The sequence below is a fragment of the Alligator mississippiensis genome, chromosome 8, assembly GCF_030867095.1.
Source record: "Alligator mississippiensis isolate rAllMis1 chromosome 8, rAllMis1, whole genome shotgun sequence".
Classification (NCBI taxonomy): domain Eukaryota; kingdom Metazoa; phylum Chordata; order Crocodylia; family Alligatoridae; genus Alligator; species Alligator mississippiensis.
In genome coordinates this window covers 1,692,142-2,814,700 of record NC_081831.1, presented here as the reverse complement: position 1 = coordinate 2,814,700, position 1,122,559 = coordinate 1,692,142, and the positions used below count along the sequence as shown (strand labels likewise).

Here is a 1,122,559-nt window from a genome sequence, read left to right as displayed (position 1 = left end):
AAGATGTCCGTATTCTTATCGAGGTTTGCCAATAATTTTCTGCTCAGACTATCAGTGGTAAAATAATTGTCCTTGATATAACCAAGCTTCAGTATTGACATTTTTAGTTAAGATAAGTAGACAGCACACGCTTGTCATGGGCATTGCCCATCTCCATACTTGCAGATTTATTTCATCAAGGGACAGTCCACCAATCAAGGAATTAAACCTTGCAATGCTTTCAATGACTATTCTCTAAATGCTCAATGCAAACCCTGTTTCACAAAAATGCATGGCTGGAGAGGGACTCTATAGTCATGTATTTTCCACAAAAAAACAACAACCCCAAAATACTACAAGCAAACAATGGTTTTATGCCTTTTTTGTGGTTGGGGTGATTTTTTTTTCTTGCTCATCAGGAAGTTGTGTACCTGATCGCAAACCAGCAGGTAGCTGGTTTTACTATTCACCCTCTATTCAGCTTTGTACTGTTTCAATGAGTCTAACCCTAATTCCAGTCCTCAGGACGTGTAGCATTCAGGAATACCAATACGTTTGTGCTGGCTGTTCATTTTTTAGACTCGTTCAAAAATACCTGCACAAGCTGCAACATACCCCTGGCTCAGAGACCCGATGTTATATGGAGTACTAGGCGATGCATCGCAATGGAGACATCTCTGCCCACTGGGGTCCTGTCTTGGCCGAATCCAGCATTGTAGAGGAGGAAAGGAGAGTCATCCCTACCCAGTTTAAAAGCAAAAAGTGTTAGGCTGGTATTTTTATTGACTCCCATATCCCATCAGCAACCTCAAAGCCTTTATTCTCTCACAACCATCCCTGAGATACTTGGGTGTCTCCACATTTTGCCCAAGAAATCAAGTTAAAAATGAGGTTGGGGGGAAAGAAGTGATTTCTGTGTCATTAAGGCACTAAATGTCCATGCCATGCTCTTAGCATCCCCAAGCTCAGAGTCGGTGCTGATGCAGTAACATCTGCATCCATTCTCCATGCCAAGCTGGTGTTTTTTTCCAATACTTGGTATCCCCCGACATGCAAGTAAATCTCCAAAGGGAAACACTACATCATAATTTTTGACCCAAAAGGTAATCCTGAGCAGTACGTTATAGCAACACCTGCAGCGCACCAAAGCCGTTCCAGCCAAGACTACTGTTAACACAGCAAAGGGCTCCCATTACCCCCTTGGGAAGCCTGCAGACCAACGTGAGCTAATAAGCTACAAGGCAGGCGGTTTATATCACTTCACAAGTTCGTGTCACAAGGCAGTGAAAAGGCAGGGCACGGGAGCAGTGGATGTGCCCGTAGCAGGGAAGTCGAATGGCAAAAGCTGGCATTGTAAAGCGCCACGACAAGAGATAGGAAACAGCAACAGGGTGGAAGCAAGGGCTCGTGCTCAGGCTTTGGACCAAAGGGAACAAGCCACTTCAAATGAGGCCGTATGTGGGGGTACGGAGGGTGAGCTTCATCTCACTCACTAAACACTGCTAGAGACAAAACCATCAGGTTTTATTACTGTTCTCAAAAAAAATTTTAAAACTTTTTTCATGTCCAGTTTTCTTCTGCTTCTTTATTGTAAAGGTGAATGGTAGGCACCACATCGGTAAATCCGAGGGTCCCCAAAGCCTTAGCAAAGGACTTCTTGCCTCTCTTCTTTATTTGTTGGATTTATGGCCTGCAAGCATGAATAACCTTGCTCGAGCCATGCATTGTGAAAGCTTCTCTTCCCCCCCATTTTAACAGCCTTGTGGACATACCTCATTTCTGCAACATGCTATGCCTGAGCCCGTGCGCCCGGATAACACGCATGACCCTTGGCAGCCCTTTCTGTGCTGGTTCAGAGCTCATACACAAGTATCCTAATGCTCTTGTTATTAGAAGTATCGCCCACTATTTCCAGTCCCTTTGCCCATGCATACAACTGGAAAAGGTCAGGGAGCTATGCCAGAATAGCCATTCCTGACCAATTCCCTGTGTGGATACTCTCATTGCAGCAAAAAGTGCTTGGAAGTGAGGGGGTTAATCAGGAAGAGGGACCCTGTGATAAATGCATACTCTTTTTTCACCCATTTTAATTTCCCCATATAGAAATGCTCTAAGATATTGCCTATTCCTGGCCTTCCCTGGTTACACCATCTAATGCCATGACAGACGCTGCACTCAGGGGTACAACCACCATGCACATCCTAAAATAACCTTGACCCTAGCTAGAGCTCTAGTGAGTTTAGCTCACCTGATCCAGCTTTTTCTTGGTATGATGAAATAGCAGTGACATATGTCAGAGCATCCTCTGTGTGTGTTTGTCAAGGTCAGAGACGTCCCTACAGGGCTTCAGAAGCAGACTGAGGATTGCTGATGCAGGATCTCCGAGCTATGGAAATAAGGCTGGGACAATATAAATAAAGCTGCATTTGAGAGAGAGAAAGAGAGAGCATGAGCAGGTATTAGACATCTGTCTGCCATGGAATATTCCTGCAGTATTTGGGTCTGTGGTTTATTTTACTAGTGGTGACTAGTTCAAGCCACATTTAGTCAATAAATATGAGATATGAGGTCACTCCACCATTGAGCTGTTACCATGTCTACATATTTCACAGCTGGGTAGTAACCTTTTAACTAGCGTCTACCTCAGTGGGGAGTCTCCATTAAAAAAGAGCCAGGATCCATTGGTCATGGTGGGGGATCACGAGACAGAAACACCAACGAGATTTTGGAAGAGAGCAAGTGGGACAAAAATAATGCCTTTGGCTTCGCTCTTCTGTCTGCTCCCACCCAGGTAACTCTCCAGCGGGGCTACAGGTGCCCTGAAGTGCACTTAAAAGAGGTGCCCACCTTGCTTCCTGGATCCAGCCTGGACACAAAAAGAGATGGATGCCATACGAGCTCTGCTTTACACGTGTTGTATTCTCCCGTTTGGTTTCCAGGAGATAAATTCCCTTAATTTTGCATCCTTGCGGTTCTCTAATTGTATATAAAGTGGTGGCCTTTACTAAGAGGCCTATTGTACAGCACACTCAAAAGAATTTAACACAAATTATATACTATCACCCTCTACTCTAGCAAACTCTGTATGTGCAACTTCTGTCCTCCAGGTTGGCAGGGCAGGTTTTGGTTTCGACAGTGTACGAGAGAGATTCACACGTCCGCTTGAACCATCGGATCCCATGAAAATGGAGGATGCGTCTCCCTTTCAGTATGTCTTCCCTTAATGCATCCTGGCTTTCCCAGCTACACTTATCCCTCCATCCAAGGAGGGTGCATGAGGCCTCATTTTCAGACTCTGCTCAATGTCCCAGGGAAGTTGCTGTTGAGGGATGCGAGCCTGTCTCCATTGCACTTCCTTGGCTATGCATCCAGCGTGCTTTCCTGGTTGCTCTCCAAAGGCCTGCAGTCCTGGCAACTAAAAGACCAATACTTAGGGCTGAGATCCCTGGAGTGAGCCCTGCCATCACCGTTATATCAGCCCTAGACACAGCACGTGCTGGGATTTCTTCTTCAAAGGCAATGCAACTTGGCTCTAAACAACCCGATCTATTAACGCACCTCATGGAGGGTCAGCAACAGAGAAGAGAGAGCATGTGCACAGAAAATTCACAAGTGGGAGGATCTGGGGAATAGCTGCCATGCTCACATCCTAGAGGGATGCCGAATGACACCACTGAAGGATTCAAACCTTGCAAGCAGAGCTGAAGATGTGTGCATTAAAGGTCTGGATATGCCTAGAAATGGCCCAACACCCAGGGCTCAACAGTCGTCAGAGCCCCTCCTCGGCATCCTTCATGTGCCCGTTATTGCAGCTGAAATGAAACTAAAAGCAAACCCAGGCCAAAGGATCCTTGCCGAGAAGGAGGGGCGTGCTCCGGCCCGCAAGGCGATAAAGAGGCCCTTCCAGCATTGCACAGATTCTCCGACGAGGCCAGCCAGGAAAGCCGTGAACAGCTGGCAAGGGTAGAGGCGATGGCTGGCGAAGGCAAGTTGCTCCCGCCCTCTGGCACACCGGGAATCCCAACCTGTTTCTCGTCCTCCCTCTCTGACGTCGTGGCTGCAAATCAGCCCCGGAGACGCGGCACCGGCTTCAAAAGGACCCGTTGCCGACTCCACCCAGCTCAGCTGGAGTCTCCTAAAACGGCACCACTTTAGCAAGCTGCCTTTTATAGCACTATAAAACCAAGAGTTCATGGACAAGCAGTTGGTCAAGGTCTTCAGACAGTTCACCAGCCTTGGCCTCTGCTGCCACCACTGCCGTCACCGCCGCTACCCGATGCGGGGGGGTGCATGTGCACGCACGTGCTCCCTCCCTAACGAAACGGGACCTCTAAATGGAGCAAATTAGCTTCCAGAAAGTCAAGCTCCAGATGTTGAAGCAATGCTGCCGTTCATCGGGGCCAGGTTTGGACAAGCAGACGACGGAGGAGACAGTTGGGTTTATACAGATCTGCAGACTGATACGGGGCCTGAGATCAAATTGCTCCCCTGTCCCTGTTTAATGAGTCTCAGCTTGGGGGCAAATTGAAAGTCATGCTGCGTGTAGGTATATGCCCCTTATTCTCTGAAGGCATCAAACCCACATTCCCCGCAACCCCTTCAGCCTGCAAAATGCCCCCACCTCCCTTGCCCACATTAGAGACAACCCGTCCTGCTGCCTGGTATTATCAGATCCAGTTAATAAAGTGCACGCTTGTAATGCTGGGCCCAGCGACAAGAAAAACATGAAATAACACTGCACCCACCCACTGAGAACACCGAGTGTGTCACACTCCTCTGTGTCATGCTTTTAAAAATATCTCCTCTGACCGCCTTCTGCACAACAACAAAAAAGAGAAAGAAAAGAGAGAGGGAGAACATTATTTATTTATATTTTTGAATGCCTAACCCTGCCAGGTGGAAAATGTTTGCATCACAGACTGGTGATGGATGTCTGCTTGTTTTACGTTAAATGGGAGGAAAGGGAAAGAAAAAAAAGCAAGTTTGCAATTACATGTTCTTTGCAAAGAGGTGTGGCCACGGGCAGAGACAGGGCTCAGCCAAAACCGCAGTGGCAGATGCTAAGGGAGGTGGCTTTTGCGGGCAGTGGAAATATACAAACAGGGGCAGCCCAGAGCTGAGATTTTATAGGAGTGAAGGGATTAAAAAAGCTAATTGAAAGGCTGGGGAAAAGATCTGGTTCTCCTGAGGGCTTCCGCTTTGTGTCGGCGTTCGTTTTGCCCGGAGCTGTGCAAGAAGCTGGCAGCGGAGGCCAAAACGAGAGACAAGTCCATCTGACGAGGTTGAGATGTTGCCAGGTCCCCGTTCTGGCTATGCCTGTAGTGTTGAACTTCCCCACGCGTCCCCATCCGAGGTCAGCTCGTCCGGACACGGCTTCAGCCACGGACTCGCCTAGTACACAACCAGCATCTGCTCACAAATTCATCACGAACTCATGAGACTCCTCATCCCCTCCGCTTTGGGCCCTGGGTGTTTTGTTAACGATCCCACCCTGGCTCTTCCTCCTGCAATTTGAAAACCTAATCATCACCATCAAATACATAGATACGTGTTGAACCTGTGCTTCACTGCAGAAGATTAATTGATTTTTTTTTTTTGTTATAACCTTTTGCCGTCATCATCATCATCATCATGATCATCATCATCTTCACTTTCTGGTTTATGCATCGTTGCCTGTTCCAGCTTCAAATGTGTTCAGACCATCGTTTCCATCTGCTTTCTTCTCTTGTCGGCTGTAATTGAAATTTTGGACGTGGGTGAGCTACCAACCCCCCCCCCGCACGACCCCCCACCGGGAGGACCACACCGGAGCCCCGTTAGCCGGCATTTTCACCGTTCCCTGGAGACCTTCATGGCACTTTAACAACACAATGAACATTATTAGATGCACCGCAATTGATATCAAGGCGATGCTGAATCTCAAGTGAAGTGTCTACTGAATGGCCCTTCATCGTTGTATCGCTATGAACTGTGTATAGGCCACAAATCCGGCCTCCAGAATAAGAGACTTAATTGACATAGATTTTTTTTTTCCTGAATGAAACAAATAGTAAAGTATAATGCTATATTTAAACCAGGAAGGCATGCAAATAATATCCAGTCAAAGGCATCCATGAGTGGCATGGAAAAAGCTGTATTTGGGAAGCGGCATAATGGCCTGGAATTGAGGAATGAGAAAAGAAAGGGGAAAAGAGGAGTGCTGATATCTTAATGCCCATGGAGGGCTCATCAAGCATTTCATTGTGTTGGATTTCACCTGCCAGATGCTTCTGCCTTTGCTGCTACCTTCAAACACAGCCACAATGCCCAGTGAAGCTTTTCTTGACTTCAGGTTTTGGGGCAAAAGAATTTAGCTGAAATTTTCTGGGGAAATTTTGAATTTCGGGGGAAGATCCATTTCCTTTCCCATTTTCATTTGCTTTTCTGTCAAAATCGCTCCCCTCCCTTTTCTCCACACCAGAGTTGATCAGTTGGGTATATATAAAAGCACATCCCTTAAATTAAAGATGGGAATGTGATAGGCAGTCCATAATCTGCATGCCTCACGGCATGGCTTTCCAAAATACGTACGGTGCATAGTTCAGTTATTCCTAGAAATCTGGCAACCACGCAGGGTTTAACTGCATGATTCCATTTTATTGCATATTCGTTACGAACCTGTCGTTATATTTCCACGTGAATTGGGCTTTGATGCAAAGTGCTGAGGGCACCACTCCGGAGAATGAAGGCTGGCTTACGTTGCTACAGATAGGATGCAATACAAGCAACGAGGGAACGAGCTCTCTCGCACGCGCACACCCGACATCTCTAATAGTGAGGATGATGTTTCATCGTCTGGATGTTCAATCTTTGGCTTCTGGTGATGACCTGAAGTCATAGTGGTGGTAGGTCTTTGTCCACTATAATGACCACATACATGTGAGCTTCCAAATGCATGTGGATGATGACTTTTGGGCACTCCCGGGAGACGACGGGAGATTTTAAAGTCTATAAATGTCTCCGCTACAGAGCATGCATCGAATCCCCGAGACATTCAGAGAATCACTACCAGATCTTTGCTGCTGTAATGAAATTTAACGGGTTGGCACGTTATGAAACTCAAATGTAGGCTGAAATGCATAACAGTGTCCACCACTGCAATGCGGAGCACACATTTTGAACTACGTTCCTCTTTGGATTCAACCAAGATTTATATTGTATTTTATTTTTTTAATTAAATTTGACTTCTTTGCTCCTTAAATTCCTGTAGGCATCTCTGGGTTTTGGCCTGGGGCAGTTCTGGATTCAGTTGGAAGTTTCTGGGAAAATCCTTTATGGGCACCGCAAATGCAATTAGTGTCCTTTCTTTTAATTATTCCTTTTCTTAAATGGCATCTAGTGTCTTGTTACTAGATGTTACTCATATTTAAAAAAAAAAAAAGCCCACAATTTTCTCAAGATGAGTTGCTCCAAAAGATCATCCAGCTTCCTCTGGCTTGCCAAGCACATACCCATGGGCTCCACCCCCATTTTAGGGGCTACGAACCGCAGTCAAATCTCTATTCAAGCCTTGATCTCTCTGCTGAGAAGTGGTCAATTAGTGCTTTTGATATTCTAGGCGCCTGTCTGCAAAGAAACCATGTTCAGCCCACTCAGGGACAGAAAATTAATTTCCTTAATTTTTTTTTTTTCCTAAGTAAAAAGAGAGCGTACAGTTTAGCGCCTCCTTTCCTGCATCGAGCACCAAAGAGCAGGCCCTGTAGTTATGCATTGGTACATGCTGTATAGAGAGTTATTAACAGAAACTCGTGCAACCCTTGTGCCAGGCACTGTTAAAAAGCAACAAAGGCCAAGTTCAATTTGCAGGGGCTCCTACTAACACTCAGATAATCCCAGCTTAAACTGTCAGACAGGACCCTGGGAAAATAAATTACACCATCCAGCGCTCGCCATGAGTAAAACTTCCCCACTGGCAAGCAGCGAGTCCCGGGGATTAACCGAACAGGGCTTTATTAACGGGAAAACACAGTAAACAACAACTGAGGAAAACCTGAGTCATAAATTACAGTTAAAAGTAGGCAATGCCACCACCAAGGTCTTTTGGCAATAATCCTGACCCCGTCTCCCTCTCACCGGTGTGCCTGGCTGATGAGGCAGCTACACACTTTCTTCTTCACCCGTGTCTAGGTCGCTCACCTTGTTGTCTTAGCTCAGAGGAGCATACATTTCAGGCTGGCTACTAGCTTTGGACCCTGCAAGATGCACAGCTTTCAGGAGTCGGCTGCTCTGGGGTTGGGTGGCGAGGCCCTCACTGGAGTCCAGGCTGTTGCTCCAGTTGAACCAGTTGTCATGAGCAATCTGTCCCATTGCTCTGCCATTCCCAGTTTGTCATCACTGGTCCACCTCATCTCCGTTTTTCCAGGCCACCTCATCAGCATCTGCAGTGACTTGTTTCAAAGTATTCGTAGCAGGCATGAACTCAGCGGAGGCCCTACCACAAAAATAGACACCCCACAGCTAGAGTACGTGCCTCAACGTTTTTCTTCTCTCTTCCCTTTTGTCTTGCTCCATTACCTCAACCCTGCAAGTCGCAGTATGGTTCGGGTGACCCCTTATCCCCAGCATAGGGTATGGATACGATGCAGTTATCCTGGGGGAAAGCTTTGCTGGTGTCTGGAGTGGACACATGACCAGCTCTCCTGAAATGGGAGCCAACCTCTTTGTGTTGAGCAGATGGCTATCCCAGGATGAAGTTGAGTACAGCTGCAGATGCATAACTAGTAGCCCATCGCTTACACCAGTGCATAGTTACACCTTACTTTCTGATGGGCCACTTTACCCCAGGGTGGAGCAACTTCCACAGGTGAGAATACCATCCAGTTATTCCTGTCCATGTGTCGAGTGTCCACACCCATAGTTGACTCATCCAATCCTTATTCAAACACGACTAATAGTATCCGACCCACCCTCACCTCAAAGATTAATAGCATCGTGATAAAGTTGCTCCCCGGTCTTACATAATAGATATGCAACTAATAGCATGCAAATGAGATCCTCTTGATTCAGTTCCCCTGGTGCTCATCCAGTAGGGTCCTTCTGTATGCATCCTCTGTCTAGCAAGAGCTCTCAAGCCGTTCTGGGTTTCCTTGATGGCTTCAGGTCTTGGGTTTACCCTTGTCGTTGTCCTGGAAGCCCTGAAACATTGGATGGATCCCAGCAGTCTCTGCAAGAATCATGAGACTTATATGGCCAAGGCACCAGAGCTTATAACAAGACACCTCAGCCTTTTCCTATGAAATGCAAAAGCATCATGTCTTGGACAGTGTCATTCCTGTCATCTCTTCAGCCTTAATTTAATTGCATAGATTTGTTTTTTGTTCCAGGAGGAGAAGAGACTAAAAATAATTCAACGGGAGGCTCCGAGCATTGAGCCCCCACCACTTAATTATTTTTCCCTCTCCTTCTTCCACAACAGGAAGCTGAGCCATTGAATCAGATTTCTGGACTCACTCGTGGCTGCTGCAGGATAGGAAAAACATTAACGGAGCGGGGCCTCGAATTGCCATGTTGTGGCTTTCAGGAAGCTCTGCTGCAAACTAATTTGGTGCAGCTTTCCCATTTTCTGTATCCACACTAGGTGCAGCAGCTCCTTGAGGCACGGCCAGGCTGCTTCCGTGCTCTTTGGGATGACAAACCCGGTCCCATGGAAGTCCAGCGCCAGCATCACACCAAGGCCATGCTTCATGTCCAACCCTAAGGACAGGGTGTACTGGGAGGCAACAATTACCCACCAGTTACCATTTGGCATTCCCATTTGAAATTCCAGCCCTGGTTTATTCTGTTATGTTTTTTGGCAAGGGCACTTTGGTCTTGCAGGCACGGGGCTGGGGCAATCAGCCAGCAAGGAGCTGGTAAACCCCCTAAGGAATGTAACTGAACCTTAATTCTTCTCGTCAGGTTTAGGGAAACCAGAATCTACCAAGTCTGATATTTGAGAACAGATTGCATCACTGTCCATTAAGTGCAACGATGACATTTCTTAATTAACTCCTCCAGGCCTCTGCCAATTTCGGCTAAAATAAGCAAAGACGGGTCGGGTTTTTCTTTTTTTTTTTTCCAATGTATAGAGCACTCCTGTGCTAGCGTTTATGAAGAAGCTGTTTGACGAGTAATGATGCAATTGGGAGGCTAGGGATCTTTTTAGTCTAATTTGTAACTTGCCCCCCAAACACCAGCAAGTCAAATGATAGGATCAGTTGACCTAAATGGGGAAATGAGCCTAAATGAGGAGAAGCGCTGGGGATGCTGTGCATTAATACCACTACCTAGTGTGTGCAGTTTGACCAATTGCACTGTATTGCTGGAAAGGTAGAGTAGTATTGTAAATACCAAATTGCACACACATCTCTCAGCCGTAGGGAGGACAGAGCTGTTGGGAAAGGATGACATAGGATGGGTGGTTTTATCTGGAAGACTGGGTTTCCTATAGGAGCTGTAGCACATATCATGTGAAGGCACTTGTTAATGGGTCTGATGAAGGTGCGCTCAGCAAAGGGCCAGGGCCGGGAGCTGATAAAGGTAATGTCAAAGCCCCAATTCTGGGGCTGGCCATTGGGACCAGTTTGATCCGAAGCAAAAGCTAGACTAGCCTCAGGGCTACCTAAATCCTTGCATCCGGCAATGGCTGGGAGAAAGACTTTGGTCATGGTGGATAGTCACCTGAATGGGAGCTCCCACTGCTAAACCAGAGCCCAGACCAATGTTTCTCAGCTGGTGGACCACTGAGAAGCTGTGGATGGACTTTAAGGCCAGATATTGCAAGAGGAGGGTCTGCTGGCATGCCATCCCCAACATCCCCGGTACCAGTGTGCCCACGGGCACTAGCTCCAGCACGGGAGGTGGTCTGGTACTAGGCATGCTAATTATCTTTCATGAGAGATGGGGCTAATTGGCGCAGTTGCACAAACACAGCTATGCTGCTTCGGCTCCAGAGTTACTGGGCGCTGAGCTAGCTGGATGTCTTTGAAGCACGCCTGGCAGGCCGACCGCAAGGTCTGCATGGGGTTGGTGTACGAATCGTGGGTGAAATTCAACGGCTCATGATCGACCAGAGATCAGCCCAGATGATCACAGTGGTCCTCTGTGGGCTTAATAATTGACAGTTCTGCTAAAACACCCTTTTTTTTGAGAAGCCTCTATGGCATTGTCCAAATTATCTGCACCAGATATGTTCTTCCAATACATTTTTGGATGGTTCAAGGAGGGGCTATGTTCTCTGCACCAAGCTTGGGGGTGGGAACAACAATAAGGCCATTTGTATTTCGGAGACCCCTGTCAGAGCATCTGCTCTCCACCCCCAGCACAGCCAAGCACAGCTTCGGACGACTCTGAGCATACTTTGTAGTGGAAGGATCTTAAAAAAACATGCTTGTTGCTAACCCGGAGCGGCAAAGAAATTTAGGGCTGACAGTTGCTTCCATCACTAGCACAACATCGAGAGTTTAATATTATACGACGCTGCGGCTAGGAACTTCAAAAAGGATAGGATTATTGTCTAATTGGATTTCTGTTCTCAATTAGGACACGGGGAAAGCCAAATCCAAGGCCGACATGGCAGGCTTTAAACATCTGTAACAACAAGTGGGTAATTTATGACGTATCCATTTAGTCTTCGGTAATCTGAATTCAGACCTTTATCTCAAGCGGCCAACTGCCCACCTGTTTCTGAATGCACCGGCATTGATCTTGAGCTTATAGGAATGTAGCTGTTAAGAAAATCAAAACTCACTCCTCCTGCGTTGTTGCAATTAGGAAGATGGTAGCTAAGAAGATCTGGCCGTCTCTGATCTGTTCCTGTTTGCAGATGCAAATTGGACGTGGAAGGGAGGGTTTGATGAAGGAGGAGGAACCCTGCCGCTCAGTTGCAAAGCCCCAGGAAACTCAAATCAGCTTCTCCTGGAAATCCAACCGGGATTTGAAGCTAACAAGCAGCTCGAGCAAAGGAACGGTGTCGGCCACATGTTGTGAATCAGATGCCATGTGCGGCTAATTATTCTGGCGAAAGGGTTCGAGTGGCTGTTCAAGCGCTTCCACATGGCATCCGAGGAGGCAGTCAACTCTAGAAGCAGCAAAAAAACAAAATTAGGAGCCAGCTGATATTGGTAATGAATTGATCGTTTTCTCCTTAGTGTCATTATGTCATACAAAGCAGCAGAAAACAGTGTCCGACAGGGGAGGAGACAAAGGACCTCTCTGTAAATTGGGCAGGAGCCATTGCACTCGCAAAGCAGTAACATTTTACCCTTCCCAAACACCTTTCTTCAGAGGATTTCAAAGCGCTGGATCAACATTAAAGGCTGCATTTTGGCCGCGAGCCACCTCCCTGTATTGGAGACAGCATGGCACTTCCCGCTAGCACATCTGTTGTGTTACAATGACACAGGCTGTGGTATGCTCTCCCCTCTTCTTTCATCTGTCACCACTGGTTGGTATGGAAGGGGATGTGGCAACGGTCCTTCCTTCCCTTTGGGATGGCTCGCACTTTTAGCAGCGCTGGCTGGGGTCCATAAGGACAATAATCGCAGCCATCCTTTGCATTCAAGAGAAGCATCTTGTCCCTTCACCCACGTTGCACGTGCTGGTCACAATCTGACCTCATTCCCACAAACCATGCACAGCCGTTATCGGCCTCATGACAGCTGTTCTGTGCAGAAACAGTGAGGTGCATTGATTTGCCAAAATCTATCCAGCAAATCAGCTGTAGTGGCAGGAAATGACCCACAAATTATACATATTCTCCTTTTCTATAGTCAGTGAGCTCAGAAAGGACCCAAGTATGGCCTTGCCAGATCCAGTGCTGGCTGATCTCACTCACAATCCATTGGTTAAAATAGCATACTAATGCAATATGTGCATGCACTTGCTATGTCTTTTAAGAGCCACAATCTCATTCATTTAGGATCCAGATGTTTCTTTAGAAGTGCTGTAATCTAAGGAGGATCAGCGGTTTGTAAATTGTAACTTCACCGTAGTTTCAGCGGCCCATGTGAAAGCATCACGGTTTCATGCTCCAGCTCTCCCTCTGCTGGCATCCCAGCTGTAGATGGCAAGCAAAAGAAACTGGGTCTCTCTCCTGGCACCTCATGACACTTTTGAGTAGGGTGGTCCATGAAGGTGGGGAACAGACGGACTCTCTGCACACAAATGGGCAGGTTTGACAAACCGCTCCAGATCGACGACTGAGCGCAGATAGACAAAACCCATTCACCTGGACCCAAAAGAGGCCACTTGGAAACTGTCTCCCTTAATATTTTCCAGTCTGTGACTCTGCAACACATGTACTGCACAATTTAGAGCCCTGGGCAATGCAACACCAACCTCTGCTGCTTTTGCCAAGGGAGGAACTTCTGGCGCCGGTAGCAATAGTAGGTCTGTTATCCACAACTGGAGCAGCCACGACCGGGCAACTCGACACACATTCTGCCAGGACACCATGTTCAACAAGCAAAGCTGTGTGAGCATTAAGCTTACACAGCATTCGTTCTGACCTGAAGGGTACAGATTATATTGTTTAAACACATTATGTCAACGGCTTTATAATTTTGGTTTACACACATTTGCATAGCACACTCATATCCCCATAGGGCTAAACGCTGCTCTGCAAATTGTAACCCCGGCAGCTTTCTGTAACCACCGCCGTTACCGCAGATTTATACAGCTAATAGAGCGATTCCAGGCTTAGTCGGGTAAAACTTCAGAGCAGAAACGGTCACTTTCTCCTTTAAAAATCAGCCATCTAGGGTGCTCAGTGGACCCAGGGGATTTAGGTGCAAATCTATGCTACTTTGCTTGGGCAGGGTGCATTAGGATCTCATTGAGGTGCCTCACCGGTGACTTAGGAGCTGGCCTAGACTCCATTGGGGTAGGGCATGGGGAAGACCTAGTTGCACAGGTGTGTTCATGGTACCAGACTAACCCATCCTTCAGCTGGATGGAGAGGTAGTAAGAAGCACTGCCCTGTCTTGCTTGCAGTCAATGGAGCCAGCAGCCCTAAGGGGTGTGGGGTCGAGCTCTAGATAACCTCACTCCCCAGTAGACGTTGGCATTCAGGATTCAGCTGTCCCAGTGGGAAGCACATTCCTCATGTTTTCAAAGGGGCTTTTCTTGGCCATCGGGTCTCCAGCATCCTGAGACACATTTGTCTTTCAATGCACTTGGGCAACACCCCATCTCCTGCCGCCTGTGGCTGACAACCCACCGGTGAGCTCAGATGCTGCACGCTTCATTTTCCAGGCAGCACAGAGCAAAGGCTATGCTGCTGGCCTGTGGCACAAGGGAGCAGGCATGCTGCAGCATACTGTAAGGCAACCGCATATTATTTATGACGTGGGTTATAATGATTAGCTCCAGCAGCTGAGCTCCTAGCAGTCATTTCCACCCTCGGCAGACACCGGTTTTCAGCGGTGGCTATTTTTGCTGCCCACAAGCATTTTCGTGCAGCTGAATCAAAATCGGGTCTGTGTGCATGACTGGCCAGATTCTCAGTGGGCGTTAATCACCCTCCGTCCATTTAAGTCAATGGCAGATGCTTTGATTGAGCCCGACATCATTTTTAGAGCATTTCCAGGGGGCGATTTGGGAACTGCCTTGAGGGGGGGGGGTTTCCTACGTTGTGTAGCTTCAGCAGAGACAAGGGAGGGAGACGGAGGGTGTCAAAAATGTTATATGGTTACATGGAAAAGCCGCTATAAAAAAACATGTGAACTCCAGCCCCACCGTTCGCATGTATGCATGTCTTAGCAGTCGGACAGCGAATGGGATCCATAGAGCTGCCTGCTTGGGTCTAGCTAGGTCTTTCTCCTTTAAAAAAGCAAAGATTTGGGGGTCTCAGCAAGGAGCCGGGGCCGAAGACCCAATGTTTGGTGCGGGGGAAGCAACGTGGTTCTAGAAAACTGATGCAGTTCAAGCGCGTGATTCATTAAGTCTTCAGATGTCCAACAGTCAATGCTATTGCCTCCAATTTAAATCATTTCTAAAGAAGTGCAGAGAAAGGTGATGAAAGGGTCCTAGCGCTGTTCCCTGGGCTGAAAAACACAGCCCACTTGTACACTGTGGTAAATTTTTGCATTTTGGCTAGACATCCCATGCAGGCTTGTGCTGAAACCTTTGCTTATTTTTAAAAGCGTAAAGTCACCAGTGATCCAGAGAGAGCGAGAGAGAGAGTATACGTTTCCTCTGGAGGGAGATGCCACGGGGGTAGCATCTTTGGAAGGAATGGGCGGCACCCGCCTTCTCGTCTGGGTAGGCATTTGCGTCCGAGGGTGCCTACGTGTCCATCTGTTCCACCCCAGAGTGGGCACAAACCCAGGCCTTGCATGGGGATGCTCATACATTTTGTGGTTTAGACCCATTATAACTTAAGCCATGTCTACACTTCCACTTTGGAAGAGTGGTTGGGGGACTAAAGGCTTTTTGAAAGGGAATATCACGGCTTGGGATGCCACTAATTTAAGCTTGGTGTCATATGCTCTTGGAGTGGATTTAACATGCATAGCTTATCCGTGTTCCTACCTAAATCCATGTGCTGGTGTATTGACAGGAGATGGGAGGTTGCAAGCATCCAGGGCCCACCTGCTTGCTCAGCAGTTTTGGGGTAGCAGAAGCATAACTTTTTGAATGAATGGGATAATTTGCTCCATTTCTAGCATTCGTAAGACCTTCATAGTTGACTTTATTCATAGGCAGCAGTACAAGTTGCCCACTCACCTGCTCGGGGCATCAAATCACTGTGACCAGGACCTGGCACCTGGGACATGATAGCTTCTCTCCAGCAGTGCATTGCACTTTGTCCTCTCATGGGAAGATGATAGCAAGCGAGTAATGCTGTTCTGGCTTTCTTTTCTACAGCCGTGAGGTCTGATTCAGTTGTGTGGCACAGGTATAGCCTGCAATAATTGTCGTTGCAATAATTGTCGTAGCCTGCAATAATTGTCGTCTGCAATAATTGTCGTACCCTCATGTTGGCTTTGTCACCTTCCAGCACTGGTGAAGGCCTGCATATATACCCTGGAGAGGTTGCACAGGTCAATATTAGGTATTCCACAATGACTATTTTCCCTTGATCACCAGACATACAGTCACTAATGCAGACCTGACTTTGACCCATAGTCAGATTATAATGCTAAAACTTTCCTCCCGATATTCTGGAGGAGCAAACCGTGTTCCTTTCAGTAGGGCTTTTGATCTTAGAGCCGATTTCCAATATATGTGGTACTGTCATGAGATCCCAGTGCACAAGGAGAAATTGCCATTAGGTTTTTACTTTTTATATCCTACATTGTCTTCATTTCCATCCATACCTGATTCCATTTGTCAATATTACCATCATCGTTGCATTAGTAATTTAGGATCGGAACCCCATAATTAGAAGCCGGTCCTCTGCAAGTCCATTTCTTTACCCACAATCCTTTGGACAACTTTGCTAATCAATACCCATTTTGCTAATCAAGCACCAAATCAATATGTATTTTTTTCTCACTCACAAAGCACTGCAAAAAACAAAAAAAAGCAAACTTCAGGAGTACCTGCCAGCACAGGATAACCATGGATCAATGCAGAGTTTAACCCTTCCAATGAAGTGTCCGTTCGAACCCCAGGACCAGGGGGAAACACGGACCCGTCTTGTCAGGTACAAATCATTTCTAAAAGTAGCTGGCAGGGGTGGGCTGGCATTAAAAAGGCTGCCCTCTTCATTGTGCTGTAAAGCGTTGTGCCCGGTCCAGCAGTACCCGCTGGCTGGATTGGCTATTTCAACGCCTGCTGCGTTCGGTGGAAATATTCCCACTGAATAAAGAAGCAGCTGGAACGAGGCCTGAAGCAGTGTTTTTTCAAGGACCAATGAAATCCCTTTTATTTCTGACTCCCCATAATGCCCACCCTTCAGAACAGCATTTTGCATCCCAAAAGAGATGGCAAAGAAGCCCCAAGCATCAGGCTTTGACATACCTACCCTGGCTTCTAGCCTAGCTTGAGATTCCTGGTAGGGTGGACTGAGCCCTTTGCTCTTTCCAAGATAAATATACAGAGCTCCATTCAGTTTACTCTATGGAGGCCTTTTGAGGAGGCCTGTCTGCTCTGCCTAGACACTGAAAGAGCCATGGCACATTGTGCCAGTCCACAATGCATAATCAGCACCTGAGCGTCTCCAAAAGTGCTGCAGTCTCTGGGGGTTTTCATCCAGGGCTGTCTCCAGCTGCCCCGCACGATTCGGCATTGCATCCTCTGTTTGCTGCTTCCATTCACATCAATGGCAATACTTGCAGAAATGATGGGCTTCTCCCCCATTGCACAGCTCTTCAGTACCCAGCGAGGCAGGGGTCAGGGGCTGAGGACACAAGCATGTCTCTGAACCAAACGCCCTGAGTGCAGGTGTGAGATTTTGCATTGCATCCGGCACTGGCATCTCTCTGTTCCCAGAACAAGGAGCAATGGGCTCAAGTGCAGCAAGGGAAGTTGAGGTTTGATATTAGGGAAAACTGTCTCATGAGGAGGGTAGTAAAGCACTGGAACAGGCTCCCCAGAGAGGTGGTGGCATCTCCATCATTGGAGATTTTTAAGACCCGGGTAGACAAAGCCTTGGCTGGGATGAGATAGTTGGGGCTGGTCCTGGTTTGAGCAAGGGGGTGATCTCCTGAGGTCCCTTCCAACCCTCATTTTCTATGTTTCTAAGTCAATGGGAGCTCCTTCATAGCCCTCAGAGGAAGTAAAACCAATGCAACAATGAGCACATCCCAAGGACAGTATTGCACCCCCCCAACACAAGGTGCCAGCAAAATCAGATCAGAATGATGCACTCCCCTTCCATCAGTATAAATGACCATCTGAGGTGCAGGGCCCTTGAAGAAGCAGGCTGCCAGTATAAAGATCAGATATTTGCTTAACAAATAAGCAAATATTGGGGTGCTGCACAATTATGACAGTGTAAAATATACGGACCGTCATAAATAACGGCATGCCTTAACAGAGGCGTGTGCCCGGCAGCACAGTGTTAGCATTGCACAGAGGCTTCCTTGAAAACAGACCCCCCAATTTGTATGGAGGGCCTGTTGAAAATATTTGCATTTTATGCCAAAAATTCCTTGTTTCCCTGCCCTCTGTCTTCTGCTGTTATTGTGTTGGTCATAATAACTGAAGATAAGGCTGTCTCTTTTCTTTTCATTCATTATTTCCCTAAATTAATTCATGGAACTGAATGTTTTAAGACCAGAACAGGCCATGACAATGTGAGCTGCACAACACAGACCAGAGACTTGCACCCTGCAACTCCTGCTCAACCCAATAACTTCTGATAGAGCCAAAGTCACCCAGAGGGATGGCACAAAACCAAATGATCGATACACCAAAAGCATCCGTTTGTGACGTCGAACCTTTAGAGTCATGTTCTGGCTCGTGCGCACGTATGAGCGTGCACGCGCGTGGGCCGAAAGATAGCCGTAACGCTTGTGCAATTTCAATTTTTTTTTCTTTCTGTTTATGCAGTGAGTTACTAATATCCTGATTGGAACCAGATTTGCGTGAATTAGAAGTCGAAATTGGAGCGGTGACTGCTGTGCAGAGGATGTAAAGGGAATAAAATGAATGGGGTATTAACCTTCAACCACTGAATATTAATCAGTGTTTCACAAAAAAGAAAATAAAGAGGCTGCCACACTAAATATTTTTAGCGCTTATTGACGGGCTTGATTTCCTCTCTCCCTCAGTCTTTTTGCTTCCAATCATGGACCAAAAAAAAAAAAAAAAGTAGCATAGAAGGGGTGTTTCGGGGGGAGAAGGCACAAAAAGATTATATATTTTTTTAAAATGCTGGATGGTGTTTGTGAGTTATGCAGTACAAAACCCCCGAAACACAGCGCCTTACCCCAGAACACATCTGTTCAGAGGATCGTTTTTATGTCCCGAGCCAAACAGAAATCTACCCTGAAATACAGCGAAGCCCTCGGAAATGAATCCACGATAAAGAAATAAACTTCTTAAAAAATAAACTTCCCGTGTGCTGAAAGGTAAAATACAATTGAAGATCAGGCTAATAAAAGAGCCAGCATGGTCAATGAACTCATTTTCTGCTCATGGAGCAAAAGTATGTTGCAGAAAATATCCGCGTCTTCTGACAGCCGTCCTATTAAAGGATTTGTTGAAATAATGAAGCGGTGGTGATATTTGAATGGCGCTGGCTTTCTATAGTGCCTTTCAGCTGAGATTTTCAAAGAACATTTCAGATGCCGATCTCTTACACGGAGCTAGCACCTTGTCGGATGAGTGACTTTGGTTCACCGTGCCTCAGTTTCCCCAGCCGTGAGAAAAAGACTTCTTAAAGCGGCTTCGAGATGCTACTAGGGGAATGTCCCAAAGCTGTGATGTGCCTCACTGGCAGTGACTTTCCTGAGAGTTAGGCGCTTTAACATTTCTTTCCAAATCTGATTTTCAGACAAGCCAAGGTAACTTAAAGCCTAGGTCTTCATGACTTGATTAAAGCCACATAATGAACCACAGCAGAGCCATAAGCAGTATCCAGCAATCCCAGTTTTAGTTTTATAAATGCTCCCCAGTACTCTGCTACCACTTACAGATAATAGCTACGTTGGGGTTTTTTACTGGCTTGAGTCTGTAACGCCAGTGTTAACTCCCAATGTGCTTCGCAAACATTAAGGCCGGGGCTCCAAAAAGTTCTGCCAGCCTATCGATGCTTTGATGCGTTTTCTTTGATGTCATTAGCAATATTGCATCCTCAAGCTAGCTGAAAACCCTGCAGCTCTGCATGGCCAGAAGTGTATTTAGCGCCTGCGATGACATTCTTACGTCGCCTGGCATTTTGCAAACCAAAGGCAAAACCAATGGCATCTTTGGCTGTGTCTTAACCGATAGTATGTGTATAAAGTTGTTTTTAGTTTAGATGCCTGGCTTGTTAAGGCTTTGCAATATTTGCTGACTAAAATACAATATAAGGAACAGCACCCACCAACTGCAGAGGCTTCCTCAGCCTGACAAAGGGTTTTTAACCCGAAAAGCTTGCTAAGAAAATTTTTTCCAACTATTTAAGTTGGTCTAATACAAGACCAATGTCTACCTATGTCCTTAGACCAACACAGCTGCAACCTACACCCCATATGAGAACCCCATCACTTTGTGCACGGCTCTGCATTTCAGGTCCTATCCAAGGCGGTCAGGATTGGGGGTGCTGTGATCCCACTAAAATATATTATATTTCTACCACCTTCCAAGGCTATGCCCCCACAAGCTGGTGAGCTCTGGAAGCAGGATTTGGGACCAAAGTGCTTCGCATATATTCAGCTGCTCTTCAAAACCTGCTGTGAGTGAGGCCGGTGCTATTTGCCCCATTTTACCAATGGTGAAACTGAGGCACGGACTATATGAACCTTATTTAAGTTTACCCAGAAACAAAGTGGAGCAAGGAACAGCTATACATGTCCTGACTTTCAGCCCTGTGGTCTAGCTATTCGATTATCTCTCTTCGCACATACTACTGTTTCTTGCCCTTGCTTAATTAGGTGGGAATAGACTTTTTTGTGATATTTAACGGGGGGGGGATATATTTTTTTCCACTAATCAAAAAATCATTCAGAAACCAGGGTTGCCCCTTTATTTCCCTCCCCCCTAAATAAATGTCATAATAATTGCATTTGACTGGAGACTAAAACTGAACCGTAAAATGACTATGTAAATCCCTTTTTTTTTTTTAAATGATAAACACCTTCTATAGAGAAGGAGCTCGTTCCAGCAATGTCATCCCACCCTGTTCTGACAAACAATGTTTAAAACAACAACGCGCGCACAAGTGGAAAACTACAGCGCTCTCTCCCCTGCCTTTTCTCCCCTCCAGATCTGGCACTGCAAGAGTCTGATGCTCCAAACTACAAAGCCGTACGTCCTTTGAAACCCCTTTTCAGTGGAGACAGCGATCCTCCTCTTTTGCAAACACTGCTGTCCTTTTCTTCACTGCACCTTTGCAAAGTTGTTTTCATTAACTCCTTATCAAGTTACCTGGGTTTGATTCAACGCTCAAAATGTATTTAAAAAAAAAAAAAAGCGGTGGTAGGTTTTCAGGAAATAGCAAGTTCTTTTTCACCGAGATAGAAATCATTTGGCAAGCAACAGTGAAATACTTCTAGTTTCCAGTAGGAGGGGAGGGGGGAAAGAAAGCAAAGGGAAGATGCTAATGAACCACAAAAAAAAAAAAAAGTGGGGGGAGGAAGTTTTAAAATAAAAATCAACCCTTGCTTTTGGAAATTCCTCTGTCTTGCAGCACAGGACAGCAAGCAATGCTATGTTTTTTTTAAAGCAATGCTATGGTTTGTCCCTAAGAAGTTCAGTAAGATCTTGGCTATGCTTTTATGAAATTAAGTGATTAAAATAGGTGACTTGAAAGTGCCAAACATAAAAGGGGACATTTAGACAGACCCTTTTAGCCAAAAGTCCCAGGCACCAGTTTAGCAAAATATTTAAGCACTTGCTTAAGTTTGACTGCAGCAGGACTTAAGCATTAAGCAGGTCTGTATGTCCTGGCTGAACAGGGGGTGGATTTAAGCACCTGCGTAGCTTTATGTGTTTGGTCCTTAACGACTACGGGCAAACCGAAGCATTGGCTTAAAGCTGTCCAAGAGCCGTTGCCCTTTTCTGGATCAGAGCTAGAAAGCCTTCAATCTTGATCATGTGCAAAGAGCTGCGTGTTGGGTTTATCGCTGCATCCGTCCAGCTTACAACTGGAGCACGGCAAGCTCAGCATACATGTGGCTCATCGCCCCTTGTTCCTGCATGGACCGAAGAAGGCTGCCTTTACGGTACAGAGAAGGGACTCCTTTAGGGTTTATTGCTATTGGCCCAACTCCCAGAGATGGGCCATCGCTCCCAGGGATCAGGGACCGTGTCCGGCCAAACGGGAATTGACCCCCACATGGGACATCTCTGTATTGAACGCCCCTTTGCAAAGTGAAACGGCAAAGTCCCGTTCTTTTATCCCGTGTTTTCAGGACACTGGTATTTAGTTGTTTTTTTCTTTTTTCTTTTTTTTTCCCTTTTTTGCCCAGAAGCAGGACTGCATTCTAATTAGTCTGCATTTAGAGGCTGCATAATGGTAATGTGATCCCTACTCCAGCCTTTATCATCTGTTTCCCATCTTCAAAGCAGCACAATCCTCTTAACTCTTAGTGCACAGGAGTGGTTCAGGGGCCCTGCTGCTTCACGGACGGCAGAATCAATCAGGCTCGCACCGTACAGCGTCCAGGGCAGCGCCAGTGGTAGCTCGGAGCTAGGTTGTCATGTATCCCAGTGACTGAGCTCACACACTGACACTAACAGGCCCTGTAGGTATGTCTACACGTGCCTTTACTGCGCAGTAACTTACTGTACGGTATGCAGTTGTTAGACCAGCATCGACACGTGTAGGCGTTACAGTGCAGTAACACTGTGTGCGCACCAACTTGGGAGCAAAGTTACTCCACACAAACTGAGTCACTGTGCAGTAAGGCATCTACATGTGCCTTACTGCGCAGTAACTACTCAGGAGTAAATTTGCTACCTGCATCATGCATCCTCAGGTAGCTACCTGCATTCTGCATCAAATTTACTCCTGAGCCACATGAGTACTGTGCAGTAATTTTCGGTTCCTACACAGTAGCGGTGCACATGTAGACGTGCCCGTTGTGCATCTGCGCTCACACCTCTCCTAGCTCTGCAACCAGAGGGTACCGACTGACCTACAGTGTCCATTTGGTTGAACATTTGCTCAACAACAGACCAACAGTAGTTTGTTTTTGGCTGGCAATGGTATAGGGAGGAACAGTGTTGAGACAATCTTCTGTCAGTGGTTTGATTTAATATGTGGTGGCACGCAGCACAGACCATTGCACCCGCTGCTCGAATGAGGGGCGTCTCGGGGCAGAAATGAATGCCTTGTCTAGATGGGCAGGGCTTGCAAGAGTGCTAGGTGTTGCCGGCTCACCGAGCACAGGTAGCTCTACTATGTAGCAGAGCTATGGTACCTTAATAAACCCTGGGCCTATCTACCACCTCCTGCAACGACTGCCTTTGGTTATGCGCTCTCCTTTTTATCGATCCAGTCCCTTTGAGCCGAGCACACATTGTAAGTTCCTAGATAACTTTTTTTCTCCCCTCTGGCCTATTGGAAATCTGTTGTTTTTTTGATTTCCATCGTGCAGGAACATCCCGCGGACTGTTTCTCCGAGTGCGGCAGGAGGACTCATCCTGAGCTGTTCCTCTTGCTTTGGCCTCCGAAGGGGAAGAGGAGGAGGGACCTCCTTTGAAGTTGTCCCTGTGATTCATTTCCAAGCCCTTCCTGTCCCCTCCCAAGGAGAGGTTTCCACAAGCTGACCTGACCTCCCCTCCTTCCTACCCCAGTGTCAGATGCGGAGAAGATCAAGTGACCTTCCAAGACGGCCAAGTCAGGGGGTAAATCTCTCCCAGTTGTATCTGGAGGGCTGCAATGCAGTTCTTAGACCAGAGCCGCTTCATTTATGTTAGTATAACTGCTCTTCATTTCCACCAGCATAACTAATAAGAGTATCAAACACCTAGCAAATGTCTTTTTCCCTGCCGAATCTTTCTACCCAGACCCCGACAGCTGATATACTCCATCCATGACCATTTGAAATAAATGCCCTGCCCGAGATCCTTCTTAGACGCTGAACGTGTGAGTGAAGCCGAACAAAAATCTCCCTGACACATGCAGTAAATGCCGTCTGATGGAAAAGCTCTTCTGGATCTGAAGGGACAGGGCCGAGGAGACGCCGCATTTCATCCCTACAAATTACCTTTCTTTCCAACGGGCTTATTAGGATCTCTTTCAGCACGAACTGCAAGGCATTTCATCGGGAGCGGATGCTTATGGTAGCAAGATGAACTCCAAACAAAACTAACGGCTTATTTGTTGGAGCGCTCGAGTCTCGATGCTGGGTCTGTTGCCTTGCTTTGATAATGGAAGGATGCCAGCTGGAAGGGGGTTTATTATTATTTCCCCCCACCACTTTCTTTCTGTTTCTTTTTTTACCAGACTGCGCCGCTTTGTAGCCGTCCTTCTGTGGAAGTGGTTTGGCCTTTTACAACAACAAAACACAACAAAAAAAAATCTCTAGGTGTGAGAAGATTAAAGATTTTTTTTAGATCTGGACATTTTCAAATCAGAACCACATGTCTCCAATAAACGGTGCTGGCTGAGAGCCACCCCTGCTCCAGTCCTAAGGGCTGCTACGTTCAAAGGATGCACGGCGAGCATGATGAGAGCGAGGGCTTCCGCAGTTTCTCCTGTCGCTTGGACGTTATATTGCCAATATAATTCTGCAGGGCGCTTCGATGGCCAGCACTGCCGTATCCTCCGTGCTGGAGCCCGTCCAGTCTGCTCATGTCTTCACTAGCCCTGGGATTTTCCTTGCCTTCTCTGTTCTTCATCCCCCAAACTCAAATGCACGCCCCCTCCCACTACAGTGAAGACAGCCGGTCCGTGTTTCTCTCTATCACCTACTGCCCAAACCAGCTCCAACTGGAGCCTGTAGAAAAACACAAAGCATTTTCCACCAACTGAGGCTGTGAACAAGTCAACCGACTGCCCTAAGTGTTGCATTAGTCCGAGCACAATGCTGTTCATCCTCCAATGTCTCCGTGCCCTCGTGAAAAAAGTCTGCTGGTGCATGCTTGCATTGCATAGCGGTTTCCAAATTGCAGGGTGTGAATATGCATAGGACTGGGCACCAGGGGGGATAGCATCCCTCCCAAACGCATGGCCTGCATAGTCTCAGGGTCCAAGCAGGAACAACGACTGCATGCCCACTTTCCCCCACCCCTTGAGCAACCAAATACCCTAGCTCCTACCATCCAGATCCATCACAGCCCCTTTACAGATGCTCCCAGTGCATAACCCACCTAACACATCCATGGGAGTTTTGTCCCTGGCTCTGAAGCATCCGCAGTAGACCATGAGCTAGGAGACTGGATGTGGACATAGAGATGGGCTGTGATTTCTGCTCCATCCTGACGATCCAGACACGGCTATGCAGCATGGGATGACAAAGACGAAAAAGCAGAGGCAGCATTTGCTGCGGAGAGGAGTTGATTGCAATGCATTGCTTTCACCAACTTGAAAACTGATTGCTTTCAGGAAATGGAAGACTTTCTTCTTCCTTTGTACACACAGGTATAAATCCAGTCTCCCCCCTTTTTTTTGGCAGCTGAGTGGTACCTACACATCTAACTGCAGATGCAGAAGTGGCATGTAGGGTTAACTGATGTGGATTAGGTCTTACTCCCCTCTGTGTGATGAGATCAGCACGCTCAGAAGGGATCTGCTGTGATCCCGTTGCGTGCAATCTGCTGGGATCGGAGCCCACCTGGGAAGTGTCCTCACCACCAGGCAATGGATCGGGCAGGGCAGAGAGTACCCTCCACCCCTCCTGCCAATGCCAGCCAAGAAGGGATGATAAAGCAGGCCTGGCTCTGCCCTGAAAAGAAGGTATCCATCCATCCTGACTCCTCCTGTTCCTTCAGTGACTATTTAATGCAAAAACGACATCAGGATTGATTAAAAGCCATTTCTTGCGCACCCCACCCCATGCACACAACTAACATATGGAAATCATGGCTACAATCAATGAGATCCTAGCACAATCCGGGATCTAGGCAGCCTAAATATGGATAACTGGGATTAAGGGAGTAAATGTCTCAGTAGCCCTAAAAAGAATATAAAAGTCATCGTGCTTCATAGATTTTACTTCTTACATGCTTCTTATTAATGTGGGTTAGGGAAAAACTTTTTCTGCAGGGAAAAAAATCGCTATAAGCATCTGACATCAGTCATTGTCAGAGCCAAACGAGCGGATTAGATAGGCTGCCGTTGTGATTGAATCGGGTGATCTCTGTGGGTATATCCACACTGAAGTCATTACTGCTGTTGGTCCATTAAGGCACATGTGAGCTCGTGTTAAATTAGGGTCAGCTAGCTGTCTAAGCATGGAGTCCAATGCAAATTTATTTAAAGCTAGCTTGGGAGCATATACAATACACTGCTGTTCTTGAGTCACAGTAATGTGTCCCAAAGAAGATACCAAGTGATTTATTGACTTTTCCTCTCCTTGATTTTTCATGCTTTTTTTCACTGGGTCTGAGCTATCAGCAAAAGACTCGCCCAAAAAAATGGGGTTTGGGGGCCCACTTGGTAGGGAGAAAAATACCCCCAAAAAACCCCTTGCACTGCAACAATGTTTAGAATCTGTTTTATGTCCAATAACGTTCTCCATCCTGCATGAATTTATAGGGTTTTTAACTCTTCCCTTTTTATAGGGGGGGTTTCTGAAATCTATTTTATTAGGGGAAAAAAGATTTGAGCGTATTAGGCAGAATGCCAGTCGCCATGGTAACCTTGGATTTTTCCATCTTCATTACAAGTTCAAGTAAAAAAAAAAACCTTCATATAAAATCTAAATGAAAGAGTACATTATAAGTCCATTTTGAAATGTTTGCCTGGAAGTGAAACTTTGGACTGCATCCTTTTTCCGCGCTCCCCCTGCAGAACTTTCTGGTTCGATGCAGAACACATTTTTAAAGTGCTTTCATATTGCATTTGGCTTCACTAAGCAGGGTAAATGGTTTGGTGGCTGAAACAAGGCATCAGGCTATATAGTCTTGTGGCACTTCTGCCACTGAACTACTCTCACCTTGGGTGCATCACTTATGCTCTGCAGATCTTATTGGTTTTAACTTGCCGGTACAAAGGTAATAACAACCATTACGTATCACGCCGCAGCATTGCAAGGATGACCTACAAGGTGCTCTGAGCCCCTTTGATTTACAAAGGGAAGCTAATCCTTCCTCCTCCAGCTAAATCTCTTGTTGAAAGGCTGACCATCTCTCTGGTCCAGAGACTGGCAGGACTCATCTGTTTTCTCTCTGCATAATTGATTATCTGGAAGACCACAAACTAAACAGGATGCCTGCTTGATTTAGCAATGGATGCAATGCCGTCGTCGCAGGGATGCATCGTACCTAGTAGATCAAGTCTACTTCGTGTCACCTTACAGGTCTCTCCTTTCTCCCGGGCGAGAAGGAGACAGTCCCGTAGCTGCCTTTCCTTTCGACACACCGCATCACAATTGGCTGGGCAGCCAGGATCATTTCAAGGATTTCCTGCTCGGTCGCTCACCCCTGCGCTATGCGGCTAAGCCGGCTCGCTGGGTTCGAGCCATCTCAGACCTCCAGCCTGCCTGCCTGTGCAATGCGTGCCGTGACACAGGATTAGGATCATGTTCGGTCCTGTAAGGCAGCTTCCTCCTGGGAAGGCACAGAGGCTGCCTATGACCTCTCAGCTCCAAAGCACAATTGCACCCGAGCTCAGAGCTGCAGATTCAGACCCACAGAGACACACATTCGGGGCAGAAACACCGTACCCAGCTCCGGGCCATGAGACACGATGAGCACAAACACTTACAGCTAAAGGTGCCAATGGGCCCTTCTGCTTTGGGCATGCACAAATCCTGCCTGCATCTCCAAAATGGCAGGGGCAGACGCCAACCTGCAGCTTTGCCCGGGAGACCATTGAAGGGCCTGTGCATCGCGGGTCAATACTGCCCCATGTTTTTGGGACCTTACGGGGCAGTGAGAGGATGCAGCAGCTCTGTGCTATAAGGAGGGCTGATTCCTGCTAGGCTCCCCAGGACTTACGACCCTGAAGAAATGGGGCACGTTCTGGCCCTTTTTTGCTTTTCATGGCACTACATTTCCTCCTTGCTAATGTACGTGGAAAGTATTTCCCAGCTCTGGCACGAGGATGAAAGGGGAACGCTGCGCCTGTTGCATCTGATTTCCCTTCGACCCTGTTCTGGTTAAAGGCACAACCTGCTGCCTCTTTCATAGCGTACATTGCAAGGCTGAACCTGGCATGGGGGCTCTTTAATTTTTTGCATTTTTTTTTTCTTTTTGATACATCCTTCCTTCCGCCCCTCGCAATCAATTAGTGGGCAAAGACTTCCGAAAAGCTCTTTCCTCCCTAACCTTTCACAGGCTGTTGCGATAATGACTCTGGAGAGCTTGACCTGGGCCTTCGCGTTGGGTTCGTTACCCTCCCAGGGCAGCGTAAGGCGACCTTCCTCACTTCCTCCTCTTCCTTTCCTACCCCTGCAGCTCCGATAGTCTCAGGAAAGAGGCGGGGGGAAGGGATAATGTTCCGAAATTGGCTCGACCCCACCAGATAATGTTTCCCCTTTGCTGTCATTTCTGCAGTCAGAGCTAAGAGGAGGGCTGCAGAGATAACACACGTCCGTTCTTTTTGCCCTTTAAAAAATACAAATTATGCAGACCTGGAGTCAAGAGCAGAAGGGGGTGGGGGGAATTGGAGCATTTTCTGTTTTTAATTTACATTTTCCTTCTCTCTCTCTATCAAGGCAAACTCTCTTCGAAACCCAGCCTCCATTCTGCTGAAGCCCTAATCATAACTTCGAATTGTGGAGATTGCTTATTTGATGTGTCCTAAATTAATCTCCTTTCCACTCCTCAACCTTTTTCACACACACACCCACACACACCCACGTGCATGCACAATTTGGGGAGATGCCCTTGGAGCTTTTGCTTGGCACCTGCTCCTACTTGCCCAGCCAGTTTGTGTAGGTCTGGGACAAACATTGCCTAAACCAGTTTGACCCGAATCAATGAAGTCTGATACGGCATTCAGCCAGGTTTATCTCACACCAGTTTCAGCCATTTTCAAACTGGTTTATGTGCACTGAACATCTGTTCTGTGACAGGTTTAAACCCGTTTCTGATCACTTAAACCGGTTTGTGTGTAATGTCTGTCCCTAGCCTTAGGGACGGTTGTGGCATGTCTAAGGGACGTTGTACTCTGCAATGTTCCTGGTTCGTGGGGCAGCTTGCACTCACCTTTGTGGCCGTGTATGAGTGTGAGGGAGGGTAAGGGCTTGCTAATGCATTTCCTAGAGGCAGGGATAGCATGGGTAGAGTTATGCAAAACTTTCCACTCTGTACAGCTGCTATGCCCTGATCCTAACCAATGCCCTGGCTATTCCTGTCCTGCTAATGTACCTCCGTCGTGGCCTGCAGTGCCCTCAGCTATTCTCGTCTTAAGACTGGCTTTCAATTCTGCCAAAACCTCTAAGCATTGCCACGTGATGCCCCGTCCTGCTCCGGCTCTGCGGTCTCCTGCACAGAGCTGGTCATTGCCACGGCTCTGGTTGTTCAGTGACATGGAGCAGGGTCCCTTAGGAAGAGCCCTCGACACTCACTTTTTGCTTGTGGTCTCCTCTGGATAGACCGGCGGCCTTCCCTTTTCCCTCACCACAGCACCAAAGCCTTACTATTTAACTGCACACACATGCGGCTCTAGGGCCAGATCTGCATTTTATGTATGGATCTGGTGGTGAGAAAGGCAAACAAGCCTATAAATAGTGGGGACAACCCTGGTGTGACACTCTGCAAAACTCAGTAGTCCCTGCAATTGAATTCAATCTTCTTTGTTTTGTTTTTAATTATAGGACTGGCGTTCAACCCCTTCTTTTCTCCTGACAAGGTGTTTCAGGACTAAACTCATCAACTTCATTGCAGAAGTCCCCAATGTTGCCCTCCTGATAAGTGGTGAGTTTGGTCAGGATTCAGTACCCACCTCAAAACCAGATCATAGGCTCGCGTGAAGCCAGTTGAAAGATTCCTGACGATCACGCATTTATTTGGTAAGCGTTTTGGGGCAAGTGAGCATCTTTCTCACTTCCCTCTGTTTGTACAGGGCCTAGCATAGTGCAGGCTTGGGTCTCCCGGATGTTGCTGGGGATTGTAAAACAAGGGATTTCTCATCTTTCACTGTCGTTATGTTCTTGCACTTTTGAACCTGTCTGAAGCATGGACTGTACCGTAGGAGAGCTAGGCAGGGCAAGCAGGACCCCTGTCTCCTTGCTCAATGCACTCGCACACACCTACAAACACACACACCTCCGCCCAGGGCACCAAAACTGCTACAAATACCCCTGGGTCGATCTATCATTATTTAAGCAGATTCTCTCCCACACTGTCCTCAAGAGGCTTTCATGTTTCACAGCTGAAGAAAAGCAACTACAACCCGTTCAGTGAAGCAGACACGGTCCTTCAAGCGGGCAGCATAAATGCACACGTTAAACTGCATATGAGAGCGAGAGAAAAGCTGGTATCATCATACATATATGTTTCTTTCCTGTATGGTTTTTATCTATAAATTGGCTTCATTTAAAAAGGTCTGGATCCCATTTCATTTGGCCTGACCATAAATGTGGAGCCTGGATCCCTTCCAAATGAGGTACCTCCTTGCTGATTAGTTTTTAAGATCAACGGGATAACAGTGCGCGATTCCACAGTTGGGGTAGGCAAGGCCAGAGCGTTGGGTAGCGTAAATTGGGTTAGCCTCATTGCTAGCAAGGGATCTCTACACCCTCCAAGGATCCAGCCCATGTTGTGTATCTTTGAGTTCAGTGAGCATTATGTGCATGTATGCATAGCTGTATACACATATGCACATATACACATGTACATCCACATACACATCTATACATATGCACAGCTATATACACATATGCGCCTATACACAAGTACATCTACATGTACAGCTACATACAAATAAGCACGTGTACTCATGTACATCTACATGCGTATCTACATAGCTATATACACATAGCTATATATACATATGCACATGTACATCTACACACACACATATACACATATGCATAGCTATATACACATACATGCATATACACAAGTACATCTACATGTACAGCTACATACAAATATGCATAGCTACATACACATGCACATATACTCATGTACATCTACATACACATCTACATAACTATATACACATATGCCCATATACACATGTACATCTACATACACACACATATGCACATATATAATATGCACAGCTATATATGCGCATATACACAAGTACATCTACATATACATCTACATACACATATGCATAGCTATATACACATAGCTATATATATATATATATATATATATATATATACACACACACACATATGCATAGCTCTTGACATGCATAGCTACATATAGTTTATGGTCCCAAGCCTACAGTGATCCTTATGCAGCCAGACTTTTGCATTTATATGGCATCCTACTGAGGTCCAATAGACCACCATGCACCTCATTGAATCTGGTGTAAATCTTTGTCTCCACTTCCACGTGTTTAGGGAGTGTGTGTGTGTGTGTGTGCGCATAGGTGTGTACACAGTCATGTGTATTTGTGACTCTGGTCAGAAGAGGCCCAGATATGATTCAGGCACTTGCTTTCTTATTTTGCAACCCAGTATTTCTCGCTTCCTTTCTGTTTTGAGACACCTCCATGACTTGCATCCTTATCAACCATTCCCCTGTAGACACTGTTTTGCTTTTGTCTTTTGTAGCAGTGAATTAAACAGATGTAAGGGCCTTAAAAACAGCAGCAGTCCAAAGCTCACCTGACACAAGCCAAGATGGCCAACTCCATAGAGATTCTGCTTTGCTTTAATTTTGGGGGGAGCTCCTAAAATTTACAAAAGGGCAAGTGTTTTTGGTTTGAGGGTTTTGGTTTTGTTGGTTTTTGGGGGAGGTGGCGGGGGGGACGGGGTGCTCAGAAAAGGCTCCTCACTCTATGTGGCTTTTGTCAGCTGGCTTCACCGTCATTTCTCAACATCCGTCATCGTGACTGCAGAGGCCATTGCACGGCATCTAGAGAACATTTTCAGAGACAGCCATTCATAAATCCGCTCGAGGGTATCATTCTGCCCAGACAGAGATAAAAGTTATCTGTGTGATTAAATTGCAGCGTGCAACAGAAAGTCCTTCGCTAACTAGTCCTTTATAGCCTTTTGCTTTCCATTCCCTTCTTTCCTTCGCCAGGGGACCATGAAATCTCATCTCTGACCACTAGAAGAAGAAGAATAGCAAGTAGAGAGACAAACAGAGGACACAATTCCCAATGCCTCCTCCCCCCCATCCCCCTCCCTTCCCCAAAATCTAATAAAGATGATTAAATTACATGTCTTTTCCTCCCATTGAAATCACTGCACACTGCTCAAGTATTGGAGCTCAGGAAATAAGGCACGACAACTTCCCTCGTGAAACTTTAGAAGGCAGAGCAGGGGTCTGGGGCTACAGGCCTGCAAGACTGGCCTGCTCTAATTAAGAAATCACCCTGCTGAGCAGAACCTAATCTAAATAAAATAGAAAAAGGAACTTAGCTGAAAACTCGGCTTCCCCGCCACCCCCTCCCTCCTGCAGCCCACCTCGCCCCCAGACGGATCCCATCCAAGTTGCAAAGAGTTTTTCTCCTCTGGTGTTTTTTGGAGGGTGAGGTAGGCTTACAGAGAGCTCTGTGTGTGCTTGGGGTGGCCAACGTCCAAAGGAAAAATATACCAGCCATGTACAGCAGAAGCATGCTACTTTTTTTCCTGGTCCTTTTTTTAAATGATACTTACTCTGATGTCTGCGACCCAAACCCTTGGCGATCGTCTTGTTAGTAGGGCTGGTCAATGCTGGCTTTGGATGGAAAATCAGTGTTTTCCAGTAACTCCATTTTGGGGGGGATACAGTTGCAAAAATTCTGATTTTTTTTTTTTAAGTCACCAAGAAATGTTTGCAAGCCAGGAAGACTGTGATTTTTAGACTGCAAACCAAAGCATGTCGGCTGAAATCTGAAATACTATGATTCAACTCTGTTGCTATGGTTGTCTCCTGTTTCCATTCACCTCTACAGGTCTTATCTCCAAGCTGGATTAACTCTTCTGTGATGCATCGTGTCCAAAAGCTCTATCCCCATGAGAGAAAATGGTGGTACATCATCAGAGAGGCACCCATATGAGCAAACCCAGTCTACAAAGGCAAATGGATGCATAAGGCACCTGTTTGAGACCGGTTACACCTTTTGTGCAGTAATGAAGCAATATTCCAGCTGGAAATATTTCAGACATCAGATGAACGATGTAGGTTTCTGATTTTTTTTTTCAGCAAAGAATCTTATTTTCCATGGGGGGAAAAAAAAAGGCTGACTATATGAGCCTAATTATTGCAAATTGTCTGTGTTAAGATGAATGATCCAATGCTTTCAAACCTGACTTGGGTTTGATGCTGCCCAACATGAGACACTGGAAAGAGGCCTCCACCATCCAGGTGCTGGGACCACCTCTGAAATCAGAGTCCTTTAGAGGGTCTCACAATAGAGACCCCCAAATCACCAGTCACTTTTGAGCCTCTTGACCCAAAAAAAGGGGGATGGGGAAAAGTGGTGGGTGATGCACATGCACCCTCTTTGTACTTACTTGAAGAGAAAGGGGTCAAGATGGATTGGGTGTTATTGTGTTGAACCCATTGAAGGACTCAAATGAGGACCCAAAAATGGTGACTGCATACAATCTTTAGCAGGCAGATACTCTGTTAACAGTCATTATTAACATCAGCTGTGCTCACTGGCCTGTTTGCAAGTATAAAGTTCATCAAAGACCCCGTTCCCACAATGTGTTTCATGCAGGCAGCCACCATGAAGTCCAGTTGCTCCAGTGGGCCCTATATAGGTATCTGTTTGCAAGACTGTGTCCTAAAGCAGGTTAATAATATCCTATTAACTTAACCACAACAAAAGCCCTATCAGCTTCAATGCTTCCATTTATATTATATTATGACGCAGTTCCATTTATTTCATTAGACTTGAACGTGCATAAATACAGCCGGGGAATGACGGGCCGGGTTGCAGTACTGCAGAAAAAAACCCGGGGGCTGTCGTGGATTGTAAGATGACTATGAGTCGACAGCGTGCTCTTGTCACAAGACCAGCCATTAGCATGGGCCTGGGAAGCATGACTTATGAGGAAAGGCTGAAAAACTAGGGTTATTTAGTCTGCAGAAGAGAAGACTGAGAGGGGGTTTGAGAAATACTTGAGAGGATGGAGCCGGGCTTTTCTCCCTGGCTGTAGGGACAGGACTAGGAGCAATGGCCTCAAAGTGCAGCAAAGGAAACTGAGGCTGGAGATTAGGAGGAACTTTCTGACTATAAGGATGGTCCAGCATTGAACACAATTTCTGGACTCTCCAGCCCTGGACATTTTCAAGAGCAGGTTGGACAGACACCTGGCTGGGATGGTTTAGTCAGGGATGACCCTGCCTTCCCCTAACCCCTAACTTTCGCACCAGTCTAGATACGGGCCTCACTCTCTTTCCACGTGTGTGTGCATGCAAGGTCTATGAAGGGCCTTGGGTTGGTCTCGCATTGTTAAATGCCCGACTGTTTTTTAGGCCTAGAAAACTCTTTCCTTTCCATTTCTCATCACAGGAACAGGACATAAGTTCAATGCATAGGTATCATTTTCAATGCAGTGTACCCCTCACCGGGTCTATCTTAGGTTGTTGGCACCACTTTTAGACCAAGATACATGCACCAAATTTCTTAACACGTATGGGTTTAGACTGATCTACGTTCACTTCGACCGGTCTAAGTGCAATGTCTGTACGTGACCACAGCAAGCATCTGGAGTTTCAAAGGAACCTCCATAATTTCAGAAACTGGCATTCAAAGCCTTGCTTTCTCCCTTGATTAATATATAATCTGGTTCATAGTAAGCACAGCAACAGTTTTGAAATATTAAAAAAAAAGTGGGGGGGGAATTGATGCTGCACAATTGCAGAGGAGAGAGGGCCTGGATGGTATCTCTAGCAGCCTTGTTTCTGGCTCAGTATCCATCAGGCTTATAAGAGACTCCTATAACTCTGCCTTTGTCTCCATTTAATAGGATCAGTGGCGGGGGGAAATCTAGTATTATTCTTTGCATCACCTGAGACGATGAACAAGTCAGTAAGGCAGTACTCAGCCCACTCTCGTACACACACACACCCCCACTTTGCTCAGCCAAATACCCTTGCTGCCTTGCGCTTACCTCCAAGATCCCCAAACACCAATGCAACCCACCCCCAGACTTATTGCCATTTCAATTTCCCCTTGAACAGTAAAACCATTTCATTGTAACTTGGCCAAGGCATTAACACTCTGGTTTCAGTTTCTTTTACGATAGCCTAGGGCTACTGCCAATTATGTCCCACTAGCCACCCAGCCCACTCAGTAGCAACTCCCTGACCTGTCTTTCAGTGCAGCCCAAACACATCACCCCCCTGTTCTCCGATAAAAATAAAAATAAACACACTATAGGAAAAGATTATTGGAATTATTTGCCAACAGAAAATGGCTACGAGCCAGGCTCTGTTCTCCAACCCACCCCTATACACCGCCGCTCAAATAGCCTCGCAGTTTCTTAAAGAGAAATACCCAGGACTTTTGTGTGTTAAAAGAACAGCAAGAAAGCAGCTGTTTAAGCCCATCATGGCCTTTTTTAAGATGAAGAGGAATGGTGGTGGGCTGATGAGGGCACTGGGTCTGGATGGATCCAGTTGGTGTGATTGCAGTCTGCAAAAGTGGATAGATAGATAGATAGATAGATAGATAGATAGATAGATAGATAGATAGATAGATAGATAGATAGATAGATAGATAGATAGATAGATAGATAGATATCTTCCAGTATACTCTATAGATAGATAGATAGATAGATAGATAGATAGATATCTTCCAGTATGATAGATAGATAGATAGATAGATAGATATCTTCCAGTATACTAGATAGATAGATAGATAGATAGATAGATAGATAGATAGATAGATAGATAGATAGATAGATATCTTCCAGTATACTCAATAGATAGATAGATAGATAGATAGATAGATAGATAGATAGATAGATATCTTCCAGTATACTCAATAGATAGATAGATAGATAGATAGATAGATAGATAGATAGATAGATAGATAGATATCTTCCAGTATACTAGATAGATAGATAGATAGATAGATAGATAGATAGATATCTTCCAGTATACTAGATAGATAGATAGATAGATAGATAGATAGATAGATAGATAGATAGATATCTTCCAGTATACTCAATAGATAGATAGATAGATAGATAGATAGATAGATAGATAGATAGATAGATATCTTCCAGTATACTCAATAGATAGATAGATAGATAGATAGATAGATAGATAGATAGATAGATATCTTCCAGTATACTAGATAGATAGATAGATAGATAGATAGATAGATATCTTCCAGTATACTAGATAGATAGATAGATAGATAGATAGATAGATAGATAGATATCTTCCAGTATACTCAATAGATAGATAGATAGATAGATAGATAGATAGATAGATAGATATCTTCCAGTATACTAGATAGATAGATAGATAGATAGATATCTTCCAGTATACTCAATAGATAGATAGATAGATAGATAGATAGATAGATAGATAGATAGATAGATAGATAGATAGATAGATAGATAGATAGATATCTTCCAGTATACTCAATAGATAGATAGATAGATAGATAGATAGATAGATAGATAGATAGATAGATAGATAGATAGATAGATAGATAGATAGATAGATAGATAGATAGATAGATACCCTGTGAACTTCTATCTGAGAGGATAAAATGCACCCAGGATGGTGAGGTTGTCAGAGACCCGACAGCGACAGATAGACAAACAACTGCTAAATCTGTATTCATGTGGCTTTTTCTGCCTGTGGATCTTGTATCCACCCGCCATCGGTTAAAAAGCAGGCATAATGCATTAGGCACAGCTAGCTTCAGCATTATCTGCTGGCATCTGCATGGCATTTTATTATTGTTCATCGTGCATGTCATGCCAAGAGCAATGGCAGCGGGTTACAGTTCACTGACGGTGCCACGCAGATAACATGTACCTACCTTGAACAGCTCGTGGTCAAAGTGTATTTTAAGTGCAAGACCACGATGACAGATTATTCCTTGGCTTGGCTGTGCATGCAGTATTCGATCAGATATGGTCTACAAGACAGGGAAAGGCATCGTGTATATGCCTTTTTTTTAATATAGCTGCTTGGAAAAGTTCCACCCAAACATGTTTTTCAGCAGCAAATTGAGGGAAACTTCTGGCTGTCCTTTGTTCGGGTCTGTCATTTTATAGTATCTGATGCTCTTTTTTTTCCCTTGTTGGGTGTCCAATGTGTTTCTACAAGGGCTCGTTTAAGTACAACTTGTATCATGCATCCTTTTATGTACCCTTTCTCTTTGCAAGGGCTCCAAAATCTGCAAGCAAATGATAATGCATGAAGCAACATCACAGAATCGGCATTATCTTTGTTTGGCAGGTGGGGAAACTGAGTCAGGGAGATGAGAAAGAAGACCTGGCTATCCCCAATACACTCTGGTTTCTTAGGGGACACGGTAATTCCTTCATTTGGCACATGCCAGCAACATTGTTTATTGTAGTAACGGCTGCACTTCAAAGACTAAAGAAAAGGGACAAAGAAAAGCTTAGGAGTCATAAAATTAATGTAGTGAAAGAAAAGCAAAAATTCCTCGCGGGATGGACTGCTGTGGAGCGTTGTTGCAACTTGAAAAATGCACATAGCTCGAAACAAATACACACACACAATGTGCACACCTCTAGCTCTAAAAAGATAGACATTGGGATGAACAGCCTAAATAGTAGCAGAGATAAATAGTTAAATACACAGTGCATGGAGACTGTTGTGCATATTGTGTGTACACACACCCCTATATACACAGTGGTGTGTTATTCACCCACACAGCAGTATGCTCCTTTTTTTTTTCCTTTCGTGATGGTTATTCAAGCTGCTGGGAAACAAGTCAAAACTTTCTGAGAAAACAGAGAGAAAAGAGGGAGCACCGAAGAAACAGAAACCTCAGGTAACAGCCCAAAGTAGCACGCCGTGCTTGTGCATCTGCTCATCCTCTTTCAGCCATGGCCTATTTTGACTCGGTTCACAGGAGCCGAGCTCACGGGCAGTTTGCAGCCAAGCGTGCCGGCCACGGGTGTGCCCAACGGAGGTGGATCCTGGGTAAATCACTGCTAAGAGCTGCTGTTACGAATGACTACCCTTACCTTCCAGCTCCTTAGTCCAGAAGCGATGCCCATTTCACTCATCCCAAGGCAGGTTGGGGAAAGGGTGCAGGCGATAAGAAGAGCCCCTTGCATCAGAGGAGCCGTCTAGAAGACCAGAACCACGAGACGGTTAGGTATCATGATGATGATGATGATGTTAATATGGATCCACTCCAAATTCTCATGGTGCATTTTCATCCTTTTCAGTCCATTGTAGCTTCGTACCTGGAAGTCATACACAGGCGGCAGCAACTTCATCTCTCTGAGACAACAGGATGGACCATTTTCTCACCCTGCCAGCAACCAATTCATTGGAAGTCATCTCCATGCAGCGAACAAACCCAGCACCTGCATCACATTCGCTCCAGAGAGGAGCCATGGGCAGCAGTTACACCTGTCCCCATGGGCAGCTTAGCTCAGAGAGACCACATGGCTTGTGTCATTTTGCTCGAGGATCGGTTCTCAAGATCCAAGCCCCCAGTAAAGAGCCAGCTTTATTTCCTTTATTGCTGAACTTGCCCATGGTTTGTTCTCTGCTCTGGAAAAGTGCAAGGCAGAAAGCACCCACAGAGACAAGGTGGGGGGGAGAGCAGACCCCAGGCCTCCTCGCCGCTGCAAGCAGGAGTGATGAACGGCGAGCGGGTTGCTGGCGGCAGCAAGGAAATGAGGCTGGAGCGTGCAACAATCTGATCTTTTATAGTGCTTTGTTTATTAGCGGTGTGCCCCTATTTCATAAGGCTGTGTTAGCTAGAGAGCGCACACAGGCACGATGAAGATGATGACTATTAGCATGAGGCCAAGGACACCTTTTCTTAAGCCTCATTCATAGCAGCAGGCATGGTAAAACAGCCCAGCAATTGTTCTCTCAAATGTCACCTTTCTGTGTAGGCCACTGTGCCGACAAACCCTGCTCTTGGGAGGGGGGACGAGGTGCGGGCAGGGGCAGGCGGGGATGGGGGAGCTTTTGATTTGCACCATTAAAAAAAAAAAATTTTTTTTTAAATGAACTGCGCTATCCACCAAATATCTCCTCGGAAAGTCAGCCATCTGGAGACGGTTCTCGTCGTTCCCCGTCTCCCCCCCTTTTCTTGTCTTCTCTCCCTTCCCTTCTTCACGCAGCTTGAACAATTTGGCTCTGTTCTGACTACATTCCTGCGGCCCATTCTTCAGGTTGCCTGTGCAGGGTTCACCCGTAGTGGACGGGGTGGGGGCGAGGGGCACCACAAGGTCTTCATTCAGGCAGGGGAGGGCAGGAAAGTGAATCCAATGTACTTGGGGATTGTTGTGCCATCAACTTAATACCTGAGCAGGAGAAACAAAGAACCTTTTAGAGAACCTGCTCCTGGGCTGCGCCGCTTCCCCCACCCCGAAGGCGCTCGAGAGATAACAGGGCTGCAAGCAAAGGAGCAAACATCATTAAAGCTATCCCAGCAATTTCTGCAGGTATTATATATGATGATAGAGAACCAGGAGATGAAGAGTAGTCCTGGTATTATTAACATCCAGTGGCATGATGGGATGAGTGGGGGGGGGGGGGTCCCTTTTCAAAACTTTTCTACCAAATTACTTCTGCTGAGTGAGGGGGGGAAGCTCATCTCTGGGCTGGGATCACACGGCTCAAGGCTGGGACAGTTCAGCCAGAGCAAGAATATAGTCATTCCTTGGATGAATATAGTTACTCCTTGGATGAATACAGTTATTCCTTGGATGAATATCATTCCTTGGATGAATACAATCACTCCTTGGATGAATATAGTTAATCCTTGGATGAATATAGTCATTCCTTGGATGAATACAGTTATTCCTTGGATGAATACCATTCCTTGGATGAATATAATCACTCCTTGAATGAATATAGTCACTCCTTGGATGGATATAGTTATTCCTTGGATGAATAGAGTCATTCCTTGGATGGATATAGTTACTCCTTGGATGAATATAGTTATTCCTTGGATAAATATCATTCCTTGGATGAATATAATCACTCCTTGAATGAATGCAGTTACTCCTTGGATGAATATAGTCACTCCTTGGATGATTATAGTCATTTCTTGGATGGATATAGTTACTCCTTGGATGAATATAGGCACTACTTGGATGAATATAGGCACTCCTCGGATTAATATAGCCACTCCTCGGATGGATATAGTTATTCCTTGGAAGAATATAGTCATTCCTTGGGAAAGCATGGATGGGGGGGTCATCAGCATCTTTAGGGGCTAGGGTAATGCAAAACAAAGATAATGCCGATTCTGTGATGTTGTTTCATGAATTATCAGTTGCTTGCACAAGATTTTGGAGTCCTTGCATCATGTATCATTTTTATGGACCCTTTCTCTCTGCATGTCATAATTAAAGAGGGCATTGTACTTTGACAAGGTAGCAGGGGAGGGGGACCAGTGATAGGAATGCTTTGGGCAATGAGTTGGACCGCAGAGGTTGAACATCATTGTTCTTTGACAGTTGTTTGGTGTATTATAGGACATGATTTGACAGGGAAGCATTCAGGCCGGTTCTTAGCATGCAAACATCTTTCCTTCCCATGCACGTAGTGAACACTCACCATTTAAACCCCCTCATTTGTTAATGCACTCATCAGGGGAGGACTGAATGGGCTGTGGAGATTGTGCCCATCGACCGAGGCGAAGGTGACCCCTTTGCAATAATCGTTTAGCACGCTGGTAGGGAGGCAGGGTCTGAGGTCTCAAGGGCCTGCTCATTTGGTGTTACATCCTGCTGGTTGCAGACCACATTCATGGGCACAGCTTCCAGATGCTTTGTCAGCACATCCTTGGTCACGGGAGGTGCCCTTGGCATGGGAATGGATGAAGGGTGGAGATGAGACTACAAGCACAAATGAGAATACATGCAAGAATTGGGTTTAAAAAACAGATTGCTTATGGTAACAGCAATTAACACTGGGCGCAATACTGGGTAGGCCAGGTATGATCAAGCCCAGTGCTCCCGCTTCCCAGGGTCAGCAAGGACCGTCACCCACGGGCAGCACTGAGCAGGCAGCACCGAGGCAGGATCCCTTCTGAAATCCCAGGTGCCGGCAATTCCCAGCGATACAGCACAGGATGGGATAGGTCACTAGTCTGATCCAGCAAAGCAAGTGCACCGCAGAGGCCGATCCAAAACCACTGAAGTCACTGGGAACCTTTCCATTGATTCCAGTGGGTTTGGGGGTCACGTCCCAAGGAGGCTCCATATAGCTTTGCTTGCAGCATACGACCACGTCTCAAGTCTCTGGCATGTTCAGAGTTTGGAAGACCAAGCCGGCGACGTGCCATGCCAGCTATCTGGCTCTTAAGCACGATGAGTGAAAAGCACAGTTAACTCCTCTGTTGGATTGAGGTGTTTTTTTTTGCCTCCGGTGTCATGTCAGTCTGCAGCAATCCAAGCCAGGGCAGGATGCTTTTTGGAACAAAGCTGAACAGGTGTGAGAGATTAACTTCAGGGACTAGCCTTTTGTTCAAGGGAAACAACGTCAGGCTCCCAGCTAATGAAGTCCAGAATTGAGCCGTTCATCTCCTGGTATTACAGGAGAGCAAACAGAATTCCTTTCCCTTAATCAGCCCAATTGACTCGCAGACAAATGCAATTGAAGCCAGCGGCATAGCTACGTTCCTCTTCTATCCTTAGCTGCCAGCCCCTTCCTTCATCAGCTCTTTCAAATGAAGAGCTCCCATCAAATCCCATGCCATCTCGGGAGGGAGATGCACCCGGGCTTTCTATTCTCTTCAATATCCGAGTGCTCCTTGTGCCCCGCTTCACATCATCCTTCCCATGCCTTGCCAAAAGTGTTTCCCACAGGACAGAGCCGTATTTGCCGGGTCTGTATTGAATAGGAATCCACCAGCTCGTCAGGAAATGTCCTTGTCACTTGGACCCAGCATTTCTGGCCCAGCTATGCCGAGCATCTCCATTGCTTGCAAGATTTCGATTTTTTTTTGCAATTCAATGAGATTCGGCTCCAAGGTCTCCAATGTGCTCCCTGCATCGCCGGCTTTTACAGAGTGCCTGAGCCTCATAGCTTTTGAGCGTGTCTCATAATGCCCTGGCTGCTGGGAAGCAGGATGGAGCATGGGCTTTTCAGCTGTCACTTAAAGGGAAAGTTTCTAGCAAAGTTTCTAGCACTAAGGGCTGGAGAGAAAATGTTAAACATGTGAAGTAAGGATAGCTGGGTGGCTGGGGTGGGGGCAGAATAAAGAAAGAAAGCAGATGACTCAGAAAGAGGACTTCGTGGTTTGTTTGTTTTTTAAGATAATCGCATTAGTTTTTGAAGCCAACCGTATGATTTTGAAGTACTTGACGCTGGCTTTCTGAACTATGTAAAGCTGGTGGCACTGCTCCTTGCCTGCTTTGTAACAGGACATTTTTTTTTACTCTTTTGGTCTCACTAAGTTGATCTTTTCTCCTGCAGCAAGGTGCAAAATGGGTGAAATCTGTAGGTAACAACTGACATCTGCTTATAAATGACCGGACACCCTCTTGTACGCTACAGCGTAAAAAAATCTTTTAAAAGATCTTCAAAAAATATCCTGATGCCCACCTTGGTTATCTGATCCCAGCGGTCTTTCCTGCCCAAGTGCAGCGGGGCCGGACCCGATGATCTGTAAGGTCCCTTCTAGCCCCTAACGTCTATGAAACTATAAATCTAAATAATGAATTGTTTCTTCGGACAAACATCACCCTGCAGTCGGGATCTCTCTGTATTAACAACCTTTTCTGGGAGCAGGATGTTGGCTGCCGTGGATCCTCTGCTTTACCCGTGGCAGGTTCGGGTGTCGTGCTGTGTCAGGGTTGGAAGCAGTTTTTGCAAAGAGTTTCTATTCTGGCGTTGTAGAGGATGGTTTGGATCCTGCATCAGGCAGGGGTTGGGTTAGATGGGACCTCTGGTCCCCTCCAGCCCAACTTCCCGATGAGCTACGAAGTGAGCAGAAAGGAGGCACAAAGTGAAAGATTTGCAAACAGTTTTTCTCACTATTCACCCAGCTCCATTTCTACTTAAAACCAAATTCCACTTGATCCCGGTTGCATAACGTAATGAATAGTAACATAAGCTCGGCTGTTATGCAAGAAAACTTGCGGCACTTTCTGTTCCAATTTCATCTCTTCATAATCGATGCGTTTCTGGATCAGAAGTCATACTGTTTGCTTTGCTCTGGGCTCAGTATAACTTCATTAAGCAAAAGCATAAAGTCCGTGTTATTTATTTATTCCACCTGATAAAACCAGGATATTACCCCCGCTGTGACAACACGGGTTAATTTTCAGTGAAGTTCTTTTGGCAAACTGTTAATACAACGAATCGCTCCTATCAGATCTAAGATAAAAGGCTGTCGCATCATAAGCTCATTTCAGTCCTTCGGCCTAGTAACATTAGACTTGAAGGTGCTGTAATTATGTCCCATTGATTTTTTTTTTTTTTTTATTGTTACTCATAAAAGCCCGAGCATAAAATTAAATTAGTTCAACGTTACTTGGTGCGAGCTTGGGAGCATGCAGCTCACGAAATGGTTTGAGAGGTGCAGCTCTGCCAATTGACGACCAGACCCAAATCACCAACCTCCTTCTGCCGGGGGAAAGGTCTGAGCAGGACCCGCCGCTGCAGCGATCCCAAATGAGACGTCCCCACCGGCCTCAACACCTAACGCGGCCTGGAGCAGCTGTCCCGAGCCCCGTTTCCACCGTGCCCCTCACTGAAAACAGTAGTAAGGACTCCCTCCGTGATGGAAATTAGGTGGGACACCCAAACATCTCCACTCCATTTTTCCTTATTTCTATTTTGCCACAGCTTGGTGGAAGGGAAAGAGAGAAAAAAAATAAAACAACAACACATCTTTTGATTTGGGGGAAGGTTTTAAAATATTTGGAAAAAATAGATATAACATTTTTCCACATAAGCACATATACCATGTTTTGGCCAACCTTCCTCGGCAGCCTTCTCACGAGCTTTCTGGTGACGTCTGCTTCAGACACAGCCGTCAATAGCAAAATAGCGGCCTTTCTTTCAGGCTGGGGCATTTCCCATTCCAGCAGAAACACAAGCGCGGCTTCAAAATCGGTGAAAATAATAGAAAGTAGAGAAATGGTTTTGAAAAGTCACCAAGTCTTGACGCGCAGAGAAAGCAGGCTGCCTTCTTTACGGGAGTGCTGGATAAGACCACTGACTCCCATAAGATGCCATTTGATGTATACACTATTGGGGTCTGCCCAGAGTCAGCATGATCTTTGTTTTGCAGGTGGGGAAACTGAGGCACGGAGCCCAGAAAGAGGACCTGGCTATCCTGACTCTGATTCTGAGCGAACCGATACTTTTGATTACTTTTGGTTTATACACAATCAGTGTGTGTGTTTGACCAGATGCTTGACCAAAGGGCTTAGGGACAAAGAGGGTATTTTTAAATAGAAGTGGGTTTGAATAAATTATTCCGCGAATATACTTTGCTTCTCCAAAATCCCTTGTACGCTAGAAACTGTAATATGGAAAAAATTAAGCAAGAGGTGGCACTGAAACATACTATTAAACCAGCGGAGCCTTACAAAGGTGTCAGAGTTGTGATAAGTCCTGTTTAAACTTTACCCAGGGCTAAATACCAAGTGTCAACAGGAGCTCATGCCCAAACTCTCTGATCGGACCAGGCAAACATCCAATCAGAACTATAAATCAAAGCCAAGACGCCGGCCAAAGGAGGTGGGAATGTTTCGCTCCCCAATTCCCATCTGCACAGGACTTTCTCAGCAGGTTTCCCAGAGCCAGCTCTTTCCCCATACATTTGTTTGCACTAGAAAGCCTGCTGCATGCATCATTATTTTTTTTTCAGGTAGGCAGAGACACTGAGCAACTACTCCCAAAAGTACATCGTGTACTAGCTCCACATCCATTCAAAAGGGCATTTCTAAGCACGCTGCTGATACAGCATACTTCTGTTTGCCTTTCCTGCAATCTCATCCAGCTAGCGAGCCGTAGTCCTGACTCTTGAATAATGGGAGAAAAACTTACTCTCCCTAAATCCTTCATGAGGAAGAGGATAACAGATGTGGAGGAGGGGAAATCTTGGAAACAGGTGCAGTTACCTTAGTGCACCTTCAATCTCTGCCTCGGGTCTGCCCACCTGAGGCTTGTATGATTAAAGGACAAGTCTGCTGTCCTGCCAAGATTGAGACAGCGTGTCTAGTGACACCAGCAAGAGCATTTCTCATCTATTCACAATCTGCTTTACAATCCTTAGCCTGATAGGTGTAAATAGGTTTGGACAGCCACCTCCTACCACATACATAGCGTTGTATCTGACAGTCTTTCTGTTGATCTCCATAAGCCTTGTCCTTACGTCCTCAAACAACGTAACACATTAAAATACCATGTTAATACTCCAAGAAAAACATTTTGGATTGGAATAAAAAAAAAAAAGGTTAAAAAAACACCATCTGTCATAGTCATTTTTCCCCATCTTTCTTTTTCCCTCCGTCATTAAAAAAAAGCACGCTCCTTGGAAGCATGCAACATGGTCTATTAATTGAGGGCAAATAATCCTGAGATAAAGTGCACCATAAAGTTTTTAATGAGAACATATGGCAGGGAAAATTGATAGGGCTGTGCCTTCGGAGTAATGTATAGAGGGAGAGGGAGGAACCGGCAAAGGTGAAGGCAGGGGTTGGCTTTGCCGATGGGCTGAAGGTAGGGTAGGGATCTCCTGGCTCTGTCTAGCAGCATAGCAGATAAACTAGAGAGGGACCGAAACTCTGATATGGATCTGCTACTGCAACACCCCCAAAGCCTGCTCTTATACAGCATTATACTGGTCAAAATTCAAAGCAACCTCATTTTCCCTCCAATTACTGCAGTTTACATCAGTCTTGGCTGAAGCTGATGAGGAAGTAAGTATCCCGGAGTTATTTGTCAGCAGCTGTTTAACAAAACTGGGGTGAAAAATACATTTTAAAATGGAAGAGATGGTAGATTTGCAATGGTAGATGCAATGGTAGATTTGGAATGGTAGATTCGACGGTTATTTGATTAAACCTGTGCAGATGTGTGCTTTTTCATTCGACGTGTTGTACAGGTGCAGGACCCATCTCTGAAGCTGGTTAGCATGATACAAGGCCACTCTGCAGCCCTATTCCTGAGTTACTCCAGTCTGAAGTTGCTGCCTTGCTTCCCTCGAGTCATATGGGGTGACATCCTGCCCTCAAGTCAAGGTGCATCGTGTGGACAACACAACTCAGCCCTTACCAGGCAGTTAGCCACATTAGTCTGAAGTCAGGCAGAAGGCAGGGCAAAGTTGCACCTTATAGACTAACTGAATCAGAGACGTAAAAGACAGGGAAGGGAGGGGGGAACTTGATCCCTGCTACCTCCCTCCCTTCCTGGTCTTTTGTATTCAAATCACTTTTTCTATTTGCTCCATGCATGTCATTTCATGGCATCTGCTGAAGTGCACTCTTGCTCACAAAGGCGTATGCCTCTCCGATTCAGTTAGTCTATAAGGTGCATCCAGGAGACCTGTGTCCTTTTGTGGGCCACTGCTAAGCCACTATGTAATCCTCGACTGGAGTTTAGACTGTTTCACTCGGCGTTGGTTTTCACTGGTTTGTACTCGGGCATCCCTGCTGCGTGCCTCACTTTCCCCTCTGGAAAACCATGAAAGAAGAGGCACTCTCCTAATAAAAAGCAACCGCATTAGTTTGAATCCTGCGAAGGAGAGCAGAACCGGAGCTAAAGAAAGACAAAGCAAGGTGCTCGGCAGTGTACCGTCTTTAAAGAAAGCAATTTGCTCATTTAGATGCATTGCAAGTCCCCCGCAGTATTGTAGAGACATGTTGAAAAATAGGCTCCCGCATTTATTTTAAGTGACAAACATATTTAACATGAAAGCCTTTACCTGTAAATAACCCCTCTACCGATCATACAGGTGGGAGTTTTCTAGGGCCTGAGTGACTTAGGAGCACGAGTCCTATTGACTTGCATCACTTTGGCATTTCCCAATATCCTACTCCCAGAAGCTTCCATAAATAGTAGCCCAGCCAAAGCCAAACACGTTCAATCCCTTACTCTACCCCTCCCAGGGGGGCCTGGGAAAACAGATGAGGCTTGCAGAGTATACGGAGAATAAACTAACATAACCAACCGTTCCCCACCACCCACCAATCGCTTCTGGCCCTTGTGAATTGGCTCTGTGCACAGGGAACTTACCCCTGTGCCAATTCAATGTCCATGTAGCCCTTGAGCCATAGCCAAGTCCTCAGAGTATGTGGAACTGATATGGCAGCTGTTTCTACCCCTGCTCTTGGGAAGAACTTTGTATCCTGATACAGGGGGGCAAAGTCTTCCCTCAGCAAAACAACTGGCAGCTCAGACACCCACAATTGAGGCCCAAAATGCCACCTGAGCCTGAGATCCCATTGGACTTGTATGGTTAAAATATACCTTCTTCTACAGCAATGACACACAAAGGTTAACTGCAGGAAACTTTGGCATGAGTGCAGAGGGAAGCCCAAATTCACATCTCTGGTGCAAGAGCAAGATGCTCTTATGCCCTCCGGCATGGGCTACAGCAAGACAAATAGCATCTGTGCTTCGCTGCAGCCTTCCTGGAGCCCTGCATGCCATAAGCAGCATTGTCAGGTCCAAGCTTTCAAATATCATGAACAAGGCCCCCCCCATAACGACACTGTCAGCTTAAAGAAATCATGAGACTGTTGCATAATAATGCAATTCTGTTGCATAATAATGTGCAATTCTGGTGGTCTTCCTAGTTCCCTTCTAGTTTCCAAGCTATTAAGGGGTCTTCAATCCAAGGTTTCTCTCCACCACCATGAGGCCTAGGCATTTACCTATTTTATGTTGCAGTCGGTATGCATGAAAGTCGAGAGTCCCAGGGCTCCAGGAGCTGGGTCTTTGAGAAAGTTGCAGTAGATATTAATGAAAGTCGAGAGTCCCAGGGCTCCAGGAGCTGGGTCTTTGAGAAAGTTGCAGTAGATATTAATGAAAATCTAGTGTCCCAGGGCTCCAGGAGCTGGGTCTTTGAGAAAGTTGCAGTAGATATTAATGAAAGTCGAGAGTCCCAGGGCTCCAGGAGCTGGGTCTTTGAGAAAGTTGCAGTAGATATTAATGAAAGTCGAGAGTCCCAGGGCTCCAGGAGCTGGGTCTTTGAGAAAGTTGCAGTAGATATTAATGAAAATCTAGTGTCCCAGGGCTCCAGGAGCTGGGTCTTTGAGAAAGTTGCAGTAGATATTAATGAAAGTCGAGAGTCCCAGGGCTCCAGGAGCTGGGTCTTTGAGAAAGTTGCAGTAGATATTAATGAAAATCTAGTGTCCCAGGGCTCCAGGAGCTGGGTCTTTGAGAAAGTTGCAGTAGGTATTAATGAAAATCAAGTGTCCCAGGGCTCCAGGAGCTGGGTCTTTGAGAAAGTTGCAGTAGATATTAATGAAAATCTAGTGTCCCAGGGCTCCAGGAGCTGAGTCTTAACCTGTCAGATCATATGAAACTTGGGAGACAACCATAAGAATATATAAGACTGCATTGGTCCAGCCAGTCATTGCTTGTTGGCCTTGAGCCACCAGTCATGAGACCCTGCCTGGGGCTTCTCAGGTCGGGGGGGTCAGAGGTGCGTGTTTGCCCTAGTCATCTATTAACCGCAGGTAGCTACAAATATTGGAAATACTTTGGTTTAAAAATATATGCAGAAAAAGGAGGGCACCTTAAACTAAACCTTGCCTTTGCAAGTGCATTACTCTGCCCTTCTGCTGAGAGCCCTTCCTAGTGCCTTGAATTCACTGAAGAAGCTACAACCTAGAGGCTGAAAGCGGGGGGGGGGAGTCCCTAAAATGGTTGCAAATTCATAGATGCAAATGGTTGCAAAAATCAAATGATGTGACCTATGCCTTTTGGGAAACCTGGACTGTGCACTCCTTCCTGACTAATGCTATAGTGGCCACGGGAAATTTGCTGGGGAAGGCTCAACCGTCTCCCTCGCTACTAGCCCCCTTGTTCAGACAGCGCTGCAGAGGAGTCAGAAGTGTCGGACAGCAGCACGGCCCCCCCTGCCAAGTGGCTGCAACCCCCCGTGCAAACACACACAATCCCAGCCTCATTTATCACCTCTGCGAGGGGCTGTGGAATTCCTCTCATTCTTCACAAGGACTTTAACCGCTCAAATCAAACAAGGGAGCAACATTCCCGGGCCAGCATGTGTAGGCAGGGATAAGGAGCAAGGCTTAATCAATCCCGCCGGCTTTCCCACACTTTCTGTGATTGTTTTTATCAGTGTTTTGACACCAGGTGTCAAGGACTTTCTAATGGTGCCAAAGGTGTGTTTTTCTGGCCTCCCGTGGAATGGCATTGACAGTGGAGATGCTGAGCCGTCCTACAGGTGGTCCCTGCATGGGACGGCGTGCAGCTATTGTCACATCATTATGAATAAGGGGGACAATATTCCAACAGACTTTGTATTTTCTTTTTAAACAGCTTTTAGAATAAGCCAGCCCTATGGTGTCAGGTCGGACTTTTCTCCAGGAGAGACGCTGGGCTGCCTTCTTCATGACTTCTCCCTTCACTCAGCCATTCCAGCCTTGGAGGCAGGTTAAAACTTCAGCCGTGCCAGCCACTCCTCCCCTAAAATTTACACCTGTAAGGGGAGACACCCGACTCCAGGACCCCCAGTGCAATGTCCTCAGGCTAACGGGAGGAGGGCAGAGATGGAAACCTGGGAAAGAAATCACCCTGCAAAGGCAGGGGGAGGTGAGATGTGCTCAGGACACACTGGATGTGCTCCATACAATGACGGACAATACTGAAGGGCTGAAATACTAGCACCAATGCACCATAGAGCTTGCTTGCTTGCTTTCTCTCTATCTTTCTACATGCATCACATGCTTCAACCTCTAAGTGTGAGCACCATTCCCATTGTGCAGCCCCGTCTTCCTCTCCCATCAGTTTTCTACCTTTTCGACTCCTCAGTGTTAAATCCTGCATTGGAGTTCAGAAGCAACTGAAGTCTCTCAGCCTAAGGGGCTAAACGGTAGAAACCTGACCTCGCTACTGTTATCTCACCTTGATTTGATGTCGTGTCATGACCAGAATTTATTAACCTGTAATCTGCTCTGCCATGTCCATGTATAGGCACACGTGCACCTGGCTACACACGCAGAGGCCTGGAGCTTTCTACCTGAAGCATGAGGAGCTCATGTAAAAGTGATGCCGGGTTTCTGAAAGAGAAGTGATTCACTGCAGCTTTTTTAGGATAGATAGATAGAGATAAATTTACATATATGGATATATATGTAGATATCTATATATATAATCTATATCTCTCTATATATCTATATCGATATAGATATATATGGATATATGTCTAGATATCTATATATATAATCTATATCTCTCTATATATCTATATAGATATATATGGATATATATGTAGATATCTATATATATATAATCTATATCTCTCTGCATAGATAGATAGATAGATAGATAGATAGATAGATAGATTTGTATATATGGATATATATGTAGATATCTATATATATAATCTATATCTCTCTATATATCTATGTATAGATGTATATCTATATAGATATAGATATATATGGATATATGTGTAGATATCTATATATATAATCTATATCTTTCTATATATCTATATAGATATATATGGAAATATATGTAGATATCTATATATATATATATATATATAATCTATATCTCTCTGCATATCTAGATAGATAGATAGATAGATAGATAGATAGATCCCCTAAAAAGCTGCAGTGAATCACCTCTCTTTCAGAAAACTTTAGCTATAGTTAGTTCTGATCCCAGTGGAGTCCATTGTGATGTTTCCCTGTAAAATAAGTGTCAGGCAGGGGAAAGCAAGAGACAGAGAAAAATTGGTATTACCTGTTCCAAATTGTCTTTAGGCCATATGAGCAGCATATGCAAGAAGAATTTAAGAAAGAGAGAGTGAATTTCTGTAGGAAAAATCTCTCTCTCTTTCAGTGGAAAATTGGGCCAGAAATCTGATGAGAAGAACAGGTTTCTCAGGAGATTCCCAGTGTTTCATTGAAGTACATTTCCTGTTCAGGATTAGGATGAAGGTGCAGAGTTGAGGTCAAAAGGGCCTGCCAAATTAGCTACAACCTAGTTGCAAAAGTGATATAAGCACTTAATAGCCATGGGCACTCAGTGAGAATTGGGGTAGTAAATTCCCAGGTTACTTTTTGGAAATGGGAATGGGTGTCAAAGTTTCATAAGTGCGTACATGACCTGGAGTCCCAAGGGCCCTTTTGAAAATGGGGCCAAGGCCACTGTGAGCATTTGGCCTTTCATATTGTTTCCTCTTAAATTGTCCATCCATTCATAATCATTGTACAATAGGGACTCACATATTTCCTACATATCTTCCACTTGTGCACCTCTGCTCCATGAAGCACTGACTGATGTGGCAAAGCACATTAACGTTAAACGCAGATGTCGCAGATCAAACACATTAACAGCAAACTTCACAGAGGAATCTGTCCCTGGCAGAGAAACCAACTATCATTTCCTCCTTATCAAGGCAGAGGGGGTTTCTTTTCTCAGGTAACGAAGTAATATTCCCTCTGACTTAGATTGGGGAACCTATGCTGGTTGCCCAAACTAGTTTGGTTGTATCACATGGATGGACACGGGAAAATAAAGTATAATAAAGTAGAGTACAATTACTTACCAAGTTAAGTCTTTGTTTTCCAGTGCAAATGTCACGGTGCTTGTCTTTAATGGTTTTTAATGGTTTGTGCATGGGTCTAACAAAAAGGCCGTTGCTTTTCAGCTCTCAAGACATGCCTGGAAGAAACCACGAACATTGATTTGCAACTTCTGCAGGTGCATTGGGTGATATTTCTGGCTCTGTTGTGGAAGCAGCACTGAAGATGCCCATTCAAACACCTCTGTAGACTTCCGCTAAACTTGGAGAGTGGCATAGACAAAGAAATGAACTCCTTTCCCCATTGCCATGCCTCGGCGAGACTCCTGTTACCTCATTAGAAAGACAAGCATCATGTTCTGACGCAAGATCGCATATCTACATATCTCCAATCAAGACATAATGAGTCCCCTCACTTGGGCTCCAAGTTAAGGAGATCCTTACATTTTCCAGTGGGATGTACAATCAGAAAAAATAGGGTGGAAGGACCCTCGGGATGTCCAGTCCAACCCCTACTCAAGGTAGGATTAGCCCTGACTACATCACCCAAGGCAAATATTTGTCTGACTTGCACATACAAACTTCCAATGCTAGACCGTCCACAACATCTCCGGGCATCAGGTTAAGCATATTGATGACAAGCTAAAATGGGGTTTCAAAGAGAGGCAGAAGGGATTTTGCTCTGCAATAGCAAGCAAGGCATTACAGAATATGATACGCCAAGGCTTATGTAAATGGCTATGGACTACAAGCCAGGATAAAGAGATATTGGGACACACCCACAGTCTGATGAGTACCGATGGCTGCATGAATCCAGGGAACAAGATTTCCTTCCTTCTTTCTTGGAATAGTTGATTTGAAGCAACCCAAAAAGTGGCTTCTATTATGAGTATTTGGCACGTGCCAGAAAGCAGCTCAGATGCACGGCTTGAAATTGGAAAATAACTCGTAGCAGAAAAAAGATCTTTCCATCTCAAAGGTTTGGTAGCCGTTCTTATGACACGCCAACCTTTTTACTCATCGCTACTTAAAATGAAATGAGTCTCTGTGCCCCTGTTGTCTTGTAGGAGGTCCAGCTGTATGAATGCTTGTCATATAGTAAATTGAGGATGAGGGACGGCAACCAGAAGGAGATATTGTGTTCGACCACCTGTTTGCAGCCCAGATACAGCGAGGGCTCATTGCTTTATTGCACAGGGCTTGATGATCATGAATGGTGCTGAGCATTGTCTGCTTCCCTTTACGGACAGGGGAGCCAAAGGGACTGAACAGCTCTCCAGAAGTGCTCATCTCCTCGCTGGATTGGGCCTTGAGGACTTGTTGGGGTAGAAACACTGTACAGCGTGTTCTGTGTCTTTTGGCAGGTCTTCACTGTTTCTTTAGTCAAGGTTAAAGATACTTCTTCTTCTCGTTGGCTGAAAAGTCAAAGAAAATTCATAAACCTTACGCAATTTGCAGGAAGTGTGCCTGGGAGAAGACTGGAAAGGCAACTTGCAGGCATGTCTTATTTTGTTACCCGTCTTAAAGCAGCTCGGTTAGGCCAAAAGCCTGAGCTGTCCCAAAATCAGACTAAGTTTGTGCCTCTAGAAGTTCCACGACGATGAGTTTAATTTTTTTGCCAGGCCTGTAATAACAAATGACTTTCTCACCACGGCAGACACGATGGCAGGATAAGCTTTGCCCGTCGGCTCCTGCTGCAACGTGCCGCAGGGAAATGTATGCGCCTCTGGTTTTGTGGGGGGGTTTTGATCATTTCATGTCATGGCCTGCTTGCAAACACACAGCACGCACCGTAGTGGAAAAGGCCACTGTTTCCAAGCGGCAAAACACGAGAAGGGAAGGCATGACTCCTGAGCTGAAATCTTCCACAAACACCGCGCGCAAGTCGAAGTGATTTACTAAATTTCTCTGCCGCTCCGTAAAAGAGAAAAGCAATAAATCCCTCAAATGGGGACTTGCAGAACATGTATCTTGTCCAATATGTGCCTGCAGACTAAGATAAAGAGTCTTCAATGTAAGACGCGCTTGCATTGCAAATGGAGGTGTGAGTGCCTTGTCTAAAGGTGTATGCACACTTGAGTAATAACGGCAAAGAAGAAATGACAGCATGGGCTAGCAAGGCCATGTGCAACCCAGTGTGCCCTGCAGGCTTGTACTGCCTACAGTTAGGTCAGTGCCATCAAGTCTTTGTGGTCACTGGGCACGTCTACACGAGATGCTTAACTGCGCGCTAGCTTAGTTTACTTACAAACTATGCAAAGTGCACGTGCTTACTACACGGTAAACCTCCCTAGTCCTGAGTAACTTTGCTACCTGCAAATGCAAGTAGCAAATTTACTCCAGATTAGTAACAGTGCAGTAGCACTTGTATAGATGCCTGACCAGGAGCAAAATCTGCTTCCAGCCCCCAGGACCTGCCTGATGCTCCACAAGAGCCCAGGTGAGGACTTTGCCCCCCTGCCCCAGCAGCAGGAAGCCCCAAGCCCCTTGCTCCCGGATCATGATCAGGCCAGCCCCCACTCCACCATTGCAATCAGGGAGCAGGGTCCTGGGAGACCCTTATCTCCTGACGCTGGCTCCACGACCACAGGGCCAGTGCTGGGAGACCCTTATATGTGCCGGCGGATCACGGCAGGGGTCTGGGACCTGTCCTCCCATGCAGCTCTTTCCAAGTCCCTTGCCCCGATTGAGGAGGCAGGGCCAGGAGCTCCCTGCTGCCAGGGCAGGGGGACATTATCCCCACCCCAGCAGCAGGCAGCCCCTTGGGGCCAGGAAACAACTTGGCCCAGTGCTTCGTGCCAGCCCCGGGGCTAGCACCCGGGGGGGCCTAGAGCTCCCCACAATGGTGACAGGGGCCCATTGTAGGGCTATAAGAAATTTGGTGCAAAGAGCAGCAAATCTTCTCCCTAATCCCCACATGTGTAGACACCTGCCTGAAAGCACTTACTCCAGAGCAGTTTACACCAAAGTAAACTTAGGCCAGATCAAATGCATGTGTAGACGTGCCCAACTGTTACCAGAGACAGCTATATTCAAGCTACCACAGGGCTGCCTGCAATCACACCCGCACTCTGCAGTGTAGACGCGTCCTTCCTCCCTAAGGCTGGCTGTCTGCATTGCCCTTCACAACCCGTGTATTGGACTGACCAGGTTTCATATGCTCCGACCCTTCCCCAGGCCATTGCCTTGAATAACCCTTCTAAAAAAAATGACTGCTGTTTTTCTCAATAATCATCCCAAACACTGCAATGCCATGATTGTAAGAAGGAGCATTTAATTTCTGGTCCTAAGTGTTCTGAACCAATACACCCAGTCCTAGTAATTAATTTAGCCTGTCTCCACTGAGCGTCTACAATGCCCCATGTAAGTACCTGTCAGATTTTAGAATAGAAGTGTTTCTCCTCCCCCCACCAGATTCAAAGTTTCCCAAAGTGACTTACAAAGCAATGGGTTTTGTCCTTGTAGTACAAAGCCTATGTCAGCTCAGGAATAGCTCGAGCAAGAAACATTACTGAGCAAAGAGTGCTTGTCCAAATTACAGCGTTCCCCTGGGGGAAGGATCTCTAACCAAACATACCATCATCGATGACCTACCTTGAAGAGCATCACCCTGCGACGGTACAGCAACATCAGCCTAGCAGGCTGGGAGAGAGATGGGACAACCTTCTCAGGCCTTGGCAAGTCTGGTTTAAATACATGCACATAAAAGCGCTGGGGCTTTCCTGAGCCATGTGAGTAGGAGCTGGTCCCAATCTTGTGCAAGGAGGTCATTTCTTGCATGATTTCCAGCAGGCTCTTCTGGGAGAGCACATCAGCCCCCCAGTTCTCTGGACAAACCTTGGGCCCCGATTCAGCCCGATGATTAAGCATGCACTGCTTTCAAGCCCACTGATGTCAGTAGGTCTATGCTTCAAGCTGGGCACATCTTTAAGTACCTCCTAAATCAGGGTCAGAAACAAGGTGTTGTTCCCTGTATCACAACACACATTGCACCACCAAAACTGACTGTATTGTCTTGCTTCCAGGCTTTAAGTTTGGTTTTCAGCCATAAAAAGCTCTGGCAGCTGCTAATACACACCATTCGACTAGTTTAACCGCTAAAATTACACAACAGATTTTAATGGCCTTAAAGGAGACCTTTAGGGCATATTATGTCAGCTCCTCGCCTCTTTTCTAAAATAGGATTGTTTTGTATGGTCTCTTGTAGTTAACAAGAATAATAGTTAATACAGCAACATATCCTTTAATGAAAGGTACCCAAGCCCTTTAATGAAAGCTCGGTCGTTGAAATGGAGCTGGCGATTTGGGATGAGAAGTGAAAAAACAGGGACCCGTCCTTTTGCTGGTGGATTTTTCCACCCTCTCTGAAAATCCACCTTTCATTTGGGACTCCAAGGCTGCGTTTGACACTCTTGGCTAGTTGAAGTGAACAGAAAACTCTTTTATCAACACATGAAATACAGCTGTCTCTCTCTCAACTGGATTAGGACCACTAGAAAATGCATAACAATGTAGCACACGGCTTAGGAGAGGAAGTGAAAAAGTATACCGTCTGCAATTGAATGCAGATCCAGGTAAAATGCAATTTCCCACGCTGGAATCGGGCCAGGACACCAGGATTAAAAGCACTCCTGTTCTTTCAAAAGCTGCCATAGGATAGATAAGAGGAAGGAAGGAGGCTCTAGAGGTTAGCAGGCCAAGCTGGAAATTGGGGATACCTCAGTTCAAGCCCCCCGATTGGTGGTGTGAGCTTGGCCAAGTCACTTAGGCTCCCAGTAGTCATATTTAGGATCCTAACTCCGATGGGAAGGCCTCCGGGTCCTAAATCAGTATTTAACAAAGGTGCTCGGCTGTACGTCTAGGCCTCAAAGAGGTGATCTGAGTGCAAATGCATGAATAATTGCGGCACTGATAATAGCCCATTCAAGTACTCCAGGGATGGGTGGTCTTTTATGTCTTCCAAACACCCCAAAATGCAGTGTGAATTGTAAGTTCCCAGTGTTTGAGAGAACTGTCCCTGCTGGCTTCCATCAGCTCCCATCAACCCATTAACCAGACGGGAAAACCATGGCTGCCACAAACTCATCCCATTAACCAGACGGGAAAACCATGGCTGCTACAGACTCAACCCATTAACCAGACAGGAAAACCATGACTGCTACAGACTCAACCCATTAACCAGACGGGAAAACCATGGCTGCCACAGACTCAGCCCATTAACCAGACAGGAAAACCATGACTGCTACAGACTCAACCCATTAACCAGACGGGAAAACCATGGCTGCCACAGACTCAGCCCATTAACCAGACAGGAAAACCATGACTGCTACAGGCTCAACCCATTAACCAGACAGGAAAACATGGCTGCTACAGACTGCCGGGATCTGGCTCTTGCTGCCCCCAGAAATTAGAAGGACAACAGGCCTTGCTCCACTCAGGATTAACTGCCTGGGACATTTCTCTGAGGCTTTCTGCAAGTTGGCCCTTCACTCTCCCACACACGGGTACATATCCTATCCACACTAGTTCATGCACAAACACTCACACGCGTGCAAAACCCAATACAGTCATTCTCAAGCTAATTCCCCCGTACTCTGGGAAGCCAGCAAAATGGGATTTCTCTGTTTGTCAAAGCAGGTGTCAGCAGGCACCCTCTTTCAATGTCTCTTTGTTAGAACGGGAAGCAAGCTTTGTCTTGCCAGTATTATTTTGATATGACTTCAAGGTTTTGCATAGCAGTGGCATGGGCCAGGGAAGCTGCTCTGTGCCTGGAGTCAAACCTTGGGGTGGCATGACCCCAACTTTGGCGCGATGTTGAGCTTCCTACAAGAAAAACATGCCCTGAACATTAAGGGCCCATCGTTCCCATCCCCGTACACAAGTACACGAGTCAAAACAAGTTTACCCACCTGCATACCACGTGGTATACCCTTTCTCCTCCTCCCAGGGGCCAAGCTGCAAATCCCTGAACACATGCTGCCACCCCGCAAGGCTGGCATCAAAAGAAGGAGCAACGATATGATTTGAAGCAATCTTTTGATGTTGTAACCAAGAAACAGCCCGGCCCCAGAGAGGACCGAGGTAACTCCCAGCTAATAAAACGTATAAGGTCAGGCATGATTTGAGAAGTGATGGTTTCCCATTCATCTGAGCTGCATTTTTATTAGCATGTGCAAAGGCAGCTCCATATTTCCTCTAGTCACATCCTCTTAGGATCCTGAGATGGATGGCTCTCCTTTGGGTGATAAAGGGACTGTTCAGGTGCAAATCTCAGCACACAAACCCATCCCTCCTATTTACCACATTCATGAATGTTATTTCCCATGCACCACTTTCAAGGAGATCCAGCAGTGGCTGAAAGGAGGTGGAAAGGGGGAGGGGGGTGCGTGTATGTGTGTGTGCTGGAGGTAGCAGGAATTTAAGTTTTTCGCTCCCCCTCATCCAGATGTTCTGGGTAAGCAGCTGGGGGTGGACTCTGCCGCCGGAGGAAGGGGGTTTCAGACATGATTTAGCAGTTTACCTCCAACGTTTGTCCCGAATTTTTACAAAGCAGTTCGAAGTCAAGCTGAGAAGTTTCTCAAGCCCCTGTCCAAGCAAAGAGGTCTGTCATGTAAGCGCCAACCCTGCTCTTTACCTCCCTGGAGATGCGAGGAACTTTACTAGGGTGGGAGAGGAATGTCTCAGCATCCCCTACCTTTCGGCTGTGCTTTTGGGCCACCGCTGCAAATAGCAGCTGGCTTCTTAAGCATCGCTGGAGGACATCGGCATTCATGCCTGATTTCTTCTGGGGAAATGCCACTTCTCCCTAAAAAGCAAGCAGGACTCGTGGCAGAGGTGATGTCTTGTATTAGACCAACAAGATTTTTGCAACAACAACAAAAAAATGTTCTTGCAAAAATTTTTCTTGCAAAAATCTTCTTGGTCTAATAAAAGATATCATCTCTACCACGAGCCCTGGTTGCTTTTTCTTCTAGACCAGTACAGCTACGACCTGGATACCCCAAAGATGCTCTTAGACCATTAGGTGCTGTAATTGGAGGCCAGGTCCTTTGACCACATGAACTCAGTGGAGTTGAGTTACACTGCCTGAAGAACTAGCCCTCTCTTGTCTTTGATGGGCTTTATGAATAGGCGCAGGAAAGACCTGCTCACTAGCAATGCTCAAAACCATGCCAGGGTGAGAGCTTCACCTCTCAAATGAGAGTTTCTTATGAGATTCCCCCCATAAATGCTAGCACGTATTGTGCGTGCTGTTGATCTCATGAGGTTTCTGCTGCCCAAGCTCCTACAGGTCCTGAACAACTTCTGCAGTCTTGAAGTTCAGCTCTTCTTGCAACCTTTCCACTCCTGGATGAAATCTGGCTCCTCTGCAGTGCTGGACCCACCCTCTACCAGACCCATAACAGAAAGGTTCAGAGCCAGGCGCAAACTTGCGACCGATACAAATGGGCTGTTGCTTCTTAGCAAGTCAGGTCCCATCCTGGCTGTTTGCACGACTCTCGACCGGCTGGTGCGTGAGCTCGCTGTGCCGGGTCAGCAGAAGACTATCCTTTCTCATCACTAGGAATCAGCGCAATACCAAGCACCATGCATCCTTCCTTACAACTGGGGCTGTGGACAAATTGGTCAAATCTGTAGCACTGCATTTGGGCAGCGTGCTTAGAGGCCCTGACACCAGAGTTTGCTGCAATGCTTCCAGCTTCTGGTCCATGCTAGGAAGAAACTTCCTTCCCATGCCGGGACAGAAACACCTTAAAGCACTGAGTCTCAATCAAGGTGCCCTGAGACCCTTTCAAGGGTGCAGAAGGATGCCACGCCATTCAGGGTGCAGCTATTTATTACACAAGATAAATCCAGAGATTTCAAATAGGAATCCACAGTCAAAAAAGTGCATCATCCATCGCCAAAAAAGACTCAAAGCTGTGGTGGTCTTTCTGAGTTCTTTGCAAAAAAAGAATTGCTGTATTATTTTTCCTTAGTCAAAAAAAAATGAGGGAAAAATAAGAGCTGGCATTTTCCAAGGGCTGCCTTAGCTTTAACAAGGGCTGCAAAGGTTGAGAATCACTGCACTGATTCAGCTGGACTGGAAATAAAAGGCCTCCCCCCCCGTACTGCAATCAGATGGCAGCACTGCTGCTCGGGCAGTGCCTATGCAGCTCTTATCGGTACTCCCCTATCATTTATACCAGTCATATGCAGCTATCACTGCATCCGCTGACTTCAGCGGGCTGTTCTGTGATGCACACCGGTGAACCAGGACCACAGTTTTGTGCAAACCCTGGACGCTCAAAGCAACCCAAGCAATGATGGGAGCAGCGCCCTTGGTTCCACGCAGTGCTTTGCTCTTGGTGATGACCTGCATTGCATAGCCGAAGGTCATTTCCAGGCACCAGGCTGGGCTCGAGCGTGAAAATCCCCCCTCTTGTATGGAAGTCAAATTTGCTATGGAAGGTCGTGGACAGGGAGTGCATATAAAACCCTAGGATGTCCTTTTTACAGTCTCCTTTCTGACCACAACCACATGTTAAATGCTAGCTTATGCTGCACACAGCCTGCTCCCTCCTGCTGGGAGCAGTGGAACAAACTGCCCACTTAGGAAAGGTAGCGGCCGGCCAGGTAGATGGGGGAAAGCCAGCACGCCTGAAGGTTGAGCCAAGACAAGAGGACGAGCTTGGCTCTGGGAGGCAAACCACAGGCCGAGCCACTGATGCCGGCTCTCCACATATGAAAAAGCAAACATATGAACAAGAAATGGCAGAAAGCAATGCTGGGGAAGGTTCCTGCTGGCTTGGCTTCTCCTCAGCTCGCCTTTGGGGCTGGAAGCAGAGCAAAACTGCAGATAGAGCTCAGCTGGAGCCAGCCCGGAGTTGCTCACCCACCTCTGTACTGGGATGAATGTTTGCTAGACTACAGCCTGCTTTCCCTTCCCGCCGCTCCTTGCCCCCTCGGGAGCTGGAACAAGGCAGAGACTGTCCATATCTACCCTTAGAAAGCAAATACTACAAAAAGAAGAGATGATTAAAAACAAAAAGAGACAAATATACCCCCTACTTCAAAGGCCTGTGTTATTTAGGTCACTTTTCTGCCCCATGAAACAAATCCATGGCAGAATGGGGACTACTGTGCCCGACTTCGGTCGAATCATGTCCGTGCCACAAAGGGCTTGTTTCCCCTCCCATCCTCAGCGCGTCCTGTTGAGACTCAAGACACCCCTCCAAAAATGCCAGCTCTTCGCTTTCACTCGTTCCTTGACCACAGAGAGAAACTAAAGCAATTCTTCTGTTGCAAAGGCCACAACGGATCGGCATGCTTTTGACTCTACAGATTCCTGTTGCAAATTCCTGGGTTTCTCTTGGGTACGTGTTTGCACACCTAATACTGTGCAGCACCCTTAAAAGGATCTTGATGCACCATTCACTGGTTGAGAATCACTGATTTCGACCGTGAGGTCTTCAGCTGCCTCCGCTGCAGGGGTGTCTTATATATTATATCCAGGGATGTCTTATATATTATATCTATATATTATGTCTTATATATGAGGTCTCTGTGCTCCGCTCCAGGGGTGTCTTTAGGTGCAGTGGTCGTGCAAACACTAACACTGAGGCTGGACAAACTGGTCACAGGAAAATGCCTACATGAGATTTTTCTTTGCTGCTCAAGGGCACAGCAAACTGCCGCCTAGCATCTACTCAATATATAACACTGCACCTGGATCTGCTGAGTAGCAATGACACACGCAATGTCCTGAAAGCAGATGTGAGAGTGGCCACCAAAATGCAACTCCATCTGTTCACTTTTATTCATGTTGGGGCAGGACCAGGTTTGCTCGGTCCTACCCACATGTTAAAGCAAACATTGCGGCAGACCCGGATGCTTTATGTGATACCGCCGGGCTTTGCAAACCTACTTTCAGAGTTTGAAAAAACCCCAGCGTGCCACTGAGCCAGAAGGATAGTCAACACCCTACACCAATTACTACAGATAGATTTTGCAACAGAAGACATCCCCCATTGCAACGAGCTCCTTAGAAAACCTAGCTCAGCTTCCCAGGGATGAAGCGCTTCTGAAAAGCCTGGCTACAACCATTCGTAGTTATTCCCTGCATTTCTTAGACCTGTGCCGGAGCTGTGCATCCATCCTGAAAATCCCCCATGTATGGTGCAGACATGCTTAAATATTTATAAAAGGCCTACAAGGTCACCTCACTGCATTCACTTGCAATAATGAATTTAAGGGGAGTAACTGCCAGGCCAAAGAAACATGGACTTCTTTCACCTTCCCCAGAAACTCGCCATCATGTTTAACTCCTATTGAGAACCGAGTAAGGAAATGGTACCCTGATTTCTAACGGCTGAGATGGGCTTCCAGATTCCCAAGGATTTATCCAACCCAAACCTGAGGGGCTTTCTGAGGTTCACCGTTGCTAACAAAACAAGAAGCAAATACGCAGCTGAAGCAAAGTGGCTTCGCATGACCGATTGCAATGCAGCTACATCAGTGGAAGAGGAGGCCCAGCGGCCTTAGTGGACTCACTTTGCTTTTCACGGCCAAAAAAACAAAATTAAAAAAAGCAATCCCCCCCTATTATCTCATGACACCTGACAATCTTGAGAGAAAAGGAGTGGTCGCCTGCAGGCTAAACCCACTGGAAGAACCGATCAGGTTCCTCAATCATATTTGCAAATGAACACTCATTTCCTGCTTACCATGCTTGAGCAAGGGAATTTGTCCCTTTAAATCACTGTCCCGGGCCAATGATGCAAAACACTGAGCAGCCCTGGCTGGGGATGCTCGATGTCATCAAATTCATCGGGGGGATAATTAATATTGAAAGGTGTGATTGCAGCCAAGTGGGCTGGCTAATCAGCTACTGATTTCTCCCTAATGTCTGTGATCATTTGGAAATCTAATCTGGAGGGGGGGAGGGAGGGGCTGGCTGGAATTAGTGTGGAAATGCGGTATCCCTTTACAAATATAAACACTGCACAACGAGGCCAGCAAGTGAGTCCCCCCGAGTCATCAGGCCAGGGTCACAAGCTGAAGGCATGCTGCCCCAAACCGAGTCAGAGGGGACCTTGGAAATGCAAGCTTCCTCCAAGGGGCTTGCATTTCGGATGTGAAGAAGCATCTCTTCCACACTGACAAGACTGCTTTGTGAGCACTACGACAGTCTGGGCATTGGTTCACATGAACACCTAGCAGCTATACCTTCCCCACTTGAGAAAAGAGAGGCATCCACAACCCTCTATATGCCCACAGCGGGACTATCCTGCCGCTGCAGACCAAGTATCATAGGACGGTCGGGCTGGAAGGGACCTCACAAAGTCATCTGATCCGGCTCCCTGCTCTAAATCACCCAAGTTAACAGCAGCAATTAACCGTGCTCGGGGCCTCCTCTAGATAATGACCTCTCGGAGGAATGATACGATAAGATGCAAAAATACATAATGTTCCTGTGCCTTGCGGGCAACCTGAGCATCGAAAACTCTCAGCCTATTTGCTCTTACAGTTTCTCAGTGAATAGCCACTAGTGAATGAAGCCCCGAACAAAGCTGGATCAAAGCACTGGGTAGGTGAGGCTGTATCACAACCGTACCCTAACCACTCTGCTACCCTCGTGCTATGTGATGACCCCCAGAGATGGGGATTCAAGGCTTGCTTTGGGCTTGTGCTGAAGGCTGACCTAGCAGTACAGCGTTGCTTCGGCTAGATGTGAAGGCTTGCCCTTTTCTTTCTTTGTGTGTGCCACTACAGAGGAGTTGGCATGCCTTGCACGGGCTCACCTGACAGGCCTTCCTGCTTGAGCAGTGATTAACTCACTCCTTGCCTCCGAGAACATGCTCACTCCCCATCTTCTGCTATGGCTAACTTCATGGGGACAAAACAAGCAGAAGTGCACTAGGCTGGTATCGAAATTTCCCTTCAAAAAATCCTGCAAAAAATGAATAGCGCATTAAAAACTTTCTACGTTAGTTTAAAAATTCTCCAGCAATGTCCTAGAGATTTATTAAATTGTGCAGGGCCTGGCCACAAAGGACTTCTGTGTCTGAATCACTGCAGACACTCTCACGGTCCTGGCACTTTATATTACTCCCACTTCATATAACTATATGTTAGCCCAGTTATCTTCACCACTGCCACATGGGCCCTGTTGCTATCTGCATGATCCAGGCGGGGAACTGAGACACAAAGAGAGACTTAAGAAGAGCACTTTTCCAAATGCACTTAAATGCCTAAAATTCCAGCTCAGGATTTTGTTTGCAATGAGGCAGCTCAGTTGGACCTACGCCATCCTGAATAACAGTGGCTGCAAAACTCACTGGACACTTGCAAAGGTCCCGGGGATCCCATGATTGGGCTTTTAGGCACGCGCAGAAGCAAGCCACAACGAGCAGTTAGGTGCCTGGGTTTTCATGCAACCTGAGCACGATGGAGATTCAACACCCCAGAAGCACTCAGTCTGCTAAGCATCCTCCGAGCTTGGGCATAGCTGCAGCACTGACATCAGGATGAACTTAGCTGCCTTGGACCCTTGCAATTAAAGGCACTGAGCCCAGAGAAAAAGAGAGGGGTTAAATTGACTGAAATGATGGGACTCCTAACCCGGATGCCTCTTCTACACTAGTACAGCTCCAAGCACACTACCTTTTGAAGCAGAAGGCATGTAGTCATCCGAGGGCAGCAGCATGCTATGCCCTCTCCGGTGCTTGAATCCCTCCTGGAATGAAATTTGAGATGAAACAGGCTGGGTTTTTCACAGAAGCAGACGGGACCCAGCAGCATTTTCCTACTGTCTCTAAGCACCCAAATGCTATTGCTTCAGGCATGTGGGTGCTTTTGGAAAACCTTGACTAAAATGATGGGACTTGTCTTGGACCTCAGCAGGATTTACTGCATTTTTTTCCAAACGAGGATGCTTTTGAAAAGCCCACCTACCACCCTAATTCCTGCCCCTAAGTGACCAGCCAAACTCGTGGTATGGGACCAGGGGCTCTGCTATACCAGTGGCCTTCACATACATCAGCATCCTATGCCCTAAGACCCTCTTTCCATTCAGCAAGACACAGAGAGGCGGCTTCCAGCTCAGCACACACCCACCTCCTTTGTCACCCTCTGCCTCCCAGCCAAAAAGGCAGAAACGTCTTCACTCATAAATACACCGGGAATCTCTCCCCTTCAGGAGACCTGTCCTCCTGCCTCCCACCTCGGCTTTGTTCGGAGAGCCAACATTCCTGCCGTCCCACAAGGACGGGGTGTTGTCCCGCGTTGCGCAAAAGGGATTAAAAGGCAGGATCTTCCACCCTAAACAATGATGCTTTATTTGTTTTGGACCTCGGCGGGATTTATTGCATTTTTCCTTTTAATTAACAAAAACAATCCTTCCACAATAGTGGGTTTGATTTCCCGTTCGGTGCCATCCGCCCCTGCTCCCACCTGCTTCCCTGGGAGCCCATGCTCGACGCAGGGCCCGATGATATCGGAGGACTTGAGAAAGCCTTCCGCGCTGCCTTGCACGTGGGAATTGTCTTCAGGGAGGTTGCATCCCTTGCCACATCTGTTTGTTTTGGATGCGAGGCCTGGCGCGTTGGGTTAGATGTTAGTCAAACTGACCTTTCCTGTTTTCTGAGTCAATGGGCTTAGATCACTAAGTCAAGCCCAAGATGTTGAAAATTAATCAGCATCTGGAGTTGACAGTGAACTATTTGTTTGGGACAGATGGGGGAAGGGAGGCATAGGGGGAGGCCCAGACAGACCATTTCTTTCCTAGACAAAACACTGTGCTTTTAAAACCTGCCCTCGGGACTCTCATCGGGAAACCGGCCAATGTAGCCATCCTGGCACAGGGCAAGAAGATGTCTCCTGTAAAACAGCAACACCCAGGGGGGTCAATGGTGCTCCTTGCAAGCAACAACACCCATGGGGGGTCAATGGAGCTCCTTGCAAGCAACAACACCCATGGGGGTTAATGGAGCTCCTTGCAAGCAACAACACCCATGGGGGGGTCAATGGAGCTCCTTGCAAGCAATAATACCCATGGGGGTTAATGGAGCTCCTTGCAAGCAACAACACCCATGGGGGGTCAATGGAGCTCCTTGCAAGCAACAACACCCATGGGGGTTAATGGAGCTTCTTGCAAGCAACAACACCCATGGGGGTTAATGGAGCTTCTTGCAAGCAACAACACCCATGGGGGTCAATGAAGCTCCTTGCAAGCAACAACACCCATGGGGGGGTCAATGGAGCTCCTTGCAAGCAACAACACCCATGGGGGGTAAATGGAGCTCCTTGCAAGCAACAACACCCATGGGGGTTAATGGAGCTTCTTGCAAGCAACAACACCCATGGGGGTTAATGGAGCTTCTTGCAAGCAACAACACCCATGGGGGGGTCAATGGAGCTCCTTGCAAGCAACAACACCCATGGGGGTCAACGGAGCTCCTTGCAAGCAACAACACCCATGGGGGTTAATGGAGCTTCTTGCAAGCAACAACACCCATGGGGGTTAATGGAGCTTCTTGCAAGCAACAACACCCATGGGGGTTAATGGAGCTCCTTGCAAGCAACAACACCCATGGGGGGGTCAATGGAGCTCCTTGCAAGCAATAATACCCATGGGGGTTAATGGAGCTCCTTGCAAGCAACAACACCCATGGGGGGTCAATGGAGCTCCTTGCAAGCAACAACACCCATGGGGGTTAATGGAGCTTCTTGCAAGCAACAACACCCATGGGGGTTAATGGAGCTTCTTGCAAGCAACAACACCCATGGGGGTCAATGAAGCTCCTTGCAAGCAACAACACCCATGGGGGGTCAATGGAGCTCCTTGCAAGGTGAAGAAACCAGTCACCTTCCAAGGATAAGCCCAATGGCTTCAAAGCGTTGGCCACCAGTGGAAGCAAAGAAGCGAGTGCCTGGAAGGAATCAAACAGAGGGTGAAAAGTCACAGTAGGAAGTTAATACAGTATTTCAGATGCCAATTAAGCTCTATTGTAATGTCTTAAAAGTTTCACTGAGTTTTGGTGTACGATTGAAAAGCATCATCCAACTGGAGACGGTGTTCACGTATGACTTGTCGATATTTCACTACACGGCCGGGCTTTCTCTCCCGCAGTGCCCAAAACTGAAATGGAAAGGACCCCGTCCTTTTTCTATCCTCACAGCGGTGCCCATAAGAACCTGGCCCTAAGTTTTCCAAAGAGCCTGGTGAGTTTTGAGTGTGCACACTGACCTATCTTCAAGGATCCAGGCTGGACACCCAGAAAGGGAAAGACACCTTGAGATTTGACCATCCAGGTCAAATCTCAAAGGGTCTTTCCCTTTCTGGGTGCCCAGAGTCTGAGTCTATTCAAGCGAAAAGTGGTAAGGCTGCACACATGTAAATATGGAGAAAAACAACGAGCATCGGACTGGCCAGGCTTAGTCATGTCATCACATATTTCTTATCTCTGTCTCAAGTCTCAAAAGATCACTTTTATACATGGCTAAGATGTATATAAGTAGTAAAAGGATGGAATAATATGTCGTTCTTAAGGAATGCCAGTGCAATGCTGTCCTAGATAGAAAATATCCAAATTCCTTCCTTTGTTTCTAAACTCTTCTATGTGATTTTTTTTTTAACAAAAAAAAAAAAAAAAAAGAAGTGGTAACAATACATCCTTTCAGGCCCTGCCAAGCTCCTACTCAAGCCCACTCAGATAAGAGTTGGCAGGAAAGGTGACTGCCATCAATATTTTGGTGAATGTTAACTACCTGGGGACAGGCTGTGTGGGGAATAATCACAGCCAGTTTGGAGCAGCAGGGCTATGTTTTAAAACACCATATTAAAAGTCATTTCTCCCTGGAAACCCCTGAATTCCTAGCAAGCTCCCGTCAGCGTAAGCGCTGGTAAAGACAAGAGGGTTAGCAATAAGGAATTAAGCCGGCAGGCACCCGCAGGAAGGTACGTTTTCATCTCTTGATATTTCTTCTGCCACCATTTCCTTTACTCCATGAAAGTATTATTCTGCATCCATTTTTGAGGGGGGAGAGCGGGCATGGGGAGGAGAGGAAATCATCGCATTTTTCTCCCCAAATTGCTCATTGAAAGGATCCTAACTGGAACACAAGCACTCTTTTTTTCCCCTCCTTCTTCATATATAACCATATTGTCTCTCTCCCAGGCACGGTGACACTTGTATTTGCTATTAGTCTTTGTATTCAGGGAGCACCTGTTTCCCTCTTCCGAGTCAGAAGTCGTTTGTGCGCATTGCAAATCAGGACCTGGGATCCCTTTTGAAGGATGGTTTTTGGGCTGAGATTAAATTAAGTTGTGAGCCAAGGTATGCGTACTGGTCAGAAACAGATTACCCCTCAAACCTAAAGACAGAGCGGTATTTTCTGATGGCATCTGGGGCTTGTATTAATATGCCACAAACATTTCAAGGGAAAGAATCGGGACCTGGAAGGTATCATTCCCCGAATGATCCTTCCTCGCCTGGCAGACAGGACGATGATTTTTTTTTAAACAGTGTCATCAAAAATTGCAAGCCTTTTGTTGAGCTAAATGACCAGTTATTTGAGTCTGAAAATGAACATCGTCCAGGCCTTTCAGTTCTTTCTCTTTGCTAATCTGTCTCCTTTCCTCTTTTATCAATCTCTTCATTAGCCGTGCCTTTTACTATATTCATTTTTACTTGAAGGTTTTTAAGCTGTTTCTCACCCCCTTACCCCCTTTAAATCCAGCATGCTCATGTCTGCAGCAAAGATTAGCTATTTTTGGCCAACCTAGCAAATGAAAATAGGTCCATTTCTATTACAAATAACATCCCTAGCAAGTTGCAGTTGTTTAATTAACAGATCATCATTTAACGTCCAGACCCCGTAGCATGTTGGGCATGTGATGGCAGCTTGCAGTTTTGCTGTATGACGTTTCTCATGCAGGTTTCCGTCCCCGTGGTGCCCTTTCCACACTATTTACATTCAGAAAATCAGTCAAGGGACAAGCAGAAATGTTGCACTTTGAGACGCAGGTGAAGTCCTGATGGGAACAGATCGGTAGTTAGGGCTCGGAAATGGGACTAAGGTACTGGGTGGTGTTGAGGGGAGGTAAGGGTCTGCTCCTGACTCTGCTACAAGCCTCCAGTGTGATCTTGTGCAAGGCATTTAAATGCCATATCTAAAGCTGTGTTTTTACTTCTTTTCCCCACACGCTTCTCCTGTCTTGCATGTTTGCAAGCACTGCAGGGTAGGGACTGTCTGCTGCTCTCTGCATGTACAGCCACTGTAAGGGCAACCCAAATGCAAACAATGCAGTGATTTGGGAGCCTAAGGCTCCCATTGCCTTCAGTGGGTTTTAGATGAAGCCCAGAAAAGGGAAGATTTGCGAAGTGCTGCCTCAGAGGGAGCCACTTTCTAAAGCCCAGGATCAATCTCCTGGCCAACAATTCATGAGCAGATGGCTTTACTGGACAGTCCAGCCAGCTCCACAAGACCGAAATGCAGACGGCCTCCTTCCTCCCACCATACTAAAAGGCGGGACGAGGCTGAACGAGGCATTACAATGGCTCTGCCGTTTGAAGCCAGGGAGTTATTTGCGCCCTCCTCACCAAAGGAAAAGCCAGACACCATTCTCCTCTCGTCCTCAAAGGTGACAGCAGAGGAACATGCACGAGGGCTCCCAAATCAGCCTCATGCCTCGCCACCTTTCTAACTGTAAGCACTCATGTGTTTTGCTCAGTAAAGACAGACTTTCTCCCCCACTTACACTTAGAGGATGGCTGATGGACGTCGCTTTCCCAGGGTCGCGGAGCTGCCACGGCAGATGTGAGTTTGGAGAATCAATGCCCAGCATGCCAGGCCACATCGGCGGTCGCACTTGGGGATCAGCCATTTCCATCACTGCAGGCTCAGCAGAGGCTCAGCATTTTCACCAAAGTTTCTAAAGCTCCTTTTAAATGATATAATGTCGGAAACATTGCAGCTGCCTTCTCACCTGGTCCTCGTACATGCACTGAAATATATCACATGTACACGCACAGCGATTTACATATACGTGTATCTGTAGAGACACACATGCACAAATACATACACACACATATGTATGTGTGCACATCTGTGTATATGTGTATATGTATAAATATGTGTGTATGCATGTGTGTATACACACATACACAAACAGCAATTTACATACACGCGTATCTATAGCCTCACACACAAATATATATACACATATTTATAGATAGATATAGATGTATATGTATAATATGTGTGTATGTGTGTGCGTACACACATATACACACAGCACTCTACATGTATATGTCTCTATAGACACAAGCACAAATATGTATACACATATGTATAGATATAGATGCATATGTATAATATGTGTGGATGTATGTGTACACCATTATACACACACATATTATACACACATGCACCAATCTATACATATGTACATACATACACACACATATACACACACATGCGCACACATGTACACGTTATTTATATATATATATACATACACTATGCACACACATATCATACACACATGCACACACACGTACATACATTATATATATATATATACACACACACACATATATATACATATATCTATGTACATATATATATATACACATATATCTATGTACATGCATACACACACATACTATTTACACATGCACGCACACGTGCACGCATATGTAATGTGTATATAGGCAGATGCAAACACATATGCACACATCTATAATGAATCCCTATTTATTATGCAGTTGAGAAAAACTGAAGTTTTTAAATAAATAATCCCAGTGTAAATAAACTCCCCACCCTGGGCAAACTAAAACTGATCCCATCGCAGCTTTTGCTCGTTTTCAAATAAATCGTAGCTCCGAACGGCATGGGCCGGGCAGTTTGAATTTCCAAGCGATTCGGGATTTGGGGCGGGGGGGAGGGCAGGAAACAACCCAAACAAACAATTTTACAAGTTCCAGAAGTGAATCCGCCCCCGCTTTTGCTTTTTCTTTCTTTTTTCTTTTTTTAATTTGAAGAGCTGAGAGGAGCAGGAGGCTGCCGTGGTCTTTGGCCCATAGGAAATCAGTGACCCAGGGACATCTGCAAGCTATTAGGATGCAGGCTTCAGGTAGCTCCCAGAAACACGTGCTGTCCACATTACACCCTCCAAGTATATTTCCACAACTTTACTTCTCCAAATAAACAGTCGAGCTCTCCCGGCATTAGCCAGGAGCTGCACAAACAGGTAGAGAGAAAGGCAGTTTTATTCCCCCTTCCAATTCTGATGGATTTCTTGTAAGCCATCGCCGGGCCATGTAATTTGAACTATTGCTTGGAAAACATAATAGGGCCCGTTTTAAATTACCCCCATTTATTTATCTGTATGAGGCTATGAAACATCATGTACAGCTTCCACGGCGCGTTCGCTTCGAAGCCCCGGCCATAACCGAACGGCCGCTTGTAAAACCATGTTAACGCTGGGTAAATGGTTAAGTAAAAATATGAATCTGCCAGGATTTATTATTGTGCCGATGGATATTTTTCATTGAAGTACGGTTTTATGTCTTTCGAAACAATCCTACTTATTTTTAAAAGCTCGTAAGCATTTTTATAGGGGGACCTTAGCAGCGGTGCACATGGTGTTTTGCTAGGGATTGGGGACAAGGCAACAGGCTGCGGGTGAACCGACCGTGCCGTGTCCTTGCAAACATGCAGCAGACGCTGATAGCACAGAAAGGAGGGATCCAAATGCTGGGAACATGTTAAATCCCAATGAAACCCAGCAGAAATCAGAAACGGGATAGCGCTTACATTGCGCTAAGATTTAAAGCTGATTTTAATGAACTACCGGCTGCTTGATAAGCATCTATTCTCTCTCCCAGAGATCTCGATATTTTTATGAGTTTCAGCCTAGGTCTTTGGCCCTCATTCCCAGAGCCTTGCCTTTTTCTGTGCTTGGTTTCTAAGAAAGGGATTCAAAATGCGCTTGGTTACATTAGCAGCTCTCTATTCATCTCTCACCAACATCTCCGCCAAGGTAGGAGCTGAAGTGTGATCAGTATATGTTAAAAAAAGGAGCTCCCAGATGCTTTTGCAAAGCTCATTGCTCTGAACTAACAGAAGGCTGTGTATGGCTATTTTGGGATTGTTTCTTATGCCCGGTAGCATATTTGGATCACATTTTGAGACCTTCTTCAGAACAAAGTATCTATTGTCCACATCAAGAGAGGAACAAAGGCGTGTGCCCAGACCACCGAAAAACGAAAGAAGAAAAGAAAAGATATTTTCTAACAGGTTAAGGTGCATCTTGCAAAATCTTTTCACTTTTCCTATGCAGGGAATAAAAACCTCCTTTTACAAGGGTGTTCCCTTTCCACTCTGATAAGGGAGCCCGATGGACTTTCTCGACTCGCTAAGTTTTCAAATCTTGTTGCAGGCTATATTTGGGGAAGGGAAAAACTCACTAATCTTCAGAGAAAAACATTTGCAAGTTATGAATTTGAGCACGGTGGTTTTGAACTGTAGGAACGGGAGCAGAAAAATAACAGCGAGGTTATATGTATTTGCTACGGTAAAGCCTGCCCGGGAACTTTTTGGTGTTCAAAATCCTAGAGGACTAATCGGATGTCCTCACCTCGACTCAGACATGCAAGACAGAATAAATCAAAGTGTTTGGCCCTTCCTGGGGGTTAACAGCTCAGCAAACTCTCGGATCAGCCACTGTCTGGTTTAAAAGTCCTATCTATTTTCCTCCATTACTGTTCCTGGTTATTGAAACTTTTCTAACCAGTGGCCTGGAGCAAAAAAAAAAAATCCTTGTGACCAGATACCACTATTGTGCTTGCAACTGGGAGATTCAAGCATGAAAGCTGATCCCACTCATTGCAAGCAGAACCTGGCCCTAAGTAAATTCATATTCAGAGTTGGGGTTTTTTCAGTAGCAACTATCCATTTTAGTTAGACAGATGCTAGTTCCCAAAGAGGATTCACGCTTAGATATTGAATATATAAAGCAAAGAGGCACAGCCCGGTTCACTGGCCCACCAAATTCAGACCTTAAAAGAAGTTTAAATATTTTTATTGCAGCACCATCCCTCATTGTTCAGTGCCTTCCTCGCCAGATCTTTGTGTTTTATTCTCTCTGGCAAGTATAACGAGGCAAGCTTGCTTGCGCAGTGATTAGTTTTAGTCTACCTGGCAAGTATAACGAGGCAAGCTTGCACAGTGATTAATTAAAACATCACACGCCTAAATGTCTTTCAGGGAATCTCCCTGGGATCCTCAGTCTCTCCTTTTTCTTTGCAATGCGAAGGAAAAAAACCTGGCTTTCATGTGTCATGATTTGCAAACTTCAAGCAATATACAGTGTTTCCTCCCCAGCTTATCAGCGGCAGCTTTTTAGGGCCGTGTATTACTGTGTGAGATGACTAGATAGCTAGCCAGACAGACACGCAGACAGCAAGCAAGCAAGCAATTTTTTTAAAGAATAGTTCAGGTTAAATCAAAAATGAAAGATTCAAAAATTCTTGTTAAAATGTCCAAAATGCACCATAATCCTGCTGCAAAGCCATTATCAACTCACTGGCTCTTGCATTTTTAAGCAAGACACAGACCTCTGGGAAAAGGCAAATTAGAAAGTGGCATAAGGCATTTAAGAAACCCAGATGGGAGAAATGGAAACTTTGCTGAGCTGGACTGGATCTGGACTGCACTAGGCTTTGCTAAGACAGGATGTGATGCACGTGCCGCTCCTCTGCCAAATCACTCCCAGCCGCCCATCTCTTTGGCCCTCCAATACCGTCGTGCCGCGCTGGCCCAGCAGCGTCACAAGGGCCTTGCACAACTCTGACGCCCTGGGCACCCCAGCTGTGCCCAGTACTCACCTGAGTGTGCACGCCCCAAATTTGCCTTTCGAGGTGCATGCGCAGAATCACGGGAGCTGTTCACTTTGAGCCCCTTTAGGCCAAAGTGGTATTGTTTCTGCTGTGTTGTTTCCAAAAAAGAAAGCGCATTATGAGAAATGATTTACTGCTTGCAAAATGGCAAAGGTTGTGGGGGAGTTGTAAGATCTTTTTCCCTAAGTACAACCCCAGTAAGATAGGCTGATTAACCTGTTACCATCTCGCATCAACGTACGAAGACTTTCTGCGCCGACCGCCGCTCACAGCAGTCTTCCGGACACTTCCCATAGTCTTTTTTTTGTTATTATTTGGGCAATTGGGCATCTAACTCATATAACATGTCGAGGTTGCTGACATTGCCTTGCATGCATTCAGCCCAACAGAGATCTCTTATTTTAAAGCATTTCCTGACCTAGAAGCAGGGGAAGTGAGTAGATAACTTTCAAATAATAAACTTCACCCCCCGAACTCCCCCATTGAGTTATTGTGCAGGCCTACCGTTTACTGGGGAATCGAGGAGGTATGATGTTAGGGGCATGGGCTTTTGTGCCCTGTATCAATATAATAACTGCTCTTCCTAGCATGATGAGAGAGGGTTGGTTTTTTTCACATTACTTTCTTGGGGTTTATGTTTAAAAGGGTTGCAATACAGGCCTATTCGCTCTGTTTTGGCCCCTGCCCCAACAGATGAATATTAGCCATTGCAAACTTGAAAAGGAGGAAACTTCTCCCAGCACCAACACAACCAGGCAGCATTTCCCTGGCTTTCCTGTCCTATGAGGCAAGGACTTTTTGTTCGACTGAAGAGCTTCTTTGGATCCAGCGATGAGGTCAGAAGGCGGCGCGGATGACATCACAACCTGAAATGATGCAAACGAGCGGTTTGCAGCGTGACGAGGAGGGGATCAGGCAGCGCGAGGGAGAACGAGGACTTTAGAAATGACAAGTGGACATTGTTCAAATTTCAAGGAAAACACCCGGGGTGGGTTTGTCCTCTCCCCTCCACACACACACACACACACACACACACGTGCACAGCTTCATAAAAACACGACTGACTTCAATGCAGAAACAGCAGCCAGCTCTCAGCAAACACGCCTGATGCGTGTCAATATGGCCACAGCAAATATTGGTAGGGTTTGAAAGACAAATCCTCTGAACGTCCCGTATGGATAGGATCCCCCTCGCTAGGAAACCGCCTGCCTCTCTTTCTCGCTGCTCAGTGCCTGCGAGCCGTCGTTTTGGGCAGCAGCGACACGATCTGAATGAGCACAAAGAAGAGGGGGGACGAAATGAGAAATGTAATTCACACTCTTCTGGTTAAAGAGCCTGCCTGCACCACGGACCGGAGACCGATAGTAAAATCATGCGACTTCTGAGAACAAAACTAGCATCCTGCTGCCAGTTAAGATGACAAGAAAAGAAATTGTCAACTTAAAAAGTGAACTTGGCTGCCCACTTTTCCACCTATTCTGTAGAAGAGGATTTATTTAATAGAAAAAATGAGGCACAAACTAAAAACTTGCAGGAGGGCATAACAAGGAAAGCTACTTTGCATCTGCCTCCTGTTTGCTGTTCAAACTTGTTAAGCCACCGTCTTTTGTTGCGAGAGAGTTTCTCGTCGTGAAAAGGCAGAATCCTTTCACCAGATGGACTTTCAGACTGAAAACTCTTCTCATTATAACATTTTTCATTAACTCAATTATCCTCCCAAGTTATTTGTGTTTATCTCTGCCAATCAGCAGTATCGCCAGGGAACAATCTCTTGTCACCTTCTTTTCTCTCTCCCCCCAGGTATCTTTGTCCAGCATTTGGCTAGGGCAGTTCAGCTAACATGAGAACAACCTATTGGCTGATTTTGCTTTGATGTCCCCATGGCAAATTATATATCTGTAAAAAAAAAAAAAAATAGTGCAAAAACCGTCGTAAATGGGTAAGGGAAAAAATGTCCCCCTAAATGTTAGCTACTGCAGAACTTTTTGTTGATGCAAATCTCACTGTCTCCCTTTTTTTTTTTTTTTCTTGCTCTCTGCTAAATATTTTGCAGAGCCAATATTTGCAAGAAAATGTGCTTTCTTGTTGCAGACACACGTAAGACAAGCAAAATCCTTTACAACAAAATCTTGGCTCTGGACCCCCTCCCCCCCCCCCGCTATCGTTATGTGACAAAGACTCTGCTAATAAGACATACACTTACCTTTTCACTCACCCAAAGATAACTACTTTCCAAAGATTTGCAAGGAAAAACTCTGAGAGAAAGATAGCAGAGACAGAAAGGGTCTAGCAGGGAGATTTCCTTCTAGAAATGGGTTGATTCAGAACTCCTTCCCCTTATGCCCTTTTTTTTTTTTGCAAGTGAGATTTCCAATTCAATAAAACAAAATTAAATGCAGATTTGAAAAGTATAATGTGTTCCCGCACACGTACTATCGTCAAGCATGACAATGCAGTTGAACAGGACAAAGGCTGTGAACTGAAGCAGTCTCAATAAAGTACTTGGGGGGGGGGAAATAGCAGCAATGCTTGAATTGAATTCAGAATTAGGCACTGTGTATTTTATAAGGAAAATTGCACACACAAAAAAAATCTGTCTTTCTTCTTTGGCAGCAGCAGAGGTGAATAGATGAGAAACTGTGCGGGTGAGGTGGGGGGAGGACTGAGAGCAAAGCTGAAGCACAGGCATTTGCTCCAATTCATTTCTCATCTTTAGCCCTTAATTTTTCTTTCTAATCCTTCCTTACCACAAGATAGGGTCTATTCTGAACGGAGATAACTTTGTTTTCATCGGTGACACTTGATCCACAGGCTGTATGAAAAAGCAGATTGCAATTAGGAAGGCAGATGCTAAAATATTTCACTACCAAGTGAAAGGGGAAATTTGGGGGAGGGGGTTCCTAAGGCCATCTCAAAGCATGCCCACCTGCCCCCCCCCCCTCCCCAAAATTGAAGCCCTTGAAATATTTTTTTTTTGTCTTTCTTGTGTTTGAGTTTTTGGACGAGACGCTTAGGCAGTTTGGCAACTATTTCAGAAATCTTCCTTGTACAACTTCAGTCTGTACAGCAGCAAACTATAAAATAAAGTCCCTGCCATTGCCCTGGAAAGTGATCTCAACCTTTCTAAGCATCGCATAAAACTCCCTAACGCAGAGGCACAGCCACATGCAGAAAAATTCCCGTGCACTGGATATATAGACGGGCACTGGACATATAGACCGAATTAAGCCTAGCTCTCAGGGATGACACGTGCCATTGTTCAATTCTCAAAGCAAAGGACAATGTGATCAATCAGAGACACAAGAAACTTGCAGTACGGCAAAATACGGTAGTCTTGAACTAATTATGCTGTTTAAAAGTGCTCAGTTATGGCACATTTCATTCCTGAGCTTTCCCCAAAGGCTTTTAGAAAGAAGACAACTCTTGAAACAACATATAACGTCAAGGCAGGGACACAAAAGGGTGCAAGGCAAGGGGAGAAGGGGAGATGCACTCCACTAACTCGATGGGCAGATTTCCCCCCACCCCAAGGTAAAGAAGTGACTATGCAGAGGTGTTTGCCCAGTGTTATGTTGGTCTGATACCTTGCTGGTCAGGTTCACTGATCACTGGAGTGGAAAGCTCTTTGGATCAGCTGCCCCGCAGGGTTTGCTAAGCAACCTTTACTGCTGAATCCTGTAAAAAAAAAATAATAAAAAAGGCAGATCACAATTCCAAGTCTGATCAATCAGAAATGAGCCCAGTTCAGCAAGAAGATTCATCCTCCCCCCCTCCCATCCCCATCCATCCAACCCTTCAGGAGCTGCCAGAGCAAAAAGTTTGGGGTCAGTTTCTGGGCTTTTGGCGCCCTCTCGGTACGAAAAGGAGAATTTCGCTCGGGCGCTGGGAAAAAAAGAAAGGTGTTTACAAAGGTAAAAAGTTCCCAAGAAGCAGCAGGAGGACGAAATGAGGTGCAGAAAAGGCGCCGAGAGCAAAGCAAGACCCGTTGGGTGATGCCCGCCTGGGCCCGAGCACCGTGCCAGCTGCTGATGCCAGGGGTTCCCGGGCAGAAGTGGCATGCCAGCACCTCGAGGGTTGCATTTGCTATTGCCCAGGTAAATGGCAGAGGGTCTGGGGTTGAGACAAGGTAGGGATGTGCATGTGGGGATACAAGGATGAGGCATCAGCATGGGCTTAGCGTGAGAAGAAATGACGCCAGTCTCTCGCTGTCATTGTCCCCTTCTCTCTCGTGGGTGGGCTCTGATTCTCTCCAGCTCACGAGCAGCAACCTCGCTATGTCCGTGTCAGGAGTGCCAGCTGTAGGCAAAAACCCCCGCCGGGTGCCCTGCAAACAGGCTCACCCCTTAAGACACAAGTATGTTCAAGAGCAACCTGCCCCTGAAACCCTCCAGCCATCAGAGCTGCATTGGAAACTTTTTTTTTTGGAGAAAACCTCAGCATTTGCTGTAGGGGAAATCAAATTGCAACGGGCTTCCATGTTCAAAAAGAAGCAAAGATTTGTAGTTGGCAGAAAGCAAGTTATTCCTGGGGGGGCGAAAAAGAGAGAAAATCTAGGTTGAAATACCGGGACATGGTAATAAATGTCATGTTTTATGACATGATTTTGCAGAGGTGGTCTAGGCAGAGTCAGGACCGGGTATTCCCTTCTCTGTTCACGTTAGCAAGGGAATCCACAGCGTCCCCATCCTTGCTACCTGAAAGCCCATCTGTGTGTCCCTAAATAGCATTTTCCCCCTAGTACTCCTTAGTGCAAAACAGACTGTTTAAATCATCAAGCCGGAGAACAAGTTGCACGCCCGCTCCTTACAGGGAGGAAAGAGAAAGTTGTATGAAGTCAGAGTAACATAAGAGGGAAACCCCTTTTGCTCGGTAGGGTTTATATCCCTGAATTTAAAGCCACCAACTCCACACAGGAGTTTAAAACGACAGCCCCAGAGCAGACGACCTGCCCCTGAACGACCTTGCCCAGCACTGAGTTGCTGCAAAACTTTGCCAACCTCCACTCGCAGCTGGGCGAACCCCACCTGGCACAAGGGACCATGCACCCGGCGGGCATCGCACCTTGGAGCCAGGTTGGTTTCAAGTGAAGGGGTGAGAGCGTAACACCCCTCCCAGCTGACATGGAGAATAAGGCCGGAGGCACAACCGAGCAACCATTTACGTCTAAGGAGAACGGCTCTGCTCCTTGCCATGCCAAGGGAACGGGGCAGATCAGCAGCGCGCAGCCTGGGCAATGCCGTGTTTTTGTACCCCTGAAGTCGCTTTTCTAGCGCTGCAGCCATCGCGTCCAACCAACCCCAACCTACCTAGCCCCACAGAGAGCAAAAAGAAAGGCGCTTTGGAAAGGTATCACAAAAGTCTGCGGCACAAAGAGTCAACTTTGCAGTGTTTTTTTTCCTCCCCTGCTCTCAGCTCTGGGCTCAGCTCTCCCCACCCTACAAAAACTTGCAGCCAATCCTCTCTTTGCCAGCCCCCAAGGGCAGGGCTGTCATTGGTGGAAAGTTTCTAAGGTGAACTAGCAGAGGAGGCTATTTATTAAAGAGACACAGAGAGAGTTGGAGATTTGGGTTGGAAACCGACTGGGTACAACCGGGAGCCTCAAACTTGCCAAAACTAAGGATTCTTTTTCTCTTTTTTTATTTTTTTTTTTATTCGTTTTCTTTTTGTAATTCTTCTTCTCAGAGGCAGAGAGAGAAAGGGGGGGAAAAAACCACCCCATTTTTTTTCCTCCCCCCCACCCCACTTTGACTACCCACAGCAGCACCAGAGCTGGGCTGGAGCACGTTCCTGAGAGCAGATTGCAACTTTGCAGGCGCCTGTGACCCATCTCGGTGGTCTCTTCTCCTCCTCCTGTGAGCTGCTGTTAACAAATCCAACTCTCGCAAACTTTTTCCCCTTCCCGCCCCCCTTCCTCTCCAGCTGTGCCTCGCTTTCTCCCTCCTTTCTCCCCCATCCCAGCCCCAGCAGGCTTCCCGCTGGTTTGCAAAGACTTTGCCTCTTATTATTACTACTATTTTGTCGTCCCGCCTCCCCCCTCCCCTCTCCCCACCCTTTGATTTTCATCCTGCCCCCACTCTGCCACCTTCTCGCATGAATCTCCTAGACCCCTTCATGAAAATGACAGAAGAGCAGGAGAAATGCATCTCTGGCGCCCCCAGCCCCACTATGTCGGATGACTCTGCAGGCTCTCCCTGCCCCTCTGGCTCCGGATCGGACACGGAGAACACCCGGCCCCAAGAAAACACCTTCCCCAAGGGGGACCCGGACCTCAAGAAAGACAGCGACGAGGACAAGTTCCCCGTTTGCATCCGGGAGGCTGTCAGCCAGGTCCTCAAGGGCTACGACTGGACCCTGGTCCCCATGCCGGTCCGGGTGAATGGATCCAGTAAGAACAAGCCGCACGTGAAGAGACCCATGAATGCCTTCATGGTGTGGGCTCAGGCGGCCCGGAGAAAGCTGGCTGACCAGTACCCCCATCTGCACAACGCCGAGCTGAGCAAAACCCTGGGCAAGCTCTGGAGGTGAGTTGGGGGGCAATGGTGGGGGCATGATGGTGTCAGACCCTAAACTTCTGCTTTAGGATATGTGTGGGTGCTGTGTCCGTGTTGGCAAACTTATTTATCAAGGGGAAAGCACGCAGGGAAGAGCGCGAAGGCAAAGCAGGGACCTGTTGCCTCTCCCAGCTTTCGGCTTCTTGCATGCATTCATTTTCCCAGTGCAATGGATGGCTGGCTTCAGAGTTACCCCCTCTCCCCCTGCAAGGTGAATTAGGGGCCTTGGGAGATGTTCAGGGGGTAGAGATGCAATGGGAGATTGCAAGGGGGGAGACTGCAATCCCCCTAGATGCAATGGGAGACGTTCAGGGGGTAGAGACCCACACCGCAGCTTGCAGGGGACGAGAGGCCCAGCCACACAAGGGAGTTTGGGGCTCCAGGAGGACCCGGGGGGGTCTTCTAGATTGCATCAGATTTGCCTGGGTTGCTTGTGGCAGGAGGGGTGGGAGCAGGGAGGGGTGCGGAGGGAGAGCTGGCAATGCCCCGCCAAACCCCTGGGTGGGTGTGTGGCTCTGGAGAGCGGCCGTGCATGGCTTAATTCCTCCAGCCTTTCAAACCAAGCAGGGAGGGAAAGCAGAGCTCCAGTGAGTCACCTGGCTGAGCCCCGCGGTGTGTGACTGCGGGGAAAAAAACTAAGGAGTTTGAAGCAAAAGGGGAAAGTTTCGGAGCAAATGTGGACTGCATGAGGCGGTGCCCAGAGGCATCCAGGGGGTTAGTCATCTAATCTCCTATTGACTCCATGTGTGTGTGTGTGTGTGTGTGTCTGTGTGCACTTCTCGTCCAAGGGGAAGCACCTCAGACCAAACCCAGGGGGGAAAAAAAAACAGGGCAGGAGTTTTGTTATGTCTTGTTTGGCCACCAAAATGTGGGGAAGCAGGTGTTGGAGAGGGGGGAAGTGGAGGGGTACCCCCGAAAGAGTGAGATTAGAGGTAAGAGGAGAGGTGCTGAGCTGGGAGGGGAAGGGAGAAGCTCCCAAGATGACACTCGTGCAGCGGTGAGGGTTGGGTTGCAAACCACCCAGCTGGGGAGAGGAGCCGCAGCCAGCTGGGCCCCAGCGAGCTGACACAGGTCCGTGGGCGTGCGCGGGGGGCGCGAAGGCTGGAGGGCCCCTGTGCCGTAAGCACCGTGCCACTCTGGAGAGGTAGCTAACCCGCGACTGCCCTGCTCTCGCCCAGGCTGCTGAACGAAAGCGAGAAGCGCCCGTTCGTGGAGGAAGCCGAGCGGCTGCGGGTGCAGCACAAGAAGGACCACCCTGACTACAAGTACCAGCCCCGGAGGAGAAAGTCGGTGAAGAACGGGCAGTCGGAGCAGGAGGAGGGCTCGGAGCAAACCCACATCTCCCCCAATGCCATCTTCAAGGCCCTGCAGGCGGACTCCCCGCAGTCCTCTTCCAGCATGAGCGAGGTGCACTCCCCCGGGGAGCACTCTGGTAAATACGGGGCCTCTTCTGCAGCCTTCCCCAGGTGGGATGGGGAGGGGAAGGAGGATGCATGCTCACAGCCAGGAAGCCGGAGGGAGATGCACGTGTCCCTGCAGACTGCGCTGGCACGGTGCGTGTCTCTAGATGAAGTCTGCATTGGTAACCAGGCTTAAAATACAACCTGTCTGTAGAGAAACACTCACCAGATGCAGCAAGAGACAGGTGAATGCACTTTTACACACACGCCCCATAGAGAAAACTGCATCCACTGCCTTTTCCACGTAACACATGCACGCTGTCCTACTCAAGGCCTTAAAAAGAGAATTGAAACAGGCTTCCAGGCATTTCAATCCACACTTTTCTTTTTAAAAAACCCACATTTCTCCACTTTGCAAGCGGTCAGAAAAGCTCTGTATCTCCTTCCCCCCCCACCCTGAGATCTATTGACACAGCTATCGATCGCATTTATATACCCAACACCTGGAAATGTTTGTGTTACCCTATGCAACTGCCTTCACAAGCAACGTGTTATTATCTGTCGGGCCCCAAAGATCAGGAGTTAAGCATTAACTGAGTTATCGGTGTTATACAACACCTCCTGGTTATAAAACTAGCTGGTGTTAGCTCGCTTGCAAGACGTATCAGCATCCCAGATACGGGGCGACTAGGGGCCAATACAGAAGGGCAGCCATCTCACCACGGCTTGTGCTCTCTTTCCTTTTCCAGGGCAGTCCCAAGGCCCCCCGACACCACCCACGACCCCCAAAACAGACGTCCAGCCTGGCAAGCAAGACCTGAAGCGAGAAGGACGCCCCCTGCAAGAGGGAGGGCGGCAGCCGCCCCACATTGACTTTCGAGACGTGGACATCGGGGAGCTCAGCAGCGACGTCATCTCCAACATCGAGACCTTCGACGTCAACGAGTTCGACCAGTACCTCCCACCGAATGGGCACCCTGGAGTCCCAGCCACTCACGGGCAGCCTGGCCAGGTGACCTACACCGGCAGCTACGGGATCAGCAGCACTGCCGCCACCCCGACCGGGGCCGGGCACGTGTGGATGTCCAAGCAGCCGCAGCCGCCGCAGCAGCCGCAGCCGCCGCAGCCGCCGCCGCAGGCTCAGCCCCAAGCGGCGCACACGATGACCCCCCTGAGTGGCGAGCAGGGGCAGTCCCAGCAGCGGCCGCACATCAAGACGGAGCAGCTGAGCCCCAGCCATTACAGTGAGCAGCAGCAGCATTCGCCGCAGCAGATCAACTACAGCTCCTTCAACCTCCAGCACTACAGTTCATCCTACCCAACCATCACCCGCTCGCAGTACGACTACACAGACCACCAGAGCTCCAACTCCTACTACAGCCACGCTGCCGGCCAGAGCACCAGCCTCTACTCCACCTTCACCTACATGAACCCCACCCAGAGGCCGATGTACACCCCCATTGCAGACACTTCTGGGGTCCCCTCCATCCCCCAGACCCACAGCCCACAGCACTGGGAACAGCCAGTCTACACACAGCTCACTAGGCCATAGAGGCAAAGAACAACCTACAGACAAAAAAAGCAAAAAACTTCCACAGACTTTCCCTCTTTAAACCAAGAAAAAAAAGAAAGAGACATTCGAGCTTAAAGATGATGGGAGAGAGAAAAAAAAGAAAGAAAAGAAAACACAAGGGTCCTTCTGCACTACAGCATCCTTCAGGAGGTGGCCAGACCACTCTGCTGAGAACCAGCAAAACTCGGTACAGACCTTCCAAGGACTGGACTTTTCACCTTGCATCCAGGGTGAGAGCAAACAGATGAGATTTCCACCCCGCCGACTCATCTGCCTGTGTTTGGACTTTTGTAATGATTTTTAGCAGTAATTAAAAGAAAAGAAAAATGAAAAAAAAAAAAAAAAGCAAACAAACAACCCAGAGTCCTCTGTGAGGAATATTCTCTATTTTAAATATTTTTTAGTATGTACTGTGTATGATTCGTTACCGATTTGAGGGGATTTATACATATTTTTTAGAGATTTTTTTTTTAAATGCTCTTATTTTTCCAACAGCTAAAATGACACTTAGTGGAACAGTCCTAGCTTTTCTGGCAGTCAGAGGTATTTTTGTATAGATAAGCATCTTTTTTCTTTAAAAAACAAGCAAAAAAAAAAAAAGAATAAAAAGAAAATAAAATGGTGTGCGTTAACTCAGAACAAAAAAAGCTCTGTTAAGTGATCACCATCGGGCTTAGCTATAGTCAGCCGTGCCAGCTGGGAGATGCCAGGTGAGGTTGCACCGGGGTTAAAAAATAAATAACGCAGGCTTTATTTTTCTAACTAAGAAGGAAAGATTGCATCCAGGAGGAGAAGGTGTTCACTTTGGATTTTAAAGACCTTTAGCCTTAAAGCAATGCTGTTGAAAAGCCTTAAAAGCCGCCCTGGGATAGTTGCCCCCCACCCCAAGTCCCTGCACGATCGTTATAAGTCTCCCACTTTCGGGACAAAGACCAGGCTGAGAAGGGAGGCAGCTCTGATTTCTGGGGAGACGCTAAGGTCTGACACTTTGACCAACGATCTGCAGCAGATGATGATGCCAGTCCCCTGCCCCCCTAAAGCTCCTCTGCTTCCCGCGTAGGGACACCATGTGCGAGGCAGATGCTGGGAGCCGAGGATCGCCTTCCCGGTCCTTCCAAGTTCCTGGAGTGCAAACAGTCAGGGCCTGATCCAGCGCTTGTACACGCCGCCTCTTGGTCTCACGCGGTCTTTGCTCAGGCTCTTCGAGCCCCTTGGAGACATCTGACACCTTTTAGATTATTTATTTTGCAAGAAAAGCCTTTTCTTTTCATCGAGATTGTCCTCCCTTCCAGTTCAAACTCCTTTAAAAACCGATTCAGATTTGTTGGAACCTTATGCGGAGGGTACGGCTCCTATTAAATTATGGTCTAAACCGTAACCCGTTCTTTATTTATCTGTTTAATTCTTTTTATTATTATTATTATTATTATTGTTATTATCCTTTGGAATCTGTGTCCTAGGTTTGTACAACGTGTCCTCTTCCTTTTGGTTTTTTTTCTTTTGTTTAAGGATAAACTGGAATTTTTTTGTTCTTTTTTTTTTTTTTTTTTTGTACAAACTAAAGATTGCAAATGTAGTGTATCACTGAATCATTTGCCTTGTTTTCTGCCTCAGCTCTTCGGGACACACAAGCTTGTGTATATATGAGACACAAGACACCAATGGCAAAACATGTGCATGTGTGTATCATCTTACTCTCTAGCCTCCCACCCCTCGATGATGCTGTTTTGAGGTGGAGAGAAGATTTGACATTGGTGACGCTGTGGCTGAACAGTTAAAGGATTGCTTTTTAAAAAAGACAGCAAACTTTTTTTTATTTAAAAAAATGATATATTTGTTAACAGGTTGGTTTTTGTTTTGTTTTTTTTAGGGATTCAGTAGAAGAAAAAAAAATCTTAAAGCACTCTTATGATATGGCATCTCTCTATTTCTGTATAAAAGCAGATCTTTTTAAAGTATTTCTGTAACTTAAAAGACCTGTCATTTTAAATCATATTTTGTCTTTAGGTAAGTTTTGTTTGCCAGACCCTTTGTTCTCTTTTTGTGAAACTTACCTTTTTTTTTTTTTTGGATATTATTGTTTGCAATAAATATACATTGTATTAAAAGTTTAAAGAAAATAGTGCCGAGCGTTTTATTAATTGCAACAGTGGGACCAAGTGCAGGAGGCTGGCCCCGATGATGTGAAAGGCCCCTTCCAGCTTCCAGCCCCTAATAACTATGAAACTAGGGAAGGGTCTTTGCAGTGACTGATATAATTTTGTCTCCTTTCTTGATTACCTGTGGTCTTGGAGCTTTGTCCTGCTTAACTGGGTTGAACTGGGCCCCAGCTGCATATGTAAAGCTAGCAAAGTCAAGCAGGTGCGTTAAATTCAACCTGCTTTGCATAGGCAGAATCAAGTCCCTAGCTGGGTGAGCAGAAGTCTAATTTGCTTCCTGATGCCAGCCTCACGAAAGTTAGAGGAAAAAGGGATGTATTTGGTAGTCATGTTGGTGTGAGACACAAAGAAATGCAAAAATCGAGACCTCTTGGTTCAGAGATGATACCTTCTATTAGACCACCTAAAAATTTGCACAAAAAAAAAAGATCTTTTTCTGCAAGCTTTCAGGCTCACACATCCTTCATCAGGCTCAGAGAAAATTAAAGATGGAGGAAAAGTCCCCATAGGTAGAAAATAAACTTTGCTCAGAGGAAGCTGCAGGCTGGAAGTCTGTTCCTCTGGGTCCGTGCAAATGGCTTGGTGAGTTGAGCCTTCAACAGCCCCCCATCCACACCAGTATGCTACAGTCACACTGGGCTGGACCAGACCACCCGGGCCATGGCTATCGCAGCCCCCCGTGAAGTCCAAAACAGTATTGCACCCGATGAGCGGCACACACAGGCTTGTGCTCTGTTCTTGGATCCAAGTTTGCAGCCTTAGGCTTGGTGGACCAGCACAGAGGCAGCTGCACCAGAGACCAGCTGTTGCAAAAGTGGCTGAGGATAGAAGTGGGGAGGAGGGGGAAGGAGAGAGACTTCCCATCCCATCCTATCCCCTAGGACGGGATCATCTCAGCTCAAGGCTGAGGCTGATTTGACTCAGGTGAGGGGGAGAAAGCAGAGGCTGTAACTGCATTGGGCTGGGTCTGTTGTGAGGATAAACACAGGGCTCTCCGCTTGCAGAGCTGCCAGGTGCTCGAGATACTCAGGCCTCTAAAAAGAGCTTGTTTTTTTCTTCTGCCTCTTCCAAAGAGCGAAAAAGAAGGAGAAAAGTGAAACAAGAAATGACGACTGAAGCAATGCAAAGCGACCAAATTGAGTCCTTGGCGTCATCCCAGGGAAGTGCAGGTGATTAAAAAGCAGGGGATGTCCCCTCTAGCCAGTAAGCAGAGTACCCCGAAAGGTGACAACATGCTTCCTACCTCCCAGGATGGAGCTGGGCCTGACTGCAGCTCATGCCAAGCCGTGACCGCTTGCCAGCGTTAACTGATTCATATTGCACTGATGCAAAGTTATCACACTGGGCCGGGGGTGGGAGAGGGCAGCGATCTGACTCTGTTTGGCTTGGCACGAATAACCCGGGAGTTTCCAAGACCAGATGGACGCTCAGGTCATTTGCACTGAACCGATGAAATCATTCCCTGCCTCGCACTGCAGAGCAGAGCATGCATCATCCCCTTTATCACGATGTCTCGTGCCTCTACGGCACTAGGAATAGTGCTTATTAAAGGGCATGTATCCACTGCTCTTTGCTTCGTCTTTCTGGAGTCTCCGGGCTTCTGGCTGAACTGATAGGAGGCATTTTAACTCTTATGAGCTATGCCTCCATTGCATTCATTTGCTGTCTCTTGCCATTCAGTGGGAGCGCAGAGGAGCGGTCGCTCTCCAGGTAGCACCAAGCAAGCTATAACTCTTTCCCTTGCAGCACACAGGTTGCTTAGCTTCCTGCTCTTGCAAAACCCTTGCCCACCAAAGCAGCTCCATGGACATCACATGAGCACGAGGGAAGTCTTGGAGGGCCAGGCCTCCCTGGCCCCAATCATTCAGGGTTTTACAAACCCATAAGAGCAGCGAAACTTGAGAGCTTCCCACTGACTTTAGCTAAAAAGGCCTCCCCTTTTTATAGGGGAGGCCTTTTTGGATATGCTTTGGCACGGTGCATATCCTTCAGCAAGTCCACACCTCTGTTGTTATATCTGTGAAGGATCCTGCTTCAGAGTCCAGTCGTTCAAAATACTGCTCCTGCCCATGAAAAAGAGATGCTAATGTCGGCTGATGGAGCCCCATTCATGTGGCTAGCTGCTCTTCCAGCCTCATCTTAGATATTAGGAAGAATTTTCTCACAAGGAGGGTCATAAAACACTGGAACAGGTTACTTAGAGAGGTGGTGGACTCTCCATCCTTGGGGGGTTTCAAAATGCAGCTAGTCAAAGCTTTGGCTGGGATGATGTAGTTGGGGCTGGTCCTGCTTGGAGCAGAGGGGTGGACTAGATGTGACCTCCTGAGGTCCTTTCCAACCTGCATTTTCTATGATTGCATGATAATCCACAGCTGGAACGTGCTGCCCAACTTCTCTGCGAGGGGACCTCCACGCCTCCTGCTATTCCAGATGTGCACGTTCACTGCACCTTCACCTGATTAGCAGCTCCTCCTGCTGCTCCAGGAATGGGAACTCAGCCTGGTTGGGCCAAAACACCTCAATCCTGACCTACGGCCCCGGTTCCTACTTCAGGCCCGGGCCTGTCTGCTTGGCTTTATGACACTGAGACACGCGCACTTGTGTCTGGAGCTAGGATCCCTCATGCAATGAGCCCCGGGGGGTTGAGGTCTTTGCATGAGGTTCAGGTCATTGCATGAGCTCCCTGTGTCACGACGTCTCTCTTAAATGGCTGTTAGTCATCTCCAAAGCCTGGCTCCTGCCCGGGCATAGGAACTGGATCCAGCATTTCTGCAAAGACACAGCAATCACCCTGGGAACGCTGGGACTACCCCGTGCTGCGGACCGGCATGCATTTCAGTGCGTCTCGAGGGCTGCACAGATTCTGCCGTGACACCGCGACCTCAGGACACCTGCTCAGCAATGTCCTGCAGCTACATGCATACTTGCTTGACAGGCGGCAGCAACATCTGCGCCTGCCCGAGGGACGCTGTACAGAGGCCGCACCTCACCGGGCACAGCATGCAGAGAGGTCGAGGTGGGTCCAGCCTTCACTTGATGGGACCTGCTTAAAAAAATGACATTTTTGCCTGAAACGGGGTCTACCCATGGGATGGGGGATCTCGAAGATGTTGCTGCAGGGCATGAGAGATGTGGGTGTAAATCCCAGGTTTGCCACAGACTTGGCGAGTCACGTTGTCTCTGTATGCTGCATATAGGGACAATAATAGTATTTCATTTCTCCAGCTCTCTGAATTTTCCATGTGGGGGGAGACTGTCTCCTCCCACGTGTACATGCCACGTGCAGCACAAGAAGCTCACTTTGGCCTTCTCACCACGCTACAATGCAAAGAGTTAGGACCGCTATACAACAATTATTAGAAATAGCACCAGAGATCACTGTAACGGGAAGGGGAAGGGATTGCTGGACTTGGCGCATGAGCTAGCGCTTTGGATGGAGTCAGTGCCACGGTTTGCTTGTCATTTGCTTGAATTGATGGAAATGTTGGGGTTTTAAGGGGGGTACGGGGTGTTTTGTTGGGTCAAAATTTTTCTTTGCATGAAAATGTCCAATTTGTTCTTCCCTAAGCAAGTATTTTTGCCATATTTATAAGGAATGAGAAATAAATAAGGCAAACAAGGCAAGGGGGTTTCATCCACTTCCATCAGTTAGTTCTTCTCATTCATGAGCAACATCCAGGAGCCCAGGTCACAACCAAAACCCCATCGTGCCAGGTGCTGTACACACATAGAGCTAAAAAAGACAGCCTCTGCTCCCAAAAAGACTGCCAAGTAAACTCATCAGACAGTTTCCTTTCACTGCTCAGGTGTGGAGGTCTTGTCCGGCAACAAGAGAGACCAAATGTCAACTCTCCAAATCAGGAAAGTGTTTTGCAACTCATTGATTTGCTTGCTGAGCCAACTCACCCGTTCCTGGTACATGCAGTCACATCCGCGGGGATCTCATGGCACGTCTCATCAGGTTTGCTCGCACATGTTCCCAAATCCTAAGCCATCCGCGGTGAGACAGCGGTGTGGAATCTGCTTGGCCCTTTCTGCGCCTGGTCTGATTGGGGCCAGCCCAAATCATGTTCCTGAACAACCCTTCAGGAATGGGGCTGCCAAGCTTTGCATTGCAAATCCAGGGGTGGGTCGGGCCCGTCTGGTTCTCACAACATTGCTTTGGTGGCTGCTGGGTTCCCTCTTTCTGCAAATGTCTTAGGAGGAAAGAGAGGGTCTCACTGAAGGAAGAGAGGGGACTTGACCACGTAGCCCAGAAATGAGGTTTTGCCTCCAGGAACTAGAGACGTCTAATCACACCGCACCGCTGGCATTTGGGGAGACGGTAAGGGCTGTGCCCCAGAAAAGCAACGCTCAGCTTTGGGTTGCAATTGCACCTGACAACAGAAGGTTTTGGGGCCACCTCCCTGCCCCTCTAGCCATAAAGCAAACTCAGGACCCGCTTGGGATTTAGGACTGATGGAGGGTTTGCTCCTGTTTGCTGCCTTGGGGAAAAAAGGGTGGGCTGAGTCGGGGGGTGTCCGCGATGCCAACAACTTTGCTGCTTGCATCGCAGAGCGGCCGACAGCCATCGCATCCTCCCGCGCTAGGTCGGCGGGGGGCTCAGAGCATCACGGGTGGGCCAAGGGAGAAGTGGGGAAAGCAAAGCAGAGAAGATCTGTCCTCCAGAGGAGCAGGGCTGAGCCAGAAAGCAAGGCACCCAGAGAGGCAGGGTGGGGAACCAAACAGCCAGGAGTCTCAGGGAAGTCTTGCAATGCTGCAGGGCAGGTTTGAGCCACGGAGCAGACAGCAGGGCCGGGCGCAGCGACAGCTGGGGAACGGGGAGCCCGGGTAATGCTGCAGGGCAGGTTTGAGAACAGGCAGAGTATGCTGGGGAGGGATGGCAGGGGCCAGCGGGAAAGCAGGTGAGACCCTGGGGCAGGCCTGAGCTGCAGGTGTATTAGCAGGGAGAGGCGAAATAGGAAAGCCCTGTTGGTTTTTGCTTCCTTTGCTGAACGCTGCAACTTTCCTTATTCTAGAAAAACCAAGGGGCAGCTCCCCCCGATCTCTCAAAATGCAGCTCCTGGGCCTGATAATGCCTCATTGTAAACCTGGACAGTTAGCCACACACAAGCCAGATCCCTGGGGTCAGCTGCTAGTACATGTAGCTCCAATTTGCATTGCTCCAGACAGCTGGCTATAGCAGCAGCCTATTAGAAACAGGGCTTCTTCTCAATGAGACGGCAAGCCCGTCAGCAGCTGTTTGTCGGGATCCTGACATCAGCTCTGCTTCCTGCCAGCTGTAACGATTTTCGAAATCCTATCACGGCGCGCCAGGCCTTGGGATTTTTAGGTGGGGCAATATTTAAAGGATTTTTTTTTTAAATCCCCAACTTCTGGAGTCATGCAATTAGAGGAGGACCTCTGCTTGCATTTAAAAAAACAACAAAAAACCCAACGAAGTAATTTCTAGCTCTAACAGCTGGAAGGGAAAAGCTTAAACACTCAGCGTACAAAGAGGGCTCAGGACAAATAAACATTCCCAAATGTGCTGCTTGTCAAATCCAGTGGTTTGATGGCTGTGCGACAGCAAAACCAGATGAGCTGGACATGCACGGCAAAAGGGAGAAGCATTGACAGGGCCAAGGACTGAAAGTGTGGGGTTGGTGGAAGAGGAGGATTTCAACACCCTCCCCGAGTCTTACCTCTAGGCACAATGGTAATATATAATTGATGTTCAAGTGCAAAAGGAGTCGTGGATGGACACTATTTGGGGTAGAGTGGCCTCTGTTATAGGTTTGACCAAACACCAGTCCTGATGGGATGCTTGTAATTCAGCTGCTTTTATATTGCAAGAAGAGCTATCACACTATGGACTTTATGCAAGTGGACCTTGCTCAGGGACATACCCCGCAGGCTGGTTTAATAGACAACACCTGAAATCCTGGGGAGATTGGCCAGTGCCTACAATGCTGGATCTCGACCCTTCTTGGGTACCATGCAACTCCATTTTTTGTACAGAGCAATGAAAACCTGGGACATTTTTCGGGTGGTGGAATAGGCACATCCCAGACATAGAAAGCAGCTTATAGAGGGAGCAAAGCTGCATGGACACAAAAATCCAGCCTTTCTGGAAAAGAGAGTTAAAAGAGTTCCTAAAAAGAGGCTTGGACCTAAAATAGGATGACTGGATTTGCAGCTAATCCAAAGGGCCAGGAAACCACCTCCATAGTCAGAGTTTCAATGACCATAAGCTGCTCCCCCATTTCCAGTAACTAAACAGTCATCAAGCATATGGGTGCCTCCAGGTAAAAACAAAACCCAGTTTTTCATGGACAGCCTGGTGGAGGTTTCTCTCTCTCTCATGCATTTTCCATTAGAAAGAGAAAGGAAAAGCCACTGTTTTTAACGCCTCGACAGGCTGCGTGAGCATCTGTCTCCCTTTCCCCTCCTTGTCTCGCATTGGACCTACAGGCCGCCAGCTAGACTAGCACGGGCCAAAAATAAAATAATAACATCCTGGGACAGAGGTCCAGAAGTTGGGAGGTCCAAGGAGTTGGGAGGTCTGGAAAAGATGGACATGAGGGCAATGAGGTGAGGTGGACTTATGGTGCTTGCAAAGTTTAGGTTTAGTTCCTGTCTCTGCCCTGTATGGGACTAGGATCTAAGCAGATCCTGCCTGTTTAGCCTGTAAAGCTATTATAGCAGGGAATGGCTCTTCTTCGATGTTTGTCCAGCACCTACTGCAGGGGAGCCCTGATCTCAGCTGGGCTTTTAAGTGTGTTGGCAGAGGAAGGGGCAATAAGCGGTGTCCTGCCCTCACCTCTATCAAGCATCAGAAAACAGCCTGGACCTTGCAGGACAGATTTAAGGCAGGTGCAAAGTCAGCAAGGCAGACGATGCTCGGTATAACTTGCTGTACTCACAGGTGCATATTGCACACATATATATATAGGGGTCCTGGAACAGAGGTGGTTGCAAACACTATGCCAAGGAAATCCCCCTTTTTTTCCAATACCAATATCAAGTCCCCTAAGGAGCAACTTGTTTCCCATTGATATCAATCAGAGATGAATCATTCGCTTGTGGTCTTATTATTCAGCAATGGGCAAATGATGCTCCCATAGCATACCTGGATCGCAGACCAACTAGACAACCGGGTAGGGGGAGAAGGGGTAAAAGGGTCTTAAATTGGATTTCCTTCTCCTGGTGCAGGGATTCATTACACTAAGTTCTCTGGGCACAAACTAAAGGAAAGTCTCACTCCATAAATTTTAAGCTACAAATAATATAAGTGGACAGGAGTTTTAAGGCCTCAGTAGACAGTTTACAATTAACCTACTCCTGTCAGCTGGAAAATCAACTTCTATGTGAGTCCAGCTCATGTGTGAGTTGCTCGGTTGTTGCACGGGAAGTGTCTAACTCCAAGTGAACTCACGCTGCAGTTCAACCTGGAGACGGGTGCGAGATGCAGAAGTCAGAATAGACCCTGCTCTGACATTTAGCCTATTTGGAGACAAGATTTTAATTTGGGTTTTGCTAAGGCCAGGGGGAGAGTTGGGAGATAAAGTATCCCACGCAAGGGCTTGATTCAGACATAGCTCGACTGAGTTCATCCCCCTGTCCTTGGCTGCCTGTGTTAGGGTTAGCAGAGACCTCGATGCAGCTCACACTGTAGGAGGACCAGCGGCTCCTGGAGATGCTCAGCCGCTCCTAACTCCTGCCTTTCATCAGCACCAAATTTACTCCCGACTTTTAGCAGCAAAATGCATCATCATTGCAATACATTTGTGTTGGGCAACACAAGCATGCAGTGAAGTTTTGTTACCCCCACCCGTCTCCTCCCAGCTAGCTCCCGTATCAGTGGCAGGAGTGTGGACAGCGCAGGTCCACCCGTCTCACGCTATCACCCCAACCCGCAGCTTAAAAGGGTGTGATATGAAAAGAGACTGAACCAGTTGGGTAATGAGAGAAGGGTGAAAAAATAAAAATAAAACCCAGGGAAGGGGGGAAAACAGACGCCGAGCCATTTTCTGCAATTAGAAGGGAAGTTTCATTCCTCTGGAAACTTGGAGCCAAATGTGGTGTTGCCATGGTTTCACCCCCACTGGCTGGAAATGACAATATTAGCAGGGTGACCTGGTAATTAGAAGCTCTGCCCCCAGGTCAGACTGTGGGGAAAATAAAGAGAGATTACTGAGTCCTAAAGACACAGCATAATGCCGCAGGCTCCTGGGTTCCCTACCTTTTATAACGGGCCCATTTAAATGCAGATTATGACTTTCCACCTGGGGCTGCTAATCTGTCTCACAGCCAGATCAAACAATAAAGGATCTCTCCGCACAATGAGGCCAAGGGTGCTTTCGAACTTGGTCGGTCATCAGGTTTCCCTCTCCTCCATGCCCGCCCCACTTTCTCAGGGTAAAACCCAGAGTCCCCCCCATTCAAATATGAGCATTTCTCCCATCCTGCCCACTTTTGCAGCAGTCATGTTGTAATGTTGGCCCCACTGCGTCCCAGAAGGATTCACAGAGGTGCCCAGGGAAAGGCATGGACCACATTTTGACCTCAGTTACTTGGATGGGAATAATTAGGAGAAACTCACCTAAGTACTTTGCAGATGGGCCCTGATCCTTTGTGCGCAGGGTGAGCCGAAGGGGTTGCTTGCAACCCCTCAATGCACCCAAAGGTCTCTGCCAGCCTCATATTCCTATAACAGCAGGGGACCGGACTACGCGACCTCTTCCCATCCCATCCATATTGGTATTGGAAAAAAAGGGGGATTGCACTGGCATAGTGTTTGCAACCACCTCTGATCCAGGACCCCTATATATGTATGTCTGTATGCAATGCGAGCTGCAAGCAGCTGGGATGAAAGGGCCGCTGTTATACACAGGTGCAATGGAGATGGGAGACCAATCCTCATCTGGGCAACCCTGCCCGAACCATGTCCCTTCCCTCCAGTGCTGCTCTCCATGGGATGAAGTGAATGAAAGGGTAGGGCTTGCAAGGCAGTGGCGAGAGCCCCTTCCTGCACCCTCTGTCCCAAACGAGCGGACTAATCACCATGTCTCCCTGCTTCCCATCTGCAAAGCGAGGTGAATAGCAAGGTGCTGCTCACACAGAGGGCTTGGAGATTCATAGATTCATAGATGTTAGGGTCGGAAGGGACCTCAATAGATCATCGAGTCCGACCCCTGCATAAGCAGGAAAAAGTGCTGGGTCTAGATGACCCCAACTAGATACTCGTCTAACCTCTTCTTGAAGACCCCCAGGGTAGGGGAGAGCACCACCTCCCTTGGGAGCCCGTTCCAGACCTTGGCCACTCAAACTGTGAAGAAGTTCTTCCTAATGTCCAATCTAAATCTGCTCTCTGCTAGCTTGTGGCCATTATTTCTTGTAACCCCTGGGGGCGCCTTGGTGAATAAATCCTCACCAATTCCCTTCTGCGCCCCCGTGATGAACTTATAGGCAGCCACAAGGTCGCCTCTCAACCTTCTCTTGCGGAGGCTGAAAAGGTCCAGTTTCTCTAGTCTCTCCTCATAGGGCTTGGTCTGCAGGCCCTTGACCATACGAGCTGCCCTTCTCTGGACCCTCTCCAGGTTATCCGCATCCTTCTTGAAGTGCGGCGCCCAGAATTGCACGCAGTACTCCAACTGCGGTCTGACCAGCGCCCGATAGAGGGGAAGTATCACCTCCTTGGACCTATTCGTCATGCATCTGCTGATGCACGATAAAGTGCCATTGGCTTTTCTGATGGCTTCGTCACACTGCCGGCTCATGTTCATCTTGGAGTCCACTAGGACTCCAAGAACCCTTTCCACCTCTGTGCCACCCAGCAGGTCATTCCCTAGGCTGTAGGTGTGCTGGACATTTTTCCTCCCTAGGTGCAGCACTTTCCTCCCTAGGTGCAGCACTTTGCATCTCTCTGTGTATCTGTGAGATACCGGGGTTAAGGTAGACATGCATCACCTTAGGTAGGTTTGCCTTTTTGTTGCAGAAGATAAAGGGGAGACAGTCAGGCCTAGCTCTTATTTTGCTTGCTTCCTTATCAGTTACCAACAGCAATTGCTGCCCGCCTGTTCGCCAGCCAAAAAGGATGTATTTCAGGGAGGGACAGGGTAATTTGTTGGTACCCAATACAGTTATACCAGTAAGTCTCAGTGCACACAGAGATGCATCAGTAAGGTACAGTATATCCTTCCCATAAAGCAAGAGCAGCCTAAGGAGAGCATGCCCACCTTGGTACGATGTCCCACTCTAATTGCACCAGGGTCATTAAAGCAATACCGCTTTTGCATGCAAGCAGGGAGGCATGGTCTGCCCCGACACTTCTTTCCTGCAAGGGTCAGTGGGAGTGGACAGCCGGTGCTTAGCACCTGGCCTGAGCAGGAAAACAAGGAACCTGCTCTTTTCAGCTGTGTTTTCTTTGGCCACAGCTGCCTGTACCGGCTGGGCGGGGAGCGCCCTCAGCAGAGACATGCGCAGCCTGTTCAGGTTTGAAAATAACCATCCGACTCATAAACAAGGCAGGTAAATGCGAGTGTCAGGCAAAGCAGTCGTTCTCTCGATGCCACCAACACCGGGAAGGTGGAGGCTTCCTACACCCCTTGCACCTGGCTTTCAAATGCTCCTCTTCTCCCGGCTGTTTAAAACCAAGCGCGGTCAGAAACAGGCACCCAAATGTTTGTCGCCTGTTGGCTGCCATCATATCCACTTGTCGGGTGAAGTTCAGGCAATGCTCTCCAAGCTTGCAAAGTGGAGGAAGTAGGTTGACCACCTGCTGTCCAAAATAAAGAGGAGGATGCTTGTGCATCATCCCCCGGGGGCTAATGCTAGAGCCATGGCTGCCCTAGGCAACACGGGATGTAGAGCATGTAGTCCTGGCAAAGAAAAGACACCCTGCCTCCATAACATGGGAGATGCACACACACATTTGAACTCTAATAGAAGGGAAAGGACGTGGGAGACCAGAGACAACCGTGTGAGTTGTATAGTAGCTTGGGATTGAGACGATCCAGGTTTGACTTTTAACTCCACCGCAAAGACCTCGGGCACGTGCCTTGGTCTTTGGAGCATCTGGAAGACAGCATTTAGCATTGTGAAGGTGAATCCAGGAGAGATTTTGAGGTTTGCAGATGCTTGAGCATGCCATGGGGATCTGTGTTGCAATTCCCAGCTCCGGCATGAACTCTGTTTATGACTCCAGGCAAATGCATTTGCTTTGGTGTCTCCATTTCCTCACATGCGAGGAAGGGACTTGTTCCACCGTGGGGTTGACTCCGTTAAGGCTTTGAACTACTTCGACCATCCTCAGAGCACAAACCATCTCAATTCCTTGGGCAGCAGGTGACAGCTACAAGGCCAGCAACAGGAACTGGCTCTTCTTCCCATGGAAAAAGGCCCACATAAAGAGCTGACGTTGGGTTTGATTGCATTCATAACATGCCTCCCTCACTCCCCTTCCAAACTGTCGCCGTTTATTTTGTTTGAGTTGATTTTTTTTTTCCAAAGATAGTTTTCCCATGGAGATACAACGCACCCTGTGCCTATTAGCATCCTTGTGCATAATTAGAGCTGAATGTATTGTCATGCAAAACAGCCTCGGATGACAACACTGCATCCTGGACAACACAGAAATACCGCAAGGAAGTTTCTCACACTGTTCCAGCCAATGCAAACTGGACATTTGCAAGGTTTTAAAATTAATTAATTGAAGGCTCTCTGCTTCCCCTCCCCACCACCCAGCCATCCTGGTCTGAGCAAGGCGGCCAGCTGCCCACACGCTGCTCAAAGCTGATCTCTATATATTTTTTAGTAGTTGCGGTTCATAAATAGTAATAATAAAAAAGCAGCATATCATTTAGTATTCCCCCCGGCCTGCAAACCAAGGAGGATTTGCAGCTGCAGCAATGAAGCCCTGACAAGGGCCTGTCTGCACTGCTCCGTGCTTGCACAAAGAAGAGGACTCTTTCATGGATTTGCTAGTCTCATACAACTCAATCCAGCCCCTGCTAAAGCCAATAGGAGTTTTTCTGCTGACAAAGATGAGCTGATGGGTGACACCAGTGATACCTAGCTGGAATAAATGATATGACAATCCTGATTTCATGGCCCAATCCATGAGAAAGACTGGTGCATATATGATCAGAGAAGACCATGCAATCTCCTAATGCTTTTGATCGTCTCCCAAAGACCTGCTTCTCTCAGTCCTCCCCAAGCCCCAGACTGTCTCCATCTTCCATTGCAACCTTCCTTGGCCGCCCTGATCAACTATAAGCTCATAAGTATGTACAAAACCAATGACAAATGAATAGGCACCCATTCATTTCCATCTCCCAGTCCATGCCTTCATCGCCGGGTCCAACCGCACAGGTCTGCAGACTCAGAGCCACTCCGCTTTAGGGGAGTAAGGATCCAGCCCCGTCTCTAGTCGGCCCCTGAGAGGGGAAGCAGTAAAGACATTTGCAGCAATGCCCATCAGTTCTTGTTCAGAAAATGATGGGGTTTAGTTGGGGAAAAAGAATCTGCCGCATAGGATCACTGGGCTTTATTCTTCAAGTGCAGAGCCATGCACGAGATCGGGCCCTGAGCTTGAGCTGAACAATATCGCGGCTCCGAGAGTCTATTTACTGACCTTAGCAGTAGAAAAAAAGCTGGCTGGCATGAGCTGGAACCGTAATCTCCCATTTCAATGTTGTGCTCGGAGGAAGACAAATAGGAGAACGCATTTGCATGGAGCAGGGGCAGCAGCTCCTTCACTCTGATAATGCATTTACATTCCCAAGCACTTAAATCAGAAGCAAACACACAGCGGCCCTTGGAAAGCCACAGGGTTTTCAGCGGGGAACAAGGCAGGGGCCCAGATCTTCCAGAGAGAGCAAAGCAAAGTTTGAACTTCAGGATGGAAAGGTTTTTGTGGGATCTTTGAACAGACACGGTCACCTTCTCAGCTAGGAACGTACGCGCTAGTCGGGTCTGCTGGCTCGCTAAGTCATTGTCTTCCCACGGCTGTTTAGAAACCCACCCTTTCCAAAAGTACTTGACACCCACTGACGGGGCCACATTTCCCAAAGGACTCCTCTCCCGGGCAATGGAGCAACCTCTTCCCTTGCTTGGTGTGCAATCGAACACGCAAAAATCCCCTGTCCGCTCGACCTGTTGGGAACAGGAGCAGCTGCTTGAAAAACTGGCTTGCAAAGGTGATGGGGAAGAGGTGATGTTTCCAAAAGCGCTTAAATGGCTCCCATGTCGTGCCTGGGGTGCCTGGATGTCTAAGCCCAGCTGCTTTCCAATAAGCTCCAGGCTCTGCCGAGCCTAAATCACTTCTGAAGCATGGGATTTAGGAGCCTAACTCGGTATACCAATTTCCCACCGGTTCTTTGTTCAATTTGCACAGAATGTGTCTTTTGCTTTTCTTGCAAAAACGCTCCAACTTTGGCAAACCCAAATCCCACAAGCTGTTTTTCTTTATTTTTCCTCAGCTGTCTTTGGCCACAAATTGTGGGTTCCTCCTTGCTGTTGGGTGTTTTGTGTTTTTCACTGAAAAGTTACCTTTCCGGCAGAACAAAGCTTCATTTGCTTCCCCCACCCGGCTCTGTTAAAGACCAATGGTCACAGCCGGGAGCAGCACAAGGGAGGGGAAGTTCTCCACCTTGGACAGCGATTCTTGTCCCTGTGGGGGAAGGATTTATCCCAGAGAATATCCCTAAGGATCAGGTCCTTGGAGACAGCGGCTCTGGCTATGAAGAAGCAAGTGGTCCCGGGAAGAAGAAGCAACCCAGGACTGAGACCCCCGTGCGGCTCCACAAGCAGGTGCGTGCATGCATGGGATCTCCCTCCATCCAGGGCAGGGGTAGGAGAGCAGCGAGAAGCCAGAAAGCTTGGATGGTGACCTCGGCATGTGCTGGTGTCTTTGAATCCTCCCAGGGTACCTTATATCCTGCCAATCACCCCAGCGTGGGGTGGTTCAGGCCGTGGTCCCCGGTGCATCTTTCCTGCCAGCTCCCGAGCGCTGTTCTCACCGCCCGCCTGGCCGCATGTCGCCGTGCTAAGTGAAGGAGCAGGCACGCTTAATCCTCCTGCGACGAGTAACACACGTATCATCCTGTTCCCCCCACTTTGCAGGCTTGGCAGGTACTTTGCACACATCTGCTGCTGCAAACCGTAGCGGCCCCTCGTCGGATGACAGCACTGGTAGGCAACCGCTCTCCCCCCCTTTCCTTCTGCTTCGGGGCTGCAACCACAAGCCCCTGGGAGATGCAGAGACAAGGCAAAGGGCAGAGGTTTCTGCTCAGCCTATCCAATGGGAAGAAGCAAGCCCTAAATCATGCCTACACGACCTCCAGAAACATCAGTCATTTGGCCTGGAGGGCTGCCATACCTCCAGCAAACACAGCCTCTGCCAGCATGCAACGTATGCTCGGCCCGGCAGAAATCATGCCGCGGGGTTGCTCACGTCTGCAGGCAGTGGGTTCGATGAGGATAGAAAGGTGAAGACGGATGGGGGAAAAGCCATAAGACAAGCCCTAGAGGAACCAAAGCCATGCAGGACATGAGAGCAGAGCCCTAAAACTCGGACGGGAAGGAGATCTGCAGACCTAATCTCTGCGTCTCTGTTGCAGAGGAACAGAGAGGCCTAGGAGAGCTGGTTCCTGCACCATTACAGCTCTGTGACTTATATAGGATATCAGATGGACTTCACGTGGGGGAGAGAAAGAGAGGCCTGAATAGCCACGGGTGCGCTGAGCACCTCATCTTCTTTCCAGCCGCTCCCAAAAGTGGTCCTGGAGGGGTGCTGAGGATGCCCCAGGATAAATGGGCAGGGGAGTGCTTCACCTTCACTCCTAGTGAGCACTTTCTCTCTGTGGACCAAAACCCCCCCCCCCCAAAAATGCTATACAGATGGAGACTGCCTCCATTTTAAAGATGGGCAAACTGAGGCACAGAGCATGGGCAGTTTGCCAGCAGAGCAGTGGCAGGGCTGGGAACTGAGCTCAGTGAGAGCATTCTCGATTCAAAAATAACTCAGTTAAAAAGTGAAAAGTCTGGGCCTGTTTTGACCCATGATTATTGGAGGGGTGGAGAAGGAAAAAATTGCATTTTCTGGGTTTTTCCCCACCACTCATGTCCTCTCCTAGCGCAGGGTTTTTCGCAGACATGCAGTCCCCCCTGGCAAGCTTTCAGATGCCTCATAAACAGGGCCTCTCTCGACTTCACCCTATTAGAAAGCTGGCTTGAATTTCTCGTAGGAGGCGAGCGACTTTCGGGAGACCCTGACCTCCCTTCTGGAGGCATCGGAGTCATGCCGCTCGGCCCTCGCGGAGCTGAGTCACCGGCGTGCTGTGCCCTGGAAGGGGTCCGGAGGGCCGGGAAACATCCCGCCAGCTCAAGATGGGAAACTTTGCATGGAGCTCTGGCTTAATCATTAACCTTGCCACTTCTCTCTCCAGTTTCGCCCTGTGAATTCATCCTCCCGCTATCAAATCCGGGCGCTGCCACCTTTGAAGAGCTCCGGGGAGCAGCACGCAACCATCAGCAAGGGACAGAGGTTACCACATAGGGGAAAGACAGCTCCCATCATCGGGGCCGAGCCAGCAGGCTTCATAACAGGCCACGGACAGGAATGGATTGGACATTCCCTGGAGAGCAATGCCTTGTGCAAGCCTGGACTAGCAATTAACAGTTGCATCATGAGCTCAGTCCATACTAACCCTGCAAAAAGCATCAGAGGATCGTTAAGAGCTAGCCAGCCATTACGTTAGTTGGTTTAATACAACACTTGCCTATTTGCTATGTCTTGTGTCCATTTTAGAGAGGGGTAAAGCGAGGCGCCGAGCGGTGAAGTGACTCATCCCCACTCACTCTGTGGGGTTTCATTCCCAGCTCTGAGTCTGAGCTGCCCCCCGCACACCTAACCCTAAATTGAACCCCCGGACATTACAAGACCCCTTCCCCCAGCCTTAGTGGAGCCGCAGCTGTAAAGAGGGCTTATTCCCGACAGCCCTCGGTGCTTTAATGCTGATTGATTGGTCAATTGATTGGCTGACAGAAGGAACAGGCTGATCGGCTTGTGCGTTAGACACGCTCCCGGGGGCAGCGACGTGTCGCTCGTTAGCGGCCCCACCGCACAGAAAGGGGACGGGGCCCTTTGAACACGGCCGGGTTGCACTCAACCACCGTCGGAGGCTTTGTGTGGGCTGCGGGGAGCTCAAGCAGCCCCCAAAACACACCCCCCCATGGGTGTGCACATGCACACCCACACGGGCACATGCTTCCCTCGCTCCGCCACCCTGGGCGACCTGCAGGAAGTTGTGCTGGCCGTGGACACTCGGGGCCAGAGGAGGTCACAAACGGCTTCTGATTGCAGTCTTGCCCCGTGTTTGCTTTGCGTGCCCCCCGGGCCCTCTGCCAGAAAAGCCAGGACACAAGGAGAAGTCAGGGGCTGACCCTGCCGGTGACCCGTAACCGGGCCATGCGAGGGCCTGATTGCAACCTTCTGTATGGGGTAACTGCTTCTCAGATCATCCTCCGGGATGTCATGCGCTCCGAAAAGAGACCCCAGGCAGCATCTCCCCACCGCAGCTCGGACACCCAAAAAGCAGCCAGGCAGAAAAAGATGCAAAACGTGTCACCTAACGAGGAACCCAGGCGTCCGGCCAGCGTCCCATCCAAGGATCTCCAAGTGCTTTATCAATATTCCCAAATTAAACACCCCTGAGGCATAGAAAAAAGTGGGTCGTGCCTTCCTTTCCTTTCTGACAAATGAGAGAAATTAGGTGATCTGTGCAGGACCCTGTGCAATGGCCTTGAGGGCGGGGGGGCAAGGCAATGATGAAGACACAAACAGACTCCCGGTGTCCTGTCCACGCTGCCCCCTTCACCGGATCAATCTGTATTTTATATAGAAAGGTTGGTTTGGTATCTGGATATTGTCTGCAGTGTATTCTCCAATTCCCTTTTTAGTTGAGCAAATCATTTAGCCTTTGGACAGGGGATACATGGGGTGGGGTTTTTTTCAGCTCTTCACTCTTTACAGCTCTGCTCTATTTCTCTGGGGTTTGCTGACTGCGCAAAGTCTATTCTTTAAGTAGGAATTTGGCTTAACAGACCACAGGGTGTTCTGCATTCAAGGAGAGAGCTCTCTCTACAAAGGGAGGGAAATAGGGGTTGCAAGCTTAAGAAGAGCACCGCGCATACCTCATCCCCTCCTCGTGTATTTTGGCAGAAACAACCATTTTAGATACTAGAAGGGTTTCCTTAAAGCGAGCATAAAGAGAAGCCCTCCAGCATGCTTTAGCTTTCCGCAGTTTAGGAAGAAGACCGCATTTTAATTTAACTTTATTGTGATCTACATTTTTTATGGTCCCCTGACAATCTAAATTCAATAGATCCGAGCCAGCTAGCTACTTCTCTCTCTTTCTTTTCCTGTTTAATCCTTCTAAGTTCAAGGATTTGCAAAGCAAATACTATAAAAGATGAAAGGTGCATTGGAGGAAATCAGCTTCGATAAGAGGCTTTTATGGCTTGTAAACTCTATTCCGGCCCTTGTGGCTTGAAAGGCAACACTAATTTTAAAAGCTTTATGCAAGCGTCACGTTGAACTAAAATGATACCTGAGTGTAAATGATGGGCGACCTGCTAAGTGAATTTACATTGCTGCACACTTAAGGGGCGCTGATAAGAAGAGACTACTCACTGCTGCACATCCTCCAACCCATATATATGTGTGTGTGTGTGTATGTGTGTGTGTGTGTGTGTATATATATATATATATATATATATATATATATATAGTGTGTGTATATGTGTGTGTATTTATATATATATATAATATATATATAGTGTGTGTATATATATAGAGTTTGAACATATGCCCCAAACTAGAAGTTACATGCAAAGAATGCCAAACATATTATCTGAGTGTGTGTGTGAGTGTGCATGCGTGATATTATATCTCCAGCCTATCTATATAGGCTGGATATTATGTGTGTGTGTGTGTGTGTAGGCTGGAGGGTGTCCAGCAGTGAATAATATTTTCCTATCAGTGCCATATATATGGACACTGATCTACATATATGTATGTGTGTGTGTGAACTAAGAGGAGAAACAGCTTCTCAGATATATGTATCTAATATTTGTATATATTAGTTTGCATATATTGCAATATGTATATATTAGCTTGCAAAATCCATGCAATTTCCTGCCAAAGCAAATTCGGAGAACCTGCTTTTTTCACCCAGTTGCAAACACCCACAGCAGTAGCACAACTCTGCAATAACCAAACTGTTCTCATCAGCACACCTAAGGCAATACAGCCGTGATCTCAATTCAATGCTCACAAGCAAACCTGGAAGGATCCAGCCTGCTTTTTGCTCTGCAACCTTCACGAAAAACTCCACGTCAGTGTGTGTGCAGTACGGCCCCTGAGAGTGGTCCTGCAAGTTGGTACAGGATGAAGAAACCATAATCTTAATCAAACCAATTACTGTTCCTAACAAGCATGAGAAAGTTGGGTGAGCAAACAGTAGTGGAAAAAATAGATCTCCCTTTCCTGCTGTTGAGCAGCAGGCAATCACTCTTGCACTCTTCAGCTGAACATCAGCTTAAGGGGATGTCCAGCCAGGTTATCTTGAATGATCCTGTGTGTGCACCCCTGCCCTGTTAGCACAGCCTTTGCTTTGCTGCACTTGTATCACAGTTTTGCAATTCCAGCTCCCGTTCCTTATACTTTGGCACACACTTGCCTTGCTCAACGCAGGGGTGAGTCATTTGCTCCCTACCTGTTGAAGCACCCTGGCTTGTGACGGCAGCGAGAATGGCACGGCCAAACCCAAGGGTTCAAACACCGTGAGTCAACACCCACGTTCCCTAAAATAAATAAAATCTGAGTCGCGAAAAACCAAGCAGTTGATACAAATAATCAAATAATACATCCTTTGCACGTGCCTTCTAGTTTGGGGCACGTGTTCAAGCTCTCTTCTGCAACAACAGTGTAGAAGCCTACATAAACAGACATGCACATGCACGCGCACCCACCCACACACCTACACACACGTGTGCTCTTCATGTATGCACATACTGTATGCATGTAATAGGAGAAAGAGAATGGTTTGGTGGTTATGTTATTAGCTTAGGGCTTTAGCTAGCACAAAATTCCTGTCTGATCGTGACCAAGTCACCTTTTCGAGCTCCAGCTGTAAAACAGAGATATCTTGGGGAGCAAATGCATTGCAAATTATAAAGCCCTTGGACATTGCTTGAATACGGGCAATGAGGTATCTACATTGCTTTCATCTCCTGGCATTTTTGCACGGCTGCCATTATCTATTGGGAGGCCAACGCAGCAGACGGTAACAACTTGGGGCACCAAGAGCCACATCGGTCTCAGGGCACCTAGGACCAATCTGGTGATTAATTAGTACGTGCAAGAAGGGATCATAAGACATCCCTGAAGGAACTCATTGAGGACCCTTCAATTAATGTTCAAAGGAATGAGTATGAGGTCCTGACCCGTGCTACATATTTCTATCTTCACCCACCCCTGAGAGCTGGGTGCAGTTAGATCACGATTTGGCACCGCTCTTCCCCTGCTAGCTGGAAACGAAGGGAGTGTGTGCATTGCCTAAGAGGAGTGTTTGGAAAAGGAGATGTGTTGCTTGACAAGGTAATAGGAGGCGGCATCGCGGTTGTTTGAGCAGGGCCGTGTGACCTGAAGGCAAGCGTCTCAGCACGCCACGGGCCAAGATCTCGCCGGGATCCTTGCAGGCCAGGACTCCTGACTTCCAGGCCAGCACCAGCTCCCTAGAGCCGCACGGCTCATCCAAAGCCAGGTGCTTGGAGAACGAAGGCGCACGCGAGCAGATCTCGCTTCCACAAACCTCAGAGCCCCTGGCTCCAGATGCCTTGCTAGCAAGCAGCTATCGACATCAAAGCAATTTGTTATAATTTAACAATTATGCAAGGAGTGTGAACAGCTGCAAATGCCATTCCCTCCAAATTATAGATGCAATGAACATGCAGTTCGTCGGGGCGGTAATTAGGACGGTGTGGGAAGCTCTTGCAAGGGATTACTACTAGGGGGTCGGCTCACAGGGAATTCGCACGGGTCGCCTGTCTCTAGAAGCAGCATCTCTTCCCAGATGCTGTTGTTACTCCTCTGGGCTGCTTCCCTTGCAGATCCTGAACCACTGGTGAGTCCAAGACACCCATTAGTTGAAGACCTCTGAGTCCCCTGAGATGGATCTCAGCCCATGAGCCGATAACTTCTGCTCTCGACTGGGCACGAACCTCCCATCCTTTCTCTGGCTCGTCCGTGCAAACGGCAAACTCTTGAGAGGAGAGGCTGCTTCTCGCTAGGCATTTGTGCAGCACCTTGCGCAGCAGAGAGGGGCTGATTTCAGCTACTTGCATAATGCAAGTCCTAAATAATTAAATCCTTGCTCTCTGACCTCTTTTGCCACTTCCTCCCCAGAGCACGAGAAGAATGTGTTGATCCGCTCCTGACATCTCGCAGCCTTGCTCCATCCTCTTTTTCCAAGAACTTGTGTAGGAAGCAGCGCTGAAGCCAAAACACCATATATTAGAGGCCTGAACCGAAGCCCACTGAAGTCTCTGAGTCCTTGAATCAAGCCCTACGTGACTTTGGACTCTGGGGGGAAAGGAAAAACAAGGTCTTTAAATGCCCTCTGCAGATAAGCTGTCGATCATATTCCTAGGACATTCGTCCTGGGGCTCCAGAAAAGCCCATTCAGTCTCCAAGGGTCCCACCAGAAATCCCAGGTGACGATGGGGCGCCTCTGCTTTCCCGTGAACTATGCGGTAGGAGGGACCCATCATCCTATTTCTGCTTTCTGTCTGTCTCATGAAGTCGCTTGTTTGGTTAAAAACAACGACGCAGTAACGCGCCGGAGCCAAAAAAAAAAAGAGAGAGAAAAGAAGCCGTGTTTATTTTCCAAGCGAGCCCCTTGCGTAACTGCACCGTGAAGCCGCGTCGCTGGGAAGCGGGCCAGCTCGACGGGATGACGATGGAGCAAGCCCCGAGATGCACTGGCGAGAGCGGGCTCCGTGGGTCGCATCCTGCGGGAGGCTGTGTTCGCTTGCATTGCCGTAGGACTTCATCTTATTGCAAAGAGGGAGTCGGCCGCCAAGGGCCCCTGCTTCAAGGAGTTGGCTATTTAAATAGGGAGAGAGAGGGGGAGTGATAAGCACTGTGTTGCCCGTGGTACAGGGCATGGAGGGATGCGGTGATTTTCCCGTAGCCTTTGACGAGGCCACAAATCCAGCCCACAATTCCTGAGTCCCATTTCTTAGCCACAAGACCCTGCTCCCCAAGCGCTGCCTCGCCAGGCCCAGCCTGGGGTCAAACGCTACGTTAACTGAGCCGATTCCCGGTGAACTCAAGCTAACAAATCCCTTGCTACGTGCGGTCGTGGGAACTGAGCTCTGGCTGTGTCTTTCCCCTCCCAGCCCACCTTGAACCTCTTCCCCTGCCCTTCTCTCATTCCTCCCACCCCAAACTTCAAAACTTTTCCTCTTCCTCAGCCCTTTGCGCCACTTCTCCCATTGCTGACTTTGCATCGTCTGTCACGTCCTGCCTCTCTCGAAGTTTCCTCTTGGTTTCATCCTTGAAAGCATCACCCACTCCAAGCCACTTCTTACAGGCATGCATCTGCTCCCTTATCTGCAGGGATATCTTATTTGCAAATGAAGCCCATTGTGAACCAGGTGCTTTCCCTTCCTCCTAGGGGCTGAGCCATGGGCTACCTGCCTAGGACTGCTGCTTCTGCATGGGTTTTGTTAACTCAAGACACAACAGCTGTGTGGAAGCTCCTAAATCCTAGCCCTGCCTTCAGGTGAGGTTGCCACATCTTATCTTGGGCTCACTTGTTTGAGCTGCCCGAGACAGAAAGAAAACCCATCTTGCTGCTGGAATAAGTGTGTCCGACACAGGCTAGCACGTGCCCCTCGGCCTTTATGAGCTATCTTCAGCAGAAAGGAGAATGAAAAATGACGACCGCTCCGACTAAGAGGCTTGCTCACATTTGGCAGGGGATGGATATGAATCTATATGCCCTTTCTGTTGCTCTGTTGGAAAAAGCCCATCCTACAAACAACACCTTGTTTTAGGATCTTCTAGAGCTGTCTACTTAATCTCTGTTTGTACGGCTATTGTGAGTCTTTCTCCCAGCAGAAAATGGGATGTCGCCGTAGGGGAAAGCTTGTCAGGTCTGCAGCACCTTGAATCCCTAGAAACCAGGACGAGCTGCAGAAATCCAAGCTGCAAGAATTCGGGTCCTTCCTGGAGCGCGGGACTGAATTTCCTGCTAGCTGCTCCTCTTCCACTTGTAGCAAGACGCCGGACGTGGAGGCTCTCCGGAAAGCACATGGACACGGCACGTTCCCAAAGAGGAAGGAAAGTTTCCTCCTAACCCCTCAGCCCCTTGCACGACCCACACTCCCTTGCAGCCCAGAAGGGACTGCATTTCAGGAGCACCCCGTGCCAGCCTCACATCACACACGTTTGCCCGCAGTGCACCTACATTAGCACACATGAGATCAGAGCCTGGCACAGACACCGCACGAATGAACTGCACCAGGTCTCCTGACTGCAACGAAACTCCCCTGCGCAGGGCACGTGTTGGGAGAGCTGCACAGCGTGACTCAGGCTACGGCAGGGAAATGAGAGCTCGAGACTCCACCTGGCAGGGACGCCAGCTTCCAGACGGAGCAAGCTGAGCAGGCTCAGATGCAAAAGGAGACCCTTCTTGCACCCCCACACCAGTCTGGCACCCCAACACACGGGGGATGCACTGGCCTAAATGGACAAAAGTGCAGGTCGGGTGGGAGGGAGAAGCCAAAATGCTCCTGGCTTCTGATCAAAACAGGCAGCTCTGAATAAGACCACCCCAGCCTCTCCGTAACATTCGGGCACTCCCTGAATATTAAAAAAAAAGAGAGAGACAAGGCTGAGAAAGCTCAGCCTGAAACCCAGGAGCTCTAATACTATTAAATATGCACCCGCTTCCATAACTCGCCTCCCCTCCCCTGTCTTTCTTCCAAGGCCTTTCCAGCTCGCAAAGCCATTGCTCATGTTTTTGGCAAGGGGCCCTGCAGCACATGGGCAATGAATCAGCTACCTGCAGCTGTTCCCCTCGCTGCCACCCAAGTGTAGGAATAATAAAGTTGCAACCCACCTTTCCTAAGACCTCAATGCAACTCACTTAAAAAAACAACAGCGGGAAGATGCCAAGTTCCTCCCCGCATCCAACGTCTACCCCCTACTCAGGGCCCTAAAGGGGAGAAATTGCAACCATCTGCCAGGCTGGGCAGAGCTGGGAACCCGGGGTGAACTCTCTAGGTGGAGCCTGTGAACAGCCTTCCTCTGGATGCCTCCAAGACAACGCATCGGGCTTTGACGTGGAAAGGAAGCTCGGCTGGCTCCCATCCATTGCATACCTTGCCCTGTCTCCCTGGGGCGTTTAACAAGTGATAGGTTTGGGTTGGTTCTTCAAGTTCCTCCCCCATCCTTGCTTTTCTTTTCTTTTCTTTTTTTTCTTTCTTTTTATGCATGTTGCAAACTTTGCAGCAAATTGTGTCAGGAAGGGTGGCCTAAAGGCAGAGCCCCGTGGAATCGCCAACCCCTTGAGAAATGGCACAGGGTGTTATAGCTTGGGTCAGGCCTTTGCAACTCCGAGAGATGTGTGTTTCTTTGTCCTGAAGGAGGAAGAAGCAGACCTGACATGGAAGAGCCACACCGTGTTAAACCGTAGGCACCCATCTCTTACTGTGCCTGTTGCTACCGGGGATCACATGCATGCAGACCTGGCAAGGCAGGTAACAAAGCTGGAGGCAGCTCAGGAGTTGAGGCAATCCTCAACTGGAGATGCCACAGGCAGTGCATGTGGCTGAGGATGGAAAGTTGGTCCTTGGCTTGGTCCCGAGGCCACCTGAGGGAGTCTAGCTGTGAATCCACAAGAAAGAGAAAGAGAGAGAAGCAAAGAAAGCTGCAGCTTGCTGACGTGGTGTTGGAAAAATATCATATCAGAACTAAACTTTCCGCAGCAGGGAACATAGAGATGAGGTGAACATCTTCACGCCCTTTCCACCGTAGGATGCAAGAGAACACCAAGAAGCGGAGAGCAAACCTCCTCAGCTGCATCCACACGAGCAGGGGCGAGCGTTTGCAGCAGCACAGATAGCCGAGGCGCAAATTTGTGCCACAGTGCACGCCCCTGCCCGAGCGCTTTGCAGCGAGACAGTATGCCACTTTGGCATGCTTTGCGCCACTTTTGTCTTCTGGGTTTGTTTCATTTTATTGTATGGCTACCAGGAAATCCCAGTAGCAAATTTTGCCCTGGCGCTGCAAATTAGCAGTGCCGCACATGGTTTAACATGCATGGGATGAGGTTTGCAGCACCACAAGCAGGTTTGCAGTGCCACAAACTGCACATGCCTGCATGGCTAGATCTGGTGCTTGAGGGTAAGGATATTCAAATGGTCTCAAATATGTTGAGGCAAGAGACAAATGTATAGTGGGTAATTTCCCTGTTTTCCTCTCATGCCCTGCACTTAATACACTTAACATACTAATGCACTTAACAGCAGCACTTAGTACACTTCCCCTTCACTTTACAAACACTAATGAGAGAGCCCTCCCTACCCCCATTGCGGTTGTATTAGAAGGGAGAAAAACAAGAAAAGTGAAACCAATGATGCTTTCAAGGACATCCTGCAACTGAGGGCACATCCCAAAAATCAGACCTAAGTGGATGCCCAGGACTAGAGACGAGAGACCCTTCTTGAAAAAACCGGCCTGGTACTTTGGTCCCAGCCCCGGAAAATCTGAGTCAAAACTAAGCTTAAAGTTCAGGTTTGCCTTGTTCCCGGTCCTCTGCTCAAGTCCTTAGTCACCTCTCTCTCTCTTGCTCAGAAAGAAAGAAGAAAAAAGTTGCATGGAGCAAAATCCTCCTAGAAGACGATGGGATAAAAGTCCCGTGCAGCATCTTCCTCTATGTTAATGCATAACCATTGGTCAGTATGGACCGGTTCCTCTGCATCTCACAGTCGGACAGATACTTCATCAAAGGAGAACGGGTTAATTCAGCAGTTCAGTCTTGCAAATGCTCGAGCCCCCCTCTCCCCCTCCTGGCTTGCACACACGGGGAGGAAACGCATTGCAAGCGGAGCCGGTCCCATGTAAAGATGTCAGGGCAGCAGGCCAGGCAGCCTTGAAGACAATCCCGCCCACCCCTCCAGGGCATCCCCTCTCCCCAATTACCACCCCTCGCGCCTCCCCCTCCATCGAGTGGTACCATATGCTAATGGCTACTGCACACAGCCTCCAGCAGCTGCGTTGGTCCCGTTCCAGCTCAGTACAATTCTGGGACGGGCGCACGATTATCTCATCGCAGGCGGCACAAAGAGCAACGGAGAAGCACAGAAAGGGAGAGAGACCGAGTACCAAACCCTACTCCAGAATAACGAAAACACAGATAACCGCAGCCATTTGCTCTGGGGGTGAATAATGTTTCAATCTCCCAGTTGGTTCAGTGACCGGGTGCCCATTCGTCTTCTTGCTCAACCAAGACAACTTCAGCTAAGCGAGGATTTGCACTTACGAAATCCTGCACTAATAAGGTTATTTCTTCACTCGCTGAATACTTCCTCTATTGGGACGGTGTGGTGCTGTCCCCGCTTACACGCCGATGCCAGCAACCTCACACGTGCACGCACGTGCTGTTGTTAGGGCTGGAAAAACTCAGGAGAAGGGAAAGGCTTCCTTTGACCCTTCGCCTAAATCCCACAGCAAAGCCAAGCTCCTATCATGTCTCGTCGGTCTAGAAAGTGAGATGGTCGGGGGCGAAGCTCTAATTTCACCCCAAAATACAGGCTTGGTAAAAAACAAACCGACACACAAAACTTTTTTTTAAGTAAAAACCTTAACAGAACTGCGGAAGATAAGTACAGCTGGCCAAAAAAAAGTTTGAGGTTTCTTTTCTCCTGCATTTTTCACCCATACAACCAAAGTTTATGAAAAATGCTGTCGGATTTTTTTTTTAGTTAATGTCATTTCAATGGTTTCCATGTGGTTTTAGCAACGCAGAGTGTTTCTATCCACTTCCAAAGTCCTGAAACATTTTTCTCCCAGATGAAATATTTATTTTAAAATTCAGCACAACCCCCAATGCAACAGTTGCACGCTCCAAAATGCTGCTTCCCACTAGCAAATGGGGACGGGATGTAGAACGGCATAGAAACGCGCGTGCTTGCTCAGTTTTGTTTGAATTATTCCAGCAGAACCCCTCCCCTGCCCTGCAAAATAAGGAAAAAGAAATCACAACTAACTGTGAAAAATAGCTACTTCTTTTTCTGCATTAATAATCATTTTGGGGAAAGTTTTTTGGAGGAAGGAGTTTTATGATCAGCTTGTAGGTGTTTTTTTGGTGGCAAATCAGGTTTTCCCCGATATTCCTTATTTCTGTGAGCGTGAGGTCAGCTTTCAAATGTGCCCCCGCTCCGTTTTGGGTGAGCCTTCAATCCAGTCATCGTTTCATACGGGAGCCATGCAAAACCGCGGGGGCTGGACCCAATGATCTGTAAGGTCCCTTCCAGCCCCGAACAACTATGAAACCATATGAAATTAAACCCCAGTGTTTTGGCCCAGACTTTGGGTGGGCTGAAAACTGAAGTTCAATGCAAAACTCAGGTGGGCACACACGCTCTGCAGAGGGACAAGGGGAAAGTCAACTGAATTTTCTGCAAACCAAAACCAATGATTTTTTGCACCGTGCTGCGTGCGTACAGGGACCTGCTGCATCACTCGGGAACAGGCCTATATTTCATCAGGAAAACCAGCGTTGTCGGAGGTTTACATTTTTAGTAATGTAGAAGAGAGTTTTTGCCTTCTCTGGGGAAAGAAAACCTTAATCTTGCTGATGAGGACAAGGGTCGGCGGCAGATCTGTACAAAAACCAATGCCTCGAAATGAACCTTGCCGGATCCGTATCACAAACCCTTTCAATCCACCCGGCACCACGCGCACACTTTCCCCCCTGGGCAATAACCTTTCCTGGGATCAATTAGAAACGGGAGAAACAAAGGCAAATCTTGCAGCTGCCTCTCGAGCAGCCCTGGGCTGGAAATGCATCATGCTAACAATCGTTAAATATTCCTGCAACATTTGGCCACCAGACTTGCTCCTTATTTATTTTTAAGGGAGAAATGATTACCCGACAGCTGTTGGGTAGGTCTGGTTATCTTAAAAAACCCTGAGTAGGCTGTGGGGGGATCAAGTGGCTTCTCTTATTTCTAGGATGAGTCAAACCTCGAGATCGGGACCCTACCACATTGGACACGGCACACGCATGTAGGGCAAGAGTGTCCACATCCCCAAATTTTGCAGTCCAGTAGACAGCTAAAGCAGGGAGGGAAAGAGCCACTATTATCACAAGGGATGCACAGAGGGAGATTTAAATAATCTGCCCAATGTCGTACAGAAGCAAGCATACAACCCCAAATCTCATCCTGGACAATATGACCTTATTTCCTCAGGCACCGTTATTGCTCTCGATGCAACGATGGTGCCCAAACCAAACCACTGGTGAAAGGACAAAATGCATCTGGGAATAAACCAGATACTCCCAGAGGGAAAAATATGCACGTCTCATTTGGGGCTGTAGCAGACTCCCACGCCTGCAGAAGCACACAGGTGCATTTGTCACGCACCTGTACCAACAGGATACACTAATACGGGCTCCAATAGCTCGGTGCTCCTCAAGGGATAACAACGCACATCGTGGGAGCGGCCTGAGTGTCCTGAAAGGAGGAATAGACATGCCTACAGATGTTGCCTTGCTCTGAGTGTTGCCATTCCCCGTTAGCCCTTTCCTTCCTTACCCGCAATATTCACCGTGTTCGGGGACCGGGTGTCTGCATTTCCCTCCTCCGCTGTCTCAAGGCTCCAGCAGCCGGAGGTCAAATCTTTGCTTATCTACAAACACATGCCTGACCTTGCTGGTCCCCGACAAACCATTCCCTGCTCTGAACGGTGTTTAGTTTCACCGACCCCCTCCAGATGTGACAGAGACGGCCACTGCTCTTTATACCCAACGGGGCCATAAGGCTTCTCGCTTGTCATCTCCACCAACCTATGCCTCTGCCGCTTCCCACACACAACCCTTGAAACGACTCCAGCATTATTTGGATGTGGAAGTTTGCACCCAGCTAAGATTAGACAACGGACCAGACTGACAAAGGGATTTGGGTGCCTGAATGGTGCTAAAGCAAGTTGGATGCGTCACCGCCCAGCTGTGTGTGTAGATGCCGAAGCACCCTTATAGATCTAACCCTTATCTTTCAGGGAAGTCAATGAGGCCATGCCAATTTACACCGTTAAAGACTCCACCTCTACTTCCTCTGGTGTCTTTTTAACTATCACGCCTGCCAAAATCCAACGCGTCAAGGCTAGCAACCCGCCGATGCAAATGAGATGCACGTTACAGGACTTGAAAATTAAAAATGACGTTGTTTTTTCTGCGATTTCGTGCAAGAGAAAGAAAACGAGGCATTTCTTTTAAGATAGTCTTCTTCCCCGATCTGATATGGGGGCAGTCACGGAGCACTCCAGCGGGCCGTGCTACCGATAACCACAGCCCTTCAATGTCCAAGTGGTCGTGTATTGACAAAAACAGCTCAAACAAATTAAATTAGTAAGTGGGCGAGGGGAGGAAGGGGAGTCCTTTTCTAATTAGCGGAAGTCATCATTTGGGGGTGCAGGTTTTGTTCACGTGGTGTGTTTTAAGGCCACTATTTCCATCCCGCTTGCACGGAGGAGCTATGGGCACTTGGTATTTTGCACAAATCACAGCTCGCCCAAAGTTTAGGGATACCAAGGGGTGAAGGGGAAGCCCCATCTTGCAGCAATCTTCTCTGCACGGTCATGAATCGTACCCTGCCGGCACAGCCCTCTTGCAGTCTGGACCTAATGTCTGTCAAGCACATTTCTGCCCTCCACGCACTTGCTAAAAGAAGCATTAACCTCTCCGGGCCCGAGGCCTCGGCAGGCAGCTGAGCTGGGGGAAAGCAGCCAAGGGGAAGGCCCCGGGGAAGTGGCACGCGGAGTCACTGCATGGAGCAAACTTCCAGCTCCTTCCTTCCTTCCTTCCTTCGCAAGGGACGGGGCCTGTGCTGAGACAGACGCGGCTGGGAGCCCACTCCTGCTTCTCAGCGTTGGGAGGATATGGACCCAGCGGGAGCTCGCGCGAGATGAAAGAGCATCTGACATTTCCAGACCAAAGGCTCCTATTTTTATTTCGGTTTGGAAGACTCCATGCCGTCAAGCCCCTTTAATAGTGCAAGAAACAGATGGGCCACCGTTTGCTTACCTCATCCAGGGTGCCGTACATGAAAAACACCCCTGAAAATTAGGAACAAACACCCCCCAGAAGCCGCCGCTGCGCCTCTGTCCGTCGCTGAGATTTGGCACGAAACACAGCGAACGGGTTTCGAGAGGTCAGCGGCAACCCACGGGCGAAAGAGAGGATGAAGGACCTGGGTGGAGGCACGAGGCTGGGGTTCAACGGGGTGCATCCGTCGGGCTGTTTTTGCAACCGTGGGCTTTTATATTCTCAGTCTTGGTCCTCCGGCGAGGTCCAAACGTAGCGTTTCTTTCTTGCCTGTTATATCCGTATTGTCTATTTAGACCCCAGTCCAATCATTCGGGATATGTTGTATAGTAAAACATGTGAACGAAGACCATTTCCCTACGCAATTGGAGGCAGGGGCTCATGCGCCTTGCACGGTGGGGACCTTTCCGTGGGTCCCGCGGTACCAGCGATAAACACAGCGACACGAAGGGCTTCTCTCCTCGAAGGCATCTGGCTCCTTTGGGATAAGTCGGGCAAATGAAGCAAATAGCATTTCTCAAAGCACACCTGCAGCCAACTTTGCTGCCAGTTTGCATGACATAAAAACTCTGCCTACTTCTGGGTGACTTTGGCAGGATGTCAGAGGAGACAAATAAATACATGATAAAAAAAGATGTATTTAAAGAAACAAAATAAATAACTACATTTCTCTCCCAGAGAGAAATCAGACAACAGAGGTGTTAACATTTTTTAAAAAGGAGGTGGGTTTCCCCAAAATGCTTTATTTTTTTAAATGTCATAGGGAGGGATGATATTTTCCCCCCCCAGTTTGACCCCAAAAATAGAATCCCCCCCCCCCAAGTTTTTTCTTTGATATTCAAGCTTTCCACCCTCTTCATTACCTTCCCCCTCTCTTGAGCTGGGAAGCAAAGAAGAAAGGCTCAACGATGATTAAAAGGGAGAGAGGAAGGAAGAGGAGAAATAAGTCATTAGATGGGGGAAAAAATTGGAAACCCATGTAGAAAAGCAAACATTTTCTTCAAGAATTATTTTGTTTTACAAAAAACCCCAGGAATTGTATTTCCCTTGGGGGGAAAAAACCCCACAATGTTGGAGAGGAAGGATTTCGAGCCACTCTGCAGCCGTGTCTTTCTTGCTGACGGCCGGTGCCCACCACCGACGACTGAAACGTCTGAGTTGCAGCACCATCGCCATACAGAAGAGCCCCGATGCCACGTGTAGGCAGACCTTTATCACTGTTGGAAAGGCACAGGCTCTCTCTTCCCCCTCCTCCCCAGTCACGGTGATATGACTGTTTCGATGTCAAGCAAGCAGCCAAAGCAAACACAGATTCCTGGAGCTGACTCTCGGGAGAGCAGCTGCACAACAAGGCTGCCAACCGTGTCCTGGTATGCCACGTGTGCGCGCGCCCACGGCTCTCCCCGGCACCGTCACATGGCCATCAAAGGAAGGCCCTGCCTCGGACACGAACTGAACAGCCAGGCAGCTGTGCGATCCGACAAGGCCTGGGCACCCACAGCTGGGAATGCAAATCAATCTGATTCACCACCTTAACGCCAATGGGCTCCTCTTCCCTCGCTGCAACCTGTCACCGGACTGAAAAGGGGTTATTTGTTCTGGTAGCCTAGCTCCAAGCCAGCCAGGACAATATCCCCTCTGCTATGCCCAAGCACTTGCAATTCAGCACGGAGACTGCTCCGTCCCTCGTGCCCAGTTTCAACAGCACCACCCCAGAGGCAGCTGCATTTCCAGGGGAAACTCGCTTGTGAACTGACTTGCAGAGTGCTTGGAGATCTTGCAGGAGGAAATGTTCATTTAAACATAAGTAGTAAAGAGACAGGCAGGTCAGGGAAAGAGCTGCGTGGGTGGGAACGTGACTTGTCAATGCTCAGCTTCTGCAGCTTTCACCTCTCAATAAGGGGCTGCTGGAGGCATCTGGCAGCTTTCGGGGGGCATCTGACAGCTTTCACCTCTCAATACGGAGGTCTGCATTTCAGCTTTGCCAAGGCTGCGTCGGGTATGGACACAGGGAACGGAAACAGCGAACCCCATATACTTGCTCTAGCACAGCAAACTTATTAGCAGGGTATTTAACTCTTTCGTGCGTGTTGGAGGATAGATTTGGCATGCTAGGCTGGAAATCTAATGCACACAATGCAATCGCTGTGGTTCAAACATGTGCTGCCTCAATTTTAAAGCTGTTCTCATCCAAAGGCTCGCATGCCTCTAGGTACCAAAGGGACGGCCGTGGTATTTCTGAATGACAGCCCAACCGAAACAACTAGAACGTAATAAAATGCAGGCGTGGGGTGCGGATGGAAAGATGGAAGAAAAGCAACCACCTACCGAGGAGCTGAGGATATCAATGACAGTGGCAAGACCGGTCAAGTTGCTGCTATGTCCAGCTGATGGCAATCCAGCCACTCGTGTGGAGGGTTCAGCCAAATTCATGCGATGTGATTTGGATTTGGGGGGAAGCAAAGACCTTAAAACGACTGTCATTTATGTAAAGCAGGTTCCAACAGCAAGGACTGAGAATCGCAGAGGCCTGGTAATGACACCCAATGTCTTTTGCCATTGCCAGCTGCCTTTCTTCCAGCTCTGTGTATGCCAACCCTTTGCTCTGCTCTTGCCCGCAGACATTGGAGGTGAGAGGATGCCCGCTGAGATATCCTGCCGGGCTGACAAGCTGCAGGGCTGCCTCTTCTGCTTTGATTCATTCCATACTGAGAACTTTATGGTCCTGTTATGTGAAATTAAAGCAGCAAAAGAAAAACCCATGTGCCCCCAGTTCAGAAACCCAGAGATGGCAGAGAGCCCTTTGAAGCTACTGGACTAGCCACTAGCCTCCTTATAAGTCAACGTGCCCAGATACATCACCAGGAAGCCCCTTCGAGCAGCCGTGATAGACACACACGATACAGGGATGCTAGGGAGCCTCTAGGAACCACCACCGAAAACAGCCCAGGGGTCAAATGATGTCCAACATTACTAGAGGCAGCACTGGGGGGACCTGATCCAAAGTCAGTAGAAATGCTTCTCTCTTTGGCTTCAGCAGGCTTATATTATATTATATTATATTATATTATATTATATTGCATTGCATTGCATTGCATTATGCCCTTATTATATTGGCCTTTCACCTCTGGAGACCAACTCTCACATCCCGACTCAGACCTTACCAGAGAGAGGACTAGAGGATGCCTGATGCCTTATCACCGCCCCATATAACATCATGTCCTACGTCCCATCGAGGAGCTTTGCTGGGAAATTAAACATAAAATGAAATGTTCCCATTTTTTGAAAACTAAACCTTTTAAAAATAGTGAAAAATCCAAACAGGAATTGATTTTCAAGCAGCTACTTCTGGATACTGTAAATGATTACCAGATCCGACCAGCATATTTCCAGTTGCCAGCTTTTTAATTGAAGTACCCCATACTATTTCAATCCAAAGGATTTTTTTCACCACAAAAAAGATTTTGTGGAAAAGCTAGTTCTCATCCCCCCAAAATATTTTATTTTTAAAAAACTGAACAGTTCTAGGATGTCTGCTACCAGATGGAGATATTATTAGGAAGACGACCTCCTTTTTCTTTGTGGGAGTTTGGCATTTTCGTGATGAGCTGCAGGGTAAAGTGCTAAGATAAAAATTGCAAGGTGCATCATATATTATGGGGACAGGGCCATAAAAGAGGGTAGTGCCTGAGGATATTCCAAGATCAAGAGCGGCGGCGGCAATTTCTGAACGGCTCTTCCACCAGGCAAAGGAGCAATAGCAGGAGTGTAGCCTGGCTTGAACTGAAAGCAAAGTCCCCAGAAGTGCACCTGGGGAAAATACAGGGCTGGGAAAACAGAGCAGATGAAAATAAACCTCACCCAGGGCTGAGAAGCTGGCACCTTTCATGACTGCTACGTTCTGTTTAAAAGACCTATATAAATTATGTTTCCTCCCTTTTGAATTTAATCATAGCCATAACCCCACAGTCCTCAACCCCAGCATTGCACACACAAATGCACACATCCTCCCTTGCTCTGCACCGTTCCCTGCCTGCCTCGCTGGACCGCTCCTAGCAAGGGAGATGCCCCACGAGGATGGGTGCACAACAGCCGATTTCCCCGGTGACTCGGTACGGCAGGCTACAATGGGAGGATACTTCAGGATCCCAGAAAAGAGCTTCAAGCCCTTCCCCTTGCTCTTGGCAGCACTCTCTGGATTCGTCTGGATAATGAGCGTCGCTCTGCCCATTTCACCCACTCCCACCCCCTGCAGGGACGAGCCACCCGCAGCCCTTCCTTCCTCAGCTGAAAGGCATCCCCAAACCATTTCAGGGACAGACACACCCTGGGCATGACTCCTTCCAGCTGGTAAAACCCTCCTGCACCTTGCATGCCATGTGCCCTCCCCGCCCCGTGCTGATTCCAGCGGCTGAAGCGGGGTCATGGGATTTGGTGTTCTCAGACCTGACAGATGAGTCAGGTGGAAGAGCTGTGAGATGTGGAGCAGATGAGTCAATAGCCTGCACACCTGGGAGTGTTTGGGCCTGGCTTTCTCTTGCCTTGAGCCTCCTTTAGTCATTCGCATCCATGCCAAGAGAAGCTAACGTGTCCCCCCGGTCTGCCGCCCCTTCACAAACCCAAGGAACCGTCACCCCTCAGTCTTCCTATCCCCCATTGCCAAGCACCCCCCAGGTTTTTAACAGGCTCTGCTACCATCTCTCCATCTCTCCCATCACTTTGGGGAGGGAAAGGGGGTGTTGGCTCCAGTTATGGGAGGAGAACAGCAGCCCAGGCACGTGGGGACCCTTGGTCGCTCCATCCTCAGAGCTTGCACATGCAGGCGAACCCTTCCCCCTCTCTCCCTGCGGATCCCCGTCGCTTCCCACGCAGACAGGAGAAAAGAAATGCCTGCTCTGTACCAGAGCTGTGACCCTGAAACCCTTTTTCTCTAACACAGAAGACCCCACCGCACCTGGCAGCTCTGGGGTTAAGCCACTGCCCGATCGGCGCGGGAGAGAGAAAGGCACCAGGCATTCCTCTGTGCAGCCTCAATGCAGCTACCTTTGCAGCTCCCAATAAAGAGCTGATGAGTGATGGCATCAGAAAGCAGCTCAGAGAAGCAAAGGAGCCTTCCCACTCCTCCTCCCCCCAACCCCATCCTGACTTCATCTACCAGCTGTTAACGGGTTGAGTCAAGCTAACCCTGAACCCCCCTAAGCAAATGCCAGACAAGCAGCTGGCTTGCTATCCCACCAGGCTCAGCTCCCCTAACCTCTCTTGCACAGGGATGTTGTGCTCTGTTTCCCACATTTTTGCTGGCAATGATTGTGTGAGCAGTGGAAACTGCTGGGCAGATTCAGTGGGCAAGACATGGTGGCAAAGGATGACTGAGAGTGACCCACCAGCACAGCCAGACAGGAGGACAGAGGTCTGCAACCCTGTCCGAGAGCCACGCTCCAAGCACATGCTCCACCACGTGCAATACTCCAAGCATTGGTTTTAAGAGAAGACAGGGAGAGAAAACCCGCTCGTGCAAACAGTCACGCCGTGGCAGTGCAAGAAAGGGCAAAAACCGTGGTGTGTACAAATGTCCCTGGTTATTAAATATCTATGGTATCACCCAGACTTATAGCTACCCACCATGGTTTTAAGAGGTGGACAAAAGACCAGCAGGGTAAAGACTGAGAGACCTGCCTAACTCCTGACACGGTGAAAAAGCTGGGGAGTTTCCATTAATTTACAACTTGCAAAGCACCCCTCTCCCCCCCCAGTCCATTGCTCTTCTCCCTCAGTACTTCAATTTGAGCTTCAGAGATGCCCCTACCTGGTCTTGGTTTGACCAGCCTCAACCTCCTCCTCTATGTTTCTCTCTAATTATGTTCCTATTCTTCAACAAATGCTTTGGAAAAGTCGGTCTGAGCAATACAATGTGGATCAACATGAATCCTGCCGGTGACTTGGCACCTTGAGTGGGAGACCTTGAAGTTGGAAACCATTTAACTGCGGGAGGAGGAGATGGATCCTCAGGGTTTCACAGTTATCTTTTGACCCAGAAGAAAGCAATGAAAAAGTGCAAAGTAGATGCCATACCAGGTGGTCCTAGTCATGCCGCAAGCCCAGTATCCCACAGCTTGTCCTATTCCTAATGCTTCAGAGGAAGACCAAAAATACAGATTGAGCAGGAGTGCCGAAGGCAGCGAAGAAAATCTTCCTTCCTGATCATGGTAAAACTCTGAGGGGGCCAAAAGCAGAGTTGCTTACCCCTATCTTATCTCCCAGCCCCAAGTCTGCTCCAGCCTTACTTAGGGACCTCTGGGCACAATGGCCCGCTGGCTGAACGACCGTCTTCAAGTCATCAAGGGAACGAGGCTTGTAGGGTACAGCCCTCTCCCCACTCCGTGCATGCATCTGCCAATGTAAAACGCAGCTCGGGGAAAGCCAGAGTGGATATAAGGGGAGGGCAAGGAGAAGAGACAAACCAAGAGACCCCAGAGTGCAGATCAGCAGGGGCACGACTGACCGGGCTACCCCAAGCCATTTCACGGCACATCAACAACACACAGAGGCCTGGAGGGATTTACAAATGCCCGTTCGCTCACTGGCTTCATCCACCCAGCACCACTGCATCTGGACCCCAGCCTGCAGCAGCGAGTACATCTGGCAGAGGGGACGCTGCAGGGGGTTAACAGCCCTATTTATAAAGCCACCCCCGCCTATATCTTTCTGCAATTACACAGGGCTGGGAAAAAGGAGACTAGCAGCATCACAGCTTGGCTTGGACCAACCTAAAGAGGAGGCACTGAAGTGGGAACTAGCTAGAGATGGGGTACTAGATGGGAACACTGAGCACCCACAAAGTAGTAAGGTATGCTGCTCTCCCTGCACTGTGCACAGTCCCATATAGGAGCAGAGGCAGGGCAGCAAAGCACCTCTTCCAACATCCAAAGTCATATATATCAAAGTCATGCCTGCAAACCACTCCTTCCAACATCCAAAGCCACTTGCATCAAATTTATCCCTGGTCCAGTGCTATCCATGGGGTTATTTTTGGCTGCAAGAGCAAACACACAGACATGGGCCCGTGGGGGGGCTGGTGTCAAGGTACCCAGGACCATGCCTTGCTGAGCAACCAGACCGAGAGGGTCGCCGGTGCTCGTTTCCCTCCGCAGCCAGCTCCCCAGCTTTTCCCCGCAGCAGGCAGCCTCTGCCTATTAGACAAGGCCGCGCTGCTCCTCCTCCCCTCCCTCGTGACAATCCAGCGCGCCTACAAGGCAGAACAAAACAGTGACAATTGGTGACAAATGGACTGCACAGCATCCCATGTCCCTGTTGCCACAGAATCGCCAGCCAAGCATAGCCGGGCGATCAGGGAGCATCAGTAAGGGATGGCACAGGGGACACAGGTGCTAGGATATCCATACCGATCAATCTGGTAATTGGACCTGCCAAGGCCAGCAAGAAGGGTGGCAAGAGCTCATTTATGTGGATGATAAAGCAAAGGAGAGGGAGAAAGTGAACTGCCAGAGCCATTCTCCACACACACACACACACACTGTCCCTTGCAGCCTCCAACACATCTCAACTAATGGCCAGGGCACGCTGGAGGCAAGGGGTTCCCAGAGAGCAATTAAAAGGGAGAACCTGCCTCAATCATCCCTTTGCCCCATTCACTGAGTCCACCCCAGCCTCCTAAATGGACCCTGACTTTCCTTGTGGTTCATCACCAAAGAGGGGATATGAACCCTAAGCCGAGCACTAACCAAGCAAGGCAGCTCTCATGCATGGCTAAAGTTTCCTCTGAATCGGTGCCACCCGCTACCCCAGGACCCAACCCCCTCGGTCTTGTATGCATTTACTCCTATGGCACTCCTAAGAGCCATTCTCCTCAATAAAGGTGAGGAACTGAGACACAAAGACAGACTAAATGACATGCCCAAGGTCATGCTGGACATCGGTAGCAGAGGAGAGGGCTGGCTGTGTATTTGCAAAGCTCCCAGGCAGTGGCCTCGCGACAGGATCATTCCTCTCAAACAACAGCCAGGACAGTACGGTGCAGTCCCAGACAGCAGGAGCTGTTCATCCGTGGCAGCATAAACTAAACACCGGGAGGAGGTCAGGCTGGGGGACGAAACCTCCTCTCCCGAACAATGCTTTGCACCTCCCTAGAGACTCCCAGCTGAGAAACCGCCCGAGGTCCCTTCCAACCCTAATTTTCCATGACTCTATGAACTTTTATTGTCTCTTGCTCAATTAAGCCCCATGCTCTAGGCAGGTTGGTTTCATTTTTCCCTTCCTACCAAGAGGAGAAACTGAGGAAGTGATTCACTTGACCACTTGGACGGCAGAGCCAGAAATATGTGCCTGGGAGAGCCTGGGACAGCCCGGCTGCTTGGCTTTCAGACACACCTGGGCAAAGCCCAGAAACAAATGACGTTTCAATTCGGGGGAGATTTTTTTCTTGGTTCAAACTTTTCACCGGAAGTGTGAATTGCAAAATGCTCAAAAAATGTTAAAAAGCAGAGGTGAATGTTGTCCTGTTTTCCAGCCAGGCCTCCTTCCCGTGACCCCCTTGCAGGTCCACGCAGCTGTGTTTATCGCCTCCTGGCAGGAGACTTTCACCAATTCCCATTCGACTTCAGAGGCACTTTGTGCTTTTCCTCCTGATTTTTGTTCTTTTCTTTTCTAGATGGCAAAGTTGGCTGCGGCCTGCAGTGGTTTCCAGGACTTGCTTTCATGTCCGGCCACCTCGGCTGAAGTCCGAGCAGCTCCTGTTTTCTGTTTGCTTCCTCCGCACCCTTCCCCAGAGCGGTGTGGGTTGGCGAGAAAGAGTTAAGTCTGCAGCTGCCAGCCCATGCAGTGTGGAGTTATGTTCAAACTGTTCCCACTGCTGCATGAAGTCAGCTGTCATTAGAGAACAAAGGAGCCCTGGAGCAGCTCAAGTTGTGTCACACTCGGAAGGCGCTGAGACTGTTCCCTGATTAGGATTTCTAAATCAGCTCCATCAAGGCCCGGAGAATAAAGCTGCAGAACAATAAGCCGGCCACATTCACACAATTGGCAGCCCCTTGCAACCCCATCCCCTGCCTCCCTCCCTCCCTCTTCCCCCCAACATAGCCCTTAGCAGCACTTCACCTCCAAGCTGCACGACAGGCTAGGCATGGCCCTGTTGCTTGAGCGGCATCGCTCTCCCCTGGACAGCGGCACCGAAGCTCAGCATTGCTCGCAGGCTGAGGACTCTGCATCCTTTGGGCTCTGGGATGGAGGGTGAGGGGAAAGGGAGGGCAGGGCAGCACCTCACACACCTCCCAATGGTGACCTGAAATGCAACTGTCCCGATCAGGGGGATTGCACGATGCCGACAAGGTTTCATAGATGCACACTGCCTATTGCTCTTGCCCCACAGCAGCCTTTTGGCCCCTTTGGCTGCTCTTTCCCTAAGGCAATCGGTTCATGTGATGGAAAAGGAAAAGCAACCCCCAAGGTGAACGGCGGTGGCAGGTCCTGCAAGGGGGAAGCCGAGCTCACGTGGCGGGAGTGCGTTTTGCATCCAGTGAACGTGCCGGGTATGGGTGCAGATGTGCTGGGCAGACTCCACGGGTCGCAGATGATCACGAGGGGGTGTTCATTCACCGCCTCTCCTTAGCAAAGGAGGAGCGACCACTGTCCACGGTAGCACCCCGGAAAAGCAGGGGCTAACCCACCCGTGCAGCACCCCACCGAGCGATGCACGCCCCGGCTCCATGTGGCACAGCCAGCCCCGGCCTTTTGCATTGCGTGGCCTGCCCGCCTTTCCAACCAGGGAACGGGCCGTCTCCCTGGCATTCGGTGGCATTTGCAGATAATGAGACAGGAGGCTTTGACAAGGCCGGCGGGCGGCATTCACACAACGCCGCGCTCTTTTACGAGGTGCTCGCGTGCATTCGGTTTTCTGCAGCACAGAAGTGAGGCATCCCCGGCGAGCTCAGCGTGGGTGTGGTGGTGTCACCAGGGACCGACGTCTGCCTGCAGCCCTGAAGTCAGACCCGGGTCTCCATCCTAACCACGGCTCTGCTGACAACCATTAGTCTTCACCTGAGCCTGGCACATCCAACCCAAGCTGGGTCCAGGCCTGAATGCTGCTGCCTTTCCCAACAGCATTTCTTATGCCGAACAGTGCCGTGGCACGTGCAAACACATGCACGATGCAGTCTTGGTGGAAACTCACCCACAACGCCAAAGATAAAAAGGCGAAGAGATCAGACTACGCAGATGTGTCCACGACCGCTCCCTTCTTCCTGCACAGACCCAGGGAGGTTTATATATTTGTTCCTTCCGTATCACAGATCTCTTTCCGAATTTTCTTGGGAAAAGGGCGAATTGAGCCAAAGGGGGTTATCCTGGGATTCAAAGAAGTGAAAGAAAAACCAAAACACTTGGAGCTGCTGTGGTTAAAAAAAAAAAAGGGAGAACGGAAGATGAAAGGACATGGGTTTTTATTCCTGGCTCTGATACGGACTCCCTCGGTGGCACCGGCTTCATCATTTTGTCCCCCGTGCCTCAGTTTCCCCACCTGGAAAGGGAAGACGATGCTCGCCTGAGCTGTAATGATGCCGTCAACTGGCTTTTCACTGGGATGGTTTGGGGCAACTGGGGGCTTCTGCTTGGGGAGAGGTAAAGCATGTGTTGGAGCATCGCAGGTCCGCATTAAGAGCAGCGATGCACGTGGGAAGCTGGCTAACCAAATCCCCCCACCCCTGCTATTTACCCATCGCAGCCAGGAGCAGAGCGACCCAAAAATGCAGGGCTCACCTTCCTCCAGCCCTCTCTGCCCAGAGCAAAGCGATGCCCACTCTGCAGACCCCGCTCCGCCCCCGGGTGCAGACCCCTCGCCCTTTGCCCCTCGCAGCCGGGATGGCACAAAGGCCCGCAGATGCAATGAATAAACATCGTGGCAGAAATCCATACGGAGACAAAATATAGATATCCCCCCGCCCCACCACCACCACCACCACGACCGCCGCCGCTACACCCATGCAGACGCATGGCTAATCCCGGTGGATTTGGCCATCATATGACATGACCAGTCAGTCCGAGGGAGGGGAGTGAAGGCACGCCTCTTCTTTCACGCCAGGAAAGGATTTTCATCTCTTGAGAGCACAATGAGGAGGGGGAAAAAAGCCAATCAAGCCGGGATCAGCTGTGGGCTGGGCTGCGGCAGATCTGCTTGCCCCAGAGGGGGGTGCGGGGAGACATCTTGGGCCGTGTGGGAAACCCACAGCCTCAGCTTCTCACACATTGTTCTTCTCTTCAGCTACCTCCCACCCCCCAACCAAAGCCGTTAATGCCACAAAAGATACTTTGCCCATTGTGTGGTAGACAGCTGAGAGGATAGAGTTAGCCTTACACAGCTTTCCTGACTCTCCCCCTCTCCCTCTCCGGACGGGAAGAGAAGCCGGAGCAATCAAAATGGAGAGTTTGATGCTTATCATACAAAAGAATTAAATCCACTTAGGCCCCTTTCGCGCTAATCTAGGACGGTGGGGGGTTAAATATGGTTACATTTTCATTAGGCACTAATAGCAAAAGGGCAGCTCATGGCAGCACGGACCGCGGCATTGTCATGCAGATGGCTCAGAAAAGGGTTACTCGGTGTTACGGCACCGGTCCTGGAGCTAGGGCATTCTCCGAGCGGGAAATGGTGTCACGCGGCATTGTTGGCCAGTGAATTCCATCAATGGGAAAGTCATGTTTCCTCCGAGGAAAGGAAACAAGTTAAAATTGTCGGGGAGGGAAGAAGGTGGTTGGAAGGGAGGGAGGAGGGGAGGGCTGAGAGGGAGCAGCCGGGCCCGCGTCCGGGATGCATGCCCGATTTCACCTGAACCTGCATCGAGCACGCTAAGGGCTATTTGAAGGTGCAAAATGAGCTGCTGGGTGGTGCAAAAGTGCGCGTGCATGCACATGGGGTTGGAGAAGGCCGGTTGTGGATATCCTGAACAGCGTGCATGCATCTTCGCAGTTCATGCGAAGGATGCCTGCATATCGCTGTTGGCATGAACGCTGAAATCTTCGTTTTCGGTGTGGCCTCTCTCCCTGCTCTTGCAGCATCAGCCGCCGAGGGGAATCCTCCGTGCTTCGAGCGCCTTTTAAACCCCAGGTGCAGCCCTGTGTGAGGCACCCAGAGGTGAAAGCAACCACAGCTTGCAGGGTTGCCACCCACCTGCTCGGATCTTGCTCGAGGCAGACAGCCATCGAAAAAGCCCCTGCTTTTCATTCTGAAACAAACATTTTGATGAACCCCTCCGCCTCCCTGCCTTTGAGTTTCGCTAGGCCACTGAGCTCGAAACTCCAGATTCATAAGAGAAGTGAGGGGAAGAATTAGCCCCTCTCTGTTAATTAACTCCTCGCAGTTTTGCTGGGTCCCTGCTTTCACCCTCTCCTGTCCCACCCACGGATAGGACCGCTCTTCCTTCCTCTCGCAGATCGCAGGGCAACATCCTGCATCGAAGCGATCGAGCTTGGGTTTTTGGATGCAAGACATGAGGGACACCGCAGTTTCAGGGTTCAAGTCGTGCTCCCGGGGGTGCCTCGAGTGAACATCTTGGCCAGCAAAAGAAGAGGAACCTGTGATCAACGTCTTGGGTGTTTTCACTTTGTCAGATCAACGCACAGCTTTCTCTGCATCAAGTGTTCAGTAAAGTATCCGTGGGGTTTAATACTTCTACAGCCCCACTTAGCCAGCAGGTCTCTACCGGGGCACACGGAGATGGATGGCTGCGTCTCCTCTGATCTCAACCCTTATTCTACTCAGTGCAGATCAGGGGCTAAAGGGACAACAGCCCTGAACGCGCACATGGGAGCACTAAATGCATGCGCGCTGTTCAGGATAGCCACAACTGGCCTTCTCCAACCCCATGCACATTCATGCACACTTTTGCACCACCCAGTAGCTCATTTTGCACCTTCTCCGGCTTGCATAACACACAACTCCGGTTTGCATAACACAAATTCGGTCCTCTGATATGGCTAGAGCCTTCTCACTTATGCTTATGCATGCAAAAAAAACCCCAAACCCCAACATTTTTTTAAGGCTTTAGATAACACAGGCCAAATCCAAAACCCCCTGCATAGAAAAGGCTGGAGCTACAAATGAGCAGGCATTGTTTCTTGGTGTTGAGGGGATGCTGCATAAAATTCAGTGGCATAACTATGCATGGGAAAGCTGGTGCAACATGGAACAAGCACCTGTGATAGAGAGTCGGTTTCAACTCAAAAGGGAAACCCAAGAGAGGTAAAACTGGAAGAAAGGTGCAACCCCTGGCGTGTGCATAGAGAAAGCTGGAGTATAGAGAAAAGAGGTCTAAGGAGCATAAAAACCCATGGGGGAATGTAAGCCCCGATCCAAACATCCAGGTCTGGATCCCAGTTCCCAGCTTGAAGCATCTTCATCCCCGCAGCCAAAACAGGGGGTTGAGTCCACAGGCATCACACTTCTGTAAGCACAAGGCTAGAGCGTTATATGAAAGCCAGAAGTCCCTCTGGAGCATGACTCCAGGTGCTGAAGCTTTGCAAAAATCCACCATCCAATGCAAGACCCACGCTACAATTGCAAAGATTGGCGATGCCTGTATTGTCTGTTGGGGAGGAGGTGTCTCAAACCCAGAGATTGGATGTGGAGTTTTTAGGAAGACTCATTTCCACTGAAAAGTTTAACTAATATATATTGCCAATACGGACTCGGGGTACCTGCAAGAGAGGATGGGCCAGATCTTCACTTAGCTGACATGAATGGCACTCCTCAAATCACACAAGCCAAGGATCTGGACTACCTGTCCGTTCTTGACCAACGGTTTATAGAAGAGACTCAGATCTGTTGCAAAGACTCTTGCTATTTTTTACTGCTGCGTCTTATGGTCCTCGAACACCCCGTGTGGGTTTGTTCGTGAATTGATAACTGGTGTGTTTTACTTGATCTGATCGCTGAAAAGGTAGGGAAGAAAGATCAGAGCACAAGACAACAGCAATGGCAGCCACCTTTGGGGAGGGGGGAAGGGACTGCTTTCTGAATCCCAGCCGTGTCCAAAAATTACAACCGGTCTCTGCAATTACGAGGAGTAAAACATTAAAAACCATGAGACAAAGTGCATTTGCATGCTAATAGCTCTCCTCAGTAGTGCAAGGCTGTCTCCAATAACAAAGGAGATAACTTCCCCACTGGGGAAATATTAACCCTTGGGTTCATTTCCCTCTTCCTCCTCCCCAGGTATACAACCGAGGGATATATCCAGATCTAGGATAAGCAGGTGAGTAAGCAACATCAAAGTCAAGAGAGTTGCACCCTCCTAAGCCAGGGCATGGATTTTTTTTCCCCCAAGGGTTAGAGTCCTAAAGTTGTAGCTGGCTTGGGAGTTCAAGAGTTAAATGGCTTGGAAGTTCAAGAGTTAAATGCTACTTGCTCACCCCCTGCTATGTAGCCTGTCATGGTTTGGTGGGTGGGAAGGGGGGAGGTTGTATTCTTCAAATAGGGCGGGTTTTGCTGGAAAGCCGCCTTTCAGAAAATGCATTCTCATTCCTGATTACTTGTTGCAATCACAGGTTTCCGTTGGAGTCCAATATTGCAGGTGGGCAAGTTACCTGAAGGCCTTGAAGAGGAAACTCCTATATCCGCTCGGAAAGCACAAACCGAGAATTAAGCTGATCAGGCGGGGAGGAGGGAAGGAGGAGGGGAACCTGATAGGCATGCACCTTCCAGAGTAGGGTTTCGCCTGGAAAACACAATTTCAGGCTCTGAACATGAGCTGACAAGAGGCTCTTTGCACCCAGGCCTTGGGCATGGGCTGTGCTGAGACAGACGGTTGCAGAGGAAAGCTTTTCAGCCTTCGAAAGCAAGGTCAGCTCGAGGCAGAGGGCCTGCATCCCTTTCAGCATGACACATCAGTGGGGCTGGAGGTGAAAGCAGGCCATTTATCTGCAAAGGCCATGCTTGAACATGTTTTACCCCATTGCTAAAGCCCGCTACCCTCCGTTTCTTCCCGTGCAATGGCATTGCTACCACTTGCCTTTCCAGCAGCCCTGCTTCATCCCAAACGCACTTCCCCCGGGCTGTCTTCCACCACCCCCTCCCAGGTTTTCCTCTTGCTTCCCATTAAGCCAGGAAATACCCACTCCAAGCACACCAGCTTTTGTACTTGCCTGCTAGAACCTCATTTAGCTACTCTCTGCGCATGTCTACACATGCTTTTACATGCACCTAAACTTAATGCGCATTAGCTTAATGCGCATTAAGGTGATTTAGGTGCACGTTTACACGTGGACGAGCTAATGCATATTAACACGGATGTGCAGACTGACTTGGAACTAAAGTTAGTCCCAAGTCAATAGTTACACACCACATTAATGCTCATTAACATATCCACGTGTTCACGAACACGATTTAGCTATTAATTTGATACCTGCTTTATGCAAGTATCAAATTTAGGCTTGAATAATAGCTTTAAATCGCCATTTTTAAGGCACATGAAGGGTGTGTGCGTGTAGACACGTGCCTGTAATGAGCCTTGAATTGGGCTAATGTGCATTAAATGAGCACATGTAGACACGTCCTCCGTGTACACCTCCAAGTTCAGCCGATCGCTCACCTCCGCTTCTCCTAATGGAGCATCATTAGACCCCTGGTCAGACAGTCTAAATAAAGCCAGTCTTGACAATGGTATCAGTGGCGTCTTCCCCACATGTAAGGCTGTCCACAGGGGCTCATGATCCTGTCCAGCATTTCTTTCTCTCTGGTAGCTCCTTCCTATAACCCACTCAGGCCTCGCTGGGGAACACCTGGCCACTTCCCAGCTGGTTGTAATAAATCCTATGGGGCCAGATGATTACAGACATCCACCCAGCCCTTTCAGGGGGAAGCTGCCCTTTTTATAAAGGACCGTGTTCCCACTAGAAAAAGTGGCAGGGGGATACATAATAGGTTGTAAATCATGTCAAGCTCCTGCCCAGTCTTGGACCTTTCATGTGGGTTGCAATGGTCAAGGTTAGACCAGTTGGTCTTGGGAATCCACTTCACCTGATCCCATGTCCAGGCTAGGAAAACAGTCCAGACATAGCTCGTTTGCTAGCTAACATTGACTGTCCATCCTAAAGTAAGCAACTGCCTCTGCAGCTCCATATGTAGTCACTTATCTCAGTTATGTGTGCTCCTTTAGCCCATTTTCAGTCCCAGATCAAACCCACTTGAATGAATTTTTCATGCCGTACAACACTAACAATTCAAATGCATTCGATGATCTGCCTTTGCCTTCACCCACAGCTCTTGTCATTGCAACCAAAAACCCAGCAATCAAATTGCTTTCTATTCCTCCACGTTGCTTTACTCTATCTTCCAAAATCACATCTTTGATGACCAACACCCAGTTGTAGATAAAAGGCCACAAAATGAAAGTGCTCAGGAAGCAACAGATAGATAAAAATGGGGGGGGGGGGGGGGGGGGGGGGGGGGGGAAATCCCACACTTCCTCTACACAAAGAGATCTTGGAGAACGAGGCAGGATGGGAATAGAAATCCAGAGAAAAGATGCAATTGCTTACAAAGTATTTGGCAAAATGTTTATGCCCAGCGGACTGGAAGCTCTCACTTTCAGCTCGTGGAGGGTCGGGGGGGGGGTTTTTTTGCTGTCGAGGTTGGTTCCTATGGGCTTTGGTGTCGAAAATGGAGAAATCCCCCAAACCTCAAAGTGAAACTCTGACAAGGCTCCTCCGCTTGTTGCTTGCTTTCTGCCCAAAACTAAAAACCCAACTCGGATTCACCTCAAACTCGACCCAGGTTACTCATGACTCCTGGCATGGGCCTTAAAAAAGCTTTGCACATCTCAGTGTTTGACTCAAGTTGCTGTAAATGAAGGTTTCATTCTGAAATTGCGACTTAGCACCGCCATGGGCCCCGGGGCAGAGCCAGCCGGAGCCGAGCAGCTTCAGGAGCCACACGCTGCTGTGCAAAGAGAGCCATAGAGTTACTGTGGATTTGCACTGGTGAGTCTGACTATGCAAACAGGCCCACTGCCTAGTTTGGGTTTGCTTCACTCTCCAGACCATTTGTGCCTTGGGTTTATTCCATACTCCCGGCATAGACCAAGCTTTGTTTTCCCCTCCAGATGCAAACGCTGCCCGATGGGACATAAGGGGAGAGTGGGTAAAGCCCTAAAGGCATCCAGCAGAAGACAAGAGCACCTCCCTTAGCAAGGGGGATGCAGGAAGGTGGGTGGCAAACAGCCCCCAGCAAGCCTTTGAGTAGGTTTGCAAATGAAAGGTCTCCAGAGGGTTGCTTTATCTCGACACAACATGAGCTTTGCGAGGAAATACGGCGGCGACACATTTGGGGAACACGTTATAGCAAAGGATCAGAGCAGCCTGAATAAAGAGCATGTCCAGGGAGTGCTGTAGATAAATTGTCCCAAATGGGTATTTAAATCAACAGGGTGATTGCTAAGTCATATAGGCTGCAAAAGAAATGGAGAGTTTCACGTGTTTCTATTTAAGAAAAGGCCCTCGTGTCCTTTGCAAGGTGTTTAGCACGGGATGTAACCCTGGATGCTTCACAACATTATACAGGAGCAGCAGCTCAGCTGAAAGACCCTTCATAGATCATCTGCTTTTTAAGAGCTACCCGTGCTCATGCTTCACGGCATAAAACCAAAGGGCAAAATACCCCAGACGATTTGGTGCATCTCAGAGCTTGACGCCTACCTCTGAAACAGCCGGCACGGGCCGCTTCCACAGAGAAGATGATGCCAGTGGGACAGGTCAAAACCCACGTGGCAGATATGGAAGTTTGTCCAGCAGTTTCTTGCAATGACTCAGTGAAACATTTTGCACTTCCCACGTGGTTTCAATCACAAGTCACCTGTTAAATCAATAGGCAGATGAAAGTCAGACTGGTATACTGCCCTGAAGACAGACCTCTGGCTTCAGTGCATAGCCACCAAGGCCCAAACTCCGGATGTCAATGTGTGACGAAGGCCCAGGAATGAGCAACAGGCTAAAAGCATGCAGGCTGGAAACTTATAAAGCTGCCTTGGTGCCAATGACCCTGCCTAGACTCTCTAGTTTGTAATTTCTTCACTTTTGATTTGTCCTCAGCAAAGAGCACCGAAATGTGCAGGGAATGGAGGCAGCTTTGGGACCTGAAGGAGGGATGCCTTCGACGTGATGCTTGGACACACACATGCGTCGTCCCTGCAAGCTCTTTCAGGACGGGTCTGAGCCAGGACTACAGAAAGCTTTGCATTGGCGTTCCTAGGCTTTGAAATGCAGGCGCTTGCTTCCAGTGGGACGTTAGTTAGAAGTCCCCAGCAGGACTGTACCTTTCCCCCCATTAAAAAAAAAAGGATGTTCTTTTGAAGGCTGCTTTCTTCCATGCCTCTCTCGCCTCCATCCTCTCCCCCCTTTCTCCATCTCTTTATAGCCATTTGAGACTGGCTCATTACCTCCAGCTGGGAGAGCAGGATGCTAGCCAGGAATGAGCTCCAGCAAGGCTCCTGCCAAGGCCCCTCTATGAATCAGATGGCAAAGGCTCCTGCAACAGCTAGGATGGCAGTGTGCCCCTCCTCCCCATCCGCCCCGTCCAGCCCCACCCCAGAGCTGGTCCATCACCCCTGTGACTTAAGCAGCTCTTGCCAAACCAGAGGGCCTGGGAACTCAAATCCATCCCAATTAGGGCTTAGGTTTACTGCATGGCAACACAACGCCGCTGGGACAGTTTCCATTGGGGAAGGCTGAAATAAAGATGCGAGGCGACGGGGGGCGGGGAGAGAAAGGGGGGGGACAGAGCTTGTTATGCAGGGAGACATTTTTAGAGCTTTTTTTATTGGTCCTATACAGTACTTACAGACGAACCTTATGGTCCCTATCACGGGATAAACTCCCACGGACGTCAAAATGAAATTTTGCTGCACTGAAACTGCAGGACTGAGTCCTTAAAAGAGGTTAGCATTAAATCTGGCTATGCAACAGTGCAAAGAGCTACGTGCAAGCCTTCACAGGCCCCTCTCAAAGCATCAGGCAAGAAAACCATTGCTTGGGACCTTGTGCCCTCTGCCCTTCCCCCCCCCCCCCCCCCCGGCAGATTCAGCCGGCCTTGCACACTCAAACCACAGCTTCACCCCTTGCACCTCAGCCCCCTTGACCTGACCACCATCAGCCCCAAGAGCGGGGATCTGCTTGTGGTTTACTTTGGGGAAGTATGTTTTAGACAGGGATTGCAATGAATCTACCCCATGAGGAATCACCCAACTTCTCCTTTGGGGGTATGGGAGCACAGCCCCGAAGCATGGCACTGTCGTTTTTATGCAAGAAGGAAATTTAGGCCGAAGATAAGGAGATAACGTCAGGAAAGCGATGGTGATTTGGGGGCTTTATTGGCATTCGTTAGTTGGATGCTATCAGCCCTATGAAGTGTGGTGGCACAAGGAGAAGGAAGACCATCCTGGCTGAGGGCATAACCCTAAGGCGATCTGTAGCCACAATCTCAGGAATACAGAACAATCCCATTCAACCAACCTACTTATTACCCCGGTATTACGGTAGCATGCAGACCTGGGCTCCTTTGCTTTCAGCCTACCACAGATTATAGCCCAGGTGCCCCCAGGAGCTTGCAATCTCAGGGCACGTGCAGACGAAACAAAACGTCCCGTGCTTGTGTTTGCACGACCCCAGGAGACGAAGGCAGTAGCATCTTTTTCACTATAGAGATGGAGGTGAAACCCAAATCTCCTGAGTGCTGGTCCAGTACCTTAACCACAAAACCACTCCTTCCTCCTCCGTCTAGGCAGCAACGCTGCTGGCGATGAACAAACAGTTCTCCATGACCTGGTGAGGTTGATGCAACATGTTGAGCTTGATTATTATTATTATTATTATTATTATATCACCTGAACTAAAATGAAGTCAGCTCCATCTCCTTGCAATGAAAACCCTGTCATTCTTTCCTCCGAACTCCACTTCCTCGGTCCCTGTCTCGGTCTTTGTCTCACCTTCCCGGCCACGCTCGCAAATCTGCCAGGGGCTTTTTTTTTTTTTTGGAGGCTGGGGGTAGATGGTTTCAAATAAACAAGCTAAATTTATTGCTGGACAGATCTCTCAACCTGCAGCCCCGGCCAGCCAACTGCAGCTGCGATGTAATAAGCACATAAATAAAGTTTATGGCTGGAGTGGCCTGACCCAGCTTTGCCCCAAGGTACAGAAGCAGTATCTTGTCATTAGTATGCAGGACACATCGCCTTAATGTCTGCTCATTTGTTCTCAGCCCACTCAGCTCTATAAATCTCCACAAAAGGGCAAGGCAGGGCGGAGAGGAGGATGGGAAAGGGTGGTGGGGCGGCGCGGGGGGGAGATCGAAGCTGGAGTTGAACTACTGTAATCAGCCAATTCTGCCTCCACTTCAGGGGGTTAGGAGAGAAGGGGAGTGAGAAGTTTAGGACAAACTTGATCCTTTCCATCCTTCATAAGCTGGAGCCTGAAAAATAAACTGCTCGTGGTGTGTGCTCGAGGGATGGGAGCCGTCAGCTGAGAGCTGAACATTTTAGTGCGACCCATGCCTTTTGATGGGGCAGAGAAAGAATAAGAAGCTAGTATGGATGTTATTAGTAGTAGTATTAATATTAGTAGTAGTATTATTACTACTACGATAATGCCTTGAGTGACATCATCACTTCATTGCAGAAGGTGCTCTACCTCCAGTAAGCACCAGTCCCTGCCATGAAGAGCTCAAAACTTGGATTGGGCCAGACTGGTTATACGTGGAGCTGCCCGTCTGCGTGCAGCGGATGGAGACCCGTATGCACAGGGCAGGGATTCCCATGCAGGGTTGTTCTCCGTGCTGTTGTGCCCGTTCAGCACATCTGGAAGCCAGGGGGAGAAGTCTCCCTTTTTTTTCTGCTATGATTATTATGAGGAGGAGCAAACGCAATGCCATGCCATCACGGGGCATAGCATTATACCAAGGGCCCAAGCTTGTGCACGGCAGAGTGACCCCAGGGGAAATGGGGTCCGCTCCCAGCAACTCCAGTGGCTCCGCCGCCAACTGGAAGTAGCAGCCGTTCTCCCCATAGAAGAAGGGGAAGTGGAGGCTACAATTCATCAGGGTTTAGGTGTACACAGATTTCAGTTTTTAAAAAACTCCCCCTCGAGTATCAACATTATCAAGTTTCAAGCAGCTCCTCCACTTGGTCCAATATCTGGACCCAAATTCAGATGTGATCTCATTCAACGGGCTTCAGCCTCCTGTTTCTCTGTCACGCTGAGATGCAATAGCCTCCAATGCAGCACTTGACTGTCAAACACCATCTTGCGAGCGAGCCGCTTCCTTGCTGCAGAACTGTACGCAGCGCAGCGCGTTTTCATTCTGGCGGGGAACGCGAACCATCCTTTTGTGCTCATCCATCGTGTATTTTTCCCCCTTTGACAAAGGCAGCGTCTTATGTATTGTCTGACCAAGGAAACATGAAAGACAAAACGCCCGACAGACCCCACGGCACGTGAACAGAAAGGGGACAACCAGCGGGACAACCGAGGGGTGAGAAACAAAAGGGCAGAGGCCGAGGAAACGCTACGCCCCGTCAGACTAGATCGTTATTACCGCGGCCCGTTCTGGCCTCCGTAGTCTACCAAGGGTTACGCGGAAGAACAAGTAAAGTGTTTAAATCTAGACAGGTTCCCATCTCACTTACTTCAATGTCAGCCTCCAGTGACATCACTGCAGTGACATCACTGGTCTCAGTGACATCAGAACCTGTCCTTTCGGTTATCGTTTCCAAACTGCATGGGCGGCGAAGGGTTGTAGCAATAGGTGAATGGCAGACACATGCTTCACTCATTTATTTATAGACTCATAGAAAATTCAGGTAGGAAGGGAGCTCAGGAGGTCTCATCGAGTCCAACCCTCTGCTCCAAGCAGGATCAGCCCCAACTCCATCATCCCAGCCACAGCTTGGTCTACCCAGGTCATAAAAACCCCCACGGATGGAGAGTCCACCACCTCTCTAGGTAACCCAGTGCTTCACCACCCTCCTAGTGAGAAAGTTTTTCCTAATATCCAACTTAAATCTCCCTTATTGCAACTTGGCTGCTTATGCTATTGGCATAATATCCCTCTTATCCATTCGAGGATAAAAGCCTACTAATGCTCTCTTTCAGCTCAGCTGCTCATGTTGTGCACGGCGGTGCAGAGCTTGCTACCAGTCCCCGGGGCAGGGAACGGGGTTAAGCACCGAGCTGGGGATCCTCTGGGTGCAAGCTTTCATGCAATATTTTCCAAACATTTCAAGCTGCTTTTCGGGAGGGGAACGCAACAAAAGCAGCCTCTCTCGCCGTATCCCTTTGCTTCTGGTTCTGGCAGCGGACGGGAAATGCAAGCAGAAGCAAAATGCAAAAAGGCCGAAGGAACGCAACCTTTGCTGACTTCTAGCAAATTTTTGGCCTGCCAAACACTTGCAGAAGCTGGAGGTGTGGGAAGAAATGGGGCGGGAATTCAAGGGATTCATCAGCCCCCCCAGGAAATCGGGGCAGGCTTCAGGCTCAGACAAAAGAAGGATCTGCGGCTCTGCCGGGATGCCCTCTGCATTGCTTCAGGGTTCATGCCGAAACCCTGCCCCATCCAGCTCTCCATGTTCTGATAAACTTGAACTGACAGGCATGTCCTCCCCTTGGGAGGACGACCTTAATGAAGTCATTAGGTAGGTAAAGCCCTTATTAAAATAGAGGAGCTACCTACTGGGACAGGCCTGCTGCTGGAAAATGAATAAATCAGCTGAGGGAATGCTGTTCTCACATGGAAAAAATCACCCTCTTTTCAGCTTTCATTTCACGTGAGGGGACGCAGTGTTTTCCCCATTGCAAAAGGCGATGCCGTTCAGCGTGGTACGGCAAAGGCAGATGATAGCTGCTCCAGGCACGGTTTGAGGTTCAGACCGACTGCATCCTGCTGACTGATGGCCACTAAAATGCTGGCTTTCCCTGTCATTATAAAGGAAGGCAGTAGCCCACAAACCTCTAGGCAAATAAAGTGTTAAGATACTTATCCCTTCCCCTAAAGGGCATTATAGTCCATTTGTTTGGCATTTGCCCCGCATCTAAGTGCACAAGGGTGCTGGTACTAGCCTAGGTGCTATGATAAGATATAGCAATCATAGTAGTAAGAATAATACGATGCAAAAGGCCATGCATAAGGATATAGGACTTAAGAGGTGAGGATGCGCTGGTGACTTTATGGACCGATGAGGACTGAGAAGAGGGCAATACTTGCTCGGACGGGTTAATGATTGTTGCTGGTGAACATGCAGCAAGGCCTGCCCTATTTTCCAGACAGCTGGTGCTGCGGACGCAGCCTTTTTAGTACTTTGTACTAATCTGCGTTGCAGCAGAAAGTGCAAAGTTCTCCGCAAACATTAACCGAGTGAGATAGACGACTTCAATCGCTATCGGGGGGCTTGGAGGCTCTTTGAAGAAGCGGATCTCTCCATTAGTGGAAAATACTAAGTACTGGGCGAATGAATTAAAAACCAGTTTGGCTTCTCTCTTGACGCCTGTCCTCTACTCTGGAGGTGTATTTACACTACTTGCACAAAGAAAAAGGGCAGAAGTGAAATAGAAATCCTGATTTTTAATGACCACCTTATACGGTTTCGTTTGATCTTGTCCTATATTATGTCTGATTTGACTTGTATTTAAAGTACCAGACCATGTCGTTTCATTGCATGCTTTTACCATCCACCACAAATGACTTGCTGTTACCATTACAGAACACATTTTCTTGTTAATTCTGCATTGTTTTAGCAAAAGCTGCAAATAAAACTATTACACAAACATTAACCGAACCTCACTGCTCAGAGAGGTAAGCATGGTGGCTCCCATTTCATAGCTGGAGAAACTGAGGCACGAGGAAGTGGAACAAGTCAGGAGGAAAGCTCCAGAAAGCATCCAAAGAGCCTGGTTTCCAAACTACCAGGTGAATACATCCTCCCCTGACCTCCTTTCAAAGATAGCTGCATGCTACACCCATGAATCACTGCTCTATTTTGTGGATAAGCCACTGGCTCCATTTTCAGATGCTACCAGTGTTGGGATTCAGCCAGCAGAGAAAGCAAGGGCTCCCAGCTTGCACGCAGAGTCTGCCTCCGCTGCAGTCGGGACGTGTGTCACCCACCTTTGTGCAGACACCCCTGCAGCGACTCGGCTGCCCAGGCTGAAGGGATCAACACCAGTGAAGGTGCAGCAAGTAATACTCCACCGAACCCAGGGCCCAGGTGGGGACCCTGCGCTGCTGCAGCTGCACTGCTCTTGGTACCTCAGCTGCTTGGGTTAAAGCTATCTGTTATACATCTAGCAGGATGCTTCACTCAGTCCAGTGTCCTGTCATAAGGGATGGCAGAGCAATCTGAATTTGGTGTACATTCACACTGGGTGCATCTATATATGCACATTTACTGCACAGTAACCAAAATTACTGCACAGAAAGGGCACACGTCTACACAGCACAGCAAATATAGCGACTTCCGCCGACTCGTGCATGCCTGCACTGTGCAGTAAATATGGCGACTTATGCTGACTTGAGCGTAAATCTGATATCTGGATTGTGCAGGTATCACATTTATGCCCAATTAGTTACTGCGCAGTAGCGCGCGGGTAGACGCCTTACTGCACAGTAACACTGTGTGTGTGGATTGGGACTAAAGTTAGTCCCAAGTCAATTCACACACAGCATTCACGCGCTTTAACGCCTGCACGAGTAGACACCGGCCTATTCCGATTTACTGCGCAGTAAATTTAAGCCGGTGCAAATGCACGTGTAGACGTGCTCACTGAGAACTAGTGCGAGGCTCCACTCTGGTATCTGTGGAAGGAATGAACCTTTAACAAAGACAGCACCAAGCCTCCCCTTAACTATCTCAGGTAGGTGAGCCCTGGGCCGTGCTGTGAGCCCTCAACCCTCGGCCATGCTAACAGGCAGGAAACAAGGGTGTGAAATGCTCTCAAACTGCAAACCAACTGGGAATGATCAGCCACTGAATTAATTAAAAACACTCCCCAATTTGAAGGCCAATTATCTACTTAGAGGGAAAGGAAGGAGCTTCCCCCACCACCTTCCCTGTGCTGCCGTCATGCGAGTGCAGCCCCTGACGTTGTGCAAAAGAAAGGTAGACCGTGCAGCCGTGGTTGGACTGGCTCGGTATTCACCTTTATGAGCTCTTCTGTCACTGGGCCTATTTGCAAAGTCTGTGCTGCCTGGCAATGTGGACCTTGGGGGCTTTTATGCAAAGTGTTTGGATGCTTTTCCACCCTTCTTCTCTTCCTAGGGGAAAAAGACATTAAGTCCTTTAGCAGTTAATGCTACCGTGCAATAAGAAGAGTGAACATTCACATGAGCAAATTTGTGAGAGAGGTATCAATAAGAAGCATTCAGGCTGGCATTACAGTGGTCTGTTAGATTATTTAGTCCACCCTTTACCTGCCATTAAGGAATTGTTCCCCACACTGGGTATTTTTCTAGCATTTTGTTCTGTGTGCAGAAACTACTACCACTTCCCCCGAGCAGAAACTCTGCAGAGAGATGAGGATGGTGCTAGTTAAAAGCCCTGTTTTTTTGCCAATATAACTCATGCCATTCCTTGCTAGAATGGAAGGAAAAAAAACCCATGCATTTCAAATGTTGCTGAATTTCCAAAACTTTCACATCCTTTTGTTCCTAGCATTATTGTGGGGCCACGGCAATGTAAAACACCTGTGGAAATAACAAGGTGGGGGGACCAGAAACCATTGCTTGCACTCAGGCTCATCACTATTCCAGGACTCAACGCACCTGAAACCCTGCAGCCCCAAGCTCCCAGGGGCGGGGGGGTCACCATCAAAATCTGAGCTTTGCAGGATAGGCCCAGGTCTAATAACACTTCAGAGGGGAGCATAGCTAAAGATAAATGATTGTGGCACTCAAGAGGTTAAAAGCATTTTAAGTACCCTGCTGATGATCCCTTCTATGTTCAGTGCACGCTCATTTTCAGTGCCTTACAATTGTAACCCCAGTGTCACATGTGAACCAAAGCCACTTCTAAGTAAGATGCCTCCTGAGATTAGCACGTCAGCAGTGAATGCTCAGCTCAGCTGACTGCCATTTATCCAAACGGAGGGTGTCAAAGTGTCACTTGCTGGCTGGCAAAGACGTGTTTCAAAAGGACTCTGTTCCTTCCTTGCCTCCAGCATCTGGAAGGAGAGAGCCCACTCTCCATTTCTGCTTGGAAAAGAAGAGATGAAATGTCATTCTTGCGCTCTCTCGATGGGACCTGCCAAGTTGCATGAAAACCTCCCACGAAGAAGAAAGCCGGCTTTTGAAAAACTCCTTAAATAAGAAGGGAAAACGCAACCTGAAAAGAGAGATGGGCTTTTAAAGTAGGCAAATTCTGGTTCTTCCATTTTTTTCTCAAACAGCTGCAACCCTGCAGTCCCGAGACTTGAGAACATCTGGCTGAAGTTTCTGGGGAAAGCTAAGACCGCATTTTCATAACTGATCCCATGAAGTCTGGCTCTGAGACTTCCCCTGGTACAGGGGTGGTTTCACCCAAGAGGTTTTAGAGCAAGGGTTATGTGACCATCCTGCACATACATCAAATACCCATTACAAAATGTCAGACACTGATGTGGCGCTGTCAAACACCACCCAGCAGGCAACTTCTATATACTCTTTTGCACATGGCCAACTAGAAAGGCTGAACCTGAGAAGTCAAAAGCATCTAGCTGTGCAATCCCTACTCAAGTCCATAAGCAAAGCTCTACACTGAAAAATGTGTTGAGGGTTTTGGATCTCAACACTAACCATCAACCCCATTTAAAATGATGACATTTGCAGAAATAAGACGTGAGGAGCACTGTAGTTGAGTGATTCTGCAGATGCCCTTGGTGCAAATATAGTTTTACAGCTCAATGGTGTGAATCCCCAGTGAGGAGAAACTCTTAGGGGATGGCATTATCAAAAGTGCCTCACGTGCAGGTGCCTAAACAGAGACTTTGGAAAGGAGCCTGATTCGAAGAAGGATGGTTACTCAAACTTGTGGCTGTCAAGGTGATTGCTCACGAGTGCAAGGATCCCAAATCACTTGTTGCTTTTGAGTCAGGGTCCTTTGCAACAACTTTCTCTTGGCCATACTGAGCACAGAGAAAAACTTTCCTTATCCTGTTTAACAACCTGGTTCAGAAAAGCACCCAAGTGCATGCTGATGCCCAACCTACTTTATCAAAGCATCAAAGTGTGTGCCTAACTTCAGCCGTTTGCTAACGTCTCCCTGGACATGACTGCAGTTCAACCCCCGTTGGACTGGATTAGAGTAATTTGTCTCCGTCGAGCAATATCTTCCAAGATATCTTGATGGAGACAAGAGTTGCGTGTCTCCTTCAAGGCCTCAAAGACTGTGGTCTAATCCCCTTTGTGCTGTTACTTGTAGATGATATGTAAAATGCAAGATGGCCAGGGTAGGGTATAATAAAACCCTTAATGTTTGGTATTTCCTGATCCCAGACTGTCCCACCTTGTAACCTCAGCTCCGTGCTGCAGTTTAGCAGGTTGCTGTAGGTGACACAACGCATGCCAAGAAAGATTAGATCAACGCGACATCAGATCCATAAAAGCTCCCACGATGTCCAAGCACAGTCACCTTTCTCACCAACAGTGGGAAACCAGCACGTCCTGTCTCTGATGCATCTCTCAGATATGCCAATTAATTAAGCTATAGTCAAAGGATAGCAAACTTAGTGTTTAACTGCTAATTACCAGTGCGGTGTCCATGAGTAATACGGTAACAGAGGAGGTGTGGCAGGTTTTCTATGACAAGCTCCTATTTGCATGATCTCCCTGAGAAATGTTCTCTCCCCGATATAGGGCATGAGACACCGTATTTCTGGATAGGCTTTCTCTATCCAAATCATCCCCAGGAGTTGTTGCAATCTGCCTCTCTCTCCAAAGTAACTGGCTTTCACAGAAAGGTACTTCTGGATTATCTGGTTCCCGCTCTGGCCACTCAGCATTGCTATTACCATATAGCTGAAGTGCTCTTTACTCTAGCAATACATGTATTAGCAGCATGACAAGGATAGAAGGGTATTGCGCCTTTAAGGGAATAATGCTATCCATCCAAAAGAAAGAATTAGTGAAAGTGCCCGGAAGGAAACCGCATGAGTTTTCAAGACAGTCATGAGTCATCCCAGAGTTTCCTAGCATCCTATTCCTATTTAAAAGAAAGATCTAGGTTTGTAAGGAAGATATCAACACATACCACTGTTGCCCCTTGGGCACTTTGAAGGCAGAAGGTGACCCAATTTTCCAATGATGGAAAAAAATCTCTTTTCAACAGAGTTAAATTTTACAAAACAGGGCTCACTTTCCTTGAAACTTTGCCATTTTTGACAGTTTAGAAAAACAATTGTAAAGTTTTTCAAACAACATTTTTTAGTTGATGGGGGGGGCAGAAATCAAGGTCTCTCTTCTGTCCCTTTTTCCGCTAGAATGACAGCAAGTAAAAATGTAAGAGAAAATGTAGTTTTCCCAATGAAAGTAAACATTTTGTTGTAAATTTTAAAAAATATATATTTGTTTGATTTGCCGACAGGAAAAACGGCATGGGCATTTTCAAACCGAATGAAAAATTCTAATTTTCTCTTTTTTCATGAATGCCACGTCCTTCACTTGTCTTTTAAGGTGACGCTAAACTTTAAGGGCAAAATGATGTGCAACGCCTTCAAAGAGAACATAAAAAGAGACGTTTTCGGGGGTCGGTTACAGGACTGAGACCATCGCTTCTCATCCAGCACGGTTCGTTCTTAAAAAGCTGATCATTCTGATAAATAAACTCACTTTTTATATTTTGGCAACAGGAAAAGAGTGAATCTGGAATAGGGAAAACCCCTGAGAAAGTGTTTCAAGGGAATGCTTCTCAGAGAGAAGAGAAAGCATAACGGGGGACACGTCATCTGTGCAGTTAAATGCTTGTGCAATTCAGTTGGCTTAATAAAAGGTATCACATTTACCCAGATAACACTGCCTGCTCTTGGCAATAAACTACATTTCTAGCAGAGCAAAAGTGTCCAACAAAATTGCTTTTGGGTGGGGAACACCAACTCATCAGAACTGATACTTCTTTATGAGAATAGACTGCGTTTGCTTCGACTTACATCAAGAATGGTTTTTGGGTCCAGGATGCATAGAAAAGAAAGATCATCATGAGCAGGGGGTCAGACTCGATGATCTAATAGATCCCTTCCGACCCTAGAAATCTATGAAATCTATGAAAAACCAGATGGCCCACGGCCTGGTGAAGACAGAAGTCGCCATCTGGAAAATGGGAGAGTAGCACGGCGGGGACGTGGAGCTTGGGTTTCCCATTTCTCAGGGGCGCATCTTTACCAGTAAAGATCATCGCACCTGGCTATTTTGGCATTTCCCGTTGGAATGACCCTGCCAGGTATAAATAATTAACTATTCGTTAGGCCAGAGTGGTACCATCACTCAAGATTGGCTGTGCAAGATTTGGGTCCAAATCTCTAACAGAGGGAATGCATTTAAATATATATATAAGCTGTAATAGCTCCAAGGGCACAGACTGAGAGAGACCTCTGCCCAAAAGAAGTAAAAGGCAAGACCGGAGCACCGACGGCCAACATGGGGAAAGTAGCTCCAAAATCCCAGTCTGAGTCCAGCTTGCAACTTGGTCTCCCTCGTCACAAATGGGTGATGTGATTGGCAGCCTTCTCTCTCTCTCTCTCTCCCTCTCTCTTGCAAAAGGTCTTGATTTTCTCCTGATGCAAGGGCAAAGATGGATGTATTTTTGCAATCTCACCCAGTTCCACAGGACGGGGAAATCCTTTCGTGTCCAGCACCAGCCACCGGTTCTGCCAGACAAAGGCAAGTCACTTGGTGCTTTTAATCTTGGGCTGTGCACATGCAAGAGGAGTCAACACATTTATTGCATTAGCTGGTGGTTAATAGCCATCCACGAGGCCTCTTTTACCTTCAAGCCTTTGTCGGAAAAAGCCAAAAATGACAAAGAAAAGGGGGAGGGGGAAGATTTCAACTCTCCTCAAGTCATTGTTTTGCAGTACAGGTATTTCAGCTCTTACTGTACCAGGGAACAGGATGAAACAGGTCACCGCAGCATCAGATTACAGACTTTTACCTTTTTAACTTTTCTTCTCAGCACGTAGGCTCCAGAACTGACACCAAGGCAAGGGGGCAGGGAAGGGACAAGGATGAGCGGAGGTGGTGGCGAAACCTCAGCGTTTCAGAAAAACCCATCAAGTCCCAGGAAGATTTTGCAACTCGAGCGCGTCCTATGAAGGGCTCACCTGGAAGTGTTGGAAGCAGCAATGTAGAAGTGGAAGCACTTCATCCAGGCCTTGGAGGCAGTAAGAAAGCAAAATGCAAGAAAAGAGATCGTGATAGATCCTTCCGCGAGATCCCACAAGCGCTCGTTTCCCTTCCAATTTATAATGAGAAGTCCTCATTCAGTCCTCTGACTCCTCATTGAGCATGAAGATATAAGGAGCCATTTAACTGGAATATTGGAGTGAATATTGGGCAGCCCGTATAGCTCCAGTAATTACACACACATCACCTCTCTGCTGTCACCTGTCTTCTCACAAACACCGACAGCACCAGTGCTGTGTGCCAATACTCCCAACTTCACAGGAGGGTCATACGGATGAGCTAATTTACATCTCAGCAGTTGTAGGTATTAATACTCAGAACATCTCTTTCACCTGAGCCTTCTGGATAAGGCTGATACCGAGACCTGCCATGCGCGTGTCTCTTATCAAACCAGCAGCTCTCTCAAATTGCCCTCATCCCCCTATCAGTGTGCCTCGCCATCTTTTAATTCGCTTATTTTAAGACACTACTGAGACAGAAAAGTCCTATGTCAGCATTTTACGGTAGGGAAAATGAGGCACAAAAAAGCCAGGTGGCTTACCTGAGGTCACACACAAAGTCCATTGCAGAGGAAGGGCCGAGACTTTGTTTCCTGAGCTCTAGGTTGGACTCCAAATCACTGAACTATCTACTAACTTTCTCAAAGTTAGGCATAATGCCACACACGGATTTTAAATGAGTTGAAAAATGGTGAAGACAAGAGAAAGCCAGTGGTGAAGACTAGAGAAATGGTGAAGACAAGAGAAAGCCAGTGGTGAAGACTAGAGAAATGGTGAAGACTAAAGAAATGGTGAAGACTAGAGAAAGCCAGTGGTGAAGACTAGAGAAATGGTGAAGACTAAAGAAATGGTGAAGGCTAGAGAAATGGTGAAGACTAGAGAATGGTGAAGGCTAGAGAAATGGTGAAGACTAGAGAAATGGTGAAGACTAGAGAAAGCCAATGGTGAAGACCAGAGAAATGGTGAAGACTAAAGAAATGGTGAAGGCTAGAGAAATGGTGAAGACTAGAGAATGGTGAAGGCTAGAGAAAGCCAATGGTAAAGACTAGAGAAAGCCAATGGTGAAGACTAGAGAAATGGTGAAGACTAGAGAAAGCCAATGGTGAAGACTACAAAAATGGTGAAGACTAGAGAAAGCCAACTAGACTTAGCAAAGACTTTATCCATGTCATTTAACTTGAGTTTTCTTTCGTGTATTCATAAGTTTTCTCCAAATTTATTGAGGTTTTTGGGCTGTTTTTTTTATCCAAGCCACAGGAACATATCCGAGCCTGTGAGCTGTTTACAAGAGCTGTTTGACAGCCCACAATGCATTATTTATTATGACTTCTCCTATAGGTCACACAGGATGTTTTCTGATCCCTGAATGAGTGAAACTTTTACAAAGGAGAGGAGGAGCAAGAAATCTCAGCTAATTTCAAGAAAGCAACACGAAAGCCACCCACGTGAAACCATTTTGCACACGGGTGGTTGCAACTCTTTTATGTTCCACCAAGCGTCTTGGAAACAACGTGACCAGCTTGTACAATGTTCTCAGGAAGCCAATGCAAAGTTTCACTAACCTACCCCAAAATGATCTGTACTCTTTATAAGAATGCATGTCTGCAAAAGGGCCTGGGCCACCTCCACCCAGCTGTCTTACCAATAAGCGTCTGTTCAGCAAAAACTAATCAAGTCTTTTCTACAGAGATGCCAGATGGTCATCCCAGTCGTCGGTCTGAACATGGAGAGGATGGGTCGAGTCCTTTCGCCTCTCATCAGCGCTTTTTAAAGCTTTACCAGTCAAGTTAATAAAGCAAACACCCAAAGCATGCTCTGGAGCAGAGCCCATTGCATTTAAGAAGCTAAACTTCCAGTAAGACTTCAGGTAAAAGGTTTCAGGTCCATCGTCCTGGGTCAGAGGAGTACTGCTTACACTTTTTAGGGAGGGGGTTTTGTAAAACAAAGACAAGGATAATAATGAGACACCCTCCCCAGTTCTTGGCAAGGGATCCCAGAGCTAACGGCAACCTCCCCTTAACGCCACCCAAAGATGTGGTAGGGCCGAATGGTCAAAGTCCTGAGACCCACCCCCCTCTCAATCTCATTAGCTAAATCCAGAGCTACAGGTGATTTGCTTTTACATTCAGAGGGTTTTGTAGGAAAACTTGTCTACTGGCGGAGACAAGGGCAAGCCCAAGGGGGAACTCGAGATGCAAAGAGCAGGAAAGCAGTTTGCTGGCGGAGAGCAGCCCCAGAAAACCAGGAAGCCCTTATCATCGCTGCCTGGTTTCGAATTCAACTCCCCACCCCATCAAAGAGTCCTGTAGTCAAATGCATTTCAGCTCCACTTGCAAAATAAGTCATTTAAAGGGCTCCAGAGGCCCGCGGCGTTTGCTCAGCGCTGCTTGAACAACGGTGACCTGCAGCACCTTGCATCGGGATGTATTTTGGCCGTTGGCTCGGTAACCTCCCACGAAAAAACAAAACACTGCCATCAACATGAAGGTAGCGCTTAGAAGATGTTCTGGTTGATGCCTCTGAAGAAAGACATCCCCAGCCTCTGGAACAGGTACAACCTGTATCTTTGCATTGCTGCTCTCTCGTCGCAGCCTGCAGGGCACTTGGGCAGCCGGAAACCCCAGGCACCCAAATGCGAAGGACTTGTGCAGAGAAAGGGTGGATGGGGTCTCCTAACCCTGGGCTTACCTATCGAGGCTGCCCATGTGTTGGGGATGAGAAATAATGCAGCATGAGCATTACATAGGAGGTAAGACAGCCCAGAAGTTGCATGTTCAAGACCACAGCGGATGCACTTACGGTGTGGCTCAGCGCCCTTTTGAAACCGTGGCTACTATTTGGGTGACTATCAAGGATCTTGGCTCTTATACCAGCTCTCAACCTGCTTGTTCTCTCATTCCCAGTCTCGAGAGAGTCGGGCCCTTACCACGTTCATTCCTGTGATAAAACGAGACGGTGATTTCGGCCTTGTGCAGACCAAAGACATTTAGCATCCACCCTTTCCCAAATGCACGAAAGCCCCCATGTACTCTGTTCACAAGTAACATATTCAAATGACTACTGAGCAGGAAGGAGCTCTTTGCAAATAATCAGACCCTTTCCTTCTCCTAATTCTTTTTAGGTATTCACTGGAACTGACTGCAGTCTTTTGCTGGGAAATGCCCTTCCCCTCCCCAACTTGATTTTTTTTTTTTGGCCTTAAATGCTCACGCCGTGTCGAATGCTCTGGGCTTGTTTCCAACACCCCCAAAACCAAATATTATTTTCTATTGAAGCCTATCTACAAAATAAAAAAAACCACCTAAAAGTGTTCCCAAACAATGACCATACAACACAAAAGAATCAAAGTTTTCTGCCATTTTGACAGCTCTATTTAGGTTACAAAGGCATCCCAAAAATATCCAACACATGCAGCTTTTACAAATCCTAACAGGATGAAGGGAGAGCGTTGTCTTGACCCTTTGGCTTGTTGTATAATGGAAATACTACCTACTGCTTTCTAGCACACTTGCAAAAAAAACATTGCAGGGCTGACCTATGGAGGGGTTTTGACATCCCGTTCATCAAGTATGAATCACAGATGCCTTTTATCACCTTCAGTGATGCAAAGCAGCAAAACCTGATCCCCATAATCAGAGCAAATGTGCAAGTTCATCTCTGATATACTGAAAGAAAATGGGGATTTGGGCAAGACCATATTGGATAAGATACTATGTGATGGTTAGGGATGATTTTGAACCAATGCAAAAGATAGGAGCATCCCTAGGCTTTGCAAGCATCAGTCTTGAGCCAAGCTTCATAGCTGGTCCACAGCTCCAGATCTGCACCCCTCTGCATCTGTGGGGAGACTACTGAGCTTTCCAGCTCGGGGCCCTTTATAGCATCAAGGATGGTGGGGATGCTATCCTGTGAATACCTCTGGGCACAAGGATTAGCCCAATGCAGTCCTCCTTCCAGATCCACGTACCTCGGGGCTACTGAAATATGAATAAAAGACGGTGCATACAAGGAATAATACATGTGACTCTGGAATCAGAAACCTCCCAAGCCATTTCTACACGTGCTAGGAGGTGGCCACAAAAGAGACCAGGGATGCTCCATGAATACTATCTTAATGAGGTTACTAAATCAACAAGTCAAATCCTGCACATCATCACAGCAGGGCTCTGGACCAGGACCATTATGGTCCAGAGGGGAGATTTGGTAAGTTGAACCGTACAAAAAAAGGAACTTTTCCTAGCCCAGAAAGCAGGAGTTGCACTTAGCTCTGAATCATGTCATCCAAAACTATGAGGAGGACACGAGGACATGCCCTGATCCTGCAAGGACCTCCAGCACCAGACATCCTGCTGAGGCCAAAGACATGCCTCGCTTGCTCGAGATGCTTCAGAAACGAGGCCTGGAAGTGGAAGTGACTGTGTGCCATTACAGAGGTGCAGAGAGGCCAACTAAACAATCTGAACCAAAGAAGTTAAAGGAATTAACTTTCTGAAACAAAGAAATTAAAGGAAGAAAAGAAAAAAAAAGCACCCCTCGCAGAGGGCCTCGGCTATCAGGCCCACCCGATGAAAGCTGAACCGTTTTGTCCAAAACACGAGAGAAGCGGTGACGCGGAAACCTGCTGCCCAGCTTCCCAGACTCTTTTGCAAACTGGCCTCCGTCCTTGGCACCAGTTGCTCCAGCAGCCAGATTCAATTAAGGCACGACTTGCTTAACTCAGCATCTGCCTTGCCCGAGCAGCATGGCAAGCGAAGCCAAGTAGGTAGATGGATTACTGCAAATGAAGTGAAGATAATCCCGGGCGAGGACCTTTTTATCCAGGGAAAGTTTCCATCGATTCCACATCACAACCCCTTACAATCTCTTCTTAATAATGTGCCTGCCAGCATGTTGAAAAGATTAAAGCCGCTGAGTGATGTGATGCTCTGTGGCCCTGACAGAGAGTGATCAAAGGAGGGGGGGAAAAGAGGGGAACAGATCCCTTGTATTATTTTGTCATCTGGACATGGCATAGCGGTGCACTATATTTGCACTCGGGTTCAATGCAGAGGGTGAAAGCAAGTGGGTGAGGAGCAAGGGAACTCGGAGCACAGTGAAGGTTTGCTTTTGCAAACACCGATTACCCTCGAGCATCCTAAACCCAAGTGCTAGCCAAGGAGACATTATGCAATAGTAGGGAAACCAAATATGTGCACTGCTATTGCATACTAATCCCATCGTGCTGAAAGCAAGGAGCTGAATTAATTCCTATGTAGGGTAACTCCACAGAAGGGAAAAAATCTCGTATGGGATGCTGCGAGGCTTTCCTATTATGTGGCTTGTCTTCGTTAAGCCGGTTACAGTATAAAAACCTCCCTAGTAGGGCATCAACCTGGAAAGGTCGCACCTGGTTTTGCTAAAGACTTTGCCCATCACTGAAATGTGGGGTTACTGTGTGCCAGCGAGAGTCAGCCAGATACAGGAATTAATCATATCGTCCTTGGCTGACTTGATGCTCAGTTTTACTCCCTTGGTTTTAGTGGGGGCTTTGGCCAAATAAAGACGCAGGGAAGAGACTTGCTGCTCCTTCTGGCACGGATGACACTGCCAGTCACACCGTAGGAAGCAGAGACACGAGTAGCGAGCGTATGCTCGAGTTCTGCCACAATTTCCTAGGTTTTGTCATTTGGGAGTACATTTCCAGACAAGCTGTGGCCCTTTCTCCGTTTTTCCTACCCATCCATGCATTCCTATTTGTCCCTGCAGTGCATTTTGGGCTTCAAAGCATGGAAAAAAGTTGTGCATTGCCATTTCTCTAAACTCGAATCACACCCTGCAAGAGAGCAAGATGACGCCTTAGCCTCTCTGGGGCTGTCTGTATAGCACATGAATCCATGGGCACTTGCTTTCCAGGGCTGCTATAAAAGAAATAGATTCAATTCTTTTCTCAGGGGGAAGGGACTTGCAAAATGCCTCTTCGAAGCAGGCTGAAAATACGGTTGCTCTCCCCCTAAAGCTGACGTTCAATGCAAACAATGCAAGCACTTTGTGGCACCGAACATCTTCGCTTGGCCGCAGCGGCAGAGGTTATCTGGAGTCATTGAAAGCTGGCTGCAGACAGCCAGGTGACTGCTCTCTGCCGGAGTACATACCTCGGCGAATAAAGTTTATGAGATAAAGACTAATGCAATCCTTTTCACAGGGCTTACACGGAGTAATTATAGACCTATCACTTAGAGTTAATTACATACAGTTAAAGACATCATTATCTATATTGGAAAACCATCTCCCGTGAACTCAGCTCCTTTTGCCCTTCAGCTGGTGACAGCTCAATGTTTCCAAAGAGGAGCGCAGGGTGGGAATTCGCAGCTATAATGGGAAGGCATGCTGCCATTGCACAAAGCCTCCAGCTTCTGGGAAAGGCGGCCTTAGCTTGGGATCTCCAAAACATCTTCCCAGACAACTGGCATTTCTTTGATTTCAAAGGCTTTGGAGGGAGGCTCCGCCGCTTCATTTCCTATTTCATCAACTGCAGATATTAGACATTATGTTAATAATGAATGGCATATTTTTATCGTCTCCACCCAGCCAGATCTGCAACTAGTGAAAATAGGCGCCGTGCTATCAGCTATGCTGGTTTACCCAAGTGCGTGGGCCATTACATAAGCTAGAAAAGGAAAGTAAGAGACTGGTGCACACAGTAGGTAGCGGTGGAATAACTTCCTGATGCTATCTCCCCAATATCCTTAAACCGTATGAAAAGGGGCTTTAATGGAGGTGAGCCAGAGGTCATCATCCTCTGTAGCACCATCCTGCTCTAGGTCTCTCTGTTGAGACCGCTAACAAAGATGCATGTTCTCATACCTTTTTTTATTTCCCCCTAACTTTTTTGGTTATGTAAAAACATTTCTGCCTAGACCTGGAGTTAACCCAACAATATCTTTTTTTTTCCCCATGTGCCATTAAGAAGTTCATACCTGTTTGCAATCTCCGCACGGGGGCATCTGAGAACACTGTTTTCCCAGGAGTCACAAGAATAAATAACGGTGCCATAGCAAATAATCACAGGGAGAAAATCGCTGGCGAATGCTAAACTCTGATGAAAAGAGCAATAGGACACTGGATCATCCTCGAACGGCAACCACCTTTGGCTCCTAATAACCATAGTGTGGGAGTGAGCTAGATAAACAGAGACATTGTGCTGGATTATGAATCCTGTATTACGCCCCTCCATTCATAAGTATTTTTCCCCTTACTTCTTTGTGTGTCATTATGGGTCTCCAAAGAGGAAAAAGAGACCAAAGGAGTGGTTTGTGCTTGGGCACGGAAACGATGGAGGATGCACAAAAATGTCACAAGAGGGGATGTCGTGTTAGGGGCTCTGCTGTTTGGACAAGTAATGCGAGCAAAGAAAAACAACAGGGGTGGAAAAGCAAAAGCCAAGCTGCAACAGTGCCAAGCAGCTGAGCACCATCTTCTGCGGGATGGCGCGTGCGTGTGACAGGCCAGGGCAAACCCTCACAAATGCATTGCAGAGCTCCCTGCCTCAGGGCTCCAACAGGTAGCAACAGAAAGAAAAAACATTTCACAATTAGAAAGAGGAACTGTCAGGGGGAACAAAAAAAAAAAATCCCTAAAAACAAGGAGGCAGGAAAAGCGACGGTGTCACTAGACAATAACGGGGGTGAAAACAGTGACAGGAGATGATTGGAGATGTCATTAGGCTGTAAATGGCTTTACTCGATATAACGAGCTCTCTTCCTAGGACAATGGGACCTGATGATAAAGCAGCAAAGCTCCCCTAATAGCAATGAAGCCTTGTGGAGTAATGCCAAATGAGGATTTGGCCCGCTGGATCAACCTATAGTCTTCCGGAGAGATGGTTTTCCAAAGCTGTTAGAGCCAGACTAAGATCCTCCAGCCAGACCTGCTTAACAAAGGCCATTTCACCTGGGGTGCAATGGCAGCATGCCTCTAAAAAGCTCCCCAGCATTACTTCAAGGTCCAAACGATGGATCCTCTGCCTCATCTCTTGGTAAACCAATCCAGTGAGCTCCTGTTGTGTTTTTTTAAAGTGCTTTATTTCCAATCTGAAGTTTACTGACTTTGGTCAGCACATCTCATTACGCCTAAGTCTTCCAGGAGCCTTGTAATATCTTTTCTACGTATGGGCCTGTTAAAAGCCATCTCTAACCATTAGGCCTATTAGGCACGGCTGGTTTCATACTGAGCTTCCTTATAATGTTGCATTAGCATGGCATTTGGAGGGCAAATGCAAATTTCAAGGGGACTTTATGTCTATTAAAGTCCAAATAATTCTGCGTGGCTCATTCAGGACAAAGTCCCTACTGGAAGCGGTAATAGCAGCCTACCTGCAATCCGCTCCAGACCCATCCTGCAATCATCACCGCATTTTCCCAGTCCCTATGCATCACCAACACTCAATAGCAAAACTGGGCTTTATTGGATTGCATTTCATTTTCCTTGGAAGGGGTCCTCCAGGTGCGAAACCGGAGATACCATAGTTACGTCCTATGCCATGTAGAAGCAGGTCTCTCCTGATATCTTTCCCCTTTGCATTATCCAAAGGTGGATCCAGCCTTGAATGAGGCATAGGATAAATCACGATAGGATCACTGGAATTATAGCAGTTGCCATGCCTGTGGATTTGGCCCTTTCCCTCGACTGACATGATTGCTGTCCCAAGCAGAGCGTTGTCTAATGGCCAGTCCCCTTGTAATCTCACCAGCGTGTTTGTTGGCCCATATTGATTCTTGCATAACAGCCCAATAAAGAATTTGCTTTTGAATGCAAAATGGCTGGAGGAATTTACAACGGTCAGCCCTGTTTGCTCACCAAACCGCAGCGTTTTGCTACTGAGCACAGAACTAATACTGTTTTCAGGGAATTGGCCGATGCTCCGCACCCACTGTACCGGCAAGGCCAACATTTATTTACCAAGCACAACATAAAATAGAAAAGAAAAAAAAAAAAGACAGTGTTTGGGGATGGATACAGCTGCTTATCATTTCCTTGAATCTAGGGTTGGGTTTTCAGAGCTCCCTCGCTTACAAATTATTGACATCAGGGATTTGAGATGAAATACTGCTAGCAAAACAGCCTGCCTCGAAACAATCCCGTTGGCGCTTATAAAATCCATCAAATGCCACCCATAAAACAGTCTGCTCATGGATTCAGATGAAAGAGGTCCGTCCCGATATCCGGAGCAGCCAAGGAACCAGCCAACATGTTTCATTGGCATTTTCCCAGTCCCTATGCATCACCAACACTTAATAGCAAAACTGGGCTTTATTGGATTGCATTGCATTTTCCTTGGAAGGGGTCCTCCAGGTGCGTTATAGGAGGACACCACTTAATTAACACTCTTTTTCCATTCTCAGGCAACTTCTGTATTCCCAGCCCCACCAAGGATCTATAAAATGCCGTGCCCCTCGCTGGAGCGAGGAAAATGTTTTGCACCTAGGCAAGACGGAGCATGTCATTTCCTCTTCGGAAACGTGCTCGTACTTTTAAAAGAATCTCTTTGGGTGGCACTTTTATCTGATCCACAAAGGAGAGTAACAACACCTCCATGAAGCCAATGCGGTGTTTGATTTGTACGGAGTTGGGGGCAAATATTAATAAAGTGTTCTTCACTCGTCGTTTAGACGTGGGAGACATTACCTCTGTTTTCGTGAAAGGGAAATTGAGATACAAAGAGTTCAAGTGACTTGCTCACACTAGCAAAGCAGGGATAAAAAGCATGAATTCCAGTGCTTTTTTTTTTTTTTTTTTTTTTGCAGTTCATTAGCTCTTTACTAGTCTTCATTTCCCATTGCTAAGATTAGGTATACAATCATACGTATTTTAAGACGAGGGGATTTGAAATGTTACTAAGAAAAATAAAATCAGTTTAAGATCCATAAATGGATAGTTTTTAACTGAATGCTTTTAATTGAATACTTGGATGCTTATCTTGCTGGGGTGATCTGACCCCAGCTGACTTCCTGCCCCTGGGGCGGGGGGCTGGATCCGCGGTCCCTGCCAGCCCTAACGTCTCTGAAACCTATGGATGTTCTCATATGTGCACTTCATTTCATTAAGACTCGTTAATGAGTTTATTTGTGTATTCTGCAATACCCATGAACCATGCAAATGCCTTCACCAGCAGAACGGAGGTTGCTACAAGCCTGGTCTGAATGCCTGCATTTGTGAGATCTGATGCAGTACTCTGCGATGATCTTTAAATATTCAAAATCACCTTGCAAAGGATGAATGCCACGCTCATTATAGCCATTGTGTGACACATGCAGCAATTAAGTCTCTGTAAACAGGGTTTTCCTAGCCCACTGGACTGAGTTGTCAGTCGGAGAGTATTGTCTGCTTCGAATATGAAGTCTTGGGGGACTGGGATGGTCCCTTCTTATGAGCGTGAATGCTGCTTTGCATGTATCAGACATCTCTATGCATCATACAGCTCAGTCAGCCTTGGCCTCACCAACACTTCTCCTAAAGACATGCATTGACTCAAACCAGCCCTGAAGTCCTCGCTCATTCGAGTCACCCCATGGGTATCGGGAAGAGGTGAAGCACCTTGCAGAAAGCACTAACTGGAAATCTCGGTTCTGATCAGTCATTTCCCCCCTGTTTTCCAACCAGCTCTGCCAGCACTGCCTTAGGAGAGGATACAGGGGTGGCTAAATCAATGGAAAAACTCCTAGGGGCTGCCCTGGATTGGGCCAAAGGTGCTTTTAAAGGACCCTTATGTCAACTGGAGTTGAGATCCCCCCCCGCTGCAGCCACCTTTGCATATCTGGAACCAAACTAAACCCCCCAAAAAGAGAGAGAAGAAATACAAGGTAGAGATTTTAAAAACACATATGCACAAAAGCCAATTAAACCAGCTCAGGTGTTCCCAGCACCTCGGGCTAGTGCTGGAAAAAAAACAAAAAGGCAGCAGCCCATAATAGGAAGCTCAGCGCTTTGCAGAGGCTTTTACCTAAACGTTGCCATGACAATGTGTACATAAGTCTGTCCTTGCTCTGAACCGCAATCTCCGACTTGACAGACAACACCCATTCGAGATCCAAGGACACCTAATCGTCAGGGGAGCACAACGAGGCGTTTTGTTCAGGCAGAAACCCGAGAGGGCTCCCGCGCTGCACCCGTCTGGGGCGCTTCGGAGGCTTTTCCTCCCCCCCGAGAAGCAAAAAAAAAATCATGAAAAACCACAGCTAGGAAAGAGCCCGAGGGACAGCCTTGCTGGCACCGCCAGGTCTGTGCACAGATCCTCCCTGCCCACAGAGCTGCCGGGCCGGGAAGGACGAGGAGGAGACAGGCTCCAAAACCAAAAGGGTGTGGGGAGAGGGAATGGAGGGGTGCCTTCCAATTAAATGCAAATAAAGATTTCTTTCTTCAGTCTGTGGCTGGTGATGTCAGCGCCTGATGAGACCTTGTAAAAGCAGATGATCTTCAGGGGGCTGCACCCAGGCTTGGCTCGAAAGGAATCTCACCATCGCACGCCCGGCTGGAGAGCGGCGCTGGGGGTGCAACACCGACGGGGGAGCCTGCAAGGAGAAACGATGTGCGTGTGCACACCAGCTGCAGGCCCCTTCCCACCCTGATCTCGTGGGATCCCTGCTGCTTTTGAGCCACCCTTTCGCACCCTGGACTTGCAAGCCCTTTCTCATATATGCCTGGCACCTCACTGGGGCATCGACTCTGAACCTGCCGGTTCTGGCCTGACACAGCAACAGAGCAAAACTTGGTGTAGCTCATACCAGCAAATCACCGGTGGATAATGGGAGAGAGGCTGAAACGGAAGTGTGTCCTTGCACCCACTTCCCCTTGCATTTGGTCCTAGGTCATCTGCGTGAGGATGGGACACGGGCTCCCTTGCACTCCAGAACGTGCAAGTCGGGCTCTAGGAGGAGTTGATCTGATACGACCTTGCGCATCACCTCCGAATTTGACTGCAGGCTTCAAGCACAGGCCAGCGACGCTGGAAGCCGATCAGAGACGACATGCCGAGCCTACTGGGGAAAGGTGCCAGCTGGCCAAGCTATACCGTTTGGACTGTAGCAGCCCTGGACATTTTCTGGTGAGGCAGACAGGAGACTCGCACCTGTCTGCAGGTGCCGGGACAGCTTCTGCTCCCGGGTGTTGGAGGAACGGCAGCAGATAGTTGGCGGGATTGAACAAAAATGAGCAATAACAGTTGAATGCCAAGCCTTGCATTAGGCCAAACTCAGATGCTCGATATACAATAGGTCACTAGCACAGGGCTAAGAGGCAGCAGACGTACTACGGAGAGGCTGGAGCACCCTTGCACACACTCATCCTAATATAAACAGGGCAAAGCTACGGTCCTGGAGAAGGAGCACAGCAAGGAGGATGCCACCAGCCCTGCCTTCGACACACATCAGAGCTCCGGTATGAGCGTGTGTTCCCACCCAGGGGTAACCCAGCGTGCTGACTTCACACCCCTAGGACCTGTTTTTGGGTCTTGCAGTGGCTCGCCATGTCAAGCTCGGATAAGCCTCTTAGCTTGAGATTGCCAGAAGCCGCTTTTATTTCAATGCAAGTTGGGCTCCAAAGTCCAGCAAGTGCTTCTGCAACCCCAAGCCTTCGCCCCTGCCGTGAAAGTATTTCCACGCTCCTCCAGAAAGCACGAGTGTGAGACGTGTGGCATCCATAAGGGGAAATCACTTGGAGAGCCTCCACGAGGATAGAAATGATCATATGTCTAGCTGCAACCTACTGCCTCCATCCCTGTGCATCCAGCAGCTGCCGCCGCCGAATCTGATCAGGCCCCGGTTTCTGGGACCTTTTCTCTTCTCTCCTGCAAAAAAGAGAAATAGTTGTGGCTACACCAGGCACCGCCGCAGAACGAGGCTCCGCTCGCAGAACCGTCCGAGGCAGTTTTGTTGAAACTGGCAGCTTAATTAGCAAAACAACCCAAAGCTGTAATTTAAGAAGAAACATCATTTCCAAGTTAATGAGAGAAATATTTTAAGTGCCGTATTTAACAAGTTGCGGCCACGCCACGGCGTTCTCTCGGGAAGGTTTTGCATATTTTCCCAGAGCGCGAAGCCAGCCTGAGATGGGCAGGGAAGGAGGGAAATGAGAAGAAAAAAGTGGAAAAGAGACAAAGGCGATGAGCTCTGAATCAGCTAGTTTTGCAGAACCGAGGCCAAGATTTCTACATCCTTGGGTCAGACCCAAAACTAATAAAAATCAAGTTCAGCCCGATGATTTCCATGGGTCTTCTACTAGGCACCTGCTTAAGGTAGCTTATACTTAGGTACCCTGGTTTTCAGGGAGGCTGAGCATCTTCTCAAGGGCGATTCAGGTGGTCGGCATCTCTCCAAATACAGACACCTATTTAGATGCCTGTCTTTAGGCATGCAAGAGTCGGTTCATTCGGACCCACGTTTTTAAGTGGCGACACCGCCACTTAAAAATGTCCCTGGACGTCCTGAAAGGCTCCACGGGTGGAAGAAGCATGCAGCGCGACCCACGTGCCTTGATTCGATGGCTTTACTGTTTAGTAACAACTCTTCCCCAGACACAACCCATGCCCTTGATGTGCGCTCCCCTGCTCAGCATCCTAATCCAGCCGTGGATTTCCGACAGCTCAGGTATACACAGGTCCCGGAAGAGGATTGCCCCTGGTGAGATGGAGACGATAATCACAGAAGATAAGTTTCTAGCAGGAGTGTATAAAAGGCAGATTGGGGATGGAGAAGAGCGTGTCTTGTGGAGTGGGCGAGGGGTATGATGCAGGCTTAGGAGAGGTGCGGTGGAGGAGGTGACTCAAGCAGGATGCAGATGAAACACAACAGCAAATGCTTGAGCCCTGAAGTGGAGAAAGGCAACCCGGACAATTGCCGCTCGGAGGGTGGCTATTACCACGCAATGATATTTGCTGGATGCAACAGCGTTATTACGAGGACTCGGACGTCCCAGACCGGCTGCAAAAGCAAGCCTCCCCCGCCGTGCCTCACTTGGCAAAAATGATAGGAAAGGATTGCACAGATCAAAAAGAGCAGAGGTGCCTTTGGAAAGAGCTATGTATCATCCATGAGATTAACCCTCACTTTCCCAGTCTCCAAAAACATTTCCAGGAAAGTCATTAAACTTGTGCAAAAGGCAGGCAGGAAAGGATCTTTTCAATCTCCAACATACCATATAGAGCAGCGGTTCCTATCTGTCTCCTTCTATAACCCTCCCTTCGCTTCACTCGTCTCCCTATTTCAGTGGCAATGGGTTATCACCAGTCCAGAGGAAATACATAGGGGACGACAGCAACACATGAACACCAACAGCCCCAGCCCTGGCATTTTCGCTCTGTGACTGTAGAAGCAAAATAACCGTATCTGACACATGATTTATTGGTTAAACAATGTCATATGATAGGCCCTCGGTTCATTATTAGGGAATCACAAGTTATGCTCCTAAATTCCTGAAGGGCTCTTCACACTTAATGTTATTAGAGCAAAGAGGCAAAGGAAGACTCATTTTAGTTGCATTCAGGAGATATTTCCCTGTGCTTTCGGCCACGCTGCCGCTACCCAAACAGCAGGGGAGGGGAGGAGGGGGATGAGACTCCCTTCATATTCAGACCGCCACATTTCTGAATCTGTTTTTTTTTTAAGACAATGCCAGAAGTAACTGGAGGGAAAAGAAGAAAAAGGGACCAAAAAAAATGAAGTTGGGAGCATGGCATATTTCTCTGTGCTGATTGTTGTTGTTGGCTTAGGTCAAGGTAGGACTTGACATAAGACTTGACAAGCCAGGCAGCAAAAATAAGTTGCTAAACTCTCCCGGTAAAAACCTGACTTCTGTGCAGCTTGGCTCCTTTGAAGAAAATAGCCCAACATTTTCTCCTAGGTCCCCATGATGGGTCTCAACTGGGAGTGCAACACAGTGAGCTATGCTAGAAGTCAAAAAATGTCCCCGGTCATGTTGATCCCACATGGCAAGTCCCCCCGCCCCGGCACAGAGCAAGGCTGGCTGCAAGCCGGGTTCATACAAGCCTCCTTGGAGATCTGAACCCGTGACCTCCTAAATAGGAGACCCACCTTCAGCAATTTGCCATGCAGCGACCTGTCAAGAAGATTAATAACATCAAAAAGCCGGTGTAGCATTGGCGGCTCACAGAGCCACCTGTGTCATCTGTCAGTCCTCAAGAAGACACCGTTAACCCCCGCTTTAAATTTCCTGAAACTGGAGATGGTTGTTGGTTTTGGCCAGGCTCTGAAGCTTGCCCGGCTTACGACGGCACGGGTCCTGGGGAGGCAGAACCGACTCCATCGAAACCGAAAAGCAACCTGCAGGCTGGAAGGCAATTTCTTTTTAGTTCGATGAGCGGCGTGGCTGCTTTTTAATGGTCCTTCATCACCCCTCCTGCTCCCCTGCGACGACTGCCCATGCATCTAAAGCTTGCTAAAAACAAGAGGTGTGATGAAACGGGAAGTCACGTAGGCTGCTGACCAAGTTACAGGCAGGAGCTACACCATCTCCAATCAACACCCCCTCTTCCCTGCGAACAGGATCAGGCCTGGTCGGCACCCAGGTGTGAGAGCTCTTGTGAAACACCAGTCACGATTCAACGGGTGGATGGATCAGCACCGAGCGATCCCTAAAGATGCCACCCTACAGACAAGGCGAGCCTGAAGTCCACGCGTGCTATGCTATTAGAATAGCCTGCGTATCAAATTCTGCCCCGTATTTTCCAGATCCTAATGTTTAATAAATGAGAGGAAAAAACATGCTTTTGGCTTTTCTGCACTACGGGAGATTTTTCCTCCATTTGATGCATCCACTCGACTAGTTATTCCATGTTAGCATGAGCCGGACATTGTGGGTGGTAAGCAAGCACCATCTCAAAACGTGAGCTTAGCCCAACGGGGCCCTGATTTCAGCTGGGTACTAAAATGCAAATAAAGGACTCTGAAAGCCTGTAGTTAATGCAGGGTTGCAAGGGCAGCCGAAGAGGTTATTAGTGTCCAGATGGACCACAGAGGAGAGGAATCGGGAAGAACGAGACCCAAGTGCTTCGGTGCCAACTAGGTGCTCTGATCGGCTGACCGCCTCCGAGCTGGTAGCAAAAACCAATGCAATTTTACAATCAGCGCAAGTTCAGGCTCCCTTGAGATCAGTTCATAAAGAGGATCCAAGGGTTGACTGTGCAATCTAAATGTAAGGTGGGTTGGGGTCCCTAAAAGACCCCCAAGTTCAACCCCAAAGATAGCTGGGTCAAGAGGGTTTGACTTCATCCTTCTGGCCCCCCCAAACCAGCAGCCAGCAACACATGGGTTCGTGTGTCCAAGAGCATTTCATTGTGGCCCGCGCAAGGCTCGATGAGCAAGGGGAGGTGATGGATGCTTTTGTGAGCTGCCGCGGGAGGTCTGAGTCCGGTGGAGGGACCTAGGATGAGGGAGAAAGAGGCTAATATGGGGGTGGATCTCATGCACCTTTGACATCAACCCATAAAGGCACTTTACAGCTCCATTGACAAGGTTCCTTGGGTGAATTTGATATCTTTTATTAGACCAACCCAAATAGTTGGAGAAAAGTTATTAAGCAAGCTTTCGGGTTCAAAAACCCTTCGTCAGGCTCAGGAAGTTTCAGCAGTGAGGACACGAGTGAATTTGACTCGGAGACTCCGGCTGGGGACGGACCCACTCGACCTCAGGCTGGATGCGGCTAAAATAAGGGATTTCCAGAGGAAAATGGAACCGCCTGGCCCGTTACACAAGACAATGCATTGCTGCCCCTCCACCAGACCTACAGATCAGCCAAAACCATGTTCCTTACCAAATTCAAACCCTCTTTGCCTACTCCTACCTGTATTGCAAACCACTTAGCCACTGTCCATGAGCAATTTCTGTCCCACGCCAACCACTGGGTCTTTTGCAGCTATCCCAGATCAATGCTTTTCAGCTCTATCTTGGAAAATGTTTATGTCCCATGGGTTATATCTGCAGGGCAGGTTTCCTGCCACCCCGTATGGGTCGGTGCGGCGCCACAACCCGGCCTGCACTTGACAAGCACAGCTTAAAATCCTCCACCTGGTTTCCCTTGCAAACCTCATCATGAAATGGAGGAAGCCCATCATGCTTTCTTGCTATGCCCTCTCTGGCTGGGGATAGCTAAAAGGACCTTTCACAGCTCCCTTCAAAAACCCAAGAGCGCTAAGGAGTTAAAGCAACCTCATTGCTGAGGGATTTCTCCATAATCTGTACACATGTCATGGGGATCAGGACTGTGGGTGGTAGTGCTAGTCTGCGACAGTTGTTCAGGCCCATGGCCCATCGCCTGACTCACTCGGAAAGCCCTCTTATCCAAGCAGTTTTCAAATTTAATTAAGAGGGACCTATCACAGGCTTAGCTCCACGGCTGTGCCAGCCTGAAAGCCCTTGCAGGAGCCTGCACAAAGGAAGCAGAGAGCGGCGGCGTGTCAATACGATCGCTCGCTGGAGAAGGCGACGAAAAGGTCTGCACGCCCTGTGGTTTCGTCCAAGCCACGAGTAAGAAACTCCGCAATTCGAGGTGATGCCGAAAGCCCTGCAAACACAGCAGCTGGCCCCCGAGCAACTGGAAGTCTCTGCTGGTTCCAGTTAGCCAGGCCGAGCGTGCAGAATCAGGGCTGCTCTTTGCTACACAGCCAAAGCCCCCATGCCTAATCCGATCTCGCTCTCAAGTGGGGAGCTCCCCAAGCAAAAGAAAGGAAAGCAAAGCAAACCACAAAGGTAGCTGTCTGCAAAATCCAGGGTGTTAAATCTGGTCGCAGAGCCGGGAGATCGCAGTCCTCTGATGAGACAATTGCCATCTTTTGCGCTTCGGATGTCTTCGCCGTCGAGGTCCGTGAACATTCCCGCTAGGAGGTTTTGGCACCGGTCCACACCTCGCTAAGACGTCGGCAGACAGAGGGCTTAGCAGAGATTTTACTGTGGATAGCAGAGGCGTACAGGGCACCATGTCATTCTCTCCAAGAAAAGGAGTGAACAGGACCGGCTCCCATCAACTCCCTAGCACGCACCAATCCTTCTGAAAGAAACCACTACCTGCATGCCAGAGCTTGAGGCCGTAACTGCAAGGCTTTCCTAGTTTGTAGCCAAAAATGGGAACACTTTGCATGAAAAAGCAAGGCTTGGTGCACAAAAACGTCCCCCAGAAGGTGGTCTTAAACCTCATACAGATGCGGGCCTCGTGGCCTTGTAGACAGAGGATGCATACATTGCAGGCCAAAGTGAAGGAGAAGATGGTATTCCCAAAGTACAATGTAGAGAGCAGGCAACCGTTCTTTTTGTCCACTGTTGGATTTTCCTAAAAAAGCAAAGATGCAGCCAAACCATGGGAGGTTATCATAAGGTCCCTTATCCCAAACACTGCTGCCAGACGGTGAGGCAGGAGATTAGTATTGCCCTGTAATTAATGCGTAGGTGCAGGTGCCTTATTCCTAAGCATGGCTTTCCAACCCAGCCTTTCTAGACTCAACCAGAAAATGCCATTTTTCATTCATTTCTTGACTACAGAAAAATACGAGAGCAATTCTGCTGCTGCAAAGTACTCAGAAAGTTTGATACTTCCAGGTTTAACTTGCAGATTTGATACCTCCAAGTTTAACTTGCAGATTGAGTTTGCACACTTCACAGGGCAGGCATGGTGTAGCACCCCGCAGCACCCTTCAAAGGATCTCAAGGCACCCCGGGGTGCTGTGGCATCCTGGTTGAGAATCGCTGCTGTAGAAACTCATGGTTCGCTGTGGAAGTGCTTTTGTTGGTCAAAAGCACTCACTAGTCAGTCATATTCACCCTTACATGCCTGTGTAGACTTCAAAGGTCCCAAAAAGAGTTGGATTGCATTCCCCATCAGGAGCAGCTGATCCAGATGAGATGCCAGCGCATGGCTATTTATCTCCTGCATTGAACGAAGCACACCCTGAATTGCAAGCCGGCATCATCATCTCCTACCGTGTCTTTAATGCAGTTCTCCCAGTCCCAGTAGCTCATGCCAACTGGCATGGGGAGATTATGAGCAGAGCTGCAGACACTACAACAGCCTGGCGTGCCCCATTGACAAGCCTTTGGGACCTCAGTTTACCTTCATGCCATAAATATGTTCCAAAGTGAATACTTTGCCACCAAAAGGGACCGTGTCTCCTCTATCAAGTATCTATTCGGACTTGAACTTCTGGGTTTTTTTCTTGCTTTGACTGGTAGGCAAAGCAGGAAACAGCATAGAAAAGTGGCTTTGATGTCAATGCTTTGTTGAGTTTATTTGCCAGGAGCTATTTGCACTAGATAAAAACTCAAAAGTCCCTCACCTCCTGCTCACTACAGCAGCTAAGCAATGGCATGGAAGAGGCATCAAGAACCAGAGCGAGACCCGAACCGAGAGCGCCAGCATGCAACAGGGAAGCCCGTAGGAAAGCACAGGGGCACTTCGAATCAAACCGAACCCGTCACCCATATCTGAAGCTCTCAATCCTATGGTGTGAGGTGCAGAGCTATAGACACAGCCCTGTTAAATTGCTGAACGTTACCATGCAATTAGACTGGGAAAAGGAACATTAAAATGGTATCTGGGGGGCTCTCTTTCGAGGTCAGGCCTGCGAAATGATGACAAGTGTACTTTGCAAAACGGTCACCTTAATTAAGACTCCAGCTTGGAAGCACCTTGCTTTAGGAAAGGCTCCCTTTTCATTATAATTACAACTGCTCATGCTGGAAAAGTCCAGGTGAGGTCCTTCAGGCATCTGCCTTCACCACAAGAAATACAATAATTCAGCAATAGGCTGGTGTTAATGTGCATAACTCTGTTGGAGTAACCTCTGGTCCACACGAGAATTGCTTCTCGGTCGCTGCCGCTAAGAAGACAAATCCTAGTTGCCTCGCAAATGGGGCACCCGAATTTAGCAAAGTCCCGGGCTAGCTCCACAAAGCACGTCGGTCCTCTCTGACCTGCTAACCTGGCATGGAGAACAGCCGTTATAGAGAGTTATTAGAGAGTTATCCCAAGAAGTAAGATGCCATCTAGAAACCCATTCATTCTGGTGGGCAGAGCTCCTATTTTAAGTTGATTGCTATTTATGCTTCTAGCAATGCAGCACCTAGGAGCCCTGACCGTGACCCAAAATCCCAGCGCACCAGGCACTTCGCCAATGCACAACAAAGCCATCGATCCATCGATGTTGCCCCCAACAGGTGTGTAGACCCATCACTCGCCCAGCATCCCTCTCAACGCCGATCAGCTCTGTGTTATGGGCTTTCCAGCCAGTTTATTTTTACCAGCAAACCAATAAAATAACCACACACAAAAAAAACCCAAGCAATCAGATAGAAAACCCCAAATCTGCAGTCTTCAGACCCTGAAAGGGCAACCCTTCAGTCCCGAAGGCTGTACCGCCTTGCAAAGTTGCAGTCTAGCTGGCCTTTTCACTGCAAAATAAGGAGCATGTGATAGGTTTTCTTCCTGCCGAACCGTAGTGGAGACGCAGCTCTGTTGTTTTTTTACAGCAAGGAAAGGTCTCTAGAATAACTCATGAGGTTTTGATCTCACCAAGCCTCACGGCAGCATGTGCCAGGGACCCAGTGGGATCCTACTGTGCTTAGAAATACCTTTTGGGCTGGGAAGATGCAGCCTCCATACAGCCAGTAACCTAAGCATTCAGTAGTTCGTAGCACCAAGGCAGCCCTGCACTAATTCTCTCTTAGGTAGTTAATATTTGCTCAAGCATGATGTAATGCTAGCCTGGCTTTTCATTATTAAAACATGCTGATGATCCCCGGGGAAGTAGCGCTGCGGGTCTGGAGCGCAAATCAGTGACGACGCGCAGCAGGAGGCAGAGCAAGAGTCCAGCTTCCTCTCCCATCGCTGCCTCAAGTCCCCGGGGCTCTCCAGAGCCGAAGTGTACTGCTGTCAAAAGCACAAGCAGCTCCAAAAAAACACACGGGGAGCAAATCCTCGATACAAAAGAGGCGTTTGTGCCATCGGTTTACGGCCATCACTAGGTTGTCCTACTGGAAAAACATGCTAAGGCTTCGTTATGCCGGCACGAATGCTACAGCAGACAAGCAATTAATTTGTGGGCTTTCTCCTGGCGTTCGGCAGGGGCCTGCGTGCACCTTTCAACCTGTTTGCAAGCAAAGAAACTCCAAATCGACTCTCTCCGGACACGACGTGGCACCCATCCTGCAGTGCAGGGGTATCCGTGCCAGCTTTACATGCAAAAGAACTCATTTTGACCGGTGCATTTGCTCTACTAACAAGGGGCCAAAATGATCACGGAGTTTAAACAGGGGCTGTATCAGCTCCTTCCACCACTCCCCAATAGTTTGGTCTCTGGCAAGTGCCAGCAAGCTACGTAATGCCGTCAGCGGGGCCCTTCCATGACTCCAGAGCTCAAACAAAGGCTTTACTATCCTCAGGCAGGGCCGCTGAGATAGCCAGAGGATCCATCAGTGTCCAGCAACCTCAATAAAAGAAAATCATCTTTGTTTGCATGATAGCATGTCTTTCTGCACCCTGTTAGAAAGCGCGGTGCATTTCTGCTGCACATTCATTCAATAGGAGGGCAGATTAAAAACCAGAAGCAAACAGAAATGTCTCGTGCAATAGCAGAACTGGTTTGGCTATGGTGGCAGCACGCTCCCTGGGAGACCCCGCGTAGACAAGGCAAGACCTGGTTGAAGATGGACAACCCCAATTCCACCCTTCTCTATGAAAATCCCTAGGGATGACCACTCGTTTCTCAGACCACTCAGCTGGCAGGGTTACAGGACCCTGAAATGCAAATCTCGGAGAATTGCAATGCTTGAATCGGTGGTGGCCTTAGGGTTGTTGGGGCCCCGGGCAAGAGAGTCATTTGGGGGCCTCTTAGAGGCTTAATTTTGATGACCTATAAGCAAGTCAGACACTTGTTGCAAAATTTTGGGGCTCCCTAAAGTGTGGGCCGCCCCTAAGGCCGCCACTGCTTGGATGACCCCTCCAATCGGAGAAACTACAGCCCTCGGAGCGGGGTGCATGCAATAGCCGGGTCCCGGGAGCGTCTTTCTGAGTCGGCGGTGTGAGCACGAGAACCAGGATTTGCTCCATTTTTGCAGCTGCCACGTTGGCCACGTATTGCATCAGCGCTGCCAATCACCCTGCCATAAAATGGGCCCAACCCTTAGCCACCTCTCCGGGGCCCTGCACTGTGCAAGACGATTGACATGTGCAAAGTGCTTTGCAAGGTTCCCATGGGAGGTGCCGTGGAAGTGCAAAACACGATTCTCGTTGCTGGGAGCAACCGAGGGGGCGGGTTAAAGGTATACACAGCTCCGAGAGCAACATGTGTCTGCTGGGCTGGTTTCCGCCGCGTCGGTCCCACACCCACACGGGTCACCCAGATGGCACTTCCTCCTCCTCCCGCTCTGCTCTTTGCATTCTTGCTCCCTGGGAGCTGCTTCGGTGCAGCCGGACAAGGCCGTCCGGAGCCGCCCTCCTCGCAGAAACAGCCCCCGCGTGCACTGCACATTTTGTTAATCGGGGCAAGCAGCAGGGATTCGGGATGGAGCGTAACAGGCTTTTCGGGAACGGCGAGCGCTGCCCACCCACATAATGCAGAGATCCCCGACGGTCCTGCAGTGTCTAGATACCACCCACCATCTCCTTCCACTCCAGGTCTCGGACCTGCCCGAGGCACCTGGGTTTGCATTTGAACCCCCCTTCACGCTCAGTTCGGGGTAGGGTGCCTGACCACTGCCTCGCCTTGAAAAACGAGCAGCCAGAGAGAGCCAACACGCACAGCACATGTCCGAACACGCTTGCTCTGCAAGTCGGGAGAGTTTGCTGAGCCAAATTTCTTGGAAGAAGCTGCTTAGCTTTTAAAAACCGGAGGGGGTGACGGTGGCTGGGAGCGGGTCTTTGAACTCCTTTTGCCTCTAGAAATTGTCCCAAGAGGAGGATTTTCTTTGATTTCCTTTTTACACTTAGCTTTCGAGCAGGTTTGCAGCCGGGGTGGATGCTCAGAGGGACGACGCATTTGTCGACCCTTCCCCTGCCTTTATGGGCCTGATCCAAAGGTCAGGAAAAGATTTGCAATGACCTCAATGGGCGCTGGAAATCAGGCCCTGAGTGAACAGTCTTTGGCAAGTCTCAAAAAGAAACATGGAAAGGTTTCAGCTGGTGATCTAAAAAAAAAAAACAACCCCAATAATAATAAAAGCAGAGCGAGGAGTGGGGAAGAAAAAAGAGTATCGAATGATTAAGCATCCAAAGTAGCTGAGAGAAAAAGGAGGATGAGAACAGAGGCAACACGGGGTGGGGGAAAAAAAAAAGACTTCTTCTTTTTTATTATTAAACTATTATCTCAAATTTCTAATAAGCAGGTTGAAGTTTAAATTACAAGATCTCTAACAAAGTCAGGATCCAAACAGTTCAGGAGCCTTCAGATAACAATCGCCTTTGCCCGGATAGGTTTCAAGTCATTTCTTTGCAAAGACAAAGCACCTATTCAGAGCGGGAAGAGGGACCTCAGAGTTTTTCATTACCCTAATCATTGTAGCTCTGAAAACGAAGGGAGGGGGGGGAGGAGGAAAAAAAATCTGCTTTCCCAGTGCATTGCTTGATATGACAGCTTTGCACGCAGCGTACACCTGATGCTTGCGGCTCAGCTGGGGCAGGAAGGGAGCCGAGCTTTGAAAGCCCGGATTGCGCCTTGTTCTGTTTTGCAACAAAAATAAAGCAAAAAAGCAAGGGGGAGAAGGGAGAACCCATGCGCGGGAGGTGGTCCGAACCAGGGGAGTTGATTTGATACCTTCCTGGCCTGTTCCTTAAACTCCTGGAAAACATTTGATATTGCTGCTCCCGAGTTTTAAACCAGAAGACAAAATGAGGCTCGCTCCGGCATTTCCTCTCCCAACGGGGTTGCAAACGGCGCATCGTTCAATGGCACCTCCTGCTGGAAGGTCATTTTTTCCGGCCACGTGGACGAAGGCACGTTTGCACCATTTGGCTGGAGACTAGCAATATGATTTCGGCTGCAATGAGAAATATGCTCGGCCCTCGCCAAAAACACAGAAGGAGAGACAATCCGGCATGGTAGTCATGGTGTCCGAACCCAGGAGGTTGACTCGTTCTCGCGAGGGGCCGAGGCAGGCTTCGGGATCCGGGCTGCTGGATCAAACGCACGGGTCCTGCAGAGCCAGGACCCCATCTCCGAAGCTTGCTGTGGGCACACGCAAGACAGCCGGTCTCCCGTGGAGGCCTCGTCCTCATTCCTAATAGCTGGAGATTGGTTTAAGCCTTCCAAAATTTTGATCACCATCAGATCTGGCAAGAAGGACGCGTGGCACGGCTTTTGCCCAAGTTGAGTTTCATTTAAAGGGAGAGATGGGTGTCATTTGGGAAGGTGCATGTGGGCAACGCACAAGGCTCAACGTACCGTGCGATGGGCTACCAGGAGACCTACCATGAGATAGCCTACCAAGGCTAGGCGTAGAGTACCATGCGATGGGCTGAGTGACAGCTGAGAGCGTTTGGACCAGCAAACCCACCAGGCTTTGCCTTGCTAGGGTCTCACTGACCTGCCGATCTCCCAGAAATAGCAACTGGACCTAAAAATATTCCTGGAGGCAAGCGATTATTTTATCTCCTCTCTGCCTGTCCTGGGGAAGGGAAAGCCTGCACCAAACCAGTAGTGAACCACTGGCCGCTTCACAGTTTCCAGGTTTGCAAATCCTTCTCTTCAACCTCCTTCATGCACCTCACAGTGTCCCAACAGGGCCTCTCTGCCCAAGAGCCTACAAGACTTTCACATCACCTTGCACAAAGGGGATTTTGCAGGGCAGGAAGGGCATTTAAACACTGACTTAAGAAGATGGATGAACGAATGCAGAACACACCGGTGAAGTCACCGGATCTACCTGATGGACACAGGAGGGCAAAGGCAGTGATATGAGCTGCAAAAGCTGCCATGCACACGCATGGATGGGCACAATATGATCATAAAAGGGCCGGCCGATGATTTGATATGCGTGTGATGGCTTTGCACCCAGGAACATCCCCTGGTGCCAGCTCAACGACAGGCTTTTCTAGCCATTGTTTTGCAAACTCCGTATCAAGTCAACCCATCGCCCCTGCACCTTGATTAACCACAACACAGAGCTCCTTGGCACATCTCGACTAGTCGTGCCTACGCTGTAATCAGATTGCATGGAAGGGACGTGCTTAAGAAATAATGACTCAAGCCTCTCCAAGGCAAATGCACTTTTCAAAGCTGCCCGCTAGAACCGGTACATAATGTCCTGAAAACCTCACGTGGGAAAGGAGATAAACCAACTCAACCAGAATACATGGACATGGTCATCGAGCCACTGTCAACGCAATCCTTCTCGCCTATTCATGAGTACGCCACGTGACCTAAAGCATAACCGCGATGATCTACGATGCAAGCTGACACGCTAGCATTGCAAACTTTCTGTGTGTTCGGTCTCGTGTGGGCACGGGTTGAATTACCTCTCACATGTATAGGTATGCAAACATCTCTGACAAAATGGAAACTTATCTGCCGTTCAGGATTGGGGGGGCTGGGGGCTGTTACAATTTCCAGCACCTGCTTTTTTTGCAAAGCATTTAAGCAAGCCGTGCACTCTGCTTCTTTTCCATCAGGGAGGAGTTTTGCATTTTCCGAGTCAACACAACATATTAGAAAAATCACCGTTTTCAGGAGGTTTTCCAGGCGAGAGGTGTCGGCCGTGCAGAGAAGAGAAATGAAACATCAGACGTGCTGCCGGTGCTGCGGCATTTCGGAGACACGTTTGTTTTAGCCCGTCTGAACGTTAACATTTGAAACCGAGAGGTCTTGAAATACTTGGATTTCAACGCGATTTGAAGACATGATCGTTTGACCATTCATCTGAGGTTATCAAAGGAAACTCTGGGAGTTGGATGCCTAGGTTTCACTAAAATACTATTTAAGTCCCTTAGGCTTAGTAAAATCCCCCAAAAAGTTGTGCATATGTGTGTGTGTGTGCGCGCGTGCAATTTTTAAAGACAATGCACAACTCCTCCAGCTTGCCCCCTATTGCTATAAAAATAAGACTGGACTGCTGCCAAAGCACAGCTAAAGTCTGATTTTTTTTTCCCCTGTACTTGAACCAAATGCTAATAAAACATCCGTGTTTTGAACCTTGCAAGTTCTCCTACCGCTACGCAGGCTACATAGCTTTAAAGTTTCGGTAACTCTCCCTCACTCAACAAGGCTGCATCTTGTTCCTGGCATGAAAACCCTTCAGCGAATGCCAGATTGCTGCAGGAAAGTGGAGCGCCCTGACGATCGGGTGCTCCGGCAGGGTGCAACGGGGCGCTGGGCGGTGGAGATGGTCAAGACCCTGAATGCTTGAGGTCATTAAAACCCGTACAGCACGTTTTGCTCCCTGGAGTACCCTGACTTGGCTGAGTAAACTCAGCCCTCCTTAACTTTCTTGTGCACTTTTGAGTAGTGATATCACTCCCCCGTACACACGTGTCTGAAGGCAGATAGATTTTTCCACCAGAGACGGAGCCCTGGATCTGGCCCCCGTTCAATCACTGACCTGCTGTGAGCAGTTGGGAAGTGACTCCAATTTGTTGCCATCCCTGATGTACACACATCCTTTTTTCCCCTCCAAGACAGGGCTCTTTTCTTGCTTTGTGAATGTGCAGCACTGAGCACAACGGGATCCCCATCTCAGCTGGAGCCCGTAGACGCTATTGTGCCAGAAATCCCATTCCCTAATTATTGCTATGCACTGCCAAACTGCTCGAGAGGCTGCTGCATTTCAGTGCTGGGGGGTTTGTTGTAGCCTCTGCCTCAGGGTACCATGGTCGCAGGGTCCTGTGACCTGCCTCCTGGTACCATGACCTGCTGTAGGGTACCATGACCTGCCTCGTGGTACCACGACCTGCCTTGGGGTATACCACAACCTGCCTTGAGGTACCACAACCTGCCTTGGGGTACCACAACCTGCCTTGGGGTACCATGATCTGAAGGATACTAAAACCTGCCCATGGGTAGCATGAGCTGAAGAGACCACAACCTGCCTTGGGGTACCATGACCTGAGGATATCACAACCTACCCATGGGTACCATGAGCTGAAGAGACCACAACCTGCCTTGGGATACCATGATCTGAGGATATCACAACCTGCCTCGGGGTACCATGACCTGAGGCTGGAATATCCCCGATGGAGCCAATCCTTGCCGTTTGGCCCAATGTCTAATTGCACATGTTCTCACTCAAATGCACCATTTGGCTCAGCCTGCCGGAGGAGAGGCCATCGAGGAAGGCATGATGGGCCATCCTAATTGAGCTGGCTTAATTAGCTGCTGCCACAGGAGGAAGGTCTTGCCCCCGCCCACAGGAGCCCGGGACCAGGAGGACAAGGACTGTGGGTTTCCTACTCCCAGCCAACATGGAAGGAGACAGAAAGTTTTCCTCGCCTGGCACTGCTTCCTCTGCCATCCCCCTCCCCGTACCTGCGCTCAGCCGAACCAGGACATAGGCACCGAAGCCGAGCCAAATCCAAGGCTTCAACTCTCGTTTTTGGTCGCTGTGTGCCCATCTCGCCCAGATGGCACACTCACCCTTCGTCTCCCCCCATGCCGAACTATTTCTCAGCCTCGCCGGGGGGCTCTCTCCTGCAGGCCTGGCCCAGCCGCCTTTCTGCACGGACCTTCCCCGCTCTCACCCCCCTCCTTCCCCATCTTCGCTCCATATTGAGGCTGATAATTACTGCTGAATAGCCGTCCAGATTCCCAGGCTTGTCAGCCTGCCCTCGCTGCCACCCTGCCTCGGCCCACTTTGTTCAGCAGCGAGGAGGAGCGGGGAGGAAGGATTAGCCGCTCGCTGCAAGCCCGGGGCTGCAGGGGCTGGGGTGTGGCTGTGCGGGGACGGGAGCTGCACTCGTACGGGGTGAAGCAGGTAACGTCCAGGTGGGTATCCTCCACCTCCACCAGCACACCTGCCAATGAAGCTGCCCACCTGGTTGGGGGATTATATGAGAGGGTTTTGAAGCACAGCCTCCTATAAAATGAGTAAATGCTAGCGCCCATTTTATGGATGGGGAAACTGAGGCAGGGAGCTACTTGCATGACCTCGTGCAACAAACTTGGCAACACCACACACTTCCCTGAAGCCCGGTCTTTGCTTTGCACGTAGCAAGAACAGGGGACGCGGGACTCGAAACCTCCTCTGCCTAATTGGTTCTCCTGTCAGTTTACTGCTGAGCCGGGTACGGCGTGCGTCCATGATCCCCCCAACAAGAGACAAGCCCAGCTGGGAGCCACGAGCACTCATTACCGGGCCGCATCGGCCTTGTCATTGCAATTACCGCCTTGCCCTCTTCGTCCCCGTTTCGCTCGCTCCCCACGCACGGGCAGGACGGACCCTCGCCCGGGGCCGTGGGCTGTCATTGCCACCCCCCTCTTTGAGGGATGGAGCAAATCCAGGCAGCCCCTGGACGAGCCGTCTCAGCTCCCCAGCAGGAGCATCTCCCTCCAGCCCCCCTTGGGGGGTTTAATGCCCGCCAAGCCCCGAAGAAAGCTTCCCAAATTCCTTCTCCGCGCTCCCCCGAGGCCACCTGATCCCCCTCCACCCCCCTCTGAGAGTCCTCTAATTAATTCAGGAGAAAATTAATTACAGCAGGATTTTCAGGAGCGCGGCATCTAATGACCGACTCCCTCTGCCTTAAACCAGATAATCTCGGTCTCCTATTTGCACTGCTAAACCTCGCTCCCCAACCCCACGCCCCCAGCGCCACCCCTCCGAAACGGGCAGGGAACGAGCGGCTTGGCAGGAGTGAATCGAGCGCCAGGGTCAGGGCCTGAAAAACAACAAACCTGCCTAAAGAAACCCCGGCGCTAATCCCAGTCATGCTTCCGCCCAAGATTTCGCTCTTTTTTCAAGTGTTTTCTTCCTGGTAAACAACATCCTTTGCGTTGGGCTGTGAATTTTCAGGGCACGGTTGCTTAGTAATGCTGGGATGAAAACCATGAGGCTTGTCCCTCCCCTGCCCCTGCCCCTGGGCTCTCGGCGGATAACATGGGCTCTATACAAAATGTTTAAAAAACAGCTGAAATCTTCTGAATCTGCTCTGGTTTGCAGCAGGGCCGCTACTCCTGGCTGGCGGTGCTGCAAGCAGGCCCTCCCGTCTCGGCGGGGTCTGGCTCTCCGTGGCCCCTGCAAGCTTTTCCTTCCTTGCCCGTGTTTTCCCCGCTGCCCTGTGGCCCAGCAAGAGTCTGGGATATGACCGAAGCCCTCAAAACATCAAGCAAAATCGAGCCGAGCCCTGAGCATCTCCCTGGGTTTGCACAAGTCCCTGCAGGTTTCATCACTGGCTCAGGCTCTGCAAAGCTGCTGGGCGGAGGGAGAAAACAGCGCTTTCGAAGTCCCCGGGCCGAGTTTGTCATGCAGATGATTATGATTTCTATGACTCTAGCGCCCCAGAGCCTTGGTCGCGGACCAGGATCTGATGGGGCTGTTCAGTGACGTCTGACAGCATCCACCCCGCGCCCCCGGGACGCCCAGCAAGCACCGCTTCCTAATAAGATCAGTGGGATTTCACCCTGATTCTTGGTTTTGAGGTGATCCCGTTGCAAAGGGGATCTTGTTGGCTTCAAAGCTTCTCAGATGTATTTTTTCCTCCAGAGCCCTTGTTGGAAGAGGCCTGCCAGCTCCTCGCCTTGCGCTCCGGGTTTGTCACCGTCTGCAGGTGGCAAAGGGAGGACGCGGGGTGCAAGAGGGCTGGATGTCACCAATGTGGGATTGCTGCAGGTGGGATTGCTTTCTGCAGCACATAGAGGGGCAAAAGTAGAGACAAGTGGGCACAAGGGGAGACAACCGGGCACAGGGTCTCTTCCCATACCAGGAGAAATCCAGCGGAGATGGGGCTGGGTGCTGCGAGCATCCTCGCTGCATCATCAAGGGTCCTGCTGGCATCCTCTTCTCTCAACACGTTTCCTTATATTTGACTTTGTCTGCCAATATGCCTTCAACTCCCCTGGAAGGAGCTGGGCAACACCGAGGGCACTCAGCACCGTCTCCCAATGAATCCCGAGGGATCAACTGGCTTCTGCGAGCTCAGGCCAGCGAGCAAACACAACACTAGATGTTTCTTGGCTGGGTGACACCAGGCAGTGTTTGGCAAGGGGAGAGATAGGAAGTCATTGAGATAGATCATCCTCCCCTTCAGGAAGCTCCGAGGAGCTTTTTATTAAGGTTCACACAACCTCCCGACTAATGGTTCGTTAGTCATGCTCACCCATTATATAACGAGTGAAAAATGCGTGTTCCCGTCGTCAGAGCGAGCCATGCCAGAAAAAGCAAGGCTCGAGGGGAGAAAACAAGCCCCGCTTGAGCTCCTCACGAAAAGCTGGGGGAGAAGGTGTGTTTTTCACCCGGTGATAGCTCACCGTGGTGGTATCATCCTCGTGCGGATGAGGTGAGCACAATGATGCTAACATGACATTTTGCAGGTTTTTAAGGTTGTTGGTGGCAGCCGTGTTGGTCTAAGGACACCAGCAGACACGGTTCTTTGGGTAAATGTGATCTCTTTTATTAGACCGAGTAAATCATTGGAAAAATGGTTCTTTGCAAGCTTTTGGGTGCAAACACCCTTCTTCAAGCACAGGTCTGTTCTTGCACCCAGGAAAGCACATACAGCAACCACAGACTCGCCCTCTGCCTGAAGAAGGGTGTTGGCACCCGAGAGCTTGCAAAGAACAATTTTTCCAACGATTTACTTGGTTTAATAAAAGATATTGCAGTTTTTAAGGTGTTTTTTTTTTTTTCCTTTTGGACACTAAATAGGATGAAATGTTGGCAAGAACGGTCTGTGAATGTACTTGACCCATTTTAGCTACTGCAAGGCACGGGGCCTCAATGAAAAAAAAAAACACTGTCGTTTTGGATTTTGATGAGAAAGGAAGAAAAGTTTTTTGGAGAGAATTGCAGAAGATGTATGCCTGGTATTAGAGAGAGGCAGATCCCTCTTTAGGACTTGGGCTCTGCTGTCCTGGATTCAGAAAACACTCCTGTCTTGCCAGACCATTAGGTAAGCACGGGTTGGAGAAAGGAAGAATCATGCTCAACCTTTTTAAAGGGCTGGCCGAGTACAGCACAAATCATAGAAAATGAGGGTAGAAGGGACCTCAGGAGGTCGCATCTAGTCCAACCCCTGCTCCAAGCAGGACAAAGAGGTGAAGGAAATCACCCAAGGTTAAATAGGAAGTCTGTGGCAGAGCTGAACTCAGCCCCTCCCTTCCTAACACTTGCAGAAGAGCATGACATGCCCCCTGTCCTGCTCTAAACCTCTGCTAAACCCTGGATACGCTCCAGTTTTGCAAGATCTGTGGTGGGACATGAACTCCTACCACCTGGAGACGGGGCAGTGCATATCCTGGTGTCTCACCAATGCACCTAACAGCTTCGGTCGTAAGCAGCTCATCCTCTTTTCTAGGCTCAGCTTCTCAGGGGAAGCTGAAAAGCAAGATGCCAGAATGAGTAAAGACAAAACTGTGAAGAAAGCGGGGAGGAGATAAAGCCCCAATTGTCTGCCCTGTCCTGCATTTCCAACAACACTGATGCATTCATCTGCGTCATCTTCCCCGCAGCGGTGCCCACAAAAATTAGGTCCATTTTGTTTGTTTGTTTCTCTCCCTTTCCCGGCGGCGATGCTGGCCGAGCGGAAACGGAAAGGAATCAACCCAGAAATAATTAACCGTTTGGAATCAGGGCGTCCCGCTTTGGGGGGGCGTTCGTCCTGCTAATGCAACGTCCGAGTTGCACGCTCGGATAAAAGTCTTGCACGGGTCCTCTGAACTAGTTTGCAAAATGCCAGGACTGGACGGGCTCAGAGATGACCCCACATCCTCCCCCTTGCAGGAGGAGCACGGAGGCCGACGGAGCTACTTCGAATCCCCTTTCCAAACCGGACCACACTCGAGCTAACGTGCCCCCTGATTTTTAGCTTTAGCAATAGCACATGGCTTCCCGGCTGGGAAGAGGAACCGGTCCTGTGCTTGTGAGGGCGATTTGGCTGCACGCATGAGTCCAGCTTCCCTTTCCAAAAGCGGACGGCACGTTGGAAACGCTGCTTCCACTTATCAGATCAAAGCCTGCTTGTAACGTCAGCTGGGAGTTTTGTTTCTCGCACAGAAGTGCTCCAGCTCTGCAGAGATCTCCGCACCGAGCTGAAAATTAATTCATGCACGTAACTAAATACCCTGCTAAATGCTGTGGTTTATCACCCTCCTTGGCATATTTGGCTTGGTCCAGTTTCTTAAAACATAATAATCCATGTATTTATTGGACGGTTGAGTCTGACCCCCCCGCCCGTCCCACCCCACCACCCCCCTTGTCCTGCTCCCCCTCCGGGTCAGGCCTATAATGAACTGCCATTCCTTTGGACAGCAAACTTCAAAACTTGCTGTCTCCTTGGCAACTTTGCATCCCAGGGGGAGGGAGGGGAAGATGGGCAGAAAATAAAGAAGGGGGCAGAGATGATGTCACCTCTGTGGGAGGCAAGCAGCCAATCGGCAGCAGGGAAGGTGAGGTCATCTCCTTCCCTCCCCCCATCTTTCCCGGAGTCGGCCCCATTCAAAACTATAGAAGTGTGGTGAATTGAAGCAGCACCAAGGTCATATTGCCCCAACCTATGAAGGAAGAGAAAGGCTGAGGGGTGGAGGGGTGTGGAAGAGAGAGGAAAAAATTCCCCTCCAGCAGGCTGAATAGATGCTAATAGTCTTGACCGGAGGCATCCTCATAAAGATGTCATCAACTTTGGCTCTCCCTGGTTCCCAACACAATGAGCAAGGGGCTGGTGGGGTGGGGGGGAGGAGATTTAGCCTTAATCCTCCCCTCCCCTGCCAAAAAAAATAAAAAAATCTTGTGAATGAAATGTCAGAAAGTTACCTCCCAAAGAATCACGCGGCTAAGCGAGCGAGGGGGGGACCGCTGCACGCTGCAGCCCCTGTCACCCGCTCCTTGTTTGCTTTCTGCTGGACCAGAGCAAAGTGCAAGCACGCACAAAGCCTCCCCTTGCGGGGATCATATTTTGTGCAAAGCTGGACAATATTGCCTGAGCTTTTTGGAGAGGAGAAGAAGGAGGGGTGGGGATGGGGGGGGTCTTGTTGTCCAGGCAATGAACACTTCCCGCTTGCTTTCTGCCGGGGACTGCCTGAGAAAGGGGCGGGCGGCTGCGCGGAGAGGGGTCTCTAGCTCCGAGGTGGGTACGGAGCTGGCCAGCGGGGTCCAGCTTTCCCCACCGTTTGGTGGAGTGCTTAAAACAACGGAAAGTTCAGGGTCATCGTCCATCCAGCAACCCCAAACACTCAGAAATCCCAAATCAGGCTGCATGATTTCATGGGACAGAGATAAAAAAAAAAAATAAAACCTCATGCCTTTTAAGAATAAGGTTCTTTTTTTTCCTTTCCCTCCTGAGACACGACAAGCACACTTAATCCCACTTTCCAGCTTTGCTCTGCCATTGTGACACCTGGAAACAGCTTTAATGAAGGCAGATAGTCTAGCATTTATCCGCTGACTCCAGGAGCTGGGACTTTACACCAGCATGTTTCATCATGACCCTTGCTATCAATGCCAAGGGCTAGAGAGATGCAGTCTGTAGGCTCATCTCAACGCTGCACAAAGCAGCAGTGGGGAGAAAAGGCCCCCACTTTGGGTCAGTTTTGTTCAATGTCAGTCTCAGATCATGGTGCCCAAGAGCTCCTGGCCTGAGCCAGGTCCATTTGTGACTCTCATGGGTCACAAATAGCTCAAACAATCAGCAAAGCGCACCGCTAGCCACGGTCCTTAGCCGGCACGTGGTCCAACGACCGCAGCAGAAGACAGGCCTCATGAATTATCTCCATTCTACAGGTGGTAAAACTGAGACACAGCAAACTTTACACTGGTTTTCAACCTTTTTTCAGTTGCAAACCCCCAAAACTGTTCAAAGGGAGGTGCTGATGGCGTGTGGGTATTCACCTACTTCTGATGGATCACAGTCATCATTCATAGACCCTCAGACAGAGGGCACGGACCCCCTTCCCAGGGGTCTGAGGACCAGAGATAACCATTGCAAGAGAGAAAGGGTCAGCATCGGGGTGCGGTGATCACCCGACAAGGCTTATCAAGAGCTGTGCTCAAGTGTAACTTTGAAGAGCAGGGCAACATTTCATCCCCATCAATCAACTCCCGCCAGGTTTCTCCTCATTAGCCCGGCTGTTGATTAAACACTCGGGTGAGCCGGCTGTACCTACCCGGCAAAGCGTGCATGAGCCTGCTTTGCTCCATTTCCCGGGGGCTTTCAGGAGAGGTGGAAGATTGTGTCGCTGGGCTGCAGGGTGCCAGCCGGGCCTGACGAAACCCAGCTGTCTCTTTGGCAAGGCACGCCGGCCGGGCCGCCTCTCTCGGCCAGCGCTATTCACACGGGCGAGCTGTTGAAAGGAAAGCCCCACCAAACCGCGCTGAGCTCAGCACTTCTGCAGCCAACTGGCTGGCAAGCGCTGTGCCCAGCAGTCAAAATGCATACGGGGTCGGCATACAAACACGGGGGGCAGCCACGGAGGGGAAAACCCAACCAGAGGCAGACCTGTGCTCCAGATGCCTAGTGCTGTATTGCAAACCCGGTCATAACTGGGTCCCCAGTAATAATTGGGTCTGCATAGCAAACCCAATAATAACTCCCCGTCCTTCTCCTTCCCCTCTTCCATCTGAAAGCCCATCCACAAGACACCCAGGAGCCAGCTCTGCTGCAAGATTTGGCATCCCAGCGAGGCGGAGATTGGAGCCAAGTGGGTTGCTAGCAGATGCTCATGTCCCAGAATTTGTGCCCTTGGTCTGCAGGATTGAGCGACTTCTCAAGGGGGGGTCAGCCACAGCTTTTATCCCTCCGGGAGGAAGAGGAGAGCATGCTGGACATGCTGGAGAGCTTGGTAGCGGGGCCACACTTTTAGTTGGGCTGCTGACTGTAATATGCACAAGTCCCTAAATGCTAGTGGTACGTTTGCAGTCCTGCATTGACAAGGAGGAGACGTCTCCTTACCCTAATGCTCGCGGCAGCACCCCGGTCCCGGTCCAGCATCAGACTCCCGGCAGCGCTGTCTCTCTCTCTTAACCCAGGCTCTCACCACAACATTGCAAGAAAGATATTCATACAAACCAAAAGGACCTGCTTGCTTCTCTCTGCCTAATTCCTCTCCATGGATGACAGGGCCAGTAACGGCTTGATTGATGCAGCCCCAGCTCCGTGCAGGTGAACTGCACGTGGATTTGGTTCGCCTGTCCCTAAGTCGCACCACTTCCAAACAGCTCCCGAGGGCCCAGGGCACAGAGCAAAGGTCATCAGACACCGAGCCCTTTACGGAGAAGATTACAGCTTTGAATCCAGCTCAGATGCACAATCAGCAAAGCTGTTAGCAGCCAGATCCTCAGCTGGGATAAGTTGAAAGGAGCTTCATTCCCAGACACACTAGTTTGCAAGACCTAAAAATCTGGTCCTCTGTCACCGATCAGTTTGGGGGAAAATAGATTAACTCAGGGGTGTACTCTCATGGACCCAGAGGCACAGCCTCCCATCTGCAGCTGCCTCTGTGCAAAAATGAGGTTTATTTCCTACCTATGGGGACTTTTTACCAGCTTGTACCATCTCCACTTGTCCCAGAGCCTGATGAAGGGACTTTGATGCTGAAAGCTTGCAGAAAAGGACAATTTTCTTGTGATTTCCCAGTTGGTCTAATAAAAGGGATCATTTTGGAAGCAAGACTACTAGCTTTTTGTATGTCTGATTAACTCAGGGGTATTCAACCCTGGCCCACAGAGCGTTTCATGGGGCCAGAAATTGGGCAGTGAGAGAGCAGTGGCAGCATTAATTGACGCTCCCGATGCCAACTTTCTAGACCCGCGGGTAGACAGCAAGGCCCTGGGTGCTAGATTGGGTGTGCAAGGCTGTGGTGGTGCAAGGCAGAATTTGGGCAGACTACCACCCAATGGGGGTGGTGTGAAGTGGGACCTGCGCGATAACCTCATGGGTTTCACTCGGGGATCGGTCCCGTGCTACCCATCCCGCCCGTGGGGCCAAGAGCTGGAGCCCCTCCGGATTAGCCAAACAGCTGCTGGGGACAGATGTTCCAGCTGCTGAAATTGCCGCCGCCGTCAGAAAACGTAAGAGGGGAAAGGATTGTCCAGGCCCCGGAGCTTCGCCAGGTCTCTGAAATGCAGCTTGGGAGGAGCAGGGAGAACGACTTGTTTTTTCTTTCTTTTCAAGCAAAACTTTTCCCCCCATCCCTGCTCCGCTGACAAAGCGAGCCGGCACCTGAGTGCATCCCAGCTCCTGGGTGCTATCCCGGGAAGCCCTGCCCTTGGGTGTCTTCCCTAGCTGCCGTTCAGCAACGCCGAGGGAGGAAGAGGACTTGCCGGCACGGTCCCGTTCCTGTCAAGCAGGTTTGTGCTCCTGTCCCACATGGTTACTGTTCCCATGCAACCCCCCCGTAGGCATCTCGGGGCATGTCCGGAAACGATTACAATCAGCTACAATAACGTTAGAGCTGCTCCAGAGCCCGGGCAATGCCGAGAAACACACTGTTCCTACATTTTATGAATGAGTAAACCCTTATGCTTTCTATAAATGTCAAGATAAATTACCTGTGGGCATTCCCCTCTGCACAAACAACCAATTTACTGCTGCAGGTTTTTTAATGGAGATATCAGCCAACATTACTTTCCCCTCCCTGGGGGGAAATAGAGGGGGCTTTTCTCTTTCTAGAGCTCCAAGGATCCTCCAGTCTTCCCCGTCCACACCTGCAAATTTGCCTGGATGCAAAGATCCTCGCCGCACATTCCCATGGGGTGAGCGTCCACGGTGCGTGCCCTTTGCAAGGAGTGAATAAAAGAGATTGGCTGGAGTGACCCATTTTAGGATTAATGAAAACCACAGAGGAAAGAACAAAAAGGACTTCTCTGTGGGAGAGCGCAGGGTGTGTGCATCACCTACGGCAGCTCCCAGCATAAAATGGCTGGTGCACGGTGCTCTGAAACGTGGAATAACGCTGTACGGAAAGCAAAAGGCATTGCTGTCCCGAGCTCTGTGCACCAGGACGTCAGGGAGATTTCCTGCAGAATCCACCTCAGAAACCAGCTTCCAGTCTCCAGGATGGGAAACCCCAACCAACACGAAAACGGAGCTAGGATTCAGATCCAGGGCAGTGTCAAGCTCTGACCTCGACCCCTAGCATTACTTCTTTATGTGCATATGCATTACTTTTTTATATGCATAATATACCCGGACCCCTCTACCCCTAGCATTACGTCTCCCATAGCATGTGACCTCGACCCTTAGCATTACTTCTTTATATGCATATGCACTACTTTTTTACATGCATAATATACCCGGACTCCTCTACCCCTAGCATTATGTCTCCCATAGCATGTGACCTTGACCCCTAGCATTACTTCTTTATATGCATAATATGCCCAAATCGTGAGATGTATCATCAGGGCTTACCCCACTTTTTGGGCCTCAGTTTACCCCTACTCACATCTTCTTCCATTGTGCCTGCACTTGAACCCATTTGTATGCTCCAAAACTGCAACAAGAGCCAGAGGCTGTAACTTCACTGCATAAACTTCTGATGCATAAAGGAAAAATCAATCACCTGTTTCAGACTTTAACCAGCTTGAGACCTGGGCTCAGCTACCACTGATATGCTGGTGGCTGTGTGCAAGGCCCCATCGGTGGGAAGGTAATAATAATGCTGATGAGAACGGCTGTATAGGAGCTGAATGCTACCATACTTCCCTAGCGCCAGCTTGTGAGATTGGGAGAAGCACCAAATTCAGTAAAAGGGGATCAGATAGACTCGGGTGGCCCCAGAAAAAAGCCACGTTCCCTCAACACTGAGAAATACAGGGGTGTTTCAAGATTGCATGTGGCCAAGTGGGGTATGGGAAGGCAAGCAAAGGCAGAAGCCAATTTGCAGAGCACGTCATTTCAGCATGAACAGCCCGAGGTTTGCATCGTTGAGGCTATGCCTGAGAAGCATCATGCCTAATGGCTTCTGGTGGGGCTTTCCCCCTTGCCCTTCGCTCCTGCACACACACACATGCACACGCACGTACCACTCCTTTGCCCGGAAGGAGGTTTATAGGTGGGAGGAGATCCCAGGATACCAGACCTTCTTCCAGACACCCCAGTGAAGGTCAAGGACTTTTGGTCAAAAACGAGAATCTTCTTCTCCTTTTCCAGAGCCAGGGCTGGAAAGTTCAACCAACACATTCAGACAAAGAGAGGGTGCTTGTATGACCTTTTACACCCCTGGATCCTCGGCTCTGACCAAGGCACAAAACCCAGTGTCTTATTTTGAGGATGTTTCCACCTCACCCGTCCCAATTCCATCCCTCCTCTGTAATTTGAGACTTATTTTCAGAAACATAGTTGGAACAGGGGCCGCTGCATTTAGTAAACATGATCCACGTTCCTTGGGCATTGATAAGACATGTCTAAAAATACATCCCAAGATAATGATCTCACAGATACACAGGTGTCGGCCTCCCTGTCACGGCTGAATGAGCCCTCAAGAACAAGGAAATGAGCAAAGCTCTGGTCTGCACCTATATTAATATGTTGTACTTTCATGAGTTGTAGCTGCAGGGGGTGGGGGGGAAAGAAGGGAGGGGGTCCCAGCATGCCGGAAGAAAGGGAGGTGGTCCCATAGCATGCCAGAAGGAAGGCACGGTGTCCCATAGCATGCCAGAAGGAAGGGACAGCATCCCACAGCATGCCAGAAGGAAGGGAGGGGGTCCATAGCATGCCAGAAGGAAGGGAGCTGGTCCCATAGCATGCAAGAAGGAAGGAAGGTGGTCCCATAGCATGCAAGAAGGAAGGGAGGTGGTCCCATAGCATGCAAGAAGGAAGGGATGGCATCCCATAGCATGCCAGAAGGAAGGGAGCTGGTCCCACAGCATGCAAGAAGGAAGGAAGGTGGTCCCATAGCATGCAAGAAGGAAGGGAGGGGGTCCCATAGCATGCAAGAAGGAAGGGATGGTGTCCCATAGCATGCAAGAAGGAAGGGAGGGGTTCCCATAGCATGCAAGAAGGAAGGGATGGCATCCCATAGCATACCAGAAGGAAGGGAGGTGGTCCCATAGCATGCAAGAAGGAAGGAAGGTGGTCCCATAGCATGCAAGAAGGAAGGAAAGTGGTCCCATAGCATGCCAGAAGGAAGGCACAGTGTCCTACAGCATGCCAGAAGGAAGGGATAGGGTCCCACAGCATGCTGGAAGAAAGGGAGGTGGTCCCATAGCATGCAAGAAGGAAGGGACAGTGTCCCATAGCATGCAAGAAGGAAGGGAGGTGGTCCCATAGCATGCAAGAAGAAAGGGATGGTGTCCCATAGCATGCAAGAAGGAAGGGAGGTGGTCCCATAGCATGCAAGAAGGAAGGGACAGTGTCCCATAGCATGCAAGAAGGAAGGGAGGTGGTCCCATAGCATGCAAGAAGGAAGGGAGGTGGTCCCACAGCATGCAAGAAGGAAGGGAGGTGGTCCCACAGCATGCAAGAAGGTAGGGGGGTGGTCACATTTTCATGTGAGAAGGAAGGGAGCTGGTCCCATAGCAATGGAGTAGGTTGTCATCACCTTTATACCAGTGTCCCTGTGTCTCTCAGCATGAGCTGGGCTGAGCAAGACAAGATATGGCAGAGAAGTCTGGACCTCCGACAAGAAGCACCCTAGGTATGCCTCTCTCCGATCAACATCGAAGCAGAGTTCAAATGCATTCCCTGTGTCAGTTCTTGGGTCGCACGTGACCTCCCGGACATCATCTACAATGCACTATGTAGGATCCAGCCAGCTCAACCCTACTGCTCAAGCTCAAAGAGCATCTCCATGAGCAGCAGTAATTGGGTCAGTATTATACCCCATCACACCAGGGGCCACACTGGAAGCAGATGCAACTTTTCTCCCGGGAGAGCACACGGACATGGTCCCAATGCCCAAGCAATGGCACAAGTCATCAGCGGCAGGGTGAGAAGCTCTGAACTCCGCCTAGCCTTGGTGGGGACGCCTTGCCGCGGAGATGACGACAGGCACTGCTTACTGTACACACACCCGAGGAATGCAATAAGAAGGGCAGTGAAGCAAGCACCAGGCTTTTCGAGCTGCCAGGTGGCCCAGCTGTGCCCCACACAACTATGCGAGAGGAGAGCCAAGCCAATTTTCAGAGCACATCATTTCAACATGACCTGCCTATGGTGTGCAATCCTGAGGCTACACCTGCAAAGTGTCACGTTCAACAGCTCCTGGTGGGGCTTTTTTTTTCCCATGCCCCTTCCCCCAGCTAAGATCTTTTCAGACTCCACTGGCTTCCTTCAGGCTCTAACTTGTCGGGCAGGCTTGCTTTGGTACTGTAGCTTATCCAAACATCTTCATCTCTTTCATAAATTCAATCCCTTCTTATCAGCCATCAGGAGGAAATGCAGAAGCTTTAGTGACTGAAGTGCAGAGAAGAGGAGAGCTTTGATTAACCCACTTACTCCTCGGAGGTCATTTGCAGTTCAGTCCTTGTGGATTCACATGTTCTCAATCACGTAGTTGGAAACCGGTCCGGAGGCGAGAGTTTTCTTAATATTATTAACAAGGGGCCGGAGTGGAGAGGTGGGAAGTTTTTCTGGGAATATTCATCAGGAGACTCAGTTCAGCGCTGCTGCGCGCAGGAGTGTCGCCTCCCACGGCTGTATTGCAACTTCTGCTTAAAGCCCCAGTTCCTGGACTCATGGGACCACAGGAGACTCTCGACTTTCATTTTTACTCAAAACTGAAAGTTTCTGGGTCTCGCAGCTGGAGTTTTGTCCTGTGACCTGAATGCAATCTGTAGGAACAAAAGTGAAAAAAAAAAAAAACAACCCCAAAAAACCTTAAACATATAATTTTTACCATTTGTACAATTTTCATGCAGGTTTCATTGTGTGAGTGGTTGCATTTGTGCCCCCACAACGTATTCAGGGACTCATCAACCCATGATAGCATCAATCCTTGCAAGCAGCACCGTTAAGCTTAGAGCCAGCATGGAATTGGTTCCCCATGCCAGAAACAAAATTGAAGGGGTGCTCATTAATTAGACGGCTCGTCCAACTAAGAGAACTGAAGCTGTGTCACATGGTCTATGGCGCTAGCCAACAGGGGGAGATCCTGAAGTGCGAATATCAAGTAGAAATAATTGTATGATGGATGGCTCCAGACAAATACTTACTGGAAAGACAGGATAGTGGATGAACCAAAAAAAACCCCAGCAATTTTTTTTTATTATTATTATCTTTTTTAAACTGAGAATGTTTAAAAAAATAATCCAAGTCTTGGTTTGGAAGGATTTTGCAAATTGAATCAAAGGGACGGCATGATTCATATAATACCAAGGACTTTGGGCGGGTTTGGAAACGAGAATGATCAAACGATAATCCCGCTGTCCTCAAGACACCCTGGCAACATTATCAGCCATGCATCCCTTCGCGGAGCAACTCCTGCAGCTGAGAACTGTGCCACCTCGCACGTCCGTCGGCGCCATCGCTGGAGACAGATAATCAAATAAAACCAAGTTTTTTGCATCCCTGGAGCAGGCAGGAAATCAATCGTCCGATTCAATTCCAACTGCTCAGTTCATTGAATGAGCTAAGATGCAGAGCTGGAGATTTGGGAATGAAAATAAGCATTGCGGTATTCTTTGGGCATGCCCCAGGACTAGATATGCATTGCACGGGGCTTTAATCCTAATGCACTGGCTTTAATCCTCTGGGGAAAAGGTATGAGGAACCAACTGGGCAGCATCTAGCTGACGTTCAAGGATGCGCCCAACATCGATCGCGTTGTAAATTCTCGGTGCTGCAAAGCTTCCAGGTATGCGGATACAACCCAGAGCTTTTCCAGTGGGAGGGAGCTCAACTGAAGGGATCCGGGCTCAGTGCTTGCTTCTAAAGACTTAAAAAGAAGAAGTCACTGATGACATGAAGCTTCACTTAGCAGTGCAGATGCTAGTGCAGGCGGCATCTTGCCACATAAGGAAGCTTTTTCCTTCCTCTCTATTTTGGAAGGAGAGAAGGTAGAAGGGATCATCTCACCTCTTTTTGTAACCATGTCATTGCTCAGCCATGCCGGCATTGTGGGCTTGCAAACACTGCACATGCACTGTGGGAGCATCTCGCCTGCCATCTGGTCCTCACGCCTCCTTTGCATTAAACCAGGAACATCTTTGCCTGTTGAAACCTCCACTTTTTGGAAGCCAGTTGGTTGGGACTGGTTTCCCATCAACCTGCTCCCCGTTCTGGTTCTAGGCAAAGTTTCAAGTTCCTCACCAAGCAAAGCTAAATGTGCTTTGCTAGACTCATCTCCTCCGTCAGCACAGCAGGGTTTGCCGCTCGAGATCCCTGCTTTCTATCTGTGGCACTTAGATGGCACCTCTTGCAGTAGTCTCCAAGAGCCTTGCAGTCTACAATGCAACACCCCTGAGATCCAGGGAAATGCAGTTCTCCCCATTTTATGGATGGGGAGCAAGGCACAGAGAGAGGAAGAAAGTTTGCAGCAGAGTTGGGGTTCTCTGAAACCCAGCACCCTTCTGCCTGCATCACCCTTGCCCAACCCGAACCTCCGCAGTCCACTCTCATTCCCACGCACAATGAATTTTAATTAAGCCAGCCACAGTGTCAAGTTCAAGGAGATACATGAATAAAAACTAGGCTTGCATTTACCTGAAGAACTGGTGTCTGGTTACCAGCCGCTAAATGAATAAATCATATACTGGGTTTTTGAGTCTTGTAGAGCCAGCATCAACCTCCCACCAATTTTTTTAGGTGGGCAGGGGGTACCAGAAGGACCACGCCGTGCAAGGATGGAGCAGTTTAGGATAGGAAGTGAGGGATGTCGGGTATCTTGTTTAAACAGTCAGGGCAATGCTAAGTGAATAAAATGCAATTAAGTGAGCTGGCATTCAAGTTAGCACCCACACGCTCAGACACAGTGCAACACAAATAGCAAGCACAAATGATCGGGTCCCCCAGATCTAAAATTTCTCACTAGGCAGCCAGATCTGTTATGCACATTTATCCTTTGCATTTGTACTTTAGGGACACTGGGTTTACATCACTGACTGCTCAAAGGAGGGACAGTTTTCCGTATCAACAGAAGCCTGTGCAAGGTGAAACATCTCCCCGTGGTACCGACAGCCAGCGCCAGGCCTACAACACTAACAGGGATTATAAACACCCCTGATTTGCCAATTTTATAGACAACAATTTCTGTCTTCATAACCTTTTATTCTCTCATCTACATTCCCAAAATTTTCCCTCAAGGAAGGATTAAAGTAACAAATACTCGGCCCATTCATCATAGCCGCAAGTGACTCCGTGTCTACCGGTCCCATCTCAAGCCCAGTTGAAAGACCGCTATTGACTTCAGCAGAGGTGGACAAAGCCAGCAATGAAGACCTGCTGAGTCTCTTGCCTTGATTTTGAATTTAAGGTCTTTTTTTTTTTTAAGGTCTGCAAGACACCTGGGGTAACCTGATGGGTTTCCTGAAGCTCTGAGCTGGGAGAATGAGAACATGAAAGCAGGGGTTTTGGTTGAAGAAGGGCGATTGCACCCAAAAGCTTGCTAGGAACTTTTTTTCCAACTACTCAGTTGGTCTAATAAAAAATATCACATTTACAACATGAAAGCAGAGCCTTGGAAATTATCTGTGCCTGTGCTCAGCAGGAGTCTTAATGTTATCAGGTTTTAAAGTCAACTTCTGCTTCTCTAACTTCCCCCATTAGTCTTGTGAGCCAGCTCCAATACCAGCAGCTCTCCTAAAAAGCTCTCCTTTTTCTACTGGATCCTGGGTTATTCTGGGAAATAAGAAAAGGGGAGCATGAGCTGGAGAGACAAGAGTCAGAGGTGTGGCAGTAACAGGTGAAGAAGAGTCCTTCTGCACCATCGCCTCCCTGTGCACACCCCGGTAGGACAGGTGAGACGATATCAGGGAAATGGCACCACAAGCCAACTTGTCCCCCAAGGAGCTAATCAGACAGAGTCACTAAAGGAGATTTTTTCAGGAAAAACCAGGTGGATGGCTCCTAGGGTTGCCTGATGTCAATGGGAGCGCCTGCGTAGCTTGGGGAACAGCCAAGCTCACCGTGGTTCTCGCCCGAGAGTCGCTGCCGCTGTTGAACACAGAAATAAACAGGACGAGTTACCAGGAGACGAGGCTTTCACCTCCGAGGCTCCACCTTGGTTCACGGACTGGTGGCGACGAAGGAGGAAGGAACGGGAGAAATGAAAATACCAAAACAGACCTGAAAGCACTTTCGCTGCCACCCACTTTCCTGCCAGAGACAGAACGGCACCGCATTTGTTTCTCCATAGCGGCCAACAACTTGGGTCAACACATGGGGCTTGGACGTTGCCTTCCCTTTTAACCACAGTCCATTCAGAAATAACTGCGCCTTTGCACCATACGCAGCTCCAGGTACTCCTTCAAGTACCGTGGCAATCGGTGCATAGAAACACCCCGGTCCCATCTAACTTCCAGCATCACCCAGGCCAGAAATCCCACTCAGAGAGTTTCCCAACAGCATTTCTGGGTGAGCCGCCGCGTCTCTTGGAGGAATAAATCAACCAGTGGCTTCAGGGAGAGCCCACCTTGTCCCTGGCTGAGGGAGGAAGGGTGTTTTGAGGAAAGGGGGTGAAAAGGACTCTCTCTTAGCTGGAAGGAGGGATTAAACCCAGCTCTGCTTGCTTCCAGAGCTGCTGCCTGCATTTTGCAATTAAAACACACTCTCACCCAGATGCATTTTAATCATTTCCTTTGGATATCCCACAGTTAACAAAAAAAATGTGCATCACCCCGAGCATAAGGAGGGGACAGCCCACGTGCCCTGGCAAGAGAGCCCTGCCACTGCTGTGCGGTCTCAAATGCCTCGCTCCAGCCTCCTCCTCTCCCGTCACGCCTTACGCTTGCTCTCCCATAGGTGCTCTAGCCTGGCCTCCCCGTCTTCGAGGCCCTTTCAGTTAGGCAACACATCACCTCGTAGTCCAGGAAAAGTGGGGAAAGGCCCCAGGTCCTGGAAATGCTCTGTTTTTCTTAAAAAGGAGGAGGGAAAAAAGCCTCTCATTCTTGAGGAATGATTAATTATCTGCCTTAGCAGTGTGTAAAATACCTCGCTAGGGCTGGAGGCCGGGCTGAGTTATTGAGTGAGAGCTCTCTGAAAGCTCCCCCCGCCTTGAGATTACATAGCGAGCTCTGCACACCGAAAATTAAAGGGCATGTGAAAAAGGTAAGAGACACAACACGCCTTTTGTAAGAAAGAGGGTCTGGGACTTGCACAGGAATGAGGGGCTGGTTTCTTCAAATAAAAGTGTTTGCAACAATGCACAATTAAAGCAGATGGTGACCGTGTCCGTGCAGGAAGTCTCTGCTTTGCGGGGCTCTCAACGGAGACTAAGGAAAGCTTGTTTCCTGGTAGGGATCCGTCCAATGCAGAGACATGTTAAAGACATTTCCATCTGATGAGTAAATATATACCCACAAAGTGCCAGCACTAAGCGCTCTTCATCCTAAACCACTTTGCAGTGGTGATGGCGTGGGAGGGAGAGGTGAAATTATCCATTGTTTCCCAGGTGAGAAAACAGAGACGTCTGCCCAAAAGCTTGCAAAGAAGAATTTTTCCAACTATTTGAGTTGGTCTAATAAAAGATATCGGATTTACCCAAAGACTCTTGTCTGCCTATGTCTTTAGGCAGCACCGCTACAACCAACACCCCAGATTTGATCGCTGCATCTTGATGACTCAAAACCTGATGCTTCTGAAGGAGCCAAAGCTCCCAGCCCCCTTCCCTTTACAAACACTGCACCAGGCTACATTAGTAATTCCTTACTTAGGAAACTACGACACCTAAGATGACTCCAGTTTATAACCCAGCGCTGGTGATCGTTGCACATGTTACTGTGTGGGTCATGCACTGCCCTGCTTACTGCACTATATCCAGGGTACTCCACGGCTGAATTCAGGCCTCTGGCTGTACCTAAATGCTTCCCTCTCTAAGGGAAGGTGTCGGGCTCGTGATTCCCAAGCTAGTTTCTATTATGCACAAAGCTGAAGCTAAAAAAATGAGGAAGTCTCAGTGCAAAGAAGCAGATCTCTGTTGAGCATCACCTTGGTTGCAATGTAGCAGTGCAAAAATATCCCACGCCACAGCCTCCCAGCATCTTCTCCTTTCGGGTGATAGATGTGGCTGTGGTACCCAGCAAAGAGAAGAGAGTCCCCTGTGCAAGAGGATGGTGTGAGACTTGGCTCCTGAAACAACGAGCTGCCAGCTTTAGGGGGTTGTGTGTTTAAGAGAGCCCCAGTTTCTGGAGTCACGTGAAGACGTGAACATGTCAGCTTTCTTTTCAGGCACAAAAGCTTCTGCCCCCTCCCAGTAGCAGGGGAAAGCCTGCAAACATGAAACAAGCCTAGCCTCCTGGCTTAAAGGCCAATAATTCAATAACAAGCACCGTCAATATGGGTTTTGTTGTTGCTGCTGTTGTTTTTCATTTCACATCTCTGAGCGAAGTTCACTACCTGAGTGTCCTGGGACCTGACTCAGGATTGTTGCCCCCTTGGAAATGGCATGCCAGTGTTAGCCAGGAGCAACCTGGATTTGAGCGAGTGATCAAGGAAACACCGCACAAGAACCACATCTGAGCAGTAATGCTAGCTTGTCTCTGCACAGATATTGTTACGGCGGAAAGGCACAACTTGCTAATAGAGAGCTGGGAAAGGAGAAGAGGGAAGGGCACCGCAGAGAAACCTCAATGACGGAGGATGAAAAGACTCCAGAGGGTTGTTTCATTTTTTTCTTCTTTTTTTTTGTTTCATGAACAGCTGGGGAGATGCCAACAGGTGTGGAGAGGCACTCGGTTTGGGCAACGATGTCAACACCACAAGGTGGGTAAAGCTAATAGCAACTGTCAGGCAATTAACAGACCCGTTCTGCCCTGAGGTCCACTGGCGAGGCTCCCTCCAAAATTACTGCCTCCCAAATGGCAGATACTTTTGACTGCAGCCAAAAGACAAGGCTTCCTGCCTCCGGTGCTTGCATGTGTGCCCTACACACTGCCAGAGGTGAGACTCTCGCACAGCTGCTACGTGACCTCAGAAGAAAGTCCAGCTTTGCTTTGCACTTGCAATGAAGATGCAAACCACTCTAGGAGATTTGCACAGGGCTGGACTCAAATACCATGCCCCTTCTTACTGCGGCTTTCTCAGTGGACCCCCCGGGGCTGCGAGATGTGTCGAGAAGATGAGGAAGCACGTGCTCCTTGAAGGATGCGATTAGGCAGCATATAGTTGTTCCCCCCTCCAAGACCCAACTTGCTGGGACAAGCTTCTTTGGGGTGTTACTAAGGACAAGCCCACCTTTATTCCTGAAAACCCGGTCTTAGATGATCAGCTCGGCCCCCCAGCATGGAGACGGGGTGCTGTCACTAGACCCAGCACGCCACTGACCCACGCACAGCTCAGAGGCAGAGCGGGCCACGATGAAACACGGCCAAGCAGAGAGGCGCTCGAGCCCGGCAAGCACGATGCAGATGGCTGCTGTGATGGGAGTTTCTGTGGAAGGGGAAAACACCCTCAAATGAGGGATCCAACGTCAAACAGGCGTTGGTAGCAGAATATGCCAGTGGCCAAGCAAATACTGCACATCAAAGGCTGGGGGGACCCGTGGGGGAAGGCCACTGGGCTCCCCAAAGCTGTCAGTGCATCATCTTGCACCAGATCCCTCACCAGGATTTATAGCCTCCTCCTACACACCTGCCCTTATCCCACTGCCTCTTGCCAGCCTCTTACTTTGCAGAATCTGGGCTTGGCCCTGGCCTCCCCTCCACCCCCAGGAGGGAGTGTTTGCTCCCACGGCATTGCCAAAGCCTCAGACGGGGTCTCAGCCCGTGGGCAGGGGCTCTATCAGACATCTCCAGTGGAGCTCCACGTGGGAAACAACGCTCACAGGCTGCAGCTTCTCCACATCCCTCCCTCTGCCCAAAATATCTGCAATGCTGGCCTTGAAATAAATGCAACCCACAAAGTAAAGATAACCGTCCATGCAGGGAAGGAAAAGGGAAGCTTCTCATCAGCCTCGACCTGATTTAGCTCTCCAGGCTACAGAGCTGAGTGGCTGTGTATTGCCTGGGAAGTCAGACCAATTATTATAGCCACTGCAGTAGCACCTGGAAGATCCTGTCTGTCCCAAATGTCTCGAGACAAGTCTGAAATCAGGGGTGTGCTGGAGAACATGGAAACACATGAATTTGCAAAATTTGCAAAAATGGTCCCAGACTGGCCAAACCCCAGGGTGCAAAACGGCATCCTGCACTGTCTGCTGAGAGGACACACCTTACTTTAATGCACAAGAAAGACTTTAAAAGCATCCGGAAACAGACACGCGGTTGCAGCGCATGAAAGGGCAAAAACCGTGGTGTGTACATATGCCCACCACGCCACTGTCCGGTGCTGCGCGAGCGTGGCTTCCATTTCGGGCAGTAACCACAGCTACCTCCTGGACCACAAGCACCTGGACCAGGTTCATGTGCTCCTGGTCGTTAGCAGAGTTAATTAGCCCACTGTTTCCAGGCTCCAACGCCTTTCCTCAAAGGTTGCTTTGTGCATTTAGTGACATGGGGGCATAGGGTGGGAGGCTGAGCTTTATTGCAGAGATGAGTCCCCCGCGACGATGACGCACGCCTCTGCATGACTGTGCTCGTGTCATCCAAGCGGTTGGTTAGGAGTTCCCTGAACTAAGGTCCTGTTTGACTTTCTAGTCCCCCTTGCCTAGCAAGACCAAATCAAAGCCACAGGCAGTCTGCTACGTTCGGGGACAAAGAGCCCCGCTGAGCATATTTGCAGAGAACAATTTGTATGTAAAGATGGACCTGAGCGGAGGTATTTGGATGCAGAAGCCCGGGGCTCGGTTCAGCCCCCCTCCAGAAACAGGGCCCAAAGCACATATTTCAGAAGTCGGTGCCAACTCCTTTCCTCAGGTTTCACCGGGGCTGGGGCCCTGGGTTTTGCCGCAGGACCTGTGTCTGGTGACAGCCTTTCTGACTACAGGCTTTTCCCTCCAGGTCGCTCATCCAGCTTGCTGTACAACATGCCTGTCTGACAAGCCATTTGTTCACCCATGGGTTTTCCCATCTCCCTGCGGGAGCTCAGTTCGCAAGACATAGGGACCCAAAGCACAGTCCATTGCACTGAGCGTCTGCACCCCGGATGCTCACGCACAGCTAGAGGCCGAGGAGTGCCAAGCTCAGCAGAAAGCTGAGGAATTAGTTCCCTTTGTTTCACCTCCCTGCAAGCTGCCACCCGTGCCTGGCCAGGCTGCGACACGGCTCTCCAGATCCTTCCCAGCTGGAGGACGCTGTGATAGCCCGCGCCTGGCTCTCCCCTAAGCCTATCATGTGCAACAGGCATTAAAGCCAGCAGCATCCGCCGCTGCACCCCTCCACCCCTGCTTTGCAAATCAGATTAAAACCCCAGGGCCATGCAGGTTGTGGCATTGCAATTAAATCAGATTTACACTTTTTCTCCCTTGCCTCGCCGTTCCCCAAAGAAATTCTGATGTCTGTGGAGGTTGGCAGGAAGGGTGGGGGTCCCTTAGCCTTCTGCCCGTCTAGTCAAGGGGCACAAACCAGGGAAGTCATCATTTTATTCACAGTTTACAAAAAACAAGCCCCGCACGGACAGTGAAATCTCAGACCCCTCATTTGGATATCACCTCTAACGACACACATGCACGTAATTATACTTGTAGGGCTACAAGCAGACATTCACGTTGGGTTAGAAACCACCAGAACTGCAAGCTGATTGCACGTATGCTTTCATCATCAGGTATTTTGGGGTAGAGGTGCAGAAAAACACCCAAAGGAATAAGAATTATTTTGCAAATAGATAACGGAGAAAAAGAGCAGCGGGGTTGCGGGGTCACTTTTTTGGATCTACTAATATCCTCTTGGATCTCCCAACTGATAATAGCATCCCCCTGAAACTTTGGCTGACTTGTGGCTTTGGTGGTTGATGAGACACGAAGCCTTTCAAACACCATGCCTTACTTGCATCCAGCTGAAATGATCTGAGGCCCAGATTCATTACAGTTTCTTGACAGCGAGCTGGATGGGTTGTAACCTGCAGGACAGGAATCACAACCCCAGCTAGAGTTAATCTACTTTTCAGGTGTGCTGGTATAACTATATCATAGGTTAGAGAGATCCTGGGAATCTCTCAGAGCAGGAGTACTGCGTATAGTGGTAAATGAAGGTTTTTGCTTTGCTTTTTCTGGGTCTTTTTGTTGTTTTTCTTAACTGTACAGCTTGAAACAGCTCCCTGTATAAGGCACAAGGTTTTTGCTGGTATACATGTATCTCTATGAAGGTATCTGCTAGCATAAAGCGACAATAATTGTGGAGAAGTGAATTTTTTGTCACTCCCTAACCAATGCTAGTATTCTGGCAAAGCTCAAATACGTCCTGTCCTCTAGGTATTCAATGCAAGACTATTAAATAATCTTAGGACATAGCCCCTCGCTGTCTTCTGCTCAAGAGCAGCTCAAACCTTCACTCTCCAGCGTGCTCTGAAACTTTTTATTGTTTTATTAAGGTCGGGGTGAGGAGACCTGTTGTGTGACCTTTGGTGCTGCCAGGGGCACTGAGAGGGGATTGCACTGAAGAACTCGTTTTAGTTGGATATTCATTTTAAGGCCAGTTGTACTCATTTCATTGTGCTTTTAAGTATCCTGGTCACCTACAGCACATGGATCGGACGCTCTTTGGTGGCATTTGGACAAGTCCAAATATTCCATATAAGCAGGGCATCGTCACTGTAATTGCAAAAATCCCAACACATGGAGAGCGGCGGCAGCTGTCAACTGGAAAATGATACCGGCTGCATTTCCCCACTGGCGATGTGCACACACCCTGCTAGGCACGGGAAGTCAACCTCCAAGGTACAGTAAGTAACAGCATGCACCACAAGCAGCTTGCTTTTCTCAGCAGGATAGCCTGCAAGCGCTCGTTGCACAATGATGTTGCCAGAATAGAGAGAGCGCCCTGACCTTTTCCTTCCAAGGCAGGTAATCATCCACCAGCACTTCAAACCCCAAACGGGGGGACCTCGCAACGCCCTGAGAGTCCGGCCCAGCTTGCTGTGGTATGCAGGCTGCTTCATGGAGGAGACAGCTTGCATTGCTTTGATGAGCACATAGGCAGACAAGGGTCTTTGCATAAATGCAATCTTTTTTATAAGACCAACTAAAATAGTTGGAAAAATTCTTCTTTGCAAGCTTTCAGGTGCAAACACCCTTCTTCAGGTAGAGAGGAAGCATCTGCAGTTGCCGTGCGCTCTTTGAGGAGGGCAGGAAGGGAAAGCAGTGCCCAAAAGGACCACGGGAAACTCATCACCTCCTACAAAGCCTGGCAATAAATAAATAAGACAGGCATAAGCTGAGGAGAGATGAAACTGCAAATTTAACAGGCAAATACTTGCAAGGACTTTTTTTTTTAAGGCCCTGGCTTGTTCGGTGAGCACCCCGTGCTCTCAGCATTTGGCACTCCCTGCCTTTCAGACAGGGCTGCTTCTCAGCCGCGGCCGCAGCACCTCCTCCAGGGAAGGCTGTTTGCATGGAGAGCCTGCTCCAGGCTGCGATTAAGGAGCAAGGAGGAAGGAGGGGAGAAGGGTTATCTCTTTAATAAACTAAAACACTAATCAGCAGGCCACACACGCCTCAGCTCCTCCTCCTCCCACAGCTAGATCCACCTCCATCCACCACTGCGCATCTCCTTCCCATCCCAGAAACCTTTCTTTCCCCCCCCCCCCCAAGGCACAGGGTAATGGAGGAAAGGGCTCCACTCAAAATACCTCCTTTCTTCATGCCCCATTTACATATGCATATGGCCCATTTTTCCTTTCAAGACACAATTTTCCAGCACCCCATGAAAGGCGCAGAGAGAAAACCAGAAGGAACGAGACTGCAAAGCTAAGAAGAGGAAGCAAGAAAATCATTGTAGTGCAAACACAATGTGAGCCAAGTTTGTGGACAACACCAAGTTATGGGGGAGTGTGGCCATGCCAGAAGATAGGGTGCAGATACAGGTAGGCCTGGACAGGCTGGAGAGCTGGGCAGACCCAGAGGTGTAAGGTGCTCCATCTGGGGGCAAACAATCCCCAGCATACCTATAGGTGCGGTGGTGACAATTTGACTTGCACCCCGGCCGAGAGGGACCTAGGGGTAATGATCAACCATTGCATGAACACGAGCCGGCAAGGCGATGCGGTGGTCAGCGGGGCAAAGAGCACGCTGGCGTGCATCAACCGATGCATCTCATGCAAAACTAAGGCAGTGATACTCCCGCTGTCCTCCGCGCTGGTGAGACCGCAGCAGGAGTACGGCGTCCAGTTCTGGGCGCCGCATTTCGGCAAAGACTTCAGCCTACAGAAGACAAGGCTGAGAGGGGACTTGGTAGCGGCTTACCGCTACATCAGAGGAGTGCATCAAGGGCTTGGTGAACAGCTGTTCACTAGGGCACCCCTGGGGAAGATCAGAAGCAATGGGTACAAACTCCTGGATGGCTGCTTCAGGCTTAATACCAGGAAAAACTCCTTCAGTCAGGGTGTGCAGACTGTGGAATAAACCCCCTCCAGGGCTGGTGCAGTCACCTACCCTGGAAATCTGCAGAAGGAGACTGGACAGTCACTCGCTGGGGTCACTTGACCCCAGGTGTCTTTCCTGCCCGGTGCAGGGGGCTGCACCCGATGATCTACAGGGTCCCTTCCAGCCCCTGCCAATCTCTGAGTCTCTGAATCAATGTCCACCCCTGGGTTGTAGAAATGATGAGCTGATTAAATCCCAAGGAGCACAAGTGAGGTGCTATTCCTTTGGTAGCCAGGACACAACAGGTTTAGCCACATCTGCCATTGGAAATCATTATGTGGGAGAAAGAAGAGCTGGATAGGCCACAGCTCTTCCCCTCCGCTCTGTTCCATGAAGGCCAATATGGAAAAGTCTTCTATGAGCTGATATGTCGAACAGCTGAGGTCCTGTAGAAAGGATCCCAAGCATTAAGAGTATTCAAGAGAGAATTGAGGCTGGGGTTTTTCACAAGAGCCTAAAAAATTTAATTTAAAATTTAATTGCAAGTGAATTTAATGAGATAGAGATGCTGCCTCCTTCAAACAGCCTAGCCTAGAGTCTTTCTAGACCCTGTTTTGAGGCATCCCCATAGGAATAGACTTCTTGCTCAATTCCTGGATGCTGGCTTGATACTTCTGCATTGCATCTCTCTGTATTCAGGATTTGATATTTCTGCATTGCATCTCTCTATAGTCAAGGCTTGATGCTTCTGCATTGCATCTCTCTGTATTCTGCATTGCATCTCTCTATATTCAAGGCTTGATACCTCTTCATTGCATCTCTCTATAGTCAAGTCTTGATACTTCTGCACTGTGTCTCTCTATATCCCGCAGGGCTAGTTCATAAAGAAAACCTGGGTATCTAAGGTGATGTCCAGAAATAATATGAATCATGTTTCACTAATAGCTGCTTGTATTGAGGATGCACCTTGGAGCCCCGCACGGCCTAAGACTCCGCGGTGTGAGGTACCTGACAAACACGACAGTGAGATGATGCATTGCCCAGAAAGGCAGATCCCTTCATCAAATGCTGCAGCATCAGCGAGGGTCCAGACCCACAGCGCTGGAGCCCCCTCAGACAACTGGTACCCACCAGCGCCCCACTCGTGCTATACGGAGAAGGACACGGCCGTGGGTCTCACTGCCGCAGCTCAGCACTCGCTGTTTCATCCACCTTGGCTTCCCAGGATCTCCCCCTCCACGCAGTTTCCATCTCTTATTGCTCCCCACAGTGCAGACAATAATACCGCGTTTTATATGGAAAACACTAAAATGGGGTAACACCTTTTAAAAAGATATTTCCACTTCGCTGCCTGCAACCAGGCTTCGGCCCTTCCCCCGCTCCCTCCCGCTTGCTACCAGACTTCTCCATTGAGCCTCTAAGCCTGTTTAATTGAAAAAACGTGATTTAGGCTAATTGACAGCAGATGAGTTACGCTGCAAGAAAGCAAGGGAACATTTGCTCAACATGATTTACGGGCGCAAAGCATGACCTTCACTGCTCTGACATCTCGCTCGTAGCCCCGCTGCCAAAAGAGCTCGGCCAGGGTTAAAAAAAAAAAAAAGAAAAAGTAATTAGCGTTTAATTTTTCAACAATTTTTTTTTACCTCCTTTTTAATTTGCTCAACATAAAACTGTCCTTGAATTTTTACAGCCTCCAAAGCTGGATCCCGGTCTGGTCCTCCTTGCTGGTTTTAATTAGGGCGAGACATGTCTGGCACATTAAATTAGACGAGGGAAAACGAAGCCTAAATTTCAGAAATGTTTTGCTGTTAGAAGCACACGTCTAATGTTGGGCGGCCGGCGCAGCGCGAAGAAACCCCCCGTGCTCCAGTGCAAAGGGCCACGGCATCGGCTCTCAAACCTGCCCTCGCTGGAGCCAGGGGGGTTGGCTTCGGCTAACCGAAGACAGGCCCCAAACACAGCAGGGGGATGGAGCGGAGATTTTTCCAGGGGAAGGAAATTTGCTTCTTTCAGGGCACTGGGGAAGAAGGCCTTCAAACCCTTCCCTGCCAACCTGCTTGTCAGCACATCGGCATTTCAGAGGGGTCGTGTGTCCCGTCACCCCGACAGCTTGCCGTTGCATCTTGTGGGGCCCTGGCCTCCATCCCCAGCTGGGAGGCACAGACAGCATGCACACAACCGCCAAAATGCGCTCCCGAAGCCAACCAAAACCCTGCGGGGACTTGCGGCAACAAGCCGGGTGCTGTCCTGAAGCCGCGTGGGTCGGCAGAGGTATTTCACAAATTGCAAGGTCAGTGCTGAAACCTGTAGGCACCAAGGAGCGAAGGAAAGGGAAAGGGAGACATCCGCCTTAATGCACAACATTGCAGGCAACATCTGGCTTCCAAGTACTGCGGGATGCAGAAGGGACCGACGGCGGGTGCAATAGGAGCAAAATCACTATTTCCCACAATTGCAACCAGCAGCCAAACTCCAGGCCGAGCCTGGGGCAGGTCAGCTGTGGAGATGCCAGCTCGTGTGTGCACCGTTAATGGTGCCAGAGAGGAGCACCACTGGCTGCATCTGTATCGTGAACCACCAGGATCTGCTTTTCTTCTCTGGCTGGGACCAGGGAAATCGGTCAGAAAACACCCCTAGACATCAAGAAGCTTTGGACTGGCTTGCACCCCTTTATCAGGCATATGGGCAGAAGGCCTGCAAAGAGGCATAACTGAACCTGTCTGCTAGAAACCTGGTCCTATCGTGGTTTATGACTATTCAGCTGGGACTTGGTCTAGTAGGGTCCCAAGGGGAGCAAAGGCGGCGGGGGCTTAGCAGCTCTGTCCTCTTCCATTGCAGGAAAACCCCAGCCGGGCACAAACATCGCAGCTGCTAGCATTTGGGCTATACAGAGGCCCAGGACTGCTGGGCATCGCCTCCCAGCAATCAGCGCCCGACCCCACGGCATCGCCGCAGCGCTCCTCGAGGCGCCTGGCGCCGCGGCACAGGGTAGCTCAGGGAATGGAGGGCGTCCAATTCGGCTCCGCGCACATGGTAGTTAGTGCTCTAAAACCCAGTAGTTATTACAATTAAAAACATTACGGGGGAGCGTCTCCCTAGGAAGGCACATTAGGATTAAAATAAATTAGAGCCGTCGCCATGGCAATGGAGCAGCCGGCTTATGCTCTGTGATTATTTCCAAGGGTGATGGGGAGAGCGCGTTTTTTTTGCAAGCGCCGGTGAAGGGGACTGCAAAAAGAAGGGGGGATTCAGCATCTTTCCCCTCCTGCCTGTTAACCCTTCAGGGAGAGCTTGTTTGGGTGGTTCCTGGATCCCTGAGCCCTGGCACTTGTGGGATATACACAGAAATCAAGGGGTTGGTGTGGGAGTGGGAAGATGAACCCCATACCCCAAGGAGCTGGCCATCTCTTGCTGCAAATAGTTGGAGATTACTATGGTGCTCGGACAGTCTGTGCTTGCATTGCGCCCACCTGGACATCCGCACGAGACCCCACCGGGACAAAACACAGCAGATTGGTACTTTAATAAATGCCCAACCTAGGCAGGCTGTCCCAAACTGGCTCCAGGCTGGGCAACACGGACCCGCACAGCTGAGCTGGGCAATTTTGCATGGCAGGGAGATGTAACACGCCAAATCCGATCGATTAAGGCAGCAAAGGATTAATCTGTGGGTCAGGTTAGCTCCAGAAGGACCCCTGAATGTTTCTGGGTAGGGGAGGTCCAGTCCTACCCTGCGAGGGGTCTGTTTTTTGCACCCCGGTCCTTACGTGGGGTTACTGGCACCCCTATTTCATTGAATAAAGACGTCATGTGGCTGCAAAACCATGATGTGGGACAGAAAAGCCCCAGCTCTCAAAGACAACTTACCCAAATACCAGCAACAGGGTGCCCAGATAACGTTTGCCATTTCCACTACCCTCGGGCATTTTGTTTTTATTTTATTATTTTTTTTGCAATCTTAATGCATTTAAATCAGTTGCCGTTTCGAGGAAGGGAAGAAACGGTGCAGGAAAAGGGGGGTGGAAGATGGGGAAAGGGACAGCGGAGGGATCAAGGTGATAGGCACGTTAGGAAAATCCCTGGAGAGAGGAAGGAGATATGTTGCTCCTTCCTCTAGATTTGACTCTACATGGATTAAAGACCCTTGGGATGCTTGGAAAGGTTTTCTCCATGGGAAAACAAATTTAGACCCTTAATGAAACAGGCACCTGCCTTGGCTTGGCTTTGCCATTTTGCCTGAAGGGCAAAAAAACAGTAATTAGCCATTTTGTTCCTAGGTTCACCCTCCTGCCCGTTTGACAGCTCAGGCCGATGCAGCTTTCCCTTTTCGGCATAGTCCTCGAACTACTCAACCCCCCAACAAGTTTAGACACCTCAGCGTGCCAAGGCCCAGCGTTACAGTGCCATGCGTGGGCAAGACCCCAAAGAAATATATATATTTCTATAGAGCAAAGCTAGCTCAGAGACTCAGCCAGGCCAGTTCAGAGGAGTTCTGCAGAATGGCTGCAACTTGCTGAACTTCCAGGGGTTCGAGGAGCTGCACCGAAGGCTGCCAGGCAATTGCTCAGAGACATTTATTAGCTGTTTCCCCAAGCATGGAGAAGCGCCCAAACAGTGCTTTTGCATCCACAATTGCATCCCCCCCCCAGGAGGGCTTGTTACCACGAATACAGATTATGAAACTCCTTTGCAAATCACAACTATTATCATATGCCTGCAATGAGGAAAAAGCACATTCAAACCATTGGTGCCTAGAAGCCTCTTGGCATCTCCCTTTAGCAATACACATCTGTTTTTAACCCAAAAGGGACTTGCTTCCTTGTGAGGCTGAGGAAGCAGGGGGAAAGGATTGTCCAGCACAGCGGTGCTTTGATCTTTTTAGACGCGAAGTGCCCTGCAAGCAACTCGAGGCACCCCTCGGAAAATGCCAGCTCTTAATTTTCACTCTTCTTTTAACTACAGAAAAATAACAGAGCAACTCCTCTGTTGCAAATAACTCGGGTCAGGGTGTTTTCACCAGCATGAATCCCTATTTGAAATCTCTGGGTGAGTCATGTTTGCATGCCTAACAGTGCTAAGCTTGTTTGGCACCCTGGAAAGGATCTCAAAAAGCACCCCGGGGTGCCACAACCCCCTGGTTGAGAATCACTCATCTAGCTTAAGGGTTTCTCAGCTAGAGACTAATAACCCTTGCCTTCCCAAACTGCTGAATGGGAAAGGGGTCTCAGGAGCAGCCTAGGCACACAGGTGAGAAACCTGGGAGCAGGAGGCTTGCCTGGAAACGATGAAGGAACACTGCTGGAGGCAGAGTTTGGTGGCATTCCCATTGCACTGCATTGAAAAAGGAAGGGGTTTTAAGCTTGAATCCACACCAGTTCTGCTTGTTTAGCACCAGCTTCCCTTGCCTTTTCAGTGGCGAAACCCTGCCAAGCAATTGCACTCTCTGTTTGCAGTCAGCCTGATGGAAATGCTCCAGCAATAAAGAGCAAGAGAAAGCATAATGTTAAATACTCACCAGCTAGAGATAAAACCCTCTGGTGCAAAATGGCTTCCATAGAGCTGCACCTGCTGCTCTCTGCCAAATTTAAAGGGGAAGACCCTAGAAAGGCACACTGGGGGGGGAGAGGGGGAAAGAAGAAAAAAAGTCCCTATAAAGTAGATCTGAGCTTGCAAACAACTTTAAAGGGACCCATCAGTTTTGAAGGCAGTGGCTGTTGTGTGCGGCAGGCAACCCCTACAATAATATTGCACGAATGATTAGTGACTAATCCCTTATTGACTAATCCATCGTTGTTGGGCTGATGTTTCCAAGTGTCTGGAAGCACATGATTAGGTGCAGACCTGGTGCGAGTCCCTGTTCTCCTGTTCACACCCAGAGTAACCATGGGAAGCCTCTCCGTGCCTCAGTTTCCCATCTGTGCAACAGGGATCAGAGCAGATCTCTCCCTCAAAGGGTGTTGGGAGGATAAATGCCTGGCAATGGTGAGGTGCCTGGGTAGGAAAGCGATGAGGGACGTGGTGGCAATCGTCGATCCTCCTGGATCATGGTGTATGCATGAGGGCCACCCCGACTTTGATGCATATGCCTGGGTAGGAGTTTTGGGGGTTTTTTTTGGAGGAGCTGACATGGTATGTGAGAGGGGAAAACAGGTCACAGTAAAAACCCAAACCTGCAGCCTTCAGGGCTGCCGCCTGCCCTCCATGTGGCTGTGGGGAAGCAGATAGAGCCAGCATTGCTGAGCTGGGGGTGAGGGTATAAAATGGGTACAGCTATAGCCACCCCTCCCTCAGCACCTCCGAGGCTCGGCCCTGAGCTGAGTATCTTGCTCCAGTCCATCCGTGTCCTCAGTCTCCCTCCGCAGCGTCCCAAGACACGTGCTGCCATCAACCCTCATCTTCCATTTCCTTCCCATTTAGGTGACACCCTCCCGCCACTGCAAATAAATTCACTTTCCTCTCCCTTCATCAAAAACTAAATGTTGGCACTAACGTGATGCCTCTTGCCTTGACACTGGTCCAGGGACTGGGGCAGTTTAGTCGCTAGTGTTTGTGCAGCACTCACCGCCCAAAAGGGCCTGCCATCCCTCCATACATTCATTGAAAATTTGGGTTGGAAGGGACATAGGAGGTCACATCTAGTCCAACTCCCTGCTCAAGGCAGGACCAACCCCAACTACATCATCCCAGCCAAGGCTTTGTCTACGTAGGTCTTAAAACCCCCCAAGGATGGAGACTCTACCACCTCTCTGGGTAACTTGGCCCAGGGCTTCACCACCCTCCTAGTGAGAAAGTTTTTCCCAATATCCAACTTAACCCTCCCTTGCTGCAGCCCGAGCGCATTGCTCCGTGTCCTGTCATCTGCCCCCACCGAACCAGGGACATTAAAGGTGATGCATTGCAATAAAATAAGTAACTCAGCAGCATCCCCTTAACGGCTTATTGGCAGCAGTTTGTGGAGCCGTGGTCACGCCGGTGTGTGTGGAAACTACGTGGACACGAGTCCTCGGGAGCACAGAGCAGAGGGCAGCCAGCAGTGTCCACGTGTCTGTCCCTGTCCAGCGTGCAAACAGCCCAGGCGTGCCAAGAGCAGACCCTGCCCTGCCCTTTGGTGTGCAACGCGAGAGCGGTCTCTTCAGCGCTACCAGGCTTAGTGACAGCCGTCCGGGAACCAGTGCAAGCTGCAGGAAATGAGCGGCTGCAATCCAATCTTGCCTCCTTAAAGGCTAGAAGCTGGCAGTGAGGGGGAGAGAATATGAACAGGTGATGAAAAGAGATGGATTTACTTTTCATACTGTCCCAACATCCTGCTTAAGGAACTATCAAAGTGCTTTTGTAGAGCTGCGAGGGCATCGCGCCGACCGGGAGCTGTCAAGAGACCGGATTTCACATCATCCGTGCTAATGCCCTGGTTTCGGTTTGCCCGGGGGCCCCGTTGCTGTGCTCAGAGGTTCAAACCAAGCCCCTTGAAAGGCAGCGAGATCTAGGGAAACCAAGAGACATTGATGGGGCCCGTCTCTGATATCAGACATCGCAGCCATCCTCATATGTAACACGGGGCTTTGGCTGGTGCATCCTTTTGGGAAATGTCCCAGTTTGCCCCGTGGAAGACCCCCTACCACAGGGAGAGGCACAGGCTGCATTATAGAAACACATGGGCCAAGTTTGGCCTGTGGTTTAGCCAAGCAGGTCAGAGAGGAGAAGCTTTCCTGGTAGGCTTCCTCTTTAAAATTCCCCGTTTTCTCTTTCGTGACCATTTTCAAGGCACCCTCTGCCTGCGTAACCTTAACTCAGGCCCCTTTGCTTGGGTTGTAAAGACCCTTGACTGAATGCGTTCCTAAAACATATGTCAATTTGAGTTATTCTCAGGAAACAAGCAACCTATTTATCTTCTTCCACCTCCTGCCAATAATTTTATTACTTATTTTCCTTTCATGCTGGCATTGACGATCGAGCCTACAGTTGCTTCAATGCACCCTTCATTGAGCTCACAACCTGCTCCTCCAAGGAAAACTGGACACGCGTCCAACGCAGGGTTGACGTGCAAATTATTTCCTTGCATTTGCCCAGTGAAACCGGTCTGAACTCAGGCTGCTTTAGGCCTCTTGCTACCAGCTCCAAGCTGATGCCATTTTCCACTTACTTCTGGGCCCCTTCACATAGAAGTGATAGCTTGGACCAGTGCAGACTGGTGTGGGGAAGGTGCATCTTTAACCAGCTCTCTCTAAAGCCAGCTGAACCGGCGGTGGTCTTGGGAGGAGGCTTGTGTTGCAGAACAGCACTGGGAAGCTGAACGAAGCAGACCCCTATGAGCTCTGCAAAATTTCCTAGTACCACAAGCAGGAGGGTGGCATTTCCAAAAGCACAAGTCTAAACTGAAGTCAACCAGCCGTGCTGTACAGCCAGTGGTGGATGGGAGCAAGGGGGAATCATCGCGGAGCAGCTCTGATGCCCCTTAGCCGACGCGAGTCTCTGCGAGTGCAAGGTGCCTGCGGAGGGACCCGAAGCCGGTGCCAGCTCCGCTCTGCGCTTGGCTCGGTGACTGTGGAAAGGGCAGGAGCAGCAACGAGGATGCAATAAGGCTCAGGGCTTGTTACCAACTGATAAAGGGAAGCGCGTGATGACTGTGTTCCTTGGAAACTGGCTGGGAGGAAGGTGCAAGGCAAGAAAGGGTGACAGGAGAGAAGAGGGGGAAGATCAAAGAGAAGGAGTTTCCAAAAGTAACCAGTGTGGCGGGAAATTACTACGCCTGGTCCAAGCCCAGGTTTTCAGACTCAATGAAAACGGTCTCCTTCATTAGCACAGGCTTCATATCAGGCCCTTAGAAGCATATTTTCATGTTAGATTTGAAATATGGATATAAGCTATACTTCCTTTTCAAAAGTGAATAAAAGGATCTGAGTAGATGCATCACCATCTACTCAGATCCTTTTATTATCACCAATACTATACTATACTTTTTTCCAAAAGTGAATAAAAGGATCTGAGTAAATGCATCACCATCTACTTGGATCCTTTTATTCACTTTTGAAAAAGAAGTATAGTAGAGTAATGGTGATAAAAAAGGATCTGAGTAGATGTATCACCATCTACTTGAATCCTTTTATTCACTTTTGGAAAAAAGTATAGTATAGTAATAGTGATAATAAAAGGATCTGAGTAGATGTATCACCATCTGTTGAGAGGCTTTTATTCACTTTTGAAAAAGAAGTATAGTATTGGTGATAATAAAAGGATCTGAGCAGACATATCACCATGTACTAAGATCCTTTTATTCACTTTTGAAAAGGAAGTACAGTTTATTTCCATATTTCAGATCTAACATGAAAATTTGCTTCCAAATGTCTGATAGATGAAGCAGGCTAGGACCAACCCCGAAGGTAAAGTGGGAATGGGCTGGTTGCAGCTCTCTCTGCACGCTGTCCTGCCCTTAGCTAAAGTGGCAATGCTAGAAGATATAGTAGGCTTCTTCCATCTCTAAGTGTCATGAAGTTAAAGACTTAAAAATCTTAAAAGCAGGATCACAAGGATACAAGCAAAGACCACCTAAGGCTTGGATGGAGCTCAGCTCCTCTGCCAGGGCCTTCAGTATTATACTGTTTGGAGCTATGTGCAGGAAAAATGAAACCAAGATCCTGATAGTCTGGATAGTTGTAGCTGCTCAGCACTGCTAAAACACAAACCTTCATAACAGAGAGAATAGCATGAGAATTAAAGCGCGGTCCAACTCGACAGAAAGCTAAGGTAACATTCAGTGTAAGGGACACAGTAATATTGCATTTATTTGTATCATCATTCGCAGCTATTTAAAGCAATGGGACATGACGCACAACATATAAAACAAGTCAAGTGCCTACAGAGCAGACGGATGGCCCAGTGCTTACAGCACTTGCTCGGGACTCAGGAGGGCCGGGCTCTCCTCCAGCTCCACTGCAGACATCTCACAGGACCTTGGATCCATCACTTAGGGTAAAGCTTGCAGAAATGCCCGAGTCCTGTTTTGCAATGCGGCCTGGATACGCTGGATTTTTGGATCCTGAAACGTTAACTAGGTGCCGATGTGCTCTTGAACATCCCACTGGGGGTTAACCTGCACCGTTGTGCACTTTGAGCTTTGGAAACCAACCCCTTTGTGGACACAGAAGGAGTGCAACCCTGACAGCTGGGCTGCCTGTAGTAGCGATCACCCACCACATCTGGACTGGGTTTCTCCAATGGGTGGCCGGGGAAGTAAAAAGGTCCCGTGTCTCACTGCCCACCACTTTGCTCCATTGCTTTTATATGTTCAGTACCAAGTGTTACAAATATTTCAATGCCCCAGACAGGGAGCTGGCTATGCAGGATCAAACCCTTCTCTGTATTAAATGTGCTCACTTGAATCTTTCATGCATCTCCAGCAAATAAGTGAGACAAAATGCTATCACAACAGCACAAAGGGAGGGTAAGCAATGACTGTTACCAGAGCAGAGTGACTTTTTGAATAATTAATTTGCATTTAGTCAAGAAACTAGAACAAATTCATGCGAACCCCAGGGCTGGGCTATAGCCAGGGACCTCGGCAAGACGCTGCTGGTCAGTGACTGCTGAATGTCCACCTGAATGTGCCACCGGAGGTGGTTCAAGCACCTTCATTGAACACCTTCAAGATGAAACTGGATGCTTATCTTGCTGGGATCCTGTGCCCCCAGCTGACGTCCTGCCCTTTGGGCAGGGGGCTGGACTCGATGATCTTCCGAGGTCCCTTCCAGCCCTAATGTCTATGAAAGTCTATGAAAATCTATGAAAAAGGTCCTGAATGCTGGCATGAAGCTCAATTAACTATCTGTAAAGGAGATGCAAAACCCTTGGGTGACAGGGGCAGGATTTTGTTCTCCTTATAGTCAGAAAATAGTTGAGATTTTCCATAACAAAATGTTTGAAAAAAAAAAAAAAGATAAAGCAACAAAACCTTTTAGGTTGACTCACATTTACACAGTGTGCTGCTATTTATTAAATGTTTTTGGTCAGAAAATGTTTGTGTGTCTGTGTGTATATGTATGCATGCATGCATGCACACACGCATGCATGTATATGTGTATGTGTGTGTATACACGCACACCATTGTCAGAAAAGACCATTTCTCCATCCACATCATTTCCACCGGTTCTCGAAACCCCAAGGAGGGACTCTGCATCTCTGTCAACAGGTCCCTCCCTATCCTTGCCTGGAAGCATCCTGTGTGCACCTGCAGCCCCCACGGCCCACACTGCGAAGCTGTCAAAACCACCCACGGCACGACATACACGCAACCTCCAAATCCACAGGCCCTTGGTCCGAGACCACACCGGGGCCTGGAAGTTCCCCCGAGCTGGCCAGCAGCTCGAGCAGATGGGTTTTACAGCCCCAAGGGGGAGGAAAACATCTAGAAAAGCATCGACGACGGCCTGTAAATACGCAGCAGATGATGCAGGAACAGATGACACGGGGAAGAGCTTGGGTGGTTTTCATTCCCAGCCCTTTGGGGAGATGGCTGCAGATAGCTGAATGGGAACAGCTGCCAGAGCCGCCGCCTTCTCCCCTTCCCCGACCTCACTCTGCAGCTCATTCATAAATCGGGCTGCGTCCTACCTGCTGAGATTTGTTTCTCGCTCTGCTGCTCTTCTTCAAGCAGAAACACATGATGATTTTACTGTAAGACGGACCTGCTACAACCTGTCCTCCTTGCTGCCCCTTCTTTAAGAGACTTCCTCGCTGGCCCCAGCCAATGCATTAGTGACCTCCCTGGGAGCAATCTTCCCCTCTATTCACCGCTGTGCTGATGGCTTTGTCCTGGGTGGTGTTACTGCCCCTCCCGACACTTGGGAGCGACCCCAGCCCTGATCCCCCTGCACTGCCATCCATTAGTGACCCTGTCTGAAGGGGCAGCACTTGCACTTGCTTTTAAAAGCAGCTTGACAATTAGGTCCGCATGACCTTGGTTGGAGATGCCTCTCCCTCCTGGAATTGAATCCGATTCAAGCTCAGGGCAGATAAATTGTGTTGCCGATGCTTCTGAGACTGATATAGGGACTTCTTTGCAGGGTAAATACATAAATGGGGCACAGACAGGGCCAACCAGCTTTGGTGGGACAGGGAAGGGAAACTAAGTATACATACATATTACAGACATACATACATATAAATACATGCGTACATATACACACACACATATATATATACACATATATACACATACATACATAGGAGGAATATATATACAGAAGCTACCAAAAAATAATATATATAAAAAGATATATAAATATAAAATATAAATATATATAAGATAGATAAAAGAATATAAAATAATATAATATATATAGAATATAGTCTATATATGGAGAGAAATATAAAATATAAAATATATAGATACTATATAAAAGTATAATATACACACACACCTATATACACATACATACATATACACACATACACACACATCTATATATACACATATACATACACACACATACATACATACATAGATATATGTGTGTGTGTGTGTGTGTATACACACATATATATTCATACACACACATATATACATACATACATATGTACATATGCAGAACCTACCAAAAAAACCCCAAAAGCTACAGACCAGCTCTTCAGGTCCAAGGAAAGTATATTTGGTAAAGGCTTGGGAAAAAGGTTACTTGAAAGCCCTTTCTCTTTTTCTGAATTCATTTACAGCAATCTACGTGTTACTCTATGTCAGTGGTGACTGCCCCAGAGGCTGTGTCCTGACCACAGCCCTTAAAACTTAGAATCAAACTTTTAGAACAAGACTAGATGACTAGGCCAAGATGACTTCCAACATGTCCCTTTACAATGAATACAGGAGACACAAATAGGTAGGATACAGTTGGACGAATCCATCCATGGCCAACAAGCAGCTGGAGGAAGTGGAAAACACCATGCCAGTATGCCCGAAGAGATCCAAACCTTTCATATTCTCCATTTTTATCTGTATGCAAAATGGCAAATATCCATTGCCTCTCATATTGCAGGACACGTATTCTGGATTTACAGAGACAGGGAAAGGGACAGGAACTTTTCAGGCCTTGGGTTCACAATCCAAGAAAGACCTGTTTAGCTGTGTAAGTCATGGTCAGATTGGGTGCTGGGTTCTAATGGTTGGGCCATGTCAGGATAACAACCTACTACTGCTCCCTATTAATAGAGCCTGCCATGCTAGCTCAAGAGGTAAAAGGCAGTGCTGCAATTTTCTATGAATCAAAGACAATGAAGGTTGAAGGGAGCTCAGGAGGTCGCATCTAGTCCAACCCCCTGCTCCAAGCAGGACCGGCCCCAACTCCATCATCCCAGCCAAGGCTTTGTCTACCCGGGTCTTTAAAACCTCCAAGGATCGAGGCTTCACCACCTCTCTGGGTAACCCATTCCACTGCTTTACTACCCTCCTGGTGAGAAAGTCTTTCCTAATATCCAACTTAACCTTCCCTTGCTGCAACTTGAGCCCATTGCTCCTTCTGTCATCTGCCACCACTGAGCTCCATCCTCTTTGCAGCCCCCCTGCAGGGAGGCGAAGGCTGCTATTCAATCCCCCTCGGTCTTCTCTTCTGCAGACTAAAAAAGCCCAATTCCCCCAGCCTCTCCTCCAGCTCCCAACCATGTTCATTGCCCTCCACTGGACTTTCTCCAACTTGCCCACATCCTTTCTGCAGCAGGGGGGCCAAAACTGGACACAGGACTCCAGATGTGGCCTCCCCAGTGCTGAATAGAGGGGAATAAATCCCTTCCCTCGATCTGCCAGCAACGCTCCTACACTGAGCCATTGGTTCGTACCAGTTGAGCCTGACAATCCAGCCAGCTTTCTATCCACCTTATAGTCCATTCGTCCAACCCGTACCCCCTCCGCTTGCACGCTGCTGGTTGATGAGAACCAGAACAAGCAGCAGACTGGTCCCTGGCTCGGGCGAGCAAATTGCAAAAGGTAAACCAGGTGCATAAAGAATCCAAAAAAGCCTAAAAATGGACAGAAAAGGTGATTTTGGGTATCCTGACAGCAAATGAATTTTCACAGCTGTGGGTCTGAGCCAAGCAGAATCAGCAGCTTTTCCTTTCTGCTGCATCCAACCCAAAGCAAAATAAAAAATGCTGAAACAAGTAGCTGCCTCCCCCCCCGCCTCCGGCCTCCTAACGCCCCCTTTTCCTGGTGAGCTGTTTTACAATAAGCAACCCGCTGGGGTCACAGAAACATGAGAGAGGCGCCTTTCACCTCGCACAAAAGCGGGTGCAGGAGGAAACCTCCAAAGAGCTTTGGAAAGGGAGGGAAAAAGGAAAAAAAAATAAAATAAAATAAGAGACTTAACACTACCCCCTTGTCATCTTTGTCCAGGCTTCATCAGAGACCGCTGCTCTCCCTTTTCAGCTCCCCGTTTCTCAGCCAAGCTCCTCAGGTGTTCGGCTGTCATCCAGGCCCAGAAAAAGCCATTTGCCAAACTGCTGTGAAATTCAAAGGTTGTTCAGAGAGGTGGGGGGGAAGGGACAGACGTTTTTTCTTTCCTAACTTAAAAAGGCAAGAGGAAGCAGAACCAGGGAACAAAATGGGGCCGAACGGATGAAGCCGAAATGGGGAAGCGCAAGAGCAGCTATGCCCCCCTTAAACCGGGGCTCAAGGGAATCAAGCAAAACGATGGGCTGCTTGTGACGGGAGATGGTACCAATGTCTGGCCTCTGAGCAAAGCAATGGCTTCTGGGGCTGGGAATTGCTTCAATGCAAAAGTAGATGAGGCAGAAGGGTTGCATGGCAGGTTTTCTGCGTGACAAATGCTAGGGAGCTGCCTGAAGCATCAATTAGCAACCCGGCTGCCCTTATTTCAGACAGGATGTAGCTGCTGGAGGCAGGTATTGCATGCCTAGTTGCTGGGGCATCTCAGCAGCACGCTGTCCTCTTGGCCTGTCTCAGCCCTGACACAAAGCCCCAGTCCTGTTCACACCTTCCCCTTCTTGCATAGAAACTCTGCCCTGTCGCCCACCCTCACCCTTCCCCACTCCCACCAGCCCATTCCTGGTGAGCAACACGCAGGAATAGAAATGCCCGTGCATTTAAAGAACAGCACGTGCAAATCTCTAAATGGCTATAATCGCGCTTGGAGAGTTGCCCGCCAGGGCCGGGGGTCTCGCACAGGGATGCTTCTGAAACACGCCAGCCATAGGCATGAGGCACGACGTCCCTCGCACGACGGCTCAGCGGTCAGTGCTGCCAGCTTTGCAGCCGGGGCTGAACAGCTCAGCTCCAGCCATGGCATGGAGCTCAGGGCCCGCGTCCATCAGCCGCGGCAGCCCAGCCCGTCACAATGCTGCAAAGGAAAGGTCTCATCCTGCACGAGCCAAGTGCCAAAAGGCCCCTTGCACCCTTGGAAGGAGCTCAGCCCCCCTCACAGGCCTGGGCCAAAGCAAGGGCGAGAGAAGCCTTTCAAAAGAAACTCCTTCAGCAGACCGGGATAACCGCAGAGTACACTCTTATCGGAGCCCCTCGGCGCCAGACGTTGCAACGCACACAAAAGCCCAAAGGCAGCTCTCGGGCCGAGTCAGCTCAGGCTTAATATTTGCATTTCGTAAAGCAAACTCATAAATCCCCACAGGTTTATCTGCACTTCCAGTTTGTATTTATTAGCGAGAGTGACAGGCCGGTTTTCCTCCTAGTTACACAGGTAAATAGCAAATCGAGCTCCCACACCCGTCTCTTTTTAACGGCCTGGCCTTCTATTTACCCTCCATCTCTAAACACGCCGGGATTACACGACCGACCGACAAGCAGAGCAAACAGCCTTTGAAGTAAATATTAGTTATGAACTGGGAGAAGTCCACCACGGAGCATCAGGCAAGCAGTGGCCAGGGAGCAACATCCCCGCACCGCGGGGGGAAATCGTCCCCGAGCCGTGGAGACGGGGATCACGGCACCGCAGAGAGGACCACCAGCAGCACCCACGCTGGCGTGTCCATGCAGGCAAGGATTAGTGCAGGAGTGGCTCCTGGCCAAGGAAGAGCTTTGAACAAGGATCCCAAAAGCAGACAAAAAAAATTAGGCTAATGATTTACATCCTAGACCACGTGTGCAGAGGTGGGGGGCATAGGCAAGAGCCCGCTCGGGTTAAGGCTCCTACCCTGGCGTTCTCAGGGAGCCGAGTTCAAATGTAACCCAAGGTAAAAGCCATGCAATGAATTGCCCGAGTCTGATTTTAACTCTCATTTAGAAAGCTTGGTGCATGCACAGGATTCGTTTTAACCTGTCAATTCTTTTAAAACCCAACTGATTAGCAACCCTTAGTGTGGATGCAGCTATTTGAGGATAAGGGCACATCCTATTAGTCTACCCAGTTTGTTCCCTTTGCAGCACGGGAGTGAGCTATGCTGGTTTGGTATGTTTAACAACATACGTGTTAGAGGGGTTGCATGTAGGCAGCCCCAGGTTTAGAGATACCCAGTGCTGGACTCAATGCACGCTGCGTTTCCGGGGAGCTTTGGAGTGGAAAGCGGATTGCCCTGCAGGTGTACACGAGCTCCATCCACACCCAGTGTGCATGAATGAAATGCAGCGCAGTGACTCCAGTGCTTGGTATCTCTGCCGACTCAGGGCCTGTCTGCAAGACAGAGGGACTGAGCAATAAAGCAGGAGCCCTGGAGAGATGCTGTGCACGCTTCCCCCCACCTTTGCTCCCTGTTTTGACACTAAAAGTGAGAAGCATGCAGAGTCCTCCTTCCCTTGCCCTTGCCCTTCCAGCCCCAGGATGGATCCGTGCCAGCCGCGATGGCAGGGCAGGTCTTTGGGACCTGCAGAGACCTGTCCTCAGGAAGCAGAGTTGCAACGGCACAACAGAGAAGCAACCGCACCTCCGCCCTCCGGGCTCTCACCCCGTCCCCATCGCACCTTACTCCTACTAACAGAGGTGGGGCGAGCAGATAGACCTGGTGCTCCTGGATGAGAAAAGACCCCCGTGGCCACCCACAAAACACTGGAGCTGAACTACTCCAGTATCATAGCCTCCCTAGCAGAAACCCAACATGCATTTGTCCATCCCAGCCCTGAGGTACACCAAGGGTTTTACGTGCAGTCACACAGAGGACCATCAAGCGGGTGCACGTGGGTGATGGGGGAAGCTCAACTTCAAGCCAGTAGACCCACGTGTCAGGTGGTTTTCAATGGAAACAGCTGGGTGTGGGGCCTATCGGTCAGATTCAGCCTGCCGTTACACCTCTGCTGCTCCATTTGGGGCATCCTAGGAGCGTGCAAGCGAAGGGCGGCTTTGGCTCGGCAAAGATGAACGTGGGAGGGAGGCGCAGCACGTGCACAACGTGTCTGCATCGTGCAGAAACTGGTGCAATTTGCTACGCAGGCAGGAGGAAGGGGTTGCCGCTTGCATAGATGTCACAGACTTTAGGGCTGGAAGGGATCGCGCGAGATCATTGGGTCCAGAACCAGCCAGCAGGACGGTGCCAAAAACTTGGCACCTGCCTCTTAGTCTCTCCTCCCACCGATCCCTCTATTCATTTTCCCCATTAAATGACTTATGCCGGTATCTCCCCCATGCAGAATTGCCGTGCATCCTCATTTCCACTAGCACGAAGGTTGGCCTAGGACATAACAGTGCAATTCCCTGCCGCCCGGGAGCCGTTTCTACACAGCCTGCATCATTAGCTCCACCGCCGTCAGAACAGACGGGATTAGGACCCGGGGCTGAGTTGTCTCCCTATAAACACTTTAGGTGTATTTTTAGCAAGAGAAAAGTGCGATGAATCCCCAGCGAGCAGCCGCAACAGGACTCGGAGCAATCATGGAAATCCAAGTTTGACTTGGAGGGGAAACCTGTAATTTGCCTGAAGGCTGTTCCTACTCATTGTGGCTGCCGGGGGCAATCGGCCGAGCGCTGCTTTGCTCTTCATGGCTGGAAGGTGCAGAAATAACCGGGAGAACAATTCAGAGGAGCTCGATGCCTGCAGGATTGCTCCTGCCATTTTATTAGAGGTCTCTCTCCATGCATCTCGAGGCCCTTGTTGCATGTTTTCTGTAGAAATGTTTCCCGAGTACCGTGCTACACCATGGAGTTATTTCAGGAGATGGGACATTTTCACACCAAGGGTCTAATTCGCCTTTTGCTTAGAGACAATTTCCACCAAATTATTGTTGCTTCTCTCTCTGGAAGTAAGGGGAGAGAGCCAAGCCCTGCATTAGACTTGCCTTTAAACACCAGTGGCCGTAAGGAAGATGATATATCCCTTCGGGGCTGGACTCGAGGTCCCTTCCAGCCTAATGTCTATGAAAACCTAACATCTATGAAATGTATTAATTCTGCCACGCTGCCAAGAGGAGACCAGGGCATCACTTGGCACGTTCAGGTCTGTAAGGCCAATGCAGAACTGGGTTGCTGAATTTTAGGGACCACGCACGAAGCCGGCTCCCTTTCACCTGTTAGCAACTCTCAAACACCGTTGTTACAAAACCAAATCTGCTCGCACCGCCGTCCAATTTAGGGTTTCATCCCACTCTTGAATTTTAGTTCAGGGGCAAAAACAGGTCTTAAAAAAAAACCAAAAAAAAAAATCCTTTTGAGTCATGCCTGATCAATGGTTTCAAATAAAAGAAAAAAGATGGGTGAATTTGGGACCGGGTATCTGAAAGTTTTAATTGCATATTCAAGAGGACAAAGAAACTAAATCAAAGGCATGCAGGGAGCCGAACAAAGTTAAACCATTAAAATGGGTGCCCAAGCCCCAATATCAACCTTTGAGAAGAAACATCGTGGTTGTACACTGCAAATACCCTTATACGAGGCTTTGCTTCTCTTTATTCTACTTTGTCTTTGGTCACAATATAGTCTACGTTTAAAAAGAACTGAAGAAGGCACAAGATCTCAAACCATTTTTAAAAAAGAATATGTAAAACCTTCATCATTTAGGATCTCCCTTTTATTGTATACGTACATGGTAACTCCTTGCCATTTGCATGGACACTATAGGGTAGGAAACACATGTAGAGCTGGAGGAAAAAAACAGGCACTTGAAGGGGGGGAGTTAAAATTGTAATGGCCATTAGGGGTGCTTAAAGTCACAGGTAAGAGATGGGACAGGGAAACCTGTTTTGGCCCAGCCAGGCTGGTACATATGCAGTTGTGCTTGGTACATATGCAGTTTTGCTTGGTTTGGGCCAAGGTTGTCCAAGCACAGCCTTTATAGTCAGCCTCACGCACTGCAGGGCCTCAGCGTGGAGGTCTCTGAGTTAAGGCAGATGGAAAAGACCAGGCACGAATAAGGCAGAAAATGTATTTATTAAGAAGTGTTTCTGTGGGTGAAGCCATCACTGTCACCTTGATGTCCCTGCAGCTGTGGTTGTGGGTCCAAGGTGTTGCTTCACCGGGCCACACGCCGAGCTTCATATATTCTCCAAATGGAGCAGCACCTATAGAAACACGGTGGATCCTCCTGGGATCGATGGCCTCTCCTGGGCTTGAAGCACCGGAGCATCTGGGACCTCCCACAGCTGCTCACCTCGCAGCATCAGACTCGCGAGACCACATCACCAAACTGTTCGAACCCCGGTGTGATCCTCGTGGCGCTCTGCTCCGAAAAAAAGAGAAGAACGAAAAACCGCGTGGCTTTGCTTTTATTATTCCCACTGCAAAAGGCTGCAGCGTGTGAGCAACATGCTTTCCTTGCCTGGTCAAACCATCCACGCTTCCAGGACTGAGACCCGAAGACGTAAGAAAAAATTCCAGCGCTGCCTCCGTGGAAACAGGAAAACACTTGGCCCTTTAGAGAGCAGGATAATAATAATAATAATTAAAAAAAAAATTAAAAAAAAAAAAATCAAGCTACTGCATGACCCCAAACCACTAAGCTATTTGCCCTGAAGCATCCGGCCTGAAAGTCACCCGGCCAAGAGGAGAATTTCCAAGTCTAAAGGCCCATCAGCGAGTGCCTCCGGGGCGGCTAATTCAGTCCCATTAAGGCCCACGTGGGAATCCACAGAGTGAAGAAGTCAGAGCCAGGACACAACAGAGGAAAGGAAAAATCCCTGGCAAAGCAGGGACGTGAATCACAGTCACGACCCCGTGGAACAAGACTTCCCATGGCAGGAGCAGGCAGCAAGATCGCCTCGCGGCCTCAAATCCACTTCGATTTCTGGAGGAGCTCCTTTCCCTGCAGCTCCCGTGTCCTCATCGGTCTTGCTCAGCCCTCCGAAGGCCTGCCCAGCATGCCAGGCACGGCCCGTGCCCCCGCGGCCGCTCTGGGTCTCCCGTTTCCATCCCAGGTCCATATCCTCGGAGCAGGCTGTTCCCGCATCATGGCACCTGCAGAGAAAAACAAGGTGTTAACACCGGTCATTGAACCATTAATTGCACCAAAGGAAAAGCCGCTTCTTTTGAGTACTAAGCTGAACCTCAGCTGCAGCTCAGAGACCAGCACAAAGCGTGGCATTGGAGAGAGCAGCAGAAGTCCCTGCAAAGTTTGGGACCCAATGCTGCAAGGGTTGTGTGCAAGTTGGGCTGAATTCAGAGGCGGTCAAGTGCTCTCAGCACCTCTAATGGGAGGCTCAGCACCTTGCAAATGGAGCCCTGGGTAAGTCCCAAGCAAAGTCCAGGAGTCACCCCCCTCGCCAAACCCTCCTCTCCCTGGAAGGAGGTAGCGGGTACCTTTGGACACCAAGTCGTGCTAATCCGAGCTGGTCAGAGTGACCAGTCGCGGAGGAGCGAGTGGCGGAGCTGGCACAGGGCATGAGGAGGTTTGGAGAGCTGCCAGGTGACAGCTTAGGGAGAAAAACCTGGTGCTTTTGAGGCTGGAAGCTCTTTGCACCAGGGACCGTCACTATTCAAAGGCACAGAGCCAAGCGCGCAACGGGCCCAAAAGAACGGTTACAACGAACAGCAAGAATCAATCTGAACATCCCCAAACTGCACTGGTTGGGCTCCATGTGCTTCCTTTCCCTCCACGCCGCCCTTTGGCCTTGCTCATGAAGACCACCAGCTTTTCTGGGACGCAACTGCGTCTTCCAATACATGTGCACAGCCGGCCACGATCCTCCCCAGAAACCGTAGGCCTTGTTGCAATGCAAGCAAACACCAATGCAGCACCAGACGGCCGGTTCTGGGGACTCAGCCCATCAGGAGCAGCCGTGCAAGGTTTCCCACACCCCATGCAGGCAACGCGCCCCATCCTGGCCACACGTGGGTCAGCCCTTTGCATCCCTCCAGCGGAGGTGACATCATTAAGGGACCCACCAGCAAAGACGGACTTCTCCGCGCTAGGAACCGACTAGCTCATTTCAAGCAGGCTGCCAAACAGCTGGAGGTCGGTGATGACTTACGGTCCCATGCTGAGCCAGCCAACACAAGGGGCTATAAGTCAAAAGACCAGAGAGGAGAGCGAGCTGAAATCGTCCATGAAGAAAGCAATGGTACTTGGCTCGAGAGAGCGAGCAGAGAAATGACAGCTGTTCCTAGCCGCGGCCTCCATCCTTGTCTTCACGTGAGATTAAGGCACCAATTCTGTCATCTGAACCTCTGCTGAACAGAGCGGATCTGGACTGAGCGTGCTGGAGGGTTAGCGAATGCCTCGCGCAGCTGGGAGCCGGCGACAGGAAGAAATCAAAATGCCATTTCTACATGACAAACGGCCGTGACGGGACACACAGGAGGATGGAGCATTTCATGCTAGTTTTCAGTATTTATGTTGATTATATATATATGTCATACACATAGATGTGAACATGCACACACACACAAGCAGACATAGACATATATAAACAGAGAGATCTTTTCCTACAAGAAACTCCAAGCAATGCACAGGTTCCTGATTAAGCATCCCTAAAAAAGCCCCTGGGAAAGCTGGTGATCTCCATATTCTGCAAAGGGAGGAACTGAGGCACAGTCAGGATAAAGGCAAAAACAAGTCTCAGCAGACTCAGCTCCACGTTAGGGAATAACACCTCTGTGGCCAGGGCCCAGGTGTCCCGACTGATCGCCCTATACCCTCAAGAGTGGAGAAACCTGCCTGTCTTGCACCAAAGCTAATTTTCACTGATGCAAAATTGCATTTCCATTGTCTGTATCCTCAGCTAAGACTGGGAGGATCCTACAGCTGCCGGGGGGGTTGGCTTTGGTTTCTCAAAGCTGCCGTGGGTGTTGAGCGAGGAGAAGGAGAACAGCGAGGTGGCAAGCGCTGGGCAGCACAGAAAGGAGCCCTCCCCATTGCAAAAAGGCTCTCCTCCGCGGATGGGAGCAAAAGCAGCATTTTGGAGACTAACTTGCTGAAGGCATCCGACCTTCATGCAGGACACACCCAACCTCCATTTGGCTTTTGGAGGCTTTTTCCTTGCTTCGGGGGAATCCGATTGTTCTCCTGTTCTGGTTTTGTGACAATAAAATTAAATCAATCAGAGCGTTTGATCACGAGCAGATACCCTAATGAGTACACCCTGCGCGGCTTCCCTGTTCTGCTCCGATGCCAGCCGGCAGCGTAGGGAAGGAGAGGAAGAGGTCTACTGTCACGACTCATCCGTTCAGATCTCTGCTCACTTTCTGCCTGCATCCTGGTCCCCCGATACATCAGCAATGTCGAACTGTAAGTAGACAGGAGGTGGTTTGCCCACAAAAGTTGCCTGCACATAGGGCACGGGAGTCTGGGGGTGAGGACAAAAAGAGCACAGCTCCCAGGCGTCTGCAAAACCCCCCGTGCAGGAGTCTCCCCAGCTCTTGCAAATGTGCTAAAAAATAAAACCCTTTAAGAGCTTCCAGATGTTCTGCTGATGTTGTGGCGTTACCCAGCTCGACCCCCCCAGGGCCCATACGCAGCCTCCCGACTGCCTGGATGAAATAGCAGCAGCCAAGGAGAGCGGCAGGGGGGAGTGGAAGAGGTCAAAATCCCTTCTCCTCCTTTTCCCCGGACCTCAGCCTGTTAACCCCCGCGCTGCTGGGCAACATGTGCAGCGCGGTCAGAAAGCCGTGCCCCCTCTCCTGCCCACCTGCAGCTCCGAGCACATCCTCATCGTGCATGTGTGCAGCGAGGCCTGTGCGGCAGAGCTCCCGAACGATGCAAGTCGAGGAAGAAGAGCTGCTGCCTTGAATACTGGGCCCTGCCGGCGTATCGGGCTGCATCTGCCTGGGCTCTCTCTGAAACCAGGTCCACAAGGGAACAGAACAAGTGACAGGGCCTATTAGCCCAGCTAAGGAGCACAAATGCAATTAAAGAGGCAGCTCAGCCGCAGCAGTGCAGTGTGCTGGTGAGCGCTGCAGCAGCAAGCGTGCCATCCATGTGCAAGCAGCATGGAGGGTGGAGTGGATGCCGGAGTCGTGTGCACGGCAGGCCTGGGCTCTGCCCTCGATGTTATCCGAGCCTCTCAGACCCATCCTACGCCCTTGCATTAAACACGACTGGCAGCGGAGCGCGACCGAGACAGGAATAACAGATCGGACCGGACTAGCACAGGATACAACAGATATCAGGATCGAGATGCCTCGGCAGAGAGGGATGGATTGCGGATAACGCCAACCCCTGCAATGACAAACCCGAAACGCATGGCAGGTGTCACCGCAAGGACCAAATCTGGAAGATGCTGTGTGCTGTTTGCATTTAACACACACCTTCTTCCACTGCCAGATCAAATCGCCCTCAAGCAGCTCAGAAGGCAGTTTTGGTCGTAATACCCTGCCCTCTCCTATCGGAAAAGAGAGCAGAGCAAACTGCATCCACATTAGGATCGGGGCACCAGAAATGGACCTTTCTGAGCGCTGGTTTTGCAGACAGACACACACACACGCTCGGGCACACCGGGCTGGGGCTTCTTTACTCAAGGTGGGACAAGGTAAAACGCACTTCTTTTGAAGTCTACCCCCCTGAAGCTGGGTGCACAGTTGGCAGCAATCAGACCTCCATAAAACACTGATATCGCAGCTATGTGCGCAGGCTCTGATGTGTTATCTCCCCCTCGCGGGGCGTGGCGGGGGTCACCGCGTGCGGTGCACTTGAAAAACACATTGCCGCAGGGGATCAAAGGGACTTCCTGCTGTGCCTGGCATGAGTTCCCGAACGGGGCGCTCCCACAGAGGAACACCTGGGCTTTTATCATCGTGCCCGGTGGGGCTGCAGATCCACGCAAGTCGTGCAGGGCTGCAAAGCGTTGCATGCGAGTCCCAGCTGCAGAGGCACAAGTTCCTGGAAAAGCCATGACAGATCGAGAGGGTAACTGCAGGATATCGCTTATCTTAGGTGCCTCATCATGGCTAGTGTATTTATCTCCCTCCATGACACTCAGATGAGAGAGAGAAGTGCTACAATCCCCATGGTACAGATAGCCCTTTTGGGCCTCTCTTTCCTGGCCAAGGGATGGCACAAAGTCAGCAGCATGGCACGGAAAATGAGCCCAAACTTCTCATGCCCTAGGCAGCATTGTAGCTGCTGGAGCATCCTACCTCCTCAATCGCCGAGATGATCCCTCGGAGCGTCGGGGACCACCACCCTGGATGCGATGGGAGAGGTGTCCATCATGCTTCACTTATGGGACTTAGGGCTGTCTGCAGGAGGCATCTCGCTAAGCAGGAGATGCCACTATCCAGCATCTCAACCATGTCACATCAACCTCTGCCGGGCTCCAGCAGGCAAAGAAGGGTTGAGAGCATGAATGCTAATGGTGAACGCTGCAGGGGCTGGAGCTGCCTAGCGCTAAGCCTGATCCAGAGACTGAGCCCCATCCTTGAGAGGGGCCAGCAACCCACAGGGCTTGATGGGTTGCCATTCCTCTCCTTGCATGGTCAGAGCAGGAGACCTGGCCAAGTACCAGTCAGGACAGCTCCCGTCTATTAGCTAGAAAATCCTCCTAGGGTTGCAAGCTACAAAATCCTCCTAAGGTTGCAAGCTAGAAAATCCTCCTAAGCTTGCAAGCAAGAAAATCCTCCTAAGGTTGCAAGGGGAGATGTTTCATAGTAATTTCCCTTTTTCATAGATGCTAGGGTCAGAAGGGACCTCAATAGATCATCGAGTCCGACCCCCGATGATGTTATTCTTCACCAGTGCCCCCAAAAGCTGCAGGATATCCTGGGGCTACTGCAGCCCTGCCCTTTGCTCCTCCTAAGGAGAGGGATCCTTAGCCACACAAGTGTCCAGAAGCCGTGGGGAGGGTAAAGACCCAGGAGCAAAGCCAGGCATTGCCTACTCCTCCGCATGGAGGAACCGAAGACCTGCATCCTTCCCGTAGCAGAAGGCCGAGCAATTTGCCTGCGAGGGCCACCCAGGCAGTGAGTCAACGGGGCCTCGAGGCTCCTCTTGGCTGAAAGCCCTTTCTGCTGCAACGACTACACCACACAGCCTCCCTGGGGACGTGGGGGAGTGAGAAGAAAGAGTCCTGGGTCTCTAGAGCTCCGGGTAGCTGGACGGCGCACAAGGGCACCGGCTGCAGATGAGCGTTTCCAGGACAGGACAAAGCCTGGGTCCAGAACAAACAGAAGGGAGGCAATAATCATCTAACAACAATAATGATAATAGGATGTGCATTTAGATTTGTTTGCTCAAGATCTTGTTTCCTGCCATCCCCGCCCCCCCGTCCTCGCTGCTTCCCCCAATGCATCTTTCCAAGCACCGGCCAGACTTTTGGCGACTTCCAGCGTTTTTCATTCAGAACAATTTCCGAGGACAGGAATACGTCGTGGCCAGGGGCATGCATGGGCAGCAACAAACAAAACAAAACAGGAAAGCAAACCAACAGGCAAGGGAGCCTCAGGGCTTCAGCAGGTCCTCGCCGGCTCCGAAATGCCTCCTAACCACCCCTTACCTAGCAGGTCTTGCATCCACACACCTGACCTGACCCCTGCATCGCACTGGGAAACTCCTTGCCTCTGAAATGCTGAACTACAACAATGCAACTAAAGGGTCAGCTCCTAATGCGACTTGTAAAACAAAAGGTCCTAGAGCCACCATTGACAAACGGGACCCTTTTGTGCCAGGGGCTGTACCTATATGCAACAAGACACAAGCCAAATGAGACAGAAGAACAGAAGTCCTGAGAGATTAAGTGACTGGACCAGGGATGCACAGGCGGCGGAGCCTGTGCATTTGCCCCGAAAACCACGAGTCCCCATCCAAAGCATTTACCCCAAAAACCATTCTCCTGCTCCTGAGTCAACAGCAAGGAATAACATCTCCGGTGCTGGAAGGGGGGTGAGAAAGCACCACCCTCAGTCTTTGCTCTAGCTGAAGACCTGCCTCGCAGGCCCATTTAGGGGAAGAATTGAACCCATGACACCACCTCATCACCTACCCCTCAGCTTGAGAAACTGCCTGGTTTTCTGCCGTGGTGCAGACTTTCTGGGGGTTGAGGGACACGGGCACTATCCCGGGGAGGAAAGAGGGGACAGGGCTATTTTTGATTCATTGCTGATTCAGGCTGAGGGAGGTACAAGAGGAGATGGCTGCTTCTTCCTATGACAGACACTGGTGCACTGCGAGTCCTAAAATGATTCATAGCCTTGGGAAGGACATGCTCCATCCTGAACACGCATAACGACCGGAGCGCTCTTCAGCAAGACAAGGATCAGGTTGTAAAATAAAATCAGCAAGGCCAGGGAATTTCAAACCATAAATCCTCGCCTGTCAGTGCACTATATCCTCCTCTGCTCGGGCCAGTCTAGCTAGCTGCAGCCTCTGGAGAGATGGTTTCACAGTCTAGCAGACCACCCTGTTGGACACGAGTACGTCCTCCTCGCCGGCCTGGGAACGGCCATACCAGATCGGAGTACAGATGCCTGATTGCAGCTGGGTGGAGGATGGGGCGGCCGAAGAGAGGATGCATCCCTTCAGCTTCATGCTCCTTCAGCGCTCATGCAGCACTCCTCTTCTCTGTTGCTCCTGGTCTCCTCAATCCTGTACGCAGCAGTGCTACGATCGGCGACCCATCAAGGGTTCATCCTGCCCTCGACAGCGGACGGCATCACATGCCCCAGAGGAAAGTATAAACCCAAGAGGAAAGGATGAACTTTTTGATCGTAAGGATGCTCAAGCATTGGAACAAGCTACCTAGGGAGGTGGTGGGATCCCCACTCGCTCCTGGACATATTCAAAAGCAGATTATTGGCTGGGGTGGTTTAGTCAGAGCCTTGAGCAGGGGCCAGACTACATCACTCATGAGGTCCCTTCCAGCCCTACTTTCCTATGAACCCCCATCATGGCATGTGCCAGGGTTTGTCCTTGGTGAAAAGTTACCTAGAGTTATAACTTGAGTGTTGCCCCCAACTTGAGTCCCAGCCACAAATGAAAGCCCTTCGCGGTGTGTCGATGCCCCTTGCTAAAATTGCTCAGCCTCTCAGGGGCAATACGCTAAGATTTGCACAACCCATCGGGCTGCCCGCCTACCCACTGCAATAGGGGAAAAGGCTAGCAACACCCATGGGCCTCCAATGCTCTGCACACCCTGAAAGGACAAGCCAGTTCGCCCATCGCTCCGTGGGGAAGATGTCACAGGACTTCAGCCATGCCAAGGTTATTTCACAGGCTGGCCATGCTTGCTTGAGCTAGGCTAACTAATGAACAAGTGCAAATTTTAGGTCAAAAATCAAATATGCACACCCTCGTTAACTCAGCCTCTCTTTTTAATAACATGCCGCACCTCAAGCAGTGCAATGACCGTGCAAGAACAGAGAGGTGATCGTGCAAAGCCGTCCACGCGGGATATCTGGGTGGGAGCGCGCTATGGCTATCTCCTCTCCATCTCTCCCCAGGACCCACTCCCTCTCCACGGCTGGGTGGGTGGGCAGTTGCGTGGTCTGGGTTCACTTCCTACACAAAGCGACTACCTGAGTGTGACACGCACGCCCCTTCCCAGATCTTTGCACTATTAAGTCAAAGGGGGATCTGTGGGTGCAGGGTTGTGCAGAAAACCTCATTTTGATCGTCAGGCTGGACTAAGGCCTGGTGAATAGCAACTCCACGTTGTAGTAACACGACTTTCGCATCCACACCGGGTGGCATAGCCTAGTGCCATCTTGTGGCCACTCGACATCTCCGGTGGGGAGTCGAAGGTTGGAGACGCACAAACACGTGCAGCCTTTAAAGCTTCTCCAAGCACAACCAAGAAACTACTGCGCTGCTGCTATAAGGAGCCTATAAAAGCACCTGCCAGACTTTGCTTCTCTATGAACGTTTCTATGTGAAAGGATCCTCCTTGCAAAACCCGTCCTGCCCATGAGCAACATGCTACCCATGAGCCAAGGTGCGCTGAGATAATCTAGCCACATACTCAAGAAAACAGGGGTACCAAAAATAACCAGGCTCCCTGTGTTGCAATAGTCTACCTTTTGCACGGCGTTGCCGTCCAAACAAATAGTCACCGCTTACCAACTTGAGCGTTGGCTAGATGAAAGCCCTGCCAGCAGCAGAGCGCCGCAGAATAGATGTCATTAAAGCTCTTTAAGCTATGCAAGTGTTTTGTTCCCATGCCGCCCTTGCTGGTAATGCGTTAATAAGTAACCGTGTCCCAGACAGGTGCTGTCAGCTTCCCTTTAGGAACGCTTGTTCTGTGGAAAGGTGAGTCACTTCCCTTGGATGGTGCAAACTCCCATGAGTCATGGCAAAAAGGTCCCTTTCGCCAAACATACTTGTATTTTCAAGTCATCACCTAATATTACACCCATGCATCCCAACGGGGTCATGCACTGGATTGATGCCACACCTGGTAGTTCAAAGAAGGGGTGCCTATAACTTATCTGGATAGGAAGCTGGACCGTCTGACGACGTCCTGAAGAATGAGCAGAGCACAGCAATACAGACCTCCTTTCCTTCATCCTGGCAATGCAATTAAAAAATAGCTAAAGCCAATAGTTCAGAAATGGGCCCGGCCAGTTGCACAACCCAGTTGGACCCCCAAATTGCCCACTAAGAGACACTTTGCTTTAATGTTAAAAGCCTCTAAAAAGGGACTGCAAATCTCCCCATCCCTGAATCATTTCCTGGTCTCGTGTCAAGGGACGGGGCAGGGACCAACCACTCAAGCTGAGGACCGACTGGGTTGGCATGCAAAGCCTGCCATCCTACAGCATTTCTCCGGGGGGCCCGTGGTTCGATTCTGACCACGGTTTGGGGGAAAAAGGGAAAAAATAAATCACTGCCATTCAATGGGGTTCCTCTTGCCTGCCCAAGGTAAGTAGAGAGTTTGGGATTAGTTTCTAGGGGGAGACGGGCACTCACAGCACAGAAGACATCAAGCCGACAGACCTCCCTTCCTGGCAGGATCAACGGAGAGGTGGTGGACTGGGGCTTGGGACAGGTTTGCAGGGCTGCTGAATAAAAACACCCTATCTTTCTCTCTCTCCATCTATGGTCCCTGCAGGGTCACCCAGGACTGTGGTGGTGGAGTCTGCACACGGGGAAATCCCCGTGGGTTTGATTGTGCCATCGGGATGCTCTCGCAAACCTGCCCGACTCGGCTAGGGGCTCTGGTTGTAGCTGTGGGGGTATTTCCAAGGGTGCAAATCCTTCTAGGGTATGGGGGGGGATCTCAGATATCCACCTCCCAAAAAGCAGCCTCACAGCTGGTCACCCGGATGTGAGTCAAGCTGCTTCAGGCAGGACCTGAAGCCATCCCCGGGATGCCCCGTGGGACAGCGAAACCGAGGGCGTGCACGTCAGGCTTGTGGAATGCCTCCCGGCTTGATTATTAAACCAAGCCCGAAGTTCCCGGTGCTGCTGCCCAGAGCAAAGACCCGCATGCTGCGTCCCAGGGAGATCCTGCCCCAGGGCAGCTCTGCACAGCTTGCTCTCAGCTCATGTCTGCACAGCAAAAGGAGGAAGGTCTGATCGGCACCTGTGCATCGGAGACACGACGACACGAGTTTTAGCAACGCTGTCTGTGCGTGCTCGAGTTGCCAGCGCCACTTTGCTGTCATTGCCATCCATAGTATGGCAGCTAGATGAAAGCTAAGGCAGGGATCGCTGCAATCCCGTCCTGCTTTTCATGCTGAAGCCATACATCGTGTTCCTAAGGCACCTGAATATAACCAGCAATGCCACTGTGCACTGCAATGCACCCTGTTTTGCTGGCACGGTTAGCCAGATGAAAGCCCAAAGAAATAACCCCGAAAGACTTGGAAGGAGGGGTTTTTCACTAGGAGAAAAGGAGGTGGCACTGTCAGGAAGATGGGAGTGCAAAGGTAAACCCTGTTCTCCCAGGGATTCACACTCATGTGTCTTGGCCATCGCTGCTGCGGTCACTTGACCACAACAGAATGGACCAAAGCGTGTGCCGTTCCTCACGTACGGCCCTTGGACTATGTGCATGCCACCGACTCAGCCTGAAAGTCAGTGCGCTCTCTGTCAAAGTGGTGGGTGTGTGCACATGTTCCTGGAATAAGAGCACAGAGAAAAAATAATGCTGGAGACGTGACTATTGAAATCCCCTCTGCTTCCAAGGAAAGGATCATCACTGCCCTGCGCACTCTGCGGACAGGCACTTCCCAACCTGGCTACGGCTGTCGATAGCTTGGCTCTTCCCTATGCCTCGGTCACCATCCAGGTGGACAATAAAAACTCAGAAAGAGTGCACAAAGCTCCAACCTAGAGTTAAAGTCATGGAGCAAAGCTCAGATAACGAGGAATGCATCAGCGTCAAGTGAATGCCCCCATCTGGGACGAACCCTTTCGCCACCAGCAGCCCCTGGGAAGTCCCCAGTGTTGGAGCTCGGTGCTTTTCTTGGCATCCTTCCTCCCACCTATTTCACAATCAAAAAAATCAGCCGCTCGGCTCCTGAAAGCAGAGCAGAAAAATGTTTCCCTTGCTCCCATGACTTCCTCTTCCTGCTTTCTGTGTTGTATGTTAACAGAGGGCTTCAGCTGACGAACCCAACCAGGGTCTGGGTGATTCAGACCCCGTCTGTCTCACGTTCTCCACTTCCAGCTAAACAGGGAGTGAAGCAATGCATCAGACCCAGTGGCTCGCTGCAGCTGGTGTCTATTGGAGAACCGCAGGAAGCACTTGAGCACTTCTAAATCTAGGCAGTGAGATCCCAGTGTCCCACCCCAACCCACCACAACCTAAATCCTGCTTTATTAGGGCCAGACTCATTCACCCCGAACCCCAGGATGGTCAGGAATCCCATATAAAACTGTAGCAAAACTCTTCCCTCCGATGGTCAACAATGACAAGCCACCTCCTAGGAGATCTCTGCATATTCTGGAAGGATTTACACCCTTGGAGACACACCAGCCGAGACTGCAAAGCAAAACAGTGGATGGATATATCCAAAGCCTCGGATAGAGGAATAGGAGCGACAATGATGCATGCCCAGCAGCCAGCTGTGCAAGCAGCTGCACGTCATTGCATTTCAGCTTCCTCACCTGGGTCCAAGCAGGATCGAATTATCCCACCCTGAGAATCAGAGAGAAAGTGATGGGATGGATCTCAAATTCCCCAGCAAGCGACTGAACGTTGTGGAGGAAACATCTAAAATGCAACCGCGTTATCTGCAATGTCCTCCATGGGCACAGGGGGCACGGGATGCTCACAGTGCCCGCCAGGATGGCCCGGGGACCCTCGAATTTAGTTCTGCTCAGCCACGTGAGGGCTTTCCTTTGGCCTAGATCATGTTAAGCACATGTGGGGTTTTTCAGGTCAAAGTCTGCACCTGCTGAGGCTGGGCAGCTCAGTAAGGTGCAGTGCTGATCGCGTACGGCATGCAAAATACCAAAGGACTGGAGTACAGCAATAATAACCCGCAATGTCCAGGTCACAGTCTGAGCTCTGGCCTGTTGTCGGTGCCTTGGGAGTAGGTATTCTTCACGTCCTGTCCTAAACGGCCATCAAAGCACTGTGCTAACATAGCAGCTCCGTGCCATCCAATAAACGGCAAAATTTCAGGACTGGACGAGGTGCTCCTGTCCCTCTTTCATGGGCTCAACTCCTGGGTGTAAGCAGCTCTGAGGAGTCCACAAAGCAACTATGCTTGAAGAAAGCTCAGTCCTGCTTGACCTGAATTATTAATAGGTTCAGAGATATTAAAGGCCAGCAGGATCATCAAATCATAGCAAATTCAGGTTGAAGGGACCTCAGGAGGTCACATCTAGTCCAACCCCCTGCTCCAAGCAGGACCAGCCCCAACTCCATCATCCCAGCCATGTTTTTGTCTACCCGGGTCTTCAACACCTCCAAGGATGGAGAGTCCACCACCTCTCTGGGGAGCCCGGTCCAGTGCTTTACTATAGTGAGAACATTTTCCCAATATCCAACTATTAGGAGTATCTAGTCTGGTCTCCTTAATAACCCAAGCCAGAGATTTCATGCATCCTTTTAGAAAACCGTTCCCATGCCTGAATTCAGCGCTCAGGAGAGAAGAGCCGACTATCCCCGGCTGATGCAGACAGGTGTCGTCCCGACTCTCCCTCGCCCCACCATGCCACCAATGCTCCTCAGTTGTGAGTAGACACAGCCCCGGTAGCCAAATCATGGGCCTAATCCCAGGTGATGCTGACCCCCATCTAATCAGTGCAAAAACAGCCTCCCCGCTCCCAGGCGCGAAGGGACGTCGAAGGTGCTCGGAGCACCGCGACGCTTTGCGGCCATGCTGAGATGGAACAAATTCGCCCGCTGGTAAGAAGAAAGCTGTTTCCAACGCCTGTGTTCGATTGCTGGCTTGGGAAGGAGATAAAACATAGCAAAACCCCTTCCACGCACCATGCTTTTCTGGCAGATGGGTGGGGAGCGGGGCAAGAAACAGAGAAACCTCAGCCTGCAAAACCACTGCGCAGCTCCGAGTTGATTTCTGTCCCGAGGGGATTACCAAACCTAAGCGGTGTTTTTTCCTGTTCTGACCCTAAGCTGATTAATTTCTCCCCAGTCGTCTTTTTTTTCTTTTTTGGACAAAATGCGGTTATCAAATGCAGGCAAGACGTAGCATGTGGGACAAGGGAGGGGCAGGGAGCGGGAACGACCAGCCCCCGAGTAAAAGGTGCACCTTTTACTGAGCAACAGAGCAACGTCGGCCTGCACCCCGATTCCTCCACGTGTCTTTCCATGCACCATTTTGGCTCCCAGACCAGTAACACTTTGCATGTGGCATGTGGTTAAGTGTGTAACCTTCAGCCTAGGCTCCAGGGCTCGTACTGGAGCGAGTGGGATTCCTAGGATGAAGCCTGTTGTCTCAAACGCTGCTCCCTTAGTGCTATAAAAGAAACTTGCTTGTACCAGGAACAAAACACGTCCATGGGACCGCATCCAAGGTCAGCCAACAACACTCATCCAGGCAGCATCTAACCACCAGGACCACAAGCCTTCCTGGTTCAAGTGAGGGACACTCATCGTCCAGCTGCTTTCACTAACAGAGGCACGTGGTATGGCATTAAAAGCACATGCAAGTTTTCACCTCTCATGGGACAGAGATGGAGAAAGGCAGAGGAGAGATTGTAGTCACGTCGCTCACGCCTCGCTGGGCGATGCTTGCGTGCGCAGTATAACAAGCGCTGGCGACTGGGCAAGCCTTCGGGGTCAGACGGGAAGACGTGCCTCATCTCCTCCCTCTGCCTGAGCTGCATCTTATAATCACAGAAACAGCCCCGAGTGCAGCCAAGGAGAGCCGCTGCAAGAGGGGGATGCAGAAGGAGGTTGTTATCCTCAGTGCAAAGAAGTCATTAGAGTATCACAGACAATGAGGGTGGAAGGGAGCTCAGGAGGTCACGTCTAGTCCGACCTCCTGCTCCAATGAGCATCATCCCCAACTCCATCGTCCCAGCCAAGGCTTTGTTTGTCTAGTCGGGTCTTCAAAACCTCCAAGGATGGAGAGTCCACCACCTCTCTGGGTCACCTGCTCCAGTGCTTCACCACCCTCCTGGTGAGAAAGATTTTCCTAATGTCCAACTTAACCCTCCCTTGCTGCAACTGGAGCCCATTGCTCCTTCTGTCGTCTGCCACCGCTGAGACCAGCCCAGCTCCATCCTCTTTGCAATCCCCTTAAGGGCTGCTTTCAAATCCTCCCTGCAGACTAAATAAGCCCAGTTCCCTCCACCTCTCCTGTAAGTCCTGTCCCCCAGCCACCAGACCAATATCACTGCCTTCCTCTGGACTCTCTCCAACTTGTCCACCTCCTTTCTATAGTGGGGGCCCGCAGCTGGACACAGGACTCCAGATGTGGCCTCCCCAGTGCCGAATAGAGCAGAATAATTACTTCCCAGTCAAGGGCATCTCGACAGACCTGGTACAGCAGTGCCATTTAGAGACCCCCGGACCTAGGGACCATTGCACTAAGCATCACAGACACCTACAGTGCAAGTGAAGTCAAAGGACCGCGGCACAGTCTGCCATAGGGTACAAGCAGCAGGCATACAGACTATTCCAGCATGGGCAGGAGGTCCCCTTCCCATCACACCATCCACAAGGATGGGACGGGGGAAATGATCTACACCCAGATCTACTCCATGGGTACCTCAAATGGGATGATTTTTCCCAAAAAAATGCTTTGTGTTTGCTGGACCGAATCAAAAGCTGCTTTCTTGCCAGTTCCAATGTCATGCGGGGAAGTGCTCTTATCCCTCCTCCTACAAATCAGGGTCAGTAGCACAGAAAGACTAATGGATTTGGTCAAGGTAATACAGAAAACCCAGGACAGAACTGAACCCCGGTCTTTGAAGTGTGCATGAGCGTGCACACGTGCACCCACCCCTCTCCTTCTCTGGATGCAGACAGAAGACAGAGTGCACAGCGCCCTATAAAGAGACTGGTGTGGGGAATTAGCAGAGCAAAACAGTTTAATTTTCACAAGGGACTCCAGCATTGGATTAAGAGGTAAAATGACCTCCCATCTTTCGAGAGACAGGCCCCCAGGTTGGGATTAGGGATTCATTGATGGGACCGGGTAGAGAAGCTTCTCTCCGTGCCCCCACCCTATATGGCCTTTGGAGAAAGAGGCAAACATAGGCTGTTCTTTGACCCAACTAAAATCAAGCCAACAATCGAGCATAAAAATATGCACAAAAAAAAGCCTGGAACATGGACATAATTGGGCTTTTTTTTTTTTTGCTTTCAAAATAGAACCAAAAAGCCCCCATTTTGCTTTACTAAGATTAAATAAAATTATTCTACATGGCAACAGAAAGGCCTATGCAATGCCACCTTGCCACCCCCAGCCCAACTGGGGGATGTCTGTATAAGAAGAACAAATAAACTCCCGTAAAAAAAAAAATCTTGGAGGTTTTGTTTTCTATTTTTTCCTCCTTCATGAATTATTTCAGGAGAAAAATATTTAACTTCTTCTATCATTCAACTGCTGGGACATTGCGCATGGAAATGTTGCAATGATGGATAAAGAGCTGGGTGTACTTGTACTGGGCATTAGTAAAACAAAAATAAAATCCCTGATAGTGTTGTACAATTAGTTTGGTTACATATTGGCCCAAATTGCTCTTTGCATTTCTCAGAGTGCTTTTTATCCCCAGTGCTTTGGAAGTATTAACCAATTCATTCCTGCTCCTGGGAGGCAGAGTCCACTGTTCCCATTTTACTGACGGAGAAATGGAGGCCGTCAGGTTAAGTGACTCAAAGCCACAAAGGGAATCCCATAGCAGATTTAGGACCAGGACTCGAGCATTACAAATCTGATCGGCGTGCCCAGAGCCCACTGCTTCCCTCTGCAGGGAAGCAGGGAAATGGTTTACGTGATGTGAGCTGGAAGGAAAACTTTTCAAGAGCTACGACCCAGCGAGCTTGTGGCTAGAGCCGACTCCAAAACAGCAACAGCCAGCACCGCATTTTCCCTGTGATGTTTTTCACGGAAATATTCAGTAAGATAAGTGTTCCCCCTTGAAGAAAAGTAGAGCTAGTCAAAAGCAAGGTAGAAAAACTATTTTCCCCTACAAAAATAATTAAAGTTTTGGAGAAAAAAAAAAAAAGTTAAAAAAGGCTTTAATTTTTTCAATGAAAACCATAAAAAGCTTGACAAAATCTGAAATGTAGATATGCATGGTGGAAAAGCCTCTCTTGTTTGTTTAAAAAAGCTGGGCAATGATATTTCCCTGATTTCTATGCACCGTTGCACTCAGGTGCACAAGCGAAACGGGACCACGTGCGACTGCACTTGAGATCCTTCGACCCAACAAGACTGTACATGACATTACACGGTACTGGGATTCTGGCCCCTGCTATTTTCCCCGTCAGAGATGGTAACCTCAGCCTGCTGGGTTTAAAAAGAAGGGGGAAAAAAGAATGGTCCAATTGTCCAAAAACATGACACTTTGCAATGATGCTATTCCGGGAATATGGAGCAATTCTTCCTACAATTTGTGCAGTGAAAGTTGTGGCAAATTCCTACAAGAGCTGCTGTTGCTTTCTGTAACGGCTCCGATAATCAGCCCTGGGACATAAGAGTTTGGGCTGTGAGGGCACTGGTTTCAGTCCAGCCTCAGCCCAGTCCAGTCTTACTGGTCATTAGCAACCGCCACTGGAAATTAGGTGAGTGGGTGCATCAAGACATTTCCTAGTGAAAGACGGACCAGATCCTAAAACTACCGACCTACAGTGCAACCACTTGCTTGCATCCTCAGGAAAGGGCTTGCAAAATGGACTTGAAGGGAGATGCTTCCTAGCGCTGGTCAGGGATTTTTCAAAGCTGCCGTTCACTGGAAAATGCCAAATGGTCGAAGCAAATGCTTTGCACAAATGGACCAGATTCAGTCTGCAAAAAAAGAAAATCTCCCGATGGGAAAAACTCCTCCGAGCAGAATTTCTGACCACAACCATGGAGACATCCCTCCCCCCAAATAGCTGGCAGAGACCCCAAGGAAAGGAAAGCCCCAAGGAGCAATCCCCAGCCTCAGGGCTAGGAAAGTCCAAGTTCCCGGGTTCCCTGAATAGCTTCAGGTGAGCCCAGGAGGCCACCTCTGCCTGGGTACCCAACCTGGCATGGGCCCGGGGTGGACTCCCCGGCCCACCCCATCACTGCGGGGAGACGAGCTTCTTCAAAAATGCCCTTGCCCCTATGCCCCCCAGCCCAGAGGCGTGGAAATCTCCCCCCTCCATGCAACGGCCGATGCCTTTTCACCACTTCCAGCATCGTAACTTTAATTTACAAGGTTAATTTTAACGCCCGCAGCCACACAAGTGTTCGGCTTTCTCTCGCGCGCATGCACACCCCATCGAGGTAATAATCTTTCCACTCCGCAGGCCCTCACGAAAGCAGAGTGACAGGCCGACGGTCTGCTATTTTATTTTTGTTTGCTTTAATCGAAAAAGAAAAGACCCGAAAAGAGAAAGCCCAGCACAGCTCCCCTCCTTCCCTGCCTCTCTCCCCACCCCTGGTTTCGTTTTCCAGGTGCCTTGATTTATTGATTGGCCAATTCCCATTTAATAGCTTGTCTCACGGCCTCAAATCAATGGTGTTCCTGGGGGAACGCTGCCCTCCCCGCCGCGGGCTCCGGGGCTGGGGCGACGGGAGATGGGAGGCCGTCTGTTCCCAGCAGCACCAAGCCCTGCTTTCCCTGCAAAACCCAGGTTTTGTTTTACTAGGAGCAGCAGCGCTGGCATGCACGGCCCCAGGACAGGCCTCCTCCTGCTCCCGCTATTCATTTGGAGCAAAACGGGTGAAAACTTCCCAGCCTGGACAAAACAACAATTATTAGGATTCAAAGGAGGTGTTTTTTTCCCCCTGTGTAGCAAGGGAAGAGATGTATGCCGCTGGTGAGCGCCAAAAAGAAATGCAAAACTCTGGAAATCCTGGTTCAGAGATGATACCTTTTATTAGATTAGACCAACTGAGAAATTGCAAAAAAATTATTTTTTTTCTGAAAGCTTTTGGGCGCACACGCCCCGTTCTCAGGCTCAGGGAAAACTAAAGATTGCAAAAAGTCCCCATAGGTAGAAAATAATAATCGTGGTTAGAGCCAAAGTCACCACAGCTCCATCCTTCTCCAGCGTGCCACAGCGCCAGCTTCCTCTTCCTCCACATCGGTAATGTCCCCTCCTGTTCGACCCCTTGGGACACGGCTGCTGCAACTCAATCCTGACCTATAGTCAAGCCTTCGGGCTGCACCGTGCACCTGTATCATCTTCCTGCCTTTTGCTCCATTCAGGTCTCATTAATTTCCACTCCCAGTTCACGGGAATGAGAACATTTCTTCCTGCCCTATGCTGGGCCAACACGATGCTGAGACACGGACATCCTGTGGGTCCAGAGCAGGAGGTCTCCTTCATGTCCCATGTGTCCCACTTCAAGATGACACGAGAGGCCAGTCAGGTGCAATAACCAGCCACCTCTGCAAGAGGAGACCGATGGAGGGATGTGCAGCTTGCTCCAAGAGGTCACGTCCCACCTGTAGCCTGCAGGAGTTATGAACAATGCAGACGGCGGCAATGCTCAAAGACGCTCCTCCAGACGCACAGAAACTATGCAGAATGCAGACTGACATCTCCATAGTTTCCCCTCTCTGGCTGGGTGGTTTCGACCACAAAACCACGCTCCACAGCTAAAAGCAGGAGGGACTGGGAAGCCGAAAGGAGCCGGCGGCCACAGCTAGCCACAGGCTGGCTTCACCCAAGTCAGCAGGGATTAGGTGCTTCCTTCCCAGAGACTGCTTTAGACTGAGTGGGGGGAAAATAATGATCGGGGTGAAAGGCCGGGGTGGGGGGACCCTAGCTTTCAATGGCCATGTCTCAGCTCTGCGTCTTGGAGAATGAAGCACCCTGCACCACCCAGAGCCATAGGACAAAATAGGGGACAAGCATCCACGCCTGATGAAGGGTGCCTGTGCCTGAAAACTTGCAAATAAAGACATTTTCTTTGCAAATATCGAGCTGGTCTAATAAAAGATATCACCTCTGCCACGGGTTTTGGGTCCATCCACGGTGAGACTCCAGAAGCAGGGCAAGAGACGGGTTGGACTCAGAGCTGATCTAAGCAAGAGACCTCCAAGCTAGACGGTCTGGAGACTGAGCACCATCCTCCCGGGATGTGCCTAGCCATCGACTCCGCTCTTTCCCCAGGTCTGGAAGGCCGACGATCACAGGGTCATCTAATCCAGCCCCTGAACGAATGCAATATTTGCTGTTCCTAAACTATCCCAGACGCATGCACATCCCACCTCTGCTTGAAAGCCTCCAGTGAAGGTGTCTCTACAACTTGCATCTTGTTTCACTGTCCGGTTGCTCTTAGTCAGATGGCTTTTTTTTTTGCAATTCAATCCAAGTCTGCGGTTTAAACCCATTGCCTCTTGTATTCTCCCTGCCACCGAGGGGAGGATATTTTTCTCCTTTTAGCCTAATTCACTTTGCCTCGGTTCCTCAAGACGCTCCCTCTCTTTAAAAAGCTCAGAGCACACCTGGGGCAGGTTTCAGGGCATGGCTCCCACTCGGAGGATTCCCAGCAGATGACATCTACATCTCATTAGCACTTAAAGGAAGAGATTTAATTAAACAAGATGACTAAATTAATTAAACAAGAAGACTACACTGAGCCAAGGACTGGAGGAGCCAACACCTTGAGTCAAAGGGACTGGTTTCCAAGTACAGCCAGGTTTTTTGCTTGGAGACAGGAAGAAAACAAGTGTAAATCTCTCCGCGAACAACTTTCACAGCTTCCAAAAGGAGGGCTATCAAACCAGACTGAATTATTTAGGTATCTGGCATGAAGCACATGGAGTTTGCTACGTTATTTGACTAGCAATGCAACCGAAATCCTCAGGCAAGCTTCTGCTCCCTTTCCCATGTATTAGATCTCCCGTGCTAGGGAGGAAACACCAACCAGATGAACTTACTCGGATGCAGAGTTTATTGATGCTGCTAGACACAGGCAGACCCTCCGGCAGGGTCTCCGGCTTCCAGAGCCGTCGTCATTTTATACACTGCTCTGTGCATGTCCTCTCACAGCATCTGATGAAGTGAGCTTGGGCTTATGGAAGTTTATGCTACATATCTCTGGGTCAGTTAGTCTGTAAGGTGCAAATCTACCCTGCCTTCTTCCAGAGAGCCTAACGTAGCTTGGGCTGCTGACTGTCCTCCGCTCCAGCCCTGGCGCAGGCAGAAGACAGAGTAGAGATGCACCTTATAGACTAACCAAATCAGGGATGCAGAAGCTCGTGTCATCAGGTGCTGTGAAAGGACATGCACAGAGCAGGCTATCCCCATGGACGAGGAAAGGGCCAGGGTCTATCCAATTAGCTCACGCGGGTGTTGTTCCCTACACACACGCGTGCATGCACACCTACCCCTCACCTCCTTCCCTCTCCGGAAAGTTCAATTTGCAATGATGGCAATTTGCTCAGCGCGGAGGTGTTGGGAGAAACCAGCAGTTACCAATATTCGCCAAGCCTTGTAACCTCCAAGGCATTCCCAGAAGCTGCGTTAAAAGCCTGGAGCGGAGAGCTAGTCCGTGATACGTAGTATATGCCTTAGTTTCTCAACCTGTGGTACGCATACCGCTGGGGGTACACGAGACACAGGCAGGGGGCACGCGGGTACCCCAACGCTCTCTCTCGCCCTCTTTTCCTCTCAAAACTATGACAAAAAATTTGGTGCACCGTGCATTCATATTCCCCAGTAATAATTTGGCGTGCCAAGCTTTGCACGGCACTGGGTTCAGCTCTCCTAGCTTTGGGCAACATCACTTCTAGCCCAGGTACATACTTGAGTTGTGCACCCCGGTGTAAAACGTGGCAACCCTACCCACACCAGGTCAGACATTTGTCATATCACGGCCTTATATATGCAGCCCGTCTTCCAACATATAGCACACATCAGTCTGTAAATATAAAATCCCCTGGAAAATTGAGTGTTGGGGTACTTATTAACATTTTCAGAAGTTAGGGGGTCCTTGCTACTTAAAAAGGTTGAGAAACACTGGTATATGCCATTTGATGCATGTCCCTTTGCTCTCTGGCCTCTGCCCAGTGATGTAAGAGACATGCAAGACACTGAAATCACTGGGCAAAGCTCCCCCTACCCCTCCTATTAAGAGCTCCCATCAGCGAAATGCATGCAGAAAAGCAAGTGGCATTAAAGGAACTTGTTAAGATGCATGGCCCACCCCACCTTCGCCCCCAAAGGATCGTGGACAAACAGTCCTGTGGTCAGGTCAGAACAATTCATCCCTATTGAAGAGGTTCCCCAGCCCCAAAGGGCCCAGGGACATGCAGCCAACAGATCGTCGGTACTAAAGCCATTCAGTTGGGGCCTCGGTTTGATTACAGCACATTTCAAACCAGAACCAGGTAACTCATCTGATCCTCTCCCAACACCAACGTTCAAGCCCCCTTCCCGACACGGCCCCCAGCCCATTCAAGAACAGGGTCTGATCAGATGCTCAGGAACCGGAGAGGTCCCTTTTCTAAGGACCAAATGACCACTATAAAGGGCTGGGAGTGACGCTCTGTAGCTTCTGCCCTTGCCAGAGGTCAAAACAAGAAAGCACGACTTTCCTTTCCACCCTTAAAAACCTGTGTGTGGTACCTCGCCCCCTTTGAAACCTAAGGCAGACCTTGAATGGGGTAAGGATGTCTCCCTGTGCATCCCATCCTCCCGCTGCCAGCACGCCCAGTGGTACCAGTAGGACCCAAAGGACATTTTCCCAGTGGGCCACACCAAGCCCCCTCCCTGCTCCCCCTGGAAGGTGCTGCAGCTTCCCCGGGGTTCCCCTGCAAGGCTGCAGACTTCCAGGGCTGCGGTTCCCTCCTCCCTTGCTTTGCTTGCCAGGTTTCCTCCCAGACAGAAGCTTTCCAGAGGCTTAACTTGCTGCGGCGTTGTGAAACGCTCCGTTTCCCAGTGACACCGTGTGACTCAGAGCAACGAGGCTCCCGAATGCTTTCCACCACAACACACCCAGCCTGGTCGGCAGCCTCGGACGGGGGCGGGAGTGCCGTGCCAGACAGCCTGCCAGCGCGAACGAGGCCGGGGTGGGATCAAGCACCAGGACATGCGAGGGCGCAAGCAATCCTGAGGACCGAGCGGGATTTGGAAATCACTGTCCTAAAAGGGATCTGGTTTGTATTTGCATGCATGCACGCACACACGCATGCACAGCTATTTCCATTAAAAACCTATTTTATGCAACAAATCTCAAGATGAATAAAGATAGAAAAAGACCTGAGGGCACCACGAAACGATGCCATTTGAAAAGGGAATGTATTTATGCCTGCAAAGCCACAGGGCGGTATTTAAAGATGAAGGCGGCACGAGGCATACACGTTGCTTTGTCCCATCTCCAAACACCCTATAGAGCGCCGGTGGTCTCCAAAACCAAACCAGGGGCTCCCAGGCCCTGGGTTGCACAACCCGCCAGCATCTTTTCATGTGCCACACAGTTTACACATTGTTAAGTATTTCATCCTGGCTGCAGCCTGGGAGCTGTGACGACCGTTGCCAAAGAGCCCGGCTTCCCTCCAGCCCCCAATTAAAGAGGGTTTCTCAATATTTGCCTTTGCAATATCAAAAGGTGGCTGGAGGTGGATTCCTGAGGCACTCAGGAGCTCACTGGTGGTCTCCAAATAAGCAGCCAGATCATCTCACCCCAAACATCCTCAGGCCCTTGCGGCCAGCCCTCGCGTAGACCACAGAAACCTTCAAACAAGTCCCATGAACAGGAGAGTCACAGTTTCACCCTGGCCGCTATCTTTCTTGGTCCCACCAAGGAGCGGGGGGATATTTCTTAAAGGAAACTCAGTGTTCTTGGGGTTTACCCAAAATATAAGCCAGGCTGGACAAGCCGACGCTGAACGGGCATGCTGCAGGGAAAGAAAGAAAACCCACACTCCCCCTGCTACTTAATCCAAGTCACGGGTCTAGCGCGTACCCTGTGGTTTTAGGAAGGGGAAGAGATTTTTTCCTGGGCCCTACAATAGTCACTTCACATCTCATCCAGGGGCCGGGAAAGGTGGAGAGGACAAGAGCGACAGTGTCCTTCGCCGCCTCTCTCCGAAGAACGAGCAACACAAGGATGGCCAGTCTATCGAGGGAAATAACCCCCAACGTGGTTGTTGAAATTGGGGTGGTGTTTGGAGTGGTTGACCGATTTGGCCTCCTAGGAGATGCATCGAGGGGAGGTATCTATCGTGCACCCCAAATATTGGGAACCGACTGCACAGAGAGGTTGGATTGGAGACGTGGCAAAGACGAGCCCGACCATAAGCAAGCTCCAGCAACAGGATCCACATTTGCCATCTGATAAAAGGCCTCACCTCGTCGCGTGGTTTTACGGGCGGATAACGGTGTCCGAGCATCCTTTAAGCAGCGCCCCGGGCTGCAGCAACTCGGTTCAAGACGTTTGCATTCCCTGCTCTTCTCGGGCACCAGCCTGTGCGTGGTCCAGGGGAAGGGATCCACAAAGCCAAAATTTGCACCGTGCGGCGGTAGTCGTGGCCAACGCAACAGGAAATACGTAGCGGCTGTAGCTGCCCTTGAGTTGCTTTGGCTAATGGTATAGGAAAGCATGGAAACCCCAGGAGAGATGGGCAGAAGCCCTTCAAGAGGCCGTCCCTTAGGAAACCTCTGCCTCCGAAAAGTCCCATGCCACTATCTGTCCCTAGACACCCTCCCGGCCCCGTTACACCGCTGAGATTTTTAATCCCATTTTAAACAACATGATCCAACTCTTCGTGCTTGTGACTAGCTGATCTCAAAGCCCATTGCTGTGTGGTTTCCATTGCCCCCATTTTGCAGATAGGGAAACCGAGGCACAGAGGGGGAACATGGCTCCCCCAGGTACAGAGCTAGGAATAGTGGGACTTCTAACATACGCCACTTTGTGCTCTCTCCACCGGCCCCGGGCAGGCATTTAATCCTTGAGAGATCCTCCTCCCTGCCCAGGGGGTGCATCGGGGCCCTCTTCACCTCTCCAGCACGAAGGATTTATTGTACCGCGAGCTCTCCTCTCCAAGCAAAACACTCCAGCCCGCTCCCACCCGGCCAGGAACGGCGTACTGCTAATTAAATGCTGCTTTCCAAATGCTTCGTTAGAAACAGCTCCAGAGCCAAGACAGGTTTCCCACAAGCCCTCGGTGCCCTCTTTACAGCCCTCCGGAGCTCGTCTCTGCCTCTCAGCTCCCTCCCAGCCGGCACTTTCTGTCCAACCGGTTCTGCTCTTTATTTTTGTTTCAGGGAGGATTATCACCATGGCAATGTCCAGGTGACAGTAAAGCGAGAAAACCCACCTGCGTTCAAGGCCTAATCCCTTACAGCACGTCAGAAAGCAGCACGCTGCTCCAGAAAAGAAGCGCAATTGCTGTCCTGCATCCTGCACGCCATCAAACGCGCCAGCATCGGATGCTGCGGATGGAGTAACCCCGGACTGCGCTTGAATGATGCCAGCTCGTCTTAAAGAGAACCGTAGTAAAAACAGGGGGTACCGACGGCCCGTTCCTCCTTCATTTGAAGTTTTAGGGACGGATGAGCCAGGAAACGCGAGCCTGCCCCAAATGGAGGACGGCTTTGAGGTCTGCAAACATCTGGTTTGCAACCCCCAGGGGCCTATTTTGGCCCATCTCCCTCTATAGGACACGTAGGGGGTCTTAAAGGCACTACAGCTAGCTAGGAGAAAATTTCTCTACTCCTCCCGCCCCGGGCTGAGCTCAATGGTAGTGTGTGGCTCTATAGTGCTCCCTCGCAACCCTTGCTCCATCAAGGGCAGGGGATGGCAAGGGAAGCCTTTGCAGTGCGGGGCGTGAAGGATGCTCTAGGTGAGGACTGTGGGTTGCTGTATGGCATGAGAGAGGCTGCATGAAAAGTAACAGCCTCTCCACTTCCTCTTGCCTGCATTGTGGCTACGTCATGGCCGAGCGCCATCCTTCCCTAGCCATGCCTCCCGGGGCAGTGGAGAAGGTTTGCACAGAAATAACTCCCACTACTTCCCCCTGGGCGCCTCTGCCGTGCCCATCACCGTGGCATCAAAGCACTTCCTCTGCACTGGCTGGGCTGCAGAAGCCCCCTCTGCTTCCCGGGGACCCCAGCATGAATTATGGGGATGCCAAGTCCTTTGAAGCCTTTCCCCACCGCCCATTAAAACCCAGCTTTAAAAACCTGGGCAAGAATGGTTCGGTTTAGAATGAATTAGCCAAGCTAAATCACTGTCCTCTTGCTCCGGGTTCAACCTGGTCAGCGCAGAGAGGAGCATCGGTGACTCCTGCACCTTGAGATAAAAACCACCAGCACGTACCATACAGGACAGGATAAGCAAGCACCACAACTGCCTGTCACACGGCATCTCTTCTATGGGTGTCAACACCGGGCATGTCTACACGTGCAAATCATGCTGCTTGGCTTTACTGCACAGTAAATTTATCGTGCAGTAAATTGCTATATACGAAATATTTAGTAAATTTACCATGCAGTAAATTGATTTTATATATATATATATACACACACACACACACACACACACACACACACACATATATACACATGCACACAAAACATATCTAGTATATAGTCAATTTACCGCACGGTAAATTTACTGTGCAGTAAAGACAAACAGCATTATTTGCACATGTAGATGCACCCAGTATCTATGAGTGTCAATACTGGGCCCGTCTACACATGCAAATAATGCTGTCTGGCTTTACCACACAGTAAATTGACTGTGCAGTAAATTGACTATATACTAAATATACTACATAACATTGCAAAACCAGACAGCCATGTTGCAATAAATGTACTGTGCAGTAAATTTACTACCTGTGTATGGTAGTAAATTTACTGTGCACTAGACTACTTTACTGTGCAGTAAGTGCCTGCACGTATAGACAGTGACACTTTACTGCACAGTAGATTAGTCTACTGCGCAGTAAAGCATCTCATGTAGACACAGCCACTACCGAAGTGTGCCCTAATACAGCATCAGAAGGAAAACCACCCTCCAGGCTGGGGGCATCTTTCTTCCCCATGCATTTCTGGCCTGGTCACGGAGCAGGGACACACCTGCAGATGCAGATACTTTCCTGCCTTGGAAAACAAAGACAAATGTTCAACGTTTCCTGCCAAGTATCAACTCCGCAGAGGCTGGATTCTTGGCAGGATGCGCCTCCACGCTAGCCGGCACATCCCTCCTGAGCACACGTGCTGGGTGACTGCATGGCCCGCGGGTCACTGGTGCCCATTCCTACCCACCTGGCTTCCAGTGAACCAGCACTTCCGCGAACAGCGGCTCAGAGGCAGCGTCACGCACCGCTTCTGAAGCCTCCGCAGAGCATGGAAGCAACATTGAGATGGAAACCAGACCAAGCCTCTCTGCTGGGTTTCCTGCTCATCTCACAATAAAGCACAGTCCCATCCTGGCTAGAGCCTGTCCATGCTCCTCCAGATTGACCATCCTCGTTCAAATGGTCAGAGAGCGGCAACACAGCCTCAGGGATGCGCTTGACACCTCTCCGGAGCAGGGCCGAGGAAAACCCAACCTCAGCTTCTGCTCTATGCATCTCCTCTCCATTTTCTTATATTCCTTCTTACTAAAACCAGAAAGCCACAGTGCAATAAATTACCCCACTTTGCAAATATTGGCCTATGTGAGAATGAACTTCTCATTCCCCTGTTGCATTTTTTTAACGGCATGAAAGAGGGGAAAAGCCCCTGCACGAATAGGAGGCGAGAGACACGGAGCAGAAACCAGGTTGGCAATAGGAAGGAAGACGACCCCTAAAGATGCTTGCAACTGGTACGTGGTTGTCCTTGCCACACATCTGTCCTGGGGACGAACCGCAGGCCGGGCACTGGTCAGCCTGGAGCTGAAACCGAGGACTCTGCAGCTTGGGGAGCAATCGGCACCTTGGGGTTCACCAAGTCATGGGACTCTGCAAAATAAACCTCAAGTGCCGCGCCCAAAAGCTTGCAAAGAACAATTTTTCCAACTATGTAGTTGCTTTAATAAAAGAGATCACCTCTACCCAAAGAGCCTCGTCTGGGAAGTGCTGGAGAGGAGCAGCGCAGGGCTGGGGCCTTTGAGAGGCAGACCACGAGCCTCTCATTACGACAGCTCTTGGCAAACCTCCCTCTCCTGCACATCCTGCTAGCGATTTCGTATCCGGTTTGGGAATACCAAGAACATCTGCAATTGTCTTTTGCCTAACCACAGGGCCGCGCATCGTGTCCCTACCTGCCGTGCGCCGTCATTAGACACGAAGCCTGCATTCCCTTCTCCCCAGAGAGATGCATAATTTCCAGCGCGTGGCCACACCTGGTGCAGACAACCTCTTAACCCTCGCCGCCTCTCCCACCTTCATCTGCCCCAACCGCCCCCGACTTTTAGGCAAACAATAAACCCACGGCATTCTTGCCCCGGTGGGGGGGAAGATAGGAGGAAGTGGGTGGGAGTTAAAAATAGCAAGCTATTCAAACAGTGCACCCCCTCTCCTCTCCCCACCGGGAAGTTATCAACTTTCCACCTGCCTGCATTCAGATCCTCTCTCAGCAAGGAGGGCTTGTGTCGCTGCAGTCGGAAAGCAGGGAAAGCATCCAGTGCCAGGTGGGGAAAGGACACCTCCAACGCACTTAACAGCTTGGAGACCACTAACCACATCGCCGAGTGCATGTCTTGCCTCCAGGCTTTGCTAATCTCTCCCCCTGCAGATAGACACGTTGCAGAAAATGTTTAACCAACAAATTGCTATCGGTCGGGAGAGGAGGAAGGGAGGCGCGATCTAGACTCATCTTCTCTGCTGAGAGCCCATCAAATTAAGAGCAGGAATTGGGGGGGGGGCCGTGAGACCGCTGAAATGAATGTGGGCTCAAAAGGGAGACGGGAAAGCGTCGCATGCATCACCCCTCGGTGCGGTTCGGGATGCAGGGTGCTCTACTTGAACCAGGTTGCAAAGAAATCATGTGCTGCCTTGGGGAAGAAGATTAGGCCTCTTGCAAAAAGCTCAGCCATCAGCGGTCCCTTCGGAAAGCCTTGGCTTGAGTTTCTAACGAGGAGTGTGAATTGGCATGTGCGTGTGTGTACACAAATACCGGGCTCCAACGCTGTCTGATTTTTAAACATGAACACAACACCGGCCAGGTACCACTGAGCCCCTGCAGGTCACTGCATCGCTCACCGGGCATCAATTTGGTGCTTTCTGCATGTGCCCCTCCGTGAAGGTTTTTGGGGGTTTCTAAAGTACTTCCTTGCAGGGCACGCTGCAAACCCCAGTACTGCGCTGGTGCAAAGACGGAGGAAGGAAACAGGCACCCCCACCCAGCAAACCCAGAGCCGCGGCAGCCCTATAAAAAGGAGCAGGCGGAGGGTATAAAACAGGGGCCAGTTTTAAAGACCGGCCAGAGCAATGCTGGAGTCCTCCCTCTCAAGCACGAGTGCCATGAGATGCAGCAGGGACCTGGACGGCCCTGCCGGGGAAGTATCCTGTTCCCTTTAATGGCATCCAGTGGCTTCCACATCCTCCGCTCCTCCCCCCTTTCCAAGGGCTCCAGGAGTCTTGTACGAAGGTACAATCCAGCAATGCAGGACACTGACCAAACCAAAGAGCTGGCAAATGGCTGAGGTGGGGGAAATGGAGCGACCTGGAAGGAAATCTCCCTTCCTCCCCACTCCCCAGCATATACCCCCACTCCCCGGCATGCCGCGGAGAGGCCGAACTGGCAGGTACGTGTTTTCCTAGCGCCTGCCTGAGTTTTATGGAGGAATGGAGCTTACCTGGCATCTGCAGGCTGGAATAATAAAGCCTTTTTACTGGTGCAATGAATGTGTTTCTGGGGAGGGGGGAGGCAGATTGAAAACCCACACGCCAGACTCAAGTGATTTATGTGCGGCACAGGAATGCCGCGCCTGCTGCCTCCATGCTCTGGCGGCACCCGTCCAGACACCGCGAGGACCGCAGCGCCGCGACCGTGCCCCTGGCCCTCCCGACTCGGCTTATATCTCCTGGCCTCCTCCACCTCCAGTTCCTCCCAGATCCCATCGCCCCACTCCATCGGCATTCAGTGGCTGGCCCGGTGCAGCGAAGCAAAGGAGCTTTCACTGCTCCTTCTGGGAGGCCGCCTCGCAGGCACCACCAGGATATCCAAAACCCATTTCTCTTTGCTCAATCCTCCTCCTCCCGCCCATTCGCACAGAGGTGTGAAGCTGTCAGAGGTGCATTCTCCCAAACCCCCTCCGCCATTTCGTCGTCCCCTTGGCCACGCATTCAGCCCGTTGCCTCGTTCCTCATGCGTTATCTCAGCCCTTCCTGCCCCTTGGTCCTGCTTTTTTCTCAAACCTCCTTGGCTCACAAACTACCACCATCCCAGGCACATTCCCCACTTGAATCTCGTGCAGAAGAGGCAGCCCCAACATGCATCCTTTTCCTTTCTCCCTGCCATTTCATCTTCCAAAACCCATCCAGCTCACTGCAGTGGACCAACCAGTTCTCCAGTCCCTTCCTCCCACAATAATTGCAATGCCCCTTTGGGTTGCATGAAGTAGAAACATGGCTATCCAAGATGCAGTAGATAACCCAGGCAAGGCCAAGCCTTCTGCAAGGAGAACACCCCAGCACAAACGCAGTGTCCCCTCAAGCGGGAAGCAGCCATCAAACTTGACCTGTCCACTGTAACTCATCCTATTGGCAGGCAATGCTCACGGGCTATCCAAGTTTGCACGTAGGCAATAAGAGTCCTCCAGCTGCCGAGGTGCCCCTTCTCCCAGCTCAGATCAGGGGCGAGGGGGCTGGACAGCAGACAAGTCACCTGCCTGCTATCCCGGAGAAAGGCAGGAGAAAGGATCTTTGTGAGCAAAGAACTGGAAGGACTCAGTTAGGAGCCAGCTTTTCAAAGCTGTGGGGGACGCAAACAACTGCACACATGCACCGGCGTATGGATCAGGTAGATGCATGCCCAGATAGATGGACAAGACACTCACCAGCCACAGGTGTGCACACGCAGCCAATATGCACACGCATGTCAGGATTTGGGGCCTGCAAAGAGGATGCCACATCCATCCGCTCTCCCTTCACCAGGCAGCTCAGTGCCGTTTCATGAAGACAACAGCACAGGGTGTTTACTTTGGAGCAGCAGCCAGGTTCATAGTGTGTGCGTGTGTGTGTGTGTGTGTGTGTGTGCGCAAGAGAGAGAGAGAGAGAGAGAGAGAGAGAGAGAGAGAGAGATTTGTTTTTTATGGCTCCAACTTTCAAACTTTGCAAAAAGGAAAGAGAAGACAGTTTTGATGAAATTTAAGAAATCCAGTAAACCTAGCTGAGTTCTGGAGACATTTCCTATAGCGCTGGGGTCCCACTGGAGCAATTCAAATTTTGGAGGAAACCAAGAAGCTACATTTCTAGTGGAGTTTTTTGTGACCCGTTTTTGCAGGATCTGACACTCGGCCAAATTCCCAGCTGCTATTTTGGTCCATCTATTCCCACCCCATGCTGTTTGCTGCTCATACACACTGGCACAGTGTGCGTGGGGAAGGGCTCCCTTGAACTTATCTTTCCATGCGTGTCTTGCCCCCTCTAGTGACTAAATCCCAGAGAGTAACAACCTACTACTGCTGTCCATAACTGGAGTTATTTCTTCACAGCCAGAACCGTTATATCCAGTGCTTATGCATGTGTAGAGAGCAGCAAATATATGGCTTCAAGTTTCCAGGCAACTGTAGACACCAAAACTTTGGTGCCCAAATCCCCGATGCGTGCATGTGAATAGGGCAGCAACACGTGCACGTGGCTAGCCAGTGCTTTGGTGCAGAAGGGGTTGGATGTTTTGAGCTCACACGAGGCAGGTTATTCACATAAATAAGGTCTTATCCACGTAGGAAAGTTACTGTGTTAACGTGGGATGTCAATTTATGCGGCACGAGACACTCCACATAGTGTCTGCAAGGACAGGACGGCATGCAGAGCATTCACGCGTGAGGTGAGAGCAGAGTGGTGGGCCTAAGGGTATCCATTGACTCAATACCAACTGCTAATTATCCTCTAGTCTAAAGTGTCCATCATCCAAACAGAGAGAAACAACAACGTGCGACTTAGAGGGCCAATCACATGACAAATAGCTAGCAAAAATCATTCCAAACTAAGACCATTGGCCAAATTTAGGTGACCAAATTGCCAATATTTGCTGGGATCAGCAACATCTGCAGAAAGTCAGGTTGGTATACACACATTAAATATATTTACCAAAAATTTACCCAAAAGAAAGGGAGTTGATGCAAGCCACGAGGAAGAGGTCTGTCGAGCATCCATTACGTTGAGTATTAAAGGAGCAGCCCATGGGAGCCCACGTGGTCGGCCCTTACAAAGACAAGGACAGTCTGGAAAGGTCACTGTGGTGGAGATGCGAAGGGACCACTGGCAGCCGGCTTGGGCAGCCCCACAACCGGACTGAATAGACAGCCAGGGAGCAAAGGGAAAGCAGCCTTGTATTAGAAAAGCCAGCCTCACTCAGCGCGCGCACGTTTCTCATCAAAAGGTGCAGCTGCAGCAGCGCACGATGGAAGTGATGGAGCTGGGGGTCCCAGGCCAGGAAGGACCTGTGCTTTCGGATGCTTTACCTTGTCCGGTGGAGGTCTGGGTAAAGCACCTGAATAGACTCCAGCTTTCAAATCACTACTTCACAACCCACGTGCACAGCTCAGGGGCACACACGGGCTAGGACAAGAGGAGATGGGTGTGAAGAGACACCAATATCCTATTGCATCCTCATTAAGCTGTGAATCTGAAGCACAAAAATTTGCCGTGCTGGAATATTGCAAATGCCTCTTCTAGCTAATTAGCTGTAGCACACCAGATGTTAAATGACCCATAGAGCGTGTTGCAGCAAGGCGCTGAGGGACGGGGCTTAATTCCAGGTAGCACTGGGTTGTTTTAGGACATAACAGTTGCCTTCCACCTAATTAAAGTTACCCCTGCGGTCTGCCTGGAATACAGGATCTCCTTCCCCCGCTGCCTTGACCTTGTGCGCTGCAGCTGCGTGCTTTTGCCTAGCTGATCCGCTTGCTTTTCAGTAGCAAGTAAAAGCAATTCTCCTACGGAAGAGATACGGAAGCACGCTTCGGGCCAGATGAACAGCAGTAAGTTATAATTCAGAAGACATTTTATGACATATCTTCCTGAAAGGAAGAGAGGGTGAAAGACAGAGAAGATACACTCCAAAAAGAAGCCGGATCAATTCGCCCCAAAATAAAATTGCAATTGAAATCCTTCACTGAAAAAGTTGGGGGGGGCTCCATGTGACTGGTGCTTGCTTCCCTTTCCGTTCAATCCCCAGTCTGTTTTGCAGCATCCTCTTCCCTCGTCTATTTGGAGAAAGCAATCAATTATTTATCGTGACGTAATCGAAGCTGAAGCCGCACACCAGACTGGAGTCGCCTGGTATTTACCTGAACGGGCGTGCTCCAAATCGGGCAGACCTCAGAGAAGCTGGACTGCAGTCAGGACCTCCAATTAAGATGCCGGGGGGGGAGGCACGAAAGGAGAGAGACACGCTGATGAACTGAGAAACGGCAGCCAGGCCACGTTGGACTAAGACTGTGCAGAGAAGAACATGGGACTCCTTTCTTGTGTTTGAAACAGCATTAAAAAAGAGAGGGTGCTGGGGGGAAAACTAAGGGAAAAGCACAGATTCCTGCAAAAGTAGCTCCGTGTTTGGGAGGAGCGGAGGAAGAGACCGAGAGATTCAGCTCTGAAGTTATTGGGGGCAACTCTACAGCTCTGCTCTGTCAAGTCTTGTATCCCGGGGCAAAATCCCGCGCTTTGCCCATTTCCCCAAGACTGAGATTAAAACTTCACAACCCCACTGAAAAGGCCCTTCTAACAGCAACCCCATGAGAGGGAGCGTAGCAAGAACCAACGTGCACAGCCAATTAGCAGCTCTAATTATTGGGGGCGATGAACCAGACAAATATTGTCAACCGATTGGTCAACTGATTGCATATTTTTCAACCGGTCAAGGATTGTAGCAATTTTACAAAAAAACCCTATATTTTTGGGTAGTTTCCTTGACAGAAATGTGCTTTTTTTTTTTTAAATGCATTTCTTCATGGAAAATTTGTGCTTTTTCTGTGTATTATTTGGACCTGTTGGCTTTTTTAATTAATATTTGACTGATCAATCGATCCAACTTTATTTGACCGGTCAAATACCCAACCCTACTAGTTATGCACCAGTTGGGCAGCATCTGAAAGAACAGACGGTGCCAGGCGGTGAGCAGACGTCTCATCGAAATGGCAAGGGTTGCAGCATTTACCTACAGACACCGAAATGCTCCTGGTTCTGGCACCGTTCGGGCACAGTTTAATACAGGAGAAACTTGGTGCCAACAGCCCCAGCCCGGACTCTGCTGCCTCGGTCGGTTCAGCAATGACCAAGTGCACGTGCTAATGTCTGAACTTTTTCCAACATCCCCCCCATAAAGCCACACTTGGGGCAGGGAACGCCTGCCCCTCTCCTCCTCCAGGTCCATCTCCAACCAAGAACCGGAGATGAGACAAATCCAGCCCAGGCCCAGTCAGTAACATTTACTGCAGACATACTTAGCAGATCATCCAAAACAAGACACTGGCCTGCAAACACATGACAGCTGCGTTTCTACTTTGAAAAACTGTCTTGTCCCGCAATAGCCTGGCCCACGGTATCGGGCCAAGCAGCAAAAGGTAGAGAAACCTAGAATAATAGGGTTGGAAGGGGCTTCAGGTCATCTAAGTCCAACCCTCTGCTCAAGGCAGGATCATCTCTGACTAAAACCATCCTAGTTAAGTGTCCATCTAACCTGCTCTTAGAAAAAGCCCAAGGGTGGCGATACCACAACCCCTCGAGGTTGCCTGTTCAGATGCAGGACCACCATCAGGGTCTTCCCAACCTATGAGCATCGCAGGTGCCAGAGACAGATATGGGGACTCCTAAACCAGGTGGCAGGATCAAAGCAAGCTTCCCAGCTCTGCATGGGTCAAGTGTGTCCAGCACTGGCCCCGAAGGGCCATCAACAGGGCAGAAAGCCAAGCCTTCTGGTGCCACATGCTAGCAACCCTGAAGAGATGCACCAGTTGCATTTCCCAGAGACAGCCATTAAGAAGGAAAGTGCACCATTAAACATCACAGCCCAGACCCTCGTCCGGTGGTCCACGAGAGTCCACCTTCACTTCAGCTTTGTACCCACTGGGCATCTCATCCTTGGCATGCATGAGACCCGACATGTGCATCTCTACTGGGACCTGCAGGCCCTCAGACACTGCTGAGCGACTGGAGGGGTGGCTTGTCTTTTCGAGGAGCCAAATCTATGGATCTGGATCATTGTCTGAGGGCGAGGTACTTAAATTGGCTGTTGTCTAAGTGGAGATACCAAAGAGGTCAATTAGAATTTGGCCTTAAACTACTATTATTCTCCCTTACCTTGGGGGTCTTCAAGAGGAGGTTGGATAGATATCTGGCTGGGGCATTATGATCCCAGCACTCGTTCCTGCCCAGGGCAGGGGGTTGGACTTGATCTGTTCAGGTCTTTTCCAACCCTAGAAACTATGAAACTATTCTAACTTGTATCCCAAAAGCCTAAGAAGACCCTTCCACAAGGTCCCACCAGCCATCAATTCGCCTTCAACCACAAGTCTCCCCAAAATATCTCACCGGGGGGCAGAGAGGTAACAGCACGGCGACTGTATTTTAGCATGGTTTCGACGTGTAGATGTTACAAGCAATCGTTATTCCTCACCTCCTTTTTTAAAGCCGAAAGGAGCACGACCATCAAAGCCGTGCTGCTGAGAAACACGATCAAAGACCATCATCATCATCATCATCATCAGTGTGAGGGCTGATGAAAGCAGACCACCAGGACGAGAAGCATGCCGACATATAGCATTGCTATCTACTTTGACAAAAGTCACTGTGTTTGGCATTGCCAGACCAGCAAAAGCTTCTTGCTGATGACCCAGAGGCATATTGGAAGACCCTGACTACCAAAGAGGGTAAACTAAGCCTTGGCATTTCTTGCTGTATATGCCCACATGCCCCCTTTCAAACCCTGGCTGTTGGTGAAAGTTGGCCCCTTTCCTCGTGTGCCACAAAAAGAGTCATCTTCACAAACAGATCGTATCCCAACTGTGTCCTTAGAGACTTTCTGAGTATATGAAAAAAGGAGGCACTAAATTTTTTTCAGATGAGTGTATGGATAGAAGCTATTTGTCCCCCTCTATCCCTTTTTTTGATCTTGCATTTGATCTCTTTTTTTTTTTGCTCTATGGTCAGGACAGAATTACTGCAGAATGCCCTTTGCAGGGGGAAGACGGTGCATTTCTGCATGTGCTACAACCAACCACTGAAGTCACAGGATAAGTCATACAAGCTGATCACAAGTTAACCAACCTACCCCTGACCTGGACTGGGTTAAAACTTGCCAGCCTTCACACTGTGTCATGGATCTGCTACAAGTGTGTGCCACAAAGCAAAAAGCCAGAGGACCCAACACTGCCCTCTCCATCACGTGCAGCGGAGTGGCCTAGAGACGTCGGCAGAATCGGCTCCTGTTCGACACCTGCCAAGAGCTAGCTGAGCTCCTCCTGGGTGCCTAAATGCAGTGTTGCATGCTTATTCTTAGGCACCCCATTTTCCAGAGAGGGAGAAACAACCTAGGGAGAGTTTGTGAGGTTGTTAGGTAAAAGGTTTGCAAGGCTTTCTGCAAGCGCTGAGTGCTATTGTTAAACTGGATCTTCCTCCAGCTGTTCAGACTGCCCGCTGGTAAGCAAACTGTTTGGGTCTGTTACAGCTTGGCAAATCTCTAGCCTTATGCTTGTGAGGTATTAAAAGGTCCCATTGTAAGCATGATATTCCTCCCTGCTGTTTGGGAGAGCACAGGGGAGAGGAGGAACGACTCCAATTCTGGAACTGTTATCTGCGGATTTGGGCTGGCTATTTGACAGTAATACTGGATATTTGACAGTATAGAGGCTTGTGAAGTGCACCGGATAGTAGAAAAGAAAGGTGGGAAAAGACCTCAGGAGGCCACATCTAGTCCAACCCCCTGCTCAAAGCAGGACCGACCCCAACCACATCGTCCCCGCCACGGTGCAACCACATCATCCCCGGCCACGGTGCAAATCACCCCAGAGTCACCCACACAGTTATGGGGTCCATAAAGATCCTATAGGGTGAGGTTCTTCTCTGTTCATCACCCAGGTTTGGGAATACCCCCCGAGCCACACCCAGTTCTGCTTCTAGTGTCTCCTCTTCCCACAAGGGAGAGGTCCTCCAGCTATCCCATTCCCCACAGGTCTGAAGCTCACGAGCATCACTTCTGAATAATGATTTCACACCTGCACATATCTAATCCCACCGCCCCGGTCCTCGGGGGCACTGACTGGATTCCCTACCACAGCCTCTTTCCTTTCAAGGATGCTCTTGCAAAGGAAAAGCCCTGCCGCGTGCCGTCTCTATTCCCTACATGACCCCAGCAGTGTTTGGGCTGCGACTGCAAAATTAGAGCATTCATTTCATTTCTGTTAAAGGAAGATGAGTTTTACTTCAAGAGTATCTGTAACGCTGGCTGTTAAAAGACATCTTGTACCCCACCTAACTCTCTCTAGACCAGAAAAAAAAAATGCAGAATCATCCTTTAAAATTACTACCTTGTAATGCAGCAGCGTCGTATCTTTAACAGGAATCCTATACGCCAGAGGAGCGGCCGACACCAACCCAGGAATCCCATCCTGCCCATGGATGTAATTTCATTTAAGCACATCTCGCATTAGCGCAGTCTGCACGGAGATAAAGAGGGCTTTGTGCATCGGGGATCTCTCAACGCGCCGATGTATGGAATTTGATCAAATGGGACTTATAATCTTCACGTTGCTTTGAAATCCACCTCTTGCGCCCCAACCATCCCCACCACCAGCGTGAGCACAGCTGTCAGCCATGGCATGAAAAGGGAGGGCAGCGAGACGGGGGAAGCGGAGCCTGCACGCAGCCCAGCCGCGGAGCTGGCGCACGCCTGACTCGATGACAGACGGTGGGGCCCAGAAAGAGAAAGCGCTCGCCGATTCTTTATTCTCCCCGACTTCAGCCCTCCTATCCGAAGACCTGAACGAAGCAGGGGTCTGATCGAGTTATCGGTGAGGGCGAGGGAGCACGTGTGCATTTCCCCCTTACACAAGTGTATAACGATCTACATTTACGCATGGTTTAACTTTCAGTTTTGTCCACACACACACACACACACACACACACACACACACGTGTTTTCCTCTCCATAATATCAGCCAAATGGGTCACGATTTACATTTATACAAAATATACTTGTTTTCAAGATGCATGCACATGTGCACGCACATGTATCACTGTTGGGTAAACTTCAGTGCTTGTGCTAGCGCAGGACTGCTGATGCTCAGGTCTCCCAACAGGCGTCCATCTAAACCTTCAGCCCCCTTCCTTATTCCTGTCCTGTCCGCAACAATCAATGCAGCTGAGCCAATGCACCTTCATCCAGATTTGCAAGAAGCCCTGAGTTGTATTTGGCTTGTTGACTTCACCCGAAGGACACACACACACAGCGGTTGCACGGACCAGCAAATAGGCTCCATGGGTCGTGCTTGTAAACATGTGTTCATTTGGAAGAAGAAGAATATTGTACGAGCCTGTGTGAGCTCATACAGGTAGAAGCAATTGGGACTCGTGCTAGAGGCGATTTCTTTTATTAGAACTAGATTTTTGCAAAAAAAAAAATTCTTTATGAAACACCATAAAGCAATTAAAGACTTTTTTTGCAAAAATCTAGCTGGTCTAATAAAACAGATCACTTCTAGCATGAGTCCCAATTGCTTTTGCCTCTAGACCAATATAGCTACAGCCTGGACACCTCATACAGCGAGCACCTTTGTCTCAAGAGCAGCAAACGGACACGAATTGGCAGGGCTGCAGGAGAAGTCCATCTGGCAAGCAGCACTTTCCTATAGACAGGGCCCTGATCTAAAATTAAGGAGTCTACAAACACACTGAGAAGCCGACTATTCTCCCTGGACTTCTGTTTGCAGGGTCAGCGTTTGGAGATCGATGGGTGACAATGAGCTCTTGGGGACGATCTACGGGTAAAAGCCGATCCTGGAGTCAGTAGCACAGCCCAGACTGGTACTACCCCCCTGCCGCGTGCCCTGCATGCAGCACGGTTGCCATTTTCCACGTGAAAGCCAACTTGAATGAAGTCTTAGACCAACACGGCTACAACCCAAACCCCTGCAACATGAATGAAGAGAGCTCATCTCCCACCACGATGTCTCAACAAGGCCAAGACCGCTGGGAAAGCACCCCGATGCTGCATTGCACCGTGTCGCAGGACCGCAGAAAGAGCCATCAACGGAGGCATGTTCAAGTGGCTCTTTACAGGAGGCAGCCTGCAACGTTTCGCCTCCCAGCTGGGGGCAATGACTGCTGGGGACTCGTCTCCGCTCCTTGAGCGGGCAGCCACGTCCTGGGCCTTTCTGCACCACCACTTCCGACGACTCTGGAGCACCAACTTTGCTCCCCTGGGCTGTGTCATTCGCTGAGGCTATGGGGTTTCACAACATGGCCATTTAGGTTTCCCATACACACCTCTCCCTCCCTAGCAATGCAACTGTGAGTTATCACACACACACACATGCATGCACATACACATGCATGCACACAGGCTCACTCCAAGCCAAGACCACCAACTTCATAAGGAGGATCAAATACCTGGTAGCCTTGCTTCTCTTCCAGAAAGCCTCTCCTGTCACCACCACTCCTGACTGAACTCAACTCTCTGCTTGCTTTACAGGCTCTCGGAAGCTCTTACAATCAAAGCAGTAGCGAAGAGATGCGGAAGGATCCGGTGGGGGAAAAAAGAAAGAAAAGAAAAAAAGAAAGAAGAAAAAAAGAAAAAAGAAAGAAGAAAAAAGAAAAGAAAGAAAAAGATAAAAAGAAAGAAAAAAAAGAAAGAAAAGCAATTACAAAACCAGCCAAGAGCAACAACATTTGGCAACTGTGTGTTTGGAAAAATTAATAATTCTGCAACATTTCAAGAGAACGGAAGTGGTTCCTTAGCATGGAGGAGAGAAAAGCCAGAAACTCCCTTTGACTCTTTCCCCCCCTAACGAACGTGGGGCTGGGAAATAGAGAGAAACACAACATGTTGCTGATGAGGTTTCCATTAAACCCGAGCATTTTAAACCCCCTCTTTGTACTCCAGACTTTGCTTTTGGGCTCAGCATGCCACAGTTTCTTTCCTCCCTTCTTTTTAATAATAATAAAAAAAAAAAAAAGTTATATGACTTTAATTAAATGCACTTATTAAAAGGGTGAAATATTTGGAGAGGCTGTTTTTATGCTGGAGGCACATTTTCCAGCATGCTGCAGAGTGTCTGCATCCGTCCGCCCCAGGCAGTTTTTAATGCACAAATAAATCCCCACCTGACGTGCTGACAGATTATTATGCAGTGTGGCAGCCAACTAAAGTAAACACAGGGGCAGAGTTTTAACCTCTTGCAGGCACGGCGCGTTCCCCGCTGAGCCGGCTCAGGTGTAAATGACCGGCAGCAAAACCGTTTTCTACCAGCTCCACCTAGTCCACGCCGCTCTCGCAGGCGAGGCCGGTTTCCTTCGCCGCCCCCCACTCATCTCGTCGGGTTCATCCTGCCTAAGATTTCCTAGACATTAGGGCTGGAAGGGACCTCGGAAGATCATCGAGCCCACCCCCAAAGATAAAACAGGGGAATGGCCGGGATGCAAGGCACGTTCCCCAGCTCCATCACGGACCAGGCAAACTGGAGCTTTACATCACCTCTGCCAGCGCGCGCTACTCCCTTAAAGAGTCCTATTGATACTGGCCTTAAACTGAAGTCCTATTGATAATGGCCAGAGGTGGGACTCAAGCAGATAGGTCACTCAGGACTATCTCAGAGGAAGTGGCCATGTCATTCAATAGCTTGCCAATACCTTATCAAGAGGAAGGTGATGCCACAGGACTGGGGAAAAGCAAATATTGCACCTCCGTTCAAGGAGGAGAGATGTCATCCAGGCAACGACAGGCCTAGTAACTGGACTTCAAGGGCAAGTGAGGTTTTAGAGCAAAGTATGGCGGCCCGTTGAAAAGCAGGAGAGAATACACTGGGGGTTTGCATGGCAGGTCATGCCAGACTAGTCCAGTGTCTGTCTTGGATAATATAATTGCGGTAGAGCTAATCCCATCAGGCCAGGCTTCTCTTGGTCTGCTATCCGGTACCATGTAAACCAGTATGACCTGTTCTTTGGTTGGGTTGTCGGCGACTAAACTGGTGCCCACCTGGGCTAGCCAGGGTGGGAGGGTGTGTGGACACCCAACGGGACTAAAAACGAGACCTGTCCAAGGGCAGATGAGCCCCCTGTGAGCTAATGACCATGCCTGTCTGGAGAGGAGATGGGCGCCACCAGGTCGCTTTGCCCGAAGAATCGCCAATGATGCACAGCATCCAAAGTCTCCTAATGGTCGCGGCAGCTTCGGGACTGACTTGAGAGCTAATCCAGACCCCCAGGAAGGCTTTGCCACAGGGTGAAGTGGGAGAAGATGAGGTTAGTACCAAGAATTGGTGGGTTCAATGGTGAGGTGCTTCCCTGGGGGAGGATGAGGTCCTGGAGCACTACATATCATTCACACACATGCAAGACAAATGAATTGCAGCTGGAGCAGGTGCAGAGATGGGCGCGTACGATCATCAGGGGCGCAGAGGGAACTGGAAGAGCTTGGCTGGGTCAGCCTAGCAAAACAAAGGCTGAAAGGCATTCCCGTTGCACTAGGATAGCCCAAGGTTATCTTCCAATGTGACCTTGGACAAGACATTTAGCCACTCTGGGCCCCTGTATAGGAGGAGCACAATATGCACTGGTGCCGGAGGAGGGGTGCAAAGATTTGCGACTTCGGGGATTACGGTACTGGATATCATACAGGTACCACGGCCAATAAAGGGTGTGGACATCCAAACTGATGGGGTGGAAAGGGTTGGGGTTTCACAGTATGACAGCTCCTCCATGAGCAGAAGCTAAATCGTGGTAGCTTGGCCCCCAGAGAAAGAGGGATAGCATGACCACAGTTATCTGCATTTACTGCAGAGTGAGCACATGCAAGTGCACATTACTATGGAGCAGCTGATGTGCGAGAAGTCCCCCCTTCCTCTCCCTTTGACTCCACGGTCAGTTGTTTGCACGTCCACCCCACAGCGTGACTCACTGGACACATGTGCAATGGTAGGAAACGGTCCCTGCCCTACAAAGCTTGCAGCCCAAAGGCAAAGCAAAAGAGGGGAGGAAGGAAGGGCTACTATCCTTGCAGCACAGCCAGGGACCAGAAAGGAGAGAGACTGACTGCTGGACGGGCACTGAGGACCCAGAGCCCCTGCGTCCCGGCCCTGGGCGGAGGGGAAGAACAGCCCCAGGGACAAAGGCAGACTTTCAAGTGAACTGCGCTGCATCTACGCCCACGCCTGGCATTTGCACGCGGGTTTATCTGCCCTGCGGATCAAGCCTCGGCGTTCCTAAAAGCGGAGTAGATAACGGATGAGTTACGGCCAAATAAACCTGCTGCAAGGAGAGAAAAAAAGCAAGGCAAGCCAACAAGAGGAGGGCTGAGGACAAGCTGAGCTGTCCAGTAAAGGAAACGAAGGGACCGGGGTTAAGTGACCCGCATGTCATCCAATGGACATAGCTCTCCAAAGTCTCTCCCACAAGTATGGAAGTCATTAAGCAACCCTGCCAGGGTCCTGTTACAAAGAGAGGAAGCAACTGATGGTCATCTGATCCCAAATGGGTGCCCATTGCAGCCTCTAACCTGCGGGCATCGCTACCAGGGGCTCCTGCAAAGGCCTGCCAAGACAAGACACCTCTGCACTCTGATTGCATTTGAAATAACAGAGGAACAGTCCCTATGAGCAGCAAAACAGAGAAGCCAAGGTGCCTTGCATCCGCCAGATGCTTCCAGGTGACCTCCAGAGCTCAGCCAGCAAGCAGCATTTGCGGACAACGTCTTCAGCCCACGGCCGCTCGTTTTGGATGTCCAGTTGCATGTACTGAGCACCCAAACGCTTCCCGTGAAGTCCCCGAGAGCCAACAGCAAGGCCGGCTCCATGCCTCTGAAAAAGGCTGCAAGGGCTGCCAACGACACGAAACAGCCGACGTGACTGCCCGTGATTTAAGTGCTAGCCAAATGCACCAAGCCCTTCCCTCCCAACACAACGAGGATGCTCCTCTCTCCATGCGGGTACAAATAACAGTGGCCGCGTGCTGGAGACTCTCTGCCAAACCAGGTTATTCACACGCGGCAGGCTGACCTGGACAGAGGCCAACAAGCAATTCAGCCACCTGCAAGGCTGAGTTTCACCCTGTTCACGTGCAGCGCGGGGGATGCAGCGCCTTCTCCTCCAACAAAGCGGGCGATTCCTCCCTTCCCGGTTGGCACGGCCGGAGGACTGCGTGGGGCACATGGCCAGCGCGTGACCGAGAGCGGCTTGAACCGAACCGACTCTCTTGTCTGGAAAAATTAAGGCCCGATCTGCGCGCCTACATCTGACAAGACGCCGCATGCTTTGCTAATCCCGGGAGGAGATTAACTTTTTATTTCGAATTCCTTCCTTGAAAATGTGGCAATTACGACGATTTTATTTTATTTTTTTGCAAGCTCTTGGCAAAAGGGAACGAGACTCTCTCTCGGTTGGTTAAACTCTAATTTCTCTTTTTTCTGAATCAAACCAGGACAAATCTTCGCTCGAGCATAAAGGGGCGAAACCTGCAGCGGAGAGGACACGACATGTGCAAAATGCCAGAGATCACACTGCACGTGCGGCCTGGCTGGATTTGCAAGCGTGCATGAAGGGTGGCAGTGAGAGGTTGCATTCACAAAAAGGTGCCTGGCCACACAATGCTGCTTACTTATTGAAGGAAACCTATTTAAAAGCCTCGATCCAAGATATCAACTCATTCATCGTGGCTGCATTTCCCCAATGGATGAGGCGATTCCTGTATAAGTATGTACCTGTAAGGTAAGCAACACTGTGGGTCCCAGCTGAAGCCTGCTCTGTATTACAAAAGCTGCAGCCGTGCAACTGGTGTAGACACACTCAGACCGGTTTAAGCTTTGCCAAATAAATCCAGCTGAGTTTACTCGTGTTAAGTGAGGCCTGAGCAGATTTAAGGGCACCTACCAGTACCAATGCATGGCTGGTCCTTAGAAGAGGATGCTGTTCGAAGTAACGAGTCCCAGCGACTGGGTTCATTGGGCTCCGTGAGAATCACAGCTTTCATTTAAAAGCCACCCTCGTGGCTGCGGAGATAGGCTTGCAAATAGGATCCCCTACAAGCTTAAAACACAGCAAAGAGGGGGGGTGGAAAAAAGGACTGCTGCATTTTCATGTTTAAAAAACTCCTCTGCAAGTCGAGCAGATGACTTGGAGGGGTCTGAGTCACGAGAAGGGAGTGCTTCAGGATGGCAGCGCTGGCAGCAGACCAGCTCAGTCCTCCTGGCACGTGCATCCCAGCACGGTCAAGACCCGAGGACGTGGTGGATGTCTGGCCACACCACGGACAGGCTACGTGACTCGGGCACGGTCTGATCGGCAGGAGCGGCTGGGAGATCTCGGAGCCAAAGGCTGAATGGACTCGTGGCTCTGCCAGGCTTTCGCCAGCTCCTCCCTTGCACGAGCACCGAAAGACTCAGCCGAAAAGGGCTGAAATTAAATTAAAACACATAAACTCTCCCTCGCGTGCGCAGAGAGCTGAGCCCAGCCGCCCTGGGGAAGCGTGCAGAGAGCGGCGAACGTTGGGAGCAAATCAGGCAGCTGTTTCCACTCAGCAGACAAAGACCGAGTAACTCCAGCAGCGGTAGATCAGTTTATATGAAACATGAGGAAGGATGCCGCGCAACGGAGCAGGGGCAAGCCCGTACTGTATATTAAAAAAGAAGGGTAGCGAGCGCCCGTAGCTGTCAAGAGGCATTTCTGCAGCAATAGCTTTGGCAAGACAGACACAACTAATTTAGCGCTGCCTCGCCGAGGTATATTAAGCTGTCAGTCTGGATGATATGAATTTAATCACTCCGAGGAGATCAAAGCCCCACTCATGCTCTTGGTGGCAGGCTGGACACACACGAGGCTCGAGGGGGGGGGAACGAACGTGCGGGGAGAGAGCCGGAGAGGCTGCGTGCGGCGGGGTGACCTTGGCATCGAGACCGCAGCGGCTTCCTGATGCCTACCGGGATCTTCTCGCTCCGTCTCTGACTCGGAGGGGTGCCCCATGCTGCATTGACTGGACAGGGCAGGGCTGATATCCTGGTACAGCCTGTTTGCAGAGAGGGGGGGCTCCAGCCATGATCCTGGGGGCAAGGCAGCCCAGACCCTCGAGATCTTCCTCTGCAGAAAGGGCCACGGCTCTCCAGCCAGAACAAGGGGCATCAGGAGGAGGCTCTGCTGCTGGGAGAAGATGATCAGGTGAAACAGTACTATCATCTCGAGCATCAGGGCCTTCGAAGACAGGCGGCGGAGGAAAGAAGCAGACATTCGTGGCAGACACACGTGTCATTTAATGGGGCATTTTCAAAGCAGATCAGGCTTCGTAAGTGCCACAGAGAGCAAAGACCAGGGGTTACTAGAGCTCTATTAGCTCTCTGCCACCAGCCGTCTGCTCCCCCAGCCGGACTAAGCCACTAGATAGAGGCCCCCACGGCTGCTGTCCCACAAGCCTCCCCTTCGCTCCCTGTACAGCTGTCCACCTTGCATTGCTCCAGCACAGCATTGCTTTTCCTTGCACTGCAAGGGGCTATGGTAGCAGCGCTGCTCACGGCTGCTTCACGGCTCTGCTGCATCTCCCTCCAGCCCACGGCACCGCACAAGGTTTGAGACACTGGGTCAGCAGTCAACCAGGACAGATCCCCTTCCTCCCCTCCACCCCACCCTTCTTGAAGCTCCTGCAGCCTCTCGGGAAAGCCCCCCACCTCCGTCCCCACCCCTAGCCCTCCCTTTACTAACCATTTGCCCGGTCTCCTATCAGTTTGGCTGTCCGACACGGGCAGAGCCTGCTCCGGGGGTCTCTGGAAAATGGGATAGCTGGGCCCAGGTCATGACCAGACAAAGCAGAGCTCTGGCCCACGGTTAAATCTGCCACGCTCTGGTGAGGTCTCTTTCTTAGGAGATCAGAAGGTGGAGAGACAGCTGAAAAGAGGGGAGAACCGTCCCCAAAGTCCATTCTCCGCTGCCTGGGAGACCAGCGCAGACCGTGTAGACAAGGATATGTCCACAGACCCTCGACTTTCCACCCCACCAAGGTGTCAGTGGGGTCTGCCTGTCCGAGCTTGCCGTAGTAATGGGAGCGCTTGCCTTGGCTTACCTGTCCTGCAAAGGGACAAAAGCCAGGGCAGCTATGCCATACCTTCACGGGGCTCTGGCAGGCTCCGGCTACCGTGTTCAGAGCCGCCAGCATTAGAAAGAGGGAGAAAACTGTTCTTGGAGCAAGAGAAGGTGAGAAGGGACTCAAAGAAATGCTTGCTTTATTAACCTCAAATGAGCCACAGGGATGGGGAACACCCAAAACACGCTGGGTGCCATCAATTTGTGGTGTTCCCCACTGCATTCGTGGTGTTCCCCGCTGCCCGGGCTCGGGGCCAGCTGTCTGACTGCGTGGTGAGGCAGCCTCCCCGTCAGAGCTGCTGTTTCTGGACTGGCTTGGGTTTTAATCCCTGGAGGTTTCATTACACCCGCGGTCCAAAGGGCTTGAACTGTCCCTTGTGGCTGGGGTATCCCCGGGGTGCAACAAGAGGATGCATGCAGCTCGCGCTATTCCCTCCAAAGTCACCTGCCAAATTGCACAAGTCGTACTGGGCGTTCGCGTCCCTGGCAGGGGTGCCGACCCTAAGGAAGGGGGCAGCCCTACGGCAGCTGGGCATCGATCTCTCTGTTGGCATACCGGGCTTTATCAAGCATTAGCTCCAAGCCTTGGGGCTCCTCTCCTTTCCCTTGGGGACCTGCTCATTAACTCAGCAGTAGAGCAAGGAGTGACTTTAGGACAGGAGCCCCGTGACACTTTCTAACACCGGTTCCTTTGGTGCACGAAGATGCTGCAGCAGAAAGTGCTGCAAGAAATGGAGAAAGCCCAGCTGAACAAAACCCCACGGCCTTCCCCACCAGCAAAACCCATCTCCCAGGCACGGCCGTCTCTGCCCCCGGCAGAAAGCCGCGTGGTTTCAACGCACAGCGTCCACGTCTTGCTCGCGTCGGGATGCTCTGCGATGCTACAGAAATTTAAAAAGCCCTGCAAAGCCCAACCTTCAGCAGCCCGCATGGCTGGGAGAATAAAACTGTCCTCTCCCAATTAGCTAATGCAGCTGTGCCCTGGCCTACCCCTCCCCTGGCCAATTACATAAAGCCCGGAGAACGAGTTACGTAAATCTAATTAGCCGGGCTCCACTTTCCGCATGGCAAATGGCTGCACTAATCCTGGATTTGTTCTCCTAGAAACTAATTTAATCATACAGTGCCAACCGGGCTGTTCACGTGTCTGGGGTCGAGCGCGGGACTGAAATCCCTCCGTCCCCAAAAGCAGGAGAAACAACCCGCGGTGCCGGCCGGCACGGGTGGGGTCGGGTGGGCATGAGGGGGCATCACACAGCATCTCATTAGCATCTCATTAGCTTGTGCATACAACATTGAGTGGGCACGACTTGTCAGGGGGGCAGTGGTGGGTCTCAGCACAGCTTGGTGCTATTTGGTCCCCCCATCTCTCACTAACGTGCCTCTGGGCAAAAGCTGCCACCAGCAAAAGCTCAAAAATGAGTCACTTGGCTTTCCCCTGCCTCAGCTCCCCAGCCATCAGATGGAGGAAAGCAGCATTTCCCTCCCTCCCTGGGTGAGGAGAGGATAAATATGTGGAGGTCACTGGAGGACAGCGGCCGTCCAAGTACTTTGGGTAGCTTCCCGTCTCATCAGCACCAGAAACGCACAGCTTCTCATAACCATTTGAACACCAAGGACCACCGCGGAGGGTCCGATTTCAGTGGGAAAAGTTCATATCTATCCCAAGACCAGCACAAGGGCAACCAACACCATCCGCAGGAGGTTTCCGTAGCCACTGTCGCCCGATTAGAGGTTGCCAAACGCTCCCCCTTCCAAGCAACGAAAGGAAAGAGCCGTGGGAGCCAGGCGTCTCCCAAATCACGAGAGCAGCCCACAACTCCAATCTCTTTCTGCCTCCTGAAAACAATTTCTTTTTGCAAAAATCTAGTTGGGCTAATAACAGATATCACCTCTACCACGAGTCCCGACGGCCGTTTCTGCCTCCTGGCTTTTGAAGGGTCGCGCCTGCAAAACCAAGCGCACAAAACACCCGGGCTAGAAATGTACTTAAAAAAAAATAAATAATAATAATAATAATAATAATAATAATGGAAGGGAGGGATTATCGTGCCTGCAGCTCACTCTGGGGCCTGAAGTTTTAAGAAAATACAAATCTCGCCAGACTCGTAATGAAACAAAGTCCCAGGAATTGGCAGCGCTGCACAGCCCTCTTCTGACTCCGCGCCAGAAGAGCACAACTTACATGCACGATAATGACTTTTTGCAGGAAAATCGTCTGAGCTCGTCGGAGAAGGGCCTAAACATTTGGGCGCTTGTGCGTCTGTGCAGGGGGCAAGGTGTAATCTGGAAATTACAGATACGTCACACAAGATAGTGCCCGGTAGTGGCATTTCTGCCCATGTATTACTATGCCTGGAGAAGGGTGATTGTGCCCGAAAGCTTGCAAAAAACGTTTTTTCCCCCAACGACTCAGTCGATCTAATAAAAGACATCACATCGACCCAAAGAACTTTGCCTGCCTGTGTATTTTGAGACTTTCCAAAGTTGCCCTTCCTGCAAGGCCTCATCAATCCAGATGAGGGGTAGCATCAAGGAGGTACCGTATCTCCCCAAAACTGTCGGCAAGGAACCCGGGTTTCCTCTCCCTCGGCCCCATGCACGCGGATGGGGGTAGAGCGAGGGGGTCTTGCAGCATTGCACTTGTCCTTACTTTCTCAGCTCCAGCAAGCCTGCAGGCTTGCAAAGCTTTCTGCGGAGGTTAAAAAAATCAACCCCTCCGACGGCACACAGCTCCATCCTCCCCATTCCTCCCCCTTCCCCGTGCTTTGGTGGCTGGTTCCTGCGCCCGGGGTCTTTGGCAGCCTGGTCACGGAGTTGCTTTCAGGGTGCTGGCCTAACACCCACCGTGTTTAATTTCCTTCTCTCGTTTCTCCGCCGCGTCTATTGAGACTCCCTGAAGGAGAGCCTTTGAGCAGGCTCGAGAGGTAACACAAGCCTCAGGAAGGAAGGACAAAAGGGATCCGATAGTCAGCAACTTCATTTCAAACACACAAGGGAGTTTTTTGCCTAAGCCCTTTACAGGTACAGAAGGCTCAGAGGGGATCGAGGAAACAAAGGAGCTGTTGGTCCGAGTTCATCTACGCGGCTCAAGCCAGAGGGAGATGCACAGCACCCCGCCTCCCCGAGCCGACCGCGGAGCCGAGATCTTTCCAGCCGATAGCGTGGCTTCGACTCCTGGCCTTGGCAGCCAGCGAGGACCTGCTGAAAACCAAGCTGCAGGAAGTTTGGATGTTTGCTGAAGGGATGTACTGTACGAGGCAGTGTTTTCTTCCACCCCAGCGTTCGCAGGCCTGTCATTCCCACTTATTCAGGGCATTAATCTCGCTCCGAGCAGAGCTGGGCGGACAAAGTCCTGCTTCCCCAGCTTCCAAAATACAATGCCCCATGACCACGGGCTGGTCGTCTTCCAGGCGGCAGGAGCATTTAACCTCTGAATCCCTCGGTGAAGGGAGCCAAACAGATCTGCGATTTATTTGCGCTGCTACATGACTCCTTTCCAAACCGAAGGGCCGGGGAGGGACAGGAAGGCAAAGCAAATCCTGGGGATGCAGCTGCACGATGAGGGGGGCGAGGGACAAGATGGCAGCCACCTCTTCAGATTTAAATCCAAGTTTCAGTGCAGAGAGAGGGGCTCGCATGGTGGAAGAGAGCGGTGGGTGGGGGTCTATTAACTGGGGGGGAGTGAAAAAAACTGTTCATAGCACCCAAACACTACTCTAACCCCATGCTGCTGCACCCCCAGCTCCTCCCTGGAGCCAGACTCAAGCAACTGTGCCCAATTCTGCACGGTGCACGGATAAGGAAGAGATTATCAGGGACACAGACCACACGGCGTGCAGAGGCGACGGGGAAAATAAAACCTTAAGTGCATTAAAGCCATTGCACCCTCTCCCCAGATTGCACCGTTCTTCCTCTCCAGAGGCCGCGGTGATGGGATTAGCGGTCGTGGGGCAAAGGTGCGACCCAGGCGAGATGGAGGGAATGGAGGTTCGGACCGAGACTGCGAAGAGGACGACGAATCCAGCAGCGACGTGATGGGTTGCACAGGATGCCGCTTTGGGATCCGAGTGTTTACACCTGCAATTTTTTCCCCCCTTGCCCGTACAAAGGCGAAGCCAGGACATGGGCAGAGCAGCAGCATCCAAACTGCTGCTCCAGCAAGGTCGTCTCTCCGTTATTTTTTTGCAGGCTTCCTGCCCACAGACACCTGGATCTGGAAGTCCAGCCAGGTGCCCTCTTGTGCCCAGTAACCTTTCCCACCCAGGCTGGACTGGATGCAACTAGGCTGCACCTGATCTGCAGCCTGGGCATCTTTCCAAACGATGCCAAGGGACCCACCCTGCTGTCCCAGCGCCAACGTGCAGCAAGGCAGAGGTCCGTACGAGTTGCATAAGAGTTTCACGCAGGTGTTGGAAGCACCGACCCCATTTGTTGCTCCTTCGCTGCACATCAGAGAGATAAAGACTAATGTGAAGGTCACGCCGAGCAACCAGCCAAGCCTTCTACATTAAATGTGGCAATGCTCACCTGGGAATCAGAAACCGCTCCAGTGTCAGGCCCTGTAGGGGCTCAGGGACATGTTAAGCAGCTGGTGCTGGCCCTTGTCTTAAAGTGTTCAGGGCCCATATAATCTAATGGTGCAAGTGAAGACATGCATTCAAACCTACATCACTCCACACAGTTCGGTGAGGCGTTATGCCAGGAAAAGCCACGAGAAAGAGAGAGAGCCCTGAGCTCGCTACCAGGGGTGTCCACAGTCCACCCAGCCAGGGCTACAACGCTCTGCCTGCATTTCCAGCCTCTGCATTTGCTTGCCATTAACAGCCCCTTGCCTCACAGCAAGAGTCCTAGCGTGCATAGCATCCTGCCACCTCTCCCCTTTCTGTCCGCATGGCTTTTCCCATCATGGCTAAAACAAACTCAAGTTTTCTTTGTGCCTCAGCTGAGCCAACTAGGGGGTATCTAGATATACATCTATAGATGGATTGATAGAGATCTCTATCTATATAGTCTCACTTATCTATATATCTACATAGATATATCTGTATAGATATACACAGCTATAATCTGTATATCTGTGCATCTATAGAGATATATCTGCATCTATATATAGATATGTGTGTGCATCTATACAGATATATCTGCATCCATAAATGCAGATATATCTGTGCATCTATACAGATATAGCTGCATCTATCTATCTATCTATCTATGTGTGTGCATCTATAAATGCAGATATATCTGCATCTATCTATGTATGTGTGTGCATCTATACAGATATATCTGGATCTATAAATGCAGATATATCTGCATATCTATACAGATATATCTGTATCTATCTATATATGTGTGCATCTGTGCATCTATACAGATATATCTGGATCTATAAATGCAGATATATCTGCGCATCTATACAGATATATCTGTATCTATCTATATATATGTGTGCATCTATACAGATATATCTGGATCTATAAATGCAGATATATCAGTGCATCTATACAGATATCTGCATCTATATATACAGATACAGCTGCATCCCTGTATCTATACAGCTGTATCTATGTATATCTGTATAGATATACACAGACGTATTTATAGATAAGTGAAAATATAGCTATAGACAGAGATCTCTATCTATACATGTAGAGATCTCTACATGTATACATGTATCATGTATAGATAGAGATGTGGTGTGTGTGAACTGCATCCCACCACTGCTGGCTTCACTAAGACCACTGGCAATACGGGCCCATTTACTGCCATCCTAGAGGGACTGTATTTATGTTTTAAGTGACAAACCCCAGCAAAAGCTTGGAGTACCATCCACTCAGCAGAATAGGCGTGCAGGGAATGAGGAAGATCTATAGATAGAAATCTCTATTTCTAGATCTATAGCTATGTAAGGAAGAGACAGAAACACCCACTGAGCATCACACCTTGCCTTTGGGATGAGTTTTTTTTAGAAGAAACCGATACCTAGATAAAGCATACCAGGCTGACTGGACCGTCACTGGCAGGATTTATTGTACAGTCAGGAACCCACCATATCCCCCCTTCCTATTCAGATGTCCTCGACCAGGCAGCCTGAGCTTTCTCCGCTCCAGCGGCCGTCCGAGGGAGGCTGGGGGCCGTGAGCCCACCAGGTCTGCGCCTGTCCGAATCCACTGCCCCAGTCCCACGCTCCTTCCCGAGGCAGGAGCTGCCAACGTCCTTGGTCTGAAGAGAGCAAACAGAGGTTTATCTCTCCTCGACAAACAAGCCTGCCATTAAGGGACAGAACTTGGACAATATTTAATGACTCCGATGCAATATTGAATTACTCCGAACGTGGGAAGGGGATGGCCGGGAGCAAGAGGAGGAGCGGGAAGGTGGGAACTGCAGGGGAAATTCCAGACCCGGAGATGAAACGGAGCTGCAAAGCAGCTCTGACAGGTTAACAGGCAGGTAATATCCCGGCCGTGTTTGCTTAACCAGGCTAGCTCCCCGGGCAGCCCCGCGAAGGCCGAGCGGCACATCCTAAACCGCCGAGGGGAGGGTTCAGCACAATAACCGGTCAAGCGGGAAGCCGGGGACGTGGCTCGCTGGGCCGGGAGCCTCTGCTGTGTCTTGGGCCGCGATTCGTCCCCGTGCGGGGAGATGCACAAGCACTCGTGGATGACTGGATTTGACTTATCTGCCCACGCAGGCTTGTCATAAACCCACCTTCCTTGGGGCTCGCGCCCTCTGATCAGGGTGGCTTTTCTTGCCACCTCTGGGAAGGCAAAGCAGAAAAGTAACATCAAACCTCAAAAGGTGTCCCTGGCGTTCATACCCCCAAGGGCCTCTACCAAGCCACCGATGCAAAGAGGTCGCCCTCTTCCAAGCATGGCCCAGGGGTTCGAGCACAAATGGAGATCCCTGCAGTCCAGTCCCGTCCCGACACCCCTTCCCTGCAAGCCTCCGAATGATACATCCCGCCAGTCCCTTGGGCACAGACCTTTGCCCTCCCGCGCTTGCAAAGCACCAAGCCGTGCCTAGCACTCGACCAGGGCTACGGGGAGGCTGCTCATGACAACGTTTGGTAATCCTCATGCCACCGGCATAGGGTACGATGGGGACAAAGTATTACCCTAGCCACGATTCCCATTCGGGGTTAAACAAACCACGGAGAGAGGGAGTCTCACCCAGCACAAGGGTGTTAGGGAGTGTTAAGCAGCCTGCCAGGCTTTATAACCTTCAGCAAACAACAGATTAACCATTAGACAGGTGTTAACTCTTCAAGAAAGTGCACTCCTCCCTACCGATCAGGACCGGCAGCCCCAGACCCTCTAAAAGCTAATGGTGGTTTGCTTCCTTGAGACAATTCACGGACCAGCAATTGGCACTGCCACCCCGCACCCTCCGGGATCCCCAGGCCCGATTTCCAAGCCTTGTGCTGAGGTCACGCTGTGTAATATTTTTAATGATTTAAAAAAGTAGTTTATTAGAAAAAGAGAGTGACACCAGTTAGGGGAGCTCATCAGAAAGCAGCTGTCTGGGGCGTGACGACACGCACGGCTAGGCCATGCGGTCACCGCCAGCCCACGGCTCCTAACAAAGGGGCATGCGGACTATTAAATGAACCTCTCTCGTCACCAGCTTTGATACAGCTCCTGACCTGCAACCGCTTCCCCACGGGTGTTTTTTCCCCCCGTGGATTAGGACTTCACATTATTCAGAGCTCTACAGTAGAGGGAACAGCCCGCAGTCGTTGCTATTCTGGATTAAAAAAGGTGTTTCTGCATGTCGCATGAGCAGCGAAAAGGCTGAATAAGTCAGGCTTTACCCTGCAGCCTTTGCACGCTCGGACCCTGCAGCCTCCTGGAACTGGCACAGACCTCCAGGGACACGCTGCAGGTGACAGAGAGGCCAGACCAGTTCTGCAGGCACCTGGAGCAGGAGATGTCTGCATCAAGGTGTGCTCTGCCTCTGTTGACATCACAACCGCTTGAATCGGAGCCGCGCTCCCACCGCCGGGCACGGGGAAAATACCGCAAACAGCAAACACCAGGCAGCTCTCACCTGGGGAGCGAGACTTGACCCTTGGACCGGGACTGTCTTAGCAGGAGCTGGCTGCCCTACCGGCCTGGGCTAAAGCGGAGCGACGTGGTTCTCCGAAGGGTGGGAAGTTTGCTTGCCAAGGGCTGCGTGCATAATGCTTTCCTTTTATTTATTTTTTAATGCCCTGATTACGGGTTTCCTCTGGTTTGGGGTTCCTCTCCTTTAAAAGAAGGGATGGGAGGGAAGCAGGGAAGGAAAAATGGGGAGGGAAAAAAAAAAGATTTCATTTGAAGATTTCCCTTGGTTTTAAATAAAATGTTTCCTGATATTTACTTAGGTTATGGAAATGAATGCTTTCCCCTTGCACACGCGTGTGTGCGCACACTTCATTTTCCAGCCAGCCAAGCTGAGATGATCCCCCCTTGCTGCTCTCCAACAGGGAATGATCCACTGAACAGCGGGTTGATCAAAAAGGTTTGAGAGACTCACTTCCCAATGTCTTTGGGTTCGTGCCAGGGATCCCCCCTTTCCAAATGGGCGACTGGGGTGCGCTTCAGGGCCCGAGATGTGGCCCTGCCACCGTCCAGCACCATGAGACAGCATCTCCATAGTCTCTTGATACTCTCAATACCCCAGCTGCAAAACTTACTTGCATTAAAAAAACAAAAGGTAAAGTTGACTTTGGCAAATTGTGTGCAACAAGGCTCGAGGTGACCCTATGGTATGACGCAGGGTATGGAAATCAGACTCTGCAGCTGCAAAAAATAATTAACCTACACACACACACACACTTACTTTAGGGTGTACATCAGCACTGAAAAAATAATTAACCTGTACACACACACAAACATACACGCGCGCTTACTTTAGGGTGTACATCAGCACTGAAAAGGAAACATCACAAGAAAAATAAATCCATCTTTCTATGAGAAAAAGAGCAACACTTTCATGAAAACCAGGAACATAAGAGCTACAGATGCTAAGTACATGAGACAGTGATTCTCAACCAGGGTGCCACAAGATCCTTTGAAGGATGCTGCAGGAAGGGCGAGGACATAAGACGAGCAAGGCAGGCTCAGGCTCCCCATCCCCATTCCCTGAGCCCTCTAACAAATAATTTAGTTTTCGAAATGCAGAGCCCCTCAATGCACAAAGTGATGGAGGGATGCTGTGTCTAAAAAGGTCGAGACGCACTGAGAAAGCCTTTACCGAGAAGGACGGGCATCGCTCACCGAGGCTATAAGCAATGCAAAGGTGGCCGCGCTTGCTCCTTTTTGCAGCGCAACTCCTGCATAGCTGGCTTTGAAAAGACATGTTTTACTAGGGACGGAAGGGAACCGACTCTTAACTCAGCCATAAATTTGCCATCAAAGGCTTGTTGGATTCCCTGCCCCTGCCCTCGCTCAGGGAGCAAAGGATTTATGGCTTGTCAGGTAAGCAGCTTTGCAAGCAGGAGGGGGTGGGAAAAAACCCTCAGGATGGAAAGACTTGCCAGGTAAAAGTCTAGGAGAAAGTAAGACGTGCTCTGGAAAAGGCACCTTAATATTTCAATGCCAATGTGCAGGGATGCCCGAGAAAGCAGCCCAGCCGTGCCAGAAAAGTCTCCGTGCATTGCTGCTCGCAGGCAGCATCTCTTCTCTTGTGGGTCCCAGTGAAGCACCCTTCCCTCCCCATCCCCTGCTGAGACCAGCCACTTTCTCTGGCTTTTCTGGTGCCTCGATCTAGATAAAAACCTACCTCACTAGTGAGTTTGGGCTAAGGAGGGATGGGCTGCAGCTCCAAGACCTGAACACACCCACGGCCAGAGACTGGGGGGGTCATCTTGGGGCAAAACCTTGGGAATCCAGCGCTCCAGTTGGGACAAGTCTTCATTGCTTTGTGTCTTATCGGTATCCCTCATCTGTTAAAAAGCAGGAGACTACTTCTTCCCTGCGAGGAATACAGTTAAAGGGATGTGTTCATTTGCAGAGCACCTCCTCCTCCCAGCTGAATCCCTAGGACATGAGCAACTGTATTTCCTTCCTGCATTACAGACACCAAAATGGGTCAGCGAGGGCACAAGTCATCCCTGCATTTAGAAGAGCCGGGGCATACTAATGCACTTGAAGCACACACCCCGTCGGCCCAGGGGCGATCTGGATCCGCAGAGATGTGCAGCCCTGTTCAAGGCAAAGGGAGAAATGCAGCTTCCTGACTTAGACTAGCTCCTGGAGAGGGTAAGGTTGAAGGCAGCTGGCACAGACTGAACCAACCCAACAATGGAGAGAGCGCGACAGGGCCGATGGCCGGGATGGGGGACTAGCCGGCGCCTGCCGGTCCTGGAAAGGTCTGGGAGTTTGAGCAGCTTTCTAGGCTTCATTTGCAATGGGAAATAGGAGAAGCAAACTCCAGATGCCACTTCGAGGTGCTCACAGGTGGCGTCTTGCTTCTGTTCCAGCTGCCCGTGGAAATACACGTGGCCCCGGCTGAAATGGATCTCGCCGCGCTGCAGAAAGGGCAGGATCCCTGCTCACATGCAAAGCAGATAACTGGGACAACGCCACATCATTTCCCAGTCAAATGCACCTACCCGGCATAGTCCCTTCCCCTAGCACTCTGCTCACCATACCAAAGGGGAACGGTGTTATATGGCCCCCTGGTCTCTGCCACTGACTGCCTGCATAGCCTTGGTCATGTCACCTCACCCATCTCTGCCTCGATTTCTTCATAATGATGAATAATATGTGCAGTTCATTCTTAAGACATTGGAGCTGAGTCAGAGGGTAGGAGCTCCTTGTTTCCAGAACCAGGGAGTACATTGCAAACACTGCCCAAACTGGTTCCTGGGAAGGGATTTCAAAGCTGGCCTGTGGAGGGACAGGGATGACTCAGGGAGTCAGCAACGGGGCACAGAAGGTCCCACCCCAAGCTTATCAGTTAGTCTAGGCCCCAAGCCCAGTGACAACTGCTCACCCAGCCGCCTGCTGCCTTTGGGAGGTGGATCCACACGTGGAAGTTTGCACTTCCATGCACACGCAATACAAAGTGTGCAAAGGCGGCGGGGCACAGGACAGCAACCCCTGCTCACAGCCCTCATGCTGGGCACAGACTACAAACTGGTTCACCATATCTGAAGTACTGGAGCATCGCAAGTGCATGGAGTTGTCCTCGCCCTTTAAATCCCTCTCCTCTTGCACCCTTCCCCTCCCCGCCTGCCTACGCCTGCTCGCTCGCTGATATTTATTATCGCCGGCCATTTCATAATCTCGGGCACGGGATGCAAGAACACAACTCACAACAAAGTTTCACATAGAAATCCCGGTCGCAAAGGGGATGTGGGAAAGGCTGGCGCTCCTTCCCCGTCCGCACGGCGAGCTGCCCACGCAGACCCAGACTCGGGTCAGTAATGCTGAGGCTGCATTTCTCCCCCTGCCATCCTCCCTCAGCTTGGACACTGCTCCCTGACGGGGCTGGGGGAGGGAAATGCTCTGCAGAGAGGAAACTCTTGGAAGGGAAGTCACAATCCTCCAACCCGTTCAAAAAGACGACTCATTTCTCCTCAAGGCAACACTACTGAAAGCTAGAGAGAGACTGCAAAGATACACAGCAGTGTGGATGGGGCTGGACTGGCGCTAAGGGCTTTGGGGTCAAATCCTGGCTGAGCCACAAATGCTCTGTTTGGCTCTGGCAATCAGGACTCGTGGTAGAGGTGATATCTTGTATTAAACCAACCCATTTTTTGCAACAACAACAATAAATTCTTTAATTGCAAGCTCTTTTTTTTGCAAAAAACTTGCTGGTCTAATAAAAGATATCACCTCTACCACGAGTCCTGATTGCTTTTGCCACTAAACCAATACCTGTTTGGCTCTAGGCAGTCCTGTCCCCTGGCCCTCCCCCGTGCCTCAGTTGTCCAGCTGTAAAATGGCAATAATGCCCCTTCCTCGGCCAACTCAGGCACGGTCTGTTCTTGTGCAAAGTCCTGCCATTGGGGCCTCTGGGAGTGACGATGCGACAGAAGCAGCAACTTGTGCAGCGCATGCAAGTGCTTCAGGTCGACCGCGGTTGGAAGCGAAGCATGGAGCACGCGGTGTGAATCTCCCTCCCAGCAACAGCCCCCAGGGAGCAATGCCAGAAGCTGCGCCCGTGCTCACCCCGCCACATAGGCGAGAACGTGCCAGTTCGACATGGGCCGAGCTAGCCTGGATCAGGCAGGGAAGTGCCATGGAGGACCACCTTGCACCGCCGAGCTGGGAGCAGGCATTGCAGTGCAGGGAGACCTGCTTCCAACTGAGGTGGGGGCAGATTTTCATGTGCAGAGAAAAGGGGAAACAAAATCCTCCAAAAGTACAGTCTGGAAGTGCACAGTGGTGTTTGCTCCATCCATTTGCTGTGGCAAGGCTCAGCCCCGGTCTAGGATACGGGTTTGCAGTGCGCTGATAGCTGAACAATGCCTATGGCAGGTGTGAGATAAGAGTAAAAAAAGTGTCAATATAGATCGATAGAGATATCTGCTGCTTCTATTTCCAGCTGCCCGTGGAAATACACGTGGCCCCGGCTGAAATGGATCTCGTCGCACTGCAGAAAGGGCAGGATCCCTGCTCACATGCAAAGCAGATAACTGGGACAACGCCACATCATTTCCCAGTCAAATGCACCTACCCGGCATAGTCCCTTCCCCTAGCACTCCATTCACCATAGCAAAGTGGATCAGTGCTATATGGTCCTTCGGTCTCTGCCACCGACTGCTTGCACAGCCTTGGTCATGTCACCTCACCCACCTCTGCCTCGATTAGTCATCATTAAGACATTCAAGGTGAGTCAGAGAGTAGGAGCTCCTTGTTCCCAGCACCAGGGAGTCTAGAGATAGATAGACATCGGTAGATATCTATACATCTCATTTGCAGGAGGTGGAAAAGGTCAACTCCTTTCCTCAGTGCTTTGTCTGCACGTCCACAGAGCTCAGAAAACCAAAAGCAAACTGGGGAGAGCTGTGGGGCCAAAACGCGTGCATATAAAGGAGAGATAGGAGAGGCTGATGGACAAGACAAACGGAGAAGGGGAAGAAAGAGAGAGAAGAAACCATAAGCCGAGGGTAAGATCAGCACGAAGCCTGTGTTCGAATCCCGCCGGCCTGTGTCCCAGCCGCTCGCGAATACAAATCAGGACCCAAAAAGAGGGAAAGAAAGAAAGAAAGAAAATCAGACAATTAGGAAGGAAAGGCTCCTGGCAGGGCTCGTCCTGGAGACGCGGGGCTGGTTTTGTTTACGAGCAAGAGGAAGTGGGAACCGCTCCTGTTTGCTCTTCTACAGAAAGAGAAAGCGCCAGTGTTTTAATTTCTCCCTTGGAAGCCCCAGAGGGTTTTGCCTTCAGTGAATCAGGAGGGCTCAGATCTGGAGAGCTACCCTCTGCCTTTTGTCGGAGGAGATTTTGGTTGGTTTTCTCCCTCCCTCCTCCTCCCCCCCAGTCCCTCCATGCGAAAGAGGAAACGGAGCACAAAGCGGGTATTTTTGTACTTGGAAAATAGCAAGAGAGCGAGCGCCACGAACCGAAGGACATGGGCCCTCGCCCGCTGCTTGCAGGGCATCCCTGCCGGGGAAGAAGAAATGCCTCTGGTGAAACCACCTTTGCAGAAAGCCACGCGAGACAGCCTATGCTAAGACCAGATAAAAAGGCACGGGCATGCTGGCGTTGAGCTCGGGCTGCCTGCAGCCCAGAGGCACCACGACTAGCCAGCGTGAAGGCCCCATTCGGTCACACGCAGAGGAACCGAGTCAGTTAAACCAGTGCAAAATCCCCGTCCGGTTGCAGCTATTCTGACGTCACGGTGGCTTCGCTGCGCTCGGTAGAAACCAGCTTCTGATTCAAACCAAAACACGGCTGGTTTCAACCCAGAGCAGCCTGTCCAAGTGGGTTAAAAACCCAACCACCCCTAACGCAGTCCGGATAAGCACAGTGCAACGGCAGACAGGCCGAGAGCATGGGGAGGTTTTAACCGAATAGGAAACGGGAGAAAAAAAAAGGAATAGAGGGAAAAAAAAAAAAATATATATATATATATCTATATCTCGAGGTGTCTTGTCCAAGGGGTCAGTGCTAGAGCCAGGAATACAACCTGAGCTCGGTTTGCTGTGCAGGACGGGATGCTTTGATAGGTGTGCAACACACACGGGCGAACGGGCTTTGTGGACCTGTCACAAGAGGTCGGCTGCCCAAACGCTTCAAGTATCTCTTGCATCTCTGCCTGGGAGAAGACCCAGAGAACCGCTCCTCGGCGGCAGAAGGAGCCTGTGCCCTGCTGCAAAAAGAAGAAACCCGTCTGAAGCCAACATCCACCCATTTCGTTCCCGCTCCCCGGGGCGGACGGGTATGGGAAGGGAATGCAAATGCCATGGAAACCTGGAATTTGCAGACGTCATGTCCAAATGCAACCGGCGGCAAAGAGCACCCGGGCAGGCTGAACAGTGCAGCCTTTCACCAGGCGAGCACTTCCCCGAGCTCGCCCTCCGCCGTGCAAACCCGGATTAAATTAATGGCATGACTCCAAATTCCTGGAGGAGTCTGGCCCTTTTCGTGTGTGCCCAACAGGCAGGGTTTGAAGGGACTGACCCGAGCATCCTGGAGCGTGAGGGTCCGGACACACCAACACGTGTTCTTGGAAGAAGCCAAAAACTCGTTAAAAAACGCTGCATCTTAAAACAATTAAGCAGGCAGGCTGTCGGGAGAGTGGCTTTCCTAAATGCAGCAAAGGGACATTCCTGGATGAGGGGGATTGCAGTAGAAACGGAGCCTTTTTGGCTGCTCACGAGTTCTCTAGGGAGCATGGCCTCTGTTGCAAGCTGCTTTTCTGCAGCGAGGCAGAGCAGTGCTTGAGCTCCCGGGATATTATTTTTCAGAGGGATGGATGGAAGCAGGCAAAGCCAGAGAGGCACTGAATATCTGGGGGACTGTCTCAAAAGGGCCTGGGAAAGGGAGCTGCAGGTGGCTACTTGCTCGCCTCTGCACAGAAAGGTGCGGGCCTGCCAGGTGAGGGTGGGGAGATGGTGAGGCTTGGATTTGGCAGGCGAGGTGGTGGGGAAAGCCAGGGAGATTTGCAAGCAGATGCTTTTGGGGTGTTTAACATGCCCCACGTCACAACGTGCCGCCGACAAGAGATCTGGACACTGCACATGCATCTACTTTACACGCGCAATGCAGCAAGATATGGGAGATTTTGCTAAATGCAAGGTGTCGTTTGGCAATCCTAGCAAGCCCTCCCTGCTCCCAAGACCACAGCATGGGGAAGACCAATTCCTCCATGCATGGCACGACACAGCAGAGTAGCACTGCCCTTCCTGGCAATGCCAGGATACCAGCCAAGTCCTGCCCATCCCAAAAAGCCCATTGCTCCTACAGGAACATTACTTTGCATGGATCGAAGTCGCTTTGAACAGGGAGGTCAGAGAAAAGAGAAAACCAAAGCCTTCCCCTTGTCACAGCTCCCAAACCGTCCCCTGTTTTGCATTTAAAAACCAGTGCCACTTTGCCTGCTTTTAAAACAGGCCAAATTTCCCCGTGCGTTCAAGGAAATCCTATCTGATCAGCGATGCATTCAGGGCACGGGGAGGGGGTGGAAGCGATAATCATCCAGACCATACGCACATCCACACACATGAGCAAGGGAGAAGCAAAATCCAAAGCCATTCAAGAGGAGAGGAACCAGGAGGAACTCGAGGCTACATTTTGGAAGATGCTGCTGGTCCGCGCTCACGGGGACCGAGTCGACTGGCAACACAGGACGGTGCCCCAGATGACGCCGCGTCACACAGACTGGCAGGCACCAAGCAGCCCTCAATGCTCCGGACACCTGATTTGGGGTTTTTCAGGGCAGCCTGAACACGGGACAGCGAGCAGGCATGGAGCAACATTGCCATCAAGCGGCTGTCCTGTGGAAATCCTGCGTGCTGAGCTGGTTTGGAAGGGGCAGGAATTAGGGTCACGAAGGGGACCCCCGGGGACATCACGAGCACAGGCATTGCCTCTCACCATCCCCTTCACCAATGTACCAGAGCTCCGATTTCATTTCTTAATGGTGAACATCAGGGCGAAACTTTCTGTCCCCCACCCACCGGTCACGCTCGCCAGGCTCAAAATATACACAGAGAACGATCTTAAAATAATCCATCTAGAGAGCATGCTTGTGCATGCGTATACACGCGTGCAGCCCACACGGACCTCAGAGCATCATGCTGCCGGCTGGTACTTTGAGGTGAGTTCATGAATATTAAGACGTGCCAGATCTAATTTTACCTTTTTAAATCCATTAGTGAACATAACTAACTTTGGGCATTAAAATGCTGTTTGCTTCCCACGAATCGGAGGGGAAAAAACGCCAATAAGCATTTAAAATAAGACTGCTCAGGGGGTAACACATTTAAATTCATAGGATAGAGTGAAGGAGAAAGAGGGTTACTTTGAAAGCTGATAACCCATCTAACCTGCGGAGGCTCTTCCACCGAGATGCACTTTGAGCAAAGCACTTGACCTTCGCGCTGTGGCCCGGAGAAGGCCCCGAGGGCCCTAATGAAGGGATCATGAGCCTGCGGCTGTTCTGGGTGGGACGTGGGAGCAGGGCTATGGCAATAAAATGGACGGTTCTGCAAACCCGATGCGGAGAAACAGCACCAAGCCAGGGAGGGTGCCTTGGAAGGACACTGGTGTCGGCGTCGGAGGGATGGTCTTGGATTTGCAGAAGGCAGGTCTCCGGAGGGCGCGCTCGGCACGGACCCCGCAACAAGCCTGGACTCCTGGGCTGTCTTTGTGCGGTCCTCCACCCCTGCCCAGAGGCAAATGCTGATTATCTGTCTCTGCATAATCCAACCTCCTTCTCCACTTGCTGAGAGCTGTCCACAACCATGCGATTGCTGCTCCATCCCTGCTCCCTCCTGGACGTCATGAGAGCAACCTCCTATTCCTCGCTCCCCTTGCCTCCAGCCAGGGAGCTGCACCCGCAGCCGTCTCTTCTGCCAGCGGCATGGGCTGCCCACATCAGGTCCTGGCGGCAGGGACGGAGGGCGGCACGCACAGGTTTGGGCTTCAAGGGCACAACAGACAGCACCTGCCAGCACCATCTGAAAGCATTTAAGGATTGTGGAATCAAAACCATGTGGCGGAGGTGATATCTTTTATGAGATATTTGCAAAAAATAGATATTAGATATTTGATTAATATTAGAGTAGATATTAGATTAATTGATATATTAGATATTTTTTGCATTTTTGCTGCAAAAAATGTTCTTTATTTGCAAGCGTTTGGGCACAGGCACCCTTCCTCAGGCACGTGAGTATTAAGGACTGTGCACACCTGTCGCATCCCACCCAGGTCCAGGCCTCAAATCTCTGCCCGTTTCCTTCTTGCCTCTCCCAGAGTTTAGTTTCTCCTCCTCCAAGGTCCCTCATCCTTTACCTGCCTGCTCCTCTCCCCGCTCTGCTCTACATATCCCCATCTCTGTGTCTGTCAGTAGCTGCGGGCAATGCACCCCAGCTTTAGGAAGGCAAGTCATTGCCGAAGAGGCTCGGTGCCCAGCACCCCCGTGTTGGTCTCCCTGAAGCCAGTACCAAAATGTAGGGACTGAGTTTCCACGTCTAGCCACCTTCTGCAGCCCCACTCCCCAGAACAAGCCATCGACTCCCAGCCTGCTTGCAATGAAGTGGGGACAGACCCTAAAACCAGCACACATTCGCTTTCTGGTCTGCTTTGGAGACAGGATTCCCAGCGGCACTTGCAGAAAAAGGCCCTGCTGCGCCGATCATCCCAGGGACGCTAGAGGGCAAAATTTTTTCTCCTCGAACCCTTGCAAGAAAACAGCCTCGAGATGGCAGCACACACCAACAAGAGCAACCCCCAACTCCAAGTTCAAGCTGTGCCGGGTGTGGCGGGGGGGGGTTACGGCGGTCACAAATTTAAGGTCGTTCTCTTCTGCCACGGTGCAGGCAGTACAGTCCATCAAAGAGGAGGTTGCAACGCTCCTGTTCTCTCCCCTTAGATCGAGGCAGTCGCTGTCGGATAGGTTTAATGTCAAAGCATTTAACCAGATCCTAAAAACGCCAAGCTAGTCCAACTAGGAGCAGAAAAGTGGACAAAACAGGGGGGCAGCTGCAAATGCGCCAGCTCTAAGTTGTTAAAGAGCTGTTTGCAAAAGGCAAAGCGTATCATCAACCCTGGGGTTATGAGATACGGTCTCCAATCTAGCCCTAACCCTATCTAGCAAGGCTGTTCCCTTCAAAGGTTCATTAAGAGGTCTCTGGTCCCTTCACGTGAGAAATTATGCTGAGGTTTAACTGGGTTATGAACAGTCAGGTTGAGCATCAAGACAGGGGTGCTTTTAAATCCAAGCTGCTCCTCCCGAATATGCAGCTTTGCCAAGCCTCAAAGCAACGTCCCTACGTCCCCGCTGGCCACGGCGTTTGCCACAAATTGGTCCGTCCTCTCTGCAGGCTTGCACAGGTACAAGGAGCTCCAGGTGTTCAATGCAGGTGCTCACCGAAGCCTCTGCACACAACAGGGCTTGGGGGGAGCTCTCCATCTCTCTCCCAGCTCGGCCTGAAAACCCTTCGCCTTGCTGATATTTAAGATTTGCCAGAAGACTTCAAGCCAACCGCTCGAGCCAAGAAGTGCCCAGAGCCACCCAGCGTAGCTAAATCTAAACTCTGACGCTGCAATATCTCCTTGCACACCCTCCACCCATGCTCTTTTCTGCTTTAACAAAGCCAAGTCAATTGTGGAAGGGACAGGCACCCCGTCCCCAGACCCGCCACTTAGGGAGTTACCCTAAACCCTCAATCCCGTGCTCAAAAAGAGAAAGGCATGTTTCAATGGTGTTTGACTTGCAGGAGTCGTCACTGAGGACGGAGCAAAAGAGTCCGTGTTGGTGATGGGTGTTTTGTCCCTGCCGCTAAGTACACAGAGTCAAAAAGCCCAGGGCTGAATCGATTCGGTCTTCTCAGGTTAGTCTAAACTGCGTAGATTGAACCGATACGCGAGTGACCAGACGTTCACTTTTGATTCTGGAAATGCAGCCACCTGCCTGCAGTGGCCCAGGCCAGAAGCCGGGGGGCGCTAGAGCACGCCTCTGCTTGGCTGGAGCAGACAGCTTGGGCCAAGCCTAGCCTGCCCACTGAGGGGGAGGTGCAAAGCATCCTGGGATGCAGGGGGACTGTGAGTTAACTTGAATCTGGTGGAGGACCAGGGACAGAAGTTCAATAAACCGATTTAACCTAAATCAGTTAAGTCTGACACTACATCCACCCCGGTTTATCTTAACCTGGTTTCAGCCGGTCTGGAAGAGGTTTATGTACACTGAACTTCTGCCGCATTACAGCGTTGAACCAGTTTCCAATCATTTATATTGGTTTATGTGCAACTTCTGCCCTTAGCCCGGGTGTTAGGTTGAGGTAGTTACCTTTGGACAGAGAAATGCAAAGTCCCGAGAGAGCAAAGCAAAGGCACCATGCTTCAAGACGAATGCACGCCTCCAGCTCTGCGAGCACAGATGTGAAGCCCTCCCCAATACACCCGCTCCCAGAAGGGAGCTGCCAGACACTGTTCGCTGCGGCTTTTGCTGCATCCTGCTGCCGTCCTTGCAGAGCTGCCGGGGAGACGCTAGGGGTCACTGGTGACTGCAGAGCCGTGAGATGCACGTGCAGGATCAGCAGCAAGGCATGCGGGGAGGGAAGTCTGCACGCTGGATACCCAGGCTGCCCCTGGCAAGACAGGAGCCCAGTTGAGCCACAAACAGATGGCAAGATATCCGAAAGCCAGGGAAGGAGAGAGATTCTCCATTACCCTTCTCGGGGCAGATGGATGCAAAGTAAGAGCTCCTGAACAGCTGTCAAGGAGTCCTGGACCCGTGCATAGAGCCTGCACTTTTCTCACCACAAGAGAAGCCAATGCCCACAAAGCACTTTGGGTTTCTTTGCTTTGGGGGGGTCTGGGAAAGTGTCTCTAGTGCCCCTGCTATCGGACCCAGCAGCAAAGGCCGGGCATCGGGATGGGTCATGGGGACTGCGGGATGGGAAGCCTTTATTTGTGCACTACCAGTTCTGGGGGAGAAGCAAAGGACTCCAGTCCCATAGGGGTTAGCCTGGCACCCTTCCTCTGCACATCAGGTGGGAGACTTTGCCCCCACCACCATGAAGGCAGTCCCAGGAATCGCATCACCCACGCCGCAGAGAGACAGGCCGGGGGGAAGAAAGGGGTCATCGCAGCTGCCGGAGTAGCCAAGCCGATATCATCTCCGGCTTAGAGCACATGCACCAAGGAGAGGGGCTTCTCCAGCATCCACCCTGCAGACCCTACAGCAATATCCTAGCCCTGGTGGGACGGCTACTTTTAATCCAGATTCAAAACTGCATTCCTTGGGTGTTTCAGTCACCAGGCACACCGATATCCCAGGGAACGTGGTAGCTCTCAGAGCCGCAAGGTCTCCAGCTCGAGGCTTTCAGAGGTTTTCTATACACCCAGAGGGGATGGCTCCATCAGCTGTGATGAAGTGCAGCCCACCTGAGCTCTGTGGGATGCCAGGATTGATGCCTGATAGGGCCAGCTGCTTCCTGGCACCCAGACTGCTGCACCATGGCACACAGATGGTGAGAGCACAAAGTGGCCCCTGGCACCCACGCAGGCACAGATGGCGAGGGCAACAAGTAGCCGCTGGAGAAGCAGGAGTTAAAATTTCTGCTTGCTAAGGGGAAGGATGAAAATGCTGCTGGAAAAGCTCTGGCTGGAACCCACCAGCTTTTGCATAAGTCACCACCACTTTCTGCAGATGCTCCAGTTTTGCAGTTGCAATACTTTATAGTAAAATAATCTATAAACACAATCCCTTCTACCGTACTCAGACCTCACCTGAGATGGGGACCTGTTGGGCTATGCATTACACACAAGGAACAAAACCATCTGAGCAGACAAAGGAAGTCCCGACTCACGGGGCACAGCAACAGATGGAATAAGCAGTCACCAGATTAGGAACCAAAGATGAAACCCACCCAAATCCCAGGATGCCCAAAAGTCTGCCCTTGCCACCAACACCGTGAAGGTCACGGACTGGACTCGTTGGGGGCAGAGGACCCCTGCTCCCCTGCTTAGCAGCGGGGCCCTCCAACGCCACGTCGTGTTGGCTGGAGGAAAGCGGGCTTGGACCAGATACAAGGGGAAACTGAGAGAATCAAGTTGCAGAAGTGTCTGAAGTCAAGTGCTCGGTATTTCCACACATTTCCCCCGAGGGCAACCCCACGGGGCGGGGAACGGGCTGAGCTATTGCATAGAAAAGTGGCACGAGGATACGGACTGGTTGTGGGGAAGGAACTGAATAGGACTGGACTGTTTCAAAGCCCAAAAGCCGGAGGGCTGCAGGGGGAGAACGGGTCTGCCGGCCACCTGGGCTGCTCCAGACAGGGAGCCAGAGGGGCTGAAGCCTTAACAATGAGGACTCTGTCCTCTCCAAGAGCAGCCGGAGCCGCACAGCGAGCATCCCAGGAGGGGGGGAAGGAGTCCAGGAAGTCAGCAAACAAGCCTTGCTTATCAATGTGAGCGAGCGCTCAGCGGTGCACGGGGCTGCTCCCGGGAAATCCTGCTTTTACACTGGCGTTGGCCGGCAATGGGGTTTTCCTGGTTGCAAGCCCAGCGGGAAGGAGGCTGCAGTCTGCAAGGGCTCTGCTGCCTCTCGACCCCTCTCAGCAGCATCCAGCTGTTTGTAACCCTACAGCAAACCTCCACGCTCCCGGGAGGATGCGGCATATAGTGAGCCTGGAGAAGGGCCCCATCCGCAAGCCCGTCCCAAGCCCACCTGCAGGGCCAGGAAGATGCGCTCGCAGCCTTTCCTCGCCCCTTGGGCCTGAACTCCGTATCCTGGGACCACGTCCCGGCGGCTCTCACGTGGGGCAGGCGGGTCACGGCTGAGACAATGCAATTTTTCTGTTGCTTAGTGCTGGACCTGAGGGTTATGCAAACCCAAGGAGCTCCCCATGGCCAGTGCCCGCGCTCTCCCCATCTGCAAGGGAGGAGGAAAGGTGGAAATCCAGACTTTGCAATTGTTTTCACAACCTACGGTAAAATATGTCCAGCGCCCAGACCTCTACTGGGCATGGGGAGCCAGCTCCTGAAGTCTCACACAAGGGGATAAAGAAAGAGAGTCCCCGTTGCAGAGTACCAACCTCTCTTTGCAAGGGGGGTTCACCGCATGGCCACCCTCGGCTCTCGCGGGAGGCTCTGGGAATGCTCTCAAGGCCCACGGAGAGCAGGAGGTAACCCAGCACCAAGCAGAGTAAGCACTCACCAATATGCAGTAGTGCTGGGGAGGGAGAGGCAATCATCCGGTGTCATCCTGGATGGTGGGACATGCGAGAGCCCAGAGGCAGAAAAGCTGCAGGCCAGGTGAGATCCATAATCCGCCCTGTCCCAACCAAGCACGGGCATCTTGCATGGTTGGAGTACACAGCAAGACACCTGGTGGCATGGGTTTCATGCACAATGATTGTGATCTGGCTCCACCGAATCTCCCTGCCTCTCATGCCAGCCAGGACCCCTGTCCTTGGAGACCCAGGCTATGCTCAGCTACATCCTCTCCATCGCAGAGGCTCTGGGCACCAGACTGCACACCAGGCACAAATCAGAGGGCTATAAGCAGCAGGCATCAGCTCAGAAAGCACAGTGTCCCCATGGGGTGGAGACAGCATGGGTTTGCAAGACAAACAAGGGGTCCAAGCTGCATTGCAAGACCATTACAACACAGAGGCATGCTAGGGAAAGCAGAGGGCATGCAAAATTCCTGGTCCCTAATCTCTGGGAAAGCAACCCCCCCCAAAGACCTGAAGCCTTCTCCCCAAAATGCTGCGACAACCACACTTCAGTTGGCCAAGGAGCACCCACGAAGACCGCTCTTCTCCTCCCCTCCGCATGCTCTGCAGGCTTGCAGCTCCAGGATCACAGCTCTTTGATGCGGAGCAAGGCAAGCAACCAGGCTCTCCCAAGGTGCCAGAGGAGCTTGGAGCAGAAGGGCAGAGTTTCCCTGTTACAGTCAGGACGTAGCATGCCGACAGCAAACCACTTGCCGAGCCACACTCCCTGCCACAGGGTGCACAGGGGTCCTGATTCCCAACCTAGAAGAAAACCACCTGGAGACACAGCGGATGCAAGGACCGCTACGACCGGCTATAAAGGGAAAGCAAATCCAACTGGCTGCTTCTGTAGTACTCCCAGTTGCATGGGAAAGCTTTACCGTCACTGCCTTCTCCAGAAGCAGCTGGGAAGGGATAAAGCCAACTCTATTCTGTATCCCCACATCAGTCTGGGTCAGACATGCCACGTAGCAACAGCTTTGAACACAGAGCCTACGTGGTTAATAGACCCTGAAAGATCATTTCTTCTGAGCAAATCAAAGGGGTCCCCAAGAAGCTGAGCAGGTGGCTCTCCCAGGTTCAAAAAGCAGCAATAAAAGCAGAGCGAGGACAATTACATTTGCCCGCAGGCAAGAGACAGCGTGAAAGGCTGGCTCCAGTCCAAAGGAAATGCCGCACCGCTGAGGATGGAGCAGAGCCGGTGCTTCACGGCCGCGGCGCAGGTAGCAGAGGGACCCACGTGGCGGAGCTGGAGAACCGGAGAGATTCCCCTGACCCAAAACCGGCACGGGATGGAGACGCGTCTGGCACGGCGCGGGATCGGCTGCCTCGCACTTCCATCGCTGGTTCAGCCAGGGACCACGTGCATCCCTCCCCTCCCTGCCCGGGAGGCCTCCATCGGTGGGATGGCAATGCTGGCTGCTCTCCGGGGAAGCCTCCTCACGGCGAGAGCAGTGGGAGGATGGAGCCAGCTGCCTGGGGAAGTGGAATGACCCCCTTCGTTGGGCTCCGATTCATCTAAGACTGCAAACTACCTGGCGCCTGCACGGCGCAGAGACTCTGGCAGGAGTCTTATCCAAGCCAGGGCCTGTGGAAATCCCCAAGCATCCCGTGGCTTCTGTTCCCATTCCCAGCACGGATCAGATGCACCCATTGCCAGCGCTGGGTGCAATGCAAAGAGCATCAAACACCACCTGGCCCCCCAGAGACAGAAGTCACCTACCCAGCCCTGCAAAGCCTCTGTCCAGGACGCCCAGCAAAACAGAAGCACTGCTCGACCTCAACCCAACACACGGGCTAGGGACAGAAATTGCACGTACCGGTTCAAATCTGCAACACGACAGAAGTTTAGTGCACGTTAACCACTTTCAAAATGACTGAAACCAGTTTAAGATAAACCGGGATGGATGCATCGAAGTCAGAGCTGGGTTCACAAAGACCCCCCGGTCCTCGGAGAAGCTTCCCAGCCCTCGGCTCTCCTGCTTTTCTTCCGCATTAAGGGAGGATGAAATGCCTCCCTTGCCCAAGTCCTATAAGGCTCGATAGGTCAAAGCAGGAACGACGTCAATTCAGGAGCCAAAAAAGCATCCGTTCCCAATCACCGGTCGGCGGCACACTGCAGCCCCCCCGACTAGCGGGGAGGGAGGTCTCGGAGAGCGGCATGGCCTCGTGATGCCGCAGGACACTGGTCCCGACGGCTCTGCAGCCAAGCCTCCTGGATCACCTGGGTGGGGAAACTCGGCCCCTGGCCCTAGCATCCTCTGGCCTTGCAAGGTAAAGGCAGTCCAGTGCTCAGACATGCCCAAAAGATACAAAGAGCCAGAGTCCTGCTCCGGCGGCACCCCCGCCCCCCTCACCTTCCCCAAACAAAGAAGCTTTTCTCCTTCGAGGAGGGTCACAACACATTTTCATCAGATGGGAGCTTGTTTCCATTCAGCTTGGCCCCTGTCTTATCCCAGCCACCGAGAACCCTCAGTACCCTCGAGACAAGCTCCGCATTGTTTGCAACAGGCCTAAATAAATGGCAGCTCCCCCTCCCAGTCACCACCACCACTTGCTTTGACACGCTTTATAGTATAGAAAACAGCAGGGATCTCTTTTTTTTTTCCATCCCCCCCCCAGAAAAAAAAATAAAAGAGAGGAGAGAGGATGGGAGGGGTGGAAAAAAAACCTGCTTGTATTCTGCTCTATTTGAACCTGTTTGTCCATTATTGAGCAGCAGCTTCAGGAAGGGAGTTCTTGTTAAGGATGATATTTCAGGCTCACAGGAAGCAAAATTAGGGCCCGAGTTGAAGTGACGAGGGGACAGCGGCGTTCGTGTTCACACGGGGAATGAAAAACTACCGTCGGCGACAGCAGGAAGGGTGACAAGGAGTGTCTGTTCAACCCAACAGAGAAATGATACATCTGCGATCATGAGCCTCGTTGGCACCACTTCATCTATCTGATCCTACAGCGCCAGCGCTGGGGAAGTGGATTTCACACGGAAGGAGCTGTGCTCGGTGGGAGCTTGGAGAGATTGCCAAGCTTGGTGTAAAAGAAGAAAATATTACGTGTCGAGTGAGAAAGTTTGCTCTTATCTGCATTTTGGACGGGAGACAAATAGCAATGAGTCACCAAGGCTTTGACGGGGAAATGAAAAGGTATTGCCAGTGCTTCTGCAGTCCTTTGGTGGAAGAGGATAGATAGATAGATAGATAGATAGATAGATAGATAGATAGATAGATAGATAGATAGATAGATAGATAGATAGATAGATAGATAGATAGATAGATAGATAGATAGATAGATAGATAGATAGATATCTTCCAGTATACTCTATAGATAGATAGATAGATAGATAGATAGATATCTTCCAGTATACTCTATAGATAGATAGATAGATAGATAGATAGATAGATAGATAGATATCTTCCAGTATGATAGATAGATAGATAGATAGATAGATAGATAGATAGATAGATAGATATCTTCCAGTATACTCGATAGATAGATAGATAGATAGATAGATAGATAGATAGATATCTTCCAGTATACTCAATAGATAGATAGATAGATAGATAGATAGATATCTTCCAGTATACTCGATAGATAGATAGATAGATAATCTTCCAGTATACTCGATAGATAGATAGATAGATAGATAGATAGATAGATAGATATCTTCCAGTATACTCGATAGATAGATAGATAGATAGATAGATAGATAGATAGATAGATATCTTCCAGTATACTCGATAGATAGATAGATAGATAGATAGATAGATAGATATCTTCCAGTATACTCGATAGATAGATAGATAGATAGATAGATAGATAGATATCTTCCAGTATACTCGATAGATAGATAGATAGATAGATAGATAGATAGATATCTTCCAGTATACTCGATAGATAGATAGATAGATAGATAGATAGATAGATAGATAGATAGATAGATATCTTCCAGTATACTCGATAGATAGATAGATAGATAGATAGATAGATAGATAGATAGATAGATATCTTCCAGTATACTCGATAGATAGATAGATAGATAGATAGATAATCTTCCAGTATACTCGATAGATAGATAGATAGATAGATAGATAGATAGATAGATAGATATCTTCCAGTATACTCGATAGATAGATAGATAGATATCTTCCAGTATACTCGATAGATAGATAGATAGATAGATAGATAGATATCTTCCAGTATACTCGATAGATAGATAGATAGATAGATAGATATCTTCCAGTATACTCGATAGATAGATAGATAGATAGATAGATATCTTCCAGTATACTCGATAGATAGATAGATAGATAGATAGATAGATAGATAGATAGATAGATATCTTCCAGTATACTCGATAGATAGATAGATAGATAGATAGATAGATAGATATCTTCCAGTATACTCGATAGATAGATAGATAGATAGATAGATAGATAGATAGATATCTTCCAGTATACTAGATAGATAGATAGATAGATAGATAGATAGATAGATAGATAGATAGATAGATATCTTCCAGTATACTCGATAGATAGATAGATAGATAGATAGATAGATAGATAGATAGATAGATAGATAGATAATCTTCCAGTATACTCGATAGATAGATAGATAGATAGATAGATATCTTCCAGTATACTCGATAGATAGATAGATAGATAGATAGATAGATAGATAGATATCTTCCAGTATACTCGATAGATAGATAGATAGATAGATAGATAGATAGATATCTTCCAGTATACTCGATAGATAGATAGATAGATAGATAGATAGATAATCTTCCAGTATACTCGATAGATAGATAGATAGATAGATAGATAGATAGATAGATAGATAGATAGATAGATAGATATCTTCCAGTATACTCGATAGATAGATAGATAGATATCTTCCAGTATACTCGATAGATAGATAGATAGATAGATAGATATCTTCCAGTATACTAGATAGATAGATAGATAGATAGATAGATAGATAGATAGATAGATAGATAGATATCTTCCAGTATACTCGATAGATAGATAGATAGATAGATAGATAGATAGATAGATAGATAGATAGATAATCTTCCAGTATACTCGATAGATAGATAGATAGATAGATATCTTCCAGTATACTCGATAGATAGATAGATAGATAGATAGATAGATAGATAGATAGATATCTTCCAGTATACTCGATAGATAGATAGATAGATATCTTCCAGTATACTCGATAGATAGATAGATAGATAGATAGATAGATATCTTCCAGTATACTCGATAGATAGATAGATAGATAGATATCTTCCAGTATACTCGATAGATAGATAGATAGATAGATAGATATCTTCCAGTATACTTAATAGATAGATAGATAGATAGATAGATAGATAGATATCTTCCAGTATACTCGATAGATAGATAGATAGATAGATAGATATCTTCCAGTATACTTAATAGATAGATAGATAGATAGATAGATAGATAGATATCTTCCAGTATACTCGATAGATAGATAGATAGATAGATAGATAGATAGATAGATATCTTCCAGTATACTCGATAGATAGATAGATAGATAGATAGATAGATAGATAGATAGATAGATAGATATCTTCCAGTATACTCAATAGATAGATAGATAGATAGATAGATAGATAGATAGATAGATAGATAGATAGATAGATAGATAGATAAAGAGCAGAGTCCTGGCTAGATGGATCCATCCATCCGGGACTCTGGCTCTTTGTATATTTTCTATCCATCTAGTTTTTTATTCCAGTAAAAGGCAGGTGGCTGGCTGCCAGGGACCCTGACCACTATATTTGTTATCCTGGAACAGGTTTCACCCCAGCATGGCATGCGAAGCCTTATTTCCACAGACATACCAGACACCTGCCCAACGTGGTCTCCAACAGCCCTGCTCCTAGCTGGGACGCAAAGGAGGACTCTAGGCGCTGGCTAGGCTGCAAGCAATGCAACGGCATGCCCCGGGCTAATCAAAGGATGCCCCAGAATAGCTAGGCTGCAAGCAATGCAATGGCATGCTCCTCGCCAGACCACGTGAGACGACTTGCCTCGTTAAGGCCACCAGCTCGTCAGCAGCGGTGGCATGAACACAATTCCCCTTTGGTTTTCAAAGGGCACTCAGCACTTCGGGGTCCGATTCAGCATCACGAGGGATGCTGGCTTTTTTAAACATCTAGCCCTTCAAGCAGGCACCCCCGACCTGGTACCTTTGTTGAGCTGGTGGGACGAGGGCCGAACGGGCTACAGAGAAGGCACCTGCCCCATCTCCCCCTTCCAAAGCAGAGCTACACCCGGCCGAGAGGCCACCAGCATCAGCAACGACCGGGTGCAGCCCCTGCACAAAGACATGCACCGTCCCCCAAGCCATTTGACTGATAACCCATCCGCCGGCTCCACATGATGCACATAAAATAATATAGCGCGTGTGCATACTCCCACGTGCACAATTTTATTATAGATATATTAGTGCACGCACTCCCCCAGCTCGCCCAATTGCCGCTCTCCGGCACAAAGTCCGTATTTGTTTCCCTGCAGGGGTGGAAATAAAGGGGGTTTTGTATTTTCTTCCTCTCCTCTTTGCGGGCTGGAGTGAGTTTATTTGACACTCCAGCGCTCTTTGTGAGCCGAATGCCCGAGGATAAATGCTACCCTTAAGAGTTACTTGGCGTTAGACAGAGGGACCCTCTTCAGAGGAGAATGGGGGGCTTGTTGAGATGAGGTGGGAGGGAGGGTGGGGGGGTCCGGCGAGGAGAGCCCATGCAGCCTTCATAGAAGGGTCTCTGTCCTCGACGCACAATAGAGCGAATTCTTAAAGACACCAGGCGCTGAAAGGAAGGAAGGAACATTTTCCTCCCTTTAAAAAGAGTTTTAAGGAACAATTGAAGAAGCTATAAAAAGGAGGTCCTTATTTCCCATACGTTTCTGCTAACACTGAGAAAATGCTCCATCCTCTTCTCCCCCTCCCCGACCCCTTCCATCACCACCAACCTCTGCTCAAATCTCTGTGCTGGGAAGATCTCTTTTAATATATCCAGAAATATAATCAATGATATTATAAAAAAATTAAGCCCCTCTGAGCTCTTCAGAGCAGAGCTGAGGAGGGAGAGAAATAGGAAGGGAAGATAGAAGAGGCACAGAGTCAGTGCTCATGGAGAAATAATCCCATCTCCAGCCGAGATCCAGCCAAATATTGCTCTAAGATTACAGATGGCTCCTATAAAAAGCCCAGTGCACGGAGAGGGATAAACAGACCTTGTGAGTCTTTTTCCATGAGAGGGAGAGGGGGGAAAACCCACAGGCACTTTCCACAAACAGGTACCAGGCAGCAAAGCCTGTTCCTCTCCGGGCTCCGGCACAGCTGCTCGGCTTCCTTTGCACCTGCTGCTGGCGACGGCAAGGTGCGGAAAAGGTGGGAGCTGGGTCTAACCATGCGGGAGCACTAAATGCACCCACAGACACAGCAAATTTGCCTGTAGCACTGAGCCCCCATAACGAGGAAGGGGCTCCAGCTCCCGCCAGCCCCCTTTTACAAGTCATTGTGCAAGGTGTAAAAGTCACCGTCGACGTCTGTTAATGCACTTTAGGCATTTGCATGTTGTTCCAGTTCCTGCTCCCCAGCTGCGCAGGCCAGGCCTGCATCGAGCCCGGGACTGCAGACTGCTGCATGTTTTGCGGCAGAAGCAAGGTGGACTGGAACGAAACCACGGGGTTTCTTTACACACGTGCCCTCGGCCAGCATTTTACAGCCAGGGCTCAAGTCAAGATGCTACAAATGCAAGGGACTTGTAGAAACTCAAAGCCATCCTATGTCCCAGGCGTAGAAAACCCCTTTTATAGAGTCCCTCTGCCCCCACCATAGCCACACTGCTCCCAACCCCGTTGCAAAAGCCAGTGCATGGTCCTGCCCAGTGTCTCACCACTTCTCTCGTGCACCCGGACACCATGCTTGCATCTGGGTCTGAACGGTGTGGGCTCCTTTCCACTTTTCTAGCTTGCTCCACTTTCGTTTTTGGTGGCAACCGTCGATCCTCCTGGATCATGGTGTATGCACGAGGGCCACCCTGACCTTCGATGCATATGCCTGGGCAGGAGTTCTTGGAGGATTGGGGCTAGTTTCATTTTTAAGCCCTTCACATTTAAGAATGAACAAGGCACTTCCCCGGAGCGGTGTTCGCAGGGGACCGCAGCCACGGGGTCCCGGAGGACGCTTTCCCCTCCCTGCCGATTTTGCTCGCCGTGCTGCCGTGTTCGTGGCACTGCACATAATGGAAACCACACGCTGGAGAGCTACTCCACTCCTCCACCCCGCAACCCAAAGCAAAAGTGGCTCATTGCACTGACATGCGATCGCGGAGAATAGAGGTCTGCAGGATTGCAGCCAGCGGGGCCGTTTTATTTCTCCCTTTCCCTTGCATTTGCTGGCAGGGACTCCACGTGCAGGAGAAAACAACCAGGAGAACCCAACGGGTGGGCAAGGGAGGTCAAAACACAGCTGGATGAGCACTTGAGTCACGCCGCTCTTGCTCTCGGGGATGCAGCTCCCCAGACATTTGAGGCTGGGACGGGTCCCCGTGGGAGTCCATCAGTCTTACCCCTCCCCAGCCAGCACGAGCAGAGAAGAAAAGCAAGGGGCTCAGATATGAAAAAGCAGCGAGTTCAAGTCCAGGGAGATCTAGGAGGATCTTTTGCAGGGTTTTATTAAGTGTTTAATCAAAGGTGGGTGTTTGGCTGTAGGGTCACCGACCCACCCCGAGTCAACCGGCTCATTAAAACCCCTGGTACTGCAAAAGACACAATCCACTGGGCATGCATTAGGCCTGGCAACCCATGAAGGACATGAGACAAATAAAACAGGGTCCTAGGGCTCTCTCGTGGGCTTACATAGACTTCAGGAGCCCAGGTTCACCAGACTTTCAGCAGGGGGAATCTCACAGCCTCACTACATCTTCTCTCATTTCAGTCAGGATCATACTCCTCAATCCTTGAAGGTTGCTGGAACAATTCTGCCCATTACCAAGATGGTCCAACTGAGGCAATGGAAGTGCCTGATTTGGTCTGCCGTAATACTGTGTGCTGACAGCTTCCCTCGAGGTCAATGGCAGGGACAACCAACTTGGGACATCTAAAAAGCTCCAGGTTCTGAGTAACTTGCCGAAAGTCCTCTGCTAGAGCCAGCAAGACCACAGACCTTCCCTAGTCTTCAGCAAAGCAGTCCGGTGTCAAGAGACAGGCCACCAGCCGCAGCTGGAGTACGAGCACTTGGCATTTCTGTATGGGGGACCTGAAAGAGATTCCTGGTTCTAGTATTTCTGTCAACGCTTTGGTTGAGGACACTGCCAAGGGCCACCGAGGCTTTTCCAAATGTTTCATCACGACCAGCGTGGCCCGATCCAGAACAAAGTCTCATTATAAACGGGGAAGATTTTGACCGTGCCCTGAGAGACAAGAGAGGAATGAGGAAGAGAGATAATTAAACCCAGCATGGTTCACTGATGCAATGAAGAGACTGAAATGAAGAAAGAATGGGTGACATTTTTGTCCGTGAGACGCCCGATTTCCTAGAGGTTGCAAAACCGGAGAAAGTTTCCGGTTCCTCTGCTTCTGAGAACAGGGATGTTCAGGAACAATGTGTCCCGCTTCACAGGTCAAAACCATAATCTTTATAATCCCCATGTCCTTGACTTCAGAGCCTAATGTTGAACCCACAGGGCTGGAAGCCAAGTGCTCTAGGTTTTGCTTCTGGCTCCAGCAATAACTCGCTGCATCGCTCTCGGGAAGTCAAGCCTGTCCCCCACATTTCTTGTGCTCCCGGTGCAGAGAACCGGCTATGAAATGACTCCTCTCTCTGGAGCAGCGTGAAACTTAATTTGGCCATGATATTGCATAGTGGCATTTAAGCAACATAATTGGCAATGATCACCCTCAGCTTTTCTGATTTTTGGTGTGGACGGTTGAGTCACCAATGGAAACTACAGATTATTTCACTGGCGTCAGAGGTCCCACCGAGAACACATCACCGAAGTCTGCAGCGTTCAACAAGGGACATAGTCCACCAATTGTATTCCCTTTTCGAACACGCTCCTATCACCAAGCACCTGAGCTCGTACGCATAGATACAGTGCGAACAAAGGATAACATGAAGCATCAAATAGACTCATTGCATTACAATAATAATAATTTTTAAAAACCCATCCCTGCCAGCAAAAGCTCTCATCACCTCCAGCCAAAATATGAGCCTAGTGAGAGCCTGTGCATGGGAAATATCCTTCACCTGACCCCACGAAAAGGCATGCAGGACTGAGGAACCACCACGAAAACTGAAAATCGAGCTGTTTCTAAATGGTAAGGACCAACAGCAAGTGCTCGAGCTGACCAGAGCTGCCAGGGGGCGGCATCTATCCACGCTGCAGTCTCAAGGTAGGATATCCAAAGTGGCGTCCCCACCATCCAGGAAGAGCTACGAGCAATCCTCAGCAGCAACAGCAGATCTGGGCTTCACTTAAAGCCCTGGTCTTCAATTCAGCACAAAGGACAGAACGATCTGGTCCCAGCAGCTACCTGCAAAGTCAGCAGGACCAGCGCTGGAGGAAACGCCTGGGCTTAGCCCAGATCTAGATGCATCTCCCCTAAATGGTGCATCTCCGGATCGTTAATCAGGCCATTTGCTTTCTCTCTTAGCGGCCTAGCAGATGGCTGCAATGCAGATGCCACGTGCACAGAACAAAGCTCGGCTTCTTTCCCCTTCCGAGCCACATGAAAAAGAGCCGAAGGGCAGCAAAGGCAGAAGACTTTCAAGGCTTGATTGGACAATGGCTTTGCTCCCAATCTCAGGAAGACGAGATTCCTTTTGGCCGGAAACCTCCAAAGCCACGCAGGGATTGTGCACATTTATTTAAAAGCTTAGGGTTTAGCCTGGAAAAACAGCTGCGGCTTGGCACGTAGAGTGGGCCGAATACGAAGAAAGTGTTGCCTTCTGCACTTCTTTCATCAGCTCGACATTTGGGGGGAAGACGCACGTGCATTAAAAGGCTGAACTGGAAGTAAGCACCGATTTTCCCAGCAGGCATCCACTCCACCTGGTTTCAACTCCAGGATGCTCTGGACCGAGCCAGGGGACAAGGCCAAGAGGGCGACTTCATGGGGCTGGAGCCAGGCTGATAGAGCAGGAAATGGAGCCATACCCAACACCAAATCAGTCTCCTGGGACTAATAAAGCAACTTGCTGTAAACCCTAATCCTGTGTTAAGAGCTTTCATCAAAAAGGAATGGTATTTATTAAGGAGTTATGGGAGGTCATAAAACCAAGTGTTTTCATGCAGGGTTTATACTAACATGGGGGCCTTTATGCAAGCGCTTGGCCCTTCATCTTTTAAATACATCTTTCTGATGAAATAAGCCATTCTGAACAAGGCTCCCCTTTGTCAGGCAGTTATAACTTTCTGGCTGGCCTTGGTAACTGGCTAAACAGTGCACTTCTCTCTCTTGCTCCCTCTTTTCTTTTCTGTTCAAAGTTCAAACAAACAAAAGGGAAAGCAAGCTGCATTATGTTTCTGGCACTGTCCCTCGCATTGTCTGGTGGAGAATGGGGGGAGGCAGGGAGCGGCGGTGAGTCCGGAGTCAAGGAGGCCAAAATTCAAGAGTGTTCAGACCCTTCTAAAACGATCCCACGACCAACCTCTCCCCCCTTCCGAGAAAGTCTCCCTGCAGACCCACTTCAACACATGCACACGAGTCACAAGAAGATGCGGCTATAGATTCAAAGCAGCGAGGATGAAAATCCCCGTTGGGGAAACCGAGCTGAGCCTAGTTTGGTTCATTTTGCAGGTGCCGCCACTCCTGGCTGCAGCCGAGGCAGGGATGGGCTCAAGGGATGGGGTCGTGTCGCCGCCGCGGCCTCCGGACCTGCCGAGCCAGTAAGCGGCCGGAGCCGTGACTGCGGAGTTTGCTCCTAGAGATGCAGCTCTGGAGGATGTACCGAATTGAAGGCTTGCACATGATGCCAGCTGCCGCAGCCCTTAAAATGGGTATCGAGGCCCTCCTCCAGCTCCCAAGGGCGGACTAGGGAAAACTCACCACTGGTCTCCACCTCGGATAAACCAGAGGGCCTTCTCTTGAGCAAAATGCACTCGACGCATCGCAGGAATGGGACCCTCATGCAGAGTGTGGTGTCAAGGCTACTGGTGGCCTTACAGTCTTCTCCATCCTTCATTACAGACAACGATGGTCAGGGCAGGATGTGATCAGAGGATCCATGCCTGGCCTGGAGCCTTGGCCTAACCGCTCCCCAGCTTTCAACGCAGACAGGGCACAAATCAGTGGGTGCATATAGTCTTTGCATGTCCCGAACCCCCGTGCAGGCCGTGATGAGGCCGATGCATCAAACCACCAAACGACGACGGCCACCCCATCCCTCCAGAGCTCCCCCCGACCCAGAAACAGTCACCTGCGGGCTGCACCGCTCAGCAGGGGTTATGGATGCAACGCTGAGACAGCTACATGACTGCCAGGTTGGGAGCGCTGGAGCATGGAGCCTCTCCATAAGTCCTGGCATAAGCTGTGCTCTGTGCTGGGGTGCTGTAGCTTGCACTGTTTCCCAGCATGAAGCCACATAGACCCACTATCTTTGTTATGGGGAGAGCACGTTGATGGCCTGTCACCAGAAAGAAACCCAGGAGAATTGCACCGAGTCTTAGCTGATGGGAGATGTCAGGAAGGAAGTCATTGGGAGCCACACATACCAACTGAGAGATGCGTCCTCATTTACAGCAGTCATCAAAGCATCTTCCTACCCTCCCACCTCTGCCCTTCCATGCCCCTTCTCATGCCCCTCCCTGCCCTGCAATGCCCCCTCTCATGCCCAGAGCACTTTGCAACCCACCCACTTCACCCACTACCGGGCAGCACGCAGCGAGTTCGAGTCATGCCAGCCAGCCCCGTGGGTGCAAGAGGTGGGCTGAATGTTAGGGTGCACTTACTGCAAAGGGCTGAGACCAGGAACCCATTTGCAGTGACCCGTTGCTATTCACGGAGCGATAAAGGAAACAAAATCATGCAACGCACTTAAGTCCTAGTCCTATAGCACCTTCCTTCCCCGAACGCATCTCAACCCTGCTCTGCCAGCCCCCAGGCCCTGCTGAGCAAAGCTGGCACACTTTGGAAAGGGGAGAAACACAATCCGTGAGGCACGTGAGGACGGGTCTGCCCTAGGAGGGGTGAAAGCACCGATGCACCGAGCGCACAGAATGAGTCAGCCCCAAACCAAAGGAGTCCTGGCTCAGCTGCTCAGCCAGAGCCTCTACATTAAAAACACACCTCCACATGTCTAATCCCATCTCCTGCCAAAGGCCATGAGCCTGCACACCCACCTCTCTGCTCCTGCAGCTCTTCCCCCACCGGCTGCAAACATCTGGCTCAAGCAGAGGCCTCAATTCGCAAGAGAGAGGAATCGATTTGGATGGGGGTGCTTTCTCAAGCCACAAAGCCCAGCAGGAAGGACCGATTTCCAAACAGCAGAGAGCAACACTAACAATGTCTGGGCAATAAAAGTGACGCTGGTTCATATCAAAGCGACCTCAAGCATCCCGATTCCAAACAAGCAGCACTTAACCCTCCAGACAGAGCAGCGGCTTGTGCTTCGGAAAAGCCGGACGTGTCCTCAACGTGCTACATCCCCGGGATCAGACAGCACTAATTTGCTTGCATGTTATTGGCCGCGGGTCCAGACTGGTGTGGTCTTTTTGTTGTAGGAGGCAAAAGAAGGGAGTCATTCATATTTTTCCAAAAGTCACACAAAAGTGCTCTTGTGCATCAAAGATACTTGCATAATCAACTGCAATCCAGTGTTCCTCTGGATCCGCGCAGCTCGGTGTCAAACGCCAGCAAGACGGCTGCCGTCTGCTGCGAGGCGCTGCTCCCGGGAGAGATCGGAGGGGCAGGCAGAGAGACATGGATGGATGTCACGGCACATCCCCGAATCCATCCAAGCGTGCGCCGCTGGGCGAGAAAGCCAGGCGGTGCTTCTGCTCCGCGGGTCGGATGTATTTCTCCACCTGCCACCGGTCTTGGCCGGGGGAAAGAGTCACCTGTTGGTGGCATTTCAGGGACTGGCCCTTCTAGGCTGCAGCAATTGCCCTGGCGCAAGTAGGCTTTTTAAATCGATGCAACAACCGGACCACATATAAAAGCAAATTTTTCCTTCTACAGCCAGAAATCCAGCTCTTCCCCGCACCCACATCCCATCCGAACAGCAGAGCAGAGCTACATATCCGCTCCCCCTGCCCACCCCCTCCTCTGAAACCTCCGAGATCGCCATCAGACTCGGCGTACTTTCAAATGGGCCACAAGCGACAAGATCAAAGGGCTACAAAGGGCCGTGTTGTGTGATCGAATTAAAAAGAAAGAAGAAAATAAAGAAATAAAAGGCCACCGATACAAATACAGGGAGGGGGGGGATCACATTGCAAAGCTGCGAGGGTCGGGTCACTTCACATACACCGGAGGCAAAAGCAGTTTATCAAAGCAAGTCCACAGGCAGTTTTGATGGAAGATATCGCATCGCCCCAAAAAACCGTGCCGGGTGTTTTAGTGGCTCCAGCTGCCGGGTGCCTAAAACAGACCCCGGGGGGAGGACAGCTGAGCTGGGAGCGGGGGGAAATGCCGAGCAGCAGCAAGCGCCCAGGGGGATGCACGGGCCAGGTGCAGACAGCGCTGTATTATACCGGGGGAGCAGCCAGGAGCGCGGGTTGCAGACCGGGGTGCCGCACCTGCCCCCGGGGACCGCGGGGAAGGCAGGTGTGCCAGGCGGCAGAGCCGGGCCGGGCTCGGGGGAAACCCGCCCAGTGCCTGCCCGGACCCCGCGGCTTCCCGAGCATCCCCGGCCGCTGCCCAGCCCGGGGCAGGGTCCGTCCTGCCTACCTGCCCGCCGCCTCCGGGGATGCTCCGGCCCCGCCGCAGCGCCGCGCACTGCAGCCCCGCGCCCGCAGCCCCTTATAGCGGCGCGGCGGCGGGCGGAGCACGGACCACGGGGCCGCAGTCCCCGCCCGGCTCCCCGCCCCGCAGCAGCGCCGCCGCCTCCGGCTCCAGCCGCTCGCGTGACTCCGGCACCGCGGGCTCGTCTCCCGCCTGCTCGCGGGGGCCGGCAGCCGGGGTGCCCCAGGCACAGCCCTTCACCTGCTGCGGCTCCCCAGCTCGCCCCGTGACTCCCAGGACCAGCTGTTCACAGGACTCCAGGACCTGGGGCTCCCCTCCCAGGCCCAGCTATTCACATGACTCCAGGAGCTGGAGCTCTCCTCCCAGGACCAGCTGTTCACAGGACTCCAGGACCTGGGGCTCCCCTCCCAGGCCCAGCTATTCACATGACTCCAGGAGCTGGAGCTCTCCTCCCAGGACCAGCTGTTCACAGGACTTCAGGACCTGGGGCTCCCCTCCCAGGCCCAGCTATTCACATGACTCCAGGAGCTGGAGCTCTCCTCCCAGGACCAGCTGTTCACAGGACTCCAGGTGCTGGGGCTCCCCTCCCAGGCCCAGCTATTCACATGACTCCAGGAGCTGGAGCTCTCCTCCCAGGACCAGCTGTTCACAGGACTTCAGGACCTGGGGCTCCCCTCCCAGGCCCAGCTATTCACATGACTCCAGGAGCTGGAGCTCTCCTCCCAGGACCAGCTGTTCACAGGACTCCAGGTGCTGGGGCTCCCCTCCCAGGCCCAGCTATTCACAGGACTCCAGGAGCTGGAGCTCTCCTCCCAGGACCAGCTGTTCACAGGACTTCAGGACCTGGGGCTCCCCTCCCAGGCCCAGCTATTCACATGACTCCAGGAGCTGGAGCTCTCCTCCCAGGACCAGCTGTTCACAGGACTTCAGGACCTGGGGCTCCCCTCCCAGGCCCAGCTATTCACATGACTCCAGGAGCTGGGGCTCCCCTCCCAGGCTGTCCAGCTATTCACAGGACTCCAGGAGCTGGGGCTCTCCTCCAGGACCAGTGGCCCAGCTATTCGCATGACTTCAGGAGCCAGTGCCCTAGCAAGGAAGTTTGGCACCCGGGGCAAAGCCCACAGCGGTAGCCCGCCCTTGCCCCATGCACAGATCCAAGGGGCACAACCCCCCCAAGGTTGCCTGGGAGTGCCACCCTCTCCCCGTCCCAGCACCCCCCAAAACGAGCAGCTCATGGCTCCACCCCGCACCTCACCCAGCTGGGCAGCGGCTGTTGGCACCCCTTCACTTTGGCTGTCACCCCACTTATCCCCCCCCACCCCCCAGTGCTACAGCATTGCCAGAAGCTGGGGCTTTCCAGCCAGGACCAGGTTGCCCAGCTGTTCACGTGGCTCCGGGAGCTGGGGCTCTCCTCTCAGGAGCAGCCAGGTCAGGGGCACGGGCAGTCATTCAGATCCACAGCTGGGATCGTTCACCCCCACGCAGGGGATTTTTAGACTTGAAACAGATTAATTTAATGTAATTAATCATTTAGATCAGAATTGTCATACAATCCTAGAAAACCAGGGCTGGGAGGGACCTCGGGAGTCACATCTAGTCTAATTCTCCAAGCAAGATCACCCCAACCACATCGTCCCAGCCAAGGCTTCGTCTACCCGGGTCTTGCACACCTCCAAGGATGGAGATGCCACCACCCCGCTGAGTAACCTGTTCCAGCGCTTCACCCCCCTCCACAAGAGCAAGTTTCTCCTAATATTTAACATTAATCATCAAATCAAAGAAATAATTAAATCAACAATTAAAATAAATTAATAATTAAAGAATGGAAGAAACGGTATTTCTTTAACTATTGCTTTCTTACTCTAATGTAATCATTACTTTTAATTATTGCTTTCATCATCTGGCCTCTCTGTGTTTGGGGAATTAAACTCTTGTCCCTGATATCGATGTCATTATTCACCCGCGTAGGAAGCAAAGTAGCAACCCCGCGGGGCACTACCGTTCTGCACATGGATGTGCACGGACCGGCGGTGCAAGGAAGGTCGCTGTGACTGCCCCCCCAGGTACCGCTCAGCGTCCATGCAAAGCCCGGGGCTTTGCTGATCTATGCATCTATTTTATCCTGACTCCATGGATTTCTCTTGCTTCCTTTTGATGCGGTTCCCAAATTCTGCCAAGGCGCAAGGCAACCCATGGGTCACGATAACCCACGATGCTGATGAACAAACGGGCTGCGTATCTGTTGACTGCAGTGGGCTCCTGCCCCGTAACGGGATCCTTGGCAATGCACAGCACTGATTTATGGGGCCAGGGCCACTCCTATCATCCTCAGGAGGACAAACCCCATTTACCCCGCTGAGACTTTTTGGGGGAGAAAGCTGCATTTAGATCTGGAGGCATTTCCTCGCCTGTCTGACTGTCTTCCGCACCCCCCATGCAAGGGCAGCGCATGGCCTTGAGGTCCCCAAGCCTCTCGGCATCTGGAAAGCAATGCTTTTGGTTGCCTGATTTGCACTCACAATCTCTCTGCTCGTGATAGCAACAGCAAGCAGGAGGTTTTTTATTTCTTCCCCCTTCTTCAACACCCACTTCTGCCCTCACCCATCCAAAAAATCAACTCTCTCTTCTGAAGCAGCACCTCTCTCCCCCAAACCTCTGCCCTCCACCATTGCCACCGACCTCAAAGACCTTCCACGCTCCACCAAGGCTGTATTACCTTTTCCAGGGCCCAGGATCTTGGGGAGGGTCGTCATCGACCAGGTGGAAGAGCTGGTACCCTGGCTCCATCCCTCACAAGTCTGGAGTGGGTAGAAACAAGCTGCCTTCGAGTCAAGCATTTCCATGTATATATATCCATGGCCACTGGAGCTTGCTAGAAGAGCTGTGATTCCTCCTCCTCCTCCTTTCAAATGGCTGATGTAGATACAGAACAGCAGCTAGGATTTTACATGTAGGTGGTTGAGCCAGACAATCGCACCAGGAGCAGCAACACATCCGTCGTGTTTGTGGATCGGACATTGAGTCGTTATATGTTCCCTGCTCTGTTCCAGGTGACCACCGTCGCACACCGGAGAGTTTTTAATTTCCCATTTGTGCATCCAGTATCCGCATCTCCCATGGTTAGTGCAGATGCAGTTTCGAGTTGCTCACGAGTGTTGCAGGAGATCAAAGCCAGGGACCTTCTGCGCTGGATCTATCACAAGATGTTTACTGAGGATTTCTTGCAAGCTCCACTCGGTTTGCCAACTTCCTCCGGACTGAAGTCACCGGTCGAAGGTTACGCGCATGAATCCAAAAGGCCTTGCATAACTTTAGGAGATGGTGACGTGGGGATGATGCAGTTGGGGCTGGTCCTGCTTGGAGCAGGGGGTTGGACTGGATGATCTCCTGAGGTTCCTTCCAGCCCTTGTTTTCTGATTACTGAGGTCCTAGTGGATGGGGAGACATTTGTTTTCCTTAATTTGCTGGACTTCCCATAGAGCTGCTGCTCGCCACAAGCGGGTGGATCCCTCGATTGGCAGGGACAAACACCACCCATCCTTGACCTGGCGATCGCCGCATCCATCGCCCCTTTTGTTGCAAGCAATGTTTGCCAAGAGAGGTTTTCTGAACAAATTCGGAACAGTTCCCTTCCACCCTCTGCCTGTTACTTCTTAGCTTCTGGTCTTTACAAACTCAGCATCGTATAAGGAGACACTTCCAAGGTGGGTCTCTCTCTTGCGGCCAGAAAGATTAAAGGGGTAGCATTTTGCAGAAAATGGGCATTCGGTGATTCAGATATTTTCATTCAAATGTATTCACATTTGCTCCATACAAGTCGCCTTGTCCTGACCTGCCGTGATGTCACCGATACGCCACGCTGACCTCGTGGGACATCGCTGATGTCAGGCAGGTTGACTTTCTCAGGTCCCAGCTCTAGCTCCGGTGGCTTAGGTCAAAGATTTTGCAGCAGCCAAGGGACTTTATACTGGGCGGCTGGTGCAAGTTGAATATGCAGGTGGGTGGAAGACGTCCGAGGAGCTGGGCTGCGGATCTCGGGCGGGGAGGAGCAAGGTGAGGAGTATTGCACCCCACGTTGGTCGCCACGTGCCTTGGGTGTCCCCTCTGTAATGAAAAGGGGAGAGAAGGGGTGGGAAGGCTGGTATAGCATCAGTGAGCTCAGCTGCCGCCTGCTGAGGTCCTAACACCCCCGCACAGACAACACAGCATCTACTCCCCACCTCCACCCGAGGCGGCCGGGCTCCCCCATGCAAAGAGGATTTTCTGTGCAGGTCTCGTCTCTGAGCGAACTGCCGAAACAAAAAGGCAAGAGCACTTCACGACCAGGCAGCAAGGGCTAGGGTGTGGGGGGGAGAAACCTGGCGGGTTTTCAGGACACAGAGCTGCTGTGGAAATGCTTCCTGTCTCTTAATTGCTTGGAGGCCAGATGAATTTCTTTAAGCAACCGCAACTGAAATGCGGCACTAGTTGCATTGCTGGGCTTGTGTTGGCTGCGTTTTTAAGGAGGCAAAAGGTCATTTTTTATGGTGCATTAAAAAAAAAAAAAAAAAAGGAAGAAAAAAAAATATAACCCTTAGTATTTGCAAAGTCGTTTTTTCCTACCCCGAGGACAAGTTATCATCTATTTGGCCGAGCAGAGAGCAAGGCTAGCGGCTAAAGAACATACATGCAGTCAGGATGCCAGCTCCCAGCTGTACCACACTCTTCCTATGGGACTTTGTCAACGGGCTTTTCCTTCCCAGGCCTCTGTTTCCATGCAATGGGAATAGCAATGCTCACCTTCTCCTTGGAGAAAGGCCCTGTAGGCCTTTCAGCACACCAGGTGTACAGATGGAGCAGCTGGAGATGCACCAAGGAAGGCATTTTAAAGCCCTGAAAAGCTTCCTGTGCATACTTAGCTTCGTCCGTGTGCACAGTCCAGTCAAGGCAGCTCAGGGTGGAGAGCGAAGCACGTGCCTCTGGCTCTGCAGAATCAGGGCCCTTGGAGCGGGAAGTGCCGCATCCGTATTTCACTGACGAACTAAGGTTGTCGTGCAAGGCAGAAAGCTAAGGGACATCTGCTGCTTGGCTCAAGCATGAGAAAGTTGGGTTTTCCCTCCTTCCTTGCTTTCCTGTCCTTGTAGGTCGGTGAAGCTACAGATTTTATTCTCGCCCCTTACAGGTGGTGCGAACTCACAGCCTGAATTGCTGGCTGTGAATAAGCTGCTTGTTCCTTCTTCCCTCGCGGTCCGAGCCTGGTTCAAGACTGGGCTACAGCAGAGACCTGAGCAGGGTTTCAATGGGCAAACACGAAACGCATGCACACGCGGCCCCTTTAGGCTCCGAAGAGCCAATTAGCAGGGAAAATAGCAACCCGAGTGACAGATGATAATTTGGTATTTACAACCCCCGTGGAGGGGGCTGCACAGGCTTGGGCCGTGGCTTGCCATGCCTCACCTGCCGGAGCGATTAACTCTGCTCCAGACTCAAACCTCTGGGGTAGTCGAAGCTATAAACATCTCCCAGAGTCTCATGGCAAAGCAAAGCAATCTTTATATTGCCGGCATCCTGACCGATTGACAGCATGAGCACCAAATTCCCCAGAGAGAGCATCCTCGCCCTCCTTACACGGTACAGCAGTAAAACCAAACCATCAGCTATTAATCAGTCCCCCTGTCTCACCCCAGAGGTAGCTGCTTTTCCATAGTGGGGAGGAAGTAGATAATACTAATATACTGCTTATACAGTGCTTGTCATCCCCCATTATCCCCATTTTACAGAAGGGAAACTGAGTCACAGAGATGAAAAATGACAAGCACGAGGTCACTCCATGGCCATGCAGAGTCTTCTGGGGCCCTGATCTGTGTTTTTTCCAGCTCTGTTGATGAAGTGATTACCGCTTCTGATCTGAGAAAGTACGTTTTTGAACCGTGACGGGAGCCTTTTGGACAAAAGGTGGTGGCGCTGGACAAGAGGATCCTTTTGTGCCATCTTAAACGAGCACATGCAAACGGGCACCCACTTTTCCTCTTCTCTCCTGGCCACCATTAAGAGGCAAATCCTTCAGTGCCACAAATTTCTAACCTTTCTAAATTTCTATTGTGCATAAGGTAGGCCGAGTTCACTCCCGCAACCCTCCCAAACCAGAAAAAGCCAAGGGAATAGAGGATAGTAGTGATTCACTGGGAGGTGACTATGGACACGTGATTTTCCAAATCTCTTTCTTCCCCTTTTTTGTTAACAAAGCTAAGGAGGCAGGTACAGGACTGAAGCAGAGTTGCGAGGTCTCGACTTGTACAAGCGCCTGGAACTGAACCGGGGAAAACCCAGCCCCGGTTTTGCAAGACTTTGATGCGACTCAAGGGGTTTTCTCAGCAGCAGAACTGGGCTGTGTACCTGGGCTCCGGCCAGTCGGGTCCGGTCCAGGTAACCCATCCCTGCAACACGCAGCCGGAGCTGAAGCCTGTACTTGCACTCCGGCAGCAGCTTTGCGTGACTGCAGCTCTGGCTGGAAACACAAAGACATTGTTTTAAAGCAATCGTTTCCTCCCCTTCCCCAACTTCCTTGTAACAGGACAGCATTCCTGTCTCACATTCCTTAACTACTGCTGAGATGGGGAGGGGAAAACGGAGACAGAGAGAGAGTGAGAGGAAGAAAGCAAAATGTTTTAATTAGCAAAAGAGCCCAGGATGGTGGTGGGTGGCAAGGAAAGGACAGACCAAAACTGCCAATAAAGCAAGATAAAGTGCATACGAATCAGGTAATAAGGGCAATTAAACAAAAGCCCATAGGCCTAGGAATGTCAACCAGATGTTTCCAAGACATGGAAAAGTCGGTGGTTTCCTGACAAGCCCATTACAGCAGTTTAAAAGCATCCTTTCTTCTACAGAAGCTGGAACCCACCGGTCCCCCTGCAAAACCAATCCAGCCCAAGGTCTCCTCCATGTCAGCCACGGGGCATCTCTGGTCTCTGGTGGATCAGAAGTCAATCTGTGAAGGCTCTTAATAATCAGGTAAAAGCATTCGTGGGAAAAACAACAAACAGATTTTGCTACAAGATTGAAAGAGAGAAGGATGCACAGGTGGATCCAGTCCCTGCCTCCCATCTAGCCACCGGGCTGGTGATTTTAGGGCAGTGGTGCCCAGCCTTGCTAGACTCAAGGCACCCGTTGGAAAACGCCAGCTCTGAGTTTTCACTCATTTTTGACTCCAGAAAAATACTACAGCGATTCTGCTGCTGCAAAGACCTCAAGAAGCCCACCATTGTAAGAATGTTTTTAACGCTTTTAAAACATCAGGAAATCCCGCTCGTGCAAACAGACACGCAGTATCCATTCACTTCATTAGGGTCCTTGCTATGACAGTGGATTGTGCGTGGAAGATGCTCAGATGGAAAGACAGAGCATGTGAAACACAGGCCGCTTCATCCTGGTTGCATGCGAGCCATATTCTCAGAGCCAGACCACCATCATAACCTCCAAAAGTCCTCTGACCTCCAGGTACCCTCCCCCCGACCTGTAAAGAAAATAAGAAACCTAAATATGGAAACAAAAAGCTTTTTGTAGCCTGTCCCAAGCATGCCAAGTTTCTGGAAGAAGCCAATGAAGAACTGTGATTTCAAGAACAGGCGAGCTGTGTTTCAGGTTAAAAAAAGTTAAAAAAATAAAATAAAATAAAAAAGACCTGAAGTTTTGCCCACAATTTGAACCAACCCCAAAGTTCAACAACTCTGGAGATCTTCAATGAGGAAAAGGCAGCTACATATCTTCACGTTTTTACTCCTTTCTCGTTTCCAGCCTGGACCACAGGCAACAGTGCTGAAATACTATGCGACGGTGCTGTCCTCGAATCCCGTAGCAATGGGATTGTTGGAACAGCACATCCAAGGCTCTTCTTCTGGTTTTCTGGTTGGTCCAGAAGCAATCAAGCTGTGGAAGCTCATTAGCAAGAATTAGTCTAAGGTGAACACTGCTAGCCTAATCCCCAGACATAATCGAGTAGCCATGAGGACTAGTGAAAAGCATCGGTGGAGATTCGTTTTTCCTTAGCTCCTCTCCGCAGTGGCTGCACTCGTGTACTCCACATGCTACACGCAGGGCACGTCTACACAAGACGCTTACTGCGCATTAGCTTAATAATGCTGCACGGTAGCGTGGTGGTCAAAAACCATGCTAAGAGCCTACTGCACAGTGTTATTAGGTTAATGCACTGTAAGTGTCACAAAATTACTATGCACTGGCACTACTTCAGTTAGTGCTTTATTAAAAAAGTACTAAACTAAATGCACAGCATCTAAGGTGCATTAACCAATGTGCAGACACACGCACAGAGACAGGGGGAGGTTTAACACCACAAGGAGCATGTAGCTAATCCAACGCCCTCAACGTCCAACGAGCTCTGAATAGCCTTTGCAAATCTCTGCCTGGCAGGCAGATCTCTTCTGAGCCGAAATATCACCAGGCCATCATGGTTCTTGGCTTCCCTGCCAATCTCGTAGGGATATCATCCGGCAAAGGCACGCGTCGGCACAGCAGCAAAAATGGGATACAGAGCCAGTCTGTTTGTATAGGCAAAGGGCCTGGCAGCAATAAACTTCCAACCTTAAGGCCTTCCTTCCTAAGCAGGCAGGTCGAACCGGTAAAATCTCAGCTTGCTCACTGCAGGTGGTCGTGGCCATGCTGGATATAAAGAGAGAGGTCAAGTGAGGGCTGGTGGCCACATGCATATTCATCATGGCCATACAGAAGTGGGGTCCCGTGCCATCTGCTCCTCACAGCTGCAGAGACAACGCATTTAATTCCCCTGGATGCTTTAGAGGCCGCAGCTCTTGCAGTCCCATCACGGGGAGCCACCCAAACCTGGAGGGTTGTACATAGGGACTGCTTATCCTGCGAGGTGCTGGGAGCATCAACACCAGTCCAGAGACCTGAGACCCAACCCTGCCTCTGCAACTCCTGGCCCTGCAGGGACATTATCGTTGTCCTTTTGGATTTCCATCCCGCCACTTGGAGATCTGGTCCATGCTATCTTTAACCGAAAGTTAAAGTCGCTGCCCGGAACAGCTTCCCATCTACGGAGATGAGCTGTATTACCAAGGCAGGAAGGACAGGAGGAAGGATGTGTTGTCCTCCTCATCTGCAGAGCTGATTTAAGTGACTTTCCCCAAGGTCACCCAGAGCCAGGAGAGGAACTTTCTCCCAGTTTCAGTCCAGTACACAAGATCATCCTTCCTCTTATACACTGGGACCCTCGCTAGACAGTATGAGCTTAAATCAGAGTCCATCTAAATAAGACCGAACAGCGGGCCCTCATCTCAAATGCCAATGACTGGATGCAAAAGCACGTCCGCGCTACGTGCACGGTGTACGGGCAGAGCAAAAAACAGGAACCACGACAATAAAACCTGCCTGGTGTCAGGACAGCCCGGAAAAGCTATGCACACGTGGATCGAGCCCCTTGCAAAACCCCATGGGCTGCATATGCTATATTGTCCACAGATACTTAGCAAGACCTTTACAGCAAAAATGCTTTTACAGAACTATACCGTGCGCTCCGGTTCGGAGGTATGTGAATAATTTTGGCTTAAAAAGGCAAGTCACCTCAAGCCTATTATGAACAGGGAGAGAAAAACCACACACGGGGTGATTTTCAAGGAGTCCAGTGATTTAGTGTCTCTTTCTTTCTCTCCCAACACTTTCTGCCTCTTGCACAAGGATCTATTGAGAAGCTGCAGAACAAACGTTCCCTTATGCAGCTCCAAAAAAAGTCTCCGTCGGTTTGTCTGAGACAGCTGCCTCTAAGCACGCTATGGTTACTCATTAACCGGGTCTCCCAGGGCAGGGGAAAAAGAGTCAACTTAATAGACCCTAAACAAGGAGCAAAAATAAATCAGGTGTCCTGGGAAATGAAGGGCAGAAAGCAGGTGGCCTGTGGGACACCTTTACTGTCAAATACGGAGGGGCATCGCGTCTTCCCCTCCGGTGCCGGGCAGATAATAACGCCGAAGGAGTGCGAACGCTGAGAGTCGATGTATAGGGACAAAAGAATAAGATTATTAAAGGGGGAGGGAAGAAAGACGCCGGACAGAGAGGCACTTGTGCTCCGCGGTGCTTTCTATGCTTCGGGTGTCCTGGGAGAGGATTACTTCACGGCAAAGCTGCCTGACTGCATCATCCCCTCTCCTCCAATTTTCTGGACTTGAACAACAGGCTGGGGGTGGGGATCTGTTTCTAGGGGCGCATCGAATTCCCGAGACTCCTCAGCTGCTGGTCCCAGAAAGTCAGCAGTCTATTCCTCCTCTCCAATTATTGTGCCATCCCCACAAACATCCATGCTTGTCTGGAAGATGTTGGAAAAGTGGGCACGACGTGGAAGCACGCCCCAAGGGAAGACGTTTGCAATGGGCTGGCTGCTTTTTGTCTGGCCCATCACCCTGCGGAGAACGGATGTAAGGGGCTTGCAGCTGAATCTGAAGCTTTGCAAATGCATAATGCTCAGCTACCCCTATACCAGCTCCTTCAAGCTGGGAGTTTGGAGACGAGAAGACTGGGAACAGTCTTCAAATACCTGCAGGGTGATTATGGAGAGGATGGAGATGGGCTTTTCTCGGTGCTAGGACAGGGCTAGGAGCCGTGGACTCAAGCTGCAGCACAGGACATTTAGTTTGGAGATCAGAAGAAACTCTCTCACTAGGAGGGTGGCCAAGCATTGGGACAGGCACGTAAAGAAGTGGTGCAATCTCCACCCCGGGCAGTTTTCAAGAACAGGGTGGGATCTTAAGAATCAGTCCAGTCCAGCCCCTGCTCAAGCAGGATCGTCCTGGTTTAAACCACCCCAGACAAAGGCTTGGCTGGGCAGCCTGCAGCGTTGGAGATCCACCGCCCTGCATTTCTCTGTACACACTGCTTTTGCAAAGGCATCAGCTTGATTTGAGCCAAAAGCGATGGCGCTGCACAGATCAAGCAGCCTTCCCTGCCCATCACAAAGCCTTGGCTTTCCCCAAAAATTAACCCTTCCTTCTAGGCTGGTTTATTATCACCGGGCAAAGCATGCAGTCCCCAGGGCAATTAGAGCCAATGGATTATCTTGCCAGGCTGGGCTTTCTCATGAAAGGTGTTCACAGGACCTCTGTGAGGACTGGAGAGCAGGACGCCAGCGGTGCCAAGCAAAGGGTCAGCAGCAGGGGAGAAGCCAGACACCACGGCGGCATGGAGACTGGCAGCCCTGGGTGACTATAGGTACCCTCTTTAGGTGTCTGCTCACCGGAGGTGCTCGGGCACATGCTGCAGGAGTTAGGGTGATGTTGTCTTTCTTTTGCTGCCGTTATCACCATAGTCTCCGAGCGACATAATGCATGTCCTCTCACAACACCCGTTAGCCCCCTGCACAGAGGGGAAACTGAGGCATGGAGAAGTGGCTTGTCCAAGGTCATCCTGGGTGAAGCAGGGATGCCTTTGGCTACCACCCTAGCCCAGGGGCTGTCCTAATTCTTCCTTGGGGTTTCCAAACAGACAGGGTATTGCCCCTCCATCATGCAGCAGCACCCTGGAGGCGTCTGTTGTCAGAGGAGGCTGTGGCCAGTGCTGCAGAGGCACTTGGGAAAACATCTGCTGCCTTCTGAAGAGGGAGATAAATGCCCAATGGGATCACTATGATCGTGAACAAAAGCACATGGATCCTGCAAAACCCCTTAGGATTTCAAAGCCAACTTCTTCCTGTCCGACGTGCACCAAAAGTGTTCATTTCCTTCTAGGCAGCCACCAAACCTCCCATAGACAGCAGTGCCTGCAGTGCACAGGAGGCTGGCAGCCAAAGGCAAGCATGGGCAGCACGGGCGGTGAGAAAGAGCAAGACGGAGCTGCAAGCAGCCCGTTCCCCCTCTGGGTCAGCTGGAGCTGCAGAGAGGCAGGTACCTTGCAATGGGATTTGTGTGAAGTGCGAAACATCTGGAGCTGCGCCTTACAAGGCAGCCTTTGTGCAGCTGGGAAATTGTCTGCCATAAAACAGCACTTGTTCCAGAGAGCTTCACATACAGGGAGAGAGAGAGAAGTGACTCCCTCCCTTCTTGCCCCTTAGCAGATTTCAGACCTTTGCTGAATTCTCACTGATATTTTCAGTGGCTCTGGGGGTGGGGGAGGCAGATGACTCCAAGGGACGCAATGCAGACAGAGGAGGGAGGAACAGCAAGACACCTTGTTCTTCTGGTGAACATCTGCAGCACCGCTCAGTTCCTTCTCTCTCCTACCCTTACAAAACAATGGCACAGCTGCTCTACCAGGACTTTTCTTGCAAGAAGGTCAGAGTCCATACGCCATCCTGCAGTCACAAGCCAGCGTGCAGAGCCAGCCTTCCAGAAACCATCTTAGGACAGGATAGCGCGTACAACCCCGTGTTCACAAACCTCTCCTTCGAAATGGAAGGGAATTCTGTGCACCCAATACCCAGCACACACCCTCATGTGCACGTAATACCCAGCACACACCCTCATGTGCACCCAATACTCACCATACACCCTCATGTGCACCCAATACCCACCATAAACCCTCATGTGCACCTAATACCCAGCATACACCCTCATGTGCACGTAATACCCAGCACACACCCTCATGTACACCCAATACCCAGCATACACCCTCATGTGCACCCAATACCCAGCATACACCCTCATGTGCACGTAATACCCAGCACACATCCTCATGTGCACCTAATACCCAGCACACACCCTCATGTGCACCCAATACCCACCATACACCCTCATGTGCACCCAATACCCAGCACACACCCTCATGTGCACATAATACCCACCATACACCCTCATGTGCACCTAATACCCACCATACACGCTCATGTGCACCCAATACCCACTATACACCCTCATGTGCACCTAATACCCACCATACACCCTCATGTGCACATAATACCCAGCACACACCCTCATGTGCACCTAATCCCCACCATACACCCTCATGTGCACCTAATCCCCACCATACACCCTCATGTGCACCTAATCCCCACCATACACACTCATGTGCACCTAATACCCGGCACACACCCTCATGTGCACCTAATACCCGGCACACACCCTCATGTGCACCTAATACCCACCATACACACTCATGTGCACCTAATACCCGGCACACACCCTCATGTGCACCTAATACCCACCATACACACTCATGTGCACCTAATACCCACCATACACACTCATGTGCACCTAATACCCGGCACACACCCTCATGTGCACCTAATACACACCATACACACTCATGTGCACCTAATCCCCACCATACACCCTCATGTGCACCTAATACCCACCATACACACTCATGTGCACCTAATACCCAGCACACACCCTCATGTGCACCTAATACCCACCATACACCCTCATGTGCACCTAATACCCACCATACACACTCATGTGCACCTAATACCCGGCACACACCCTCATGTGCACCTAATACACACCATACACACTCATGTGCACCTAATACCTGGCATACACCCTCATGTGCACCCAATATCCAGCATACACCCTCATGTGCACCTAAGACCAGGCATACGCCCTAACACCCTCACATGTCTTAGGTTTGAGTATAACTTTACACCCGAGACTAATCCCAAAGAGTTCAATATAACTGCTGTGAGTTATATTGAAATACTACATTCAAATTAAGCCTGTGCTTTAAGTGTTGAGAAGCCCAGCTGGTGGAAACCCATCTCCGCTCCCCTGCTTGCGCTGCAGTCCCGGGAGGCGTTATCGCTGGCCGAGGAATGCAGGGCTCTGGAGGTGGAAAGCACTTTGGGCTGAAAGGTAAACACTGCGATTAAAATAACGATGCCAACTGAAAGAGGGCCTGGAAAGCCAGTGGTAGGACCCGTCTCAGAGAAATAAACAGCATTTATTATAAAACGCAGACCGGGTGCCATCACAGCCAAGTTGTCTTTTCCAAATGCTCAGAGTGCATCTACACGTGCGCCCTAATGCGCATTAGCCTATTTTAATAAGCATTAAAGTGTCACAAAAACCGTGGGCATTTGTACGCATACTTTTTTTTCCAGTGACGTGCCAGAGATCTGCCGCTCGATGAATCAAGTTTGCTCCTCACGCAAGCAGAGGCAAACTGCACTGCGCCACATATAGCTGTACAAGTGGTGAAATGCACGTCAGCGCGCAGAAAATGGCGCTGCAATTTTAAACCAAAGCATCTCTGAGGTGTTTTAATTCAAAAACACACTGCCACCATTTTCTCAGTGCTGATGTGCATTTTGCTGCTTATACAACTGCATGCGTCGCAGTTTTCAAAGTGCCTGGTGCGGTGATGTGTGCATGTCTAAAAAAGACCTGTGCTCTTCCGCTAATGCACATTAAAATCGGTTAATGTGCATTTTGCTAATACCTCCCAATGGAGGTACTAGATTTAATGCACATTACCTAAAGTGCATTAACTGAATGTGTAGATGTGTCCCCGGGTGCTTCCAAGATGGACCCTGTTCAAACCACTATGGCAGAATAAGGCAATTCTGTTTGTGCAAGACGCCCCGGATCCCCATTGCCCACTGGTCCCTTCAGAGTTGAAATAGCCTGCGGACACGACGATCCTGGCTGCACACAACAGAATTAAATCCGAGGCAGGGAGAACTGGGGCTGCCGTTCCTAGAAAAGGCCTGGGAAGAAGGTGGAAAGTCAGGTTTCAGAAGGAGCGATGACAACGACGGTCTGCTGGAGGCATTCAACCTCACGCGGGCCTTGATCTGGCACAAGCTTCCCAAAGGAGAGATGTCTGAGTCCATTGCAAGACGGGGCCATGGCGCATGTGTTTTTCTTGTAAGCGCAGCAAAAATGTTCGGCTGCGGAGCCCGCGCTGCTGTAACCAGAGCTTTCAATCTAACTCTGCTGCCCCTTAATTTGCACAGACAGGTTAGGAAATACCATGCTTTCCAGTAAAGGAAAGGGCACAAGCAGTGCAAACAGGGCCAGCTGCTTCCTCTGATGATACTTAACATTGCACCGCCGGCCGGTCTGCTCTCCAGACCTAGGAGACTTTCTGACCTCGAGCGGAGTTTTGTGGAGGCTCGTCGAGAGGAAGGACGGGGTGCTTTCCAACCTGCAGTTTCCTCCCTTGGTACTTAGGTTCCTCTTGGGATGGAAACTGGAGGGAGATGAAGATGGGGTTGTCTTCTGGTTGGGTCACTAGGAAACAAGGGCAAGGACACAGGAGGCGTGGGTCACAGGGAAATAGGTAGGAAGGGAGAAGACGTCTCAAATGGGAGCTCCCAAACACTTCTGACGATGGCTGCCTAGGAGGGAGACGAACTGGAGAAGATCCCAACTGGGACCCCTGTAGCACAGGCAGCAATGAAACCAAGTCTTTCCAATCCCTTCACTGCAAACCAGCCCTCACATCTGCACCCCTTGGGAGCTCTTCCTAATGGAAAAAAGAAATGCCGTAGGTCAGGAACCAGCCAGTCCCTTGCACCAGCACGGGCCAGGGGTTTTCTCTCCCTCGCACGGAGCTCACCCTGCACGCTGGGACCACACGCAGCTTTTTGGCTTCATCTGCATCCTTCTACGGTTCAAAAATAAGACGACAAGAGCAGCCCGTTCCCCAACCACCAAGCACTCGTGCGAACAGCCTCAGAGGTTCGCCGTGCCGCCGGCTGCATGCAGGTCCCAATGCAGACCCACGAAGGAAGGACCTTCCCCGCGTTTTAGCCGGTGCTTTGCTGCCTGGCGTGATGGGAGCGTGATACACCTGTCTCCGTCGGGAGGCAGCAGGCAGAGGCCTGCCCTCCCAAACAATGGCCCCCATTGTACCGACAGCTCTCGCCGCAGCTCCTATCGACGAGGAAGCCCAGTCTATCAGCGCCTGTCCGTGCCTTGCATGTACTCGACATCACATCTTGCATGCATGCACAATGTGTGCAGCAGCACCCCCAGCCTTCTCCTCCCCGGCGCTCTTGTGACACGCAACGTGTCCGTCGGAGCAGGAAACGCCGAGGGAAGCGGTGGTTGGTTTTGCAGCCAACCAAGGGAGAGGGAGAGACATGCAGAAAAGGGACCTTGTGAAAACACCACTTGAGCGCTTTGCTTGGAAATACAAAAAAAAAAAAATCATTACAGATGGCTTGTCGGCTGTTTGCTCTAGCTCCCTCCCTCAGCAAGGCAAACAACTGGCAGCGTGAAATCCGTGCGCCCAACAAAGCAAAGGTTACCGGAGCAAATCCCTAGGGTGTTTCCAGCGCTCGTCACATGTTTCCTATTATGTTTTATGACATGCTATGCAAGGCAGGCAATGCTGCGCTCGCGGCGGCAGGGAGGCGGAGGCTCTCGAGCAGCACCGCAGCCGGCTCTGCGGAGGCCGCTCAGCGACGGGGAGAGTCCTGCTTCGGTCCCTGCTTTTTTCTGCAGGGGTGGCTTGCCAGGGGCCTGGAGAGGGCTACCTGCGCTGCTAGGTGCATGCCTGCCTTTAAGGCCAGGAGTGAGACCCAGCAACACGACTGCAACGGTTATCGAGTGGTAGCCCTTTGCAACCCTGGTTTTCTTTTCCAGCTGCTCAAAATGCATTATTGGTGACGGGAACAAAATGCATCTCTGGGTCTTAACGGCTCACCTCCAACCCCACTCGACACACAGCTCACCTCTCCCCACACCCTTCTGCATTGCACCCGTCCACCCCCACATGGGAGGGGAATGGCTCTGTCTCTCCTAGGCAGAGTGTGTAGGATGGGATGCATTTTCAACGCAGCTCGCAGCGTGCCAGCCCAGGAGCCGGAGCATGCAGGCAGGCAAGCTACCGAACAGAGCGAACCAGTCTTCCTGAAAAGGAAGCACGAGGAGCTGTCGGCGTGGGTTGCTTTCCAAGAGATTCCAAACCACAAAGTCATGCTCGGGGTTTACACCCAGCCAAGAGGGATTTCAATGTTCCACCTTATCAGCTTGTCATCTTGTCTGCAGACACGGTGTGCCTAACACCGTACAGTAAAAGGCAGCGATGTTCAGCAGTGTTTCACCTCTCCTTGGAAGGGCTTCTTAGGGCTTCTTCCAGAGATGCATTCACGAGCATACAGCTGATGAGAGCTTCCTCCAGACCCCAGCCTTCAAGAGGGTGCAGCGTGTCGGTATTTCTCTGCCCACAATCCACGATCGTCCAGCTGAAACCAAAAATCTTCAGCCTGCTGGCTTAAAGATAATTAGATACCAACCCCCCATTGACATTTTTGGCCTTATGGTATTGACTGCAATGCAAGAAATAAAAACTGAGTTAAAAACACACCTTGTCTCCTTCAAATTAGGTGCCTAAAATGACGGCTGAGCTCCTAATTCACTAGGGTGCTCCTGAAGGCTCTGCTTTGGGAGCATACGACTCAGGCAGAAGAAGCCAAAGTGTCCGTACCTGCTAAACCCCATCCTCTTTCCCTCCCAGATGTGGCACCTTTGGCGCGTGGTTTATAACCCTAAGCTCTCATGGACGTGCGGATGCAAATTAACAAACACTCACCTCTCTGCTCTCTTTTAAAACAGAAGCAAAGCCTGGTCCTGCTTCCACTGCGAAATGTCCCTTAGCTTCAGCTCCTGAAGGCTCATGCTCAGCTGCTCGCATCCTTAAATGCAGGTAAGCTCTGCAGTGTATGGGAGTGAGATGTGCAGGCTCCCCAGACCCCCACCTCGGTCTTCCCAGCCCTGCATGGCCATGACTCGCTGTGATCCCAGGTGACAGCCCACATCTAGCGCAGGCTTTGCAGAGGGATCTAGCTGAACCTTTGCAGAGCCCTAACACCGTGACTTCACCTGGGGAAAGCAGCAAACCAGGTGCGGAGGCTGACGGGCTGCAGTCTTCTTTTCCTGGCACAACTGAACTTAAATGGGAAACAAATAATAATTAAAAAGTGGCTTTTCTTTGCTTTCTACCCACCAGTGCTGCCTTTTCAGAACAATTATAGAGGCCGCCTGGGCATCCTTGCTCTTAACATGTTTCCTGACCTGGGGGGTGCTGGGGTCCCCAGTGTCTGCATACATTTCTCTGGTTTCTCAAGGGTTTTTTTAGCAGCAGAGCCACAAGCCAGGGTGATGAAGACGGTCCAAACACATGCACAGAGGGTGTTTAAAAAAACCCCCTCTTCTGCAAGGCGGTGAGGGCTGCTAAATTCTGCTATTCACCCCCATCAGAAAAGCCCGCAGAAAGATTTGTGCACGACACAAGGAGAAGGACCGGTCATCTGCCACTGGCGTGCAGCCACCTCGGGTGGCACAGAGCAGCTCTTTTACAGATCCAGCTGTAAAAGCCCCAAGCATCCAAAGCACTTTGCTTGGCTGACTTTGGGCTGCAACCTGCCTGTAGCTGGGGCATTGCAGGGTTTCCTGGAAGCTCCCGGCGGGGCAGTCTCACCTCTGGGCCAGCCTTTCCCAACCCACTCCCATGCCTCGCTGCAGCTTCTGCCTCTCGGTGCCCCACGGGGAGAGTAGAAAGACTAAGTGAGTTGCCCAAGGTGACAACATGCAAGTGGCCAAGCTGAGAGCTGCTCCTAGCCTCAAGTCCTGCAACGTAAAACATTATTATAGCCCATCTTTATGATGCACCGTTTATTTTTTGATGACTTAACCCTACTGGGGCTCAGGGAAAAGAAAGCCGACCTTTCCCCAGGCCTTTCTCCTCGCTCAGGTTTCCACAAGGGGTTTCTGGAAGTGAGAGCTTCGAACAACCTGCATGGGCTGCCCAACGCCGGTCTCAGACTAGAGATTTCTAGTTACCACTGGGGCTTGTACCATTACACACAAATACACCTTTTGGCTCCATTCCTCTCTCACAAGCAGCCCGTTGAAGAATTAACCAAAATCCCAACAACGAATATCTCAAGTGCCTAAAGATGCTTCCCTTGCCGCTCTTCCAACGGAGTTGGCACTTTGTACCGTACAGCCTTCACATCCAAAATAAGAGATCCCGACGCCATGGTTAGGGAGCTGCGCGAAGCACAAAACTTTCATTGTGCATCCAACTTCCCAATTTCAAAGTCTGCCATTTGGACCAATTGTCGTAAAAATGCCAAGAAAATTCAGAAAACTAGATCGTTGCGGTCTAATATAATGCAAACATTTTGCTCTGGTGTTGACTGGATATATAGTAAGGCTCACAGAAATCAAGAAGATTTTGCAAACCATTTTACATTTCGGAGGAACTGCCCTTTCCAATGGAAACAGCTCTGTTTAAGTTTCTCCAACCAGCTCTGCTTCGGATCAGTAGATCTCTTTTGCAAATATTCAAAGAGGGAAAGTAGCTAAAAGCCAAATCCTTTCGGAAGATACGGCCAAGTAACGCATGCGGCGGTTTGGAGAGCAATGGAGCTGCTGTGGGCACATTGAACCACTTGTACTTCCAACTGGACGATTTCACCGCGTTAATCCTCAACTACAGACAAGGCCCCGGCGGGTCGGCTCAGTTCTTCACAGTCCTGCAGAAGCCAAGAACGAGTCCTACCCCGCTCGCCGTCCGAGCGTGGGTCAGAAGAGGCAGACGGGAGGAAGGAGAAGGCAGCCTACATTTTCAGCCAGCCATTCCCCTTTGCACGTACGGAGCATCTAACCATGCACGTGCTTCTATTGCAACTGTAAGGATTCAAAACTCATCTGGACCAGCAATTAAAAAGATCCCTTAACACCAGCCATCAGGATAAGGACCCCTGATCCACAAGCCCCCCTCCTTTCCATCACTGCCCTGCCGCAGAAGCGGACACGTCTCTGCAGCGCAGTACCGGGGAGAGTTGGGGATGCCTTCCAGGTTGAAAAGCAGGACCCGGATGCCGCTTGCATACCGCCGCTTGCATACCCCCCCAAAAAACCCGCTGGGGAACCTGGGCTCAAGCAGATGAACTGTACAGTCTCCCTCGAGTTAGAAGTGTGCGTGCGCATGTGAGCCTGGATTTTAATCGCCACCCAAAGTTGCCAAGTACAACAAAGCACACATGAAGAGAACAGCAGTTCTCCCTTTCCCCCGGGGGGATGGGGTTAGGAGAAGGGAAAGGAGGTTAAAAACCAGTGTTTCTTTAGAAGCAATGACTCGGGTGCTGCCGTCTTTCCTGGGAGCACATCCTGCGCGCACCAGTCATTTCTGGGCTGCATCGCACTTTATGGCACGGGCTACAATAATGGGACGATTGTTTGATTGCGTGCAAAGCCTTCGCTCGGGGTTTTCTGGTCCCCGCCTACTCCCTAGAAACCACAACCGTGTACGGTTGCACCTTCCTCCACCCCACAACCCCCCCACGTCCCCAGGTAAACACAGCACGTCCGCACGCAAGCCCTGTGCAAGGAGGGCCCGCCCTGGTTCTCACACCCCGGAGGCCCCGGGCAATGGGATTGCCCCAGCGTTCCTGCTCCCTGACTCAGCAGTCGGCGACGTGAGCTGTGTCACGCTGCCCAGGAGAAAGGGCTCTACCTGTCTGCACTCGCATGGCTCCAGCTGCTTTCCCCTCCTCCTGCACCCACGCTGCTCAAGACACAGGCCGCGGGGATGGAGGACAGGCCCCGAGCGAGCGGCATCGCAGGGAGGTGTCACCGGGCCGTCGGTCCCTTGCTATAGCTCCGATGCAAGCATGCAACTTTTAGCTTAACCTGCAATCCCCGCTGCCATGCAGGGTATATTCGGTGGGCTGCACTGGGGGAAACTCTTCCCCTGCGATGGGATGCAAAATTCCTACATCTGGGGCAGATATAGTCTAATGGGATGGGGCTGGCTAGGTGCAATATCCAGAGCCAGATCTGGAGGCATTTTGGGTGAGGGTGGGGAACTGGAAGGTGGAGAAATACAAGCCACAGAGCCAAGCTGCCCTCATTTAGGAGCACAATTGGCACTCCACTTCAAGCACGTGCGCGCTCCATGCACACGAACCAGATCAGACTCTCAGGGACAGTGAAGAGTTGGCTGAGGCCAGGGCTGTCACACCTGCCCTCTCGTCCCACGGGCCGGCCCACCGTGGCGCATCTTTGTGAGTGCAAAACAGCTGCTTTGCACGACACAGCCCCAGCCTGACATAATCCCCTCTCCAGCGACCTCATCCAGAGATAAACACGCTGACAATGCAAGCACCGTTATCTCCGCGCGGCGCGGCACGGTGTCATCAAGGCATTGCTGTTGTGTTGGGGCAGCCGCGGCCTTAGGGGAACAGCTTTGCACTGTGCTCTCCCCAGCGACGGACACGTGCAGCTCCGTGAAGCATCAGCCCCCATCCTCCAGAGAAACACCTCCTAAAATAAGCCCAGGAAAGCAAAAAGCAGTAAAGGTCAAAGCCCAGGACTCAATAGCAGCTTTGCTGCTCTGCCTTCTCAAAGCATTACGGCAGATCTGCAAACACGGCATGCACGCATGGGTTTTGTGCAAGAGAGATGAATGAGTCACTTCACCCGCTGCTGTAGCGTGATCGCCACCGGGGTTGGGGGAGAGCTTTTTAAGCCAGGTACACTGAGAAGTGAATGATATAAAACCCAGCTGAAGCTGCAGCAGGGAATTTAAGAAGGAAAAATGGTCTGGGAGATAAGCCACCTTCAGAGAACAGGGCCATTAGAGGGCAAATTTTGATCTCTGTCCCCCTAAGCAACCCCAATTAGCAACTTGTCTTCGGGGGAGTGACAAAGGGTCCGTCTCAATCCCTCTGGATGTCTGCGCTTGGGATAAGTGGATGATCACTACCCCGAGTGCGGACACTATTTGGATGGAGCAGAGGGTGTCCCACATGCAAGGAAAGATGGACAGCTGCAATGCTTCTCAATGCACTTTCCCATCCTAGAAGCCACTACAAGAGACTGGGGATATTTTAAGAAAAAATGGTTCCTTTTTCTAAAAATAATTATTTGCATTCAAGCAGCTTTAATGTCCATGAGGTTACCCACAATCTGTACACATCAAGCGTGATTGCCTATATAACCAAGGGCTGAGTAATGAGAAGTGAAAACCAGTGGAGACATCTGTAAATCAGCTTGGGCAAATAAAGCTAAAAAAAAAATCCACACTGGATCCATGGGCAGATACTTCGTTGTACGAATGAAAAGCTTTGGAGCCTGTTCCTGTCTAGTGACTGGGAGTTATTGGAGAACTGGGTAAGAGCCAGTCCCTTCTTAGGGTCTGTGTTCAGCATCCCAGCACGGAAACACCACCATTGTTGTGTTGCAAGTGCCAAAGATGCCGCCTCCTCGATATCTCTGCATAGCCAGGGGACCCTCCGTGATAACGGGTGGTACCGTACTGGTTGTTTAATGGTGACTACTGGAAAGGAAAGGAGAACTGGAGGGGGGGCATCTCTGATGGTCATAGAAATCACAGAAAATTTGGATTAGAAGGGACTTAGGAGCTCACATCTAGCCCAACCCTCTGCTCAAAGCAGGACCAGCCCCAAGTACATCATCCCAGCCAGGGCTTTGTCTAGTTGGGTCTGAAACACCTCCAAGGATGGAGAGTGCACCACCTCTCTGGGTCGCCTGTTCCAGTGCTTCACCACCCTCCTAGGGAAAGGGTTTTCCTAATATCCAACCTAAACCTTCCTTGCTGCAGCTTGAGCCCATTGCTCCTTCTGTCATCTGCCCCCACTGAGAACAGTTCAGCTCTTTGCAGCCCCCTTGCAGGGAGGTGAAGGCTGCTATTCAATCCCCTCTCGCTCTTCCCTTCTGCAGACTAAATCAGCCCGGTTCCCTCCTCCTCTCCTCACCAATCCTGTCCTCAAGCCCCCAAACCATTTTCAGTGCCCTCCACTGGACTCTCTCTAAGGTGATGCAGCAGCCTCAGCCTAAAAGTCCTTCAAGGACTTAATAAAATAAGCCCTCCCAGTGCCTCTGGGAGACAGGGATTGCAATAACTACCTGCTTTCCAGCTGGAGAAACTAAGATGAAAGGGTAGGAAGGCCCAGCATTGCCCAAATCCTCTCTGGATTGCTTAGGTTCAGTCCAGCCTGGACAAGGCTGACAAACGGAGCCGGCGCGGAGCCCCGCAGAAGAGCGCAGGAAACACCAGAAGCGTGCGACTTACTCATTTAACGCTGCCCAGGGCTTGATTAAAAAGCCTCTTCCATCCAGACAACACAGGCGCATTTCTTTTTAAAAGGACCGGGCGGTTTGTTCCAGTTTCCCGAGGCCTTGCCCGTCATGGTCACTGTGTCTGGTAATGAAGTGAAGCATCCAGCACAGACCGTGCTCTTTAGTCTCTGTTTGCAGAGACCCAGCGTGTGCCAGGTGCTTTCCAGACACGCAGGCAGGCCCCGTCCCTGCACCCAGGAGCTCAGGCAGCAACACACAAAGAGATCAAGGAGACAAAAAAATCCACTCTATTGCAGTGCCCCGTGTCTTTGGAGTCACCTCAACCTCCTCCTGGGGAAAGATGTAAGGTGCTCCTATGCCCCATCCTTACTGCAATTTCTGACCCTGAACGTGCATAATGCATGCTTCCTTACAGAACCACTTCTATAGGAGGGAAGAGTTGTTATCCCCATTGTACAGATGGGGAAAAGAGAGGCCATGCAGACGTGTACACTGCTATACAGAGATGTGATTGCGGCTGGTTGCCTAAACTAGGTTTTAAATAGCTAGATCAGGTACCAAACTCACTCAGGATCCAGGACTTTGCGGCTGCAGCCATCCAGCCATCGACACCCAAGATTGCCTTAAATTGCCTTTGGACTGCGGTGCTAAAAAAGGTCACACAGGGACTCGTGTGTCATGGATGCAACCTGCAGCACTTCCATGGGTCAGGCTGGTCTCCCAAGCAGTGTTCAACCCTTCCTATTACACCTCTGTCCAATGTAGTTTCTTCCTACGATAGCAGCCGGATCCCAGGATGACGAGCTGAATCAGTCTCCTCCTTCTCGTATGGTCTGACCATATGTTTGTATTGTATTTGCTTAGGACTTCGCCTTTTACCTGACAGCTATTGTTTCCAGGCATCATTTCATGCCTGGACCGCAGCCAGACTTCCAATCACGGCAAGAAACAGATATCTGATTGCGTTCCCCTCCGGGGCACGGGCAGACAAGGAGGATTTTTCACAAGTTGTTTTCCAACATCACTCTCCCACCTCCCCATTTCTACGGGTCGAACATCCGTAATTATCTTAGCGAGCTACATCTAAGCAGGATTAAGTGCATTAAGTGATATTATCTCCCAGCGAGCTGATTACAAGGTTTTCTTTTAAATTAATAATGTGGGTTTTTTCCACTAGTTCACACCACACGCCAGAAATCAAAGAAGAAAACATCACTTACAGATGCTCCACTTGAAAATCCTGACTGGGAGATAATCTAACACCCCCGATGCTTCTGCCTCTTCCACCACGACTCTGGGAAAAACACCCTCACAAACCCTTCCTGTCCTCATGGATGCAAATGGACAAGTTGGGAGTTGTACCAGCTTCACTGGATGAAAATAAGGGTTTACCCCCTTCCAAGAACATTTTGCCCATGGATGGATTGCAAGACCAAGAGCAAGAAGGCTTTGCTTCGACCCCCAATTCGCTGCATCATGCTGGCAAGTCATTTCTCAGACCTGTGCCTCAGTTTTCCCACCTGTGACATGGAGACAATGCTACTTACCCACTGCTATAAAGCACTTTGAGATCCCTATGTGGAAAAAGCAATTCTCCAGGAAAAGGTTTGTGACTCAACGTCACCTCCGTGCCGGGTGTAGCCTCCAAAGCGGTTTGCAGGCTATGATGATAGGAGTTGGAAAGGGCAGTGTGCTTAGTTCTCTCAACTGTCCAGATGGCCAAATGAAGGGAAGTGATGTGGTTAGTGCCCTCAGGGCCTTGCAGCTTTGAGGTCCACACATAAATAACAGCGCCAAATTCCCCAATACGTGGCCTCCGTCTTCATCTGGGCAGATTGCCTTCCATTACCAAGCTATCCTTGACCTCTGCTAGGTCTACAAATCTCAGCCTGTGCAGCATGCAGGCCACCCAGATTAATACAACCGCCTTACCCGTGAGCCACGTCCTCCTGCGATCGCAATAAGAGTCGATGAAAAAGCACCTGAAATCTAGGCCGTGGGGGTGCATTCAGTAGCCCATTTCAGTTCCTTGAAGCCCTCAGCCCCATAACTAGCTTTGCCTGGGCTACGAGAAAGTTCATGAAGGATGGCTTTCTTTAGCGGGGCCGGGGTTTCCATACCTGTTCCCCAGAGCTTTGTTTTCACCGTTTCTCCAGTGCATCCAGCATAGACCCACATCAGGATGGATGGATCGTCTGCACGATGAATCCAGCAAACTTTACGCGAAGGGTGTCTAGCTACCGAGACGAGGTGACAGTGTCATGCTTGGGAGGGGTTACCTTTTGGACTGGAGATGCCTAATTTGGAGGCCGTCTCATAAAAACCTTGGACAAACCAGGAAGATAAAAATGAAGAGGGAACGCAACTTTTCTTCTCTGGGGATTCTGTTAAGGGTTAAATAGAGCAGATTTAAGTCAGTACAAACTTTCAACTTCCCATTTATTGGAACCAATCACAGTTAAAAGGTCAGACCAACTGGCAAACAGCGTTTTTGTAGTATCCCGGACGACATACAGATAAGTACAAATGAAATCCAGCCAACATAATGAGCCAGGGAAAAATTCCACGGCTTTCACTTAGTTCATTTATATCTATTCCCTTTGGCTGTGATCCTACAACTTCTCAAAGAGGACTGAGAGCGAGCTTATTGAAGACGGTGCTTCCACAATACATGGTCTAGGATGCTTAAAAATTAATTGGTTACAAATTTAAGCCCAGAGGACACGAACAGTCTGAATATCAGCCAGGCAATCGGTGACTCACGGTGCCAGCCAACGTGTCTAATCAAACCCCTTTCCGGGGGGACGTCTTCCTCGAAAGTGAGGAGGGATGTGCATTTTGCCTCAATTACACAGTCGACTTCGGTGCTGCATTCTCCAGCTTTACGTGAAGCCATCAGATTCCCTCGTGCTGACTGTACAAGTGTGCGTCCACCTGCGAGAAGCACGGCTTGTTCCCGATCTGTTAAAACAAGTCGCTCCGCAGTTGGGGAATGATGATGAGCCAAAACAAAAAAAAAAATGCTTGAAAAAAGAAAGAAAAAAGCTGAGCTGGTGCATTTCTGACTGCTCACGTCGGGCAATTAACTGATCAGTCCTATTAAACCTGGAAAATGAGAGGTGTTAACAAGGCCGGGCTCTTCTAACCTAATGCAGGCACCTTCAGGGGGAAGCCGGAGATGGAAAGCTAAGACAGCATCCTCCGGGAAGAGCACGTGTTAGCGTTTCAAGGGAGTTTTCACCGAACCGGTGATCTATCAATGATATAAAACACGAGCAAATACCAGAGCACCGGACAAATATCACTAGTGTACAATAAGGCCCCATGTAGAAGACATGCACCAAGGGGAAACCAGTTGCCTTCCCCGCTTTTCCAGCTGGACGAGGTGCCCATAAAGTTTCATTTCTATTGGTCCAAACTACTTGTACCCATCCAAATGACTAATGCCATTAAAACAAAACAAAACAACCCCAAGGACCAGGAAGATAGATGAGATGTGCTGCTACCAACATACCTGTGTAGATTATAGATGTGCTGGTACTTCCAGACACCCAAGATGAGTTCAGAAGTGCAGACACTTTTGATCATTTATCCCAGTCAAGAATCCCAGTGCTTAACCACAAACCAGTTCGGACATTTGACCACAAGTTTCTAATCACCTACAGATGAATCAAAAATAACAGAGAGACCTGACCATTACAGACACAGACACATGTCCCAAAACTGAAGGAAAAGTCAACAGCAAATAGCAGCCCGGCTGATACATGTCTTATCCACAACCCTGTTGAGAAAAAAAACATCTGGTGGCAGAGGAAACCCAGGACCTGCAAGGAGCCACCTGTCTTTGTGCTTTGAAAACTGTCAACATGAGGTCACAGGTCCACAAAAAAAAACAAAAAAAAAAGATATATATAAAATCATAGGTAATCAACACCAAACTGGATCAAAAATATATACACAAAAAATAACTCTAGGAGGGCAAAAAAATGTTTCCAGTTCCAACAGTTGCTGCACAAATTGCTCCGATGTCATCTTCCGTTGGCCAACAGTGACCCGCCACTACCCGAGTCCAACATCCAAGGACATCATCACCACAAACCCTAAGATGGAGGTCCAGGAAGCCAGCTTCCCATTGCCACTGTTAGGAGAAAAGGAGAGAGAGTGAACTCCTGTGTTCATTTAAGGATGTTAATTTAAGGCTCAAGAGAAGGTCGGCTTGTCATCTGGCCTACACAAAGCAAGGACTCTTCCACCGTCTTCTTTGTTCCCCCAGCCCTTTATAAACTTCACATCACTTGAACCCCTTTTCCAAATGAAACAAGACGCATCCATGTTGCCTGGAGTATCACCCTGCGCCATCATTCAGAATGGACTCCTTTACTGCCCAGGGGCTGGCAGCATTCAATTTACAGCTTTCTTTTTTGCACCTTAAATATTAAGCTTGATCTCCCTCCACCACTGAACCATCTCAAAGATCGAAGGGCTGAGGCTTTTCAAAGCCTGCTTTTAGAGGATTCAGACATGCAACTGCACCAAACTTAATGGACGACACGCGGGCAGACTTAAAATGTCAAGACTTAGCAGCTGGGAGAGTCATTTACGGTGCATTTTGTACAGGGTCTAGCACAATGGAGTCCAACCAGGTTCAGGCATTTAGGTGCTAGTGCATGAACACACATCCATTCGGAGCCATTTTGGTGCTAGTGCATGGACACGCAACCATTTAGGTGCTCGTGCACAGACACACATCCATTTGGAGCCATTTAGGTGCTAGTGCATGGACACGCAGCCATTTAGGTGCTAGTGCATGGACACGCAGCCATTTGGAGCCATTTCAGTGCTAGTGCATGGACACGCAACCATTTAGGTGCTCGTGCACAGACACACATCCATTTGGAGCCATTTAGGTGCTAGTGCACGGACACACATCCATTTAGGTGCTAGTGCATGGACACGCAGCCATTTGGAGCCATTTAGGTGCTAGTGCACGGACACACATCCATTTAGGTGCTAGTGCACGGACACACATCCATTTGGAGCCATTTAGGTGCTAGTGCACGGACACACATCCATTTAGGTGCTCGTGCACAGACACATCCATTTGGAGCCATTTAGGTGCTAGTGCATGGACACGCATCCATTTAGGTGCTAGTGCACAGACACACATCCATTTGGAGCCATTTTGGTGCTAGTGCATGGACACGCATCCATTTAGGTGCTAGTGCACAGACACACATCCATTTGGAGCCATTTTGGTGCTAGTGCATGGCCAGACATTTAGAGTCATTTCAAAAGGGGAAATTGTCAAAAGGGCAGCAGCTATTACGCTCTAATTGTCAAATATGGACCAACCAGGGATGATATGAATGTAGCAAAACTGCCCCAACTTTAGACTAGGTGGAGCAGTGTTGAAGTAATAAGTGCATCCATATATCCTGTTAGAAATGTTTCAGGCAGATGCAATAAGGGAGGTCTCCAAAGGCAGAAACATCTGTAACCCTCGAAGACCTACAGCCTTGCCACAGCCTAGAAACAAAGGTGATGAGTTCAACCTGAACACTCCTGAAATTAAACAAATACCTTAAAAAAAAAAAAGAAAAAGAAAAAACCCAGCATGTGCCTTAAAAAGAGGGCTTTTCACACCTCTGCAGCAAGAATTGAGCCATTAACCCAGGCCAGACAGAGCATGTGGCGGTATTGCCCAGCAGTCCTTCACCTGGTTTGTGCTTCGGGGATGATGTCATCCATGACCACATAGACCATCGCGCCGGCCGCAAAGCCCAAGGCGTAGGGGAGGAGGGGCTCCGCCACTACCACGGCAAAGGCACCGAAGATGCCAGCGATCGGCTCCACCATGCCGCTGAGCTGTCCGTACCTGGAAAAGAAACACGGCTGAGCCCTGCTGGGCAAGGTCTCAAGAGACGCAGGACATTGTAGGCAATGCTGGGGACCTGAGGCTCCACGTACAGTCAAGCAACCTACCAGGGACCCTATTCTTCCCCACATTATGAGGCTTGAGGCCCTGTGATCCAGGCATGTGGCTCTAAAGCTGTTCAATGGGTCTGGGGAGAACCAGGGTTGCCTCTCAGGTCTCTATCTGTGCGACCGCATTTGGCCAACTCTGTCCCCGGCTGGTGGTCTGAAGGCCAGTGTCTATCCTACTAAGGGCTGCCTTTGCTCTAACTGGTCCTACACCCCTTTCTCTAACTGGTCCTACACCCTCATTTCATAACCCCCCACTCCCATCTAACTGATTTCACCAACACGCCTTCCTCCCAGCTCCCTGCATGGCAAGACACCCAGCATATGTTACCCAATGCCACATTAGGTTGCCATCCTTTGGGTGCAATATCTCATGGCACAACACTGGGAAACCGCTGCCAGAGTGCACTGGGAGCAACGTGGATGCACAAACACGGGCAACAAGAGCAGTAGCGCGAACAGGCATGTTCAGTGTCAGATAAAACATGCAAACTGGTCACACAAGGTGCAGTTGGTGTCTCTAGGACCTGAGACGGGGCAGACCGGACCCCCCGCAGAGCAATGGAAAGATTGGAAATTCAAGTGTGAAAATGCACAGGAACAGCAAACAGAGTCGGAGCTGAGGCAGGGGCTCTGGCCTGGATTCCTCCCTATGTGCTGAGCGCACACCAGGCATCTCCAAAGAGATCTGGAAGTCTCTCTCTCTCCCATGCCTCCTCCAGGGGGGGACCTGTGGGATGCTGTGAAGCCCAGCCTCCGAGGTGGGGAGCGGGAAAGCTTCCCCGGGTCTAGCTGGCATTGCATCTTCCGGGCAACACCGCCTTGCCATGGTGCAGCGTGACACAAGACACAAGCCTCCAAGGATAGGGACCCAAGTGTGCAAGCACCCATCCTCTGTACCAGACAGCACCAGGCAGCGCCTGACACATCAGAGCCGGCTGCAGGCGGGCCTGAACGAAACCCCTCTCCCTCCTCCTCTGGCTTGCAGACCCTTTCAAACGTCGGGGTCGTGCATGCTGTTATAACCCTCCAGCTTACCACCCCTCTCCTTAGCGTCTGTCTCAGGTGAGCGGTGCAGCAAGATGCATTCATTTAATTATGGGAGGGGGAGAAATTCCCCACCCAACTTCCCCGTAACCTCCTCTCCATCATGGCACTTAGCACACAGGTGCCAGCAGCGCCATGGCCTCATGCTCCCGGAGTTCACACCCTTGGCTCTTTTGCCTCAGGAAGAGACGTGGGTTTGAAATCCAGCCCAGAGCCAAGTGAGAAAAAAGCTGTTTTTAAGCCTTGTGAGTTAACCGCAAGTGCTAAATAGCCAACAAAATGAGCTGGTGTGAACCGCAGGGATGTTCTCCATCGGAGAGAGCTCCCTGCCCCCAGCTTCTCCTGCTGCTCTTAGGACAGCCCTCGAAATGGGATGCAGGACAGCAGAGACCAGGGGCTCTGATCTGTGCAGGGGAGAACCGAGAGGCAGGGGATGCTCTAGAGAGGCACCTTCCATGTTTCAGGGATGTATTTGGGAGCCGTGTTGGTCTGCGACGAAAAGAAATGCAAACCTCTAGAACTCTTGGTTCAGAGATGATGCCTTTTATTAGTTTATTAGTTGGTCTAATAAATGTATTAATTAGTCTACTAAATTTTAATCATGCATTCATTAGTTGGTCTCATAAAAGGTAACATCTGTGAACCCAGAGCTCTAGAGTTTTGCATTTCTAAATAAAGCACCGCACTCGTGTGCTCGCTCTCAGTCTTGCTCATCCCTCTTTGGTTCATACAGATCAAGGATCCCTTCCCATGCCCAAGACCACTGTTCTCCAAGACCACAGTTCAAGCCAGCCAGGATGGGGCTGCTTTGGAAGGGCAGAAGAGCATGTTTCCTTTTCTCAAAGGTGGAAATCAGGCAAATTGCCCAGTCCTAGGATGTCCAGTCCTGTGAACATAGTGACTGATAATAAGCACTTGCAGCACTCTCCTAGCGACTGCCCGGACTAGCTGCAGGATGCAGTAAAATGAAAAGCCCCTGAGGAGTCCTGAGTATGCACCAGCCATAGGGGATCATTGCAAATGGATACGTGCGATCCAGGACCATCAGCTGGGGGTGTTATTACCGGCACTGGTGGCAGACGACAGAACAAGGAGCAATGTCTCAAGTTGCAGCAAGGGAGTTTTAGGTTGGCTATTAGGAAAAACTTTCTATTTGGAGGGTGAGAAAGCACTGGAACAGGCTCCCCAGAGAGGTGGTGGCATCTCCATCCTTGGAGGTTTTTAAGATCTGGCTAGACAAAGCCTTGGCTGGGATGAGATAGTTGGGCACAGTCCTGCTTGGAGCAGGGGGCTGGACTAGACGTGACCTCCTGAGGTCCCTTCCCACCCGGATTGTCTAGGGTCAACCCGAGACTGCCTCTCAGGTGTGTGTTGCAGAGTGCAAGCAACCGTGCAGAGGAGCCCTACTCACCAAAACGCTTTCCAGGTGGAAAAGCCAGCGCCGCGCAACGGGAGACTGACAGCAAGGCCTTCTGGGAAATTCTGGATGCCGATCCCAATGGCTAAGTTTCTGCAAAAAAACCACACGACACCAAATGTGCACGTCGTATCGCATTCCTTCGGGAGGGGGAGGCAGGCTGCCACAGCCGCCTTAAAAACAAATGCAGTTATTAAATACGTCTCTCAAATGGAAGTGTGTTCAGCCCTTGGGGACTCGTCTAATCATGCTAATACTTTGCACTTACACAGCGAGTTTCATCTTCAAAGTGCTTTACATCAGTTAATCAACCTTAACACCCTCCCTGGAAGCCAAGGAAACGCGGAGGAGAAGAAGAGCGGCTTGCTGGAGGGCCTTTCCAACTCACTCCCAAAACTGTGACCGTGGGGACAGGGCTTCTTCAAGGGGCCTGGGAGGCTGGCAAAGCCGGGGCACCACACAGCACACCCTCCCCTTGGGTGGGATATGCAGCCACAAGGATTCGTGTGTGTTGTGCGGACAAGCTGGCAGGTCCCACCAAGACAAAATGACCCTCTGCTCCTGTACGCGAAGGTCCACGCCAGAGCCAGGCTGCGCTGGAGGCTTCAGACGGCCACAGTGCTGCAGACAAAGCATCCCGGGGGCTGGAAACACCAAGTGAAGGAGACCTTCGGGCTCCATGGTCCAGGTTTTGGGCCACTCAAGTTGCCGCCACGATTCTTGCGTGCTCCAGCAGCTGCTCGGCTCCTGGGCTCTGCACCAAAGGGGCTCCCCACCATTTATCGGAGGCAGCCCTGCATTGCTGGCTCTCCAAAAGGAGCTGGTTTCCTCCTCTCTCAGGTGCCTCTGCCTTCACAGACAGGCCCATTAGATGATCTCCGGTTTCAGCCTGCTGTGATAGCCGCCATCAGATAACGCCGGGGTTAATCCCTCTCATTTGCTATTAATCTCCCCTTTGTCTGCGGCGCTGTACAGTCACTCTATTGTTAGCTTTTATCACCTCCTGCCTGGGGCGCAGAGCTGGAGGGTGCATTCGGAGGAAGGAAGCGTGCACTTCACCTACGGGCGTTGGGGGGGGGGGGGGGAAATGGCTCCTGAGGGTGCTCAGGGCCACGTCCACGCACAGCAGTGAGCAGATCTCGGTGCCAGAGAAGGGGCAGTGCCCCCGGGACTACCTCTGCATCAAACGTGGCTGCAGCCCAGCCTGCTCCATGAGCAAAACCGGACACGGATAGATTAGGGACAGCTCCACCTCACCCCAACCATGCAACCACGGGGGTGAGGGGCCGCGTGTGTGCACCGAGCTGCCCAAAGAGCAGCACAGGGGGTGGAGAGCAATCAGCAGAGGCTCACGGGCTGCACTTCATTTCATGCTCTAACCACCGCTTTTCCTCTCAGCAGCAGGGTTGCAAAGAGGCCTCACGTCGAAAGCAAGCTGGTTACGGGAGCGGGTCCCCTACACCTGCTATAAGCATCCCCTTCCACGCTCTCATGGCACAGTGATGAGCAGGCTTGCCACCAAGGATGCTAGCCATGCCCTGGCATGGTCGGCAGGGAGGGGTGGGAGGGTTGTTGGGGAGGGGGAAGAGAGCACCTGGCATTCAAGTCACCTTTCCCAAGCAAGAAAAGACAACTGAATAATGAAGGTGACGGGCAAACTCCAAAACCAGAAGAAGCACCCAGATGGCCTCAGTTGTAGGCATGATACAGGCCTGTGAAGTTGGTTTCTCAGGACCTAAAAGTCACCTCAATTGATGCCGCAGGAGCCTCGAGAGCTCTCAAACCAGGGACATGAGGACTTACTGGGAACGGCGGAGCAGCTGCTAAGACTTAACCCCCCAGGCAAGGAGCCAAGCAAGCAGCAACCCCCTCCCCAGCCCCAGCACATCTCTTCGGACTCCGTCTCCTTGAGAAATGCCTTGCTCCCCTCAGCAATGCTGCAGGGTCGGGAGCTCACGTGGAGGGAAGGAGAGCCAGCTGCGGGGAAGGTGGCCTTTGCACTGAGCATCTGCATACCACTATTGCTGCAAATGCACACATTCACTATATAAGACCCCTGGCACGGCAGCACCAGCGTGGCTGCTATAAAATGAGGGGCTGGCAGGTACCAGTGTGTTCTTCATTGCTTCCAGGTTGGAAAGGAGATTTTCATGCCCTTCCTGAGCTCTTTCACACAAGGTTTTCCTTGATGACCCTTAAAAGCATTACTTATTTCACTCTGAGTTCGACAAACGGGCTCGGCCCTCATGGACATGAAGGGTTCAGTGCCCTGGAGGGCACCGTCCAGGCAAAGCTCACACCTCTGGGCTGGGCTGGGCTGCAGGGCACCTCTTTCCCTGCCCATACTCCGACACCGAACATAAATCCTCATCTGTGATGCCATGTCCTAGCAAGCATCCTGCAAGGATGATACTATTAGGATAAAAACCAGTGCTTGTGGCCCCCGCAGCTCCCAAACGATTATTTGGGTTTTTAGGCATCACTGTAGGGACCAGTTCAAAGGAATGGTTTGGAGGAGGAGAGCGAGCTGGTTTTGGGGAGGGGGCACTTATAGTGTGATACCCATGTGTTTGGCCTGGGAGAAGACAAGAAGCTGGTTTGCACTGGTTAAAATGCTGCCCCCCACTCAGACAACACCCAAACTCCGACGGATGTCAAGGCACTGGATTTCTCCCGGGTGCAGGAATATTTGCACGACTCTGAAGTAGCCCAAAGTCAATGCCAATGCAACGGGCACGCCTCCACCCAAGTCCGTGGTGCTAAATCGGGGTGCACCCACACTACGGGAGCCTTGTCGGGTGGTAATCCTGGAGCAGGGAGCGCACACGAACCCTTTGCAAGACATCCCCAGGTCCACACTGCAATTCCAGCTCTGGCACAGAGAGCCGGGACAGACCCAGCAGCCTCCCAGCCCCGAAAGGGACCCGAAACCTCCGCGCAAAGCCAGTGCCGCTCGTTCGCCAGGCGGATGAAAGCTCCCTTTGCTGCTTTAAACACTTGTTTCCTATTAGTAAAATAAGACTGGTGAGAAAAATCGCTCTGGGTTGTTTAAACTTCTACCGTGGTTTACAGGAGAGAGAGAGAGAGGTGGTTTGGGGGGGAGGCTGTGGGTTTCCTTAACCAGGACAGACTATTACAATCAAAAACATTATTCAAGGGAGAAGAGGGGGGGAAAACATCCCTTTTAGAAAACAGTGGAGCTGCTGTCTGTGCTCTGGGTTTTTTTTTTCCTTCTTCCCTCGCCTTAGCACAAAGCAGCTATTACTAGCCCCGACCACAACAAATTAATGGGTGGGAGAGGGAAGTGTGAATGGAGGGGTCTGTCCGAAAAGAAACCGCAGGCTCTCTTCCCGCCCTCCCCCTGCTCCCCACGGCCCCAGGGAGTGGGGCAAACCCCTCTGTGACCTCTCACCACCGGCCGGGCTTAAAACAAGGAGTCAGCGAGAAAGCTGGGATGGGAGCAGAGCAAAAGGCAGGAGACGTGGGGAAGGGAAAATGAAGGAAGGTGAATGATATTGGGAGGGACCAGAGGGGTCCGGCTTATAGCCCACTCCCAAATGGGTCACAAATCCGCCCCCGTGCACATGCACTTCGGGGTCCAGATAATAGCAGACCCCAAAGATGATTCAAAGTCCCTGTGGGAACCCAATGAGATGCCTGGCTAAGCTTGCAAAGGGGGGATAACGGGGCTAGCTCTCCTTCCTCCCCCTGCTTCCAGCCTCATCGGCAGTGGGAAACACCTGGTGCACGGTGGGATCTCGTGGAGAGGAGGATCCACGCAGCCACGTGCCGGTGCTGCCCTGGAGGGATGCGTCAGGGCTCGGCCGCTTCGAGCGGACAGACCTGCAACTTCGGCGGCTCAAGTCCCGTGGTAGAGGTCATCCTTGAATCAAGGGACTGCTGCCACCGATGCCAGCTTAATGCCATCTCCCCTCCTTCAGGCAGATCAAAAAGAAGCATGACCTGCTTCCACTCGCCAGGCAAATGCATCAGGTCTAGGGGTGGTCAACCCTTCTCCCTCTTGGGCTACAGGAGCGCATCCCCTGCCCGCAGCCGCTCCCGGTCGTTTTATGGTGTCTGCAGTCTTTGGCTTTTATGGCCTCTACGACCTTGAGGTTTTCCCACAGACACTGCTCAGTGTCTATCAAGGTGCAAATAATTCATTAACAAACCCACGGGGGTGCTGGGAACAGAAGGGACCCTCTCGCTGGCTTCGCAGCCCAGGATGGGTACCTCCCAAGCGCTGCGCCCGGTCCACCTCCATCTGTCTACCAGGGTGTCTCTGCAGCTGTTTGGGTGCCAAGGCGAGGAAGATTTTACTCCAGCACCTGAACCGCAAACAACACTCTCTCTGCTTTATAAACTTCAGACACCTTTCAGGCTTGCTCCCTAGCTGGGTGAAGAGAGTTTTGTGGGATGCAGTTGGGAGGAAAGCCACAGAATGAAATAAAGCCGCATTGTGCGTCACGAAAACAAAGGCTTCCTTATTAAGGAACTAGGTGGAGGTTCTTGGAAGCCTTCCTCCCATTGCAAAGAGCACACATTGTAAAGCAGACGCGGAGCGACCTACTCCAGCCGCTCAGCCCAGCAGGAGCTGCATCGGCGGTGGAGCATGCCTGGAGGGCTTAACCCTCGGACCAGGCCAGGAGCCAGCCTGGAGAAATGGGCAATGCAGCCAAGGTGTTTAAACAGGGGGTATTCGAATCAGACCCTGAGATGGCATTCGTGACATGCAACTGGACAGGCCACTCGTCTCCGGCATCCTTGAATACGAGCACGCTTGTCACCGGCGTGGGAAGGTGTCCTGAGCAGAGACAAGCACACTCCTGGTTTTCTCAGATTTTAAAAAATCCCCAACATTCAGGCTAAAAAAAAATATAACCTTAAATCTACATTTTTCCATGATTAAAATGAAACACCACTATATACATATCATATTAGTGGCATTTCATTTTAATCATGGAAAAATTGGGATTTCGGGTTACGTTTTTTAATCCGAAAATTGGGGATTTTTTTTTCCATCAGGATCCCACCCACGTGGGAAGGTGTCCTGAGCAGAGGCAGACCTGGCGGGGAGCTCAGGACAGCTGGGTGCTGCTCCCAGGCTCATTTGGGCAAGTTGCTTCCTGCAGCGTCTAGCAGACGGAGGTCAAACCATAAGTTCTTTGGGGAGATGTCTCTTTCCCTCATCGTGCCTCAGTTTCCCCACCTGTAAAACTGGGATAACGCTACCGACCTCCTCCTCAAACTGCTACGGGGTGGAAAGTGCCAGGGAAGCCACAAGAAGGGATATGTGGCGACCAGGCTAGTCCCTACGGCCTCTCCTCCGCGCACGCAGCGCGAGCCAGCGCTGTTCTCGCTCCTCTGCTTCTGCTGCAAGGTCACTCTCGCACGGACGCAGCGCTTTCCAGGCACGAAGGGATCGACGCGACAGACCCTGCCTGCCGAAGTCTCCACGGAGCAGCAAGGAGAGGAAAATGTGCCAGGCCGATCCCCCACGCGCGGCTGCGCCTGCAGGCCCCGTCCGCCCCTTGGTAGGGCGCCATGCTGGGAGACTCCTAGCCCACTTGCAGCAAAAGTTGGCATCTCTACATATTTGCAAGGTCAAGGCACAGAAAGCCTTCTATAAGCCTAAACCCTTGTTTTCAAGGGCCCATTCTTTTAAAAACTGATTAGGAAAGTAGGCTACATATTCTTAACAAGCCCCTTTTCACTACGGCTTTCAATTCCCTCCAGTGTATAATGTGCATGTGTATTCTTGCATGGCAGGCCCTTACATACTGTTTTGATTGTTATCGTCTTGCCATGAAAGGGCCGATTGTTTTGGGTTCCCAAGATTACATCATGGCTTCCCACTCCGGCTGCCTGTCGAGGTGTTTGATCAGAGCTCGCAGGTGGGAAGGAGCTCGGCGCTAACCACAGGGCCTTGAGCACTTCCCCATACCTGCCCTACCTGTTAAATACAGCTGCCTTAGCACGCAAAGCCCTGCTGCTGCTTTATTGTAGCCTCTCACGCAAGGCACGGAGAGGAAGGTGGGGGTGGGGAGGAAGGGAGGGAGGGAGGGAGAAACCCTGCACGGAAAAAGAGGTGAACGACACGTTCGCGGCCCCGTCTAACTCAGGAGATGTTTCTGGATACTCGAAGGCCAGCTGACGTGGGAGGGACCGAGCCGGCTCAAAGCATGGGCATGGGCATGTCGTCGGCTCAATTTAGACACGCTCCGATTTTGAAAGGCAGGATCTGGCGGTGGAGGGGATGAAGAAAGAAAGAAAAATTAGGCTGCCAAGTCTGACCCTCAATGAGCTATCCTTTGCAATTACAAATATAGCGGAGGGAAGGTGACAGACCCCTCCTACGAGCAGTGTTATCGCTGGTCTTATACGGAGAGAAATGGAAATACCGAGAGGAAAGAAGGGAAATGCATGAAGTAACCCAACAAGAGCTGCAAAGCCAGTCCTGGGGTCTAAATGCTCAGGCATGTTCCTTCAGCAGACATGGGTCTGGAGAGTCCAGTCCTTGAGCCATGCATCCATCCATCCGCAGAAGTGGCAGGTCTTGGCCGACGAGCCCTGATACATCCCTCCTGGGCAGCACCAGCGTGTGGCCAGGGAGCTGCTATGTGGATCCTCTTCTCCACGAGATCCCACCGCACACAAGGTGTTTCTACTCTAAGGCCCCCCATAAAGCACTGCTGATGAGGCTGGAAGCAGAGGAGGAAGGCGAGCTTGTACCATCACCCCCCTTTCAAGCTGCGCCCTTAGCCGCCGTGTGCAGAAAATGAAGCAACGTCTCGTTGGGATCTTGAATCATCCCATTGGGACCTGCTAACAACAGATGTAGACAGCGGGAAAGCTCAGTGAGGACCAGCAAAGAGGACAGGTGGCAGAATATACCGCGGTGTCTTTGCTGCCGGAGGCTCTCAAACGACCACTGCGGTGACAGGCGGGTGGGAATTCAATAGCTAGAAAAGCAAGTCAGGTGGGAACTGGCCTTGCTCTGAAGCAGACTGTCCAAAATCGATGTGCAAACCATGAAGCACCCACGCGCTTGAGAACTGGCCCGAGAGGAAAGACAGAGCAGCTGAAAGGTGACAATTTACACCCAAAAAACTGGATAAAAGGAAGAATGCACAATTCGCCGGGGGAACTGCCTCCCACTAGATGCGCCGAGGTCGAGAGTTTGGTAGGATTAGGAAACGGAGCAGACACTTGTTTGACGTGCAGCCTCCAGAAGCTGAACAGGAAATACTGGAGAACAAAGCCATGGCAGAGAGAAGAAGAGAGAAACTCACCTGCTTTGGGGCTCAAGCCAACCTCTTATCATCAGGCCTTGGGAGAAAAGCTGTCCTGCTTGCAGGTTGCCCCTTCTGCAGGGTGCGTCGTACCTCCCCATCAAATAGGAGGTACCAACCATTGCTGTGGAGAGGATGTTGGGCTGCTGGACTCGCTGTCCGAGCCAGGCTACCAGTTCTTGTGCCATCCACTATATAATACCTCTTCCCCTCCAATTGCTTGTACTCGATGATAAAGTCCCCTTGGAATTGCCTCTTGGAGAAACCCAGACCAACCTTCCAGTTCAGGTTGAGCATTGAAACGCACTTGGCCTTGCCACTGCCTATAAAACACCTGGAACATCTGGCCCCTCTATACACAAACCCAATCCTAAGTAACATAATGACAGCTCTCTCGTTTCCTTCAAGATACCATCCCAGACTACTCAGATATTGGCAGCTGCACAGTTGCAAAGTCCCCCTATTCACAGCACGTAACGATGGGAGGAAAAGATTGAGACTCCCCTGTGCAGCTGGAAAGTATCAAAGACATTCTTGGAGTGGGAGCTGTTTTAATCATCCGAGGGTACGTTACAGGGGCTGTGTTCAGGGGTGGCTCCTGGGGCTTCCTGCTACGCTTTGTACGGGTTTCTCGTGGATTCGCACTGCGGGGTTGTGCCTGTATCAAACGCTTAAAAGCAATCCAGGTTTATTGCTGCCCGACTGTGGATCATAGGGTAGCCCCACATTGCATTTGAGTGCAAAGAGCCCCTATCCTGAAGAGTTTGCAGCCTAAGAGAAAGTCAGATGATGGATGGATGAGGAAAGACTGAGCAGAGACTTGCGTCAAGAAGGGCAGGGGTGGGAGCTGGAGACAAAATGCAGGTTTCCCAATATGAAGAGTCTCTTCAGAAACTGCCAGGGCCTTCAGGAGGTCATTCAGCCCAACCTCTGCTCAAGGCAGGAGTGTCTGTGTCTAAACCATCTCACCCAAGTCATGGTGAGCCTCATTACAGGCTTCCAAGCAAGGAGACTCCACCACCTCTCCAGGTATCCGTCCCCATGCTCAGTCACCTTCTAGGTCAAGTTCTTCCTACTGGCCAGCCTCAATCTCTTTTGTTGCCACTGAAGTCCATCACTCCTTGTCCTTCCCCTTGCCACCAGAGAAGAGTCTGTTATCTTCTTTCTTAGCCCCCTCCTCATGTTAAATCATGTGAATCTGCAACCAGCCCTTGATCGCTGGCCGCGTGGTCTTCGTCACATCTGCCTCTCTGGCTCTTGGCCAGCATTAAATCCATGCAGCATGGATCTCCATATCGCACGCACTTCAAATTATAGGAAACTTTACCCTCCATGTATCCTGAAGGCATGTAAACCAAGTTCAAAGCCATAAACCTTCCCTCGTCCCCCGGCTCTGACATGAGCTTTACCTAGAGAACCAAACCTCCCCGTGCTTGTACAAAAGCAAAACGAATGCAAAGCTAAGTGACTGCAGCTGTTAATCCCGCAAGTGGCATCCACGGACAGGGATTTATTGGCCAAACACCTTTGTCTCCAAAATAAACCTCCTGGTGCATTAATATGCAAGTATGCATCGCTAAAAGGAACCGAATACTTGTCGGCACAGCTTATTCTACGTTGCAGTTTTCCATGCGGGTTCCCTCCTAGAAGCTGAGAAGGGGGAGAGAGGGGTCATCGTGGGTCCCTGCTGCATCCACACGTGCAGATCCACGTGTGGTCTGGTGCAGGGAGCAAGATGGCTCTTCATCTTCCCTGGGCAGGGAGGTGTTATCTCCCGGCCCCGTTCGGGGGCAGCTCTGCAGTCTCACAGCACAATGCTCCAAAGCTGCCTGGATCCACGTCCCAACGTCCTGCTGCCTCAGTGGTTTGCACACAGAGTTATAGGAGGCACTTCTACGGTTAGCTTCTCTTAGGTTTGTGCATTTGAACCCTGTGGGTATTTTTTTAGCACTTTAAGTTTTCCCCTATTAACGAACAGCAACGTAAAGCAGGATTTTAGAGCCAGATCCTGCACTGTAAAGAGGAGCTTTGCCATGGGGGGGCATGGGATCAAGGCCATAACTAGCAAGGAAACCCTCCAAGGGACGTGCGTTTCCCAAGTCACCGGTTTCCAACCATCACCCGGCAGCCGGTGATCCATCATCATAGCTGAGCACTAGTCTGGGAGCCAGGAACCAAACGCTAATCCCAGCTCTGCCAAGGACCTGCTGCAATTTTGGACATGATTTTCATGGCCAAATCTCCCTTGACCTTACTGACAGTTGTGGCTGCTCTTTGCCTCTGAAATGCCAGCTTCTACAAATCGCCGGCATTTCCTCCTCCTCTTTTTGGTATGGGTACAATACAGACCCCTGTCTCTCAAGTGTCTTAGAAGTGCAGGCTTAACATGCAGGTTTTTAGTAGTGTGTGTGTGTGTGTGTGTGCGCGTAAGTGCCACAACCAAGCACAAGTGTTATTTTTAGCTTGCTTCTCAGTTCTAACGAGCTGGAATTTCCCTCTCCCCGACCTGAGCTTTGCTTTAGGTTTTGCACCAGGCTTCTGCCATTATAAAGATGCCTTTGTTAGCTCCCCATGAATGTTCAGCGTCTCTCTTTCCCCCCCTTCCCGCCTCCATTTAAATAAAAAGAAAATAAAAAAGACCCGTTTCCCATTGCATCTCTGGTGGTCGCTGCATCACCCTGTCCGGCCCGCGGGCTGCGGCAACCCAAGGCTCTTCAAGAAAAGAATTACTCGGCTATTATCGCAGGGACTTAATTGGCTCCAAGAAAATGCCCTGGGTGGCATTCCCAGCCAGCCTGGTGTGAAGGAGTCAATCAGATATTATAAGAGACTGTGTCGGCTCCTCCCTCCCTGTTTGCAAACAGCAGATTGGCTATGGGGATGCAGATGTTACAGGACCGCTTGGCACTGCTAGTGCAAAATTAAGCTAGCCAAGGATGCAGTCACTTGCCCGCATGGCTGAGCTCCTGCTAGGAGAGGAAGGGCTCTCCGGACCTTGGGTGTCCCCCCATGCTAAAGGGCCGTTCTTCGTGACCTACCGGAGAGGCAGATAGGGAGCAGGGCATATACATTTCCAGACGGTGCATCATTGCAGCAGGACGGCGCAAGAGGAGGTTCTCCGTAGGGCATGTACTGCAAAATGGCTCTTCTTCCCATGGCAGAAGAGGATTCCTTCCTAGAGACAGCCGTTGATGGAGCAGCCTTTGGACGATGCCAATGCATCCTCCCATCTTGCAGCTTTCCCCCTGCATCTCCCCCTATACCACAAGGCTGGGCATAGTGGTGGAGAAGATCCAAAGAGGGAGTAAGATCTGCCAGGAGAGCCCAAAACCTTACACCCAGCCCTAAGGGAAACCTGCTAAAAAAAACACAGCTGGAGCCTTCTGAGATTTCCCACTAAGCGGTCACGACAATCCCCGAAGTGCCAGGCAAACTGCAAGCAAAAAAGGACGACCGTACGTGAATGAATCTGAACCCATGAATAACCCGAAAGCGGCACATGACACCAGGACTGGCCCCGTCTTCACACACGCAGCCCGGCAAACGAGTGGTTGCAGCTAATGAGTCCTGTTTCAGATTTAGCCCTCGTTGCGTGGGAAGGGGCTGCAGCTCAGCTGCGGTCGTGCATTCACCACGCACGGCCGTGAATCCAGGTGATCAGGGTGAATCCAGCAGATATTAGCAGCGGCAGGTTGCAAAGGCAACAGCAAGTTGGAAATCTCTTCTGGATTCACCCTGATGGAGGGCTTGCTTCGAGGCAGAGCGGATGGGAAGAGTGACATCTCGGCGCAGGCAGGGAGCTCAAACAAGCCTGGTTGCAGCCAGCTGCAAGTATAGCGGGGACCACTCTCTAGCAACCAGTCGAGGCAGTTTTGGCTTTAGCATTTGGCACGTCCTGCGAGAAGGATATGGACAGCATTAGGCAGGTTCCTTAAGATGCAACTGGTCTCCAGTTGTGATAACGCTGCGCATTCAAGGCCTCGGGTAGCCTATACAGGAAGGAGTGGTTTCCTCCCCAGGAGCCTTGGGGCATGAAATCCAGAAGCCGCACAACCCATGAGCTCGGTGTCAAACCCTGATGTTGGTCGAGAGCAGGCGATAAGCAAAAGCGACTCCCATTGTTTGGGGCCGACGGACAGTAATTGTTTTGTTACGGCCGGCTCGTATCGACGGCCGCATCATGCAGAGGGATCCCGCCGGGCAGCGGCTATTTGTTCCGCTGGGGTTTTATCAAGCTTTATTCTTATCTGCCCTGTTATTTATATAACTGTTTGATTTATGAGTCACGCTCCTGCACGAGGTAAAAGTTCAGATCTCCCTGATCTGAGCAGCACAAAGAAATGGTTCATGAGCTACACGCATTCCTCTCCTCTTCGCGCACTCGGTCCTCCTCCGTGCGCTGACCTCCGCGGGGAACCGGCGGGGCCACCTGACGCTTTCTCCGGCTTCTAGATAGGACTGCTTGCAAAAGGAGGGCTGTTTGGCCTGCGGTGCGGGGGAGCCAGCTGGTACCAGTGAAATCCCGAGGCTGGCACTAGGAAACTCGTATGCCGAGAATCAGATAAGCTGACAGCAGTTCCATCTTTCGGATGAGACATAAAACAGTTACTGTTCCCCTTGCACTCAAAATGTGAGATTAAAACCCATGCCCTGGACCAATTCCAGCGTGCACAATTGCATTCTGTCTACCCCGAAAAGCCTTAGGTAGTTCCCACTGGAGACAGCATTAGTCATTTCCTATTCCATACGTCATTGCAATGGTGCTGGGCACCGTTCAATAGGGGCTGGGTTCCCCTTTAGAAGTAGCTGCATCTTTTTACATATCTCATGACACACACAGACCTGGGCAAACAAACTGGAACCAATCCTTTATTCAACGAATTGCTCTTCTTTCAGTGCTTTATGGGAAGCAACTTGCAAAATTATTTTTGGAACTTTTTTTTTTTTCCCTGCTTCACAAACAGCTCACTGGGCATATGGGCTATTTTCAATTAGAGCAGTATTTATGGGCCGCACGCATGCACACACACGCATGTGTCTCAAGGCACATTTCTATTCTGCATTTGGATGAACAGACCTCATTAGAGGCTCCCAGCATGACTGCTCACAGCAATGCTCTCTGCAAATATTCTCCCCTTAGCTTGTCACAGAAGATGATGGCAGGGAAGGGGAATGCCATCAAATCCATCCCCTGGCACAGACGCCTGTCCAGCCTCAGCATCCAAACCGCCAGTGAAGGAGACAGCTGTCATTTCCCTAAATGTGCCCTCTAGGAAATATGGAGGGGAGGGATACAAAAGGGAGCTGAAACAGGGGAGCGCATGAGTTTTCAAACATGACCACACATGCCTTTGAAACTGGCCTGCGAGATGGGATGAAATGCATCCCTGTGCAGAGAATGCAGCATCTCTGCCCGAGCCGGGGATTTCAGAGGGGCACAAGCCCTTCTCCGACACACTCCCCGGGATGAATTGCCCTCCTACGTGCAAGCTCCCCAGGAGCCTAATCTCTTTAGGGTTACTTTGAAAATCCCAACCTGAGCTTGTGGAAAGCACTAGGCTAAGAGCGCAGGGAACCATACCACACAGCTCCCGGGAGGTGGGGTTGGGAGGGTCTCGTGAGCCTTTTCCTTCTTGGATTGCGATGGTTTCATACACACATATCTGGTGCACTTTTAAAAGCAGGTCCTGTTTATAGGAAAGGTTAACCCCTCACAAGCAGCTGAGAGACAAAATGCTCTTTTCAAAGGGAGCAACTTGCCCCTTCTTTCTGCCCGGGGGCTTGTTTCAGCCACTAAAACACCCCACCACAGCCAGGAAGGGATAAAAGTGATTAAAAAAAAAAAGAAAAGCTGAGACGACCTGATAGAGAAGTGTGACGGGTCCCATTTTTGCAACTGCTGCTGTGTTGGCAGGACCCGAGGGAAGTTGTTGGAGATACTAAATTAAGAGCAGTATCTGCAAAGAGAAAAGGGAAATGAGTGACCCTGCCCAAGTCAGAGAGGGGTCTTTGCAATGGATGGACAATGTTATAATATGTGCTTAATGCTTCCGAGATGTCCAACGGTCTCAATTGCTCGGGACTGACTTCTCCAGTCTTTCAGGAAGCCCATCCCTTTCATCGCACCAGGCAGAAGAAGAGGATGGTTGTGTGGGCTCCTCCACCACAGCCACTTTGGTTCCCTATGCCTCCGTTTCTAGAGACCCAAATAGACAGAAGCTTAAAAGTCATAAACCTTTAAACATGAAGCCCACAAGCTCCTGGAAGAGACTGGGGATGTTGAACCAAACCTATGGGCAGCAACGGAGACCACTAGGCAAGGTCAGACCTATTCCTGCAGCATTTTACACCAACACCGAACGGGTCCCACGTTGAGCACAACCTTGACAGAGAAGTGTGGGTCAAGCTGAACAGCTTGTGATTTGAATACAGATACTTCAAAAGATGAACAACTTGCCCAATCCCTTGTGTGAGTGCAAGGGCCAACAAGCAGTATAGATAGCACTTACTTAATCAAACTTGCAATCTTTACAAATGCCCAGATAGAGCCGATGGCATCTGCATAAGGCCTGGCTCAGCAAAGTCTTGGCTGGTATGCTGTAGTTGGGGCTGGTCCTGCTTGGAGCAGCGGGCTGGACTCGATGCGACCTCCTGAGGTCCTTCTAACCCTACCTCTCTATGATTGTGAGCAATAATACCAGACAGCGGCTCATAGAGCTGGAAGTTAATATCTGATGCCATACGAAAGAAAGAAAGAGAGTTTCCCCACTGATAAAACTGCGACAATCTCTTCCCCAAACCTCGTGGGGTAGAGCAAGACCAAACTCATGAACAACCGCGCACTTCTCCAATACTATACCGACCACGCCATACTCAAAGCTTATCCATGAAGATAAAAAAGTCCTTGCAAGTGGCTTCAGAGGTGCATGGAGAAATTCTGCATCAAGCCAAAAGACACCACTTTTGCACTGCATGTTGCAGGATATAAAAGCAGAACAAGCCTTGAAAAAGTTCTTGCATAGAAGAGGGAATGGAAACCTGGGTCCCCAGAGCAGGCTGAGAGGCGATTCGATCGCTGTTTGCCGATACCCGGTGTGGGATGACGCTCCTGATAGCAGATGGCTCACGAACCACGCAGAGAAAGACCAGAGCTTTTCCTAACAGATGCGCTGCGGGTAGAAGAAAAGCTTGGGAGTTGTTGTAGTAATTGCTCAACGAGATCTCTGGCCTCCGTTATGACAGAGGTCAAATCAGATGCTCACAGCCATCCTAGCTGCCCTGAAAAGCCATGCACGGCTGCCGAAGGGCCACGCTGCCGTGGTTCACGTGCCAAAGACCTAGGAAAAAATGTGATCTTTTTGCCTGCTTCCCTCTTCTACAGTTTCAATATTTTGCTTCACTCTAATCAGAAAGAACAAATTACTAGGCAAACTGTAGAATAAAACCACAAGAGACACTATTCATTGGGACTAAAGAGTGACAACACTTGCAGCAGTTGTCTGGGCGTGTGTGTACATACCCATCAATCATACGTGCACTGATGTACAGCGTGTAGTACAGAGCTGAACACTGAAGAGAGATGCCAGGAAAACACAGGTGACCGTAAAATTACAAAGGACTATTATGCAAAGGGCCGGCACTGCACGCTGTATGGGTTGGGTTTTTTTTTAACGTGTTTATATTCTTTGGTATTCAACGTCTGGCTTCTCAAATTGCACACCCTTGTTCTTAGCTCTGCAGAACAACTTCCTAGACACGGCAAAGCCTTTCAGAGCACGTACTTGACTTAAATGCATGTAAAACTAATCATCCTCTTCCACAAATTTGGTGTTTAGCATTCGGGTGAGCAAAGCCCTGGTGCTCGCGCTGGGAACCCAGCTACTACGGTTCCTCGGACCGACGACCTGTTCATCTCTTTCTTGCCCCCGCCTTTTATCCAAATGTCACAGGAGTTTACAAGGATCTGGCTTGTGCTGAGATTTTCCTCCTCTGTGGGAAGTGGAAGCGCATGCTGCCCTGACGTTTGGGAACAATTAAGCTATAAAGTCCCCAGAAATCTCTCGGGAAGTTAGTCCAGATGGAAAAGCTCGGATGCTTTACCCATGCCAGCTTCCACGCATGCAGTCGGAGGCAGTTGTAAAGCCCTGGGGAATATCCATTTAATGACTTTGCTAGCCCCCGCATTCGGAGTAGTGCAAGAGGAGAGAAAATTGTGCCAGCTGTACTTGGGGAAAGAGGTGAGGCAGAAGACATGTGCCATGAATTTCAGTGCCGCGGGCTGGCGGCAAGAGCAGAGGAAGAGTAGGTAAGAGCCTGAGATGGTGCTGGCTGAGCTCAGATAAAACATCTACCCGTGTCCGCAAAACGGGAGAGCTGCCTGCTTCCCATGACAGATCGTCTGCAATCAGAGGAAGGCAAGAAGTGCCCATACCAGCTGTAAACCTTGTCTGATTTCTACAGAAAAATGGGAAAGATAGAGGAAACCTTGTCTCCCACAGCACTTCACGGAAGGGCAAGCAGCGGTCCTACCCCCGCTGAAATGGAGGCAGGTTTTGTCAACCAAGGATGCCGTGAAACCTTCCTAAAAGGCTCCACAGAGGCCGATGCTCAATCTCGGACTGACTCAGCCAAGAACAACTGGAAATCCTGACAGCAGCAGCCACTTGGGAACAGCCTGTCAAGCTACCCAGGAACAAGGACTTTAAATAAAATATGACGTGCCACAAAAAGAGGGGATTGTTCTGCGTAATTCAGCCCTTTTGCTGAATTGGCTGCAACCTATTTCAATGATTACCAGCCTGTTCTTCGAAACCGGCCGGTGCGTTTTTACCTCCACTTGTCTTCTTGCCTTTTGGACAAAGACAAGCAAGTGGCCTGGGGGTGTGAATCAGGACATTTGCACCCGCAAGCGAGCAAGCAGTGGCCCCCGCCCCAGGCCCACGTCACGGATGCTCTCAAGTCCGACCCGGCTGCCTTTCCCAGCTATGCGCTTTGCTAAAGACTGAGTTTTAAACAGGATGAGGAGGTAGGGGACTAGCAATAAAACAAGCAGCACCCGCCTTGAGATTTTAGGCCCAATCCACGTCTGCCCCAGTGCCCATTTTCATTAATTTTGCTTGGCTTATCTGGAAGGAAAGACTACGTGGCTTCTCCCTGCAATGCAGACAGGATCTTTAGAAAGTGAAAATAATTCCAGTCCTCATAGTACCATTGCACGGGTACCCGGTTTGCATGTGGCTCACAGGCCAAACTGAGGACGATGGCTTTTTCTTGCTGTTGCCATTGTGGGGTGGACTCAGTCTATATTTTGGAGCGAGCTTCTGGTCCAGTTGCTGCCACCAGAGAGGAAACAATTTGCAGCAAAGATAAATGGGATAGGGAAAGAGGATGCTTTTCATTCTTGGAGCCTACGTTAGACATAACTGATCAACCAAGGAGCACGATGTGGCTAATACAAGTCGCCCTTTCCTAAACGAAGAGCTAAACGGAGGGTACATGCACGGGGGTGGAAGACAGCTGCTTTTTAACTCTCCCTTCAACAATGTCTGAACAAAAATGAATACCATGGGATAGAGTGTGGGATGAAAACAGGGGGCCCTGTGACTTCAACCTGCTTGGAGTGCTCATTCTGCAGGGCAGGAACTTGGACGTTTTCTTCGTTTAACCGGGAAGGTGCCTTACTACATTCATGAAGCCAAAAACCCCAGCAAGGATCCAAACAGGTAGAGGCAGGACTAGGGGAGGGCAAGTTTGGGTGGGAACAAAAGCATCTGGCACCTGAACTTGCAGCTCTTTCGCACACTGAAAGCTGTATTCCCCCCCCCGTTGCGTGCAACGGGAACTGGAGACGCAGCAGGGGCTGCCAGCCAGGAGAAGCCGGGCACTCGTTCCTCCTCCTCCTCCTCAAGGGCCTTTTGAAATCAAATTGAACACTGAGCAGCAGCGGACACAGCCCTGCCACCACCCGTCTGGTCCTGAGGGCCGCGTGGGACGTGCCAGCACTCCCAAACTCGCCCCACCGCCTACTTCTTCCATCCTGGGCGGCTCCACAAATCTGCTGGCGCACTGCAATGCAGAACTGAATCAGATGCACCGCTTCAGCCAGAGCAATGCGGCTATACGGGCTGCATTTATTTTCACTTCCTAAAATCCCATCTGCATTGCAGGGAGAAGCCACTCAGTCTTTCCTTCCAGATACGCCAAGGGCTTGGCCATATTCATCCGCTCGAGTGAGGGCCAAAAATGTTTAATTTGGGGGTACTTTGAGGACATTTTCGAGGACGCTCCGTTGAGACCCTGCAAGCTCCGTTTTGGGCGGCGGAGGCCTGCAGAACTGCCCACCCAAATTTACATTTTTAAATAGAAGCTGCATGTTAATATTGGCACGGCCGCACATGAAGAACAGTTCAATGATGCGGCCGCCTTGATGGTGGGTAGGTCTAGTGCTGGAGGGAGCTTTAAAGCATTATAAAAGGTTATTAAAATATTTTATTTGAAAAAAAAAATACACATATGAAGTGGGTGGTCTGAAAGCAGAGCTGGGATTACGGCCCATCTATAAAGATTCCCAATAATACCTGCCAATTAATGTTTATGGCTGCGTACAAAAAAAAAAAAACAACAAAAACGCTAACCCTCTCCCCCTTTGTACGTCTCTTCAAATCATAAACACATTTCACATAACAAAATTAATGAAAATGTCATGGCAACCTTAGACTGAATAATGAGCCGAGTTTCTTTTTCTTTTTAACTGGTGACCTACAATTCCATGACCGCTTCCCCTTTCTGCTTGTATAATTGCTGGAAGGCCTTCCAGGAAATATGGTTACCATTCAATCTTGGAATTTAATATGCACAGGTTTTTATCCCTGATTGGATGTCAAGCAGCTGGAATGGTATTTTGGGGTTGTGGATGGTAGCACGCCCTGCCCTCAAACCGAGCGTGCCAAGACCACTCTAACAAACCCCGAGAGCTTGGACTTGCAAGGCTCTTACGTGCAAGGAAGACTCGGAAAGCAAACTTATCGGGTTTGTTTTGAGGGTCAGTGAGTTGCTCTCAATTTACAGCAGCGTTGCAGAGATCACGATTCTAGACCGAGGGAGCAAGTGAATGGAGAGTACTGTGACAATCGCTGGGAAATTAAAGGCAAGTTAAAAAGAGGATGAGTTTCAGTTAATAAAGACGCTATTCTTCTCCCAACACTGGATGAAAATAGCCTGAATGGGAATCAAAGCTCAATAAAATTAATATATATTCTCATACATATATATATATTCTCATACACACACACACACTCTCATATACACACACACACACACACGTTTTCTCATATATATATATATTCTCATATACACACACACATATACACACACACTCTCTCTATATATATATGTATATATATATATATATAGTCTCTGTATATATTCTCTTTCTATATATATTCTCTCTCTCTCTATATATATATATCTATAGACAGATATCTCTCTCAATATATATCTATATCTTTCTCTCTCTATAGATATATATATATATTCTCTCTCTATCTGTCCCTGTGTATGTGTGTGTGTGTGCACATGCGCGTGTAATATATATATATATATATTCTCTATCTGTCCCTGCGTGTGTGTGTGTATTATATATATTTTCTCTTAACCATCTGAAATAACATTTGGATTTAGCTAAGCTCTGGGCCATATGACCACCTGTGAATGAACCAAAGGACCCATTGATGGAGTCAGCTGAACTAACAGAGCCAGCTCAGTTGGGCCCCTCCAGCCCTTCCCATCAACATCTACCTGAAAGCATCTAAGTTTTTGGAGAGCAATTCTCACTCCAGGAAGCGAGAAGGGGCAGGTATAACAACTTCCGTGCCCAAATTGCCCCCCCAGCCCTGCCGACTCCCCACCACCAAGCCAGGGTATGAACCTCCTCCAGGACCGACGTTGGCCATCGATGCCACGCTTTTCTTGCATGACCTTAAAAGCCACCTGAGTGTTGCTGCGTTTAGCTCCTGGGCCAATTCTCCAAACTGCCAACGAGTGGCAAAGCGTTTGTTTGCGCGGGACTCGGAGAGCGAGGCGGTTGTGCCCGCGTGGGTTATGGCTGCTGAAACAGAAGCCCAGATTTGGTCCCCACAGCAGAGCTGGGTGTCAAGCTCTGGCTCCCTCCCTCCATCCTCGGGAAGGCCAGGCCACCCCTGAATCTTCCTCAGCTCCAAAAGACCCCTCCCTCGCTGCCCGCTCGCATTAGCAGGGCTCCCCCTTCTTTAGCGCTCTCAGCTCCACGGCAATGGCCTTAAGCTTCAGTGGCCAATTACCCCCAGCAAAACCCAGAGCCACAATTCACCCCGGGAAGGGTAGAGGCGGTGGCATGCATCGGGATGGCTGCCTCTCCCCAGGCTCCTCAATGCCAAACGCTTGGGACTCTAAAAACCAGAGCAAAACACCACGGCGTAACCCCAGGTTTCCTCCCCTGCTCAAGATGCGGCGAGGAGGGAATGCGAGAGAGACTCCCGCAGCCTCCGCTGTGCAAGCCCTGAAACCTGGAACCAGACAATTTACTAACAGATGTAGCTATAAAAGGCCCTATTATCACATCTTGTACAGTAACAATGTCTTCATTCAAACGGTTTCCCCTCCTCGGAGAGTTTATTTTTAAACCATGCCGCTAAGGAGAGGAACAGACCACTCTCACTGCAAAGACCAAATCCCTCGCTCAAAGTCAGCCTTGTCTGGTATTATCTTGATAAGATAAACATGGAGAATGGCTTCGTTCTCCTTTCTCACCGTCTTCCTCTTTCTTTCTCTCTCTTTTTCCTTTTCTTGCTCTTTCTCTCTCTCTTTCTCTCTCTTGCAATCTTTCTTCTTTCCATTTCTTTCTTGTTCTTTCTCTTTTTCTCTTTCTCATTCTCTTCTTCCCTTTTTCTTTTCTCTTTTTTTCCTTTCTTCCTTTTTCCTTTTTCTCCCTTTTTCCTCTTTCTTCCTTTTTCTCTTTTTCCTCTTTCTTCCTTTTTCCTCCTTCTTCCTTTTTCTCTTTTTTCCTCTTCCTTTCTTTCTCTTTTTTCCTCTTCCTTTCTGGTGCGCTCCAGAGATCAAAGCGGGGATAAAGCCGCAGGACATGCAATGGGCGTCTCGAGCCCTTCAGACAGCCGGAAGGCAACCAGGGAATGCAAAGCCAAAGAAGAGGCCGAGGTCCAGACCATCCATCCCCAGGACTGCAGTCCCAACCTGGGTCGCAGGAGGTAGTTAGCCCTGTTGTTCTGAAGGCAGGGCAGGATGACAACTGGTCCCTGGCTGGTATCTTCACCCTCCGGTCCTTCCCCCCCCCAGCCCCAACCAGTCCCGACCTGCTTGCTTGCGACCTACCCCAGCAGGGAGGCCAGGCCTGGAGAGCACAGCAGCCGCAAAAGGGGGACCGAAGCAGGAGCTGAGCCTGAAATACCCGACTCCAATCCCATTCTCAACAGTAAAAGGAGGGGAGAAGGGACGGAGGCACGCACGGGGCCCTGGAGAGGAATGACCCCTCTGCAAGCGTCCTGTGAAGCTTGCTCCCAGCGCCTTACAAAGGAACGGCTCACATCCCTTCTCCCCAGGGACTCAGCATGGGCCACACAGCTCTGAATGACACCATGCCGCAGCGTGGAGAAGTGACTTAGTCATAGCCTGTGTGGGAATCGCTCAGGAGATGGAAAACCAATGCTGGGAAGAGCTGGAGAGCTCCCAAACCAACCACCCCGCTCGCATGCAGAGAGGGCAGAGGAGCAACTTGTGCACGCTCCCCTTTTCCATGGAGGAGCAAAGCAGGGGGTCCCCAAACTCACGGGTACCCTTGGTCCCACCGCAGAGCAGAGTCTGCTGGTCCACGGCACTGTGGGCAGGAGAGTGGATTTTGCAGGCAAAGCAAAAAAAAAATAAAAGAAATATTAGGGGCAGTGACCACAGCAGGACTGCAGTGGAAAGGCTCTTTCCCCACCTAGGACTTGCTGATGCCCACAGTTAAGTCTTGCTCTTCAGAGCAGTGCTACAGAAGTCAGGCTCACCTGTCTGGGTGGCATGCCCCAACCACGCCAGGCCCAGCCTATGAAAAGAGGATGGACCACAAATCACGCCGTTTAAATGTCCAGAAGGAAGAGAAACTATTCAGGAGGCAAGGTGGGGAGGCAGTGGACTAGTGAAAATTGGACTTTGCAAAGACCTAGAAGCAAATCCTAGATGCCCGAAGGCATCCAGGATGGCAAAGGCAGCAAACTGCATTTCGTGCACCGTGTCACAAGTGTGCACACATGCACACCCCCCCACATATGCACTTGTGAAGTAAAGCTACTAGACTGAAACTTAAGTACAAATCATTTCCCCCAGAGGCAAGACAGACTTTGGTAGAAAGTCTGCAACGTTTCATGAATACTGCAAAATAATCCACAAAAAAAAGCATCCTCCATCTGGACACCTGAATAGAAGTAAGGAGATATCACATGAGAGTGAGTGAAAGAAAGGCAGCGAGCGTGTGAGAGAAAGGAGGAGGGGAGTCTATTTACACAGACAGGAGAGAGCAAATGCAAACACCTCGCGCAGGGTTTGCAGCCAGCCGCCGATGGGGCTGCGCTCCGATAACTCGGGAGGTCTCTCCTCTCCCCACGCAGCAATAAATACAGGCTGGAGAGCCGAGCCGATTCCAGCACCGTCCCTGGAACAAATGGCAACGCTCGCACAAAAGAAAATGAAGTCACAGTTTCCCCAACATGACTTCACTCTGCACAAACATCCCCTCCAGCGTTCCCACAGTCCCTAACAACTTAAATCCACCCAGCGAACTTGTCAGCCTTCCCACCACCTGTCTGGCCCTGCAAGCACCGCGGGGATGAGAAATCGGGGCAGGATGTCAAGTCCTCGCTGCCTGTCAGTCGTCTCTGCAACGGTCCCGGATGCACAAAAGAGGGCCGATTCCCTTGGCTTTTTGCAAAATCGCTGCTAGCTCAGCTCAGCTCAGATGGGCGACGCGCTCACCAGCGAGAAAGAAAATCCTGCTACCAGCTTTCCAGGAATAGATGGGCTCCCTTTCTCATTACAAAGGCAGCTGCCAGCCACAGCTTTGCAGACGCCAGCTGTAAAAATCCAGTCCATCAGGACCTCCTCCAGCATCGCCGTGAGCTGTGCGGGTCCGGGGAAGGCTCCGGTCAAGGTCTGCAACAGCAGCAGGTACAGACTGAGTCTTCATGTTGGGTTGAGACACTTTAGAGCAGACCCGATATCACCCGCGTGCCTCTTGGCTGAAAGACCCTCTCAAAGGTGCCTCCACATGAGCAGGCCAAACTAGAAGCCCCCTGTTTGAAAGCGCCTTGGCTCTTGCTTTTGAACATCTCCTCTCTTGAGTTTTTACACCTTTAATGGCACGAGATGGACCCAAACCAGAAGTCCAGGTTTCAAAAACACCCCTGTAAATGAACAAGGATGCTCGGACCGGAAAAAAGTGTCAGACTGGGACCGTGTGTTACGTGCCAAGTTTATCATTTGGCGACTGCCATTAGTGCTCCAAGAAATCTCTGCAATTCAAATCAAGTTTAAGGCAGTTCTCCTTGGAAGAAGCATCGCCAAATGGGAAAAGCTCGAGAAAATATGCCCCGAAGGAAACCTGAAACAATGAAAGACATTTTTTTTTTGGCAAAAAATCTAGTTGGTCTAATAAAAGGCATCACCTCGACCATGAGTCCCGATTCCTGAAATGATCACAGCGAACTACTGAAGCTTCCTTAGCCTGACGAAGGGTTTTTGAACCCGAAAGCTTGCTTAATAACTATTCTCCAACCATTTGGGTTGGTCTAATAAAAGATATCAAATTTACCCAAGGAACCTTGTCTGCCTGTGTCCTTAGACCAACATGGCTACAACCTACACCCCTGAAATGATCACGACATTCATAAAACTGCAGTACGAGGAGGGGCATGGACTGTCCTTTGCATGGCAAAGCAGCCTTCCTCGCAGACCAAGCGGTCGGCTGTCATCGGAAAACAGCCCCAAAACCGAATGCTAACCGGCCACCTAACCAGAGACTTACATAAGTACGAGATTATACGAACAGACACGAGCAAAAGACCACCCCGACCTCCGGAGCCTGGCAATGGATGCGACCAGTGTAGCGAGGCCAAGGGAAAATGTTCAAGGCATCCATCGCTGCCAAGAACTTCTGAGGAGCCACTTTTTCAGCTGGAAGCTGGCCTGACAGCAACTGCATAACTGAAATGCTTTCCCGTCTGTCAGGGGGCTATGAATATACATCACTTTGGCCTGGGTTCCCTCGCTCCGCTCATCGGCAGAACATGACCATGTTCCTGCAGGAAGAGAGGCATCCATCCATCATGTCGATTAACCGCTGTGTTTTAAAGCGGCAAACCCGAGCAGCCTGGTGTGTCGGAGAAGGGACGGGGCAGCAGCTCGTTAGCATTGCAAAGAAAATAGGAAGCAGGCCCTTGATGGCTTCCAGAGGCCTGGTTTATACTGGGGAAGTCCTAACTGGTTTGAAACCCTTGTGGGGCCTAAATGCATTGGGCCGAACCAGCTGCAAAGCCACCAAATATTCACAGGGCCCGAAAAAGTGTGCTCTGGTCCAGAGCCGGGGATCAGAAGAGAAATCCTTTGATCCCTACCTGTGCTTGCATTGCGTTTGCATGCCAGGAGTATCCCAAAGGCCTCAGCCTTCACTTCCCAGCATTGTATGCTTCAGTCCTCAGCGGTTACGGCTGGCTTTGCTCTGTTGCAGAGCCCGTGTTGTCCACACCCAGACTCACACCGGTTTATTTGGGCTACTCGGCCAGGCTTTGCTTCGTTCCACATGAACAATACAAGCACGGAGAAGAAACATTTTATTGCTCCTAAAAGCATCCCACAGCTTTGAAGCCAGTTCAGGAAACGCAGGGCAGGGCAGGGCAGCACAAGACTCCCACTGGGTTGCAAACCACTTTGCATTTTTGAGCATGGACCAAGCATTGGGAGACAACATGAGATCTTCCGCTACTCGTGGGTGATTTTGCAAGTGGCTGGACATGTTGCAACCTTTGTTTTCTTACCGACTTAATTATTCATGCCGCCTTCGTCCACTTCCCTGTAACAATTATTCTTGGATACGGGATTAGCCAAAGACTCCATGGTCCATTGGCAAGGCTGAGCATTTGCACGACTAGGGCAAAAGGCTGAAATGCTAGAAAGAAGCCGCTAGGCCAGACTTCAGGTTCTGGTAATCCTCTGGCAGATACTGCACTTGGTGGAAACGTGCTCGCGGCCTGGATTTTGAAGCAGCGCTGTCTTTGCTATGGGTCTAGAGCAGGGGCTGGAAAACTCTTTAGCCGAGTCGGCAAAGATCCTGAGGAAGAGATCCAACTTGAGAGGAACAAGCAAAGGGAGAAAAACGGCACAATGCATTTTTGCACATATTGGTAAACAGCTCTCCCGTGGGCGAAACATTTGTCGGCTTGCCCCGTCTTGTTTTGCAGACGCACTTCGATTTCCAGCCGGCCCGCTCCCCCTTTGTAATGACCACGTTGTAGCTGAAGGTCTGTTTACAGTCACAACTGCTTGCTTAAGGACAAAGGGCGAGCGAGGAGGGTTTTGCTGAGAGGTGTGTCCCTGCTGATCTACCTCGCCGGGTTATGCGAAGGGCACCATCGCCACGTAGCTGATGGCGTTTTCAAGGAGGAACAGCGGTTCCCGACCCCGACAAAGGGGAAACTTCCACAAAGACGACAGATGATCTCTTTGAAGGAACCAAAACTCTTTTCCATAGTTTAGTTTCATAGTTGGTAGGGGGTCGAAGGGACCTTACAGATCATCGGGTCCAGGCCCCAACTCGTGGTAGAGGCCATAGATTTTTGCAAAAAAAAAAAAGGCTTGATTTGCAAGTTTTCGGGCACAAGGCGCCCTACTTCAGGCATAGGAGAAAAGGTTGCAAAAAGTTCTCCTGGGTGGAAATGAAAGTCCATATTTGATCTCTTTAAAGGGTACTCTTCCCAGTTACCATGTGACGGAGACGCTCGACACGGATACTCCAACAGACCCATGCTTATCCCCCAACCTAGTTATCAAGAGGTGATCTTGCACATCTTCAAAACCTTACCGACCAGCTCCTTCCTGCTTCTTATCAGGCTCTAAAACAAAAGATGGGAGAATCTCAGCAAAATCCAACCATAGGCCAGATCCCGGCACACCGCATGAGGTTGTCGAACACCCAGAGAATCACCCATCTTATCTTACTATTGCTTCAGCAGGCAAGTTTCTTTGAGTAGATGTGATACCTTTTATTAGACCGAGTGAGTAGTTGGAAAAAACTTCTTGGCAAGCTTTCGGGAGCAGCCACCCTTCTTCAGGCTTAGGGCGTCTCTTTATTCAGGCACAGGGAGACTCTCTAAGCCTGAAGAAGGGTGACTGCGTCCGAAAGCTTGCCGAGAACTTTTTTTCCAACTACTCACTTGGTCCAACAGAAGACATCACATCTGCTCAAAGAACCTGGCCTGCCTATGTCCTTAGACCAGCACGGCTACAACCAAAAACCAAGCTGCATTTCTCTATATCACGGAGATCTGTCACCTCCATGTCAGCTTTGCATAAGCAAAAAGCGTTCTGGGAACAGGTTACACAACCTAACTCATGGAAGTGCCTTATTACCACTGACCAGCTACCATGACTTATAAATAGGCTCCTATACACGTGACATTCATCTTGAGAAGGATCTCACTGATCAATAGAAATATGTGGCTATCTGGTGAGCAGGAGCATATGCATCACTGGCATCGAGCAGCAGACACTGGACAGGCCAGAAAGAGGAATCTCCTTGTCCCACGTACAGGGGCTGTCACGCTCCGGGGCTGTCGGACCGGCAGAGCATCCCCATCAGAAAAGACCGAAAAGGGTGAACGCTGCAATCCCAAGCTGCGATCTGGCAAGCTAAGGACGTGATCCCCTCCCACAGGCAAGAGATGTGCAATACCTGCTGTAATGCACCTTATCTGCCGTGCTTTCATTCTTCCACGGCTCCCTTCCCCCTTTTTGAAAGAAAAGCAATTGGCTCCTCACACTCAGGAAGCTTCCCGATTACATTTTCGCATTGCACAATGGCCCAGAAAACATTTACCGTGCAAAAGGCTTCTGCAAGACAAACGAGTGAATTAACAGCTATGTCTTTAAAAAAAAAATATATATATATATTTTTATATATATAAATATATATATATATATATATATATATATATATATATATAGCGATATAGCTATAGATAAATCTTTTATTTATTTAAGTAACCCAAGCCAGCTTTGTGCTTTATGCTATAGAGTAGGAAAGTGTTGTCTGGCTGAAAGAGTAGGTTTTATCAGATCTCAGGAAAGCAGAAATCCCCCAACCCAGCCCACTTTGGGCACTTAAATGGCAATATGCACTCTTCCCACGCAGCATCTCCTGGATGCCCTCGCCCCGTCGGACTGCCAAGCATGCAACCTTGAATTTGCAGGGACCAGAAACGAGAGCTAACTCCGCACTGAACGGCAGCGGAGTAGCTTCTTCATTAGCTCCACTGTGGATCTATTCATACGGCCGAGAAGAGCGGGTGTGCGCGAGTGTGTGCAAGAGAAATCCACCATGCCTCCCGCTGTCTCTCTGACCACAATGATCCCTATTCATTCAAAAAACAGAGTATAAAATTTTTGCCTGGTTTCAATCTCCATACATTAATCAAACCTCGGCCTATTTTCATTTTTTTTTTCCCCGGCCTGAGACGCACAGCGTGGGAGGCACTGCCTGTCCCATGGAATAATATTTTCCAAGCCACAGTCAAAGTCTGCCTGTCAACTCGAAGCCTCTTTTCTGTCTGTTTTACCAGAGCTGGACAGGAAACAATCTGCGGGCACAACAGATCAAAACAAGGCCGGCGTTCCCAGCAAAGGGGCCGATGAATGGGATCCATTGTGCAACGGGTGGGGGGAAATATCACCATCACCATCATCATCATCATCATCATCATCGGGAAAGAATATCTGTTTACATCACTTCCCTTCCCCCTACAGACACACACACACACACATACACACACACAAACTCCCTAAATGGGATCTTTCTTTGGAAAAGCACGTCTTAACAGGTGGCTTGCTTTCCAACCTGGACAACTCCCATGGGGTTATGTAGATGCATGTCGCCTCCATCGTTAACATACAAGTCAAAATGCATTCGCAAAGGGCATGGCCAAGTTCAACAAATGACACCAGGGAAGAACCGCTCCTCTCTCTTCCTTGTTCGCGGCACCAGAGAGGGCAGAACTCAATATTTTCTTCAAAATCAAAATGCTTGACGTCACACCTGGAAAAAAGGTGAATTGCTAAATCCTGCACGTTACAGGATTTCAGAAACAGCAGAAGCAGGAAGAGACGAATGGGTTGCAGGGCAATGCCGTGAGATGAACTGTGAAAAGCCAGTGCCAAACTTCAGACAACTAGGAGGTGCAGACGCAGATCGGCCCCTGAGATTGTATATAATGTAGGAAGAAAAAATTGGTTTCTAGGGGATGGCCCGGCCCACAGCTTAGAAATGGATGGACCCCACCAGGCCCTTGGGCAAACGAAAGTAAGATGTTTCCCTGTCCAAAATTCAAAACTTCAGCCCATCATTGCAGAGGTAGGGACTCCATGACGTCCTTCTCCGAATGTTCATCCTACAAGTTTCCTTCCCTGGACGCCTTCTCATTTCCCAGGGAGAAGCAGTGGTTACACTCCTTTCTGGGTGCATTTCAAACACGCCCATTGCTGAGAATGGCCTAGCCCTTGGGACCAAGACTCTCCGATGTGACCATGGATGAGGCTGTCCAACCTGCAATGCCTTCGAGGGGCCCGATTTCCGGGAAGTCCCGAGTGCTCGTCATCAGAAAGCAGGTCCCACGAGGGTGTCTCAAGCTGGGACCCCTAAAACCAACCTCACCCTAACTCACAATTTTAGCCTGGCCATTCTGAAACCTCTTACAAAGAGACAGCCCATGTCCTTCTTCCCTTTTTTGCACGCTTGCTATCAATGTGTGTTACAACACTGGCACAGACCAGCAGACTGTCCAATAGTGTCTCGTGTTTCCACGTGGTAAAGATCACAAGAATTTTCTTCTCCTAACTGAGCATTATTAACCTTCCCTTACGCTACAGGAAGAAATCTCCTTCTGGATGCAAACTGTAGCCAGTTGATGGACCTGACACACGAGAGCTGGGAACTCGTATAACCTTGATCTTAGGCAACGCGGGTGTAGTCAGTGAACACAGCGCTGCCCCATGTGCGCACATTTATCAGTCTTTCTGAACATTTCTCCATCATCGGCATCAACGTCCTATTGCAATCAGCTCCCCAGACTACACTTTGCTCAAGAGACGATAGACTGGATATTTTTCATGGCACTGTTTGGGATTATTTATTTGTCTATTTACTTCTAAGTCCTTAATGAGGTTCATAAACAGCATCAGGTCTTGGCAATTCACTGCAAGTCGAGTTCTCAGTGGGGCAGATGACAGAAGGAGCAATGGGCTCAGGTTGCAGCAAGGGAGGGTTCAGTTGGATATCAGGAAAAACTCTCTCAAGAAGAGGGTGGTGTAGCACTGGAACAAATTACCCAGAGAGATGGTGGCAGCTCCATCCTTGGGGGTTTTTACTTTACGGTTAGGGCTGCCAGGCTCTGCAATGGGTTCCCACGTGAGGTGGTGCTCTCTCCTACCTTGGGGGTCTTCAAGAGGAGGCTGGACAGATGTTTGGCTGGGGTGATATGACCCCGGCACCCGCTCCTGGGTGATCTGTTTAGGTCCCTTCCGACCCTAAGCACTATGACACTAAGACCCAACTTGACAAAGCCTGGACTGGGAGTTGGGGCTGGTCCTGCTTGGAGCAGGGAGTTGGACTAGATGTGACCCCCTGAGGTCCCTACCAACCCTCATTGTCTATGATTTTCATAGTTATTAGAGGCTCGAAGGAACCTTGCAGATCATGGGGTCCAGCCCCGCTGCACTTGGGCGATTCCAAGTTGTTTGCCTATTTTACTGCTGGCCTGTGCCTCACCTTCGTGACACAAAAAGTAATTCCCTAGTAAGGATTTCACCATCGCGCTCTGGGGTGGGGAAAGCCACAAAGCCTTCCTTTAGCTTTCTTCTCATATCCTACGTGACTGCACGCTCACTTTGCAAAGACTTACAGAGCACAACAGGAACAAAGATGTTACCACCTAGTGTCAGAAGAGAGAAGCACCAACTGCACCGCTGCAAAGCATGCAGCTCTCCCTACGCTTGGCTCCTCGCTCTCATTGTTAACAGTCCCTTTGCCTCAACCCGTCCAAGGAGAACATCTCATTCAAACCTAGTTCTTCCTTTTCTTTTTTTTTTTCGCTCAGAAATATTTTAACTGAGACGTTACTCTCCCCTTCTTCCTCCCAACCAGCTGCTGTTGACAATACAAATGAGTTTTCCTCCATCACATTTCACCACCTCTTTTACCAAAGAAAGTGAACTGAAAAGTCCTAACCAACTTGAACAAGCTGGGGCCAGACCGATGCTTTCATGTGCAGGATGTCTTTCTAGCACACAGGGGCTCCTTTATAAACTCCCAGCAAGTTAACTGCAACCCAAAAAGCATGTTTAAGACACAAGGGGATGTTACAAAGCATGAAGCATAATGACAAGTACAGAGAAGGTATCTTGGAAGCTTTTATTCAGCCTGACTCAAAAGCTCATTCAGTGGAACTGAAGGATGGTAAAATCAGAGCTGGGGATAGAAGGAAAATGCAATGGAAAGACTATTTCATGAGAGCCACAATTAGCTGGTGGAGCTTCATGCTATCCGATATCATTGAGGGCAAGAGATCAGTAGATTCAAAAAGGAATTGGACATGTATGTGTGTCAAAGAGCATGCAGATTATGGCTGCAAATACTAAAAGAGAAAGCAGTCTGCAGACTGCTTGAAACCCTTGTTCTCCACAGCTTCATCACCGTCTAATTGCTCTGGGGCTGGAAGGAAGATCTCTTTGGAGTCATTGCTCCCCAGTTGTCTCCTATGGGGTTTTTGCATCTTCCACTGAATCAGCGAGTGCTGGTTACCACCAGAGACAGGATGCGGAGATGTGAGAGCCCGTGGGTCTGAACCCAATGTTCCTCCGACCCTCCATGCTAAGTTGTTTCATAAATGGAGAGAGATGCCAAGATGGGAGGCAGGGGGAATGGGATAGCGAAACAAGTGTCTGCAGGGATGGATGTATTATGGCAGGCGATGAATGTATTATGGCAGGTGTCTGCAGGGATGGATGTATTATGGCAAGGCAGGAGATGGGAGCCTGCTGATTCAAAAAAGGAGGCAAGTGCATTGGTGAAGGGACACGGTAGCTCTTGTTGGCAGAACGAGCCGCCTTAGGGAACGGATGTATTTGGGGAGCAGCGGGATACTTCCAGGGCCCTGGGGACAAGATACCTCCGGGACGGCACAGGTGAGGGGTGGAGGGATGGGTGCAAACAAGCAACGAGCACTTCATGCCAGGGCTGCCCCACAGCACATGATGGGCATCCATACAGCGTGCTCTGCGATACCCAGCCCCCTCGTTACCCGCAGCACTTGGGGTCCTCCGCAAGCACCGTGGAGCCCCAAGCAGGCAGGAGGTAACGGAGGCGGAGTGGGATCAGGCAGGATTAGGCTCAGTAGGGCTTGGCTCTAGCTGAAATGAAGATCGTGTGATCTCACACAAACTCCCGATGACCCGGGGCCTCAAGAAGGCTGCTTTGGTGCTTGAAAATCATTTATTTATATGTGCATTTTGTTTTCTGGAGCAAACTATCCCTTGAGACCGGATTTAGCCTCGTGCTACGACAAAGGTTTCTTTCTTATGACGTTTAGTAGCTACCGTGCACAGTGGATCGAGGGCCTCGACTCGTTTCCATGCTGTCCCTTGAACAGACCTCCTGGAAATCAAAGCCAGCGTGTAGAGGTGGGACTGTGGGCACCGCTTGCTGAGGGCGCCCGGCACGTCTCCCGGCAAGACGCTGCTTTCAGGCACGTAACATCTGATAAATCTGAACCGCTCAGGCGGGCATTCCCCATGCCAGCTTTTAGGCAAGCTTCAGCCAGAATGATCCAAAAATGAAGTGAAGGAAAAACATCTTGTTTTGCCTATTTAAGCTAAAAAAGCATCCTGGCTCTAGTTCCACATGGGCTTCGGAGCAGGAACCTGAAATCCAGAGGGGAGGAGAGGACCTCTATCAGTGCTGTGTCCCCCCACCTTACCAGCATTGATAAATCATCCCCAAGGAGTCTCGTGGAAGTCAGCTGGCTGGTCCAGGCTGTGAAAACAAGCCCTGTTAGGAAACAGCCCCAAATCACAGTTCACACGTGCAATCAAGTCTTGCTAGAGCTTTGCAGCTTAACTCTCCTCGGGATCCCACCAGCACGCAGGATGCTCAAAGCAAGACCTCCCCTGCCCCTGCAGCTCTGGGTACCGGCAGCCAAAGCTGGGAGAGTCTCTCTCGTGCTCTCAGTACCAGCCTTACTGACTCGCGTGCAACAGAGAAGAGGCAGGCACCCGAGTCAAATACAGAGGGGACAAGAAATCTTGCAAATCTGTGTTAAAGCACAGCTACTTCCAGGACCTTTTGAGTTTGAGCAAATACCCTAGCTCAGCCCTAGGATGCACACGATGCCACGCAGGAGGCACCATGTCTCTCAGTCAGTAGGGAAACCACACTGCATCCTAGCTCAACCCTGGATGTTTTTCTGGAGGCAAGATCAGGGGCATACGGCTGCCGTGCAAGGTGTAGGAAGTGCACGGTACGCTGCTGATGCTGTCGCGTGCTCAAGCACAAGCACACCCATGCGGTAAGGTTGCCGAGTCCCTCCGAAGTCTTACTCACACACAGATATGAATGGAAAGGATTTCCCCCACCCCATCAGTGGCAGCAGGACTGGAAAGGAAGGCGTGTGGGTCACCATACAGTAATTTGCCCATTGCTTTCCATCACCAGACTGCAACTTGTATCTCGTCGGGGAGGGAAGGGGATACCATGACTCTCTCTTGTATAATCTCAAGTGGAAAAAAAGCAGATGGGATTAATAGAAACAGACAGGTGATCCCCAGCTTGTTTGAACTTGAGGCACCTCTCACTGGACTTGAGACACCCCTTCATACCAGTGGCATCCAATTTCAAAAGCTAATTTATATATTGCAGTGTTTCCAGACAGACAGTGGGGGTAGGGGATCATCCAGGCAGGGACAGGCCCAAGCCCCTGCTTATCGACACCTCGCAGCACCCTTCAGAGGACCTGCAACTTCTACAGAAAACAGCCCAAAAGAGAATAAGATCCTTTTTTATAGGGTTTTCTGGAACCATCCTATTTTAGAGCCGTTTGGGGAGTATAGGATTTCTATTCTACTCCATAACACAGTTGGAGAAATAAAAAAAGCTTATTAAAACATTTTTATTGGCTATCTAATTCAGCAGGACTCTTCCAACTGGGGTGGCACTGGGTTTGAGAGACAAAAACATTTCCGAACAAACGGGTGCAAGACGGTTGGGCCGAAAGTAGGGTCGATTTGCACCTTACAGACTAGATCCGAGGTGTGTGCTCATCAGCATAAATCATCAGCGTCTAAATCAGAGAGGCTGGATCAGCATATGGTGAAAAGGCCAGCTCAAACATTTAATAGACTCCTTCTTCCTCCTTCCTCACGGACAAAATCAGCCACTCCAATGATTTACGATCCAGTTTTCCTCGTGGGTAGGGGCGGTTTGTTTATAGACATTGTGCTGCTCTTATATAATTAGCCCTGGACTTTCCATACTGCAGTTATTAGCATGCAAACCACCCACCTTCCGCTAGCTCTCCCCCGGGGACTACTCTGTGATTTCTTCTAAATGCCTTTCCAAATCTTTACCCAGTGAAAAGCAAAACCTGCTGGCACAACCATCACCGAGGGGTGCAATTTTTGCCTGCCCACACCCCCACGATAAGAAACGTTCCACATTTCTTTAGTTCTCACCTGGGACGGTCGATTTAAGGCGAATTCCCCCCTTCCCAACTCATAAAGAAATAACTAGAAACAGGAGATGGTCCTGGGGCAAAATCTATGGGTTTTTCTTTCATTTTGTTTGTTTGGAGGGGTTGTTTTAAGTGCTTTGAGAAAGCTTAGAGAGTTCACAGGGGATTTGTGAGCGAGGAGGAAAATAGAGCAACATTTCTGTGTGCCTCCTGGATGAAACACACTGCTTCTTGCAAAGCTCCGGTCCCCGCCGTTAGACACGCAGATACTACCATTTCTTCCTTCTGCAAAGAAAGCCACCTCCGTGCATCCAAGCCTGCCTAGCCAGACCCCTTATCGGCAAGCTCCGTCCCCCTCCAGGGACCTTCGGCAAACAGCGTCGAAGCGATGCAGCCGAAAGGCACGGGTGGGAGCAGGCAGACTCTGCATTCCCCCAAGGGCGAAACAAAGATGCTCTTCTCTTCTGGCCTGGGCAGCCACCTCTAAACTGCACCTGTGCTTCTGGCCCGGCAGCGCCTTCCTCCGCTCCTTGAGCGCTGCCAAGATGCAGAGGAGTCGGTCCCGAATGCCGCTGCGCTGCGCTGCGCTGCGCTGCTCCGCTCCCCCGGGGTAGGAGAGCGTGGGCCTCCAGCCGGTTTTCATCGAGGCAGCCCTGGCCTCATATGGTTCCTTTTAAGTCAGCCACACAAGGTGGACGGCGGGGGCCGGGTGTGTGCGGAGGAGAGGGATGGGGGCAAATCAACTCATTTCAAGACATGGCTGCCCTTCTCTTTACCTTCCTGTTTGGACGGCGGCCAGCAGCTGCCTCATACCTCTGCTCACATCTGGAGGGAAGTCTCCCTGCATTGCAGGGCCGGCTGTGCTCAACTGGCCCATTCAAGACGCCCGCTTGGGTTGTCCGGACTCAGCGTGTGGAGGTGTGCGTGCCGTCCACCTTGCGCGTGGCGGGGACGAGGAGGGGGGAGCTGCGTGGCCGTTTCAAAGCGACTCGGGAAAGCCTGGTATTCTGGCCGGCCCGTTTCACACAACTGGATGCCCCGGGGATGGCAGCTCGGGGAGCAGGGTGCAGCAACACGACCCTGAAACCTCTGAACCTGTGCTGGGGGGCAATTCATGTAGGAAAAGGGAGATGGGAAGGAGAGAGAAAACACCAAAGCAGCAGCAGAGTCAAGTTAAAAGCCAAGCTATGAAGCATTTCAGGCACCCCCATCCTGACGGTCCTTGCTGAGCGTACCACGTACAGCTCGAGGAACCGGTGCCGCTGGACATCAGATCGAAAACCTTTATGATCTCTGGAAGTTGACTTAAACTTTAAACTGCTCTCTCCATCAAAAAAGGAGATGCGTGCACTGTACTACAAAGAGAGAGAACAGCAGCAACAAAAACCTTTACATTTGCCGTGGCTGTGAATGGCCACGTCCAGAGCTGAAATGCCAAAAAAAAAACCCCACAAAAAAAGGAGGTTTGTTCATTCACTGAGCTTGCGTGGTAGGTTAACCTAATGCAGTTACTTCAGGCTTTGTCTAGACTACATAATGATCCACATTAGCTACTTAGCAAGGCTTCACTAGTCAAAAGGAGACAATTGGGTGCCCTCCGGGCTCCAGCAGGATCAGTCTTCCCTCTGGCACCCATGTGTCCACGAAGCAAAACTCCTCCGCCTCCGAAAGCCGCCTGTTTGCACTCAGTGTCATCTTTCCTTGCACAAGAGGACCCCCGAGAGCGAAGGATCAAATGAGACGGGCTGCCCCGCGTCATCGGTAGCAAGTGAGACATGAATCCCCGGATACGAAGGGCTGTTACTGAATGGCAAGTCCCGGCACCGCTCCTTTGCTGGCCGGTGGCGATGTGGCAGGGGCCGACGCTGTACCAGGATCTGGGCACTTGGTGGCACCAGAGAAACATCCAAAGAGGCCTGGCAGGCGGAGAGGCGAGAAGAGCCTCCCCACGTACACGCTCAGCGGACGGGAAGGTGCAGGAAGCAGCCCGGCTAGTTTGAGCAAGCATAAAAAGAAGCTGGCACTGCTGACCTTTTGGGAAACAAGACGGCGGCCTCCGGAGAACACGGAGCTGAAAAGACCCTGGCACCGAGCGCGGGGGAGTTACCGCCAGAGCCGTGCCGCTGAGCTGAGCTGAGCTGAGCTGAGCTTCCCCAGGGCTGGGCTTTCTGACAAGGCTCCCGGGTCCTTCAAGCTTTGCAAACACCCATCAGGTTGTAGCCGTACTGGTCCAGAGGCAAAAGGAATCAGGACTCGCGGTAGAGGTGATATCTTTTATTACACCAACTAGATTTGTGCAAAAAAAAAAATTCTTTAATTGCAAACACCTGCCCCTTCTCAGCGCTGCCTGCTCCTCTGCAATTTGGCTCGCGCATTCGACCCTTTTCTGACGTTATGCACGTTTCTTCAGCAGGGCGATTCCCGACCGGGGTGCCGTGGGATGCTTTTGAGGGTGCTGCAAAACCCACGCATGATCCACAAGCAAAACCCAGCGCTTTCCAACAGGAATCGGCCGAGCTGTGAACATGCTGGCCTCCTGAGCTCTTTGCAACAGAAGAATAGCTCGAATATTTCTCTGTAGTCAAAAACAAGTGAAAGCTATGTGCTGGCACTTTCCAGGGGGTGTCCCCTCAAACAGGGAGCCTATAAATGTCGAGAACCACTGCTTTAGCCATTAAGAAGCAAAAGGGTTTTAAAACCTGCAGCCTCGACTTGCAACCAGATCTATTAGCAAGTGCTCAGAGGACTCCACATGGGATACGAGAGGTCAGCAGACATGGGCAGGGCTCAGATAAATAGGCGTTATCTTGCCATAGAGGTGCATCAGCAGGGGCAATTGATGTGTAGGATGGGAATCTGCCGGGCCTTGGCAATACACTCAGCCATGTGTGAGGCAAGAGGTGGAGAAACACGATTTCTTGCATGCTCCGTTCTGCTGCTCCCTGCTTCAGCAAACTCCCCAGCCCAAGCCTGGCTCCCTCTTCCTCCGTGCATGCACTCTCCTTTGAAATACAGGGAAAAGCAGAGCGAAGAACGGGCTCCGCTTCAAGCTACCATGCAGCTGAAAACGGGTTAGCCTCCACAAGAGCGGATGGATCAGAACTTGCAACGAAGAGGCAGGAGGATCCTTCAGTGAAGGCACAAGTCTGGGAGAAGCAGATCTGCGTCCAACTCGCAGTTTAGCCACAGGTGTCCTGCGAGACCTCCGAGCAATCACCCCAGTTGCATCTGTAAAAGGGCAGGTGCCCACAGCCACCCCCAAATTCATGGGCAGTGAAGGTGACCTGCATCTCCTGGGGCCTCAGTCAAATACTTGAGTAATACTCAAATGGAAAGATTCAATCCTTAGCATGGGACTGTGGTGATGGGGAACATAGCTACACACACAGGCACTAGCCCTCCGATGCGTCCAGGCATGGCTATTCACACCTGCCTGGGACACCAAGGGAAGGATGGTGCAAGGGTCTACTCATCCCCCCACTCTCCGCAGAGACTGAGCGGGTGATAGCTTGTGCACTGTGTGCCTCTCTTGGAGCTATTCTCAGAGCCTCCAACAGACCCAGCAATGCACCAGCTACCCTGACCGTCAGAGTCGCCCAATTATAACAATTCCAAGTTTCCACTTCAGTTTTCAAATGATGCGCTCTTCACAGCGCTTTAGGAGACGCTGATCTTTGCTGCAGAGAAAATTGATCGCTCCGAGGCTCCCGCACTTTGAGCCCTGACCAGCCATACTGGGGGCTGAAAACCAGGTGGTCCTGACATTTTGGAGAGGACGAGGCCACCAGCTTCATGTCCAAGAGCATCCCCTGGGCTTGTGCCGCGTCTTCGTTTTCACTGCTGGCCTTGGAAATTAATTAGATTTTTCTTCTTCCTTCTTGCTGATAGAAAATGCTCTGTGAAGCCTATGGGGAATCGAAGCATCGCTCTCCTGCCTGCATGAAATGCCTCCTCAGAGAGGTGCATTTGCCTTTCTCCCAGCACACGGCCAAAGGGACTGGCCTGAAAGCAGCTTTGCAAACCAACATGGTGCTTGTCACCATGCAATGCTCCTGCCCGGGCGCCTCCGGATGGGAACCGCCAGGACAGCGAAGCCGTGAACAATGGTATCGACAGCACATATCCGAGCTCACGCTATCAGCAGATGTGCGGGCTCCTCTCTCAGCCCTAATGGGCCTTTTCTCTTTGATAGCAAGCCTACAAAAGCAGCTCAGGGAGATTCTCAGTGAGACAAAGAAAATGCATCCTGAGACAGGGACCTGGCCACATCCAGCCCAGAGCTTTATTTTTTTTAAAGATACATTTTCCTGCTTGCCTTTCCTTATTGTATAGGTTTACATGGAATTTGCACAGACGTGCCAGCTTATACAGGGTGCAGCTGGTCTATGGTCCCATAAGGCCAAAGAGCTGCCCAAGTGATGGCACATCAGTTTTCCAACGAGTGAAACCTGGAGCTGGATCCTAGAGGACCTACTGCTGCTGGATGCGGCCATACGACCCAAATCCTCCTCGCCCATGACCTGAGGATCGGAGGTCTTTGTGCAAGAGCAGAAGGAGCTAAACCCATGCTCCCAAGCCAAGCACCAAAACAAGCCAGCTGTTAACTCTCCGTGCATGAATTATTCATTGCTTTCTGATCTAAATGATGCTGCACAGCGCGGCTGCCAGCCATTTCCAGCCACTGCCTTCCACTTCAGAGGTGCCAGCAGTTCAGGAGCAGATGAAGTAGTCCCCCATGTATAGTTAAGAGTGTTTGAGCATCCCAGCCACCACAATAGGAACAGATAAGCTCATAAGGAAGCACAAAGGCAGAAAACTAACTGCTCCACTTGCAGAGGCTACCCAGTCTACACACAGGACTTAAACACAACGATGCTCCGCAACACCTCGGCTGCTGTCAGCTGTCTCCTGCTGATGGATGGGAAGCACAAGTATTTCTGAGAACTCATCTTCGGGTAGCTCCAGCTGGCTATGCAAGCTCCCTCTCCCCTTCATGCCCAATGGTTACAACCTGTACAGATGTCACGAGTTTGAGTGGATTTTCTTTGCTAGTTTTCCCTGCAACTTCTGTTTGCTTCGTCTCCCTACAGCGCACGGTGACTTGAGAGTCTGGCATCGCTTGATTCCTCCAGGGCTCAGCAGTGACTTAAACATCTCAACCCTGGGACCCTTCAGCATTTGTGCAAGGATGACTGATTGGATCCAGCACGATCTCACTCTGTCTGCAGATGACACTGTTAAACAGATCGATGGCAATGGAGTTACTGGTGGTTTTTGTCAGCCCGCTAACTTTGCGCTTGGTATTTTGCAGGGCCAAGGTGCCAGCTTTCATCTAACGTGATGAATGCTGCTGTAAATACAGAGAAAGAACCAGCTGCTTCGAGCTTCTTTGCTTTTACCAAGCAGTCAATAAAGAAAAAGCCCTTTTGTTAACACATCTCTGGAGTCTCTACAGACTTTACGAGGAGTCTTTTATTCCTAAAGGTTAGAAAAAAGGAGGGTTCTGCAACCCAGCATATCACATCTTATTTTTCCCTACATGCAAATCCAGCCAAGACTATCAAACTAGCTTTACCCCCATGATCCCTAGGATCATTAGGGCTTGTTCCAGCAGATTACACAACGCGCGCTCTCTCTCCATATCATTAAAGCAATTTTGCAGGTTGTCTAGCGGATGAGGGTGCAAGAAAGCAGGAGCGACGGGCCCGAGCCCCTCGAGGAGGGAGGAGAGCTGATGCGACAGCTCCATTGAAGATGGCCTCAGCCAAATGCATTACGGAGACAAGGGGGCTTGGCGCTTGCCTTTTAATTCTCCTAAAAAACCTGAACTAGAAGCATACTTCTCTCTAATTTGATGAGGTGGTGGGTGGAGGAGACAGGGGCTGCAAAGAAGGAAAAAGAGCAGCAGTGGAAACCAGAGGCTGTGCAATGAGGACAACCCTAGCTCCATCCTCCAGCCGACAGATCTGCCCATTTCTCAGCTTTCTCTACCTACGTTGAAGCTTTGCCTTCCTCTCAAAAGTCTCCCATCCATGTAGCTCAAGGTACCAGACCAGATGGGCTGCTCTGCCACGGTTCAGCCATCACGTCACGTAGAGCGGCTCTACACGGGTACCAAAGGCAGGGCAAATTTGAAGTGGAGAGGAACAAGAGGCAATTTGAAACAGGAAAGAAGCCAGCCTAATGCTATCAAAGACCTTCTCAGCAAAACGCTCAGAGAGGAGACCGATGATGTCAAATGGATTCAGTGCCACCATAAATCACCGCTGCCCCCGCTGCACCTCAGGGGACCGTATTTCCACAAGAGCAGGCTAGAGACGTAGACGGAGCGAAGCAAGCAGAGCCGCGGCGTCATGTTTTGCACATTTGTGAACAAAACGGGGGACTTGCTCCCCCAGGCTCCAAGGTAATAAAGCTTCCCCTTAATGGGAAGCTGCCAGTCTCACCACCTTTGCTCAGCTGCATCCCGGGAGAGGACGGACAGACTGCCATCTCGGTGAGAGATGATGAATGAAATGCTAAAACCCCCCGGAGTAGGAGGAGCAGCAAGCACTTCAGCCTCGTCACATCAAACTCCTCCGTGCTGGAGACAGGCCAGCGAAGCTCAGCGGAGATAAGGAGGAGTTCAGTGATATTCAACTAAAGGGGGAGGGAAGGGGGGGTGGAAAAATTTGGCAGCCACTTTGAAAACAATCTCGTCTCCCACAAGCGAGATCCACACGCGTTCCCCATTCATCCCTGATGGGATGTGTGAATCCTCCCGAAGGGTTGCCCCGTGTTGGGGAAGCGGAGGCTGTTCTTTGGCTCAACGCATCCCAGCGTGCATGCGCTAGGCCAGGCATTTGAGCATCGTTGCTTCACAAACCCCTCCTGGTCCCGTTTGGGTACTGGAGGGACTTTTCTTCTTGAACACTTCCCTTTGATTTTCCTTTTGGGGGGATAAATCCCACTCAGAAAACACATCACCTCTTTAAAATGACCTCGCTCTACTGGCACGATGGCCTGGGCCTGTGTCTGTGCTACAGGAGACCCCCAAAGAGTGACTTGGGTTTCTGTTTTTTTGCATAGGGTTGGCACAGCCCAGGCAATGCCAACCCTACAGGCTTCTGACTGTGCTCAGCGGCCCGCTGGATTAGGCCCCTTGCAAGAAGTGAAACTCCAGTAACAGCACCAGCCCACCCGTCCCATAAATAGGTGCATCCTGTTCTTGAGTTTCTTCCTTTTATCTGTCCACTCAGCTCCATTTATCAGCCCGCCAATGCAGAAACAGAAAACACTTCCAGCGCCTGGGTAGCAGCAACCAACTTTTCCACTTGGTCTCGGACAAGCGCAGCCAGCGATAAGACTTCCTCCTGCTCACCTTTCTTGCACTGCTGCTTCCTGAATCGATTTATATCAGTCTAGGCCGGGCCGAAAAACTTGAGCATCAAATAGCAAAATGTTTCTAAGAGGCAAGAGGCTTTTATAGGACTGGTTCAGAAACACACGTGGTGCTTACCTGGCACTTTCGAAGGTGGCGGATGCCGACTTCCCGATGGCCCCAAATCCGACGCCAACAGCCAGTCCCTCTGCAACAGAGACGGGGAGAAAAAAAAGAAGACCGCAAAAGTTAGAAACCCAACTCAGCCAGGCAGCTGGTCTCAGCCTGTTCCTCTGGAGACATCTGCAAAGGGCACACAGATTTAAGTGAATTTGAAACCAGGGGTCTGGGCCCAGCTGTGCCCCTTCTGTTCCAGCCCTAATTTGGGGGGAAGGGGGAAAAAACTGTTAAAATCATGAAATTATTATTATTATTTTCATTTTGAACAAGATGCTCAGAACCAGGAGGCTTTACATGCTCCAGATTCATCCTTCCTTACGAGCGTATGCAGTTATAAGTGCCGGGCACCCATATTACACCCTGCATGGCCTTCTCTATCAGGAGCCCAAAACAATAGCATTGCTGAAAAGCTTCTATTTGCTGCAGAAGAGGGATTTTCTGTAGACAAGCATAGTCGTTTCTTAAGGAGATAACCACGTGCGATGCATGGAAAGGTTGAGATCGTTACGGTGTGCGTCTCCAGCATGCAGAAATCATCGGCAGCCACAGCCGAAATGCAACCTTGGTGAAGGATGCAAGGATGGGAGATGCAAACTGTGCTCAGCGAGTCAACCCTCATTCCTGTGTTTTAACTGGGATCCTCCAATAGTCATTAATACCAAGGATGGGATTTTCAGAGGTGCCAAGCACCAGCCTGAATGAGACCCTGCAAAACCTGCCCTCCCGCTGCAGCTCGAAGGTCCCCGGGTTTTTAAACAAAACCTGGCAGAAGCAGAGCTCCGCGAGCCGCCAAAACCCGCTCTCCTCAAAGCCTTGTGTCAAATAACGGCATCGCGAAGCCTTCTTTCCTGATGAGTTAGTGATGGCTCGATCGTTTCCTCAAGTCCCAGCACAAAGTCTGCGGTGACCGAGCGCCATGCCCATTGCACTCGTGGCCTGTGGTGCTGACAGTGCACGGGCACAGAGATACGAAGGGAAACCTGCTCTTCTCGGGGTTGTTTCTCAGCTTATTATCGCTGTTGTTGTTAGCGAAACACAGAAATTCTGCATCCCCGGCGGGGAGCCCTTCTTAGGTACAGTTGCTTCCCGACGGGGTTTTAAACCTGAGAGCAGTCTAATTACAGCAGTCATCCAGTCGAGGAGGCGAAAAAGGCTGTTAGTCTCCGTGCAGGTGTAGGAGACCTGCAATTTGACATTGTAATGTCTCCTGGGCTCCACTCCCAGGGGAGAGCCTTACAGGACCTCCTGGATAATTAGCGAGCTCTTTCCAGTTCTCCCCGACTTCCTTCGCTCTCCTCCTCGCCTCGGCCGCGCTTTTATCCTTTTTTCAAAAACACAGAAAGCATTTCTCCCAAGTTTCAGAGCACTGCAACCTTTGCTGCTTCAAATCCACTCCTTTTTTCTCACGAGCCCTTTTGCCACCGCTCCTCTCCGAGAGGGAGAGGGAAAAGAACAAAAAATTCAATTAAAACTGCTGATATGGTTGGATACTGGAATGGAAGAGGGTTTTATATAACACAAGGAAGAGATGAAGTGTCTGGCCCTATATATACTGCATTGGCATCTTGACACGACGTCCATGATGGACCTTCTGGTACAGTTAGGTATGACCTAAAGATGATGAATATCTCCCTGAAACTTAGCTCCGGTAGTTAGAGACTGGGGTGGGAAAATCTCAAAAGAACAGGAACTTTTACAGGCTTTGTGGTCCTTTGCATTGCTGGAAAACATACAACCTGCCTCGTGGTATTTGAGCATTTCTATTTCTCTGTAAAGTGAAAATGCAAAGGGGCACATCGCTTGCTACTCTCTTGGGACCACCTGAAGCTCTGGTTTGCATTTTGGACACATGTTTAGGATAGGGGGAGAGAAAAGCAACCCAGCCTAACTGCACGTCTGCACAGCTGTAAGCCTTTAAGTGTCCATGGAAAAGTTGTGCTGGTAAAGCCATGCCGTAAAACAGAGCTGCACCCTGAGATGCGAGGCAAGCATAATGAGCACATTAAAATGCCACAAAACAGCCTTTGTGCTTGTGCAGAATGGAAGACTATTCTCCCTGGAATATACACACAACATGAACAGAGATCTGACAGGAGGCTGCTGTTTCCAAATAGTTTGCACCTGCACATGATGAAGGACTCTGAACATCTCTGCTTTGCATTCACCCAGCAGGGCTGGCAGCTCTGCAACTCTGCATTTAAAATAAAAACCCTCAAATTAAATGCCTAAGAGCTGTGTCCTTTAACAACACTGTCGATCTGGCCTTACCCTTTTGAAACATAAAAAGGAAGCCAAGGAACTCGGACCCCACAGAGAGCTGAATTACGGGACAGGCCGACAGGGGGGAAGAAACGTGCACCGCGCTTCAGGTTACAAAGCAGGAGACTCCAGGAGCAAAAGCACCTTGGTGGTAAAAATTAATGAAAGTCAAGTACAAATTACATATGCCCAGGAAACATAAATAACGGGAAATCAAGATCAACAGATGGTGCATGAACGGCATAGTGGGAGGGAGAGCCGCGCAGTGACGGTAGCTGCTGTAATGCACACCAGGTGCTCGACCAGAAAGTGCAAATTAGAAAGGGAATTAGGAATGGAAACAGGCAGCAGCCACAGGTTCGCTCCGTGCATGGCTTCAGGAGGCGAGAAGCTGAAAAGAGGAAATGCCTGTGTGATGGCAAATGGAGAAGCAGTCCCAAAAGCATCCAGCCTGCAAAGTGCACCCACTGCTCTTCAAAGGGCAGGCAAGATGAGGACTCGGACACTTGGTGGAAAGACACGTGTGGCCCCTCCCCTTCAAAAAGCTCCTATATATTGCATGTCCAAACACAAGTCCACTTGCATGTGCGCACAGCTCCCTAGCAATTAGATTTATTTGAACTACTTCATCTTGGAAAAGCCACGGGGATTAACAGTACAGCAGCAGCACCACCTTCGGTATTTTTAGGCACTTTTCATAAGTGATGTCGAACCAACCCAACTGGCTGCCTCTTCGGCAGGACTCGAACAGCCACGAAAGGATGTTGCGATGACTCCGCATTCTCCGAAGTCAGGCCTGTGTTGAAAATACCCAAAGCAGCTTCTCTTATGCAGTCAGATACAAAAGCAACCCCCTGGATTAACTTTTCAGATGAGAGGGACGCTGAGTCTGGTGCTGGACATATCGCACTGAGAAGGGCAATGGGCGACGGTCTCTTTACGCGCTACAGACCCGCGGCAGCTTACAAAGAGAAGCCGTGAAACACTAAATACTGCTGTCATCGGGGATGGCCTTCCCAATGTTGCAAGGGCTTGGTGCTGACATGGGCAAGGGTCGAGCCCCTGCTGTAGCAGAGACGGCACCTCCGCCCGAGGACCCTGGGGATGAGACCAGCAGCTGCAACTACCCTGGACCGCTCCTTCTCCAAAACCCTGCAGTCCCGGCCATTTTGAGGGCTGTTGGCCTCCCTCCTACAGCCTTTGTGATGCAGGCAGCTACCCGCTAGGTCTTGCAATGCATTTCACACTCAGAAATGACAATCCAATAGCCCTGTTTCATGGAGAGATGAGGGAAGATGGACATAACGGGGGGCAAAAAGGAGGTGGGCTTCACTGGCCAGCCACTGCTACCTGCTTATCCCCCCGGGAAGTGGCAGGAGAAGATAAACCATGACAGCTTAGACCTCAGTGCAAGAGATGTATGCCACGACACTTCACTTTCCACTTCCAACAGAGCAATGGCCTGCATGGGTGCAGTTGTCATATAGCAGCTGGCATGCAAGAAAAACTTTCCCCCCTGCTATATTGCTTACATGCCCGTACCGGAGGAATCGGTCCAAAGCAATTCTGGGTATTGTGGGCTATTCCAGGCTTTGCAAGAGCAAGCAGCAGCCAGCCCTGAACATTTCTACTCTACTATGTATTTTTCACAGAGCCAACAGAATAAATACAGTACCAGCTCAACGTCAAGCCGCTCTTTGATTTTCTTTTCTGACCGGAGAACCAGGACGTACTGTCCCTGGAAGGAAGAAGCACAAATAACTGGTTGTACCCTAGCAATGCTCTTTTCTGTGACATTTTAGTGCAAAAAGCCGTCGGGAACTAGCCAGGAGGAATTTTATCTGTTGTCTTATTGCATCCACAGTGAAACCCCTCTCCAAAATCTTGAACCACCGTTGTCTACAGGTTTGCCACGTACTTCACTGAGCCCCCAGCCTGAAAAACAGCCAATACCTAATATGTTGCACGCCACGTTATCTTATAGTCTAACATTTTTATGGCTTAAAACACTTATTCCTGGCTGGAAAAATGGGAGATCTGTTATATAATCATGAGTTGGATTAAAAAAAACAAAATACCAACTCACTCTGTCATTCCCAGTGAAATGCCTATGCTTTTGAGCCCTCTCATTTATGATGAACGAACGAAGCCATCTTCCACCCGTGCATTGTTCCCAAGCTCGCGTTCTTTGTCTGTAATAATGCGGTAATGTCCGTGATCTCTTTTCAAGGGTTATGGCTTGTGCTGGGAGAAAACGGCACGATCTGCTGCTTACGCCCGACTCTCGGTTCAGCTCGTGACCTGCCCGGGTGAGAAGTCAGGAGCCCCCATCTCCGCGTGGCATCAAGGGCCAGTGGCTGCGTGCCAGCCCAGGGAGCACGAAGCAACATCGGAAAAGGAAAGAGGGGGAACGCAAAAACACCTGGCTTTTTAAATATGGACTTCACCGTCTCTGCGTGACACGAAAACCACCTACACGCCGGGAAACCGCGACGGCTCTCCATAGCAATATCAGATTGGGCCGCCTGGTTCCCACAAGCAAGGTCGCCAGCTCGAGAGCAAATCCTGCACGCTTACTTAAGAAAGGGTGTTTGCACTATTTTTCTCCTCCAGTTCTGACTGATTCTGCCAGGCTCCTTAACAAAAAGGCCTTCACCTTCGGGTGTTTTTTTCTTTCTCTTTCCTTGATTGGCATAGCCCTGGAAAGGCTCTGACGAACAGGGCGGCAGTGATTGATTCTTTCATTACCCTGATCAACCGAGGAGGGAAAAGGGAAAGCAGTAAACAGAAGGGAACATTACCAAGGGTTGCAAATAAAGGGCATCCTGGGTTAACGTGTGTTTCCTTGTTGCTGGATCACTGCATCCCGAGAACGGCTGATGTGAGAGGAGGTGGCACAGCGAGACTGCACAGCCCCTCCGGGGGAGGATGCACAGCCTGAAGGATGGCTCGCACGGGGAACAAGGTGGAAGGGGGTACAAACCCCCCCCATTACTTTGGCAGGTGCAGGATACTCCGCTGGTGCCTGTTATTCCTCCTCTCCTTGCTTGTTCACACCCACGACACGAGGAAACGCTTTCTCTCCTATTACTTTCTGTGGGCACGTCTACACATGCACTTTAATGCGCATTAGCTTATTTTAATGCGCGTTAAAACAGCACTAAAAAGAGTGGGCATTTATACCCATACTCCTTGGGCCCGCGATATGCTGGAGATCCGCCACTTTGGAGCAGACTCAATTAATCGAGTCTGCTCCGCACGCGAGCCAAGGCAACTGTGCTGCGCCGCGTGCAGTGCTATAAGTGGCGAAATGCACGTCAGCGCAGAAAATGGCGGCGGTGTCCTTTTGAATTAAAGCACCTCCAAGGTGTTTTAGTTCAAAAGCGCGCCGCTGCCATTTTCTCAGCACTGATGCACATCTCACCACTTACACAACTGCAAGTGTTGCAGCGCTGGGCAGTTTTCAAAGCACCCGGCACTGCAGTGCTTGCATGTGTAAAAATGCCCCGTGCTTTTTAATTAATTCACATTAAAATAAGCTAACACACATTAAGCATCACTTAAAGACTATGCTTTTTAGTTAATGCACATTTTCCTGGTACTTCACAATGGAGGTACTAGATTTAATGCGCATTAACTAAAGCATGTGAATGCACGTGTAGATGCGCCCTGTGTTAACTTTGAGCCCCGTTCCACTTCTGTTCATTGATTTTAGCAACAGGATAGTGGCCTGGAGAAGCCCCGTTCCATGCTACAGACCAGAGAGCAACCTTCAGCGCTGCTTCCCCCTCGTGGCTACAGGACGGCAGTTCGCGCCGAGAGAAGAAGGTGCCCATTACACGAAGCCAAAGCCCATTCGTGCCAAGACAGGGACTCCTAAAGCTCCCCACCATGATTCAGTACCTGCAGGAGATGACTTCTCTTGAAAGGTTTAGAGCACGGGGCTGTATAATTCAGCTTCCTTGTTCAAACTGTGGGCTGAGAGGCTTCCTAAAGCCCCCTGCACCTGCAGGACAGCTCAGATACCAAAATGCAGAGGTCTTTACCAATCCAGTTCGTCACTACACCTTGTGTCACTCACTCCCCAGGGGTCGAAAGCTGGAAGACTCAGAAACCGAGCGGTGAAATGCAATGCACATTGGCAGATAACTACTTCCCTGACACGACGGTCCCTGCACGGGGCTGGGATCTCGTGTTTGCAACAAATAACAAGCGTGGTAAGAAGACAGCAGGTGTGTTCAGAGACTCCGAACGGTGAAATGAAAGAGGAATGGTAGCTCAAATAAGAGCCACTCCTCACACCTGTTCCCAGCATGGGGTGCTCACTGTAGTCATGGATCCACCGTCAGTCTTGCTAAGCATCATGACACCCTGGAGCACATCACTCCTCGTCGGAGCTGAACAACTGCTTCCAAAACAACCTGGAGTCTTTGCTGTGCTGGGGTGGAAGAGTTATGAAAATATGAGTCCTGCCAGGCTGTCAGGCTCGACCACCAAGCAGTTATCAGTTCTTCACGTACTAGGACACCATTTCCTGCATCTAACTTTAGCCCTTTTACCTGCAGCTAACTCTGACATGTGCTGGACCATCCCTGAAAAAGTACATTCAAGCAACCCCTCTTGGGCTAGCGGTGCAACAACCCATCCCCATCACCGAGCCACCGAGAACAGGGAAAAACAGGGGTGCACTGAAGGGGCCAAGGAAAATACAGACTGGATCCCTGAGAAAATCCTGTATAACTACCCTACGCTGCAGACTATTCTCCAAAGAGAAGGGAGGCTAGAGCTGGAAGTGCAGGATCTGCACATACATGTCCTCCTTAGACAGGAGCCCAGACCGGGACCGCCGTACTGGTCCTGGGGACAAACAGACAACAGGCCCCAGTGCTGCTGATTTGGTTTGTGGGGTGTTTTTTTACCAAAATAAAGCAAAATGCAGCCTTTACCATGAGGATACTTAGAGTTAGCCAAAGCAAAAGGATTCTTTCTTCTTTCTTAGACTTGGGCAACTTTATATTTCAAGATGTCTTTATCCCAATAGTGCATGGGATCATGGACTAAACCCGCACTAACTCACTCAGGGTCAACGCCAATCCCCTTGGATCATCGTGTCTTTGGCAGAGAGGTTTTCACCCTAGCTCAAACACCAAGATCGAAATAAGACAGGAGGATCACTCTGTAGAAAAAACACTAGGAGCTAGTAGGTAGCAGCTTATAACAGACGACAGCTCCTGGGGCCCAGATAAGAACCAGTTATGTCAGCCAGCATATAATGAACTATTGTGTGGGATGCCACATGCACACGAACTTGGGCACCGTAACGTTCAGAGGGATGTGCTTTGTGGTGTCAAAGACCAGGTTACCATTGCTAACAGCAATGGTACCCACAGGGCATCTGGTCCAACCCCCAGGATCCTTCGCAAGCCGGCGCATGGAGCAGGAGCGCAATCGGATCGAGTCCCTGTATTGATGTGTTCACACAAATACTCACAGCTGGCTCCCACCTGAATTTGCAATGCAAACAGGTAGAAGCTGGGCACGCCTCACAATAAATAGTCCAGGTGGCATCTGGGGTGAGATGCAGTTGAGAAGGAATGAGAGCCGCTGTGGGGGTCCGACCTTGAGAGGACACTGCTAAGTTAGGAAACCAGAAAGGTCCATCTGGAAGAGAGGTGGGTGAATGATTACTAGAAGCCGCATACTGACAGGTCTGGGAAGAAGGGGCTGGAGACCGGGGGGATTTGGAGAGAATCTCAGTCCTAGTGCACAGATGTAGCAAGGCTGTTTCTGGCTGAGAAAGAGAATAATGTCCACCCTACCGGAGAAGCAAAGAAGGTGGAAGGCAGAGCGGACCGCAGGGAACGGCCTGAAAAAAAAGGCAGTGAGGAAGGTGCAGAGAAGAATACTTTTGCTGGAACAGATGGGAAACCAATACAGGTTTGATGATTGGGGGAGACAGAGAGAGAGGCCCCCGCTCCAGGGTGCAGTGCATGAAGCTCCCACATAGTGAGCAGACCCCACGTTGGGCCCGTGGACGCTGAGCACAGTGGGGAGAAGGTGGAGGCTGGAAGGCGAGCCCTCAAGCATCATCTTCATGGACCAGACATCCTCTGTGAGCCTAGGGAAGAAAGAGAGGAGAGAAGAAAAGGGAGAGCCAGGCTGCAAAGTCCAGAGGCAGAAGGGAGCTCATTGGCGGGTATTAAAACGAAGCAATTAGATAGGTAGGTGGAAAACCAGGAGAGCACAGAAGTGGGTAGCCAGGAGAGATGGCAGAGCCAAGCGAGGCTTTGAGCAGAGGATAGAGGGAGTCCCAGATGGATGAGAGAAGGGGTTATATTGCACCACACAGTTCATGTGTGTCAGGCAACTTCAGTGCCCAGAGACTGGGCTGAGGTCTGCGCAGGAATGGGGTCTGCACGACACGTCGAAAGCTGATGATAAATAACTGGATTAAAGGAACATGCTTGTGGACCATAAGCCCAGGGAGATGGAGCTGGCGGGGAAAAGGGCTCCATGCATCACACTGCAGCACTTGCACCCTCGTGGTCACCTCCCTCTCCTTGAGCCCAAGGCATTTCTACTCTCTAAGAGGTTTAGGAGGAAACAACACCCACCCCTCAGAGCCCAGCAAGGGAAGCTGGACCAACTTGGCATTGAGAGTGGCAGCTGCTCCTTCACTTTTATTTTTCAGACCATTTTAACTGTTCTTCCCACTTTATTGTCATTTCACTTCGTTATTGTATTAGCAGAGTCTCTTAAACTCTCTGCCTCAGTTTCCCCATCCACAGGATAGCAGCACTAAACTAATCCACAAGGATCAGTGCTTGTTAAGTGATCTGAACCCTGGCAAGCGCTCCGCCAGTGCAATTACAGCATGGCAGAAGAGAGAGTAACTCCTGTGTAAGTTTGGGGGTAGTAAAGAACGGTTTGGTTGTTCAATCAAACCCCTAATTAAGCCTCCCATACCCATCTGCATAATCAAGAGAAGGACATTAACTCAACCCCCTAATTTTCCCTCCCAGGCTCGCTTCCATAATTGATAAATACAGGGATCAGATACACTTAAGATCATTTGAGGTTGGCAATACCACGGTTTCCCCGCCTGCTTACCGAGCTGGAAACATGGTCGTGCCCTGCACAACCCGCACTGGGAGCCCCGAACGCCATTGACTGCAATCGTCCTTGATGCAGAACCAGCTCAAACACGCCTCGCACACGCACAATCCTTTCGGAAATGCAACATGCAGAAGCGGCACTTATTTGACAACCTGTGCAAAGATGCTGAGGTTTCCTCGTAAGGAACAAAAAGCCACGTCAACAGATCTGCTGACATTTGAAGTAGCGTATATTTTACAGGCTGGTGTCTGTACCCATCTCTTGGAAGCCTGGAACGGGCACACGGTTCTTCTGTATCTGTGCCTGATGGGGTGTTCAGCAAGGGACACTCAAGACCACTGGTCTAATAAAAGACCTGGGGGAGATAGTGGGCAATAAGTTGAATAGGAGCCAGGAGGGTGGCCTTGTTGCCAAGAAGGCTAAGGGCATCCTGGGCTGCATCAGTAGGAGCATTGCAGCAGATCCAGGGCAGTGATCCTTCCCCTCTATTCAGCATTGGGGAGGCCACATCTGGAGTCCTGTGTCCAGCTGTGGGCCCCCCACTGCAGAAAGGATGTGGACACATTGGAGAGACTCCAGCGGAGGGCAATGAAAATGGTTCAGGGGCTGGAGGACAGGACTGATGAGGAAAGACTGAGGGGAACTGGGCTTATTTAGCTTGCAAAAGAGAAGACCGAGGGGGATTGAATAGCAGCTTTCACCTCCCTGCAGGGGGGCTGCAAAAAGGATGGAGCTGGACTGGTCTCAGTGGGGGCAGACGACAGAAGGAGCAATGGGCTCAAGCTGCAGCAAGGGAAGTTGAAGTTGGATATTAGGAAAAACTCTCTCACTACGAGGGTGGTGAAGCACTGGAATAGCCTACCCCAAGAGGCTGTGGGAGCTCCATCCTTGGAGGTTTTGAAGACCCGGGTAGACAAAGCCTTGTCTGGGATGATGTAGTTGGGGCTGGTCCTGCTTGCAGCAGGGGTTGGACTAGATGTGACCTCCTGAGGTCCTTCCAACCCTCATTGCCTACGATTCGATGATAAGTGCTGGTCTGCTGTAATCAGGCCGTCCCAGAGTGCTGAGCTGCGCATGCATCTCAATGCATTACTACAAACAATCTCTTTGTAAGCATCTAAAAGATAACACGATGATACAGAACAGCCAACACAGATTTGTCAAGGGCAAGTCATTGCAAAACAACTTAATTTCCTTCTGTGACAGGATCACGGGTCTTGCGGGCAGAGGACAAGCAGGAGATGTGATGCATCTCAGCTGTCACCAGGCTGTTGACACTGTTCCTTCGTGACAACTTCTTCAGGAAATTAAGGAAATACCACGTAATGGAAGGCAGGTACACAACACAACTGGTTGGAGCAACATCTTCAAAGCCTGCTCATCCCTGGCCCGCTCTCAGATGGAAAGGATCTACCGAGCGAGGTTTCCCCAAGGTCTGTCTATTCAATATTATCATTAGCGAATTGGATGATGGAATAGAAAACGCATTTATTAAATTTGCAGACAATGCCAAATTGGGACGGGTTGCAAGCACTTTGGCAGACAGGATTAGAATTCAAAATGATCTTGATAAATTGGAGAGCAGGGCTGAAATAAATAGGAGGAAATTCAATAAAGACAAGTGCAAAGTACTACACTTAAGTGGAGATCATCAACTGTACAAATTCAATATGGGCCATGCAGCCCTTTTGCAGAGGACTTGGAAGATATAGCGGATCCGAACAGCCGGCAGTCCCGAGCGCGGATCTGCTCTGACCACTGGACTGATGGCAAGAGGAAGATGGCTGTAAGAGATGGTGCCTGGAGGTCTGGAAGGAGAGTCTTTGCCGTCAATTATTTATCAGCGGTGACACTAAAGGCTCAGAGAAGGACAATACAAGGGAAAAAAATCAATGAGAGATTCACTGAAGAAAGATTTCTTTCCTTTGAAGGCAAAGGATCAATGAAAGCAGGGACTTTGGCTTGGTGTCATTTCTTTAAAGAAGCAATCAAATATTTAAACTGAAAGAGAAGCTGAGGCAGCTCCAGACAGACACCACCTTGTATTCAGAGCACACACAAAGAGGTGCACGTTGCCATTGATGATGGGGATTGATGGAGAAAGTTATCCGTGTTTCCTAGGACTTGGGTTATTGGGGGTGCGGTGGGATGGGACGCTTCAGTCCAGTAATGCAGGAGTGCGTTGCTTTGTTTATACGACCGGGCAAGACGAGAGAGGGGAAAAAAATAGTTTCTGTATTGGACTCAGCATTTCCGGAGCTTCAGAGAACAGTTTCTCACCCGGCCTCCCCGAAGGCCGGTCGGTCTACACCAGCCTCGGACGTGGAGGGAGGGAAGTCAGCTAATGCAGCATGAGCCAGCTTCTCGGCTTCAATTATGAACCCACAGCAGTTGCATGCAGCCCACCTGAATAAATAAAGCCTCTGCAAGCTCTACGTTCAAAGCAGCAGCCCATCCCATATATCCCTCCTCACCTTGCAGATGCATCCGTCAAAGCTCAGTGAGCTGAAAGGGCTGAGTTCAATCAAACGGACCCACATTTTAAATGCTAGCCATTGCAGTTTACATGGAGCTTATCTCTCGACAAGTCTCCCTACCCCATGCATTTAAAAATGCCAGCAAGTGAAGGGAGAGGAGTTGCACCAGTCCACTTCCGTGCACTCAGATTCTTAGTTCCTCCTTTCATAGTTAAGGAAAGAGCTGGATGGGTGGGGATGTCACTCATCAATGCTGAAGGCATCTGACAGCTTCCACCTCCCAACAGGAGGGCTGCGTTTCAGCTTTGCCAAGGCTGCAAAAGGAACGGGAACCGCAAGTCACCACGCATTTGCTCTAGCACAGCAAACTTATTAGCAGGGTACTTAACTCTTTCACAGATGCTAGACAAGAGTTTTCTTTCATTAGACCAACTAGATTTTTGCAAAAAAAAAAAAAAATCTTTTTTTTCATTGCAAGCTTTTGGGCACAAACGTCCTTCTTCAGGCACAGGAGAAAAGACTGAAAAAGTTCTCCTGGGTAGCAATGAAAGTTGGTATTTCCTAGGAGAGTTGAAGGTGTGGTAAAATCTCCTGTAAAACGAACTGTTCCAAATGGGAGATTTTACCACACCTTCAACTCTCCTAGGAAATACCAACTTTCACTGCTACCCAGGAGAACTTTTTCAATCTTTTCTCCTGTGCCTGAAGAAGGGCGTTTGTGCCCAAAAGCTTGCAATGAAAAAAAAAATTTATTATTATTTTTTTGTTGTTGTTGAAAAAATCTAGTTGGTCTAATAAAAGATATCACCTCCACCATGAGTCCTGATTGCTTTTGCCTCTAGACCATTATGGCTCCAACCCGGATACCAGGGAATAGTTCTGGCATCCCATGCTGGATATCTAACAAGAACATGGGATCCACATGGTTTAACAGGAGAACATCTCTTGCCATCTTAACAAGAGCTTTACGATAGCAGATCTTTTATGCCTGCGACACCCGGAGAAGCTCAGCCTTCGGTCAGTGCCATGGCTCCCATCACGGGTTTGCTGCTGGTCCCCACTGGGATTTTACATGGAGCCGACTCCCCCACTTCACTTTGGATGGAGACGCAGCTTCACGAAGGTGTTATTCAAGTCTTCCTGGCTAAATGTCCCCCTGGCCACCGAGCGCAAGGTTTCACGATGCCTGCCGTGCTTCTGAACCCCGCAAACCACCTCCTACTGCCCTCAATTCCCAGCCCCAAGGCCCGAGACTCGGTCCTCAGCTCTTCTCTACTGCAGTTGCGCTAAGAGGACAAAGATGCTGCAATAACCCAGGCCTGGCCCAGAGACAAGGATGCCTTTTCTTGGCCAAAGCCTCCCAGCTCCCCGCCTTCTGTCAACTCGCAACGCCACTGCAAACAAACCTCCATGGGATCCAAGTGATTGCACAGAGTGGGCGCAGAAATAACAGAACAAACAAGCAACGAGAGAGGGTTTTTTGCCAGGAGACTGATTCCAGTAACTGCAGCTGCCATGGCAACCCCTCGGTTAATTGGAAAGGTAGGCCTGATGGCCTTCCCCCCTTCGCTCCACGCCAGAGCCGAGAGTGTGGGCAGGCACAGAGGCCTCGCTCCCCTCCCACGTGCCACGAGATGACGCAGGTAGCTTCTGCAACGTACCTGGTGGCCCGGTGGCCCCGGGCGGTGGTTTGCCAAGGCCAGCTTCTCTTGCTTGCAGGAGCCTTAATTCTCCAGCTGGCCGAAGTGCAAGGGGCAATCACGGACGCACGCAGGTGTTCGAGGATCCGTGCCACGAACACACGGTCCACGGGGAGCAGCTCCCACCTGCAACCCCCCTGAGCAAAGCGCTGTTACATCTGCATTGTTGCCACGGTTTAAAGGGGTTTATTGCACGATGAGCTCCCCTCCCCTCCCCTCAGCAGCCCAACACTGGAAATACCTTTGAATACAACTGCGACGGCCCCTGAATCCTGAAAGGCCCAAACAAGTCCTAAAGGGGTGTCCCCTTTGGGGACTAACGCAGGTCCTTGAGTTTCCAAAGCCATTGATAAGCATTAACAAATCCTCCCCGCCGTGGTGCGAAGCAGAAAGGAACCCACGACCCGGGCCACGGAGGGAGTTGGTGTCAGGAGTGAGTTAGTTAAGGAGTTTCTAGCAACTAGAGCAAACTATCAGAGGACACCGGTCCGTGGTGAGTGGCTGGGAACATGGCATCCTCTTGCCCATAGCCCTTGAAAAACCAAAATCTTTTCCCAGACTGTTCTCCCAACTTCCCCCTGCTCCCTGAACCTCGATGACCAAAGCACAGTTTGCAAGAGGGTTGGAAAGCCTCTTCTTCGCGCGCTTCCCTGGTCCCCCTTCCAGAACGACACCCCTGCCAGCTCCGCCAGCTGCTTGCAAGACCCTAAAGTACTTCAATGAGACCAGAGGCCAAAGCAAATCAAATGGGGCAGCCTCTCTCCAGCCAGCCCTGCTCACCGCGGTGCTGCCTTCCAGGTCCCTCCCTTTTCTTCCTCCTTCCCTGGCCAACCCTGCACAGTCTGATCACAAAAGACTTTGGTTTTCCATGTAATTGTAAGATAACAACTGTTTTCTTGCAGCCACCAGATGCCATGCACAATTATATTGCTATAGACATGAGCTGTGACGTGCAGCAGAGGCTAGGGGACTCTGGCATTCAGCTCCTGTTATTATCATGAATTATGAGCAATCCTATTTGGGATGGCAGCCAAAAGACCAACAATTCGGGTCCCATCGTGGTAGGCACTATACAAGCAGAGATCAATAGAGACTTCCTGCACCCTTCACAAGTCGCTTGAACTCGGTTAGGAAACCAAGCCGTACTAAATAGCCAGGGTCGCCGAGGGAGGGTTCACGGAGAACAGGAGCAGGTGAACAAACGACAGGAACAAAAGATGTTCATACACCCGCCCTAAGGCATAATTAGCAAGAAGGAGCAAACAGGATGCACAAGCAGAAGGATTTCCTGGTAGGATGATTTGCAAATGCTTCTAGACATAAGCAGCTCTTGAAATTCAAATGCTCTTTCCCCTTGGAAGGGGCTTGTGATAAAAGCAGACATTTCAGGAGAAATTGCACCTGTCCACTCAAAAGACGGAGGCCACGTGCCCTCGATGAAACGGTCTGGAGGCTCTGGAAGCTGCAGCAGGAGCAGGTCGTAGATCCCCAAGGATGGGCAGATGCCCCCCAAAGCCAGGCCAAATCTGCGACCCACTGCTCCTGCTCTCTGCCTCAGTTGCTAAAAGGGCAGCAGGAAGAAAGCCAAAAGGGCACAGGAGAACCTGAGAGCTTGTTCCGGTGCAACAATATCAAGGGCAATTAATTTTTTCCTGTCCCAATGTAAGCCTGCTCTGGCAGGGGTAGACAGGGGAACGCACCAAGCAGCATGCCCCCCAGGAGCGCTCCCCCGCTGCTGAGACTGGAGCTTGGAAAGCAAAAGGCTAGAAGCCAGCAGACGTGGCTATGAGCTGCAAATCACCCGTTTAATCCAGAAGACCTACCCGGCTCTATTAAGGGCCATGCACGGGAGCGAGAGGCTGGAGGCAGCGTGACCGAGGGACGCTCAGAGCAAATGCAAACACCTCGAATGTTCAATCAACACCAAAAATTAAGGACTGGTTGATCTGGTTATGAACCCTTTGTAGCAGCTTTCAGATTGCTCGCTGAAATATTAACTTCAGCTCCAGAGCCTCACAAAGCAATCCTCTCCCTATTTGGTAGCACGTTCATATTTACTGCAGCTACTTATATTTCGGCTGGTCTTCTGCAAGGAGCGTGCACGTATCAGAACCGCTCTGGCTCTGATCGAGCTGCTATTTGGCGAATACCAGAGCAAAAGTATTGGGGAGGTTTAACATCTCTCCAGCTCTGGCAAGCGATGTGACCTCCTGCTAGCAGAGGTGGTAGGAAAGGGGAGTGGGGAAACCTGGGGAAAGTGGAATTTCTTACAGAAAGAGCTGGCCTCTAGCAATTCACCCTCAGGGTCCCACATGCATTTGCAGCTCTGGACATTGCATTTAGGTCCCCAAGCAAGACCTAAGTGCTGGGGAGCATCCAGACCCTTGAGCATATCTCACCTGTCTCCTCTCTTCCTGCCAAAGCAGCCCTGATGGGCTCTGCACCGAGGGGAATAGCAGCCATATGCTGAGCCTGGGGAGATTTTAGAAAAGGGGAAGGTGAAGTCAGCTTTCCAAAAACGCTGTCCTTTCCCTCCCCAGCTCAGGCTTAAGCCACCCCCATCTGTCTGACTGAAGGCTGGAGCGTCCTGGGAGGGTTAGGCCATGTCAAGCCCTTCCACTGAAGCTGCTAAAAATGTACACAGTGCAAGCGAAAAGAGGATTTCCCCACTGGGAAAACCCTTCATGTTCAAGTGCAAAGGAAAATAGTCCCCCCTCCTGCCTGGCTACAAAATAAAACCACTGCTTCAGGGATGCTGGATGGACCCTGCTGTGGGTTTCTAATGAGAGCGTCATCCTTCACTTCGGGATTTCACCTCTCCCCTGCAGATGCCCCGATATGCTAGCACTTCCTGGCCAGGGCAGGGAGGAAAAGAGGCTGGGATGCAGTTGAGAAACTCCTGAAATACAAGCACCCTAAAACAGGAGCACGGTGCCAACCTAGAGGCGTGACACTCCCCTATCCCAGCCCACGTGGGCACCAGTACCAGTATTTCTCCACTCCAGTAATGCTAGCATCTACTTGTAAATAAAAGAATAATTTTTAAAAAAATCTGATTTCCAATAAAAGATCTGATGTAACAAACTTGATGATCGTCACATCCCCTTTCCTTGCCTCAGACAGAGGCCTTTCCTCGACCAGCTGCATGCGGACATGACTTCAATGGGAGGTGTATTCAGGAATACACCTGAATCCCCCAATTTACGACTACAACCGAGCGTGCTGGCTGTCTGCTACTTCCGAAGCCACACCGGGTGTCATTCAGGAATTTAAAATAAAGGAGACTTTTGCTCCGTTTCCTTCTTCCTCCACGAGCTGCTGCTTGCTGGAAGCAGCGGTGCGCGGGGTGAATGGCGGCCCTTCTTCTTCCCCCAGTTTATTCCTACAATCGAGCCTGCTTGCTGTCTGCTACTTCCCTCCGTGCTTCCTGCTCTCTGCCAGGAACTGGGAACTCAGCCTTTCCCCCACCCACCCACTACTTGGCTTTACCTTAAGAAAATGCATTTCCAGGAAATTCCTATGGAGATGCAACCCGCCAGCCCCAGACAGACGGGAGGAACCAGACAGGCAGAGTCAGCCTTAAAAGCCTCACTTGCGAAGACAGCGAAGACTGCAGATTTGGAGGGGAGCGGGGAAGAGAATGACAGCGGCTGCGGTTTGCTGGTGGTGGTAGATGATTGCACAGTGAAAGCACCCCCAGGGCTACCCGTCCATCAGGGCTTTTCATATATCCGGGCTGTCTGGCACAATGCAAGCTTCACGCCAGTCATGACACCCCACGGGGCGAAACTATGAATGGCAATTATCCTTGGCAGCCTCTGTTGTGCCCAACACAGGGGATACGCTGCACTGTCTAGCACGGCGGGAGCAAGAACCCCGCATCGCGCTGCAGTGAATGGGGGCCCAGGTGGCAGTCAGGCCTGCCAGTCCTCCGTTCAACAAATAGAGGCATCCAGCAGGTTGAAGTCCCTTATTTCATCTCATCAGCGGCTCCCGGTTACATCTGTGATAGTCACTGCCTTCTCATCCAAAGGGACACGTTCCTGTGCGGCTGGCAGACAGGGTAGGACCACGCTAGCTGCAACGGAAAGGGCTTTTAGTGACACGGGGGACTTTGTGCATCAAAGGAACTGCAGAAAATACAAAAACTGATCATACAGGGACCATTCACGAAAAGATCTCTGGAGAATCAGCTCTGCTGAGTGAAGAGGAAAGCAAGCAGGCGGACGTGATTTCCACCCAGATCAGAAGGGTTGACGCACCCCCATTTCTAGCGAATGGGCATCAGAGCATCTTCTCAACTCCAGCTTCATTCTCGTTCTTCTGTAAATCCTTGCCGGACTGTCCTCATAAGCGCGAACTGGTGCTAATCCAAGTCACAGGGCCAGGCCCATCGTTTTGAGAGGAGGAAGGGGCGAGAGAGAGAGGGAAAGAGGGCGAGAGGGACAGAGCATTGGGGTACCCGATGTCATCCTGCCTTCTCATTTCAAGCAATCAAAAAAAAAATCTAAGAAAGTCAAAGTTTGGTTTGGACCACGGATGCATCTGCAAGTTGCTGGGAATTTTTTCTTGCTTGGAAAGTTTATGAAGACTGGGCTAAACAAAGCTGGGATGATGGAGTTGGGGCTGGTCCTGCTTGGAGCAGGGGTTGGACTAGATGGGACCTCCTGAGCTCCCTCCGCCCTCACTGCCTGTGACTCTATGGATCCAAGGAAGTGTGCGTACTTATAGTTCAGATAGATGATCACAAGAAAGTATTCTTCCCGGTCAACGAGGAATCAGACCTCCCCGCCAAAGCGCTGGGAGACCTTTTCAAAATCCGAATCAACCGCCTGGCACTTGGGTACACCCCAGATTGATCTTTTCTGTAATCTAACAGCCCCAGGGCTTCATATAACCATGTAAGTGGAGAAATGATTACACTAAACTATAAAACTTTTTTAAAAATTCTCAGTGGTAAATCTTTGATTGAAGAGCTCAAGCCCTGAGTGTAAAAAGATGATGTGATATTTAACCAACAGACCAGGGGGGGAAATCAATGGAAACCCAAGTTGATGCAATCTAAACCATGCCTGAATCTTGCTCTTCTGGGAAGATTAAAGAGTAGGAGATGGAGAGGGGAAGAGAGAAGGGGTTGTAGAAATATAAATAATATTTACCTACGAAAAAGGCAGTCAAGTGCTGCATGCCTGGAAGATGAGACTTCCTGACCAGATAGGAATCGCTGTATCGTGGACGTTTGAAAGGAAATGAATGCATGTTGGATTTAATAGCAGTGAACACCTGCCTTTTGGAAGCCACGGAGGGAGTCAGAGACTCGCCAGATACCCTACCTGCATCCTCTTCTGCACCATTCATGCTAAGCAGGAACCTCAAATGCTAACATGGAAAATAAACTCTGGATGTGCTTTGTTTTGTGCCCGTGGCGAGAGATCTCTGCATATTTCCAGCGCCAAACACTGCCAATTTAAATACAATGCTTTTTCTTTTTTAATCTTTACCTTCCACTAAGTGAAGCAAGTAGCATCCAGCTAAGAAATGGCTGCACTAATTCCCTCTCCTCATCTTGTAAAGAGAATCAAGATGCCTGTGTGCAGCGCTGGACATGTATTTTGTGACCTGGGCCATTCTGTAGGAACGCGACAGAGCTCGCACTGAATATCCCCTGCTTTTCAAACATGCAAACACTGGCAGAAACATTGCAGGAAGTGCAAATTACATGAATCTCCCTTCCCAAGGGGATTTGAGAAGTTACTTCTTGCCTTTAGGAAGTCTGTATTAAGTAGGCAAAGTTACCGCTATTTATCTGTCCTTTTCTTTGAAGTCCAGTACGTTTCCGGGGGCAAGCCCATGCCACTGGGAAGACTCCAGTGCTTCTTCACGGTTTCAAGCATCTTCTCATATCTGCTGCTAAAGCATCACGTGGGATGCACGTGCAATAGTGCCCATGCAGGGTCACTGTGCAGTAACCTGGAGGGCAGGGGGTCACTGGATTTGGTGCCCAAAGTGCCTCCCTTTTAAAATGAAAGGATGCCATTTGAAATCTCTGGGACACGGCAGTGACAGGCACCCCCAAGTAGTCACAGGCCTTGCATTGTGCAAGGGAAGTGGCTTGTTTCACGTACGACTGCTGCTCTGGGGGGGAGACCAGGGTTAGGCACCGCTGCTACCCAGGCTGCTCTGGAATAAACACGCTCCCCCGAACAGCTCCAGAGCAGAGAGCAAAGGCCAGTGTCGTGGACCATCTAAAAGCACCAATCCAGCTTGGATGAATGCAATGCAGGAACACACTTACTTTTGTTCCCCTGCCTCAAACTTACCTGCAGCCCTTCAGCTAAAACGGCATCTCTTGGAGGCTTCCCTGGCTTCAATTCATCTGCCCTGTCCCACAGTGCGCGCCCCCAAATCCTGTTCCACGTACAAATAACTTGGTTTCAAATACAAGCTCTTTTGTGCAAACGAGGTACCCATCTCATTGCAGCACCTTGCCTTCAGGGACTAACCTTGCACTGCTCCTTGCCTAGGGAAATACAACACAGCCACAAAAGCTCACTTTACAGCAAATCCATTTCTCAAGACCAAGTTCCAATTCCCACCCTCGGTGGGGGGGTCCTTTTTCGCTGTTACGGTGTTAATGTAAAAATGTCGAGATGCTGCCATGGGCCCTGCTTTCCAGGTCTGCAGGGATCGCCCGACTGGTAGACTCCCAAATTAGCGGCTCGATGGGTTTTGGAGAGGAGGATTGTCACAAGTCGGTGGGTCACTGAACTGGTCTCCCAGTTGAGAGGGCCAGGTGAGAAGTACCGGCTTTCCCAGGCGCAAAATACCATCCAAGATGAATACCGCGGCTGCAGAGGAGCGGTGCTGAGCCCGCAATTCATTCCACCATCTTCAGCATGTCATTTCTGAGTGGTCACCTCCTTGCTAACACCAAAAGAGACCGGGTTATTACAGCATGGAGCATCCTCACCTTTCCGATTTGCTTACCGCAGAGGCTATTGCTACTTAAATCGCGCCTCCTTGCATAGCACCCTGTGGAAAAGGGCTCGGTTTCCCCATTGATACTGTTATCTCTTCCTTCCAACTGAGCCACGTGCTCCATCACCTGCGTCTTTGCACAGACCCGAGGGCAAGGATATTTGGGTTTCTGACACACAGACTCCAACGAAGGAGCTGCCTTGGCTGGATCTCACCGCCTCCTGAAACGCCCGATCCCAGAACAAGCGTTAGCCGCTCACCTCTTTCAGATGCACGCTCACGAGGTTCGAACAAACACCAGGCAAATTCAGTAAGCACGGTCAACAAGGTGGGCTGCAGGCTGTGAATCCATAAGCACACGTTGCAAATTAAAATCGATGCAATGCCTCCAAGGAACGAGACACACAGACCTCCAGGCCTTCTGCTATCCTCTCTCCCGGCAGCTAGAAGAGCCTGGCTTTGAAGAGCTGCCACCTCCCTTTAAACGGCTGACGACATTTCTGCTTCCCTCCCTGACCTCGCTCACCATATTATCCAACTCTGCAATTAAACCAAGCAATCGCTCTCGTGCTCTATGGTTTGGCAGCGCTGGCATGCTAAGGGGATGCAACAGAGGCTGCCCGCTTTGCTGCATTGAAGGCTATGATGGCAGCAAGGTGAGAAGCCTACGGTCTGGGACCAAAAGGAGGAGAGCATGGAGGACACCGGAGCGACTCTCAGCTTTCTCAGCAAAGGTGACAGCCTCCAGGGTTTCCGACGGGCTGTATCCTCTCGCCACGCAGACACACGCTACCTGCTGCACGCCTGCCGCTGCCATTCAACACAAGCAACCTCCGGTGACGATCTGCATTTCCAGGCAGCAACCTTGGGCCGTGCTGCAGGATGCCGGAGAGGATCCTGACCCCCGTCGAGTTCCTCACTTGCTGGTTAGACCCACCTGGAAGGCACCAGGTTAGTGCACGAGGCACTAATGCAGATTTCAACCATGCTGTGAAGGGGATGAAGACACTTCTGCAAGGGCAATCAATACAGCTGCTTTGAAAACAGCCACAGCTTCACTGAGGTGGAAGGACTGCCTGGATTCCCATCCCATCGTGCCCGGCTCTTTTGGTCTGCTTTGAGTCAAGGTCGGCCTAAAGGTCGTGCTTCCCTGAAATGACACGTGGCTTATGGTGGAAGCTCCATCCGGGGAGGTTTTCAAGACCAGGTAGACAAAGCCCTGGCTGGGACGGTGTAGTTGGGGTTGGTCCTGCCTTGAGCAGGGGGCTGGACTAGATGTGACCCCCGAGGTCCTGCCCAGCTCTCACTGCCTACGATAACTTCAAGCAAACAACCGCTGCTGCAGAGACCCTGCCCGCTTCACCTTGCAACTCAGCGAGCCCCAGGTGGATTTAAAAAGTTGAAACCACGTTCATTTGCTTTTGCAAATTTACCTCCCGTCATAGGCAAAGAACCTGGTGGTTTGCTAAAAGACGCCTCCTCCAGCAATGCTGGATGCACCGGAGATATCTGAATCGCCCGTGGGGTTGCCTCGGTGCCTTCAGCACCGCGACGGGCAGCAGGTGGGCAGATAACCCGGCACTGCAATGGCACGATTGACTACAGTCAGGACAGGTCAGATTTACAGGCTGAAAACCTCTTTCTTCACAGCTTGCGCCCAGCACCGGGAGTGCAGGGAGCACCGGAGAGGCACTACATGCAGACACGATGCTTCATGCCCAAAAAACTACATCTAAAGAGCGCTGTTAAGGAGAAGGCTTCTCCTTGCGTCCATGAGATGGCTGGCACTCACCGGATGAGCAGCGACTCGCACGCAGCCTAATGCCTGGTATCCTACAAAAAGCTGCCCATGAACGAGCGAACGTGGAGCCGGGGAGCTCCTGCCAACAAGCCTCAGCTCCGGTGGCATCAAAGGGCAAGAAGCCTGATTTTAAAACAAAATCCGTGTGCAAAGGACGGGAGGGTGGCGGTAATGACATGCTAATTCCCACAAGGGCAATCACCGTTCGGCTTCCTTCCCAGAAGCCCCTTAATTGCTCTATCAATATTTAAAGAGAGCCCCAACGCAGAGCAGAGGAAGCGCCGCAAAACGGGATGTCACAAAAAACCCGCTAAGCAGCAACTTGTTATGCTAACGGCGCCTTCTCGACTGCCTGGAGAGCGCCGCACAGGGCTTTAAAATATGTTCATACCAATGAGGCATCCTCCTGCAGCGCCGTGTTTCAAGGTCAATCAAGGCACTGCCGACAGAAGTAGACTCTGCTTTAATAGGCGTCTCGCCAAACCCATGACACGGGGCGCGCAGTGAAGAGGTTTTTCTCTGCTGCTCTGCTAAAGCACGCGGCTCCCCGGTCTGCAAGCAAGGTGCTGATGGAGATGCAGGGACCGGACACTCATGGGGTACCCGCTCGTACTCCCAGACGGACCGTCGAACACCAAACACGGTCCCCCGGGACTCTTGCCCTGGCTGCAAAGGACCGATCTGCAGAACCGACAGTCCAGAACCAGAGTCATCCTTTTTGTGCAAATTTGTGGCAAGCCAGGTAGAAAACAAAGACATTTTAGAGAAGGGCTTTCCATCCTGAACTGCCTTTTGTCTCTCTTTGGCACGGAGAGGCACAGAGTGTATGGCAGCACAGCAGCAACAGCCCCATCTCCCAACCTCTTGCAGGAGGTGCTCGGCAAGGGGCACTAGGCAGGCACAACCGAAAGGTTTTGAAGACCCGGGTACACAAAGCCTTGGCTGGGATGATGTAGCTGAGGACGGTCCTGCTTGGAGCAGGAGGTTGGACTAGATGTGACCCCCTGAGGTCCCTTGCAACCTAAATTTTTCTGTGATTTTATGATTCTATGACTACATTTTTACGGCACCCTTGGGAAGGGTCAGGGTGCTTCACAGACAGTGCTAAGGATTATTCATGCTTAGTCCTGGCACGAGGATCGCTGCGTTCCTGTCTGGCAGACATCCAGGCTGCAAGGATACAGCCAGAAGAATAAAGGTGCCAAATATACCGGATTTTGATGGGGTAGGTGAAAAAAAATCAGAGAGATGCAGAAAATAAGGGTGGGAAGGGAGCTCAGGGGGTCGCATCCAGTCCAACCCCCTGCTCCAAGCAGGACCAGCCCCAACTCCATCATCCCAGCCAAAGCTTTTGTCTACTCGGGTCTTAAACACCTCCATACGCTGTGATGAACACGGTCTGCAATGATCAAGCACAGACGGGGCTTGCTTGTGCGAAGCGGCAATGGGTAAAGCCCAACAGATAATTGTACAAGCTTCGACATGGACCGAGACTCACAGAAGGAGACCGGTCGCCCATTTAAAAGCCAGCACCGGACAACTGGTATTTAATAAAAGCTACAGCAAGCCCAGTGCTTCGTCCTCAGACGTTCCTTATTCAGACACGTCTCCGTTCAAAGTGCAAACACAAAGGCTGCAGCAAATGATACATCTGGGCTTCATCGGCGGTTTAAAATAATGAAGTATGATCTACCCAGTTGGCTCTCCCTAATGCCTGGAGGAAATATTTTCCCTTAAGAAATACACACACTAAAACTGAAAACTAGCAGGTTCCTCTTATCTCCCACCCCCAGAGCTCCAGTATTGCACCCTGCACAGGCAGGAGGATAGACAGTAAGAGGCAGGAGAGCTAAAGCAAAACCCTGGGTGGGAGGGTGGCTGGATCAGGCCGTTCAGACAAAATTGTCCTGGGCCAGGACCATTTTACTGGTTTTTCAAAACTGCGCACACACCTGCATGCACGCACGTGCACACACATTGTGCAGGAGAGCAGAGCCAAGCAATAACAGCACCGGGTAAAGTGCTTATTTGACGGCTATGCACATGAGAGACCGGGTGAGCGATGGGTCAGAATTAGCCGCTCCTCCTCTCCTCCTGGGTACCAATTTTCAACCTTTCAGTGCACTTCAAACCAAAAGCAAGGGAAGAGCATGACAGCAGGGAGCTGGTCGTACTGTGCTGCATCCACAGCCACCTGCCTGGGACAGCCCGGGAGCTCGACTGGTGGCGTCAGCGGTCGATTTTGAGGATGCGGAGGACAACGCACAGCATGCACAGTGGCAGCTGGGAGGAGAGGAGCCCCACATACTCCTCGGATGGACAATGCTTTCTCTCCATCCCAAATCTGCCTTGGGGATGAATCTGGAGTAAGCTAGAAAGTGCCTCCCCTTTCGGGGACACCCAGCATCCTCCAAGCACCCATCATCAGACTTTGGAACAAAATACCAACCCAGCAGTAACGCCACGAAGGAAGCTGAGGTTTACCAAGGAGCAAAAAGCAGCTGGCACGTACATGACCCTGCAAAGCCAACACCAGCTAGCAGACTCAGTCCCAGGAGCCCGCAGGCTTCACGGCGTCTCTCTAATGAGAGCTGGCTGCTGAGAAGTGAAGTGGCTCAGGAAGCTGACAGGCAAGATGCTCGGGTTGCATCGCTCCGGGACCGGGATTGTAAGACAACAGCCGGCATCACGGCTCGGGAGCTGCGAGGAGGCAGCAAGGTTTGCCTTGGCCGGCATGTGGAAGCAAGCGAGCGTGCCTCTGCTTTGCCATCGTTTTGGAGGGGAAGGAGACGAGCACCATCACTCCAGCACGCCCGTGGCTTGTATGCAAGGACCCCACTCCTATTCTCAAGAGCACCGAACTCAACCCCTGCGGTCCATCCTGCTGGATCCTGGACGGTGGGCAGCTGTCTCTTGCAACCCGGCGGGCACGACAGGAGAGCACAGACGAAAGAAAGGGGGCATGGAGGTGAGTGGTAACAAGGAAGGGGAATATTACTCTGGTGAAAAGGCAGAAGGAACGGGGGTCGACAAAGCAGTAGTAGCCGGGTGAAGTGGAGATGGAATAAGGTCATGCCAGTGGATAGATGGCAGGTGGGTGCCCTTAGGAAGATTTATTGTCACCACTTGCACCCTGCAATGTTCCCCCACGTGCCCCAGCGATCCCCCTGCCACATCAGCTGTGACACCAGCCTGGAGCCCTCGTTCCTTGGCAGCGTGGCACGCCAGTCACCCCCCGGCAGCAGGCTCCAGTTTTGGGAGCAACATCCTCAGCTCGAGGGAGCCAGGCTCGGTCACCACCAGGTAGGCAGCAGGCTGCAATCGGGGGCCTTTTCCAGCGGGAGCGCGGATGGCGACTTCTCGGAGGAGGGGGACGCAGACCGAACGAACCAGGATGGAAGAACAAAAGGAAATCTCGATAAATGAACGTGCAAAGCACCCGGGCCAAGACAAGCGCTACAGACTAACACGTGGGCATCGTACGCAGCGGGTAGCTGGGAACGTGATCAGGAAGGACCTGCATTACTCATTCCAGCGTTTCCTAACAACATCCGGGGAACGAAAGGCTGCATTTCCAGGTCCTCGGGTAACCCCCAGCTGCACCTTGACAATCCACTTGTGCAAAAGCGCCACTCACAAAGCTGACACCAATGGCACGAGACCGCAGCCTCTGTCTACACTGAAAAAGTCTGCCAGCGTGGTGATAGCAACTGGCAGCAGCACACGCCCCACGGCCGACGTGGCTCTGCCAGCTAAACCCCCTTTGCAGACAGAGATCTGCTGCCAGGGCTCCAGCCATTCATGGGGGCAACAGATCTCCAGCTGTGTCCGGAGGGGTCTGGCTCCTTGCAAGCACCAGCATGGTGCAGTCATCCTCTGAATTTGGCCCGCTCTCTGCATTAAGTCACAGGCATGCGTTGTGGTGCCACGCTGGCTTGCCAAATGCCAACCTTTTTAGCTGGGGAAGCAGTCAGTGCACGGGACGTGATCATACCTGGAGGAGCTTTCTCCTTTTGGATCTGCACGGGTGAAGTGCAATTTTACAATCTAATCCAGCTGCTTGGGAATCCGGTCACGCTGAAATGAAAACCCAGGAAGAGAAAAATCAACCTGCTTTTATGCTATTTTATATCACAACAACTTGGAGAAAATGCACTCGCACACTTGCCAGGGTGGCGGTGGTTGTGAGCTGCATACCAACAGCCATCGGAGCCGGTCGCGGCCCGTAACGATGACAAATCCTACAGAGCCGGCTTGGGCAGAGGGGCACAACACATGCAGCTCCCCCTTTGGAGCAAAGAGTATGGATGAAAGGGGTTTGCCACAATCCCTTTGGTCCTACAAGTATTGAAGGAAGATGGAAAGCAAGAGAGAGAAATGTTTACTGTGGGAATTAAAAACCACCACCGCTTCTGTGTTTTAGCAGCAGACTTCAGCTCCGCTTGCTTCCACTAGCAAAGGAGGGGAAGATGCAATGCTATAAAAGCCTGAGAAAATCATCCAGATATGCGCATTAGTAAAGAAACCATCTTAGCAAGAGTTGAACCTGCAGAGCCCCAGATAAGCAGGTACTGGAGTTAAAAGCAGACAGAAAAATTGGAAAGGTTTTTCTTGACGTGTGCGCACAAGCCGTGGAACCGGATTGCTGTGAATTAGCAAGACAGAAACAAAAGGTCTAGCCTTGCTTCCAGCTTTCTATTGCTTCCCAGACAGATCTGATCAAAGGGGCGCACGAGTAAATCCAAAACAGCAGGTGGATTAGCGGGTCATGCCACCTACCGCCTGGCACACAAAACACCTGAAATCTTTGCTCCTCGGGTGTTGGACTGCAGAACCCGCCCGAACCAGAGCGCTGCAGGCGAAGCCGCTCCTATTCTGGGCACCAGGAGGAAGGGGAGCGGATTAGCAAACAGATTTCAATCCTCCCCTAACCAGCACCTCGAACTTCTTCCTCCCGAAAACTCGTGGGTTCGCTGCCTGCAGAAGGAGGTCCGGAGCGGGCAGCTAAGTCTAGCACGAGCCAGGCACGTGGTCGTGGTTTTGTAAAAGCAAAATAAAAGGGGGCAGGATGTGTGCAATCCTCCTTCCGATTTTTTCATAGATCATGCCCACCTGGGTCTGAGGGAAGAGGAATCCTCTCAAATGACTCTACTAGGGACAAAGGGGAGGAAAAAAGGAAAAAAAACAAATAGAAATCAAGGCATCCATCCCCTTTCATTGAATCATAGACAATGAGGGTGAAGGGAGCTCAGGAGGTCACATCCAGTCTAACCCCTGCTCCAAGCAGGACCAGCCCCAACTGCATCTTCCCAGACAAGGCTCTGTCTAATTGGGTCTCGGAAATTTCGGAGGATGAAGACTCCACCACCGCTTCGGGTAACCCATTCCAGTGCTTTACTACCCCCCTGGTGAGAAAGTTTTTCCTAATATCTAACCTAAACCTCCCTTGCTGCAACTTGAGCCCATTGCTCCTTCTGTCATCTGCCCCCACTGAGACCAGCCCAGCTCCATCCTCTTTGCAGCCCCCTGCAGGGAGGTGAAGGCTGCTATTCAATCCCCCTCGGTCTTCCCTTCTGCAGACTCAATCAGCCCAGTTCCCTCAGCCTCTCCTCACCAGTCCTGTCCTCCAGCCCCCAAACCATTTTTGTTGCCTTCCACTGGACTCTATCCAGTTTCTCCACATCCTTTCTGTAGTGGAAGCCCACAGCTGGACACAGGACTCCAGATGTGGTCTCCCCAGTGTTGAATAGAGGGGAGGAATCACTGCCCTCGATCTGTGGGCAATGCTCCTGCCAATGCAGCCCAGGATGCCCTTTGCCTTCTTGGCAACGAGGCCACACTGCTGGCTTATAACGAAGCCTCCGCTTACAGCTTTTTGTTAATTAACCAACTTGTCTCAGCAAGGCAGCAGCCCAGCAACACCTCTGCTCTCCGCACCCCAGCTGCTCTCCCCGGACCCAAACCCTTCGGTCCTCTTAACACAGAGGCTGACGTTTACTGAAGAGGGTTCACAAGTTTCAAGACTTGGGGCTCTGCATCCCACCCCAGCTTCCCGCAGGCAAAGCTCTGCTCCAAAGGCTTCTCCAGAGAAATGTTCACCTCCTGAAAAAACCACAGCCCAAAAGCTCCCGTGCATCTGGAACCGGCCGAGGCCGAAATGCCGTCTCAGCCCAGCAGCTCTGCAAACCCCAAGCCACTGCCCCGGCAGAGCTCGCTAACGGGCCGAGCATACGCACACAACCTGGGCCCAGCCAGGGTATTCTGGGCTCCGTTTCCTTAAATGCAAACCACTTCTACAGACATTGCACACAGATGTTGAATGCAACGAGGCTCCTTGGAGCTGGCAGAGGTGGAGAAAAGCAGGGCCTCGTGTCTGAATGTCACGGGGCTCTCCTTGCAAAGGAAAGCCCTATTTTAATCAGTTTTTATTGCCGCACTATTTACAAAACACGGATCGTCGAGCGACAAAGGTGCCATGGAGATAATCGCATGGAACGATTCTCCGGTTTCCCAGGAAAAAGCCTCTGCATGAGCTGCTGTCGTTGGCACGGGGCAGCCCCAGACAGCCGCGGCCACAGCCCCCCATCCCTCAACATCTCCCCTTTCCCGCACGCCGTCCCATGAATCGCTGCTACACATCTACTCCATCGTCGGGTTAGGAGACCCTGACAGGGCTGATATGAAAATTTCCCAACCATGTCCACGTAATACATGAAATCGCATTTAGGCCGGGCGAGACGGAGCTATTATTCACCTGCGCTCACATCACCGGAGGCGACTCCAGCCTGCGCCGAAAAGGAAGTTTGCTGGAGTTTCTTCTTTGTGAAGGAAAAAGGGAATACAATACCTTGCCTGGGGACATTTCATTTAAGTATAAAAGGGGACAGGCCGGGCCTGGCTGGCACCAGGGCACAGAGCACGGAAAGCCTGGGAACCTCTGGATTATAGCAAGGGCACGGCTACAGCTCGGGGCGATGCCATGCTCTGCTTTCCAGCGGTAGGAGAGAGACTAAACCACGGGCTTCTCTGTCCTCTTGGGATTAGCTAGCACTGGGGAAGGGGTGTCTGTCCCATGCCCAAGAGCCTGTCCTGGTTCAGGATGCACCGGCAGGAGAAGACCCTGAATGGGCTGACGACCCTGGGATGGTCAGTCCTGGACACTAGCCTCAAAAAGAGCAAGGCTGAATCAAGAGCAGAGACAAAGAGCCTCCAACATCCCATTGCTTCTCTGATGGAGACCTCTGCCTCACCCTCCTCCCGAGCTGCATTCAAAAGCAGGTTACAGGACAGCGTCTTGAACCTGCAAGATGCTACAGCAATGCTGTCCTCACTGGGGCTTACAGGTACTCAGCACCTCCCAGGACTGAGCCCACTGTCACCTCTCATTAGCTAACGAGGGCCGCCACCACTATCAGATGAGGAGGGTCCCCCCAGCCGAGACCGGAGCCAACACGGCGCCTCGCAAGAACGGCTCTTGGCAGGCGCGATCTCAGCGGCAGGCAGCGGGAACGACGAGCCTAAAAGCCCCGGTCCCGAACCCGTGCACCGCATCACCTGCAGCCAGGCAAGGCTTTATCGCTCCTGATGGAGTGGAAAAGCAGGCGACAGGAACCCTCGGCTTTGGAAAGGAAGCAATTATGGCTATCTGGCTCTGGCTTTCTGCATCGAGTTCATTTTGTGCTGGACGTTGAAACCTTTCCGCTTGCAACCAGACCCCATCCAGCATGGACAGAAGCCCAGCGAGGACTGAAGAGACAGTCCATGCCACGAACCAGGCAGCCCCAAAGAAGGGCTGGACTGTGCAATACTCTTTTCCAGCGAGCGGCCTGCGGGAAAGGGCACCCGGGCCACCAGCTACCTGCAGACAAGCCCTGGGACAGCAGCGAGCCGTCCCAGCACCTCCAGGGCAGCCGTGGGCCATCGCAGCATCTCACACTTGAAACAGGTGGAAAAAAAACTTGAGTGAGGAACATAAAGAAAAGCATCGCCCAACGTGCACCCTCTTTCATCAGGGTGCTACCGCGCCCCTACCCAGGACCCGGGCCATAGGTGTTCCTCCACCAACGCCCCCTCCAGAGAGAGGTGACAACTCGGAGCAAACAGGAGCCTGCTAACAAATCATTGTTTCAATTCATCAGGGTGCTTAATATGCAGAGCTGACAAAACACGCTCGCTGATGGGTTTGCAGTTAATGAGAGGTTTATATTCATGGGGGGGTTAATGCACCATCTTTCAGTGTGTGTACACACACGCGCTCTCTCCTTTCAGTCACAAATGAGTCACCGTCTTCCGAAACATTTCTGTCGGCACCTGTGCTCAGTAAACACGCCCGGTAGGATCATTTCACCTACCGCTTCAGGGCCAAGTTCGCTATCAGAGCATTTTGCAAGCATTGTGGGATTTTTTGCACTCCCTTCATTAAGGGGGAAAGGCACATTGTGCCCTGGGAGACGGAGGCACGGAGATACCGTGCCACTTACCCGAGACCCCCCGGAAGAGCTGGGTCCAGAGCTCTGCTCAACTCCATCTGCTACGCCACGCTTCCTGCTCCCGCGGCCTTGCAGCCTGGACACCTTTCCACTTCCTTGCTATTGCAAGTCACTAATTTCAGCTCTGGTTTTGTACGGCCAGAACCCAGGCCGGGCGAGCTGACGTCAAGGGAAATGATTCCCCTCTCATTATCAAAGGCAGCCTGCTGCTACACCATGTTACCGCATCACGGGAGAGGACCAGACGAGAGGGTCACGCTGACCATCCCTTTCTGTCAAGGCTGAATCTTACAGCACGGGCCGACAAATTTTCCATCGGTGCTGTATTTGCATTGCTAAGGGTCCAATTAAAATGGGGAGACCCTGTACAGCAGCTTTACAACCCTAGTCCTCTCCTCGGTGGAGCAGAACAGGGTATGAAAAATTCATGGCTGCGATTGTTCAACAAGCATCTTCTCTCTTTTCCCACCTCCCTGCAGTCTGAAGGGCTGATCTACAAGTTCAATGGTTCCCTCTCTTCCCTTTGAAACCTCTGATTAATTTAACTCCATTGAACTGCTATGCAAATGGCCACTGTCCGCAGCAATATTTAAATACCTACTACAAGGCTTTTATTTTTTCTGCTCTCCCTCCCCACTTGCAAAGTCAGAGTTACTACAAACCTGACCCTCCTCCTCTTCTGATTAGAACAAATACTTTACAGGAGCAAAACCACGACATCTCACAAATGTTTGGGAATAATTCATTAGAAGCCATGCGGCAAAGATGACCGAGGCTGAGATAGAGAGAAAGAGAGAATGAAATGTTATACAAGGTTTATCCAGGGCAAGGGGAATTAGGCAAACTAGCTGTCGCACGTTTTCACCTTCTTTGTCAAAACACAATAGGTACCGTTGTGCAAACTAAACGTGGCAGTCACAGGACGGTCTTAACACCAATTCAGCACCAGAGAATCCATCATCCTAACCTAACGCTACAGGCACTTAATGGATTTCTGAGCAGCACTCATACAAATAATCATTTTTTTCATATAGCAGAAATGCAATTGCGTATACATCAAGCCAGTCTTAAATCTCAGGAGGAAACGTGCAGGAGAGAGGCACTCTCAGAAGAATGAACCCAATCAATTTTTTGCTAATGGTAAGATGAGGAGGGGATCGCACCCTCCAAACAGCAGGGACTCAACGGTGGGGGCTGCCACCTCCCGCTCGGCTGCAGCCAACGACCGATTCCCCTCTCTTCTCTCCACCACTTCTGCAGCACATGGCCTCTCTTCTTTTTGGGGTCCTGCAATGCTCTCTTCTAGGAACACCCTGTTTCTTTACAGGGGACAAGAAGCCAAACAGGAGCCAGCGGTGTGCCCGTGTTGCCAAGAAGGCTAAGGGCATCCTGGGCTGCGTTGGGAGCAGCGCTGCCAGCAGATCAAGGGAAGTGATGATTCTTGCCCTCTATTCAGCACTGGGGAGGCCACATCTGGAGTGCTGTGTCCAGCTGTGGGCCCCCCATGACAGAAAGGATGTGGACACATTGGAGAGAGTCCAGCAGAGAGCAATGAAAATGGTTGGGGGGCTAAGGGACATGACTGATGAGGAGAGGCTGAGGGAAATGGGCTGATTTAGTCTGCAGAAGAGAAGACCGAGCGGGATTTGATAGCAGCCTTCACCTCCCTGCAGGGGGGCTGCAAAGAGGATGGAGCTGGGCTGGTGTCAGTGGGGGCAGACGACAGAAGGAGCAATGGGCTCAAGCTGCAGCAAGGGAAGTTGAGGTTGGATATTAGGAAAAACTCTCTCATTAGGAGGGTGGTGAAGTACTGATACAGGTTACCCAGAGAGGTGGGAGGAGCTCCATCCTTGGAGGTTTTCAAGACCCAGTTTCACAGAGCCTTGGCTGGGATGATGTAGTTGGGATGATCCTGCTTGGAACAGGGGTTGGACTAGATGTGACCTCCTTTCAACCCTCATTGTCTGCGATTCTGTTTTTCTTTACCAGCTGGCACTTGCTCGGGTACTTAATCGGGCCAGCGTGAATGTCACTAGGGAGGTCAGACAGCCAGGGTACCATTAATGCCTGCCTACAACCCCTCCCCGGTTCCCTTCACAAAGAACAGCCAAAACGTGCCTTTCTTTTGCAGCCCGAAACAAATATCCTGGATGACTTATCTTGCACCATCCGAATGCATATATGCACGTACACCGCCAGCAATTTATTGTGATGGAGGATGTGCTGACAGGCTGGCAGATAGGGCGATGGAAGGGAATAATTCTCCAGCTGGTACTCAAGACCCCTCACTGCAGAGAAGTGGGAAAATCAAACTGTAATTCTGGAGCCTCTCCTGCTGTCCTTCCTGCTCTCACACTTCCTAGGAAGGCTCCTCTCTCAGCCTGCCTGGGCCTATTTAATCCTGGATTGAAAACTAGTGATGGCAGCTCGGAAGATTAAGTTCTCATTTGCACTGAGGCCTCTTAGCACCGTGCAGCACAAAGGGGCCTTGGCACGAAGCGCGCATCAGGCCCTAACTTATCAGAACCAAAACACATGGCGACTTGCCTTGATGGGATGCTTCCAGGATGAGATTAAAAACCGTTAAGCAACGCTGGAGCCTAAGAAGGCAAGGCAGCATCCAACAGCGGTCCCCGAGCCTCGGCAGGCAGCGATCACTCCTGGTGTAACAGAGCAGGGCCTTTGCCAACACCTCCTCTGTAAACACATTGTGCAGGTCTGATTTCATCAGCCGCGCACTTTTTGCCAGACTGTTTTCCTTCCATGCCCACCCAAAAGCCTGTGAAGACTTCCTTCGCCCTCCCCAACCCTACCATTTTGGGATTGTTCATAGATAAAAGGCACTGTTGCCTGCTTTCGGAGCTTCAGCACGTTTCCAAGACACAAACGATGCGCAGCTGCTGAAGTTACGGACCAGCAAGAAGTCACGGTCCCTGATCGACACCTATGCAACTGCAAACAAGCAGAACGGAGGGTGGAAAAAATGGAAAGAAAAGGCAGGCACATGCGTTTTTCTCGACTGGGCATGTGCATCGGCTGCGTGAGGGCTTTGTTCGCTCGGGCCCATGTTGGGACTGCTGCCCCTCTCCAACAGAAATAGCAAAGGGAGGATGCAAGTGGGTAAATAAAAAAAGATTTTTTTTGCAAACACCTAGTTGGTCTAATAAGAGATGTCACCTCTACCTCGAGTCCTCATTGCTTTCTACCTATGGGATGCACTTGCTGCATATGCGAGAAGCCGCAGCTTTGGGCTCCCCCAGCACAGGTCGCGGAGGGAAGGATTTCTTCACCCGTTCTCCTGCATGGTGTCCTCCATCCCATGCTCATGTTGCAGCCTTTGGAGCTAAATCCTTCCCTCCTACAGCGCAGAGGAAGGCAGGCTGGCGGAAAGGCTGGAAGGGGGAGTGCCGTGCACTCTCACATTGCAATGAGGATGAAGCCTTTAATCAGGGCCGGACTCATGAGATAACGAGCATCTCCCCTCCCCGTGCGGGCACGGACGTTATTCTTGGTTACAACACACCGGCGTACGCGTCTCGCTGCTCTCGCAGCACAGGGCAGATGTTTCATTTACTCAGCTCGTGGAGTGCTTTGCTCGCCAAAGCCATTTGAATCCCCCCCGAGGGCTCCTATTATAGCAAGAGAGGAGGGGGGAGACCGAGAATAACAGAGTTGTACAGAAACTGCCAGCTTGTACAACGCCGCCCCCGGCCCCGCAAGGCCGAAGTCTTGCAACACGAGGCACTACATCCCTGCACGGAGAGACCTCAGAGCCCAGCTAGAGACCCGTTGCAGCCCATCTGCCTTTGAGGAGGGACATCACGAGGTCCCGCTTAGCTTCTGCTCTGGGGATTAATGCCGGCTTGATCCCCTGCTTGTCCGAAGCCTGCTTGGGAGACTCATTTTGCCACCTATCCGGAAGATTTTCCATTCCCCACCTCCACGGTAGCGACACATTTCACTGGCTCCAAAAGGCATGGAAAACCTCGGATGCTATTTCTCAGCCCCTTATTATTTCCCCCCATGTCCCCTGCCCCTTGCTTTACCCCCAGCCTTTCACAGAAGAGGCCTGGGCAGGTGAATAGGTTTGCAGTAACAGAGCTCCCCAAAGCAGACTCCAAACTTTAGGTGCAGCAACGTCCGCGGATGCTTCCCTCCCCGCGCTGCGATGCGACGCCTTCGGGGGGGCTGCCTTCAGCCGCTCGGGCTGATCTGTTTTCCTCCCCACCCACCCCTCACACCGAGGTTGGCGCTGGCGGTAGGAACGTGCTAGGAATCAAATGAGGGACACAATGCAGAGCCGTGGGGCTGACAAGGGAGGCAATCATTGGGAAGAGGCAGGCGTGGGCAGGAGTCTCGGGACGTGAGCTCTGAACTCAGCACCTGGTAAGGCTCGTTCATCCTAGAGCTCGGCTCAACGCCGGCGCCGCTGCTTTCCCTGCCGCTCTCGGAGCAAGCTCCTTTGCCCGGCGTGCGAGCCCCCGCGCAACAAAAGTTAAAAAAAAGTGAAATTCCTGGCTTGGTTTCCTTGGCAACACTATCTTCATTGCAAAGCACCACCTCTTGTCTCCAAGCAACAGGGCATTCTCCAAAGTCACTGGCGGATGAAGCCCACTGCTATCACCAAGGCAGAGGCACCTGGAGCACGATCCAGCGGTGTCACCTCTGGAGAGGACGGAGGGGCGGGCGCATGGCACGCTTGCGCTGGCACCGAGAGAGCACAAACAGCTTCTTCCCACGGTGCCTAACTCCCTGAGGCCGGCATCAGCCCATCTACCGGTCTCTGCAAAGGGCCTGTGAGCTGCTTCTCTCCTCGCTCCCCAACCCACGCACAAATGCATCCTCTGCTGCAGACACACAGGCTCTGGCGACACCGGTATAGCTCAGCGAGGGGTCCCGATGCTAATCCCACAGTGGTTTCCTGACCCCGAGGTAGCTAGCTGCGTTCGTCTGAAGTCAGGAAGAAGGCAAGGTGCAGGTGCAATTTTATAGACTACCTGAATCAAGTCACGAGCTAGTTAAAGGTTACTGCACTGTAACCAGAACGAAGCAATGGCGTGTCGAGGGGCTTAATGACTGTGTTAAATGAGCTGCATCCAGGTGCCCTTCCCTGGCTAAAATTGCTGCACAGAAAGGGCCTTAATCCATGCACATACAAGGTCCCAGACACCCTCCACGAAGCAGGAGCAGCTCTGTTGCAGGGTACTTTTATCTCCTGCTGCCTGGGCACACAGCTCTGCTCTCCCTTTACTTTCATCAGGTGTCAGCGATGGCATTGAACATGGAGTGGAGGAGGAGGCCAACCACCCCCACTAACCACTGGGCAGTCCTTCCTCTTGCAGACACCCCCCGACTGCTTGTGTGCATCCCCTTCCAGCAAAGCGGCTATTTGGTTGCAGGGGTCACCTGTCCCTGCCCCTTGCGATGCAGACAGCCCGCTGTCACGAGCATCAAAATACCCCTCAATCCCCTCACTCACCCCCACAGACAACCCCGATCCAACTCTTGCTTCTCCAGACCCCTTGGATCCCCAGGTGAGAAGGCAGGCACCCCTCCATACCCATCCAGCATGAGCTGTGGGCACATTTAAAACCTCCCAGCTGCATCCAGGTAACAGAAAAGCCTTAAATAATGCAGCCTGGTTCTTCTTTAATTCAGTCGCTATTCCCTTTGGAGTTTGCCTTGCTGCACCAGAATGAAGCTCGGCTCTGAGCAGGTTGTCAGAGCCCCTCAGGTTTCAATCTGACGGAGGGAGACAGCGAGGGCCCAGCCAACGGCAGCAAGCAGCAAGCGGCCAGTCCAGGAGCGTGGCTGGGTCTTTAAACTCAGTAGTCAGAGACTTGAAAGAACAGGACAGAGATGGGAAGGTTGTCTCATTATGGCCACCAGACGTATGGTGGAGCAAAGGTGAGGCTGGAGTGGGGTGGATAAGGGCTCAGCCTCCTCTTCACTCCATCCCTGTAATGATTTCAAGTCCTCTATGCGCTAAGACCACACAACGAAAGATGTTCTTCCCAGCTGGGATCCGGTTTTCATGCCCTGCTCCAAAATGGTCTCTCTCTGCACCGCACTTAAAGCCACCTGCCAAAGCCCCCGTCCCCGCACCAGCACAGACACACAGACGGGGACTTCTACACTGAGCACGAGCTGCTCCCTGCGCAATTCCCACCCCAGCCCTGACACAGACTTTACAGATGTCTTTGGTCACCTCACCTGTGCCTTCATTTTTTTTTCCCCATCCTTAAAAGAGTGGAGGGAAGGTATGCACCAACCTCGGAGGAAGGGGAAGAGATGATACAAGGCTTCGCTGGTTCGTGGCCGTGGAGCACTCAGAAGACAAGGGTCAAGTTTTATGAAATGAAAACCAAATGCCAAGCAGCAGCTAAGGAAGCAGGCAGGAAAGGGCCGTTCACTGACACCGTTCACTGGGGGTTGTCAAACCAGTTGCATCGACTTCGGCACAGTGCCGCGCTTGCGGGCTCTGCTGCAGGGCCAAACTAATGTTTGAATTCACCTGAGCTCACGGCTGCTGCCTCCTTTCTCTTCCCGCGTCTCCCCTTCCTTCACACCCCGTCTGGTGCGAAATGAAGCTGGGGGAAGGGACCAGGTCACATCTCTGCATCCGCTCGGTGCCTCGCACGATGCTGGCAGCAGCTGCAATTACCAAACCGCGCGTAACGCAGGGGAGAGTTGGAGGTGGGAAGTCCAGAGCGACCAGCAGCGGATCGGATGCAGCCCCGAGGTCTGGCGTGTGACCTTCCCTGCCACCTCGATACATCAGAGCAAAGGGAAGGGAGCCCCATTTAGACTTTCCATTTACACCTCGCTAATTGTTATTTGCAGAACACCCGTAACATTTTAATTAATTTCAAGTCCTCACCATAACAACCGCCCAAGGTACAAAGAGGAACCAGAATAAACAGGGCCTGATTAAATACATAATTAATGTTCCGCTAAGCTCGGCATATATGAATATTAATTAGCAGGAACTACTCTACAGTTTGGCATCTCCTGTCATTATCAATTTATTCTTTACATTGCCAATGCCAGCTCTGAAACAAATTAACAAACCTTTCCCTGGCCTGCTGGAACCAGTAAACACGGCACGCGTACAAGAGGCAGGCCTCACGATTCAATTATCTTGCCCAGACATTAGTTACTTCGAGTAGATTATCTTGAAATGAGAGAGTTGCTCAGTGAAGACTTAAATGCATTCGCCCTTTAATGGGGTTGAGAGTAAATAAGAAGCCTTCTCTCTCCGGGATGAACAGGAGGAAAGGCATCATTGCATCTGAGGAGCTCGGGCTGGGGATCGACCCTGAGCTCCTCCGCCACTGCTCTACTTGCATCACCTTTGTCAAGTCGCTGGCTGTTAGGTAGCAGGTAGCTCGGCGCTAGACCATCCCTGCTGCACACGGGGGAGTCCGCTGTCTCGTCTGCAGGGAAGGGGCTATGGTTGTATGGAGAAACCTCTGCCACCAGCCGTTTCAGGGCAGACAGCAGCCGAGCTGCCAGAGCGAGTACACGCCGTGCTTGCTTCTGGCCACCGCTCTGTGCAGCCATGCCTGCCCGAGTGCCAGGGGCTCTGGGAAGGCACCTATGGCTGAAGGGACGGTAGCAGCTGGTGGAAAGCCCAGACTCAAAAAGAGCGACTTGGGAGCAGAGTGCCTTGCAGTTTCCCTTGGAAGAGGCCAAGATGACACCGACACGTCTGCTCCAAAAGAGAGAGCTGAGAGGAGGCTTGAACCTAGGGCTTCTCCCCTGTGCCCGGGCAGCAGGACAAGCCTTACCCCACTGGGAAAAAAGGGGCTAACTCTGTCCTCATGGACCAGGAAACGCACCAGGGCTATGCCATCTGGATGCCGACCCCAAACCGATCCATAGCTCTCCAGGCTCCTTTGCACCTAACTCCACTCAGGTCCGAATGGCTGCCCAACCTGCACCTCAGAACCGATCCGGACACTTCGGTTCCAGTCTCTGCTCTTTCAGGAGCTTGCAGCACATCCCAGTTCTCTGTTTCCACATCTGTAAAATGGGAGGAAGGACCACCTGAGAGGGGAGATGGGACACCTCTGCAGAGTGCTCTGAAGTCCCCTGAGGACAGGTTTTTAATGCTCAATACTACAATGGTAGTTGTTGGCCACCGAACCACTGCTCTTACTGCCGGAGGCCGTGGTGCAGAGAGGACAGGTGACAGACAGAGGTGCCTGGCTTTGCAGGTACAAATCCCACCAAGAATTCATTTGGTTCATACTCCCCCTCCCAGCCCCAACCCTCTCGATCTGCAACGAAGCCAAAACAAAGCAGCTTGACAAGGCTTCTTGCACGCTCCTGCACGCTCCCGGGAACACGATACGCTAACCAAAGGGTTGTTACATTGCCGAAGACTGCACTAATTATAATGTCAGGCTTTCCACTTAAAGGATTATAATTAAGGGAGAACATTACAGTGTTTCCAAACCCTGCACTGTAGGAAGGGGCCTCATGGAAACCAAGCTGCGATACCAGACACTGCTGAGAGATACTCTGGGGTCTGATACCCTGTGTGCCGAGGAGAGAGGGGAGTCGATGCTTTTCCAGGGAAGTAAGAGAATGTCAGCGGGGATCTAACCTCATTTTTGCTTTAAGTTTTGACGGCACCAGGGCAGGAATGAGTCCTGGGTAGATCCCCATTCCCATCCGAGAAGCAGTTGGCTGAAGCACCCTACGAACAGACAGGAAAGCTTGGTCCTAGATTGAAACACTCCCCTCCCTTGGCTTGCTTGTCTGCAGCTACCAGCTTGAGTCCTACCACAGCCTCCAGCATGCATGGCAGTGCTACAGGTCAGACAATCATAGAAAATTAGGATTGGAAGGGACCTCAGGAGGTCACATCCAGTCCAACCCCCTGCTCCAGGACAGACCTTGCACAAGTCGCTCCCCCCACCTCCATTGCCTCCATTTCTTCCACTGTCGAATGGAGATGGGAAGGTTTGCAAAGGGGTCCGATACCCCTGTATGCCGATAAGAAGCCCCGCACAGAAAGGCTGCTCCGCTGGCTCACTATGCAACCAATGCTAAGAGAAAGATGCACGTCCACCTGCAAAGAAAATGAGGACCTGCTCCCCTGGAAGAGAGTCTGGCATACACACGGCCTCACCGATCAACACTGAGGCTGCTGCCCGTAGAGGCATCTTCCAGCCCAACCTCAAGGGAGCCGGTCGTAAGACTGGGCTGCGTGCAGCTGCCTACAGCAGGTACGTGATGGGCCAAGGAAAACCTCCCCTCTTCAGCAGCACGATGATCACAACCCACACGCTGAGCTGAAACAGCGGCAGCCCGCGGGCGCTGCCCTCCCTCGCCGCTCTAAATGTTAAACTTCAATGCTGTGACCTTTAAGAGGCCGGAGATAATTTCAGAGCCCCTATAATTGTCCGAGGGTGGCTTTGTGCTCTATGGGCACAAATAAAGGTTAGAGCAGCATCTTCCAGGAGCGCTCGCCAGCAGCAGTGAGATTACCGTCGTTAACCTACAGTTCAGGGCCACGCGCCGTTCGCTCCATCACAAAGGTTTGTGTCTTTACCATCGCTGAAGAAATCACCCCTGGCTCCCCGGCTGACACGCCACGAGACGGCAAGAGGCAGATCCAGGCAGGAGTCCCGTTCGCTTGTGTGCCCTGACAGCTTCATTCGAGGGATAAAATGCAATTATCCTGGGCTCGGCCCAAGCTCCAGTGACCTTTTTCTCTTTTGACGTGTTGAAAGCCGTCATCTTCGCGACCGGCATCAACTGCTACAAGGAGGAGCTGACGAGCAGCAACTGGTACAACTAGCTGGTGCTTGTTAATAGTCAAGGGGTGCTACATGGACATGCCCTGCTCAGGGCAGCACCCCTTTTTGCTAGCCTCCCTGCAAACAGCACCCCAAGGCAGGCCGGTTCCCTCGCAGGGTGGACTGCAAACAAACCATTAAAACACGAGGCAAAGCTGCAGAGCACTGGGGCTAGCATGGTTGCACCGTGTCCGCAGCCAGCCACAAGCAATGGGATTAAGGGGTAAAGGCAGTGAGCAGGGGTAAAAGCCTGTGCTTCGGTTGCAAAAGCAATCAGGGCTCATGGTAGAGGTGAGCTCTTTTATTAGACCAACAAGATTTTTGCAAAAAAAATGTTTAGGTCGCAAATTCCTTAAAGAAGGGACGGTGTTTTGTCCGGAGTTTGCACAGCGCATACATAGCGCAACCGGGTCTCGGATCACACCTCCCCGGGGCTTCCCGCAATAAACTTCAGTAGAAATCTACCTGGCAGGCACGATCCTTTTAGCAACCTGGAGAAAAAAGCCCTAAAGACTATTGCCCTATCCCATACGTCACCTTCGAGCCCCTTATTCTCAGACATGACAGACGCACCCCCACTGGATTTCTCTTCATTAGCTGCAATAATTAGAAACAATTAAAATCCATTTGCCGCAGGCAGAAAGCAAGTGCTCCCTTATCTATTAAACAAGAACCCCCAACCCTGTTTTGACAAATTCCCATTCAATTAAGCTGCCATACATTTTCTTTTAGGGCTCAGCATGCTGCCAGATTGGAAGTTGAATTAAAGAAGCTGGAGAGACGGAAATGCCTTTCCCCCAATGCCGCATTTCCTCAACAGCAGAGATCGGCCATACAAACACAGTGGAGGAGAGACTTTGCACGGGATACTCAAGAGGGCTCAGCACTGGCCTTGCTCTCTCTGCCGCCACTGGAAGCAGTGGTCAGACCTCCCTGACATCAGCAGGAAATGGGCTCCAGCAGCCTGGAAATCACTGGAGCCAAATTCCTGCTTTTATTGCAACTCTTAGCATATTTGGGATTTTTTCCTAAAAGCCCCTCTCCCCCTTACGCCCATGCAAACACACAAGCGCGCTCCCACGCACTTGGAGTCAGGTTATTAACGGAGAACCTCTGATTTTATTTAGAAAGCAGGTGAGGTTGCCACCCCTCACCTGCCACCCGAAGAGCAAAGCTGGAAGATGAGAAGCCCAAACATTGCCACCCAAGACCACACACAAAAGGAATCCACATCTTGCTTTGCGATCTAATGGTTTTCAAGCACGTCGCTTTGTTCGCGGCCAGCTTTTGATGCCTGGGTGCCTGGAGCTGGAAAGCTATCCAGGGCAAAAGCAATCAGGACTCATGGTACAGGTGATCTCTTTTATTAAACCAACTGGATTTTTGCAAATCCAATCTGGATATAAAATGAACTATTCAAACTGGATATAAAATGAACTATTCACCACACTTTCAACTCTCCTGTGAAATATGAACTTCAATTTTACCCAGGAGAGCTTTTATAGTCTTTTCTCCTATGCCTGAAGAAGGGTGTTCATACCCAAAAGCTTGCAATTAAAACAATTTTTTTTTGCAAAAAATCTAGTTGGTCTAATAAAAGAGAGCACCTCTGCCACAAGTCCTGAGTGCTTTTGGAGTGGGAAAGGCAGACATCTCCCCCTGAAATTATGTCTCTAAAATCTGCTTGATCTTTTGGCACTGGCCATTTTTAAAAGCAGTCGTGCCAAAGTCATGCCGGTGAAACCCTGCCATCACCCCACCCCATCACACTGCCCTATTCACACCCTGTATACACCTCCACAGCCTCGTGTCTTTTATGATAGCCTTCCTATCACTCGGTCTCTGCCATGAGCACACAGGAGCAGTAAAAAAATTAGATTCCTTTAATCTGAAGCTTTCTTTTGGATAAATCGCTATTAATCCACGACCAGATATTGGCAGGATTAGACCATCACGTGAAAAACATCCACCGAAATGTTGAAAACATATGAGGGATATGAGCCTTTGTGCGTCAAGAGGCGAGTCAGCCATCTGGGCTTAGGAAGGAGCTTCCTCCTCCAGGGAAATCACTGTATAATCATCAATTATACGGGTTCTGCAGATCCCTCGCAACATCTGCGGCAGCCGTCGCTACCGACGGGACGAGAGGAATTGCTGCTCTGCTCAGACATCTGGCTGACAGCTGTCCTTACAGCAGAGACAGGTGCAGAGCGCCCGAGCGCTGGAATCGGGGATGCTGCCGAGCCGCACGCTCCCTTGCTGGATAGGGGCCGCGGGAGCGGCTAAAAGCACAAGCACAAAGGAAAGACGGAGCAGGGATTCAACGTTTTGAAGCAGCGCAGGCTAGAAGAGAGCAATGAACAGCTCTCTACCTCCTGGGTGAGGGTTTGGCAACCCAGGGCCCCGGAGGGAGCACGCTTCTGCAAAAGCCCTAATTATTTTCAGTCGTCAAGTCCCATGATTAACCCTTTATCATGTTATGCTCTGCAGAGAAAAACCTCCCCCGGAAACTCCCAATGAAACCCCACCACGATATTTATATTAGATGGAAGATGGCATGAAGGGCAAAGGTAGTCTTTCCCCCTCTCTCACGACTGAACTGGGGTAACCCTGCTCCCCTGGGCTGTTTCAATGTTGAATCAATAGCTCATTACCAGTCTGAGCACAGCCAGCTGTTTTCTCACGGGCGAGATGCTCTGGGGTTTGTACCTTGTTCTCCGACTCCATCGCTGGTTGAGGGCCAAAGAGCAGCACATAAGCAGAGGTCTCTGCTGGGAGCAGAGGGCCCGACACTGCCTTTCCGTTGGAGGTAAGAGAGGGAAAGGATGCTATGACAAGGCAGCAAATCAAACACATACCTTTAGAAAGGAACAAGGTGCAATTAGCCTGCGGAATTAATCGCCGCCAGGGATGAATGGCCAAGAGCATGAGAAAATGCACAGAAAGGGTGGAGGGAGAATAGGTGAACACAAATGCCCACAACTGTACCAGTAAATATCCCAGCGACCTACCTGCCCATGCACGCACACACACAGGGTTTGAAACACAGAAAGGGATTCAGATCTAGTGCTCTGCTTGGGGCCTGCCAGCCCCGGGCATGGGATCCTCCCTACTGCAAAGTTTCTTGCAAATTCCCCTATGAGAGCTCGATGGACCACCGAGCTACGAGGACTGCCGGACCGACCTCGTTGAGCTAGCCCTGTATGCCTCTCCATCCCAAACCAAACCAAAGGGCTTCAACATGCAGCACGTACTCCCTCCCTTCCTGCCTCCTATCAGTCAGTTAGTTCCACAGTTAAACGGTCATTTTGTCCGCAGTCTCGTTACCCCGTGCTAGGGACCGAGACGTGACGCATCTCTTGCATGCATTAGGCATGCAGCTCCTAGGAGAGCTATCACTCAGCTTTAGCAGGTTCAAAAGTGTCAGTCCTAATGCGGCATTACACGAAGCTCTATTTGCAGCGGATGTTTGATTTGTTCCTCGGTCACTCAATAGCAGAGCGGGAGGATTAGCGGCACCTGAAAGTAGAATCCGCCCCAGTGGCAATCAAAGAAGCAATTGTGCAATAGCAATGGGTGAACGCAACCACTGATGACAGGGGAAAAAAATCCACATCTATGTTTTCAAGCAATTCCAAAGAACCTCAGCCCTTCGAGAGCAGGTTTCCCGGGCACGAAGACAAAGGTATATCCAAACCCCGCTTCCCTTTGCAGCTTGGCGACGGGGCAGCTCTCCAAGGTTTGACAATGGCTAGAAAGGCAGCCTGGATTTTGTTAGTGCAGACGTGGCTGAAGAGATGTCAGGACACATTGATAATTGCTGTGGGCAAAGCCCTTTGATTTCAGCCGACAAAAGGTACGGCAGAAGGCAGCAAGGTGTTACGGCACCACCTGCTCGTGTTAATGGAAAGCCTAGTTAAGCGAACCCCGCTGCTAAGGCGAGCGGCGGAGGGCAGTGAAAATTGATTCCGGCCTGAAAAGAAGCAATTTACTGCCAAGGGCAAAGCAGGTAATAGCAAGGGTGGAAAGACTGCGGCTTCTGGAATTTATACGGAGGAAAAACACACCGGCTTACACACCCCTGCATGCACACACCGACATGCCCCAAAGCCACCGTCGTTTTGCTATTCTTGTTATCCTGTTGTGCGCGGCTGGGTCCTGACTGCCCTTGCGGGTGCTACAAGCGCTAGGACCGAGGCCCTGTAGTTTTGAGCCTTCTGACAAGACCTGACAGAAAAGAGACCCATCCAGGGATGCAACGAAAATGGCAGCTCTGCCCCCGCCATGCAGGAAGGAGAAGCCGCGATCAAAATCAAAGTGCCCACGACAACGTGAAGGTGCTTCTGCGCTCTCTGCTCTGACGGGAAGGGAGAGGCTTTTGTATTTCAGCCGCTTTCGCCTCCTGCGTGCAAGAGAGTGGCACCGTCACGCCTTCCCCAACACGCTGTTTCAAAGGGCCTCGAAGAATCCCATGTTCCCAAAGGTTAAAACCATGCAGAGGCTTTTTGTCCTACCCCTGCCCCAAGCAAAAAGCATAAAATAGAAAGGAAAAGCAGGTAAGTGGAGGAAAAAAAGGGAAGCAGGATCCCCCACTCCTACCTGCAGCACCATGTAGGACTGGTCTGACCCCAGCACTGGTCATCTGACCCCAGCGCTCTTTCCTGCCCAGGGCAGGGACTCGGACTCGATGATCTAATAGATGACCCTAAAATCTATGAAATCTAGGACTGCAAAGCATTTCAGTTGGGCCACATCTCACAAACCTGTCCCCAGTTTTGCAGTACTCACCGTCAAGCCTCAGCTCTTGGAGCGGTGGGATTCTGAAGAAATCCTGCTTTTCTTTTTAAAAAATTATTTTTTTACTTCCTAAAAGTATTACCCCTTCTCAGCACAAAGGCCAGATGGCGAAATAGTAATAAAAGCTCAACATGTGTTGAAGTCTCATGATATTTAACCTCCTTTCTTGTGATTTTGGGGGTTTTTTTAAACACTTCAAGCTCATGACAGCTGTAAGACCAGCGGACTTGAGGGCACAATATTGCATCGGTAGCCACTTCTGCAAAACTGCACCCTCCTCGTATATAATGCTGATGAGGCCTTTATAAGACTGATGTGAATATCCAAACTGAAGACAATACACAGTGGGTTTCATTTGCAAGGCGCCCAGATGCCTTTGTAATGAGGCAGAAAAAAAGGGAACAGCAAAACCCTGCCCAAGGAAAGGACCAATTCACTCCCCACTGGCCAGCCGAGCAAGCCATCTTCAAGCAGAGGCTGCTTCCCCGATGGTGCTTACCAGGAATATTGTGTATCGTTATCGCCAGGATCAGCAGCATAATCCGCCTCCAACTGCTGCATCCCGGCGTCGGCGCGGCATCTCTAGAAGTCAGGAAAGCGGCTGGCTCTTCGGGCTGGACAGATCCCCCTCCTTTCCTCCTCTGGTAGGGCTCCCCGTTCTCACCTTTGTCTGAGGGTTAGAAAGCATAAGCCAAGGTCAATGTGGCAGACAGCAGGTCTGCTCCTGAAAAAGGTCCCCACCTCTCCACCCATGCAAGAACAGCTGGAAAGATGCAGATTCAAACTCTCCCGGGGGTTTCATTGCAATTTAATTTAGTGCCAGCCTGAATGCAAGCATAAGTTAGGAAGCCTTTAGGGACAACACAGCAGCCTGCACGGGCACCGGCACCAGGCTCCATACCCAGCTCACCGGCAGGAGCAACACGGACAACATTAAACCCACCGTGTCATCCAGACCTGCTGCAAGGAGGGTTAGACACTGCTGAGCACTCAATAGGTGGGTCCATCAAAGCCTTCACTCAGAGGGAAGACAGGGCAGCCCCGTGGAGACTTTCTACTACTTCAAGACTATTAAAGGGCCCCAAAAGAAGCCACTTCAAGCCCATCCTGTCCTCAACCCCTGCAGGTTGATCCCCAAAAGCTTCAGTTTGCTGAGGGAAGAAGACGCCGTTGCAGAGAGATTTATTTGATGGCAAACTCCCTGCTGGGGAGCTGCAAAGAGGATGGAGCTGGGCTGTTCTCAGTGGGGGCAGATGGCAGGACAAGGAGCAATGGGCTCAAGTTGCAGCAAGGGAAGTTGAGGTTGGATATTAGGAAAAACTCTCCCACTGGGAGGGTAGTAAAACACCTGAACAGGCTACCAGAGCGGTGGTGGACTCTCCATCCTTGGAGGCGTTGAAGACCCAGGTAGACAAAGCCTTGCCTGGGATGATGGAGTTGGGGCTGGTCCTGCTTGGAGCAGGGGGTTGCACCAGATGTGACCCCGAGCTCCCTTCAACCTGAATTTTCTAGGATGCTACGATTCTGTTTTAGGCCTCACGATGCTGCTGGTACAGTGCCAGTCTCCAACCATCTTCAAAAAACCTTTGTTTTCATTTGACAAACCAAGGCTCCGAGTCCCCCAGACCTGTGTTTCCAGCAGGACGAGGACTAGCCCTCCCCTGTATTTTGGCCGATGAAGTAAAACCCAAACACCAACTGGGACAGCAAAAGGGCAGAAGCTCTAGCCGGGGTATAATAAGAGGCCTATTAGGAGCGAGAGCCTTCCTGTTCACCTTTAGCTTGAAAAGGCGAAGTGACGCCAAGAAACGACACGGGCAGCAATTCCTGGACACCACACAGGCAACAGCTGCCGCTTTGCACTAAAGGAGATCTGACATTTCAGATGCATTGAATTCTCTCCCCGACCCCTCCTCTCCCGCCCAGGAATTTTTGGTGCCGACAAACAAGTGTAAGAAGTCGTCTGAAACTGTTTGGATCGAATGTCAGCTGCTTCCCATGCCATTTTGAGGCTGGATAACGCTTGACTGTCACGTCACGCTTTGCAAAGCACGCATTTTCAATGCCAATTAAGAAGCTTAGCATAAAAGCGTTCATGCAAATCAACACGCCAGGTCATCCCGGGAAAGCGGGGGTGTCACTTTTGTCACTCACATCTTGCCATCTGTAATAATAATAAAAAATAAAAAGAAAAGAAATGGCTTAAAAGCTTTCTGAGGAGGTTCTTGACAGCATGCAACAAAAAAAATCTGCCGGGGTTAAGTAGGGAACAGCAAGGAATTAGCACATTTTAGCAATCAGAAGCCATCCGGGAAGCTTGAAATGCAGACATCAAAATTCATGCAATCAAGCAGCCAAGTCGAGTCAAAGTTGGTCCCGAGGCTGCTGCGACCATTGGGGCACCTTGGATGCTGGGCATCATTGGTGACTGTGCGGGCAAAGTAACCCGGTGGTGCCCATCTCCTCTCCAGGTAGGGACAGCCACTGGCTCGCAGGAGGCTCATCCGCCTTTGACAGGTCTTGTTTTTAGTCCTGCTGGGCATCCACACACCCTCCCACCCAGGCCAGTGCAGGTGGCGGTGCTGGTTTAGTAGCTGACAACCCAATCATGAAACAGGCTGTACTGGTTTACACGGTACCAGACAGCAGACCAAGAGAGGCCTGGCCTGGCCGGGTGCATACAGCCACCCCTGCCATACCGCAATGCCTCGGACTGGGGCCACCAGCTCTGAACCCATCTTCCGCAGATGTTCACACTTCTCCTTCCAAAATTGCTTCTTCTGGCGAGTTGGCTGTCACCACTGCTAACAACCTAATGCAAATATTATTGCCACGACAAAACCAGGCATCTTGTCCTCCCCAAATTCTGGCTGAACCATAGGATATGGGAATGCATTGGTTAATCGTTACATCCTGTTTTTCTGAGCATAACTGGTTTTTATTTACCAGAGTAGAAAAAGCCAAAAAGCAGATCTGACATGGAAAGGACCAGCCCCGGAGGGTCTTTTCTGATCTACCGCAGGTGGAAGGGCTTGGCTTATCATCATTTAGCTCTAATTTCTTAGGAAGTCAGTCCCTTGACTGTGAACCTTACCACTCAGTCCATGATGAGGGCTGTGTAGGATTGGAAAGGCGAGGGAGGTAAACCCTTACCCACCTCTCACAGGTGAGAGGAGCAGCAGCTCCGTCTCACCTGCCCAGGCAAGGAGCAGTTGGACGTACATTAAACGGTGGATGTGGCTTAACAGATTTCAAGGAGTCGACTAAATTCCCCATGCTCTCACCCACATCAGCAATGCCTGCAAGTGCATCAAAGCGTCTTTCTCCCTTAATTGCAGGGTCCGAAGAGTGATCTCCTACAAGATGTTCTCCTCTGGCTTACCAAGCCAGGCGTCAAACACTCGAAGCGACGGGGTGCTGTCTACCTCCCCGTGACGGACTCTGCCCCAAGACCAACAGATCAGAGAGGTCTGGGCTTGTCAGCAAGGTTTTCAGTCTAAGGTATTGGTTCCCATGAACTCTTCCAGTTGCATCATGAGCTCCACCTGTGCTTCGCAGACGCCAGTCCTCTCTCTGTTCCCATGCAAGTAGCACCCTTGTTTGATTTTGTGCCTTCTACTGCCTCTGGAGACATGCAATCATCTGGGCATCACCACAGCACCCTTTTGGAGGAGGCAGAAATGGAGAATACTGCGTGCATGGCTGCGGGACACCTTGAAGTGTCCCACAGCTGCAGTTGCAGCACTTATCAGGGGAGAGGACTGCACGCAGGAATAGCAAAGGAGCTCTGGTTACAGATGGACTGGTGCGGATGCCAAACCCTGGAAGATAAGATGAACAGCAAATTGGTGGGCTGTGAATTGATGCCAGTCATCTCCTGAGCGGTGCTAGAAACTGCTGTTTCTTCGGGGAGTCCCTGGTGCTTCCTTTCCAGAGGGAGCTGCCTTACAATCTCTGCAAGGAGCTCAGGGAACTCCTTCACATGCCTTCAAGCTTTGCAAGGGAGGCCCCAGCTTCCTAAAATAACAGCCCTGGCTTTGAGCCTCATGGATCGTGAATGCCAGCAAGGAAGGAGGGAGCTGAGCTCCCCCACAAGGACACCCCATACACACCCAGGCACCGATGCTTCCTCGGGCAGTTGTGCTTTGCAAGGTCCCTGAACAACGAAGGCAAAGCTCTGAAATCACCACGTGCCCGAAGCACGTGCCCCGCTGCTCGAAAGGCTTTGCACACGTGTCGATGAGATGGCAATGGGAACCAGCAGCACGATCAAGTGGGTGACGACTGAGCTGCCGTTCAAGCCCACTTGACAAGAGCCACTGGCCTGGCTGCTATGGGCAAGTGCTGCAGGTTGAGCCCCCTTTCCTCCCTGAAGAGAGGACCCCTGGAAGGCAGCGCCAAAAGCAAGATGCTGCCCTTCCCTCCGGAGGAAAGCAGGGCAACAAGGCTCAGAGCAATCTACTCCGCGCAGCGCATGGAAATCTCTCTTGCAAATACCTTTATTATCCTGCCTCCCACTCATCCCTGGCTTCCAGTAGCTTCAGGAGCGCACTCACAACAAAGGGAGGAGAACAGCACACACACAGTAATTACCGTATCCGTGCCTGTTTAATTGTTGTGCAACTTTCACCGTCAATACGCTCGTAAAGGCTACGAGCGCGCAGGGAGGCGTGAGCACCTTGCAGGTGAGAGGACCCAGCTGGCGGGGGCACGCAGTCGGTGCTCCAGCCCTTCCCGGCTAGATTGCAGCTGGCTCGGGTCGGCTGACACAGCTGCAGTCAGCCTCCACCTGCCTTGAGCGAAGCAGAGAATTGCAGCACAAGCTGAAAGAAATGCAAAGCTCTCAAACTCTGGGGTCAGAGAGGATACCTTTTATTAGACCAACTAAGAAATTGCACACACAAAAAAATCATCTCTCCTTGCAAGCTTTCAAGCACACGCACCCTGCTTCAGAATGAAAGATGGTCAAAGTCTCCATGGGTAGAAAATAAACTTTGTTTTGCACAGAGGAAGCTGAAGGTGGATGTCTGCTCCTCTGGGTCCTTTGCGTGACTTGCTCTTTGACGGGCAGATAAGGCAGGATTTCTTCCCAGGTGGTGTCAGATGGCAGAAAGGCAGGGAGGTGTAGAAATCTCTCCTTGTTATTCAGCAATGACGTTTGTAATTCCAAGCTGAAGTCACTTATAGAGAGAGAGATGGCAACTACCTGCAGCGCCAGGCTCCCAGACTGCCTTAATGCCCTGGCATGGCTAGTCCCCAAGTTCGACCACAAACCACTTATGCCGTGCTTCAAACCAGCAACTCTTCCCCTCCGCCCTCCGCTACGGGATCAGCCTAAAGCATTTATAGGGAAATATCACATTTAAATGGAGAGCCTCCTCCGCACTGCACCTTTAGCTGCCTGCTCGCATGCTGACTCCCCCGGCTGAGGATGAATGTAACTCAACCCAAGGGAGGCACAGCTTGAATTGAGACATGAATGACAAGAACCAGGTAGCCAACGTGGGAGAAAAGTAAGAATGAGCAGGAGCGGTTCAAATCACCAATCCAGTGTGCAAAACTCAGATCAGGAAAGGGACAAGGACAAGCCCCAGATGCACCGGGAAGCTAACGGCTGGGATTTCTGCATTGGGCACTGCGCTGTGCAGCTGCAGAGATATGAACTCCCCGTGAGAAGAGATAATGCACCCCTGTAAAAGGAAGATTTGCAAAGCCGTAACTTAAAATGAGACTTTGTCTGTTGCAAATACAGACGTGAGTATAAATCAATGGGAAAATGCCGGGATCATAAAGCCAAGGTCTGGAGGTTCCCTTAATGACATCTGTTCACATAGTATGTGAGCATCTCACACTCATCACCTATTTATACTCACAACCCCCTGCCAGACGAGGACGTAGTACTATCCCCAGAGACCTGAGGAACAAAGATACTGAAGAACAAAGATCATGGGTCCTTCCACTAACACCTTTTCCACAGGACCTGCACTAAAGAGAAGGATGTTTCCCGTCCCTTCTAACGCTCCTTCCAGCCATGCATACCTACCACCGGTGTAACGCCAACAGCTTCACAGCAAGGCCACTTGAAGACGCAGCAACCTGCACGAGCGCTGGTGGAAAGCAGCCTGGATCGCTACCAGGTTGGGGGCGGCGAGAGCCAGCAAGGAAAGACAACCAGGAGGAAAATCCTGAACGACAAGGCAGAGGAGGTGGGGAACTCGCTCTCTGCTGCAAAACAAGTTGCGTGAATGGAGAAGAAAACAGGTATGCGTGAGCCTAGGGACCTGCCCTTCAATGCAAGCAACAGCGACGGCATTTTTTGAGCCTGTGGAATTGGTTCCTCTTGGAAAGAGCGACAAAGGTTTAGAGAAAGTGTCTGCTGGCAGCGGCGTAGCAAAGACGGGGCAAAGGGGCCGAAGGGACAGTTCTGCAACGCAAAGGGCAACGTGGACCGAATGCAAAGGGAAGAGATTGCCGGGCATCTCGTTTTTTAGTTCAAAGCTTTGAGGGCTTGATCCCTGCTAATTAAGTAGGCAGTAGCCAGCTGAGCTACCTGCATTTACCCGTTTGCCTGTCTTTTCCATATTGGTTTGTGCTACAGTCAGCTACATGCGTTCCTCCTGTTCACCGTCTTTGCTGGTGCTCCCCAGGGGAAAGCAGACACTGCTCGTGATGCCTTACGCATTTGATCTCAAGTGAAATTGTATTCTTGAAATACTCTGGGAGCCAGGAGCTCGTCTTTTAACTTCCCAGCCGTGCTCTCTTCTCGCTGCTCAGGTTCTCCCTTGGCAAAATGTTATGAGTACTGATCCATTAGTGTCTGTCAAGCAGTTTGCAGTGTTGGATGCAACAGCCTCCTCCTCCAACACCCGCTGCTTGCCTTCCCGTCTCTCGCACCTCCAAGCCAACCGTGGTACTGCACCCTCCGATGTCTCCGCTTGCTCGACAGGAGCCAGTACCGCCATCTCCCATGCGAGATGCAAATTGCAGCTGGGAAGCAAAGCCAACTCCATGAATGTTAAAAACCAGCCTACTGCCTGCGGACCTCGTTTCACAGCACCTACACGCGGCACCCAGACAGGTGAGCAAGCTCGGGGGGCTGACACTGGACTCAACTTTGCACCGATGCACATGTTCCTCCAGTTTAACCTTCTCGGATGTCCAGGCCGCACAGCTGTTACGCCGCTGACCTGCTGGCTATGCAGAGTCTCATTATGGAGGAAGTCTGTTTTGTTTCAACCTCACCTGGCCCCATAATGTGATCCCTTTTACAGCAACAGGATCAGATGATGTTGAGTCTAGAAAAGCAGCAGGGTGGCTTCAATCCAAAGCATTAGCATCACTTGAATCATGCAGCCCAGCATATCTTTAGCAATCTGACTGCATACTCCCATCTGTTGTGGGGCTGTAAGGGAAATGCACCATCCAAAACCATTGCAACTTTTAAAATCAGGGGAAAAGAAATACCCTCTTAAAAATGTAATGAAAAATGGTATAACCAATTGAAGGACAGCCAGGTTAATTTGTATCACTACTACAAACAGAGAAATGACTGCATTGCTAGCAACCGTCATGCATTTTCCGTATGTAAAATACACAGACATATAATTTATTTGGCGGATTTACAAATTTTGGTTCGACCCCGAGATGCAACCTTTAATGCTTCTGATCTTTAGACGTAGCTTAAAGCACGTATGGTGAACTAAGAGAAACGTGCGTGCCTCCTCACGTAGCTGAGAGTCCATCACGGCTCCCTTTGAGACCCTAGGTCACTTTGCACCCTTCTTCTTCTCCACACCTGCACAGGAAGGACAGGCTTCGCCTTGCAAAGGCCCACAGAGGGTTAATTAGACCTCATGAGCTGCGAACACCATGCAATTTGTCACTGCTCTTGTAGCTGATAAGGAACTTAAAGTGTGTATAGCTAGGAGCACAGGAGAAATCAATCCAAATGAGCTAAAGGTGTGAATTGAAAGTGGGCTAATTAAGCCTCATTAACCCCCCAGTGTGGACACACACATTCAAAATTTAAGTCAGGGTAATGTGATTTAGGTTAATGCTCTTCCAAAAGGATTCAAACTAAACAGAATTAAGGCTCCCTTCGCTGTAAATGAGCCTTTCCACCCCTGGCTTAATGTGGTTTCGCTAACCCAATTTAAACTTTCACCTGAATCGCCTTTCCTGGCTGTGCTCGGGTGGACAAATCCCGAGGACCTCGTTCCAAAGGAGCCGGGGCTTCGGATGAGTGACCGCAGGGGAAACGAGGGACAGGGCATGCTGCGTGCCAGCTCCCATGCTTTTACTGCCCGGGTGCCCACTTTTATCCTGCGTTAAAGCTAACTTGGTCTAGGCGACCTTGCAGTGAAAGAGGATGAGGGTATTGGGGCTCGGGTAATGTTTGCATGCCAGGGGAAAGGCCTGCACACGGGCAGTTACCACCTTGCTTCATCCCTGCCCTCTTTATACCTCCCAGGGATTTGCTGGCATGGCCAGGCCCTCCAGTGCTCCTTGCACAGCTGGCAATCCAATTGCCACAAGCCTCTTCCGGGGAAGCCCCATTTCACCCCCTAACAAGCAGCTCCCGAGACAAACGACACCAGCCCTCCATCCACACGCACAGCCCAAGGCATGTGATGAATCAGAGCCGGGGCTGGGGAGGGAGGGCACGTCCCCACCTCGGCATCCTCCACGAGTCACCTCCTCCAGCCTCCAGCATGATACAGGCCAGACACCTCACCTGCAACCTCCTAGGCCATGCTGGTAACATCTCCGAGCTATAGCAGGCTGTCTTTCTCCAAAGGCATTCAAAGGATGGAGAATACACCTTGCTTAGATGAGTTACCCATCTCACCTGAACACGTCTGACTCCAGATTCCCCCCGTTTGAATCTCATTATGCTTTCTTCTGCTACGATAAAGAGGCATCCACCTCCCAGCCTAGGAAACTGCACCCGTGATCAAGTCCCTTCTTCATCTTCCCAGCCATAATAAAGGAAAGGAAATGAGCTGCTTCAGTCTCTTGCTGTTAGTTGGGTTGTCTAGGCTTCGACCAAACCCTTCTGAAGTTTTCACCATCCCTGCCAAGGAGTGGAAGTGAATACAGGGTGCAGTAATGGTCCTGCTAATGCAGGATATCACCCCACTGCATTATGCTACCCACCAGGATAGGCACCAAGGTAGTAAAATACCTAAAACTCTGCATAAACGTACCTTTTAACTGCTTTAAAAGGCAAGGGAGAGCTCAGGAGTGCGCACGAGCTGTCTCAATGCAACTATTCACCTGCATTAACCTGCTATACCTTTAACCCTAAATAAAACAGTTGCATGTGCAGTCGTTTTGTTGCCCTTGTAGGATGCAGGTGTTACCGCTACACCGCAACAGCTCCTAAGAGCACCACCGGATATCGATGCGACTGTGATAGCTGCCTCCACCCAAACAACACAGGGTAAGTACATGAAGGAGCTACGGAACCTGGGCTTCAGCTAGGAGGATCCATTGTAAAGGGCAGTGATAGGAGTCAGAAGTAGATTTAAAATAAGCGCGAGGAGAAAGGAGGTGTGTTGAGTCTTTAAGTGGATCTCGCCCCCTCCCCTGTTGCCTTGTGTTTTGCCTGCAGCCACGTAACCCAAGAAACCATGCAACAATTCTTTGGGATAAGGTGCCCGCCAATTTGGCAGCTTCCTCACCAGCCACCCCGCTCCGGGATCAGCGCCAGGCCTGCTGCCTTGCTACCCACTCCCAATCGGTGCCAGAAGGCAGCGAGATGGTTTGTGCAAGAGATCCGGGGCAGCATCCTGCCTGCAATCAGTCCCATTGAGGGAATGGAAAGGCTTCCCACAGGCAATCAGCAGGCAAAGGCCTCTTCTTCGTTAGATGGTTGTGTGAACCTGGGATCAGCTATAGGACTGCAACATACCTTCCGCAAGCAAGTCTGAGCCCTGTAGGAACTGCCCGACACCAGGTAAAGGGAGGGGGGGGGGTGCATATGCATGTACATGCATGCACACATGCAGACGCACGCATCTGATTACACCTGCACTGAACTCCACTGCAAAACCCCCGCCTGTACCTATTCACAGCACCAGCACAGAGAGGGTGCAGTGCACCTTTGCCATGGTGAGCTGCCCACTCGGGCAGACAAGGCTCTTTGCAGACAGACACGCAGACAACAGGGTGTGCCCGACCCTGGGGAGATAAGGGATGGACTTCAGAAGAGCCCTGCTAGGTACCCGAGTGTTTGCTGGGTTTATTTACCCAATACTCAGGGATGCGGACCATGGGGAGGGTGTCTAGAAAAGGAGAGAAAGTAAGGAGATGCAATTGCTAATTAAACCATGGAAGTGTGCGCGCATGCACACATGCACACACATGCAAGCCAAGTGCATGGGGTAGGAGACACATGACTGGGACAATCCTGGATAGCAGCCCTATGTGCACAGAGGGCCAAGCTGGCCCCAACCCCTGCAGGACAGGGGGACATGCATGTTGCATCTGCTTTGTCCTGATGCAGGGCTGACTCGGGTCCCGTCTCCAGTTCCTGGGCAGCGTCGGAGCATCACACACAGAGTGCCCCCGTCCCAGCCTGGACTCGGTCCTGAGGCTATGCTTGCTCGTCTATCACTTTGAAAAGCAAAGCCAGAGCAGATTGAAGCCTACTTATTCCCAAGCAATGCATTCGGGTCCCTGTACCAGCGCCTCTATGGAATCAGGAGAGCTTGCAGCACAGGCAGCAATTAGCCCCGCTCTTGGCACGTGCTAAGGCTGCTAATTAGCACCTTCAGAGTTTCCTCCAGACTCCAGCAGCTTGTGCTGTGACAGATATCCCCTCAACAAACCATTCAGGGTTATCAGCATCAGGACACCAGCAGTCAGAGGAGTGCTGAAGGCAGTGGTTTCCCCCTGGGCCACATAAAAGCACCTGGACCACCCTGGTGAGGCCTGAGCATGCAGCCAAGCCCCAGTCATGAGACACCAGAAGGCAAGGAGACTGCAGAGGACAGGAACTGTGTTTAGTTGCACGACTGCATAGGGATGAGAGCTGGTATTTGTGTCCCTCAGCCACCACCCGGGCCGCTCTGTTTCACGCGTGGCGAAGGTGCTGTCCAAAACTTCAGCCGGAGCCGCCTTGTTCCTGCTCCTAGAGCCTTCCTGTGGCTGCTGAGAAACCACCAACATCCCCAAAACTCAGCTTGCAACGTCCAAGCGAGGCGACCTCGGAGACAACCGTCTCCTTCCCTTCCACACCCCTCTGCCTTCTCTTCAGCTCCTCTTCGCAGCTCCAACACGGGCTGTAGCTCTGCCCATATCAGAGTCTGAGCACAGACAAAGGCTGTGAAAGCATCAGACACCCAAAAAAGAGGAAAAGGTCCCTGTCTCTTCTCCAGTGACATGAAGGAAACCCCCAGGGAAGGGAGCAGGTTTCCCAATACAGCCGTCAAAGGCAATGCTAGCAAGTCCACGAAACACAGGGCATTGCTCATTCTTCCTGCTTCTCTGTTCTTGGTTAGTTCACTGGTTAGTTGTTGTGTTGTGCTGGTTTTTAAAAGCATCCTCTTATTTCCACAGCATCATGGATTAAATGACTAGGCATCCAGGAGATGACGAGGTCTCTGGTGGCGTGGAAACAGGGACGGACTGTTCTCAGACGACAGGACAAGGAGCAATGGGCTCAGCCTGCAGCAAGATAAGTTGAGGTTCGATATTAGGAAAAACTTTCTCGCTAGGAGGGTGGTGAAGCACTGGAACGGGTTACCCAGAGAAGTGGTGCAGTCTCCATCCTTGGAGGGTTTGAAGACCCAGGTAGACGAAGCCTTGGCTGGGATGATGGAGTTGGGGCTGGTCCTGCTTGGAGCAGGAGGTTGGACTAGATGTGACTCCTGAGCTCCCTTCCAGCCCGAATTGTCTACAGAGGGCTGGAAGGAACAAGAAAATAATGCCGAGAGAGGAAAAACAGGGAAATACCCCGAGCCAGGTCCTTAGGTCAAACCAGGATGCTCTTGGCCAAGTCCCACATCCACCCTGCAGTAGCCTAGGGTCTGCTCGAAGTGATGCCAGCAAGTTAAGCTCACCAGGCCATTGTGCCAGGCAAGAGTCAGTGCTGCGCCTGGCCCCAGCCAGCAGTGCCTCTCACACCTGGGGACATGGCGGAAGAGCCCGGGTGGTTTAAAGCCAATGGCTCTATACTAGCTCAACGCTCACCTTACATTTGAGAAGCATCTAGCTGATATAATCATTTGGCCTTAAGCTTCCCATCTCCCGAACTGCCTGCCACCCCGGTGGCATGGGACGCCGCCCTTGGCTTGAGACCACAATGGTCTGCAAGTGTCATATGTGCAAACATAAGCTCCGTCGGAGCATTACTGGCTTATCACAGGTTCGCAGACGTGAAGAAAGGACAAACTTTTTCCCCAAGCTGAAGATAAGGCCTTGGCCTCACCAGGACAGCTGGAGAAAACACCCAGGAACATGCGTGGCCCAAAACATGCACCGTCCCGACTTTCACAGTCCAGCCCAGGATTCAGAAACACTGCAGCTATTTGTATTTGGGGTTTTTTTCTTCTTCTTTTTTATAGGAGCTGTTTTCAGCACATATTTATTTTTCCCTGGTTTAATGGAGCATCCCAAAGGGGCCAGCAAGGGACACAAAGTGCAACAGTCTTCTCTCTCTCGTTCCCTTTCTTCATTTTAGATGAAAACTCGGAGGACTCCAGGCAGATTCATCAAAGTGCTTCAAGGAAGATTGCAGGAAGTTTTGTTTCGATTCTCCGGCCCCCGTCACCTACCCTCCCTCCCTGCGAGCACCTACAAGGCTTTAAATGAACCGTCCTAGTGGTGTATGCAATTCAACCAAAATTACACCTGAAAGGCAGCCAGCTGGGTGCCAGCTCATCTCACCAAGCAAAATAATACTGCCTCCCATTACTCTGGCAAATAGCAATAAAAGGGAAAGCTGCTTTCTTAAACGCAGAGGCCTTTGCCATATAACGCAGCGATGCTCTGTGTACTCGTCTTGCTTCTACACCTTCATCATTCAGATCAACCCCGAGGCATCCTATATTAACTAGAGAGGAATTCACTTTGCTCCCGGTCAAACCTGCCTTCTCACCAGCTGGTTCCCAGGTTCGACCGAGTCCTGATGATCTCAGCATAACACTGTCTCTCCAAATTGGGTTTAGATCTTTCTAATTAAGTTTCTCAATTTTTTTTCCTTACCGAGACAAAGCACAGTCACCATGCACGACGAACCGATGCACGTGTTCCAGCCCAGCACGTTACAGAAGACGAGCAGCAGATTTCTGCAATTAAATGCACATTTTGGCTGCTGGAATTTGCATTTGCCAATATATGCCTACCCAAAAATGACTAGTAGGGCACCCAAAAATGACCAGTCGCTTTGGGGAAACTTTGACCTAATGCTAACTAATTTTTTGCATCCAGACAGCCGGCTAACAAACACTCATCTTCCCTCCCTAGGGTCTCACGCAACACGGTTGGAAGGAGCGGTCACGCAGGACATAAACCAGCTGCTGGAGCCAGGCACTGCGAGGTTAGACATTTCATATCCATGCACCCTGTAAGTCTTTCTGCATGCCTTCCAACAGAGATTAAAAGGAAATTATATATTGCTGTTTCCATTTTTAATATAGAAGTTGGCTTGAGCAACTTTGCCCTGGATTTTCTACTAATCCTGCTCCTTCCCAAGGCTGGGAATATGACCCCTTTCATTCATCTCAGGCTCTGGGCCTCTCTTGTCAGTAGGGGAAAGGGGCTGGAAATCCCTGCTTGTCTGAGTGCAGGGGGCAGCACCAGTCCTGGCTGCCCTCCCCTGAGGAACAAATGCCCCGAGCACTAACATTTAGGTCAGGGAGGCAAAATCTGCCACCTCTCTCTGCCTTAGTTTGCCCAGCTCCAAAATGAGTCTCCCCTCAAGCATCAAGAGGCTTCATATCTGCAAAGTGCCTTGAGATGTTCAGGTGAAGATAAATACTCTGGTAGATATGGAGCCCTTATTACCATATCCCTCTCTCTCTTGCTCCCACGGATGTTGGGATGTCTGCTCCCGGAGACACGAGCAGTCCTAACTTAGCTCTTCAATGCCCCTTTCTTCGGCGCATCATCAAGGGCTGCCAAGTGACGGTGCAGGAGATGCTATTGCAACTTTTGCCTATTTAAATAACCAGGCTTCCCACATATGCAGCCCTCACTTCGTATCCCTAGCATAGGCAAAGGAAAGTGTGCAAATGCATAGGTAAAGTTACCTACCGGTCCTGGCTTAAAGAATCGGTCAGGTCTCTGTGCATGTGAGCCACAGCTATGTTTCCCCTTGTAAGTGAAGTCTTTAACAGTCAATTAACAGAGGGGCTGGCTCCCATACTCACAGTTGGAACAAGCTGTCTCACAAGTGCCCCGCTTCTAATATTTTAAAGGGGAAAACACAGTGTTCCCCTGAGCGTGGGAGACGACTGCAAATCCCGCAGGGTGCCAACTGGCAGGCAGCTCCCCAGCCCACACTGCACCACGAGCAGGGTTCCCAGTTCTTCCTCGCCGCCCCCCTCCTCTCACCGCCGTGCACAAGCCCTGAGCAAACACGCGGATGAAGCAGCAAAACAAAAAACAGGATGGCCTTTACGGTTCCCCCAACGGCACCATGTGCGGGTTGGCGTGGGGAGCGGGGAACAGCAGATGCGCAGAAACCAATGCAAAACAAAATCCAGGTTGCAAACAGAGAGAGGAAACTTCCAGTGCCTTTCCAATCTGCTCTGCAAAACTATCTCTTCTCGGGATTCAGCTGCCTGTCGAGGGAGAGCCCGGAGACCCAGCTCAGCCCTGGGTTCAAAGGGCCAGCTTGCAGCCTTTCTTCCCCGGGCTGCCGAGCTCGCATAGTAGTAGGGTGGCCAGTAGCTTTTCTGGTCGTGCAAGTCTCCTGCTGTCAGCACTGGACAGCAAGGTAATGCGGGTGCTTCATGTGCAGCCATCCAATGGCTGCACGTTAGCCAGGTCCCTGCAAAAACCAAGGGGAACAGGAAAAGGAAAAGAGGTTGACTGCAAAGCCCAGAGGGGTGAGAAGGTGGTAGAGACACCCTGTCTGCCCAATGGATGGATGTCCCCAGTGTCACCTCTTGGATCGAAGGCAGGCAGACAACTCACCTCGCATATATGCAACAAGTGCATATTGCTGGCCGCTACATCCGTGCCTGCATTACTAGCATGTGAATGCTGAGGTTTTCAACATATGACAGTGAGCACAGAAATAAGAATCAATGAGGGGATCAGCACCCAAATGCATGCAAGAAATATTGTGGGTCATATTTCCAAACAGTGCCAGAGACTCCCCATGCCTGAAGAAGGGTGACTGCGCCCGAAAGCTTGCTAAGGACTTTTTTCCAACCACTCGGTTAGTCTGATAAAGAGATCGCATCCACTCAATGAACCTTGCCTGCCTGACGTGACTTAAGGATTTTACCCACCCCATCCAAACTTCAGTTTTCCCCAAGCCTCGTCTTCCCACAAACGCATGTAAAAATCCAGCCTCGGCAGCAAGCTGAAAACTGGGAAAGCATCAGTCTCCCCGTTTCGATGGCAAGCATCATGGCATTTGAGCAGCTCCCTCTCTCCATTATCAAATTTCCAGGAAAGATTCATTTCATGACTCACTAGCAAAAGCAGGCGCCCCGTCCAAGCCTTTGGCTGTATGTGCATCTGCCACCTGCTAAGACGTTATTTCATGCCACGCACACAGGCGGAATTTAGCTCAGAAGTCATTGCTACGCTTGGAAGCAGCCTGCTTTGCATTATTGAGTGAGCACAAGCTCGGGGTTTAATAAATATTTGATCCGTTACAAATTTATTCGAAGTTGGCTCTTAAATCAATCACCAAGCTAACTCCTGTGTCTATGCTAAGCACTAGCCAGTCTCAGAGAGAGAACATAAAAAGCTTTGGCCCCTCTCTCTTGCAGCAAAAGGTGACATACCCATAGCTATCAAAGGACGAAACCATGTCGGCTAGCTCCTCCGAGCATGCTTATGACAGCAGACCTCTGGCCCAGACCGGTAGGTCTCCAAAGCCTAGTTGTAGAGAAACCTGCTGATGGCTTTTCCATCCATCCCTTTGAAAGGCTGAATTTTAATCCAGGTCATTTCCCAATCTGAACATTTCCCCAACACTTAATCTAAACAACCCTCCGCTACCGTGAGCACCCTTGCCTGTCACCATTTGACTCCTTCATTTTCCAATCATTACTAAAGCCAGGACCCGAATCATTACGGCAAAATGATTCTCCTGGGGTGCCCCGAGATCCTTTCCAGGGTGCCACAGGATGCCAGTAGCACTGTTAGGTTTGCAAACGTGAATCACAAGATAAACCCAAAGATGCCCAATAGAAATCCATAGTCGTGTCTTTCCGAGTTCTGCTCTATTGCTTCTCTGTACTCAAAAAAAAGAGCGGAAACAAAGAGCTGGGCTTTTCCGAGAGGTGCCCTGAGTCTATCCAGGGGTGCCTGAGTCTAAAAAAAGAATGAGAAGAAGTGCATTAGGAGCCTGAGGGCAGCAGACACTGCACTGAGAGAGGCCAGAGGTTCGCAAGGACAGGCTTAGTGCGCTTGCAACTGGGAACGGTTTGCATTGCTCGCACAAGGCAAGACCACGGCTCTCGCTGGTGGGGCAGGCTACCGAGGCATCCCCCGTACCCCAGGATGGGAGAAACAGGAGGCGATAGCTCCATGTCGAACTGACCTCTTTATAAGCAAAGGCCATCCTGGAGCTGGAATGAATATCGTTAACATTTTACTCTTGTGTGAATGGCAGACTAGCAAACCAAGCAAGACACTTCGCTATTCAAGCCGTTCTCTGCAAGATTATGAAGCATTCAAAGCTCACCCCAAGTTCCTTAGGACAGACACCCCGGGGAAAAGCATAAAGCCCCGACAGAGTCCAGCCCTTGTGTGCCCTTCATGCTGACAATTCCCAACGGTGCCCCTGGAAAAGGATGTCCAAAGAGCGCTTCAGGAGCAGGCCTGGCAGAAACGGGACCGGGAATTCGATGTGTGGAAGGAGATTCGGAGCTTGAAGGTGGTCAGGAAAAGAGCACAGATGTCAGGAAGCAGAGTCTGGAGTTAGGGTTAGGGTTTCCCTAACCCCCTCGGAGGTGCTCCAGGAACGGGAGGGGAATGCCACCATATAACCCCGTCCGACTCCTATTTCTGCAACGGAGGTGAAAGCAAGGGAGAGCTTCTCTCCAGCTGCACGAGAGGGCATAAGGCCTAGGACTTCCCACCACTCCCCAACTCCCCGCCGGGGCACCAGGGCAGCGCCTGGAACGAGAGACACCTCGTTAACAGCACTGAGCTCTTTCCTATCTGTGCCTGGGACTCTCCAGAGACTCGTTGGCTTCCCGTTCCCGTTCCCACGCATTCCTGCGAGTGCCCTGCCCCACGTCATCTTGCTGCCAGAGGAAGATGGAGCAAAGACAGTGCATTGCCCTTTCCTATTAAGGGAACCATTTTCCTTTAGTTATCATCCTCCCACACCCACTGTTTCTCTAGACTCCTGGTCCCCAAAGTTCAAGCCTATATTTCTTTGATGTCTCCACTTTGCAGGCTTTGGCCAGTGGAGTTTATTCTCGGGTGAAAGGGCAGCTTAGCTGGTCAAAATGCATCTGCACCGCGAGCTTTAGCCAGCACAACGGGCAGTCACGGACACCGCTTCCCTAGACGGCTGGTTTTCACAGCTATGCCAGTAAAACACCTGCAATGCATGCCCGACCTCACACGGTCATAGCGTGTTTGGTCCGGGAGGTTTAGAAACGCTGATGCTTTGTCCACGCCAGCAATACCCACGGCTGGTCTGACTGATGAAAGGGGGGAAGTTTGGGGGTTGGACGAGATGACTTCCTCGGGTCCCCTAATTTTCTATGATTCTGCATTCAGAGGGAAAGCCCAGAGGAGACAGCTTTTAAAAGGGGACACATTTTCAACTAACTCAGACACACACTTTGAACACAAGGCTTATTGCAACGTACACGAATCCCTCGGGCAAAGGCCACATAAAAGGGGGCAACAGCAGCAGCATAAAACACGCAGCATAATTTTCCCCACTTCACTATGTCAAATGCAACAGCGAGTTTGCTAACCAGAGCCACATTCAACAACTTATACCTAGGACGCTGTAGCCTTTCCCCACTGACCATGATCAGAAACACAGCCCTGAGCAGAGCGGCAATCCTCTTTTAAGGGCAAGCAACATTACACTAGAAGCAATGGAGAGGCTTTATTAACAATGGTTGTCCACGACAGAAAAGTTGCCTAATGCCAGCAAGTTCATAAAGTGGCTTCCCTTTGAAAAATGCATGCACATAAGGGAGACACGTTTACCCGTGTTAGTCTAAAATCAAGCAGCAGGCAAGGTAGATTTGCAGCCGTGAGAAGAGTTTTATGGGAAACACAAACCCCCAAATGCTCTTGCCTTGACGCGCCACGTGCTGTACAGACAGAGGGGGAGAGAAAACTAAGCAAAAGTCCTGGCTAACTATAACCAAGGCTGAAAATCAGAAAAAGCATCAGTAGTAAATGCAGGCCCTGATAGCTGGGTAAACCATGGGACTATTTCTGGAAAAAGTAGCTGCTCCAATTAGAGGAGGGTGCTGGCAAGACACTTTCCAAGGCAATCACACAGCATATAATTAAGTGTGCAATGTACATTATTTTAAATCTTGTTCTCAAGAAGGCCTCTAAATATTCCCCTTGATTTATCATTATTGAATTTCCCAGCAAAGCTGGAGGGCAAAGTTTCTGCCAAAAGTTTAATTACATGCACGCAGCCCTCTGCATTTGTCATATCCTCTGCAGCCAGCGCTGGAAAGAGATAAATGGCTTCGAGTGTGGCTCAAACTGCAGGCGACTTATAAAAACAACTGGCTTCCGAGCCGGGTGCGAAATGGCTTTTTATTTTTGATTATTTCTTAATGAAAACTGTTGGCACCGGCTGTGAACTCAGCAGGATCGTACGTGCAACCTGCACGTGCACAGATCAAAAGCTTTGCAATGACCACTCTTGCTCCCTCAAGTCCTGTATTTTAAGAGTTGCTCTCTGGTCCCTGCATTCAAATTCTGGTTTGCTCTGCTTTTCACCGCTGGGACTTTGATTTGGGAAACAGGCTACGATCCATTTCTGCTCCACAAAGCACGCGACGACCTGCTTCCAGAGTCTTCAATGCTCTGTTGAACGAGAGCTGGGGTATTCGCATTATGGTGTCTCCAAGCATTTGCATGTGGATTCAGTGCTAGGACTTCATTAAATGCCTGATCGGGTCTCAGGCAAGTTACCAAAAGCAGAGTTGAGTTGGGGCCTAGCATTCAATTTGTGGGGGGGTGAGCACTGCAGCTGAATTCAGTTGGAGGGGGCTCAGTATTGCAGCTCAATTCAATTTGGGAGGGCTCAGTATTGCAGCTGACGTCCAGTTCTGCTCGACCCCCCAACCCTGGGCATTCAGAGGCACGCGGGCTATCTGGTGTGCATGTGCTTGAGGAAGGATTTGGGCAGAGGGCTGAGCACCTCAGATGCACTCACGTGGCACGTTGCTCCACCTTGGTCGTGCTTCCCTTGGAGGTCTGTCTGCAAGCAGCTGTTCAGGGATAAAGCCCCAGGTAGTGCTCTGGCTTCAGGGAGAAGACCAACGAGAGGTGCTCCAGCAGCACCTTCCGCCCCGGTACGTGCTACCCAATATTGAAAGGCCTTGGGCTAGAAACAGCTACCTTAGTAATCATAGCCAACATCACGGTTTGCAAGGCTAGCTCGTGCATCCAAGCCCTCCACACACCCCTGACCCCACAGGGCAGAAGTTAAGAGTCTCTGTCTGAAATGCAAAGCAGATGCTTTAAAATCCCCCGTCTGGCTACTTCCAGGCTGGAGATCCTGGGAGAGAAATTACTGATTGGGCTGAAATCTCTCCACCAACATCCATCTCTTTTTCCCCCACGAGCTTCTCCCGCAGCTTCCTGCCATCAGCCTCCGCTCCTTGCCGAAACAATCTCTGTTCTCTTAATGACCAAGCTAATGCAGGCAGCAAAGCAATCTTTGGATGGTTATTAATGAAGCAAAATTGTCTGGTGGGTCCAGAGGGCTTATTCTTTCAGATCAGAGTTGAGAGTGTTAAATTAGCTCCCCAAGTATAACCATTTATAAAGGTGCCGGGCCTGTCTCCAAGATGTGGGAGAAGCAGCAGAAGAAAGCTCCAAGCGGTGATGAACAGAACATTTATAATAAATGATGATTAATTACAGCTCACAAGTTATTCATAAAGGATATTCAGTATTAATGCACCTAAAAAAACCAGGCAGCTCTTAGAGACAGAGGAAGGAAAACATTGCCAGGAATATCCTGAATTTCCCGGTTACTTCTCTCACACACACAGTCATTTATCTGATCCCCAATCACAACAGGACCCAAATGCCCTACCAGCCCCTATACCTGTAGCTACAAAGCATCCCAAGAGGCAGGAAAGTGCTACTGCCCCCATTTCACAGACCAAGAACTGAGGCACAGAGAGAAGAAGAGACTTGCCTGATAACAAATGTGTCCAAAAATAATTTAAAATCATATGTCTGTCAAGCAAACTACAAAAAAAAAAGGTAGTTTCTTTGTAAAGTTGCTATAATCTCTGGCCAGTCAAAAAATATGGAGTCACTTAACAATATCTGACAGGTCAACTGACCGGCTCCGAAAGGAGGCTCATTTTTCTAATGATCGAGGAAGAAACGGAGTGTAGCCAAAACTCAGCCTGCAGCTGGGAATTTAAAAACCCAGCAAGGATTACGACTCCGAAGGTACCGCAGCCATCACAGGCCACGACTCCACCATGCCAGGCTCCCTCCATGAACCTCCCTTGCACACGGCCGCACAGCAGCCACCCTGGCACCACCCGCCAGAGCCCGAGGCACCCATGCCCATGCACACTCACTCAGCGCAAGCAATTGAACTCGTTCAATCGGGTGCGTGTTGTGAACACGAGCTTTGCCTTCTGCAGACCAGGAGGTTTGCTCATCCATGCAGCAAAATGAGGTTGATTAATAAGTACCTGGAGGCTGAGGATGAAAATAGCCCCTGATGTTACCCACGGCTAATAGGGATTCACCTGCAGGTCCCCTGGATGCAGAACGATGTTTTTGGGGCTACAGGGTCCTCCTTGGACGTCTTAACAAGGGAATGCCCCCAAACCATGAGCGCTTGCAGGTGAGAAGAGGGCAACGGGATGCAGGCCGGAGAACAGAGCTGCTGCTAGGGTCATTTCCTGCCCCCAAAGAAAGCCCAGGAGACGAGCAGACGCAGACAGGCCCATGCACGTGACAATGTACACCTAGGCTCAAGCCACTCTCTGGATCCAGTGGACAGCAATGCCGCGAAGTGAAGCGTATAACCCAGACCCGAAAGGACCAGAATGGGCTGGGAAGAAGCCAACAAGGTGCAAAGCAGCCATGGGAATGGGGCTGAGAGGTGCCCTCCCAAGGGCAGAGGGAGGTGGAGGCTGGTGCTGAAGGTTGGTATCTGGCTGCAGGGCATCAAAACGAGCCCTCCGCCCGGGGTGCTGTAGCCCACGCCTGTTTTCTGTCTGACCAGCCTGCGCAATGCTGCCATGCACGGTCATGGAGGCTCCCTCCACACGAATCCTGAGACACGCGGCATGGGGGAGCCTCGCCTGCCACGCGGGGCACGCCATCTGCCTCTTCCCATGCATGGTTCACAACAGTGTTACTAGCTCCTCGTTTGCATAAGCCATCTACGTTTTGCAATAAAAAAGCACATCAAATAAGCCGTATCTGGCAGCATCCTTTCCCAAAGGCAAGGCAAGCAACCTGACCCGAGCCCGAGCCATCCCCGTGCCTCTTAAAACAGCAGAACGATCTGCTACACAAAGAAGCGGGAACACAAGAGGATTTGGCGTCTCTTCCACAGCCAAAAATTACATTTCAAGTGGAGTTCTCCCACCCACCCCCTGCGACAGCCAGGGATAAATCAAGACCGTTTGGAAAAATGACATTCCTAATAGCCCAATACTTGATCCGAGCCATTAAAATCTCTTGCTCTGCGTGTTCAAAGCACCATCTTGCCTCGATGCCCCATTAACCACAAATAGCTGTTAATACACGCTTCGTAGTCATGAAGCCTAATTCCTGGGGAATACGGACCCCGCCAGAGCTCTGTCTCAGCTGTGAAGTCCTAATGCTTTAGTCGCTGCATTTGGCTCTCCCTGGATTAATGGATGGTAGCTGGGATCTCATTCCCCGCTCCTGGCCCACAGGACACGGTGACTAAATCACCCCCCATGAACCATGCGGATGTGGGTAGCCACAGCCCAGGCCCCTTCTTTGCAGCTGGACCTTGCTCAGAAGTCATAGGGAGGGACAAGCGATGGCAGATGCATGAAGCCAGATACTGCAAAGCGCGGGGTCAGGAGGTAGCTGTGATCTCCAGCACAGCTGCACTGGGAGCAGGAGGACATCGGGAGATGCCAGTGCCATCAATGTGCCTCTTCAGAGGCCAACGCACAGAGCCCCTGCTTCCAGGTTACACTGGGAAAAGCCTTTTCCAGGGAGCCAGATGGGGACTGGAGACCCCGATGCTGCTTGAGGGCAAGGAGAAGGGGACGAAGGCCTTTGGGGAGAAGGAGAGATGAGATGAGGCAAGAAGGGGGTTCGGGGGTACCCCCTGATGGCCCACGACAGGCTGCGGTATCTGCTCCCTCTCCCCCAGCCCTGCTGACAACACCCCCGGGAACGCTCGCCAGCTCATCCCCTGCAAAAGCAAATGCAGAATCAGACAAATACCAGGTGGGGTTTATTCCCTCTGCTCTTGGTTGCACGGTGCATTTCCTGCCTCCTTCCCCCAGGCCCCTGGGATCCCCCCCAGCAGGCTCATGCTATGACACACCACAAAACCCACTGCAACCACGGTGCACGCAAGGAAAACTAAGGGCACAGGACTCGCTGAGAGCCAAGGATCAGGACTCAGAATAGGAGGAGGGCAGTAGCAATTAGAAAGCCCCTCTCTGCTCCTCCGGAGACGGGGACCCCGCTGCAGATGCCCGCTCCTCGCTTGAGGGAACGGCCTGCTGCCTCGGAGCACATCTGGGCACAATGCACCCACGCAGGGCTCCCCAGTCCTTTGCATTAATTCCCACCGATTGCCAGGCAAGCCCCTACATCCCACACAAGAGACTGCTTTGAAACAAATGACACATCAAGCCTCGGCATTTCGGCGGCCACCTGCTGCAGCATCCGAGCTCTGCCCCCCCCAAAAATCAATGCTCAATGCAAAAAACTCAACGCCTGGTTCGAGGACAACGGCACCATTGCCACGTGCATTAAAATCAATCGCTCACCCTGGGCTCTGACAGCACCACAGTCTGGAGCCCGTCCTTCCACCCTGGCACGCGGGCACAAACGGCACGAATTGACAGCCTGATCCTGACAAATCCGAGCCACTAACGCGCCAGGACAGAGCAGGCAGAAAAAGAGAAAAATCTCGGAAAAACCCCAACCCAAGCAGCATCCTGAATGCAAGCGGAGAGGCATGGACATAATTACCTTGCCAGCACTGCCCGCACCACGCTCTCTGGCTTCTTGAGTCAATTCTGGGAGCCATGGAGGGAATTTGTAAGAGGTCCATTATGGATGACACGTAAGAGATGTGGAAACGCGCTTAATGCAGGGCAGGGCAGGCCCTACAAGGACTGGCTCGTTAAAACAGAGCTTCTCACCTCAAGCAAACATTGGAAAGGGACTTCTCCTTGCCGACCCAAAAGAAAAAGCTTTCCCCTTTCGGCAAGCAAAGCAAAGCAGTAAAGGAGAAGGGGAGCAAGCTGGCTTTGTGTGGGCCACGGAGACCCTTGGCTTTGACCCCAGACAATTATGCAAATGAGCAGCTCATTTGCATAAGTGGTCCGTTCCTTCCAGGCCCTATCAGGAGCACTGCGAGTGCTGAAGGGTCGCAGTTCGGTACGAGATGCTTCCTATCCAAACTGCGAAAGCCGGTCTTTTCTCACGCACCGTGGAAAGGGGCTGGGGTAGATTCCCTCTCTCGGGCTGCTCACCCCGACGGGTCAACAAGTCTGAAATAAAAGAGCACGTTGCTAATCTCACAGTGCAACTGGTAAGCCGCGGAGCATCGGAAACAGGCCAAGAAAGGACAAGACAGCATTATCCACCCGATCTCGAGCTCCGGACAAGCCGCCCGGCGAGCCAGGCTAATGATAGCTGAGTTGCAAAGGAGCTGCCAGCGAAGCCCAGAGGTCTGCTCTACGAGCGACAAGCTTTGAAAGCAGTCTCGCTCTTGGCATCCCGCCTGCTTACAAATTCAACCAGGGACAAAGATAACAGGAGACGGAGAGGACAGGGAGCAGTAAATCCCATTAGTCACCCAATGGACAGGCTTCGTGTCGAAGCCGGGTCCTGGTTAAATCGTTCAGAAAAGCTCTGGAGCACAGCAAGGAATAGCAAATGCCCACAGAGGAGGCAGCAACAGCTCTGGGCCCTGTCCTAGCACGATGAATACCTGGGCAGCATCTCTCCTGCAAGCCTCAAAGCACGGGAGATGCTGTCACTCTTGTCCAGCCAGCACAGGAAGTCCCACGAGTTTCTATTAGTGGCTGCCCTCCCCTGGGAAAGGGCGCTGTGGGCAGTACGATGCTCAGCAGCATCCCCAAAGTTAAAAAAAAATTTGGTCCCTATGGGTAATTTTAGGCTTTGCGTTAAGCCACAATTTTAGGGCAGGATCAAGCCTTGCTCTGTTTTACCAGTACAGGGTTTTGCCATGAACACCGGCTGTCTTAACAGCAGATGGAGGGTGTACATCATCTGTTCCCTGTCCTCACCTGGCACGCTGCCCTCCCAGGCACCTTTCACAAGAGGATTTTAAGCTTTACAGCAAGTAACTAAACCTCCCAGCAGCATTTACAGGGATCACTTTACCCTTTTTCACAGCCAGGTAAAGGGAGAGCAGAGGAGTGATGTACCAGGTGGAGCCAGTCCCCTCCTCCCATCACCAGACACCCCCTCGATGCCCTGGATGGCAGGGACCGCATGCAGAGCAACCATGACTGGCATTAAACCTGACCAGGGGATAAAAATGCTCTTTCAGGGAGCGAGTCCATCTGGTAGGTTTGTATAAATAATAGCAGTGCCTCTCAATGGAGAAACATATTGGACTCAACATGGTGCAGCTGAGTTTAATCAGGGAAAACACCCCCAGCTCTGGAGACCACAGATTTTATAAAAGCAAGAATAAACCAGGCACCAGCAGTGCAATCCCCTTCGCATGCAGCCACCGATGTGCTTCAGCTTCCACCTGCCCGGTTTCCATCGCGGACGGAGATTTCGTCCCACCCCATCCTGGCTTCTCTGCTGAACTGGACTGCAAGGATTGCCAGTGGGAGTGATCATTATACAAGTGCCGTGGGCATTTTAAGATTCATTAAAAAAAGGGGGGATGAAGGATCCTGGAGAGGTCATCTCATCCCCACGGCAGGATCAGGTACACCCGACAAACACCTGTGGGACCTGTTCTCCAGCGATGGAGATCACCCAGCCTCTCTGAGCAATGGACTTGCAGAGTCGAACAGCTGGAAAGCTTTCCTAGCATCTAATCTACAGCTTCACTGCTGTGATTTAAGCCCATTGCAGGACACCAGTTCCTAGGAATTGGACTCCATAATATTGTCAAAATACTGGATATTCAAAGGGCATGTGCGCACGCACACACGTCCCCCAGATTACGATAATTCTGGCAGATTTAAAAAAAAAAAGTCCAAACTTCATCTCTTCAGACATGATAAACAGCATCACAATTCACTGCCTTGGAGGCATCTTCATTTCTCCAAGCACATTTGTGAGGTTTTGTCAAAGGGATTTAATTAGTATTATAGACAATGAGGGTTGGAAGGGAGCTCAGGGGGTCACATCTAGTGCAACCTCTGCTCAAAGCAGGACCAGCCCCAACTACTTCATCCCAGACAAGGCTTCGTCTACCCGGGTCTTCAAAACCTCCAAGGATGGAGATGCCATCACCTCTCTGGGTAACCCGTTCCAGTGCTTCACCACCCTCCTAGGGAGAAAGTTTTGGCTAATACACAACCTCAACTTCCCTTGCTGCAGCTTGAGCCCATTGCTCCTTGTCCCGATTCCTGAAGTCAGGAAAACTGTCCCAAGTCCTCAAAGCATCTCGCTCCAGAAGGGCAGGCACCTGGGGAGCCACTTCTTGCAACACAAGGGACTTTTTCTCCATGTATATTTAAGCAGATGTAAACTGTCGTGAGAGGTACTGAGCTGGTGGCACTAGGAAGGGGAAGTCTGCCTCCAACTCAACAGGTGGAAGAGAAGGTACCACCAAGTTGCACGGCCCATCCTTTGCTAGCGTGGCTTGACCTCGATCCAAACCTCTTGGTTTGTGAGATGCCAAGCAAGCCCCATTGACCAAGCTGGAAAACGTAAGCCACAACACCCTGGGTTTGCCTGCTGGTATATCTCAGGAGCCAGCTGAAAGCCGTCCTTCCCAATCATCCAATCTTTCCATCCACATGCTCCCCAAATAATCCTCTTCGGGCCTTTCTGCTCTCTTCCCTCTCCCAAGTCTTTTCTGCTGGTATCAACACCAGCCTCTTCTCTTCCCGGGCCCTCACAGTCTTTGTACAAGAACCTTCTCCTCTGCCTCTCTCCAGCCCTTGACCTTTCCATCTGCATTGGACTGTCCATTTTCCCCCCAAACCCCATCCAAAATAGCTCTTCCTTTGCATCTCTCCAGCCCAACCTTTCTATCTGCATTGGACCGTCCTTTTTTTCCCCCAACCCCATCCAAAATAGCTCTTCCTTTGCATCTCTCCAGCCCTTGACCTTTCCATCTGCATTGGACTGTCCATTTTCCCCCCAAACCCCATCCAAAATAGCTCTTCCTTTGCATCTCTCCAGCCCAACCTTTCTATCTGCATTGGACTGTCCTTTTTTTCCCCCCAAACCCATCCAAAATAGCTCTTCCTTTGCATCTCTCCAGCCCCTGACCTTTCCATATGCATTGGACCGTCCTTTTTTTCCCCCAACCCCATCCAAAATAGCTCTTCCTTTGCATCTCTCCAGCCCTTGACCTTTCCATCTGCATTGGACTGTCCATGTTTCCCCCCAACCCCATCCAAAATAGCTCTTCCTTTGCATCTCTCTGACCCGACCTTTCCATCTGCATTGGACTGTCCTTTTTTTTCTCCCAACCCCATCCAAAACATCTCTTCCTCTCTGCAATGCCCCCCTGTCTACCTCCATACAGCATTTGGGGAAGCTGCCTGTAGGCAAACGCCCGATACAGGTGCACGCTGTTGCCCAGCTTGGCAGGTTGTATTGCAGACTATTTTTCAGCATGCAGGCTGCTGTGGCAATTTCTTCCCGTGGACCTGCTCCCAAAGACCTGATGACTTTCATCTGTGCTAGTTTTAGTCTAGCCGTGAAAATGTAATTTGTTTCAGGGACCAAAGCCCTAAGACTTATGAGGGCTTTGTAAAGCAACACGAGAGAGAGGGGAGGGAAACAAAAATAACACCGCTTGTCAAAAACTGGCCTGCCCAACCCGGACAAACCAGGCTGCCGAAAACAAAAGCAATTGTATGCATAAACAAAAATTAAAATCGAGAGCTGCCAAAAGGGAGAAGCAGCCTCTTTTCTCCTGAAGGCCTGTGAGTCACTCTCATAAGCATCAAAATGCTTCACGTGGCAGAGGTGAAAGACGGATGGAAATGCCGAGACAGCCTGTTCTGCGACCAGGGGAGAGGAATATAAACGGAGGAGCAGGATGTCAGGCTGGGACAGGGGTGCTTCCCTGGTGACCTGGAGAGGTCTCACCCCTCTGTAAAACTCGATTCACCCCTTTCTACTGTGCTGCCTTGTTGGCGACGGAGACTGGCAACGTCAGACCCTGGGAAGTGCAGGTATCGGAGCGCTACCCCTCCGGTCTTTGCACCTACTCTTCAGACAAGGTCTCAAGCCATTCCCCAGACTGATCCAAAGCCACTTCCCCAGGCACAGCCTTCCTCCGACATCACAGGAGACAAGCAGAGATGCCTCATGGAAGAGAGCATCTTCTCCAAGGCAGGTCTCGGAAAGGAAATCACGTCCTTCTCACGTTCACAGCATTGCAAGAGGCCGACACAGCGCGCAGAGCCTCTCCGAACTCGAGTCTCAACAGCCTTGTTGCAAAGACCACTCGGTTGAGAGAGGAGCACTCCGCGGCGGACAACGCGGCATAACGCTGTCTTATAAAGAAATGAGAGTTCAACAAGAAAGGCCTGACATTAACCATCCGAGACGCAAGTGGTGGCAGCGTTATCGTGGCCAAAATGCTAATCTCTCCCTAGGGACAACGGAGGCAGCAGAATGATAAAAAGCAGAAAGAAAAAGTGCTAAAGTGGCAGGGGATTTAAAAAAAAAAAAAAAAAAGAAATCAATGCTCAATATTAGGAAATGCTTTAAGCACCATCTCTTTGTTGAAGCCAACAGCACACTGTTGAATTGAATTAGATGCACAGGATCCCTTTGTCCAACATTAATTCACATGAACTTCCAAGAGCTTTTTTTTTTTTTGGTCTGCCTGGAAGTCTTTAAAGTATATTGTTCAATCATTTTTATGCTGAAGTTTTACCATTTCAGTTAATTGAATCGCTCCATTGCAGAGGGCTGTTCTGTTTGCAACACCAATCCTTGGCACGTAACAGCTTCTGATCGTAGCAAGATTAGACACGCCGAATTTCCTGATAGAAGAAAAATCTCATTACCTGCTTAAAAGGAAAAAGGCTTTTAGCAAGAAATGCTAAGGGCCCAGTCAGCCTGCCCCATGCCAGGCTCAGAGGGTTATCTCATCTGGCAGAGATGCAGACGCCCTGGGAAGGGACGTGACTGCATCTGAAAGATGTCTGAAGAAGTAGGTTGTTATCCTCCGTGCAAAGAAGTCATTAGCGTATCATAGACAACGAGGGTGGGGACCCGATTGGGATTCGGACAGAAAATGCAAGCTGTCCCGAGGAATGCCAGCTCCTAGCTCGTGTTTGCTTCTACCCGTTTCCCTGCTCGGGCTGCCCTTTCTCCCCACGAACCCTCCACTGTGCCATTCCACCTGGGGATGGTGGAAATGATGGCACGATAGCAATTAAAGCGGAGAGAGGAGTCAAGGAAGAGCATGGCACATAAAAAGGAGGCCAGGGACATAGCAGCACGATCCACCTCTTGCTAATGACTTGAAGCAGCCCAATGCCCCCTGGCTCAGTACCTCGCGGTCACTACATCGCTGTAACCAGAGGGCAGAGAAGGTGCAAAATGTGACCGGTCCTTCGGTTTCCTTCCCTCAGGACAGAACTTCATAGCGTTTCATTGTGCTTTACATGGGTAGAGAAGAGTAAATTAAAAGAGAGAGGCCTGAAAAGGAAGGAAAAGAGAACCGGAGGGAGAAGAGGCAGTCCGTGCACTGAGGAGGAAGCAGATGACGTAGGGAGGAAGCACGGGGCATGGAAATATTCTGGGTTCACGACACCGGGTTTTGGCCTCCCACTTCCATCCGTGCACCCTTGGAAATGGAGAAGGGCAACACGCAGACAACTGCACTGCCTCTGCATTTCTTCCCTTAGGTGTATCTGCCAACTGCCCAAAGCCAACTTGGACCAAGGGATGAATAAGTATTTGCCAACGATCTGCCATGCCACCTTTCCAAGGAGCTATCTGGAAGTAGCCAACTCTTTCATTGTCTTTCCTCTGCCCTGCCCAGAAAAGCAGGCACCACTGCACTTCAATTCATTTGCCTGCCTGTTCCCATTTGGGCCCCATTGTCCATTCCCTCGCTAGCTTTTTAATTAAAAGCGAGTGCAAGCATGGAAAGCCACAGAGCAGAAAATAAGCCAGGTACAATTTTCCGCTGGTGGCGATCGGTGTACTTGTTCCTCTGAGCCGAACACATACAGACCTCTGAAAACTCAAAGCAAAAGAGACTGGCTTGAAAGCTGCAAGTGTTCAGCATTATTCCTTTAGCCAGGAACAATAACCCAGCTTTTATCATTTCAATTGGAGCGACGTATTTACCGCAGCTGCTTTTCACCAAGACGTGGCTTTACAACCCTCGTCGAGAGTCAGTCCTTACACCAGGCTGATACGCCAGCTTCGTTTTTTGCAAAGTTTCTCATTTTCTTTTATTCTACTATTCCCATTACATCCACGGGGCCTGCTCCCCTTCCAATTTGAAAGGGGTTCGGTGCGTCCATCTGGAGAAAACCTCCTAGCCAATTAATTAAATCTGTCTGAAAACCATAAGTCGATGAAGAAATACAGGAGGGACAAGAGGCTTAGAGACACAAAAAGAGCGCAATGCAAGCATGTCCATAATTATAACAAAACAATATCACCTCTCCTCGTGTTGCTTGTGAATAAAGCCGCAGCAGGAGTCAGTGCAGGGCTGGGATTTGGGAACACCTGGTTTTAAACCCAGCACCAGCCAAATCAGCATCGTACAAGAATCAGCGCTTTAATGCTGCAAGCGGGACCCTCCTGTGGTGCGTCTACGTGGATGCGCACAGCTGTGCAACAGCTGCAGGCAGCGCACAGCGTCCACGAGAGCCAAATCCCAGCTCGCTTGAAACCAGCATCTGGATTTAGGAGGTGAGATGTACTCTGCCCAGAGACCAGATTCTCTCCCTCCATTTCACCAAAGGAAAATCCCATCAAGCTGCATCCTTCCCACTGCGTATCACCAGGACTAGCGATGACTCTGGTATGCACGTGGGGCCAGACAGACGGACAGACTGGAAGGGTGCCCATCCTGCAAGGGAAGTCTAAGTGAATAGTGAGAAAAGGTATAAACAAGCAGCGAAAGGGGGGGGGGGGAACCCCCAAGAATATGGATGCAAGGATGGGTTCGTTACCAGCCTGGCAGGAACCCCGGGGGGAGTTCCTGAAATGGGAGCCCCAATGCTTTGCTCTTTGGCCACTGTTTCTGGTGGTGCGAGGAAGCCTTGCCAAGAGCCTCCAGTACATCAGTAGCTGGTATGCAACTTTGAAGATGTCTATGGAGTTTATGGGCCCACCGAGGACGCTCCAGGGGCTGGCCCTATATTAACCCTACTATCTACCAAGGCAGAATGAAGCGTCTCTTCCCCCGACCCTGCTCTAAATTCCCACTCTTTTTTGAGGATCGAAAAAGGCCCCCCAAGGATCTGTGTTTTCATGGTTTGCTCTGCAGGCTTCCAGCCACTAGGCACAGGCTCCTTGGCACAGAGCACACAGCGCCTGGGTAGCAGCACCCGCCACCCCTGTGCCCTACACCTTGAATCCAGAGGAGGGGAAATGGCTCATCTCGGCAAGAGCCCGAGTGCAGCCCGCTGCAGCCAAGGAGAGGGGCTGCAAGAGGGGGATGCAGAAGGAGGTTGTTATCCTCAGTGCAAAGAAGTCATTAGAGTATCACGGACAATGAGGGCTGAAGGGAGCTCAGGAGGTCGCATCGAGTCCAACCCCCTGCTCCAAGCAGGACCAGCCCAGCTACATCATCCCAGCCAGGGCTTTGAAAAACCGAGTCTTAAAAACCTCCAAGAATGGAGAGTGCACCACCTCTCTGGGTAACCAGCTCCAGTGCTTCACCACCCTCCTAGGGAGAAAGTTTTTCCTAATATCCAACCTCAACTTCCCTTCCTGCAGCTTGAGCCCATTGCTCCTTCTGTCATCTGCCCCCACTGAGACCAGTCCAGCTCCGTCCTCTTTGCAGCCCCCTAGTAGCTAAAGACTGCTATCAAATCCCGCCTCAGTCTTCTCTTCTGCAGACTAAATAAGCCCTTTTCCCTCAACCTCTCCTTATAAGTCGCGAGTAGGGAAACGACGCTTCATCAACACATTGCATTTGGGTGCAAGGGATTTTTCTGGAGATGGCTGTTTCAAGCGCAGATCGCATTGCCCGGACCTCCAGCCTGCGGCTTTGTGCCCACGGCGGGGCGCACGTATTTCTCGTGGGACAATCTTCCCTTCCCGCTCCCTGCTCAGATTTAGGAGACATCCCATAAGATAAAACAGCTCCAAAAGCAAAGAAGAGGAATGCAAAGGTCATCACCATCCCACCCCACGGCACGGGTACCACTGCTGTGTTGGCGCAGGCAAAGGAAAGCAGTCCGGCTCCCGCTGGCCCTATCATTGCTAACCCTGCAAAACTCAAGGGGAGGAAGGGGAGAGCAGGGCCCAACCTGGGGAACAGGCTATTCCTTCGGCTGAAAAAAGAATGAAAAATGCAAGCAAATAAATGCTCGGCTTCTGATAAAAAATAAATAAAATGCTCCTTTGTTCTCAGCGTGGCGGCTCTCGGACCTACGATATCAATCCAGGCTTCCCTGGAAGGAACATGCTTATTGCTTCTCTGCTTACTACCCCAGCGCAATCAAATTGTCAGCTCGCTTCCAGGAGGATAACAGATTGGGCTCGGGAGCACCTTTACTGGGAAGACTGATGAGTTTGGGAATGCAATATTACAGCGGTATTAAGCGCGAGCATCTCCTTACTCCCCAGAAATGACGTCCCACAGCGAGCAGCGCTCCAAAGGCTCGCTGGTCTGAAGCAGATGCAGCACGGGGCTCTTTACGGCACTGCCACGGGTCCTGTTGGCCAGAGGAAGGAGGGTTCAGCCGACCGAGGGCCTGGAGAAACCCACGTTCAAGACATAGGAACAAAGGACTGGAAGAGACCGCCTAAAAGCAGGGCCCGATCCCTTCCCGACAGGTGACCATAGTCCCCTTGACCTTGCCCGAGACATTTGGCCTCCGTGCCTTAGCTGCCCACCCAGAAAACACTGACCACAGCCAGGCTGGGAGGGCAAGCATTAAAGCCCTGGGCTTATCCCAGCACTGCAGAACCGCTCCCTGCTCAGATTTAGGAGACATCCCGTAACGTAAAACAGCTCCAAAAGCAAACAAGAGGAATGCAAAGCCAAAAGCCAGGCACAGCAGTCCAGAAACAGGCGTGCAAATCCTCACGTAACGAGGAAAACCCATGGATACGCATGCAGCTATTTGCTGGTTTCATGCATTTCCGACAATCGGGCTGGGAGTTCGTATCGTCCAAGCATTCGTATAAACCAGCAAAGCAAGGGCCCATTGTGCGTTAAAGCAAGCCGGGTACCATTGCACCTGATGCACTAAGTCAGGGATGCATCCCTATTCTGACTTCAAGCTAGAAGAGTTGACTGCCGCTCTCGGTGCATCAAAGAATACAGGCGTCTGATCCCGGGTGTCTGATCCCAACATAAGGACCTAGGACTTCCCGCCAGGACACCTCTCCAGCAGCCCCGCCAAGCAGGTCTGCAGCGGGGAGGTGGAGGGTGAGGTGCCTGGGCAGACGCTTGGCTAGAAAATCCCATCGTGACCCCAGGATCCCCTGCACCGGCAACACAGGATGTGATCCCTGATCCCACAACCGCGCCTCCTGCTATGCACATGGAGCGACCGTGGGGCTCGCTCCCATCACACCTCCAACTAAGCCTCTTCCGGGCCCTGCACATCGAAGCCTGCCGCTACCCAAGGCAGACCGGCGTTGGTGCGAGCAAACGACAGAGCCGACCCGCGGTTTCTTTAAATAGAGCTCTCTATATGCACATGTAGCAATTAGATACACAGTCATTAGCAGCTTAGCTTAATTACCACCACTTTTTTTTTTTCCAGCACGTAGCGTGCACGCCAGGTTTCCATGCACCATATGGGAAGGTCGGGGCAGAGGCCTGGGTGGCACTAGGCTTTAACCAGCCCTTGGCCTGCCCTGCACAAAACCTCCCCGCGCCCCCATTTTCTCCTTGCATTTTATCAAGCTGCTGCCAGCAGGAGCCTCCGCCCCACCCTGACGACAGATTTCTGCAAGAAGAAAACAAAATCTGCTCCCACAAAGCCCTACAAGCCTGTGGGTTTTTTTCCACCCAATCCCACCCACAAACCAAATGTATTTCCCCCCCTCATCGGCATGACGGGTCCCAGCGGGCCTCTGCTTCTGGCAAAGAGCTCACGTTTGGTGTCGGCTTCCCCCCGTTGTCAAAGCAATTCAGGACAAAATGCTTTTTTTCGTTTACTTATTTGATTTAAAAAAAAAAAGAGGGAGAGAGAGAGAGACCAGTTTAATTTTAGCTCCAACTAATTAAGAGATTTGCTGGTAAATCAGCAGCAAATTCCTGAAAGCAACTACTCTGGGAAGCAAAGACCTGGACTTTCTGCAGGAAACCAGAAGCCGATGCCCTGCTTGAAAGTGGAGCTCTGCTTTGCGCTTGCACGTGGAGCGGAGCGGCAGCCAGCCCGTCCCGAACACACACGCACGTGGCACGCGGCTGCTTTCACACCCGTAGGACGCGTGGGATGCACAGAAGCAGGAGGGAAGCTCCAACGCGCTCCGCCAGCCACCTCTTAGCCTTGGGCAAGGTTTGTGCCGGTTTCCCCTGGGTTACCTGGGGGCATTTATTTACCTGCCGTAGGTCGCGGCGAGGACCGAGGTGTTTAAAGTGCTTTGAAGATGGAAAAAGCTCTCCAAGCGTCATTATATAGCAACTTGACATTTGCTAAGTTTAAAAAACTGTATGCATTTTAAAGGAAGTATATTTTCCAACATCATAGCAGCCCAATTATTCCATCGTTACAGCTCAAATAGTACTTCTATTGTAACCCAGATTTTTAAGATTTATATATATATATATATATATATATATATATATATATATATATATATATATATATAAAATCTTTGCAATTCATCCATGAGGTTTTTTTTTTTTCCTCCTCTCTGTCAAGAACTAATACATTATCTCTTGATAGCAGATAATTTAGTCATTGCTCACCACAATGCAGTACAACTCCTAATCTGAGCAGTTTGGCAAGAGGCAGAGATTTGGAGAACGCCTCTCGTGTACTTCAGCAACAGCAACATTAAATTTGCGCCACGCTGCACCTTGCAATCGGTTAAAAGCTACACAGCAGCGACTGACAGCACCACGATTTCTGGCCCCCCCTCGTCAAACAATGTCATTTTTAACTAAAAGCCACGGAGAAGTGGACCTTTCACACTGGCACCTACTTAAAAGCAATGCAACCTTGAAAGAAAGTGCTGTGGACTGGTGCAGAAATGTGCTGTATTTCTAGCAACCCCTCTCGGCGTCACTGCACATTTTACAGTCACGGCCTGTTTTTATGCAATAGGGTTTTCACACAGGTGCACTGGTTTTTGCAACCACTTTAGCATGTCCCCCCTGGGTTTAGACACCAATGCAATGTGCATTGCATGAGAAAAATCCCATGGTGACTGCCTGATGTTCACCTCTGGCACTAACCACACACAGTCCCACGCCCCCCAGCACCACACAGACAACATCGCGGACTAGGATGTGGCATGTTCGGCATTCACGCATTTTGCTACAGAAAACCCAAAGGAGGAAGTCAATACACTGACATGGTATTTATCGTGCCAGGAGCGCCACGTCCTCCTCAAAGGATGCAAAGTGATATCGTGGCCTGCTCCGTAGCGGGGAAAGAGGCAGGGCTCCTGCTCGCTGGGGTTGAGACAGACATCTCGACCTGGCTCATATCCCACCGGGGCATCGGTGTGGCAGGGGCTTTTCTGAAATCCACCCCCACCGCCGCAGCATCTGTGCCGCTTCGTGCTGTGCAAATGGGACCAGCCTGCCAGATCTCTCCCTCTTCAAGCAGCTTCCAGCCATGGCAGGAAATTCTCGTTCAAACATTATCACACGGAGGCAAGGAAGAGAAGATGGACTGCAAATGAACCCGCCAGTCGGGCTCAATCACTGCACTAATCTTCCAACCTGCAGCGCTGTCTTGCAAATGAAAATGCTCTGTTTAACAAAACGTCCAAGGGTGCTTACCAAAGCACACCTACGGCTTCCGTTTTATATACAGCAATGTCCATTTTTCCAAAGGGCTCTCCAGGGAGGCCCAAAACCTTCATAAAGAAGGATCGGGTTAAACCAGGGGATGCTTGTAGCACACTGCATCGATAGAGTGGCTGCTACGTGGGTAAAAGGAGGCGGGATAGGGACGTTGCATGTCCGCACCATACAATCCATCCTCAAACCTTGGAAAACTGGAGATCTGCCGAAAGATGGAAACAAGCAACGTCTTTCCGAATGGCTGGAGTCGGCTGAGAGCCACGGACAGCAGCTGCAGCGTGGGGGCAGCCCTCGTTATTTAAGAGAAGTCATTTGATTCTCCGGCCTGCGGACTTCATTTATTCGGGTGCCCTTTGTGCCCTGATGGAGGGACCCACCGGTGGAGAGGAGCAGAGCGGGGCTTGCCCGACTGTCTGGAGAAGAGACAGAAGACTGAGGAGGGATTTGATAACAGTCTTCAAATACATTTGAAGGGTATAAGAGGATGGAAGGGAATAAGAGGGTATAAGACGATGGAGATGGGCTTGTCTCGGTGGTCGCAGGGAACAGGACTAGCAGCAAGAGCCTCAAGCTGCAGCAGATGAAATTTAGGTTGGAGATGAGGGGGAACTTTCTGACTGTGAGGGGGGTCAAGTGTTGGACCAGACACCTGCAGAAATGCTGGATTCTCCATCCCTAGAAAAGTGCAAGAGCAGGTTGGACAGACGCTTGGCTGGGATGGTTTAATCGGGGTGGTTGTCAGGGATGATCCTGCTCTGAGCAGGAAGCTGGATTGATGACTTTGTAGACACCTGCAATTCCCGTGCCATTGCACCCTCATCCCGTACCAGCGTGGATCCTTCTCACCCCCTCCCAGGAGTTGTCTGTGCAGGCACCTCACTCCCCTTCTCCTGCATCGTGACTCCCCGTGCATCCCCCGTGCCAGGCACCGTACCAGTCGGTCTCATCCTGAGATTTCGGAAGACCCCAGAGAAGCCTCCATGCTGTTATCCAGCTCTCAGCCCCTGCCTGCACTACTCCGTCAGGCAGGATACGGCCTCTACTCTGCAGCGGTCTAATGATACCGAAGCGACCCCATCCGTAAGGATGCAAACGGCAGTGCCAGCTGGGTGCTCAATGACAGCCACACAGTTTAGCAGAGACCAGAAGAGCGGGACGGGGGGCAACAGGCACCTCTCCAAATCAAGCTGGCATCGAAGGGAATCTAAACCCTCCTCTGGTCACAGCGGAGATTCGGTTAAGTTGGTCAGGGGCTTGTTTTTCCTTAAAATCCAGCGTGAAGCTTGTCTCATGGCAGGGCGGGGAGGGGGAGATGAAGGAGATGAGTCACCCTGCAAAATACCATTAATCTCTCCTTCCTACACAGCGAGAGAATCGGAGGAGCACAAAAAAATCCACAGTTTGCATTCGCCTGCTGCATTTCCAGCCCTGGGATGGGCTCTTATCTGCTGGCTGACAGCGCACACCTCTCCATTAGCTCCTCAATTACTCATCTTCCCAGCCAATAAAATTAGTAATTTCAACATAAAAACCAACTGTTTCTCTTGCAAAAGAAGCAGGATTTCAGATGCGGTGTACATTAAACAGAGGAGAATGCAAACATCACAGACTAAATTGTGCTCTGGGTTACGCCGACCGCCACCCACAGCCGCCCCGGCGCAGTCAGCAGCCTTACTCCAGAACTGCACCAGCAGTAAATTTACACAACGGCGTAGGAGGCAATTAAAGTTTAATCAGAGTACCACGCCGGGGAATGCTCTTAGTGTGCGCGAGCAATAACCCCCAATATTAGCGAGGTCGTAAGTCTAAGCAGACAGAGCTCTTCTCCCTGTGCAAACAGACTTCTGTTTTTTAAAGAGTCAAGTGTTGCTGACGCCTTGCCGCTATGCAGGGCAGATGGTAATTTTCTGACCTTGAAAGATCAGCCCTAGTTTTCGACAGAAAGACTCCGGCAGGAATAACTCAGAGAAAGGTCAGGCTAAAAAGCATTTCGGTCTCAGACTTCCAGTCTTCCCCATTTCTGCTGCTGGGGAATCGGGGCGAGACCGGGGCAGCGCACAGAGGTCAACGGTGTCAGAAGTCAGTGGTCTCTCTTGCCTTCCACTTAATGGATATTCATTACTACTCCGCACTTCTATCTGCCCGCAGGCATCTAAAGACTGATATTTTTGAGGCAGGCCCTGTAGATCAGCTATTTTCATCTTGTGCGTTTAATCCATATATTTTTGATGTATATGCTGCTCAGTTGGAAGCCCTGGTCATAGATCTGCATAGGATGGGAGACCCATCCCTCTCCAACCAAGAGCCCCACCATTCGACAGCAAGTAGGACACCCTGGCCACCACTATCACACATAGAAATATGGCCCAGTTATGAATTGAACCCCAAAGACATGTGCTTTCCAAATCCAAGTATGTGCTATCCACTGCAAAACTAGCCTAGAAGGCGCTCTGCCATTGACTGGATGCATCTGTGACCAGCTGGATGCATCTGGATGCACAGCTGGATGCATCTGTGACCAGGGAACGAGAGTCTGGCTAGATATCTGGACTGATTGGGACCTACTTTGTGGCCCATGGGACAGGCTACTTGACACTTCATTACACCATCAAGGGAGACCTCTTGGTATGAGAGGACAGGGGCTTTGTGTCACTGCCAAGCAGGGAGGCACCACTGGGCTTCCACCTCTGGAGCGAGCATACCCAGTCTCCGCAATGACGTGCTGCTTCATTCAAGGGAAGAACTATTTGTACGGCACAACAGAGGCCCTTGGAAAAGCAGATGAAAAGGAAGGAAAGAGCTAACCTTTGGCAGCCTAAAGAAAATGCACCCTTCTCATTACGCGGCGTTGTGAATTCAGTGCTATTCACATAATGGCTTCACAGCACCTGCTGCTACAGATACGTCTCCAGGCTTGGAAGAGCAGGTCAGCTCGAGCCGTATTTCATCCCCCGAAACGCCCTTAAGGTCTGCGTTATCACACAGCGGCACATGCCTCCGAGCGTATCGTCGTTTCAGCTCACCCAGCGTGACGGGGGAGCCGGAGCGAGGAGACGGCAGCCTCACATACAGCGCCCCAGATGGTGATGAATATGCTCAAGTCTTAACACTTTGGGATAATGCGGGTCTAAAAAAAAAAATATTACAGCCTTAAATTAAGCTTAAGACAAATGAGAGCGATGAGCTATTGCCGAGCTGCGAGGCAGCTTTAAAAAACACCTCCTTCCTCGCAGTACTGTTGAGCAGCATGGCTCGCCCCCCCCGCTCTCCGGGCCATCATCTAATGCATCGCCCCAGAAGGGCATTCTTGCAGCCCGCAGGATAAAGCCTCAGCGTGAGCAACTCAGCAGGCCGCAGCTAATGCACCGCTCCAAGTGCCCCCGTAGCAAAAGCCTTGCCCGTTTTGAAGGGGAGGAGGGAGGAACGCCAAGATCCAGTCCCAGGCGCTTGTTCGCCAGGGAGCGAGTCAAAGTTTCTAGACCTTTTCCTTCTAAAGGAACTTGGATGGTGGGGAGGAAGAGATAAAAGCAGGGAGAGGAATAAAGGGGAGGAGAACGGAGCCCCAAGAGGACCCCAAGAATCAAGACAAGTATGATTTCAAACAAAGCAGAGGCTATAAACCCCTTTCCACATAACGAGGACCCGGACTGTGGGATTCACGGATATTAGAAGCAAGTGAGGCCCAGAACCAGACACGTTTCCCCAGGGAACATCTTCCCTCCCATGCATGCCCGCAGCGGCACTGCCAAGCTGTGTGGCATTGAGAGATGGCCAACAAGCAGCATCCCCTGCTCTTTCCTGCAGTTCTTCTAGCTGAGGCACTTTGCAAAGGGGGTCCACGTTGTCATCTCCATTTTGTAAATGCGGAAGGACGCACCCGAACCCAATGGGCAGTGACAGACCCGAACCCACTTGTATCTCAGGGGCTACCTGCCCCTGCGGTGCCCAGGCAGGGGCAAAGGCAGCTCAAGGCAGCAAAGGAAGATAGTCCTGCTCTCCACTCAAAAGCACTAGGGTTAGGAGCAAGGCGATTCCAGGTAAGTGAAGACAAATAGGATGCAAGCGGTTCCTAACTAGTCCTGTACCATGCCCCTGCTTGGCAAATACCAGACTTCAGCTTCCCAGATCCATTAAGGCTGAAGTAAGTTCAAAGCAGGGGCTGGAAATAGGCAATACTGCCAATTTTATATGGGAGCTTTTCCCACTCTTTCCCATGTTTGTATAGCACCTAGCGCTGAAGGATGCTTGGGTCTCCTTTGTGCCACCCTAATGCAAGTGCACGGTAACAAAGCAACCAGCATGGCATAAAAAGGTGAAGGTGCTTCCTAGAGAGGTGGGAGATGGGGCGATACAGCTGGAATCGCTGATGGAGCAACCACCGAAAACCACCAGAGCTTGGCCCCAACCCCGACATGGAATCGGGAGGAGACGAGAGAGTCGAAGCAGGTCATGCTACATCCAAGCACACAGCTTTTCCTATGTAAAACCCTCACGGATCCAATCCCAGCCCGATGCCCTTGCTCTTCAGGCTCGTTGCACTGATCGGTGCTCCTAGAGCTCCCAAGTCTTTCCCGCTAGTGCTGATCTATCTGCTCAGCAAAAGCACCAGGAGTCACTCTCTCAAATGTCAGAGTGCAAGGCTCCCTTCAGCTGATGTTTCAGGGCTGTGAAACCACTCGTCCTTGAGCCCGTCAGAAGGCCTGTTCCCCACTAGGGCTACTGGTAAGATGGAGGATGCACAGCAGTATACTGGTAAGAAGGAGGATGGACTGGTAAGACGGAGGATGCTGCCCTCATCTTACCGTAGCTCCCAGAAGATCCCTCCACCAGAATCAGGGAAAGGGTTTGAGGCGATGCTTTCCTCTGCTGGACCTCCAGATCTCCTTCCACTGCCTCTCAAGCCAAGGGGGCCTTGGTGAGCAGCGAGCACCAAGGGCTCTCCCCTTCCTTCCAGCATGCCCAAGACATTTAATGCCTTCCTCTGAAGTGGGATCCCACATGCGAGTGCAGCCGGCAGCACTTCTCCTGGGATCAGTCGTGTGAGCCAAACAACAAACCGATGGCTGGTATAACGAGGACGATGTCCATGCCCCTTGTAGCTGCTCCACCACTCTTCCATGAAACATGGCATATAGTTACCTAGGCTTAGCAAGTGCTTGTAGCAATACCGAGCTTCTGATTATCTGAGGTTTCTTTGCAAAGCCCTCTGCGAGCTCAGAAGAGACCCAGCAAGTCAGGACAGCAGCAAAGCCACTCAGACTCGCTGCCAGCTCAGCTCAGCTCCTCCAGCAAACTCCATCCGCGCAGCTCGGTTCTAGATGCGGATGCTCCCCCACCGAGGCCAACTGTCTGGAACTGCTCACGTGGCTGCTGTCTGTCCCTGGGGAGCTCTTCCAAGCCCATTCAGCAACTTACTTCCAAACCCAGACTGATTCATAGCCCCATCTCCTTCACAAGAGCAGTGAGATACAAGCAGCCCACAAGAACCTGTTGTTTCAGATGGGACGGTTCGTTCCAGATGGACGTGACACTGCCCTACCCGGAAAGAGATTTGCACCACCGGGCTAAACGCACAATGGGAACCTTTGGCCGTAATGCAAGTGCAGTCTAGAAGCCTGTGAAGGAAAACCTTGACTTTTGTTTAAAAAACAAAGTTTCCAGACCTTTTCCTTCTAAAGGTTTCCAGACCTTTTCCTTCTAAAGGAAGGAACTTGGATGGTCCCAAAAGAAACCCACCTCTAGGCCCCTTTCAGAGCTGACTAGCAGCGCCCCTCGGGACTGAGCTTCAAGGTGCGGAGGGGAAACAGTCACAGGTCTGCTGGTCAGCTGACAGCTACTGATGATCACATACGGCGGGTCCTTTGGACTCTGCAGCCAGATGTTCCCCTGAGGCCAGCTGTGTCAGCAGGGGACAAGAGAAGATCTTTATCTTTGCACCTCGCTACGAGCAGTCAGAGGACAAGAAATCAGGGCATCCCTAAAGCGTGAACTTGCTTTGTTATCTTTCAAGACACAAGATGAGTGGCGATTTCTACCCTGCAAGAGAAAAAACCACCCCCAAGGCTACGTTTCTGGCGCAGTGAACGCCACATGTTCCTAATGAATAGCGTGCGAGATGTCTCCGAAGCCCTTGGCAAACATTAACCCGTTTCTGGAATTAGCTCCCATCCGTAGGCTCTTCTGAATGCATTATAAAGAGCAGCGGGTGACAACACCCGTGTTCAGAGGGCCTCGCACCTTCGATTAACGAATGTCCTTGTGATCGGTCATTTCAAGAGACTGAGCGTCGGCACCGGTTGAGCAGGCTTCAGGGGTATGCCCAGGGGAAGGCCCAGGGGTTGGAGAAATGCCTTTCTCCATCTTGCAGATGATCTTGCAGAGTTAGGAACTATTAAAGCCTCCCACCTGCTTTTGCCTGCATGGCTCAGTAACACCCTAGGCAGCTGCCATCGATCTGAGCCCGAATATCGAAAGGGATGTATCCACGTGGCAGCTGCAGCAATGGCCTCTCTGAAACAGGAGGGGGAGGAAAGCAGCAGGGCCAGGCTCCCCGCGCCCTGGATGAACCTGAGGTGCATGCCCTCTGCAAGCACCACATGCGGAAGGAGTTTCCCCTACCTCGGGGGCGAAGGATAAAGGACAGGTCAGGCCAGGCAGGCTCGACTGTCCTCCACGCCTCCACCCTAGAACGCTGTCCTGGAGCCAGCATCCTGGGTCATATCCCTGCTCCTCTCGGAAGTACCTGCCTTTTCCTGCTGCCAACTGCATACACAGAGTCCTGCAGGTCAAACAGCATTAACCAGTGCAGCGGTGCAGGGATTATCCCCCTAGGGTGGAGAGAAATGATGTTATAGAGTCTGCATTTCCCTCTTCCTTCAAAACCTCCCAGTTCCACCCCTGCCTCCTCTGCCACTGAGTGCCTGCATGCCGCTGGGCAAGTCACTTCAACCAAAAGGTTGACAAACACCCAAAGTATCTCTGCCCCTCATTTACCCTGTGTCCCAAGGGTCTGCTAGAGACACCTGGGACCTGCTACCCCAGGAAGGGAGAGTACCGCATTTGCTTATGGACTACACCCCTTTCCCCACAACCCCAGCTGCTGGGTTGCACATTATATGCAAGAAATATGGTAAGAGCAGGCTCTGCCACTCGCTGTCTGAACCTGGAAGTAAAATCTACAGCAAGCTACAGAGAAAAGCAGGATGAACAGGCTCTGCTACTCATTTCCTTGCTGCAAGAAAATGTCTTTTTCTCTTCTTTCTGCCTTTCAAAAAGGTGCGTACTATATTCTGGGGTGTGTCGTCTGCAAGAATATATGGTACTTCCCTACCTTGGAGAGGGGACAGGAGTCATGTCGTGCATGTAGGAGGCTGAACCGGACAAGCCCCCGTTGCTGTTCCTGTGCAGCCCCCGTGCACATGCCTGGGGAGCCATTCAGACTCCTCCCTTGACCCTCACCCCCAAACCTCTGGGGGTAAATACCACTTTGCACAAGAGGCCGCCAATCCTACCACAGCACCATGGAAAGGCCTAAATTGAGACATCATTTTATCTAGCCGGAGGTGGGCTTGGGCATGAGGCATCCTGACAGCTCATTACCTGGAAAAACACAAATCTACTCTTGCTCATCAGTGTCAAGCTGCAAAAACAAAGCCATGATTCACCCAGCTCCACACACGGCCCCCTTTCCAACAAGAATAACCAACGGGGCAAACACGGCCAAGGAAAGCATCCAATTTGTCAAACGTCAGTGGCTTCACCCACCCAGATCACCTTTGGCCCCATGAGCCAGGGCTGCGCATCCCTGGCATTCATGCATCTGGCTTCAATTTGCCCAAGAGACCCTCACTGCCGCTCTCCCATCCCGAGCTGCGAGCTCCCAGCCCAGCAGCATGTCTGCAGATGACTTAAATAAAGGATGATTAGCTTTCATATATTAGAGACGATCTGAATCTACCTGCATATATACATCTTGTTTTCCTGAGAGCGCCAATTTATCTAGGAAGACAGGGTTGTTAAAATAATAAGGGGAAAACTGAACCTAACCAATGCACTGAACACGGCGGAGTTTAGCAAATTTTATCTTCGGAAAGATTTCCGGCCACGAGGGTTTCGTCCCCCATCTCTCTACGACTGACAGTCAGCGTGCGCTGTCTGCAGTAATTGCACACAAATTCATCTACAACTGTTTAAGAGACTCCAGATACATGATAAAGAGTGACTGTAGAAGAGGAGCAAGACAGCTCTGTACCTTTTTCTTTTTTAGAAGTAAAAACTACTGTGGGTTTCATTACTGCACTGTGCTGTTTTGCTTTCCACGTCTTGGGTGCATTCGGGGGGAAATTTTTATTTTATTTTATTTTAGGATTTTATGTTTCACCGCTTTGGCAGTGTTTAGTACATTATAAAATGTATGTGCTGCACTTGGGAAGCTGTCAAAGTGCTTTAATAAGGAAAAGCCTCCCTGGCTGGCTGCCGAGGAATTACCCCAGGAGGGGAAACCGAGGCAGGGAGAAGGAGGACTCATGCAGGGCAGCAGTGTGTACCCACAGGATCAGCAGCAACCCTCCTAGCAGTGAGTCAGTAAACGAGCTGAGCAGAGAGCCGAGGATTTCTAATTCATAGCTGACTGCCTTACACAGAGGACACTGCCCGGTTAATGAGATTAAGCTAAGCAGACAGCAGTTTGTAACATTTGCAAATCTGCTGGGGAAAGTTTGATACAAATTTTATATCATTTTGTTTTTCCATTTCCTTGCTCTGCAGTGAATGCTGATACCTCCACCCGGCTCCCCTTCCCTTTGTCAGTGACCACTTTCTTTCTACATAATGGATTTAAGCAAAAACAATTGCTCCCACCTGATATTTAGGCTGCATCTGCTTCCTTCCCAGACCCGAGGAAAGGCATTTTGTCCCTGAAAGCTTACTTAACATTTCTCCCAACTATACAGTCGGGCCAAGAAGAGAGATTATCCAGCAAAGCCTGCTTCTCCGGGAAATTTAAAGCAAGCAACCATTTGCAGTGAGTATCACCCTCTGTTTTCCCAGCTAATGTGGATGAAACACACTTCATCCAGAATGAGCCAAAGGTACCAGATGCTCTTCGCAGGCCTTAAGGACATCAGAGCAAGGAGGTTTATGGCTATGGTGCTTATCTGGCACTTGCACCTGTTTTATAGCCATGCTGTAGTGTTATTTTATTTAAGTCCCCAAATCCCTGTTTCAATGAGTTCAACAACCCTGCTCCAGTGTTCAGAGGAAAAGACAACCCCAGCTAATTCAACGCCTCCCTCCCGATATTTCAAAATGAAACATTTCTGCAAAAACAAGGCAGCCTTGGCGACTGCAGGTTTGTGGGAGAAAAGCTATTGCAGATCCATCTCAAAGTGACTAATAGGGTCACATGTCTCCATCACTTAGCTTCCTTTGTGCTTTTGCCATCGAGGAGGACGGCTGAAGACCTTGAGATTAGCTCCCTTTTTGTCCTGGCCTGCTCACAGCACTGTATAAGCAAGATCCAACAGGGCTTTCTACTTTTTCCTCCCCCCCACTTCATTTTCCCCCTCCTTTAGGGAAAAGCAACAGTAGAAGCAAAGTATAAAAGATTGCCCAGATAAAGGCACCCGCTGGAAAAGGTCCCAAGAGTTTCCTTCGTGGTGCTCTCGCTTCTGATCAGACAGGGAGCCCCGGTCCTTATCCATGTTTTATACCAAAGCAGGTCCCACGGCGGATGAACTGGCGGCAGCAAAATGCATGTAAGAGCCAAACCTTCAGCAAGGTTTCCCCTGGGCAGGGATGGGGTCAGGGCAACCATCACAGCCACACACAAGTCACGGACCTAAGGACCTCGAGTATTTCCACCATTTCAAACACACAGCCTGGAAACCTCAGCTATTGCACGTGTGATTTCACAGGACCCTTGGAGCCCAGCTCATGAGCTTGTTATGAATTTATTGCCTGGAAAAAATATTACCTTCAAATGTTTGAGCATCTTGCTTCAAAATCTCCCCAGGCCAATTAAAGCTATGCACGCTGCTGATGGCTGCACTGAGGTTTACGATGCTGAACAGCAGATGCTTTGCCAACGAATCCTCTGCACCTGGAAAGAGCTGCATTTACCTGACCTGTCCCTAGTATCTTCTACTTAAGGACCCTGAAGCACTTAATAGATAGGACGTAACCCATAGGAGGAGGCCATGATGCCCATTGCACAGATGGAGACACTGAGTCCAACACCTGATAGCGAAGCAAGGACAGAGCTGGGAAGGAAACCCGTCTCAATTGCGTGCTCAGCGCTGTCCCTGCCCGATCACGGCTCTGCAAGGGAACATCCCTGCCTCCGCTCCATCGCTATGGCAACTTTTGGGTACCTTATGAGCACGTGTCTCTCCCACCGCCCCATCCATGCCACCCACGCGCAGGAATCGTGCGCACGAGACGCAGCGTGGAGCGGAGACTCGAATCACGCCCCACGTGCCGTCCGCACCCACGTGCAGGTATTTCAAGCCAACAAGGCAGGGCCCCACGTGCTCGTGTTCTCGTTTAGCCGGAGAAGAGGAGAGCAGGCTTTTAAAACAGCGGCTCGAATCTGATCAGCTGTCCCCTTGGGAACAGAGACCTGCTGCCCCTCGCTGCGCGTGGCGCCCTGCACAAGGGAACTTGTGAACTTCAGGCACGACAAACCATCAAGGTACGTGGGATGAGTTTAGTGCCCTGTCATCCTGTCCCCTATACTGCATCTCGGTCACAATGCCAGCACATCTGCCAGCTTAACAGAAGACCAAGACGGTCATCAAAGCCCAGCCTGCTGCTGCGTGTGCAGGAAGCATATGGGCAATGCCGCATAAACCAGCGGACGGCATATGCCTGCCTGCCCTGCTCTGCCGGTCCCCTCCGCATGCAGAGGATTAAAATTCATCCCAATATTTGCAGAGACAAAAAAGGAAGCCGTGAGATCCTCCCCACCAGCTGTGCTCCATGCCTTGTCCTTAGCAAGACCAATGACCCGCAGGATTCAGAAATGGCTCGGCGTCATCTAGCAAAGGGAGCTGTGTACTCCAGCCTGCTTGCACCGAGATGCTGCGGCTGCTGGTGCCACTCAACACGCTTCCAAGGGCCTGGGCATGGGGCCTTGAGGAAACACGAGGAGGAGCATTTTGGCAAGCAATGAGTATTGGCACAGAAGTGGAACGAGAGATAACAGCACATAGCGCTGAATTGCAAAGCAGCCCCGGCTCTGCCTCCGTGCACCTCCGATGCGGTGGGATGCGGAGAATGTGAAATGAGTCGATGGAGTCGGAGGTTGCGGATCTGCCTCCTCTTCGGTTCTGCTGGGGGTTCTCCCTTGCCCACTCTGCTGTTGTTGCAAGATAGTTTTGAGCTCTGTAAAACCTTTTGATAATGAAGCCGCTTGGCAATGCATTTACATTGGACTTACCTACGTACAGTATGCAACTCCTTAAAAAAACAAAAAAACAAACCCAAAACAACAGCATTAAAAAGGAACAATGGCAGGTTAAAAAGGCAGCTTACCATGAAGTGTCCTTGCGTAGCTAACAGTATGGGGTGCATCTACCCCTGAATATTTATGCTGCATTGGGGCCCACGCTCACTAACACGATCGGATGCTACAGTACGTTTGCCCCCAAAAGCAGGAACAAGTGCCTACATTACTAGATTTTACAACCATGTCAACTAGGCACAACTAAAAAAAATCATGTCCAGGCCTGGCCTCTGGGATAAGCCTGAGGTCCACCATCTCTGCAGGCCAATGATGATTTTCCACTGGCTGGTGTCTGCTCCCGGCTCCCAGGCAGAGGTGCAAAACCCAAGGTTATTGGGAAAGAACAGGCTGCCACGGGTCTAATTCCAACCCAAAATGGCTTCCACTGAATTATTTTTGAAAAATTATTGTAAAAAATCCCTAACCAAAGTCTTATTTAAAAGAACAGCACCCTGCACTCCCGTATGTGAAGCCGGGACTGTTCTGAACGCTGGTTTCTCTCCGACCAGGCTGGGTTCTCACAGACACCCCCGAGCCCGCAAGCGCCTCGTCTTTCTGGATGGCTGGTTGTGTTGTGCGACTGGCCCAGGAGGGATGCGCAGCATCTGCCCTGCTCCATTCACTAACCCCCAACTTCCCTTCCAGGCCTGGAGCGGTCGTTCAATCTGTCTGGGAAGTACAAGACGCGTGCATGTGGCACCTGGTGCTAATCCTGCGTGCCTCGAGGCAGCCCTTTGCACTAATGTGCTCCACGTGCTCCTTTCTTCCTGCCACAAAAGGCTGCTTCTTCCCCTCTCCTTTGACAGCAATTTTAGGGGGAGCCCGGACTGCTGGCACAGGGGTGACCCCCCAAGGCTGCAAATCTTGCATTTATTCATTAGCTGGGGATTCAGAAGATGGACCCCAAGCTTCCTGACCGAGGACCTTACCGGTGTTGGCCATGGGCCGTAGGAACTGCATACAGGAAGGACAGACGCATTACTAATGGCTCCGTGTCTCCCCTGCACCTACCATAATGCAGTCCCAGCCCATAATTAGGCATTACTGAAATACAGCAGCAAGCCCAAATACTTGCTTGAACTTTTATCTGAGCCTAACTTGCAGAAAAGGAACTTTTCCACCCAGGGGAAACAATAACATCTTCTTTATCCTCCCATGCATTATGAATTTTCATTTCTACTGGGGAGAAATGTTACAATCTGTGCTTTCTCCTTTGCCTGAGAAAGGGCGTGTGAGCCCAAAAGCTTGCAAATAAGGACATTTTTTTGCAATTATTTAGTTGGTCTAATAAAAGAGAGCACCTCTGCCAAAAGTTCTGCATAGTTTGCACTTGCCCTATGTTTTACAAGGTCCCTTGTGCCGCCGGAAGCTCCTTTGTGAGGCAGGTTGGATAAATCTCCCTCTTTTACAGGGGACAGGGCTGAAGCAAAGAGTCAAAAGTGACTTGTCCCAGGCCAGTCTGTGTCAATGCCGGGTTAGCACCAGGGAGTTCCTCGCACACCCGTCCCCATACAGACCATTGAGCCACGGCCCGCAGGAAGCTGAGCCTCCCGTCCCAGCCCGATCAGGAGGGAGCCAGGCCGTGCCAGCTCTGGATGGCATCAGAAGGGGTCAGGCATCTCTAAGGCATGAGTTCAAGCTTTGCCAAGGGTTAACCCTACTGAGTAGCACTACCCATCCCTCCTATCTGCAATCACAGGCAGCTGGGCTGGATGCTGGCCGCTCGACCACTGGCTACAGACGCTGGAATAACTTAACCATGTTAGACCAGGGGCCCCTTGGCTCAGGGTGACCTTCCACCTTTTAAAAAGTACAATATAAACCCTAGGAACCGAGGTCAAACAGTCATCCAGCTTGGTAGACCCATGCCTTCATGGTGAAAGTCTCTCCCCCATTAGCTATCTCCTGAGCATGTTTTTAAATCCTTAAAAAACCCAAGCAACCCCCCACTCTTCTTTCGAGGAGCTCAGCTAAAAATGCCTCGTCCTCCTCCCCTCTATCTTTCTTTCCTCAATTAAAAAAGCTCCAGAAATGCTACTTATAAGATCACTCACAATGCTCGTCGCTGGAGGGCGGGTGCCTGTTCCTTGGGACATGTCATCATTAAGGATCCTGGTTTTCTCCGATTTAAAAAAGTCCCCAATTTTCAGATTAAAAAAAAAGTAACCCCAAACTCACATTTTTCTGTGATTAAAATGAAACGTCCCCATCCCCATCCCCGAGCAGCGTTTCATTTTAATTATGGAAAAATGTGGATTGGGGGTTCCTTTTTTTAATCCAAAAACTGGGGATTTTTTTTAAATCAGAGAAGTCAGGATCCTTGGACTCATCATACACGCCGCAGCCAACTCTCTTGGCATTCTCCATGGTGCTGAAAGCGCAGGGTCCCACCTCCGTGAAACAAGTTTCCCTCCTACCATGGACATGGCCTCAGACCAATTTCAAAATGCAAGGCAAGGCAGAAGCTATTCATTCATTGACAGCTTCTAGTAACTAGGTTTTTTCCAGCCGGAGAGGCCCAAGCTGGTTACTTGGTAGCCTGGGTGCCAGTCTTTCTGCCTATAAAACCCACCCTGTGTCACAGGGTGTGCCAACTTGCAAGGCTTGTAAACTCTTTAGAGCAGGACCGATCCCTTAGCAATGTGCCCATCACCAGCTGCTTGCCATACTGCAGCTGTAATTCCTAAACAGGAATAATCGCCTCATCAGAGCGTGCAAGGATGGTGATCCCGGGAGCCGGGGGGGGGGCAGGCTGCACCGTGCACGCACAGATAACTTCGAGTGGTGGGGATGAAATCATGATGCTGAGTCTCTGGCCAAGCATGGGCAAGTCATTTCTCTCCCTTGTGCTTAAATCCCTTCCCTTCTCTGGGCCTCAGTTTCCCTATCTGCACCCTGAGGACAATGTTTCCACTTCCTTTGAAAAGTGCCCCAAGATCTATCAGTGAGAAAGGGCTGGTTTACCACTCTCAGCATCCTCCAGGCTTGCAATTGTACCAGCCTGAAGGTGAAGCTGCAGGAGATTAGAAAGAATTAAAGGAAACGCATCTACCCCCGCAGCTGCCCAGGCTCACATGGAAATCTTGGCAAATAGTTCCCCCCTTCCTTGTTTTCTTTTGCCATTTTGTACAGCTAAATCTGCCAGCTTTAGCATTATGTTCCTGCTGCACTCTTCCCTTTAAGCCTGCAGACAAACACCGAGCAATCAAGCTCGTAAGCTCTTACGGAGAGTGCATGCCCCAAATGAAACACCAGCCCCGCTGATTTAAAGGGCAATTACGGTGCAAACATGGCTTTTATCAGCACGATCAATATTGGTACCTGGAAAAGCTTCCTAGTGGGAGGAAATAAAACATTGATTTCAGTGAAAAGGCATACTCCAGCATCCTGTGCCATATACCGCATTGTAAAGCCCCCCCAAAGAGGCCTGGACATAAAGCAGTCCTTTCTCAAGACCCAAAGAGCCAAATTAAAATGCATCGAAGCTGAAACGAGATGGGAAAAAGAGAGTGGCACCAGAAACCGCAGGAAAGCTCCCATTAGAAGAAGAAAGGCTTGAGGTTTTGTTAGTTTTTAAAGCCAGTGACCAGGGCCTCCAAAGCTCGCAGCAATTTTTTCCCCTAGAAAATAGTTTCGTCAGAGAAGCCTCTTATGCAAACCACAGCTTCCCTCCTGCCACGTGACCGAGGCAGGGGTATAATTTGAATGCATTAAATGGTTTGCGCAGATTTGGAGCAGAGCACCCGAAGAGAGCCGTGAGCTCGGGGACCCCGGCGGTACAATCCCGCCTCTCCAACACCAATGAACCGCTGGGCCTGGAGCACGTCACAAAGTCATCGAGGCGCCGACTTGCTCAGGGATGAGCTTAATTTGCCCCTACCAGCTGCAGGATGTGCTTTAAATGGTCCCTTTAATGCAAGGACTGATCCTCACTCCCTCGTTGAGGAAATAAAGCCCATCTTTGGGGGGGGGGGGTGGAAAAATAAAGCCCTTCACTTGTATTACCTCTGCCCAGAAATTCCTCCTGAATTAATATTCCTGTTGCTTCGGAGCCCGAGGAACCTGGCTCTCACTTCTCTGTTGCGAAGCATCCTCAGGGTAAGGAGGGATGATTCACAGCCCCGTTCGAATGAAAAACCAGGCACGGAAAAGAAATGAATGATTGTGCTTAATGAACGGAGCCCAAATGCCCACGCCGGGGGCAGAAGTGTTGATTGTGTTAGTTTATCAAGCTACGTAGAAATGAAACTAAAGATTTAGGAGGGCTTTTTTAACGCAACCAAATATATTGCTTGCTCCCTGCTTCTTGATCAGGCTTCTCCTTCAGTCGATCATCTCATTTTGCTCCTTGCAAAGAGTAAAATGTGACTTTCAGGGAAAAAGGCAGGCCGCGATTTTCGTGCGGTGCCTTTAGAAGGGGTCTTTGCTGTCGAAGTGCCTTGCAGATGGACCAAGTCAGGAGTATGATTAGCAGGTCCCTGCTAAATGGAGGAGCTAGCGGTGACGATACAATGGTCTTCTCCGGTGACTCAGTCACAGGCCAGACTGGCATCCATCTGCGTACATCCACATGCACAGAGGTCCACGCTCTCATGCACACGTGGACCGATTCCTAGATAATGGTATCACAAGCCACTACTTCCGTGCATGCCTCAATTGCCTGCGACAAGCTAGCACACTTTTCACGTTTGCTCATCTGCGCAAAGAAGCCGTCACAAGCCATGACCAACCTTTCCACCCATCTCCACTTGGCTGCTAAAATGCTTCCAAGCTACAAAGATCGTTGCCAAGTGGCCTCGACACAGAAAGCCAAGACCTGTCCCAATACCAACCCTCAGAAAGTGGCCTCCGCCGAGAGATTGAGGTAGAGAAAACAAACTTTCCACTGGATTTCCATAAAGACGGAATAAGACAAAGCATTTGCGTCCCTACGAACGAGCTGCACGTGAAGCCAGGAAATTGGAAAACATCACAAAAGGTCTAGCAAGGCTCGATTTGGGAAACGACGTGGCCGATTAAGAGGCGCAGCAAGCCTCTCGGTGCCTTCCCCACTTGACAGCAAACCTGGACGCGCAGTGTGGGTCCCAATCGGCATATCACTCAGCTGAGTTTAATTAGCAGCCCAGGCTAATGAATCATGTCTAAATCGAACTGGCACGGAGCAGAGCAGCCACGCTCCGAGGGAGCCTCACTCATCTCTCCCTGGCAAGGAGTCTGCAGGCAGATGGAGTCTCTCCTGTTGCTCACATGGACTGTGGGGGCTGGGGAGCGCAGGGTGGGGGCGAGGAAAAACAAAACAATACCCCCCAAAAATCAGCCCAAGCTGGGGCTGCCTTTGCTTCACTCTGCTGTGAAATGTTAGTGGGCAAGAGCACAGGGCAGGGGAAAGAGTTTTGCTAAGTCACTGCATTGGCTTCATGCCGAGGAGCCCTGCAGGGTTCACGGTCTCGCCTCAGTCCTTTCGACGTGCCGACAGCCGGGGCTGCACAGATGGAGGCGACGCGCAACTAAATCCTAAAACAAACTGAAGGAGATCTAAAGCAATGTCATCGTGCGGTTAAAGCCAGGGCAGTCTCGGTTGCAACAGAGAGAAAACAGCGCTACGTAGAAAACCCTCCGAGCTTTTCCGCTTCCCGGGTGGCAGCACCGAGACCTCCCGAGTGTGGGGTGCACATGGGAGGTGGTGTCTAGCAGGGCATACCTCATCCTGCACTGCCTATTCAAAGCTTACTAAATCCTAAAATGTGGTATGAAAGAGAGAGAGAAGAGAGAAGTTCACTTTGGTGTTAGCCGTCACATTGCATCCCAGGGAAAGGTGAAATTCATGCCTTTTTGCTATGAAACCCAGTGTGTACACACGCATCACGTTACTGTTCGCAAAAGGCCCGATGCAAACATACTGCTGTTCTGCGTGAGCACCTGTAACCCAGACGGAGTTCAGCAAACGGGAAAGATCCTTGCTGAGCTGAGACCCCCGCACCTCCCCGGGGTGCATTTCATCCTGAAGAGCTGCGGATGAAGCCGCGAAGAGGAGGACGTGCTAGCGGAAAGGCATGAAAAGCAGTTCTTGCGTGGAACAGCATGATGCGATATTAAAAGATGCCAAGAGCAGATTTCACAAGCACGGATGTAATATAGAAAGACAGGAAGGCATGGAGTTGCTTATTGGTTTGTTTATTTGATAGCTACACAGCACCTTTCCCGGTCCAAGCGGCCTTCAAGGAAATGAGTTTAGATAGACGCAGCAGAGTGAAGACCACGGGCAAATAAAGCACCTGTCCGCGCTCAGTAATAGCAGAGGCAAAGCTCTGGACACGGCTGTACTGAAAATGCCAATGAAGCACAAAGCCACCAGATTTGTCCCTGCCTCGTTTCGAAGAGAGTCATTCCTCAAAGGTCCAGCGTGGCGAACAATGCAGCACCTCCTGTTCCCGGCCAAATACCTCGCCCTCAGAGACGAATGCTTTAAAAACCTGGCACTATCCCAGGGGAAACTTCGAAACGCCATTAGCTCTGAAGTCATTGTGGCACTGGGCCGTGGCTTTTGCTCCCTCGCTGCCTATCCAAATAAATCAAACAGCCTGTGTGGAAGCAGGGTCTGGAGGGGAGCGTAATGCAGAGTGGAGGATGCTATCCAAACTAAGCAAAGATGCTATCTGCAAAAATCACTTTGCAGTGAGCGGAGAAGGGCAATGCCGATGGTGCAGAAGGTGCAGAACCATCTCCGAGTAGGACGCAGCTTTAAACTTGACCTAAAGATCCCACTACATGGACCGGAGATCTCTTAACGGCACAAATCCGCAGCAAGTGCATTCATCCAGATTGACACAGGTGCAACCAAGCTGAATTTCCCCTAGTGTAAACAGCACCTAGGAACTCAAAAAGATCATCGACTGAATAAGAGAGGGAGAAGAGCTCTCTAAGCCCAAGAACAACACTGGCACAAGAACAAACTGTTATAAGAGCTATAAAACCCCATGGATAAACGCAGGCTGGAAATCCCGAGGAGGTGTCTAACCATCAAAGGATTCAAGGTGCAGGCAAAGACGAGCAGTGCTGCTTGATCACATTATGAAAGGGATTATGGGATTTGGGTGCCCGTGAAGGCAGAGGACTGGAATCGAGTAGCCAGCCAAGCTCTGCAAGTCCCTTGTCCCCATGTCATTTTTTTTCCTGACACAGAAATTATCAGGTAGAAATTATTTTTTTAAAATAGCCAATCCACCTGGATGGATTTAAAACACCTCTGGTAACCAGTTCCTAGTCAATGCCTAAATAACCAGAGGCACTCCTCTTTGAGGCTGGCTATTAAAATCCAAAGTGAATCAAAGTGTGCTTTAAGTGCCTGTTTTGAAAGCTCAGTAAAATACCCAAGGTGGTGCGAACGTGTCAACATCGTTATGAATAGGACAGAGCTAGTTAAAAAAGAAAACCCAACAAAAAGACCTGGTAAACAGTACGTTTTGCAGAAGCAGCCTGTGCATTATGCATGGAAAAGCCAGTTAATATTTCAAATGAATATGCCAGGTCCCTATTGAAAATGAATACAGTGAATCAAATGAGTTTTCATTGCAGAAAAAAGGTAATTCTAATCATTTCCCCCACACGCTATCATCTCACATTCATGTAAAGCAAGGAACGAGGGAAGAACTTGCATGGAGAGCTTTTGCAAGCCTCTAATCAAACCATTTCAGGCACGAGTCATTTTCTTCCAGGAACTTTCTTCCAATTCCCCAGGAGACAGACTGACATTAAAACAAAAGCAGCCAAGACACTGGGACTGGAACAGAGACAGGAACCGCGGTCACTAAACACCCGGTGGGTGCCCGGCCCTGCCTTCCTGGAGGCATCGCCCATCTCAGTGCAACCCAAGGCCCGGTGAGACAGACGGCAAAGAAGCGCACGCTGATGGGAAGACCAGCTAGATGGAAAACAAAAAATTGAGAGAAACAAAGAAAAAGTAACCCAAGAAAGATGGCAACACGCGAGGCCAATGGAGGGAACAGGGGTGACGGTGCGTTTGAAGGGTAAGTGCTAGACTAGGGAGCGGGGCGGACAGGGTCCGGACTCCACCGCAAAGGGACGCCTGTGTTTCATGCAAGATTTGTTATGGACCCTCGAGGTCCTCTCCCCAGAGATCAGCTGGGGCAATGATAAAGAGGAAGGGGATGGGGAAGATGGAGATGCTGGGCCAGCAGCTGATCTGCATAAAACATCGGGGCACCATTTCTCAGCTGCACCTGCTGGGACCAGAGTTGATGCTCCCGATCTCAGTGCTCAGGGGATTCGACATACCAGATGTCCACTGACTGGTTGCCTTGCGGTAGCAGACTAGTCCTGCAACAGGACCGCAGGGTGCCAGGCCCTGTACAAACACAGGAGAGAGAGACGGCACCAGTCCCCAAAGCTGCTCCATCTCCACACTCCCCCTCCCCGGGCCAGACTCCACTAGCCCGCAGCACCCAGAAGTGGAAAGCAAGCAAAACTGGGACCCGCTGGCAACCACGTGGTGATCAGCCCTGCAAACCACGGTGCTGCCCTAAGGGCTCTGGCTTCCTGCAAAAACCCAACCTGGCAGGTGCTCGAAGGAAGACATCTCTGCCTGCAGCTGCACAAATCACGGCCAGGCCTTCCAGCAGAGCTCACGGCACGGCTCGATGCCTCCCAAATGAGACCGCTACCCTCATCATTCACACCCCGGTCCGGGGAGAAGCCAAAGAGCAGCTGCCAAGTGCTAGCCACATTGGCTTGAGAAAAATGAAGAGCAAAGGGGCAGGCAAAGCTGACAGTCACAAATGGGGCCTTCCAGCCATGCTTTTAATGGCAGGCATCCTCAACTCGCTGTTATCGTGGCTCCTGGTCAAACCCTCTGCCGCCTTTATGCATCTTTGCTGAACTGGTTTCTTCCCGTCATCGGCTTGGCCCATGCTAAGGCGGATGACAGGATACACCTACCCAGAGCATCACGTGGAGATCCCCGTGTTAGGTCTGAGCAAGCTTGGGTTTCTATACAGCACAGTCCAGCTGATGCTCGCGTAGGTCCCGAGACCAGCACAGAGACATGGCAGTGCACTGCTCTGGCTGCTTGGTTTATCCAGCTCTGCCTTCCTCCTCCACCTGCCAATGCTGCTTCCACCTCCAGAGCCAGCTTGGGCTGTGTAGACATACCTGTGTGTCCACACCAGATGTAGACAGAGGTTTAACTTTACTACAGGTGTCCATCCCTGCTGGGCTAGGAGTACACAATACCAGGCCTGGTACACAACCTATTCACACCAACATAAGCCACCCTTACACCGGTATGGACAAGGAGCAGACACACTGTACAGACCAATGCCGGTATCATCTACTATAATACAGAGTAGATTTATCCCAGGAAAAATTTTAAAGGTGCCATGTATCTGCTTCTAATGCAGGTAGCTGTTAATTCAAGGAGAAGATCAGCTTGTCCCACCACCTGGAAGGCGCTATAACAGCTCCTGGAGCAGCTAACAGGTCATTCTGCCCCTTCCAGATCCCCAAATCTCTCACATTGGAATACAAAACTGATTTAAATGCCCCAGTGTTAATGAGGCCCCGCAGCAATGACACTTCCTTATGCCACAGTTCACATTAGCAGCCTCAGCTTTATTAACACTGTTGATGATGCCCTGGCACCCCACAGGTAAAGCTGCATATGGCACACTGCAGAATAGGGCCAGAAACAGAGGATGCATCTACAGAGCCACAGAAGGGGGGGACCAGATGCAGCCGGGAGGACGTTACGACGAGAAGTTGTGCCTTCCGCTTCAACATCACGAGGAGCAGCAGAGAAAGCACCCGGCGGGTTTGTTTTTGCAGGGTCACCCCGACAGCTGACCATTTTAAAGCCTGGAGATCTCTGGGACGGGTTCAGCTGGCCTTTGCACAGATGCAGAGGCAGATCAGACCTGCTCAGTTTACTGTCCAAGTCTAATGCATTCATCACCTTTAGCAAGGATTTGTTTAGCTGGAGATAATGCAATTAATCACAGCAATTTTCCTTTCGGGAGGAAATCAGGACTCCAGTCGGAAGGACATGAGGTCACGCCAAAGCGCTGCTAGAAAAGAACCGAGAGGAGAGAGACCACTCGAGAGGACCATTGTATAAGGAGGCTGCATTTTATCCTAGCCTCCAAGAATGGATGAAGTCCATTAACCCACTACAGGTGCACTGTTCCCGAGAACCAGAACGGCTCTGAAATGCTAGGATACTGCTAAGTGCTTCAGAAAATTAAAAATGTAGAAATAGGGCTGCCCGACCAGCTCCACTGATTCAAAGGGAAAAAAGCTCCCTTCTGAAGACCTGAGTCTGCTGCACCTTGGCTTGCTTCTCCGGAGGCGAACGCAGGAGGATTTCAGACATGATGGGGGAAGGGGGTGAATTTCCAGCTGACAACAACCCAGCCAGATAACATAACAGAGATGTCGGCTCCCTGCAAATTATAGCTCTGCAGCTGCTTAGGGCATAAATATGCATCCCAGAATTCAGCTCACGTCCTCTCCAAATTGGTCTCTAGAGGGGCTGTTTCCCTTTATCTCTGACCTCTGTTATTGCACTGGTTCCTTTCCCTCCCCTTTCTTTTCCTCTCTTTCATTGGGATGCTACTTGCAGGTTCTTTAATGGCGTGCTGCTACGAGGCACCCGCAAGGTAAGGCTCCTTTCCTGCGCCGTCTATTGTACCGCTCTTTTGTTCAAAGCGGGGAGCAAGAAGACCCAAACTGCACCCGCCGAACAAAGGAAGACACTTAGATAGAGGCGAGCTAGCAGCTCCACTTCCTGCAAAAAGGGAGGATCAAGCAAGATCCCCAAAAACACCATGTCGAGGTGACGGTCCCCTATATCACAGCACAGGATCCCGAGCTCTAATCCCGGCCCTGCCACTTAGCTGCTATCAGACCCTGGGCAAGTCACTTCACCGCTATGTGCCACAGCTCCTCTGATTGGGAAATGCCTTGAAATCCCCAGAGGAAAAGGCACTGTGTGGCTTGGCAGTGGTTATTTTTGCTATTTTAATTTAAAAAAAGGAAATGCACACAAATTATAGGCAGCACAATTTGCTCCTGCAGCCCTCAAGGCCTGAGCTTCATTAATACCATTTAATGAAACTGCCTCTCCAACGCACTATGCCGGCACGCTGGGATATTCCCAATTACTGTCCCCACGTGAATCTCGTTATTTGGGGTCTAAGCAGGAACGTCACCGTGGCCGCTTCCCAACTCAACTTCGAGAAGAATAAACAGAGCGATTAATATTAATTCTCGCTCCCCTTACGGTCACTGACTCAATAGCCGCGTGTGCCTCGCAAGGAGAGCAGACGGCGACAGCCCGCCGTGCAGGTTGGGCCTGGGGGCCGCGTTGCCTGGGGAGGGGGAATGAAGGGAACCGCTTTCCCCGGCTGGTCCCGCAGGACTCGCCGTGTTGCATTTCAGGCCACCCGAGGGCTAAGAACAAGGAATCATCGTCCTGGTGCATCCCGCTGGCAGCTGCATCACGTTTCCAGGTCCTGGCTTAGCTGCTTGTCCGCTGTCCCAGCTTGGTGAGGTCCTAGAGGAGTCGTCTGTGATGGCGCGGGTATGGGAAGGGGGCTCCAGCTCTAGCAGCCAGTTCAGCCTGCATCGGCAGCTCTGAATTCATCAAGTCGAGGATGCAGCCCGGTCCGTGCTGATTCACGCTCCCCGGAGCTGACGGCTGCCTTCGGAGGCGGCAGAAGACCTGAAGCTCCAAGTGCTGACATTGCATTCGAAACCTGACATTTCGGGAACCTCGGGCACTTTGGCAGAAGGACCCTTTGGCTAGGCACTGCCAGAAAACATTTCATTTAACACTGGGAACAGTCTAATCTCCAAGATTGCAGCAGGGATAATTAAAGAGAGGGGAGAAGGGCCTGGCTTGAGATGTCTCATGCTCCTACCTCCTCTCACGGCCTCAATTAGAACAACTTGAATCGTTCAGCGCTGGAGAGCTGCAGGGAACTTGTTAAATATATAGTTTCTATAACTGTGATTCACAGCTCTGGGTTTCAGACGCAATTACCTACAAGCCCTCGTGGAAACCTAAGTCAGACCAAAGCTGTCATGGATTTAAAGGAACCAACATCCAGTCTCCACACATGTGGATATCCAGAAAATGCAGAGCCAATGCAAGGGATGCTCCCCAGCCCTGATGTCAAGAAGCTTGGCCGGCATTGCAGAGACCCCCAAATTGAAGGGCAGTTCCTGGGTGGATTTACAAATCAATGGGGCACATTCTACATGTCCTTATCCAGCACTGCAGGCTGAAGGGACTTGAGTGCCTAACATGAATAATCAGTATAGTCTTCCGAGCTGTTCCCAGGGCCAGCAAAATATAGGAGACGCTGTACCCAAGCACTGCCTTGGATCTTCGTATACGAGAAAAAAGGTCAGGAAAGCAAGGCAGGATCATACCTGAACAGCGTCTGCAATTGGAAGATATCCTAGCAGTTTTATTGTGGTCTAAAAGTACTCACTGCAACCATCTGGGATGTCATAAAATTTTATAACCGGCATTAAAACCTAAAGGAGTCTGACAGCTCAGGAAAAAAATAATCAAGTTGCTTTGAAGGCAAAAACCAAGATGAAGGAAAGCTTGATCCAAAAAGCAGAGATGCTGGAAAGAAAAAAAAATGACCATAGATGAATTGGGCCAGTGGGAAAAGCTGGAGACAGGTGGTTTCAGGACCAGCGTAATGGGGCACTGGGGTGAACGTAGTCAGAGGCTGGAAGTTTGCAAAATGTGATCTCTGAAGCCATTGGGCCCTGGCCCCTGCTCTGAATAGGAAGCAAGGAGACCCGGGCTGAATCCAAATGCCCCAGAGAGACCAAAGGGAAAATTAAAATCAAACAAAACATTGTGAACTCAAGTTCATTATTCAATGTTCACCAGGAACACAGACATCACTACTGCCCAGGATGCTCCGATGGCTACTTTATGCTCTCATGATTTCAGACAGGGACGGGGACCTCCCTGCTGGGTACCAGGAACAGAAAGCTGTCTCCAGCAAGCAACTCTAAGAGAGGGTTCACGTACCAAATATCAGACTAATAAACCAAGGCCAGGATTTTCCCCAGACTCCTCCGTTGCATGGTCTGAAGCAGCAAGCCTGGCCAGTGGAGATTACAGCAGCCAACGAGCAGCGGAAAGAGGAGCTGAACCGGCTGGGGGACGACTCAATGGGTTTCAGTGTATACTTGCCAGGACCTGTCCCTGCTCCTGGCCAAAGAAGAATTGCTATGAGTGAAATGCAGAGGGCTCAAGCAAGATGGAAGTGATGCAAAGTCACTGGGCAAGCAACGAATTGCACCCTTTTGGGGAGAGCATTTCATGCCTGCAAAGGCAGATGAAATGCAAATGTGGGCAGTTGCTACATGCCTGGGGGTAAGGCGGGGGCAATTACAGCAGGCCCAGATGGAGATGGCCTGGACAGTAATAGCTGGCTGGCAGTTATGAACGCGGCGCACATAGCTCCCAGCACACACGCGATCCCCCAGTCTAGACAGACACACATCATTGCAGTTTGCTTTGAATGTGTCTGCTTAACACGCTGCATAGATGGAAAGAAGGAGGCATATTTTAAAAGCAGCCACGTCTGGGAGCAGAGCGGTGTCTCTATGCCAGAGCAGTTCCAGGAGACTTTATGGCTGCTTTTAAAGCCGGTTTGCAGAGTTGCTTCAGCTAACACCCAGGAGTGGAGGCAAAGGGCAGTGACAGCTGGAGGAGGAAGGTGATATGCAATGCATCGGGTAGGGAAGAAAGAAACCCGGTCCTCACCATTTCTATGGGGTTTCCTAGTGGTCAGTCCAGAACGCCCCTCACTCATCCAGCCACTTTCAGCCAGAGAGAACAGCATGGAAACCCAGGGCCATGAAAGGAGCCAAGACAACACAAGAAGGGAAATAAAACAAATGTCCAAAAGCTGCCCAAGTGTAGCAGGGTGCAAACTCCTATTCTAGCAACGGGTCAAGCTGCGGCCTGGGTTTCCAGTCTCCTTTTGTGAAGGTTTGATGTAAATCCTCCAATGCAATCGCTCACGAGGGCAGTGACAATATTCCCATCAGCCAGGTGCAAATACCCAGAGACTTGGGGCACGATCTTGCAGTGATGGTAAGCACATGCTGAAGTCTTTGCAGAACAGGGGCCATGAAGGACTGGAAAGATTGACAAGCGCCTATTTTTTCGGTCAACTCAATATCACAATCCCGCTCCTCCGCTGAATGCTGCTGCCTTACACCTTCAAGTCCGTTTCCGAAGGCAAGAAGCTTATTTCTCAGTTCTTTGTTTTGGTGCATTTCAAAGCTTGTCCCTTTAAAGGGGATTTTTTTTTTTTTTTTTACTTCTAAATTTAAGTGAGGGACAATGATTTAACAGCGAGCAATACTGAAATTCAGAAGAGCAAGAAGTACCCTTTAGATTTTGGAAATACCCATTATGTGCTCCCGGGATTTTCACACAAGCACAGCTAATAAACCCTGAATGCATTTGGGAAAAGCTGCTAATTAATATGGTACTCTCCATCTCCGTTTGTGATCAGTCATTTTGGCAACCACACTGCATCTTGTGAAAATAGTGAGTTCATCCCAGCAAGGGGAAAAAAAAAAAAAGAAAAATATCCCCAAAGACAAGAAAAAGGTTTTCATTTGCCATAGTCCTTTGTAGAGATTTCCCCAGGGAGAAAAAACTAAAAGAGCAGAATGGAAAGTTTCCGTTCTCAAAACCACTTGCATGGTTCTTGTTTACAGCCAGGAGCAGATGCACGCAACAAACTGAGCAGCCAATTTAATGAAAAATGCCTGTTGTTTTAAGACTGCAAAATTCGGCTGTGACCAGGATATAAAACAGCTCCCAGGTTCAATGCCTAAACGAGCAGAGACTGCATTACCGAGCAAGGGGTTAAAACTGGAGATCAAGACTGGCCCTGTTCAAGAAGCCTAGAGACATTAGGCACTGTAAGATTCATGGGCTCTGGGCACCTGAATCCCTTTGGCTCTTTTAAAAACCCCAGCTTGACACTTTAAAAAGAGTTAAAAACACTCTGGGGTCAAACCGTGTATTAGGAAAAATGCAATTGCACATGAGAACATAGCCCAATTCAAGAGGCTGATGCTATTCTCTGTGCAAAGAAGGGACCACTTTCTCACCTAATCACTCTCATACCCTTTCATGGGGTGGGCTGGGGTTTATCATTCCAGATGCTCTCCTGGTCGCCTTAACTAGAAGACGAATGAAACCATTATTCACTAACCATTCACCAAGTCACCCTTTGTGAATCCTCTTAGAAGACTCAAGTTCTTCTGAGTCCTACACCTCATATGATGGCACCACTATGCTTCGGTTACGGGGCCCCCTCAAACCCTAAAACCGGGAAGCTTCAACAGGCTTTACAAAAAGTTCCTGCGAGCCTTTTAAAAGCTGTTAAAAAGAAGCAGATAAACCCAAGCAGGATATTTCAGTCCAGGCCTTAGCAGCTCCAAGTGCTATTATGGCCCAAAATAAAGGATCACAAATGTGATCGCTAATCACGACCAGGACGATAACGGGACGCTCACGTTTCACCGTGGCGAGAGGGAGAAGCGACCCCAGCACCCGCTCCCATCCAGCCGAGAAGGAGCTTTGCTGCAGGGTTAAGTTCATTCTATTTTCACCGGTGAATGAAATGTCTAATCATTAATAATGAATAACTCACGCCCCCAGCAAAAGCCAGGCAAGTTGTTTTGAGAACGGAAGGAGAAACAGAAGCAATAACTCTTGGGCTAGATGCCAAATCCCAGCACGACAGGGAGAGAGAGGCGGGGGGGAAAGGGTGTGAGCAGACAGGGATGCAATGGTAAAGCGGATTAAAACTGCAAGTGAGTTCGTTATGATCCGTGCGCCATTTGAATACAATTTGTCTAAGTCAGCTGCTGGTATATGGCAGGATGCTTGCCTGAATGAAGCCCAGTTCTACCTATCCGGATGGACAGCTCGTTCTCATAGTCCCGGCGAGGAGTCGGCTCGCGGTCATACTTCTCTTTCACCGCTCCCGCATCGTAGCTCACCGCCAAGGCCGTGGTGGGAGGTCCGCTGACACCCTGAAATGAATCAGCGAGACATTTAAGAGCTTGATTTTCTCCCTCTCTCAGCAGTCTCTCTACCTGATCCTCACAGACAGCTTTGTAATCTGTACATTTTTAAAGCCCATCTGTTTTCAGCGCTGGCATTTGATTTCTTGCAAAAAAAAAATTGATTTCAAGCAAAGAACAACAAAAAAAAAAAAAGTGTCTTTTGGATTCCCCCCAAAAACACACCCACCCACCCACCCATGCACCCGTCCCAGAGCTTAGCATTCAAACAATCACAAAGACGCACGTTAGGTTAAGGCTTTGGCTAAGCTTATAGGAAACTGAATTTTTATTCCATCCTTCCTACGCAAATCTAACGCGATTTTCAGTGGCTTCGGCACTGGCTGAACTCAGTACAAAAGCGAGGGAGCTGGTAGGAGAAAAGGGTTAGAAACACGGATTTTAGAAACATGAACACGTGAACTGTGTCGCCGTGCTCCAGCGAATACATCCCACCATCTCGCGCTACGCAACCTGGCTTATTTAGCTTGGTTAAAAGAGAGGAGGAGTGTTTCTAATAGAAACCGCCAAACCCACTAAGCGCGGGATATTTTTAGAGGAAACCACGCACACAAATCAAGTGCAGTGCAGGATAGTAAGCAAAGCCATTCCAGCCCTAGCAGCTTTCCAAAAACTGATGCACAGCACCTTATTTTGCTGGCAGAGGGTGTTTATTGCTGTTAGCACTGGAAAACCCCTAAAAATGTGGAGGTCTGGAAAGGGAGGGGGGGACCTGGGTTCAAATCTAGCTCACCTTCCACCACGTATGCTTGCAAGGCACATGGGAAACGCAAGCAAAAACTAATGAGAGACTGTCTAGCCCCAGCTAAGTCCATTAAGGCTCTCAGTTTGCCGGCTTGGAGCTCCCCATGCGAGGTCCCAGCTGACGTGAGAATATAAGCATGGGCTTTAAGTTCAACAGGTGCATCTATCCTGACATAAGTGGAGGTTAGGCAGGTACCAACAAAGACACCTTCTTCAATGCAGACCAAGTCAGCAGTCCTGGGAAATAAATTGCAAACTTGCACCTATTTGCTTGGGAATCAACGGAGAGGAGAGCAGCATTTCCAGGGGAGAAGCCCCCATGGGTGACACTACCTTTGAAGTCAGGGCTTTTTGGGTAGATGCGATATCTTATTAGACCAACTGGAAAAAAGTCCTTTGCAAGCTTTCGGGTGCTATCACCCTTCTTCAGGTATAGGGGGTCTGTCTTTGCCTTGCAAGGTACTCAGAGGCCTGAAAAAAAAATGCAAAAAAAATCAGCAGAATGACTGTTTGCACCTCTCCTGGGACAAGGGGACGCGACCCCGGACTGGGGCACCAGAAGCAATAACTCCGTCCCAAGAGGACACTCATCCTTGATCAAGCCGGTCACCCTCAAGATCCTGGACAGTGCCAAATTTGCACCAGCCTCTCCCAGCACGTCAGAACGTGTACGACGTTTCATTGGGGGCTACTGCCTCAAGGCTGGAAGGCAGCAGGACGGGACGCCTCCGCCAAGAGCTTGGGGCATGCCAACGAGCCTCTGGGAGATTCGCAGCCGAGGTGAAATCCAGAGGCCACCAGATGTCACTGCTGCCCTCCGCACGCCCCGCCAACGGGCTGGAATCGGGTCCGTGCGGCAGACCGAGCAGCTCCATCGGGCTCCTGCTTCAATCCCACCTGCTGCTTATGGCAAAAGTTTGGTGCAAAGGAAGTTTCAAGATGGAAAAAAAAAAAAAAAGTTAAGAGGCTGCCTCTAAAAACAAGGGGGTGGAAATCAGGAAAGGCTGGACTGTTAGACAGAGTTATGCAGCCCCCTCCCGTCATCGGTGTATCGCTGAAAAACTGCCCCTTCTCTTCCAGCAGCCAGGGTGCTCCAGGAGGGTTTATGCCTAGAGACAAACTGATGGCCAAGTGCTTAAGAGTGGCACGTGGCCAAGGGCTAAAAAGGCAAAAAAGGGGTGGCAAAGGGCTAAAAGTCACAGGGATGCATTTGTGCATCCCAGCAACGAGAGAGCTGCAACCCGATTTAGGCTCCTGGATTGAGAAAGCTGTAGAATAAGCAAACATATGCTGAGCCACCAGAGCTGGTAATGAGAAACCCGGCGGGTAAGGTCACTTTAAAAGAAATAAAGGTTAAAGATGAATAACTAAATCATCTATTCTCCCTTTATTTGCATAATATATTCTGACGGGTGTTATTAATACTAATCACATATTTGCTATCCTCTTTCTACTGCAGTTTAATCAGGGTGCTTTCACCTCCATTAACCCAGCAATTACGACATGCATTGATGAAGCTCTCGTCTTTGAGAAAGGGTTTTCGTTCTTAGTGATACACCACATAGCTGTCCCGATCTTCTGACCGCAGAGGAACAGAGAAGAGTCTCCCACACCACGGGCAGCAAGTGGCTGAACTGGAAAAAGCAGTGTTCATTGCAAAAGTTTGGTGGCTGGTGCATGGGATGGGAAATTTCAGGAGTGCCATGACTTGAGAAACAGTTTTTCTCCATAGAGAAAATGAAACCAACTGCATGCAGCGTCCTGCACTTCCCAGTCAGTAAATCCAAGTGAATTCTCCTGGAGAGCAAGCAGCTTGCTCTGTCCTCCCCATAACTAATGCAATCAATCAGAAAAGCATGTCCACATAAGAGAGCAGGATCCCTTCAAGCACAAGGACCCAAAATCAGAAATGCAGGAAGCTAGGATAAATGGAGCTAGTTTTGCAACCGTACCACACTGGCTATACGCTCGGCATTCATGGGTTTAACCATCTTTCAAGTAAGGAAATCGCTGTTGATGAAGGTAGCACAGCAGGTATATCAAGAGCATTATCTGTTTGCTTGGTTTTGTTAAAAGAGGGACTAAATTCGGAGCAAAAACACCCAAAAACCATCAAGAGAGGACCCTGAAATTGGATTTGCGTGGACTCAAGGATCCAATGCCAGGAACAGGGCCTCAAGGCAGCACATACCAGCAAAGCTAAAGAAAGGCTGGCAGAGGAGATGCATTGCAATCCAAGCCATGAGGCATTTGCTAACTCAGCTAAGCCATTACCTTCCCTGCTATTTTAATACATTTTTTTCCTGGAGCTTTCCATGTACTGGATGTCACATGCCTAAAATAGGTCCTGTGCATTTTTGAGAGCGCGCTGCATAATCACAAAAACTGTTGCTATGAAAAGAAAAAAAAAGAAGAAAAATCAGACACAAAGAGATAATCAAGGGAAAACGATGAGATGTTAGGGGCGAGAACCAACAAAGTCAGGAGGATGGAGGACAATTGCAGCTTTATTTAGTGCACCGACAACCTGAATTCTTTGCTCCAAGCAACGGTGACTTAGCAGAGGAGTCGCAGCTCTGGCTTCATCCTGTACCAGCACGAAAAGTCCAGTGCCACCTGGCTTCAAAGACACCCCGAGAGCAGCACGGCAGCCCCACAGCCACCAGACCAGAGCTGTGATGCAAGGTCCAAATGGTGGCATTGCAGAGAGAAGCAGATTACAGACCATGCAAGCCCCAGTTGGTTTTTAATCACGTCTGTCACTAGGATTGTTTCACCTGGCTTCACCGTGAAGCTGGCCGCAGTGGTGATGGACTATCCTGGCCAGCCTGTGAGCTGCTCCCTGAATAACCACCTTGGAGTTGGATCAGTTTGAATGGCTGGTTTAGGACTTGGTATCATTGCGACTGCACCCATCCATACATTTCAGGTGTAAAGGCTATGTTGGAAAGTCAAAGACTTCTCAGTGGTAGGGGACCCCATTTGCCAGCCAGTCATACCCTCAAGTCTGCCTTGCAGGACGAGTTGGACCCTTCCTCTTGTCCATGCACACACATCACAGCCCGTTAGATGTATATGGCACCGAGAGGCAAACAGAAAACGAGCGTCAGTTGTGCCCTGCAGCCTGCTTGGTGGCTCTCAAAGGAAGCAAGTCAACAGCTCCTGTCCAGATCCTATCTTACAGCCCTAAACATGGAGGGAACGATGCTCTCTTCTTCCTATTGATGGCACTGGAATGGTAAGCGGATAGCTTGCTTTGCTGGAGAGCTCCTATCAATCAATCGATCAATCTTTCCCCCACCCCAATAAAAAAAGAGTTGAAAGCCAAGTAAAAGCGAACAGCCCCATTGCAGCAGATCTGTGTAAGGGCTCCCATGATGGATGCCAACAGGAGCAGCATGAGCACAGGCAGCTGCAACCAGCAAAGGTCAAGAAATACGATTTGAACTGGGTGGACCGGGCTACTGCAGCTTCCACAACTTCGTGACCAACCTCAAATTATGATGGAACCTTGTTATCGCCACCCAGACCCTTTTCCCCACCTCTTTTACCATTTGTGGGGACTCTCGTGGAAGTTGCTAGCCCCCCGGAGCAGAAATCTGCCGTCTACCTAATAAACTTCACATTATAAAAAATCATGCAAGCAACAGTACAGGCTTTGAGGCCGTTTGGCACGGACAAATCTTCAACACGGAAAGGCCGTTGCCCCTTCATGGCACCTCGTCAGCGCGAGAAGGAAACGAAGGCAGAACACGTCAGAGTCTGTGAACCAAAGACGGGGATGAAGCAGAAAAGACGCCCGTTCGTGGTCTCTGCAGCAGCGCTGTATGTCGACAGAGTCAAGCAAGTGACGTATTTCTGAAATCGAGATGCATTTGCCTCCAAGTTGGCAACGATAAAAAGCCTCGTCCCGCTAGTCCCTGTGCCCACCCCTGCTGAGCACCATCAGCAGCTTTTCTGTGCGCTACCCAAGAGTCTTTTTATACCTCAATAAAGGCAACTGGGAGACATTTCAGAGGCTTGCTGCCAAGAGGGAGCCATCGCGACCTTGCCGGCGCACGTGCGCAACTTCGGCGGTTTCAAAAATATTGGTGACCTTCAGCCAAGAGCCCAATTTTGTCCCGCTGCAATTGCTCTGAGTCACTGCAATCTGCACCCTGCGTGGGCCCCTTAATTGAGATGTGTCAGTGGGTTAAAAAAGCATTAGGAAGGGAAGAGGAAACTCGGTCCATATTAATGAGCTCATTCTGCTAATTGGAGTTAAGTGAAATAACCGCGGGGGTTGGTACGCTTCAAAATGCCTGGTACAGGAGAGATTTGGACAGGCAGACCTGTAGAGCTGGGCTGGAGGGAAGCTATTTGAGTGCATGAGAGTCCCAGCAAAACGTTGAAACCAGAAGAGATTTCAAGGGCAGAGGAGCCAATAGCTCATCTGGAAGCAGGCGCTACGATACGGGCTCTCGTACAACATCGCCCGCAGAATTTAGTGCTGTGCCATGCCATCGGCACTGCTTACAGAGCCGCCACCGCCGCAGCCACAATAAACCAATGCCACTTTTATTACCCAGAAAGTAGCAACAGATGCTACTTTTATTACCCAGGCATAAGAGCCACCAGCAAGCTCTCTCGTAAAACAGTCCTGCAGCATCCTACCTGGGAGAAAACCCAGGACTCCCTTCCTAGCAACACAGTCTGGATGGTGCAAGAACCACTGACCCACCGAGAAGTAGGCCCAACAGGGTCCTCAGGAGGTCAGCTAGTCCAGCCACCCCTAGACCATCCCAGGTAAGTGTTTGTGTCACCTAGTCTGAAAAGTTTCAGGGCCAACCCTCACACACCCGGCACGATGAGGCCTGGAAGGGACGTCAGGAGGTCGCATCTAGTCCAAGCCCCGCTCCAAGCAGGACCAGCCCCAACTACATCATCCTTTGTCGAGCTGGGTCTTCAAAACCTCCAAGGATGGAGAGTCCACCACCTCTGGGGAGCCTTTACCTCTGTCCCAGTGCTTTACTACCCTCCCCATGAGAAGGTTTTTGGTAATATCTCACCACAATTTCCCTAGCTGCAACCTGCGTTGGCTTCTCTCTTCCCCCATAAGTGGTCAATGCACCCATCATAGCAAATCCTACTTGTCCGATCCCATCACATTGCCATCCATCCCCATCAGGATCAACACCCCGTTTTGTGCGCCATCACCCAAGAAGGTTGGCAACTAGCCGCCCCGAATCTAGCCGGATGGCTTTGCAGGCTCCTTTTGGGGTGGTGGGGGAAAGGGTGGCTAGAGGACCTCCAAAGGTCCCTTCCAGCCCCAGTTTTCTATACTTCTATGCAGGGTTTGCATTATTACGAGGCATTAAGGCAGTGACTCCAGACCTCCAGTGAGAGCCGCGAAGTCCCGGGGCAGAGTCTGCACACCCAGAGCTCCCCTGTCCCCAGGAGCTTTCAACCCAGAGGGAAAGGATGCGGCAGGAAACAGAAGCATGCAGAGACAAAGTGATGTGATCGAGGTCACCAAGCAGACCAGTGGCAGAGTGAACAGGATGCTAGCCTCTCAAATCCCAATCCAGTCCCTGCCCGCTGGACCATACAACCCCCGTGTGAATCGGACAGCTAAGGGGGGGGGTTCAAGTGTCTCGCCTCAGGTGCTGTCAGCACAACCTCCTCATGCAACCTTGCTGGACTGCACATCCTGAGCATCCTCTCAAGAGCAGCTTCTCCGCCCTTTCCCTCCACCCCCGGGCCTGTCGGCAGCTTTAGCAGCTCACGATCTAGGCCTCCCGAGGTCCCTTCCCACCCTAATTTCTATGATTATACAATAACAGCTCGGGAGCCGCAAGCAGGAGGCAGGTTTGACCCGGTTTGCTGAGCAAAGCTCCTGGCTAGACTGGCAACCGCTCATCCTACAAATGCAGGCCTTTATTCAGAGGAAAAAAAGCATCACTCTGCAGAGCGAGGTACAAATTGGTTTAACCAGACATTTACTGAGACCTCCAGTGAATTAGATCACTAAGGGACAAGTTTCTCTGGGAGAGCAGCCAATAAAAGTTATTACATCCCCATAAGCAGGCCTCTTTTTCTTTCACTCCCAAGTAAAAACGCTGCTTCTAATAGATCCCTGGGGCTGGGAAAGAAACATCGTTCTTCCCGACAGCCCCGGAAAGGATGCCATCCCCTGGCGCTGCCAGGCATCTCCGAGAGCGCCCCAGATACTCCACGTCAACCCAACTCCTACCCGCTCCGCTCGGGCTGGGGGACCCGGTGCTTGGTTCTCCAAAGACAAACCCCGTCGATGGCCAAGTGGAGGAAGTGGGCCACAGTCCTCAAAGGGCTCGCAGCACAGAGAAAAGCAGCACGTGGTATGGAAGTGGAAAGGAGGAGAAAGCTGGCCTAGCATCTAACACATCTAAGAGGCAGAACAGCCCCACAATTGCATCCTGCGACGTGCGGGGGAACATGCAGCTCGCCCTGCTAGGGGAAAAGGAGGTTGCAGGAGAGGAGCTGGCCTGAACCCTTTCCATGCGCTCTCAGGTCACTCCAAAAGGTGCTCCCCAAGATTTTTCATCTTGGGGAGGAGGACTTCTTCTTCTTTCATAGAGCCGACTTGGAGCAAGAAGTATAAGTCCAGTTTGAGGTTAGCTAACCAGCCTGATGCTCTGGAGGAAAGGGACCGCATCTCTGCAATGTCACCGTCAAATCCGCACAGCGGGCAGAGCGCTGTTCTGTGGTCCCTAGTTTGATCAGGGTTGCCACAGTCTCGTTCTGCAAACTCCTAATGCACCATCTGTGCATCGAGCGACTGCAGCAGCCGTGCACTGTTCGGATCCGATTTAGGACCTTCCATGTTATTTTGCGGATGGTCAAAATCAGGAGGCTTTATCGTTGGGTCAAAAATCAGATGTTTATTCTGAACGGTGGTTTCATCCCAGGCTTTCCTCCAAGCTGCTGCACTGTGTCCAAGGGCTTGTACACATGTCCACAATGTTTTCTGGGAGACCAAGCAGCAAGCTGGGAGGTTCTTTAAATCTCTATGGATGGGGAGGTCTGGGTTGGCATTCATGTGGACAGGGACCTCTCTGTGTGTGGCTTTGTTGCGGCAAATGTCTGGAGGAGCAATAGTGGCCAGCACCGGTAATGGTTGAATAGGAAGAAAACAATAAGGATAGTCCAACCCAGGCTGTGCACTAGTCACAGACCAGCTGCAAACACCCCCTGTCCTTAGGGCCTGCTAACACATGCGAACGTCCTGGAAGGCAGCATGTCTGGGGCACCATGATGGGCTCCTGGCTGGTATAAACCAGCACAGCTCTGCTGGCTTTAATAGAGCTATGCTAACTTACACCAGCCAAAGCCCCAGAAGGAAATTTTGGGGATACGGGACCTGAAGCCAGCTTCAAATCGGCCCCACCCCATGCAAGCACAGCAGAGGTGTATCGCGATCGGCAGCAGCGCGCACCTGCAAATGCCGTAAGCACCGTCACGCTCGCCCACGCACGTGCTCCCGTAACAAGGGAGGCGAGTTAATAGGCACAATCAAGGCAGTTCTCCAAGATGCATCACTCAAGCACAGCCATGCAGTAGCCTGCGACTGGTCCTTGCTGGCCTTCGTTGGCGGGGAGCAAGCTGGCACTGGAGGGGCAATGCAGCACCAGACACATCCGCAGTGGGTTTTGCGAGACCCTTGGAAGAGAAATCACTTGTTCTGTGGTTTCACACTCACATGGAGCAGTACTGAATAAAGCTGATGAGGGGGGTGCAGGAGGGGACACATGCATGCACACACACACTAATGACCCAACACACTGTGGGGAACTCCTTACTTTGGGAGAATGGGAGCAGGGGGTTATGTTGAAGCCTTGCTTAAAACTCAACCATTGCATGTCCCGTATTTGAAGCTCTCTCAACACGTACCCAAGACAAACTGCCCAGAGGAACTCGTGTGTCCTCGAGGCACAGGGGCACTTGCAAATTCCCTTGCGACTCCAAGTGCCGCTATAAACCTCTTGGAAGAACAAATCTGTCTCCCATCGGGTGATGCGAGGGGGCAGCACCATTGGATTCAGACCTAAGCCAGACTCAAATCCTAGGGGCTTACCATTTCTAGCAAGTGCAAGGGAAAGCCACTTTGCAGCGTGAAGGGTGTCATGTAGAGCAGGTGCTCTGCAGCCTCCCCTTTCTGCTTGAACAGTGGGGAGAAACTACTTGGCATGACCTGGGGCTCTCCCAACACCGGTCACCTACCTCATCAATCCCTGTGCAAGCGTGCAGAAGCCTGAAGCCAGGTGTTAGCAGGGCCGTGCAGGTCAACACTGCTCCAACACCACCACGCTGCCGTGCACCCCAAAACTTCCCATCCGCACCTTCTCAGACAAGCAGAAGCGGGCAACTGCTATGCTGGGAAGGCTGGTTTTCCCGGCACGCAATAAATGGTTGCTCGATTGCTCAGATCTGCTTGAAGTCGTGCGCAATGAAGGAAAGATGGCATGTGTCAAGCCCAGCATGATATAAGCATGGGGAAGAGGGAGCCCAGAACAAACAGAGCCCATCTAGTCTGGAGAGAGAGCTCTAAATCAGAAGCTTTAATAACATTTCCTTAGGCCTGACAGACTACAGTCCCAGGCAGATTAACTCCCGCGCTCTTCCCACACACTGTATTTGTGACAATAATTTAGACAGACAATTACAAGGCCAAAAAGAAGAGAAACTAATTCCACAATAATTACGATGGGTCATATTAAAAAAAAACAAAAAACCAACCATCTGAGCGAGGGGACGCTGCATCTCCTGGACTGATGCAGCAACGAGCCACCCTCCGAAAAAAAGCGCTCCCCGGGGGCTCGCGGCTTGTGTCTTTTAATTACTCTGGCAGGTCTCCTCTACGCTCCGCTCCAAACTGGTTCCAATGAACTGTGAAGACTATTAAATGCCCCAATTAATCATTTGGCATTTTAAAAGGTCATTTAATTTTGCTCTAAACAAGCAATGCAACCAGCGACCGCTTGAAAACCCAAGGAAGGGGAAGATGCTGATGAAGCAAGCCTGCTTCTCCATCAGTGAATTAAGTTTTGGGTGTCAAAACAATAAAAAGCCATGTGGCTGGGAGTGACAGGCCAGGCACTGAGGAGCTGACTCATTTTTCATAGGAAGACTTGTAAGTCCTAAGCGCGGTTCATCACGGCTGCCTGACAAAGGCTGCTTTATGCCGAGGCATTTCTCTAGGGACAGAGTGTGACAAGAAGAGAGCTTTGCTTCCACGTGTAGAGACAGAGCCAAGTGAAAGCCATCCTCAAGCAGAAGCCATGCACAATAAAGGAATGAGCTTGCCAACGCATCCCTTGGGGCTCCGAGTCCGTGCCTGTACGAGAAGGATGGTCCGGTGGTTATGACGCTGACTCGGGCCTTGAGAGATCTGGGTTCGAGTCCCTGCTCGGTGACACACGTCCTTAGTCTCTTCCTCTGGCAGTTCCCCAGCTGTCAAACGCCATTAACAGCCCTGTCCGATCTCACCTGGGGGTGTTTCTTAGCATAAATGCCTCAAAGACTGTGCACTATTCAGCTGCTACAATAATGACAGCTGAATCCGCACATCTGGAGAGGAACGTCGAACTCGGGAGTTTCCCAGCACCAGAAGAACAGCTTGCCATTGCCTCCCTGCAAGAAGACTACTTGCATTGCAAGGAGTCTCTCTGCTATTTAGAGACCATGTGCAGGGCTTTCTCAGACCTCAGGTACAACATCTGAGACTCAAAAGGCATCCAAACAGCTCTTCCAAATATACAGTTGGTCCAAACACAGGCATCACAGAAAATTTGGGGCTCTCATTTGTTTCCTGGACCTACGACACTCTAACCTTACTACTTCACACAGGCTCCACTGCACCAGGGAAGAAAGCAATGCCAGAAGAATGCAGACCAGTGCCTTTCGGTCCTCCCTTTGCTCCACTTTCAAACACACGCCTGATGGGGAAAAGTTCACTCCCTCCTCCTCCCGAGAGTTGAATTGCTTCTTCTGCAGGATACTGCAGCAGCGCTGTAACCCCGTGAGACACCAAGCTCCATTGGCATGGTATCCAACTTGATGCCACAACCCAGGAAGGTGAAAGGACTTGGCAAAGATCATTCTTACAACTCAGCAAGGGGTTCAGAAGTTACAGGGTGGCAAAACTCAGCACCGACTTTTCACATTCCTGTTTTCAAGCAGACAGATGTTTCCGAGGGGTCCTTGCTGAGCTGGTTGTCGGAGTACATAACATCCCCTACCTTGGTGCTGGTCGCAGCATCAGCCTAATACAGGAGAGCAGGAAGGTTGGCCAGGAGGGAGCAAATCAATAGCTGCAGATGCAATCTGCTTCTCATTGATGCTAAGAGAGCAGTTGCTACTATTCACAAGTGTTCAGACAAGCAACTTTGACCTGGTTCCTTTAGCAGCAAAGCCAGCGACGCTTGCCTCTGGAAGCATAATCACCGGAGAGAGGAATAGCTTTAAGCTGGTGCTTGAGAAGTAGTTGAAAAGGAAGTGACTTCTTACCACCGTGGCCGTTCAGACAGACCTGGTCTGCACCCCGCCACACGCACCGGTTCTTAGGTGGAAAGACTGGCAAGGGAGCAGCTGGACCAGTTATCTCTACTTCCACGAGGAGGGAACTGTCCGGGTTTAGAAGCAAGGCACCTGGGTTGTGACATGAAGATGTCGAGGTAAGGGCCTTTCTCTGCAAGCGAGGGAATAGGTGGATCACACTCTCTGCTAATCGAGCTGACATGCATTCCCGCACCAATACGTATGAGTAATTCAAGGCTCACAGGAGGGTAGCACGCACAAGCAGACTCAGCAGTAAGGGGAGGCTCATGCATTTCCACCGTGCTGAGCAAACACATAGGTAGGTGCAGCTGGGAGGCCAGTATTATTCTCCTTAACCAGGCATGGAAACTGAGGCTCAGGGGAGGTCTGCAATGCAATCCAGAGGTGCGAGCGCAGCCTGCGCAGATGGGCCCAAACTTGCTGTAATCTAGCTGGCTTGGGTAACCCGGCAGGGAAGCCGTGGCAGCCTGGGTCCAGCATCAGCTAAGGCTGAAGCCTGGGGCACAAGAGCTGTGCTGCCAGAGGTACCCTCAGCAGCTGAATTAAACTAACCTGGGCATTTGGTATCACCGCGCTCATGGGATCTGCCCCTCGACCCACCCGGCGGCAGGGCTTCAATGCTCCGCAAGTCCAAAAGCAGCACACAGGCCAGGCGTGCATCACCTGAGCCTGAACAGGAGAAAAAGCTCAGTGTCGTTCCCTTTTCAGAGCCCAAAGCCAACTTCAAGACAAACGAGCGAGGCCACGGCTTCCTCTCCAAGGTCAGCCGACGCACAGAGGAGCAGACCCTTTCAGGCCATGCCGACAGCCTTGCTGGGACCAGCACAGTGGCACTTGCAGCATGCCAGGGAAAAAAAGAAAAGGTTTCAAAATAAAACCTTCCACCCCACCCAGGCTGGGCTGAATTGAAGCAACCGATGCACCGCATCCATCAAACTGATAACCGAGGCGGCTTCATTACAAGGAGAAGATTCCCTTTCCAGCTATATGGAGAGAAGGGGAGCAAAAAAGCAAACAAACATTTGATCTTTTTTTTTTCTACTTACAAGTCAAAACAAGATTTCTCTAATTACCAACCAATGAGTCCCATTAAGCAGAGAGGAAGGAATGCATCGTAAGTCAGAGGAGAAAGGAAAACAAAGACATTAGGAAGACAGCAGCCCATAGCAGCCTGAATGTCAGGATCGGAAATGGAATATATATATATATATATATATATATATATGCATGCAAGAGACAGGCCCAAACCAAACCCCAAACTTTTCATGACCTCCACCGCCGGGGACTACTGATAAGTCCCATCACCACTGATTTCCACCCTGTAGACAATGCACCTGAAATGGTGCATCTTCTTTTGCAAAAATAACGATGAATCAAATAGACTGGGCACTGAGCTGGGGGTTTTAGCCTGGAGAAGGATGAAATTAAGACAGCTGCTATCCCGGACACGAGGATTTAAGAAGAGTGAAGGGTTGGGCATGCATTGGTAAATGCCACGGCAAAGGGGGCAAAGCGCACCCACAGAACCCAGGGGGTTTCCCGAAACTTTCTCAGAAGCATCCTCCACTCATCGCAGCCAAAGGCAGGATGGACCGGTCTGGGAAAGGAAGACAGCAGGTCTCGGGAAGGTTAAAAAAAAAATCTCAGGAGAGCCAAAGGGAAATGTCCGATGCAAAAACCAGCTGTGAAGCTGTTCTTCGATGCTCAGGAAGGGAGAGCAAACACTTGTACAGCCCTGCTGTCGCCACGCGTGCAAGACGGCGCGACTCGCTGCACCCTGCACGGTTAGACACCGTCCAGATAGCAAGGGAGAGTCGGGCCGTAACGGGGCTTTGCAGGGAGCCCAAGTCTCCCAACGGGGTCAAATCGAAGGCTCGCTGGCTTGGGCTGTGCCCACTCCCAGGGCTCCCGCACTGGGCAGGAGGGATCTCTCCAGCCTGCCAATTCCTACATGTGACGAATGTTAAGACAGCTTGATTTTTGCACTTCTTAGTGCTGCCAATCTGGCCTCTTTCACCAAGCTGCTACAGCTCGGTTTTAAAAGCAGGGAAGCGAACAATAATGTCTCGGAAAGACTTCGGCTCCCTTTCCCCAGGCACAGAATGAAAATCAAGATGGAGATGATTGCAGCACCAAGTGGCTTGGCTTCCTGCAGATCAGAAGAATCGCCATCTCTTTGAGCTCCAGCTGCAAATGATTATAAGGAGGTTTCTTGCATTTCAGTCACCTGGGACCAAACCCTCAGCAGGCGGCTCCCAGCCCAGCTCCACAGAGCTCCAAGGGATGACACCCATTTACACCTTTGCAGGCTCTTAATCCAACAGATGGAGCAACGTCGCCGGGACAAGTTATACAAAACCATCTCGTTTGCACCGGCGGTGAAGGACAGCTATCTATGCCACTACTTCGCTGGAGGTATATTAACAAACACCTTCCTGGGAAAGAGAATAACACCAGCAGTTTTTAATTATCATATTTAAAAAAAAATGGAACCTGCAAAACTCATCCGGGGGCTAACACGAGAAGAAAATAACGTGGGTGGTAATAAGCCAGGGCCTGATCAGGCCCAGAGGCTCTCATTTCTGGCTTATTAAAAGGAAGAAATTGGTAATAGTGCAGAGACTAGAAAGCAATGAGAAACCCTCCCCCCGAGTAAGGCAGGAAAAAATTAAAAATGGAAAGCAATCTAATTCCTGGGACTGCTGGCTACTTTCTGCTGTCAAGAGGCGAATGCTTGAGATGCCGCAGACCCCAAAAATCGGGTGGGCAAGCATTTTAAAGATGGCAAGAAGAGTCAGAAAGCAGCAAGCCAGCGGCTGCCGGGAAAACAGAAATCACGAGTCCTGGCTTCCAGCAACGTGACCTGAGCTGCCCCTCTCGAGATTGCAGTATAAAATGAAAATCTCACGCCTGAAGGATCACCCCCAAGCCCCCGAGGAAGCGGATCGCATCTGGAGGGCAGACGAAAGGCAAAGGGGCCCTTCTGACAGCTTCAGAAAGGGATGCAGGTGGAAAGAAAAGGGGAAAAAAAGAGAGAGAGAACATTATTTCTCCCACCAGAACAAATCCAAAGTGGCAGCCACAAAGCAGCAAGCATGAAACTCAAACCTCCCCTGATACCCGCGTCCCTGCGGGGCCCAAACATGCTTCTAAGGGCTTGGGAAACGCACAGCTTCTTTCAATCTGAAAACCCATCCTGGCAGAGAGATTCATTCCCCTAACGCAGCCCGCGCGGAGAACAAGCATCTCATCAAGAGACTGAAAGGGCCTATAACCACTTGTGATGGATGGTACTTCACTCAGCTTTCTCTTGATCACCACCTCGAGAACAAATTTAAAGCAGAAACAATTCGGTGCACTTGCCTGGAAGGGAATAAAAGTGATGGAGGTGGGTTGGGAAAAGCCGATCTCAACAGCGAGGATGCTTCAAGATGCCTGTGCACCGGGGGGGGGGGGGGGGGGGGGGGGGGGGGGGGATTTGGGACTTTTAAGCATCCTCCTCTATGAGTTCAGCCCTCAGCCACCAGAAACCAGACTAGCTCAGTCTCCCGTGCATGGACAAGGCGGAAAGGACCAAGCACGTTTGTTTTCAAACGCTCGACAAACTGCCTTTAACACGTTGTCCCGCAAACCTGCATTACTCATACTACTCAGCTGGGACCAGTTTATCCCCCTTGCCTGGGCATGTGTGCACAGTGCGTGTTGCCGTCTAAATTACAGTCATTTCCAGTCGTTTCCCCTTTATGCTGGGTGCTGCACGGAGAAAGCACCACGACCCCTACTACAAAAAGCTTTTGCTATTCTTCCGAGTATAAAATTGGCGTCTGCTCCATGTTTGCACGCAGGGGCCGACTTCCGGTGACGAACCCGACAGCCGCCCAGCGGAAAACAGTATCTAGCCACGTTTTCTTCCACGCTCTGAAGGATCTATAATAAAAGAGCGAAAGAGGATGCATGGGAGCTATGAAGCGCGACAGCTCCTTATGAAAAGCAATTACTTTAATCAGGCTATCCCGTACGCGAGTAGCACAGCACTGTCCAGTATTTAGGTCTTTGCACTTGGTTAACAACCTCTTGGAAGCACTTGAAAGTAAGTCTCTCTTTGCACCGCACGGATTATAAATGAGTCCTGTTGGCACCCAGATGCAAACAAATGAAAGCGGAGGAACGTGTGAAGTGAGCCATGGCAGAACACAGCCTTCTGCTGGGGGTCTCATCGCTGCGCCTCGGCTCCGGTTAGGTTTAAATTAATGAGATCAGCTTTAGGAAGCCGGCAGTTTAGCCTGCACCTTTGCTCGTGGGTTCATTCGCAAATCCAACGGCCCAGATTTCTTGCTCCGTTTTCAAATCGATCCCTCCTTGGCAGCGCTTGCACGCCCAAACATTGCATCCCCGGGCTGGACCCGAAAGCAGAAAGTCCGAGGCACGTTACAAGCCGCCTGGTATTTCCCTTGTCCAAACAGACTTGAGTAAAGTAAGCAAGCAGTGGGAAAAAGGAGATAAACAGTTTTTTGGAACAAAACAACATGCCGTTTTTAAGTGCATGCAACATCTTTCTGAGCTACCAGCTCCTGCCTGCATTTTTCCATGCTTCGCTCGGGCTACAGCACCTCGCGCGCGGATCATGCTTGTCCAGCAGACCCAGCTGGGTTTGCACCAGGGTCCTTCTCTTCCAGGATGACCAGAGAGCTGTCTTAAACCCACGGTTCGGGAGGTAGCGTGCACGAGGCAGGTACTGAGCATCTTATTGCAGCAGTCCCCAGCGCCATACGGGGCACAGCTCGGACCGGCCCAGAGTACAGCCCAACGAAGCTCTGGTCCAACCGCCTGGATCAAAAGAAAGTCATAGGGGCAACCTACTCCCCGACAGCCGTTTTGCACGGGGTTTCCTCCTTCTGTTACAGCTGGTCCTAAAGTGTTGAGCCAGATGTGATCCGGTGCAGCTGCCCCTGCGTTTCCAGCCGAACAGAGTCAGATTGGGAGACACCTTATGCCGGATACGGCCACGTAGGTTCTTGCAAGGAGGGAGCAGGGTATCAGAATTACTTTTGGGGCCACAGACAAAGGCATCCTCGTGAGCAAACCAACCATGCTCACAAGTACCCAGCCACATCCCTGAACGGGCGGCATCCAAAGGAGGACCAGCCTCATTTATGCATCACGTTTATGACACCTGAGCTCATCACATTTATGAGACCTGGGCTTGCACTTCTACCTCCGTCTCCAGCAAACGGGACCGTCCAAGCAGCTGGAGCACACCCAGGACTGCCAGCGAGCTCCCCATGACATCCCCTGCCACGTGGCTAAAACAGCAGCTCTAATTGTCCAGCATCTGCCTGCTCCAGCCCCAATTCACCTGCCGCTAATTAAGAGGCGCAGCTTGGCCACTTCTTTCTTCTGAAGCGTTCCAGCGAGCAGAACTGGTTTTTAATCAAGAATAGAGCAAGAAAACTGTACTCCATTATTCATGCCAGCGCCTAACAGCACTCTTTATATAATGAAGATAGAAAGCCTGATCCATTAGCTTACGGAGATTTAAGGGGCTTTGAGTGTTTCAGGTGCAACTTGTTTTGCATCTTAATTCGAAGCTTGCCAACAGCAGAGAAGCAATAATTGGTGGGGACCTGACAAAGTGCTGTGTAGGGCCGATTCCAGCCTGGTTGGCTGACAAAGGTTAGGTCAGGCTTGTCTATCACAAAATGTCTGGGCTTCTCGGAGAGGAGTGTTCCCCCCACCCATGCACCCGTCTCATGGTTCAATTATTCATAGATTCACGAAAGCGATAATAAAGCCTGTGCAAATCAGAAGCAGGAATTGGAACAACCCCTGAATGCTTCAAAGAGCTGCCGAACAAAACAAAAGCCAAAGGGAGGGTGCAGTATGCCGGAGGAGGAAGGAGGGATGAATGCTTTTACAAAGAAATCGGTGTGCAAGAAGTGACCTGTTTGCACACACGTTCTTGGGGTGGGCCAGCTGCACTTTGCAAACAGCCACCCTAGCCTATATTCCAGCATCGCTGTACCCCCAACCCACGATGACTTCTCCCCAGGACATCCCACCATCTGCATTTTCCTTGCTCTCCAGGCTCCACCGCGATGCTCTGGCTCTTGCTCCCAGGCGCTTAGGCCTGCGCAGATTGAGCCAGCAGGTGCCACAGAGCAGAGGAGTCCATGAGCAGCACCATGCAGGCATCGGATTGATTTTACACTCGACAAAAGATTTGGAAAGGAAATGCCTTTTGCAGCCACAGGGCTGCTCTTCACAATTAAGTCAGAACCCCTGACGAGATGGATCAATGGAGCGAGCTGGCCCGTGGACCTGACTGGAAGCCAAACCTGCATCAAGCTGCACAGAGCCCCATCAGCTCTGCAAACAAGCGGAGGCCAAAAGAAAGGACCCGACGGTGCAACGGGCGAAGAACTCCTACTTCTAGGAGAAAGCTTCGACAGCAGGCTCGCAAGGCCTGATCCTGGGGAGTGCTGAGCCTCCCGCACTCCCACTGAAGTCAACTGCTCTCAGAACCTGCAAGGATGGCTAGTTTGCAGGCAGACTCCAGCTGTGCATACACCGAGCGTGCAACTAAACTGATGCTGTGCACACACTGAGCATGCAACTAAACTGATGCTGTGCACACACACTGAGGGTACAGTGCACACACTGAGGATGCAACTAAACTGATGCTATGCATACACTGAGTGCAACTAAACTGATACTATGCACACACACACTGAGGGTGCAGTGCACATACTGAGGGTGCAACTAAACTGATATTGTGCATACACTGAGAATGCTGTGCATACACACTGAGAGTGCAACTAAACTGATGCAGTGCACACACACTGAGAGTGCAGTGCACATACTGAGGGTGCAACTAAACTGATATTGTGCATACACTGAGAATGCTGTGCATACACACTGAGAGTGCAAGTAAACTGATGCAGTGCACACACACTGAGGGTGCAGTGCACATACTGAGGGTGCAACTAAACTGATATTGTGCATACACTGAGAATGCTGTGCATATACTGAGTGCAATTAAACTGATACAGTGCACACACACTGAGCGTGCAACTAAACTGATGCAGTGCACACACACACTGAGGATGCAGCGCACATACTGAGGGTGCAACTAAACTGATATTGTGCATACACTGAGGATGCTGTGCACACACTGAGAGTGCAGTGTACACACCAAGGGCGTAACCAGGCAGCTGTGCGGTAGTACAGGAAAGAGGGGTGGGTTTATTGAACTCTTTAGCAGTGCAATAAACCCATCCCTCTTTCCCATATTATCGCCCGCCTGCCCGGTCCCCAGTTAGAAGAGAAGATCCAAGTGCGATGGCATTGTTCTTCTATCTGCTAATTGCAAAGAAAGGAAAGGTCAGCCGGCCCGTTAGCGAAAGCGTTTTGTTGACACTTTTGCTATATCAGCGTCTTGCGGGTAGCTTGGCTAACGTGGAGCTGGACAGGCAAAGCCCGTTGGTACAACGCAGCTGCCAGCAACGTAACAGATGAGACACCAGAGCTCTCATCTAATAACTAGAAGCAGAGAGGCCTAAGTGAATATTAAGAAAGCCTGGTATCACTTTATCTGTAACTAATGTAATATTATTGCGGGTTCATTTTATTCCCTGCTAATTATAAGCCGCTTTGATAACTCATAATTCTTGCAAATTGCAAACAGCAGCCTTAATCACCTTTCTCTGTTGATTAGTTTTAAGAGGGGGCAAAAGGAATAAATCATTATTTGTGTCGTTACCTCAAGAAGGAGATTGCTGGGATGCCCAGCACATTAACCCCTGGAGCATCACAGCCCTGGACATGGGATGTTTTTTCCAAGAGCAGAAGGTGGTTTGTAGGCAACCAGGCTTCCCCCAGCTTCAGGGCCAGGAGCAGATTCAGGATGCTTTAGCTGCACCTGGAGAGGTCTGGGATGGAAGGAGCACGCCGGACCGCAGAGGTGATGAGAGTGACCAAGGAGGCATCGCTCCCCTCCCTACGGACCAAAGAGACGTCAGCCTGGAAATGCAGGGAAACGAGCAAACCAAAGGCCTCCGAATTACAAAATCATTCTCTGCTAGGAGCGAGGGTATTGGTGACAGATCAGGGCCGCTGAATGTATACAATGCACTAGTGGACAGACTTCCAGGCAGAGCTCTTCTCTCTCCTTCCAGCCATCACGTTCCCACGGCAAACCATGGGCCACGAGCTGAGGCAATGTCAAGTGCAGCATCTGCTTGTTAAGCCAGGAACAGGAAGGTCGTGGTGGGAAATGAGCATCTCCTGAAGGAAACAGGAAATCCAGAGGGAAAAAGCAATCAGGACTCATGGTACAGGTGGCATCTTTTATTAGATCAACAAGATTTTTGCCAAAAAAAAATAAATAAATAAACATCTTTAAATTGCAAGCTTTCGGGCACAAATACCCTTCATCAGGCATGACTATTGACTCCTTTGTGAAATCCTATGAAACATGAACTTTCATTTCTACCCAGGAGACCTTTTACAATCTTTTCTCCAATGCCTGAGAAAGGGGGTTTCTGCTCAAAAGCTTGCAATTAAAGAATCTGTTTTGCAAAAACCTTGTTGGTCTAATAAAAGATATCACCTCTACTATGAGCCCCGATTGCTTTTTCCTCTAGACCAATACAGCTCCAACCTGGAGACCAATCCAGAGGGAAGGCATTTACCTAAAAGAGTCAGAGAAGGGCTTTGGGGTGCTCAGGTTCAGCACAGGGCTCAGGCTAGGGCCAAACCTGGATGAATTCAAGAAGAAACCTCAGTCAGCTCCAGCTCCCTCGCTGGAGCAGCTGGATTCCCCGCGCTCAAGTCCGCATGAGCAGATCCAGGTGCAGGCAGCCCTAAGTACCTGGCACAGCGGCATCGATCTGCAAACAGCACAGAGGATGACAAGGAAGAGAGAGCAAGAGAATTGATCCCAGGCTCCAAAAGCACTCGATGTTTTGCTTGCATATCAGGCCTGGCTCCTGCCTGTACCAGTCCCCTTGCTTGCACCCGAAATCAAAGTCCCCTGCCAGATCCCGCAGCCTCCCACGTGCCCCAGGGAGCACCGGGCAGACAGATTACCCAGTGTTTCGGCACCTGCTGCGAGTCAGGCGTCTCCCTCTCAACAAAAAGGATAGAGACTGAAAGTCTCAGGAAGCTTCCAAGCCTTTTCTAGCAGGAAAGCAGCTCCGCCGCTTGCCTAGGTCCAATCTTCCTTTCAGAGGAGGTCGTCCTTGAGCATTATCACTCCTCTGCCCAGGACGTGCGTCTCACACCAGCCCTGGCACTGAGAGAGGCCGATGCATCACGCAAATTCTCCCGGCCTCTCGATGCCGAAATGCACCGTCCCGTTTAGGTGCATGGAAACCAGGCCTCCCTTGGAAAGGTTTCAGAGACCACATCGGGGTCACATTACGTACCTGTACGTTATAACAGGTTAGTGCTGCTTCCAGGATGGTTATCACTGCAGATATTAATCATGCCGCTCCCCTGAGAAACCAGCAGCAGGCAGCTTCATTGCACGGGAATTCCCACGCCTGTCCCTCCAACGAGCCCTTATGCCCGAGAAGCTCGGTCTCTCCGCTTCCTCGCTAGCTCAGACCCACGGCCTTTTCCTGGATTTCTCCATGCCCGTTGCCACTGCCCCCAACCCTACCAGTCCGACAGAGCTCCCCATTCACCTCCAGAGGCACGTAGCAAGACATCCGCCAACATCCCCGACAGGGAACTGCTTGCAAATAACTCGGGTGCAAGTGTCGAGAGAACCACGGCTCACCTAACAGAGCAAGCGCTTGAGGGAGACGGGTCCAAGATGAAGGCAGCTGTATCCAGATTCAAAGAGCACAGCGCCCTGGAAGGGCTCCAGAGCCAGAGGGATTTAATAGGATTGCTCCTTTGGCTAAAGCAATATTGATATTAAGAACAGATGGGCATTTTTGTTGATGTCAGGGCTGATTATGGGTCTCGTTCTCTCTAGGTGTGAGCCAAAATGCTTCGAAAACGTTACGGCAGACAGGCAGGGAAAAGCAACCTGGTGCAATCTGGGGATGGTTCTAGACAACCGGCTGAAGACCCTATACGCGAATGTGCGTCCATGGGAAAAAACTCCTAAAAATCTCAAAGCAAGGCCCCGGACTAGAGGTGCACCGATATATCAGATCGGCACCAATAAAAGAAAAATTTACATTATTGGTGATCGGCTTTTTTGCCGGTTGTAACCGATAATGTTCTCCGATAATTATGGCTCCTGGCCAGGGCCCCCAGACACCTGGGTTCCCTCTTGCCCATGGGACCAGGGCCCCCAGATGCCTGTGTTTCCTCCCAGGGTGACCCTGGATATATTCCCATCCCCTCGCCGGCAGGCTGGGCTGGGCTGGAGAGGAGCAGCTGCCGCGGTATCCCAGGCTGTGGACCGTGGGCAAGCACAGACCATGGGCTGGGTCCGGGACGGATGCTGGAAAAGGCACCAAATGCCGCAGACATGACAGACAGGGAGGGACACGCTGAGCTGCCCAGCCCAACATGACTCAACCCGCAGTTAATAAATCAGTTATCAGATTGGTATCAGTCAATACGGCTAGTTAATAACCAGGTATCAGCCAAGAAAACCTTTATCAGTGCACCCCTACCCCAAAACCCTGATAGATCCTCCTCCCTCTTCAACACAACCTGCCTAACAAAAGCTAAATCCTTTTTATACGGTAAAGTCTAACGTTTAAAAAAAAAAAAAAGTCATTATTAACCACTTAAAATCTCATCAGGAAGAGACGTGGAGTTTCCATGTCATCGAAGGCTTTCATCCTCAAAAGTTCAGACACACCAGGACAGGACAGGCAAGCGGCGCCTTTGGTTACACAAGGGAGGATTGCTCTGAGCAAAGTCTTCGAACAGGTGACGGAGACGCTGCTACCGATTTCTCTCCCAGACAACAGAACAGGTGCTCCTCTTGCAGAGGGAAAGACAGGCAAGAAATCACCCGAGGGAAGTGAACTGTCGAACATGAGCAAAACCTTCAAACGGTTCCAGTCCTGCTGTACTCCTGCCCCCAGGAGGCACGACGATGACTTTGAGATAGCTAGCAAGATCTATAACCCCTTTTCTTCCAGGAGGACGCCCTGCGACTATCGGGGGTTATAGGTGCTTGCAGACCTGCACCGATCGAAGTGCCGCCATGCCTCTCGAGAGCGGCGTAAAGGTCTGTAGCATCCATTTGGCACTATAACAACGGACCATTTTGGACCGTAACTGGTTGCAATAAACCTTTAAGCCTTCAGACAGTATTAAGGAGGAGCCTTTTCTCAGTGGGTCCATTACAGTCCGCTGGTGACGAGCTGCCAGCCCATCACATACTTGTAACATAGCAACCTGCATTTTTACAGCCTTTTATGAAACAAGGCTTTTTTCAGCATCCAGGTGAAGAAAGGAGAAGAACCAACAAAACCTCGATTAACGGCTCATTATTACACAATATTTCCTGGTAATGATTGACTAACAAAGGAGATTAAATTAATGCAGAGGGGAGGGAGGAAAGGAGCAAAGACTGGACAAGCTCTTACTCAACTGCGTGGTCCCATACACATCCCAGATTAGGCAGAGACAAAGCAGACGTGCTAGCGTCACTGCCATCAAATCTCATGAACCAAAAATCAGGGTTGTACTGAATCAGTACTGAGATGGGATGTCTTTAGGTAAACCAGGTGTCCATTCTGCAGGCACAGCCTTTCCATGGAGTGGTTTCACCTAATGGAAATGTGCATCCTCATATGCCACACACGCCCCTTTTGTACTGGTGCGGTGTCTGGGCACCAGTATGACAACATGCAAATCTCCCCATTCTAGATGTAGCCCAAACCAGTGCTAAGCACACTGCTACAGAGATCTGGACTGCTGGAAAAGCCCGCTTCCTATATATTCCTCCCAGTTGCAAACCAGTAATGATTCAAATCAGGAATGGCTCATCATCCTGGCAAGGCAAGATTGGTTCCTTGCTCACAATCTGTTTGGTTTCCTCAAGCCAAGCTGGAAGCCCAAACAACAGGATTTGTGCCAATCCCCATTTCAAAGGGGCAAACGCTAGCCTCAGCATCCCGACTGAATGGGGACTTCAAATAACCGTGCTCTATGCACCTATGCTCCTTAAAGCGTCTGGGTACAGCATGTGCTCTCGCTGTCAGGAAGGGTTTCTGTGCACCGCCTCTCTTTACCTAAAGCAGAGACACAGTGCACAGAAGGGCTTTTAAACCCAAAGGGTTTTTAAACCGGAAAGCTTGATAAAAACAAAATTTCCAATTATTTGAGTTGGTCTAATAAAAGAGATCAGATTTACCCAAAGAACCGTGTCTACCTAAAGGAGCTGCATTTCAATCTGGGTGAGCAATTCACGTGCACATACAATGCTTTGCGATGCACCGTATGCAAAGCCATCTGTATTCACTGGTATTTTCTTTCCAGAGGGAGGCAAAAGTCCTCACAGGGCTTTCCCTCCTGTTTAGAAAGAAACACTCAACCCTAAATGCAGCTCCAGGGGACAGTAACCCCACTTCACCTTACCCATTTCAGCTGGCCAACCCTAAACAGCCTCTCCCCCGCAGCATCGTGACAGATCAGGTGGAAAAAGCCTGTCACCGCATCACATAAGGACATTTCAACGTGGCTCTGTGATACCAAGGAAACAGGACTGCGAAGCACTGCCTGGATTGAGTCCTCTTAACTTTCCAACCCTCTGAGATGCAGGAAGCAACTGGAAAAAGAGATTAGATCCTTTTAAAAAAAAAAATTGCTTGTAAATAGACAAGTCACTAAGGCTAGCAACCCCAGGGCAATTTAATTAAGACTACATTTTTAAGTAAACTTAATATTAAAAATCAATCGCGGCCTTGCACAGAGATGACTGCAAAAAGCAACCCCCAGATACCAAGCCCTGGACATAGTCAAGCGCTTTAAAATTAATTAAGTAAATGGAAGGGAACCTCTTACCACACATCAGGCTGAGAACGGAGCCACCGGAGGAAAGCGGGGCCAACCATGACGCTGCACTGTTGCAGTTGCAAAAACCCAAACTGCCAACCCATAAAAATGGGGCCAACTAAACTTAAAAGGATTAAATGAAACGGAGCAGCCTGCTGCATGTGCAAGGTGAAGACTGGGGCTAAAGGGGCCGAAAGAACTGAACTGACCCTGAGATCACATTCAGCACCTCACCTGGGACTCATCAGCCCACAGTCCTGCAGAGATCTCTTGCTCATGGAGAGGTGAGGCTCCTTTAATGCCCAGGATAGATCATTTGCACTCTCAAACATTTTGAGCATCTTTAAATGAGTTCATAGGATCACAGGAAAGTAGGAGTGGAAGGGACCTCATGAGATCAACTCAGCCAGCCCCTTGCTCACGGCAGGATCACCTCCAACTAAACCAGCCCGGCCAAGCGCGTTTGTCCAACCTGCTCTTGGAGATGGAGAATCCCAGCTTCTCTAGGCAGCCTGTCCCAATAGTTGAGCACCCTCGTAGTCAGGAAGTTCCTCCTCATTTCCAACCTAAAATTTCCCTTACTGCAGCTTGAGGTCATTGCTCCTAGTCCTGCCCCCTGCGGCCAAAGAGAACAGCTCATCTCCACCCTCTGTAATCAGCCTGAAGCTGTTGAAAACAAGGGAGGCAAAGAGAGGACAATCGGGAACAGTGATTTAGTCATTCTAGCCAATCCTCTTTTTGGAGGAGAGGAGAAAAGCAAAGGAGGAACACAAAGGAGCAGGTGCATGTGCATGTATGTGTGTGTACACGTGCGCAGGGAAGGGCCCCGTGTCACAAAGCAAGGCAAGCCCGGGGCAGAGTCGACATCTAGCCCAAACCTGCTAATAAAACCCAGCCCCGGGGAAAGGGTAACTCAGCACAGATGTACGTACGACAGCAGCAGGCTAAGCCTTCTCCTAATGTTCTTGCTGCAAGGATTTCTTTGTCCAAGGCAATCCCTTCCCCATGACCAAAGTATCCTGTCCACTTCTAGGACTGCAGATATGATTAACGAGCTGTTTAGGCTGCAAAGACTCATCAGGCAGGAGTCTTCCTGCAAGGCCTGCAGGTTGCCCTTGGAAAAAGCCCGGCCAGTCAGCAATACTGCACCCATGGGTTCACATTAAGCTGGTCTCTCTTCTCTATGCAAAACACCCACCTACAACTCTCTGCTTCATTGCAAAGTGCTTTGTGGTGCAGACAGCGGAGGATGCAACCTCACGCGTGGCTGAGATCTGAAGCTGCCACAGTACGCAAGGAGGCATATTGCACTTCTCCTGCAAAGATATAACCCTCATCTTATCCCGCAGGCCAAGAGTCCACCCAAGATGAGAATACCTAGCCATATGTCAGAGAGACTTGGGAGCTTTGAGGATGGAGAGCAGTATTTAATTCAAAAAGCAATCAACATTTGGAATAAGTCATACAGAGCAAAGGGGCACGGCTTCTATTAAACATGGAGATGGGAGCAGCAGAACAAGGAAAGTACTTAAACTAGTTCTTGATCAGCCCTCCACTGTGTAACAGAGTCACTTTAGTGCCATTTAATTACCTTAAATTAAAAATGTGAGAATCCCATTAGTGATGCATGCAGGCACCTCGTGCCCACAACCTCTTGCAAACCAGGTGGCAAAGCAATGGTTCCTCTGACATCCATCCTCCTCCCTGCTCCCCCTCGCCGGGGCTTCCTCGGCTGCATTCGAACATACCAAATGGCCGGGGGGTATCAGCTCAGCCCGGGGGGAGAGGGGCGGGGGGTGCAACATCAAACCGATTTCTGGCTGTTGAGGATCTTTCTTCTCCTTGCCCCTCCAGACATACAGATGTTTCGCGCATCAGCCCATGAAAGAGCAACCCCAACAGCCGCAGCACCCAAGAGACACTAACTTCAATGCTTTAGGGCCGTCGTTCAGGAGCAGCGGTGGAGCCAGAAGGAAACAGTGGTGGGGGGAACATTTCCCCAGGACCGGCTCTTGCGTTCTCACTCAACGACTGCATAAAAGTATTGCTTTTGGATATGCTGGAAAATGCAATGCAACAAGGGAAAGAGGAATACCTTCTGTCCCCTTCCCTGGCTATCAGCTGGCTCACTGGGAAAACAAAGGGCCAAGACTGCTATTGGGGTTGTCAACCACCCCCCGATGTGCCAGAGGAATGGACTGCAATCCCAAGCTTAGGAGTTTGCTGCCGAGTCCTTTCTTCTTTCTCAAATGATTTTTGCTGCCAAAAAAGCACCTAAAGATACCTAAAGAGATAAGCCCTTCCCGCTTGGGCGCAAGAGAAGGGTGCAGGGGGACACGACACAGACCAGTTCGAGGTGCCTCAGAAGGCAACATATCTCTTGGGAAAGGAGCCCACTAATCCCATTTGATCTGATGACCATTTCCCACCTGCACCACCTCCTCACATGCCATCACACTACCTAGTCTGCAACATGAGGACCAAAAGCCAAGAGCTCTGATGAGGGGGACTGCAGGAAGCACATGGGCAATGCGCAATGCAACCACCCTCCCTCCTCTCCCCTAGAATAAAGATAAACCCTGCAGCGTGGCCCTTCCAAAGAGGGACACGTCTCTTGCCCATATCCGAGGCTCAGCAACGCAAGGATAGACAGTGCTATTATTACAGGGAGGGGCTGAGACAGCAATGGTTGTACATGCTCCAAAAATGCAGAAGATAATATCTATTTACCTATATTTAAAGGACTGCTCATCTATTTCCAGCTAGCATTGTCCCGTGACCATGATTTGTCTCAAACCCACTTGCTGCCTGAAGCCGTCCCTCTGCTCTGCCCTGGCAGCATCTCAAGTGCGATTAGGATGCTCCTGCCTTCCTCCTCCCCGGTACCTCCCTGCTCCTGACCGAATCCCAACCGCTTTCCTGATCTGAGCTCTTTAATGATTGATTCTTGAGTCTCTTCACCTTACAGCTTCTAGCGCCAACAAACTAATCGTGCTTCCGGGTTCATTAAGGAGAGCTGCTGTGCTTCCTGTGCCCTCACTCTAGGAACTCAAAAAGGCAGCGGCGCCTAGAATAAATAAAGTCATTTCATTAATTTATTCTAAAGGGCTACAGGCTCCAATCCAGTCCCAGCCATTCCCCCAAGAAGGGCTGTGCCCGAGAGCACCCGCATTGCCTCCAGCACCTTCGCTGCAGGGATCACTTCCCTGCAAAGAGCAAGGAGTTCGATGTCTAGCAGCGGTGCCCAGGAATGCAATGAGCTGACGACGGGGGACTTTGCTGTTGCATGTGATCCAGGGCATCACTTCTCTTGAACTCTAGGTTTTTGGTTTTAGGTGCAACCATTTTTTTTAAATGGTTAACACATAGTAGCATACAAGCATCTATCGGTAAAAGCAGCAGATAAATCATATGCTGGAAGCAGCCACTTCTTTACCTAGCTAACTAACACCACGACCAAATACTAGTAGGAGAGGCCGTGACTAACTCAACGCCATTATAACTGCACGTGTTTTTTTCCTGCCTTCCTTTCTCAGGTTGGGCAAGGAAACATCAAGGTCAAGGCCACATGCATTTACAGCCCATTTCACCTTCTGGGTATGCAATGTGTTTGGGTTTAAACGTGCATGCTGAATTCCTTCGTCGGCAGCGCTACCCGCGATGTGCTGCGCTCCAGCATCGGCTCTGAGCCTCTTCTTGCCCACACCAGCTTTATGTGTACTTTAGGGTAAAAAATGTCATCCACTTTCATCAAGTTACACCTCATTTGGCTGGGATGATGTAGCTGGGGCTCGTCCTGTTTTGAGCAGGGGCTGGACCAGATGTGCCCTCCTGAGCTCCCTCTCCACCCTCCTTGTCTGCGATTTACCCCAGTGCAAGTCAGAAGAACAGGACACATCGTCTGCACGCCTACTTTAAAAAGTTTCATCTTGGAATAAAGGGGCAGGAAGGGAAAGACAGAAAGGGGGAGGCGAGAATTAAAAATCTGGGGTTAAAATGGCCTATTTTATTTGAGATTTGCGAGATTCAGCTCTAAACAAATGGGTGACCAAAGCATGTGCATGAACCAGCACAGCTGGTACTTCCCGAGGGGATACTGCTCTCCAGCCAGGTGTATCGTGACTTACTCGTGTCTCGTTCAGGGCCAGGCTTCAGATCCTTATTATAGGACTTGTCTTCTCTGTTAAATTAAAAAAAGGCAGCCTTATCCTCCCAAGACAACTAGCAGGCATTAGCTGTCCCGCGGTAAACACGCAGGGAAGACCAAATCCCTGTAGTTTTGGTCTGGGGTAAGCTCATTGAGGCCGGGGGTATAGGGCCAAAGGCCTTGTCATTACAGCAATTTGCTACCTTGGAAAAACGGCAGCTGGAGCAGAAAAGGCAAAGCCAAAAAGACTTGCACTTCACATCATCGTAGACAGCGAGGGTGGAAGGGACCTCAGGAAGTTGCATCTAATCCAACCCCTGCTCCAAGCAGGACCAGCCCCAGCTACAACATCCCAGACAAGGCGTTGTCTACCCGGGTCTTCAAAACCTCCAAGGATGGAGAGTCCACCACCTCTCTGGGTCGCCTGGTCCAGTGCTTCACCACCGTCCCTGTGAGAAAGCTTTTCCTACGAGGCAGAGCTCCCTGCCTCGTACAGGGTACTCAAGCAGCACCGTTCAACTCATCACACTAGCGACTGTGACCGCACACCTGGAGCTGCACGATGAAAACGTGCAAGGAACTCGGCTCTTGCACAGCAGGCTGTCTACGCCAAACAGATGCCTTTAGTACTGGATCAGCCTTCACATGAAAGGCCAAGTCATCACCTCTGCAAGCTCTTCAGGGCAGGGACCGGCTTCACTGGGATGAAGACGCTTTACCATGACGGTAAGGTCTGAGCAATTTTTAGGGTATTTACTCTCCCACCGCCCCTGTAAGGTAAGACCGTGCCATTATCCTCATGTGACAATAGGAAAAAGAGACCCCGATCTTGTATAAAAACACTTATTAACTCATGGAACCGCACAAAAGCTAGGTTCCCTTCGCAAAGCCCAAGCTAAGCAACATGCCCAAGGTGATGAAGGGAATTTGTGCCAAAGCAAATCTGGGTCTCCCAAGTGCCGGCCTGACGCTCCAAAACAACAGACCCATCCTTCTTCCGCATCCTCAGCAACTCAGATAAGGAGGCACAAGCCCGGAGTGAGGGCGGGACTGACTTTAAAGCGCTTGCTGCCAAGTCTAAAAGGAAGCGTATAAAATATGCATGAATGCCGGCTCTTTAGAACAAACCTTCAAAACCAACAGCATGTCAGGAGCCGGGATGATTCACGGTTTCCTTTGATAGCAAGCTGACACTCCGCTGAGTTTTCATCTCTCTCTATTTTCAGTGATCTACATAAAAGCAATTTTCCTTTCATTGACATGTTCACCACCCTTCTGCTTGCAATCTGACTCACTTTTGTCACTGTCATTCTAATGGCAGGTTTAGGTTTCATGGCGGGCATGCTTTCATTTGGGCTGGGAACGCGCCTTTGAGTTTGCACGCAGCCTGGGATCAAAGGGAAGCTGGGGAACTGTTGATAGCGCTCCGCGCGCCAGGGGACACACGGGGCCGCATCCAGCTGCTCCAAATAAGCAGGTCAGTCCTCCAGGGGGGACGTGACCGCAGGCGGCTTAAACAGTCCCCTCCCCAGGGGAGGTTCTCTGCTACGCACCCAGCTCAAAGCCCCTGGAAACCAATGCAGATGCTCCTGTTGACTTTGCCAAGCTCAGAAGTGCCTAAGCAAGGCAGGAGTCTCTGCAGGGTACGGACGTGGATTGCACCCACTCCTCAGACCAGAAGTAGGGTAAGCAACCTTAGCGTGGGACCCCAAGCTGGCTTCAAGGAGTGGGTGCACATGGCCTGGCAGCATCCCTAGCAGCATCCCCAGCATCCTGGGGCTGCCTAGGCAGGGTGCAACACCCAGATGCAGCTCTTGCCCTTCTCCCTCGGTCACGAAGCTAAGCAAGCCATCAAGACCCTGCTACTATGGAGGGGTCATCCTGAAACACCCCCAGGTTGTTTCAGAAGACCCAGGGGCTCACACCACTCTGGCCCTTGGAGATGCACACATAGCCAGAGCAGGCACTGGAGCGCAAGCACTGCAGCTGCCCCGCGCCCCGCCGGAGAGATGATTAGCTGCATTCTGCCCCGACCTCATGGAAACCATAAGCAGCACAAAGGTCTTTTTGCTCACGTCCTATTCCACCTCTGCAGGCAGAGAAAGCCACAGAGGTAAAGGGTGCCCAATCCCCCAGAGTTAGCCCTTGCGTCAGGTCTCTGCAGCCCAGCTCTGCCCCTCACAGATGCGCCCAGAGAGATCTGCATTCCTAGAGCTGCGTGCAAATTTGTTCTTTGCACTTTGCGTCCACCGAGTCCGCAAGAGCAACTGAATTTCACAGCCAGCAAGGGCATAGCCTACGGTGCAAGAGACAAAGAAGGAGGGAGGAGAGATGATCCGCCGTGCCTGCTCACAGTAAACTAGGCTCTTATCGTGCTTCCGAATACACAGTAACATAAGAAGTAATGAGGGAGATGTTTATGTTTCCTGCAGCTTTTGCTAATAACTGGGTGGTTTTTTGCTGGTCCATTCTCCATCATGACTCTTCGCAGAGCAAGGCCGTTCACAACGCCATGAAGATGTCATCTCTGGTCGGCCTGTCTAGCCGTGATGCAGAACGAGCAGGCAAAGGGGTCAGGGCAGAGCCAGTGGCAGGTTTCCCATTGAGCTGAAGACATCACATCATGCCATATTGAGCACCTTCTGCATAACATCAATAGCCACGAGGGGGGTCCCCTATACCCAGCTCTTCTCCATCTCTAGGGTTGAACCTTTGGCAGGAGGTGGGATATTTTTTACCTCAATCTGCTGCAGGGTGCAGAAGGTTTGTGCTTGAAGGAAGGATCCAGGCTGGAAAGCAAAACTCCAGTTAGGCAGGGATCGGAGCGGACTCCGACTTCCCAGTTTCCTTATCCTGCTTCTGGAGACGCCAAGCAGCACGGCCGCTCTTTGTTCACCCCAGAGGAGAAGGGGAAACCAGAAGGAATCACATCACGGATGTGGGGCCAGAGTTCGGACTCGCGCACGCTGGAATACGAACAGGATCCCTCTTGCTAATTATTTTCCACTTTCCTTTTTTTCAGCTGCAAAGCTCCACGACGGCACACGCTTAGCTCAAGCTCAGCGCGCACGTACAGCACATCAAGATGCACTACAGTTACTAGCATCTCTCCATCTAAGCAGATCTAGCGATACAAAAATAAAAAAGTCACAATGATATCCGTGATGCCGGTGACAGGAATATGACAAGTTTTCATTCCCTGACCCACTTCTGAGGTTTAAAAAGTGCCATCATGGAAATGTGCTTAACAAGTGGTCTTGTCTTTCCCTGGATGTAGAAGCGGGAAGAGATGTGGGCTTGGGCACTTCCTCAATTTATTCAGGAAACCAGCACATGGCATAACACGCTTGATCCATGGACATAAAGAACAAATGTGGAGAGTGAAGTAATATTTACTGATCCGCTCGACTGAGCTGGTGGGTGGCAGGACGTTTTCTCTGCGAGCACCCCGGGCAATGCAGTCTCAACAGGGATCTGCCTACAGGTGTTTCTTCACTGGGGAAGAGACTGGGGCTTTTAAAGGGGTGTTGCCCCCAATTTACTTCCCATCCCCAAAGACAAAATGCTCTGGCCTGTACATGGCGCTCCTTTCCACCCATACAAGGGTTATGTTCAAGCCTGAGCCGTACTTACATGCAAGCTGAAGACCCACCGCCTCTTGGGTGTGGGTGCAGACCTCAGGGCTCAAACACAGATGGTTCTCCCTCTTTTCCCCCTGCCCAGGACAGACCATGCCTCCTCCTATTTGCTCACTGGTGAAAAAACAAGGTGCATCTACATGTGCACTTTAATGCACATTAACCTATTTTAATGCACATCGAAGTGTCACCCAAAAAAGTGCTCTTGAGCTAACGTGCATTAAAATAAGCTAGTGTGTGTTTTTCTAGATGTAACGCACATTACCTAAAGTGGTTTAATGAACGTGTAGATGCGTCAACGAAGAGCAGCTCAGCAGCGAGGACCTGGGAATGCAACCCAGTGCGAGTCCTCAGTGCTTACAGATAGAGGCTGGAGCTCAGAAAGGGGTCGCAGCCCAAAGCAGACAGGAAGCCACATCACACAAGTGAATCTGGCACCAGAGGACACCCGTGTGCCCCCCTGCAGCCAGCAGCTAATGGCCCAATACTGCACAGAAAGCACGTGTGCTGGGAGGAGCCCCAGCAGAAAGGCGGAGATGCCTCAAGCTGGTCACTTCTGTTTCCACTTCGACGTCGTCCCAGAACCGGGATGCAGCTGGTCACGCTGACCGCTCTGCCTCCGCCTGGATAACCCGGAGCAGGCTGCCCCCACGGCCCCCTCCACGGTCACTTGCAGGACAAAGAAGTTGCCGAGGTTCAAAAGTACATTCCTGATCAGAGCGGTGCAACCCTTAAACCCAGGGCACGGTGCTTGGAGACAGCAGATCAGCTGCGGTTGCTGTTATGGGTTAGCAGGACTAGGTAAAGCCCTAATTACGACAGACCGCTCCCTGGCTCTGGGCTGCGGACGGGACTCCCCCCCACTGTTCCTTCAAGCGTGCCATCCGTGCACACCCCGTGACACGGCCATCCATTTTCCACCCAATGTGCAATGTTTGCTCCTTGCGTCAGGGGCCTTATCTTACAAAACTGCCCATTAAACGCTCAAGCCCAGTCATCGCAGGCTATTTGTTCAGCACCGGCTGGCAGCACCGCTTCTGTCCTCCCCCAGATTTCTCCAGCCCAAGTGCCAACCCTCCCCTTTTATACGAGGCTTCATTTAATTCTGGAGGAACCGCGTTTCCTATCAACTCGGAGCCTTTTGAACTTAAAAAGCAGAATATTCACATTAGATGGAAGAGTCCACAGAGACGCACTCATTATAATCCTTGTGGTTATTCATTTCCTAAGGGGCAGCTGTCTTGATGCACAACGGAGCCTGTTCGATCTGACGGAGTACCCTAGCCGGTCTCAAACCTGGGTCTCCAAAACCACCTTGGCAGGGGTTGCAGGCCTGGGCTGAAGACTTTAATAAACCAAGAAGCACAGATGCACGTGGAATGGGAAACTAATTAGCTCTTTCCAGGACCCGCAGCTGAACAGGAAACAGAGAATTAAAAATGGAAGCTGTTAATGGGCATATGCCTTGCAGGCATTCAGAATTGCACAAGAGAAAACTTCATCCCCATTACAGATGAATGCAAAGGCTGAACCCAGGTGAACCTTTACATCTTCTTGGAATAATTAACCCATCATTTCCAGCTGAACACAAACCTCACAAGAGAGTCCTATTAAGAGCCCTACAGCTTAGCAATTTGTTTCTTAGGAGCAACGTGCCTCTCTGTGAATTTGCTCTTCCATCAGGCAGGTCTCTTGAGCTGCATCACATCACCTGCGTACCAGTGCACGTCAGGGGTATATTGTGAACAGACTATCCAGTGACCCAAATACAAGACCCAAGCAACCAGTGACCTGAGCACAAGACCCAAGCAACTCTAGTGCTAATGAACAAGCCCCTTCCTGAGTCCCGAGGTGCTTGCAATCATGTCTTAAGTTTCTAGTCAGTCTTAAGCCTCTATCCTGGTTGCACAGATTGCTATAAGCAAGTTGTGAGCTGTTGCACGTGGACACGTCTTGTTCCACATTTGGGACAACAGTATGGATCATGCGTGGCTTTCTCCTGCCACTGAAGACACCATCGTGCTAGGACAAAGAACAGGTCTATCCTTCAAGCCCTTCTCTCTCTCTCTCCTTGAGAGCACAGCTTCTACTAATAGCTTGAGATTTACCCTTGAAATTCCTCTACTCTGTGGCTTCTTCCTAGAAATGTGAACTCACACACACACACACACACACACACGCTTTCCTGGGATGTTTTTGTGCCCAGATCGGTTGACGCTCGTTCTGACAAACTGGCATCCAGGACATATTCTCATGTTAATCCAGTTTTGACCTCGCTTTTGTAAGTCCTCCCAAATGCACACGTCCCCGACTCTGTACTTGTTGGCTGAAGTGTATGGAAAAACATCACAGTGTAAACCGAATATCCAACTGGCTCAAGGACTTCATGCTCCCAGGAGGGAGGCATCAAGGCGAAATGCCTTGGAAAGGTTCGAGAAACTGCTCGGAAGATGAAAAGCAACGTGACTGTCAAATATTATTGCATTCCAGGGAGGTTAACTGAGCCCCTGCCTGCTCAGACAACACGCTTTCCTCTCGTGCCATACCCCGTATCTTGCATCTTTGGCCTGCTGCACTTGCTCTGGCTAATTAAAATCATTATGCAATTTCAATTTACAGCTTGAGAGATGCCAGGAGCAGGTCGGAAAGGCACAGGAGCAGGCAGGAGATTCAAAATTGCCTTGACGATGTTCCACAAAGCAAGAGAGAGAGAGAAAGACGGATGCCTGGGTCTGTGTCTCTGCTCTCCCCCCATCCTCTGATCTCCTGCTCAAGCAAACAGCTCTAAAATAAACAGCAAGGGGTGGTCCGCCATTCAGAAACGGCTGTATTGATTTACCCCGTGCTCTGTGCCTATGCTGACAAAGAAAATTCAGTCCGCTGGGATTCACATGATGGACTTAGAGCCGTGTCTCGCCAAAGCCCTTTCCCCTACAATCATGTCTTATGCTGGAAAACATCGACAGGCTCTTAGATCTCCCCGAGTAATGGCACGTCGGCTCCCACGCAGCATTGGAAATGAACTTCTGGCTGTCCTTTAAGATCATCCACACACACCCAAAGCCTCTTTCAGGCCCTGCCAATTCGTTCGTTCATCTTTGGAGGCAGCACGGGTCCATCGCTGTCCAACCCTCCCCCTGCCACTCCTGAGCGATGGCATCCTCGCGCTGCAAAATGGATCGGAGCGAGCAAAACCCTGAAAAAAAAATACGGGCACCAAGAAATCTTGCCGTGGGCTGACGACGCAGTGACGTCGGGCGCTGCCTTTGCAGAGGGCATCGCCCTTTCAGGAGGCTGGGGTCATGCTGGGTTTTAACACACAGAGAGAAGAGTAATAGCATCGCAAGACCCAAAGGTAGAGGAATCGAATAGATTAAGCCTTGTTATCCTGTTAGTCGTCCCCTTCCCCCTGCACACACAGAGCATGTTACATCCTCAGGGTGTGGGAAGAATCACGGAGCAAACAGGAGGCAGATGCACCCAGGCACACACTGTGTACTCTAGCTGTGGGTGGGGAGATGCACACCACTCACCAGGCTCTTTTTGCAAGGCTTGGTCTTTCATTAAAGCAAATCTTTCTCCTCTCACCCTCCCTTTCAGCCCCTTTCCCCCACCCAGAGCCAGGAGCCTTTGCTATTAAGGGCGTTTAACTCTACACGCCGTTCAAAGCAAGGAGCCTGGAAAGGATAAGGAAGCCGGGTGCGCTGTGTCGGGTGCAAGCTGTATGGAGAGCACGGCCCGCTCAAAAGGCCTCCTTCTGCTTTGAGCTGCGCACATCAAGAGGAGATGGAGAGGGAACTCGACTGCTTTGCACCAGCGCTTATGGGGGGAAGAGACAGCTGATAGTGCAAGGCTTTTTGATCCAAGAGGAAGAGCCTCACAAGCTCTCCGAGCAGGAAGCTGAATGTAGACAGGTTCCCACTACACCTATGGAAAGTGCAACCAATTAGCCACCGGTTGCAATTGCAACCAATTTGCAAACAATTAGCCATTTCAATCAGCCTACGGGCCCGGGCGACAAAGCAAATCAGGCTGCAGTTGCTCCGGGTTTACAGGTCGGCTCTTTGGGGACACACCGCAGTTGGTCCAAAGAGCCGAGCCCAAACACCTGGGTGCAGGTCCCTGCCTCTGCTTCCTCCTGGAGAGCCCGGGATCCCCGCTCCCACACCTGGCTACAGCTCCGAATTGCAGAGGCTCCCTCGGACTGCTGCACCACCTTGCTTTGAGCCCCTCCCTTGCTCAGCCCAACCAAAACCATATTTAGGCACTGAAAAAGAAGTCGCCTTTGACTTCTTCCAAGGAACTGGTTGCCTGCAGCTGCCGTCGATGCTGGTGGGAGGCAAAGGATGAGAAAGACCGAGTTGCTGGTTCTTAGCCTGAAATTCCTATACTAATGCTGTGGTCAGTGCCTGGCAGGGCTAATAATACCAACAGCAGACAGCGGAGCAAAAGCCAGTTTTGGCCTGGGTTGAACACGTTTCTGCTCCTCTCCTGACCACTGCTGTGACCTGAGTCTCTCCTGGCCGAAGCCGACAGTTCATCCACAATGAGCATGGGGTTGGGAGGGCCATCCGTCCACCCCCCTGCACGTGATGCACTATCCCCCAATCACCCCAGACCGCAGCCGATCCAGCTTTTCCCCACAAAAGCCTCCACGGAGGGAAATACAACCAGGTCGCCGGGCAGCTCGTCCCACTGTCCTACGGCTCTCACAGGCCCTGTTTTTCCTGGAGTTTGGTCTAAATCAGCTTTGCTGCAGCTTGAGCCCATTGCCCCAGCTCCTGCCCCCTGCAGCAAGGCACAGCGATGTTCCTCCGTCTTCTTTCAACTGCTGGAAAACTCCTATCATGTCCCCACTGCTTTAATCTCCCTCCCTTCAAATTAAACAGACCTGGGGCCTTCAACTTTCCCCCCAAAGGCTGACCCTTGTCACCATCGTGCTTTCCCCTCCAGTTTCCTTGCATACCGATTGCAAGCTCCTCACTACAGACTCTCATTCCCAGTGAAAAGGGAGTTGAGAAAACATTCGTTCAGCCTGAAGGCTACGGTTCAAAGATAGGGAAGCAGAATGGGAACCCTGTGCCGCGAGGCTCTGACAGCTCTCCAGTAAGTGCAATCGGAAAGCATTTCCATACATGGGTTTATTACTGGAAACATGAAAGAGATGGGAAAGCCACGAGACGTTTTGCTGGTTGGGTGCTAGGACGTGCTCAGGCTCCGCTACGGAGCTCGGAGGCGATTCTCTTCGCAAGGCTCGATGATTCTTTCGGGGCAGTCTGATGTGCGTCGGCATCCTGCCTACCAGCATATTTATCTAGCTCAGCGTCTTGGGTTGTTTTTTTTCCCCTCAAAGCCAGTGTGGTTAGAATAACAATCAGAAACAGACACCTCTCCCTTTTCCCTGCTTCCCTGAGCAGCCCCTATTATGCTTCGAGACAAAAAAGCATCGCGCAGCGAAAACTGGGCCATCCGCCTGAAAGGCTTGTTGATTGCTGCTTCTGCAAAGAGAGAGAACATTAGAGCTGTTTGCTGACAGCAGGTGCTGGTTGGAGCCCTTCCAAAAGGGTCCCTGCTTGAAGGAGGCATAGTCGGCGCACCGGCACGGCTGGTACGGGCCGGCGGACGGAGCATTAAAGCCAGACCTCAAATGGTTCTGCAAACCCTTCAGGTCACGGGTTGCTTCTCGTGTGGGCAGGTGATGTCTTACACAATAGAGGGTATTCCAGCTGGGGCTTTTAGACACCGGCGCAATACAGATATCTGCATTTGGGGCTGCTTTCTCCACTCGCTCTTCTCCCTTCACAGACAAAACTTCCCCAAGGCAGGGAGCTAGGGAAACTGAGGCACGGAGACTTGAAACCAGTCAAACCCTGGCCTTGGCATCGTGGTCCCTAGCCCCATGCCCTCTCCATCTCTCTCATTAAAGGAAGTAAGAAGCAGCGATGGGTGCTGGCAGTGTGTTTGTTGCATAAAGAAGTTGGCTCGTAGAAGAACGTGGGATTCCTGGATGAGGAGCGATGGGCCCACGTTAGCAAGAGAAGTTGGACGCTGCAATGAACTTCTTCACCTGGGAAAGCCAACACCCCATGGACAATGGGATGGGGAGGTGCTAGCCAAGACCAAGGCTAGCCTGGATCTCAAGGCACCTTCATTCACCTGCAACCATCCAGCCCAGAGGAGCCATCGCCATGCCGCTGGGTCTCCCTGCTCCCGCGACAGCGGCTTTCGCAGTTCGCTTGCAAGGCCATCGCCTGCTGCGCTCAATGCAAACGCAACCCAGAGTCTCTCACACTCCACATTTCCTTATTAGTTGACGGCGAACATTTTAAAAGGCTCTCAAGTCGGAAACAGTTAAAGCTAAAAATCCAACGGATTAGATTTTTTCCCTTTGTGACGAACTTAATGACTTAAACTGTTCAGCATCATTAGCCAATTTTGTCTCCGAGGATTTCAAAACCCCTACAAAGCTCCATTGTTGAGCAAATGCTTTCGTATGTATCATTAATAATCATACCCGTCCTCTTTGAACAGCCGGCAAATGAGCAAGCGAGAGAGAGAAATTCCTCCTCTCTCCATCAGCGGGAAAAAAAGAGATCACAGGCACCAAATCAAGAAGTCATTCGAAGTTTAGACTACCCGTTGCTATACACCAAAGCAGAGTGTCCGGCACATCAAAGCACTGCCCTCTTCACATGAAGAACAGCCCATTAAAAAATCCTTATTTTCATCTCGTCTCAGCAAAAACGCTTGCGTGTTAACACCCCCCTCCCCCAAATTCCCACAGGCCTCTGGTCCATTAGCATCTTCATTGTGAAAGTGCATTGCTTTTTTTCTTGGATCTTCTTTTCAAGCCAATCTGCAGGAGGGGTGCAGGGGGGGAATCAAAGACGGGATAGATTTAAAGCGAGCAAGCAGTAGCTGGGGGTGCTTGAGCGGCAGTCAGCAAAGCACTTGGTGGGAGAGCGCCGAGCCCAGAAATGGGAGAGAGGGGGACACGGAGCCAAATGCACCCCTATGCAAAGTGGCTGCAGCCAACAGTTTCCCCAGGGAAGAAGCCAGCCTATGACACTTGTCAAGCAAAATATCCAAAATTGCACGCGTTTAACTGGGTCACTTCCAAGCTCCTTCTCTCACGTCCTCCACACCCCACTCAGTCTCTGCTGCACCCGACTCTCCGCAAGAGAGAGGACATGGGGCCATATCATCACGTCCATCAGCTGGTCTTTGGATCAATCTTTGTTCTGCGCCATGTGCTGTACAAACAAGGGGGCTCCCGGGGTTACCGCAATGCAAATGCAGAGACCCCCAGCTCAAGAAAAACGCAGCACATCAGCTGCGGTCTCAGGCTTTGATGGAGGGGGCACTTCATTCCCCCAGCTCGCAGAAGGGGATTAAAGCAGAAAGGCCTCTCCTATAGCCTTTCATTGCAGAGGGAGTTGCTCTCTCCAGACCCTTGCAGAGTTGCTGCTAGTCACCGTGCCAGAGTAGCATCCTGAAGCAAGAAAAGGATGTGGTGGGCTGCAACTACAACTGCAAAGCCCACCGCAGCATCCTGAAGCAAGAGCAGGGAAGGACCTGCCAGCCTTCCTGTAGCACGGGAAGCGCGGTGCTGAGTGGAGCTGGAAAACATGCTGTTTACAAGCCAAAGCGCAGTTAATCTCCTGTTGTTATTTTAATTGGGTTTAAAAAGCAGGAGCTCACGACAAAGGGGAGAGTTTGAAGCAACGCTAGGAAGTCAGCCGGGATTTTTCTCCCTTTTTTGGGGCAAAAGCACAGCTTTGAAACAAGCATTCAGCGGCGTCAGGTGGATTAACCCGGCGGGGCACTGCATCTCCCAGCTTCACCCCATGCTGTTTGGAAACACGAATGCCATTCAGCCTGCTGAGAGCCAGCAAGACAGCCCTGCGCGGCCACGTGCTACAATGCTCATCCACGCGCCAGTCCCAGTAGGTGGGCAGACCAAATAGAGAGGGACCTCCACACGGACCATCACTGTGCCCCATATCCTCCCCTCCTCCTGCAGTCTCTCTTACCCCTCATGTCCCATGCAACCCCAAACGCCCACGCTCCCATTGCAAAACCCGTGCTAGCTGGGGTGCTCCCACACTGCGCTGTGCAACTGTTTGCTTTCTGTTGGGAAACACGAGCTGCCGCAGCTGACCAAACAGAGCCAAGGGGCCCCTTCGGTGGAGGCGACGATCGCAAAGGGCAGCACAGGCAAGGGATGGTTGGTTTTAAAATGGTTTCTGCACACAAGCTGGCTGGGTGTGGACGGCAAAGGTCCCTGGAGCATCAGTGAAGAGGGAGCTACCCTGGCTGGTTTGCTAATGCATGGCTGAATCCCAGGTACCACGACATGCCCAGGCCGGCGGTATAGACACCGCTCTCCCCACCCAGGTTTTCATAGTTATTATATGTCATACTTTCTCAGGTTCATAGACTTCAATAACCAAAAAGGCCCACGGTGATAGTTCAGTACAATCTCCCACAGAAGCAGCTGCAGGATTTCCCAGCACGAATCCCTTGCTATTAGAAAAGCCTCCAGCCTGCATTAAAAAATATATTCTGGGGATTGTAAATGCTCCTTTCCTGGAAATGCCAATGCTCTCTTGGGATTATTGGGTAACTTCCTTTTTCAAATCTTGAAATGAGGAAAAGTAAAAAGAGTTTCAGAGGTGCGGGGCCTGCTTTAGGTCATGCCAAGTGCCTCAGCACTTCCACAGGAAGGGATGGAGAAACAGAGCCAGGGATGGACACCAGGCACACTGCCCCGCCAGCACGGAGACCGGCCTTCCCCTTGGGCAGGGCAGAGACTCAAAAGCAACGTGCCACCTCCTCGCAGGCCTGTCCAGCTGCAAGGAGGCTACAGGGGGCACGTGAACCCCAGAGACCACGCGGCAGCAGAAAGCAGAGCGCCAGGCACGTACTCACCAGCACGGGGAGGAGGAGGTCGGCAAAGTAGACGAAAGCTGCTCCCAGGGTGAAGCCCACGGCCACGGGGATGAAAGCGAAAGCCCCGAAATTCCCGGCTTCCTCGACCATTTCGATGGCAGGCGCCAGGAGCGACCAGTAAGACGCAGCGAGCATGACCTGAGGGATGGAGAGCGGGGAGAGTTAGCACGCACATCCCATGGAAAAGCCCTCCGACCATGATCCAGGCACCTGCAATGGGGAGACTCGGGTCTCCCAGCTCCCAACCTCACGAGCTGTTCCTTCTGCACCAGCGATGGTTGCAAACGGCATCGATTAACCCCAGCTCCCTGCAGGCACTACCCCCCTTGGTGCAACCCTTGAAGGCCACCGGACTTTCCCTCCTCACTGCTTAACAGCTCAGGTGAGCCCAAGGGAGCAAGAAGCATCCTGCACTGATGCAATTCACCCTCCGCAGCTCAGCAAACTCATCACCCACCTACCCCTGGATCTGCTCAAGGCCACAGGGCAGGTTCCCGTAACACACCGTTTTGCTAATTCAGGTCTGCTTGGAGCCGTGAACCGGGCGGTGGAGCAGGGCCCGGTGAGCCCCAGTGCTTTTTGGATGGCCACAGTGCAGAAGCAGGGCTCTCCACGGCGTGCTGCGGACACACCCCAGCAGCATGTGCCATCACACAGGCTACAAACGCTTCAGCGTCTTAAACCTTTGCAACAAAAAAAGTGGCCGGGCCATTAAAAACCCAGCAATGACGTGAAAGCCGGCTTCCCTACAGAGCTAATCACTGAAGTATACAGACAAAACGAAGCCAGGATTAAGTGGGAGTCCTACCCAGCCATCAGTTTTCCCCGAACCAGACTCGAGCCAGGAAGAGTGACTCACACACTTGGTAGGATCATCCTCCAGAGGCTTAATGCGCCCGTGATAATCCTTCCAAGGGGCAGCAAGGGGAAATAAGCCCCATCCTCATATCAGATCATCATGTCGGCAGGACTAGGAATGCCAATTATGCGAGACCGAACACCTCGCAAACCGGAGGAGCCCCTTGCTGATTTTTCCCCACAAAACAGATATGAGAAAGCTTCCAAAGGACATTAGGCTGAAATCCTTACAGTTAATACACTAGCTCCCAAGCTTGTTACCAGCAGCATCTCAGCTTATTAAAATGAGGAATGCAAGCAAAAAACAAAAGGTAGCTAGGTTTGCTATCCCCAGTAATGCAGATCAGGTCCTTTCTGCATCTCGCACCGAAAAGCCAGCCAAAGCCGATGACTCGGTTTCACCGCCTGGCCCCCGCTCCACCCGAGGTCTTGCTATAGCTCCTGCTACCAGATGAGCCAACACCGACATGATCTTATGCCGCAGGGTTCACACTGCAAATACTGCTAGGAAATGCCTGTGTCCCCACGCTTTCGCTATTTTAATAATTCATGGCAATGTTTCCACTAGCTCCGAGATTTTGTAAAACCTTTGGCTTTATTTTAATTAAACATAAGCCAAGCTGATTCCAGCCCTGAAGATATTAAATCAGGAAGGCTTGAAAAAAAAAAAAAAAAAAAAATTGCAAGGGAAGCCAGTTTCAATGTGTGTTGAGCACAACGCAGCTTAAGAGGTTCGAGCGTACTCCACTTAAGCAAACGATGCTCCTCAATGGGCGCCTAAGCGCACAACACAAGGCCGGTCCCAACTTGCTGCCTGGTGCTTACATCATAAAAACACTTTATTATTTAGTCAGATTGCACGCTTCCTTCTTCTCCCCCCCAAAAATTAGCAAGTGACAATTGGAGGGTATGTCTTAAATGAGCAAACAGATTCTCAACAGTTTGGTCAAAAAGAAAATCCTCCCTCTCCTCCCCTCCCTTTCAATCTGCCTTCCCAAAACAGCGTGCAGTTTTTGTTTTTTGGGTTTTTTTGGGGGGGGGCGGTATGCACATAAATACGGTATGAAGTGCACCCGTTGCTTCAGTGCACAGCGTCATCCTGCCCCGCTGACGACGCTGTCCTCCAGTTCGCTGCATGCAAACCGCACCTGCAGCGCACCGCCTCCCGTTCATCTGCAAGGGGAAGCAGCTGTCAAAGGGGTGCTGTTAAAAAGCTGAAAATGAAGGGAAGCTCAGTTTAATTAGTTAAGTTTAATTAGCTAAGTTTCAGGGCTGCCGATGCTGGAAGCCAAGCACGTGGAGCATGCAGCGCTGCAAGTGCCGTGGTATTACCGGCCCTGATGCTGACCAGCTGCTATGATTTTCAATGCCCCGAAACTATGAGAAGCTTTGGGAACGAGAGGCACTAGCTGTCTTGGGGGCTGCTGTACGGTGCACCTGAGGATGCTGCTTCTGCTGGGTCTGGATAAATGCAAGGCTTTTTTTCAGTCTTGAGACCATGCACTTAATCCGCGGGCACTGGTAGGAACAGGCACGCAGGGGACCCAGCACTGGGCCAAGAGCTACTGCAAAGTCAGTCCTCAGTCTTCTCCTCCCCGCACAGCCCTGAATGGTGTGGTACCCAGCAAGAAAGGACCTGGGTGCTGCTCTCTTGCTGCCCTCACCCACCCTCCATATGCTCCTTTCCCTTTCTAACCTCCTCAACCGACCTCCTGAACCACCAACGGGTGCTCAGGACCCCCTGCCACATGGACCGGTTACACAACCAGCCATTGCCACCAGCAGCACGAGACTGCTAATTGTGCGGGCTGGAGGGCACGGAGGTTTTCAGTTGGCTTTGACCTTGGTGATTGTAGAGTCAGGCTCCAAGTAACAGCCGCAAGACGAGATTTCCTCACCGTTACGGTAAAAACGTACCCATTTTACCTACGATTCCTTCCCTGACCGCTGCTTTCCTAGGTGCAAAATGGAGCCCAAAGCCAAGATTTGGCTTTAAAAAGCCGTATCATCCCAGCAGAGCATTCTCCAAATTACAGAGAATCAGAAACAAAAAGAAAGAGAGAGAGAAACACTAGATCCCAGAGATACTCAGCCAATATGTGGCATTAATACATCCATATTAAACCAATTAATTGCCAATGTATTCATTGCCTCCGCTTACCTCCTCCCCAGCGTCCAATGTACAAGCCTGGATTAATTCAAAATAATCAGCCCAATACAGTGCTTTCCGCAGGTCTGGCCTCATTACATATCTATAAAATCTGCCTAGCTGCTTGTTTCTGGAGCTGTTCCACTCCGCAGAGACGCTCATTTGTGACCAACCCCCCTGGGATATATCCCACCTGGGATGAACCAGATGTAGCTCCTTCAGAAATAAAACACAACACAGATATTAGTCCAAGGGAGCGGTTCTCAACCGTTTCAGACTCGAGGCACCCCTTGATAGACTCGACACCCCTCAAAAAAATGCAGATAGAAAATAGCAGAGCCACGTTTCTGTTGCAAAAGACTCCGAAGGATCAAAATAGTATGGTTTTAATGCGATGGGTTTCTATGTGAAATCTCTGGGTTTCTCTTCCGAATTATAGTAGCACAGCATTGCATTAAGCATTCAGCACCCTTAAAAGGATCTCTGGTTGGGCATCGCTGCCCTCAAACACGCTTCCCTCAATCAGCTGGAGGAGACGAGGGACCAAAATCAGTCTCTCGTTGCAGGGTGGGTGCTGTCTCGCACAGAGGGCTTGTTCGGCGACCCTGGGATGAAGCGTGCAAGCAACAGGAGGGAGGTCACGAAACACAGGCCCTTTAACAGCAAGATGGGAAGAGGCTTTCTAGGTCCCTCTGCACATGAGATAATACTAGATGGAGCAGCAGGAACGAGGTGGCCAGCAAGGACCAGACACAGCCCCACTTCCCATTGCTCATACTGGGAGCGATGGGCAATGAAGCAGTCGCACTCGAAGCCCCATGAAACGGGTCTGTCGACAGAGCCACAGGCTGGCTGCAGCAAATGCTTCGCCTCCTCTTATTCTCCCAGCAAAAGCACGTGTCTGGAGGAGCACGGCACAGCCGGGTGTGATTACATTTAAAAAGCTCTCTTCTTTTGCAAGAAATGAGAAGCCTATTGCCGAAGACACCGGTCCCCACGGGACCCCGTAAACCTGAGTGCGCCGGGCCTCAGAAGTAAGCGAGCTGTCATGTTAGACTTACATGCAGCTGTCAAACTTCATCTTTCAAATGCCACCTCCTCAAAAAAAACCCCAGCAACATGGAAACATGAGCAACAGGGAGGGGAAAGCACTGCAGAAATAGGTCGAGGTGTTACGGTAAAGCACCACTTCCCCAAGGAAGACGGGGGCCGCGGTTTGCACATCCCCCAGCTCCCGTTGCCCATCAAGTGCTCCCAACTTCAAAGCACCCAAGGGTCACATGTACGGCAACAAGTTGAGTTCAATTAGCCTTTGTGCACCAACGTTGCAGGTCTCCAGTCATGCCAAGGGCAGTTTTGGTTTCTACACCCAGTTTGCAATCCTGTTACCCATGCTGCATGGACACGTAAGCAACCACGGGGCTACCACGCACGTTCAGCAAATACGGGCAAATCCCGGCTGTGTATGCACCTACCTGAGCACAAGTTTGGGAAAAACAGAAGGAAAAAGCCTTCCTTGTTTAAGCCCCACTCCCAGAGTGGTTAGAGCACTGCCCGGGGAGCAGAAGACCTGGGTTTCAAGGCCTACCTTCTCCACACAAGAGGTTTTGAACCTGCATCGTTTCTTCGCACAGCACTCAACCCATCGTCCCACAAGCGAGACATTATGTCAGCCCTTCTCCAGCCCCCGCCGCATCTCACACCTGCTAGTCGTGGCTTTTTGCCCACCAGAAATGTGTGACCCATACGTACCTAGTGTATGCACTTCTGCAGGAACACATCTGCCCAGCTCTTGTGCAGCCTGCTGAGCTGCGTGGATGCTCCTACGTCCACAATGTGCACGGAATAGCATCGCAACCAAGTTAAGTGCCAAAAACACCATTTACACAGCTGGAAAACATCTACTTTGGCACATGAGGGGTAAGAGAGCATGGGCCATAAGCCAACCCTGCATTGCTAAGTGAAGGGGGTGCAGCTGGATCTCCAACAACTGGCATGGCTTGCTTTAAAAGACAAGGTACTTAACCCCTTAGGCCTCCTATGTAGCCTCTATGGTGTGGGAGCCCCGCCGAAAGGCACCATCGCCCCCACCTTTCCTTACAGCGACATGGGAAGGAAGTCCCAGGACTCTTCTGCTCAAATACAGGGACCCTCCCTCCAGCCCAGCCGGTCCTTGCAAGCAACTAGGAGGAAAAAAAACAGTCGTATCAGCTAAGTGCTGCAGTCTTTAGCAGTGGGAAGGAAAGGAGCCTCGTGAGGTGGCTTGAGACCATCTTTTTCAGCACACACAAGACACGTCCAGCCTACAAACCCGATGAGACGTCCTGCCAGGAAGCCGAGAAAAGCAACACTCGTCTGCCGGCCCCAGAACTCGCCCAACCGGGACCTTCACTTCGTTCGGAGACTCGGGTCAGTGCGGTTTCCACCTCGTTGCATGCCGCACGCAGGCAGCGTGTCTATTCGGCCCTCCCCCGAATACGATGCTAATCCGCTTTCCGCTGAAGTTCGTGCATCGACTGGGCTTCTCTGCCCGTCTGCTGGGAGGGCTAACTTTGTTAGTCCCCCGCGCTGTCACGCAGTGTTTCTATCACTCCGCGATGGATGGGTCTGGACTTGCAGCAATTGCCGAGGAACAAGAGGCCAGAGAAGGAGGTGTTCTGCCAGCCGTGCTCCCTCCATGTGGCGAGTCGGGGAAGGAAGGTGGCATCCTAATGCATCTAGCCATAGCCCCCAACCTCGGTCAGTGGTCACAGTGCAAGCAATATAGCAAAGACACCAACATGGGCTGTACCAGCCTTGGATGTATACACCAACATCCTATTAACAGCTACCTGCATGAGCTCAATTAATAATTGCTCCGCTATAGGTATGCCTACCTGCATTACAGCCATATCTTGAGGTCACCCCTGCCACTGGCACCAGCTGTAGCTAAAAGTCCTGCTCCTCCACCCCTGGCGTGGCCTTGGGGGAGGTCGTGTCCAGCGCAGCCTCACAGTAAAGGCACCAAATCCTCCTCCCCACCCACAGTCAGCATCTATCCATGGTACGCCACAGTCTCTACTGGGAGACCCCAAATCTCAACCAACCCTGAAGAGAAGCAAAGCTGGAGGGAAGTGACTGGTCCCAGGTCACTGAGCAAGTTAAAAACCATGCACCTGACTTACGCCGCTGTTTTGTGCTCTCCCCACGGCTCATCTGCCAATACCCAGCCTCACATATCCCAACCGTGGATCAACGCAGAGATCCTCATGTTGCTGTGTCTTACTGAAAACACCCGTCCATGCGCTGTTCAGCCAACACAGAAGAACAAGACAGAGAAGCCCGGGATGGTGACCTGCTGCCAGTCCAGACCCAAGCAAAGCCCTGCCAAGCAGCAAGCACGCGACATCTTGACAGCCAGCCCGCACGTGGGACGGCCGCCCAAAACAGAAAAGGACCCTGGCAAGGATGACTGAGCAACAGGAGACAAGCTTGCAACCGAAAGCAGAGGCTGGCTGGGTCTATGGGGCATGCTCGAGAAGGCACTGGGAATTAAATGAATTCAGAGATTTCAGTTTGGAGAGCTTTACCCACCCAGACCCTTTCCGCAAGCGGGCACGGTCTCTGCTCCCCGCCAGCAAGCTGACATGAGACCGGAGCATGGGCTTTGAACATGATGACTCTTCCTATGCTGTAGCTGATGAAAAAAATCACGAACCTAGATGGAGACAGCAGGAGGAGAGCCCCACCAGCTTGAGGGAGCCATTGAAGTCTGTCTGGTCTTCCATTTCACTTCCTCAGCCAGACTCCTTAGCAGGGAGGACTCCGACTTCAGCAGTACGCCAGTGCCAATGACCGGTCTCAGAAGTGGCCTCTGCTTTGCAGCCATATCCATCCTGCATGGGACTGGCCAGGTCTCCTGCTGTTTAAAGTCATCTCTTCTGGTTTCCTACTTTGCCAAGGAGCTCAACCCCAGCTCGGACAGGGGAGACGGGAAGATGGAGACGCTTCAGAGAGGGCACAACGCATCACAGCGTCAGGCCCTGGGAGCTGAACCGCTGCAGAAGGGTTTGATCAAAACCTAACTAGTCTTATTTCAGCAAAATCCCACATCAAGGATCTACACCTCCCACCCAGTAAGACCCAGTGCCAAGGTGAAGATCTCACATGCAACCCTCTGCAAGATAGCTAACTTCCTTCTGCACAATTTGCAGGTAACGACCCGAGGTGCAGAGAGCCCACGGAGACGTGCCCTGGGGTGGGGGGTCTCCTCTGCTAAGAGAGCTGACGTGACAGTAGCATGCAGCCCACGCTTTCCCTAGACGCCGGCCATGTGTTGCACCGAGCTCGTACTTCCCAGATGCCAGGCTAGCACCCATACCCCCGGCCCATCTTTGATCCAGGCCCTGCGATGGTCTTTTCAACAAGGTGGTGATAAGGGGCTGCAGAAATACCCAGCCCTCAACCCTCTGAATATCAGCCCTCTTTTAACGTCTCAACTAAGAGCACAAAAACAGAGGCATCCAAAATCACTAGCAATGTCTGAGAGCGTAAGCACCATGGCTTTGCACCCTTTGCAAGGGGGTTCAGGCCTCGCCAACGTGGGATCTGCAACTCTTGTGAACAACTGCCATGTACAGTGCCTAAAATAGCTCCTTTGAACCCAAAGACCAGGAACATGAGCCAAGAGGACCCAAAACTATTCTACCAGTGCAAAGCTGGCATGGCAAGGGCTGAAGAGAGAAGGCGGAGAGGAGCATGGGTCAATAGGGATCCTATACTCCTAAGCTCCACTTCAGACGCTCTGAATCTCTGGGTTTTCAAGGTAAAAAGGAAGCTGGCACAGAGTGGCTGCCCGTTCATATGCTCCATGGCATTACCCCCAGCGATAAAAACCTCTCAGGCAAGGAAGCTTTGGCAGACCCTAGAGACCAGCTGAGAGCAGAGATGTTGGCAACCCTTGCCAGGCAAGTGATGGGCAGGGGAAGGGCAGCAGAGAGCTGCCTAATTAACAGCCACTGGCTCAGTGCTTCAGCATCACCAAAAGAATTTGCTGCAGAAAAGGGGCTTTTTGTCATTTTTCACAATCGAAACCAGACTTTGTAAGAAGGCTATCGGAGGCGGAGAGCAAAGGAGATCAAGTCCCAGGGCTCCCAGCCTCAACAGAGAGAGGAAGAGCGTGAAGCTCTCCGCAAACAAGCGCTGCTTCAGAACAAGAGACAGCAGTTTAAACGGGAGCACGTGCAACAGCCCAAATAACCCGAGACCGTGGCCGTGTCGCATAGAAACATCTTTTTAGGGAGGAAAAGGAAGTACAAATAGCCCGACACTCTGCACAGGGGTGTGAAAAATAGAAATACAGTCTGGGAAAATAACCTATAGAAAGGACACCACTCCAGAGAGCTTGCTAGAGGAAAAAACCCCATTTTCTGCACTGTTCCTCTGGTCGCTCACCTGACAGTCACTCAGAGCAGGGCCAGGCTGGGCCGGAGAACTGAATACATATTTTTCTTTCAGTTAATCAGAGCACTGCGACCCACAGCAAAGGTCTCGGGGCAGGGCTCGCCGACAAGCAAGCGGCACTGGCTGGGCTCCCGGGGTCCAGGGTCCGCGGGAGAGATGCCTCAGTGTGTGGACACAGCTTGTTTCACAGTGCTTCGTGACTTTGCAAAGGCCAGAGAAGGGAGGCAGATGCTTCACGCCCAAGCTGGAGGTCGACTCAAAGACACGAGGCTCCGGCAGCATTTCCCAAATCCTCGAAACGTCTTCAGAGGCATGGCGAGAAGCCCTAGAGATGCACACCTTCACCCCATTTTGCTCTTTGCATATTCCAGGAAGCCGCATCTATCGCCCCAGAAGGGCTGTCCTTGCACGACGGGACGTGCCCAACTCTGCCACGGACTCCTTGCGTGCCCAGGCAGGCCTGCACGTCCCTGCCTCGGCTTCTCAACGGGAGAAGTGATGCTCAGCCCCTACAAAGCAGACCCCAGTAATCACGGAGAAGGCGCCACGCAAGGCAGAGCCTTACTTGGTGCTGCCATGAGATGGCAGGGGTTTCCTCTGCACTTTGCAAGGGAAAATGCTCCCAGCTCTCTGGACCCTGCTGCTCCCCCAAACCCTGCCCCGGCATCTCCCTGCGAGGATGCACCCAGAGCAGAACCCGGCCCCGAAAAGCAAGGCACCCAAAAGGCCGAAGCTCCAAAAAGCCCCACCCCCTCTCCAGAGCTCCTCTGACCCCCACACCTGCCTCCTGCCACCCCAGAGCCAGGGGAGCACCAACACACCCACCAGAAAACAAGGACAGGAGAGGATCCATTTACCCCGAGGCATCAATCAACAACGCCTGTCTCCAGCAGACAGACAGCTGTGCAACAGAAGATGGTTTGAAGGACCTGGGCCAAAATGAGCCTTCAAAGGGAAATGGTTTGCAAGCAAAAACCAAGTCTCTCTCTACAACACACACACATCTGGAGCAGTTTTTGCAGAGAGGGGCCAGGATGAATGTTTGGCTTCACCCCAAGACCATATCCAAAGACTAAGTTGCGCCCGGTTCTGGTCCCGACATCCAACTTTAATCAGAAGCAGATTATGCCATCATTGCACCGTCCTTCTCACACCTCCTACCAAAGAAACTGGCCAGTGCCTTTACAAAGTGTAGAGATCCCCCCAGAGCCATGATTAGCTCCACGCTCAGAAACCCCCTGCTCTGTTTCTCGAACGGCTGCATCCCCCCCGGCACAACCTGGAGGTTTCCTGTACAGCCACAACCTCCCTGCCAAACCTCAGAGCATCTGGAGGAGGCTGCTGGCACATCTGCGCACAAGACCGCAGGCTCCAGAGCATCGTAAATCAAAACTTTGCACTGCAAGCCAGGGAGGTCAGACGCAAGCCCTTTGCCGCGGAGAGAAGATCCTGCTGTGGTAAGGAACAGCGCAGCCGCTCACAAAAGCCAAGGTGGCACATGCCTCGAGCATTTCATCCGATCAGAAACAAGACCACCGGCATGGCTGAAAGAGCCACCTCCTAAAATCAGCATCACCTGCCAGGTCCGCTCCCCCCCAGTCTTTCCTCACGCATCATTGCCAGAGCACCGGCTCCCAAAACCATCGTGCTACAGAGCAGCCATCATCCACACAGTCCATCACAGCCGGTTTCATTGGACTTCCAAACAACTGCTCTATCCCTGCAGGTCCCATTCAGCTCAATGGTAAAGTCAGGACGCTGTGCCCCCAGCTCGTAGCCAGGCTGGCACCGCGCACCCCAGCTGCACAGGCTCAATAGCAGCTCTTTTTGCTTTTAGGCACTGCATTAGCAATGCAAATAAACCACCTCTGCCCACAGCTGAAAAAGGACCTCTGTAATCATCTACCCTGACCTCCTGGAAAAACGCAAGCCCTAGGGCCGTTTTGCCTGAGAGCAGATCTTTTAGGGGAAAACACTATCATTTGAAAGCGGGCAGAGGTGGCTGCTCAAAGGCTATCCCAATGATTAAGCGGCCTCCTTGTTACTATTATGCAGTTTGTTTCTAGCCCGAACAAGCCCTGCTTCATGGAGACGGTCCAGCATCCTTTGAAGATGACCTCAAGATTAAGATGGTCCTAGGGGACCCAAGCTGGATGCTGTGCTGTCTGCTGGGTATACGAGTTCGATAAGCAAGGGAAAAACTGGATGTCAGAGCTGCTTTTCAGCCCTAATAAAACAGGATCCCAATTGCTATCACAGCACAACAGCTGCATGCTGGGGTCTGGCCCTGAGCACAGCCCCGGACCCTCGAGCCTGGCTGGAAGCGGGTCTGCTCCTTCACACCCCAATCGAAGAGGAAGCAGGAAAGCACTGGCAGGGAGATGGACTTCAATGAGTCATTGCCTGCTTTATTTACCAAGGTGGAGCATTGCTGTAGCTGCGATGGTCCAGGAAATGTATGAGGCAAAGGTTTCATACCTTTTAACGGACTAACTGTATAGTTAAGAAAACTTTGGGCCCTTCCTCAATTTACCAGCCGAGATAGTGACTTAAATTCTTTGCATGTCCCGCGCGGCAGCAAGCCCTCACATCTAGGGATAAGACAGCCTGGTTTTCCTTAGACCCCTGGCTTGTGCCCACACGCGCAGAGCAAGGAATTTGACTCCCCACACCACTTCAGCTGCTGGCAACCATATCGAGCGCTGCAGGCGAAGGAGAGAAGCCAGAGCTGCCTGGCTGCTGGCTGAACAGGCTTCTAGCTCCTCTCGAGCACAGATGGGTATTTTCCGCATGCCAGGTGCTGGTTACTCAACCCGGATACAAAGTCAAACAGGATCTGGGTGTTTTGCAAGTCCTTTAAACCACAGTCCATCCCAGGCACCTGGTCACGCCTACCAGAAACACGTGGGATGACCAGGAGTCTTGCAACTGAAACTAGAACTGCAGGCGTCTGTGCCCTCGTTCTGCCGCGTGCCCTAACACAAGCTCTCGCATCTCGAGAAGGCACCGAACAACGCTGGGCTGGCCTGAGAGAGCGCACAGATGTAATCCTTTGTCTGCAACGCAGCATCTCCACACCACTGCCTGTGCCAGCAGCCCAGGGACAGGGGCCAAAATGCCCCGAGCACGGCTTGCTACCCAGTGCCCCCTGTACCTTGCAAACTGGGCAGCACCTCCACCGTTATCTAAGTCAGTGTTTCTCAACCAGTGGGACGCAAAGGTCATGTAGGTGGGACTTTTAATGTCCTTAAAAATTTCCATCAATGATTCATATAATATTAAAATGCATGTAAACGTAAAAATACACTTCTTGGGAAAAAGTGGGGGTTTGTTTTTATCGTGGTGGGACCAGGGTTTTTTGACCAAATGGTTGGTGAGACGTAAGGTGCAAAAGGTTGATCTAAGTCATCTGGCTGCACAGCAATTAGGACTCATGGTAGAGGCGATACCTTTTATTGGACCAACTAGATTTTTGCAAAAAAAAAAAAAAAAAATTATAGTTGGTCTAATAAAAGATATCAACTCTACCACGAGTCCTGATTGCTTTTGGCACTTGACCAATACGGCTACAATCTGGATACCTGGCTGCACGGCCGCACTCCAGAGCAAGCGGGAAACAGTGCAGAAACGTCCCCTAACCACCAAGAGCCAGGGAACTTCCTACCCTGCCTGCCCTGCAGCTCTCACACACCCAGGCTCCTGAAAGGACAAGCAGGATCTTGACAGCAAGACTTCAGAGATGTATAGATCCCTGGGGTCTTTTCCCAGCCAGCCCTGATGCAATTAGAGCCAGAAGCTGCAGCCCTCCATTGCAACACTTGAACCACCACTTCCCTTGCAGGAACACGCTCGGCCTCACAAACACTACATCCGCACAGTCCTGTGGATCGAGGCCTCACTCCTGCCAACAGGAATAACTGCACGTGCCCGAACTCAGTAGGATGCTCAGAGGTGGCGATGCAGACTCAAGTCCTTACACCTTCTTGGCATAAGAAAGCTGAAGGGGACAAGACACGCAAATCCAAAGGGGGATTCAAACTCAAGGGCCAAACCCGCTGCAGGTGGGAAAATGCAGCTTGCTACCAGGCTGCCACCCCCACGATCCCCAGCTTTCCCCCCAGAGGCACCGATACACAACAGGGCTCAAATAACTTGCCACTGCTTTGCGCCACTATAATGAGATCCTGGGCACTCATGCAAGCTTCATCAACACAACGAGACTTGGGGTGGACTGGGAGGAGATGCCAGTAGCAGTTGATTAGCAGAATGAGGACGTCCTGTACTCACCCCTGCCGCAAAGCCCAGGCTGCCATCTAGGATCCGCCTCTGAAAAGTAAAACAAAGCCCTTCATTTACCAACTGCAAATGGAACAAGGGGCCAACAGCTTTCCAGGGGTTAAGTTTCAAGATGCTCCTATGCTCCCCTATATCAGGGGCAGCTAGGCACAGCTCTCTTTCAAAGCCGAGCATCCTACGTTCAGATGAGCGCCACAGAGTGACTAAGTGAATTCCCAACGTCACACAGGACACCTGTGGACACTGAACTGGGTCTGCAGCATCTCAGCTCAGCATCCTAGGGCTGGTCACCAGCCCAAGCCAAGGCTGCACTTCACGCATGTGCTTAAGTCCCAGTCTGCCTTCAGCAACTCTCAAGCTTGTGCTTTGCCACGCTGCTCTGCAGAGGATGGATTTAAGCAGGTCTTCTGGCAATGTTATTCATGACTTCTGGGTTACAAACAAAAGCAGGAGCCCCCTGATTTGGCAGCCTGGCAATGATTCAGGGCTCAGTCCTGCTTGGTTCAATCACGCAGCAACCCGTCTTCCCGAGCCCCAAGGGGATGAACAGTAGCACTGGAGAGCTCCCTGGAGAACAAACTCCTGGAGAAGCCGTCCAAAAAAAAAAAAGGCAGTAAGAAGCAACCAGGTGGGGAAGGAAAGAGGGGCCAGCTCTTGAAAGCAACACCAGCACCAGCCTGCAGACCGAAAGAAGGCAGCTTGGAGCTCTGACAGGCTTGAGCACAACTTCAGCTGCTTCCACCCCAGAAAAACTAACTGAAGTTCATAACAAAAGACATTAAAAGACACTGAAGCGAAGGCAGCAGCAAAGAACACAGATCCCAGCTTCCAGACTGCCCCTTCCCTCCTACACGCCTGGGACTAGATCGTGCCTTTGCAGCTTTGTCTGAAGCAAAGGAGATGGGGGCTATTTTAGACCAAAAGAAGATGGATCCCTACAGGGTGAATGCTGGATAGTCAAGCTGGCTTCTTTCTTTCTCAGGCTGTTGGCACCAGCTAGTCCGACCCAGCTCAGAGCCGGTGCCCGAATCAGAGCTGCATGGGTCCTGCTGGGCCAGCAGGAAGAAAGAGCCAACTTGCTGTCTCCATGTGCAGCAGACACAGCTGCAGCTACGCCAGGATGAAGAGCAGCTGAGGAAGGGCCTGTCATCTGGCATTCCCTTTTCCTGAGAAGGGAAACTCGCTGCAAACCATCTCATTGTAATCAAATATTCCTTCCCCTCGCCTGCACTTTGTGCCACAACGTCGATGCAAATGGGATTTGCAAGCACTGGATAAATGCTTGCTCCAGTCACAGCAAGGAGGGCGCAGGTGGCTGAAAAGTCCACGCAGGGCGAGTTTGCCCAGCCTGGCGCTGGGGCCACACAGCTAGATCCCCCTCCCCTGCAAACCCGGGGCCTCAGAGTTTTGTCTGGAGGGAGGGAGAAGCTTCCACCTGACTCTCCGTACCCACCTGGCCGCTGGAAAACACGAAGACGAGCGCTGAGCCCGCTGCCGTCAGCCCCCAAGTCAAGAAGGTTCCTAGCAGCGCCTGGACCACCGGACTGAGGCCTGCGATCATCCTGAACTCGCCCGGAGCTCACCAGCCTGGAAGAGACACAGGGTATCAGGAGAGAAGGCATCGAACACAACGTAGGCTTTAAATCAAGAACACGACCCCTACCCCTTATTAACAGGAGGAGCTTTGGGCCTGGCTTTCATAGGTGCTGGGCACCTAATGTTCCCTTCAGAGCCCTGGGCATGAGGACAGTCAACTGCAAATCCAGTTTAAGACCACTGGCAGTGCAGCTCGTCTGGTCCGCTCCCACCTCAGGCAGCCTGGACCCTGCTGGAGTTTGTGACGTTTAAATCCGAAAGTCGTTCCCCGCTCCCTTGTGTCAATGAACCTTTCCATAGAGCCCCCCTGGCTTCAGTGGGGATCTACCCTGCAAGGACCCCGTTTCCGGGTGGGAGCCCGAGGACACCCATCCGGGTAGAACAAGTTTTCTTTCTGGGATGCGGGGGGGTGGGAAACAAAGACACCCTCTACCACCGTGAGCAAGAACCAACCTCCGGGGAAACTACACAGGCTGGCACATCCTTACATCCCCCAGTAGTTCCCCTTGAAACCCTCAGTTCTCCCAACCAAACAACTAGGAAAAGGGAGAAGACGAGAAATACAATTAATTCACACTGTCCCTCACTCCGAGCAGAAATCCCAAGCCCACAGTCACCACACTTCTGGGGTGCAGCAGATGCATGCGTGCTTGCACCAGTGAGAACCGCACAGCCGTCCGTGCAGAGCACCAACTATACTCATTACACTGTTCACAGACACTTGCGTCACACCGGACAGAGAACTAAAGCAGCAATATTAAGACTACGTGACTACTTCTGAACTGCTAAAACTTCCAATAACCTACGGAAAGGAGCCTTGACGTTTCCTCCTGGCATCTGAGGAATACCTAGTTAACTTGCCATCATGCTCACAGCATACTAAGGATTCACCAAGGGAGATGCTGTATGTCAATCAAGACATCTAAAAAAGAAAAAGCTGCTATGTATCTTCAGGCAGAAACATGCAATATCAGTAAAGCTCTGTGCAAAACCCTCCTGCCTTCTGGACTTCAACACCCAGTAACACACTAGCCAAAACGCTGCCTTTTTTTCTGCCCTAGTCCCCTTCCTCGCTGCAAAGGCTGGAATCTGAAGGCCGATTTTAAGGACTCATCTCTGTCAAACTGGTGCACGAAATATAGGCTTGAGGTCCCCTTGTTTAAAGCCCGGCTGCCCGAGCAGAGCAGAGCAGGGATTGAGCCCTCCTAGTCGCCCACCCAACACACGGGATGTCCAGCCTGGGGAATAAGCTCCCTCCAGCAGTGCTGCAATCGCCTACCCTGGAAAACTTCCAGAGGAGACTGGACAGTCACCTCGCTGGGGTCTCCTGACCGCCAGTTATCGGTCCTGCCCGGCGCAGGGCACTGGCCCCGACAATCTCCCACGGTCCCTTCGAGGAGTAGCCCTCGAGGACACAGGTCCTCCCACTCCCTCGGGTCCCGGGCTGCTTCGTTAAGCCTCCTGGGTGCCCCGAGGATCCCCCAAAGCACCGACCCTTGGGGATACGACATGCCCCACAGCCTCCACGGCCGCCCTTGGCGTTCTCACGCCCATCCTTTCCCTCCATTCCCGCTGCCCCTCCGTGCCAGGAGGGTGCCTGGTGGGGAGGGGGATTATCGGTGGGGTTGAAGATGGCTGTGGAGTCCCATCCCTGCTCTGCACGGTCTCCCAGGGGGCCAGGACACTGTGTGCTTCCCTTCCTCCTCTGCCATTGCGCAGCTCCCTACGCCGGGCGTCCTTGAGGCGGATGGCAGCTCCATGCCCGCGACCCCCACCACAGCCTGTCCCAGCTGGATGCCACCCAGACCCCGCTCCCCTGCACCCCTGCCACTTGCTTGCTGCCCTTCCTCGCAGCATGCTGGATACACCCCCTGGCCCCATCCTGCCACCTGCCCACAGCCAGGGCATGGAGAAAGGAGCCCCCTGCAGCCCCCCAGCCAGGAGGGCTCCCTGCCAGGGGCTCTGCCCCAGTGCCCAGGGCCCTGCACCCGGGCACTGCCCCAGACCCCCACTCACTGCTGCTGCTGCAGCCCTGCCTGCTCCAGGGGCTGCTGCCACTTCCGGGTTCTGCTGACACGTGTCGCCCCGCCCCGCCCCTTCTCCCCGCCGCAGCCAATCGGAGAGCTGGAATCGGTGGGTCTTTATGTTTCGCGTTGCTGCGTGCGAGGAAAAAAAGGCGCGGGCGGGCGGTGCGGGGTGCTCCCTCTCCCAACCCCAGCCGGGTTTAGACTGAAACTATCGTTTGGGGCCTCTAAGTAAGAGAGAGAAAACTGGACATTTGCATTGTAATATGCCAAAAACAGACATATAGATATGTCTATCTATCTTATAGATCTATCTATTTATTATAGATCTAGCTATCGATCTAGCTATCTATCTGGATAGATAGATAGATAGATAGATAGATAGATAGATAGATAGATAGATAGATAGATAGATAGATAGATAGAGAAAACTGGACATTTGCATTGTAATATGACAAAAACAGACATATAGATATATCTCTCTAGATAGATCTGTATAGATCTCTTGATATCTATATAAGAGAGAGAAAAAACTGGACATTTGCATTGTAATATGCCAAAAACAGACATATAGATATGTCTATCTATCTATCTATCTATCTATCTATCTAGATAGATAGATAGATAGATAGATAGATAGATAGATAGATAGATAGATAAGAGAGAGAAAACTGGACATTTGCATTGTAATATGACAAAAACAGACATAGATATGTCTATATAGATCTATATAGATAGATCTATATAGATATCTCGATATCTATATAAGAGAAAAAACTGGACATTTGCATTGTAATATGACAAAAAACAGACATATACATGACAAGCATATAACAAAAACAGACATATATATATCTAGATAGATAGATAGATAGACATATCTATATGTCTGTTTTTGGTATATTACAATGCAAATGTCCAGTTTTTTCTCTCTCTTATATAGATATCAAGATAGCTATATAGATCTATCTATATATATCTAGATAGATAGCTATATCTACATGTCTGTTTTTGTCATATTATAATGCAAATGTCCAGTTCTCTCATATGTTCTCTCATATTCTTTCATAATGTTCTCTCATATATATCTAGATATAGATAGATCTATATAGCTATCTAGATATCTTTATCTATATCGATATCTAGTTGGTCGAATAAAAGAGATCACCTCTACCATGAGCCCTGATTGCTATTTCTGCACAAATTGATGAACTCAATATAAATAATAACTGTGAACCCATAGATATCTAGTATATACATCTATATAAATATCTAGATATCTATGGCTTCACAGTTATTATTCATTATTGAGTTCAATTTGTGCAGAAATAGCAATCAGGGCTCATGGTAGAGGTGATCTCTTTTATTTGACCAACTAGAGATCTATATAGATAAAAATATCTAGATATCTATATAGACCAACTACATTTTTGCAAATATATATATATATATATTCTTATTAACAAATATTTAGTTGGTCGAATGAAAGAGATCACTTCTACTCTGAGCCCCGATTGCTTTTTCCTCTAGACCAATACAGCTCCAACCTGGAGACCAGCAGAAATAACAATCATGCATCTTAAATTTTCATGAAAATCCATTTTTGTGGATTATTTTTATCGTATGGGGACTCTTAAATTGGACATAGTTTAGGGCCTCTGCATGTCCTAAACCAGCACTGGGCTCTCCAGTGGGGGCATTGCCCCTCCCAGCCCTTCTGCCCCCTGCGATGCTGATGGATAAGGGGATTTTCTTCCATCTAGTTTTCTCCCCGCAGCTGCAAATAAACTGCCCCTTCCAGTCCTTTTGCATGGGTTGCATTGAGCTCCCACTGGTGCTCGGCGCTGCACAAAGCCAGCAGGCTTGGGCCCTGCTCCAAGGGGCCAAGGGCAGCGGGTGCAAAAGGCACCCTTTGCATCTTCCCAGGAGATGGTGCTGGGCCATTCTGCAGCTGTGTTGCAGCACGGCAGGACAAGGGCCAAAGTCCAGCCTGGGGTTGGCGGGATGCAGGAAGGAGGCTGCCAAACGAGAGGGGGGAAAGCAATCAGGACTCGCAGTAGAGGTGATATCTTTTATTAAACCAACTAGATTTTTGCAAAAAAAAAAATTATTTAATTTTCAGGCATTCAAACAAGGGGGGTACATTCGAACAGGGGGCAGGCCTAGTCTTACTGCTCTGGGTCCAAACAGGCCCATGGGCGACTGAACAGTTTTGCTCAGATCCCAATTTTTTGCTCATGGGGGATATCCTCTGGGCCAAGCAGGGGCAAGGGAAGGTGAACAGGGGATGAAGAGGAGGAATCACAGACAATGAGGGCTGGAAGGGGCCTCAGGAGGTCCCATCTAGTCCAACCCCCTGCTCCAAGCAGCACCAGCCCCAGCTCCATCATCCCAGACAAGGCTTTGCCCAGCCAGGTCTTAAACACCTCCAAGGATGGAGATGCCACCACCTCTGGGTAACCCATTCCTGTGCTTCACCACCCTCCTAGTGAGAAGTTTTTCCTAATCTCCAACCTCAACTTCCCTTGCTGCAACTCAAGCCCATTGCTCCTTGTCCTGGCATCTGCCCGCACTGAGACCAGCCCAGCTCCATCCTCTTTGCAGCCCCCCTGCAGGGAGGTGAAGGCTGCTATTCAGTCCCCCTCGGTCTTCCCTTCTGCAGACTCAATAAACCCATTTCCCTCAGCCGCTCCTCACCAGTCCTGTCCCCCAGCTCCTCCAACCATTTTCCTTGCCCTCCACTGGACTCTCTCCAATGTGACCACATCCTTTCTGCAGTGGAGGGCGCACAGCTGGACACAGGACTCCAGATGTGAAGGAGGGGGCTGGGATCTCCAGGTGCCAGACTTCCAGGAATCAGGAGGACCTCGCACCCGGCGTCAGGGAGGTGAAGAAATTCCTCTTCCCTGGCCGGGGATTTGTAGCACATGTACAAGCAGAGCGCTGATGGATAAGGATATTATTTCCGTATAGTTTTCTCCCCCAGCGACAAGCAAACTGCTCCGAAGGATGCTGCCCCTTCCAGTCCTTTTGCACTACCGCGGCCCCCCTCTGCGGTAACAACCTCTTATGTATTAGTTTAGTTCCCACCATGTGCTCGGCGCCGGGGCAAAGACTAGAGTCCCCAAAGAGTCGACTCGGACTATTTACACTGAAGTCCTCTGCCTGGGTGCAGCGAGTTATCATCAGAGCTGCTAAACCCCGTATTTCTAGGGCTCCACTCATCACCCGGGTTTCTGAGCGCTCGGCACGCACCGTTCAGTCCAGGTTTCCCAAGATCTCAGCACTCAGCAGCCTGATTTTGCTCTGAGGGGGTCTCTAAGTTTTGGCCCGGTGATCTCTCCCTACACAAGCCCCACAGAGGGCTGCCTGGCGGCCAGGCCGTTTGCACAAGGCTGCCCCCAGCTCTGAAGCACGGCCTGTTTGTGTGCAAAGAGCCCACACGTGCATGGAGCGGAGGGAGGGAGAAATCCTTCTGGGCGCGCTGCGATGGCTGGAGGGCAGAGGAGTTTTGCTGCTGTGACCGCAGCTGGATAAAACCCCAGGCAGGAAGCCAAGACCCGGGAAAGAAAACACAAGAAGGAGAAGCGACTAGCTTTGGCAAGACACACTTTTATATATATATATACACACACACACATATATATATATAGAAAGAGCTATGTTTTTCACATTCCCCAAGCGCTGACTTTAAGAACAACGCCAAAAATCATGAGAGTTGGCAATACTGCATCTGCTCCATGCTCCTGCCTGCCTGCAAAACCGCAAGCAGTTTGCAAAGGACCAAGTCTTTCCCCAAATGCCTCATCCAATGTCCCATCAACAGCTCGCCGTCAGCCTCAGCCAGGCACCTTGGGATGAACAATGTCTCTACAGAGACGCCCGGTGCTAAATCACACCTGTGTACCCAGCCCCGTGCCGCTTGCCTGCTGGACACTGAACAGTGCATCCAGCACTCACGGGACACGGGACATGGACCAAGGTGCGCTGCATGGGAGGATAAGGGATGGGGAGTTCCCCTTGTCTGGAAAGCTGTGCCCCAAAATCTCGCCCCTGGAGAGATGCCCCTTGCAGAGGGGAGGAGAAAGAAAGTAAAAGGGCTGGTCCTGCAAGGCTCCTTGACCCAGACCCATCTGACCCAACTGGGCCAGTCGGACCTAAGGCTGTACATGAGTGTACAGCACAACCCAGCACCGAGCACCCTCCTACCAGTACCTCTGCCCCGGGTGTCTTCCCCCCTTGGAGAACAGCATCACCTGCATGGACGCTCCCCAGTAACCTCCTGCCCAGGAGCCAGCAGCAGCCTGGCAGCGAGGAGGAGGAAAGCAGAGAGTCACGGCACCTGGCTGGTGTGAGAGCGGATGGAGAAGGACCGGGTGGGTGACCATGGGGGCAAGGCCAACCCAGCCCACCCCCTCCTGCTCTGTGCTTCACTCCCCAGTCTGTCGGGGTGAGCCAGCCGGCACGACACCAGCATGGTGGAGCCCAGCCCCCTGCCAGCCTCGGTCTGCCTGGCTGAGCTAGGGGTCCCCACAGGCCACAGGACCCACAACTGAGCACGGCACATGTTTGCCAGGGACTGGAGCGTGGCTGTCGGGAGTCTCCAGCCAGACAGGCACTGCCGGATGGGTCTGCCCCTCTCAGTGCTGCGCCGCGGGGACCCAACTGCATCACGGCACGGCACGGCACGGCCGGCCCCGGGCACCAGAGGAGCTTTTCCCACCATGCAGGACACTGGAGGCATGATGCAGAGCCCAGCCCCAGCTGCCAGGGCGAGTTCTCTCTCCTGCTAATGGATGAAGCTGTTAATTGCATGGCTAACGAGGCCCCGAGGGGGAGTGCCAGCCAGCTGTGCGCTCTGCAAAGAGCAAATGGAGGCTCATATGTCCCTGTCCTGAGCCTGCCGTGGCCCCCAGCCCAAGTTCGACCCCAGCAGCGTCTCTGCTAGGAGAGCTAGAGAGACTCCAGCTGCTGATGGAGCTGGGCAAGGGGGAGCTCAGCTACCCCGGGGGTCTCTGACCCCCTCCTTGCACTCTGCCTTTGCAAGAGGGCACAATGCCGCATCCCCACATCTGGCCAGGCCCCTTTCATTGTGATTCTGGGATCTCAGCTTGAGCTGGTTTCTCTCTGCCCCCGCACAGCTCCAGGCCGGGGGTGGGGGGACATCACGGGTAATGCACACATCGTGTCCAACACCAATGCCCCGAGTGCTGCCCAACCCCTCCTCTCACGCCAGCCTCCAGCCCTGGCAAGCGGGAAGGCTGAACGCTGCCTCTGGCACCCTCATCCTCATTTATTAAAGTGTTCATTTCCACCGCACTCGGGAAAGGTCAGGCCCATTTAAAACCTCCCTGATTTAGGATGGAATCGATTTTCCCCACTTTATTGCCTGCATCCTTCATTAGCTGCTCTAACAAGCCAGATGTGGAGAGTGGGACCAGCTGGGAGAGGAAAGGGCTGGACAGAGGAGGACCGTGGGCATCGGAGGAGAGGCCAGGGGCAAACCTTGCACCCATCCCCATCCCGTCACAGTCTCCAGCAGGTTGGCGTGCACCTCACCTCCGCCCACCTGCTTTATCCAATAACCCCAGCACATGGTGCGGGGCGGGGATGCGGCCTGAGTCACCTGGCTCTGCCTTTCCCTATTGCAGCAGAGGCACACGTCTCTCTTGAGCAACCCAGGAGTGAGGGAACAGGCACAGCAAACAGTTTGCAAGCAGCTCACTTGGGGCAAGAGAAGGACGGGGAAGAGGAGCCTGGCACCAGGCACCAGATCCTGCGCTGGGAAGGTAAGGCAGCCAGTGCTGCCCATGTGTTTGGCTTGCTGAGTGTTTGTTTGGTGGGATGTGTGTGGCTTAGGCGTGTGCCACAAGCAGCACAAGCTCGGTGATTACTGCCTGTGTCTGATAAAAGCCCTGACAAGGGGACGGGGCCAGTCCAGACCCAGCAGTGTCTAAAAGGAGACTCCCCAAGCGACCAGGGAGGGAGCAAACAGGGCAAGCAGTTTGCAAGTCAGTTCACTGCCCGCCGCTTTGAAGGGGAGACTTTAAGGTAAGCTCTTTCTTTCAATTCAGAGCAGCTAACCTACGTATAAGTAGCTAGACTACATGCATAAAATGCAGCAGGGAGACCAGTACTGAAGCCCCTTGCTTAACTGCAGTCCCGACCCAGGAGGAGTGCATGAGGGAGTTTGCTTGGAAACTCCCACCTTCCTTCACTGCAAGCTTGGTGAGAGGCAGCGGGGAAAGGGGAATGTTTCGGGGCCAAGGAGCAGCAAACAGGTGAGTTTGCTAGGGAAGGTCTGCTTGCGCGAGGGGCAGCGTGAGAGAGGCAGCGGATTAAGAGACCCAGAGAAATGGCTGGAGGACGTTGCAATGCCAGAACCACTGCCAGCTCTTCCTCTGCTTGCACCTGGAGGGGTCCGTCCAGGCAGGACCGCTCACTGCCGAGCTGGTGCTGTGGAGGTGGGATTCGGCTTCCTCGACCATGGGATGTTGTTCCAAGGAGAAGGGTTGCTGGGAAGAGATGGGATCCACCTGGCGAAGAGAGGGAAGAGCATCTTTGCAGACAGGCTCGCTTACCTAGCGAGGAGGGCTTTAAACTAGGTTGGTCGAGGGATGGAGACCGAAGCCCTGGGAGGAGTGGGGGACCTGGAGGGAGCACAAGGAGGAGGGCTCAGCTCGGAGCAAGGGACATGAAGGGGAACAAGAAGGGTTTCTACAAGTATGTCGGGAGCAAGAAGAGGATCAGGGAAAGTGTTGGGTCCCTTACTGAGTGGGGAGGCAACCTTGTAACAGAGGATGCAGAAAAGGCTGAAATGCTCAATGCCTTTTTTGCCTCAGTCTTCACAAGCAAGGTCAGCTCCCAGACGACTGCCCCGGGTAGCATAGTTTGGGGAGGAGATGACCCGCCAACAATGGTGAAAGAACAGGCTGGGGCCCATTTAGAAAAGCTGGATGTGTACAAGTCCATGGGGCCGGATGGGATGCACCCGAGGGTGCTGAGGGAGTTGGCTGATGTGATTGCAGAGACGCTGGCCATCATCTCTGAAAACTCATGGAGATCAAGGAAGGTCCTGGATGGTTGGAAAAGGGCAAATCTAGTGCCCATATTTAAGAAAGAAAAAGGAGGATCCAGACCAGTCAGCCTCACCTCGGTCCCTGGAAAAATCATGGAGCAGATCCTCAAGGAATCCATGTCTAAGCACTTGGAGAAAAAGATTAGAAACAGTCAGTAAGGATTCACCAGGGGCAAGTCATGCCTGACCAACCTGATTGACTTCTGTGATGAGATGACCGAACCTGTGGATGTGGGGAGAGCAGTGGAGGTGATATACCTTGACTTTAGCAAGGCTTTTGGTACCGTCTCCCACAGCATCCTTGCAGGCAAGCTAAGGAAGCACAGGCTGGATGAATGGGCTGTAAGGTGGATAGAAAACTGGCTGGATCATCAGGTTCAAAGGGTAGTAATCAATGGCTTGATGTCTGGTTGGCAGCTGGTATCAAGTGGAGGGCCCCAGGGGTCGGTCCTGGAGCTGTTTTTGTTCAATATCTCCATCAGCGCCCTGGAGGATGGCACAGAGCGCACCCTCAGCACGTCTGCAGATGACACCAAGCTGAGGGAAGTAGTAGATATGTTGGAGGGTAGGGCTAGGATTTAGACCTCAACAAATTGGAGGACTGGACCAAAAGAAATCTCATGAGGTTCAACAAGGACAAGTGCAAAGTCCTGCGCTTAGGAGGGAGCAATCCCCTGCACCGGTGCAGGCTGGGGGTGGCGGGCTGGGCAGCAGCTCTGCAGAAAAGGACCTGGGGGGACAGAGGACAATAAGTTGAATAGGAGCCAGCAGTGTACCCGTGTTGCCAAGAAGGCTAATGGCATATGGGGCTGCATTGGTAGGTGTGTTGCCAGTAGGGCAAGGGAAGTGATTATTCCCCTCTATTCAGCACTGGGGAGACCACATCTGGAGTCCTGTGTCCAGCTGTGCGCCCCCCACTACAAAAAAGATGTGGACACATTGGAGAGAGTCCAGCGGAGGGCAATGAAAATGAATCGGGGGCTGGGGGACAGGACTGATGAGGAGAGGCTGAGGGAAATGGGCTGATTTAATCTGCAGGAGAGAAGACCGAGGGGGATTGAATAGCAGCCTTCACCTCCCTGCAGGGAGGCTGCAAAGAGGATGGAGCTGGGCTGGTCTCAGTGGGGGCAGACGACAGGACAAGGAGCAATGGGCTCAAGCTGCAGCAAGGGAAGTTGAGGTTGGATATTATAGATTCATAGATTCATAGATGTTAGGGTCAGAGGGGACCTCAATAGATCATCGAGTCCGACCCCCTGCATAGGCAGGAAAGAGTGCTGGGTTCAGATGACCCCAGCTAGATGCTTATCTAACCTCCTTAGTTAGGAAAACTTTGTCACGAGGAGGGTGGTGGCGTCTCCATCCTTGGAGATTTGAAGACCCAGGTAGACAAAGCCTTGTCTGGGATGATGTAGTTGAGGTTGGACTAGAGCAGGAGGTTGGACTAGATGTGACCTCCTGACATCCCTTCGAGCCCTCATTGTCCGTGATTCCCAGCGCCACTCACCAGCGCCCTATAACCTTTCATTGCTGGTGGATGGATAAAGCACTTGGCACACCTCTAACTATTGCTGCTGACTCTCTCCCAACTGCCTGAACCTCTCAGGGCTGCAGAAGATTTCCCAGTAAGAACCAGTCAGGCCCCAGGACATGGTCTTGCCATGGGAGCACAGGACTGGGTCCTAGGAGGGAAGGCTCCTGTTCCTGGCTTCACTTATTGCACCTCACAGCTGTGTGCCAACTCCTCTGCGGGGGCCACAAGGCTTTGAAAAAGGCCAGGGGCAGGCCAGCTCCACGATAGCAGGTTTGCTTACAGGGATGCTGGCAGCTGCAAAGCCTGAGCCCATCCTCAAAGCAAGCTCCAGCCACTGCCTCTGGAGGCCAAAGTCCTCCACAAAGCCTGGATGCTCCTTTCCTGTTAATGGCCAGATAACTAGCAATCAATGCCGTGCATCTGGGCTAAGTGACAGCCGATTCGTGACAGCGAAGTGACAGGCAATGAGCGCTGGCCTGCCAGCAAAGCAGGGAGCTCTGGGTGTAGGTGGCCACGGTGCCCACACAGGGGACCAGGGCGGCAGCGTGCCAGGCATCCAGCGTGCCCAGGGCACGGAGCTGCAGCTGGGCCATGAGCTTTGGACAGCTCTGCATTACCCCTGGCAGAAAGGGAGGGTGGAGCAGGGACGTGGCGTCGGCACAACGCATGCAAAGGGACTGCAAAGCAATTGGAAGTGTCCCTGGGAGCAATGCCAAGCTCCCCTTTGCCCAGGCCCTGGCTATTTGGAAACTTATTGGGCACCTCAGGGCTCCTTTAGCAGGGGCCAAGGGGCTGGAGTCAGGGGTCATCCTAGGGAAGAATCCAGACCAGGCTGCTCTAGGGTAACAAGGAGCCTGGCAAGGGAAGAAAGCCACCAAGACTGCAAAAGGGGATGGGCGACCAGCAAAGAGGGGAGCGATTTCAGTCCTTAGCTGCATGTGGTTCATTACAGCAGCTATTCCCTCTCGAAGACATATGGCTAATTGACACAGCCTCTTTCACACTGCCCCAGCCCCAGCACGCCGAGTGCAGCCCACTAATCTCACGGCAATATCAACAGAGGTGTCGGGAGGAATCAGAGACACGAGTGAGCGGCAGAGAGGAGTGCCCCAGGAGATAGGGAGCCAGGCGCGGTGCCAGGCCCTGCAGCGAAGCAGGCTCTTGCATCCTGCACAGCGCTGCATTCATGGAGCAAGAGGAGAAAAGTGCCCATGCCTGCCCGGCTTTTTTTTCCAAATGCTTTCTGAACCCCACCAGCTGGCACGTCCCAGTGCCCCATGGAGAAGGCCCTGGACACAGCACTGGAGGCTGGCTTGAGCCACGAGGGGCTGGGATGGACCTTCTCGGAGGAGCTGCGAACATCTGTACACAGTGAACATCTGCACATGGCTCCAGTCCTGCCTATCTGCAGCCAGGAAGGGAGCAAGGCTGCCACGTGCACGGTGGTGGTATCCCACACACCTTTGCATGGCTGCCGCACCACCTTCACCTGGAGATGCCTCTGCTCCCAGTGCCCTGTGCCCACGCTCAGGCCCCCGGGGAGAAGGATGGGGAGCTCAGTCTCCAAGCGCTGTTTACATTCCCCGCAGATGGCAGCAATCGCTCACGTGCTTGCGCGAGGAGCTCGGCCAGCCTCCCCATCACGCCCGGGGGTGAGCAGGGCTGGCAGCCAGCACGGGGAGGAGACAGCTCCTTGCTCCGCTCGCTCCGAGCAAAGGGGCTGCAAGCAGGGGATGGCTGTGGGGTGACAGGTTGAATGAGCTAGCTGACGAGGCTTCCTCAGCACGGCTCCCAAGGGCGGTAGCAACAGCTTGGAGGAAGGAGGGAGAAGCCGGTATCACAGGCTGGGGCCGCAAGCCCGGTGAACCCAGCTCACAGGAGATGCACAGATCGCGGCATCCTCCAGAAGTAGCCATGCAGCAGGGAGCGGGGCTGGGAGGACAGTGCAGAGACAGCTGACCATCTTCTAGGGACCCAGAGAAATGCACTGGACCTCAGAGTCAGAGAAGAGCCCGGCTGGCGGGGCCTTGCAGAGGTCACTGCTCAAGACAGAGCCATCCCCATCCAAACCATCCCATTGCCTGACCTGTTCCTGACACTACACAACAGCCCTGTCTGTCGCACAACCGCAAGGCCCATTGCCCCAAAATGCCAGAGCCCCCAGACCTGCTGCAGATAAAGCAGAAAGACGAGGGCTGGCGGTGTCCTACCACCGCAACGACTGTTAAAATGCACTTGAGAGCTCCAAGCAAGAAGCTGTGCATGGAAGCAACCCTCCCCTCCTGCCCCCGAAAGTCCATGCCGATCTGCCCGTGGGGTGAAAGTCCTTCCTGATCCCAAATGTGGTGATCGGGCTGAGCCTGAGCAGAGGAGTGCAAGTGCTGAATCGCGACTTCCCAGGCCTATGAAGAGTGGAAGATGCAAGGGAAGAGGAGCAAGGAATGGATCAGGCTGGACAGATCCTGCTTTCTTAGCACCCGTGGCATCTCTTACGCTCTTAGAAGCCAGCAGCTCTTCCCTCCACCGTGTGAGCATCCCTTGAACCAAATTAGCCTGGAAACCTGGAGGGCAGCCACTGCAGAGGGCCATCAAGGCAGCTGGTGGACACCAGCAGCATGGGGCTATTGCTGGACAGCTTTCTCCACCGCAGCCGCCGCTTGCAACCCACCTCCTCCAGCACGGCGGGGACTGGGAACCGAGTCCGAAGGACTCATCCTGCTGGGAGCAGGCGTTCAGCAGAAGGCCACCGAGCTCCCTTCGGTCGGGCTCTGCCAGCTTGAATAGGTTGCGGCAGCGTGCAGGGGGCGGAGAGGGAGGAACCGTGGGCTATTCGGGGTTTGACTGCAGGATACGAAAAGTGGCAATTTCCAGCCGTCTACCCCAGGTGCCCCAACACGTGGGATTGTTCCCACGGCACATTGCACAGAGCCTAGCAGCCATGCAAAGGAGTGTGGGATACCCCACCCCCAACAATGCTACGTATATACAGGGCGTGTCTACACGGGCATTTGAGCACTCTTAAATTAATGTGCATTAGCTTCATGCTCATTAAGTGGGTTTAGGCAGGCGTCTACATGTGCAGGCATTAAAGTGCATTAACACTGTGTATGGATAGACCTGGGATTAAAGTTAATCCCAGATCAATCCATACACACAGCGTTAATGCACTTTAACAAACCTACACGTGCATTAATGTGCTTTAACTATTTGCACTTAAATTTGACACCTGCCCTTGGAAATGTAGGTGCAATTAGCCTCAAAGTCACCATTTTTAAAGCACATTAAAGGTGCCCATGTGTAGACGCGTGCCCTAATGCACCCTCAAAGCATCTCGTGTAGATGCGCCCACGAAGGAGGAAACCCCCCCAAAAGAAACACGCAGTGCCAATGCCACAGCAGCTGGCTGCTCGACTGTGCCTATCCCACGCCAGTTCGGGGAAAGCAGCGGCAGGGCAGAATGAGTCGAGGCCCTTTGCAAAATGGAGGCAAGCTCCAATTAGGAGCTCTCGGGTTGTGGGCTCTGTAATACGCCGGCTTCGGTCATGTTGGCATGGCCCTGCGATGATCCAGACCTGTTTATTAAACTAACGAGCAACTGCAAAGCTTTCTCCATCCCAGTCAACAGCATAATTGACTTGCTACAGCCCTGCAAGCCTCCTGCCTGGCAAACACAATTATTTGTAAAATTGAACTGAAATAGGGGGATGCCATTCGAAGTAGCTTCAGTCAGCAGTGAGAGCCGGAGCGGGTCCGTCTATTAGCCAGGGATGGAGAGGAGAGGAGAAGGCGAGCCGAGAGACAGAAAGGGCAGCCCAGGCACCGGGTGCCCATGAGAGATGAAGTGACACGTTCATCACAGTCTGCACCGCCCCTGCCCGAGCCATTAGGTTGCTCCTCCAGGACAGGGGCGTAGAGCGGGGGACTCCCATCCTTCCCTGAAACAGCCTAATCAGATTGGGAGGAACCAGAACAGGCTGGGAACAAGGTGTCTGGAACAACTCGTCCCCTCGCCGCGCTGCCGATCAGCCCCTGGCGTGGGCCTGGAAAGCGGTGGCTGAGATAGATCTTGTTAAACCAGTGCCAGCCACCAAGGCAGATGCACCGAACCCAGGTCAGTGCTGCCACATGCAAGGGGCACGTACACCCATGCCACGCGGCCTTGGTTTCCTTCCTCGGGCAGGGGTGGCCATGCAGCCAGTCCCCCGAGGCCTAGCAAGTCTCTGCTCCCAGGATCTCTTTTAATTATGCCTCGTTAACACAGACAATATCTCTCAGCACTTCTCTAAGAGACCCCCGCACTGCTCCACCCCGCTCAGCCGTAGTCTTGTACAGCCTCCGCACCGATCCTCCTCCCCGGGCTCCCAGACTTCTTGCATCAGCCTGACCCGGCGCCAGAAGAAAATCCCAAAGGGGCTGAGATCCAAGAGCCCTTCCAGGTGCCCCGTGGGCTGGGACGACACTTTGGGGGGGAGGCGGGTGAGAGACCTACGACTTCAGCACCAAGAGCAGGGATGGGACCGTGCAGTGTTTGAAATGGCAGAAGCACATCGGTGCTAATGGCAATGCCACGGCTAGGTCTGAGGACTGTCCCTGCTCGGATGAAATGCTCGGGACAGGGCAAGCAGCGAGCAGCGGCAGAGGTGGAGGATTTACACAGCTCTGGCTGGAGGGGGAGCGGCTGAGAGAGCTTCAATCCACAGGGGTCCTACCTAGGTGGCTACCCTAATGCAGGAAAGAGCAAGCCAGGACCCCTGACCCAGGAGGATGGGGTTGGAGGAGGAGGAGGAGCGTGCTGAAGGTCTGGCCCAGAACCAGCTGCGAGGGTCAGATCCGGTCTGTCCCAGGGGCACGCATGCTGATGCCAAGGGAAACTGGGGGTGAAACGCCCAGCTATGAACCATTCAATGCCTCTAGGATTTTTCTTTGGACCCATCTCCATCACCAAGGGGTGAAGATGATGGTAAAGAGCAGCGGTTAGGTGACTCTCCAGACCGACTTTTAAATGGGCAGGTGGAAGGAAGGTTTCCACAGACTGTGCCGCTGCAATGGTCCCTCCATAAGCATTTGGATCTGGCTGCTTGCCTCCCCCGTGGCAGAGCGGTCTGTACTCCAAGCAGCAAGGAGACGGCAAGAAGAACGAGCCGTTCTGCTCCTAACCAGCTTGGAGGCCATCTGCAGCCTCCTTCCACGAGTCCCCGGGACATGGGTTCAGATGCCTTCTCCTCCAGGTAGCCGGGAGAAGGCATGAAGACACCGCACGCTCTGCACTGGGGCACCAGACGTGCGTGCACCACATCCCCCAGCCTCCTTCCTGGAGCATGGACGGGGCACAGGTCACACGTCCTTGCTTTTCCAAGAGACTCTTAACAAAACGCTCCACGCAGAAGCCACAAACTGTCTTCTCCACGTTTCTTTCCCACTGGTTTCACAGCCGTGGGGTGTGCATAGGAACGGGATGGGTCTTTTTTGCTTCAAGAGCATCTTTGCTTTTCTTGTCGAAGCTCACATGCCTTCTACGCTGCAGCAGGAACCACGTCGACTAACAATCATGCCCTGCATTAGGTTAGGATCCAACCCTGAACCTCAGTGACACAGAAGATCACTGCATGGGGGTCAGACGTGGCTACCTCATTTGCTTTTGGAGCCCTTTCCTTGCTGCTAGCCAAGCAGCGGGCAGTTCCAGTAGTAGCTTGCCGGCGGGCTGGTTATTTGCTGCCCAGAGCTGCTGGAGGGTGGAGAGAGAAATGGCAAAGTTTCCTGCAAAAAACACACCTAACATTTGTGGTTGGCACGGCTCTGGCACCTGCCGAAGTGGTTGGAGCACTGGAGAGAGCCTCTCCATGCCCTGGAGGCTGGCTAGGCTTTAGGATCCTCCTTTTGGGCTAGCAGATGGAGGGGCAGAGAAGTTCCCCAGACCTATGGCAGTGAGGCCCAGCACTCGGCCATCCCCTCTGCCAGGGTCTGGCTCCCAGCTCCACCCTGGGGTAGCATTCCCAAGGGGCAAAAGCAGCAAGCATCGAGGGGGACCTCAGCTCGGCATGGCCTCAGCAGTCACACTTGCACTCATTTCCAGCTGCTCCAGGGCTGCAGAAGAGCCAAAGCCTTCGTTTCACACAGCCATGGTCTCCGAGCCCAACAAAGCGCTGGGCCCTGTATGCTACCCCCCCCCTCGACATGCCTGCTGTGGCAGGGTGCCCCCTCACTGGGCACCTCCCTTCCACCTACCCCACACAGCACCTGCCTACTCCCGTTGCTCCTTTGCATGGCCTGAAGGATCAGTGCTCAGCTCTGCCTTTCCCACGGGGGCTCGGTCTGCACCGGAGCTAGGTTTGTGCCCATCATGCAGGCTCTTAATGCCCCATGGGGACAGCTGCCCCCTGCCACCCACACACCTTGATTTGTTATTGATTTTTGTGCCATTTATTTCAGACAAAACCTTTTTTCCATGCCCCACCCCCCCACCGCCGCCCCTTTCAGATTTATGAGGCTGCTACTGATTTTCCTGCCAGTCCTGGGGACCCGGTGCCCCCAGATCTACCCCAGCAAGCACATTTCTAATGGCAGATGGGACAGACCAGCCCCTGCTCACGTTGATCAGGAGCACAGGCCTGGGGCTCTTTGTTCCAACCTGCTCTTAATTTCCTGCATGCTATTGTCTCTCCGATAAGTGATGGAGGGAGGTGGGGGAGCTGGTATTTAATTGCCTGCGAGATCTCAAACAAGCTAGAGCAGAGGTTATCTCCCCTAAACCCTGCTTTTTGGTCTTCCCACCCCCCTCCCTGCTCAAAGACGGGCTGCCAGAGGCTACTGAGCACACTGTGCCCTCCATGCCAGGGCTCTTTGCAAATGCTCCGCTGCCTCCCGTCTCTCCCCAGGAAGATGAGAGCCCCCAGTGCTCATCCAGGGGCAGAGGGGTGCTCAAGCAGAGGTGCAGGGAGCACCCCCAAAGAGCTGGAACTGGCAAGGAAGCCAATTCTAGCAACAGCCATTAGAGCGGGGCTCCTGGGTGGCAAGACCCCCTCTGCAAAGCTCTTGAAGCATCTGACTTCCAAGCCAAGATGTGCAAGGGGTCTGAATACCTCAAAGGAGCCAGTCCGGCCCCTTGCCCACCTTGCAGGAAGGGTTTGGATGGAGTTGGCCTTTTTCTCTCCGAGACGCCTCGCTGGAGCCTGCGGGGCTGCAGGAAAAGCCGTGCCACGGCTAGGGGCTCCCCTCAGCTCTCCGGGGGGCATCCAAAGCACAGGGGGGCTAGGAGGAAGAGAGGGAGATACAACCCTGCTTCTCTGGGGTCTTTGGGGCTAGACCCCAAAGACCAGATGAGGCTGTGTCACCCTTTCCTCTCCAGGGTCTTTGGAGCCAAATGAGGCTGTGTCACCCCCTTCATCTCTGGGGTTGTTGGGGCCAGATGAGTCTGTATTATCTCCTTTCTCTCCATGGTCTTCAGGGCTGGACCCCAAAGCCCAGATGAGACTGTCACCCCTTCCTCTCTGGGGTCTTTGGGGCAGATGAGGCTGTGTCACCCCCTCTCTCTCTGGGGCCAAATTAATCTGTATTATCTCCTCTCTCTCTGGGGTCTTCAGGGCTGGACCTCAAAACGCAGATGAGGCTGTATCATCCCCTTCCTCTCTGGGTCTTTGGGGCAGATGAGGCTGTGTCATCTCTTTCTCTCTGGCGTCTTTAGGGCTGGACCCCAAAGCCCAGATGAGACTGTCACCCCTTTCTCTCTGGGGTCTTCGGGGCTGGACCCCAAAGCCCAGGTGAGGCTGTGTCACCCCCTTCATCTCTGGGGTTGTTGGGGCCAGATGAATGTGTATTATCTCCTTCCTCTCAGTGTCTTTGGGGCCAGATGAGGCTGTGTCACCCCCTTCATCTCTGGGGTTGTTGGGGCCAGATGAGGCGGTGTCACCCCTTCCTCTCTGGGCTCTTTGGAGCTGGATGAGGCTGTGTCACCCCTTCCTCTCTGGGGTCTTTGGGGCCATATGAGGCTGTGTCACCCCTTCCTCTCCGGGGTCTTCGGGGCCAGATGAGGCTGTCACCCCTTCCTCTCCAGGCAGTGCTGGGGCTGGACGAGGCTGTGCCATCTCCTAGCCCCCGGGGGTGCTGGGGCTGGACCCCAAAGTGGAGGTGAGGCGGGGTCACCCCTTCCTGCCCGGGCGGCGGGGCTGGACGAGGCTGTGCGAGCCGGGCCGGGGGAGCCGGCGGGGCGGCGCCGGGTGCGGAGCATCCTCGGAGGCGGCGCGTGCTCCCGGGCGGGCGCAGCCCCGCGCCTCCCCCGGCAGCCGGAGCGGGGAGGCGGCGCGGAGGCAGCGGCAGCGCGGAGCGGAGCGGAGCGGAGCGCAGCGCAGCGCAGGGAGCAGGTGAGCGGGGCCGGAGCCCGGCAGGGGCGGCTACAGGTGTCGCGGGCTGCGGGAAGCGGGGCGAGGGAGCAGTGGGGGTCCCGCTGCCCCGTCCCCCGGCCCCGGGGGGACCCCTGCCCGCACCCCCAGGAGGGGGAAGGCAGGTGGGGCTGGGCTGCGGAGGGGCGATGCCCCAGGCACCGGGGTGCAGGTGGCAGGGGCCGAGGAGGGCAGGCGCTGGGTTTCTCCCGGTGCCTTCAGTGAGTGCGGAGCAGAGCAACGCCCGGGTGAGGCTGCCGGGTCCAGCCGTCCCTTGCTCGCGGGGCTGAGCGTGCAAGCGCTCGCAGACGTGGGGAAGGGGCACGGGCTGGCGCAGGCTGCGGGGAAAGGGAGGCAGAGCCTGCAGCCGCTGGGCGAGCTCTGCGAGGAGGAGCAGGGAGCAGGAAGGGACTCCTTTGTGCCCATGTTCTCCGCTTTCTAGACCGCCCAGCCCCTCGAGCCGGGGAGGATGAGAGCCCCTTTCCTCTGAGCCGTCGGTGCCCGGTCAGGACGGAGCCATGGACGGGGAGCCGGACCTGCCCAACATCACCCAGTTCTGGTACTCCTCGGCCTCGCCCTTCCACAACCTGTCCACCGAGACGCCCGCCAACGCCTCCCAGAACGTCACCCACAACCACTTCGACCTGACCAGCAACGCCGTCCTCACCCTCATCTACTTCGTGGTGTGTATCATCGGGCTCTGCGGCAACACCCTGGTGATCTATGTCATCCTCCGCTACGCCAAGATGAAGACCATCACCAATATCTACATCCTCAACCTGGCCATCGCCGACGAGCTCTTCATGCTGGGGCTGCCGTTCTTGGCCATGCAAGTGGCGCTGGTCCACTGGCCCTTTGGCAAAGCCATCTGCCGGGTCGTCATGACGGTGGACGGGATCAACCAGTTCACCAGCATCTTCTGCCTCACCGTCATGAGCATCGACCGGTACCTGGCCGTGGTCCATCCCATCAAGTCTGCCAAGTGGAGGCGGCCTAGGACGGCCAAAATGATCAACGTGGCCGTGTGGGGGCTCTCTCTGTTGGTCATCATGCCCATCATGATCTACGCCGGGGTGCAGAGCAATCACGGGCGCAGCAGCTGCACCATCATCTGGCCGGACGAGTCCGGCGCGTGGTACACGGGCTTCATCATCTACGCCTTCATCCTGGGCTTCCTAGTGCCCCTCACCATCATCTGCCTTTGCTACTTATTCATCATCATCAAGGTCAAGTCCTCCGGCATCCGAGTGGGCTCCTCCAAAAGGAAAAAGTCGGAGAAGAAAGTCACCCGGATGGTCTCCATTGTGGTCGCCGTCTTCATCTTCTGCTGGCTCCCCTTCTACATCTTCAACGTCTCCTCCGTCTCCGTCCTGATCGTGCCCACGCCCGCCCTCAAGGGCATGTTCGACTTCGTCGTGGTCCTCAGCTACGCCAACAGCTGTGCCAACCCCATCCTCTACGCCTTCCTGTCCGACAACTTCAAGAAGAGCTTTCAGAACGTCCTCTGCCTGGTGAAGGTCAGTGGCATGGACGATGCGGACAGGAGCGACAGCAAGCAGGATAAATCTAGGCTAAACGAGACCACGGAAACCCAAAGGACCCTCCTCAATGGGGATCTGCAGACCAGCATCTAAGGGGACTCTGGGATTGTCCTTCATCAGTGTTCCTCTCCTCCTCCTTAGGGCAGTAGCACGCGGCGAGTCAGGTCCAGAGCGCTTGACCTTTGCTCGGTCCCGGGGGTGGTGGTGTCACAACTCATGGGGAAGGGGGCAGGGTCCCGTACCCAGACGAACTGCTCAACTGCAGGCAGGTTGGCTGTCAAATCCCGAGAAGGATGTAGCTCAGATGACACGCTGAGAGCCACCCCTTGGAAAAGCTCACATGCATGAGTGTGCATTTAAAGCAGGCAGTCCCAGGCCAAGCTCAGCCCTGCTGCCACTCCATCGATCCCTTTGGCGTTACCCACAGGGACGATGGCAGGGGTCCTGGCATGCAGGCTGCGTTCACACATAAGGAAACAGCGGGGCCGAGGCAGCCCTGTCCGGCAGGGTGGCATGGACACAGCCCGGGGTGCTCATGCTATGTGCTTGCACGCATTGGCATGCTCCATCCCACCCCGGCGTGTCTTACGCACAGACATTTCTGCCTGCGTCTTTGCAAAGCAGGGCATGCAGCTGGGGACACTGAAGCTGGCCGAGAGCACCAGTGCACACCTTCACAGCCAAACCCTCTGGTAGGGCATGCAAAATATGCAGGTCCTCCCCACACCCCATATTCAAAGCTTTGTATTATTTGATCATTAAGCAGGTCCCCCGGCCCCCCGCGGCTTTCGGAGGCTGCCGGTGCATTATTTAGTGGCATTCCTGCCACTAGGGAAGCAACAAAACTCGGATCACATCCGAAGAAAAACATCCCTGTCCCCGGTCAGGCAGCCAGGCACCTCCGTGTCTGTGTGTGCCCGGCCTTTCCCATCACTAGCTGCGGGTGGGCATCAGCTCGGGGCTGGCTCTCCCACCTCGGATCTCAGAGCAGCTGCTTTTCCCCTTTCTCCCTTCAAACTCGGCTGGCCAAAAAAACGCTCTCTTCAATGTAAAATGTGCCCTTCTTCCCTGCCCCCTTAATGCTGATCTCGCCTGCAGGGCCTCATCACCTGGCCTGCAGGTCTGGGAATTTGGCTTCATGCTGCACATTTCCAGACGTGTGGGGAGACCTGCAGGTGGGCTGACATGGGCTGGATGTGGCCTGGGAGCCAGGGAAAATGCTGCTGCTTTAGAAAACAGGCTGGGAGAGAGTCAGTCCTGAGCTAGCGGGGGGGTTAGGTTCATTTCATAGATGTTAGGGGCTGGAAGGGACCTTACAGATCATCGGGTCCAGCCCCGCTGCACTTGGGGCTGGGGCAGACGACTTGAGAGTCCTCCCTGGTGATTTTAGTGGCCACAAGTCCCAAAGCCATTGTCTGCCTGTCCTTTTCCTCTCCTGAGCAATGCACGTTGTTTGCTTTTCCCTACCAAGCTCGCAGAGGGTGTGCCTAGCAGCTCGGGTCTTTGAGTCCTCGGCAGGAGGGGTTTGGAGATGCCTGGCTTGGGGGGTCTGCCGTGCCCGCACGTTGCAAGCAGCTGGAGACTAGTTCTGCGCAGGTGGCTGTTTTATCTGGGCATGGACGTTGCTGATGCAGAGAAGATGGTTTTGAAGGACTGGATGAGGTGAGAGGGATGCTTGACGATTGCCTCGGAGAGATGTCAGGGCAGGGGCTGAGCTTATTCTCATGTCAGCCTGTGCACAGCATACCCATGACCGCCGGCGCTATAGAGGGGAGGAGGAGACAAACTCTGATAGGCAAAGAAGGAGTCTTTGTAAATCCCCTAAAGGAAGGTACTCGGGTGCATGGAGGCCTTAGTGCCTCTCGTGGTGGGACGCCTTCTCCAGTCCGAGCGAGCTGGATGCCTAGCGCTGCCGGTAGCCTACAGAGCCTGGTCCAGCCTGCATCTGTATCAGCATCTGCACAGTGCTGGGGCGGACCAGGTGTGAGCCAGCCCGGCAGCACTAGCCAGCATCGGTCTGGACTCGAGCCACAGCCTTTGGGCCTGGCAGGTCTGCGTCCTGGGCTGGCAGGTTTGGGTCCTCCTGGTCCCGAGGCTTGGAGCAAAGCTCGCCTGGAAAAGCAGGACAGAGCAGAATTGGCTTTGGAAAGGCAGTCAGGGACGGTGGAGGTGGGGTCCGGTCTCACAATGCCAAGATGGGATGGTGATAGGGATAAACACGTCAGCTGGAGCAGCGAGGGCTGCTTGCCTGGGGCTAGGACAAGTGCTGATGGTTAGATTCGGCTGCAAAGAAAAATGTACTGATGCTAATCTGCTCCGTGCCCCCGGCCTGCCCCCATGGGAGCAGCTGCAACGATTGGGAAACTCTAATCCGGCGATCTGGTGGGGGAGCGAGGAAACCGAACAGATTTTTTTTCCCTTTTAAAGTCCCAGTTAGTCTCCAGCCATGTAGCCAGCAAGGTCCCTTGTGACCGGTGATTTTGGGAGAACAGGAAGCCCTGGGGACACAGCAATCCATGCTCTTGTAATGAGAGAAGTGGGGTCTGAATTTGGCCCCTGGCACTTTGGGGCGCAGGCTCTGGAGCTGTAGCAGCACTGGGGGTTTTTTAGGATGGAGAAAACCAGGCGTACAGCCACTCCTGCCCCTGCTTGCCTTGCACTTGATGTAGTCAGAGGTATTCGGATAGGGCTTGTTCCCCTGGTATCCAGGGCTAAAAACAGAGGTTGGATTTCTCCCAGGACAAAGCCTTTTAATCTTGGGGTCCTGCAGAGGCCAACCCTATCGTCTCACGGGATGCATCTGAATTAACACTTTGCCCTGGGACAATCCCAGCTAATGCGAATGCTGTTTTTAGCTGAGCAAATAGCAGAGACAGACGCACAGAGCGGTTATCCGCGCCCTACAGGAAGGGGGCCTCAAATTTAGGGACACCCCATTTCTTGATAGCTGGAGGGGCCCTGCTGGGGCACCCCAAATTGGAGCAACTGCTTTGGAAGCAATGCCCATAGCTTTGCCCAGAGTCATGCCACACCTGACCCCGGGGCTCAAATACAGGGCTCCCCTGTAGACCAGCCCCTCCCCAGGCAGCACCCGTCTGCCTTCCCGTGCCATGCTGCCAAGCAGGCATGTGCAGGCCCCATCTACAACGGCTATTCCCCAATGCTTTGTTGCGCAGCCCCTGATTCTGGTGCAAACTCAGGGTAGGCACAATTTGTCCTGGCATTACTAGCTACGGTGACAGAGAAGCAGCCCCCTGAGATCTGGTGTTTTCAAACCAGCTGAGGCAGGGGTAGATGGCCTCAGAGCTGCATTTTGCAGATGTCTGCTGGCAAAATGATGTTTCTAACCAGGTTGTGGCTCAACTTTCCTCCCCCTGCAAGCCCTTCCCAGGTGCATTGAACACTGCATGGGGCAGATTTGGACCCTCAGTTACACCATGGACTTTCTCAGCCATCCAGGGCAGAAAGCATACTGACTTTCACAACAATTTAATAGCAAAGACTACCCCCCAAGCCCTCCACTTGCATCTGGCTTGCGGGACAGGGCTCCCGTTCTCATGCTGGGCTGACGGCGAGGTCTGCGTCTCTATGCTGCTGCCATAAGAGGAATTAAATATTAACTGAGGCTTTGTGAGAACAAAGAAGGATGCGTTAGGGATGCCCCAGGCATTAGAGACCTCAGGCAAGTCCCACATGAAAATGAGGTATTGTGGTCGCGAGTGCTGGGCCTGGAGCCCTTTATCAAGCCAAGGTTTAGATGCCAGAGCTGCAGCGCAGCGGGTTCAAGCGGTTTAATGCCAGGTGGGTGGTAAAGCATGATTTATGTGGGAAAAAAGCCATGCCAGGGGCAGGAGGGAGACAAAAGTCCCCATGCTTCAGCCCCTTGCCTCTGAGGAAGGGAGAGGAGCTGCCTGCACATCGCTCCCAGACACCTGTTGGCGGCTGTCCCCAGGGCTTGCTAATGGTATAGCCATGCTGGGACGCGAAAGCGGTGCCTTCTTCCCTTAAAATTGGGGGTTTGAATCAATTTAATAGCAGCAGACTCTCTGGTGAGCACTGGGAGCAGCTCGAGAGAAGCTTATTGCAGCAGAGCTGCCACAAGCTCCCAGCAGCCAGGCAGAGATAAGGCCCCGGGCAAGGGAGGACTATACACAGCCCAGGCTGCAGATCTCCATGCACCAGCTCGCGGGGGAGGCCAGGCCAGGAGTAAAGCAGGCCCAGCTGTCTCTTCACTCTGCTGAGAGTGAAGCCCTTTGCAAAGATAATTTTCTGCTTCTTCAGAAGTTGCCAGGGAGGGGGTGAGGCTCTGCCCAGCACTGAGTCATTCATAGCCCAAGCTTTGCAAAGTTTGCTAGATTTTTCCCACTATCTGAGCAAGCCCTTGGGCTGGCTTCCTGCACTTCTGGGGGAGAGGAGAGGAGGCTTGAAGAGCAGCCCTCTGCATGCTGCAGACCCCCACCTCCCTCTGCCCGGTCCCCGCTTAGATGGTAGCTCCAGGTCACAGCTTGTTCTCTCCTCTGCGTGGGTCTGCGACCTGCACAGATGGACAGAGGGCTGGGGCAGGAGGCTGTGGGGATGGATGGGGGCCGGGGCAGGAGAGGATGGAGATGGGCCGGTGCACAGTGGCAGGGGAAACACCACCCCAGTGCCACATGTCTGCTGCGGGGAAGCGCTCAGCTCTGCACTTGCTTACAGCCAGCATAGAAAAAGCACGGCCAAGGTGTGCTCTCCCTTGATGGAGCTTGAATGGCTTGGAGCAAGAGCAAATGGCTTCCCCACTCCCCTCCCCGGGGTCTTAGGGAGAGGATTGTGCTAAAATCATGGCCGAGCTCTTGGCTGTTTGGGTCTGGAGGGAACGGGTCCCTGTTTTCAGTGATTTTAAAGGCCCCCCGTTTGCCCCACCTGTGCAAAGGCGGCGTGCGGCAGGTTCATTGTGCCGAGATGGCAAGTGTCGGGACCCAGAGGAGACTGCAGGTGTTTGTTTCCCCTCGTTGGACCTCTCTAGGTTCAACAAGGATTTTAATTAACCCCTGTCCCTGCCAGGGCTGCAAAAGCAGAGCACCATAAACCTCTGAGAGCCGCGGTGAAGTCACCGTTCACTACAGGAGCCGGTGGGGGCACCATCCTGCCATCCTCACTCCACCAAACAGGGTCCCGAGGCTTTGCGTGCTGGACAGGATGGTGCGGATGGGTTGGCGCTAGGGTCCCCGGGCAGCTTTGGGGGCTGGTGACGAGTGCTGGACTCTGCCGAGAGGTTTCCCTGCACAGGGTCGTTGGGGCGGAGATCGCGGGGGTGCTGGAGTGAGCCTGCGGCTCCATTTGTCCCCCGTGTCCCTGCCGTGCCAGGAGCAGGGTGGCTTCATGCACGATCCTGCCAGGTGCTATCACCTTCACCCCCGGGGCCGCAGAGCCGAAACCACCATCAGCAGATCTCTAGAGATGACAAGCAAGAGGCTCTTAGTGCTCACAGCCCAGAGGGCCTCTGTCCTGATCAGCCACCGATTACTGTCTCCACACGACTGCATAGGAGGAAAGATAACCTTGCAGATGAGTGCCTGCCCTGGCTCCTCCTTGATGGGGATCTTAAAGCCCTGGGCAAACAGCACTTCATTTATCCACTTTGGAAGCAGAGGCAGGTCTCATCTGTACATAACAGATGGGGAAGTCGGAGCCGGAGAGCGGCTAAGTGACTTACCCAATGCACACAGCCACTCACTAGCAAGGACCCAGGCGTCCGACCCCCAGTTTCGCACTTAAACAGCGTAACCCAGCAGGATTGGGAGCAGGCTGGAGGGAAAAAGCTAAATCTGCCAGTCTCGGAGAGGTGCCAGCCTGGACTAGATGGTCCAAGCTCCCTGCCAGCTCTCCAGCGGCGGCACGGATGTGCCACGCCAGCCACTGCGCAGAGCTCAGTAGCAAAGCAAGCAAGGATGCTGTGCTGGGGGCCGACGAGCTGACCTCCATACTGGAGGAAGGCCTCTCCGTGCCGCCTTTGCCCCAAAACCCACCACCCATGGGCATGCCAGGACGTCCTGGCAGGCTTGCTCTGCTGCCAGTGCCTATCCTGAGCATCACCCCCACCCCTTCCCCAGCACAACCTCGAAGCAAGGCTGGAGGGCTGAGCAGCAGTAGGAGCCAGGACTCCTGGGTCCTACGCCTGCCTCTCCCCCGTGCTCCTGGCTCCCCGTCTGTGCAAAGCAGGCTGAGATCCAGGGGTGCAAGAGGCACGGCTAGCATTAAAGACGTTTGAAAAGGGGGCAGGCTGCATTCCCTGCTGCCCTGGCTCCCATCGAGGCCGGACCCGGTGGAGCGGAGAGGTGAGCATCGGGGCCCTGGGCTAGGAGCCAGGCTGGCTCCTTGGTGCCCTCCTGTCCTCAGCATCCCTCCGCCGTGTTTGGGTGAAAGCATTGCAGCTGGTCTCCATAGCAACCTTGCAAGGTACCCAAGGCTGCAGGAAGGCTCCGGAGCAGAGGGGACCACCAGCTGCCCCCACCCGGCAAGGGCCGGCCGCCACCTTCCTCAGCCTCACTGGACACGTGGCCTCTGCGGGCACAGGTCAGCCCGTGCCCCGCAGCTTCAGGGTAAAGAGATGCCACGGCCCATCTTTAGCCTGGTGCCATACAAACCTTTGTGACCCCAGTCCTGGCAAGGGAGGGGGATGTTATTTATCTCTGTGCTTCCAGTGGGGAAACCGAGGCTGGGGCATGGAGCCTCACACTAGCACAGCAGCTCGAAACAGCTCCAGGCATCTGAGCTCAGGCTGCAACCAGACCTTGCCTTTATGCAGGGATAACCCTCTTGGTCCCAGGACAGAGTGCAATTGCACAGACAGCCACACGTTAGCCTGTGTAAACTACCCAATTCCTGGCTAACAGGTAGCATCCGTCCATCCCGGGTCCGTGCAGCTATCCCGGGACTGCCTCACTGCATCTATGGCAGAGCATTCAGCTGCTTGCTAAACCCCCATTAGAAGGGCAATGCATGCACACGCCAATCCTGGGATATCTCTGTCCTGGGACAGACACAACTTACCCAGGGACAAAGGCAATGTCTGTTCCTACCTTGAGTGCAGCGTGGTGGTGGTGCACGGGGGGATCTTTCTGAGGACTAGCGCGTTGCAGGCGATGCACCGTCTCGGGCAGCATGGAGGGGCGGCCGGCCGGCCGGGGAGCAGAGCTGAGGGCCCTACGCTGGGTGCTCAGGGAGGGGAAGAGGGAGAAGCTGAGGCTGGGGGGATCTAGACCCAGGGCAGGGGGTTGCTTTTCACCCACCCTCCTTCGAGGCAGCTGCAGGCTTCATCGCTGGGCCGTACTCTGCACCCGTCTGTACCCCGAGAGGAGAGGGCTCCCATCTCCCCAGATCACTCCCCATTGCCGTTTGGCCCGTGAGCTCTGAAATGCACCCGTTGGCTCGTTGGCACAGCCGATGCCTTTAGCAGACGCCCTTGCACTTGGGATCTGAACCCAGAGCAGCTGGGCATTGCCTTTTTACGGCACCCTGCTCTGTCAGCCAGTCGCTGCAAGGCTCCCCCTTCCCCGAAAAAGCCAGATGCGGGGCCGTCTCGCTCCTGCTACGTCAGCGCCTTTCCCCTCTGCTCTGGATTAAAAAGGGCACAGAGACAAAACTCTTGCTGGCTGCAATTGCCGGCAGGTCCCATCCCTCTTGCTTTACACCTATTCTCCACTGCATTTAAAACACACGCGCGTGCAGCAACAAGACAGTGCAGTTGCAGCTTCAGGCGTGCATCCACATAACTTGAGAAGGGAGAGAAAAATCGCACGTGCACACGCAGCTCCCATTGGAAGGGTCTTTCCTTGCAAAAGGCTGAGATTTTATAGGGAGGAAATTAAAATCAGGGGACTCGTGGAACAACCCACGTGGGATTCGCCCTGCTCTAGGAGGGCAAAGCCAAGTAGGGTCTCTCTTCCCTGCATGCGCCAAAAGGCAAAGCTGAGCCAGCTCCAGCTCCCAGGTAGCTCGCAGCCCACCTACCTCCCGGCAGGTTAAACAACTGGAAAATTAAAACAGCTCTCAGATCAAGGCAGCACCCAAATTACCTCCAGCCCAGGGGATTGACCACAGGTAGCATGCACGCGCGAGACAGAAAAGGCCACGGCAAACGAGAGCCCGAGCAAAGCGGCCGCTCTGCAAGAGAGGAGGAATCGGCATTAGATCCGGGCCACGGCCCCCGGGACAGCCGGGTGTTTGGGAGCAGCAGGCGGGCGATCGCTATCCTGGCGCATTGCCCCAAGGACCCGGCGCGCCCGCTTTGGCCATTGCTTTGCCAGGCCTGTTGGATGGGAGCTCCTTGCCGGCCAGACGCCCCAAAGAGGAGAAAGAAACGGTTCCCCCAAGGGCTTGGCTCTCCTGTCCGCTCCTCTGCTCTGCAGGATTAATTGCACTGACACCCGTAGGGGAAGGCTGGCTCGGCCCCCCGCTAAGGGCTTGATCCAAAGCAGCTTCCACCCAATGGGGAGAAGGGAGAGGAGGATCGGGCCCTACCTCCCCCGTCTTTTAACCGGAGTTGTCATTTTTCTACCCAAAAGGTGACACAACACCCCCGCCTTGCTCCTTCCCTCTCGCTCTTGGCTTCCCCGAGGCCGACCCTCTTCAGTGGATTCCAGTTGAACCAGTGTCAGGAAGATCAGGACCAAGCCCCCTGGCATTAGCTAGCCGTAAGGACAGTCAGGCCCCTGGTCTGAGCTTCCCGGGACCCTTTCCAAAAGGGGCAAAGACTCTGACCCACCCCCCCCAGCCATTCGATCGCGCCCCAGCCCGGCTGCGCTGGAGACGGAGGCTGTACGTACAGCACGGACCCACCGCGGGATTTTGGCTACTCCTACTCCCCCAACGACGCGTCGGCCTTTTGTACCCCCCGTGCTCGCCGGTGTACGAGACCCGCTGTGCATGTTCGGTGTCATGTGTGCGTGCGCGTGGCGGTCGGCCCCTGCCCTCGTGGGTCCTACGCGCCCGTGTTGCCCCACCATCCTAGAAGGGGCAACTGGACTCCTCCGGGGATTGCAGGCTCCGCTCCTCCGCCGGCAGGTTACACGACGGCTGTGAAGACAGGCGGTGGAATAGCCCCTAAAGCCGCGATGACCCTCCTCGCCGGAGAAAAACTCCCCCCCCCCGTGATCTATAATTTATGTTGTATATGCCGTGTGCGCGTCACTTGTAACGTAAGACCGGTTGTATCTCCCCTGACTGTGAAACACAAGAGATAAAGTCACTTTCTTTTATTGGCTCAATGCTTTTTTTCCCCCCTCCCTCTTTGCAAACAGGCTGGTTAGAGCCATCTCCCTGGAAAACTCATGCTCTGCCAAGGGGGATCCCGGGCCGCAGCCGCTCTGTGTGCTCTGCATCTCTGAACAGGTCGAAGCGAATAAGCGACAAGCAAAGAGCTGTACTAGAGTGGCCGTGAAGATGCCCCAGACTGATGTTAGTTATTATTATTATTATTAGTTACTATTAGATGTGTTATGGGGGAGTCATCCCCTGCTTCTTCTAGCCCACCTGCCCCTTGGGTGGGCTCATAGCCCGGCTAACAAGGGGTCTGGGGCAGTTGCTGCCACGTGTTGGCTGAATCTAGCTCAGCAAGGAAACCAGAAAGGGCAAGGAGAGTAGTGCCAGGTGGTGAAAGCAACACCTGCCCCGCTCGTCCTTACCCCCGATGGGTGCTAGACACGGGCAGAGGGTTGAGGGCAGCCCTGAGAGCAGGGTGGCATTTGCAAGGTGCTAGTGCAATCACACCCCCAGCTGCTATTCTGCACCCTGCAATTACAGACCTCCCCGCCCCGACCGTCTAGCCCACTGCAGGCCCGAAGATGGGGCAGACGCTGCTCCCCTCCCTCCTGTTGGGTAGGGTATCGCTCTCCAAGCCGCCCTATTGAGATCAATGGCATGATTTCAAAAGGAAGACACTACACAGCATAAAAACAGCAGCATGGGGAAAAAAAACCCGCCATGAGAGCTTGGAGAGACAGTCAAGTCCCCTTGCTAAACACACGCGACTGACTCGACCTCTGCCCCGCGATTCTCAACCAGGGTGCCACAGCAATCTGGGGCGCCTCCACGTCCTTTCAAGGGTGTCTGTTCAATGCCACCATGTTAGGTTTGCAAGCACAATTTATAGGATAGACCCAGAGATTTCCAATAGATATCCAAAGTGCTGGGCTTCTTGCATTCTTTGCAACAGAAAAACTGCACTATTATTTTTCTGAGTTTTCACTCTTTTAAGCAAAGAGGTGACATTTTCCAAAGGGATGGAGGGGACTTTGAGTCTACCTAGGGGTGTCTTGACTCAAGAAGGTAGACAAGGTTCTTTGGGTGAATCCGATATCTTTTATTAGACCAACTTAAATAGCTGGAAAAACCTACACCCTTGAATCAGGAAGGTTGAGAACTCCTGCTCTTCCCAAATTCAGCACAGACGCGCTTCTGACCGTGTGCAACCCTTTATAAAGAAGCTTCCAAGAAATTTGGTGCATTGAAGCTAAGGGGCATAAGAGACGGGCATCCACATCCCAGGTGGCCGCATTACTGATCCATCTGAGAGACAGACTGATAGATGAGAGGGGAAACCCTTGTTTGAGTGGCTGCATGGAGCCCCCTTTTGACATGATATGTCTAGAAAGACTCAGAACTGCTTTTCAACTAGGCTGCAGTATTGGAGCGAATCACTGGAAAATGAGGGTAGAAAGAGACCTCGGGAGGTCACGTCTAGTCCAACCCCCTGCTCCAAGCAGGACCAGCCCCAACTCCATCATCCCAGACACGGCTTGGTCTACCCGGGCCATGAAAATCTCCAATGATGGAGATGCCACCACCTCTCTGGGTAACCTGTTTCAGTGTTTTACTACCCTCCTCACGAGACAGTTCTTCCTAATATCCAACCTCAACATCCCTGGCTGCAACTGGAGACCATTGCTCCTTGTCCTGTCGTGCAATAGTGGTAGAGGACTGCGGTAGTGCAAGAGCGATGTTGTAGCCGTGATGGTGCACAAGTTACGCGTGGTGGCCATTGGACTTGTGAAGCCTTGGAAATACTGCAAAATGTCACCAAGACTTACTAATAAAATGAGGGTTTGCAGACTATCATGCGAGCTTTCATAGCAACCAACCACGCACACGACTTCAGGAAGCTTTAAGCCTCGAGTCACCGCTGGTCTACAAGGCAAGAGCTGCCCAATGGACCAGTTCCCCACACCGCTTTTGCCAGCTTGTTGGAGGAGAAAAAACAAAGAGGCAGCCAGCTGATGTCTGGTGCGGGCAGGGGGAAAGGCGGGTGTGCACCTCCGTGAATAAAACAAGGCTGTGATAACGAGAACATGCTTCCGAATATGAAGTTGGCCCTCGAGTGTCACACACAAGCAAGCAGTGCTCCGATGGCTTTTCATGCACAGATTGCAGTCGGAGGAGGAGAACATTGCGTTGCGTGTGCCTGTGGCGCCGCGAGAGTGGCCCGTTCCCCAGGACATGAATAGAGATGCTTACTGCGGTTGTAATTAGGAAGGTACAGCGAGGTCCTTCTGCAATCAGCGCCAACGAGAAACCCGCACTCTGCCTCAGCAGCAGCCTTGGAGAGCGCGCAGCCTCCCAGTGCAAGACGGCTCCAAAATATTCACCTAGATTCGCACTGCAGTCGAGCCTGGGGAGCTGCAAGCCTCACTGCCAAGTCAACCAGGAAGCTCCCACCGCGTTACACGGGCCCATCAGAGCAGAAGGAGGTCTTAAGGGACCGAGTGTCTTGCGTCCGTCGTATTCCTACACCCCAGCCCCACAATTTAAGATTTAAAAAATCCTGAAAACAGGTATTCCTAGGAAAGCCATTGGCACGCATATGGTTGCACTGTGTTTCTGGCTGAGAGGGTATTACCTAGTCAGCAGATGCATCCATTTAACGAAGATGCATTTGCATTTGTTCCATGGGTTTCTTCCCTGCAGGCTGGCATACAGGAAGTCTGGCTGCCCGTTTCAAGTGCGACATGCTATGCCCGAGTCCCGAGGGCGAACTGGCACCAATCCTGGGAAGCCCTTGCAGACTCGGATGTCCTGGAGCCGGCAGACTCGAGTCCATCTCTGTGACAAGTCAGAGGGGTTTTTAACCCGAGTTGGGTTTCTTCAGAAAAGGGCATTCAAGGATGGGACGTTCGGTTGGAAATGAAGGGCACGGATATACACCAGCATGCACGGATGCTTTCGACTCCGACCACATGATTTTTGCCCAGACCTGACAGGAACAGGCGGAGGCTGGCACAAAGCAACAGGTCTGCCCCGTTCTCCTGGAGCATTTTGCCCTCTGTGAGCCTGGTGCCCTTCAGCGCGCTGCACGGGTATACAGGGCACATCCAAAGCAATCACTTTTCTTTCCATAACTCACATGGCGTCTTAAAGATACCATTAGGCAGCATCTTCTGTAAAGGAAAAGCAACACGCTGTGCATGGAGAATCCATTGCAGCGTACCCTCTCCTTTGTGGGGGCTGCGCAAGCTTCAGGGAGCCTTGCATTTGGTGTATGACCACGTCTCCCTCCAGTGGCTGTCCTAAGCCATTATGGCAGCCTCTTCCTTTTTCCTACAAATTAATGGTTAAAATCATAAAAAAAAATGAGGATTGAAGGGACCTCACAAGGTCACATCTAGTGCAACTCCCTGCTCAAAGCAGGACCAGCAGGACCAGCCCCAACTCCATCATCCCAGCCAAGGCTTGGTTGAGTTAGGCCTTAAAAACTTCCAAGGATGGAAGTGCCACCCCCTCTCTGGGTGACCTGCTCCAGTGTTTCACCACCCTCCTGGTGAGAGTTTTTCCTAATACCCAACCTAAACCTCCCTTGCCACAGCTTGAGCCCATTGCTCCTTGTTCAGTCATCTACTGAGACCAGCCCAGCTCCATCCTCTTTGCAACCATCCTGCAGGGAGGTGAAGGCTGCTAGCAAATCCCTCCTCGGTCTTCTCTTCTGCAGATTGAATCAGCCCATTTCCCTCAGCCTCTCCTCACAGTCCTGTCCCCCAGCCCCACAACCATTTTTGTTGTCCTCCGCTGGACTCTCTGCAATGGGTCCCCATCCTTTCTGTAGCGGGCACCCACAGCTGGACACAGCACTCCAGATGTGGCCTCCCCAGTGCAGAAGAGAGAGAGATAATCACGTCCCTTGATCTGCTGGCAATGCTTCTACTAATGCAAAAAATTCTCACACTTTTGAGGCTTAACCTCCCTCACCCCCCTTGACTGAAAGCTAAGAGCTAGCTTTTTTTATTATTATTATTACTACGACAGAAAAAAAAAAAGGCAATTCTTTGGTGGCAAACAACTCAGCAAGCCCACAACAGGTCAGAGGGTCTGAGACACTCTGGATTCCTATATGAAATCTCTGGGTTCACCTTGCGAATCACAGGTGGGCATTTGCACATCTAACCGTGGTAGCATTGCAGGGCCACCCATGACACCCTCGCAGGTGCTTTAAGTACTGGGTTCGATCCTCCGTTGCCAGCTGCAGCAGCTGCACCTACAGCTCATTACAATTTGTTAATGGTGGTTTCACAAGGGGGTGGATTTATAAGTCTGCAAACGGTACAGCGTCCTTCGAGCGGTTAACAAAGCACCAAAATGGCATTGTTGAATGCACGGCTCCAAGCAGGGCGTCCAAGTTTCATTCTGAGTCTGGGGGGTGATGACCAGGACTCAACAGAGCCTAAACTTGCAGCTCCGCTCTGTTCAGAAGAGATGCCCAACCAACAAGGCCCGTGGCTCAGAGGGATGCAAAGCCTAGTACTTGAACCAGAGCCACTGGCTTCATGTTGGGTTGTTTGCACTTTGCAGACCAGTAAAGGCCATCTTTGTTCAACGCCTACCGTTCAGCTCGCAAACTCACGTAGAAGTCACTCGCTGAGGATGCCGGGGAGAGGACGTGTCTTGCCGAACATCCCCAAACCGTTCTGTAGCCTCCTCCAAGCAACCACAGGGAGCAAGAGAAGAAACACACGGTAGAGATTCGTTGCCTCTTGACCTCTAGGCATCCATTTCTGGGAAACCTCTGGTTTTGACGACTATGCTTTGAGCCACCGTTTCCCCCCACACGCAGCGCAGTCCATCACGCCGTTGTGAGCGAACAAGGTCCTGTGCGTTTCTTGTACACAGAATTAGATCCAAAAGGAATCAGGACTCGTGGTAGAAGTGATCTCTTTTACTCGCCCAACTAGATTTTTGCAATTTTTTTTATTCTTTTGCAGAAAGAAAATTTAAAATTAGATCCAAAGCAGCCAATATCCCCCCTCCTCGCCCTAAATAGGCTGGGGAGTTCATACCCGACAGCGCTGCCTATCGATTCGGTTGTCAGTGGAGCAAGAGTGGCATCTTCAGGACAGTGCCGGGAAGTAACCTGGATGAGTAGGTATCTTCCGAAGCAGTTTTGCTCCAGCAGCGATAACATGCAGCCGCTGGCTTTAAAAAAAACAAAACAAAACTCACGGAAACACGGTTAACGTCACCCCCGGCAAACGATCGTACGCTTCATTCAGCCGATGGAGCAAGACAGCCCCACTCAGCTCATCTCTCCTTCAACAGGACGCATCACGAGACCATCTTCCGATGCAACCCATCCTTTGAGCCTACACGGGCGCTTGTACACGTCACAAAATAGGCCTTAATTGCCCTTTTGCACCGCTTTAATGGCATGGGAAGGGTCCCGATTTGGAAGTGAAGCAGATGAGCACCTGTTAATAGACCTGCATTTTGCAAAGGGCTCGTTTGTGCGGCTTAACGAAGCTTAGACAACATGTTGTAGCCCCTGGAAACCAAGCCAGGCCGGGCTGCCTGCTTTGCACGGGCTCCGCACAGACGGGCAAGCGTGAGCCGACGTGAGGGCACCAGGCAGAGACATGCCGGCGTCATCGAAACACAGGGGGCACGACGCAGCTGGGAGGCGAGGGGCTGAGCGGGCTTGGCGGCTGCTGGGGAAGGAGTCGGTGCCGACGCACGTTGCATTAGACACGCACCTGCCACGCATTATGCATGGGCACGGGCGTGTTTTGCAAGACCTGCCCGCTGCAATGATCCGCACTGCTGGGTTCAAGGGTAGAGCCTCTAGAGGGATGGCCCTGCTGAGGGGCATTTGCATGAGGGGACATGGGCCTAGGGATGTGGCATGTGGGGGACCACATGTCCCCATTAGGTTAGCCTTGCCCCTCACAAACATGGCGGCTGCCCCTTCAGCACGCGGTACTTTGCCCCTCACTAAGATGGCGCCCAGAGAACCCTCCCAGGAAGTGTCCAATCTTTGCCCCCTCAAAATGGCGCCGACTCAACCCTCCCACTCTCCCGGAAGTGCCGCTGCCCGTCACAAAGATGGCGCCGGCAACAACTACCACCACTTAGCACCCCCTGTACCCGGAAGTACCGCGGCCCCTCATAAAGATGGCGCCGAGCGAACCCGGAAGCATGCCACCCCTCAAAAAGATGGCAGCCAGGGGACACGTCACGGGCCGACCGCTTCCGGGGGGACGACGGCGGCCGACAAGGCCCGCCCGCTCAACATGGCGGCGGCGGAGGCGGCAGCGCTGTTCGAGGCGCACACAGCGGTCGAGCTGCGGGCCGTGGAGCGGCGGCTGCGCGCGGGCATCGAGCAGAAGCGCGAGGAGCTGCGGCAGATGGTGGGCGAGCGCTACCGCGACCTCATCGAGGCGGCCGACACCATCGCCGACATGCGCCTCAGCGCCGACCGCCTCCTAAGCGCCGTCACAGGGCTGCAGCGCGGCAAACCCGCCGGCCCCGCCCGCCCCTGCCCGGTCAGGAGGGGCGGGGCTATAAGGGGTGAAGGGCGGGGCCAAAGGGGAGGGGGAGGAGCTATGAGGTAAGGTGGGGGAAGGGCAGGGCACTGGCTGCCATCATGTTGAGGGTCCCCCCCCCCCACAGGTGGCGCCAGCCTCGCAGGAGACGTTCTACATGCTGGCGGCGCAGATCAAGCTGCTGCTGGAGGTGCCCGAGCGCATCTGGAGCGCCATGGAGGCCTCCCACTACCTGCAGGCCACGCGGCTCTACCTGCTGTGCTGCCACCTGCACGGGCTGCTGCGGCTCGACGCCTCCGGCTCCCGCTACAGCCCCGTCCTCGCGCGCTTCCCCATCCTCGTGCGGCAGGTGGCGGCCGCCACCCACTTCAGGTAGGGAAGCCTCCCGCCCGCACGCCCGGCGGTTTCTTCCGCCAAGTGTTTCGCTGCTCACGGTGCCTCGTGCGTTTTCCCCCGTTAGATCGACCGTCCTGCACGAAAGCAAGACGCTGCTGAGAAGCCACGCCGTGTCAGACCAGGCGGTCGCCGAGGCCTTGTGCTCCGTCATGCTGTTGGAGGACAGCTCTCCGCGCCAGGCCCTGGCAGATTTCCTGCTGGCCAGGAAGTCGGCTGTTCAGCAGCTTCTGAACCAGCCCCATCACGGTCAGTACAACCGGCGGCTGCTTCGCCGCTCTCGCAGGGCGCGTCCGTCTCGGAAAGGGAGCGGAAACCGGGAGCGAGGGTTTGTCACGGCTGTTCTCCCCAGGAGTTTTGTTGCGGCGGATCGGGACTCGCAGCTCGTTACATCTCTATCGTTTAAACCGGTGGGGGACCAGAGCAAACGGGGCTCCTTGCTCAGTGCAGGTCTCGCAGACGGGCTTTCCTTTACTGGCGTGCTGCGTTGGTGACGCTGCTCAGTCGCTTGTGGCCGGTCAGGTCCTCCTCTAATTATGGGAGGGTCTGGATTCACCAAGCTGAGCACCATACCCCAGTTATCTCCGCAGTAAAGGTTTCCCGGCAGCAACAAAGCACGTCCCTCCGTTATGCCCAGCCTTGTCCTCGTCTCTGTTACGTGACTCTCTTGCTGGTGCTTTCGCTGAAAGTCCTCTCTTTACAGGGGCTGGTATAAAAGCTCAGGTGTGTTCGCTGGTGGAGCTGCTGGCCACGACCCTGTATCAAGCTCACGCCCTCTTTTACACGCTGCCTGAGGGGGCACCCCCCGATCCGTCCCTGACCTGTGGCTTACTCTTCTCGACGCTGGAGACCATCACGGGCCAGCACCCGGCAGGTGAGCTGCCTGGTCAGCGCAGAGCTGTGGCTGGGCTTCCTAGTATTGATATTACAAAGACCTAGTCGTCCACGTTGGCCTGATCCAGCCTCGTCCTGCACAATTCTTCCAGGAAAAGGCAAAGTTTTGAATGAGGAGATGAAGCTGGGCAGCTGGTTCAAGCACCTGCCAAGGTCCATAGTGGAGTTCCAGCCAGCCCTGCGGACCCTGGCGCACCCCATCAGCCAGGACTACCTGAGAGACACGCTTCAGAAGTGGATCAACATGTGAGTGCACGGAGGGAGCTTTGATTAAGGGATGGGATAGGACAGCACCCATCGCATCCATCTCTAGCGAGAGGGGGAGGCTCTCGGACACTGCTGCCTCTAGAAGGGGAGAGCACGCTCCTGAACCTAGGCAGCTCCATGGTACCCCGTAACATGGGGATGAACAGTGAAGCAGACTCTGCCCCTTCCTTCTCCTGTCACACACAGAGCAGTTCCCTGCACTGCTTGGTGATCAGGCTCCTTCAGCACTGCAGTAGCCAGAGGCTCTTAATCAAAGAAGAAAGCCCTTGTGGGCCCTACCTGTAGCCTTCATTCAGGGTCCAGCACCTCCTTCCTCTCCAGTGTCCTCCCAGGCACTGAGGGGAAGACAGCAAGGCATGCCTTATAAAGACTCAGGCCCCACCCCTTACCCAGAATGCTTTGCCAAGAGCACCATGACAGCCATACCTCCCTGCCCTCTGTTCAGTGGCTCCGGCCTCTGGAACCCCTGCAGGTGTAAGCAACTACAGCTGGAGTGAAGCCTGAGGTCTCCTTTGCCCAGCCTACTCCTGGCAACTTCCCCCAATTTCTCCCTGCCCAACAGACACGGCTTACTCCCCGGAGAGCAGCTCCCTCGAGGGCCCCATCAGGACTGGGCTAGGGAGAAGGAGCGGTTAGCATATATGCACTGTTTGTGCGGGATTTTAGCCCAGGGTTGTCGCAGTGCTGGATCTTGTGATGCGTGAGCTGGGATCCTTTCAGGAGAGCGTGTGATGTCGCATCCTCAAGACAGCAAGTTTAACCTGGCAGGGATGCAGCTGGCTGCACTGGTGTGAGGGGAACGTTCCTGGGTTGTTCCCAGCCCTGTGGGTGCCTCGCTTATAAAACTTCTGCCTGGACAGGAAGGATCCCAGGATCCTCGTGCAGGCCTGCCTATAATAGCACAGTATGCGCTACGGGTGCCATACCTTGAGCCCGTGGCACTGAAGTGAACCATTGCCCTCAGGTGTAATGAAGATATCAAGTCCGGGGTCTCCAACCTGCTGGTCTATGTGAAAACCCTGAAAGGCCTGGCCGGCATCCGTGATGCCGTGTGGGAGCTGCTGACCAGCGAGTCCCTGAGCCAGAACTGGGAGGCAGTGTGCCGCCGGCTGCTGGATAAGCCTGTCTCCTTCTGGGAGGGCCTGCTGCAGCAGCTCTTCTTGGACCGACTGCAGGTGAGGCACAGCTGGTGGCTTGGTCAGGCTGGTTCCAGCAGCTTGCAATGGATGTCAGTTGTCCGTTGCCCAGCCTGGCAGTCCCAGGTCCAGGCATGGGGTGGCTGAGACCACCCAAAAAAGTGCAGTTTGCACAACTGCTTCCCTTGCCACGCTCAGAGGGGAGATGGCTTCATCCTCCAGCATCCTACCATAGCTTTGAAGTGGTTGACATTCAGCCCAGAGCCTGAGTAAAGCACCGTGCTCGCTCACTCTCTCTTTCAGACCCTGATGAAGGAAGGATTCGACTCGATCTCAAGCAGCTCGAAGCAGCTCCTCATCCTGGCCCTGCAGGAGCTGGAGGTCAAGTCCAGCTCCTCCACCCCCAGCAAGCACGTGCAGTTCGAACACAACATGGCCCTGTTCCTGTGGTCTGAGAGTCCCAGTGACTTGCCCCCAGATGCTGCGTGGGTCAACGTGGCGAACCGCAGCCCATTCGCCAAGAGCGGCTTGTCCATGAAGGCCCAGGCCCTTACCCCTTGCGTGCAGAGCTTCTGCTCCGCTTTGGACACCAAATTGAAGGCAAAGTTGGATGACCTCCAGTTCTACCTCCCCACAGACACCTCCACTTCCAAGGAGGCACTGAGCTTGCAGGCCAGAACCTCGGCCTTCGACCGCTATGCCGATGCAGGCACCGTAGAGGAGCTGCTCCGCGATCACTGCGTTGCCTGCATCCACCACATGCTGGGCTGTGTCCGGGAAGAGCTGCAGGGTGCCGCTGACCAGCTGGACGGCTGTGCTGACCCCCTGGGCGAGGCCAAGCTCGACGCCGTTCTCTTCATGGCAAGGCTTTGCCAGTCGCTGGGTGAGCTATGCCCTCACCTGAAGCAGTGTATTCTAGGGAGAGCAGGGAACCCTGAGATTGCAGCCCGGGGCTCCCGTGACACAAAGAAGCTGGGGAAAGGGAAAGCCCAGGAGATGGATCCCAGGCAGGCCACATGGCAGGAAGTGCGGGAGCAGCTGCTTCAACAGAGCCTGTCAGCATATCAGATCTGGAGCTCAGCAGTTACCAAGGTGAGTAGCTGGGGTCCTCAGTCACTGCTTCCTGGAGTGGCTTCTGGTTCGCTCACAGCCAGCCGCGCTTCTGCTTGCAGTCTCCCCGTCCTCTAACCATGCTGCTACCAGCTATGGGGGCACCTGGGCAATTTCTGGGCAATGCCAGGCTTAGTTCGGACTCTGCTGCGCTTAATCTTCCACAGTGAAGACCAGTGGAAAAAGCTGTGTCCAGTTTAGCCTCAGCAAATTACAACGTGGAAAACATGCGGGTTCAGCATTTCCCCGGATTGCCCAAGCCCCGGGACATGTTACCAAACCATCGGCTTTTCCCCAATACTCATCAGTGCTTCTGTCCCCTCTAGGTCCTGGTTCAGCGTTTTGTCCAGACATTGTTGTTGGATACGCCCGGCTCCATCTTAGCAATGGCCACCAGCTGGGATGAAATTGAAATCCAAGAGGAGACGGAGTCTGGGAGCAGCGTGACGTCGAAGATCCGGCTCCCCGTGCAGGTGGGAAGAACGGCGCCCTGGAAACAAATGCAGGGAGGAGGACAGCTAGGAGCAGCAGTGACTCTTGTGTCAGGCAGTCATCAAATACATGTCACTGCAGGAGGGAGCATTGCAAGCCAGAGCTGGAATGCTAGCAGGGCAGGGGCTGTCTTTAGCCAATCCAGGAGCCCTTATGTGCACAGCCACAAGCTAGATGGCTTTTGCTGAGAGGAGGCACTGGTGCAGATAACCTTTCAGCTTCAGCATACACCAAAACACAAGACCGGCAGAGCCCTGAGATGTGGCGTATGCAGGTTTGGGGGGTGGGCATTAGTACAGAAGCAGGTGGGAAGAGAAGGTCCAGTTGAAGCCAGAAGAGCAGCAGGGGATGTAGAGGCAGAGAGAGCTGGCTATGAGAGAGGGGAAAAATCACCTTGGACTGAAGGAGTTGGTATTGAAGACACATCTCACCCCTGGTAGCATTTGCAGGCTGTGCCAGAAGGCCAGGAATACTTGTGATTTTCATTGCTGTCTGCATCTTTAAACTAGACCTCCTGGTACGTTCAGTGCCTCCTCTTCAGCCTGTGCCAGGAGGTCAATCGGGTGGGAGGTCACACCCTCCCGAAGGTCACGCTGCAGGAGCTGCTGAAGACCTGCCTGGCAGAAGTACTGGCTGGCTACGAAAAGCTTTGTGAAGAGAAACAGGAGAAGGTACATGACTATGGTTTCATCGCACCACCCAGCTCAGGCACCCATGGGCCAGTCCAGGGTTTTACTCGCAAATCCTTACTTCCTGCTGAGCAGGGAATAGCTGAAGAGCCAGAAGTTCTGCTCGGGGAAGCACAGAAGATTTAGGCAGACTTTAAGGGGGAAAACATGGGGGGATCCAGTGCTGTCCCTGCTCCCCTCCGACCCCTCAGGTCTGTCTGAGGCAGCCTAGTTGCCCACCCTAAAACCGCAGAGGCAGTGAGTGACGCTAGATCCTGTGCCAGAAGGGGAAGTTGCCGCTTGCAGTGACGGCTCCGGCTGTCTGCCTGGCAGGGAGACAGCGCTTTGCAAGGCCTTGCCTTCCCTCTGCCACTGTGTGTTGTGTGGGGCGGGGAGAGCATTTTAAACGTTCCTCATATAAAAAGAGTGATTGTGAAAAGGTGCTGAAGCAGGCCCTCCTTGACTGTCCCCTTTGCAGAGAGAAGGTGCGTTTCCACTGACCCAGAACAGGGCTCTGCAGCTGCTCTACGATCTCCGTTACCTAAATATTGTCCTAACTGCTAAGAGCGAGGAGGTGAAAACCAGCAGGGTCAGGCAAGATTCCAGGTGCGGGATATTCCCTGCGTTCAAGCGCGAGCAGCAGCGCTGCCGTTCGGGCTGCCTCCCAGGTACCTGCCTCAAAAACATACTCAGACCAAGGAGCCAGTGAGAGGACTCCTCGAGAGATGGCAACACACCACACAGGAAGCCCTGTAGGATAGCAGAGTGGGCCTGGGGGTCTGTGCTAATACCCACAGGCTCTTCTGGGGATGGAAAATGGCAGTAGCTCCTCTCCCCAGCGTAACATTCACTTTTTAAAGGGAACAAAGTGCAGTTAGATAATTCCCAACTCAATCTCTTGGTAACAATCAGAAAATGGCAATGGAAAAGCTATAACCACTACTCCCATCTCTCTCCCATGGCAATAAAAGGGCCAAAGGAGTAAGAGCTGATTGAATGCAAGGGGGGTTTTGTGCACCACAGTGAAGCAGAGAACTGCTTCTCTGACCTATAGCTTCTGCCAGGCTGGCACAGAGGCCTCTTGTTGGAGGTGGTTCTAGAGGGAGGGAGCAAGGGAACACGTTTGCAACTTGTCCACCCTCTCACCTGCGTGCGCTAAAGATGAAAACATGACCAGCATCTTTCTGATCTGCCTGCAGGGTTGAGAAGGTGACCGACTTCCTGGAAGGCCACATAGATCCCTTTGACTTGGACGTGTTCACCCCGCACTTAAACAGCAACCTTAACCGCCTGGTGCAACGAACTTCTGTAAGTTCAGGGAAAAGTCACTCTCTGCAGCAGGAAGTAAATGTTGCATAACAGGTTTACTGCTCTTTTCTTGGCTGCCTAGTGCCAGGAGAGAGCGCTCTCAGCAGTGGGAGAGATATTTAAAGCCTCCTGGAGATGAGAGCAGCTTGCAGAGAGAATTACATGATCATTCATGTAATCTTCTCTCAAGTCTGATCAAAGAGGAGTCACTAGAATCTCTGAAACACTTGGGTTAAGCGCTGCTAAAACTGTCCCAGAATTCTGCTGTTACAGTAGCAGGCGGCTCTGATGAAAGGCTGGGAGTCTGAGGGTGAGGAGAGACATTTGGTACTCGCTTCGCCTGGAAATTCAATTAATTAAGCACCTGGCTCAAAGCGTTTTGGCAGAAGGAGGAAGCAGCATGCCACAAAGACGTATTATGCAGAACACCCATGCATCGTCAGGCAAGGGCGTCTGTGCAATCCTGCACCACCAGAAAGAAAACAGAGCCGCTCTCTCCTGTCTTGTAGGTTCTGTTTGGCTTATTAACCGGAGCAGAGAATCAGTACACGAGTAGAAGCAGCACTCTGAGCTCTCAAGAGCCTCACAATATCTTGCCGCTGGCATCGAGCCAGATCAGGTAAGCTGCTGTACCACCACCTGCAGGTCCCAGCCGCCCTCTGGCACGATAACTGTCAGAACCCATACTGCGCTACGATCGACTGCATTTCCTTACCTGCTGCTTTCTCTCTCCAAGATTTGGACTCCTGCCTCTGAGCATGTCAAGCTCCCGAAGAGCTAAATCAGCTGCAAGAAACACAGAGAACAAGCCTCAGGTCAGTCAAGTAATTTGCCCTTACCTTGTGCTCTAGGCGTAACAAGGGCTGGGAAGCCACGTCAGCAGGGTTCCCAGACCCTGCATTCAGGAGTGAGCCAGTGGTTCTGGGGTGCCTATGGAGGGAAAATAGTTTGAGCAAGTATAAGTTAAAGAACCCACATAGAGATACGAGCAGGCAAGTGTAAGTCCTCACCCTTGCTTCTACAGAACACCCCAGTGGGTCACTCTCCAAGTGACTTGCTGAAAGCCAGCAGCAAGTGGGGGCTCTGGGGCAGAATACAAAGCATTTGGCAGCCTTGAGCTCAGACCTTGGGAGCAGTGCTTGGCTGTGGAAGTGCTGGAGATAGCAGTTCTCCCAACCTATAAATCGGCTAATATCACCCCCACCTTCCAGAAAGTTTCTAGCACCCGAGTGGTTAGTTTGGGGAGAGTCGATTAGCACACAGTGCTGTCTGAGCTAAGCTGCTGCTGTTCCAGTCAGTGTGCGCAGCGCTGGCTCTGGTCCCTCTGCAGCACACCTGGCAAGTGGACCACGCAGAGGCTGTGGGGCTTTGCGGAGGGTTGGAGACAGGCAGTTGGATCAAAGTATGAGCGCCAGGGCACGAGACCGCAGGCACCCCTAGGGAAGTGCAGCAGAGACTCGACCAGATGAGAAACAAAGACAGCACGCAGGTCTGATTTGCTTAGAGCTGAAGGGAAGCTACGAGCGATGCGTTAAACAACTGAACGATGCTAATTAATTCTAACTCCCTTCCAGTATGGTGCTGACCTGTAAGCTCCTGAAGAAGTCTTGCTTGGGTATTTAAGCCTGTGTGATTTTCTGAGTGGTTTGCTTTTCCTGCCAAGGCTTTGTGGTGTGCAGTTACTCTTGTGAAGAGGAGCAGACAGCTACTGCATCAATACACATCCCCTGCACTTTAATTGGGTGTAGCTGAGCTCCCAGAGCACCGTGGCATGCCAGGCTGCTAAGGGGCTTGGGAGTTGTAATGCACCGTTGCTACCCAGTCCACACTAAGCCAGTAGCCCATTCTGGCACTGTCGAGATGCCCCTCAGCTGAGATGCAAGGGCAAGCGCACGACTCTTGCATTCAATAAAGATCACCTGGTTTTGCAACAGCAGCAATGCCCAGAGGGGTGAACCATGCTTTAAAAAGAGGCATTTTTCTTTTACCTCCTGCTGTTCAGGGACAGCAGGAGGCAGCAATTCTGTCCCTCTGCCTCTCCCAAGTGTTACTCTGAGTTGTGATGCATGTGTGGTTTCATGTTAACCCCCTTTCTCTAAATTACTGGCAGATGCTTCCCCAACACTTGTGATCCCAGCAAAGCACTTAGACAAAATAGGCCCGAAGAACTGTATCCAAATCTTATTCAGCCCTCCCTGCAGAAACAGCTAACGCCGCCATCTCCTGTCTTGGAGCTGTGTGGTGTAAACTAAAGCAACACGCTTCTGCTACACAGGATGGCAGAAAGTTGCACTTCTTGCCAGAAACTAGATGCCTCACTGTAGACCCGGCTGCTAGCAATCGTGACTGTTCATTACAGCACGTACAGGGCTTAATGGCATGAGTCGCACAGGGTGTGTGGCAGGGTGAGAAGGGAGCAGCAGGGGCCTGAAGTTAATCAGCTGCTTCTCTCAAGTTAAGTTCTTGATCCTTCTGTTTGAGCTGTTTTCCACTTGACTGAGAGCCGTGTGGAAGCAGCCCCATAGTCACCCCCTCTCCCTTCTGAAAACCAACAGGGTCCACCTGCTGCCGTTCTGAGAGCAGAAGAGGAGGCTTTCCGCCCAGGCTCCTTGTTCAAGCAGCTCGCCACAGAGGAGGAAGATGCCGCCACCCCCTCTCTCTTCAAGCTTGGCTGGCTATCAAGCATGACCAAGTGATCCAATAAAATGCTTCCACCCTCCTTTTTTTGGTCCCACCCTCGATCCTGCATGCTTCGCTTACCTTTCTTGCGTGTCATGTTGTTCTCCTGTCTGCCCCGGTCGCAGTAGGGTACTCTGGTCTCTTCCCTGACCTACTTCTAAGCTAAGGATGTTGTGGTCTGACCACTGGAGTAGAGGACTACCCCAGTCAGTGCACATTTCCTTTATTACCTTGTCGTAGCCGAGGGAACCACCCAACCCAGCACTCTGGTTTGTTTACAGCAACACTGTGTTGAGTTGGAAGTGACCCCTGTGCCCTTCAAATATTATCTCTAGCTGAAGCCTGCTTTGGGTTCTACATCTTCCCAGTTCTGGTCTCACCTGTTGTGTCCTGGCAGTGCCTGTGACTGATCAAACAGGCTCAATCTTACCAGGGAAAGCCAGCTGCTACTTGTCCTTACAGCTGACCCCGCTTTCTGAAAGCATGTCCCTCTAACCCTTAAATGCCCAGACAAGTACACTGATGCCCGAAAAGAAGATATTTCACCATGGAAACTTATTTACTAGTTTATTGAAATTAAAAAAAAAACAAACCAAAAAAACAAACAGAAGAGAGACTTATAAAACTGAAGATGAATGTTTTGTAAGAACTTTTACATAAAGCAACAAGTTGCTAACAAACAGATTAGGCAGTCAATTGGAATTGGACCGTTATGCACTCCTATAATACAGATCTGGATTCCTCAGACTCAGCTCGACATGTCATTTGTACCCACCCCAAAAAGAATCCTATAAAAATTGCTTCAAAGCCCCTTTTGCATTGCAATAGTGCAGCAAACCACAAGTAAACAATTTCCTGTTAACCTGTTATTTCAAATATAGACTGAAAAGGCAACAGGCGTTTTGTGCAATTCCATTTTAACAAACTTGAAGTTGAAATATCAAATCTACACAGTGCTGTCCCTTCACAGAAGGCAAGGAACTGCTGCTTCATCATGTCGGAGGGCGCCCCCGGCTCTGTAAGCTATGAAAGTGTGCCTCCTTCAGGATCTGGTTGATGTGGAAGTAAGGACCTTGACTTAGTGCAGACTGCTCCTGAAGGGACTGAGAGGTGCCAGGGCTGGATCCTGCAATGATCTGGTTTAAGCTGCTTTCTGGACCGCTTGCTCTGTCAGGGCTGTGGATGCTACTGCTACTACAGCTGCTGCTGCTGCCGCTATCGCTGCTGGAGGACTACGGAACAAAGACAAGGTTACATGCAGGTGATACTTAACACGGTTCTTCTCCTATGCATATTTGTAAATGGATCACACGTCATCCAAAAGCTCCCGCCCACCAAGTTTCAAGGCTCAGGTGTTGACCGCTGAGCCATTTGTGGAGGAACTGAACTACAAGACAGCATATCTGTGCAACAAGCACTTGGATGATGGTCGGTATATGGAAGCACTTTAAAAAGCCAACGATAGGCAGGTTACTGTGGCCATTTCAGCGCAAATCAAAACCCACACAGTTCTTTGCAGCCTCACTTTCACCCCCTTACCCATGGGAAGCTTCATAACCTTTTGGCCTAAAAACTGGGGGGTGGAAGGGAGAGCCGTGATTCCAGTTAAGTTGTGTCAGTGCAGCAGGGCAAAAAGACTTGGAGTAGGCGACAAGAACTGTTGAAATAACCGCTTTCAGACTAAGGGCGGTGCATCGCCTGGTCAGTACTCTCGTAGAAGAGTGCAAGACACAGGGAGCTTCCAAAGCGAGGCAAGGTGCCAAACACTGCAATAAGATGCTTGCCCGTGTGGGGCGGTGAGCACCGCAACACCACACGGCATCCTTGCAGCACGTTTCCACTTTGTATCGGCAAGGCAGATGTCAGGCTTTCTGCATCACAACACGCTCTGCGCTGCAGTGAGAAAGGCTGACCCAGGGATTACACCACAGTCTCAAGGCTGCCAGAGTGCAAGCCACTAAAATAACTTCGCATGCAACAGTGAGGGCTGAACTCATGATTTAGCTTGCACAAGACGACAGCGTCCTGCTGCCAGGGTTTAAGCATCTGCGCGTTTTATAACAGGCACCACTGAAGCACTCATCAGCCACTCATATTTAAGCTTATTCTCTGACGTTTCAAAGAGACATAAGGTGACTTCAGCTAAACTAGATTAAGGAGAGCTAGTAAGGTTTCATCATTTGGTTTTTTTTAGCTGCAGTCAAAACACTTCCTGTTGCGCTCTTCTCACGCAGCATTTAGGACACTGCAGGATGTCACAGACCCATGAGAAAGTGACTAATTAATTAGCTAATGTGAATTCAAACTTGCAGGACAGCTAGCTCAAACAAATGGATGATTATCAGTTACAAAAAATCTTCAAAGAGCAATAAAAAACTCTTTTTTCCCCCCTGAAGAGGCAGTTTTTTTTAACCACAAATATGCTCCTGAACATGGGAATGTTACACTGACCAAATTAAATGAAGAGATGTTTGCAAGGCAAGTACAGCTCCCTCAAGCTTTGCTTTGATCATTGGCGATGTGTAGGGGGTGCACGCAGGTGTACGTGCACCCCCTGGAAGTGCCAGCTGCAAAACCAGAAGTGCTGGCAGAAGTTCACTTCTGGTTTCACCACTGGTGGTTCCAGGCCGGGCAGCCAGCCACTGGGGGACCAAACCCCCGTCAGCAATCTGGTGCCCCCAATTCGGGAGGCACCAGTTGCCCAGGGCTTTGATTATGAGGCCATTTTTTATTTCCATGGGGAGCGTCCATCATCTAGATGCCTGTCCTGGCAGCCAGCCTTTATAATAAATGTGTTTGTGTGGCAATTTCTTTAGAGTCGGCAACTGCAATTTAACAATCACGACCAATAAGATACTAGGAGTCTGAGCCCTCAAAGGTCAAAGCTTCACTGCATCATCTTTGGAGAAACATCTACTGAAGAAAAGTGGCATCCACACAGTACAGTTTGTGCCAAGCTCTGCAGCAGTGCCGGTCCATGAAGTGCACGTTACGCCAGAAGCCACTGACATGGGCCAGTCCAAACGAGAGGTGCTCAATCAAGCCATTTCAGAGCCTGCTATCGGACCGAGACCCAAAACACCAATTTATGCAGTACATCACCGGGGCCCCACCTAGAAGCATGTGGGATTTCATTTTTGCTCTTTACACACACCTTTATAGTCCACCTGTAATAACAAGGAAGAAAACAAAAGCTGGGGGCTGACACCTCTTGAGTCTGAAATCAGTGCGAGAACACTGACAAAGTTTGACTTGCCTGGGTAAGTCAGAAGCAAAATAAATACATAAAAATAGTGTATGAGCGACTGGCTGCTCATCCTACTGGCACTACAGAGGAGACTGCCTGAGGAAGGGGCGTCCACTAAGGCATGTTTGCGCTAGCACCTCATTTTTCATAATGTACACAATTAAAATGCAACGCTGTTACACGGGGCAAATTACAGCAGCCTTGGAGAGAAACCCACCGCACAGGACACTTTGTTTCCTTTTAGTCTGGTTTCTTTACTGTTTTTCGTTACAGGCACCTTCTGCAAATGAAGGTAAAAACTAGTATCAGTAATTAGTCATCGCAAGAATTTCAAGCTGCAACAGAACAAACAGTTTAGAGCCACCAGCAGTATGATGCTCACTTTCTACAGCCAAAAGCCTTCTCGTTCCAGCTGAGAGAGGAAAGTGCAGAAGAGATTGTGTCCTGGGACGCGTTTCCTACTTCTAAGGCTGTTGACTGTGAGATCCAAGCAGATCTCATGCCACTTCTGCTCAGGTGCAAAAATTCACTTGGGATATGTGACGCCTTTTACTTTCCATATCATACTGAGGGCCTGACCACTGTCTATCATAAAAAAACCCTTTATAGATTAAACTCATAATTAGACTAACAACCCTTGAAGGTAGGTGTCTACAACACTTAAATTTAAGCAAAGTTTTCAAAACAGAAGACAAGAAGCCACTTCAAAGCTTTAGCTTACTCTGCTCCTTCATTACGTAGCCTCAAACTTTGCTTGACTTAGACCCCAGACACTGTCATTCAGTTTAAGACACTGCACTGAAGAGCTGCAGCGACTTCTGTCACCATGGTACTACTTGTAGGGACCTGAGCAGAAGAGCCACATTCAGTTTGAGAGCAGGCACCTGCTCCAACACAACTAACACACTCAGCTAGTGAGAAGTGATTTTCTGTCCTGACTTGGGCTAACTAATGACACTGGAGCCAGTGGAAACAGGGTTAAGCAAGAAAAGGTTATTTCAGGAAGGAAAAATATTAGGCAAGGCAATAAAGATCCCCATCCATCCCCAGGAACAAGTTCTTAGCAGCTCTCCTTGCTGATTCTGTTGGTGGATAAAAGCTCCATCTAGCAATGCTGCAAAGATACTTGTCAGCTGGCACCTTCTCAGATCTGCTACGGTTCTATGCAGATCCACGTATGCTGTAGCGGAGGAATACAAGACATTTGCGTGTATGCGTTTGAAGATAGAATCAAAATTGTTAACTTATAAATGGACATTTACAGCAAAACCAACCACACCAAGCTCATGTCTTGGAAAAGGTGATGGCCAAAGTAGATTGAAAATGTGGTGAACATTCAACGTGTGGCCCCTATGTCAAGTTAACATATCCAGGAGCTGCAGCACGGCCATTTCAAATGTACATTTATAGATCAAACTGCATCGTTGGGGAGAGCGAGAACCCTGCAATGAGCAGAACTGATGGGTGCTGACAAGAATCTCAATTTTGGTGGCTGGAGGATCTAGACAAAATATCAAGCATGTTGCCTATGGTGTGGGGGAAGAGCTTTGGGGGGAAAAGAGTGAAGATTTTTGGACTGAATCTAGCTCACGCAAGCAGTGAGAGAAAAACCGCCCAATGCATGAGGGCTACTTAGAGTCACAAGTCAATACTCCATCTGTGAACTGTCACTAACAAACATTAATGCTGTATATAAAAAAGAATAATGCCACCCAAACACGACATGTAAATTACTGTCAAGTGCATAAGGCAAATATCCTACCATCCTTAACTATTATTTGTAATATTATAAGGTGTGACATTTTCAAATAAACAGATTTTCAAGTTCACGGTCTGCCTTTAGAGAAATCAAACTCAACAGGATGCCTAAAAGACAGAAGAAGTTATCTTTTAACCCAAGAAAGGGGAGGGAGGGGGGGGGGGAGGGAAATCACAATTACTTATTTATAATTTCATTTGAATTATGCATTTACATTTACAATTCCCCTACACCTCCAATACCCTGAAGCTGGTCTAAAGTTCTGAAGGAGAGCTGCCTTGTTTCTGTACTTTGCAATTATGAAGCAGAGAGGTTACACACAGTCAGCAATTTCAAAGCGGTATGAACAGCATATTCATGCACCACGGACAGAAGAATTTAACTATTTGGCATGGGAAGTTTTTAAAAAGCCTCCGGAAAAATATTGATTTAATCTCATCGTTTAGTTTCAGGGCACACTTGATTCAGTGATCAAAGATGAGAACAGCAAGAAGGAAAAGTAAAGTATGAAGAGTCAGCTCTTGCAAAAACTATATGCATCAGCAACACTTACTGTGAAGTCTAGATCCTACAGGCACAAATAACACTGATGTTTTTAACTCTGTGCCCAGCAGGAACACTCCCCCCAGTACAACATCAGCAAGATGAGATTCTACTTTTTCTGCACATCAGTGCATTTTAATTTGTTAAAGACAGACTCTGGCAATGCAGGTGCATGCACAAAATGGTAGGCTCAATGTTAGATTAAGCAATTTGATTTCAATTCGATTTCACTGATGGCACAGCAGGCAGGAAAACCATCACCCAAGGTTCATGCCCATGCTTCCAACGTGCAGGCAGTTCAGAGAATCAGCAGCTGCACAGAAAGGCTTTATTAGAGCATCCACTCACTCTACACAGTTACTCAGTTGTTCCCATTTCTGTGAATTTACTAGTTGCCAAATCCAAATGTTAAGTGTTTAAATGACAAGCAAAGGTGTTTCAAAAGGTTTTTCCTGAAATTCTTAGTTTCGGTACTCTTAGTTTAATCCCTTGTTCCACACTAAATTCTTCCCCCTCCTGCCACAGATCTTGTTTAGCCATTAACTACTCTAAACATGTCAAGTGATGTTTATAACCTGTTTGACAAGCGATTCAGAGTCAGACAGGAAGCAGCTGGTTTTTTGCTCCGCCCATTAAACCCCAGAACCAAAGGGCAATTTCATCCCTATACACAATACCATGGTCTGCCACACGAGCCACTAATTTTCAGAGAGACTGCTCCATCTGTTTTTAGCAACGTGCCTCTCTGGAAGTGTGGTGGTTATGTACATATATTGAAAAATCCTAATACAAAGCCATCTCATTTTAACTTCCTGGAAGACAAGGTCTGAAGGAATCTCCTCTTGCACCACTTATTTCTGAGTCTGCAGTCGATCACTGCAACTCAAGAGTACAAACACCATTTTTTTCAGCGTCAGCGAGTACAAGGTAAGCAGCACCGGACACAAAGCACGGTTTGGAAATAAGGATTTTTCCCCAAATGTTTCAAAAGCAGAAAATCAAGTCTCTATCCTTGCATGGCTCTTTCCATATGAGGATCAAGGTGTACCATAAAAATGACTCATATATGATGCAACCAATGACTCTGCAAGAAATCTGTGGGAACTTTTTAATAAATTTCAGCAAAGATTAGATCCCCAGTCTTAAATACCTGCAAGCTAAAAATCCCCCATTTTACAGGCAGGGACAACTAAGAAACTGGGAATTTAGGAGGTTATCCATCATCTCTCTCGCGCACACAAACACAAAAGCCCTGCAGAGCCAGGAACAAAATCCAGAGAGCTCACAACTCTTGCATTAAAGACGAGACTCTCAAGAGTAAAAACACTTAGCATCACTATTGTACTCTGCAAACAGCAATCTAGCATTACTGCTTACAAGGAGCACTATCACATTAGTTACCAACATAACAGAACTATTAGCACATGGAAGAGTGCTCATTAGTTTCTATTATCAATTCATTCATTTTAGTTAGTAACAAGTAAAGGAAGCTGGAAGTGTACGCAGCCAGATGAAAGCAGCCACACGCTCCTGTACTCCGTTTATTATCTTTCTCGTTTTGCTATACTCGACTCAGTCCCTGGGGCAGGGAAAGTCTCTCTGCTGCCAGCATAATGCAGTGGCTGCGCAAGAAGTGAATTATGGAATATGAGATATGTGAAAACATTCAAGTAAAAGGTTACCAACTGAAAATAGAAAACATGCTGATTTCCAAACCGTGGGAAGAAAATCCAGTACTTGAAGCACAACACTGTGCCCAGGCTCAAGAGTTTCATGGATGAGGTATTTGTACATCTGAGCGAGCGATTTTTCCCCATAAGCAGAATTATGCACATGCCAATTATTCCTTCAATTCCAGCTTCAGCAAAACCCTGAAGCAGACCGGGAAGCATCTCACCTCTGTATCCCAGGAGTCCTGAAGGACTGCGTTTCTGGTACTACGCTTAGTCTGTGGGATGTGGCCATCTTCTTCATTTCCATTCCGCCTCCTTTTCCTGAGGAAAGGTATGGGGGGAAAGTTAAAAACTTGGCAGCCCATTCTCAATTGACCTTACCTCATATATCGCCTCGTCTAAGCCATGAGTCTTAAGCTGAAAAACTAAAAATGATAAGTACCTACTGAACGCTCCAAAAACCTAACCTCTGCTGTGGATTTACATTTTTTTCCCTGCAACTTAATCATTACAGGAGATTTCCAAGCTCTTTTTTTTTTTTTCCCCCCCCAAATTATTCCCAGGCTGACATTTTCAAAGCAATCTAGGGACTACGGACTCTTATTTTACAGTAAAGTTAGCGAGAAGCATGTACGTAAATACTCTAAACTCCTTTGAACATCTCAGCCATGCAAGTAAGCTGCTTAATACATACACATTTCTAAAAATAACCCCGGGGATTTTGAATGACATCTGCCTGTCTAAGAAAAGCAGCAGGGAAGAAAACAGCAGCGACTAAAGTCTTCAATAGGTACCCAGTTAAATTCATCTTGTTTACATGCATCCTGCAATCAAGACATCCATGTCGACTTCCTTTATCTTCTCAACCCTGACAGCATTTGAAGCCAGGTCAGAGGACAGCTATTTAAACTCCTAAAAGCATTATAATTCAGACCCTGCAAAAAAAAAAAATCACATGCAAAAGCCAACCCTGTTAACCCCTCGCTGCTTTGGACGCCTCGGCCCCACTTTTGTGACATCAGTCCCGCTTCAAGGCAAAAAACAGCGGCAACTAGTCGGCTTTTGAGAGGCGGACACATCCCAACAAATTAGCAACGTTTGACGAGGAGCGGCATCCAGCGTCTCCCGTCCCGGTGTGTTTGCTGACAGCTGCGTCCAGACGCTCGTCAGGGTCTGCACGCCGCGCAAAACCTAGGGCGAAGCTGCTGCAGCACCCGAGAACAACGCCGTCACGCGGGCACTGCTCTGTACAAGGGACGGGAGCGCAGAAGAGGGCGCCGGGGCGATAAGACCTGCCATGTGCTGGGCCAGACCGTACACCCGCCTTGCCGAGCAGAGGCGGGAGGGTCTGAGCAGCGTTTTCCACCCATCTAGCCCTCTCTCGCTTGCGCCCTCCGGCATTTAAGGCCTAGGGAAGGTCCGATCCGGAGGCCGCGCCCCTCCATCAACAGCAGCCGATGCCCCTTTCCTCCAGGAACGTGCCCAAGCCGTCAGCTCCCCCCGTAACTAGGGGCAACGAGGTCCACACTTTAACTACAGGCTGCATGAAAGGAAACACCTTTTCGCTCGTTTTAAACGTTTTTCATAGAATCGGGGAATCCTAGACGTGGGGTCGGGAGGGATCTTGTAGATCTCCAAGTCCGACCCCTGCCTGGGCAGGAGGGAAGGTGGGCTCCAAGCACAGCCCCTCCCCCACCCCCGAGATGAGCAACCAGCCCCTCCCCCACCCCCGGCCCGGCCCGGCCCGGCCCGGCCCGGCCCGGCTCTCACCGCTGTCGCGCTCCCCGCTCGCTGGGCAGCGGCTGCCGGCAGCTCATGGCGGGTGTCGGTGAAGGCCGGGGCGCGGCGGCGGCGCGGAGGGGACAAATCCCCCTCACCTCACACCGCCGCTTCCGGCGTCTCCGCCTCCTGCGCAGGCGCACCGGGCGCTTCTCGGCCCCGCCCCTCCACTGCGCAGGCGTACTGAGCGGGCCGCGCTGCGCGCCCCTTCCTGCGCAAGCGCAAGGACGGGCCCCGCCCCCTGACGGGCCGGCGGGCCGAGGCGCTCCGCCCATGTGCGCGTGCGCAGCAGGCACGGTGCGTCTTTCCTCCCAGGGGTCTGGGCTCGGGGCGCATGCGCTCAATCGTGACAATAAGCCTCTTGTGACCCGAAGCCTCTCCTGTAGGTGCCCGCAGCTTTGCCTGTTTGAAAAATGCTGTTTGTAGTGAGGAGGGGATTCGAAGTATCCTCGCAGCCCCCTAGTCAGCCTGGTTACTGTGCTGCGGCATCAAATAATGGCGTTTCCCTAGCAGGCAGTACTGGAGACACCCTGCTGCTAGGAAGGCCCCCTAGGGGCTCTTAAAGGGCCTCCCTTCAACAACAGCTTTATGAACAGCCGCTCGCAAGGACAGCTGTGCAACAACAGCTTTATTGACACCCCTTAAGTGCAAACAACACAAACAGTCCCCCCCCCACCCCACCCCAGCACACAATCCCCTTGCATCCCAGCCAGGGTCACCCTTGTGCAGCAGCAGGGTTGTGCCTCTCAGGGGCTTGCACCCCTTTCCAGACATGGTTCCCTGCACTCACCCAAGCAGGCTCTGGGCTTGCAGAGCAGGCTGCGCCCTCTTCCATCCAGCACCCAGCTCCTCCTTGCAACTAGGAAAAGCAAAGCAGAGGAGGGATAGATCCTGCCTGCCCCCACCAACCCTCTCCTGCTTTTTGGCATTGAGAATCCTAGAAATGAAAGGCTGGAAATAGTATATATACAAAAAAAAATACAACCCTTGGTTCCAAAATGATACCTTTTATTAAACCAATTGGGATATTGCAAGAAAATGGTCCTTTTCTGCAAACTTTCAGGATCCGAGTCCATTCATCAGGCTCTGAGGAAAAGTATAGATGATAAAAAGTCCCCATGGGTAGGAAATAAACTTCATTTGTTGCACGGAGGGAGCTGAAGAGGGAAGGCAGGGTCCGCAGGAGCGTCTTTGCGAGCTGCGCCGAGTAGTTCTTCAACGTGTCGATCAGGACAGTTCCTTCCCTGGACCCGTCAGACGGCTGCAAATAGGGTTGCCAACGCTGACTGAAGCTATTCCAGGAGATGTTTTGTCCCAAGATGTCATTACTTGTACTGTTCAACCCGTTCACCGTATCCATCTCCCGGATTGCTTTCAATAGCCACCGGGAGAGCGATGTCAACCCTTGCTGGAAGGGACCTCGAATGATCATCAATGATCACATGGCAAAAATGTGCTGGTGGTACTTAAAGTTGTACCGTTTTAAAGTGGCGGTGCGCAATCTGCCAGTTTGGGAACTGCTGCATAGTTTATGGCTATTGCTCCTGGTCCTCCCTCCCCTGGAGCGCCCTAGCGAACAGCTTTTCTCCCAGCTCCCGATATTCACCCCTTATATGCTTATACGCAGCCACCATGTCCCCCCTCGGTCTTCTCTTCCCCAGGCTGAGCAGATCCCTTAGTCTTTCCTCGTAAGGTTGGTCCTCCAGGCCCTTCATCATTCCTGTGGCCCTTCTCTGGACCCGAGTCCAGCACTATTGCAGAAAGCAACAGCACGGGTTGCTCTCAGAGCCATCAGTGCACAAGCCACGTGTTAAACAGTGCATGGCTATGAACATCCAGCCCCTAGTGACTCCCCAGCCACCTCTGCTTTCCCTGCCCTGCATTTTGCATGTTTCCCTGCATTTTGCATGTTTCCACGTGCTAAATAGTGCATGGCTCTGAACATCCAGCCCCTGGTGACTCCCTGCCCACCTCTCCTTTCCCTGCCCTGCATTTTGCATGTTTCCCTGCATTTTGCATGTTTCCACGTGCTAAATAGTGCATGGCTCCAAACATCCAGGCCCTGGTGACTCCCTGCCCACCTCTCCTTTCCCTGCCCTGCATTTTGCATGTTTCCCTGCATTTTGCATGTTGCATTGTGCATGTTTCCATGTGCTGCATAGTGCATGGCTCCGAACATCCAGGCCCTGGTGACTCCCTGGCCATCTCTGCTTTCCCTGCCCTGCATTTTGCATGTTTCCCTGCATTTTGCATGTTGCATTTTGCGTGTTTCCACGTGCTAAATAGTGCATGGCTCTGAACATCCAGCCCCTGGTGACTCCCTGCCCACCTCTCCTTTCCTTGTCCTGCATTTTGCATGTTTCCCTGCATTTTGCATGTTGCATTGTGCATGGCTCCAAACATCCAGGCCCTGGTGACTCCCTGGCCATCTCTGCTTTCCCTGACCTGCATTTTGCATGTTTCCATGTGTTAAACAGTGCATGGCTCTGAACATCCAGCCCCTGGTGACTCCCCGCCCACCTCTGCTTTCCCTGCCCTGCATTTTGCACGTTGCATTTTGGCTTCTTTGCCATGCAGAAGAACACGAAACAGCAGCAGGCTCTCCCTATGCCTGAAGAAGTGTGTTTGTGCTGTTCGTGCAAAGAACAATTGTCCCAACTATTTAGTTGGTTTAATAAAAGATATCACTTTCTTTTTTTGTATGCATCCCAAATTAGCAAAAACTAATTCCAAATCCATGAGTCCGTTTTCCTTGAGAAACCTCAAATCCCTCTGCATGACACCGCTGCAGAGAAAAGCAGGCAAAAAAGAGCTGGAAAAGGACCAGTCAAAACCCCACCCCAAATGCCTTGTTTGCACAAAAACCTTATGCTTGCCTGCTTTGCTTTGCAAAAGGTTTTATGCCTGGGCTTTGATTAGCATCAGCTCTGGTCCTGGCTGGGATCATGTGACAGGCTGAGCCTGCAACCACAGCTGCGTCCACACCCGGAGCAGGCAGGGTTTGCGCCGCCTCTGGGAAGTGAGGTCAGAGCTCGTGGTACCCATTGCTCCCTCCCCCAGGCTGCAGGCAGGTAGGGGGGGGAGCTGCCGGGTTGCTTCCTGCTTGCAGGGGGCGAGCTGCGAGGGGGAGTGGGGAGATCTGGTTCCCCTTGCATCCCTGGAGCAATGGGAGCGGAGGGGCCGCACACCCAGCTGGCTTGCGGGGGGCGTGGGGGGGGAGGATTTTTACTTTTGCTTTATCTAAGGGACTTCTCTTCCCTCCTTTCCTGTACCCAGAAGCCAGCTGGCATCCCTGCAGCTGGGGCATGAGCACCCCACTGATTTGCTCCTGGGTGCGTGTCCTTGAGACTCCCCTGCAAAGCAAAGAGCAGCATGGAGCGAGTGGTCTTGCTTTTGGACAGCCCTCGACCCTGCAGCCATCACAGCGGGGCTGACAAGGACTCGAGGGCTTTGCATAGGGGTTGTTTCGGTTTTCATTAAATTTATCCATCTTCCAAGCCGAATCCAGTTCCAAACCCGCGAGGCAGTCCAGGACCATAGGTGGCCCTGCTACCGGCAAACATCCTCCACCCACACATGGGGCTTCAGATGTTTCCAAATCCTTTGGTGGGCACTGGCAGGACCAAGCCCAGAGGCGTGGGGTTGGGATGCCCCTGAGTTTTCCTTGTTCTTAGCCATCAGGCCCTCCGAGCAAGCTAGGGAGGAGACTCCCAGGCTTTGCAACATGCTTAACTAAAGGTGTGTTTCATTAATAACCTTTGCTGTTTGCAGATCCCCTATGTAACTCACTTTTGCCGGTATAGGCAAGCTATCTCTGCCTTCTGAGCCTCCATCTCTCTCATTCCCAGTTTTATACCTTTACAGTGATGTCCCTGTCCCCCACCCTCCCAAAATGTGTTGACTTCCCTTTGCTATCTAGTCATTTTTCCCTTGTCTGCTGTGCCCTGCCAATCAGTTCCTGGTTGGAAGAGAATTTGCCCTCGTAGTTCCCGGCGCAGCATGCATTTCTGCTACACCCCATGCTATTAAGTAATATCCCTGTGTTTAAATTTGCCTTTCCAGGTAAAAAGATGGCAAAGGTCTCCACAGGAATGGAGCTGTGCCCGTTCTGTAGAAAGCCTTTTAAGCGGCTGAAGATGCACCTGCCACACTGCAAGATGGCAGGAGATGAGAGAGCTCCTTTAGACTCCAGAAAAGCACTGCCTGCTGACCTGGAAAAGGGACATCCAGAGCCAGCTCAGCTTGTGTCCACCAAAAAAAAGAAAGGACAAAGCAAAGGCCAGGTAACAACTGCAGAGAGTGACTCAAAACCAGAAAGTCAGAAACAGCAGCTTGGTGCAGCAAAGAACAAAGCACACGACACACAAAAGCCCAAAAGCACTGCTGAAGGGAGAAAAACCAGTGACTTGCACACAGAAAAACCAGATAACAATACGGAGCAGCCAATTAAACGGACTTCAAAGAAGACCCAGAAAGAGAAGGGAAAGGAGATCCTCCAAAACGAGGACAAAGCACACATGAAGGCAGCGGGGAAGGTGCCTGCACAGGCTGCACAGGAGTTACTCCCGCCACAGAAAAGCAGAAGTAAAAAAGCGTCTGGTCGCCCAAGTTCAGCACCTGGCAAAGGTTTGGAACTTGCTCCGGGGAGCCAGGATGCAAAATCTGCTTCGGGATTTCCTAACGAGCCAGTCGAAACCCTTGCACCACGAAGAAGAGCCAAGGCAGAGCCTGCAGCCAGCGATGAGGATGTAGGTGAGTTGAACGTAGTGACTGAGAAGCCCCAGGTCAAAGTGTGCAAAGACCGGAAGAAATCCAAGCCGAGGGACATTAAAGCAACAAGCGTCCCTGGGGAGCAGCATGAGATGCAGAGCTGGTACGTGGACTTGCTGGACCCAGACTGCTTGGCCAGCCACGGAGAGGTCGTTCTGGAAACCACGGATGCCGAGACTCTCATTCCCGAGGCTGCAGAGAGCAACGAGCTGGGAAAAAAGAGCAGAAAAGGCGATGGGTTCACTGCACTTGAAACGCCCGTGCTGGATGCGCCCGTAGCGTCCGCGCGCCAGGGCTGTCTTGGTGAGCTTGCTCAGCAGAGCGGAGACGAACATCCGACAAGAGTGAGGTGGGTCGATTTGCTCGGTGACGTGGATCCAAAGGTCCACACCAGGAAGTTGCATCCGTCAGTCGCAGGTACTTTGCCAAGTCACAGGAGAGAAACACCCGACAACCGCCTCTCCTGCATAGCGCAGCTCGTGGAGGACGAGCAGCAGCCTTCCCGCGTCTCCGACTCTCCTCCAAATACACCAAAATACACGAAGCTGGCTTTGAAACAGTGTTTGGTCTCCAGCTCCCAACACCAACCCCTCCACCTATCCCAGGTATCTGGCAATAGCAGGCTGGAAGGTGCCAGGGGGCTGGAGTGGTTTCCAGAACTGTATCCCAGTTATCGCAGGCTGAACGCATTTCGGGGGAAGCCTCTGCAGTGGGACGTGGGGATTGTAAGAAGAGAGACGGTGCCTAGCTTCTCCAAAGGGCAGCAAGGTAAAGCAGGAGGCTTGCAGCCCTGCCTCTGACACTCACTGCCTGGAGGTCACTGGCGGTTTCAGTTGTCCTGCAGGAGGGGGAGCGGGTACCAGTTTCTCACTGATGGACTTCCCTGTCTGGAGGGGGATGGCTCATTTCACCAGCAACAGCATAGCTAGCTGCATAGTCTCCTGGGGAAACAGGGCTGCTTTCCTTTTGCATGGGGTGTTTTTTCCCCGTGCCCCCCAGATTGGGGCATCTCCTAGTCCAGACCTCCCCACCCCAGCCCTAGAGCTAGCCCCTGGCCTGTGATACCTTGCAGGCTTGGACTTTACAAGGTAGGGATGTGCCACTGAGCAGGATTACCAGGGACCTTCTTGCAGCCAGCAGCTGTCTCCTCCTTGACTTCCCCTGACGGCCCCATGCAGGCAGCAGACCCATGTGTCTTAATACCCAAAAGAGCTTTCCTCTCCCCAGTGCCCTCTCTACAGCATCCAGAGCACCTTTCTTTATCCAGGCAGGAAGCAGGAATGGCCTTCCCTGAGGCCTCACCATTAGGGAAGAGAGCAGACTCATCCACTCGGAGCTAGAGGCATCATTTCAGACAGACGCAATGAAAGGCCCATGGCACAAGTGGCCTTGAGCGACGCTGAGGAAGTTCAAGTGCCCTCTCCTGCCAGCAAAGCACACGGGCACCGTGCCCCAGCCCTGTCCTCTCTACCTCTGATGTGCACGGCTCTGCCTTTTGCAGGTCCCCTCCTGGAAAAGTGTCTGCCGGACGTGACGCTGGGGGAGCTGCCCGTTTGGCTGGTGACCCGCGACTTCTCTCCGAAGGGGCTGCTGAACACAACACAGACAGGTGAGGCTGGAGCGGTTGCTTCCCCTTGGTGCCTAAAGCCTGCTTGAAGAAGGAGGCAGCAAATTGGGGTAAGAAACAGCTGGTGCCGAGGTGCCGCTGCCAGGGGGAAGGGACTAGGCTGAGCCGCTCGTTTGGCTTCTAAACGGTAACGAGCCCATCGGCACTCCTGTAAAAGCAGTGAGCGAGCTGGGCCCTGTATCTGTTTCAACAGCCTGGAACAGCTACTACAGCAAATACATCGACATGAAGAAGGGAGGAGCTGTGGGGATCTCCATGCTCTTGGCTGGCTACTGCGTCCTCAGCTACTGCTGGCAATACGAGCACATGAGTAAGGGTTTCTTTTTGGCATCTCTCTCCTTTCAGGGCAGTCTTCCTTTAGGAGCTTTCCTTTATGTCAGCTGTTTCAGCACCGGGAGCACGGGCTTCCACGCTGCACAAATATGACTTGCCATCCCCTGTAAGGACAGGATGCAGCTCCCCAGCAGAACATCAGTATTGGTTTTAGTTACAAAACTTGGTTTGTTGTAGTCATGAAGTTCGCCACCCCTCTGACACCAGCATGAGCCAGTCGGTGGTTTCACAACCTGGAATCAAAGCCCTCAGCAGCGGGGACTGGCCACACTATAGTAACCAGCTGGAAAGGCCCTGTGTTATGTGCCTGATCCAGCTCGTTTATGATGGATGGGATAAGTCCTTCCTCCGAGCTGAGCTGTTCTTACTTGTCCAGAAAGAGAGTGGCCACACTGGGCAGCACAGGTTGGGATCACACCGCTCTGCTCCCTACCCGGGGCAGGGGAGGTGCTACTTTCCCATTTCGTGGGTACTTTTAGCAGCTGGCTGTTCTCGTGGCGATGGGCACAATCAGACTCCCATCGCACAACCCATTTTCAGAGAGCTGGGTTCGTATGCTAGCATTTCAGGGTTGTAAAACCCTCTGAGCCCCACGTGAGCAAAGCTTTCCAGAAGTCTTTACCTCCCAGCCATGCCGCTGTTAGCCAGGGAGGAACACACTTGTACCTGGACACATCTCCACAAGTTTCAACATTACTTTTGCTGCTACAATTAGGATTTTAATCCCTTTACTCCTGCCAGTACGCTGTCTGCCCTTCCTTGAGCTATCACACTTCACAGGCCTGCTAGTTACTGGACGGTCGACCTGCAAGGGGCAGCCATGGAAATTAGTAGAGAGAGGTTTAAAAAAACCTCTACAACAATAAGGCAGCTTAGGTGATCTCAATGTCTAAAAGCGACCAGAGCAACAGCACACTCCTTCATAGCCAGGGTAACGAGTTGCACACACAGTTATGTCATAACGCTCCTTTATACCCAGAGTAACAAGCTTATTTATTCTCCCTTATACCCAAGGTAACAAGTTTCACACACATTATGTTGTAACACGCCTTTCTCTCTCATTAAAGAAGCCAGTCGGTGGCGCAAGTACCACTGAAGGTGGCACCGTGACGGACGAGCCTGGACGGCGGTGTGGGAACAGGGCCTGGATCTCGCTGCCTGCGTTCCAGCAGGGATTCGGGGCAGGCACAGGATGCTTTGGTTTTGAAATTAAATATATTAAGTTTTTCCTAAGGGGAGTATTGTCTTGAATGCCTCTCCCATCCCATTCAGTACCACACAGGTGTCGACCTGCATGTTGCTGCTGCTCTTCCAAGCATTCGTGTTCGCTATGTAAATAGCAAGAGCTGAATGACAGGCCAGTAAAATGGGTATCAGAGCTCAGTAGTAGTTATTGCTTCAGCTCACATCAAACTTCAGTCTCTCGCTGCATGCATGGGTATGCTGCAATGATGAGTAGGGTTGTGGGGAGGGGAGAAGTGGGACTTTAGAGGAATAACTACTCCCATCCTTCAAAAGGGTTCTGCTCTGGACGGGGCTTCTGCCCCCATTCCACATCCCCCTCCTCCCCATGCATCTCCGAGCTTACAACACCTCCGTTTACCACTGGGCAGTGAGGAAGAGGAGGGCTGCTCCCAGCCTTGGTATCCTGCATCTCTTATGTCTAATCCACTTATCTCTAATCCACTCCTAAGTCCCAGAACAGCTGTGCAGCAGGAGGTTGGGTTGAGAAGGAGCTGCAAAGCTGCTTCCTCCAGCTGCAAGGTGTAGAGCAGAGAGGGTACGATAGGGAAGGGCAATCACGACAGGCTGAAGAATAAACTTTATTAGAAATAAACTGTAGGACGGTTCACAAAAATCCAGTTGTGCAGAGGTCACAGTGAGCACCCCCCTCCAGCAACCAGTCTCCTGTGTGCTCCCCCAGTTCTGATCTGGGACCACCTGTTCCTTTAAAATCAAAGCCCCGCTGCACCTTCCCTTGGGGGATCCCACCCCTCAGCCCCATTTTACAGAGGAGAAAGTAGAGGCTTGGAGCCAAGTGACTTGGGTCAAGAGAGAGGTCACCATCAGCATTGATTCCTGGGCCTATACATGCTCCTCCATATATTAAGGGGACATTAGTGCCTCTCTCCATGTCCCAGTGTCTCAGGGAAGCCTGCGGGTAGGAAGCTGCCTGGGTTTTCAAGGAAGACCCTGCAGGCGCATGCAGTTGGGATGAGTTGCATCTTTGCCCTTAGCTTGGGCATTTTGCTAGAGGAGAGGAGGAAAACCACATTTCCCCGCAGCTTGATGCAAGCTCCCGTCAGCCTCACCTCTGCTGCAAAGCCTCCCCACCCCCCCACATTAGCCCAGCTCCAGACGCTGGCTGCGCTCACCCCGTACTTTAGTCCTGGCATGATTACACATCCGATGCACAGTCTGAAAAGCCGAGCCATCAATCCGACGCAGGAGACGGCATGACATTTGCAAAGCCAGTGGGAACTGCGGTTACCATCGACACCACTGAAGCTGCATTCCTCCCCTCCTCTCGCTGTGCAAGGAGCTGACAAAGAAAGTTGCCCCGAGCCGGGTTTCCCTGGCTGGGTTCCCCGGTTAAATCCTGATGGGCTTCCAGATGATACCGCCTGTCGCAGCCTGGCATCTTCCTCTGGCTTCTCCTCCAAGGAGGCTCACGAGTCACTTCCCCAGCAGCATCCCCAGACGACTCTTGCCGCATTTATTGGCGTAGTGACCCTTCTCCCCACACTGGAAGGGAAGCACAGAGAATAACCCTGACTCCCCTCTGGGCAGCACCTGTGAACCAGTTGACCCAAGAGCTTTGAATGTACAGTCGAGCATGGATCCAGGCATGCCAGCAAGGCCACGACGGCGTAATGTGCATTGGCCCCTCAATGGTGCATGGCTTCTGAGTCCAGGACTTGGCTCTCTCTGCTCCAAGGACTTGAAGTCCACCCCGATCCCCGCCCAAGCCTGTCTCTTGCCACCAGCGCTCACCTTGAAGCATGTCACCTGCTCGAGGGGCCGCAGGAATCCGTAGGGGTAGCCGCAGGTCTCTGGTGCTTTCTTGGCCGGGTGCTGGGCACTGCTGCTCCAGGAAGGGCGAGGGAACAACTGGGCTTCTGGGAGGGACGGCTTGTGACCGCCGTCTCCATCTGTCGTCACGGGAAGCCCCTGTGCAAGGGGGAAATCAGTCAGTCACCCCAGGTGGGGGACAGCATCGGAGGCAGGTCATGATTTCAATCCCCCGCTGCCGTGCTCCTACCCAGGAGCTCTCAACTTCCATGACAAATAGGACCAAGGTTGCTTGAAAGTGTCAATCCAGAGGCCCCAGCCCCTGAAGGACAAATGCCAAAGATGCGCCGTTGTTAAACCCCGATTGGGGGGTCCTGGGGCGCTCCATCGCCCACCTGGATGGCAGCGCATGACATGCCCATCCTGAACCAGGTGCCCTGCTGCAGGCTGTCTGCAAGCTTCAAAGGGAGGGGTGACTCCCCCAAAATTGGAGAACCCCCCATGCCTACAGGGAACCCCAATGAAGATGCAGCACGTGGCTGTAGAGCGGCACCGAGCGATGGTGACACGGCAGTGCCCAGCACAGGCATGCTTGGGTTTCTCTCGCTCTCCCTAGCTGTGCCCACGAGCCTGGCACAGGGCAGTAGCGTCGCAGCCCCTTGCCAGGCCTTACCTTGGAGCGCTCCAAGCTGTCCAGCATCAAGTTGGCCTTGGGGCTAGAGCAGAAAGAAAGGCCAATTCACTCCTTGCACATGGCCATGTCCCTGCGAGCCCTTGTTCAGGCATCTGGAGGCTGGCAAGGGGCTCTGACCAGAGCAAGGGGCACATGGGAGGGGAAGCAGCAGCTGCCAGCCTGGACCCCAGAGATAGAGCAGCACGGACCCACCCCGCATGCACAGGCCTCAGCGGAGGGCAATGACACAGCGGCACAGCCCGGGAGAGGCTTGCCGGGCGTCACAGCTGCCTGCACGGATACGTACTGCACGAACTTGCACCGAGGGCCATCGGGGCAGAAGCCAGCCAGGTAGTTGGTGCACATGACCCTCCGGGTGTGCTTGTATCTGCACAGGGGACCTGCCACACACACGCAGCCGGAGGGAGAGACGGCGTCAGCAGAGCCCAGCGAGAACTAGGCTTGGGGCAGTGGCAGGCACCGATATCAAACAGCGGAGAGACTGATCGTGGGGTTTGCAGCCTGGCTGCCTCCCCATTTCCCTCCCCCCCTCAACAATAACTCCAAATAGGCTCCAAGGGCACCACAAAGCAAGTATTATAGCCATTTTACAGAGGGAAACTGAGGCCTCCCCCAACACCACTCTGTGGCATAGCTAAGCAGAGTAACCAGGAGTCCTGCCTCACTGCTCCTCTCGCTGCCCCCCGGGTGGGCTTCACCGAGCGCGAGGTATTCACCGTGTTTGCAGAACCCCTCGTCGTACCAAGGACAGTCCTTCGCCCTGGAAGCCGAGTCGAGGTGCAGGAAGGGGCACTCCTTGTTGCTGCACTCACCTGGGAGTGGGGTTGGGATATTCCCGGGGTCAGGAGGATTTCAAGGACAAGTGCAGGTGCATTGCACCGGTCCCCACCCTCCTCCATGCAAACTGAAGGGCAGCCCCATGGAAGTGCAGGGCCTTCTCCGGGGGCTTTCGGGCCAGGACGGCTGGACCCGGGCTGCCAGCTCTCTAGGGGAGGGGGACAGCAGGTGGCGCCCGCTGCCCGTTCCCAGGCCCCTTGCAACCAGCAGCACCCGGAGCAGGGCTCCAAAGAGGGGTGGGCTTGAGCAAAGCCCCCCTGCCCATTACCACCACACAGCAGATGCCCCCTATTCCCAACAGAGCCAGAGCAGGGTCCCAGCATCGTCCCCATCCCCAGCTGCCGACACGCACCGAATTTGGAGTAGAAGTAGCACTCGGGCATCTTGGTGACGTCGTACTCGTGCAGGAACTCGCAGTGGTCCCCCTTCTTGCAGAGCCCCCGCAGCCAATGCTTGCACACCACCGACTTCTCCCCATGCGCGTGCCGGAAGGGGCACATCAGGCCTGGCCCGGGGGGACGCCTGCTTGAGCCAGGGCCATGCTGCCAGGCCTGGGTGGCATCCAGGCTGCAGCTGGGGTCACCCAAATCCATGCCGAACTCAGGACTCATGCAAGCTTAGGGGACCTGCCTGTGAGCTCAGCTCGTGACCCCTGCGGGGCATGGCTAGTGTCCCCCCATCCCGCACATGGCCCTGGGGCTACTCACCCTTCCCACACAGCCCGCGGAGGAAGAACTCGCACACGGCTGCCCCCGACTCTGCGGGGAGAGAGGAGGTTATGGGGGCACTGGCTGCAGCCCACGGGCATCCCCAGCTGCTCGGTGGGACAGGGAAGCCCCGGCTTGCAGGGCACAGGCAAGCACGAGGCTCGCTGGTATTACCCCAGTGCAAAAGCAGTAGTGGGAGGATGGCACGGACCCCCTCCCTGGGGTTACTCCAATGGAGAGTTTACCCCTGGAAGCACAGGGTGAAAATCCAGCTGGTGCACTGGGGTCTCCCGTTTGCACCCCCCAGTAAGTCTAACTTAGACCAGGACCTGCACTGACCCAGCTCCCCAGCCCCTGGGGCAGCCGTGGAGCTGCTATCTATCTCAGCACTCAGACAGGCTGGGTTTGGCAGAGCCAAGCAAGCAGCTGTGCCCCCAGAGAGATGGAGCCCCCTCCATGCACAAGAAAGGCTGCAAGCAGCTGAGGTCCAGGCAGTTCAGGTCCCCAACCCAGCCCGTGACTTACTGTCCATGCCCGGGAAGGGCAGCAGCAGGGCCCCTCTCTGCTGCATCACATCCATCTCCAACTTGAACGTGAGCTTCTCCACCCTGGCCACGAGCTCCTGCATCTCCCCAGCCTGGGACCTTCCCCTCTGCCCCAGCTGATGGAGGGATGAGACAGAGCCAGGTACCAGTAATGGTGCAGAGAGGCAGTGGTCGGCTTCCCCAGCATCCCCGACCCCTCCCAAGCCCTTCTCAGCACCCCACAACCCAGGCTGAGTCCCAAGCTGGTCCAGGAAAGGAGCTGAGCCAGGCCAGGCTCCCAGCCCCTGCTCCGGAAGCAGGGGAGGGAAGGTGGAGCAGCCAGCCCCAGCGCAGGGAGCAGGAGCCCAGCATCTGCTCCCAATTTGCAGGCCTGATTGCCAGCGCTGCAGCCCAGCTGGAGGGAAGCCGGGGGCCTGCTAGCCCCAGCCCTGCTCCCTGCACAGGGACCCATGGCTCCTTCAGGCCTGGCTGGCTTGGGATGCGGGAATCCTTTTGCTGCGGGAAGGTCGTTTGCAGCCTTGGAGCCACCCAGGTCTGCATTGCACGGAGGGTGAAGGGAGAACCTGCCAAGCCCCAGCTGGGGACCCGTTTTGGACACGGCCGAGCCCTGCCGTGGTGTGGGCGCGTTGTAGCCTGGCTCAGAGCAGACTCCGGCTCTCAGACCCAATGCACCGGGGGCCCGGGGAGCAATGCAGAAGCCCTGCTCCCTGCCCAAATGCCCAGCTAGCGGTGAGCACGAAGCTTTGACCCCTGCCCAGCTGGCCGCAGGGTGACCGAGGCGGTGCCGCATCCCAGCACGTGGACGAACGCTCCTATGACCCTGCTGCTGGGCGAGACTCGGCGGCGTGGGCATCTCCGCTGCCTCTCCGCCGTCGCCAAGAGCAGAGTCCTCGTCGCCTCCTGCTCGGAGAGCCACGGCACGTTTCTGCCCCGTCGGTTCGAGGCAGGCGGGCGCTCTCGGACGCCCGGGCTAGAGCTGACAGGCGTCACCAAAGGAGCCGACGGCTGCTTGACGGGCGAGGGCGTCACGTGGCTGGCTCTCCCTGTGCCCCAAGCAGCGCATCCACCCTCCCTCCTGCGCCATGCGGCAGCCGTCACGTTTAGCACGCCTGTAGCGGCTAGGAGCCCTCTCCCCCTGCACAGGGCCACGGATGGATGGACGGACGGGGTGCACGGGCCAGCTGATACCAGCCCACGCTGCTGCATCCCCCAGCCCAGTGGCTGCACTGGTGTCCGAGGCACGTTAAAGGATAGCAAAGGGTGAACCTGCCGTGGAGCCAGGCCAGCCAGCTGCTGTTGTTCTTTCTTCCCTGCAACAATAGGCCAATGTCCTGCCCGCGCTGCCCGCTGGGCCCTCATAGATCCAGCATTGTGCCCGGGGGCCTGGCACCCGGCAGGGCAGGCCTGGCCCCACTCCCTATGCACCACGTCCACACTCGCCTGGCCAGGCCTCAGGCTTGCCCTGTATGCAGGGGCTGTCCCCTGGCAGTGCCCCCATGGGACATCCCTGAGCGATGGGCAGGGACCAAGTTTGGGGGGTCTCAGCCCATACCCGAGACATGCATGCACCAAGTTGGCGGTGTTGCTGGTCGCAGAGCCAAGGCAAAAGGTTTCTGGCTCCCCCGGGGAATACGAGGCCGTGCGAGCGGGAAGTGCCCAACTGGACGGTAGCCAGAGATGCTATTCCCAGGTTGGCAGGGAGTCCCTGGAGGGGATAGCACCGGTGCAGCTGCAGCCCTTCTCCCAGCCAGGCCCTCCCTTGATGGGGATGGAGTCCCTCATTGCACGGGCCCATAGAAGTAGGTGCAAGAGGGCCCAGCCCCATCCCTATTCCCTCTCCTGCCTCTGCCAGGCCTGGGCCAGGAGAGCTTAGAGGAACCGGTCAGACCAGCAGTGCCGGTCACCACCCAGATCCATCCATGCAGTGACCCAGCTCTCCCCCGTCCCAGCTGGGCACTGAGGCACAAACACCGATGGACAGATAAGCTGCGGCCACAGCACGCGAGGCTGATAAACAGCCTGGGTGGGCTGAGGGCTGGGAGCAGGCCACCGAGCCCGGAGCACAGGCGCAGCCTTGTGCAGAGTCCAGGCTTTGCTGAAAGAGCCCCTTTATGCACCAAGGTCCAGCACACGGCTGCAGCCGGCCGGCCGGCGCAGCGCTCTGGGACGGGAAGGCGGCCACGGCCGGAGAAGTGGCAGCTGCAGATAAAGCAATGCCCCTCAGCCTCCACTGCCCCTCGACAGGCATCAGGCCAGGGCTGGAGCTGTACCCTCTCCATCTCGAGAGCAGCACGATGCTGGAGGCCAGTGACACAGGTGCTATGCAAGCCTAGCTGCTCTCAGCAATGCCCCTGGCAGCCTGGGAAGGGGGTGCTGGGTGCAATTCTGCATGCACTGTGCAGCCACCTGCCTGGGGGCAGAGCTACACCCCCCAGATGCTCCCTCTGGCCCTACCCAGGGGAAGCCAGGCCTCATCCAGCCCAGCCCAGCCCAGGGGTTTTCCAGCTCTGACACCACGACAGCCGGTCTGCCAGCTCACAGGCCTGAGGGCTCTGACTTGCAGGGCAGGAAACTGCCAAGGGAAGTTGAGCCCTTCCCAGGCAGGCAGGCGGCATCGAGTGGCAGCAGGGCGTTGGAAATTGCACAGCTGGATTTCCACATGCTTCACTTCCCCTCCGCGCACCCACAGCTGCAGGCAGAAGGGAGTTGGCCCAGGGCACTGATCTCAGTGCAGGGAGAAACCCCGCTCCCCACCTCCCCAGAGGGATGACCCCATGGGACCTCACGCTCCCCGCTCCCAAGAGCCCCTCCAGGCAAGACAGCAGCTCTCTTGGCCCTGTCCAGCTTGCATTAACCCCCACCAGCACCCAGCGCTGGAGACAGTGGGCACACACCACAGGCATCGCCCGCATGACCCGACCCCCTGCATCAGGAGACAGGCTGATGGAGCAGGGGGCTGGATTCAGACCACCCCAGGCGTTGAGCAGAGGCAGCTGAGCCCTATGGAGAGGAGGAGCAGTCTTCCCTTCCCACCGCCAGCAGGAACTCGGAGCACCACCGTCACTACCGCTGAGTTTTATTCTTTCCGTTCAACGTACATGGTAAAAAACAAACAAGGAAGTCCCTGGGCACGGGCCCCTTCTCCTGCCCACCAGTGCCTGCCTTAGCCCTTGAAGCAGGGGGCACGGAGGCAAGGATCCAGCATAGTGTTTGAGAAAGGAACAGCAATTAAATAGAAAGGCTCGTTAGTGTTCGTTGCTGCCCTGGGGCCGGGGCAGGAGCAGGTGCTCACCTTCCTGGTCTGGGTGCCAAGGTCACAGCCACGTGGCAGAAGGGCTGGGCTTTGCCCATGGAGGGTGGAGCAGGGCACGTCGAGTCCCAGACCCAGCTAGTGCCCTGCACCCCTGCATGCCAGGCTCCCGTTGCTTGCAAGACACACTCATCCCCTTGTGCTTTAAAAAAAAAAAAGAGCCAGAGCCCTTATTCCCTCCCACCCCATCCTCATCCCTGCCTCCCTTCCTGCCGGGTCCGGCCCCGTACAGCGCAGCCGCCTCCGCGAATGCAGGGAGCAGGCACAGCCCGAGGCATAAAGGGACCGGGGATGGGTGGGTTTGATTGCTGCAGAGGTGTTGGGGGCAGCAAGAAACCAGCCATCTGGGTGCACCTCTTCACCCAAGCTACCGGGGTTCCCTTCTCAGACCTGCCCATGTAGCCACAGGGCGAGATGTGCCGGGACCCCGACAGCCACAAGCAATGCTAAAGAGTCGGAGACCCCAGCCCCATCCCCTGCTGCAAGTGGTGAGGGGTCCTGGGGTGCTGGCCAAATGAGCCCTCAGGTCCTGGGGTTTTTGACACTCCTACATGCCCCCACAGCTTCCCATGCCCAGTCTGTGCCATCTGCAAATCTCCTCCCCGGTTATAAAAGGGGGAAAAAAGAACATGACAAATACAAACCAGAGATCAATAAAAACAGAGAGGGGGAAATTATACCCACATAAGACTAATGGGGCCTGGAACGTTACAGCTTGGTCCTGGTCATTCGACGCTATTGCTTTACGTGGGCAGTAGATCTGGTTCATATGAAAGTCCAAATTTAAAAGAAAAAAGGAGGAAAAGAAAAAAAAGTCTTCACCCCTGGATGGACGTGCCAGAGGTCGCTTCTTGGGGGAGAATAGCAGTCTTCTCCAGAGAGGCGAGAGGACACTCACGGCTCCTGGGGACGAACGGCTCAGCAGAACGAGGCACTCGGAGATGATCCTCCGTCTTTCCTTGCCCCCGGCAGCCTCGGGAGCAGCTCCGTCCCCTCCTCCTGGCCGCCAGGTCCAGCATGTCCGTGGGGAGCAGGGGCATGTGGGAGAGGAGACGGCGGGAAGGAAAGAGGGCTGGAGGAGTCGAGTCTTTCCCACTGCGGCTTGTTCCTACACGGTCTGTTTTAGGTTATCCCTTCTTGGGTTCGAGAGGGCGCACACTCAAGCCCGCCCCGTCCTACCCCGAGCCAGCCGCCTGCTTCACACGCGGATCTCGTCCTCCTCCTCATCCATGAACGACAGCTCTCTGTCGGGCTGTTTCGGGGGCCCAGCCCGGGCACCCTCGGGGACCCGCGGGCTGCGGGCGCCGGGGATCGGGCTGCCTTCTTCCAGCGCCCCCGAAGCACAGCTGGAAACCGAGCTGCTGTCCCTGCTGACGTGGCTGCGAGACGAACCGGGGCTGCAAGCCGCGGCCCTGCTCTCGTGCTGGCGGGCCGGTGCCATCAGCGGGGAATCTGGCAGGGCTTTCCCTTCCTGGCCGAGCCGGAGGGCCTGGGGGGAGCCCGTGCCCCAGGGGGGATCCTCGGCGCCGGAGTCTTCCTCCTGCTCCCACGGATCCTTGTCCATGATGCTCAGGACGTCGCCCAGCATGGAGGGCCCCAGGTCGATGTGGAAGGACAGGATGGACTCGGCGTGCTTCATGCCCGTGCTGTTCTTGGACACCACGACCGGCAGCTCGGTGATGTCGCCGAAGTCCCGCTCGTCCAGGCCAGGGCTCTGGGGCCGGGCGGCTGCCCCGTTGGGATGCTGCTTCTCCTCCGGGGGCTTCTCCTCGAGGGGCTTCTTGACCGGGCTGGATGAGAGGCTTTTGGGCAGCTTCCCGGCGCTCTTGTCGGCCTCCTTCTCGTTGAGCTGCGGCAGGGACACGGCGTTCTTCACGAACAGCGCCGAGTCCCGCAGCGAGCCCAGCATGTCCCGCCGGTCCGTGCGCGTCACCGACTGCGACCGCTTGCTGCTGCGGAAGCGGCGGGACAGCAGGCCTGGCTTGGAGGCGCCCGGCTCCTCGGGGGGCTCGGGCTCCCCGGCCTTGCTGTTGAGGAAGGAGGTGTCGCCGAAGGCGTCCCCGGCCCTGCCGACGTGCATGGTGTGGCGGAAGTCACCCAGCGGTGCGCTGATCATCTCGGCCGTCAGGTCCGCACGCGAGCGGCGCTTGGAGTGGGCCGAGTTCGACACGAGCTGCTTCAGGATGGGCATCTTCCCGGTGGGGGGTGGCGGGTGCCGTGCCACGCCGAGCTCTCCGCCTGGGACCCCCTTGCAATCGGGCACCGGGATTTGGGCTGCACCTGGAGCGTGGAGGGAGCAGAGGAACGTGGTTAGGACGCCCCAATCCACCCAGGGCATCGAAACCAGCACGGAGGCAGGGCTGGGACCCCGGAGGGGGTGGCTCCAGCCCCGCTCTGCCCTCCCTCCTGGAAGACCCCCACACATAACAGCCTCCACTTTGCAGACGGAGGCTGCCCAGGGGCGTCCGGCCGCCGGCTTCCTGCCGCGTCCCAGGGGGACGGCTGGGAAACCTCGAATGCACTCGCTCCCAGACACGCGCTCCTGCCCCATCCACCCAGCATCGAGAGGCCCCGAGCTGGGACACGATTCTGCCCCAGAGCTCTGGGACCCAGGCTCAGCTCCGGCTGCCACCACATACCCCCTGCCCTGCAGAATTGGGGGCTCAGCTCCATGGAGCAGGGGGACGCGCCGATGCAGCAGCGGAGGGGATGTGCCGGCCCCGTAGGGACCTCTCTGCCTTGCATTGGGAGTGGGGAAGTCTATTGCTATCCGTGCACAGCTGTGCAGGGAGATACAGCCCCCGTCCCCAGGGGTTGTGCAGCGCGGCTGAGCCCAGCTACGGGGCTGGATCCTGCCTACCAAGATCCTTCAGGTGCCCTTGCCTGGCTTCCCTGGGAGGCAGGTTTCTCCCTCGCTTCCTGCCCTGAACAATAGCGCATTGTCGGCGGGACGTGGAGGAGACACCGCGCTCCCCGCAGACAACCAGGCTGTCAGGTGCTGGCAGGCACTGGGGATCCCAATGGGAGGCCGGGGTTGCACTGCGCTCCCCAGCAATGGGGGTCCCAGCTCTCAGCAACTCGAGGCTGCTGGTTAAGAGGCAGATCTGGGACCATCCCAGGCCCGTCCTGGCAAAGGACGGGCCAGCCGGAGAGGGGGATGCCGGCAGGAGTTTGCAGTGCAGGTCTGTGCAAGAATGGGACCGCTCTCCCCCACCAGCGAGGCAAGGCGCAGGGGCCGCATCCAAACCCCATGAAGCCCCCTGGGGAAAATGCTTGGGATTTTTATCCATTGCAGAAAGCAGTGAGGAGCAGATGCCAGGAGAAATTGGAAACAGATGGCAGGAAGCGCGCATTTGGGGAGCGGGGCACGGCACCGAGGCACCGCGAGCCACGGAGAACGTCCCGGTTGCCTCCGACAGGAGGGAACGAGCCCGGGGGCAACAGGCGGGCAGAGACCCGACTGGCAAGAAGGGCCCTGCCACCACCTCGGACACGGACGAGCTACAACCGCTGTTCCCAAGCCACGTCCACAGGCCACGCTGGCCCTATAGCATTTCCAGGCAGGGGTCAGCAGGGCAGGTGCCCGCTCTTTATTCAGGAGACTTGGAAGCCATCGATCCCTGGACGCTCGGGGTAGAGGCCAGGCCACTTGCAAAGGGGCTGAGCCGCCACCTCGGGCAGGACTGACCTGCAACCTCAGGCCCCGCTCTGCCCCTCCAGCTGGCAGGGACATGCCCCCCCCACTGCTGTTTGCATCCCTGGAAGCGATGGCATTGCAGCCCCTGCATGATGAGAAACGGGCAGGCAGAACAGCTGTGTCTGCAGGAGCCGCCCGTCTCCCCAGCGAGAGCTCTGGCAGCTGGCAGGGCAGGGGCACCTCGGTGTACAGCTGTGGCCAGAGCTGCTGCCTCGGCAGGAGCTGGAAGGGGGCACAGGTGCAGAGACAAGGACAAGCCTGAGCCGGTCCCACGAGGCAGCATTGCTCAGGCACCCCTGCTTTTGAACGGGGTGGTTTTCATCCCTGTCCTTAGGCACCGGGGGAAGCTGGGCTCCCTGCACTGCCCATGCCATGCTGTGCCCGGGGTGCAGCCCCTGCCCCCCAATCTTTCCTGAGCAGGTCAGCCCTGAGCTGCAAGGAGCTGGGGAAGATGCTGGGGCAAAGGGTGGGGGTTGTTTGTGGTGCAAGAGGACGACAGCCCCTTCCCAGGGAGAGAGCCCCGGCTCCTGGACCCCGAGCCGGATTCCACCCAGGCCCTTGGAGATCGTGTACATGCTCCATCCCTAGCAGCTGCTGGTCTCCAGCTTCCCCAGACACCTCTGGGGACTAATCTCCTCCATCCTTCTGTGCCTGTGGTGCCCACCCACCGGGCCCTGGGGGAACGGGACATCCTGAACTCAGCAGTAGGCTGGTCCTTCCTGGATTGCAGACACAGAGTCTCCTGCCTCCAGGCTGCTGGGTCCAGTCCAGCCCAGCCCAGCTTGCAGGAACACAGCAGCTTGGCGGGGGCTGAAGGGCTTCAGCTGGCCAGAGCAGGCCTGTCTTGCTGTGTGGTTTTGCAGCTCCTTGCACCGCTCGGCCTCCAGCGCATCAACCGCAGACCCCTGGCTCCCTGCTAGCTGTCCAGGACAGCCATGTCCTGTGCTGTGGCCCTGCCCCGAGCCCAGAGCATGCCCCCAAAGCCCAGGACAGCCTCCCCAGCAGGCACCAAGCACCGCCGGGGCCAGACTCCCAGTCCCCACTTCTCCCCAGGGAAGGCTGCAGGACCAAGAGGAGCCCCTCCAGGCACAACAGACCCCTGACGTCTTTGGAGATGGAGGTAGTGCCAGCCTCTTCTCCAGGCCCAGGGACCCAGCATCAAGACCTCACCTCCGCAGCACTCACGTCTAGGAGGGCACCCCGATTAGGGGTGCTGCTGACACACGGATGGATCCAAGCCTCCCCCTGGCACGTCCAGCCGATCACACGGACCAGCCTCCAGCACCCTTTCCTTGAGGGTGCAAAGTCCTGGTTGCTTGCTGTTTTTCCTCCCCAGCCCTGCCGTGCTCTACCCTGCAGCTCGACAGGGCAGCGCCTTGTTTCCACTCCCCGAGCGCTTGGCCCCGGACCTGCCTCCGGGGAGCAGGGCGGTGGGAGCGGCCCAGACTTCCTGCTTTGCAATCGATCCCACCTCAACAAAGCCGGCAGCCCACAAGGCAGGGCTGTTCCAGCTGCCGCCTCCCAGACACGATCCCAGCCAGGTGCGTCAGCAGGGCTGGGGCTTCCCACCTGCCCTTGGTGTCCTTCAGAAGGACACGGGGTGGGGGGAAAAAAAACAACAAAAAAAAAAAACAAACCAAAAACTAACCAGCTCCAAGGAACTTCCCACCAGCTGCAAGCGATCCATCCACCCACCCCAGGCACTGCCCTGCCCTGCCCCGCCACAGCCATCACCTCTCAGTCTCGATCCAGTGCTATTAGCCCCCTCCTACATGTCAGGAAACAGGCACAGAGGGGCTATGTGATGCACCCAAGGGCCTCTGGGAAGTCGGTGGCAGGGGAGACTTGAACACGTTGCTCCCCAGCCCTCCAAACTGAAGGCGTTGGGTCTAGACTTTAAAAGCCATGGATGGGGGCCTGCAGCACCCGCCCCCCCCCCCCGAGTGCTCAAGGGCAAGGTTCGTACCCCGGACTCCTTGTTTCCAGACAGCAAGGTTAGATGCGTGGGCAGGAGCAGGGCACCTTTCACCTGCCCTAGCCCCGAGCAGGGGTGAATGCCCCCCTGCAGCACCAGGGCTAGCCAGTCCCACCCCGCACGGGTGACAGTGATAAGGACACGGACGCAAAGCCAAGGCTCCTTCCATTCTTTCCCCGCTCCCTGCATCTCCCCGACACGGACAACGGGCTCGCCAGCGTCTCATCGCTTCCAGTGCCAGGTTCTCAGGCAGGGAGATGGCCCGCGTGGCACTTTCCCACTGCCCAGAGAAGCAAAAAGCTGTCCAGGCCTCTCTCTCGGCCTTCTGTTTCCTACAAAAGCCGAGGAGGAAGTCAGTGGCACGCCGGTGATTGAGCCCAGCTGGGGACCTGGCCCCGGCGCCCAAAGAGGAAAGCAAGTTGGCTTCCAGCATCCCAGATCCTTGGAAATCCCTGGCCGAGAGGCCGCAGGGGACCGAGTGCTACGGCTGGCATGGAAGGGCTTCGCCAGCCAAAAACGTCTCCAGGAAAGCTCCTCTCCGACGCCAGGAGAGGGGCGAGGTCTCTGTGCCTGCTCCCCCCACCACCAGCTCCTGCATTTCTTTCCCCTCCTGCGACTGCTCAGCCCAGGCGAGCTGCTACTTGCTGCGGACAGCAGCCTGGGAGGGGGGAAACCCTAAAGGGATTTTTGGGGTGAGAAGCAGCAGCTTCAACTCGGGTTTGTTTGGGGTTTAAAAAGAAAAAAAAAAAAAAACAAAAACACCCAAACACAACAAAAACCCAAGAAACCAAAACTCTCCTGTCCCATGATAGTTTGCTGGAGCAGAAAGCCAAGCCGGCCTCTGCCCGGAGGGGCCGGGGGAACAAAATAGCCCCTGTCTCTGCTCTCACTCGGAGAGAGCAGAGACTGATCCTGTGACATGCACGCCGCTGCTTTTAGCAGGGCAGAGAGGCAGGCCAGGGAGGCTTAAGAGCTGCCTCTCGTAACCCGAGATTTTAAAAAATTCATCAGGCAGCTGGCAGCCGGGAGAGCCGAGCGCACGGCCCAGCCCCTGGAGCAGGCGCCGAACTCTGGACCGAGGCTGGGCCGGCTCCCGAGATGCAATCAGCCGATCCATTTGTTCCACTCCCTCCCTTCCCCCTGCACACTTTGCCCCCCGGGTTGCTGGTCCCTGGGCCAGGGACCCTCTCCTGCATGCCGGCCTGCCTGCAAGCCACGAGGGCACCGGGCACAACAAGCTGCCCAAGGAGCAGAGCAACGACTCCACACGTCTGCACAGTGATTCAATCCCTGCTTGGGCACGGGAACTGCTGTGTGCTCAGGGTGCTGCAGAGCCAGCCATCTGCACCCCCCCCCCCGCAATGCTTTACAGGAGGGGAAACTGAGGCCTGGACATATGAGAGCCAAGCAAGCTCATGGCAGATCAGAGACCCCTTGTCCCCATGGGCTGTCAGACCCGGGAAGAGCAGCCTACTGACCTCACTGGGGGGCTAACGCGATGCACTAGCAACCTCCCTTCTTACCTTGGCACAGGGTGCCTTTACCTGGGGCTGTAATGCAGGAGGCTGCAATACCGGCCTGGTCTCTCTCTCCCCAGCTTTCTTGTGCATTCAGGTTCAGATGGCAGGGGGGCATCCACCCTCCCCATCCGGCAAAGTCCCAGCATCACTGCAAACCCACAGATAACAGCAGGACAGCACAAGCCTCGCCGGCTGGTGGGCAGAGACCTAGCTCTCTGCCATCAGGGCAGGAGCAAGAGAAACCTCCTCAAGCAAAGGAGACCACATTTCCCCCTTCCCTGGGGGCGCAGACGTTGCAGGAAGCCAAGCAGCCGCTCCAAATGCGCCAACAAGGCTTTCCACAGCCGCCGCGGCAGCAGTCAGGGAAAGCCAGGTCCCTTCCCCGGAGCATGGAGGTTGCCAGGCTCATCTTCCCCATGCACGGCCGGTGGCACTCCCCGCCACAGGAGACCTCCAGGGCCAAGTGCTCAGCACAACTCCTGCCCCAGCAGAGAGCTCTGCCGAGACCGGGGCATGCAGCCACGGCCACGAACACAGACAACATAGCCCAGGGCTGAGATCAGAGCTGTAAATCTTCCTGCCTCAGGCTCCGAGCAGGGGTTCAAAGGAGAGATTTCCTGGGGAAAGGTTATCCCATACTGGGCTCTGGCGCTTCCCTGCCAAATAACCCATGCTGCCAGGAGCTGGGGCTGCCCAGACCCCTGACCCAGCCTGGTCAGGGAATCTTTTAGCCACGGGCAAGCGAGACGTCGACAGCCGGACTCCTGCCAGCTCGCTGCCCGCCCAGGCATGCACCTGCCAGGAGGCTCTGGGCCGCTCGTGGGCGATTCACGGCGGGTGACCTCAGTCCCTGCGTGTGCCCAGGCAACGCGGGGAACAAAGGGGCTGGAATGCACCGGTCAGCACAAAGCACAGAGGCTCCTGGCAGCGCGGCCCAGACACAATAACCTGCTATCAGGAGGGTGCTACAGGCCTCAACCCGTTCCAGGCCTGGGCTCCTGCTGCCCCCACGTTCACAGAGCGCACCTTCCCCTGTGGCAGCACGGCTGCGAGGAGCCAGGACCCGGGGCAATACACCCTCTGCGAGCCAGGGGCACAAGCCTCAGGTCCCGCTAGCCGCTCCGGAGAGGCGTCCTAAGGGAAGCTACAAGACCAACTCCCTGGCCCTCAGCTGCAGCCCCAGACACCAGGATGCAGCATCCAAGCGGGGTCTGTGACCAAACAGCTCCCATCCTGGCGACCCCAGGCAAGTCACTTGCTCCCCTGCGCCCGGCTTCCCCCACTGCTAGAGCAGGGGCAAGGGTACCGGGCTCCCTTGCAAAGCCATCTGCCGCGTGGCACAGGACAGGCAGGAAGCGCTGGCAACCTGGGCTCCTGCCGCCCCACTCACACGGCGCGGGCAGACATGGCCCCACACCAGGCTGGGCTGAATGCCCCAGCTCTCTGGAGCCTGGCAGAGCCCCAGCTCGTGCATCTTCCCCCGTGAAGGTCAATGCACTCGCTCCATTCCCTTGGAAAGACACTAATCCATTAGGTAAGGTGGGAACACCCTGACTCCAGAGTCAACCGGACCAGGCCCCTGGCACAGCTCCGGACACAGGCCCCTGACTCAGCACCACTCTACCCAGTAATGCATCATGAAGATGCCAGCACAAAGCAGGGATGCTGCCAAATTCATCCCCGGCAGCTGTGTCAAACACCCCCAGAAGCAGGGGGTACAAGGCACGCAGAAGAGAAGGGGTCGGAGCACTGAAGCCAGACACACCTCAGCCCTGCTCCACCACAGATGCTTCAGAGGCGCTGCCCGACATCGCGCCTGGGCTACAGAGGGCACGGGTCCCCACCTCCCGCCTGCAGATGCAGCGGCCTCCTAGCTAGGGGCTATTCTGGAAGAGCAGCCTCCGGCCCCATGGAAGATGGGTCCCATTGGTATCCCTCCTGCAAGCCATCGGGCTTCCCAGCAGGGCCAGCTGCCTAACGCGGGGTGCCTGGGTGTCGCGCCGTAGCTGGAAGATAAAGCGCCCGCAGCCGTGCCAGGAGAAGGGGTGGGCTCCCCTGGGGGCACCCACCAGCCAGCTTCCCCTGCGGCGTGCGGGGAAGCCCGGCGCCGGTCACATGCCGCTCGTCCTGCTGACACCAGGGCGCCAGCCCAGGAGTCTCCAGGCTGCCATCCCAGCACGGGCAGGGTGGAGACAGAGCCTGATACCCCCAAACCCAGATGTCCCCAGCCCGGGGCTGTCCCCACCGAACCCCCGGTGCTCCCCTAGGCATGGCAGGAGCCTTGCCAGGCCTGGAGCAGTTGCAAAGTGGGGGGGGACCCCAGCAGGCAGCAAGCCCTGCCGCCCCCCAGCAAAACCGAGCCCCTGAGGCAGCCGCTTTCCAAACCCGGGCCCCGGGGACCCCGGCAGGTCCTTTGTGCGCCTCTGCCTCTTTGTTAAGTTGCATTGCGAGCCGGCCCAGCTGCTCTCCCCCACCCCACCGCACCAAGCTGCCCCGTGCCCAGCCCCCTTAGCCGGGCAGTGCGTGTGGGGAGGGGGGCACGCATTGCAGGGGGGTGCCCTTGCAAGCAGAGCCCCCCCCCCCCCAAAAAAATCCCCTGCCCATTGCATTCCCAAGTGCAACTGCACCTCCACTTGCACGGGCAATGCCCCCCGCAATTGCACGCACCTGCTCGGAGCCCCCGCCGCCGCTTTGTTCCCGGGGCGCCGCGCCGCGCCCCAGCCGGGGCCGCCTCGCCCGCTCCGGCCCGCGCCCCGCCCGCGCCGACACTTATGGGGCCGATGATGTCATGCCTCCGCCGCAGCCAATGGCGTGCGCTGACGTCACGGGGGCAGCCCCATTCAAAAATTCCGACGCCTGGCTGCGCTGCTGCGGGGTGAGGGTGGCAGGAGTTTGCAGCCAGCCCCTGCCTGGCACACCCAGCCCCTCCACCACCGGCTCCCCAAATGGTGGGGGTGATGAGTGATGGGCTTCTGCTGCTGGGGAAAAGTTTTGGTGTAAATCCGATGTAAGGCCCTGATGCAGTGCCAGGCTTGGCACCCCTGGGGCCAGCAGAGCCCAGGTGGGCAGTGAGACGAGCACTGGATGCCCTGTCCAGACCCCCAGGCTTCTCCGTGCAGGATGGTGTCACCCCTGTCTAATGGGGTGCCCGCTCCCTGTCTGCATGCTCCATCCTGTGCCCCCAAGGCAGCAACTTGCGCTGGGGTGCAACCTGGATGAGCGGGGTGGCACAGGGCAACCTTGCAGGGCAGGTGGGAAGCCCAGGTCTGCCCCAGGTCAAAAGCTGCCAGCTCCCAGCCCCGTGCTCTGCTTGGACACCTGCTTCACCCGCGCATGCTGCCAGAAGGGCCCTTGGGGGCCTCTGTTTGCACCCGGAGAGCGGCCAGCCGCAGGGGGTAAAATGAGTGCTTTAAGGTTTTATTTCATGCAGGTGCTGGGCGCCAGGGCTGAGCGTGCCCCCCGCAGTGCAGGAGAGGGGAGAGAGTGCCAGGCAAACAAGGCCGGCCTCAGGTTTTGGGGGCACGGAGCTGCCTTTGTTCTACTCCTTGTGCTGCGCCCTGGGGTTGTGAGCATCCGAGCCCTTTTCCAGGGAGGTATAAAGAGCAAGGTACCCACCGCCGTCGGAAAGTTGTGGGATACGGGTGTCTCCCTCCAGCTGCCTTGAAACACCGCGCCCCGCAGCAAATCCAACCCCCATCTGGAAGCCCTGGTAACATTTTCCACCCCTCCAGTGCACAAAAACTGGGTCTAGCCCATTACCCCCATTTTTCAGAAGGGGAAACTGAGGCAGGAACAAACTTAAGCGACTCCCCCAAGGTCAAACGCTGAGTCTGTGGCAGAGCCAGGACCCACCCTGATTCCTCAAGGCCCAGCCGTTAGTCCCCACTGCCCCTCCAGCCCATGTCTGTGCACACGGGGAGCTCATTTTAAATGAAGCCACTCGCGGCTCCCAGCTAGCGCATGGGGGGGGACGCTGTCACTGCAGAGCGTGCTCGGGTGCGACAGCGCAGTCCAGAGCAATTAAAATCAATCGCCCGGGCTGGGCTGGGCTGGTGGGGAGACGCGTGATGGGAGGCGAGGCTGGCGATGAACGCGCGCCCGATGCACTCGAAGTGCCGCCTGTCAGAGCCGGGCGACCCAAGCCACCGAGGCTGTGCTGTGGCTCCAGGCCGGGCAGCACCCCGTGGCTGGGATCCATCTTTCCGTCCCCAGCCTGGCAGCTCGGCTCCCTGCAGCCGGCGTTTTCAGCTGGGGGGAGGGAAGCAAAACCCCTTCCCCAGCCTGTGGCTGGGCTGATTTGCTGCTTCTCAGAAGCCAATTTAAAAGCAGCAGCAAGGAAATAATTAAACCAGGCTCTGGAGAAAGGGCAGAGAAAATGGGCCAGCCCATTCCCCCACTCCTCTCAGCTCTAATTGAGCCTGCAAGACAATGGCCTGCCAGCCTGGCCTAATTAGTTATCTTCAGTGGCAGAGGAGACTCTTGAAAGGACAGCCTGACAGAGGTGGTTTGTCCGTCCTGTCAATCTACCCAGCCCTCCCGACTTCAGACTAACGTGGCTAATGACGTGTCCTTGCCCTGGACCAGACCTGCCGTCCATCCGGCCCAGGCACTGGCCAGCGTCACTGGGTGATCCGGAGAAAGGCTGCAGGAGACAGCTGGGAGGCGGCCTGCCCCCCACCAAGCCTCCACCCTAATCCCACATAGAGCTTTCCTCCCGTCTTTGTAGGACCCAAAACCACTCCGGATACCCTTGTTTGCCATGTAAACCTCCCTTCCCTGCTAGGAACCTGGCCAAGGTCCAAGCGTCTCCTGTGGCGAGGAGTTCCACAGGTTATTCACGCCTTGCAAGAAGCTTCCCTCGTCCCGTTCAGACTTTGTCCCCTTCCGAGGCTACTGGATGCTCCCTGGCTTTTTTCTTCTTTCTTGGAAATGTGGGAGCTTATTCCTCAGGGTTGGTCAGGGGCAGAGGGCTGGTTCCAGCAGGAGGGAGGGACGGGGTGTCACTGCTTTCTCTGGCTCTAGGAAGTGACTTGATGACTTGGTAATTATGCAGAGACGAAGCCAGCAGGCAGCTGGAAATGCCACTTCGGATACAGCTGCATGCATCAGCTTAGAAACCATCCACACCTCAGGGAGGATTTGGGGGACCGGTCCCCCGGGCCGGGAAGGGCATTTGTTGTGTGCAGGAGCATGCAAATGAGCCTACGAACTTCACTTCCTCCATCTACTGGATACCTGAAATCATGGACTAAATATAGACATTGGATTTATGGCACACTATAACCTGCCTGCCATCTGATACCCCAAATAACCCCTCTAGATTTCACCAGCCATGAAGAAGGGTATTTGTACCCAAAAGCTTGCAGTGAACATTTTTTTCCAACTATTTAGTTGGTCGAATAATAAAAGAGATGCCAGGTATCCAGGTTGTAGAAGCAAAAGACATCAAAACTCATGGAAGAGGTGATATCTTTTATTAGACCAACTAGATATTTGCAGACCAATGATTTTATTTATTTGCCAGCTTTCAGGCACGCTCACCCTTCATAGGGGATATCTTTTAGTAGATATAAGATTTGGGCACACTCACCCTTTGGTAGATTCAGGCACGCTCACCCTTCATAGGAGATATCATAGATGGCATCTTTTATTAAACTGACTAGATATTTGCAAACAAATCATTTGATTTATTTGCAAGCTTTTGGGCACACACACCCTCCTATGTCTGATGAAGGGTGAGCATGCCTGAAAGCTTGCAAATAAATAAAATGATTTGTTTGCAAACTGCTCCCTGCCCTCCTTGGAGGCACCAGTGATAAACCAGACCCCTACGGCTCCAGGGAGACCCTCAGGCCTGGAGCTACAGCAGAGCTGATAATAGATAATAAGTTAAATGCTGCAGTACAGAGCTAACCCTAAAGGCCTTTAAATGAGTGCAAACACCCCCACTCCCTGCACTGGATGTTGCCCTGTGGGGTGTCGACTTGGCCCTAGCAGGGCATAGCAAGTCCAGCTATCTTCCCTGTGCCTCTCTGCCGTGCTGGGGAGATGCCCGCCTTTCCAGCCATCCTGGGATGCAGGGAGCTCAGCTGCCTTCACCCCCACCCCCAAAGGCAAGAGAAAAGTCATTGACAATCAGGCCCCTTATCTTACACTGACACTGTGTGAATAATCTACTTGTCAGCTGGCTGGCCTGCCTGAAAAACAGGGAGGAAACCATTGTTTCAGGTCAACCTGAACTGAAAATGTTTTGTTTTCGCCCTGGAACAAAAAAACCAAAAACCAAAAAACCCTGGAAAATTCCACGTTACTGAAATGAAAGAAGCGTTTTATTTAACTTAGGGCGGTTATTTCAACTCAATGGGGGTCAATAGAGTCCCAGAACCAGAGACTCAAGAGCTTTTGCTTAGAGAAATGGGTATTTTTTTCCCCCAAGAAAAACCCTGATTTTGTTATTTTTTGGCCCAAACTATCCAGCAGAATTTGCCACTGGTTTCAAGTCAACACAAAACTGCTCCTGTCTGCAAAGTCACCTGGCTGGAGTGTTGTTGTCACCAGGATGGTGCAGGAAACGTCTGAGAGACAGGGAATTTTTTGGGGCTGTCTTTAATTGGACCAGATGTCAGGGTGGAGGAGATGGTGGACAAGCTTTTGGGCACAAAGTGCCCTTTATCAGTTCTGGGGAAGAAGCAGATGCAGGTAAGCTCAGTGGCACAAGCTCAGTGGCTTGTGCTGATGAAGAGTCAGCTGCAAGACTGGGGGAGCAAAGAGAGGTAGTACCAAAAAGCCTCGGGATGGCCTCTCTGAGCCAGGTCCCATGGCACCAGGCTTATGCCCAGTGTAATACACACCCACGCCCCAGCCCAAGGATCGGCCAGTGCCTGCAGGAGCCAGAGCAGCTGCAGGGCCCAGTCCAACCAGTGCCTCCATCACCATCAGCTATTTGGGTATCACGCTGGATTGCAGCTGAAGTAATGGGATGTGATGCTTTAGGCTCGCCGTGCCCACCCCTGGTGAGGGTGATGCGGGGATTGCAACCCAGGGAGGAAGGTGACCCCATCTCTCAGGCCCTTGCCTCTCCATCCCATTTCAAGGGCTTTTCAACCCCCTGGAAGCACCGTCCAGACTCCTTCCCGGGTGCTGCCTGACAGCTGGAGGGCAGTTCGAGCCCCCAACCCCCTGCCAGGGCCTGAATAAAGTCATCCGAGCCCCAAGACAAGCCAGGCACAGCAGTGACCTGCTCTCATCTCCCCTGATCCAACTCTCCATACACAGAGAGGTCCTGTAAGGGTGGGCGCTGAGCAGTAAGTCCCAGCCCTGGGGGTAGTGCATGCATTGCTGTCACCGACAAGGACACGCCGTTCCTATAACATGCCCAGGGCGTATCAGCAGGTCCAGCCGCCCGTGCAGGGGTGTAGCCAGGGGAACAACCAGCACCAAGAGAGTGAGGGATTGTCTGTCCTCCTCCCGCCCTTCCCTCTGCTATGCAAAATGCTGATAAAACCCTTCAGTTTGCCCACGGGAGGTGCGTCAAGGACAATCAGGCCCTCCGGTATGACCTAAGGGACACGTTGCCCTCCTGCTACCCCTACACCAGCCATCCTACGTATCTGCAAGCCCCAGCGCCTGAGAGCTGATGTCAAACCATGCTTGAGGAGTAGGCGAATCCAGGGCTGAGTGCAAGAATAACCCCTGCGATACCCTGCACCGAGCCCTGCTGGATGCCCTCCCTGGACCTGGAGACTGCTTCAAAAGCTGGAGTTGCTACCTTTTGAGACAGCCCTCCTGCACCAGGATGAGGGCAGGCACCTGCCCTTTGCCTCTGAAGGCTTGAGGATGGAGGGGGAATCCAGCCCCCAGCCCTGGATCCCTTCTGCCATGTGTTTGACGTGGGTATGGGGGCACTGGAGCTCGCACAGAGGTATTGCTACCTGGGGAGCTGTGCTGCAATGACATGGGGGGCAATGAGGAGGGGAGAGCTTTGCTGGGGCTGCCCTGGGAACCAGGATCCAGGGGTGCCCGGGCAGCACGACCCCCCCAGAGCTCTGCAAAGCAACCAAGGCAACACACAGCCTGCCCAGGAGCCCTCTCCAAGCACCCGGGGCTCGGGAAGGAGAAAACGAGGCGACAAGGAGAAGGTAGCAGCAGAACCGAACAGCAGCTACAGATGTGTTGCCATGGCAATAGCAGATGCTGCTGCAGCGCCGGCAATGGGGGCAGGGGACGATGGCCTGGCTCGTCTCTGCTTTCACTCACTGTGGATTAGGAGGGGATGGAGCAAACCCCCTGGACTGCATGCATGTTATCCCGGCATAATTGCTCATCCAGTGGTCCCGTCTCTCCTTCACCTTCTCTTGGATCCACACCTGGAGGCTGAGCCGCACTTCTAGTCTGTGACTCTTCAGGCCACGAGCCGGTCTTGCTGCTCCTCTCCGACCCCTTTCCAGCATCACCGCCTCCGGAGCTGGGCACGATGTCCCATCACGAGCACACCTGGAGGCTGGACAAGCTCTTCCTACGCTCACCGGTCCAGCAGCGAGGCGCGACCTCAGCTTCTATTCAGGGTCAGGGGCTCAGGCTATTGCCCCCCACCCCAAGGAGACTCACATCACACCCTGCTCCATCTCCCACCCCCTCCAAACTATCCCAGCAGGGATTTCCTAGGGTCCTCCCTACCTCCGACAAAGATCACGGGCAGCCCAGGGCTGCGTGGGACCCCTCTCATGACTCTTACAGTTGGTCGTTTGGTGGCTCATTTATGGTTTTTCTCACAAAGGGGCTTTTCTTTGCCCATCTGAACCTTGCATGGGGCTGTCTGATGCTTTACCAAAGCTGAAATCCGTTCTGTCAGCACCACTCCTTCCATCCACTACACTTGCAAGCTCATCCAAAAGCCCATGCCCTGTTGGTCTAACAAGCCCAATTTTCCGTGAAATCCTGTCAATTGGCATTAATTGCACTCCCCGCCTCGGCTGCAGCCACGTGCTGTCTTGCGGCTGCTTTCCCTGCACCCCCCTCCTGCCCCGTAACTTGAAATCCACTTTGGTTCTGGAAGGGGAGTTTGACAGGTAATTAACTCCAAGACGTCACTTTGATTTCCTAGCCGGGTCTGAACCGCAGAGCAGAGCCGCGCTCGGGTGTTTCAGTGACGAGGGGAGGAACAGACTTGGACAGAAAGGCCATCCTGCAGGAGATGCATGCCCTCCCTCCCTCCTTATTGCAGTCCCGTCTCTGTCAGCAGCTCTGCAAAGGATGGAAGCAAAGCTGAGCGGGGCTTGAGTCAGGCCTCACCGCCAGCCACGCTCCAAGATCCAACCTGGCAGCCTCGGATCTACTACCCAGGAAAGATGGGGCAAGGTCTCCCACGGAGCATTACCCCGTGACCTGCAATGCAGGGGCAGCTAGGGCCACTCTCCTCGGTGCATTAAATGGCAATGATGAAATCCCAGGCTCTGGGGCACTGGCAAGGTGCTTTCCTTGGACTCTGAACCCACAGGACGGTTCAGTCCATGCCCTGAGCTCCCTGAATCGGGCTCTCATGCAAAGCCCCCAACAGCACCAGTGCCCGTGAGTTCATTGCTGGCACGTGCTGGAGGAGCAAGCGCTTGCGGGGGGAGGCTTTTCCTCCAGGACTCCCATCCAAGGGGCTGGGCCTTTGGGAACCAAACCATTGAGGAAGACTCATCTGCGAAAGGAGCCAAAGCAGGGTCTGGATCCTACACGGTCTCTTTGCTCATGGACGATTCTCCCCACGTGCATCTTTTTGGGTAACTTTCCCATGCATATGCACACACCTGCATTAAAACCATGGCTCCAGCTCATGCACCTGAGAGGGAGGCTCCAGATCTGCTCCTGGATATGAAAATGCCAGCATTGGGGGCATCTAGGACAGGCCTGGCTCCATCAAGCTAATAACTGCAAAGCCCCTCTTTACCACCTCGCAGGGGCGGGAGGAGGGAAATCAAATGCCGAGCCACGTCCATCGCTTTGGATTCTTTATTAGAAAGGCCCCACGCGCCAGGTTCGATCCCTCTGAACCGAACGATGCAGAGGATGTGCAAGCCAGGGCTGGGGGGCGACGCGTGCGGCTGTGTCACCGCCGCGGCCCCAACTCCCCCCGCCAAGGGACAGGGAGGGAGGCTGTGCGGCCCCCAGCTCCTCTCGCTCCCTCCTGCCGGCCTGGCCCCGTTCTCTGCGGCCGCCCCCGGCTGACGAGTAGGCACTGCGTGTGTTTTGCTATGCTGAGAAACAACCGCCCGATGCACCGGCCCGGATACCCCCCCGCCCCTCACACTTCCCCAAACCTGCACACTCAAAGGGAATAGAAAATGAAGGCTGCCACGGTCAGTCCATCACCCCCACCCAGAGGCACGATCCTGTGGCGTGGCAGAGCCAGCGATAGGTACTCAGCGTGGATACCTCCCCTCCACCACCTGGGGCATGATTTGCCCCTCTCCCACCTTCTGGGAGCGGGGATGAAGGTGCTGATAAGCTGCCATGCGTGGCACAGCCCTGCTTTCCCAGCAGGGAGGAAATCGCCGGGTCAGGGGAGGCTCACTCCCGAATTCAAGTAAATCGATGTGGTTCTCATGTCCTGGGCCCCAGATCCGCTTGCCCCGCTCCCCAGCCACGTCAGAAACCACTGGGGAATATCTCTGCGGTCCACGGTCATTGCCTTTCCCCCCCGGGAGAGGAGAGGAGGTGGTGGAGAGGCCACCCTGGAAAAGCCGACTTTGCTCTGCACCACGGGGCACCAGCAGCCACAGCCCTGGCCCACGGGGCAGCGTAAGCCCCTAGGCATCGTCCCCATCCAGGCGGGCTCCGTGGCAGCAAGGACCAGACGTTGGCAGTAGCTGCTGGATGCCCAGGCACGTTTTCGGTGGTCGGAGTCCTGCCCGTCCCCGGAGCCAGCCACGTTGGTTGCCGTCGGGGCTGGAGCTGTGCTCCCCTGGCATCACACACACAAAGCTTTGGCCAGAAAGCACAGGCGGGGGGAAAGCCACAGTGCTCCAGCACAGGGATGAGCAATCCCACCTGCGAGGAGCTGCCTGCCATCGCCACACCGCTCTCCCCCATTCCTTGCCTTTACCCCTTGCCTGTGGCTGTCAGGGAGCTCCCCCCTCCGTGCTTGCCCGCGAACCTCCACGTAAGCTTTGGCAAAGGTCTTCGAAGAGCCCCGCGCGCCCCTTCGAAGCAGCAAAGCCGCGGGAGCAGGACGAGGGCTGCTTCTCCGCCCCACGGCTGGCCCTGGTCTCGCCGGCCCCGGCACTGAGCACGGGTGTGAAGTAGGGTTTGGTTTGGGGCGACCGTCCTGTCCTTTTCCTCTTTTGCTTTTCTTCTTTCTTGCAATATCAAACAAAGGATGAGAATCCGGCGATGGGGGCCCTGGAGCCGGGCGCCAGGCTGCTGGGGGGGCGGTACAGGGTGCTTTGCTGGCTGGGGGGGTTGACGGGCGTCTGTGGGGTTGGAGTCCTACTGGCTTTGGGCCGGAAGAGGCTGCCCTGCTGCGTGCTGTTGCTGTTGGACAGGGGGCAATGGTCGGGGTCTCCCGAGTCGCTCTCGGTGTAGCTGTACGCCTGCGCCCGTGAGATGCCCTTCTGCTGCCGGCGCCAGGAGTTGTAGTATGTGGGGTCGCTGATGTAGTGGTTGACGAAGGAGTGGGCCTTCTGGGGGTTCGGATCCACCTCGTACTCGCTGTCGCTTCCCTGCGGGGACAGAGGCTGTGGTTACTGCCGGCGGGGATGAAACAGGTCTACAAACAGCGGTGCAAGCACGCGGCTAACTAGGTGCGTGCAGAAACCCCTTGAAAACTGCTGCCCGAAAGGGTCCGAAGCAGCAGGGAGGATGGGGAGGGGGAGCAGATCGAGCCACCGAAGCCAGGAGGAAAGACTTCAGGCTGCTTTTAATGGACTGGTGGAACTCACTGCTGCAGGGGAGCAGGGGAAAGCAGCTCTCCAAGCTTACAAGCAAGGTCTTTCCAAAAAGCATGGAGATTTTCCAGGCTCGTGGTCTCCAAAGAGATGTGCACAGGTCTGGCAAATCCAGCCTGTCCTGGCACGGGCTGTCACATGTGCCCCTCTGACACATGCCCCTTGTGCCCTTGTCCCCAGGCATCGCACAACCCAACTGGCTGGGCGCAGGGAGAGCTTGGAAGTGCTTCCAGCACCTCCAGCTGCAGAGACAGGATGCGGGGCGAGGGGGGCCGGGGGTCTGCTCCAGCGCAGAAATCTCCAAATGCCTTTAATAGGGCTTAAAAACAAAGCAGAAGACCTGGGGGCTGGGAGAACAAGGGCTGTTTCTTCCCCACCCACCGCAGCCACTGGAACCAGATGGGCCCGTGGTCTTTCCAGCTCAGACACGGGCGGCTGCTCCGAGCCATGCGCAGCATCCTGGCCTCTCTGTCTGAGCTGGCGGCCCGGGGCTCAGCGCGGGGCCTGGGAACAGCTGGGGGGGCAGTGTTTGTCTTTGAGGGCAGAGAAGAAGGAGGACGAAGGAGAACAGAGAGCTCGGGAGGCCGGCTTGGCTCGGGGCCCTCCTTTCAGTCCTCCCTCTGCCTGCCATAATTGAATTCAGCTTCCCCCTCCGCCGACAGCACAAAGGGCCCCATTCATGAGGCCGCGCGGCGCAGCCAGGAAAGCAATCAAGTGACAGCTTTCAGCTCTCGCAGCTCTTAACAGCTCCTCAAAGACACTCCACCAGCGATAATGGAAAGGGGAGTTGCACTTGGACGCGCGGCCAGTGCGACGGCAAAGGAAACACTCGCCGGCCGGAGAGAGCGGGGAGGGGGCTGGGAATCTGCAGGGAGACGGGTCCGTGGCTCCCCTGCTCCAACGGCGGGCGAGCGAGCGAGCGGGGCTGCGGCCGGCGGTGCATGCAGTAGCAGAGGCTGTGGCACCAGGCGGGAGCCGGGATCGAATTCCCGGCGTCCTGGTGTGACCTGCCTGGAGAAGGCGGGGAGAAGCCAGGCTCTGGGCCATGGGACCACGTCCCTGCGTGCATTTAGCCTCTGGCAGCCCCCAGCCCAATTAAACCTGATCCCAGCCTGCGCTTCCCTCCCTCTCTCAGGCTCCTCCAGCCCAGGCCTCTCTGGAAAGAGCAGGAGACTCCTCTCCGCTCCCCTGAGCCCCTGCTGTGTGGTCTGCTATGCACCTTGGCCAAGTGCTGCTGTATTTACCAGGATGGGCTTTTGGGACAGATGTGCTCCCCTGGAAGCAGCCCCTCTGGGGGCAGGAGGGTGGGAATATTCCCCCAGTCCCAAGGAGCTGCCAGCCAATGCCCATCACAATCACCTCGCTCTCTCATTAGCAACCAGGCTGGGGGAATCTCCCACCCCAAAGGCATGGGCATGTGTGTTCAAGCCCTGCCCGTCTGTCTGCAGAGCCAGCTCTTGTCCACAGAGCAGCACAAGCCGGCGAGGTATGAAAGAGAAAGGAGACTTTGCATTGCACCCTCTGCTAGCTTTGCACCCCTGAAGCCTGGTACTGCCCCCCTGGCAAGGGGTCCCACCCCGCGTGGGGGAACGGCATCTTCCCTGCCTTGCCAGCAAGCTCCTGGCGCACGGTGGCAGCACCAGAGGGTGCGGGGAGAAGGGCATGGAGCAGGGCCTTTGGGACCAGGCTGCCGGAGCTGCCCCCGGCTCACCTGAGAGTCCGAGATTTCGGAGGGCTTCTCAGTCAGGCTGCTGCTCTCGGCGGGGATGAGGTCGTTGTACTTGGTGACGTCCTCATCGGAGTAATGCAGGCTGCCGGGGCTGGGCCGTGGCGGGGACCTCGGGAGAGATGCATGCTCAGTGCTGCACGGAGAGGGCCATGGGGCAATGCCCTGACCCTGCTCCTTGCCATGTGCCCAACACGGGGCCCAGCCTGTGCAATGGGCTTGGGGGGTAACAGCATTGGCAGGGCACCTGTACCCAGACCCCGTGTCCCCAGGCTTAGAGATTCACAGCCTCCTCTTTGCTTGCTGGGACCTGCTTCACCCCCATCTCCGCTGATGCCCCCATGCACTGACTGCCCTGGTCTTCCAGGGTGCGGGGCTCAGCTCCTGCCCCAGGAGGAAGCGGAGGGGCTGAGGTGAGGAGCAAGCACCCCCTGTGGCAGCCCCCCCCCAGCAGACATGCAGCCTGGAGCACAGAGAAGCCATTGTTCCTCCAGGCATGGAGCGGATCCAGCTCCGCAGGCCTGACCTTGCCGGGATGAGACATGAATGCTAAGAGAGGACGCGAGGAGGAGAAGCTGGCAAGTCTTGGAGGCTCTTGGCTTTCCGTCTGCATGAGATGGGGGGGGTCTTGGCCTGCCCCACAGAAGGGACAGTGGCTTGGGAAGGGGGCAGGAAATAGCTGAGAAAGGCAACGGGGTCCAGCAAGGGTTCCCCCCAGCTGCACTTTGGTAGAGACGGCACCGTGTCCGCTCCCAGCACCAGTACGATGTTCGAACTCAGGGCCCTGGGATGACCCGTAGGTGCAGGGCAGCACGCACAGCTCAGGCCGTGCTGCCCCCTTATTCCCGGCCCCGGAGGGCAGGCCGGTACCTGGTGTAGATGCCGTTCTTCCTGCAGAAGGAGTTCTTGACTGAGAGACGCCGATTGTTGAGCTCCAGGGCAGGGAAGCTGCCCTCGTCCAGGCTCACCATCTCCCCGTGGCTCAGCGCGGCCGACTTGGGGTTGCTGCCTGGAGCCGGGGGAGGATGGGATTGGAGGGACCAGCTGGCACGAACCCTTCCCTGTCCCCATACAGGCTGCAGAGGCAGCCCCCTCCCTTGCTGCCCACCTGGCGAGCGTGTTTGTTGAGCAGGGAGCCCAGTGATTTACCCACCATCTGAGCCCTGGATGTGGCTAAGAAAACAGAGCCGCACTGTTTAATCCCAGTGACCTTTCCAGCCCCTGGCAATGGGTAAGGGGAGAAGCCGGTTGCTTCATCGGTAGCTCCAAGGAACACGAGGAAGTCCAGGGATGCATCTCCTGCTCTCTCCCCACCACATGCCAGGGCTCTGGAGGGGCAGGGGAGAGGGCCAGGAGTCCTGCTCACTCACCGGAGTCCGACTTCTTGGCGTACTTCTTGCTCTGCCCCCGGATGATGAGGACGAAGACCAGCAGGAGGATGAAGATGAGCCCGACCAAGGCAATGACCACCAGGAACCACCACTCCTCGTAGAAGGGGTTGGCTTTCTGAGCTGGAATAGCCAGGGGCACCGTGCAGGGAGGTCAGACTGGGATCCCCCACCCCACCCCACCCCACCCCACCCCACCCCAGGGCTTTACCTAGCCAGTTGGTCCTGCTTTGGGGTGGGGATTTCCCTCTGCCCAGATCACTTCTCCCCCCACCTCCTACCCAGGGGCCAGTCTGCAATGGACCTGCTTCAACTGGGAAAGCGGGCATTGCAAAAGCTGTGCTGTGTGCCAAGCCAAGCCGGACTGGCAAAGGGGTAGGGGGTGTGGAGGGCAGGTGCCCCCAGCCAGGTGGGGCCCGTACGTCCTGCCCCCACAGCCCGGCGGCCAAGCGGGTACCTGACACGGCCGGGGAGGGCGCGCTGGGGGTGCCGTATCCGTAGTCGTTCACAGCGATGACGCGGAAGTCGTAGCTGACGCCCTGCTTCAGGATGTCCAAGCTGAAGGTGTAGGAGGTCACCTCCTTCGGGATGTCCTTGATAAGGATGTCCCACAGCCCCTCATCTGGCAGGGAGGAAGGACACGGGGGTTGGCAGGGAAGGGGACCGACCCATGGGGTCAGACAGAGCCGCCTGAGCAGAGGCACCGGGGCTCATACCGGCTTGGGCTGGGAGAGGGCATCTAACATCACAGCTGCCACTTGGCAGGGCACCCAGGCCCTTGATCTGTGCCCTCCTTCCTGCCAGTGCCCGGGGCATCCAGGCCTCCCATGCAATGGCAGGGCTGCTCCGTGCTATCGCCTCCCCGATGCCCTGGGCACCCGGGCAGGCAGCGGGATAGCGATGGAGGCACGCACCCAGGCACTGCGAGTGCAAGCCCCCATGGCATAGATAGCTCCCAGCAGGGTGCTCGAACCAAGCCAGGTGCCTGTGCGGCTGCAAACACAGGCAGGGCTGCCTGGATCCAGCCACCATAAATCATAGTGGGGGCAAGCAGGCCGGTGAGGCCTCATCTCCCTGGCTCAGCCCCCGCCGGCTGCAATCAAACCCCCATTGGGCTCCGGCAGCCTCTGTCCTGCTTGACTCTTCAGCTGAACCTCCCCTCATTGTAACGCCAGCCTCTGTCCCCGTGTCCGGCGGAGGGATGCAGGCAGCAGACAGGCAGCACAAAGGAGCTGGGGGGAACCAGCCCCCGGCCATCTGCTGCGCCCCCACACCCTCACGCCGGGGGCACACGGCAGCCAGCGGCCTCGCGGAGCAGCCGTCTCCATGTGTGCAGGTGATTTATTGCCCTGCACCTGCCTCACTCTGTGCATGGGTCACATCCAACTCCAGTGCTGGTGCCCAGGACCCAGCACGCTGCCACGCGCTAGAGCCCGTGGCCAGCTCCTGGTGCCCCGGCCCCTTTGCTGGCTGCACTGATCAGATGGGACCTCGCGTCCAGCCACCTGGGTCAATGCACAGAGCAGAGGCCTCCTACAAGGCAGCTTCCCATCTTGCACACCGGGGTGATTTCACCATGCCTCTGTGGCCTCGCTGGGCTGTGGTCACAACCCCGGACATGAGGGAGGTGGAGGGCATGTGCGGTACCTGAGGGCCGGGCCTCTATGACGTATCTGGTGATGGGTCCCTTGCCAGGGTCCCCGCTGGACCAGTGGATGGTGATGGCTGAGCCGTAGCGGGAGATGAAGGGCTCTCCCGGGGGCCCGGGGGCACCTGGAGAAGCAGAGCAGACACAAATTCCCTTCATACTGGTTTCCTCTCTTCGTATTCCCACATACCCAGCCCCGACAGCCTACCCACCCCCGACTTTCCCAGTCTCGTTACCCACTGGGGCCTGTGGGCAAGCTCTTTGCCTCTGGGCACCCCCAGGCCAGTTCTTGCAGGGACCTGACATACCTTCGCCCGGCCCCGTGGTGATGTTGGCCTCGATCTCGGGCCCGTAGGCAAAGGTTTTTGCCCGGATCCGGAACCGGTAGGTGACACCTTCTGCCAGGTCCTTCACCTTCATCCACAGCGGGCTGCTCCCCTTCACATCCACCGTCACGATTTTGCTGACGCCTGCTGGGCAGAGCATGTGGGGACGTCATGGACAGGGACCCCCGTGTGCCAGCACCATGCTTCTGCCCTCCCCTCTGTCCCATGCTCTTGCCAGGAATATAGGGGTTGACTTGGTGCCTGGCTGCAGACCTCCAGACTACAGGTTGACATGGCAGTCAACCTGCCATAGAAACACACTGGGTTGACCTGGTGACTGACCAGGACTTCTCGACTACAGGTCAACCTGCCATAGTAATGCACTGGGATGAACTGGTGCCCAGCTGGGGCTCTCCAGCTTATAGGTCAACCTGCCACAGGAATGCATTGAACTGACCTGGTGACTGGGCAGGGCTTCTCAACTACAGGTCAACCTGCCATACTAATGCATTGGGCTGACCTGGTGCCCAGCTGGGGCTCTCCAGAGAGTAATGCATTGGGTTGAACTGGTGCCCAGCTGGGGCTCTCAAAACTACAGGTCCACCTGCAATAGAAATGCATTGAGTCGACCTGGGGTATAGGTTGTAGCTGCATTGATCTGAGGACGTAGGCAGACAAGGTTCTCTGGGTAAATCTAATATATTTTATTAGACCAACTCAAATAGTTGGGAAAACGCTTCTTTGCAAGCTTTCGGGCACAAACATCCTTTATCAGGCTGCCAAAGGAATGCATGGGGTTGACCGGGTGCCTGGCGGGGGCTCTCCAGCCCACAGGTCAACTTGCCATAGAAATACCTTGGGTTGACCTGGTTCCTATGGCTGGACCAGACTGAATGCACCTGATCTCATTTGGGGCTGGCTAGCACTGAGAAGGGAGACCACCTGGGATTGCTGCAGGCAACCCTCAACTTTCACTTGGTTGGACCTACTTATTTCTAAGGATGCCGCTTCATCTCCTCTGCCCGCCCCCAGGCAGCACTAGCTGGGTGGCCGGGCAGGGAGACGGTATCAGCATCGGGCAGCTCTGAGCCTGCAATGGATTATTGAGCCGGTTCCTGGCCCTGGGTGTGGACACAGTCCCGAAAGCCTGACACTGCTCTGGCAGCACCCCAAGTCCTGCTGAGCTGCAGGCAGGGAGCCCGTTTTGAAGGATCAAAGCGTCCTTTGCAGTGCAAGCTCAAAGGAGACAAGAGACCTTTGCTCTTGCCCCCCACCCCATGGCCTTGGCTGCTCTCCCAGCTCTCCTGGACCACCGCTGCCAGGCACAGGTGGCCGTGGCCAGCACTGAGTGGCCATTGTTCATGCCACTGTCCCTCTGGCTGCCCCACAGGTGCCCTCTGCTCCTTTCCCAGGGTCCCAGGGCAGGCGGGACTGCAGGGGGGAGAGGAAGCTACAGAGCCCCGGGCAGCTGTGCCCTGATCCCTCTGCAGTGGCTGGGTGGGCAGGCAGGGGCCTTTCTATGCCACGATGATTTTTCTTCCCATAGGGGCTGAAATAGTCTTCCCTGCAGCCCCGATGCTGGCAGCAGGGAGAGACTTGGGCAGAAAAGGGCGGGGAGAACCACATTTCTGTAAAAGCCTGAGGCTGGGACTGGCTGTATCCCCACTGTGCCAGCCTACCTGGCCATGTGCTTATTAAACTGGCCTCTGGGATACTCCCTGTCCCTGCAGCCACTTCTGGGGAGGAACACAGGGAGCTCGGAGCAAACGTGCTCGCTCTGGAGGGTGTGAGAAGGGCTCTGCATAGAGCTGGAAGCCCGGGGGGACTGGCCAGGGCTGCACGAGAGGACATGACCAAGAGACCCCCATCTCGTGGTGAGTGTCACAGCAGCGGTTCAGCTTGCCCAGCGTGCCAGCCTGTACCCCAGTCTCCTCCTTCTCCACCACCCCACAGCGAACAGCTCTGCCCCAGCACCCCCCAGCAACGCCCCCAGACCCTTACCGTCCACGGGCATGCAGGGCTCGTAGACCAGCCGGTAGCCCTCCAGGATGCCGTTGGGGAGCAGAGGCGGCTCCCAGGAGACATTCACCGAGGTGGTGGTCAGCTCGCTGAACCTGATGGCGCTGGGGGCGCTGGGCGCTGCAGGCAGAGAGGGGAGGGCTTGGCCGCAGGCTCAGACCTTGTCCTCCACCCTGGGCCGAGAGCTACTCTGAGGTGGGACGAGGGCTGGGGAGCCAGGAATAGCTGCAAGCCCAGCTTCTGATCAGCTTGGAAATCCCAGAGGAAAGGGAGGGTGGCGTGGCGTGTGTGAATGCATGTATATGTGTGTATGCATATGTGCACGTTGGTGTGTACATGCACTGGTTTCTGCATGTATGTGCGCACTGGGGGTGTGCACATATACATATGTGTATGCATGGGAGTGTGCACAGGCACAGGTATATGTGTGTATGTGTGCACAGGATGTGCATGGGAGTGTGGCATGAATATGTGTGCATGTCTGTGTGCGCATGGGGATGTGCATGTGTGTGCATGGAAGTGCACATGCACAAGTGTGTGTGCGCACAGGGGTGTGTACATGAACAGGTGCATGTGCACGTGTGTGCATGTGCGCATGGAGTTGTGCATGGACATGTATGCATGCATGTGCATGCATGTATGGGTATGAATGTGTGTGCTTGCATGGCGCTCCCTCTGCATTGGTGGGGTCCCGAACCCCGCCGCCGAATGCTGCTGAGCAGTGCTGGGAGGAGAGGGTGCAGAGCACTCCCAGTTCATCACAGCAGTGAAGGAGCCACGCAGGCCGGACCTCACCACAGCTCCCAAACACGGCAGGGCACATCCACGTGGCTGTTCCTTGTTGGGAGCCAACCCCCATCCTGCCCTAGCTCCATGCCCTAAAGTGGCACTCCGGCCAGCTGGGTTCATGCCTCCACTTTCCTGCCAACAACTGCCCTGCAAAGACACTTTGCACTTGTGGGTTGTTTTGCAAAAATGCTGCTTCCTGCCCGTGCTTCACCTCGCCGGGGGGGAGGAGGGGAATGAACAAAGCCGGTGGGCACCAAGGGCCCTGAGCCCGAGTGAAGATGGGCAGCTTGTGCTGGGGAGCCACAGGGGACATCTGGGCAGCTCCAGCAACTCCAAGCGTGGCTGTAACCGTCTTTTATGCCATGCGTAGCGTGGTGCCGGGGTCTGGGGAGAGGGTGCCAGCAGCTCCATGCACCACGGGCTAGGGACACAGGGTCCGGTCTGCCCGGGGGTGGCATCTGAGGGGTGACCTAAGCCCAGCCCTGGGGCTCTGATCTGAGCAGGGAGGGCACCGGGTGAGAGGAGCAGAGAGAGACGGGAGCCCTGGTGCCACAGCCAGGCAGTGGCAGGGAGCTGGGGAGAGGGGACGGCAGGCGCCAAGGGCCCACCTGCTTGCTGGGTCCGAGCCTTGGCCGGGGGGCTGCGGGGCCCGTCGCCGGCGGCGTTGAAGGCGGCCACGCTGACCAGGTACGCCGTGTAGCCCGTGAGGTTCTTCAACTTCACGCCGCTCTCGGGCAGGAACAGCGTCTTCACCCGCTCCGTCTCGTTCGCCCGCTGCGCCTCCCAGAAGTAGATCTGCGGGGACGGCGGGGCCGTGAGGCCTGGCGGGTGCGGGGCACAAGCCCCGGTCCCGGGGCCACATGCTCCCGCTCACGGCCCCTTCGCTGCCCCGCCACCGCTGCGGGGGGTCTGGATGGGGACGTTTCTATTTACCATCCCCAAAGCAGGCTCCTGCCCCCCGCTTTCGGCAGGGCACAGATGCGACCTGCTGTGGGTTACCAGCATCCGTGCGGCCCCCCCAGTCCTGCAGCAAGGTCCCTACCCCTGCCCCAGAAATGCCCCCGCTCTGCCACCCTGCAGGGAGCCCTGGGCAGTTTGAAGGGCAGCAGCACCCCCTGCTGCCGCAACGGGGAGTTGCACCCTGGACGCTGACCCGAGCAGTGCTCCAGCAGCTCAGGACGCCTTCCCCCTCCCGGCCCCAAGCACCAGCCAGGGAGCCTGTGGTCAGCTGCCCCATGCCCCAGCCACGCCATGCACCAGCAGCCCCATGCACCAGCCAGGGAGCCTGTGGTCAGCAACGTGGCTGGGGCAGGAGCCTGGCATGGACAGGAGTCTGGTGCCCGGCTGACTGCCACCCCCATGCAGGTCAGCCAGGTTGCCCCCCACCTCATGTACCTTATAGCCCTGGATGTCGCCGTTCTGCGCCTCGGGAGGTGGTGGCTCCCAGGTGACGTCAAGCTGCGTGGCGGTGGCGGCCTGCACGGCCACGTTCTGTGGTGCCGCCGTGGGCACTAGGCAGAGGACAGCGCGGCACTATGGTGAGAGCGGCAGGCCCCGGTGGTGCCCCTGCCCCAGCCTGGCAGACCCACACCGTCTCCGGGGGGTCCCTTTGGCTGCTGCTGTGCACCAGCCATGAGCGCCCACCTGCCCCGTGATGGGAGAGGGGCTCCCTGCCTGGGAGCCAGGCTGCTAGCTGGAGGGGCTGCTCCCTTTGCAGGGTGCTCCCGACCCATCCCCAGGGCCCGACTCACCCGCTTCACCCACGAAGACCTCCTGGGGGGCACTGGGGGGTCCCTCGCCCACGGCGTTGTACACGCTCATGCGCAGCTCGTAGCGCCGGTGCTTGCTCAGGTCTGCGGAGGGCGAGAGGAGAGGATGGGGGTGCCAGGTTCAATGTACCCCTCAGTAACTCCAGGGAGAGGCAGACCCCAACTCCCCTGCCCGCTTTCTAAACCTCTCTCCTTCCCCCAAGACATGCTTAGTTCCTGGCTGCTCAGCTAGAAAAAAATAAGGTGCCGACCATGAGGGAAATGCCATCTTAACCCCGGCGGGCTCAGGCATGGGCACAAATGCTGATGGCGATATCACGCTTGTGACCCTCCCTCGGTTTGGGGGCACTGGCTGGGTCCCCAGCCTGGCAGGTGGGTGCATTCCCCCAAGAGCCTCCCCAGGCCCCGGGTGGGGGGAAAGGGGCATGCACGGACCCGGGCAGATGCATGCATGGAGCAAAGGGACTTACTGTCCAGCTCGTACTGTGTGAGGCTGGCGTCGCTGAGGTTTCGCACGGTGTACACGGCTACAGGGGAGCGGGGGGCAGGGGCGGGGGAGAGCAGACAGCGAGGTTAGTGACACGCACGCAAACACACCACGGAGCTGGGTCCCGGCGGGGGGAGCTGCTGCCCAGAGCAGGAGCACTGGTTAGTGCCTCGGGGAGGATGTTGCATGGAGGCTGCTGGGGGGGGGAAAACAGAGGGCTGGGGAGTGTGTCCTGGCAGGACCTGCCCTGCCATGCATGCACATCAGGGGTATGTGCCCACTCCCATTGCTAGGATGAGCAGCACCCGGAGCAAGGCAAGGCCAGCCACAGCCATGGCACAGCCACGGCAGGGCTCCTCTGTGCACAAGGTCCTGGAAACAGGGGGCACGAAAGCAGCAAAGCAAGCGTGGGACACATCTGGACACACACACAGGCAATGCTGCTGGGGTGCAGGCAAGCAAGTGGGGAGGCCAGACCCCTGCATGCCTCCCAGGTGCCTCCTAGCACCGCTATGGGCACTCACGGGTAAGCTCGGTCCAGCGGGCACCGGGGTTGCCGATGCTGCGCAAGGTGAAGCCCCGCAGCCCATCGTACGCCAGCTCCCGGTAGCGGAGCCGGAAGCCCAGCAGGATCCCGTTGATTTTGTCTTCGGCCGGGGGCTGCGGGGAGGAAAGCGGGGCTGAGAGGCAGGGCCTGCACACCCCGGGCATGGTGCTGCAGGGTGGTCCTGCCCCCAGGCTCCAGTCTGTCTGCAGCCCTTTGCTCCCTGCAGCCCAGGAGGGGCTGCCAGCATTGCCCAGAGCCCCAGTGGGTGCAGCACTGCCCAGGGGCTCATCCTGCCAACGGCTCCTCTCTGTGCCAGGCCACCCCGCTTTCTTGCAATGCCCCAAGCAATCCCTGCACGTTTCGAACCCACGGCCCTGAAGGCCCACGTGCCCGTACCTGCCAGCGGAGGAGGACGGAGGTGGTGGTGTGAGGGGTGACCGACAGGATGGTGGGGGCCTCCTCCGGGGCTGCAGGGGGAAGAACACGTGTGAGAGGCAGCAGGAGACGGGCGCTGCCCGGGGCTTCCTCGTGGTCTGGGGTGCCGGGTTCAAATCCCACCCATGGGAGTGACTGCAACCTGTGATGCCTGTGGTGGGGGTGAGCTCACGCATGCATGCAATCCCAGATGGGAACGTCTCTGTGCGACCCACCCGACAGGTGCTAGCTGGCAGGGGCTACCCTGATCCCGGGGTGCAACCCCCACCCCCCGGGGGGCACAGGGCAGGGAGCCCCCATGCTGCCAGCAAGGGGGGCACTGACCTGCCTGCAGCGTGGTGAGCGACTCCGACTCCTCGCTGTACGCGCTGTCGCCGATGTCGTTTGTCGCCTTGACCCGAAACTTGTAGGAGGTGAAGGGCTTCAACCTGCGCCGCAAGCACACGGGGGGACTGGGACCGGAGCCCACGGCGCCGGCCTCGGCCCTTGCCCGTCCCAGGAGCCCTGCCCGGCCTCACCTGTCCACCACGAAGGAGGTGGCGTTGTGGCTGACGGAGGCGGAGTGCAAGCTCCACTCGCCGGCCGGCAGCTCGCGCGTCTGCACCGTGTAGTACCGCACCGGCGACAGCCCGTCGCTGCCCGGCTCCCAGGACAGCAGCACGCTGCGCGCCTTCACCTCCTCCTGCGGCACCGCCGGCTTGCTGGGGGGCTGCGGGCGGTCTGGGCGGGGGGCAGAGATGTGAGCTGCCTAGCTCCTTCCTAACCCTAACCTTGACCCTAACCCCCACCCCAGACCCGGCCGCTCACCTCTCTTCTCGGTGGTCACCACCAGCGCCTCGGCAGCCTCTCCCCAACCCTTGCGGGTCTGGGCCGTGATGCGGAAGAGGTAGGTGGACTCCGGGCGCAGCCCCGTGGCTGTATACTGCCGGGCGCTGGGGTTCAGCACCTCCACGGTGGCCGTGTTGGCGTTGGTGGTGTTCAGGCGGTGCGTGATCTGGTAGGCTGTGGACAAGGGGGTGAGGGCTGTCGGTGGTGACCTTGCAGCCCTCACCCCAAGGGCAAGCTGGGGAACCCCTCCCTGGGTGGGTCCCTCCTGCCCCAGCCCATGCTCATGCTCGCAGCAAGTCCTGTGCAAGGTGCTGAGCAATGCCTTTAATCGGTATTGTGCAAGGTGCTGAGCCCCAGCAAATAGGGACCCTCTTGTCCAGAGACCTGGTGCAGGGGGCAGCACGGAGGAGGCACCAGCAGGGGAAAGGTTCGGCCGCTTACCGAGGATGATGCCGTTGGGCGCGGCGGGCGGCTGCCAGATGAGCCGCACGGAGGTGGTGCGCACTTCGGGGAACAGGATGCCCACGGGGGGCCCCGGCACTGCAGCAGAACGGAGGGGAGGGAGCATGACAGATGGGGCCTTTGGGATGCACAGGCAGGCACACACTTGGCACACGTGTGTCCTGGCATGGAGGTCCCACCACACCAGACCTGGCCCCCCCACCCCTCGGCGCACACTGCAGATGCCTACCATCATCCAGCGTCCTCTCCAGGATGGGCGGGTGGCTGGGGACGCCGTCGCCGATGCGGGTGAAGGCCAGCACGCGGATCTCGTACAGCACGTACTTGCCCAGCCCCGCGAGCTGGGCGCTGCGTGACGCGTTCCCCTCCGCCAGCCAGAACCGGGCGCGCAGGTCCGAGTCCTTTTCCTTGTACATGACCTGCGAGGAGCCCTGCGTCAGCTCCCCCGCGGGGTAGGGATGCCACAACTCCGGTGCTGTGCAGAGCTGGGCTCCCGGGACTGGGTGCTGGGAGGCACCAGGGGCTGAGGCTCACCTTGTAGCCCAGGATGAGCCCGTTGCGGTCGGCCTCGGGGATCTCGGTCCAGCGGACCAGCATGCTGCTGGAGGTGGTGGCCAGCGCGGACACGTTGGCGGGGCCGGATGAGGGCACTGAGCAGGGGACAAGCAGGGGAGAGTCAGGAGCACGGCTGGCCCGGCTGGGCACGGGGCTGGGGGCAAGCAGCAGGGACGGTACCTGACTCCCGGGTGCGCCCCGCCACGACGCGGCTCCAGGGCCCGGCCCCGATGGCGTTGAAGGCCTGCACTTGCACCTGGTACTCGGTCCACTCCTCCAGGTCCTCGATGGTGAACTCCCGCTCCACCCGGTCGTGGATGGCGTGCAGCGCCGTGCGCCCCCGCCCATCCGAGCGTGCATACCGCACCCGGTACCCCACCGACTCCGGGCTCCCGTTGTACTCCTGGTCAGGAAGAGGCTGGCAGGGGCAGAGGGAGGCCTCAGTGCATCCCCAGGACCCTGGCATAGCCGCCCCAGGACCCTGGACAACTCCCCCCTAAGCTGCACAGTCATGCCCCTGTGTGCGCAAGTGCAAGGACCCCTGCACACACTCATGGGCATGCACATCACATGCATGCCTCTACACATACATGACTGGATGCACATAGGTGGGGATACCCAGCCATGCATGCAAACCCACGCATGTGCACGCAGCACAGGCCTATCCCATCAGTGAGGCAGACGGTCCCTAGGCTACTTGTGCCCGCTCCAAGCCAACACCCCACATCCCTGGGCCCTGGCAGTCACTCACCATCCAGCGCAGCCACAGGCTGGTCTCGCTGGCCGTGCGCAGGGTGACATTGGCAGGCGCCACGTCTGGGGGGGCCTGCAAGGTCTGGATGCGACGGGAGGGCAGGCTGGGCGGGCTGGTGCCCACGATGTTCACCTGCCGCATGCGGAAACTGGGAGCAGAGCACCGGGGTCACGGGTGAGAAGGGGGTGGGGAGGGCTGACCCTGGCATGAAGGGTGTCTGGGCTGCATCTGGGGAGGGGTTAAACCCTTCAGGTCCCCCTTATCAGGAGCCCACAGCCCTGAGATGTGCCAGCCCCTTGCACCCACCCACCTCTCCTTCCTGGGATGCAGCAGAGGAGCCCCCTGTCCAGGCTACCTCGCCCTGGGCCCGCACCCTGGCCCCTACCTGTAGTACGTGTACGGGTTGAGGCCGGGCACCTCCATGGAGCGGGAATCGGGCTCGTTGGCCAGCTGGTGAACCAGCACCCACTCCTCGCTCTCGCCGACCTGCCCCACCTGCAGGGAAAGCCCCGGGGCCGGGAGACATGGAGATGGGGCGATGTTCAGCCCCCGTGGGTTGCCGTCTTCCTCCCACCCCAGGGTGGCTGAAACAGAGACCGCCCCACACCCAAAATCCAGGGCATGGACCCCCTCCAAGGGCAGCTTTCAGGCCTCTTACCTGTGCTTCCACCTGCCAGCGGGAGATGGATGTCTTCCCATCATAGCCAGGCCTGAACTGCAAGGTCACAGAGCGCGGGCCGATGTTGGAGATGCCCAGGTTGGTGGGCGCGCCGGGGAGCTCTGCGAAGGGGCAAGGAGGGGAATAAAAGCAATAGGGCTGGGTGCTGGCTGCAGAGACCAGGTGCTGCATTCGGCTTTGCTGTCCCTTAGGTGATTCAGGACAGAAAAGGCACCCAGCTCTGGGGTGTTTCCCCGGCTGAGTATAACAGCACAGGGGGCAGGGGACCGACACAGCGTTGGGTGCTCTGGTGTCTCTGCTGCCACTGTGGACATCAAGGGGCTTGGCAAAAACATGGCAAGGAAATTACTGGGTTGGATTAACATAGCCCCCAAGCAAGCCAGGGTGGTGGGCTGATACAGGCTTGGGCACACCGCAAGGCACCCGGCGAGGGGCAGGGGCATACCTGGAGGGACCCCGGAGGAGATGGTGGAGGAGGACACCTGCCCTTGCCCCTTGGACGTCATGGCGGCCACCTCGATGGTGTAGGTGGTGAGGGCGGTGAGGCCGGTGACGCGGTACTCCAGGGTGACATTGGGCAGGTAGTGCGTCACCCGCGTGTTGGTGCGGTTGTACTCCTCCCAGGAGATGCGGTAGCCTGGGGAACACCGGCACAGTCACGCCTCTGTCCATGGCCACGCCAGCCTCCGAGGGCCATCACGTGGCTTGCAACTCATGCGGTGCCATGCAGGGACCCTGCAGCGGGAATGTCCCCGGCCGAGCAGACAGGACCGGGTTGCATTTTGCATGCACGCGGCAGCACCGCACTGCCCCCTCCCCATACCGGGGCACTGGGTCCAGATGAGGGGTTTGGGGGGATTTCAGCTCTCGGCCTCCTCACCCGTCAGGATGCCGTTCTTCTCCACGGGCTCCTGCCAGCTGACCTTCAGGGATGTGTCCAGGATGTCGCTGAAGCTGAGGTGCCCCACGGGGCCAGGCACTGCCCAAAAAACCCCAGGAGTTAGCACCCAGCCCACTGCAGGGCACCTGGAGCCAGGCCAGCATCCCCTCTGCTGAACCCGGGGCTGAGCGGGGTGTGTGTCCCCCCATCCCTGGAGGAGGGGGAATGGACCAGGCTCCCGGGGAGACCTGGGGACTCGTGAAGACCACGGGGCTCCACGTACCGTCCTCGTGCGTGTGCACCAGCTGGGGCGGGCTGCGCGGGCCGTCGCCTGGCGTGGTGAAGCACAGCACCGAGGTGAAGTACTCGGCGAACTTCTTCAGCCCTGCCACGTAGCCCACGTGGATGCTGTCCTGGAAGTTGGGCCGCACCGTCACCACCGTCGCCTCCTCCTCCTGCTCCGGCTCCCACGCGATCAGCTGCGGGGGACACGAGCATCACGGCCTCCGCACCCCCAGCACCCGGCAGGGGCGAGGTCCTGAGCTTCTGAGCGCGGAGGGCAAAATGTAAAGCGGACATCCAAAATGATCCTTCTCGTGGCATGGTGGGGGTGGATCCTGGGAGGATCCTGCCGTGCATGGCGCTGCACGAATGCAGCTGATCCCTGCCCCGGAGAGCTCCCAGCATTGGCACTGCTAATAACTTTCCCCGAGGGACCACGGATCCCCTCCGGGGATGGGGCGTCCTCCCCATGCTTCTCTCAAAGCAAATGGAAGTCCTTGATAGCATCTCCAAATTAAAAGCTTTCATTCAGAGCCTCTCATTTATTCGGAGTTGATTAAATATCAATTAACGAGGGAGACAAACGCTCGATGCGTTTTAATAAGCACGGGTATTTATCCATACGAAACAATATACAGTGCACGCCTTGTGATTAACTCCCGCTGATAACAATGCATAATCACGGGCTCTGCACTCCATTTAGAAAGATGTTTGGGCATTAATTGGCATTGTGCAGGATCGCCTATAGCAAGTTAATTAGTATCTAATTAGGCCCTAAAAATACTAATCAAAAATACTAAGTGACATTTAATAAGAATGTTAAATATCCTACTTACTCTGGTTATCTTGTTCCGTGGCAATTACAGCCCTGAACTTCTTTTGAGTGGATTAAGAAACAAGTTTAATTTTTTTAATTCAATTTAATTAATGTAAATTGGAATTAATTACGATTTGGAATTAATTACGGCGCATCGGCTCCCGTGGACGTGTTAAATCTTGGTAAATATTATTCTAATAGCCAGGCGCCAGTCAATTGGAGCCACGGCTCCTTTTTAACCAGAGCAAAGTTGAGCTGGTTTATGGCGGAGCTGATGGCGGGGAGGTTTCCTCCTGGAAGGGGGATGCGCGGAGCCAGGCCGCCCTTACCTTGTACCCCTGGTTGATGCCGTTGATGAACTGGGGGCTGGGCGGGTTCCAGCTGAAGCGGATGGTGGTGGAGTTGGTGGCCTCGGCTTGCACGTTCCCGGGGGGCACGGTGGGCACTGCGGGAGACGAGGGCAGCCGTGGGGCCGATTCAGGACACAGAGCAACGTATCTGCAAGCCACGGCCGACCCCCAGCAGGATGGGGGCCATGGAGACCCTGCCCAGCCGTGCCCCCCTGCCCTGCCTACCTCCCTGCAGCGTCCACTCGGTCACCTTCATGCTGTAGACGCCCAGGCCGGCGCTGTTGTACGCCGCCACCTCAATCTCGTAGTTGGTCCAGATGATGAGGTCTTCCAGCAGCAGGTTGTTGACGTCGGCGTTGGTGATGTTCTTGAACTGGTACCCGACGGGCAGCCCGGCCAGGCAGTACCTGGGCAGGGGAGCAAGCAGGTGAGTGGCATCAGGGGAGCCCCGTGACCCCCTCTCGCTGGGGAGCACAGGCTCCCCATCCTCTTCTCTCCGCCGAGCTGCCTACCGGATGATGTAGCCCTTCAGGAGGCCGTTCTGGTGGCTCTCAGGGGGTGGCTGCCACTGGATCATGATGGACTGGTTGGTCCGGCCACTGGCGATGACGTTCTGGGGGGGTGCCGAGGGCGGCTCCTCCGGCAGAGACACCCTACAGGGACACAGCGGGTGAGGATGTGGAGAGGGAGAGCCCTGGCATGGCCCGCCGCCGTCCCCCTCTGCCAGACTCACCGCTCCGTGTCCTTGCTGAACTGGCCCTTGCCCACGTCGTTGACGGCGCAGAGGCGGAACTGGTAGGAGCGAGCGGGGACCAGGCCCCGCACCACCACCGAGGTGGCTTCGGGGTCCACGCTGGGCAGCAGGATGGTCCAGGGGGCATCTGCAGGGCCAAGGGGCAGGGCTGAAGCAGGAGGTTCAGCCTGTCTCCTAGGCCACCGGGGTTCCCTGGCATGTCCCGAAGGAGCAGGGACCCGTCCCTTAAGCCAGGGAGCCCCCGGGGCCACTTGCATGTGTACTGCCCACCCCGGGGCCACTTGCACGTGTACTGCCCACCCGCCTGGCCCTAGCTGCCCTGGTATAGACAAGGCTCCGGTGTGGGGAGAAGTGGGGGTGCCAGCTGCCTTACTGTTCTCGGAGACCTCCAGCACGTAGTGCAGCAGGGGGCTGTTCCCGTCAAAGGGCTTGGCCCAGGTCAGGTTGATGGCCCGTTTCTCCAGCGGGCTCAGCAGAGCCACGGGGCTCTCCGGGGCATGGGGGAGCTGCCTGGAGGGAGAGGCGATGCCCACCTTAGAAACAAAGGTAGGGTAAGGCAGGGGCAGGGGGGCATTTGGGGAGCATGGCGCACTTACCGGACACGGAGGTGGGCGCTGCGGGAGTCGTTGCCCCCGACGGAGACGACCTTGCAGGTGTAGGTGCCGATGTCGCCCGACCAGGTCTGGGAGATGTGCAGGGTGCCGTCTCCATCCAGCCGGACCCGCGGGACGCTGTCCACGCTGACGGGCACCCCGTCCTTCTCCCAGATGTGCCTGTGTGGGGACGGGGCAGAGCTGGAACCCAGGAGTCCTGACCCCCCGACACATGTCCGCTGGACGCTGTCCCCCTCCCCAAAAGGGGAGAGAGCCCAGGAGTCCTGGCTCCCTGTATCCTGATGCAACTACTCCACCCAGCTCCCCTCCCCATGGATGTGCGTGTGTGCACGCCCGTCCGTGTGTGCGCATCTCATGGGTGTGGGCAGTGCCATGCCTGGGTTGGGCACCAGGTGGCAGTGCAGGCTTGATTTGCCAAGGCTCAGGGGCGTGTACACGCGTGTGCATGCATGTGCATGTGTGTGCATGCAACCATGGGTGGCTGAGAGAGCTCCTGTGGGCTCTTTACCTGGCACCCAGATGCCCTTCGCCCTGCTCAGGAGGAAGGGGCATGTGCCCTCCCACCTGCCACCCCTTGGGGCAGGGCCGGGCTCCATACCTGATGGTCACGCTGGGGTCGTGGGTCACACCGCAGCTCAGGGAGGCCTTGGTGCCCTTGATGACGCTCTGGTCCTGCGGCGGGGTTGTGATGCGTGTCCGGGCTGCGGGGCAGACAGACATGCAGTGGGTCACCGGGGCTCACGCGCCCAGGGCTCCGGGCCAGGGAGCAGGAGGCGCCTTACCCCAGACAACCAGGTCGGCCGAGGCCTCGTCCACGCCGCGGGAATTGGTGGCCAGGCAGGTGTAGCTGCCGACATCGGCGATGTGCGTGGGGCTGATGAGCAGGCTGCCCGACTCCAGCAGGGTGAAGCGTGGCAGCTGCACCGACCCGCTGGCCAGGATCCGCTCACCTGCGGGCACGGGGATGGAGGGGAGCCATCAGCCGGGCCCCACGGCGTCACTGCCCCCGTGGCCTGGACACGTCCCCTGGGCCCAGCTCCCCTTGGCCCCCCTGCCCTTACCTTTCTGCCAGGTGATGGCGGGGCGCGGCGCCCCCGAGGTCTCGCAGGTGAGGATCGCCGACATGCCGTCGATCACTGTGCTGTCCTGCGGCCCCCGCGTGATGTTGGGGGCAATGCCTGCCCGAACAGACATGAGGGGGGGGTCTGAAGGGGCGTCTGCACCCGTGGCACTGGGGCACCCGGGCAAAGGAGCAGGAGGTGCCCCCTTCCTCCCCACCCCAGGCTTGCTCTGGGGGTCCCTGGAGGTCTCCCAGCCCAGGCCAGCCCCCCCAGGGGGAAGGGGCTATGGGCGGACTGGAACCTACTGGTCACGGCCAGGTAGGTGGAGGTCTGGACCTCGCCGGCATCGTTGTGGGCGAAGCACTGGAACATGCCGGTGTCGTCGGGGACCAGCCCGCTGATCTGCAGGCTCCCGTCGGGCTGCAGCCGGAAGCGCGACAGCTTCTCCAGGTGGATGGGGGCCGCGTCCTTGTACCAGGCCATGGCAGGTGGCGGGACGCCTGCAACCCCCCCACCAAGAGACACCATGAGCCGCGGGCAGAGGCAGCTTTGGGCAGCAGGCAGGGCTGGGACAGCACCCACCTCTGGCCTGGCAGGGGATCACCACCACCGTCTCCATCTCGGCCGTCACGTGCTTCTCCGGCTCCTTGACAAACTGCGGCGGCTCTGCAAGGGGAAGCCCAGAAATGGGCCCCGAGGTGCCTGGTCCTGCTCTACCCCAGCCCCGTGCCGAGGCGGATCAGGGTGAGAGGGCTTTGTGCCCTGGCAACCGGGCTGAGACCCTTGCACACTCATTACACTCGTGCCTCAGGTGCCCAGCCTCCTTACCCAGCACGGAGAGGTAGGCACCGCGGGAGACGGAGGGCACGCTGCTGCTGCGCAGCACGGCCTCGCACTCGTAGTAGCCGCTGTCGCTCAGCGCGGGGTTGAGGATGGTGAGGCGCCGGTTGTAGTCGCTGATGCTGCCGGACACCACCGCCCCGTCCTTCTTCCACACGATGTGCAGCTTGATCAGCGGCCTGGCGTGGAGCAGGGGTCAGAGCGGTGCAGAGCCCCAGCAGTGGCTTCTCCCTCCTTCCCCAACTTGGCCCGTGCCAGTCCCCGGGCTGCAGGTACCCACCTGGCATTGGCTACGCACTCCATCGTCACCTCCGAGGTGCCGGCCACCACGCTGGTGTTGCGGGGCGGGATGATGATGGTGGGGGCGATGGGATCTGCCGGGCCGCCGACATCTAGGGAGAGAATCGTGGCAGCCGTCAGCGTGCCCGGGTTGCCAAGAAGGCTAAGGGCATCCTCGGCTGCATTGGTAGATGCATTGCCAGATTGAAAGAAGTGATTTTTCCCCTCTATTTTGCACTGGGGAGCCAACATCTGGAGTCCTGTGACCCACGAAGAGCTCAATCCACCCCAGCCTGCCTTGCCGAGGCCTCCCTGCCACCCAGCCGGGACCTCCGCTATGCCCAGGGCCCCTGGCTGACTTCCCCTTCCCGACTTCCACCCAAAAGCAGGACGGCTGCACTTTGCTGGCTGCATCCCACACCCCCAGCTCCTTCCAGGGCCGGGGCGGGGGAAAGCCGAGCAGGCAGGCAGCAGCCTGGCACAGCCAGGAAAGGCGGGAGATGGGGACTATATAAAGCAAAATAATTGCAACAATAAAAAACCCTCATGTAGGCGCTGTAAAAAAGTGATCGGCTTGAAAGCTGCTGATATAGCTGAATCCATAAACACGGCCCCGGCGTTGTTTATGGCGCGCGGGGACGCCGAGCTACCGAACAACAGATTCATGGAGCTCGGGGACGAGTGGGACAGGGACGGGAGAGGCATAAAGCCAGGAGAAGGAGGGCCAGAGCCAAGCCTCTTTGAAGCCTGGATTGGGAGCACCCCTGGCTTCATCTGGGGGTGCCCCTGCTCTGCCCAGCTCCTGGGAAGGAAGCGACACCTCCAAGCCATGCTGGATACCCCCCAGCAGGCGAGGAGCAAGGGGGCATGACCTGCCGGCTTGGGACCTGGGATGAGAAATGCAGCCCCTTGCAGCCCAGCAATGCTCCTTGCCAGGGCTGGGTGGGGGTGCCCCTCGTGGGCCCTATCTATCGTGGGCAAGGACGGAGCCGGGTGGCGGGGGAAGCGGGGGCCGTGGCGCGAGATAATGAGCGCCTGCGGCTGGGCCCAAAGTGCCTAAATAAATTTGAGGAGGCTGAACTGTGAAGTCAGCAGAAGCCGGAGCCTCCGCAGAGATTTACTGCAAATTAAATCTGGGCCTGAGCCAAGCGGAGCGCCGGGAAGCAGGGGCCAGGACGCCAGATGCACGATGGCGTAGGCAGGACGGGGGTACCGGCAGGGTCCGGTCCACGACCCCTCCAGGTCTCACTCTAATGCTGGCCCGTGGCACCCACGAGCTGCTTCGTGCCCCGGGGCATCCCCACTATGAGGACACGGGTGGATGGCAGAGGCTGCCGTGCACCTACCCGCCCCGGCTCTGCTTCCACTGCCGTGCACCCCTGGAAGGGCGCACGCCGCAGCTCCAGGGCAGTCGGGCATTGCACCTGCCCGCCCGCCGTGCACTCACTTTCCACGGTGAGCGCGATGGGCTGGCTGGTCTTATTGTCTCCGTTCTTGTCGTTCACGGCTTGCACGTAGTACCGCCCCGCGTCGGGTGCCACCGTCGACAGGATGACCAGGGTGTTGTCCAGCGTGATGGCTCTGGTGTGGGGGGAGAAAGCAGGAGACACAGCATCAGCCTCAGTGTGGGCACATCAGCGTCCCTGGGGTGTTTTATACCCTTACCGGGTGCGTTTCATGATGGGGGTAAATCGCAGTGGCAGCAGCGTGGGAGGCCACAAATTAACGTGGCAACAAAGCCCTTAATCTCGGGCGAAGAGCAGCATTTCCAGCATTTACCTCGCCCAGCTCTAAATTATCCCCAGGACTAAGTGTTTGGGGGGGAGGCGGGGGGACACACCGGGCATTTGCAGATTAATAGGGTTTCTCTGGGTTGTTTTTTTTTTATATAGAATGATCTAATCTGCTGGCAGCATGAAACGGTTGGGGGAATATATTTTACCATTAAATACGAGATAAAGAGCTTTATCTCCTCGATCCTGCTTTGCAAATAGAAAGGAGACGCGCTCCTCTCCCTGCACGGTCGGCGCGGGTTGCCAACTCAATTGCAGCAGGCTGGCGCTGGCACAGGTGAGGCCAGCAGCTCCTGGGCATGCATGGGCCCGTGGGAGTGCATGCTGTGTGTTGCTACATGCGTGTGCAATGGGTGCAGAGACCGTGTCCATGCTTGCTGTGCGTGCAACCCACCGGAGGGGAGCGTGGTTCTTCCGGCTGCTCGGACACCAGAAGTTGAACGCTCACTACAGCTGCCAGCGAGGGCCGGCGTGCCAGCTGTCCCGTGATTAATGTATGCGTGTGTGTGCTCTTACACACAGTAATGCGGAGCAAAAGCACGCAGACGCACTGTTCCCAGGAAGAGACCGACTGCACAGAAATCCCCTTTCTTCCTCTGAACTCACAACCATTTGCTGCTTCCTCATTTCCTCGGCATCTATCACGTGTGCGTCTGCGTGCCGAATCCAGGCACGTCAGCGGCTGCGTGCACCGGAGGCAGCACATCTGTGTGCACATGCATCTAGCACGGTCACGTGGTGAGAGACCCTGATGACCTGCAGGCGTGCTAGCACACACGCCACGCACCGCCTCTCCCGAGGGCTCATGCGTGACCGCGGGGACGGCGCTGAGCGTCTCGCTATGGATGGGTCTGTCTGCGCGGGGAGACGGAGCCATTTTTCCCCGGCAGACGACGGCAGCCCGCATGGGCCGGGCGCTCTCCTCTCATCCATCTCCCTCCCTGGGTTTTTTTTCTGTCCTTTATTCATTTTCTCGATGATAAACAAAGCCATTAGTTTGTCAAGTCTATCTCCGGATGTTAACGCGACGCGCCCGAGACATCTGTTAAACACCCTTAATGTTAGTTTAACAAGGACAAATCCAGGCGAGTTCCCGGCGCCGTCTCCCATTAGGTGAGCGTGGCGGGCTGGGAACACGTCCCCGCGGATAAACAGCTCCGCTAACGGCGCTGCCTGCTTCCAGCGGGGACGGGGCCCGGACCCACCTTGCGCGGGTTGCGCTTCATCACTTTTTACGAGCCCCTGAAATCTCTCCGGAGAGGCTTGGAGCCGTCCAGGGCCTGACCACTATCCTGGACGTCCCGCCGCCTCGAGTTGGAGGCATCCTGGAGTGCCTGTTTCAGGCTCTGTGCAGACTCAGGCAGCTGCCCGCCATGCCCTCTCCCCCCCTCCATTCTCATGAGTCCAGGATGCGATTCTGGTCTCACAGGCACTGGGCACCTGTGCCCCATCCTGCCCTATTGTGGCATCCCCAGGGCCACAGCAGGGTGTCTCTAGGCCAAATGGAGGGCACGGGGCACGTGGTGGGTGCAAGAAAGGGTCCTGAGCCTCCCTCCACTCTCCTCCTCTGCGCTCAGCTCCTCCCCGAGAAGACTGTGCATCGCACCAGGCAGCTCCTGCAGCCACGTGATAATTTAATTAGGGGCTAGAAACACAACGAACGTGTCCGTGCCACGGTTGAGGCATCAGCAGGTTGACAAGGGGCTGCTAATCCCCCCGCGGTCGGTCGGGGGGTGAAGGGGGGCAGGGAGCTCTCTTTCCCCGGTACGACAGCAGCCCGCACCGCCTGCCACCCCGGCCGGCACTGCCAGCCCGATAGCATTCATCAGATCCGTATCTCCCTCGCACAGACACCAGCCAATTCGCTTCCAGGGACCCCTTTTAACTCTGCCATGAATATTAATCTGCTGTAATTGCCGCGATAAGGTTGATGGAGCTGGCACTTAATGGGACCGGCCCCGCGTGCCCGGGCTGGGAGTGCGTGGGCGGTGTGGGGGGAGCATTCGCAGGCTTGTCGGCAGGTTGGATCCCACCAGGAAAAGGAGGGGGATATAGGGCAGACCCCCCCAAAGGCAGCCTTGAGGTGTCTGGGGAAATCTCAGAGGAAATCCCCGGAGGACAAGGGGACAAGGCAGGGAAGAGGAGAGGCATCGCCGGGATGTACTCACATGCGACTGCTGGGGGGGATTTTCCGGCCGTCGCGAAACCAAGTGACCTGGGGCTGGGGGAAGCTGGCGATGTGGGGGGCGCGGATGACAGCCGCCTCGCCGTGCGACACGCTCTGCCGCTCCTCGCCGTCCTCGAAGCTGCCCATGTCTGCAAGGCAAAGGGAGATGCGGCGGTCGGGCGGGGGGGTCCTGTGCACCGCTGCCCTGCACCCCATGCAGCTGCTTTGGAAAGGAGAGGGGACCCGGGTGGCTCCCACCTCTCTGCAGCACCCGTCCATGCTCCGGTGCAATCTCTCTGGGGCTAGGTCTGAACAGGCCACGGGGCTGCAGTGCACGGGGTCAGGCTCGGAGGGCTGCGGTGCAGCCCCCAGGACAGCCCAGCTCAACCCGGGCATCGTTAGAGATGCATGCTCCATCCTGCCCTCCCGCGGGGGATGCCGTGGGGATGGGGGCATCCGACAACACCCTCCGCACGATGCCCGAGGTCAGAGCCGCCCTCCGCCCGCGCGCTGGCAATTTATAGCAGCTAAAAATAAATAACTGAGGAGAAACTAGGGTAGGTGGGGGGCGTTGGGGGGGGGATTTTTATTGACTTCTCTTAATTGCGGTAATTAAAAACATGTAAAGAATCTTTTTTTAACGACTTTGCCATTATCATTAGTTGTTAGCGCAGCTGCCTTATTAATTTCTCATTAGCTTCCTGATTTGTCATCGCTCTTCAGGAACGGGGTGTGCTAGCACCTCTGCGGGACCCCATCGGGGGGTTGCTAATGCGGGGAGGGGAGCGAGGCGCTGGGTTCGGGGCCCGCTTGCACCCCGAGGGACTGGCGGGTCTCTGCGCTCCCGGATGCATGTCGGGCGCAGGGCCCCGTGGCTCTGCTCTGGACACATTCAAATCCAGCCCGGAGCAAAAAAGAGCCCCCCAGCTGCATTACCACCGGGCTGGCTTGGATGCAGCCTGCGCTGGAGGGGTCCTGGCAGGAGAACCGTGCCCATGCCCGCATAGACAACCCTCTCCGGTGCCAGGCTCAGCATGGCCCCCCCTGCCCTGTCACCCTCACTTTCCCTTCTCCTTTCCAAAGGACGTCACCGCCCGCTCCCGTCACCCGCGCGCGAGGGGAGAGGAGCGCCGGTGCGTTCAGCCCCGGCAGCGTCGGCTCCCCCTGGGACAGCCTTTCAAAGGCGCTTTGCATCAGCCGGCCCCGTGCCGAGGATGGTGAGCGACACCGCACCGTTCACCTTGGAAGGACTCGCCGGGGGCGGGTGCATTTCACTCCACCCCATCCAGGCTTGCAGTAAACCCTCCGGAAAAAAGCACAAGCGGGTGATCCTTGTAGGACCCTGCGGTGCTCGGAGCTGTACGTTGCACATGGGCCAGGGCGTGACTACAGCATCCTCCTCCCTGCTTTACAGAGCAGGATCAAGCCCCGAGGGGCAAGGCGACAGGCCCGAGGAGGTGCGGAGTCAGGGATTGCACCCCAGAGCAGATGGTGCTGGGAAAGGGCCCCAATCTGAGCAGAGCTCCTCACGAGGGCAGGGAAGATTGCAGAGCCGGCCAGGCCTCGGGCTCCCAGCGCGCGGCGGGAGCCCGATGACAGCTCTCCATCCATCACTGCGGCACCGGGCGCCCGAGCTGCCTCCCCGCTGATGGATGCAGGCGCTCGACCACGCCGGCGCGCGTGCGCTCGCTCCCCGTAACGATTACAAACAGTGTTTACTTTGGGAGCCGCGGCGGAGGAGACGCCTCCTGCTTCCAGCCTGAACCGGGGTGGGAGCAACCCAGGGGGGTGCATCAGGGCACCCTGCCCAGCTCTGACCCGGCCCCCGACCCACGGGGCCGGCTCTCATCTATCTCAGCTCTCGCCGTCAGCTGCCCTGACCCGCCAGGTCTGCAGCCAGCTCTTCCGCTGCGGGGGGCTCGGAGACGGGCATCACTTACAGGCCACCTGCACCTCCGTCTGCCGCTGCAGCAGGGCTCCCATGCGGTTGCGGACGATGCAGCGGTAGAAGCCGGCATGGGTACGGTCCAGCGATGTGATCATGTACCTGGCATGGGGTAGAGAGAGACAGCGGCGATGAGAGATGCTGGCACGGCCCGGATTCGGGACACCGGGGATGATTGCCGTGCATGGCGTGAGCTGGCTGCGAGCCGGATACCCTTCCCCAGGAGGTGGTAGCTCCGGCCCGGTCACCAACCCTGTGCCCCTCCGCGGCCCGGTGCCCAGCAGATGCCCAGCAGCGAGGTGGGAGGGGGAAGGGCACCCCCACCCACCGGGTGCCCGAAATCCCACGGCCAGGCCAGGCTCCTGACCGGCCGCTAGGTGTCAGCGCCGGCCCCCGTACTTGGACGCCACTAGGAGGGTTACTCAAGGTCAAGGGCAGCCTGCAGCCCAGCCTCCCTGCAGCTAGCAGCATCCTGCCTGCCTGGCCCTTCCCCTCGGCTGGCCCGCGCACTTCCCCAGCCACGGTGCCAGGCCCCGCGTGTCCATCCTGGAGCTTGTGGCACCCTGGCAGCATCCATCCCACAGCAGGGCTGAGCCGGGCTCCACGCCAGGGCTGAGCAGGCTGAGAGGGGAGCCCAAATCCACCCCATCTCCCCCTGCTCTCTGCACCATCCCTGTGATACCCCCATCCCGGTTCGGGCATAGCCCAGGCGTGCAAGCCGTGCCCGAGATCACAAGCTGGGCACCCGGTCGTGGGCAGGGGTGGGCAGCAGGGAGCAGGACTTCCACAGCCGGAGCAGTGTCCGGGAGCGAGTCCTTGAGCGTCAGGCCTGATCTTCAAAATGATCCTTCTGGGCTTTAAATAAGATATTTCCGTCCTGCCGAGCTGTCAGGGGCTGACGGGGACGCCAGGAGGAACGGGCAGGCTCTCCTTGCCGCGTCCTCCTTAATAAATCACCACGCTGCTGCCGCCGCCACCACCGCACACACACCCATGCATGCACACGGGGCCTGGCATAACCCCACGCTGGGGCCTGAGCACGCTCCCTTCCACCAGCGTGTGCCTGCACATGTGTGCAGAGACGTGCCTTTCTCCCCCCACCCCTGTGCTCCTTTGGTCACACGCACCGTGTGCCTGGACATGTGTGCAAAGATGCGGCTGCATGCACGCTACCCCTCTCCCCCGTCGGTCACACACCCCATCCGCCTCCAGCTCGGCTCTAATGGGAAGAGGACGTAGCTCCCTGGTGTGGCAGGGGTGCTGCAGCTGGGACCTGGGGAGAAACCCGGCACCCATGGGTGCAGCCTGGCCATGCATGTGACAGGGCACCAACACCAGGACAAGCACGTGGAAGGGGGGTTTGGGAGAGAGAAGCAGGCAGAGGAGGGGCTCGCAGAGGTCTCCATGCCAAGGGGAAGTGCAGAGCAGGCGGTCAGCGTGCACCGCGGTGCTGGGAGCGGGCACCTGATAGCTCCTAGCACCATAGCTCCCCCCTCGATAGCTCCCTGCACCCGGGCAGTCTACCTGGCACGTCCTCCCGGCAAGGGTTTCGGCTCCTAACCCCTTAACCCCACTCCGTTCCTGCCAACAGCAGTGACCCAAGTTCGTTCCACCAAGCCCTGGATGCTTGGGTCCCTTCCTCTCATTGCTAGCTCAGACTCCAACATGCCGCATGCATGTGGAGGCGTGTACATGCACACGGGCTGCGAGTGTGCATGGGGAGGCATGCATGTATCTGTGTATCGTGGTCTGAAACACGCACAGACACATGATGCCGGCACAGCCCCATGCCCGCAGCCCACATGCAACCTCCCTCACCGGGGCTATACACAACCCAGCGCTCACATCCAGTGTCCAAACCCTCCTGGATACTCAGGCCAACACCTCCTCCGTGCCCTCTCCGCCCTTTCTGGGAACCATCTTCCCTCTCTGCAAAACACATGGCACATGGCTGACGGGTCTCCACCGGCCACGGGGAAGGGGATGAAGAGACTCAAGCAAGCTGGTGACGCGAGACCCCCTCGCTCGCCCAATGAACGGGCCTCATCTCCGCGCCACCGGAGAGCGCGGGAACATCACAGAGCCGGGCTTTGGCACGCACCTGAACGGATGGAAACAGCCCCAAGAAAGGAAATCAATTATCCAGCGCAGCCTGGCCCGCAGTGATTAACCAAAGGAGAGGAGGGACTTTGTTCTCTGCTGCCTGGCGCCCGTGGAGGCTTTTATCCAAGCTGGGTTTAATTTGATTCCCTTCCCGATCGCGCTTGGCATTAAAAGGATCGTAACTGATTTCACGCCTGCACCTTACACGGGGACGTGGCTGCCTCGGGAGAGAGGGGGATGGAGAAGGGAGGGCCGAGGCAGGGGCTTGCAAACCGGCGAGTGGCATGGGACCCTGCCCCAGGCGGTGGGATCTTGCAGGGTCCCTCTGAGTGCTGGGCCTGGGCTTTGCCATGAGAAAGCAGGGCCATGCCAGCCAGCAAACAGGGCACAGCCAAGGCCAGGCTCCAGGGCCCGGGCGACTGCCTTGCAGGGGTCAGGAAACTACCTGGAAACTTGGGGGGCACTTTTCTGAAGCTGGGGGTCCGCCTCATCTGGAGGGGGCCGAGCCGGTCGGCTTTATAGAGCAGGGCAATGGCTGGGTGAGAGCGAGGCATGCACAACGCCTTGTCTCATCCAGCCAGCTGTCTTTGCAGGAGCCCTGCCTGGGGGATGGCTTCATGAAGCCCCTCCACATGTCCTTCAGGGACAGATAATGGGCTGGAAGGGTCCCGGGTACCCTTGCATCCCCTGAGCTGTCACCGTGCTGTGTCCCCAGGCTCTATAATGGTCTTGTACACCCTACACACGCAGATCAACGTCAGCGGCAGGCGCTTTCCTTTCCTCAATGGGCACAAGGGCAGGGAAAGGAAACGTCCCCCAAGCAGCCCAAGGAGAAACAGTGTCTTGGCTTGCTGGAAAAGGGGCTGGGGAGCAACTTCTCTCCCCTCCCTGCCAATGCAGCTGCCCCTGGCAGCACATCGGATGTGGAGGTGCCCAGACCTCGGTGGCTCAAGACGTCCCTGAGAAGGTCCCGGTACCCGGGTATCGGGGCCGGGCTGGGCTCCACTGGCGGGGACGCTTCGTCGGTGCCACCGGGTTGCTGCAGCTCCAGGCCCCGCAAGTGCAAAGTCCGTGCGGCACTTCAGATGCAAACCACTCGCGGCAGCAGCAGCTGGAATGGATTTGGGAGCTAAAAGCCTTGGCGCGGCCCCTTTGATTTACATTCCTGTCTAATGACTAATTAATTCTAGAGGGGGACATGTATTTGAATAGTTATTGTGTGATAATGAAATGTCAAGTGAGCATTAAAACACACTTAGCGAGGGTTTAACAGCCCCCGGCATCTGACACACACGTGCATCCCGGTACCTACACACGCAACGTGCCATCCGCAGCGGGATGCGCTCAATATGTCCTTAACAACCCCCTTGGTGCTTCATCAACGCACGTTAACGGCCCGATTGAATCTCAATTAACTCCCGCCTGGAGACGCCGGCGTTGTGACACGTGGCCGGAGCCGTCCCACGCTCCGCGTGCCGAGGCAGCGCTTTTGCGCGGCCCAGGGAATTGCGAGAGCTCCGGCGGCCTTGTAAATCGTGGCTCAAGCAGTCCTGCTAGGACAATAAGCCCTTGAATAATTGATGCACGGGCATTAATCTGCCGGCTTCCTGCGGAGCAGGGGCGGGAGGGAGCAGCTGAGCTGGGCTGCAGGGAGGGAGGCTGGAGCAACAAGCTGGATATTTGTGCTCCCCGGTCCGAGGGGGACGATGCAGAGGGCAGGGAGGGATGCTTGGGGCGCTACCTGCTTTTCTTCTCGCTCCAAACTCTGGGATCACATGCCCTGGACCTGTACATCAACCAGGAAGGTGCAGAGCTGGGTTATTGTACAGCCTCAAGCACGCACAACTTGCCTCCGGCCACCCCGTGCCAGCAAAGCTCCCGGTGCAGAGCCCAGACCCATGCACCGCTCATCCCAGACCGTCTTGGCTACCATCAGCACAGCCAGGGCGGTCGCAAGCCTTCTGCTCCAAGCTGCTATTCTTTGGGGGGTTCAGCCAGGACTCGTGTTCGTCGCCTGCTTCCCGCCTCTGCCGCCGTTCCAAAATTTTTGCAAAAATCTAGTTGGTCTAATAAAAGCTATCACCTCTACCACAAGTCCTGATTGCTTCATCATCCAGAAAGCTTTTCTCTGTGGCTACAGGATGCTGCCCTCGTGGCTGGCCGATGCAGCCTTCCTTCTAGGAAAGAAACGGCAGGTGCCTGGGGCAGCTCCGAGCTCCACGCCAGCCCCAGGGACACAACTTGGAGACACAGGAGATGAAGGATGCACCCCCCGATCTCTGGGTTGGCAATGGCCTTGCACAGGGGCTTGCACGGGAGGGCACCAAATGAGCACGTTGCACCAGCAAAGGAAGCCACAGACATCCAGGCTGGGGATGAAACCCAAAACGGAGGATTAGTCATGCAGAGATTTGGGGCAGGTGGGAGCATCTGGAGAAGCTCATATGTGAGTCTAAGATCTAATTAAATTTTCCCAGCCTCCGAGCTGCTAGCAGAGGGGCTGACGAGCTCCCGGAGAGGAGGAGGGAAATCCTCAAGGTGCCCGAGAGATCCCCGTGCCAGATGGGGTGGGAGAGCGAGACGAGCCTGTGTTGCCCAGGCCAAGCGGGTCTGTCCGTGGGTAACGGATGAGCAGCATGATTCGGGGTGGCAGCAGGCCTGGAACAGGACACTCTCCAGTGATGAATTACCAGCCCCAGCTCATCTGCATGGAAAATTTTTTGTGCGAGAGAAATAAACATCCCCAACTCGCAGCGAGGCTCCTGGCCGCAGAGGCTTTCGCTAAGGCATCCGAGCGCCTGATCTGCATGCTGCGATGCCGGGGACGAGGACAGCTCCGACCCCGCAGGGGATATGGGCGCTGGAGAGATGAGCGGTGGGAAGTTGCACGAGCTGGGAGTCCTGGGAGCTGGTGCCCCTGCGCCCCTGACCTTTCAGAGGGGCAAAGCCATGTCGGAGCCGGATGGTGCAGGAGGAAGAGGAGGGAGGGAGGCAGGTCACTGCAGCTGCAGCCGGTGTGCATGGCCCTGCACGCTTCATGGGAGAGTCTCAGCTCCAGGGTGCAGGCACCCATGCATGCTTCCCCTGCTTCTCCAGTTCTTCCCATTGCAAGCACCACACCTGGGGCCCTGCCGGCATCCTTGCTACCTGCAAAGGAAGACACCGAGGCCTGGAGGCCTGCCCTGACTTGACCCAGCGAAGCTGCTGGAGGGTGCGGGGCTGGGTCCGCTGTTCTGCGTAGGGATCCCAAAGCCGGTCTCCTTGCACCGAGGGATCTCCACTTTGCAGAGAAGAGCCTGCAACCTGCCCTGCAGCCCTGCTCTCCGCTCCCACGAGCCCCCTGGGAGCACGGGGCAGGCTGCCTTCCCCCGGTGCTGACCCATGCCAGCCCTACGGTGACTCCTGCCCACATCGGCGCCTGCGGGAGCGAGGATCAGGTGCGCATCTCTACGCACCCAGCCTGTCCATAGACCTCCCTGGAAACACACGGCTCCGCTGCCCAATCTCCACCCCCATGCCCAGCCTCGGAGGCTGCCACTTGTCTCTCGCCAGCCCTTGGAGCCGGCCCTCCCTTCTGCAAGGGTTAGCCCGTCACTAAACTCGTTAACTTTTAATTACTACCTTCCCACTGCCGGAGCCGCCTGGCTCCGTGCCACCTACATCTTTATTAAAATTCAATTTGTGCCCATCATAACTAATTCCAGCACTCCGGCTTCCTTGTCAGCAGCTGTCGGGCTCCAGATACGCTGTCCGAGCCCTCTCCCAGGGGACCCGGGGACGGGCAGCTCCGGCCAGGATGGATCCAGGTGATGCTGCAGGCTGGGCTGGAGACGGCGGGCGGGCGATGCTTTGCAGAGCAGCTGTGGGCTGCATTAGCTGCACGTCAGCTCTCGGTTTGCTTGGGTCTCTGCTCCCCACAGGTTTCTTTTCTCTCTTCCCTCCACCATCCCCAGGCGGGAGCCAGCTCTGGGCATCGCAGGCAAGCAGACACGACGGTGCAGTACTCTGCAGCCACAGCACTTCCAAAACGGGGTTGCTGTCCTTGTTTTGCAGATGGGGAAACTGAGGCACACAATCGGCAGATGCTTGACCAAGGCTGGGCAGCAAGGCAGTGGCAGAGCCGGAAAAAGGACTCAGGTGTCTAGGTCCTAAGCCTGATTCCCTCACCACCACCCTGGGCATCTCAATCCGGATTTAGCACCAGGACATCCCTGCTCCCAGGGAGGGGAACCAGACCCATGCTCGCCTAGGCTAACCAGTGGGCATCACTGCCCGCAGCGAGCCTGCTCCATGCACTTTAGAGGCTGCATCACCACAGCCGCGGATGCTCCAGGCTCCCCCCTCCCCCTTGTACTCGCGGCAGCAGGTAGCACGTTGCTTCGGAGGTGGCTCCGCTCCCCGGGCTCTGCACTTTTGCACGCCCCCGCCCCCTTCTCGCCGGCGTTCCCACAATCCAATTTAATGGTTGACATTTTGCATTCTTCCCACGCCGACACTGAGCGTCTCTGCCGGCCTGGGGGAGCCGGGGCTGCGCGGGGCCCTCCAGCCCTGCCCGGGGATCACACGCAGGCAGGAACTGCACAAATCCCAGCATGTAACGAGGTCCGTGCCCCTGTCTGGGAAATGGGCTGGACCCCTAGCAGGTCACATCCAGCCCTGGGAGGAGGCAGGTGGCAAACTCAGCCCTTGCACTGAGGCTGGCACTGCTGGTGGGTTGCAGGGCTCAGGAAGGGGTCCATCCCCGGAGCTCCCCATCGTTCAATGGGGAGCTCTCAACAGGCTTTCGGCTCCTGGTCCCCCGGCTGGCTCCAAACACCGTGGCTGGCAGGGCCCAGGTCGTACCCCAGGGTCAGGTACACTCATGTCCCATCTCACTGTCTCCCTGGGTGCTGACCCCATGCAACCAGCTGTGCCAGGGGCTCATCCAGGGTGCGGGCATCAGCAACCTGGGCAGCGGCAGTGGCATCCCAAGATACGGGGTGGGATCTTGCCTTGCAAGCTCAGCTGAAGGAACAGACCTCCCAGCAGAGCCTGGGCACGGACTGGGGAAGCCAGCAGCTCCAGGGTCCACCCCCACGGCCCCCGCACCCCACGGTCATGCAAAGTCAGGGAGCCCCCGAGCCACCCTCCGGGGTGCAAACGGTCCCGGCGTCACCATCCGGGAGGGCACATCCCGCTTGCTGGCTGGTTGACGAGGTGTTGCCACAGCAACGAGAAGCCCTCGGAGGTGAGGGCTGCTTTAACCAGAGCGGCTCGTGTGGGGCTGAATGACTGATGAGGAGCTGGGTCCAGGGTGCCGGCGTCACGAGGGTCATGCTCTGCTGAGACGGGAGACCCTTTGGCACATGCCCACGTCCCCTTGGCACATGCCCACGTCCCCTTGGCACATGCACATGCCCTGGGTCCTGCTCATCCCCCTGCAAGTTGGCTCCAGCGCCGAGATCCCAGTGCTCCGTCTCTGCCTTGGAGGCAGACGGGACTGGGGCCAGGCCCATGCCGGGGCTGGCGCCATTCATTGCCAGGGTCTGGAGCCAGGCCCACCGATGGCAGCTGGCAGCATGAAGGCATGGAGCAGGGAGAGCTGGAGCCTGGGGTCTCTCCGGACCCTCTTCAAGGGGCACCGGCCGACGGCTCTCCGTGGCAAAGGCGCAGCCGGGGTTGAGGGGCTCCAGGGCGAGGAGACGGGCACGTGCCCGGGCTCACCTGTACTCCAGCGAGAACTTGGTCAGCTCCCTGCCGTTGTGCAGCCACTTGAACTCCAGGGGCCAGCTGCCCTCGGCCATGCAGGTCAGCACCAGGCGGTTGCCCTCCAGGTGCACCTGGCTCCGCACCGGCTCCGTCTTGAAGTAGGGCGATACATCATCTGCAAGGGAAGCACCGGGGGCACAGGTGAGAGGGGGCTAGCGAAGCACAGAGCCCCTTTCTTGACCTGCGTCTTGCATCCGCACCTTCCCTGCCATTGCCTTTTACCCCAATACCCCCAGCACTTGCACCTCCCTCCCGCCCGGACACCCCTTCCCCTCTCGCTGGCTGCAGCCGAGTCCCTGGCTCTGCACGAAGGGAAGGGTGAGATGGGGAAAGCATCCTATTTTTAGCTGCTTTGCACCAAGCTCTGGGGCTGTGACTCTCCCCTGCTACCAGCTGAGCACTTCCAGGCCGTGCCGTTTGGAAATCCTGCCTTCACGCCAGCTTGCACCAGCCCGGTCGCCCACAGCGCCCTGCGGGAGCCTGCCGGTCCCCCAGAGATCACCCAGCTCCCAGCCTCCCTGCTGCCCCCTTCTCTCAAGCCGTTTTGCAAGCACTTAGTCCACCAAGGGCTTATCTCAGCAGCTTTCTTCCCTTTGTTCCCTGCAGTCTTTGTAGCATTTCAGATGGCACCGGGCTCCTAACCGGGGGAGCAGAGAGGGGGCCGGCGGGCAGCGAGCCAGGACGAAACAGCGGAGCTCTTTGCTAAGTAAAAGTCTTGATCGAAGCAGGCGGGTCCATTTGCCGCTCGACAAATGGGAACCCTTTCGCTTCAAAGGCGCGAGGCTGTTCCCCAGCAGCTTTCAAGTGGGCTTTGAATCAGGCCTGGATTTGCTTTATTTTTTTTTTTTTTACTATTATTATTATTCTGCATCAGATTCCTGCCTTTGCTCTCGCTCGGCTTTAAAACATCAGCGCTCCCGGCCGGAGCGATAAAGAGCTCCTTGGCACGGGACCCATTCGCATACGCACACAAGAGCCACTTCACCCGGCACGGCGCGGGGAGGGGGTGTGAAACCCACGCCGTGCGCTAAAAGGCTCTCAGCAGCTCCGCGCCCCCACGCTGGGTAATTTGCTCAGAGGTAGGCATTTCTATTCATCGCCTCGCCGGGCCCCTGGGAGCGGAACAGACCCAGGATTGGCAGCTTAAATACAGTCCAGGGCTGGGGGTGCATGGCACCCCCATAAACCCCCAAGGCGGGAGGATGCTCCATCCAGGACTAGCACCCATCTCGGCCCCCGACTCGGTTCAGAGAAAAGCCACGGCTCTACCGGCGTCACGGCCCGCGCTGGAGTGGCAATCGGTTCTGCCAGCAGATCCAAGCGCTGGCGCCTGGGATGAGCCGGAAAGTTTAAGTCCACACTAACCAGTGCCTCAGTTTCCCCCTTGCTCAGAAATGGAGCTGGCGCTTTACCCCTTGGTGCAGGGCTGAGGCCTCCCTCCCGTCCAAAAGAAGCTGCAGCTGACAGCGGCCAGGAGTGATCCTAAAGCGCACGGCACCGGCTCGTAGGACATGGCAGGGGTCTCCAAGTCATCGGTGTCATCTCCACCGGCCTGCCCTGGACGACTTTGCTGTCCTCGCTCCCCACAGCCCTGCTCCACTCTCAGAGTCCCGGTGCTGCAAAATCCTCCTTTTCTTCCCTCCCTTGCATTTTTGCAAAAGGCGGGGGATGGGATTAAAAAGTGAAAGAGAGGAGAAAATGCCTCTGTCCCTGCCCTTCGCCCGCCCCAGCCAGGCAGGGAGAGGAGGCTACACGTGCCCTCTTGTCTGCACTGCTGCCCTGTCCCTGGGATAAGGCCCCTTGCAAGGTGCTGGGAGCTGGTAGCACTTCCCCCAGGCTTTATCAGGGAGGGGACCAGTCCGGCTGGGGAGGACAGGGCAGGTCCCCGGGGCATGGGGAGTCCCTGGAGCTTCCCCCATCCAGGAGCCTTCCCTACCTGGCTCGCTTGGCACAGGCTTTGCCCTGGTGCAAGCAGCTGCAGCAGGTGTGAACAACCTGGTGCAAGACCTGGTGCAGAGACCCCGGGGTCTGCTGTGGCATCACCGCTCCCCTCCTGGCTACCACCGTTTCATCCACTCTTCCCTGCCAAGGGGTGAAAAGGCGAGGGAAATTGTGCCATGGGGCAGGGGGGGCCAGGCAGGGAGCATGTTGGGGAGGTCATTGCTGGGGGTGGGGAGGGTCCTGCTTCCCTTTAGTGATCGACCCGGGGAGACACGTGCTGTGGAAGAGGACGGGGTTGGAAAGGGCCAGGAGGCTTTTGTGTGTGCATATGTTTGTGTGCATGCATGTGTGCACACATGCGTGCACCAGCTGGCGGGGGGCTGAGAGGAGCTGTGCGAGTGCATGGCTGTGAACTAAATTCATGCGAGCCCGAGACCTTCCTGGCAGGGGCCGGGCTAGACCCCGCAGCCTCTCATCTAAGCGCTCAAGCCCTGCTCCCAGGGCATCCCGGTCAGCCAGCAGTACAGACGCTATGACACTTGGTGAGGATTCTGCTCAGGCAGGGCGGTGCTCTTGCACTTGCTCACACTTGCAGTGACGGGGCGTAGGTGACAGGTGTCACCCCTGCGACCGCCCCATCCCTGCTCTCAACACCAGGCTGCACCTTAACTCCCCCCCACCACAGCACTGTGGAGCCCCATCCTGGCACGTCCGGCACACCCCGCTCCAAACAGCGGCAGTGGCACCAAACCCCCCTACAGAGCGGAGAGCGCTGTATGCAGCTGGGATGGGACTGAGCAAACCTGAGTGCTGTCATCCAACCCCCCAGCCTACTGTGGGGCACTGGGGAGGTCTGGAGACTCCTCTCAGCTGTGCTCAGAGGCCACGGGAGACCTGGGACATGTGCAAATCCCTCGTGCAGTGCAGTGCAGCCAGCTCTGGGGAGTGGCACAGGAACCGCATGGATATGCCACACAGGGGTGCTTGCTCTGCACCGAAATGCAGCCATTTCTGGGGTGCGACATAGCAGCTCAGCAGATGCCGCTCCACACAACTCATGCAGCCCTTCTGAGTCTCCTGGGAGATGCCCAAGGCTGGCAGGCAGGGGTCCCCCTTACTTTGCCAGTGCAGTGCGTGTTGTATTGGGCTGTTGGCCTTCTCCACCCCAGAGCTGGCTGCATTTTGATCGCTGCTGGCTGCACGCAAACCCTGGAGGGATCATCTCCTCCCTGGGACATACAGCTCATTTGCATGACAAGGGCATCGCGGTGCTGGAGGATGTCACCACCTGGAGCTGTCATCACCCTGCCCATTGCTATGGAAATGAGCAGGGGGGTGCCCAGGTAGGGGGTAGCAGCAGGGTTGGAGGCAACAGGTGCAGACAGGCTCCGGGGATGGGAGGGGAGCTAACCCGCTGCGGCAGAGCCCACGGCAGACCCCCTCCCATGGGGCGGGAGGCAGCTCAGCATAGAGTCCAGATCCTGAGCACGGCGGAGCACCCCTGATTTCAAAGGGCCAGATCAGAAACATGCTCTGACCCGCGTCACGTGCCAGCTCATGGCTCAGGACTCCTAGGTTCCTTTCCCAGCTCTGCCACCGACTCCTTGCACGGCCTTGAGCACATCCCTTCACCCCCATGCCCCTACTCTCCAACACAACGAGGCTGGAATCAGCCCCTCCAGCGTCGTCATCGCCGGGACCCGGGGAGCACAAACATCCTGGGTGGCGGGTAGTCAAGCACAGCAGCAAGGTGCTAGGCGGTGAAACGTGGGCCACGGCCACCACCAAGAGGAGCGAGATAAATACGGGCCAGCTTGGGGGAGACAGAAATCCCCCAGGATCCTTTCTGAGATTGGTGCATTGATCTCCCAAGCTGGGGTGGAGGCAAGCTCCGGCACCCGAGGTTTCCACGTGGTTCTGGGAACGGCTTTAATCCGCCGACCTCCAATCGATCCAGGCTAGGCTGGATCTGTGCGAGGTGAGGAGGGCAATGGTCTTGACTTGAAGGAAGCGGGGAAGGGGAGGCTTGCTTTGCAAGGGCACTGGGCACATTTAGATTGGCACTGGGAGGCCCTGGCAGCATGAGATGTCCCCCTCCCCTCTCCCCCCACACACTGCTGGGCTGGGCAGGGCCCAGGATAAGAGCCCCAGTGGCTGGGAGGGACTGGGAGAGCTCATGCAGGTTACACACTGGCGTTGCACACCCATGGCTATGCACCTGGGCTGCATCTGCAGGTCGTCTCTGCTCACAGAGAGCCCAGGGTTGCACGGCTGGTCCACAGACACTGCTAAGAGCCCTGGAAAGCCATGCACACACACATGCATGCATCCATGCACACGACCATGCACATGCATGCAGGTGGACGCCTCAGGTAGTGCCATCCCTCCGCAGGATGGACAGGCGCGGAGCCGGCACAGAGCTGGACACGGAGGCAGAATGTGCCCAGGAGACCACTGTCACTTCTTGCACACGCGCGGGGAGGCTCTGCACGCATGCATGCATGCATGGGAGGCCGCAGGAACCCAGCGTGCCCCCCCACCCAGCCGTGGTAGGGAGGAGCTGGCGGCAATGGCACTTTCCGCGGATGCCAGTCGCAGCCCCACAAGTGAAGGGTCATTATTGCTAATTCTTCCTCTCCCCCATCTGTTGTGATTGTTTACACTCCACTTGCTAATTAGAGACTAATTAGTCGGTGCAGAAATTCATCACTTTCCAAACACAGGCGGCAGTAAGGGCCTGCCTCTGACATCTGCGCAGTGGCTGGCAGCCTGAGGGGCGGGCAGTGCCTGGGGGTCTGGGATGGGGTCGCGGGTCCCCTTGGCAGACGCACCCCCTGGCTGGACTTTGACCCTCAGCTCCTGCCGTGCGGGGCCAGCGATGCAGGCCTGCAGGAGGGCCTGGACTGAGACCTGCTGAACTCATTGCACCAAGAAGCGGAGACGGAGACAGAGGCAAGGTAGGGGGAAGACTTCCTGGAGCCACCTCCAAGCTGCTGCGGCTGAGCTGCTGGCGCTTCCCCAGCTGCCGGGACCCTGCGCTCAGGACCCCCCGTTTTCTCCCAGCATAATCCCGCAGGCAAGCCAGGCTCTCAGCCCTGCCATCTAACGGGATCAGCATCTTTGTCCTGGCACTTTATTTACATAACGGGCATCGGGCACGGGGCTGAGCCGCGCTGCGTGCATTAGAGGAGGGGGGCTCGTGCGAGCCGCAGCACTGCTCCGAGTGCCACCAAGGGACTGGGGGGGATGACTAATGGGGATGAAATCCCTCTTGATGGAAGGGGTGGGGAGGCACTAAGCCTCCAGGAACCGAGGGCTGTCAGCTGCTGGCAACCAGACTGCTTGCAAGGGGGGTCAGGGGGGTGAAAGCAGCAGTGGTAGGATTAGGAACAGGTCTGAGGAGCAGGGCACGAGCCCCCCGTGCACTTCCCAGGGGTGCAGGATGTGATGTGCAACCGTCCCCCGTTCCGGCTCCAGCCAGGCTCAGGTGACTGTTGCAGGCTGCTGGCTGGCTCCGGTGCAACGATGCCGCTGCATGTCTGGTTGCTCACGTCACGAGGCATTGATCTGGCTTGCTCCACGCTGAGCCGCTCCTTGCAAGGACACCGCGGGCAGCACCGGCGCAGGGGCTCCTCCTGAGCTGCCCCATGCATGGGGGCAGAGGGGAAAGGACCTGAAGGCGTCCCTGAGGGCTGGGTCCTGGGCTGGCCCCGGGAGGCTCTGTTGCAAATGTGAGCAAGTCCCTCTGGGCCTCAGTTTCCCATCCTGCCCTGTCTGCGAGCTTGCTGGGACTGGATCACTTTGTACAGAGCCTAGCACGATGGGGCCGAGATCTCCGCTGAGCCCCTAGAGGCCTCTGTGCAGCGCCGGGCATGTGCAAAGCAGGTAAGAAGCAGGAAAGACGGAGCATGACCCTCCTGCCCTGGACACACACCCAGGGGAGCTCCCCGCCACTGCCAGCTTCTCCCTCCACCCCTCCCCGCCCCCAGACTCCTGGGCTCTGGTCCTGCTTTTGCTGCTGATGCACCCAGACATAACAGGCAGGTCCCGATCGCTTCCTGCACCACCCAAAAAGCAGAATGGCCCGACAGGAGCTATGCCCCACAGCTGGCCCCCTCCCGGGGCACTGGTCCGGGGCAGGGTGGTGCCAGCTGTGCGGAGAGCCCCAGGTACTTGGGCAGCTGCAGGGCAGACCCCGAGCCAGATGGCACAGGTGATGCACCGGCTGAGAGGTGCAGATGCAGGCTAAGTTGGGGGACGGGGTGGGTCCCTGAAAGTGGGCACCCAGCTTTGCAGACATCGGGCGACCCAGGAGTGGCATGCAGCGCTGTTCAGATGCTCCCAAAGCCTCTTCGGGCTACAGCAGCTGCAGGAGATGCTTCAGCCTGTTCTGCCTCGGGGCTGGGAGCTCTCGGCAGCTCCCTTCAAGGTCAAAGGCCAATCCCAAATGCATTAGCAGGCATCGGCTGAAAAGCAGCTTCCATTTGAGATGGGGAAACCTTAGCAAGCCCGGTCCCCCGCGGCCGACACAGAAAGGGAGCAGCCTCGAGGGCCGGACTCCTGGGTTCTTCCCCGGGTTTTGCTGCTGGGAGGTGCTAGGCCAGGGCAACGGGCTCCAGGGCCAGAGAGCGAAGCACAGCCTTGCAACAGGGTCAGAAGCACCACAACAGTGACGGTCAGCTTCACCAGCGCTGCCCACACCCCGCTCGGGCCAGACCTGGCCTGGGTGCTCTGCCCTTGGCAACCCCGCACCCAGTGCCCAGGACACTGCCAGACCTGCAACGGCAATGCAGGCCAGCAAGACAGCATGGGTGTGTGCATGTGTGTGTGTGGGAGGAAGGGGCAACATCTGTGTGCAGGGGAATATATGTGTGTGTGTGCACATGCGCATGCATGCGCAGGGTGTAGGTGTAGAGGACAGTGTGTGTAAGTGTGTGCATGCAGTGTGTGCACTCAAGGTATGTGTGTGTGCATGTGTGTAAAAGGATTCTGCATGTGTGTGTGGGTGCATGTGCAAGATGTGGGACTCTGAGTGCGCGTGCAGGGTGTGCGGGTGTGTGTTCATGCATGGGGTGGGCATGGGGGTGTGTGCGCACCCGTAGGGGAGTGTGTGTGTGTAGGGGTGTGTGTGTGTCCACATAGGGGGTGGAGGTGCACAGCATGTGTGCTGGGTATGTGTGGGGGGTCGTGTGCATGGGCTGGGTGTGAGTGCATGTGGGTAGGGGGCTGTGTGCATGCAGGGTGTGTGTGTGTAGGAGGTGTATATGTATGTAGCAGTGCGTGTGTCACACGTACTCTCACGGGACCCCAGGACAGCAGCAGCCCCATGGGGCTGGGCCGCGGCCTGCCCAAGCCAGGCTCCTCCATCCCCGCGCTGCCTCCACCAGCCTGGCCCCCTTGGTGGCCCGTTCCCCACGGGAGCAGCAGGACGCCCACCCCCCGCAGACAGCAGGACAGCAGCCAGGCTCTGGGGTGGGTGGGGAACACCAGGACCCTTTGTGCCTCAGTTTCCCCAGGACCTCAGCATGGCACTGCCCCCCCCCCCCCAGCACAGGGCACCGCAGGCACCGGCTGTACCAGCTCCTGGGGGCTTAACGAGCTTAGCGGCGCTGCATCGCCACAGCTGTCAGGACGCCTCCGTTCTAGCCCTGCGTGACCTTGGGGGCAGGCTTCCCTGCCGCCTGCCTCAGTTTCCCTCTCTCTGTTTTAAAGACCAGTACTGTATTTATAAACGATCTGGATTCTGGTGTCAGAAGCGGACTGGCTAAGTTTGCTGACAACACCAAATTATGGAGAAGCGTGGTCACACCAGAGGACAGGCTGGCGATTCAGACCAACGTGGACAGGCTCGCAAGAAGGGCGGATCAAAACCCGATGATATTCAACACAGAGAAATGCAAGGTGCTCGACCTCGGGAGAAAAATCCCACATCGTGCTTATAGGCTCGGCAGCGCTACGTTCGCTAGCACCACGGCTGAACGAGACTCAGGGGTCACGACAGACCACGAGATGTACATGAGCCACCAATGCGATCCCGCAGCCGGCAAAGCAAATAAAGCTCGGTCTTGCATCTCCCCATGCATTTCAAGCAAGACCCAAGAAGTCATCCTCTTGCTTTATTCGGCCTTGGCGAGGCTGCAGCTGGAGTAGTGCGTCCAGTTCTGGGTGCCACAATTTAGGAAGGTCATGGAGAAGCTCGAAAGAGTCCAGAAGAGAGCCACGCACGTGATCAGAGGACAGGAGAGCAGGTCTTATGAGGAGAGGCTGCGAGCCATGGGACTCTTCAGCCTGGAGAAGCGTAGGCTTGGGGGGACCTGGTGGCTGCCTATCAGTACATTGGGGGTGTGCATCAGGATCTGGGGGAATGCTTGTTCACCAACGCACCCCAAGAGAAGACATGGCCTACTGATCACAAACTGCTGGAAGACCGTTTTAGACTGAACATAAGGAAAAACTTCTTTACCATCCGCGTCCCCAGAGGCTGGAATTGGCTCCCCGGAGAAATGCAAGCACCTACTCTGGACACGTTCAAGAAGTGTTTGGATGATCTGACCCCAGCTGATTTCCTGCCCCTGGGGTGGGAGGCTGGACCTGATGATCTTGCGAGGTCCCTTCCAGCCCGAATGGCTATGAAATCTGTGCTCTGATCCCCTCCCAATCACGGCTTAGTGTCAGGAGCACGAACCGGAGCTGCCCGCACAGTGCCCCGTGCCTGCCCTGTGCAAATCGACATGGATCGGGTGGAGAAACAGCTGGGGAGTGTGCGCGGGGCACTGAGGCCCTGCTCATGGCTCTACTGGTGCCTCTTGCCAGGCTCGGGGGGCAGGCGGGGGATACCCCTGGACGGCCAAGAGCACGTGGGAGAAGGAGCCCAGAAGGGAAAAACCCTGCACAGAACCACACCCGCGGGTCCCCGAGACCTGCCAGGATGCGGCCGCCTGCTCGGAGCATCGGGAGCCACAGGGCCTACGTGTGCACCTCGGTCTAGCCCCAGGGGCCCACAGCCAAGACAAGGCCTATAAGCTGGGTTGCTCCTGCCAGCGGCTGAGCCCCGAGGATCAGCTCCTCGTCATCAGAGAGCTTCCAAAATCCAAGGGAGGAAGATGGAGGCTGACGACATCCGGCCTGATTTCGAGCTGCGTGTGGCACAGCCCTCGGCCATCACGGTGCCTCTGGCACAACCAACCACCTATGCAAGGGATGGGGGTCAGCAGGGCTGCATCCTGCCCCGTGCCAAGGGATGACACGCAGCAGGGTGGGCACGGGGCGGGTGCAACGAGCAGCCTGGGCAGTCGTCTCCTCTGGGTCGTCCTGATGCCACGTGGTGGCTGCAGCTGAGAGCAAGCAATGGGATGGGGCTGGGGGGAAAGGGGCTGCCGCAGCTTAATGAGCTGGCCTGAGATTCAAAGGCCTGGGGGGGTCTCATCCTTACTGGGCCGCTGCCTCCCGGTACGGGACTTGCAACCTGTGCCCCTGCCTCAGTTTCCCCAGCTGCAACATGACCTGCATCCCTGAACACAACTGTCCAGCCGTGTTATGGGGCGGGGACGCTCCAGGTATGCCAGCTTGCTACAGCCCTGGGACACGCTCTCCTTGGGAGACAAGGCTGCACAGCCAGGGGAGAGTCTCGCTCCCAAGCGCCCAGGCAAGCTCCTGGCAGCTAGGAAATGAAGTCGGGAAGGAGCAATGAGCCCCCCGTCCCCAGCCCAGGGCTCCCTTCCCAGTCATGGCTCCATGTAGATATGCAAGGGCGGCGGTGAATGCACCCAGGGCATGCAGCGAATGCACCCAGGATGGCAGGGCAGGACCCACCCCTGCCAAAAACCGGTGCTATACACCTGGCTTTCCAGTAGTCGCTGCTGGCAGTGGGGATCGGGGGTCAGCCCAGCCAGGGACCCTCCCTCCATGCTGTCCCAGCCCACCGCTGTGCTGGGGGACGACAGGGCATGAAAATCCCTGACCCCCCTGCACCTCCCAGAGCTGCTCCCCAGGGTCCGCATGTCCTGGCAAGGCCGCTCCTCTGGCCTCCTGCCACCCCCAACTCCCCCTCCCGGTCCGGGGGTCGCGGTGCTCAATCTTCCCGGCATCCAAGTACCGCCGGAGCCGCGCGGCACGCAAAGAGATTAAAAAACAATAAAGAGCCAGCGCAGCCCTCCGCTATAATTACCCGCCTTTAGCCGCCAGCACAGGCAGGGAAGAGGGAGAGAGAGAGAGAGAGAGAGGCAGGGAAGGAAAGAAACCCACTAAAATTTTAATAGGAACCACTGCATTTAATTTAACGACACATTTTTTCAATTACCAGAATAATTGTTTTATTCATAAAACGAGTTTCAATAAAGAGGGTAATTTTCCTTTGTTTTTATTATTCATTTGTGTAACATATTCGAGGCGCGATTCCCCAGCGCCGAGGCAGCTTGGAGGAGAGGCGGCGTGCATCTGGATAAACAGGCAGTGTGTGCGTGCGTGCGTGCGTGTGTACACGTGTGCATACGCATGTGTGTGTGGGGTGCGGGGAGCTGGTGTGAGCTTGCACATGCACAGACCTGCCTGGGAGATAGAGGGTTAACCCTCATTTCGGTAGGCCCCAACTGGGCCCATGTAAATACAGCAGCCACGGCCACAAGTGCGGGTGCAACTGGGCTTGTGCACACGCATGTAACCCTCCCAGCAAAGGGAAACACCGGCCGGCCCCTTTGCTCCCTTCCCTCCTGCTGGAGCGGCCGGGGTCCACGCTGCTCGCTATGAGATGACCCAGTAGCCTGCAGGCTCCCCGTCTCCGTGCCTGCACGTGGCCGGCCCTGCATTGCTCCATGCCATCCGTGTCTCAGAAGGTGCTATCTGACCCATTTCACAGATAGGAAAAACTGAGGCCACCTGCCAGCATCCTAGATGCTGCACCACCCCTTCTCCGGGGAGACCGGGCCAGGCAGAAGGCTACAGCACGACCCAGAGATATACACCCTCGTGCTTCAGGGCAGGAGCCCACCAGCCACGGCAAGGGGTCAGGAAGAACCTGCGCCACGTAGGCAAGGTGATCCCAAAGCTCTCCACGGCAAGCCACGGGACTGCACACGGGAGCCGGGATACGGCAGGGGTGGGTGAATGGGAGGACATCCACCCAAGCCCACCCACCCAGAGCGGCCTGGCCCCGCAGCAGACGGCTCCAAGCCAAGGTCAGCCCCGCCGAACGCGCCGGTGCCCAGAGACCCGGGCAGCTCCGGCGGCAGCGGGGAGATAAGGCGCGCACAAAGGCAAGGGCCTGGAGCCTGTCCAGCTGCGTCCTTGCCCCGGGGCCGATGGAGCCGTGCGCAGCGGACGGCTTGTCGAGCAGTTAGGAGGCATGAATTTTTCAGCGGCTGTTGGGAAAAGTAATTGCTCCAATTAAAAGGCACACGGCCCAGTGGGGTGGGGGGCAAGCCCCTGCCGTGCCAGCTACTCCCATGCCAGCGCCCGCAGCCTGGACCCCCACCACCCCTACACGGGGTAACTGGGGCAGGAAGCCCAGCCTACCCCAGCCCTGGGGGCACCCTCCAGTCCCTGGAGCTGCCCCCCCCCGCGGCACGGCCGACGCCTGAGCCCCAACCCGCTCGCCGCACGAATGACCTCCACTCCCGGGCTCCTCGCGCCCGTGCCCATCTGCTGCGACGGCTGTTCCCAGCCGCTCCGGCCTCATTTGTCACGGCGGTGTCAGGGCTGGCGCGCTGCCCCGCAACCCTAACTGGGTTATTTTAGACATGTGTCTCCTATTGATTTATTGAGTCTTCTGCAGTGATTTGCTGTCGGCCTCAAACTTGGGGAAAGACGGAGGGAGGGAGAGGAAAAGCAAGGAGGGGAAGGGGGGAGAAGGGAAAAAAAAACCCCCAAAAGCTCTTTCCTGGGAAATTTCAAGTGCCTCACATGGCACCCAAACCCACCGCCCCGATGCCCCTGAGCTCCCCCGCGCAGCCTCCATTGCCTCCCCAAGGCCTGTTTTGGGCTGGATGTGCCCCCAAGGAGCTCTTACACCACCACAGTCCCATTGACAGTGGCCACGTGGGAGCCGGACCCGTGGCCCCAGAGTTTGACCCCCAAATCCTGCCCTTTGGCAGCATCGTGCTGTGCCCAGCTGGCCTGAGCGATGTGCCCAGAGGGCTTTTGTGGCCAGGAGCCACTGCCTTGAGGCTTGGAGGGATGCTGCCGCACACCACGACCGTCAAGCCCAGGCAGGGCAGCCCAGCCGTGGTACGGGGTGAAACTGGGCTGGGAAGGGAAGCAAAGGTTTGTCCCCGATGCCTTCCTCTCCCCCCATCCCTTGCTCCCCTCCCATCCGGCGCGCTCGCACGAAACGCCCCAGGCCACACTCTCACCTCGGCAAATATTTGCTGAAGACGGAGCCGTGGCTGGAAGGAAAGCGCTCGTCTCATTTCTATGCGTCTGTGCGAACGGGAACATGAAAGGCAAGAGCGCGGCGGAGCTGGCGCCCGGGCCCGTCGGGACCAGGCTTTACACAGAGCTGGGGCTCGGCGGTGGGGGATACACACGGGACCAAGCAACCTGCATGCTGGCTCCGGGGGGGTTGCAACGAGGATACCGGCATCCTTTTGCATGGCCACGTGCAGGGCCAGGGAAGGAGCACGGGGGGCTGCTCCCCCTTTGCAGGAGAAGGAAGCAGGGCTGAAGTCTGGAGGGGCAGCTAATGCACGCGGGGTGGGGGAGAGAAGGGGCAGCACCCCTCTCCAGGGTTAACTGACCCCTCTGGCCTTCCTGGATCAGCTGGGGATGCTGGCCGTCCTGGTGCACTCAAGAGCTGGGCACGCGGAGACCACGGCAGGCAGGGGTGGGGGGGCTTCTCTTGGGGTTCGTGTGCTGTTTGCAAAGGGGAAACTGAGGCCAGGTGTCTGCTGGGGGACCCTCCGCTGCCCGCAGAGTGGCTGGCATCCTCCAGGATCAGGCCCAGCTCAGGGGCTGCAGGGCAAGGGTCGTCCCCATGCCCAGCCGGCAACGGCTCAGAGGTCAGGAGGTGCTTCCTACCCCCCAGCTCAGGGCTGGTGTGGGCCAAAGATGGAGAGCAGGAGGGGCGAAGGCTTCAGGCCTGCATGGAGCAGCCACCTCTGCCAGGCTAAGAGCTGGGGAGAGCAAACGGCCCCCGGGAATCCAGACCCACCGCCTCCCCGCTGGACCCCGCACTGCGGCTTCTCTCGCAGCGAGTTCAAGTTCAGCCGGCTGAGCCGTAAACCCTGCCGTGACCTTCAGCGCTGCCCTCCCCACCTGCCTCCCTGGCTCTCTTGCATTAGCATCTTTATCGCGGCGCTGGCGCTGCGGGAGAGGCATGCGAGTCGGTGGAAGGGCAGAGCCCACCGCGTGCTTGGCCGCCGAGGCCAGGATTGACGCAGCTCGGCACGGGCAATACAGCCGCGCGGCTGACCGTCTCCCCAAGCGCCCGCGGGCAGCTCTGGGATGGCACGGCTCAGCCCTCCAGAGCACCGCCGCCCATGAGCAGTATTCGATGTCTGGGAATGACATTAAAATGCACCATAAAAGCTTTAAGAGCAGCTCCAGCTGCAGCATCATGGGCAGAGCCCGGCGCCTGGAAAGGCCTGGCAGGGGCGGGACTGGCGCCCTCCTCCCCTCGCCAGCCTCGCGTCGAGGGCCCTCATTAGCGCGTCTCTCGGCAGCTCCCCGCAGCGCTGGGACGGGGCCGAGGCGCTCGCGCCGTTCGCGTTGTCTTGATTGATCCCACTGGAACCAGCCCAGCGCTTCCCACAGCCTCCATGCAGCCCACACCGCTCCAGCATCCCCCACCCACCCCGGTCCCGGTCCCGGTGCCAGCTCCACATGCCAGGCTTGGTGGGAGAGAGGGGCTGGCATGGAGGGTCTGCCTGGCTGGTGGGGGGCTGTTGGGCAGAGCTGGCTGGGAGCAGCTTTGGGGAGTCGCTGCACCCCAAAAAGGGTAGGGCTGTGGCAGGTGACTGCCTGGGTGCAGATCGGGGATGGAGCTGCCCCAGTCTGCCCAGTCCCCTGCTGCAGGCTTGCCCAGGCACGTGGGCACGGCTGGGCCAGCCATTTCCCACTGCCCATTGCTGACGGCCTCTCCACACTGGAGCTAATGGGCTCATCAATAAACCAGCATCCAAACCCCCGTGGCTGCCTGCCCCGACACTGGCTGGCGGAGCATGTAGGTGCACGCGAGCACACGCGTGCATGTACGTGTATGCATTTCCGATGGTTGCTGTTCCCCAGCCCCATGCAAACGGCACACAAAGCTCCCTGCAGGGCTCTGGCTGGCAAGGCCTGGCCTCAGGCATGCCCCCGCCACCACAACCTGCTTAGCCCCCCAAAAACCCAGGGGTGCTGCTGGCAGCATCCGTGCAGCTGGTAGGAGCGGAGGGGGGTCGGTGGCACTGCAGCACCGGTGCAGAGACCGCTAGGCGACCGCCATATCCGGCCTTCCCCTCTGCACACGTACAGCTCCGAGCACCCAGGGCCCCCGATCTCCAGCGGGGTTTGTTGATGCCACCACTGCCTTCACCCGAGACCCTGGGCCCAGCCCAGCCTCCCGTCCACTGCGGAGCGGGGTGCACGGAGGCCAAACCCTGCCGGGTGCACCCACACCGCTCCCCCGGCAAGAGGACAGCGGCACCATCGCCAACCACCCTTCAGCAAACGCGACCCCGGCTCCTGCTCCCGAGGTTTTGGGGTGAACAAAAAAGGTAGATAATTGCGGCCGCGTCCATTCATCTTTGCAACTTACTTTGTTCCATTCTCTTCCCCTTCCTTCCCCCTCCCGCCGCCCTCCCCCCGCCGAGCCCGAGAGCTCGGAAACTCCTTCTGGCTATTAATTAAAAGCAACCTCTCTGTTATCATGAGTGTACTTGGCATAAATTAATAGCGGCCTTCTTAATCAAATCTTATCTCCTCTCTGAGCTCCTGATGCAAGGCGCAGGAGTTGGTATCTCAGCCCACCGAGCCGTGAAATTTAATTTCCAATGCTCCGCTAGGCTTGGTGCCCTCCTTTCCCAATGCCCCCCACCCCCCCGACGTGCACACACCTTCTCCCCACCTGGTTCCCAGCCCGCTTGTCAATCAGCTTCATCCCAAAAGCATCCTCAAAGCGGCTGCTCTCCCCATCCCTGTGCTGCAGTGATTTGGGGGGCTCTGCTCACTCTTGGGCCCCTTCCCCACTCCATCCTATGGACCAAGGTGCAGCTAGCAAGGGAGCCTGGCTGAGTTGAATGGGTAGCGAAGCCAGGAGGAACCCGTCAGCTCCGTCTCTGCCCGGGTGAAAGGCAACGCCAGCAAGCCCAGGGGCACAGGACCTAAGTGAGCATCAGCCGCCTGGCAGGAAGATGCTACCGGAGGCACGGAGCCTGGCATGCCCCCATCTCTGCGCATGCACCCCGGGCACAGGCAAAGGGTGCCAGGGCTGGCCCAGCTCGCAGCCAAGCACATCCTTTCAAGAGGACTCTGGGGGAAGGCAGCTTTACAACCCCAGGCCACATTCCCCACGGCACAGAGACAAAAAAGCACTTGGTGAGGCTGACCAAAGCCCCTCGCAGCACTGAGACAAAGGGGTTTAGGCACCCAATGCACCGCGTCATGGAGTGACAGCTGGGAACTGGATGCCCGTCCTCAGATGCCACAACCCTCCCCTTTGGACCCCAGGCTGGCCCAGGCCCCGCCACTTCTGCACCAGATGCTGTAGGCCCTACACAAACAACGCCTGCTTCCCCATGCCATCAGCTGTAAGCAGCAAGAAGAGGCTGCGAACCAAACCAGCGGGGATGCGGAGAAGCTTCTTCAGCGCTGCCGCCTGTCTCCGCCGGAGCCGGTACCTCCGACCCCCTCCTGCAAACCGGAGCAGCACTTGCAACACTTCCACCCGGCCGATGTGACGTGAGCGCGGCTGGCTTTGGCTGGGGCTCCCTTGCTAAGCACCAAGGTCACGGCCAAAGCGTGCCTGGGAGTTTGCAATCAGCCGCATGCTGCTGCGGGAGCGAGGCCGCCGGGGTGGGGGCTCTCGGCTCGGAGCTGCCAGGATACGGAGAGGTCTGCGCCGAGTGATTGCAGAGTGGTGTGAAGAGGGTGCGGGAGGAGGCAGAACAATGCCGCGCTCCCATCACAGGGACCACGGCAGCTTTTAAAAATAAACCCAGCTGCCCCCCCTCCAACTCTCTCCTGCTTGCTGCAGCTGGAATGAGCCAGGTCAGAGCTGATGCCTTGCTTTAAAGGCGCAGGGGCCGCTCCCGGTGCCAGAAGGGGTGGCACGGATGCCCAGCTGCCCAAGGGCAAATAGAGGCGATTGGCAGCGCTACCCAGTTTGTGGTGGCAACTGGCAAGACAGAGGCTCCCGGGACCCACGGCTGCACGCGCCCTCCGGCTGCATTTCATACCTGCCCCGGGCATTGCAATACGTCAAGGTCACAGCACAAACATGCCCTGCACAACGCGCCCCCGGTTCATTCTCTGCAGCCAAATCAAGGAATAAATCCAAGCCGGCGGGAGGGATCGGCTCCGAGACAGCCGCCCGGGCCAGCAGACCTGCCTGCGGTTTCTGCTGCTAGCTCCATTACGCCGAAGCAGCTCCGGCAGACCCCCCGCGCCCCGCAGCCATCTGCCGGTGCCAGCGCTCGGCGGGCTTACCTTGCCGGCTGAAATGGATCCGTCTCGAGCCTGACAGGCACACGCTGAGCCCCATCAAATGGAGATTTATCACAGCGTGGGAGCCTGCGGCTCTGCCAAGGTTGCGAGGCAGGGGGTCCCTGCAGCAAAGGCACGGCCACCCCTGGGCGAGTGGAGGGGCTCAGGACCCTCTGCCCTACCCTGACATGCATGGTCCGAGCTGGGCGTGCTTCTGCCTGACCCACTTTGCTTCGGGCATGCAATGGCTCTCAAGGTACCAGCAAGTGTCTGGGCCTGTATGGGATGGAAGTGTTACTGGATGGGACACAGAGCGGGGTAGCTGAAGGAGAAAGCCAGGATGAAGTGCAGCAAGTCTCCTTTCTGGAGCCTCTCCGGCCTCAGGTCTCCCAGGCATGAGATGCTGCGTGGGTTTTAAATCCATCTGGGTGCACGGTGCTGTAGCTGCGGGCAGGCACTGCTTGGCCAGTCTGGAGGACACAGGGAGCTAGCTGATGGGAGACAATCCTGATGCAGACACCAGCAGAGTGACCTCTGTCCACAGCACACGTACATGTGAGGCTCAGGATCTCCAGAGGGCAAGCCCAGCCAGTCATGCACACTCAACACACCTATTTACACATGCACACACATGTGCCATGTACGTGCACACACGTGTCCGAGCAAATGCGTCCGGCTGGTCCAGGAGCAGACAACAATGAACCTTTTAAAGGCAGTGCTGCCACATCCTCCGGAGAGCAAACAAGGGGCTGGCGGATGCAGCAACAAGTCGCACGTCTTGACACCGCGTCGGGGCACAGCACCAGGCAGGCCCTGCCCCGAGGAGCCTACAGGTGAAGCAGAAGAGGAAGGTCCCGGCTGGGTGATGCAAAGGCCATGCCAAGAGCCTGGGGCCAAGCTGGCGACCAAGCCCCGATCTTCCACATCCCTGCAGGAGGGGGAAAGCCGGGTCCCCGAAGCCCGGGGCAGCAGCACATGGTGCCAAGGTCTGCCCAGCCCTGCTCCCAGTCACATGCCTGGCTTCGATCAGATCTGGGGTTTCGCACACAGCGTAATCCGATTGCAGGGGGTGTTAACCGGATTAGAGACGAGAGGCGTGCAGGCAGACCTGAAGTGGCTGCTAAGCAGAGCGCAGGGCCCTGCCACGTCCGGGGACAGGACTGGCAGAGATGGATGGCCATCCTCGAGCCCTTGGGCAAGGCGATGCTGCCGACAGACCCGTGGCTCGTTCGCCTCTGCAGTGAGTCCTGGGTATCAGCGCCACGTTACACTGGAGCCCAGCGTGGAGCCTCCGCCACACTACAGACATGCATCTGCTGCTGGTGCAGCTGGCTCTGGGGTGGCCCGGCTTGGAGCCATTGCACAGCCCCGGTGGAGCCGCCACGTGCCGGAGGCCGCCGGCCAACTCAGCTGTGCGCGGGCAGTGGGTATCGATGTCAGCTCTCGCTCTGGAAACATCAGTCCTTGCCCTAATGCCAGAGGGGAATCCCCGCTAGCTCTAGGTGGTAGAAGGTCTATGATAGCATGGTCCCACATCCACAGGGGAGAGAGCAATGATGCATCCATGCGCCCACGACAGCATCGCTGCTCACTTGCTCGGGCTGGCGCTGGAGGCAGGGGAAGAACGGATGCCTGGAGGGGGAAAGCAGCTTCCCCTGCCACACCACGGCACAGGGCTGGCTCCCGAGATCCCCACGGCCCAGCAGGAACTCCCTACGGAGCATGCGACCTGCTGTCTGTGCCACAGCTCATCCATCTCCCCCAGGCAGGTGGGTCCCGCAGAGGTGCTTTATGGCCTTGAAGCCGGTCCAGGAGGATAAAACCATCAGCTGTGATTTATAGGAAGAGCCAGGAAAGCAGCATTCCCCGGGCAGGTGGGTGGGGGACTGGTGTGTGGCTCCGGCCTGAGCCTGGAGCGGGGTCAGCTGCTGCGAACCACACCCCCGAGCCCAGGCTTGGGTGAAGTCCCAGCCCAGGCTGCTTGGGTCGGGACGGGCACCGGCCACGGCCCCCTCTCCAATCAATCAATTAATCACTCACTCCCAGGAGTTTGGGGCTGGGCTCTCCCCGGGGATGGTACGGGGCCAGCCCTCCCAGCACCCCTAGATGCCACATGCCCCCCATTGAAGACAGGGTCCTCGAGGCAGGTGCTGAACCCCAGAGTCCTGGAAGCTCAGCCTGGGCTCCCCGGGGTCCTGGCAGGGTCCCCAGGTCTCACCTGGGGCACCGAGGCCTGCCGGCCCGTCTGGTGAGAGCCCTGCGGCTGCAGCCGGCCGGCGGGAACACGCAAGAGATGCGCTCCCGGGAAACACGGGAGTTTTGGGGAGCGGGGGGGGCACCGGGTTGCAGGATGCAGGGTTGTTATGGCAACCACATAGGCAAGATGCTTCTGACAAGGAGGTCTGGGAGGTCCCCTGAAGTACCAGCCGGAGCAGCATCTCTGCCCGGAGCCACAGCCCCCAAGCCTGGCCCATCGTCTGCTCCAGGCGGCTGCTGGGGCTCCAGGCAGGGCCCCTCCTTCTCTGCTCTGCTCCCCCCAGCCCACCGCTGTCAGGTTTTCCTGCTTTGCAAGGTGGAGACCAGGCAGGGTGCAAGGTGGGGGGCAGCTGCAGGGTGCCAGGGACCCCCTGGCACTGCCCCCCTATGAGACGGGGGGTTTGCCTACAAGCACTGGGGAGCGGGGTGCATGCAAGGCCAGACCCTGCACACAGCCCTCTATGTGGTCCCAGCCCCCAGCCAAGGCCAAGAGTGACCACGACCTCTCCCCACCACCACCCGTGTCCCCTTCCATGTGCTCCAGGCAGCCCTGCCAAGGAAGTCCAGCGGCCTTGGGGGGCACAGGGGCCGTGGGGCTTGCGATGCACTGGGGTTTGACCTTGCAACCCCGGCAGTGAAAACCAGGGGTCAGGGTCTAGCAGGGCAGTGGGCACTGGAGCCAACGCCGATGTGCATCCAGCGCCTGGCTCCATCACGGCCCCCCTCACAAATCGCCCCTTCTCTGCAAGCCCAGCCCAAGGTCTGGTGGGCACGGGGCTCGGCCGGGAGCAGAGCAATGGTGCTAGGCAGAGCCGACGGCGCTGGGGGACAGGGGCGCTGCTCACACCCAGCTCCGGCGCTCGAGCGGGGCTGGGATCAAGCTCTTGATCCCCCCTCTCGTCCCGTGACTGGCCTTTCGGGGCCCTTGAGCACCCAGCAAGGGATGCACCAGCTCGGCCTGGGACTGGGTGACCTCTGGGCCAGGCAACAGGAGCACTGCACGGCAGCAGTGCCGCATGTGCAGCATGCCTACAGGAGCCACGTGTGCAGCCCACGACGGCCCCAAGCAGGCAGGTTGCAGCCCGGGTCCTGCCAGCCGGGGAGGGCGTGTGTCTGCACACCGGGCTTTTCCCGGCAAGAGGCAGGAACACCAGCCCAAAGCCAGCTGCCAGCAGGGACCAGGCCAGGGTCGATGGCCCAGCCCTGCGGGCCACGAGCCAGATCCAGCCCAGCTGAGCGGTGCCCCTGGTCCCCCAGCCTGTGGCTCGTGGTTCCCGGGGGCCACCCAAGCCCCCAAGGCAGGAGCCGGGCAGTGCCACCCCCCACGGTTGTGCCCAGCCGGCGTGGCCCCTTGGCTGGGAGCTGCCGTTTCCCCGTCTCCGCGCCCGAGTTTATTCCATTTTATTTTTTGTTAATGAACTGCTGTTTCCATAACAAACGCTCCAGCTTCTCCCGGCCTCCAACCGCCCCGAGGCTGGATTGTTAACGAGGATTTTAATTTGTTAATTAAAAGCAGGATGCTTTCCTAACGAGCTTCCCTTCCGCCACCCGCCTCTCCGTGGACGAGGCGCGCCGGGGGCAGGCGGTGCGCGGGGCCGAGCGAGCGCACGGGAGCCGGGTGCGAGAGCAGCGGGAGTCGGGCTGGGGGAGGGTGCTGGGCTCCTCGGGGCAGAGCTCCGAGTCGGGCTTGCCAGAGGCAGGGCACAGATCCAGGCGGGTTAAGGGACATGCCCAGGGTGAGAAGGGCACCTGTGTCAGAGGGCAGAAGCCCCGGGCCCTTTGCCTGGCACACGACGCCCGGTTTTTCCGAGGTGGGGCGAGCCGCTGTCCCTGCCAAAGGCAGGGAGGAGCCAGCTGGAGAGAGCCAGGCCCCAGCAGCGCCAGCACTGGCTGCCGAACAGAGGCCCATTCAGCGCGGTGGGCTGTTGACACAAGCAGGGAACAGAGCGAGCATGTGTGCACAGGCCAGGGGGAGCGCCTCTGTGGGCGGCAAGCCCCCACGCCCAGCAAGAACCACCGGCCCAGGCTGCCACGGCGCCGGAAAAGCTGACAGGCCCCTGGACGGAGAACACGTGGCGCACACGCTTGCACACACATGGGGCCTTTGTGCGCCCGCCCGCTATGGCCACAGCGTCCTCTGTTGGCACCAAGCCGGGGGGGTTGCACAGGCGTCCTGGAGGGGAGAGGGATGTATGTGTCTGTGTGCGTCCCTGACCATGTCTGCGCGTGTGCGTCTATGTCCGTGTGCATGTGTCTGTGTCCATGTGTGTCCAGGTGTGTGTCTGTTTGTGTCCACACGTACATATCTGCGCGTGTTGGTGCGTGTGTCCATCCATGTCCACATGTGTTCGTGTCCATGTCCACGTGTGTCTATCTGTGGCCATGTCCGTGTGTGTGTGTCTATGGCCGTGTGCATAAGTATGTGTGTGTCTGTGTCCATGTGTGTCCAGGTGTGTGTCTGTTTGTGTCCACATGTCCATATCTGTGTGTGTGTTGGTGCGTGTGTCCATGTCCACATGTGTTCATGTCCATGTCCACATGTGTCTATCTGTGGCCATGTCCGTGTGTGGGTGTGTGTGTCCATCCCATGTGTGTCAGTGTGTGCCCAAGTGTGCCCATGTCCAAGCGTGTCAGCGTGTGCCCATCCATGCCCATGTGTGTAGGTGCATGTGTGCCCATGTCCATTCACGTCCATGTCCATGTGCATCTGTGAGTGTGTGTCCGTCCATGTCTGTGTGTGGGTGTGTGTGTGTGCCCATCCATGCCCACATGTGCCCACATCTGCATAAGTAGGGCCTGCAGAGCAAGGGCAGAGGGGTCACCTGCGTGGGGCTCAGTGCTCGGGAGGGGGCTTCGCCTCCCACCTGCCCCCCAGTTTGAATCGAGAGGGGACCCCGCTGCCCAGCCTCTCCTTGGAGGGGCTCAGACCTGCCCCAGCCCCAGCCTGGATCTGGCCAGCAACAGCGCACAAAGACTTGCTCCCAGGCGGACGAGGGCCGGGGCACCCAGACCCCGGTGCCACTACATCTTCATTTGCCGCCTGCCAGCTGGCACCGCGCACACCCTGGCCGCCTTTCTCCCATTGCCCGCTGCTGCTGCTAACCCATGTTTTTAGCAAGCCTGGGGGTCTCGCTCCCCATCCATCAGCCCCAACACCCACTGGGGAGGAGAGAACCAGGGGAGCCGGCCTCCTGCTCTGGGATTGACACCACAGGTGGTTACTGCAACACGGACGTCTCTCCAGCACCTGCTCAGCGCATCCCCCATCACGCCTCGGGCCCTGAACGGGGGAGAAAAGCCAGGCAGGGCATGCAGCAAGCACTGCTTCTTGCCAGGGCAGAGGGGGAGCGAGCCTCCGGCACCGCATCCAGCTCTGTGGGGAAGCAAGAAAGCAAACGAGACCTGGTATGTGCTGCAAGGGACTTTGGCGGGTACCAAATGGTGCCCCTCAGAGCCAGCTACCACCAGGCGGGTACAAACCTGCAATGCAAGGGTCTGGGTTCAAGTGCCCTCTCTGCTCTGGCTCCTGCAGGAAAGCAGAGCCAAGGGGCAACTCAGCCTTGATCTGCTCGGGTCAGGGGGGTGAAGCCAGGACAGGTGTCAACTCCTGCTGCTTACAAGAGCTCCTCCAGCAAAAAGTGCATCACACCGTGGCCAGCAGCAGGTGCATGGTGCCGCTCCCATGACAGAGCAGGGGCTTCCCAGACACTGACAGGACCCCAACCGAAAAGAAGCCCTCCAGCACATGCATACAGCAGCGCCTGAGCCTCTGCCTTACCAAGGATCCACAGCTACTCTGCTTCTCCCAGGAACACGGCCCCACTCCCACTACGACCCCACCAGGTGCTGGCAAGCTCCCGCCAGGCCTTCCACGCAAGCGCCAGCTTGATGCAAAGCCTATATGATGGAGCTGCGCCATGCCTGCTGTGCCCCCAGCGCGGGGCTCGCCATCCTCGAGAAGCGATCTGCTCCCTCGCAGACCTTAAGAACCGCACGTGCTTTGCAAATGGCGCTGAAGGTGCAGGCTGCTCCCACCCGGGCACTGCACCGCCTGCATCGTGGGAGCCAGCTATTGCCTTTGGGTACGGCTATTGCCCTCCATGCTGCCCGCTGCCAGAGGGGCACATGGCCAGGTCACCCCCCAACCTCGGGGCAGGGATAGGGTGGGCTCCAGGGTGGGTCCAGCCCCCGCAGGCTCGCACGTCTCGGCTGTGCATCTGCCAGCCGGGTGCAGTGAGACATGCCAGGGTAAGCTTACCAGCTCCCTCACCCCCAGATTAATAAAATTACTGAGCTCAGCTACACAGAGAAGGCATCTCCCTGCCCGGCTCAGCCTCTGGGCCGCAGAGCGGTGCCCTGTGATCCCTGCGTCATGGGTGGTGGGGATGCAGGGGAGATGCTTGCAGGGATCTGGCTGCTCCCAGCGCCGTGGCTGGGCCGTGCCCCGCACCGGGGTGAGGAGCAGAGGGGATTGGGGTGGACTGGGACGCAGAAAGGGAGCTTCTCCCTGCCCTCCGGCAGCACAGGGCAGTTCTGCAGACCAGTTTCCCAGAGCCACGACTCTGCCACGTGGGGCTGGGATGCAGCGGGGGCTGCCAGAAGATGCCGGCTAACTTGCATTTCCCCTTCCCGTAGGCCCAGCTCTCCTGTGACTAATGAACTGGCCTCTCTGGCTACCCACGGGAAATACCAGAGACCCCAGCACTAACCAATTTGCTCAGCTACGGGCGAAGCAGGGAGGAACACGAGTGAAGAGAGGGCACGCACACTTTCCACAGGGGTTCACCAGGCGCTAGCCCCCCAGCACTTGTGCAAGGCAGGGGGTATCTCCATCCTCACGGCCTGAGCCCGTGCATGCCCCGTGCGCTCAGGAGAGGCAACGGGGATGTTCCTGGCACGGGAAACTCCCTCTGCCCAAGCCTGCAGGCCCCCGACCCCACTGCAGCCGGGACCTTATGGAAGAGACCCCCGAGACCACCTCATTTTTGCCTTCCTCGGCCTTCATCCCATGGTCAAGGGCAGACGCCCCAGCCCATCCCCACCCCTGCCCCTCGGTCCACCCCAGGTGGAAGCACTGCTCTTTCCCGTCGGCCCCTGGGGAGGGAATCTCCCAGCAGCCGAGCTCTGAATTAAACATGCTGCCTAATGAGTTGATGTTATTAGCGCGCGGATGCATTGAGAACTCATTATCCAAATAAACAGCAATTCATTTCGCCCGCCGCAGCACCCTCCCCACCCCGCGCACCCGCACCTCCGTAGCGCCGCAGCTGTAAATCAACGTGGCGCGGCACCGGGGGCTGCCACCCTGCCCCCTCCCCATCTCTCCTCCACCGCCGCTTACAAAAATCAATACGCGCTACAGGTCCCCTCTTGAAGTTAACTCCTCGCCGCGGCGTTGCTAAAGTAACCGAGCCCCGAGCAGCTCCGCGTTGCATCTGGGGCCTGCTCCCAGGCAGGGCGAGGGTTGTGGGGGGCTGTGGCCCGTGCCGTGGGGCTCTGCCAGGCACCTCCGACGTGGTGCAGGAGGGGACGGGGCGTCCTGCCATCCCCCCCCGCGTGGGAATTGCAAATATCCAGCATGAATCCAAGACTTGGGGGCAGCTGCGAGGGGGTGTCCGGCTCCAGGGGGGACATGCGGACCTGGCAGAGGACCTCGGCAGCACGCTGCGATGGGAGCCGCCTGCCCCCAGCCCCGGCCTCTGTGTCCCGGGTGCAGCCTGTGCTCCGTGCAGCCTAATCCCATCAGGCTCCCCCGCGCCGCTGCGTCAGCTGTTCGCAGGCATTCGGGGATGTGGGCTGCCGAAATCTGAGCTATTGTTTCCACCTCCGCCCGGGAGGCCAACCTCGGCCCCGGCGCTATTCACCCGGCCTGGCAGGGAGCAGCTCTCTCTGAAATCCCTGGGATCCAGCCCTCGCGGAGGCCCTGGGTTGGGGGTAGAAGCAACAGGTCAAGTCGCAGGTCGTGGGGGCTGTGCAGGGACACGTGCTGCACCCTCGAATGCAGCAGGCCTGTCCACCCTGCGAGCATGCATTCTCCTAGCAGCGCCCCAGGGCTGCGGCATGCAGTCTTGGGAGGACCCCGGTACGGGCAGAGCCATGCCCCCCAGACATAAAAGCCCCTGGAACAAGGAGTCGGGTTCTCCAAGGGCTGCTTGCATGGAGAGGGGCAGGTTTCACGGGTCAGCACAGCCCTCCAGCGGCATCGTGGCCATGTGGAGCTGGGAACAAGCTGGGGAGAGCGGGGCAATGGGCCCCGCTGCATCGCTCCCAGCCACGGGGGCAGCGATGCAGGGCTGGGGAGAGACATGTGGGAGGCTCCGTGAAGTCAAGGGCAGGCATGAATAGAAACACTCAGCTGCCGTGCAGAGCTGTGAACGCTTCCCAGGCACCTCGTTAATCCTCCCAAGCAGCCCGGCCTGGCTGCCGTGAGCCTCACGGCTGCAGGAACCACACGCTGCAGGGTTAAGAAGCACTGACAGGGCCACAGGGGGAAGTCAGTGGCAGAGCTAGACGTGGACACCAGGAGGGTCTGTGCATGCCACACTGGGTCACCCCTCTCCTGGTCTCGGCTGCTTGGGGTACGTCAGCGTGCTGCCCATCCTGCCGCAGTCACAGGCCCCCGGGCACCCCCTCCAGCAAGGGTAGGGGACGTTCACAGCCCGCCACCAGCTCTTCCCGCCCATGCCTTTCCAACGGGAGGCTGGGGCTGCTGGGAAAGGCATGCCAGGATGCTTGCAAGGCAGGGCCCGGGCTGCAGCAAGAGACCCAGCAGGGAATGGCCACGGTGGGTACGGGCAGCAGAGTGCAGGAGGGGTCAGCCGCAGCCGGATGCAGCCCCACGCTGCCGATCGATCCCTCTCGGGCAGGAGGAGGCCAGTTCCTGGAAGGGGAGCCGCAAACGAGGCGATCGAACCGGCAACCATAAAAAGGAGCAGTTAATGCCCAGCACTTAGAGGAGATTAAACCCGGCTCTGGGTTTGCAGCCTCCCCCCTGCACCCCGGGCAAGGCAGGGACTGCCCTGAGTGCCTGCAGCCGCGGGGGGGGGATCTGGGACGAGACACGACCCTCCCACACCGGCAAAACATGGAGGCAGAAATCCCTAGCAGAAAGGCCAGCCTTTCTCATGGGGCAGCGGTGCAGATCCCAGGATGAGAGCCTCTTGCATGGCCGATGGTGCCAGCACCTACCGGTGGTCCCTACACTTTGCTGCTCAATTCAAGGGCAGCCCACCCGCTCCAGCTAGGACAGGCCACGATGCAGCTCATTACCAGCCTCGGTAGTGCTACCACCACCCTGGCCTCACGATGCCCGTCTCCATGCCCAAGGGCTGCTCCTCTCATGCCCATGGCCAGAGGCGTAGCAGCCTTGCCGGGGCAGGTGGCGTGGGTCAGTGCAAGACAACAGGTGCAGAGCTCCGGGGCTTCTTCCCACGGCTGGAGGGAAGAGGGGGCAGAGCAGGCCATCCCGGTCCAAGCTGCCTGGGCTTTAGAAAAGGATCAGACATCCCAGTGCCCGATGCAAGCACCAGCCGGGCTCAGTGCTCCCTCCTGCATCTCAGACTCCAGCCATGCCGGAGTGGGCATGGAGCGCCATCCGCACGCAAGAAACATCAGCATTGACGGGCTTCACCACGGGCCCGGTGTCCACGGAGGTGGGCAGCCAGCCCTTCATCCCTGCCAGCTCCAAGCAAGATGCTGCAGGTGATGCAAGGAAAGATGCTGGTCACGGAGGCTCCCAAGTGCAAACTCCAAGAAGCCAAAAATCCCGCTCGCTCCAGCGATGCCCCGGTCCTAAGATCCATGCACCGGTCTCAGATGCCTGCATTTCGGGTCCCAGACACCCTGCACTGCTTGCACCTGGACAGCACGCTCCCCCCTGCCCCTTTTCTCCCATGGGCAATGGGCACCTCTTTGGTGCGGGACGGGGGCACGGGAGGGCCCCGAGCAGCCGGGACGGGGCCCGGCGTGGCTCTGCCAGCCCCGCGTTCCTCCGGGCGGGCGCTCTCAAGGTTAGAGGCAGGAGGATGTTCCCAGGTAGTCACCTCACTGCGCCGCGCAAAAAAAGCAATTAGCTCTTGCAGCTAAAATTAGATCAATGACTTCCTGCCGCTAATGGTCGGAGCCGTCAAGGTTCCCTTCCCCCTCCCGCGAGGACCTTGGCATTTCCACAGAAGGGCTGGCGGTGATTTATGAGGCTCGAGCGCCGAGCGGGCGGAGGGTGGGCGCACGGGCTCAGCCCTCGCGGTGGTGGAGCACCGGGCCTGGCCCTGGCTTCATGCTGCTAGGCTGCGGGTGAGCCTCCCCCCTTCCTCACCACTCTGTGCCTCAGTTTCCCCTCCGCTGCACATGTGAGAGGGCTCCCCTGTCTTGCAGAGGGAAAGCAGGGCTCAGATGGAGTCCCAGGAGGGGATTCCTGAGGCTGGAGGAGTCTCCGAGGTTTAAACATGGAGAATAAGAGTCACTGGGGTGGAGGGGGGAGGACTAACAAGGGCCTTGCCCCTTCCAAAAAGGCTCTCATGCCAATGCCGTGACTCATGCAGGAGGAGCCCCGTGGCTTCAGCTCTGCTGGGGAGAAGCGAACCCCCTCGCTGCCAGCCAAGGGCCCCCTACTCCGGTCCTCTGCACCACGTGCACCCACCCCCAGCCCGATCCCAGCTTCCCGGCGGCCTCCTCCCCCCTCCGCCAGCTGGGGCTTAGCTCCTGGCCCTGGCTCGCAGATCCGGAGAGGCTGGACGCGGGGCTGTCGCATTCCTGGGATGCCTGGAGGGAAGGCAAGACCCCAGGAAGTTTCCTAGCAAGGCTCTGGGGCAGATCCCAGGAGCAGCGGGGACACGCTCCTCCAGCTCCCACCGCTGACCCCCATCCAGGAGGCTCCGTGCCCATGCCAGAGGCGAGCGTGCTCCCATCCCAGTGCAGCTGGACCTCCCATGGGGGTAGCGAGGTGCTTTCCTGGCACCCCGCTCCCCTCTCGCAGCGCCTGCCATTTGCACAAAAGGCAAAGCGAGGAGGGGGGGAGCAGGGGAATGCAGCCCAGCTGCAGCTGCCATGGAGCCCCTTGCCCTTCGCCCCAGCCCCCTCCCCGCTCCCAGGCTCCGGTTACGGTTCCCAGGCAACTCCATCAGGCTCAGGGAAGATGCACATTCCCCCAGGTCCCTGGGGAGGGGCTGGTGGGGGCAGGGGCTGCCCTAGCAGACAGGTGCGCCAGGGCCGGATCCTGCCAGGAGCAGGGGGTCCATGAGCCAGGGCTGCAGAGCAGCTTGCTGTCTCCTTCCCCCCCTACACACACACAAGGCAGCTCTCCCAGCCCCTTGGCACGGGCTGGCGGGATGCACATGGCTGCAAAGGCCCAATTGCCTTCATCCCTGCAGCCCTAGCTGGCGGCCGGCCTGCCTGGGGGATCCCCGGAGCCCAGGCAGTGCCAGGCTGGAGCAAGTGTTCAGCTCTGGCAGCACTGGAGCAGCGTTCCCGGGGTCCCGCAGTGCCCCCGTCCCCTTCGGGGCCTCTCTTCGCAGGAGCTCCGGGCAGGGGGTCCGGCGCGGCGCCCTGGGCAGCTTGGCGGCTGGTTTCTCTTCATTAGAGCAATCACATCAGCGCTGACAGTTGTCACGGTCCCGGCGCTGACCGCTTTCCACCAGTGACGCGCTACTCAATAATGAGCTTGGAGGGGAGCTAACGAGGGGGCTTCCCGCCACCCGCTGCAGCGCCCTGCTCCGCCGGCGGCCCGGGGCGTTTGCAAGACAAGGGGGCCGGGGGCCAGCCCAGCACCAGCGGCTGCAGGATGTGGAGACTGCATGGCTTCAGATCCGGGCTGGCATGTGGGGCGTCTGCAAGACGAGGAGGGTCCTGGCCAGCGCTCAGCGAAGGCCTCTGCGGCCCTCGGTATTTTGGGGAGCTCCAGAGCAAAGGGGCCAGATTTACCAGCCGTTGATGTGAAGCATGCGGGAAGCCAGCCCAGAGTAGGACCGGCCGGACCGCACCGCAGGAGCATCCTGCCTGGCAGAGGCAGTCCAGAGGGGCTGTTTTGGGGACCCGGCTTGCAAACAGATCACAGCCGGGGGACCACCCCACGGCGCTTGGGCATCACAAATCCCAGCCCGCGATGCACCCTGGCTGGTAGGGCCAGGCGAGAAGGCTGCACCATGCACGCGCCCCATCTCAAGAGCTATGGGGGGGTGAGCGTGGCCAGTCCCAGGGATTGCCCCGGCATAGCCAGGTGCCTCCAGACAGCCCCTAGCACTTGCCCTGAGCCAGCCTCAAGCACCAGGCTGCGTTTCCTCTGCAGCTCCCTGCACTTGCTCCCACCCCGGCCACTTCATGCCACAGCTCGAAGCAGGCCCCGTGGGCACCTGTGCCCACCCCGAGCAGCTCTGCACAGGCCCTACGCATGTGCCAGCGCTGCCCGCACCAAAGCTGCCCGCAAGAGTCATTAACCGGCTGCATTACAGCAAATAATATTTCCTCCGCTTACGATTATCATATCATCAAAATTTCATTGCTGTTCCAGGCCACTAATGGCTTCCCAAGGAGCATCACATTTTAATCTTCCCGTTCTCCCCCACCTCCTCCCTCTCTAAAAGCCACTCTCCTTCCTGAGCCGCTGCGCGCACGGCAGCGACTAATGCACCAGCCGACCTTAAATAAAGAAGGCAGCGCGGCACGGCGCGGAGCGGGCAGGAGCTCTCCCTCGGCAGCGAGCCAGTACGGCGAGGTCTCGCAGCCCACGGGCCAGGCTGTGCCCGCCAGGTTCCTCCAGCTCATCCCTCCCTCTGACCCTGGGACCTCCCGGCTGCAGCAACTGCAAACCCGTCCCATCCTTATCCACCTGCCAGCCTGCAGCCCAAGCCCCCCAGGTCCAGCCTGCATGACAGCATTGCAGCCCAGGCCCTGCGTGCAGGTTTGGATGGGGAGGTTTAGGCTCCCAAACACACGGCTTTGCAAGGGTAGCCAGCAGGTAGCTCAGCATCGCCTGTAATAAGCCTCTTTGTCTGGGGGAGCCCGTCTGCTACCCCGTCAAGCCTGTCTGGGCCCTTAAGCCCCCGGCCAGGCTGACTGCAGCCCTCCCAATCCCATTAGAGAAGCTGGAGGAGAGATTTCCCCGCCGGCACAGAGAGGGGGGCTGCCCTGGCCACCTTGCAGCGCAGCTGGTGGCCCCGACGGCAGGATCAGGGCCTCGGTGCAACTTGGAGCGGGCCCCAGAGGCAGAGGGGGGCCATGCTGCTGCTGTTGCAACCCCCCAGCACCTGGATTTCCATGCTTGGGCCATCAGATCCCTGACTGATTAGCCTCACGCCACGTGCCGCATTCTGCTCCGGGTAATTAGCAAGAGGCCCTAATCAATAAGTTATTTTTCGCCGTGGGTAATTAATAATCATATGCTAGAGCCAGTCTGTAATTAAACCTTCACTCCTCCTCTTGGGCAGCTCTTGCTTTTCGTGGTGGCAGGTAACAAAACTTTTCACTCCTCTTCACGGCAGCGGTGATGGTGGCGGGCGGCACTGCCCAGGTTTCCCTCATCCCCGCCATCGCCCCCTCTGCACCTCGGCGGCTCCTCTCCCCTTTCTCCCTTCTTTCTTCCCCCCATTCTTTGCTCCGCTCTCCCGATCGATCCGCCTTCCCGTAGCCGGCTGAATCAATAGCGCGGGTGCAAAAGCGTCCTGCTCAGCTCAGCTCTCTATAGGCATGTGCCGGGCCCCTTCACGGTGCATGGGGCTTCCCAAACTCGAGGGGCATCTGGGCAGCGAGAGCCCCTGATCCAACCTGCCGGTCCTGGCTACGTCCTGGGGTTTGCTCCAGCGCTTTGGACAGGGCCAATGCCTCTTCCCAGAGCACCAAAGACCTCCGGAAATGCAGAGCGGGTGCAGCAATGCTTACTCCCCGCATGCCCCGGACCTCCGGCCCCGTGCACGATGGAGGGAGCTGCCTCTATGTCCCCTCCCAGCTCCATCTGCCCCTGGTCCACGAGCCCGGCTCCTCCAGCACCGCAACCCCAAACGCAGCATCGCCTACCTGCACCCAGGAGGTCTGTAATTCATCCCAGCATCTCGGCCCCAGGGACGGCGAGACCACAACGGATCCACTGCAGTCGCAGAGACCCCGATGCCCTGCCCGACCTACGTGCCAGTGAAGACACCCCGGCCCTTCACAAGAGGCTGGCGATTCAGAGCATGGGTTTGGTCCCTTGGGATGGCTGCACTCCCCCCCGACCCTGCAATAATAGTCCAGTACCTTGGACCCCAACCGAGAGCGCTTCCCGGGCATCGCAGCCACGTGATACCCCACGGGAGGACGAGCAGCTGCCGTACTCCCTGCAGCTCTCACCTTTGTAGCAGTGAACGAGGTCTGCAAAGCCCGAGGCCTCACGCAGCGAGTGGTGCCCTCCTCCTCCCCCAAAAACCTCTTTCACTGAGACAGAAAAGCCTTCCCAAGAAGCCAGATTTCACACTCGGTCTCAATGCAAACACCAGGAAAGTTCATTGCGCCGGGAACACGTCCCAAAGCCAGAGAACAAACGGAGCAGCGGGGGACCCGCGAGACACAGCTCCAAAGGCAAGGAGAAGAGAAACTCCGAGGGAGAGTGAATCAATCAAAGAGACCTTCACAGTCTCTGACACGGGGACTTCCTGCAGAATATACTGCCGGTTTATACGTTATGCTCTGAACTTAATTACTGAGGAATTATAGCGCCGGGGAGGCAGGGGAAGGGGAGCACGGAGAGGGCTTTGGCTGCACTCGCTGCTGAGCCCAGCGGCTGTAAATTCAGAGGGAAATGACGCGAGATGCCCAGGAAACTGGTTGTGGGGAGGGCTCCACGCTCCTCCTTTGCCAGCCCTCACCCCGTCTGCGAGCCAGGCCGGTATCGAGGGAGCCAGTGCCGGGGCCGAGCCCCCCCGGCCGGACTGATCCCCGTGCACAAGACCTGCAGAAACCCAAGCAAGTCTGCTCCAGGCACCAACATGCTTCGCACGCCTGGCCCACGTCAGACCCCCGTGCCCAGGCTGCCCACCTCCTGCCGGCTCATCCGCAGGCCCCACTCGGCCCTCGCCCAGCAAGGAGAGAGACCTCGCCGCTATGATTTCGAAGCATTTTGCAGGCGCGGCTCCACCAAATAAAGTTGTGCCAGGCCGGAGGGGAGCCCAGGAGACCGCCCCTCCGCTCCCCAGCTCTGGGTGGTTAAGCAAAGAGCATCTGCGCATCTTGGGTCTCGGCACTAATTAAAGTCTAAAAGAGCAGCGCTTCCTTCTGCCCCAGGACCCCTCCGGCACGGCCTTTGCAGAGTCCCAGCAGCCCATATCGGCTGGCGCCGGCGAATGAAACGCCGCACCTTAGAGAAACAGGCAACTATTTATACATCTCATTCAGATAAAGGCAGACGAAAATAGTCCGCACAGCACATAAGCATCCTGGAGGCGATTAGCTTATCGCAGGGTCTCGCGCTGCCCCGCAGCATTAGCTCACTCTGTGCTGCCTTGAATCCCCTTTAAACTGCAGCTCTAATTTACTCACATTACCGCAACCTACCACGCCGCCGAGGCCAACCCCAGCCTGGGCAGGGAAGGGGAAGGCAGGCCGGAAGGGCAGACCGGCGGGCTGGGACACACCCTGGCATCTGGCATTTGCACAGTCAAAGCGTGCGGCTTTTCCAGCAACCGGTGGGCAAGTCCCGACACCGGCTCTCTGCCTGGAGGGGCTGGAAAACTTCAGCCAGGGCAAACCTTGCACACATACCCGCGCACAAATGCACACGCACGCGCGCGCGCCCACAGGGTTAATCTTAGCAAAAAGCAATGCGCGAGGAGCCAGGAATCCAACCGCCTAAAAAAAGCGATGCAGAGGCATTTACTATCCACCTACCTGGAGAGATTATGCAGCATTTTACTGCCAAACCCACCTGCCCCATTATATATATTTATAGCTGCGCTTCCCTCCCCTCTGCCTGCATCTCGGGGGTCCCTGGAAGATTCAGCCTGTATCTGGGAGTGCAAATTTGGGGCAGACGCTTCTCTCCAGACCGAGTGCGGGGCTATTGCCCAGCCGGCAGCTCTGCCCACACCCTGGGCAAGAATAAATAAAGTTCAGCGCCGGGGCCACGGCGTTGCTCCTCTCTTCCCACCCCCTTCCCCGAGAACCGTAATAAGCTTTCGGCTGGCCAAGTGTTCCTGCCTTCCCCATATAAATCTCTCCTGGCTGTATTGTTAATCTTGACAGGTCTGGAGATATACAGGAGAGAGGGAGTAAGGTGCTGGGGAGAGATACAAGCACTGTAAAAGCTGCTCCAGGCATTGAAAGCAGCTGTTTGGATAACTAACCAAATATTAGGGCAGCTTCCAGAAGGGCGCTGGATAAAAAACTTTGGAAGCAGGGAGCTCTGGTGGGAAGTGGGGTTGGAAAAAGGGGAGGGGGGGGGTGTTAATAGTGAAAGCCCATTCCTTAATGCAAAGCAAGTGGCTTCTTCAGGTCCAGACTGGAAAAACACCAGCTCTCAGGGACATCTTTTCCCGATGGCTTCATTTTCTTTCCTTTTTTTAATCCCATGCTATCCACGTCCCCTCTCCAAAAAACCTCCGAACACAAGGGTTGGGCTGGAGAAGCTGCTTCCCACGGAGGAGAATTACCCCTTTCCAGGTCACTGCCGATGCTTGCAAAAGCCAGGCGATTTTTTTCTCCAGCAGGGAAAGGGGGCTGAAGGGTGCCAGGGACCGGGGCAGGCCTGGGACCGCTGGGGAAGGGGGCAGCTCTCCCAGCAACACGGCACGGCAGAGGCAACAAACAAAGCCGGTGCTAGGAACTTGCCCACCTGTAACCAGCCAGAAACCCGGCGCAGCCTCCTTGCTCTGGGGACATGGGGGTCCCATCCTGCCGGGAGGCAGGCACAGGGCGCATGGCAGGAACCATGCCAGGACAGGATGGCATGGCAAGAAATGCCAGGGGTGGGGGCATGGCGGGAATCATGCTGGGGGCAGGATACATGGCAAGAAATGCTGGGGTTGGGGGCATGGCAGGAATCATGCTGGAGGCAGGATGGCATGGGGCGGGAATGATGCCAGGGCTGGGTGCATGGCAGGAATGATGCTGGGGGCAGGATGGCATGGCAGGAATACCACTGAGGCAGGATGCATGGCAAGAATGATGCTGGGAGGGGATGGCATGGGGTGGGATGCATGGCAAGAACGATACCAGAGGCAGGATGCATGGCTGGAATAATGCTGGGGCAGGATGGCATGGGGTAGGATGCATAGCAGGAACGGCAGCATGGCATAGGGCAGGATGCAGGGGCAGGATGGCACGGGGCAGGATGCTGGGGCAGAAATGATGTAGGGGCAGGATGGCACGGGGCAGGAACGATGGCGGGGCAGGATGCAGGAGTAGGATGGCATAGGGCAGGAACGATGGCGGGGCAGGATGCAGCGAGGCGGCGGGGTCCGAGCACATGTTGCTCCAGCCCAGCCCAGCCCAGCCCAGCCCGGCTGCCACGTCCCGCCGCACAATGGCACGCTCGGAGCCGGGATCCCTTTGTGCTCAGTCCCGGGCGGCCCGGGCTCCCCCCCCGGCCCGGCTGCAAACTTCCCCGCGCCCGCGCCCGCGCCCGCGCCCGTGCCCCGGCGGTACCTTGCGCCCGGGCGCGCCGCAGGGCGAGGAGGGAGGCGAGGGCTGCGCCGAGCAGGATCCGCGCCGGCCCCATGGTCCCGGGAGCGGCGCCGGCGGAGGCAACTTCGCGGAGCGGCGGCGCCGTAATCCGTGCGAGGGAGGTCGGGTCGGGCCGGGCCGGCTCCCCGCTCCGCCCGGCGCTGCCGCCCGCGCCGGGCTCCGCCGCCGAGTGAGGAGCGCAGGGAGCGGAGCGGAGCGGAGCGGAGCGCGGCGCCGCCGGGGCGGGAGCGGCGGAGGCGGAGGCGGCGGCGGCGGCGCAGAGCGCTCCCCGGTGGCCGCCGCTTGGAAAGCGCCCGGAGCCGGCGGCGGCCGCCCGCGCCCCTTGCTCGGAGCGGCACACTGAGGCTGGCAGGGCGGGGCGGGGCGGGGCCCCCAAGTACCCCGGGGCGCTGCGGGTCACCCCCGGCGTCTGGGGATAGCTCCTGGGGGTCGGGGATGTAACCCCGGCGTCTGGGGATAACTCCTGTGGGTCGGGGATATAACCCTGGGGGGTTGGAGGTAACTCCTGGGTGCTGGGGATAACTCCTGGGGGTCAGGGATATAACCCTGGGGGGTTGGGGGTAACTCCTGGGTGCTGGGGGTAACTCCTGGGGGTCGGGGATATAACCCCAGGGGGCGGGGGATCATTCCTGGGCACTGGGGATAATCGCTGGGAGCTGGGGATAACCCGTGGGGACTGGAGGTAACCCCTGGGAGCTAGAGAGATAACCCCTGGAGGCTGGAGATGACTCCTGGGCACTGGGGATAGCCCATGGGGTTTGGGGATGTAACCCCAGGGGGCTGGGGATAACCCTAAAGACCTGGGGAGATAACCCCTGGGAGCTAGGGAGGTGACTCCTGGGCACCGGGGATAGCCCGTGGGGGCTGGGAACCTCTGTGGGGGAGAGGGGTGGTGGTGCAGCTGGTTTGTACAGCGCCTTGCACAGCAGGGCTGGATTCATGGGGGGCTCTGGGCAGGGCAAGGGAGCTGAGTGGAAAGGGGGCCGGGAGCCCCGGGAGGGGTTGCAAGCCCGCCCCAGTCATGTGTGGAGGAAGGGATGGTGTGAGCCTTCAATGTAATGGGAAGCGTGTGTGGGTGTGTAGGGGAGCGTATGTGCATGCATGTGTCTGGGTGTGTGTAAGGGACTGTACGTACGTGTGCGTGTCAAGGAAGACGAAACCCTTTTGTATAAACCCCCTTGCTGCCTGGATTGGAGAAGCAGCACATGCCTGGCCCTGCAATAGCAGAATTGCCCATCAGATGGGACCAGAGAGGCCCAGCGTGGGTCTGCAACGAAGGACGCCCGGTGCTTAGCGAGCTCCCCTGAGAAACTAGGAGCTAATTCCTTTCTCTGGCACAGATTTTCTTGTGTGACCTTAGGTGAGTCACTTCATCCACATGCTTCGGCGTCCTCTGTGCCGCAGGGAACAACTGCGCCGCCTGCCTGCCGGGCCAGGGGCTGTGAGAAGAAACGAGGGGTGGGCTGCCAGGTGCCCAGACACCGCGGTGAGGCCTCTGCTAGAGCAAGATCTTGTATCAGACAGCTGGATCCAAAGGAGAGGGAAAGCGAAACAGGAGAGGTTGCAGCACAGACAATCCTAGACCACGAGGGCTGAGCAGCTCATCTAGTCCTGCCTCCTGCTCCAAGCAGGGCATATCCAGGAAGAAATGAGCAAACTGAATTTCCCTGGGGGACACACGCACGGAGAGAATCCTTTAAAATAAGGTTTATGAGCTGCCCGGGTAGTAAAAGTTGGAACGCGTGTGTAAAATTTTAACGGTGAGGAATAATAACCGGTATAGAAAGGAGTGTCGGTGGTGCATCTTGTGGGGCTGCCTGGGCCCGGCACCACGCACCCCCACCACAGCTCAGCAAATTCCCCAGGGGCTCTTTAGCAGCGAGGACAGGACCAAGAGGGGCTCCAATCCCTCCTCATCTCTCCGGGGGGCCTGCGGAGCCAGCAGAGGTGCGTTAGCCCAGGAACAAGGGGGGACCCCACACACCCAATGCCCATGCCTCACTTTCTGCCTGCCCACGGTCCGGATCACGCGCCTCCTGCTTTGCAAGGCCGGGGCCTGGAAAAACTCTCCCGGGTTCAGAATCCGCCGCCTGCCCCTAGTGACTATGGGGATTTATTGCAATTCATCCCACCGAGGAGCCAGCCCTTTGTTATCGGTGTCTGCCGGCACCCCCGTGGCCCATGGCGGCCGGGCAGACCGGACCGCGTTCTGGTTTTGTAGCAAAGGCTTCGTGCTGCTGAGCACGCGCCCTCCTCCGTGACCCTGGAAGCAGCGGTCAGATGTCAGAGCGACAGAGCCCATACTTTGAACAGCAGGAAAGACCGAGCCTGGAGTTACCGGGGCAGGCTTTTGCCTCTCCCCAGTCCCACGAATGTGGAAACAGCTCCCGAAATCAGAGAGAATGCCAGGCTTTTGGGGCAGGGGTCTCATTAGCCGTGCCGGGCCCACCAGCTCTCTGCAGGGCGACAGGCCTGAACTATGCAAGCTATGCGAACTATGCGAGCTAGTTCTTTGTGGCTGGCAGCAGTAGCAGACTGTTATCCACTAGCAGGCAGATAGAGGCACACACTCTTCTCCCTTCCCACACAAGCTCTGCAAGTCACCCTCTCTCCTTCTCGTCTTGGGTGACCCCAAAACGCCACCGCCACCCTTCAACTCTGCCCCGCATCCTGCCTGCCCTACTAATGACATTTGATGTAGCTGATATTGCAGTATGTTGCACACGTATGCACACACCAACAGCATGCAACAGTTTCACCTGGTTTAAAATGGGAACAGCCCTGCACGGGGAAGATGCAGGTGTTTCCAGGAGCCTCTTGCATACGTGGATTTTCCAGAGTTTCTTTTCCTGCCTCTAGAAATCGTCTCTGTGAAGCCACAGAAAAAGGCTCCAGCCCCAGTCAAGTATGTAAAAGGGATCCATTTACTGTTCTCGCACCCCATAAGATCCCTCTGGATCCCACGCTGAGGCTCCTGGGAGCAAACACACAAAGCAGCTTGGTTGACGATGCAAGGCCTTCCTGGGCATGGGGTGTGGAAAGAAAAGCAGCCCAGTCTAATGACTGGGTAGCTGTCACGTAACCCATAATACCAGCCTGTGGGATGTGGTGGACCGGCTGACGAAGAGCTATTTGCAGGTCTCAACGCTGTTATTTGGCCTCTTGCTTGAAGAGGGCGCATCAAAGGCAAACCCAAAAATACTTCCCCGGGCTTGAATTACATCTGCTTGGAGACCGAGGCCAGTTCCGGCAGAGAAAAAGGCTCCGTCTACAATGGAAACGCCTTCCCCTCCGAGCCCTTTGGGGTCTGCCTTGGCAGAGGGTAACGGGGCAATGGCAAGAGGTGTCCACCTCCAACTCCCGTCCTTTCCCCTCGGGAGGATAAGAGACAAGACCAAGGAGGACTTGGGCGAGGCCGGCCACGGGATGCTTCACTGCACCATGATGGTGTCCGACGTCCAGTGAAAACGCTGCCTGGCCATCAGCAACCCAAACTCCTTTCCCGGGTTGTTCGGTACCCAGCGGGGCTCCATTACCAGCCAGGAGCACTCAGCACCCAGCAGTGCCATTTACTTGCCGCTGGGTTCCCGCGGGTGGAAATTACCCGTTGCTCCGTGCACTGCCCCTCCCCGACCGAACCTGTTTCTGCCAGTCCGAGTCGGTCTGGGGGAGAGAAAGGGATATTGTCACTCTTTGCCCTGCACAAAGCCAAGCCGAGCAGGGCCCGGGCATGGGAAATGCCTTCCCGAAGAGCTCCCGGCGCAATTTGCCAAGGCCCTCGGCAGCGCGCTTTGATCTCAGAGCCCTGGGGGGCAAAAGTCAAGTCCAGTTAAGCTGAAATCGCTCTGGCTTCTTCATTTATTCATTGCTCGGTTGGAAATATCCCTAGTGCTGGGATGCCTTTTGCAGCAGAAATGGATTAGGGCAGCACCAGCCAGAGGCCCAGTGAGGCTGGGGGGATGTGGGGAGCTCCTGCCCAGGGCAGAGGAAGGCTGGGGCATCTGTAGGGTGAGAAGATGATGCCTGCGACCCCCCATCCCAGGCGCTGCACGAAGGCAGAACGCTTCACAGAGAGCTACAGAGCCAGGCAGTCTCCTAACGAAGACAGAGGGACTGCTCTGGCTCTTCCAAGGGCACTCACCGCAGCCCTGAGCTCTTGGCATGCTTCCCCCGCTCCATGGGGTCTCTCGGGGTATCACAGCCCACACAGCCAGCCTCACATACCCAGCGGGCAGAAGCCAGATTGCCTTAGTCACAAGGTGGTTTTCAAGCCACCGCCACCTTGCCCGTCTGCCCTCGGACTCCTGGCATCTCCCTCGGGCCGAGAGTCTCTCCGCAGCCGTGACAGATCACAGGAAACTTCATGTTTTGGGGGCAATGCGATTCGGTGGCATCAAGACCTGGTTGCGCCGTGCATCCACCCCACTCGCTTCCCTCCCTGGAGCTGCAAGCAATTTGGGGCAAGGGCCGTGCGTTTGCAAGAACGAGGCCCTCGGTGTCTGCCAGGGTCTCTGGGTGCTACTGTAATGAGAGGCCCCTGACCCAATTCCCCCCACCGAAGAGCACAACAGCCTGCCCGGGACTCAGTTTCCCCCTCGCAGAAGGGTGAACGATGGTGCAGGCCCTTCTGGGGGCAATTCTTCGCTGCCGTGGAAGGACCTGGACAAGACAGCACACATAGCAATGCCCTAAGCTGGGGGGATCTGCCTTGTGCCCCTGCACGCCGTCCACGTGCCTGCCCATGTGCAGCCTTCCCTTTTCAGGCCTCGGTTCCCCTGTTCCTCATCCCCGGGGGTGCATTTCCTATGTCTGCTGCACCCAGAAGTCTCCCAGCGGCAAGGGGCCGTCGATGCACTTCACTTCCACTCCTCTCCCTGGGCTGCTTTGGAGCAGCGGCTGGTTGGCACCAAGTTGGCACCCACCGCCCCGACTTTTTGGGTAACTCCTGAAACTACAGAGGGAAAAGGGATGGGAAGCCAGGCCCCCAAGCACCACCAGGCCTTTGCTGTTCCCATGGTGGTGAACACCATGGCGGAGAGCATCCGTACGCCTTGCTACCTGAAGGGAAGCTGAGAGCGGAGCTGACGTTAGATGTTTCCTGGCTCCCGTAAAACAAAAACCCCAAACCGCTCCCGAATCGCACACCCCTTCCCTTCCCTTCCCTTCCCTCTGACTCACAGCTGCCTCCTGCCCCAGCCAGACACCTGGCGAGCGGCGCGCCAATTAAGATCTACCTTCAAGCCTGAAATGAGGCTGATCTGTGAATAACTCGACTCTGTAGTCATCGGCGCGAGGGGCCGGGGAGCTTGGCGGTTTCATCTGTTTCCAGTGACTTGAGCGAACGTGCCCGGGAGGAAGCGGGTGGGGAGCAGGGGGGGGAACCAGCGTGAGACCAGAGGAGCCTTCCTGGAAAACCCGCTGGTCTCCTGCCAGCCTCCAGGCAGGAGCCAGCCGGGGTCCCGGGGTCACAGGAAGCAGCTCGTTAACAAATAGGGCCCTCAGGGGCAGGGGGCAGCGGCTGGGTCCCTGCTTTCTGATCTCTAATGAGCAGGGTTGACATGCCACTCGCTCGCACGGCACTCAGGGCAGACCCTCTTAGGAGATAATAGCCTACTGCCGCTGCCAGTTCGCAGGGCTGAGAGAGAGGAGGCTGTGCATCAGGGAAACCGAGCATCAGCGAGCCACGGGCTCCAATTGGGAAGAGCATCTCTAGCAGCGGCTGCAGAGGTGGCAGGGTGGGAGCAGGGGGCACATATGATGCTGGGGCTGGATGGCATGGCAGGAATGATGTTGGGGCTGGGTGGCATGGCAGGAACGATGCCGGGCTCAATGCATGGGGCAGGAATGATCCCAGGAAGGATGCATGGCAGGAATGATGTCGGGGCTGGGTGGCATGGCAGGAATGATGCCGGGCTCGATGCATGGGGCAGGAATGATCCCAGGCAGGATGCATGGCAGGAATGATGTTGGGGCTGGGTGGCATGACAGAAATGATCCCAGGCAGGATGCCAGGGGCAGGAATGATGCCAGGAGTAGCGGGGGTCCGAGTACTTGTTGGTCCAGCCCAGCCCGGCTGCCACATCCTGGCGCACGATGACATTTTTGGAGCCTGAATCCCTTTGTGCTCAATCCCCGCGGCTCCTGGCTTCGCCTCCCTGCAAATTTCTTCGAGCCCAACCAAGGGACAGAGACTGATGCTGGCAGGGCAGAGGCCTGGCCTACGAGACAAACCGGCAGCCCAGAAAAGCTGTGCCTTTGCATTGGCAAGGCTTGAGGGCACTCCCAGTGTCCCCAGCTGGGGTTTTGCAAAGCTCCTTGAGCTAGGGCCTGGGGCACAGAGACCTCCGTGGAGAGCGCTGGCAGGGCCCAGCAGCCTTCTGCACTGCACCTTCAGTCATAGGGCGGGTGTCTCCGTGTCCCAAAAGCAGCTGGCATGGGGTTGGGCACAAAACCCCAGCTCTCCTGGGCCGGATGTCTTATGCAGGTGGCCCCAAGGATGAATCACCAGGAAGCCCGGGGGGCATAGGAGCAATGCACAGATCTCCTGGGGGGCACCTGGGGTCCAGGATCCCCCCCAGCTTCACACACGCGACAGATCAAGGGCAGCCAATGTCAGCCTGGACTCTCCTCCCGCCCACATCCGTCCCCCCCGCCCAACGTGCGAGGAGGCCAGCACTTCCACGAGCAGCCGGGTGCTTGCCAAAGGCAGCAGGACGTGTCTAACTATAGAGCTATCGATCCCCTGCTCAGTGCTTATCAAGATTGATCCCTCGTCTCTGCAGGTGAACGGCGACCTTGGACGTCCCCCGCTTGCCAGGTCAAGCCTCTCCTGCGTGCTCACACGTGCCTCCCGTGGTAGCCCGGGTCCCAGGGCAGAGGGAATGCAGTTCTGCGGGCCCCAGCTGTGCAGACAGCCAGCTGGAGGGGTGCAAGATTGCCCTAGCAAATGCCAAACCCGCCTCCCTGCCCCTTTTGGGACTGAAATACACACGCTGGCAGGACCCCAGCATGACTAGGCGGCACATGGGCAACAGCTTGGATGTCCAGAGCCATTTAGGGACCGGCTGGTTCATGCAGAGCGGTATTGGGCATTCCTGTTTCTTTCAGTGACTGCCCCACTTCCCCAGTGCTCCTCCACCAGCCCCTGCAAAGAGGAGTCATGCCTGGCACTCAAACGCAGCTCCAGTGCAAGCCGTTTGCTTCGGGGATGGATGCAATTGAGCTTTCAGGACAGATCCCCAGCCAAGGGATGCTCACGACCACAGCCGGCCGCACCGAGGGCACAAGTGCAGCCCCACGGACTCCCTCGCAAAGCAGAGATAGGAGAGATTGAGCTTTGATGCCAGAATTGTGCCAAGCGCTGCCCCACATCCCCCCAGCCCAGCCCTTTGCAGGGCACAGACAGGGCCAAGCCTCAGGCCGGTGCTTCTCAAAGCCCGTTCCAACACCGGGCATTGCTCGAGCTGGGAGATGCCGCTCCAAAAAGCAGCCCCATGGGGCTGGGCAGTGACTTAGGGGCTGCAGGGGCAGCTGTGCCAGGCTCCTCCACCTTGCCCCCGGGGCACGACGCGTCCCACCCCCATGCCACGTGGGCACCGGAGCGGGTGCGAGCTGCCACGGCAGCAGGGCGGGGAACCGTGTTTGTGCAGCTCCCGGCAGATGAAAGGGGCTGGTGTGGCGGAAGGCATTATCTGTTTGAGTGAAATGCTATTACCGCTACCTTCCGACTTCACAGTCTTGTTTCCAATTAGGGGAGCTCTGTCACAAAAAAAAAATCCCCTTTTTGGAACATTTCCTCCCAGGCAGTTGTTAGGGGAGAGTCGAGGCATTTGAAATGCGCCCTTGTTAACGCAAACAACCAGCGGCGGCTCCAGGATTACGAGCCGCGCGGCCGTAGGGCTATTATGATTGTAATAAAAATACTGCTCTGGCCTGGCGCGAAGTCTTCCAGACCAGAGCGCAAAAAAAGGGGGAAAGCTCGGGATGGCAGATGAACGGCCGCTTTCCCACTGCCCCCGCCGTCTGGAGCTTCGCTTGCGGTGCTGGGGGAGCAATCTCACGCCTCCCCAAAGCCGGCTGCGAGCGTGGCCGAGCCACTGGCCAAACGTGGGCACGTCGGCTGGGTTGGAAACCCTGCCCTCGCCGCTGGTCCCTGCCTCCAGGATCTGCAGCGAGGGTGCAGCACCGCCGGCCCCAACAGGCGCCCTGCCCGCAAGATTGCAGCGTTTACTTGCAAATCAGGAGGGTGGGAAGAAAAAAAAAAGTAATTTTGGTTTCTTTCCCCTTCTCTTTGTTTTTTCACATCTGCCACGCGGACAGAGCAAGCAGCTCCCCCAGGCGCTCGCCGAATTTTGCGCTTCCAGGAGCAGGGTGAGAAAGGGAAACGGTTCCCCAGCACCGAGCCTGGATGCCGCAGCTCGGTTTCTCAGTGGCTCCAGACCCTCTGGCTGGGTTGGAGGCAGCGGACATGTCCCAAAGACCGCGCCGTTCTTGGCGAGAGGCTCGGGCACGGTCCCCTCCGCCGTACCTAGGCCCGGCAGCCAGAACAAACGGTTCATGCGGAGGCCGTACGCTCCCCCCCGCCTCTCCCCGGGATGCCTGCCAACAGCACGCCGGCTTTTTATAGCCTCCCCGGCTTTGTTATTATAAAACCATATTTTTCCAGCCCCCCTTAAAGATGCCTCCCCCCCGGCTCAGGACTCGGCCCACACCCAGCCTGCGGAGGGGCTGGCACGCAGCCCAGCAGCGCCGACCGAAGATGAGCTTTTAGCAGTTGCATGAGTGCAACAGGCTCTTCCGGCTGGGAACGTCCGCCTCGGTGTTGCTCCAGCTGCCTGGCAGGAAGAAGAGCCCCGTTCGGGGCTGAAGTGCTGCTGAAGTGCTGGGGTCCAGCCGGGACGCTCATCGCATCGTGTGCAAGCGCCCAGGGATGCTGCACCCGTGGCTGCCTACCGAGCTGCAAGGGAACGGAGTCAATGGGGGGAGAGCGAACGGGGGCTCCTGCATGCAACTGGGAGAGGGTTTCTCTCTGGGAGGGGGATTGCTAACCCACTGGCCTCTCCCCAAGCCAGGGTTACGAGCCAGGAACACGTGCTGCCCCAGCCCTAGTGCAGGGGGCACCTGAGCCCCACCTTTGCAGAGAGAAGGAGATGCCAGCGTATCTCCAGGTCGTGCCCACCGGGACCTCTGCCATCTCCCCAGCCCCAAGACCCCTCCAAGAGGCAGAGGCACCATCTGGGCCCTCTGCCCAGTGTCCGGCACATCCCCTGCAGCCTGGCTCCCACCCTGGTTCCTTGTACACCCCGTGGGTACCCTGGCTCCCCAGCATAAGGGGCCAAGCCTCTGGCCCACCTCCCAGGGACCAGGGAGCATCTCAGCCCCCCCCACACCTGGGCCAGGAAAGACGAGGGGGCGGGCAGAAATAGGACCCGCCTCTTGGGGAGTGGGGGCTCCCTCCAGGGTGCACTCGCATAGGCTGTTGGCACCAATCAATCTGTGCATCCTGTTGCCCAGGCGACCCCAGAGCATCCCTATGGCAGCAGCCAGGTTGGGGATGGTTGGGACTGCCACAGCAGAGTGCATCCCCCTTCTCCTGTGCTAACCCAGGCCTGCGTGGGGCAGGGTCCCTGCTGCCCCTTGCATGGGGCCTGCCAGAGGCATCAGACCCCTTTAAGGGTGCATTGCTTTGCATCGCTTTGCTCCCAGCCTGGCAGCAACCAGCGGCAAGGCTGGCACGGAGCAGAGAGGCTTGGAGTCCGTGTGCAGCCCCGGGCAGGGAGCACGGCTGCCCCGCACATCAGCTGCAAGGCCTGTGCCCCTCTTCCGGCAGATCGATGCTCTGCTCTTCCCCCCCGAGTGACCCGGATGCCCCCGTGGGTCGTTGCACGGTGTGTCGGGCTGAGATTCGCTATTATTAGAAAGCTGCGGAGAGCTCCCAGAAGTGGCCAGCTGCCGTATCACAGACACCTCTTAGCCGCCTGTCACGAGGGTGACGGGAGATTGACCCCCCGACAGCCTGATTCGCTTTGACAGGGATCAGAGCTCACTCCCGGCTCCATCTGGGCCCGGCGGTTTGCACGGCGGTTAACTCTGGAGGCACCGGCACGGAGAGCTGCAGGCCTGCTCCCATCCCTTGATGAGATATGATGTGGGGGAAAAAAGCAGATAGCTCAGGGGCTTGTAATTCATGGGCAATCAAGTATCGAAGAGCTTTCCACCCATATGGTCACCGGCTGCAGCTGCTTGCATGCAATGAGTTGGCCGGGTCTCAGCCCAGACCCCCGTGGGCCCATACCCCCATCCCAGAGGTCACCACTGCAGTGGAGAGCAGCTCCCTGCTTGCTCTGCAGCCCCTTCCTGGCTGCAGGATCAGGTCCTGTGTGGCAGATCAGACAGCGTTGGCAGAAGGGGACAGGACGCAGGGGGGTGACTTCAAACCGAGGTGCTGGCAAAGCTGGGGCTGCCCGGGGCTGGCATGTGGGGCAGCAGGAAGGGGCAGGGGGTGGGGGGCTGGAGCAAGGGCCCGACTCCCTGCAGCAGTGCGTGGCACGCCTGCAGGGTAGGTGTGCGTGGGGGCCGGCTGGGGCACGCCGCGCTGTTTGCAGAGCTCCTGGTGCTTTCTTCTCCACGGCTGCCTCTTATCTCTCAGTTAACAAAGCAAAGCTGGGGAATTAACGCGCCTTAGGGGCCGCTGCCCTATCTCTGCGAGGACTTCCAGCAGCTGCCATTTATTAGTCTATCTCCAGCACCAGGGAGGCAGCTGGTGCTGTCCCAATCCTGGGGCGTGCCATGCAGCTTCTTCCCCTGGAGTAATCCAGTGCCCGATGCAGACCCAGGCCCTTATTCCCTGGCTTTCGAGGGAGAGAGCAGCATCCTCTAAGGCTCACCTTCCCTCTGAAGCAGTGAGTCTTCCCAAATACATGAGAGTCCCCAGGTCAGTGGGCCTAAACGGCTCATCCGAGCTTGATGCAGAGAGCTGCCACCCGCTCCTGCCCCTCATTCTCTGCCCTGAGGACATCCTGCTCCCTGGGACACCTCTGCAGCAGATGGAAATCAGAGTCCCCTTGATTTCAGAGTTCATTTCCCTCGATTTCTGCACCAGGCAACACCAGCCTACACCAACAGTCTGCTCCTACGGACTCTATTATCCAAGACCCCAGGAGGGCAGCGCGTCGGGCACATCCCAGCATTGGCAGGAGCAGCCTCATCGTCGCCTTCCCGGCCTCGCTGGGTCCTGTTCACACCAGCCCGGCAGTGTTCACGTGCAATTCTCACTGCCTTGACCCCAGTGCCCGGCGGACTCCCATCCCACCTTCTCCCCGCTGAGCCGAAAAGTTGAGCAGCTTCTTGCTAGGAGCCTGGGGAGAGCCACCAGCTCGGGCTGTGCTCAGTGGCATCAGGCCTGCATGTCCTTGACTGTGTGGAGACAGCGCAGCGTGGCGGGGAGGGGGTTGTCAGCCCAAAAGCGGGGTGGTGACGTGAGAGCAGGGTTGGGGGCCGTCAGCACGGATGGTGGGGTTGCAAGCAGCCAGCCCACCTGTTGATCCTGGCAAGGTGGCTTCAAAGACAGACCTGGATGCAACCTGGAAGGGCTGTTTCTCTCGACCCTGCCCAGAAAGCATGCACTCTTGTGAGCTGTGCAAAGGGAACGCCGCCGGTTCAGCACAGCCTTTGCACTGCGGAGGGGTGAGAGCTGCCCTGGGAGATGTGACCCCACATCCTGCCTCCGCCACTGCCTTGGAGCAGGGCCATGGGCAAGTCTCTTTATCTCTCTGCACATCTGTTCCCCTTGTCTGTCTGTTCATGGAGGCAGGGACTGTCTCTACTAGCAGCACCGAGCACAGCTGGGGGCATTCGGGGTCTGGTCCATCACATGGCCCTCTGATTGCCGAACCTTGTGGCCTAAAATACCTAGTCCCAGTGTCGCGGGTTCTCCCGACCCCCGGTCTCACAGGTGCGGATGGTGGGAGCTCCTGAAGGAAGCCATAAATAATGGATAGTGATAGTGGAAATAGTGAATAATGGATTTAAAGACTGGCGTGATGAATAATACAGGTGGAGCCAGCGAGTTCCCACTCCCACTACGGAGCCCCACCGGCCAGTGCTGCCAAGGGGCAGGGGTGCCCCAGGTGCAAAGAGATGCTGGTGAGACTAAGACCAGCACCTAGGGGGTTTAGGCACTCATACAAGTCTACAGGTGTCAGGATGCTGCCAAACCTGGACCAGGGAATGGTCCGTTCCCCCCAGCCCCCCGTCCAGCACCCAGCCCTCCTGCTTGCTGCTGCCCACACCCGAGCGTGGGGGCTTTGGTCTGCTCACGCCGCGGGTTCGTTTCCTCTCTGGTGAACATTTAATGAGCTGCGGGTGATGTTCCCCCCTGCCGAGGGCCAGCGTGGAGGACTTACAGTGTCACACGAGGGCTTAGAAGCTGCACGGAGGAGAATTGCATTTAGAAACTGTCTCGTCTTTTGTAGCTAGGCCAAGCGCTCCCACCCCTCCATGCCCCTTGATCTTTCTTTTGAGAGCCCCACAGAACCGCTGCCGCGGGCACTCCGGCTAATGGATTCTGGATGGTTCCTGTCGAGTAATTATGCTCAATAAGAGTCTGTCAATACAATTTGCTGTCAATTGTCACTCTGTACAGTATCATGGCTAATAGGATCAGGGATGCGGGGGGGGAGTTGATTGACACGGGAAATGCTGATTCATAAAAACAGAAGCAAATGAAACGATGGCTTTTTATCGGCTGGGTTAACTCCAGGCCGTTCTGTCGGTTACCGTAATGCAATGCCGCGCGCCGCGGTTTGCTTCGGGAGCTCCCTGCCGGCGCGGTAGAGCCGAGAGATGGATCCGGAGGGGGGATCTGCTGTCAGTTTGCATCGCTGACGCCCACCCTCCCTGCTCCCGGGTCAGCTTGGGACATGGACGACGGGATAGCGGCTGAAGACCCTGTGTGGGACCTGGGAGAGCTGGGTTCAGTCCCTCGGTGACCCTGGGAAGCTCCTCATCAATGCAAAGTCTTTGGGGCAAGGGCTGTTTCCTTCTCTGCATGTCCAGTGCCCGGTGTCCCAGTCCAGGATGGGGCCTGGCAGGAGTTGCTGCAGTGCACTTAGTCCTTGTTCCTGGGAAAGCAAGGGCCATCTGCCGTGAGTCCTGTGGGACCTGTGGGTCCCGTTCCCAATTCAGACGCTGACTTGCTGGGCAGTCGCAGGCGTCTCCTCCCATTCTCCCCACCACATCTCAGCTCCCTTCTCCAACCCGCCCTGGTGAGACCCCAGCCCGGTCTGGAGCCGGCTGACCACAAGAGCCTGGGGTCAAGCTTGGTATGGAGCAGAGGGCCGGGGACATCGACTGCTTTGCTGGGCTGTGCTTTGCTTTCCCCACTGTGCTTTGCAAGCCAAAAAATCCCTCCTGCAATGGCCCTGCTCCCGGCGACCCCAGCCACATGGCTTGCAGGGGAGAGAAAGGTCTCTCCAAGGCATCACATGGGCTCCGGCGCAAGCAGCGTGCGTGGCCCGGCCCGGCGCGCCGAGCGAGGCGAGGCAGCGATCCGTCTTCCTGACGGCAAGATAAACCGGTTACATTTCAGATAATTCCAGATAGTAAATTTTTGGAGTCCCTATAAGCTAAAATCAATATTGGCACAACTGTGCGTCATTAAAAACTAAATGAACATGACAAAGCCAAACTGCTGCCTATTAAACAAATGAGTTTTCTATCCACACAGGCACAGCGGGTTATTAAATTCTTTATTACAGGAGCTGCGCTTCTTATAAAAGGGGAAAGAAAAAAAAATGCATCTTCCCACGAGGGGCATTGTGGGGTCGGGGGGGTGGCGTGTGCCCATTCAGGGACTGGGCTGGACTGGCGCTGTTGCTGCCGCAGGACCCGTTCTCCAGCCGGCAGCGATGCTGCCTCTGCGTGTGGAAGCAGGCCTCTGTTGCGGCTGGTACGAGCCGGTCCAGCACCCCCGGGCTCCTTCCCCGCGGTACGTGGGCCTGCCCCGCCAGCGCTGCGGCTGGAGGGATGCTGCCCGCGTGGGCACGGAGCTGCGCAAGTCCAGGGATGGCTTCCCCGGGTGGAGGAGGTCTGCAGGGCTTCCTCATCCGTGCAAAAGCCGTGCTGTGCTCCCTCCTATGCAACCTTCCCTGGTCGGCTGCGGCTCCTCATCAATGCAAGCTCTTTGGGGCAGAGACTGTCTCCTTCTCTGCATGTCCAGTGCCTGGCATCCCGGCCCAGGACTGGGCCTTGCAGGAGTTGCTGCAGTGCACAAAGTCCTAGTTCACTGTTTCTACAGCAGCAGCTCTCCGGGCGCAGCAAGCGTTGCGCCGTGCCCATGCATCCAGGCCCCGGCGCCCCTGCCTCACTCCCCTCCCAGGCTCAGGGAAAGCATGTGCATGAGTGTGCCTTGAGCAAGCTTCCTGCCCCACTCACGGTGTGCTCCTGTCTTGTCTCTCCAGTTCCCGGCTATTTATAGAGCCTGGGGAGAGCGCGCAGGCGCTCCATGCAGCGCGCTATGCGCACGCCTGCCTTTCCTGGAGAGCACCACTACTGCTGCACTGCAGGGTGCATGCTAGGTGACGGGGCCCGGGGGATGCCGAGAGGTCCCTCCGCATTGCCTCTGGGCCAGGGAGCTGGGTCTGGCACCCGTTCGGCCTCTGGAAACCAGTCCGGCCCCTGGGGAGGGAACTGCCTGGTCCTTCTTCTGCTACACTCACATGCATGCACACATGCTCCATTCCTCCTCCCCGGGTACAGCCGCCCGTGATGCCAGCTGCTGAGACACTGCTCTGCATTCTGGCCGTGGCTCTCCCCCTAACCCTACCGGCTGCCTCTGCCGCCTGCCAGCTGGCTGCGTGGGGCGAGGAGACCTCCAGCCCCTGCTGGCGTCGTGCATGAGGCTCTGGGCAGCTGTACCCAGAGCAGGAACAAAGACCTGCTGCCAGGATCGGCCCTTTTTGTCCTGGCAGCCTGGGCAGAGAGCTGGAGGGAAACTCTGAACGGCAGAGAGGTGAAGTGAGCTGCCCAAGGCTATCCGGGCAGTCTGTGGCAGAGCTGCATCCCCAGGGTCCCCGCCTGCAGTTGTCCCCTGCCCTCCCATGACTGGCAATAGCTGTTTCTGCCTTGCTTGTCTTCCCAGTTGGACCCTGCTCAACATTTGCTCCATCCTGTCCCCTGCCACCCTGCGTGACCCCCCTCCTCTGCCAGCACGGGGCTGGCGAGATGCATCCCCGTCGGGGAACAGGGAGCGGCACGATCGATGGCCACGCTGACAGGCCGATCAGCGTGATGCGGCGAGTCCGGTCACCGCTCTCCCCCTGCGCCGGCCCAGTCGATCTGTGAGGGCCTCTAATTGCCGCACGGCTCCTTTTTTTCTTCTCTGAAATGAATGCCCTTTTCAACAAAGGGAAGGCCGGAGAGTCCGGCGCATCCCGTCCTCAGCAGTAATTGCTCCAGCCAGCCTGAGAAAAATCCAACTCTGGCTTGAGAGATAGCGGCTCCCTCAGGAAATCAGCCTCTTTGCCTCGCGAACCATCTCCTCGCTTCCAAGCCGGCTTCCCGTCAGAGCGGGGCCTGGTGTGGGGAGCTTGCTGGGTCTCAGCATAGGGGACGGGGGCAACCCTCCCCTGATGACAGGCCGTATCTGGTGGGCAGCGTCGAGGAGAGACCCCTCTTGCAACAGGCCGCGTGCGCACTCCTGCCTGCATTCACGGCAGGATAAACTACATCCACCGAGTTATCACGGGATGATTGGGATATAACCCCATGCACGTGCCTCGTGTTACGGGGTGTAACTCATTATCAGGTTGTAAAATGTAACGTCTATGATGGCCCAGGGAGAGAGCACCCGAGGGCATGCCAGTCCCCCCATCCACCCACCCTGCTTTGTCTAGGGTGCAGAGCACCTGGGCCAGCCCTCGGGCTGGTGTAAAGGGGCCTGGCTCCACATGCACCCGCACAGCCCTCTCAAGCTGATGCCCAAGGGCTAACGCACCCCACCAGAGACTGGTTTGGGGATCAAGAGCTCTCTCAAGGAGCACATACTTTGCTCCCAGAGTCCTCCTTTGAATCCTATGGGAAGAATTTGTGCATCCCCCGGCAGGGTGCAAAGACCCAGGGGGGCTCGCTGCCCCTCCCCAGGACAGGACCCGTCCCTGCCCCGGGGGCTGTGGGGTGCAAGCCGGCTCCTTACACTGCTCCTATTAGTCCCTGCGTGATAATTGAAGTGGCCTGATTGTGTCGGCACTCGTGCTACCTCTGGGATGACGCGGCCTGATGAATATTAATGTCAGGCAGGCAGGAGACGGGGAGAGCACAGCGATGGGAGAAGGAGCTGCATTTTTCCAGGAGAATTTGCTCCTGACTCCCCTCCCCTTGCTTCCCCGGGAAGCTCGTGGCAGCAGGTGCTGGGAGCAGGGGGAGCAGGGGCTTTGGGTGCCGGCTGCGGGGAGCAAGAGGAGGATGCTGAGGAAGGTGGCCAGAGCATCACAGAGCTGTGGTGTCCAAGCCCCAGCCCCGGGGGTTTGCCAGCATGCCCTCGCTGCCTGCCCATGCCCCGTGCCTCCACTACCCGGGCATCTCAGCCCCCAGCAAGGTTGCTACCCTGCCAGGCTGCTGTGTGCCTGTAGTCAAGTCCATGCGAGCCCACTCCCCCTTCTTCCATCCTCTTGGCAGCAGCAGAAAGTCCCTGGGGACAGCTCCTGCTTTGCAGCTGTCCATGCAGGAGACCCCAGCAGCCCCGGAGCTGGCCCCGATCCCCCTGGGTGCTCCACCCTGGGCACGTGGCTCCCTGCTTGTGGAGAGCCCCAGCCCTCGGGGCGCACGGTCCAGCAGCCCCCCCTGCGTCTCCCCCGGGAGGTCCCCCAGATCTCTGCCCAGGTGCAGCGAGGAAGGGAGAGGACACACGTACGCCTCGCCCATCTCTCCCCTTGCCTTCTGCTGTGCAGGCAGTATTCCCCAGTGGATAGAGCAGGGGGCTGGGGCCACGGCAGAGCTGCGGGGCTGGGGAGAGATCCGGGGCTGCAGTAGCAGGCAGAGCATCAATTCGCCCGGCGCCCAACTCCAACGTGCTTGTCTTTCCCCAGCGCTTGCAGCTCCAGGCCTTGGCGGGAGTGGAAAATTCCCCCAAACGAGCTCAGACAGCCACTCCAAACCCAAACTCCCTCCCGTCTCCTCTCCCCTGGGGAATCGCACAAACCAGACTCACATCACCTGGTTTTGCTTTCCCCCGTCTCTGTCCTGATTGATACTTTGACAGCATGATGGATGGGCCCCGTATACAGCTTCTGACAGGGCGGCATACACGCCGCCTTCTTTATCTGGAGTGGGGCTCTGACGGCGAGCCGAAAATAAGCTGTTCATAACAGGGATCCCGGATAAAATCCCATTATAGACAGAGGAGTCAATCAAGTCGCTATTCAATAGAGTATCGCCCTGGGAGGCAGGAGGCAGGCTGGGAAGGTGTGTAAGTTGCCAGGGGAAATTTTATGGGGCTTGAATCAATCAGCAGGAATTCCATAAAAGTCAGTGGGTATAAATGTGTTACTCAAATAGGGTTTGAAGTCCAATTGTCCTCCCCATTTAGATGCTATCAAGCTATTTAGATTGGGGGGGGGGGGTGCGTCTGTTGTGTGCACACAGTGCGGGCCTGTGCATACACACGCACCCACTTGGGTGCATGCCTAGAGTACGTCTGTGCACGTGCACCGTGTAGCTGCATGCACGCGCACGCTTGGATGTACGCCTAGAGGCTAGCTGTGTAGATAGAGAGTCTGTCTATCGGATCCACACTTGTCATGTATCTGTGTACACACACACATACATACACACACACACACACACAGAGTATATCTATAGGTGCACACACACTCAGCTCTACACCCCTTGTGTGTCTATGTACACACATAATGTTTCTATAGGTGTACATATACTCGCTCTACACTCATGCATCTATGTACACACACAGTGGATCTATAGGTGCACAGACACTCAGCTGTACACCTCCTGTGCATCTATGTACACACACAATGTATCTATAGGTGTACACACTCGGCTCTACATTTCTCATGTATCTATGTGCACGCACAGTATGTCTATAGGTGCACACACACTTGGCTCTACATTCTTTATGTATCTATGCACACACACAGTGTATCTGCAGGTGCACATACACTTGGATCCACATCCCTTGTGTATCTATATACACACACATTGTGTCTATAGATGCACATACACTTGGCTTGACACCTCTTTGTGCATCTATGTACACACACAGTGTATCTATAGGTGTACACACTGGGCCCTACACTCCTCATGTATCTATGTACACACACAGTATGTCTATAGGTGCACACACACTCGGCTCCACACCCCTCATGTTTCTATATACACACTCATTGTGTCTATAGGTGCACACACACTCAACTCTACACTCTTCATGTACCTATGCACACACAGAGCGTATCTATAGGAGCACGCACACTCGGCCCTACACCCCTCGTGTACCTATGCACACACACAGTGTATCTATCGGTGCGCACGCTGGGCTCTACACCGCTAGAGCATCCGTGTACCCACGCACAGGCACGCACACCTGATGCCAGCTCCTTATAGCGACTGAAAACGGAAGCGAGTCTCTTGAAAGGGATTCCTGCCAGCTGAGGTCAAGGCCCCGCGTTTGCACACAAACACCCCGGGGCTGCCGGCCCGTCCCAGGGGTGCTGTTAGCCGGCTGCCGGGCTCCGCCGACTGCTCGCAGGCCCTTTGGAGAGCTGCCAGCCATTGGTTTTATTGACGCTGCCTTTGCCGGCCGTTGCCCGCTCCGCTGTTGACTCAAGCAGTGCTGGGTAAATGCCGAAGGGTTTTGCCTTGAGAGTTTGCAGTGAATAACCCCCCTGCTTGCCTTCGGTCCCAGGAGACCCATGCATTGCTCGCAGATCCTGGCGATGGGACTGTCCCGGGCAGAAATGCGCAGCCGGTGCAGGCGACGATGCGCGACAGGTGGGAAGCATCAGGCTCATCTGCTTGGGGAGATGGATGAATGCCGGGAGACTCAGGGGACCCGCTGCGGCGCAGCTGCCCGGGTCAGGCCCTTGGGTATCGGATACTGGTCGTGGAACAGCTGCAGCGCGTCGAGTCGAAACAGCCTCGCGATTTATCAGACACGTCCCCGAGGCAAAGAAACCCTCGGGGGGAAAGAAACTGCCTCGTTCAAAGGCGCCGCAGGAGACGGGTGCGCGGCTGCCTGTCAAGCAGCCTGCGAGCTGGTGCCAGGCTCTGGGAAGCGTGGCCGGGGGGCTCGAAGCCAGGCCTGGGGCTGGGGGAGACGGGGATTAGCATCTGCCGGGCACCGGGCATGTCTCTCAGCGAGAGATCATCCTCATCATCTCCTGTCTTGGAGCATGTTTAGGCAGGGACTTGTGCGCAGGACAGGGACCCCCGGTGCTACTAAATAATAAATGATGAATGAGCTGCCTGGCACGAACACCGAGGTACGGGCCTCTCCTGCCAGGCAGGCTGGGATGAGCTAGCTGCACGGCCGCTGAGATGCCTTTCCCCAGGGACACGCGGCTCTGGCCTGCCTATCGCGAGCGCTCTCCCTGCTGCGAGCGATGCCCCAGCTGGGTGGGTGCAAGATGCCGCTGGCTGCTGTGAGCAGGAGGCAGATCCTGCCCATGTTTAAAAACCCCTTTTCCATTGAAGGGGCGATGCCATAGCGCGGCCTGGGCTCTTTGCACCGACGAGGAGACGGAGCGGGCTTGCTAGATCCTCCCCCACCCTCCCGTCCTCTGCAGAGCAACGTCTCTGCGAGACGAGCTGCCAGCTCCGATGAGCAAGCAGGGTGTTCTTCATCCCTCCGTAAATCACCGTGCGCTTGCAGACGTGAGCGCCGGGGCCTGGGAACAAGGGGAGTCTCCGGCACTGAAACACAAAGAAACCCAACGCGCGATGCCGAGAGGAGCAAAGATGAGCCAGACGAACTCGGGGCGGTAGGGACCAGCCTCGCCGAGAGCTGACAGCAGACAGATTGTAACGCGCGGCTCCCAGCCTACCGGGGAGCACGCCGGGTGGAAATTAATGCCTTTTATTCTGCTGATGATTAATCATCTCTGAAAGTGCCACCGACTCTCTGTCACACGCAGTCGCTCGCTGTCGAAGACGACAGGACATGCTGCCGTACCAGTCTCAGCTCAATCACAAGCGGGGCGGCACTGCTGCTCCAGCCCTCGGGGTCCCCCGCCTCCCTCCCGGAGCGTGCAGACAGGGTCACCCTCACCGGTCGTACAAGGAGAGGAAAATCATGTCAAACGCCTGGGCCCAGCTGCTGAGCGCAACAGCAACATGGGGCCTTTGGCTGGAAGGTCACAGGGTGCTCGGCAAACGCTGGGGGATTAATCGTCTGCAAAACCCTGGCTGGGACATTGTCTGGATTTTTTTTTTTTTGCAGCTGAAATGCAGCCAGCGCTGGGGTGGAACAGGGCAGCTGTTTGCAACAGCATGTATATGCACGTGCAGGGGTAAAAGTAAGCAATGCAGCTGGAGCCCGGGGGGTGGGAAGCACTCAGCGGTGCCCTGCCCTTGCAAGGAGCAGGGTGGTGTCTGCAGTGACCCCGCGGAGGGCACAGCGTCTCCCAATGCCACGGCGGGGTGTTTGTCCAGCGCTCCTCGTTGGGTCCATACAGACTCAGAGGCAAATGCCACTGCTCCCTGTTGCTCCCCAATGCTCCAGCCCAGCATGGATCTGGCCCAAGCCCCTTATCTAGAGACATATGACAGCACAGCATCCCCGGGACGGGGCCCACGGTGCCCGTGCGAGCGTGGAGGCAGGCGGCGCGCCACGTGCAATAGCGATGGGGTCACTTCGGTTTAGTCCTCTTGGTGATGGACGGCCAGAAGAGCATGATAGACAAAGCTCCCAAACCCGGGGCTGCGGGGGTGAACCAGCTCCCAGCACCGGGGACGGCTTTCTCAGTGCAAAATGCAGCTGCCAGAAGGAAGCTCAGCAGGGGAGGAGCGGGGCAGAGCAGAGCTGGGAGGGGGCTGCCGAGAGCCCCACGTCTCTCCCCTTCTCTCTGAGCACCCTGCCCTTCAGGGAAGGTGACTTCTTCCAAGAGCGGCTTCTCGCCGCATTCGAGTCCCAGCTCTGGATAAACAATTACAGTCTATTTACTCCAGGCCATATGGTGCCGGGGAACAGGTGTGCAGGTAATGAAGAACCCGGCTCCGACGAAGCTTAAGGGAGACGGGCGCTTATTTCCTCCTGCTTCTTTGTGTTGGGCCGCAGCCCATTTACAAATGAGAGCTGAACAAGATGGAAGTGGCACGGGGCGGGAGGAGAAGAGCACCCCAGCCCTCTCCAGCTGCCTGGCTGCTATTTGGCACGTGCCCACACGTCCGGGGCTTGGCACCCAGCAGCGAGGGTGCCCGGGGGGGGTGTGCACAGCCGGCCTCGTGCCCCGGGCAGACCTTGGCACCGGTCAGGATTGCCCCAGACAGGGCTCAGCCCGGAGAGGCAGGACAGAAACGTTGCATTGACGCCAGGAAGCAAAAGAAAGAAATGGAGAGCATTTAGTTTGACCCCAGATTGAGCAGAACCCCCTCCAAAATGTCATTAGGGAGCGAGCCAAAGCCAGACGCTTCGTCTCGAAAATGCACACGGCTCAGCTTCAACGCGCCGGCGCGCCGTGCAAGCCAGAGGCCAGGGCTTTGCCCTGGGGGGTTTTTTCTTCCATGGGAGCGATTTGTGAACATGACTCCAATGTCAGCACAGCTCGGGTGCCTCAGAAGCTGCATTTTTCGGTGACTTTATGACTAGGTCCAAAACGTCTCCCAGGAGGCTGGGCCGTGGCGGGGCTGCTCTGGGTCAGCTGCATCCGAGGGTCACCCCCTGGGCAAGTCCAGGGCTTGTCCTCCTGTCTCGTCCTACAGACACAGGGGACTCACCAGCTTCAGTCCCTGCTGCTTTTCATTCCCTGCCTTTCTCCTTTCCCCATCCTCCACCCCCTCAAGATTGCTGCAATATCAGGGAAATATTTGAGCAGCAGAAACACGGTGTCCTGGGCGGGCTTCTTCTCTCTCCTTCCCCTCTCCCCAGCCCCTCCGTCTGGAAGAAGCTGGCAGGGGGTGATGGAGTTAATCTCGGCTTAGGCGGCTGCGGTCTGTTATCTGGGGCAGACGAGATCGTTGGCACATCCCTGGGAGACGGAGGAAAAATGGTCCCCGCTGACCTGCTGCACGAGGCCACGGCGCCGTGCGAGGATACGGTGGCGGCTGGCTCTGGGGGGGAGCAGCTCAGCAGATCAGAGAGGAGAAAGCAACTGCTGCAGACCCCTCTTGGCTGCCCGCCCCTTCCCCAACTGGATCCAAAGCAAACGTCTCTTGGACGCGTCTGGATGGAGCGATAAGGGCCGGTGCACGGCTGCGGGGACCAGCCGTCCGCTGGATCTGGGCCTCTCCCCTGGCATCGTGGTTTCATCCTCAGAGCCTGAGTCGGATGCATCCTTTGGAGGTGGTGAGGCCAGCGGTGATCTCTGAGGCCCCTGCAGCCCACGTCCCTCCCCTGTGCAGGGCATCATCCCTCCTTCTCAGCATGCACCAGTCGCAGGGAGCCTTGTGCCTTGCAACCGAGCTCCAGGCTTGCAGAAAGGTGCCCAACCTCCGTGCACGTGCCTTGGTGCCAGGAGGGATTTGGTGCTTCCCTTGGCTGGCAGCTCAGGCAGACACTGGCCCGCACCGTGCCCAGATGGATGGAGGCAGTAAGCTTTCCAAACCACACACCGCCTGGGGCTAACTTCCCCGCTATCCTCCCTGCTGCATGCAGAGGACTCAGGGGAGACCCGGACCTGTTCGCTGATACACCCAGGTCTGGGACAGACATTGCATACACTGGTTTGACCCAAATCAGTTCAGTCTTCAACCGGGTTTATCTTAAACCAGCTTCAGGCATTTTGAAACCGGTTTACGTGCACTGAGCGTAGGTTTTGTTACAGGGTTAAACCAGTGTCTGAGCCCTTAAACCAGTTTATGTGTAATATCTGTCCCTAGCCGTAGAGTCCAGCCATGCGCAGGCCATCAGCGCTCGGTGCCCCCAAGCCTTGGCGAGACCCTGTCAGTCCCGTTCAGCCCAGACCCGGTGCAAGGAGACCCGGCCGGCTGTGGGGCGGGCGTTGGGTGCACGGTTGGCCGGATGATTCCCCAGGCGAAGCATCGTTGCAGACAAAACCACCTGCTGCCTTCCAAGACGGGGAACTTTTCCTCTGGACAACACTCAAAGGGGGTGTCCAGTCCACCAAGGCTGCTGGGCTGAGACCACCCCGCACCGTGCTGACCATGGGGCTTCATTGCTTCTTGTGCTCCCTGCTCTGTCCATGCCCCTGGGTTTCCTCTTCTCTGCCTGGGGCACAGGAGCACCAGGGTTTGGCTGTTGAAGGTGCCAGGTTTGCTGTGGGGTGTCCTGTGGCCATGCCGGGGGGAGAGGACTCTGTCGTCTGCAATTGCAGCCGACTGGACCCAATGCCCCGGGGGTCCCTTGCTGCTCGATGAGACTGTAAGCTGCGTGGGGCAGGGACCGCCAGCCGGCACTGCCTGCGTGCGTGGCCCCCAGCACAGGGGACCCCAGCAACGGCAGCAGAGATAATCGGCACCAACAGCAGCAACCACAAAGCCGTCTTTGTCTCAGCGAATAAAAGAGTCTCCTTCCTTGGAGAGCGGAGGGAATGAAGGAGACTCTTTGCCAGCAAACTGCAAGAAAGCTCCTTGGCAGGGAGGGAAAGGATGCGCATGCCAGCAGCGGTAGGCAGCATGGGCAGGCCCCACCTGGATGGCAGATCCCCGGTGTAGGCAGCCAGGGGCCGTGGGGAGAGGGTCCGTGCCCGCAAGCCACCCCACCCCTCCATTTCGGCTCCACGAGGCTGGCATCAGCATGCAACGCAAGTACTGCCATCCCCTGGGTCCCCCTAGTCTCCCGGGTCCCAAGTGCAGAGGCAGAGTGACCTGGGTCTGAGCAGGGTTTCCCCCGCTTGTTCCTCACTTGCAAACTCTAGCATTCAAATCTAGGAAGTTTTGATTCAGAGGCCATGCCCCTCGCTGCCATGCTCCGTAGTGCCTGATGCCCCTTTCCTCCAAAGATGTGTCTGATCCCTTTTGGACTCTGCTTAAATGACCAGTCGCTGCCCTGGATCTAATGTTTCATCTTTATGGGCCCCCTGCCAGTCCGACCGGCATCCCACAGCGGCACGGAGCTGGCATCGAGGGGAGGCGATGAACACCCAGCTACCGCAGGCGCCCAAATCGGCACATGGAGGAGCGTGGGATTTTCAGTGCTCTCTTCTCACAGGCTTGGCACCGGGTTCAGGTGTTTGGTGCCAGCCTCTGCCCGGTCAGCCAGCATCTTGCTTACTTTTCCAAGTAATCGAGCCGTGTTTGAAGGGCAGCCGGGCTGCTGGCACAGGCTGGGCAAGGAGGGAAATGTAAGCCCTATATCCGCAAGAGCAATGGGCTACTCTTGCATACGGGTCATCGTGAGCTCCCACCAGGTGCCTGGGATGTGCTGATGCAGAGGGGGACAGTGCATGGCGATGGCAGGATGTTGGGGTGCAGGGTACAGGCCCAGGCGAGGTGGGGGCATAACCCCATTAGCGCCCTGCTGTGAGCAAGCCTTGACCTTGGGTCTCTACAGCGAGGCCTCACTCAGGAAACCAGCTCTGCCACTGACCCTCTCGGTCCCCTGCCCCGTGACTCAGTTTCCGCACCCCGTCTGCTATGTCCTGCATTCAAACCATGGGGTCTTTGGGGCAGGGCTCTCTCTCCCGGTGTCACAGGGCCCCGTTTCCCACTGGTGCTGCTGCAGGGTTAATAAGGCACCAGGCCTCATCGGATGGGCACAGCACAGTCCGCAGCGCGAGACGGCATCTCCTTTCTCCCCCCAGCCCCGGTGATGGAGCGGTGGGGGCAAGAGAGAGCCGGGGAGGTGGCAGCCAGCGTGGGGCTGCATGCATGCAACTGCTGTGTTAACCAAGGCTGACACCACGTCCTGGCAACCCTGTGCCATGCTCTCATTTGCTTTTCTCAATTAAGTGCTCAAGGGTCTGGCACTCAACCGATGATTACTGGCATGGGGAGACACGGCAGTGCCCAGGTCCCCCACTCTGCTCTCAGACTGCAGCACGGCTTGCCGTGTTCCCTGGCATGAGCCTTCCCCCCAGGACCTCCGGCCCGGCGGCTGACACGGCTGGCAGCCCCGCGAAGCTGGAGCCATTCACGCTTGCACACACATGCACACAGGAGCAGGCTTCTCTTGCTGCAAGGGTCACTTCCCCGCTGCCCGCTGCCGGCTGGGTCTCTCCACCTGTCCGTTAGTAGCCAAAACCAAGCTGAACAGTGAGCATTGGGGGCAACCATGGGATGTAGGTCCTTGTTTTCTGCAAAGGGATGGAGAATCACTGCTCCCCCCATACACACACCCCACAGCGGGGGGTTTCTGGGTGCAACATGCACAGAGAACCGCAGGGCTAGAAGGGACCACGGCTTTGCAATCCCCACAGCATCCCTGGGCAGCCAGGATGGTTGGGGTGGCCCCAGAGCTCTCCCGCGCCCCTGCTGGGAAGGTAGGCATGATCCGGCTGGTGCCCACCTCACCCAGTGCCCTGTTGCTGAGCTCACCCCGCAAACCCTGGCAGCAAGGGACAGCTTTCCATCTGTGAGCAAGGAGATCTGGGTTCGACCAAGGTGCAGCCGAAGCCAGAAAGGCCGGTCCTGTTGACCGCTGGATGCCGAGGGGCCTCTCCCAGCGTCTGCGCGGGTCCTGGCAAGCTGTCAGGATCGGGCCCTCAGCTGCTGCGACCTTCAGCTGAGCAAAACAGGGGTTTCAAAGTGGGCAGCGAATTTCCGATGAGTCCATTTGCACCTCGACCTGCCTCCGCGCTGACATCCTGCCTATGTGTAAATGAATTCCTCCTGGCCTCGCCGTCACGGGCGCCAGAGCTGACAGTCCTCGGTGCCCAGCGCTGCTCTTAGCGCTCACGCCAGGGATCTGCCTGTCACCCGAGGAGAGCATCCCGGGGCGGCCCCGCTCAGGGCCATGCCGGCAGCCTCACCTGGGTCTATCAGAGTCCCCGGGGCTGCAGCTTGGAGCAGGGGGTGGTTGTGTTGCAGGGTCCCTGGGTTGTGTGCATCTGCTGAGACCTCTCTGTCTGGTTTTGGACCCACTGCCCTCCTGACCCTGACCCCCCAGCGTCTGCTTTGCATCACCTGCCATCAGTAGCCCACCCAGTGCTTTCCAGCCCCGGGGCGGATGGTCAGGGGAAGACCCACAAGGCACGCCAGTCTCCTCCGGCATCATCCGCTCGTCTCTCCCCTGCACCGGCCGGGTAACAGGCTTCTCCCGTTAAATAATTGAATGTCTCAAATTGTTCCCTTCTCCCTTTGGGGTCGGTGCACAGTTGTCATTATTCCATTAGCCAGATGCTTTGCTTTCACTTCATTTATTCATAAGCCCGGCTCTGGCTGACACAGCGATGAGCAGAGCAGAGTCTAGCACAACCCTCTGCCATACATTATTTGGTGTGAGATGCACCAGGTTTGCCCAGCTGCCGGCAGCGGGGAAAGGTCACAGCCACTGGCAGGATCGGGGCTGGCAGGGAAGAAGATGGGGATGGGATAGGGGATGGCTGCTTGATGCTGAGTGTTGTCCAGGAGCATTAGGACCCCCCAAGGAGACCCCTTCCCTCTGCACCAGGATGGTGGGATATGGGGTGGCCTCGCTCGGGGGGACAGAGGCCGGGTGCTTGTTAGCGTGGGGCTGTGCAGGGTGGGATGCATCCAGGGCAGGTCTGTATTGCTCCCATGAGCTCCCGTGTGCAGCTGGTACATGCTCAGGGTAGGCCTGAGGTCGTGCACATTCTCCCAGCCACTTTGGATGGAGGAAATAGCAACTAAACCCTGCATTATACGTGGGAAACCTCATCCCCGGGGCCCTCTGACCCTTCCTCACTTTTGCACTCCCTGCCTGTCCCCCGCAGCTCCCCAAGCCCGTCGAGCGGGGTCTTCTCGCTCGGTGCCGGGCGCACAGTGGCGGGATGGCATGGAGCACGCTTGGCGTCACCCTAAGTGATTCCTGTATCAACAAGACAGCTACAAAGGAAAGCAAATAAACCAATTAGGGCGAAATATTGGATCACCCCGGCCCGCTCTTTCCACAGATGCAGCTTCACGCGCCAGGCAAAACAAACAGGAGAGACGGAGGGAGAGGAGCACGCAGCCCGGCGAGGCAGCACGCGCCCTAATTACACATGCCTCGGTGACAGCTAATGTCAAAAGATTAAAGGAATCAAAGTCAGTTCCTCTGTGCAGCCTCCCCCACCGCGTACCGCCCCGAATAGCAGCGATGCAGACACACGGCTGCGATGGGGAGAGATCTCTGGTTTGTGGATCTTTGCATCACCGGGCGTATCTACACATGCATTTAAGCACACCTGAATTTAATATGCATTACCTTAATGCGCATTAAGCAGGTTTAGGCAGGTGTCTACACAGGCAGGCATTAAAGCATGTTAACGCTGTGTGTGGACTGACTTGGGACTAAAGTTAGTCCTAAGTCAGTCCACACACACAGCGTTAATGCTCTTTAATGCAGCTACATGTGCGTTAATGCGCTTTAACGATCCGTGTCTAAATTCGATACCTGCAAATGCAAATAGCCTAAATTTGCCAATTTTAATGCGCATTAAGGGCACACGCGTGTAGACGTGCACCCTCAATGCACGTTAACTAGGCTAATGCTCATTAAAGCATCACGTGTAGAAGCGCCCACAGAGAAGTGGGGCTGCGAGAGAGCTCCCGATCTAGTCCAGCCGGTCCAACCCCTGTTGCATTAGATGTGGGGCTCCCCCGCAGCCCCACTTCTGGGGGATCAGCCCTGTCCAAACCAGCCCAGACACATCCGCTGTCCAACCTCTTGGCAAGCTGCACGGTCGACCCTGAGGCAGCGCAAGCCATTGCACCCAAACAGGCCGCAGGGGAAGCTGGGGGGCCTCGGCAGCCACCATCCTGCTTCTGTTGCAGGCTGTTAATATGCACTCGAGAGATGCCAGCGCCCCTGCCACAAAGGAAGGCAATCCCCCCGATCCATACCAACCGGAGCAGGGGGTAAAATTCCTTCCTGACCCCCAAATCTGGCATCGGAGACCCTCAAGACCCTCTAGCCAGGACCCTCCAGCTTTGAGTCCCAGCAGGAGCATTGGCACAGCCCAGTCTCCATCCCCAGACTGGGCTGCAGCCGGCACCCAGGTGGATGGATCTCCTTCAGCGAGAGCCCAGGTAGCAGAGCTCAAGGGACTCGTTTTCTTTCTCTTTTTGTCCTCTTTTAATGCAGGATGCCCTGCAAGATGCCCACCCTGGAAGACAACATCCTCCACCCTCTGCCTCGGCCCCCAGGAGCAAGGAGGCACCTACTTGCCATTGCAAGCTTGAAAGACAGGAGCCAAGGAAGGATTCAAAGGGTCCTGTCAAGGATTTTGCCTTGAGCTCAGTCTTCTGGCAGCGTACGGGGGGTGGGGAATGCAGGGGAAGAATTACAGATAAAAAATGGGACATTAGCTAGAGCGGAGCACTGCTTCCCCCAGTTAATGGGGACTGTATCCATTACGATAATAACTAAGCACTTAATAACTGGCTTCCCCGCTAATTCTAATTGAAACATATAATGATATTTCTGAGCAAGACTGGCAGTCTGGTGTCAGCGCCGGTATCTCCCCGGGCCCAGCGAGCGCTGTGAAAACCGACGGCCTGCCTGAGTATTCACACGGAATAGACACGGGCAACAGACAGGAGGTCTTGTACGGCTGCCAGAAACCACAGCTGATGATAAAAGCCATTAAAGGTCAGCAGGGAATAGAAAACTATTTATGTTAAATGTCACAGATTAGACCGCAGGCCCAGGCGCGGGAATCAGCCACCGCACTCCAAGGGACGGTGACGGCTCCCGTCAGACCCTGGCCGCAAACTCCTGCACGCATCTCGCGGAGCGACGGGACCCCACGGGGCACGGGGGAGACCGGTCCGGCCTGGGCGGGCGTCTGTCCGGCCCCGCTGCCATCTGGAGCCAGGCGCTGGCGGGATCACATGCAGATGGTGATAGGAAGCTGGGGACAAGGGTGTGAACTCGGTGCATTGGGGAGACCGACATGACCTGCTTTCTCCAAGGCTGCTCCTGCTCCGTCTGCAGCGTGCGCTGCAAAGAGCCACGCACTGCCAACTCCTGCTGGCTCTTGGCTGAGCTGAGACCGCTCAATGCCCCGCTGCATCGGACGGGGGTCTTGCCACTGCCCTGGCTGGGAGCGGGTCCCGGGGCAGCTGTGCCCACCGCCGCCTCCTCCCTGCTCTCCATCTTCAAGGACAAGGGTCTTTAAAGACTCAAGGGTCTTCATAGCTGGGGCTTCCCCATACTCTTACTGACATAAGGGGCCTTAACTGGCCTTAATGGTCTCAGTGATGCGAGTCCTCATCACCCCTCTCCCCTTTTGGTGGGGACAAGGCGGGCTCCCCCAGCCTGGTCCAAGGGGCCATGTTAACTCACCCCCTCCAAGGTTAAAAAGATGCAGCGGAGGTGAGGGAGGAATCAGGTGGGCCTCTTGCTACTTTTACCATGGAAGGGAGCAACCCTCAATCGCTGCTGGTGTAATTGCAATCATTGACCATAATAATTAAGCAATTCTTTAAGGGAGAAAGTGCTGCGCTGTCCATGCGGTGCGGAGGGGGAAGGAGGAGAGGGAGCCAGGACCCTCTTCCAACCCTGCCTCTGAGCGACTGTGGGGTGCTAGCCCGGTCGTCTCCCATACCCCATCTGCTCAGATTTGAAGACAGGCTTGTGTCTCCAGGTAGCCCAAGGAGGTGCTGGTTATGGTGGGAGCCTCCAGACACCAGCGGGATGAAGAAGAGATGTCGCCATCATCCATCTGCCACCAGACTAGCCAAATCCTTTCTGGGGATCAGCTCCCTTTCAGAGGTGGGGATGGAGTGACTTCTTTGGGAAGTAAAGCTGGACGGGAAGGTATGGGTTTGGTGGTGAGAGCATTTGATAGTCCCAGAGCCCGGGGGACCGTGGCTGAGAGCTGGCACACGGCGCCCGGAGAATCAGCCACATTTTGGGTTCGTTCATGCACGGAAAAATAAAAGGATCTTTCCAACTGTGTGGGGAGCAGATATGTTAAGAAAAGGCGCTTTCTTTGGAGCCAAACGACCTGCTTGCTTTTCAAGCGCTTGTCTTTAAGTAAAATTGAAACCCATTTTGTCTGCACTGAGACGCTGAAGTGCTCCGTTGTCAAAGGCAAAACTTGGTTTAAAAAAATCGAAGACAGTTTGACTTGCCTGGGTGCAGCGGTTTGGTGCCTCTTGGTCTGCGATCCCCACAGGGGAAAAGCTGGGGGCAAAAAATGTCATCCCGCTCTCCAAAGTCCCCTTAAAGCAGCGATTCTCAGCCTGGGCTTGCCCTGACGGCCTTTCCAGGGTGCCGTGGGTTGGCCATGCCACGTCTGCCCGGCTAGGCGTGCAAACAGGATTCACAAGAACCCAGGGACTTCCAGTAGAAATCCATAGCTGTGGTCTTTGCAATGGGAAAATACTGCTCTATTAAAGGGCTCAAAAAAAGAGTGAGAACGAAGAGCTGGCATTTTCCGAGGGGGCCTTGAGTCCATCCAGGGGTGCCTGGACTCTAAAATGGTTGGGAGACCCTGCCTTAAATCGCTGTGTGACTTGAGCCCCGAGGGTTATTCACCCCCAGGGATTCATCGTTAACTCCTCCGGCTGCAGCCGCCCGAGCAGAGAGCAGCGTGCAGCCGGACGACCCCCCCACCCCAGACGGGGCCGAAGGGAGTCCAGCGTTCAAAGCCGATGGGGCGAAAGTAGCTCTGCAGTAAATCCTTCCATATGAACGGCAGTCCCGGTCACCAAACCTGCCTTACATGTGTGCCACTCGGTGCTGGTAGGGCTGAGATAAGCAATATATATCTGCAGTAATCCAACCCGGATGCCACCAGTACCACCAAGAGCAGGGGTCAAATAGCGCTGGGCCTCTTAATGAACCCAGCAATGGAGATTTGGGCTTTATCCCATGGCAGGGCATGTGGGCGCTGGGGGCTAGCAAGCTGGAGGTGCGCAATGCAAGATGCTCCCAGCTCCCAGCCCTCCAGCACGCTCCTTCCCCTGCCACGATAGCGCCCATGGGTGGAAGCAGGCTGGGCTTCTCCAGCCCTGTGATCTCTCTTCAATGCAGGGCCTTGGCTAGTGCTTGGCTTTGCGGATTTGCATTTGCTAAATAAATAATAAATAATGCGCGTCAAGCATTTGCCAGCAGTGACATCCAGGACGGCAGCATCCCATCTGCAAAGGGGTCTGGCAGAGCCAGTGGGGCCAGGAGAGGAGCGGGGACCAGCACGCAGAGAGCCTGGAAACCCAGCGGTCTGCCCTTGATGCCCGGTGGGAAGGGGCCCGAGGAACGAGCCAGGTCACGGTGGTGATGGGGCCATGCAGCTGTATCAGTTACTCCAGTGTAGGTTGCATCTGTGCACATCCCAGGCAAGTCACTGCCTCGGTTTCCCCACACACCAAGCAGAGAGGATAGCATCCCCCAGGCTACCCTCCTTGTTTCTCTCTCCAGGTACAGGCGGCAGAGGAGGACCCAAGCACCTGCCTTCTCCTGGACCCCTTCCGGCAGACGAGATTTCCACCCCCAGCCCCAGCTCTGGGCTGCCCGGCGGCCCTGCAGGTCTCCCCTGGCATGTACGGGTGTGAAGGAGGAAGGAGAGTCCTGAAGGGCTGGACCGAGCTCTCAGCAGACACATTGCTGCTAAATGTGCTTGCTTGTCCTGGAACTGCCTTTGGCACCAGCTCCTGGAGTCGGGGAATGAATGGCGGGGCTCCCGCCAGCTGGCCGGCTTCGGGCTGCATGAACGGGCCGAGGACACGGTCCCGGAGCTGCACGGAGGATGTTGCTGGGTACTTCATAGCACAGCAAAGTCCCTTGCATGGGGGGGGCTACCGGCCCCTTCGGACCCCGTCTGCAGGATGCGGAAAGGGGGTGCATCCAAGCAGCGACGGAGCAGGCCAAGGCTGAGACTCCCTGCCGCACCGAGGGTGAACCGCAGGTGCCAAAATAGCCCCACATTTCCCTTCCCTTCCTGCCCGCCCGCTGAGGCTAATTCCAGCATTGTCAGCACTTAAAAATAGACCCCGTAGGAGGGAGGTTGCTGCACTCTTGCGGGTCCTCACTGCTGGTTCCCCGGCCTGCCAGTTCGTGCCTGGAGCTGGGGGGCTCCTATGGTGCTGGGATGAATCCAGCGTGCCTCTAGCTGCTGGCGGGCAGGGGGCCCTGGCCTGCTTGCTCCCTCCTGGGCACCGCGTCGCAGGCTTTGCAACACCCCGGAAGGAGCGTGCTTGGGCAATGAGGCCTCTCGCCCCACCCTGGCACCCCGTGGCAGGACAAGGGACCCCATGAGGGCCTGGGAAATGGAGGGGAAGAGCAAGGACAGTGGGGCAGGGATGCAGCTTCTGCAGGGGCACCTGGGTGTGCAATGCTCAGCGGCTTGGGAGATGCTAGCGAAGGAGCCCCATGTCCTGGAGAGCTGCATCCAGGGCACTGAGCCTGCCTTCCCGGGTCCTGGCAGAGCTGGCTACTTGCCCCACGCTCACGGGGTCTCAGGTCGGGGCTCTCCCCCTCTCTGCACCCCTGGGGTCTGCACTGGGTGACACCGTGAGCCCCATGAGGCCATGGGGATGGCTCCTGCCAGACAAAAGGGCCGTGTCTCTGCTGTGCATGGTGGCTGCCGGGCCACCCCCGTCACGGGAGCTGTCAAAACTTCGGGCAACTCTCCTGTAATGCCCCTTTGGTAAAATGGGGGGGGGGCAACAGCAGCCTCCGTCCTTCCCCGTGGGACACTTAGCTCAGGCCTCCTCCTCCTTCCCATGGCAAAGGGCAGGGGCAGCAGGGGGTCGAGGACCAGGCCAGCTTCAGGTGGAGAGGTGGCATCTGGGTCTCCGCCGCTCACCTCGTGCCAGCAGCAACAGCCCATTAGCCCTTCCTGGGAAGGAGGAACATGTGAATCAGGCTGTTTCGCAGACAATAAAACTCCCGGCGCAGAAAACACGGCTAACGAGTCTCACACAGGGCGGGAGGGAGAGCGCGCGAGCCAGGAAGAGGGGAATAAAAGCAAATGACATCACTTGCTGGCAGGGGAGCCGATACCCAGAAGCTATTTCTGGAGAGAGCCGGGCTGGCTAAACTCTTGCAGATGTTGCTCTCTGCCGTCACAGTGGGACTTGGGTTGGTGCTAGCAGACCAAATCCCCGCCCGGGTCCGGGAGCCAGGCTGGGCCAAAGTCCCGGTCTCGTCCCCATCACCAGCTGGCGGTACCCACCGGGTACCAGATGTTGTGGCCCGGGTCCGCCGTGCGTCAGCTGGGCAGGGGAGTCCAGGCCAGCTGTGCTGCCCGAGCACATCTGTTGCAGAGCGCTCTGGGCAGCCATCCCGCGATGCCTGGGGAAGAGTGTGCCCACAGGACACGGGCACATTAGGGAGGGCAGAGCAGGCACCGATCTTGTGTGCTCACGTGCCAGGTTGGCCGGATAACAACAGCAACACACAGGTGTGCCCACGTGACAAGCAAGGGCACAACCCTATCAGTTGCCATGAGTACCTCGCATTGACACGTTGCGGTCGAGGCTGCCCTTTTATCACATGGAGTTTGCACTCGTGGCACACGGGCATCGGAACAAGCATCGTCATTGATGCTGCAGTAGCGGCGTTTCCCCCGGGTCACCCCCACGACACGGGGCGCAGCCCCTGCCCCAGAGGGCTTGCATCCTCGGGCACATATTGCAGCAGGTGGGATCCTGGCTCCTTTGAGGTCACACTGCAAATCCCCGGCACAGCCAGGATTAGGACCCAGCTCATGCCGCGGGTCTCCAGGTGCAAAGCTCCTTGCAGGCCTCCTCCCCTCCCTGCAGGCTTTCTCGCTGGAGGAGCTGACAAACCAACGGCCTTGGCGCAGGGGCACTAAGGGAAGCTGTTGCAAAACCAGACAAACCTCTCAATCCACTTAGTGCCATTGCTAGTGGATCCTAGTGCACAGCCGGGGGGAGAAGCAAGAACAAATATTGAGCAAAGGGAACTCAAAGCCTCTTATTCGATAACAAGTTATAAAGGGAAAAGAGCAGCGGCTGCAGGCTCGCGGGCTGCTGTCAGCTCGCATTTCTTTCACGATCAATCCCAGAAGCTGGAATCTGCTCGTTGGCTGGCGTGGAAGTAGCATCCAGCGTGCCTGGCCCTGGCAGAGATGGAGCAGCATGGGCAGTGCCAAGCAAAGCAGCCTTGTCTCTTGCCCCCGCTTGGTCATCTGGTCAGTGGGCAGGGAGAATCTGGGCATCCAAATGTAGGAGAAACCCTATGGCCCCATAAGCTCCTCCACCAGCCAGCCAGGGAACCCGCTCATTGGGCTGCACTACAGTCCGGTCACATCGCTCTGCATTTCATAGCCCGAATGAGGGTGGGAGGGACCTCAGGAGGTCACATCTAGTCCAACCCCTGCTCCAAGCAGGACCAGCCCCAACTCCATCATCCCAGCCAAGGCTTCATCTAGCCAAATCTTCAAAACCTCCAAGGGTGGAGACTGCACCACCGCTCTGGGGAACCCGTTTCAGTGTTTCACCACCCTCCTCGTGAGAAAGTGTTTCCTAATATGCAACCTCAACTTCCCTTGCTGCAACTTGAGCCCATTGCTCCTTGTCCTGTCATCTGCCCCCACTGAGACCAGCCCAGCTCCATCCTCTTTCCAGCCCCCCTGCAGTGAGGTGAAGGCTGCTATTCAATCCCCCTCCGTCTTCTCTTCTCCACTCAGTCTGTCCAATTCCCTCAGCCTTGCTTCACTAGTCATGTGTCCCAGCCCCCAAACCACTTTCATTGCTTTCTGCTGGACTCTTTCCAATGTGTCCACATCCTTTCTGCAGTGGGGGGGGGGGCCCACAGCTGGACACAGGACTCCAGATGTGGCCTCCCCAGTGCTGAATAGAGGGGAAGAATCATCACTTCCCTGGATCTGCTGGCAGCGCTCCTACTGATGCAGCCAAGGATGCCCTTAGCCTTTTTGGCACAAGGGCACACTGCTGGCTCCTGTTCAGCGTTTCGTCCCGTCCCCCCAGGTCCTTTCCTGCAGAGCTGCTGCCCAGCCCGTCACCCCCAGCCTGCACCGGTGCAGGGGATTGCTCCCTCCTAAGCGCAGGACTTTGCACTTGTCCTTGTTGAACCCAATGAGATTTACTGCAGAGAAGGCCAGAGTTAGAGCCTCTCAAGCTCTGCCTGTGCCCACCTTCCAACCCCTGACTTGCCCCCTTGCTGAATTTGGCTTGCAGAAGCACCACGGCCGGGTGAACATTTGGTGCTGATCACACTTGAAACCCTGCCCCACTTCTAGATGGGGTTGATGAAGCCCAGCTTTATTGGAAAATCTGCTCGTGGCTGCAGCTATCGAGCCCCTTGCGAACCTGGTACCAGGCTTTGGAAAGTCTGGCCCATCCGATCCAACCTGGCGCTTCCAATCTGCCCTGGCACGAGCCTCAAAAAAGCACAAAAAAGCAGCTGGGAGAGAAACAGAGGCACACCGAAGCCTTGGCATTTGCTTCCAATCGGACTCCCAGCCCATCGGCCGTGCTGTCGCTGCAGCTGATGCAACTCCTGATTTGCACCCGGGGAAAGGAGAGGAGAATAAGACTCTGCAGCTGGGTGTGATCTCCCCACTAGATCTTACCAGCGAGTCTTCCACAGGGCAACCAGCCAAGGCAAGAAGGATCCCGCGCACGGCAGAGGTTCTGTTGCAAAACCCCAAAGTACAAAAGAACGAGATTATCCAGCAAAATTTTGGTTTAATAGGAACTGGGAAGTGCCGTTGGTGGAAAAACTCGCTCACGTAAGCCTCCCTGCACGCACATGCACATGCACATGCGACACAGCCATTATAAAGCAGCCTGACATTATAAGAAGAAGCCATTATGCAAACTCCCACTACAGGGCCACTTCACCTAGCTGGAGCAGTGCAAATAGCCGATTTATCCACCAGGAAATGAAGCCTCGGTAATATAAATGAGAACCCCAGCCCGAACGATGCAATGCCCAGCCCACACAGCTCTGCTCAGGGGTTGGTGTGCTTATTAATAATAAATGGCTCTCAACTGCTTAAGCCAGTTCTCCCCCCTTCCCTTCCCTTCCCTTCCCTTCCCTATGCTGCCGTGTTGTTTGCAGGGATGGAAAAAAAGCTGAATAAAGTTTATATGCTGGAAAAAAAAGACAGTGTGTGCCAGTGCACTGGGGGCAAAGCAGCTGGGCTTGGAAATTGGTCGCAGCTGGGATCTGTGGCCCAGATTTCTGCTTCCCCAGCTGGGGAGGGAGTGGGTGGAGAGCAGGCAAGGGCAGGCCCCTGCGCCTCTGACATCCATGGCAGGGCTCCTGCAGAGTCTAGCAGGGGAGGATGAGACGTGGGGAGGGGGTAGGTGGCTGCAGGATTCCCCACAGGTGCAGCCCCGGTGTCTTGTTGCAGACAGGAGACAACTCAGCGCCAGGGTGCGAACCTACTGCAAACCCAGCGCCTTGTCCCCAGCCGAGTTTGTGGTGGGAGAGGGGAAAAAGCCAGGGTTAAAGCACCCCCTCCCTGCAGACCTCATTGCAGCCCCTTGCTGTGCTCCAGGCAGGCCCTGGGGGTGGAGGGGATCATGCCCCAAGTGTCTCTCTGAGCGTGCAGGGGCTCAGCTCCATCCTGCCGCCTGTGCCTCGGTCCGGAGTATGTGCAACAGGCTCCCAGCCCCGAAGGGAAAGACTTCCAGCCAGCCAAGGCCCTCCCCAGACACGACCTGCTCCGACACCGGCCGAGGGGGACCCCGGGCTGGGATGCTGCAGGAGTCAAGGGTGTGAGGATGTGTGGGGCTCTGCTTCGCGGTTCCCTCAGCACCTCTGAGCTCAGTGCCCGAGCGTGTGCACACGTGTGTGGGCATGTGCATGCCCATGTGCCCCGTGACACCAGCAGGGCTGGCGGGGAGGGAAGGTGCGCGTTTGGCCCGGGGTTATATCAGCCCCATCTGCTCTCCTGAGCTGACCTAGCAGCCCATCGTCTAGCTGTGTCTCTTTGGGCAAGTGGCCTTCTGCTGTGCCTCAGTTTTTCCTCTCAAGAATGGGCTCAGGAGAGGATGGGTCTCAGGGCTGGGTGGGGCTTAGAAGTAGACTCCCTGGCTGTAGCTTGGACAGATGGAGGCCGAGAAAGACAGTGTATTGTCAGTGCTGAAGTGAGGAAGAAGCTGGTGGACCACTTATTTGAACGGTGCCCTTGATCCCAGTGTTTGCAAACACCAGCTCAGGTGGGAGAGGTGTCACTGCGCCCATTTTTCAGATGGGGAAACTGAGGCACACAACAGCAGCAGAGCAAGAGGGGTGGGTGTGCTCGAGGTTGCTCAGCCTGGGAGTGTCAGAGCCAAGGGTGGATCCTAGGGCTCCTGACCCACTATGATCCCGCTCTCCGGCCGAAACCCCAGCGGCGCCAGGCTAGCTCGGCCACTTTCCCACGCAGTACCAGAAGGAGCCGGCTTGTGCCAAAGCACTTTGCGGGGCTGGGGCCTCACATATGCCTCTCCCTGGACAGGCTGCCTGCTCTTGGCCCTGCCAGGGGCTGAGCACCTCGCAACAGGGCGCTGGCACCCCGTCTTCCTGCAGGCGCTCAGGTCTTTGCAGGATCTGGCCCCCCCAAAGCAGAGCATTAGCTCAGCAGGCGTTCGCCTTCCAAGGAAGCGGCGCGTGGGGAAAGCGGGGCGGCAGCCAGCAGCAGAGACCCGCGGCCAGCTGGATGGAGAACCGGTGCAGCCAGAGCCGCGCAGGCTGGAGGGCCGGGGGGAGGAAGGGTGTTCGCTGCGGTTCTTGGCATCGCCACTGCATTTCTGCTCTGCTCCAGCCTTGCACGAGTTCCCAGCCAGGACACTGCGGGGAAACAAGGGAAGAGACGCAGGGTGAGGAAGGGGCCATCCAGATCCGGCATCAGCTTGCACACGGGCTCCGGGCCCCCGGGGCTGACACAGGCATGCTGCAGGGGGTTCGCCCCACCCTGGCACCTCCGCAGCCCAGAGGGACCCTTGGTATCAGGGGAAAGTCCCTGTGCAGCCAGCCCTTGCTGAGACGACATTTGCAGCTGAAGGTGCTTGTCAGGCGCCGGCAGGTACAAGGAGCAGGTCTGCGAGGGGCAGGGCCGCGACAGAACCGGGGCGTCGAAGCCGGGGACGCGGCACTGAGCGGAGATATAAAAGCCGGAGGAAGGAGGGGGGTGGGAGCAGAAGAAAAGAAAACTAACAGGGAAAAAAAGTTCAATCAGATTTGTAAAGGGCACAATTTACAAAATCCGTCACATATTTTACTAGGCTGGGATTTACGGATTAGCCTGTAATACTTAGGCGGCTTTTTGTAATAAAACCCTGAGCTGTAGCAGCCTTGGGAAAGCGAGAAGGTGGAAAGAAGCATTCTCTCCATCTCGCTTTCATTTTCCCAGCGTTTTTTCTTTTTCTGATCTAGGCAGCCCCATTAATCTGTGCTTTATCTGCCTATGGAGAAGGATTGAGCTCTTTATTGGATTTTTGTCAAGAATAAATGATTTAGTTTGGGATATTGTGGAAACGATTTCTGTGGTATTACACCACCTAATAAATGAAACAGCAGGGATCAATTCCTTTCTTGCCATGTGTTCAACAGGCTGGGTGAAATATGTGCCGCGATTATTTGGGATCGCAGCGTGGGTTTCAGGTATGTGCGCCCGGCCCCTCCTCGAGCCGGCGTCCCCCCTCCACGTGCGCGCCGAGGGAAGGGCAGTGTGTGCGAGGCCTGATGCAGCGCGCGGTAATACGGTGTGTTGCCAAAGCGCTCCTCGACTCACACCGGTATTTGGCTTGGAGCCCCTTTCCCCGGGTCTGCTGCATGCTTGCAAAGCCCTCCGGCTGCGTGGCATCCTTTGGGCTGGGGTCCCTGGGCATGGAGCAACCTGGGGGACTTGGGCAGGGCAGGGGTGTACCTGTGCATGTCACACGCGCACATGCACACATGCCTGCTCCTGCTTTCCCTCCAGTTATAATATAAAGCACCAGAGCTGTTTGTATGCCACGGATACTACGCAGGTCTCAGCTGAATCCAAAGCTGTTTTACTTGAAGCTGTTCACAGCTGCAGCACGCACACATGCACGCACACACACAACATGCGCACACACAAGCACACGCCCCTCCTGGCTCCCAGCCTCTGCTTTCCCCCGGGGCAGGTGGGGGGTAGCCAGGAAGGGAAGCGACCTCTGGGCCTGATGCTTTGTCAGCACGTCGGTGCGCGGTCGGGGGCTCCTCTGCAGCCAAATGCCTAGGGATGCTCCACGGGAATGCAAGCCGCGCACTAATCCGTGCTGCTTGTGTCGTGCCGCCCCCAGCCTCCAGCCATCACGAGTCCGAATCACGAGAAGAGCTTAGGAAGCCCTGCTTTCGGAGCCCAGCAAGGTCGTGCATCCAGGTTTTCCTCGGCCGCCGCCAGGGCTAGCAGCGGTCCGGCTGTGAAACGCAGGCTGGGAAGTTGGCAGAGCTGCGTGGACCGGGGAAGGGAGGCCTTCGGAGCATCCGCTACTGCGAGACCCACAGGAAAAGCATGGGAGCTGGCAACGGGGCTGCAACATGATAGACTCATCCATCACGCTGTGCTCGTGGAGCCAGGAGGAACAATTGTGTCTGACCTCCCTCCGGCGTCCCTGTCCTAAATCCGATAATTCGCTCTGGACTAAAGCATCATGTGGGATTGGCTCAACCATCCTCCGGGCTTGCTCTGCAGACCTCGAGACGTGGGCACCCCCGTTCCCCTCCCCTTCCCTTGGCTCAGCCTTCTCCCTCACCCTGAAGAAGCGGGGTTGTACCCGAAAGCTTGCAAAGAGCAATTTTTCCAACTATTTAGCTGATCTAATAAAAGAAGGGGAGTTATACCCAAAACCTTGCAAAGAGCAATTTTTCCAACTATTTAGTTGGTCTAATAAAAGAGATCACATTTACCCCAAAAGCCTTGCCTGACTATGTCTTTAGATCAACACGGCTGCAACCCACATCCCCTAATCACTAAGTTGGCCCCTAATTGAAAATTTCCCTTGGCTCTTTGATGCCTTTCCCAGCGAGATTAAAGATGCTCACAGATTGCTTCAAGGGTCCCTTTAGCCCTGGGTCAGAAAGGTCCGCGGAGGATGTACAGATGCCATGGACATGGTAGAGACACGAGCCACACGTCTGCAGAAGGCCATCCATCAGGCTCCAAGAAGCCGCTTGGCTTCCACCATGCACTACAGCAAATACAAAAATAATAATAATATAATAATAATAATGATAATACCAAATACACCCCATCACACGCCACGGCACTTGATGGGGAAAGCAGCCACGGGTGACTGATTAACCCTGTCTCCGTCGGGGGCTGTGACGGGTGCTGGCGGGGGTGCTCTCCCAACGTGGAGAAGCCGCTCCTCCTGTCTTCAAGCCCTGAGGTCCTAACCCAGCCGGCAAAGAGAGACCAGAGGGACGATGTGGTCTGGGCCAGTGTCCTGCTCCAGGGCGCTGGCGGGCGGCTGCCCATCTCTGGGGCAGCGAGGGTCCCGGATGCCGGGGCTGAACACAGGTCTTCAAGGAAAGATGGCACAACACAACCCTGCTGGCTTTGCCCAGACCCTGGCCACCCTCCCCTTGGAAACACACCCTCCTTGCTAAATGTCACTTCAGAAGAAAAATGGCAAAAAAAGAAGAAAAAAAAAGCCAAGACAGAAAGAAGAAAGAAAAAAAAAAATCGAAGGCTTATTTCCCTTTCAGGCGGGATTATAAAATCCATAGCTAAAATTCTCCTTAATCGTCTTAGCACAGACCTAATTATGGGGAGGCCAACCTGCGTGGGGGGAAAGCAGAGCTGCTCCTTTTCTGCCGGCATTAAAAGGCTTTCAGAGCGGGGCTGGGGGAAACAATATAATAAGAGGTTTGTGCATGGTGCGACGTGCACGTGAGGAGCCGCCGGCCGCACTGACGCCCGTCCCCGATTGCACGGCCTCCGTGAGGCTGCGTGTCTGAAGCCTGCGCCCATTCATTTCCCGGGGCTGGGATCACACGTGGGTGGGCGGCGCGGTGTGCGAGAGAGGCAGGCAGGGCGGCTTACGAAGTCTCCTAATTAAGAAAAGCCTTTGGGGGGCTATCGCCTGACTGTCACCTCTCCCCGGGACGGCGAAGAAGGACATGGGGCGAATGTGTTGGGTGCTGAAGGCTTGGAGTGGGCAGGCTGGCTGCTGGGTGGGCTACGCATGCATGGACACATGCACAGACACACACATGCACAGACACACGCATGCACGGACGCACGCATGCACCCCCTGCCCCAGCCAGGAGGTCTTATGGGGCTAGGATGAGGATGCAGCAGACCCAGGGCTTTGTGCACCTGGAGGCCTTTTTCCTACCAAGTTGCAGAGCAGAAAGACCCTTGCACCCCTTTTCTGCTGCTGCCTGCTAGTGGTATGCACTGCCTTGCCCCAGAGGAGGAAGGCGCACTTGCTTACCTTTGACGCCTTGCAGAGCATGGAAGGGGCAGGGATGGGCATGCAGAAGGGCAGGCACAGGGCCCATCCCCTGGGGTGCAGAGGACGTACCGTGCCCTCCTGAGCGATGCTGGGGAAGAAGAGCAGGTGTTGCCCATTACCCAGCTGCAAGCACAGGGCCATTAGGAGCTGCAACTCCACTCTGATTTTGACAAATACAGTGCAGCTGCAGGAGCCACCATGAGCCCTGCCCAGCTGCCAAAGCCGGCGCGAAGCCCAGGGCAGGAGGCTTGCCAACAGGCAGCTGGCACGGGGAGCAGGCAGGTATGGCCTGGGTGGGCAGCGAGTGCATTTGGGCGGGCCTGGACCAGGCAGCGAGCCAGCGCGGTGCAATGCCAGAGACCACACATGGCTGAAGCAACAGGAGATGCCTTGCGGGGTCTGTCCGGGTGGGTTCCCTGCCCCATCCTGCACAACCCGCTCCTTCCAGCCTGGCTCAGCTCCACTGGGCTCCCCCGGGCTTTGCTGGGACCCTCCCCGCTGCATCCTGCATTCACTCCTTCCCCGTCCCCGTCCTCCCTGCAATGCCGCCAGTCCTCCTAGGCCGCAGCGGGCAGAGATAATGAATGATTATCTCAAGAAACGGCAATGTGAATAAATTGCAAAGCTGCAAAGGTTAAGCTAGAGAGCGGCCCATCTGGCCCTGCCACGTGGCTGGAGGCGGGTGGGTTCCTGCCACGTGGGAAATGTCACGGTTGTGCCAGGGGGTCAGGGTGGTAGGTGGCCACTGGCAACGAAGGCCAAGCTGGTAAGCAGCCCGCGTCTGACCAGCTGGCCATGCACCTCTCCAGGTAAAAACCCAGGCAGCGGGAAGCTTCCAGCCCCGGGGCGATGCATTGCCCTGGCAGCGTCCCAGCTCGCTCTTAACCAGCCTCTCTAATGGCAGCAGCTGCTGCCGACAAAACCATCCTTGGTCTTAACGTGCAACCCTGCTTTATGGAGGATTAACGGCTGAGCAGGCACCTCGCATTACCCTGGTGTTATTGCTCCCGCAACACCTCTCTTGGAGGACCGCGAGGGCCTTTCCTGAGCTGCCTCCAGGACATCTCCTTCAGTAGCGCCCAGAGCCCCCTCTTTATAGAGGCACCGGAGGGAAAAGGTCATGAGAGGCGTCTTGGATTGAATTCCCACGTGGCTGTGTCCAACACGGTGGCAGGACCTCGTTGTCCTGCTCTTGCGATGGCGGAGCAGGGCATGGCATGCCCTACGCCGCACGGACAGGAATAGGCAGAGCGCTTGGGTGGATCGAAATGCCAGCAGCGCCCCGGACCCTCCCCGTCAGCCACCGATCCAGGTTCCCCAGAGATGTGTCTTCCCTGCCAGCACTAACCGGACCGAAATGACAGCCAGGCTGTTTCCCCAGGGTCAGGGCAGAGGGAATGATAGTCACTCAGGTCTGGATTAATGCATAGGCAAACTAGGCACATGCCTAGGTCCCTAAATGAAGAAGGGGCCCTGTTGTGTTTATTTTACATATTTTAATTATTGAGTGCAAAAAAGTAATAGAAATATTAAGTAGGGGCCCACGAGTCTGTTTGCTTAAGGTCCGCTAAAGAGTTAATCGGGCCCTGATAATGGTCTTCCTTTTTTTTTTTTTAGTAACATTTCATTTCCAGGCTGAATCTGCTCCCAATTCAGTTCCAAATTTTGACGGAGCAGCGCTCAATTGTTCCCATCTGCGTGGTGCTACCACCGGCGTGTCTCCCTCCCAGGACCTCCAGCCTGGGGCTGCAGATACTCCCAAATCCCTGGCAGCATCCTAGGTGCAAGCCCCAGGCTGGAGGCCTTGGCATGGAGATGCTCCCGTCTCACTTGCCCCAAGCCAAAAGGCCCTGGGAGTACCCGGGGGCTGGAGAGCCAGATAACGGGACAACGGGAAGCAAAGGGAGAAGACAGCCGTCATGCACCTTCCTTTCTGCCCCATCCTGAGCTGCTTCCCTGCTTCTCTCCATCCCTGCCGGGACTCCCCTTCCCTACTCACCGCGCCAACTAATGAGGCCCATCGGGTCAGGCCACCCGACTGGGTCAGCCCAGCATCTCCGGAGCCGGAGAAGGACGCAGCGGTGCTGCCGGAGGGGCCTTCACCAACCCCCCGGTCAAGCAAGAAGTGACTTCTGATGTGCATCCAGCTGCCGAGGGATCCCCTGAGGTTATTTGTGGCAGCCTTTGCTCACTGCTACCCAGGAAGCACCAGCCGATGTGAGGACAGACTGGAAGGGGATGGCTGGAGAGAGCGGTGCTTGGCTGCTCGTGGCTTTGTGCCATAAAAATACAGTTGCCTGCAATAAAACCCAGCTCTCAGCTTAGCCCTGGAGTTCAGAGACTGCCCTGAATCCTGCCATGTTCCCTGCCGGGAGGGATTCATCATTATTAGTAATTGCTCGATAAGCACCGGCCACGGCCTCGGAGCCGAGAGAGCTTCCTCCAGGAGACCCTCCATTAGCCACCCCAAGCAGCGGCTTCTCGGGGCCAATGCCACTCCTGCAGGATGTGGGTGCGGGCCGGGGGCTGCACCCATCTCTGCTGGGGACACAGAGCTGCTCCAGGACCCTCATATTTGGGGATCGCAAAGCCAGCTCAGCATCCTCCTCCAGGCTTTTATAGGAACCTGAGAGCAAGGGGAGAGAAGCCAGGCATCCTCCCTGCCGCTTCCCAGCCCCATTCCCCACGGGAAGTCGGGATACTGTCATCTCCCCCATTACATCCCAGTTGCACTGCCTTTCTCCAGGGGAATCTCGCCCCCAGGAGAATAGGGGGATTTTTTGGGTATATTTTATTTGAAATTGCATCCTGATTTAGAAGCATCTCTCGGGAGCTCTGCCAGGAGAGCGGCCCGGTGAGCGATGGAGAGCCAGGAAACGGGGTGCAGCCAGAGCCCACCCCCCCAGCCTCAGCTGCCTGCCCACCCCCGGACCAGGCCAAGGCAGAGGCATGACGTGGAGTCAGGCAACAACACAGCAAAAGTCACGTGCGGCATGAGAGACGTGGTAGAGGATGCATGCCTCAGTTTCCCCACTGTGCCTAGGAGCAGAGGAGCAGATTCATCACGCGCACCTGGGACTGACCCAGAAGGAAAAGTGGTGAAGGAGGAGGGGGCTCCAGTATTGCAGGAGGTATTGCACGCCCCGGGCACCGGCAGTGCATGCGAAAGCCGTGGCTGATTAACAGCAGCAGAGGCGACGGGGACAGAACCAGGCCCAGCTGCAGACAGCTGCTGGCAGCTGCAGCGTGTCAAGCGGGCTGGCGGGCTGGCGCCGAGCCCGGCGTCCTGGCGTGCAGTGCAGCCAGGGTCACTGCCTTCGCACGGCTGCAGGAGCGAGCGAGCAAACAAACAGCAATCGGTAGTCTCCCCGGGCCCAATCCTGCCAGCTGCCGGGCTCTGGTGCATCCCTGCCCGCTCAAGAGGGGCTCAGGGTACTCTGGGGGCTCCCAGCACCTCAGCAGGGTCAGGATTGGGGCCGTTCAGGACTAGCAGCCCTCTGAGCTTGCAGCTGTTTGCTGACAGCTCGGCCAGCCTGAAACGCTTCCAAGAGCAGCAAGGACCCCACTGGCCCCGGCCCCGCGTCCAGGTCACGACTCCCTCCATCAACGCCTGTCTGGGCCGGGACGTCTCACCGCTGGGCCATGGGAATCTGCTCCACCAGCCAGCCCGGCTCCGCTCTCAGCATCCATCTCGCCCCGGCCAGCATTGCAAACTCAGCACCCACCTCACCCCGGCCGGCACTGCAAACAGGTGTTAAAGGTGCCCCAGCTCACACCCAGCTACGGCCCCTCAAAGCAGTGGCAGCATCCTGGGGGCTGGGCTGCATTGGGGCATCCCCTACTGAAGCTGCCCAGGTCTCCACAGCCCTGATATAATCCGGACTGGATGGACCAGGAGCCACAAGGGTCCTTTGCTTTACGGCAGCACTGATCTGCAATGCTCCCGTTCCCAGGGAAAGGGCTACAAGCCTGTCGGGGTGAAGACGGCGGTGCCAGGAAGGCATCTGTGAGCCTCCTTTGCTGGTGCCCTTTGCTCAACCTCACTTCCAGGACCCCACTGCCATGGCTCCACAGATGGGGTCCTAAGGGAGCCCGACTGTCCCCCCTCCACCATGTGCCCCGGGCATCCATCGTCCCCACGCGAGAACGATGCCCACATGCAACAGCAGCCGTCTGCAGCACGACGCGGTCCAGCCGCAGCAGCGAGCACGCTGGGCTCGGGTTAAGTGCACCCCTCCGGTCCCCGCCAGCCTGCTCTGCTAGAGGAGAAGGGACCAAAAGCCAGGAGCCAGCTAATCATTTTGTGGGTGTACCGCATCCCTGAGGAAGGGCAGGCGGCAGCACACGGGGCCCGGCAGTCAAAGAGATGCTCCTTCCTCAAAAAACCCAGCACGTGAATAATTCAGGAGGAGGAAGAGGTCTCGGTGCAAGGGCCACGGAGCAAGCTCTGCGCGCTCAGGCACACTTGTGTACGTGCACAGGCATACCCCCCCGCACACGTGTATGTGCACACCCAGCCTCCTCGGTGCAATGAATCTCTCCGCTGCCTGGCAGGGCTGCAAGGGGGTTTCAAACTCAGCTGGAAGTGGTTGGGCTCAGCCAGCTGCCGGGGGCTCGATTCGTGCAGCTCTGGTGGGGGGATTTCTCCGCTGGGAGCTGACGGCTCGTGCTGCAAAGGTGCAGAGTGGCTCTCACAGCTCAGCGCCGTCTACAGCAGCATCCAGGAGGCCCAAACTCAGCCCACGCAGCCGGGGTTGGGCCGAGCAGCAGGATGGGGCAGCTGTTGCTTGGGAGTGTGTGGCTGTCTCTTCGGGAGGGACCTGCTCCACTTGCCCGGGGCGAGAATGTCTCCTTTCCCCTTAGGACCCGTGCTCCTGGTTCAGGGCGTCTAACCCTTTCGGGCTTGCTCTTGTGCATTGCTTTTCATTGGGCTGATATCCGCTATGAGTTCAGCTTCAATGGCCTGGAAAAGTCCTTGCAAAACTCCACTGAAATCGTGGCCATCCTAAGATACCAGCAAGGATGTAGGTAGATCAGGTTCTTTGGTTAAATCTGACATCTTTTATTAGACTCTGACATCTTTTATTAGACCAACTAAAAAAAGTTGGAAAAATTCTTTTTTTGCAAGCTTTCTGGGACAAACTTGTCCTTAAACCAACCCGGCTACAACCAGCACCTCTGCAATAAGGGTGGGGGTCCCCCTTGTTAATCCAGCCCTTATCAAACCCCTCTTTGCCATGCGCCCGTCTAACCACCCCTCCCACCGGCAGCGGAAAGGCGGGGAGCCCTGGCCCTGCTACACCAAGTGGAGAATCACTCAAGAGCAAGGAAATCAAGTGGAATAAAAACCCAGCGAACGGAGCGGGAGAGCACATAAGTTACCGCAGCCCTGAGACATTCATAAATAATGTACACGCCATGAAGTGGTGGAGAGTTTTACTCAGTTAATTAATATGTACAGTAATGCACACGCACTCCAAAAACAATGGCACCGGCTTTTTCCCCCGTGATGAAAGTATGAATATTTCTTGCGGGACTGACACATTTATTATTTCCACTGTAATTACCGTATTGTGGAGCATTTGTAATAAAGCACGTAAAGGAGCTTCAGCCCCATGTGGGGCCCCGTGGGCACAGCTTGGGCTTTGCAAAACCAACCAGGAGTTCGGCGCTCCAGAAAGTGGGTCCGTACCAGCTCCGAGGCCCCCGTGCAGCCCCTCTGCCTTGACCTCTCGACTCCTTGCTGGTCCAGTCCTGGTTGTACATGGCTGTGCTGATCCATGCCAGTCCTGGCCCGCAGGCCCCTGCTATACCCACTCCGGGCCCCAGCAGCTCCACCCCTGCCCCTCGCTCCTGCAGGCCTCTGCTTTCTCACCCGGCACTGCTGGTATGGCGTTAGAGAAATAGCAAATATTCTGAGTTTGAGAGCCCCAGCCCAGCCCCAGCTTGATCCTTGCTTAATTTATCCTCGAGCAGGTACCGAGCCGTGCCTCACTGGTGCTGTTCTGCAATGCAGCCGGGATAAGTATGGATCAGAGTCTGGCTCTGCAGCCTTTTCTAGCAACCGCTTTATTATTCTGACACCATCTTCTGCCAACCCATTGAACTGGGGGTAATGGAGACCAGTGGCTACACGTCTAAGCCCAGAGGTCATTGTAAACTGCCGACTTAAGCCCGTTAAACTGTGGCCCGTTGTCGGACGCGATTATGTCGACCCCCAATTGATCTGACGTGCGTGCTGCTGTGCTGCAGGATCTCCTAGCCATGCAGGTTCATAGAAGCGAAAATAATTGTCTAAGACAAGCACAATTGTCTAAGACAAGCACAAGCAATTGCCTAAGACATGCCTGGACAGGCAGGCAACTCACTGCCTACTTGCATCCAAGGGGGAAACTCTTCCTGTTCCCCCAACATCAGCTTCTGGCTGCGTGTAGCATGTGCTTTTGGCGTGCCCAGCAAGATGAACGGTGCAGCTGTTCATCAGAGGCCAGGACGCCACCCCTCTGACCCTCTCTGTAGAGTTTCAGTCCCTAAATCTCCTTCCATCTCTCTTTTTCCACTTACTTTTTTCCATAACACATGAGTAATCACCATCTCCCTGTCCATACCAGATCCCATCTCCTGCTGAGAGCCCCACTGCCCTATGTGATAAGAGGGGGTCAGGGATGTACTGTCCATGCTGCATGCTCTGTGCCAACGGCACCACTTGATCCCCTTCGGGGTCTCATCCCCAGCAGTGGCGCTGGCAATCCCAACCCACATTTCATATGCATTCGGACAGCATTTTTTTGATCAGCTAGACATATAAAATAGTCAGATGGAGACGTTGCTGCGCTGAACTCTTGTTGAATGCGCCGGTGTCTTTGCAACCATTAACATCTCCCCCAGAGACCCAGTCCCAGCTGAGAAATTTTCTCTCTGCATTGCTAGAGGGATGCAGAGTGGGCAATGGCAATAAGTGGTCTGTTGTCAGTGTTACTGCTCCAAATGATCTCCCACAAATAAATGCACGACTGTTTCATAGTTTTATAATGGTTGTTTGGAGCAGGAAGGGACCTTACAGACCATCGTGCCCAGCCCCCCTGCACTTGGGCAGGAAAGACCGCTCTGTACCCCTGGACTGCAGCCAAGGCCTCCTTTCACATGCGACTCAGGTTTTGCCGGTCTCCAGGATGTATTTGTCACTGGTTTCCAGCCGCGAGAAGACAGCAGCGACACCCAGCTTGGAGGCATCCAGGGACGGCCTCTCTTTGCGCTCGCTGCCATTGCACTCTGCAAAGCCTTGCTCCCCGTGCTCAGAGGACGTCCCAGTACAGCCGCCCCTCCCCAGCTCCAGGGTTAGGAGTGGATTCCCCCCCTCCTCCATCGTCCCCCAGGATCCGCATCCCCCGTCGCGGTCTGCAGGGCTCCCAGGGAGAGACGTGATCCACCTGCGCCCCTTGCTGCGTGCACCCCGCTCCGGGGAAGGGATGCTCGGTGTGTCTGTTTAGCTTTACCCCTCAGCAGCTCTGGTTCCCTGCTCTCTCTCCCCATCCAGACATCCCCTGTGTGCACCTAAATCTCTCCACTAGCAAAAATCTGCCATGTTTTCCAGATGAAGCCTGTCTGTGCCGAACCTACCCAGCTGCGGTGGAGAACGGTCCCCTCCTGCAGGCCTTGACCTTGGCATTCCCTCTCCCTGCTGCACGTCTCTCCTCCTCCCTTGGTCACTTATCTACCCATTCCCACTTCCCTGGCCCTGTGGCGGGGGCACGGCGAGGTCTAAGCATCATTTTGTACCACCCGGTGTTTCCCGTTCGGAGCTCATCTCCCCGTTTCTGGCCTCATGCTGGCGCATGCACCTGGGTCCAAATTGAAATCAATACCTGCTCCATTCGCACCTAGGGCGGCCTGCGGTTCAGAAACGGCTCCACGCTGAGCAGCCGGAGGAGCACTGCTAGCAGGTCCCAGCTGCTCAGCTCCGCAGAACGGGAGCCTTTGCATTGCCCAACGCAGGGCTCAGCACCTGTCTGCTTGAACAGTGCCTCCACCCTCCACGCTGCTCTCCCATCTTCCCCAAAGCACGAGGCACAAAGCATGCAGGGGAGAAAGGCTTCCCTCTCTTTTTGGGGGGGATGTGAACGGCGTCCGCCTGACTGAGCCTTACACCAGCTGTCTGCACCAGCCCGGAGATTGATGGGCAGCTCTGGCACTCGGCCGGGTGGGGGGCACAGGTCTGGAGGCTGGAAGGGAGCCCTCCCGCATTCATCCAAGGGGGGAGGAACGGCCAATTTGGGAAGAACAATTCTGCAGCTGGCCAGAAGATTGCTGGGAAGGGCTTTTGCGGCAGCCAGCGCCGGGCGCGCGTGCCTCTGCGCGTGTGTCTGGTGCATACGCTCAGCCCAGGCGCTTGTCAGGCTGCGTGCAAAGCGGACAGGCCTGAATGACTGTAATATGAGCCGTGAAAGTGGATATTAAAGGCTTTATTACAGGGTGCCGCTTGCTAATTGCAGCGCTCCTTTCAGGAAGCTGGGAGAAGATGAGTTCAGGCGACAGCACCCAATTATGAGAGCTCAGAGAGGGGGGGAAAAAAGAAAGGAAAGGGAAGAGAAGAGAAGGGGGGGGGGGAAAAAAGGCAAGTGCAATTACCAGAACTTTATCCTCCACGCCTGGCGGGCTGGGATTGGAAAGCGAGATGGGTTTCGCCCGCGCTGCCTCTCCCCTGCCTCATTGTTGTTGTGATTGCCTCATTATATTTGTAAGTTAATTATTTAGGGGCTGCCACTTCCCATTTAGCTTTGTGTCCACATGTCCCTGCTGCTCTCCAGCAAGGAGCTGGGGTGGGTAGGCCTGGCACACGCCGGCCGCGGCCGGCCCCCGGGCTAAGACCAAAGACGACTGGCTCCGCGGCGAGGGCTCTGCTGCATCGCTGCAAACACAAACCAGCACTTTGGGCCAGTACCAGGCAGCTCGGAGGCTGGCGGTCAGCCCTCAGGGGCACGCCTGGCAAGGGCGAAGGGAATTAGCTGGCCTCGTTTGCTCTTATTAATATAAGGATGGTGATTCCAGCCCAGTGACCCCGGCTGCTGCACCCATGGGGTCACGTCCAAGGGGAAAAGAAACCCACTTAATAAGAGAGCGATATTAGGAGCCTGGACTCTCAAGGAACAGGGCATTTCCAGCCTTGACGAGCCAACCTTGCTTATTATTAAGAAGCCCGCAAGGATTTCAAGCCGATCTCATGACTCTGGGGGACGCTGGCCCTTGGTGCTTTCGAGTTTGGGGCAGGTGCTGCTGTGCCCTGCATCCCGCCTCTCCGGGCAGCGCCAGTAAATACCCGACAGTCCATCCATCCGGGGCCTCCAGGCACGTGGCAGCCCGCCGACACTCACCCGGAGCAGCGTGCCACCTCCTTTCGCTCTGCTGCAGACAGAGGAGAGGCCTCCACGGGCTTGCGCGTACTTCCTAATTGACAATTACATGTAACGACACCTCGGAGAAATAGTGTGAAGTGGTTAATGGGCCCTTGGATTTCCTCCTGAACCCGCGCTGCCTGGGATGGAGAAGGCGATGATGGTCACACCTCGATCTCCCCCATTAGCCAGGCTGGAGAACCGGACTAAATGACCGTGGGCGCTGGGAGTCATGTGTCATTTAAGAGCCAGGTAGGAAGACAGCCCAGGCCTCCTGACTCCCCGCCCGCAGCCTCAGCACCTGCTATATTCAGATCAGAGCATCTCGAGTGCATCAAATCCAGCATCTCCTTTACCAGGGACCGGTATCAGATACTGCCGACAAGGCTATTTGGGGGATACCCCTTAGTGGCATCACTTCTGGGAGAAACTAACCCTAATCCCCTCTGCTCAGTCTGAAGCAGGATCGTTTCCACCCTCTGGTCATCGTTCTCATCGTCCCTGTTTTGGCTGATCTCTTCTCAAAACACGCTGTGGCAGCGAGTTCCCTGGGTTAATTGGGCACTGTATGAACAAAGCCCCTCGACCTGTTTTAAACCCACCTTTTAGTTTTATCACAGGCTTCGCAAGAGAGGGAGGGTGACCAGGATCAGCGGTGTCACCTGCTTTGCACGGTTCATTAGTTCGTATCCCTCTATCACGTCCCTCCTTCTTCATCTCCTCTCAGCACTAAACAGCCCCAATTTTTTCCCAATCTCCTTCATATGAAAATCTCCCCAGGCCTCTGATCATCCTCATCACCGCTCCGAACGCATGTCCCTTCAGAGATAGGGGAACCGAAGCTGAACAGCCGGCCCTGGCTACGGGCATCCCACTGGCTCCTGTAATGGCATGGTAATACTGTCAGATCCGTTGTCACTCCTATCCATCACACACCCCGCCGCTGTTTGCTTTCCTGGCAGCCGCTGTGCCTGGAATGGAGGTTTCCATATTCCCCGATGCACTGATGTCCGGACTTTAATTTACAAGCTGCAGTGTGGACGAGCGCTTTGCATTTCTCTGAACCCACCGCTCAACTTGGCCTAGTAGCCATTAACGCCCTAGCAGGAAGATGGATCTCCCCATCCCCGAGTTAAATATGAGTAAAGGGAATAGGAAAGGCGGTGGATTTTATCCAAGTTTGGGAGGAGAAATAACAGCATCGCTCAAGACCCCCGAGTCACGTACTCAGTCGATGAGACCGCTTTGTCTCCCAGCTCAGGCCCGGTGCAGAAGGATGGGCTATTTTCAGCCAATAATGCACATCCAATTGGCTTGAATTCACAATCCAATGCATCAAAAATCTTAGCTGGTCCCAGGTGAACTCCTGTTTCCATGCAATCTGCATAATCAAGCTGCCTCTCCGAATGCTGCAAATGCGGGGACAGAAAGACAAATGCACCCGTGCTCCCCACGACCCCTGGGACGAACCCGTGATCTCGTTAGCATCTGATGAAGCAGGCTGGAGCTTGTTTGTAAATGAGTTGGTCTCTGAGGTGCTACCTGGCCTTACCTTCTCTGTTGTATCCAGTTGTGTCCCCGACTACAGAAAGGATGTGGAAAAGTTAGAGAGAGTCCAGCGGAGGGCAATGAAAATGGTTGTGGGGCTGGGGGACAGGACTGGCGAGGAGAGGCTGAGGGAAATGGGCTGATTGAGTCTGGAGAAGAGAAGACGGAGGGGGATTGAATAGCAGCCGTCACCTCCCTGCAGGGGGGCTGCAAAGAGGATGGAGCTGGGCTGGTCTCAGTGGGGGCAGATGCCAGGACAAGGAGCAATGGGCTCAAGCTGCAGCAAGGGAAGTTGAGGCTGGATATTAGGAAAAACTTTCTCATGAGGAGGGTGGTGAAGCACTGGAGCAGGCTCCCCAGAGAGGTGGTGGCATCTCCATCCTTGGAGGTTTTTAAGCTTGGGCTAGACAAAGCCTTGGCTGGGATGATGTAGTTGGTGCTGGTCCGGCTCTGAGCAGGGGTCGGACCAGATGTGACCCCCGGAGGTCCTTCCAACCCTCATTGTCTGTGATCCTATATATGCTTCCTGCCTTTAGACTAACCTAGCTAATTATCTTCCTCTACTCATTAAGATAACATAAGGACCAATGCACTCTCCCACCTGAAGGTGAGAGCAATTCAGTGGGACCCTGGACCCAGAGAAGTAGCCCCTGAGGGTCTCCAAGCTTGCGTCCCGAACAACTTGCCGAAGTTAATGATAAAATCTAGCTCTCCCCCCAAAACCCCGCAAGGACCTTACCCCAGGCTGCAAGTGAACGGAAACCTCTTCCTTCCCTTCCCAAAGCCACATGGGCCTGCTTGATGGCTAACCACTGAGCAGATTGCTCTCTGCATATCAAGGTCAGGAAATCATCCTTTCAAATCAATCTTAAAAGGCTCACGTGGCATAATCATTTTAAACAAATGTTCCAGCGCATTAATTCTGTGCAGGAACTCGACCGTGGATCAAAATAGTAAGTCGCTTTCAAATAACTTTGCAAAGGAGAGACGCTAACTTTTCTGGGGAGGGGATGCCGATATTGTCCTCTCTTCCCTTTTCTCTTTGCTATTTTATCATCCCCGGTGTTAATTGGGGATAGAAGCTCAAGTCCAAACAGCTGGCAGATCAGGGCTCCCTTGGAAACAACTGGTTGCAGTGATAGTGCTATGATTGCAATGCCAGGGGAATCCCGGTGAACGCGATCTGGGATGGGGTTTAATTACTTTTAATTTACCAGGCAGAGCAGAGTGCAGTCAGACCTAGTTGCTTTGGCTGGCTCTCACATGCCAGCTCCAGGGGCCTGAGAGCCAGGACGCGAAACCAGCCAGCAAGTCAAACCACCTGATTTGCTGTTTGCTTCCATCACTCCACTGGCAGGCGACGTACAAACAGCAATGCGGCGCGGCGGGCCCTACCCCCCCCCCTCCAAAACCAGGAGTCCAGCCCCAAAAACTGGGGCATGAGCTTCACTGAGGGGAGGCTCTTTCCAAACCACAGCACCGGGGCATTTGTCTTCTGATTTCTGAGCCCTTTCAGGAGTGTCGGCTGCTCATCCTCACGCTTCCCCCCCCGCAGCTTATGAGCATCGGGAGCTTCTTTAGTCAACAGAAGGTTTTCTCAAGTCATTGCGTGACACTCGGATGTGAGTGAGGTGCTAAGAAAATGCATCAAATGCTGGGAGATTAAATCGTGGGAGTCTGAAACACTTGCATCCACCCATCCTTCCCCATGCATACCCCTGTATCTATTTGGACAGCCCAGAAATGCTCCTCCTGGGGGCGAATATGCCCTCTCGTGGTTTTGTCTGGCTCTTCCCCATCCTTGTTGGCAATCCCAGCCAGGAGGATCCATCTGCCCACCCATCCCAGCCTGGCAGACTGCAGCTGGAGTATCTGTGCATGCCTGGGAAGCAGGGAAATTTGGATCTAAAATAAAGGCTGCCTTTATCTTCACAGGCCCAAAGTTTTGTCCTGTTGAATCCAGACCAGATGTGAACACCCCGGGTGAGCCCAAAGGGGGGCTCTGGCTTCTCCTCTCCTTGCTGGGGGGCAGGGGCTGTAACCTGGAAGAAATGCAGGAGAAAATCCAAGTTTCCCCTCCCTGCCAGGGCTTTTTGCAGCCCAGAAGCCAGGACAGGCAAGGTTTGGGCTCAGGTCCCTCTGCCAACCCTCACTAAATGCTTGCCCGCGACGCGGTGAGGAATGAATGCAAAAAACCCGAACAAGAAGGGAAGAGCTGAGGCAGCCAGATGGGCTGTAAAGTGCAATGGGAACAACAGACAGCACCAGGCACCCTCATCTCTGCGTGGAGGCTGCAGCTCTTTGCAGAACGCAGGGTATCCTGATGCCGATACATCCCAAGTCAGCCAGGCATGGTGGAGAGAGCGTGGCAGGCAGGCCAGGGAGACGCTGGCTGCTGGCTGGTCTTAGTCCATGTCTCTAAAAGGAGGTGGAGGCGTGGGGTGAAATAACTCTGCTCTGGAGGCCTGAAACCAAATGCATAGCAGTGACAGCAGCATCCCCTTGTAGCCCAACCCCGCCGAGTAGCTTGGCCCCACTGGCCACCCCGGTCTGTGCTGGAGACTAGCAGGTTGGGATGTGGAGGAGCCCGGCTGGGTTGCAGGTCGGGGCCACGACGCACTGCGCATGCAGGATGCAGGCACCAAGCCTAGCTGCTGCGGTGGCTGCGCGGCGCGCCTGAGTCTGCCTGACTCCCCTCCAGCCCCTGCGCGGGAGCCGAAGGGGCAGGTGCCACGGCTCCATCTTCCAGCCAGCCTTTCCACGAGCTGTCGTTGGCCACGGTGCCTCGGTGGCCCTCGGTGCTGCAGTCTGTGCCGTGGCTGCCGGAGAAGCTGGACCCTAATAGGATGCCTGTGGGATCACTAGCAATACATGCAATAAGGGGCAGAGGGGTTGGCGGAGACCTTAACCGAGCATGGAGAGGGGCTGGGGGCACCATGACTGTCCAGCCACCAGTCATTGGGTCCCACTTCAGATCTCCACCGAGTGAGGGAGGTCCCATCTGAACCCCGCTCCGGTAAGAGGGATGGGTTGGGAACAGGGCATCCTGAGTCTGCGCAGGATGCGGCTGGAGGTCCGACCCTGACTGGTGAGGGTGGGGCTGAAGGCTGATGGTCCGGCTGCTGTCAGACCCACTGCGCTGATCTTTGACAACATGGCTTCAGCTCATGCATCATTTATTTGGATCCAGTTTTGCTCCTGTCTGGTCCGGGGCCCTTCCCTGCGCACAACCTGGGGGCCTGGAGTCGACAAGGTGGAGCTCGGAGAATCACGGACTACTTGGCCCTACTGAAATATCCAAACCAACCCATTTGGGATTGACCTGAACCCAGCCGACTGCGGTAGCTTTGGGGGAAGAAGAACGTGGAAGAACGTTCAACCCAACGGGACCACGGCAAACATTTTGCACCACTTTGGGGCTGCGTTTTCACTTGTTTTACTCTTTTTCAGTAAATGTTATCTCAATCCATGATTTACAAGCCTGACCACAGCCTGACAGGTATTTGTCTCACCTGTTCTGAATTTCCTCTGGTGAAGGAGATTCCCCAGCCGCCTTCGCTCGCCCGTCTCGAAAATGTCAAACGTTTTATTTAGGGAATGTCAAAATGAAGCATTGAGACTTTTTTGACCATCCTCCCCCCGCCATTTCTTTCGGTGAAAACGATTTGCTGAGTCCAGCGTGAACTCCTGGACCGTTCTGGCCGACCCAATTCTGTATATTTTTGCTGAATGCGTTATTTCACTCTGATATGTTTTGGTTTGTTTTACTCTTTACTTCAAAAAGAGCTCGTGATGGGTTGCCCGGTGGGGTGGCGGATGGGGCTGGGGGAGGCCTGCAGACAGGTATTTACCCAGGAGCCAGAGGAGATTTATAGAGGAGGATGCTGTGAAACCAGGGAGGGACATCTTACCAACGAAACCAATGAATAATTTACCCGGGACAACCATTGCCAGCCTTTATACACAACCAACCATAGCTGGATCAAGCACCCGCTCTGTACCTTGGGGCCCGGCTCTGCAGGTCAGGGGGGAAACGCCAGGCTGCAGTGGGCCCGGGGCTCCTCCGCCTGCCGCGGCTGCAGGGAGGTAGCTGGTACAAGGCACAGGCCATTCTGCTGCCTCCCCAGCTTGGCCCCGATGCACCTGGGAGCAAATGACCTGGAACAAGTGATGCATTTTGGACCTCCTGCCATTTCCTAGATGCCCCCATTAGCTGCCAGAGCCCCTGAGTGCCCCCCTGCACCAAGGGCAAAAGTGCACAGGGGCAAAGGTGCAGCTCCGCTTTGGACGCACACTGCCTCCTTCCCCCTTGCAGCTCATCCGGGCCTGCCAGTTTCAGCAGCTCACTGGAGCCAAGCAAACCCCCCTGCCAGCATCGGCGGGTCCAAGGCAGCGCTGCGCTGGCCAGCTGCCACCCTGCGAGGAGAGGTGCCCATGCCGAGACGCCCTCTCCATGCGAATCCTCTCCACCGGCGCAGCACCCATGCAGGTGACGCGGCAGCTCGTCCTGGACCCCCTCCCGGATAAGCAGGGGGAGGAAGGGAGCAGAGCGGGGGTCCGAGCCCCATGTGCCAGCACAGCCTGGCAGAAGAGCCCAGCGGGTGGCGAGCAGCCGGGGAGAGGGGAGGAGAGTTCCAGGCGACTGGACACGTCACACAGTTACACAAGAAAAATTAGGCCAAAGCCAGGCCCTGGCTCCCTCTCTGCTTCAGAGTAATCATCACCCTCATTAAAAAACAACTAATTATTATTCTGGCTCATTAGCAATTAGAAATCTCCAGCTCTGGCACTTCATTAAAAAAAAATGACATGTTAGCACTTCATTATGTCCCCGTCCCCCCGGCAGCCTGGGCTGCAGGAAGCATTAACCTGCTCACCTCTGCCCGGCCCGGGCACCACTCAGAGCCACCCCTGGGCTCTTCTACGTGAGGCTGGGCTGCAAGGAAGGGCAGCAAGGGGGTCTCGCCCAGTGGCATCGAATGAAGTGGGTTTTTGCCCAAGCAAGATGAGGGCGGTGGGTGGGATTGCCTTCCAGGTTGCAGCAGGCTCCCCTGCCAGCTCAGGAGACGCAGCGCGGGGCTGTTGGAGCACGCTCCCCTGAATTACCTCGCCCTCCTTGACAGCATAATTGCTCCTTTCCCCTGTGCCGTTCCCACCTCCCAGCCTTAAACAGGCACTGGTTATTTTAAGGCCTCCTGTTCTTCCCCCCCCCCGCAGCTCTTGCCAGGTGAAAGCAGCAATTCGAGCCCCCACTCTGCTGCAGTTGGGGTGGAGCAGAGCCCTGCAGGGAGGTGGGGAGCCGTCTTGGCTGGGATCCCTGGAAGCGCAGAATGAGTGCACCTGCTTGTGCGCGGAGGCTGGCCGCAGCCCAGCGCCACGATGAAGAGAGGATGCGGTAAAGGTCGCGGTGACATGCAATTAATCCTGCGGCTGGTACATGACAGGCGCGGGGAGCTGGGAGGGGGCGGCGCTGCTCTGGAGGGAAGCGGGGCGGAGGGTGCGGGGACGGCCCAGGGAAGTTCAAGTCCTAAGGTTGGCAGCCCCCTGTGCAGGAGCCCTGGGGGGCTTAGGCAGGTCCCTGCCCTGCTCCAGGCCTCATTTTCCCCACCTGTGAAATGGTCTCTTTGCAAGCAGCTCCCAAACCAGCAAGGGAGGGGTTGTTACAATCTTTTCAGGGAGCTCAGGTGTGCTGCAAGGAGCTAGGTGGTCAGGTCACGTCTACACCTCACTTCGGGACTTTCCACCCAGTCCCCATGCCAGCTCGCATGCGCCAGGCCTGGACACAGGCATTGCTGTCGCATCTGGTGGGTCAAGCGTGGCCCGGGACTGGGGACCAACATCCCCAAAGCAGCTGCCTTTCCCGGATCGGGGCATGCAAGGTGGGAGCGGATGGCCACAGCTGTGCCAGGGACATGGTGCAACCCCCACCCCCGCACCCCCGCAGCTGCATTGCAGCAAAGGGAGGCTGCATTGCATCTGGGGGGCATCGGGGGAGACAAGGGGAAACCAAGGAGCGGGGCCTGTGGCGCTGCAGGGGCACCGTGGTGGGGAAGGGAGCCGCTGCAGGACCTGCTTCCCATTCATCCGGGCCCTGGCGTCTGCCGCGACAGGTGATTATCTGCCTTCACGCGGCGCCCCGTTGCCCCCCGGCTCCCCAAGCGGGGGGGAAGCCGATGCCTGCCGCACCACAGCTTGTTCGCGGTGCACTCTAATGGCTATATCAATATTATCGCGCCTGGGACTTGCCCTGTGACAGATGTATTAATGAGCCCGCGCCCGGCTCCCGGGAACGGACTGCATCGCTTCAGGAATGGAAGCAGGAAGCCAAGGCGGGGGGAAGAGCGGGCAGAGCCCACCCTGGTGCCTGGGGCCCTGCCTCAGGAGACAGAGACAAGCCCAGGGCATCAATCCCCACACCTGGAAAACACCAGCTCCTTCTGACCTTCCCCCCAGGTGCAAGGAGCAGGTCGGGGGTGAGAGCGTGCAGGACCACGGGCTGCAAAAGCCAGAGCCGGGGAGCCAGGTGGAGCTTGGAGCTGCCTGCCCACCCCCTGCATCCACCTCCACCTCCGTCGCTGCTTCCAGCCTGGCCCCTTGCACCTCTCCCCAAGCAGCCAGCCCTCGTGGCTCACGTGTGCACACGCGTGTGTGTGCACACAGGCGATGGTCGCCGGGCCTGCGTGGAGCTCTGCTTCTCCTCTCTTTACCCGAAGGCACGTGCCCCGTGCTGTGGGCTGGGATGCAGCAGCCAAGCCCCGTGGCACGGCCAGGACACAGCAACCACGGCCCCAGGGGGCTTTCCAGGGGACCTCACTCACTGAGCAAAGTGACAGGACTCATGGGGCGTGGGAAGGCTGCAGAGGTCACGTCGAGTCCAACCCCTGCCTGGGGCAGGATCAGCCCTGTCCAAACCAGCCCGGACACATCCACTGTCCGAGTTCTTAGCAAAGCTGCGCAGTCAGCCCTGACACAGCCACGGGGCATCGCACCCACCCCTGCCACGGAGAAAGCAGGGGGGCCGCGGCAGCCAGCGTCCTGCCGCTGCAAATAGATGCTCCGAGCTGAGGCCGTGCCCTCGTTGCAGGGGAAAGCAACCCCCGCCCCAGTCCCTACCAGTCTGAGCAGGGGGGAAATTCCTTCCTGACCCCAACGCAGCATCGGTCTGACCCTGAGCAAAGGGGCAAGACTCTCTAGCCAGGACCCTCTGGCTTCAAGTCTCAACTCAAGCATTGGCACAGCCCCATCCCCAGCGCCCAGCACCTCCGACAAGGCTTAAAAACACTGGAACAGTGTTCATCACAGCCCCCCATTTTCCCCTTCAGAAATCAGTAGCCACAGGGCCACACCGAGCAGCACGATCCATAGAGCCGCTGATCTGCGCAGCTGGACTCGGCCTCTACAGATGCAACCAAGGCGCCGGAGCTGGCGGCTGGCAGCTGGCGCGTGGCGGCCGCGCGGAGCCCGGCGCTCCATCAAGGAGCAGATGGGGAGCTGATCGGGTGTGCAGAGAAATCAGGTTTCTGTGATAACATCCTCCCCTCCCTCCCGCTCCTCGCCAGCCACTGGCACCAGCTCACGCTGGCACCCCCAACCCCCCCACACATGCTTGGGCGGTGCATTGATTTTCCAGCTCCGTTAAAGGGCAAAGTGCCCCGAGCCCTGGCCTGCTGCACGCTGCGGGCAGGGGAGGTGTGATGCTGTCTGACTGCATGCTTCCTGCCTCCCCCATTTAGGGGGTCTCTTCCCCCCTGGGGAGGTGAATCCCTTGATGCCAAGCAGCTCCGTGCACCCGCTGGCAACTGCTTTTTTTATGTTGGGTCAGGCCTGTGTTCACGCTGCACCAGGGGCTCTGGGGCAGGGTTGAAGCTGTCCCTGCCCTTGACCATCATGCCCATGCCAGGCCAAGCCGGACCCTCTCCCTTCCAAGTCCTCTCCCCAGGTGAGCACATCCCCGCCGCTGCAAACTGCCTTTCTTTCCTCTCTCAGCAGGCCCTGCACTGGGTTCACAGCCACGGAGCAGTTTGCTAGCACGTACAGCGCCTGGCACGTGCAGCGCCTGGGAGCAACCGAGGAGGAGGACAACCCAGCAGGAGAGGGCAGGGGGTGGTTCCCCCCTAGGGGTGCTGAGCTATGCCCCCCAGAAGGTACCCCTCCAAGCCCCAGCACACCCCCAAAGTCTAACGGTGGCGTTAGGACCCCCAGGACCAGCCCCAGCTCTCGTGCCCCGCCACGCTCCAGGCTCCGACTATGGGCTTGCAAGTTAGATGGGAATTTTAACGGGTCTTGACGTCTACTGGCCTATGGGGTCCTGATCCTGGCCAGGACCCAGATCAGGGAGGAAAGGGCACTTCCGATGGATTCATCCGAGGTCTCTGCAGCCTTGGCTTGCGCGGCTCTCAGCGCCGGGCACAAAGCCTGAAGAAACCGGCCTGCGATCCCAATGTAAGCTGGAGAGGCAGAGCCAACCCCTCTCCCCCCTCCGCCTCTGCTGCTGCTCCTCCAGCGACGAGCAGGGGCTGCGACCGCACGCGGCCCCCGCGCCAGCCTGTAAATACATTATTTAGTGTTTCTAGTCCCCTCATCCATTATTGAGGCTTCAATTCGCTACAGGTCTATGATGAAGTCTCCAAAGCGCGTCTGGGATGCTGCAGCAGGGAGAAGGGGCTGCAAAGTCCCGCATTGAAATTCCCCTGCAGACGCCCCGGCTGTGTCTCCCGAACCGATCCACCCCTTGCAGACTCCTGCTAGGAGGGTCTGGGCAGATTTTCAGGCTGGGGATAGGGTCTCCATCCAACCCTGCCTTGCAACAGGATGCTCCTAGTCCTCTTTGGCTTTAGGTTTGGGGATGTCGGGGCCTGGGGCAAAAGCCCTGAAGATGCCCTGCCAACAGAGCTGGCACGGTCTGGGACCGTGGTGGGGCAGGAAGGGGCAATCGACACCTCCCACCCTCCCGGTGGCAAGGCAGCCGTGGTGGCCTAGCCCCAGGCAGGCTCCGGCACCCCTTTGCCCAGCACGTCGGACGCTGGCGGGCCACGCTCCTGCGTCCCACGGTAGAGTTTGCTTTGCACCATGCAGGAGCGATTGGGTTTGCAATCTCAGCCTCGGCCCATCCATCACGGCCGGTGACACGCAGCGGTAATGGAAGGGCACGGGAGCCCTGCCTCCTCCCCGTCCAAGCCGGGACATAAATCCTGCTCTTCCTTGGCATGTGCAGGATTGCGCAGAACGAGCCCCCATGCGCGGCGCTCCATCTATCCGGGCCCGCGGCGTCGGGGCCCTGCGGAGCCCTTGCCGGGAGGTTTAATGAGGGCGCCGAGTTGTGCAGGGACCGGCTCTCATCTGCATTCTGTCTCCGGAGAGGCGAGCTTGTCTCCTGACAGTTGACGGATGAAATACGTGGGAGGGGGGGCTCTCAAAGCACGGCCCCGGCGCCCCTGGCTGTAAATCATAGGCGCGCTCATGGTTGCCTCCTTCCCGGGATGGGACTGGGATAGGACTAGAGCTGGGGCAGCTGAGAGGCCTGGGCTGGAGAGCGGGGACAGAGCGCTGCAGAAAGAGAGGGTGCTGGCAGCTCGTGGCAGGGAGAAACCTTGGGCATCGCGGGGTTTTGGCAGCGCGTGGGAAGGGAGAAATACCTGGGGTGGCAGCTTCCACGCCGTGAATTTCAGAGTCAAAGCACGGGACAGTTTCCAAGCATCTTGTCAATGTGGAGCCCCCTTCCCAGCAGGCACCCGATCCCCTGGTTTGGCAGATGGGGGGGGACTGAAGTGAGTAGAGACTATGTCACCTCCCCAAGGTCACAGCCAAGCCAGAGGCCATCATCCTGCTTCTCTGAGTACAGCCACAAACCTTCTCCCCCGACTTGCAACGCCATGACTCAGGCCCTCGGAAAACACAAGACCAGCTTCAATTCATCAGGTTTTCCCCCAAAAGCATCCCTTTGGGGATTGTCCCCCCATTTCTGAGCTTTTGGGTCACACTCCCCAGCTTCCCGACAGGGCCAGGAGCTTGTTTTTCATGCATGGAAGCAGAGCCTCGCGTGTTCACGGGATTCCTGGAGCTGAGGCTTTGAGCAACATCCCAAATAGCAGGAGACTCGGTGCCAGGCAATCAGCACAGCTGGCTCCAGAGCCGTTCCCAGTTCAGGAGATGGAGTGAGGACTGCCCTGCTCTTTAGGAGGATGCCCCTCGCCCCTCCAGAGCTGCGGGAGAATAGGCTTGGCGTGAGCCCTTCGGCTGCTGCATCGCCGAGTCCCATTAGGAATTCGAAGCAAGAGGCCAGTGATGAACGCATGCTATAAATTTCCTGGGGGATGACACCATTTGATTAAGCTAAGTACCAGCCATGACACCTTGGCCTTATTTATTTAGTATTATTATTTTATTTTTTAGGCTACATTTTTAAATCTTGGCGGATGGCGCAGGGCCGGGACTTGGCTTCCCCAACTCTTTTAGCTAAATTAAAGGGCCCTTCCTCTCGGACAAAGGCACCTTCTTACTCATTCCTGCCCCGCTTTCCTGGGTGCAGCTCTATTCAAAGCAGCTGCTTCCAGGTAACTGGGTCTGAGCTGCCGCTTAGTGACCGCTGGGAGTTTTGGAGGCATCACAGCGAGGGCTGTTCAGGAGAGCGCCAACACACACTTCAGTCCCCTCGACTTTAGTAGGATTTTAGCAAGTAATTCAGTGCTTTCCTGAGCAACCAGGGAGGTTGCCCTTCATGGCTGTATATGCAAAGCCCAGACAAGACTAAGCAGCACCCGTGAGAAGGGCTCTACGGGCGCTTGTACACGACGTGCAAAGCCGGCGCTTTGCATATAAATCCTGAATCTACGGCTTTCTTGAATTTGCAGCGGCACTGGTCTCTCACGGTTACACTGCTTTCCGAGTGGACGTCACCGTGGCCAGTACTTGCCCAGGATGTAACTGCCCTGTTGCTTTGGGGATGTGTGCAGCATTGCAGCGAGACCTACAAGACGGGGCTGGGTTTGCAGTGGGGAGACGCTGATGCCCTGACCCGGCCACGTTCCCCCCGCGCTGCCTGCCCTGGTGGAGCAAGGCCTGGGGCGCAGAGTCCCAGCTCTGTCCCAAGCCTCTGGGGCTGTGGTTTGATAGGAACAACCAGAGCCACGTGGAAAACCCCAGGCATCCCCTGCAAAGAGTTGTTTTCCTCCCAGGGGCTCTCAGAAGGGAGGGGAGAAGGACCCCCCCATAGCCAAGCCCCAAATCTGCCCCCATACAGACGATGCCCGTGTCTACCACCCCGGCAGCCCGTTCTGCTCCCCCATCCCCGCTGCACAGGGTGGTCACTCTTCCAGCCTGGCCCTGAGAGCGCCCGGCTCCCCACACCAGCCATCAATCTCCTCTCTGAAGTGCCTGGGCTGTCGGCGTTAGTTATGAATTATACATCCTGGACTCTGCATTTCTCCTTGCTGCGGCAATAATTCAGCCGGAGCAGTTTGGAAGTGGCAGCTGTGGCCGAGGCAGGAGGGTTTGGAGAGCTAATCGCTCCCCCCCAGCCTCCGGGACAGCGGCAAGCATCTCAACCAGCCTTGACAGGGCCGGTGAAATATGTCCCATCCCTTTGGGCTGCGCTGCTCTCAGGTACGGAGAGGCAGACCTGGGGGATGGAGCTATTCGGATTCTGCGTCGAGCCCCTAGCAGCCATCTCCTCCCCTCTTGTCCGGGCTGCATTTGCCCTGGACGGTCCTCCGGTCTTCTCCGGTCCACCTTGCACTTGCAGCCTGTATCCCTCCACTCCGGAGACCCCCTTCTCCTTCCCGAGCCCTTCTTCTCCCTCTCGCGGCCTCCGAGCGTAGCCACCAAGCACGTGCGGCGAGCCCGTGACGCCAGAGGCCTGAATGGTCCATACGACCGTTTTATATCCCAATCTCCCACTGTCCCCAGCAGCTTATCTGCAAACCATGCAAACTCACGCTGGGATGCTAAGCTAATCACTGGCAGGTAATAGATGGGGGACCCATGGAAACCAGCACTTACAAATGGCAGTAGCATTTCCTTAAATGTCACGCCGGGTGCTAGCTGTTGCCGTTATGCAACGAGATTGTTTTTACTGCTCCTCCGAGGCCTCAACCTTTGGAGGAGGGTTGGGTGGTTTGGTTTGGTTTTTTTAAATGCATGGCAGTGCAGCCGTGTCGGTGTTTAAAGGGACGCTGCCAGGTTCAAAGACGGCAGCCAACAAAACCCGCCGCCCGGCGCGGTGTCGGGATGATTAGAATTGAAAGGCTCTTTGGCTTCCCTCGGTTATGCGGCGAGTTTACCCTGGGAATTTTTACTCATCTTGGACGATGAAAAATAGCCCAGTCAGTTCCCCTTCTGCCTCTAGTCTGTCTCAATTTGGGTCTTCATAACCAACTCCAAAAAAGCCAGCAGGAGCTGATATCTGAAGGGTTAAGAGGAAGCTTGTCTTCCCCTCCAGCAGCAGCCAAAGGGAATTAGGTACCTGGATCCTACTGAATTTGCTGGGTTCGGGCTCAGTGCAATTCCAGGCTGAACCCCCCAGCCCCCCCGTTCACTGAAATTACAGTTTCAAATAATTCATTATCATATTCCCACTGCCATCAGCTCGACGTTGAGCCAAAACTCCCTGCGGCAGCAGTGTCCCTTCCACCTAAAAGTATAATATATACAGCAAAGAGCGCGACAAGGCGAGCCATTAGGATCCCGTCAGAATCTATACCTTCATCACGTTCACGCCTCCCTCGTATTTCCCTGGATGAGGGGCTCGCCAAGTGCCTGGCCTGAGCATCACACATTCATCTATTCAGATGTATGCAAATATATTCATTTAACAAGTTAATTCATTTAGCGGGTCCGGCAATTTTTATATTTCACCATTTGAGACACGGATTTTATTCCTTCGGCTGGGCTTTTTCCCCTCCCTTCTCCAACTTATCTTCATTTCCTTTGTGCTGAGATGGGCAAGTTTTTAAGTGGGGACATGATATCTGTTTGATCTAATAGATCTTCTCCAGCTGCAGTGCTCCCGTCCTCGCGGCAGTCGCAAAGCAGCCAGGCTCTCCGGGGAGAGGGGCCACGCTGACTCACGCTCGTACATAGGCTCTGCGCTACCGGTGCCCCCAAAACCTCCAGGGAAAGATGCCTTCTTGCTGTCACATCACACGTTGCAAACTCCAGCCCGAGCTCAGGACCCGAGATGCTGGCAGCAATCCTGGGAGCCAGCCTTCCTGGGCTAAGGAGCACGTTGCTCTGCAGAGCTGGTGCCTGGCAGGGCAGGACGGCCGTGGCGGAGCTGGGCTGCACCCAGAACCAGGTCTGACTTGCTGCGACTCCCCGGAGCTGGGGGCTCTCCGTGCCCGGAGGGGTCCGTGCAAGGACGAAGCCCTGGCTCCACACCAGTCCCACGCCCAGCCAGCCCGGATGCTGTGCCTACCACCGTCACCGCTGCCTGGTGGAGTTTAAGGGGGCATTGGGTGTCCTCATTAGGGGCTCATTTGTGTCTGCCTCCACGTCTGCAGTGCCGGGACCTTGCAACGGGCTCTGGGAGCCTCGGGGCCCTTTGCCGGCCCTGACATTGGGGCCCTGGAGCAGGTGTGGTGGTGGATGCCCTGCTGATCCACGCTCGCCGTGCAGATGGGCATCGGGGCCCAGCCTCCACCAAGGAGACAGACCCTGGTAGAGCCAGCTCTGCCACGTGAATGAGTGGCATCTGCCACCCCCCGCAGATGATTGGCACCCTGGCACGTCCTGGCGTGTTCACGCGCTGCTAGCACTTGGCACCGGTGCTCAGGCACTTCCCCGTGCCAGGCCTCCAGGCAGAGCATGGAGCCAGCACCTTTGGTCCAGCCTCCCCTGCCTCGCCCTTGGGGAACGCTGCCCCCATCCTCCCCGCTTGGGTCTCCTTCGCTGCTCCCCCGCTCGCCAGCCAGCCCCCCGGCGAGCCGCCTTTCCATTGCGCCGTTTAAATTATGCATTAGCTTTTTAAACAGCCGGCGGCGAGATGGGTTGTTATCAGCCCCGGTGCCCCCTCGAGCAGTTCAGTCCATTGCAGGGCAATCGGATGGGGAATCCGGCGAGACGGGGACATGCGCTTTTCTGCTTGGGCACCGTGGATCCATGGCAAAGGCTCTCCCACCCCACCGCGATCCCAGGACAGGCTCCCCGCGCACCCAGCTCTGCTAACACCCCTCGTTATCCCTGCCACGCTCTGCCTGGCTAGCCCAAAGCCCTCGGGCACCCAGCCCTGCCCTCCTCTTGCTCTGCCACCCTCCCTCCAGCCTGCCCTGCAGTGGGGAGAGGGGAGCCAGTTCCCAAAAACAAACCTTTAAATACCATTTCTAAATCTTTAAATACCATTTCTAAACCTTTAAATACCATTTCTAAGAGGCCAGGGGAAGCTGGGATACTGCCAGGGCAGCTCTCAGGATGCCCAGGGCTCTTCCTGCAGCCTCTGCTCCAAGGTTCTCATGGTTATCATCATCAAAGCGCACAGCGTTTAGTTGAAAGTCAAGATAAGCCACCAGCTCTCTGGCTTCCAGCTGCCCATGGGCAGGCCGAAGGACCAGCAAGGACACTGACCCCCAGCACTGGTTGCCTTTGCAGTCAAAGCTCGAGGTTTCAGGGCCTATTTCCAGGCAGAGTTAACGCAGGATTAGCAACAGGAGGCATGTGGACCAGAGTATCGACTTTTCTCATGTGCAACACGCACTTCATTCCCTGCAAATCAGTCCCCCACCCTAAAACTGGGGTGCATGTCTTAAGCAAGGACGCTGATTTTTTGACCCCCCCCCCCCCAGCATAGAAGCTGCTCACCTGGCCTCCTGCTTCAACCACCCATCCAGCAGCCCTGGAGTCTCTGCAGGCAGCTGCGGGAGCGGATGGACTCAACCGTCTCATTGTGCTTCACTCCACTCGTGCTAACGATCACGTCTCCTTTTTAATTAGCTCGACGTGCCATTAGTGAATGTTGCTCCTCCTGGTCTCTCTTCTCCTATGTCACAGCCTGGCTGACTTTTTAGCTCCATCCCTGCTCTATCGGGAACGATCTTTTCCCCCCGCTTCATTGCGCTGTCCACGGTGCATACTGTATGCCCGGGCGCGTTGTTAGCAAGAAATGACGGTATGTCTGCTCACCCCAGGCCCCTGCTGGTGATCTGGTGTCATGCAGCCTTGCCTCAGTTTCCTTCTGGCTTCTCACATTCACAAATTCACAATGTTTAGGGCGGGAAGGGCCCTCGTGAGATCGGCGGGTCCGGCCTCAAGCCCTTTAGCCATGTGAACCGGGTCCGGCTTCAGAGAGGAACAAGGCTGCTGGGAGCACCGTGCTGCCCTTCTGCAGCTGATTTAGCTGCATCAGCACCGCCTGCCCTGCTCCACCCCGCGGCTCAGCTCAGGTGTAAGAGGGCGGAAAAGGCACCGCGATTTTTATCGGCACCAATAAAGCCGAGCGCAGCTGGCTCCCCGAGGCGAGCGCCACGCAACCGGCATGGGCTGTCCCCCGCCGGCCCTCGAAGAGATTCCAATTTGCCGCGTCTCTAAAATTCGCACTCAATTTCCTCTCCGCAGCTGGCTGTGATATTAGCTTTACAGTGAGTGATTTTCAATAAAGGCGACGGGGCTGAGGCGTTCGCGGAGCTGCTGGGATTTGCAAGCCTTGCGCCGGCCCCGGTGCGGAGAGGGGCTGCGTGGGCCACTCACCTGTAGCTCGTGAAGCCTTTCTAGCCACGGGCTGGGGGAACGGAGTCGAGCTCATTTACTAACATTGCCATCTTCCTGCCTGGGACCCCAAGCCACTGAGCACATCTATTTCCTTTCTCTCCATGCAGCTTTGCTAACGAGGCGGTGGCGATGCCACCGAGTCAGCTGCGGCTGGAGGGTGGTGGAGGGGGTGGGTTGGGCGCAGGGATCGGTGCTGGCAGCGGGTGGGAGATGAGGGTCAAAGCCCCAAAGTGCAATGCGAGGCTGGGGCTGCTGAATGCAGATGTGTCGCCTCCAGGGCCGGGCTAACTGCATCTGGGAGAGCGGGGTCTGCTCCGGTACTGAGTCACTCCAAGGGTTCGGGCATGGGGAACTGGGCTTGCAATGCAACACCTCTGGTCTTGGGCTGGACCCCAGGCATGGTGCCACCCACCCACGGCTCACCAAGGCCTGGCGTCTGGATGCAGAAGGTGTGTGAGAAGCAGTCCCTGCCTGGTGGACATCTACCAACCTGGGAGACGGTGGTCCCTTGGCACCAAGGCCCTTCTGCACCACTTCCCAGTGCAGGGGTCCCCTGTGCTGTGTCTCTGCTGGGCTGGCAGCTCGCGTGCTGGGACCCCAGCCTTCCTGGGACTCGGTCCATGGTGGGGAGAGACAAGAGGCACTGAGCTGTGCCCGAGCCAAAGCCCACCCTAATCCATGCCCCTCTGAGCTACAATCCCAGGAGTCGCAGCCTGGACCAGGCAGCTTGGGAAGGGGCTGAGGTTCGCAGAGGCTATAACAGAGCAGGGCCCAAAGGACCAGGGCATCAAAGTGCTGCTTGGGCTCTCGTCGGGATGGCCGGGCAGACCCTCTTCACCAGGGACATGGCTTGTCAGGCCCGTGGCAGGTCACTGAACAGAGATATAGGCCACCCCTCACCAGAAACTTGAGCTCTGGCATTGAAATGACACCCACGCTCCTCCTTCCTTCTCTCCAGCTATTAGGACCCGTTTCCCCGCAGCAAGGCGCAGACAGCAGACCCCGGCCCCCCTCTCCTCTTCCACTTCAAGACACTCACGATGCCCGTGCAAACATCAGACACGGCCCTTATACCCTCTTCTCCACCCCAACCCCTCCCCTCCTGCAAAGGGGAGCCCAGACCTCCAGGAGACACTTTCATCTCAATCAATTAGAAATAAAGCGGTTCGAATGGCGCGGCCATAAAAGAACACTTTAATTTTAGAGCTAATTAAATATCAACAATTGGAATGGAGCAACAGACACTTAACCTGGAGTCACCCATTATTTATAAGGAATATAATGCATTGACTCGGGATATGAAGTGAGTTGTAGTCATTTTAATATCAGCTGTCACAGTCTAACTGTTCTCTTTTGTCTCGCTCCGGCACAATCATCTCGCCGGCTTCCTCCGGGACCATTACCACTTCTGCGCTCGACAGAAGATTAATTAAGCCGAGGTCCCAGCAGAGGACGTGCCCACGTGCTCGTGTCCACACTCGGAGAACCGGGAGAGGCGGGTGCAGATACCAGCCAGCATGTGATGGAGAGGAAAGGGGGGTGGGAAGCATTTCACCAGAGGGTTCAATGATAATTGCAACCCGCAAACTGTCTGACAACTCGTTAGGCGCCGTGAATTATTTATGGGGAAGGCAAGTGAGCAAGTGAGCCCGGTGCCCCTGGCAGAGGCAGAGTCCCCAGGGTCAGACCTGTGCCTGCCGGAGCACAGCACAGGGGGTCCGGGCTGGATGCTAATGAGAGGGGGAAGCGAGATGCCCCCAGTGCTAGCACATGCCCCCTGCATGGGGAGGGAGAAGGTGGCATGGTTCGGCCACAGCACAGTGAAAAGGCCTTCTGCGGCTCTCCAAGACCCAGTCCTGGGGTCCCATGAGCCAGATCCAGCTCAGTGCAATGCAGACTCCAGGACTGCAGGGAACGAGGAAGGCATGCCAGAAAAGCAGGGGCATTTGCAGCTTTCCAGGGGCTCCACCAGGCCAGGAAGCACTGCACTTTTGTCACCTGGGTGCATCCACAGGTGTGATGGTCCCATGCCTTTCAGGAGTGCAGGACGCCTCGTGAAAGCTAACGAGCATCTCTGCTTCCCCAGCCCTTCGCACGCCACCCCTGGGACCAGAGCCAGGTGCTGCCAACCACACGTCACCAACCCCACACCGCTTCCAGGTGTCAAGCTGTTCGGCCCCCTCCCAAATCCTGTGCGCACCGCCTCTGACCTTCTCTCAATAGGCCGCTTAGATCAATACCCACTCATGAATATTCATGGCAAGCTTCTTTGCAACCTTCTTCCCGCTTCCCGGTGTGAAGTTCGTTTAACATGTGCACCAGCGCCATTTCATTTAATGCACGCACTCGGCTTTTAATAGGCGCGCTGGCTGGGGGGAGCAGCGTGAGTTGAATAGCAGGTCTAGTCAGCACAGGGAGAAGTGCCTTCGCCAGCTGTTCGGGCCCTGCTAACATCTGCCCCTCTGGGGTCTAACACAAGGCAGAGACGCGATCGGGAAGGGGCAGCCTTCCTAGCACGCCTAGAGATCTCCCTGGTGCTTTTCTGGTGCAAAGGAAGCCAAAGAGGGAAGGCAAAATCCCTCCAGGTCCCAGCACTGGGCTGCGCTTGGGTTTGGCCCGAAAGATTCAGCAAAAGTGAACGTTTCTTGCAAACCTGCTTGAGTGATTTGTCCCCAAGTGACGTCTGATCCTCAGTGTGATGCCTACCCCCTATTCCCTACGGCCGTGTCCCCAGCGCATAGGATGGAGCGCGCCACGAATGCCGCCCTGTGTCCCTTGCAGCAGTGACTCCGGCATGTCATCAGAGCTGCTGACAGCAAGGCTCCAGCTAACCGCATTATCCCTTTATTGAAGCGAGAGGTTGATTCTCCTTGCTCTTTATTCACAGCCACTGGCTAGATTGCTGCCATCCGGCATGCAATTAGCAGCCTCCATCCGAGCAGCGTTGGGTGGCTGTCGTGTTTGTGCGGCCGCGGCGGGTCCCCTGGGCTGCACCCGACGGCAGCTTCGTCTTCTCGCGTGCTGAGGCCTGTCGCTGGCTGCATCCACCAAGAAAAAGCTGCTTATCCTGCGAGCCAGAGAGGCCGCAGCCCTTCCACCAGCCCGAGGGGCTCCTGGCACAGAGTCCTCGTTGCTTGGGGAATTCGTAGCCCTGTCTTCCAGCTCTTCGCCACCCCAGGGCTCGGCTCGTCTCGTCTTGCCCTCGACTTGCTGAGAGCAGCATTTGGGGGCAGCTCTAGTCACCCCATTTTTTATGCACCGGTTGAGCTAGGGAAAAGGGACACTGAGGCACGGTTAAAAGAGACAAGCAGTGACAGGGAAGGTGTGATGCACCTGCACACTGGGGAACAGCAGCTGTCCTGCCGGCTCATCAGGCTGCTGGGCGGTCCTAGTGCACCCCGCACAGACTCATAGATGTTAGGGTCGGAAGGGACCTCAACAGATCATCGAGTCCGACCCCTGCATAGGCAGGAAAGAGTGCTGGGTCTAGATGACCCCAGCTAGATACTCATCTAACCTCCTCTTGAAGACCCCCAGGGTAGGGGAGATCACCACCTCCCTTGGGAGCCCGTTCCAGACCTTGGCCACTCGAACTGTGAAGAAGTTCTTCCTAATGTCTAGTCTAAATCTGCTCTCTGCTAGCTTGTGGCCATTATTTCTTGTAACCCCCGGGGGCGCCTTGTAACCCCCACAGGGACCTTGCTTGTGCAAGGGGTATCTGCATGACAGAGGAAGCCCGCTGCTGACTGAGGGGGGATCCCAGGAGCAGAAATCCCTGTGCAACAGCCTTGGGCTAGCCCGCTCCGGCTGCTGGTTCCAGCTGAGCCACAGGAACCCGTATCGACCCATGGCGCAGAGCTGGAATGAGGCCTTAAAAAATTTATCTGAAGCTGGTTGGAAAAAAGAAAAAGGATTGGAAGGGGAGGCCAGGGGAGGCAGAGCCAAGAAGAAAGACGGGTTTTCAAAGCAAACCTGTCCATCCACTTCAACAAGAGGCGTCTGTTCCAGCCCGGGCCCTTCCATCAGCCTCTGTCAAAGGGAAAATTGATTTCAGGCAGGCTTAATTTTTCAGGGCTATCCGGAGGTCTCAAGGCTCTGCTAAGCCGCTTTGCAGCTGGGGCAGGGCGGAAGCAAGCTGATGCAATGCCTCTCTCCGGACAAGCAGCGTGGGTGGCCGGCGGGGCGCTTGGGGCGCGTGCCAGCTGGGCTGGGCATCAATGCGTGAGTGCTAGGACAACGGCGTGTTTGTACAGTGGGTGCCCCTCTGAAAGTGAGCCTTTTCTCCCAGGGGTCTGCAGACTACTGTATTTTCTCAAGTACAACACGCATTTCCTTCCCCCCAAATCAGCCCCACCCCAAAATGAGGGTGTATGTCTTAAGCAGGGAAGCTGATTTCCCACCCAGAATAGAAGCTCCCCCAGGTCTACATGGCCCAAGCAGAGCCACTACCTTGCTACAGCCGCAGGAACACGCATGCACCGTGGTGTCCTGCCCTAGCGTGACCTGGGCGCGAGCCGCTGACCCTGCCAGCAGGGAAGCACCGGAGTGGCTCCGGGCTGCTCATTTGCAATGCAATTGCCTTGCAGTTGCCTCTGCAGGGCAGAGGACCTATTATCAGTGTGAGGCCAAACTGCTGGGGAGCCTCTTGTAGGGCACAAGGGCATCTGGTCCCTTCTCTAGTCATCTAGGACAGTGGTGCTGCTTTGTCCCTACCAACAGGCTCGGTGTCTGCTGCAGTAACCCAGCAAAGGGGAGCTGGAGGCATAGTCCAGGGGCAGTCCCGGCTTCAAACCAGCTAGCTCAGACCAGCTGGTGGCATGGCAGAGTTCAGTGCAGACATGGCAGGGTTCAATGCAGGCAGCAAAACCCACCTGAAAAATGGGGGTGATAGAGCTGCAAGGCAGTTGGAGGCACTGGCCACCCCGGCTCAGGGGCTGTGAGGGTGCAGACATCTCTGCTTGAAGCTGTGCCTCCCAAAACGCTGCGTCTCATCCTGTCTCTGCAGGAAACCAGGAGCCAACAGTGGTTGCAGGGCGGAGGAATGGCTCCGGTGCTTGAGCTGCAGGAAGGACGGGAGACGGGCATGCAAACTTTGAGAGAGGAGCTCCATCGCTGTTCAGGAGACTCACTGACGAGTCCCAAAAGGGGCGAGCGTTGAGCTGGAGGACGATCACTAGCAGGTGCCTGGGGAGATGGAGCCAAGGTGGGGTGCTCCGGGAGTGCCGGTCTCCAGGCCTGGGGAGCTACTTCAATGCTTTTATTGCTGGGAGACATGAGTCCTAACAGGAATCTCCAGGCGGGCTAAATATGGCCAATAAAACCGCCCCGTTGTCTCAATCCCCCGAATCTCAGCGCCTCAATTAAAGGTTCCCGTTAACCGAGGACACGGCAGCCCCATCCAGCAAGGCGACAGCTCTGCAGCAGTTTCATCAACCGCCTTAATGAAATGCCCCGGTGTAGACATAAGACCCCGGCAAACTCCTCCACGCCTGCTCATATTAGCATCACTCCAGTGTGGCAGCAAGAAGGCAGGCGGGAACGGTGCGTTACCAGAGCCCGGGAATATGTACTAACAATTACACTAATGGAAATTTAGTTTACCGCAATAAAGGCACTGCCATGTCAGCACGGCGGGATTTATGGCTGCCATTCACGGCCTCCCAACAGACGCTAACTTGGCCCCTTTGGAAAGGCACTCCCTATTAAACTCAATTATCGACAACCCAGCCATCCCCAAAGCCCTTGGCATGTGTTCTTGTCAGTAATTTGCTGTCTGATTGTGGGTTTTCTCCAGCTGCTAATCACAGCCAAATATCAAGGCCCCGTGACCTTTCCTCCCTCCTGACAGCGGGTCAGGAAGACTGACTAGTGGAAATCATTGAGTGGGAAATTGCTGGAGGAGGGTGGGGAGAGGAAAGGTTAATTCTCTCCTGTCACTCCCAAACCTGGGCTTCGTAATTAGATCCTCAGATACTGAAGAAACTAGCATTTAAATGGCCTTTCCCCTCGCTCTGCCAGCCCAGTCTAGCCAGTATCTTCTGATGGGTGATGAGAGAGAGATGTCAACGGGGAAGGGAAAGGCCGGTGGCTATTCTGGCAACGGTGACTGGGACGAAAATTGCCTTTTTTTGTGAATTAACTGCGTTACGGTTTGCATTTACGGACTTTCTCCTTCTCCTCTCCCCAGACCCCGTGCCGTTGGCAATATCAGGTCGGACTCAGCTCCTGTGTCCCGCTTCATCCCTGACCCTCAGGAAAGCCACGAGCCTGTAGAGGAAGCTCAGGGAACTTCAAACCAGAGTGTTTTCGCCTCGTGCCTTTGGACCCTTTCCCCCATTCTTGCACCTGCAAAAAGGCAGCACTCGTATTTGGTGCCACAGGTTCATAGGAAAACAGAGCTGGAAGGGATTTCCGGAGGGCATCTCGGCCGACCCTACATTCAGGGCAGGATCAGTCCTCCTTGACGAAGTATAGACGAGGGCAGAGGAGGTCCTGGAGGAAATCCTCAGGACAAGCAACACTAGGAAGGGAAGCTGAGGTCACGATGCTCTTTTCGGACAGTCATAAACCCAGGCCTGAGCCAGGTGCTAGATTGCAAGCCAGGAAGCTCATCCAGATCCTGGGGATGTCAGTGGGAAAATGCGCGCTGAATTTAGCGGGTGCTGGATGAGACCCCGCAGCAGACAGCGCGCTCCCTGCAGAGCTGGGAGTTTGGATCCACCCCATGAAGACACGGAAACGGGCTCCCGCGGCCTTGATCTGGGAGACGTGGGCACGGGAGGGGTCTGCCAGCATCCATGGCAAAGGCTGCCGCGCGCGGCGCCTGGTCCTGGGAAGCTGGCGCCCGGTTCTAGCTGGTGTACGACAGCCTCGTTTAACACGACCCCCAATAACCGTGAAGAATAACCAGCTCTAAAGGCAAGGTATCCCCAGCACAAGCCGCTGCCTCTAGCCCCTCTGTAATGAGCCCGTGACTAGGCTGGCCGGCCGGCTTCGTTACCAGGCAGATGCAAATTCACTTCCCTGCGTGTACAAATGAGCCGCTCGCGCTTCCCCAGCCCCGTTATTGCTTTCTCCATCACAAACCGGGGGCCTCTGCTTTCTCATCTGACCGACCTGTCAGATCAATTTGACCCGGGGGCCATGATAGCCCTGACTCCTTGTTTCTCTGGGGCGCGCGCTCAGCGCCGGCTTCAGCGCCCTCTGCCCTGAAGTTTACAGCAACTGTCATAGCGGAGAAGGGAGAGGAAAACCAGCTTCTTCCCTCTCCAAGCCTGACCCCAGATGTGCGCACGGGGCTCGGTGCTGTGCACAGACCCGGGTCGCACACACACCTGGACACAGCCGGGAGGGTGGGAGCACGCAGAGAAGGGGTCGGCACCCCCCAGATCCGGCAGGGACCTGCGCTAGCTCAGCCATCTCCAGGGCCCTGCATCCCTCCAGGCTCCTCCGGCTCACAGGCTTGCCTCCAGGCAGGGCAGGCGCTTCCAGCCTTGAAAGAGAGATCATGGCTTCAGCTCTCATCAGGAGGGCAATGCTCATAGCAGCTCTGGGACTGAGCTGCAGCCCTCCTAGGGATCTGTGCTGGCTCAGAGCCTGGTTCCTAGGGCATGTCACGCGTGCAGGGCTCCCAGCCTGCAATGCTGCTCTTGCTTTCCTGCTTTTGATTTTTGCCAGGAGTCTTTAGGGAGAGGAAAGCTCTGCATCGCCTGCCTCATCCTGGCCCTGATGTGCTCAGCACCCTTCCTTCCCACGTGCAAAGGGGACACAGACCCAAGCCAGGGCACTTTGAGTCGTGGGTGGTGCATGGCTCACTGCCCATGGGGGGAGGAGGGGGCTGGGGCTTGGCTTTGTGTACCACCCCCCAAACTGGTTTAAATCAGAGCAGCCCCCATGTCTAAGGGGCTCCCTTGGCTGTCTCCGAGCTAGCCCGTGTCACAGGAAGCCTTTCGGTTTTGTACAAGCACCTTCTCTCCCCGACACACACACACTCACATGCAGCTCCAAACAAAAGGGAGCTTTGAGCAGAAACATCAAAACATTTTGACTTTTTCCGCTTTTTCTCCCCCTGCTTTTCATTTGCACAAAAGGCTCCCAGAAACCAGCACGAATCCATGACATGATTGGATGGCACCAAATAGGCTTTTTTTTTTGTTTTGCACCAGGACAGGCTGAGGGTCGACCAGGACAGGCTGAGCAGCTCTGCAGAAAAGGACCTGGGGGGACAGGGGACAAGCAGCTGAATAGGAGCCAGCGGTGTGCCCTTGATGCCAAGAAGACTGACTGCATGCTGGGCTGCATTGGCAGGAGCAGTGCCAGCAGGTTGAGGGCAGTGATCCTTCCCCTCTATTCAGCACTGGGGAGGCCACATCTGGAGTGCTGTGTCCAGCTGTGGGCCCCACTACAGAAAAGATGTGGACACATTGGAGAGAGTGCAGTGGAGGGCAAGGCAAATGGTTGTGGGGCTGGGGGACAGGACTGGTGAGGAGAGGCTGAGGGAAATGGGCTGATTGAGTCTGCAGAAGAGAAGACCGAGGGGGATTGAATAGCAGCCTTCACCTCCCTGCCGGGGGGCTGCAAAGAGGCTGGAGCTGGGCTGTTCTCAGTGGGGGCAGATGACAGAAGGAGCAATGGGTTCAAGCTGCAGCAAGGGAAGTTGAGGTTGGATATTAAGAAACATTTTCTCACAGGGACGGTGGTGAAGCACTGGAGCGGGTTACCCAGCGAGGTGGTAGACTCTCCATCCTTGGAGGTTTTGAAGACCTGGCTCAACAAAGCCTTGGCTGGGATGATGCAGTTGGGGCTGGTCCTGCTTGGAGCAGGTGGGTGGACTCAGTGTGACCTCCTGAGCTCCCTTCCACCCTCCTTGTCTGTGATCCTATGAAAAAGCTGCTGCCGGGGCTTTTGGCCCTGGTGCGGCGAGGACAGCGACAACCACCGATGGGCACTGCTGCAGCCGGCGGCAGGTCAGAGCTAAGCGAGGGCAGACTGCCAGCACAGAGGCTTTGTCCTGAAAGCCAGGAGATGAGCTGGTGGCGAAGCAGAGAGAAAGCGCTTCCTAGGCCCAGAGCTCAGTGGAGGGAAAGACCGGGGGATTTCTTAGCAAAGCAACCTCCTGCCCGGGCTTGTTCCTCCCATGCACCGAAAGGACTCGTGCCCATTTCTCATCCATAAGCCAGATTCTGGGAACAATATACTCGGCTTTCCTCACAGATGCCTTCCCTTCATGGAGCCTGTCCTAAAAAGCACCTGGATATCAGCCAAGCTGCTGAGACAGCAGCGCTGGAGAGGGCTGCACATTTGGACAGAGGATGCCCCACTTCTCAGGAACAGGCGTTTCCACCGGAGCACGGACCTGCCTTCCTGGCCAACGCAGACCGAGCCCCTTTGCCATTTGCTAAACGTTCGAGCGAGGGGCCGTTTTGAATGGGAAGTCGTGTGCCGGGCTGTTTGTGGGGGTTTTTTATTCTCAAGGTTGTTGGATTTATTGCCTGAACTTATTTTACATCAGGCGCGGCCGAATAAAAATGATAGATATCTTTGCTCGCTTCACAACATCCTTGCATGGTTATTAAGGGCTCTAAAAATGTTTTTGTAAAAACTAAAAAAAAAAAGGGAAGAATGAAGAGAGAGAGAGAGTGATGGAAAAAAAAATAGGAGAAAGAAGGAAGTAGAAATCCAATAGGATCCTGGCACATGACAGATCGCAGGAGATAATCTGTCTTGGCAGTCCAGGACTGCATAACCTTGATGTCACTATATATTTTTTTCCTCTAGCAGAATTTGCCTTTTGCCAGCCAGCAGACAGCAGGAAGAGTGGGGCAGGGCGACAGGCTGGCTCTCGAGGTCTACGGGAGGGCCGGAGAAGCCGACCGGGGATCAGGTCTGACCTCTCGAATCCTGCGGCGATGCTGGAGGTTGCAGGTGAGAGAGGAACAGTGGGAAAAAAACCCCCGGTCATTCTCCCTTTAAGCCTCCACTCTCTGCCGCGGTGTGACAGGAGACTGGGCACGATGGACCGAGGGTCCGATGCAGCAGCTGTGTCTACACGAGATGCTTTACTAAACTACTGCACAGTAAAGTGTCACCGTCCACACGTGCAGGTACTAAATTAATCTACTGTGCAGTAAATGTACTACCTTGCATATGCAGGTAGTAAATGTCCCGTGCAGTGAAGTCAAATTGCATTAGTTGCACGTGCAGAGGTGCTAGTGACCGGCAGGCTTGAACTTGGGTTTTCTTTGCATTAATACAGACCAGCAACTGAGGCCCAGGCCACCAGATCCCAGCACAGATTGTAAAAGGCAGCGGGTCCCATCCTGGCCTCCCGACCAGCTTCCAGCTCAGGGGGGCTGTGCTGGATACCCAGAATGTCAGAAAGCACTGAAGTGATTGTAGGAGCCTAAATCTCCTGGGTTGCGCGGTGGGACGAAGGCTCGTCAGTTTGCCCTCCGCCTCCCCCGGTCCCTGCTGACCAAAGATTCGACGTTCTTCCTCATCGGTGCTCCTGCCTGACCCTGCGACCGTTGAGTGGCTGTCGCGATCCACCCCAGAAGTGGCTGCTGGAGGCCAGGTAAGGTGGGGACGGCGTATCCGAGAAGAAGACGGTGGAACTTGTGGGAATTAGATGCCTAGGACTTGGTCACCCCGGAGGTCTCCCCCACTCCCTTGTCTCTTAAGCAAGCCTCCTAAATCCAGCCAGAAGTAAGGAAGCCACATTCAGTCTCTTTTTCTCCTCGGCCTCCCCTCCCTTCTCCCTGCCTCACGCCCTTCGCGGCATCTCTTCCATTTTTATCCGACGCCGGCCGTGAAAATTGGTGTGAAATAAAAAGGCGTCTCTGCCCACAGCTGAAATGAATTGCTTTGGCAGGTGGCCCACGAACACCTATGAGAAGCAGCTCCCATTTGCAAGGCAGACCTCCCCAGCGTGCGATTGCCTTTCCCTCCCTCCCATGTGTCTCCCCTCTGACACCCAATATCCCCCCCCCCTTTTCTTCCCAGCTCTGCTTTGATGTTCTTGTTATTTTCGGCTTTCCGTTGAATGGAAATCAACCCGGTGTTTTTCACGTGTCCTTTGATAGGGGGCCGTTGGGATGCCACGATGTGTGGAAATGCTCCCCCCTCAGATCGATGTGCTCCAGTTAACGGGGCTAATTTCTCTCTGTTCTGTTCACCCCTTTGATGGTGACATTGAGGGAGCCTTTTAAATTCCTTGGCCTTGATCTCTGCCTGGAAAGAACATTGCTTGCAGCAAAGATGGAGACTTCTGTGCCGAGGTCTTGGCACGCGAACATAAATCTAAAATGACAAGGATTCGCCAGCCCTATGCTTCAGGGCACACGCCGATCACCGGCTGGAGGTCAGGAAGGACCTGCCCCCTCCGGTCCCATCCTGCACAGCGAGCCGAAATTGCGGCCTGCTCTGGTCCGCGTGGCACTCACTGCTGCCAGAGGTAGGATGAGTTATGGGCGCAAGGAGGTGGCGGTCCGGTCTGGCGAAGCTGGGAAGTTTGTTCCCCGACTGGCTGATCTGACCTGGCAGAGAACGGGCATGCAGCCGCGCGGGGGACCGGGCTGAGCAGCATGGTGAATGGCAGGTCCACGTCATACCTGGGACACGTCCCATGTCATCTGCAAACCTCCATTCCCCTCCCGGCCCTGTGCCGACCACGTCAGGCAGAGACGGGACTGTTTGAGCAACACAGCTGCATGCCAACGTGTGCCCCCGAGTTAGCTTAGCGGTGAGACACTGGAGACAGCCGGGCTTCATCCCGGGCACTGCCATGGTGCATGTTGGACCAGTTTCTACCTGGTTTTGTGCCTCCATTTCCCACCCCCACTGGCAACACCAGCCTCCTCTGCAAACTATTCTGGGAGCCGGCGGTGGGTTGCCCAGGTGAGACACTCGCCACCGAAACCGTTAGTCGTTGCAATAATGATGGTGAGAAACTGCTGTTTGTAATATATTGAAATTATTCCCAGCGTCTCTCCCTGCTCTTAGATCACAGTAATAATTATCTGGACGGGGAACATGTGTATTATTATCATTATTATTCTTTTTTAACATGATTTGATTCCATGCCACTCCATCAGAAACCGCTCGTTGGCTGGGTAGCGGCTCGGTGACCTCAGCAATCATTCGACCCATCGGCACGTTGCTTCTGCCGACTGGCACCCTATTGGTTCTGCTGGACGATTAACCCTTCCCACCGATGCACGCTGCTGTGATGTCACCGCCGCGGTAAAACCTGCGTCTGGCAGGCCCCACCGGGGCCCGGGGCACTGCTGGCGACACTGCTCCTCCCGTTCATAAATATATGACGTTCATTTTCACACCGAGGGCACGAAAACCCTCCCGCCTGGAGTCTCCTGAGCGTGCGCCACTTCCCGACGACACGACTGCTGCAGAAATGAATGCGGTTTTCGTTCTCCAGCGGGACTGACTCTACCAGATAGAGTAGAGAGAGATGAGAGAGATGGAACAGAGATAGCGATGCCAGACAATAGGAAAAGCGGAGTCAAATGGGCGTAAAACCGACTCTCCTGAGCCCCCGTGCTCGGGGAACGGTGTTTTCAAAAGACCATCTGACAAGGACTCGAGCAGGTTTCTTTGATGTACTGCAAGCAAGGCAACTGTGGACAAATCTGCAGCCATCCATCATGCGGAGCGACGCTGCCTACGATGCCCGAGACCCAACTGAGATGGCTGGGCAGCGGTGCCTGGCTGGGGGAGGATGCATGCGTGTGGGTTTCTTCAATAAAACCCTAATGCTTCAGTGTTATTTGATCCTGGTTTAAAAGGTGATTTAAAAAAAAGCAAACTGCTCCGGGGGTGCTAATCCATCCTGCTGGGGTTTCTATGTCGTGGGCTTGCTCCAGCCTGTTCTTCTTTTCTCCATAACCCTATGGCTGAGGCTTCACCCCCTGGGGACCCCATTCTCGGACCTGGGGTAGCAAAAGTCGGCCTTTTCACAACCGCTGTATCCTGGCCCAGATTGGAGAACTTGTGAAGACTTGCTAGACAGCACGGGCTGCCTTGCTAGCCTCCCAGCTGGCTCCGAGGTCTTCCTCAGGGCAGGCACACACCAGTGCCACTTGCAAAATCAGCCCCCGATTCGCAAGCAGGAGGGGTTGGGTGTCCCGCTAGATTGGAAATGCAATGCAGCTTCCTTGCAACGGTGGAAAAACAGAGGCCCTTCCAAATGTGTCCATGCACGTTGTGCCCTTGGTTGGGAACAGCAGTGAGAGGCGGCTGAAATCCATGCACGAGCTTTGCTATTGCATGCAAATGTTCTTGGCTTATAGCAGCCTCTACCTGGGCCCCCAGAAAGACCCCACCAAACAAAACCCACAAGGGACCCGACATGCCAGGATGCTGTTCTGCTTCCATCAATCAGAGGCTCAGAGATCAGGAGCACGCTGCCCTCCGTGGCTGTGGCCTGCTGGAAAGGAGAAGGACCGTTCGCTGGCTGCAGGAGGATGCACCTCATGCATGCCTTGGCCCGGCATTAGCAAACCGGCCTCATTTAACAAAGCACTGGAGCCAGCACTGAAGGCCTTTTGTCCTTAACGGGGATGAAACATGTGCTCCCAGGACTTTAGGCCCTTTGTGACGGGCTCTCCAGCTGGGCACCGACACAACCCGACTCTGCTCACAGGGGATGGATAACGCCTCCTTTCCAAGCCATGGCAAACCAGGGGCTTTGGGAAACGGCCGCCCTGCTTCTGCTCATCTCCAATTTGCGGTAATGCTAGAGTCCAACAGGGGCAGCAAACCAGCTGTTTATCTTTTTAGCAACGTGTTAATTGAATAAGCCTCTTCTGGGCAGCCAACGCGGTTGTGTAATGGCTTGTTGTGGAAAGCGGCTCTGAGCGGGTCCAGTTGGCCTCAACCAAGGAAGCACCAGTCAAAAGAGATGCTCATTTTCTCCCCTTGCCTTCAGACAGGCTGGGAAATGGTTGGGATACATAAAGCCGCGGCAGGATAGGTGACACCAGTTCTGGTTGGCATGTCGCTGCTGCGTGGTTGCATGAACTGCCGCGTGGTGTTTTGGTGGGTTTCTAGGTCTTCCCCTGACCGAACCATCTGCTGTTTGAAAAGTAATCTCAGCCACCTCAGGTCTCCATCCAATCGTGCAGAGCCAGCTCCGCTCTGAAACCACCCCGTGGGGCAAAAGGAGATGAGCCCCCGCAGTGCGGCAGAGTGCAGTAGGCAGCGCTCAGCTTCCTCGGCACTAGTTTGCTCCAGCCCAATTATCCCATGGAAGTTAAATATTATAACATTCCACTTCATTAGAGCTTCAAGGCATATGTGACGCTCGCCGCGAAAACCTTGATATGCTGCAGGAGGCTTCAGCCCTGCAAGGAAAAACACTTGCTTTCTCAGGCTTTCATTTTCCTTTGAGGTTAATGGAAGGCTAATTTGAAAGCATTCGGTTAATGAGATAGCTAAAAATACTCCTCCCGCGCAGACCCGTCCTCCAGCGTGCCTGGCGCAGCAGCACCAGCTGCAAGTGGCTGCAGCAGCCGATGTTCCTCCAGTGGAGGGGAGAGAGGTTATAAATCATCCTGGTGCTGGGAGAGGGTCTCCCTGTGCGTGAGGAGGGTGGCCACCCACCGGGGCTCCCATGCGGGAGAGACCAGGATTGATCTAATTGCTGGCATCCTGTTGCTGCGATGCCCAAGTAATGGGTAGAGGCATGAGGCCAAGGGTTAACCTGTGCACCAAACCATTCACCGACACACAGCAACAAAGGCACTGCAGAAGGGGAAGACCTCTACCCCATGTGGCCTGGGGCATGTTGTGCCTCAGTTTCCCCTCCCACCCTTTGCTTATTTAGACAGTGGCAGAGGCTGTCTCTTCCTGAGTGGCTAGAACCACAACAGAGGCACCATCTTGCCATTTCACAATGCGTATCTAAACAACACGTGTTGTGTACAAGCGCCCATAGTCTCTCGTTATCTCTAATGGTGGAGACAGGTTCAGCGACCTTGCACGAGGGATGTCCCTGGCCTGAGCTCTGCCCCCAGAAGTCCTATACCCCTGCAGCCTGTTGCAGCCTGTTGCTGGCCAGGCCAGGGCCCAGCTGGGGATTCATCTGGAGAATGGCCTCCTCTCTCGAGATCGATGGCTCTGCTTTAAGGTGTTTGCAGGGCCTGTGAATTTTAAGAGCAGGTAGTCATGAAATCCAGGCTCCCGTGTGACCCAGGGGCCAGCTCCTGGTTACCATTGTCCCAGCCGCATGGCAGGCATCCCCCCATTCCCCCACCTCGTCAGGGCCAACACAGCCGCTGCCTGTCAGCCAGCGTGACGAGGAAGGCGCCCTTCTCCCCGTCGCTGGCTGTTGTCAGCGACAAGCATATTGCACGTCGTGCCTGTTTGCAGGAATGCCATTAGCAGCTGCGCTGACTGTCAGAAACACATGCATGGCATCCAGCTCATTTTTCCCCTTCTAAGCGAGGTAGAGGAGGAGACCAGGAATCAGAAAAAGCCAAGACGGGAGCCGGCCTATCCCTCAGGACACCCAGATGGTGCCACATAAGGGCAGCGATGCCAGCTCAGGACTGAGGGGCATAGGCAGAGCTGATGGGATGCGGGAGCCCTGGACAGGATGGAGAGCACAGGCACAGCTGTGTTTAGAGGGGAGTCCACAGCTGGGGGGTTTACAGGGCAGGATGGAGGGCACAGGCCCTGCTCTCAGGGTAGAGATACATGGCTTTCTTCCAGATCCAGTTAGCAACACGGTGCAATATTGCACGGTCCGGCCCTACCCTCCTGCTCCTGCTCTTCGCATGGCCCGAAGTTCACAGCCACGTGCGGCTTCCAGCTGCACGCAGCTCTTCCCATCCTCTCTGAGCCCCTCACAAATATTAATGAACCTGTCTCTGTGCTCCCAGGCAGCAGGGGAGCGCCGCCACCTCCGCCCCGCAGAGATGAAGCAGCTTGCCTGCTGTCTTGCCGAGCTGCGAGTCGAGCGCAGAGGCAGCTCGTCCCCTGCATCAGGGGCTGCATCCGAGGGCTTGTGCGGGTCGTGTGCTCCCAGCTTGCAAGGCACCACGCACGTAGCAGCCCTGTCCACGTGGCCCCTGCACCGTGGCACAAAACCCCTTCGTTCCAGCCTGCTTCTCCGCCAGCTACCCCGGCGTAGTGACCGGCTCCACACAACGGGAAGGAGACAGGACTGAGGCTTAATTCCATCCTGCAATTAATGTTGAGGCCTAACGACTGCTCCCAGCTCTTTGGACACGAGGCACAAAGGGACCGCTAGAGCCCTGGGCAGGACAATCCTGCTGTCAGCAATGGGGTGACCGGCGACCAGCTTCCCGGCACTACAACCGTGTGTCCAGCTTGCCCGACGGGGGCCAGGACGGTGGCTCTCCCAGTGCAGGCTGCTCACTGGGAGTCACGGATGTGCTGCCTCCCTCCACCCCATCCCCGCATGCACATCACAGATAAAATGCGGCTGCCGGGGGAGCGCGTTGTTTTACGGTACATAACTTTGTAATGTGGAGCTAATGTTCTGTGGCCTGTTACACGGCCGCGGCGGAGACACCGGGACATCACATGGCCACGGATGCCCGCTCCCTTCCCCCGGACCTGGGGAACGTGGGACCTTGATATGTGCCACCGGTGTTTTTAACTCTTTCTGGCTCCGGACTGTACCAGCAGCCAGAGGCAGGATATAAAATATATATTAGGCGTCTCGGCTATATTGCATGTTAGGGGAGAAAGCTTAAATCTTTGGGCAGATGGAAGTCAAGGAAGCTGCCTGGGAAGGCCTCTGGCAGGGAGCTAGAGGAGGGGGCTACAACACCTTCCCATCTTCCTGGAGGCACGTGGCTAGATCCCATCCTGAATGATCTGGAGCTGAGCAAGAGAGCGACTTTACAGAGTGCCTTGCTGAAGGAAAGCGGCTGTCTCTTGAGACCCCTTTACATCATGAAAGCAAAGCCAGCTCAGCCAGCAGGTGTGCTGCCGTATTTTCTCGTATACAACGCACCCTGGAATAAGAAGTTTCATTCCTGGAAGGCAGAATGAAGGGGGAAAAGATGTCTCCTTGCATTAAGGAACTGAGTAGCAGCAGCGAGGGAGCCCAGCTTGCTCGTCGTTCTGCCGTCCGCGGACAACGCGCAGACTTGACGTTTGCATCTGGAAAGCAGCAGATGGTCCTGCTTGGAGCAAGGGGGCTGGACTAGACGTGACCTCCTGAGGGCCCTTCCAACCCTCATTGTCTACGAGTCTATAAGAAACTGCTCTTACCGTATTTCTCCCATAGAACCCGCACTCCAATTCCCAGCAGCTGTTCTTTGGGGAGTGGTGGGTGTTGTATGTAATAATATAGGGTAATTAGGGAGCAAATGGCTTCTAATTTAGCAAAGGACTATGCCCTGGCAAGAGATGGACAGGACTTTGCGTAGAACCAGGCTAGCGGGAACGAGCTGCAGGAAGCTACCCCTCTGGGTGGGACCCATGCTGGGCTGGGACCACTCACCAGGGAGGCACCAAATCCTCCTGGAGTGATGGGGAGGGAAGACCACAGATGCCACGGACTCTTCAGGAGAGAGGAGGATCCAAGGGGGCTTGGTGGAAGGGGTGGAGGGCCCGTGGCTTAAGAGCAAGTCCACAGAAGAGAGTGCCCCCTGCTTCTACTTAAATGTGCAATCACCAGAGCCATAATTAGCCCTTACAACGTGGACTTCCCAGCTCATGACACTCCAGGTGCTTTGCTTGGATCTATAGGGTTGGCCATAGCTATTGAATAGCAGGGTTTCTACCCCCACTGATCAAGGCTCGGTCTAGCTGGGCTGGCAGGGATCCTTTGATAACCACTGTGCACTTCTCCCCTGTCCCACTGCAAAGTCCAGCTGATGTCTTGGGCCACCGAGAGAAGGATGCCTCCTTAGAGCCGTTCCCCTGCCACCGCTTGGTCTTCTGCCTCTTTACCACACTGCTCATGGGTGTCTTTGCCTCTTCCTCACCCTAACTGGTCCTGACTTTTGGAGCTGGCGGTCGGGGGACCCCGTCCCGCAGTGCTGGGGCTGCCCCTGTTCTGTCTCTCTGATGCTCCCAAAGCTGCGAGCGGTGGGCCAGCTCCCTGCTAGGAACAGCAGCCTCTGGGAATGCACGTTGCTCTTTGCTGGCTCTCAGGAAGAAACCAGTGCAGTGATGATGGCAGCTGGAGACTTGCAAATCCCCATGGGGCAGCTCCGTGCAGAGTTGGGCGCTGAGCAGACAGGTAGCAACCCCTGAGCCACTCAGTCTGCTCCACTATGCACTGCAGCTATGCCCCTTCCCACTACCCAGCCCCTCGCCGGCCACTCCATCCATATCCAGGGTGGCACGGCGTCCTGTCCAGGGGCTGTCTGGCAAGCTCAGCCCTTACAGGCACCATCCTCCATAGGCAGGAGCAGGGCAGCTCTCTCCATGCCTGCATCTCATCTGGGCAACAGGGGCAGGCCTTTCAGAGCTGCCGCCTAAAACAAAGCAGGGACCAGGAGGACCTGCCTTGGAAGGAAAGAACCAGTCAGTCCTTCAATGCTCCCCTTGCTCTCGGTGCTGCTTGGGAAATGGGATGCACTGACTCTCAGCGCTTTCCCCTCCACAGCATCTCACCTCCTTTGCTCCTGGAACATGCATTGCCGTTCCCTCCATTACTTCAAGCAAGGAGGTGGCTTCATTTTGGGGAGGACAATGCAGGTAGCACAAAGCACAGCAGGTGGGGTGGACAGACTTCACCGAAAAGGGGACAAACACCGGGAGGAAGACAGGAGCGCCTCAATTATTCCTACCGCCACTTTCACCCTCGCCACATGGAGCTTTTTGATGGTTTAATTTTTCTGGATAAAAATAAAGAACAAAAGTGGTAGATAATTGTAGTGGAATGGGATGATAAGTAATGTTTGGTATCCTTTTTACAACCATTCCCTGGGGGCCCATTATGGTAATTTTTCTTCTATAACTGGCAAATTGTATAACGAGTCGGATGATAAACTAGCAAGCCAGGCAGAAATTTGCATTTTAATACAACTGTCTAAATCATTTTCCCATGGAGGGGCCGGACGGGACGTTTCTGCAGCCTTTGCCGCAGCCCCGCTCTCCCAGGGGTCGTGGCCAGGGCTGACCACACTCCTGCTCACTGCCACCCCCTGCCCCAGCTTCCTTCGCACGGCTCTTCTGGTCCGTGCAAGGCAGTGGTGGGGGGCCCCTGGGGGGCTTTTTCCGAGCGGCAAATTCGCTTGACGGGTGTTTTATTCCTAGTGCGTGCAGGGCATGAATGTTACATGACGAGCGCTTGGCAAGGTCTAACCAGGTTCTCTCTGCTCGCACGGGAGCACTGCAGCGCCGGAGGGCAGAGCCTGCTTTCAATTACGCAGCGGCTACATGCTAATCCTGTGTATTATATGGTCATTACCCCTCACGGGCCTGGAAATAAATAGCCCGGGGCCTTCTGCAGGATGTAAGACTCACCAAGGGTGGGTACAGAGGGCCAGAGATGCCACGGGCCCATGAGATTGGGATGTGCACACTGGGCACATTTTGGCCTTCATGAGCTCACGATGATCTTCCCCTAGGCCTGGCCTTCATTCCTCCTGCACGTGCCTGGTCCCAGCTGCCGGGTGGAGTTGCGTGCCCCTCGCTCCCAGCACATGCCGTGCGCCGCGGCTTCGCCAGCTCCTCGTGCCCGCCGCAGCAGCCAGCCGCACTCCCCTCCCGCCCGCCTCTCCCGGCTTCTCATTGTTCCTCCCCACTCCTTGTTGACCTTCCCTTCGCTTCGCACAATCACAGCTCGTTCAGATGGGACTTTACCACCAGGGCAGGCTGGAAGAATAAGAAACACATTATACAAGAAAAGCAATTTATTTTGCCTGCAGCTCTCCCACTCTTCCCCTCCGTCTATTGTTGCGCTGTGATTACGATGACGTGCTGCAGAAAATGAGCTCTTCTCCCTCCCTCCTAGGCCAGACTTCTTCCCCCCCCATCTCCCCAGTGCCAAATTTAATACAAAATCCCGTGTCGTCACTGAAAAGGGGAGAAGACTGGCAGCTGGCAAAAGCACAGCCATGGGAGCCTGGATGCCTGGATACTACCGCAGCTTGACTCTCAGCACGTTCCTTAGCCTCACTAGACATCAGTTTCCTGTTCTGTGCAATGGGGACAACAGTCCAGGATCGTGGCAATAATAGCAGGGGATGGAGCAGCCACGGGAGAGCTGCTTGGCTCCGCTCGTTCCTTGCTGCGGGACTCTGAGCTTCTCCAGTGCAAAGCATCAACGGAGTCAAGCATATCACCATCAAGGAGAGAGGTTGGGGGCTTGCTACGTGGCTTCAGTCCTCAGCAGCCTCCTGAAATCCAGCCAAAGGAGGGGATGGAAAGCAGCGTAAAGCTGGAAAGACCACGTTGGCCACCTGAGATCATTCCCAGAAGGCAGGGTGGGGGGCAAGCGTCTGTGATCACCGTGATATGCACATTACATGAAACCAGGATCTGGGATTTCTTGCCAAGTTTACAGCGTCTCAAGCAGGCACATGTCTTCCTGGCTGCAGGTCAGCAACGGGAAAACAAACAGCATCTCATGCAATATTAAAACCCAGCTTAAAATTCATTGAAGGTCCTTGATGAGGGAAAGGGAGGTGGCAGTCCCGGCAGGGGCTGGGGGTTGAGAAATGTCAGTGGCTTGTGCTAGCAGGCTGGGACGTGGCGGCAGCTAGGGCTGGGGCTTTGCTGCACGCTGCTCAGAGCCAGAAAAAGCTTGCTCGCAGTGGGCACTTGGACTCGCCTGCTTTTCCTTCAGCCCCTTGGGCTCCTCCATGGAGAGGGTTTGGGCAGGTGTGACACCAGGCACGGTTGGGGGAAGTGACTGGGATTTTACTGGGATTCTGATTTGAGCTCAGATTTCCGAGAAGCGGGGAGAGATCCCCTTCCAAAGCAAAGCTGGGAGAAAAGTACATGTGACGATTAGAGAAGGGCGCTTGTACACGTGACGATTAGAGAAGGGCACTTGTACACGTGACAATTAGAGAAGGGCGCTTGTACACGTGACGATTAGAGAAGGGCGCTTGTACACGTGATGATTAGAGAACTCCTTCAGCTCACGTCTGCCACGTACGAGACTCCCTGATGGCATCCTAAAATCTCTTGAAATTCGTGAGCCTTCCCCACAGGCCTGTTCCAGGCGGAGTCATGTCATGGTTAAGTCCTCTCATTCATCACAGCCCACAACACTACAAAACCCAGGGGCTGCTTTCCTGCGTGCACCCAGGACTTGCACGGGAAAGAACCAACCGGGAGAGAACGTGCGGCATGCACCTCGGTGATCTCCCCGAAGCTCTAGGGCTTGCTGCTTCTAATGGGGAAGAGGGAAAGCCCTCCGCTGCTTCGCAGGGCTGTAGCTCACAGCAGACTCCTACCAGGTCCCAGGCTAGGGGGGTTGCTAGAATGGAGTTTAAGCTGGAGCTTGCACACCAAGATGCCCGGGGCACGAGGGAGTATTCTCTGCATGGGGAAACAGGGCAGAGTTCAGGGGGGTTGCTTATCTCTGCACATCCTGACCCCAACGGATTTGGGTTCCTTTCAGATAAGCTACTGTGATGCTCCCTTTGGGATAATTGCAGTATCCCCAGCATACACTTAAGTAACCAGCACATCCCATCCACCTCACTACCTCCTTCCCATGGGCTGTGTGGGGAATGCACTCTCTGCTTGAAGCTCCTGAGGAGCCCTGGGACCAGCCATTCCAGTGCACAAGCACGCATTCAGGCTTACAAGCCCAGCCGGGCCTGCCCAGCACCTCGACTCCAGTTGTAAAGCAGGGCTTTACAAACCGCCTGCACAAAGCTGGGGGAGCTGAATTTCCCCCAGGCAGGGAGTAGCATGAAAGAGGATTTATCTGGTTCTCCATTCCACTGCTCAGGAGATCCGTGTTTTAAGTGCTTGCAGCCCTGCCAGCGAGAATGCCAGCAAGAAGACTCAGGCTGGGCATGGCAAGTCTCTATTCACCTTCCTGAACAGCAGCGAGGCGGCTTTGGCAGGAGTTCAGGGCGGGAGGTGGATGTTTCCCAGCGCGTGGTTAATATTTTATGGAGCGAGGTATTTTGTCAGGATGGTCATTCAGGCGGAAGCTGCCTGCACACTGCCCGGCTGCCCAGGGGAGACCGACATTGTAGTGCCAAGCAACGGCACATTCAGCCGTCTCCATTTCCATCCGCGGGCTCTGCACACCGGGTAGCTCATCTGCCTGAAAGGCCGGGGCAGGGGGCACCTTCCAACACAGAGGCTCCCAGCATGATGGGAGGAGGCTTTTTGCCACGGTCCCAGACCTTTGTTTTCCACCAGGCAGCACCCACCTGGCCTGGCAGAGCTGGCCTTCAATGAGTCCTGCTTTTTGGAGGTGGGAGGAGGATTGGGCTTGATGTCCACTGTCGGGGAGTCAGAGAGGAAGGAATCCCAGCCCCCCCCCAGGGCACAGCTGGTCTATAGACCCCCCAAGGGTGAGTTAAGATGCCAGAGTGCCTTCAGACCCGAGTCCCCACAAAACACACCAAGCTGCCCATCGCCCTGGCTCAGGCCTGGTAAAAAGATGGCTCCCAGGACCTCTGGTCCAGATGAGACCCAAGGCAGGATGTTGGCTAGGCCAGTAGAGCCAGAGAAGGCAGCTCCTGAGCAGCTCAGCTTTGCAGGTCTCCCTGATGGATAAGGGTCACTGCTCCTATGGTGCAACCAGCAGAAGCAGCCACCTGCTCTACCCATTGGCTTCAATCAGCCCTCACATCCAGCAGATCGGTGGGCACTGGGGCACCAGCTTTGGGTCGGGTTGTGAGCAATGCCAGCCCTGACTCGGGGAGCTGGAGCGTTCAGTTGGTGGTTCGGCGATGCTCTCAGGAGCTGACTGGCACTCCCAGCCTGGACGCCTGGGCCGAGCTGCTCTGCAGAGCGAGGCCGAAATGCGCAGGGATCCTTTGAACTCTTCCACAACATCCCTCTCTGCAAGGGTGGAGGAAACTCTCTCCCCAGCCCCCTCCACCATCCTCTGCCCCAGGAAACCTGCCCTCCTGTCATCCCACCCAGCTCCCTTTTCCCCAGCCCCATTTAGCCAGTTGCATTAGAAGGATGTTAGATATTCATTCAATAGAAATTTGATAGTGAAATGCCAGCTTCTCCTGACAGGTTATAAATAGCTGCTTGGAGTCCAATTTGAGGTTTTGATTAAAAAAAAAGGGGGGAAGACAATCCGAGAGCTATCAGCCATCCATCTGTGACTGAAACACCCATCTCCTGTCTGCCCCCCTGCTCTCCCACCCCCCCGCCATGCCTCCAAATGCCATTACGGCTTGCATTGTGCGTGCGGTGCTTTAATATCCCAGGGGACAGGAGCCCATTAAGACAAAGACTTATATCAGTCTCCGTTCCAAATGCAAAGCCTAATTAAGATTTTATAAACACTCGCCCAGACGCGGAGAAGGAAACCGCCGCCGAATTAGCAAGGCAAATATCTCCCAAATGAAGTTACTTTCTTGCCTTGTTTGAGTCCAGTTTTTAATTAGGCGGCCGCAGTGCCACTCTGCGTAATTGTGGCATTGCAATTCATTAGGGGTTTGTGATCAGAGCTATCGTTCGCTCGCCTCCCACCTTTCCATCTCCTCCGAGGTCCGCCACTGACCTCAGACAACTTTCCCTTTGAAGTAATTACAGCTGAGTAGCTTTCTTTCGTTATCTGTTAAGAGCCTGCCTGCCTTGGGTCCGGGTGGTAAGGAGGGGAGGGCATCATTTTCCAGGGTGAGGATTTTCCAGAGCTGGGTCCTGGGAAGGAAAAATCCCTTCCTCGTTGAGCAGGGTGGTTGAGTCGGGGAGCTGGATGGGATGGTCTCCAGAGGTCTCTTCCAGCCGTACCTTCCCTTTGATCCGACAGCGGGCCAGTGGTGGAAGTAGCTATGGAGCCCTTTCTTCACCAGATCCTCTGCAGCTCATGTGAGCATTGAAACGTGGGTGCCACCAGACAGCTGACAGGTGGCTGGTCCTGGATCACAGCCCCACTTGCCCCCCACTTCCCCTACTGCTCCCAGCCATCTCGACAGTACTGCCTCTCCTGCGGAAACGGACTCGGACCCTTGAAAAAGGCTGCACCCAGTCCCGAGCGCAGCAACCCTGGCCGCCCCAAAGCCCCTGGCTCGACTCTGGATCTCTGCACAGTAGAGTCCAGCTTGGGGTGCAACCTGACGCTCAAAGCCTTCTTAATCTGCCTGCTTTTCCTTCCGTCCTCTGGGAAGGGAAGGAGATGACCCCCATGAGCGCTTGTACACGTGACGAAAATGTCACTTTGTGTGGCTTCACGGCATCACACTGTACATGTGCACTAGTTTGGGGTTTTTTTAATGAGTTTGCATCATTGCAAACTAAACTACATCCTGATGTAGTTTAGTTTGCAACGTTGCAAAATTGGGCAGTTTTCAAACGCTGGAAAAGTCTCATTTGGGAACCAAGAGTTCTAGGTTTTCGTATGTCTTTTTGTCTCAGACCAACACGACTGTACCAAGTACACTCCAGAAAAGTGCTAAGGTGTTTCTGGAGAATCACGGGAGGTCATCTTGCTCAGGAGGGGTCAGGGACACCCCTGTCTAGACCCCTGAGCCTGTTGTGCCTGTAACACCATATGGGCTAGTTACCCTAACGAAGCTGGGACCTGCAGAAGGGAGCTGGTGCTTTGGTGGATAATTGTCCTGCCTCTCAGACTCCAGTGCCTTCACTGGTTTGAAAATGCCCCACCAGCTGCTGAGCCTCCATCCCTGGCTCCAGGCACCCACGGCGTAGGACATGCCAGCCTGGGACCCTCACAGCCCGTGCAGCTGGGCTCCATCGCCCTGCTGCCCTGGTTCGCCCAAGAAGAGCTGTACCGGGTGCTGGTGCTATGTGTGGCTTCCTCTGCTCAGATTATCCCCCCTCCCTACCCCATCCAGCTTCTCACCAGCTCCCTTTCCTATCAGCGCTTGTTGGCAGGGAGAGCGGAGACGATTAGTCGTCCCCAAACCCTAAGGGCGGGGAGGCTCCTTTTCTTTGCCTGTCCCGGGAATTTAATCATGTTTTTGCAGCTCTGCGCCTGTCCCTCCGTAGGGAAAACACCAATTCTCATGGCTTTTGTTCAGAACCACGTTTTTTCCACTGTGAAGAATTTAGATGTAGAATCTCTGCCGCTCTGTTGTTACTTGGGTTTTTTTTCCCCTTCCCCTTATCATTATTACTATTTTAAGGCAAATTGCAAATCGTGCTCAGAGGAAAGCTGCGGGGGCCGGAGATCCCAGCTCAGCAGCAGAGCGCGGGCAGGATGAACGGTGCCAGAGCAGCGTACCTGTACATAACATCCCCCACGCCCCTGCGCCCAAAAATCACCGCAGCCAGGGAGCTTGGCACCCCGCTCCATCCTTGGCTTCGCTGGGCCAGGAAGAGGACCCTATGTGTCAGCAGCGGTGGTGGCATTTGCAATTTAGGCGCTTGGTTGTTGGGCTGAGACCTGCCAAAACTCATTTCACAGAGGCCACCTGACAGCCGTCAGATGCCAACAGCTCGGTGGCCTCGGTGACCCTCGTCTGGAAGGTGCTGTGCTGCATTAGCAATGAGCTAAACCTTCCCAATCCGGTCTCTTCGGCTGCTCTTGTTAAATCCCCCACCTTCATTTGTGGCTGGTTATGGATAATGCATGGGGGAAAGAGGTGTGGGGGCTCCCTGGAGAGGGTCTGGAGCGGCAGCTCAGCCAAGCGGGCAGGCACAACCCCTGGCACCCAGAGGCCTTGAACGAGCTGCCGCCACGTCCCCAAATTAGCTGGAGTGACACTCGCTTTGTAGCCACATGTTTACAATCAGGAGCAGATGGCCGGGCTGCTGGACCGCTGTCAGCGCCACACCACCACGGAGCCGGGACCGCCTCGCTCGCCGGGCACCGCCACGCCAACAAATCCCATCTCCTGCCCGGCTCTGATGGGATATTTATTAGCTCTCGGTTAAAAGACAAGCAGGGCTTTGCCAGCTGTCAGCCGCTTTATCAAATCTCCTCAATACCATGAAATACCCCAAAGCACTCGGATACCTGGGGGGGAGGCAGATTTCAAATTGGGGCTTTTTCTTCCAGATTTACAGAGCTAATTACCGCTGACAATATTTATGTTGCCAAATGGCTTGTAACGGGGAGGAAGGAAATCACCGTGAACACTTATTCAACGGATGGAGATTCACCAAACGGCTTAGACATTTCCGCACGCACGATGCAGAGCGGTAGCGGAGCTGACAGAGCTGGGTCAGGGAATACAATCACGGGGAGCAATGCACCCCGGCGATTCCCCTCCCGGGGCAGGAGGCCGGGCGGACGGGGCCGGGGCTGTACAGCGGAGAGCCAGGCAGCTCAGGCTAAGCCTGGATGACTTGCTGCCGGCTCTCCGGAGGGAAGCCGATTTGTGCGTGCCCGGGTGTATAAGTGACACATAAAAAGGGGATCAGGAAATGTAAGCCGGAGGAATGGATAGGAGCCGTGGCTGGCAGTCAGCAGGCTGCGCTTCCCCAAGGCTTTCGCTCCCAGGGCCTGGCTTACAACGCGCCGAGTTAAAGGGTTTTGGAGACAAACAGGCAAATAAATAGCAAGGACGCCGCCGCGTCGGCAGGGAGCCAGCCCTCGGACTGACAGCGCCGAGCCCGTCCTCCGCAGCACTCCCTGGCTCCTCTCCAAGCTCCTGTCTCATCACCGAGGGCCCTGCTCAGGGCCCTTCTCCCAGCCGTGGGCATCGCCGGCTCAGGGCACGGCCCCGATGGTCCACCTAGCCCGGCAGTGCCCGACAACAGGGGCCTGCAGACAGGCAGCTCCTGGCACGTGCATGCTACCGCCAGCCAAGTGTGGACACAGCCGCTCTCCGCAAGGGCGAATGCATTCCAGCAGAGCTGAGAGCGGCTATTAGGAAGAGCGGCTGTACGGCTCAGAGATGCCAGCGGGGTCTCTGAGCGAAGGGCCCTGAACCCCGAGTGCTGCAGACCCGGAGCCAGCTGCTGGCGCGGGTGCCTGGCAAGCCTGGACGACGTGGCTGCGTCCTGTCTATCATGCACGTGGCTTCTCGTGGGGTACCGGTGGCACGCACACCCTGCTCTATGCTGCCGTGCCATGCGGCCCGCGCCTCGCTGCCCCCGCACGCCTCCCGCCCTCGTCATGGCAAGCTTTCCTTCTTGGTTCATCAAGCGCCACAAACGAGCCAGGCCCTGGACAGAAAAGGGAAGCAGCACTAGGCTTTCCAGCCCTGATGATTAACAGCTCCTCTCCCAGCGGCAGCGAGGCCCAGACCTCCGCTCCAGGCTGCTCACACCAGGATTTTCTCTTCTTTGCCCCATGCACCCAATGAAAAATAAAAGCCAGGACCCCCTCCCCCAAACAGGGCAGGGTCTGCAACCTGCAGCACACGGGGGGGTGCATCGGCCTTTCAAGCCCCCCCATCTTGAAGAGCCATGAACCCATTTCACAGCTGCAGCAAATGAAGGCCACTTTAGGCATCAGCCCAGAGCAAGCATTGACCTCACCCACCACAACCAGACACCAGCACTGCTCTGCCACCCCGCCCCTGCGGCATTGCCCCCTTTAATTACATCCGGGTGCAAAACCAGGGTCTCTCCTCTCAGTTACTGCAAGGAGGGGTGAAGGGGAGCTTGGCACAGGCCTGCAGAAGCACAAAGAAGACCGGGGTTTCTACAAGGCAGCTCACAGCTGTGTTTAACCCAGGTGCTTGCATGCCGCCTGGCTCAAGCCTCCTGCAGGGCTCGGAGGACCGGCCCTGCTTTAGCGGCACCTGCTTTATTGCCGCGGCTCGTGGGTTAAGTGTTATGCAGTTGCTGCCTGTAGTAAAGGAGGCGGGTAGAGCTATAAATGCATTTATGTCCCTGCTCCAAAGTGACCCAGAGGGAAGCTGCTGTAGCTGGAGGAGGTGAAGGGAGAGGGTATTACAGCCACCTGGCTCTCTCCTGATGAATGAAAGCTTGTGTCAGTCATTCCCTGCCAGCAGGGAAGGGCTGGGAGGCAGCCAGAGCTGGCTCAGTCTAGCTCCTGCCAATGCATCCCTTCCAGCTAAATGCTCCCAGGCCCCCTCGTTGCGCTCTCCTGATTGCAGAGAGTGGTGCGAGGTCCCTCCGAGGCAGAGCCCTTGTACATCAGCTGAAGGCTCCTGTAATTGAGAAAGAGCTAGATAGGGGAAGCTGAAGCAAGAGAGTCTGTAATGTCTCAAGAAGCCCTAAGCTCACAGAATTACTTACAGCCCTTCATACAAAATAAAATAAAATACAGCCCTGCACTGGCTGGAAGGGACCTTTTTTATCCTCCCACCCCAGGAAGAGGTGGGCTTTCAGGGCGGTGTGGGTGGAGCTCTGCTCGGCCTGCTCCTTATATAAGGGGACCGTGGTGCCCTGCTCCTCTTTGCAAGACAGCAGGGCAGGGGAGGGGAGGGTTTTGCATGGGCTCCGCGGGGAGGCTGTAGCATCCTCTCTCTCGTTAGCGGGGCCGATGCGCCTCTTGCCTCGCTGCAAAACACAAGCAGCTCCGCCGCGGTCAATGGAGTGAAGCGAGCGTGTAATCGGAGAGAGGGGCTCCGAATTAGCCTCCTGCAGAACTGAGCGTGACCACGAGCATCTCCGCCTGGGGCCGGGCTGGTTGGCGTCGCCAGTCAGCGCGGCAGCTTCCCTTCGCCCAGGCAGCGAAGTGGGTTGCTCTCGAGGAGGCCTGTCGGATAATTGAATTCTCTTCCTTCCCCCCTTCCTGCTGCGCTCCCTCATCACGCCATCGATCAGTCACCACGTCGCGGGCTGCTATTATTTATGGCAGCTCCTGGAACCGCTCTTTTTATTGTGCGTTTTTGAAGTCTCAGCTAATTTTGTTTTCGTTGCCCCCCCTGCCGCACTTTGCTTACCTTTGGCGTCTCTATTAAAACGGCAGCAGGGGGAGGAGAGGCAGGCAGAGGTGCATGTGTGCGTGCGTGCGTGTTTATAACAAGCTCTCCGGTAAGAAATTGAATTCCTTCCGCATTCAGGCTTATTAAATTATGCCCAGTGGAAAAACCCATTAGTGTGCAGAAAAATAACTTCCTCGGGCTGCTTTAACACCTATCGCTGGGTTAACCCGCGTGGCCTCTGGAGCGCAAGCTGCTGGGAGCTGACGGAGCAGGCAGCAGAAGCATCCCTGCTCCCGTGGCCACCTTGCCTTGATTTTGTCCGGATGAAAGAGGGGTTTTGGGGGGCATAACAGATATGGAGCTGGCTGGAGGGCATGGGCAGCACCTCCCGGGCCTGCTGCCAGCTCCGGCTGGCCACAAATCACACTCCGTACCCTCCTGTGGCTAAACCACTCTCCCACCCCTGGGCACCCTGCAATGGCTGGCATTAAAGCATCCTTACTTAATGAAGTTATTATCCCTGCTCCCCTCCGGGCGGGTGGAGGGGCCGCACTCGGCTCTGCCACTTTATTGATCTGCCCCTGCTGCCCTCCAGCAAAACTGAGGCTCTTGCTCCTGCGTCGGGGCCACTAGAGGTCAGCTTTGAGCCGATGAAAAATGAAGAGGTTCCCCAGACGAGTGCTTTTGTCCCTGGGGGACCAGGCATGGCTTGGGGGTGCCTGGCTGTCGGCACCCTTTCTCCTTCGCCGTGATACAGCACCCGCAGGATTACAGGCACGCGCTGCTGTGCAGCAGCCGAGACACATTTTTCTCTGCTGCCCCATTTGCACTCCCTCCCAGAACCGCCTTTTGCATCATTTACCAAGCTGGCGTGCTCAGCAGCTGCTGGAGGGGCCGTCTGCCGTGCAAACAGGCATGCACGGAGGATCAGGAAAGGCGCAGCTCACCCCCACGCCAGGGCCCGGGCAGAGGAAGGGTGGTGGTTTCAGAGCACAAACCTAACACCCATCCCTTCGGGAGAAGGAATCTGCAGACGATAGAGGCTCCGATGCCTAACGCGTGTTGCTGCAAGTCTAAGGATTTTGCTGTAGACAGGTGGTTTTTTTTACCTGCTGGATAGGTTCCCTATTATCTGGGTAGGAAATAGCGCTCGCCTCGATAACGACATTGCTGCTGAGAGATGCATCTTGATGCAAGTCGAAAGCCCCCAGATGCATGCACAGTTTAACCATCGCTTAATAGCGTTGTACCCTGGCCTACAAACATAGATGTATCCCCGTTGTTTTCTTGAAAGAGCCATTTTAAAGGACTTCTCCAAACCGAGTCTGCTGTCAGCTGATTAAAGAGATTTAGAGACAGCATTTTCTAATTAGCAGCATCCCTTCGGAGAAGCCCCTCGGGTACCAATTGAGATGAAAAGCCAGCCAGCATGCAAGGGTCAGAGTTAAGGTGGCCACGATGAACTCTGCATTTCTCATGCGTGAAAGGAGCAGAGTGGTTGTGCTTGCTAATGAGGCATTGCAGGATTTACAGCGTCTTCAAAATCATGCAACAGCTTGGCTCTCCGGTGCTGATGCCGTGAGGAGCTGCAGGGCTGTCTGGAGCTGACCCAGCCGGGGTCCGCACGCAGGGTTGTGGCCTGGGCCAAAAGTGATGGTGGGTGAAACCCTGCTGTTTGCAACAGGTGAGTGGCAGCGCCTCTCCACTCAATACACCTCTGCTCAGCCGCGGGGGATCGACTCTCCAGGCAGCCAAGTTCCCTCTGCTCCTCTCCCACGCCGGTACCGTGTCAGTCAAGCCGCTGGAGGTGTGCCGGGGTGTCAACCGCCTGCCCAGGTGAAATCTCTGCCTGTTTGAAGCCAGCTGCTCCCTGTGCTGGAAAGCCCGGGTGCTGGAGGGGGGCAGGGAGAAAGAAGGAGCCCCAGTTTGTGGTGCAAGATCCACGAGGGGCTTCTATGGGGCAGGGACAACCCTCCTTCTCCATCACCCTGGCAGCCTGCTCAGCCATCAGTGCCACCCCTGCAATGCCAGGCTAGGAGCCTCCAGGCTTTCAGGTGCCAGCATCCTCCAGGACCCTGCCAGCCACGGTCCCAGACATGCCCCACACTCCTTGCACGAGCGTTTGGCAAGCAGCACAAGCAAAGCTCCCCAAGAGAGGAGCGTAAGCACCGCATCCATCAGGCGCCGTGGCCTGGAGGCAGGAGCTGAGCAGCAAAAGTTTGCAGCACCACTGGATAACAAACTGCCCATTTGCTCAGCCGCTAGGGCCTCGATGAACCTGTGCCCGGCTCGGCGGGGAGGGAGGCCCATAAACACGGTGCTTGAATAGACCAGGCTGGCTCCTGCAATGCACGCACCCTCCCGATGACCCGCTCCCGGGAGGGGGCTGGCTGTGCCGGCTGCAGAGGAATTGCTGCGGAAAGGGCCTTTGGTTGTCGCACTCAGAGAAATGATGCACCATGGAGGCAAGGACCGGTTCATCCGCTGCATCGTCCGCTCCCAGCGCGAGACGAGGCCCTTCCGTCCCTTCCCACCTGCTCCCCAGCCCGGCACGGGGTACGAGGCAGCGATGCCTCAATATGATGCATCCCCCCACCCCGGACATGCCAGAGCGTGGTTTAGCTGTACCCACTGCTGCAGCTTGAGCCCATTGCTCCTTGTTCTGTCGTCCACTGAGACCAGCCCAGCTCCGTCCTCTTTGCGACCCTCCTGCAGGCAGTCGAAGGCTGCCATCAAATCCCCCTGTCTTCTCTTCTCCAGACTAAGCCCTGTTCCCTCAGCCTCTCCTCACAGTCCTGTCCCCCAACCCCACAACCATTTTCGTTGCCCTTCCCTGGACTCTCTCCAATGTGTCCACATCCTTTCTGCAGTGGGGGTGCACAGCTGGACACAGGACTCCAGATGTGGCCTCCCCAGTGCTGAATAGAGGAAATAGATAGAGGGAATAGATCCACTGCCCTGGATCTGCTGCAACGCTCCTACCCATGCAGCCCAGGATGCCAGTAGCCTTCTTGACAGCAAGGGCACACTGCTGGCTCCTGTCCATCTTTTTGTCCCCTATCGCCCCCGGGTCCCTTTCTGCAGAGCTGCTGCCCAGCCCGTCACCCCTAGCCTATCCCGGTGCAGGGGATTGCTCCCTCCTAAGAGCAGAACTTTGCATTTGTCCTTGTTGAACCTCATGATATCCTTTTTGCTCCAGTCCTCCAATTTGTTGAGGTCTGAATCCTAGCCCTACCCTCCAACATATCTATTACTCCCTCCAGCTGGATGTTATCTGCAAACTTGCTGCGGGCGCACCCATCCCATCTTCCAGGTCTTCCTGTAGGACCTCTCCTGAATACACCTCCCAAGAGCATACAGCCATGCTGCAAAGCCCAGCATCCTGCCAGAGCGTCACGCTGCCTGCCGGGGTGCTCCCGTGGGGTATTTCTAGCTAGATGGGACAGGAACATATGCTGGACATATCTTATGACGTGGCAGGAATATTGCTATTTTACCTCTGGGCTGAACAAGCAGCATCTGAGAGCTGAAGCGTCCTCCTGTCTTTGAGAGCCGGCAAAAAGGGGCTGGTTCTGGCAGCTCATAATTAACATAATGCTATTAGAAGCCTGCCTGATGCTCTGTTCCTTATTGCTATTGTTGCTCTGACTTTTTGATCATTTCCCCACGCTGCTTTGAAATGGAGATAAACCAAGATGGCTCCAGGGTCTCCTTTGAAAGGCAACGGAGCTGCTTGCAATGAGCGGTGTCCCTGACACATGGAGACCGTTAAATCAAGCGAGTTCAAGGCTCGAAGACGACTTAGTTTCTGTGGCAGTGTTAGTCTTTCTGGGCTTTTTTATTTCTTCTTTTCGCCCAGCCTATTGTAGGGAACGGCGCAAAACAAACATGTTTGAAATGATGGATTTTGCTCTCCCCGCTGTGGCTAAACTTGCCTTTTCATCCTCTCCTTTCTGATGATTTGTCTCGAAGAGCTGAAGGCAACAAAGCCCCGGCTGGAGGAGCGGATGGGCATTCAGGAGGCAGGAAAGCGTGAGCGGGCCGTGCCTGGCAGCAATGCACACAGCGTTCCCAGCTGGAGACGCCGGCTCTGGGGCTCGCTGGTGGGGAGACTAGGGTTCCCTTGGGTGGCCCACTGAATTGGGAGTCAGGAGGCCTGGGCTGAGGCCATGGGCTGCCATGGGGGTCCGTGGGGAGGCCCCCGGACCCTGCAGGCATTGAGGACCTTGCTGCTTTTCATCATCCCGGTTGCAAAAGTGCACGGGTGGCTGGGTGCATCTCCGCGATTTCCCCCTCCGTAGAGACTGAATCTTCTCCGCAGGGCAGAGGAACGCACCGCCACTCTCCCACCGTAGTGGGATGGGGACAAGGGCTTCCCACCCCCAGGGCCAGCTCTGGGACTCAGCTTGAACCTGCCTGTGCTCAGGCAAAGTGCAGGGCACTCTCCCCCCTTCCCCGGGGGCAAGGACAAACTCTTAACCTCACACCCCACCGGCAGGGACCCTTCTGCCCCTCCGACCTGGCCCACACCCGGCATCTCCAGCTTCTGTTTGAGCCATCGTGTCTCTCTGAGAGCGGTCCGGTCTTGACTTAGGGACCGTTCTCAATGGTGCATCCTCTCCCCCCCAAGGTCGAGCGCGCCAGAGCGAATTCCTCGCACGTAGCCCTTCTTTCCAGTCTGCGTTTATCTGGCTTTGGTTCCAGGTATTAGATCACTTTATGCCTCTCCCGGCTTTGATGGAAGAGCTCCCAACTGCGATAAACCCTGACAGAGGGGAGAAGGAGTCACCCATGGGGAGTGAGACATTTAAAGCCTGGGAAAGGATGAAGGGCTTGGGGTGCCGGACCCAACACAGTGGCCATCAGCCTGTAGCCATACATCCTCCTGCTACGGGCTCCAGCTGTAATATATAGGCCAGCAATATTTCCAAATCCTCTATAAAGAGACCTCAAGACATGAACAGCACCAGAGAGTCCTTTCTCACGCTCGGTTGCAATGTCAGCACTGGGTATAGGAGCCCCCGTCCACCTTGAGCATGAACCTACAGCCTCCCAGAGCAGCCAGTTGTGCCTCGTCAACTGTACGGCGGGGTAGGCTCATCCCGGCCGTCATCCCCTTAGCCCCGGCGTGCTTACGCCAAAGACAACCTTGGCCCCTCGATGCAGGAAACCTTCCGAGCAACCTATCTTACAGACTTGTAGCGCCGACGGGACAGGAAAGCAATATCCTGGCAGCCCGGGGGGTATGAATAATGAAAGAAGGATCCATAAGTAATTACTTTCGAATTAATAAAGAATGATGAATGGCGGAGGCCCGGTGACTCCTCCAGAGTCGCGCGAGCCATAAAGGCCTTGTTCCTACCACGCTAGCATTGATCTGCTGCTAGGAAAAAATATCTCCGCGGGCAGCTGCGGGAAGGAAAACCTGCAGCTGGAGCTTGGCCGGGGGGTCCCCAGCACCAGCCCTTCCTGGCGTCACAGCCCCGCTGCATGGGTGAGGCTGTCCTATTCCCTGTATTATAGCATGGCACGGGGGCAAGGCATGCCCACCTGCCCCGTCCGTGGAGGGTATGAGCCTGGTACTCCTCCCTGTGACAAGGATATCACCACGGCATCACGCAGCAGGGTACTAGGGGGCATCTAGCACTGGACTGCACTGGTCTAAACCCAGCTCAGGGGTCTGTGCCCTGCTGGGTGCAGCACAGATGTCCCCCCAAAACTGCCTGCAACATATGCACGCGTTGGATCCTGAAGGCACCCGCCTGCCATCGCCGCGCTGCCAGTCATTATGCATGTACAGCACGTGGGAGCCGTGCACCTAAATCCCCTTCGGGACCAGGGGAGATTCAGCTGTGAGCCTCTCCACTCCTGGAGTCATTTGCAGGCTCCCAGACATCCTCCTAATGATGTGGGAAGCGTGGCGCGGCAGCCTCACGGTTGCCATTCAGCCTGACAGCCGGGACTCGGCCGAGAGCTCTTTGGCGAGCCTGTGCTGCAATTAATTAGAGCTCTGTCTGATTAGCACCTTTATCAGCTCAGCCCCATGCAAGGCACCGGTGACAGGTCCCGATTGGAAGAGACGTGACCATGCTGGGAAAGGCGGCGCAGCGGCCCGCGCGGGCTGCCCCGCGTGGTGAGCCCACAGAGGTGGAAGGGTAAGGAGGGAAGGGGCACTGGGCTCTCTCCCTTTCCCCGTCATGCCACATCTCTGTGCTGGCAAAATGCGGGATGGCCCACAGGTGGCCTCTGTGGGTGGCACACGGCAGATTGGGGAAGGGACAGGTGGCACAGGGGCCAAAACAGCAGGGAACGGACAGCAGAGCAGCAGATCAGGTGGGGAACCTGAGAAACAGACCGCAGAGCAGCAGCTTGGGCAGAGGAAAGGGATAGCTGTGGCACTTGGGGAGGGTGCGGGGCTGCTCTCCACCCCCCAAAATGCAGGTGTGTGGTTGTCCCCTGCACTTCAGAGCCAGGGCGAGGGTGTCTCTGCCTTGCAGATGGGACTGCACCCCGGGGCCGGTCCCCGCCTCTGTCGGCACATGGCATCTTTGACGAGGAGTCTCCGCGGGGCCGGTCTCTCTCGCAGGTGCAGCCAGGACGGGCCAGGGAGTGCCCCGGGGGCTTTCGCTGCCGTCTTTCATTGGACCCACTACCATTTGCTTGGACTTTCTCCCAACTCTTCAGACATTTGGGAGCAGATCCCTCATATCTCAGTGGCTGGCAGTCCCTTCTGTGGGGGTAGTGCTGCCTAGTGCCTAGCAAGGCCACGTGTTGGGCTCCACTGTCTCTAGCACCAGAAACACCTGTGGGACCCTGGTGGGTTTCCGGCAGCGGGGCAGGTGCCCCCAGACAGCCTCTGATAGCAAAATCTCCATGCACCAAATCCTGGTGTCTCTGGGACAGCCAGCCGCCCCCAACCCTGACCCCGCAGGGCTGCCTGCGCTCCTTCCCGGAGCCCCTCCTGCCATGCATTTCAGTGCCGCTCCGTTTCTGAGGAGTCAGTGATGCCAGCACAACTCTCCTTGTGAAGTGGGCTATTGTTATATTACCTTGGAGACTAATTAAGCCGACAATGAGAGCCGGAACACCTTGACTTGGAGAAGGTTAATGGCCTGAGCCTATCTCCTGTGCGGTGAGAGGAGCTGGGAACTGAAGTCAACTCTGTGCCTTTAATTGTCACATTGAACGCCACGGAGCGGATGGCTCGGGAATCATTCTTTGCCGTCCCATTAATGGCGTTACCGTGTCTATATTCTTTAAGTAATTGGCTGCTTTTTCGAGGCCTTGTCCTCCTTTTACTGCCACAGGACATTAGAAGCCATTGTGTACGGCGTCTTTGCAAACTCTTAATTCACGCGCGAAGGAGAACGGGGCCGAAATCCTGACTATAATAAGAGGGCAGCATAAAAGGAGGAGCATGGCAGTGGTAATGAAGGACGCGGCTTCTCCTTCCCCCTTTGGCTTCCTTCTGGGTAATAACTCGACAAAACCCAACCAGACCCTTCTCAGAAACCAGCTCCCATTAGCAAAATTAACCAAAGGCCTTTTGTTTCGCACACGCAGTCTGCTTTGCTCAGAGCACAATGTCAGGGAAGGGGGTCTTCTGTACGGCGATGGTGGCTATTGCTCTCCCGGATGGAGAGGAGAGGTGAATGTCTGGGCTCCTCAATGCACAGCTGGATCTGCAGCTGGATTAACAGGAGCATCCCCAGCACGGTAGCAGTGGGCTCAAGCACACCCATGGAGAGCAGGGTATTGGTCTCCTTGTGCCTTGACCCAGATCTTAGCCTGCAAACTGGCACCGGCTTTGGAAACGAGGCAGAAATGATCACTGCTGAACAGGCAGAGACAGGCAGGGGGTCAGAGGCAGAGAGGGGGGACACAGAGGTCCCGGGATAGACCAGCGTCTGCCCAGACCAAGCGCAGGGTGCAGAGAAACACCCCCTGCCCTCCACAGCTGGCAGCGATGGGTTTTCACCCACTTCCTTTACTCCACTTATTCCACTGCCCGGCAGCTTTCCACCTCCTTTTTTCTTGCCAAGCTGCCAGTCCTCCAGGTGCAGTCCTACCTGGATCCCCCTGCACGGCAGCACAGCTCATCGAGCATGCAATGCTGGTGCATGTCAGAAGGGAGCTGTGATTAACTGCAAAGGAGACGGTGTCATCTATCAATTGAAGCCGCCGGCTAATTGCGGCATTCACGGGCACTAAGCATGGCCAACAGACCCTGTAAGCATGAAAGCACATTTTTAATTCTTCTCTAATCAGCATTTCACCTCTCAGTTTGTTGCTTGAGCTGGTAAAATATGGGCTCCCCGCACATCCCCAGCCCTCGAAAATAGGGAAAGAGGCACAATGTGCAGTGATTTGCAACGGGTCGAAAAGAAGGCAGGGACTGAACGGGATGGTCTGCACCAGGAGGAGAAGGGCTATGATTCTGGGGGGTATAATCAAGGGGGGCTCTTTCCTTTCAGCCTGAAACAATTAGTTTTGACAGGGGCACAATGCAATCACTATTCAAATAGCTACTGAGCTGCTTCACCAAGCGCAGAGCCAGTGCCGGCTTGGGCCCTATAGGAGCAACTGAGGCAGAAATACTACCGCGGCGGGGGGTTTAGCAGGTCTATGAGCCGTGCCGCTTGCATTTGGTTGGTGCGGCCAGCTGCACATTGCTGGTGCCCAGGATCGAGCTCGGTTGCAGAAAGACCCGGGTTCTCTTCCCAGCTCTGCTCGGGGTGGCCCTGGGACCGACTCGCAGGTCTCCCGCCAGCCGTCGGGGTTGTGCTATCGGGCATCGGGCATTACCTCGCCAGCACGGGGTTGCAGGTGATGCAAAGTGGCTGGGGCTGGTGTAGCGCAGGGAGGTGTGACGTAGGAGACCCAGGCTGGGCCCGTGACAAAGCAAAACATCTCCTCTCCCCGTCTCAAAGCGTCGGGGCCGGAGCAAGGAGGCAATGGCTTAGAGCGGTGGACGCGCGGCATGTGGCATCTGGAGGCAGCACCGCGGTCGCTATGGGGATGCCGGCGAGGAGCAGGGAAGAGGAGGAAGGCAGCTTGGGAGCCAGCGTAGCCCGGGCTCGGAGACGGCCTCCGTGCCAAAGCACGGCCTCCGTTTCATTGTGCGCCCCCGGCTTCATTAATAAGATAATGAGGAGTCGTTTCACTGTGCATTTCGAGAGCCCAGCAAATTACCTGTGTGCGGATTGGGTAATGGCGGAGGCGCTAACGAGACCTTTCGCGGTTGGAAGTGACCTATCGGAAGATGCAATTCCACGTTCCTGGACTCGCCACTTGAGCAGAAGGACCGGACAGTCCCGGCGGCACAGTCCGCATCAGCGCCGCAATGCAGTGCGGGCTCCGTCTGCAAGGGGTTTGGGGCCAGGGATGCTTCCAGGAGCAGCTTCGGTTTGTCTGGCCTAGATTCTCCCGCTCGAGCAGGGGTCGGAGGAGCTGTGACCCCCGGAGGGCCCTGCCAGCCCGGCTGTGCAAGGATCCCGGGGTCTCCCACGTTCCCTGTGGGCAGGGTCGCAGGGGAGAAGGGGGTTTTGATCTCCTGGCCTTGCTGGTGGGATGCTTCCCTGCCTGGCTCTTCCTACAGCGCTTTTCATTTCCTTCCAACCCAAAATCCCAGCAAGCCGGGCATGTTCGGTATAGGATCTCCCTGGATCTGTGTCCTGCCCCTTGGCTAGGGTGTGAGGTCTCTGGATCCGTGTCCTGCCCCAGGACGCTTGGGAAGGGGGACGGAGGCACCATTGAGACGTGACAGCAGAAAGGAAAGGCTGCGGGAATAAGCATCTGTTCTAGTTCTTTGCCCTTGAAGCACCGAAATTATATAGGTTTTATTGGCACGATGCGGCACTCCTCTATGAGCGTCTTAATCCCCTTCCTCCCCATCTCTCGCTGCTCCGGTCGCCCCGGCACCTCCTGCTGATGTCCCGGCAAGGCCGACGGAGCGTGTTCCTGGGGCGGATGTACCTCTTCGCTCACGCGCTTGCGATGAGCCCGTGCCTGCAGCCAGCAGCGTGTCCTGCCCAGGGCATCTTCCAGAGGACCCGGCTGTCCCCACCCCACAACACACACGGACTCTCTGGCCGTCTTCCTAGAGCCGCCTGCGGTTGGGTTTTCCCTGGGGGCAGCTGGAGCAAGGAGCACGTGGTAGGCAGTGAAAGCCAGCCCAAGGCAGAGTCCTGCCAACCTTCACCCGCTTGCAAGTCTCCGTGCCTGAGACCATCCCAGCCAGGCTCCAGCCGCCATGATGGCTTGTTTTTGGGTGAATGCAACAGTCTGGGCATCGAAACCATCCGGCAGGGACCTCTCTAGGGCTGCGTTTTGCCTTTGAACCCCAGCTGCATGCCTCCACCTGGGTTGTTTTCTCAATGGATTGCCCTTGCCCTTGATTTCGTGGGGTGCCCGCACCTCTGATTTCATGCACGCTCTCTCACACACTGGCTCGCGCCCCGGCTCGCACACGCACGGCGTTGGGACCCGCTTTGCAAAAGGTGCTTTATAGCAGGGGATGTCCCTGATCAGCGTTAGATCAGGGCAGGCCAACCTTGTTGGTTGGAAATTAGCCCTGCCCTCTTCTCAAGCGCCACACCAATCCCTTTCCCCTGCCCAATCTATTGCTCTGCTTTCTGCTGCCTGCCCTGTGCTCCTGGCCCAATCTGCTGCTCTGCTTTCTGTGCCTATGCTGTGCTCCTGGCCCAATCTGCTGCTCTGCTTTCTGCTCCCTGCTGTATCTGCTGCTATGAGCCATGCCACAGAGGGGCCGAGCTGTGCACTGACATCTCTCCATCCCTACAGGGCTGGAAAAGGGACAGTGCCCCAGATAGGTGAACCCAAAATGCAACGCCCGGCTGGCTGGGCAAGGGCAGCTTTGCTGGGCAGGGTGGGCAAGGAGGCCTGGCTGGCCTGCACATCAGGCAGAGTCAGGATCTGGGGTGGAGAGATCATTCCCGCGGTCGGTTCAGCTCGCTCCTGAGCTACCGGTCCAACACCCCTGCCAATACAAGTTAGGAGCCGGAGGGCTGACGCGGGCTGATTTGCTGAGGGAAGTCAGAACAATTCTCCCGATCCCTGCTGAAGAAGTCAGTGGGAGACGGAGGACAGCGAGTCCCAGGAGGAGAGAGCGATCTGACGGGAACCGCAACCAGCGCCGGGGCGGTCGCTGCTGGGCTGGGGCTGAGCAAGGGATGCTGTGTGCTGCGGAGCCCAGCCTCCCCCTCCCCGGAGAGTCCCCGCCAGCTTGCCTCTGTTTAGTATTCTCCCGAGGCGCGCGGCAGGTAATTACAGTCAGATTAAAAATGTAAGCACCAGCAAAAGCAATTCTTCTTCCTCACAAGTCTGGGCATAAATGGATGACCCGGACCTCAGTGGGATCGAGGAGCTGCATTTCCTTTGGCTTCAGATACCAAGAAAACAAGACAACGACCTGTTCATTGAGGTTTTCAGGCCAGAAAAGCCAGTTGGACCCCTGCATCGCTTTTACCCCCTCAAGCCCCAACCCTGCCTGATGCCCAGCACCTCCTGCGGAAAGCCTTGATCTGAAGCCTCCAAGTGGCAGAAAACCCACCGCCTCTGTCCCAGGTGCTAATTACCCTCCCTGTATCAAATTTGCATCCTATTTGTCTGAATTTGTCTAGCTCCACGCTTCCAGCCTCGGCACTTTTGTTCGACTAATGAGAAACTTGATGTCTGGTGCCTGGCAGACTTTACCTGCCGGCGCGGCGCATCTGGCGTGCTGTGTAATTAGCCAGGGGAAAATCTGCAACTGCAAATGGCAAATGCCGAGATCCAGGAGGCTACGTGGGAAAAGGCAGGTCCCGGGGGCTGGTTCGCTGCCGGGTTTGCGAGGTCCGGAGACGAGAGAGGCAACCGTTCAATAAACCGTGTGCACGGGGCATGGGGCCCTGGCCCGTCACCTCCTCGAACACAAGCCACCGGAGCTAGAAGGGAGCATTGCTTGCTTTTCATGGCATAGTCAGACCCCAGCGGGCACAAACCACAGCAGATGAGCCCTGCTTTTAAACGGAGATTTTTGGCGCCGTTTCATGACGTGGAGCTAAACAACGCGCACCGTGTACAAGCGCCCCTATTGCTCATCCCGACTTAAGTCAAGCTTGGCCCAAGGATGCTTTATCCCATGCATTTAGACATCGGGCAATATTCCTCTTGTTTCTATTGTCAATCCCCGTGGAGACATCTCTACACTGCCAGGACAATGATCCAGTCTCCTGACATGCTTGCAACTGAAAAACTGCGACCTTGGGCGAGAGCCTGCGAACGTGAAAGTGAATTTGACTTGACAATGACGCAAGTGAAAATGACTGCAGCTTTTCAGGGCCGGAGCTGGAAGAAAAACAAAAAATAAAAAAATAGCAAATCAACTTTTGTCCCTTCCCAGCCTTTCCCCCTGTTGCTCTGAGCGCTCGCGAGCGGAGCCTAAATCCTGCTGCCCTTGCTCGCATCCGCACTCTTCGTTCAAGAGACAGCAATCGTGTCCGATGCACGCAGGTCGATCATGGTAGATGGGAGCGCTGTCCTTATTAAGTTAACACGGTGCAGCTCAGCGCTGTAGAAACACACGACCAAAAGCTGGGCCCTGTCTCAAGGAGTTTCCAGCGGAAGGAAAATCTGCAACTGCAAATGGCAAACGCCGAGATCCGGGAGGCAACGTGTGAAAAGGCAGCTCCCGGGGGCGCTTCGCTGCTGGGTCCGGAGACAAGAGAGAGACAACTGCTAAATAAATCATGTGCACATGGCCTGTACTCCCAAGAGCCAGGATTTCGGACTAAATCCATGAGACTCCAACCTTTCTGGGCCTTCCGCTTGGCCTCGCATCCAGCATCCTCTAAAAGTGCATCCGAATAAATCAAAGCACCAGTGCAAAGAGTCCTGCTCTGTGTTCAGAGCTCATTCACTTTGAATCACCTGGGGGGCTATTAGCAGCATGGGAAGGGAGATTTGTTGTTCAAGGCAACCGTATTTTTAAGAACTGCCAGCGCCCCTTTAATTAAGTGATAAGATGAGTTAGAGCATGAATAGCAGGGTGCTAATTCAGCCCGAAGAATTTAGGCACCGGGCCAAGAGGAGCCTCTTGCTGCAATTCTAAAATTTCATTAAAAATGTGGTTTGTTTTTTGTTGTTGTTTTTTTAACACTTGTTAATTTAGCGAAGAGGCGCATAAGTTACGATGCAAGAAACTACCGCTCTATTAATTTCCCAGCTTGGCAATTGCAGGCGCAAGCCAGGACGCTGGGTTTCTCTTTCTCTGGGAGGTGAAAATTCATTATCCCATTAGTTAAACAAAAGCAAGAGCGAGTCGAATGGGAGCTGGGGGTGGCTGGGCTTGTCGGGATGGTTGGGGGTGGGGGGTCCGAGGAAAGTGCCTCTGAGCTGATCCATGGTTTTGGCCAGCCGCCTCTATATTTTAATCCCAAATTATTTTATTGCCTTCTGAAAAAATTAAGGAGCCGGAGTAGCCGTTTATGGAGGGCCGTAAGTATCATTAGGCAGAGAGAGGTGATAAAATACAGATCCGGCAGGCAGGGCCCGGGTATCCGAATGCCATTTCTCCCATTCGGCGTGTCATTACGCATTCCATCGTGGCATATTACCGAGATGATTAGTGGCGTCAAATGACTGCTGAAAAATGATTATGTGCCATTAAAAACATTAGTCTGTCTGAAACCAGCACAAACAAATGGCCGTGCTGGGGATGAGTCATTAGTTTCAGAGGCTGGGTGATGTGACAGGAATCACGGGGAAGAGCCAGAGAATTAGTGCACGCAACAGGTCGGGGAGGAGACACCGTTCAGCGGGCACCGGCAGCAGGAAGCCGCGTCTTGCCCTCCCCTGGGGTATTTGGTGCCAGGGGGTGGACGGGACACCCTGAGTCTGGTCCATCTCAGCCAGGAGGATGCAGGATAGAGGCTCCCAGGGCAAAAGAGGTGGTATGGAGCCGTCTTCCAAAGCTGAAGTATCTGTTGGTGATGTTCCCATGGGACGAGTGAATCGCCAGCCCCCTGGGTCTGCACAGCCCTGCCAGCCTCCGCGAGGCCCGGCTTGCCAGTCCCTTCTGCACGGCTCTGGCAGGGAAGGGAAGAAGGGGCAGGGGAAGGGGGAAAGCTCTTTGTGCCTGGCATCTCATCGGTCGGACCCTGCAGGGCAGCGGTGGAGAGCCATGTCTTGTCCAGGCCAGGCCAGGCATCCTAGTTCCAGCCCCGGAGCACGCGGGCACGGTGTCTTCTCGCGGCAGAGGGAGTCTCCGGGAGCCCCTCGGAAGTTGGCTGCCATCAAAGCGAGCAATCTCGCTCCCGGGGAGGGAGCTCCGGGACGCTGCGGTGCGTGTTGCACCGGGCCACGAGCAGGGCGACTTCCACTGCAAGTCCAAGAAACTCCGATGGTGTACACCGAGGCTTAGGTCACTAACCTGCCCATGCTGGGATCGTCGACTCCGGGAGAAGTGGGGCTGCACAGAGTGAGCCCTGCCTGAGGCAGGATCAGCCCCGTCCAAACCAGCCCAGACAAATCCTTCCTCGAACCCTGCATAAGACGACCGTCAAGCCTGGACCCAATGATCTGTAGGGTCCCTTGCAGCCCCTAAAAACTGTGAAACTATGAAACCCTGAGATAGCACCAGACATCACACCCGAACCTGCGCGGGGAAAGCAGGGGTCCCGCGGCAGCCAGCGTCCTGCTTCTATTAAAGGCTGCTAATAGATGCTCAGGAGACCCCAGGCAGAGGCCGTGGCCCTGCTACAGAGAAAGGCAACCCGCCCCAGTCCAGACCAACCGAACCAGGGGGAATATTCCTTCCTGACCCCAAACCTGGACATGATTTCTCACCTTCTCCTCTCACTCCTCCCCGCCACTTTCCAGGGGCCGTGGCAGGTCTGCAGCTAGCTGCATCATCCGCTCCCTGCGTGTCCCTGTCTGTCTGTCCAGGCAGGGACTACATCCTGCTCCGCGCTTTCGCAGGGCTGTGCGGCCCACGGCCTCAAAGTCACGGCAAAGTCAGGGGATGCCGACTGCCTCCGTGCTTGGCTGCATCAGGACCCGGGAGGACGCGGCGCGAAATCTCAGTGGAGGGGGAAACATCGTTATTTCCTTGCAGCTTTAGCGGGGGTCCCCAGGGTTTCCCGTTGCTCGTGTTTGTTAGCAGCGCTCGCACCAAAGCTTCCAAGGCGAATTGTTTTCCCTGTTGATTGGGTCTTTTTTGTTTTTTCCCTTGCATTTGAGGACAGCTAGAGTCCTGTTAACCCTCCGTTTCCAGTGGGTGGCAGAGGAACCAAACCGAGGTCTTGTTCAAACAGATGAACAAGGGGAAGGTGGAGGCCTCGCCAACCCCCAGCCTGCAAAAACCAGGCCGCCGAGCAGCACAGGAGCAGCTGGAGCAGCCACGGGGGTTAATGACACACGTGTTCTCTGTCCATGCGTCATCTCAAGCCCCGGGCTGCCCTCGGGCTTTCCTCTGCAACCCTGGAGGCAGGATCTGGGGTGGGTGTTTTAAGGAGCTCTGCAGCCCCAGGGCTCCCTGAGCTGCACCATGGATGCAGGTGTCTTTCTGGAAGATGGTGTGCCAGCTGGCTGGGATGCAGCGAGGTTGCAATGCCTGTTGCTTCTGGCTTAGAAGGAGGGAGAGTCCGTGTGTGCGTGCGTGCATGTGTGTGTAGGTGTGTGCACACGTGTGTGTGTATATGTGTGTGCATGTGTGTGTAGGTTCCTGGCCGTCTCCTGTTTGGGGAGCATGATCCAACCCCAGCTACTGGGAGACAGCTGTGCTGGTATAACTGGGAACTCGGGAGGTGCCTCCTTCAATGCATCGTTCCCCCACTTCCACACCCGGCCGCTCCCTCACTATGTCCTCGGAGTAGCGGGTTCAGGGGCCAGCGGGTCCCTGATGCCCCGAGGCTCGGCCCTTGGCTGCTGCTGCAATGGTGCCAGCCATATAGACAGGGCAGCGGGACGCAGAGATTTGCTGCCTTCCCTTTGCCGAGTCTTTTCCACGACTCCCCGCGTCCGCAGAAGCCCCGTGGTGCTTTGCACGTCTGACGTTCCCAGGGTCTCTGGGGGCCTCTCCATCACTGCCCCTGTCTGCATGGTTGTCACCGAGACCAGACTGGCCTCGGTAAGGGCAAGACAGCGCTTCGCCAGGGGTTTCCGTGCAGCTGGAAGCCACCGCGGCACCTAATTGATCTCTGCCTCTGTCTCTCCCAGCGGATCCGGACTGCCCCTGGCAGCCCTTGTGACAGCGCTACAACCTGATGCGCGCCGGGAGATCTGATTAATCAATCAGCAAATAGGCGCCGGTATTTCCACCCAGCCCTCTGCTTTCTGCCCCGCGCCCGGGGGGCATCTCTCCCACTCCCTGCCGCTTCCACTTGAAGAGGACATAAATCCCGTGAATACGGCCCGGGATGTGAAATCAAAATGTCACATCTGCAGAGACGATGCCATTGAAGGGATATTGATTGTCACAGAGAATATTCACGCTTTATTCACCTACTTAGTCTCTTCCCCTAGGCGCGTATGAATTCATCAAATATTGTCACACCGCATCATCAGGCTTGTTCCCGGGTGTTGTTGCAACAGCTCAGGCGTGGTCCTGGTTGGATTCGGGGAGGAAAGGCTGTCCTGGTGGAACCAATGCATCAGACCCCCCATTCCCCCCGACTGGTGCATGAAACCCTCTGGAGATGGGGATCTCATCCACACTGTCACGTCTCCAGAGGGCTGTTTGCCCTCGGGCTCACCAGTGAGCAAGGGGTTAAACGCCACAGTTCATCCCCAGTGGGGAAGACTGGCCTAAATGGCTTGGGATGGGAATGAAAAGCACCCAAGAGGTCACAAGAGAATGTGGTTTTGCTGATCGGCTGCAGTTTTTCAAGGGAAAGAAGAACAAATCAGCACAAGTCGTTAGTGCTTTGCTTGCTCCTTTTATTGGTGTTTGGGGTCAGGAAGGGATTTCACCCCATGGGCAGGTTGCTGTGGGTTTTGCCTTCCTCTGTAGCAGGGGCACGGCCTCTGCGCGGGGTCTCTTGAATGTGAGTTAACAGCCTTACAGCTATTGCCGTCCCCCTGCTTTCCCCGTGGCAGGGTCGGGCAGGATGTCTGTGTTGTGTCAAGGTTGACGGCAGTTTTAAGAAGAGTTTAGATGATGGATTTGTCTGGGCTGGTTTGGACAGGACTGGTCCTGCCTCAGGCCAGGGGCTGGACTCGAGGTGACCTCCGGAGCTCCCTGCCAGCCCGCTTCTCTGTGATGCTCTGATGCTGCCTGCCTGCATGCTGTGACCGAGCTGTCGTGCTCCACCCCAGAGGTGGCTGCATTTCGGCTTCTCCAGAACTGTCTGCAATGGAGGGAAGGGAAAACTTGAGAACTGGAGTGGGGGCACAGGTTCCCCGGAGCAACAAGTGGCCCTGTCTTGCCAGGAGGAGGTGCCTTCATTTCTGCCCCATCACAGTAATGGGGTGATGCTGAATCTGCTAGTTGGAGACTTCCTGGGTGGTCCCACGGTTGTGCGTGCCCCCACCAGCATTGCACACGTGCTTGCTGAGACCCAGAGTGCAGGCAGGCTCAGTAGCTCCAGACAAGCCAGGCCACGAGTTCAAAGCAGGGAACTCAGCTCCACTCCCCGGGGCTTTGGATGGGACTCCTGCCCAGAAGGAAGTCAATCCCCTGCAGCAATTTCCCCACGGGTCTGCGACCGGGGCGGTCTAGGGAAGCCGTACCCAGGGGCTATACCTAAGGGACGATTCATTCCACTGAGATAAAACATTGCCAATAATTAAACACAATCTCATTAAGAGATGCTGGATCAAGCCACAGTGGTCCATGCCGGCAACCTTTGCACGCTGATTGGAACGGCTCCAGGCTGACACGAGACCGTCCAGAGGAGCCTGCCTTGCAGTTGCACAGGGTGCTGCAAAGGCCCTGATTTGGGGAAAACACCGGGCTTTTGCTTGTGCTGCAGGTGCCATTTCTGCCTTGGGCCTGCTCTCCTTGTGCCGGAGCAGGATCTGGTCCAGAGGGTCGTCACGCTGCTGTCGGGTGCTACGGGCTCCCAGAGGCAGGGAGACGTCCAGTGCCACGTGAGGCTCCCAGACAGCACGGCCGAGACACCGGGTTGGAATTGGAGCCACGGAGCGTGGGAAACCACCCCTTGCCTGGGGGTCAGAATAGGGCCCAGCAGCAAAGGAGCCTGCCGAAGCCCATTCATGGCCGGTGTGATGCAACGAGAAAGGGGGTCGCAATGATAGATGCTTGCATGACAGCAGCACGGGCTGTGAGCTCAGGCAGGCTGCAAAAGCACTCGGTGCCTCAGTTTCCCTCTGAGACCCCTGCCCGTTGGCACGCGCCTGCCCGCAGCGGCAGCAGGATGCTACGTTCTGAGCCGCTCGGAGGTCATTGCTGCCCCGCCTGCCCAAACGCCTGCCTCAGGTGCCCCGTGTACCCCTACCACGCTGCCCAGAGCCTGGGCGCGGGGCTCTCAGGCCGGATTCAGCGCTGCATGTGCAGGACACTGCTCTCAGTGCCCGTCAGCGGCTCCAGGGCTGCGCTTTCACCAGCTAATGCGTGCAAGGACACTGCTGTCCTTGTGAAGCAAAGACAACTTTTCCTGACCCGGCCGAGGCGCTGAGCACCCCGTGCCTTTTATAGCTGGTTAAATTGACCCGACAGCCGCAAGCAGGGCAGGTACACGGGGCGCTCATTGTGTCTGACTGCCTGGGACGGGCACTGGCTTATTGCCTTCCTGCAGGTGTTTTCCATCGCTGCTGATTTACAATTCATAACCTGGCGACCGCGGGGAGTTCAGCCTGCTGGGGTCGGTGTAATTTCAAGTGAGGAAATATTTGCAGTGCTTTCAATTCCCCTGATGTTGAGGGATTGGGAATGGATTCCTTCCCCGGAGCAGGCGGTGCGGTGCAGAGGCTCAGCAAGCAGGAGTGGGCACGGCTAGGCACAGCCTGCCCAGGGTGGAGGGCCTGCTCCACCGCGCCGAGTGACGGGGACAGATCCTGCACTGGGCCTGAGCAAAGCCCAAGGTTTTGCAGCCCCCTGGGTTATCCGTCTTGAGATAGGCCATGCAAAGTTGCACCCGAACCTCTTCCTCTTTGCCTCTCCTTGAAACAGCCCTGAAATCCAAGAGCATCCGGGGTGCTGCCATTCTCATGCACCAGCTCTGCCTGTCTGCACCAGCCCCCGAGATCCTAGTCCCATCTGCTGTAAGCATCCAGCGTGCCTTCCCTATCCCCCGGGCCTGTGAAAGGAGGCTCAAGCAGGCTGCTCCTCTATCTCCGTACGCACCAGCGTGCTCAGTCTATCACAGCTGTAGACACTCAGCCCCATTCGTGGGTTGGGAAGCAGTGGTTGAACCTCACTGAGGAAGGGGGATGCTACACAGAGGGCACTTCTACACATGGTGCTTTAATGTGCATTAGAAGTTAATGAACATTCAGGGTGCGTGTCTACATGTGCACACCCTTAATGTGCATTAAAAATGGCGAATTTAGGCCATGCATGCCTAAATTTGATACCTGAGCAAATTTAGGCATGAATAGATAACGTTTGCCATTTTTAATGCCCATTAAGGGCACACACATGTAGATGTAGATGTGTGTGCCCTTAATGTGCATTAACATTAAAGACACACATTTAGGCACGAATAGTTAAAGAGCATTAATGCCCATGTAGACACGTTAAAGCACATTAATGCTGTGTGTGTGGACTGACTTGGGACTAACTTTAGTCCCAAGTCAGTCCGCACGTACAGCATTAATTCACTTTACTGCCTGCACATGTAGATACCTGCCTAAATCCACTTAATGTGCATTAAACTAATGCGCATTAAATTGAGGTGCACTTAAATGCACGTGTAGACACACCCAGAGAGGCGTAAGGCCAGTGGATGTGCTGGAAACCTCCCCTATACCTGCCAGAGCAGGAAGGGAAGCAAAGGCCGCTTTCGTGGGGGCCAAGCTGCATTTCCCGGCTGCAACCTCCTTGCTTCAAGGGAGCGTGGGCAGACCCTGTCCCATGACTGGTAAGGGGGATCTTCAGGCACGTGGATCAGACCCCAGATCAGGACTCGGGACTCCTGGGTCCTCTTCTCCTCCAATGCAATCCAACAGAGTCCGTGCTGACTTGCTAAGTAAGCCACGTGCCTCTGGGGTCCGAGCCGCAGCCTCTTCCATCATATCTGTCTGGGGGACTGTGACATGAGGACAAAGGACGTATCCGGGTGACTCTCCAGCCCCGTGGGCACTGCTGGCAGGCCTGGGAGCCCTGACTTGGGTGCAGTTCTGGCCATAGCACTTCCACATGCAGGCGGGGAGCTGGAGGCTCGGGCGCTTTGGGATGAGGTGAGGCCAGGACATTGCTCAGGGCTGACGGATGCTTCCACGTCTGCCGAAGACGCATGTCTGCAGTCCTGGCCCGCGCTCAGTGAGCGATACGGCAGGGCTGGAGCAGCGCAGCGAGCACCTCCTGATCAAGCAGCAGTATGAGAGACGCCCAGGCCGCGCTAACGCGGGGATTACGGGTGTCGAGGCCTCGTCGACGGAGTCCATTCATCTCAGCAAAGCCACTCTGGGACAAGGCTGGGCTGTCCGCGAACCAGCCCAGGGTTTGGTCTTGCCTGCTTTGACCTCCGAGGGTGCCTGCACTTCGCAGAGATGCTCCCGTGCACGCAAAGCCCCATTTCCTCCAAGCTGGGAGAGGGCCACGGACCCGGCCTAGCGAACGGGCAGACACGGAAACGCGGAGACACCCCAAAGCATCCAGGTCTCGGCAGCGAGGACGCTGAAAGGATCAAGTCTGCAGCAAGGAAGGGAAGGGAAGGTTGCTCCAGGGGCAGGGTCCAAGCCAGGCACCAGCCTGTGTGCGGGCAACGTACCAAAAATATGATGGTGCCACGGGACAGGGCAGCAAAGCCCAGGCACCGGGGCACGAGCTGCCCTGCAGCCACCTGAGGGAAGCGTTTCTCCAGGGGCCCGACGGTCTGACGGAGACCGAGCACCGATGAGCCGGGTCTCTCCCATCTGCTTTGAGCTGGAGGAGTATCGCTATCAACCGGAGCATCGTTCACTGCTACCAACCGGGCTGGCTCTCCCGCTCCACCTCTGTGACATGTGCACACACGCGTGTCAGGGCCACCATTCCTCGGAGACGACGCCTTCGTTCCCCAGAGGTTGCCTGTCCCCGGCTGGCTCTGACGGAGAGCGAGCGAGTGAGCAAGCGAGCGCCCTCCCGGACACGAGAGCGTCGAGGCAGCCGCGGCTGGTAATCGGATTTGCCGCCAGGGCCCGCGGCCCACCTGGCCGCCCCCCTCCCGGCGGCTCGGGGCGACCTGACTTCACCAGCCGCGGTCCCCAGGTCTCTGAGCATGGAATCGTAATTACCAGGTTTCGTTCGGTCTCTCTCTTCCCTCTCCTCTCGCCTGACTTGAAATGATTTTCCAAGGCAGCCGGCAGCCGGGGAGTACAGCTGCTGCTAAGTTATCCAAACGATTTATCTTAAGATTCATACAGAATTCATGGTGCGGGGAGCCTGGGCAGGGCTGGCTTTTAATATTCATGCCGGTGCCGATGCCGTGTTAATCACGGGGTTTGATCGTTTGCACTTCCCTTAATTGCCCTTGCAATGGGCTCCGCTTGGCCTCTCTCCATCCCACGCCCCCGCAGTCCCCCCCAACACCGGGGATCTTTTAGGCAGCAATTAGGCCCCCTCGGCTCAGTGCCAGGGGAGTTCGGGGACCAGCCGGAGGCCCGGCAGAGATGGGGAGGCCGTCGCGGCTCCGCGTGCCACGGCGAGGGGCATCTGCAGCGGTGCTTTTCTGCTCCAGCTGCAGTTTGGCCTCCGTCCACCCCGTCGGCTCTCCTCCTGCTCCAACACCGGAGCGACGTGGAGGGGAAGAAAAGGCCTTCAAACGCCCTCTCCCTCCGGCCTCATTTGTGTCAGGCTCTTGGAGCCGGCTCAGATCCGGCCGCTGCCTTTACAAGCAGCATGTGCTTTCTTGGCAGGACGGCGAGTCCCCGAGCCCCGGCCGGGCGGGCGAGAGCCCCGCGGAGCGTGTATTTACATGTCCGCCCATTCATGCATGCAGCGTGCATGCACCATGATCCGCTTCACGGCTGGCTGGGTGCTTTTCCACTCCGCTGGTGCGCCGTGCGGAAGAGCCCCCCGCCCCTGTCCCCCACCGGCGCTGGAGCCGGGGTCCCCAGGCCCGGCGGCCCGACAGCTCTGCCCGTGCTTCGATGCCACGCCGGGTGCCGGGGCCGGACACAAACGCAGAGCATGCTCCCAGCTGGCCCGGCGCAGGCCGGGTGCAGGAGAGGACAGGGATCGGACAAGCGGCTGGACGAGCTGTAGTCAACGCTGGCTTGCTTCAGTAACGAGGAATTACAGAGGGCATTAATTAAAAGCTGCCAGCGAGCGGCGATGATATTCATGGATTTGCAGCAGGCGCTGGTCTCTGAAGTGGAAAGGACCGTGGAGCCCGTCGCTGGAGGGCCGGGGGGTGCTTTCGAGCAGCTGGGTTGGGCCGGCTGCCCGTTCCCCGGCTGTTGCCTCTCTGTCCTCAGAGCCTTTCCTCGTGCCCGCGGCCCAGCGCCCTCCAGAAGCAGCCCCGTCCTGCGCCGAGGATCCCACGGGCCCATGGAGGACGTGGCCGTTCCTCTCTGCTTTCCTAATCACAGCAGTCAGCGCCTTTCACCGCTTGCAATTTTGCAAACATTTGCTGCCACCACCGGGCTTTTCCCATCTCAGCGGATAGAAACTGCAGCGCCGAGACCAGCGCCTTGCCCCAAAACCCTGGACCGGGCCCCAGATGCACCTCCTCTCCCCGCTATACTCCTGCTCCGCTTGAGCATCCCGAAGCGGCCCATGCTGGGCTCACTCCTTTCTGCCAGGCGGAGATGGGACCCCGCAGGCTGCGGCCCCAGAGCCCCCGAGGGCACTGGAGAGAGGGAGCCTTGCTCTTTAGCTCGCCGGCTACTTCCCGGGTGGCAGCAAGGCCTGGCGCTTGGCGGGGAGCCCAGGATCAGCTGCTTTCTCCTGTCCAGCTAAATCTTTGCAAACAGCATGATTTTCTCCGTGGAAGCGGGAGAAACCGGAGCGGCCCCAGCGGCGCAGCACGGAGAGGCACCGCTGCCCTGCTTGCACCTGCCCCAGCGTGGCCCCGTTCCCACCGCCACGAGCCACGGGCTGCCCTGGAGGGGTCAACCGTCAGCTGGACCGTGGGCTCTCCCCTGCCACAGAGCCCTGGGCGTGGCTCTCCTTTATGTCAGGACTGTCCCTGACACCAGTCGCCTTTGGCTGGTGGCACAAGTGTGAGCACCTTCCCCCCGGGCGACGGGCACGGCAAGGGGGGCACTCCCCGGACACCCCTGTGCAGCTCAGGTGCTCGGGGTGGGCATGTCCAGCAAGTTCCCCTGAGCACGCGTGTCTGCAGCACGGCGGTACAAGCGTGCGCATGTGTGCGTGGCGGAAAGCTCCAGTGCAGACGGCTTCCTCCGCTCCCCCTCACCTCTCTCCCAGCCTCCTGCTGGGACTCAGCCTGCCTCCATCACGGTGACTGGTGTTACCTGTCACCGCCTGTCACTCTGCCTCCCCTCCAACCAGCTGCCACGGCGCGGGGATGGAATAATAAGCAGGTGCTGCGAGACGCTGCAGGGGCTGGCATGTCTGTGGGGCGCTAAGTGGCACCTTCCTCCCTCGCCGCCTCCCCCACGCCTGCTCCTTGCCTCCGCCGGTGCGGGGGGAAGCTGTCAGGCCGCTCTGCCCGGTCCAGCCACAGCACAGGGAGCCCGTGGGCTTTTGCTGCATGCAGCTCGCAGCCTTGCACCGATGGAGCCGGCTCTGGGTTTGCAATTCGGTGGAAATGTCACGGCTCCCCTCCCCAAGGAAACGCTCCCGGCTGGAGCTTCCCTGCCCGCTGGAAGCGTGGCTGCAGACATGGCAGAAGCCTTGGCACCCACCAGGCTCGTCTCCGGCATGCATGGGCTGATGTGAAACCCCACCGCTAAATGCCCACGATTGCAGCGTGGTTGCATGGGGTCCCAGCTTCCCGGGGCTGGCATGGCCAAGGCAAGCTCATTTCTGCACCCACGGGAGCGACGTAGCCAGCACCGCGTTATGCTGCCCCTGGTGCCCAGCTCCACGGCCAGGTGCCACTCGTGGCTGATGGATGAGGAGTAGCCTGTGGTACGAGTCTCCAGCCCAAGTGCCGTGGGAGGCAGAAGGGAGACACAGAGGTCAGCGGACCTGCCCCGTCCTAGAGCCCCGGGCACTTCTGGGTCAGGTCTGTTCCCGCTGGAGGCCAAAACTTGTGGCAACCTTGGTGCTGAGTCCCTTTTACATGCATGCAGGGTTTGCCTCTGGCCCACGCACACCCAGACCCCTGCTGTGCACACCCACGCGGACGAGCTCACTAACGAGCACGAGGCACAGCTGCAGCAGCCGGACAAGGCTACGCCGTGACCGCCCAGCACCACGGTCTCCTCCCTTCGTCTTGCCTGGCTGCCAACGGCAGCAGAAAATAAAAAACCTGCTTCTCATTTATGGAGCATCTGATTTTTAATCAGGCTTTTTTTGGGGGGACCCTGCACTGTCATTGTCCTAATTAGATATACATATTTTGATGAAGGCTTTATGGAAAAAAAGAGGCAGGGAAGCGAGGGGAGAGACTCAGATGGCACGTGAGGTTCCCAGCACCCGGCTCAGCTGCAGACGAGTCAGCCTGGGGAGGGGGGATATTACCATAATCTCCCTCTGCAGAATGACACCAATTTTGACTTGCGCTGCATCTGGTGGCTGGGAGCCAGGTGGCAAGGCAGGCTCCTCTCAGGAGCTGTGCTCCCCACGCAGAGCTGTCGGCAGGGCCCAAGCCTTTGCAAATGAATGCAGCAAGGGGTGAGAGGGGAAACTGAGGCCAGAGCAGGCTCGGTAATGTCCCATTGCCCCATACTGGCACCCCAGCCATCCTCCATTCTCCACACACCCACGCGTATCCCTGTCCACGTGGTTCCCTCTGAGTCAGCGTCCTTCAGACCTGGTGAGTAGACAGCGGGGGGGAGGATATTTTCCGGGTCAGATCCTGCTAATGGGAGTCACAATTCCAGTTTCCTGCACCCCATCCTCATCCAAGGGGGGCACTTGATAAGAACAACCCAGCTGGCCCCCCAGAGCTGGTGGATCAGGCAGCCATGAAACTGGATTTGAACCCAGCTCCGAGCAGGAGGAACTAGGCACTATTCTCTGACGGCTATGAGTGTCGTGAGTCTGTGTCCCCTGCCCTGAGAGCGGTGTAAAGAAGGAGCAGACCCGTGACATCTAGCTCTACCCTGGGGTAACTTACAGCAACCGGGTGCAGAGTTACCCTGGTAAAAAAAATACACTGGGATAAGTCTTCTTATCCTGGGATAGCCATCGGTGTGATGTGACAAGGCTTCCTTACACCAGCTACCCCGCGATAGCCACATGTCTGTCTACGCCAGAGCCTGGTCTGTTTTATATCCATGTATAAAACGAGCAGACGTGTTCATGTTCCCACCTGAGATCAGGCTGTATTGTATTAATTTGCATTGACGCAAACTAAAATGCATCGGGATGTGGTTTATTTTGCACCATAACGAACATATTTAAATTGCAAAAAAACCCCCAACAAACCTGTACGTGCAAAGTGTGGTGTAATTAAACCATAAAAAAGCGTAATTTTTGGCATATGTACAAGCGCCCCTAGTGATCTAGTACCCGCATCACAGGAGACAGCCTGTCCCTTCCAGCTGGGTTTGGATAATAATATAACGAGATGGGCTGGCATAGGGATAAGTGCATTGGAGAGACAGGGGCAGACAGAGTTGGAGGCAGACGGCTGGCACAAACCAGCCCCAGTACTGGCAGGTAGCAAAGGGGTCAGGGACTGAAGGGGTCACGGAGAAGGAGCTAAACTCTCTCTGCTGTTCGATGCTGCCAGGGGAGATTTTCACGGCCTTTGCAGCTAACCAGAGGTCCCCGGAGCTATCAGTTCAGCCCTGGGCTCCCAGGGCAGCGGTGAAGCAAAGGAAGGAACCAGTGGTGTTTAGGACCTGAACCAGCAACGGAGGCTGGGGATGGTGCTAGGGGCCTGCAAGCAGGGGAGGTGCAGGCGGAGCTTCTCCAACCTGCTTTAGCCCGTCGACCTCTAACGAAGATGAAGCGCTCCAATTCCCCTGCCTGCCCCCGGGATGCCGAAAGCGTGAGCGGGAGAGATTGTCGCGGCCGGGGTTTATTGGATATGTGCAGGACGCCTTTGCAAGGAGAGGCCAGAAGGCACCTTCATCACGGAGCTGGAAGGAGGCATCTCTTTGTGGTGTCCTTTTGCATGCCTTGCAGATGAGACTTGCACACATATGCACACGCACATGTGCATGCACAGGGTCTGAGCAGCCACACTCAGAAGCACTGCCCTGCACAGAGCCCTGCCTCTCTGCAAATATGCTTCAGGGCCCCAGCTCAGCTCCCTTTCTTTGCTGCTGCTCCACCAGAGCTAAGTGGCCCTTGGCAGCTCCCCTCTGAACCAGGACCAGACACTGTGGAGGGAAGACTGAGGCAGGCAGCGGGGAGATGGGTCCTGGGTAGTCAGAGGACGAGCCACTTGTTGGGGGAGATGTGCTGCGGTTGCTCCTTGGGCTCACAGCGGTGCCCAGCTGTGCCCATCTCCAGCCCCAGCTGTGCGAAACATCTGTGCCTGACCCTGCCATGGAAGAAAGGGCTTGCTCGTGACCAGTGCCATCTCCAAATGGGCCAGGCTTAGCACCGGGGACTTAAGCTGCAGCACGGAGCTGCGGGCAACCCCAGCGAGCGAGCTGTAGACAGCAGAAAGCCTGTGTTCGGGGCAGCCCGTGGGGAAATTGTTTCAGAAAGGAACAGGTCTGGGTCCCTGAAGGAAAACCCTGCTCCCTCCTGGAGTCACGGGGTGGGGGGTGCTCTCACATGCCCCATCCCAGCCCCCCCCCTTGCTCTCCTGGGGACAGCGAGGACATTCCCATGCTGAGGCTGCCCTCTTTTGCAGACCTGGCTCAAACCCCCTAGACCCCAGAGCCTATCCCCTCTGACAGGGGCACCATTAAAGGGCTTGAGGCCGCCTGCCTTCACGACACTCTCCGAGCTCCCAAGCTGTGCCAACGCCATCAGCTATGAGCCTTGGTGCCTGTCGACGCACACAGCCATACATCACTGCACAGCCTCTGTCGCTGCCTGGGCGGTCTGCTCAGCAGGAGGAAGATGCATCTCCATGGCCATATATCATAGCCAGGGCCCGGCTGGCAGGGAGCAGAGTCCCTATGAGCAGAGCTGCTGGCTTTGCTGCTGAGTTGCACCGTGGGGAGGGAGACAGACACCCCCGGGCACCCCCGAGAGCTCCCTGGTCCAGGGGCAAAGCGGTGCCGACTCTAGAGCAGCATACGGGCTGCTCTACCCCAGCCCCACGAGGCAGCCTGGAGCCAGGCTGGATGGCTCTGAAGGTGCTAGACACCCCCCAGGCCCTTGTGCGCTGGTCCAGAGAGGGGTCTGCAATGCCGCGCGGGTCCTGGATGCATGGGACCCTAAGAAAGCAAAGAGAGAGAGGCTGGGCTGGGCAGGAGCTCCTTTTATCTCTCCAGCTGCAGAAGGGAATCCCAGAGCCGGGCTCCGAGCAGGTTCCTCTGGGGCTGAGCAAGGCAGGCACTGAAGAGACTTTCCCAGCCGAGCGTGCTGTAATGAAATGCAATTAAGCCAGAGCGCTCTAATCTGCCTTGTTCTCCAGCGCTCTCTCTTGACTTGAAGAGGCGCCTCTTTGGAGAGCCGGCTTTTGTCTCGGTGCCTTTGCAGATCAAGTGTTTGCAGAGCACCTGGCTCCTGATCCCACTTCACCAGCACGTCGGCACAGGCACGCGTGCACACGCGCACACCAGGTTGCACACGCGTGCTCCTCCTCTGCCCCGTCTCCATCCCCGCCTGGCTTGCGGCAGGCATCCATGGCCCAGCAGATGGCCGGAGAGTGCCGATCGTTTGGTGAAGTGCTCTGTTAATTGCCTTTCCGCCATCCCCTTTACATCCCCCCTTCCCTCCGCACCGGGGCCAGGGGGAGTTGTATCGAGGTCGGTCATTTTGCGCCTCCAGGTTGATGGGGTCATAAATCTGCCAGCCGAAGGCTTCCCATCTGGCCTGTTGCAAAGCCAATGGCTCTTGCTGGACCGCGCGTGCCTGCCTGCTTCTGATCCTGCTGCTAGACCTGAGAAGAGCTGGGCCGCATCAATACCTGCCGACTTCGACACCGGTTTCCCAAACCCTAAGCCCACCCGGGAGCCTGGCACCCAGCAGTGCCACGAGCTATACAGAGAGCTGGCTCTTGAACCCAGGGCTTGCAAGCTCCATGTGACAGCGTCCGGGGGAGACGGCGGAGACTCGACCGTGAGACTTGACTGGCTGGTGTGGAAAGCAGTGGCTGTCGAATTGTCCTTTGATAGCTACCAAGGGAAATTTGAAGTAAGGCTTGAAGAGGTCCCTTCCAGGCCTGCAGGAAGGGAGCACAAGTTGCTGGAAAATCCTGGGCATGGGCAGCAAGCCTTATATCCTGGGATATTTCAGACCCAGGGGCTGTGGTCTGTCAAATGCCTGGACTGCTGGGTTTAGGAGGCCGCGAAATGTCTCACCACAGGCCAGATGTTACAGATGACTTTGGCCCACGCTATGGGGTGCCAGTTCTGGGGTCCCCCTACCTCCTTCCAGGAGGACGAAGTGGCCGAGCAGCTGTGCATGGCCCAGGATGGAGCTGCCAAGTAAAGGCATGAGTCTGATCTCTTCCCACCCTCGGCTGGTGGTGTTACCCAAGAAATGTTCATTTCTCGGGACCAGAAAGAGCCAGGTGTGGGCGTGCGCATAAGCCCCAAGGGGCAATCCACGGTCTTGGAGCCGTCTCGCCTTCGCTTAGCGAGACTTTATTCTCACCGAGCTCATCCTGCTTCCAGCTTTGGGCCGTGCAAAGAGAATGCACCTTGCAGCCGCCAGCTCCCAGCCCCGGCTGCACGGCGTGCCAGCTTCAGTTCGGTGCTGGCAGCCGCCAGCTGACAGCAGCCGGCAGGACCAGGCCTGCCTCCCCTGCTTCCCACGCTGCTGGTTTCTAAAGCAGGTCGTGCTCTGCCGCTCTCTCCGCCCTCATGCTGCGCATGCGTTTGCTAATCAGGATTCCCAGCTGAAGAGAGAGAACTCGCTACCTGAGCCTGCCAGCCCAGCGGAGCCCACTGTAGGTCTGTCTGGAGCATCTAGAGTATTAATAATCCCCTTTGAGACCCCCACACAGCTCCTCTTCTCCTTCCCTATTTTCCCTGGGTGGCAAAAACTTCCCCAGGTAGCTTGGAGCAGAGCTTCGGGTAGCACCTTTTGGCTACTGCCCAGTGCAGCGTCTTCAGTACAAAGCCATCTGTCTTCTGCAAGCGGAGCCCCTCCAGGGATCCAGCCGTGGAAGCTGAATAGACCGTGGAGCAAAGAGCAATAGACCGCTGAGCAAAGCAGCCAGCCCAGATGTGCCTTTGCATGCGCACTAGTGGTGCAAGTATGTGCGCGCACACACACACAGACACGTATACATATATACATGCATGTAGGCATGCAGCGATACCTGGCTACACCATCTTGATACAGAAATACAGATATTTGTACATGATTTATAGGCACATAGATGTGAGAGAGAGAGAAAGAGAGAGATGCTCTCGATTTTAAAAAATAAGACGAAAAACGAGCCTGGACTGGGTTAATTCGGTTCTAAAATAAGAAATGGAGGGAAGAGAAGGCAATGAGACCCACAATACCCCCAGCAGACAAAACCCCTAATAGCCAGAGATTTATAGACAACTGTTGTCATCGTCCTACTTCTTTTCCCTGATTTGGTGGCAGTAATTTGCTAGCCGCGAGGGAACCGTGATAGAAAACCCAACTCTCCTGCTCCCCCCGAGAAATGACTTCCCCATTATCTGGTGAGCTGCAGGCTTTGTTCCTGCTGCTGCTGCCTGCATCACTTTTATGCTTAAAGGGATGCTGCGGTATTGATTTTGGTCAGAAGAGGCTGGGGGGGGGGATCACAGGGTATTAAATGCCTGTGTGGTCTCAGACAATTTCCCTGCATGGACAATGCACTTGCATCAGGACGGGGAGAAAAGCTGGGGGGGGAGGCCTCTTCCCCCCCCCCACCCGCCCACACTTCCCCTAATCTCTAAGAAGCAACAAGCTCTTTAAAGTTTCCCTTTGCCCGGCTCCCAGCGGCTCTGTCATGTTCAGAGCAAAGCTGACCTCTAAATGCACAAGCTGGAACAAAGCCCGCGGCGCAGCACCAGTCAGCGGCAAGCCTGCCGTCCCTGGGAGATGAAGGGCGACCCGGTCCCACCCCGGTGCAGTGCGCTCCCCAATTACCGCAGCCTCGGTGGCATCAATCAGTGCCGCTCTTCAGTCGCGCCCGGGGCTGCTCTCCCCTCCTGAGAGGTGCCGTGGCCCCTGCCGTGCCTTGCAGTGGCCCTAGGGACAGCCTGCGTCTGGCCCCCCGGTGACTTTAGGTCCGTCTCGACTCCAGCCGAGCGGGTCAAAGACGGTGCCTGGGAGCCTTGGACAGCTGGCGGGAGGCTGAGCCGGCTTGTCTCATGCCGGTCATCGTCTCCCAAGTCCCAACCCAAAAGCTCTACCGGCTCCCACCAGGACGAGACCCCGCTCTCCCCCTTTCCCCTTGCCTTCCCCACCTGGGTTTCTTCCCCATGGATGGGTCTCGCTGCCATGGACCTAGGCGCACACCTAGGGCCCTAAGTGATGAAAGGGCCCAGTTGTGCTTATTGTACATATTATAATTATTGAGTGAAAAAAGTAACATAAAAGTCTCCTCTTCAGCTGGGGGCCATGAGTTTGTTTGCCACTAAAGGGTTAATCCAGCCCTGCACGGCCCCCCCCCGCCCCGCTATCCTGGTCCCTGCTGAGACTGGCACACTTCCTTGCACTCGTGGCACACCTGCAGCTGCCGTCACCCAGGACAGTCAAAGGAGCCGGAGGAGGCCGGGAAGCCGGTGCCGCTTTCATTGGTTTTGCTTTTTTCCCCACTTAGGGGCTTTTTTTGTGCATGTATTCTTATTGTTTTTTAACACCTGCACTGACTTGGCCCAGGTGAAAAAAGCAGGCTGAGCTATTTCGTGTCTACGACGAGAGTGAGAAAGCAACCCCGCGCCCGAACATGGCCCGATAATGGAGTATCTGAGTATTAAGTGGCTTATCGGGGAGAATGACACTCCAGATGAAGCCCTCTCAATACAGGCCTCTTGGCACTCCTGGAAATGGTTAAAAAAATAAAATAAAATTCACGGCCAGATCCGGATCTCAGCTTCTCCAGAGACGCGGCAGGGGGGCTCTGCTGGCTTTGGGGAAGCGATCCTCCCAGCAGAATCCAACCCGGCTCCGGCCCTAATTCAAAATAATATTCAAGTTCTTCAAACAGCTTCTGATGCCTGCGGGGACAACTCTGAACAGTGTTTATGCTCCTTTTATCGTGGGGAGGGACGGATCCTGACATGCCGGCAGACCCAGGAGAGGGGAATCTGCCCCCCCCCCCCAATTTGTTCTCACTTTCGGGCCATTTGCATGAATACGGGGTCTTTGTTTTAGAGGTTTTCATTGGTTCCCTCCACCTTAGAGCCTGAATCTTCCTTTGTCCTCAGCAAATAAAGAAGAAAAGGGAAAGAGACAGAGAAAATATGGTCTATGCTCAGAGAGTGATTTTTTTTTCTCCCCAAGTCCTCCGTGAAGCATCAGCTGCTCTTTAAGAATCTCGCTGATGAATGATAGGGCATCTGACTTGACATTAGGAATGAATTGATCGCCTCTTCGCCAGCCTTGCCTGCTAGGGCAGTTGTCTTTAAGGGGGGGAAAAAAAAAAGAAGGCAGAAAAGAAAAGAGGAGAGAAAGAAAGAAAGAAAGACAATATCAAGCGATTGTGAATAGGTTTCAGTCCTGGTAATAATAAACACATTCAGCAAATTGCACTCTCACTTTGGAGCAACTAATCTTGATGCAAAGCCTTTCTTCTCTGCACCAGAGGGGGAAGAAGCACAGTAAACAGGGGGGAAAAAATCAATTTCTAATGCACTTTGTTCATTGAATAGGGGAATCTCAATCCAAACCTGTCCTTTCATGTCTTCTATTAACTCTGTCAATTTTTCACCTCACCCGCTTTGCCTTCGCTTCCTGGACGAATGCATTTACACAGCAACGAAGGGCCCATCATTTGGGAAGAACAAAACAAGGACTGCCTGGAAACGGCGGCACCAAGGCAGCCAGCTTTTCTCTCATGCGGTGGGTGGCTGAATGGAGGCGCTTCCTCCCCGTACGCCGGGGGGCCGTGCTTCAAAAAGACAGGAGCAATTTTGGATCTCTCCGTTCGTGTGCGGAGCACCTGCGCTGCAAAAATGACCCCTCTTGAAAGCCTCTCGACTCGAGTCCCCACCCAAAACCAAAACCCCAGCCACTCTGGAGCATCTTAGTCTGAATCCCTGCTCACGTGGGTTCCCAAATCAGAGGCATCGGTCGGGGAAGCATGCCTAGTGCCTGCTTAGCCCCGCCGGGGCGAGGAGACTCACCGCCACCGCAAGCATTGGCAGAGAAACCCATCCAGAGCCGTGCCACTGTTGGCAGACCATGGAGATGTGCCAAGGGAGAAGCAAAGGGAATGGAGGCACGGTACTTCCACTGCCACTAATACGGGTAATGCAACGGGCTTGGCTAAATTGTGGGGGGCAATAACTGGAGCCCTTTGCAAAAGAAATTACTCGCGGCATTTCAAAGGCTCCTAAAATAAGCACAGGGAGAAAAAATAAAACTCTGTAACTTTTATTTTTGCAAGAGTAGAGCTGGGGTTGGGGGGGTTTTGCCGTTTCAAGGGGTTGGAAAGCAGGGGGACAAAGGCTCCAGTTCCCTTCGAGGGAACCTTTGTCCACCTGCTTTGCAACCCCCTGAAATGGTAAAAATAACCCCCCAAAACCCAGCTGTGACCTGGGTAGGGGTCCTCTGGAATTGCTGCTCAGACAGCGCTTGTACGCGTGACCAGAGAGCCAGCTTCTGGCGTGTATAGCACTGCGGTAGTGCCAGCATTGCTGCTTGTGCAGTGCCGCTAATACTGCTAAGAAGGAAGGTGTGCTGCTGTTATGCACTGGCACCAGGAGCCTGAGTCACAGACCGAGCCCTGGCTGTGCTCGGTGCTGTACAAACCCAGAGCTCTGCAGCCTAAATCAATCTAGGGCTGTTGGGATTTTGGCTGGATTATGGAGCTGGTAGGAGCAAGGGATAGGAGCGGTCTCCCCTGACTGCCGTCCTGAAGTCCCACCTCAAGCCACGTTTCTCCCCAGCATTAAGACTGATTGAGGGCTGCTCCCCAAAGGCTGCCAGGACAGGAAGGATGGAGCGAGCTTGCACTGGCAGTGCCAAGCAAAGTCTGTCCCCAAGCATTTTCCCTCCAGTGTAGGGTGGCCAGAAGGATCCCACGTCCCCTGGATAGAAAAAGCGATTTGCTTTGGCGCTAGGCACCGAAGCGGCTCTTGACAAATGTGCACTCGCACACGTGGACGTGCACGCAGACACACACGTAAAGGAAAGCTTTCCGTGGCTTGCAGTGAATACGAAGGTAAGCAGCCGTTCGCCTTTCTGCGCCATGGCCCCCTCCCACCATTGGAAAAAAAATGGCTTGTGACCACATTAAGGATAGTATAATTATGCGTAATAAAAATACGCCTGCCCTTGTGTATGTAAACACAGCTTTGACTGAGTACCCTTTCGCAAACAGCCCTTCTGGCTCGCACGGCGCTACAATAAACAATTCTAAGCATATGGCCTGTTTCCAAGGAGTGAGGGTGACTCTTTCACTCGCGATGCCTGGAAGCAGAAGGCCTGGGAGGCTGCAGAGAGCCTGGCAGATTATCTCTGGCTGCTGTTTAACATTGAATCAGACCTTTGAAGAGGGAAAAAAAATAATCACAGGGCCTTTTTTTCTTTTTTTCTTTTTTTTCTTTTTTGGTTATTTCCCCTCCCTTGCAAAATGCCCTCGGTGCTGCTGCCTCTGATAAGGTGATATTATCTAATCGCCGGGGCGACACACGCGTTGCGCTGGCTGTTAACGCCGCGCTGAGGCTGGCGGTTGCAAATAAAGTCTCCCATGCGCACACCTGAACACAAGCTGCTCGCGCTGATGAGAACGGCTTTGAGGTCTAGACTTCTTAGCCAGCAGGGCAGCACCGGGCTCGCACCATCAAGAAGGGGCGGGGCTTGCACTATTGGGAATGAAAGGGGAGGGGCTTGCACTATCTGGGAATTGGAGGGCGGAGCTTGCACAGGCCCCTGTAAAGCAGCAAATGGGAGGAGAGCCCTGGTCAGCATCAGCAAGAGCGGGAGGGGAGAGGGAAGCTTCCCGTGAGATGCCGTCTGCCTGCCGGAGCGTGAGCCCCCCCTGCCCTCCCTCATCAGTGCGGCTGCCTTGCCTGATTGTTAATTATCCCTCTTCTAACGAGCAAGAGGACCCGCGCGCGTGCTTGCACCGGCGATTTCCTCTGCCTGGCAATTAGAAGCCTGCTTCCTCCCCGCGACACCGGAGCTGGGGCCTTCAAGGCACCGGCAGGTTGCGCTTAGAGCTAATCAAGGAGGCCAGTCGGATGTCATGCCCCCTGGTTTCATTGCTGCTCCGCTCCGCAGTCGCCTAGGAAAGCTCGTGCATCAAGCCACAGGGAAGGCTTTTAATATGCCATTGCACTGCTGCCCTTCGCAGGCGCCGGTGCAGGGAGAAGGGGGCTTCCAACAGGCCGTTGCATGGGGCCGCCTGCTGCAAGAGGCCACTGCTGCCTTCGGCTGGATGGATGCAAGTGTCTTCTTTGCACCATCGGAGGGTCCCTGGGCAGCCCCCGATGCAGCTTGCCCAGACTGGACAAGGGCCACGACCCACTGCCCCCAGCCACGAGTTGGGTGCAGGCTTCGGGCTGCAGCAAGGGATGCTGCGGCCCCCCGCGCCCTGCCTCTGGGTGCCTGGCACCGGCTCCCAGGGCACTTGTACACGTTATGCGTTGTTTAGATAGACGTCACGAAACAGCGCCAGCGATTACCCACATGCCTCTGGCTTTGGCTGGCAGGACCTTGCGGGAGCGCATTGAGATTCTGCAGCTGGCTGCGTATTTATCATCATCCCCATGAAAGACATCCAGGGGTGACCAGGCGTTGGAAGGCATTCAGCAAGTTACCAGCAAACTTAGCGAGCCGGGGAGAGCGGCAGGTTGGAACAGCCACCGCCGTGGCAATCTTCCCCCCTGCCAGACCTCCACCTCTCTCCCCCAGTCTCCTTGGAGCAGAGCACGGTGTCCCAGCAAAGGCATATATGGACTCGGGGGTGCCATCCTGCCAAGGGCTGGTGCAGAGGGTTGTGCTCAGCCCCGCGTGGGCTGGGACGCCAGGTGGACAGATGCCTGCGCACCGAGGCGGGAGAAGGGAGCCTGCCGCGGGCAGCGTCATGCTAATCAGAGCTCTTTGCGTGCAGGCGGTGCTAGGCAAACATTAATTAAGCCTCCGGCCCCCTGCGAGCTGGGGAAGCTTTGCAAGATATCCAGGGCCGCTGAGGATTTTGCAGCTGTCTCTGCCACGCTCCATGTATGCTAAGGGGCAGAACTGCCATCCTGCTGCCCCAGAGGTGCAGGCCCAGTTGATCCAGTGCCAGACTTTCAGCAGGTCCCCATTTACAGCACAAAGGCAGGCGAGGGGGATAGCAGCCACGGGACAGCGGTGGGGCCCCTCCAGCCAGTGCACTGCATCATCAGGGATCGTCATCTTCCAGTGCCTGTGTGCCAAGCAGATCTGCAGTGCAGAGAAGGAGACAGTCGAGATGCTCATGGTCCCAGTGTGGATGCACCGCTCCAGGCCAGTTAGAGCCCTTAAACTCAACCTGCGTTGGTGCCAAGGTCTCGTATCTCCTGCAGACCCACAGCCAGGCCCAGGAGACACCAGCCTTCAATCCCCCTCCGAAGATGGGCCCAAGTCTCCATGCCAAGCAGAGGGCTTGGGAAGTGTTTGTGACCCGGGGAGGACTGAATCTGGGTCCCCAGAAGCGGTTTTCAGAGGCCAAGACCTGACACGTAGGATGCATGAAGGAGACATGTAGGATGCATGAAGGAGATATAGGTTGCATGAAGGAGACATGTAAGATGCATGAAGAAGACATAGGATGCATGAAGGAGACATGTAGGATACATGAAGGAGATGTAGGAGGCATGAAGAAGACATAGGATGCATGAAGGAGACACGTAGGATACATGAAGGAGACATAGGATGTATGAAGAAGACATGTAGGATACATGAAGGAGACACGTAGACTGCATGAAGAAGATGTAAGAGGCATGAAGAAGACATAGGATGCATGAAGGTGACACGTAGGATACATGAAGGAGACATAGGATGTATGAAGAAGACATGTAGGATACATGAAGGAGACACGTAGACTGCATGAAGATGTAAGAGGCATGAAGAAGACATAGGATGCATGAAGGTGACACGTAGGATACATGAAGGAGACATAGGATGTATGAAGAAGACATGTAGGATGCATGAAGAAGACGTGTAGGATGCATGAAGAAAATGTGTAGGATGCATGAAGGAGACACGTGGGATGCATGAAGGAGACATGTAGGATTCATGAAGGACCCGTTCTCCCCAAGGCAGCAGCTGGAGGGAGGAAGTGCATCGGGATGTCCTGGCCTTGGTTGAGGTTAACAGCTGTGCGATGGCAGCAGGACCAGCGAGCCTTTGGAATATCAACCCGGTAGCCAGGGGGTGAATTAAAGATGCTAATTGAATTGCATTAGCGAGCCGGCATCGTGGAGAGGCAGCCAGGGAATGTGTTTGATGTGTGCTAAAAGTCCCAGGCTTCCTTCTTCTCCTTTTTTTTTAAATTTAATGCTGGTCGTAAAAGAAATGCTGCTGTCTTTGAGGAGCTAATGACTCGCGTGAATTATTTCTGCTGATTTACACACCCGCTCCAGCTATTGATACTCTCAACGAGGAGCGGACTCATCCTGCCCCGGGTGGGCGCGGGGCGCAGCCCCTCAGGGCTGTTCTCAGCTCGGAGGCTGGGAAAGGAACTCCCTGCCTGGACAGAGCTGGTTGTATGGCTGGGTAACAGCGGGGTCTGTCCCCTGAAGAAGGGGCAGGCAGCCCTGTTAAGGACATTCAGGGCTTTTGGGGAACTTATTAAACTCCAAAGGAAGAGCAAAGAGGAGGCCAACAGTGAGGGAACCTGTGCAAGGAGCAAGGAAGCTGGGAGCTGAGCTTCTGGCTGCATGGAGGGACCGGAGCCAAAGGGCTCCCCCCAGCACGTAGGGCTACAATCCCCAGGCGGGACCCACACACCTCCCAGAAAGGGCTCAGAGAGTGCTTGTACACAACGTATAGAGACCAGACGTGGCTTTGAGTTTCTGAGCATCACGGTCATCAGAGCCGCCCCCAGATCAGACGTCCTGTGCACCCAGGCTGGGGCACCAGTGCCCGGGGGCTACGGATGCTTGCCACGGGGGAGGACCCCCTACCCCCATCACCTGGGTGGCAGGGACCACAGGCACATCTGCTGTGGGCAGTGGTGGCCTTAGGGTTGTTGGGGCCCTGGGCAAGAGAGTCATTTGGGGCTCCTTAGAGGTACTCGGGTAAATATTAACTCACCACAGTGGTATCATGGATCTTTTTAATACTCTTTGTGGGAATTAGATAAATAGTCGAGTGTTCAAAACCAAATAGAGCCACTTCCTTGCAAAAACTTTACCCCCCACAAAAATTTGTTGCAAAATTTTGGAGCCCCTAAAGTGTGGGGCCCCAGGCGGTCGCCCCTGGGGGCAGCTTTTAGGGCAACAGGTCCTGATCTCCATACAGGATCCCCATCCTACCGGGCTCCGGCATCGCCCATCAGCAAGCAGCGGCTTTGCCCACCCATCGCCCCTGGAGATGCGTCTCTTCCCACCGCCCCCGCAAGCTGGCAGGTTGCCGTCCTTCGCAGGGACAAGCCAGGCTGGGAGTCCTTCAGGCCCCCAGCCACATTCCCGCAGCTGCTGCAATTACAATGGCTTGATAATCAATGGCAACAGATTTTTATGCCTATGCATCAGCGCATGGGCTCGCGCGCGCTCAGCGTGCCTCCATGAGGCTAGTTATGCTCCCTCTGGACGGAGACAATCGATACCGGTTATCGCTGCCCATGCAGAAGACAGAGGGGAAGGGGAAGGAGCTGCCAAGGAAACTCATCCCGGCCGGCCCCCCGGAGCGGGCAGCCGCCGTGACTTATTACTTCTTAATAATAGGATTGCACAAACATTATAAAGCCCTTATTGATCCTCCATCTTTACACCATCTATCATGGGGCAAGGGAGGAGGGGGCATTATAAATATGCAAAATAAGAGGGCGCTGACCCAAGTAGCCGCAATACGCTGCAAAGCCAAGCCCGGTGGCGCGGGACGGGCCTGGCAGTGCCCTTATCCGGGGGGGTGCAGCTCAGTTTGAGCAAAGCCCAGCTCGTCAGGGTCCCAGGAATAGTCTCCACTGCCAGGAGACGGTCTCGTGCTGCGCCCAGCTCACCAGGAGGCACCAGCAAGCCCACAGGGCACTTGCCCCTGCGAGATTTCCATAGCAGTGAGACCAAGGGGACCATTACTGACCGGGCCCCGGCTCCCTTCAGCACTGGCGCAGCTGTGACATCCGTGACATCCGGTGCCACGGCACAAACCCCACGTTGCGCTGCCCCGTGGCTGCAGGGAAGGCTCGGCCGAAGAGCCCTGGGCGGCCGCGGCCATCCCGATCCAATCTGCGGCAGCATCTGGTCCCAGCCTGCCACTCCCGCGCCTGAAAGCGAGCCCTAATTAAAAGCAATTTTGGTGTCACATCCTGTTCGCCGCCATATGCCGGAGCCAGTTGCTGCCTCTCACAACTAATAATCCTCTTAGACTGGGCTCCGTCGCACACCCCGGCTGCTCATTACCTAGCCGTGATGGGGAGCGGAGAGGGGGTCTCCAGGACCGCTCTCTTCCCTTCCCCCTCCCCGCAGACTCAGAGACATTAGTATTCTGCGCCAGCTCTGTAATGGGCACTGTTCATGCCGGTTTGGTTTTATGATTATGCCAAGACGCTGGCTTAATTCTCTGCTGTCTTTCTTCTGCACTGTTGATTTACACTGTTAGTGTTTTAATTATACAATTCAGCGCTCCTTAAAACATGAAAAACTGCGCAACTTTTCCAGCAATTAAAAAGCAGCGGAGGAGAGCAGCCCATTGGGGGCCGAGGGAGTAAATCAAGCAATTAAAAAAAATAAAAATCCCGTTCAAGGAAGGGTGGGAGGGAGTCGCGTCCCACCACAAAAGTCTCCTCTCCGGCCTGGCCCGGCTTCTTCTTGCTGCCTCTTGCCACCAGCAGGATTTGAAGCCTGGAGTACACCATTGCACACCCGCGCTGCATGCCTGCTTGCACTCACAGTCAGCCTTGCAGGTGTGTGTGTTCATTCTTGCACACGCAGTCACACACAGGGCCCCTGGCTGATGCATTAACTAGGTGAAGTCACACTGCACACAGAGTCGTGCACGCTTGCCGCACGTGTTCAGCCATGTGCTCAGAGGTGTCCTTGTGGGGCACACACTTGGGTTCATAGCACCGGTGTACCCACTGTGCACGCTCACTCAGGCACCCCCACTTATCCGTGTCCCCTCACCCATGCTTGCTCTCGCACCCAGGCCTGCACATGCATTCCCACACCTGTGCCTTCATGGATACTCCCTCCTTCTTATGGACAGTCACGTCCTCATCACGTAGGCACGCAGCTCCGTCGAGCCCTGACACCTTCTCACCCTCCACACCTGCCCTCTGCACTTTGCTTTGCTCGCTGGACTTATTCCCCCCCCCTGCACTTTTGCTGATTGCTCAGGTCAGGAGCGTGCCCGCACTCCCCCTGCCCAGCCTGGAGGAGCTGATGGATTTCCAATGAACGGCCAAGCTAGGAGGGGGCCAAGCCGGGAGCAGGGTCCCGCACTGACGCCGCCCGGGATGTGATGCTAAGAGCAGCCATCCATCATGCCGCCAGCACGAAAGGTCATCTGTGCCACGCACGGCTCTGACAGGCCGCGGCCAAATGAAGATCAAGTGCTTGCCCCCGCCGGGAAGGGGGAGAGCCCGGAGAGGCGGGCAGCCACCGTCAGCAGAATCGTGCCCAGGACAGCGCCGCAGCCCAGCTGACAGCATGGTAAATGGGGCGGCTGGCCTGGCGCATCTCAATGAGCAGGGCTGGGGAAGGGGTTTCTGGGGGAGGCTGGCTGGTTTGCCGGTGCTCAGCTCCAGCATGTCGGCGACAGGGGAGAAAGCAAGCAGGGGCTTTGCAGGCTGCATCGCGGGGCAGGGGGTTGGTCTGGGAGGCCACGTTGCACGTTTTGCTCCCCTGTGCACGATGCTGGATGCCCAGCGAACCCCCCGCCGTTCTCCTCTGCACCCCTCCGGCGGGGAGGGAGAAACCCCAGCAGCTCAGCACCCCCCTGCATCCCCTGGTCCCCGAGCTGGAAGTCGGGGTGCCTCCGGAGCCGGCGGTTCGGCTGGAGGCGGTTGCTAGGCGACACCAGGTTTCTGACGGAGGCGGCTGCGGCGTCTCCATCACTTCACATCTTGGAGACAGAAGCCAGTGCATCTCTCTCAAAAACGTGCCCCAGCTCAAGCCCTGGACGGGGACTGACGGTGGGGCTCCCGCCCTATGGGACACCGGCTGGATCAGGCCATCGTGCTGGTCCTCTCTGGGTGGAGGAGGCGGCTGGGGGACCCCCGGAGACATTGCAATGTCCCAGCTGCAAGAGGTTGCGGCCCCTGCCCTCATTGAGCCTGCCATCGTGTGCATCCTATGTCCGAGAGCCAGGCGAGGCTGCATAGCAGGGTTGGGATTTCACGGGAAGGGAAGAAGCAGCCGCAGAAGGGGTCACGGCAATGGTAACCCATGTGCAATGGCATGGTCCCTGGGGCTGGCAGCTTTGGGGGAGCTCCGCAGCCACTGCAAGTTCTTGGCATAATCTTATTAGCCATGATGGATCTTGTTAGCATCGTATAGGCCATGTTTGTGGTCACGGACCTTTCCCCCAGATGCCCAATGGTTGGGGGAGCAGGGGGAGACCGGGGCCTGGCTGCACCCAGCGCAGCACCGGGTCCTGGAGCGCTGAGGCCCGTGCATGGCAGTGACCCCTTTCCTCTCCTTCTCCCCTGGGCTGAGGCCCCTGTCCCCAGGAGATGTCCAGGTATGATTCAAACCATCCGAGTTCAGCCCAGCGTCGGGACGGCACAGAGACAACACCGGGCATGACCCCCCAGTCCTCACCCTTGGGTCTTGCTGCTTCTCTCCATCCTCAGAGGCTCTGCCAGGGGCATCGACGCGGACAGAGCTGCCCCTTGCCCTAGGGATGGGACTGGTGCCCACCCAGACAGTCTGTTGGGTGGGCATTTGGGCAGCACCTGGTGCCACGGGGTACAATCATCACCTTCATCTTCATCCTTTCCCTCTGTTTGCATGAAGGCTGAGAAATCCTGGCTTAAAGGAGACTGACCAGCTCCCGGCTGTCTCGAGGCTTGGAGGGACAGGCGTGCTTGTGTGTGTGTGTGTGCACACATGTGTATATGCATCTTGCCATGCGCCACGCTGGAAAGGGGGCACAAGGCCTCTCTGGTATCCACAGGACACGGCTTCCACCAAGGCTGCTCCAGCTTGGGGAGACCCGTCCCCCTGACCTCCCGCCTCTCCGCAGCCACGTTACCCAATGCCAGCCGCATCGTCCTGTTGGTGGTAATTAAAGCAGAGGATAATTGTCTGTCTCCAAAACCACCATCATTGCAAGATCTGCACCCAGCAGGCGATTAATCTTGGAAGGACTGAGTGCCTGCGGGTGCAAGCACTGAGCCATCCACAGGAGCAGGTCGTTCATGCGCTGGGATACCCCCACAGCCGCCCTGCACCGTGACAGGCTATACCAGGCTGGGCTGGGGTGGAGACCAACGGGTCTTCCTTTCCAGCTGATGCTGGCAGGGGCACCGCGAGGAGGCTGCTGGGGGCCGGGCATTGCCCGCAGCTTGAGGTTGCAAGCACCACGTGCCTGAGCTACAAGGTCAGCCCGGCACTGGGGCTCCTTGCAGCCCGTTGGACTCCCTGCAGCCCCCATCTGCCCAGCCCTGGCTGGATCCCCGGGGTCCAAGAAGCCGCCGGCCAGGCTAGCATCCACAGGGCCATGAGACAGCAAAGGCCCCTTGGTCTTATGCATCATGCAAGAAGTCCAGGTCCTTGCTACTGAGCTCTGTTCAACGCCAGAGCCTGAGACCCTGCCACCCCCCGCCCGTCCTCCTCAGCTCCATGCATCTGCTCCACGTCTGAGCTCTGCCCTGTTCTCTTAGCGGGTCCTGCCTCTCCCCAAAGGGGCTGCTTGGCTGCAGGGGCCCCGTCCTAGCACCCTGCGGCTGGCAGAGGGACTTGTGTGCATGCTGCCTGGAAGCCGGCCAGGAGTGTGGGTCGTGCCCATGCTGGGCTCTGATGCCACCTCCCTTCTGTGCAGTGAGAGCCCCGGGGGGCTGGGAGGGTGCCAGGCAGCTCAGGAGGGCTCAGGGCACCTGGTCCTTCCCAGCCTGGCCCTGAGCAGGCCGGGAGCTGGGGCAGGAGGATATGCCTGGGAGCACAGTGAGATAGCGGGACATCGCATCTGGGCAGGAAATCCACCCCAAATTCATCCGCCTCCACCCGAAATGCACCCGCGTACCACATCCACGCCAAGGCGGCGCAGCCCTCCCCATCCACTAACACCCACTGACATCTAGTGGCCAGTCTGGCGCCGGCACAAGCCAGACCAGGGCTGGGACACGTCCGTCTGTCCGACTTGGTCAGCGGGAGAGAAGACCCTGGGGTGTCTCATCCCCCTACCCGCCCAATCCCTTCTGCAATGCAACCCGCCCCGCTGTTCTCCCACATGCAGTCTTCAAGCCCTGACCCCTGCACTGTCTGAGCATCCCTGCTCGGGGTCCTGCTGGCCTGGTCCTCCGGCCACAGCCCCTGTCCGGCTCAGACAGGGGCACGGGAGGGGGCTGTGATCCCACCTTAGCTTCGCTCTCAGAAAGCAGCATCCAGCATGGGGCGGGGGGGATCTCAGAGGGCCTTGCCCAGCTGAGTCCGCATCATCCTAACAGGCACAGGTGGGGAAACTGAGGCACGGTGAGGCCGGACTCCTCCCCGGCCACAGACCCTGTCTGTAGCACCCATGGTTTAAAGGACACAAGGGCTAGGGGCAGACATTACACATAAACCGGTTTAAGTGATCAGAAGCTGGTTTAAACCTGGAACAGAACAGATGTTCAGAGCACATAAACCAGTCTGAAAATGGCTGAACCTGGTTTGAGATAAACCTGGTTGAATGTAGTATCAGACTTAACTGATTTAAGCCAAACCAGTTTACGCAATGTCTGTCCCAGGGGTCCCCATACCAACCAGCCCCTTCTGCGCTGGAGCTTTGTGATCATCGCACCGCCGTTCCCCTGGCTCCTGGCCACCAGCCCAGCCTCCTCCGCAAAGCTTCTGCACGGTCTCCCTCTCTGTTTCATGTCAGACGGGCCTTGATCAGGAGGATGCAAAGCCCCAGCCCAGTGCAAATACCGCTGTCACGGAGCCTGCCCCCGAGCCATACACGGTGCGTGGCAGAAGACAGCCCTGGGGCCTGGCTCGCCGGCTCCCGTCAATCAGAAGGGCTTGCAGCAAGGAGCACGGCACGCGCGTGTGAGTATAGACGTGCAGGGCAAGCCCCTGGCACTCCTGGCGATGGAGGGCTCGCCCGGCACAGCCTGCGCTCGGTGACACGCGGATCCCTCCGGGGCTGGACAGGGAATCGTTTCAGAGCCGGCAGCTCTGACGTGTCAAAGCCGCAGCTGGAGCAAGACATTCGCCTGGAGCTAGAGAGGAGCCTGTGATCTCCGGGCATGGCCGGATCCTCCCAGCCAGAGCAAAAGGCCCCGCTGGCATTTGTGCTCCGGGCCCTGAAGCACGTGATTGCAAAGGGGCCGGGGCCGCAGCCAGACAGGAGGAAGCCAGCCCACGCTGCCCGTGGCACCCAGAACTGGTGCAGGCCCACTGGGGAACTGGGTCCAGCTGCAGCTGCAGGACAGACCCCAGCCTGCCAGCCTGCAGCGCTGCGCCGCTGCAAGGTGCAGTGCCCAGCACCCCAGCCCAAGCTGCTGGCGCCGGCACGGGGACCTTCGTCTGGACCCTCTTCCTAAGTGTGCTGCCTAGACCGGCTCACGGTGTTCGGCCAAGGCGCCGTTGCATGGATGCTCGGTCCCTTTGAGCATCAGCACGTGGATCCAAGCTCATTTCTGCCCAGAGCTGAGTCCTGGGCTCTCCTGCCTCTGCTGAGGAATGACACTGGGGCAAGCCAGCGCACCCAGTGCCTCGTTGCACCCTCTCACCCCCGGGGCAACAGCATCCCAGATGGCAGGGATGGTGCTGGGCCCCTGGGACCCACCGCTGCCTCCCATGCAAAAGGGGTCAGACATGGGGGTGTCCTGTTCATCACCCGGGTCCTGCGGTCATGCTACAGGAGCGTGATATCCAGGAACATCCAAGGGAACTGCTCTGTAAATTATGTCGAATTGAAACATAAATTGTGATTTTTTAGATGGGGTGAGTGATGTCCGACACACAGGGCTGCAGCTGCAGGGAGAACCAGGGAGCTGGAGCCCCTCTGTGACTCTCCCTGATCACACGTGTGTGCAACGCACTCATCAACTCCCCGTGGGCATGCACTGGCCTGCCTGCAGGCCCCTGTGCACTGCAGATGAACACGCGTGCACACCCAGACACACAGTGGGCTCTCTGCCTCCCACGGCCACCTCCCCTGCCTCTGCCCAGCAGCTCCATCCCTGCAGCCTGTGCTCTGATTCACCCCTTTTTATAGCAAACCGCCCTCAGCAAGATGATTGCAGCAAGGACAGGACGGGTGCCAAAATCCAGCAAGGGTCAGTGATGGGGGTGACACGGCAGGTCCTACCCCCATCCCGTGCATGAAGGCATCTGCATGGAGCCACTCAGGGGCTGGCAGATGGGATGGGGGGTCTCTTTGCTGTCCCTTCCCCTGCCCCCAGCCCCAGGCACGGGGATGGGAGTGGCATGTTCCACCTCATCATCGGGAAATTTCCAGGCATTAAAATACAATCAGAGGGATATCCAAGGGAACCGCTCCATAAATTATGTCTAATTGAAACATCAATTACGATTTTTTATGATCTGCAAGTGGGGTGAGCAATGCTCGGTGTGCAAGGCTGCGGGTGCAGGGAGAGCCAGGCAGTCAGAGCCCCTCTGCAACTCTCCTCCCCCCCAATCACACACATGTGCAACACACGTGTCAATCCCCCACAGGCACACACTGACCTGCCTGCAGGCCCCTGTGCAGATGCAGGAGCACTCGTGCACACCCAGACACGCACCTGGGTACACACAAGCACATGCATGGGCCTACAGAGACACATGCACGCTGACACCCCAAGACCTGTCCCCACCCCAGGCTCGTGGGACAGGGAGAGGTGGAGACCCAGGGGGGTCCTCCTTGGCTGGCAATAAACTGGAAGCATCTCTGTGGAGCTGTAACTCTTCACCCTCGTTACATGTCATTGTTTAATTGGCTGGCAACAAAAATCCAGTTTTTGCTGGGTTATATACGTCTCTCCTGTGCACATGCCCGTAATTACTGCAGCGTTGGCAATCTCTTTAATAGTGCCAATCAATCAAGGCGTGTGTGTGTGTGTGTGTGTGTCCATACACTGTTGCTGGCATGGGTCTGTGCGGAGCTCTAGGCGTGTGCACATATGTATATTCAGCAAGAGCACGTAGTGTGCAGGATGGCACGTCCCTGTGCTCCTCTGGCTGCACTTGTGTCTGCCTCTGCGCATGCAATGCGTGGCAACGTGCATGTGTGACCTGTAGCACATCTGGGCGTGCCCACTGTTGCAAGCGTATAGGTGTCAGCACGCACAGCGCTACATGTGCGTGTGCTTGGTGCACATGTGCCCACAAAGGGGCTTGCACTGTGCTCCGAGGTGAACTCCCGTCCCTTCCTGTGTGTAGCGCTGTGCATGTGAGTGCTTTCACACACCTGTGCGGGAGCAGCCCCAGCGTGCATCTCACTCCCAGGTCCTGCTCTCAAATGCTGTCCCCTGTCGCTGGCTCAGGGAGCTGGGCATCGGCTTCTGTCCCCGTAGGACCGAACGAGCATTACCTCCCGCCATCTCCCTGCCCCGGGCTGGGAGCTGACATTGAAGGGGCGAGCCCCCATCTCCCCTGCTCTCAGGCTGCTGCTTTCAGGGTCTGGGTCTTTTTCCCAGCAGTTGGGGGCTCCGTGGGGGCACGCAGCCATTCCTGTGGCACTGCTGGACTTGCCGTCCCTGGCACGGTTGTGAGCAGTTGCAGGGGGCTATAGACCCAGTGCTCCAGGGGATCCTTCCCAATCCCGCATCCCCAAACCAGCTGAGCTCAGCCTGCCCTCCGCCCTCACTCCCCACGAGCTGACACGAGATCCCGGTTGCAATTACTGCAGGGTTTATTTATCTATTCCCAAGCTCCGCGGAGGTGGCCAGCGCGCTCCTTTCTGAGAGGGGAAGCCGTTCCCTTGCAAGAGAGAAAGCCCGTCTGTAATTATCCGATAAGAAAGGTTCTGCGGAGGCAATCGATCCGTGGGAACTGGAGTGCCGCTGCGGGCGGAGATGACGTTAAAGGAATTATCCTCTCTCCTCTGCCACCCACCCCATGAGCTGCGGGAGCTGGGACCCCAGGCCCAGGCCTGGGCGAGGCAAGATGCCTCCAAGGATGTGGATGAGCCCACATCCACCCAAAGCATCTGGGCTCCTTGCTCCGTAGCAGTGGGATCTCGGCCTCGTGCGGGCCCATAAGGGGAGCGTGTAACTGGCCCTCCAGCTCAGGTGATCCCCGCTGCGCCCGGGATGTGGCGCTTCGGGCAGAGTCGAGCCCCGTTTCTGTGCCAGCTCAGCAATTAGCCGGCTCCACCCCAGAGGTGGCTGCATTTTGACCTAGCAGGACTGAGGACACCAGCAAGTGCCAGCTCAGGGGTGCTAGCAGGTCAAAAATCCTTGGAGGCTGCGGGCAGAGGGACAGAGCGGGCATGTGCGAAGGATGCCCTGGACTCTGCAGCAACTGCCCCAGGGGCCGGAGCCTCTCCGGGGCTTGGCCCTGGTTGGAAGCCGATGCCCGCGCCGGAGCCCAGGGGTAGCCCCCTCCAGCACGCCCGCTCTGCAACGCTCCATGCAGCAATGACCCTGACCCTGTATTCGGGGACAGGACTAAGACACGGAGGTTTGAGGCAGACGATGCCTTGCGGACGGGTGCATGGGAGCACCTTTCTGCAGGCGTCTATATTGTAATGGGTGTTTTTCCACTGGTGGGTTAAGGAGGTAATGAACAGTGACTAGAAGGTGTGTGTATATATATATGACCCTTATATATATATAAAGACATATCTTTTTACCAAAAAAAAATTTAAAAAGCAAAACAGCCTTGGTTCTGCACTGCATCCCATGAGCAGCCGGCGACTGTTATGCTCCTCGTTAATGGGAGTGAGGTGAGGGTGGCGGTGCTGCAGCCACCCAGGTGGGTTCCCTACAGCCCTCTTCATCCCCACGGGCTCCTGCCTGGACACATAAGTGCAGGGGCCTGGGCAGAGTCGGGCTGCAGCCGGGCGGAGGGGGACCAGGAGAACGGACCTTGGCACCAGACAGACACTGGCCTTGGCTAAAGCCAGCCTCCTCCCACCCCAAAGGGCTTGTCTTTGCCCCCCAGCTTGTGGGTGCAGCCAGGCAGGGCAAGGCTGGGCTGTACAGACCCCGCCAGGCTCAGCTCCACCCTCGCTGTGTTGCAGCCATCCCGGGTGCAAACCCCGCACCCAGCCCCACGGCCGAGCCGCCCCCGAAGCTGCATTCAAGGGACAGGTCTGTCTGCAAGGCTTTGCGCTGACCCTTGTGATTTATGAAGTGTAATTCTCCCCCTCCTCAGCCCTGCTTCCACGTCCCCTTAGGCCTGTCAGATGTTTATTCTTTTTTTCCCTATCTTTAATCTGAGTCCTCCCTCTGGAGAGCCCGGGATGGGCGAGCTCGCAGCGCCGCACGCCTGAAGGCCCTGACAGCTCCATCGATTTCCTCTCTCCGGCTGCGTCATGCACGATCCCTACCAGCAGATAGCCGGGCCCCCTGGCCCTCGGGCAGCCGCGAACAGAGCTGAGATGCTCCGTCTCCTCCTTCTCCCCTGCGGGAAGATGGGCTCTACAGCCGAACCGCCCTGTGCCCGCAGGAGCACGGGTTTCATTCATCTCCTCCGCAGGGCCACGTGTGGGAAGGGGCTGGGGGTCCCGGTGGGGGCTGACTTGGGAAGCAAAGATGCTATCCAGTGTCTCGGAGCGGGTGGGGGGTGGGAATGGGCAGAGCCCAGGGCTTTGCAGGGGACTCCTGTCCCTCTAGCCCCGAGTGCTGGGGTTGGTCTGTGCCGGATGCCGCAGGCTCCTGGCCAGCTCCAAAGGCATCTCGCTGTTGCAGTGCCGTGGTCCAGGCCGAGGGGAGGTTGTGCTGCCAGGGTCCAGTGCACCTGCCCCAGCCCCAGCCCCTGCCCTGCCCCTGCCCCTGCCCCTGCCCCTGCCCCTGCCCCAGCCCAGGATGCATCGGTAGCTTGGCCCAGCGTGTTGGGTGCTGCTGCCTGGGTTTGCGGGGAGGAAACCGGCTGCCCTGGCCTGGGCTCCTGTCTCACCTCTCCACACATACATGCACACACACCCATGCACACACGTACCCCTCTGTACTCACACTCACACACACACACATACACCCCCCATGCACGCACACACCTCTCTGCACTTACACACAAACACATATACTCACACCCCCATGCACATGCACACCTGTTTGCACTCACATACACCCCCCCACGCACACACACACCTCTCTGCACTCACATACTCCCAAGCACATACACACACACCTCTGCACTCACATACACACACATCTCTCTGCACTTACACACACACACATATTCTCACACCCCCATGCACACACACACACACACACACCTCTGTACTCCAATGCACACCCCCCCTCCCTGCACTCACACTCACACATGCACACGAGATGCCGTGCCTCCTGCTTCTTCTCTCCATCTACCCCACTCCCCTCAGAGCCAAGGGCACCTGCTCCGACCTGGGCACCCCTGGATTCGGACATTCCCGGACGCCGAATTGGAGAGAGGGAGCTCGCCACAGCTCACTGCCATGCGAACCCCTTGTCCCCCCGCCCGGAGGGTGCCACCTTTCAGAGCAAGGCAGACGAGCGCCAGCAAACCCCCCTGGCTGGCACCCCGAACCCGGACTCCCAGCCAAGCTGAGCCGGATCCACGAACCATTTCTGCACCACTGCCTTTGGGAAATGGCCAGCTCCCCTCAAACGCCGGCTCTGCTGGAGTCCCCGTGTGTAGGCAAAGGGGATGGGAACGCGGCCGCAGGAGGCAGGGAGCTGTCTGGGCGGGTGCTGTCAGCGCAGGGGGACAGGTGCTGGCTTCTCCCAGGAGGACACCGGGGAGGAGAGGGAAGGACTCGTCCGCTGACTTTGCACGAGTTGTAGAAGCTGAGGCAAAAGCTCTCTCTTGTGGCCAAACATTTCCATTACAGCTGTAACGGGGACAGATTTATTTGGTTTTTTTTAATGGAAAATTTTTCATCTCCCAAGTCAAATCAGTTCAAAATCCACGTGAATCATTCAAGAACCTTATGTGGCGCTGCTACCAGCAAGCATCCTCCACCCCCAGCCTGGGGCTTCAGATACTTCCAAATCCTTTGGTGGGCATCCTCTGCACAGGCCCAAATCCGGAGGCTTGGGGTTCAGATGCCCCCCAGTTTCACCTGCCCTCAGCTGTACGGCCACAGGAGCAAGCTCGGGAGGAGTCTCCCACTTCCACCGAGTCGAGCCGGCGTGTAGCCGAGATCCTCCCACTGGAAGTCGGGGACAGATCTGCAGCACTTCTGCAGAGGACCTGGAAAGGATGGTCTGGAGGGGAGCGGGGCGGAGCACACACCTTCTGCACCCCATAGGGAGGCCGAGGAAAAGTCTGCTTATTTTTGCAGCAGCAAGACAGAGGAGAGCACACAGGGAAGGCAGGAGCACCAACCTAACAGAGGGCTGGCCCCCCACCCTTATTTCCTCCCCCCGGGCTCTCCATCCCTGCCCCAGTCTTTTAAATTGTCCAGTGTCCGCACCAGGGCGCCCTGCTCAGTGTTTGTACAGCGCCTAGCACAACACAGACATATCCCCAGGTGCCCCCAGGTACCACCAGTTTATTATTTAGTAACAGCATATTGGCGGCTATAACTATAAATAATCCGTTCCATCGTATTGACCTGTTGTTAAACCTGACACACTTTGCTCTTCATGTGTCCCTGCCATCCGCGAGTTGAGCCTCCCAGGCTCTGTGGGAAGTATCACCCCATTGTACAGACAGGAACACTGAGGCAGAGAAGAAGGTGCTTCGAGCTGCTTCCAGTGATGCAAGCAGTGACTGAGGAATGGCTTCGAGCCAGGAGAGAGGTAGTTAGTTGTATTTGGCAGCTGTCAGGCAGCAGGCAAGGTAGATTTGCACTGTATACACTCAATCAGAGGTGTATAGGGTAAGCTTTTGTAAGCAGAGAGCATAGCAAAGCCCTCTGCTTAGGAAAGTTTATGCTATGCAGCTCTGATGCCCTTAGTCTATAAGGTGCAAATCTACCCTGGCTTCCAGCCAGGACTTTCCAATCATGTGGGTCTTTCCCCGCTGTGTCTCACCACTGGGACACATTGACAGGCGCTGTGCAAGCCAGCAAGTGCCACGCAACGTTCCTGGAGAGCAGAAATAACCTCACCCCTCAATAGGGTTGCCAACTTGGTTTGAGTCTATTCCGGGAGGTTTTATCCCATGACATAATGACATTAATGAGTCATTGGGTGCATCTACATAAGACACTAATGGAGCAGTAGCCTGATAACATGGCGCAGCAGCGCACAGGGCGAAACCCATGCTAATAAGCTACTGTGCAAGTATTAGGCTACTGCGCGGTTAGTGTCCATAAAAACCCGCGGGCCAGCAGCACCAGTTGCTATGCATTGGTTATGCAAGCACTAAACTTCATGCGCTATAACTACGGCAGACAAGGTCCTTTGGGTAGATGCGATCTCTTTTATTAGACCCACTAAATAGTTGGGAAAATTGTTCTTTGCAAGCTTTCGAGCACAAACGCTCTTCTTTGGGCATAGAGAGAGTCTGCTGGTGTTTGTGGGCTCTCCTAGTTACCACCCATAACTATGGCGTGTTAATGACAGTGTAGACGCGCCCATTACATCAGGAAGGCAAATGCACGAGTATTTTAAAAGCCCACTGGACGACGGTACAAATCGGATTCAACATTGAAGATTTATTTTAATGAATGCCCGAGCATGGATCTCCCTGGTGACTTTCAGCCGCCTCCTGGGGATTCAGCTCTCACTCCTGGAGGCTCCAAGGTTGGCAACTCTACCCCTAAAGGGGCCTGGGGTGCAAGGCAGCACCAGCAAAACCAACCTCAAGGGCAACGGCAATACCACCCCTGCCTGGCTGGGACGGGCTCCCACCTCCTCCTCTGCCTTTCTTTATCACTGAGAACTGCCACGCTCATCACCAAGGATCCTGGTTTTCTCTGATAAAAAAATCTCCAATCTTCGATTTTAAAAAGGTAACCCCAAATCTACATATTTGCATGATTAAAAATGAAACACTACTATATATATAATTATATATATCTTTATATGTATATATAGACAGATAATATAGATATCTATCTCTATAGCTATACATCTCTCTGTATCTATATCCATGTATCTATATAGATATCTACATATCTATATAGATATAACTATATATATATCTATATTTATATATATCTCCATACCTATAGATGTCTATATATATATACATAGCTATATATATCCATCTATACATATCCATATCTATATTTATATATATCTACGTACCTATATCTACAGATATAACTATATATATCTATATATACATATCTATAGATATATCTATCTATAGCTATAGATATATTTATAGGTATCTACATATCTATATAGATATAACTATGTATATCTATATTATATATACATCTCTATAAATATATAGATATATTAGAGGGGTTTCATTTTAATCATGGAAAGATGTGCATTTGTGGTTGCTTTTTTTAAACCGAAAATTGGAGATGTTTTTATCAGCCAAGCCCAGCACCCTCCCAACCCCACCTTTCCCTGGGCTCCCCAGGCGCCTCCTAGGGCCCTCCAGTGCGCAGGCGCAAGGCTGCGAACGCCTTCCCGCGCCACTTGTCCCTTGGCGGCGCCCGTACCGTCCGCCGGGCGGGTTAAGTGCCCGGATGCGGAAGTAGTCGCTCTCTTCTGTCATCAACCCTGCGGCTGCTCGTGTGAGTGCGGGTGGGAGCGGGGGGAGCATCCGCTGGCATCCTCGGTGGGGACGAGCCGGGGGGCTGGAGGAGGGGGTGGGGGACGCGGGGCGGGCGGCGGGGAGCCGGGTGGAGGCCTTATGGAGCGGCGGCTGGAGGCGGGAGGGGCGTTTGGGGGCTCGAAACACCGCCCCCCCCCCTCCGGTGACGCCATCTTGGTTTCTCATCCCCAGCAGGTCACAGCCGCCCGGAGTCCGGCCCGTCACCATGGTAACTAGTTGGGGGGGCTGGTGGGTGCCTCACCCTGGTGGGGGGGGGTCATGGGGTGCGCAGTGTGGGGACCACTTCCGGGTCAGGGGTCCTGTCTGGGCAGCTAGGACCATAGAGACGTGGGAGCTGCAGGGGTCTCCTGCACGTGGGTAGCAGGCACGGAAAGCAGCCTTTCAATGGGGAGACCTGGGCTGTAGGGTGGCCGGGTGGGGAGGGCAGTCGCTGTCGTGGGGGGGGGGGGGTTTTGCCACGGGGAGGAGCAGGTCCTGAGCGCTTTTCTTATTCGCTTTCAGCCTCGCAAAATTGAAGAGATCAAAGACTTCCTGCTGACGGCCAGGAGGAAAGATGCCAAGTGTGAGTGATGCTGCAGCCCCCGAGAGGGCTCGCCCCAGCAGAGGCTGCAGGGAGCGAGTGCGTCCCCCTGCCACCCTCGCCGGTCGGCCCCAGTGTCTGGCAGGAGCCCTGGTTCTCACGGTTTGGCCTGCACGGTGTCGCTCTGCCTGTGCACAACTGCACGGTCACACCCGCGTGTGCAGTGCTGGCCGGGACTGCTGCACTTACACCACCAGGAGTTGCACGGAGCGTCCCGTTGGCTGACAAATAGCTCCGTCCTGGTCCCGGTGGGGGAACCCACCCTGATTTGGGTGCGAGTGTGGTTCTGTGCTGCTAGCCCCACGTGAACAAGCTCGGGGGCTCTTCTGGCACGAGCGTGTGGGGCGATAGCATGTATAGCGAAGAGAGGCTGCTCCTTTATGCTCCACGTAGTGATTTCACAGCGAGTCAGACTACTCAGCCTCGTCCGCAAGCTGAGAGCGTGAGTCGAGCCTGCTGCTTGCGGCGGTCTGGCTCAGATACGGCCCTCCAGGCGAACCCGAATGCTTGTTTGAAGGAGAGCCAGAGGGCTGCGAGCTCTTTGCCGAGGACACGTGTAGCAATTAGGACGTGCACTCCTAAAAGCGGAGTTGCTTTTATCCTGTCGTTCACTTGCAGGATTCGATGCCAACAGCGCGGTGTGATTGCTGCTGCTTTCTGGTTTGGGGTTAGGCAGACAGCGGAGGATAAGAGTAATTAGCAAATGTGGCTTTACCTTCCATCGAAGCTCTAAGTATTGCAGGCAGGGTTTGGGGGGGTGTCTTGGGCTTTTTAACTGCTAACTCGATTGCACTTTGCCTGAATTTGCTGTCTTAAGTGCCACCTGTAGCCGTAAGATGACTATGATAGGAGAAAATTACATTTCTCCTCGTCTTACGTGCGTCTAGTGCTGTGAGCGTTGTGCATTTTAGCATAGAGGAAGGAAATGTCTTGATAGGAAGATGTTGTGTGTTTGTACCAACACTGGTGCTGGGCAGGGGGTGGGCATAGTACTTGAAATGCCTTCCAAGCTGACGTGCTTTTTTTCCAAAAGACACTCTGCTTTCAGCCCATTCTGGGTTTTCTGAAGCTCCACCAGGCTTTGGACTACTGAATGGCTTGGACCATCCAGGCTCCCAGGCAGGAAGCTGAGATCTGCCGTGGTCTGAAAGAGCAATCTAGCTAAGCTGGTCACAATGTAGATTTAAAGCATCCCCCGTGTCCTTGCAGGGCTCCAGGGACCGCATGTAAAACATGCTTAAAGCTCCAGCACTATTATTGATGTGCAGGGGAGCTCGTAACAGTAAATACGCCTTCCCAACCCAGTTGTCTTCCTCCACTGGGATTTGTGGCATCGTAAATCGTGGCTGTTTGTTAGTGTAAGTTTGGCGTTAAAGAGAAAATTGCCTGAAATATATGGCTGTTGTTTCAGTGCAAGCCTCCTGCGGGTAAGCCCAGCGAGTGGCTTTGGCTGCAGCCTTTGCTATTGGCAGGTGTCTTTGTGGTGCAGTGGGGTAGGGTCATAAGGGTGAGATGGGGTTTAAACTCTGGTCTGCCCTAGTACATAGAAATTAAGGGCTGGAAGGGACCTCGAAAGGTCGTCATCCAACCCCTCTGCTCTGGGCAGGAATACTGTTGAATTCAGATGATTCCAGCAAGGTGTCTGTCCAGTCTCTGAAGACTTCCAAGGTTGGGGACTGTAGCACCATCTTGGGAAGTCTAGTCCAGATTCTGGTCACCCTTACTGTAAAGGAGTTCTGCCATCCAACTTGAACCATCTTCTAACAGTTTATGGCCATTGCTCCTTGTCCTCCCCTAGGGCGCCCTAGTGAGCAGTTTTTCTCCCAGCTCCTGATATTCAACCCTGGCATACTTACAGATGACCACCAAGTCCTCCCTCAGTCTTGTCTTCCCCAGGCTGAACAGTCCCAGATCCCTTCTTAATCTTTCTTCATAAGGTTTGTTCTCCAGGCTCTTAATCAGTCTTGTGGCCCTTCTCTGGACCCTTTCAAGGTTCTCCAAGTCTTTTCTGAAGTGCGGTGCCCAGAACTGGTCACAGTACTCCAGCTGGGGTCCCACCAGCACTGAGTAGAGAGGAAGGATCACTTCCTTGCCCCTGAATGATGGGGAGGGGAGGCCTGGTTAAAGGCCTCAGAGTGTGTGCATGTGTCACCCCAGTGATGCCAACCTCAATTTCTTCCCACTGCAGCCGTCAAGATCAAGAAGAATAAGGACAATGTGAAGTTCAAGGTGCGCTGCAGCCGGTACCTGTACACCCTGGTTATCACGGACAAAGAGAAGGCTGAGAAGCTCAAGCAGTCCCTGCCCCCAGGTAACTAAGGCTGAGGGAGTACCATACTCTTAAGAGGAGGATGTGGTAAGGAGTTTCCTCTGGCAGCTGAATCAAGGGTGTCTTTCAGTGACGCTCTGGAGGACTTTGCTGCTGGGGCTGGGGAGAATATGGCTTGAAGCTCTCTGTGAGCAATGCTAGCACCTTCCTGGGCTGATGAAGTTGTCCAGGAGCCTGGGTGGGCTGTCAGGCAGTGTTAGTGTTGAGCTTGTAACAGGTGCCTTCCTAGTCACTCCCCTGGCTCTTCTGTATCCGTAGGCTGTGAGCATTCAAAACACTCCCGGTCACGAAGTGTTCCCTGCCATAGCCTGTTCTTCTAGCTGCTTACTGCTGCATCATGCGGTATCCCTGGGACCCTGTGAACCTGCTGCTCCTGCCCATCTCTTTCCTGGGCAATTCTCCAGGGCAGAGAGCTAAGGGTCTGCAGTTAGCCCAAAAGCAGTGCTGTTGGGGGTGTCCTGGTCACGGCATCCTAGAAAAGCAGGTCTGGCAGGGCAGGGCACTGAAGAGACTGTTTTGTCTGGGTCCTTGCTCAGGGCAGGAGCAGCCGGCATCGAACTGATGTTGAAGACCTGGGACAGAGCTCCCCGGTAACATTGTGGTGCTGCGCCCTTCCCCCAGCATTGACTCCATGTGTTTAATGCATTGGAAATGGTGCTGCCAGGAAACACAGAGAAATCAGAAGGGGGCTGAAATGAGGCTGACCCTAGGGTTGTTACAGAAAGGAGTGGCTTCCTGTTAGACTGAATAAGATGATGATCCGGGTTAATGTGGGCCAACCACAGCAGTAATGTGCTGGAATAGCAGCCAAAGGCAAGGTGGGCGCCATCCCTGAAAATGAAATAATGGGCCAAGGGAGAGTGTGGGTTGTTGGGTTGGCCTCCCCCCTGAAGTCCCTGGTGTCCTGCGTGTGGCTGGAAGCAGCACACTGAGCTGCAGCCTTGCCCAGTAGGAAGCAGCAGCTTCCCCTTCCCTCCTGGTAGGAAGGAGGTCTCAAAATGATGGAGGCAGATCTGAGGAGGGGGGTGATTTCCTTCTTGACCCAGCCTGCGCCCTGCCCTGAGATGCTGCTTAGCAATGGAGCTGTAGAGAGCATTGAAGCACCCTTGGCTTGACAGCGGGATCAGCACTGAGTGCCCCAGGCCTGTGGCACTCAAATTGGGCAAGGGCCGGTACATAGACCTGCTGTCTCTTATGGCCAGGGAGCAGAGATGGATGTGCAGTGCCCTGGAGCCAGTGCTGCTGCATTGAATGCTATTTGTGGGTGTGCGGCTGCAGTCTTCATGACCCTGAAATCTTGAGGAAGATGGAGAAACCTGCTCCCGTCCTTGCTCTGGACTGCTAATAGCCTCAGCAGCCTGCCTCCAGGGTGCAGGGTACTGTTCCTTTCGCAGCCAGCCAAGCAGCAGTAATGAGAGCTGAATTTGTCCCTTGAGCGTCTCACCCTTTCCCTCTCCTCCTCCACAGGTCTGGCTGTGAAGGAGCTGAAGTGAACTGGATGCACCCGGCCTTTTCATATGTATTAATAAAAAAAAAAAAAAGCAAACTCTTCTTGCATGTCGGGCTGGTCTTTCCTGCCAGATGCCTGAACCATAGCTATGCTCCTGCCCTCTACCCTGCTACCCATGCCATGACACACTGGCTCCCTGGAGTCTTCCTGGCCTGCGGTTCTGTGAAGTGGCAGCAGCATTGGAAGAGCTGGTATTGCAGGGCTGCTGACCCAAGAGGCATGGGTCAGGCTGGCCTGGCCCCTCTGTCCAGTCAGCTGATGTTCTGATCTGCTGCTGTGTGTCCTGGGACTTGCTGTTCAGTAGAGCATCCTAGTGTGCCTAGCTTCTGCATCTCAGCTGGCAGGTGGGGTGGAAACAAATAGGAATAGGGGGGAAGGTAGTTGAGCCACTGGCTTGGGTTCTGCTGGGACTAGTTATGCTCTCTCCTAGTCAGATTGCACCTTTACTAGCCATGGGCTCTTTGCAACCCTGTGTGGAGGGGAAGGAAGGGTGACTGCCCAGGCCCCTACCATAGTAGGCCTGGCCTGGCCATGTAGCAGTAGGATCCCAGCCTGCAAGGAGGGTGCTGCTGCAGCAGCTCTCCATGAAACAAGCCAAGGTCCTTCTGCCTCATGGGTAACGCGCAGCCTTAACAGGCCTAAACACAGGAACAAAGCCTGCAAAACCACTTACCCTGTACCCAGCTCTGTCTTAGAGCTGCGATCCTCCTTTCGGCAGCGAGAGGTAGATCTGAGCACAATCCTGCCTGCCTGCCCCATGCGGACAGCTAGTGGGATTTTCAGGGACACAATTCAGCAAGATGCCTCTAGTCCCCTGCTAATCAAAACTTAAGAATAGAAAGCAGATGTGCTAACAAGACCTGTGTTGAGGGGCTTTTAAACAAAGGTCCTATGAGTACTAGCACCAGCTCTGGGCTGAGCCCTACCTCTCATGGAGGGAATACAAACATGTCCACGTTCAGCCAGCAAAGCCTCTTCATCTGTGCTGGTCTGCTGCTTCCAGGCAAACAGGCAACGGAGCCAAGTCAAATAGCTCTGCTGCCCTGGAGAGTCCCCTGCAGCGGTGAAGTAGCCGTGCCACGCTGGTACTAGGTTTGCTCAGGGCACTGAACCTTGTGTAATGTGATGTACAGGTCAGCCTTGAGGAGGATTCCAGGGTGCTTATCACAGCCAGTGCTGCAGCTGCTGGGACTTGGACATCCTTCCTGGCCTGGAATCAGCTGGGCATCGATTGGCACCACTGAGCAAACCCTGCAGGCAGCACACAAGCGTGTATGGCAGTAATGCACACAAATTAATAGCACATAACCGGGGCAGGTTATGGAGAGCTGTGCTTTTCTCTTAACAGCCCTGGTCCAAGAGTTGGGTGCATCCATGTCTGCAGAGGCCTGGCTACATCCTTCCTTACTCACAGCACATAATTTACCAGCATGGGCTGGCTTGAGAGGCCATAAACAGGCATGTTTCAAAGAGCAGGGAGCAAGCACAAAGGGTGTGCATGCACCTGCTAGGGGCAGAAGGAGTGGAGCTTGGAGCTCTGCCATTAGACCTTTCTGTCCTGCTTGGCTCTTTGCTAAGTACAGAAGCTGCATCTAGATGACTGGCACAAATGGAGTGCAGATCTGGGGCTGTCCCAAGCTTCTGCTCAACTGCTGCACTAAATCTGTACATAAGTAAAAGTCTTCTGAAAGCTTTCCTCTGTGAAGACCAGGAGCTTTCCCAAAGAGGGCATGGATGAGATCATTCTTTTCCCGGAAGATTTTTGCAGCGGAGCTGTTGCAAACCACCCTTACCCCAAAACTGGTGGCCTTTCCCCAGCTTGGATATGGACCCAGGTCCCTGGATCTCCAGCTGGAGGGTTGGGTATTAATCATGTGTGCTTGAAAGGGGGCTATAAAGAGGCAACTCCATGAGGGAGGCCAGTATTTCATGGAGGATTTACAGTGACACTAAGCCACTAGAGAAGCATCCGTCTGGCGAGCCCCTGAGAAATGCATGGGACATTGTTACAGTTGCTATGCAAATGCAATGGGCTGTGTGAAATAGCCCAGCCCAGGGGATGCTGCTCATCAGGGTCCCTCAATGAACTATCTCGTTAGACCGCACTGGGGGAGCCGGGGCCCTTCGGCTGGGCTGGCGCTGGCCTGCCTTCCACTGGCAGCTTTGAAGGATGGTGTTATGGCACCGCTGATTCATTACATCAGCCCCGAGGCCATGACATCATGCGGTAAAAGCTGGGAATTTACGGGCTCTGTTAGGCGGCGGCGCAGGAAGCAATAAAAGCTGTGCAAGGCTCCGTGGTCCCCTGTGATTCATAGAGGGGAAGGGGAAAGAGTTATGGGGCTGGGTTGGTTTCTTGGGAGCCATTACAGGCTCGTTCCTGCCTGGGGGTTCTGGAGATCTCAGCCTCGCTCTGCAAGCATGCTTTGGGCCCAAGCTGCTTGAGCACCAACTCTTCCTTAAGCCCCAGCTCCTCTCCGTGGGGCTAGGTCCCTTCCAGGATGAGGAACAGGTGGCCTCCCATGGGGGCAGCGCCTTGGCATGGTCAGCAGCAGGCGGTGGTGCAGCTGTCTTAAGTGGCGCCCTGGGGTTTTCTTACCCGGGTGAGTGCCAGGTTGCAGGGAGAGGTTGAGATGTGACCCTATCGGTCAACAAACTGGAATTGAGTCAGACAGGGGGGAGTACTCAAAGTGTGTGCTCAGCAGGGAGACCTGCACACAGCTGGGACATGGAGATGCAGTGGGGATCCCTGGCTATCCCGCATGCTCTCAGTCCTACGGTGCACAGACAGGGACGTCTGCGTTTTTTCTACCCAGCTCCAAACCCAGCTTTGGAGGAGCAGGAGCTGCTTGGGGTGAAGCAGAGACAGCCTCTTCTAGCTCAAAGGCCTGCAAACCCATCCTATGTTGTGCCAGGCATGCATCAGATTAAGGTCTCTCCCCTTAATTCTGCCCCTCTGACACAGGCATGCCCCAAATGTTGCTTGTCGTCCTTGAACTGAACCAAAAACATGTCCTCGCCCGATTGACTCCTCTCCCCTCGCTTCAAGGCCTGGTGCTCTAGCCACGGGGACTCTAGTCTGCAGCACCTTTCGGCCTGGTATCCGGGGTCAGTCTTTATCCTTTGGGCACCTCTATGCCATGGTGTTACCTGGGGGACCCGGGGTGACTAATGCCAGGATCCTGGGACCCCTTGCAAGGGGTGGCTGAGCCTGGGCAGGGCAATAAGGAGCTGGTTGGATCCGATTTCACTCCCTCGCTGTCTTGTTGCCTTCGCAGAAGACATGTCCTTTGTTTAATCAGCCAGTTGCCTAATCAGTCACATTCAGCTCTGCAGTCAGAGGCCTTCCCCCAGGAGGGCGTTAGGTAAGCGCCCGCGCCCGCTGGCAGAGGACAGGATAGCGGGGAGCTCCTCTGTCACCTGGCCAGGGGAAGCGAAACCCCCTGCCTCTCCAGCTCCTGCTGGGTTCACACAACTTCCAGGACTAGCAGCTCCCTTGGAGAGCTGGGGGTCTGGGGGGACTGCCCCTGCCCTGGTCTGCTCTGCAGAGCCCAGCCAGCCAGGTCAGGAGCAGGGTGTCCCGGCCCCGCAGAGCTGGAAGTTGCCCTATCTGACCCTCCTGAGACGAGCTGAGGCAGGGCTTGGGAAGAGGAACTTGCTGCTGTCTGTGCGCCAAGCCCGTTGGAGCAGGGGCCGAGGTCTGTGGGGCCAGACGCCAGCACTGTGCAGCCCACGGACACCCTGCACCAAGGGACCTTGCAGCCAGAAAGGGGTTCTCATGGACTCTGCAGCTGTCGTGGGGGGAAGACTGCATCAGGGGCCTGCGTGGGTGACTTCCCACAGGAAATGCCTCTTTCCTCCTTTTTAACCCCACATGCTCCTTGCTGCAAGGCAGCATGTGGGGTTAAAAGGGTGGGATGGGGGAGGGTGTGAGGGTCTCCACCCCCAGCATAAAAGCAAACCCAGCACACTTCCTCTTTCCCACACGTGGCTGTTAGTCATGGTAGCAGCCCGCAAAAGATTGGAGCAGCCTGACTTGTTTCCTCCTGTCCCACGAGGTCTGTGTCCCAGCTCGGGGCTGTGGTGGCCCCGGGAGTGCTTCGCGGTGTTTATCTGGCCTTGCAGCTTCTAGGTGCGTCTCCATGCTACCTGCCTGGCTGGGCTAAGTGACTTGCCCGGGGTCACACAGAGCATCAGTGGTAGAGCAGGGCTGTAAATGCAGGTCTCCCTGCTCCCAGGCTCAGCTTCCACCACAGACTCAGCTTCAGGGACTGTCTGGCCTGCCTCTCCTTGCAGTCCTCTGCGTTCCCAAGGACAGGCTGGGCTTCCTGGGGCTCACGTCTTTCTAGCTGGCAGGCACAAGGCGTAGAAGCAGGCCCTGTCTGCTACCAGCTTGCAAGCTGCTGGGACGATGGAGGGGCTTGCAGATCATTTCTCACATCCTGTGCCAGCCTGACGGCATAAGAAACAGCCTCTCATGGCAGCCGTCCGGCCCGCTGCCATCAGCGGGGCCTTGAGCTTGAAGGACCTGGCTGGGCAGAGAAGGACGACTCCGAGCTGCATGCGGAAACCCAGCAGCAGCCAGTTGGCATCAGGCAGTGGGTCTGGCTCCACGGAGGATGTGGTGCAGGATGCGCCGGGGAGGACTGGGTTAATCGTGGATGCACAGTGCTGTCTTCACTCCTGCTGCGCAGACGGGGATGCCGTGGTCCAGGAGGGCACGGGCACTTTCTCAAGGTTGCACGGCGGCTCAGGAAGGGACCCAGGAGTCCTAGCCCATCTGCCTGGTCTGCACCCCTGCCTAGTGCTTCGCAAATGAGGCATTGCACCTGGCCTGGGGGTAGGTGCCAGCCATGGCCAGGCCAGGAGGGTGGGGGCGCGGTGGGCAGACCCCAGGCCATGCCCAGGACACATCCCGGCAGAGCCTGCAGGAGGGGGTGCGGGGGGAGCACCTCTATAGGGCCTGCAGGGGAAACGGTCACATCCCTCTGGAGCCTGGCAGGAGCCAGGGCGCTGCCCTATAGAGCCTGCACATGGCAGACGAACCTGGCTGTTACAGCCCCTATAGAACGTGCCAGGAGAAAGGGGGCTGGGCAGGTATAGCCCCTATAGAGCCCATGGGAAGACTGGGCTGTTCTCACCCCTACACAGATCATGGGAACAAAGGCAGCTGAGCAGCACATCCCCTATAGACCAACCCATGGGGACAAAACCGGCCAGGTGAGCAGATCCCTTAAAGAGCTGGCAGAGTCTCGCCTCTATAGAGCTTGCAGGGGTGACGCAGGCTGTGCTGGCCTAGCCCTATAGAGCCCATGGGGATGAAGGGGGCCGAGTGGGCATGGTCCCCTATACAGCTGGCAGGGTCGAGCCTCTATAGAGCTCACAGGGACAACCCGATGATCTCACAAGGGCCCTTCCAGCCCCTAAACTGCTGTGAATCTGTGATGCGGGCTGGGCTGGTCTAGCCCTACAACCAAGGGGGCCAGGTGGGCATGGCTGTCTATGCAGCTGGCAGGCTCTGGCCCCTATAGAGCCATCAGGGGTGAAAGGGGGCCAGGTGGGCAAAGCCCCTATAGAGCTGGCAGGGTCTGGCCCTATAGAGAAGGGGCAGGGTGGGCATGTCCCCTATGCAGTGGCAGGGTCCGGCTCTATAGAGAAGGGGTCAGTGAGCATGTTCCCTATACAGCGGTCAGGGTCCAGCCCTATAAAGAAGGGGTCGGTGGGCATGTCCCCTATAGAGCTGGCAGGGTCCAGCCCTATAGAAAAGAAAGCAGGGTGGGCACATCCCTTATGCAGTGGCAGGGTCCGGCCCCATAAAGAAGGGGTGGGTGGGCATATCCCCTATAGAGCAGGCAGGGTCCAGTCCTATAAAGAAGGGATTGGTGAGCATGTCCCCTATGCAGAGGCAGGGTCTGGCCCTATAGAGAAGGGGTCAGTGGGCATGTCCCCTATGCAGAGGCAGGGTCCGGCCCCATAAAGAAGGGGTGGGTGAGCATGTCCTCTATAGAGCAGGCAGGGTCCAGTCCTATAAAGAAGGGATTGGTGAGCATGTCCCCTATGCAGAGGCAGGGTCTGGCCCTATAGAAAAGAAAGCAGTGGAGGCATGTCCTCTATAGAGCAGGCAGGGTCTGGCCCTATAGAGAAGGACGGGGTGGGTGGGCACGTCCCCTATGCAGAGGCAGGGTCCGGCCCTATAGAGAAGGGGTGGGTGGGCATGTCCTCTATAGAGCAGGCAGGGCCCGGCCCTATAGAGAAGGACGGGGCGGGTGGGCACGTCCCCTATGCAGAGGCAGGGTCCGGCCCTATAGAGAAGGGGTGGGTGGGCATGTCCTCTATAGAGCAGGCAGGGCCCGGCCCTATAGAGAAGGACGGGGCGGGTGGGCACGTCCCCTATGCAGAGGCAGGGTCCAGCCCCGTAGGGAAGGGGCCGGGCTGTGCGGGGAGGCGGAGCGGTGCGGGGCCGGGCCGGGCCGGGGCGGAGCGGGGCGGGCGCGGCTGCAGCCGGAGCGGAGCCGGAGCCGGAGCGGAGCGGAGCGGGGGAGCCGGGCTGGCGGGGCGATGCCGGGGGCCCGCGGCGAGTACGTGTCGCCGTGGTGGGCGGCCTGGCTGCACGGCTTCCCGCACCTGAGCCTGCGCCTGCAGCCCGTGCCCGCCGCCTTCCGCCCGCGGGACCCCGGCTACCAGCAGGTGGGTGCGGGCACGGCGCGGGGGGCGCGGCGCGGGCACCTGCACGGCTGGCGCCCCACCCCAGAGCCAGCCGCATTTGGGGGCACCGCTCTGCCAGCCCCAGAAAGCGCCGGCCGCGCCGCACGATGGCTCGAGGTTTCCAGCACCGCCGCCACCGAATCCAGTCCAGGGCTGGCAACCGTCTCCATCCTGCAGCGGGGCACGCCGCCTGCCAGCCCCGCATCCTGGGGCCAGGCCCTTCCCACCCCCGCCTGGGTTTGGAGGGGGTACGCGCAGGCTGGAAGGGGGGCAGGCGGCTCCGCTTCCGGGGGCAGAGGGGGGCAAAGAGCCAGCGCCTCGTGGGAGGCGAAGCCTCGCCGGACTCCCCTCCCCCAGCTTTGCGTAATCCCCAGCCCGGCGAACAAAACCCGCTAAGATGGTTGTGGAGAAAGGCAGACAACTCGCCGGGCTCCCTTCCAGCCCTGGGAAAGCCTCTGCGGCAGCCGGGGCCCAGATGCGCGTCCCCCGCGTGGGCACGGCGGCCTGCTGCGCCTCCGGAGCTAGCATGGACCTCTCCGGGCCGCCCCCTGTTCTGGCCGGGTTAGGGGTAGGGGCTGCCCGTGGAGCTGTTACTGTGGGGTAACATCCTGGGAAGGCGATCCTTACCACATCCCGCAGCTCCACGTCCCGCCCTGCCTAGCACGCTGCAGGAGGGGCTGGTGGAAGGGGGTGCGCCGGGAGAGCCGTGGCAAAGCCGGGATGGTGACCTCGCACGGGTGCCGAGGGCACGGGGGGCTGCCCGTCGAAGACTGCCCCGCTGCATCCGACGGGCGGTGGAGGGTACGGGAGAGCGGCTCCGTCCCAGGGCCGGGGGGTGGGAGCACTCGTGACCATTGCATGGACACAAGTCCTCTCCCCAAATCTGCCCTGCTTGGTGCCCGCCACCCCAGAAGCAGCCGCATGCCCCTAGCGCAGCCTCTGGGATGCAGAGCCCACTGGCAGCCGTAGACAGGATCGTTCCTTTGCTCTCCCCGGCGCTGGTTAGGAAGCGTCTCTCCAGCCCCCGTGCCGTGCCCTTTGTGGCTGGGTCTGGAGCCCATGGTACCGGCTTGAGGTCAACTCATTCGGCTTTTATCTGCCTTCGGTGTTGCCTGATGGGGCTGGGAGGAAGGAAAACCTGAAACAATTGACCGCAGAAAGCTTCCTGCGCAGGGGGTTGATCATCTCTGCTGGGGCCGGAGCCCGCCGTGGGGTGGGGCTGAGAGCCTGGTGGTGCCCCCACTTCCCGGGCAGCTTTTACCCCCACCTGTGCCACAGCCCCGCCGAAATGCGGCCACCTCTGGGCTGGCACAGAGCGATTGGAAGTGGAGGGAGTGGGACAAGCCTGGGGCGTGGTGTGTCCTTAGGGCCCCTCTGCCCTGCCCCACTACCCCCCAGCAGCAGGAGCCCGTCTGGCCCTTGCCCCATCTAAGTCTCTACCCCAGGCGGAGGTCCCGGCGCTGTCTGAGCTCCCCGAATGGGGAGCTGTTGGGCTCCGTGCTTAATCGCCTGCCCTTGGGCCGCAGGGATAGGGGTCCTGGAGGCACTAACAAGCCTGTCTCCGCGTTAGCCACAGCCCAACTTGCCCCCTCTCTGCCCCGCCAGCTGCCGAGGCCAGGCCGGTCCTGCCCGGGGGCTTGGGACAGGCAGTCGAACCCCCGGGGTTTCCTCCTTGCACACGCGCTGGACCCTGGGGTCGGTGCTGCCTGCTGAGGCACCATGGCTTCACTTTCGCACCCCCCACCCACGCCTCCTGGAGAGACCCCGCTTGCCGGCAGCTGCCCCTCGTGACCGGGGCGTGAGTCCCGTCACATGGGGGGCGCCTGGGCTGGTGCTGCAATGGGAGAGGGGAGCACGGGGCCTGCGGCCGTGGGGACAAAGGGGGCTTTATTGCAATGGGGCAGGGGGCGGCTTCCCCCTCGGAGCCTGCTGCCGGGGCCAGAGGCGAGATACGTGTCTCCCACTGGGTTCGGCTGTTCTTCTCTCGCCCTTTGGTACTGTGCAGTCAGCGCTCCTGTCCCCGGCAGGGCAATAAAGGCTGGGATTGACCCTGGCAATGGGAAGTGCAAGCAGGCGTCGGGAAGGAGCCGGCCCTCTGAGTCACCCTCAGCAGGCAGTCAGGCTCCCAGCCCGCAGGACCGAGGTGTTGCTGAGCCGGGCGCTCTTGGGGCACCTGGGGCTCGGGTGGGACCCCTTTGCAGCGCGAGAGCTGCGGCAGAGCAGGGAGGGTTTGCAGGAGCCTCGTACCCACTGGTCCTGCCTGGCTCGGTCATGCGTCGTCTTCGTGAGCGACGGTGCCCAGCGCCCGGGGCTCTCGCCGCACTGCTTCATTGAGGCACGCCGCGCTGCAAAGGTCACTGGGGGTAGATGGGCCCTATTGTTATAGATGCAAATCAGCGTCCTCCTTGCAGCCGGCCGGGGCGCTGCAATGGCCCCGTGCTCCCTAGGATCCCCTCCCAGCAGTGGGTGGCCTGGGGTTCGTGTCATCCCGGGCTCCGTGTTGTCTGTGCATGGAGCCCCCTGGCCCTGCCTGCTCCGGGTGCGGGGGCCCGCCAGTCCTGCCTTGGCACTGGTGGAGAGGAGGGCACTGGGCTGCACGTAGCCCTGCCAGGCCCCACCTTTTTGGGGTCCGCAGCCAAGGGCTTGCCCCTGGGAACCCAGATCTGTGCAGTTCCTGCGTCCCAGCCCATGCCTCAGCACTGACTCGGGCCTCTCTTCCCACGCAGTCGCTGCTGTTCCTGGGCCTGGTGGCAGCCGTCTGCCTCGGCCTCAACCTCCTCTTCCTCACCGTCTACCTGATCTGCCTGTGCTGCTGCAAGAGGGGCGAGGGCACCGAGACCAAGCAACCCAGCTCCTGCTGCGTCACCTGGACCGCCGTCATCGCCGGCCTCATCTGCTGGTGAGTGCCCGGGCTGGACCGGGGCGTGGGAGCTGGGTGGATGTGGGGGTCAACCTGCTTCAAGCGGGCAGCGTGCGGCTCGGGATGGCACTGCTCCGTATGCACGCACCTGCGCTTCTGCAAATGCCTGCACTTGGGCACCCAGAGGTTTCACAACTGTCACCCACCTTGTGACAGTCGTGGGCTCGCAGGCTGCTTTGCTACAGAGGAATTGCTTTGCTCTTCCATGGGGGCACGGCCCTCTGCCTCAGATCTCTCCGGTGCATCTTGACCACCCGTGCGGCAGCAGGACCCGGTCCCCCTGCTTCACCTGTGCTAGGGCCAGGGGTTCTGCCACGCGGTTGTGCCGGGCTAGATGTCCTACGAGCTTAGACCAGTGATTCTCAACCAGGAGCTTTGAGATCCTTTCAAGAGTACCGCAGGACAGCGCTAGCACAGTTCAGCGTGTGAGCACGATTCACAAGACAAACCCGGAGGTTTCAAACAGGAGCCCGTAGTGGTAGGAACGTGCCAACCGGTCGTGGTCTTCCCGAGGTCTTTGCATGGAAGAATTGCCGTAGTCATCTCCCATAGTCAAAAAATGAAGGCAGATTAAGAGCTAGCATTTTCTGAGGGGCGTCTAGAGTCTGAAGTGGTTGATAACCACTGGCTTGGACAAAAGGAATCAAAACTCATGGAAGAGGTGATATCTTTTATTAGACCAACTAGATTTTTGCAAACAAATTAGTTTAGTTATTTGCAAGCTTTTGGGCACACTCGCCCTTCATAGGCATAGGAGAGAGCAGGGAGTGTAAAAGTTCTCCTAGGTAGAAGTGAAACGGGTTCGTTTGGGATGCTTTGGACAGGGCTGACCCTGCCTTGGGCAGGGGGTTGGACTAGATGTGACCCCCACTTCCAGCCCCGCTGCTCTAGGAGCTTGCATTGATGAGAAGCAAGTGCAAGCTGCATGGTCCAAGGGGCTGGGATCTGCCCGGGGATCCATCCTGGCTGCTTTATCAGCCTGGAAGCTGACAGCTCCTGGCTCGGCGAACGGGGGCGATGCTGGGGCCAAAGGGCTCCTGTGCCCTGGAGCAGTTGCAGCCCCTCGGACCCATTGCTGTGAGCCAGGAGCAAAGGCTTGGGCTGGCACCTTTGTCCTGCACTGTTGCAATAGGCCCGCGGCTGGTGCACGCGGTGCTGGTGTGGCTCGGACGCCTGGGTTCGTTGCTGCCTGCCCCAGCCCTGCCCTGCAGCCTGGGTCACTCCCTCGCCCTCTCCGTGTCCACCTGGGACGTGGGGCCGTGAGCTGCCAGCAGAGACGGGCTGAAGCGTCTTTTCCAGGGTAGAGGAGCAGAGCCAGGCCAGGATTCGGTGCAGGCGGCCAGCCCAGGCCAGGCCTCGCTGGGCCCTGTAAGCAGGATTTGCGACCCAGCCGCGCACGTGAACTGCAGCGATGAGATCCGGTGCTCTGGCAGCTTAGGCAGCAATTGCCTTTGGAGGGAGCGATCTTGGGACTGCCGAGCCCTTCCCCCTTCCCTCCTGCACCCTCAGCCCTCCTGCTCCATGAGTTTGCCCCCCGGGCACGGCTAATTTGGGCAGTGGGGAGCTGGGGTTGCTAATCCCAGGCCCTGGAGCAGATGGTGGCTGCAGCACTGCACAGCTGGCTGCTCAGGAGCCCTGGGCTCATCGCGGACGAGGGTCCCCACACCGCAGAGAGGGGCTGGGCTTTGCTCCATCCGGGGCATCCCGCTGTGCTGGCACTGCCGGCTGCGGGGACGGGGTGCTGTGGGCATCACGGGCGCTCTGGGCAGTAGGGCCATGGTCCTGCTGGGGGTCATGCCCGTGTTTGCCTCAGCCGGGCCCATGCTGGGGGTGGGGAAGGGGGGCTGGGTGCAGCCCTGGTGCAGCCCCAAGCTTGCCGTGCCCGTCTGCTGTCAGGTTTGGGGCGGCTGGGCAGGGCCCCCTCCTTGCAGGGGAGGTGCTGGAGCCAGTGCCGTCTGCATGTCTCCCCAAGCCCTCGTAGCCAGATGCAGGGCAGCCGTCCATCCCCACACAGCTGCTCGAGGGGCGGGGGGGACCCCGGGGGCTGCTAATGGCCTCAGCGTGATGCGGGCAGGCTAGAGCGCGTCTCCTGCGGCCGAGACAGACCGCTCAGTGTCGGGTCATAAATATGCCGTAACGAGGAGAAGGCCTCCAATTAGCCCGGCGTGCTCTTCCCATGACTGCCCCCCTCCCCGCACGGCCGCACGTGACTTCCCGGGCTCTGCTGCTCATCAGCAACCGCAGCAGCAATCCTGCCCCAGCGCAGGGGCCTGGAGAGAGTCCCCGCTGCTGGCGCATGCCTAAGACCCTCCCTGGTCACGGGCAGCACCGTGCCCTGCAGTCAGGCACCGGAGGCCACGTGCAATCGTGGTCGGGGGTGCCAGCCTGGGGGGTGCCCATGCAGCTGTGCCAGGCCTGGGGTCCTGCACCAGACGGCACCGGCCGCAGAACTGAAGCTGCCATTGCCGGCACCTTGCTGGGGCTGGGCTGAGACTGGAACTTGTGATGCTTGTGCCCGGCAGCAGGATCTGAACCCACCACCCTAGCAGGCATGATCTCCTGGCCATGGGGGTGTCTGGCTGGGCCGTGTGATTGCAGGGGGCTCGGGTGCCCCCGCAGGGGAGCACCCTGCTCCGGGGTCTCCGGGCACTGACACCCCCCAGAGGAGAGGCAGAGCTTGGGAGGCAAAGGGCCTGGCAGGAGGTCGCCCAGTGCATCAGTGGCAGAGTCGGGCTGGAACCCAGGTGCCCAGGTGGGGTGCGCGTTTGGGACGGCCCCATCCCACAGACCAGGCTGCACGGAGGTCTGGAGCCCCCCGGCTGGGGTGAGACGGGGCTGGAGGGGGGACCAGGCAGAGCCCGGCTCATTCCCCCCCACCGGGGGATTAAGCGTGGAGCAGGTTTAATCGGGAGCTGTGCTGCTGCGATCCTTGTAATCTGCTTTGCTGGCCTGGTGGCCTCAGTGCCCGGCACTCGCGGGCATTGCGCACCGCGGGCATCTGGCTCCCTGCTGCCCTCGGCCCCAGCTGTTGCAGGGGTGCTGCAAGAGCTCCCCCAACCCCTGGCACAGCTGGAAGCCGCGTGCTCCCAGCAAAGACCAAGCCAGGGCTCCTGGGGACCGTGCCCAGCTCTGCTCCTGGCTGCTGCATCTGCCCGGTCTAGTCCTGAGCTGGGGAGCAGGGACCCCAGGACCTGGAGAGGGGATGGCTCTGGGGCTGGTGCCCATGGGCAAACCAGTGTGCCAGGGCAGGGTTGCTGGGCAAGGGGCTGGCGGCTGGCAGGGGAGGGGTCTCCCAGGGGCAAGCCTGGCCAAACCACGGCATTTCTCTTGCCCACAGCGCTGCCATCGGCATCGGCTTCTACGGGAACAGCGAGACCAACGATGGCGTCTCCCAGCTGCTCTATGCCCTGGATAACGCCAACCACACGCTGTCTGGCATCGACTCGCTGGTGAGAGCCCCCCACCATCACAGGGGCCCATTGCCTTGGAAGATCGGGGGCTGCCAGGACAGGGCAGGGACATGCCTTGATCTCAAGCCTCGTGCCTGGTGGCGCCGCTGGCCAGCCGGCCTCTCTGGGGCTCTCGGCCGCGGAGCAGAGAATGGGCCTTTGTGCCGCCTGCCGGGGAAGAGCCGCGGCCCCCTCCCCCAGGCCGTGGGCTCTTTCCGGGCAGCCTCCTCCGGAAGCGGCATCTCCGCGGAGGGATGGGTCTGGTGCATTGCAGCCCCCGCGCTGGATGGTGCTTGGCTCTGCAGGGAGCCGGGTGATGTGCCTGGACAGGCATTTCCTCCGCTGCCCACGCGGCTGGGCCGGACAGCAGCTCGCTGTGACGCCCACACCCATGGGGGCCGGTCCAGGTGCTGGGTGCTTCGTCACCCTCTTGGCACGGAGCAGCAGTGGCCCATGCAATGCAGACGCCTGTCCCAGGTGGGCACAGCACTGCCCTGGTGCTGCCTGCTGCGCAAGTCCCAGCTCACGGGCCGTGGGTGGCTGCCTTGTCCGGAGCTCCTTTCTCCGGAGCCCGTTGGAGGCGTGTTGCCAGAGCATGACGGCATTGCCTCTCTCCCTCCATCTGTTCCTTGACCCCGGGGCCTGCTGGCTTTCTCCTCTGGGGTGCACGCAGCCTCAACCACGAGCAACTTGGTAGCCATGGGGCTGCCAGAGGCATCGTTCCCCTGGGTGCTGCAGAGCCCAGCCCGGGATGGATGCCTGGAGCTCGTAGAGTGAGATGGCGTAGGGCTGCAAAGCTGCCGGGCGTTGCAAGGCTAGTGGCTCATGCCCAGTCTCGGCCTGGCAGGTCTCAGGGACCACGCTGCAGATGAAGGTGGGGCTGGAGCAGCACCTGGCTCTCCTGCGGGAGATCTTCACCCCCCGGGGCGACTACCTGCAGACGCTGAAGTTCATGCAGCAGATGGCCGGCAACATTGTGCTGCAGCTCTCGGGGCTGCCCGTCTGGCAGGGCGCGAGCCATGACCTCTCTGCAACCGCCGGCCAGATCAGCTTCGTGGAGTACTACCGGTGAGCAGGACCGGGGCAGCCGCGGGCTGGTTGTGACCGTGGCTGAGCGCGGGGGCTCACGGCTGCATCCTCCCTGTCCCCGTGCAGGTGGCTGTCCTACCTTTTGCTCTTCATCCTGGACCTGATCATCTGCCTCCTGGCCTGCCTGGGGCTGGCCAAGCGCTCCCGCTGCCTGCTGACCGCGTGAGTGCCGCCCGCCTGGACAAGGCATGGGCTCTGCCCAGTGCACCCCTGCCTGGGTAGCTTGCACCTTCCTGCCAGCGGGGCAGCACTGGCATCCCCCTGCCCAGGGCAGCTATTGCCTCTCTGGGCTAGGGAGCTTCGCTGGGGCGCACAGACCACTGATTTGCACCGATGCCCGTGGTGATGCTTTGGGAGATATGCCATCCCCCATGGGCTGACCAGGGCCTGGTGCCATGGTCACCTGCTGTGCTTGAGCTGCTTGGCAGGGGGACCTACGTGCCCCAGGGGTGGGCTTGGACCTTGGAGCTGGCGATGGGCAGAGGGTTGGGACCCCCAGGGGCAGCCCTGGCTGGTGCCCTGGGCAGCAGCAGGTCTCAGCCCCAAGGATTTCTCCCTAGGATGCTGTGCTGTGGGCTCATGACACTCATTCTCAGCTGGGCCTCCATGGCTGTGGACACCTCTGCGGCCGTGGTGAGTGAGTGGGGATGCAGCTGCTGTCGGTCTGTCCCTCCATCTCTGGAGAGCAGGGGCTCCCTGCTTGCTGCCAGCTCTGGAGAGAGGCAGCAGCAGAGAATGGGGGGCCTGTCCCTTGGCTTCACCCTCCTGCCCTGACCCTTGGGTCCCTGGGGAGCAGGGCAGGAGAGCCTGCATGCATGCCCATTGCAGCCACCCGGCCTCCCTCTGCCCCTCACCTGCCCTTCCCCAGCTGTGCCCCTGCTCCCAGGCCGGCCTCCCCACCAGCACCTGGCTCCACTCTGAGCCTGCACTGTCTGGCCTTTGCAGGGCACCAGTGACTTCTGCGTGGCCCCAGACCAGTTCATCATGAACCAGACGCAGAGCGAGCTGAGTGCAGGTAGGGCACACCTGCGTCACGTCGGGAGCATGTACGTACGGCCCCTGTGCAGCCGGCACCATTGCAGCGGCGTGGCTGTGGGTCTCGTGGCTAGATAGGGCGGAGCTCTGCCCTCCGTGGGGAAGCCAGACCTGCCCCTTCCACCCCGATGCCCAGGCCATGCTGGAGATGCTGCCGGCCCCCTCCATACAGGCTTCTTGGCTGTGTCCCCTGTTCCGGGGCTGTTGTGCTCGCTTGGTGCCAGGGCTGGGCTGCTTGCACTTGCCCCCGTGGCTGCGTGAGCCCAGCAGACTGCAGGGAGCCGCAGTCCAGCCGTGGGGGGCTGGGAGCACTGGCTGCGTGGGGCAGGGCGGAGGGGCTTTGACCTGTCTTTGCCTTGCAGAAGTGGTTCACTACTACCTGTACTGCAGCCAGAGCCTCAGCAACCCCTTCCAGCAGGTACAGCCTCCCCCCATGCTGGCATCCCGCAGGCTGGGCTGGAGAGAGCCCCCCCAGGGCCCTGGGAGAAGGGCAAGAGTGCATTGCCTGTGGGCGGAGGGGGTGACACAGGCCGGAGACTGGTCCCAGGGGGTCTTCCCTGCCTGGAGAGGCAGCGAGTGGGAACAGAGCTGTCCGGGCTTCACTTGCAGGCTCTGACCATCTACCAGCGCTCGCTCACCACCATGCAGATCCAGGTGCAGGGGCTGCTACAGTTCGCTGTGCCCATTTTCCCCACCGCCAAGGTAAGGCGAGGCACGGGGTCGCACATGCAGCTGGAAACCCAGCCACGCCCGGGCCACCTGGGGCATGGGGGGTGAGGACGCGGGTCGAATCCTGCACCCGTGGCTGGAACAGCTGCAGAGCCCTGTACTGCCGCCAGCTGTGAGCGGTTTCCGCCGAGCCTCTGCCCTGACCCCCGCTCCCTGCTGCAGAAAGAGCTGCTGGGAATCCAGCAGCTGCTGAACTCCTCCGAGACCAGCCTGCACCAGCTGACAGCCATGCTGGACTGCCGGGGCTTGCACAAGGTGAGGAGCTGCCCGAGCGCCTTGCTGGGGCGGGGGGTGATGCCTCCAGGTGGTGCATGAGCTGGCGTGGTCTCTCCCGGCTGCAGGACTACCTGGATGCACTGATGGGCATCTGCTATGACGGGATCGAGGGCTTGCTCTACCTGGCCCTTTTCTCCCTCCTGGCCGCCGTGTCCTTCTCCACCATCATCTGTGCCACGCCACGAGCGTGGAAGCACTTCACTAGCAGGTGAGTCCTGTGGCTGGGCTGGCCAGGTCCAGCCTAGGAGGATGGGTGCCCACAGACATGGCACGGCAAGTGCTCTGCCCTGCCGTGTAACTGCTCTTAACCTCCGAGTCCCCGCGCAGCAGCCAGTGGTGCCGGGCACCTGGAAACATCAGGGAAAGTAGATCCCCGTTCCTGATAACTACCCCAGCCCCGCGTGCCCGGCGAGACGGGGTGAGGGCCAGTTTCCCCAGCCCTGCACCAGCCATGGCCATGGGGCTCCTACCCCACTGTCTGGGTGTAGGTCTGGATTTGACGGCCCTTTCCCCTGTTGCCTCGCAGGGACCGGGACTATGATGATATCGATGAGGAGGACCCCTTCAACCCGCAGGCCCGCCGCATCGCCACCCACCACCCCGCCCGCGGGCAGCTCCGCAGCTTCTGCAGCTATAGCAGCAGCCTGGGCAGCCAGACCAGCCTGCACCCGCCCGCCCAGACCATCTCCAACGCCCCCGTCTCCGAGTACATGTAAGGCTATGCCCTGCTGCCAGGATCCGTGCCTGGCCCCAGCTCAGGATCGGTGCCTAGTGGCACCTGCAGCGTCTGCACCTAGCTTGGCGCCCAAGGGCCCTGATCCTGGAGGGAGGCGGGCTGGTCTCACTGCTGCAGGCCTCACGTGCCCCTGTCCCATCTCCCCGCAGGAACCAGGCAGCCCTCTTCGGCGGGAACCCGCGCTACGAGAACGTCCCGCTGATCGGCAGGGGCTCTCCTCCCCCGACGGTACGGTGGGCCTCCGAGGCCAAGTCCTTCTTGTGATGGGACCTTCTTGGGAAGCTTCTGCTCTGTTGGAGGCCAGAGCTGGTGCCGGTGGCTCAGGAGCAGCTCCTGTCCCCGCCTTGCCTGTCCTGGGACACGGGTGGGACGCAGCCCCTCTGGGCCTCCCAGCCCATCTGCAACTGGGTCTGGGTCACACAGGCTCCAGGCATGAGAGAGGAGGGGGCTCAGGACAGAGTAGGTCCCTTAGCCCCAGCTCCCAGCTTCAGCAAGTCACGCCGAGACACTGGTGGCTGCATTCGACCGGGTCGAGACGTGCCATCATTGAAAAGGCCTAGCCCGTGCCTGTCAAGCGGGTTAATACGCTTTCTGGCTAACCAGGTGCTTCTGGGAAGGGGCCAGAGCATTCAAACCTCTGGGGCACAGTGGCCACGTGGCCTCGCTTACTTTGGGGGTTTGTAGCTCTTCCGAAATGCTCGCTTTGACCGTGTTTCATTCTCACCAACGCCCCCCGCATGCCTGCATGACGTCCTCTGCACGCCCACTGCCTGCTAACGTTTGCTTTGTTTCTTGCATCGATGATTGTGGAGCTAAGTTGCCTGTTGAGTGTAAGTCCTCTGGGGGGGAGAGGCGGTTTGTTTTCCTCTTTTCCTGTTTGTTTGGAGTCCGGTGGTCCCCCGACACCCATCCTCCCCGCTGCCCCTGGCTGCCTGCGCGCGATTCCTTTTGCCTTACTTGGAGCAAAACCACGAAGCCCTCAAAGGAAAAGGCCCTGGAGTAGGGATGCTGCGTCTCTGCCCCAGCCCCGGGGTCTGACTCCCATCTGGGGTGGGGGAAAGAGACGCCAGACCCCTCGGTGCATCGGGTGTCTCGAGGTGCAGCTAGGGCAGGACTCTGATGAGAGGAAGAGGCTGATGGAGCCCTTTGGCTCCCAAAGGATTTGAAGGTCCCGTCTCAGGGCAGCTGAACGTGCTGCAGAGCGAAAGGTTTAAATGCTGATTTTTCCTTCATTTCCCTGCCGAGGCTGGAGCTTGGGAGGATCCGATGCCCTGGGAGGCAGCTGCTATAATTGCTTGGAGACCATTGGGGGTTGAGCCTTGGGCGAGGGGGTTGTTGTGGCGTAATGAAGGGAAGGAGAGGCTGCATTCCCTAATGGGAAGCATTTGCAGCATGCAAGTCTCTTGCCGCAGGCGGAAGAGACCTGCGAGGCGCATTGACAGCAGAGGCCGCAGGTGCACACGTAGGATCCAGCTCCTCCCCGGCGTGGGGTTTGGCTGGGAGGGGAGTAACTTCCAAGGGGCTCGGCACCGAGACACGCTCCCTCGGAGTGACGAGGCTGGCGGGTGGGCATCTCCACCCTCAATAAGCACGCGCCTAACGAGCGTGTCTCTCCTTGCCTGCAGTACTCCCCCAGCATGCGTGCCACGTACCTCTCCGTCAACGACGACCATGCCCGGCGTTACACGCCCGAGTTCCCGGCGTAGCGCCCGGCCCCCCGCGGCGCCGCGGGAGGAGACGCGCGGACGGCGTTCCGGTCACGGCGGCTGGGGACACGGTGACACCTCTCCGTGGCCAAGGGCAGGGACAGGCGCCCGGGGCAGTCCTGGCAGATGGCTCCCGGGAAGATCGCTCCTGCCTCCGTTCAGTCTTCCTCTCTGAAGCGCACATGGGATACCCTGCAGCCTCCATCTCCGGACTTCCCTCCTGCCCTGGGCCTGATGCAGACCCCCTCCCCAGAGCGAGGCGAGCGGCAGCTGGCGCATGGACGCGACCTCCTGCCCTCCCTGCACTGTCGTGGGCATCGCTGCAAGCTGGTGGATGGATGCAGCTTTGCCCTCGGTTCCTCCGTGCTTCCTCCCGGTGCTTGACGGGGGCTCTCTGCGGTCCATGGGGCCTTCGGCAGTCTTCCTCCCTGCTGCCAGCGCAGCGCGAATGACCAGACCGGCACACTGTCCACGTCACAGCCACTGTAGCAACGCGATACCAACCACTAGTGACCCTGGCTCCATCCGGGAGCCCCCGCAGCTGGACTTTCATGACCCTCTGTCCGTAGGTCCCATGCATACGACCACCCCTTCCTTGCAGTCCTTTTGCCAGTGGAATTAGCCGCGAAATCACCAGCCCCAGCTGGGATGGTCTCAGGTATTACAGAGGCTGCAGACTACATTTATTTCATCCTTTCTTTTTTGCTTGCATTGATTCCCCTCTTCCCTCGGTGGTTTTAACTCCTATCCAAAGAACAGACACAAATGGCACACGTCTTTGGCCTTTTTAGAGGGTTTTTAGTTGCGCGTGTTTTACATGAGGCTGTTGGCTGGTGGGTAACTCTTGGGGTTGGTTTTTTTTTAGCACTTATTTTTGTTGCAAAGAGCTGCCTGGAGCATTAGATTTAGGGAAAAGCTGCATTCAACCCCTGAGAGGGGTTTGGGTGGGGGAGACGGCATGCAGCCAGGCACTTTTCTCCTGCCAGCGATAGCAGGGGATGGCAGCTACCCGGATATCACTGTGACCTGGCTCTCGACTGCGGTGGAAAGGAGGGGGAGATGAGCAAGCTGGTGCTGCTTCGGAGACGGGATACTTCCCCTCGCCCCGAGACCCGGCTAGGCGCACAGTGCTACCCACGGAGGCTACAGGAGACGGTCTCCAGAGGCAGCCGCGGCGCAGGGGAGCTGTGAACAGGAGCAGGCTCGCAGCAGGGCTGCAGCTAGCAGATTTCAAGGCCTCAGGTGTCTCCTCTTCCAAGAGAGCCTCGGTTCCTCCTTTGCTGGCTTCTGCTTCTCGGCAGGGTGGGGGAGGCTCCCTGGAGGGAGGATCAGGACCCAAAGAAGTAGTTCCCTTCATTCACAGCACAACGGGAGCTGGGTTGAACTCCGGTCAGCTCCCAAAATCTGCAGGCACCTCCTGGGGCTGAGCGGGGGACGAGGGCTCCCGGTACCCAAGCACAAGAAACCAGAGACCGCGCGGAGCCGGACCTAGCTTCGGTCTGGCTGGTGAGGCCAACACTGGGAGACCCCTCTCTGCTCTTCAGACCCCCACGTTGGGCTAACAGTGCTAAACCCAGGCAGGCTCCTTCCCCGGGCACCACGGGGAGGTTTTATTACTTGACAGCCGGGACTCACCGTGGCTTTTAAAGCACTTGTACATATCTTGTACCATAGCGTCGTTTGTACGTCCCTGTTCGATGCCACTAGAGTTAGGAGCCAGGCGGGACGGTTTCCCCCGGGTTGGGTTTTTTGTTTTTTGGGGGTTTTTTTTCTTTTAATGTTCCAGTGTAACGATGCTGATAGCAGAGGTGTTTTTAACGCATGTGGACTAACCTCATCCGGAGCCCCGTCGCGAAGGTGCGGGAGCCCCGTCTGATTTGTATGTACCCTCTGGGACGAAGACAATAAACACTTGTATTAAATCTCCACCTCCTGTTGCTCTTGCATGGTTTTTACCCCCGGCAGAAGCCGTGGCTTGGTGGAAGGGGCCTGGGCTGCACGTTTAGGGCCCGTCGGAGCATGGCCATGCCAACCCTGCTCTCAGGATTTGATCCCTCTTAAGGCTCCAAAGGTCACTTGCTACCACTTCCCCTTCGTGACTGTGTGGGCCGGATTTCGAGAACTGCTCACAAATAAAGAGAGGGATTATTTCAATATCCCTGCGGCACCTGGGCTCTGCCAGGCAGCTATGGTTCAACAAGCCTGGCCTCGGAGCCGCATGGCGCGCACCTGAAAATTGGCTTTTGCAAACTGTCCCGCTAGCAAAGAGGTTTTCCAAAACAGCTGCAGGGAGCACAAAAAGCAGAGTGTGAATGGGTCTTGGAGACCTTTCCACACTACTTTGTCCAGCTTTCCTCTCATTAGGTGCCTCTGGGAACGAGGATCCTTGCAGGGAGCAGGACGCAGGCGCGCCTGTTCGGTTTAGAGAGCAGTGCCACCCCCTGGCACAAGTGGTCCATGCAGTGAATGGTCTGTGCAAACAGTCCGTGCAAACAGCCCGTGCAATGGATGGTCCGTGCAATGGCTGCACCGTGCAAACAGTCCGTGCAATGGATGCACAAGGTAGTTTCATGTGCTTGAGATGGGAAATACCCCGGCCAGCCCCCGCCCCTACCACTCAGCCCCAATTCAGATCCTGTTCAGAGGCTGCCTGCATGCTGCCCTGCTAATCGCTTTCTTCTTATTTTTAACTGGCTTGCCCAATAAAGCAAGGGATGCCGGCACTAGGGTTTTTAAGGTTACAATTGCCTTCAGTGCCTGCAATTACTAGCAAAGCTGTTTGGATTTGCTAATGGCCATGGTGTTGGCTTTTTTTACTGTGGCTGGAAGATGCGGGGTAAGCGGTGGAGCGCGGTAGCCGGGGCCCAGGATGCAGCTGGCAGCGTGGTGGGGGGTGTTGAGGCCTGCTGTGTCCCTGCTCCGCGGTGCACGTGCTTGAAGTGTGCCTGGTGGGAGGAAAGGGTCTTGGGGAGGAAACACCTGTGGCTTCCTTGGAAAGGAAGAGAGCACCAGCCTCTCGGGCAGGGACAGCGGAGCTTGGTCATGCAGGCTCAGCCCCCAGACTGCTGGGCAGGAGCTGGCACTAGATGCCCTGGAAGATGGGATGAGGACTCCAATGCCCACGTCCAAAGGAAACTGCCCACGTCTTCACTGAGGACCTGAAACAGGAATCACCACCTTGTCCTTACAGGCTTTTCAAGCTCTGGATGTTCAGGGCTGGACACACGTCCAATCCTTCTGGGAGCGCTGCTGATTTGCAGCTCTGAGATCTGCTGGCCCCGAAGGTCCACCTCGCCCAAGTCCCGTAGGTCCATCTCGCCCAGGTCCTATAGGTCCATCTTCATGCTGGCCCCGGAAGTCCATCTCGCCCAGGTCCTACAGGTCCATCTTCATGCTGGCCCTGTAGGTCCATCTCGCCCAGGTCCTATAGGTCCATCTTCATGCTGGCCCCGGAAGTCCATCTCGCCCAGGTCCCATAGGTCCATCTTGTGCTGGTCCCATAGGTCCATCTCACCCAGGTCCTACAGGTCCATCTTCATGCTGGCCCTGTAGGTCCATCTCGCCCAGGTCCTATAGGTCCATCTTCATGCTGGCCCCGGAAGTCCATCTCGCCCAGGTCCCATAGGTCCATCTTGTGCTGGTCCCATAGGTCCATCTCGCCCAGGTCCTACAGGTCCATCTTCATGCTGGCCCTGTAGGTCCATCTCACCCAGGTCCTATAGGTCCATCTTCAGGCTGGCCCCAGAAGTCCATCTCGCCCAGGTCCTACAGGTCCATCTTCATGCTGGCCCTGTAGGTCCATCTCGCCCAGGTCCTATAGGTCCATCTTCATGCTGGCCCCGGAAGTCCATCTCGCCCAGGTCCCATAGGTCCGTCTTGTGCTGGTCCCATAGGTCCATCTCACCCAGGTCCTATAGGTCCATCTTCATGCTGGCCCCGTAGGTCAGCCTTGCCCAAGCCCTGCCTTGCTCTGGAGCAGGAGGGTGAATGGGACCAGCATTTTCCACCCTGCTCCTCTCCCCCTGCAGCCCCCAGCCATGCGTCCCCCCGCCGGTGGATTTCCCATCTCCAGCAGGGGCCAAGAGGAGGTCCCCTCGGTACCTACCAGCCTGGGCGCACCCTGCACAGGTGCCCTTGTGCAAGCGGGCTGCATCCGGCAGCATCCACGTGCGAGGGGCAGGAGTTTTTTCTATTGCATAAAATGCAACGGGGGTTGGGGGCATTGCTCTGTCAAGGAAGTCACAGCTAGACAGACCCCTGCTCGCAGGCCGCAAAGGCTCCAGGGGAGGGTGACACCTCCGTCCCCGTCTGCCCTGGCTGGAGTTAGGGGTTTGCAGCCGGAGCTGCCCCAGGGTCCTGGAAGAGGCCGGTGTTGTGTATCCTGGGCCCTCCCGCGCCGGCCTGCTTGTGCATTCGCTCCACGCCTCGGCGGCGTCTGGAAATAGGTCGAAGGGAGATAATGGCTGTTTTGATAGTGAATGGGGCTGCTGAGACCTGCTGGCAGCGCCGGCAGCCGGGTCACTCCGCGCTGCAATAAATCATTAATATCCGCCTGCAACCCAGCCGTGTTTTCCATCTGGTTTTTTTCTCTTTTAACAGCGTGGCCTGTGTTTGCGAGGAACAGCCGGGTGGGATGAGCCGGGCTCCCCGGGGCGGGCGCAAAGCTGCTGGCTGGCATCGCCACGGCCTCGGGGTGGAGCGCACGCGGGTGCCCGGGGCTCCCGAGATGCTCCAGGCAGGATAGGACCCCCAGCCCTGACGCCTGGGTCGCTCTGCACCCTGCCTGGCGGCCCTGTGCATCCAGCCAGGGTCAGGGCTGGGGTCCTATCCTGCCCAAAGCATCCCCTGCAACGGGCCTGATCCTGCCCCGCTCCGCATGCCCCGCCGCCTAGCAGGGGGCTGCGCTGGGCACCCCCCGCCCCCAGCTGCAGCCGGAGCAGCAGGAGCGGGCAGTGCCTAGACACACCCCCCCGCTGCCCTGCACCCTCGTGCGCTGCTGCAGGGGGCACTGCAGCGCATGCAGCGCGGGGCCACCTTGCGCCGCTGCGCTGCGCTGCCCCGCCCGGCCGCCAGGGGCCGCCCTGCTCGGACTTGCCGGCGGCGGAAGAGGCGCGGCGGTCACGTGACCGATCCCGGGCGGTTGCTGGGCAACGAGTGGACGCGGCTCCCGGCGGCTGGACGCGGGGCTGCCCCTCCCCCCGGGTAAGGGGGGCCGCCCCCCCAGGCGCCTGGGTCCTTTTTGCACCCTAATTGGGGCACATGCGTGCACCCCGCCCCGCTGGGCGTTGGTGCAAGGGTGGTGCGTGCAGCCCCGGGCACCTGGGTCCCTGTGCACCCTAATTGGGGCGCGTGCATGCACTCTGCCTGGCTGTGCATTGGTGCAAGGGTGGTGCATGCAGCCCCGGGCGCCTAGGTCCCCTTGCACCCCGCCTGGCTGTGCATTGGTGCAAGGGTGGTGCATGCAGCCCCGGGCGCCTGGGTCCCTTTGCACCCTAATTGGGGCATGTGCATGCACTCTGCCTGGCTGTGCATTGGTGCAAGGGTGGTGTGTGCAGCCCTGAGCACCTGGGTCCCTTTGCACCCCGCCTGGCTGTGCATTGGTGCAAGGGTGGTGCATGCAGCCCCGGGCGCCTGGGTCCCTTTGCACCCTAATTGGGGCATGTGCGTGCACCCCGCCTGGCTGTGCATTGGTGCAAGGGTGGTGTGTGCAGCCCTGAGCACCTGGGTCCCTTTGCACCCCGCCTGGCTGTGCATTGGTGCAAGGGTGGTGCATGCAGCCCCGGGCGCCTGGGTCCCTTTGCACCCTAATTGGGGCGCGTGCATGCACCCCGCCTGGCTGTGCATTGGTGCAAGGGTGGTGCGTGCAGCCCCGGGCGCCTGGGTCCCTTTGCACCCCGCCTGGCTGTGCATTGGTGCAAGGGTGGTGTGTGCAGCCCTGAGCACCTGGGTCCCTTTGCACCCCGCCTGGCTGTGCATTGGTGCAAGGGTGGTGCATGCAGCCCCGGGCGCCTGGGTCCCTTTGCACCCTAATTGGGGCGCGTGCATGCACCCCGCCTGGCTGTGCATTGGTGCAAGGGTGGTGCGTGCAGCCCCGGGCGCCTGGGTCCCTTTGCACCCCGCCTGGCTGTGCATTGGTGCAAGGGTGGTGCGTGCAGCCCCGGGCGCCTGGGTTCTGCATCGCTGCTGTGCTGGGCCCCCGTGTGCAGACCTGGCACTGCCCGGACTCCTGGGTCCCACACCCTGTGCAGCGCCGTGCGTGGACTCCAGCAAGCCGGGCAGTGCTGGGCTCTGGGGCAGGGCCAGGACAGCCCCGCCTCCGCCGCTCGCCCACCCGTGCCAGGACAGCCCCGCGCTGGGAAGGCCCAGGCATTCGCGGCGGTGCTGGACGGCTCCATGCGTCCCACCCCTGGGCTGCTCGTGCTTGCACGCTGCCACCACCCAAGCTGGGCACCATCACACTGGGCCCAAGGGGTTTGGGATGCCAGGACGAGGAGTGTCGGGAGCCTTATCATGAAGCTGCCCCAGCTTTACACTGGGGTCGCTGCATCCGTGCTGGCGGCTGGGGAGCGAGGCCAGTGGGAGATGCACGGAGAGGCGTTGCTCTGCGAGGCCAGAGGTATGGGCAGTTTTCAGAGGTAGCAAAGCCCCGTGAGCCACCCATGCTGGGTTGCCTCGTTCTCCAGCTGATGTGCGCTCATCCCTGCTAACACCGGAGCGATGAGCTCAGGGGGCGGCGTCCGCACCAGGTGCGGTGAAATCCTGCAGGAGCAGCAGCCCCAAAGTGCCTCTTCCCCCCTGCCTGCAGGCACCATGGAGATCGTCTACGTGTACGTGAAGAAGCGCAGCGAGTTCGGGCGCCCCTGCAACTTCTCGGACCGGCCGGCTGAGACCAGCGTGGACATCCTGCCGGACCCCACGCTGGCCGCCCACTTCATTGAGAGGGACCCTGTGGACACGGGCGTGCAGTGCGCCAGTGTTATGTCGGAGCACGAGGTGGGTCAGGGCCAGGCGTGGAGCTGGGGTTTGGATAAGGGGGTGCAAGTGGTGCCGTGCATCCTCGCACAGGCCACAGCACGTGCTTTTTTCCAGGTGAAAAGAAACTAGATGCTTTACTAACAGGCTCAGGGCTTAGAGCTGCATTGTTCAATGTACGATTGAAGCAAAAACAAATTAACTTGCTCAGAAGGCACTGCCATTTTCTACGTCATTCTACACGTGTATTTAAAAACACAACACACAATGCAAAAAAATACCCAAAAGACGTTGTTTCTTGAGTCGCACAGTCCTTCACGTGAAGTGTTCATCTTTCAGCTGCATAAAACTAGACCAAGCCTTCTCGAACATCTTCACTGCTTCCCTGAAAGCTATTTCCACAGTTTTATGAAAGCCACCCGCCGCACTTTTCTGCAACTTAATATTTTAGCTAGAGTTAAGAGCAGTCTGCAGGGCTGTGAGAGAGGAGCTGTGTTACCGGGAGCAGCCAACAGATAGCCGAAAGGCAGAAGAAAGAGTAGGTTGATTAGTGGAGCGTGAAGACCGTTAAGAAAGGAGAGAGGGTCATTCACACCTGTGGAAAGAAGAGGTTAAAAGGGATTGTGAGCCGTGAACTCAGGTGACGCCTTGCTGCTGCCTGCGTAGAAATGCCACTGCTGCTGCTGGCCAGGTTGTTTTAAGCTTTGGATGGAGCAGGAACCAAGCGGGGGTGATGGCACCACTGCATCCCCCCTGGATCCACACCGGCTAGGGCCAGCCGGGCCAGTTTGCAATGGCACGGCTGCTGGGCTTGCCAAGGGGAGCGTGCCTCTGCAGAGCGAGGGTCACCAGGCATCCCCTGGAAACTATTCAGGGCCTGGGATCGGCAATGAAGTAACCACCAGACCCGCCGGGTCCAGTCCCAGAGCGGTTCTGGAAGACCCCAGCCCTTGACCCGTGTCTCTTTGTCCGTGTGACGCTTCAGGTGAACACGGAGCGGTTCGAGATGGAAGCGCGGGGCGTGAACCACGTGGAGGGCGGCTGGCCCAAGGATGTGAATGCGCTGGAGATGGAGCAGACCATTCGCTTCCGCAAGAAGGTGGAGAAGGACGAGAACTACATCAACACCATCATCCACCTGGGCAGCGTAAGGCTCTGGCCCCCTCTCCCCAGTCCCGTCCGGCTCTCCGGAGCCTTCCTGGGCACCGCCTTGCAGCCGCTTTCCATCACTTCCCTTGCAGCTGATGGAGCACTGCATCAAGCAGAACAACGCCATCAACATCTACGAGGAGTACTTCGAGGAGGAGCAGCTTTCGGAGGTGGAGGACGAGCCGCCCTCAGCCAAAACCATCAATGTCTTCAGGTAACAGTGGCTGGGGGGCTTCTCACGGTGCTCCCACACACTGGGGCTCGGTGCATTGTGAGACCGTCGCTTTTTGCATACAACACACCCCAGAATATGCCCTGCACCTTGCTTTTGAAAGCAGCGTGAAGTGGGGAACAAGATCATTCCTTGTTGTAAGGCAGTATCGGCAGCTAGGGAGCGGAGCTCATTGCTTTTCTCCCTCTGGGTGGTGGCAGAAACAGCTCTTACCGTATCTCTGGCATATATTCACCCTCCAGTTTCCCTTAGCTGGTGTTTGGAGGTGCATTGTATGTGAGAAAATAAGGTACCGTTCATCCCTCACAGCTCCGAGGGCTCCTTTTCCATTAGTGGGGCAGGAGGATGGGAAATGTCAGGGCTGCTCAGTAACATAATTGGATTCTTTGAAATGTGTAACTGGAAGGACTGATTAGCTCATCGGCCCTTCCCCCATTCAGCCCAGCCCAGAGGGGGTTTCTTTCCTGCAATCGGTCCTTCTGGGGCTCCAGTCTGATGTATTTTGGGCTCCTGGTGCTTCCTGTGGGAGAGCCACTGCAGCCCCAGACATGGCAGAGCTGTTAACGAGTCGCCGTCTTTGTGTCCCTCCCACAAAGGGACCCCAATGCCATCAAGAGGACGGCCACCCACCTCTCGTGGCACCCTGACGCCAGCAGGAAGCTGGCCGTGGCTTACTCCTGCCTAGAGTTCCAGCGGAGCGCCACGGACATGAGCCCCGACTCCTACATCTGGGACCTGGGTAAGGAGGGCACAGCTGGCAGCACTCGCCCCTGGCATCCTCCAGCAGCTGACAGTTCACCCTCTCCACGCTCCTGAAGAGCAGCACGTGTCCTGCTCGAGTCAGAGAGCGTGAGACGAAGGGGGAAATGGAGCCGAGAGCAGAGAAGTTGCAGTGAAATCCCAGCCTGGGCATCCCCAGACATAGCTCCTGCCAGCGGCACATGGAGCTTTCCCACTGAGCCTGGCTGCGCCTTTCCAACGCGTCGGGCTGTCCAAGGGGCTTATCTGCTGGGTGTTTGGAAGCACTGCAATGCCTCGGTTGGGAGCACTGGGCTGCTCCTGCACCTGCTCGAGGCAGTTATAGGCCTGTCTAACAAGCCCAGACATAAACCCACCTTTCAATCCTCCAATAATGGAGGTGCTGGTTGCTCACGGCCCCCTGCTCTAGCACCAAATCCCCTGTCATTGCAAGGTCCTTCCTCATTCCCAGCCTGACTCCCCTTCGTTGCAGCTTGAGCCCGCGGCGTGCGTGGGCTCACAGCGGGTCTGCTTAGGCTGCAGCCTGTTCTCCAGCCCCCTCTTCTCCACTTCTCCCAGCCTTTCTGTGGGCTTTGGAGAGCTCTGACTGTTTCTGTTGCCCTCCTCTGGCTGCTCTTGCAGCTGAGGACTCTCCCAGGTGTGTTGCATTTAGGACTGAAAAACGAGAGTGCAGGAGACCCAGGGACAGCAGGAACTTCCACCTTAAGCACCATCCGTGCTGCCATCCCATGCTCTCCTCCGGGAGCATGGCACAGCCTTTGCCCTGCAGAAGTGAGCTGCCTCTTTCCATGCCCACTCACCTCTGCAGCCCCGAGTCCCCGGCACAGAGAAGCTCTGTCAGGGCAGAGGCAGAAAGCAACCATTCAGCGCGGCAGAGCTGTGCCGACACGTGTCCTGTCAAGCACATCTCTGAGGCTGAGGCACTTCAGCTTGGTCTGTCTAGTGGTTTGAGCTGGATGTAACATAGCATGAGGCTGGGGCAGGTGGGGCGTGCAGGCCCCTGGCCTGTTGTAGCATAGGCTCTGGGGCTGGGCACTGGGCAGATGTCGCCCCTGATCATCGCTGGCTGCTGCCTTCGCTTCCCTCCCGGGCCTCATTCAGACGTCGCCTTTTCTTTCTCTTTCTTCCCCGTAGAAAGCCCCAATAAACCGGACCTGGTTCTCAAGCCCTCGTCCCCACTCGTGTGCCTGGAGTACAACCCCAAGGACTCACACGTCCTGGTCGGAGGCTGCTACAACGGGCAGATCGGTAAGAAGGTGGGCGAGATGCACAGCCGGGCCCTCATTGTAACAGTGCCACCCCAGCATGTACCCTTTGATGTCTCCCACGCGTGAGCAAAGAAGGGCTCAGCACGGTGGAGCATGCGTGTGACATGGACAGGACAAATGGGACTGCCCCCAGCACGTCACCGTCACTTGTGTCAGCCAGCGTCTTCCCTTGCCTTCGGGAGATGCTGCCTGGGCTGAATCTGTCCCTGTGTTTTCCATCGCCCCCAAAAACATTCCCCCCTCAGGGTGTATACAGAGCTGCCCCCGGGTTTGCAAACAGACCCAGCGCTCGGCCGCAGCCCTGTGCACACCCGGGTGTATCAGATGGCAGCCGGCGTGTCGTGTTCCCTTTGTTACTCACTGTAGAAAGTGTGGCAGTGTCTAGAGAGCAGGGATAATTGCCTCCATTTCATTTGCCAGGTGGTTTCGGCTCTGTGGGGCTGAGCATTTTGCAGGCCCTGGTCTGCCAGCTCCCATTCAGGTTCCCTGACTCACTGGGCCACACGAGCCTCTGGCTGTAATGAAGTGGGGTCTACGTTTCGTTGCCCAGCTCTGCCGGGACACGCACTGCAGGGATGTAGGCCAGTGCTTCACAGTGGAGGGAAGAGATGATTTCTGGCAGACGCCCAGAGCCATCACAGCCAATTGCCTAATTAGAGATGAGCGAGGGAGGGCTCGCACTCGCTGCTGCGTCCAGGGAGAATCAGCCTGGCTTCCTTGTCTTTGCTGGAACAAAGACGGCCCCAAACGTGTCCTGCCATGATGCTGCAGGCTCTGGTTGAGCTCTGCAGCCTCTGGTGGTCTGGGATACAAAGGGGTGACAGCTTTCCCATCCCTGTTGGTGCAGGACCCGTGTTGCTTGGTCTCAGTTGTGAAGGGCGCTGAACAAGTAGCAGCCGGGAGAAGGACAGGCTGCCAGGGTGAAATGTGGCAGTGGGTCACGACTAGGGAGCTCAGAGGTGCCAAAACAAGAGGGGGGCATTCACTAGCTTCTTCCAGGGAGCTGCAAGCCACGGAGCAGGGCACGGAGGCAGTAGCCCTCCAGAGCCTGCCCCAAGAGTCCCTGTCCCTTTGCAGCCTACTGGGACACGCGGAAAGGCGGGCAGCCCGTGGAGCTGTCCACGGTGGAGTTGAGCCACCGGGACCCCGTGTACGGCGCAATCTGGCTGCAGTCCAAGACGGGCACCGACTGCTTCTCTGCCTCCACCGATGGGCAGGTAAAAGGCCGGCTGGGGGCATCCACCTGTTGCCGGCACCGTGACACCACCACGCCTGACGTGACCTCGCTGCCAGTCTTGGGCTAGGGGAGCTGGGGTGGGACAGGCCGGTGTGAGCCTGGCTGCACTCAGCTCTCAGAGCCAGACGCTTGGCATACCCTGCCAGACCCCCCGGCTGGGCAGGGGTCTGCCCGTGTCCCAGCTGATCCCCTGGTGATGGGTCTAGTCCAGCCGCACCCTGCACAGCGAGCGCACCCACGTCCCAGGTAAGAAGAGTGCCCGCTCCAGTGTCTCCCACCCCTGCCAGGTCCTGTGGTGGGACATCCGGAAGCTCACCGAGCCCACCGAGACGCTGGTGATGGATATCAGCCGGAAGGGCCTGCTGGAGAACGCCCTGGGTGCCGTCTCGCTGGAGTTCGAGCCCACCATGGTGAGTGCCTCTCCCCGCACGCCGACTGCACTGCAGCTGCTACCCTCGGGCGAACCCAAGCATCCGGGGCAGACGGGGCCTGGAGCACTTGTACGAGACCAGGGGGAAGAGTTACCATGTGCAGGGATCCTTTGGGGCCTGGCATGGATGGTAGCCAGGCCGATACAGGGGAAGGACACCAGGCAGGTCCAGCAAAGTGTTTCCTGTGTGTGTCCGTAGCCCTCAAACTGCTGCCTGAGCTCAGACTCGGGGGCTTCCTGGATTGAGCCAGGGTGCCAGGAGGGGAGGCTGCACCATGAGTGCATGCCCAGACCCTCCCACAGGGCATCTCAAAGGAAGTGGGCCACAATCTACACACGCATATACACAGAGGCAATTTCCTGCTAGGATTTGGCACTTTAAGACCCAACACTAACGAGCTGGGGATGTATTTGTTTCCATGCACGCTGGCAGAGGGTCTCTGTGAGCCACCTGCAATGATAACGATGTGTGATTCTTGTTTCCCAGCTGAGCAAGGCTGGGAGGACTCTGTTGAGGGCTCCCAGGAGGTCTGTGATGTGCAGAGCTTGCAAAGGGGGATCACGGACCCCTCCCACAGCAAAACCAAGCAGGGCTGGGAGCGCAGGGTCATGTGGCACCGGCCAGTGGCTGCAGCAATGGCTCTGGCAGGGTGCAGTGCTGCTCCTGGGCACTGCTCTGCAGGGCAAGGCTGACGTACCCTTGCTGTCAGGCCCTGGGAGCATGGCAGGGAGATGCTGTTCTGAGCCAGCCCAGCCGATCCCCAGCCCCCAGGAAGCGGAGGTTGGTTTGGTTCTTAGACACCACCTCTTGCCAGCCGCCTGCGGCCCCCACCAGCTCTCAGCACTGTGTCCTGCCCGCGCCTGGACAGGAAGTTTGTACGCAGAACTCGTGCCGGCGCTGCTCAGTTCCAGGCGTGCCCCACGTGCAGCTAAAAGGGAACGGGCCTCTCTGCTTCTAACCACCTGCTCCCATGCCCCTCGAACAGCCTCGTAACCACCGCGCTCTCCCTCACTGCAGCCGACCAAGTTCATGGTGGGGACGGAGCAGGGCATGGTGATCACCTGCAACCGCAAGGCCAAGACACCTGCCGAGAAGATCGTCGGCACCTACAGCGGGCACCACGGCCCTGTCTACGCCCTGGCGCGGAACCCCTTCTACCCCAAAAACTTCCTGACCGTCGGCGACTGGACCGCTCGCATCTGGTCTGAGGACAGCCGGGAATCCTCCATCATGTGGACCAAGTAGGCAGTGGGGCATGTGCTCTTGCTGGGGGGTTACAAGCCCTGCAGGGAGGGAGAAGCACAGGGTCCCTTTGCCATCACAGGAGCCAGGTATCCCCTGTAGACTTCCTCAGCATTGCCCTTTGTAGTCTGGTGACGAGAGGCAGCCTGCAGCCCCCAGCAGCCCTGAAGGCCTCCGAGACCCAGGGCTACTTTAAAAGCCCGAGATTGTGTTGCTGGCACCTTGCTGCTCCCATGCAACCCCCCTCTTGACACCCTTGGCCTCGACCCTGGTGAGCACAAAGGCTTCCTGCCTGTCGTGCCTTCAGCCAGGGGTCTCAAGCCCCGGGGGCACGGCACGGCACGGCAGCGCTCTCCTGAGCCGCGGTGGGTCTGCCGGCAGGTACCACATGTCCTACCTAACGAGCGGGTGCTGGAGCACCATCCGCCCGGCCGTCTTCTTCACCACCAAGATGGACGGGACGCTGGATGTCTGGGACTTCTTGTTCAAGCAAAACGACCCCTCTCTCAGCCTCAAGGTGGGCCACAGCCCCTTCACGTGGCTCCCCCACTGAGCTACCATGCTCTGTCCTGCCCTGGCAGGGGTGTCTGGGGTGAGCCACATGGGTCAGGGAGGAAGCAGGGCCCCCAGCCCCTCACATGCCCATCACCACCATCTCAGGGCACCACACAGCTCTGGGGGTGCAGGGCTGGTGTCTTAAACACAGCCACTGCCAGGGCTTGTCTCCATATGAGACATAGGGACTGGGCCGGCTCCTGGCAGCACGGCAGCTGCCCCGAGAGCCGGGCAGGCCCGGTGTGAGCATCCAGCCAGTGAGCTCCTCCGTCCCCAGGTCTGCGACGAGCCTCTCTTCAGCCTGCGCCTGCAGGACAACGGGCGCTTCATCGGCTGCGGCTCCCAGCTGGGCACCGTCACGCTGCTGGAGATCTCCTCGGGGCTCTGCACCCTGCAGAAGAACGAGAAGACCCTGGCCACTGCCGTGAGTGCCTGGCATGTGGAGGGGCACAGCCGGCCAGGGTGCGCTACGGCTCCATGCTGCCCTTGGAGGGTTTGTAGGAGCCAGCTGGACACCAGGCCGTGTCCACGCACCCCATTGCTGCCTTTGAGCCACTTGCAAACCACGTTGATGCAAAGCAGACAGCTCCATGGCGAGGGGGTTTGGGGGCATAGCTGGCACCAAGCCACCCTGGCCGTGTAGGGCTACATGCCTGGATCTCCGGGGCTGTCTACCTTGGAGTGCCCTTGCTCAGGGTCTGGGCATCTGAGCCCCCCTCTGTGCCGCCCAGATGTTCGAGCGGGAGACGAAGCGGGAGAAGATCCTGGAGGCGCGGCACCGCGAGATGCGGCTGAAGGAGCGCGCCAGGTCGGAGGGCAAGGAGGAGGAGGCCAAGGAGGATGGGCCGTCCGAGAGCCCCGAGGAGCTGCTGGCCCGGGCGCAGAAGGAGTTCTTCGAGATCATCGACGCTGAGCGCCGGCGGAGGGAGCAGGGCAGCGCCAAGGGACCCACCACCCAGGTAGCGCCGGGCTGCTGGGCCCCCTTTGCCCTCTCTTAGGGCCATGCCCCTCCACCCTGGCTCCCCTGGTGATTGACTGGCATGGGCTGGGGTCTGTGCTGCCCACCCATGCCCTCAGGAGCTGAGACCAGCTGTGTAAAGCCATCATGGTCCATCAGCCCCGGCGACGTGGTACTGTCCTGTCCTCTCCGAGGGGGTTGCCTGGAGTAGTGGGGTCCTTCTGCCCCCCTGGAGATGATGCCCAGGGGAGCTGGCCGCACCCCAGCTGGACGGGCCCCACCAGGTTTCCCAGGGCCACGGGTGCAGGACTGCGGTGCTGGGGCTGCTCTGCAGAAAGCCTCTTCACTCCCAGCGGGGCAGTCCCAGCCTCGCTGACACCCCTCAGCCTGTGCCCCCCAGCACCCCATGGGCACTAGAGTCTGGCAGCAGCTCCGCTCTCCGATGCCTGCGTCACAGCCAAGGCCGCCGTGCCTCGGAGCCCACCTCAGGCACAAGCCATGCAGAGGGGCGAGCATCTCTGTGTCCCCGGGAGCTGGCTGTGACGCTCTCCCTGTCCTTTTTCAGGAGGAAGATGAAGAGGAGGGCAAAGAGGACCTCTACAAGGTGAGGGGATGCCCTGGCTGGCACAGACAGCACCACCTCATCCCTCCTGGCCCTCGGGGGGGGGGGGGGGGGGGGGATCTCAGTGCCCCCATTCCCTGGCTTCTCACTCCTATGCTTCCACGTGACCCTCGCAGCGCAGTAGAGGCGAGGGCCGTCCATGCCGCAGCCTGAGGACTCGTTCACCCCGCAGGAGAGGGGGCTGTATTAGAGCCCCGGCCCCGGCGTGGCTGGGTAGAGGGGCCTGGTGGGGTCTGTGCTGACTTGGGGTCAGGGGTCTGCACCCAGCTCTTGATTCCCAATGGTTTCCTTCGTGGAAAACCACTTGCTCCCCAAGCAGCCACTGCATGGGGGCCTTGGGGAGGGGCACTGAGGTCCCGTGTGCTGTCCAGTCCCCCGGGTCTGGGGGAGGGCAGGACCCCGCGCCCCCTCCTGCCCTGACTCCTGCTCTCTCTCCGCAGGACTGAGCGTGGAGCGCAAGGACCCGCAGGCTGCACGTGGGCGCCATCCTCACTCCCCGGGCCCCAAGGCTGCCCCCTGCTTCGTGGAACAGATGGAAATAATAAATGGGGCTGTGCCCGACCCCGTGTCGCTGCTCTGGTCCCATGGGCGCTCGGGTTTCCACCGGCTCCCGGGATCCATGCATCTGGCTGAAAGCGGAGGCCAGGGACTTGGTGCTGGCTGAGACCCAGAGCCCCGCTCTGCCCTGCCTGCCTGTGCCCTGGCCACCTCCTGCAGCTCCTGTCGAACCCAGGCATGCGCTGGGGAGCTCCAAGGGGGGCACTGAATGCTCTGCCTGTGCCCACAGAGGGGACTCCAGCTCCCACCCCCCAGATTGCTTTTAGGATGGCTGCAGCCCCTTCTCATCTGGCTGCCCATGCCCATGGGAGTGGGGCCGTGCATGCCCAGGGTGCCAGTTCTCAGCTGTGTAAATGCATCCGGGGTCCTTATCGCTGGCAGTGCGCCCAGCTGCTCACGGCAGGTAAATTATTAATGGCACTGATAGCCTAGCGGCAGCCCCACACAGCTGTGCTGCAGGAAGGGCTGGGCGCAACAGGTGGGCAGTGCTAAACCATCTGGAGCCCTCCTGTTGGGACTAAACCCCGCCAGGCATCTCCTGGGCGGCTTCCCCCCCGCCCCGCATTCCTCCCCCCTCTCATCCTGTTCAGTGTTTGCAGGAAAACGAGCCAAGAGCCCCTCTCCTTTGCTCCAGAGAGCTCCCAAGGCTGCTGGGATGCTGCTCTGGGTGCCCATGCAATAGAGGCTGTCAGCCCCAGGGTCCACCCCATGGTGCCCCCTGCACATGCCCAGCACTGAGCACACAGGGTAGTTTGCCAGATGACCCATGGCAGAGCTGAGCACCAGGTGCCTGGTGCTGGTCAGAGCAACATGGGCACCCTAGCAGCCCCCTCGCCCAGGCTGAAGCTGGGGTCCCAGTTGCTGCCTCCCTGCAGCCGGCACCAGGGTCACCGAGTCTCCCCTGGTGAGCAAGGGGTTGATGCTGTGATGCATGGCTGGATTCTGCACCCACCCCGGCATGGGGGGCTTCTGTGGGAAGCACCGTGCGGGAAGCACCGTGCACGAAGAGCCTGGCAGGCAATGAGCAGGCGGAGCGGGGCTGCATCCCCCCTGTCTTGCAGCGCGAGGGTGAGTAGCAGTTGGGGAGCACAAGGACCTGCGTAGGGACCTCCCTGCCAGGGGAATCCCTGGGTACCAAGGGGGCAGGAGCACATGGAACAGCCCAGGGGCAGGACAGCACATGCTAGGGCGCAGGGTCTCGGCAGGGGCAGGAAGGGGGCAGCCCGGTCCAGCTGCACACACGCACCTGCTGCACAGGCACACATAGGCACATACACACCTGCACGCGCAGGCACATACACACACCTGTTGCACATGCATACACATAGGCATGTACCCACGTGCCTGCTGCACACATAGGCAGATAGGCACACACCTGCATTCACACGCACCCCTGCATGCACATGCAGGCACATACACATACACCCGCTTCACATAAGCACATACACACTTGCTACACACACAGATGTATGTGCTTCACATGTACACTTAGGCACATACCTACACGCCTGCTGCACATGCACAATGCAGGCACATACCCACATATCTGTTGCATGCACAGGCAGACCTGCTGCACATGCACACGTAGGCACATACCCACACGCCTGCTGCATATGTACATATGTAGGTACATATCCACATGCCTGTTGAACATGTAGGCACATATGCACAATCCTGTTGTACACACATGTGGCTGCTGCACATGCAGGCACATGCTGACACACCTGTTGAATACAGACACATGTAGGCACACACACAGGCATGCTACACATATATGCACATACGCACATGCCTCCTGTGCAGGCACATGCCAACACCCCTGTTGCACACATTCACACACATGTTCCTGATGCACGCACATACACACACACCTGCTACACAAGACACACACATGCCGCCCTATCTGCTGCCCATGCAGATGCTCCTCCTGTATGAGCACACATGCACACACACGCAGACACACCTGCTGCACATGCGTACGCACATGCTCTCCCGCTCCACCTGCTACAGAGCAGCTCCCCCTCCCCATCAGCCCCCTCTCCCCGGCCTTCCCGCACCCGCCTGCCCAGCAGAGAACAATGCGCCGGAGGCCGGGAGAGGGCGGCTGAGCCCTGGCACACACATGCACACACCCACAGAGCGGCTGTGTCACCAGGAGCCGGCTGCTCGCCGGTTGTTGTGTACAGTTTGAGGATCTCCAGGGGACTGGCAGCTGGGACAGGCGGCAGCGAGGCAGAGACAGGCTCATTTCCCTGCCAGCCTCGGGCCCGGGGAGGGCAGTGCCAGGGGGGCAATGCCTCTCCCCGCTTCCCGCTGGCTCTGCTAGCCCCGTGGGGCGCAGGAAGCAGGCACGGCCCCATGCCCATGGATGGGGGGCAGCTGGCGGGCCAAGCACCTGCTTTGGGCAGGGTTCAAGTGCATCCAGGGTGCTTGGGAAACAGCTGATGCCAGGACGGGCGCAGCCTGGCAGAGCCATGCAGGTGGCATCGGCCGCCCATCCCCACTAGACTGCGCAGCGCCGGCCGGACTATGAAGGACACGGGGGACTCCAAGGACCAGCAGCTCACCGTGAGTCCAGCCTCGGCAGGGCCGTCGGGGGCGCAGGCGGGCGCTGCCAGGGCAGGCTGGCACATGCAGGGACCGGAGAGCAGAGCAGCCCCCTTCCCGGTGGGGACTTTGCTTCCTGCTTGCTAAGCACCAGGTGGGAGCTGCCCCAGCCCCGTCTGCACTGGGCAAGTCCCTGGCACCGGGGGTCTCCATCAGGGGCAGCCCCTGCCGGCTTCCCTAGTGCCTAATGACCCGTGCCCTCGTCCCCAGGGTCTGGGGGCTCTGCTGATAGCGGCTTTGTCTGTCGAAATGGGGGTGGGGGGAGCAGGTGAGCGGGGCAGAGGGGGTCTGCGCCTGTGTAGTTGTACGGCAAACGGAGCCATGCGTGCACTGAGAAGTGTGCAGGTGTAAATGTGTGTGCACTTTATGCACGGTATAGCGTGTGTATCTGTACATACAGCGTAGTGCACGTGTGTAACTGTACATGGTGGGCAAGGGGAACTGTATGCACAGTGTAGTGTGTGTAACTGTTCAGTGTAGTGTGTGTAACTACAGCATTCGTGTAACTGTGCAGTGTGTGTAACTGCTGTACAGCGTGTGTGTAACTCTACTGTAGTGCATGTGTAACTATAGTGTGTGTGCGTAACTACTGTACAGTGTGTGTAACAAGTGTATAGCATGTGTGTAATTGTGTACTGTATAATGCATGTGTAACTACTGTAGTATGTGTGTGACTATATTGTATAGTGTGTATGTAACTATAGCGTGTAACTGTACTGCAGTGTTTGTAACTGTGTAGTGTACAGCGTGTATATAACTATAGTGTGTGTGTAACCACGTACTGCATAGTGCATGTATAACTAGTGTGTGTGTGTTGAACTGTACTAGTGTGTGAGTAACTGCACTGCAGTGTATGTGTGTATAACTGTATAGTATAGTGCGTATGTAACTAAAGTGTGTGTGTAACTGTGTACTGCATAGTGCACGTGTAACTCGTGTGTCTGTGTGCAACTGTGTACTATATAGTGTGTGTGTGGCTTGCATGGTTTGTACGACCTGCGTGTGCATGGGTGTAACAGCGCACCCTGGCCTACACGCGTGTGTACGAAGCACAAAGTCCCTCTCTCGCTTCCTGCCCGTTTCACCCCCAAGCTGCAGCAGACCCCCCCGGCCCCGACCCGGTCACCCCCGGGCTGTCGACGGACTCGTCTGCTCGTGGCAGCAGGGAAACTGGGCTCTGCACGGCCCAGGTCCCGCCGCACACCCATGCATCACGGAGGGCACGTCCGCACGCTGGGGGAGTGCTGCGGCTGGCCTCCTGCCGCCCAGCGGGGCCCAGCTTGCTCCCCGGGGTGCCCGCAGGTGCCAGGAAGGTTTCTATTTGCGAGGTGTCTCCAGGGCCTGCGGGTCACGCTCACGTCTGATGTCTCAGGCTGGCACTTTGCTGGCTGAAGCCTGCCTCTGCGGTGCACGGGCGCAGGGGTCACGAGCTAGCCGTGTCCTGGGGAGAGCCACGAGGCAAGCGTGCCAGGGCTATGCCTGGTGCGCCAGGGGCCCTGGCGTGCCAGCCGTAGGTGGGGCATGGGGTGGCCCGATGTGCACGCAATGCCCACCGCGGTATGCGGCTCCGGTGCCCCCCGAGGCTCCCCGCTGGTCCCCGCTGTCTTCCAGGTAGCCCTACGGATCCGGCCGATCAGCGTGGCCGAGCTGGAGGAGGGCGCCGCGCTCATTGCGCACCGGGTGGACGAGCAGGTAGGGCCCCCCTCCAAGACCCAGGCTGGGTCAGGCCCAAAGCAGGGGCCCCGATCCTGGAGCCAGGATCCTGGGCAGGGGGTGTCGCCTCTACCCTGGGGTGGGAGGCTAGGGTCTCCGGGGTGGAGGGGCACCGGCTGCAGCCCAGGCAGGATCGGTGCATCCAGCTGTGCCCGTCCTGCCCAGCTGCGGGGGGGCCGTGCCCCCAGTGCTGCGGCCGGCAGGACAATGCTATCGCCACGGCGCACTGGCATGGTTTCTTGGAGCACCTCGTTGCCATGGCAAGGGCCGCGCGCAGGCCGGGGGGCGGTCAGCGGACGTCAGTGCTGGCTCAGCTGCAAAACCGACCTTCCCCTCCGGAGCCAGGGGGTCGACCCTGCCTCCCCTCCACCGCAACGAGGTTCTGCCCGTCCTGCCTCGACTTCCCCGCACCGCTCAGGGTGCCCAGCTCCCACGAGCAGGGGCTGGCTCTGCCACAGACAGCCCAGGGGGCCTCGGTCACCTCCCTTAGCTCCTCCAGGCTCTGCCAACACCATGGGGGAGCAACAATGGGGTGCCCAAGCCCTGACGCCACAGTGATAGGCACCAGCGAGGAGAGAGAGGAGGGGAGGGCATGCCCAGCCCAGGCACCCCCAGCTCATGGGCATCCGGGCAGCTTTTGCAGCGGGCAGGGGAAGGATGGTCCGGCTCCCTTGGCACGGAGCACAAAGGCCTTGTTAATCCTGGGAACAATGTCCTGATTCAGGAGCACAATGAGAGACACCCCCCCACACACACACCCCCGCGCACCTGGGCAGCCGAGGCATCTGGGCACGGCCGGTTCACTCGGGCTGGCAGCCGGCACGGCCACGTGTCCTCAGCCCCGCACCTCCCCGTCAGCACGGAGGACCCTGCTTAGCTCACCCACAGCATCTGCCCCCCGGTCCACAGGTCCAGCCCCCCTCCAGTAGGCACCCCGTCCCCACCAAGGGGAAACTGAGTCAGGCACGCAAGGCCTGTATCTCTAGCAGCCATCTCGCCGCTGCCTTGGCGACCCTCCCGGGGTGGGGACAGGGAGCCCTTTGTGCACCCACTCCTTCACCCTGGGGCTGCCAGGCTGGGTGCCAGCACGCGTTAACCTCCGGGACTCCCTGCAGCAGGACGGCTGGGGCGCGTCTTGGGGTGGAGGAGCAGTGGGTGCATTGCAAGGTGTTGGCGGAGGTCTCAGCTCCCACGCCGGCCCCAGGCTCTCCACCCTGTGGTGGGGCACGGGCCGCCGGGATGTCCGGAGAGGGGGTAGACCCCAGGTCTGCCCCCCTAGCTGCACCCCTGACGTGGCGCTGGGCTGCATCCAGGGCACCGGCGCCGGCTTTGTTCCCTCCTGGCTCTGAAACCCAAGCCGGGCTCCTCTCCGCTCGCTCGCCGGGAACCCGATCCCCAGCCCACAGCGCCCGAGGCGGCACCAGCCCGGCTGCAACTGGGAGGTTTCTTTGTGGGGGGCAAGAGGTCGAGGGCCCAGCTCTGCCCTCTCACCTGGGGGCTCGTCATGGAGAGGAGGGTTCGATCCCCAGGCGAGACGGCCAAAGGGCTGGAGTGGGCCAGGCAGGCTGTGCTGCCCATGCAGGCCTGGCTGGTCCCCCCAGGGTGGCAGGAGATGCCCCGACCCACGTGCCCGCCCACCCGCAGGTGGTGGTGCTGATGGACCCCATGGAAGACCCCGACGACATCCTGCGCGCCAACCGCTCCCGCGAGAAGTCCTACGTCTTTGACGTGGCTTTCGACTTCACCGCCACCCAGGTGAGCGCGGAGCAGGGGGCATCCCCTGGGCCCGGACGCGCCATCTGCCATCTGCACGCAACAGCTGGTGCCCCGGGAGAGGGGGGAGGCTGGGCCAGGCCCGGCTCCGATGTCAGCAGCTCCGTTTCACGCTAAGTGAAACCAAAGCAGCTGCCCCCCCCGCCCCGGCGGCTTCTCCTCTCCCCCCACCAGCCTGTCTTGTCCCCCAAAGCCCCAGGAGGCAGAGACCTCCCTTTTCAGCAAGTGCAACCAGCTCTGGGGAGCTGCGTCTGCCCCGGGTGCTCCGGGAAGGACTGCCCAGCCGCGTGTCAGCAGCCCCGTACTGCTCCCCACCAGGGGAGATTCCCCGCAGCACCCCTGTGTCCAGCGGGTCCCAGCCCGGGCTCCCAGGCCTGGGAGGAGGGGGACGAGCCGGGGGCAGAGAGCAATACGCTGCCCCCACCCCAATCTCCCACCCTCAGGAGGTTGTGTATCGCGCCACCACCAAGGGCCTCATTGAGGGCGTCATCTCCGGCTACAACGCCACCGTCTTTGCCTACGGCCCCACCGGTAAGAGCTGAGCAGCCACGGACGGGGGTCTCCACCCTGCGCCCACCCCGGTGCCGCGCGGGGGCCTGACTCCCTGCCCTGCCCTGCCCGCCAGGCTGCGGGAAGACGTACACGATGCTGGGCACGGACCAGGAGCCGGGCATCTACGTGCGCACCCTCAACGACCTGTTTCGCGCCATCGAGGAGACCAGCGATGACATGGAGTACGAGGTCTCCATGTCCTACCTCGAGGTAGGGCCCGGGGTGGCAGGAAAGGGGGAGAGGAGTGCCTAACCCCGCAGCCCAGGCAAGGCGCGGGATGGACGTAGCTCCTGGATGGAGGCAGCAGCCAAGCACAGAATAGAGTAGGTCCTACGTGAACCCCTGGGTCCATCTGGGGGCTGCGGGTCAGGAGTGAGGGGCACCAGCAAAGCAAATCCCTCCAGCCTGGAGCACATGGGGGCACACGCTGGGCACGCACATGCCGGCTGGCCGTGCAAAGAGCTTGGACTTGGCTCCCGGACGCCTGGGTTCGGTCGGCTGCAGAGTCGCCTGGCAACGCGGGGACTCTGCGTTGCAGTATTGACACAGGCAGGCAGCACCGGGAGGAGGTGGCGGAGCCGGGCAACCACCGGGATGGGCGGGAGAACCCACATGGTCGTGCCCGTGGGTATCCCCGAGCATTGGGGCTACCAGCGCCTGGGAGAGGCAGGGCGGTGGGTGGTTTAAGGGTACCACGGCTGTGCTCCCCATGCCAGCTGGCCCCGGGTAGCTGCCAGCGCGGAGGGCGGCTCTCTGCACCCCTCTGACTCCTCGCCCCTTCCTGCCCCACCAGATCTACAACGAGATGATCCGGGACCTGCTGAACCCGGCGCTGGGCTACCTGGACCTGCGGGAGGACTCCAAGGGCGTCATCCAGGTGGCCGGCATCACCGAGGTCTCCACCATCAATGCCAAGGAGGTGGGCACGGCCCTAGCAGGTCCTGGTGTCACCTCCTGTGGTCTCCATCAGCATCCTGCCGGGTCCATGACAGCCAGCTGAGCAGGTGGGCACGGGGGGGACAGGCGTGCAAAGCTGACGTGCCCCCTTGGCCACCCGCAGGTCATGCAGCTGCTGACAAAGGGCAACAAGCAGCGGATGCAGGAGCCCACGGCCGCCAACCGCACCTCGTCGCGCTCCCACGCCGTGCTGCAGGTCACCGTCCGCCAGAAGAGCCGCGTCCGCAACGTGCTGCAAGAGATCCGCCTCGGCCGCCTCTTCATGATCGACCTGGCCGGCTCCGAGCGGGCCTCCCAGGTACGGGACCCGCGCCCCGGGGTCTCAGCGCTGCATGGGGGGCCAGGCCTAGCTGCCCCGTGGCACTGCAAAGGGAGGTGCCAAGGTCGATCCTGGGGCAGTGGCAGGGGCACGGGGCAGGAGGGTGCCTCACGTGGTCCCTGCCACCCCCCCCAGACGCAGAACCGGGGGCAGCGGATGAAGGAGGGCGCCCACATCAACCGCTCGCTGCTGGCACTGGGCAACTGCATCAACGCCCTGAGCGACAGGGCGGGTGCCAAGTACGTCAACTACCGCGACAGCAAGCTCACCCGCCTGCTCAAGGTACGGCACGGGGGCCCCGTGAGCTGGGAAGCGGGCAGGTGCCTCTGACCCACGGTGCCCGGGGTGGGGAGGTGGCCTGTGGACTCCCCCGTCCTCTCCCCCGCCAGGACTCGCTGGGGGGCAACAGCCGCACGGTGATGATCGCGCACATCAGCCCGGCCAGCACTGCCTTCGAGGAGTCGCGCAGCACCCTCACCTACGCCGACCGCGCCAAGAACATCCGCACCACGGTACAGCCCCGCCGGTGCACCCCGCCAGCCACGGCCCTGCCCGGAGCGCCCCTCCGACCCACACCCCAAGGAGAAGGGGCACAGGGAATACCTGCGGGCATACCTGTCTGCATGGGTGGATCTAGGATTGTGAGAAGGGGATGCAAACGGCACGGTGCCTCCTCCCATGCAACACAACACACCTCTTTCTCCAGTTCAGCTAACTTTACTCACGTGGGTGGGGGCCGGCATGAGATTATCCAGTTTAACTCTGGGAACATGCACTCATTTACTAAGTTATACATAAAGTTTAAAAGAAAACCCACAACCAACTAGGCAAACATAGTCCAAGGGTGCTGTGTCATTCGTCCTACAGTCGTTATCGTTAAACGTACATCTCTTATTCAGCCCGAGTGTCTCGGCAGCTCCCGGTACTTTACTGTCGGTCGTTTCTAATATGACCGTGCCTGAGTTAAGGTTTGCCGCTAGAGTTAAAGCAGCCCACGGGGCTGTGAAATAGCAGAGAGGCAAGGCCAGGAATGGGTAACACAGCGCAGCTGCAGAAGAAAGGAGAGTTTCTGATCAATGAGAAGGACAGAGGGTCGTTAACACCTTTGCAGTGGAGAGATTAGCAGGAATCGGGAGACGATGATAAGCCATGAAGTCAACTGAATTAGAAAGGCCACTGCCTGCCCACCCCCCAGGGTTTAAAGTTTGTGGGGAGCAGGCCTGGAAGGGGGGTGCGACCACGCCACGACCCCGGCCCTTCTGCCCCCCCAGGTGAAGAGGAACCTGCTGAACGTCTCGTACCACATCGCGCAGTACACCAGCATCATCTCCGACCTGCGCCGCGAGATCCAGCGCCTCAAGGGCAAGATTGACCAGCAGGGCTCCCGCCCGCCCGACCACGGCAACATCCGCCACATCCAAGGTACGGGGCCTGGCGGTGGTCCTGGGGGTCTGGGGTATGCCCCGGCCCTGACGCCCCTCTCTGCCGCCCCGCAGCCGAGGTGCAGCTGCACAGCTCCCAGTGCACACGGAGGGAGACGGAGCAGCTGCAGGCACAGCTGGTGGGCACCTTCCAGGAGCAGATGGACGTGCGACGCCACCTCCTGACACTGGACAACGCCTGCACGGAGGTGCAGCTGGAGAGCTCCCGCCACCTGCTCACCGTGGCTGAGTAAGTGGAGACGGAGATGCGCTGCTCCATATACCCCAGCCCCAGGGCATCGGTTTGTACCCAGCTCTGCCTGGGCAGCTGGGATTTGGCTTGGCTTCTGCATGCCCTGTGGCATGGGGGTGGCGTGCTGCCCTCCCTATGCAGCGCCTTCTGCTGGCGGGGTAGATGCTGCAGGGGGGTATAGCCCCAAGCTAATGCCCTCCATCCTTGGGGTGCGTGGCTGCAGCTGGGAGCAGGAGAAGACGCGGCGTGCCCAGAAGCGGCGGGGAGAGCGGCGGAAGGAGACGCGGGGCAAGGACGAGAGCGAGAAGGACTCGGACACGGGGGACGACCAGTCGGACGCGCCTGAGCCTCCTGAGGTGGCCGTGGCCCGTGAGGCCATCGCTGCCCTGCTGGGCGAGCAGAAGAAGCTGCACAAGCAGAAGGTGCCCGAGGCCGGGGGGAGAGGGGCTGCCCGGTGTTACGGGGCAGCTGCTTGAGGCCTGTGTCTCCAGCCACGGGAGCAGAAGTCGCGCGCACATGTACACACACGCATATGCACACGCAGCCACTGCACATGCACACACACACGTACATAGCCACTTCAAGTGTGCGTGTGCACGCACAGAGCTGCTGCATGTGCAGATATGTGCGTGTGCACACAGAGCCACTGCGCACACACATGCACATGCACACAGCCACTGCACTTGCACACATGCACTCACATCTACAGCCACTGCATGTGAGCACACACACCCACTGCATGCAAGTATGCATGCACACGCATGTGCGCACACAGTCTCTGCATCTGCACACACACTTGCACATGTGCATACAGCCATTGCACATGTGCATGCACATCCACTACACACGCACATTTACGCGCGTGCACACACACACACACACACACACACACACACACACACACACACACACACATGCAGTCAGTCCTCATTCAGCAGGGGCATCAGACCTGAGTCAGAAATGACCCAGGGATGGTTGCTGGGGCAGGGTAGGGGGCCCTGGCAGGATTGGGAGGAGGGCGAGCAAGGGGGAGGCAGGGGCTGGGCTGTGGGTGTGGACAGGGGGCACGGGCAGGGGCCGTGGCCAGGACAGGGGCATGGGCATGGCATGCCAGAGGCAGCAGGCCAGGCCACGAGGCCCCCCCAGCAGTCCGTGGCTTAAGGTGTGCCGGTGCCGTGCGCAGGGGGAGCTGGAGTGGCGGCTACGGGAGCTGCAGCAGCGAGGCCGGCAGCTGGAGGAGGCGCTGCCACGGCCCGTGGGCGCAGAAGAGCAGCGCGAGGCACTGGGGCTGCTGTGCCGCGTGCGCCAGCTGGAGGCAGAGAGTGCAGCCCTGCAATTGCACCGGGACGACGCGGCGCAACGCTTCGAGCAGCATCGCCGCCTCTGCCACCAGATCATCCGCCAGCAGCGCCAGCTCATCCGTGGTAAGCACCCAACCCGGCACCTCCGGCACCGGTGCAGAGGGGCTGCCGCATGGTGGGGCATGGCCAGGCCCTGTCGTAGCTGTCACGTTGCGACATGAGTTGGCTACATGATGCCATTAGTATGTCAAGGTGGGATCTGTTTTAATCCTCACGTGATGACATGAGTTGGCCACATGACACTGTTGGCATGTTGAGGTGGGATCTGTTCGTGACCATCGTGTCATGACATGGGTTGTCTGTGTGACACATGATGTCTCATGGCATGGGTGCGTCTCAGTGGGATCTATTTGGGACAGTCGTGTCGTGATATGAGATGGCTGTGACACTTGGCGTGCCATGGTGTGTTCCAGCAGGATCCATTTGGGACAAGCCTATCCTTGGCATGTCTCAGTATGGTGTCGGCATGTTCCAGCAGGATTGGTCTGGGCCGGCCATGTCGTGACATGCATTGTCCATGTGACACTTGGTGTGCTGTGGGCTTGTCTCTATTTGGAACACGCGATTAAAATGTGGCAGTCTCCTGGCATCTGTGTCTGTCCTACTATGTCACAACCAGGTGAACCTTTGTCGCCGCACACGGCTGTCATGGCACAGGGTCCATGTCATGACGTGATCCTCCCAGGGTGCCCATAATGAGGCTAGGTCCCAATGCGACATCGGGCCGTGATCTCACAGCCCGTGTCGTAGTGTGCTGTGATGACATGGGGAGGCCCCATCCCCACTCGGTCCTGTGGTGCCAGGCTGTGCCACCGTATTACGGCTTACATCAGCATGTCATGGTGCCATGACATCACACCACAATGCAGTGACATCACATCATGGCACTGGGCAGGGCACAAACCCACCTAGATGGTGCTATTTGGGGGGGGGGGGGGGCGGGGGGAAGGCGAGCAGCAGGAGCCGGGGCGAGCCCAGCCTGGCACAACCCCCTGCCCCGGGCACTGCCCCAAGGGCTGTGCACCGGCAGGGCTCCCGGGGCAGCTCCGTGGGCCTGTGACCCCCCACGCTGTCCCGGCAGAGTACCACCTGTCGGTGCCACGGCACTTGGAAGAGCTGTACGAGATCTACCTGCGGGAGCTGGAGGAGAGCGGCCTGGACCGCGTGGCCAGCAAGACCCTCAAGGTACCTGTGGCAGCGGGGGGGCTTTCCACTCACGTGCCCCGGACCGCCCGGGAGGGGCAGGGGCTCCATGTGGGCACAGGGGGGCTCCGGCTGCAGCACGTCCCTGGGCTGGGACAGCCTCGCGTGGCGGGGGGCTGTTCAGCTCCCAAAGCACCTGGGCTGGGCTTACCCCCAGCAGGACATGCCTCTGCCCAAGCTCCCCCAGCTCCCGGTGGGCGACGGCGCGCTGGACTCGGACCAGGAGAGTGTGAGGACGCTGGGCTCGGAGCCCCCGGCACCGCCGCCGCGGGATTCCCGCAGGAGCACCCTGCCCCCGTTGGTTGGCGAGGCAGAGAGGTAGGGGCTTCGTGATGAGGTGCAGGGGGGGACCTGGCCACGGGGCTTGGCCTATCCATATCACTGGAGCCAGAGAGCCACAGCAGTGAGTCCAAGGCACTGCCAGGGGCTGTTAGCACCTTTGAGCTCTGCACACGTGTGCGCGCCCATGTCTGCATGCGTGCACGTGTGAGCTGGGCATCCACAACTCTCTCCCCTTGCCAGCAACCCAGCCCAGATGTTCAAGGCCAGCCCGCGGGCACAGCTGCTCAAGAGCTCGGCCGTGCAGACGCCACCCCCCATCCACATCAACGGCCTGGTGACCCAGGAGGTGAGCACGGCCGCAGGAGCTGGGTGGCACCCAGGGCCAGGACTCCTGGACCTGGCTGGGAGCACCCACAGTCCGTGCGGGCTGCCTCCACTATGCCACTGGGCACACACACCCCTGTGTCTCTGCCCTCAGTGCCCGCCCCGGGACAGCCTGGTGAGCCTGGGCAGCCAACGCACCTCCTCCCCGGATAGCGGCGAGCTCTGCACCGACTTCGCCCTTGCGCACAGAGGTACTGCCCGCCCCGGCAGGGCCTGGGCACCCAGGGGAACGGGGTGAGAGCCAAACTAGGGTCCCAGGGGGGCTGGGTGCAATCAAGGCCCCATGCACCTGCAAGGGATGCTGCCATGCCGGTCGGCCACACACGTGTGGATGCACACAGTTGCTGCAGCGTCGCCTGTGAACACGTGAGCATGCACACGCCCCAGCATACACACGTGCCCTAGCACCTGCTGCTCCGTGCAGGTCACAGCCACACTCAGCAGCTGCTGTGATATCATCGCATGTGTGCATGTGCTGTCATGTGCAAGTACACCTTTGCACACTCGTTCACATGCATTGGTGCCCTGGCAGGCATGCATGGCTGCCTCTCATGAACACGGTATGCAGTGCCTGTGCTCTCCTGCCCTGCCAAGGCGCCCCTGCCCCTACCACGAGGCAGCTGCCCAGGGCATTAGGATCATGCCAGGAGCATTGGGGTTTGCAATCTCCAGTGGGTCCAGGAGGGTCTCTGGGCTCATGTCCAGATCTGGCATCCCCTCCCAGCGGGGGAGAACCCATGCCTGCCCCCCTTACCCCCATGTCCCCGGCAGCAGAGCTCAAGGAGATCCTGAGTGGCACCAAGAGCATCGCGGTAAAGGCTGCCCGGCGCCGCTCCCAGGCCCTGGAGTGCGACCGCCTGCCCCTGCTGGAGCCGGCCAAGGAGCCCAGCAGCCTGTCGCTGCACTCGCTGAGCGAGAGCGAGGACCCCCTGTCCCCCGCCACCCCCCTGGGCCGCCGAGCACCGAGCCCCAGCTTGCCACACGCCGCCAGCGAGGACAACCTGTCCAGCAGCACTGGGGAGGCGGGCTCGCGGGCTGGTGGCACGCTCCCCAACCGCTCGCCCGGGCCCTGGCTCCGGGCGCACAAGAAAGGCAGCAAGAAGCTGGAGAGGCGGGAGGAGTCGCTGGATGCCAAGCGGAGGAGGCGGCGGTCCCGGTCTTTCGAGGTCACCGGCCACGGGGTATGTGTGACTTAGGCACAGTGCCCGCTCCTGGCAGAGTTGTGCCCATGGCTGGGGGAGGGGGGGGGGTTGAACCAGGGGTGGCAGGGATGCTCTTGTGCATGCTGGTACAAGGGTGCCTGTGGCCTGGTCCGGGACCCTGGTACTGCACTGGGTGCAAGGGTGGAGGTGCTGGAGCCACCTGCTGTGATGCATCATGCCCTCCCGCAGCTCTCTGGCCTGAAGAGCAATGTGCCGCGTTGCAGACCACTGGAGAGCAGCTCCGAGCACCGGCTGCTGGGAGGCAGTCAGCTGGCACCGCCCGCCCGGGCGCCCAGCAAAGCCCCGCTGCACCTGGCCAAGGTGCGGCTGCCGCAGAGCCAGCCCCCAGGTGAGCGGCGGGGGGCATCAGGCATGCGCCACTGGGCACTGGTGCCTGGTCCGGGTCCAGGGGCAAGGAGTCGGGTCCATGCGGGCTGGATGCATTTGCATGGCGCTGGGCAGAGGGACTTTCCCTCCCTGGTGTGGCCGTGGCAGAGGCCGCAAGGACCCTGCTGCAGCCGCTAGCTGCATTGCACCTTCCCTGGTCCAGGTGCCCTGTCCTCTGCCCTGCCACGTGCCAGGGAGGGGAGAGGGCTGGGTGCTGGAGCAGAGCAGAGCTCCCGCTTCTCAGTAGTCCTGCTGTCTGCTCCCCCAGGTCCCGAGGACTCGCCTGCACTCCCCCTGGCCCTGCCCCACCCCGGCGGCTTGAAGAAAGGCCCCGCCACCAGCCAGCGCCCCCGGCCTGGCTACATCGCGGTGAACGCTGGCAGCAAGGACAGCCGGAGCCGCAGATACTGAGGGGCTGAGCCCAGCTGGAACGGCCCAGGTTTCGCTGCCCCGCAGCGCTGGGAAGCTTGGGGTCACCCCCCTGCTGTGGGGGCCGTGCCAGGCCTGGGGCACCCGGGGAGGACAGGGGTTGAAATCAGGCCCTCCTGGACTGGGGAATCCTGCCTGCCAAGGGGTCACAGGACCCGTGGCATTTGGGGTGTCTGCAGACTCCCACCCCGTTGACGGGAGCCCCGGGGGGCTTCTGCATTTCCAAGCAGCTGCTCTGGCCATGACTCACGTTGCCAAACTCCTGGCTGGAAAGGGGCCCAATCCTGGCCCTTTTGCAGCCGGCTGGAGCTGTGGTGCCCAGGATTGGGGGCCCCCGGGGGCTTGTCGATAGGCCCAGACCGGTGCAGGGTGCAGGGCACAGAGGCAGCACCGTGGTTCGCGTTGCTCAGTCAGGCTGTATTAAACACCGTGGCCGAGAGCCGGGGATGGCACCTCGCTGTTTTGTCCTTTGCGGGGGGCGGGTAGGGGTCAATGCCAAGGCTGTGGGGGGCAAAGAGATGGAGTCTGTCCCCCTGCTGTGCCGCCGCCTCGCTCTGCAGCCCTGGGCATGTCACTTAGCCCTGCTGACTCCCTGGGGCTGGGGGTTTGGGGAGGCTGCCTCCACACCTACCTCCTCCTAGCTGCCTGGGGTCTGTGCCCAAACCGCGGGGGCGCGTGGCAGGCGTGCGCGGCAGCAGGCGACACATGGCGCGCGCCCGCAGATGCGCCCCAGCTGCTTTACCCGAGCCAGGCTCCTGCCAGCAGCACAGACACGGCAGCCGGGAGCCCAGCAGGGCCTGGCACCGGCACATGGCTCTGGGCTCGTGGCTCTCTGGCCAGCTGGCCAACATGCCCGGCTTTCGGGAGGGAGCAAAACACCCCCCACCCAAGAAGGCACCAGCACCGCGGAGGACACGTTTCCTGCTTTTTATTCGGGAGCTCAGGGCAGCCGAGGCTCTCCGGGGCCCCAGGGCCGTAACAAGCTACCGTGGGTGGCTGTGGTCAACACCGGGAGTCTGGCTGGCAGGGGCGGCTAGTGTCACCGTGCCAGGGCTTGGGGCAGTTGGGCACCCCCGCAGCGCCCCGGGCTGCCGTCGCCGGTGCTAACACACCCAGCGGGCACACACCTGCCGGGCAGCACAGATGCCCCACCTGGATCCCAGCCTCCGGCACAGGGAATGGGTGCTCCTAGCACCCGCCGGCCATGGCTGGACCCAGGAGCTGGGACTGCAGTCACGGGAGGTCAGCCAAGGCGAAGCCAACCCGCGCGGCTGCCCAGCTCGGACAGGGGTCACGGTTAGAAGGGGCTCGGGCATCGGGGGCAGCTGGGTGCGGGGCTTCTTCCTCTGCCCATATCCCCCGCTCCCTGCCCCCCGAGAGCCTGGGGGCCGGGTCACAGGCACTGTCCCAGAGACTATCTCGAATGCACATCTATCTAGAAGGGAAAAGCCCCGGGAATTACCCCCTGCCCCAAATCCGGAGCATGGGGCCCGTCCGCCCGGCTACTTCTTGACCTTGATGAGGGAGTGGTAGACGGGCTTGACCACGATGTGGAGGTGCAGCGCGTTGTCGATGAGGTACTCGGAGGCACGCTTCTGCAGGTCGGCATGGGCCAGGAAGTCGGGCACCTCGTCCGTGCTCTGGTGGAAGCTGTAGGCGTGCCTGACGAAGACGCGGCCCTGCTGCCGCACGCCCACCAGCACCGTCTTCTGGAAGCTGACGCCGGCGAAGTCGGAGCTGGACATGGCCGGCGTGATCACCAGGCGGGGACGCCCGTCCTCCAGCCGGGCGGCGGGCAGTGCCCCAGACACGGCGTCGGCGTACACGGGCCGCAGGCTGACGGGCAGCCAGCGCGGGGAGAAGAGCACGTTCCAGGTGACCCGCTTGCCGGCGTCGTGGCTGCTGGGGCCCAGCTGGGTCTGGAAGCTGGTGCTGCGGTCATCCCGCGCCGGGTTGTTGATGACCCAGGGCGAGCCCCAGGCGGGCGCCAGGTAGTTGCGGGGCAGGAACATGCTGCAGTTGACGTCGAAGTACTTGGCGAAGTGCAGCGGGGAGGCGGCGTGGAACTGGAAGGCCTGGAAGAGCAGGTCCTGCACGGCGGCGCGGTGCCGCAGCATGGCGGGCGACTGCGTCTGCAGCTGGAAGAGGTGGCTGGGTGCGATCATGGGGTAGCGGATGGCGCGCAGGGCCCGCTCGGCCACGCGGGCCTCGGGCTGCCGGCGGGCCAGCCACGCCTCCACGGCGCCGTACAGCTCCAGCTCGTTGTGCAGCACCAGGTCGGAGCGCTCCAGCAGCAGCAGCAGCAGCTCGGCGCTCACCGTGGCCCACTCGGCGCTGCCCAGCACGGCCGACAGGTTCCAGGCCAGGAACTGCAGGCAACTCTCCTGCAGCCCTGCGTCGCCCACGCGCGTGGCATAGTGGTACCAGCCCACCACGTGGCCCTGGCTCGACTCACTGGCCAGGTGGCTCCGCATGTACTCGGCCACGCCGCGCTGCAGGCTCGCCACGCCGTACTTGCTGGCCAGCCGGTGCAGCGGGATGGCCTGGTGCAGCTGCAACGACACCTCCCCGCAGTACAGGTACCTGCAGGCCACGGGCCGGCGTGTCAGGTGGCTGTGAGCACCCGCCACTACCCCCCCTCAGGGCTCTGAGCATCCCCTGCTGCCTCCCGCCAGCCCCGGACCTGATGAACTTGTCGAAGAGGGCGGCGCTGTCGGGGGGCTCGTCCAGCGTGAGGTCGGAGCGGTTGTGCAGGAGCCCGTCGAGCACGTCGCTCTGCAGGGCCAGCAGCAGCTGGTGTGCGTGGAAGACCTGGACCTCGTCGCTGCCGGCCGGGCGCACCCGCAGCACCGTGTCACTGCCGTTGCCCTGCTGCAGCAGCCCCTGCAGCCGCTGCAGCAGCGCCGGCGCGTGGTTAATGGTGGCTGCCGCGGTGTCTGCCCCGAGCTCCGCGCGCTGGGCTGTGGGGCAAGAGCAGAGCCAGTGGGGCGGGTGCCAGGACAGGGCAGGGCAATGGGCGTATGGGGCATCTCAGTATGGGGATCGTGGCCCCGTGGGCAGGGAGGGTCAGTGGAGATGGGGCTGGTACATGGCCTGGCTTGAGCTACGCCCCTGGGCTTTGGTGCCAGCTGTACGGCGAGCTGGGAGCACCAGGGCAGGGATGGTACAGGCCTCTCTCGGTGTCTTCCCGGGGACCTCAGCCTCCTGCCCAGCCCCAGCGCGCAGAGCTCCAGGCACGGCACAGCCTCGCCAGCTCCCTGAATGGGACCCGCGGTGGAGCCAAGTCTCGCTTCTCGCCTCCTCCGGCCGCTGCGGGGGCTGAAAGCCCAGCCTGTTCTTGCAGGGCCCCCTCCCGCTGCAGCCGAGACAAAGGGAGAATCGGAAGGACAAACCCCCCCCTCTGCCTGCTCCAGCCTGGAGGACAGAGGACTTGGTTGGCAGAGCAAGCTCCCAGCACACAACTTCCAGCCGGCGCCCGCTTCTTGCAGCCGCGGAGCATGGACTGCGTTGGGCCCGGGACTAGGAGCATCCCCGTGAAAGCAGGCAGGGCGCTCCCCGGCGCCCCTGGCACTCCGGGTGAGTCTGGCTTGCCAGGGCACCTCTCTGGGTGTGAGCTGGGTTTGCTGCCGGGATTGCCCGCCCGGCAAGATGCTCCTGCCAAACTCAGCAGAAAGTTGCAGGGTCCGGGCGCATCCAGACGAGCTGCAGCAGACGATGCCACACCAGACCGTGGCACGACTTGGTGCCAGGAGCCCGCTGACCCTGCCCGGGGGAGCCCGGGGGCACCCTTACCTGCGTGCACAGTGAGCAAGAGCAGCAGGATGGCGGCACCGCAGCAGCGCCAGCACCAGGGAGCGCCAGGCCAGCCCCCCGGCATCCTGGCCATGGCAGGGCGGCGACGGGGGACTGGGAGCGACGGAGCCGGCGCGCCCCTTTATGCCAGGCCCCGACCCTCCCAGCCGGGCTCCCGGCTCCGCGCCATTGATTGGTGGAAACTGACAACAGCCGTTGCCACGGGAACGGTTCAGAGGGTGCATTGATTTCTTCCCGGCTTTGTGGCACTCTCACACCCGCCGGCGCATCAGCCCGGGGACGTCCGGACCCCCCTGCACCCGCTCCAGCGCCTCTTCTGCAGGGGCCTCGGCTCCGTCCTTCTCCGACCTCGGCTGGGGGCAGCGTGGGGGTCGGCCTCTCCCATGCATTCCCCTACACGGGGTCTCCATGCACTGCCAGCTTGCTCGCACGCCACTCTTCTTGCTCTGCCAGGCTTGCACTAGCATGTAGGGGTGCTGCAAACCATCTGCCAGGTGCCCTGGAGGGTATTGCAGCCCCAAAGGGCTGCCACCGGGGCCAGAAACAGCCCCTGCCATGGGTCAGGGCCTCCACGCACACTGCCGTCGCCAGCCAAGTCCAGCTCTGCTTTGCAGCCCACTAGCCTGGGCGGCCGGGTGGGTGGATTCGGGCCCGTCACCGATGCTGTCGGGGCACTGGAGCACGGTGCTTTGCTCCACGTCCCTGCAGCCAGCGGGGTAGTGGCCTCTGGTGATCCCCAAACCAGGCGGCCGGGTGCCCCCTTCTCCGCGCCAGCCCATCTGTGCAGGGTGCAGGGAGGGAGCATGCTGATCTGGGGATCTGTCCCGTGCCCACCACGGCAGGGCAGACCGGGATCCTGCACGGGCACGGCCACGGCCGGGGAGGGGGGTGAAGGGGAGCTGCTGTGTCTGTCCCCCTATCCCACCCCAGGCGCTGCCGGGGCGGGCACGGTGACCTTCAGTGGGCACCGTGCCCGGTATCGAGTAGCTGTCGGGGCTGACGGGATTCGAGTTGGCAGCCGCTGGCTCAGGGCTGGGTGGGCGCGGGGCCTCCCCCCGCTGTCAGCCTGCCAGCTGTTTCTGGGGATCGGTAACAGGAGTTAATGGCATCCTGGCCCGGCTGGTGCAGCCCCCCCGTGCGGAGCAGGGACAATGGCCTCGCTGGCCCAGATTCCCCCGGCACCAGCCAAGAGCTCCCCCCATTCCCAGGCTGGGAGCTGAGGCTGCACCGCCGGGCCGTGGCCCTGCCCCTGCCTGTCCTTGTGACCCCCCAGCATCCATCCACCCGTGCAGAGCTGGCTCGGGGCCGGCGTGAGGGGGGCTGCCATGCTCCACCCCAAACTGGCTGGATTTACAGCCAAGGGCATCCGAGACCCTGGGGCTGGGAGTCACGTGTGGGCGTTGCAAGCAGGGCCCAGGGCACCAGAGCGGTGTCACATGAAGAGGCCGCCGGGCTGCAGCAAGGAAGGACAGGGCAGCAGGAAGGAGGAGGTCTGGGCTCTGCCACAGCCTCCCTGGGTGCCCCTGGGTGAGTCACTTTGCCCAGCATGGGCAGGGTGGTGAGGAGCTGGGCACTAGCACGGTATCCGGGGTCTCCATCTCAGCCAAGGGCCTGAAGCCTGCAGAGTTGCAATCCCAGCTGCCAGTCACCCAGGAAATCATCGACGCAGGCAGCAACGCCTATCAGAGTCTGCCGGGAGCCTGAGCCCGCTGCTGCGGGCAGCGGTCAGTGGGCAGGGCTGGCCGGGGACCCCTGCTCCCCCCCAGGCTGCAGCTCCCACGCAGAGCTGGGACCCTTCCCCCAGTGCGGGGCGAGCAGGCACATCCAGGGCACGCAGGCGCTGCTTGAGGCTCTCAGTGCCCCTCCAAAGGCTCTCGGGGATGCTGGATGCCTGCCCTGCTCTGTCCCAGGAGACGGGGGTGCAGGGCTGGCGCCTGCGTCGGGGGCTTCAGCACCCCGTGCACCAGTGTTTGGGATCCGGTGGGGTCTAGACCCTGGGGTCCAGATCTGGGGCACCCGGGCACCAGCAAACGTTGCCCACCTGGGATGCTGGGCCAAGGGGGGCATCCCTGAAGTCAGCCCGCCCTGCTAGTGCTGCTATCTCTCAGGTCCAGCTGGGGACTGGCTCCAGCTTACCCCACGGCCCAGCCCCGACATGGTTAATGGCTCCGGCGCCAGCTGGGCTGCGTGGCTGCCCGCTCGCCTGATGTGCTGAGCTCAGGCCACGCTGACCCCAGCCCTTCCAGATGGCTGCCTGCTCGCACGAGCGCGCTGCCCGCGCACTATCTGCGCCGGAGCTCCCCGCACGCTCGGGTGAGCAAACAGCCCGGGCGGGCATTCCTGCATCGCCGGGGGACGCCCGCCCCAGCCCGCTAATGGCTCGGCCCCGCATCTGCCCACGGCTGATTTAACCGCCTGCCTGGAAAACAACAGCTTGCCGGGGACGGCATGAGGGCAGAGTGCCGGGGGGGTGTCCGCAGGGGGGCGAGACCAGCTGCCACCCCACAGCTGTGCAAAGGCTGGAGGGGCCCGGAGGGGCAGAAGCGGAGGCAGGAGACGGCATGCCCTAGGCCAGGGGTGCAGACCCCCACCAGGCCCCCACCCTCTTGACCAGGGCCTGCTGTGCCTGGCACTGCAGAGCCCAGTGCCAGCCTGGCCTGTTCCCAGGAGCTAGGTGAGCACAGGGACAAGCGCGCAGCCCCGGCACCCTTGCAAAGGCTCCTGGCTGTGGGCCCGCCTGGCTCGGATCGGGGCTGGTGGGGCAAATCCGGGGCTCAGGAGCAGCGGGGAGAGGCTGGCGAGAGCCGTGCTGGGGTGTGAGTCCAGGGCCGGGTGCTGGGACCCGGAGCTGAGTGCCGTGGCAGGGAGGAGACCCCAAGCAGGCTCGTGGTACGACCGTGGGGCTCCTGCATGCCCGAGCTGGGGCAGAGTAGATGCCTTGTGGCCATAAATCTCCAGGGCTGCTGGTTGCCTTCCCTTGCGCTGCCCCGGGAAGCCAGCGTGGGCCAAACCGAGCCAAGCGCAGGAGGCATCTGCACCGGAGCCAGGGGGTGGCCGGGGACACGGAGCTGGGAGGTCCTGGCTGCCCTGGGGTCTTGGTGCTGCATGTTGGGGGCACTGTCGCCAACAGCCAGGCCTCCCCTGTCTCCCCCCAGCTCTCAGCAGCTGGCCAGGCCTTCGGTGGAGCTCCTCTCCCCTGCCCGGCCCCCTTCAGCCGGCCCTCCCCCGGCTGGGCTGGGCTGGGCTGGGCTGGTTGCTCTGCACAGCCCGCACCTGCCCAGGGACCAGGCACGAGGCGCTGGCTCCGGCTCCGTGATGCAGGGAGACACCCGGACCGGTGAGCCTGAGGGGACCCCGGTAAGAGCCCCCCCAAGCAGGGGACCTGGGGCAGGGGCTACGGGATCCACTGGGCTGGGGTGCCCGGCTGTCCCCGTACCTCTCCCTGCCTGCCTGGGTGTCCGTCCAGCCGTCCTTCCAGCCCTCCATCCACCCCGGGACTTACCTGTCTGTCTACCCGAGCCCACATACACCCTCCTTCCACTTCTCGATGCCCATCTGCCAGCATCTGTCTGTGCCCTCATACGCCCTTTATCCATCCCCTCGTCTGTCTGTCCCCACATGCAGCCTCTGTCCACTTCCCCCTTTCTGTCCATCTGTCCCTGTATGCATCCTCTCTCCATCCCCGATACACCCTCTGTGCCCTCCCCTGTCCGTCCAGCTGTCCCTGTGTGCACCCTCTCCCTACATGCTGCGGCTCCCACACGCCCACCCTGTCTCTGGCCCATGCCAGCAGCCCGTGCCCCCGTCCTGGGCTCTGACTCCACTCCGTCCCCAGTGCCGCGGCTGCTCCATGCTGCTCCAGGATGGCTCCTGGCCCAACAGCACCACGCCCGCGGGCGAGGAGCGGTCTCCTTGTGTGGTGGGCATCATCCCCATCGTGTACTACAGTGTCCTGCTGGCCCTGGGGCTGCCAGGTAGGTGGGATGGGGGCTAGGGGGTCTCCACACACTGGCACAGCCCTTGCTGCCTGCCTAGAGCTGGCTCGGAGCACCCCACTCCCAGCTCCGGCTCTGTGCCTGGCCCAATGCACCCCGCATGAGGCTGGCAGCCCTCAGCCCCTTGCAAGGACCAGCTCGGGGGCTGAGGTATCCCCAAGTGCGGCAGCACCTTCCCATCTGGCTCTGCTTTGCCCCCAGCCAACGTCCTGACGGCAGCTGCCCTGTCCCGCCTGGCCGCCCGCACCAAGAAGTCATCGTACTGGCACCTGCTGGCGCTGACGGCTTCGGACATCCTGGCCCAGGTGCTCATCGTCTTCGTGGGCTTCATCCTGCAGACGGGCATCCTGGGCCGGGCGATGCCGGCGGCTGCGGTGCACGCCGTCACTGCGCTGGAGTTCGCGGCCAGCCACGCCTCTGTCTGGGTGGCCGTGCTGCTGGCCGTGGACCGCTACGTGGCCCTGTGCCACCCTCTGCGCCACCGCGTCCTGTGCCACCCTGCCCGCAGCCGCCGCCTCATCGCCGCCGTCTTCACCGTGGCGCTGGCCACCGGTGTCCCCTTCTACTGGTGGTTGGATGTGTGGCGCGACGCCGACCCGCCCACTGCCCTGGACCGGGCACTCAAGTGGCTGCACTGCGTGGCCATTTACTTCCTGCCCTGCGGCATCTTCCTGGCTACCAACTCAGCCATCACGTGCCAGCTGCGGCGGGCACCAGGGCCACGCCGGGGCCGGGACCGGGCCAGTGCCCTCCTGCTGGCAGTCACCAGCGTCTTCGCCTTGCTATGGGCACCACGCACAGCCGTCATGCTGTGCCACCTCTACGTGGCCTCTGTGCGCCGCGACTGGCGGGTGCACCTGGCACTGGATGTGGCCAACATGGTGGCCATGCTCAACACGGCCCTCAACGGCCTGCTCTACTGCTGCGTCAGCCGCACTTTCCGCCACGCCGTGGCCGAGGTGCTGCGCTCCTCCCGGCCCCTCTGTGCCGCCGGCCATGCTTCCCGGCAGCCGGCCCGGCAGGGGGGCTCCCCACCACCCCCCTCTCTCAAGATGCTGGGGTTGCTGCGTGGCACACCCCTGTGAGACCGCAGCCAGACCACAGCCACGGCCTGGGGCTGCCTGGGGCAGCGTGGACTGCGCATGGCAGCAGAGGGTCTGGCTGGGGGTCAGCAGCCAGGGACGGCTGGAGCGTGGCTGGGGTAGGGATGGACCCCAAGCCTGGAAGCCTTCAAGAGGCACCTGTGATAAGCACGTAGGTGCATGGCCACGTGCTGGCAGCGCCTGTCTTGCCCCCAATAAACCCCGGTTCCTGGCCAGACAAGCTCTCCAGCCTTGTTCTTTGCATGCAAGCCAGGAGCGGCTGCCGCACAGGTCCCAGATGCCACCGATGCAGGGGGCCATGGCTCTGCTCTCTCCACACGAGGATGCAGCGGGGCTGGGATTTCTCCTGCCAGGCGCCCGGCTTGCTGATCTCCTTGGCTGCCACGGGGCGGCAGGAGAGGGACGGCTACGGCACCACCAGGCTGGGAACCAGGCAGAGCCCTGCCCACCAGGCCCCCACCCCCCTTGCAGGGGACGGTCCTGCAGACCGTGTTGCACCCCAGAAGGAGCTGCATCATTTCCCGGATGGAAATCCTGCTTCCTCCCATGCTCCATCCCCGCTTGGCTTTGCAGCCAGGCAGGAGCCGGCCTGTTCGCCACCCACCTGAGCCTCCCCAGCACTGTGCAGGCTCGGCGGGCAGGGAGCAGAGCCCCGAGGGGCTGCAGCCGCAGCCAGCTGGCCACAGACGCTCAGCGCCCAGCGAGGCAGCTGCGGGCTCCCAGCCCAAGCCACAGCTGGACAAAGGCCCCTGTATCCCAGGCTGTTTTCCCAAGCGGGCGGGGGCACCGCGCCGGCCACAGCCCTGCCTGGCGGGCCAGGGGGTAAACTTAGCAGTGGCCAGAGGGCTGGCAGCCCCTCACAGCTACTTCTTAAGGGGGGAAAGGGCTTGGGGTGCCTTGTAGGGGGGGTTGTTGCTGTGTGGGGGCTGGTGCTGTGACGGGGGTAGGGGGCAGTTTGGTCGGGTTTGGCTGCTGCCTGCCCCCGGTTCACAAGCTGCCAAGACCCCCACTCTCAGCAGCCCCCGTGCTGTTATGTTGCTGCCTCAGTTTCCCCAGGGGGGTGCCCTGCCGCCCACAGAAGAAGGGCCGTGCCTGGGGCATATAACGGAGAGAGCTCATTAGCCCCAGCCCGTGGTGCTTCCTTCAGTCCACACGTGGGTGCCCACCCTGGCCAGCTCTCCACTGGGCTATGGTGACTCTATAGGCTCCCATCCCCCTGGTATCAGGGCACCCCACAGTCTGCAGCATATCATCCCTGTAGAGCCACAGCTGGGGGGGGGGCTAAGTGGTGTGACCAAGGCCCCCGTAGGCTGTCTGTAGCAGAGAACAAAGCACAGCAGGGTCTCCAGCAGCCCTGGGGCTTCCCCCCGTGCCCTGAGGGAGGCTGAAGTACAGGACCCAGGTGCCCTTGCTAGGCGCCCATCCTTGTACTCTGCTCTGGAGGGGGAGAGATGACCTGGAGAGGGGGACGTCACTGTCAGTGCCTGTTTCGGGGAGCCCCGGTGAGCCCACGTGGTGACAGGGCTGTTCCCTCTGGGGCACAGTGCTGCGGGGGTGGCTGAGGTGCCTTTTGAGCCCCTGCCCCCTCCCTGCAGCTCAGCCGGCCACGCCAGGCGCTCTGCCCCACTTACTAATTCCTCCGTAAGGTCCTTAGCATAATCCCCCGGTCCAGACCAGGCCTCCCGCACTAATGCCCCGTAAAACCGCGTGTCTCGGCCCTGGCACCCGCTCGCAACCACGAGCCGCTGTACCCCATCGTCTCCCAGTCTGCCACTGGTGCCACCGGTGCCTTTGCTAGGGTGGGACACCTGGGTCCAGGCTGGCTGTGGCAGCTGGGGTGGCGGCGCCAGCTCTGCTACCCTGCTCCCATGCACTGGCTGGGGCTGGCTGCATTGGTGCCAGCAGCCACCCAAGTCCCCTGGGGTCACCAGACAGGCTGGCAGCCCACGGCGCTTTGCTCCACGGGGGCAAGGTCCCCGGCTGGACCTGGAGCAGCAGAGCCAGGCCCACGGTCAGGTATCGAAGTCCTGACTGCCCTGGGCACCAGCTCCTCCTAGGCTTTCCTGGCACCAGGCAAAGCCTGGCATCCCAGCCAGGACAAGCCCCATGCAAAGCCAGGCCTTGGGGTCCCGAGCTGGGGGCACCAAGTAATACCAGGTGCTTCCCCAGACCCGGCCTCACCTCCATGCCGTGTGCTCCAGGCTTGCCAACCACAGCAGCAGACTGTGCCGAAAAACATGCGCCACACTAGGGTAGACCCCGAGACCATGCAGCACAACTTCAGGAGACGCAAGGCAGCGGATGAAGCCAGCTTCAGCCCACGAAATCTTGTGCTATACATGTATCTCGCCTGTAACGTCCCAATCTAGACTCAAGGCACCTTTGATCGACTCCAGGCTCCCCTCGGAAAACGCCAGCTCCAAGCTTTCCCTCTGGTTTTGACTCGAGGAAAGTGCCAGGAGGACTCAGCATGCAAACAGTAGCATGTTTTAAACACTGCGCGTGCCTGCTGGATGTCTCAGGGTTCATCTCGTGCACGTTGTTTGCACGCCTCGCAGTGCCGGCGTGGCAGGACGTGGTGTGGCGTGGCACCCCAAGCACTCTTGGAAGAGGCTCGTGCACCCCCAGCTGCCACGGGCTGAGGATCACTGTGCTAAGGCCGAGGCTCCGAGCTGTGGGGGAGCTCCGACAGCAGCCTGGAAATGGCTGGGACTGTGGCCTGGAAACGAGCCAGCGTCTCCCATTTTGCAGCTAAGCGGAGCCTGACGACACGGCAGAGCAGAGCCAGGGCCGGCAATCCCCATGCTTGAAGGGAACGGCGCAACTTCCCCGACAAGCAGGTGAGTGAGGCTCTGCATACACAGAATTGCTCCTCCCATGATCCCACACCCTCTGCCACTGACTTCCCATGTGGCCTTGGCCACATCACTTTGCGTCCACCTTTCCCTCCCTAGACCAGGCACGGGTTGCGGAGGTATCTTGCCCCTCTAGGCAGCGGGGACTTTGCAGTGGTTGGTGGTTGCTGCAATTCAAATATTTGCTCCTAATGAGGACTGTGATTTTTGCCGGCTTTCTGGGTTGTATTTTTAATTCATATGGAGGGGAAAACAGAGCATCTGCAAAACACCCAGCAAGAGCCCGGGCTCTGGGCAGCACCAGCTCCTGCAGGATCGGTGCCAGCGCTGGAAGCTGTAGCCCTGAGAGGCACAGACGAGGCCCAGAGACGCCTCCCCTTCATTTCCAGGCCAAATCTTGCAGCTTCCCGGGCAAGGTGAGCCTTTCTGCCAGCTTCACACAGACAAAGGGATTGTTCCCACAACAATGGAGCCCGGAGCCAAGCCAGAAACCAGCCCGCCCAGGGCTACCAGGCCGTGCAAGGTGCCCCGAGAAGGTGGATTTAGAGCAGGGGGACCTGTCTTTTCTGTCCCCCTGCCAAGAGGTGGGAAGGGGGGGCGTGTATTTCTTATCCGGCCCTGGCCTCGCACAGATTTTCCTTGTCACATCCAATAACACAGGAGCACCGAGGGGTCTGGTTTGCACGCTGCAACTGGCTGGAGATGGGAGACCCTGGAGATCTTGGCCTTTTAGGGCTCGGGAGAAGCAGAGCGGGCACGGAGGATCCCATGGGCAGCGGGAAGCCGGCGAGGTGGGCAGCAGCCTGCGAAGGGGGCTGCAGCCATGGGAGGAGCGGGCAATGGGCCCCGTGTTAGGTGAAGCCCTGAGTCAGCCTCTGAGAAAATAAACCAGCTCCAGGCTCCGGAAGGAAACCGTGGAGGAAGCTGTGTGGCCTGGCCTCTCACGCTCGCCAGGTCCGGGTGATGGGTCAGCACTTTGTGCCGGCAGCGGAGGGAGGGGGCAGGCGCCAGAGGGGGGTTTTTTTGGCTCCCAAAGCCCCTCAGCTGCCCCCAGGGGCTGTGGGCAGGGCTGGGAACACCGGCGCCTGTCGCTGCTGGATCTCGCCAACCAGCCCAAATTCCCCAGTGTGGTCAATCAATCCATCGATGGACAGCAGTGCCACGGCCGGCTGGGCCCTGCCCTGGCTGTAGCATGCGAACACCCTGCCTCCGCGCCTTGCAACACCCCCAGCCCACATGGGGAAACTGAGGTGAGGGGGGAAATCCTGGGCTGCATTCGTGCACGTGTGTGTGCATCTGTATGTGTGCATGTGTGCGCGCACACCTGGGAGCCTCCCTGGAGCCCGGCTCCCACTGCCCCTCCTGGCTTGGGCACTGTGGCCTTTGCAGCTCTGCTTAAAAGCAAAACGGTGTCAAGAAAGACTGCGGTGGGGGCGGCGCTGTGGCCGGAAACCCAACACAGTGCCAGAGATTAGGGGGTGGCACGGGGTCTGGCTGCACAACCAGGCTCAGGGGAACGGATTATGGGGGGGACAGCGGGTGTCGCTCCATTTTAACCCTTGCCTGGCCCTGCTGCCCCCAGCTCTGCCCTCCCCTTCCCCTGGAGCTGCCCGGGTTTTGTTTCACAGCGAGGGCTGATCTTTTTCCTGCATGCCTCTCCGAGCAGCTCACGCTCCCGAAATAGCCATGCCAGGCCAGGACAGAGGCTCTGGGTCCCCTGGCGAGTGCCCAGATCACAGCCTTGCTGGGCCCCCAGGCCTGGCGCCGCAAGCTGCTGGGTCCCCTGGGTGGTGGCGGCCTCCCGGGAGCCTGCCAGTCCCATCCCCGGGGCGGAGCAGGCCTGGCCAAACCTGTCCAGCCTGTCTGGAAATGGGGACAGACCTGCCCCTGCCCCCAACCCTGCAGGAGAGGCTGTGGAAGGGGCCCCGCCACGCCTGGGCCAGGCCTGGCTCCTGGAGCACGTCCGCCCCGCTCCCGCCTGGCGTAGGGTCTGCAGAGGGGAGACGCTCAGGAGCGTGGAGGGACGAGCTGGGCTGAGACCTGGCAGCTGGCCGCACTCGTAGACCCTACAGAAAGGGACGAGCCAGGCAGCGCCCGTGTCTCGCCCAGGGTCGCCCAAGTGGGTCCTCACCCCGGGGTGCAGCACGGCGGGGAGACCCTCTGCAGCGGTGCCCTTAGGGCTGTTGGGGCGCGGGCAAGAGTCACTCGGGACCCCAAGTTGTGATGACCTGTACCCCCCACAGCTGCTCCCTCCGTCTTCCTAACGGTCTGGGGGGGCGAGACACAGAGCGAGGGTGCAGCGCGGGCGCAGCTGCTTCCTTTGCAAACACTTCACCCCCCCGTCCCAAATACAACTCGTGCACAGGGCAGGGGCTGCGCGCGGCGCGGGGCGGGGCGGGGCGGGGCCGCACCTGGCCCGGGAGGAGCCGCCGGCAGCGCGATGCGAGCAGCCGCGGCCGAGCCGCCCCGGGCCCCGGGCAGGTGAGCGCCCCGCGCCGGGCACCCGGCTCTCCCCCAGCCCGGCAGCGCGCGGACCCCGGGGGTTTGCAGGGGCGGGAGCCGGGACGCCTGGGCTGTTTCCCAGCTGTGGAGGGCAGGGGGCTTGCAGGGGAGCCCGGTTGGGCAGCGATCCAGTGGGTTTGCAGGGGGGAGCGGGGATTTGCAGCCCGGTTGGGCAGCGATCCAGTGGGTTTGCAGGGGGGAGCGGGGATTTGCAGCCCGGGGGGGAGCGGGATCCGGGACGCCCCGGTTCTCGCCCAGCTCTGGGGGCAGGGGCTCGGGTGGGTAAGTGAGATGGGGTCGGGGCTAGCAGGGGGGAGGGGGCTGGGGGCCAGGACGCGGCTCTGACGGCACCGGGTGCTCGGGGCTTGGCGCAGACGGGGTGCGGGGAGGACGCCCCGGCTCTGCCCAGCGCTGGGGTGGGCTCCGGCGCTGGGAGAACGGGGGCTGTGAGGCAGACTGCCCGGGGCCCTCCCAGTCGGTCACCCGACTGCCAGCGAAGGGCTTCCCTCCTCCTGCCTCAGTTTCCCCTCCTGCCCGCCCCCTCCCCTGCGGGGTGCACTTCCCCACCCAGACTGGGGCAAGCCGGGACGATCTGGTGCCATGACGCAGCCTCTCCGGATCCGGTGTCCTTGCCCCGACGCTTCCGACCCGGACAGCTGGGCTGGGCAGGTGGGGAGACGGCCGGAGAGGGTGGAGGGGTGCTGGGCACAGCACCGGAGCCTCTGCCAGGCTGCAGTGACCCCGGCTGGGCTCCGGGCCCTGGGCAGGCAGGGGGGGCTGGCGGGTGCTGTGGAAGGAAGTGTTGGCCAGAAACGCTCGCACGCTCCCTCCTGCACCCAGGACGGGGCAGCTCGGGGCAGAGGCCTGGGCGCCGGGATGCTCCAGCCGTGCCAGGGACTCTCCTTGCCCGGGGTTTGCACCGTGCCGGGCTCTGCTCAGAGGCGGTAGAGCGGCTGCTCCCTGCGGGTGCTGGGTGGGTAAGGGAGGCAGGCGCCGTGTTTGTGCTCTCTCTGAATCCTCCTGAGGCCCCGGCGGAGCAGAGGCAGTGCCAGTGCCCAGCGGAGAAGCCAGTCCTTGCCGCCCGGGCAGCCTGGGGACGCCCGGACCGGGAGGGGTGGGGGCGGCTCGGCACTGGGGCACGGCCTGTTGCCTCTCGCCTGGTCTCCAAGTTGTCTAGAAACAAAGCCAGCAGCCCAGGGGATGGCGGCACCGGTGCCCTTTGCAGGGCTCCAGCTGAGCTCATGACTTAAGAAACCACGGCAGTGGGGGGCAACAAGTAGGGGAGTGGGGTCTTCCCTCCTTCTGCAGGACCTGGGCACTTTTCCCAGCCCGGGAGCTGGCCCAGCCAGGGGACTCCAGATTCCCAGGGCCTGCAAGGCCCCTCGGGAGCCCCAGCATCCTCCTCCGAGCCTGGGAACCAGCAAGGGAGGGGGTGGGCGGCTGCGGTGTCCTGCTCCGCTGTGCTCCATCCCCGGGACACCCACCTCTCCCCTTTCCCTCCTAGGACTTGAGGCTCGTGGCACCCCCACACCGAGCGCCAGCGATGGTGGCCACCCGGCTGCTGCTGCTGGGCACGGCCAGCCTCGCGCTGCTCCTCCCGGCCGCGGGCCAAGCGACGGATCCGGCCCCGTCGGGCTGCGGCAAGGAGCTGTCACCACTGTACTACGCTCTGTGCAACCTGTCGGCGCCCTGGGGCGTGGCGGTGGAAGCCGTGGCCAGCCTGGGCATCGTGACCAGCTTCGTGCTCACCATCGTGCTGGTGGCCAGCCTGCCCTTCACCCAGGACCCCCGCAAGCGGAGCCTGGTGGGCACCCAGGTCTTCTTCCTGCTGGGCACCCTCGGGCTCTTCTGCCTGGCTTTCGCCTTCGTGGTCGGCCGGGATTTCTCCACCTGCGCCGCCCGGCGCTTCCTCTTTGGCGTGCTCTTTGCTGCCTGCTTCTCCTGCCTGCTGGCTCACGCGCTCAGCCTCAACCTGCTGGCACGGCGCAACCGGGCGCCGCGGGGCTGGGCCACCTTCGCAGTGGCCGTGGCGCTGGCGGCCGTGGAGGCCATCATCAACGCTGAGTGGCTGCTCATCACGGTGGTGAGGAACGGGGGTGCCACCCCGGACCCCTGCGCTGTGGCCAACGAGGACTTCGTGCTGGCGCTGCTCTACGTCATGCTGCTGCTGCTGGCCACCTTCGTGGCAGCCTGGCCCCCGCTGTGTGGCCGCCACGCGCACTGGAGGAAGCACGCTGTCTTCATCCTCCTCACTGCTGCCCTCTCGGCAGCCATCTGGGTGGTCTGGATCGTCATGTACGTCTACGGCAACCGGCAGCGCGGCACGCCGGGCTGGGACGACCCCACGCTGGCCGTCGCCCTCGTTGCCAACGCTGGCGTCTTCCTCCTGCTCTACGCCATCCCCGAGGTGACGCACGTGACGCGCCCGGGCCCCGAGCAGACCTACGAGGACGACGGGTACCCGACGCGGGGCGTGGGCTACGAGACCATCCTCAAGGAGCACAAGGCTCAGAGCATGTTTGTGGAGAACAAGGCTTTCTCCATGGACGAGCCTGCCTCAGGTAGGGAGCAGAGGGGCTGGGGGCAGCGTGCCTGGGGTCGGCGAGTGCCGCTCGGCGCTGCCGGGCTGGAGACGCTCTTCACCCCAGGCCTGCAGCCGAGATCCTCCCTCCATGCCCCGGGAGGATCACCGAGCCGGCCCACGCATGCCCGCACCTTCCCCCAGCCCAACGCAGACACCTGCGCGGGCGGCGGAGCCTGACCTCACCGCTGCCAGGGGAGACAAAGCCTGCGGGGAGGACGAGTGGGGCTGCGGGAAGGTCCCCAGCTGCTGCTGGATGAGTCAGCTCGTTAGAGCCTGTTTGCTTTGTTGGGCAATTAACGGCACCCGCTGCGGGGGCGCAGCCAAAGCCAGGGAGAGGCTGGCATGTTGCTGGGCCAGGGGCTGCTGCAAGGGCAGAGATGCCCCTGGTTTGGCCCAGCTTGCAGCCCCGAGGGGTCTCGCAGGGCAGGGTCTGTTGGCGACAAAACGACGGTCTTCCCTGCGGCCGGGAACTTGCCCACTGCGTTGGTCCAAGCCTGGGGCTGCCACGAGTTGTGCTCAGTGCCACTGGCTCGGCTTTCAGCGCCACATCTTCTCTCTGCAGCCAAGAAGCCCGTGTCCCCGTACAGCGGCTACAACGGGCAGCTCCTGACGAGCGTGTACCAGCCCACCGAGATGGCTCTGATGCACAAAGGGCCTGTGAGTGAATCCCACCCCGGGGTGGGTGGGGGTTTCCAGTGCGATGGATGAGCTCTTGCCGCACCGCTCGATCACGGGGCACAGCTGGATCCTGGCGCGCCAGGATGTGCCGATGCGGGGGCAGCTCGGCCGCCAGCCTGGGGCCCTGCTACTGGAAGAGCATGCAGGGAGAGGTTTTGGGGGACGAAGGGGGTCTCTCGTGACAGCCCAACTGCCTCCAAGAAGCTCTCTGTCTGAAGTGGCAGGCTCCTTGACACATCTGGCACTGGACATTGGGGGTGCTCCTGTATATCCATGCCAGGACTTTCCCTGTGCTGGGACGAGCCGCTCAGGCTGCCTTGCACCCGGCCGGAGCCAAACCCAGCCTGGCCCGGAGAGCTCGCCCCGGGGAGCGTTGTGGGCATGGGGGTCTCTGCTCTGTCCCACGCTCACCGCCTGCCTCTGTCCCGCCGGCAGCCCGAGAGCCCCTACGATGTCATCCTGCCCCATGCCACAGCCAACAGCCTGGCCATGGGCAGCGCCAACTCCACCCTGCGTGCCGAGGACGTCTACGCCGCCCAGGCCCGGCAAGCCGCGGGCCCCAAGGACGGCAGGGGCCAGCAGGTCCGTGACGATGGGGCGGCCACGGGGCGGGCGGGCGGCTGGAAGCCGGGAACTTCCGGCTCTGATCTTTGACCCCAGGCAAAGCATGAGCCGTGTCCTGACCTCTTTCCCTCCGCTGCAGACGCAGTCCCCGTATGGCAAGAGCAGGTGGTAACGGCCTGCGCCCCGAATCCTGCAGTGCCGCCTGCCCCGTTCCTCTGCGGAGGGGCTGCCGAGCCGCGCCTTCCCCCTTGCCCACTGCAGCCATGCCAGGGGTCAATGCTGGAGCGCCCGGCAGGGCTGAAACCAAGACTGAGAGCCAGCCCGGGAGGAGCCCGGAGCCCATCCCGGACATGAACGGCCTTTCCACCGGGATCAGCAACAGCCATAGACTGCCTCACCGGGCATCTGGACCCCAGCAACCGCCCCTGAGCCCCCCCAGCAGGGACCCGGGGGCTCGAGGGCAGAGCTGCTCCTAGGAAGGACTCCAGGATCTGTCGGTGCCTTCGCGGGGTTGAGCCGGGGGCCGCCCGGGCAGCCCTCCCCACTCTGTCCTAGGACCCACTGGGTCCCCCTGACTCCCCTGTGCCAAGCCCCATGCCATGCTGAGGCAGGCACGAGGCAGCATCCTTAATCAGGCCTAGGAGCCCTGCCACCGCCCGCCGCCTTCTGTGCCTCAGTTTCCCCCTCTTGCCAAGCGGAGCTAACAGCACCGAGCTCCCCGTCCCAGCTCGCTCCCCGCCTGGGGAGAGAAAGCACCATCCTAGTGCAAGGAGGCCGAGATGGCCTCTGCCCCGCACAGCCCCGCAGCCTTTCTCTGCGGTCGCAGTGTTCAGTGCCTTCCTGCCAGGGCTCCTCCTGTCCTGGCAATTTGGTTTTTTTTAAGCTGTATCTGCAAGCATGTCTGTCCCCAGGGCAGCCCCCACCCCATCCAGCTCCGATGCCCCGGGGCCGCCCACGTGTGTGCACGTCATAGGCGTGTGAAGGGCCACAGGGACAAGTGTCAGCGAGCAGGGACTGGGGTGGGGGCTGTTATCTTCTCCCTCGGGGGGGCTTTGGGCTTTCTCTCTCTCTTTTTTTAGGGCAGACTCCACGCGTAATAAAGCCGACGGGTTTTTTCCTTTGTGGCTCTGTGTCTTCCCTGCCTGCTCGGGGAGCGCTGGGAGCCAGGCACGGAGCAGACAGGCCCCCCCTCTCCCGGGGTTATTGGGGACCGGCTGCAAGCCCCATCAAGCTTCCTGCCCCCCTGGTAGAGCCACGCTGCCCACCATCCCTTCCCAGACTCTGCCTTGCCGCCCCGAGAGCCAGGCGCCATCTGATCCCAGCCTCTGCTTCTTTTTGGGGGGCTCTTAAGGCTCCTCCGTCCCTCCAGCCTCTTCCCCTTCCCCTCCCCAAGGCTGCGTGGTGCAGTCAGCCCGGCGGAGACCCATCAGTTCTGGGTCTGGAGGGATGGACGGGCTGAGACCTAGCAAACTTGCTGCACTCGGCCCCCCGAGCGCTCGTGGAGCCAGCAGCCTGGGCCCTGGGGAGGGCTGGGGGGGCTGCAGGGCAGAAGATATGCCAAGGTTGGGTGCCGTCTCTGCCCGGATTGTCTTTCCCCCTCTGCAGTGATTTTTTTTTTTTCCCCGCCAGGCAGGAAGCCTGCGGCCGGCGCCATGAATTATTGAGTGCCTCCAGCTCCGGCGCAGGAGCCAGGTGACCTCTTCCTCCTTGAGAGCGGAGGGAGGGGGTGTGGGGGCTGCGCCAGCCCCAGAGACGAGGTGTCTGCCCTGGGCTCTGAGGGGAGCCTGGGGACCCGCTCCCTGGGGCTGGACGCCTGGGTCCTTCCCTTGTTCTTTGCCTGCTCCTGTTCCCCAGACTCGCGGTGGGTCCAGCTATCAGCCCACCGCTCCCACGGTCCCCCCAGGCCCGGACAGGGGTGATTCCCCTGCACGCCAGCTGCTCCCTGCCCCAGGGTTACTGAGTAACCCGCCGGGGAGCTGGCACCGAGGAGATAAGAGCTGGGAGCTGGAGCAAGCAGGGCTGGGCCGGGCAGAGATCAGTCTGCATCAGGCAGGTGCCAGGATCGGGGCTGCTGGGGGCAGCCGTGTTGGTCCGCCCCGTGCTGCTGGCCCTTTGCTGGCAGCTCATTGCCCCGTGGGGCTCATGCTGGGGCTGGCCCCCCATGCCCGATTCTCAGGGCACCGAGGCCCGGAGAGCCCTGGCTGCCCTGACGTCTGCCCAGCCCTCCAGGTGCTTCCTCAATGCAAAGGGGCCAAAGCCCAGCCCGGCCGGGATGCACTCCCTGTGCCAGGCTGGGCATCGCCACCTTATCTCTCGTGTACATGGGAACAGGGACTTTGCCCTGACCCTGGTTGCATTCGTCTCCCCCGTGGCTCCCAGCCCAGCAGGAGCCGCGCGGCCGCGAGCGGCTTCCTGGACGTCTTGTGACGCCAAGTCCAGCGGCTCAGCCCCGCTGCTCCAGGGTCAGGGGGAAATGGTGAGCCATTAACAGCTGAGTAGCCAGGCAGGACCTGCCTGCTCCGGTTCCCAAGGACACGGCCACTGCCCCCCGAGCACGGCGCTGGCCCTGGGCCCTGCCAGGCGCGCCGTATCCAGGCAATAGCCCCGTGTCTAATCTCCTTGGGCTTCGTAAACAAGCTGCTGCCCTTTCACTCGGTTGAGCGTGGGCACAGGAGTGGAGGAGAGGGGGGGGTCTCGGCCCAGCAGCTGCCCGGGGTTTGCAGCGCTGTGGCCCCGCGGGGCAGGAGCCCAGGATCAGGGGCCACACGTGGTGCCAGATGGCGTGGCGAGCTAGCGTGGTCGTGGCGCTGCCCGGGGCAGGGCGACCATGCTGTGGTGCAAGCTGCACCGCGGGAGTTGCAAGGCAGTGTGAGTCTGCAGTGGGGGCTCATAGCCGGGGCAGGGTGCCGACGGGGGCAGGCTGGGGTGGGTTCCAGCTCCTTGTGCTCCCACCTGCCAGGGTGCAGTATCCCCTGCCCCTGGCCCGGCGCCCGCGCACTGCCCTGCCCTGCCTGCCCTTGGGCTTTGGGCACTGCCAGCGGCTCCCGCAGACATGGGCACGAGCGATGTGGCTCCCTTCCCTCCTGGCAGCCCAAGGTCTCCGGCTGCTCCTGCAGCTGCTGCAGGGGAGCTGCCAGCCCGGCCCACGCCGGAGGGAAAGGGACTGGGCATGGAGCTGTGTCCCCTGCCCAGCCCGGCCTGGGTGCAACGCCAGGCACAGCCCTCCATGACCACAACCCGGAGCTGGGCCTTGGGGTGCGAGGGACACCAGCCTGCCCCATGGCTCCCAGCCCTTCCCCACCTCTCAGGCCAGGCCAGAGCAGCGCTCCAGCCAGGCAAAGCGGGGCAGGGCTGGGCACTGGCCGCCAACAGGAGCTCTTTGTGCAAGCCCGGTGCTCGCTCAGCATGGCGGCGGGGCCGGCTGAACAGCACTGCCTTTGTCCACGGCGGCAGGTGAAGCAAAGCGGCTTCCCCAGACTCCCCCTGCAAGTGTGGGCGCCCGCGCTGGAATCTGCCGGGGGGGACCGGGGTGGGCCAGGCCTCGCCGCCGGCTCTAGAGCTTTGCAGAACGAAAGCGGCAGCATCCCACCCCGTTGCACCAGCTCAGTGGCCACACACGCAGCCACGCACCTGTGTGCCTGGGGGCACAAAGGAGAGGAGTGCCTGCACCCACCTCCCAGCTGCTGGTCTGGGAACGTGTGCACAGGCATGGGTGCCTGCAGGGCCAGCCGGGATATCCCAGGGCAGGGGTCACAGGCCCAGGGTACTGAGCGGGACAGAGACCTCCCCTGTTGAAGCTCAGGTGTGGCAAGGGCCTGCAGGTGAGAAAGGGCTGGGTGCATGATCTGCCCACTCCCCACCGCACCTGGCAGGAGGGTTGCAGGCAGCTCCAGGTAAGTGGCAGCACCTGGGGGCAAGGGGCAGGCTGCCACCCTGGGAAAAGCAGGTCCCTCCAGCAGCCAAGCTGTGCTGGTGCAAACACGGGGGCTGATGTGGGGGCTCTGGGCAGGGGCAAGGGGCCTGGTCTCATGGCAGAAAGGAAGAAACCGGCTGCCAGCAGAGCAGCTCCCCCCCACGGGGGACAAGCCGTGGGCAGAGGGGACCCCTGGACAGCTGAGGATGTGTGAAGGTGGGTGCTGTGGCTGACTGTCTGCGCCATCCCTATGCCAGCTGCAGCTGGAGGGGCGCTGGACCAACCACTCCTGCCCAGGGGACCGTGTCCGTGCTGGTCACTCCTGCCCGAGCCAAGGGGAGGCTCTGGCAGATCTGCCTCATACCAGGGCAGGCTCGCTGGGAAGCAGTGGCCTGTGCTGGCTTCATGGTGAATGAGCGCAGGCGCTGGGGGATGGCAGGCAGGTGTGCTGGCCCACAGTGCTGTGTGGGTTGCACAGCCCCTGCCCCAAGCGCTGCTCCCCCACCCTGAGCTGTCTGCTATGAGTCTGATGGGAAGATAGAGCAGGGAGGTTATCACCTCCTGAAAGCCTGGAGCCGGACGGGGCAGATGCTCGGTGATCCCTGCATCCAGGCAAATGCTGGGGGCTGTGGTGGGAGCCCTGGGGTGGGGGTGCAGCAGGTGCCGGGGGCTGCAGCCCAGGGAGCTGCAGACCCCACAGCAGGGCTGAAACCAGGTCCCCCAGCCTGCCAGGCCAGGGCCCCACACACCAGCTGCTCCCAGCCCAGGTTGTCCTTCTTCCTGCAGCGCGGAGGGCGGGTGTCACCTTACCACTCCGCAAACAGCTGCTGTGAAAGGAGCCCTGTGTGCCCGTGCGAGAAGGGGCAGGCTCTGGGGTTTGCCAAGGCTGGAAATCTCTCCGTCACCTCCCTGCTGGGGCCGGGCTTCCAAATCCTGGGATGGGGCCCAGGCTGCCAGCAGGACCAAGCCCAGACCAAGATGGACTGAGCAGAGCAGGCAGAGGTAGTGCAGAACCCATGCCAACATGTCTGGGTATCTATGGCGGGGGGGGCAGGGTAAGTGATCCAGCCCTCAGGCCCATGGCTTGGAGCTGAGAGCTTGGTCTGTGCAGGGCAACTACCAGTGCCTGGCCTGTGGTCAGCGCCGGGGGAAGAAGCCGGTCAAGGCTGCCCCAGAGTAGCTCAGGCAGGGACCAAGCTGCACGCAGCAGGCTGCCCTTATGTGCCAGGCGCTGCTGCCCGTCGCTCTTGGTGGAGGGCTAGGACAGCGTGAAAACTACTAGTAGACCAGAGGTGACTTGGGGCCGAAGGCTGCAACAACAGACCCAGGGGCCTGTGCAGCTAGGTCCCCAGGTCTGGAGCCTCTCTACGCCTCCCTGCTGGTGGAAGTAGCTGCCTGGCACTGGTGTCAAGTGGGAGCTCAGCCGTGCCCCAGAGTCTGCAGCCAGCCCCGACGCTGCACAGGGAAGCTGAGCACAGCCCCCAGCCAAGGATCCGACCCAGCAGCATCCCCATCTCCTGTGGGCCAGGGTGCCAGCTACAGGTGCGAGACCCGCGGGTGCAACATCCCAATGTCAGCCCCCGTGCCTGGAGCCTGGCGCTGGCCACAGCGGGTGCAGGCTGCCACCTGCTGGCACTAGGGACGCAGGACGGTTGAAGCCGGTAGTAGTGGAGAGGACGAGACCCTGCTATTGATGCCTTTATTCCACCCGGCAGACGCAGCCAGAAACTTTTGAGGGTGCCTGGGGCTCCCGGCCTCAGCTCCAGGCTGTCACCAGGAGACCAGCTCCCATGGCATCACTTCTCCAGCAGCAGGGCCCCATGCCCCGGTAGTGATAGACCCCCAGCAGGGCCAGCTCCCAGTAGGAGACAGGCACGGAGTGTCCCACTGCCCAGCTCGGCACAGGTATGGAGGTCTCTAGTCATTGCTGAGCTCAGCTCTGCGCCCAGATGTCCCTTAGCTTCCCCTCAAGCAGGTGACTGCTGCTGCCACCCAGCTCCAGGCTGCAAGGAACAAGCAAACAGGGCCACGGAGACCCCCAGTTTTGCCCCTTTAGTCCCCTCCCAGCTCTGTCTGAGACAGTCAAGCCCCAGGGCTCATAGCAGGCTCTTCCGCGTGCCCTTGCCAGGGCGGCCGGGAGATGGCTCCGGCTGCTGCTGTTGCTGCTTGAGTTTCTTCAGGCGCCGGTAGGCCAGGATGACCCTCTCCCTCTCCTCCTCCAAGATGCGCTGGCGTGCCAGGGACACAGGGGCAGGTTTGGGCATGGGGGGCACGTGCCCAGGGCCCAGCAGAGACGTCAGCAGGAGCCGCTTTTGACCGGCCTGTGGGGAAGATTAGCCAGGACTTAAGGCCCATTAAGGGATAACAGGTTTGAGTCTGCAGGGACAGACCCCGGCAGTTAAGACACCAGGAACCCAGTCACCCAAGGCAGGAGCGTCCCGATCCCCACAGCAAGTGGGTGACCCCAAAACCCAGAAGGGATCTGGCTTGTAGCTCCTGCCTGGAGGCCTGACCTGGGGCAGCAGGGAGGGGTAGCTGGGTAGGACCAGGAGGTATCGACAGTCAGGTGTCAGAGCTGCAGGTTGGTACCGAGGGTCCTGACCAAGCCGGGCTGCTAAGTCAGGTCTGGACACAGCTCACCTTGTCTGTGCTCTTCCGGGGCCTGGCTGTGAGCACTGGGGGCTGCAGGGCCACCTCCCCAAACTTCACAGGGTCTGTGGGGCAGAGGGGAGAAGGCAGGGGTCACTGGAGGCATCGAACAGCCAGAGCTCCCATCCCCTCGCTCCCACCCCGCACCGCGGCACTGGCGATTCTTGCCCCGAAACACCGTAGTGCCTGGGCACCTACAGCAAAGCTCCCTCCGTGCCAAAATGCAGCCGCTTCTCAGGGGGAAGCCGGGACCCTGCATCCATAGGACCAGCATGAGACTGTGGGTCCCGCTTTCCTTCCCTGCCTGACCCGCCCCAGCTGCCCAGACCATACCAGCCTGGCGCTGCCTACCTTGGAGCAGGGTCTGCTCCAGCATCGCTGCCTTCTTCTCTGCTTTCTTCTTCCGAAATTTATCCAGCCGCTTGTTCCAGAACCTGCGGGCACAGGGGGAGGCAGAGCCAGGGCAGAGTTAGGGGGGCTCGGCGCTCTGCCCCCGGCAGCCCGGTCTCATTGCTGCCACCCGGGTGAGGTGCTGCTGGGCTTTAGTGCCCAGGAGAACTGGTTTCCAGCAGGGGAGGGGGCTCAGCTGGGCCCACGGCTGGTTTAGGGAGCAGTGTTTTGGGCCGGGGTGCTGGGAGCCTGCCCCAGGGGAGGGGCAAGGGGGGCAACTTGGCCCCTTGGCAACCAGCTGCTTTCGTCCTTTCCTTTCCGTGCTCCGGGATGCAAAGGGGTTAGGATACACCCCCACCCCCGTCCCCCGGGGTGACGGCCCCGAGGCAGCACGCGGTCCCTGCCGCAGGGGGCAATACGAATACGCCACCGTCCTGGGGCAGACCCGCCTGCCCCCCAGCCCTTGCCGGGCGACGCGCGGTGCCGGACATACTCCTTCTTCCGGGCAGACTTCTCCCGGGCCGGCTCCTGCTTCTCGGGCTGGCGCTGCAGCTGGTTCTGGGTGAGGAACAGCACGTGCCGCGCCTCCTGCTCCATGCGCCGCACGAACGCCGCCTCCGGCTCCCGCTTGCGCCGCTTGAACTTGGGCACCGGGATGTCGTCCTGGGCCGCCGGCTTCGGCTTCCGCTCTGCGGGGCAAAGGGGGAGGCGATGCCCACGCTGCCCCCCACCCCCGGCAGGGCCAAGGTGGAGACCCAGACCCGCCCCCAACACACCCCATTCCCGAGTCCCCTGGGGCAACCGCCCGGCTGCGAGCCGTTCCGGGGATGGGCGGCCCCGGCCCCGGCCCCGTTACCTGCCCGCCGCCGCCTCTTGCCCTGCCGGCTCCGCATCAGCTCCCGGCTCCGCAGCAGCTCGCGCAGGCGGTAGGGCACATCCTGCTGCTCCGCCCGCCCCGGTGACAGGTCCCGGTCCCGGCCGCGGCCCCGCGATCGGGGACCCCCCGGGCCCGGCGCCGCCGGCCGCTTCCCCATGGCGGCGCCCACCCACGTGGCGGCCCCGCGCAACACTTCCTGCTGCCCTTTAACCCCCGCCCCCATTGGCCCGCCGCGCGCGGAGCCCCGCCCCCTGCCTGGTCCCTCTGCTCCCATTGGTCCTCCGTTGTGCGGAAGTGGCGTTCTGATTGGCTGCCGTTGCCAGGGTTGGGATGCTGCTGCGGGGGGCGGCCGCGGGCTGCCGGCGCCTGGCGGCCGGGACCCAGGTGTGGGCAAGGGCAAGGGGCAAAGGTGGCTTGAGGGAAGGGATCCTAAAGGTTAAAGGTCGGCTAGGGGAGGGGGTGCTGGGAGCGGGAGCATTTTGGGGCAGGGGCGCTGGGAGAGCCAAGGGCAGGGTGTAAAGGGGGGGGGGTCCAGGCAGGGGGTGGGGGTACTTTTGGGGGTTGTCATTGGCTGGGGGGGTCATGTCCTGGGGTCAAGGCTGGGGGGTTGTGGCCAGCCGGCCCCGTCACTCCCGGTGCGCTCCCCCAGCAGGGACGCTGGCCGCGCTACAGCGGCGCCCCCCGGGTCCTGCCCCTGCACCGCGGCCTCCGCCGGTTCCCAGCCAGCCCGGCCGAGACGGACCCCGGCCACACTGAGGCAGAGCCCTGCTCCCAGGAGGCCCCGGCGCCCGGGAAGGACGGGCCCGGCCCTTTCTCCGTGCCCCCCACGCTGCTCCCGCCCACGAACTGCTGCATGAGCGGGTGCCACAACTGCGTGTGGCTGGCCTACGTGGAGGAGCTGCTGCAGCACTACCGGGACGGCGGGGAGCGGGCCCTGGCCGCCGTGGAGCAGCACGTCCAGGACGAGAGCATCAAGGCGGTGCTGAAGTTGGAGATCAGGCTCCGCATGAAGAAGGACTGACGCCCTGGTGCCGCCTCGGGGGCCCCCCTTCTGCCCGCGGGCGCCCCTGCCCCAGACGGACTCGGGAGGGGCCCGGGGCTCTGCACGCCGGCGAGGTTATTTATTTATTTATCTGCATGGCTCGGTGCAAGCGAGGCGGGAATAAATCCTGACCTGAGCGTGCAGCCTCTCTGCGCTCCCAGTGCCTGGCGCGGCAGGTCCCTGCTCGTGGCGCTGCCGCAGTATGTCTTGCCTTGCCTGCTCTGGCTTCGTGTCGAGGCTGGGTGTCCAGCGAGCTGGCAGTTCGGTGCCCTGAGCCCCTGGGGGCCGTGCCTACCTCCAGAGTCCTCGGCGGGCGCCGAGCGTAGGGATTCTTGCATCCGTGAGGCGGGCGCCCCGTCCATCCACGTCTGGGCTGCTCTGAGGGTCATGTAAGGCCTCCAGGCAGCCTGCGGTGCCGTGCCCTCACACAGTCCCTCCCCGTCGCGCCAGGCCTGGCCTGGCCCTTCTTTGCCGGCATCCCTGCAACTCACGTCCCTCCCAGGCTGGCGTTTCGGGTGCTGCAGTTCTTTCCTCCCTGCTTGCTAACCGTCGCTGTGTGGATGCTGCCCGCCTCTGGTGCAGGTTGGAAAGGCCATGCCCAGCCCCGCAGGGGGTCTGAGGGCAGCTGTGAGCTGGCTAATGTACTCGTTCCCCAGCCCCCGCTGCAGCTTGGGACCTGTCCTGTGAAGCCGGGGTCGTTACTGAGCAGTGTTTGGTAGCAGATCTCTGGATGGCCTCGGTAATGAGCAGGGCTGCCGGGACCTCCAGCTCAGCCAGCCCCGCTGCAAACATTCCTGCCCAGGGCTGAGCCTCTCTGCTGTAGTCGAGCTCAGGATAATTAGCAGAGAGGCCTGGAGTTCAATTAAAATGTGCCTAGCTTAGGCCTGTTATAATGGCTTTAGTGCAAGGGGATTAAGGGGAAAGCTCAGAGAAGGCAGACCGGGAGAGCGTGGGGCACCCAAGCCAGGGCACCCAAGGCACATCACCAAGGACTCTGAGCCTGGTTAAGAGCTGCTGGGACCTGCAGGACTCGCCGCTGCTTACAGAATTGGGCCCCACACCAGCCATGGTCGGTCAGGAGGAGGCCGCTGCATTGAGCCTGCCAGAGCCCAGATGCTTGGTGATGTCCCTGCTGCTCGAGGTGGCACAGCAGGTAAGGCCCCGGGGGCAAGACACGGGCTGGCATCGTGCACCCAGATCTGTGTGTTGTGGCTCGCACGTGGTTTGCTTTCTGGGGCACAGGCTGTCCGTGCATAGAGCAGAATCCGGTCAGTACTGGGGTGTGGAGGCCACCTCGTGACCAAATAGCCAGGAGCGGGGCTGTGACGTGCCTGAAGCAGAGTGGAGCAGGTGTGTTGCATGCCCCTTGCTGTTGGGCCTGCATACAGGGCATTTTGCCCACCTTCCCAGACATCTCTGCCTTGACTTAGCAAGCGCCTGGTGACAAGGGAGCTGTGTCCAGGGCAATTGGAGAAGCAGCTGGTGGGGCCCCAATAGCGGTGCGGGTGTGTGGGATGCATGCTGGGGTGCCCTCCCTGTACCCCAGGGGCTGCAAGACTTGGCCCAGGCTCCCCATCCAAGCAGACTCAATGCAGTCCGCTCCAGGTGCCTGGTTGCCAGCATGGGCAGTTTGCAAGTGAAAGGAGGCTTGGAAGTGCCCTGAGCCTGGGGCAAAGCTGAGGCCATTTAGGGTGGCGTTTTGGCCCCTACAACCCCCAGTAAAGCAGGCAGCAGCTGGTGCGTGAACGCTGTGGCAACCCCCTCTGATGCACATGCACGGCCCCCTCCCCCCGGCCACGCACGTATCATTGCAGAGGACGCCAGATTACCCCTTTCAAAAAGAAGGGTCATAATCCTATTACGCGGGAGCAGGATAAATCCCTGGGCCCCCGGACCCATCCAGAGTGTCTATAGGACTCCAGGCCATCGCAGACGGGGAGCGTGGACTGGAGCTCTGGCCCTCCACGAGCTGCTAGCCCTGTGAACCAGCTGCCCAGGGTGAGTATCCCCCTGCGAGGGCAGTGCCCTGATCGTGGCAGTTATCCGCTCCCAGCGTCTGCTGTCTGTCCGCTCAGGCGGCCCTTGTGTCACCCACCGGTAGGGGCGGCTGTGTTTCCTCCTGGGCACAGGGAGCTAGGACTTGACGCTGAGCTTTAGGGTGAGTTCAGCAGGGTGAAGGCATTGGGACTCGGAGGCATAGTGCTGTGGGGGGTGCCTGGTATAGCACGGCAGGAGCTCCCAGGCTGCCTTGGTTCCCATTCCCCTTGCAGAGGGCTGCGGGGTATCAACCTCGCGCCACCCCGTGTTGCTGCATGGGGCCCTGCACAAAAGCCACGTCGAAATCCATGGGATGGTGGAAAACTCAGCTGGGCTCTGCCAAGCTGTCACCTGCCTCGGGGCAGCGTGGGGGGCCAGGTGCCCCATTACCAGGGCGGGCAGTAAGGGTCCAAACTTCATGTTTCTGCACGTTTCCTTTTCAGTTCCCCTGCCCCGGAACCGGTGTTTCCATCTCCAGGGGCACGGTGGAAGGGGGGCCTGGGAGGGGAGCCCTTGCCAAGGGACGGGTTGGCAGTCAGTGGAGGGTCCCCCAGGCGTGTATGGTGGTGGTGGGAGCAGGGGAGATGCCGAGAGATCCCATCCCCTTGGGACTGCCAAGTGCACATTCGTTAGCCTTGCTGGGAAGGGTTGTGGGGATCCTCCACCCTGGGGCTGACCCGGCCAGCTGCCTGAGTGCTGCCAGTCCCGAGACAAGGGGAAGTGGGAAGCGAAGCCCTGACTTGCGGTGCCTGTAGCCCCCTGGGCTGGAGACGTTGCCCACCTGGGGGTTTAAAGGTGAGAGAGACGCTTGCTGATGCAGATGAGCAGAGCGCCCTTGAGCCAGGGGAGGAGGGGGGGACGGGGCAGCTGACATTGCCCCCAATCCTGACCTGGACACAGGTCGCAGCGTTCCCGCTGGGATGACGCACGCACTGGATGCTAGGCGCGGGGGCCTTGCGGCTCTTCCTGCTGCCACCCAGTGACCTCATGGGCCTGTGCAGGGCATTAGGCACCGTGCGGGCATCCGGCCTGAGCGTAAGAGCCCTGAGGAGCTTAGTGCCTAAAGACACGGGACGGGATCAGTGCAGGGGGGAGGTGGCCTCCGAGCCATGGGTGTCAGCTTCTGCCCCCAAGGTCACCTTCACCCTGTGCGTCCCTGGGCTTAGCAGCTAGCAAGGGGCCTGGCAGGCAGGGAGGGGCAGCATCAGGGGAGAGGGGGTGGCCATGTGGATGGGTGCAGGGTGGAGGCTCGTGGGAGCTGGGGACCAGCACGGGGCCCTGACTGGGAGCTGAGCAGGTAACCGTGCTCGGTTCGGGGCCGTGTGGGAGAAGACTGCGAGGGGGAATTGCAGAGAGTTTGCACCACGACTGAAACGAGATGGCTGCCTTCCCCGGGGCCCGTTTCGGTGTTAGCGGGGACGCCTTTCCTAACAGGACCCCTGTGTCAAGAACGAGGCAACGTTTCGACCTCCCCATGGTTTCCCCTCCGTGTTTCCCAGCTGAGAAGCTGCCCCAAGCTTGCAGCTCCTGGCTGCCTGGAGATACCTCTGGGGCTGTCCTGCCTGGAAGGCTCCTCCCTTGCAGACGTGCTGGGGTTTGCACCCAGGATGAGGGTCTTGGCTGGGACAGTTTGGCTCTTCTCCCCTGTGGCAGGTCCCAGGGGGGATGTGGTGCTGTCGGGACAGATGGCAAGACAACGTGTCCCCCCCACCACAGTTGCACCGGGCTGGGGCTGTGTGGAGCCAGCACGTGGCCTGTCCATGCACTGGTGGGGGCAGGCCTGCATTTGGGGCAGGGCAGGGATGGTGGTTGTAGCCCTGGGGGATGGACTCTGCCTTGTGCTCTCTGGGCAGCTGCGCCTTGCAGCCTGGCAGCTTATGCTTTCCCTCTCCCTGCGGGTGCCTGCGCTCCCAGGAACTGGGCTGGTTTAGTCTGCAGAAGAGAAAACCGAGGGGGGGATTTGATACCAGCCTTCAGCTCCCTGGAGGGGGGCTGCAAAGAGGACGGAGCTGGACTGGTCTCAATGGGGGAAGATGACAGAAGGAGCAGTGGGCTCAAGTTGCAGCAAGGGAAGCTGAGGTTAGGTATTAGGAGGGTAGTAAAGCTCTGGAACAAGCTCCCCAGAGAGGTGGTGGCATCTCCATCCTTGGAGGTGTTTAAAGCCCAGCTTGATAAAGCTCTGCCTGGGATGATGGAGTTGGGGCTGGTCCTGCTTGGAGCAGGGCGTTGGACTAGACGTGACCCCCGAGGTCCTTTCCACCCTCATTTTCTAGGATTCGATGACTCTCACCCAGCTCCTGCTCTTTGGCTGCTCATTATGGAAAGGCTTTTCCCTGGGATTGGCTTTAAATCTGCTACTTTCACTGAGCGGTTCCCCCTCGTGCCACACAAGCCGATAAGCGAGGTGACCTCCCGGCATCTTTCTGCTGCCGCCTCCTGGTTGCTCACTCGGCCGCGGGGAAGTCCAGCTGCCCGGGCACCGAGCCGGCAGCCCGTGTTGCCGGCCCTCGTGGCAGGGGCAGAGTTGTTTGTGCGTCGGAGCTGGGCTCCCTGCCCAAGGAGGAGAAATGCAGAGGGCAGCGTCGGTGGGGGAGGTCTGTGCGTTACCTGTTGCACTTTTGAAGTCAGAGGGATGCCAGGCTCGCCCACCCGTGGCTGCAGGGGCGACCGGGACCCCGGCCCTGGCGCAGCAGAGAGCGAGGCTCTGGTTTGCCCTTGACCTCACGTGGCTCGCAGGTGCTGGCAACAAGCTGGGGTCCATGTGATCCGCCACGCACGTGGCCCGATCTGGTCATGCGGGGCACTTAGCACCCCGTGCTGGGCAGACCTCCACGTGCTGCTGATCCATTCAGCCCCTTCCCACTCTCGGACAGGGTAAAGCAGTCAGAGCCCCTGGGATGCAGCTGCCCCGGGTGCCCGGCGGGCTCTGAACCCTGGCTGGGTGGGCAGGGGGAAGCAGCCGGTATTTGTAAGCAAATGGTTTTGGGGTGGAAGAAGCTCGAGTCCACAGACCCAGGTTGGTCCATGGATGCCCTTCAGTGCCTTTGCGGTAATGAGATTAATGGTCTGAGCTGGGCTAATTCCAAGGTTGCAGGCACTTTCCTTCGGCACTGCAGCGGGGGTGGGTCCCCGTCCCACGGCTGGACACGGAGCCTCCAGCGCACGGGCACGGAGGGTCCCGTTACCATGCACTGACGCCAGCACCTGGTCCAAGCGATTCGGGGGCTCCTATTCGGGCTGCATCTCTTAGCATGGCCGTGGGGGTTGGTGCAGGGACCAGAAAGCACAGCTATAGCCAGAGGGCAAACGAGGCTGCTGCATGGCAGGACCACAGCCCTGCTGCATAAGGACAGATGCCTCATCCATGCCCAGCCTTGCAGCCCCAACGTGGCACTCAGCCCTCTTCTAGCGGGGGGCTGTGGTTGAGCCCACAAAGCCCAGGCTGATCCAGGAGGGCAGCGCGCAGCCCCCATGCAGCAAATTCCCTGTGCCCGCAGGTGTGACCAGCCGAGCTGCATCTGAGGAGAAGCTACAACCTGGAGCCAGGGTGACCACGCCAGCCGCTAACTGCCTGCCGCAGCCATGAGCCTGGAGCCGCCCAAGCCGGAGTACAAGGAGTTCAAATCAGCTACCAGGGTGACTGGCGGGCCAGCCACCCCCAGGAAAGGGCCCCCCAAATTCAAGCAGAGGCAAACCAGGCAGTTCAAGAGCAAACCGCCCAAGAAGGGGGTCCAGGGGTAAGTGTGGGGAGGGGCTCTGTTATAACAGGGGTTTGGGGGACCTTGGGGTGCAGAGCATCACAGCAGGCAGAGCATGCCAGGACCTGCCAGTCCAGGATGCTTGCCCGGGTTGGCGCCCGAGCCATGCACACCCCTCCCCAGCAGCCAGGACCCGTTCCTCGCTGCATCACCAAGTGCCCTGCCCTAGCCCCCCGGGGACGAGGGTGCGTGCACAGGGCAAGCCGGAGCAGCAGGGATGCCCAGGGAGAGGTGGCCAGCTCAGGGGTGGGCAGGGCAGCTTGCCATCCCAGGGAGACCCCCGGCAGTGCTCAGGCTCTCTGCTTTGCACCCTCATGGCAGTGCTAGGGGACTCGAGCAGTGGTGTCCGCTGGGCCGGGGCAGGGGTGAGGGAGCTCCCAGGCTGGAGAGATGAATGCATCCCTTGTTTGCCTGCAGGTTCGGCGACGACATCCCTGGCATGGAAGGACTGGGCACAGGTACCAAGCCATGGGACCCAGGGACTGTGTGGGAACACGGGAGAGCAGCGCTAGCCTGTGGCAGGCACTGGGCCAACCCCGCTCTCCCTTGAGCCCTGCCGGCACTTGTCAGTCGTGGGCAGCAGCATCCTGTGCTGTCCAACCCCTCTCCTCTGCTCTGCCTCATTCCCCACTGCAATACCAGTGTGCCCAGACCCCGTCCTGCCCCTTGATCCCCATCTCTCTGAAGAGGCAAACACTCCTACAGGGCTTTAAAGGGCATGGGGGAGGCATGGGTGCTGGTGTGAGCACCGTGCGTGATGCCTGGGCAGCCTGCAATCCCTCACCGGCATTCTCATTCCTTCCCTTCCAGATATCACCGTGATCTGCCCCTGGGAAGCCTTCAGTCACCTGGAGCTCCACGAGCTGGCTCAGTACGGCATCATCTAGGCAGCGCTCTGGGCACAGGGCATGCACCTCTTTTTTCCCCCCTGCCGCCCACATAGATCATGGCCTTGGCTATGTAGGTAGAGGGAGCTGTGTCTGCACTGCAGCCGCGCCGCTGCCAGAGGAGCTAACCCCAGGCTTGTAGCGAACGAGCCCTGTCCCCCAGGCTTGTAGTGATCAGAGCAGCCGGCATTAAACTCAGGATGATCAGTAGGACCCGCCTCGTGTCTGTGTCTCTCTCTCCAGCTCTGCCCTACGCTGGACCCCTTAGCACTGGGTTCCCGTGCCATGAGCCCCTTCCACAGGCCTCGCCCTGCAGGCGTTGGAGTTCCCTACCCTCAGGGCCGGTCTTCAGAGCCGGGCCCTCCTCCATACTCAGCTCCCTGGAGCCCAGTGCCGTGCAGGCTGGACCCAGCCACTCCCTGCGGGCATCAGGGCAGCTCGAGAGGCAGGTTTATGGTGTGGTGCTGCTTGCCAGAAGCCATTTCAGGACAGAAATTATCCCCTCACCCCACCTGTGTCCCAAGTTAACCCCCTTTCTGCACAGAACCTGTCCCTTCTGAGGCTGCTTCCCTGGCACCTCCCATCTCTGAGCACGTCTCAAGCTCTGGGCAGGCAGCAGTGCTTGAATGCAGCCAGCTCTAGGGAAGGAGAGAAATGGCCCTTGCCCTGCTGCAGCCAGCTGCTGGGCTCTCTAATGCAAGGGTGCTGGGTATAATTTAAGCCCGTGCCTTTTAGGAGAACAAAAGGGGCTGGGAGGGCGAGTGCTTGGAGCTGTAGTTCTGGAAAAGCTATTTGCACCTGGGGGAAAGAAAGGAAGAGCAGCTTAGCTCCCTGCATAAGCAGTACAGCTGGTCCATGGACAGCCAGTGGCTGGAGCAGTCCCGGACTCAAAGCCCAAGAGCCTGGGCATGCCTGAGGTGGGGGTCATTGCCCAGACCCTGCACTGCCCGTCTGGGTAAACATGACCTCGCTGGCGGTTGCACCAGGGCAGGGCTGAGTGTCTGGGGGCAAAGTGCTACAGCATCAGCCTCTCCACAGAGTCTGGCCCTGCTCGCAACAGCTTGCTTTGAGGCCTGAGGCAGGAGCCAGGCCATCAGCAGAGCTGGTGCATTTGGGACTGCTCTTGGGGGCCCCCCCTGACAGCAGGGCAAAAGGGAGACCCTCCCCACCAGACCATGTTGTGGCCAGGGAATGAGAGAGTCAGCCCCACCCTCCCTATGGAGGCAGCACAGCTGTTCCCTCAAACAGGGGAAGCCTCACCCCTCGGGCATTTAGGCACCCCCAGCCACCAGCTATGCCCCTTCAGCCAGGGTGCTGGGGTACTGCCACCCCACATGCTGCCAAGGGCATGAAGGGACAGGGCATCTCCTTTTGCAAGGAAGCTCAGACTTTGGAAGAAAGGAGTTCATCCCAGCAGGCAGAGCCCAGCTCCTAGCACCACTGCTCCAGCTGCAGGGACCTAGGGTAAGTGGAGTCAGGAAAAATGAGAAAGCACCCCCCACAAGACAGCATGAGTCCTTGAATCAGTCCATAGGTTTATTCAGAAAGCGGAGGAGCTGTGCAAGCAGAGCAAAGCCCCCTTCCACACAACAGGCTAAAAGGCCATTCTCTGCAATTATCCAGAGAGCAAGGCTCATACCCCAGAGCATTCGGGGTAGGTAAGGCTTGAAGATCCTCAGGTTCAGCGTCAGCTTGTGCAGAGCTAGTCAAGTTCCCATCTCCCCCGTGAGTCCAGGATCCGGGCTTGTGCCGCGGGTCGTCTGGATCGCCGCATGAGCGAGAGCCACATCCACCAGCAACTTGGTGGCCAGCAACAAGCTTCCAACCTCCACGGCCAGCAGGCAGGCAAAGTAGGATCCGATCACCCCCACGTGGCTGTTGAGCCACTGTGTCACCTGGGGCAGGCAACCCCCAAGGAAGATGGTGCCTCCAGCCACGGAGGCCGCCGTGCCCAGGGCCCCGAAGCCGCACTGCGAGTTGGCGATGGTCCCGTTTCCCAGAAGCTCCAGGCAGCAGGAAGCTGGAACGCCGCAGGCTTGGACGCCGGGAGAGCTGCAGTTAAAATACCTAGGATGGGACAAGGTGGGTTGGAGAAGGTCCACTCAAGCTGCAGCAATCCTAGCAGTAAAGCCTCCACTCCCCACAGCACTGGACTAGGAGCCCAGGGGCATGGTAGGCAGCTGCAAAGACTCCTGTACAATCCATGCAACAGCAGCTTGCCCAGCTGCAGTGTGCTCCATGCTAGCCAAACCCCATACAGGTGGCTTTCCCAAAGCCAAGTCATTTCAGGCTTCACAGCAACCACTCAGCAACCCAAAAGAGTCCTCCCCAGGCCTGCTACTCACAGGTTGGTCTCCCAATCCCGGTAGGACTCCACCCCGCAGCACTGCAAACCCATCTGGATTTCATCCATGAGGAACCGCAGGTCCAGGTCATCCTGATACCGCAGCACGGCCAGCAGCATGGTGTCCCGCAGCGAGTCCTTGATCCGGTGCCTCAGGGCGTACAGCAGCAGCCCGCCCAGGAGCTCCATGGCCATGAAGGTGAGGATGCCCCCAGTGAAGAACTTGAGGAGGCAGACGTTGGCGTAGAGGGCCCCCGCACAGCCCGCCAGGGACAGCGTGCTGACCGCCAGCCCCACTAGGGCCAGGAAGAGCATGGGGTCCGTGCCCAGGAGCCCGACACGCTCGCCCAGCAGCGACTCCTTGTCCAGGAGCCCCCAGATCCCGACCGCCAGGGTCAGCAAGCCCAGGATGGAGAACAGGAGGTTCCAGCTGAAGGCCACGTACCGGACACAGGAGCTGCAGGTGCCCAGGGGTGGCTCAAGACACTGCCATTTCCCCAGACACGTGTCATCAGTGTCTGGGTCTTCAGCAGAGAAGGACAGGACATCGCGGAGGTGGGACACGGGGAACAGCCTGCCCAGCCTGGGGCTCTGATGGGATGGAGAGAGAGCAAACAAGTCAGTTGGCTTCACCCCGAGCAGAACTCCATCTTGCAGAAGCCCTGGCCCCGGGGCTTGGCATGAGCAGCTCTGGTCCCAGGAAGATGCCAAACCAAACCCATCATCGGGCAGGATGCCAAAAGCAGCCAGCCCTTGGGGAGACCTCACAGGGCTTTGGGGCTCAGTTTAAAGTGGAGCTCCCAGACCATGGGGTTGGCCCCTGACCCAGCATCCAGGTAGATGCAGGGGTGGAGAACCCGTGTCCTGTCCTGCACCACGTGGACAATAGGGGATGGGGAAGCTGGGAATGAGCAATGGTTCCTATGGCTGGAAGCGCCCGGTCCTGGTTCTGCAGCAGCCCATCCTGCCGGTCCTACACCCTGCAGCCTAACACCCTCCGAAGCTGAGGCCCATGCCATAGACCCAGCAGAACTGGGGGTGGGAGGGCATGGAGGGGCCTGAGCAGAGATCAGAGGTGCCTAGGGCAAGAAATGCCCCATCTATGCCCTGCTGTAGAGCACCAGGCTGCCATGCACAGACAGCTCAGAGTACAGGATCCCTGTAAAAATCAAGCCAAGAGGGGCTGCCCTCCCAGAGAAAGCTGCCTTCCTTTAGATGTCTCTGGCTCAGGCCGTGCTCCCCAAAGGGAGTGGATCTTCAGCAGCTTGGCCATTAGTCCTGGTTTTACCCCATTGCACAGGTCCATCAGGGATTACACCTGCCTTACCCAGCACTGATGGCACAGCACTGGTACCCAGGGTGCATGCCTTCCCATCACTAGCCCTTCTCCCTACAAAGCTGCACAGAAGCTTTTCCCAGCTAGCCAGAGCAGCATGGGCATGCTGAGCCCAGCTCAGGAGCTGGGGACAGGACTTAAAGCCTCCCCCAGTCCCCAAAGCCTCCGGCTGAGGTTAGTTGCTAGACAATTAGCAGAGGGAGACAGTACAGGCAGGGAAGTCGTTGTGCCCTTGATTGAGAGCAGGGCTAATGGCTGCAGGGCTCGTGAGAGTTTGAGCCTTACAGGCAGGGCTGGAGGGTCTTATCTGGCTTCAGGGGAATCGGGTCTAATCGGCACCCTCGGGACGAGGAGGAAAAGATGGGTGCTAGGCGTGCAATCGCTCCTCAGAGTATTTGCAACTTTCCCACCTCCTAGGTAGAGAGCAACCCCCAAATCCACCCAAGGGCATCCAGGTGCACAAAGCAGCCCCTGGAGATGCATTAAGCCAGCATCTCTCCAGCCAGCCTGTAGCACAGACCTAGCATTTACCTTGGGTAGCAAGCAGCTGCTCTCATCCTCTTCCACCGTCACCTCCCCAAGGGAAACCTTCTGCTCACCGGCACCAGGGCGCCCAAAGAGCCTGCCTCGCATTGCTTCCAGCCTGTGTTTGAATTTCATCCTGCTGCTTTTTTCCCAGGCCTGGTCAGCAAGAGGCCCGCACAAGCAACGGGGTGGGAGCAGAGGCAGGGGAGCCCCGGGGCTGAGCAGATATCTCGATCATGCTGGAATCATGTGAGAAGTCACATTTCACGGCTTAAATAGGCCCCAGCACCTCTGGACCAATTCTGGCTCCTCCGCACCTGGGCGTAGTTCAGGGCTATCTGCCTAAATGGCTGCAAAGAGAAAGGGAGCCCTGGTGTGCGGTGTTTCTAATTAGCCATCCCCAGGGGCTGCTCGCAGCTCGAGCTGTACCCTGCTGCCCCCGAAATCTGCTCCCGCAGCTTAGCCCTGCTTTGGGTTTCCCTCGTGGCTGTGGGTAAACATTTTTTAAAGGGCCTAGGTGATTTAGGAACCCATTTCCAAAAGCAGAGCTCCCAGGGCTATTTTCAAAGGTGCAAACAGCAGGCAGACCCTCTGCCAGGTGAAGGGGATACATAAGAAATGCCACACTGGGGCATATATGGGATATAAATAACAATGATGGGGGTCAGGTCTCTAATTCCCTCGAGCTCCTTTGAAGATCCCCACTCTTGCCTACTGGGAGTAATAGTTCGGCCGTGACGGAGCCCGATTCCCAGCTTCAAAGTGCCAGGGATCACGTACCGTTGGCTCTCAGTAAGATTTAAGCCAGGCATTTCTGGAAGCAGGACTTAGGCTCCTGTATCATTTAGGAGCTTCTGGAAATGCTGCCCTGGGTCTCCCCGAGCACCAGCGTAGAGACAACCCCAATTAAAGTGTCTCGTGGAGGCTTCAGTTTTCTCCTCCTTCAGTCGGAGCCCGTTGCAGAACTGGGTGCCCAAAGCCGTGGTCTCCATGCTGCTCTGTGTCCATCAGGGTCTTGGCTCTGTTATCCTCAGTCCTCCTTTATTTGGTGTAGGCAGCTTTTCTGGGCATGATACCTGCTTCATCCGCAGCAGCTCCTCAGCCGTACAGCCTCCATCCGCCTTCCCCCCCGTGTCCATGCCGGTCAATATGCTCCTAGGGTTGTTATTTGGGAGACTGCTCATAGTTCCTCCTTCCATGCCACATCCAGCTGCCTCTTAGCATGCACATTGCACAGGCGTTGAATTTTTAATCTGGTTTCATCGTTTTCTGTTAACACCCTGTATTGGGAGATATTAGCTATGTGCGGGCCGTCTCGCTGCTGCTCCTTCACCTTGCATGGCACCCCTCGTCTGGCAGACGTTCCCTACGTGGGTGCCGTGCCTTGCTTCATACAATTCCTCCTGCTCGCACAAATCCAGACGTCCTCCTGCCTGCACATGGACCCAGGAGGATGGGTTGATGCTGAGGGAACTTGCTAGCTGGGGGAAACATTATCGCTTCAGCTAGCCGCTATTGCAGATCAGCAGGGAGAAGGGTGATGTCCTCTGTGCTCCTTGCCTGCTCCCCCTTTCATGGATGAACATGGGGGCTCGCCAGGCTGCTGAGCACTAGGTTCACAACCATGGCTTGGGAGTGGTGACACCGTCGTGGCCCAAGGGATTTAGGGACTGTGCCGTTGGCACCGGGGGAAGCTGAGAACTTGCAAAAAGTTTCTACCCGGCGTCACGGTTGGGAAACCATCCCAGGCTTCACTAGCTTGTTGGCTGATGGAAGGAGTCAGTGGCTCATCAAGGGCATTTTGGTGCAACGGTGACACTTTTGGCCCGAGTGTGCAACCCACATGCTGCTAAAAGAGCACGTGGGTTGCAAAAAGAGTCGGGTCCCATGGATCATCTGCCCTGTGGCGCTTGCTTGGCAGAACTGGACGACAGAAGAACCTCTTCGGTTGGGTTTTGGCCTCTAAACCAAGCCCCTTTCCCCTCTCCTGCGCACGTCCCCTTCGTTACTGGCAGAGGTATAATTGGCGGGGATGCTGGAGACCGTGATCCTGAGCTGGGGCAGGCTGCAGAGTGCCAAACCGATCTGCTCCGGGTTTGATGTGAGAAGACGGTGGGTCAGGGCTAAGCAGGGCTGCAGGCAGGGTGGCCATCATAGAGGATAGTCTGGTTGTCCTATTTTGAGAGCAAAATAGAGGACATAAAGGCGCCGGGTTTCATATCAATAGAGGACAGAGTAGCAAAAAACCGGACTGTCCTCTGTGATGGCCACCCTAGCTGCAGGACAGATTCAAAGGGTCGGGTCACGCATATGCATTTTTGGACACAGGTAACTGGGTTTCTCTGGACATTTTGAGCCATTTTGAGCAGTGAGGGAGGGTGCTGGCATGTTTTATGCAATAAGAGAAGCAGGCTTAGTGACCCTTCTCGCACCTGCACTGAATCTGGACGTGCCCAGGGGGTCAGGGGTACGGATCGAGACCTTGGCATGGGTGTACGAAGCCTTTGCAAGCCCCAGAGAGTTCAGTCAGTGCCTCCTTTACATGCATTTGTCCACCACTGCTACAAAGCCTGAGCGTTGCCCGGGGCTGCTCTACAGAGACGTGGCCTGACAGACAGATGTGGGTAGGGTTGCCAGCTCGGCTTGAATCTATCCCGGGAGGTTTCTGCAATGCCAACATACCCACGACACACGGCGTCAGCGTGCCCGTGTGCTTGCATGCAGCGGGTATGCATTACGGTGCGTGGACTTGACATCAGGAAGCCAAAAGCAGATGACTATTACATTTAAAAAAACCCGCTGGACTGCCGAACAAATCAGATTCGACATTCAACATTTAATATTTGTTTTAATGAATGCCCTATCATCCACCACCGGGGTGATTTACTCTGCACGATGCAGCTTTCAGAAATTGCAGGGTTTTTCTTTAAACAACAGTGTTTTAGTAAGGTTTTTCTCTCGCCCGGCTGTTGAGTTGCAAAATGGATTGACTTAATTCCAAGCCAGTTAAAGATTTGTCTTCCTCCTGTTGCCATATCCTTGCATTTTGCATTCGCAGCTTTGCTGCCTTGTGCTCCTGGTGCGTTGTGCCGAGTCTCCTGCAGATTCATATCCAATTCCTGGAGGGCTGCCCTGCGCGGACGTGGCCTGGCACGTGGGCTTCCTGAATTCACCGGGGCAAGGCAAGGGGGTCAAGCCCGTGGGGGGTCTGTGATGTGCAGGGATTCAGGTTTTCTCTGATTTTAAAAAATCCCCAATTTTCGGATTAAAAAAAGGAACCCAAAATCCACATTTTCCCATGATTAAAATGAAACACCACTATACATATTTCTATATGCGAGTCTGGTATCCAGGTTGCAGCCGTATCGGTCTAGAGGAAAAAAAAGCAACCCAGACTCGTAGTAGAGGTGATCTCTTTTATTGGACCGCCGAGATTTTTGCAAAAAAAAAAATAAAAATCTTTAATTGCAAACTGTCTTGAATTGCCCGCTTTCCTTGCACGCGCAAGCGTTCGGGGACTTGCAATGCAATTCAAGAAAGCGTGCAATTCAAGATTTATTTTTTGTGCAAAAAGCTAATAAAAGATACCACCTCTACCGTGAGTCTGGCTTGTGTCGATATTAGTGATGTTTCATTTCCAGTCACGGGGAAAGGTGTGCATTTCAGGTAGTTTGTTTTTAATATGAAAATCTGGGATTTTTTTTTTTTTTTTAATCGGAGAAAACCAGCTTGCCGCGGAGGCCGGCGTGCATTGCCCTACGTGTTGTAGCTCACAAATTCAGGGGACGCGGGACAGAGGATGCCCAGGGCCAGGCCCTCCCTGACCCCCGGCTCCATCCATCCCCGGGGCGGGCGGCCTAGAAGCGCAGGAACAGGAAAGCGGCGGAACCCGCGTGCGGCGCGGGGACGGGTTTACGCGCTGCACCGCAAGGGGGCGGGGGATAGCGGGTGGCAACGGACCCTTCCGGTTCGCACCGGAAGCCGGAAGCGCGGTGCTGCGGAGCGGGGCCGGAACCGTTTGGACCCGGAACCTTGGTGCCGGCCGGGGGGGCCGGGAGCGCGGGACGCTGCGGCGCAGGGAGCGGGGCCGGGCGGCGGCGGCGGGGGACGCCATGGCCGAGACCATCGTGAGTGCGGGGCGGGGGGGATGATGAGGCAGCAGATTTGTCCGTGGGGGAGGGGCCTGCTTCCGCCCCCACCTATTGGGCTGACCTTTGGGGGTCACCCCCAGCCGTCGGGGTCAGGGGTCACGGGTCAGACTGTCCAAGCCCTCCCCCCCCCATTCAAAAGTCGGGGCACTCTGCCGCGCCCGGGGGTCCCTGGGGCGCGGGCAGCCTCCTGCCTCCCCGGGGCTGGAGGGCCGAAACGCCCCAGCGGGCCCCGTCCCTCAGCCTGTCCTCGTCGGTGTTGCCGCGTACGGCTCTGGCCGTGCGTGCGGCTCTTTGGGCTCTCATCCGTGTTGGACTGGATGCGGCCCTTCAGCCACGGTCTTGCCGGCGCCGCGCAGAAGAGTCTCCTCCTCGGCCGGGCTGGAGACGCCTGGTTTAGGAAGTTTACCTGCCTGGGGCTCGTGGCTCCCTGCTGCCTGCCCGGGAACGTGTTGCTTCCACCCCTTACGATGGATGGATGAATCTGGACCCTGAGGATCATCTGCCCTTGGCAGAGCTGAAGAACGCCTTCAGCTGGGGTTGGCCCCTACACCGAGGCCCGCTCCCCTCTCCTGCACGCTCCCGTTGGTTCAGGTCAGCTGTGGAGATGCGATCCTGAGCTGGGGGGGCTGGAGCAGGCTCCAGAGAGCCGAGCCGAGCCGAGCCGAGCCGAGCCAGCCTGTGGTTGATGGGAGAAGACGGTGAGTCAGGGATTTAGCAGCGTGGCTCCATGCTGCCTGCCCGCGCCCTGGGGCGAAATACCCAGCTGCCACAGCTGCCAGCTGGAGCCGGGCGGCTCTGGGAATCGGGCAGAGTCAGCACGCTCTTTGCCAGGGATCGGGAGACGGTTCCAGGGTGTTCGTCGCTCCCGTTAGCTCGTCGGATAGTCCCGGGGCTCCCTGGAAGCAGGACTGTTTCAACACGGCTTCTTCGTCTCGGCTACAAATGCAGAGCAGGGCTGTCCCCGCTGGGAGCGCGGGGTGCGCCTGGTGCCTGCCTGTGCTTAGAAGTATCAGAGCAAGGCGGGGTCGTCCCTGCAGCCCGTGGGTTGCACCTGAACGTGGTGTTGGTGAGGCTGGTCCCTACCTGCATTGTGCAGTCTGCTCTAAGGGAAGGACCAAGAGAAAGGCCAAGGCTTCCTGTTTCTAGTGTGCTGCTTTCACTCGCTTTGCACATCCATGGATCCATGCACATCCGTGCCCTGACAGCCTCCATGTTGTGTCACCTGCTGCCGTGGACATCTGGAGTGACGCCTGTCTCTGCTCGTGCTCCTGCTGCCTGGGGTTGCAGCAACTCCAAGGTGCTGTCGGAGCCTTTGCCACTGTCTCATTTCCAGGGAGCGAGAGAGATGCCGACAAATATGCCGTGGGTCCCCAGCCAGGCTGCCTTTATGGGAAGAATCGCCTTTGGCTTCTCCTCCCTAAGGCAGCTGCCTTCACTGCTCGTCTTTCCCATCTCAGCTGAAGGCTTGTCATGGAAAACCTATTAAGCATTTTGCTTTATGTCTGACCATAATGCCTTAGGTCTCAGTGACTTGATTCTCCTGATCTTTTTATTGGCAGTAGACGCCGACTATCAGTAAGGCAGTGATGTTGAAAGTGCCCATTAGTCCTGTGCCCAAGTGAAGCTGGTCTCTCAGGACAAGAACTGGGCTTTGAATATATTGTTTCCTAGAAGCTTTGAAGCATCCTTGAGGATTCAAAGCACCCAGAGCAACGAACTTCCATCTTCAGCTTCGCCTGTGCAAAACTGAAGTTTATTTTCTACCTATAAGGACTTTTTACCTGCTTGAATTTTTCCTGAGCCTAAGGAAAGGCGTGTGTGCCTGAAAGCTTGCAGAAAAAAGATATTTTTTTTGTGATTTCTTAGTTGGCCTAATAAAAGGTGTCATCCCTGAACCAAGAGTTCTAGAGTTTTGCATTTCTTTTTGTCTCAGGCCAACACGGCTACCAAATACATCCTTGAATCATCCTCTGAATTTTTTGTTTCGTTTCATAGTTCGGTTTGGCTGCTTCCTCAGAGATCTTCCCTGCCCCTTAGCTTTTATCAGCCTTGTTTTTAAAAAGCCTCACAAATTAGGGTGATTCAGTTAGCACATAATATGGGAGTCTTGTTTCGCATGCTGCAGATACAGTGGATCAACTCTTTCTTGTAATCCTGTAATCTCGTCCACAGACTGACTTTAATGAGAGAGAAAGGGTATGGCTGCCCAAGAGGCCATCCTGCTCCTGGCTCTGCCTTTCAAGTCATTAAAAGCTAGGAACTTTTTGCTTAGAAGCAAAATCAAGGCAGCCTGTGGCATTACATGGTGTAATTGTAGACTCTCCTTTCTCGTTCTCAACAGATAATCCGTGTCCAGTCGCCAGAAGGAGTGAAGCGCATCACAGCCACTAAGCGAGAAACAGTCAGCACATTTCTGAAAAAGGTACCTGGGCTTTCAGCCCTTCGTTACTTCCATGCGACTCCCTGCTCTCCACTGAGAATAGCCCAGCTCAGACATCAGGCTGGGACCCTGGTGTTTGGTGTTTTCTGGGGTATAGCTTGTTCTTCACAGAGGCCTTCTCTAATGGATAATGTATTTGGGGTAGGTGGCTGGGTGGATCAGCATGCTTCAGGTAAAACAATCTCGCTGCTGACTGAAACTGACACCAGCCCCCTGTTATAAATCCCAGTTTGACACCCCCCCCCTCTAATTTATGCTAACGAATTCAAGTGCTCTGTCTGATCCTTCCCAGGTGTCATGTTTCTGCCCGAGGAGAACTTTGTTTCTAAAGTTCTGGTGAGGAAGTGACTGCAAAGGTGTTTGAGATATGAGAGCTTAAAAAAAAATCAGTTATTTTCCATTGCTTGGAAATGAGGTTGAGTAAGGATGAGCAACGTGGTTTTAAAAAACCATGGGCTGGACTTTTCTGTTGAAGAGAACATGATGGATCAGTCTTGGCCTAGAATCTCCATCATTTGCTTTATGCAGTTGTCCCCTGCAAAGACCAAGGCCTCTACTGTACTTGCTTTTGTATGGATGAGAGAGGGTGGGGTATCATGCAGGGTTTTGCTGGCTTAAGGTTTTCTGCTTGCTCTGATGCAAACATGGCAAGGCTCTCCCAGGCTTTGTGGGTCTGCATTTCAGTGCTTCAGCGTTGGAAGGTTTTTACTCTGCATGATGCAGCTTTCAGAAATTGCAGGGTTTTTCTTTAAACAACAGTGTTTTAGTAAGATTTTTCTCTCATCCAGCTATTGAGTTGCAAAATGGATTGACTTAATTCCAAGCCAGCTAAAGATTTGTCTTTTACTGTTGCCATATTCTTGCATTTTGCACTCACAGCTTTGCTGCCTTGTGCTCCTGGTGCGTTGTGCTGAGTGCGCTTGAGTGCCGCTCTGGCCATTAGGTCTGGCCTGTGGGTTGTAACTGGATGCTGGGGGAACCTCAGCAGCATTGCTGCAGCATGCCTGCCCAGAGCAGAACCAGGAGCAAGCCCTGCTGTGCTTGGACAGGCTCAGAAGAAAAACCCCTCCCCAAATCTCCACACCATTGACATGGTCTTGCTTTTCTTTCCTTTTGTCACTCGAGAAGCACATGGGTAGGGGCATGCAACTCCTGCATGACCCTGATTCAGCCACATTGCCAGCACTGAATTTGGTGTTGCTAAGTAAGCTGGAGACCCAGAGATGCAGCAGAAAGGAAGGAACTGCATTGAACATGGAGCTTCATGTTGAGCCCATGTAAACGATGGGCTTGAGAAGGGCAGACAGTGGCTGGCAAAATGGGAAATGTATACAGAATTCTCTACCCCACGTGACTAGCTTCTCCAGTAAGTGCTCATTGGGGGCTGGCTGTTTCCTTCCAGTTTGTTTCAGTTTCTATGGACACTTCCAGTGTGGTTCTGGAGAGAAGGAGCAAGAGGTCAAGGAAGGATTGTAAAGCAATTTTGTGAGCCAGGTGTGGGGCAGACTGGTGGGGGGACCTCCATAATGAAATGGCATGAGCATGTCGAGTTAATTCTGTGCTGGGTGTCTGTCGATCCTTGTGTGATACAGCTGGCTAGCATTTCACGTTCATCATGTGAGCACAAGCAGGAGTCTCGGTTTGTGCATCGCCTATGACTTTTTGTGCTAGTCTTCACCTGCTGGGAATGTGGAAATGCCCTGGAATCTTCAAGTGCCGTGTTTCTACGTTAGCAAGGCTGTGTTACGGCATATTAGATCAGTCCCTTCCAGCTGTCTAGATCTCATTTTACTTTGTGAGGGCAGTCTGCTCTTTGTATTCATCTGTGGGTCCCTTTGGCAGGTTACCTATGTCACTTCCTTGCTGTCTTAAGCATGTATTTTCACAAAAACGACAAGGGAGAGAATTAGTTAATAAAAATAATGGAGGAATACACAAATGACTCGGGTTCCTGGGAGCTGGGGTAGCACCCAAAGATATTTCTCAATGAATTTTCACATCGGCTAGATCTTAAAAAGATACAATCCCCGCCCCAGAAACAAATGAGTGTAAGGTTGGCCTGAAGCCAGCACTGTAAGGGTAAAAGATAAGTAGGTTTGAACTGAGCCATTTAAGAGATGAGAAGAAAATTGTCTGGTAAACTGAAGGCAGAGACTATTGCAAGCATGTGGCCCAGCATGAAAAAAGGCACAGCCAGAAATGGTGATAAATTGCATGCGTAAATTGAGCACAAGGATCTCAAGAGGGGAAGAGAATCAGCAAAGCGGGGTTGGAGATGGGTGAAGGATGACTTGGTGGGGCAGTATTGGAGAACCTCAAGCTAGTGAATAGCAACAACTGATATACCCCTGTGGCATGGGACAGATGCCTGATCTTGTATTATGTGCCCATGTTTCATTTATTTTGGTCATCCTCTTTATGAGCAATGCTCCTCCTTTGGTAACTGCTTCCTTGCGAATCCCTGGGGTTGTGGCTCGCATTCTTCAGCTGCCTCATCATCTCATGGTTGCCAAGGGAGGATGAGTTCATCCAGCCTTCTGTAGTACAACTATTCTGGGCCTTGGGTATTTTTTCCCAACAGGTGCATGCAGGTGAGTGCTCTAAATCACTCATTCTCTCTGTTTTCTAGGTTGCCAAAGAATTTGGCTTCAGGAATAATGGCTTCTCCATATACACCAACAGAAACCGGACCGGAGAGATAACAGCATCACAAAACAAGTCCCTGAACCTACTGAAAATCAAGTGAGTATTTGTCAGAGATCACAAGGAATGAGGAGGAAGTGACATGCGGAGGGGTGTTCCTGGGACCCGCGAGGATTCAGCTGGCTCTCTAGGGCCCCTGCCCCCGGACAAGACAGATGGATGAGTTTGCAGAATTGTGGGCTAATCAAAGTAGCCCGCGGTAGCCTGTGTCCCGAGGGTGCATGGTGCTGCCCATTGCTGTAGTTAAACTAGAACAGACTTTTTTGCTCCCATGTTGCCAACAGGGAGTGACCTCATTTTCTTTTCTGCCCACACTCTATTTTCTTCAGTGATGCTGAACTAACTTGCTGATTCAGGATGAGCTAAAGCCCCAGTCCCCTGCAGCCAGCTATCACTAGAATGCTTCTCTCACCCTTGCCTAGTGAGTGGCACGTTGGAAAAAGGTACCATAGGCAGCAGGTTCACGAGCATAACTTTGTACATGGCTGCAGGTGCCCTTTCTACAGCTGTCTGAGAGGGTGAGGTGGAAAATGCTAAAAATACCAGAGCTGCTTTTGCTGGAGACAGTCCCCCTGCTGTCAGACCCACCTCTGGAAACTGTGACTGCAAGTACAAGCAGCCTTCTTATTAGCTCTGTGCTGAACCTGTTGTTTCTCTCCCCTTTTTTTTTTTTTTGGGTTGTGCTCTGCTCAGAGGTGCCTTTTTATTTTTGCTGATGTTAAGAGATGCTGTACAGCATCAGCATGTGAGATTGTAAGCACTGCTGTTTCTTAGTGAACAGCACAGCAGAAGCAACTAGCTAGCCAGGACCATGGTTTTGGAGAGGAGTCATTAGTTTTTTTTCTTTAATTTGGCTCAGACCAAAGCAGGACCTGAATTCGTCTCAGGGTGAAGTACCACAACCCAAAGGACTTGCTGTGGGTCTGTCTATCCCAGGTACTTCAGAGACAGCTGCACCAGATCACTGCCAGCTGTTTGCTGTGGCTTTGTGCCTCTTTTCCAATCAGCTGCAAGGGGCCACCCTTCGAAATAAAAGCCACAGCAAAGTGCTGAGCAGCTCATCCATCACTCAGCAGCCTGCTGTGAATGGCCCAGACATGAGCAATCCAGATTCAGTTGTACCCCCCCTTTTGATCACAACCTCTTCCAGGCTTTGAGTGTTGGTGCCCAGGCATCTGTACAAAATACATGTGAATGTAGGCAGAACAATATCAGGGAGCTAGGCAAGTAATGCATTTTATTTGCTGCTCAAACTGTCTGTGCAGGAGATGGGACACATCCCAAACCAGTGCTTTTGTGTCGCTTTTTCCCTCCCACATCTAGACATGGCGATATGTTGTTCCTCTACCCCTCGAGTCCCGCTGGCTCTTCCTCAGAGAACATGGACATCTCTATCTCCCAAGGGTTGCGCCCCACGGGTGCTCCCCAAGTGGTGGAAGATGAGATCGACCAGTACCTGATCAAGCAGGATGGGAAGATTTATAGGAATCGGGACCAGCAGCTGTAAGTACCGTTGGACTTTCTAACTGGTTTCCAAGGTCAGCCTTGTGCCTGGTGCTTCGCACTGTGTGAAAATAAGTATGCAGTGCAAAACATAGCCAGCAAACCTGATAAGCAAACTGCCTTCTGAGCCAGCACCCTGCCCCTCTGCATGCACGTGCGGTCCCTGCCTGGGTCCCGGTTGATTTAACTCTGGCCCTGGCAAACCGAAGGACAAAACTGTTTCCAAACCTGAAAGGCCTTTTGCCAAGGAGGACCTGCTAACATCCCCCCCTGCTCTAAATCAAGATGGCTTCAGGCATGTCCCTGCTTTCCGCTTTGCCCGTACCTGTGACCACATGCTCCCAAAGCACTTAGGGCTTTGTAGGTGAGGGGGTATGTCAAATATTCCCTTTAGAGACCCATTAGCAACTGATGCACAGCATAGACTGCTGCCTGTGGCAGCCTAGTGCTTACAAAGGAGGGGGCTGCATTCTGCCCCAGCGACGATTTCCACATGGTCTCAACCTGTAGCTCCATGCTGCGCCTGTTGTTCCCATCTTGGGGTGACAGGCGAGGGTTGCATACCACGGGAAGGGCACCAGGGGAAAAGGCTTTGTCAGTGAGGGCTGTCCTTGGGCCTTCCACGAGCAATTGAAGCTCCTCACTTCACATCCTAAAGCTCTGCCCTCCATTAGAGATATTAACTTAAACCTTACCAGCGCTTCTGGGGTCCCCCACAGACACTGCTCTGACTGTCTCTCCACAGTAGTTCCTTGACATAGTATCCTAAGGGGTCAGAGAGCAAACATGTGACGTGAGAGCTCGTGTGTGAGCTCCAGGCCCAGCAGGCAGTAAGAAGCCCAGGGGGCAGAGGAAATGCTCTCTAGTGGCTAGTAGGATCTATACCTAGCTCACTTCTGGCTCTCTATTGTCTTGGGCCTCAGTTTCCCCTTCTATAAAGGGAAGCTACTTGCTTAGTTTTTGAGGTGTGGCTTTCCCTGAGAGCCTTTGCTGGGAGGGGCGCTTGCTGAGCTGTTCTATTCCTGTAGGAGTAATAAATATTGCATTGAAATAGGTGCTAATTAAAGCCAAATGAACAAGAAGTCTTAGGTCTCAGTGGCTACTTCTGTTATGCATTACTTGCTGGAGAAGGTACATGCAGCTGTGACTTCAACGCCTGCCCTCAGCTTCACAGCTCCATCCCCGCAAGAGAAGTCGCTTCACAAAGATGTTGAGCCAAAGCCAGATAGGGAATTTTTTAAAGGTGGAAGCCTTGCCCTGTCCTCTTGTCTCCATGGGCTTTATCTCTAGTGCCACAGCCGAAAGGGAGATGGGAAAGGCTTAGCTTTTGAATGGAGAATGCTCTGTAAGCTTCCCGAGCAGCGATAAATGAGGGAAATGTCAGGTCATTATTGACACAACAAAGGCGAAACTCTCTCCGGTAAAAGCAGCATCTTTAGCTTGACCACACATTTCCTGAAGAACAAACAAAGGTATTGTTCTTAGTGGGGAGGCAGTGCTAACTCTAGGTAGTTGTGAGGAAAAGCTCCTGCTCAGGATTTTGCCCATATTTGTGGCTGCCTGTCAATCCAAGCGTGATGGGCTGCTGGCATACTGCTGAGTGCATTAGCGGCCTTTTATGTACATTATCTGCCACAATGCCTCGTTAAAAGCAGCACTGCAACTGGCTCTCATCCATATCTTCCTTGCGAGAGCCAGTAACTGCATTCATCCGCAGAGACTTTCTCTGAATACCCAGCACTGCCCAGTTGTTCTTATTGCTGTTGTACCGCTCCTCTTTCTTTTAGAAGGTCACCTCGAAAGGGGACTTTTCCCCCTTTTTGTTTTGTCTTCAGTCCAACAAGACTTTGCCAGTCAGATAAGCAGGTTTCGCTCTGTGTTCCTCGACCCTCCATGAGCAGCTGATTAAAAAAAAAAAAAAAAAAGCACGTGTGTGGGGTTTTGTTCTGTAAACGACCCCTCCCCTCTGCCATAAAGGATTGTGTGTGCTCGAGCCTGGAGCCAAATCCAAGTTGTGAAAAATTAGAAGTTCTAATTTGAAACTGGTGTGTGTGACTGCTTAGCAGAGCTGCCTGCCAGTGGAGCAGATAGATTAAGAAATGTTTGATCTTGACTTCAGACGCGGGTTAAATGCAAGATCTTGCTTTCAGCACGTGTGAGAGGATTATTCGATGACCCCCAGTATAGCATTCAGTAATGGAGTAGGAATTGTTTGCGGCTTAGGACTTAGATAGCTCTTCCAAATCCCTCCGCTGAAGGAGGCTGTAAAAGCTGGCCATGAATAGCTTTTCCATTTGGAAACATGGCTGGTGCTAATTTTGCTTCTCTTCCCACAGATGTCGACATGGCCCCTTGGGTAAATGCGTGCATTGCGTACCACTCGAGGTAAGGATTTGAGATCACTGTGGAAAACAGCAGGGAGGAGGGATTCTGACTCAACTTGCTTTTCCTGCTTAAAAACCTCTTTTTACGCCTCCCTCTGCATGATAATAGCAGTTCAAGGAGGCAGAGTCCTGATGCATTTTACCTGCAGCCTCCTGGCCGTACAAGTCCTAGTTGAAGAACCAGCCCTTTGGCCATAGCGCTGGCCTTGGATTTATGATGCTGGAGGCATCTGTTTTTCTGTGTTAATGGGTTTCACAGAAAGTGCTTTCAGAAGCTCAGGCTATTTAGCGCAAGACTTTTTTTTCCCCCTTCCCTCTCAATTTTCCTCTGGATATTTCTGCCTCTCCTTGCCATCGCTTCCCTCCCCCAGATCTCACCATTTCTCCACAAAGTCCACCGCACCCTGTTTAGAGTACAACCAGCCATAATAACGCCTACTGCTACTCTGATCTGTTGGCTTTACAGTGTATAACAACAGTCTTCTCCGCCCCGCAGAAGCCTCCACAAATCGCTGCGGTCTCTTTCTCTCAAATAGCCTCAGAGTCCTTTGACTTCGTTGGATCAGCTGGTCTTATTTGTCGTTATATTAAAAACAAAACCCGCTTGCCTCAAAGGCACAAGGGTGCTGATTTGTGGAGAAGAAAGTGCATTTTGAACAAATTTGAAGCAATAATAAAACTTGCTGTTGTAAAGCCCTGCTGTTCCTGACACAGTGATAGGCTGCCATGGGTGGGGGCAAAAAAAGAGCTTGGATGTCTTGATTGGTTCCACATTGGGAGCTGGAAGAACTGAATCTAGAACATCCATTTGCTGGATGATCAGTGTGTTTTCAGACAGGTGTCTGACCTGGCTTTCCTTTGTGTGGTGTTTTTGGCAGCCTTTTGATGAGGATTATTTAAACCACCTGGAACCTCCTGTGAAGCACATGTCGTTCCATGCCTACATCAGGAAGCTGACCGGCGGAGCAGACAAGTAAGATTCACAGCTTTTATGGGCAATGAATCGTAGAATTGAGGGTCGCTTCCATCTGCAGCAGGGTAGGTGCTTGCCAGCAGTGTTGCCAACGTTGAAAAGAAGGTCACGTGGAGTGAAGTGAAAGCCTGATGTGATCAGTGAGCCAGGAATTTGGGCCTCAAACTGAAGGGAGGAGTGGGCTGAGACCAGGGCTGGGTCTGGGATGCTTTAGCCACAATCCATTGCTGTTTATGTTGATTTTTGGATTGATAGAAGAGCAGAGATTCAGATCTCATTAGGGCCACCTCTTCCTCCGCCACCAACTCCTGTGTGACCTCACCCAGACCCCTTAGTCTCTCTGTGTCTGTGGTCTGCAAAGTGGCATTTTCCCTCCCGCCCTGAGGGCTTCTGAGCCTAAATAGATTAATAGAAACACTCCAGTACACTGGAGAAAGGGGCCAGGATAAGTACCAGAGTGGGGAAATGCCCGTCCTGATATGCGTGTGTCTCTCCCTCACCCGGGCAGTAGGCACCAGGTGCTAATTTCAGACTGAGGGGCATACTGCCCCTGCTGCCCGTGAAGGATTGCATGTCCCCATCCCCAAAGCTTGGGGTGGAAAACTTGCCAGAATTAGGACAGGCAAAGAACTGAAGCGTGTGGCTCCTCCTCCCCCTGCATGCTGTCCTGGGGAGATAAGACTCCAAATGGACATGCCCTCATTCAAGGAGGGCAGCACCCTGCATGGAGCTCTGTGGGCACACAAAGAAAGCTCGCGCTTTGCCCATGCTGTAGGACATGTTCCTCTCTATATGGCACATAAGCTGTTCCAGCTGGGTCTAAAGGATTTCCTACCTGCTTTGGCAAGAGCCATGGATACTAAGAGCTGTCCAGTCGTTAGGCTGGCAAGGGTCAGGGCTTCTGGCTTCCAGTACTAGAACTCCTGTGGGCTGTACACGGGGATCCCAGGCACGCCATGCCTGGTGGGGTGTTTTCTGGAGAAGCGAAGCTTGGGAAGCCCATTGCACACAAGGGGCTTTGCTGGCTAGGTTATGGAGGAGGCGGAGGCAGGCAGTGTGCTAGCTAAAGCCACCTTTCTTCTTCAGAGGGAAGTTTGTTGCATTGGAAAACATCAGCTGCAAGATTAAGTCTGGGTGTGAAGGGCATCCGCCCTGGCCAGAAGGCATTTGCACCAAGTGTCAGCCAAGCGCAATCACTCTCAACAGACAGGTGAGACCCATTGCAGGGGACCCCTTGTCCTTTCAGACAGCCGAGGCATTATTCACCTGCCACACTTCTGGGAGAGGAAGAGCTTTGCAGAGAGCAGCTGTTGCAGCACAGAGCCTGTGCAGAGGCAGTGGCTGTGCTAATCTCTAGCTACAGCAGAGGGGCTCTGAAGTGTGCCTGACTCAGCCATTTCCTCTTCGGGCAGAGGACAGCAGGATTCCCACATGCTAGGAGGGTGAATCTTGGCTTTTCTCCATGTGCAGCCCCAAACCACTTGTACTCTCTCAGTGTAACCCACTGCCTTCCCACAGTCTGTCATAGTCACAGAGGAGCGTCAGATCCGTTGTCCAGTGATTTGGGATCTGAGCCCCCTGAGTGTTTTGTCCTTAGTCTGCTGCCTCAGGGGGTGGGAAGAGGTGTTCTGGACCTGCCCCTTGGAGCGAGCAGAAAGGATCAGGGCAATCTCAAGAAGGAGGCAACAATCCAGCTAGCTCTGCCTTCCTTCCTTGGCATTAGCAGCCTCTCTAACCTTCCCCTTCACTGGTGGATTACAGCCAGGGTGGACCAGGGGACTTTGCAGCGGGGGGTGGGGCGGGCGGCACACAGTTGGGTTGGAAGAAGTCTGGAGTCGGCCTGAGGGACTCGTGTTCTCGCTACAGAAATACAGGCATGTCGACAACATCATGTTCGAGAACCACACGATTGCTGACCGCTTCCTAGACTTCTGGAGAAAGACAGGGAACCAGCATCTGGGGTATTTGTACGGGCGGTACACAGAGCACAAGGACATCCCTCTGGGCATCCGGGCTGAGGTTGCTGCCATCTATGAACCTCCACAGGTAAAAATCACTCGGGGTGAGATTGTCACACGTCTGTTCCCTGAGCACGGGAAGCGCAGAGCCCACTTCCACAATCCCGTTTCTGACGGGAGATCCTAAAGAGCCTGTCACCTTAAAATCGCATTGTGATGAGGGGAGCGGTGGTTAGCCATGTTAGTCTGAAGTCAGGCAGAAGGCAAGGCGGGCTGCCACCTTAGAGCCTAACTGGTTCAAAGAGGTACAGACTTTCGTAGGCAACAACTTGTTGACTCAAATTGTCGCCACTGAAGAAACCAGACAACTTGGATCTTCTCTTTGCTGAGACCTTTAACCTGAAAGCAAAAGCAGGCTCATACCAATGGCTTTCACTTTGGGGGTTCTGAATTGCTGGATTTCAAAGGCTTTGCTAAGGAGTGCTTTTGCTTTGGCAAATCTTAAAGCCTGCTTTTGGAGACGTTTGCTGCTCTTAAGTTTAGCAAAACCATTTAACAGTGTTGTATCAAAAGTATCTTGGCACTGTCTGCACAAGCAGAATCATGGACCATGAGGGCTGGAAGGGAGCTCAGGAGGTCATATCTAGTCCGACCCTCTGCTCCAAGCAGGACCAGCCCCAACTACATCATCCCAGTGAAGGCTTTGTCTAGTCGAGTCTTCAAAGCCTTCAAGGATGGAGGCTTCACAACCTTTCTGAGTAACCAGTGCCAGTGTTTTACTACCCTCCTTGTGAGAAAATTCTTCCTAATATCTTCCCTTGCTGCAATGTGAGCCCATTGCTCCTTGTCCTCTCATCTGCCACCGCTGAGAACAGCCCAGCTCCAGCCTCTTTGCAGCCCCCCTGCAGGGAGGTGAAAGCTGCTTATTAAATCCCCCTTCAGTCTTCTCTTCTGTAGACTAAACAAGCCCAGTTCCCTCTGTCTTTCCTTGTAAGTCATGTCCCCCAGCCCCCAAACCATTTTTGTTGCCTTCTGTTGGACCCTCTCCAATTTGCCCCCATCCTTTCTGTGGTGGGGGGCCCAAAACTGGACACAGGACACCGATGCGGCCTCCCCAGCGCTGAACAGAGGGGAAAAATCACTTCCCTTGACGTGCTGGCAACACTTCTCCTGACACAGCCCAGGATGCCATTAGCTTTCTTTGCAACAAGGGCACACTCTTGGCTCATATTCAGTTTATCCACTGATGCTGCTCAGGAAAGAGAGCTATGTCTATGACAGAATGCTTGAAACTCGACACGTTTTGGGTACCTTGTATTTTAGAGAAAAAATCAGCGTTTTCATTGCATCTGAGAATGTAACCAGCTGTTTCAGCGGCCTTCCCTTCAGGGTTTGGGATGCCTCTTGGTGAGCTGGTCATCGTGCTTCTTTTCAGACTGATTCCCTTTACTAGCTTGTCTCTCAGTTTCTGCTCTGTCTCTGCTCTGGCATTTGGGTTTCTGTTCGTAGAACCAGAAGTGCCAAGAGGATATGAAAATGCAGTTAAGAGCTGTCATGGGTGAAAATCACTAGATGGCGCTGGTCACTGCGCCGGGAGCCCTCTGGCCGTGTCTGCGCAGGGCCTGCCTTCTCTTTTAGGGCCAGCATTTCCCAATTGTTCAGTCTCTTATGTAACTTTAGATGGGTCAGATCCTCTGGAGCCTGGAATTGGAAGTTGAATGATACAACCAAGGAGTCTTGAGCCGCAGAGAGAGAGTAGAGCAGCAGGAAGAAGATGCAGGGGCATCAGAAAGCGCCAGAGTTGGGCTTGTTAGAGTATCCAGACTCGCGTTCATCCAGAATGGAACTGAGCTGCCAGATGTTTGGTCTGTTTGAAACTCAGGTGCAAGGTCACCTTGGTAGTGCTTGGGTGTTGCAGCAGACAGCTGTTTGGAGGCCGTGCTGTACATGTCCTGTACCATGTTACTTGCTAGTAAAGATACAGGAACACAAAGCTGGATTGGAAGCGAGGTAAGCGCCATAAAGCACATCAGGAGGAGCACGGGAAGCAGCAGCTCTTGTGTAATTGCTAAACCGCCAGCTGCCTTCGCACCAGGCATAAGCATCTATGAAGCCTGCAGAAGGCAAGGGAGCAGAGTGGAGTTTGGCACCTTTGTCAGCTGCAGTGTGCAATCGATGGCATAGAAACCCTGCCAAGCCCTAGGGACAAGGACAGGTTTTCGGCCTGAGTGTGATTCCTTGCTTTGGACATTAGGAATGTCAGTGTGTTTAGCCCCTGTGTGGTGGGCGGTAGGGAACTAGATGTACCTATGTGTGTGGGGAAGGATGGAGCATGAGTGCTGTTACTCATGACCTTGGAGTGACATACAAACTTTCTTGGGATGAGTGTGGAAGGTATCACAGGATCTTTAAGTGTCTGCCGCACACTCCTGTGACCACCCTTGCCTGTAATGTCTCTGCCAGTTCTGGGCAATGCCAGCACAATGCATCACATCATCTTGCCCCGGTGTCACTCTTCAGCCCGTGTGTGTTGCTGGGATACGTGGGTTTGGAAATGAATGTGCTCCCAGTTGCTCTTCCTCTACATCAGGGTTTTGCTAGGAAGTCGCCATTATCCCATGGAGAGAAAGCTCCACTGTAGTGTTTGGCAGAGAAACCCCAAAGCCCCAACTGCTGGCTCCTAAATCACGCCCAGATGGCTGAGCTGTGTTTTCCAGAGCTGGAGCGGAGACCTGGGCGGGTGCTCTTGGAGTCACGGAGTTCCTCCCTGAGCACCGCTCTTGCATTCAAACTGACACAGCCAGAACCTAAAGCTGGCAGGGTGACTGGGACTTGGGAAAGATTATATAATGTTTTCCTTTCTCCAGGGGCTTAGAGACGGCCAAAGGCTCGATTTTTATGCAGGCATTGATAAAGCCTTTCATTCACGAGTCCCATTGTGCTTTGCCAATTTAGCCTAAGTAATTCCTTGGGATGGATACTTCCACCTTTGGCACTAGGTTTGCACTCGTTTGATTCAGATGACTTTCCAGACCTGGAGCAGGAAACAGAGTCCGGAAACTCTCTTTCCCAGTCCCTTGTCTTTTGACACAAGAGCATCTCCCTGAAAGGGCTAAACCCATAAGAACAGTACTTGTTATCTTTGAATTCGGGGCGGGTCCTTAATTGCCTCCTCTTCCCTTGCAGATCGGCACACAGAACAGCCTGGAGATCCTAGAAGATCCCAAAGCAGAGGTGGTGGATGAGATTGCCGCAAAACTCGGCCTGAGAAAGGTAGCCAAGCGCTGTCGGAGAGCACGGATTTCAGATCCAGGGTTCTCTGCAGCAGTCACGGGAGGCTCATCTGGCATCAATTCTCTTCAGCTTCCTGGGGTTGAATTAAGACGGGATGCGTTCTGAAACCCCCTCTCGGGTGCCAGGAGCTTTTATGTTTTTAAGTGTTAGAGAAAGATGAAACCATTTCCCTCAGTGCAAGTATTGAGCAGGACAGCAGGGCTGCTCCATATAAGCCAATAGCCCTCTGTCTTAACATCAAAGGATTTAGAGGAGCAGGAGCACAGCTCTTCATTTCTCTTCCCTCCAGTGAGCACTCTCTGGTAGCACCTCTGTGGGAAGTGCTAATTCAACACAGCTGTGGGTGGAGTTGTCTTTTGGGGGTTTTGTCCCTTCTCTGCGAGGGTCCGTGTTTGACCTTCTAGAGCTGAGGCTCTGATGGTTGGAATTCTCCCTCCACGCAACTGTTTAGACTGCCCTTGGCAAGCGTGATCTTGCATGCAGGGTTCAGCTCTTGGGCCGCTATTTCTCTTGGGTCTGCAACCTTGACTGACTCAAGATACAGAGATTTCAGCATCCTCTGCCTGCTGTTTGCTTTTGGGCAATACTGAACTTTCCCTTCTGCAAGGACAGTCCTCGTAATGCCTTGCAAAGGGGAAGATTTAGGTGCGCTGAGATTTTCTGAGGTTGGTTTCTCTTGTGCCTCAAGTCTTGTCTTTGTCCTTCAACCCACAAACAACACTGGTGAGACCTTTCCTTGTTCCCTGAGCTCTTCACGCTGGCATCTGCTGCAAGGAATTGGTAGATTCTTGAACTCCGAGTTGTCCTTTATTTAACACGTCAGATTTGTTAAAATTGCATAAAGCGTAGTTACAGATCTTTGGTTGCCCATCTGTGGTGCACACTTTGTCTACCGGTTTTACTGTAACCATGCAGCAGCATTTTGTACTTGGATCATAGAGAAGTAGGGTTGGAAGGCACCTCCGGAAGTCTTCTAGTCCAGCCCCCTGCCTGAGGCAGGACCATCCCTCTCCAAACCATCCTTTGTAGTCCTACACAAACCGCCATCAGCCCTGACACAATACACTTGGATGGCTCAATGCTGTAGAAGGGAAAGGCAAGGAGGGATTGGAATAAGAGAGATGTGTTTTAATACAGTGGAAAATAGTGAGTAAATTATCTTTTAATGAGGGCAGGCTGGGATTCAGGATGCATCAGACATCATCTGAGCCATTTTGTTACCTCCTGTTGTTCTTGATGCTGCTTTGCTCAAACCGTCGAGCAACAAATACCTTTTGCAGAGGGTTGCAGGAGGGGGAAGCAGAGAGGTCTACCTGCAGCCAATAGGTTTCTCCTGTGGAGAAATACCACGTGTGGATTGTGTTGAGATGAGCTTGATGCTGCTTGAAGAGCTGTTTCCTTCAGGCAGTGGACTGAAGGAGCTTGTGGGCTGGTACAGGGAGCTAGGGGTGTCTTGTACTAGCAGGGGACATATGTCTTTTAATTTTTGTGTTTATAATTATTTTGTTACAGGTCGGCTGGATCTTTACAGACCTGGTCTCTGAAGATACACGGAAGGGAACGGTTCGGTACAGCCGAAACAAGGTGAGATGCAAGCGTGGTGTTACAGGTGATTGGGCCATTCATGTAGCCTCATGCCCCAGAGAAGTTTAAGGCTCCAGCGGAGGGCTGGGCGTGTGCTGTCTCTGGAGCAGTTCGTGGAACATGGAAGGAGCCCTGTGCAGGTGTACGGGAGGAATGCAGGGTTGTATGTGAAGTCTCTTGACTCACTCCTGATGTGAATGATTGGGAGAGGCTCACAGGAATGGTCAGTGCAATCAGTAAATTATCAGCACATCCCTTGGAGGCTGGACGGCCAGCTGGCCTCCACTGGCTGTCGTATGAGACTTGCATGCTGTGTTTTGGCCCTAAATGTTCATTGTCCTCCACCCCTGTGATTTGGAATTGATATTACCCTGCCCCATAAGATGGGGAAACTAAGGCATGATCTAAAGTGACTTGCCCAGGATTATACAGTCAGGAGTGTGAATTGGGGATTCTCCAATACCGAGGCCCGTGCAGTATTTGTAGTATTCCCTTCTCCACTCTCACAAATGTCTTGCACAGAAGTCTATTTTAACAAGCCATCACTAGTTTGCCTTGGTTGTGCATAACTTGGCTCAGTGTTGTTTGCCGTTTCCTTCCCCTCCTCCCCACAGGACGCATACTTTCTAAGTGCAGAGGAGTGCATCACAGCAGGGAACTTCCAGAACCAACAGCCCAACATATGTCGCCTATCACCAGACGGACACTTTGGATCCAAGTTTGTCACTGTTGTGGCTACAGGTATGAGCGGGCACAGGGCTGTCCTGTCATGGACTGCGTCCTGACCTGACATCCTTCAGATTGTCTCCCTTGAATCTTGGGCAAAGCTCTTTTTTGGAGTATTCAAACCATTGTGTGTGATAGATTTCTCTTGTTCCATGTGCTAATGGAGCTGGACTGTTCTCAGTGGGAGCAGATGACAGAACAAGGAGCAATGGGCTCAAGTTGCAGCAAGGGAAGTTTAGGAACCAGCTTCCAAGGGAAGTAGTGCTTGCTCCTACCCTGGGAGTCTTCAAAAGGAGGCTAGAGAATCACCTTGCTGGGGTCGTTTGACCCCAGTACTCTTTCCTGCCCATGGCAGGGGGTCAGACTTGATGATCTGCTCGGGTCGCTTCCGACCCTACCAACCATGAAACTAGGTTGGATATCAGGAAAAAAATTCTCACCAGGAAAGTGGTGAAGCACTAGGACAGTCTCCCCAGAGAGGTGGTGGAATCTCCATCCTTGGAGGTGTTTAAGACCCAGGTAGACAAAGCCCTGGCTGGGATGGTGTAGTTGGGGCTGGTCCTGCTTTGAACAGGGGGTTGGACTAGAAGTGACCCCCTGAACTCCCTTCCAACCTTCATTGTCTGTGATTCTAATTGCAGCTTTTACTATGTTTGATCCCTTAGATCCCACTTCCTGATTAACCTCCTCTTAAGTTAGCTCCATATTAAGCATGGGAGACAGCTAGATGATTAGCGAAAGGCTGCCATGCATGGGACTCTTCCAGACCTGTTGTATCCAGTAATGCAGTGGTACAGACAGTCTCCTGGAAAGTGTTGAGGAAACCATGCCCTGGCTTCCCACCTGAATTATGTCCAGTCCCCCATCCGCTTGGATGATGGAGACAGCATGCAGTGCCACGAGACTGTAGGCGCCTCAGGAGTTTACTCTGCGTGGTTCACTGTAAGGCATGTATCAGTAGAAGAAAGCAGTCTGCATAGTCTGCATGCCTCCATCGCATTGGCTGCAGGAATCCCACAGAGAGCTCTTTCCAGCTCTTCTCTCCAAAGACCCCAGCAGGATGCTCTGCCACACATGGCCAACGCATGGAGATCTTGGCATGTTCTGGGGAAGTCGTAGCATTACAAGTTCAATCTGCCCTTCAGCTCTGAGATGCCCCAGCTGTATTCGTTTAAGGCATCTCTGAAGCAGATTCCCCATGTTGTGTTTTGAATGATGAGAGAAAGCACAGCTTCCACACAGCACCCACTATCAAGTGGGGTAGCCTGTTGCCTCCTTTGCTGAGCCCTGAGCTTCCAAACTAGGCCCCAGGCATTTTTCAGTAAAAAAGCCATCTTTTCCAGTCGACAGGCCCATGCGATCAGACAGCTGCCTGACACATTCCAGGCAGTTAAGCGCATCAATCTTTCATTGCAAGATGAATGTGTATCTCTCTCTCTGGTGTTTTATTGAGGAATTTATCATTAGTCTTGTTCAGGACTTCTTTGTGCCTCAGCTGATGGTTCATTTCTAGGAGCATTTGCTCCAGACCACTGCGTGACAGGCTGGAAGTTGGAGGAGATGGGAACCGGTTTTCTTTCTCTGTTCCAGATAACTTCATTTCTTTTTCATTAAATCAGCACATCAGGGTTCTGTTTGAACACTTGATTTCTTCCTTCTGCGCAATATAAATCTAATTATGCAGTTTGTCTCAGCCGCTTTGCCTTTTTTTAAAATCCCCTTGGTAATTTTCATTTCCTGTAGTAGACCCTAGGTCCATGGATAGCTCCACTGTCCTGCCATCTTTGTGCGTTCAGTTCTCCTTCAGCTTATGTTCCAGTGGTGCACAAGGTGTGATCCATGGTAGCTGCAGCTAGTCTCAGTTTCCAGTCTTTCATGTTGTAAGAGTCTTTCCAGTTTTTCATGAGGAGTTGGGTTGGGTTGCCTAGCTTGTGTTACCATGTGGTCAGCCTATGTTGTTGCACTCTGGAATTTGCAGTATAAACCTTAATGCCACGTGCACAGATATCTGACAGAGCTGTTGAGTAGACTGCACGCTGTAGTGCTCTGGAGAAGCCTCGACCTGTGCTAGTTTGAGGACCAAAGGAGTAGCCACCTTTAGCATGGCACTTTCCCCAGCCTGCCACGCCCAGCATGGTGTTATGAGCCCTACTGTGTCCTGAACTGAGTTGTGGAGAGCTTTGGTACACAGGGGGGGCTACAGGGCTCTGATCAGAGGCCCCGGGATTGACGTCTTGGCCCCATTTAAGTACTGGTAAAAACCCAGGGCTTCACTCTAGTAAATGCCCTTGAAATAGTGCACAGTGTAAAGTAGTGTAGGGAATCCTTACCTGAATGCACCTCCAATATAGCCAGCTGTGCTCCCCAGCACGCCAGTGGCTGGTTCAGGTCGCGTTGCTCTCCACAATGACTTGCTCCGGTGTGCTAAGTGGTGTCTCTCCCTCCTAGGTGGTCCCGACAACCAGGTCCACTTTGAGGGTTACCAGGTCTCCAACCAGTGCATGGCACTGGTCCGGGATGAATGCCTGCTGCCGTGTCGGGATGCACCGGAGCTCGGCTACGCAAAGGAGTCCAGCAGTGAGCAGTACGTGCCTGATGTGTTCTACAAGGTGAGAGGTGGGAGCTGGCAGGAGGAATCTGGAGGGAGAGCGGTGGGGAAGAGATGCCAGGAAAAGGTCTGGGCCTGGAGTGAGCCTGTCCAGCTGGGCCGAGGGCAGCTCTGAGGTCCCAACCTGCTTTCAGCAGTAACTGGTCACCACGTGGATATGGTGATTGTGGGAGCTCCTTTTTCCCCTCTTGTAAAAGTGCTCTTTGGGTCTCTAGCACAGTGGTAGCCACGGGATCTCTCACTTCTAGGCAGAGGCTGCAGGGATCTGCCTCATGCTTGGAGTCAGCACCCTGAAGTAACTGCATGCCCTGCGCTCCTTGGCTGTCAGCCGCGCCACTATGTGGGAGGGTTTGAGTTTAATCCCCAATTAGCGTATATCTGCCTCCACCTCTGCCAGTGCCTCTGGCAGATGCACTCTAGCAAAATACTGCAGTGGTAAAAGCAGCAAGGGCTAAACACAAGGGTGAGGGATCCTTTTTGCTGTACGCTATGTTTTTGAGGTGCCTACAGAGCAGCAGCCGCCACTGAACCATAACACAGCAAGCACTAAGGTGGGAAATACAGCCATACAGGAAAGACGTAGTGCCTCCCACCCAGCAGAAGGGGAGCTTGTAGTCTGAGCGCAGGAGCAGGGGACAAGGAGTTAGCAGACCTGTTACAGGGCAGGAGTACAGCTCTGGCTTCTCCCATCTGTCTTTGCTAACATTAGTGCCTGCTAGTGGGTCCCAGGCCTCAGCTGCAGAGCATGTTCCAGACCCTTGGGACACTTCATTAGTGCTTGCTGTAGTCAGTCCTCCTGCACGTGCAGAGGGTGTTGCTCTAAATGCAGCTAGTTAGCAACGAGCCAGCCTTCCAGGGCCACTCGACAGTTGTTCCCAGAGCCTGTCAAACCTCTTGCGGCTGCAGAGTCAGGTTGGCAGTGTAGTAGCAGGACCTCCAGCGAGCGGAACAAGGCTGCTGCTCAGGAATGCGCTTTGCTGCCTACCAGTGCTTCGTGAGCAAGGATGGGATAAATAATGAATGGGTCTTGCAGGTATGATCTTGTGTGTCCCAAAGTCAGGAGAATACAAGATGCGGAAACACCACCTGCTCGGTGAACATCTTTGAGGGTTTGCCCCAGGTCCCTCTTGATGCCCGCAGTCACCTTGATCTCACGTCCCCCCAGTAGCTGTGAAACCCCTCACAACCAGCCTTCTTCATCTCTCAGGCAGCCTTCTTCCGTGCTGAGCGGGCACTGCTAAGCTGGTCTGTATCCTCAGCCGCTTGCCAGCAGCACACAGGAGGCTTCCACACCTTGACCAGGTGATGTCCCTTTTGGCAATTTGTCATGGGTCCAACATAAGTGCAATGAAGCCTAATGGTGCAGTTGTACCTGGCCAGAATAGGAGGGCACCGCCTGCCATGAGTACAAACCCAGCATGCAGGGCTTCAGCTTGGAACAAACAGATCAAGAGAGGGGCACACCAAGCTGTGCTTCTACCTCTGCTTTCCAAACGAGTGCGGGGCTGGAACAGGAGCTGGAGAGCTCTGCATTGCATGCTCTGCCTGTCCCTGGTGATCAGAGCAGCAAGCAGCCGGTGGGTGTTCCAGCAAGTTCTCACTCCTGGTTTTAATCTGAAGCCGTGGAAGTAAACAAAATGCTTGCAGATGACTCTGGCGTTATGCAGCCATTTCCGGGAACCAGTGAATCACTGGGTCAGGCTCCAGATTATTTCATACATTTTATAGCTCCTGCCCGTATTTGCCTCTGTCCTGCTGTCCTGTAGGAAGGCCGGAGGACCGGGCTAGTGGGTGTCATTGTGCTTTAGACTGAAACATGCTTGGCTGTAACAGCGCTCGTATTTTGGAACGTTTTTAACTTGAGGGAAAGCTTAGTTGCTCCTGCTTTTAGAGACCTTCTGGGTCTCATTAAATGCAGAAGGCCTGAGGTCAGAGACACTACCTCATGGCTGTTGGGCTGGTGACAGCAACCTTGGCAAAGCCTTGCTGAAGCGTTACACGGGGGTGGAGGTCCTGATGGTGCTTGGCCTTGCTGCGAGAAGACACAAGTCCTTCGGCTGCATACCCATTGCCAGAGCCCTGCAGTAGCTGGGCAGCATTCAGCTTGGTATCTGGTTTCTCTCCTCCCCATTTGCATCAGTGGCTTTTTGCTTCCTGCCCTGGGCTGTTGCCTTGCACTCTTAAACAGTTGTTGCATCTCATCTCAGGCGGCTGTTTCAGTAGCAAAGGAAAGTAATCCGTATATTTAGATGCAGCTTGCGAATATCTGCCTGAAAAGCACTTTAGGAGGAAGTATACATTTATTATGATTGGATGAGGACCAGCATTTATGTAGCATGGGATATTTATAGAACAACCTTAGCTCCGAATACCAAAGAAGCCGTTGAACTCTTGTATCCGTGAGTTGGGTGAGAGGGTTGATGCACCCGAGATATTTGCCCACAGAAAAAGGCAGTTGCACGTAGAACTGGAGCAATGTACGGCAGCTGCCATGTTGCCATCTGCTTGATGCCCAGGGAGGAGATCTGGTGTCTTTGCCCCTAATGGGTGTCATCTTTGTGTCTGAAATAACTTTCAGAAATGTCTGGATTAGTAATGCTGCCGAGAGGGAGGGCTGCGGCAGGGATCAAAGCCACACAGCTGGGAAGCATTACGGAGAGTGTTGCAGGTTGGAGGACTTTGGCAAGCAGAAACAGAGGTGCTGCAAGGGGAACTAAGAGCCCTTTTCAGTCATCGAGCTGGCGTGCGTCAAGATGTGTTCGCGGGATGGGGTCAGAGCTAGCAGGGCCCTCGGCATGTGCTGCAGCTGCTGCTGCAGAGGTTCCCACGTGAACGAGCGTGACGCAGCTCGGTGACCCGTCAGCTGCAGGCGTGTCTTAAATAACACAGCAACGGGAAAATGCGTGGCACCGGGATTGCCCTGGTTTAGAAAGGAAAGTACTTGCTGAAGCCTCTGGGCAAGCAGCTCCTGCATGTCTTTCCCATTCACTTCATGCTGGACTCTCGCCCTGCTGCTGCTCACGGAAAACTTCCGCTCAGCCTTGGCAGCACAGCGCTCTGAGTGGGGAGATTCATTCCCTGGCACGTGAAGGCTGTAGGTTTGCTCCAGAGCTTTTAGGACCAGGGATATAAATTACTCTGCTAAGTAGCTTCTCCCGCCTTCATCAGCCTGGAAAGGAAATACCCCCACAGGGGTCGAGCTGGGGCTTTCTGGGTGTCCCAGTGCTGTGTTTGGTAAGGCTGGAGCGCTGGGTAACCTGCAGCTAGGCTGCCTGGCACCCCTTAGCCCCTTCTTCTTCCAGGCAAACTTCCTGAGGAGCCTCCCTTCTCCGGACACGGGGGCAGGCAGTCGGGTGGTAGCCGTTGGGCGTAGTGCTAGAAACAATATCGCGTTCACCTCCTGCATAGTTCATTTGCCAACCGGATGGGCTGCAGGAAGATTTCTCTTGAGATCAGAGTTGTCGAAGCCTTGGGTTTGTTCTGTTAAAAGTCCTTGCCTTCTGCCTTGAAGCAGATTCCTCCTCCTGGTCCCATCTGGTCTGGGAAATAAGTCTCTCCCTCTCCCCCATTCCTCCCCCCCTCCTCACCTGGAAGCAGGGCCCTGCGCATATGTTTAAGGCTGCTTGCGTGCTGTGCTCGTGTCCGTGGCTGCATGGTGCATAGGTGCTGCAGGCTCCTCGAGTTCTCTCAGCGCGGCTGCTGAGTTCACGACTTTCCATGACGGAGCTGGCATCTGATTGCACACCCCAGCAGGCTCCGGGCTGCGGAGCTCTCTTGAAGTCTGTCGCAGCACCGCAGGACTCTCGCTCCAGACTATTTCATGGCTGTCTCGGCATTCCATCCAGCGGAGCGAAGAGAGCGCGCGCCGAGTTTTATGGACCCTTTGAAGCATCTGAATGGCAGCGTTGTTAGCGCTTTTGCAGGATGGGGCAGCTGTGTTGTGTTCAGGCACATACCTGTGATCTCACCAGCAGACCCAGTGATGTCATACTCGCAAGCAGTTAGGTTTTACGGCTGCAGGGGAGTCCAGATGAAAGCCCTTCCCCGTGGCACGTGCGTCACCGGAGGGACCTTTGCCCATCATATTGCAGGGTTTTAGGTCTGGCTTTCACATTCGGCCTCAGCGCATCTGCTGGTGGACTTGAGTTTCAACTCAGGCTCAGGGAAACTTGGTTTCACCCAGGCTGTGGCCCAACTTGACAGCAGTTTGCAGCTTTGTACAGAGGCCAAATAGGATTACAATCCCTCAGCTTCTCCTTGCCCCGACTGTGTTATGGGTGCTTGGTGGGGAGCAACCTTCCCGGTCTGCTGGAGAGGCCCTTTCCTGGAAGTCTGATAACTGCATTCCTTGCAGGGGTACCTCACAACTGGTTCACTGGGGGGATCCTCACTAGTTAGGGTGGTGGGAGCTGCTCGAACAACCTGAATATTGAGGAGCCTTCTCTGAAGGGCCAGTAATATGCTTTGCTCTCTTAGGATGCAAACAGGCATGGCATTTGTCCTGGGATAAGCCATTTTATCCCAGCACAAAGTGCAGTCGTTCAGACACCCATGTCCATTGTCCTAGGATAAATCCTGAAAAGGTTCTCAGTGTAAGAAATACTAACAGTTCATCCAGCGATGTAGCAAAGTGCATCTGTGCAGTTATCTCGGGATTGCATCGCTGAATCCGTGGCAGAAAGACGACAGTACCTTCAGCTACTCGCTGCACGAAACCTTGATTAGAAGGGTGATGTGTGCACACGCCGGTCCCGGGATGGCTCGTGTCCTGGGACAAGCACGGGCACAACATGTCAAGGGACAAATGTAACGTCACTTCCCACCTCACTCGTCTTGAGGCTGCTGCAGGGGTGACTGGTGCTGAGAGGCCTCTTGAGGTCTGAGCCAGAGCGTGGACCAAGTGACGTTGCCACATGTCACCTTGAATCTCCTACCCCAAAGATTCTCCCGGGTTTTGCAAAGGAAGCTCCCCTCAGACTTGAGTGCTCTCCCCAACCTGGGGTAACCATGCGGGAGGCTGGAAGGAGATGGGCAGCCGCCTTGTTGCAGGAGCTTGCCGCAGCAGTTAGCTTGCAGTGGTGAAAGACTTGATGGAAATTCAGAGGTTGCCCCGTGTGAGCTACCCAGAGAGACCTCTTTTGTCATCACTGCCTGGCCTGTGCAGGAAACGCTTCTGGTGCCCAGAGGCCCTTAGCCCATCTTTAAACGCTGCCTAGATTTGTATGCGGCACCTCAACTGTGATTAAATAATCCAGAGCACGCCGTGTGGATTTGCATGTCCTCACTGTCCTTAGACTATTTGCACAGTTGGGGGTGATCACAGGCTGTCCTCATGTTCAGTAGGTGCCAGCGTTTGCACACAGGGCTCTGTCGGTAACTCCCACTGGCATTGGCCTGCTGCTAATCGTACGGACTGGCTCCAGAAAGGACCCTGGGAGTCCCAAAAAGAACCCAGATGTGGAATGGCGCTGGACAAGGAGTCGGGACTCCTGGGTTCGGTTTGTGGCTTTCTGATCTGCTGTGGGACTGTAGATAAACCGTGAGCTTTCCCTCTGTAAAGTGAGGTGTAAACCCTTAGGAGCTGGAAAGCAGCATTGGAGCAAGTGCAGCCCCTCGCGGGCCCAGAAGCTTTGGCAAACTCCACAGTGATACGAGCAGAGCAAACCCAGAGCGTCTTGATTGTGTGAGGGCAGCCCCAGGGGAAGGAGAGGTCTCGGAGGCTGCTCAGCTCTGGGAACAAGGTTCTCTGGTCCATTTAAGGAGCCACCCTCAGACTTGCCTACATCCTCAAGCAGATCGTGGTATCTGAAAACGCTTTGAGCCGAGCCTGCGATGCCGCGCTCCCCAACGCGCTCCGGTGGTCGCAGTCCTGCCGCCAGTGGATTCACGGCCTTCCTGCGCGGAGACAGAAGCTACAGCCCGTTCGGTCGAGCCGTGCTGAAAGCATCCTAATCGCAGGCACCAATCTCCCCTCCTGTCTCCAGCGTGATTCACGGCCGGTTCCTTTGAGGCCTTCTGCTTGATTTCTCTCCAAATGCCGCGTAGACTCAAGCCTCCATTAACTCCTTGCTGCCCTTTTTTTGGAGCTGCTGCCGCAAAGCAGGGCCCGCAGCCTGGTGCAGGCGCTGGCAGCCTTGAGTTCCCAAGCCTCGGTAATAACGCATCACATGTGCGGAGCAAGGCTGCGGAGGCCCTGGCGACTGCCAGATTCGGATGAAGACGTGTCTCTTCCAGCAATGTTCCCAGCTTGACATTTGTTAAGGCCTATAAAATGTAATTGCCTAATAAAATGGCACCCGGGGGTCGGCGGAGTGTGGGGGGAGGTGGGTGCCGGCTCCGCTCATAGCGGAGGGGGGCGCAGATGCCTCCTGTAGCTCAAGGAAGTTGGGTTTCACTTTGGTAGTAACAATTTAGAGAAGCTCTTTAAGGCCTGAGTAGCATGACATTAAAAAAGGAGGCATTTAACATGGAAATCCCCAGAGGCACAGATTAAAACGAACAGGTGCTGGAAAAATGTTTCTGCATATTAGAACTTAATTAGATTTGAAAACGAATTCCAGATGGGCTAATTATGTGTGAGTTGTTGCAGGTTCTTTCTTGCCGGGGCAGGAGTGTGTTTGGGAAGCTGATTGAGCCTGATTGGATTTGATTCCTGACGCGCTCTCGCAGTATCGCCGAGCTCTGGAAACAGGCCGGCTCTCGGGGCCTGTGATCCCCCGCTGCTCCTGTCAGAGCCACAGAGATCTAAGGGCGCGAGCCACCGGGCTTGTTGCTAAAATAACCATGGGGCCAACAACCTGTCATGTTCAAGGAGAGGAGATCCTTATCAAGACTGCCTTTAAAGAGAGCTTCAAAGGCAGGCAGGTGGATTCTTCAAAGGGAGCTCTTTCTAGGGATATCTGATGTGCAAGGAGCTGCGGGCTGCTGTTGTCTCCGGCGTGCCCGGGCGAGCGTCGGACTGGGCTTCTCGGGACTGCGGAGTGCGAGAGCAAGGTGCTGGCTGCAGCGCTGCATGCTTGTTTCCTATCAAGGCTAAAGTAACCGCGAAGCATTGAGGGAGCAGGGTTGGCACGCGCAGAGATGGGAAAGAAAGCTTTCACCAGGCTGGGGCCAGGGCAGCGCTTCTCCCAAGGCACCATCTTAGGCACACTTCCCAGCACCCTGGAGGGGACCCACTCTACCTGCATTGCTTGGGTAGGCGGGGGGCAGAGTTCACGGCCTTCGCGGCTTGCTTCCTGGCGCTGGCTTGAAGCGTGCGGAGGGAGAGGGGCGGCTGAATCTGCTTAGCAGTCAGCGGGATCTGCCTCCCAGCCACGCTGGCGTTCGAAAGCTTAGCAAATGTAAACTTTTATGTAAGGTCTCTGATTGGAAATTATGGATGTATAATTTATATATGGCTCGATGAATGATTTATAACATGTTAAGTGATGATTTAGGTAGAAAATACAGCCCCCTCTTACAGAATCTTTAATGAAAAGTGTCAGTTCTTATGAATTTATTTCTGAAGCCGTGTTTGAACTCAGCATGTTTGACATAAATCAAGTCTAATTGTCATTTTGTGATTAATGAACATATGCCGGCCGTTTTTCTCCATAATTAAACTTTATGTTCAATTCATCTGGCAAAGCAAAACAAGTTGAGGTTCTCGCATGGAGCTTTTTCAGGCCTGTGTGTTTTGGACAAAGCGGTTGGTTTTCCATGGTCGTGAACAGCACCGGTTTCATCAGAGACGCCGGTGGTTGGCTTGGCGGGGCACCCTGGGCCGGAAGTCAGCCGTGTGTTTTCCCCAGAGTGGCAAAAGGGCTATTTTTTAATTCTGAACACGGCACCTTCCCCCTTCGCCCACAGAGATCCCTGCTGGACCTCTCTGAGGAGCAGAGTAGCTGTGTGAAGGACAGCTCTTACGTCCAGAGTGGCCTTAAGACGACTCTGTATCTGCTTTCCTCCTGGTGACAAAGAGCCCAGTAAAACGACAGGCCTCAAAGTGCTTTTCTGTATCTCTTCTAGGTCTGCTGCCGGAGCCTGTGCGCCGTCTATCCTGCGCCGCCTCCGTGCTGTTCAGTAACAAACTCTTCTTCTTTCAGGACATAGACAAGTTTGGCAACGAGATCACCCAGCTCGCCCGCCCACTGCCTGTCGAGTACCTGATCATAGATGTAAGTACCCGCGTGCTACCTGCTTGTCAGCATCGGGACGCAGAGTCCAGCCTCTCCTGCACCACAGACGCTTTAGACAAATTCAGGAGCTTTGAGGGGTCAAATCCTCACTGGCTTTCTGGAGCTCGCTCGTGTTGGGCTAAGCTGGGCAGTGCAGCCGGCAGCTGCCTGCGGGTAGTTGTAGTGCCCTGTGGGTGGGCAGGGTTTTGATGCCGTAGAAATACACCGGCATCCTCAGTACTCACCGCTGAGCGCCTTTCTCTGCTATTTGCAAGTGGAGCATTTGCATGAAATGAAGGAAGCGGCCAGCCTCATAGACCTGCTGGGCGTTGCATCGCCGGGAGCCAATTAGGACGCTCCCTTGGTCTCTTCACAGCAGTAATTAAGCGTGTGCTGCTTAGGGTGGCCCCTGAGCGGGCTGGATTTATGCTCTGAAAACGCCTTGTGCCTCCCCGTAGGGAAGGAACCCCAGTCTGAGCATGCAGGGCCCATCTCCCGGTCTTGAGCTGGGGTGTTTCCTTCGGAGGGAGGGTCCCCCGAAGGGCGGTTGGCCTGAGAGCCCCATCCTGTCCAGAAGCCTCGCCATGGCCGTGGGGAGCAGCATTAAAATCCTGCTGCTGCCTTTCAGTTTTAATGGGAGCTTTACTGCCTGAGAGCGCGAGGCAGGGAATTCAGACAGCAGCAAGTATCGCGGGAGCTGGTGCGGTGCCAGCAACAATTAAACCCATTCAGAGCACTGGGGCCAGGGCAGCTGCCGCTAGTGCGAATCCGTGGCATCCCAAGCATGGCGCCGGGAAAGCCCCAATGTGGGGAGCTGGCAGGCTGAGGGCTCGTGTTCGCTCTTCCCCTTCTCCACGTAGCATCCACCGCTGTGCGCGTCCCTCATTAGCTGCGCACGCGCTGCGGGCCTAGCTGTCCACTTTGCATGGCGAAATACTGCGTTCAGGATAGCGGGCTCTGGTGTTTGCCCCCGCAGCCGCCCCAGCCCAGTCGACAGCCCGGGAACGTATTTATTACCCGAGCAATCCAGGCATCTGTTTCTGGACTACCTGGGGTGTAATTAAGCTGGAAACAGATTGACAGAACAGACACTGAGGAGGAGCCTGGGGTGATGGAGAGCTGAGTTTCTGAAACGTCTTGTTTTCTGAAGAGCCAGTGTCCCTCCTGCTAACATCGCAGTGCACTCTTTCTGCCTCTCACCTCAGTTCTGGACAGCGCGGGTTTGTGATTGAAAAGCCCTTTGTAAATGCGTCTTCAAAGGGATCGGGTGTGAAGGCGCCTTGCTAGCCCATCCCACGGGTTTCAAGGAAAGACTCGGGTGTGGCCTGGCTTATCGGCTGCCCGGTTGCAAAGCAGGGGAGCCGTTTGTGTGCTCCTGGGATTGCACGCATCCAGCTCCATGTAGGTCAGCACACGAGGCGCAGAGCAGCAGGCAGTGTGTTGGCACTAGAGGGCTCTGTTATGCCGTGGGAGACTTTCCAGGGCCTGGCCACCACTGGCAGAAGCCTGCAGGCGAAGTCCCTGGGAACTCAGGGGAGGATGGGGGGTCCTGGGCAAGGTGACCAGGGCACTTTGCAAGATTGGGAGCAGGCATTTGTGCCATGCTGGGGAGAGGGGAGGGGGCTCTTCCCCTGCTGGGATGCGTGATTGCAGTGGAGGAGCATCCTCAGGGCTTGTGCCGCCGTCTTCCTGGTGGCTGCACCCTGCACTAGAAGCCCCTTCTTGGCATCACACCAGACCGAGGCAGATGGACGCAGCCAGGGCCCCTCTGCCAGCAGCTCCCTGAAGCCATTCGTCCTTCTTGGCACAAAACCCAGAATGAGCCTCCTTCAGCTTCACCAGCAATAGGTTCCTCTCCCATTGGTTGCCAGACCAGAGATCTGTTTGATGGATGCCCGCTCCAAGCCAGGGAGAAGGGGAGCACAGGAAAGACCTGTTAGTTAGGGCTGGGTCATGTGGCCTGAGCCATCCAGACCCGCACGGCTTGCGAGAGGAGGTCGGGTCCCTTAGCATCCAGCCAGGAGCACCCAGCTCTCAGAGCCGTGGCCTGGCCTGTCCCCTCCCCAGGTCATGCCAGCTCCACGCAACATCACCACGGTTCTCACACGTTCTGCTTTGTGTTTTCAGATCACTACCACCTTCCCCAAGGATCCGGTTTACACCTTCTCCATTTCGCAAAGCCCGTTCCCCATCGAAAACCGCGATGTGCTGGGGGAGACGCAGGTGAGGAGCGGCCAGATGCGTGCGCAGTAGCTGCATGCCCTGTGCCAGTGTGTAGGTTGCTGCCCGCCCCTCGTTTGCCTCTTCCCCTCTGACAGGGCTGGGGCAGGCTGCGTGCAGCCCCCTGCGGCCCCTCGTTGCCGGACTGCTGGCGCTCGGAGAGCTTTGGCCGTGTTCTCTGAACTGATCTGAAGAGCCTGAAATGTTTCTTCCGCTGAAAGAGATCCCGGATAGCGCTGAGCGGAGGCAGCTGCTGACCGGCCCGAGCCACATGTGAGCTGGCAAGAAACAGCACAGACCCTGGGTTTTTCTCAAGTAGTAACATGGGTTTTCTCAGAAAAGGGTCTGCGTGGAAAGGGGCAGGTTTTCTCCGAGGTGGGCCGTGCAGCGCACTCCTGTCCAGTGCCTCCAGCGTCCAGGATCCATGGGGTTTGGAGATGTGGGGAACGCAGCAGTTGCACAGACCCCGAGAGCCCTTTTTTGGGGTTCAGTAAGCCACCATTCAGCTGAACGGCAAAGTCCTGCTTGTTGCTTGGTGGAGCGGCTGACCTCTGGGGTTCTCCTTCCCATCTCTGCAGGATTTCCACAGCCTGGCCACGTACCTGTCCCAGAACACGTCCTCCGTGTTCCTAGACGTCATCTCCGATTTCCACCTGCTCCTCTTCCTGGTCACCAACGAGGTCATGCCTCTGCGGGTAGGTAATGGGAGAGAAGCCATCCTGGCTAACGCCCAAAGCACCTAGTGCTTTTAACAAGCGCAGGGTTACAGAGCGGGGCTGAGCTGCCCTAGGCTGGTAACCACAGCCGGGCCCTGGTCTGCACAGAGGGAGGAAAGCACTGCCTGGCTGTCAGCCGGTGGCAGGTTGAGAAAATGCAACTTTATTAGAGGAACTATAGTGGGAAACAGTAGGGCAGGAGGAACTGCGAGCGCAGGGGCTCTAGCTCGGCTCGCCTGGTTCCCAGCACCGAGTGGGCAGCCACTGCTAGCACAGGCCCAGGCTGCAGAGAGCGATTTGGCTGCATGAGCTGGAGCTGGAATTGCTGAGAGCTCTCCGGAGCAGAAATTCCTGTCGTGATGATAACGAGATGGGAGCCCCTGATGGCGGCGAGGCCAGCGACTTCCTCGCTTTGCAGCTCGGGCTTTATTGGCTTGGCCCCGGGAGCTTGGCAGCGCCCCAGGCCCGGCACTGACATCTGTTCCACGCGCTCCTTCGCGCTGGAAACATTGTGCCATGTGTTTTCCGGAGGCTTCAGGCCCCACGCGGACAGAGCATGTGCAAAGCAGCTGGGCTGCCCATGGGCGGCTGGAGATCAGGGCCAAGCAGAGGGCCCTTGCGTGGCCGGCAGTGATGGCGTCCAAAGAGCAAGGCCCTGCCCAGGTCCCGGCCTCCCTGCCACCCTAGCCTGCAGCAGCCTCCCTCTTACCCAGTCTGCCAGCCCTGCTGCCCAGCTCGGCTCCGTTTGCACCCCAGCGCCTGCTGGTCTGTGCGGGGCTGATGCATAGAAGCAGCTTCTGGGCCTGTGTTATAAGCAGAAAGACACAGCGTCCAAGTTTGGGGGGGGGGGTTGGGGGAGGCGTCCAAGCACTGGAGGGAAGCAGGACTCCTGAAGCCAGCCAGACTCCCCGGGGAGCAGCTTCTTCCAGCCAGGAGCACTCATGGCAGGGTTTGGAGCCCTTCCTTCCAGCTCATGATGCGTGCAGCTAGGGAGCCTGAGACCCTTAGAAAAGGAGAGCAAGAGGGCGAATAAAGTGGGGTATCAGTTTGGGGGCAGGGGGAGAGGCATGGAGGGGTGTGCTGGGAGCCCTGTGTGGCAAGGCACTGGTGCTAGCGTGCCTGTCCCCACTCCAGGATAGCATCAGCTTGCTGCTGGAGGCTGTGAGGACCAAAAATGAGGAGCTTGCCCAGACGTGGAAGAAATCGGAGCAGTGGGCCACCATCGAGCAGCTCTGCAGTGAGTAGCTACAGCCCCCTCTGTCCTCCTGCCTCAGGCATCGGGCTGGGGAGGGACAACTCATGTGGTTTGACCAGGGAGGCTGCACAGGGCTCTGAGCTGACTCCTGCCACCTCCGGGGCTCAGCAGGCTGCAGAAAGGCAGAAGCAGCTTGGGGCTGTGCTCAACGGGTCGGAGAAGCTTGTTACCCGCAAGGCTGTGGCCTGCTGAGATGGCTCCCTCAGCCTCTCCAAAGCAGCTGCCTGCCCCCTCTGGGCACTGCCCCGGGCAGCAGTGGCACAGTGGAGGGGATTGGAGGCAGGCTGGGCCTGTGGCATGAGGCTGCTGCTTCCTTGGGGCCTCTGGCACTGCCGTGGTGGCCAGGGGCACCTCTGTTGTAGCTGATGCTGGCCGGGCTCAGGCATTGGCTGCTGCAAGGGGATGGTTTCAGGGTTGTCTGTGGACATGGGCTGGGCTCACGGGTCCCTTCCAGCCCCGTGTCTTGCTCTTAGTTCATCCAGGCCTGATGTGCAACCCCCCCTCCCCAGCCAGGTGTAACGTGCGGTTCCCTCCCGCAGGCACGGTGGGCGTCCAGCTCTCAGGACTGCACGAGTATGGTGCCGTGGGCAGCTCGCAGCACGCCGCAGCCGCGGCCGTGTGGGCCTGCCAGCACTGCACCTTCATGAACCAGCCCGGCACGGATCACTGCGAGATGTGCAGCCTGCCCAGGACCTAGCCCTGCCTCCTGCCGGAGCCAGCCCTCCGTAACGCAGGATTGTTTCTCATGCTACTCCCCCATATCGCCATGCCGCACGGGGCAGGGGGCAGCCGCACCCAGGGGGTTTTGATCTCACAGCCGGGGGCTGCCCAGGGGCAAGGGGTTAGGAGATGGGCTGAACCTACCTGTCCAGTGCAGGGAGCTGACGCTTCCCGTTTCCATCTTCCCCAGAGGGGATATGGGCTCTGTCCCCTGGCACTTTTGCCCCTGCCCCTCTCTGGCTCGCAGGCCTCATTAGGCTGCAGCTGCTTTTCCCTTCCCCTCCAGTTGTGCAAGGGCAGGGGAGTGCTGCGGGGCTGGTGATACAGGGCTGCCCCATTGGCTTGCACGGTATTGGCCCCTGCTCCCCGCAGCCCCAAGCACATGGGGTCAGGGGGGCCGGGGGTGGTGGGACAGCAGGCACAGCTGGGTCTGGCAGGCTGCTATCACGTGCCTGCTGCCCCCCTCACCCCCTGCCCAGCTTTTCTTCCCAGAACCCCGATCCACTTGTGTGCGGGCAGCTCTGCTCCAGAGGCTGGGCCAGAGGGTCGCTGATGGGGCTGTGACCGCAGCCCTTGGCACACGCCAGCCCTGCAGCTTGGAGCCCAGCCCTGCAGTGCATAGCCGCAGCTGAAAGCTTTGCCTGTCCCCTACCCATGCGATGGAAAGGTGCTGTGGTTGGCATGTAGTTGCTCCTGCTCATCCACCTCCTCCAGGGTAGCATGAGGGGCCTGCTGGGGGGTGCCCATCCCTAGTGCCCAAGCTGGAGGGGGAAGCTGGCTTCTTGGCTAAGCTTGCCACCCAGCACGGGAACAATGCGGGCATAGCAAGTGGCATGTGCCCTCGCGTCCCCTGCTTCCAGCCCCTTGCCTTTGTGCCTGGCACCTTCTATGCAGAGCAGGTGCCAACCGCTAGCAAGCAATTGCCACTCGTGCCCGCTTTGCTGGGGCTGTTGCATACACAGCTGGAGTCTGAGCACGGGAAAGGGACCCACAAAGCAGAGCTCAGCATCCAGGCCAGAGGGTCCTGGCTGGGGCTGTGGCCTGCTCTTCTGCATCTTGCAGGAGCCCAGGCTCAACGCTCCCCCTCAGACTGAGCTGGGCTTGGGGCTGCAGCCCTCCTAGCGCCCATCACAGCTGCACCAGGGCTGCCCAACCCAAGAGCTGGCCAATGGCCGGCTGCTCCCAGCTACTGCCCCGCGGCCCTTGGTGGTTCTCTCCTCCATGCTCCTGGCCACCAGGCCTGCATAGGAACCACCTCCCTGCTCCCAGAGGCAAGCTGCTGTATGCACTGGGCTCTGCTCCCAGGCTGGGTGTTGGGATAGGCCCGGCCATCCCCGTAGGGTAGACCAGCCTCCCTGCGCTTTCTGCTGCCCCGCAAGGCCAGTTCTGGGGTCTCTGTTTACCCAAGCCCCCCACACAAGTCAGGAGGTGTCACCTTCCCCTCCCTCCTCTGCAAGAGCCTGGCCCCAGGGCTGAAGTTTCTGCCCCATGGGGAAAGGGTCGGTTCAAGTGGACCAGCGGCTGCTCCCTGCCCCGTGCATGGACAGGCAGGCGGCTGTCTGTCCGTCCATCCAGCCTGGGGCGTGCGTGCTGCTTAGGGCCCCAGGCTGTAGCTGCTCTTGCTTTCCTCCCGTGGTGGTGGGGACGGCGGAGGGGTGCGCCGGATGGGGCTGGGCTTGCTGCCGTCGACTCCCGCAAGTGGAATCCAATAAAGCACCTGGAATGGGAACGGCTGTGTCTGCCCTTTTGTTCTGGGCCCCGGTGCCCACCCGCAGGGAGCAGAGCCGAAGCACAGAGCAGCCAGGCACAGATGAGAGCCCCAGGAGACGCCTTGCCCTGGTTTGTGACCCACCCTCCTGGGTGGATGTGGGGGCTTGGCTGCACTCAAAGCAAGTGCCTGCCCTTGCACCCCCAGCCGTGGGCCACTGTCCAGCCTCGTGGCTCCGTCCACCTGATGGGAAGGTTGCGGGCCCTGTGCAGGCCCCCAAGCGCAGCCAGGTCCCAGCTCCTGGGGCTGGGGCCGAGGTTCCCAGGTCCAAGGAGACCCACACTGCTGCTGGGGGCTCAGCGGGAGGCGGCAATACCCGAGAGGTCAGAGAGGCGAGCGGCTGTGTGTGCCAGGTGAGGCATCTTGAGCACATTAGCCACCGGGCGGGCCGCCACGAGCAAACCTCGCGTGCCTCCTCTGATCTTGACTTCCTGCCTCCCCCAGCTGCGGGGCCAGGTGGGCGCAGGTCCTGACCGGGGGGAGTGGCGCTGGCGGGGAAGGGGACGGTGGGGCGCTGCAGCAGCACCAATGGCAGGGCCGGGTGCCAGGGAGCTTTGCCAGCCCAGCCCGAGGCCAGCAGCTCTGCGGGGCAAGGGCCAAGCCCCGTGGATCCCCACAGGCTGGAGCTGCCGTGCCAGGACTGAGGCCATGATAATGCCTCCTGGCATCACTAGGAGCTGGCTCAAGCTCAGGGCCCTGCTCTGGGCAACCCCAACAGCGGCTCCAAGCCGTGCTGTGCCCCAGCACCCGGGGCAAGAGCAGAGATCGGGTGCCAGGTTCCCGGCCCGTGTCCTCAGCGACCCCAGGCCGGAGCCAGCCCTGATGTCAGCCGCGCCGGGGGCAGCTGCCTGCCCAGAGCTCCCCCCGCCAGGGCCCTTCCCCACGGCCTCGTCCCCAGGGACGGAGGGGGGCGGGCAGCTGGCAGGCCAAGCCGGTCTGGTTGCAATCAGCGGGGATGTGTGGCTTGGCCGGGGGCCAGGCCGGCGTGTTAAAAGGGGAAGGAGCCGGGGCAGGAGTCGGAGAAGCTGGGAGCAGGCAGGGCAGTCGCCACATCCCGGAGCTCCACGCAGCAGGTAGGAGCCGCCGTGTCCCTGCCGGGCAGGGGCACCCCTGCAGCGTGCCCCCGGTGGGCGTGCAAGGGGGTCCCTGCTCGGGCCCACCCGGGGCAAGGAGCTGGCATCCGCTGCAGCCACAGGTGCCAGGAGCCGGCAATGCCCAGCTGCGTCCTCCTGGGTCCGTGCCTGGCTGCCCACCCCACGTCCGGGCGTGCGGCCGTTCCCCCCCCCGGCCCGCTGGGCCCAAACCCACCCCCCCACACACGGCGGGGCAGCCGTCCCAACCTCCCCGGTGCTTCGTCGTGCAGGAGGAGCATGAAGCGGGTTCTCGCCTGCCTGCTCCTGGCAGCCGCGGGCTGCGCCGTCAAGCAGAAGCGGCAGCCGGCGGAGCGGGACTATCGGCCGGAAGGTAAGACCCCCGCTCGGCCTGGGACGGGCACGGGAGCCGCCCGGCTGGGCCGAGGCGCCGTGACCCCCGCGCCGTCGCGTCTGCCCCCAGCTGAGAAGGCGAGCGCCAAGGGCTGCGCCAACCTCACCGTGGTGCTGGACAACTGGAAGTTCGCCATCCTGTCCCAGACGAAGAACATGCTGCTCTTCGACCACCACACCGTGCTGCCCGACTACGCACGGTGAGCCGCGCGGGCCGGGGGGACGCCGCCGGGCGCCGCGGGGCCCGGCCCGGCCCTGACGCCGCCCGCCCGCCCGCCCGCAGGATCGCGTCGCTGTCGGGGGCGCTGGACGAGCTGCACGCCGAGTTCAAGGCGCTGAAGGAGCGGCTGGGCGAGCTGACCGCCCGCTTCGAGGGCGTCGAGGCCTTCGTGGACCAGCTGAGCGCGGCCCGCCGCCACGGCCCCCGGCCCGCCAAGCGCCGCCGCGTGCTGACCCAGCCGGCGTGGCCCTGACACCCGCGCACCCCGGCCCGCCGGCCCCTCCAGGGCAGCGTGCGGCCCGCGGGCCGCGACGGAAATAAAGACCCTTGCACCCTGCCGCAGCGCCCGCTCTGCACCCTGGGGTCCTCCCCAGCTGGGGGGGTCAGAGGTCACGGGTGGGGGGGGGGTTCCCAGCTGGGGGCGGGGCCTCCCTGGTCCCGCCCCCTCTCCCATCAGCGGCCAATCAGCGCCGCCCCAGGCCCTGGGAGGGGGGGGGGGCCCGCGGGCCCCGCCCCGCTTTCCGGCCTGTCGCAAACTGCCCGCCCCTTTGCGGCGGCCGCGGAGGAGCCGTAAAGCGGAGCCGCCCGCGCCCCCGCCCGGTACGTGCCGCCGCCGCGCGCCGGGAGCCCGGGTCCGGGTCCGGGTCCGGGCCCGCGGGGGGCGCCAGGCCGGGGCGCCGAGGGGGCGGGGCTATAGGGGGATAGGGCGACTGTGGGGGATGGGGGCGGAGCGCCAGAGGCCAGGGGGCGGAGCTCTGGGAGCTGGGGTGACTACAGGGAGATGGGGCGGGGCACTAGAGGCCAGGGGGCGGGGCTGTGGGGCCCGGGGGGTTGGGGCGGGGCCTAGGGGAGCGGCTCTGTGGGTTAGGGCGGGGCCATGGGCCCTGGAGGTGAGGCCCTGCAGGTGGGGTCCTGCGGCTGGGGCGGGGCCGTGGGCCCTGTGGGTGGGGCCCTGCAGGTGGGGGCGGGGCCATGAGTCCTGTGGGTGGGGTCCTGCGGCTGGGGGCGGGGCCATGGGCTCTGTGGGTGGGGTCCTGCAGGTGGGGGCGGGGCCATGGGCCCTGTGGGTGGGGTCCTGCGGGTGGAGGCGGGGCCATGGGCCCTGTGGGTGGGGCCCTGCAGGTGGGGGTGGGGCCGTGGGTCCTGTGGGTGGGGTCCTGCAGGTGGAGGCGGGGCCGTGGGCCCTGTGGGTAGGGTCCTGCAGGTGGAGGCGGGGCCATGGGCCCTGTGGGTGGGGTCCTGCGGGTGGAGGCGGGGCCATGGGCCCTGTGGGTAGGGACCTGCAGGTGGGGGCGGGGCCATGGGCCCTGTGGGTGGGGTCCTGCGGGTGGAGGCGGGGCCATGGGCCCTGTGGGTGGGGCCCTGCAGGTGGGGGCGGGGCCATGGGTCCTGTGGGTGGGGTCCTGTGGGTGGAGGCGGGGCCGTGGGCCCTGTGGGTAGGGTCCTGCAGGTGGAGGCGGGGCCATGGGCCCTGTGGGTGTGGTCCTGCAGGTGGGGGCGGGGCGCTGGGGCGTGGCCGGCACGGCTGACGGGCATCCCCGCAGGCGGCGATGGCGGCGGGGCCGCGCGTGGACTACCTGGCCGGGTTCTGCTGCCCCGTGGGCGGGCTGGCGGCCGGGCGGCCCCGCGTGCTCTGCCACGACGGCCGCATCTACCTGTCCAACGGCAGCGCCTTCGTCTACGTCTACGACCAGGAGGGCCGGCTGCTGCAGGTGAGCCCCCGCGCCGCCCTCCCGCCGCGCTCGGGACCCACCGCCCCGAGCAAGGAGAAGGGGAGACCAAGGCTGAGCTCTGAGGTCGGGCCCGGGTGTCTGGCTCGCGCGGCCCCAGGCCGGACCACACCACTTCGGTCGGCGGTCTCGGGTTGGGGCCCTGGTACCAGGCGTGCCAAGGTTTCCGGGCATGGCTGCCTCCAGAGCCCTTATTTGAGCAGCACGACCTGATTTCCGGCCGCGTGGAGACCAGGCGCCGCGCTGTTGCCACGAAGCCGCTCGCTTGGCATCGAGCATCGTGCCGGGAAGCCGTGGCTGCTCTTTCTGCCACTGCCGGCCGACATCCCGCTGTCAGGTTGGCTTCTGCCACGGCCACTGCCGGGCCTGGCGCCGCAGCCGGCTGCAGAAGGAAAGGCCGCGCCGAGCCGTGGGATTGCCACGGCGTCTCGCACCTTGCGAAGGTGCCTGGCGTCGTCTGCGCCCAGCCCGTGTCCCCACCTGCCCGGGCCCGGCTGGGTTCCCTTCCTCTCCTGGCTGCCTTGGACTTGGCGCCCGCTCAGCACGGCGGGATCCCAGGTCGGGGGAGTCCCCGTGCCCGCCGGGCGCTCCACAGAGATGCAGATAACAGGAGGGCCTCACCCTGGCAGCACGGGGACCGGCCTTGGGCTCTGCAGAGAAGCAGATCGGGCCCGGATCGGAGTGACTGGGGGGCAGCGCTGGGGAAATACTAGGACGTGGCTATAAATATCCTTTGTGTTGCAGAATGTAGGCGCCTCTCTGACCTTTTCCCTCCTCTTGTGGGGCCAACAGTTGTCATTAAACCGGAGAAAGGCTTTTCCTTTGAAAGGGGCTGTCAGTCCTCGCGTTCGTCACGCTGCGGATGTCCCCATTGTCTTCGCCGTGACTAACGGCTGCCTTTGCGCTGGGCTTTCTGCGCTGCCTTTTTAATTTATTCTTATCGTTTCGAAGGCAGCCATGGCAGTGAGAGAAGGATTAGCCTCCTACACTCGGTTCTTTCTCAGGAGAGGAGCCCCTCTGGAGGCTTTCGCTGCCTTTCCCTCTTCCCGTCATCGCGCAGCGCCAGGGGGCGGTTGCTCCCTCTTCTTTTCCAGTCCAGCGTTAACAACATTGTGTTTCTGCAGCACCCACCTCCCCAAGCACCGTGCGGGCTGTCTGCTTGGACGTGCAGCCACGCCTGGGGTGGGACGCCTCCAGGCTCGGTCACCCAGAGCCCCAGCTGCAAAACCATTTGTACGGGAAGTGAGGAAACCCCCCGAAAAAGAGGTGGTCTTGAAGTTAGGGCGTGGACAGCAACATTGGCCAGGCAGAGCTTTGCTCCCGGCAGTCGACATGCTGAGTGTTTCCAGGAAGCAGATCCTTTAATGTGCCGCTGGCCTCTGGCAGTACTTTCCCCTGTTCCCTTTGTTAACACAGAGGAAAAGTTTTGTTATATGAAAACTGCAAATATTTGTGCTAAGTGATTAATTCTAGCATATGATGGAGCACCTGTGCTTGCACACAGCACCCCTGTCAGACCACACGGGCAGAGCCCTGCCAGCCCTAAGCCACGCGGGGCAGGCCGGTAGTTGGTTATCGCTGCCCCGGCACTTGCCAGCACCCACAGGGCTGGAGACGGATGGGCCAGGTCCTGTGCTAGCGGGTGGGTGTCCTGGCTCTGCTGTCTTTCTCCCCCACGGCTGCTGGGAAGAGGAAGGGCTGAGTCCTTTCTGCCCTGCCAGGTCTCCCAACACCTACTGTGGGGGCAGCAGAGAGGCTGCTGATCCCCTGGCCATGCTGCCAAGCCAGGTCCTTCCCTCATCACAGGCCCTGCTGACGCTCTCTCCTGCTGTTCTGCCCAGGCGGTGTATCGCTTCCCTGACCAGGTGTGGCACGTGGAGCTCCTCCCGCTCCACCGGCAGCTCTACATCCTGTGTGCCAAGACTGGCATCTACTGCCTGTCCCTGGACCAGCAAAGTAGGTAAGGCCTGGCAGGAATCCAACCAGGGCAGCCGGCTTTGCCTCTGTTGAGTAAAGCCCTGGCTAGCACCTGCCTTCTGGGGGGAAAGCCATCCTGAAGCCCACCCGAGTGACCCGTGCCATGCCACACTGTCTGTGGGGATGTGGGATGTCTGCCCAACCCCTGCAAGATTTGACTTGGACTCCCTCTCGCTGCTTTTTCTGGGTGTTGAGTCCTTTAGACCTGCAGGGCTGTGCCAGTTGACTGATAGCACCCATGCAAGCTCACCAGATGCATGGCATATGTCCCGCAGGCCCCTCAGTTCCACGCGGGGCATGCGTATGTCACCGTTGCCATGTCACCAGCACCTGGGGTATCGGGCACAGGCTGATAAGGGTGTACATCCTCCATCATGCTCCCCTGAGAGAGCGGTGGAAGGGTTAAGGTGTTTAAAACCACCAGTCCCCTTTGCTCTCCAGGTCAGGTGCCAATGGTCTCTTGAGAGCTGTACCTAAGAGCCTGAGTGTTCAGCGGGCCAGAGAGAGGGGGATGGAGCTGGCACTGGCTTCCTGGAGTGCTCTTCCTTGGTTTTCCTGAACTCTCGTCTTCCTTTGCTTGCAGGGTAACGGAGGCGCCAACCGGCGATGGCGACGGTGACAGCAAAGAGGCCGACGGCCCTGCCAACGTGCTGCCCGTCGACGCGGACGCCTGCATCTTCCCCGATGCCGACCTGTGCGCCTTCACGTTGCTCAGCAACTTCATCATCACGCTGGCCCAGGCCCAGGGCAAGTGGTGGATGGAGCTGCACGAGCTCCCGGCCCCCAGCCAGGAGCCCCCAGCGTGTCGGCACATCAGCAAGGTGGGCTTCTCCACTGGCGCCCCGGCCGGGGGCGACGGAGACGCGCCGGCCTCCCGCTTCCTCCCCGTGTTGTGCTGTGCCTTGGCCCCCGGCTCCGGGGACGGGCTGTGGTGCTCGGGGGGCTTCATCCTGGCTGAGCCACTCTTCAGCCTGCTCTTCGGGGTGGACGCTGCCATGCTGGACTCCCCCATGATCCTCGGCGGCTTCCCAGACGGGCAGCTCTGCTCCGTGCCCCTGAAGGCCCTCAGCGCAGCTGCGGACGCCGACACCAATGCCACAGCTGGCCCGGACCCACCTGTGAAGGTGCTGCACCACCTGGAGGAGCCCGTGGTCTTCATCGGTGCCCTGCGCACGGAGCGGCGCGAGGCCGACGAGGCCGACGACCCGCCGCTGCCACCGGGGGACGCGGACTGTGTGGTGGCTGTGGGGCACTACGGCAAGCTGGTGGCCATCAAGGCAGGGCGCCGGGAGGAGGCGCCGGCCCCCGAGCTGCGGGAGTACTACCTGCGTGGGCCGGTCCTGTGCGCTGCCTGCAGCAGCGGCAGCCGCATGTACTACAGCACCCACTCGGACATCTCGGCTGTGGACCTGGAGTGCGGCAGCAACGCCTCCGACTCTGAGGACGGAGACGACACGGCGGCGGGTGTCCTGCCGCCAGTCCTGGCTCCGGCCAGTTTAAGTATTTGTAGCGTTGTGGCGCTTTCCTTGTCTTCGCGGGCAGCAGAAGGTACTGCCGGCCGCGCGGAGCACGCTGCTCATGGGGGCTGACGGGGGCAGGGTGGCCTTGGCCTCGCTGCCCATTCCTGGTCCTAGCTCTCCGCCATCCCGCGTTAACGGTCCGGATTGGGCTCCGGCCTCCACCCGCTTCCGTTGGCTCCCCTTCGTTATTGTAAGTCATGTGTGTCGAGCGTGCCGCGGCTGGGACAGAGCGGGAGCCGCCATGGTCTGGACAGGCCTGGCCCTGCCTCGCCGGAGCATGCCAGGCGGGGTGAACCGCGCTGCGGGTCACCAGGGGTTGGGGCCGGGGCTGCTGTGTCCCAGACAGCTGAGGACAGATCCAGCTGGATCTCTGGGAGGTGGCTTCCAAAAGGCCATTCCCAGGTGCGGCATCCGGCTGAGGGTGAGGGCAGAAATGCTCAGAGTCTGCAGGCTCCAGCCATGCCACTTCCTGGGAGAAGGGGGCACGGTGCATTCAGATAGCTGGCGTCTCTCAGGGAGCAAAACGAGGGGGTGTGTGCTTACCTGTGTGTGCACATCCCTAGGCGGGTGCTGAGGAAGGGCACAGAGCACTCAGTTGTGGGTGGGGAAAGGATAGAGCAGTGCCCCATTAGCTCTCAGCCCCTGGAGAGGATGGCATTGGTAGCACGTTGGGCACATGTGAATCGGGGCGCTTCAGTGGAAATGCCCCAGGGACATGGCCTCAGGAGCCCAGTGTGGGTAGCAGAGCCTGGGGAGTGGCTGGCTGGCGCTCTGGGTCAGGGCACAGCCTGCCTGACTCTCCTTGCTTGGAGACACTGCGCATCCACGTAGCCCCTGGTCCTGCAGCCGCCAGTCCCATGTCTCATGTTTGCGCCCCGTGGCTCCCGGGATTGTGGCAGGGGCGAGGCTTTGGGTTGGGGAGGAGCAGTGGGCTCCCCGGGGCCGTTGCGTGTGTGTGGGGCATGGCATGTGGCGTCCTGTGTCCTGTCACGCTTTCTGTGCCTGTGGTGCCCTCCGGCTTCCTTTGCCCACGAGCTGCTCCTGTGTGCAGCTCCGTACGTGCAGGGCCGTGCTGCTGAGGTGGGTTCAGCCCGGGGCCTCCAAAGCCCCTGTGCCATAGCGCCTGTGGCTGCTGGCTCGGGGCAAGGCCTGACCAAACCAAGCAGCATCCTGGCTCTTGCTCATGGGGCCGGTCACAACAGGCCAGGGAGCGATGGTGCAGGGGGGGCTCTGGGACCCTCTCCGGCCCCCTCGCTGGTCTCGCGCAGTTGCTAACCTGTTGCCTGACCGGCCGGCGGTTCTACCTCTGCAGGGGAGTCAGAGCTGTTGGCTCTGTCCGCCAAAGGCCGACTGATGACCTGCGACTTGTGCAGCCCCGAGGAGGTTCACCCTGTCAGGCTGACCCCGGACAAGGCTGGCCAGAGGATCAAGGAGCTCCTGTCTGGGATCGGCAATGTCTCGGAGAGGTAAGGGGCAGAGGCGGTGATTCCAGCAGCCGCTTGTTCTCTCCAGGCTCCCTCTGCCTCCATCCCAGGCTCGGGCGTGCTGCAGTTTGGGGAATGCTCGCCTCCCCCGAGTGGTTCTGCCGGGACCTGTCTGCAAAGAAGCCCCCCAGGCCCAATGGCAGTAAGAAGGGCCTGGGCTGAACCAGCACCATCTGCTGCCCTTTCCCTGCGGAAGCTGGCAGCTCTGTGCTGCCTTGAGTGGCAGACGCAGGGCAGGCAGGAAGCCAGGTGCTCCGGGCTGCCCGGGGCACTGTGCAGGATGGGCATGTTCCCAAGACCGTGCCTGTCTCAGGGTTTCCCCTTGAACAAGGCTTCTCCCCAGGGTCTTCCTCAGCCTGCGGGCACCTGGCATTCCCTTATCTCCCCCCCATTCCCTGCAGACCAAAGCCAGTGTTGGGCACCTTCCCAGGGACTCATCTGGGGACGGAGCTGTGCTGGGCTGGAGCAGGGACAGTCCTCGGCGGCAGGGATGGGCAGAAGGTCTCTGAGCTGTGACAAGCTTGGGGGATTGAGGACCCCCCTCTACTAGAATTCAGGATCTGCCACGTGCCCCAAGGGTGGCAGGGCCTCGCTGAGCATTTCTCCTTAGCTGTGCATGCCCCAAAGGCCTGGCTGTCACCCAAGCAATCTCCCTGCTCTCTGCAGAGTCTCATTCCTGAAGAAGGCCGTGGACCACAAGAACCGGGCCCTGACCTGCCTGAACCAGGTGCTGGACGTCAGCGCAGCCCTGCTGTCCGGCCAGGACGGTGCAAAGCCCATCACATGCACCATCACGGCTGCCTGGAGCCGCCTGCTGCTGCGCGACACCTTGAGCGTCTCCTGCATGTTGGAGAACTCCAGCGACCACAGCCTGGAGCAGGGCTGGACCCTGTGTGTCCAGCTGCTGGCTGGCACCTGCGCCCTGGACGAGGCCACGGCTGATACAGGCACCACGTACACCTTCCCTGTGGAGCAGCTGCCGCCTGGGGGCCAGCGGGAGGTGACGCTGCCGCTGGGCACTGCCGAGGATGCCAAGTTGGAGCTGCCACTCACCGTGTCCTGCGCGCTCTTCTACAGCCTGCGGGAGATCCTGGACAGCGGCCCTGATTCGCTGGATGACCTGTTCCCCGACGACTCACCCCTCCTCTCCCCGGACAGGGAGGGCATCTGCCTGCCCCTGAGCGAGTGCACCATTGACATGCTGCAGTGCCTGCGGGTGGGCGAGGCCGCGGGACCTGCCTCTGCCCCCGACCCCGTGGAGGCCTTCTTAGAAACAGCCGGGGTGCAGGCCGAGTCCAATGGCACGAGTGGCAGCAACGGCCTGGGAGACGAGTGCCTGGTGCCCTCGGCCGCCTCCATCAAGGTGTCCTCGGAGTTGCTAAAGAGCGCGCTGAAGGACTTCTCTGCGGGTAGGTATCAGACCCAGGCTGCCCCAACCCGAGCAGGGCTCTGGAGATGGCTCCCCCCAGCCCCTTCCCTCTCCCATCCTCAGGCAGGAGGTGCTTCCTTTTGCCCTTGGTTTTCCAGGGGTGCAGACTTGCATGCCTGGGTATTGCAGCCGTGTTTCTGGGTCCGCAGAGAGCAGGGTCCCCCCAGTCTCTGACACCCCATCCCAGTGCCGTGGCCAGCCCCAGCCCAGCTGCCTCTCGCTGCGGGTTTACCCTGCATCCTGCTGCATGAGCTTGGGGCCAGGCCAGCAGCAACACAGCGGTGGGGTCTGGTGGGATGGGGGTGCCCCTCTGAGGCAGGAGCCAATGAAATGCATCTGCCAGCCAGGGCAAAGAGCCTTGCCGTGGGGTTAGTGCCCCGAGTCCTGGCAGAGGCCATGACAGGTCCTGCTAGGAGAGGAAGGATCTTGCCCGGCCCAAGAGCCGTGGCGGAGCCCCGTTCCAGCTGGAGCCAGCCAAGCCCTGCTGCGGGTGGCACCGTGCCTCGGGGCCCACCTGCTGGGTCCAGTCTGTCACCGCCTTGCCTGGCCTGGGGACCTTGTCACTCCACAGGGGACAGGGAATACTTCTGCTTGGAACCACCCCCGGGCTCCTGTTGTTGACTCTGCCAGGGCCTAGGGGAGGTGTGGGGGGCTTGTGGGGAGCAGGGCTCTGTCCAGGCTGGGTTGAGCTGGGGTGGGGGCCCCAGGCAGGAGTGCACTTCCTCTGCCCTGCGCTCAGCCCAGGAAAATTGGGCTCTGGGGCTGCCATGGGGAGGCTGGACCCCAGCTGGGGGGAATGCTGGTGGGATGGAAGGGTGGTAGTGGGGAGGTAACAGGCCATCTCCTCCTCGTCCCAGGCGCCGCGCTAAGCTGCGCCACGCTGCGGTGGCTGCTGGCGGAGAACACGGCGGCCGAGGCGCTGAGCAGCCAGGACGTGGCAGAGGTGCGGGGCCTGGCCCCAGACGGAGGCGAGGTGCAGCTGCTCATCCGAGAGGCAAGGAATGGGTTAGCTCTGCGGGGATAGAGCCCAGCCCCGCCAGCCCAGCCCACCCCACCCCACAGGCCCAGCCTGGCCTGGGGAAGCCAGGAGGAAGGGGCTAGGCCCCAGGCTTAGGAAAAGCTCCCACCCCAGCCCCTTTCCTTCCCGAGTCCGGAGGTGGGAGAGGATGGGCCAGCCCTGTATACTGCTTCTGCTCTGGCAGCTGCCTGGAGCGCGGGTCCCTGGCTGCAAGGAGGGCATCTCTGTCTGCCACCTGTGGTTGGAGACAAGGTTACCGGGCCCTGGGAAGGGCAGGGGGGCTGCAAGCCCAGATCTCCTCGCTTTGGCACTGTCCCGCGGGCAAGCAATGTTTGCAGTGAGGACCTGCTCCCCTCTTAGGTGGCCATGAACGACCTGTGCCCGGCGGGCCCGATCCAGGCCGTGGAGATCCTGATCCAGAGCTCCTCTCTGGCTGACCTGTGCGGGGTGCACCATGCCGTGATCGGGCGCATCCAGGTAGGTGATGTTCCCCCCCACGCACGCGCGCGCGCCCCCACCCCCTCGGTGCTATGGCCTTGCCCACAGGTAGCAGCACTCGGGAAGGCTGGGAGCAGAGTGTAGGACAGCCCACAGCTACGGAGGGTGGCGTCTCTGCCCCCCACTCCTTCTGGGGCAGGGCAGGGGCCACAGGGCTAGGTGGTGCCCCAAAAAGGCACATGGCTTGGGCTGAGAGTCCATGCCAGGTTGTGCCTGGGACCCCTGGGGAGAAAGGGGTGAGGAGGCTGTCTCAGGAATGGCTGCCTTTGCCTGTTCTGTCCCGGGAGCTGGAGAACAGCAGCCCCCAGTGTGGGAGGCTGCTGCGGGTGAAGTGGTCCCGGAGCAGCCTGCATTCCCCCCTCCTTCTCCTGCTCCCCTAACATGGCGGCTTCTGTCTCCAAGCAGGCTCTGGTGCTGGAGCAGGCGGCTCAGGGTTCGGGCCCGCCCGACCTCCGCATGCAGTACCTGCGCCAGATCCAGGCTAACCACGAGGTAAGCGCTGCAGCAGGGCACGCGCTTCTGCAGAGCGCAGGGGCACAGCAGGACCAGCCAGGGCACTGGGGTCCTCTCCCAGGGGCTCTGCAGGACTGGGGCTTCCCCAAGATGCGGTTCCCACATCTGACATCCGGGCCTCGGGGACAGCTGGCCCACAGCAGCCTCTGATTCCCCCCATCCCCACTCTGTGCCCCCAGACGCTGCTGAAGGAGGCGCAGGCCCTGCGGGACCGTCTCTGCCTCGGGGACGAGGCGAGCGCCACAGCGGAGAAGCTGCTGAGCATCTACCAGCAGCTGCGCAACCCCAGTCTCGTCCTGCTGTGAGCGCGGCGTGCCCGGGCAGGCTCCCGGGATGGCTCCGGTCAGCCCCGCGCCCTGCCAGGCCCCCCAGCCACCGCCAGGGTGGAGCTGGGCCCGTGCTGACGACCTAGAGCTGGAGAGAAGGTTGTGCTGGGAAGACGAGGGGGGTGGGGGTGGGATGCAAGGGCAGGGCTGAGGGCTGGTGTCTGTGCGTGTGCGTGTGTGTGCCTGTATCGTGGTCGTGGTCCAAGCAGCACAGGGGGTCCCTGGCGCCCGTCCCGAGCTGGCGGGGCCAGGGTTCGGTGTCGTGGATTGTGCTCGTGACGCTCGCGTTCCTATGGCAGTCGCTTCGCTGCGCGGTGACCGGAGCGGGGCCGGAGCCGCGCCGGCCGCCCCCCTCCCTCCACCAAGGGCTACGCTTCCCGGCGCTGTGGCCGGAGCACTGGGCAAACAGGGTGCCTGCGCAGGGTGCTGCCATGCGGCCCCCTCCCCTGCTGGGCGCTGGCTGCAGGCCCACGTTTTTTACCGGGGGGGCTAGGGCCGAGGGCGGGGGGGTGGATTTTTCGATATCTGTCATTTCTATAAAGGATCTGCCTCGTATCTGCGGTGCCACCCGGCCTCAACTCAGTTCTTGCCCTCCCGGCTCCGCGGCTCCGTCGTCTGCTTCTCCTTCGCCGCGTGCCCATCTTGCCAGACCGGCATCGGGGATCTCGCTTCCCCAGCCCGGGTCCCTGCCAGCCGCCCCCCTGCAGCTCCTGGCCCCATTCAGGACGTTCTCCCAGCACCGAACATCTCGGCTGGGCCCCTGGTGCTTCGCAGCATTGGCGCCCACCCAGCTAGGCTGCCCCCTCCCCGTGGCCCTGCTGCCCTGTGGCAGGGAAGCTGGGCCCCACCATGTGGGAGGAGATGCCCCCCCAGGGCCAAGCAGCCTAGGGCCTGGACATTGGCTGGGTCGAGCACGGGGCTAGGACGATCCCGTGCCAGAGAAGGGCTGATGTCCAGCTGTGCCAGGGGATGGGTCTTCCTGCCCCATCTCAGGCCCAGGCCCCTTGCGTCCCCTCACTGCCTGCACTGGTCACAGGTGCCAGGCAGCCCTGGGTCAGGACCCCGTCCCCAGGATGCACCAGCAGCCTTGGCAGGCAGTGATCAAACTCGGAAGGAAGTGCCATTGAGCCGGGTTCCTTTCTGCCCGGGTATTTCTGGAGCGGCCGGCGGGGCCAGACCGCCCCGAGCCTGTGGTGCCAGGGGACTCAGCCACCTGCACTGGGCAGGCAAGAGCTGCAGCCTGGTCTCCCTGCCTGGCCAAGGGCCGAGCCGTGGGCAGGGGCCACAGTGCAGCTCCCTTGCATCGTCTTGTCCGATCCCCAGCTGCCTCCTGCCCCCCCCACAGCAGCTCTGTCCATCCGTGCTGGCCAAGGCGCATCTGCCATGCCAGAGCGCCAGGCTGGTACCTGCCCTGGGCCTGGTGCCGGCCCTGCCCCACTCCATGTCTCCAGTTTTCCCATCTGTGAATGGGGTGACAGCAGGGTCCGAGCTGCCTGGAGCCCCCTTGCAGGGAGCCCTGTGCTCCAGGTCTTTCCTCTGCTGGGTCTGGGAAGGCAGACAGCTCTGCCATGTCTCCCACGCCAGCTCCCTGCAGGGGGGGAGCTGAGCTGGGCAAGGAAAACACGGGACCCCCTCGGCTTGGTGCCACTCAGCTGGGTTTTAATGAGGAGCGTGGGGCACGCGGGCAGCCACAGCGGCTTGTGGGGGGCTTCTACCACTCTCGCCCCCCACCCCCCCGGGCTGCATTGCAATGCCCCCCAATACCCCCGTGCCTGGGGCCTACCCAGGGACTAGCTAGCTCTGCACCTGCCCCCGCCCCACGGTGCCATCTAGCAAGCAGTGGCCGCCCCGGAGCGGGGGCCGAGGGGCAGCATCTGTGCTCTAGGGTCGGGGACACGGGCAGGGGCGTCCCCCTCCCTGCGGGTGCAGCGAGGCCGGCGCCTGGCAGGGTCACTGCAATCACACGCGCGGGGCAGGGCGTCCCCCCGGCCGGGCCAGGCCGGGCGCGGAGCTCAGTACTCCCAGAGCGTGGCGCGGGGCACCGTGTCGGCGTCGGCCTTGAGCGTGCCGGCGGGGTCCCCGCGCAGGTACTTCCCGTTCTTGCCTTTGATGGCCACGCGCCCGTGCTCCCGAAACTCGAAGAAGAAGTCCTCCGACGTCTCGCCGTCGCTGCACACCAGCCCGTTGCTCGCCACGTACCAGAACTTCCCGCCCGCGCCTGCCGGGGGCACGCGGTCAGGCCTGGGTGGGCGCCCCCGGCTCGCGGGGCAGGGCCGAGCAGGGCAGGGCTCACCTTTGATCTGGTAGGCGCCGTCGTGGAAGACGATCTGGAAGACGTCGTAGACGGAGCGGTTGGCGTCCAGCATGTTGGAGCCGCGGTGGTAGCACACGAAGCCGTGGTCTCCGCGCAGCACCAGGATGGGCCGGTTGATCAGCTTCAGCGTGAACTCCTCGTCGTCCCCTGGGGCGGGAGGAGCGGGGTTGGCAGGGCCGGGGGCAGCTGCCCCTCGCTCCCTGCCCTCCCACGCGGCCGGGACTCACCCGCGGCGTCGCTGACGGCGGCCAGCTGCCCGTTCTTCTTGGTGCAGATGTACTTGCCGTTGCTGGCCTTCAGGGCCACCCGCCGCCCGCGCCACTCGATGTCAAACATGGTGTTGGCAGCGCTGGGGCCAGAGAGCGAGACGCCGCGGGTCACGGGGGGCATGGACCAGCTTCCCCCATCCCCCCCACCCCAGCTTGGGGGGCTGCCCCGTGTGCGCGTCCCCAGCGGGTGGGTGACCCCCAGGTGTGGTGCTGCCAGGGTCACCGCGAGCCAGGCCCTGGGGCTGCCCCAGGACTCACACTTCGGTGGCGGTGGCCTGGACGCCACCGTGGGCCACCAGGGTCCAGTAGTTGCCGGCGCTGGAGTGCAGGATGCACTTCTTGGTCTCCTTGTCGATCTGCATCTGGAAGGTCTCCTGGTTCGTCTCCTCGTCCTGGTTGGCCGAGACGTTAACGCCTGCCGGCCGCGGGGTGGGCGTCATGCGGGGAAGGCAGGCCTGGAGACCGTTGCCCTGCCCCCCAGCAAATCCCCCTCCCCCCAACACCCGGGTCTAATTGGGTTTGTTAATCTGCTTGCTGTTGTTTCCAGCTGGGCGCGCGCAGACCTGCTATTTATAACCGGGCCGCCCACGTCACCGCACTAAGCTGCTTGGGGATGGCACGGCACGGCTGCCCTCTGCCCTGTCTGTGCCCATCCAGTGCCCAGGGCAGGGGACCCTCGGTCTGGCCGTGCTGCACCCTCCTTCCTCTGCTCGGTCCTGCTGCAGGTGCCTCTCCGGGGGCAGGTGGAGCTCCCTACAATGCTGGTGCCCGCCTCGCACACCCACCCACCCCTGCGGCCCCCGCAGCACTGTCGATGTATGCATATGTGCACACATATGCACACATCCACGTCCCAACGTGCCACACACACGCTCATTCACACACCCGGGTCAACATGCACACCCTCCTGCACACCTACATGTACATACATTCCCATGCTCACGGAGTGTATGCATGCGTGCACATGCACACACAGGATTCAGCACGTACGCATGCACCCACCGTCATGCACTCTGTATGTATCACCCTGGTGTGTGTACAACATGCACAACCCTCCCACACATACACACACAAGTATTCACTCACAGTATGCATGCACACAGGTGCACATGCACGCACACAGGTCAGCAAGCACATCCCCTCCTGCACACATAGGCATGCACATTCATGCACTCGCTGTGTGTAGGCACACAGGCACACAAAAAGAGGTCAACACACACACCTCTCCCGCACATACGTACACACACACTCCAGGGTGCATGCACACAGGCACACGCACACGTCGGCACGTGCATCCCTCCCACATACATTCGTGCACTCACGGTATATCTGCCCAGACACACAGGTCAACATGTACGTCCCTCCCACATGTCTGCGCACACATGCTCACATGCTTATAGGCTGCACAGAGGCGTGCACACACCTGCGCCCCCATGCACACACAGGCACCTCCTGTCCATTCCCCCCCAGTGTGCTTGTGCATGCATGCACACACAGGCCGGCTGACATGTATGCCCCGTGGCTCATGCAGCCCCGCTGGCCACTCTGCCCCCCCCCGCTCCCAAGTGAGGAGCAGGGTTACTATAGCAACGGTGCAGCCCCTTGGCACCGCCCCCCCCCCCGCACCTGCTCTCTTCCTCATGCCCGGGGGTGCAGGCGGACACCACTGAGCCCCTGGGGGGGAGAGGAGGCCTCGGAGCATCTCTGCTGCAGGAGGCTGCTGCCCTGAGCCCCCTGCTCCCAGCCCAGGGGTCAGCCCCTGTCCCTAACTGCCCCCCACCCCCAGCTGCTGGCTGCTAAGCAGGGTGCAGCTTGGTCAGCCCTTGGAAGGGAGCCAGCTGTTGGGCTCCCAGGAGCAGCCCCCGTGCGTGGAAAGCAGCTGCTTTGCCTATTGCCAGGTCACTGGTTTCCAGCTGGCCCTGCTGCATGTGCCCTTGGGTCTGCCCTGTGCTTGGAAGCCGGGAGCTGCCCCAGGCTCCTCCGGCGCTGCCTGGGTTTGGCGGCTGCCTTCCCCTCAGCTCCGGCTCTGGCCCAGGTGTGAAGGAGCGTGGCAGGGCCGGGGCTTCATTTGCATTTGCTGGCCCAGGATGCCCAGCTGGGCTGGGCGCGAATGCCCGGGGCTCGGGCTGGGTGCGATTGGGCCTAAGGACCCCGGCAGCCAGGAGCAGAGGGCTGGGACCCCGCTTTGCTGTGGGGGTTGCTCTGCTCTGCTGAGCCCCGAGCTGATGCCCCTGGCAGGAGGTGGTGGGATGTGGTCCCGGGAGCCGCGGAGTCCAGGTGAGGGCCAGGCCCTGCCCCGGGGGCCCCGTGGAGGCGGGGGGCTATGCCCTGGCCCCAGGCAGGGGGGACCCAAGGCAGGGCAGACGAGGACCCCAGAGCCTGTGTCGCGGGCGGGCACGTTACCTTGCCGGATGGAGACGTATCTGCCGTTGGCCGCCCGGAAGACGACCTGCGGGTGACTCTCCTCCAGGTCGAAGAGCTCGTCCTTGCCCGGCTTGGAGCTGCGCCCGGCCTTGAGGGTGCCGGTGGGCCCGGCGGGAGCCAGGTACTTGCCGTCGCAGTCCTTGAAGGCCAGCTTGCCGGCCTTGAACTCGAGCGTGTAGCCGGTGCGGGCGTCGGGCTCGGGCACCAGGGTGCCGTCGTGGCGCAGGTAGCGGTTGTCACAGGTGCGCAGGCAGTACTTCTTGTTCTGGAAGCAGAGGGTGATGAGCGCATCCACGCCCCACGGGATGTTGCTGTCGGTGGAGATCTCGTCCTCCTGCGGGCTCAGGTGGGCGTAGCGGCGCCGGCTGACGCTCAGCAGGTTGGCCTGGGGGTGGATGGCCAGGTGCACGGTCCACAGCTCGGCCTCGGTCACCACCTGGGCGAAGCAGGACAGCCGGTCCTCCGCGCCCCCGAAGAAGCGCTTGTGCAGCTCGGACTGCAGCGCCCAGCGCCCGTCCGACTGCGTGATGATGGCGAAGCGCTCGGCGCAACCCGGCTTCTCCGCCTCGCACCGCACCTGCCCGTCCTTGTCAGCCCCCAGGTAGCGGCCCAGGTGGCTCTTGAGGAAGACGACGGAGCCGTCGCCCTCGTCCTGCTCCAGGGTCCAGATCTGCTTGCGCTTGAGGCTGGGGGCCGAGGCGTTGACCTTGTAGCCGAAGCTCTCGGCCGTCAGGTACCGGTTCTCGCAGTTGATGAGGCCGAACTGGATCTTCAGCACCTGGTGGATGCCGTTGGTGGGCATCTTCCGGCGCGGGGCCCGCACGGCGGAGCGGGTGGCTCAGCCCAGGAGGTTGCGGCGGCAGTGGCGGGGCAGCGCTGGGCCTGGCGCAGCCTCGCTCGCCGGCATCCGATCTGCCGCTCGCAGTGCCAGTGCCACCGGCGGGGGCGCGGGCGTTGCCTCCCCGGCCCCCCCGGCCGCCGCCGGCAGGATGACCTCGCCCGCTCCGGCGTGCCAGGGGGGAGCGCGAGCCAGCAGCGACTGTGCCGGCTGGGGCGCCGCAGCCGGGTTTAATTAGGCGCAGCTAGGATTACAGCGCGCTCCCAGATTTCAATGAGCTCCGGGCCGCGGGAGCAGCCAATCGCCGCCCGCTGGCTTAAGCCACAAAGGGAAGGGGTTGACGTGCTAGACAATGGGGCTCGGCGGCGCCGCGGGACGCTACCGCGCTGGGCCCGGGAGGACGGGGTGGGCACCACCGGGGGCACCTGCGGGCTCCAGCCGTGGGGCAAAGACACTGGAGCCGCGGGGGGTGGCCTGGGCGTGGGGCCGGGCTAAGGTTACCGGCGTCTCTGATTCAGCCCCAGGTCACCTCCAGCCATGCCGGCTCCTAGGCCCAGCCCCTAAGCGCCTTACGCGTGAGCCGGGCCGGGTGCTTAGTGTAAACCTTTTATCCTGCTTTGGGCCCCTGCGTCCATCTGTCCCGCAGCCCCGGCTGCTCCCAATCCCCCCTGCGGCTCGCTCCAGGCTCCCGGCCCCCTGGGCTGCCCGGGGCGCGGGACGTGCCCTGCTTGGGTCAGCACGTCCCAACGGGTGGGGGGGGCAGCGATCAGGCCAGGCCGCAGAGCTTGGGAGGGGGCAGCCGGGCTGGCAAGGGGGGCATTGAGGCTTCCCAGTTACAGCCTGCCCCCAGGACCCTTCGCAGGGTGCCCGCGCCAGCCGGCTGGGGGGCAGGATGGGCAGCTGGAGAGGGCCGGGATGCTGGGACCATCCCTGGGGTGCTCAGCCTGGTGGGGGGCATTTCCTGCTAGGGGTGCTGGGACCTAGGCCTTTGGGCAGCGGGTTGGGGGCACCTCCCCTGGTACCCCCCCACCCCCCCGAGCTGCCCCAGCCGAGACCATCTGAGTGGAGGGTGTTGCTAAGACCTGGCTGACTCGTGTCACCCCAGGAGACCACACGTGCCCAGCGCTGGCATCCCCCAGCCACAGCTCAGCCCTTCTCCTGTGCTGCGGTGCTCAGATGCCTCCCTCCCACATGGGCTGGGATGGGGGTCCTGCCGCACCCGTCCATGCCTCAGTTTCCCTTTCTCACCCAAGCAGCTGCTGCATTTGTGCAGCGCCTGACACGAGGGCCCTGATTTGCTTCGGGGGGTCCCAGCCTCACGGGCACTTTGCAAAGGGGGTCGGGGTGCAGGTTGGCGGGTCGGGGGCTGGGGTTCCCGGGGGCCGCGGCAGCCGCGTGGGGTCCCAGCCGGCAGGTCCACGGGCGCAGGCCGGGGCTCTGATTTCTGGGGCGGGCGCGGGCGGCGCTCGGGTTTCAGGCCCCGTGGGGCCGGCTTTGTCCCTGGAAATAGGTCCCGGGGATTGGTTGCCTAATGATTTTTTCATGCTCGAGCTCTCCTTTTCTTCGGCCGTTCCACTTGCGGCCGCGCCGCCCCCACCCGCCCCGGGTGTAGGTTACCCGGCGCCGCGGCCCGGGCATCTCGTGACACTGGCTGTCGCTAAGCGAGCGCTGTAACGGATCCGGGCGCGCGGGGTCGGGTTCCGGGGGGGCCGCCGCGGTATCGGTGTCGTGCGGGCAGCCGCTATTTAACGGGGGGCGAACGACGGCCTGCCCACCAGCCTGCCGCGGCGGGCCAAGGCTGCTTGAGCCGGGGGGCAGGGGCAGGGCCGGGGGGGTCGTGTGTGGCTGCGGGGGAGGCTTTGAGAGGCCCAGGCTGGGCCTGAGCATCCCAGGGAGCGCAAAGAGTGTGCGTGTGTGCACATGCATGCGCATAGGCACTTGTGCATGCATGTGCCTGTGTATACATGTGCGTGCCTGCATGTGTGTGTGTGCATGCCTGTGCATATGTGTGTGCCTGTGTGGGTGCATGCCTGTGCATATGTGTGTGTGCATGCCTGCATGTGTGTGCATGTGTGCCTGCCTGTGTGCGCATGCATGCTTGTGCATGTCTGTGCATTTGTCTGCATGCCTGCATGTGCATGTGTGCGCACATGTGCATGCTGTGTGTGCGTGCATGTTTGTGCATGTCTGTGCATACGTGCGCATGCTTGCATGTGAGTGTGGGTGGGGATGTGTGTGTGCGCACACTTCCCCAGCCTAGGCCAGGGATGCCAGCTCCCCTGCCCTGCCTGCCGAGCTAGTCTCCAGCACTGTCGAGGGGGGATCGATGCCTGTCCCCAGCCCACAGGGGCAGGTCTGTCCCTGCCCCCACCCATGGCCAGGGCTCCTGTGGGGCAGGCTGGGCGCCACGGCTGTTCCAGGCAGCAGCTGGGCCCTGCACGCACGGCGGGTGAAGCCCACAGGGCAGGAGGTGAACCGAGTCCCGGGCTGCTGGCGGAGGCTGAGAACGGAAAAACTCATCTCAGGCCACTGGCCTGGGAGATTCCCTCCCAAACTGTCCCTGCCCTTGTCCCTGGGGGCCCAGGCTGCAGGCGGGCCGGCCCAGGTTGCACACACCTGCTGGCACAACACGGGCACGGCGCCGGGCACCGACACGGACACGCCTGCGGCACGGGACAGGCCACGGCACCGGTCCAGGGGCCCCCCTGGTGGACGCAGCAAGGAACTGCCGTGCCCGGCCCCAGGCTGGCCGGAGCGGAGGAGGTCCCCCATGCGGGCTCCTTGCCCCGGTGCATGGTGCATGTTTGGGGGCTCCCCTCCTGGCGCTGGCCAGGCCCAGCTGGGCACCGCTTGCAGCCAGACTCTGTGGAAACCAGTGCACCCAGTCCCATCTGGGTGCCTAGCTGGTCGTACTGATGGAGGGAACTGGTCCCACTGCCGGGGGGGCCGTGTGGCTGGATCTCAGCCATGCAGAGGGGCCCGATCCAGGCATGAAGCCAGAGCAAGTTCCCTGCCGTCAGTGCGCCCCGTCGGGGTCCTGCCGGCGCCTCCGGTGCCCAGCACCCGCTCTCACCAGTACAGACCAGCCTAGCGCCAGTGCTGATGGGTGTCACCTTCCAGACCCCCCCGCAAGGAAGCAACCTGCTGTTTCTTGGCACTCCCCAGCCCAGAGCTGGTGCCCCAAAGCGGGCAGAGCTGGGGGGGTTCTTGTAGCCGCGGCCCCGCATGGGGCAGGAGCTGCCCTGGTGCGGCAGCATCGAGGCCGGGGTGTTGCTGCCCCCATGCAAGTGCTGGGAGGGCCCGTGGGTGCTGCCCACGTGGCTGCAGCGAGGTGGGGGGCAGCAGGTCTGGGGCTCGTCGTGCATCCAAGGGGCTGGGGGGCTCAGGGAGGCTTCCTGCCCCCAGGCTGTGGAGGGGCTCCGTGCCCACCCGTGCTGCACCAGGGCGGCCCCCATGCCCCAGTTCTCCCCGTTCCCAGGGCAGGGCAGGGCGCCCCTCCCCTCCTGCTTGCCCCCCCAGGTCACTGTGTCCACAGGGGTGCAGAGGAGAGGCAGGGCCACGTGGCACCCCTGTGTGCAAGCTCTGGGTTCACCCCCATGCACAAGCTGTGCCCGCACGCCCTGTGTGCCCCCGCCCGGCTCCCGGCTTCGGGGAGCCAAAGTCCAGCCCCGGCACTGCCCCGGCTGTTCGCCGCGGGGCGGGAGCCGGGGCAGGTTTCGGAGCGGGCGGGCACGGCTGGGCCCGAGATCACCAAATATAGGCATGCACTGCTCCCGCCGGCCCACCTGGCCGGCTCCACCTGCTCCCTCCCCGTCACGCCATGCCTGGTCGTGACACATCCCGGGTGCGGCTGGTACGACTGCCTCCCCGTGCCCTGGGGCGGGGGGGCGGGGGGGAGGCAGAGCCGTGCCCCCCAGGCTCTGCCCCCACCCACGCTCCAGCCCCTCCGGGAGACAATGTCACCCAGCCTGGGGGGGCTCTGCTGGCACTGCCGGAGGGAACCACGCTGGAGCCCCATGAACCTGCACTTGACCTTGCCACCTGGCCGGGCCCTGGGGCGATGGCGCGCGGGGACCGTGGGCGTGGGAACCCGCCTGGCTTGCTCGCGCCCCGAACGTCAGAGCCCTGCAGGGAGCCCGCCCGTGGCCCAAGGGGCCTTTCCCTGGGGGAGGGGTAGAGGCAAGACCCTGCAGCACCCCCGCCCCGCCGGGTACGTGGCACGGAGCCGGTCACCCACGGCTGAATGCCCGTGTCCTCCTCGAGAACCGGGAAACACCGGGAGAAACCCACCTCGGGGGCAGCAGGGCATCCTCCCCGGGTGGACCAGATCCCCATGCCTGGATATGGGGGCCGGCGCGGAGGGTGGCTCCAGAGCCAGCCCAGCCGGAGGAGCCAGGGGCTGGGGGTACCCGGGCCTGGCTCCGCATAACCTGGCCCTCTCCCTTGCCTCCCCCAGCGTAGGATGGACTTCCCCTGGGATTAGTCATCCACGCCGGGATCCTGCCTTGCTCCGGCATTGGCTGGGCTGGGATTTGCTTCCTAGTTTGGGCATCGGGAGAAGCCCGGTCCGGGGACGAGTCACCTGGAACCCCGGGGCTTGTGCAGGCCGGGCCCCCCCATGATGAGCGATGCCCGTTTCCTCTGCCTGGGTGATGAACCCGCTCCTGCCCCCGGGCATCGGGCACCCTTAGTCGGGGAAGGGGGGGCCCAGCTCCTGCTCCTCCTAGCCTTCCCCCGCAGCTCCCCGGGGCCCGGCCGTGGCCCAGCCCCTCGGCCCCGCAATGAAAGACCTCATCTGGGCAGAAACTTCCCGCTCCGCCTCCCCAGCTGCCTGCAGCCCCGGTGCCAGGAAACGCACCCGCCGGTTCCTCCTCCCGGGCCTGCCGGGAGGGGGGCAGGGTTTTTTTGCTGCTTAAAGATGAGCTGATCCGGGCCTGGCTCCCCCGCTCGCTGCCGCGGCGCACAGTCACCGCTGCCTTCGCTCATGGGCTTTGACGTCAGGGAGCAAATGTTTCCTGCTCGGCAGCGAGAACAGGGATGGGCGCTGGGCTGGACCGAAAGCCCTGCCGGGGCCTGGTCCCTTCCCCCAAAGCGGGGCTTGAAGCCAGAGGTGCAACGCCCTAGGGCAGATGTGGCCTGCTGCGTCCAGCTGTGCTGGGGGCAGGTGGACGCCCTCCCTCTCCCGCTGCTTCCCGGTAGCCCGGGGCCAGCGCCCCCGGCCCATCGCACCGGGTCGAGATGCCCCAAACACGGCTCGTAAGCGCCACGGAGGTGCCGGGGCTAGTCCTGGGGTGCGCGTCCCCCGAGCGAGTGCTGGCCCCTGGGCAGGCCTCACTGGCATGTAGGCCCCGAACTCCTGCTGCTGTCCAGGGGACTTAGGAGCCCCGTTGAGCACCGAGCCTGGTGATGCGGCATCGTGCACCCCAATGGCCTGGGCTGCCCCGAGCTGGCCGCGTCCGGGGAGACTCGTGCATTCAGCCTCTGGTCGCAGCTAATGACAGGGGAGGTCTCTCCATGCTGACCCCACGTGCTTGTGGTGGCCTGAGTAAACCCGCCCATCCCAGCGTTTGCCTTCCTGGAAAGAGTCGGTGCCCCAGGACAACCGGGTGGCCCGTTCCACCGTCCCTGCCCGGAGCCCCGTGAAAGCTGCCATGGGACTCAGACACCCACGGCGCTTGCGTGGCAGCGGGCCATGGAGCGGTGCAATCACACAAGGGCCGTGGCACTTGGGTCATGGCGCTGGTGCCATGGGGCCTCATGCTTGGTGGTGCTGGGCACGGGGTGCCATGGGAGTGGGGTGCAGCGTGGTCCCAGGCACCGTGGGCCCGGAGATGCAGCACGGGCCCAGATGCTCCACGCCCAGGGTGCAGGACGGGCCCAAATGCCCCATGTCCGGGGTGCTGCATGGCCCAGGTGCCCCACGCCCGGGGTGTCACATGGCCACATAGCCCAGGGGTGCTGCATGGGCCAGATGCCCCATGCCTGGGGCGTCACACGACCCAGGTGCCCCACGCCCCGGTTGCCCTGTGGCCCAGGTGCCCCATGCCTGGGGTGTCACACGGCCTAGGTGCCCCATGCCTGGGGTGTCACATGGCCCAAGTGCCCCATGCCTGGGGTGCTGCATGGCCCAGGTGCTCCACACCCGGGTGCCCCATGGCCCAGGTGCCCCATGCCCGGGGTGCCCCGTGGACCAGGTGCCCCATGCCCGGGGTGCCCCGTGGCCCCCAGGAGCCGGGAGCAGGTTCCGGGGCGGCAGCTTGGTTCATGCAGGTTCCGGGGCGGCAGAGGCGGGGCCGAGCCCACCAGCCGCCCCACGTGGCCGGGGCCGCGCCAGCCAATGGGCGCGCGTGTTCCTGAAAGATCTCCATATATGGCGATGTCTCGGCCGGCGAGGCGGGGCCCGAGCCCGCCGGGTATAAAAGGGCGGGGCGGGCGAACAGACGGTCTCACTCAGCCGGCGGCAGCGGACCTAGCAGCAGCGCTTCCCCCCCGCACCGAGACCAGCCTCCTCCGCACAGGTACAGGGCTCCTCCCGCCGCGGGCCGCTCGCCTGCCTCTCGCCCCTCTTCTCGTAATGGCGCGGAAGGGGCTCATCCCCCTAGGCGGCCGTTGCCGCGCTCTATAGCGAGGGGAGGGGAAAAAATGGTTCGGTCCACCTGACCCCCAACCGCCCGCCGTTGGAATGGGCGCGACCGGCTTTTCTTTCACCCCCGCGTGTTGGGAATGGTTTCGTCCACCCGGGCGATTTGAATGATGCCAGGGGCGGGGGCGTGATTGGCTGGACCGGCGGGTGACGTCACGCCGCGGGAGATTCGAAGGGAGGGGAGCGGCGCGGCGCGCGGGCGCCCCCTGCGGGCAGGAGAGAGGGAAGCTGCGAGGAGCCGGGCTCCGGGGGAGATGCTGCACCCCGGGGTGCTGCAGGGGGGTGGGGGGGCTGTAGTGCTGCCCCCTCCCTGCAAGCTGCAGCAGCGCCTGCTGGAGCACCCCCCCACCACTCTTTTTTCTTAATGCATTTTAAAAAACGCAATGCAATGCATGATGGGGGGTGGAGCCCTGAGCTGGGTGGGGTGCTGCGGGGACTGAATCCTGCTTGGCAAGGGGCCTGCTCAGCACCGCTGACCACAGGTCTCCTCATCTTCCTCCCAGATCCTCCGCAATGGAAGAAGAAATCGCAGCGCTCGTCATCGACAATGGCTCCGGGATGTGCAAAGCTGGCTTTGCAGGAGACGACGCTCCTCGGGCCGTGTTCCCCTCCATCGTGGGGCGCCCCAGGCACCAGGTCAGTTGGGCGGAGACCAGCCCCGAGCGGCGCCGCGGAGCCGGTCCAGAGCCGCGGCCCTAACCTCGCCCCTCCCGTGTTTGTCTCTTAAAGGGCGTCATGGTCGGCATGGGTCAGAAGGACAGCTACGTGGGCGACGAGGCCCAGAGCAAGAGAGGCATCCTGACCCTGAAGTACCCCATCGAGCACGGCATCGTCACCAACTGGGACGACATGGAGAAGATCTGGCACCACACCTTCTACAACGAGCTGCGCGTGGCCCCGGAGGAGCACCCCGTGCTGCTCACAGAAGCCCCCCTGAACCCCAAGGCCAACAGGGAGAAGATGACACAGGTAGGGGCTCCCCACGGGAGCAGCCGTCGGCGCCTCCATCCCTTGCGCAGCACAAGCCCTCTTCAATTTTATGGCATCTCCTTAAACTCGCCTTTTTCTTTCCCTGTTCCAGGGTTCTGTTCTCCTCCTGGCATTTCCTTCCTGAAGTCTCAGGTTTCTTTTTATTTGTGTATTTTCTGCCTGCGTTCTTTGCCTTTTTTTTCTTTTTTTTTTTTTTTCCCCTCCCCTTTTCTCCACACATCCCACTCTTGCATGCCAGCATGATGTGTGATCTAATTTGGATTTGAGTGAACCAGCTTGGGATGAGGCTTCTTGTCACTGAAACCACGGTTTTCTTTCCCTTCCCCCTCATAGATCATGTTTGAGACCTTCAACACCCCAGCCATGTACGTTGCTATCCAGGCCGTGCTGTCCCTGTACGCCTCTGGTCGTACCACTGGTATTGTTATGGACTCTGGGGATGGTGTCACCCACACTGTGCCCATCTACGAGGGCTACGCTCTGCCCCACGCCATCCTGCGTCTGGACTTGGCTGGCCGGGACCTGACAGACTACCTCATGAAGATCCTGACAGAAAGAGGCTACAGCTTCACCACCACGGCCGAGAGGGAAATTGTGCGTGACATCAAGGAGAAGCTGTGCTACGTTGCCCTGGACTTCGAACAGGAGATGGCTACAGCTGCTTCCTCCTCCTCCCTGGAGAAGAGCTACGAGCTGCCTGATGGGCAGGTGATCACCATCGGCAATGAGCGGTTCAGGTGTCCAGAGGCCCTCTTCCAGCCATCCTTCCTAGGTAGGTGTCTACCAAGCACGTGCCTGGAACGTGTCAGTGCCAGGGGTCATGGGTCTGAGTGCAGGGGGCAGGGGCTGGCGGCGCAAGGCTTGAGTGGCCAGCTGTGTGCTGACCTGGCAACCTCTCTTCTCCAGGTATGGAGTCGTGTGGCATTCACGAGACCACTTTCAACTCCATCATGAAGTGTGACGTAGACATCCGAAAGGACCTGTATGCCAACACAGTATTGTCCGGTGGTACCACCATGTACCCTGGCATCGCCGACAGAATGCAGAAGGAAATCACAGCCCTGGCACCCAGCACAATGAAAATCAAGGTAGGTGCAGCCTCCGGGGCACGAGCAAACCCTCTCTCGGATGCCCAGGGACTTGGGAGGGGAGGTGGCCTCCAAAGCTCTGGCTCTGCGGCTGACTTGTCTTTGTTGCCTTGCAGATCATTGCTCCCCCTGAGCGCAAATACTCTGTCTGGATCGGCGGCTCCATCCTGGCCTCCCTCTCCACCTTCCAGCAGATGTGGATCAGCAAGCAGGAGTACGATGAGTCCGGCCCCTCCATTGTCCACCGCAAATGCTTCTAAATGGACTGCGAGCAGATGCCCAGCATCTGCTGCATGAGTATTTTTTTCACTAGTATATGTTTGCCCAGGCAAATCTATACACCTCATGCTAGCCTCCTAAAACTGGAATAAGCCTTCTTTCAAAGAAACTTGCCCTTGGAAAGTCTGTATCTGATGTTAGACACACGTCAGCACTGTTGGATTGTCAAGCTGTCGCTGATTTGACCTTGTATTCAAGTTCCTTGTTCCCTTGGTGTACACTCTCTAGCAAAATACCCTGTACACATCTGACCTAGACCCTGGTACAGGTGCAGTCACTAGTGTGACCCTGCTGCCAAGGTTAATTTGTGTTTGTGGAAGAGAATCTGCCAAGGAGCCTGTAGGGCTCCTGGCTTTGCTACTATTGATGAGTGACACTTGCCTGGAGCCTAAGCTCGTGGGCCGGAGACTAGATCTGTACAGGGTATTTGAGGTCAGACTCCAATCTGTAAAGCGCTGAGTATTCCAAGTTTTCATGTAGAGGCTGGTAGGAGTCCATCAAAGAGTTCACTTCTGTTGCTGCCGTTCTAGCAAGGTTGGAAAAACATATCACATCCAAGCCTTAGGAGCCCGTTTCCATCTTCCCACCCACCTGTATCCCAGCAAGACATCACACGGGGCTAAAAGTTAACTCGACTTGAGTTGCTGAAACTCTGCATTTACACCTGTAAATTTCTGCATCCCGTTTAATTTATGTAAGATTTTTTTTTGTACGTTGCCTTAATGTTCTCACATGACAGTAGAAAACCAAAACTTGTAAGTCATCCCAAGGTCGAGAATTGTAATGCCCGACAACACGTCATTGTAAGGAAAATAAAAGCGCTGCAGTAAATGACATGCGTGTGCTGTCCTTCCTGCTGTGCTGGCCCCTGCTGGGTGGGGGAGCCTGTGTCAGAGGGAGAAGCCTTGTGTCCAGGTCTGAGACAAGGGCCCAGCTCCCTTCCCAAGGGAAGCTGGCAGCTGCATGACAGGAGTGCAGCTTGCTCTGCCTAGTCTAAAAGCAGACACCTACCTGCTGAGCAGGTGTCAGCAGTGATGGAGCAGGCATGGTGGCGGCCGGCCAGGCTGCCTCTTGGCTGGATGTGCCTTGAATTTCAGGTTTGACTTGAAGTCTGGGGTTCCCTCTTCCCTGCAGCCAGGGAGGTGTGGGAGTAGCTGCTTCCAGGTGCCTGGGTCTGGCCTGGCAGGGTCAAGCCCTAAGGGACAGCACCTACCCCCGAGCTGGGCGCAGCTTTCTTCCCTACTCATTCTTGCTGTGAGGTTCCAGCACCCTCCAACTGAAAAACACCCACAGGGCTGCTGGGCTGTCAGCCCTGATAAGAGGCTGTCACACGAGCTTGTCCACACCAGATGAGCGTGGAGCTGCTTCACAGCCTTCCTCTGCAGACAATGGCCACCCCTGCAGCCATGCTCATCCCATTGGTACAAATGCATTTATCCTTGCTAGCCCCCTGGGGTCTCTGGTCCCCTGGGCTGCCTGCAGGCCTGGCCTGGTGGCTGCGCTAGTGAGGGTGGCACTGGCTCCTTGCTCCACAGGCAGCTGGCATAACGAGGGTGGCCAAAAGGCGCTGGCTCACTTGGCCTGTGGTCAGAGCAGCTCATTTTGCTCATCCCCAGACAGAACCAGGTGCCTTGTGGCCAGGCAGGAAGCTGATGAGGCCAAGGGCCTGGTGCCCATTTCTACAGGGCAGCAGTCACCGTGCCAGTGCAGGGGTGTTGCAGCCCCTGCCCGTGCAGGGCCCCAGATGCTTTCCATGGCTCTGGGCCTGGAGCTGTGGATTGCAGCCTGTGGCACCAGCAGTGACTGGGCAGCTCCCTCCGCAAGGGGGCTCTCCCATGAGTCTGCCATGCTGCCCTGTGGGTGACAGACGCTGGGTGGAGCGCAGGGTTGTACCCAGGGCAGGGGGAGGCTGCAGGCCCCAGGGGCTGCTCTTCCCTGCCTTACCCTGATTCCCCTCTCCCTGAGTTCCCTGCCTGCCCCAGTGGCACTGGGAGTGCCGGATGCCCAAGTGATACCAGCCAGCCCTGCCCCACAGTCCCTGCCTATTTCTAGGTAGAGACAGGTCTCCGCTTGCTGCAGAGGGAAACCGAGGCCTCTGAGCCCTGGGCAGCTGAGCCCCAGCTTTAACCTAGCATTTGGGTCTCCAGCTGGAGAGCACTTGGCACCCTGTTTCCTGAGGCTTGGGGATGGGCAGCAGGGGCAGGGAGTGGGCAGCTTCCTTCCAGCAGGCCGGGGGCAGACGTTGCCTGGGGGAGCAGGGGGTTGCAAGTAGAGGTCAGGCTGCGTCTGCTGGAGTGTGGGGATTTGCTCTGATGAGGGCTTGCCCGCGGCACCAGCCTCTGCCCACCATGCCCAAGGCTGAACCTGCACAGGATGCAAAGCTGGCCCCGGTCAGCCGGGCTCTGCGCTGCCTGCTGGGCTGTGGGGCGCGGCTCTCGGCACAGAGGGAGCAGAGCGACTAGACAGGGCCTGGCTGCTGTGGCTTGGGGACCCTGCTCGCAGGCTGACCTGTGCCCATCCAGGGCTGCTTGGAGCACGTTGGCGGCACAGCCCCAGCTGCCTGCTCCCGGGCTGGGGGGAGACGTCTACGCCCCGGCGGAGACGGTAGAGGCTCCAGCTTGGTGATCGAAGGCAGCAAAGCCCGAACCCGGGGGGTCCAAGCTGCGCCTGGGCATCCAGCCCCAGAGCCATAGGGCTCCCTGTCCCCGAGCCAGGCCCGCGGTGTCCACATGTGCCCGCTGTCCCTGACCCTGTCCCAGGCCAGCCGGCCGTGCCCAGGGCAGGCACTAGAGGGCAGCGCTGCACTGCTCCAGGGCTAGGACTGGGCCACGGGTCAGCGTGGCATGTGCCCATGGGTTGGGACAGCCGGACACCCCGGCCCCTGGTGCTCAGCCTCGGCACTGGGCACCTCGTGGGGCTGCGCACTCTGGGTAGCATGGGTGCCATACTGGGAGCAGAACGGAGTCAGGATCAGGGCTCAGCTGCTCTGGGTGCCTGGGGTACCCACGCCGCCCCTCTGGGACAGGCAGAGGGGCAGAGGCTAGGTGCTGGGCTCCAGGGGGGCAAGATGAGGGTCCTGCAAGGCTGGGGGCCGGGCTGGGGGGTGGGAGCTCCAGCCCTAGTCCTGCCCCCCCACCCGCAGCCTCCTCCAACTGTTTCCCTGCACTGTTGGCTCCCAGCCCTGCCTGGCATAGCCACCTTCCCCCTGGCCCATTGCCTGGCCTCAGCCTGGCGTGGGAAGGGGCTGGGGCTGGGGCAGGCCGGAGAGGACCCGCCATCCTTTCCTGGTGCTCCAGGCCCCCAACCTGCCACGGCCCGGGCTCGACTGCCATGAGACAGGCAGCCTGGCAGGCAGGAGCACAGCGCACGCGCCACGACAGAGGTGGCAGGATGCTGGACGTCTGGCCCCCACGAGGGCAGACCCTCCACAGCAGCAGCCCCATGCCCGGCAGGGTTACAGCCTGGGTTGCAGCCGGGGCCTGGAGTCTGCAGCTCTGGATGGTTTGCTAGGTGCATCCACCCCAAAAATCCTCTGCTCTCAGCCCCTGGCAGCCCTCCAGCCCCACCAAGCCGGCGGGTGAAGCACAGTGGGTGGAACCAGCTGGGCAGGGAAGCGGGATCCGGGGGACAGTTTTCCCCGGGGACACTATGCCCTATATAAGGAGGAGCAATGGCCCCTGCTACTATTTGGCCCTGGGACACCCAGGGGTAGGAGCTGCTGCCTGGGGTAGGCATGGGCCTAGTGGCTGGACTGGGTTGAACTTGCCTGGGCTCGGCCCGCTAACTGGGGTGCTGCTTTGCTTTGCTTTGCTTTGCTTTGCTTTGCTTTGCTTTGCAGGCAGCCTGGCGGGATGGGAGACCAGGAACCAGCTCCAGGTAGGCACGTCCATCAATCCTGGGGGTCGGGCGCGCTCCAAGCCAGAGCAGGCCCGCACGGCGCTGGATGCCAGGTCAGCGGGGCACCTCGGTTCTGGGTGGGGGGCATCTTGGGTGGCTCGACCCCCGGGGAGACACCACGCACCCTTTTCTGCCACGCTCCCTGCCCGCCCCCCCCCCCCGCTTGCAAGTGGGGTGCCGGGCAGGGGCGTGTGCTGCATGGCCGTGCATGCAGCACTGGCTGCTCTGGCGGGGGTGCCCCTTGCGGCCCCCCCCGGACCAGCCGGGCAGAAAAGGGCAGCCCCAGGCGCAGTACAGGGGTACGTGCCGGGGCGGGGGCGCGCAGGCCTGCCCCGTGCACCCCGTACCGCTGGCATGCGCTGCGATGTGACTTGTGCACCTGGGGCTCAGACGGGATCCGCGGGCCGGGGGGGCGGCCTGCTGGGGCCCGGGCGCCAGGAGTAACCCCTGGGGGCCTGCCTGCGGGCCTGGCTCCAGCAAGGGGGTGTGGGGGACCCCGCCGGTGCCCCTAGCTCAGGCTGCAGCGGGGCATGAGGCGCCTGGCAGGGCCCCCGCAGTGCCAAGGCCCCAGGGGCATGGGGCTGGTGCGAGGGCGGGGCCCTGCCATGCTCCTGCCTCAGTTTCCCACTGGAAGGGGCGGGGCCTGGGGGCCTGGCCACGCCCCCCGCGCGTGCCCCGCAGCTGCTGTTCGTCGGCGCCCGCGGCAGGGCAGGGGTTAAGGGCGCTCGGGCTGGCGGAGAACAAAAGGGAGCGGCGGCGGCCAATGGGCGCGCGAGGTCGCCGTTCGACACCCGCCGGTTGGTTGCGGGGCGGTCCAATGGCGAGCGCCGGCGTTGCCTGGCCCCGCCTCCCCTCGTCCGCCCCCACGTGGGGCCGGCTGCGCTCGCGGCTGCCGGGGCCGGGGCGTGCAAGGGGGGGGCGTGTGCAAGGGGGGAGTGCATGAGGGGCTTATACGCGAGGGGTGTGTGCAAGGAGGGGCACTCGGGGGCCTTGCACGGGGGTGTGCAAGCACCAGGGCTCAAGGAGGGAGTGCACTGGGGGCTTGCACGCAGCAGGGTACGAGTGGGGGTGGGGTGTGCAAGGGGGCTGCATTAGGGGTTTCTATGGGGGTGTGCAAAGGGGCGTTGCATGGGCTGGGCAGGGAGCAGCATGCAAGGGGTTTGTGCAAGGAGTGCGTGCACTGGGGTGTGCAAGGAGCGGAGTGCAAGGTGGTATTCTGCGGGGTGCACTGGGAATGCTAGGAGCAGGGGGTGCAAGGGGGGGTACATGAGGGGTTTCCATGGGGGGGAGCGGTGCGAGGGGCTTGCACAGGGTGCAAGGAGGGGTGCCTGGGGTGTGCAAGGAGCGGGGTGTACAGGGTGTAGGCAAGGGGGGTGTGCTGGGACTGCCCCAGATGCCTCTTGCAGGGCAGGAGTGGGTTTGGCTGGGGTGGGGCCCCAGGGCTCCCAGCAGACCAAGCGGGGGCTAGGGGGGCTTCTGGTGCTGCTCGCCCCTGCCCTGCTCCCCATGCACCGCCCGCCCCCCGCCTCAGCAGGACACCCGGGTCCCTGATGCTGACTGCCCCGTGCACGACGGGCACAGGGCCTATCCGTGGCCTGGCCCTGGCGGTGTCCCACTCCGAGGGGCCTCAGCCAGGCCGGGGGGCTTTGCTGCCAGGTGCCCTCTCCCATCTCTTCCAGCCGCAGCACTGCTGTGCCCAGCATGCAGCTGGTGAGCCAGGACCAGAACCCAGGAGTCCGTGCTGGCCGTGCCAGCCCCCGGTCCTGCCCGAGGTGACCGGTTCTGGATCACGGGTGCCTTGGGAGTTGCTGCCTGGCAAAGCCACCCATGCTGTGCCGGGTGGGTGGGGGTAGGGGGAGCTGCTTTGGGTTTCATGCCTCGCCGGTGCCAGCTGCTCTGCAATAAAGCTGCCTTTGGCCTCTGCTTCGCTTCTCCTGCCCCTTCCTTGTGCAGCCCCTATGGCACCCTGCATGGACAGGGCTGCGCCCCCCCCCCCACCCTTGTTCTTGGTAGCCAGCAACCTGGCACAGTGGGCAGCTCTGGGTGGGCTCCAGGCCCTGCCCTGGCTTGGGGCCGATCCCTTGGGTGCAGGCGGATCCCCAGTCCCTTTCCCAGCAGAGACCTGGTGGGGGCACAGACCAGGGGCTGAAGGGCTCAGACTGATGCCCCATGGGCTACATGGTCCTCAGGGCTCGGACCATGGACGCAGCCTCCCTGGAGCAGGGCACTGCCCCTGCCCCAGTCCGCCCCAGCCTCGAGCCCTGCAGGTCTCCACAGGACTTGGGCACTCAGGACCCCAGGCCTGCAGTGTGGGGTGTCTCGGAGCTGCACCCACCCCTCATACGAGGGAGCTGGAGGGTGACTGGTGCTAGCACCAGATTGTGCTGGGCTGCTGTGTACCCACAGGATGGCACAGCCTTGATCGGGGGTGCCAGGACCCCTCAGTTGCCTTCCCCATGTTCCCCACCTGGTATCTCCCTTATACCCCTCCCTGGGCTGGCTGCAGGCTCGGAGACCTGCCCCATGCCACAGAGTGCCCATGCCCCTGGCTCCTGCTGGCAGCCCCTGGGGCAAGGCTGGGGCAGCCCAGGCGGGCGCGGACCCCTTGCACCAGGGGATGCTGGAGTGACCCCCTCCCACATCAGCCCAGCGCCGAGCCTGGCCCTGCGCCCCCAGCCCCACTACTCAGCAGCCGGATCCCAAGCAGGGGCTGGTGCCCCTGCCCGCCAGGGCCCCTTGGCCCCCCTCCCCTGCCCCAGACCCCGGCCCCGAAAAAGCTGCGGGCACTGCCGCCATTTCATATATTTATTTATAAGCCAAGTTATCAATAAAAAAGTTCCATACTAAAAGGCCTTTACATAGAGTTTGCTGCTCATAAAACCTTTGTTTCCTCCTTGGGGTTTGTGTTTGTTTTGCTTCCTCCCCCCACCCCCCCCCTTTTTTTTTTTCTTTTTCCTCCTTTCTTTTTTTTCCCTTTTTTTGAGGGTTTTTTTTGTTTGTTTTCTGTTTTTAGTGTTTACATGGAAAAAAAACAAACCAACAGGGTCCCCGTGGGGGGCTGTACACATGTACAGGGCACGGCACTGCCACGTGGGGAGACGGGACGGGCGGACGCCAGGGCGGGGGGGGCAGAGGGGTCTCGGCTGGGCCGTGCTCCTTCTCCCCCTGCCCAGGGGTGCGGTGGGGCTGGGACGGGCCAGCGTCCTCCTGCCCTGGCGGGGGATCAGGGGGGGAGCTGCAAACAGCACAGGGGTGCAGGGGGCAGCATTGGGGTCCCCCCTGGCCTTGCTCTCGGGTGCACCCTGCTTGGTGTGGGGGGGGTGCTTTGGTTTGCCTGGAAAACTGCACCCCCCCCCACTGCCCACCTGGAGGAGGGGCAGGGGTCTGACAAGCGGGGGTGCCCCAGGACGTTTCCTGCCCCCCAGGTCAGACCAGGTCCTGCCTGGTGGAAGGAGGGGAGGGCACACACGAGCCCACGCGTAGCAGCCCCCCACGTGCCCGTTCCCTTGGCACACCCCCACCCCAGGGGTCCCGTGCACTGCCGCTGCCCCTCTCCCTGGTGCGTGCACACAGGTGTGGTTCAGAGGTAAGCATGCCGCAGCCTGGCCCCGCGCTGACACGCGTGCTGCGTTGCAAGCAGGAGCTGGGGGGGTCTATATTACACAGGAGAGGAGGGGGGGATCTTTGCCCGGCCCCTCCCTATATACAGCGATTTCCCCAGGCTTCCCCGGCCCCAGCCAGGCTGGGGGCAAACAGTGCATCGAAAACGAACCCAAGCAGACGGCCGACCCCACCCCTGCCCCCCACCCCCCGCTGCCTGTCGCGGCCTCTGCGTCTCTGCCGGGCGCAAATACACTATGTACACGCGAAATAAATAGAACAAGACACCTGATTTCTGCTTCACCTGCCAGCAAACAGTCAGAGGTACTAGGGAAAGTATGGCTTCAATGCGGCCCCCGGCGCTGGGGCGGGCAGGGGGGCTTGCATAACGGCCAGCGCCCCAGGCTCCGGGCTCCAGCCCTGCCCGCGGGCCGGGCGACGGCTTCGGGCCCCCCGGGGCCGGGGGCACGGGCGGGCGCCGGGGTCAGCAGAGGATGGGCACGCCGTCGGCGGTGACGAGGCGGCCCGTGGTGGGGTCGTAGGTGCCGGCCAGGTAGTAGAGGTCCTGGCGGTCCTGGTACTTCTTGCTGCGCGTCATCTGCTCGTAGTGCTCGCGCCCCACCACCTGGCACTTGTGCGAGATGGTCTGCACGTCGTTCTCGTCCTCGTGGCACGACTGGTACAGCGCGTTCTGCGGATCGGGGCCTGAATCAGGGTCTGCGCCCCGAGCCCGTCCCTGCCGCCCCCCCGGCCCGACCCCTGCGCCCCTGACCTTGCCATCGCTGTGCCGCTTGCCCAGCTTGGTCTCCTCGGGGTGGTAGAACCACTTGACCTTGACCACCATGTTGCTGCCCCACGACTCCCACATGCTCTCGATGCGGCCGATGTAGGGCAGGTTGGGCCGCCCGGCCGAGAGGAACACGGCGCAGTCCCCGACACGCAGCGTCTCTTTGCCCCGTACAATCGCCTTGTAGAACAGCTTCCGCGCCTTCCCCTTCATGCCCCGGCGCTGCGGGCAGGCGGCAGCGGGTCAAGGCCTGGCCCCGGTGCCCGCAGCACCCTGCTCGCCGGGGCTTGGGGGGAGTAGCGCATCGGGGGGGGTCCGGACCGTGCCACTTACCTGCGTGGGGTTCCCTGACCACCTCCAGAGCTGCCGCGCCGGCAGGAAGGCGGAGATCTTTGGCCGATTTTCCACCGACGGCAGGCGCTGCCTCCGGGAGAACTCTTTGGCTTTGGAGAAGCTCAGGGCCTCCTTGCGCTTGAGCTTGGCCTTGGCGCTGGCCGCAGCCGCCTTGGCGAGGAAGCAGCGGGCGGGCGGCGCGCCCCCCTTGGCACGCAGGGCCTGGGCGGCGGGGGCCAGCAGGGCGGGCACGGGGTGCGACAGGCAGGTCTGCAGCAGCAGGGCCGAGTCCTCGTCGTCGGAGCTGTAGGACGAGTCCTCGTTGTCCGAGGAGCAGAGGCTGGACGTGGAGCCCGAGCCCGAGCTGGACGAGGTGGAGGAGCCCGAGCTGGACGAGGACACGGAGAGCCGTGCCAGGAAGCGCGAGGGCACGGCGGCCGTGCCCAGCGCCCCGGGGCCCTCGTCCTCCTCGGGCTCCGAGTACGAGCTGTGGCAGTCGCTGTCGCAGTGCGGTCCGCACTCGCCCTGGCCCCCGAACTTGCGCAGCGCCAGCCCCACGGGCAGCGGGTGCGCCGGCGCCCGCCCCTTGCGCTCCTTGCCCGCCAGCCCCGGCGGCCCGTAGCCCTGGCCCGGCAGCGCCCGAGCGCCGAACGCCCGGTCGGCCGCCAGCAGCGCCTTGCAGGCCTTGCTCTTGGGCGAGGTGACGCCCTCGTGGTCCAGCTTCACCAGGCACTCGGCGCCCGCCCGGCGCCGCCCAGCCCGGCCTGCCTCCGCCTCCAGGCGCTTGGCCCGCAGCAGTTTGTGGGCGCCGGGCAGTGCCAGGCCAGCGCTGGGGCCAAAGGCGGCGTAGGAGCTGGCGATGCGGCTGAAGGAGTCGGCCCCGAAGCCGGTGCCGAAGACGGGGGCGGCCGCGTGGTGGTGGTGCGGGGTGAACAGCGCCTCCTTGGCCCGCAGCCGCCGGGCACCACTGCTCAGCTGGAAGAGGTCCTGGAGCACCGCGGCACCCTTGCCCGCTGCCTTTCGCTTGCCCTGCGCCACGGCTGACCAGCTCAGCAGCGGGCTCCCACGCCGGCCCGCAAAGTGCTCGCTCGGGGCTGATGCCCGTGCGCCCGCACCCAGCGCCTCCACCTTGCCTGGGGGCAGGAGCACACAACGGGTCAGAGCGGGGCACTCCCCATCCTTGTGTCCCCTGGTTCCCCTCACTCCCGACCCGCAGCCCCCTGCCCCGGAGCTGTCGGTGCCCCTCACTCCCCAATATCGCCCCTGTGCCCCCCAGTTACCTTCACTCCCACCCCGTGACCTGTCCTCCTGAAGCTGCCACTGCCCCTCACTCCCACCGCACCATCCCTCCCTCCAGACCGGCCTGTCCAGCCCCGTGCACCGAGAAGCCCAAGTACCAGCTTTCTCCTTGCTGGCCGCCTTCTTCCCGGGGTTCTTGGGGGGCTCGGGAGCATCGCGCCCCTCGGGGCACAGGCTGGGGGCCGAGTCGCCGGGTGGGGGCAGGTCGCTGGAGGAGCGCTTCGTCCGCCGGCACATGCTGGAGGTGAGCAGCGCTGGGCAGGGCTCCGTGCCTGGGGGCGCAGCAAGCGTCAGGCCCTGGTGTCCCCCATGTCCCCCCCAAACACCCTGTCCCTGCACCGAGCCAGGGACTCACACTGGATCTTGAAGTCGGGGGGCAGGAGGCGGATGTTGGCCACAGCAATGTGCCCGGTGTCGCCATCATCAAACTCCACCATCACCGCGTCCGGGTCATCGTCCTCGTCGCTCGAGGAGCCTGGGGGGGCACGGGGAGGGGATGTCAGCCCACCTGGGGGGCAGGAGGGTCCAGACCACGGCACGCGTGCACACGCGGGTCCCTCACCTCGCACCACGTTGCCTGGGTAGAGGCACCGGGACTTCTGGCTCCAGTAGGCGCAGACGCGGGTGCCGGGCGAGAGGCATCGGCGTGACGGGGGCCGCACGTCCAGCACCTGCAAGGCACCGCGGGGCTCAGCGCGGCCCCAGGCTGCGACCCCCCAGCCCCTCTGCTGGCCCCAGGAGCGGGACGGACTCACGGCTTCCTGCAGCAGCTGCTCCTGGGAGTAGATGCGCTGGCGGTTCCCACGCTCGCCCTCCACCACGATGCTGTAGCTGCGTGGGGAGCCACGGCGGTCAGCAAGCGGCGCCCCCCAGCCCCAGAGCCCTCCTGGCCCGTCTGCCCCCGCCCTGTCCCCCACTCACATGTCGGGGGGCTGCACAGCCTTGACGCTGCCGGCGTACAGCAGACAGTCCTCCTTGGGCACCAGCACCGGCAGCCCGTCGCGCAGGTCCTCCTTGCGGATGGCGCAGGGGGGTGGGGGCACCAGGCGGCTGCCAGCCCCCCCGTGGCCCCCGCCCCGCTCCAGCCCCAGCCCTGCCCCTGGGGCACCCTCCTCCTCCTCCGAGAAGCTGCTGTTGTCATCGAACTCGAAGTCGTCCTCCACGGCGAAGCTCTCCAGCAGCCGGCTCACCGCCCGGCCCTTGCTCTGCGAGACCTGGGGGTCAGCCACGGTGCCGGGCACCCACAGCCCCCAGGGCCAGCTACCAGGCCTTTGGCATCCGGGAGCTGGGCCAGTCCTGGGGGGCATCTCGGGGGGCGCGTGCCCGCCTGGGTCCCTTACCTGCTTGGTGGCCATCTTGCTCTTGACCTTGCCCAGCTTCTTGCCCTTGCTCAGGATGGCCTTGGCGTTGCGGGGTGACAGCGCCAGTGAGAGCGTCCCGTTCTTCCGCTGCAGAGAGCACGACCTTGGTCACCGCTGCGCGGTGCCCACCCTGCCAGGCATTGCCCGTGTCCCCACCAACCCCGGGACTCACCCGCAGGGCCGACTGCAGCACCTTGCTCTTGCGCGTGGCTTTCTTGAGGCGCTCGCTGGCGATCTTCGCCCCGTCGTCCCTGGCCCCCAGCAACCTGGGCTCAGCCCCGGGGAAGGGGCCGAGGGCCGGGGGGCTGGGGCTGGGCTGCCCCGGCTCCCGCAGGCTCTCCTTGGCTTTGCCCTTCAGCTTCTTCTTGGCGCTGCCCTCGCAGGCCCCCGGCTTCTTCCGGGCGGGCACCTTCTCCAGCGCCCCCACACCGGGCTTGGCCGGGCGCCGCTTGATCTTGACCTCGCCCTCGGGGCTGGAGATGCGGCACAGCCCTGCGGGGAGTGGCACGCTGCTTCGGTGGCTTCCCCGGGGCCTGGCACATAGCTGGGAGCAGGGCGGATGACCCTGCCGGTGCCCCCGGGACCCTGCCACCCGCTCTGTCTCGGCTGGACTCGCCCAGGCCAGATGTTTCCCAGGTTGCGAGCAAAACATCTGGCACCAGCCCTCCCACGTGCACAGGGGAGCTAGGGATGGGGTCTCCCTGCCCGGTACCCAAAGAGGGGGTCCCGTTACCTAGTAACCCCTGCCTTTCCTTCTTCTTCTTGGCCTTCTGGTTGGCCTCCATCTTCACCACGGAGGACGGGGAGGGCCCCAGCACGGCGGGGGGGCTGGCGGGCAGCAGGGCCAGCCCAGGGGGGTCGCGGGGCAGCAGTGTCTCGTCGCCCTCCTCGCTGTCCGAGTCCCCGTCGGGGTCATCGTCTGTGGGGCAGGGGGGTGAGCCGGGACCCCCTGCCCAGAGCTCCCCCCCACCGCGGGCGGATGCTCCCCCCGCTTCCTCCTTCCTGCATCCGGTCCCGGTCCCCCGCTTTGTTCTGCGGGACACGGGGCCCCGTGGGCAGAGGAAGCCGAGACTGTTCCCACTCTTGTTTCCGAGCCCGGTCCCCCCCCATGAGCCGCGGGTCACCCCCGGGGCTGCAGCACGGCCGGCTATTTTTAAATGCCTCCTTCCGCACAGCTGGAGCCGGGTGGCTGCGAGCTGGACTCTGCACAGTGCCCTGGGGGGGTCTCTCAGGGCCTGGGCGCTTTACAGGGACCCCCCAGCTATGCCCTACCTGTGCCGCTGGCCCCCGGGCTGGCCTGGCCGCGGAAGTCGGGGGGGTCCCGGGCATCGGGGCCCGGCGGCGGGTACTTGGAGCAGCCGCCCACTTTGGAGCTCTTGGCCCTGGAGAGCTTCTTCTGGATGCGGCTGCCGGCGGCGGGGTCTTTCCGGCGAAAGGGGCCGAGGCCGGCGGGCAGCGCCTTGCTCTTCACTTTCTGCTTCAGCTGCGAGACCTTGGCAACCAGCTTGCTCTGAGAGCCGCTCTTCTTGCACCGCACTTTGTCCTGCCGGGAGACCCCTGTCAGCAGCACCCACCTGGCTGGGACACCCACCCTCCCCGTGCCTGCTCCCGGGGGGCTCTGGTCCCCGAGGCTGGTGCGCCCGGGAGGGGATCGGGGTGCCCCTGGCTGGCAGGACCCACCTGGGAGCTCTTGAGGCTGCCGTAGGCGTCCTCGCCCATCTTGCTTCTCTTCTTCTTGGGCTCGGTGTCGCCCCGCAGCTCGGCGCACAGCAGGGACAGGCTGGCCTTCACCGACCTGCAGGGCAGGGGAGCCTCAGGGCACCGCAGTGGGGCTTCCTCTGTCTGTCCCCCACAACTGGCCCAGGACCCCCCTTGATGTCTGCAGCAATAGCCACAGCCCAGGCCCCAGCTGTGCCATGGTGCATGCCCACGTGGGCCTCCCGCCCCATCCGTCGTGGAGGGGGGATGACACCGGACGGCCTGGGACATTCCTGGGCTTCTCATGTCCTCCTGCCACATTCCTGCCCCGGGGAGCTGCTGCAGCTAATTAACACCCCGGGGGCGGGGGGGGCGGCTGCTCACAATCCCCTCTTTCACCACCAGCTGTCGGGGTCGTGGGGGAGGCCGGAGGGGGGGTCTGGGGGCAGTGTTTGTTAGTCCCAGGCTCTCACTAGAGCCCTGGCAAGTCCTGGCAAGACGTGGGAAGCAGCTGGACCCAGGCAGACAGTCACAAGTGCAGTGAGCTGGGGGGTCTCAGCCCCCCCCCCCCCCCCCCCCCCCATTGCACACGCCTGGGCACTTGCTTGGGGTTTCGATCTGGAGACCCCAGCTCCATGCCGGCTCCTCTGGGCAGATACCCCAGCCAAAGCGGCCCGGATTTGGGGGCATCTCTGCCCCCACAGCCCCCTCCTGCCCTCCCCCCAGTGCTGGACCAGCCCAGCGCGCCCCGAGAGCGGAGCCGGGGCCGCGGGGAGGCGGCAGGGCCCTGGGGGATTCCTGGCAGCCATATGTCAGAGCCGCGCCGTAGCCCCGCGCCGGTCTCCTTCCCCCGCCCGTCCCCTTCCCGGCGCGCGCTAATGTTTTGTGACATAAAACCCCGAGATTAATTTTTTTTCCCCCTCTGCCTTAATTGAAGGAACCATTTAGTGCAGATTTAACTATTATGGCCAAATCACGGGGATTGATGCCGGGCGCGCACGCACGCGCCAATCGTGCCTGGACGGGTGCGGAGGATTTATGCAAATGGGCCTGTCGGGAGAGGCAATTTGTAGCGGAGAAGGACAATTATACAGCGCCCGCGAGCGCGGGAACGGCTGCGCCGGGCGGCTAATGGGTAATCATAAAGCGCCGGCGGCAATGAACGCCACTGCAGCGTGACCAATGGCTTTATACCGCGCGGATAAAGAGGCTTTTATGCAACGGTGCCTTCTCCAGCCAGGGGAGGGGGCACGTGCCCCCCAGCCGACGTGTGTCCTGGTCCCGCTTGTGCCCCCGCGGGCAGCCGGACCCGTCCCCTCACGACGCCACTCACTTGACTTTCCGGCTGTCGGCCTTGCCGAGGGCGCTGGCCTGGCGCAGGGCGCTGAGCGTGCTGCAGTGCTTGCGTTTCCGGGGCCGCCCGGGGCCGCGCCGGGCTGGACTGCGGGAGCTCTCATCGCGCCTGTGGGCACCGACGCCGGCGTGGGGCGGTGAGAGGCCTGCCGTGCCCCCTGCCCTGCCCGCGCTGAGTGCTGCCCAGGCTGAGAACGGGCTCCAGCTCATCACACGAGTGACCCCCTTGCAACTGCTGGCTCTCCCATGCTTCCCCACTCTTTCCACCCTAAGAAATCCCTTCCCTGCCCACTCCCCGCCCCAGAGCCGGGCCAACGTACTCGTGGTCATGCCGCCTCTGCAGCTTCACCAGCTCCCGCTGCTTCTCCTTGTAGCGGCGCTGCAGCTCCGCCAGCCGCATCCGCATCTCCACCTCCTGCGTGTCCAGCTGCTCGATGGCAGCCTTCAGCGGGCACACCTGGCCGGGGGGAAGTGGTCAGGCTGGGGGTCACCCCCAGCTGCCCACCCATGGCAAAGCCCAGCCCAAGTCCTGGGCGCACACCTGGGTACTGGCTCTGACCCGGTGCCCAGCCTCTGGCGCTGGACCCCTTTGCATGGGGGCTTCTGCTGCCCCCCTGGCACCTCCCGAGCTCAAAGTCAGCATCCAAGGGGCTGGAGGAGGCTCCGGACTGGTCCCGGGGGTGAGGGGAAGGTGGGCTACTCACCGGCTTGGTCTTGGGGGCCCAGGTGTACTTGCGGCGTGGGGCCCGGGCGCGGGGCGGGGGGACGGCTGGCCGGGGGCTGAGGGCGGGCGGGCTGCTCTCCAACCCAGTGGCTTCCACCAGTGCCCAGGCGGCTGCGATGGTGGCCAGGTGCTGCAGGTTGAAAGCCAGCAGGTCTTCGTCCTCCACTGCTGGGGGGGGCGGGACAGCGGGAGGTCAGCGGGGGCCAGGGACCAGCCCCTGCCACACACCGGGAGCTGTCGAACCCCCCTGGAGCCTGTGTGTCTGTGGCATGCTGCACAGCAGCCCAGGCAGGGGATTTATAGCCACACCAAATACCGTGGCCACGGGGCGCTGGCAGCAGCCCACGGGTTGGGCGGGGGTCTCCAGGGCAAAGGGTGTGAGATGGAGGCGGGGGGTGCAGCCATGATGGGGGTGGGGAGAAGGGGAGCGCAGCCCGGGGCAGGGAGCAGAGCAGCACTCAGCCTGGCCCAGGTGCGCTGCAGCCTTGAGCACGCGCCCAGCATATGAGTGTGCACAGGGCCGTGCTGCCATACACCCAACACGTGCACGTGCACGTGGCTGTGCTGCCATACACCCATGCACACACTGGTGTGTCTCATGGTGCAAGCACATGCACGCATGTCAGTGCATCTCTGCACACAGGGATGAGTGTGCATGGGGGGCAAGCGTGTGCACATGTGTACTGGCCTGTTGGCAGGCCCAGGGCCACCTGCGCCTGCATGTTTTGCTCAGCCCAACACCAGCAGGAGGCAGCGCTGGGGCAGGCAGATGGTGCAGGAGCCCCACCATGGGCGGCAGCAACAGGAGGCCCCAGTGCAGGAGCCCATGGCTGGGGAAGGTGCGGGCAGCTCACCTGGGGCAGCCGAGTCACAGCGGCGCTGCTGCAGCTCCAGATCGGCCAGCTCGCTGAGCAGGGCAATGCCCGGCACGCCGGCTCCGCAGGGGCAGGCTGCAGGGCGCGGGCTCAGGGCAGGCAGGTCCCCCAGGCCGATGCTGGCGGCGATCAGCGCGTCCAGCCCACCCGGGTGCCCGCTCGAGGCGTTGCCCTCCAGCTCCTCATCGCCACTGCCCTCCGACACCTCCTCGTCTTCGTCCTCCTCCTCTGCGGTGAGCGGCGGAGGGCCCTCCAGCTCCTCCGTGCCCCCTGGCATCGCTTCCAGGCCTGTCCCGCCTGGCAGAGGGCTGTAGGGCGGCACCTGCCCCGAGATGGGCGCTAGCTCCCCGCAGGCCGGCCCCGGGGGCAGCAGGAGGTGGTGATGTCGCAGGGGCGGCACGGCAGGTTCAGCCTCGGCCACGGCGCCCACCTCGGCCCGCACCACCACGGCGCCCGCCTCGGCAGGGGGGAACGTCCGGGACTGCTCAGGCTCCGCGGCCGGGGAGGCGGCTTGCATAGTGTCAGGGTCGGCCGGAGAGGCGGAGTGGGCATCGGGCGCCAGCGGGGACACGTAGCCCAGCCCGCTGGCTGGGTAGCTGTAGCCGGGGGGCAGGTCTGCAGGGAGGCGCACGTGGTCAGCTCTGCCCTCTGCCCCGAGCTGGCCAGGCCGTGCCACGGGATGGGGGCCCTGCAGCCGGGCTCCATGGCTTGGTGTGGAGCAAAGGCCACGCCAAGCTGCCCCGTGCCAGGGTCCCTGGTGCCCCCTGCTCCTACCTGGCTCGAGCGAGGGGGGGTAGTCCTGGGGGGGCTGCCCCTCCCCTCTCTTGTCCTCCACGTCGGTCCCTTTGGAGCTCTGCGAGGGTACGGGGCTGACAGCCGGGGAGCGCGGGGCCACGGCCGAGCTGGCAGCCGGGCAGACGGGTAAAGTGCAGGGGGCCGCGGGGTGCGCCGGAGGGCACTTGGGCAGGTGCCGCAGTGGGGGCGAGTGGCAGCAGGGCGAGAGCTTGGTGGGGCATGGGCCGCCCTTGGCCGGGGGGTTTAAGGCAACTGGTTTGTGGGCTGGCTTCAGGGGCTTCTCCATGCCCAGCTCCTCCAGCTCCATGTGCTGCTCCTCCGGCTTCCGCTGTGGGCGCAGGACACGGCCCAGTCAGACCCCGGGCACGTGGCCGCGCACCCCAGCTACATGCCCCCAGCACATGGCCACAGGCCCCCATCACACCCCAGGCACATGGTCACACACCCCAGTCCACACCCTGCACATACACTCATGTGCCCCACACACCTGGCCACACATCCCAACCCACATCCTGGGCATGTGGTCACACAACCTGGCCCACATGCCCCAGCCCATGCCCTGGACACATGGCCACAAGTCCCAGCTTGTGCCCCAGACATAGGGTGCATGCCACTGTCCATGCCCTGGACACGTGGCCACATCCCAGCACCATGGCCATGTGCCTCAAACATGTGGCCACACACCCCAGCCATGCCCCAGCCCACACCCTGGCCCTGTGGCCACAAGCCCCAGCCCATGCCCCAAACATAGGACTACATGCCACTGCCCACATCCTGGACATATGGCCACATGTCCTGTACCCTTGCCCCACGCCCCAGCCACAGCAGCCCCACGGCCAGACTCACCCAGCCACATGCCCCCAGACCGGACCCTCACCCTGGCACCGCCTCCCTCCCTACCTGGATCTGTGCCTGCCTCTGCAGCTCCAGCGCCTGGGCCGCCCGCTGCTGCTGCTGCAGGGCATAGAGCTCCTGCTGCCGCAGGAACTGGGAGCGCGAGTACACGGGCAGCTGCCCCGCGTGCTGCAGGTGGGAGCCAGGGCCCCTGCCCGCGTACATGGGCGGCCACAGCGATGCCTGGTCCATGACATCTGCTGCCGGCAGGGAGAGAAGAGCGGGCTCAGCCTGGTAGCTGAGCCCCGAGCCCCTGCCCACCCCGGCACAGACACCACCCCTGGGCCCCGCTGCCCCGCTCTTACCCAGTGTGTGCGGGGCGCCATGGGCCGTGGGCTCCGTGGGCAGGATGACCAGCTGGGCCGGGGGCTCCTGGGAGAGGGGGAACACAGACTGCATGGCGCTGGGCATGGAGGCGGGGAAGCCGGGCGGCAGATTCTGGTGCAGGGCCGGATGCCCGATGCCTGCAGGGGAGCAAACCATGCACAGTCGGAGGCTGCCAGGGCTGGGGGATGACACCTCCCATGAGTATTTCCCCCCCACTTCACCCACACAGGCTGGAGACCTGGGGAAGGGGCTGCTGTCTGCAGCCAGGCTGGCCATGAGACCCTCTGGCCCTGCTTCTTGGGGACGGGGGGGCTGTGGGATCCCAGCGCAGCTCAGGCTAATGCCACAGTGAGCCCAACATGGACCATGGGGCTGGGATGGCAGGGGCTGCAGGTCGGGGCACCAGCAGGGTCGGGACAGAGCAGGGCTGGGATGGTGGGAGCCACGGGTCAGGAGTGAGGGGCACCGTGCCCAGCCACACTCAGATGATGCCTAGCCTGGGGTGTCCATCCTGCCCCCTTCCCAGCTGGGGCTGCAGCAGTGGCTGCGAGGCCCGTCCACCCCCACCCAGCCGCAGTGCCGCACTGACCGTACGAGTGCCCCCCCATCCAGAGGGAGGGGCTGCGCGTCCTGGGCAGCCAGTGCGCGTGGGCAGGGTGTGCGTGGGCACCGGGGTCGCCCCCCAGCTGCCCAGCCGGCAGCGAGGACCCGCCGGCGATCATCAGGTGGGGGGTGAGGTCTCCGGGGCAGCTGCTGGACGGGTGGATCCTGGCGAACTCCACCAGCTCCTTGTTGTCCCTGCGGGCGACGGTGCCGGGTGAGCGGGGCAGGGCGGGCTTCATCAGAGCCAGCACCACCACTCCCAGGCTGGTACCGGAGCCCCGCGCCGAGCAGCTCCGGCTCCTGCAGCCATGCAGAGCAGCAGTGTCCCGGGCGCCGAGCCGCTCAACCCTGCACCCACCAGGACAGCCCCGCGCCGCCTGCCCCACGCCCAGCGCTTACTGGAGAAGGAGCTCGCGGCCGGCCAGCCCCAGGCGCTCCTCGCAGAGGCGGCTCCGCTCGTCCTCGGGCTCCAGGTCGATGACGTGCATGGGCCGGGCTGTGCCGGCTGCAGAGACGAGCGCTGCGTGAGTGCCCGGCCGGGCGGCGGGACCCTGCTCCCATCGTCCATCGCCCCCGTTACCTTTGAGACCCAGGCCCGCCCGGCCCTGGCGGCTGGAGCCGGTGCCGTAGGAGGGCTCGGGGCGGCTGAGCGTGTCCTTCTGGCGTGCCACAGCCACGGCGATGCCCACGGGCGGCTGCCGCACCTCGCCCTCGCCGTGGCCCGGGTCGTGCTCCCGGCTGCGGGCGCAGTCCGGCCGCTCGGGCTCCGGCTGCCCCTTGCCGGCCGGGGGGGGGAACTTGGGGTCCTGGTGGGCACAGCTGGCCTTGAGGCCGCCCAGCCCCACGAAGGGGGCCTTCTGGCCCACGATAAGTGCTTGGTTGCTGTACTTGAGCAGGTTCTTCATGGCCGACACCTCGTCCGGGGGCGCCGGCAGGTCCTGGCCCAGCACCGAGCCCTGCGTCATGAGCGCGGCCTGCTGCAGGCTGGTGCTGAACGGGTCCAGGTAGGAGCTCTTCCGCTCCTCGCTCAGGGCCAAGGGGGGCCCCTGGCCCTGCACGCCCCAGGGGGGCAGCGGGGGTCCCCCGTAGCCCAGGGAGCTCAGCTCCAGAGGCTTGCGCTTGGCCTCGGGGCCACCGCCCGCCGGCTCCATGTCGGGGCCCGCGTGCTGCTGGTGCCGGATGCGAGCCACCTTCTGCACGCCGGGGCCCGGCGGCTCCTTGCCGGCTTTGTCTAAAGTGCAGCAGGCCTGGCTCAGCGCCACGCACAGGCCCTCCGGGGGGTTGGCGCGGGCGCAGTCGGGCCCCGGCGCCATCTCGAAGTAGCCACCCTTGTCCAAGCCGCCCTTGGGTGTGGGCGCGTAGGGGGCTTCGGCGCCAGTGCCTCCCAGGTACTCCAGGCCCTTGAGGCGGGCGCCAGCGCCAGGGCCCCACTCCAGCCGCCGCTCCGCCTTGGCCTCGGCCTTGAGGGCATGGAAGGAGTTGGCGTAGGCGCTGGCGCCGTGCTCGGGCCCCAGCTCACCGTGCCGGTCCTTGACCTCGGCCCGCTCCAGCCCGCAGGGCTCCGAGGGCACCTGGAAGGACCGGCTCTTGTCGGCCAGGTGCCCCACGGAAGGCACGAGCGTGGCCCCGCTCATCTTCAGCTCCCGCCCGGCCTTGTCCGGCAAGGGGCAGAGCCCGTCAGGGCCGGCGTGCAGCTGCAGGCAGGGGAAGGAGCCGGCCGCGCTGCTGAGCGGGGGCGGCCTGGCGGGCAGGCTGGAGGGCACCGTGTAGGACACGGCGTGGTGCAGCATCTGCCGCCGCTCCACGCCCTCGCCGTAGGGCTGGGGCGACTCGTGGGGGGCCAGGTCCCGCTCCTTGGTGCAGCGGCCAGGGGGCATGGCGCTGTGGCGCGGCAGGGCCCCGCCGCCGGTGCAGCTGGGCAGCAGGGACTTGGTGGCATCGCCGGCCAGCACCTTGGCATTCACCAGGCAGGCGGGGAGGTGCTTGGGTCGTGTCTCGCAGGCGCCGCGTGGGGGGGGCCCCTCTTTGCAGTGCCCGTCGGGCACCAGTGGCAGCACGGCCTTGTGCCTCTCCTTGCCATCCTCCTCGGGCGCCCGCTCCTTGGCTTCGCCCTTGCCACCCTTCTCCTTGGCCGCCAGGAAGCGCTCGTAGTCCTTGTGGGCCTTGGGGCCGTGGCTGGGCTCCCGGTCCCGGCTGCACGAGCCCACGGGGTGCCCCGGTGCTGCCCGCGCCATGCTGGGGAAGTTGTGGTTGGTCGACAGCAGGGCGGGCTGTGCCGGCAGGTTCCTCAGGTAGAAGTTGTCTGGGGGCGAAGCGTGGGGGCTAAGCGGGCATGGGGGGGCACGGGGTCCTCCTGCCCACCCCAGCCTTGCAAATGCACTGCTGGGACCTGGTCAAACCCTCCCCGGGGGGTAAAGTCCCATGCCACTTTCCTGCACAGGAAGCAGGGGGCAGCTCATTAGCTGCCCATCCAAGACGAGCCCCCCACCCCCGAGTCAGGGGGTGCTGGAAGATGCCGCGGCGTGGGGGGGACGTGGCACCAGCTGCTTCAGGCTGGGGGCAAGGCTCAAACGCCCGTGTGCGAGCGCCCAGGCATGCAGAGGGCAGGTGCCTGCCCCGGTACCTGCCTTTCTGGCTTTCATAGAAGCGATGCTGGCCGTAGAGGACGTTGCCGTTTCCATGGTGATCCAGGTGGCTCATGGGAAGGAAGGTGGAAGCCAGGCTCCCTGAGAACCTGGGGTACCCCGGGGCTGCGGAGGCAAGTGCAGGAGCTGCAGAGGCCAGGAAGCAGCAGCACAGAGATGGGGCCATGGGCGGGTGTGCGAAACGTGTGCATGTGCCTACACATATGCACCACGCGGGCCTGCACTCAGGCACACCCATGCACACGTATGTATGCCTATTACATGGGCCTGCACCTATGTGCACCACGCAGACATGCACACAGGCACATGCATGCATGCACAGGTGCACCACACCGGCATGCATCCAGGCACACACATACACACACATACCATGTGGGCATGCACCCAGGCACATGTGGGCATGCAGATGCATGCCACACGAGCATGCACCCAGATACCTGCGTGCATGCCAGGGGGACATCCCCCAGCAGTAAATCGGCACTTTTTGCAGCTGCACAAACCCACCCCTCCCTCATGGCAGATGCCCAAGGGGGGGTTCAGCAACCCCCAACCTCCAGCCAGGAGCCCTGAGTTCCCTCTGGTCGGGGCTGGCAGGTGGTCTGAGCTGGGCGGGGCGGCAGTGCCCACCCCTGGAGCAGCGGGCGTGTGCTGTCCCTCTTTAATGGGCAGCTGGTAAAAGTTTTACTGACCCTCGTCTGAGCGAACAGGAGTCTGTAAATCCCTGGCCCAGACGCCAGCTCCAGCTGCAGACCCCGTAGTGACCCCTCTGCAGTTCCCGGCTCGTGCTAGAGCCCTGGGCTTGGCCCAGCCAGTCCCATCCCCCAGCCTGGGGCACAGCTGGTCTCTGCTGCCCCTGCAGAGGCCTGCCCATGCTCTCAGGCCCATCCTGGGGAGCAGGGGGCAGCTGGGCACAGGGAGGCAAAAGGACATGCCCAAGGTTATGCAGCAAGGCAGTGGCAGAGCAACCCAGGAGCCCTGCCTCCCGCCCGTGCTGCAGCTCCAAGGTGCCCAACTCAGTGCAGCCCCGGCCGGCTCCAGCTGCGAGGGTCATGCCCCAAGCAGCCCCACAGGACGCCCCCCAGACCCTGCTCTGTTTTCATCTGGGGGAGGGGGGGAGTTGCACCTACACCCCCACCCTGCAGGATGCAGCCAGCCCACTCATGACATGAGTCTCAGGCCTCAGCCCTGGGCAGAGAGGACACAGCTGCCCACGCACAGGGCAGGGGGCCTGGGGGGAGGTCAGGGGGTGCCGGAGCCCCCAATCTGGCTGCAACAGTGCCAGCCTGCCCCAGGGCTGAGGCCAGGCACACTCGCTTTACTTGTGACAGGCAGTGGAGGGTTTGCCCAGGAGCTAAGGGTTTCTTAGCCTCCTCCCCGCTGCCCAGCCCCACCAGGCTGCCCGTCAGCAGGGCCCGTCTCATGCAACCCCCTCCCACGGCGCGTGGAGCGAGCCCCGGCCTGCCGGCAGCCAGCTGGCACCCGTTCAAACGAGCAGCCGGGCCGGGCCGGCGGCCAGGGCACGGCGCCAGCACCCCCTCGCCGCGCTCCGCGCCCCACACGGCCCCGCTCCCCGCACACGGAGCAGGTGGCGATGCCCCAGGCACGGCAGGAGCCCGGCGTGGAGGGGGTCTGTAGCCCCAGGGGGAGCCAGCCCCACTGGAGTGAGGGGGTCCCCTGCAAGCCCCTCGGGCCAAGCCCGGACGCCCAGCCTCTCCACCTGCGTCCAGGCGGGGTTGCAGGGGGAGTCCCCTCCCCTGCCCTCGGGAAGCCACGCCGGCAGCCGTTGGCGCCGCAGGAAGCGGGGGGGGGGGCATCGGTTGAACCAGGAGGGCACGTGCTCCATGGTGGGGACGAGTGCCCAGCGCGGTTCCCATCCCCGAGGGGGTCTGCACCGGGCCCGGCCCGGTCCCCGCGCGGAGGGGCCGTGCCAGCCGCACCTGCACCCCCCCCGTCCGTTACATGCCCCCGCCGCGCGCTTCCTGGCACCTGGCACCCGCCCCCCAGAGCCCCTCCGAGGAGGAGGAGGAGGGCACCCAGCTCAGTGGGAGGAGCCCGCTCCACGGTCACTAGTGCCACGAGTCTGACGGTCTCAGCTCAGTCCGGCTTGGTGCCCTCGCCCCTGCACCGGAGTCGTGACACACCCCGACCGCACGGCCGCACCCTTACCTTCGTGGGAGTGCGAGAACCAGAGCTGGGAGGTGCCGGAGTGGGGGCCGCGGAAGGCCGGCTCGGAGGGGGACGAGGCGGGGCCGGCGGGGTGTGCGGGGGCGCCCGAGCCCAGGCTGCTGGTCAGGAAGCTCCCCATGAAGGACGAGGCGGGTGAATTCCCCATCAGGCTGCTCCCTGCTATGGGCACAAGGCGGGAGTGTCGGCGCCGGGCACGAGGCTGCGCACGTGTGCACATGCCCTCCCTGCATGCACGCACCCCCCCTCTGCGTGCACACTCCCCCCCGTCTGCATGCATGCACCCCCCCCAGGCTGCAGGGGTCCAGCACCCACCCCCCCAGCCCGGCGGCAGGGAGCAGGGCAGTGAGATCATGCTGGAAACTCGGGAGCCGGTAGCCAAGGCCCGGGCGGCTGGGAACGGCCGCGGGAGGCCACACATGTGTGTGCAGCCGTGGGCGCGGGCGGGGAGGGGGCGGGAGCAGGGCCCCCCGGTGCGGCGGGGCCTGGCAGGGCGCCCGGCTGGGCAGGAAACGCTGGTCCCTGCAGAGCCGGGGCCGGCCCACGCTCCGGGCCGGCCCGCCGGGATGTTTCGGGGATGAGTGTGGGGATGTGGTTCCCGGGCACCGGGGGAGCGGCCGCGCCCAGCAGCTGGGCTGGGGTGGGGCGGGGCGGGGGCCGGGCCCAGCTGCACCCGCCGCGGCACCCCCATGGGGCCGGCAGGGCTGGGCCAGAGGAGGCCGTTCCCGCTGCCGCGCTGAGAACCCTGTGCCTCCGGCTCTCCCACAGCCTGGGGCCGGGCCGGGGTCCCGCAGCACCCGCCAGCCTGGGAACTGGAGGATACCGGGCCCAGGGCCAGGGCCATGCTTCTGCCCCCCATGTGGGGCAGGGCAGGGCAGGGCAGGGCAGGGCGGGCATGGCACCCCTGCAGGCACAACGTGGCATCCCCCTGGCTGCTCTTGCCCCAGGGCACTTGGGGTGGATGGTGCTCAGTGCCCCTCAGTCCCAACCTGTCTGCCCCTTGGCTGCCTGGTGCCTCTCCCAGCCGTGGAACGCCCCCCCCCCCCCCCCCCCGCTGCACGCGCACGCACGCACACACACACACACACACGATCATGAACACGCATGCATGTATGCACACACACACACAGATACACACGCACACACACAGATGTGCGCATGCATGCACCCAGACATGCACATGATGCACATATGCATGCAGACACATACAATGCACATGCACACACCCACACATGATGCGCACACACATGCACACAGACACACGCATATGCATACACACTCGTGCACAGATGTGCACACACAATTCACATGCACACACACAGCTGAGAGACCGCTGGGGCTGATGCTGGCTGGGCGCGATGGGGCATGGAGTCTCCCCGCACAAGGGGCCTCCCTGCCCCATGCTGCCGGCTGGGGCCGGGGGAGCAGCTCCGTGGCCCAGGGGTGGGGGTGCACCCGGAGGGCAGGAGTGAGTGAAGCCGGCAGAGGGATGGAGGCCAGGCCAAGACTGGCTCAAAACGTCCCCCCACACCATGCTCACATGCTGCCGGCATTTCCGACCTGCTGACTCACGCCCCTGGCACCGTGGCTCCCGGCACAGCCCGGCTTCTCTCCCACACCCCGGCTGCTTCTGCCCCCCGTCCTGCCAGGGCAGCTGGTGAGGGACAGATGGACGGCGCCGGGCCGTTTGGACGGACAGACAGCTCCTCACCCTCCCCTCCAGCCTTGGTGCCCTGGATGGCACCATCCCAGCCCGCCCCCCCAGCACATGGAGGCTACAGCTGGCAAGGGCAGCACCCGGGCAAGCTCCCAGGGGAGCAGAAGGGCCCGGCCATGGCCTTCCCACGGCCAGCGCTTGGCCCCGGTGGTGGTTCTCAGTGCTGCAGGGCTGGGACCCAGGCTTGGCGCAGCACAGGTGCCCCCCCGGGGGTGTGAGGAGTTCCAGGGGTCTCAGCCCAGCACCGGGCCCGTGGCATGGCCTCCCTGCAGCCCCCGTGCCCTCGCCTTGCCTGGGGCAGCTTGGGGAGGGAGGAAGGGGCCATGGGGCTACCCCAGAGGTGACCCCCGAGCAAGGAGACGCTGGAGGGGCGTGGGGTGTTGGGGGGCCTCCAACAGCCACGGAGACTCAGCGCTCAGCCCTGCCTGGCAGCCAGCTCCGCCGGGAACTCCCTGGCCCCATGCCCGCCCTGTCTCTCCTTCCCCACGTGGGGCTGGCTCCGTGACTCAGCACCAGGGCACGGCTCTGGAGCCAGGATCCGATGCGGGGGCAGGATTTGGCCAGCAGGGGAAGGGTTGGCCAGGCAGTTCTTGGGGCTGCGGGTCGGGAGTGAGGGGCACCAGCAAGGCTGGGGGGACCGTGGATAGCAGGGCAGGATGCTGTGGTCAGGACCGGGGAGGGGTGTCAGCAGAGCCAATGCAGAAGGCTCTACGGACTGAGCCCCTCATTCAGTGCTCTCTGGTCCCTGGGGATACAGAGCCCCGCTAGGCGCTGTACAGCCCCTTCTCAAACAGCCCAGGCAGGCAAAGGGAGGGGAGGGGAAACGAAGGCAGGGCGATGGTGGTGTCTGTGAGACAGGGGAGCTATGCTGGGTGGGAAGAAGGGCCCAGGGCCCAGCTTGGGGGACCCGAGGTGCTGCTCAGGGGCAAGCAAGGGGTTAAACCAGAGACTCCAGCAGAGCCTGGTTCCAGCCACCTGCCAAAAATGCAGGGTGGGTTGGGGGGGGCTGGAGCTGGAGGCTTCTCTTTGGCAGGCCTGACACCAGGAACGAGTACATCAGGTCTCAGCGCATCGTGTCCTGCCTGGGGCTGCGAGTCGGGAGTGAGGGGCACCAGGAGGGCTGGGGAGGGGGCAGGGGGACGGTGTGCACCGTGCGGGGAGGGGGAAGGCTTCTCCTGTCCCCCTGGCTGGGACGAGGGGCCGCGGCCTCCCCGTGAAACCGCCCCGGGGGGCTGGGAGACCTCGCCCTGGAGCAGCCCCCCGCCCCCGGCCCAGTGGGGAACAGGGAGGCCACATCTGCTGCTCTGCAGAGCAGGTTCTGGCTGGGACACGCACACGCACATGCACGTGCACATGCACACATCCTGGGTGGTGCACACGCACCCCCGCCCCGGCGGTGTCCGTGTGCACCGAAGTAGGCAACCGGCCACAAACATGCAGCCAGGCCCACGCCCCCGTGTGCACAGCCGGGTGGGGGAGTGCGCAGCCGGCCACACATGCACTCCCCACCCCGGCACGCCAGCGGTGCACAGCACGCAACCAGCCACGCGGACACATGTGCGCGGGCCTTGGAGGCAGTCTCCACACCTACACATGTGCGCACACACACGTATGAGCACATGTGCACGTGCACACGTGCATGCACAAAGAGCTCTCCTCCCCAGGCCTTTGCTCTCCTCTGGGTCTTGTCCTCTTATAACCAGAGTGGAGCAGGAAGCCCCTGCGGGTCCTGTCCTCTGCCTCCCCCCACCCCAGAAGGCCGGGAGGACCAGGCTTCCCATCATGCACCAGGCAGCGGGCTCTGTCATGGCTCTGTGCATCGAGGCAGGGCAGTGGGGCTACAGCTGAGACAGGAGGAGGATGATGATAGGTCTATTTTTGGGTGTCAACATTGTGCACAGGGCTGGGCCTGAGAGCAGCCCAGGCATCATACCCCCCCTGTGCTCCCACCCCACGCAGGATTGCCTGGGAGAGCTGCCCCATTCCCAGAAGCTGGTGTGCTGGAAGGGGAGGTGGGGCGCCAGGGCTGGCACACGGCCATGCATGCATGGGAGCCTCCCTGAACGTGCTATCAGGGCGCTGGCATGTGCACACCTGCAGCTGTGGGCACATCTGAGTGAGCACAACCCTGATATAGGCACACGTGCCTGGCTGGCTCAGGGCAGTGGGCAGGAGTCCGGCTCCACCCCAGAGCTGGGCGCAGGTCGCGGCCTGGCACTCTCAGGGGGACCCCGAGGAGGGCGGTGCGCTCCCCCTCCCTCCTGGTTACGATGGGATGGGGCAAGGAGGAGCCTTGTGCAACATCCTCCGTTGGGACCTGGGGAGCAGGGAGCGTTTGGCCAAAATCTGCTGGTTCTTCCCAGATTTCATCATCTCTCCTGGCCAGCCCTGGCCCTGGCCCAGGTTCCCCTGGCCCAGGCACTGGCTTCCTCTGGCCAAGCTGCTGCCCTGGGGCAGGGACACGCCAGGCACAACAGACCTGGGGCAGCCCTGGGGGCACGACAGACCTGGACAGCCCGGTGCTGCTGCAGCCACGGCTTGGAATCACGGCCCGTGGCCCAGACGTGGCTCCCCAGCACTGACCGCGAAGCCCCAAGAGCCCCATTGCCCATGGCCCAGCAGCCGTGCTCCCTGCCTCGCTCCACCTGCATCTATTCCCACTCGGCCTGCCAGCGCCGTGGGGCACAGACCGGCCACGCCGGGGTCCTGAGGGCAGCAGGGTGCAGCACACGAGCTGGGTCCTGGCACTCTCAGACATCCCAGGTGCCCTGGTGTTCACCCAGGGCTTCAGGGACACACCAGGAGAGGGGAAAGACACAGCTGCCCCCTCCGACACTGCGGCACAGCCCCTCACCACCCAGGCGGCCGAGGGATACCAATTAACACCCCACAGCATGGCCACCCCCACCCCTTCAGAGCCTGCTGCCTGCCCCCCAGCCCTGCGCTCCCCGCGTCCCCATCCATCACGGTCCCACACTGCGGCGGGGAAGTATCGGCAAGCCGTCCACTCCATCCGCATGCGCAAACGCCCCATCCACGCCGGCCCCGGCCATCGATCGCACGGCTGTGCCATTTGCAGAAACACCCCCCCGTGAAACATCATCATCATCACAGCCCCGTGCAAAGTTTGGACCTGGCAGCGGGGGGTGGGAGCTGTGCAGGGACCGGGGAATGGATGGCAGCAAGCGGGTGAAGGCGGCGAGGTGCTAGTGGCAAATGCGAGCTGACAGGCCGAGGAGCTCAGCTCAGCTCCTGCCCGGGGAGACAGTCTCGGGGAAGCAGGGTGTGTGGTAGCCAGACGCTGCACAGTCCCTGTCCCGTGGAGCTGACGCGCCAGCCCTGCCTGGCCGGACTCCTGGGCCCTCTGCCCAGCTCCCACGTGACCTCGAGCACTGCAGCCATGCAGTGTACACACGCGCACATACACACACACACGCCCCGCTGCTGACGCCCCAACCCGGCCCATGGGGGAGACACCGAATCTCCAGGGCCGGTGCAGTCCGTGGTCTCTTGCAGCGCAGGGACCAATTAGCGCCTGGCTGGTGCTGGTGTTTGTGATGTGGGCACCTGCCCCTGGAGGAGGAGGAGAGCTGGAGCCAGCAGCTCCCACAGCCGGGACCACGGAACAGCTCAGCACGGCCGCCTGGCACCCCTGCCCTGCCCTGCCCAGCCCAGCTCCCACCCCCGCAGCACCGTGGAGCCCGGGCCCCCAGCTGTGCAGCGCTGTCCTGCCACAGAGCCCCTCACCCTGGCGCCTGGGCAGGCATCACTCTACCAGGGCACCGCCGGCAAAGGCTGGGGCCAGTCCGTCCCCCTCCCAGGTCGGGGTCTGGACCCCATCCCACCTCCACTCCTGCTCCATGGGGGTTTCTTGGGAAGGGAGACGCTGTTTGGCTTGCACACACACACACGTGCAGACACAAGCACACATGTATGCACACACACACGCGTGCGCGCATGTACAGACACAAGCACACATGCACAAACACATGCATGTACAGAAAGTGCACACATGCACACACATATGCAGGCACAAGTGCGCACATACATGTGCATGCACATACGTGGAGACGCAACTGCACATGTGTAGCACAAGCGCACGCATGGGCAGACACATGCAGCCACAAGCACACATGGGCACACATGTAGACACAAGCTCACACATGGGCAGACACAAGCGCACACGTGCATGCTCCAGCCCTCCTCCCCCACAGTCTCTGGGCCCTCACGGGGTTAGTGAGCCCCAGCCGATGCTCTCAGCTCCCCAGAGCCGTGCGGCTCCTCAGACGCTCTCTCCTGGCCCTGAGTCATTTCCACGTGGCCGTGGGACATGATCCATGAGCACCGAGGGGGGGATGAGTTAGATGCTAGGAATCCCCCGCCCCCGGCCAGCCAGCGTGGAGAGCCAGGCTCTGGGAGCGGGAGCCCTGGGCCGTGCTGGCAGCCCGGTGCCCTGCTCAGACCCAGCAAGGAGGGGGCAGAAAGGTCTGGACAAGGACCTGCCATGGAGGGAGATCAAGGATGCTCAGGTCCCGATCAGACCCCCTTCCCCTCCCCTGCCCGCCCTGCCCTTGCAAGGAGCCGGCCCCTCCAGGGGATGCTGTGGGCGCAGTAAGGCCAGTCCCTGGTTGGCCACAGCACGTGTGCTGGGACCACACAGGCCACGTGACATTCTTGACATGCCTGCCCTGCTGTACGTGTCCCCGTAGCACGGCGACGGGGCTCTGGCCGCATTGCTGGACTGGGCAAAGCCCCTGGCAGGGCCAAGAGGGGACCCCGGGAAGGGCCAGCCCCAACCTGCGCTGATGGGGCTGGGGTCTTTCCGGTGCACTTCTGGAGGTGCGGGGAGCAGTGATGTATCCACATGGGGCAGGTCCAGCCCCTCTGGCCATGGCAGGATGCTGGGGGCTACAAGGACATCCCCTGGCTGTGATGGGTCAGCCTCCAGCCTGGAGCCCACGAGGCTCCCCTGAGCTGAACTGGCTTCCCCAGAGATGGGCTGGAGAAAGAGGCCTTGTGGGTTCCTTGCTGCCCAGCTCCAGCACCCACATGCTCCGGCCAAGGGGCAGAGGGCAAGGAAGGGCTGGGGGGCACCAGGCTCCTGTTCGCAGGGGTGGAGGGGACTCACAGGGGGAAGCCCCCAGCCTGGTCTGTCTGAACCCGCAGGCTCCAAGCAGATGGGAACGAAGGGGCAGGGCCAGAGACGTGCCCAGTGCCTCCCTCTGGCTGATGCTCTGGCCGCAGGCCATGCTCAGGGTCCCCGTCGCTTGATACTAGGTTCAGCTGCCTGGACAGCCCTGGGCTCACCCCTTTCCATGCCCGTCTGCTCCAGGGCATGGGTGCACCCCAGCACCGCGGCCATGTCGCACCGACCACGGAGCATGGGGGATGTCTGGGATGCAGAGAGGGGTGGACCCCCACACGGGTGAGCCCTGTACTGCTGGCTTGGCCCTAGTCCCAGGCTGTGGAGGCAGCTCCGGAACCAGCCCCACACGCATGCACACCTCTACACATGCACACACCCGTGCACATTTACACCTGCACACACCCGTGTGCACACATGCATAGCACGTCCCTAACTCTCGCCACGACACGCAACACAGGCGTCCACGGACTCCACCCCACAGAGAGGTTCCCTCCCTGTCCCCCGGGGCGCCGAGGGCTCGTTTCCCCATCATGAGGCAATCCTCCCGGTGTTCATTAGAGGCACTTAGTGCCCACAGGTGAGACCCGTACACGCACTGCGCCATTATCCCCACCCAGCCTCGCCATCTCCCCGCAGACATGCACACGCCACGTGCACTGCTCCGAATCATAACTAATGAACAGATGAAACCACTCAAGGGTAATTCTGCCAGATTTGGGTTTCTCCGTCTCCTGCTCTTTCTCTCCCTGACACATGTGCTCTTACCTCCCACCCGCCCGGTAATCTTCAGCAGGAGTGTCGCTAATAATGAGTAGACAAGTTAATCTCCAAATCTGTTTTAACTTTGACACCTACTTTTTAAAATGCAACGCGTGTTCCAGAGAGGCTGGGCTGGCGAGCCACACCGCAGCACCGGCAACAGGGAGGGGAGGATGAAAAGCCTTCTTCCCAAATGATGGATAGCTCAGTGATCCCCAAATCCCTGGACCCTCACACTTGCCCGACCTGTTCCCATCACGGCTGGAAGGAGAAGGTCGTCCCCTGATCCCCGCCAGCCAGCGGCCCTTGGGGGAACACGGCACGGACACACGCATGCATGCACGCACACTTGAATAATTAAGATGAAATCTTAAAGTCATTAAGGAGAAAGTTGCAAGGTGGATCGCCTGGAGATCTCTCCTCCGCGCTGGCTCCCGACCAGTTCGGCTTTTGTTGTTTCCATCCTGCTCGGTGGGTTTCGGCAGGAGACACAGCTGCGGATCTGCGTGCATGCATGCGTGTGTGTGTGTGCACGAGATCAAGGGCTCCCGTAACCCCATTCAACAGCCTCTGGTGACGTGGACTGGGCTGCTTTCAAGGTCTTAGGAAATTAGAGAAACAATCTCAAGTCTGTTTAAAAAAATAATAATAAAAAAGGCAAAGAGAAAGGCAGGCGGGCCGCGGAGCCCCCACCGCCTGACCTGTTCACAGCCCCCACTCGCTCGGCAAAGCCAGAGTGAAATAAATAAATACCCCCAATGCTCTCGATGGAGCCCGGCCTGGAATTTAATCCACGGAGACAGCTGCAGGCGGAGCACACTGGAGCGGGAGACAATCGCGGCGCTGGCACGGGGCGCTCGCAGCTGAGACATGCCGGGGACGGCGTGGAAAGCGGGACCCGCCCTGGCTCCCCCCACCCCATTCACCGCACCCGGCCGGGCGCTCACCCCGTCCTCCCGATCCCTCCCGGGCCGGCGCTCACGGGGAAAGGATGATTATCTATTACAACAAACCGAGAGCTTCGCTGCAGTGACAAATAGGCCGGCACGAGCTTGACTATATATTAGCCTATAAAAATGTCAGGAGGGCAAAAATGCAGGTCCCGCATAAAGTATCGAGTTCGCAGAACCTGTTGGTGGAAGTTTCCGCTGCTCCTTCCCTTGGTTTTATGTACGGAGAGGTGTTAGCCGCGGGCTCGTTGCCACGGCATCCAGGCCCCATGTGCCATTAATTAACGAGGCAGGGCTGGCTTCTGCTCCTTGCCACCCCAGTTCACGCTGGTCGGGGTGCGTGGCTCTGTGGCGGGTTGCCCTGCCTTCCCTTCCCCTGGCAGCGCTGGGTCTGTTGGGTTTTCCGCGTGGATCCTGCTCCGCTCGTTCGGTTCCTTGACAGCATTTGAATGCAGGGCCGGAGGGACTTCCCTGGAGGGGCTGGTCTCCGTGTACAGGGCACTTTCCACGTGCAGCTCCCATGGGAATTCAGCAGGAGAATTCAAATGCTCGTTGGTGGCTGCAGCGGTATCAGCAGCGAGGCAGGTCGGGCACCCAGGCTCTGCCATGTTGAAGGCCGCTCAGGGCCAGGCCAAGGATCCCATCGGGTTTAGTGCCTGGCACTAGAAAATCCCAACACCCTCCTCCAAGGTGGCTGAGCAGGGTCACCCGGTGCCACGGAGGCAGAAGAAAAGCAGCACGGGGGAGAGAACCCAGGTGTCCAAGCTCCCGGGGTCTGCCCCAGCCGTCCACATCCACGTGCATGCTCTGGGCGCCAGCAGCAGATGCAACCCCCAGCACTGTTGGCAATAACGGCGTGGCTGTGAGTGATGGGTTTAATAAAACAAAACGTGACGTTTCTGCCTTGCATTCTTCACGGCCCCTGCGTCCGCCTCCGACCTTGGCGTGCCCTGCGAGGCGCACCGAGAGGCATGGTCCCACGTTCAAGGCAAGCCAAGTGAGAGCCTCTTTGCATGCCCTGGACTCTACCCTTTGGACAACCCAGAGCCAGGGGCAGCATCGCGGTGCCCAGGTACAGAGGTGGCGGATGTGGGTGAGACAATGGGCCAGGACCTCGCCCGGCCTGAGTCAGATGAGCCGCGTTGGCCGCAGCAGAGCCCCAAGGTTTGGCCTGGGGACTGTTCCACTCCCGCCTCTCCACCTTCCCCAGGCCGTCCCGCCATCCAAAACACTACTCAGCTTTATTCACTGGGCCGGGCCGTTATTAATCATCGCCGTTAATCACTGTTCCACGCTGTCCTACAGCCCCGTGGCCGAAGAGAGAGAGGGAGAGAAGGACGAAGCGAGTCAACTTGCCACGTGATTCCCCAAGCCAGCCGGGCTAGCTCTCCATCCTGGCCGGCCAGCGGGGTCAGCCCTGACGCTGCACTCGGTGACTCCATTTTCCTCGACATGTTCGAGGCGCTCGGCCGGCCACGGCTCCAAACATGTGTCCGGCAGCAGAGCGGGGAGATTTGGATCTTGCTCTTCAAGGGCCCCAGTTGCAGGAGTAGGTGAAAGGGCTCTTTTGTGCCTGGGTGCGCGGCGGGCTTCCCTCGCCGAGGAGCTGCGCTTTCCCATTATTTATGCGTACAGCCTGCGCTAATGACATAGGTAAGTTGACAGCACACGTCCTATCAGCCCGCCGGAGTGTATCTTGATTGTTCAAACATACTCCGAAAGGTGCTCAAGCATTTATCAAACGAGAAGAGCGGCGCCGGGTTTCAAACGCCCTGAGTATCTCCAGCAGATCCTCCTTGCCTCGCCGCCACCCCCCTTCACAGCAAAGCCAGGTCCTCCGGGTGGGCGCCCGCGGGGACGCGCTGCACCGCTGGCAGGGCGAGTGGCCTCGCCCAGCATTTGCCCAGCTCCGGCATCGCGGGAACCTGCCTTTTTTTCCACTCTCTGCTGTGTCACAAACTCCAGTACCAATCTCTTCATCCAGCAGGAAGTGATGGACTCCAGAAGCCCGACCAATTACATTTAGACTCGTGAAAAGCTCGGTGGCTAGTAAATTATAATTTTTATTAGCTTGAGCAACGTTCCCGTAAGCAAACGCGCGGAGTCCCCCACGAATGGCTCTCGCAGAATTTATTCAACTCCACGGGTCTTGCCAAAGCCCGGAATATTTTTAGCTCTTTCTGTTGTTGGGTTTGGTTTTGTATGTGTGCATGTGTGCATGTGTGTGTGTGTGTGTGTGTGTGTGTGTGTGTGTGTGTGTTGGGTTTTTTTTACGCGCGTTTCTGGAGGCTTATTTTTAGACTTCTCCGTGTTATTTTAACAGACTTCTTTGCATTTGGACATCCATATGTCACCCAGCCTCTCCAAGGCGGGTTTCTAAGAACAGCGGGTGTCGGTTTCTTTGCGGAGGAGGCATGCTTTGCACCCGGGCTTTGGCGGCGTCTCCCCTGCGCAGCGGCGCGGATATTCCTATAGCAAAATTCCATGTCTTATAGGAATAATTAGATGTGATGGGGCTGCAGCTCCCAGGGGAAAGAGGCGCATTCCAAAATTGGGCTTTAATTTCCCAGCGTGTGCGTTAACCGCAGCTGCTTTGCGTAACACCGCGCGCCTTACAGTTTCTGTGCGAAAGATCAGCCCTGGCAGTTCCTAGCTGTTATCTGTGCGCTGCCTTTGATGTCTCATGCTACTTGTCATTTATAAGTAAAGATGGTTAGAGTCTTTAGAACGGGTCTTTGAACAGTAACTCTTTTAGCACCTATTTAATGCTGGGAACTGTGTTGCAAAAACACTCCGGGTGTCAGGGCGTTAATGAGGTATTTACAAAAATGTATTTTCTTTCATAATAATAAAATAATAATAATAATAACAACAATAATAATGATGATAATAACGATAATGTGGGGGTGGGAGAAAAATACCAAAGGACCAGACAGTTGCGGGGAGAAGGGGGCCTTGCGTTGCAGGGGATGTCTCACCAGGAAATGATCGTCTCTCTCATTGCATTTAATGATAACTGAATCTCTACCAAGATCTATTATCCCTGGTGACTGGGAGACTGGGGTAAAAGAAAGAGGTGCTCCATTAGAAATCCTTGGTTTGGGGTCCTTACAATTAATCTTTATTAATTAGTCTGATGATTATATTTGGATTCCTAGCCAGGCAGCGCTCAGATTATTTCTTATTGTCATTTCCACTCAGGCTGAAGTGTTGAAACACACAGCTACCTTGCAAGGGGAAAGGGAAAAAAAACCCCAGCACAACAAAGTTTGATATTTGGGGTTTTCCCTGTGAGATTAAACCCTCTCTCTTGCTAAACAAGAGAGTCAACAGCCATGTGAAACCCCCAACTGCTTGCAGCAGAAACACTGCTGAATAATCCTGCCTTTTTTATTTTTTTCTAAACTTTCACAGCTTTGACTTGGGACCATCTGCATTACAGACAAAAAAAAAAAAAAAAAAAAAATCTCACGCTGCACTAAAAATAATGATACCAAACATTTTAATTGCACCTTTTGTGACAAGGTTACTATAACAGCACTTTACCATAAAAATCTCTACGGCGGGATTATAAAACTATCAGCACTCAATTTTAAGAAAAACAATTTGCTAAACATTAAACGCTAACTTCCAAATCAAGGTCTTTCGAGTCGACTTGGAAGAAAAAAAAAAAAGCAGAGAGAGAAAGAAAGAGAGAGAGAGCATGGTTTGAAGGGAAAGCAAGAGGCGAGGATCTCCATGGGGAGAGAAATCCGCAGCCCGGGCAGCGTTAGGATAAATGCTCGATCAACTAATGCAGCCTCCTGGAATTTCAACTGCCTGACCGGACATAAAATGGCACTTTCCAAAGGGCCCATTCTCTTCCAGCCCGCACCCTCCCCCGGCCGATAGAGCCGGCTCCTCCTGGGCCCTTCCGCATTGTGCATTTCAATTATTAGTATTATTAATGCCATTATTATCGTTATTGTTGTTGTTATCATTATTATTATTATCCTCATGATTATGATTCTGTTTCTCCCAGCCTCTGCCTGGAAACCCAGCGAGCCAGCCCCCCTCGCAGGCAGCTCTGCCTGCTGCCTTCCCTGAGAGGTTCGGCGTCTACGTTTGAACGCAGAGAGCAGGAGGGCGAGGGAACATTAATAACCTTTTCAGCTTTAAAAAAAAAAAAAGAGAGAGAGAGAGAGAGAATTGGCAAAGCTCCACGCAGCCTAGTCTGTATATTCACACTCAATGGCCTCTGGTCTGGGCCAGGTCTCTCTCTGTATTATAATTAAACACTCAGTGTCAAGATACCATCAATAATTTATTCTAGCGGAATCACCGATTTGCTTACCTGCAAATACCTCAAATTTTCTCCTCTCCCCTGAATTTCCCCTGTGAAACCTGAACCTCACTGCAGACTTTAGGGATGATAGCTATATATATATATATATTTTATATTTTTTAATTATGCTATGGGCCCGATTCAGGGAAGTCAGTGGCAGGAATTCACCCAGGTTGGAATCAGGGCTTATCTTGAAGCAAGACGGAGCCACCAACAGAAAGGAGGGCGGGGGAAAAGATTTAACAAACAAATCTAAGCAGGGGCCCTGTCTGGCTGGCATCGTAAAATGAACCTTGCTGACATCTGAATGCAAGTGCTCTGGAGATCCCAGAGACCACTAGCATATCCAGGTTTGGGTTTGGGGGGTTGTTCTGACTTTCTGTTGTTATTGTTCCTTTTAAAGGGTGGGGAGGTAAAAGGGAAGCCACGCTTCACCTGGGGAGCCGCCTGCAAAAATGATGATGTAATAATTTTAAATAAGGAGCATTTCAAAGTAAGTCTGCCTGGATGCAGGGCCTTTGTTAGTGGCACTTTTTTATTTTATCTCATCCTGCTAAAAGCCCATTAGCAATTATACCATTTTTTTTTTTTTTTTGGCACGTCATTTTTTTTTTTTAAGGAAATTTACAGTTGCCTTTTGACGCTGCTCCCAGCTGACAACTCCCCCATTCTAGTCCATCTCAAGCCATCCCTTTTAATCCACGCACTAATTGTAATCCCATTAAAGCAGATATAATTTTATTAGTATTCACAGTTCATCAAGCGAGCAATAAGAAGGGTTACTGCTGTGTGTTTTTGGGGGTTTTTTTGTTTTTAAAAACTGCCAAAAAGAGAGAAGGAAAAAAAAGAAACACACACACACACACACACACACACAGAAAAAGAAAAACCCTCCTCTGATGTTTCAAGCAAACTGTAAACAAACCAGAGCAGCTCGGTGTGGTTTTGCAAGACTAGCATTATATCCATAAATCCAGAGCTGCAGCCTCTTGACTTCCAGAAGCAAGCGGCACCTTTCAGGCCCCGGAGCAGGGGGGGATGCCCTCGGGGGTGCGGGGTCCCCTCTGCGGATGCATGCCCAGCGGTGCCCGGGCCCTCCCGAACCCCTCCGCACCCACAGGGCCCCTGCAAAGGGCCCTTCCCTCCGTGCACGGGGCTGCGGGGAGCGCGCGGGGAAGGGGTCACTCACCCGTGTGCGCCGCCATGGAGATGGGCGAGGGGAAGTACTTGCCCGGCTGGAAGTGGCCCGGGTGCTGGACGGCGGGGCCGGCCGCGGCCAGGCGGCCCGAGCCGCTGCGATGCGCCAAGCTGCCCCGCTCGGCCAGGAGGTGCGGCGGGGCCGCGAAGTCCCGGCCCTCCATGCCGGGGCCCCCGACGGGACGGGCCCGAGGGGCCGCGCTGGGCGCTCCGCTGCTTCACGGCTCCGGCGGCGGCGGCGGCGCTCCGGGGCCGGCCCCCGCGCTGCTCCGGGGATCCCGGCTCATCCTCTGCAAGGGAGACACACGCGCGTCAGCCCGGCGGCCCCCAACAGCACCGGCCCGCCGGCTTCGTACCAGTGCCTGCCCCGCTCGGCCCCGAGGGGCATCATCAAAAGGCAGAACCGCAGCAAAAAAGATGGAGAAGGAGGAGCGGGCAGAGGAAGGGGAGCCGCGGGCCTGATCCGGCGCCGCAGCCGGCTCCCGCCGCAAAGCCCGAGGCTTCCCCGCGCGGAGCTGCCGCCGCCCGCGCCCGGATCGGGATCGGGATCGGGACCGCGGCAGAGAACAAGGGCGAGAGCCGGCCGCAGACCGCCGCTTCCTCGCCCGCATTTTCCCTTGTCTTTTTCCTCCCTTCCCTTGTTTTGTCATTCAGATGTGTCCCCCGTGCGCTCCGGCGGCGAGGCGGCGGCGGAAAGGACGGAGCGGCCTCCCCAGCCCCGGGTTTTATTCTCCTGGTTTGCATTTCGCAAGGAGAGAGCGAGAGGGAGAGGGAGAGAGCCCCGGCGCCTGCGGCAAAGGGCCGCAAAGCTCCTGCTCCTTCGAAGTCCTCCCTCGCAAAGCCCCGCCGCGCCCGCCTTTCCCACCCGGCTGCCCGAAGGGAATTTGCAGGCAATCGTGGGGTTTGGGGGTTGTTTTTCCCGGTGCTGCCCAACATTTCCGAGGCGGGTTTGGGCCGCAGTTTGCCGGAGCCATTAACAGCAGCAACAACAAAAAAGCCCCGTCTCATTTCTTTCCTTTTCCAGGAGATCCGCGTGGCTCCTTCCAACATGTCCCCTCTCTTTTCTTTCTCCCTCTTGATTTCATTTTTACTATTATTCATTTTCAACCCAGGTGTCCTCCAACCCACCCCCAACGCTCAGACGTGGGGAAAAAAACAAACCCACATCTGTAGCCAAGGACCTTCGGGTAAATGTGAGATATTTTTTTCCCAACTCTTTCGTTGGTCTGATAAAATATCACATTTACCCAAAGATCCCGGTCTGCCTCTGTCCTCGGAGCAACACGCCTCAAAAACATCAGTCATTTTGAGACCCCCGAAAAAAAGCTGTAATTTTGACACCCCCCAAAAACCATCTGTAATTTTGACACCCCCAAAAAAACATACCTGTAATTTTGACAGCCCGAAAAAACTGTAATTTTTTTGTACATCTGTAAAACATTTTTAAAGATGTTTTTTAATCCCGGGGAAAAAAAAAATCTGAGCGAGCAGCGGCGGCCGGGGGAAATCACCCCGGATTGAAAGGGAATAAAATGAAATCCTAATTATTAAAAAAATAAAATCACAGAAGGAATAAAATGCAATCGTATTCATTTAAAAACAAAAACCACACACACAGACACACAAATAAAGGTAGAGAAAAAAAATCGCACGCATCTCCCCGCTGCCCTTGAGAGGGAGGAAAATGAGAACCGCTGGGTCCTTTCCCCCCGCAAAAGTTGTGGCTCTGGCGGGTGGGGGAAAAAACAACAATTTAATGTTACAAGCGGGGATTTCATTTTATTAATTCGGCGGATATTAAAAAAAGCAGCAGCAGCAGCAGCAGCGGCGGGCGGTCAGTAAAGGCCGGAGGAGCCCGGAGAGAAAGAGAAGGGCGAGCTACTTACTGGAGGGCGGCTCCGGGCGCCTTGCGCGGGGGGCCGCGCAGCGCCCGCGGCTGCGGAGGGGGAGCCGCGCGGAGCCCCCGGCCCGGCCCGGCCCGCAGCTCCGGCCCGCGAGCGACTCCCCGCGCGGACTGATCCGCGCGCGGCTCCCCGGGCCCAGCGCGCGCGCGGATTGGCCGCCGGGCCCCGCGCGCTCACCGGCTCGTGCCGCGCTCCCCGCGTAAACAGGCCTCGCCATAGGCTGGCGCGGGGCCAGGGACCTGCCAATCAGCGCGGCTCCTCGGCCCGGCGGCGCCGAATTCAAGCCCCGCAGCTGCGGTGAGTGCGTGCGTGCGTGCGTGCGGGGGGCCGCGGGCGAGGGGGGGCCGCGAGCACCGCCCGCCCGGGCACTGCGCGGGGTGGGGCGCACCGCACCGAGCCCTCGGCACCCCCAGGCAACGCCGCCGCGACCGGGCAGTGCGCTGGGAGGAGGAGGATGGATTCCTGGGGGGAGGCAGGGCTACGGGTCCTCCCATCCCAGCATCCACCCCACAGGATCCTCCCAGGATCCGGCACCCCCCAGCATCCCCACAGGATGCAGCACTCCCCCCCCCCCCCCCCAGCATCCCCACAGGATGCAGCACCCCCCAGCATCCCCACAGGATCTAGCACCCCCCAGCATCCTCCCAGGATCCACCCAGGATGCAGCACCCCCCAGCATCCCTCCGGGATCTAGCACCCCCCAGAATCCTCCCAGGATCCACCCAGGATCTAGCACCCCCCAGTATCCACCCAGCATCTCCACAGGATCCGCACAGGCTGTAGCACCCCCCAGCATCCAACCCCCCCCTCCAGCACCCCCCCCGGAACCCCCCCAACAGCATCCCCCAACACCCCCCCCCCCCAGGACCCACCCCCCGCAGCATCCCCCAGCTGGGGGCAGGGCCGGGCGCAGAGAGAAGCGGCGCGCCTTTTGCTCCAGCGCGGCAGGAGTTAAACCCTTCACTTCCACCCCCCCTTTTTCTCCCCGATGCCCCCCCGCCCCCCCCATTCACGGGACGCCGGGGATTGGCTGGCAGGCGGCCAGCCCGCTGTCAATCACGCAGTGTAAACAAGGCGCGGATTGGCCGCGCGCCAGTCCGCACTGGGCTGCCTGAAAAAAGCAATTACTGGCCCCGCGGTTTCCAGGCGGCCCGGGGCTGCGCGATGAAAGGCGATAAGCTGGGGACGGTTTCCAGGACCCCCCCGGGCAGACCCCACCGGCCCGGGAGCCAAGAGGAGCAAAGAGCCGGCGGATCAAAGGCAGCGCTGCAAGGCGGGGGGGACACACGGGGCCGGGGGCATTGCACGGGGCAGCGCCCGCAGGGATGCCCCGGACTAGGCGGGGGGACACACGGGGTTGAGGGAGCGCTGCAGGGGGTAGCGCCCGCAGGGAGGCCCCGGGCTAAGCGGGGGACACATGGGGCTGGGGAGCATTGCTGGGGGCAGCGCCCGCAGGGATGCCCCAGACTAGGCGGGGGACACACGGGGCATTGCAGGGGGGATGCCCCGGACTAAGTGGGCTGCCCTCCGGCCCGGGGGCTTGCAGAGGGCGCGAGGCAGCTCGGCGGAGCGCGCAGCCCGGGGAGGATTGTAGCGTGTCGGGGGCGCACAGGGAGCCCCGCTCCCGGCCCGGGCCGTGCAGGCGGGTGGCGACTCCGGGGGAAAGACAGGGGCCGGGGGCGAAGGGCGCGGGCCCGAGACTGAGCTGCCCCGGGGGGGCTGAGCTGCCCCGCGCTGCCCTGTCCAGGCCCGAGGCAGGGCTCCCCGTGGGGGCGCCGGGCTCTTTGTCGGGGGGCGCCGGCTCCAGGCTCCAGGCGGGGGCTCTGCGCCGGGCCTGAGAAGCAGCAGTTGCCCTGCAGCGGGAATGGATGGAAGGGTAATTAATGCGGAGTGACTGATTGCTCTTGAAGAAGGCCAGGCCTGCAAAGAGGATTGTCCCTGCCCGCTGGAGCGTCTCTGATTGACACTTCCCTTCCAGCCCCCGGCCGCTGCCGCGTCCCCCGCTCCGGCCCGGGCTGCAGCCGCTCCCACCCTTCACTGGGGGAAGGGGGCGCGGAGCGGAGCCCCCAGCCTCACGGGGCAGCTCTGCCTGGCCGCGGGCACCACCCGAGGTCGCGGGGCGTGGAGAGGGGCCGCAGCTCGGGTCCCGGCGGGGCTGGGCTGCCCCTTGTCCCGCGAGCGCTCGGCGACCTCCTCGGCACCCCCGCACCGCCGCCACCCCCTCGACTCGCTTTGCAGCGCTGGGGAAGAGGCTCAGCTTTGTTTTACACATACATACACCCCCCCCCTCTATTATATATCTAGGGTACAGATTATATGATATATATTATACACACACATGTACAGATAGATAGTGCACCGTATATTTTATATTACACACACACACACACACACATATACACACATGTATTTATACACACACACATATATGCACTGTGCACCAGTTATATATGCTATACATACATTGTGTACAGCTATATATAGAGAGCATGTATTTTATATTACACACAAATATATACACGTACACACACACATATATATACATATATATAAAATACATGGTGTAGATTATATTATATATATTATATACATGCAGGGTACAGCTGTATGTACACACCATGTATTTTATATTGTACACACACATAATACACATATATATAATATACACAGTGTAGATTATATTATATATGCACAATTGTATATATACACTATGTATTTTATACTGCACACACACATTTATAACACACATATATACATATATATAATATACACAGTGTAGATTATATGTATTATATCATACAGCTGTATATATGCACCATATATTTTATATTATATATATACACATATATACATGCACATATATATACATACACATGTATATACATATATAATATACAGAGTAGATTTATAGATTATATTGTACATACATACAGCATACAGCTGGATATATACACCATTTTATATTATACATGTATAAACATACATACATACTATATACATATACATACGTATATACATACATATACATATATAATACACAGTGTACAGATATTATATGTATATGCAGCATACAGCTGGATACATGCACCATTCATTTTATATTACACACACACACACTTCTGTATGCATACATTCAGCTGTAGATACATATACATCATATATACAGTGTCCAGATGCTATTATATATATTATGTACATGGACAGTGCACAGAGCTGTATTTCTACTGCATGCACACACATGCACAGCCGAACACGCGCTCTGCTGCACCACACACTAGTATAGATCGAGTATTTTCCTATCAGCAACACGCACCATCTCTCCCGGCTCCTGCCTCTTCTTTCTCCTTTTAAACACGGCCCCTTTTTATCCTTTTTTTTTTTTTTTTACTTTTTTTTTTATTGTTTCAAAACAGTTGTTACAGCAAATAACTGCAGACAGGCCTAGTGTATAAAACAGAGGACTGCTGGCATATGACCAGTGGAGTTTGCTTGCTCACTTTCACAGTATTAAGGGGGGGTTAAGACAAAAAAAAAAAAAAAAAAAACCTAGTTCGCTTGCTAATCCTCCCGGAGGAAAGGGGGCTGCTAGGGGCGGTTAGAGGGGCAACCCGCTCCCGCCCGAGCCCAGGCTTCACTCACTTCCTATTTTTGAACCGCCCGGCCCGAAGAAATGTTTTGAATTGAGCAGGGACGGAGTCCTGGTATCTCCGACTTCCTCTGCACAAGAGAGCGAAGATAATGCACCCAGGAATAAATATTGACACGGCTCGCACAGAGCCCGAGATAGCTCCCTGCAAGCATGTGTGTGTCCGCCGTCCCCCCCCCTCCCTCCCTCCCGCAGACGGATGGCGCGGTCGGGCCCCGGGGGACGGAGCCGAGCTGCCTCCACCCCGGGGGATGGACGTGGGGCAGGCCCGGGAGCGCGGGGACGGTGCTTGTCCCCGCAAGCCGGTGCCCCCGGGAAGGGCACGGCGGGGCCGGTGCACGCGGCTGCCTGCTCCAGGCAGCTCGGCCACCGGAGCAGGGCCGGGCCTGGGCGGCGGAGTCGCCCCGTCTGGGCCCGGGGGTAACGGCGAGCGGGGCTGTAGCAGAGGGCAAATCCGGACCGAGAAACGAGTCCTTGTCCGCTCAGCGCCAGGACCCAGCCCCGCTGAGCCCCCAGGAGCAAGCCCCAGACCCGGGGCAAGCCAGGTGCGGCTCGGCCCGAGAGGGAGTGGGGGGGGGGGGGCACGGCCCTGTCTCATGAATTGCCCCCCACCACCCTCAGCAATCCCCTGCTCCCAGGCTCAGGTGAATTCCGCATCCCCACCCGGGGCTGCGGCCTGCAACCCCCTCCCCCAGCCCCTGGCACCTTCTCCGGAAAGAGCCACTGTGAACCCCCCCGGCCGCCTCCGCCCCTTGCTCTAAATGCAAACAGATTAAAGCTTGAAGAACTCGCGCTGCTGCATTATTTATGGGGCCTCTTAGAGTGGTCCTGTTGCCACCGAGACCGGGGAGGGGGGAGCGGGTGATGATAAAGCAAAATCTGCAGGGTGGAAAGGCGCTGGGCAGGGCCCGCTGGGAAGCCGGGCCGCCCGGGGGCTGTGCGGGGCCCGCGCCCGGCCTCTGCTGCTGGGCCGGGCTCTCCGCAAACAGGCAGACAAAGCAGCCGGGTCCCCCCGGCCCCGGCCCGGGAGCCCCCGCCCCCTGCTCGCTACGGGAGACTGACAAATTTGTTAATCAAATAAATCTGCATGGATAAAGTTTATAGAGCCGGACAGGCAGCCCCCGCGCCGGGCCCGGAACGCGGTCCCCGGCTCCCGTCCCGGACTGCGGCGCGCACACACGTACCATAACGCGCGTTAGGCGCTCTCCGCGAGCCCCGGCTCCCCAGGCGGCAGGGAGGGGCAGGGCTGAAGGGCACTGCGGGGGGGGGCTCCGTTCCCGGAGTGCCCTGCTCCACGCGGAGCAGCTCAATATACCCCGAAAGGGCCGCTGAGGCCGAGCTGAGCAAGGGGCTCCCGGCTGCGCGGCATGAAAGCGACTTTCCAGTCGCTGCCTCCTCCATGCTGCATTTTTCCGAGCGAGGATGAAAAGGAAGAGACACACATGGGGGGGCTCACCGAGGCCCGGGAGGCACCGGGCGGGGTGGGGGCTGCACCCTGCGGGGCTCCGATGCACCCTGTGCGGGGCAGGAGGGAAGAGAAGGGGACCCCACGGCACCCCCGCACCCCAGCTCTGCTGCGCTGCCTTCCCTCGCCTGCCACCCCGCACCCCCCGCAGGCGAGACAACCTCAGCCCCCGCCAGGTTTGGGGGAAACCGCTCGCACGAGAGAACATGTTGTGACATGTCAAAAGGGTGCGTGTTTTGATAAACACGTAATTAGTGCCAGGCTCCGTGCAGCTGGCGGGCGGGCAGCGGAGAGGAGCGTCTGCAGCGCGCCCAATGGGCAGAGCATTTGCGAACGGAGCCCGAAGTGATCATTAGGGCGAGTGTGCGTGTGCGGGTCTGGGGTGCGCGGGTGCAGCACCCCCCAGCTCCGTGTCCGCGCCCCGCTGCGGAGCAGGGCCCGGCCGGAGGCAGCGGGGAGGGGCGGCCAGGCCCCGCCGTTGTTCCCCGCTCCCCCCCCCGGGAAGCTCCTTTGTGTCGGCCGCGGCGCGGCGGGGAGGCAGAGCCCGGGGCCGGGGACCGGCGCGGCTGCGGGAGCGGCTTCTCCTCCTCCCGTCCCCGGCTCGGGAACCGCGGCGCGGGCCTCACCGCACGGGCTCCACCGCGGCGCGGGAGAGGCCGGGAGCCTCCTTCTGTTCCCCGCGCCCTGTGCCCGGAGCACCGGCCTGCGCCCCGGCCATCTTCCCCCGCGGCCCGGGCGCGGAGACAAAGGGGGCCCGGGGATGCCCGGCCCTCCATCCCCGCACCCGGCGGATCGGGCCCGCCGCTGCCTCCCGGCAAAGCCCGCCCGGCCGGGCCCGGCTCCGGAGCGCGAACAAAGAGCCGAGCCGAGCCGAGCCGAGCCGGGAGGAGCAGCCCCGCATCCCCGCATCCCCGCGCCCGCACTTTAAAGCTGGTTCCCCCCCGGTCTCTTTTGTAAAGAAAAGCTCCGCCGGCCGCCACCCCCGGGCTGGGGCAGGGGCATCCGGCGCCTGCCCTGCCCTGCCCTGCCCGACCCCCGGGCCCGAGCCCGGGCGGAGAGAGGAAGAGGAAGACCCGCGGAGCCTCCAGCTCCGGCCTAGACGCCGGGCCCGATCCTGCCCGCGCTCCGAGCACCTACCTCCGGGGCGCTGCCCGCAGCCGTCCAGCGCCGGGCCGGGCCGGGCGCGCGGAGCCGGGCGCGGGAGGGGGCGGCCCGAGTAAATCCGGTCAATTAGGGGCGCGGAGTGCGCTGGAAGCTCGATAATCACAAATTTATGGCCGGGCGACGCGCCTCCCTCTGCCGCCGCGGAGCCCGGTGACATTAACCAGAAAATTGATGAGAGAGAAGCGAAATCTAATCTGCGCCCGCATCCCCCGCGCCGCCCGCCCGCCCGCCCGCCCGCCGGGGAGGGGTTGGGGGGCGGGGAGCGGGGCGGAGGGGAGGGGAGGGGGCGCACCGAGCGCCGGCACCGACCTGCGGCGGGGCGCGGGGGCCGCGCGGAGCCCACGGTGAGTGCCAGGGCGGCTGCCCCCGGGGCTCCGGCCGGGGAAGGCGCTCCGCGGGCGGCTGCGGCCGGGGGGCCCCGAGCGCGCGGGGAGCGGCTCCCGGGGGCGGCCTCTGCGCCTGCCCGCAGCCTCGGCCGGCCGCCGCCTTTGTCTGCTGCGCCGCGGGGGTGGCTGCCCCGCACCCCGCCGCGGGGCCGGGGCCGCCGGGGTGGGCTCCACGTGCGCGCCAGTCCGGGCAGTACGGGAGCATCCTCCCCGGGGCTGGGCGCTGCCCGTGCCCCCAGGGGCTGGCGCCACCCCCGGGCCCTGGGGGGTAAGGGGACAGGGGATGGGGTTCCACCTGGCCCCCCAGGCAGCCCCGGGGGCCCTGAGCACCCTTCCGAGGGACAGGCTGGGGCAGAGCCCTGAGTCCGGGGTGGGAGCAAGGTTATCTGCTGGGCCTTTGTGGCCAGTGGTGGTGGGGCTGCTCCAGGGCCCATGGAGATCCTGGCTTGGTTCTGCTTTGTTTGATTTTTTTTTTTTTTAATAGGATTTTTTTTTCCTCACCTAGTGCTGGGAAGCTGCCACCATGGCCCACTGCGCTCACAAGGAAGCAGGCAGACAGGTCACGGAGGAGACCCCGGCGCAGGGAATCCCACAAGCCGGACTCTGGAGCCCTCCCCAGGAGGGCAGACTTGTGCAGGGGTTGGCGTGTGAGGAAGGGCCTGTTCTGACCTCCCTTGTGCCGATGTTTACCAGCAGCACCTTGAAAACAAGGGAGGAATACTGGGGTGAGCGGAGTCCGACCCCAGGCACGGCGTCAGTGGGGTCTTCACGCACAGGTGGATGTGGAAGTGGGACATAGCCGACTGCAGTCTCCACACGGCGGGGACCTCTCCCTGGCAGCGTGGAGCTCCCAGGGGGCAGACAGGCACTGCAGCACCTTCCTGCTTCTCCTTGGCTTGTGCACAAGCCCTGTTAAACCTCTCCCAACGCTGCTTCTAGTCACTGGCTTCTTGGCAAGAATTTTGGGGCGCTTTGTGGGGAGGCAGGGCCAGCGCCAGAGCTCCCCGGCTGTGTCTCCATCCCGCGGGCTAGTCCCCCCAAAGCCCAGTGGACCTGGTACCACGTACCACTGATGGGGCGAGAGGGGCAGCCGCCCCCTGGATTCCTTCGTGGCGAGATTGTTTATTATTTTGCCTCTGCAGGAGCTGGGAATCAGCAGCGCCTCCCTCAGATTTCCCACCACCAGGCTCAAGGGGGTTTTCAGAGATGAGAGGAAACTTCTGCTTTCCCCCAGGAACTTCCAGCCCAGGGCAGTAGCTGCAAAGCCAGCTGGCCAGGGGAGACCCAGCCTGCACGATGGGGATCGCGCAGGCCGAAAGGGACACAACGAGACATGCCCAAGCCTGGGTGCCTCCCAGGGACCCCAGCACATTGCAAGGCCCAGCCCAGCCCACTGTCTCACAAAGAGCTAGGGCAGGGCAAGGCTGCTGGCAGTGCAGCCTCCCTTGGGCTCAGGCTTTGCACGCTGAATGCATTTTATCGTGGTGTCACGGGGCTATCTGCGATCAAGGGTCGTATTTGCAAACACAGAGGAACAAGGCCGGGTTGCTTTGCTCGGAGGCCATGCAGCGCGGCTTGGGGATGGGGTGGGGAGGGGGGTGGCACAGACAGTGATTCGGGTGACAGTAACTATGTGCCAGTCATCAGATTAGTATGCAAAATATGTAACCCTGCGATGCAATCGGATCCCTCTGCCAGCCCGGGGGAGAGCAGATTCCTTCCCGCTGCTCTCCTGCCAAGCTGATTAGTCCCATTCCAAGGGTATCCATGGTCATCGGGGCGCTTATTATGGATGGCCGTCGTCTGTCTGTGCAGTGCAGCTCAGACCTTGGCTCCTGGCACGGTCCCCGGCTGCGCCCCCGAGCTGGCTTCACACACCTCTTTCTTTCCTTCTCCCACCCGCAGCCCTGCACTCAGGCAAGGCCCATGCAGGGAGCAGCCTCCAGCCTGGGGCCTGCGTGGCAGTTTGCTCTCTCCCTCTGTCCTCCCCACATGTCTCCTGCACCCCACGTCTGTGCATGCCCCACAGCCATGCCCTGTATTCTCCTGCCATTTAGGAGTGGGGGACAGGAAGGGCATTACAAGCCCCAGGAGAGCAGGGGCCAAGACAAGAGCACATGCCTCTGGCAGGGCCTTAGACCCACTGTGAGGCTTGCAGTAGGGGACCTGCCGGGTGCTTGCTGGAGCTGACAGAGGGAAAAGACACTGCGGCCAGACCTGGCCAGGGTCCCAAGTGCTGGTGCCAGTGAAGTGGCGTGTTCCCGATCTGCGGCTTTGCAGATTCCCCCCTCTGGGGAACAGCATGCCCCAGGGCTAAGGAGGAGGGCAGGGGCTTGCACAGAGCTGGATCTCGGGACCCTGGCTCTGGTTTTGCATGCAGCTGCCTGCCTCGGGCTCAGAGCTCTCCGGGGGTGGCTGGACTGACTCACTGGGGAAGGACACGGTGCTGGTTTTGCTGCCATGTCCCGTGGCAATGATGGACATTATTGGCAGGCCGTTCACCCCTCCCCAGAGCCAAGGGGGGATGCACTGGAAAGCCCAGCTGTCCAGGGCAGCCAGGTGCCCACTGATATCCCCCCCTGGCAGTCAGCCTGTCCAGACCCAGGACGGCTGCAGGAGCCTCGCAAAGGCGAGGGAAGCCCCTGTGGCCCACGGTTGTAACGCGGTGGGGGACCGGGTCCAATGCCCATGGAAGGCCCCTGACCCCAGCAGTCTCGGGATCTGGAATTGGGCCCTCAGTCGGGTCATTACCCAGAAGCCCTCCCAACGGGGTGTCTGCTGCCTATGGCTTCTGGACAGGCCCCATCCTTCAGGCTGAGTGGGAGGGTGGTGGCAGCGGGGAGGGAAAGGCAGAGACCAGCAGCTTGGCCTGTGGTCAGGAGGAAAGAAGGAGCCAACTTAGCTACTCTGAGCCCGCACCACTGTATCTGTTGTGCTAATAATCGGTTTTGCTAATGCAGTCGCTACCGCGATGCGAAAATCCTACTGGAAAATGTATTAGAGCAATTATCCGTCTTACTGCCTCGGCCCGGCCTGGCATTAATATTCAATTTTGATGTGGAAGCCCTATTATGTTAATGACTCTGGTGACAAAAGTCGTTAACGTGAGACTTTTCTTTACGGTGCGGCATTACCCAGGGCTGGAGCCCGCGTGGCCGGTGGAGCCTCACATGGTACAGCAGGAACTCCCGGATCCTTTCAGGGCTCCCAGGCGCAAGCTGGAGCTGCGGCTATTAGCGGGCAGTGATGGGGAACGATGCACGTGGCAAAGCCAAGAACACGACCAGCCCAGCCCTGCTTCTGCACAGCCGCAGCCTGTCATCATAGCCGACACTAAAAGTGTGGGGCCAAGGGAGCCGGTGGAAGTAGCGGGGTGGCTGAAATAGCCCGTCCAGATGGAGCAGGGTCCAGCTGGCTCCTGGGCCTCGCACCTGTCTGAGCACAGAGGGTATCACTCATCTCCGAGCGGAGGTCTCGGGCGTCCTGCAGGAGCCTCCTGCCCCCTCCTTGTGCCTGGCTGTAAATTGCAGGCGGCAGAAGTGCTGAATCAGGACAGCAAGGTGACAGCAAACTTGGTCGGCATTAAAGAAATGAGCCCAGAGCCGCTGCCAGCCCTTGCCGGCGCCCCCGCTCCTGGCTGCCTGGCTTGGCTCTGCCTCGTGCCTTACAGTGAGGCCAAGCTGCGGCCCAGAGCAAGAACATCCCTGAGCCGCTGTTTCAGCTCAGGCCCTTTCATTTGCAAGCCGAGCCATGGGCCCCGGAGCAGGGAGGAGGCTGTGCTGCCTCCTGCCGCCTCTGCGACACCTGCTCTGACCCGGAAGTCGATGCCAGGCCTGCAGCTGGGCACAGGCCCCTTGCTGCAGGGAGTTGGAGGGTGTGATGGTGCCGACGGGAAAGCTGCAGCACCGGGCATCACTGAGGCCTGAACTTGTCTCTGTCCTCCCCTAAAGACAGAAGAGGAGCCAGTTGCTTCCACACCCCCTGAGCTATGGAGATGCATGGCCTAGCCCGTCTGTGCCTCGCTGGGTGCCCACAGCCCTGTGGGCCATGTGCTGGCAGCAGCAGGAGATCCAGCCGGCAGAGCAGCAGGGATTTCCTCTGGCTCTGATGGGTGGTGTGGGGCTGGGAGCAGGGGCGTATCGTGTCCAGCCCTGTCTCTGCCTGCACCAAGCCGCAGTGCCCTCTTCATGGTGAGCCTGGCCCAGCACCTCCGTGCTGGCCTGGAGCAGCCCCGAGCTGACCCCAGCCCCAAGTCCCCATTGGCAGCAAACACTCCAGTCTCCCCACTGCAGGGTGATACAGAGCAGGTGCCCTGAGCTTTCCCACCGTAGGGATGAAGGTAGCCAGGAGGGGCAGGGACTCAGCCATCTATGTCCTCCCTGCCAGTTCCTCAGAGCAGTGGCCTTGCACCCATGTCCTCAGGGCAGCTGGGCTGCAAGCTGCCACCCAATCCATGTATTTGCCTAATGCATGAGCTTTGCATGCCATTTGCATGGATTCTGTGCTGCCAATCAGGGCCAGCCCTGTGTGCTCGGTGCTGCACAGATGCATGCAAAGAGACAGCCCAGCCCCAGGCCTGCAGAGCTGACAAGCCCGGTGCCAGGTCATGCCCCTCTCCGATGGCTGAGGTCAGAGTTTGCCCCATCATCCAGCACTCGCATACGCCCATGAGAGCCTCTGCCGGGTGCTGGGATCCTCCGGCTGGTGGCTGTGCTGGTTACTCACCGGGCAAGGGCCCCCTGTACTGGGGGAGCCATCTACAGTGCCACAGTACAAGGCCTTCAGAGACCGAGAGGCAGGCTCAAGGGGGCCAGTTCTGCCTAGACACCGGTCCCCGGGCCATGCCAGCAGAGGCAGAGGGAGGTCTGCGGGCCTGGACCACGTGTGCCCAGGAGTGGTGATGGATTCCCAGCACAGCTGCAGGGGAAGGTGGCCGATCCACTCGTCCTGATCCCGGCTCTCCGGGTGCAGTGGGCAGGAAGCACGGGGGAGGTGTCACACCCCTGCCCCCGGGGGACGGGAGAGGAATCCTCCGTGCATCCGGTAGCCGCCCTGCCCTGCCCTGCTGGCTCTGGGCCCGGTCACACCAACTGCAGCCGGAGAAGAGGCAAAGTGCCGTGCGCTGAGTTTCTTCCTGCTGCAGGGCAGACGTTGGGCAAGGAGCCCAGAGCTGCTGCGGGGCCTGTGCCCAGCCCCTTTCTGTGCTCACTCCCCAGCCTCAGGCTTGCAGGCTTGCTGGAAGATTGGCCAGGAGCTCGTGGGTGGGGGTTCCCGGCAGAGAAGTCTTCCCCCTGTGTCTGGCCCCCTGCCCCATTGCAGCCCCTAGCACGGATCGTTTTGTGCCGGCTCCTCTCATTCAGGATTTGCCAGGCCAAGGGAAGCAGCGCTCCCAGCCCAAGCTGCATCCTCAGAGCCGTGATGGCAAGTTCCCCCATCACACTCACCTGGGCGTGGAAACGTCACCGCTCTCTGGCCCATGTGCAGCCAAGCAGCTCCATGGCTCCCGTCAGAAGACCCGTGCCAAGGGATTTGCTGAACCTGTTCGTTCATCTGATCTCAGCTCTTCCTGCTCTCCCAGGGCATCCATGCTCACGGGGCAGCAGGAGCAGGGTGATGCCACAGATAGCGACCTCAGGGGCACATGGGAGGCACCGACCACCTTTGTGCTAGGCCATCAGGGCCCGGACAGTTGCTTGCCTGCATCAGGGCACTGTCAGAGTAATGGACGCAGCATCTGGCAGCACCCGCTGTCTCCCCCAGGGCTGTTTGGTAGCTAAGTTCCCAGAGCACCTGAGTGACCGGCAGCGAGTGCTGGGCTTCGCCATGCTCCTTCCTCGGGGCTGTCTTGACTTGAGTGATGCTGGTAACAAGCCCAGAGTCCATCTCCGCAGATGCTCGGGGGATCCTGCCACAGGGAGGCTCAGCACAGAGGCACAGCTATGACACCCCACGACGGGCAGGAGAATCAGCCATGCCCGGGGCTCTGCATCAGCGGCAGCGCGACCCCCGCAGAGCCCCGGCTGCAGCGTTAGGACATGGCTGGACATCATCAGCTGGCCCTTGGTGATGCACAAGGTTCTTGGCTGGCAGATGCACCGGTGGAGCTTGGCAGGGGATTTGCAAAGTCAAGCACAAGAGTGGGATTGGCCTGGAGAGGTAAAAATGATGTTGACCTTCACCTCCATAGCCAAGAGTTCACTTCAGATGGCAGGAACTTGCCATGTGGCTGCAGGTAGCCCCGTGCCCGGCCTGCCCTCACCCAACAGGGTTTACTGACGTGGGCAGGTTGGGAGCCCCAGGTTCCCCACCCCCAGGCACATAAATGAAGCCACCAGAGCCTGGGCCCAGGCCTTCATCCTCTACTCGGGGCATGTGGATGTGCCTAGGGCTGGCAGGGGTGGGCGCACCGTGCCTCTGGGGCCTGAGGCTGTGAGATGCGGTCCCAGCAGCAGAGGCGCCCGGGACAGGTTGGCGCGTGTGAAGCCCTGTCCCAGGAAATGATATTGCTGCTCAGCCACGCAGGGGCCAGGAGCTGGATCCCACCCCCTCTGCGAGCCCAGGCCGGAGCCAGCATTGACGGGAGCCGCTGCGTGGAGCAGCTCTCTGAAACAGGGAAGATTTCCAGCAGGGGCTTCTTTAGAGGAGCAATGTCACCCGGGAAGGGGCATTTTGAACCCAGGGGGGTCTCTTCTGACCCCCTCCCTGATGTCACAGGGCCTCGCTCCCAAGAGTGGCTGAAGTCACCGGCATGCTGCGCTGATATTGGCTAGATAGGCTGTGATGTCACTGTGATGAGATGTGGCCTCCAGAGGATGTCATCATCACCATGACACTTCTCCTCTCCCCACCTTGACCATAACCTTGGGAAAACAGAGCCTCCTCTCCTCTCTGCCCAAGGCTGGGCAGGGAGCGCCTGGTGTCTTTCCTGGACACCCTCTCTCTTCTCCCACCATCTTGTGTCGCAAGCCGTGGGCCATGGGTCTCCCTCTGTCACGCCCTCCTTGTCATCAGGCCAAGGCGGGGGTGAAATGTCTCCCCTTTATGCCCTGGTCTCTGCTGACTGCTGGGTAATGGCGCAGAGAGGCCGCAGCTCCGGGTCTCCAATTCGGCTTTAATTGCGCCCATCAGAGCCCATCGATAGTGCCGTGGACCGATTGGCTTTTAATGAGATGCGACCTCCGGCAGGGTCAGAGGTCACCTCCTTCGGGGCAGCCTCAGCAAGGCTGACTCTCATTGTCACGCATGTCAGAGCCATGTCACGGGCTTAACTTGCCGAGACACGGGGACCAGGCCTGCACCGTGCTCGGTGGGTCTGACCCCACAGGAGGAAACTTTCCTTGGGGCTTGGAGACCCCCCTTGCGCTCTCACGCTGCCTCCCGAGTCACCGATGTGCCTCCCAGCGGGGAGCCGTGTCTTGCAGACAGGCTGGCAGCTTGTGGCGGGTCTGGGAGAGCAGGTTGGAGGGCCCGTTGGTGCCACCAGCTCCGGTCTCAGCTGCAGGTACCCTCCAGCTGGCCAGTCTCAGGTGCTGGGAGGAAGGGGTTGCAACAAGGCAGGAGGTCGAGGGGCTGTGGTGGGGCGGGTGGGGGTGGCTGCAGGGCTCTGGCTGCAGCTTCTGCCTCTCCCATAGGATCAAGCGTCCCTGGGGCTGTTCAGGCCAGAGCAGCCAGCTCCCTGCCCCATGGGTCCTGCCAACCCTGAGGAGCCTGCTGGAGACCAGGGAGCCCCTGGAAAGAGGCAGGGGCTGAGGCAGTGGTGAGGGTGAGAGGAGAAAGGGGGTGCAGGGAGGAAGGGGGTGAGGAGGAGAGAGAGGGAGCTGCTGTGTGGCAGGTGCAGTGCCTGCCCCCTGGGGCATCTGACCCCATTCGGGGGGCACCTTTGGCTAGGCCTGACCTGGCAAACGTGGGGCTCTGGCTGGCCAACACCCCAGAGCCTGCACCAGGCTGGAGCCAGGGTGGGGGGGGCCAAGCCTTGTGGCTGCTTTCCACCCCTTGCACCTTCCCATGGCTCTGCCCTTTCCCCGCTCCCTGCCCGCGGCCGCCAGCTCCAGGATGCCGCTGCCTGGCTCGAGCGCTGGGAGCTCCCGAGCCGCAGCGAGGTGATATATATATCCCCATGCCCCTGTGCGGCGCTGGATTCCCCCGGCGCTGACTCACACCCCAGGCATCCTCCGGCGGGAGGGTTCACACGGCTGCTTCCAAGCCCTTGCTGACGGACGTCCAATTAACCTGCCCGTGGCCGCGCGGAGCAGGGAGCTGCAGTTACAGACCAGGCCCTTTGCTGCAGTGACAGTCATCGAGCCGGCAGTGCCGCGTGCGCCAGCTGGGCAGGGAGCCCTGACCGAGGGAACAGAGCGGGGGTGCTTAGCAGGGGAAACCCCACTTCCCACCCCTCTCCTGGCTGCAGCCACTGGGAGCCCGCAGGGAGCACACCGGCCAGAGCTGGGCTGCTGCAGGCACCCAGCGCATCAGGCCCCAGGGCCACATGCAAGGAAAGCTGCCCCATGCATCTTGCAGCAGTGACCCCCTTCTGCCCCCACCTCCCATCAGACCCAGGTGGGACCTCCAAGTGCAGTGCACCCCCCAGCCTGCATGCTGCAGTGCCTTGGGCTTTGGGCAGCAGCCTGGGCAAGGGTTCTCTGGGAACAGCGTAACAGCCGCTGCAGAGGTCACGGGCAGGGGCAAGCCAGCGTTGGACAGGGGCCTGATCCCAGCTCCCCAAAGGACAATAGCTCCGTGGGGCAGGACAAGGACTGGAGCTGGCCGGACGGCTCTGGGGCTCTTCCTCTACCCAGGCCGGGGTTTGTTCCCAGCTGTGTCCCTTGCAGGGGCTCAGGAGGAGGGCCTGAGCAAAGGGCGGCCAGCCCAGCCTGGCCAGGCCTAGCAGCGGGGGCGTTTGGAGCAGCCGGCTGGGGAAGCAGTGAGACTGAAGGAGCAGCTGAGCTCAGTGCCCTTCCCCTCCCGCGTGGCTGCTGAAAGCCCCCGATTGTTTGCGAGGGCAGTGGAGAGATCAGCTCTGGCTCCCAGCTGGGGGGTGGGAGGAAGAGGGGGCAGGAAACGGGACAACAAAGGGGGCCTGTGCGGCAGGCGCTTCCCGCGGGGGGAGGAAGGTGCTCCCTGTCCCGAGGTGTCTCATGATGGTCTTTCTTGTCAGGGCTCCTCCAACCCCAGGAGGCTCCAGCCCGAGATCCCCGAGCCCCTACCCAGGGGAGGCAGCGCCCGTGGCCAGGTCTCTGTGGGCTGTGGCAATGCCGAGCACACTCGCTCCAGCACCGTAGAGTGGGGCCCGGCCCTCTTCCCAGCTAAGTGACAGAGGAAAAGGCCCTTTCCTAGAGCCAAAGCAGCAGCCAAAGGGCTGGTGAGTGCCAGCACTGAACGGGTTTCCCTGGGTCTGTGCCAGCCAGCCTGGTCTGAGCTGCACGCCCTGCCTGTCTCTGGCTGGCAGGGCAGGCAGCTCCCTGCCATCCATCAGGCAGGGGAAGCTTAGGACGGCTGGGGGCACCACTACAAAGTCGCGGCTCATTTGGGGAAATTGCTCCGATTTGGGGAAATTGCAGTGTTTTTTTCCGAGGTGATTAACGAGAGCTGGAGCTGGGCGGCACTGGGGCTGGGGCCCCATTCATGTGCCACTCACGCCCCGCTCCACTGCCCCGCTGGCACAGCTGATGGGCTCTGGCAGAGGCTGCAGCACATCCGAAGGGGCCTGGGCCATGCCGGGAGCCACCTGGCTGGGGTTGGCACTGGGGAGCCCCAGCCCCTTCTTGTAGGCAGGGTTTAGGCTTTGCCTGGGCATTGCTGGTGAGTTATGGGGCCGTGGAGGGGATGCCTGTGCAACGGGAAGTGAGCGTGGGAGCCAGGGCAGGCATCCCGGCTGCACAGAGTGCGAGGATAGGACCTAGACGAGGAAGGAAGTCTTCTGCCTGCCTCTGTGACTGCAGCCAGGGCTGCACTGGGCACCCAGAGGCCAGGGAGGACTGGGGAAGCCTCCTCCCTGCCAACCCCGCGGCATCTGGGGGCACCAGCCCTGTCACTTGCTGTAAAAGCAATCAGGTCTCAGCCCCAGGTCCAGCCCGGACATGGCGCCCACGGAGGGGAGGAAGGGAGTTGGGGGGGGCTTCTGTTTGACTGCTGACAGTCACTCCTTTGTTTGCCGGCTCCTGTGGCATCCTCCACCCGTCCCGGCCACTCAGCTCTGCTTGCCAACGCGGCCTGGTGCCCAGGTTGTCTTCAGACTCTCCTTTTGTGAGAGGAAACGTAAAGGCTAGTCTCCTGCTTGAGCACAGCCCCTGCCTGCCCCCGGCCTCAAGGTTTCTACTCTAGCTGTACCCCTAGGACCAAGGGAAAGGTTCCCACCGTGCAGGGGAGGAGCCGCGGCAGAGGTGAAGGGACTTGCCCCAGGTCACAGCAGGAAGCCAGTGGCAGAGTAAGGATAACCTGTTGGACTGAGTCCCACAGCCAGGGCCTGAGCAACAGCCCCAGCCTGGGGCGAGCTCCCAACCTCAGGGCAAAAAGAGCATGGGTTGTAGCCAGAGGGCTCCTGACGGGCAGGGGGGTTCACTGAAACTGCCCCTTCCTGTGCAGGCCGGCCTGTTGCCTCCATGCACGGCGCTGAGCAGAGACAGCTCTTTGGCCCCCAGGGCCACTTGCTTGAATACGCTTTCCCTTTTGAGCTGGTCCCTGGCTGGCTGGGGCCCATATGCTGCTGCCAGAGGGGAGCCACGTCACAGGCGCAGCTGCTCAGGGAGGCAGAGGCTTGTCCGTACCATGCGCTGGGCTGGGCTGCTCACCCCCGTGCGAGGGAGCGCTGGGCTTGCACTCAGGCCTGCCCTGGCTCCCACGCTCATTTCCCATTGCACAGGCATCCCAGCCACACCCAGCTCGGCGTGCACCTGGAGCTCCAGGAAAAGGGCCCCGTGCAAAGGGGCCGTGAGAGGCCGGGAAGTCAGAGCAGGAACAACCTGCCCCCGGTTGCAAAATCTCCAAGTGCAGCCTGTCTGGGGTTTGCTGCTTTCTCCACAACAGCGTCTCGCATCTGGTGCCCAGCACACGGTCCCGCTCAGCCCTCCCCAGCTCCAGAACGACACAGCTGGCTCCCAGCCCAGCCCCCGGAGGGACCCTGCCCTGGCAGCCGCCTCGGATTGCCTTGCAGGAGGCACGTCAGATATGGCAAAGGTCATTATTACTACGATTAGCCTTAATTATTTGTCTTCACAGCGCGGCCTCCACGCCGCGCGGTGCGAGCGAGGCACGGGCTTGTCGTTCAACACCGGGATAAATAACAACAGTTGTTTAAAGCCACGCTCAGCTTTCGCTGGAAACCCCAGCCGTGTTAGAAACCAGCTGCAGAGCAAAGCCACAAAGCATCCTGCTTCTGCACACAGGGGAAACCCGAGCCCTAAATGGAGCGGAGCAGAGCAGAGCAGAGGCTAGCAGTGCTGGTAGGGAGCAGTGAAGTCAGCCAGCTCTGGCCCGTCCCAGAGGAAGGGAATTTGGAAACGCAGTCGATGTGGACCCAGTTTCTGCCGGCTGCAGCGAAGGTGCTTTGGAGCTGCTGCTGGTGCCGCAACCGTTGGAAGTGCTCCGTCTCCTGAGGCCGTCAGTCCATAAAATGCATTTATCCATAAATGCATAAAACCCAGGGCAGAGCAGAGGGGAAGGCCAGCCCTGCGGAAGAAGAGAGCAGCTTTGCATCTGCACTGCCCTTCGGAGAGCCTCGGAATCGACTGAGGCAGCAGAAGTTCAGATTCACTTCATCTTTTCTGGGGCTTGGGTTTTTTTGTGACAACCCCTGATGCGAATAGAAATGTTCCGGGACTGTTCAAACACGTTCCCATTAGAGCCCTTGATTGCTTTGGATGTAAACCTTCCCCTTCTGTGTTCGCTACCCAGAAATTGCAACAGGATGGCAGGGCCCTGCAACCCAACTGACTAGGAACAAAGTGAAGCTGACTGCGCTATTGTAGTGCCGGGGCTTTTTTTTTTTTTTGGCCAAGTCACTCAGCCCGGACAAAGAGCATTACGGCTGAAAAGTAAATTACAGGCTGAAAATGCTTTCAGTTTTAATCACCCACGTTATTAGTAACACGAGGGAGAGATTTCTTTTTTTTTTCCAAGAGGCGCTGTCAATTTAAGGAGCGGGCCTGGCCTCAGGAAACTTGGTACCTCCCCTTGCTACAAATCCAACCAGGGATGCCTAGCCTGGAACAGGAGAAAGGCAGGGAGACACACACCCGGATTCCCTCCAAGCCGAAACAGCTGGGGGGTGCATGGGGCAGAGCGGTGCCAAGGCTCAGCTAATCCTGTTTGTTGTTTGGGTAAAAAACACGTGGGATTGGGCTAGACTAGCAGTTTTCAACCTTTTCTCATTTGGGGACCTCTAAACAATGCTGAGTGGAGGCATGGACCCTTTGGACCATCAGCGTGGGCGTGCATGTACTTTGGATCCACCCTAGTCATCTCTCCAGAGCGCCTTGCCCTAGGGGTCTGCAGACCCCCGGGGCTGGCTGAAAACCACTGGCCCAGATGACCAGCCCTCGGGGGTTGGATAGGTGACCTCTGGGGTCACAGGTGACCTCATGGGGAACCTAGGCCAGCTCTGGGGTCCTGGGTCACCTCCTGGGGATCCTAGATGACCTCGGGGGTCCCGGGTGACCTCTGCCCCCGGCCCCAGCACTGCCCCAGCCCGCGCGGGGGAAGGGACCGCGCCGAGCACATGGCAGCAGCGGGGACATCCCCTGCGCACGCACCGCCCCCCCCAGCCCTGCCATTGGCTCGCCCGCGGGGCCTCCCCCGCTCTGATTGGTCAGCGTGCGTTCTACAAACAAAGGACCGTCTCATTCAGCTGCCTCGGCAGTCGCTCGTTGATTGGCCGCGGCCGCCGCGGGTGTGGGCTGGGCCGCCAGGCGGCCCTTAAGGTGGAGCGGGCGCTGGCGCCCCGCAGCAGGGGCTGCGGGGGGCGAGGGGGGGCCCGAGCTGCGGGGCGGGAGCGGGGAGCAGGAACGGAAGATGTTGCCAGGAAGGGCATCCCCGTGTCGCAGCCGGGGTAGGGGCCCGCTGCCCGCTGCGCTTCCCGCGCCTCCTTAAAAGGGGCGGGGCCGAGGGCTCCATTGATTAAAGTGCGGGAGGAGGCGGGGGAAGGTTCCTCCCCGCAGCGCCCCCCCTCCCCTCCCCCTCCCGGGGCCGCTCCCCCCGCGGCTCCCGCTCCTCCCTGGGGCCGGGCCCGGCTGCAGCCCGGTGCCAGCCGCGATTGCACCCGGGGCTGCTGCGGGGCAGGGGGCAGGATCCGTGCGGGGCAGGGGCGGGAAGAGCCCCCGCATCCCCTCGCAGGAGCCGGGGCGGGGGGCGCGGGCCGCGTCTTTTTTGGGGCGAGGGTGAGCAAAATAACCCGTGCGTCCCCCCTCGTCGTCCCCGGAGCGGGGCCCGGCCCGCACGGCCCCGCGTCCCGGGAGGAGGCTGCGCCGGCACCGGCAGGTAGGTCGCTCCGCGAGCAGGGGAGGAGGCAGCCGCGGCTCCTCGGGGCCGGCCGAGACCAGCCTCCGCCGCCGGACAAAGGCTGCAGCCGCGGGACCGAGCCTCGGCCGGGATGGATCCGCGCTCGTCTGGTCCGAGGCCGCCCCGGCATCCGAGCAGGGTTGCTGGTTCCCGATGGAGCAGCGAAAGCAGCCCCGCTCCCTGCGCCGCTCCCGGCCGGGCGGCCACGAGCACCCGCGGGGTTTGCGGGTTTTATTTCTTTAAAAAACCCCAAACCGATTGGAAGTGAAAGCCCCTGAAAAAATAAAATAGGGATATTGGCGATATTAATGATAGTATTGGATGTTAACTTAGATGAGGATGTTAGACCGCAGTGTTGGATATTCATCTCATATTCGTCAAATAGCTCATGTTTGACAATACTGGATATTAACTATCTAGAATTGTTAAATCTCCGATAGTATCGAAATATATTTAGTATCTAGAGCGGTCCACTCTTTAGATCCGATTTGTCAAATATCTAGTAGTAGCTAAATACAAAGTATCCAGAAAGGTCCACTGTGTAGATACTGCTAGATACTTGACAAATAGTATCTAAATCCTGGACCATTCTAGAGATTTAAATATTTAGATAGTCAGAGATTCAACAATTCTAGATATTTAATATTTCGATCATGTTCGATATTTGACCATTCTAGCTTATTTAATAGTTAGACGATATTCGAGATGTGGCTGTATTAACAATTATAATAAATGATAGCCCCCATCGTGGCAATCTGACCGGTGGTATCTAGTGATAATATTACTAATGGTCGTGTCAAGAATGGTGATAATAATGAGGACGACGGTGGTCGTGCCGTAGTGATCAGCGAGGTTACAGTGAAATGTCCCGTCTTTGTCCTGGGGTTTTATTTTTCGCTGTAACACAAAGCCCAAGCCAAGCAGCCCCGCACTAAACAACCTCAAATCGGCAATTAAAAAAGCCCAACAAAAACTAGGGCGATTGGAAAATCAAAGCAGGCCCGTGCCTGGAGATGAGATGAGATGAGAAGCGGCGCCAAGGAACCGGATTACGAGACAGCAGCGCGCCGTGCCGGAGCCGAGGAGCGAGCCGCGCGGCTGGGCCCGCTCCGTGCCCGTGCCCGAGCCGAGGGAAGCGGCTGCGGGACGGAGGCGGCTCCGGCTCCGGCTCCGGCTCCTTTCGGGCGGATCTTTCCCCCGCACGGAAAAAACCAGCCGATCGCGGCCGGCGCGCTGTGCTGCAAGGAGGGGCGGATTTTTCTAACGAAAGGGAGGAAACCCCCGCGAGAGCTAACCGCCCGGGGAAACAATTAACAATATATTTTTTTTTAAATTTTTTGCAAATGTAACTTTAAAAAAAGAGAATAAAGCAGCCGAGGCTTGATTAGAAACACGCAGCTCCGGGAGCAAGCGGCGGCGGGCGGCGCGGGGCGGCCGAGCCCGTGTGCCCGGGCCGGGCTGGAGCCGCCGGGGTGCGGGGCCGCTCGCGGTACGCGGTTTCTCTCCGAGTTTTAATGCGGGGGAAAGTCTCCCGGCCCCGCGGTGGTGCCCGAGCCCGGCCCGGGGCAGCCGGTCGCCGTGGCCTCCTCGTCCCAGCAAGCAGCCCAGGGAAGGCAGCGCCCGCAGGGTTTGGTGGCCAAGCCCGGCCGTGCACAGCGGCGCCTCCCGGTCCCGTGCCGGCCTTGGAGGATCGGGCCCAGGATCGGGCCCGCGGACCGCAGTGCACCGCCGGGAGGGCCGCGGGCTTCACCGCCGGGAGGGCCGGGGCAGAGGAGGGGTCCAGCGACCCCGCCACAGGAGCAAGATCCTGGGCCTCCCCAAACTGAAGCCCCTTCTGTTGGGGCTTCAGATCCGCTGCTTTATTCCTCACCGGGTGCAGAGCCGGGAAGAGCATCCCCCCCCCACGGGCCAGGGCAATCCCTGCCCAGCTCTGGGGCAGAAAGTGCCTGGCTGCGGCCATCCGTGCCCAGGTCCACGCGGGGGGTGGACGCTCTGTTGCCCCATGTGCCCACCTGTTCCCTTCAGACTGGAGCCCCCTGCCCTGGTCTTCCCCCCCACCCCCTACGTGGGTTATTTGGGGCTGGTTGGGTGCACACCAGATGGCCTAGAGCAGGGAGGGTGTTTTGCTGCCCCCACCCCAGGAAGAGCCAAGCCCCTGGACAAAGGGCCCTGGGGGCGCTGCGGGTTTCTCTGCAATTTCCATCATTAGGATTTAATCAGAAGCAGCTCGGACCACGCCAGGGCCTGAGAACTCCAGCCAGCCAGGCCCAGGCTGCAAGTCCACCCCACTGTTGCTGCTGGCCTGGCCACGCAGGGCCTTGGGGAAGGCTGGTGGGAGACCCCGGCTTGCAGGCACGGAGCATGGGTCCCTGGAGCAGAGCCGGGGCCTCCTGCCTGGGCGGGGGGGGCTGGACCCCTTGCCCGCACAGCGCCTCCTTATGTGGCTGCCACTTGTCTTCGCAGCTGGCCCAGGGCATTCATTGCGCACAATGGAGGAGGCGCGGCCGGAGCCCGGGCGAGCCCAGTCCCATCCCTTTGTCCCTGCGGTTGGGCCTGTGAGTGTCGCCCTCCCTGCTGCTGCTTCTGCTGTTTGTTTGCTTTGCTTTTCTGGGGAAGAAGGTGGGGGGAGGGCAAAGGGGGGCCTGTTGCCAGAACTTGGTGGAAAAATACTCCCAGAGTTTTCACAATGGGCCTGGAGGATTTCTGGTGGGAATGCCTTTGGTCCCCAGCGCACGACTGCCCAGCTGGCCGGGCTGGCTCACCCACGGGACACATGTGAGGTGGGGACTAAGGCCAGATGCCTGGGCAAAGAAATACAGCTTGGGCAGAGTGGCCCTGAGTCTGGGGCCGGTCCACCTTGTGAAGACCCCGGGATGGAGCCCGCAGCCCCCGGGTGTGAGCCTGGGAGCACAGGACTGCCAGGGCCAGCTTTGCCCTGTGCATGTCCTTGGGCTTCTGCCTTGTGCCCCTAGACCAGCTGGCTTTGTAGCTGGCTGTAGCCTTCCTGCCACCCATGCCTGCACCGCTGCTTGCTCTGCTGAGCCAGCCACACCCGTGCCAGGCTGAGGGTAGGTGCAGGGCCCCTCAGGGTTCAGGGTGATAGGCACTGCCCACAGCCCTGGGGCCTCTTTGCTTAGGGTTTGGACACTGCAGCCATGGGGTTAGAAGGGGGTGGGCCAACAGGACCTACATGCACCCCCCAGGAGCAGGGCTTGGCCCCTGGGGCTTTCCCCTGGTCTGCACAGGATGGACTTCGCTTGCTAAGAAAGACCCCCCGCCCCACTCCCATAGCTGGAGTCCTGGGAGAGTGGGGGCTGGGCCGGCCTGCCTCGGGGAGCTGGTTGGGGTATCCCTTGGGGAGCTGAGGGCTGTGCTTTTAGAGTTGAACCACAGAAGCAGCTGCGGTCAGTCCCGGGGCAGCCGTGCCCACTGCCCAGTGCCTTCACCCCGTGCTAGCAGACCCAGCAGTGGCTCCGGGGAGTGGGTGTGTGGAACAAGGCACCTGCACGCGGGAACGTCCTGCTTTGGGATAGCTGCATGTCAGGACGGCTTGCGCAGAAAGGCCTATTCCTTGTGCACAGACTCCATCCTCCCAGGCTGGCGGCATTTTGTGCTGGGCAGGTAGGGGACCCTGAAAGCTGCAGTGCCCACCCGGCAGCGTGCTTTGCCCTGGGGAGGCGTGTGTGTGCAGGGGCTACTGCTCTGTGAATGCAGCCCTTGGGTGGGACCAGGAGCGGAGGGGCTGAGCCTCAGCTGGTTGCTGCCTCCCTGTGAGATGCTGCCTTTGCTTCCATCTCTCATCTGTGAAATGGGGCTGAGCCCCCCCATCGGCAGGGCTTTCTCTCGCTAAGATGGAGGCTGAGGAATGCAGAAAAGCCTCCCAGGGGTGTCTTTACTGTGGCAGGTGTTTCAGTGTCTGCTTTGCTGCGAGGACCCTGCGTTCCTCAGCCGTGGGACCTCTCCCCTACGCAGGGTCCTCCTCTCCCCCTGCCAGGTGCACAGCCAGGACACGTGGCGGCTCCCCACGTGTGCGGGAGACACAAACTGAACTTTAGTCCTGGAGCAATTAAGGCGCTTGGAGCTGCACTTCGTTAACGGCTGCTGTGCAATAAAAACGATCTGGCTGCCCTTATTTGCAATATAAAAACGCAATTTGCTTTAATTTATGTTTTGAAATCTGTTGTGTGTTTCTCCATGTGGCCTGTCGGGCAGCTGGTGGCACGGCCGGCCTTGCGCATCAGGGTCGAGGAGGTACCCTGGGCAAGGGCCCGTGCTCGGCTTATGTTTTGGTGGCTCCTCAGGGAAACATGGGTTAGGAGGAAGCTGCATTGAAACGCAGAGCTGAGAGAGGCAGGCAGACACACATGCATGCACACGCGTGTACACACAGGCATGTGCAAGGGTGGAGGAAAGGCCTTTTGGGCTGGATCCCGGAGTCCCGTCTCCAGCCCCTGCGGAAGGAGCAGCTGCCTGAGTGGCCTCTGTGTTTCAGGGGGGTCCCCACATGAAAAGAGACGGTTCCCAAAGCAGGTGACAGCAGTCAGAGAAGCCCCCCGCCCCTGCAGATCCAGGCTGGGCTCTCTGCTCCCACCCACCCAGCCGGCCATGCCATGCCCAAGCCCCCGATCCCGGGTGCGAGCTGGGGGCGCGGACATGCAGGGCACAGGAGCTCCCGCTCAGCTGCGGAGACACGTCCTTCACTCCCTCTGGAGATGCAGCGCAGGCCGTGTGTGAGCAGGAAGTGTTTCCCCGTGCATAACCACCCCCGCCTGCAAAGAGCCAGCCAGGCCCGGCCCCCGGGAGCCCTCCAAGCCCTGGATGCTTTGGGAAACACGGCGTGCGAAGAATGTGCCCGGAGCTGCGTCCCTGCCAGGCGAGCTGTTCCCAAGCCCTGAGCGGGGAGAGGCCACTGGGATCAGCTCCGGCCAGGGCACAGCTGGGGCACAACGCTGGCAGCCCCCAGGCAGGGGCTGTGTGTAGCCAGGGAAGAGCTCCCCCCGGGCTGAGTCTGGGCTCGGAGCATGCAGGGGGCTTCTCCGCTGGGATGCTGTTGGTGCTGCACCTTGGGAGCACGGAGCCCAGCGGGGCAAAGCTTTGGGCCCTTCTGTCCACCAGGCCCCGAAGCCCCGAGTGCGGGCATAACCCCCCGATCTACCCTCATCTTTCAGTGGAGACGGCTCTTTTGGCCTGTGGGAGCTCTGCTCGCCATCCCCGCTTTTGCAGCGTCTCCATGGGCTCCAAGTCACGAACGGCCCTGCTCGAGCCAAGCAAGGGCTGCGGAGGCCGCACGAGGCAAGGCCCTGGTCTGCAATGAGATGAGTCCTGTTTCCGGGCAGGGAGTGGGGGGAGCACACATCTGTTCTGGCCGTGTGGGGCTTTCCCTTCCCCTCCCCTGCCTCCCAGCCCCACGGCCCCCGCTCTGGCTCCGGGCGGTGTGAGCGTGTCTCCACGGGGCCTTGCTGAACTTTCCCAGAAGCAGACATGAGGGGTCAGGGGGCAGACATTGGTCATCCCCGAGCAGGCCCAGCTGGGAGGAGCAGGGTCCTGGCTGGAGCTGGGGAGAACGGCTGGAAAGCCGTTAGCATGAGAAGGGGTGCTGCCGGCATGGTCTCCACAGCAGCTTGCTGGCACTGGTGGTCTGGCTCCAAGACAGGGCACGGCGATGAGATTCAGACGCCCAGTTTCCCTGCTTCCGCTACCCACTTGCAGTTGTGACCTCAGTCAGGTCCCTTCGCCTTTCCCAGACCTGTCTGAGAACGGGACTGTCTCGTCCTGTGCATTTGGAGCAGCACAAGGAGATTGTCCCCTGCCCCAGGGTGCAGCACCCCTGTGCCCCAAAGCCACCGGGCTCAACACCTGGGGCTTCCAGGGACCCCATCAGTGCCAAATGCAGCTGCCTCTGGGGTGCAGGGAGCAGTGGGAAAACCCCATGGCATCAAATATCCTGAGGGGACCCTGGTTCTCCATGTCTCCTCCCCCCGGGTGTTGGTTTTCACTCGTGCCTTGGGATGGAGCAGAGGCAGCAGGGAGGGGGTTGCACCTGGGGAAACTGAGGCACGGGCAGGGTTCTGCGTTCTGTGGGCCAGCTCACGGAGGATTCCCCAAGCTGCCCCTTTGCACGGGCTCCATGTGGCAACAACTCACACGCACGTCAGCCTGCGCAGGGCTCCTCTCCCACTGGGGCGGCACAGGGGAAAATTCCCGGCCTGCAGAAGGGAAGAACGGGTCAAACCCGGCTGGAGGGGAGCCCCGGAGCCCCCTCCGGCGTGGAAACAGCCCCACCCTGCTCGGCCCAGGCATGTTCCAGCAGGGAAAAGCAGCCCACTCCCTTTCTGCTCTCGCCTGGAATGTCTCAGTCGGTGGAAAACTTTCGTCCCCGCACCAAGGGCCGTTTGTGCCACTCCAGCCGCCGCTGGAGACCCGTCCCGCCACCCCGGGGGAGGGCAGGGTTTCACCAACTTGCCTTTGGCCGCCTGAAGCCGCCTTCCCCTTGGCTGGAGCTCGTGGCCTCTGGCGGAAAACCGGTCGTTTCTCAGAGCCCCGCTGCTGACCTCAGCATTGCTGCTCAAGGAGAGCTGCACCGGCTCGCAACCGGGGGGCGGAGGGTGAGAGCGATTGGACACGGAGCTGCCAACAAGATGAATTCCTGGCGTGAAAAATATCAGTCCTGGGAAAGGAATCGATGGCTGGACAGCGGGGCCGGCCTGGGGAGGAATTCCTGCGCCAGGGCCAGGCTGCTTTTCCAAACCCACCGTGCAGCCCCTGGGCCCGTGCACATGCCTGTGGGGAGACAAAGGCACATCGTCCGTGGGAAGATGTGCTGTCTGCTCCCCGGGACTGTGGGCAAGGCCTCCTGGGGGGGCTGAGCCCCTCCACCGCCACCTGCGTGGACTGAAGTCATGGCCTCCCGGCAGTCCTGGGGGCACTGATTCTCTGCAGCTCTTGAGAACCAGGAATCCGGTCCATCAGGCAGGACAGGAGGACCCGCCTGGGTCTCTGCGCCTGCCTGGACTCTCGGCCGTGCCTGTCCCCGCAGTGGCTGCCACCGAGCTCCCCGGGCTTCTGACATCATGTGAATTGCGGGTTGCTTTTTAGGCAGACAAGGTTTTTTGGGTAAAAGTGATCTCTTTTATTAGACCAACTAAATAGTTGGAAAAATAGTTCTTTGCAAGCTTTCGGGTGCACACACCCTTCTTCAGGCATATAAAGAGTCTGCTGGATTTTTTCTCGTGGGCTTTCATGGGCAGCCGATGACGATGTCGGGCAGCCCCTGCCCTGCCATGGAGCAAGGGGAGGCTTTCCGGGGTGGGATTGGGATCCAGCGCCTGGGATCACATGGGCTTCTGTGCTGTCCAAAGCCGAGAGATGCTGGCCTCCACAGGCAGTACGTCTGGGCCGGGCCTGGCCAGGCCAGCAGGGGCTTGGAGGGTTGGTTCTAGCATTGACACAGACCCAGGAGATGTCGTTGTCCAGGTTCAGGGCCGTGCGATGCTGCAGAGGCAGCTGCCTCCTGCAGCTTCATTATCACCCTCCCCCGTGTCCACCCTGCAGCCTGGAGCCCTCAGGGCGCCTGCTCTGCCCTGCCAAGGTGCAGGGGGTCAGTGCCAGCTCATGCACCAGCCAGCACCAAGGGGGGAGTTTGGAGTCAGGCCAAGGCAGGGGATGACTCAAGAGGGGAAGGCTCAAGCCCTAGCTCTGCCACCGCCTCTCCGTGTGACCTTGCCCCTGTCACTCAGCTCTCCATGCCTCCATTCCACCAGCCGCTCGTCTCACACAGGCCACCCAAAAGCTGCAGCTTCCAGCCACTGCTCAAGGCAAGAAAGACTCACCCCCCCCACCACCACCCCAACCACATCACAATGTCCTGCGCCCTCTGGTCACAGCTGGACCACCCCTGTTGTTCCCTGGCATGCCAGGGCAGGATGTGCCTCCTCCCGGCGGGCATGGAGGGGAAGTCTGGGGCCTGGGAAGATCAGCAGGGCCCTAGTGCCAGCAGTGCCCTGTGCCTTGGCAGGCCGCCCACGCTGACTCACGCAACTCTGCTTACACAGTACCTGCCGCATGGGGGGAAGATGCATGGGCCTGTGGTACAGCAGGTACATGGCCAACGCCCTGCCCCGGGAGCACTCAGCCCCACCTACCCGGGCTGGCACCCACCCTGCCAGGGTTTCCTTGCCATGGTGCTCACAGGGCTGGCGCTGAAGCGATCCAGGGAGTTCCCTCTGGAGACGTTCTGGGCACGACCTTGTTGTGGTCTCACCCCAGCGCCTTTCCCCCGTGGGGCATGGAGGAACCCCGCTGCCCAAGGCAGACTGCCCTGAGACCCAGAGAGTCCCGGAAGGCAGCCCCCTCCCCACCCAGGGCTGTCCTGAGTGGAGCCCAGGAGTCCTGCTCCCCGGCCCCCTGCTCCAACCTGCAGCCCAGGGGGCATTGGCGGGCAGTGCTTGGCCCATCTGTGTCTGCAGGGCTGAGTCCAGTGTGTGTCTGGAGAGGGCTTAGGTGCTTCTGGTGCACGCACGGACGCTACATGGTATGATCTCTACAGCCCTCGGGGCATCAGGACACCTGCGGCCCTGGGCCCACGTCACTCTCCCTGGCTCTCGCTGGGATGCAGGCAGCAAGGAGCAAGCCCAGGCCTTGCTTGTGGGTCCACTCAGGGATCCATGCACAGGGCAGTGCCAGGGGGCCAGTGGCATAAGATGCACCCTCCTGCTGGGTGCTGAGCAGAGTGGAGGGCTGCATGGAGGATGCCTCCATCCCTGCCAGCAGGGACTGTGGTGGTGGACATGGGCATGGGCAGAGACCAGGTCCATCCTGCTCCCAGACCATGAGACTGAGCATAAAATTCCCCTCCGGCAGCTGGGCCGACTCAGGGCCAGATTTCCAAAGTGGCTCAGGGGTTTTAGGTGCCCGGTTGCCAGGGCCAGAGCATTGCAACCCATTGCAAAGCCCTAGAAGGGAGTGGTGGGTCAGCTTGCCCAGGCCCGGGCTCCGAGTCCAGGAGACAGAGGTGGGACTGGGGCAGGGGCCGAGGAGCTGCTGGTAGGTGTCTGGTGAGCGCTACCCTGCAGGGAGGCAGAGGGTGTCACAGCAATGAGGTCGGTCAGTCCAGGCCCATATCTGCCCACTGTGCCACAGAGCTCCAGCCTTTCCAGTGCCGTGTCCTCCCAGCCTTGCCAGGCACCATGTGTCAGGCTCAGGGTGGGCAGAGGCAGGCGGGAGGCAGCAGGGAGGGCAGGCTGTGCTGGGTGCCTGTGGCCAGCCAGGGCACGGGGCTGGGTGGTGGCCGTGCAGGTTGGGCTGGAGGAGTTGGGGGCACGGGCATGCCTTGGCAAGGGCTGTCCTGTGCTGGCTGCAGTGCCATGGTGAGGCCTGCCCCCGGGCAGAGGTGCATGATGCTGGCTCCCAGCGGGCATCCCAGCAAGGGTGTGGAAACAGCATCCGGCCTTCCTCTGCAGGGCGGGCTTTGGGGCCTGCTCCTCCCCGTGAATGGCACATGCCCTGCACACATCCTGCACACACCCTGACACACATGCACATGTACACACTCTTGCACAAACACCCTGACACCCATGCACATGGACTTGCTCTTACCCACACGAACACACACCCTGACACACATGGACACGCACATACTCTCGCATACACAAACACACAAACACACACCCTAACACATACAGGCATGCACATGCTCTTGCACATACATACCTTGACATGTACATACTCTTGCAAACAACATGTGAACACACATCCTAGCACACATGGACCAGCACATGCCCTTGCATATACACACTAGCATACACCCTGACACAATCTCACACACACACACACTAACATCAAGGGTGTAGAGCAGCCCCCATGGGCATCTCCTGCCAGTCCCTGGGCCCTCACCAGCTGCATCTCGAGTCCCCAGAGCTGGATGGGAGATCGCTGAGCCAGGGCCCACCCAGCCCCCCCCCGGCGTCCTGGCCCACCCGCAGCCCCCACCCCCGCAAACATGAAGCTGAGGGAGGGAGAAAGGCAGGGGACGGAGGAGAAGCAAAAAAAGAAGCCGCGGCTGTGCTCCCCGAGCTGGCAGGCCCCATGTTTCCCAGCTTCTCCCGCCTGCTGGACTGGGGGCCGGCAGGCGGCGGTTCCCACGGCTGCGGGAGCTGGCGGACGCGGTCTCCAGGCTGGATGCAGATGGGCGAATCTCTCTGGCTCCGCTCCCCTCCTCGCTTGTCTAGTGATTCCAGCTCTCATAGCCCGCGGGGGCCACGTGGCAGCACAGAGGCCCTGACAACTGGCCCAGCCAAACAGGCAGCTTCTCCTTGCCTCGAGAACCCATCCTGGCCCCAGTCCTGGGCTGGGGAGAGGGGTGGGTGGCCGGGGGGGGGCCCATGCCTTGCCTGGATCCGAGTTCACGCAGCTCCAGCCCTGAGCTCTGCAAGGCAGCGTGTCCGTGCCCCAAGCGACTGGCACCCACAGCTGGGCCAAGAGCAAGGGCAGCATCTGCACTGGGGGATGCATGGCCCAAGGGAGCTCCCCGGGCAATACCAGCCACAAACAGGCCCCGGAGTGAGCGAGCTGCCCCTCCAGCCTGGGAAACGCCGAGGCCTGGCTGTCCTCCCGCTCCCCCATCTGCTTCGGCAGGGCTGCGTGTGTGGCCGAGGCCCCGGGACCCCTGCCCCGAGCCCCTGATTGGAACAGACTGGGCGTGGGGTTGCTCCGGCCCAGGCCGCAGGGCCCCCGCGGACGACGTGGCAGCGTGGGCCAGTGCCGGAGCCGATGTATTCGGTAGCTGGGAGCTGATGAGTTGCAGGTGAGCGGCTCGCACGTGGTTTGGATCACAGGGAGGTTCGGGGCTGCGCGATTGGAAACACATTGTCCCACGTCCTGCTGGCTGGCGGGGGCCTGTGTGGTGCAAGCCAGTGGGGGAAGAGAGGCAGCCCCCAGCCCTCCCCTCCCTGTGCCTGCTGCCACCAGTGCCTGGGATGGGGGGCAGGATTCTGCCCCTAGGGCTTGGTCCCTGCCCCCTCCCCTGCCTCTGCTAGTGCCCTAGATCTGCAGCACTCAGCTGCTCACACCCTGGGGCCAGCGGACGGGGGTGAGCACAGTCCCGGCACCTGTTCCAGACATCTGAGATGAATGCGTAGGGCTCAGCTTGGCCCCGTGTTGCCCCCCACCCAGGAGAAGCCCAGGGGCCAAAAGCCTGGGGTGGGCGGCAGTGAACGGGGAGCTGGCTGGCTGGTCCTAGAAGGGTGGGGCCAGGGGGGCAGGGGGGCCCAGGCCATGCAGGGAGGGTCCCGCACCCCGCAGGCCCCCACTGGGATCCTGGACGGGAATCTGGCCCAGCACCTGTGCCCGGCAGTGTCCCCAGGGGTCCAGAGCCTCCCAGGCCAGGCTGGAGTCCAGGGTGTGGGGCTGGCCCGGATGGGCTGAGAGACCCAGGCTCCCTCCATGTGGACTCCACCTAGGCACCTCTCCAGGCGGCTATGATGTCACATGCGTGACGTCATCAGACCCACCTTCCATTGGCACTTCTCTCAGCTGCGTAACCCTTTGGGGGTTGTGTCCCCCTGCACGAGTGGCTGGAGCGGCAGGAGGGCCTGGTGTGGGGCAGGGGCATCAGGCCTAAAAGGACCAGACTTGGCAAACCCAGGCACCAGCAGCTGCTTCAATCACCAGCCTGCACGGATCCTCTCTGGGCATTGGTTCATGCGCACGTGACACGAGTCCCTCCGCGCCCTGCGTAGTGACTGGCTGGCCCAGCTCGAGCTTGCAGCCCTGCCTCGGCCCGGGGTCTCCTGGAGTCCCAGGCCCCATCCGTGGGGGCGGCCTCTAGCCTGGGACCAGCACAGTGCAGCCAGTGACCCCTGCAGAGTATCCCGCCGGCCCCCCCAGCCTCCTCTCTGCCTGCGTTGTGAGCATGTGTCATTTGATTGCTCTGAACCTGGGAGGAACTCGGGGGGGGGGGGGGAGGCAAGGCAGGGGGCCGTGGGGGAGGAGAGGCAGGACCCCCCCACGGCTTCAGCATCCTTCTGCAGCAGGTCTCTCTTCGGACAACACCAGCCGGCTCTTTGGGGGTGACCTCCGCTGCCCCTCGCCCCCTCCCTGCAGGTGTCGGGGCTCGGGGCACAGCGGGTTGTTTCCAGAGCAGGAAGCTGCAGGGCGAGAGCTCGGGGGTTCGATGGGCACCAGAGCTCCTTCCCTGGCACAGGTGATGCCTTCAGGCTAGCTGGCAGCCCCCCAGCGCACAAGGCTGCCCCGCTGCGTGGGGGCCCTGGGGGAGGTGGAAAGGTGGCTCTGCCGGGGACGCCGTGCTGTGGGGACTCCCATGCCATCCCACAGACCGAGTGGCATGTTCCCTTTTCTCGTCCTACACATGCATTGACCCCCGTGGGCAGAGCGGGGGGCTCCGTGCAGCCTCCTCTGCCCCCGGCTGTCGTATTTCCCCCCTGGCTGCATCCCGGCCGGTGACAGGCACGGGCCTGGCTGGGCAGAGTGGAAGTCTCCTCTGTGCTGACCCGAGGGAGCGCTCTCGGGATAGCAATGCAAATCCAGCGCCCGCTGACGTGGCCCCGTCTACCACCTTTGTCTTAATGGTGGAAAGGGGACGTCTGAATGACTGGGGCTTCCCTGTAGGCAGCACGGGGCTTTCTTCCTGCAGGAAGACCAACGACGAGAAGCACGTGCCTGGCTTGAGTGAGGGAATGGGCTAATTACCCCAAACGAGGGGTCTGTCGGGGTCCAGCCACTCCGTGATGCTAGGCTGGGCAGGCTGGGCAGGTTTGCTCTGGGAACAGAGAGGCACCCCGGACCTGCCTGAGTGGGTGGGCTGGGGGAGGTGATCAGGTGGGTGGGAGGCTCTCACTCTTAGGAGGATGCTCTCAGGACTGCACAGAGGTGGTCGGGGTCATGCATGGGACGCCCATGGAGGCATTGGGCTGTGCCGTCTCTGCTAGCGCCAGACCTGGTACGGGGATCCCAGGAAGGAACCACCTGCAATGCCTCGACTGCAAGGCTGGCCTTGTCCCAGCTGGGTGGGCGGAGGGGCCGCTAAGGCCCGCATGGGGCTGCGTGGATGGGGATCAGCAGTCTACCTGACGGGCATTGCATCATGGTGGGGGGCACGGCAGGCAGCAGCCCCCAAGGGCCCAGGCTCAGCTCCAAGAGCTCTCCCCTCCCGGGCCCCTGGCTCCCCAGATGTCGTTCTCCCAGCACACCTGAAGCCATAGTGAACTGGGGAGCCCCCCTCGCCCACCGCCGTGCCCCCCTGTGCCAGGGCTTTGAGGCAGCCGCTTTGTGGGCTTCTTTGATTACCAGCCCTGAGTTATCATTCATCTGCCTGGTTGGGCTGCGGGCGCCGCGTGCGGAGGTGGCAAGTGGCCAGGCTCGGCCCCTGCCAGCCAGGTGGCTCCCCCAGGCCTGAGGATAAAGGAGCCATTGTCCCCTGGGCGCTGACAGCGGCAGGCACGGGGCTGCCACGGGATGAGGGGACGTGGCCGGCTGGCTCTGCCCAGCCCCTGCACGGGACTGTGAGCTGCCGAGCTGGTGCGGGGAGGAAGGCACTGCCCTGAGCTGCCCTGAGTGGTCTTGCCCCCGCCAGGCACGTCGAGCAGGCTTGGGTGCAGCCCACAGCTCCCACTGAGAGGCAGCTCATGGGGCTCCACGGCTGATCTGCAGCAGGTGGGGAGGGTTGCTCCTAGATGGTGCCAATGGGGGGTCTTGGCAGGGCAAGGTCTGGGGGTCCTGTGAGCCAGCCAGGGGCCCTGGGCTGCTCTGGGAGGGGAGAACAGGGGAATTGCTCACTCGCACACAGAGCTGTGACCTTCGGCTCAGAGGCCCTGGGAAGAGGTGAGGGGTGCATGGGCAGTGGGATCGGGGCACAGCAGGGTCTCGCTGGCATCTGTGAGGGTCCGGGCCTGGCTAGCTGAGGGGCAGGGTGGAGAGAGGCACCGGGGCTGTTGCTCCATAACAGGTGCCACATGGCCCTGCCATTCTCCCTGGGCAGGCGGAGGCTGGGAGGGAGCAGGTTGGCTGGGATCTCGCTTGTTCCAGCTGGAAGGGTGGGATGGAGCCTGGCCCAGCCAGAGTGCAACCGCTGGATGCAGGATTAATCCAGGGGAGATGCTCTGGGGTGCCGCTGTGCTGGGCATTGGGGTCTACACCAGAGGGCAGTTGGGCATCGCCACTGCTGGGAGAATGCTCCTTGGAGAGCCGCTGCCCATCCCAGCTGCCTCACTCGTGGCTCCGCAGCCCCTGGCTTTGCACCCATAGCCCTTCTTCCTCCTACGGCTTCCCCTGATGGCATGCATGCAGCTGCAGGCGCTGCAGGCGCAGGGGCACGGCTCTCGTGACTGCACTGTGCCCAGCTGTGGAGCTCCGTGGCCCTCGCAACCCCTGCCGTGTGTGGCACCGGGAAGGGGGTCGGCGGGAAGCAGAGGTGACTGCATCAAGGAGCGGGGAGGAGAGGTTCAATTAAAAACGGGGCAGAACAGGGGCCTCTAATGGCCTGCTCATGCAGGGCTGGGTGTCTTCTGTTTTATTGCCCAATTTTCTGCAGCAGCTGCGTCGCGCCCGGGCTAGGGGGCAGAGAGCACCGGGCCCAGCCGGGTCATGCGCCGGCTCTCATGCATGGCACTGGGGCCCATTACACGCCTCGCCTGCCCCGGGCCACCACTGCCACGTGTCCTGGGTTGGGCTGGGCTGGGGGCAGGAGTGCCCTGGCTGGGGCGGGGAAGGCACCCGCGATCTCCCTGCCCATCCATTTCCTTGACAGGTCAATTTTCTCTTGTGTTTTATGGCACCTCTTTTTTTGGTGTACTGGGAATTTGCTCACTTGGCCGATTTATTCCCTTGCTTGGGCTCTGTGCCGTGGCTCTGGGTTGGGATGGGGCATGGAGCGTGTCCCCATTGCACCTTACAGGCTCCAAACCCCTGCTGGACCCCTGGGACCTGGGCTGTGGCCCCCAAAGCAGCACCTTCCCCCCAGCTCTGGGCCATCAGCCACAGGGAAGGGCTTGCTGGCCACGTGCGCTGCGCCCTCTGCTTCGGACCCTCTCACATCCTGAACCGCGTCCTGCCCCGTCTGCATCTGTCCTGCCCACAGCCGGGCCCTTCAAGGGCTTCTGGATGCTCTGCAGTGCCTTGCCCAGCCTCAGGCCCTCACATCCCTGGGTCAGGCTGGGGACAGGGCACAGGCACACGGCTTCTGCAGCTGAGGCTCCCTGCATGGCTAGGCTGGGGGGCTGGAGAGCAGGCAGAGACCCCACGTCAGCTCATTCCCAGCCACGTGCAGCACTGTCTGCCTGGTGGGGCAGGGGGGAGCACACCCTTGGCTTTTCCATCAAGCGGGGGGCACTGACACGGGGGCTTGTGTGCACTGCAGCCAGCCTGGGCACTGCCGTGGTATGCAGAGGTAGATGGAGCACCCCTCCGGGTCCTGCTGGGCTGGGGCTGGAGGGGGCTTGGCTCTCGCCTTGCAGCCCTGTCTCCTCCGCAGGCAGCCTGGAGGAGTGGGAAGGCACCTTGCATGTGGAGCTAAGGCTGGGTACACCAGCTGGGCCTGCTCCAGCCTGGGCGCTGGCAGCCACTTACACTGGCAGGTGTTTTGGAAGGGGCTGCGCCCGCCTGGCTGCCTTCCCACTCATCCTGCCCTGGCAAGTGCCCACCCTGGGGCTCCATGCCCATGCCTGGGGGGAGTGTGTGGAGCCCTGGGGGGTGCCACCACCAGGGAGGTTGTGCTTTGGTGGCAGCGGATGCTTGTGGCTGTCACGGTGTGCCCAAGGCAACATGACCCTGCTTGGAGGAGAGTGGTGCTGGGGCTATGGCACTAGCTCCAAGCATGTCTGCAATGCAGGCTTCTCTTGTCCTACAGGGCTGGTTTGAGGCTGGGGAACCCCCCTCCTGCCCAGCCACCCCAAGGGGAGTGTGAATGAGTTCACCCCACAAGCCCCAGGTTTATGGCACATGCCCCTTGGTAGCCTGCAAGCTCTTCCTGGCAAGCTGTGTGTCTGGCAGGGGACGATACCATGCCGGGCACACGTGACCCATAAACCTGATTGCCCTAGAGAGAGATAATCCCAGGGTTTAACTGCAGTCCCAGGGCGTGGGTTCTGACCTGGCCGGTTCCAGCTGTAACACCCTGGATGCCAGGAATTACTCCCCATTTGTACCAGATGCAGCTCAGCACATAACTGGTTGTACTGGGACCAGCAAGGCGTGGTGGGCATGTGATCTGGAGCCCCAAACCTGTGCAGTTTAGCTGGCTGCAGCCTGGTGCAGAGTCACCCTAGCACAAACGGGGTCACACCACAGTGGTGGGGGCAGCCGTGTGTCCGCGTCTATCCCAGGGCAGCTGGAGGTTGCAAACAGACTGATGCTGGCTCCCCTGCCACCTCGTGGGGCCCAGGGAGAGCCGGCCATCTGTCTGCTCCAGTCACAGTGCACCTCACACGTGCGTGCAAAGCCTCCTCTAGAGCTAACTGTTGTGCTGTCCAGCCTAGAGGTAGATGTAACGGGACTGCCCTCTGCCCCAGCCACCTTTGCCAGAGCATGGGCAGGCGTCTCCCAGGGAAGAAGAGGGTCAGCGGTGCCCGCCTTGAGGCTTCCTTCCATCCTTTCCAAGGGAACAGGGGCAGGATTTATACGTGGTGTCTCTAAACCTCAGCCTGGGAGCACAAACCCAGCTGGAGCTCCTTCTCTCTGGGTCTCAGACAGGAGCAGGATGTATCAGTGCTCCGAAGAGGCAGGAGGAAAGAGGAGCCATAACCCGGTCGTCAGTTGTTTGCTCCTAGTTTCACCCTAGATCCCTCAGCCAGGGCCCCTGCCTGTCGCATCCCATCCTGCCCCATCCTGCCCCATCCTGTCCTGGCACGAGAGGCTTGTGCACAAGAGTGGAAGGCACAATGGCTCTTAATCCTCCCCTTGGAGGTAGGGCAGGGAGGCCTCGGGGTGGGTGAGCCCAGGGGGAAGGCAGGCAGGGCAGGCAGGTGCTGCCAAGCAGGGAGCAAACCTGCTGCTTTTAGGGTCTGGAGGCCAAGAGGCACCTGGAGGGAATTAGGCAGAAGCGTTCCCCCTCCTTGCAAACCTTTAGAGCAAATTCTTGCGGTTACCTATTGCAATTGCTGCAAATTATACAAACGCCTCGTGCGCCGTTCCTGCGGGAGCATGTAGGTGCCACAGGTCGCTCTGGTTTGACGGAGGGCATGTGTGCATGTGTGTGAATGTGTGTGCCTGCGTGCATGCATGGACCATCCTGTCTTTTTATGGCTGGGGGGATAAAAAGGCAAAGAAAAGGCAGCTCCTGGCAGAGCTGTGGGGGAGGCTGGGACCCCCTGCCAGGCTTCTGGCTGTTGCTGCCGTTTGCATTTTGGGTGCCAGCGAATGGGGCAGGTGTGCAAGGAGGCTGTGACTTCACCCAGGTTACAGGCTGCGTTTGTGGCCGAGATCTCAATGTCCTGGTGATATTAATCCTCGCTCCGTCGCCCGCCGAAGGGGAAGCCGAAGGCAGCGTTTCACCAGGCACCGGTCGCAGGAGCTGCTTCATCCCCCGTGACAGGGATTCCAAGTCTCCAGCCGGCCCCGCTCCGCTGAGAGCGGCCTGAAACCTCCCCGCATCCTGTGCTGCACCATGTCGGGGTCCTGACCTTTGCATCTGGGAGCCTGAGCCACCTGGGATGACCTCCGGCCTGGCTCTGGGCTCTGGGCTCTGCCGCCAGGCTTGTACCTGGGCTGGGGCTTGCTGCGGAGGTTTTACACCCAGGCTCTGAAGCCCCGGTGCAGAGCTGTGGAGGCCACTGAAGACGAGCGTGCCTTGCACAACCCCCCTGGCAGGCAATGAGGACCCCGTGGCATTAGCACCACCCATCGCTGGAGGTTTGATGCTAACGACCCTGCAAACGAGCGGTCCCTGTGCAGCGATGCCCCAAACGGAGCTGCCAGTACGGAGACGGGGGCAGCGCTGAGCCCGGGCCCCTGGCCAAGGGTGCTTATTTCCAGAGGCGTTTCAGCTGCAGCTGGTTAGGAGGCTGGTTTGGGATGGGGGGAGGGCGGAGCGGGGAGGGGCTCCTGGGCTTGGCCGTGGCATTGGCACAGAGGAGGAGGGAGGAGGGCAAGGCCAGGGGGTGGCGGGAAGAGAAGTGGTGGTGATGACAATGGCTGGAGGAATCCCAGGGGTTCCCACCAACTTCTGGCAGGTCTGGGAGGGGCAGGGCTGGGTGGGGGGCTGCAGGGGTGGGGGGTCCTGGGCCAGGGGAACAGGCCGGGGGGGTCCTGGCTCCCAGGGCAGGGCCAATGCAAGGCTGACCCCCGGGAGAGGGCCGTGCTCAGGGCAGAGCGGGGCCTTGCGGGGTGTTTGCTCTTCCAAGCGTGTGTGCGTGTGTGTATGCACCTACACGTGTGTGCACGAGTGCATGCATGCAACTGCCCATGGGCTTTGGGCTGCTCAGTCGGGAAAGGCTCTAACACGCGCATCTGCATACAGTACACACGCCTGTGTGTCCACGCGTGTGCTTCTGTGGCCCACACGCCGGAGACGGCCCGGCCCAGGGGCGAGGGGACGGCCACGTGGGCTCCGTGGCCAAGGGATGGGGCGCGTCCACGGGTGTGCACGTGCCGGCACGCCCGCGTGCAGGAACATGGGCATGTGTCATAAGGGGGGGCAGGGGGTGAAAGGCCACACGATAACATTGCGAGGGCAATGACAACACGACGGTGCAGCAGCGTGTGCATGTCTGTGTCCAGGAACGTGGGCACGTGTCATACAGGGGGGGGACAGGTCAGAGCTCACGGGATGACATCACAAGGGCAATGACGTCATGGCAGCGTGTGCACAGATCTGTGCGCAGGAATGTGGGCACGTGTCCTACAGGGGGAGGGGTGGTGTGAGGCCACAGGATGACATCACGAAGACAATGACATCACAACGGCGTGGCAGTGCATGCATGTCTGTGTTCAGGAACTTGGGCCCGTGTCATATGGGGGGGTTAGAGGCCACAGGATGACATCAGAAGGGCAATGACATCACGACAGTGTGTGCACACGTCTGTGCGCAGGCACGTGGGCACGTGTCTTACCGAGGAGGGGGGGGTGAGAGGCCACGAGATGACATCACGAGGGCAATGATGTCAGGACAGTGCGGCAGTGATGACCTAGTACCTGCGCCTATGGGTGGTGAAGTGACAGGGTGAGGCGCCATGTGCGAGCTATGACGCCACACGCCTCCCAGTGACGTGGCAGCGGGCCCAACATGGCGGCGCGGCCACGGCAACGCCCTCCCCTCTGGGGCGGTGCTCGGCGAGTGGGTCCTCCAAGGCGGCCAGAGCGCCTACACTGGAGGGGTGCTCTGTCTCGCCGTCTCGCTGGTGCTGCGGTGACGCTACTTCCCGGAAACGCCGGCGGAGCAGCCAAACCCGGAAGTGTCTGTGTGGCGGCGGCCGGGCCCCCTTCCTCCCTCCCCCCCGCCGCCATGGCGTCCCCCATGGCCGCCGCGGGCTCCAACTGGGGCCTCATCATGAACATCGTCAACAGCATCGTGGGCGTCAGCGTGCTCACCATGCCCTTCTGCTTCCGACAGGTGAGCAAGGCCCGCCCCACGCATCAGTTCCCCTGCGCGGGGCTGGGGGGGCATTCGTTCACCCCCCCTTCCCCCGCCCGCGGCCCCATGAGCCGGGCGTGAGGGGGCGCCTGGCTCAGGAGGGTCCCTGAGGCCTTCCCCTCCCTCCCCCCGCATGCATTGGCGTGTCCCCCGTTGCCTCCCGTAGTACGGAAGGTTTCTCGTGGCTGGGAGGGAGACGGAGCTGGCCCCTCTCACGTGCAGCCCCTTGCACGGCTGCTCCACGCTTAACGTCGCGGTTACGTTCTCGAAAAACGCGACTCGAAGCAAAACGGCGTTAAGCGAACCCAGGCAGGAGCGACCTGTTGGCAGATGGCGGCCGAACAACGTCGTCAGGACCGTCGTGGGACTTTCAAGCGAGCGCGTTCCCCGACAGATCGGTGACGTCGTGACGGAACGAGGGTAGCCGGGACGGCGCTCGGCAAGGAGCGCCTGCGTTGCAGGAGCTTTGAGTCGGAGGCCGTGCCCGTCCCGTGCTCGAGGAGCGACCGATGGTCTTTCCTCCAAGCGTGCGTCCGATCGCTCCGTGAGGCGGAGAGCTGCCGGTGCGGGTTGTCGCTGGCTTTCGGAGCGGGGGCAGGCGAGAAGGCGGCACGGGCCTCGCTTCACGCTTCTTAGCCCGGAGCTTTAGATCAGGTTTAACCGGCGAGACTCACAGTTGTGAGGAGAGGCGAGGTAGGCCACGCGCGGTAGCCGTGGGACCGTGTATTGACCCGGCTCAGGCAGGGTTGTGTGTTGTCAGCTCAGCTCTCAGCGGTGACATAGACCAGGGGAGGCCACCCTGTGGCACGTGCGCTGCGAGTGGCCTGGGCGGTGTTGATGGGTGACACGTGGCGGATCGAGCAGGGAGCGGAAAGCAGAGCAGCAGATTAGGCGGAAGAGGAGGATCGGCGTGGCACTCGGGGCCGCACGTCTGTCAAATGTTGGCCCCCGCTGACATAGGTCATAGGAAAGCAGGGCTGGAAGGGACTTCATGAGGTCACCTAGGCCAGCTCCCTGCTCGAGACTGGCCATGAAGCTGGACCTACCTCAGTCTTCGCTCCGAGTGAGGGAAAGCACCAGAGACGTCTGTCCTTTTGCCAATTGTCATGTTTTCCTCCTGAACAAGGTTGCCCTAGAAGAGCTTCCTCCCTTCTCCCAACTGGGGGTAACAAAACTGGGACGCCTGCATCCTTACTGGTGCCGTGCGGCTTATGCAGCATGCTGGGCTCTAAGGCTTTGCAAAGCAATCCTCTGGCATCTTATGCCAAGAGGTGTGTCCCGGCTTTGCCGATCTGAGGGTTGCCAGGGCCCCATCTAATTTGAATAAAATGAATGTGAACAGCATTGGCAATTACAGTCCTTCCTGTTTGAGGTCCCTGGTTTACAAAATGTTTAATGATTAACATCATCTTTTGCAAACGCCCGCCAGCACTGCATGGCTAACAGCACAGGTGGTTTGGGTGTAAACTTTCTGAACAGCCTCTTTCACCTGGGAGGAGGAGTAGAGTCTGGGCTTCTGTGCCTGCAGAATACTAAGTGCGTGGGGCAGTGTCCTACAACGGGCTCTGGCAGGGCCCGAGCAGGGTGAAGGCTTGAAAGGTGTGTTCTGCAAATTGTCCTGCTTTGCTGTTTTGGGCAAAAGCATCACTCCAGAGTTGTATAGGAACAGGTGACTGCTCTGTGCCTCTGCTTCCAGAGTGGGCACACAAGTGAGATAGAACTAGTGCATCACATTTGAGCTGGCTGCATTTGAAGGAGGCATCTCCCTTTTCAGGCAAGAGTGTGGCTGAGAAGCTGAAGGTGCCACAACCTCAAATCAGGGGGTAGGTGGCTTTCCAACTGGCGCTTGGATGTCTTTCTTTTTTTTTCCTTCCCTTCTAGTGTGGCATCGTCCTGGGCGCCCTGCTGCTGGTCTTCTGTGCTTGGATGACTCATCAGTCCTGCATGTTCCTGGTGAAATCGGCCAATCTCGGCAAGCGCAGAACCTACCCGGGACTGGGTAAGGATTTTGATCTCTAGGGCATGCCATTATCTTGTCCAGCTTTGACACTGAGGTCTGAATTATTGACGCAGGATTTTGGTGTAGCTCCTGCTATACTTAGCTCCCCTGTTAATCTTTCCTCCTGCTTCATGTTGCCTGAGGGTTGAATTCTCCCTTTGCCTGGGCCCAAGATTGTTTTGACTCTGCAGTGCTGAAGGACGGGATGCGGTGCTGAATGATCAAAACACGAGGTTGCAGGAGTTGGCAGAGCAGGCGTCTGGTGTGAATTATTGGCCTCAGCACAAAACCCGCTAGCTTCCCCACCCAGCGTGCTGCTGAGGACATTGGGTTCTGCCAGTAGAGAGCCTGGCATAGAACATGGGCTTTCTGGAGCTCAACTGTGAGCGTTTATAGCAGAGCAAGGGGGAGAGGAGAGGAAATAGTGCACTGAGTTCCAAGTGGCCAAGAAAATAAAAACATCTGCAAGATTCATGTGTGGGTTCTTGGCAGAGGGAGCTGTCCCTCTTCCTTACAGCTCGTCTGCTCAGCATTGGCGCCAAGATTGGCATCTGCTCGTGACCTCTGTTCTGTTTCCCAAGGATTTTGGGGGAAGGAGGAGACGGTCGGGTTTGGCCTGAGGAGCTGGAGCTCTCGTGATTGGCACACAAATGAAGGGCTGCTGATTGGAAGGCACTGTCCGACTGGGAAACAAATGGAGGTGCTGATGGGGCAACTCCTGACGGGGCTCAGTTGAATTGCTGCGTGGGGGGTCAGGAATCAAGCCGCACACGCAAAATCTTTGCCTCTGCAGCCCTGGGAGATTCTCACCTCTGGAAATCCTATCCTCTGCCCTCCCGTGGCCTGAAGCCCATCCTGCATCTCCTGCCTTGCTTAGTCGCCCGTGTTCCCACCTCCTGGGGGAGTTGGTGCAGAGAACTGGCTGGTCTCGCTGTTTGTATGAGACTGAAAGCAACGTGCTGTCTGTGCAGTGACCCTGCTGCTGACAGATGGACGCCCTTGGTGCATTAAGTACCCAAGGCTTCGTCGTTTAGCTGCGTGGTGTGGCTTCTGCCAAAATATATATCTACCAGCAGCAGGAAAGAGTGGAAAACTTGTGGCCTCAAAGGTTGTGCCTCCAGTACTGCAGAGGCGACTCAATTATAGTTAAGCGCTCAGGTGGAGTACTGTTGGCCCAGTCCCCCTGTCTCAGCTGGCTGGAGTGCCTCTCCCACCCCCTTCCTTGCAACAATGAGGCTTTGTGCGGCGCTGCTCCTTTGTTGAAGCAAATAGAGTCCCCCTTCACCTTGGAGTGTCTCCCAGGAAGAAGCGCTCCTCTGTCCTTTCTGAAGCCAAGGAGCTCAGATACACAGAGGGGCCAGTAACACTTCCAAACTTCCTGGCACTGCCTGGCACACAAACACTGGCACGGAAAAAACCAAACTGCCTTCCCTTCCTCTCCTCCCTCTTCAGCTCTGGGAGAGGTGCCACCACGAGCAGCCAGAGGAGGGCCAGCACTGAGAAGGAAAGGCATCCTCAGCCCAAATGAAAGCAGCGCTCCTCCAGTGCATCCTAATACATCAAGGTTGAGCGGCTCTACACAGACGGCCTTTGTCGCCATCCGCGGGTACATCTGCGAGGGAGCCTGGTAGCCCCTGCAGCTGATTCTGTGGGAGGCTTTGGCACCGCGGAGAGATGCAAGAAAGTTTTGCCAATGAACTTTGAGTGGCCAGGTTCTTCCGGAGGAATGTTCAGAGCGATGGATGCAGCAACAAAAGAGCCAGGGCTGGGATAGGCCCATGTCTAGTGTAAACACTTTCATTTATGCAGCGCTTTCTGCATGGGGGAGTATCTGTATATATCTCTAACTGATAGCTGGCAAAGATCTTGCACCCCATGCTATTGTGTAGCAGCAGCTGCCAGTGTACAGCAAAGTGGTACAATAGGCTGGGATTTCAAGAAATGAGAATTGCATCTAGCAGGTACTCTTGGGGGAATAGGGATATAGGATGGGGTGATTACAGGCTATGTGAGCTCAGGACAAGCAGCGCCCTGGCCCCTTATCCCAAAACGAGGCACGATGCTTCCTGTGGCAGACCCAGCTTTGGGGTGGAAAGCCGTCTCCAGCACTGACCAGACCCAGCTCTGCTCAGCTGGTGATTTCTGTGGGTTTCCGGAGGTCGCATTTGGAAGTCTTTTGTCTGTGCAAAATTATGCAGCCGCTCCCCTCTTGCCTCTTTGGGAAGATAAAGGATCCAATTTTCCTAGTGTCCCCAGATGGGGACATCTGGCATAATGTCTGAAGACTCGGTCTCATTAAAACATCATTTCAGAATAGCCAAGGAGACTGATTGTTTCTTAAAATCCCAAGCCTAGACTGTACCCAGCAGCAGTAGTTATTATGTGGAGGTGTCCGCCTTTCTACACAAACTAACAACAACCAGGCTGATTGCAATGAAGCAATAGCAACAATCCTTTTGAAGCTCAGTTCGTATAACAAGCCTCTCTTCAAGTGGCTTATCTTTTTACTGCCTTTATGCCTTCACCTCGGATAGGCACTGCCTACTTCTACCAGTCAGCACCGTCTTTCCCTTTTTGCTAGGAAACCCCAAACAGGGACAAGACAAAATCCAGAAGCTTTTCTAATGGCATGGCCTCTTCTCATGTGCAGTCAGCTTACAAGACTCAGCCAGCATTTTGCCTTGCTCTTCTCCAAGCTGTCATCTGCCTTCTGGGCTTCCCCACATGACAGAAGCCATTACTTGCTTTTCTAATGGTGCCCCCTCCCCCTGCCCCTTCCCTCCTTTTTTCCTGCTCTAGGGCGGGATGTTTGGTTTCCTTCATTTTCAAACTAAGGAGATGCCAAGGAAACAGGAGATGCTGGAGGTTATGGAAGGCACTTCCAGAGGTGAGCCCACTGCATTGGCTACCACCAGGAATGTATACTGCACGACCACATCTAGAGAACCAGCAGGGAAAACCATGCTGCTCTTTGCTTGATTTGACCAGTGTTAACTACAGAGGAGCAACGAGAAAACAATGTGGCCTGTGTCAGAACTGGAGGTCCGACTTCCCCTGTCTTTCCCCACCCACCCAGAAAGATACCTCTAAAAATATAAGCTGAGCTTTCTTGGCATTTTCTGTTTCAGGAAGAGCAATGATTTAAACAATACTGATCATTTTCTTCTATGAACTATGACCAAAGTATGGGGGGGTGGGGAATCTTGGCAAAATCCCTTTGGTGTGGGTTGTGAGCACTGGGTATTCTGGGTATGGAACTGAGCATTCTGGGCACCATCTCCGCTCTCCCATCCAGCAATGTCCAGCGGTTGAGTTGGAGTGGAAAGATAAAAATAAAAATGGGAACTTGATTGAAATTTTGCACTGCAGTCGCTTTTTGCCACACAACATCTTATACATGCATATTTTCTCTTCCGCACTCACTTTCTTCTTCTAATGGTTGCCATGTGTAACTGCTATTTAACACTGCTTTTTTTTTTTTTTTTTAACAAGGGAGGGTGGAAGAGGCAGGGAAGAAACCTGTTTTGTCTCTTTCTTCCATCTTGTGATGTGGTTTTTGATTTGTGGATGATGTGCCCAAAAAAGAAACTGGGAGTGAGGGCAAGAGAAACCAGCCCCAAAATACAAGCCCAGTGGGTTCCAGCGGAATTGCCCTGTGGCACCAGCATTGTTTAATTGTGAACCGATGTATGTGTCGTGTTCTAAACCCTTCAGTGACTGACTGTGGTGTATTTTTTTTTCTTTTGTGCTAGCATTTCACGCCTATGGAAAAGCGGGGAAGATGCTAGTGGAGACCAGGTAATGTGCTATCTATTGAACACCTGTTCTCCATGCCCTCATGTGACTGTGGTCTGGTGTAGTGCTCCTGTCTCTTATCCTCCTGCTTCCTGCAATCCTCCCTGGCCACCTAAATCTAGATAGTAAGCAGAGCCACTTGGACTGGACCTCATTTTCATCTCTGTGCATCTGTTTTACATAAGATGCTTATCAAGCTTTCTTTGCACCCCTTTTTCCAAGTGGGAGAGCATGCTCAGTTGTTTGTGAGAGGTTGGGCATCTAGAGGCCTGAGCCTCAGCCCCTATTCTGCCCACGCTCATTGGGAAACCTGGGGTGAGAGTGTTTTGCAGCCTGCCTTTTAGAGGCACTAAACTGCCAAAGTCCTCGTGGAAGCCAGTGGAGGCAGGTGCATTCAGTACCCCTGCATATCAGTCCTTAGATTTCCTGCGTGCCTTGCATTCCCCACTGGCTAACTCTGCCTCGTTGCTTGGAATGCAAGTTAATAATTACGTATTTGGGGAGGGTGAGCAGAAATCCTGAGTTATTTAAGGCTAATGCAGGTCTCTCTTGTGGGCTATAACGTGTCTATTCTTAAAAGTGCTGTATGCAGCCGTTGAAAGGCTGTGTGGGCAGTGATGAGGAAGCCTACAGCAACCTGGTTTAACTGTCCCAGGTGGGGTGGTTGAGCAGAGGTTCTCAGGCTGAGGTCTTTCAAGATCTGGCTGGTCAGATGGTGCTGACTTCTCTCTGTGTTCCCAGCTGCTGAATGGCTGTAAGCAACAGGTAAAAATACACAAAAAAGTTTTCTAATTTTTGCTTTTCCGTGCAAGCAATTGGTGTCATTGCCCCAGGGATGTTGTACCATCGGAAATGGCAGGGGAAGTGGTCCATGCAACCATGAATGGGAGGGGAAGTGGTTCACGAGACAGTCTCTTCATGAAAATGTGGTCTGTGTTGTGAAAAGCACTGGAGAACCTCTGCTCTGCAGTGGAGTCTTGTAACCCAGCCTCTGTGCTGGGGCGCGGGGGGGCTGTTCTCCAGAGCTGAGTGCTGCTTTGACCTGATTGTTGGGAAAGCGCTGGCAGAGGTTGCCATCTCCAGACAGCAATTAAATCAGCACGCCTGCTGTGAGCAGAACCCCCTCTTTGCTGACTCGCAAAGATGCTGCACGTGGCAGTGAACTGAGTAGTACTGCTTTGGGTTTTGCTCTGCTAGAATCAAATGAGAAAAGATAAAATGGTTGAGGGAAAGAGCTTGTTTTCAGGCTTGTGAAAGGACAGTGTCTCCCATGAGAGCCAGGTAGGCGGGCCTCTGCCACTGCATGCAGCCCCCCTGGGTTTTCGCAGTCTGCAAAACTCAGGGCTTGTCTTCGCAAGGATGGCTCAGAAAGTCGAAGCTGAATTAACCAAAGCAGCGAAGTCCAAGTGTATTAGTTCAAGAACATTACCTTCCTGGGTGGACACCCCCATTCAGAAGCAAGCAGGACTAAAGCCAGGATGTTAATGTGCTTCAAAATCCTACCAGTTGTTAATTTAGCTTAGCTTGCCTGAAGACTGCGGTGTAGAACTGACCTTAGTGAAACAGCTTCTAGCAGTTCCACTCTGTCCCAGGTGACTTCTCCCCTTCATAGCCCTTGTGTGTCCTAAGTATCCTTCTTGGTTTTCCACTTGTGGTAGCAACAGCAGGGGCTGTCATACAGACCAGGAGTTGGTGGCATCTGGCACTTTAACCATGGGCACCATGGGAGCAGGGTAGATAGAATAACATGGCCTGTGCCAGCATCTTGTGGGGGCCACTATTACCACCAGCACTTCTCTTAGAACGTCTCCTATAGTTCTCAGAAGTCTCACGTTCACCTAATCAAAGCACAGCCTCCCTAATGCTCACCTTCCAGGAATGCAGCGGGGATTGTACCTGGGAAGCAGCGTGTGCTGCATTCGATGGGAATTCGCTCTTTCCACATGGAATCGAGATTTTGGCCTCCTAACACGCGTATCTTTGCTTTGCAGCATGATTGGGCTCATGCTGGGAACCTGCATTGCTTTCTATGTCGTCATTGGGGATTTGGGATCCAACTTCTTTGCCCAGTTGCTTGGCCTTCAGGTAAGCCTCGTCTCCCTGTGGCATTGGTACAGGACAATACTCTGATGTATTGCCAGCTTGGTACATTGTGCTGAGCATGTGTGATGACAGGGTGAAGAGTATCATCGCGTTGACCGTGTGTTCAAGATCCAGCCGAGTCATTTAGTACATTTCTACTTTAAAACCTGATGGCGAGTTTCTTGAGTGTCTTGCCTGATGAATCCTGGAGCCTGGCACAGCAGGATGTAGAAAACTGTGTACAAGAAACAGCAATTGCAGCAAGTCAAACCTTTGTAAACTAGTCGGTGTGGTGACTTGTGTGGCCCAGTGCAACTCCCACAGGCATTTTCTACGGGAGCTGGTTTTTTCCACCCCCTTCCCAAAGTTGTTCTATTCAAGCCATCATCCCACTTTGTGCTCTTGTCCATAATCCTCCTCTTGCACCTAAACTTATCCCTCCACTTGACTATCCCAACACTGGCTGTTCCAAGGCTGTCCCTCCTCTCTGATCATAGTGCTGTGTGCCAAGGAGCAATCCATGGCTGCTGGAGCTGGATGAGGGGACAGGCCAGGGAAGCTAAATGGACATGTGGCTTGGCTGTTATCTGCTCCAGCCTGATGCTGTTAAGCTCTGATTAAGGGACTGTGACGTTAGATGAAGCTTCATGGCCACAGCCAAATTAGGTATTAAATATTTCCAAGCATTTCAGAGTGTTCTGCTATAATAAATACCAATATGAGTTTCTGATTAATTTTCTGATCTGAGTTTCCAGGGCTGCCATTTCTTTCTCCTTGGTGGCTTTTATTTATTTATTTTTTGAAGCTAGGTTAGTTTTCATCTAATTGCTGGAGATGTGTAAAAATATTCCACCGGCTAGTGCTTGGATTACCATTTAAAACACCCCAGCAAATCTCCTGCTGAAGACTGGCTTTGTCACGCGCTCTGCAGAGCAACAGTGGCACCCAGTGACTGCAGGAGCTAATCACAGATCGAACAAGGCAGCTGCGGAGTTTCTAGCTCTGAACTGTTTCTTCTCCTCTGTTTTTTAAGAGGAGGCAGGCGGAACTTCCAATTTCGCGGCCTCTTCCACTGGCTTTGTCTCGTTCTTGTGGATGAAAAGCTCTTTCTGTCAATCCAAGCCCATGGATTCTGGCTGCTTGACTCTGCGAGGTTTTCTGGACACGCTGTGCTGCTCTTTCTTACATTGGCCCTTTTTCAGGTAACTGGCAGCTTCCGGATAGTCCTGCTCTTTGTCGTCTCCTTGTGCATCGTGCTGCCATTGAGCCTACAGAGGAACATGATGGCTTCCATACAGTCGTTCAGCGCCATGGCGCTGATCTTCTACACGGTGTTCATGTTTGTGGTGAGTACTGACGGCAGGAGGCTTTGTTTTCTTAGCTGCAGTGGGGAGGAGGGAAACACTGAGTGGCTAATCCGTCTAGAGGGACACCCCGGTGCAGGTGAAGGTACCAATACCACAGGCTGTTTGTTATGGGTGACAGGCTTGTCGGGAAGTCCAGCAGATCTCCGTGTATGCAGAGGATTAGTCCCTGAGAGCAGGTTGCAGGTTCTGCACCCCGCTTTGGAATCCTCACTTACAAATCGCTGCTTGTGCCCGGCAGAGCTGCGACCAGGCTGTCCACACACACACACACACACTGAAGCACATGGAGGTGGGAAATTGCAGCCAAACTGTGGAGAAACTGGCCAGTGGGTCTGTCAGCACAGAGACGTCTGTATATGACTTGACTATGTTGTGGCCTGTGCTACCTTTTCCACTCACTAGCGCTTGCCACTGATAGCATCCAAAGCGTTTATTAAATAGAGGGATGGGAGATGGGGGAATGGCATGCTGCACAGAGAGGAGAGCTGTAATCTGATAGGGTTTTGCCGTAAGAGCCCCGAAGCACAGGCTTTTTGCACTAAGCTGTTATTGTTAAAGGCATAGGTGCTATTTTGATTTGTGTCCATTTTTAATACTGACATTAAACATCATTCAGGCACTGAGTGTTTTTCCTTCTAAATGACAGTACCGAAATGGTAAACCTGTTGGTGAGGACTCAAATGCACAGCCTTGGCAAAGGAAACTTTCTTTTACTTATTATTATTACTATTTTGGCCTTCTGAAAGAGCTTTGCTGGCTGAGAAACTGATGCACAACCAGCTTGGTTAAGTGGGACTGTCTGAGTTTCCAGAGCTCCCTGTGTTTAACAGAGATGTTTTTATTCAGTTCTCTTGCTTTGGTTTTCACCTAACAGTCTCTGTCCTTGTTAGCCCCAGGGGCTCAAAAACCAGGGTTCAGATCTCCCCCAAAATCAAAGCGAGAAAGAGAGCGTTTTTAATTTTTCTTCTTGATTTAGAGCAGCTGGGTTGCACTCGGGCCACGTTCCTAAGCTTGGGCTCTATAACCAAGAGGGCTGACAGCTTCATTTTAAAGAAGCAAATTACAGTTGTGGATCTCTTAGAATCGTCGTGTTCCCGGAGCTTTCCTGGGACTTTTCCCACACTGGGACGGGCTCTCTAGGAATTCCAAGGTTTTTTCAGCCTGTATGTTATTAGGCTCTTAGACGCATTTACCTGTTGTTTCCTATGCAGTCTAACGCATGCCAGCTCCCTTGGGGTGACAGGATAGCTCTCATAACCCTGCTTCTGCCACCTTCTTCTGCTCACTCCCCTGATCTGTTTCCTCACCCTCAGGGAAGTTATGTAGGATCCGAAGTGTTGGAAATCCTCAGGGCTCATCTAATTCAGCCCCTCCACCAGTGCAGGGCATGCTGTTCCTTTCTCATCCTAGATGCATACACAGCCCGCACTCGAAAATGTGAGCTGCATGTTCCCTTGTCCTGCTGCTCCTGCAGTAAGGAAAGCTTTCCTGGGATTTGATCTAATTCTGCCTCGCTGCAGTTTAACCCTGCCGGCTGTCTGCAGCAAGGGTGAAGACCATTCCGCTATCTGTGTGGAGAAATATTGGGAATGCCTCTAGCTGGGGGTTGGACAGACCTGTTGGGGTCAGGTCTTACTTGGAAGTACCTTTGCCTGCTGCCTGTCAGTAGTACTCTGTGGTCAGGACCTGCTCTGTACCATGGGGTTAATGCCGTGTGTGTGTTTGTACACAAGATGGTACCTAATGGCAGGGTGGCTTCACTCAAGGGAGATTATGATTCCCCTTTTCACGAGCTTGGCAGTGGCAGGTGATCCCAACAGATGGTTTCATAGTTGGGAGCTGGATAAAAGCTTGTTCAAGGTGGAGGAAGCGGAAGCCAAGAGACCTTAGGAACAAATCCCCAGTTGTAATATGCAGCGCAAGCTGGTTGCAGCCTCGTTGCCTGCCTCACAGAGCTGCTGGGCCCCTGCTCTTTGTCACCGTGTAAGGGAAGTTGCTGTTATTCAGATCCCATGCCTGACGTCTGCCTGGGCAGTGTCTGCCATTTGGATTTAACTCCTTTTCTCTCTCTTGGCTGCAGATTGTGCTCTCATCTTTCAAGCACGGCCTCTTCAGCGGGCAGTGGCTGAAGCGGGTCAGTTATGCGCGCTGGGAGGGCATTTTTCGCTGCATTCCCATCTTTGGCATGTCCTTTGCCTGTCAGTCGTAAGTACCTGCAGTTCTTCCTTCGGGCTGTTGCAACGGGGAAGGAGTTGTGTGAGGACAGAGGGTCATGGGGACCTGGGTGGGATGACTACCATCTGGTTCCCCTTTTGCTTTTAATCAGAATATTTTACAGCCTGCTGGAATATTGCATCTCATTCCGTGGTGACCCTTTGGTGTTAGCTAGGATGGGCGGGAGTTATATTTCACTCGAGAGTTACTGTACTTCAGCTACGTAAAATGATTTGGGCCAAACGAATCCCTAGTGTCGTTTCTGTTTGATTTCAGGGGAGTTGGATCAGGGATCAGCATGACCTGCTATTCTGAAAGGGATGATTTCATAGCCAGGTTAGCAGCTTGGTGGTGTCAGTCCTACCCCCCCAGCAGGGTAATCTACGTGCATGGCTGTAGGGAGCCTCACCAAATTTAGCTGAGAACCTTTGACAGGAAATCGCATCGCAGTGTACTTGAGCCAGTTGCTAGCATGTTATCCAGTCACCTGCTTTGAACGGGCGTGCTTTTGGCACCAGGAGCTATGTGACTGCAGTCCTGGCTGCTCCCCCGATCTAGGCAGTGTTACCTTCTCCACCAGAATGACAGGAGTGAGTGATTCATGCCCGGTCCCAGTGGTAACCAACCCAAAATAGAGGTGTAAATCTGAACGGGGACGCAGAAAAGACTGCCTGCTGGAGGGCCACTGGCAGAGCTGGACTTCCCCTGCAGCTCCAGCACCCGTGGAGCACGCCAGTAACACATTAACGTGATGAAGAAAATTTGTTTGCGCTTCTGCGTTTTTACCCACGGGCGAGATCCAAATCATCCGTTCCCACTTCCCCTCTCTCTTGGCAGCATTGTTTCCACCAGAACACGCTTGAGTCTTGCTGTTTTATGTCTTCATTACCATTGGTGGCAGAAGTTTTATCATCTCACAGCATTACTTAGTGAATGTTGGAGGGCTCTTTTTTTTTTTTTTTTTTTTTTTTTTTTTAACTCCAGAACGGTCTTTCTCTTGCGGTAGCCACGCGGTAACCAACGTACGTTTGATGGGAGTTGGAAACACAGGAAAATGAGCTTGGTCTGGCTGAGTATGCACACATCTAAATATAGTTTCTGCTACACCACTGACGTGGCAAGCCAAACCTTAAGCTATATTTTTTTTTTCCAAGCAGCAGAATAACATGCTGTCCCCAGCCTGGGAGATGCCACGAGCATGTTATTCTCTAAGGGCATCTAATTCTGCTGCCCTCCCAATCACCACTTTTAAAAGAAGTAATTCTAACCGTGAAAAATCTCCCCAAAACTGTCGCCTCAGAATGTGGTGGTGGTGACAAGGAGAACACACCATTCTTTTTCCTCAGCTCAAGCACATGATGATATTTGACTTGTGGATTTGGTTCCCTCTGCCCTTTTGAAAGCTACGTTGATGCCACTGATCTTAGAGAAGCATCCTACTTTCCAGCATCATGAGCTTGGTTAGGAGGGCCAAAACCAGGTGCATTGGGCTTCAGATGCTTGGCCTGTCCCAGCCTGCCCACATGACTTAAACTTCTGTGCCTCAGTTCCCTGATAGGTAAAAGTGTTTTGGAGGAGGATTGCGGGCTTCTGGGTTAATGTGACCCATGCTTCATGCTGTGCTCATGGCCTAGATTTTGATTCTGGGGCTGCTGGTCAGAATTACTGTGGTACCAATATAACTAAAATCAGAACGTGATGTGTTGCTGACCATGGGTTTGGAGGGATACAGAAAGCCAGAATCAGAACTGAGCTTCCGGTGCAGTCTGTGGTTGTCGGAGCACTCGGCAGGATCAGATAAGAACTGACCCGTAACTTGCTCTCGTCCTTTGACATGCTACCACGGCCATCTTGCAAATGCTGTGGTACGCACTGCTGGTCCATGCTCTGTGCGCAGAAATAGTGCAGGAGAGAGGCGTAACCATGGAGATGAAAATATCAATTAACAGCCCTGGAGGTAGTTTGGTCTCCACTGGAGCAAGGCTGCGGTTCTCCGGATCAGGCTTCCACGGCTGATGCTGTTTCTCCCTGCCCCCGTCTTGGGAGCAGGGGCGGGTAAAGGGCATGTGGTTTAAATGTCTTTCTCGAGTCCCCCCTGAGGTGTTGGGCTTGCTCAGTTACAGGCGCCGAGGAGAAGCCTAACCAGAGGCACACGGTGCAAGCTTCAGGAGCGGGTGCCGTTTCCTTCGTGGCCAGATCCAGCACGACTGTTCCGGTTTAAAAATAACCAACCCTTGCCCACCGGGACGTGCTCCATGCTGTGTGCGCGGTGTACTCCCACTGGCCCCGCTGGGCTGGCGGCTGGCAAGGGGAGGCACCCCGGGGTGTGGGCAGCCTTCCAAGGACTCTGCAGCTGTGCCCAGAAACCCAAGCTGACAAGCCGGGCGCTGCTCCCTCACAGCCCGGTTGCAGTGCGGTTCCACGTGGCACTCCCTCCTCCACGTGCCGTTCTGTTGCATTGCTGCGGCTCCTGCAGCCCCTGACTGCCGGGTTGTGGCGTGCGCTGGAGAAGCCTCGCTGTCCCCTCCCTTGCCCTCTGCTGGGCCCCCCGCATCTGTTCTGTCTTCTGCTCCTATTTCTGAGCCCATGATGGACAAGGGTCATATAGCAAGGCTTTGCTCTTAAGATCGGCATGGGAGAGGCTGAATCCTACGTGGCCCTGCAGGGAAGTCTGCTTCTTCGGGCTGCACACATCCGCAACTAGTGCAGTATTCTATGCACACGCACAGTATCTCCTGCAGGCATCTCAAAAGGCAGCCTAAAATAACAGCCCCCTCTCCTTCCTGCAGAATTTCGCAGTGCACAAGAGGTTAAGGTTTCTTTCTGCTCAGCCTATTTGACAGAGCTGGGGATAACCCCTACCCTTCCACCTGCCCCCCTTCCCCAACGTACACACTCGCACTCTCCTGGGGCTCTCTGTCACCAGGAGTCTACAGCCAGGATGTGGCCACTCAGATTAGAGCAACAAGAGGCTAAGGAGTTGCTAAAATATGCACCTGATGTAGCAGTGCCTTCTGCTTGCTTGCCAAATGCCCCCGAATGCGAATGCCGTGTAACGGGTGTTTCCCGCTTTTTATGAACTGAGCTTTCGCTGCAGCGCTGAAATATGACAGGTGCTGTGTTTCGCCGTGTTTGTTTAACTTTGCTTTGAGACAGTGTGATGCTCTAGCCCTCTTCCTGCTTGTACTCTGTAAACACGGCGTCGCTTTAATTATCAGGGCCGAGAGCTCCAAGAACAATAATCTCCAATGCACTGCCTGGCCCCTTGCCACTGGTGTTTCACTGGAACAAACGGTCATTCATTCTGCACCGCTTTTGAACTGAAATGTTTACATCACACATTTAAATCCACGTGGTGGGGGAGGGGGGGGGCGGGGGGAGCCTGAATATTTGTGCAACACTTACGATTTGGAGTGTTCCGAAATCTCTTGGCATTAGCAATATAAATTGTGGAATAGCAGCGAGTGTTTATGCTCCAGGGGAGGAAGGTGTCTGGGATTTTTTGCTGCTGGGCTCTAGCAAGGAGCATGCTTGATTTTTACATATCTCTCTCTGCAGCTTTTTGAAATAGCTCATCTTTTTTTTTCCCGCCCCCCCACCCCTGTGCAGCCAGGTCTTGCCTACCTACGACAGCTTGGATGAACCGTCCGTTAAAATAATGAGCTCCATATTTGCCTCCTCGCTAAATGTGGTCACCATCTTCTATGTGATGGTAAGAAGCATGAACCTTTCCTTTCTCCTTTGGTTTAACTTGTCTCCTGAAAGTGACTTTCAGGTGCATTTTGTTATAGGGCGGACAGACCATTTTCCCTGCAGGTTTCACTGCTTTCAAAGAAAATTATTCACTTTTATGAAAGCGAAATCTCCAGGGCAGCTTTTTCCATTCAGTGCCCGGAGGCATTTGGGGAACCCAGGGCCGTGGAACAATAGGTCCCATTCACCGGAGCTAGAGCAAGTGAGGCCCTCGGTCTTGCCTTCGTCATGTGCAATTGGAAAGGGAGATGCCGACCTCAGAGAGAGCTTCCCCCCCTGCTCGTTGCGATGAGAAGGACGCAAAGGAAGTTATGCTTCATAAAACACTAGTTAATAAAATCCAGTTAATAATTCCCAAGACCAGCCCCGCCATGTGAACTGGGCTGCTGGGGGGATTGTATTGCAGCCTTTTCCTTGTCGGAGGGGTCAGGTTCATGGGATTCGGCAGCTATTGCCGCTACGTTGCTCGAACCTCCCAAAGGCAGCAGAGCTCAGACCAGGGCAGGCTCTGGGAAAGGGGCTGTACAGGAGTTGCTCCTTAAAGCCGGGCACGTAGGATTCTGAAGTGGCAGTCCTTGTTCTGCAACCACCTGCCCTTCTCATAGGTGATGATGGCAGGGCCCACTGGGGAACGTACATCTGTGGAGGCTGTCTGTTGTCTTCAGCCATTGTCCCGTTGCAGTTGCATGTTGCAAGCACTGACAAAGCTGCAGCCACTGCCACGAGGCTGAGGGTGATGGAGCCCTCCGTCCTGTTCCTTTCACCTACAGGGAATGTGCATATGCCAACAGCCCTGCAGCTTACTGCCCTTCTCACCTCACAGGTTGGCTTCTTTGGCTATGTGAGCTATACTGAGGCTATCGCTGGGAACGTGCTGATGAACTTTCCGTCCAACCTGGTGACGGAGATGATCCGTGTGGGGTTCATGATGTCGGTGGCCGTGGGGTTTCCCATGATGATCCTGCCCTGCCGACAGGCTCTGAACACCCTCCTTTTTGAGCAGCAGGTGAGTCCCTGGAGTAGCTGGGAGCTTTGGGTCCTGCTGCAACCAACTTCTCCCTTTCCAAAGGGTCACCTTGATTTAATCTGTTGACTGGTATTTCAGTTACAACACGCTGGAGCCCTTTGCAGCCTTTGCTGGCGACGGCCTCTTTCTGATTAGCAGCAGGCATTCATATCCAGAGTGGACGAACCCTCGGCCCTATTCCATTTTATTGCCGCTCCCAGGGAAATTGTAATTGCCTGTTGCATGCTACTAGGGGCAGCGGTAGGAGCACAGCCCAGCTGTCTATACATCTGGCTGCAGAGAAATGCAACTGTTCTCAGTAGTAGCCAATCCACAGCAGCTCTGGGCTCTCCACCATGCAGTGGAGCAGTGATCCTCTCTGTGGGCGGAGGTACTGGGGTCTAAAATCAAAGCCATGCCATTTTCTCTGCCTTTTTCCTCAATAACAATTGTGGGGGCAATGGGTTCCCTGCTCTGGTAGCACTTTGGGCACCTAGATTATGGGAAGTGTCATGGGATGCTGAGTTGAGGCCCTTTTCCCTGATAGGAGTTAGGAGAGGGAGAGCAATCCAGGTAGGAACAGAGAAGAGTCTTGATTTCCGGCTGCTCAGACCTGATCTCCCCATTTTGCTTTGTTTCTGCTTGCTCTCATTCTTCCTCAGCTCTGTAAGGCCCTGAGCAGTTTCCATCTACCTGAGTAACAGACAGTCCCTTCCCTGCATTCATATATCTCTCTGTGACATACAGAGCTTCGTCCTCAGAGCCATTTTGTGGCTATCTGCTAAGCAACACAGCCTTGTCCTACACTCCTCTCTTCTCCTGGAGTCGGTCCTGTAGCCGGGCTGTGGTTGTGCTGCCTGTTTGATTTGGAGCCTCAGAGCCCTGAGGCTCCCTCTGGCTGCTTTGCACTGTGTGATTTGCAGTGGGATTCGGTGAATAACAGCAAGGGGCTGTTCTGAGGCCTTTGTGCAGCCACACAGATAGCAACCTCTTAGGGCAGGAAATGAAAGGCTGCTTCTCTCTCCATGCCCTGCCCCCTGAGGCCCCACAAGACACCTCTTGGCTCTTTCCAGTGCCCTGGTGTGCAAGGAGCTCAGGGCCCATGTTGGCAAAAGCAGTAGAAATAGAAGGTTCTGAGTTCGAGTTCTGACTCTGCCTGCGACTGTCCCCTGGCATTTGTGTGCACAGCAGGAAAGGCCTTGCCCCCTGCCCTTCCCTGTCTTCCCACCTCCTGTGGATTCCTTTGTTAGGGGCTGTTCCATGCATTGGACAGGAAACGCTGCTGCACAAGCGCTAGAGCTCTGGGGGTGGCAAGGGCAGGAAGTGCCTGCCTGAATTGGGGAGGAACATCACAAACATAAGTCAGCCCAGCTGTAGTGTCCTTCCTGGGGTCAGAGCTGTGGATGCAGGCTGTTGCCTGATAGAAACAGTGTCCAGCTTGCCAAATGTAGCAGCATGGCCTGGTCCCTTCCTGCAGGGGCTGTCAGCTGGTGCACCCTTGCCTTCACCTCCACTCCCTCTTCTCCTGCACTTTTCTGCTTGGCTTTGCCAAGCGGCTCTGGCACTAGCATTGCCAGAGGCTGTTGTGCAGCGAGTGTTCCCTGCAGGAGGGGAAGTGGCAGCTATGGTGACTTCTGCAGGCTCCAGTTGCTCACTCACATCTAACTGCCCCTGAATGTTCCTGTTCGGAAGGCCACCGCATTGTTGGATGGAATCACCCTGGTTAGAGCCCCACTCCGTTGTGCCTCACTCGTCTAGTAGAGGCTGCTGGGGCAGTTGCTTTAGAGACTTGCTGGCATTTAACACGTCTCCTTTTGTTTTCAACAGCAAAAAGATGGCACGTTTGCGGCTGGGGGCTACATGCCACCCCTCCGGTTCAAAGCCCTCACACTGGCTGTGGTGTTTGGCACCATGGTGGGAGGCATCATGATACCAAATGGTGAGTGCCGGTGCGGGGCGCTGTGGAATCCAATGCTTGTAGACACTTCAGCATCTCTGTCCTTTCTCCCTGCTGTCTCCCATTGGGGGTTTGCCACAGCCGCTCTGGCGTTGTCAGGGATACCCGGCATTGGTGGCTATGGGCTGTAAAGCCCTGACCAGCACCAGAGCCATGTGAATGCTTCCCACTCATGGCTCTACACAGAGGTGAGAATGTAGAGGTGTGTGTGGCCCTGGTAGCAGTGGAACTGGAGCCTTGAGTTAGAGGGGCAGGTGCAGGGGGGGCAGAGGAAGCACTGTCTTTCCGAAGGGACGACCTTGGTAAAAGCCACTACAAGGCAATTGGTAGGCTGTAATGGCTGACAGCCCCTGGCCCTGCCAGCAGCGGGCTCGCATGGTCTCGTCAGTCACTGCAGTCTGAGCAACTCCCTTAAGCTCTTTTTCCTTCCTCCAAGGATTCTGGTTGTTTCAGCTGCTGTTGTTTTCTCTCTCCCATGCCAGTGGAGACCATTTTGGGCCTAACAGGTGCAACAATGGGAAGCCTCATCTGCTTCATCTGCCCGGCTCTAATTTATAAGAAAATCCACAAGAATGCCCTTTGCTCACAGGTCAGTGCTGATGATAATGGACTTCTTTCCCCAGCTGCCCTAGAGCCTGGGAACTTAGTTACTTTTAGTGCAACAGGGGAATCACTCAGGCCCTCTCTGCCCCTCTCACTCGCAGGTGGGACCTGGTGTGGTCTGGTAGCAAAGGCAGCCGCCTGCTCAGTAAACAGCCTGCGGTTTTTTGGAGCAGCAGTACCTCTTATCACAGCAAGTGTTCTCTTAACACTGAAATGTTGTTTGGGATCCCCGGTCCGGGGAGCATCAGGCTGCGCTGCTACAGAACGGGAAATCCAGGCAGCATATAAAACCTGAGCAAGCCTCAGATTTCAGCCTGGCTGGGCTGGGTAAAATAAACACGGCTTCTCCGCAGCACAGTCCTTGGTGCTGCCCCGCGCCTTTCTGGTTGGAGCCGAAATAATAATAATAATAAAAAGGAACACACACGTGGAGGTGTCGGTACAGGAACTGATTTCTAAAAAATTGGGGTCATTCAGAGGCTACTTGTAGCTTAGCTTTTCCTTCACTCTGGTTTTGAATTGACCTCCAAGGGGACCTCAAGGAAAACATCTCTTTTGCAGGGTTTGAGCATTTGTGTTTTGGAAACACTCTGTATTTTATGGAGCCCAAGCGAAGGTGTGTTGGTTTCCCCTATCAATCGCTGAATCTAGGGCCCCTTCTCAGCCTCTGCCTGTGCTCCCAGCCCTGTCGGCTGCTACTGTTCTGGGAATAGAGTTGCAGGGAGTTGCCGAGTCAGCAGGGGGAGAACATTTTTGTGGGTCCTACAGAAATAATGGCTTTTTCTGTGTGGAATGACTTGTGGGTTTGCGAAGGCACGTGAAGCTTTTGAAGCGGAGCGGATTTTTCTGTCACTTTGCTTCAAGCTCGCTCTGACACGCGGAAACAGTCCAGCTTTCCAGCGCCCGCTCTGAATTCTGACACCTCTGGTCCTCACTCCTTTGACTGAAACCCCAGGCACAGGTCTAGACGGCAGCCTGGGTCTGCAGTGGAACAAAGGGCACTTTCAGGAATGGCTTTCTGTTGGGGCTGAGTGGAGCCATCCTCTGCAGCAACGGAAACCGCACTTAGGAGGGGCCAAGCTCGTGGCCCAGTTGCCCTCAGCCCAGCAGTAGGGCTTGAAGGCTGCACAGAACTTAAATACGGGTCGTAAGCTCAGCAAGGCAGTTGGTAGTCTCAGAAATCCCCCCATAAGGAACAGCAGCTCATCCTCGGTGGTTGGGCCCGTGGGGTACCCTGGCAAGCGGAGAAGCTGGGGAGTTGTGCGGCCCGTTTCGGAATGAGCTGTCAGCTGCCGGGCTGGCACGTTTGCTTTGACCTCGGTTGCTGAGTGTTTCAGCAAAGACGGATCTGTCTTTTGGCAAACACACGAGGCTGCAGAACTCCCTCCCGCCTGCCCAGGGAGAGCCGGGTTCTCTGCCCAGCCTTGTTCCAGTTCTGGAAGGCTCGCTTCATTTCTTCCATGAAATTCGCACAAATATTTCCAGTGAGATGTCCGAGGTCTTTCCTACTCCTCCCTCCTGCTTCCCGCTTGCAGGTCTTCCATCTCTTAGCTAGTTGCAGGGAATTTTCAGCCCATGGAAGATTGTGGGCGTCCTGAGGGACACCCCAGAATCCAGACCTGTTTGCTCCAAGGACAGCACGGACTCGAGCTAGAAGTTGGAGAAGTTGGATTAAGAGTTGAGGAGCTTTTTCTTTCCAAGGGGGTGGGACATCCGCATCCCCAGATGTTTCTGTTAGCCAGCAAAGGGCGTTGGATTCTGCCAGGGAGTTGTTAATTATTACAGACAGCTGGTCAGTCAACAGCTGGCAGCAAGCCAGAGTCTGGGAATTGCAGGGTGGATTAAGCTCCAGGGGTGGTTTAGTTAAAAGGCTTGGTATGTTGGAAAGATGATCAGGTAACAGAGCGACGGGGAAGTTATAGAGCTTAAGGCCGGGCTCAGGGAGACGTGAGCGAATGGGGAAATCCTCCCCTTTGTTGTGGTTGGCGGTGTCAGGCGGGCCCGCTAGAGCATGCAGGTCTGGATCCTGCCTGGTGTGGAGCAGCGATGGGGTAACCGGGTGGAAAGGTGCCGTGGGGGAGCTGGGGGTTGGGGACAGGCTGAGGTTTGGCACTGAGCTGCCGAAGGTCGGCCCGAGGTCTGTAAACAAAGCGCTTTGCTTCTAACAGGAAGGTGTTGGCTGGGCTGTGTTGACACAGGCATGTTGGAGAGGCCCCTCCTGGGAGCCGCAAGCAGTTGCTGTCCTCCTGGCCTGCACCGTAAGGAAAGGGAGACGCCTAACGCCCTGCCCTGTACCTTGCTGTCGGGGTTGCAACATGGCACCCCTCCGGGCTCTGCCTCTGTGCCCCTGGGGGCAGCACCCTTCATCCCATGCACTGGCTGGTGAAGTCCAGCAGGGACCTCACCTTCTGCCTCTGCCTTTTGATTTGCAATTAGCCTTCTCCCTGCTTCCAAAATGGGGTCCTGTGCGACCCGGAGAAGCGTTTCGGCAGTGTGTGTGGCCCTGTACCGAGTTGCTCTCCCGGCACCCGCTGGGGATGTCCTGGGACAGCCTGGGCTTCTGTAACGGAGCAGGAAGCTCGTCAGTCGCGCCGAGGTGACTTTCAGCTTTACCTTGTCCAGTGGAGCCAGCTACGAGGCTGCTCCTCTTCATTGTCATTCCCTGGCAGTCCTCATCTTGACCCGGTGGCGAGGGGGGAGCAGACCGAGTTCCTTTATACTCATTTAAGTGCTCTTGTGAAGATCTGGTAATTACCCTATTGGCATTACGGGAAGCCCGAGAAGAGAAATAAATGTCTGTCTCCCTTGCATTCCAGCGAGGTCATTGCTGCTTGCTGGACTCCGATGTGTCAGCTCCATTACTTTAATGGTTAGTCACCTGCAAATGAGGGGGGGTGTTAATAATTAACCCTATAAAAGCAGCACTGCTTAGAACAACTCCTTTTCCACCTGTGACCTGTAACACAGGCCCCTCTCCTGGGGGTCCGTAATGGGGGATTCCAGAAAATGCACTTAACGCAGCAGGGCCTGAGCTTGGGGGGCTGCTGGAGCAGTTCAGCAGTCACCGAGCCTAGAAGGAGCTTGAAGGCTCTCCTGTAGGCAGCACTGCCTGGTGGACCTGGGCTCCTGTTGGGAGCCAATGCCTTGGTGCCTGCTGGGTTCACTGTTTGTAGGGCACTGTGGCCTTTTTGCCATAGAGCCCTTCTCCTTGCATCTGTCTTGTAGCCAGTGGTCCTTTGGGCTAGACTTACACCCCCAGCTTCCAGCCCTAGCCCCAGCAGGCTGTTCCCATTTTGGTTTATTATGGGGTGGGGGGCTTGGTGGACCATGGAGCCCCAAGACCTCGTTTGTGCATGATGGAAACCACCTGGTTGTGACAGCAGATGCAGAAATGGTCCCAAAAAGGGACTAGACAAATTCGTGGACAATGGATCTATTAGCAGCTATTAAACAGAATGGCCAGAGATGTTTCTTCCATCATCTCCAAACCAATCGCGGCAGATCCTAGGAAGTAACGGGATGGATCTCTCTCGACATAATCAGTTTGGTGCTTTCCCTCTGAAGCATCTGCTCTGCCCCTGTTGGAGACAGGCTACCAGGCTAGATGGACCATGGGTCTGACTCAGTGTGGCACTGATTATGTTCTTACGGACCTTGGTGTTGGCCTTCTTTATTCTAGCTTCACCGCCCTTCCCTGCTGTGTGTGGCTTATGCCAGGGCTGAGAGGTGCTGTCAGGGCTGGCTTGGGATCGTGCTGTCCTCCTTCCCTCCCTCTGGGTAGGGAGGTTAGCCTGGGAGAGCCCAGGCTGATTCTGGGTGTCCTGAGTTGCAGAGTTGGCTCACAAACAAACTCTGAGCGTTCCCCAGGCCAAGGAGCTTGTGGGATTGGACACAGGTCCAGGGCTGGGATTAGCCCCCCAGCCTGTCCAGCCCACGGTTCCCACTGAGACCTGGATTTTAAGTAAATACCCCATAAAAGGCTTGAACTTATCAGCTCTTCCTGCAGGCCTGTTTTCTCTCTAGCAGGTCTATTTTGGTGTAGCAGGAACCCTTTTGTGGAAACACTCTTCCTTTCCGCTCCCACTTCTGGGGGCGGGCAGCAGAGGTCTCAAGTCGCAGAGCTGGGCTCCTGCAGGGGCGTCAGATGAGCTGGAGAAAGGAAATGGCCGGGGTCAGAGGTGAGGGCAGAGTGGGCCAGCTTGCTGACTCCGCTTTTGGCAGGAGCCGTGCGGCAGGATATCTGCTCTGACACCCACACGGCCAGGCAGCCACCAGATTCTGCTGCTGCTTCCTCCATAACATCTCTAAGATCTGGCCTTTGCTCTCTGACCGTTTGGCTGGGGCTTTTGTCCAGAGTGGCCTCGTCTCCCATCGCCTTCCTCCTCACTCAATGTCTGTTCTGGCCCCAGGGATATTCAGACTAGCAGTTTTCTTGGCCCCTGGCCTGACCACAGCTCCCTCCTGCCATTTCTTGGTCCTCCATGGGCTCTCCCTTCACCCCCACATCCAGTTCAAAACCTTTGAAGCGCCTGATGACTGAGACTTCCACCTTACTTAGGTGCTGTGCCTTCGTCCCACTCCACCCTCCCCACACAATGCCAGGCTCCTTGGTTGTTTCCCACAGGCACCTTCATGCCTGCCCCCATGCTGCCCTGAGCAGGAAACACTTCCCCAGATGAATACGCAAAGCTGCTTCCCTCCTTCAAAGCCTTTTCCCCACACTTCCTTTTACCAGGATGGCAGTGGGAAACTGCCAGCTAGTAGTGGATCTGCAAGTCCCAGCAGGGGCTTCAGACCTTTGACTGTCTCGGCCATCCAGCTTGGCCCCAGCCTGCGTGAACACCTAGTCTTCCTGTTTCCCTCTTCCTGCCTTTGTGCGCTTCTTACATGTTTGCTATGCCCTCTTGTTGCATCTTCTATCTTCAGGCTGGATAGGGACTAGCTCTTCCTCCATGTTTGCTTAGCACTTGAACCAACCATGCCTGATTTGCTGTAGACCTTGGGTGATAATTGCAGTATAAATGAGAATGACCTACATAATCATTCTGCAAGAGGCACTCAGTCCACAGCCTTGTTTCCCTCGGACAGCGGGGAGATGGTTACCACAGAAGTATTTCCTCTGCAACCAAAGACTCTGCCCTGTGGACTTCCTTGTGACATGCCTGTAGCGGTGATGACTTGTCTGGGCTCAGAGCACGCAGACAGCAGCCATGCCCCCAAAAAACTTGCAGACAGCCGGTAGAGCAAGGCCATGGGAGGGCAGCAGCCAGGAAACGTGGCGGATGAGGAATGAAGCTGGCACGTGAGGCCCGAGTGTGTCTCATGAGGGTGGTCTGAAGTTTTGATGTGTGGAGGAGGCCTGGTCTGAGCTGTCTGGGCATTTCTGCTTCCGTAGCCAAGGGCACTGGATGGGCTTGACCTCGGGAAGCGAGGGTAAATAGCCCGCTCCCTTGCTTCTCTTACAAGTGTCCCCACAGCATGGCCTCCACCCAAGGGGCATTTTCTATTTTGCACGTAATTCTCCATTCTTTTTCTGTCCCTTTGCACTGCTCTGAGAAGGGCACTCGCAGGGAGGCACAGGCCTGTGCTGGGGGCCGTGGTCCCTTCAGCCACCCTCCTGCTTCCAACGCCGCCTTTCGCCAGCCACTGTGTTGACATGCAGAGAAAGCTCTGCCAGAATCCCTGGCAGGGACAATTACGGTGATTAACTTGGTAAAAATAATACAGCAGAGTTTAATTAAAGCTCCTTCACCATCCACACTGTCAGCCAACAAACTGTCCGCACAACGCTTTCAACCAGGGCCTCTTCCGTTAGGTGGAGCTGCAAGGCGTCTGGCAGTTCCACCGCTCGAGCGAGGCAGACGTTCCCTCTGCCTGTACAGCTGATCGCTTCTTATCAGGTAGCTGCTTAGCCGGGCACCCTCCACCTGACTCGAATGCCCTACGTGTTTCCAGACTTCCCAGGTATGGAGAGATTCCTGCCTTCATTACTGGTGGGTCTGGATTTTCAGCCTGGCTCCTTCCACCAGCATCCTGGACTGGGGAGGTTTCTGTGGGATGTTCCAGCTCAGGTTGAGAAAATAGGCTTCCCTTCTCTGATGGTAGTGAAATCCACCATAGTCCTTCTCTGCGCTGAGGTCCATTCTGTTGCCTCTTCGTCTTGCTCTTGACTGGGATGTGGGGAATCATTCAGTTGGTTTGGTTAGGATCGCGGGTACCTGCACCCTGCTGCATTATTTGGGCTGGGGAAAAGGGACAAGGAAGCTTGTTTCAAATGCATCATTTTGGAGGTTGAGGAAAACTTATCTTTCCCGGTGGTAGAAACGTAAACTCACCAACTAACTAAAAACCCCGCTATGTAGCATCTGCCTTGTCCTACATCACATAGCCCTGCCAGAGCTTTGTTGGCACGATCGGAGCTCTTTTTACACCAGAGCCTTCTCTTTTCCTGCTCCCAGCACCTGAGGCCACCTCCCAGCCTCTGCCCATCCTGATCAAAACCTCTGCTGAAATTACCTTTCTCTCCCATTCACCTCTTGAGTTTCTCCCTCTCCTGCTCGTCAATGCCTGTCATAGCTGGGCGCTCCGAGTTGTTTTGGGACGGGGTGGCGTGAGAAGTGTTGTAGAGAAGTTGGGCTTGTTTTGCCGTGTGTAACCGGGGCTCTGGCTTGTTGTGCAGGTTATACTGTGGATTGGCCTGGGAATCCTGGTTATTAGCACGTACACCACCTTGTCGGCAACAGAGGACCCCCCGGGAAAGATGGAGGTGCTGGAGCCAGCTGATCTGGACAAGGGACTTGATAACATCATTGCTGCCAAAATAGCAGGTATGCCTTCACTGCATGTTCCCCTGGTGCTACCCTGCTTCCAGAATGCCTTGACCTCTTTATAGCTGCTCCTTGAGAGCCTGCATCTCCAGGGCATCCCGAGCGCGCTTCCAGGAAAGGGTGCAGTGGCAGCTCTCTAGAAAACCTCCCGCACCCACACCAAGGACTTGGCTTTCCCAGTGTGAGGAATTAGGGACCAGCGGAGGGGGTGGCCGTGACCCTCCCTCTAGCGCCCGAGCTCGGGAACTGCACGAGCCTGGGCAATCAAAGGCGCTCTGTGAGCCGGAGACTGGAGATAGCACTGTGCTTGGCCACCTGTATGAAGGGTACAAGGAGCCAAAACAGGGCTGCTTTCAACGTTTCTGCCAGCGTATTGTACAAGGTTTCAATAACAAGCCATTCATTGCACTCAAAGGTATGTAAATTTATGGGCGCCGACTTTCTTTCTTTTTTTTTTTTGGTGGCGAGGATATAAATTTGGAGCCAGTTTTAGCTCTGACAAAGCCCGTGATTATGCCTCGTCTTTGTTTACTGGTTCACGTTATTTATTATTTGTTTACTGGGGCCGTTGATAGAATTACGGCTCCGCGCTCCCTTCCCCAGCTGCACGGCGGCCTCGCAAGGCCATCGCGAGCAGGTGTCGCGTGACCCTCCTGTGCCCCTCATCTGGGGCTTTGTCCTGGGGTTTGGATTTTATTTTTGTTTGGGTTTTTTTTTTTGTTCTTTGGGGCCTTGAAATTTCCTCCCAGCGATTGGAGAACGGAAGCGAAACGAGGGCAGCCTCTCTGCCGGAGATTAGACTCCCTCCGAGGCATTGGCTGGGTTCCTGCTGAACAGCTTGGAGCATCTCTGAGACGCTGGTGCAGCCTGTGATAACGTTCGCTCCCAGGCCCCTCTGTCTCCAGCAGTGGTGGGGTTTGTATGTCCAGGCTGGCGCCTTGTCCTGGGCGCCTCTGAATGCTCAGCGAAAGGCACGCTCAGCCCCCAAATTGGAGGCTGGGAGGAAGGCTGCGATTTAATTCTGGGACTGCGGTGGAATTTCGGAGCCACACCAGCCCACGGAGCTGCTACAGACATGTAGAGGAAGCAGCTTTCTGACCGGCAGCATGGGCTGAAGCTTGCTAACAGCCTCCTCTCTGCCCTGTCCCCACGCTAACCAGGGAGCCAGAGCAGGAAGCCTGTGTTCCATCATCATGCAGCACAGTGAATCCCTCACTGCCCTCCTACACACACGCAAGATGCGTTTAGAGCTAGTTAGTCGGCATTAGCCCTTATCAGATGCTACTTGACGCTGGATTAAATAATCTTACCCTGGAGGAAGACACTTCTTGTATTTTTAGTTCTTAAACTTCCCTGGGGATGAGGTGTAGTGCTCCTGTGCATGCTAACAAGCGTGTTCACAGCAAAAGCTCGCGCTTCCTTCCCACTCTGCCGGGGTTTGTTTCGTATTTGGCCAGTGAGAGGGAGGGAGGAGGCTGGCGCTGAATGCCGGGAGATGCCTTTCCCTGGGAAGTGGAGTTAGGTGCTTTTTAGAACTGGCTTTGAAGCCTCGTCCGGTGGGAGGAGATGGGCTTGGGGAGAGGAAACAGAACAATGAGCTCCAGCCGCAGAGCGGGCTCGGGGCCCCATCGTACGCTGCATGCCCACCTGCTGCCCCTGAGAATTGCATGTGCCTGGCAGCGTGGCTGGCCCCACCTGTCGCTCTGCCCCTGCAGAGCTCCACCAGGCCTGGGACTCGCGTCTCCCTGAGACACGGCATTGGGTAGTAACGAATTGCCCTGCATTAATCGACACCCCCTTGCTCCCCCTTTCTGCTCTGGCTTGTTCTGGAAAGAGGGGGGCTAGCCCGTGGCCCGCAATCTCCTCAGCAGCTGCATCCTGTCATTCAAGTGTGTGCGGGACTCGGGACGTCCCTGCTCTCACCTGGGCACCCTCCACTGGCTCACATCTGGTTCTTATTTCTTGCACAAGTCTTTAGTAGAAACACATGGCTGCTCCGCAGGCCACATGCAGTTTGTTTTTAGCATGTTCTTGATTCTTTTTCCACCTCTCTTCCCCCCCCGCCCCTCGTGCCCCCCCCCCCCCCTCTTAATTGATGGGTTGCCTCGTTGAGGCAGACCTCGGAGCTGGGCTGTGCCTTTTACCATTCTGTGTTCACCGTCTGACTTTTGCCTGTCAGCATGTGAGAGGAGTTTTATTGGTCTCTTTGATGTTGCGGAGACCAGAACTGTACAGACTTTCATTAAAACCCTGCCCTGTGGGCCCTGAGATTATGAATATTAGAACATTGCCCTTTTATGTGAACACGTATTGACCAGCGAACTCTGAATAGTGTTTTTACTAACGACACCCAAGTGCCCATTACGGCCCCTGCCTGTATTGCTTGAGGTTTACTGTCAGCGGCTCTTTGGGAAGGTATAAAACCCCTTTCAGAAATGTTCTGCTATTACATACAGTGTGTATGTATGTTAAAAGGTTGCTAAGCTGCCTGTGAAAGCTCATGAAGGCAATTATCCATTTAAAAAAAAAAAGCTAATTAGGCAATTTCTCTCCGTATTTGAAAGCACCCCAGAGGGTCTCATGGGGAGGATTAAGATTTTGTAATATTTTTCAGCTCCTTTACTTGATCATTGCTGCTTCGTTTTCTTCTTTCGTTGTGCAATATCTTGTAACAAAGGCCTGATTCATGCCCTTTATGCAACAGTGCCCTTTCCCCAGCAGTCCTAGAAGCACGGCTGCTTGCATTGGGGAAGAGGTATCCAAGAGACTGGGCCACGGTCCTTACCCAGTTGGATTTGCTGTTTCACATTTCGCAGGACTTGGATGGGACTCGGTTCGTTGGACGCAGCGCTGAGCTCTTTCCTTTGCTACCAACGCACGTGGGCCCTGGTCCCAGTGTCGCCTGGTCCCAGAACATTTGCCTTTCTCACGGATTCATTGCAATATCATGGCAGCTTGGTTGGAAGAAACCTGCCCCACTGCTCTTCTCCCCACCAGCTGAGTGGGGTAAATTATTGCAGGGAGCAGCCCCCAAATGTGTGTGAAATGCAGTTTACTCCCTTCACTCCTAATAGCTATAGGAACAGCTTGATTTCGCTGTAGCTCTCCCTCGTGCTTTTAGAGAGAGAGCTTTTAATAGGGCTGGTGACACAGAAAAGGAGCTATCACCCTGTTGTAATTTGGGTTCGCTTTTACTTCTGGTGTGTCAGGAGACAACTGTGAACTAATTTCACTGCTGCCATTTGATAACCTTGTGAAATCTGTCACCATTTCGGGCGGGAGGGGTGGCATCGTTTGCTGGCTGGAATGGCAGACGTGCCCCCAATGCTCTCGGAGACGTGCGGGGTGCAGCTCCCGAGAGCGGATCTGGGCTGGGCTGGACCCGACCCAGGGCCCCTGCTGGTCTTGCAGGGCCCCATTCAGCGGGGCTGTGCGCCCTTGGGTTCTCTTCATGTCAGTAGGGCTCTGGGGTGCTCGGTACTCAAAGCCCGGACCCAAGACCACCCCACTCCATGTTCTGAACCGCACAGCCGTGATACAGCTCTTTTCTCAGTTGCTTCCTTAGCAGGAGTCCCCTCTTCTTTCTGTTTTTTGTTTTTTTTGTAGGCCTTCCAGGCAGGTGACCCCAGTCCTGTGCCACACTGCCAAGAACAAAGATAATCCCCTCGAGGTTGCCCTTCCCCAGCTGCGCCAGGAGACAGGTTGTGTTTCCAGGGGAGTCGAGTGTCAGCGTTGATTGACAGCACTTAGCAGCCTGCCATGCATTTGGCGTCGTGTAGTGCAGGGGTGGCCAAGTGCATGCCACAAGTGGCATGGGCAGCCTCTGTGGGTGGCACATGGCAGATCAGGGGTGGGGGGGAAGGCAGCACAGCAGCAGATTGGGTAGGGAGCACTGGGGCCAATAGCAGAAAGCAGAGAAGCGCATCAGGCAGGGAGCATGGGGTGGGGAGCAGAAAGCTGGGCAGTAGATTGGGTGGGGAGCAGAAAACAGAGTAGCAGATCAGGCAGGGGAAGACAGTCCAAGTGGCATCCCAGGAGGTTGCAATGGGAGTTAGCTTGTCTTACGCAGAGGTGGTGGCTCTGAGGTCCCTGTAGCCCTCGGCAGGGCTGAGGTGGTGCCTGCCGTGGGCACGGAATAGCTCGGGGTCTACCGTGGTATGAGGACCCCCCCCCCCAAATATATTTTCTTCCCTCGCCAGAACCTCCCGAGGGCCCCGTGCCCCGCCTGTGCTTTCCAGGGCACGTCTGGTCTTGTTTCCACCCCTTCCCCTCTGCTCCGAGTGGGTACAAAGAGGCTCTGGAGGGGTCTGCTGCGTCGATGGGGGTTTTGAGCCACAGTCCTTAACATGGTGGACAAGAGTGATATGAAAACCACGTGAAGGGTAATTTAATGTCTTTCTGGGACCGTTGCTCCTCTCCCATCCAGAAGCTGTGGGGGAGGGAAGGCTTTTAAGATTGCTAATCATGAGAGTTTATTGCAGCCTAGAGAGATTGTTGGCAAACCACTTAAAATAAGATTCAGAAAGCTTGGATTTCCCCCTCCTCGCCCATGGACGACTGTAGACAGGAGCCGCCAGAGAGCATTGCTAGCTGGGGTGGTTCTGGACGACCAGCAAGCCTGCGAGGCCTGGACTTCCTCACAAGGCAAAGAAAGCCCTCTTTGCTGTCGAACGCCGAGATTTTTGTTGTTGTTGTAAGCCAAGAAGCTTTTATAGCCTCTCAGCCTCTGCCTGTAAAGTCCAACGCCACTCATAAAACATTAAGAGGCACAGCATTACTGTAACATTATCCAAAGGGACCTGAAGGGCGACTAGACAGTTACAGTGATTATTACACATCCTGAGCAAAATTGTTCTCTGCAAACCGCATATAGCTCCTTGCAGATTTCCATGCAGCGTGAGAGGCCATTAATTCACGCCCTGATGATGAACTTAATTTTGTTTCCTGCTGAGAAAATGACGGCGCAGAGGCAACTTTGTCTTATTACGGAGTGGAGATGGTATCTGGCGCGCGCAGGTTGTTGTGCCGCGTTGTGCTGCAGCACGCTAGCCATCTCTTGATTTATGACCAAACCTCGTTATGGCGCTGGGGCCTCCGCCAGCCATTTAATTGTATCCTGGAGACCTCAGTAGTTTCACCTGCTGCAGAGCGTCGGGGAGCCACAGGTTTATTCGAATAGGTCACTCGGCTAAACGGCCACCGTGCTGCGGGAGCGCTGCGTTTTTAACCGTTGCGGGACGGAAGAGTCGGTTTGGCTAAATTTTGCAGCTGCCATACAATTAACCCTGGTGTTAATGATGTGGACCTGTGGGCAGCCGTGGGCTGCGGGAAATAACGTGCGTTTAGCTTTGTGGAGAGTGAGACGCCCCCCTCACCCCTTTCCTTCCTCCTTAAATGCAGCAAGGGCTGAGGTGCATAGTTAGCAGTTCCCTCAAGCTGGCCTGGGGTGGGGCAGTAACGTTCAGAGGCACGAGTAAGGCTGATTTGGCTGGGAACAGCCTTGCTGCGGGGAGGGCAAGGCGCTAGCAGCAGGCGAAGCTCATCAGCCCCCCGGACTTAGTTCAGGAACACTGGATTGTCCTGCCCTTATCCTCCTACCCGAGGGAGAAAGCCAGGTCTTTTGTAGGCTGTGGGGCCTGGCCATTGCCTTCAGGGGGTTCAGACCCCTCCGGTTTCACAAGCAGCCTGAGCTCTGACAAGTGGAAATGCCTGGCCCAGCTCCTGCTGTTGCTTCAGTTTCCCATTCTCCCCACGGGGCTGACTTGGCCAAGGATCCTGGGAAACGGAGCGTTTCTCGGAGCCCAGCTCGATGGCAGCAAGGCCGGGTTTCCCGTGCACAGCTCCATCTATTTCACAGCCGGCGCGAGGCCCCCACACAGGTCAGAGGGTGGGAAGTTTTTGCGTCCCATGAATGCCCCTTGGAAGAAATTGCACCGGTTCTGTTGGGTCAAGGGGTGGGGGCGGGTGACGGGACTGAACGAGTGAATTCCTCCCTAAAGGGGCAAGAGAAGGGGGAAGAGGATGTTTTTTGGGGGGAGAATACATTTCACAGAGTTCAGATTCCCTTCTCTCTCCCTCGCTCCTGCAGCACGGACACCCTGCCTTCTGGTCTTAGAGGGCTGTAAGGGGTTTTTGGGCTCGTTAGCTCACGTAGGCGGGACCGTTGGATGACCTCCTATATGACACAGGCTGTGGAATCCCACCTAGTAACTTTGGTATCAAGCCCGAGAATGTGCTTGACAGATGCAGCTCCCAGGAAAGCATCTGGTCGCCAAATAAGAGGCCCAGAGATGGGGACTTCACCATTGCCCACGAGGTGGCTGGTTCCAGAGATGAGCTGCCCTTGCTGAATGAAGGCTGCCTTAGCTAGGGTCTGGCGGCTCCCTCGCCCTTCCCATCAGGCTCATGATGGCAGTCACAGCAAATGAAAAGCAAACCCAAGGAGCTTCCCTGGGCATCTCTGCTACCCATAGCATGGCTGGCAGCTGCAGGCAAGAAGGGAAAGCGCCGTGTGACCTCCACAGGCCCCTGGCAGGTCTGTGGGACATGGGTTTGGGCCCCGCGTGAGAAGGCAGCCAGTTTTCCCAGCCTTTTCCTGTACCAGCTTCAGAGGAAAGAGCAAGGCCGAGGCTGCCATCTGGCGGCAGCAGCTTGTGGTAGCTTGTGCCTTCCACCCGAGGTGGGGAATCAGGGAAGACGCTGGCTGGTTTTTGGGACAGAGGCATGTGGGGAGGGGAAGCTAAAGACACTTGTCTGAGCAGAAAGCTCGGAGCTGAGGTAGGAAGGGCCTGGCTGCCTGGGGTGGAGAGATGGTGCCATCCTGGGTCCTCTCGCTGCACTCACGGCACTGTGCTTACAGACCAGGACCCGGTGGCAGAGGGGGCAGAGGATGACCGCAATAAACCCAAGCTGCCAGATGAGAAGGACGAGATGGAGCAGCCACAGATCAAGGTGCCCATGGACGTGCCCGAGAGGAATGAGGCGAGAGAGAAGCAGGAGGAGAAAGTGCAGCTTGACCGGCCTGATCAAGGTACTGTCAGGACATGGCAGGTGGCTGGGGAAGAGGTGGGAGTCCTGGGGTTGTGGGGGCACAGTTTGACATGGGATAAAGAGTGTTATCCTGGGGGAAAGGTCATAGTCCAGGCCCTCCCCCATCTCTTCCAGGGACCCAGATCCCTTGCCTAATGCTTCCTGGAAGTTCCTAGCTCCAGGGCAGAAAGCAGCCTCTGGGAGCAGGGTGCACAGCTGTTCACATGGGTATTCAGCAAGCTGCCTGGCCCCTTGACCTCCCCTCCTTGGCCCCCTGCGCAGGGATCGCTCTTCCCGTGGGGGAGGCCCACCGCCATGAGCCGCCTGTGCCCCACGATGAGGTGGTGGTTGACGAGCGGCGGGAGCAGGAGGACTCGGAGGAGAACAAAGTTCCCCGGGAAGGAGCCCAGGAGAACCTGCTGCAACCGGCCGCGGGCAAGGAGCAGGCTAGACCTGCACAGCTGGATCCTGAGAAACAGGAGCTGCACCCAGACCAGGGTGGGGCCCCGAAGCAGCCCCGGGGTAAGTTAGACAGCCCTGTCGAGGACATGGGGGATGCCCCAGAGATGCAGGCCCCACGGCAGAACGGCCACCCGCCCTATAAAGACCTGGAGCCACGTGAGGCCAAAGTGCCAGCTGCTGCCCAGCCAGGGGATGGAGAGCCTGCGGGGGCTGCGGGAGGTGATGGTCAGAAGCCCCAACCGCCTGGGAACGAGGAGGAGGCCGTGAAGCCCGCGGAGAAGGAGGCTGATCCAGGTGAGTCTCCTGCTCTGAGCCAGTGTCTCTTGGTGCGGGAGGGGAGCTACAGGTCCTGGTTACCTGCCTTTCAGCACTTCCTTTTAATTCTGCAAATATGCACAGTCCCTCCAGCAGCTGCTGGGGAGAGGGGAGGTGTCTGTGTGCTTTGACAGCTCCGATGCTGTCTGTCGGGCACTTGTTTGTGGGTCTGCTCAATGTCAGACGCTGGGCTGTTCTCCTGCGTCTTGGAACTCACTGGGGATGCCGAGCTGAGAGGTCTTGACAGGTAACACGTTGCGAAGCACCCATCTAGAAGCTGGCTAGGACCATTGTTGCATGTTAATTGGCTGAGGTTGTTAGCGTTGGCTCACTGCCACCAGGCTTTTGGACAGTTAAATAAAAATTTTTTTACAGCTTCCCTCACCGTCGTTGGGTGGATATATAAACCATGCTGGCTGGTGGGGGGAGAGGGGCCGCAGAGCAGCGGCTTCCCCAGCTAATGGGCTTGTGGGCCTGTGTGTCCGCAGGGGAGAGGCAGGAGCTGCCCCCACCAGGCAGGCCGGACCCAGCGCTGGCGCAGCTACCCGAGCAACATGAGAGCCACAACGCTGAGGAGCAGCACCCGGAGGGCGCTGGCAGCAAGGTGGAGGGTGAGTGCTTCTGCCTCCGAGTGTGTGCACGCGTGTGGGAGGGAGGCGGGAGGGGGCTCGGGGTCTGGCTGTCGTGCTGGGACTCTGACGCACAGTGCCCAGCATGGACTTCCGGGGAGGCAAAGGTGAGCCAGCTTGCTCTGGGGAGCACGTCGCTCCCAGCCAGAGTCGCCTCGATGGCTGCAGTGATTCGTGGGCCAGTTGTTCTTCCTGCAGAGGGTGGCATGCAGCAAAGCACAGCTGATGCCGAGCCCAGCTGGTGCTGTGACCCATCTCCTCCATTACTTGGTTACAAAGGCAGAGCAGGCCCTGGGGGAGTGGAACGACCTGGCCTCTTGCCAAGCAGGCACATGTCTGCCCCAGCGCTGCTGTGGAGGCATCGTGGTGGAGCTTCATCTCCCCGTGCCCTCGTCATGGCTGCGTGCTAGCTTGGAGCATGTGGGGCTCAGTTCCTTGTAGCAGAGCAGTGGCCTCTTGGGGCCCCCACGACTTCTCCTCCCCCTTGTCACCACTTCCCCATCTGTTTCCCCTGTTGGCCTCTCAGCCAGTACAGTGGGCATCTCTGGCTATTGAGTTGGGGAGCCTTGCTGGGCCTGCTGTTGCTTGTTTTTGGGGCTGCATGGAAGAGCTAGACTTGAGACTTGTGCATGGGGCAGGCCGCTTTCCTGCTACCCGGTACTCTCGGCCCCCAGAGGCCGTGGAAATGGGCCCTTGGAAATGCACGGCCTTTCCTTCTGGCTGGTGCCCTGCAAGCCACAAGCCTCCTGCCCAGTAGCCCATAGGGGTGAAACTCAGTGCAAGGATCCTGTGCGAGGTTGGGGGGGGAGAGAGACCTTGCTAGCCTTGTGTGCTGGGCTGACTCATTGGCCTCCCCTTGGACCCAAGTGTGACATTGGGGCCACTGCTGACTGAGCACCAGCAGCTCCGTGCACAGGAAAATGTGCCTGAGCTACGCCAGCACGTGAGATGCAAGCCCAGAGCTGGCTGGAGGCTGGGTGCAGGGAACGCACGGCGGCCGTCCCTTCTGCCCAGGCCAGCTCCGGTGGCAATGCTGGCTGTGCTGTGTGGCAGCAGTGCCTGTGTGCAGGTAGGGGCAGGGAACCGGCCTGCAGCTTCCTGTGCAGTCTAGCATCCAGATGCCTTTCTCGTGCCAACTATGCACAAAGACCTTCCCCCACAATCTCATTTGTTGGGAGACTCTATTGCCTTCAGACACCTTCAGCTGCTAAGAAAACAGCCTCATGGCTCTTCCTTTCGCGTTTCACTGGGACCGAAACAGCTGAGGGTTTAAAGCTAGCTACATGTACCGAGTGTGAAGACTTGCCATGGGCACGTGGAGGGTTTGCAGTCGGGCAGGAGAGAAGCCTGCACGCTTCGGGGATTGCAAGTGCCTCACATGTGCACAGGGGCTGGACCGGGCTTGTGGGGGCGTCTGGCTTCAGCTCCACATGGTGCGTAGGCCTTCTTGCCCCCACTTTGGCCTGCAAAGGGCTGCCTGGAGCTCCCACATTCCTCTCTGCATCGTGGAGTCCCTCCAGGCAGGACCGAGGAGACAAGCGCCTGTGCTGCTTCTGTACAAGGCACAGTCGTGGCGTCGTCCAGGGAAGCTGCTTGCAAGCAGACGGCATCTCCAGGGCTCTCTGCACTGTGGTCTGCCCCAGCCCTGCTCTCCACCCCTGGGGTGCCCCAGCCCTGTTGTGTGCCTGTGTTTTTGTAATGACTTCAGCTGTTTTCTTATAAAGAAGCGTGTCCCAGGCCAGTCCCCAGGCTGATGAGATGGCCCCAGCCTCCTGGCTCTGGCTAGGATCAAAGGACAGCAGAGACCCTGCAGTCAGTGAGGCCCCACAGGCCTGTAGAGAGCTCAGCACTTGGCTTTAAACTCCCCTTTGCAGCCTTCATTCCCCAAAGGCAGCCATGCTGAGTGGCGGCCGTGAGGCCTGGGGAACCCAGGCACTGGCAGGGACTTTGGTTTCAGCGTTTGCTCAGAGCCAGGTGCCAAATGCAGGCGGAAATGGGGAAATAAATTGCTCTGAAAACAACTTTGCACCCCCAACCTCTGCTCCCCAGGATGTCACTTGTAGATGGGGCAATGAGGGAATCCCAGACCTCCTTGGTGTGGCACATTCAGCTGTGTGCCGGCGGGCTTGTGCTTTAACTGCCTGGCGGGGTGCTGGGCCGCGAGCAGCTGCACGTGTTGGCTAGGGCAGCATCCCTTCTTAATTTAAACGGCATTTGACAGGTTGTTAATCTTTGACACGGTTTCCTCTGGGCATTGTGTTTGGGAGGCACCGAGGGGCTTGGAAGCAGAGTTGCTAGGTATGGGACGGGGTGTGGGGCAAGCCGACCCCAGGCAGACTGTCCCGGGGGCCCATCTCTGAGGGAGAGGATGAGGAGGAGCAGCTCCTTCCTTGTTCACGTGCTCTGTGGGGCACCGGCGACTGGCTGCCTCCCTGTAAGAAGCTTGCTGCACAGAGGCAGCTTTAGAGATAACGAGCGAGGTTCTTGCTGTGATTTGATGCGCCGAGTTGGGCCTGTGGCCATGCCGGCACCAGTGGCCCAGGCGTAGGGCGGGGTGGTGGCTACACCGCCATTAGCTGGAACAGACATGGCTGCTCCTTCCCTCTCCGAGAGGACATGGCCTCCGAGTGCAGGCTTGTGTAGCAGGCAGGGCAGCCACGGGTCAGCGCAGGGGTTTAGCTAACTCACGCCTGCTTCCCAGGGGTAGGCAAGGGGCTGGGCTAGACACTGCTCAGCTGGCCAGGATGAAACGTGGTGGACTTGCATTGGAGAAGCAGAGCAGCCTCTTCCCAGCCTGGCCCCTTCACATGTCTGCAGGGCCCTGCCCACCGTAGCTTGCCCCACCCAAGTTCTGCCCCTTTGCTCTGCCCGGGTGGGTTCATTGGTGATGTGCTGGGTACCACAGGGGGGGAAGCTGTGGGTGTAAGGACAGGCAGGCATGTCCTGTGATAGTGTGCACCCCCCACCCAGTTCAGCACGGCTCAGGAACCGCTCGGTGCTTGGGGCCCAGCCCTATTTGAGGCTGGAGTCTTGCTCCGGCACATGCTTGCAGGACTCCCGGCAGGTTGGGGGCTGGCCGCTGAGGAGGGACGTCATAGTCCGGCCCACAGCCAGGATGATGATGGCTAGGGGCATTCTGGTCCCCGAGGTGGAATGGGCTCTAGTGGGGCCGGAGCAGGAGGAGGCGGCCTGAAGCGAACGCCTTTGGGGCAGGGTACAGCGGTACCACGGGGAAGCACAAGTGCAATGCTCCCCCTCACCTGTGCTGCCCTCCCCATCCCTTTCTGTTCGCCTTTGCAGACGCAGAGAAGGACAAGCTGCTGGACCATGCCGTGCTGCTGCAGGTGATCAAGGAGCAGCAGGTGCAGCAGAAGCAGCTGCTGGACCAGCAGGCCAAACTGCTGGCTGTGATTGAAGAGCAGCACAAGGAGATCCACCAGCAGAGGCAGGAGGAGGGGGGCGAGGAGAGGCCGAAGCAAGGTAAGGTGCCCGTTCCTGGGGGGTTGTTCCTCGGTCTGGGGCAACACAAGCTCCCGGCAGAGGTGGGTCGGTCCTTGTACAAACAGGCTCCTGGTTTCTCTTTCCGCAGCAGACACGCAGCCTGAGCTCGACGCAGGCCCCGCACACGGCAAAGAGGAAGCAGGCCAAGATCTTCAAGAAGATGCTGCTGCCAAGCACATCCCCAAAGAGGTGCAGAGCCAGCTCCAGCCTGGGCCTGACAGCCCAGCCCTGAACCTGGTAGAGCAGCGCAGAGGGAATGAGGAGAAGCAGGAAGAGGCTGGGCACGGGCATGGGCATGGACATGAAATCCCTGGGGTGCCACTAAAGGACGGGAAAGTCCCGCTGCACGAGACAATCCAAGCTGGGAAGAGCTCCATGGAAAAGGCTGGAGAGCCTCCGCCTGCCGCCCAGGCAGTAGGGAACCCTCCTGAGCAGGCAGCCGTGGCCAGGGAGCCGGGGAGAGGCCATGAAGCTAAAGCTGCTGGCAAGCTGCAGGAGAAGAGGGATCATGTGCCGAAAGCTGCTGTGGTGGCCGGACCTGCTGGCGACCCCCAGCGAGAGCCACCGAGGGCACCCGGGATTCAGGAAGCGGCAGGCCAGAGTCCGGGAAGAGACCCTGGAGCAGAGCGGAAAGGCAAAGCAGTGAATGGCGCAGAGCCCCGGGACCCAGGCTCCCTTCTTGATGCTGTAAAGAACCTGCGTGTGGAGAACATGCAGCACAAGGTGGAGTCCCCGCAGGCTGCTGACGCCGACAGGGGCAATCGGGCAGGCCAGCTGAGAGACCAGACCAGGCTGGAAAGTGTCCAGGAGAAGGACAGAGATGTGGCCCAGGAGGCTCAGGGAAAGCCAAGGCATGTGGATGACAAGCTTGAGGAGCACGGGAAGCAGCAGAGCTCCAAACACGAGGCTGCCCTGAAGCCTGAGAAGGGGCCGGCCACCAGCAGGGACGAGCAAGTGGAGCGTGACCGTGGCAAGCCCAACCGGGACCTGAAGCTGCAGGCGGACTTGGACCTGCGGCGCCGGCGCCGGGACCTGGAGGAGGAGCAGGAGGAGGAGGAGGGGGCAGGTGCGGCGGCGGGAGGTGGCATCCTCATTGGCCTCCACCCCGTCCCCGACGTGAAAGTGAACGACCTGCGTGGCGCGCTGGAGACGCAGCTGCACCAGGCAGCGGGAGGCGCCCAGCCGGTCATCCACAGCCGGCAGATCAAGCAGGTGCCTGCAGCCGAGGAGGACGGGTGACGGGCAGGCCGTGCTGCAGGGGTGCTGCTGGTGGCCAGTGCTGAGGGGTTGGGTTAGCCGGGGACCACTTGGCTGTGACTAAGGGGCTGATTCACTTCACGTGGCCTTGGCCTTTGGGCTCTGACCTGCGGGAACTCTCCCTGGAGCTGCCCAGCCAGGTTTAACATTCCTGCCCGAGTGTGTTGTGGGGGATGACAAGATTGAGATCGTCAGTGACCCTGAAAGAAAAGCTCCCACCGTCCTGGCTTTCAGAGGTCACCTGCCAGCTCAGGAGTCCAACCCCCCTACCGCCCTGGCACACACTTTCCAAGGACCTCTGTCTGCTTCGTGCCCTTGGAATTGCCTTAGCCCTCCTGTGCCGACCTCTCTCTCCAGGACTGAGGTCCCTGCCACGCTGTCCAAAGCGTCTCTGCAGACCCAGCTCTCGGGGGACGCTGTGGAGAGCAGACCAGCCCAGGCAGAGGGTGCGGTGGGCTCGGAGGCCTGTTGCTCTAAAGCACGTGTGCGTGCGTCCACTGGCCTCGTATGCCTGGTGGGGAGGTGAGGGGGGAGTCCTGCTTTAAGAACAGGTGGAGTCAGTCTGCGATGCCGCCTTAAACAGGCATGACGCCTGCCGTTGTGCTGCCTCTTGCTCCCAGGGATCCGCTTGGCAATAACAAGGACTCCCCCCTTTCCACCCTCCTACCTTGAACAGGACTGTTTCTGTCTGCATGTCTGAGCTGGGAGCTCCCCCATCCCTGGCACACACAGGGGCTCACGCTGGGCACGGCTGGTGCCTCCCTCCCCAGCAGAAGCAGCTCAGGCTGCTGCAAGCATGGCTGAAAAGGGACCATGCGGAGCAGAGCTGGCTCAGGCCTGCCTACCTACCTCGCTTCTCCCTGGGCAGGGTCCATCTTTCCCCAGACCTGGCCTCCAAGGTGTTTGAATCCGTGGATGGTCCTGTGGGAGCAGCAAAGGGAAACCCGTCCTGGGGCAGCCTGCCAGGGAGTGACCGTTGCTTGGTAAATGTCGGCAGACGAAGCCACATCCAAGGTGGAATGTAAGCAAACCCAGACTCGAAGCTTTTCCTCCGAGGACGGGAACACCCCCAGACCGCAGTGCTGTGGTGGTTTTATATGTGTATAACTGTGCGCCGTCTTAGCCTCTTGCAGTTCATCGCAGGTCGCTGTCATACATGGACATGTTGCAGTGACCTGCCAGACGGGCAAGCTACAGAGAAGACTTTGCCTTCAGGCCGTGGTGCTTGGCTCTCCCATGCAAGGAAGAACCAGACTTTGCCTTGTAACACGGGCTTGTTTCCTGCATGTCGTCAGTGCCACTGCCTGCTTGCAAGGTGACCTGTACCCTCGCTCTCCTGTGCATCTGATGCGATCATCGTGGCCTTGTCAGGATTCCCTGCAGTACTCAGAGGTGCCCCATCTCGAAGCACAATGTAATGCAGTCGGGAAGGTTTGTCAGCTCCTTGTCGGCAGGAGGCCTCTCCCGCTGCGTGGTGTTTGCAGATGCAGGCTGGAGCTGGGCTAGGCGGCTGAGGTCTTGGCCGAATCCAATACCTCCCCATTGCTGCAGCTGCCCCTGCAAAGGGAGGTGAGGGACGGAGACATGCTGGCACTTTCCCCCTCCTTGCACTTCCTCCACCTTCCTCACCACGTGAACGCTGGCTCATCCAACATGCCCGTCTCCTGCCTTGCGCTGACAGTGACGTGCCTGCGCCATCACCAAAGGACCAAAGACGCTTCTGACATTCCCCAGCCAGCACGGCTGGATCCTGTTGTGAACGAGACCTCCCTGTGCTGGGCCGGGCCAAGGCAGGGACCCCGCTACCTCGCCGCGCTCGGAGCAGGGGCCTCAGCCCAGCAGACCAATAAAAGTTAAAGCATTTCATTCTGAAGGCGTGTACAGAGCATCTCTCGGCAGGGTCTGGACATGGCGGGGGGCATAGGGGAGGGTGGATGGCATCTGTTGCTTTGCGCTGGTAGGGAGGTAGTCTGCCTCCAGAGGCAAATGGAGCTTCTTCCAGGTCTTCCCCCCACCTCAGTGGCCGCGAAAGAACAGCAGGCCTCCGTCTGCCTGCCCTGTAGTGCCCCTTGCACTGGGTGTGAGAAGCGCTTGGCGTGAGGGCATCTCTTGCTCACAGCAAAGTCCAAGCAAGGGAGCCTTGGGTCTAACTAGGAACCAAGGCTCCCTTTCTTTCGTGTTGCCAGCGCTCGCGTTACCTCTGTTATAACGCAGCCCTGGGCACGGCTGCTATGACAGGAGGAGCGGG

At 55.2% G+C, this 1,122,559-nt stretch overlaps 26 protein-coding genes and 8 long non-coding RNA genes across 84 annotated transcripts in view; 18 read left to right on the top strand and 16 right to left on the bottom strand.

Moving 5' to 3' along the window:
- Window positions 1-38,927, bottom strand: part of LOC109284770 (uncharacterized) — a 58,251-nt gene extending 19,324 nt beyond the window's left edge. Inside the window, exon 1 of the long non-coding RNA XR_009463779.1 lies at window positions 38,007-38,927. This is a non-coding gene — a long non-coding RNA (uncharacterized LOC109284770). The remainder of the gene's footprint in view (window positions 1-38,006) is intronic.
- A 29,578-nt stretch (window positions 38,928-68,505) lies between these two features.
- LOC132252077 (uncharacterized) lies at window positions 68,506-70,222 on the bottom strand. The gene is made up of 2 exons (XR_009463778.1): window positions 69,438-70,222; window positions 68,506-68,711 (listed from the first exon to the last, which is right to left on the bottom strand). It is a non-coding gene; the product is annotated as an uncharacterized LOC132252077 (long non-coding RNA).
- A 2,927-nt stretch (window positions 70,223-73,149) lies between these two features.
- Window positions 73,150-79,055, bottom strand: LOC109284836 (uncharacterized). 2 transcript variants are annotated; one of them, XR_002092444.2, is made up of 4 exons: window positions 78,888-79,031; window positions 77,166-77,256; window positions 76,329-76,393; window positions 73,150-75,477 (listed from the first exon to the last, which is right to left on the bottom strand). It is a non-coding gene; the product is annotated as an uncharacterized LOC109284836 (long non-coding RNA). The 2 variants fall into 2 exon arrangements; XR_009463777.1 differs by having other exon boundaries at window positions 73,150-76,393; window positions 78,888-79,055.
- A 616-nt stretch (window positions 79,056-79,671) lies between these two features.
- Window positions 79,672-83,084, top strand: SOX9 (SRY-box transcription factor 9). Its single transcript, NM_001287268.1, is given in 3 exon segments — window positions 79,672-80,102; window positions 81,311-81,564; window positions 82,282-83,084. Coding segments are annotated over 3 exon segments (1,488 nt in total).
- Window positions 83,085-128,803: 45,719 nt separating this feature from the next.
- On the top strand, window positions 128,804-132,994 carry LOC132252197 (uncharacterized). The gene is made up of 3 exons (XR_009464093.1): window positions 128,804-128,909; window positions 129,202-129,227; window positions 132,742-132,994. It is a non-coding gene; the product is annotated as an uncharacterized LOC132252197 (long non-coding RNA).
- An 83,646-nt stretch (window positions 132,995-216,640) lies between these two features.
- LOC109284835 (uncharacterized) lies at window positions 216,641-304,498 on the bottom strand. Of its 2 annotated transcripts, none has more exons than XR_002092436.2 (3): window positions 302,991-304,498; window positions 279,435-280,067; window positions 216,641-218,040 (listed from the first exon to the last, which is right to left on the bottom strand). It is a non-coding gene; the product is annotated as an uncharacterized LOC109284835 (long non-coding RNA). The 2 variants fall into 2 exon arrangements; XR_002092435.2 differs by lacking the exon at window positions 302,991-304,498 and adding an exon at window positions 300,260-300,322.
- RPL38 (ribosomal protein L38) lies at window positions 300,470-848,922 on the top strand. 4 transcript variants are annotated; one of them, XM_059732011.1, is made up of 5 exons: window positions 300,470-300,474; window positions 844,639-844,675; window positions 844,969-845,029; window positions 847,236-847,358; window positions 848,844-848,922. In XM_059732011.1, exons 2-5 carry the CDS (start codon window positions 844,673-844,675, stop codon window positions 848,867-848,869), a joined length of 213 nt encoding a protein of 70 aa, XP_059587994.1. In that variant the 5' UTR covers window positions 300,470-300,474; window positions 844,639-844,672; the 3' UTR covers window positions 848,870-848,922. The 4 variants fall into 4 exon arrangements, with proteins under 4 accessions (XP_059587994.1, XP_059587995.1, XP_059587993.1 ...); XM_059732012.1 differs by lacking the exon at window positions 300,470-300,474 and adding an exon at window positions 423,396-423,399; XM_059732010.1 differs by lacking the exon at window positions 300,470-300,474 and adding an exon at window positions 844,363-844,426.
- SLC39A11 (solute carrier family 39 member 11) lies at window positions 325,694-539,031 on the bottom strand. 3 transcript variants are annotated; one of them, XM_014601992.3, is made up of 10 exons: window positions 538,954-539,031; window positions 536,795-536,928; window positions 535,333-535,371; window positions 522,576-522,734; window positions 481,373-481,517; window positions 418,490-418,660; window positions 372,523-372,592; window positions 331,712-331,810; window positions 328,988-329,146; window positions 325,694-327,409 (listed from the first exon to the last, which is right to left on the bottom strand). In XM_014601992.3, exons 2-10 carry the CDS (start codon window positions 536,900-536,902, stop codon window positions 327,331-327,333), a joined length of 1,029 nt encoding a protein of 342 aa, XP_014457478.1. In that variant the 5' UTR covers window positions 536,903-536,928; window positions 538,954-539,031; the 3' UTR covers window positions 325,694-327,330. The 3 variants fall into 3 exon arrangements, with proteins under 3 accessions (XP_014457478.1, XP_014457479.1, XP_019349961.1); XM_014601993.3 differs by having other exon boundaries at window positions 481,394-481,517; XM_019494416.2 differs by lacking the exon at window positions 538,954-539,031 and adding an exon at window positions 537,744-537,834.
- Window positions 556,113-566,737, top strand: SSTR2 (somatostatin receptor 2). Of its 2 annotated transcripts, none has more exons than XM_059732009.1 (2): window positions 556,113-559,151; window positions 566,036-566,119. In XM_059732009.1, the coding sequence occupies exon 1, from the start codon at window positions 556,467-556,469 to the stop codon at window positions 557,580-557,582; it is 1,116 nt and encodes a 371-aa protein (XP_059587992.1). In that variant the 5' UTR covers window positions 556,113-556,466; the 3' UTR covers window positions 557,583-559,151; window positions 566,036-566,119. The 2 variants fall into 2 exon arrangements, with proteins under 2 accessions (XP_059587992.1, XP_006275988.2); XM_006275926.4 differs by having other exon boundaries at window positions 556,116-557,465; window positions 566,036-566,737.
- On the top strand, window positions 572,971-582,258 carry COG1 (component of oligomeric golgi complex 1). Of its 2 annotated transcripts, XM_019494344.2 has the most exons (14): window positions 572,977-573,271; window positions 573,399-573,643; window positions 573,732-573,913; window positions 574,368-574,538; window positions 574,651-574,804; window positions 575,790-576,000; window positions 576,265-577,053; window positions 577,398-577,544; window positions 578,073-578,234; window positions 578,710-578,837; window positions 579,431-579,539; window positions 580,049-580,158; window positions 580,276-580,354; window positions 582,095-582,258. In XM_019494344.2, exons 1-14 carry the CDS (start codon window positions 573,020-573,022, stop codon window positions 582,233-582,235), a joined length of 2,880 nt encoding a protein of 959 aa, XP_019349889.2. In that variant the 5' UTR covers window positions 572,977-573,019; the 3' UTR covers window positions 582,236-582,258. The 2 variants fall into 2 exon arrangements, with proteins under 2 accessions (XP_019349890.2, XP_019349889.2); XM_019494345.2 differs by lacking the exons at window positions 580,049-580,158; window positions 580,276-580,354; window positions 582,095-582,258 and having other exon boundaries at window positions 572,971-573,271; window positions 578,710-578,899; window positions 579,431-579,533.
- Window positions 582,769-591,388, bottom strand: VCF1 (VCP nuclear cofactor family member 1). 3 transcript variants are annotated; one of them, XM_006275925.4, is made up of 4 exons: window positions 591,211-591,388; window positions 589,665-589,761; window positions 585,683-585,745; window positions 582,769-583,450 (listed from the first exon to the last, which is right to left on the bottom strand). In XM_006275925.4, the coding sequence occupies exons 1-4, from the start codon at window positions 591,255-591,257 to the stop codon at window positions 583,211-583,213; spliced, it is 447 nt and encodes a 148-aa protein (XP_006275987.1). In that variant the 5' UTR covers window positions 591,258-591,388; the 3' UTR covers window positions 582,769-583,210. The 3 variants fall into 3 exon arrangements, with proteins under 3 accessions (XP_006275987.1, XP_019349892.1, XP_006275986.1); XM_019494347.2 differs by lacking the exon at window positions 591,211-591,388 and adding an exon at window positions 590,235-591,077; XM_006275924.4 differs by lacking the exon at window positions 585,683-585,745 and having other exon boundaries at window positions 591,211-591,382.
- On the top strand, window positions 594,205-599,182 carry C8H17orf80 (chromosome 8 C17orf80 homolog). Of its 5 annotated transcripts, XM_059732007.1 has the most exons (6): window positions 594,429-594,551; window positions 594,718-594,957; window positions 595,282-596,757; window positions 597,491-597,598; window positions 597,810-597,926; window positions 599,017-599,182. In XM_059732007.1, exons 3-6 carry the CDS (start codon window positions 595,290-595,292, stop codon window positions 599,043-599,045), a joined length of 1,722 nt encoding a protein of 573 aa, XP_059587990.1. In that variant the 5' UTR covers window positions 594,429-594,551; window positions 594,718-594,957; window positions 595,282-595,289; the 3' UTR covers window positions 599,046-599,182. The 5 variants fall into 5 exon arrangements, with proteins under 5 accessions (XP_006275985.2, XP_059587990.1, XP_059587991.1 ...); XM_006275923.4 differs by lacking the exons at window positions 594,429-594,551; window positions 594,718-594,957 and adding an exon at window positions 594,205-594,290; XM_059732008.1 differs by lacking the exon at window positions 594,718-594,957.
- On the bottom strand, window positions 599,760-606,708 carry CPSF4L (cleavage and polyadenylation specific factor 4 like). Its single transcript, XM_014601990.3, has 8 exons — window positions 603,725-606,708; window positions 603,200-603,250; window positions 602,845-602,997; window positions 602,372-602,467; window positions 601,942-602,035; window positions 601,635-601,677; window positions 600,944-601,120; window positions 599,760-600,694 (listed from the first exon to the last, which is right to left on the bottom strand). Exons 1-8 carry the CDS (start codon window positions 603,825-603,827, stop codon window positions 600,626-600,628), a joined length of 786 nt encoding a protein of 261 aa, XP_014457476.1. The 5' UTR covers window positions 603,828-606,708; the 3' UTR covers window positions 599,760-600,625.
- On the bottom strand, window positions 606,805-617,005 carry CDC42EP4 (CDC42 effector protein 4). Of its 3 annotated transcripts, none has more exons than XM_019494441.2 (2): window positions 616,914-617,005; window positions 606,805-609,334 (listed from the first exon to the last, which is right to left on the bottom strand). In XM_019494441.2, exon 2 carries the CDS (start codon window positions 609,243-609,245, stop codon window positions 608,253-608,255), a length of 993 nt encoding a protein of 330 aa, XP_019349986.1. In that variant the 5' UTR covers window positions 609,246-609,334; window positions 616,914-617,005; the 3' UTR covers window positions 606,805-608,252. The 3 variants fall into 3 exon arrangements, with proteins under 3 accessions (XP_019349986.1, XP_019349987.1, XP_019349988.1); XM_019494442.2 differs by lacking the exon at window positions 616,914-617,005 and adding an exon at window positions 611,922-612,213; XM_019494443.2 differs by lacking the exon at window positions 616,914-617,005 and adding an exon at window positions 611,937-612,213.
- Window positions 624,229-695,075, bottom strand: SDK2 (sidekick cell adhesion molecule 2). 4 transcript variants are annotated; one of them, XM_059732003.1, is made up of 45 exons: window positions 694,641-695,075; window positions 660,177-660,336; window positions 652,366-652,472; window positions 650,427-650,574; window positions 647,913-648,046; window positions 646,467-646,578; window positions 646,175-646,365; window positions 645,929-646,012; window positions 645,652-645,846; window positions 645,347-645,463; window positions 645,068-645,235; window positions 644,884-644,986; window positions 644,268-644,444; window positions 644,045-644,181; window positions 643,651-643,798; window positions 643,430-643,570; window positions 643,143-643,324; window positions 642,897-643,012; window positions 641,752-641,947; window positions 641,469-641,567; window positions 641,034-641,225; window positions 640,568-640,689; window positions 640,295-640,404; window positions 639,907-640,057; window positions 639,336-639,573; window positions 639,135-639,250; window positions 638,830-639,019; window positions 638,580-638,678; window positions 638,118-638,312; window positions 637,829-638,030; window positions 637,635-637,738; window positions 637,272-637,342; window positions 636,853-636,988; window positions 636,312-636,368; window positions 635,824-635,925; window positions 635,468-635,583; window positions 634,681-634,867; window positions 633,266-633,403; window positions 631,247-631,411; window positions 630,938-631,063; window positions 629,748-629,912; window positions 629,273-629,413; window positions 628,773-628,911; window positions 627,888-628,014; window positions 624,229-625,951 (listed from the first exon to the last, which is right to left on the bottom strand). In XM_059732003.1, the coding sequence occupies exons 1-45, from the start codon at window positions 694,711-694,713 to the stop codon at window positions 625,598-625,600; spliced, it is 6,531 nt and encodes a 2,176-aa protein (XP_059587986.1). In that variant the 5' UTR covers window positions 694,714-695,075; the 3' UTR covers window positions 624,229-625,597. The 4 variants fall into 4 exon arrangements, with proteins under 4 accessions (XP_059587986.1, XP_059587984.1, XP_059587985.1 ...); XM_059732001.1 differs by having other exon boundaries at window positions 631,247-631,408; window positions 694,641-695,017; XM_059732002.1 differs by lacking the exon at window positions 636,312-636,368 and having other exon boundaries at window positions 694,641-695,017.
- LOC109282720 (uncharacterized) lies at window positions 730,567-736,420 on the bottom strand. The gene is made up of 3 exons (XR_002089751.2): window positions 736,299-736,420; window positions 734,902-735,047; window positions 730,567-732,681 (listed from the first exon to the last, which is right to left on the bottom strand). It is a non-coding gene; the product is annotated as an uncharacterized LOC109282720 (long non-coding RNA).
- LOC109282719 (uncharacterized) lies at window positions 732,670-734,773 on the top strand. Of its 3 annotated transcripts, none has more exons than XR_002089750.2 (2): window positions 732,670-732,916; window positions 734,160-734,773. It is a non-coding gene; the product is annotated as an uncharacterized LOC109282719 (long non-coding RNA). The 3 variants fall into 3 exon arrangements; XR_009463775.1 differs by having other exon boundaries at window positions 732,675-732,916; window positions 733,444-734,773; XR_009463776.1 differs by having other exon boundaries at window positions 732,675-733,494.
- A 6,452-nt stretch (window positions 848,923-855,374) lies between the features above and the next one.
- On the top strand, window positions 855,375-869,459 carry TTYH2 (tweety family member 2). Its single transcript, XM_006270631.4, has 14 exons — window positions 855,375-855,573; window positions 858,318-858,490; window positions 861,849-861,960; window positions 862,808-863,028; window positions 863,116-863,211; window positions 863,610-863,682; window positions 863,995-864,064; window positions 864,447-864,502; window positions 864,694-864,786; window positions 864,976-865,068; window positions 865,155-865,297; window positions 865,616-865,801; window positions 865,975-866,053; window positions 867,451-869,459. The coding sequence occupies exons 1-14, from the start codon at window positions 855,445-855,447 to the stop codon at window positions 867,529-867,531; spliced, it is 1,605 nt and encodes a 534-aa protein (XP_006270693.3). The 5' UTR covers window positions 855,375-855,444; the 3' UTR covers window positions 867,532-869,459.
- A 3,165-nt stretch (window positions 869,460-872,624) lies between these two features.
- DNAI2 (dynein axonemal intermediate chain 2) lies at window positions 872,625-883,522 on the top strand. The gene is made up of 14 exons (XM_014606518.3): window positions 872,625-872,733; window positions 874,337-874,524; window positions 875,489-875,650; window positions 875,745-875,866; window positions 876,481-876,623; window positions 877,778-877,891; window positions 878,989-879,128; window positions 879,436-879,558; window positions 880,597-880,820; window positions 881,203-881,338; window positions 881,654-881,800; window positions 882,108-882,335; window positions 882,900-882,938; window positions 883,397-883,522. Exons 2-14 carry the CDS (start codon window positions 874,342-874,344, stop codon window positions 883,400-883,402), a joined length of 1,767 nt encoding a protein of 588 aa, XP_014462004.1. The 5' UTR covers window positions 872,625-872,733; window positions 874,337-874,341; the 3' UTR covers window positions 883,403-883,522.
- Window positions 883,523-883,594: 72 nt separating this feature from the next.
- KIF19 (kinesin family member 19) lies at window positions 883,595-898,796 on the top strand. 5 transcript variants are annotated; one of them, XM_014606516.3, is made up of 20 exons: window positions 883,595-886,082; window positions 887,733-887,813; window positions 889,479-889,589; window positions 890,051-890,138; window positions 890,233-890,369; window positions 890,953-891,078; window positions 891,220-891,414; window positions 891,571-891,717; window positions 891,825-891,947; window positions 892,707-892,857; window positions 892,932-893,106; window positions 893,333-893,531; window positions 894,293-894,533; window positions 895,552-895,655; window positions 895,834-895,991; window positions 896,196-896,301; window positions 896,434-896,530; window positions 897,114-897,520; window positions 897,731-897,890; window positions 898,197-898,796. In XM_014606516.3, the coding sequence occupies exons 1-20, from the start codon at window positions 886,044-886,046 to the stop codon at window positions 898,337-898,339; spliced, it is 2,988 nt and encodes a 995-aa protein (XP_014462002.2). In that variant the 5' UTR covers window positions 883,595-886,043; the 3' UTR covers window positions 898,340-898,796. The 5 variants fall into 5 exon arrangements, with proteins under 5 accessions (XP_014462002.2, XP_059587982.1, XP_059587981.1 ...); XM_059731999.1 differs by having other exon boundaries at window positions 897,111-897,520; XM_059731998.1 differs by lacking the exon at window positions 883,595-886,082 and having other exon boundaries at window positions 886,393-887,813.
- Window positions 898,797-899,276: 480 nt separating this feature from the next.
- BTBD17 (BTB domain containing 17) lies at window positions 899,277-902,577 on the bottom strand. Its single transcript, XM_019495338.2, has 3 exons — window positions 902,150-902,577; window positions 901,041-901,317; window positions 899,277-900,940 (listed from the first exon to the last, which is right to left on the bottom strand). The coding sequence occupies exons 1-3, from the start codon at window positions 902,241-902,243 to the stop codon at window positions 899,860-899,862; spliced, it is 1,452 nt and encodes a 483-aa protein (XP_019350883.2). The 5' UTR covers window positions 902,244-902,577; the 3' UTR covers window positions 899,277-899,859.
- Window positions 902,578-903,222: 645 nt separating this feature from the next.
- Window positions 903,223-907,637, top strand: GPR142 (G protein-coupled receptor 142). The gene is made up of 2 exons (XM_059732000.1): window positions 903,223-906,144; window positions 906,367-907,637. The coding sequence occupies exons 1-2, from the start codon at window positions 905,718-905,720 to the stop codon at window positions 907,248-907,250; spliced, it is 1,311 nt and encodes a 436-aa protein (XP_059587983.1). The 5' UTR covers window positions 903,223-905,717; the 3' UTR covers window positions 907,251-907,637.
- Window positions 907,638-909,641: 2,004 nt separating this feature from the next.
- GPRC5C (G protein-coupled receptor class C group 5 member C) lies at window positions 909,642-917,568 on the top strand. 4 transcript variants are annotated; one of them, XM_059731997.1, is made up of 5 exons: window positions 909,642-910,108; window positions 914,130-915,186; window positions 915,772-915,866; window positions 916,323-916,469; window positions 916,591-917,568. In XM_059731997.1, exons 2-5 carry the CDS (start codon window positions 914,169-914,171, stop codon window positions 916,621-916,623), a joined length of 1,293 nt encoding a protein of 430 aa, XP_059587980.1. In that variant the 5' UTR covers window positions 909,642-910,108; window positions 914,130-914,168; the 3' UTR covers window positions 916,624-917,568. The 4 variants fall into 4 exon arrangements, with proteins under 4 accessions (XP_059587980.1, XP_059587979.1, XP_059587978.1 ...); XM_059731996.1 differs by lacking the exon at window positions 909,642-910,108 and adding an exon at window positions 911,084-911,373; XM_059731995.1 differs by lacking the exon at window positions 909,642-910,108 and adding an exon at window positions 912,529-912,604.
- A 2,751-nt stretch (window positions 917,569-920,319) lies between these two features.
- Window positions 920,320-932,217, top strand: PDE6G (phosphodiesterase 6G). 6 transcript variants are annotated; one of them, XM_059731993.1, is made up of 4 exons: window positions 920,320-920,344; window positions 930,857-931,096; window positions 931,535-931,575; window positions 931,928-932,217. In XM_059731993.1, the coding sequence occupies exons 2-4, from the start codon at window positions 930,942-930,944 to the stop codon at window positions 932,002-932,004; spliced, it is 273 nt and encodes a 90-aa protein (XP_059587976.1). In that variant the 5' UTR covers window positions 920,320-920,344; window positions 930,857-930,941; the 3' UTR covers window positions 932,005-932,217. The 6 variants fall into 6 exon arrangements, 5 of the variants coding, with proteins under 5 accessions (XP_059587976.1, XP_059587977.1, XP_014458452.2 ...); XM_059731994.1 differs by lacking the exon at window positions 920,320-920,344 and adding an exon at window positions 924,583-924,664; XM_059731992.1 differs by lacking the exon at window positions 920,320-920,344 and adding an exon at window positions 925,304-925,396.
- Window positions 922,050-924,475, bottom strand: CCDC137 (coiled-coil domain containing 137). Its single transcript, XM_014602965.3, has 5 exons — window positions 924,260-924,475; window positions 923,897-924,092; window positions 923,365-923,447; window positions 923,005-923,078; window positions 922,050-922,685 (listed from the first exon to the last, which is right to left on the bottom strand). Exons 1-5 carry the CDS (start codon window positions 924,435-924,437, stop codon window positions 922,461-922,463), a joined length of 756 nt encoding a protein of 251 aa, XP_014458451.2. The 5' UTR covers window positions 924,438-924,475; the 3' UTR covers window positions 922,050-922,460.
- A 1,309-nt stretch (window positions 932,218-933,526) lies between the features above and the next one.
- On the bottom strand, window positions 933,527-936,528 carry TSPAN10 (tetraspanin 10). The gene is made up of 3 exons (XM_006270671.4): window positions 936,216-936,528; window positions 934,350-934,939; window positions 933,527-934,071 (listed from the first exon to the last, which is right to left on the bottom strand). The coding sequence occupies exons 1-3, from the start codon at window positions 936,342-936,344 to the stop codon at window positions 933,711-933,713; spliced, it is 1,080 nt and encodes a 359-aa protein (XP_006270733.3). The 5' UTR covers window positions 936,345-936,528; the 3' UTR covers window positions 933,527-933,710.
- Window positions 936,529-940,225: 3,697 nt separating this feature from the next.
- On the top strand, window positions 940,226-975,329 carry NPLOC4 (NPL4 homolog, ubiquitin recognition factor). Its single transcript, XM_006270633.4, has 17 exons — window positions 940,226-940,336; window positions 942,702-942,782; window positions 945,430-945,542; window positions 946,827-947,006; window positions 949,343-949,391; window positions 950,269-950,363; window positions 951,450-951,573; window positions 952,230-952,409; window positions 955,508-955,594; window positions 957,128-957,199; window positions 957,814-957,940; window positions 960,374-960,534; window positions 968,618-968,689; window positions 970,817-970,912; window positions 971,488-971,604; window positions 972,760-972,862; window positions 973,420-975,329. Exons 1-17 carry the CDS (start codon window positions 940,322-940,324, stop codon window positions 973,575-973,577), a joined length of 1,830 nt encoding a protein of 609 aa, XP_006270695.1. The 5' UTR covers window positions 940,226-940,321; the 3' UTR covers window positions 973,578-975,329.
- Window positions 975,330-977,488: 2,159 nt separating this feature from the next.
- Window positions 977,489-988,122, top strand: FAAP100 (FA core complex associated protein 100). 3 transcript variants are annotated; one of them, XM_059731991.1, is made up of 10 exons: window positions 977,489-977,672; window positions 978,617-978,784; window positions 980,644-980,762; window positions 981,363-982,327; window positions 983,612-983,765; window positions 984,450-985,192; window positions 986,070-986,206; window positions 986,591-986,707; window positions 987,134-987,220; window positions 987,421-988,122. In XM_059731991.1, the coding sequence occupies exons 2-10, from the start codon at window positions 978,623-978,625 to the stop codon at window positions 987,544-987,546; spliced, it is 2,610 nt and encodes an 869-aa protein (XP_059587974.1). In that variant the 5' UTR covers window positions 977,489-977,672; window positions 978,617-978,622; the 3' UTR covers window positions 987,547-988,122. The 3 variants fall into 3 exon arrangements, with proteins under 3 accessions (XP_059587974.1, XP_059587973.1, XP_019344464.1); XM_059731990.1 differs by having other exon boundaries at window positions 987,131-987,220; XM_019488919.2 differs by lacking the exon at window positions 977,489-977,672 and having other exon boundaries at window positions 978,545-978,784; window positions 987,131-987,220.
- A 1,083-nt stretch (window positions 988,123-989,205) lies between these two features.
- Window positions 989,206-993,392, bottom strand: FSCN2 (fascin actin-bundling protein 2, retinal). The gene is made up of 5 exons (XM_006270635.4): window positions 992,554-993,392; window positions 990,409-990,565; window positions 990,109-990,230; window positions 989,861-990,028; window positions 989,206-989,785 (listed from the first exon to the last, which is right to left on the bottom strand). Exons 1-5 carry the CDS (start codon window positions 993,374-993,376, stop codon window positions 989,580-989,582), a joined length of 1,476 nt encoding a protein of 491 aa, XP_006270697.4. The 5' UTR covers window positions 993,377-993,392; the 3' UTR covers window positions 989,206-989,579.
- A 6,455-nt stretch (window positions 993,393-999,847) lies between these two features.
- On the top strand, window positions 999,848-1,003,246 carry ACTG1 (actin gamma 1). Its single transcript, XM_019486485.2, has 6 exons — window positions 999,848-999,930; window positions 1,000,559-1,000,691; window positions 1,000,785-1,001,024; window positions 1,001,379-1,001,817; window positions 1,001,952-1,002,133; window positions 1,002,250-1,003,246. The coding sequence occupies exons 2-6, from the start codon at window positions 1,000,569-1,000,571 to the stop codon at window positions 1,002,391-1,002,393; spliced, it is 1,128 nt and encodes a 375-aa protein (XP_019342030.1). The 5' UTR covers window positions 999,848-999,930; window positions 1,000,559-1,000,568; the 3' UTR covers window positions 1,002,394-1,003,246.
- Window positions 1,003,247-1,010,290: 7,044 nt separating this feature from the next.
- On the bottom strand, window positions 1,010,291-1,048,438 carry BAHCC1 (BAH domain and coiled-coil containing 1). Of its 12 annotated transcripts, none has more exons than XM_059731985.1 (25): window positions 1,048,033-1,048,210; window positions 1,039,873-1,040,170; window positions 1,025,770-1,025,949; window positions 1,023,586-1,023,729; window positions 1,021,539-1,023,260; window positions 1,021,358-1,021,463; window positions 1,020,945-1,021,153; window positions 1,020,334-1,020,492; window positions 1,020,035-1,020,228; window positions 1,018,319-1,019,462; window positions 1,017,445-1,017,632; window positions 1,017,061-1,017,197; window positions 1,016,721-1,016,849; window positions 1,015,370-1,015,484; window positions 1,014,962-1,015,232; window positions 1,014,423-1,014,608; window positions 1,013,862-1,014,181; window positions 1,013,669-1,013,776; window positions 1,013,250-1,013,533; window positions 1,013,084-1,013,159; window positions 1,012,891-1,012,999; window positions 1,012,684-1,012,803; window positions 1,012,427-1,012,600; window positions 1,011,030-1,012,162; window positions 1,010,291-1,010,918 (listed from the first exon to the last, which is right to left on the bottom strand). In XM_059731985.1, exons 2-25 carry the CDS (start codon window positions 1,040,042-1,040,044, stop codon window positions 1,010,394-1,010,396), a joined length of 7,905 nt encoding a protein of 2,634 aa, XP_059587968.1. In that variant the 5' UTR covers window positions 1,040,045-1,040,170; window positions 1,048,033-1,048,210; the 3' UTR covers window positions 1,010,291-1,010,393. The 12 variants fall into 12 exon arrangements, with proteins under 12 accessions (XP_059587968.1, XP_059587971.1, XP_059587969.1 ...); XM_059731988.1 differs by having other exon boundaries at window positions 1,018,319-1,018,954; window positions 1,019,114-1,019,462; window positions 1,021,358-1,023,260; window positions 1,048,033-1,048,209; XM_059731986.1 differs by having other exon boundaries at window positions 1,010,291-1,010,600; window positions 1,010,682-1,010,918; window positions 1,021,358-1,023,260; window positions 1,048,033-1,048,208.
- LOC106739862 (uncharacterized) lies at window positions 1,046,716-1,051,543 on the top strand. 2 transcript variants are annotated; one of them, XR_009463773.1, is made up of 2 exons: window positions 1,046,716-1,047,258; window positions 1,048,951-1,051,543. It is a non-coding gene; the product is annotated as an uncharacterized LOC106739862 (long non-coding RNA). The 2 variants fall into 2 exon arrangements; XR_009463772.1 differs by lacking the exon at window positions 1,046,716-1,047,258 and adding an exon at window positions 1,048,298-1,048,403.
- A 14,522-nt stretch (window positions 1,051,544-1,066,065) lies between these two features.
- On the bottom strand, window positions 1,066,066-1,070,038 carry LOC132252190 (uncharacterized). Its single transcript, XM_059732981.1, has 4 exons — window positions 1,069,991-1,070,038; window positions 1,068,400-1,068,877; window positions 1,068,081-1,068,142; window positions 1,066,066-1,066,387 (listed from the first exon to the last, which is right to left on the bottom strand). The coding sequence occupies exons 1-4, from the start codon at window positions 1,070,036-1,070,038 to the stop codon at window positions 1,066,100-1,066,102; spliced, it is 876 nt and encodes a 291-aa protein (XP_059588964.1). The 3' UTR covers window positions 1,066,066-1,066,099.
- Window positions 1,070,039-1,081,304: 11,266 nt separating this feature from the next.
- Window positions 1,081,305-1,122,184, top strand: SLC38A10 (solute carrier family 38 member 10). 3 transcript variants are annotated; one of them, XM_014605927.3, is made up of 16 exons: window positions 1,081,305-1,081,494; window positions 1,083,397-1,083,514; window positions 1,087,267-1,087,312; window positions 1,089,301-1,089,394; window positions 1,090,594-1,090,737; window positions 1,092,839-1,092,963; window positions 1,096,582-1,096,684; window positions 1,097,549-1,097,731; window positions 1,099,559-1,099,670; window positions 1,100,171-1,100,277; window positions 1,106,971-1,107,118; window positions 1,113,978-1,114,148; window positions 1,114,430-1,114,903; window positions 1,115,413-1,115,535; window positions 1,118,854-1,119,033; window positions 1,119,143-1,122,184. In XM_014605927.3, the coding sequence occupies exons 1-16, from the start codon at window positions 1,081,387-1,081,389 to the stop codon at window positions 1,120,291-1,120,293; spliced, it is 3,387 nt and encodes a 1,128-aa protein (XP_014461413.1). In that variant the 5' UTR covers window positions 1,081,305-1,081,386; the 3' UTR covers window positions 1,120,294-1,122,184. The 3 variants fall into 3 exon arrangements, with proteins under 3 accessions (XP_014461413.1, XP_019353755.1, XP_014461423.1); XM_019498210.2 differs by lacking the exon at window positions 1,081,305-1,081,494 and adding an exon at window positions 1,086,314-1,086,401; XM_014605937.2 differs by lacking the exons at window positions 1,081,305-1,081,494; window positions 1,083,397-1,083,514 and adding an exon at window positions 1,087,965-1,088,074.
- Window positions 1,122,185-1,122,559: the final 375 nt, after the last annotated feature.

What these genes read in the sequence shown, in the direction of transcription:
- SLC39A11 (XM_014601992.3), bottom strand. Translation starts at nt 536,902, where the DNA reads ATGATCGCAGGCCTCAGTCCGGTGGTCCAGGCGCTGCTAGGAACCTTC. An exon ending in TCGTGTTTTCCAGCGGCCAG is followed by an intron (nt 535,372 to 536,794) that starts GTGGGTACGGAG and finishes TTTACTTTTCAG; the next exon opens with AGGCGGATCCTAGATGGCAG. An exon ending in TCCACCTGGAAAGCGTTTTG is followed by an intron (nt 329,147 to 331,711) that starts GTGAGTAGGGCT and finishes TTTCTTTTCCAG; the next exon opens with GTACGGACAGCTCAGCGGCA.
- SSTR2 (XM_006275926.4), top strand. Translation starts at nt 556,467, where the DNA reads ATGGACGGGGAGCCGGACCTGCCCAACATCACCCAGTTCTGGTACTCC. An exon ending in ACGTCCTCTGCCTGGTGAAG is followed by an intron (nt 557,466 to 566,035) that starts GTCAGTGGCATG and finishes TCTACCCAAAAG; the next exon opens with GTGACACAACACCCCCGCCT.
- COG1 (XM_019494344.2), top strand. Translation starts at nt 573,020, where the DNA reads ATGGCGGCGGCGGAGGCGGCAGCGCTGTTCGAGGCGCACACAGCGGTC. An exon ending in GCGGCCGCCACCCACTTCAG is followed by an intron (nt 573,644 to 573,731) that starts GTAGGGAAGCCT and finishes TTCCCCCGTTAG; the next exon opens with ATCGACCGTCCTGCACGAAA. An exon ending in AGGGTCAGGCAAGATTCCAG is followed by an intron (nt 578,838 to 579,430) that starts GTGCGGGATATT and finishes ATCTGCCTGCAG; the next exon opens with GGTTGAGAAGGTGACCGACT.
- VCF1 (XM_006275925.4), bottom strand. Translation starts at nt 591,257, where the DNA reads ATGAGCTGCCGGCAGCCGCTGCCCAGCGAGCGGGGAGCGCGACAGCG. An exon ending in GAGCGGGGAGCGCGACAGCG is followed by an intron (nt 589,762 to 591,210) that starts GTGAGAGCCGGG and finishes ACCTTTCCTCAG; the next exon opens with GAAAAGGAGGCGGAATGGAA. An exon ending in GAAACAAAGTGTCCTGTGCG is followed by an intron (nt 583,451 to 585,682) that starts GTGGGTTTCTCT and finishes TTTGTTCCGTAG; the next exon opens with TCCTCCAGCAGCGATAGCGG.
- C8H17orf80 (XM_059732005.1), top strand. Translation starts at nt 595,239, where the DNA reads ATGCTATTAAGTAATATCCCTGTGTTTAAATTTGCCTTTCCAGGTAAA. An exon ending in CTTCTCCAAAGGGCAGCAAG is followed by an intron (nt 596,758 to 597,490) that starts GTAAAGCAGGAG and finishes TGCCTTTTGCAG; the next exon opens with GTCCCCTCCTGGAAAAGTGT. An exon ending in CTGGCAATACGAGCACATGA is followed by an intron (nt 597,927 to 599,016) that starts GTAAGGGTTTCT and finishes CTCTCATTAAAG; the next exon opens with AAGCCAGTCGGTGGCGCAAG.
- CPSF4L (XM_014601990.3), bottom strand. Translation starts at nt 603,827, where the DNA reads ATGCAGGAGCTCGTGGCCAGGGTGGAGAAGCTCACGTTCAAGTTGGAG. An exon ending in CTACTTCTACTCCAAATTCG is followed by an intron (nt 602,468 to 602,844) that starts GTGCGTGTCGGC and finishes CCCCACTCCCAG; the next exon opens with GTGAGTGCAGCAACAAGGAG. An exon ending in CGAGGGGTTCTGCAAACACG is followed by an intron (nt 602,036 to 602,371) that starts GTGAATACCTCG and finishes TGTGTGTGGCAG; the next exon opens with GTCCCCTGTGCAGATACAAG.
- CDC42EP4 (XM_019494441.2), bottom strand. Translation starts at nt 609,245, where the DNA reads ATGCCCATCCTGAAGCAGCTCGTGTCGAACTCGGCCCACTCCAAGCGC.
- SDK2 (XM_059732003.1), bottom strand. Translation starts at nt 694,713, where the DNA reads ATGGGGCCGGCGCGGATCCTGCTCGGCGCAGCCCTCGCCTCCCTCCTC. An exon ending in GCTGGCAGGTGGAAGCACAG is followed by an intron (nt 640,405 to 640,567) that starts GTAAGAGGCCTG and finishes CTTTCCCTGCAG; the next exon opens with GTGGGGCAGGTCGGCGAGAG. An exon ending in CCGAAATCTCGGACTCTCAG is followed by an intron (nt 625,952 to 627,887) that starts GTGAGCCGGGGG and finishes CTGTCCCCGCAG; the next exon opens with GGAAGCGACAGCGAGTACGA.
- RPL38 (XM_059732011.1), top strand. An exon ending in CAGGAGGAAAGATGCCAAGT is followed by an intron (nt 845,030 to 847,235) that starts GTGAGTGATGCT and finishes TTCCCACTGCAG; the next exon opens with CCGTCAAGATCAAGAAGAAT. An exon ending in CAAGCAGTCCCTGCCCCCAG is followed by an intron (nt 847,359 to 848,843) that starts GTAACTAAGGCT and finishes CCTCCTCCACAG; the next exon opens with GTCTGGCTGTGAAGGAGCTG.
- TTYH2 (XM_006270631.4), top strand. Translation starts at nt 855,445, where the DNA reads ATGCCGGGGGCCCGCGGCGAGTACGTGTCGCCGTGGTGGGCGGCCTGG. An exon ending in ACTGCCGGGGCTTGCACAAG is followed by an intron (nt 865,069 to 865,154) that starts GTGAGGAGCTGC and finishes TCCCGGCTGCAG; the next exon opens with GACTACCTGGATGCACTGAT. An exon ending in GCCCCCGTCTCCGAGTACAT is followed by an intron (nt 865,802 to 865,974) that starts GTAAGGCTATGC and finishes ATCTCCCCGCAG; the next exon opens with GAACCAGGCAGCCCTCTTCG.
- DNAI2 (XM_014606518.3), top strand. Translation starts at nt 874,342, where the DNA reads ATGGAGATCGTCTACGTGTACGTGAAGAAGCGCAGCGAGTTCGGGCGC. An exon ending in CTGCTACAACGGGCAGATCG is followed by an intron (nt 877,892 to 878,988) that starts GTAAGAAGGTGG and finishes GTCCCTTTGCAG; the next exon opens with CCTACTGGGACACGCGGAAA. An exon ending in TCCTCCATCATGTGGACCAA is followed by an intron (nt 880,821 to 881,202) that starts GTAGGCAGTGGG and finishes GTCTGCCGGCAG; the next exon opens with GTACCACATGTCCTACCTAA.
- KIF19 (XM_019485606.2), top strand. Translation starts at nt 887,643, where the DNA reads ATGGGGTGGCCCGATGTGCACGCAATGCCCACCGCGGTATGCGGCTCC. An exon ending in GCTCCGAGCGGGCCTCCCAG is followed by an intron (nt 891,415 to 891,570) that starts GTACGGGACCCG and finishes CACCCCCCCCAG; the next exon opens with ACGCAGAACCGGGGGCAGCG. An exon ending in CACCTGCTCACCGTGGCTGA is followed by an intron (nt 893,107 to 893,332) that starts GTAAGTGGAGAC and finishes GCGTGGCTGCAG; the next exon opens with CTGGGAGCAGGAGAAGACGC.
- BTBD17 (XM_019495338.2), bottom strand. Translation starts at nt 902,243, where the DNA reads ATGGCCAGGATGCCGGGGGGCTGGCCTGGCGCTCCCTGGTGCTGGCGC. An exon ending in CTTGCTCACTGTGCACGCAG is followed by an intron (nt 901,318 to 902,149) that starts GTAAGGGTGCCC and finishes CTTGCCCCACAG; the next exon opens with CCCAGCGCGCGGAGCTCGGG. An exon ending in CTCTTCGACAAGTTCATCAG is followed by an intron (nt 900,941 to 901,040) that starts GTCCGGGGCTGG and finishes CGTGGCCTGCAG; the next exon opens with GTACCTGTACTGCGGGGAGG.
- GPR142 (XM_059732000.1), top strand. Translation starts at nt 905,718, where the DNA reads ATGCCCATCTGCCAGCATCTGTCTGTGCCCTCATACGCCCTTTATCCA. An exon ending in GCTGGCCCTGGGGCTGCCAG is followed by an intron (nt 906,145 to 906,366) that starts GTAGGTGGGATG and finishes CTTTGCCCCCAG; the next exon opens with CCAACGTCCTGACGGCAGCT.
- GPRC5C (XM_006270669.4), top strand. Translation starts at nt 913,226, where the DNA reads ATGACGCAGCCTCTCCGGATCCGGTGTCCTTGCCCCGACGCTTCCGAC. An exon ending in CGGACAGCTGGGCTGGGCAG is followed by an intron (nt 913,295 to 914,129) that starts GTGGGGAGACGG and finishes TTTCCCTCCTAG; the next exon opens with GACTTGAGGCTCGTGGCACC. An exon ending in AGGACGGCAGGGGCCAGCAG is followed by an intron (nt 916,470 to 916,590) that starts GTCCGTGACGAT and finishes CCTCCGCTGCAG; the next exon opens with ACGCAGTCCCCGTATGGCAA.
- CCDC137 (XM_014602965.3), bottom strand. Translation starts at nt 924,437, where the DNA reads ATGGGGAAGCGGCCGGCGGCGCCGGGCCCGGGGGGTCCCCGATCGCGG. An exon ending in CAAGAGGCGGCGGCGGGCAG is followed by an intron (nt 924,093 to 924,259) that starts GTAACGGGGCCG and finishes TTTGCCCCGCAG; the next exon opens with AGCGGAAGCCGAAGCCGGCG. An exon ending in CCCGGAAGAGCACAGACAAG is followed by an intron (nt 922,686 to 923,004) that starts GTGAGCTGTGTC and finishes TCTTCCCCACAG; the next exon opens with GCCGGTCAAAAGCGGCTCCT.
- PDE6G (XM_014602966.3), top strand. Translation starts at nt 924,611, where the DNA reads ATGCTGCTGCGGGGGGCGGCCGCGGGCTGCCGGCGCCTGGCGGCCGGG. An exon ending in GCCTGGCGGCCGGGACCCAG is followed by an intron (nt 924,665 to 924,932) that starts GTGTGGGCAAGG and finishes CTCCCCCAGCAG; the next exon opens with GGACGCTGGCCGCGCTACAG.
- TSPAN10 (XM_006270671.4), bottom strand. Translation starts at nt 936,344, where the DNA reads ATGAAATTCAAACACAGGCTGGAAGCAATGCGAGGCAGGCTCTTTGGG. An exon ending in GCAGCTGCTTGCTACCCAAG is followed by an intron (nt 934,940 to 936,215) that starts GTAAATGCTAGG and finishes CCATCCCATCAG; the next exon opens with AGCCCCAGGCTGGGCAGGCT. An exon ending in CGGGATTGGGAGACCAACCT is followed by an intron (nt 934,072 to 934,349) that starts GTGAGTAGCAGG and finishes GTCCCATCCTAG; the next exon opens with GTATTTTAACTGCAGCTCTC.
- NPLOC4 (XM_006270633.4), top strand. An exon ending in CTGACCGGCGGAGCAGACAA is followed by an intron (nt 950,364 to 951,449) that starts GTAAGATTCACA and finishes TTTCTTCTTCAG; the next exon opens with AGGGAAGTTTGTTGCATTGG. An exon ending in TTCGGTACAGCCGAAACAAG is followed by an intron (nt 957,200 to 957,813) that starts GTGAGATGCAAG and finishes TCCTCCCCACAG; the next exon opens with GACGCATACTTTCTAAGTGC.
- FAAP100 (XM_059731990.1), top strand. Translation starts at nt 978,623, where the DNA reads ATGGCGGCGGGGCCGCGCGTGGACTACCTGGCCGGGTTCTGCTGCCCC. An exon ending in ATCGGCAATGTCTCGGAGAG is followed by an intron (nt 983,766 to 984,449) that starts GTAAGGGGCAGA and finishes TGCTCTCTGCAG; the next exon opens with AGTCTCATTCCTGAAGAAGG. An exon ending in CCGTGATCGGGCGCATCCAG is followed by an intron (nt 986,708 to 987,130) that starts GTAGGTGATGTT and finishes TCTGTCTCCAAG; the next exon opens with CAGGCTCTGGTGCTGGAGCA.
- FSCN2 (XM_006270635.4), bottom strand. Translation starts at nt 993,376, where the DNA reads ATGCCCACCAACGGCATCCACCAGGTGCTGAAGATCCAGTTCGGCCTC. An exon ending in CAGGCCACCGCCACCGAAGT is followed by an intron (nt 990,231 to 990,408) that starts GTGAGTCCTGGG and finishes CTCTGGCCCCAG; the next exon opens with CGCTGCCAACACCATGTTTG. An exon ending in CGCCGTCAGCGACGCCGCGG is followed by an intron (nt 990,029 to 990,108) that starts GTGAGTCCCGGC and finishes CTCCCGCCCCAG; the next exon opens with GGGACGACGAGGAGTTCACG.
- ACTG1 (XM_019486485.2), top strand. Translation starts at nt 1,000,569, where the DNA reads ATGGAAGAAGAAATCGCAGCGCTCGTCATCGACAATGGCTCCGGGATG. An exon ending in TGGGGCGCCCCAGGCACCAG is followed by an intron (nt 1,000,692 to 1,000,784) that starts GTCAGTTGGGCG and finishes TGTCTCTTAAAG; the next exon opens with GGCGTCATGGTCGGCATGGG. An exon ending in CTTCCAGCCATCCTTCCTAG is followed by an intron (nt 1,001,818 to 1,001,951) that starts GTAGGTGTCTAC and finishes TCTCTTCTCCAG; the next exon opens with GTATGGAGTCGTGTGGCATT.
- BAHCC1 (XM_059731980.1), bottom strand. Translation starts at nt 1,040,044, where the DNA reads ATGGAGGGCCGGGACTTCGCGGCCCCGCCGCACCTCCTGGCCGAGCGG. An exon ending in GGGCCCCCAAGACCAAGCCG is followed by an intron (nt 1,017,198 to 1,017,444) that starts GTGAGTAGCCCA and finishes CCCCCCGGCCAG; the next exon opens with GTGTGCCCGCTGAAGGCTGC. An exon ending in GCTGTGCAGCCCCCCGACAT is followed by an intron (nt 1,013,160 to 1,013,249) that starts GTGAGTGGGGGA and finishes CTCCCCACGCAG; the next exon opens with CTACAGCATCGTGGTGGAGG.
- LOC132252190 (XM_059732981.1), bottom strand. Translation starts at nt 1,070,038, where the DNA reads ATGTACCTGCTGTACCACAGGCCCATGCATCTTCCCCCCATGCGGCAG. An exon ending in GCGGCTTCAGGCGGCCAAAG is followed by an intron (nt 1,068,143 to 1,068,399) that starts GCAAGTTGGTGA and finishes TCCCTTCTGCAG; the next exon opens with GCCGGGAATTTTCCCCTGTG. An exon ending in CTGCGCAGGCTGACGTGCGT is followed by an intron (nt 1,066,388 to 1,068,080) that starts GTGAGTTGTTGC and finishes CTCCTTCCGCAG; the next exon opens with GGGCTGGAGACGGGACTCCG.
- SLC38A10 (XM_014605927.3), top strand. Translation starts at nt 1,081,387, where the DNA reads ATGGCGTCCCCCATGGCCGCCGCGGGCTCCAACTGGGGCCTCATCATG. An exon ending in CATTGCTGCCAAAATAGCAG is followed by an intron (nt 1,107,119 to 1,113,977) that starts GTATGCCTTCAC and finishes CTGTGCTTACAG; the next exon opens with ACCAGGACCCGGTGGCAGAG. An exon ending in CGAGGAGAGGCCGAAGCAAG is followed by an intron (nt 1,119,034 to 1,119,142) that starts GTAAGGTGCCCG and finishes CTCTTTCCGCAG; the next exon opens with CAGACACGCAGCCTGAGCTC.